At 42.4% G+C, this 1,153,433-nt stretch overlaps 9 protein-coding genes, 1 long non-coding RNA gene and 2 other non-coding genes across 26 annotated transcripts; 7 read left to right on the top strand and 5 right to left on the bottom strand.

The window, feature by feature from the left end:
* Window positions 1–1,823: 1,823 nt before the first annotated feature.
* Window positions 1,824–66,486, top strand: FOXK2 (forkhead box K2). The gene is made up of 9 exons (XM_074971140.1): window positions 1,824–2,189; window positions 44,823–45,017; window positions 47,855–48,002; window positions 48,515–48,661; window positions 51,101–51,294; window positions 52,166–52,341; window positions 53,307–53,603; window positions 55,448–55,657; window positions 65,084–66,486. Exons 1-9 carry the CDS (start codon window positions 1,858–1,860, stop codon window positions 65,278–65,280), a joined length of 1,896 nt encoding a protein of 631 aa, XP_074827241.1. The 5' UTR covers window positions 1,824–1,857; the 3' UTR covers window positions 65,281–66,486.
* Window positions 66,487–73,860: 7,374 nt separating this feature from the next.
* On the bottom strand, window positions 73,861–103,858 carry WDR45B (WD repeat domain 45B). 3 transcript variants are annotated; one of them, XM_074971141.1, is made up of 11 exons: window positions 103,584–103,858; window positions 92,395–92,469; window positions 90,531–90,758; window positions 89,272–89,373; window positions 87,398–87,485; window positions 86,776–86,870; window positions 82,921–83,111; window positions 77,276–77,361; window positions 76,857–76,958; window positions 76,288–76,409; window positions 73,861–75,116 (listed from the first exon to the last, which is right to left on the bottom strand). In XM_074971141.1, exons 1-11 carry the CDS (start codon window positions 103,816–103,818, stop codon window positions 75,010–75,012), a joined length of 1,431 nt encoding a protein of 476 aa, XP_074827242.1. In that variant the 5' UTR covers window positions 103,819–103,858; the 3' UTR covers window positions 73,861–75,009. The 3 variants fall into 3 exon arrangements, with proteins under 3 accessions (XP_074827242.1, XP_074827244.1, XP_074827243.1); XM_074971143.1 differs by having other exon boundaries at window positions 90,531–90,753; window positions 103,584–103,722; XM_074971142.1 differs by lacking the exon at window positions 90,531–90,758 and having other exon boundaries at window positions 103,584–103,853.
* Window positions 103,859–110,350: 6,492 nt separating this feature from the next.
* RAB40B (RAB40B, member RAS oncogene family) lies at window positions 110,351–175,643 on the bottom strand. Of its 3 annotated transcripts, none has more exons than XM_074970634.1 (7): window positions 175,036–175,643; window positions 149,758–149,974; window positions 130,086–130,146; window positions 121,846–121,906; window positions 118,995–119,072; window positions 114,056–114,278; window positions 110,351–110,931 (listed from the first exon to the last, which is right to left on the bottom strand). In XM_074970634.1, the coding sequence occupies exons 1-7, from the start codon at window positions 175,069–175,071 to the stop codon at window positions 110,660–110,662; spliced, it is 948 nt and encodes a 315-aa protein (XP_074826735.1). In that variant the 5' UTR covers window positions 175,072–175,643; the 3' UTR covers window positions 110,351–110,659. The 3 variants fall into 3 exon arrangements, with proteins under 3 accessions (XP_074826735.1, XP_074826737.1, XP_074826736.1); XM_074970636.1 differs by lacking the exon at window positions 149,758–149,974 and adding an exon at window positions 165,639–165,678; XM_074970635.1 differs by lacking the exon at window positions 149,758–149,974.
* A 17,224-nt stretch (window positions 175,644–192,867) lies between these two features.
* On the top strand, window positions 192,868–212,563 carry FN3KRP (fructosamine 3 kinase related protein). Its single transcript, XM_074972152.1, has 6 exons — window positions 192,868–193,077; window positions 201,814–201,965; window positions 208,200–208,291; window positions 208,786–208,868; window positions 209,389–209,511; window positions 210,656–212,563. The coding sequence occupies exons 1-6, from the start codon at window positions 192,937–192,939 to the stop codon at window positions 210,992–210,994; spliced, it is 930 nt and encodes a 309-aa protein (XP_074828253.1). The 5' UTR covers window positions 192,868–192,936; the 3' UTR covers window positions 210,995–212,563.
* Window positions 212,564–225,234: 12,671 nt separating this feature from the next.
* LOC141998651 (tubulin-specific chaperone D-like) lies at window positions 225,235–488,775 on the top strand. Of its 7 annotated transcripts, none has more exons than XM_074971510.1 (44): window positions 225,235–225,472; window positions 228,574–228,725; window positions 229,263–229,354; window positions 230,891–230,973; window positions 232,257–232,383; window positions 242,087–242,305; window positions 253,175–253,225; window positions 253,448–253,545; window positions 254,886–254,987; window positions 258,617–258,763; window positions 259,553–259,608; window positions 262,461–262,593; window positions 276,147–276,192; window positions 279,143–279,275; window positions 283,012–283,157; window positions 290,001–290,061; window positions 290,563–290,637; window positions 298,136–298,230; window positions 341,954–342,110; window positions 358,903–358,960; window positions 371,910–371,939; window positions 379,383–379,468; window positions 384,514–384,594; window positions 387,535–387,608; window positions 388,451–388,568; window positions 390,558–390,618; window positions 392,967–392,989; window positions 401,011–401,042; window positions 403,292–403,354; window positions 404,560–404,636; window positions 408,289–408,370; window positions 413,275–413,393; window positions 420,963–421,054; window positions 423,845–423,985; window positions 434,835–434,918; window positions 440,715–440,873; window positions 442,975–443,113; window positions 458,473–458,594; window positions 459,791–459,868; window positions 465,481–465,570; window positions 466,677–466,764; window positions 479,865–479,974; window positions 483,084–483,168; window positions 488,166–488,775. In XM_074971510.1, exons 1-44 carry the CDS (start codon window positions 225,332–225,334, stop codon window positions 488,175–488,177), a joined length of 4,218 nt encoding a protein of 1,405 aa, XP_074827611.1. In that variant the 5' UTR covers window positions 225,235–225,331; the 3' UTR covers window positions 488,178–488,775. The 7 variants fall into 7 exon arrangements, with proteins under 7 accessions (XP_074827611.1, XP_074827618.1, XP_074827612.1 ...); XM_074971511.1 differs by lacking the exon at window positions 225,235–225,472 and adding an exon at window positions 225,486–226,791; XM_074971515.1 differs by lacking the exons at window positions 225,235–225,472; window positions 228,574–228,725; window positions 229,263–229,354; window positions 230,891–230,973 and having other exon boundaries at window positions 232,268–232,379.
* On the top strand, window positions 226,290–226,411 carry LOC141999111 (U6atac minor spliceosomal RNA). The gene has a single exon (XR_012641970.1). It is a non-coding gene; the product is annotated as a U6atac minor spliceosomal RNA (small nuclear RNA).
* ZNF750 (zinc finger protein 750) lies at window positions 305,626–308,974 on the bottom strand. Its single transcript, XM_074970999.1, has 2 exons — window positions 307,539–308,974; window positions 305,626–307,085 (listed from the first exon to the last, which is right to left on the bottom strand). The coding sequence occupies exons 1-2, from the start codon at window positions 308,972–308,974 to the stop codon at window positions 306,368–306,370; spliced, it is 2,154 nt and encodes a 717-aa protein (XP_074827100.1). The 3' UTR covers window positions 305,626–306,367.
* On the bottom strand, window positions 487,959–792,937 carry QTGAL (queuosine-tRNA galactosyltransferase). Of its 3 annotated transcripts, none has more exons than XM_074971518.1 (13): window positions 788,691–789,333; window positions 781,649–781,765; window positions 781,429–781,528; window positions 772,145–772,209; window positions 743,704–743,769; window positions 699,924–700,019; window positions 561,647–561,742; window positions 546,125–546,249; window positions 518,137–518,272; window positions 505,320–505,388; window positions 503,436–503,510; window positions 493,017–493,105; window positions 487,959–488,292 (listed from the first exon to the last, which is right to left on the bottom strand). In XM_074971518.1, exons 1-12 carry the CDS (start codon window positions 788,898–788,900, stop codon window positions 493,025–493,027), a joined length of 1,236 nt encoding a protein of 411 aa, XP_074827619.1. In that variant the 5' UTR covers window positions 788,901–789,333; the 3' UTR covers window positions 487,959–488,292; window positions 493,017–493,024. The 3 variants fall into 3 exon arrangements, with proteins under 3 accessions (XP_074827619.1, XP_074827622.1, XP_074827621.1); XM_074971521.1 differs by lacking the exon at window positions 788,691–789,333 and adding an exon at window positions 792,877–792,937 and having other exon boundaries at window positions 487,960–488,292; XM_074971520.1 differs by lacking the exon at window positions 788,691–789,333 and adding an exon at window positions 782,234–782,290 and having other exon boundaries at window positions 487,960–488,292.
* A 25,125-nt stretch (window positions 792,938–818,062) lies between these two features.
* On the top strand, window positions 818,063–853,070 carry METRNL (meteorin like, glial cell differentiation regulator). The gene is made up of 4 exons (XM_074971080.1): window positions 818,063–818,427; window positions 825,421–825,809; window positions 851,383–851,442; window positions 852,210–853,070. The coding sequence occupies exons 1-4, from the start codon at window positions 818,318–818,320 to the stop codon at window positions 852,524–852,526; spliced, it is 876 nt and encodes a 291-aa protein (XP_074827181.1). The 5' UTR covers window positions 818,063–818,317; the 3' UTR covers window positions 852,527–853,070.
* A 44,813-nt stretch (window positions 853,071–897,883) lies between these two features.
* On the top strand, window positions 897,884–899,874 carry LOC141998019 (uncharacterized). The gene is made up of 3 exons (XR_012641795.1): window positions 897,884–897,993; window positions 899,540–899,606; window positions 899,701–899,874. It is a non-coding gene; the product is annotated as an uncharacterized LOC141998019 (long non-coding RNA).
* A 43,240-nt stretch (window positions 899,875–943,114) lies between these two features.
* TRIM16 (tripartite motif containing 16) lies at window positions 943,115–1,048,246 on the top strand. 3 transcript variants are annotated; one of them, XM_074970649.1, is made up of 6 exons: window positions 943,115–943,289; window positions 1,034,321–1,034,416; window positions 1,037,903–1,038,136; window positions 1,039,522–1,039,693; window positions 1,046,163–1,046,258; window positions 1,046,618–1,048,246. In XM_074970649.1, exons 1-6 carry the CDS (start codon window positions 943,245–943,247, stop codon window positions 1,047,253–1,047,255), a joined length of 1,281 nt encoding a protein of 426 aa, XP_074826750.1. In that variant the 5' UTR covers window positions 943,115–943,244; the 3' UTR covers window positions 1,047,256–1,048,246. The 3 variants fall into 3 exon arrangements, with proteins under 3 accessions (XP_074826750.1, XP_074826748.1, XP_074826749.1); XM_074970647.1 differs by lacking the exon at window positions 943,115–943,289 and adding an exon at window positions 1,031,834–1,032,414; XM_074970648.1 differs by lacking the exons at window positions 943,115–943,289; window positions 1,046,163–1,046,258 and adding an exon at window positions 1,031,834–1,032,414.
* TRNAS-AGA (transfer RNA serine (anticodon AGA)) lies at window positions 983,033–983,114 on the bottom strand. The gene has a single exon. It is a non-coding gene; the product is annotated as a tRNA-Ser (tRNA).
* Window positions 1,048,247–1,153,433: the final 105,187 nt, after the last annotated feature.

Here is a 1,153,433-nt window from a genome sequence, read left to right on the forward strand (position 1 = left end):
CTGGCCCTTCCTCTAATATATTAAAACCATGAACAATCCTTAGCGAATGTCATGTTTCATCTGACATCTGCATTGTAAATATAGATGGGAAAGAGGTGATGGTAACATATGTAGGAGAAACTTGCATCCTTCTGACATACTTAAAGATACAGCAAAGCTCTCAGTACAATTTTTAAAAAATGGAAGTAACTCCTTTATGAAACAGACTACGGGCAAAACCATGGCCTGAGTGTGAGGATGCACGAGGGAAAGTTAGTCTCTTTCACACCCGACTTAGCTTCCTCTGGAACTAACAGCAAAATCTCTTGTGTGCTGAGGGAGGAGTCATATTGTTAGGCCTGCTCTGATCCATCCTGCCCTTCAACTGTTGGGAGATATTAGGAGGTGCAGCTGGCATCACCTCACATCTTATGGTAAAGACAGGCTTTCTGCTCATGGTGGTGTATGTATTGTACAATACAAGATAGTTTGTCTTCAGAAATTGAAAAGCTTGATTTAATGTAGGTAGTTCTTGGTAGCAGCCTGAATGTGTGTGGGGGCCGGGGTGGGGGGTAAGCAGGCTGAATGTGTGTGGGGGGGGGAAAGCAGGAGTCTTGTGCTTGAATCATTACCTTGGTGCACAGAAGCTTAAGTATTTCTAGTCTTGTTGTTTTATTTCCTTTTAGTGGTGCTCGGTGGTGAAAAAGAACATCCTGTTTGTGAAAGCATCCATGGAAGGGGGAACAGGGGCTCAAAACCTGTTGAAAGATGCTATTTCTTTTGGACTGGCTGCTGTTTTGTACTAAAAGACCAGTGATGGCTGCTTAATGATGGTGTAGCCCTCGTCAGTTGCCCAGGGTGGTGTGGGACTGTACAACTCCCCCCCACCTGCATCAGACTGGAGCTCAACCCAGGATGGTGGCTGGGAGAAATAAATCATCCCTTTGGAAGTGTCCTGGTGTGTGTAAAGCATGGCCGGTGACAGCAGTCCCCTTTTAAGGGACAGGTTTCAGAGTAACAGCCATGTTAGTCTGTATTCGCAAAAAGAAAAGGAATACTTGGGGCACCTTAGAGACTAACCAATTTATTTGAGCATAAGCTTAATAAATAAGCATAAGCATAAGATCTTCTATACTTTCCACAGTATGCATCCGATGAAGTGAGCTGTAGCTCACGAAAGCTTATGCTCAAATAAATTGGTTAGTCTCTGAGGTGCCAGAAGTCCTCCTTTTCTTTTTAAGGGGCAGGCTAGCGTATCCCTATGCCTCATGGGCATCGAGTGTGAGTTGTCACTGCGGGGCTGAAGCACTTGTCCCGTTGCCTTAAGGAGAAAGGTTTCGGGGGAGGAGGCCAGCGGGCACAGTGCCCTTTCCCTGCTGGGGAGAGGGCGCTGTGCGCCGGACTGTCTCGCCCCGCCCCTGGGCGGCTCGGGACTGGCCTACTTGTGCCTCCCTTGCCCCTGCAGCAGCCTCGGCTAAGGCTGGCCCTTGCCTTCTCTAGCGAGCGCTTCGCCGTTGCTTTCAGTGTGGCTGGAGCTGGCAGTGCAGGCGCCTCGCGGAGCCGCTCCCGCTCCTTCCACGCGCTGCGCTCCGCTCCGCATTTTCCCGACGTCCGGGTGTGTGCCTTATTCTTGGGGCTACCACACTAACTTGTTGAGCTGCGCTGGCTCTAGCGCCTCTCGCCATTGGCCGGCGCGGCATAGCCCCATGGGCGTGCGGGCCGTGCATTGGCCGGGTCGGGCCGTCCATCAGTGAGCGGCGGACTGCGTCAGGTTGGGTTGAGCGGCGTCCCCTTCCCTGCTCAGTGTCTGGCGGCGGCTGCGGCGCCGGTGCGGGCGGAGGGGCGCAGGGAGGGCGGCCCGTTCGCTCGCTCGCTAAGATGGCGGCGGCGGCGGCGGCCGTGGCCCGGCTGGAGGGCCGCGAGTTCGAGTACCTGATGAAGAAGCGCTCGGTGACCATCGGCCGCAACTCGTCGCAGGGCTCGGTGGACGTGAGCATGGGCCACTCCAGCTTCATCTCCCGGCGCCACCTAGAGATCTTCACCGCTGCCCCCCCGCCGCCACCGGCCGGGGCTGACGGGCCGCCGCCGCCTCAGGGGGACGCCGCCGCCGGTGGCGGGGACTTCTACCTGCGCTGCCTTGGCAAGAACGGGGTCTTCGTGGACGGCGTGTTCCAGAGGCGGGGGGCGCCCCCGCTGCAGCTGCCCCGAGTGTGAGTACGGGGGAGCGGGCTGGCTGCAGCCCAACATCCTCTGGGCCGGCCTGGCCGCCCCGGGGAGCGAGCCATCCCCATCGCTCGGGAGCGCTGCCCCTGTCTCCCCGGGGACCCCCTGCTGGAGGGCGGGTGGAGCTGCCTCCGCACGCCGGCTGCCCCGTTTCCATTTTGGTGGCACATGGTGCATGACAGGCAGGGAGTCCTTTCGGTGCAGGGGACACGCATCATGAACCCCATCGGTACGTCCTCCAGAGTACCCCATCGACACCCAGCCAGGGCTCGTTGCAGCCATCTCCGTGAACGGGCTTTGCAGTGGGTCCTTGCTTCCTTGTCCCCCATGCGGGGTGCCCCGGCTGGTGCCCCTGGTCTGTGTCCATTCCTCTTCTTTTGGGTTGGCCTGTTAGATACAGGTGGCAAGCATAAAATTACAGGAGCATTAGGGCTGTCTTTTGGTCACTGATAACCCTTTTCCCTCTGCTTCTCTCACACATAAGTGTGCAATAATAGTGCCTTGTGGGTATAAACTAGCCTGCACCACTGCTTGGAGCTATTACTGTTGGTAAACAGAATTGAATACACTCTTGCTTATTGTTTGTGTTTTGCAAAGGAGAACACAAGTTATGTGTTTATCCACGTATCTGGGATTTCAGATCAGCAGTAAGCAAATTTTGTGGTCCCATTTGTACTGTTTTAATAAGTATTTGTTGTATTTTCTGCATCTTCTGTGTAGTTTTAAGACTAGTTTTATATTTGTGGTTAGCTAAATTGAATTATGTCTAAAATATTCATACTCAGAATTTTAACATGTAGTTCTTTAGGTAATTTAACAATGAAGAGAGTTTGCAAACAACAATATATTCCTTCACTTTTAGCAAATCTTTTCTGCAGAATATTTTTCTGGTGAAGTGTGTGAGGCCTGGTATTTTTAAGGGTGCACTGAACTACAAAATATACATTCCATCTTTTGAAGAATTATGTGAGAAAAGTGAGGCGTTTATCACAGTCTGTGCATCCAAAATATTTCAAAAACATAGCGTATCTTAACTAAAATATATGAAAATGTTGTTTTTCATTATTTCCGGAAGAGTAGTTGTAAAATGTTTTAGGGGTGTGTTTCACAGAAAGCATGCTGTCACTGACAGAATCTTGTTACCGCACAGGTTTTTAACTTTATTTTGGAGAATGAGAGCGTGGCTTTGCTATTTAAATGTTTTTTATGCAGTTTAAGCTATTCACCTATAAAAATCATACTATCTTAAACCTGTGCTTTCTAGGAAATGCTATAATTCTGAAAAGGCTTGTTAAGGAGCTGTGTGTGTAGTGTTGTATAATCATAAATACAGTTGGATGACTTGTTTGACCTCTAACAACTGTAACTTCTATTTTTGCTTTTTTTTCCTATTGTAATAAGCATGTCTGTCATATGGCTAATTTGTTTTTTCTTTTCTTTATAACTGGCTTTTAAAATATTTTTATCTCAGGATATTTGTTAAATACAGGAGCAAGAATGCACTTTTTTTTTAAATCTATGTATTTAATTTTAAACAAGTCTTTAAATTGGTATATGATGTACTGCAAACAGATTTAAAATTAATTTGAGCAACTTAATCTGGTAGCAAATTTCCACTAAAAACCGAAGGTCATCAGAAGCAAAACACATTACATTTACTGTGTGCTTCTCCTGTTACGTTATTAGTGTGGGTCTTGAATTGTATTTTGCTTTAACCCTTTTAAGTCTGTAATTTGCCACATAATTCTTATGGGGGCAGAAAATGTTAACTTGTGTTCAGGGTAATTTTTACACACATCACAAAATTTTGCTTAGTAAACAAAGGGAAATTTTTATATAAGGTTAAATTATCTTGAGCATTGGCGGAGTTAAGTAAATTAGTATTTGAAAGTGATTGCAGCAAATGATTGCATGATTACTTGGACTGCACACTTTTAACATTAACTTTCAAGCTTTGCAAGTTAGTTAGTTAAAGTAATATTTCCTGGCTACAGAATGTACTTAAGTTGAGCCTGGTAAACAGGGTAGCACACTTGCAGTCATTATCAGAAATTGTAGAACAACATTGTACGCTAAGTAGATTGTGATTTCTCTGAGAGATGTGAGGATAACTTTTAAAACTGTAAGAGCAGGCAAAATTGATAATGTCACCAGTAGGCTGTTGAACGAGATCTGCTTTCTGCTAAATGCTGTTGGATGGCTTATGATCTGTATCATTTCTGAAATATTTAAAAGCCCACTTGTGTGGAAGTTAAGCCTTCAAAAAATGTATAGCATATTTGTAGCTTTCTAAGTTTAGCAAAGTTCTTTTGCAGCAGTGCTTAGGCAAATCTAAAGCAGACATCAATTACTTATACCAAGTAATTACTATGAAATGTTGATGACTAATGTTATTCATTGAAGCCATGTCCTTGAATTTCACTGTGGATTTAAACTGACACATTGAATGTTATCTGCAAAGATTTAAATAAAAATAAACCTACTTTGAGTCCAGGTGAGCTAAATATATTAAATAGCAAGTTATGTATTGTAATTCAAAAATATATTTTAATTTCAAAGTGAGTGATGCAAGTTTCATATCTTCCTACCTATGGCCCAGGTGATTACTCGGACTTAAAAAGAAGAAAAAAAAAATCTAGTAAATTGCCCGCAATATGCCTGGCTTGTGATAAAATTGTAGTTTTAAAAATTGTCCACTGGCAAATATGCTTAGGCAAATCTGAAACCTGCTTGTCCCCTTGTTCGTTTCAATTTTTTAATGTGTCTCAACCTGATTAAGAGGCTGGAGACTAATCCTACATTTCCATTGTTATGAAGAATATTTGTAGATGTATGATATGTATTTCATAAAGATAAAAAATACTGCTGTAAACTTTTACACCAAAGTGGTATTCCACTAGTTAAGGCCTCGAAATTTACATGTATTTAAACTGTTACACCTGAATATGAATGTCTTCTGGAATTAAGCTTTGGGATGCTATGGGATAATCTCCTGAATATACATGTGGGGTTTTTTTTGTTTATTGTTTTTGCTGTTAATGGCCACTGTTTTTGTAGGATCTGAACACGTTGTGTGTGTTCAACCAATTGCAGTAGATAACTCAGCAACCTTATTCCCAGAGCAGTTTTGATCTAAGTGCCAGTGCAGTAACAGGGAAGTAAACAAAAATCCAGGGTAGTTTCAAATTCTAGTAAAAGGCCAGGGAAATTGGTGTCCTGATGGTAAAGGGCACAATTAGTAAAGATGAAAGAAAACCGCTCCCAATTTCTCAGTGGTAATGCAAACAATGAAACTTAAAACAAAAACTAAATACCACAAACCCATCTACTCTTGAAAAAATAATTGAAATGTCTAATTTTTGTCACTGTCCCAGCTGAGCATCTAAAATTACAAGGTTCATGGCCTCTGACTTCAGTACAATTAATATTTGAACATGATATAATTAACATTTTAATGTTACAGTCCTATCTGTTCCTGGAAGTGGGGAACTGAAATAAAATTTGTCAGTCTCCTGCAGAATACATACCTTAAGAATCTGGGAAAAGGGAAGCTTTGACAGTTTGGTAAACAAGGTGGCATATTTGTTTCAATAATAAAGAGTGGTACAAAGATGAACACCATGTAATGTTTAATTACTGTTGATTAGTTGACTGTCTTAGTCACTGCAACTTTGTTTTGATTACACTTCTCTGAAACTTTCAATCACAATGTAAATGTCTTTTCAGTCAGCAGGCACTGTTAGTGGGAGCAGTGTGGTTTTTGTTCCTAGGCCTAACAGATTCGCATATACACTAACTGCATGTCACTTTGCTAGATGAACAAAATGGGGAAAAAATTAATAGCAATTTTACACTCGATAATAAATAGCGCTTCGCTCAGTATAAGCATTCTGAAGCATGACAAAAAGTGTTCAGAAACCTGTTAAACTACTTGAGTTTGCATAGCTTTAAGTAAAACCTGTTGTAATTACCTTTGAAAGATGCACAGTTTGACTTTTTTTATTAAATAGTTTCTAAATTGGCTCCAGTTGAAGTATGTGTCAGAACTTCCTCTGGGTTCATTGGAAATTCGATTGGGCCAATAAATAGTAATGAAATTGGAGAATTGAATTTTAAAGTACAGAATGTATTACATATATTTTTCTCCCATGTTGAGCAGAAATAGAAGGTAAACCTATAACCGTAAACCTCTTTCACCTGACAAGGGTGTAGATTTCACCATAGTGTGGTCCAAATTTTTTTTTTATCAGATGAGGACAACTACAGCACATCTAGGACATTGAAAATAAGTGTGATGTAATAGCTGCTGTGTGTCTTAAGGAAGTAAAATCAGTAGTTATACTTGTAAGAGTGTATGAATCACTGTTTTGAAGGAGCCACAAGTTCAGTCCTTCTGTCAGCTGGTCATTAGGAGCTCAAAGTACATTACAGCATTTTAGCAGTTTATTTGAAGAATGAAAAGTATCTTTTTTTCTGGGAGTAGAAGCAGTTGGTAACAATGCTGTTAAAGTTTTTATAGTATTTTTTTCATACTGCTGTCACTAATTAGGAATTATTTTTTAGACAGGCAGTAATGCACACTTGAGTGCTTGAAGGTACCTGAAACTTTGGCCTTAAGTGTCCTAATACAACACATCTGGTATTAGTGTATTTTGATTAAACCGCAGACTTGTATATCAATGATTACTGATGGGTTTTGGTATCCTAAAAATGAAATAATAAAAAATACTATTTAGTATGCAAAATAGTAGTATGAAAATAATGTAGCAAGGCATATAATACTTCCAACTCACTAGACAAGTACAGGTTTCAGAGTAGCAGCCGTGTTAGTCTGTATTCGGAAAAAGAAAAAGGAGTACTTGTGGCACCTTAGAGACTAACCAATTTATCTGAGCATAAGCTTTCATGAGCTACAGCTCACTTCATCGGATGCATTCAGTGGAAATGAATGCATCCGATGAAGTGAGCTGTAGCTCACGAAAGCTTATGCTCAGATAAATTGGTTAGTCTCTAAGGTGCCACAAGTACTCCTTTTCTTTTTGGACAAGTACAGATATTCGGCACACCACGTAACTCAGTCTCCTCTTCCAGCTGTGAAATAGAACCCACCCACCCACCCCCCACAAACTCGCACCACTCTGAAAATTACAAATGTTAAAATATTTATATACCAGAGTCTCACTTATTCTGTGGAGAGGACTAAGTTACACTTTTAGTTATGGTATGTTGTCCAGGTCTACAAAGGTAGGGCTCTATTAGTGCCATTAAATTACAGCATCTCTTCCATGTATTAAAACTAAGAGGTTCTGTACAAAGAACAAGGCTGTATACACTAACTGAACTTTTACTTGCTGAACATAACAGTAACTTCACTATCAGTTAATTAGGAAAAAAAATATGAGGCACTCCAAAGCCAACACTATTTCAGTGCCCTTTGTTTATTTGGACACTAGTGGATACAATTGCTTGATTTTTGTGCACAAGTCCAGTTATTGTATAAATTAGGTTCATAATTGCACACATGCGAGGTGAAAAGTGTCACCAGGATTCAGGTAACAGTTGAGATGAATGGGAGGGTAACCTCGCTCTCCTGGAGTTGATGGCCACTGTCTGCAGATTCAGAAAGACAATTCTTCTAGTTTTCTTGGCATATGTTCAGTTCATGTTTTAAAGGCTTTCTTGAGGAATATAAGAAGTGGATACTTTTATTTTTTATAAAAAGCTCATGTTCTAAAAAAATCTGAGTGTCACAGCAACTAGATAAATACCTCAAGCAAGCTGTATTTGACATACGGACAGGGTTTTTGACACCACTTCCCTAGATAAAATTGTCTGAAAGGTACTCAGAGTTGAAATATTGTTGAAGCCTGTGGTTGAGGTGCATTTGGGGGTTTGATGGGGTGGCTGAGAATTTCATACAGATAACCACTAAAGTAACTTATCTGTTTAATAATTTTAAGTATAATATTAAGAAAAGTGTGAGTTTTGGCTGTGGCCTATGAATCAGACTTCAGAATTTTTTAGTTTATTTTCTAGAATGGGTAACGTGTTGTCTATTGACAAAAATGACTAATGTTAATTGGGAATATATTTAATTGGAGTTTGTGGCTACTTTAAACTTGTGTGTAGAAGAAGTAGAATCTCGGACATCAAGCACAGTGAAGCCACACTGGACTGATCATTAACCGATTAAGGTGCAAAAGAATGTGTTGTAAGTAAAGGTAGAGCACATGCTATTTGAAATGAGACTACAATGAATGTGATATTTATATAAAGTCTTTTTTATGTAGCAGTTGTCTTTTGCAATATGCAAAATACAAAATTTCACAATTCAACACTGAGATTGTCAATTTGAGTATCTGTTCAAAGTTTTACAGTAATATAAATATTCAGACACTAATCTGTTGGTATGGAGTGCAGTATGCAGTCAGACTAATACAATGTTATACTTTCTGTGTACGTAAATCTGTTTATGGTGCCTTATATCCATGATGTGATAGCGCCCTCAGTATTTCTCTGTAAAATGATTTCACATAGGAGAGTTTTACTGCCTTTTGTAGTAAGCTTACTCATGACCATACACCTCAGTTAACTATAAGAGGAAATGTATTCTTTGTATTGTTACATGAATTAGTAGAAACCAGGAAATACATTCAAGAATTGGTAGTTTTTCTGTCCCACTATTACGATTCTAATCATGTGAGAGAAGAGGGATGTTCTTTTGCTTTAGAAGCCGTAAATGTTACAAGACAAATGGAAGACATCATATATCAGTTTTTAAAGCCTGAAAAATACCCATTGCCTTTCAGAATTGACCAAGATACTGTAGAAATACAAGAATGCTTTTGAAATCCCTACTTCACAATTGCATTTTCAGTGTAATACATGCATATAGTAAACATGATGATTTCCTACAATGTGTCTCTTTTGAAATTGAACCATAATGTGTTGCAGGTTTTTTTGTTTTTGGAAATAAGGGAGAAGAGTAACAAACTGTTCTGCATTATATTTCTGTTGCTACTAGATTAATATGGGGAATTTAAGATGAAAATAGGAAAATAATCACTGTGGTATCTTTCACCCTCCCTTCCAAAATGGAGTAATATTGTATTGTTGGGTTATGCCATGCCTCATCATGAGAATAGTTATGGCCAATTAGGAACAGTTGTACATAATATATCACAACCCAAAGATGTCAAAGTAATTAGGACATGCCATGTAGGTTTTAAGCCTGAATCAAGGTTGTATTTTGGAAAATTGTCCTCTCCTGTGAAATATCATCACACTGTACTTCTGAGAAGTGGTAATTGTGTTGTGCACAATACAAATATTTTTTTCCTCATATCTATACCAATACTAGACCAGTCAAAGTATGAAAGTCAGTTGTCTTGTGCCTCTGCTACGTATATTGAAAAATACAAGAATGTCTTCAAGAAATCCTAACCCTAACTTTCTTGTCTAAAAGTGTATAAATATTAGAAAATCAAAGGGCATACATTTTGAAAAAAGCTTCAACCTTTAGGTCATGCAGTAATCTGAGTCATCTCTTCTACTACATCTAATGAGTTTTTAGTGGACTAAGTGTAATAACTGACATCTCCCATGACATTTCATGCTAAGTTTTTGAGAAGGTGCCTTTTTATCAACTGCCTCACTTATTTTGACTGTGCAAAGTTGAAATGTAATGACAGTTGTTTACAGTGATCTTCTGCCGCTGAGGAGTTTTTTAACCTAGTTATAGCTTTGGGGGGTGGGGGGACTTCTGCAACTATTCCTTGTTGGATGGTATTGGAAATGAATGTCATATTCCTTAGTTGAGATTTCCTTACTGTTTTGGAATGATTGGGGTTTGATAGGTGGGTGTGGCACAGACCCATTGGTGGTTCACTATTCTGTCGGCAACTCTTGGAAGGCCTGACATACTCACTAACCCTAACATACTGTTGTCATAATCTGTGTCTTAACAGGTGTCATATAAGGTATATACAAATTGTAATATGCTGGTCTCAGAAATCCATTGCATGGTATATGTATGGGGTGCGTGCAAAAATTCATAAATGTGTGCTGAAATTAAATCCTTAAAATGTGTTTGGCAAGCAGTGCATAAGACCAGTCTGCCCTAGACAAACGAATGTGTATTTGTTTTTCAGACCAGCCTGGGTATCAGGCAGAGACGGTGAAGGTATATTTACATATAAGGTAAACAAAGATATCAAGCCTAAGAAGTGGGAGAGAAGGCAGTATGGTATCTACACCACAGCAAGAGAGAGAAACTTTTTTATTTCAAAGGTTTACTGGACTATAAGAAGAATGGGAAAGAACCCTATAGTATCCTTTAGCTGAGTCATCAAATAAACTAAACACTTTGAGCTCTGTGTGTTGGGGTTATGGCTAAAGAGGAGGCCGGCCATGCTGAAAGGATTGTGGTGAAAAAAACTTCACTGAACAAAAGATTCTAGTTTAAGTTGTGATTTAGTCTCAGGCTATGGCTACAGTAGATAGCTGCGACTGCGCCGTTGTAAGATCTCTAAGCTGACAGGAGAGAGCTTGCCCGTTGACTTAATTAATCCGTCCCCAATGAGTGGTGGTAGCTAAATCGGGGGGAGAAGCTCTCCCACTGACAGCGCTGTCCACATCATCTCTTTAATAGTTTGTAACTTACGTTGCTCAGGGAGTGGCTTATTCACACCCCTGAGTGACTTAAATTAGACCGACATAAGCGGTAGTGTAGACATAGCCTCAGAAGTGTATTTTTACTTTTGTTTGTAATCATTTCTATCCTTATTTCTTTTAGTTGATGTCACTTACACCTATGTCCTTTTGTTAACAAACGTGTTTTACTTTTACTATAAACTAACTCTGTGCTTTGATTTAAGTGGAGGGTTTGGCAGCTCCACTTAATAAGCTGGTATGTACTGTTTCTTTAAAGGAACAGCACACTTGTTAGGGTTTATTGGGTGCTACAGTAAGGAGGGGCTGAACACTGCAGAGAAAAGCATCTCTGAGGAGCTTGGTAATTGGAGTTCACTGATTGTTATCTTCTAGGCAAGGTTTGGTGTAGAAAGAATAGTAAATATGGCAGGCGACCAGCTTGGCTTAACAGTGAAATCCTTGCTAATCTTAAACACAAAAAAGAAGCTTACAAGAAGTGGAAGATTGGACAAATGACCAGGGAAGAGTATAAAAATATTGCTCGGGCATGCAGGAGTGAAATCAGGAAGGCCAAATCACACCTGGAGTTGCAGCTAGCAAGAGATGTTAAGAGTAACAAGAAGGGTTTCTTCAGGTATGTTAGCAACAAGAAGAAAGTCAAGGAAAGCGTGGGCCCCTTACTGAATGAGGGAGGCAACCTAGTGACAGAGGATGTGGAAAAAGCTAATGTACTCAATGCTTTTTTTGCCTCTGTCTTCACTAACAAGGTCAGCTCCCAGACTACTGCACTGGGCAGCACAGCATGGGGAGGAGGTGACCAGCCCTCTGTGGAGAAAGAAGTGATTCGGGACTATTTAGAAAAGCTGGACGAGCACAAGTCCATGGGGCCGGATGCGCTGCATCCGAGAGTGCTAAAGGAGTTGGCAGATGTGATTGCAGAACCATTGGCCATTATCTTTGAAAACTCATGGCGATCCGGGGAAGTCCCGGACGACTGGAAAAAGGCTAATGTAGTGCCCATCTTTAAAAAAGGGAAGAAGGAGGATCCTGGGAGCTACAGGCCAGTCAGCCTAACCTCAGTCCCTGGAAAAATCATGGCGCAGGTCCTCAAGGAATCAATTCTGAAGCACTTAGAGGAGAGGAAAGTGATCAGAAACAGTCAGCATGGATTCACCAAGGGCGAGTCATGCCTGACTAATCTAATTGCCTTCTATGATGAGATAACTGGCTCTGTGGATGAGGGGAAAGCGGTGGATGTGTTATTCCTTGACTTTAGCAAAGCTTTTGACGCGGTCTCCCACAGTATTCTTGTCAGCAAGTTAAAGAAGTATGGGCTGGATGAATGCACTATAAGGTGGATAGAAAGCTGGCTAGACTGTCAGGCTCAACGGGTAGTGATCAATGGCTCCATGTCTAGTTGGCAGCCGGTATCAAGTGGAGTGCCCCAAGGGTCGGTCCTGGGGCCGGTTTTGTTCAGTATCTTCATAAATGATCTGGAGGATGGTGTGGATTGCACCCTCAGCAAGTTTGCAGATGACGCTAAACTGGGAGGAGAGGCAGATACCCTGGAGGGTAGGGATAGGATACAGAGGGCCCTAGACAAATTAGAGGTTTGGGCCAAAAGAAATCTGATGAGGTTCAACAAGAACAAGTGCAGAGTCCAGCACTTAGGACGGAAGAACCCCATGCACCGCAACAGACTAGGGACCGAATGGCTCGGCAGCAGTTCTGCAGAAAAGGACCTAGGGGTGACAGTGGACGAGAAGCTGGATATGAGTCAACAGTGTGCCCTTGTTGCCAAGAAGGCCAGTGGCATTTTGGGATGTATATGTAGGGGCATTGCCATCAGATCGAGGGACGTGATCATTCCCCTCTATCTGACATTGGTGAGGCCTCATCTGGAGTACTGTGTCCAGTTTTGGGCCCCACACTACAAGAAGGATGTGGAAAAATTGGAAAGAGTCCAGCGGACTTGGGGACTGGAACACATGACTTATGAGGAGAGGCTGAGGGAACTGGGATTGTTTAGTCTGCGGAAGAGAAGAATGAGGGGGGATTTGATAGCTGCTTTCAACTACCTGAAAGGGGGTTCCAAACAGGATGGATCTAGACTGTTCTCAGTGGTAGCTGATGACAGAACAAGGAGTAATGGTCTCAAGTTGCAGTGAGGGAGGTTTAGGTTGGATATTAGGAAAAACTTTTTCGCTAGGAGGGTGGTGAAACACATCTCCTTCCTTAGATATTTTTAAGGTCAGGCTTGACAAAGCCCTGGCTGGTATGATTTAGTTGGGGATCAGTCCTGCTTTGAGCAGGGGGTTGGACTAGATGACCTCCTGACGTCCCTTCCAACCCTGATATTCTATGACTTGCAGAGTCCTGAAGAGTTTGTTGGCCGGGCAGGCAAGCTGGTGTGTTAGGAAGATGGCACATTACTTAGCAGCCCCAAAGCTCTCACTTACTGAGGTTGAGAGGGGTAACACTGCCTCACACTTCTGGGAACCCCAGCAGATCATCAAAGCAAGGTATACGAAATTATGATTTTTTTGTAGCACCTCACGTTCCAAGGTAGCAGAGACAGGTTCAAAAATTCTTTTCAGCTCAAACGGTTAAGCCCTTGTAAGTCTCTTCTAATTTGGTTGTGTTATTTGTATCACAGCTTTTAAATGTGCTTGTATTTTGTACTTTTTGCTACAATACTGGAAATGGTATATAAGCTTCTTAGAGAAGCACTGTCAAGTATGGTTTGTTCCACAGTTTAGGTTTCTGTGAGGGGTGGGAAATAAGATTAGATATGTCTTCATGAATAACTAAACTGAATTTAATTTTGTTTATTTTCTCTAGCACCGTTGGAAACAAACATATCACCATTTTACTAGTTCATGAGAACTAGAAAATAAAAATTACATATGCTCGAATGTGCAATCAGTTAAGCACATGCTAATTTTTAAACATAAAAGTATTCTTACTGACTTCAGTAGGACATCTCACCTATCTGTTTGCAGAGTCAGAGACATAGAATAAAAAAACATGATAACTTCTCATCATTTTTCCAATAAAGTTAACTAGAATTAAAATGTGTTCATTTTAATAAACTGAGATATTACTAAAACAGTGAGAAATTTTTAAAAAATATAATTTTGTCCCTCTAACTAGTATATTGCATTGTAAAAGTGATGTTTGACATTAGGAGTATGGGTAACTGGGTAACTATAGGCTTGTTAGCCTGAGATCTGTCCTAGGCAAAATGAAGAAAAAGCATTAGTAGGGGAGGGGATTCAATAGATTAATTATAGTCCCATCCTTTAATTTATGTTAGTCACCATGGTTTTATGGAAAAACAGACCTTATTAAACAGACATGATTTCACTCTTTGAGATTACAGATTTGGTTGATAAAGGTAGCTGTGTAGATGGAATGTATTTAAGACTTTTGTGAGGATTTGACGTAGTACCTCACAACTTTCTTATTTAAAAAGTTAGCCTTCTACAATATCAATAAAGTGCATATTAAATGGATTAAGAGCTGGCTAACTGACCGATATAACAAAGTAATCATCAGTGGGGAATCATCATCGAATGGGAGTGTTTCTAGTGAGGCTCTGCAGGATTCAGGATTAGTGCTCTTCAGTCTCTTCATCAATGATCTGGAACTAAATATAAAATTGGTGCTGGCAAAATTTGAGGATGATGCAAATATTGTTAGAGTGGTAAATAAGGTTGAGAATAGGGCAGTCATACACAGCAGTTGAGGTTGGGCATAGTTTACCAACCATTCAGACCACATTCAAAGTTATGACTCTAGAAATAAGGAATGGAATGCTAGCCATTCCAGCGTAATGAGGGACTGTATCTGGGAAAGTAGTGACTCTCTGAAAAGGACGTAGGGGTCATAGTGGTTAAGCTTCCAGTGCAATAGTGTTGCAAAGAGGACTGGTCTGTTCCTTGAATATATAAACAGGAGTAATAAATGGGAGGAGGGAGGTGAGACTTATACTGGAATATTGTGTCTAGTTCTGGTGTCCATATTTTTAAAAGGATGTTGAATAATCTGAGGATGCAGGAAAGAGCCACAAAAATGATTTGAGGACTGGAGAAAATACTCTCATGGTAAGGCTAAAAAGCTCCAAAAATTTAATTTATGAAAAAGATTTTTGAGAGGTCACTTGATTTCAGTGTATAAGTACCTTTACAGAGAGAAAATACCAGGTACTCAAAGGCTTTTGAATTTAGAAGAAAAAAACACAACAAAAGCCAGTATCTGGAAGCTGAAGTCAGACATTCAAATTAGGCACAAATATTTCGCAATGAGGGTGATTAACTATTGGAACAGACTACTAAGGGAAATGGTGGATTCTCCATCTCTTGATGTCTTCAAATGAAGACTAGATGTCTTTCTGGAAGATGCGCTTTAGCCAAATGCAAGTTATGCTTTAGTCAAACCCAAGTCATGGAGATCAATATGGGGTAATTGGGTGAAATGTGGCCTGTGATATGTCAGGCCAGGTCTACACTATAAATTAACAGTTATAACTGCGTTGCTCAGGGGCATGAAAAATCCACACCCTGAGCAATGCAGTTACATCAACCTAGCCCCTGGTGTAGACAGCACTATGTCATCAGCAGGACTTCTCCCGGTGACATAGCTACTGCCTCGTGTGGATTAACTATACCAGTGATCCCCAAACTTCTTACTTCGTGCGTCTCCTTACCCTTTTCTGTGCCGGGGCCCCAGGCGCAGAGCTGGGTGGCACTCCCTTCCTGCTCCTCGGGGGGGCTGGCCTGTGTCTCAGCCGTGCTCTTCTCTCCCCCCCCCCCCCCCGAACATTCTTTGGTGCTCCCTGAGGGGTCAAACCCCACAGTTTGGGGACCTCTGAACTACACCAATGGGAGAAGCTCTCCCGTTGTTACAGTTGCATCTTCACTGAAGCACTACAGTGGTGCAGCTACACCACCACAGCTACACTAATGTAGCTGCTCTGCTACAGTGTTTTAAGTGTAGATGTGCTCTCAGACTAGGTGCTTCGAATGGTACCGTCTGGCATTAAACTTTAGAAATCTATGAAAGAATGCAGTAGATCCTTGCCTAATTATCTCCTGTTGCGTTATAAAGAAGTATTTTTCTAAAACAGTGGTTTTCAACCTGTGGTTCTGCAGACTGTCTAAGATTTCCAAAGGGATCTGCACCTCCATTTGAAATTCTTTAGGGGTCTGCAAAAGAAAAAAGGTTGAAAACCACTGCTCTAAAGTGAAGTACATCTCTTACCTGTAATAGTAGGCACCGGAGGTAGTCTGGGCTTGCTTTTTCATATCATTCTTGAACTAAATAACATCTAGTTTGGCACTTCCGAGCCCGGCTGTGTGCCTCTATATTTGTCTGCTCTAGATTCAAATTTGGTAATTTATACATTTTTCTTAATCATGTAATTTGGCTTACACCAATAAATGTCAAAGATCAGTTGCTTATTAACCATATAAAAATACAGCAACTCTTGTGGCAAATTTTTGAACTGAAATACAACTGGTAAGGCCAAAACCTTTCTGTTAGTCCTGATACTGGTAGTAAGTCAGGTCACCAAGTAAACAGACTGGAGAAGATTGTTTCTTTTTACACATTTAATGGACATTAAATTTGGATTTTCTAAAAGTAAATAAGAAAATTAAAAAGAGAAGGCATTTATGATCTGGAGGTATGAACACAGGGTAGGGAATTCTAATCCTAGCTCTGCTTCGGAATTGTTTGCGACAGTGGGCAATTTGTTTAACCTTTTGTCTTTTTTTCTCATCTGTAAAATATGGATAATGACTTAACACAAAAGGGTGTTGGGGCAGGAGGGCGAACGTACAGTGCTTTGAGCATGTAAACTGCTATGTACATGCTAAGCATTTTTATTTACAATACCAATATTTTCAGAATTGTAAATCACTCCCTGTGCTTGTTCAGGTCAGAAGCAAAGTATATTTGTGTGTCTGAGAGCTGGACTCGAGTATTTGATTTAAAATGTTTGTTAGAACATGTAATTGGATTAAGAATCCAAAACTTCTACAGCACAAAAAATAAGTGAAATTGTCATTTAAGCACAAATATTTCTGCAAATACTTGGACCTGGAATTTTGATATTTTAAGGCTATGGATCTCAGTGTTATAAAATGTTACTGTACCAAGCTGAAGCTAAAAATCCTGTATGGCTGTGGAGCTACAAGCACTTAGTCAGCTATTTTTTTTTTTTTTTTTTTTAAAGAACTAAAAATGGAGTTAAGGACAGTAAAGACTTAAATCCAGACTGGGTGTGCTAAATAAAGCCTGTGAGTGAGAAACATAATTTGTCATTTTATATGGTAATAGGGAGGTGCTTTATGGACAAAACTCTTGCCCCAATAAATTTTCAGTATAAATCAGACAAAAGAGGCACATGGCACACAAATCAGATAATTTGGATTTAAACAAATATGTTGGTTCCAGGTGTCACATTTCTTTTAGTTTTGTAAATAAAAGTTAATGTGTTTGGTTGTAAGAATGGTGAAGGATGAAGCAATAGGTTTCAGAGTAGCAGCCATGTTAGTCTGTATTCGCAAAAAGAAAGAGTACGAGTGGCACCTTAGAGACTAACCAATTTATTTGAGCATAAGCTTTCGTGAGCTACAGCTTACTTCATCGAATGCATCCAATGAAGTGAGCTGTAGCTCACGAAAGCTTGTGCTCAAATAAATTGGTTAGTCTCTAAGGTGCCGCTAGTACTCCTTTTCTTTTTGATGAAGCAATAGTGATTTTGTAGGAAGTGCTTGGAGGAGAAGATCTAGGAAGCCTGGAACACAAGAGCAGGGGCGTTAGCATGTAGAGGCCTGTATGGAAAAAGGTCACACGTGAGAGGGAGGAGGCAGAAGGAGTTAATAGAGCACAGAACATGAATGGGGAAGTAGTGAAGGATAACTCAGAATGAACATCCTCATGCAGAGCCTGAATGTAAGGATGAGGAGTTTAAACTTGATTTGGAATGAGCTGGTAAACAGCAGGGGGATATGATCCATTGGGAATATAACAAAAGCATCAGACAAGGAAGTTGATTTTTAGCCTCATGGTTAGTGTGTGTGGATTAGAGGGGAGAGAGGAGGTTGCAGTAGTCATATGATAAAGATAAAAACATAGGCCAATATTTTTACATTGGGGATGGAGTGGAAGTGGTAGATTTTTTTCTAAATGTTCAAGAGGCAGATGCAGCAAGATTTGATAAGAGGTAAAGGTGGAGGGAGAAGTTGAAGATGATGAGAGCTTGAGTGACTGATGTGTGGTTGTCAACTTAGAAGAGAGTAAAGAGGCTTCTGGTTTTTGGCATTTAATTTGAAGAAATATCATTATTGAGGAGGATCTGGAGTCTCATCAGTCATAAAGGTGGTAACTGCAGCCATAAGAGCAGGTAAGCTCACCCATGAGGCAAGTGTAGTAAGACAAAGGAGATGCTGTAAATAGGCTGTGGAGGCATGAAAGGGAAAATCAGAATAGCCACTGAAGGCATGTTGGCCATGCAAGAGAAAACAGAGTGCAAAGTTATGAGAGCACTTGAAGGAGAGCTTCTCAAAGTGATGGAAGTTATAAATATTTGTTTAAACTATTAAAATAGTTCAAGAAGGAACTGCAAGGAGCATAGATCTTGGGTGTGTTCCTCCTTATCTCTGGCATTCAGTCAGAAGAAAATTTTATGACTGTTCCTCCTTTGTCCCAAAAGTCAGCTCCTCAGCTGCTTCCTGTCTTTGGCTGAGATGCACCTTCTCGCCTATTTTTCTTGCATCTTGGCCTAAATCTAAATACCTGGAGAAGATCACTGGAAGAAAAGGCACATGTACCCTGATTGCAACTCACCACCACCGACTGCCCTTTTTTTGTAGGGCCTGTTTGTACCTTGTGCTCTAAGTCATTGCAGATCTAGTTCAAATGCAGGCTCTGCTTCAAGGTGATGGTAACATGTTGGTATGCTCCAGGGCCTGTACCTATTCCGTATTCCCTGTGCAGACAGTGCTTGAGCATACTGCAGACAGGAGGAAAATGACAACTTACAGGAGTTGTTGGGGAAGTAGGATGCAAAGGAGGTGGGTGGTCCTGGTTTCTATTTCAGAACACTCACTTATCACAGAAGGGAGATTTTCTGCCTACGGGGCAGGTGACTGAATAAGGTTTATGCCACCTGCCTACTTTCCTCCTGAAAGGATCCATGTCCTTCACCTGTAAGAAGCTTCTAAAAGTCCTTTAGGATTCTCCCCTCACCCTCTTCAGCTTGGTTGGTGTCCTCCACTCAGGAGCCACACACATCCTTTGACTTAAAGCAGGAAATAACTGAAGATGCTGAAGTGGTTTGGATCCAGATGACATGTGCTTGCCTACCATTTTGTCATCTGAATTCCTGTTTGGTGTCTTGAATAAGCTGGGTCTTCAGGACCACTTGAAGGACAAAAAAAAATTGCAGGAAGAATTGACACTGCTTACCTTCTGTATGGTTGAGGAAGGGAAGAAAAATAAGAGAAAGTTCCTCTTCCACACCCCTCTGTGCAAATGGTAGAAACAGACTGCCACTTCTGATGCACACTTGGCTATGCCCTAGAAATTGTAGAAGCTTTACAGTGGGATTTGTCCTTTAAGGACACCTGGTTAGCAGACCCTAAGGACAACTGCTTCATTTCACTGCATTGTGAGTGAGAGTAGTGTCACTCTCAAGGATCTTTCAGACAGGAAAATGGATGGAGCAGTTAGGAAAAATCTTTGGTTTAGAAGGAGCTCAAATTGCATCAGCAAGCATCTTTCATTTCTGTAGCCACTATGACAGGATTTTGGACTTTCAAGCTGGCAAATAAAGTCAGCAGGAGTTTAATATAAATCAGTTGGGAAAAATCTGTCTAAATGCAGTTTGCTGCCTCCACAGACATGTCAGCATAAGTACACACAGCGCTGGTAGTCAGCATGACATACCCCAAATGCATCAAGAGTAATGCCCTATTGAAGGAAGCAATCTATCTCTTATGATGTGTGAATGTTCTGGTCTGACTGATTGGGTCCATCGGGGAAGTAGACACTGCCCCGTGACACTGTCCCATGGATGAGCTCCAAACTTCCACAGCCATCAATTCACCTTTTTTTGTCTTGGTGCCCAGTCACCAACTGCAGCAGATTCTGGTCACAAAAAGCAGGGACCCGGGATGCTTTTTTGTTCAACTAGAAAGGATTGATGGTGCAAGCATTTCCATCTCCCTTTTCTGCTTCTTTTTTTTAATATATAAAATTAATATAATTTTATGGAAGCACTCAGAGGCCCTAGGCAAAGTGTTGACCCCGTTGTGTTCTATGCTGTACAAATACATATTAAACAGTATTGGTCTTGAAGAGTTTGCAATATAATCTTAGCTAACTTTTATTAAAATGACCTGAATTATGGAACCCACAGTCATACAGTCTGACTTACAATGATGTCTTTGAGTGCTAGCTTACTGCCTTTTCCTTACAGCAAGTTTGCAACCACATCACCTAGATCAAGGGTAAATACTATGGTTTAAAATAGTTACCTTTTCAATATGAGTATGTGTTTTGAAATGAAGGCAGAAATGAGTTTTGAGTTTAGGGTAGGCTTTTCAGTTGTAGTTATTCATTCAGGTTTCTAGATATTGATAATCCCAACAAACAGATTTTGGACCTGAAAACCACAGTGCATTTGTCAGTTGAAATGATCAAATAACAAGCACATTGGCAACATACAGGAAAGAGATGCAGTAGGTAAAAACCACAGAAGAGCTTCAGTTGTTTGTTCTCTTAAAAATTGAAGTGTAGGCCTGTCTGCTTTTTAAAAGTGTTGCTGGTACTGGCCTGTTCATAAGATTGAGAAATGCAACCAAATCATATTCCCAGCATGTCCCAGAATTGTTCAAACACAATGTCAAAGTGAGCAGTGAATAGAACTGGTGAAGAAACAGTTTAGTCAGAAAGTGCTGATTTGTCAAACCCAAAATGTTTAAAGAAAACTGTTTGGGTTTGACAGATTTTCTCTGTTTCCATATTGAAATCTGTGAATGTCCAATTTTTCAGTAATAACGTAGCTATCTTCCAGGAAACAGCATATTTAAATGTTGTTGAAATTATATTTTGATCAAGCATGCTTGCTGGATGAGCCTTTTTCTTCTCAACAGGAATTTTTACAATGTGGAATGGCAGTTAGGTAGTGGCATGATTCAGCCAGCCATGCCCTACAGAGAGGGTACTGGCACTGTATCTCTGGTGGCAGCACAGGACTCTGTTCAGACACTCCATGAAGAGTTTCAGCAACAGTGGCGCTATATGTTTCCTGTGTCTTATTACTTATTAGCCTTGGCTTGGAATATGAAATAGGGCCTTTATTAAAGGATTTACCAGTTACCTGTTCTTAGAGAAACTGAAATAAAAATGCCCCCTTAAATGCAATCCCTTACCCTCAGAAACGGGGACCAAGTTCCCAATACACAGTCTCTGCTTTTATCAGGGCCCAGGCAGACACTCACCATAGTTTCCAGAGGCAGGGGAAATTACTTCCAAATAGTCTCTGACTGGCTTCATTCTTCAGTAATGTCCACTTTCTCTGAGTCATCATGATGTTGGGCTGTGTAGCTCCTCCCAGAAGTTTGAGGTTGTCCCTGTTGGTTCCAGGCTTTCCTTTATCAAATCCTTCCTTGGACATGATGATGGGAGGTTACATTTCTCACGCTAGTACTATTTCCTCTTTATATCCTGCACCGTAATAAGCTCCTGCTAAAGCTTTCTGCCTTTATGATTGGCAACTGGCAGTTTCTTTAGATCAAGGCAGGTTGGTCTTCCACTTCGAGGAAGTCCTTCCTTGCTTGCTTGGGTATGGGGTCTGTACAGAAAGAGCATCAGTTGGTGGAGATAGGCATGCGTATTCTAGATATCTGATGACAGAATCACAGGAGATGAATAATCCTTTCCAGTGTCTTTAACACACAACTCTCCACTAACTTTTATTTTCCCAGTAAACCCTTTGGAATACTCTAAAGTTAGTAACCCCAATCTCAGACAATTTGGAATGGCTTTGCTCTTTGCTGCTGCTAGATAGAGTCAAACCCAGCCCTCATGTATACCGCCTTATCCATGAGTATGTTTCGTTTCTGTCTCAGTAGGACAGTCCTGCTTATAACAGTGTTGTTTTTCTGAGGTTAGAAGACTGGTGAGGCTGGAAGTGATCACTAGCCCCAGCTTACTACTTGACTATAAATAAAGCTGATCTTGTGAGGACTGAGTGGCAGTAATAAGTAACCAGGAATCTTGTTTGAGGGAATTAAATGTTATCTTGAGTTACTGCCAAAATGGATGTTCTTTAAGCCCTCTAAAGAAAGAACCAGTAGAAATTGTTCCTTATATACACTGCTGATGCTAGCTGTCATTGCTTTTAGCGTTTGCTTCACTTTCCATGGAGCAAGACATCAGCCTTTATAAAACATAATGGTTGTTGCAGAAGTCTGTTTCTCACAAAAGCACACATGCTGATGCAGCTGACTCAGCTCCCAAAGGGAAGTATAAAAGTATAATCAAAGAAAATGTGGTTTTGTTTCTGAGTATGGGAGTATTATCTCTAGCAATCCCTCTGGCCTTCATAGGAGTAGCTTTGACAGGGACCGAGAGGAATAGTGTTCTACGATATCTACACCAAGAGGATGGTCTGTTGGTGTACACAATATGCTGTGTTGTAGGTTAGGTTTGTGAAACAAAACCAGTCCCTGCCCTGAGGTGCTTACAATCTAAAAATGAAGTGTGTATAATAGAGAAGAAAAGTCATGAGATGAGAGAGAACGTGGTTTGATTATTTAAGGTATCAAGCTGAGGGACAGATTGTTCGGTTGAGGAGAGTAAATGAAGGAAGAAAGTATTTCATCATGATCATCTTTGACAGTTTAACCAAAATTGACAGTTGCACGAAGTAGTATACTTTGGAGTTTCTAAAGTTACTATTAAAGTTTAGCAAAAAACTGCAGTTATGGAAGTGAAGGAATAACTGTCGAAATAGTTTGCTTTAGTCTCTGCTCTTGAGGAATTAATGTAATAAAAAAAATTCTAACCATAAACTATTCTACAAGTAATATTTACTGTAACTGATTCCAGATGTGTAACTAATGTAGAAGACTCTTCTAGTATTAGTTTTAAGTCTACCCTATTTCAGAGGTGTTCTGCTGGATTTAAAACTTCTTTTTAATAGTTGTTGTTAGTCTGGTTCTGATACTGGATTTAGCTTCTTGTTCCAGTTGGATTTCATACCCTGGAAGATTGAGTAGTGCAGGGCTAATTATTTCCAGATAAATATAGGTAAATACCCTGGGGGTTGGGCTGCTGCTGTTACAGTGACATTGCACTTCAACTTAGAGGTCCCTGGGTTCCAATTAAGGAACCATTGGCTGTTGGATGTGTTAATAGTAATGCACTTTTGTCCTACTTATTATTAGTCTTGGTAGGAGCTGCCTGCTCAAAGTTTCTGTGGCAGTGTTATGAAGGAGAATGTATGTAAGCCTGTAGGGAGATTTAGACCCTGATCCTGACCATGCAGGAACAATTGTAGGATTGGGACCTTACTGAAGACAGCTAATGGGGAGCAATTAGCTAGCAATTAGACTGGGGGCTAATAAATCTGTTCCCTGTGAGTGGCTTTCATTTTTAAATACCTGGGAGGTTCTCAAATATTATGATGGCGTGAGTAGTAATAGTACCTAAATAGAAGTTGTTAGACTAGCCAGCTTGAAGACATGCTAAATGGACCTCTCTATGAAGCTTGAAAGCTTGTCTCCTCCACCAGCAGAAGTTGGTCCAATAAAAGATATTACTTCACCCTTGTCTCTCTCATATCCTGGGACCAGAGCATAGATTCAGGGGTAGGCAACCTATGGCACACGTGCCAAAGGCGGCATGCGAGTTGATTTTCAGTGGCACAATGCCTGGGTCCTGGGCAGTGGTCCCGGGGGGTTTTGCATTTTAATTCAGTTTTTAAATGAAGCTTTTAAAACATTTTAAAAACCTTATTTACTTTACATACAACAATAGTTTAGTTATATATTATAGACTTATAGAAAGAGACCTTCTAAAAATGTTAAAATGCATTACTGGCATGCGAAACATTAAATTAGAGTGAATAAATGAAGACTCGGCACATCACTTCTGAAAGGTTGCCGGCCCCTGGGCATAGATAGTTCTCTGAGATCATTTGCTCAGTGTGGAGCAACAGTCAAAAAAGCTAACAATGTTAGGAACCATTAGGAAAGGGATAGATATTACAGAAAATATCATAATGCCACTGTATAAATCCAGGGTACATCCACACTTTGAATACTAAAAGAAAAGGAGTACTTGTGGCACCTTAGAGACTAACCAATTTATTTGAGCATAAGCTTTCGTGAGCTACAGCTCACTTCATCGGAAGTGAGCTGTAGCTCACGAAAGCTTATGCTCAAATAAATTGGTTAGTCTCTAAGGTGCCACAAGGACTCCTTTTCTTTTTGCGAATACAGAGTAACACGGCTGTTACTCTGAAACTTTGAATACTGTGTGCAGTTCTAATCAGCCCATCTTGAGATATTAGGATTGGAAAAACTACAGAGAAGGGTGACAAAAATGATTAGGGGTATGGAACAGCTTCCATATGAGGATAAGTTGAGAAGACTGGGACTGTTCAGTTTAGAAAAGAGATGACTAAGGGGGAGATAAGAGATCTATAAAATCATGAATGGTGTGGAGAAAGTGAATAGGGAAGTGTTGTTTACCCCTTCACACATCACACGAACTGGGGTCAGCTAACGAAATTAGTAGGCAGCAGGTTTAAAACAAACAAAGGAGGTACTTCTTCACACAACGCACAGTCAGCCTATGAAACTCTTTGCCAGGGGATGCTGTGACAGCCAAAATAATAATGGTTCAAAAGAGCATTAGCTAAGTTCATGGAGGATAGGTCTATCATTGGGTATTAGCCAGGACGGTCAGGGTTGCAACCCAGTGCACTGGGTGTCCCTAAATCTCTGACTGTCAGAAGCTGGGACTGGATGACAGGGGATGGATCGCTCTGTAATTGCCCTATTCTGTTCATTCCTCTGATGCCATTGTCAGTGGACCTGATACTGGGCCAGATAGACCATTAGTCTGACCCGGTATGGCCATTCTTGTGATCTTATGGGACTATACAGCTACAATAACATCACAAACATCTATATAGGAAAGGTAGACCCCCCCCCCCCCCCCCCCAGAAAGGTATAAAATTGGAGAGACGTGAAACTCGAATACTATCATGTGGGGGAATTGTTAATAGATCCTTTCATCAGTCTGAATCCAGAACGGGCCCAAATGATCAAAAGTTACTATCTGGTGGCTAGTTGGTGGTCTGTATCTATTTGTAGTGGACATAGGTTCATATCACTGTTGACACCAACTTGCTGGCAGCCTCAGATTGTTCTTCAATATACATAACCAATTCAAAGTTGATTGCAGAAATCAGTTGCACCCATATTGCACACACACTTTCTATATTTTGGAGTTTTACTGTGTTAGAAGAGTGATCTGATTGATGGTTGGTCTGTGCCACTTTTTATATTGTCATGTTTGGAGGCACGAGGACAAAGGCAGGTCGTGTGCCCAGTCAGAGGTCACCACTGTTCAAAAGTTCATAGCTCATGCACCATTCCTGGATCTATCCAGGCAATCGCCTCAGAGATCCACAGATACTATAATAGCCATTTTATATAATTGAATCTAGCAGTTGTAGAAATTAGTTTAACTGCCGCCACATGTAATATTTGACAGAACTCCTTCAAATGAATCCATGCCAAGCAAAGCTATTGTTTGGGGTACGGTGGAATAACAGGCAAGCCAAACAAAATTAGTATATATTAATCTGCTGAGTGACATGTATGTCTCATTTGGGCTGCCACATACTTCCTATGTGACCTCTAGCAAATTATTTAATATCTCTTCCTCAGTTCCTTGTCTGTTAAATGGGAATATTTTCTATCTCCCATCCTTTGTATTTCCTGTTTAGGTTGTAAGCTTCTTCAGGGTAAAGACTCTCTCTCACTGTCTCCATACAGTGCCTAGCACATGGAGGCTTCCAGGTACTGCTGTAATACATACAATTCTGTTAAATTTTGCAGTCAGCTCAGGTAGTGCGTGTTACTCCTTGAATTGTATATGGTAAACCCTGAAGGGGATACAGTTTTGCTCCTAGTATTCTGTGTTGCTGAAGTAGTTGATTCCTTTAAGTTTTTAATAGTTCTGTTCATAAACTCTCATCCTCTTTGTTTTAACAGGGAATTATGAGTTTCTCTTCTTATGAAAGTTAGCTGCTTACATAGGACAAGAAATATTAAAATGACAAGAGTAGTCCTTGATATCTGTGTAACATTATGAAAGGAGAAAATTGATGGAAGGTTCAAGCGGTGGCGATATTTATAACTGAGGGGGATCCACTACTTTTAACTACTGAAGGAGAATGGAATTTTGTCATAATTAAAACCAGTCTCCTTGACGTACATTACTATATTACTTTTATAAAATGTTTTTAATTGTTTTTTTTCATTTACAACGTAAGTGATTCAGAAACTGGTAGCATATTTTAAAAATATTTAGGGGGTACAGTTATCCTGTTGAACTTCAGGTTCACCAATCATTTCCAGTGCGAAGAGTCACCCTTATTGTCTTTTCTAAGCTTTGCTGTTTGACTCTGTTTAGTAGAGCCCTGCGCAGGTACAAAAATGTGGATCTGCATCTGATCCGCATCTGCCCACATTCTGCTAGTTGTCTTTTACCTGTATCTGCGTCTGTACCCGCAGCAGCAAGCCGTCTTACAAGGGCTAGCGACGGAGAAGGGAGGGGGGAAGGGAGCAAGTGGGGGGCAGGGTCTTGCAGGGAAGAGGCAGCGCGCAAGGGTGGGGACTGGGGGTAAGGGGCAGCGCAATCGCTGGGTCTCAAGGAGAAGGGGCATCGCGGAGGAAGGAGTTGTGGAGAGGGGCCTCGCATCACATGCTGCTCCCAGAGCTTGTGAGCGATGGTACGCGGCAGCAGCAGTGCGTATTGCATCACAGTGGGGTGAGGTGGCGGGGCCCTGCCCGCTCTAAACCCATGGCCGGGGCAGGCCCTGCTGCTCAGGTGCCAGCGGGCTGGGTCTGGGAGCGCAACCAGTGCGGCCGGGCCGGGCCATGGTGAGGATGCTCACGCTGCCCGAGGGGCCTGAGCTGCTGGACAGGAAGCAGCGCAGCGAGCGAGTGCTGGACAGCCTTGACTCAAACCTGCTGCCCAGCCCCAGCTTCTGGCCCCTAGTGTCGTGTCGTCCCCCCCGCCCCCTGGCTGCCAGAGCCTGACGCCAGAGCCAGGCGCAGCCAGTGAGTAGAGCCCTGCATGGTTGTATCTGCATGCGACCCACTATCTGCGAAAATGGTCCACGGATATGAAGCGGATATCCACAGATTTTCAGGGCTCTACTGGTTAGCTTTTTGCAATGAACTCTGTAATGAAAGTGGCGTACACACTAGGGAATCACTGCTGAGGACAACCAGCCGCAGCACATTTCAAAAGCAAGACTTCCACCTGCTTCCTACTACTACCACAGTCCCTGCCTGTCTTCAGTAGTGCTTCATGGCAACCTTTGGTACCTTGAACTTTGAGGGCCTGATAGTATTTACATTAAGGCTATTTTCCCCCATTCTGGCAAAATAAGGGGGGTGTAAAATTGATGTAAATGACTTTTAACCATTGTACACTGCCAGAGTGCTGTAAAGTTGTCTTAAAATAAATGAGAATCAGACTCTTAATTCCTTTCATGGTCTTGTATGAAAGACACACAAGCTGCTATATAGTGATGACAGCTTGTGGAAGCATTGTGGAGAGAGAGAGATGCTTGATAAACCTAGATCAATCACTGAGATGTAGAGATGGCATGAAAGGTGTTCATGAGAGAAGACTGTATGAGGAAGCTCTAATCTTTGATGTTTCAGATAATACTTTAGCATGGCAGTGCATTTAAATATTGCAGTTCTGTGGCTTACCAGTTTGGAAGTGATTAACAAGCCCACTGCACTTGTTTAGGGCGAGGCATCTTGTTCGTAGTCCCGGTCATCAAACTCCTGTTTTGTGGCCTGGAGGAGGGGGCAGTGCATTGATGATACTGCTTCTGTGAGGAGTTGTCAGAGTCCACAGTCCTGCAACTATCTGAAGATGATGCCCTGAAATCTTACAGGAAAAAAATCTATTCAGTCTTGGGAGAAGTAGCTCCCCTTCAGGGTCTGTATCCCATTCCATGAGAAGATGGTGAGTGAGACAAGGAGCAAATATGATGTACATCCTGCCCTTTCCAAGGCAGTGTAGCATTTCCCTTAGCTTCCAAAATGCTGCCAGCCTGGGGTCCCTCTCACACTTAGATATGGCAGTAACCTTGTTATTCAGAAAGTCTGTGCTCTTTGCTGAAACTTTCTATGAAGTTATTTGATAGCTTTCTAATGGGGATTCTGATCCACTAAGAATTGGATTGACACAACTGATTTCTAAGAGGCCAACAAAAATGCTGGTAGATAAGGATTTCTTGTCACTACTAAACTGTGGTGGATTTGAATAGGTGATTTAAAGCTGAAGGGCTTCATATCCCATTGCCAGTCTTCTGCATCATCTCGGTGGTTTCTTCCTTTACTGTTTTCCTAACCCATAAATTAAGGTGAAAGTCAATGACTTTAGAAAAAAGTTGTTGGAATTGTCTCATGAGAGTGCAAATTAGCTTTAAGATACAATTTTGTAACTGAGCTAATTAGTGTTCTAAGCTCTTAGTGATTGTGATTCCTGGTGATAATGAAGGGAAAATTACTTTTAAAATATCAATTAAAACTTTTTGACTCGTATAGAAAATAATGAAAAATAAGTTCATGTTTTATGGCAAGTTTGTGATATATGGGAAAAGTTTGAAGTTTTTTACATATTGTTACAGATGTTAAAACAATTGTCTTTACAGGCTAATGCTTTAAGTACTCCATGTGTCTGTGGTCTTCCTTTTCAGCTCCCATTTGATTTCAAAACCTTTACCACTTTCTGTAAATGCTGGAAAGGATATATATGGTCATAGAGACGAGCTTAATACTGGATAAAGCCACACAAGTGCCCCCAACAAATGTACATACCATTATTATTATTTATTTTTTGTATTTCCCCCTCTCCCAACTTTCTATTGGTACTAGTTCTTGTAAAGTCTACAAATAGAAATAGTATATAGTCTTTCACTGTTCCAGGTACCAATATTAACTAAGATCATCCTAATGTACAAATAAATTGTGAAGTATGAGTTAAAAATGAGGAAAGCTGGGTAAAATGGATACTTGCTGGTTGGTAGTATTTACCTTTGCCTCTGTATTGTGATATGCTTAAACAGGAACTGCCATAAATAATGTGGTAAATAGCCAGTTTTCAAAGGCACCTACTTTAGCAATTATAAGGGTTTTGTTTGTTTTTGTTTTCCTGGAACGTCTTCAGGATAGAAAGTTTTTGCCATCAGTGGCAGGTGCTTGGAAATTAGGAAGCTTTAAGTAACTGCAGTTTTTATTGCTAAGGTGTAAGTTTTCTCATTACCGTGGCATCTGGCTGAAACCTAAATCAAGCTTTCTAAATATTCAGACATTGACCATCTTCATGTCTGAGCGTAAACGTGAGACGGTATTAATATGGTGGTTATGGGGCATATTATAAAGAATGACTGGAATTCTGGTTTAAGTGATAGTGAAATATATGCACAAACCTTTTTAAAAGTATAATTAAAATGCTTCCATGTTCCTCTATTTTGACATAAGGGTAAATTCTGCTGTGGAATTTTGAAAAGAACATATGAATGGTGACTTCTTAAAAAATAGGCAAATATATTTTTGATTTCATTGTTTGTACTACAAAGTAATATGAACTGTTACTTTTAGATTATCCAATATTTGTGCATGGAAAAATTAAGTATTTTTCAGTTCTTTCATAAAAGGTTTCAGCTGTGAAAGGGTAGGAAAAGGATATTTCACAATATATGAACACATTTGTCTGAGAGTTTTCAAGATAACAAGTGGTTTACATATCAGTTTGAGAGTCCCATTCAGTGAAAAATGAAGTCCAGTTGATATGCTGGGGAAGCTGGGCTGAGCAAACTTTGCTGCTTTTTTATAGCAAGCTCTAATGCATTTAGAGCAGCTTTTCAAATTTTTGCTCACCTGCGGCAACTTAATTGTTGGAGCAAGTGAGCAAAAATTTTCCCTTTGGTTTAGTGGTGCTATGGTGTCCTTGCTGCTGCAGATTTTGTATCTGGCATTTTTGTAGTGTTTCTTGTCTAAAAGGGTCCCCAAAGTATTTTACCAACTTAAATAGCTATACCAACTTGGTTTCCTCAGAAGGGAAGGGGGGATTCTGTGCTACAGGGTTAGTTGCTGTTGTGGAAGCTTTTAAATAGTACAGGGCTAGTTGTTATCTACCCCATAATTTTAAACTCTGGTTTAATGGAATTCCAGTCTTGGATTAGGTCTAGCGTCTGCTGAAGAGGGACAGGTTTCAGAGTAGCAGCCGTGTTAGTCTGTATTCGCAAAAAGAAAAGGGGTACTTGTGGCACCTTAGGGACTAACAAATTGATTGGAGCATAAGCTTTCGTGAGGTACAGCTCACTTCATCGGATGCATTCAGTGGAAAGAATTTAAAGGAAATGGATTAAAAATGGTGTAAATCCTCACACCTTCAGGTTAAAACTCAGAGATTCTTCTGATCCTCCAAAATGCCTCAGGGGAGACAGTAGAAATTCAGTGCTTCTAGTGTGGAAAGCTGTTCTCCATTGGCTTTTAAGGGAATGTAATGGATCAGCAAAGCTAAGTCACAGTGTGAATTTTTTTTTCTTCAGAGAATCCTGCAATAAAACCAAAAGAAACTGCTGCTAAAAGAGCACAAAATGTATGACTTAAAGCAAAAATGTCTGATGAGGATTCATTATGTCTGACTGGACTAAATGTTATCTTTGAATATGATTTCATATAGAACCTTTCATCCTGGAGGATCACTCTGAGCACTGTATACCTTGCTACCCACCTACTGAAGTGCATCTGCCTCTGAAGCAGAACACAGTTAATGGTGAATTGTGTTCAGTCATTTAGGACAGGAATTGAACCACAGTTTATTTAAAGATACTATCATGAAATGAATCCCAGTGTTAAATCTCCACCTTCCAGCATAAGACAAGCTAGGAGCTCTGTTTTTGGCTATCTGAAGCTGATATGGTTTAATACCACTCACTTCTTCCCACACCAAGTATCACTTGCTTAGCTAGCTGAAAAGATATGGGGGAATCTAGGTAGGCAGAATGTAAATACTTTAATTACAATTTAGCCATGACACAAGGGTCTAACATGACTAGACTTGTGAAAAGTGTTCTGGTATTTTTAATAATTCCACGTGTTTAGGATCTCAGTTATATGTCCAATAACCTGTGTGTTAAGAGTCATATTACCTCCCAAAATATTAGATACTTACTTTTAAGGATATAACTGCATTTTTAAATAAATATCGGTTAGTTTTAGAGAGATTAACTTTCATTTTGTTGACTTGGAGAAGGTTCCATTTTTAGAGATACTGTCAGCTTGAAGTTTTTTAGGTGGACTAATTTAACCCAAAAATGTATTTAAATGCTGATGAGCCTTTCCTTTATTGCTAGCTGCCCCGGACAGAAGCAAGTTCTGTTTCTTTAGTCATTTGAATTTAATATCAAAGCTGTTTTAAGCAGTATGTTGTTTGATGGCTGTGTCTTAATCTGATGCCCTGAATTTTTACTTTTATTTTCTGAGAATGCATTCCTGATGTTAGCTTTCTCTCATGGTCTAGACATATTTTTCCTATTACTAGTTCATCATTTTTACAGCAGTGAAGTTCTTTCAGAGAGGCAGAAACAGTGGCAAATTCAGCATGTAGTCATCTCCCCAATTTCCCAGAAATGTGTTGTGTAAGCTCCAATAGATGCGTAAGAAGTGAGATGTCTATGACTGCTGTACGTGAACACCTACAGCCCCACAACACAAGCAGAGTATGTTCAGCTCCTAAAGAGAATGCATGCACCTGGTATGTAGCTTTGCCATCATGCTCACTTTGCCTGAGGGTGAAGTGCAGGAGACTACACATTCTCTCAGCTGTGGTTTTGGGTAGGACATGTGGGAGAGGTAGTCTACTAACACAGAAACAAATCTAAGAAAATAAATACATTGATCTGAAAGTGGAGGTCTTACAAACTTCTGACTTCAAGATTTTTTTTTCACCTTGCTGTCTACCGTCTAGCCTTAACTGCTTTGAGACACTGTACTGTTCCTGTGCAGTCAGCTCGTACATTTGAAATTGTTTAACCTGATTCAAAGGAATTTTTCAGCTTGCAGGACTGTAGATAAATTTTTCTCCTCAAGGTGGGATCAGGGAGAGGTTGGGAAGGAGGGGGATGATCCTAGGGTTAAAGCAAAGACCAGGAGTTGGAAAATCTAGTTCCTAGTTCTGCTGCATACTTCTTGTAACACTTCAGGCAAGTCACTAACCTCTCTGTGCCTGTTCCCCCTATCTGAAATGTGGGGTTAATACCCACCTTACATGTGTGTTGTGTGGCTTAATTCATTATGTTGATTCTTGTAGTGCTTTGAGATCCTCTGGTGGGAGGTGGTATAGAAATGTAAATGGATGTTTGTTTTTATTACATCACAGATGTGACCGAACGTAGCATGTGTGTATGTGAAAATGGTTGTATATCAAAAATATATTTCATTTTTTCCTCTTTAATTTAGTTTGATTATAAATTTTATTCTTAATCTGATTTCTGCTACTGGAGGGTGCTTAGACTGGTCCAGGTATTTTTGGGTGGGTTGTTTCATCTTAAGTGATGTGACTGCACGTCATTAACATCTTGACATTGGCTTTGACCAAGAAAGTGGGATTCTCAAAATGTCTTAAAGTAACTAGACTCTTTGTTGTTCAGCACTGAGCATAGAACCTGTAAACAAGGGTGAAGACTTCCTTTCACAATTGGTGACTTCTAGGAGCTTGGACTTCCTGAAATCAAGGCATAAGTTTCTCATAACTTTTCCAAGCATATGGTTAGAACAGTCACGTAAAGTAGGGCATTCTTACAATGTGGCTTTTAAATTCACCTGACATGATGTCTGGTCATGGATTCTAACAACTTTACTCTGTCATCTTCGAGAGAAGGTGGGTATATGCAGATGAAAAGCTTAGAACAAATGGTTACAGGCCACAAAGGGCCTCTCTGTTTCATGAACTCATAGGTATAATTAGAATCAAAGCATTAAACTAAGAGCTCTAAGAATTGGTTTCTATATGATAAGTTTTAAGTTGGCATCAGAGTATTGGGTTCTGTTTTTGACTCTCCCATTGACCCTTGGCAAGTTACTTAACCTCTCCGTGTCTGTTTCCTCATTTGTAAAATGGGGATAATGAAACCTTTTCAGAAAACTTGATGCAAGGATCTATGTCCGAAGTATTTATTCTTTCTAACATGAATGTCTTGTTAGATTTAGTATTATGATTACTGTATATTTCCTCTTCATTAATCTTTCCCATATTGTACTTTTCTGTTGCCTGTTATGCATACTGTAATTGTGAACTGTGACTACGCATACTTAAGGTTGTGTCCTCTCAGGAGCCCTCTTGAGGCATGGAGAATCCATACATTGTGCATGGATCTATACCAGTGGTTCTCAACCTGTTTACCCATTGTCGGCCACATGTGCAGCTCTCTGTGTTACGTCAGCTGCACCCACAGAATATATATACTGCTTGTTATGGCCCTGAGGCTGTCACATGGGCTACAGCTGTTGCTAATTGGGCTGCAAGTGGCCCGTGTGTTGAGAACCACTTTTCTAAACAAATCCATTAGCAGTACAGTTATGTTAAAAACATAGAGCTCAGAGTACAGCTCAAACCATGGGTGTCCTTTAGCACTTCACGCTGTACTGCAGGGCCAGTTGTGGAGTAGACCTAACAGGGATACAGCTGGGAGAGGAGTCTGACAAAATTCTGTTTTCTGATCATCCAGTGCTGATCTAGGGAGGAAAAAATAACAATTATTTCTGTTTGAAGTTGGGATAAATATGAAGTACTACTTGTGGCCTCTGGCTCACTTTTTCAGTGGGCTGCAGTAATCACGGATTAACAGATGAGGTAATGGACAGTATTACCAAGGACAGAGAGACTGGGCTTCTCAGAAGCTTAGACCTGACCTATACATAAAACTTAGGTTGACTTAACTGTGTCACTGAGGAGTATAAAAAATTAGACATCATTAGGCTGACCAGCTGTCGACCTAGCTACTGCTTCTCTTGGGGGTGGATTAAATACAGTGATTGAAAAACCACTTCTGTTGCTGTTGTGGCTGTTTACACACTATGGTGCTACAACAACACGGATGCAGTGCCAGAGGTGTGCCACTGTAACGGGTATAGTGTAGACAAACCCCTAGTGTTAAGTAGACCTCATTCTCTTGATTCAGATGTAAAGTCGCATATATGCAGACTTGCCTCTACAGGTAGCTATTTTAATGATAAGCGAGTTTTGGCATAACTTGTGATAGAATATAGGTATCTGATAAGGTAATACATATACCAGTTTGTTCTAACCTGAGAGTCATAGGTGCCTTTTATAGTTATGCACGCATCTCAACATTTCATGACAGCACTTTCTCTACTTCTCCCTTTTGTTTTCATTGTAAGGGATACTACAACACTAAAGTACTCGGTTTTAAAGGATTTGTTGGTTTTAATAGGGTTTTGCAGGCAAATCTGTTGCTGACAGTTTACTTAGAAGTGAATGATGATATTGTTAGAGTGCGGTGTTTCCACATGTTTCTTTGCAGCCAAGCAGTACCCCCAAGATGTGCTGAAGGGGGGAAATGCTGACGTGGATATCTGTGACTGGCCTGCACAATAGTAAAGGAATATAGTACTGTTATTTTATATAGTGTCTACTTCCTTTTACTAAAAATAACACATTTTATAAAAAGCTAAAGTGTTTCAGAACAGTTGAAAATGTAGGCTTAAATATTTGGTGGTAATAGGAGAATCATTCTAAAGTGCAATTGTATGAAAGGAAGAAATAGGAATTGATTTTACTTTTTTTGTTTTTAATTAGAAGCTATAGGATAGTGCAGTGATGTATGGTTTGTCAGGTGCTGAAATAGCCATTTATAAATCTGGTACAGGTATGGGCATCTTTTTTAAAAAATGAAGTAAACTTTATCAGTTTAGGATGAAATTTACTGATGGAGACCACACAACCAGACTGCACACTGCTTTTGTATACAGAGATGCTAAATACTTGAAAATGCACTATTTCCATAGGCGGAGTTTCTTTTGTATTCACAGACTGGGGAGCCTCAAATTCCAGAGGCATTACATGAGCAGTTTTAATGAATTAGTGTCTGGTTTTGCTGCAGCAGATGTGACAAGCAGCTTTATAAGCTGCTTCCCATCGATCGCTGTTTTCCAGCTCTTTTGTCTCTTTCTTTTGCTTAGAGAAAAGCAGTGAAGAGCTTGGTTTCTACAGTAACTGCTGCCTACATTCCTGCCTGCAGGCCAGTTTCTTTCACTACTCCTTGTAGCCTATGCAGGGCTACTGTATTAGGTTTCTTTAGGATTGTTTCTTTCCCCACCCCCTTGGTGACTTTAACATTTTACCATGTAAGAATCAGAAGATCTTGTGGTGGGAATTTGTAGTTTCAGTATATGTATTTCTAATTAAGCAAAGCACACTTCCAAGAATGTAGACTAGCATCAGTATTACTTGCAACTGATGAATGCCAATTTTTGTATGGCTGATACTTGAAGAGCATTAAATGTCTGACTGAAAAAGAAGAACTATGGTGTTGGCTGAAAATTTGGGATGTCACTATATGTTGTTTGTGGTTTAATTACCTTTTGAGAGGGAAAGAAGTATTAAATACCTGTATTCATGTTTGAAATTCATTCATTCCCAAATATGCATTAGCTGATAAAGGTAAACATGTTTGTGAATATTTATTTTTTTTCCCTCTTCCTCAGCCAACGTCAATATCTTTGTGTCATAGTGACATCCTGTTTCTCTGGCAGAGGAGAGCTAGTTCCAGATCCTTCTGGAAGTAGTCAGTAGCCATTTTAGAAGTGGTACTGAGAGCTCTACAGATTTTCAGGTACTCGCTTCCCCACTCAAGCTGCAAGATTGTACCTTGAATCTCCAGTGTGGTAGCGCGTGGTTTTACTGTCACGTTTCTGTGCCTGCTTCTTGAGATTCTGCAAAATTATGTTGACCAGATTGGGCAAATGTGTAACTGGAATATTATCTTGACATAGTGGGACACTTCTTTTGTGCTGAGTCTTAATTTATATGCAAGTTTTTGCATCACAAATTGGACACTGTGGTAGTTTTTTTTCATGGTTGTTAAAGCACGTGAACAATAACAGCATATGCTAAAATACTGAAATGTTTAAGTGGAAAAATGTGCCTCATGCAAAAAAGAGCTACTTGTCAATTTAATGGTCCTGACATCTTGCTCCCCAGACTATCTTGAAGCTGATTGTTGCAGAGGCACTGATGCTCTGATATTGGTGGGAGAATATGCTTTGCAACTTTCAGCCCTTTGCCAGTTAATATGTAGAGGTAATGGAAACTTGGAAGGAAGTTTCACTAAGGCAGTGGTTTTCAAACTGTGGGTCACGACCCAGTATTGGGTCGCAGAATGTAAGATGCCAAGTCATGGCGGCCTGGTTGGTGGTCCTGACCAGAGCCATTAAAAGTCCTGCTGCCAGTGCTGCCCGGCTAGGGCAGGCTAGTCCCTACCTGTTCAGACACCATGCTGACCCCAGAAGCGGCCATCAGCAGGTCCAGCTCCTAGGCGGGGGGGGGGCCCCCACAGGGCTCTGTGTGCTGCTCCGAGCACTGGCTCTGCAATCCCATTGGCTGGGAACTGGCCAATGGGAGCTGGGGGGGGGGGGCGGTGCCTGCAGGTGAGAGCTGTGGAGCTCCATCTAGGAACCGGACCTGCTACTGGCCGCTTCCAGGGCACAGCGCGGTCCGTGGAGCCAGGACAGGCGGGAAACCTGCCTCTGCGCTCCCGCTGCGCTGCTGACCAGGAGCCGCTGGAGGTAAGCCCGTACCCCAATCCCCTGCCCCAGCCCAGAGAACCCTGCCCCACCCTGAACCCCTCTTTCCCGGCTCCACCTCGTAGCCTTCACCCCCGCACACTGACCCTCTGCCCCAGTTCTAAGCCCCTCCCACACTCCAAACCCCTCATCCCCAGCTCCGTTGGGTCACAGACATCAACAGTTTTCTTCAGTGGGTTGCCAGAAAAAAAGTTTGAAAACCACTGCACTAAGGCATATCAGCCTGTGGAGGTAGTTGAGAGAATCATCCAGGAGGACATGCTTTCCCCCCCTGCCCCTAAGAACTAGTTGCCCCTACTTAAAATGCAGCTGCTCTTGATGATTTCATTTAGAAAAATGAGTCATAATCAGTAAATGGCCAAACGTAATTGAAGTGGAAACTGGTGGCAAATTACCCAAATCAGGGTTTATTTAAAAAAAACACACACACTAAAAACTCCACCCCATACCCTGATCCAAAATTTGTCTTCCTGTTTATAGGAAGCAACGCTGCTCTCCTGCTTGGGTAGTTTTTTACATTGCCAGCAAAGGGTGTTGCCTAGAGCAAATAGAAGAGGCATGAAAACTTCCTTTTTTAAAAGCTGTTAGTGTTTGAAATCTTCATGTTTCAGTACTCTTGCGTTTGACTTGTAATATTTAGTAAACAAATTTTGTGAAATCAGAGTGAATTTTTTCATAAATCTCTTCACACCGTGCGTGAATTTTTACAACTTAGTCACAAAATCCCTAAAGCTGGAATTTCTAGTGGAAACACATGGGTATAAATGGTACTGATTAAAAAGCAGCTTAAAAAAATACACCAAAACCTCATCATTTAGGGAGAATATTCAATGTCATTTCCTTTTTTATTGCAAGAAAATGAGTCCTCTTTCCCCCTGTAAGTCTCCATTATAGCATTTCTTACATTGTTAGCAGTTGTCTTATTTGGGTATTCCTAGAAGGAATTTTTACAAGAATATCTGAACAATTATTTGTTTTCTTTAAATATATTTAAATATTTTGAATAGCTTGCATTTCAGTTATTAATATAATAAAAACATTTAATGCTGAGGAATTTGAGATAAAAATCTAAAACAGTAATGGGGATTGTTTGAATTAATTTTATGGAACTGTCTAGATGGATTTACATATCTACATATAGTTTAAATTGGGAGCTGCTTTGGAGCTAGTGTTAAAGTTTACCTTAACAGTTTTATAGAAGTTATTACATTATTAAATTAAATTAAAACTTTTTAAAATGACCTTTGCTTTTTACGACTAATTTTCAGTGTCCAGAGAAGATCACATTCTGAAGACTGACTGTATTTGTAACTTAGTTAATTGTTTCTACATGTTCATATGAACCATCTTAAGCAGAAATAGTTTAAGCAATGCTGAATTTGTAAACTAAGCAACAATACTAGAATGTAAAATCTTGCTAAGAATATCTTGTAAATTTAACTCTAAAACAAAGCATAATATCCCAGTTCCTGTTTTTCATAAATTTCATTTCTGTTGGTTCCATTGAGGGCTGAAGTAAAAAAAAAACAGCTCCTCTGCTCTTAAAGTCTGTTGTTTGAGTTGATTGGTGTGTGACTTGCAAAATATGTCAATTTGGAATTCTCTTAAACATAATCCCAACTTGTTTAAGCTGATGTTACAAAATGTTCTGGGAATGAATCTTTCAGTTTGCATACGCCAAGCAAAGTGCCCATGAACCTGAAGTTCCATGGTACAAAATTTAGCTGATGTAGTTATAAAACATAACATACCTTCTGTTGGAGGTGTGGGATGGCACTGGTGGTAAGGATAAGTGAAAGAGCAGAATCCCTTTCTCCCTCGGGGGTAAACTTGTTACTCCTCAAGTTGACAAACTTTTATCACTTTTAAGTATCTAAAAATGCAGTGCTTTACCCCATCTCCGGGATTTCTTAGTGGTTTCTATGCTTCGCTTTGGAGTTTGAAGCAAACTGAGCACAACTCTTTGACTCCAAACAGCCTCTCTACTCCTACAGTCTAATTTAGGTGATAACTGAACAGTATGTTCACATTACCAAACTGCAAATTTAAATGGGGGGGGGGGTTGTATTTTGTTTATAATGTAATATGTTTTCTGTCAGCCGTTTCCTATCAAACTAATAATCAATGAAGCAGCAAAAAGAGAAAAGACTCTATTGTGACTCTTTCTATAAACTATTTTCATGATGAATTAAATACTTAAACAGTTTACAAATGTTTTAAAATCCTAACTTCCTAAATTTGTAATGTTAAGTAAGCCGGGATGGCAGACAATTCTACACCTTGATCATAAATTTGGTAGCAAAGCTTTTCACTTAACAGTTTAAATATTGCTGTAGTACTGTAATATGGAAGAAATAAAATGCTGTGTAACATTACAAACTTGCCAGAACTATTTTGGATAAAACAGTTGAGTTGCTTTATGTAAAATATAAATGGAAAAACAGTTCAGGACTCGAAGTGGGCAAGCATGCACTGGAACATCTTAAGAGCAACTACCCCATCTCCAGGCACACCTTCCCCCCCAGCTATGTGTATCACACAACATTGTCAGCCTGTGATGGAAGTGCTGTTTATATACAATGTACCTTTGAAGGGTCATGCTTCCTTGTAGGCTGAACAATCTTCAGTGAAGATCATGGTGGTTTTCTGGTATATTGAAGGGTAGACGAGGTAAAAGAAAATTGTGTAAAAGAGGAGAGGAATCAAAACTGGGGATGAAAGTCTAAATTATTGAGAAGCCATCCTGAAGCCAAAAGAAAGGGGGATCCTTGTTATGATGTAAATGACACTCCAGGGGAAGGATGGTTTTATCTTGGGAAATACTGTGATCTGTCTCTCTCTCCCTTGGTCAATTCAACAATCATAGAAGGGGAGGAACAGAGACTGTGGATCACATTATTGGTGATTACATTGCTATCAAAAAAATCCTAAGTAAAAACCTACAGAGTGACCCAAGATTCTTGTTGAGTACTTTCATTTCTATTTGAAATAAAGTACAATGGGGAAGATAGAGGATCCTTGTCATTCCCACTCCTTATCCCTTTATTGTTCCTAGCTATTTTCCAGATTTTTTTTAGTAAAAGTTTTACAACGTCTTCTAAAAGGAATCTCCCCTGAAGATTTTGATACCAGGATGATTCGTAGGGTTATCAGTGCTAAGTCCTCATAATATACTTCCATTTGAAAAATGGAGGTGTTGATCGAAGGAATTGACTCGTTCTGTAGGGGCAAATGGTGTTGCCAAACCATGTCTTGATCACTACAAGACACAGCTTCAAACTGAATGGTCTAGGGCAGTGGTTCTCAACCTTTCCAGACTACTGTACCCCTTTCAGGAGTCTGATTTGTATTGCGTACCTCAAGTTTCACCTCACTTAAAACTGACTTGCTTACAGAATTGGACATAAAATACAAAAGTGTCATGGCAAACTATTACTGAAAAATTGCTTACGTTCTCATTTTGTCTGTATGAAATTTTAGTTTATAATGACATCACTAGTGCTTTACGTGTAGCCTGTTGTAAAACTAGGCAAATACCTAGATGAGTTGAGGTACCCCCTGGAAGTCCTCTTTGTACCCCCAGGGGTGTGCATACCCCCGGTTGAGAATCACTGTTCTAGGGAATATTGAAGCACTGGGTCTGACAATAGGACTTGAAATACTGGTGCCACAAAGGACACATCAGTGAGAGCTAGGAGTTCTAGCCTGTTTCATGGCTGGGTGCTGAGACAGGAGTAGGAATCCAGTCAGGTGATAAATTTTACAAGAGTGTAATTCTGCTTCCTCCCCCCCCCCCCCCCCCCAACAGCATGGACAGAGCTGGTGAAGCAAAGAGGGAATGCTGGAAATGTGGATGTGACAATACAACCATACTGTACACATTTGCTCCTCTTATGAAACCATTATCTAGCAGCCTATGAAATTATTTTTATTTATTTAACACTTACATTGCAGGAATGCCTGCCCGGTCCCATTTTGCTAGGTTCTATACAGACACATAGTAAATGGCAGTCCCTGCTCCCAAGGAGTGATTGGAAAAGTCAATCTGTGGATTTGCTTTTTTTCTCTACCCCTCTGTCCTCCCCAGTTTCATTACTCAATCCATTCTGGATTTATTTGTGTAGAATAAAAATATTGTGTGCTATATCTTACTCCCACCCTCTAATCTGTGCTCGGTATGTTTTCTGTTTAGATGATAAGGTCTTTAGGGCAGGGACCTGTCCTCCATTTGGAGCTATGTAAATAATAAATACAACACAAGTATTGTTGTCCTGATTCATTCTTTTTTTTAAATGACCTAAAAGTGGATGCTATCAGTTATGAATTTTGGAGCTGGTAAAAAGCATGTTGTTATGTAGCTTTTGGAAATATTTATTTTCACCACTTAGAAATATGACACACACTTTTCACCCTGTAACTGGTGGTTTGAAAATATTTGAAAATATTTTAACTGTTTTTGATCAATCCCAAATGTGTACCCATTTGATTTCTCACTGTGAACTGCAATACCTTCCCATGTGTAATAGAGCAGGAAGGTTTCAGTGGTACAGTAAGATGAAATGCAAATATTAGGTGTTCACATGTTTAACTAGAAGTTTAGCTGGAATCATATTATATTCTCCTTATAACACCATCCTCTCAGAGCCCAGCATTTGAAATGTTGAAAAGTGTTGTGGTAATGCTCACACAGTATAAATATAGTACCTAGCTTGTTACAAGTGATGTTAAGCTTGGCACAGAGTTTAATATCCAGTACAGAGCTTTGATTACCCAAAGCTCCTATCTTCTCTCACTTGACCAACACTTGAGAGCCACAGTGGTCTCAGACATAGTTTTTGGAGTCAGGGCCTTGGACTTGGCAGGGGGGAAGCTGTTCGGTATCTTTGTGTATGATGGCCAGGGGCTAAGAAGCGATCAGGAGACAGAATGGCAACACAAGAGGGAAGAATTTTTAGTGGAGTGTAGATAGATATGTAGGAAGAGGGGGTTTGTGCTGCAGCTGACCTGGAATTCAAATTTTGTGTCTTTGGATTTGCCTGTACTTCAGTTTAGGTTATGAAGCCTCTCTCCCGCTCCCCAGTAAAAGCCCAGCAGCATTTTGGAGCATTGCCTGCTTACTAGTAGATGGTATCCTTGTACTATGCAATAACCAGTCTGAACACTGAATCAGCACTTGAAGTTATGTACAGCTGCTTCTGTATTGCTCTTCAGTTGAAGTGAGTCTTCTCTACAAAGTATTCAGTCATTGAGACTGAGGAGTAAATAGACTTGAACCTGCAAAATAGTTACATAAAATATGTAGAAAAGTTTGTTCCACAAAAGTCTAAATATTTAGGTTTCAAACATACAATATTGCTACTCAATTTCTGTTGTTAATGTTTACTTAAAGTAAACATTCTGGCTTATTCTTCTGTGCTGACAAAATGGATGCCTTTGCTTGCTTTCTATTTGTGTGCTCTTGAAGAGTGATGATGTCGTTGTTAAGAGAAATGTTGGTTGGGATAACGTTGGCTTTCAACAAAACAAACTTTATTCCTTCCATCAGATATTTAAGGAAAAGACAAATGATGGAGGAAAGATTTTTATTTTCTGTAGAAAGAGCAAGGAATTCTAGCTTTATGGTGTAGCAGTAATGTCGTCTTTACTGTTTACTCAAGTTTTTCTACATTTCTCAGCTACAGTCCTTCATTGTGGCTGTTAGTTTAAAAACAATTAGCTAGGATTGCATAGTGAAGCAGGGAGAGTCTAGTCCATTTCACTTTCCTGCTGCAGCCCATGTGCAGTGTTTTGGCATAGATTCTGTTCCCAATTTAGTACATCAAACATGCTTCGGAATCAAGTTGTCTGTTAAACTCAGACATGGTCCTTATGAAATGAGATTGAAAGGAAGGTCACAGTCACATTTTCCCCCCCTCTTACTCTTTAAGCATGTAACATAGGAAAACATGATCCATTCTCGCTAGCAGTGAATGTCCATGTTTGCATTAGATGCATCTATCCTTAAAAGTTGTGCCAAAGTTATAGTGACACTTGGAACAAATGCTGCTTGCACCTGTTCCAAAGCAGCTTTGTTTCCTTTCCTAATAAAACTACAATAGAACCTCAGAGTTATGAACTGAGCAATCAACCACACACCTCATTTGGAACTGGAAGTACACAATCATGCAGCAGCAGAGATGTTAAAAAACGCAAACATAGTACTGTACTATGTTAAAAGTAAACTACTAAAAAAATAAAGGGAAAGCAGCATTTTTCTTTTGCCTAGTAAAATTTCAAAGCTATATTAAGTGAGTGTTCAGTTTTAAACTTTTTAAAGAACAATCATAACATTTTGTTCAAAGTTCTGAACATTTAGAGTTACAAACAACCTCCATTTCCGAGATGTTCGTAACTCTGAGGTTCTACTATAGATCCGTGTAAAAGGATCGCTTCGCAGTATGGTTTCTAAAGTTTGTTTGTAGATTGTCATTGGCAAAGCCTCTCGTTGAGGGGCATGTAAATATGGCCATGCATTGGGTCCTTTGCATATCTAACATGGGTTCAGTCCTGTGCATATCTGACAGATTTCCAGGGAGGAGAGGGCAGCAGTACATCTAACATTATTAGCTTATTGCTGATCGTGAGCAAAAGGTAAAATTACCTGAAATGGTTTTTGTTGGTGCTATGGTTAATAACAGAATTAAATGTAGGTATGCTCAATCTGTTTGTGTACAGTTAAACTATAAATAGCCTATTCTCCTGTTTAATTGGGTTAATTTCTAAAAGCTGTAGTGCTTGCCTAATGAGCGTGCGGGGGGGGAGAGGGGATGTTTTAAAAGTTCATTAAAGATGGGTTTTTAATTAATATATACAAAAATTAAACATTTTTGCATATTGTTTATATAACTGGATTTTATCAAATTTAAAACAGTTAACAGTTAAAGCAAACATACAGACTTATGGTTTAACTTTTTGTTTATAAGTGACAATTTTTGCATTAAATCTGTCTTAAACAGTCTGTTTTTCTGAGTCTAAATTAAGGCTACATTTGCCATGACTGTTCATTTCTGGTAGTACCTATTGCTTTTACAGTTAGGCACCATTAGCATTGCTGTATGCATAGTAAATAAAGTGGTTTAGGAGAAAAAGAACAAAAATTGCTTTTAACTAATACGAGTGAAATTACATAGGCCCTGATCCTACAAACACTTATGCATCTGCTTAACTTCACTTCTCTGAATAGTTTCACAATAGGACTACTCGGAGAGTAAAGTTAAGTAATTTCATAAGGGTTTGCAGGATCAGGGCCATAGTGAACAAAGTACTACTGATGAATGGATGTTGGAGGACTTGTTAGCTCTCTTAAGTAGTTACTGACAGTTCAGTATACTTAAACGAACTGAGGTTTGAGATTTTTTGTGGCAATACTGATTGTTTGGGATACTGTAAATTGTTAATGCACAAAATCCATTCCTTCTGATGTCACTCACTGTTCAGATGTTTTTGAAATAATACCCCATTTGGAGTATGTTTCCAGTTCAATCTCAAAATGGACTACAGAAATCTAGAGAGAGTTACAGCGTTAAGATAATGTATAGACTTAATACAATTATATTTGTATTCTAAAGTCTAAAATTTTGACTTTCTAGTGTTTACTAGATCTCTGTGCCTGTGTGTAAAATGAAGATAATTGCAAATCATTACCCAAGATAGGCTTTTACTACTTTAATCAGGGTTAAATATTGCTTGTGAGTTACGCAAAAAAGTCTGTTATGTATTACCTGTAAACAAGTTGCATAAATATTTGTTTTTATTTTTCAGATGTACTTTCAGGTTTCCCAGCACAAACATCAAGATAACATTCACAGCTCTGTCCAATGAAAAAAGAGAAAAACAGGAGTCCCCAGAGTCTCCAGTGAAACCTGTGCAACCCCAGATCTCTCCCTTAACAATAAACATTCCAGACAACATGGCTCACCTGATCAGCCCTCTCCCTTCTCCCACAGGAACTATCAGGTATTTAAAATTTGCAAAATTGCATGTAGGGTAATATATGGTTCCAGAATCAATACAGAGATACAGTTCATTTGATGTTGCTTTCCTTATGTAATAATGCTTAAGTTGGAGCTCAGATGAGCCTTGGAGTAAAACTATAAGTGTTGTGGGTTTTTTTCAGTGGCTACCTATTCACATAAATATACAAATCTGTTACTGTCATTAAAGTCTGACTTTAAATTCACAAAAGCAATAAAATTGTGTTAGGGCTGTACTCTGAATGCGTCCTTTTGTTCCTAGTATTCTAGGATGGTTAGAGCAGTGAATGAGCCCACATTTCCCAGTGGCTGAAATATTTGGACACACTAGAGTGAGTTTAAGCATCAATCTTAACTTACAATTTTCTTGCCATTGTTGGTCTTCGTTATACCTGTGACAACACTTTAATTTAGTTTCTATTTTTATTTCCATTGTTAGTACTATTCTTAAGCAGTTGACTAAAATCTAGTGTCCTTAGTAAGTTTGTCAGCAGAAAAATATGTTTTAGCTGTTTGGCAATGCTTGCTTTGAAAACTAATGATTAAAAAAAGAGTCTCTTATTGACAAATGACTGCAGTCAGTAAACTAAGTTTCTTATTTATAGTATCTCAGTATAGCATCAGGAGAAGTATAGTGTTGAGAAATGTTTTGGTAGGTGTGGTTAATTTGGTTGGGTCTGTCAGTTTAGCTGTATTGATTAGAGACTCAGAGCCATCATTTGGCTTGTTGTTGGGTTGAAGTTCAATTAAACAAAAAGCTTAATTGCTCTTCTTGCAAACTTATAAAAGCATTTTGAATAGAATTTTCAGAAGCACCACAGTCACTTAAATATTTTTGAAAATTCCACCTTTTCCTCACAGATTCTGGTAGATATGCTTGATTCAAGGAATGTAAAGCTAGTGTGTCTAATTCTGTTGATCTTCAAATTTGGATCCTGTTATGAAGTTTAAATTCAGAGGTAAATCTGTTGATACTTAACAAGAGCAGAGATCTTGATTCCAGTTTTGTGATAGTGTTTGCAAATGGTGCATTTGGAAAAAGTGATTTGATAGTATAGCAGTCTTGGGTTTTTTTTATTTAAACCAGGAAAAATTTATCTTCCCCAAGAAATGACTGCATTCATAAATATTTCACCATTGCTTTTTGCATTATCTCAGTTGTTGCAATTATCTCCCAAGGCTATTAAACAACTGTTAAACTATACCGTTAAAAATCAAAGCAGTTCTGAGTCTATTTTACTAGCTTGACATTTTCTTCTTTAATTCACCAAGTTGTGTGGAGGATTTCTAAACTTGCTTTGATTATACCATATATATTGTTGTGTGAATACATGGTACAGGTAGCAAAGTGTAAAGGGATACTGTCAGTTGATATGTGCAAAACTTACATAGCACAGCAATGACCAACACTTTTTAAAAAGTGCTGACCTTCTGACTCTTAACCCTCAAAACAAGGCCTGTTTCACACAACATTATTAAAATTCCATCTTCCCTGCTGGACAGTCCACTAACAGCTAACCTCAAATGTTGGAATTGTGAAGATAAGTTTCTCTTCAAGAACAGTGGTTTTGTATGTTACTCTGTCTACATGTAAGAACATAGCAGGCACTGCAAAGGGTGTAGACAGCAAGATGTTCCTGTCTGCTTGCAAAGCAAATCTTGGCAGATACAACTTTTTGTCCCACCAGTCCAGATGGTATCCCTTAACTCTAGTTTTCCTTAAAGTCTTAAATTTTATATATTTTGATTAATTTAAAATAGTATCTTTGATTTAGAAAAAGGCTAGTGGATGGGGACCTGGCAGACTTCTCAGATTCCTGCTTTTATTTTCGTATATGCGTTTTTTGATGCTTCTGAGGGCAGAATTGAATCCTGTCATTATGTAAATGTTTTGGGGGCTTATTGCATTACATGAAAATATGTAAGCAGTGAAAAGATTGTTCAATGACTGTCTCTCAACTGTAAAGGGACAAAGGAAATTCTGGAAGAATAGCTCTTTATACAGCTATGATTCGGGTGCACTATAAAAGGTGGAAAAAATCATAAACTTTCAAAAGATATGGTAGAAATTTATTTTAATTTTCGAGTTAATATTTTATACATTCCCAACACTAATGAGCCTTAGCAAAATGCCAATTATCAAATTTTACCTTTGGCTACTGTTTTGTTGGTGTCCTATCCACTTATGTCGTCATCTCCCCAACCTTTGGCCTATTGGATTATTACGTTACATGAGGATTTATAGTGTTAATACAGCTCAGTGTCTGTATATAATTCTAAGTCAGTTTACCTGAAATATATATTTGATTAAATAAGAATCACCCAGAACTCTTCCTTTATTATATTTTCGCAAGCATGCTGTTTCATCCAGACACATTATTGAGTGATTCTGACTAAGCTAAAAACAAGCACGTGGTGGAAATCTCACGTAGACCTACTTTCTGAAAACTTTCAGATCAGCGGTTCAGACGAGAATCCAGAATTTTTGGTTGTATAAGTAGACCGAACCTCCAACTAAAATGGACGTATTGTCAGCAAAGCTTACATAAATACAATATAGCCTACAAAACAGTTAATCTTCTTTCTTTGAAGAGAGAGGCTGAAACCTCATCTGACAGGTTTCTTCCTGGAGTGATTTTGCTTCTTACAGCGAGTTATAAATCCCATTTTCCAAGCATTTATAATGGAAATACTGACAGACCCTTAACGACAGTCTGGGAACACTAGTGAGTTTTCCTACAATTAGAGCTATTTGATTAGACATAATGTGGTGATATACTGTATAACAAAATAGTAGGATCCTCTTTTTATATTCTACAGTGCTGCAAATTCCTGCCCATCTAGCCCGCGTGGTGCAGGCTCTTCAGGGTACAAAATGAGTCGTGTAATGCCATCTGACCTACATTTAATGGCTGACAATTCACAGTCAGAAAACGACAAGGAAGCATCGGGTGGTGATAGCCCAAAGGTAAAAGTTGCACAGAATAAAACCATAAATAAAAATAAAGCCTTGAGCCCAATGTACCAATGTTGGAAATTTGTTGTCCAAAGTATATGAACTTAGACATGATTTGGCATTTAGAAATTGAAAACAGATTGGAGCCAGAGATCTTTTGTGTTTCGATGTGCCTTGTATCTTGATTTTTTTTTTTTTTTTTTTTTAAATGTAGATCTCCATTGAAGAGGTTCATGTCTGTATTGGTTTTTAGTTACTTGCATGACCATCATTTTTTAGACATTTTAGATTCATAGTCCTTGGTTAAATGTTGTATTAGTTTCTTTTGATTTTTACTGTCATCTTAAATCCTCCTAACTGGAAGATGTAAGTTTGGTTTTAGCTTTTCTTTTGAAATCCTCAAGTCATCCAGAGGTGTTGAAAAATGAAGTTGATTACTGCATTTTGTAATTTTAGAAAAGAGGTATACTACTGTAAAGTTTATGGAGGCAAATATTTTAAGGGTTCTTTTATTTTTTTTATAGGATGACTCAAAACCACCTTATTCCTATGCACAACTAATAGTACAAGCAATTACAATGGCACCTGATAAGCAGCTTACACTAAATGGAATTTATACGCACATAACTAAAAACTATCCGTACTACAGAACAGCAGACAAGGGCTGGCAGGTAAATCTAGTATTTCTTTTAAAAGTCATGAATAAAAACAACTATTAGTATGATAAGTGAATGATAGTAAATAAGCCAAGTCAACTTGTTTTATTTATACTGGTTATATTAAGTGATCATGACAGCCCTTCAGTAGATTTTTGGTGGACTGAATGGGTCATAAATTCATATGTAATGGATTTCTAATCTTAAAGTCTCTAGGTTGGCAGGAGCTTAGGTGTACTATGGCAGCATCATTCTCTAGCCTTAGTATTCCCTAGAGTTCCAATAGTGGAATTTATAGGACTTCTGTTGGAGAAAAATATAAACATAGGTAGAAATGGATTTAAATGTTTGCCATAAAAGAATGAATATTTTATTAGAATTTCTTCTTGCGTTAACATGCTTGTGTTACCTCAACAAGCCAAAATAAGATCCCAAAATCTTGGAATACGCGCTTGTTGAAAGCTGTGGTCTTGACCTTACAGCTCCTTAACTACAGGTATACATATCTTGCTTTATCTTGCACTGTTGACTACCTCACTTTTGATTGTGCTCACACAGGTGACTAGAAAGTTCCATTTGCCCATGGTCAGTTCTATTCTAACAATAGTAATTGTTTTTTAAAATATTTTTGCATGCCTTGTATAAGATATATTTCAGGATTTTGTCTAAAGTACATCTATATTTGTGTCTATTGTACTGTTTTCCATAGAGACTAGTTGGCTGATACAGATCTGCATTATGGCCTCTAGTTTTAAAATTAGGTGTTAGATCACTGCATGTTTAGATGCATAATACTTTGCAAAAACAAAATGGCAAGCACAGCACACCCCTTCTGTTTCAGAGAATTGAGTAAGAATTACACTAATGCATAAAAATAGGAAAATATAATAAAATGGAGTGGCTGTTTTGGTTAGTAGTCATATAAAATATTGCCATAATGGTAGGTAACTTACCTCATTTGCGAACAATATTCTTAGCCTCTGGCTTCAGGCAGTAGATGACAATTTTGTTAACTTACCTATATGCTTCAGGCTATGTTTTAGATAATTGTTTCAATACCTAATGAGGCTATGGATATATTCATGTATATCCTAGAACTTTTTTTTGAAGGCCCATCATGTTGGACTCATTCTGTCGTGTATTTTTCCTCCAATCTAGAAAAGTTGGATTTAATATTCTCTTCTAGCAGATGGAGACACAAATACAACTGATAAACTTATATTCTTCACACCACCTGCTAGTTCTGTTTGTCATTGGCAGGGGAAACAGCTTCTGTTAGCATCAGATTGCATTGAAGAAACTGTACATGGGTAACTTTGCCCTAAATTCTCTAAGCCTGCTGTCAAGGTCATGAATCGCATCTGAGGCTGACCTGTGACTAGGATTGGATTTAATTTTGAGGATTTTAAAGAGCCTTGATTTGGAATGTTTTATGAAAATTTTCCCCAGATGTTTCAGTGCTAACATTCAGTGGATCAGAACTGGACAGTTAAAGTTAGTACAAACTTAAATGGTTGTATTTGTTTCCCTCCACTTGAGTTATCAAATTCTGAAAGGTCTCAGTGTGATATGTGTGTGTATATATGAAGCATATAAAGTCAACGATAGATTTTTCCCGCTTGCATCAGAACATCAGTACCTTCATACATTTCCATCCAAGTCCTCTATGAAGTTGCAACAGATTTTAGTCTTCATGACACTGCATATTGGGCATATGGTAATATGCAGACCACAGCATAGTATGATGATCATTCTAGAGAGCTACATTTGGACCTACTGCCATTCAGAGTTTTCCTAGGCCCACTAAATCCTTGGCCTCTATGTTGAGATTGTCAGGTAATCGATATCTTTCCCTGTTTTGGGGAAGAATAACTGGGAACTGAAGTTGCCGAAAGAATCCTCCTTTTGTGTGGCTTCTGGTAAGGAAAGGTGAACTCCCAAGTATCGAGCTGTATCTGAAATTTCTTTAATAAAACCTTTCCTTTCCTTACTATGAAATAATGATAGAGTATTATTGTATAAGATCAGTATCAGAATCAGTGAATATAGTATGTTTTAGCAGCCCCATGGGAACAGTTTTGACTTTCATTTGAGCAGTGGAGGGGAAGGTGTTTCAGGTACTACTGATTCTTTTTATCCACTGCTTTATGTCCACACAACTTTTGAAACCATGCATTGTGACTACTATCCTTCTCGTGAGAGGATTGAAATGAGATTCCCTTAGGAGCTTGTTAGCATTGTTCTTTAATTGCTGGGAGAGGTTTGAGCAATGCCAAGGCTCCCTTCCCCAGGCTTTAGTATGCTGCCTTTATAGCGCTAGCAGGCACCTGCTGCTCTAAGGAACTAGAGACCTGAACCCCGAGTCTCCCGTACTACAGACCACTGCACTAGGCCACATTCTGACTTTTTAGTAAAAATATATGTGAATTCTACATATTTTTTTATGTTCCATAGAATTCAATACGCCACAATCTCTCTCTGAATCGTTATTTCATCAAAGTACCACGTTCCCAGGAAGAACCAGGCAAAGGCTCATTCTGGAGGATAGACCCTGCCTCTGAAAGCAAATTAATAGAGCAGGCTTTTAGGAAAAGGCGGCCTAGGGGAGTACCTTGCTTTAGAACCCCTCTGGGACCACTCTCTTCTAGGTAAGGAAAAACAGATGAACAAAAAGACATTTAATTTTCAGAAGTTTACCTTAAATGTTAAATTTCCTGCTGGAAGTAAGAGAGAACAGTACTTTAAATAGTAATATGTTGGTACGGTAAGACTGAATTATAATTCTATAATAGAACCAAAAACGATCGCTGTTTTTAACCTTCAGGCTCGTACAAACTAGATAGTTTTGTATACAGTACTAAAATCACAAGTTTAGTTATTTAATTTAAAACACCAGTAAAGATTGCCCTCATGCACGAGCTTTGTTTTCTATTGCTTTTCTTAGTGCTAATGTACTGGCTCAGTTTACGTAAGTAATTGTTAGCTTGTTAACGTAAGAAGGGCTTTCTGTACTTCACTGTTACACGGTTACGATTTTAATTGCTAACTTTATCCCTCTCATGCCTTTAAAAATTGTGTTTAGTTTGATAATGTTTTACCAGTATTCTTAATGGTGAAATATATAGACTTAATTACTAGCTATGTAAAGACTGTGTCCCCTTTCTGCTGCTGCTGGCTTCCTTTGACTTACCCTTAGATAGAGCCGCTCATCATTCTGTCCCCCTAGAAAAAACATTTGTACTGTTGCATGGATTGCTTGGAAACACTCCATCAGAAAAAGTGCAAATGTTTCTATTCCATTAACCTTAGCCAAAGTCTGCCTTTGATTTCTCCTCTTGGTTAACAGAGGCTTTATGCAGAATCAAATCATGGATTTGGTGGGTACTTGTTTGGTAGAAGGCAAAGGGTTCCCTCTTGTGGAAAGTAGATATATTACAATGTTTTTAGAGGCAAGGTCGCTCATCTTTCACAATTAACTTAAAACATACCAGCTGCTGCTTTCATTTTCTTAAAATACAGAAGTGCCCCAGCTTCTCCTAATCATTCTGGAGTGTTGTCTGCCCACTCCAGTGGCGTACAGACCCCAGAGAGTTTGTCAAGGGAAGGATCTCCAGTCCCAATGGAACCTGAGTCTAGTGCTATCCAGCCAAAATTAGCAGTAATACAAGAAGCACGATTTGCACAGAGTGCCCCAGGTGAGAATTTTTAAAATACTCTTTTGGTTTGGGGTGATGAGGGAAAATTTGTAAAATATGTTGCCTGAAACAGTCTTCGTGGAATTCACACCTAAATTAAGAAATCCGTAAATGTTTTCAGATAGATAATAAACTTTTAAGGCAAAGCATGGAGAAGTGCAGAAAATCAGTGTGCGAAATATTTCCTGAAAATGGCTAATACGGTCGATACATCTTCTTCCTGGTATTTATGTATGTTCATTCCGCACAGATAGATGCTTACTTTGCTGGTAAGCAGAGGCTGTACTTCTGTCTCAGTTAGGAAAATAGTGGTATATCAGTGTCATCTCTTCTTCTGGAAAACTGTTCTGTCTTTTTGTGCAGCACAGATTCTCCATGCGCAGAACATGAATTTGGATAAAAAGCTCCATTAAGAATGGTTGGTGAAAACCAAAGTGATTTCCTGGATCAAGGGTTGCTATACTAAATTAAATGTCCGTCTTATTTACAGTACACATTTGTAGCCATTTTGCTCTTACCCAAAGCAGAGGACAAGAGAACTAGAATTGGGAAGGGCTGAGGAGTTGAGTGGTGGGATGTTTCTTTTGTATTGATTCATCCCCCCTAATCCCCCATATTTATCTGTGTTGTATTGGTAGTTTTATTTGTGTTCTAGCTATCAGGTTTTCCTAGTGATATCACCTTATGATACAGTGAAGGCCTGTATAGGTCTTGTGACAAGATAAATGGAGTCAGCAACAGCAGTCTGATCATTCCAACGCTACATGCTAAAATTGTAAGGTGTAATTGTAAGGTGCGATAAGAGTCTTTATTTTCCACGTTTTAGCTTTTGTAGCAGCCAGTGAAAGGGAGTAGCGAGGGTTGTTGCTTTTACAAGGCTTCAGTGTTCAGTGTGTTGGGATGATTAACTAAAAACATACTTGATTCAAACTTCCAGTCTAATTTATCTTTGTCTTTTTTGTTAGGATCACCTCTATCTAGCCAACCTGTTTTAATTACTGTACAACGGCAGCTACCACAAACTATTAAACCCGTCACCTACACTGTTGCAACTCCTGTGACAACATCAACATCCCAGCAGCCTGTAGTTCAGACAGTTCATGTTGTTCACCAGATACCAGCTGTGTCTGTCACAAATGTGACTGGATTAGCACCAGCAAACACTTACACTGTAGCTGGACAGGCAGTGGTTACACAAGCTGCAATGCTAACCCAGCCCAAGGCAGAACCTCAAGAGAATGGAGACCACAAGGAAGTAAAAGGTGAGAATTGACTGAGTTCAGTAAGTCTCATATAAATATGTGTGGTTGTCTAACACCTTATTTACCTTTAGAAAATCGCTTCATAGATGCAAGTGAAAAAAACATTTGTTAAAATTAGGGCTGTTAAGTGATTAAAAAAATGAATCACACGATTAATTGCACTTGTAAACAATAATAGAATGCCGTTTATTTAAATAGTTTTGGATATTTTCTACATATTCAAATATTTTGATTTCAGTTACAACACAGAATACAAAGTGTACAGTGCTCACTTTATATTATTTTTTATTACAAATATTTGCACTGTAAAGAAACAAGACAGTAATTTTCATTTCACCTAATATAAGTACTTTAGTGCAGTCTCTTTAACATGAAAGTTGAACTTACAAATGTAGAATTATGTACAAATAAATAACTGCACTCAAAAATAAAACAATGTAAAACTTTAGAGCCTACAAGTCCACTCAGTCCTACTTCTTGTTCAGCCAGTCGCTCAAACAGGTTTGTTTACATTTGCAGGAGATAGCGTTGACCGCTTTTTGTTTACAGTGTCACCTGAAGGTAAGAAATGGCACTGTTGTAGCTGGTGTCACAAGATATTTATGTGCCAGATGCACTAAAGATTCATATGTCCCTTCATGCTTCAACCACCATTGCAGAGGACATGCATCCATGCTGATGACGGGTTCTGCTCGATAACAATCCAAAGCGGTGCGGACCGATGCACGTTCATTTTCATTATCTAACTCAGATGCCCCTAGCAGACGGTTGATTTTCTTTTTGGTGGTTTGGGTTCTGTAGTTTCTGCGTCGGAGTGTTGCTCTTTTAACTCTTCTCAAAGCATGTTCCACACCTCATTCCTTTCAGATTTTGGAAGGCACTTCAGATTCTTGGTCACGTGCTGTAGCTATCTTTAGAAATTTCACATTGGTACCTTCTTTGTGTTTGTCAAATCTGTAGTGAAAGTGTTTTTAAATGAACAACGTGCTGGGTCATCATCTGAGACTGCTATAACATGAAATATATGGCAGAATGTGGGTAAAACAGAACAGGAGAAATGCAATTCTCCCCCAAGGAGTTCAGCATCATCAGTATGGAAGCATGTCCTCTGGAATGGTGGCCAGAGCATGGAGGGACATACGAATATTTAGCATATCTGACACGTGAATACCTTGCAATGCTGGCTACAAAAGTGCCATGCGAACGCCTATTCTCACTTTCAGGTGACATTGTAAATAATAAGCGGGCCGCATTATCTCCCGTAAATGTAAACAAACTTGTTTGTCTGAGCTATTGGCTGAACATGAAGTAGGATTGAATGGACTTGCAGGTTCTAAAGTTTTACATGGTTTTGTTTTGAGTGCATTTATGTAACAAACAAAAAAATCTACATTTGTAAGTTGCATTTTCATGATAGAGAGATTGTACTACAGTACTTGTATAAGGTGAATTGAAAAATACTATTTCTTTTTCTTTATCATTCTTACAGTGAAAATATTTGTAATAAAAAATAATATAAAGTGAGCAGTGTACACTTTGTATTTAATAAATTTCAATTGGTATTCTATTGTTTAACAGTGTGGTTAAAACTGCGATTAATTGTGATTAATGTTTTTAATCACAATTAAGTTTTTCAAGTTAATCGTGGGAGTTAACTGTGATTGATCGACAGCCCTAATTAAAATAGAATGTTTGTTCCATGCTTTTTCAGATGCTTTGAGGTTATTAGTAAGATTAATTATATTCATTGGAGGGATAAAGTAACTAAATCACTTTTTGTCATGTTTTGTTTTAAGCCGTCTTGTCTTAACGTAACATATTAAATAACTTTTGTTGTTTTCCAGTTAAAGTGGAACCTATACCTGCTATTAGCCATGCTACAATAGGAGCTGCTAGTCGTATCATTCAGACATCTCAGACCACGCCCTTACAGACAGTTACTATAGTGCAACAGGCACCTCTAGGTCAACACCAGCTACCAATAAAAACTGTAACCCAGAATGGAACGCACATAGTACCTATCACCACAGCGATACAAGGACAGGGCAACACTGGTAAGCTTTTGACTAATATTTCGTATAGCCACAAACATTTCCAGTGTAGGAACTGCCTTCAGAATGAGCAAATTTGTACAGTTTCTCAGAATGTCCATTGTAAAATCTCATTATTTAGATTCCTTCCTCAGTCCTTTGTACTGTCACTGAAAGCAACTAGAGTTGCACATACAGTTTGTTTGCCATCTGCAGCCTTTTTACATTTTCTATATATATCTATATATATAGAGAGAGAGAATATATAGATATACGTGTGTGTGAGAGAGACAGACAAACAGATAGACAATTGGTGTCTCCTTTCACTGATTGTTACCAGAATAGGAATTTAATCTCTGGAATTTTTAAAGGGGCACTGTCAGGGATGACAACTCCCAAATTAAACCCAACCTAAAAATAACTTTTAAAATGTTTTTTTAGTTCTTGAAAACTCCGTTCCTGCAAAGCAAGGGCTGCAGTACTACTAAAATGGACAACCAGTCCTCTGGGTGGTCAAGAACAAACTGGGTGCAAGGCTTCTTTGTGGGTCGGCTTTTTAGGTCATTCTTCTGCTGTACCTTTCTCCAAAGCTTGTGGGAAAAAAAAATATATTAAAATTTACAGGAATTCTAAAGGATTCTTTTGAAGCTGCTTGCCTGTCTTAATACCCTCTGACGTCTCAGTTTTTGAGTAGGCAGTCTGATTGGATGGCAGGACAAAGGTACATTCATATCAAATACAGCTTTTGGTTTGGTTTGCTGATAAATCTAATTTCGTGCCTATTTGTTTTGACAGTTTCCCTTTGAAATAAATATGCCCAAGGTGAATTAAAAAATTATGATTTAAAAAAATCTTCTGTTGATTATTTAAAGAAGATTAATCTACATGTTGCTAATTCTTTGCTTTCTTCTCAGTTTATACGTACTTGTTTCTTTAATTAAGTTTCCTAATTGTTCCTGGAATTTCAGATTGTACAAAGGAACTTCTTTCTAAGAGATTTTCCTACTTAACTTGTTCAAGTATGCTTGGAAAAGTCAAGTCCAGGCCTTTGTTAATATCATTACTATGAGAACAACACAAATGCAAACATAAAATGCAAAGATAGCACAGACTATTGGGGTTGTCAGCCAATACCTCCTTCCAACATAATGAGCTTCCACAGTCAAGATATCTGGAATGCTTCAACAAAGCTATATTCCTCCATCAAGGTTTTCAGTCTGAAGTCAGTTAAGAGTTCTTGAAAATGCCATTCTAGGGTGTCTGGCTTTGTATTTAGGAACCTAATTTTAGGCTTCTATTCTTAAAAATATTGGCCTTTGTATAGAAAAAAAAGTTTGCAATAACTTTGTTGAAAATCTGAGTAACTTTTCATTATTATCACTGAAACAGTTTTGTTTTGAAATGACAAAGATTTTGTCACTAGGAGTTTTAAATAAAAGTACAGTTTTAATCACTGATGCTATAACCATTTAGATGCATGCTTAAAGTTAAGTACATGAGTCGTTCCATTGAAGTCAGTGGGACAATTCAGGTGAGTAAAATTAGATGTGTATGTACAGTATTTGCAGAATCAGAGCCTTAATTTTCAATATTTCATTTTTTTTTGCCCACAGCAATTTTGTAAAATTCAAATAGACCCCTTTCAGTAAAGGCATTTAAAAACAAAAACCACTTTATTTATAATTTATTATAAACCTAAATCTAAAATTGTCATAGCACACATTTTCAATTAGTTTTACAAAGCTTCAACCTGATTTAATCTTTGATTTAAATAATTTAAAATTGCCTTAACTTTCATCACTCCACCCTGAATTTGCCATTCAGGAACAGACGGGCGATCCATTTTTTGTCAGCATCTTATTTTTGACAGTGGCCTGTACCAGGTGCTTCAGATAAAGCTGATAAGAACCTTAATGGACGGTTCTGGAGTAACTGCTCATACGGGAAGTTGTTGTGTTAACTGACGTATTTGCTTATGCCCAGAAGCATGGGGGCTTATATCTCATAGATTTTCTCTTATTAAATGTAACTTGATGGTCATGTCCATATGACTGTCATTTTTTGAATGCTGCCTTGTCTTATGGCTAGTAGTTTGCACGGGTTAATACCTTATTTTCTAAACAAAACAAAACATTTCCTGTTATCACTTTAAATTTTTGTTTGCCATTTAGTTTAATTGGATGTAGCCTTTTGAATTACGGTAATGATTTGTTTCAGAGTAGCAGCCATGTTAGTCTGTATTCGCAAAAAGTAAAGGAGTACTAGTGGCACTGTAGAGACTAACAAATTTATTTGAGCATAAACTTTTGTGAGCTACAGCTCACTTCATCAGATGCATTCAGTGGAAAATACAGTGGGGAGATTTATATACATAGAGAACATGAAACAGTGGGTGTTACCATACACACTGTAATGAGAGTGATCGTTTAAGGTGAGTTATTACCAGCAGGTAATGATTTCGACCATCTGTTTTATTTTCTCTGAACAATTTACTATGTGCCCCCTCTTATTTGTCTCTTCAGTTAAGAGTCCTAATCTTTTCAGTGTCTTGTATGGAAACCTTTCCATTTCTCTGTCATAGTAGATCATCTTTGTGTCCCTTCTGTATCTGCTACATTTTTCTGAGATGGAATGACCAGAACTAAAAGCTGTATTCAAGATGAGGGTATAACATCATTTTATATAACGGCATGATAGTATTCTTGATATGAGTAGGTATTTTATTGAAATACCTAGGTCCTTTTTGTGAGTGGTTTCAGTTAAAATAGAATGCTGTAATGTATATTAGTTTAAATTATTCTGTCCAGCGTGCACTACTTCGCATATTTCCAAATTGCAATTGAACTACTATCATCACGTCCATTTGCCTTGCTTTGATAGGTCTGTCTGAAGTTGTCTCTTTTTGAGTGTCCTAAATTTTGTCATTGTGACACTTCAATTTTCCCTTCATTTTCACTTTTGAAAATGGGATTTAAGTTCCTAAATCATAGGAGCTTTTGAAAATTTTACCCCAAATCCCAAGTCGCCCTTTCCTCTTGTGTGCGCACTAAAACTAGTTGTTCCAAGAAGCAAATATTTATGGAATCAAGGGATTACTTCTCTAAACAGGTTTATATGCAGGTGACTGAAGTCCCCTACTGTTGCTTGTGTTTAGAATACATTACTCTCTCCATAGGAGATTTTTCATGTCGAAACTGTCATCTTTAAAGTAAGGCTCAGACTTTTTAAACATCTGGGTTTTAAAACAGCTTTTTATATAATTACAGTGGTCTGTTTTCTTTTTCTTTTTTCCCATTTGAAGTAACTATCTTCCTTGCTGGCTATTCAGAGATCAGATTAGGAGTTAATCACAGTGCTGATTAGAGAGCAAATGATTTATGCAAAACCAAGCAAAAAAGGATATAGCAGGAATGCACTCTCTTCACTGGGAGAAGAGACACTGTGAAGTATCTGCTATATCAGAAAAGTATCTTGACAGTATTGATGGTATCAAGCTGTTTGCTGGCCACAAAAATAACTGTGAACAGGCATTGTCTACTATAGTTTAGTAAGAACAGACTAATCTGACAGGTTTCAGAGTAACAGCCGTGTTAGTCTGTATTCGCAAAATGAAAAGGAGTACTTGTGGCACCTTAGAGATTAACCAATTTATTTGAGCATAAGCTTTCGTGAGCTACAGCTCACTTCATCGGATGCATACTGTGGAAAATACAGAAGATGTTTTTATACACACAAACCATGAAAAAATGGGTGTTTATCACTATAAAAGGTTTTCTCTCCCCCCACCCTACTCTCCTGCTGGTAATAGCTTATCTTAAGTGATCACTCTCCTTACAATGTGTATGATAATCAAGGTGGGCCATTTCCAGCACAAATCCAGGGTTTAACAAGAACGTCTGAGGAACATTGGTGGGGGGGCGGGGGGAGGAATAAACAAGGGGAAATAGGTTACTTTTTATAATGACTCAACCATTCCCAGTCTCTGTTGTATCCAATTTGCAAATTAATTCCAATTCAGCAGTCTCTCGTTGGAGTCTGTTTTCGAAGTTTTTTTGTTGAAGGATAGTCACTTTGAGATCAGAAATCGAGTGACCAGAGAGATTGAAGTGTTCTCCGACTGGTTTTTGAATGTTATAATTCTTGACATCTGATTTGTGTCCATTTATTCTTTTATGTAGAGACTGTCCAGTTTGCCCAATGTACATGGCAGGGGGGCATTGCTGGCACATGATGGCATATATCACATCGGTGGATGTGCAGGTGAACGAGCTTCTGATAGTCTGGCTGATGTTATTAGGCCCTGTGATGGTGTCCCCTGAATAGATATGTGGGCACAGTTGGCAACGGGCTTTGTTGCAAGGATAGGTTCCTGGGTTAGTGATTCTGGTGTGTGGTTGCTGGTGAGTATTTGCTTCAGGTTGGGGGGCTGTCTGTAGGCAAGGACCGGCCTGTCTCCTAAGATCTGTGAGAGTGATGGGTCGTCCTTCAGGATAGGTTGTAGATCCTTGATAATGCGTTGGAGGGGTTTTAGTTGGGGGCTGAAGGTGACGGCTAGTGGCGTTCTGTTATTTTCTTTGTTAGGCCTGTCCTGTAGTAGGTGACTTCTGGGAACTCTTCTGGCTCTATCAATCTGTTTCTTCACTTCCGCAGGTGGGTATTGTAGTTGTAAGAATGCTTGATAGAGATCTTGTAGGTGTTTGTCTCTGTCTGAGGGGTTGGAGCAAATGCGGTTGTATCGCAGAGCTTGGCTGTAGACAATGGATCGTGTGGTGTGGTCAGGGTGAAAGCTGGAGGCATGTAGGTAGGAATAGCGGTCAGTAGGTTTCTGGTATAGGGTGGTGTTTATGTGACCATCGTTTATTAGCACTGTAGTGTCCAGGAAGTGGATCTCTTGCGTGGACTGGACCAGGCTGAGGCTGATGGTGGGATGGAAATTGTTGAAATCATGGTGGAATTCCTCAAGGGCTTCTTTTCCATGGGTCCAGATGATGAAGATGTCATCAATATAGTGCAAGTAGAGTAGGGGCGTTAGGGGACGAGAGCTGAGGAAGCGTTGTTCTAAGTCAGCCATAAAAATGTTGGCATACTGTGGGGCCATGCGGGTACCCATAGCAGTGCCGCTGATTTGAAGGTATACATTGTCCCCAAATGTAAAACAGTTATGGGTAAGGACAAAGTCACAAAGTTCAGCCACCAGGTTAGCCGTGACATTATCGGTGATAGTGTTCTTGGTGGCTTGTAGTCCATCTTTGTGTGGAATGTTGGTGTAGAGGGCTTCTACATCCATAGTGGCCAGGATGGTGTCATCAGGAAGATCACCGATGGATTGTAGTTTCCTCAGGAAGTCAGTGGTGTCTCGAAGGTAGCTGGGAGTGCTGGTAGCGTAGGGCCTGAGGAGGGAGTCTACATAGCCAGACAATCCTGCTGTCAGGGTGCCAATGCCTGAGATGATGGGGCGCCCAGGATTTCCAGGTTTATGGATCTTGGGTAGTAGATAGAATATCCCAGGTCGGGGTTCCAGGGATGTGTCTGTGCGGATTTGATCTTGTGCTTTCTCAGGGAGTTTCTTGAGCAAATGCTGTAGTTTCTTTTAGTAACTCTCAGTGGGATCAGAGGGTAATGGCTCGTAGAAAGTGGTGTTGGAGAGCTGCCGAGCAGCCTCTTATTCATATTCTGACCTATTCATGATGACAACAGCACCTCCTTTGTCAGCCTTTTTGATTATGATGTCAGAGTTGTTTCTGAGGCTGTGGATGGCGTTGTGTTCTCCACGGCTGAGGTTGTGGGGCAAGTGATGCTGCTTTTCCACAATTTCAGCCCATGTACGTCGGCGGAAGCACTCTATGTAGAAGTCCAGTTTGCTGTCTCGACCTTCAGGAGGAGTCCACCTAGAATCCTTCTTTTTGTAGTGTTGGTTGGGAGGTCTCTGTGGATTAGTATGTTGTTCAGAGGTGTGTTGGAAATATTCCTTGAGTCGGAGACGTCGAAAATAGGATTCTAGGTCACCACAGAACTGTATCATGTTCGTGGGGGTGGAGGGGCAGAAGGAGAGGCCCCGAGATAGGACAGCTGCTTCTGCTGGGCTGAGAGTATAGTTGGATAGGTTAACAATGTTGCTGGGTGGGTTGAGGGAACCATTGCTATGGCCCCTTGTGGCATGTAGTAGTTTAGAAAGTTTAGTGTCCTTTTTCTTTTGTAGAGAAGCAAAGTGTGTGTTGTAAATGGCTTGTCTAGTTTTAGTAAAGTCCAGCCACGAGGAAGTTTGTGTGGAAGGTTGGTTTTTTATGAGAGTATCCATTTTTGAGAGCTCATTCTTTATCTTTCCCTGTTTGCTGTAGAGGATGTTGATCAGGTGGTTCCGCAGTTTCTTTGAGAGCGTGTGGCACAAGCTGTCAGCATAGTCTGTGTGGTATGTAGATTGTAATGGATTTTTTACCTTCAGTCCTTTTGGTACGATGTCCATCTGTTTGCATTTGGAAAGGAAGATGATGTCTGTCTGTATCTGTACAAGTTTTTTCATGCAGTTGATAGATTTCCACTCCATATGGCTAAATGCAGTGCCTTGCATAATGACAGGTTTCAGAGTAACAGCCGTGTTAGTCTGTATTCGCAAAAAGAAGAGGAGTACTTGTCTGAGATCCATAAAGGAAGTTTAAAATCAGAGTATCTATCTGAAATGCATGTTTCTGTTATTGGAATGAACAAGTAGCTTTTAACTCTTTTTAATAAAGTGTTAATGAAATCTTGTCTAGACTGCAAACCAAATTTCCTGTAGACACTCATCTCTATTTAATTTTCATTTTCCATTACAACCATTAATGTCTTTCCTGAATGGGTAAAAGCAAAATCAGTCTTTGCACAATCTTCTGTTCATTTAAAATAGTGTTGCAGGATGTTAAACTGATCTTGACTAAAATACTGATGCTGATACTCCAGATGCTGGTGATTCAGTCACTATATACAGAAATTGATTTTACAAACCATGGTGCTGCATATATTGTCTAGCTTCCTTTTCAAGGTGATGCTGAAATTTATTTTCCTTTGCCCATTAATTTATTCTGATTGGGAGCTGGATTTTTCTGCTACAGGAAACATTGCCCTTAAATTCTTTATCCTATTTTTGGCCAAATAATTATTTTTGTTGTACATTGCCCCCATTCCTGGCCATTGGGTTCATTGATTATTGTGGTGTAAACACCAAAGAAGAATATGAGCTGCTTTCTAAAAATCTACATTTTATCATCTTTATAATGTCATCCTTTTTATGTGAGACATATTTACAAGGATCAGAGGTGTATTGTGTCTATAAAATTAGAGAGGTTTGTGCACTTTTCAGTCACATATTTACTCCCCCCAACTGAAATTGTATTTTCACCAGAGCTGTGAGAGTGCAGAAAGGAAGCTCTTGTATGTAGCCTGATGGTGTCCTTGTTAAATTCAAAGTTATCACCTGTCATTTCCAAGTCTTTGGATATTTCATTGTCTCACATAATAATTAGTATTTTAGTAGTATTTGCAGTGGACGTTATACAGTACTACTAGGACCTGTGATTTTTTTCCTAAATGCTGAGAAGTAGAGGGGGACAACTGCTTTGGGAGAGAGCTTCTTAGGACCTTGGCTCCTCTCTGGCCACATGACTTCAGATGCAGTTTATATACTGCTCCTAGGACAGCTAGGTCTCTCTTCTGTCCCTTTTATTCATATATTCCAACAGGAAATACAATATAATGTGTAACAATTGGGGGTTACTCAAGTACAGCTACCACCAACCTAAACACTAAAACTTAAGAAACACTGGATTAGTCAAACACACTACACAGCAACAGTTCAGCCACTTACAGAATCCTCAGTCTTCAGCAGGCCCCACTCAGTACTCATACATCATGCAACAGAGCAAAATCTCCACCAAAATAACTTTGGGGCACGAACAATCAGATATCAGCTACGTAGCTTTCAGACCACAGTAACTTACGCTGGGAACCAAAGGTGGCCTCAGGATTTGGGAGAAGCAAAGGTGACTTAAAGCTATCTTCCCTTGATACTTCGCTGAGCTCAGCTCGGCCAGGTCAACAAATCTGGTCCTTTAAATCTAAAAATTGAACGAAAAAACTTTGAGAGGAAAACCGCTTCTGTAAATTTTCCGTCTGTGCCTTGCTCTCTTAAACATGCCTAATTAGAAATGTATGAAAGCTTGAAAAGCGACTGTGGTGGATGTGGTGCATCAGATTCATACTATTTAATCTCTGCAAATAATGAGTAATAAAAATACAACCAAACCTGGCAAGAGTCCAGCAACATAACATTCCTATCTTCACTGTGCCAAATTGAGTGTGTATGTGCACACATTTCTATAAACATTAGTTTTTTTTAAAAAGCACTATACACACATTTCATTTTTTCAGATGGTGCAGAATACCTTGCTAAATTTCGTTTACGTAGCATTAACTGTTCACTGTGCTAAACTGTAGCAATGCACTTAAATGTATACGAATCAGCTACCCCCTAATTTAGCTATACAGGACTGTGGAACTTTGCTATGTAGAAGATCCTGCTTTCAAAAGAGAAGTAAGCAATATGATGAAAGGTTTTGTACTACAGTGCATCAGTGTTTTATTTGCTGTATACATTACACTGTTGCATACAAAAACTATGCTTAAAAAATTAAGGTGGCAAAGGCAAGCGCACAAGTTAGGTAATGCTGAAATTAAGGTTGCCCACGCAACCTCAATTTAGCCTCCATATGCATTATGATACAGTCTTTAATTACATGATCACATACTACTTTTTCTACAGGACCCCTGCCTCATTCAGTGCTCACTGAATGAACAGCCACTCAATAGTTCGTTTTATCCTTCTTGTTCAGTGTGTGGCCAGCATTGCATTATTTGTTCACCATTCAAACCCTGCTCTCAGAACAGTGAGTTTTGTTGTTTGGTTTTGGCTTTGTAAATGTTTTTCTAGAAATTCCAGATTCTGTTCATCTTGTTTACATCAGTATATTGGGGAAATCTGCAAATGCAGTGCAGAGTGAAGTTTTAAAATACATTTAAAAACATAACTTCAGCATAATATGCTAGTCCCTTGTTGCCAAAGGAAGTAATGGGGAATAACTAGAGAGCGCTTCCCAGCTGTGCCAGAGACTCCATGTGTGATGCTGGGTTAAGTCACTTAATCTCTCTGTGCCTTAGTTCCCTGGCCACAGAATGAAGATGCTTCCTTTCTGCCACCCTTTTTCTTGACTATTTAAATGGTAAGTTCTTCAAGGGCAGGGATTCTTACGTTTGTACAGTGACTAGAAGAATGTGCCTTGAATCCAGATTGGGGCCTCTAATGCGCTGCTGTAAAACAAATAATAGAGGAATTCATAATGTTTAATTAGAGTTTGACTCTTGTATTGTCTGTTTCAAAATTAATTTGGAATCTGAAGTTTTTCATTATCTTTCTTACAGCTGCTGCAAGTCCTTTGCATATGTTAGCAACCCATGCATCCGCATCAGCATCTCTTCCAACAAAACGCCAGAATGGAGACCAGTCAGAACAACAGGAACTTAAACGTATCAAAACAGAGGATGGAGAAAGCATAGTCATAGCTGTTAATATGGACACCCCGTCTGTTGCAGTGAGTGATCAAGGCAGCCAGAACTAGAAGCTTAGTGGAGTTTTCTTTTTTCTTTTTCTTGGGGGGGAAAAAAAAAAATCAACTCCATGGTGCCAAAAGGAGACACTTAAATATAACACCTAAAACATTGGAACATGTTCTCATGCAGTGGGGAAAGGGGCCCTGTGATCAGACTTCAACTTTCAGCACTGAAAAAACAACACAGGTGGCCTTAAAACTCAATAATTTAAAAAAAATCAAACTGCAAAACATCTTGTTCCAGAGGCTGTGACCCTGCTCCTCCCCACCCCCTACTGAACTAACTCTGTGTACACTGAGGAGAAATCCAGTGTTGGGGAGGTCCGCAGCTTTATAAAATCTTTATTGGATTATTTTAAGGACTGAGTATCTCAGTGTAATGGCAGCATGATAAGCGCTTAGTGTGAACTGGTTTCAAACGATTGTATATTCCTTAAAGGGAACAGAGGCAAGGAGCCATTTCCTACATCTTGGCAGCTAGCCTTTCATAATGACCTACCCAATGCAGTTGTTGGTAGATATGCAGTATTTTGTTGTTCACATGTGGAATTAGAAATTTTTGAGGTGTATTTTCATTTCTTTGCAAAATAATGGGGTCTTTGACATTTCAAATCACTCCATTTCTACTCCGGAAACTTTGGAATCACACAATACTTTTCATGTGAAATTTTGTTTCGTAAAAAACTGAATGTAGGGTTTTTTAAACCAATGGAATGATTTACTTTTGTCTGTCCTGTTAAAGTTCAGATAAAGCTACTTTATTACATCTGCAAATTTTCATATTTTAGCAGTTGCCTGATAAATTTAATCAAATTTTATTACCATGTGTAGTGATCAAATGCTTCTTCGGGCTTGCATGTAACTGATTAGAAATTACAATGTAAATGAGCCGTTAACTGACGTAAAGAACTGCTATGAATTTGACCAGAGCTGCACTTACCTGTTTCTCTTTCTTGCTACCTTTTGCTGTTTGTTACTTTGTGTTGACTTTGACTGTCCCTGGCATATTTTTCCAGTCGAAAGTAAAACAAGAGTCTCGCTTAATATTGTGTATGTTTAAGATAACAGACTGTTCTTCATTTAGAAAAGATAAAATTCTTTATCACAAGTCCTTTTAAAAAGAGAGTAAAAAAATTATCTTGTCAGAGGTATATTCAGTATTTTTAAGCTTAAGCACCCATCTGTAGAAATTAATCTGACCAGTTTATCCATAAAACTTTTGATGTCATACACTGACCCTCTGGGGTCTCCATTAAGAGTAGCTGTTGTGGTTTTCTAACAGTGGCTACCATATTATTATAATAAAAGTTTGTTTTTTTTTAAAGTGTGTGTTCTGCGGTTGAACAGTTTAAAATGTATTGGTAATTATTCACTTTAATTGTGGTAATAGATTCCACCTTACATTTCCAAATTAAACTAAAAGTTTAGGTTGCTGTTCAGTCTTTAATTCACATAATGTCTTGTTCCTTCATACAACAAGGTGAGTGAAGGCTGGAGAGTGGGTTTAAACTTTGAATTCCAGTTTGTTACTTTCTGTTATTATGCCATTATTTATATAAATATTTGTTTTCCATTTCAAAAAGAAAAATCTGTATTTTCATGATGGACTGAAATGGCTTATATTTAGGCAGCTTTAGGAAACTCTTATTTACCTGAAGACCAAATTGAGAAATCTGTACTATCATGTTAATCCACAAAATGGAGCTGTTACAATGTCAATGCAGATAATACATATTAAAAATTATGAAAAATACTGTACACTAGCTGAGTTTATAAGAGGCATTTTTAAAAAATCCATGATGTAAAACTCCAGAATGTTACTCAAAGTGTTAATGGGAGTTTTAAAAAAAAATGTAGAACAATAAGCGTCCCTCGATAGTAATCTGGTTTTTGTTAACGGACACTTCATAATTTATACACAGCCATGTAGATTTAATTTAAAATCAAGGCAGGAGTTGGATATAAACCTACTGATTAGAACTTGGTTTATATTCAGAAGTGAGTCTGTTCACAACTAGAAATGAGTGAATAAGTGAAATCTTTTTAATAAATGTTAAATTATTCAAAAAAGTCACTAAATTAGTCTAATAGTTACTCAACAAGTGTGTTTATGAAGTGTTCACTTAGGTGTGCTGCTTGTCAGAGTTTATACTGGCAGTGCCAATATAGCTGCTAATAGCAGAGCAAGTGGTGACTTGGTCCTGAATGTTTAAGCAGAAAAAGGCTGTGCTGGCAAACTCTTCCTGATCCCGCGAGTATGGAACAGATTTGGCACTAACTCTCTTATACCCTGAAGGTTCTGCAAATGGAAATTTGGTAGCAGATCTTGACTAAAACCATTTGAGCCACTTGGAGTTTGTCACAGTAATTTGCCTTCATTAAAGGAGATAAATCCTGTGCATGAACACTGTGGGATATATTTTTCTTTTAATGTGTGGGTTTCCAAGCAGTCTTTAAAAATACTCAAGTACAAAAATGCATAACCTCTTCCATGGATGCAGTACAGGATTTAACTACTTAAAATTCAAACCTAAATGAATTGACAATGTCAGGTTATTTTTAAATCAAACTGTTCCTTTGGTAGTTCAATATATTATGCTCTGCTGAATGTCAAACACATTTGGTGGTGGAACTGAGTCAGAGTAGAATCTTACAGCCACCTTGCTTTGGCTTTGACTGACCAAAAACTTGCCCAAATGTGCCATAAATATGGGGGTTTGGCCTCCCTCTAATATTGATTGGTCTTTGATCCAGTTGCCTCTTATGACTGTGATGTACTGTATTATGCTAACTACCTTCCCTTGGATTCCTTCCAGTGTCCATCTCTCCTTTTTAACCCTGCTTTTATGAAAAAGGCTGTGAAAGTGTCTAATATAAGCAACCCAGCTTGTAGTACTCTAAATGGGATTTGACCAAAGCATTTTATAACGTCACGCCTTATTTAGAGCTTGTTTACAATTGGCTCTAACTTTGCTGATTCAAATATGGAAGATTAAAGTGTTCACTAGCACCCAGTGCTAGTCTGTGTCTTGCTCTTATGCTGACTTCCCTGTGTGATGTGACTCTTTATGGCAATGTCTCCAAAACCCCACCTCTCCAAGGAGAAGACTCTTTTATGAAATCGGGGTGGAGTGGGTGGTGGCACTCACTCCAGACAGCAAGACTTTAACCAAAGCCCTTGGGAGATAGGATCCTCTTTTAGTCCTTGAACAAGAATATTCTCAGGCCTCTCCTCGTGCGGGCCATATTCAGAGCCCAATACAACCAGAAAGGACTGCTGCTACAGTGGGACAAAACACTCATTTTTTCTAGTAAGTGAAGTTATCTGAATGTTGAGCCCTCACACAGATTTTTGTCTGTTTGTCACTTTGCATAAATGCACAACAGTTTACTATTACACTACTCTTGATTTCACTGATTTAGGTACAGCAGCCTGTACTTAACCACAAGGATATCTGTGAAAGTGCTTGGGTGAGTAAATCACTTTCCAGTTTAGATTACTAGACAGAAGAGAAAATAGGGATGAGAGATTTTTTTCAATTTTCATTGTTTTTGTTTGTTCCAGAGTGAAATGATTTAAATCACCAATTTTAATCCTGATTAAAATCAGAAAGTAGGAAGTCTTGATTTAAGTATCAGTTTTGTACTTTAGTCATTTTTCTAGAGATGTTGATTCTCATTGGATGTTAACCATTAAACATGTAGATTTGCAACTAAACACATTCTTCACACTAAATTTGGTACTACTTTTTGCTCACCAAGAAGATAAAGTATATTTATACAAACAGTTATATAGCTTAACATACATTTATTCAGATTTTTTATTGTTCCAAAATGGTGAATGATGCATTTATTTAGTAGATTAATTTTTTACTTGTGATTTGTGTCAGTCTGCAAATGGATGGAAGTTGGAATTCAATCAAAAATGCACATAAACAGCAACTTCAAATTGTTTTTATTAAGTAAACCTACCTTAAATGTGCTGGACATAAAAGGGGAAACAGGGTTATCAAACGCCTTTTGAATTTGTGTAGTGAGTGAATTGAACTGATGTGTTTCTGGTAGTCGTGTCTTGGATATTTATCTCATTTTTATTCATAAATTGGAAGAAAAAAACAAGCTTTCCTTCTGCTTTAACTTACAGCTGCTTGCTTAGTTTTGAATGAACTAGTCATTGAACTGAAATGAAAACATTCTGAACCTGCAGAAGACGATACTGCTATCGAAAACCAGATTAGTGCTTCAGCAACTTGATTCTGGGTGTTAGCCAGTGTCATCCAGCAGTTTGGCTTTCTTTAATTTAGAGTTCAATAGATTACAGTAAATCTAGGCCTTAATATAAGTTGCTATAATTTTAAATTTATTTCTAAAATGTAAATCAGATTAGTATGATCTCCCCTGGTTGGTTCATTGATGGGAGGTGCAGGGACAATATTTATTTCCTTTCATTCTTGTGCTGAAACTGTAAGAAAAACAGCAGTATTCGAAGCATTGCAGTTGAAGAAGAGTGTGGGAAACCTTGTTACCTTCTCATTTTGAAAGGAGACCTATTGGAACTGTGAGTACCCACTTGGAAGAAAATTAATTCTTACTGATCCTTTTATGGTGTGACTCTTGCTGTTAGCAAATGTGTAGAAATTTCACTGAAGAAATTGAATTGGGAACTCCCTGTTACTGCATTTATTGTACTGGCTAACAATTTTTCTCTTCAGGATTTTGGACTGTCTTGTAGATGTTAGGATTGCAGACAAAAGTCAAGATGGTGTCAGCATTTCCTGTTCTCTGAAGTTGTAATGGGTCTGCAGTGTCTTCTGGATTAAGAGTATATATGTGCTTTTGATCAGCAATAGATTAACATCTGTGGGTCTTGCCAACACTATGGCAACCAATACATAAGCTCCTCATCAAGTCAAGAAGGCCCCCTTATCTATTATCAGCTTTATGAGCTAGCTATAGTTCTGGGAGAATTCTGCACTTCTCTGCGTGCACATAATTAATGAGCCCCATAGATTGATTTTTTTTTGTGCAGAAAAAAGCTGAACTGTTGCTGCAGTTTTGCCTTTTTCCCACCAGAGGGTGCTGTGGTGCAAGAGCAGCAGCAGCAGCTCCTAGCAGACAATAAGTTTTGCAGTTCCACTTCTGCCCACCAGAGGGTGCTGTGGGGATAGAACAAAGCTGCAGCTCCTGGCCACTTCTTCAGGGGCTGTGAGGAGACAGTGTGGAGCTGTTGGGGGGTTTAGATGGGCTCATAGGGGAGGACAGACTTGGGCAGGGGCTAAATGGGAGTGGAGGCACAGGGCCCCGGGGGGAGATGCAGGTCCACATGGTGATGAGGGAGGTGTAGAGTTACATAGGGATGGGGGTGGTTGAGTAGGGACACAGACACATGGGGCTGGGGTGGGGTACAGGGGATATGGAGAGGTGAGTGGCTGGATGGGGGCATAGACACATGGGGAGGGGGTACTAGGCCACAGGAGGCAGAGAGACATATGGGGTGCAGGAATACATTGGGATGGGCAGATGTGCCTGACTGAATGGGAGGCAAGGGGTCAGCCAGGGTCTGCATGGGGGAAGCTCCCTAAAACAAACTGTTCCATATCCCTGATACCCAACAACCTTCCAAGTTTACACCCAGTCTCCATCCCAGCAATTTACTTCCCTCTCCCTCAGCTCCTCTGTTACCCCCAAGCCTTTGCACTGCTTCTGAGGGGTGTGGGGAATATGGTTCTGTAGTGTAGCTTAAATTAGTCAGAGTTCTGTATTAATATGCTTAGTAAGGAATCTATTTGTCAAAAAACATTTCCTGAATCTTGTCTGTATTGTTACAGATATGCTTGTTGACAGGTATTTTGAAATAAATAACCAAAATAATTGAAACTGGTGTGATTATAGTGTTTTGACAAATAAAATATGCAGAATTTTAAATTCTTTAGCACAGAATTCCACCAGGAGTATAGCTGCTTTTTAATTAAGACAACTGGCTCTACTATCTTTTAAAGATTAAATGCTATTTAGATCTATTAGTTATTGTAAAGTAACAACCTCAAACCTTTCAAAATCTTAAATTTAAACCTTGGATTTTTAACCTGTAGTGAGTAGACCTATTAACTGGTAATGGAAAGGTGCGAGTGTGTTGGACACTCGATTACTTCATATCCTGGGCCCTATTACTAAAGTCAAGATATACTGCTTCCCCCCATCCACAAGGCTTGTTTCCCTATCAAAGAAAGCTATTAGGGTGGTTTGACATGATTTCTTCTTGACAAATCCATGCTGACTGTTACTTATCACCTTCTAAGTATTTGCAAATTGATTGCTTAAATTGTTTGCTCCATTATTTCTCCAGGTACTGAAGTTAAGCTGCCTGGCCTGTAATTCCCTGAGGTTGTCATTCCCTTTTTGATAAATGGGCACTATATTTGCCCTTTTCCCTTCTTCCATGACTTTTCAAAGAATCTCCTCAGTCAGTATTCTAGGATGTATTTCAGCAAGCCCTGATGGCTTGAAGACATCTAACTTGTCTGAGTAATTTTTAACTCCTATTTTAACCTGACTCTACCTCATTTTCACTGACATTCACTAAATTAGATGTTCACTTGCTACTGATCTTTTTGGTGAGAATTGAAACAAAAAAGTCTTGACTTTTGCCACTTCCATAGTTTGATACTCTTTCTCCCCGCTGGCTGTAACAAGTCTACCCTTCCCCTTTTGCTTCTAATGTATTTGTAGAAATTTTTTTTCGTCACACTTTGTCTCTAGCTAGTTTAGTCTCATTTAGTGCCTTGGCCATCCTAATTTTATCCCTTTAGAGTTTATAGTCCTCCTTTGTAATTTGATCTAGTTTCCACTTTTTGTAGGGCTTTGAGAGTTTCAGCTCATTAAAAGTCTCCTGGCTAAGCCAAGGTGGTCTGCCATACTTTCTATCTTTCCTATGCAGTGGGATGGTATGCCCTTATGTCTCTGAAAACTGTCAACTCTCTTGCACTGTTTTTCCCCTTAGATTTATTTCTAATGGGATCTTGCCTACCAACTCCCTGTATTTGCTAAGCCTTCTTGAAATTGTTTTTATTGGGCAGTTTTCCCTCTTATCATTCCTTAGAATCATGAATTCTATCATTTCATGATCACTTGCAAATTCTTTGATTGTCCAAATCAAATCTAGAACAGCCTCTCTACCTTCTGAAATAAATTCTCCAATACATTCCAAGAATGTGTTTGATAATCTGTGCTCTGTGTTTTCCCAACAGATGTCTGGGTAACTGAAATCTCCCATCATGACCATGGCTTTGGCTGATTTAGTTATTTTAAAAAAGCCTCATCCACCTCCTCCTCTTGGTTAGATGGTCTGTAATAGACCCCTACCATAATATCCCTGTTACCTTACCAGAGACTTTGTACAAGTCCAAGTGTATACAGCTTTTGATCTGTAAGAGAACACCTTTTTTCCCTGCAGAGCAAGCTGTACCCTTCTATCACACCAAGTCTGGGATGCCAGCTATGCCTAGTTGTTTAACTAGCATTTCAAGTTCTTGTTTCTTCCTCATACTTAGATACTGATTTGATTCCACCCACCTTCTCTTATCCCTGCTATGATTCTGACCTTTCTCCCAGTTCTGCATATTTTTCCACTTACCTGTGGTCTTTTATCTCTTGCCCTCAAACCTAATTTAAAGCCCCCCTTGCTTGGTTAGCAAGTCTGTATTCAATATGCTCTTCCCAGTCTTTGATAGCTGGACCTCATCTCTGCTTAGCAGTCCTCCTTCCTGGAACAGCATCCCCTGGTCAAGGAAGCCAAAGCCATGCTCACACCGCCAGCTTGACATTCACCTCCATGATGCATCTGTTTCTGCATGGGCTCCTACCTTTGCCTGGAAGGATTGAAGAGACCACCACCTGTGTCCCCAGCTCCTTTACCCTTACTCCCAGAGCCCTGTAGTCATGTCTGATCTGTTCAGGGTCATACTTTGCAGTATCATTAGTGCCCACATGGATGAGTAGCATAGGGGAGTAGTCAGAGGGCCAGATAATCCTCAACAATCCTATGGGGAGTGGATGTTAGAGCCTGTTCCTCAGTTTTGTTTTAATATGAAGTACTTTTGGCTAAGTTTCAGATCTTACACTCAGACTCAAAGTTTACCATTTTTATCCCTAGGCCCTTTATTAAAAAGGGGACATCAGCTATTCTTGAGAATTGAGACTTTAGTATGGACAGTATATTATAGGAAAACTGCTATTAATTTGCAAAAGTTAAAGGGGTGTGTATAAAAAAAGTTAATCCAGTGCTTACCTTAAATGAATACAGCAAAATTAGTCATTTATTTAAAAGAAACATTACAAATAAGTGTGCAAAACAATTATGATTAAATACATGTAAAAGCAACATGCAAACTTGACCACACAATCTGCATAAAAGTTAGTCCTTGGTCCATTTTATCAGATGCTAAAGAAACTTGCCAAAAATTTAGATAATTTGCAGCTAAATAACCTTGAGTGAACTAGAACTTCAACTTTGAAGCATCTGTGAAATTAAAGCTGAGGCATTGTATGAATATGCCTCATGTAATTAGTGCTAGGAATTGAGAACTTGTGTGTTCACTTTTTTTTTTTAGAAAATGGTAGTGCCTTCTTTCCAAAATCAAGGCTACAGAGTTGTCCAAATAGTTGGGGGGGGAGAAGCTGGATGCAAGTCAGTTGATAGCTGTTTGATTTGACCTAACTGCACCTAAGCAAACACCATTCAATATGCAACACTTCAAAAAATGCTTTGCAGATTTAGAGTCATCACAAGGTAGTGTACTTCACATCACCAACTTCAAACTGTGTATTAAGTGGCCTGTAAAGTCTTTTAGTTGAAGCCCAGAGAGTTGGTATTTTAGAAGCAACCCAATGCAACTGTTATACCAACTTAAATTTTTAGCTGGAATGGATGTGTTTCATCATAGAAGCAGCAGCATCCCCTTCAAACATGAACTTCATTTGTCATAGTATCCTATGTAATTTACTTCATATGCTGAGTAATGGTTAACCACATCAGCAGTACCTAACTGTGCCTGTGTGTCTTATATATATATATATAAGTTTGGCACCACTGAAAATTACCATAGTGCTGATAGTTAATTCAACTTAACCAAGAACATCAGTGTGTACATGACTGACTATCAATCTGTGGCCACAAGACAACTGCACCACACTGCAGCCCAGAGGGCAAGTGCAGTTCAGATGGGGTTTATTATAGCCACCTGTGTCCTCTTCCCTTCTGCATGTTAAGGTGTATGAAAAGGGAAATAAATCCCTCCTGTTCTAAGGCAAGCTGCTGGTATAACTAGTCTAGTTACCTAGTATTTACAGTTATTTCCTGCCCCCACAGAGAGGTTCAGTGGAAGTGATGTAATATGGTGCCTGAAATTAATTCACATCCTTGCCTGAAGTTTTGTACAAAACACCTCAGACATGTGGCAGGCACTCATCTGCACTCAATTTCACAGTTTACCACCACTTCTTGAAGAGCTGACAGAACCCCCATTATTTCTCCCTTCTAATATTGAAAAAAACAGCATATGAGTTTAACATAGGTAGAAGTCCTCTACATCAGAGCTTGTTCTGCTCATGTTGGGCCAGGCTTCTCAATGAGGTCTGTTACACATCTTGATCAGTATTGGACATACATACCCAGTCCTTCTAAAGAAGCAGAATAACCAAGGCAGTACTTTGACCAAAACACTTTCTTCCTCAGTTTAGTCAAAGCTTGTCATCTGTCATTTCTAGAAACTGAGCATAGACATCCCTTGAGCATTCCCCTTTTTGGTTGAATAAGAATTTGTAGTAGCTACCATCTGCACATATTGCTGAAACAAAAAAACCAAAGACATTTTGTTTTACAGCCTAAAAAAGCAATATCTCCAGCACATTTCTTCAGTGTGCACCTTTTTGGAAACTCACTGTTCTCAACCCAATAGGACACCTTGCTGAGCATTAGTTTGGCTGGTAGCCTGGAGAAAGTTACTGTCTACAAGACAGTAAGGCAACTCCCATCTTTTCATGTACTTTGTATTTTACACTCCATGCATCTGATGAAGTGGGTCTTAGCCCACAAAAGCTTATGCCCAAATAAATTTGTTAGTCTCTAAGATGCTACAAGGACTCCGTTGTTTTTGTCTACAAGATGTTTGTCCTAAACAGCAATCAGTGCAAGGAGTTTTTTGCTGTTTGCTCAAAGCCCACATTATTGGTCACACACCGTAGTTCAGAAGTGTGCAAATTACAGCCCACCAGCCATTCTAATCCAGCCCTCTAGCTCCCTCTGGGCAGCAGGGTCTGGAGCTTGCCCCACGCTGGTGCTCCAGCAGGAGTGTAGGGTCAGGGCCAAACTCTGTGGCTCCTGGAAGCTGCAGCATGTCGTCCCCCCTCCAGCTCCTACATGTAGGGGCAGCCATCGGCCAGAAACCACGGTCAATGGGAGTTGAGGGGGCAGCGTCTGCCGACAGGGCAGTGCACAGTGGAGGCCCCTGGCCACAGCTCCACGTAGGAGCCAGAGAGGGGACATGCTGCTGCTTTCATGAGCTGCTGGAGATAAGTCCTGCCCAGAGCATGCACCCCTAAGCCACCCCTCCTTGCCCCAAGCCCCAGCCTGATCCCCTTCCTACATCCCCAACCCCACCCCCAATTTTGTGAGCATTCAGTGCCTGCCATACAATTTCTATACCCAGATGTGGCCTCAGATCAAAAAGTTTGCCTACCCCTGCCCTAGTTCTCATTAGCACAGATCCTATGCAAGCCTGAAGGCCTGACCCACCATCAAGGTTTGCTTGCTCACTTTTCCAGACAGCACTGTCAAAGCTGTCACCATGATCTCTCCCTCAAACTGAGGGGCTCTAATGTCTTAGCCAGTCATCCTTTACAGTATTTAAATAAAATAATAATAAATCAGAGCAAAAAAAAATAACCTTGTCACTTGTGGAAGAGCTTACCAGGGCTTGCTTTTCAAACAGAACCCTTGGGGAAGTTCAGACAACTTACCTATGACAGCATTTGGCTCTGTTCCAAAGGCACAAATGCAGGGAGAGCCTGAGGGAACCTGAAATTTAGAAAAGCTCCATTTGGAACTGAAGTATTTGGGGAGGAAGCTGGCTGAGGCCAAACTGAAAAGAAAAAAAAAAAAAAAAAAGTACATAAAAGATCCACCACAATGATTCTGATGCCATTTCCTTGATTGTTATGGTAAGATCCAAAACAGGAATACCAGAAACACCATGAGGTCCACTAGGGACTCCACTAGTGCTATATAGATTCTATAGAAAGCACTCACATATTTGTATTTGTTAGGTGGCAGTATAAAACCATACACTACAGAGATATCTTGGGTTTCTTATCTTCCTCTTTTATTCATGCAACATAGTTCACTGACATTGAAGAGTAATCATTGCTAAGTTTTTGCCTCATTAAATGCTACTATGGAAAAAAATAGCTTCATTTTGAAATAACTTGGGGGAGGGGGAGAAACACAGTCTTGCTAGCATGTGTTTAATACCAAAATTAAAACCCAAACAATCTCAAACCAATAGGCTAGAGAATGGATGAAAGCCTACCTAGACTGCTTGTTCCTTTTGGGGTCTTCTGCCGCAAAAATATGCACTGTACCATGGTCACTTGATACACAAATTAGGGAAGCATCCTGATTGAAGTTAATGCTGTAGACACAAATAATTGCAACAGATTTTTATTTAGCCTTCATACAGCATAGTGGCTTGATTTGTAAGGTGTATATGTATTGCATTTAACCTAGAGTTAGTCAGATAGAAAAAGGAGACAAACACTAATTAGACCTGCACACACAACCTGAATTTAAAAAGGCACAAAATGTAGTTAGGCTAGGCACCTTGTGCCTTTGCACAAAGCAGCACAGGGAAGTTTTTTTTCCCAATCTCAGCACAAAAAGATACCAGACGCATCAAAAGATGGAGGAAGTACATTACTTCAAAAAAGGGGGAAACAATTTTAAGCTTACCAGTAGATATTAGCTGCTTGCGAACCTCTTCGTAACTCCTGGATTAAATGCCCCGATGAAGTATCAAATATTCTTATGAGAGTCCCCTGGAAAAGTAATGAAACATTTTACTAGTAAAGAAGGAAGAAGTCTAACTATCCTATATTCATAAAAGTATTACAAGCACATCCCATGCAATCCAACATTCGGAAACACTAGTACCTTGCTAAAAGAAAAGGGGTACTAGTGGCACCTTAGAGACTAACCAATTTGAGCATAAGCTTTCGTGAGTTAGTCTTTATGGTGCCACTAGTACTCCTTTTCTTTTTGTGAATACAGACTAACACAGCTGCTACTCTGAAACCTAGTATCTTGCTAAGAGGATCAAATCCTAATTGATCTGTGTGTGGATTACTTTTATCCCATTATGAACCAGGAGGATCCCTCAATAAGGTTATGCTTAAGATTTGAAAGTACTGGAGTCTTCTGTTCACACCACTGGCGTCTTTTCTTTGACCAATGTCAGAAAAACTATTTAGTAATGTACAGATGACCAGCTGTAACGTTCTGAAATGTTACTAGAGTCCTGATATTGGTTTACTGGAACATGTTTCTAAGAAGCTGGGCAAACATTCCAATCATCCATTTCTCACATTCAGAACTCAACATCCTCAGTCACTACTCTGCATATTTCTCAGTTAAACCAAGACCAAACAGCATAAAGCAGGAAAATCCAAAGTTTAGTTTATTGTGTTCGAATCTTCTGGAAGGATTCCCTAAGTACTGTTGTCCAAGCTAATATTTCTCACACCACCTAGCATCAGGCAATCCCCATTGCAAAGCATTATCCGATTTCAGTAAACCAAGCCATTCAAGAGACCCAATAAGAAAGTCAAACTGCACTCCCTCAGAATACCACATTCATGTCAAACCAACCTGATAGCTTTTTTTGACAGGGTAACAAGCCTTGTGGTCAGGGGGAAGCAGCAGATGTGCTATATTTTGAATTTAGTAAAAAGTTTTTGATACTGTCTCACATGACCTCATAAACCAGGAAAATACAACCTAGATGGAGCTACTATAAGGTGGGTGCATATCCGGTTGGAAAACTGTTCCCAGAGAATAGTTATCAATGGTTCACAGTCAAGCTGGAAGACCATATCAAGTGGGGTCCCACAGGGATCTATTATGGATCCGGTGCTGTTCAATATCATCATCAGTGATTTAGATAATGGTATAGAGAGTACACTTAAAGTTTGTGGACAATACCAAGCTGAAAGGGGTTGCAAGTGCTTTGGAGGAGAAGATTAAAATTCAAAATGATCTGGACAAACTGGAGGAATGGTCTGAAGGAAACAGAATGAAATTCAATAAGGACAAGCACAAAGCACTCCACTTAGGAAGGAACAATCAGTTGCATGCATACAAAATGGGAAATGACTGCCTAGGAAGGAGAACTACAGAAAGGGGTGTGGGGGGCATGTGGATCACAAGCTAAATATGAGTCAGTGTAACACTGTTTAAAATAAAACCCCACCATCATTCTGGGATGTATCAGCAGGAACGTTGTAAGCAAGACATGAGAAAAAAATTCTTCCACTCTGTGCTGATTAGGCCTCAACTGGAATATGTGGCCAGTTCTGGGCAGCACATATCAGGTAAGATATGCTCAAATTGGAGAAAGTCCAGAGAAGAGCAACAAAAATGATTAAAGGTCTAGGAAACATGACCTATGAGGGAAGATTGAAAATACTGGGTTTGTCTAGTCTGGAGAAGAGAAGACAGAGAGGAGATAACAGTTTTCAATTACATAAAAAGTTGTTACGAGGAAGAAAAATTGTTCTCTTTATCCACTGAGGATAGGACAAGAAGCAATGGGCTTAAATTGCAGCAAGGGTGATTCAGGACAGACATTAGGAAAATCTTACTGTCGGGGTGGTTAAGCACTGGACTAGATTGCCAAGGGAAGTGGTGGAATCTCCATCATTGGAGATTTTTAGGAGCTGGTTAGACAAACACCTGTCAGGGATGGTCTAGAATACTTAGTCCTGCCATGAGTGCAGGGGACTCGACTAGATCTCTCAGGATCCCTTCCAGTCCTCCGATTCTATGCAAACGTCATGTTTGAATTGGTCTGCTATTTAAGCCCAAATACATGTACAATAAGACAATGCTTTTAAAAGAACAAACAGTGCCAATTACTTTGTTTCTAAGTACTGTACCACTTCCATCTGACGGAAGTCTAGTACACAACACGGTCCCTTGAAAATGGCGTTACAGCCAAAATTACTGCATGCATTATTTCTCATAGCCCACATCAGTAAAGGGTAACAACCTTTTATCAAGTTAATCTAACTTTGTAAGTAATACTAACTTTTGGACAATGCTTATAGAACATTCAATAAGTAGTGTAGTCTGAAATGGTTGCCTACCTCATCGATCATTAATGATGGTCCCTTACGTATGCTCTTACCTCAGTTTACACATATGGGTTAGCCATTTAAAAGTTATTAGGAGCTAAGCTCTCGGCCTGGAGGAGAACAGTAGTCCACCCTGGTCTACATTCAATCACTACCTTTCATCTCTGTCATTCTCCTTCCCTTTAGGAACAGGACTGGATTTTTAATCATTTTTAAAAGTTTAATCTTAATTTAGGAAAGACTGCCAGGTTTTTTTTAAAGCATTTGGTGCTACTGGAATGTACATTAATACAGCCAAGATTCTAAATAGACTGGTTTGAGAGCTTATTTCAGCTGAATGATAAGAGGAAAGATAGCAAAGAGTAAGCTAGGATTTGGTTTTTCATTCCCCCAGTTTCTCTAAAGTGGAGTTCAGACTAGTCAGTCTTCCTGCCATCTCCATACACATGGGGCCTCTTGTGAAGTGCTCCGCCTTGCATTCTTTCCACTCTGCTCTTCAAAATGGCAGAGGAGATATAGGTAAAGAGCAGCACAATCCACAAATGGGAGCAAAGGTGGAGATATGACAGGAAATGTGCAGCCAAAGTATTCAAGAACAGAAGCTTAAGTTTAGGATCCTAGGTCTGTATTTAGGAGCCTACAGGTGAGATGTGCGTGTTTAAGTCAGGGGTTTAAGTCACAAACTTTTTGGCCCGAGGGCCATATCAGCATTGAGAAACTGTATGGAGGGTAGGGTAGGGAAGGCTGTGCCTCCCCAAAGAGCCTGGCCCCATCCACCCCCTCCCACTTCCCGCCCCCCCTCAGAACACCCAACCCATCCAATGCGTCTTGTCCCCTGACCCCCCCCCCAGACCTCACCCCCATCAAACCCCTGCTTCTCCCTGTCCCCTATCCACACCCTCACCCACTGAGAGGCCCCCTGGGACCCCATCCCCTATCCAACCCCCCCCCGACCCCTATCCACACCCCCAGAGAGGCCCCCCCAGGACTCCCACGCCTATCCAACCCCTGTCCCCTGACTGCCCCCCCCCCCCCCAAGAACCTCTGTCCCATCCAACTGCCCCCCAGGACCCCTTATCCACCCCCCCTCCCCCACCACGCCGCTCAGAGCAGCAAAGCCCCACCGCCCAGCCTGAGCCAGCCACGCTGCTACTACACTGCCCGGCAGGAGCAGCAGGCCAGAGCGCTGGCGTCGTGTCACGCTGAGGCTGCAGGGGAAGAGGGACAGCGGGAGAAGGGTCGGGGGTTAGCCTCCCTGGCCAGGAGCTCAGGGGCCGGGCAGGACAGTCTTCCGGGCCAGATGTGGCCCGCAGGCTGTAATTTGCCCCACCTCTGGTTTAAGTGAATCTGGAGCACTGAAATCAACATTTTTTTGAAAAAGCTCATCCCTGAGATGCCTCACTGTGGCTCTAGGGTCCTAACTTTGAGCTCCTGTTTTGAAAGTGTTGTCCCTGCAAAGTTAGGGCTATACACTACCATTTTCTGAAAAAGACATCCCTTGACATAGCAGCATGAAAAGTGTCCAGTGGAAATCTGCTTCCATCCTCCTCATGTAATGGCTGACTTTAGAGAGCTTTTGAAACTTAACTGATTCAGGAGTACAAATCCTACTGATTTTCAGTGAAACCTGTTCTGAGTCACTTGGGTGCTTTTGGAAGCCTACACCCAAAAATTATGTAAAAGGAAGTGATTAGCTGTTATCTAGTAACATTACTCTGATTGTGATACCAATATTAAAAAACAGCATGGCCAAATAGGTTTATAGTCCTCCAGTCCTAGAAGTTAAAAAGGTTTTTACAATGAAATGACGACAGTCCTTAAGAGCAAAGCTCCTGGCATCATGCCAGTGAAAATCCATATGGTAGTAACTTCTAAATTATGCAGTTCCAAAGGGTCTGGTAGAGCTGTAAAATATTTTCTAGCAGTGTATAAAGCTTGGAACACATTTTCCAACATTTCAACACAGTGATCAAATACGTTCCTGGATCTGAAGCTAAAAATCAAGTTCAAGCTGAGCGAAAGCCAGCAAAGACTAGATAGTACAGCACCTGACAGACTTGTAGAATGCCCTTCCTTTCAGAAGTCAACTTTTTAAGTTAATAGTTTGATCTGTTACAGGTTTGTATGTCCATGTACAAGACAGTCAGGGTTAGTGGAAGAGGACATTTTTCTGAAGCTTTAGGCTCAAGGGAGGTTGTCTTTCAGTAAATCCATGGATTCCTTAGAAGCAAATTAAGAGTCCAGTCATGGGCAGCAGGTATCAAAGGCAGGGGAAGGCTAAACTTACCCAAACTGCCAGCATGGCCCCGCCCAACCTCCACCCCCAGGTCTCCTCCTGCTTCCCACTGTGCTCTGCTGTGGCTCTTCCTTCCCATAGTGGAGCCCAGGCAGCTGTGGGGAACTGCAGCAGACCCTCTATCTACCTGAGGTGCAGGGGGACTGAGAGCAGCCCCCGGCCTGTGTCCCCACCCAGGGCACAAGGGTCTGCAACTCCACGCTGGCTCCCCACAGCTGCCTGGACGGCTCTCTCCGACCCAGCTCTGGACAGGGTGTGCAGGGGCCTCACAGCCACACCCACAGCCTGGCCACAGTAAGAGCCTTGCAGGCAGCTGTGAGGAGCCACAGACCCTCCACCTGCCCTGGGCTGGGGGCCTGGGACATGGGCAGGGGGCTGCTTTTGCCTTGACCTCGGGCAGGGGCCCCCAGCCTCCCCTACTTTGGGGAGGGCTCTGGTGCCTTTGCCCTGGGCTGGGGCTACTGGGGGCTGGCCTGCAGCCAGGGACTCCGGGCGCCTGGAGGGGGGAGTCCTCTGGGCTCCAGCAGGGGAAGGGAGGGGCAGGGCCCGGGGCAGAAGGGGTAGGTCGGCCAGGGGATAGCCTCCTGAAGCCCATGGTTCACCTGCCGCCCATGAGTCCAGTATAGTAAACAAAGCTTGTTCTTGGTTCAAGATAGCTGGACTCAATTTGAATAAGTCCATTAGGTTACAGAATGAAGTAATGTCTCAGCTCAAGGCTGCTGGAGTCATGCCAGATCTTTAAGGAAGTATCCAGTTTTTGCTGAAGGAGCAGTAGAGATCAATGGGAAAAATTCTGTGTGCACATATCTAAGTCTCAGTAACTAGGTTCCTTAAGACTTAGTTTTCCAGTAGTTACAGTGTAACAAAGCATTTGTGCCATTAACAATAGGACCATATCATATATTCATAAATATAGCCACTGATAATAGAACATTTGATTATTTGCTTACTTTTTCTGATGCTGTTGCAATTCTTGTTCCCTGCAGGTTTAAAGCTATACAGCTCAGGACTCCTTCATGAGCTGGTATGTCTACAGGAGGCTTTTCTGTATTAGCCAGATCCACTATCTGCACATGCCCAGTATGTGTCCCAGGGAATGCAAGAAGGGAATTATTACTATTTGGACAAAGGACACAGAGACCTAAAAACAAAATTGACAAAAAAAGAAGCAATTTATTTTCAAAGCCTTAAAAAAAAAAAAAAAAAATACACGAGTTCTTACAATACATGATAATTTTAATATAAGGAAATCCTAAAATTTCACATCTTAAATTTAGAAATACATTTTTGAATTGTACTGCAAAAAGTGAAGACATAAGGTTAAACAAGCTTCTAATGTCTCCAAATATAATCCAGCAATACATGCACTGCACTTACAAGCAAATATTTGGGGGGTGGAGGGGGTGTTAAAAAGGAGCATAACAAATTAACAGAGTGATCTCTGGGACTACAGTTCATCCTACAATACAACCAGGATAGCCCATGTTCTGTTTAAGAATCTGGACATTTTCAGCAAGTAGCTTTACAGGTCTTATGTACTAGACACCATAAGATGGTCCAAAGCCTATAGAAGTCTGAAGAAAATATCACCTTGCCAAAATTTAAAAAGCAGGGTAACAAAATATATTTTTAGAATAAAACTTAAAGTTGGAGGGGCAAAATTAATTTCAACTACATTTTAACTAGAGAGCCAAAAAAAGAAAAAATCAGAAGCCAGATTAAGATGCCTCATCTTCTGGCCCCCCAGATTTCAAGCTAGTACCTATTAACTGAAATGGAACTTATGTCTCTTCTGAATTTGGCTCATTAAGTCTAAGGGGTAAGTTGGTGCAAGTCACACCAATGGGGCAGAAGTGCATTCTGACAGGGAAAAAAAAAAAAACACACACCACAAACACACCAGGAAGATGTAACCAAGGATCAAGTTAAAATAGGAGATTCTCTAATTTAGACCTTCTGGCTCCTTGGCTTTTAAGTTGGTGCAATTTATATGCAAATTACACCACCATGCACACATCAACTCCAAGTTTGACCCAGAAATGCCAGTGACACTATCAGCCATGGCAGCCTTTTGAAAGTCCATATCTCAGCCTATCAATGGTAGCATAGATTTTAAGTACTTTTGGACAGGGCTATGCCTCCGTGTACACACACACACACGGCGCCTAGCTCAGGGGTTGGCGATCTTTCAGAAGCGGTGTGCCGAGTCTTCATTTATTCACTCTAATTTAAGGTTACATTAACGTTTTCAGAAGGTCTCTTTCTATAAGTCTATAATATATAACTTAACTATTGTTGTATGTAAAATAAATAAGGTTTTTAAAATGTTTAAGAAGCTTCATTTAAAATTAAATTAAAATGCAGAGCCCCCCTGGACCGGTGGCCAGGCCCTGGGCAGTGTGAGCGCCACTGAAAAATCAGCTCAAGTGCTGCCTTTGGCATGCATGCCATAGGTTGCCTACCCTAGCTCAAGGAGGCCCTGATCCAAGTAGTATTTCTATAGCATGCACCACACTTGGATATTTAATCTGAAAAGCTCAGTGATTTAAGAGCACTTACTCCTCGCTGTCTTGCAGAACTATGTGCAGAGAGACTGTATTACGGACAATACCAGTGTTATAAATACTGAAAGGACTGGTAATTAAGGGCAGTCTTCTTTGTAGAGACAAGGAGGGGGAGGTAATATTTTATTGAACCAACTTCTTTTGGTGAGAGACAAGTGTTTTAGCTTACACAGAGCTCTTCTTCAGGTCTGGGAAATGTACTCCGAGTATCACAGCTACATACACGGTGGAGGAGATTGTTTAGTGCAGCATTTCTCAAATGCAGCCACTGTGGTTGCATGTGACCACCAGGGGCTTTTCTTGTGGTCACAGCCTTCTGGACTGTTATTGGGGAGAGGAGGAGTGGGGGGGGGGGGGGGGGGAAGAGAAAAACAGTGGCTCCTCCCTGGTGCTCTTGGATATACCAGTTTGGTGTTGGTTGCTGGGGCCACCAGCAGGGGTTGGACCCTGCCCCCCTCTGGAGACAGGTGGGGCACAACACTGGAGGAGCAGCTAGTGAGTTCCCTACCTTCCCAGGGGCAGTGGGACTCAGGCTTTCAGCTTCAGTCCTGGGGCAGCAGGTTCTTGCCGTGGGGCTTCAGGCTCCAGCCCTGGGCTCTGGAGGCATGGCTTTGGGCTCTGTCCTCCAGCCACAGAGCTGCAGGCTCTGGCTCACCGCTGCCTCCCTGGCCCCCACTGCCTCCTCCAACCCCCCAATCCAGGGCTTAATTTGTCCTCAAACTTGCCAGGGCTGAGTAAGTCTGCTGTGAAAAGTGATATTAACAAACATACAAGTATCACTTTGCCATTTTACTAGCTAGCAACAAACAAATACACGTCCTAATCATTGTAAAATGTGTGTATTTGTTTGTATTTTTCCTAAAGCTAATTAAGTATGGGGGGGGGGGGGGGAAAGAGTGTTAAAGCAGCCACCAGGAAGAGTTGTTGGCCGCACTCTGAGGCCACCAAATAATTTGTCCTGAGAACCCCTGCTTTATTGTAATTAGTTCACCTTGAATGGTCTCAGATTAAATGTATGTTAAGTGGCCCATTAACACCTTCCCAGCCATGGGGCAGTAAGGAGGGCAAAAAAAAAAAAAAAAAAAAAAAAAAAAAGCTGGCAGGTGGTAGTGGGTTATAGATTGTTGTAATAAGCCATAAATTCAGTAGCTCTAGGGAGTCCAGGATTTTTAATGTCTAGCATATGACTTTAGAACCCAGGATCATCTTTTGAAGGTGTTGTGCAGGTTTCCTTTGAGGACAGGGATTGAGAGGTCAGATATAGAGGAATCTCTTGGGGGGGGGGGGGGGGAGTATTTGCCCACAAGTGATAGGGTGTCTTATTTTTCTGTGCAAGTTCATTCGAGCACAGTGATTGTCTCATTTCATCCACATAGTTGTTCTTGGGCCATTTAGCGCACTGGATGAGGTACACCACACATTGAGATAGGCATGTGTAGGACTCATGAATCTTGAAAGGTGCGTTGGGGTGAGGGGGTATTGATCATCGTAACAGTGGAGATATGTCTGCAGGTTTTGCGTCTGTTGTTCTGGCAAGGTCTGGTGCGGCTTTGAGTTGATGTGTCCTGGTCGGTGGGGAGCTTGCTTCTGAGGAGCTTGAAGGGCTGTTTGAATGCCAGAAGAGGGGGTTCAGGAAAGATTTTTCAGGATGTGGTCCCCATCGAGTATGGTTTGTAAGTGCTTAATGATACCTATATGGGTTCCAGTGTGGGGTGGTAGGTGACAACTGGGACTGTGCAGTTGGGAGGGGGTTATTTCCATATTGGAGCAGACTCGCTTCTTATTTGGGTGGCCTGTTTCATGATGTGATCTACTGCTGTCTCTTTAGTAGGAACTATCCTTAATCATTAGTATTCTGTGCTAGAAAACTCACCCATTTTCAGAGCACACAGATTTGCAACTTTACAAGTACTGTGCCGAAAAGGGCAGCACCATCTTACTTTGACAAACCAAACCCAGGTATGATGAAATGTAGATTACGTGAGAGCTTTCCTGCAATAAAGTATTATGAAGCATTGTGAAATAAACTTTATGCTAACAGTTTGCACAAAAGTATCATCCCACAAGGGTATGATTAGAATGTTTCAAAACAAGTCATTGTTAATGAAATTAAACAAAGTGAATAAAGCAAGGAATTTGAACTAGATTAATATAATGATAAAAATGGGACAGACTCAAGAGAAGAGTAACAAGGGCCAAAAAAGAACACCTACCTTCCCCCACTTTAAGTACACTACTAACCTTTAGGGTTGTAGCAGGTTTCAAAGACATGCAACTGGTGGGGATTGTGTGTGAATGTGAAAACTTTAATCATGGAGTCCAAAACTACCACAATTCTGAAACAGATAAAAAGGGAAGCACTTATGACTTATCAATCAAGAGCAGGGAAAGGGGACAGACAGATACACACACCCCTACTAATGCATAATTATTTCAGTTGTACAATGCCTTCAACATACTTTAATTTGATCCTTACACTCTCCTACCCTCCCAACGAACAGTAACTGCAGTTCCTGCAAAACCACTTAGTCATGACTGTGGGTTAACTAACAAGACAGATAAACCAGCTGTTCACAAATTCAAGCACAGGTTCCTGCTACAGACCAACAGGAACTCCCGTAACATTCTTCTGCACATGTCAAAGCAGAACATGTCAGTGGTAAGCCATACACCAATCTACATGAACTCTGATCCATTCTCCCTTTAAAAAGCTTGTCCAAAAGCACCATTTTAAGTAGATTTCTAGTTGCAGACATGCTTTAAAGAATTTCCTTCCATAAACAACTGAGAATCTCTCAAAAATACCTCTACACATAGCAGACAAAACGTCTTGCACATGGAATAAATTTTTACTCATACCTACCTATCTCTTCGCAATTTAACGGCTTTGACTTCTGTTGAAAATTCTATTTCAATAACTGTCTTCTTTTTCAGATCATCCCAGATCATCACTAAAATGGTGGAAAAGATCCCATCAGAAAACCAGTAATATTTCATTTCAGTTTTCTAAGATGTTTGACACAATCTCTTCCTAACTGGAAAGCACTTATATCAGTTTGATAAAGTGACAAGAAAAGCCATTTGTTGGACATTGATCCTGGGTTTGTATTCAGCCTGGGCTTACAGCAGTGGATGGTTGCTTTTCCCCCCTAAATTAAGTAGTAAAGAACTAAGACAAAAGCACAATTGTCAAGGTATTACTAGAACATTAATATCTCAAGTGTTTCCAGAGTGCTTTACAAACTATGTACAAAACAAAAACCAATCACTTTACTGATCTTTGAAATGTAACCAACTCTGTAGAGGAACATTGCATCTGTTTAAGAGTATACACCAGTACAAAATACTTTAGGATAGGAAGTGAATACAAGTAATTGAAACCACAGAGAGGATTTAGGTAGCTAGATTATGGATATGCAATACAACCAAGACACAAGGGCAAAAATGACAAGTGGTCAAGACCCCCATTGTAAATGCTATCTAAAAAGATAGCACCTCCAGTACAACAGTAAATTCTAACACCAGTGAGCTGATTCAATATGAACTGAAAGAACTCCATGCACTTCAAACCACTTACTGAATCACCATGTGTTTTCTTTTGCTCTCTCTCATCAAATTGAGCTTTCTAGTTAAGTCTTAGGTGGTACAGTTGCCTAATACAATACAAAGGCTGACACTTTAAAAGAAAACTGAGATGTGCGGACTGGATGCCTTAACTGTAGAGGCAGTCTCACTTTCAGGTCAACTGCTCTGAGTAGGTACATCAGTGTTTATGGTTTTGATCAGATTTAAAGATACATGAATGCAAATAGCTGAAGCAAATGATGATGAAATACAGGCCACTTCACTACTACCACATTATGAGCATTCATTGTAACCTGACAGTGTCAAAAATTAAACACTAAAATGGCCAGCACCTCATAATTTAGCACCGAGAGCAGGCCAGCTTCACTGACTTGATAACAAGGGCTTAGCAAACAATAGAAAAACCTCCAAAACTAAGTGCCAATATTTCAGTCTCTGTGCATCTCAGAACACCAAGTCCTCCAGTTCAGAAAGACTTGGTCACAGTGGAGGGGCTTAATTAATATTTTGTTAGTGATTGTCAAGTTCTCTAAATAGGTCAGGCACAATAATGAGTATAACTATGACTTCCGGGAAAGTTTTCAATCTTGTCAAGATTGAAAGTGAATTGTAAAACCATTACTGCAAGAAATCTGTGAAGACTTCCCCCAGCTCAGCCCTCTCAGACAAAGGTTTTTAAATTGTTAAAATGTATGAGAAATTTGTAAATTTGCTAAAACTCATTGGCCAGGCTTGCAGCTCAGTCAGGTTTTCTTTCTATTTTTGCATGACTGATTTTTATTGGCATGCAGGTCTGAGTAGGTTTCTTTAGAGTTTATTTTCAATATCTTAGAAAATGGTGAGCAAGCCATTCACCAAGTAAAATGACATAAAAAGAACCACAGATATTCCAAAAAAAGCATGACAGAAGTAGAGATAGACAGTCTGGGGTCAAATTCACGAGCAGGCACAATGCCCATTGGCTTAAGAGGAAGATACACATCTTCCTTGAACTTAAAATACTAAAAAAATTTTAGGCAGGTTGCAACACAAAGACTACACACAGACTTTCTGGATTCTATAAAAAAAGGTAGTTTGAGGTCTGCTGTTGGACACAGCAGAGATGCCAGAAACACATTTATGAAATCTGTCCCTTAGTGCTCAACACTGTACCTTTGTTAGGTGGATATTTTGGCTTTTTTCCTCCACCAACTAATGCTAAATAGTTGCACCGAAATAACATTTCAACATGGCCAACGCCTCCTTCTAGAAATTCTGTAAAACAAAAAATGAAATTTGTAAATATACTCAGCACTTAATTTCACAGCAAAATGGGTCTTAGATAGCATTGGAACATTTTCTTCTTTACAGAAAGCGTGACATTTTAGGATTTACTATAGAAGTGCAAAATACCACCGAGGTCAAGCCCATGTTAAGAGGCCTTTTACTGCATTGCCACAAGAAAATGCTTCAGTATATGACTAAGGCTACTCTCAGTTATCTACACTATGGAAAGACACTGTGTGGAGATCTCCTCCTGTCCCCATCTGGATACTAAGAGAATCCAAAGAAGAGTGATTACTCTTAGCTACAATTCACAGCTTTTTCAGCAGAGACCACAAGTTACATTTAAAAAAACTACACAACACAGGATACTTAGATATTCAAAGTTGTTTATGATTGCAAAAAAGTACAAGTCCCCCCACACACACACCCATGAACAAATACTGAAGTATACTTTTTAAAAATGGAAAACAAGAAGTTACTCATTTATGGTATGTACATATCAATGATCCTATTAAAATTAATTTCTCTTTTATGGTATGTTAACACTTCTTGCAGGCAACAAGAAGGAAGAGGGTTTTTAGGAAGGATTTTGAGAGAAAAAAGTGGCTTAGTGAATACAGATTAGGTAGGCATGCCATGTTTATGGGCAGTATTGAAAAAAGCAGAGGAGATGAAGAGGTATCAAAGCTAACATCAGATGTGATGGGAGAGTTGCAAGAGCAAAGGAGAGAGGCACTTGTCACTATTTTATGCCATTTACTTTTTTGATTTTCCTCTCCGTTTATGCAATTCAATTAAACAAAAAGTAAAAGTATATTCTAGTCAGTTTCACTTTTTGGTTCTCAAATTCTACCATCCTTCCATACAGTCTTCAGGGGCAAAAGAGAGCTGTTCTTAAATCTCACTCTCTACAGTGAGCTCTATGGTCACCAGTATCTGGTGGAAGAAAGTTCCATAGCTGTAGGGCAGCCACTCAAAGTTCAGTTCCCTCCCACCCCGATAATCATTTTCAAAACTACTAATTTTATTGGCTCCAGTCTCTGCAATTAAGTACAAAGCTCTGGTTAGTATTAACAGTGCTATAAGCACCTCAATTCGAGTAAATTGCGAAACATAACTTGGCATATGGTAGGGTATGTACGTACTTCTTTTAGAGTGTGTAAGAAAGTTCTCTTGGGCAGGGCACAGTAGATCAGGATCTTGACCTGGATCTGGTATTGGACAGGTAGCCAGTACAGCATGCAGAAAAATGGGGTTGAGGGGGAATGTGCTCAATCTGTTTTGCTCTGAAGATGAACCAAACGCATGCACATCCATCTGGAGCTCCTTCATGGCGTTCACTTCCATCCCCACGTAGCAGTGAACCATCTGGACTAGGAAATAATGAATGCTTTGGTCCAATGGGAAGGAACTTTTAGCTAAAAGCGCCATTTGGGTATCCAAGAGTAGAAGTCCAGAAGGACACTTTAGTCCAGCATTACACTGATGGTCAGTGGACAAGTGCCCTAACATTATGGTTTTAGACAGTTACCCCCCCAATACAGATGTCTGATTACGAGCATCACTTCTGTCTTGCACAGATTAAGCTTCAGTCAGCTGCTTTTTAACCAAGTCTCTCTCTGACTCAGATACCAGGAAACCAGAGTGATGGTGCTGTCTATGTTTAATGTAAAGTTATGAGAGCCACTATGCTTGAGGGCAGTGTGAAAACAGTGTTGGATTATATACAACTCAAATTTACAGATACATGTGGAGGAGCATGTGCCACCAACAAGGCCTTCATGACAGGAGGTTTAGGAAAGAGTCCTCTCCTTTGGAAGTGAGTCTCAGACAAAACACAAATGAGAAGCAGACACCCAGGTTTCAGAGGAAGAGAGGAAATGGAGTTTAAGTAGTTAGAAAGTCATGAATGACAATGAGCTTTCTGAAGGCAGAGCTGGAATTCCAGAGGGAGCGGAAAGAGGAGTGGGATCAGAAAGGCTAGGGACAAGACAGATTAAAGAACACAGAGCCTGAGGGATGGGAAGCAAAATAGGAATGGTAGGAGTATACTCAGCAGGGATGAGATTAAAGATAGACATCACTAGCAGTTAGGAGGAGCTACATCCCTCTTAGGGCAACTAAAGGATGCATGGACTGGAACCAGAGACCTCCACACACTTTAAGTTAGAAGAGAACGCTTAAGAAAGGAGGACTGGAAAAGCAGTGAGGCGGTTAGGAAACCCCAGAGGCCTCACTGGTAGTCAAAGGGTTATATCTGAGGTACAGAAAACACTGCCATTCCTCTCAGAACAGATGCAGTCTGGATCCCTCCACTGGTTAGAAGAATGGTTTTCGCTAAATTTCTGTCAAGTCTTATTCTTGAGCAAAAACTGTATATATGCTTTAACAGAACCACCAAAGCAGTTTTTACATGACCGGATCAGGTAGAAAAAGCCCAATACAGATTACAGCCTAATCCCCTAGCCACTTGATGTGGCGCTCTCCCTTATAAAACACACCACAACTTGTTATTTAACCTGTGACTTTAGAGAGCTACCCCAGTTTTCACACTTACAATGTGTTGCTCACCCCCACTAGTGACCAGTCCACAGAGGTTTCAGTCTGATACTAGCTTCAAGATCACACACCTGAGTGTGTTAGCTCAGGCGGTAGAGGATTACCAGAAGTTAAATTGCCGATCTAGAAGACACATGATTGAGACTCCCTGTGGAGCTAGTGGAGCCCTCCTTGGCTGGAAGGAAAGTCATTGGACAAGGGCTCAATGCAGGAAGAAAGTAACCCAGGCAAGAGCCCTGTGGAGAAGACATGTAGGCTGGACTTTCAAAACAGAGCTAGCATAGAAAAATGACAGGTTTCAGAGTAGCAGCCATGTTAGTCTGTATTTGCAAAAAGAAAAAGGAGTACTTGTGGCACTTTAGAGACTAACCAATTTATTTGAGCATAAGCTTTCGTGAGCTACAGTTGCACCCGATGAAGTGCGCTGAAAAATGAGAAAGCATCTCACACCTTGTTTCTCTTTTTCTTTGAGAGGATCTGCATTATAAACTCTGAATCCATTTTCCATTCCACATGCAAAGCATCCTAAAACACAAAATGGAAAAATATGCATTAATTATGTAATAATACAGGCAAAACAGAGCAAGTCAGAGGGCTGGGGGGTCACTATTCAAGAGCTTTAATGTCAATGAAATTTATTTCAAGAAGAATGTTGCGTCTTTAGTTTAAAATAGAAAAAGTGGAAACGGTGCAAAGTTGGTTTTTCCACTTTGTTTCATGTTGGAAGTCCTTGGTGTTCTGTTTAAACAGGTGGTGAAGAAACAATGGAAGGAAAGGAGATACTGTATCACATAGGAGGCAGTTTGATCATGAGTCAATACCAGGGAGAAGGAAATCAGTTTTGGTGTATTCTTACTGAAAAACTTACACTCCCCAGTAATAGCTAGCACAGAAAACCCCTATATTCACTTCATGTACTAAAAAAGGAGTCCTATTTCAAATATTCAGATTACTAATTAAAACTTTACTATGTTATCTAACAGGTTCGTTCCTGAAATAGGTGAGAATAGTTCTTTATCTATCACACTCTGACAGCGGCATGCACGATAGCACAGTGCAACTTGGAAGTCCATCAGGTCCACTTAACTGTGGGGAACTAGAGCAACTCAAGCAACTGAACTTATAAACTAAAGAGTTTAGAATATACAGAGATTTTACACCTCTGACTTTTTTTTGTTTTTAAGCTGAAGCCCAGAATTGGGTTATGCAGATCTCTTAGATTTGGGGGGGGGGAGAGAAGAGGGGAAGAGAATGCCTTTTTAATGGATTCCTTCATACTCCCAGGGTGAGTTCTTCTGCTGTTTTATTTGATTTATGTTACTAAATACTAATGGTTCTACTTATCACAAGTAGTGAGTCATACTATCTGCCAGTATTGGACAAATGACAGAACACATAGAAGCCATTAACAAGCATCCAGAGATTCTAATTATTGTGCATGCAGAGAGATTGTTACAGAAAAAAATTAGCTTGATAAAACAAATACACAATTTAAAAGTGAGACAAGGTGGGTGAGAAGAGCTCTGGGTAGCTCAAAAGCTGGTCTTTCACCAAGAGAAGCTGGTTCAATAAAATATATTACTTTACCCACCTTGTCTCTTGTATCATGGGCCCAACCCAACTACAACACCACAAACAATAATTTACAAGTGGCATACCAAAATTCATAAAAAAACTTTGAGGTTCAAGGGCACAAAATAATTGGAACAAGTTTGATTTTCCTATGCAATGATCTGAAATTTTTTAAACAACCTTTGATACAAAAGTTGAGAATGTGTGTGTTAGTGTGTATCCATAAGGAACATTGTGACACTCCCTATCTCTATGTCCACCCCTTTTTCAAGACGATACATATTTACAAAATATGCCAGTACTGCATCATCTGAAAACTCATGATTTGCTGATCTTTATTGTCCTGGTAATGTGTGTGGCAACACTGTATGTAAAGTTATAAGATTCTACTGTACGATGTTAATGAGGGCTAGTCTACACTAGAAGTGCTACAGTGCAGCTGTGTGTCTGGCGATGACACTCTGTGCCAACATGTGAAAGCTCTCCTATTGGCATAATAAAACCACCTCCACAAGAGATGGTAGCTACATTGGCAGGAGAAGCTCCCACCAACGAGCACGGTCCTCACCAGCGCTTACGTCAGTGTAACTTAGGTCACTCGTGGGGTGGCTTATTCACACCCCCGAGTGACATAAATTATGCTGACATAACCTGTAGCGTAGACAAGCCCTAAGACATATTCCAAATCTGGGGACACAGCCACAAACCAGTTCTTCAGAGACAAAAGTCAAACTGATGCGTCAGCCACGTGTCAATTAATCAAATGGACCATCACCTGGTTAAGTGACCATTCTTTGGCAGGAAAAAGGGTATGAGTGAGAAATTTACATCTTGGCAAAGAAACAGTTGGAGTTCCTATCCCCACAGACTAGGTCTCCTGAACCCCAGCTGGAGAGAGTTCTCAAAGAAGAGGAAAAGGCGTAAGAAGGAGAACAGATGTCCCAAAATATTCTTCCCTTTCTCTCTATCCACAGCAGCCAAAACATCTGAGAAACAAAGAAAAAGCCTAGGACTGAGGAGGGATCATGTATGAAAGGAATTCAGCCAGTAAGACTGCTGAATTATGTGGTGAGAGAGACTGTTTTAAATACACTTAGCTTGTTGCATTTTACCTTTTATTTCCTTGTAACCAATTATGAGTCTTAAGCCTCATTACTTGTAATCACTTAAAATCTTTCTGTAGTTCAGAAATTTGTTTTATCTAAACCAGTGTGCTTGGATTGAAGTGTTTGGGAAACTCCATTTGAGATATGCACAAATCCTGTATTTTCTATTAATAAATTGACGGATTTATATGAGCTTCTGGTGTCCAGCCCTGTCCTGGGCAACACAAGACATGCATTTCTGAGGGAAAATCTGGGACTGGGAATTTGCTGGTGTTACTCTGCAGCATAATTCAAGAGTATCTGGCCACAGCACTCACACAGTATAGCTGGGAGTAATTTACATGCTGGAGGTGGTGTGAGCGTAGACCAGGTAGTTGCTCTCACAGCGAAACAGCGTAAAAGGCACCCCAGGTTGGAGAATTGACAGGAAACTGCTGTTCAACAGATTGCACCCTGGGTAATGTCAAACATCTACTCTAAAATAATAAAAACCAGGGTCTTGTTGGGCTCTGAGTTATAAACCCCAAATTAATATCTACAAAACTATTAATAAAAACCTCACTTCGCACTTTCCTTCTTCATCTTGCCAAACTATTTGCTCAGATCCCTATGTCCAATTGTTCCTGCATGTCAAAATAACTTGGTTGTTCTGCAGCTAAATGGCAGACAGAGCCTGAAATGAAGGTTCAGACTGCATATTTTTCTCTCTGTAAACCCTTAATAGCAAGCAGACATCTTATGATTTTATTATAAATAAAGTACAGATGTTTATTATGGAAACCTACAATTAATGAAGCGACATACCCCCAAAATGATTATATTCGGTACTCTCGATCGGTGTTTCCTAATGACTGGTCCATGAACTGTCACTAGACCATGAGATCTCCCTGACATAGTTTAGGAAGGCAGCAAGCCAGTCCCTAGTACCAAAAAGGTTGAGAAACACTGCTTTAAATTATGCCACATAAATATATATGGTGAAGCATCTGCATGGCACCAAGGATATTCAGAATCTTTTGACCATGGATTATCAACTATATACTGGAGTTATTTTACAGATAATTTTAAGATAAGAGTGGCTGATATGGCACAATCACTGAAAAACAAATGGATTCAACATTTTTGTTATTCCTGAAATTTTAACTAGCTTGCATCAGCAAATCATCAATTTCAGGAAAATAATTTGTTGAGGATTGGCAGCATCCTGCATTTGTATGCATGAACCTTCTAGGTCAACAGTCAAGATAGTACTTGATATATGGAGAAATCCCTCCCCTCTCAAAAGGGGCTGAAATACTGCCAGAATTTTAAAGTAACCCAATAGCCTATTAAGCTGTTTAAGTGTAGGTCAACAAAAATGGTTGAGGGAAAGGAGGTGGAGGAAAGTGACATTAGAAGTTTGTGCTGAGAAATGTGAATGGTTAAATCACTGGATTTTTAGGGTATTCCTTCTCTTTTCCTAGGTTTTACTGCCATCTTACTGTAAGAGACAGTTTCTTCTCAAATATGACCATACACCAGCTTGATTAGTTGGAGGGGAGCCATTATACCATGCACAGGATGCAAGTTTTGGAGCATCCATTGGACTCCTGCTGACTGAGCTCACGGAAAGCAACAATTACAACAGGTGCACTGCTCCTCCCATTGTTGTCAACAGGTGCTTTGCCACTGATTTTCAGTAGGTGCAGTGTCACTCCTATTTGGCAGGCACTCATTGCCAGCAGACTCCCGGGGCAACACAAGCAGCTACCTTTACATCTGCTTTCAGTACTACAAAAAAAGTCATCTCCCAAGAACAGAAGAGAAAGACCAATGATTTTCCTCACAGGCACTGATGTACTAGTTTGTAGAGCACAACTTCAAGCTGGGCTTTGAGATTTCTGCTTGACCCAGTTTCTAAAAAAGTTCCATACGTCTGAGAGTGTATACACATGGAAAAGGGCAAATGGTGAATATTATCAATCAAGAAAGTCTTTTTACTAACTATAATATTAAAGGTTTCAGAGTAGCAGCCATGTTAGTCTGTATTCACAAAAAGAAAAGGAGTACTTGTGGCACCTTAGAGACTAACCAATTTATTTGAGCATAAGCTTTTGTGAGCTACAGCTCACTTCATTGGATGCATTCAGTGGAACATACAGTGGGGAGATTTATATACATAGAGAACATGAAACAATGGGTGTTACCATACACACTGTAACGAGAGTGATCACTTAAGGTGAGCTAGTACCAGCAGGAGAGTGGGGGGGACGACCTTTTGTAGCGATAATCAAGGTGGGCCATTTCTAGCAGTTGACAAGAACATCTGAGGAAGATACTTAATGTGTTGAACTGAGAGGCTTATAGTCAAGCTAGAGCCACAGCTTCATTTTGCCATGTGTCATTGATTTGCAGCATACATTGAGCTGATAAAGCAAATGGCTATAGTATTCCATGAGCTGCAACTATGGAGTTAATAAATTGATAAGTTATCTGACAAACCTTATAACTGGCTCTAAGGCTCTGTAGTTTTTTCCCCCATAAGGGAGAAATTATCTTTCCAAGGTAATGGCAAGCATGGTATGGTGACGATATAGTTCTGGATGAGAGCTGATATTTCTTGGAGACTATTTTTTCAAATTACATTTCCTTTCTATGAGAGGCTCTCTACAGAATGATTCATATATTTCCAGTATACTGTGGTGGTAAAGTAATGCTTTAAAAAAACCTGTTAGATACTAAAAAAATTTTAAATTTTGCTTTAATATTAGTGAAGGACCAACATGTTATGACAAACCCGAATAGACTGTACGTTAGCGGACATTAAAATTTGCTATAATGCCACTGCATGTTTTCTACAAAGGCAGACTCCCCAAGGTAAGGGAACTAGAAGGAAAGCTCAGAGATTCCCAGGAAACTTAACTGAACATAATATACTTAGGGTATGTTTACTTGCAGCTGGGAGCGTGCTTCCCAGCCCCGGCAGACAGACTCCCACTAGTTTTGCTTGGCCTAGCACACTAAAAATAGCAGTGTGGACATTGCAGCATGGGCAGCAGCTCAGGCTAGCCACCACAGCTCAGACGGGCTTGGCTTTGGGTGGCTAGTCTGAGCCGATGCCCATGTCACAATGTCCACACTGCTATTTACAGTGCACTAGCTCAAGCAACGCTAGCGTAAGTCTGCCTGCCTGGGCTAGGAGGCATGCTCCAAGCTGCAGTGTAGGAATATTTTCAGAGACCAATACAACAGGTTGCTGGAGTGGGAGAGGGAAGGAAACAAGAATGAGCTTCCATATTTAAGGGTTTTGGGGTTTTTTTCTTGACAGTGAAATCTATGCAAGGACAAGAGGACTCTAAGTTTATAGTCCAGAGGTTTGAGCAGGAGAGAAGTTTAACAAGCAAGCAGTTTATTCCATCACTGCTACAAGCCTGATCCAAGAAGTTTGCAATTATTGTATGTATCCGATTCCTTTAACCAATTTTAACTCTCACCTTTCTTTCTTTTTATAAATAAACCTTTAGATATTAGATACTAAAGGATTGGCAACAGTGTGATTATTGGCAACAGCGTGATTATTGGGTATATATTGACCTGGGTATGTGTCTGGTCCTTTAGAATCAGAAGAAGGCTTTTGTTTGAGGAAATTGGTTTTAAAGAACCACCCATCATTAAGTCTAGTATCTGGGTGTTGAATCCAGGACCAGAATACCTAAGGAGGCTGCATTTCTGACTTCTTGATAGCCAGTATGGTAAGACAGAAGTTTACTTTTGTTGCTGGATTGGTATCTCTCATGGAAGAATAACCACCAGTTTTGGGGTGTGTCTGCCCTTTTCTCCAGCAACTTGTCCTGAATTTGATATTCTCAGTTGTGACCCACAGAGGCAAGGTGACAATCTCTCCTTCACATGACAACCTGCTCTGAACCTTTCAGATGAAAGAATGGACCAAACAAAAGATACAGACATTGACTCGGACATGAGGTACCACTACTACACTTTCAACTCTGTAACTTGTGTTTCCATAACCTACAGTAGCTCTTATTCCTGTGACAATGCCAAGTGACTTAGGAGCCTAAGTCCCATTTTCAACAGTGGCTTAGGCATTCAGAAGGTTAAGTCTCATTGAAGAAAATCAATGGGACTTAGATGCTGTGTAAAATTTTCAAAGGCACCTATAAGTGTAAAGTATTATTTTCTTTACTTTTATCCTTTTTCTTATTTAAAGAAAAAAGCAGTACATTGTTTAATCTGCAACTATAACTTGAATTTGACTATTATTGGTGGAATGAGTACTATCTGCCCATATTGACCCAGTGGTGCCAAAGTAAAAAGGGAGGGCTTGGAAGGGGCTGAAATGCCTGTCTTGGAAGTGCCATGCTGCATAGAGGAAATCTTTTTACTTTAGGATCGAGGACACATAGATGTGTTGTTATATTGATGTCTAATAGCATCCTCTGCTCTGCGCACATTACCTAAGACTGCACACTCTGTCTAAAACTGGTCAGCTGCAAAGTCATTTCTGCATCATGGGGTCTAGCCATTTTGTTTTGCTGTTAGGCTGTTCTCCCTTTCTTGAGCCTGCCTAATAGCTTGAACGCAGGACTGACAGATAATCTCTGGATTCTATTACCAACTCTGTCATATGCAGCATGACACCTACGGGGCAGGGGGAGTGAAAGGGGAGGAATCCCTCTCAGTATGTGAAACTACTCCTTCCTTAGGAGACAAGGTCATTATGAGGTTTCTTTCATTCGTTCATTAATTTTTGTGAAGTGCTTTGAGATCCTTGGACAGAAAACACTATAGAAGTGACTAGAATTAAGATTATATCAAATTTTAAATTAATAAAAACTTTGACAGAAAAGTTTGTTGTACTTGACAGCACTTACAGAAAAGGTTAAGATAACGAAAAGCTATCCTATATAAAAAAACCAATAGTAATATTGCTGAAAGCTTAAAAGGTAAATATGGGTTTCTGATACTTCAGAAGAAACATACCAGTCATAGAAGTAAGGTCTTTTCCAGCCCTATTAGATCATCCCTCCCATCTTCCTGTGAGTACTTGATTGGCTATTCTTGAGTTACTGAGAAATGAGGTGATTGCAAAATTATATGCAGGCACTCATACTAAGTTTCAGCACTCCAGTGATTCAGATTTCTATTTTTGGTTAGTAGCAAAATGGAAGTAGTGAGGTTTTCCTCCTAGCTACTGTTTTTAGAATTACATTCGCAATAACCAGGAAAAATAACTAATAAGGGCTAGTCTACACTGGCAACGCTTTAACATGGCTAGTCTACACAGGCAACGCTAGTCTATGCGGCAGCGCTTTAATGTGGCTGGTGTGGTCACAGCAGAGCGCTGGGAGACAGCTCTCTCAGCGCTCTTTTAAAAAAAAAAAAAACAAACAAACACACAACATACACCTCCATGAGGGGCGTAGCTCCTAGCGCTGGTGCACTGTCTACACTGACACTTTACTATGCTGAAACTTGCTGCGCTCAGGGGGGATGTTTTTGCACACCCCTGAGTGAGAAAGTTGCAGCACTGTAAGTGGTCAGTGTAGACAAGCCCTAAGATAGCATTTAGGATACAAAAGTGCTTATCAGGTATCATACTGGTTAGGCTATTTTTTAAATGTACATATATACCATTTATAATGAGAAAGCGTTACAGTAGCTTGCAAACAGAACCTCCCTCACTTTCTTTGCCTATATAACTAGGGACTGTTTAAGTTGCCAGTTTATTTAGAATAAGTACCTAACAATGCAGTTAAGGTAAGCTCCTCAGCTCAAGGACTATCTTCCTAAGAGTCTGTACAACTCCTTCGTACATTTTGGGATGCTACCATAATTAAATAATGCTCAGCATCAGGGGTGTCATTTCAGACAAATTCAAGAGGTGGGGGAAAAAGCTGCATCAGCATATACAATATTCTTTGTCCCAATTGGCATCATCAAGAATAACTACAGTACTAGGCAATTATTTCTTTCCTAATGACAGCATTCAAAGTTGGGGGAGGCTAAACCGCCCCCTCTTGTCCCATAGCAAATGACACCCCTGTTTGGCATACACTTTATTCTGAAAACAATGGGAGTCACAGCACCAACAAATTTATTCTAAACTGAGGACCTGATGCTGCAATGGGCAAAACCTTGTAGCACTCACTATAGGGTGCAAGCTTAAGATGGGTTTCAGAGTAGCAGCCGTGTTAGTCTGTATCCGGGAAAAGACAAGGAGTACTTGTGGCACCTTAGAGACTAACAAATTTATTTGAGCATAAGCTTTCGTGAGCTATTGCTCACTGCATCCGATGAAGTGAGCTGTAGCTCACGAAAGCTTATGCTCAAATACATTTGTTAGTCTCTAAGGTTAGGATGGTATATCTAGTCAATATTCCTCATTAGTAGTCACACATGCAGAACAAGTACCAGAGCTAATCTCCGATGTTTGAATACACAGATTGAAACTGTGGACCCAAAATCCAAGTTGCCCACACTTACCACTATTTCAAATGTGAGATAAGACGACAGGGGAGGTATTAAGATCAATTTAGGTTTTTTTTCCAGCCAATGTGATAGCTCAAACACCTCAAAGGTGCAGCTTCATTAAAAAACAAAAAACCACACACACCACACTGCTTACAAAGACAATGAAACACTATGTGTGTCACGGAACAATTCACATTCATTCTCACTTATTAAAAAAATTAAATCAGCTTTATTTGCTATGGCTACAAATGGAAAAAAAGGAAATATTTAACAACTTTATTTTAAGCTATAAGACTTATTTCCTTGCACTCTGGAAGAAAATTCTGGTACTCATCCACAAATCTTTCCCCCCCCCACAACACAAGAAAAAGACACTTATTCAAAAGACTGATACTTTGTACATTGAGACAGCAAGATTAGGCACAAGTGCACTGTTTCTTGGAACAGATTATGAAGGAGATTTTCAAAGGCATTAGGAGCAGCAATGCACCTAGCTGCTATTAAAAGTCAATGAGCGTTAGGCACTTTACTTTCACTTGTACCTTAGAAAGTCTCCCCCAGTTTCCCTGAGAAAGGAGAGCCAAGCATAGGACCTGAAGCTTTAGTTTTTTTTCCCCACCCAACGGGCTCTACATATCATTAGACAGAATAAAACATTATTGATCTACTTTTATTGTCAGTGTCTTTTTAAGCATGACGTACAAAATCAGACAGCACAACCAAATCTCCACCACTAATTTGTACAACATAAAAATGTGTTAAAGTGACACATGCTATCTGGCAAATTACTCCCCCAGTAAATCTCAGGAGAAGCTCCCTTATTTTAAAACAGAACATTAAGGCCACATAAGAAGCTGTGTTACAACTTAAATATCTTTCACTTCAGTGACTAGTGTTTTTAGGTGCCTAAATGTAAAAAGGAATCTGATTTTCAGAAAGTGCCAAAGGACCCGCTAACTGAAAAGCAGGGGCACCCAAAAAAAAAAAAAAAAAAAAATCAATCACTAACCACTTTTGAAAATTCTGGTCACGGACTTTGGCTCCAACACATTCTTCTCAGACTTGATGGCTGAGAGAAACACAAATGAGGGCATGGTACTGCCAACACCATATAGAAATATCCCTCTGCTTTAAGAGACACAACAGCTGCATCTACACTGGTAAACTCCAGATAAATAATGTTCCAACAGGAGTAGCGAGAGTGGAAACTGTAGCGTAAACAAGATGGTAGCAAAAACGCTAGCACTTTGTCAGTGTGATAGCTTTCACTGACCTTACCATGTATAGAACTATGCACCAGATTTTTCCTAGTATATAAAAAGCCAGAAAACATCTCTAAACATGATTATTGCAGAAGCCAGACTATGAATTGGTCCCAATTCTGACATTTCATTTCCCTAACAGCACTTAAGCTAAGAGTTAACCACAATCACACTCCAAAACACAAACCACTTCCCAGACCTGCTTTAGGATTTGAAGATTTACAGCTGTGGTGCCCCAGAGTAAAGCCACACAGGCCCTGAATTTAGTCAGACGTCAAGGCAGTGCCTGGGGCCGCAGGTAAACAGCGCAGTGTGGTGTCGCCAAGGCGGCGAGGAGGACATGCTGCCACACACAGGCTGCCCTGGAGAGGCATTTCAGCCCCTCTCCAACCCGCAACAGGTCACACTCCCCTTTGCCTCATGGTGAGCCCCACTCCCTCACCAGCCGGGGGGCTAGTTTGTGTTGTCCCAAAACTTTTGTTTGGTTGGAAAAAAAACTGGAGGAGGGAATAAAGGGAAGGTTGGAGGACAAAATGATAGAATATCTCCCCATTACAACACCCTCCCCCCACTGCCCACCCACTCCCAGCCAACTTCTCCCCCGCCCCCACACAATCACCCAACACCCCCCCCCCGCCACCGCGGCCCCCGCCACTCCCAGCCACCCCCACTCCCAGCCAGGCCCCGCCACCGCGGCCCCCACCACCCCCCCACTCTCAGCCAGGCCCCGCCACCGCGGCCGCGCCACCCCCCCACTCCCAGCCAGGCCCCACTCCCCGCCAGGCCCCGCCACGCCCCCCCCCCCACTCCCAGCCACCGCGGTCCCCGCCACCCCCCCACTCCCAGCCAGGCCCCGCCACCCCGGCCGCACCACCCCCCCACTCCCAGCCTCCCCCCGCCACCGCGGCCCCCGCCACCACCCCCCCACTCCCAGACAGGCCCCGCCACCCCGGCCGCGCCACCCCCCCACTCCCAGCCACCCCCCGCCATCGCGGTCCCCGCCACCCCCACACTCCCAGCCAGGCCCCGCCACCCCGGCCGCGCCGCCGCGCCACCCCCCCACACCCCGCCACCCCCACACTCCCCGCCACCCCCGCCGCGCCACCACCCCCCCCACTCCCCGCCACCCCCACACTCCCAGACAAACCCCACTGGGACCCCATCTACTCCCAAGCTGCCCCCACACCCGGCTCCCCTGATTCGGCCGCAGCTCCCCGCTCCCCCTCACCGTGGTCCTGGTTGAAGCCGGCGTACAGCAGCCCGTTGCCGTGCGGGTTGGCCGGCAGCAGGTTCATGGCTGCTGCCGGATGCAGAGCTGGCCCGGGGCCTTTAAACCATCGCGACCGCGGACGGACTGAGCCCGGACGCCGACACTCCCCGCGGCCAGCGGGCGGGCGCAGGGACAGAGGCAGGCCAGCGGCTGCTTCCGACCCTGTCAGGCCGCGCGCCGAGCCAGATACCATCCACCCGCCAGGCCGGGGAGCGCCGAGCAATCGAACCGCCGCCCGCGGAGGCTCCCCCCCCCCCCCCCCGACGGGCATGTGGGATCCACTGCCCCCTCCCGGGGTAGGGTGACCCGGGCCTGGCATGGGGGATCCAATGCCTACCCCCGGGGCTGGAACGGGGGAGCCACTGCTGCCGTCCCGGGGCTGTCATGGGAGATCTACTCCCCTTCCCTCCGGGACTGGCCTGGGAGTCTTCTACCCCCTGAGGAATCTCCCCTCACAAGCGAGAGGGAAGCTCTGATTTAGTTGGGGTTGGTCTTGCTTTGAGAAGGGGGTTGGGCTAGATGACCTCCTGAGGTCTCCTCTTCCAACCCTAATCTTCTATGATTCCCTCTGGGGCTGCTTTGAGGGAGGCCCACATATGGGGCTGGCTAAGGAGGAGCCTGGCTCTGGGTGTGCATTGAGGACCTAGAAGTCCACTGTGTAGCACCCATGCAAGCTGGGCTAAGGCAGGAATTTTCTGTTTCTGTTGTGTTATTCTCAGTGCTTGCCAGCTCAACACATTTCAGTGGAGTACAAAGGGGTGCCCAGCCTTTTCTCCCCTCATGTCCCTGATTACACCATTCAAATGGTGGCAGGTATGGAACATCCCCATCTCTCCCTGGGCGTTGCTACAGCTCTCCAACATGCTGTGCCCCATCTCAATCAAAACTCTGCCCCAGATACTGATATATCATCACCCATCTTGATCTGAACAATGGCTGTATCTTAATACAGGTTTGTGTGTGCAATACCCCATTGTGATCAGAGTGCCACCACCTGGCAGGTCATAACTAAATGCACAGTGGTCACTTGAACTTTCTGCCAAATAAATCGCGCCCTTCATAGCCTTCTATATAGCCACAGGGAAACCAAAACTTTTCATATGAGAGCCATGTTAGCAGTTTGGATGGAAGCCTCAAGGGTTACCCTTAATTTATACAAAATGGAGAAGATTGCTGCAGCTAAACTCATCTTTAATAAAGAGATGCAGCCCACAGAGGCTGCAGGTTGTGACACTGCCTCCCTTCGCTCAAGAAAAAATGTCACATTCAGGGACCTATAATCTCTGTGGACCTCATTACCACTGATTTTTCTATTTAGGTTACAGCCTATAGACCCCATTCAGGATAGGGATCCCACAGTGCTGGACAATGTACAAACATAAAAAGACACAATCCTTGCCTCAGAGAGTTTGTAATCTAGTTTAAGACAAGGTGCAACAAGGAAGTATAACAGACAATAGGAGGGAAAGGGGATGAGGATGGGAAAACAAAAAGACAAAACACTAACAGTCTAACACTGTTCTAACCACTTTCAGCCAATCACTGCCTATTTCAATTTTATTATTATTCTTTTGTAACCACTGCCTGGTTTTTTGTTATTGTTATTAGCTATTACTATTGAGTTTTTGTGTGTGTATTACAGAGGATGCAAGCTACCTGTCCGCTGCTGAAATAGCTACAGCTGAGGATATTCAGGGCAATACATTTAAAAAGAGGAAGAAGGGAAAACATTGTTTTGCTTGGCTGATCTCAGTATATTTATTATTCCGTACCCAAAAAAAAAAAAAGAAAGAAAGAAAATACTATTACTAAGTAAGGCCCTGATCCTTCAATGACTTTTGCACATGCTTAATGTTATACACTGAATATTCCCAAAACAAAGCCACTCTGTGTAAAATGGGACTGCTCACAGTCCATAACATTAAGCATGCACCTGAGTCTTTGAAGAGTCAAGGCCTGAGACTATAAAGTCAAGCTCTCAAAAGTTAGACAATGCCAGAATCAAAGTGGCATGGGCATGTGGTCTCCTTGTGTAGTCTTACACTTACATGCTCATGTACTAATTTTTCCACAGGGACTCAGCCTCATTCAGCAGTCAGGATGAACAGTACTTACTGAATGAGTGGCCACGCAAGATTTATTTTTATCTTTGTGCTGCACTGTGAGGGCCCAGGCCTTATTGATTACACTCTAAAGTCTGCCAGTTGGCTGCAGCCACAAAGGACCATTATACCAGTTGGGGATCACCTGAGCACAGGGACATTCTGTCCACATACTCTTTTTCTCAACAATGTCCCATACACAGGAGTTCTTAGCTGGCCAAATCCACTGGCTTTATGATTCCTTTGTACTGACAGAGAGGCAGAGTAGAAATCTGACCCTGAGGACCCATATTTAATTTTATACACTCCTATTTGTATCTTTTCTTGCTATGCCATATCAGCCCCCTTGCTGTGTAATGTATGCACTCTGCAGTACCAGGGAAGCCTTTACCAGGAACATGAGAAGTGAGATGAATTTTCATCCCTCTTATCGAGAGGCTTTGGCTACCATTTGCCCAAGAGGTCCACATTTAGGGAGTGCCTTTTGGACCCCCAGCTTCCCATGATATCCCAGAAAGAACTTTTTATCATCTGTGACCCTTCCTTTACAATGTGCTCTATGGTAGGCCTCTCCTTAGAGACCATTCTAGAGCTACTAATGCAGAATCGGACTGCTTACAGGTTTGGTGGTGGTAGATACAGAAAATCTATTACACCATTTCTCTAAAAACTGCACTGACTACCTGTTCATTTTCAAGTGCAATTCAGGATGTCTGCTTTGATCTTCAACATCCTGTGTGGTTTGAGCCCTGTCTCTTTGGGAGGCTCTCTCTCCCCCCGTGTATTGCCATTGTTGAGATCTCCTAAGGAAAAGATGTTCTCGGTGGATGGCCCCCAACCACCGTATCCTCTTCCCTCCACCCAGCAACTACTCAAACTGTCTGTTAGTGTTTATGGCCTGGTGTAAGGTCTATCAGCCTCATGTTTGTCTCTGGGGTAGGATGAAGTTGGATAAGTTGGTGTGTAATGTAATTTGAGAGATTAGGTAAAAGTCTCTTGTTTTTAAGAGTTATCTATGTTAAATATCATACAGGAACCCGGCAAAGTTGCACTGGTTGCATTTTATACATTTTTGAATAAGCATGCACTGTGAAGCAAAGAACCTCTCTCTGCCTACTAGCCAGCACACCGTCTCCTTGAAATTACAGTTGGGAGGTGGAACAATAGCGAAATCCTCTCCTAAGCGCTCCAGCTTTGCAGAGGGAAAGAGACACACACAAGAAGACACACCTCATACAGCTAAGGATATTGAATGTCCTGGAAACACCCTTTGTTTGGAATAATTAAGACAAGTATAAAGTTTGCCGCAGAACAAAAACTGAACTTTGCTCTTTTGTGGCTGATTTTCTCTTTGGCATCCAACTGCAGACACACCCTTGAGCAAGTCAATGTTTTTCCTCTCACCAAACAGGATCTTATCTTTCCTTTTTCTTTTTTTTCTTAAAGTAAATGAAGAGTGAGCAAAAGAGTTCTCGTCACCCATGTTTTGGGAAACAATTTCTTTATAGTTGAAGGGAAAGAATTTGTATAGGACCAAAGTAAGGAATTTTGTGAGATCTGAGTTTCTCTGTCCCAGACTTGGTGCCATCTAGAGCAGGCATGTTACTTAACCTTCTTGGGACTCAGTTCCACAGTTTGTAAGATGGAGATTATAATACCACCTACCTGATAGGGTTGCAAGGCTTACTCAGGGTTTGTAAAGTGCTGAGAAATCTTTAGTGGCAGACATTAAAATATGTTATAAATAACCTGTTCCCCCCCACCCCAGCCTCTGTGGTCTGTCATCATTTCTCATTATGTTCTCCAACAAATTCAGACTGTAAGCTTCTGGGGACAAGGAACTTTTTTAAAGGTTGTCTTTAAAGTGACATGCACACTACATAATAAAAATGCCACTACATAAAATAATTATTATCTTTGATAGTTTGTGGAGGAAGGATTCTGCCATCACTAGTACTTAGCTCCCCCCCCCATCTAATGTAATCAAAAAAGAGAATTTCTCTCTTTTTTTTTTTTTTTTTGCCTGCCCATAGCATTTAATTGAAAATTGTATCTCTGCTATAGAGTTTTATTGAAGGGTTCAAAAAAAAAAAAAATCAATCTCAGGAAAAAGTTATTTTCTATTAAATTGTGTAGATGAAATAATTTCTACAGTACTTATCAGTTCCATCCTTATTAAATTATGTAGAACTTTTCCATAACACCATGCTCAAAGAGTATAGTTTTGAACATGTAGCGAGCAGTTTGAGCCTGGTAGCAGTGAACCTATTGGAAGCAGGAATAGGTCCTAGAATGTGGATGATTGTTATTGATTTGAGGCAAGACAGCCTGTTGTATTAGGTATGGAAGCTGAGAAAATTGGTTCTAGGCCCAGCACTGCCATATTTCCTTTGTGACATTGGTCACATCAATTTGGCCAGGGATTTTCTTTTTAAATGTATCCACTACATTTGAATGATCAGTCTGAGCTACCTAGGTCATGATTTTCAGAGGTGTTGAGCACCTGTGTCTTCCACTAACTTTTACTTCAGTTGCAGGTGCTCAGCATCTCTCAAAAATCAGGCATCTCAAGTTGTGGATATTTAGATTTAATGGACCCTTTGGAAAATGTGGACCTTAACCTGACTCTTTTTCTCTATCTGTAACATGAGTAAAAAATAGCGAGCTACCTCACAAGGGTATTGTGGCAGTAAAGTCAGCAGAACACTTTGAACATGTACAGCACTATTATTAAAAGCCATTCCCTTCCCTCCAACACAGAAAGGGTCATGCTTTTCACATTGTTTCTATATCGATAAGGTCAGTGCTTTTTTGCACTCTCTTGAAACAAATTTAATTGAGCCAGTAGAGCAATATTAAAAACATCTACTATATAAATATTTAAAGTATCTTTTTGATCACAAGTTCATATATTCAGTTTAAGAATGCAACAGCACAAATTGTTTATGTACAGTAATTAAAAACTACAATGAGAGATAAGTGACCTATTACCAATTCAGATAATGCTTTAAACTGATCCCCTGAAATAAACACACTATTAAAGATACAAGTATAAGTCAGTTGTACTGCTTACCATTTAGGGTTTGCTTTGGGCATTTGGCTTTACATATCAAATCTTATTCTGGAAAATGATCTCACAGTCCAAACTTTCCACTTCCCTCTTGTGCTTGTTTGTTTACCCCTTATTTATTCTGAGGAGTGAGGGCAGAGATGGAAGTGGGCGCAGTGTTTCAGTATCCAACTATAAATTAATTTGGTGTTTTTAAGAGAATGAAGATTTTACACTTTTACTATTGGACCACAAGTAAAGAATGCCAACTTGAGGGAGAGTCAGAGCTAATAATAACCCAACTGATCTGCTTTGGTGCTAAGAGTTCTAGCAGAACTTGCTCTGCCTTTGCAAAATGGAGACTTTGCTTCTATCCACATGCCTGCTTTGGGATGCTCTGCTTCCGGCTTCACCTGCAAGGATCATTCAGAAGTAATGATTCCCAAAAAGAAAACAAAAAAAAGAGAGAGGGTGGGTGATCACCCCCCAATTTAATCTTTATAACAGAGCCCCACTGTACTTGAGTGTTACCATCTGATCTTCTAACACATTTGCATCTTATCATTTATTAATCTTTTTGTTGTGCATAACCTACTGAGCTAGAATCCCAGTATAGCCTTGGCATTTTGTACCTGATAGACTTGCACCACTAGAAGTCTGTTGCTATGGAGATGTAGGGACATCTATGATGATTCAGAACTATTGCTACTGCAAGATGTTACCAAATTACATTTCAACAGAGGCACTTGTAAACACTGCAGGGAAGCTACATACCACTCTCACCAAAGGTGCTGGAAATTGGTGTTATCACTCCTCTGCGTGTCAATGAGCCCAGGAACACGGTGCCACACCATTTCCATCACTTAGACACCTTTCCCCACAAACTGAGGATTTAACTCATACTGCTTTTCAAAATTTCTTATGCCACTTTTGAAGATCTATGCTGTAAGAAGGGCATCCCCATGATCTATGAAACAGCCTCGCCATAAAAGGAGGGCAAGCCACCTACTGAAGAATAAAGAACAGGCTTTGTTTTTCCAGGAACATTTATTTTTAAATAATATTGTTCTTTCCCTATGAAGCAGCTCTTCAGTCACATTCCTCTTACTGCTGTTGCAACTATTGTCTTTGGCATTTTCTTCCTAGAACTACACCTTGTAGAACATCTGGTACAAAAAATGTAGATTTACAGAAAAATAAGAATATAAACCACAGATTAATCCCTAGAAGTATTAAATAACATAGCAAAAACTTTATCAAATCTGTTTCATACACTTAATGGACAAAAACATGTTGTGCATAATATTCTATATACACATTTGCAGCTTAGTTAAATTAGTGCTTCGAGGTTACCAAGGAAGTTGTACAAAAAATAATCATATCCACTACTTCAATAGTACTAGAATGTCTCACCATTTGTAAAGTTTCAATGTATACAATACATTGCATTTAAAAAAATCTCTGCTTGAATCTATAAACTGACACACTAATTTTTGCCTATTTGCAAATAAAGTTTGTGATAAAACAGATTTTGATCTAGTGAATTACACAAGTCACTTCCAAGATCTATTGTAATTAACAACTTAATAAAATGATAATTATTCCCTTTATAAAAAACACACATCTCAAAACACGGGCATTGTGCACAACAAAAATTCCAATCTAAAAGTCCAAAAGCAAAGTGTCACATCCACTTCTGTTGCACAGAACACATCATTCATTCCAAAGCAGCATTGTTATAGTGAGCACACTGTAAAATAAGTCTTTCCTTATTTCTGTCAATGTCATGTGATACACGGAGCATGCTCAGCTATTCAACAGGACTCCCTGTGTTCAAGGCTCCACGTGAGGAAAGTCAACCTTGTTTTTCAGCCACATCAGGTTTAGGAAATTTTACAACTGTTTCTTGTACAATTTTTTGGTGGGCTCTGTGGGGGACGGATGATTTTAGCTTTCTTTAGGCTGTTCCTTTTGTTGTTGTTGCTGGCAGTGAGTGAGTAGGAGCGTCCATGCATCATCCTGGCATTAAGGCCATTGGCCATAGAGAAAGATTTTAGATGGCTTCGTAAGGCAACAGGGAGCGGGAGCTTGTCGACAAGATGCACAGGGGTGCAGGAAACTACGGCACGGCAGCAGAGATCTTGCAGACTCAGTACTTTAAAAAACAAACAAACATATTATAATACATAGTATGCTTTTGTCAGCCATATGGTGGCAGCACACACAGTATCATGCGTGTCCATTGTACTTTTAAAACCAATCCTCTCATTTTTCCTCTCTTTACAGTTCATTATACCCTTCCTCCAGTACTAGATACTTGCCCATAACACTAACCTGCCTTACAGAATAAAGGCCCCATCTCACAAGCCCTACACACATGGAACTTTCATTGGCTTCAATGAGAGATCTTGCAAAATTGTTCCCCTCTCCCCCAAGTTGGATAGACCAAGAGTACCATTTTCAAAAATACCTCAGTAACTTTCAGAGTAGCAGTCGTGTTAGTCTGTATTCCTTTTCTCAGTAACTTAGAAGCTTAAATGCCATTTTCAAAAATTACTTTCTTTTCAGTCTCATTGAATGTCAAAGATTTTGAAAACTTTTACCCCAACTCTGCCTAACACTCATACTGAACTCTCATTGCACTGCTTTCCACTCAGCTGGAATCCCATCTGAATAACAAGACTATTCTTTGAAGCTTTGAATCTCTCACTCTGGTACCCTTATTTCATCTAGAACTGGAGGGAATCATTCAAGCTCATAAGTAAATGTTACTGGTTAAATTATACTACAAACTCCAGCAAAAGACAACTTCAATCTATGTTTTTCAAAAAATTAAATTATCTGCATATTAATTGCTCAGAGCCAGGAAATACATTTTATTTGGATAAATCACTTGTTGGCATTTGGCAAGGAAAGAATTAATGTTGGAAGTGATTAATATTTTTACTCCCCCACCCCTACCCCCCCTCAAATGCTTCCTGAGACCAGAGGTGAAAGTAAGCTGGTACGATCTGGTACGGTGTACTGGAAAGAGCCAGTAAGCCATACCGGACCGGCTTCCCCAGGTGGCGATTTAAAGGGCTTGGGGCTCCCCACAGCATCTGGTGCTCCAGGCCCTTTAAATTGCTCCCAGAGCTGCACTGCCGGAGCCTCCAGGTAGCGGAGGCAGCCGGGAGCCCCAGGGCTCCATCGGCGATTTAAAGGACCCGGGGCTCCGCTGCAGTAGCAGCAGCCAGGAGCCCCGGGGCCTTTAAATCACCACTGGAGACCTTGGCCACCACCACTATGCCGGGGACACTGGCAGCGGGGCGGTAGTAGTGGCCAGAGCCCCAGGCCCTTTAAATGGCCCCCGAGCCCCGGGGCTCCCAGCCACGTCTGCAGCTGGTAGCTCCGGTGGGGATGTAAAGGGCCCGGGCTCCCAGCTGCCCGCAGCCGGAGACTGGGGCCCTTTAAATCTCAATTTAAAGAGCCCGGAACTCTAAAGGCTCCGCCTCTTCTGGTTGAGGCCATGCCCCTTCTGGTCAAGGCCCCGCCCCCTGCTAAGGACTTCGGCGTACCGATAAGTCCTTTAAATTAGTTTCACCCCTGCCTAAGACTTAAAGCTTAGGAAAGACAGCATCTAGTACAAACTCCTAAAAACTCCACTCCCTGCTCCACAATTTTCTACAGAATACAAAAAAGTGCCATTATATGAGGCTGCCGCTATAACCCATTCATACCTCTCCAGGCTTTTCTTCAGAGATTGGGATAATTTGGGATTCAGGCTCTGGTGCTCTTGTATGATTTTTGGCATGTCCGATGCCTTTTTTTAAGGCTGCGAGGAATATTCTTGTCTTACTGCTTAAGTGAATAAGGAGTGTAATACTGCACAAATCAAAATAAACCTACACCAGTTTGTTAATCTAGTTTTTGGTAGGGTACCTACTTAAGTTAGGGAAATATAAACCTTCTTCAAAGCCAGTAAGTCCTTTTAAAAAACACTTACATTTTGCTACAATTTGTACCAAAAAAACCCATCCAATTTTTATTCCAATAAAAAAACCCTATTTAGATATCCAACAATTAGGTCAACTGAGCCCATTTTCATTTAGAAAAACAGTTATTTGTACTCTATGATCCAGTTTTTCCATTAACCATTTCCATGCTTTTTATCTTGGAATCAGCTGAGGTGAGTCATCTATTAATGTACCTGTTCCAAAAATTACTTTGTTAAAGCATAAACTGTAGTAATCCTCAGACAGAGTCTGATCCTGCAAGATGCTGAGCATCCTCAATTCCCATTGACTTCAAATGGAAATAGAGGGTGCTCAGCACCTTGCAGGATCAGACCTATACAGTCTGATTGCTATTAAAAATGAATCATATAAGCCAGTGACTCAATTAAATACTTAATAGATCCAAATTAATCAGTAGATGGCTGTCACTGCACAATTATTTTCAGATGCTTTTAAAAAAAGCTTGTAACAAGAAGTTCATCATAATGAAGTAATGGGAATACAGAATTACCATACTTGATTAAACTAATGGGTCTCTCAAGTCCAGTAACCTCTCAGCAACAGCTGCCACTACCAAATGTTTCTGAGTAAAATGCAAGAAACCCTCCATTAAGTAACTATGGGATTAGCGGTCTCCAAGGAACGTTTCCTCCTTACCTCCAATAAACGGAGGCTGTCTTAAGCCCTGAAGCATGAGGGTTTATATCCCTTCCAAAACATTTTTTTAAAGTATTACTGTAACAACTATGCATATTCATATTGTTCCTAAATAATCTCTTTTTGAATCTTGCTCAGCCCTTGGTCTCAGTAATATCCTGTGGCAATGGGTTTCACAGGCTAATTATGCATTCTCTGGGGAAAATATTTCCTTTTATCAGAACTGAATCTGTCACGTTTCAGTTTATTGAATGTTCCCTTGAATTATGAAAGGGTGAACAGAAGCTCTCAATTTAATCTTCCCTAAATTATTCATTATTTTGTACACTTATCACATCCTTACCTCTTATTTAGGGTAAAAACAAAAACACAATTTTTTTTCAGGTTCTATTCACCTTGTTTCACTGTCAGCATGTGTCATTTAAGGAAAGATCAGCTAATAACATTGTTAGCAAACCTGGTCTCTTTACATTTTTATTTAACAAAAATAAATTAATAAAGCATTTAAGGTACATGTCTCAAGGTTTTCAGCTTTTCACTATTACTTTTAAGACTTTCAGAGGTTCAGTCTGACAGTTCTAAGAGTAAAGAAGAAGAATGAACAAACACATATTGTGTTTTGCCTACCCTTGTTTGGCCTCCAGAGCCGGTCCATCCCATGTCTCATTAACACTATCCTTGCCAGCTCAGTAAAAGACTCTGTGATGTTAAAGTTACAAAGTGGGCTAACTTCAAAAAAAGTCATGCCTAGTCTCTCGGCATAGGCTTGTGCTTGTTCAGTGGAGACTTGACGCTTGAAGGCTAAATGAAGGCGATTTCCAACCAGGATTTTAGGTACACCAGGAGCATGCTGAGTGAAGAGAAGCAATAACAGATTAGTGTTATAACCCTTCACCTCATCCTCCAATAAAATACTGTAAGCTTTTCACAAAGATTCAGAAACAATGCTGTACTCATGAAGCATGTCAAGTCGCAAGAGGATGTATGACATGATGGAAAAGGAAGCATACTTACTGTGACGTTGCACTCCATATGCTTTATGAAAATATGCTTATGAATGTGAATATGATGCAACTGGAATATGCTTTATGCAAATGGTCTGTTGTAAAGTATCATTACAAAGCTTATAATCTATTGAGTGTGTTCATCCTATCTATTTGCATGTATTATTTCTATGTCTGGAGTTAGGAGAATAAGATAGAAACTTGTATTACTGATGTAAACATATTAAGTGGAAGCCATTAAGGGTGCTTCAGAATCAATGACCTGTAAATGGCTCTGTTTACTTGCAAACCTTCCTGTGTATGTGTGGGCCAGCCCAGGAAGAATGGAGGCTGGGGTCTCACAGTGACATGTGATTATGTCACATGATGCTGGAATCCATCTTAATCCTTGTACTTTTCCGTTGATGAGGAGGGGGTGGGGACAAGCACCCACAAGATTCCCGCCTGTGCCAAAGCTATAAGAGGAGGTGGAGCAGGACAAAAGAGGCTGCCAGTCATGAGAAAACCCCTGCTTACCACCTGAGATGTCTGCTGGAACTAATAAGGACTGTACCAGGGGAAAGGACTGGGCCCAGACTAGGAAAGAGTCTTGTCTGTGAAAGAAGCTTATTAGAACATCTTTGAGGGTGAGATATTACCTGTAATCAGTTTCTAAATATATAAGGCTTAGACTTGTGTGTTTTATTTTATTTTACCTTGTGACTTAGGGTATGTCTACACTTGCAGAGTTTTTGAGCTGTAAGTTTCACCGGTGATAGGGAACTGGTGAAAGAAAAGCACTGGTTTGTGTACTCACTTAATTCCTCAGGCATCAGCAGGGACGAAAGTAATTCCAGACACTTACTGATACAGGGCTGGGGCCGGTGCCTCAGGTGGAAGGGGCGGGGCTGGGGGTCAGCATCCCCCAGCCAGCCCTTCCAGGCTGCCTGGCCCGCACCGCCCAGGGCTCCAGTGGCGATTTAAAGGGCCCTACTGCAGCAGCAGCATCCAGAGCCCCGGGCCCTTTTAAATCGCCGGCCCCGGGGCAGCTGCACCCTTTGCCCCGCCCCCGCCCGTCGGCGGCCGAGGGGAGGCAAAAGGGGCAGGGACATTAAAGCACTGCAGTGTCCTTTGCCGCAGCAGCACTTTAATGTTGCTGCATTCCCCCGCCACGCCCCCATCAGTGGCCCTCCTGGTAGGGGGGCCGCAGAAATGCTAACGCCGATGGGGGGGCCGCAGCAATGCTAACGTGCTGCCACGGCAAAGGATCATCCTTAAAGCGCTGCTGCAGCAGCACTTTAACGTCCCTGCCCCTTTGCCTCCCCTGTCAGTGGCCCTGCCAGTACGGACCCTACCAGCAGGGCCGCCGACGGGGGAGGCAAAAGGGGCAGGAAGATTAAAGCGCTGCCGCGACAGGGCTTTAATGTGGGCTGCATATGGGCTGGTGCGGGTTCTTACCAGTATGCCGTACCGGCCCGGACCAGCTCACTTTCACCCCTGGGCGTCAGAGTTTTTACACTAGCAGCACTTCCGTCACCAATGATAGCAGCGCTGTAGGGCAGCTATCCCACAGTGCAGCTCTCCACAGGTCTTGTGGGAAGGGGGGGCTGAGCGGAAGGCATTCTGGGTCCCTGCTCAGTGCCCTGTGCTGCCCTGCTTCATGTCCCAGCAGCCCCATTACTTCCTTTTTTATTTCATGGCATTTTTTTAAAAAACTCCTGCTGTCTGTCTGCTTTCCCCACCATAAGCTACAAGCAAAAGGACAGGACTTTCAAATATCCCGGGGCTTACAGCAGGAGGGGCAGATGTCCGTTTACCTAGCGTCATAGCAGCGGAGATGCTGGCTAGAATGGTCACTTTTGGAACTGTGGGATATCCTTCGGAGGCCAAAAGGTGTTTACGCTGGTAGAACGTGTCTTCACTTTCACAACAGCACAAAAAGAACAGCAGGAAGAGCTGTATGTCTCCTGTCAAGGTGGTTTTCTTTTTGCGGTGAAACTCAGAAGTTTCACCGCAAAAAGTCATTAACAAGTGTAGATGCTCCCATGGTTTTAGTGCAAAAAAGGAACATTTTGCACTTTAAACGGCAAGTGTAGACACAGCCTAACTTTGTTCTGGCTGTTATTACTTGAAACCACTTAAATCCTACTTTTTATACTTAATAAAATCACTTTTGTTTATTAATAATTACTTACTCTGGGTTTAATACCTGGGGGAGCAAACAGCTGTGCATATCTCTCTAGCAGAGATATAGAGGGCGAACAATTTACAAATTTACGCTGTATAAGTTAATCCGTTTTACTCTGTATGCATTTGGGGTTTGGATCCCATTGGGAGCTGGGTGTCTGGGTGCTGGAAACAGGTAACCTGATGAGCTATTTTTAGTTAACGTCTGCAGCTCTGGGGGCGTGGCCCAGACCTTGGGTCTGTGTTGCAGCCAGCTAGCGTGTCTGGTTCAACAAGGCATGGTTCTGGAGTTGCAAGCTGGCATGGAAAACGGGCTCAGAGGTAATTTCAGCACATCAGGTGACAGTCCCAAGGGGATCTCTGAGACCGAACCCGTCACACTCATATCTACAAGAGACTGGGTTGGGAGGAGAAATGAAGGGACTATGCTTAGTTCTTGGGAAATGGGGCGGTAGTTATTTTGTCCCATCCTTGAAACCCGTCTTTTCCCAAAGCTTCCTCATTCAGTTTATTACAGAGAACAAACATTATAAATGTTCATTGTTCAGCTGCTTCTTTAAAAACATAAGTACTGTATCTTCATGGCTAAATTCAGGACAGAATGATCTCTTTTGGGGGTATGTCGACATTGCAGAGAGGGTGTATGATTGCAGCACATGTAGGTATACCCAAGCTAGTTTTAATCTAGCTAGCTCATGTTCCAGTAGCCATGAAGCTTCTTCAAGCCCACCTGGGACTCTGGGGTGGCTGGCCTTCACTGAAACCTGTGCTGCCACACTTTCACTACTCTCAGTATTCAAGCTAGCTATCTTAAAGATAGCTCAGATTAGTGGAATGCTGTGACATTTTTAGTCAGGCATGCAATTCTACACTTGCATGGAAAATGGCATTTCCTCTATTCGGCACTGGTGAGGCCACAACTGAAGTATTGCGTCCAGTTTTGGGCCCCCACTACAGAAAGGGTGTGGACAAACTGGAGAGAGTCCAGCGGAGGGCAACAAAAATGATTAGAGGGCTGGGGCACATGATTTATGAGGAGAGGCTGAGGGAACTGGGCGTATTTAGTCTGCAGAAAAGAAGTGTGAGGGGGGATTTGATAGCAGCCTTCAACTACCTGAAGGGGGGGCATTTCCGAAGAGAAGCTAGGCTGTTCTCAGTGGTGGCAGGTGACAGAACAAGATGCAATGGTCTCAAGTTGCAGTGGGAGAGGTCTAGGTTAGATATTAGGAAAAACTATTTCACTGTGAGAGTGGTGAAGCACTGGAATGGGTTACCTAGGGAAGTGGTGGAATCTCCATCCTTAGCAGTTTTCAAGGTCAGTCTTGACAAAGCTCTGGCTGGGATGATTTAGTTGGGGTTGGTCCTGCTTTGAGCAGGGGGTTGGACTAGATGACCTCCTGAGGTCTCTTCCAAACCTTATCTTCTGTGATTCTACGATCCTCCATGTGGCGTGACCTCGCACAAAAGGTGCGCACAAGGTTATGATGTGCGGAGGATACAATCTTGTTCAACATGGTGTCCTCCATGCACACTTGGGTGCCCGATAGAATCATCCCTTGGGCACACCATGTCCTGGGACATGCAATGCATGCCTTGCATACACAGACAGCATGTCATGGCTCAGATATGTCAGATTAGATATTTTTCTAAAAAAAATGCTCTAGTTCAAACAGGAATTAATTCAGAGAAGTTCTATGACCTGTGTTATGCAGGAGGTCAAATGAGATGATCAAAGGGATCCCTTCTGGATTTAGAATATGTAACTCTATGAACTAGGAGTGTTGACAAATAGTATTATTATTACAGTATCAAAATCCCACATCACATGTGCGGGACCTTTTAGGTCCATTTTCCTCTTTTACAGAATATATATTTTCACATTATACAAGTAAACTGCTTTTAATTTAAGACAGTTTGCATGTATCAGAGAAGTAGTCACTTGCATTCAAAAATCCAAGATAGTCTTTTGAGATCTTTGGATTAAATGCACTATAACAGTGCTTAAGGCTTTATAAATAGTGACTTAAACCTCATAATCCCCATATGAGATGGGAAAGCATTTTTTTTCATAAGAGGAAACTGAGACAGAGGTAAAGTGATTTGCTTAGGTAACACAGCAAGTCTGTGGCAAAAGTGGTTACTGAACCTAGGAATCTTGATCTCCATCTCCATTTTCTTCATCTAGAATTGACACCTTTTTAAATAAGTGGGCAGTTCACTTGTTTGTTACAGTCTAAAAGTATAACAAAAATACAAGTCTGTCATCTTGGATTCCTGTAATGAATTCTGACTGCAGTTACATAGTATAAACCAGTAACTGGAAAACACCACGAGCAAAACACATGCTTAATCACTAATCTTGTTATACATAAGTGATGTTCTAGGATACACCTTACCTCATCTATCTCCTTTATCCATCGATCAATACCATCAAATGACCAGCGATTTGTAATGTCATATACCAGTATCACCCCCTATGTGAAAGAATATTAACATGAATATCACTTAACATATACAAAATGCATAATAGATAGTACTACCTCACTCTATCACCATTCTATTATCTGTATCAGGATTATGGGGTTTACAATCCTGCCAGATGCTGCGTGCTCCCTGAGTGGAGTGGAATCTCACAGCATCTTCCAGAATCAGCACCTTTGTCCCGATCTAGAACTGGGAATGGAAGGGAGCATGGAGGGTGGGAAGCATTCAGCAACTTGCAGGATCAAACCCAGATTTATCAGTTTGTGGTCAATGTTAATTCAATTATAAAACCAAATTATGAACATGTTTGGGTGATGTATACATCACAAGTAACACAGACATATTGCTTCCAGTTACACTGTATAGTGTCCAAAAGCTAAGGGCCTCAAATTCTATGGAGATCCAAATACCTCACTAGCAGAAGTAATCAATGCACATTATCACTGTTTACAGCAATACTTTTAGGAGCCTACCCCATGTTTTCAACCTGCAGCTAATGAATTGATGTGTCAGAATGCAAAAACACTAAATATAATGTAGCTGCACAAACATCTGAGTCTGTGGTAATAAGTTTCAAAGTGGTAGCCATGTTAGTCTGTATCAGCAAAAACAACAAGGAGTCCTTGCTAATAAACTGGATTTATAATTTCCCCCAATTCTTGACTAAATTCCATTAACTATTTATCCTTCTAGTTACACACAATTTGAGAAAGTTTAGCATATAAAGTCCACTTGGACATTTGCTTCATAACTAAAACTCCCATTACTTCTAGCTTTTACTGCAGCCTCTATTCAGAGGTGTAATGATAAGTAGGACTGCATATGTCTGTAGAGCACATACATTCTGCTCCCTCTTTTGGTTGAGATGTAGTGGTTGCTAGAGGGCAGTATTAGGCATGTAATAATTCCTTAAGGGCTCCTCCCTTTCTTACTGTAGCTTCAGATTGTGGCATCTTGTTAGGCCTGATACTCTCCTTCTCAATGAAGACAGCAAAATTATGAGAACCAGGACACCAATATGAGCGTGAAAATTACAAAAGTACTTTATTTATACAGCACATTTATATATATATTTTCTAGCAGCCACAGGTGGATCTGGCATTTTAGAAGAAACTCCCCTTCTTCTGAAATATACAGCTCCAACCTCAAAGAACTTACAATCAAAGCCTTAATCCTGCCAGGGGAACCATGCAGGCAGAACCCTGCATCCAGATGGAGTCCCACTGATGTCAATGGGGGCTCATCTGCATGGGTCTTGCAGGATCAGGCCCAAGTTTAGATTTCATTATCCTGGCTTGTTGCATCAACACTATGGAGTGGGGAGGAAGGCCAGTGTTTACAGCAATATGATCAGGCAGTGACTCAGGTCAGGCATATAAAAATCATGATGGTTCAATAACTGTATTTTTTTAATTTATAATTATTATTTATTTGCCTTGTGGCTATTGTGGAAGGAGTGAGCCTTGGGGGATTTAAATGAGGAAAAGGTGGCAGATTAGAAGACCAGAAATGGAAGGGCATTCTATGGATGGGGCAGCACAGAGAGTGTTGTGGGGGAAGCAGATGAATGGTGCATCAAAACGGGCATTGAAGTTGGGGTAGGAGGGGCAATGTAGTGCAATAAAATATTTTGGATGGCCAGACAGACAGCTCAGAGCTATAGAGCTTTCGTGAGCTACAGCTACAGCTCACTTCATCCGCTTATGCTCAAATAAATTTGTTAGTCTCTAAAGGTGCCACAAGTACTCCTTTTCTTTTTGCAAATACAGACTAACACGGCTGCTACTCTGAAAACTAAACAGAGAGAGTCTGAGGAAAAAAACAAAGATAAGTTAAAGCAGACTAAGGACCTGATTATCTCCTATAGCATAAAATCCTACGCAATATAATGACATTCTGCTACAGCAAGTCATACCTTCCCTTTTGGGATCAGTTTCCCCTCTTTTGGCATTAGCTAATCTTCTTGTTTTGCATGCTATGCAAATTTACAGTCTTCTTATAATTTCCCCTCTTTTAAGCACATGCTTAAATCCATTCCTATTCAACAAAGCACTTAAGCATGTGGTTAACTTTAAGCACATGCTTTACTGAATAGGGATGGACTGCTGAAATACGGTCTAGAAGTACAAGTCCCTAGTGCAGTGATTCTCAAACTTTTGTACTGGTGACCCCTTTCACAGAGTAAGCCTCTAAGTGCGACCCCCCCAAATAATTAAAAACACTTTTTAATATATTTAACACCATTACAAATGCTGGTGGCAAAGCCAGGTTTGGGGTGGATGCTGACAGCTCACGACCCTCCATGTAATAACCTCGCAACCCCCTGAAGGGTACTGACCCCCAGTTTGAGAACCCCTGCCCTAATGCTTGAGCTAAAGGGAAAGTTACTTTAGCTTTGGGCAGTAACGGACTGTTGTAGTCACTGGGGCTTCCTGGGAGGAGTAAGACATAAGATTATGCATCAAGTCAGTGTATTACACTATCCTTTCCTAAGTTTAGTCTTGTTCTTCATTTATTTAATAAGAAAGTAAAAGATACTGTCCCTTTCCTGAGGTTGCTCTCATTTCTTTCCCCCCAAAAAACCACTGTGTTGTATTCAGAAATATTACAGTATCTGTGTGCTAATTTATTTATACAGTGAACTCTAAGAGCCAGTGTAATAAGGTTCACTACTCTTGTGATATATCTTTACCAGCTCTACATTTATTCATCCATCCATCCACCAGCAATTACACATTACAATGAAGACAGCTTTGAGCTTACCTGAGCACCTCTTGAATAGGAACGAAATATGGTGCAGAATCTCCCTTGTCCTGATGTATCCCTAAACAAAATAAGTTTTTATTAAGAGAAGCAGGGCAACTTCTTACGTTAAGAGTTAAATATTAGCAACTTATACACACACACACCAGCTCATACTAACTGGACAGCATCAATCTCTTCCCATCTGTTAAGCAGTAGCAGTCACCAATACACATAAGAGCTTTTCAGCGCTCTGCAGTTATTTACACACTAACTTGCTTTCTGTGTTAGTGTTCTACCCCTTGCTCTAAAACAGGGGTTCTCAATCTTCATGGCACCATGACCCTCTTCTGATATCAAAAATTACTACACAACCCTAGGACGGGGGGACTGAAGCCTGAGCCTGCCTGATCTCCACTGCCCTGGGTGGGTGGGCCAAAGCCCAACTCCATTACATCCATTCTGTGTTAGGCCATGTCTACACTATGAAAGTACTCCGATTTTACAGAAGTCGATTTTTGGGAACACATCGTATAAAGTCAAATGCATGCGTCCACACTAAGCACATTAATTCGGTGGTGTGCATCCACAGTACCGTGGCAAGCGTTGACGTTCTGAGCAGTGAACTGTGGGTGGCTATCCCACAGTTGCCGCAGTCCCCACTGCCACTGGAATTCTGGGCTGAGCTCCCAATGCCTGATGGGGCCAAAAATCTGTCGCGGGTGGTTATGAGTAAATGTCGTCAGTCAACCCTCCCTCCCTCCATGAAAGCAACAGCAGACAATCATTTCGCACCCTTTTCCCTGGATTGCCCGAGCAGACGCCATAGCACAGCAAGCATGGAGCCCGTTCAGCTCACTGCAGCAGTTATAACCATTGTAAACACCTGGCGCATTATAGTACAGTTTATGCAGAACCAGCACCTGAAAAACCACGTGAGGAGGCGACGGCAGCGTGGTGATGAGGACATGAACACAGATTTATCTAAAACCACGGTCCCCAGAAATTGGGATCATGGTGTTACTGGGGCAGGCTCATGCCGTGGAACGCCGATTCTGGGCCCGGGAAACAAGCACAGACTGGTGGGACCGCATAGTGTTGCAGTTCTGGGATGATTCCCAGGGGCTCCGAAACTTTCACATGCATAAGGGCACTTTCATGGAACTTTGTGACTTGCTTTCCCCTGCCCTGAAGCACAAGAATACCAAGATGAGAGCAGCCTTCACAGTTCACAAATGAGTGGCAATAGCTCTCTGGAAGCTTGCAAAGCCAATCAGTCAGTAATCAATTTGGAGAGGGCAAATCTACTGTGGGAGTTGCTGTGATGCAAATAGTCAACACAATCATTGAGCTGCTGCTATCAAAGGTAGTGACTCTGTGAAATGTGCAGGTCATACTAGATGGCTTTGCTGCAATGGGATTCCCTAACTGTGGTGGGGCCATAGACAGAACCCATATCCCTATCTTGGGACCGGACCACCAGGGCAGCCAGTACATAAACCACAAGGGATACTTTTCAATGCTGCTGCAAGCACTGGTGGATCACAAGGGACATTTCACCAACATCAACGTGGGATGGCCGGGAAAGGTGCATGATGCTCGCGTGTTCAGGAACTCTGGTCTGTTTAAACGGCTGCAGGAAGGGATTTACTTCCCAGACCAGAAAATAACTGTTGGGGATGTTGAAATGCCTATAATTATCCTTGGGGACCCAGCCTACCCCTTAATGCCCTGGTTCATGAAGCCGTACACAGTCACCCTGGACAGTAGCAAGGAGCTGTTCAACTATAAGCTAAGCAAGTGCAGAATGGTGGTAGAATGTGCCTTTGGACATTTAAAGGGTCGCTGGTGCAGTTTACTGACTCGCTCAGACCTCAGCAAAACCAATATTCCCATTGTTATTGCTGCTTGCTGTGTGCTCCACAATCTCTGTGAGAGTAAGGGGGAGACGTTTATGGCGGGGTGGGAGGTTGATGCAAATCGCCTGGCCACTGAATACGCACAGCCAGACAGCAGGGCATGCTGCGCATCAGAGAATCTTTGCAAACCAGTTTCATGACTGGCCAGGGTACTGTGTGACACTTCTGTTTGTTTCTCCTTGATGAAAACCCGCCCCCTTGGTTGCCTCTAAATTCCATGTAAGCCAACCACCCTCCCGCCTTCAATCATAGCTTGCTTGCAAAGGGAATAAAGTCACTGTAGTTTAAAAAACATGTATTCTTTATTAATTGATTATAAAAATAGGGAGATAACTCACAAGGTAGCCTGGGTGGGGTGTGGGAGGAGGGTAGGAGGGAAGGAAAAGGCCATTTTAAAACTTCTTGAATGACAGCCTTCTGTTTCTTGGGCTGTCCATTGGGGTGGAGTGGTTGGGTGCCCGGAACCTCTCCCCCCCGCCCCACGTTCTTGGGCGTCTGCGTGAGGAGGCTATGGAACTTGGGGAAGAGAGAGGGCGGTTAAACAGGGGTTGCAGCGGCAGTCTGTGATCCTGCTGCCATTCATGAACCTTCACCAGACGCTGGAGCATGTCCGTTTGATCCTGCAGTAGCCCCAGCATTTCCTCATGCCTCCTCTGATCTTCCTGCCGCCACCTCTCCTCATGTTCATCGGCCACTTTCCTGTACTCTGCTATTGTGTCCCTCCACACACTCTGCTGAGCTCTGTCAGTGCAGGACGACTGCATGAGCTCAGAGAACATTTCATCGCGCGTGCGTTTTTTTCGCCGCCTTATCTGAGATAGCCTTTGGGACGGAGGAGGGAGGCTTGAAACATTTGCAGCTGCTGGAGGAAAAAAAGGGAGTGAAGTATTTTAAAAAAGATACATTTTACAGAACAATGGCTATAGTCTTTCAGGGTGAACAACACTATTCACATTACATAGCACATGTGATTTTGGTACAAGGTCGCATTTTGCATCTTATATTGAGTGCCTGCAGCTTTGGTGTTAGAGATCACACACGTGGGGCCGGGCAACAGAATTCGGCTTGCAGGCAGCCATGGTAAGCCATAGTCTTTCGGCTTCTGCAACCTTCATAACAGCAGCGCCCTCCTCTCCTATACCAAGCAAAGCACGTTGAGTTGGCCATTTAGTGCTGTGGTTTTCCTGTTAACATGCGGCAGCAGAAACCAAACTAACCCCCCCCATACAATTCTCTGGGATGATCGCTTTACCCCTCCCCCCACCACGTGGTTGGTATCAGGAAAGATCCCTGCTAGTCAAATGCGAACAGCTCAGTGCCAATGCCCCCCCTCTCCCGCCCCACTGTGTGGCTAACTACGGGGAGGATTTCTTTTCAGCCCCAGGCAAACAGCCCAGTAGGAGCGGCCACCTCTGAATGTCCCCTTAATTAAATTCCCCTATTTCAACCAGGTTACCATGAACGATATCACTCTCCTGAGGATAACACAGAGAGATAAAGAACGGATGTTGCTTGAATGCCAGCAAACACTGGGACCACACGCTGTCAGGCTTTGTCATGCAATACCACGAGATTACTTGCTACTAGCATAGTGTGGTAAAGTGTCCTACCTTGGAGGACGGAATAAGGCTGCTCTACCCAGAAACCTTCTGCAAAGGCTTTTAGAGTACCTCCAGGAGAGCTTCATGGAGATGTCCCTGGAGGATTTCCGCTCCATCCCCAGACATGTTAACAGACTTTTCCAGTAGCTGTAGTGGCCATGAATGCATCCCAAGTCCTCAGGGCAACTTAATCATTCAAAAACGCTTCCTTTTATAACATGTATTATATTTTAAAAAGGTACACTCACCAGAGGTCCCTTCTCCGGCTTCGTTGGGTTGGGAGGGTATTTCAGTCAGGGTGATAAAAAGATCCTGGCTGTTGGGGAGAACGGTGTGCTGTGTGCTCTCCTCAAGCTCGTCCTCCTCCTCATCATCTTCCCCGTCCGCAAAATCCTCAGGCATAGCGGAGAGTACCCCATCATCGGAGTCCACGGACAGGGGTGGGATAGTGGTGGCGCCCCCCCCCAGAATTGCATGCAGCTCAGGGTAGAAGCAGCATGTCTGGGGCTCTGTCCTGGAGCGTCCGTTTGATTCTTTGGTTTTCTGGTACGCTTGTCTGAGCTCCTTAAGTTTCACGTGGCACTGTGTTGCGTCCCTGCTGTAGCCTCTGTCCCTCATGGTCTCGGAGATTTTTTGAAATGTTTTGACATTTCGTCTTTTGGAATGTAGTTCTGATAGCACGGATTCCTCTCCCCATACAGCAATCAGATCCAGTACCTCCCATTCGGTGCCTGCTGGAGCTCTTTTTCGATTCTGGGACTGCATGGTCACATGTGCTGATGAGCTCTGAATGGTCACCTGTGCTGATGAGCTCACCTGGCCAAACAGGAAATGAGATTCAAAAGTTCCCGGGGCTTTTCCTGTACACCTGGCGTGGCCAGTGCATCCAAGTTCGGAGTGCTGTCCAGAGCGGTCACAATGGTACACTTGGGATAGCTCCCAGAGGCCAACACCTTCGAATTGCGTCCACACCAACCCTAATTTGAAACGGCTATGTCGATTTCAGCGCTAATCCCCTCGTTGGGGAGGAGTACAGAAATCGGTTTTAAGAGCCCTTTATGTCGAAAAAAATGGCTTCGTTTTGTGGATGGGTGCAGGGTTAATTCAATGTAACCTGCTAAATCTGACAAACTCATAGTGTAGACCAGGGTACTTATATTACCTCCCTCTCCGCATTACTGTAGTGTTTGAGCACCTTAGAATCTTTTGTTTATTTATCCTCCCAACACCTCATGAGGTAGGAAAGCATTATTATCCCCACTTCACAGATGGGGAAGTGCGGCAGAGAGCAACTAAGGGTACGTCTACAGTATGAAATTATTTCAAAATTATTCTATTCGAATTTTCAGAAGCTATTTTATACATTCGGTCTTCTGTGTCCCCACTAAAGCGCGTGAATTCGGCGGATTGCGTCCACGATACCAAGGCTAGCATTGAATGTCGGAGAGGTGCACTGTGGGTAGCTATCCCACAGTTCCCGCAGTCCCTGCCACCCATTGGAATTCTGGGTTAAGCTCCCAGTGCATGATGGGGCAAAAACATTCTCATGGGTGTCGTCAGAAAGCTATGGCAGACAATCGTTTCGCGCCTTTTTGGCATGCAGATGCCATACTGCTTTCAGCAGATGGTGCACCGCTGCTCTCCTGCTACTATGAATCCACCTCTCCAACTCAACTCTGCTTGGCCACCGTGAACCGCGCAGCACAGCTTCTGCCACCAACTCTGCTCTCCTGCTATTGCCATGCTTCCGAGCTTCTCCATGTTGTCTCTCCTGGGTTCCCACCTCCCTGAAAGCCACAGAAGACAACCATTTTCAGCCTTTGTTCAGCTACCGTGAACCAAACAGCATAGCTTCCGCTGCCACTCTAATCTCCTACGTTTTGCACCCTTTTTCCAGGATTACCCGTGCAGGAACCATAGCCATGGAGCCCGATCAGATCTCCACTGCAGTTTTGACCATTGTAAATACCTCACACATTATCCCTATCTTGGCCCCGGTACACCGGGGCGGCCAGTACATGAACTGAAAGGGGTACTTTTCCACGGTGCTGCAAGCACTGGTGGATCACAAGGGACATTTCACCAACATCAACGTGGGACGGCCGGGAAAGGTACATGATGCTTGCATCTTCAGGAACTCTGGTCTGTTTGAACAGCTGCAGGAAGGAACTTACTTCCCAGACCAGAAAATAACTAACTGTTGGGGATGTTGAAATGCCTATAGTTATCCTTGGGGACCCAGCCTACCCCTTAATGCCATGGCTCATGAAGCCATACACAGGCACCCTGGACAGTAGTAAGGAGCAGTTCAACTATAGGCTGAGCAAGTGCAGAATGGTGGTAGAATGTGCATTTGGACATTTGAAAGCACGCTGGCGCAGTTTACTGACTCGGTTACAACTCAGCACAACCAATATTCCAATTGTAATTGCTGCTTGTTGTGTGCTCCACAATATCTGTGAGAGTAAGGGGGAGATGTTTATGGCAGGGTGGGAGGTTGATCCAAATCGCCTGGCCGCTGAATACGCGCAGCCAGACACCAGGGCAGTTAGAAGAGCCCAGCAGGAAGTGGTGCGCATCAGAGAAGCTTTGAAAACTAGTTTCATGACTGGGTAGGGTACGGTGTGAGAGTTGTGTTTGTTTCTCTTAAAGTTACGCACCCCCTATATATATACGAAAGGAAATAAAGTCACAATTGTTTAAAAACCATTCTTTATTATTTGTTGCACAAAACATTGAGAGAAATCAGAAGCTAGACGGGGTGGAGGAGAAGGGAAGGACAGGTCCAGAAAACCAAATCAAAATTTAGGATATGCCAGCTTTCTGCTCCTTGTGTAATCCTCTGGGGTTGACTGTGTTGGTCCCCGTAGCTTCCCCCCCCTCCATGTTCTTGGGCATCTGGGTGAGAAGGGTATGGAACTTGGAGAGGAGGGAGGGCGGTTATTCAGGGGCTGCAGCAGCAGTCTGTGGTCTTGCTGCCTTTCCCACATTAGATCCACGATACAGCGGAGCATGTCAGTTTGCTCCCCCATAAGCTTGACCATAGCATCCTGCCTGCTCTCATCGAGCACGTCCCTCCTCTCTTCGTATTCATGTAACGCTTCACGCAACTCCGCAATTGTTTGCCTCCATGCATTCAACTGGGCCCTATCAGTGCGGGAGGACTACATGAGCTCGGCAAACATGTTGTTCCGAGTTCGCTCTGGGGACGGAGTAGATAGGGGCCACATTGAAACATTTGCGCCTGCTACAGGAGGAGAAAAAGGGAGGGTAGTATTTTAAAAGATACATTTTAGAGAACAAAGGGGACACTGTTTCTCAGTGAAACAGGCAATTCATAGTACACAGCACATGTTCTTTCTGTACAAGGTCTCATTTTGCCTCTTATACTGAAGTGCCTGCCACTTTGGTGTGAGTAAGCCATCACATGCAGCCAAGCAACAGAATTCAGCTTGCAGGCAGTGGCCAGGCAACAGAATTCAGCCTGCGGGTTCTCTGGGATGATCGCTTCACACAACACCCTCCTCCCCCTGCACCACGGGGCTCCGATGAGGCTCTGAGCAGGGATGAGCCCTTTAAACTAAACGCGAACAGCCCAGGGCAGCTGGGTTTCCCCCCACCCCGCACCGCGTGGCTCCGATCAAGCTCTCACTCACCAGAAGTGTCTTCTCCAGGGTCGTGGTCCAGGAGCATGCTTTGGGAGTAGGGGGAGGCTATTGGCTCCAACGTTAAGAACAGTTCCTGGCTAGGGGGGAAAACAGATTCCCCACTTGCCGCCTTGTACTGTCCTCCTCCTCGTCCTCCTCGCTCCGTGCTACTCCCCCCTTGTAGGTGTCCACAGACAGTCGTGGGATAGTGGTGTCGTCACCTCCCATAATTGCATGCAGCTCACGGTAGAAGTGGCATGTATGGGGTTGTGACCCATAGCGCCCGTTCGCCTCCCTGGCTTTTTGGTACACTTGCCTGAGCTCCTTGATTTTTGTACGACACTTTTCTGTGTCCCTGGAGTAGCCTCTTTCCGTCACGGCCCTAGAGACTTTAGCATATGTATTTGCATTTCTTTTTTTGGAAAGTAGTTCTGCCATAACAGATTTGTCTCCCCAACATGCAATGAGATCCAGTACCTCCCGTTCAGACCATGCTGGAGCTCGTCTGCAAATCCGGTACTACGTGATCGTCTGTGCTGATGGTCACCTGTGCTGATGGTGACCAAACAGGAAATTCAAAAGTTCCTGGTGCTTTTACTGCCTACCTGGCTAGTGCATCAGAGTTCAGAGTGCTGTCCAGAGTGGTCACAAGGGAGCATTCTGGGATAGCTCCCAGAGGCCAATATTGTCGAATTGTGTCCACAGTACCTGTAACCTGGAACTGCGATCTTGATTTTAGCGCTACTCCACTTGCCGAGGTGGAGTACAGAAATCGGAGCAAAGACCTTTTAATTCGAAAAAACTGGTTTGGTCATGTGGACAGAACCAGGTTTTATTTCGAGGTAACTCGGCTAATTCCGAAATAACCACGTACTGTAGACCAGGCCAGGTTACAAAGGAAGCCTATGATGGAGCAGGGAATTGAATCCAGATTTCCCAAGTCCTAGGCTAGCGTCCTAACCACTAGACCATTCTTCATCGCTTTGCTAGGTACTTTCAGAGTGCAGAAGACATTACCTGCCTTGAAGAGTTACAGTCCACTGACTAATATTGTTTAAAAGGCACTGAGGAAGAACAATGGAACAAACGCTTACCACAGCTGTAGCTTTATTCGACGGCCATCCAGAAGTATTGTCGTCGTCTTGTAATCAATACCTGGAAAATAAATTTTGTTTAGAGTTAGAATCTTAGACCTACTGAATTAAATAGTGTCTGGATATTTATATCTTTAAAAGAAGTTAACAGGAAGGAAAAAATACTTCCATTAGTCCAATATGTATGGGTCAAACACATTCTGTGGATTTGAAGTTATGGAGACCTCTCAAAGCTTAGAAAAAAGTAGTCAGAAGTGGCTGGCACCTCAAAAACCCACCATAATGCGAGCTAGCATCAGTGCTCTGAAACACTGGGCTTGGGTACTACATCTACAAAGCATACAGTTAAGCACCTTAAAAAAAAAGTCCCTAAAATACAACAGATCTTTCAAATTCAATTTTTAAACATTCTTTACAAATATGTAACAGTCTGACCACTGAGCCAAACCATGCAGTAGCACTGGTAAATGCTCTTCTCAAGTGTCCTCTAAACGTTTGGCTTTGTTGTAGGTCAGTCATTTCCTATTTAATTCAACATGCTTATTCAAGAATTCCCCTAAATCAGTGACAAAGGTGGACACTAGCTCTGAGAACTTCATAAATATGAGTCAAGTCACATTCAGGTAAGACTAAAGATGATATATTTTATTACCTGAAGGCAAAGTACTAGGTAAGCAAAACAAAAGACTGAAAAGAAGGAAAAATGTGTTGCTGTGGAAAAAACAAACATTCAGGGAATAGGGTTTTATCACAGCTGAAATCTTCAGTTCAACTGAGATGTAGTGCATTCTCTATGAAGTTATATTACATATTTCTGATTTATAAAAGCCTACCTAGATACCATTTTGACCTGCTCTAACAGGTCAGAACCCTGGCTGTGCAAGACTATGTAGGAAAAATAAACTAAGGTATGAATTTAGCTTGTGTATACGAACAGCTGATAACAGAATCTGAACGTCTTTACAGTTAGCATTAGTCACTGTGATGTGACTTTTAGAATGAAAGGCAAAGGTTTTTGCCATGAATCAGAAACAGCATGAAACCATAACAATGAGACCAAGAGATGTCAATTGTGTGGTTGTAGAAGTCTAATGTTCTTCTGAATGAATAATGTTCTTCTACGGAATAGCTTTATCTGGCTTCAGCTTTAAGAATATACAACCTGAAATCTATTTCTATGGAGTAGAAGGAAATGAATGAGGCTGTTAGAGCAAAGGGTACAGTTCGTGTCAAGAGCCTACTATTAGTGCAAGCAACAATAAGGTAATTTGTTTCTTCAGCTTCCTATTACACAATAAGGATTACAGAAGAGCTCTACATAATTTCTACTGAACCAATCTGCATTTATTAGAAGACAAGAAAATAAATCCTTTAACTCTGCTGGGAGCAATATCTAAGTTTTGGTTTTGCTTTTTTAAAGAACAACATTTTAATTTGTTATAAGTTCTAAACTGTTATGGCTCTGGCCCAATTTGTGAAAGAATGTACTTGAACTCCAAGTCACACTTTGGAGTAATTATGCCTTATTAGTATTTACATCCACAAAACAGTAAGAGTCTGGAACAGTAATTATAATATATCTACGATGGAAAATTCAAGTGAAGCATATCATTCACAAATGTGAGCATCAGACAGGGTCATTGACAGAGAGACAAATTAAGTACTCAATTTGGGAAGGTGTTTAATGTTAAGCATGTGCTTATATACCTTACTGGGACATACAGCTGAACAATTTCTTTGAGGTAATTATTTGTGGGAAACATATCCCTTTCTTTTTGTAAATCATACTTTAACTGCTCCCAATTTCAATTAACATTTATTTGTAACTATTCACCGGGTAGCTTGGAACAACATTTTTCAACCAAAGGGTTGTTTGTGCTCAACTGTTCAACTTGAATACTGTATTTACTATTTGTGGTATGTGAGATCACCTAAGATACACTATACTGTTTCTGCTCCTTGGCTGGATGGCAAACTTTTAAATAAAAGGGAGAGGGGAAAAAAAAAAAATTAGATAACTAGTGAACACTCCTGTTTGCACACAAATGCCCTTGCTCACATGCAAACACAGGTATCCACATATAGAGTAGCCATTCCTCTCCAAACAAGAGTCACGTGAATGATTTCAAAAGCAAACAAGGCAGAACAAACATAGTCAAAACAGCATTTCAGGACTGAAAATAAAATTTGACCTGCTCTAAAATCAATTATGGTTTAATAAATATGGCACAAAAGAGATGCACTAGTCCCTTCATATAAAGCTTCATTAAAGGTGCAGTTGTCTGAGAGTATATTACTTTAGAAGAATATTTTTTATTTTTATAAAACCAAGGAAAAGCAAAGTTAAGGCTTCACTCAAACAAGTATCTTAACTCCACTCCTGTAAGAAGAAAAGGAGTACTTGTGGCACCTTAGAGACTAACAAATTTATTTATTTAGTCTCTAAGGTGCCACAAGTACTCCTTTTCTTTTTGCGAATACAGACTAACATGGCTGATACTCTGACTCCTGTAAGAGATACCTTTAGAAAAATCAGGTCATATTATTGTCTTCAACCATAACCTCATTTTATCCGTGATCATGAAGAACAGAATGCTTTATGCTTGTGCCACTTTACAGCCTTAGGAACCTTCTGAAGGAAAAATTCTCTCCCGTCCTCCACTGACAATCACCCTAGTGATTGGGTTACATTTTCAAGTCTCCCTCTATGGAATAGGGTTAAACTTTTTCCCTCTACAAAAACTGAATGTCAATGTCCAGCAGTCATTGAATGTGCTAGACCAGAGGTCCCCAAACTTTTTTTGCTGAGTCCCCCTTTGGAGATTCATGTCCCAGGCACAGCCCCCTTGGCACAGGGCAAAAGGGGGGAACCTCGATAGTGTCCAGTTCGGACCAACACACACTGGTTACCCTGAAGAAACAAGAAAAAATTCATAACCAGTCAAGTCCTTCAGCTTGTTGTGCCCCACCAGAGGGAGGACCCCACAGTTTGAAATGTTTGCTAGCTGACATTCCCTAGAGATGTTACAAATGCAAGAGTTAAACTTCTGAAGTTAGACCTTAAGCATCGAAATTTAATTGACTATCTTCTAGATCACTGCTAGGGAAATCCAATAAAGCAAGTTTTATTTCTTGCCTGATTTCTGCTACAAAATGGCAAAAAAATAGTGGGTTTTTTTTTAAATCCAGGGAACACCTGTAAATTTAGGAACTTTTAATTCAGGGACCCTTGTCAATTTCACTTCAAATTTGGTAAAAAAGCTTTACCCTGGCCCCAGATCCAATCGACCAATGGTGAGGTCACTGAGATTTTTGTGCTTTTAAAGGAGTGTAAACCCACCCCCCCCCAAACAGGCTTACAAATGGACAACCTCAGTTGCTATTTTAACTATAGTGTGACTAACATTGCTTCATAATCTAAACTAGCATTACTGCAGTCATTAACAGTGCCATAAGAAACATTTCCATGTATAGAGCTATACAAATATTTGTGGCTATTTCTGATGATATTCAATACTGGCCGCGTATACGTTTACCAGTGCAGCTACTAATATTCATGTGTAGGATGTTGCTACAAGCAAGCTTTTTTTTTTTTTTAAATAAAAGCATTATATATCTTTTGGGTCTCAGTAACAAAGTAGTTTCCTAAAAATAATAAAAGGCATATTTACAAAAAACAATGAAGTAAAGAGAAATTGATCAATAAATGAAACATAAAAATATAGAATGACACTCTGAGACACATACAGCAATGTCTGTTAAATGATATCCTCATGTAAATCTGCCAAAGTCTATTCGTCAGCAGAACTGCTTAGGTACATTAGATTACTTGACTTTCTTCAATGAACATTTTCCACACGGAGTGGATTTTTAAAAATACTCACATTTCATTCACATAACACTACTAAGAAAGTTTAATTTATCATTTTCAAAAAATACTTTTAAGTCTTGTATTTCAAACAACAGCTCCACTCCATTACTGCTGGACAACCCTACATAAACAAGTTCAGGAAACTGGTTATCATATTGATGTTCACAAACAACAGAGAAAGACTGTGTGACTGTTTTCTTTTAAAGCTCATCTGTTTTGTTCTTATAGGCAAGACAGATTTATAATTTAAAATGTACAAGAAGCCTGCTAAGTATATTGACAGGTTTCAGAGTAACAGCCGTGTTAGTCTGTATTCGCAAAAAGAAAAGGAGTACTTGTGGCACCTTAGAGACTAACCAATTTATTTGAGTATAAGCTTTCGTGAGCTACAGCTCACTTCATCGGATGCATACTGTGGAAAGTGTAGAAGATCTTTTATACACACAAAGCATGAAAAAATACCTCCCCCCACCCCACTCTCCTGCTGGCAATAGCTTATCTAAAGTGATCACTCTCCTTACAATGTGTATGATAATCAAGGTGGGCCATTTCCAGCACAAATCCAGGGTTTAACAAGAACGTCTGGGGGAGGGGGGTTAGGAAAAAACAAGGGGAAATAGGTTACCTTGCATAATGACTTAGCCACTCCCAGTCTCTATTCAAGCCTAAGTTAATTGTATCCAATTTGCAAATGAATTCCAATTCAACAGTTTCTCGCTGGAGTCTGGATTTGAAGTTTTTCTGTTGTAATATCGCAACTTTCATGTCTGTAATCGCGTGACCAGAGAGATTGAAGTGTTCTCCGACTGGTTTATGAATGTTATAGTTCTTGACATCTGATTTGTGCCCATTTATTCTTTTATGTAGAGACTGTCCAGTTTGACCAATGTACATGGCAGAGGGGCATTGCTGGCACATGATGGCATATATCACATTGGTGGATGTGCAGGTGAACGAGCCTCTGATAGCGTGGCTGATGTTATTAGGCCCTGTGATGGTGTCCCCTGAATAGATATGTGGGCACAGTTGGCAACGGGCTTTGTTGCAAGGATAGGTTCCTGGGTTAGTGGTTCTGTTGTGTGGTATGTGGTTGCTGATGAGTATTTGCTTCAGGTTGGGGGGCTGTCTGTAGGCAAGGACTGGCCTGTCTCCCAGGATTTGTGAGAGTGTTGGGTCATCTTTCAGGATAGGTTGTAGATCCTTAATAATGCGTTGGAGCGGTTTTAGTTGGGGGCTAAAGATGACGGCTAGTGGTGTTATTTTCTTTGTTAGGCCTGTCCTGTAGTAGGCTTCATCCTGGCCACTATGGATGTAGAAGCCCTTTACACCAACATTCCACACAAAGATGGACTACAAGCCATCAGGAACACTATCCCCGATAATGTCATGGCTAACCTAGTGGCTGAACTTTGTGACTTTGTCCTTACCCATAACTATTTTACATTTGGGGACAATGTATACCTTCAGATCAGCGGCACTGCTATGGGTACCCGCATGGCCCCACATTATGCCAACATTTTTATGGCTGACTTAGAACAACGCTTCCTCAGCTCTCGTCCCCTAACGCCCCTACTCTACTTGCACTATATTGATGACATCTTCATCATCTGGACCCATGGAAAAGAAGCCCTTGAGGAATTCCACCATGATTTCAACAATTTCCATCCCACCATCAACCTCAGCCTGGTCCAGTTCACACAAGAGACCCACTTCCTGGACACTACAGTGTTAATAAACGATGGTCACATAAACATCACCCTATACTGGAAACCTACTGACCACTATTCCTACCTACATGCCTCCAGCTTTCACCCTGACCACACCACATGATCCATCGTCTACAGCCAAGCTCTGAGATACAACCGCATTTGCTCCAACCCCTCAGACAGAGACAAACACCTACAAGATCTCTATCAAGCATTCTTACAACTACAATACCCACCTGTGGAAGTGAAGAAACAGATTGATAGAGCCAGAAGAGTTCCCAGAAGTCACCTACTACAGGACAGGCCTAACAAAGAAAATAACAGAACGCCACTAGCCGTCACCTTCAGCCCCCAACTAAAACCCCTCCAACGCATTATTAAGGATCTACAACCTATCCTGAAGGATGACCCAACACTCTCACAAATCCTGGGAGACAGGCCAGTCCTTGCCTACAGACAGCCCCCCAACCTGAAGCAAATACTCACCAGCAACCACACACCACACAACAGAACCACTAACCCAGGAACCTATCCTTGCAACAAAGCCCGTTGCCAACTGTGCCCACATATCTATTCAGGGGACACCATCACAGGGCCTAATAACATCAGCCACGCTATCAGAGGCTCGTTTACCTGCACATCCACCAATGTGATATATGCCATCATGTGCCAGCAATGCCCCTCTGCCATGTACATTGGTCAAACTGGACAGTCTCTACGTAAAAGAATAAATGGGCACAAATCAGATGTCAAGAACTATAACATTCATAAACCAGTCGGAGAACACTTCAATCTCTCTAGTCACGCGATTACAGACATGAAAGTTGCGATATTACAACAGAAAAACTTCAAATCCAGACTCCAGTGAGAAACTGTTGAATTGGAATTCATTTGCAAATTGGATACAATTAACTTAGGCTTGAATAGAGACTGGGAGTGGCTAAGTCATTATGCAAGGTAACCTATTTCCCCTTGTTTTTTCCTAACCCCCCCCCCCCCCCGACGTTCTTGTTAAACCCTGGATTTGTGCTGGAAATGGCCCACCTTGATCATCATACACATTGTAAGGAGAGTGATCACTTTAGATAAGCTATTGCCAGCAGGAGAGTGGGGTGGGGGGAGGTATTTTTTCATGCTTTGTGTGTATAAAAGATCTTCTACACTTTCCACAGTATGCATCTGATGAAGTGAGCTGTAGCTCACGAAAGCTTATGCTCAAATAAATTGGTTAGTCTCTAAGGTGCCACAAGTACTCCTTTTCTTTTTGCTAAGTATATATCCTCCACATAGGAAGAAAACGCAGAGTACAAGGCAAATAAATACCTATACCCTTATTGTACTGTACACATAACCAGTACCTTGTAGGATGCAGGTTTGCAAGCTTCTTCTTTTTTTTTTTTTTTTTTTAAACTGACGAAATGTTATGTAGGTGTATTAAAGTAAGTCACACAACAACCCCAGTGAAGCAGTGTGAATGGAGAGGTTATTTGCATTAAAAAAAAAAAAAGATTGCTTCTTCCTTGAGCTTAAATCTTTGCATTTCAGTTTTTATGGCACAGCCACTAACTGATCTCAAATCAGTTTCCGAGTTTTGAAGATGAACTTTGACACCTCCTGAACAAAGCTGATGTTGACAAGCCTGGACAGATACTTAATTATCCTCAGAGCTGTATTTTGATGAGAATGGCACAGAAAGTGTCTCAATTATGTCAAGACAGGAGACTTACAGCAATATCAAATGGATAAAAAGCTATATATTAGGGGTAAGTCTTGTGTCACCCTTGCTTGGATTTAGGTAGGTTATTAGGGAAAAAAAGTTAGCTACAAGAAGAATATGCACACATTCAATAAAAAAAAAAAGTTTCAAAACACAAAATACTTTCACTTGCAGGATCACACACGCACCCCTCAATATTCTGTTCTTCCACTTCACTAGGACCACTTCTTCCACTAGGAATGGTCTAGATCAGTAGTTCCCAAACTTGTTCCACCGCTTACGCAGGGAAAGCCCCTGGCGGGCCAGGCCTGTTTGTTTACTTGCCGCGTCCGCAGGTTTGGCCGATTGCAGCTCCCAGTGGCTACGGTTCGCTGCTCCAGGCCAATGGGAGCTGCTGGAAGCGGCGGCTGAGGGACGTACCGGCCGAACCTGCGGACGCGGCAGGTAAACAAACAGGCCCAGCCCACCAGGGGCTTTCCCTGCACAAGCGGCAGAACAAGTTTGGGAACCACTGGTCTAGATAATACTTGAGTGCCATGAGTGCAGGGGACTGGATTAGATGACTTCTCAAGGTCCCTTCCAGTCCTATGATTCAGTAGTGAAAGATTTTATTCAATGATTCAGGAGTGAAAGATTTTATTCAATGCCATATTTGGGCTTGACAAATCCAAAGAAACCAATTTTCTGTACTTTTTGAGATAAAAATTAATCCTTTCATCTTTGTACTTAACACAATAATATTTAAATTTTACTTTTAAAAAGAACTCCATTTTCATTAACTTACTTATTTCCCTCTTCCTTTAACTGTATGCCTATTATGTCAGCTAAATTCACACACTGGTGTTTGTCAGACCCCAATCACCCATCAAAGTACTGATCAGCAACTTTCATACTTACTGTAGTAGATACAAGAGACCATCACCTAGTCAGTGAATTCAACATTGAGACATTTAATAAGATGTTAAAAACCGAGTCCTATACTTATGAATATCATTCCACAGAAAGTTTATAGCAAAAAAAAAAAAAATCTATCAAATTAAAATAAAATAAAATTGGGCTGCATCTCTTAATGTTAATGTAAAACAAAGGTCAGGTTTAGTGTCAGATCCATTTCTGCCTTCTGCTTACTTGCCATTCAGAATGATCATTCTTTAACTTCCAATCCCTTCTGTCAAACTTAATTACTGTACTAAAATCTGTTTAAAGTGTACAGACTGTACACATACCAAGAAAAATAGAGTCTTGGCTCCCAAGTTATTGGATATGTAAAATGAAGCCAGGAATTATAATACACTCTCTCACACTTTAAGGGAAGCTGTTGTTTCAGTCATCCCCAGATATGCTAAAGATCCAAGGGTGCATGGTAAATAAAGGTGAAGCTCCTTCATCACCTGTGACACCCAAATATTAGCTACTGCCCTTTCAAAAGGCTTGATAAAATCCTATCCCAAATTATTCGTGTAAATCTGGTGAGGTTCATCCATCACAGACATGGATCTGACAGTTTGAGTCAAATGATTAGCATCACTGCAGTTTCGAGGGAGTCAAAGGATCTTCTTGCTGCCATGTCCCTGGATGCAGAGAAGGCCTTTGACTGTGTATCCTGTCATTACCTTTTTTACATACTTGCTACATTCGGATTTGGTACTCAATTTATCTTCCGGATTAAACTTCTTTATATGAATCCATTTTCCAGGGTGGTTACTAATAGCACTATCTCAGAACCATTCCCAATTCACAGGGGTACACGAACAGGGTTGCAGTTTGACCTCTGTAGTTTGACCTACCCCTAGTACCGTTAGCTATTGCTGTCCGTAGAAAACAACATATACATGGAATCAAGATAAGTCAAACAGAGCACAAGATCATGCTTTATGCTGACAATGCTCTTGGCCGACTATCCAAACCTGAAGATTCTATTAAAACTAATAAATGCATTTAGACACCTCTCGGGATATAAAATCAATAGGGAAAAAGCAAATTCTGGGCATAAGCAAAATGCTAATAGGGAATCTTTGACAACTGGAATTTTAGGTGGCATCCCAAACATATGAAATATTTAGGGATGCTCATCCTCAATGAGATTGAGAATCTGGTCAACAATGATCTAGAGCCCATTTTAGCCCAGGCAGCAAGAGATCTGGGCAGATGGTAAACCCTAAGCCTTTGAGGCAAAATTAGTATTATTAAAATGAATGTGTTTCCCAGAATATTGCATATCCTGAGAGGTTTCCCAGGTACTATTTATCGGCTTTATTTTAGGAAAATTAATGACATTTTAAAAACATTTCTCTCGTGAGTGGGAAGCCAAGAATGGCTTTGTGTAAACTGCAACTCCCAATAACATCCAGAAGCTTCCATTTCCCCAACTTGCAGCATTATTATACAGCCTGTATTCTTAGTCAGGCAGGCAGTCCTGTGGCTCCAGAACATAGCAGGATGATCAATATGATAATAGGTATCTCTTTAAAACTCATTTCCCAAAACAGTGTTTTGGGATACAGCCCATCATCTTAGAAACTATCCAACTCATGGAAAGCTTGGTTCTCTAGAGCAGTGCTTATAGTCAAACAATTCATATTCCTCAGCTGGAAGAGCAGGCTGTCTCCAGGCACAGAAGCTTGGCTCAGCAACTTGGCTGACATGAAAAGCAGGTAACGTTCTTGAGAAGAGGGATCTTAGATAAATATGACTTTCTTTTAGAAACGTTTGATTAATCTCGAGCAGATGGAAACTGCAATGTCGCTCTCTTTTTCTCTCCCAGCTTCCCTTCCTTCATCTTACTTTGTTGTTCTGTTGTCTCCCCTCCCCCCATTTTCCCCTTATTTTTGAAAAAAAAAAAAATCATAGAATCATAGATTATCAGGGTTGGAAGGGACCTCAGGAGGTCATCTAGTCCAACCCCCTGCTCAAGGCAGGACCAATCCCCAATTAAATCATCCCAGCCAGGGCTTTGTCAAGCCTGACCTTAAAAACTTCTAAGGAAGGAGATTCTACCACCTCCCTAGGTAACGCATTCCAGTGTTTCACCACCCTCCTAGTGAAAAAGTTTTTCCTAATATCCAATCTAAACCTCCCCCACTCCAACTTGAGACCATTACTCCTTGTCCTGTCCTCTTCTACCACTGAGAATAGTCTAGAACCATCCTCTTTGGAACTACCTCTCAGGTAGTTGAAAGCAGCTATCAAATCCCCCCTCATTCTTCTCTTCTGCAGACTAAACAATCCCAGTTCCCTCAGCCTCTCCTCATAAGTCATGTGTTCCAGACCCCTAATCATTTTTGTTGCCCTTCGCTGGACTCTCTCCAATTTATCCACATCCTTCTTGTAGTGTGGGGCCCAAAACTGGACACAGTACTCCAGATGAGGCCTCACCAATGTCGAATAGAGGGGAACGATCACGTCCCTCGATCTGCTCGCTATGCCCCTATTTATACATCCCAAAATGCCATTGGCCTTCTTGGCAACAAGGGCACACTGCTGACTCATATCCAGCTTCTCGTCCACTGTCACCCCTAGGTCCTTTTCCGCAGAACTGCTGCCTAGCCATTCGGTCCCTAGGCTGTAGTGGTGCATTGGGTTCTTCCGTCCTAAGTGCAGGACCCTGCACTTATCCTTATTGAACCTCATCAGATTTCTTTTGGCCCAATCCTCCAATTTGTCTAGGTCCCTCCGTATCCTATCCCTGCCCTCCAGCGTATCTACCACTCCTCCTAGTTTAGTATCATCCGCAAATTTGCTGAGAGTGCAATCCACACCATCCTCCAGATCATTTATGAAGATATTGAACAAAACCGGCCCCAGGACCGACCCCTGGGGCACTCCACTTGACACCGGCTGCCAACTAGACATGGAGCCATTGATCACTACCCGTTGAGCCCGACAATCTAGCCAACTTTCTACCCACCTTATAGTGCATTCATCCAGCCCATACTTCTTTAACTTGCTGACAAGAATACTGTGGGAGACCGTGTCAAAAGCTTTGCTAAAGTCAAGAAACAATATATCCACTGCTTTCCCTTCATCCACAGAACCAGTAATCTCATCATAGAAGGCGATTAGATTAGTCAGGCATGACCTTCCCTTGGTGAATCCATGCTGACTGTTCCTGATCACTTTCCTCTCATGTAAGTGCTTCAGGATTGATTCTTTGAGGACCTGCTCCATGATTTTTCCGGGGACTGAGGTGAGGCTGACTGGCCTGTAGTTCCCAGGATCCTCCTTCTTCCCTTTTTTAAAGATTGGCACTACATTAGCCTTTTTCCAGTCATCTGGGACTTCCCCCGCTCGCCACGAGTTTTCAAAGATAATGGCCAATGGCTCTGCAATCACAGCCGCCAATTCCTTTAGCACTCTCAGATGCAACTCATCTGGCCCCATGGACTTGTGCACGTCCAGCTTTTCTAAATAGTCCCTAACCATCTCTTTCTCCACAGAGGGCTGGCCATCTACTCCCCATGATGTGATGCCCAGCGCAGCAGTCTGGGAGCTGACCTTGTTAGTGAAGACAGAGGCAAAAAAAGCATTGAGTACATTAGCTTTTTCCACATCCTCTGTCACTAGGTTGCCTCCCTCATTCAGTAAGGGGCCCACACTTTCCTTGGCTTTCTTCTTGTTGCCAACATACCTGAAGAAACCCTTCTTGTTACTCTTGACATCTCTTGCTAGCTGCAGCTCCAGGTGCGATTTGGCCCTCCTTATATCTTTCCTACATGCCCGAGCAATATTTTTATACTCTTCCCTAGTCATATGTCCAAACTTCCACTTCTTGTAAGCTTCTTTTTTATGTTTAAGATCCGCTAGGATTTCACCGTTAAGCCAAGCTGGTCGCCTGCCATATTTACTATTCTTTCGACTCATCGGGATGGTTTGTCCCTGTAACCTCAATAGGGATTCCTTGAAATACAGCCAGCTCTCCTGGACTCCTTTCCCCTTCATGTTAGTCCCCCAGGGGATCCTACCCATCCGTTCCCTGAGGGAGTCGAAGTCTGCTTTCCTGAAGTCCAGGGTCCGTATCCTGCTGCTTACCTTTCTTCCCTGTGTCAGGATCCTGAACTCAACCAACTCATGGTCACTGCCTCCCAGATTCCCATCCACTTTTGCTTCCCCCACTAATTCTTCCCAGTTTGTGAGCAGCAGGTCAAGAAAAGCTCCCCCCCTAGTTGGCTCCTCTAGCACTTGCACCAGGAAATTGTCCCCTACGCTTTCCAAAAACTTCCTGGATTCTCTATGCACCGCTGTATTGCTCTCCCAGCAGATATCAGGATAATTAAAGTCACCCATGAGAACCAGGGCGTGCGATCTAGTAGCTTCTGCGAGTTGCCGGAAGAAAGCCTCATCCACCTCATCCCCCTGGTCCGGTGGTCTATAGCAGACTCCCACCACTACATCACTCTTGTTGCTCACACTTCTAAACTTAATCCAGAGACACTCAGGTTTTTCTGCAGTTTCGTACCAGAGCTCTGAGCAGTTATACTGCTCCCTTACATACAGTGCTACTCCCCCACCTTTTCTGCCCTGCCTGTCCTTCCTGAACAGTTTATAACCATCCATGACAGTACTCCAGTCATGTGAGTTATCCCACCAAGTCTCTGTTATTCCAATCACGTCATAATTCCTTGACATCACCAGGACCTCCAGTTCTCCCTGCTTGTTTCCAAGGCTTTGTGCATTCGTATATAAGCACTTGAGATATCCTGCTGATCGCCCCTCATTCTCAGTATGACGCAGGAGCCCTCCCCTCACAGATGTTCCTGCCTGTGCTTCCTCCCGGTATCCTGCTTTCCCACTTACCTCAGGGCTTTGGTCTCCTTCCCCCGGTGAACCTAGTTTAAAGCCCTCCTCACTAGGTTAGCCAGCCTATAAAATATAAATTAAAAAAAGAAAAATAGGGCCAATTGAAATTACAAACTAATCTACAATATTTTAAATCCTAAATGTATTCTTTGATTCATTAACTCAGTCATAAAGCACAATTAAGAAAGTAATCATATACAATTTGCTGATTCCTGAATATGACAATTTTCTCATTTTGAAACCCACCTGTCAACAGATGCTATTTGAAAAAGACAATGTTCTGGCTGGCAGGCACATGGATAGAACTCTTTCCACCCTTTCACTCTCACTGCCTACTTCCCTCTAAGTGGCCGGCATATTGAAATTTACAAGAATTCTACACTCAAAGGGGGTGTTCTTCAGTCATTAGATAAAAGCTCCTTCATAGCTAGAGCACTTTCTTACATAAATTTAAAGAATGTTGTTATAGCCATGTTGGTCCCAGAAAATGAGAGAGACAAGGTAGACAAGATAATATCTTTTATTAAAGACCAACTTCTGGTGGTACAAGCTACAAGCTTTCGAGCTTCACAGAGCTCTTCTTCAGATCAAGTGAAGATCTGAAGAAGGGCTCAGTGAAGCTTGAAAGCTGGTACCTTCCACCAAGAGACGTTTGTCCAGTAAAAGATATTACCTCACCTACACTGCCTCTCTCATAAACTTTAAGAGTCAGGTTACTTAGACTTTGGCAACTCTTCCAGAAGACTTCCCATCAGTTTTAACCCATATTATTGACTCCAATTCTAGATCAAACCAGTATTGTAAATAAAGTTTGTTGTGTATTTTCCATCAGTTGCCTTTTTTATTAAAAACACAAAACAGAAAGCAACAAGTACTAAACCAAAAAAGCCCCATTTGAAACCACAACAGACCTTTGATTAAAAGAATAAGGGGCTAAAACCTGTGTACTTAGAACTATTTTTGTTTTCCTCTCACTATTCGTGCCACTAGATGAAAAATTGAATTGTTGATAGTCATGTTGTACACCAAATCCAGACATTTTTGATGGATTTGGTATACATGCTTTTTAAAATCCAGATTCAGTTTAGACTAATGTAATCTAAGATGGCTAAATACACTAAACACATAGGAAAAATATTTGTTCAGAAAAGGAAACTCCATTTAGCATCAGCTAGTGAATTGTCTTTTAACTGAAGTAACAGCCAGTGAACCATGCCTATCACTATAAATAGAAAGGAAGTAGAGAGCATAACTGAAATCACATTTAATTCTATCCTGTCTTAATATTTACTCGTAAGTGATGAAACAGTCTGTTTTTATCTGCATATCACTACAGACTTATCTTGCCATGGGAATTAGAACTAAAAACTTTCCACTTCAAAAGGAAGCATCAATTACAAACTTCAGTTCAGCATTTCCTCTCCTCCGTTCATCTAAAGGAAAAGATATCAGGCAGTAGCTCCTTAACTGAATGTTTACTACAGATTTCAGTTAGCATCCTCAGATGAAAGGTGCTATATATAACATGTTATTGTGTAGAAGTATTATTAGCATTACCGGGGGGGAAAAACATGTTTTCCTTATTTTGGTGCATTTTAGTCACGGCTTTCAGAAAAGCTGGAAGGGAATATCACCCTCCAAGTTTCAGAAATCTCAGAAAACTCATCAAGATTTGTTTTTTAGAAAGATACAGGATACTATACAGAAATGGTATTTTTGTTCATTCTCTCCCCTCAAAGGGAATGTATGAAAGAGGTGGTCCTCCTTCAGTTTATTCTATATGAGGTTTGCACTCATTGCTTATGGTCATGACCACAGGATTTTATACTATCCCTCTTCCAAGCTAATCCCTCCAACATGACCAAAAAAAAAAAAAAAGCACTTCTTCCAAAACAAAAGAAAGCCTGACTCCCAACCGGCATTTTTATAAATCTTGGTATGTGTAAGAAACAAGGCCACTCAGATAAAATATGTTGTGTGTATTCCCACATATTGTATATACCATGATACCATCTCTTCTGCTCTCTCTCGCTCTCTGTGTAGTTTTGCCAATCAACACCAACAGAGAATCTAACTTACTATTCACTAATTATCTCCACACAAATGTGTTTTGCTAATCCCAAAGCAGTTTACTTTCACCAAAATGACAGACATACTGGGGTTACCCCTCTGGTAGGCAATGCTCAGAATTAAGTTTATTTCAGAACATGTTACAAATTAGAGAAAATAATGTGATTTTTTTTATAAATCTAAGAGTTTTTAAAAAATCCTATTATCTGGGGGTTTTTTTTCAAAATCTTTTTCAAACAGCAATTCTTCCCCTATCCAAAACTGATACAAGATCTAATATAAGAAAGTGTCAGTGTTGCCTAGGAATGGTTTTCTAACTAAGACTGTCAAGTATTTGTAGGTCTCAATTCTTTTCACATTAGCATATCAGTGGCTGGTTTGCGCTCATTTTTGTTTTTTTACATTTACACTCCAGTATTTGTTGCTATAGGCTGGGGGAGGGGAGCTTGGGAGAGGGTGAAGGGAGAAGAGAAAACTGTTTTACACCATAAAAGATATGGAACTATATGGGCAAGAGAATTTGACACTGTGAACAAGTGCATGTATGCTTTTATGGTGTTTTGTTTTTTAAATCCTCCAGCAAAGTGAATGTGACAATTATTTGTAATGGCTTTGAATGCACAAAATGCTAAGGGGCTTAGTCTCAGAGAGTCATTATTATACAAAAGCAAACAATCAAGAAGTGCACAATTTGTCAGCTCTAGACAGACTACTAAATTTATTCCTGATCTGCAAGCAACTGCGCACAATGATAAGAGTGCCAAATACTGTACTGAATTGGCAGTAGTTTGAAGACCAATAGGTAGATTTTGTCATTTCATCAGGAGGGCCATAGGATTTTTAGTGATGGCATTTATATAATAACTTTTCAAAACACCACAGTTCCTTGTTTTGCTTTATGTTGGTAGAAAAACTAGCACAATGGGATCTGTGTGTGGTAGTGCAAAGTAACAAAACATTCTGAAGAGTAATAAAACAGAGGTGAAGTTATGGATCTTACCTACCTCCTGTGTTGCACTTTTCATCTGAATGCTCCTCTGCTACCTGTTTATTTCCAAATGATGTTAGTCAAATGGTATTATGGTGCTTTCACCTCATTTATGGAGTTGGCTAGTTCACCTACGGTAGGGAATACACTTCGCCAAAGCACAAGGACATATGCACACTTACACAGGATTTGGTGGGGGAGAGAGAAAGAAAATCTTTAAGCCAACATAGTAACTCAGCCTACTAATATAATTATACCCAGCGGGTCCCAGTTAAAGTCACTGTAACTCTAAAATGCGGTTACTATCTTATAAGTAATACATCGAGTTAGTTCACATTGCCATTTATTAAAAAAAAAATAAAAAATAATGCCAGCAGTTTGCTGGTATGCCCAAACCACTGCCTTTAATGCTGACCAATACTATCTCATTGTTTCCCTGTACTCCCCTGCTGGCCTTTCTGTATCTGTTGTCTCTTATCTTATATTTCGATTGCAACCTATTTGGGACAGAGATGGTCTTTTTGTTCGGTGTTTGAACAGCGTCTAGCACAACAAGGTACTGGTCCATGACTAGGACTCTTAGGGTATGTCTACACTACAAAATTAGGTCGAATTTAAAGAAGTCATTTTTTCAGAAATCGTTTTTATATAGTCGATTGTGTGTCCCCCCACACAAAATTCTCTAAGTGCATTAAGTGCCTTAACTTCGGCAAAGTGCTTCCACAGTACCGATGCTAGCATCAACTTCCGGAGCGTTGCACTGTGGGTAGCTATCCCACAGTTCCCGCAGTCTCCACCGCCCACTGGCATTCTGGGTTGAGATCCCAACGCCTAATGAGGCAAAAACATTGTCGCGGGTGGTTCTGGGTACATGTCATCAGGCCCTCCCTCCCTCCCTCCATGAAAGCAACGGCAGACAATCGTTTCGCGCCTTTTTTCCTGAGTTACCTGTGCAGACGCCATACCACGGCAAGCATGGAGCCCGCTCAGCTCACTGTCACCATACGTCTCCTGGGTGCTGGCAGACATGGTACTGCATTGCTACACAGCAGCAGCCCATTGCCTTGTGGCAGCAGATGGTGCAATAGGCCATATAACCATCGTCATCATGTCCAAAGTGCTCCTGGCCACCTTGGTAAGGTCGATCAGGAGAGCCCGGGCAGACATGAGTGCAGGGACTAAAATAGGAGTGACTCAACCAGGTCATTCTCTTTAGTCCTGCTGGCACTCCTATTGCACTGTCTTCTGGCGAGCAGCCAGGAGATGAGAATGGCTAGCAGTCCTACTGCACCGTCTGCTGCCAGTCAAAGATGTAAAAAGATAGATGGAGTGGATCAAAACAAGAAATACACCAGATTTGTTTTGTATTCATTTGCTCCCCCCTCCCTCCCTCCCTCCGTGAAATCAACGGCCGACAATCGTTTCAGTGTGGTCTGTCAGAGGCACCTTGAAAAGTTTAATGGCAATTCAGTCCTGCCTGAAATACCGGGGGGAGGGATAGCTCAGTGGGTTGAGCATTGGGTTGAGCATTGGCCTGCTAAATCCAGGATTTTGAGTTCAATCCTTGAGGGGGCCATTCTGTGTGACATTAGTTTTTGTTTCTCCTTGATGTAAAGCCACCCCCTTTGTTGATTTTAATTCCCTGTAAGCCAACCCTGTAAGCCATGTCATCAGTCGCCCCCCCTCCCTCAGAGCAACAGCAGACAATCGTTCCGTGCCTTTCTTCTGTGCAAATGCCATACCACAGCAAGCATGGAGCCCGCTCAGATCACTTTGGCAATTAGGAGCACATTAAACACCACACGCATTATCCAGCAGTATATGCAGCACTAGAACCTCGCAAAGCGAAACCGGGCGAGTAGGCGACATCAGCGCGGTGAGGAGAGTGATGAGGACATGGACACCAACTTCTCTCAAAGCACGGGCCCTGGCAATGTGGGCACCATGGTGCTAATGGGGCAGGTTCATGCGGTGGAATGCTGATTCTGGGCCTAGGAAACAAGCGCAGACTGGTGGGATCGCACAGCGTTGCAAGTCTGGGACGATTCCCAGTGGCTGCGAAACTTTTGCATGTGTAAGGGCACTTTCATGGAACTTTATGACTTGCTTTCCCCTGCCCTGAGGCACAAAAATACCAAGATGAGAGCAGCCCTCACAGTTGAGAAGTGAGTGGCAATAGCCCTGTGGAAGCTTGCAACGCCAGACAGCTACCGGTCAGTCGGGAATCAATTTGGAGTGGGCAAATCTACTGTGGGGGCTGCTGTGATAAAAGTAGCCAACGCAATCAAAGATCTGCTGATATCAAGGGTAGTGACCCTGGGAAATGTGCAGGTCATACTAGATGGCTTTGCTGCAATGGGATTCCCTAACTTTGGGGGGGCCAAAGACGGAACCCATATCCCTATCTTGCCACCAGAGCACCAAGCCGGCGAGTACATAAACCGCAAGGGGTACTTTTCAATAGTGCTGCGAGCACTGGTGGATCACAAGGGACGATTCACCAGCATCAACATGGGATGGCCGGGAAAGGTACATGACGCTCGCATCTTCAGGAACTCTGGTCTGTTTCAAAAGCTGCAGGAAGAGACTTTATTCCCAGACCAGAAAATAACTGTTGGGGATATTGAAATGCCTATAGTTATCCTTGGGGACCCAGCCTACCCCTTAATGCCATGGCTCATGAAGCCATACACACGCAGCCTGGACAGTAGTCAGAAGCTGTTCAACTACAGGCTGAGCAAGTGCAGAATGGTGGTAGAATGTGCATTTGGACATTTAAAAGCGCGCTGGTGCAGTTTACTGACTCAGTTAGACCTCAGCGAAAACAATATTCCCACTGTTATTACTGCTTGCTATGCGCTCCACAATATCTGAGAGAGTAAGGGGGAGATGTTTATGGCGGGGTGAGAGGTTGTGGCAAATTGCCTGGCCGCTGGTTACGCGCAGCCAGACACCAGGGTGGTTAGAAGAGCACAGGAGGGCGCGGTGCGCATCAGAGAAGCTTTGAAAACTAGTTTCATGACTGGCCAGGCTACAGTGTGAAAGTTCTGTTTGTTTCTCCTTGATGAAAACCCCAACCCCCTTGGTTCACTCTACTTCCCTGTAAGCTAACCACCCTCCCCCCACAAAAAAGCACCCTATTTCAACCAGGTGACCATGAATGATATCACTCTCCTGAGGATAACACAGAGATAAAGAACGGATGTTGTTTGAACGCCAGCAAACATGCAGAACAAAGCATTGCAGTGTAATGATTCCCGAGTACGTGCTACTGGCCTGGCGTGGTAAAGTGTCCTACCATGGTGGACAGAATAACGCTGTCCTCCCCAGAAACCTTTGGCAAAGGCTTTGGGAGTACATCTAGGAGAGCTTTATGGAAATGTCCCTGGAGGATTTCCACTCCATCCCCAGACACGTTAACAGACTTTTCCAGTAGCTGTACTGGCCACAAATGCCAGGGCAAATTAATCATTAAACATGCTTGCTTTTAAACCATGTATAGTATTTTAAAAAGGTACACTTACCAGAGGTCCCTTCTCCGCCTGGCGGGTCCGGGAGGCAGCCTTGGGTGGTTTCGGGGGGTACTAGCTCCAGGTCCAGGATGAGAAACAGTTCCTGGCTGTCGGGAAAACCGGTTTCTCCGCTTGCTTGCTGTGAGCCATCTACAACCTCATCATCAATCATCATCATCATCATCATCTTTTTCGTCCCCAAAACCTGCTTCCATGTTGCCTCCATTTCCTTTGAAGGAGTTAAACGACATGGTTGGGATAGTGGTAGCTGAACCCCCTAAAATGGCATGCAGCTCATCATAGAAGCAGCATGTTTGGGGCTCTGACCCGGAGCGGCTGTTTGCCTCTCTGGTTTTCTAGTAGGCTTGCCTCAGCTCCTTAAGTTTCACGTCGCACTGCTTCGGGTCCCTGTTATGGCCTCTGTCTTTCATGCCCTGGGAGATTTTGACAAATGTTTTGGCATTTCAAAAGCTGGAACGGAGTTCTGATAGCACGGATTCCTCTCCCCATACAGCGATCAGATCCTGTACCTCCCGTTCGGTCCATGCTGGAGCTCTTTTGCGATTCTGGGACTCCATCATGGTCACCTCTGCTGATGAGCTCTGCACTCACCTGCAGCTTGCCACGCTGGCCAAACAGGAAATGAAATTCAAAAGTTCGCGGGCCTTTTCCTGTCTACCTGGCCAGTGCATCTGAGTTGAGAGTGCTGTCCAGAGTGGTCACAATGGAGCACTCTGGGATAGCTCCCGGAGGCCAATACTGTCTAATTGCGTTCACAGTACCCCAAATTCGACCCAGCAAGGCCAATTTCAGCACTAATCCCCTTGTCGGGGGTTGGGTAAAGAAATCGATTTTAAGAGTCCTTTAAGTCGAAAAAAAGGGCTTCGTCATGTGGATGGGTGCAGGGTTAAATCAATTTAACGCTGCTAAATTCGACCTCAACTCCTGGTGCAGACCAGGGCTTAGGAGCTACAATAACGTACACAAATAGTACATTTAATGGCAAAAGTAAAGACAACTCCACTCTAGGATTGCCAACTGTCTAATCACAGAAACCCAAACACCCTTGCCCTGGCCAGCCCCGTCTCCAAGGCCCCACCCTGCTCACTCCATCCCCCCTCCCTCCATCGCAGGGGGTTGGGGTGCAGGAGGGGGTGTGGGCTCTGGGCTGGGGCCAAGCGATTCAGAGTGTGGGAGGGGACTCTGGGATGAGCCTGGGGCAGGGGGTGCAGGGTGCAAGCTCTGGGAGGAGTTTGGGTACAGGAGGGGGCTAAGGGCTGGCGCAGGAGATTGGGGTGCAGGAGGGGGTGAGGGGTGTGGACTCTGGGAGGGAGCTTGGGTGCAAGAGAGGGCTCTGGGCTGGGGTAGGGGTGCAGGAAGGGGTGTGGGGTGCAGGCTCTGGGAGGGAGTTTGGGTGCAGGAGGGGGCTCAGGACTGGAGCAGGGGTGCAGGAGGGGGTGAGAGCTCCAGCCAGAAGGCGCTTACCTCGGGTGGCTCCCAGTCGGCGGCGCAGGGGGGCTTAGGTAGGCTTCCTGATTGTCCCAGTCCTGCGCCGCCCCCAGAAGCAGCCAGCACAATCCTGCGGCCCCTGGGGCGGGACAGGGGGCTGTGCACGCTGCCTGTGCCTGCAAGTGCCACCCCTGCAGCTCCCATTAGCTGCAGTTCCCGGCCAATGGGAGCTGTGGAGTCAGTGCTCGGGGCGGGGCAGCATGAAGAGATCCGCTCCCCCGTCCCCCGCCCAGAGGGCGCAGGGTCGTGCCGGCCACTTCCAGGAGTGGCGTGGGGCCAGAGCAGTCAGGGAGCCTGCCTTAGCCCTGCTGCGCCGCTGGATTTTTAGTGCCTAAAATTTCCCAGTTTGGCTTCAGTAGCCTCCGGGAGATAGGGTCTGATTCACTGTTCCCTCTAAACTGTAAGCGTGTGCACACAGATCCTAAACCCCGTGCACACGGCGAAACACCGCATGCACAAAAATTTGCACAGAAGCACAACAATTTGCACAGAAGAAATTTTTTGTGCCCACGGCCTGTCAAAAATTAGAGGGAACATTGGTCTGATTCCAGAAGATTCCTGGCAAAACTGGGAGGGTTGTGAACCCTACTCCACTCTGAAGGAAAACATTTTGGTTTAGAAATTAAAGTGTACTATCAATTGAAAAGCCATTCCATCAGGATTACTCTGCTTTCTGCCTTCGCTACACCTTCTTCCGTCTATTGCTACCTTATGATCAGCCCTTCATAGTGGATGGTGGGATTATGACACCAGCGGAGAGTCAGTCCTCCCCTTTAGTTCATCTGCATACTTCAAGTCTGTTGGTAAAAGTGCCTTACAATTCTAAAACCTCAATTTAAAAATAATATTAACTCTCCGGGGCAGAGTCTGTCTTCTTTGTGCTTCTATAGTGCCTAGCATGTTGTGGGTCATATTGAAAACACACACAACTTCAACCCTCTTATCTTGTGCCCCCTTTTTGTGGTATACACAATCTCTATGAACACAATACAAGCAAACATCATAAGATCAGGCATTCTGCCCATCCAGGAAAGAACAGCAAATGGACGCTTGGCACACGTGAAGTACTCTGACACCACAATAAGTACCATTACTTTATGAAAAGTTGTCTTATCTAAGCTTCCCTAAGTATTTGCTTTTGAATTAATGTGCACACCCAGTTGCTTAGGCATAACAACTGCTCATTTGGCTACTAACTGTAACCTAAGTTCCCTGTAAACTGTGCAGCTGCATGGCCACACAGCAGCCTATTTAGTGCTGCACAGGCGCTCAGGGAACCTGCCCAGCCTGGACCTGCTGTAGATGGGCCGGGGTGCCCCTCCTCCAGCCCCAACTCAGCCCCAGACCTGATGCTGCCAAGGATGGGGTGGCCTGAACCCAGCACCAGCTCGGACCTGCAGCGGTGTCCCTCCCCTGGCCCCAACTCAGCCCCAGACCTGCCATGGCTAGGGGAGGGACACCCCTCTCCCAACCCCGCCCTAGCCCAGCCCTGCCGTGGCCAGTGGAGGGGCACCTATCCTGTGGCCCCAGCCCTGAAGCTGCCACGGCAGGGAAAGGCGCCTCTCCTCCCCAGCCCAGGTGCTGCTGCGGGGGGGGGGGGGGGGGCTGGGGGGACGGGGAGTCCTCTCTCCCTGCCGTAGCCCCAGAGCACCCTCCTGCACCCAAAATCACTCATTCCCGGCCCCACCGCAGAGCCCACACCCCCAGCCAGAACCCTCACTCCCACACACACATCCCAACCCTCTGCTCCAGCCCTGAGCCCCTTATCCCCAGCCCCACCCCAGAACCTGCACCCACAGCCGGAACCCTCACACCCCTGCAACCCAACCCTCTGCCCTAGCCCTGAGCCCCCTCCCACACTCTGAACCCCTCGGCCCCACCCCCGCCACATGAATTTTGTGATGTGCATCGTCACATCACCTCCATATTGATGCACATCACAAAATTCATTCCACACATGTGTGAGAAAAATTAGAGGGAACTCTGACTGTAACTGTTCAGCTTCTTGTACATTTACACTAAGGCAAGGTTGGACGGTATGTACAGAGAGCTGTTACAATAACTATAAAAGACTGCTTTCCAGTTCTTATGAAACTTTAGTTTACTTACTTCTGAAAACACAAAGTTTAAAACACACCCAGAGTTTGTGCTAGAGAATAGCTTCGAAACGCAAATAATATTGAAAACAGATGAAATACTTCACATTGTGCAACATATTCCAGAAGAAATATACAATGGCCTCTCATATCTTGGCACTTAATAGTAAACAAGTTTAAGATATTTGGCTCAAGAGAATCATGTACTCTGAGTTACTGAAGTCAGCAAGAGCCTTCCCAATTATTTCTTCAGGCTTTGGATCAGGCCTCATATGAAGAAACTGATTCTAAAGGAAAAGACAAACCCATTTCAGTGAAAAAGATCAAGCTATGTTTATGAAATGGGACAAGATGCAGCCAAGTTTCGTAACTTGTATTTTGTAAATCTATACCGTGCTACCACAAGCACTCTCAGAGGTTGTGATGACCTTTGCTACAATGCAGCAAGCTTTGACAGAGCAAGGGGAGATCCAAAGTACATCTGTAGTGTCATAATGACAGCATTCTCCTGAACCTATATATTGTACCTTCAAATGACAAAAAGAAGAGAATATTTGAAAAATGTTTCTTTAACCTGAAAGAGCTGCACATGAAATTCATCCTCTATAGTAAAAGAAGGCTAAAGTTGGTATTCCCAGCCAGTGCATATATATGCACAATGGTCATTTAACTCTTTTAAAAAAGTGCTAGCAAACAAATTCTTATTGATAAATTTATAATTCACTCATGTCCCATTCAGTAAGCCTTGTCATTGATTCAGTCTCCATTGAGGAGGTTTCTTTATACCCTGAAGGTTTCATGACCCCTAGACCAGTGCTTCTCAAAGTAGTGGTCCGTGGACCGATGCCGGTCCGCGAGCCATTGGCTGCCGGTCTGCAGTGAGTTTCCAGGAAAGAAAGAAAGAATAGTATAATTTAAAAATTGCACCGGAATTCCACCAAGAATAATTATCAGTCGATGAAAGCTGACAATATTAAATATTATGTTTTCAGAAGCACATATATAATATTGATAATTATGCCATAGTGCTACAGCATGTTTTGCATGAGACGTGCGAGCACGCACTTACCCCACTCCTTCGCATGTAAAGATCTCGCCCTACCGGCAGTTACCATCGAGAAGTTGAATAAAGAGCGTCATACGGATCTCTGCGTGTTTGTCATTTGGGACCCCGTCCAAACCCACTGATCTGAGAATCTAAGTACTAATAATATTATAAATTTTAATAATTATTATTTTCTGTCCTATTCTGCCGTATCCCTTACGAAGTAGATAGAGACAATTGAGGACCACACACCTATAGCCAAATAGACAGTCCTTGTAGGAGCAGGATTTTATAATTGTACTAATTGTACTATAAGAACTGATGTAAACTTTGATTTCATTCTGCCAGCCACCCTTTTTGAATAACAGAAAAGAATGACTGTCTGAGACTGGGATCCTGTTTCCAATATGCATTACAATTAGGACCTGTTATAAAGTTTAGTTAGTAAGAGACAGGATTTTGTATTGTGTCTATGATAAATAGATTAGAGAAATGTTGAGGGCCTGAAGCCCCGATGTGAATTGTTTTAGTTATAAGATTTAGCAAGGCTTGATTTACAATGTATTCTGCTGAATATAAAATACTGCTGTCTGTATATCTTTGAAGGTTTCTGTGAGAGACTCTTTGTGTGAATGAGGAATGAATGCATCAGGAAAAGATATGGTGTGAAAGCCATCACATCTTGTCCAGATGGTCAAGAAAAAGTGAAAAAGAAAAAAGGAGTACTTGTGGCACCTTAGAGACTAACAAATGTATTTGAGCATACTGGACACCATTAAATTAGGCTTGAATAAAGACTGGGAGTGAATGTGTCATTACACAAAGTAAAGCTATTTCCCCATGTTTATTTTTCCCCCCTACTGTTCCTCACACATTTTTTTCAACTGCTGGAAATGGCCCACCTAGATTATCACTACAAAAGGTTTTTTTTTCTCTCCTGCTGGTAATAGCTCACCTTACCTGATCACTCTCGTCACAGTGTGTATGGTAACACCCATTGTTTCATGTTCTCTATGTATATAAATCTCCCCACTGTATTTTCCACTGAATGCATCCGATGAAGTGAGCTGTAGCTCACAAAAGCTTATGCTCAAATTGTTTAGTCTCTAAGGTGCCACAAGTACTCCTTTTCTTTTTGCGGATACAGACTAACACGGCTGCTACTCTGAAAGAAAAAGTGAGAGACTTGGAAAGAGCAGAAAACATCCACTGTATTGGATGCTAAACATGTTAGCAGCATTGACAACCTCAGAGGTGAGACAGGCACCCCTGAAGGCGAGACAACAGATAGGAGATAAGGATGGGAAGCCCGACAATAACCATCAAATGATAACAGCAGAAAACCCCAAGATTAACACCACTTAAGGACTAACAATTACAGGATGACATTGCAAAATGCATGGACTCAAATGGAAATTTACTACTATAAAGCTGGGGTGTATTGCCATGGAACTCTGGGTTCAGTCCTGCAAAGCCTTGGAGCATCGGATTGCGACCAACAGAGCCCAGCTTCTCACTCGTGCTCAATCTAACTGGCCATTACATTCACTCGAGCTACAACAGACTGGTAACTATAAACAACAAAAAGAAAAGGAGTACTTGTGGCACCTTAGAGACTAACCAATTTATTTGAGCATAAGCTTTCGTGAGCTACAGCTCACTTCATCGGATGCATACTGTATGCATCCGATGAAGTGAGCTGTAGCTCACGAAAGCTATGCATCCAATGAAGTGAGCTGTAGCTCACGAAAGCTTATGCTCAAATAAATTGGTTAGTCTCTAAGGTGCCACAAGTACTCCTTTTCTTTTTGCGAATACACAGACTAACACGGCTGTTACTCTGAAACCTATAACCAACTGGCAGGATGTGTGTGTGTGTGTGTGTGTGTGTGTGTGTGTGTGTGTGTGTGTGTGTGTGTGTGTGTGTGTGTGTGTGTGTGTGTGTGTGTGTGTGTGTGTGTGTGTGTGTGTGTGTGTGTGTGAAAAGCATATGCTAACTGTTGCATTTTCAATAAATGCGACATATTTGCCTTTTCCCCCTGAAAAGATCACGTGTGTTTTGTATGAGCATAACGTCCTCGCTTCCTCCATATCATAAATCGTTTCATACATGCTCTCATTGTTCTTACTTATAGCCTTCCCCTCTTCTGGAATCAAACCTACATGTTTCTGCCAGGAAGTTCTCAAAATTCCTCGCTTTCTCACTCCATATCTTTCAGACAGGTAAATCTTATTTTTGATGTTCATTATTCATTCTTTCCATATGTTCAAACCCTCTTAACTTTCCAATTATTATCCTGTTTTCAATTTAATTTTAAAATGTATATATTTTCTTATCCTAACATTACTTACCCTATTAATCAATGTTCTTCCGCACATATTTCTCAATTAAAAGCATTCCCACTGCATTTATTCGGCTTTTATCCTAATATCATAAAATAAGTATATACCCAGGGTGATCGAATTTATATTAATTATTTTTATGCCTAAGTTACACAGGGCGAAGCGAGGCCCAATCAACAAACATATTTAGCAAGACATCCGGTTGCTGAATATGCAAGTTATTCTGAATCAGATGACAGCAATATAAATGAAACCGAAGTATTGTCAACAAAAAGAATTTGTACTAGCTTTACTTGGAAATATGACTCCACATTCATGGCTACAAAACTGAACTGAATGTATGATGGTGGAGTGCCAAAACCACAGTGCGTTATTTGTGGCGACGTGTTGGCTAACGATGCAATGAAGCCGTCAAAGCTCAAGAGGCATTTAAATACAGAACATAATGAAATTAGTTCAAAGCCAAAAGAGTTCTTCGAAAGGAAGCATGTTGATTTAAAAGGCTGTCAGAAACAGATCTTTGAAGTGTCACACATAAATACTGGTGCTTTGCGAGCTTCTTATAAAGTAGCGTTTTGCGTTGCTAAGGCTAAAAAGCCATACACAATCAGTGAGACACTAGTGATAGGCTGTATTAAAAAGATGTCTGTATGGAAATGCTGGACGAGCCAGTGGCAAAGAAAGTGGCTCAGGTGCGACTTTCAAATGACACTATAGCTCGATGAATTCACAATCAGCTCATAGGACAGATTAAATTAGCAAAGTACTTTTCTTTGCAGCTTGATGAATGTACAGACGTTGCTAATACAGCAATTCTGATGGTGTATGTGCGCTTTGATCATGAGGGTGATTTGAAGGAGGAGTTTTTGTTTTCTGCTTCACTACCAACAAAAACAACTAGTTCTGAAGTGTTCAAGACTGTGAGCAACTACATCATTAACAAATGGGGGTTGGACTTCAAGTTTTGTGTAGACGTATGTTCTGATGGCACTGCCGCAATGACAGGACGGCATTCTGGAGTGGTTACCCAGATTAAGGCGCTTGCACCTGAATGCAAGTTAACGCACTGCTTCCTTCACCAAGCAAGTCTTGCAACAAAAAAAAAAATGTCAACAGAACTAAACAGTGTGCTCAGCGAGGTCGTAAAAATTGTGAACCATGTAAAGGCAAATGCTATAAATTCGAGACTATTCACTGCATTATGTGATGATATGGGAGCTGATCATAAACAGCTCCTATTGCATGCCGACGTACGTTGGTTATAGAGGGGAAAAGTCCTGCCAAGAGTATTTGAGCTCCGAAACGAGCTCTCCGAGTTTCTTCAGGACAAAAAACCAAATTGGTCACAATTGTTCCGAGATGTGGATTGGATAGCCAAGCTGGCTTATTTGGCTGATATCTTTGCCATCTTTAATGATCTCAACACCTCCATGCAGGGAAGGATGGCTTTGTGTCTTACAATGGCAGACAAGATTGACGGACATAAACGAAAGCTAAAAGCATGGAAGAGTCGAGTGTCAAGAGATTGTTATGACATGTTTCACAACTAAGCAACAATCATCGCCGATGCAGGTGAAGACCTTGATGTTACACCTCTACGAAATGTCATCAGTGAACACTTGACAAATTTGGCAGAACGTTTTGACTTTTACTTTCCAGCAGAAGAAGATCCATGGAAAGGGACTGGATGGATCCGACATCCGTTTATTCCATTGAAAGATGACTTAATTGTCACTATGGAGGATAAATTGTTAGAGCTGGCTGCTGACGAAAGACTGAAGATGAGTTTTGAAACTACAACATCACTTGCTTCCTTATGGATAAAAGTGAAAGCAGAATATCCTGAGTTTACTGAAATTGCTCTGAAAACTCTTCTTCCATTTCCTTCAACATACCTCTGCAAGACTGGCTTCTCAACCATGAGTGTCATTAAACACAAAGTACAGGAATAGTATGGATAGTCATTCTCCATTGCATGTGGCACGGTCCTCAATTGAACCACGACTGGATAAACTGACAAAGAAGAAGCAGGCTCACCTTTCACATTAGTAAAGGTTAAGGTTTTAAAAGCCTATTATTGCGTTAATAATTTTTTTTATAATATCTTTGTTAGGAGACTTTGCCGGTTTGATTTTTTAATATTTTTATTGTATTGTAATATTGTATTATTTGTTTACAAAATAAACATGAAATAAAAAATGTTTGCCAACTTCTATTTTATTCATTATATTGTTTCCGATATAAATTAATATTACTACGAATGTTCAAATAATATTTTCTTGGATCGGAAACGAATAATAGTCATTTTATACTATCCGCACTAAGCCTTTCAGTCAGTCTTCAATGTATTTAATCTCCTCATGTATGCCACACTCCCATTCCAATTAATACAGTGAAGTATATTAGTTTTTCTGATCTGATGTGCTACGTGCCCATGTGAAAACGATAATGATATGGCACAAATATGGTACCGGTCCCTGGTACATTGGGGAAAAAAAATTCCCGGTCCGCCACATCAGATCGTTTGAGAAGCACTGCCCTAGACAACACCTTTGCATCCAACCTTGGCACCATGACTCCCCGGGCTAAAAGCTACTGTCCTGAAAAGTCAGAGACACCACCCATGCAGCACTGGTACTTACAAAGACAGATTTCACCAGAAACTGTATGTTTCCAAGCGCAGTAGAAAAACTACTTTGGCACTTCTAAAATGTGAGATTCTAAGTCACTTTACAAATATTAATGAATTTAAACACCCCATGAGGAATGTTATGGGGATAAAACTTGGCTGCCCCACTTTACAGATGACAATCCTGCAAATCTCAGAGTTCAAAAGTCATGAGACCCCCTCAAAAACACACACATACATACAATTAATCCCACGCATTTGGGTTCTGGTTCTGATTTAACCTTCAGTAGAAAGCCTCTCTACACCTCTTTGTGCACTCACCTTTCAGGACAAGCACGCAACACAAAATGCATGCAAAAAATGGAGTTCTCCTTTTAACAAGAACTTCTCTATCATAACCTATGGTGTGACAGCCTCTCTTTCATGGTCCCCTGTTCACACTCCAGTCCTTGGGTCTCCCAGTTTCTCTTATCCCCTCTCCAGCAAGCTCCAGCTTGCCAGGGAAACTGTTCTGTTTCTGACAGAGTAAGCAAGGTAGGTATCTTTTCCAGCACTTCCTGAGGTTCTACACGGATTACCTCCCAAACTTCCTTAGTACAATGGAGAAAGATCCAGCTCCCTTGTGCTCTCCCATCTTGCTGTTTCTGCAAGATTCCCCTTATTTGTAGCTACTCTGAGCAGAGGAATCAGTGAGCTGTCTGCTCAGGAAATGGAACTGAAGTCAGCAGCAGAAACTGCAGGCAAATGATCCAGAAAATCCAAGTTATTCACAGCCCTTCAGGTGATCCTGGACTGTGTGGAAAAAAAAGGTGCCCCAAAATTATGTTACAAATAATAGTCATGCAATGCTGGCAAGTCTGAAGACACTGACGCACACAGGTTAGTTTACTTGTTCACGATACTGAAGAATCCATGGCAGAACCAGGAACACAATATGTACATCTCGTAACCCCTTCCCAATACAACAAAATCATCCTTCCTATCAAGAACGGAACTCTCAGATCAACTGGGATCTACAGGGACATATTAACAAATAGGTGCATGAAATCAGGCCTAATGCACAGCAATTTTGGAGACTTTGGAGAGGATGCCAAGCGAGCAGAGAGAAGCAGCAGTAAAAAGCTGAATCTTCAGGTTCAGAGTTGCTAGCATTACATAACTATTATTTGTACCCTAATTCTGAGGCAGCTTTTTTGCAGCTGAATGGTGGTTATGCACAGTGAAGGAGCCACGTGTCTTCTCTTGGAGTTAATGGGGGTCGTGAGGGCAGGTATAATCGGGGAGAAGCCTCTCAGGGAAGATCTGTGGTGCTAGCCCAGGACATTTGGCTTTGTGGAAAGATCATCAGGATGTTGAAATGTCACTTTAGAAGCGTATCAAAACTAAAAGGTTTAAAGACAGCAATGGAAAGTGAAAGAAAGCAGATAACTGAAAACTTTTAAACGCACTCAATGGGTTAATCTGTCCTGGCAGACTGAATGTATAACCTGTCATGACCCACCTAGTCAGAATAAGTTATAAACAGATTTATATATTTACCAAAGCAACTTTTATCATGTATCCACTACAAACTCTACAGTTGTTATTTCCATTTAATGTGTAGTGCCACAACTGTCATTGCTATAAGAAAAGGAGTACTTGTGGCACCTTAGAGACTAACCAATTTATTTGAGCATAAGCTTTCGTGAGCTATAAGTGAGCTGTAGCTCACGAAAGCTTATGCTCAAATAAATTGGTTAGTCTCTAAGGTGCCATAAGTACTCCTTTTCCTTTTTGTGAATACAGACTAACAAGGCTGCTACTCTGAAACCTGTCATTGCTATGTTTAACTTTGAAGGAACCATTGATGTCAGCACCCTAGCATTCACAAGTAATCCGCAACAAAAGCATTGCTGCACAGAACTAGTGCTGTACTCCTCTTACACCAGCTGAGATTTATTAGGAAGCAAAGAGCCCAAAAGATTTAAGAGAATGTGCCTTTTCCAGGATGGGGAAAAAGGGTGAGATACAAGAGACATCTCAAAAAAAGAGTACAGCAAACAATTACAAGTATTGGGAACTATATAGAGTGTGGTCTTTAAAGCAAGATAATAATTTCAGTGTAATTAGTTATGTGTACAAGCCTTAATGCCAATTTCTATTAAAAATGCTTTACAAGCTAAGAAAAAAGTAACCCTAAAATCATGTATGGCTATCATTGCTACATGAGCACATACACTTGTAGATCATCTTCATTAACTTGCTCCAGAACACCAATACACAATCTTAAAATTAATCACAACACAAACTCTGAGTATCCATTCAAGCAATGAAGTCTGATGAGAGACAGTTACTGCATGAAAAAACAGATACTACCTTTAGCTACAAGTACTTGTTTAAATATCGTTATTTACTGGCAGAAAGTCTAAAGTTTCCCATTATACAGAGACATGTATAAACAATTTCTCACTACCAGTAAGAATCCTACTTCAGTGGGTGATGTAAAAGTAGACATTTTTCATATTCAAAATGGAGGTCTGTATTTTTATATTCAAAACATTTAAAAGAAAATGGTTATGTATGTGTCAAGATGAATGAAAACACAGAAAACTGAAAATGTCATAAAAGTAAACTTGCTCTTCCGCCATTCTCCCACCATCAAATAAAGCACTGCTTTTGAATAGAGCCGAGAGATCTCTGTAGTGAAGAAAACATTATGCAATATGCGCACATTTGTTTTTCCTACGGTGATCTGTGTTGTCCTCTAGATGGATAAGCAAAACCTCTTATCATCAATCTGAAGGAATAAAAGAGAAAGAGCCTGTACTTCTAGTGTAAATGTTTATAAAAACATTTGTAAAAAGAAAAGGAGTACTTGTGGCACCTTAGAGACTAACCAATTTATTTGAGCATAAGCTTTCGTGAGCTATAAGTGAGCTGTAGCTCACGAAAGCTTATGCTCAAATAAATTGGTTAGTCTCTAAGGTGCCACAAGTACTCCTTTTCTTTTTGCGAATACAGACTAACACGGCTGTTACCCAAAAACATTTGTGTTATTCCCCAAGGAGTCTGCACCAAAGGATTTTTAATCAAATTAAATACACTGGTTTCCAGTTGAATAGAAAGATGACAAAAACCTGTGTTCCGCTGGACTGCAGTATAACTTATTAGAATTGCAGCTTTTTAGTCAATCAAAGACCATATAATTATTTCCCATGTAATCTTCTACACTCAACTGTCTGGCTTGCAGATGTCAGAGAAAAATCCTATGTAGGCAGAAATGAGATAGTAGCTGTCAACTAAATTACACTTCTCTCAAATACTTTAAGCAAGAACACGCCCTGCTTGGAGTTAAAGACTAATATTTAAAAGAAAAATATTGCATTTTAGAGTTTCACTAGCAATGCTATGGTTAAAGAGGTGTTTGCATTCTCAGCCTCTACTTAGAGTATATAGGCTTTAAGTAGTTTTTTTAAAGACATTCTTCAAGCTTCAGAGTAACAGCCGTGTTAGTCTGTATTCGCAAAAAGAAAAGAAAAACCTATTTCCCCTAGTTTTCCTCCCCCCCCCCCCCCCCCCCCCGATGTTCTTGTTAAACCCTGGATTTGTGCTGGAAATGGCCTACCTTGATTATCATACACATTGTAAGGAGAGTGGTCACTTTACATAAGCTATTACCAGCAGGAGAGTGGGGTGGGGGGAGAGAAAACCTTTTGTAGTGATAAACACCCATTTTTTCATGATTTGTGTGTATAAAAACAAACATCTTCTGTATTTTCCACAGTATGCATCTGATGAAGTGAGCTGTAGCTCACGAAAGCTTATGCTCAAATAAATTGGTTAGTCTCTAAGGTGCCACAAGTACTCCTATTCTTCAAGCTGAAATCTTTCATACTTTGTCTCAGTCCAGAGATGCACTTTTCCAAAAAGTGAAGAAAATCCATTTAAGTTATTTGAGTCTTAAAGCATGAAAAATTGATTTTTTATTTAAATAAAAGTTATCCACATGCATTTTTTGCACACCAGTAACTCAAAAGTGGTTTGAAGAGACACGGCTGGCCTGTATGCAGTGCTCAGAAAGTATGTGTTAGTAAGTGTGAGGAAAGATTGGATAAGAATTAAGTCAAGAATGACTGAGATAATTATTGTGTACACAGAACATTCTTCCTTGCTGATGCACAGAGTGTGGCTATCCAGATACCAACACACTGGGTCTTCATCCACAGGTCTCTCTCCAGCCTGAGTCAATCATTTCCTTCACTGCACAGCCCCTTGTATCTCCCTTCCCAGATCTACCCTTAAAAGGCTGCCAGACTTATTGGGTCCCTTCCGGGGTTTTGTGGCTGCAGCTTCAAATTTCATGTACTATGCATGGGAAATTTTAGATTAGTTTGTGAACACATGTGGACACCTCTTCTTTCCCCTTTTTCTTTAGAGACAAGCAAGTTGTGTTCATACAGTGTTGTCACAGATTTTAAAGGGATATGGTCAACTTTAACTTTACATTTACCAATTAAAAGATTCATTTTTCTGATAAATCTACCTTTGACAAGCAAGTACAGAATTTCTGTTGTGGATTAAGTTTTGTAACACTTTTCTATTCTCATGCAGTTATTAAAGTTTTTTTCCAGCAAGGATTTCTGGGCAGACCTAACCATGCTCATACTACCACTAAACATACTTTCTATATTTTCCTTCTGTGCACATATGTACCTGCTGCCTTTTCAGTTCTACTGCTGCAGTTATTGGGAAACACCTATTCACAGAGCCCAGGGAATATCCTTCATGCAACCTCACTCCAGAGCAGTGGATGAGGGTGATGCAACTGACCATCAACAAAACAGTGAAACTGACTATACACGAAGTGCTGATGACTGCAAAGTAAAGCTGAAAAAATAGGAAGTGTTTCTCTGTTAATCTCAGATGCTATTTGCAGCAACAGATGGAAATGTGATTTTCAAGTTTATAGTGCCCTTTTAGAACTCCAGAAAAGTAGTTTGGCTTTCCCCACAGCACCCATAACTGAGCCACATTGTATATATTTAATCACACCTAGCCAGAAACCAATGTTGCTTAAGTGAAGGTTGACACAATAAAAATAACAATGTTAGGAAAAATACTGGGAAACTTACTTAGAAGAAATAAGTTAAGACAGTATACGTAAAGATGTAAAAACCCTTTGTTCAGGCATTTGCCAACTAAGATCTAGACATGCAAAAGTTAAGTACAGGAACTCTGAAAACCAAAACCACTTTTTCAAGTATGCAAGGGGTTAGTTAATTTAACTACTAACTTCAAAACCATCTAATTACTACCTTTTTTACATTATACTCCATCCTAATGGTAATCATCCACATTTTTAGGTTTCAGAGTAGCAGCCGTGTTAGTCTGTATCCGCAAAAAGAAAAGGAGCACTTGTGGCACCTTAGAGACTAACAAATTTGAGCATAAGCTTTTGTGAGCTACAGCATCCGATGAAGTGAGCTGTAGCTCACGAAAACTTATGCTCAAATAAATTGGTTAGTCTCTAAGGTGCCACAAGTACTCCTTTTTCTTTTTCCACATTTTTAGCAGTCTTTTCCGTCTCCTACAATAAACAAGGTAAAAGACTGGATTTTAATAGAGGCTTGGTCCCACCCTTATGACAGACAGACAAGGTTATCTCTCCACAAATTTAAAATTTTTATTAAAGCTAATGTTAAAATTATATAATACACAGGTTGAGAAAAGAGTGTCTGTACATCTCGGTATAGTGCTTAGATTATCCACAGATACAAAGTTTGTTTAAAAACTCATAAGATACATATAGAACATAATCTGCAATAACCCAAATTTAGATAAATTTAATGATATAGTTTGAATATTAGAATCCAAATACTCGGGTACATCACTCATGAAAAGTTATACAGAGAGTTAGTTGTAGAAAGCAAATATAGGAATGAGTGTAGATTGTCCCTCAGTAATTGAGCATTTAGGATGGGTTGTCCTTTAGTAGATATAATCCATCAAAAAAGTATTTTAGTTACTTACGCTTCAAGAATGCATGGCATTTTTACAGAAGATACTGTAGTTAACAGGCAGATTTAAGGCACTGAAGTTCACACTATATGAAGAAGAATATATTGCATATGTGAAGAGAGACCCTAGTTACTGGTACTGTGGGAAACATAACTTTGAATCTTCTGACTTTGGGGTATTCAGCATCTCAGTATTGAAGCTGCATTAATGTAGTTTGCATTTATGAATTAGGATCACAGTAACGGCTACACAAACTGACCAGTCATCCACTTACTCTGGTCAACGCTGAATGCTCCAGAAGAAGTCATCAAATTCTGTTTAATACAAGAAAAAAGAAACCAAAGTGGCTTTTGTATTTCATTATAATTTTATACTGCTCTTCCCTAAGAGAACAGACCTACGTAAAACCTTCCAAAAGCACTTAAATTAATTAGGAGCCTAAGTCCACTTTCAAAAATGAACTAGCCACATAGGCACCCAAGTCCCATTGAAAGTCAATGAGGCTTAGGATCTCTAAGTCATTTTTTACCCTGAGTCTTGTTACCCTTGTGTTGGATAGCAGCCCTCCCAATTCAGGCACTCCATCCAACCCTAGTTGCTTATTTCAAGAGCTTTTATATAAAATTTCTGCAACAAGAATCACTCTGAGCTTACTCATTTCATCTCATGGAGTAGGTTACCAGCAGCCTTGAAACCCAGGACTTCTTCATGCTCAGGCACGATTTTAATGTTCACTTATGATTTTGAAGCAATATCATTGGTCCATCTAAACTGTGTATATTTTCTACCCTTGGCTCACCAATTATTGCTTAGTTACCATCCCCTTTTGAAATTGATTACAAACTTCTGTCACATTTGTTAATTACTGTATATGTGGGATGAGAGAATTTGCATCTACCATGTATTTCAACATCAAAAGCTGTGAACAACACAAGTTGCAGCGAAGTGTTAAAGTCATACTATAACCAGAAAGCCAATTTCTCATGAGAAATAAATAGCTCTCCCATTTCCCGGCCTGCCCCACCAAAAAGACTCAATGCCTTTTATCACAGCTGTGTCTCTGCCTACACAGCAATCACAAATTATTGAGCTTGCAGAAGGTGCTTTTATATGGAAATTAGGGTATTTACATTTCTAAATCTTGCCCCTCCCTGTCACAGTTGCCAAAGACTCACCTTCTTCATCCTGCAGAGAATCCCCTACCGACCTCATCAATCTCCACATTACATGTACCTGAGAACTCACCAGTTCTCTAAGGATTTCCCTTTTTGGTTTAAAACCCCTGTTTTAATGAAAGCAGCACCAATGTGTTACTACTGGCTGAAGATAGCTGGAAAATATAAGCCCATGACCAGTGTACAGACAGATTAACAGCCTAATTAACATGTTAGATAGGAATGTAATTATACCAAGAGTGGGTAGTACACGTTATAGCCCAGGGCCTTTGTACTTCAGCACATTGGATCCAGCTTACATAGCCCCTCCAAATTCTGCTACCAACACAATTTTCTCTCTCCTCCCTATCCCAGCCCAGATGAGACACCATCTTCTTGTCCCCTGCCACAAGCTGTTGTGAAGATTTAAGTAATTAAGACAGTTTAACTATGCATGAGATCTTAACTCTCCTCTCTTTTCTGAGATGTGGAAGAAAGGGAAAATTGTAGCAGTGGGTGGGTGGAACATTTTGTGAGTTAGCGTGTGTGGATTCTAGGTAGGAGTTTAAAGTAGCCCATATTTAAAGCCACAAGCTTCCAAATTAAAGGTGAGGCAGAGACTGTGCCAATAAAACTTTTTTGTTGGTCGGGGTGTAAAAAAACCACACCCCTGATTGACATAAAAGTTTCACTGACAGAAGCACCAGTGTGGACAGCGCTATGTTGGCAGGAGATGCTCTCCCGCCAATATAGCTACTGCCACATGTTAGGGGTGGTTTAATTATGCAAGTGGGAGAGCTCTCTCCCATCAGCATAGAGTGGCTACATGGGAGACCTTGCATCTGCAGCAGTACAGCTGTGCCACTCTAAGGTGTAAACATAGCCAGAGACTGTCTTTTTGTTCTCTGTCCATACACCACCTAGCACAATACAGTCCTGGTCCATGACTCAGGCTCCTAGGTACGATTACAATAAAATAGTAAACAAAGGTTTAAAGGCTATCAATTCATATTCAAAACTATGCAAAGCCAATTTTGTGGATCTCATTTAAACAAGTCAAACATTAAAATAGTATGTACTAGGCTATAATTTATGGCACTGAATGTAAGACTAGGCATTAAATTTGATGGGTTGTATAATTACATTATACTACTTAAAATTTTTCTTTCAATACTAATAAATAAGCTATAATTTAACATGTAAGAATACAGGGCTAGTTAGTATTAAACTTGCAGTCTTAACTCTGGAATTGAGTGTTTTCTTCTCAACCATAGTTCTGCATTAACACTAGTTGTCTAGACTATCATACCTATGTATTACAACACATGAAAACAGAAAAAAGAGAAAAAACTGTTATTTACCTGTGTATAACCCACTTAATCACTAAACAGTTTTGGGTTCCCCATTGAAAAATTCAGCCACCTAGGTGGTTTTCTCAAAAGCCAACTACAAAGAAACATGTTGGGACTATTACACAAGTAGATTCTCCACACCAGGTAAAAGTACAAATGTTCTTTTAAAAAAACAAAACAAAAAAAAACCCAACCATAAGGCAAACACACCCAGCTCACATTGGGTAAATATTTAACCCAATATTATTTCTTCCTCACAATTCTCAACCTGAGTTCCAGAAAACAAACAAACAATCTAGAGAATCCGAGTAAGAGCCTGACGCAAATAAAACATTTTAAGGCCTTGTCTACACTGCCACTTTACAGCGCTGCAACTTTCTCATTCAAGGGTGTGAAAAAACACACCCCGAGCGCTGCAAGTTTCAGTGCTGGCAGTGTAGACAGTGCACCAGTGCTGGGAGCCGCGCTCCAAGCGTTGATAGCTACTCCCCGCGTGGAGCTCTCCCAGTGCTGGTGCCGCAACTGCACAGCCACTTTAAAGCGCAGCCACGTTGCTAGTGAAGACATAACATTAGTAAGTTGATTTCTACTTTTCAAGCAAATGATCTCAGATATTTTCCATTCAGAGTTCAAATCTGAAAACAAACAGGTTCCAGTAACACATTAAAAATTAGCCAATACACTGGCCCACATTCAGCCTGAGTCAGAGTTCAGTCCTAGTGGTTTAATGGGACACAGTCAGACTGAAGTCTGATTAATTTTAAAAAAGGTCAAGATACTTTCAAATAGTGTACCTGTCCTGAAGCCCTTGACGATTCTGTGTTTTTACAACCGCTTCCCCCCCCCCCCCCCATGTTTTTCCTCTCTCTTGCAGCTGTGAAAAACCTATACAAGCAACAGGAAGACTGATTGCACATGACAAAAGCTGAAATTGGCTACACTCAGACAGATGTTGAATGCACAAAGTAAACTGGGGAAAAAAGAAAACTACTGTATTTTTCTTTAGTGTCTTTCAGTTATAGTAACCTTAGGTGCTACGTGTAATAATAGCAAATTAAAGTCACTTGTCTGAATTTTGTAACAGAATCTGAAATAAAAAACACAATACCAGTGTCAGATTTTAGCACCTCATTATTCTTCTAAAACACTACATCATGTAGAATATATTTGATCAAAGACACATTTAATTTTAAAAACGATAAGTTAGGGGAAAAGTCAGTTAAACCATAAAAACGATATTCGTGAAAATCAGGCATTTTAAAGGTTAACCATTTAAATGATCCAGTTAAACAAACCACCTTGTTTTTGAGGGGGACGCAGACAATGTAAGCCTATTGATCACTTTGGTTGAGAAGCATCTGTCTAGAGATCCTGTCCTGTGCTGAAATATGCTGCTGTGGCATACATCTAATGTATGGAGGAACAGATACTATCACACCGACGTACCTGAGCTACACCATGTCAGGACAGATAGATGATCAACAGAAGAGTCAAAGTGGGAAGAATGTGGTGTGCAGTAAAGCAACAACAACAAAAAAAATTAGCCCCTTTCCCCAAGACCCCCCCTGCTAGCGCTTCTTTACCCCTTCCCTTGAGGGTGACCCCCTGTCACTCACGCCTCTTCGCACCCTCCCCCGAAACCTCCATGCACACACTTGCTGGGGACAGAGACATGCAAGTGGCAGGTGGAGGAGGCCTTGGGGGAAGAGGCAGAATAGGTGTGGGAAGAGGAGCAGCGCAGGCAGGGCCACAGGGCAGAGCGTGGGGAAGGCCACAGCCCAAGTGCCCTTTAAGCAATGATGCTCTAAATCCGGCAGGCTGCCGCACCTCCCAAGAGAGGTGCGCCACGTCCTGTTTGGGAATGCTTAGCCTCCCTTGGCCTATTATACCCACCGCCCATGAGGGAATATGCTGTGATTTTTGGTGTAAGTGACCATTTATCACTAGTGCAGTTTGTCTGGGTGCCAAGACAGACTAGAGAGTCTAAGGGAACTGACTGTGACTCCATGGTATAACTGTTATAATGACCCAGGATTTGACATTTGTTACTGGGTTGGTGAAATCTAATTATAGAACACACCACTAGTTTGGGGTGTCTGCCCTGGTTTTGACAGTCTGTCCTGAGGTAGGCACTCACAGGCATAAGCCACTCCAGAGAGCGTGACAGATATGTCTGCACATTTTGCATCTGTTGCTCTGGCAGGATCTGGTGCTGCTTTGAGTGGATGTGTCCTGGTCTGTGTGAAGCTTGCTTCTGATGATGAGTCTGGCAGTGTGTTTGGGGTTGATAAATGAAAAAAACCCACCCCATCACCTGTGGGTAAACACTTTGCGCAAAGGGATCACTCTCTATCAGTCCTCATCCTCAAAGGAAACCTGCGCAGCACTTTCAAAAGATGATTGTGAAAGCTTAAATTCATAACTTTGCTAGACACTAAAAATCATGATCTTAATAAAGACACAAATTATGGCTTATTACAACAATCTGTAACCCACTAATACCACTTTTTTTGTCCTGTAACTACACGGGTCTTAATGGGCCAATTCACCTTGAATCGTCCTTTAGAATATGCGCTAACTACTTATGTGAAGCTATCTGTTTGACCTGGTGTTTAGCCATGACACTGGTACCTTTCCCAGACCTGAGGAAAAATTCGATGTAGCTCAAAAGCTTGTCTCTCCCACCAACAGAAGCTGGTCCAACAAAAGATATTAGCTCACCCAGTTTGTCTCTCTAATATGTTAATTTCACTCCGCCACTATTAGCAGCAGCAGAGACACTTGAGTCATGCAAACTCAAAGACATCACTGCATTCATTTACATTTGGAAAGGGATCCATGCAACTGTAGTGGCTAAGAACTTCTTTTTAATAATGAAGATTCATGTTCCGTAGAAATTAAGGCTTAGGTCCACATTCATTGTTGAGTAGATTCTCTCTTTGTGCCCTCCCTCATAAACCCTTATTTCAGATGCAAGAGCATTAGAGTCATACCTAAAATACCCATAATGCAACCTTTCCTTTGCTTGTGAGTCGCTGAAAATGTCAGTCATGAAAATTGTCAAATTACAACATCAGCAACGTATAATTTACACTAGTTCATGAGCAAGCCTCCCTCTGTGTAAGAGCACTGATGTTTAGGCAACAACAGAGGAGCTTTCCTTTACATAAAAAGGGTCATTAAAAAAAAACAACATGTGGACTAAGATTGCTTTACAATGGTTTTAGTAGTTTCTTGCTCAGAGACACACTCCTAGGAAAAACTTTTAAACTCAACCCAGCAGGCCGCACCCACAACCCCACTAAGCAAAGCTCATAGGAATTCAGGAGCATAAACTGAAAGCTAGTTACATAAGTGGAAAACACTGCAGTTTTATTTACCAAAGACAGTTCTCATACAGCACAGGCAGAATCAGTAATATATTGCCATTCAAACCATGTGCATTTACTCCCCCAGTTTTAGCAGCAAGAAGATCAGTTCTAATACAGCCCTGCTTTCTTTCAGAGTACTGAGAAAGGAACAGCTACCATGACTTTTAGAAGTGTTTTGAAGTTTGAATTTCCCCACCAATGAAGAGAGAAACATTTAAGATTGCACTGATGTAAACAAATGGAATGCTTCTTTAAACATAGTGCTAAGGGAACTCAGAGCCTGACAGTGCATCTGTCCTTCAGGACAAAGTGCGAAGACAGACCTCAGGGAAACTAAACTTACTATGACTACTTAACTACAGGTGCTCTAACTGATCTGTGAACCATGGGTGGTCTGCAGAGAGCTGGCTGCTCACATAATGCCCATATTCTCAATCCTTAAAGAAGCCACCCTTCAGCCCACCTCTCTTGCTAACTATTGCCCCTTCTCCCTTCACCTTTAAACTGATCAAATGTGCCACTACAACCAATACCTCAACTTCCTTTCCTCCTGCTCACTCATTAATCCCTTTTACTTTGACTTCTGTCCTCAGAATTTCTATCTGTCTATTTTGCCCAATCTCAGGGCCTCTACTCCATCCTCATCCTTTCAGACCTCATATCTGCTTTTGACACTGCTAATCACATTTTTAAAACCTTGCTCTTCCCTTGTCCATCATGACTTGTCCTCACTTGGTTCTTCTTCTACCTCTTTAATCATACCTTCAGTGTCCCATTTGGAGTCCCCCACCTCCTCTATCCATATGAGTCGCATAGGACTTGATATATGGCCCCTTCCTATTCTCATTTTACAAGCTCTCTGGACAATCTCATCTGCCCATCTGGTTTTGACAATCGTATGTCAATGACTTACAGCTCTCCCCTGTATCTAGTGTTGGACTGCGGCCTGTCTCTCTGACATCTCCTCTCGAAGATTACACAGTCAACTTAAAACTAACATGGCCAAGACAGAATTCCCGACCTTGCTTCCCATACCCTTCCCTTGCTTTTTGTTCTGTTACTTCTGACATCAATGCCAGCCTCTTCCACCCACGTCAGCTTCATGCAAACCTCTCCATGCCTACCTCTACATGCCTTCTAGCACACCACCTTTACCCAAGGATCACCCTCTTTGAGCTGATCCATCAACTACCCTCTCTTCCCTCAAATCCAACCTCAGGACCCACCTCTATTACTTATCAGCCTATTATATTCTAGGTGCTTACAAATTGATTGTTTAATAATTTTTCCAATATCTTTCCAGGTATCAAAGTTGCCTGACTGCTCTATAATTCCTTGGGTCCTCTTTGTTCTCCTTTTTTGAAGACAGGTACTAAGTTTGCCCTTCTCCAGTTCTCTGGGACCTCACTCGTCATCTATTAGTTGTCTAAGATAACCATTAAAATAGTTCCACGGTTGCTTCAGTGAGTTCCTTAAGTACCCTTAGATGAATTGCACCAGGCCCTGTTGACTTAAATACATCTAATTTATCTAAATATTCTTTAATATTTTCTTTCCCTATTCTGGTTTAGGTTCCATCCCCCTTGTTCTTGCTAATAATCACCAACCACACTCCTTCTTCAGGCCCACCTCTTCAAGCATTCTCTCCTTCTTATATCCAATAATTCCTTCACTCTCCTCCTTCTGATTTATTACCCTTGGGTGGGCACAAACCACTGTGTTTGTTTAATTTTTATAATTTAGAGTGTAATTTCTTTGTCAAGTGTCTTATCTGTTTGTGAAGTGATATGTAAACTTACTGCCTTGTGCACATTTGTATATGATTATTACACTGATGGGAGAGCTTCTCTCATTGACATAGCTACTGCCTCTTGCACCGGTGGATTAACGATGCTGACGGGAGAAGCTCTGCCGTCAATGTAGTTACACCTTCACTAAAGAGCTACAGCGGCACACTGCACTGGTGCAGCTGCACTGCCGCAGTGCTGTATAAGAAGACAAACCCTTAGTATGGGCCTGATACAGCGAGCATTGAAGTCTGTATGGATCTTTCCATTGGCTTCCATGGATTTTGTATCAGGCCCATATTATTTGAGATATTAAATACTCAGTTCTCCTGTTGACTACACCGGGGGTTAGGCAGATGTGGATTTTTCACACCCCTGAGTGACGTAGTTATACAGATGTAAATTTGTAGTGCAGACCTGAGGTAAGATAATGATAGTCATTTAAGGCAGTCAGCAAATTTGCAAGGTGATCACTACAGTTCTAACATACCTTTATAGAAGAGCTAAATGGTGAAGCTGACTTGGGTTCTATCAAAACATCAAAACAAAAAATCCACAAAGGACATCTCTTTTGCCTGCACACAACCCATCAGAATTCAGTTTTGAGCCAGTTTATGTAGCTCACACTTCTCTCCTTTGCAAATATATCTGGTATTGATGGGGGCTCTCCAGTCTCATTCCTTAAAAGGTTAAATGAAGGAACAAACTACAAATAGAAATCCCATCTTAGAGGACCACTGCTCTGATGTCACAAATTTTTTATATTCCAAAAATATAAAACTTTCCAAAGAACTGACATATGGTAACATTTCATTGCAACTTATCAGTCTTATGCCCTTTTCTTCCCTCCTCTCTTACTTTTAAAATCACTCAAATTGGTAATCCACCTTTTTGGCTTTTTGCAATCAGTGCATCATTTGCTGACTAACAATTCATTTTAGAATAAGTATTTTTGTATAAGAATTTTAAAAAACCACATTTCGGTGATGCACAAAAGTTATAATAAGCACATCCTTGAATCTCTGTGTAGCACACCATCCTAAAACATTGACTCTGTTTAACACACCATCCTAAAATAAAATGTGTGTTTATTTCAACAGTTGCTGGGTTTGCAGCTACAAGAAATAATGTATACCTTGTTTAGTTATACTTTGTTTAAAAAAATACCTAAGTGCAACCATGTTAAATATGTCATGAATTTGTAAAAGGGAGGTTGGCTAGGAGTGTTATAGCCCATCCCTTAAAAATGATTTGCTTTAAAAGGCAACACTTCCACAGAGGAACAAACACCCAAAAACATTCTGCTGCAAATGACTCTAATTTATAAATAAAGACGACTCTACCAATGCTCAACACCCCTCTTTACTTATTGGTCACAGGGAACACGGAACAGAATGTTATTGGGACAGCTTTGGGTAACACGATCCCTACTTCTTTGATCAGTGATCTCTACTTGTCATTGATGAAGCATGTCTCTCAAGTCTTAGCTCCCAAAGTAGTTTTGAAGTGGAGACTTGCTGGCATGGGATTTGAAACCAAAACAGACAGTGATTCTACTCCCCTCTTCAAGAACATAGGCACAGGAAAACATCACACCTCCTCTACTTTCCATGCACTCTTCCCATTCCAACTATGCCTGGGAACACCACAGTCATATCAGGAGAGATCTGTGGAGGCAGCCGTCTCAAACGTGTCAAGCAACTGTCAGTCTAAGGATTTAGGTGTAGGACATAGTACCTCTGCCTCCCATTCAATTGTGAGTTCTCTAATTTACAATGGAACTTGATTGCTGGAATCTGGAATAGCCTAATGGTGCCTTTGAGCACACATAGTTAAAGGGGAGGCAGGCAGCAGCAGACTGAAGCGCCAGACGAGAAGTTCATCATTGTTATAGGGAGGGGAAGCCTAGCAACACTGAACAATGGAGACTGGGAATGGAACTAGTGGGAAACGAGTTACCATCTCAAAAAACACTTACAGGAGTGGTATGGCCTCTGTCCTACTTACCCATGTTGTACCCATAGGGCGACTCAGTGGCTCCATCTTGCAGGCTAGCCAAGATCTCTCCTTTGCCCACGTCGCTGTCCCCCACCAGCAGAAATTTCAGCAAGAAGTCATAGGCTTTCACTGGGCTGCCCACGTGGCTCATCCTCTTTTTCCCTTACCCCCCGAAAAAAATCTCTCCAGCTAATCAGCTCCCAGAGCCCATCACGGGAACCCAGGAGGAAAAAAAGTCACCGTGGGAGCAGCAGCAGCAAACAGCAACAGGAGACAAACAGAGGCATGTTCAACAGCGCCGCCGCTCAGGGCAGGCTGCAATGGGGCAGGGGGCGCCAGCCACGCACGGGGAAGGAGGTAACAGGTGGTGCAGGGCTAGATACTGCGACATGAAAACGCATCTGGTGCCAGGGACCGGTCTCAGCCTGCGTGGCCTGGGGGCACTCGCTACAGCCCAACTCCGCACAGGCACGGCGGGCTGGCTGCTGTATCACAACGCCGGCAGCAGCCAGGGAGATGCGGACGCGCACCCTATGGCGCTGGGGGTCCAGCCACCCCCTGCAGCGGGCTGCGGGTCGTTACCGAGCAATGGGGACACCCGTCATGTCGTGACAGAGGAGAGACAAGCGTCTATCGCCTCAGGGGCGGCGACCTATCAGGGAGACGGGCCGCTATTACAGGGGGCAGCCGCGGGGGGGGGGTGGCCTTTGGCAGGGAAGGGTCACGGGACAAGCCCGGGCCAGAGCGGGATCCAGTCGCGGGGCTCCAAAGTGTAGGTGCGCGACGCCCCGTCCCGGCGCCACCGCCCTGGCTCCCCAGGGGATCGGGGGAGTCGGTGCCCAGCCCGAGCCGGAGCTCGGTCCCTCCGGCCGCGAGCGAAGCGCGGGTCTGCGTTTCGCGCCGTTCCTGGCCGCGATCCTGGGTCCGCGCTGCCTCCCCTCAGCGCAGCGAGTTCGGCACTGCAGTGGCACTGACTCTCTACCCCCGCTTTGCCCCAGCACGCAGCACCGTGACAGCAGCCCCAGCCCCACCCAACTCGGCTCCCATTGGTGCCTGGGGATCCTGGTCCCCGCCCTCCTCTTCTTCTATTGCAGCACTACGCTAATGGCCACGCCCACCTCCTTTTCCATTGGGCAACGGGTCTCCCAGCCTGGCCCGCCTCTTCTTCTATTGGGATATCGAAACCCTCAGCCCCGCCTTGCTCTTTTTCCATTGGGGGCAGGGTCTTCGGAATCCCGCCTCCTCCTGTTCCCATGGGGGCACAGCGGCTTAGTTGCTAGGCTAGTTCTCCCGCGCTATTGATGCTGTCGCCCGTCGATCACGGATTTCCACGCCCCCTGCAGGGGCGGGGCGGCCTGTTTCATTGAGAGTAGAAAGAGAAGGAGTACTTGTGGCACCTTAGAGACTAACCAGTTTATTTGAGCATAAGCTGTCCTGAGCTACAGCTCACTTCATCGGATGCTCAGGAAAGCTTATGCTCAAATAAATTGGTTAGTCTCTAAGGTGCCACAAGGACTCCTTTTCTTTTTGCGAATACAGACTAACACGGCTGTTACTCTGAAACCTGTCCCTGAGAGTAGAGTTTTGGGAGTATTTAAACTGGAGTAGGGGCCGTGGGTTCGAATCCAGCCCTCCCCCCTAGGATCCCAGCCTACTCCCGTGCCCGCGATTTGAGGCTGCAGGGGGGGCTGATCCCACTCACAGAAAAAGCTGGGCCCCATGGAACTGCGGGGTTTGTGCCTGCGACCATAGAGCCCTACCCCCAGAGCTGGGCAGTGCAGTGACCACGTGGGCAGCAGCTGGCCCTGGCCATTGGGAGTCTCTAAACAGAAACTGTGGCATGAGGCCTGGGCAGCCATTGGTCCTGTCAGTCCTGATCCTGTGGGTACGACTCCCGAAGGGCTGGGTACTGGCTGCTTTTCTGAGCGCCTCCCACCACAAGTGTGACATATTACCCCTGTGCCCACCTGCCCATCAGGTAGGGTGACCAGATGTCTCTATAGGGACAGTCCCAGTATTTGGGGCTTTTTCTTATATAGGCACCTATTACCCCGCACCCCCATCCCAATTTTTCACACTTGCTATCTCGTTACCCTGTCCTCAGGTCATTTCAATGAACACGCCCTAAGAATAACATAACAAGGAGCCCACTGGTTTTAGGAGGCAGGAGACCTTGGCTCTGTAACCCAGGCTGCTGGCCTGCTCACATCAGGACTGAATGAGACCCAATGGCTCTCCTTGTTCACACCTCAGAAAGCGCATGTGAGAATTAAGTGTGTTGGGATGTCAGCATAAGAGGCATTTCTACCTTTCTAGGGACATTGGAAGGGATAATGAGCAGCAATGTACCCAAGTCAGGGAGGAAGTCAAAGGAGTGGTAGCTTCAGGTCCATCTACAAATTCAAAGTAGACATTAAGAAAATTCAGTTTTTTCACTGACAGAGTTTGTCTAGAGATGGTTCCCCTAGAGGCTAGAATTGTTAATTATTTATATAGTGCTATAGGTGATCCTGGCACAAATAAGCAAGGTCTCTCCCTACAACAAATGTCTATCTTTGGCTATAACTGATTGCTTGGCAGGATCTTATACCATCAAATATGTACGCACCAGAAATGCGTCACTAACTTAAATAGAATGGCTGGGATTCTATGTAAATTATTTACAAGTAATATTAGTTCTTAGACATAATGCTGTTTGTTAGTATACTAAGGTAATCAATCGTTAGAAATTAATGGTTTCATGGAAGAAACAAATCTAAAAGGGTGTTTAGCTCATTGCTATGGTCTGGCACTGAAGAGTCAGCACTAAACATAGATAACAATGGGCACAAATGGAAACTGGAATGAGGATTTTAAAAAATAGAAGTTGTTTAAAGCTGCCTGTATTCAATTGAAGTGTGATTTTATCAGATCTCACAGGCTTAGGCTGGGCTGGGCCAATAACAGACCGCCAAACAAAATCTTCATGTGGCTGAAAAGAGTGGTTGTAGTATTCATTTTGATTCAGTACTGAAACAGTATCTCACCAAGGTACTACAGGACAGTATGGTACTGGAAGTGTCATGCTGTGGAATGAGTGCTCACCCTCATCCTGCCCCCATCAGTAATATAAACTCTGCACATCTACCATTAGAGGTTAGCATTAGTGCAGCTAGATTAGTGTCACTAGACCAATGCAAACAAACAAACAAACAAAAACAGAAGTAGATAAAGCCTTACTGTTAAAATTGTAGTTTTATATTGTTTGTTTGCAGCATTTCATAGCAAATACGTACAGTTTTGACATGTTCATAAATCCAGTAGCATTCAATATAAACATGTTTCTCTAACATGCAGGACAAATATAGAACTGCGTAGATGGCATAAAATATATATTTTTAAAAGCAGTAAGACATACAGTTGCATTAGAGGTGATATTAAGATAATAACAGGTTTCAGAGTAGCAGCCGTGTTAGTCTGTATTCGCAAAAAGAAAAGGAGTACTTGTGGCACTTTAGAGACTAACAAATTTATTTGAGCATAAGCTTTTGTGAGCTACAGCTCACTTCATCGGATGCCCACAAGGACTCCTTTTCTTATTAAGATAATAAGGGCTTTGGTAAACACAACAGCATAATGCTGTGCAACTACAAAATATAACAGCATACAAAGCCCTTTGAACTAGAAAAACAAGGAAATCTTGTTTTGCTCTGTTTTGTTTTGTTGGAAACCTAAGCATCATTACCAAAAGCATATTGCTGTTGGGAGGAGCAGCACATACAGCCAGTCAGGGTTTACTCTGGGTCATCTCCCTTATCATACTTTTTATTGATAACAAAATAACTTTCTTCACTGCTAAATCCTGTGCACATAGGTATAGCAGAAAGCCAGTCTATAGGAGCTGTATTTCAAAGCTTCACCGCAGTCTTGAACCAAACTATTTAATTGCTTGTTTAACCCCTTTGGATTAGATGCACCCAACCTTTGCAATGCATACACCTAAAACAGCAACTTCTCAAGAGCACAGGGTTTACATTTAGGCCCGTTCCTGGGTAGTTCTGAGTGCCTTCACCTCCCATTGATTAAAGTGGAAATTGAAACTATCCAGCATCTTACAGTGTAGGATTCATAAAGGTTTATGCGCTTGGCAACATTCAGGGCACACCCGGAGTGTTGCGTAGGAGTAGTGCACACACTGCTCCGTCCAAGGGCATCAACCTTGGAATCTCGCCAAGATGACATGAATCGTGGGAAGCCTCTCAGGACTGGGCTCAAGGCCCGAGAGCAAGGAATGCGGTAGATAGAAATTGGTAAATAAGAATGTTAAACAAAGCCAGTGTATTCCTTTTATCTGTTGGAGAATGTAATGCGCCGGGGGGAGAGAGAGAGAATAAAGGGGAAGGTGGAAAGCTGACAGGCAGAAGCCCGTTAGCAGAGACCAGCCTGCTTGCTTGCTAAAAGCTGTGTTCTGTCTTGTCATTGAACCGCCACATTACAGGACTGGGCCCTTCATTTGTAAATACATAATAGGATTATACCATTATACTGGTCCTGTAAATAATTGGTTTAAATGGATTTTACTTCTAATTTACACCTGTGTAAATGAAAGAAAAATCTAGGCTACTTTGACAGGAGATAGGTGTGTGACACACTAAAACTGTCAGATATAAGTAACAGCAGAGCTCTGTAAGGTATGGAAGACAAGGATGAGAAGTTTAAACTTGATGTGGTGAAAAAGATGGAGCCAATGGAAGGATTCAAAGGAGTGACATAGACCAATAGTATTTTCACTGTATTTTCCACTGCATGCATCCGATGAAGTGAGCTGAAACTTATGCTCAAATAAATTGGTTAGTCTCTAAGGTGCCACAAGTAGTACTCCTTTTCTATAGACCAATAGGTAAGTGATAATGTTTTAGCAGCCCCGTTTGGAATAGAGGAGAGCATTTAGGTGTTGGGGAACGGGGTGATTTACATTTGTACAGTACGCACAGACTAGCGAATGGTAAGGGTTAGCAGGCTCAAAATTAAACATGCAACTTTTTTTGGTAATATTTACAAAGGACATGAAATTCACTGTGTATAGACACATACCTCGCCATGTGTATCCATGTCAGTCTCTAGGGGCATACAAATGTGCAGATGTGTTGTTGCACGATTTGCAGAAATAGGAATATTCAGAGATATTTTACCAGCTTTCCAGTTAGTAACATTCAGTTAGAATTATTTAAAAGAGACGAGTTACTCTATAGCACTCTTTGCTCAAGTTTTGGCTATCCGCCCCAATCAGAGGAACACAACTGGAAGCTGAGGTCTGAAAACTGGCCAACTTAAATTCACAGTAACTTTTGTTTTCAAACTTATTTTTTTTAAATATACGTATATCAGATTTCCATAGAAACTTCTAACACTGTGAATGACTCTAGACCATTCCATGACAATGTGAACATAGTACAACCGCAAACATTTGTGTTTGTAATATATGTGCTTTTATTTCTCTGACCTGGCACAGAATACTGCACTCCTGTCTTTCATTTTAAATCAGGAATTTTCATTTAGCATAATCACTCAGATGATAGTTATAGCTCTGTGTGCTCCATTCATTACTTTATAGACTCAAAGTTCTTCTGAGAGTATTGCAAATTAGTTTTCTGCAATAAATTCTAGTTTCAATGGTCTGATAATGTGATCTTTGGCTTAATGCATGAGCTGACTGGGGAACTTCCTCATATAGTAGCATGTTGCTAGAACTACTGCTTCTATATGTATATGTGAGAAGTGTACTGTTTTTTCCAGCTGTTCTATGTGTCAGATCATGTATTTCTAATGTTTAAAATTGAGCTAACAGACATTCTGCTGTCTTGGTAGTTTTCAATCTTTTTGCTATGCAGGCAACTTTCTGTGCTGGCTATAACACAACACTGGAAGCAGGAGACTAGTGTTCTAACACTAACTTGTTTTGTGATCTCAGGCAAGTTATTTCTGTTTTCTGTGCCTCAGCGTTCCTATCTTTAACATAAAGGAAAGAAATTACTTACCTAAAGTAAAGAGGTGTTCTGAGGTCTAAACCACAAATGGCTGTAGAATGTTTTGAGATCCTCATATGGAGAGTGTTTTACAAATGCTATTAGTTATGATAAATTATATACATTACATGTAACAATTGTGTGTGTAGTTTCTGTTTGTTTTTTATATAGTGCTAAAACCTTCATGCTGGTGGTAATCTGTTCATTCCTTACATTTCTTCAGGTTTTGTTATGGCAGACAGCTAAAGGAAGGACAGCAGCTAAATTCTTGAAGTGGTAGAACTGATGGTTAAATTGTACTTCACTGGATTTTTACTGTGTGTTGAGGTTGTTTAGCTCATTATGAAACATTGTAAAAAATATGAAAATAAAATACTAAAAATAATCATTTTTATAACAGGCAATGGGAAACCTAGTGGGTGGGTTCTGTTTATCTATTCTAGTCCTTACATTTGCAGTGTTTGTTTTTCAATTGTTTCTAAGCTATAGCAATAAAACTTACACTTTTCAAATGTTTATTTTGATGTCAAACTATGAAGCACTGGAGTGTTTCCCTTTTCCTGAATATTTCCACTTACCTTTGACATTTACTTGTAATCATGTTTGGAACAAATGCTTGGGATGAACCCAGGTTTGTTTTGCACAGCAGTTCATAGTTACACGTTACACAGGAACTAGTGGACTAGGAATACGCCCACGGTTCCTTAACCCATTAGTCGTTGTAAAAAAACGTAAATGTAAAAAAAGATGTTTTAAAAAAAACTTCTTTTTTTTTTTTAAACATCTTATCTGCTAATCCACCTTAAAGTATCCTCATTGCCTGGTTAGCAACAGTTGAAAATAATGGCTTTAAAAACAGGAGAGGACATAAAAAAAATTCCCCAGATTATATATTATTTTATATGTAGATCAAGTCAGAACAAGTCTGAGTTGCAAAAAAATTAATTACCTACAGTTCAAGATAAAAGAATAACTCACAAACATCCGATGAAGTGAGCTGTAGCTCACGAAAGCTTATGCTCAAATAAATTTGTTAGCTTCTAAAGTGCCACAAGTACTCCTTTTCTTTTTGTGAATACAGATCAACACGGCTGCTACTCTAAAACCTGTCACAAACATTGATTTCCAAAAGTGGCAGCTTTGCAATAAATCCTTTTGGTTTATTTTTTTCCTTTTGTTATGAAAAACTCAAACAACTGTCCTGTTAATTACCATGTGCAGTTTCAGAACAGCAGTCTCCCTATTAGAAGTGAGTCAGAACATGAAGATTTTATCTAAACTTCTCACCAAAATGTGATTTGGAAAGAATGGAACCTAATGAGGCAGGGTTTGTCACACATGAAATGGACCATGAGACCAATGCCCAAACCAAACTACTCTAATTTAGACAGGGGGCCAGGGACTGGACACAAAGGGGTGGCAAGGTGATATCTCCTCTCACCAGTTCCTGCACTGACTGCACCTCAGACAGATAGGTCTTCTGACTTCGGTCCCACTTTCATTAACATTCTGCCTAAACGATACCTTTAGAAGGCTGCAGAGAGTTAGAGTGTTACTAAGGCCTAGATCCTGCAAACACTTATGCATGTGCTTAACTTTACTACCATGAGTAGTATGTTCGCAGAATCAGGGTGTAAGTGCTGAGTCATTTGATTTTCTGCTTGTTTGTTTGCTCATAGAGCTAGTCAGAAGCTATGGCTACACTAGAGAGTTTACAGCAGTGCAGCCGCACTGCTAGTGCAGATGTTCTAAGCCAATGGGCGAGAGTCTCCTGTCGACTTAATTAATCCACCCACAATGAGGGGCAGTATCTATGGCTATGTCTACACTACGAAATTAGGTTGAATTTATAGAAGTCGATTTTTTAGGAAGCAATTTTATACAGTGGATTATGTGTGTCCCCACACTATGCACTAAGTGCATTAAGTCGGCGGAGTGCGTCCACAGTATCGAGGCTAGTGTTGACTTTCGGAGTGTTGCACTGGAGGTAGTTATCCTGCAGTCTCCACTGCCCATTGGAATACTGGGTTAAGCTCCCAATGCCTACTGGGGCCAAAACATTGTTGTGGGTGGTTTTGGGTACATGTCGTCAGTTGCCCCTCCCTCCGTGAAAGCAATGGCAGACAATCATTTCTCGCCTTTTGTCCATGCGGGTGCCATACCACTTTCAGCAGATAGAGCAGTAGGACTGCAAACCATCGTCCTCATCCACAGCTTCTGCTGCCACTCTGCTCTCCTGGTGGTCTCACAGGGCCACTTCCGCTGCAACTCTGCTTGGCTGCTCTTGTCTCATCATACCACGGCAAGCGTGCAGCCCACTCAGCTGTTGTGTCCTGGCAGCAGACAGTGCAATAGGTCTGCAAAACTGGTCATGCAACCAACGCTTCCCCTGCAACTCTGCTCTCCTGTAGACGCCATACCACGGCAAGCATGGTGCCCGCTCAGATCACCCCGGCAGTTATGAGCATTGTCAACACCTTGCGCATTATCATGCAGTATATGCAGAACAAGAACATGCAAGAGGAGGCGATGGCAGCGTGGTGACAAGAGTGATGAGGATACGGACACAGACTTCTCTCAAAGCACGGGCCCCAGCAATTTGGCCGTCCTGGTGGCAATAGGGCAGGCTCATGCCATGGAACGCTGATTCTGGGCCTGTGAAACAAGCACAGACTGGTGGGACCTCATAGTGTTGCAGGTCTGGGATGCTTCCCAGTGGCTGTGAAACTTTCACATGCATAAGGGCTCTTTCATGGAACTTTGTGACTTGCTTTCCCCTGTCCTGAAGCGCAAGAATACCAAGATGAGAGCAGCCCTCACAGTTCGCAAGCGAGTGGCAATAGCCCTCTGGAAGCTTGCAACGCCAGACAGCTACTGGTCAGTCGGGAATCAATTTGGAGTGGGCAAATCTGCTGTGGGGGCTGCTGAGATCCAAGTAGCCAATGCAATCACTGAGCTGCTGCTATCGAGGGTAGTGACTCTGGGAAATGTGCAGGTCATAGTGGATGGCTTTGCTGCAATGGGATTCCCTAACTGTGGGGAAGCGATAGACGGAATGCATATCCCTATCTTGGGACTGGACCATCAAGGCAGCCAGTACATAAACTGAAAGGGGTACTTTTCAATGGTGCTGCAAGCACTGGTGGATCACAAGGGACCTTTCACCAAAATCAACGTGGAATGGCTGGGAAAGATACATGATGCTTTCATCTTCAGGAACTCTGGTCTGTATGAACAGCTACAGCAAGGGACTTACTTTCCAGACCAGAAAATAACCATTGGGGATGATGAAATGCCTATAGTTATCCTTAGGGACCCAGCCTATCCCCTAATGCCATGGCTCAGGAAGTCATACACAAGTACCCTAGACAGTAGTCAGGAGCTGTTCAACTACAGGCTGAGCAAGTGCAGAATGGTGGCAGAATGTGCATTTGGACGTTTAAAAGCACACTTGCACAGTTTACTGACTTGGTTAGACCTCAGGGAAACCAGTATTCCCATTGTTATTACTGCTTGCTGTGCACTCCACAATATCTGTGAGAGTAAGGGGGAGATGTTTATGGCAGAGTGGGAAGTTGAGGCAAATCGCCTGGCTGCTGATTATGCCCAGCCAGACACCAGGGCGGTTAGAAGAGCACAGCAGGGCGTGCTGTGCATCAGAGAAGCTTTGAAAACCAGTTTCATGGCTGACCAGGCTACGGTGTGACAGTTCTGTTTTCATCCTTGATGAAAACCTGCCCCCTTAGTTCACTCTACTTCCCTGTAAGCCAACCGCCCTCCCCTCCCCACTTTGATCGCCGCTTGCAGAGACAATAAACTCGTTGTTTCAAATTCATGCATTCTTTATTAATTCATCACACAATTAGGGGAATAACTGCCAGGGTATCCTGGGATGGGTGGGGGAGGAGGGAAGCACCATGTGGGGTGGGGGAGGAGGGAAGGACAAGGCCACACTGCACTTCAAAACTTATTGAATGCCAGCCTTCTGTTGCTTGGGTAGTCCTCTGGAGTGGAGTGGTTGGGTGCCCAGAGCGCCCCCCCGCCCGCATTCTTGGGCATCTGGGTGAGAGGGCTATGGAACTTGGGGAGGAGGCCGGTTGGTTACACAGGGGCTGCAGTGGCGGTCTGTGCCTTTCCTGCGCCTCAACCATACGCTGGAGCATATCTGCTTGGTTCTCCAGTAGTCTCAGCATTGCATCCTTCCTCCTCTCATCATGCTGCCACCACCTTTCCTCTTGATCCTGCCACCTGTCCTCTCGCACATCCCTCCTGTCCTCGCGTTCATTTTGTGCTTTCCTGGACTTTGCCATTGTCTGCCTCCATGCATTCTGCTGGGCTCTTTCAGTTTGGGTGGACTGCATGAGCTCGGAGAACATTTCATCGCGAGTTTGGTTTTTTGTTTTTTTTTCACCTTCTTATCTGCGCTAGCCTCTGGGATGGAGATGCTAGTGGCAGTGTTGAAACATTTGTAGCTGTGGGAGGAAAAAATGGGAGAGTAAAATTCAGAAAGACACATTGGCCATTTAAAAGGACGGGCTGATGTTTTCAGGTTAACATGCAGCAAACCCCCCCCCCACACACCCCCAATTCTTTGGGATGATCGCTTCACCCCTCTTCCTGACCGTGTGGCTAACAATGGGGATGATTTCTTTTCGGCTACAGGCAAACAGCCCAGCAGGAACGGCCACCTCTGAATGTCCCCTTAATAAAATTCCCCTATTTCAACCAGGTGACCACGAATGATATCACTCTCCTGAGGATAACACAGGGAGATAAAGAACGGATGTTGCTTGAATGCCAGCAAACACCGGGACCACACGCTACCGTGCTTTCTTATGTAATGATTCCAAACTCCATACTACGGGCCTGGTGTGGTAAAGTGTCTTACCATGGAGGACGCAATAAAGCTGCCCTCCCCAGAAACCTTGTGCAAAGGCTTTGGGAGTACCTACAGGACAGCTTCATTGAGATGTCCCTGGAGGATTTCCGCTCCATCCCCAGACATGTTAACAGACTTTTCCAGTAGCTGTACTGGCCACGAATGCATCCCAAGTCTTCAGGTCAAACTAATCATTAAACCCGCTTGCTTTTCAACTGTGTAGTATATTTACAAAGGTACACTCACCAGAGGTGCCTTCTCTGCCTTCAAGGTCTGGGAGCCCAGGTTGGGAGGGTACTGTCTCCAGGGTGATCAACAGTTCCTGGCTGTTGGGGAGAACAGTTTCTCCGCTTGCCTGGTGTGTGCTATCTTCAACCTCCCTCTCCTCATCATCTTCCTCGTCCCCAAAATCCTCATCCTTGTTGTGTGAGACTCCCTTGCAGGAGTCCATGTACAGGTGTGGGGTGGTTGTAGGGGCACCCCCTAGAATTGCATGCAGCTCATCATAGAAGCGGCATGTCTGGGGCTTTGATCCCGAGTGGGCGTTTGCCTCTTGGATTTTTTGGTAGGCTTGCCTGAGCTCCTTAAGTTTCACACGGCACTGCTGCAGGTCCCTGTGATAGCCTCTGTCCTTCGTGCTCTTGGAGATTTATTTTTTTTTCAAATATATTGGCATTTCGTCTTTTGGAACGGAGTTCTGATAGCACGGATTTGTCCCCCTATACGGAAATCAGATCCAGTACCTCCTGTTCAGTCCATGCTGGAGCGCTTTTCCGATTCTGGGACTCCATGGTCACCTCTGCTGATGAGATCTGCACGGTCACCTGTGCTGATCAGCTTGCCACGCTGGCCAAACAGGAAATTAAATTCAAAAGTTTGCGGGGCTTTTCCTGTCTACCTGGCCAGTGCATCTGAGTTAAGAGCGCTGCCCAGTGGAGCACTGCGGGATAGCTCCCGGAGGCCAATACCGTCGAATTGCGTCCACACTAACCCAAATTTGACCCGGTGATGTCGATTTCAGCGCTAATCCCCTCCTCCGGGAAGAGTAAAGAAATCGATTAAGAGCCCATTAAGTCGACAAAAATGGCTTCGTTGTGTGGATGGGTGCAAGGTTAAATCGATCTAACGCTACTAAATTTGACCTCAACTCATAGTGTAGACCAGGGCTAAGTTGGCGGGCGAAGCTCTGCCACTGACTGATGCTGTCCACACCGGTGCTTAGGTCAGTGTAACTTATGTCACTCACCCCCCTGAGTGACATAAGTGGTAGTGTAGCTGTAGCCGTAGCCTTTTTTAAAACCAGGTTTTTCCTTTTTTTGGTGTGAGCTACACTTAAAGAATGATGAAAACAAGCATTAACAGCAAATCTGTGACAGTGTTAAATCATTTATTTCTGAAATGGAAATTCCTACATCCTTCCTGAACCACCATCTATGGATGTGGGGGAGTGGAGCACAAAGCATATTTGCCTTACATTCACACAAATAGAGACTTGGAGTCTGAAAAAACATTAAAAAAATTCTGTGCGTGTTTGTGTGTACACAACCCAACCAATAAAAAGCTCCAAATGTCAATTACCTTTTCTTTTTTTGTACATACTGTCAAGCAGTAAACAGAAATTAGCAGCTGCTGCAGTGTTTTATTCAGGATGTATTAACTGATGACTCATCAGATAATTCACAGCCCAGGGTACCAGTTGTCTCCTCCCCTACAGAGGGAAACACTATTTTAAACAGAAAGTTAACCACCAAGGACATCACAGGAATGCCAACATGTATCAAAAAAAGAGAGAAGCTTTGATGAAGAACTCCCTCAGGGTTTAGAGAAGGGCAGTGCTTAATTTGTAATGAAAGGTGCCGGAGCTGAATAATTTTTTTTACATTCATAACTGATCCAGCAAGCCCAGAGGTGCCGGGGCTATCAACTGCCAAGCCTAGAGGTGCTAGGGCTCAGCCCTGGCACAAATTAAGCACTGGGGAAGGGTGTGGTCTCAGGAGTCTATGGCAAACTTTTTTTAAATGTTCAAAATCAGGAGCAAGCAATCTACAGAAGAGGAAAAAAATGATTATATACAACGTCAACCCACTCTTTTCCCTTCACAGCACGGCCTTGTATATCATTAACGTCCTCTTTCTCAGCAAGAGGAATCTGCATTGTATTACTTTAACGTCAGTATTTGGTTAAGATTTATTTTTATCCATCTTTACGCGAAGATTGGGGATATGGTCCGATGGTTTCTTTAGATTCTTTTCAACATGTAATTAATGAGGCTACCACTACAGCTTTGGCCAATAGGCAAGCACTTATTATACCCACAGCAACCCAGTTCATTCCCCCAAATGTTGAGCTAACTGCACTCCAATCCCTTACGATTAAATATTAAACTATTCTCCAGTACATCTTGCAATACAATTATTTACTGATGGCATTATGGAGGAGTGTATTGCAACTCCATAATTAAGACCGGCAGCAAAGTGACTCAACACCAGCTAGAGCACAGCCTCCTGGCTAGGAGCAGCATTGAAGGGTTTTGTTCTCTGTAGTCCTCCTGCTCGGGTCCACTAGTGGTCCTCTTTTGCATTGTGACTCAGCCTTCCAGCTGGGTTACCTTTGGTCTCACCCCGTTTGGGGTAAATCAGGGTTTTCATCTAGTACTCCCAGGCCCTCACACAGTAGACCTCATCCAGGCCCAATAATCCTTCTAGCCCAGGGGTGGCCAACCTGTGGCTGCGGAGCCACATGCAGCTCTTCAGAAGTTAACATGTGGCTCCTTGTATAGGCACCAACTCCAGGACTGGAGCTACAGGCGCCAACTTTCCAGTGTGCTGGGGGGAGCTCACTGCTTAACCTCTGGCTCTGCCCCAGGCCCTGCCCCCACTCCACTCCACCCCTTCCCGCCCCCTCCCCTGAGCCTGCCATGCCCTTGCTCCTCCCCCTCAGAGCCTCCCAGCTGATTGGGAGGTGGCGGAGGGAGCAGGAGGCACTGATAGGGGGGCTGCTGACTAATTACTGTGGCTCTTTGGCAATATACAGTGGTAAATTCTGGCTCCTTCTCTGGCTCAAGTTACCCTCCCCTGTTCTAGCCTCTTGTGTCTGGGATCTTCTGGCTAGTTTTTCCTATGAGGAGGTAAGGGAACCCAGCCCTCCCTCTACCCAAGGTTCAAGCCCAAGAATCCTTGTGGCAAGTGATTAAGGTCTGTTCGGTCAGAACTCTTGCTTCTTCCTGGGGCTACTTCCTACAGTGCATCTACCCTCTCCTCAGAGAGCTCATATTCTCAGCAGCAGCCCAGTTCCTAGTCTCAGTCCTCAAGGTAACAAATGAAAAGAAACCAAATTAACCCAAATAAAAAGCAGCTCCACCTTCTCTGTCCTACCTTGAGCCTCCAGCCATCTGTCCTAGTGTTTGGTTTTTGCATTTAACCTAAGCTATCTGGGTGCTCTACTATACTCCTTCCTAAAAGCTGAGGATGAACACTCTGTTCCCCTCCCCGCATTAGAGCTTTCTGAACTGAGCTTCTCGCTTTTGAAGGCTCCTCTTCCAAGACTGGCATGCCTCGCAGGTGTGGGGTTGTCTGAGCCCAAAGCTGCTCTTTAACCTCTTCATGCCTGGTGCAGGGTTGGTACATCTGTCACAAAACCGAATGGAATTTCCATTCTAAGCTGCATTTTTCTAGCTCCCTTTAAATTTTGGTTGGCATAACCAATTTGTTTTCAAATTGCTTGGCTTAAAAGTCAAGCATGAGAGGAATTTTCCCTGAGAATTTAGGAAGTGCTACTTAAATAAAAATTACTCAAGGTTTAAGTTTTTCCCTAGTCCTGTAATTTTGCAGCCCATGTGTTCTCCAAGCTCCCAGTGTCAAACACAGAGACAGCATCTCACATACTTGACACTGGGCATTTCTCAGGTCAGTTTTCTTGAGCGGTCATATGTCCTTATAACTTGGAGCCATAGAGAATAGGAAGAGATCAAACTGGACAAATTAGTTTAATTATCCTGGAAAGTGCTCTGCCTCTTTGGTACTATTCTTATAATTCTGCAGAGGGGAAGCCAGGAAGGAGGGGAAGATGTGTGGATTGCAGAGGAGACACTCCCCCATGTCTCCTACTGCTCCCTGACCTCTGTAGAGAAATTCCAGGGGAGTGAAGACTGATTCCATCCTCCATTCTTCCTGCTGTTTCCCAGGCTCCATGCAGGGGGTCCAGACTCCCTCCGCATTATCTCCTCTCCTCCCCATAAGCCACAGTAGGCTCTTCAACTGTGGAGGCGATGATGCAAGTTGTTGGGCTTGATAACGTCACTTATAAAACAGGGAAGCATAATTCTCTCCACTGCAGGAATCACTGAGTGAAATTCTCTGGCCTGTGGTACACAGCAGGTCAGACTAGATGATCCAAGTGGTGCCACCAAATCTAGGAAAGCCATTCAACATTCCACAATAGGCTCATCAAGGCTTATGATCCTAATTAGGCTCATGGGGTGGCTGACAAGTTGGGGGTAAGGTAAGAAGCAGATTCCTGGGGAGTGAAGTATCTCTACCCTTCAGGGGCAGCAGGTGTGTACAATTTTTGGTGGTGCCCAGAACGGGTCCAAGTCCCGTCCCCCCCACACCTGCCTTGTAAGCTGATATATATTTTTGTAAATAATGTAAAAATGGACCGGAAACAGTAAGCATTTAACAGTTTCCCTATATTGCACAATGTCGGGGATGAGGGGGAATGAGGGCTCTGGCTGGGGATGAGGGCTCTGGGGTGGGGCTGGGGATGAGGGGTGTGGGAGGGAACCCAGGGCTAGGGCAGAGGGCTCTGGCTGGGGGTGAAGGCAATGATGGAGCTGGAGCTAGAAAGGAGGACTCCACAGTCCCCCCAGCCCTCTCCCCTGCGGCAGCATACTCACCCAGCACCGTCACTGCATGTGCTCCTAGGGGCCGGACCCCTCTCAGGTCCAGGAAGCCCCCTTGCCGCCCCTGTGGTGGGTGCCGGGGGGTGGGGTGGGGGTGGAGGGAAGGCTGCTATCATGTGTGTGCGCCTCCTCTCCCTGCCGGTGGCAGTTGCCGCCTCAGCCTGCTGCTGAGCGCAGCACGGAGCGGCAGGGCAGCCACCTGCTCATAGAATATCAGGGTTGGAAGGGACCTCAGCAGGTCATCTAGTCCAACCCCTTGCTCAAAGCAGGACCGATCCCCAATTTTTGCCCCAGATCCCTAAATGGCCCCCTCAAGGATTGAACTCACAACCTTGGGTTTAGCAGGCCAATGCTCAAACCACTGAGCTATCCCTCCCCCCAGGGCGCAGGCAGGGATACTCCAGGAAGGTGTGCGGAGAGAGACCCCGGCCCCAAACACTGGTGGAGCTGGGCCCCTGTGACCTGAATTTGCTGGAGCACAGGCACCACAGGCCCATATAACTCGCCACCCCTGCTACCTTTCCAGGGGTGAAAGTAAGCCGGTACGGCGTGCCCGTAAAAAGTGGCCACTGGTACTGGCCCATACTCCGCTGATGTTAAAGTGCTGCCATGGCAAAGGACCCTGCTTAAAATGCTGCTGCGGCAGCGCTTTAATGTTGTTGCCCCTTCCCCGCCCCCCCCGGGGCCATTGCCGGGGGCGGCAAAAGGAGCAGCTGCCCTGGGGCCGTGATTTATAACCTGCTGGTAATAGCTCACCTTAACTTATCACTCTTGTTATAGTGTGTATGGTAACACCCATTGTTTCATGTTCTCTGTGTAGATAAAATCTTCCCACTATATTTTCCACTGCATGTATTCAGTGAAGTGGGCTGTAGCCCATGAAAGCTTATGCTCTAATAAATTTGTTAGTCTCTAAGGTTCCACAAGTACTCCTGTTCTTTTTTGTGGATACAGACTAACACGGCTGCTACTCTGAAACCTGTCCTTATCTAAAGGATCTTTTCCATTTCTAAATTTGTCAATTAGTTGCCATAGAAAATTCTTTGTGAAATTAATGAAAACAATTTCAGTAGGAAAGGAACACTATCATTCTGCATCATTTCAGACAACATATTGCTATAGCTGCTCTGGTTAATTCCTACTATTAGCAAAATATTCTTGTTGGAGAACAAATCTAATATATTATTCTGTAATAACCGGAAAGCACTGACTCCAAATATTTTTAAAAGCACAGTATTTTGCTATTATCTTGTTTCAGTGACAGTAGCAATATATATATTTCCCTACAAACTGTTTTTCCTGTCCATGTGCTTCCTTTGCGCTTCTATTAGGAAAGAATCTAAACGCACCCTAGGGAAACAAGTTGAAAGAGAACCCTTTTCACAGTCTGTTTGTGAAATAAAACACTCCAGAAGAGGGGCAACTATTGGTAATATTAACTGGACTAGCTTGGGTACCTGCCCAGTGTGGACCAAACAACCAGGGAAAACACCAGAATTGTTTGGCCTAGTCACTGCATTGAGACGGGGGGGGGGGGGGGGAGGGAAGGTGACTAGAAAAGCAGTGGGTCCCCTTTGGTCCTCATCTCTTGCTGGGCCATGATTCCCTCTTCTCGGCCGTGACCCGACACCCCCCCCCCCCCCCCAAAAAAAAAAAAAAAGCACAGGCAAAGCAGTGACTACTTTAGTTCACATTTTGTTCTGGGGTTCAGCTTTCTCCCCCATACAGTCTGCAAAGCAGCAACACCGTCCCCCACAGCCCCTCTCTGCCCTCCACGGCACTGACTCCAGCATGTGTCACTATCTACCTGCCCCAATGCAAAGCAGTTTCCCCTCCCCCTCAGCTCTCCTCTGCCCCAGTGCAATGCTCCCCTCCCCCTCGGTCCCTCTCCGCCGCCCTACATCCTCCCCGAATACAAAGCCGTGGTCCCCCGGCCCTGGCCGCCCCCAGCACAGGCAGCCTCGCGCCCTCCCGGGTACTCAGATCCAGCAGGCGCCTGCCCAGGCGGTTGTCACTGCGCATGCCTAGTGACAGCAAGGGAGGAGGCTCCAGGCTCCCTAGCGGCCGGGCTGCTCGGCGCGCGCGCCCCGCCCGCCCTGGCTCGTGCGGGCTGCCGGGGGAGCAGCATGGAGGCCGCGCTGAAGCGGGAGCTGGGCACCTCGGTGCTGCGGCCCACGGGCCACTCGGGCGGCGGCTGCATCAGCCAGGGCCAGAGCTACGACACCGACGGGGGCCGGGTCTATGTGAAGAGCAACTCCAAGGCGGGGGTTAGCGGCGGGCCCGGGGCTCCCCTGGGGGGGCGGGGGCCTGGGTTAGCGGCGGGCCCGGGACTCCCCTGGGGGCTGGGTTAGCGGCGAGCAATTGGGCAGAGTGGCAGGGGGTTTCACTCGGGGGCTTGCCTCCTCACTGGGAGCTAGGATGCTGGTAGCTCTTTAAGGGTAATGGGACTAATTGGAGGGCTGTTCGTGCTAAAAATGAGCTGGCTTCACCTCTCAGGATTGGATGGGGAGAGCATTGCATAGGCTCGGGTGTAAGAGTGAGTAGTTGTAGAGCTGTCTGTACCATCTAGGGCTGAGTGTAGGGGGTTGCTTAGGGTCAGCAAAATGCCTAGTAACTCCTGCTTGTGGAAATATTTCATCTGGAAGCCAATTACTGTAGATCTGAGACATTCCTCTTGATGGCAACGCTTTGCTTATACTGCATTTGGCTAGAGTTTGTCTGGGTACTTCTATAATAACTTGTATGTATGTGTCTTATAAGAAAGGCAAATAAATTCACTTATAAATGTAAAAAAACCTTCCTGTTTGAAGGACCGTGCTGGGTGGATGTTTGCTAGCCTAACTAAGAGCTGGTTTGGGGCATAGTTAGTCTTATGCCACATGCTTGGAGATACAGACTCTGTCTTCTGGGTGGGATGGAATTAAGTATTTATCTTCATTGATCGCTAGGGTGGGTGGCAAGGTCTGGTGGTCCTTGGGGTGAGCAGCTATATTTGTATCAGTCACCTCGCAATATCAGCTAGCCACAGACTGCAGCACAGTGGTATATTTAATGTCCTACAGGATAACATGGCAATGCTCGCTACAGATATTATTGTGCCCCATCACCTTACTACAAAGATTTGAAATAGACTGTTTTATCCTTTCTAATGTATTGGGGATGTAATAATAGAATTATAGAATGGGAAGGGACCTCGAGAGGTCATCTAGTCCAGTCCCCTGCACTCAAGGCAGGACTAAGTATTATCTAGACCATCCCTGACAGGTGTTTGTCCAACCTGCTCTTAAAAATCCCCAATGATGGAGATTCCACAACCTCCCTATGCAATTTATTCCACTGCTGAACCAGGAAGTTTTTCCTAATGTTCCTAATGTCCAACCTAAACCGCCCTTGCTGCAATTTAAGCCCATCGCTTCTTGTCCTATCCTCAGAGGTTAAGAAGAACATTTTTTCTCCCTCTTCCTTGTAACAACCTTTTATGTACTTGAAAATATGTCCCCTCTCAGCCTTCTCTTTTCCAGACTAAACAATCCCAATTTTTTCAGTCTTCCCTCATAGGTCATGTTTTCTAGACCTTTAATCATTTTTGTTGCTCTTCTCTGGACTTTCTCCAATTTGTCCACAACTTTCCTGAAATGTGGCGCCCAGAACTGGACACAATACTCCAGTTGAGGCCTAATCAGCACGGGGTAGAGTGGAAGAATTACTTCTCGTGACTTGCTTACAATAATCCTGGGTCCTGTACTATTCAGTATTTTTGGATAATGGAGCAAGAGTATGCTTATAACATTTGCAGATGACACCGAGCTGGGAGGGGTTGCAGGCTCTTTTGAGGACAGGATTAGAATTCAGAACAACCATGACAAATTAGAGAACTGTTCTGAAATCAACAAGATGAAATTCAGTACTTCACTTAGGAAGTAAAAATCAAATGCACAACGACAAAATGGGGAATAATTGGCTAGTACTGATGAAAAGGATCTGGGGGTTATAGTGGATCTCAAATTGAATAAGAGTCAACAATGATGCATTTGCAAAAAAGTCTAATATTCTTCTGGGCTGTATTAACAGGAGTGTCCTATGTAAGACAGCTGCACTTGGCATTGGTGAGACCTAAGCTGGAGTATCGTTTCCAGTTCTGGGTGCCACACTTTAGGGAAGATGTGGACAATTTGGACAGAGTCCAGGGGAGAACAAAAAAATTATAAAAGCTTTAGAAAACCTGATGTATGAGGAAAGGTTTAACAAAAAACAACCCACTTAGTCTTGAGAAAAGACCGAGGGGAACCTGATAACAATCTTCAAATATGTTAATGGCTGTTATTAAGCAGATAGATGGTGATTGATTGTTCTCCATGTCTGTTGAAGGTTGGACAAGGAGTAATCAGCTTAATCTGCAGCAAGGGAGATTTAGGTTCAATATGAGGAAAAACTTTCTAACTTCAAGGATAGTTAACTCTGGAATAGGCTTCCAAGGGAGGTTGTGGAATCCCAGTCTTTGGAAGCTTTTAAGAACAGGCTAAACACCTGTCATGGATGGTTTGGTCCTGCCTCAGCGCAAGGGGCTAGACTTGATGACTTTTCTAGGTCCCTTCCAGTCCTACATTTCTATGTTTCTGTGATTCTTTAGGATGTAAGTCAGTCTGCAACTGCCTGGACTTAGGAAGAAACTTCCCTTATGGAGCAGAGTTTTCCATAATTGTGTTTGATGGGGTTTCTTGCGTACTCCTTTTCAGTATCTGGTACAAGCCATTGTGTGAGACAGGATAGTGCATTAGATGGAACATTGGTCTTATACAGAATGGTAGTTCTGTGTTTCTGCTGGAAGTGAGGAAAATTATAACAGGAAGATATTCTAAGGGTACATTTCATTTAGGACCTAGGTGGAAGGAGAACAGTGGACACATGCAAGAAAGCAAGAAAGAACTATCTACCTGTAGTACAACAGCTTTGGGGGGAAAATCTGAAAGAAAGTGTCCACTATGTCTGTTCCCAGTCTTCCTACCTTTCCTGCTTGGTGGTATGAGCAGCAAGGTAACAATGTCACTCATAAAAAGAAAAGGAGCACTTGTGGCACCTTAGAGACTAACCAATTTATTTGAGCATGCTTATGCTCAAATAAATTGGTTAGTCTCTAAAGTGCCACAAGTACTCCTTTTCTTTTTGCGAATACAGACTAACACAGCTGCTACTCTGAAATGTCACTCATGTTGAGGTCCGAGCTGGAAAGGTGATGAAAGGGCTTGTTGTCTAGTAGTAGACTTAGAGCACCTAGTTGTGATGGCAACCTAGTACTTCCACTTGGGCCTCAGTTAATACATACAACACTCTGGCAATAATTTTTTCAGCACATTTGGGAGTGCTTGAAAGAACTAGGAGCAGGATGGTGCTGAGTAATAAAGGAGAGATGTTGCTTTAAACAAAAAAGTCAGAAGACCTGGATTAATTTGCTATTCAGTCGGCCACTGTTTTCTATGCTTTTGCATGTCTATAAATGCTGAGTGCTGATGAAAGCAAACGTCACCTGACTGTATTATAATGCTGTGCTGTGTACGCAGCAATGCACTATATCAGCAGTTCTATTATCAAGGTTTGTTTTTAGTTATTTACGCTATCAAAATTTGCAACTGGCTTAAGCCTGGCATAGTGTTTCAGGCAGAGATGCAATTTTATTTAACCAATTTAGGCATTTGTAAGTCATAAAGTATCAAACTCCTTAATAGATAATTCAAGAATTCTTGCTTGCCTCCAGTCTGGGGAGTTTGTACTCTATGCCCACTGCAGTTTGTCCTGTGACTTTAATTCCTGTATCTGGCCCCAAACTGTTCTGTTGCTATTTTATTCACTAGGCAGTTATATTTTATTAGTTTCATTAATGCTTATAGCATAGACTGCAGCTTCGCTGATGTCTACACTACGAAATTAGGTCGATTTTATAGAAGTCAATTTTTAGAAATCGATTTTATACAGTTCATTGCATATGTCCACACTAAGCGCATTAAGTCAGCGGCGTGCGTCCTCACTACTGTGGCTAGCATCGACTTATGGAGCGGTGCACTGTGGGTAGCTATCCCGCAGTCTCTGCTGCCCATTGGAATTCTGGGTGAAGCTCCCAGTGCCTGATGGGGCCAAAATATTGTCGAGAGTGATTTTGGGTACATGTCGTCAGTCGCCCCTCCCTCCGTGAAAGCAACGGCAGACAATCGTTTCACGCCTTTTTTCCGTGCAGACGCCATCCCACAGCAAGCATTGAGTCCGCTCAGCTCACCGTCACTGCGGCTGTTGTGTCCTGGGTGCTGCTGTCAGCAGATGTTGCAGTAGGTCTGGTAACTGTCGTCATCCACTGCTTCCACTGCAACTCTGCTCTCCTGCAGCTCGGGGGATCTGTTCTGGTCCACCTGGGTGCTGCTAACCGTCGTCATCCACCGCTTCCGCTGTAACTCTGCTCTCCTGCAGACGCCATACCACGGCAAGCATGGAGCCTGCTCAGTTTACAGTCACAGCTGCTGTTGTGAGCATTGTAAACACCTTGTGCATTATCCTGGAGTATATGCAGAACCCAGCTAAGAGACACCAGCACAAGGAGGATTTTGATGAGGACATGGACACAGATGTTCCTGAAAGCACGGGCTGTGGAAATTGGGACATCATGGCGGCAGTGGGACTGGTTGATACAGTGGAATGCCGATTCTGGGCCAGGCAAACAAGCACAGACTGGTGGGACCGCATAGTGTTGCAGGTCTGGGATGATTCACAGTGGCTGCGAAACTTTTGCATGCGTAAGGCCACTTTCCTGGAACTCTGTGAGTTGCTTTCCCCCACCCTGAAGCGCAGGAATACCAAGATGAGAGCTGCCCTGACAGGTGAGAAGCGAGTGGTGATAGCCCTGTGGAAGCTTGCAATGCCTGAATGCTACTGGTCAGTTGGGAATCAATTTGGAGTGGGCAAGTCTACTGTGGGAGCTGCTGTGATCCAAGTAGCCAATGCAATCACTGAGCTGCTGCTATCAAGGGTAGTGACTCTGGGAAATGTGCAGGTCATAGTGGATGGCTTCGCTGCAATGGGGTTCCCTAACTGTGGTGGGGCGACAGACGGAACGCATATCCCCATCTTGGCACCAGACCACCTTGCCAACCAGTACATAAACCGCAAGGGGTACTTTTCAATGTTGCTGCAAGCACTGGTGGATCACAAGGGACGTTTCACCAACATCAACGTGGGATGGCCGGGAAAGGTACATGACGCTCGCATATTTAGGAACTCCGGGCTGTTCGAGCAGCTGCAAGAAGGGACTTACTTCCCAGACGACAAAATTACTGTTGGGGATGTTGAAATGCCAATAGTTATCCTTGGGGACCCAGCCTACTCCTTGCTTCCATGGCTCATGAAGCCTTACACAGACAGCCTGGACAGTAGTAAGGAGCAGTTCAACTATAGGCTGAGCAAGTGCAGAATGGTGGAAGAATGTGCTGTTTGACATTTAAAAGCTCGCTGGCGCTGTTTGCTGTCTAGGTCAGACCTCAGCACAACCAACATTCCCATTGTTATTGCTGCTTGCTGTGTGCTCCATAATATCTGTGAGAGTAAGGGGGAGACATTTATGGCGGGGTGGGAGGTTGAGACAAATTGCCTGGCATCCGATTTTGAGCAGCCAGACACTCTTCTGTGATTAGAAGAGCACAGCTACGTGCGCTGCGCATCAGAGAGGCTTTGAAAACCAGTTTCCTGACTGGCCAGGCTACGGTGTGACCATTGTGTGTGTTTCTCTTTGCTTCGAACCCGCCCCCCTTGGTTGATTTTAATTTCCTGTAACCAAACACCCTTCCTCCCCTCTTGGAAATAAAGTAACTATTGTTTTGAAACCATGCATTCATTCTTTATTAATTTTTTTAAAAAGTGAGTTAACTGACAAGGTAGCCCGGGTGGGGTTGGGGAGGAGGGAAGGACAAGGCCACATTGCTTTTTGTAGCCACACTACAAATCAGAATGTTTGAATGACAGCCTTCTGTTGCTTGGGCCATCCTCTGGAGTGCAGTGGCTGGGTGCCTGGAGCCTTCCCCCCAGCATTCTTGGGCGTCTGGGTGAGGAGGATATGGAACTTGGGGAGGAGGTCAGGTGGTTATACAATGGATGCAGCGGGGATCTGTGCTTCTGTGGGCTTTCCTGCAGCTCCACCAGAAACTTCATCATGTTCGTTTTCTCCCCCATTAGCTTCCGCTCTTCGCGCTCCTGCCTCCGCTCTTCACGCTAACTTAATGCTTTCCTGGCCTCTAACACTGAATGCCTCCATGCATTAAGCTGTGCCCTATCACTGCGGGAGGACTGCATGAGCTCGGAAAACATGTCATCGCGAGTGTGGTTTTTTTCACCTTCTAATCTGCGATAACCTCAGGGATGGAGATGATCAGGGGAGCGTAGAAACATTTGCACCTGGGGGGGAGATAAAAAGGGAGAGTAAAATTTAAGATGATACATGTCTGAGAACAAAAGTGATACTCTTTCACAGTGAATCAAGCAGTTCACAGCGGACAGAACATGTGTTTTTTAGGCACAAGGTTGCATTTTGCCTTTTATATTGAGTGCCTGCTGGTATGGTGACACATCGCACGCTACTGGGCAACAGAATTCGGTTTCCAGGCAGCCATGGTAAGGCACAGGGTACGTGGGGTTGGCTTCTTACGCATAACATGTGAGAATGGTTTCAAACTGCAGCACCATCCTTTCCCATAGCAAGCAATGGGTTGGGTTTCACATTTAAAAGGAGGGGCTGCGGTTTCTGGGTAGATATGCAGCACACACCTCCCCCCACCCCACCGCGTGGCTATTCTCTGGGTTGATCCCTTCACCCCTCTCCCCACCAGGTGGCTATTCTCCAGGATGATCCCTTTTAGCCAAGCGAAAACAGCCCAGTATGAACGGGCTGTTCCCTTACAAAAATTTACTGTTTTACTGTTCCCTTACAAAAATTCCCCTATTTCAACCAGGTGACCATTAATGATATCGCTCTTCTGAGGCTAACACAGAAAGATATAGACCGAATGTTGCTTGAATGCAACCAAAACCCAGGACCATTCGCTGCCATGCTTTGTGCTGCATTGATTCCAGAATACGTGCTACTGGCTTGTCGTGGTAAAGTGTCCTACTGTGGAGGACAAAATAAGGCAGCCCTCCCCAGAAATCTTCTGCAAAGGCTTTCAGAGTACCTCCAGGAGAGCTTCATGGAGATGTCCCTGGAGGATTCCCACTCCATCCTCAGACATGTGAACAGACTTTTCCAGTAGCTGTACTGGCTGCAAATGCATCCCAGTTCTTCAGGGCAAATCAAACATTAAACGCTATTGCTTTTAAACCCTGTACTGTAGTTACAAATATTCACTCACCAGAGCTGCCTTCTCTGGCTTCAGGGTCGGGGATCCCGCCTTTGGAGGGTATTGGGTCCAGGGTGATGAAAAGGTCCTGGCTGCCGGGGAGAATGGATTCACTGCTTGTCTGCTGCGCATTCTCCTCCTCCTCCTCATCCGCAAAATCCTTCTCCCTGTTGCGTGAGACTCCCCCTTTGCAGGTGTCCACAGACAGTGGTGGGGTAGTGGTAGGGTCCCCCCCAGAATGCCATGCAGCTGATCATAGAAGCGGCATGTATGGGGGTCTGACCCGGAGTGCCCGTTTGCCTCCTTTGTCTTTTGGTAGGCTTGCCTGAGCTCCTTAACTTTCACGCGGCACTGCTGTGTGTCCCTGTTGTAGCCTCTCTCCATCATGCCCTGTGAGATTTTGGCAAATATATTCGCATTTCTTCTTTTTGCTCAGAGTTCTGCCTGCACAGATGCTTCTCCCCATACAGCAATCAGATCCAGTGTCTCCCTTTCAGTCCATGCTGGAGCTCGTTTGCGATCCTGGGGGGACTGCATGTCACTTGTGCTGCTGAGCTCGCCACGCTGATCAAACAGGAAATGAAATTCAAAAGTTCCCAGAGTTTTTCCTGTGTACCTGGCTAGTGCATCGGAGTTCAAAGTGCTGTCCAGAACGGTCACATTGGAGCACTCTGGGATAGCTCCCGGAGGCCAATACCATCGATTTGCGTCCGCACTACCCCAAATTCGACCCCACAAGGTCGATTTTAGCACTACTCCCCTTGCCAGGGAGGAGTACAGAAGTTGATTTTAAGAGCCCTTTAAGTCGACGGAACAGGATTGGTTGTGTGGACGCATCCATTTTAAAATCGACCTAATACGGCTAAATTCGACGTAACCCGTAGTGTAGAACAGGGCTAAGAGACCTTTTGTCCAATCCTTTCTCTCCTTGATAGTATTTACTTATGTGATTAGTCCCATTGAAGTCAATGGAGAGTAAGTACTACTCAACATGTATGGCATTGGAAGAATCAGGCCCTAAAGTTGTAACTTGAATAGATTCTCATTTGAAAGAACATCACAGCTGCAGGTTAGCCACAAAGTCATTCATTATATTTCTGCTGAGAACATAAACTTAAGGGATGGCAGCAGTTATTTTGATATTTGTAGCTAGACTTTTAGGTAGACTATTGATTTTATGCAAAACTACACAGAATACCAACATGTAACACTGTCCTTTTAATGTATCTATTGATGATGTTTGTATCCATTTTTCTACTCAGATGCTGCACATCACGTTAATACAGTATTTTTGTCAGCAGTATGCATGTGAACTCTGTTCCATGAATGGAGATGGAGCCTGTTACCCAGGCCTTGATTGTTGAGTTACCTGCCTGACCCTACAAAATGCTAGAAGCTACGCTGCTTCTATAGGGGCAGGTTTATGGATAGGAACTTCTGCAATTCTGAAATTTATTGTCAGGTCTATAGGTCAGACTTAGCAGTGTAGGTATCACAACTCTGGACCACTGGTATCTTGTACCCGCTCTAGCAAAAAACACACTACTGTCTGTTTAAAATGTTTACTTGGGGAAAGACCTTCATTTAGCCATAAGAGCATTCAAGGGGAGTGACTTTTTCCTTTGTATTTGACAGGCCAGAAGAATGTTTGAGGGAGAAATGGAAAGTTTATCAGCCATCCTGGAAACACAGACAGTAAAGGTGCCCAAACCCATCAAAGTTATAGACGTGCCAGGAGGCAGCACTCTATTTGTGATGGAGCATTTGGAAATGAGGAGTCTTAACAGGTAAATTTTAATTGTGTCATTGCTTCTTGCTGTGACCAGAAATTTAGATTTAAGGGAAACCATTTAAATTACTTGTTTTGGGGATGAAAATTCATTTTGATATGTTGGGTTTTTTTTGCTAGATCTGGAAAGGAGGGGAAGCTGCACGCTGTATACGATGCCCTTTAGTATCTCCCAATACTTTTAAACCATGAATCAATCATAAACTGAAGAGAAGCTCCAGTTATTGGGAAGAGACAGATGATAGTTACGAGAGATTCAACTATTAGAAACATGGGTAGCTGGGTTTGCGAGAGAAACATATGGTGACTTGCCTGCCTTGTGCAAAGGTTACGGATCTCTCAAGACATCTAGATAGACTTATGTGTAGTGCTGGGAAGAAGCCGGTGGTCATGGTACATGTAGGTACCAGTGATATAGGGAAAGATAGGAGAGAGGTCCTGGAGGCCAAATTTAGGCTGCTAGGTAAGAGATTGAAGTCCAGGACCTCCAAGGTAGCATTCTCTGAAATGCTTCCAGTTCCACGTGCAGGGCCAGTTAGACAGGCAGAACTGCAGGGTCTCAATGTGTGGATGAGACGATGGTGTAGGGAGGAGGGGTTTAGATTTATTAGGACCTGGGGAAACTTTTGGGAAAGGGGGAGCCTATACAGAAAGAAAGGGTTCCACCTTAACCAAAATGGAACCAGATTGCTGGCACTTATAATTAAAAAGGTCATAGAGCATTTTTAAAACTAAGGGGTGGGGGAAAGCTGACAGATGCGGAAGAGCACATGGTTCGGACAGATACATCCCTTAGGGGAGGATCCATTAATGGAAATTCTCTACCTCCTAGTAAGGAGGAGAGGATGGAAGATGATAAAATTCGGGTAGGATCTGATGAGAAACAGTCTAACGAAAAAGAGTCCCATTCAATTACATCATGTAATGGCAGACAGCTAAAAAGTGGCAAGTTTTTTAAATGCATATATGCAAATGCTAGAAGTCTAAATAATAAGATGGGTGAACTAGAGTGCCTCATATTAAATGAGAATATTGATATAATAGGCATCACAGAAACTTGGTGGAATGAGGATAATCAATGGGATACAGTAATACCAGGGTACAAAATATATCGGAAGGACAGAACAAGTTGTGCTGGTGGGGGAGTGGCACTATATGTGAAAGAAAGCGTAGAATCAAATGAAGTAAAAATCTTAAGTGAACTAAACTGTACCATAGAATCTCTATGGATAGTAATTCCATGTTCTAATAATAAGAATTTAGCAGTAGGGATATATTACTGACCACCTGACCAGGATGGTGATAGTGACTGTGAAATGCTCAGGGAGATTAGAGAGGCTATAAAAATAAAAAAAAATAATAATGGGGGATTTCAACTATCCCCGTATTGACTGGGTACATGTCACCTCAGGATGGGATGCAGAGATAAAGTTTCTTGACACCTTAATTGACTGCTTCTTGGAGCAGCTAGTCCTGGAACCCACAAGAGGAGAGGGAATTCTTGATTTAGTCCTAAGTGCAGCAGAGGATCTTGTCCAAGAGTTTAAAATAGCTGGACCGCTTGGTAATAGTAACCATAATATAATTAAATTTAATATCTCTGTGGCAAGGAAAACACTATAATGGCCCAACACTGTAGCATTTAATTTCAGAAAGGTGACTACACAAGGAAGTTATGAAACAGAAATTAAAAGGTACTGTGCCAAAAGTGAAATCCCTGCAAGCTGCATGGAAACTTTTTAAAGACTCCATAATAGAGGCTCAACTTAAATGTATACCCCAAATTAAAAAAACATAGTAAGAGAACCAAAAAAGTGCCACCCCATGGCTAAACAACAAAGTAAAAGAAGCAGTGAGAGACAAAAAGGCAACCTTTAAAAAGTGGAAGTTAAATTCCTAGTGAGGAAAAGAGAAAGGAGCATAAACTCTGGCAAATGAAGTGTAAAAATATAATTAGGAAGGCCAAAAAAGAATTTGAAGAACAACTAGCCAAAGACTCAAAAAGTAATAGCAAAATTTTTTTTAAGTACATCAGAAGCAGGAAGTCTGCTTAACAACCAGTGGGGCCACTGGACGATTGAGTGGCTAAAGGAGAACTCAAGGAAGATAAGGCCATTGTGGAGAAAGTAATTGAATTCTTTGCATCACTCTTCGTGGCTGAGGATACGAGGGAGATTCCCAAACCTGAGCCATTCTTTTTAGGGGACAAATCTGAGGAAATGTCCCAGATTGAGGTGTCATTAGAGGAGGCTTTGGAACAAATTGATAAACTAAACAATAAATCACCAGGATTAGATTGTATTCACCCAAGAGTTCTGAAGGAACTCAAATGTGAAATTGCAGAACTACTAACAGTAGTTTGTAACCTATCATTTAAATCAGCTTCAATACCAAATGACTGGAGGATAGGTAATGTGACTCCAATTTTTTAAAAGGGCTCCAGAGGTGATCCTGGCTATTACAGACCAGTAAGCCTGACTTCAGTACTGGGCAAACTGGTTGAAACTATAGTAAAGAACAAAATTGTCAGACATATAGATGAACATAATTTGTTGTGGGAAAGTCAACATGCTTTTTGTAGAGGAAAATCATGGCTCAGCAATCTACTAGAATTTGAGGGGGTCAAGAAGCATGTGGACACGGGGGATCCAGTGGATATAGTGTACTTAGATTTTCAGAAAGCCTTTGACAAGGTCCCTCACCAAAGCCTCTTAAGCAAAGAAAGCGATCATGGGATAAGAGGAAAGGTCCTCATGGATTGGTAGCTGGTTAAAAGATAGGAAACAAAGGGTAGGAATAAATGGTCAGTTTTCAGAATGGACAGAGGTAAATAGTGGTGTCTTCCAGGGGTCTGTACTGGGACCAGGCCTATTCAACGTATTCATAAATGATGTGGAAAAAGGGGTGAACAGTGAGGTGGCAAAATTTGAAGATGATACAAAACTACTCAATATAGTTAGGTCCCAAGCAGACTGCAAAGAGCTACAAAAGGATCTCACAAAACTGGGTGACCGGGCAATTAAAATGGCAGATGAATGCAAAGTAATGCACATTGGAAAACATAATCCCCACTATACATATAAAATGATGGGGTCTAAACTAGCTGTTACCACTTATGAAAGAGATCTTGGCGTCATTGTGGATAGTTCTCTGAAAACATCCACTCAATGTGCAGCAGCAGTAAAAAAAACGAACAGAATGTTGGGAATCATTAGGAAAGGGATTGATAATAAGACAGAAAATACCATATTGCCTCTATATAAATCCATGGTATGCCCACATCTTGAATATTGCGTGCAGATGTGGTCGCCCGATCTCAAAAAAATATATATTGGAATTGGGAAAGGTTCAGAAAAGGGCAACAAAAATTATTAGGTGTATGGAACGGTTGCCATAGGAGGAGAGATTAATAAGACTGGGTCTTTTCAGCTTGGAAAAGAGAAGACTAAGGGGGGATATGATTGAGGTCTATAAAATCATGACTGGTTTGGAGAAAGTAAATAAGGAAGTGTTATTTACTCCTTCTCATAACAGAAGAACTAGGGGTCACCCAGTGAAATTAATAGGCAGCAGGTTTAAAACTAACAACAGGAAGCATTTCTTCACACAATGCACAGTCAACCTGTGGAACTCTTTGCCAGAGGATGTTGTGAAGGCAAGGACTATAACAGGGTTAAAAAAAGAACTAGATAAGTTCATGGAGGATAGGTCCATCAGGGGCTATTAGCCAGGATGGGCAGGGATGGTGTCCCTAGCCTATGTTTGGCAGAAGCTGGGAATGGGCGATAGAGAGTAGATCACTTGATGATTACCTGTTCTGTTCATTCCCTCTGGGGCACCTGGCATTGGTCACTGTCGGAAGACGGGATACTGAGCTAGATGGACCTTTGGTCTGACCCAGTATGGCTGTTCTTATGAAGACTTCGCAGTAAGAATTGTGGGAGTTAGGGAAAAAAACTCTGAGATCATCTTACCATGTGATTCTTACCTTTGTGGGAAATGAAGCTCTATTTATTGTTTCTTATATAGCACAGGAGTGGTGTACGTTGCACTTCCAAATAGATAAAGATGAAGTTTGTGTCCTGAATATTGATAGCTTAAAATCTGAGGGCCTGATTGTCCCCTTCCCTGGAGGAAAACCCACTATGGAGGTTGTTCCTCAGTTGTTCCATCAGGGAGCTGAGTTGCCCCCTCCTCACCTCTCTGGGCTTCTGCAGCTGGCTTAGAGAGCCTATCAAGTAGCAGGGCTGCAGAAATGTAATAGTGTTTGATTGCGCTACGGGTCCTCCTTGATCTGTGCTGGGCTCAGGAGATAGACATGCATGTCTGCTCAGTTTGCCCACTCCTCCTCTTGCCCCCTCCTATCTTGCGGATGCTCAGATTGATGAGGAGCCCACCGTGAGGTCCAGGGAATAAAAGGGATCCTGCTGCAAAGGTGGCTGAACTCCCTTTCTGTGACAGTTGGGCAGAGATGAGCATGAATATGACCTTGATGTACTCATTTCAGAGGTGTGATCAGGCCCCATGTTAGAATAGGAACAACAGGAAGAGATGACAATGCACTGAATTCAGGGAGATATTGTGGCAGGTGAAGACTGAGTGAGCATAAGGTAATGTGGGAGGCTAGTATCTTGAGTATTACATGGTAGGCTTCTATCTTGTGGGAGGAGTTGCAAAATTTTCAAGAGAATAAGAGCTTGTACTTGGAAAAAGTCTAAGCATGGAGGGTTAGAATGAGAGGGCAGGGGAGACGGATATGAGCTCAGAAGTCAAGAGGAGCAAATTCACATGGAGTTTTAAGTGGAGGGATAACTTTTAATTCTGATTGGAGATGGATAGGAAGCCAGTGATGGTGCTACAGGAGTCTTGGTCTTGTTTCCTTGAGGGTGAGAGCAGTCTAGCTTTTGCGTTCTGGTCTCTGACTTTGAGAGAGTAGAGGTCTTGGAGAGCCATAAAATTGCAATAGATGAGGTATGAAATGATTAAAAGAATAGACACTTTAGCAGAGGTAGAGCCCAGGAAAGGGTGAATCCAACTTATCCTCTGCCTCTAGAATGTAGCTGGAGGTGCAAAAACTAATAGGCTGTATGATGCATGATGTTCTCAGGCTGATTATTAAATGTACAGGCCTCATGTAGAGCTAATACATAGCAGAAATGTTGTATTGCAGTAATTACTTTGTATTAGGGTTTCTCTCACTTTCATTTCAATGTCACATTGTGAGAAATAGCCATTGTGTCCTAATAAATGCAATTTTCAGAACATTTTGGTCTTAAGCTTTTTTTCCCTCCTCAAAAAGATGTCTTTGTAGAACAGGGGTCTCAAAACACACGGCCCGCCAGGTTATTTTCTGCAGCCCGTGAGCTCCCCATGGCACCCCCACCCCTCCCAGCATTTACCTAGAGCAGCTCCAGCCTGGGGCGCACTGGGGGCAGGGCGGGCTCCCTGCCTGCCCTGCCCCTGCGCGGCTCCGGGAAGCAGCTGGGGCCTGGGGGAGGGGGGGAACAGGGGTCTGTGTGTTGCCCTGGCCGCTCCTCCAGGTACCTCCCCTGAAGCTCCCATTGGCTGCGGTTCCCCATTCCCGGCCAATGGGAGCTTCGGGGGAGGTACCTGGAGGAGCGGCCAGGGCAACACACAGACCCCTGTTCCCCCCCTCCCCCAGGTCCAGCCACTTCCCAGAGTGGCACGGGGCAGGGCAGGCAGGCTGGGAGCCCGCCCTGCCTTCAGTGCGCGCCGGGCTGGACCCGCGCCCCGAATCCTTCCTGCAGCCGAACCCTCTGCCCTGAGCCCCCTGCTGCACCCCACACCCCTCCTGCACCCCGACCCCCTGCCCTGAGCCGCCTGCCCCATCCTGCACCCCGACCCCCTGCACCTGAGCCCCCTGATGCACCCTGCACCCCTCCTACATCCCCTGGGGGCAAGAAGGGGGCGGAGTTGGTGTGGGGATTTCAGGGAAGGGGTTGGAATGGGGGAAGGGGCAGGGTGGGAAGAGGCGGGGGAGGGGTGGGGCCTCACAGAAGGGGTGGAGTGGGGGTGGAAGTGGGGCAGCCCTTGGACTAAGGTACTAGTCCTCATGTGGCCCTTGTGGTCATTTGAGTTTGAGACCCCTGTTGTAAAGCATGTGTAAAAGTTCTCAGCAAAGTACATGAGTAATTCCCTGCATATCAGGATGAGAATTCACTGCTTACTATATGCTTCAGTGATGCTAAAAGAACTTATTTTGGTTTCTTAGGCATTCAGCAAAGCTTGGGACACAGTTGGCTGATCTCCACCTTCACAACCAGAAACTTGGAGAGAAGTTGAAGAAAGAGGGGAATACTGTTGGTACAGTACATAGTTGTCTGTAAATTTAATGACCTTAAGCTAGTTAACAGATAACCTGTAAAACAGGCAGTTGCTAAAATGATTTTGTTATTTCAGGAACATCTATTTGGCTCCAATAACACTGTCATGCAAATAAACTTGGAACAAATTTTTTTTAGTATTTGAAACAAGATTCAAAAATAGCAAAAAGCTCTTTATCTCTTTCGTGGGCAAAATATTTCTTAGACTTGCTGTCCCCACTATTTATTCCAGATTGTTACCTACAAAAGCTTTGTTTCAAAGGAGAGATATCATCAGATGATGTGATTAAGATTAAAATTTAAACATTTTCAATCATGTCCTAAAGTTAACTGAAGGCAGTTTAATAAAGATACCGCAGTGTAAGCTGTCTGCTACCAGCAAACTACTGTATCTCCATCTGATCTAAAGCCTACGTACACTGAACATGCTTACAATCTTTGTAATCAATCTTTTTATTTTTTTTGGTTTGCAAGGTAAAAGTGAGGGGCAAACAGACATCCAGTTTGTGGATCGATTTGGCTTCCATACAGTCACCTGTTGTGGCTATCTCCCACAAGTAGGTTCTGCTTAAGTCTTGGAACTTATTTAACCTATTGACACTTCTGTTGTTTTACGTTCTTAGGAATTTAAATGTAACACTTTAAGACTTTGCTGCACATTTTTCTAATTGTGGAAGAGCAAATGCTTCGATTGTAGGAGATGAGTTTTTGCTTTGGTTTGGAAAACATAAAGGGCCAAGATTATTTTGGATGTAGCTCCATTGATTTCAGTGGAGTTACACGAGGAATTAATATGTTCTAGATAGCTTGGAAAGCAACAGCCCAAGACAGGGTTTGGAGCTACATTGGGTAACTGTGATCTCTCTGCTGTTGCTTTTATTCAGTGAAATGAGATTTTAAAGAAGACTTGAACCTTTCCTGAACACTGGCTAAAATAGACAACTGAAATAGTAACACCTTGCACTAGACAGACATCAAGACACAAATTGTTTTATTTCCTAAAAGACTATATTTAAAAAATGCTGCCCTGTGTTATGCTATGTGTCCAGTGCCTAACCTCTGATCCTGCTTTTCCAGGTGAATGACTGGCAGAATGACTGGGTGAGTTTCTATGCCAGGCAGCGAATCCAGCCCCAGATGGATATGATTGAAAAGAATTCAGGAGACAGGGAGGCAAGAGAACTTTGGGCACAGCTTCAGGTAGAAGAGCTCCCTGTGACTCTTAATTTATTGATAGCTAGGTGGGGTTAGTTGGTTTTTCTTTTAATAAAGAAATTAGGTCCAACCTTCTGTTGGCATGTTCTAGGATTTTGTGAGAAAGGAACATACATACCCAAAGACTCTACAACACCCTTTATGTGGAGGTAGAATGGCTTCATGCAGTGCTCCCCAATGCTATACTCTAAAGCAAATCCTTATAGGCTAGTCCTTTGGGTAGTGCTTTGCATTGCCAGTCCAGAGATCTTAGTTCAAGTTCATATCTCTTGTTCTCTGGAATGGGAGTGGTACATGCTCACTACCTGAAACACATGTAGGGGAATGCCATGGGTTACTCAACAGCATCACCATTTCACATATGGGTTGCATTCATCTTTTTGAGTGGATGCTCTTTTAGTTATTTTCTCACTATTTTGTGGAACATGTCATAAGAACAGCCATACTGGGTCAGTTCAAAGGTCCATCTAATCCAGTATCCCGTCTTCCGACAGTAGGCAATGCCAGGTGCCCCAGAGGGAATGAACAGAACAGGGAATCATCAAGTGATCCATCCCCTGTCACCCATTCCCAGCTTCTGGCAAACAGAGGGTAGGGACACCGTCCTCTACTCATGGATAATAGGTTTCTTACCCCTTCTTCCAGTGGAACAGTATCTTTGAATTTGTTTGCAAATGGCTAAATTTGGAGTACTAAGTGAATGTTGAACTTTGGACTTTTTATAACACTGAAAAGTGATTACGACACATACTGAAGTTAGGAAGAAGTGACAAAAATGCAAGATGAAATCTCTAACAGAGACATTCCCCTGTATTGCAGGCTTGGGGATGGGATATACGATTGGATGACTATGGTCTTCAACCACTAATATCTATGATTCAGTAAAAGTAGAATCCATGTTGATCCCCCTCTGAAGTTTTTTATTTTAAATGTCAAAAGGTGCCAGTCTGTTTTGACTGGCAGTTAACCAGCTAATTTTTAAGAATGTTGAATTCATATTTCATAACCTTTATGTGTGTGCATGCTACTCTGATGATTTCAACATCTGCTGTCTGAAGTAACACTCACCCTAGCATTCCTCATCTTGAGGCATCTCACTGGTAACTCTTGCTTTCTTTTCCCTCCCCAGCTGAAGATACCCAGTTTGTTCTGTGACATGGAGATCGTTCCTGCTCTCCTTCATGGGGATCTGTGGGGAGGAAATGTAGCTGAGGATGACTCTGGCCCCATTATTTTTGACCCTGCTTCCTTCTATGGTCATTCAGAATATGAACTTGCGATAGCTGGGATGTTTGGTGGCTTCAGCAACTCTTTTTACTCTGCTTACCACAGTAAAATCCCCAAAGCTCCAGGGTTTGAGAAACGACTCAAACTCTACCAGCTTTTCCACTATATGAACCACTGGAACCATTTTGGATCAGGGTACAGAGGGTCTTCTCTAAACATCATGAGAAACCTGGTAAAATGACTTCACCCTCAAGCAGAGTATCTCCCCCCCCACACTTAGGAAAACTTCTTGGTGAGGCAACTACAATAATATTAAAACAGATACTTTGACCCTCTCCCTCTTTGCACGCTAAAGATATAGAATCGGAGAGTCCTGCTGAATCCCAACTGTGGCATTTTCCATCCCTTTAAGATATAATCACTTGTTGCAGGAATAATTTGTTAGTTTGCTATCCAAGGAGGTGCTAATTCCAGGGTTACATGAAAGAACTTGCAGGGTCAGGGTAGTGTTGAACAATTCTGTTTTGGTAGATTGAATCAGAGAAGAAAACTTGAGTGTAAATGACTTGGAAGAGGTCCTCTGATAGAGACCAATTGTGCCACATATTGCTAAATGTTTGCACTTGAACATTGACTCAAAAATCAACACAAAAAGCTTGGTGAAATGGAAGGATGGCCTTTCCTTACATACCAGTGCAAATGGCTGAAGGAGTTGCTCATTGGGACTTTTCCTTCTGGTTGCTTGTTCGGCCAAATTCTTTTCAGCCATGCATTTCTAGGTACAGGTACCAAAGCAATAGCATGTTAACATGAAATCCTGAAAGGAATAAAAAATGATCAGAACAATTTTAATATGGTTCAAATGGGTGGAGTCCTCTGCCCATCCTGTTACATAGCACTGTGTCCAGACTTCTCAAATGTTTCATGTTTTGTGTGACACCATGTGTTTGGGCTTTGTTGGCACATTCCCAGGCAGTCCCGTATCTGCTAGTCAACCAGCTTCTGGCTAGAGCCTATTCAGAGCTGATACCATCCTGCTTTTTGAATGGAGCTGTTGTCTGATAGGGTTTCCTTTCCTGCTGGATGTCTTCAGGCAGGGCTGGCTGCATGTACGCTTCCTTGGGGGAGATACTGCTGACTGGCACACACAACTGACGATCATTTTTGTGGTTGCCACATAATTTGGCCATTAGTTCAGTACCATCAGATCAGTGGGTGGTTTCCACATAAGTTGTCCAGAATTCACACTGCAGGAGCCAGGATGTGTCTTTTTGTATTTCCGAGAGCCCCATAAACTGCACTACTTAGCTGTTGGCACTAGGCATTCAAGACCAAGGGAAGTCAAAATTGGACTGTGGATGCATGTAAGAGCACCTCACCACTTAATACCTGTGTCACTAAAATTTCTTCAAAGAATTAATGCAGGAAAACATTAGGTTGCAGGATAGTAAAACTGTTCCCTGTGTGCTTGCAGGACAGTAAAACTAAAACAATAGCTCTGCTGTCTAGCTGTGGGCTTCTAGTGATGTTTCGACAAAAGGACACCAGGTAGGTGAGAGAGATGCATGATTCCGTACATGCATGTTAAGCATATGGGAGTGATTTTTATTTAACTAAAATGTTTTTCACTGGATTTAAGTTGGTACTCTGATCTGCTGAATTTCTCTGACCGCTGGTTTTGCAGTGAGTACTGATATGAATTTTGGTGACTACTATTAGAATATTTCGCCTCCCCCTAATCCTAGTAGTAGTTTCACTGGCTATTAATTGTTGGCTGAAAAAAAACGCCAAACCTTGCTTGGCAGCAAAGGTTTTTCCTCATCTCCTGCTGTTTAAATAAAATATTAGTTTCCTAATTGATTATTGTTGTCTGTCTCTTGTCTGTATGAATAGCTTTCGGCTTACTTTCACAACTGGGAAGCTGCTCTAAACTGCTGGAGAATAGGAAGGTCCTATATCCTTCCCAATAAAAACCTGGTGTGATGGTTCTTGGGGCACCCAGGACAGTGACTTATCGTGTTACCTCCTTCCACCAGCATTGAGGTAGTCTTGCATTTGCCAAGGTGGGTGTCAGCTTCCTAACACCACCAGCTCTATCATTCAGGCCCTTTCCTGTGGGCCTTGCGTTACAGGCTGGCACACCCCAGTCTCTGAGTTTCTTTGAAGTGTTCCCCTGTGCTATGCAGTCCCTGACACTGGTTACTCACAAAAATCACAGATCCTCTGCCCCCAAAGGTGCAGTGTACCCCAGCTTTACCTTATACACTGTTCCTGTATAGCGCACCACACTTGTAATGACACAGAAAGAGGTTTATTTACGATAGAGATTCTGCTAGAAACAAGAGGGAATGATGGAAACACATTGTTACAATACAAAACAAAAGAATAAAACATGAACCTGGGTCTATACTTACTAACTGTTAAACCCCCTTTCCTATCGAATAAAGTAGATTCTGTCCCCCTACTCCCAGTTCAGTCTGTTACAGAACTGGCTGGCTTCATGGCAGCCAGGATCCAATTTTCAAGATGTCTCTCCTCAATAAAAGGATCAAGAGTGCCCCCCCCTGCTTCTCAAGATGTGTCTCCTCAATAAAAGGATCAAGAGTGCCCCCCCCCATGTACTGAAAGAGGCTTTTGTCTTTATTCATAGGCAGGGTGATCGTTGGTTATAATTTTTCTTTTTTTACCCCCAAGTAGTTTTGATTGTTTGCGGTTGCCTCTGAGGGTTTTCCATTTAAAATCTTGGGATGGAGCAAAGCTAGAAAGTTGGTTCTGGCTACCCAGGGTAGGGTGACAACTCCTTCCTGCTTGAATGGGCCATCACAGAGACATTATTCCCTGGTGACTAACTTTTATTTCAAGTCCATAAAGCATACTTTCAGTATATTATTACTCCATTATTACCTGTACATAGATTTCACAACGATTATGAATCTTGACACGCTGTGAGCTTTCTGTGGATATCTTACACATTACTCTTTGTGGATAAATATCCTGCAAGATGTGGTTGGTGTAGTGAGTTTGTCAGGTCTGAGGTGGTATTTTCACAGAATGGGACCCTTTGCCAAGGATTCTGTGTCACACCCAGATCCTGCTTTCTTACTCAAGGACAAAACTCCCATTGACTTCAGTTGGAGCTGAAGTAAGCTCAAAGACGGCATATTTGTGGAGTCTGTCACTGAATAAATTAACCTAGATACAGTGTAGCTGCGGGAGTGCCTGTCCATGTTGCCAGACGGTGCAAGTGGCATTGCCCTGTTTGTTTCTAAGGGGGTAATGTTGTCAATCTGTTACTCCAGCTGGCTTACAACATCCACGCAAACTTAATGGTTGCTTCCTGGGTAGTGGTGGGGGCAGTAATGATGATTGTTAGGCAGTGGCCAATGTGGCTGGAGCCCTCACTGTTCACTTCCAGACTCTCATGTTAAGGGTCATATTATTTCTGGGTGTTGTCTGGACTCCACTGCAATGCATTTCTAACCTGAGCACTCTTTAACTGTTCATTTTGTTTACAAATCTCTTCAGTAAATTGGGACTTTAAAAAAAAAAAAAAAAGTGTCTCAAACTGATAGCCTGCAACCAGAAGGTCAACTCTGATCTGAAAACAATGACAGATTTTGGATCGGTCACTTTCCAGAGCAATAAATCTCTCCAGAGATGGTAGCCCTCCCACACGCAACAGAATTTTAGAAAAAATGATTATACTGTGTGTGGGCACTGAACAAAGATTGCAAGTATAAATGGAGATTGAGCAAATAGAAATAACCATGTTGAAAGCAATAACAATTTCCTAGCATTTGGTTAATTTTTTTAATCTACATTCTGCTATAGTTAAGGACCACAGTCTGTTATACAAGAATATACATGACATGCAAAGTGGCATCAGACTCTGCTGTACCACCAATCTTTGGGTGCAGTGCTTCCTTCACCCAATAAGTGACCGCAGAGTCTCAAAGGGTGGCTAGGGTCTCTTCTGGAGAGAGGCAGCCAGTGAATTTTCTTAGGAATTGCTATATCCTATAAGGTGAAAAAATGTTAAGCATTATCAGATATTTTCTTCCCCAATGTGTAATTCTACATTACTGTTTTATGACTGTCCTCTCTCTTGTCCTCTCTTACTACCCCACCCCCCATGTGCCTAAGTTCTCCTATCTCCCTCCTACATGCCTGATCAATGTCCTGCTCCCTGTATGCTCCACCCATGTTTCCCTCAGCCTTTCTGTAGTCTGACACTCGGGAGCCTGGCTCATTTTGCCTGTACCCTCACTCTGGTAAAGGCAAAATGGTTCTACACCCCGACTTCTGGGGCTCCTGTTTCTAATCAGTTCCCTTGCCTACTTTGCTGAGCAGCTGGAGGCAGAAAATCAGTTGAGATGTATGAGTGTTGCTCTTTATACTGGTACACTTTAAAATAACTCTCTTATCTTTTTGCATCCACTCTCCATCATTTTTATTTATTTATTTATTTTTAAAGTAGAAGTCGCTTCTTAGCAAGGTCACCACCCCCACAGAATCAGCATTTCTAGGACAAGTCATCTTGGAAATTCAATAAGAAAAGTTTTTATTTTTTTAAAAAGAACTCCAAGTAAATTTTCAAAAAAACAAAATTTAAAATGAACTTTTTGAATTAAACTTCCTAGAACAATTCCACCCTGGGGTGAGATGCAATCTGCACAATTGCAGAAAGATTAGCTTCTCTAGGAGGAAGTTATGGTGGAGGAATGAAGGCTGGGCTTATAAAGGGGAGCTGGTTTCAACCATTAATGTGAACCAGTTATTGAACCTTCATAGTAAGACCAAGAGCCTGAATATCAAGTAAAACATTTCCTGTCTGGAAACAAATTTCAAAGGAGGGTGTGTTAGGCAGGAACAGACTGAAAAAATGAATAATGAGGGGTGTTATTATTTATTTATAATGGGGTAACATGTAAGATCCCCAGTCAAGAACAGGACCCCAGTTTGCTCGATGCTATACAAAGACACAAAACAAATCCCCCAAAGAGTTTATAATGTAAGTACATGATGAGACACCAGGTGGATACAGATAAACTGATGGTGGAGTGCAAGAAATAAATGAGATGCTAATTTAAAAAGTTATGAATCTGTGGTTAATGCATTCTCTGACTGCTTTTAATGCTGTTTAATACCCAATTCCCATGTGCATAATGATTAGTGTAGCAAAAAGTATACAGCTGCTGTAAATGAGCATGCACCCTATCTTCAGTTTAACATAGTTACTAAAAAAAGAGAAAACACTTCCAGGACCTGCCAAGTCTGCCTAACAAACAATCATCTGGGCCTCCAGGATTACATGCTCCTCAGGTTACAGACTGCTATCCCTTCGTGTTAATAAGTGCAAAAAGGGTGAAATGTGTTCTGCGGACTACAGCTGTGATGGTGGAGTATATATATATCTATACATAAGGTGTCTTAAAAATAGGCCTATGGTTTTGAATGTCAGGCTGAGATGCCCCATTACTGACGTGTCCACATTGTGGAGTCATGCAGGGACCCTGGCAAACAGATGCATGAAAAGCTTGTGGGCAGTGGGATGGCTTTTAACTGTATATATTAGTGACAGAATCATAGAAATATAAGGCTAGAAGAGACTTCAAGAGGTGATCAAGTCCAGCCTCTGTGCTGAGGTAGGATCAAGTAAACCTAGACCATCCCTGACAGGTGTTTTTTTCCAACCTACTCTTAAAAACTTCCAATGATGGGGATTTCACAGCCTCCTTGGGAAGTCTATTCCAGAATATAACTACCGTTAGAGTTAGAATGTTTTTTATAGTTTCTGTTTTAGGGTGGGATTTTCAAGAACAGCATTGGCCTCATCTATTCCAATCAAAGTCAAAAGTAGAGAAAAGTCAGTGTTGAGTGTGTTTGAAAGTCCTGCCTATCATATCATGACTCCCTAAGCCCAGGACTACACCTCTCTTGGTCACTGACCTGTGGACTCATCTTTATCCCTGGTTTTCAGTTTGATCTTTTCACTCATACAGACCTCACCCACCATCACAGTTGCAAAATCTGCCTGGGGAGGTAGATTTTTGCAGTTCCATGCTACTTTTCTTCATATCCTTCATCTCTACTATTCTGGTTTCAGAATGGATCTCACTCAGTGATCTTGTTGGACACTGGTTGTTCTCACAGAAATAAGCAAGACTGGTTAAATCCAATCTTCATGAGCTGGTCTGCCAGATGCTTTTCATGAGAGGAGGTAAAAAAACCCTTTTCTTCATGACACCAGTCTGCCTGTATCCTGCCAGCAGAATAACTTCTCTTTATTCTTTTACAAAGCAAAAATATAGTCTCTTACACTCAAGAGAGTTACCATGTTCTTGGTTTAAATCTTCCATCTCTGAGCAGGTCCCAAATTATATGCTGAGCTATAGCCTGCACATCATCAGTGAAGTCCAGGGGGTTTACAGGATTAAAGGAGTGCTGATTTATTTGGCCCCTGAAAACTTAGATGAATAATTGTAAAGGCTTTCCAGGACGAGCCTGGATTTTATAATGAGAAATTGTTGTCCCATGGCTCACACTGTTCTTAGTAGTGTGTTGATGGCTAGTCCGCTTTCTTGTGGCTCTAGAGATCTTTGTTATTCCCAGGAAGAAAAATGCATCCCTCTCAAATAGAAAGTAGAGGGGCCTCTGCATTCTTTCGGAGTGGCCTTGAGACTTCTGTGAAGATAAAATCTTTTTGCAAACATTTCTAGAGCTGTCATTGCAATTAGAGCTGGCTAGTGGACAACAGTTCTGTTTTGTGACTACTTTCAAGGCTTTGAAATTTGTTGTTGTTTTGCATTGCAATGCAAATAAAACCTTTCAACAGTTTTTGCAAAACAATTGTTGAAAGATCAAAAAGTTCAGGTTTTTTATTTGGGTCTCTCTGTGGAGTCAGAGCGCCCTAGACATCAAAAACTGTCCCATCAAAATTTATATTTCTCCATGAAAATTTCAGCTTTGATGAAATGACATATTTTGATGAAAACCTGTTTAGTTGGAAATTTTCTGTCCAGCCCTAATTGTAACTAAGTAGAGGTTGCTAGAGGTCGAAACCAGATTTCTAAATATGCTCTCACACACCTGTTTTACTAAGATTACAGTACATACCTAATCTTCTGCTCCTTGATAGGGCAAAATTGTCTTCAAATCAAACTGGCAGGTTTTTTATTTACTTCAACTAGGCAAATGTTGCAATGAAAATGGCTCTGCTGGATGCAGATGAAAATAACGAACATCAAAGACAGCTGGAAGAGTTTATTTTGGGCCTGTCATTTGAGCTTTGTTTTGGGAATAGAGCAAATTAGACAAACCCTGGATACCACAGTGAAAAAGGATCTGTGCAAACTCCAGCTGGTGGGGAGAGTATCAGTTCTTGAAACATATCAACTTGTAGCAGTACTTTGTACATAGAAGTGGCTGAAAATAGAGAACAAAATATGCTTTCCTCCATGCCACACATTCTTGCATAAAATCTATTCTCCATTCCCAGAGACACCAAATCATCAGAGGAAAGTATCTGTTGCTCATCCTGCTGAAATACATTACTTGGTAGTGTGACATTTAATTTCTTGCAATTCAAACAGTAGCCATTCCTCTCCAATCAAGTGATTAATTTTCTTTTATTGTCCTAGTTTATGCAGGTGACTGGAAGATACTGTAGACTTGAAGACTGGGTTGTTTTCCTGGCTTCTCTGACCTACAAAACCAAATGGAAATCAGAAACCCTTTCTTGGCACGGGCTCCTTTTTAAATATAAACGCAGACTATACATCCAGAGCAGTAGAGGTTTCAAGTTTTGATGGCCTAGAATTTTTTTTTTTTTTTTAATGACAAGCATGGAGGATTTGGGGCAAATCTATTTATACTACAACTACCCCTGATCAGAGACCTGGCTACAATACAAGTTCATAATGATAGGGCATATCAGACCTGAAATGTGCTTTGTAAGTGGTTTAATGACTTGGATGTGTCCTGAGTTTCCTCTTACTCTTGCATCTACAGACTTGAATGGAATTACACCTGACTTTCACTGGTGTGAGATCAGAATCAGGCCCTATATCACTACCCATCACAACCATGATAATATTCTTTATTTGTTTCTTACAGTGGATTGTGTTCTGCCACCCTTACCCTGAGTAGTTCCTTACTCCCCAGTGGGATTCCCTGACAATTAAAGTATTACTCAACCTGAGTAAGGGCAGCAGAATTTGGCCCTGAATTTGCTGCTTATTAGTGATAAATTAGTGTAGTAATTTTCCTTACCAGAGAGGAGAAATAACATAGTGAAAATCTACAGTATATATATCTAAATGCAAAGCAACACTTATGAGTTTCAAAAGCAGCCTTTAAGGAAAATATACTTTCTATATAAACAAGTTATATTTTATGTTTTAAAGGGTCATTCAGCAAACTTCAAATCATTATTAATATTCAGTGCAGCCATTTGCTTGCTAACATTAAGTGATAGCCACTAGAGGGTGTTACTACAGTTGCTGTTTGCTGTTTTGTCGAGAGATGGCCTATTCTGCTCTCATTTATTCCGGTGCAACTCCATTTGCAGCAGCTTCAGCTGGGCCCAGAGTTTGCAGTTTGATCTTGAGAAGTGCTGTGCCTCTGTTTTATCTCATAATTGTAATTATATTTTAATTAATTAATCATACATCTTAATAAAAGAAAAAAGTCACCCATGCATTTAGAGGTATAAGTGAACAATATGGTATTCATCTATAATGTACCGTGCAGAAAATACTTCCCACATCCACTCAGCAACCTTAAGAATATATCTCATGTATATCTTAGCTATACGTAAAATAAAATCGCCTTGTTCTGTGACCTTGTAAGCCATATCAAAATCACCCTAACCCGCAAGGTTACTTTGTGTTTGTTTTTCCAGCAACACTGAGGAGACACTATATATCACAGTATATGAGATTATGACATATGAAAAATTAATTACATTGCCCTGGTTTAGCTCTTTGGAAAATGTATTTTCATATTTCTACTGAGCTTTTATTCCATTGCAACATCGCTGCTGTTACAGGCACTTACTCCTTGTTGTCAGAATTAATCCATTGGCAGAAATGGTCACCAGCACAAACCAATATTTCTCTCAATATGATAAGAAACGTAGTTCAGTGAAATCATCCCCAAGAGTGCTGATTCAGCTTCAGCTTGAATGGTTGTAGCCAATACCATTGAAAATAAGTGTACTTTTGGACAGCAGCCCATGTCCCGGGGCTTTGCAGTCACTGAAACTGCTCCCTTTTATGAGGGGTCTTTGCCCCTTTGCCATAGCATGCCAATTTTGGCTTTATGCATCTAGCCATATGCCTCGTTCCTCTAACCTGATTACCATATGCTTATGAGGCATAATACTTACTTGTAAGCTTCAAAATGTTTGTTTGAGGGTGGGGGAGGAACTAAACTACTTAAGTTGAAGGCATTACATCTGAGCTGAGCCAAATACAAGAGACAAAGCATTTTAAGTTCTATTCAAGTTCTTATATTGCCCTCACTACCACACTCAGCACATATATATACCACATGCCTATATAGCAAATTAAAACCTACAGCACTGTGGCCTCTCCAGATCTCAAACAAGCTAGTGTGTTTTAGTCTGTCATTGTATGTGTATACTATACAATAATAACCCCTCTTACCTGGCCTTTGTTTATAAATGCCAAACAAAATGAAAATGTAAATACATGTTGGGAGGGAGGGGTGGTTTGCTTGCTTGCTTGCTTGGGTTTTTTGAAGTAAAAGGGGTCTGTATCACTGTAATGAATGTCATTCTTACGGTAGAAAGGCCTTTTTAAAGAGGAAGGTTCTGGAGTGTTTTCCTAAAGCTGGTCTGACTCTGGATTCACATAATCTCTTCAGGGAGTTTGTTCCATAGCCAGATCCTCTGAGTGAGACTGCCTTTCCCCAGGTCTCATGCACTTAGTCCTGGACTTTGTGAACTGCTGATGCTTTGCTATTTCAGTGTCTCTAACTTCCAGGTACATGGACAAGGTGCATCCTGGTGCAGCCACTGGAATGTCCCTTCTACATCCCTGTTGAACTCCCAATATGTAGAAGAATATTGCCATGTTCTACTGTACTACAAACAACAATAAAGGGGTTAAAGGAATGTGCTGTAATATACCTTGAGACTTTTCCCCTTCTCCACATTGTCTGTCTCAGTTCTTTGTCCTGGAATAATGAACAGCTGGTATACATAGCTCCTGGCTGCTCTGACTGATGGATGCATGGCCCTTCTGGATCACTTCTCAGGGAATTGCTGGCAAGCCTTTTTCCTCCGCTTGCTCAATACAAGCAGGTTGCTTGGTGATTGATCATGAAGCATCATACTTAGCAGAGCAATCTTTAGATTTCTGTCTCTCAGGTAAACTGAATGATATGATGTAACATCACATGTGTGTATCATAAACTGACCTTCAAGCTACTGAATAGAGCCAAGGCTCACCACCCTCCTTACTGCTCAGTTTTCTGTTCACTGCCAGTTAGAACATCATAGGCAACAGCAATAGGAGACAAACAGAACTTGCAGGGGGAAAAAACAGCTTGTACCTACCTGCAGCTAACTCCACTCCAATCTATGGTAGCATAATCCAGAGGATAGACTCTGAGCTTGGGAGTCTAGAAATGCTCCAATAAATAACCCCTTCTCCCAGCTCCTCACTGCTCTCCTTTAATTCCCCCCTCATATTTCATTGTTTATATTTTAGCCTTTGTGATCTGACCATGGTGCTGAACTGCTGATGGGACAGGGCTGGGTTTACTCCAAGGTGGTTATTTTCAGGCACTTTTGTTATTAAAAACCCATCTGGGACATTTCTGAGTTGGTTTGTTTCCAGTGTATTAAATCAGGATGATTTAAACATGTTGATTTAAAAAAACAACACAACTTGATAATAGGTTGTGAAGCCTTTCACCTCTAGGTCATCCATTCAATTCCAGCCCAGGTCAATAGTAAATAACATCTCAGGGATGTTCTATAACCTATGTGAAATAATTGGATTATCTCAGTCAAGTTCTGAGTGGATAGAGGTCCACAGCACAAAAAGACACCACAATTGGCAGCAATTGGCAACCTTGTTAGAAATCTCACCAAAGAAGCCAAGGACTATTTGGACTGTGGAAATGGAAAGTGAAGTCCAGGGCAGGATTCAGGAACGGTCATTGGAGTGTGGGTGAAATGTGCCCTGCTGCATCCTTTGCTATGTCTATTCAGTGGGTAGAGAGAGGATTTAAGTCTCCAGGCTTGACAACTTTTCACTGGCACCATTTGACCAGTGTCCTCAACTGGTTCCCTTATTTTCCCCTATAACCACTCCTATTCCTGCCATTTTTTTAGTGGTCCCAAAATACTCACTTGGTTTCCATATCATTGTGGTCCCTCTCCTCTTGTAAGGGAAAGGCCATAGTTGTTCCAGTGGTGGAGCCTTCTTCAGGGTCTCCACATACTCCTGGTAGTCAAATAGACTGGCCCTCCACTAGCCACACATCACAGCCATGTGATTTTTTAAATGCCCAAAAGGAACAGTCCAGGATCCAGGGGAATGGAAAACAAACTGTTAAATTTTATTGGTCTGAAAGTACCAACATCTTTTAGAATAAAACTACTGATGTGATCTCAGTACTAGCATCCGGCACTGAACAATTTCATTCTAGTAAACAGGAATTGTTGACCCTGTTGGATGTTGGTCAGCATCATAAAACCACTCCATAATTTGGAACAATTAATTTCTACTGTCCGTTTCTGCTCAGGTGAGGCCCAGTACTGAAATATCAGGGATTGCTGTCCCTCAAGATGGAAATGTGTTGTCAGAGCTTTGTGGGGACCCAGGATCTGGAATAGCTACAGAGGTTGCAACTTTTAACATTGAGATTTATTAGCAGAGCTATGTTGAGGTCCAGCACTGGCATAGCAGAGGATAACATCTCTCACTCAGTATTGAAAGTTCAATTCTCACCTTGATGCCAACCTCCATCACCCCCTTGTTACATTTTCAAAAGAACCTTTGCGTTTTCTCCCATGGTGCCCCTCGTGATTGGGAGGAGCTCCCTGTAAATGTCCATAAAGTTACCTCATTATCCTCCTTCAAATCACTCCTTAACATTCTCCTTTGCTGTAATGCCTAAAAAAACCAACTAGCAATGGTTAGGCTCCTGGTATGCTGAGACCACTGCTTATCATACTATCCAATATTGTCTTATTGTTCACATGTACTGTCCTGTCAACCTGTCTGGATCCATCTGTTGTCTCTTGTCTTATACTTAGATTGTAAGCTCTTTGGGGGTAGGGACTTTTTGTTCTTTCTTTGTACAACACATACCACAATGGGCCATGGGCCATGACTTGGGGCTCCTAGGTGCTATGATAATACTAATTAAATACATAAAATAATAATACCAATAATAAAAAATAATAAATGATGCAGGTCAGAATTTAGGTGATCTAGGGACACAGAGGGGAGCAACAGCCCTTGCCTAGTACCTCCCTGAACCATTCTGGCTTAACTCAGTATTTTCAGATCCTCACTTTAATGGGTACCAGCTTTATCTCATTTAAACAATGATAGAAAAAGAAAAGAACTTGTGGCAGGTGTGTGTAAGAGAGAGAGAGATACAGTAAGTGCCATTGCGCTTTTCTGTGCTCTTCGTAGATGAAGATTCTGTACATAGTCCATGACATGGAAAGCATTCCAGCTCATCTTCCTGGCAGTTTACAGGGAGGAACCATTGAAAGGGACAAATCTTGCTCTATTCTGTTGACTAAGCTGCTTTCTATGGCTATACAGAAAAGAGCTCACAAAAGGTGGAAAGCTTGGGCTTATCACAGTTCTTTATTCTCGACCTACCACAGGAAACTGCTCAAGATCTCAGAGCTTGAGCAATAATAATAAATTAATAATAAATTGTTAATATCCAGCTCTTATATGGTGCTTTTCATTATTTGAACTATGTCCACTTTTCCATTCCTTGGAGAACTAGAACCATTTTGGGACAGAGGTCAAAGGGGTTAACTCTGAACATAAAAAGTAGTCTACATTGATGAAATCAGTGTTTCTCTAGTAGAGCTAATCATTCCTTAACCTTTAGTGATTCACACAAGCTGCTTATTATTATCCATGTAAACAAAAAAAGTTGTAAAGAAAGATAAACTCATGATAACAGAACCAGGTGCTGAGGATGAGGGGAGTGGCATCAGAATCCAGAGAATCATTAGCAGGATGGATGGCAGCACACATCTACTCCACGTGGAGACAATAGTTAGGGCCTTTTGTATAGATTGTAACATTACAGAATCCAGTCCTAACTCATATGACTGGTCCTGTTGACCCCAGTGGGGCTTACCATTTGGATCAAGGCTGTGGGATCAGGGCTATGATAATACTTCACACCTTCTATCTGAGGATGCCAATGAACTTTACAAGTGAAAATTAATTAAAACTCACAACACCCCTATGAAGTAAGTAATTTGTGACACCCCCCTCCCATGTTATAGATGGAGGAGTGAGATACAGATAGGTAAAGTGACTTACTCAGAGTCATATGCTAAATCGGTGAGGGAACCAGAAATAGGATCCAGATCTCCTGAATTTATGTGCTCGTGATTACAACACAATCCTTCTGTAATCAAGCCTGATCCTGAGCATTTCCTGAAAAATGCTCAGTTCCATCAACCTCCATTGTCTATAAAAGGCTTTGGTGGCACTTGGCTCCTACTGAGGGCAATGGGAATCTTTCCATTGACTTTAATGGGAGCAGGGCCAGGCCCTGAAGAAGGCATGTGGTCTAATGTGTCAATGGAGACACAATGGTTCCTAGTCTATACAAAGCAGGTGTGAACAGGAAAGATCATTGCTTTTCCCATATCCCAATTTGCTGATTTGTGGTTATATTGAGGCCTTTGAGTCGCCTGATCTTAAACATTTACAATAGGATGACCAGACAGCAAGTGTGAAAAATTGGGATGGGGGGGAATAGGTGGCTGTATAAGACAAAGCCCCAAATATCAGGACTGTCCCTATAAAATTGGGACATCTGGTCACCCTAATCTACAACACCCCACCACCACAAAACTCTGCCTCTTGCACAGTCTTCCATAAAATACAACCAGTTTATGTTATTGTGTATAGTTTTCATTGCTGAGCTCCCTCTGGTGGTTGATGATTTAAACTTTATCTCTTTGGTACTCATCTGAGCAGTGCTGTAGAGGGGTGGGGGAAGGTGAAGAAGAGGACAGTCCATACTGATTACCCAGTGAGAGGAACTACAAATACCAGAAGCTCTCAGGACAGCCATCGAAGGACCCCAGGATATTCCAACAAATTCAATATTTCCTAAATATCTATTTTTTTAAAAAAAGTAAAGCTCTAATTTCCAGAAATAAATATTTCTGGGAATTATTGACTGATTTGATTTTTCTCTCAGCTGCTATTTTTCTCTTTGGTGTGTGTCGATTTCTACCTCATAGCAAAGACACAGCAAAAAAGAAAGGACCCAGACCTTTAATCCTGTTTTGCAGTGGATTTACGAAGAAACAATTGCAACAGGGGAACCAATGGAAAAACTCCTGAAAACTGAATTGAAGACCTCCATTCTGAAGGCGTTTGGGAGCTCAGGAGGAGGGTATATTAGCCGAGGGCAGAGCTATGAAACTGACAGCGGGCAAGTGTTTGTGAAAATCAATCACAAGCCTCAGGTTAATGCTGATAATATTGCTGCATGTTCACTGTAATGTGCTTAATTGTCTGGAGATGTTTGTTGATGATTGTAAATTGTGTGTTTTCAAGCTTAATGTATTTTTCTCCTTTTAAGAACTGAAATCTTTTTAAAGCACATTTTAGACAGTAGGCTCAGTTAATGTTTATTTGTAATGCTGTTGTAAAGCAACTTGACGTTCCTTTGCAATACTAGGTGCAAAATAATTTACATTGCTACATAAAAAAGCGTAGAGCAGAGCAATTGCCCTCATGCTTAGAATTTGTTATTGGGCCAAATACTATCCCTGAAATGGCTATTCCCACACAGGTATATGGAACAGCATGACCTTCCAAAGCAGAGTACATTCTTTTATTGGGGAAAGGGTTTTGGTCCACAAAACCCAGGATCTCTTGAGATCAGCAGAAGCATTGCGCATCTGCAGTGCTTCCTGGCACCATGGCAACATAACTCCTATAGGAGATATGCTCCCATCAGCTTCTGTATTCATCCTTGCTCCTCAATCCTCCTTAAGAAAGTGGTTTCACTTGATGCAGTGGAAACTGAAATATGTTAATACTGACAGTATCAGGAATCCTTGAATGGTTGTGGGAGAAGGAGGGATTACTTCCGAAACCCCACTTCCACCTATCCTGATCGTACCCATAGAGTCTGTTCCCCATGGCATAGGGAGGAGGAAGGGAGTGTGCTGTGGTGCTGGTGAGCCACCATCCTGGATCTTCTCATTTTTCCTATCCTCTGTTCACAGAAGCAAGGGAGCCTGTGGGCCACTGTTATGTTGTATTATTATTTAAATTGTGTGATACGAAAGGAGAGAAGGTTAGCACTCACCTTGATAAGGGTGGGAGAGCTGTAGTGGCCTTTTCAACACACATATGGTTAAGGCATTGCCACTTACTCATGGCACCTAATCACTTGTGGGAAGGATGCCTAGAGCCCTGCGTATGTACCCCTTCTTATGTTTTGTACAATTATAAAATAATAAATAATTGGTTAGTATTAAGGCAAAACTAGAAAAAATACTTGAACTAAACCATCGGCTCCAAGCACCCTATTACTTTGGGAATATTGGCATTCAAATGTGATGTTTGTGGATTGGGACATTCTCTAGTCAGAACAAGGCTATCAGTCAATTTACAGTTGAGAAATAGGAGTTTAGGAGGAAACGTGTGGCCTGGTGGAATCCAGATGCACAGAGGAACTGAGGGAGATCCAGCCTAGGGGCAACTGCTTGACCACTGTCTGCTGGCTGATTTTTAACACAGAGTTGCCATCGACTCCCCTGGGACCCGCTTTCAGGTAAGTGGTATTGGTGCCACATTTGTGGAATCTGCCTTAGAAAAATAGAAAGACTGACTCGGCCGGGAGAAGAGAAAGAAATCAGTTTAAATGTGCATGTTGAGATTTTTGTTTCTATCGCATTTAGGAGCTTTTTAAGTGGTTGGTAACATTTTGCTGAGTTAGAATGTTTTAGCCAGCAGTCTGAGAGGGCTAAGTCATCAGATCCCCATTGTTTACGTTTACCGGATGGTTCTGTGTGTGCATGCAATAATTAAATTAGCTATCAGTTGATTGCTGTAAAAACCTTGATTAACACAGTACAACCAAGTAAGAGTTTAAAAATTATTTAAAAGATCATTGAAATATAATTGGAAAAAAGTCTCCAGGCTATCTATAAACTTGTTTTATTCTTCCTCTTCCTTTTTAGGTAAAGATTAATCTTTCTGCAACCCAAGGAATTTATGCAGAGATTGCATGTGCAATATAATTTTGGATTTCTTGTTTTTCTTATTAATACCTGTACCTGCAGCTTGTTGCATGTAAATGGGTTCCTCCTTCTGTGTGGAGCCCCACTGACCTCAATAAGGCAATCACAATAAGTAGTAGGATTGGGGGCTAAAGGCCTGATCCTGTCGATAATCCTTACTGAAGCAAAGTGTCCATTGACCTTAATGGGGTTTATCTGTGCGAGGAGTGTAAGGTTGGGCACATAGTCAGTCTCTTCCTTACTGCAAAAAGCCTTTCTCTGCTGTTATTAAGGATAGTCCAGTGCCTCAGGAACTAGTTTAGGGTTTATGGGACTTGGGTTCAAGTTTCTATTTTGCTACAGACTTCTTGTATAACCATAGGCAAGTCACTTAATCTTTCAGTTTCTATCTGTAAAATGGGGATAACAGCACATCCTTACCTCCCAGGAGTGTTGTGTGGATAAAGATTGGGAAGTGTTTAGCTACTATGGTAATAAGAGACATGTGAGCACCTAAGATAGACAAACCCTTTCCTTATCCTCCTAAGAGAGAATAAAATAACATAAAAGTACTCAAATTTCTATTGCTGAACCCAGAAATCAGGTATGCAAGAAGCATCTAGCAGAAAGGTAACATTTCCTTACAGAAGAAAATGTGGGAGCTGCAGTCTTCGCTCAGTGGGAAGTTGGAAAGAAAAGGCTTTAATTTTCCAGGAAATACTCTTAGCTATTCTGTTACTAAATAAAGGCAGAACAAAAAATTCAGCCATAAATTTGTAGTTCAGTACATGGGAAACTGATAAGTCTGGGTTATTTCATTCTAAAACATACAATTAAAAATGGGCAGAAAGAGTAATACTGTCACTTAGAAGGTCAAACTGTTCAGCAGTACACTGGCTTAATTAATGTGATCAGTCTCCCACTTGGGACCTGCTGCTTAGTCACAGTCTAAGGATTTACTCCTTTATTTCAAGTGGCAGGTTTTTATGCTTTTCTTGTTGAAAGTTTTGGGTTCTAGCCCCACTGGTAACCCTGCTGTACCTAGGTTTGAGGCCAGAGATTAACTACACATAGATGTTTTGAGTATTTACACTGGTAAGTTGTGTAATGTGTTGTACTGTGCTGAACTTGCAAGAAAAGCAATAACAATACAATCAAACCAATCTATCCTGGCTGGGACAGAAGCCTTGCTAATTTGCTGCTACATTTTATTATGAAGGATTAATAGATTCACAGATTTATAAACAACAAATATTTTCCAATACACCTAGTGCAGAAATCACATCATTTAGCCCAAGGATATTTGCCCCAGTGAAATTCTTGTTTCTGAATAGGCTAGAAAAATGTTTGAAGGTGAAATGGCAAGTTTAGAGGCTATCCAGAAAACCAACACCCTGAGAGTGCCCCAGCCCATTAAAGTGATTGACCTTCCAGGAGAGGGTGCAATGTTTGTCATGGAGTACCTGAAGATGAAAAATCTCAGCAAGTATGTCTGAACTTCATACTTTCTTTGTTACTATGATTTTGAGAGTCTCTGCTTATAATTCTGTTGTGTTGGTGGGAATCTCTGAAAGAGTCTATTCACTATCTTCGGCAAATGATATCACTCGTGTGTCTGATAACTGTAAAAATAAAAAGTAAAAGTGAAATTCAAATCAACAATCAAGCTTCTAGGCCAAATTCTCTCCTGAATTTGGCCCTTTATCTCTTTCAGGAATATGTGGTCTATACCTGACTGTTCACATTTGTCAGAGCAGCTTTACTCACAGGTAGCAGCCATGTGATATATCTGTACATTTCTCAGACAATTAACTTGTCTTTGAGAGGTTCTGTTTAGCTTCTGTTCAGTTAAAATATTCCATTGCTTTCTCTTTCTCCTGATTTTTAAATTGCCTCCTGCTTTACAGAGTTGCTCCCTACTTTCTCTGGTCTTTAATTCTCTCTTGTTTAATAAATGGTGTTTAAAGGCATATTTTAAATGAACAGATAAAGAATGTATGATTTTGTTTCTCTGATCTTACAGACACTCTGCAAAGCTTGGAGAGCAGATAGCAGATCTTCACCTTCACAACCAGAAACTTGGAGAGAAATTAAAGAAGGAGGGAAACACTGTTGGTAGAGTATAGATTTAAAGTACTAGTGCAATACTGCGATAATCACTTCTGGATATGACACAGTATTTAATACATGTAGCATTATAATCCTTATGAATGGAGAAAACCAATTTAAAGGGCCCCTGTCTGCTAAAATACCAAATATATATACAAAGTATCTTTTGATCCATAGAACACTAAACTTAAATAATTTGTAACTTTTTACTTTGCCTTTACTAAGTAAAAAGAAACTGCTAACAATAAAAAGATTTCTATTGGTTTTAGTTTTTCTGATTTTTTAAAAACAAAAAATTTGGGTCAGATTTACCTTTCAGTATCCCTGTAAGCCTTTCATCATCATGTACTATCAAGATAATCCCCTGAAGGTTTTTGAACCAACCAAGTAAAAAACAACAACTATTAAACATGTCTATAGGTCAGGTACAGTTAACTTGTTATTATAACATGTAATACCATTTAATACAAAATATACAGAAATTCACATTTACTTACACTAGAGATATTTTACAACTCACACTTGCAGTAAAATACATAGCACTTTTTATTAAAATAATAAAGGAATGTATCTTTAGGTTAATAAAAAGACAAGTTAGTTCTACTGAGTATAACTGTTCATCTTGAAGGCAAAGTTAATTCAGTAGGGTTCTGATCCAGTTTCCACTTAAGTCAATGGGAGTCTTTTCAGTGACTTTTTCTACAGCTTGATCCAACTCCCACTGAACAACACATGAAGCACAGCAAGATCATTTGCTATGTCAGGGTTAGTAGTGTTCAAATCTAATGCCCAGATTTTGCACCTAGTTGTGTATGCATGGTTCCCACTGATTTCTGGGGAGGACAGAATGTGCTCTATAGTGGTATGCCTATTACCAAGTAATTACATTATTTGTGAGTGAGGTGGAAGATTGCTGATCTGTCTGAAATAATGTACAGTATGAGACACACAGTTAAAAGTTTTGGTTAGGAGGCAGCAGGGTAAAGTGCTTAGAAAAGGGTGAGTGTAAATCAGGAGACCTGAGTTCTGTTCCTGATTCTGCCACTGACTTGCTCTGTGCCCTTCAGCAATGAACCTAACTGTACCTCAGTTTTCCTTGCTGAAAAACAGCCCAGGTTTTTTACTTCCATCTTTAATAGGTCTGTGATTCTCCAAAGAAAAAAAGCTACATATACATGCACAGAATTATTACTGGCACCTTAGAGACTAACCAATTTATTTGAGCATAAGCTTTCATGAGCTACAGCTCACTTCATGCTTATGCTCAAATAAATTGGTTAGTCTCTAAGGTGCCACAAGTACTCCTTTTCTTTTTGCGAATACAGACTAACACGGCTGTTACTCTGAAACCTAGAATTATTACTCTTTGTGTTTTAAAGTATTTAGTTGACCTATTATTTAATTACCTATTTTCCCCAATTTTTTTTCTGCCTAGTCATATCGGAACTGGATTCATAAACCTATTGCTCTTGCAAAGTTCAGGATTGGAGAAAAAAAAAGCTGGTTTGCCCTTTGGACATGATCAGTCTTTTTGTTTGCTAGGTAAAGGTGCAGGACATTCTGAACCTCAGTATGTGGATAAATATGGATTCCATACAGTCACATGCTGTGGCTTTATACAGCAGGTAAGTCCCAGCTCTGTGAAAGTTATTATTACATGTTAAAATCAAACACTAATTCTATATTCAATGGCTTGTTTTAACGACCAGTTTTGTTCTCGCTGTTTCATTTTCATCTTAAAAGTTTTTAAAGTATAAACAAAATGTAAATTTTACCTCCAACTTGGGAAAAGATGGGGTTTGTTTTCCTGCACAGGACTGCTACTTTCTTGGACTGATAAGGTTTTGTTCCTAATTCAAAACTGTAAGAGTTCTGATAGACAAAAACCTTATTAACTACATAACCCTGTCTCATTCACTGAGCAGTGCCTATTTTGTGCAATGAAAAAATAGGTATATAATTTTTTACATGATCCTAATGTACACGCATGAGGAAGAAGAATTAAAGTTTTGTATGAGCTTCCTAATATTTTTCAGTGCTTAATTTTGCAACTGTAATAATACTCTTTTAATGTAGTTTATTTGTGTCTGTATAAAAAAACTGGAATAATTTAACCACTCCTGAGATACAGCCACTTCTGAGGTGGAACCTGGCAGCACACAGCAAGCTTACACAGCAGTTTTGGACAGGAAATGAAGACTACTCAGTGATTCTCCAATGTTCAGACCTCTTGCTAAGAAAAGGATCCCTTCACAAATTACTTCCATCCTCTCCCAAAACTCACTTACATAGTTCTCAAAAGGTGAAATTCCCCCCCATCCGAAGGACCAGTGGCAAAGTCTATGCAACACTTAAATTCAACTTAAAACCCTCAGAGCAGGCTTCATATGGTGCATGGGCCTTCTGCTGGCTCTCTGCACAGGGGTGAATTTCAACCAAAATATTTAACTGTGCAGACTATTGAGAAGGACTTTGCAGACTACTAGTTGTCCCTGAACCACAAATTGAGAACCATTATCTAATTGAAATGTCAGGGGGAATTTTGGCTATCCAGAGCTAATAAAAGGTTAAGCAATGTTTAATATCTGCAAGTGGCCAGAGCCTTAGGTTTATTTCTCATATGAAAGATAGCCCCTCCTTAACATGGACTCAAAAGGAAGAATAGCCTTAAATAAATGATCAACAAAACATTTAACAGCATCCTAAATTTTTCTTGGTGGTCACCCATCCCAGAACTGAGTAGGCCTTGACTGTGTTTAGTTTACAAGCACCCTGGTAGCAAGGCAACAGGCCACAGTATCAGTAATATACAGTTTAATTTTACAGATATATCAGCAGAAAATCTTTACAGTGCTGTTTCCTCTTCAACTGATCATGATTACTTGAATCTTGATATCTTATTTTCCAGGTGAATGAATGGCAACGTGATTGGCCTACTTTCTTTATATGTCACCGACTCCAAGCTCAAATGGATTTGATTGAGAAAGATTATGGAGACAGAGAAGCAAGAGAACTGTGGTCACAGCTTAAGGTTGGTAAATAAATACATGAATGTGTCTCATAGAGATAAAAGGTCCATTGTACTTATAAAAAATATACAAGATGAATACTTCAGTGGAATTTTACACAATTTTTATGGCAAACTTTATATGGCTTTTAGTAAACAGGTCTAATTTTACTTAAGGTCCAGATGCCAGAGTTAAGAAAAAAGGGTGCATGTTACTGTAGTAGCCTTTTAAAATGGGTGCAGAAGTTAGCATTGCATCCTGGCATTGAAATGTACATCTTAGAGCCCCCACCTACTATTGACCAGACTCTACATTATTGCTAAAAAGCCAGAGCATCTGTGAATAAATATAAGTTACTTTTAATAGACTGAGCATTTATAGATCAGCTACACTTTTATTCCCGGAACTTATTGTAGGATTAGATTGCTGTCTAATGATTGTAAGCAAGACACAAGAAGTAATTCTTCTGCTCTACTCTGTGCTGATTAGGCCTCAACTGGAGTATTGTGTCCAGTTCTGGGTGCCACATTTCAGGAAAGTTGTGGACAAATTGGAGAAAGTCCAGAGAAGAGCAACAAAAATGATTAAAGGTCTAGAAAACATGACCTATGAGGGAAGACTGAAAAAATTGGGATTGTTTAGTCTGGAAAAGAGAAGGCTGAGAGGGGACATGATAACAGTTTTCAAGTACATAAAAGGTTGTTACAAGGAGGAGGGAGAAAAATTGTTCTTAACTGCTGAGGATAGGACAAGAAGCAATGGACTTAAATTGTAGCAAGGGCGTTTAGATTGGACATTAGGAAAAACTTCCTAACTGTCAGGGTGGTTAAGCAGTGGAATAAATTGCCTAGGGAGGTTGTGGAATCTCCATCATTGAGGATTTTTAAGAGCAGATTAGTCAAACATCTGCCTAGGGTTGCCAATTTTCTACTTGCACAAAACTGAACAACCTTGCCCTGCCCCGCCCCTCCTCTGAGGCCCCGCCACCACTAACTCCATCACCCTGCTATCTCATTCTGTTGCTTGCTCTCCCCACCCTCACTCGCTCACTCTGGTTGTGGGTGCGGGCTCCAAGGTGGGGCCAGAAATGAGGAGTTCAGGTGCAGAAGGGGGCTCTGGGCTGAGGCAGTGGGTTGGGATGCAGGAGTGGTTGAGGGCTCCGGCTGGGGGTGCAGGCTCTGGGGTGGGGCCAGAAATAAGGAGTTCAGGGTGCGGGAGGGGGCTCTGGACTGGGGTGTGTGTGGAACCAAGGGGTTTGGAATATGGGAGGGGGCTCTGGGCTGAGGTAGGGGGTTGGGGTGTGGGAGAGGAGTCTAGGCTCTGGTCTGGAGGTGCAGGCTCTGGGGTGGGGCCAGGGATGAGGGATTTGGGGTGTAGGAGGGGCTCTGGGCTGAGGCTGAGAGGTTCGGAGTGTGCAGTGGGACTCTGGGCTGGAGCATGGGGTTGGGGTTGGGCTCTGGCGATAGGTGCCAACTCCCTGGGTGGTCTGGGGCTGGAGCACTCACAGGGAAAAATTAGTGGGTGCTCCTCACCCACCAGCAGCCAAGCTCCCCCCTCACCTTCTTCTCCCCCCCCCCTGCAGTGCGCCCCGTCCCTCTCCCTCCCAGCACTTCCCGCCACCTAACAGCTCTTTGGCGGCACTTAGGACTTTCCAGGAAGGACGGGGAGGAGCAGGACACAGCGTGCTCAGAGGAGGAAGCGGAGAAGAGACGGGGCAGCGGCGGGGACTTGGAGGAAGGGGGTGGAATGGGGGTGGGGTTGGGGTGGGAAAAGACGGGGTAGGGCAGGGACTTTGGGGAAGGGGTGGAATGGAGATGGGGCGAGAGCAGTGCAGAGGTGGGACCAGGGGTGTCGAGCACCCACTGGGCAGAGGGGAAGTCGGTGCCTATGGCTCCAGCTGGGGGTGCGGGTTCCAGGGTGGGACCAGAAATGAGGGGTTCATGGTGTGAGAGGGGGCTCCAGCCTGGGGCAGGGGGTTGGGGTGTGGGGAGGTGAGGGCTCTGGCTGGGGGTGCAGGCTCTGGTGTGGGGCCATGGATGAGGGATTTGGGGGGCAGAAGGGGCTGAGGGGTTTGAAGTGTGGGAGGGGGATCAGGGCTGGGACAGAGTGTTGGGGCATGGGGGCTGAGGGCTCTGGCTGGTGGTGCAGGCTCTGGGGTGGGGCTGGGGATGAGGGGTTTGGGGTGTAGGAGGGGGCTCCGGGCTGAAGTAGGGGGTGGGGAGAAGGTACAGGCTCTGGGCTGTGGGTGTGGGTTCTGGAGTGGGACCAGAAATAAGGGGTTCAGGGTGCAGGAGGGGCTCCAGGTTGGGGCTGAGGGGTTCGGAAGGTGGGAGGGGGATCAGGGCTGGGGCAGAGGGTTGGGGCCCAGGGTGGGTTCCAGCTGGGGTGGGGCTGCGGATGAGGGGTTTGGGGTGCTGGAGGATGCTCTGGGCTGGGACTGAGGGGTTCGGAGGGTTGGAGGAAGATCAGGGCTGGGGCAGGAGGTTGGGACATGGGAGGGAGTCAGGGATGCAGACTCTGGGTGGCACTTACCTCAAGCAGCTCCCGGAAGCAGCTCCTATATGGAGGCCCTCATCCCCAGCACCATCCCAGAGCCCGGACCCCCAGCTCAGAGCCCACACTCCCTCCTTCACCCCAACCCTCTGCCCCAGCCCTGAGCCCCCTCCTGCACTCCAAACCACTCATCCCTGGCCTCACCCCAGAACCTGCACCCCCAGCTCAGAGCCCGTACTCCCTCCTTCACCCCAACCTTCTGCCCCAGCCCTAAGCCCCCTCCTGCACCCCAAACCCCTCATCTCTGGCCTCACCCCAGAGCCTGCACCCCCAGCCCAGAGCCCTCACCCCCCTACACCCCAACCCCTGCCCCAGCCCAGAGCCCCCTCCCACACCCTGAACAACTCATGCCCAGCCCCACCCCAGAGCCCTCACCCCCTCCTGCACCCCAACCCCCTGCCTCAACCCACAGTCCCCTCCCACACTCCAAGCCCTCTGCCCCACCCCCTAGCCTGAAGCCCCCTCGTGCACCCCAAGCCCCTCATCCCCAGAGCCCACACCCTCAGCTGGAGCCCACAACCCAGCCCAGTGAGGGTGAGGGAGAGTGAGCCACTGATGGAGAGGGAATGTAGTGTGCAGGGGTGGGACCTCAGGAAAGGGGTGGAACAGGGAATGGAGCCTAGGGGAAGGGGCAGGGCTAGAGTGTTCAGTTTGGTGCAATTAGAAAGTTGCCAACCCTAGCTTCCGGGAGCTGCGTGGAGCCATGGCAGGCAGGGAGCCTGCCTTAGCCCCACTGCGCCGCTGATCGGACACCTGGCAACCCTACACCTGTCAGGGATGGTCTAGATAATACTTAGTCCTGCCATGAGTGCAGGGGACTGGACTCGATGACCTCTTGAGGTCCCTTCCCGTTCTATGATGGTTAGAATAGGGTCAAGAGAAGGTCAGGATTCCTGTGTTCTAGTCCCATCTTTGCCACTGTCACTCCATGACCTTTGCCAAGATACTTAACCCCTCTCTTATTTTCCCCATCTATGCAATTGGTATTATGAAGTTTAATTAATGAGTATTTGTAAAGAGCTTTGGGATCTAGGGATGAAAGGTGTAACAGAAGAGCTTCTCATTATAATAAAAGAAGCATTCCATAATATGTCCTGTGAATCCTGTGTTTCCATGGTTTTACAGTGCTATAGGTAGGGATATAATTCCCCAGGTTCAGAGGAGTTGAACATTTTGTGGCTTTAGCACAATGGATAATTCCAAGTGTGAATTGTTAAATGAGTCTAAAATGCTCTGAAACTGTCTGCGGAATCCTGCACTCAATGAAAACAACTGAACAGCATAAACAGGCTCAAAATAATATTGTACAGAGAATCAGTTGTATGGAGGACTTACTTTGATGGCGCACAATAAGAGGAAATGTTGCCTCTTCCTATGCTTTGCTCCTTGATAGGATTCAGTAGCTCAGGAAGGGAAAGCAAGAGAGAAAGTGAGTGTAATCAAGTGGCTGCTTGCTTGGTTTTCAGAATCACTGTTCTGTTCTGACACTAAAGCACCAAGTTTATAGCTCTTTGTTCCATAATGGCACTTCAGTGAGCACAGGAGACTCAGGATTTTGGTGCTAAAAGTTGTTTACTTCTTAGAACTGTTCCAATGAAAGGAAGCTGTTCTTTATTTATTGTGATAACCTGTATTGTCCATGCCTGTAAGCATTATGACAATAGTGAATGTGAGTACTAGTGAATGATACATTAAACTCTGCCTGAAATGAATCAGAATTATTCTTGTTGATTAACACTTTTGACCTGTTTCTGCATCCATTGACTGTAGTTTGAATAGGGCTTCATAATGACTGAAAAGAGACAGTGACTTTTATTTATTCTGTTATTTGTATTGTATTGCCTTTTATTTTTTTCCTTGGTCAAATTATAGTTTTTGCTTGATTGTTCATGCTTTTTCCAGCTGAAGATTCCTGACATGTTCTGCGACATGGAGATTGTTCCCGCTCTTCTTCATGGGGATTTGTGGGCAGGAAATGTGGCAGAGGACAATTTTGGCCCAATTGTCTTTGATCCTGCTTCCTTCTATGGCCATTCTGAATTTGACTTAGCGATTGCTGGGATGTTTGGTGGTTTTAGCAGCTCTTTCTTCTCTGTCTACCACAGTAAAATCCCCAAAGCTCCAGGTTTTGAAAAACGAAACAAGTTGTACCAGCTCTTTAATTATATAAACCACTGGAACCATTTTGGGACAGAGTACAGAGGATCTACTCTAAATATAATGAGAGAGCTCTTAAAATAACCATTTAGAGGGTGTTCCTCAAAGAGAATCTATCTATCACAGCCTCTTACTAATTCACATTGCCTACTTGTTGATAGCAACACAAGCTAGAAAGAGTGACACATTGATGAGAAACCCACACGGCAGATGTAAAAGATGAGGGATCCTTTGTACACATTTAAACCCAATAAATGCTTGCGGTGGTTGTATAATTTCTGCATCATGTTCTCGTTTACTAGCACATATCCACACTGGTGAGTTAGGAGATTGTGTACAGTCTGTTATCCAGTTGGTGAAACTACATGTTTGAAAAGCAGTCTGATTGACAGCCTCATCTCATTCTCCATAGGATAACCCAGTTTTCCCCACTCTGTCATCACTCTTTGCCCTTCCTGCCCTATAAGGATCTTATTGTGGGATTGGAAATAATCACTACATTTATCACTTCCTCCTCCTCCTCCTCCTCCACTTTTCCATTTGACTTTTCTCCTCTGTTCCCCTCTACCTACCTCCTAAAGGATCAACTCCAACATCTGTTGAAGTCAGTGGGAGACTTTTTTGGCTTTGAGGGTAGTTGAACTGTGTCCTAATTCAGTTGCATAGTGCAGTCTATGAGTTAGTATTTCTTACATTTATTTTAAATTAAAAATTTTGTTCTAAACATTTTTATGACTCTCCTTTCTAAAGGAAAAATGCAGTTCAACGGATCCCCCCTAAGAGTAGGTCTCCGTGCCTACTGGAGAATGAAATATATAGGCAGAAAATGGATTGTCTACATAAGATGTAGATAAAAATATATTTTATTTAAAACAGCCTTTTGAAAAACATACTAAAAAACTCCCTGCAATGTAACAGACTTAGCTGTTTGAGAAGAAGAAATCAGCAATTCCAGATACTATATTGATTGGTACTCACTCAATACATATAAGTTATACAGAATTAATCTTAATAGAGAATTGGGGAAACTAACCTATTCCATCATTGCTGATTTACTAAAGTAAAGGCATGCTGTCAGAATGGTGAGGTCCAAAATTTAATTGTTTTATACTTGTTTGCAGAGTCCCTGTAATTGTTTATGACAGGGCTGCATTCTCCACCACAAACAGGCTGGCTGCTTTTCAGATTTATAAGCCCCAGAGTGTTATTTATTAAGTCCCCTCCAACAGTTCATCAGTATATGCTTGTGCAGTCAATGTACATGTGAACATAAACTTCCCCCTTAGCCTGCTTTCCAGGGAGGAAGGGGGAAAGACCTCTTAATTCTGTATCCTGTCCCTACCTGTCTCCTCCCCTTGTACTTCCTTCCTCTTCTTCCGCTATTCCCTGATGATGGGTTGATTGTTCTCAGTAGCTCAGCAGCCTCCTGCCTAATTAACAACTGTCTCCCAATTAAATCCACTCCAGGGGGAATAGCTAGCACCATAGTGACGGGCTAGCGCTAGGTTCCTAGCACTCTTTCAAGTTGTTGAGCAGCTTTTCTTTTGAAACATATTCTGCTTGCTCTCTTTATCTTTAAAAAAACAAAATAGATGTGTAATATTAGCAGCACAGAATTGTGAGCAACCGTACAATAACAAACCTAATTACCCTTTAATGGAAGAAAAGAAGTGGTAAGTAAACAAAATAGTTATAATTAAAATCCCACAAACACATACATGAATAGGAATATGTATATGGGAGAGATAATGCCTGTAATTGTAGGGCTTCCAAAGATTTATAATGACCAATGAGTAAACCAGAGTTAAAATGATTAAATATGCTTTGCCACTTTTCTTTTAGTGTTAGCACTGCTATTATGAATCACAACTTGAAAAACACCATCCTTCCAATGAAGTAAATCACAGCAGCTATTGAAACAATGTAGATTATTTTATCTATTTTTGTTTGTTTTTCATTTTGTTTAATGTATATAGTCTCATTTTAAACTCTCAGAAACTTTGGACAGTAATCAAGTGGATTTTCTTTCATTGTTCAAATATATAATGGCAGAATCAGAGGGTTAGATTGAAAACCATACTGCTTCTGAATTCAGTTAAAATTAGTCCAATTTATCACAAGTAATTAAAGTGATTATGCTTCTGTGATTGAAATGGAAAGGTGGAATAATCTTGTTTATAACTAAATTGATAGTGTAGTTATTAGGTGGAGAATCCAGGTCTGAGCTAACAAAGTCCATGAGAGCTAATATGTATTACCTAAAATGTGAACTAAAATACATGTACTGCTTTGTAAAATGTGAAATTAAGATATGTGCACGTCAAATAAAATCTAGATACTTGCACTGCAGTAACAAGATCCTGATGTTTCTATGTCTTGTGATTACAGCTTTTCTGTGTTAGTGAAATTGAAACTAAAGATGGGACTGTTATTTGGGAGGGGGTGGAATTGTTGGGTAATGGGACTCTCAACACCAGGAAGCATGATAGGAAGGAGCAAGTGGAAGATTGGATGCTGGGGTCTAGGAGAGAACACAGCAGTGGATGGGAATAAAGTCCTGGAATAGAGCTGAAATGTGGCTGGAGGGTGAGCTATTGAGCTGGAATTAACTGAGGTGGAGAGTTTCTGGGGATAGGTAATAGCCAGTAGGAAGGAAATGTTCCTAATGTAAGTGATCACTGTCATGTGGTAGCAGCAGTTTTTAGTATCAGCACAATGACATTTCTTCCCCCCAAGCATGACTGTATGAAAACAGTTCATTTTATTTCCAGAACTGAATATGATTTGGCTCAGGATTGGGCATTGTCTTATTCTGTGCTAAAATATATAATGCATGTTTCTGTATGGACTAAACATCTATGTAGATAACACACAACTGCTCATGAAATAGGATCATAAATGGAGTGATCTGATTGTCTGCTAGCCATTCTGCTTACAACCTATGCAGAGTGACTTCTGAGACAAACTCTGTGCAGCTCTTACTGGCATGAGCAGGGTTCTGCATTTGCTGAGCTGGACAAAGCTGCTATCTTGGGACCACAGACATCCTAGTGTGAATTTTGGATAGTCTAATAATGCATAGCAAACAGGTCACATGCATCCAGAGCAAATCCAAGGCTTGATAGGGAAGTTCTACAAGTAGGTTGTCTACCAGCTGACTACTAGGCTGGCAGACACCACACTCTTTTTATTGGAGTGTAACAGTATTAGTTATAACTGATTAGCTCAATCACCTCATATAGCATGTGTACCCATTTCCAAAGGCTGTCAAAGAAGGGTTCTGACTGATGGGTCTGCTTTCTAACACCTGGCATAACTGCTAAACTAGAGGTGGATGTCCCCCAGAGCTAGGGGCCAGGAACACCTGAATTTTAATGCCTGCTTTGACAATTTCAGAGTTGCAGCTGTATTAGTCTGTATCCGCAAAAAGAAAAGTAGTACTGGTGGCACCTTAGAGATGAACAAATTTATTTGAGCATAAGCTTTGGTGAGCTACAGCTCACTTCATCAGATGCATCCAATGAAGTGAGCTGAGCTTATGCTCAAATAAATTTGTTCGTCTCTAAGGTGCTACAAGTACTCCTTTTCTTTTTGCTTTGACAAAGTGATATGGCAAGTGATATGGGCCAACATTTTCATAAGGGTCAGTGAATGTTGGTGCCTCAGTTGTGGAGCACCCAGCTTTGAAATACGTAGGTCCTGATTTTCTGAGGTGCTCAGCGCTGGCCGCTCCCACTGACTTCAAATGGAGTTGGGGATGCGTGGCGTTTCTGAGAACAGGGCCCAAGGCATTTCAAACCGGGCATCTAGAACTATCAAATGCTGGATGAAGGGGCCTGACCTTGCATGTGCAGAGGGGGGAGAAACTCGCCTGGCACACAGAGCCGGTGTGAGGATTACATAGCTAAGGGGGGACAGTGGAGTGGCTGCTAGCTCCCCCAAAGTCACCAACGTTTCAGGCCCTGGAACTGTGATACAAAGGAAAGTTCACAGCGTGAGGAGACATTTAATGCCTCCCCACACTGCTTTTGTCTGGCAAGCCCCTGTTGGTCTCAGACAGGCTGTTCCCACAACCCCACCCCCTCCATGCTTGTGGGTGGAGCTCATAGAGCTGGGTCTCTGCAAGGCCCGCCTACTCCCCGCCCTCTCAGCTGCCGCAGCAGGGAGAGGAGTGGCCGCGTTCAGGAACTGAGCCGTGGCTGCGTTCTTCTGTTCCGCGCGGCGCCCCGTAGCCCGGAGGCAGGTCGGCCAGGGCTGAGCACGGGACAGGAGGGCTCTGTCCGCTGAGAGGCCCCCGGTAGCGGAGCAGCGGTTGCCAGGGTAACGCGGCAGCTCCTGGGCCCCTGGCTCTGGACTGCCCCAGCCAGCGGGGACGGGAAGCCCCGCCCGTGGCTCCGGGTGCAGCAGCTCCGCGTATGGAGGGCGTGAGGGGTCCCCGGGGAATGGGGTAGCGGGAGATGGAGCTCCCGCTCCGGTAGTGATTCCCAGCCCTGGGGGGCGAGCCGTGGGAGTTCGGGACACGGCGGGATGGGGTAGGGCAGCGGAGCAGCCGCATCCCGCGTGTTGGGGCTGCGGAGGAGGAGCCCACGAGAGAGTGACCTGCAGCGTGGGCATGGCTCCTGGTGTAAGATGGAGCGGGAGTCAGCTAGGAGAAGAACGGCCCCTTGGGAGGACGGCGGCTCTTTCAAACCTCCTTCCCCAGCTGTGGGATGCTGGTCTCGGGGTGCTGCTACACCCCTGGCTTGAAATACATTCCGTTATATCCAGTGTTTACAATTTGGTTCAGTGGTTCTCTGCACCAGATTGTTCCAGCATCCCTGAGTGGTGGCTCCTCTTTCAGTCCCACCCACCCCTTGGCATGGGATGTTGGGTCTCAGGGGATGCTGACCCCTCTTTCAGTCCTGCCCACTCCCCCCTGTGGGATGTTGGGTCTGGGGTGGTGGCAGCCCCTCTTTTATCTCACCCTGCCTGATGTGAGTTTAATTAAATTGTAAATGATTGTTTGCTCTTATGTTACCAGGGAAGAATTGGCTGCTCTCTTTGGAAATGGCTTTGAGTGAGATGAACGGGGATGGCTCTGAACAAGAGGAAGGTGGATGCCAGGAGCCAGATGTCATTGCTAGGGGAAATATATTGGAGAGTTTCGCAGAGAGTCAGGAAATCAGAGGGTTAATTAACAGCCTGAAAGGAATATATGGGGACCTGGGAACACGAGAGGTGACAATTGAAAAATTCATAGGTAAGTTTTCTTGGTTTGAAGATGTACAACCTATAGGGAGTATATTTTCATGTTGGTTGAAATAACCTCATAGGACAGTGTAAACAAATGTTTTTACACCAATTCTTGCTCTTACAATTATTCAGAGGAAGATTAGTTTTATTATTTATTCACTTTACTTTCCAGATAGATGTACCAAGCTTATTAGTCATGATAATGGGAGTCAGTGCTCTCTTGGCTGTCTGAACAGTCATATAGCACAAGATCCTCTCAGTGTATCAAGGAAAGCATTCCAGAATGAACAAGCAGATATATATTTTTAGATATATATTTTTAATAATTGACTTTAAGGGTGAATTATCTATCCTTGGATTTGGTCCTAGTCCCACTGAAGTCAACGCAAGCAGGAAGGGGACCTTTTTAGTTAGTTCCTCTCCTTGTAATACTGCTGTTTGATTATTGGTTTCATGAAATGAAACGTTGCCATCTAGCTGTTAAAGCACAGGTCTTGGAGTTGGAAGATATGAGTTCTGATCCCAGTTTAGCCACTTGTCTGACTGGGTTGTATCATGATTGGATTATTCTTGTTTCCAAGTACTGACAGCATGCTTGTGACTGTACAAGACAATTGACAACCTGTGCTATGAAAAGCTTAGTCTAGGAGGGGCATAGAAAGTAGATAGTGTGAGGCCCTGAGGAAGGAGTTGGTTAGGTAACTTTCCTCAAACTTTAAATTCTGTTCATTTGTTTTGGGGTCTGATTCCTAACAAAAGTAGGTCTCTTGGAGGGATTTGAGGAAAGGGTTGCCCTGGTATCAGGGGTGTGGGAGGGAATTCAGTGCATAGAGGATATAAAGATGGATAAAATGATGAGCAAGGAATAGGACATCAGGGTGGAAAGAACATGGAAGTAAGAGTTCATCGTTGTGTTAAGCAGAAGGAAAAATATGCTTTAGAAAAGAGCCTTTAGAAATATCATATTGCCTCTATATAAATCCATGGTACTCCCAAATCTTGAGTACTGTGTGCAGATGTGATCACGCCATCTCAAAAAAGATATATTGGAGTTGGAAAAGGTTCAGAAAAGGGGAACAAAAATGATTAGGGGTATGGAATGGCTTCCATATGAGGAGAGATTAATAAGACTGGAACTTTTCAGCTTGGAAAAGAGATGACTAAGGGAGGATATGATTGAGGTCTATAAAGTCATGAAAGATGTGGAGAAAGTAAATAAGAGTTGCTGATCATTTGCAACTTCCATTGAAGTTAACAGGAATTGTAGGTGCTCAGCAATTCTGAAAATAAGAACTGTGTCTCAAATTAGACACCCCAGAATTAGTGGATGCTTTCTGAAAACTTGGGCCTTGGGTCTTCTGTGTGTATTTCCCTATGTGTAAAATATGACTAATATTTAAGTATGTCACAAGGTATTGTGAAAATTAAATCACTGTTATATGTGAGATGGTTTGAGATCCTTGTATAGAAGGTCATGTAGGTGTATAGAGTATATTAGGCAGCTACTGTGATGAAATTAAGAGAAGTATCACAGAGAAGTGACAGTTACCAAAGGTGATACCTGCAGTAAAGATACGTGAGGGAGATATCAATTGGTTGGGCCAGATTGTCATGACACACATTCAGCTCTGTACAAATATGGAAATAGTGAAGAAGTGACTTATTTTCTCCAGCAATTATTTAGATAATGTCAAGAAAACATTATATTTTTGGCTTTTTAAAATATTATTCCAGAGGTTGTATGTTGTCAGGGCCGTCCTTAGGATTTATGGGGTCCTATGCAGTATTATTTAACTGGTGCCCCCATGCCCGATGGCAGCCCAGGCTCACAGCGTGAGGGGGGGCGGGGAGGGATGAGGCAGCAAAGGATAGCAAGATGCCCGTCCCGCCTCACGGTGGCGGTGAGTCACAGTTCCGCACAGAGACCCCCGTACCCTCTCCGTCACGCAGAATGGACATGCAGAAGATACCTAATTAAAAGCACTAAACTTGGGAATAAAAAATCAGTCACAGGTTTTTTGATATGCCCTGAAGTTTCAGTTTTATCTGCAAAAACTTTGTAGTAAGGGTGAGTCAGCTGTCTTGCTGAATACAACATTAAATATTATGGAATACATGATGCAGCTCTTCTCTGTTTTACATTTTCTGAATCAGTATTTCTAAGCTGATTTTATATTTTAAATGTACTCTTAAGCCTTCATAAAGTAATCATTCCAGATTTCTACATATTTAACTCGCTGAAACAAAGACGTTATTTTAAATCAGTCACAGAAGTTTAGTGTGTTCATAACAATGTTCATTGCTTTTAGAAAAAGGGAACACTAAATTAGTTTGTGTGATCTCCATAACAATAGACATGTTTATGAAATTTCACCAACTTTAAAAAATGTTTCCAAAGGATTTTATATCTTACTAAGGTACTGATTTTGCTGGAGGGTTCTCTTAAAACTAGTTCATCAGATAGTCAGAAGTAAAGAAAGGGAAACTCTTTGTTCAGCTATCTGGAAGGAAAGGGGTGTTTTCCCTTTAAGAAGAAAAGGAGTACTTGTGGCACCTTAGAGACTAACCAATTTATTTGAGCATAAGCTTTCGTGAGCTACAGCTCACTTCATCGGATGCATACTGTGGAAACTGCAGAAGACATTATATACACAGAGACCATGAAGGGCTCTCTTCAGTGGGGGGTGGAGGGAGAGGGGGTGAAGGGAGAAAGGGATGGACAGGAAGACTTTAGAAGCAAGTTTTTTTTTTTTCTTTTTTTTACTATAGTAATTAAAATGTGTATTTTAGATAAGGGTGGTCTTTTGAAGGATTTATTTAAAAAACGATATGTCTGAAGATTCAAGCATTTAAGGCTGAAGATGATTGTGCATCTAAAAATCTATGCAAGGATTTTGTAGAGATGTAATTTTATAATCTTCACCAACTCACTAATGAAATATTTTTAAAGCAAATTTTAAACTAAGGTCCTGTAGACTAACATGTTCTGAGTAAATGTTACAGTAATGCGCAACTGTTTTTGTCAGAAACTGACAGTGTATATACCTGGGGTTTGGCAAGTGCCTGGTAAATGGCTTCATTACCCTTTGAGTGGCTCTTTAACAGTTTCAATGTTGTGCTAATAGGTCTGGCAGGCTGGAAGGCTTTTTCACTTTTAACTACTAGATCCTCTCCGGAGGAAGACTCACCAGGCTGCAGCAGCCAGCTGTGGGAGCCTGCAGGAAGGGTCAGAACAGGGATAGGAAAGCCGAGAGGGTGGACACTAAGACCCAGTGGTACCCCAAATTTTCAGGTGCCCTATGCAGCTGCGTATGTTGCATATGCCTAAGGAGGGCCCTGTATGTTGTTTTGACATAATTACTATTGAACATACATTCCATGGAAGGTTTCAGAGTAGCAGCCGTGTTAGTCTGTATTCGCAAAAAGAAAAGGAGTACTTGTGGCACCTTAGAGACTAACCAATTTATTTGAGCATAAGCTTTCGTGAACTACAGTTCACTTCATCGGATGCATTCAGTGGAAAATACAGTGGGGAGATTTATATACACAGAGAACATGAAACAATGGGTGTTATCATACACACTGTAAGGAGAGTGATCACTTAAGATGAGCTAATACCAGCAGGAGGCGGGGGGGGGAGAACCTTTTGTAGTGATAATCAAGGTGGGACATTTCCAGCAGGTGACAAGAACATCTGAGGAACAGTGGTGGGGGGGAATAAACATGGGGAAATAGTTTTACTTTGTGTAATGACCCATCCACTCCCAGTCTCTATTCAAGCCTAAGTTAATAGTATCCAGTTTGCAAATTAATTCCAATTCAGCAGTCTCTCATTGGAGTCTGTTTTTGAAGTCTTTTTGTTGTAATATTGCGACTTTTAGGTCTGTAATCGAGTGACCAGAGAGATTGAAGTGTTCTCCGACTGGTTTATGAATGTTATAATTCTTGACATCTGATTTGTGTCCATTTATTCTATTACGTAGAGACTGTCCAGTTTGACCAATGTACATGGCAGAGGGGCATTGCTGGCACATAATGGCATATATCACATTGGTGGATGTGCAGGTGAACGAGCCTCTGATAGTGTGGCTGATGTTATTAGGCCCTATGATGGTGTCCCCTGAATAGATATGTGGACACAGTTGGCAACGGGCTTTGTTGCAAGGATAGGTTCCTGGGTTAGTGGTTCTGTTGTGTGGTGTGTGGTTGCTGGTGAGTATTTGCTTCAGGTTGGGGGGCTGTCTGTAAGCAAGGACTGGCCTGTCTCCCAAGGTCTGTGGGAGTGATGGGTCGTCCTTCAGGATAGGTTGTAGATCCTTGATGATGCGTTGGAGAGGTTTTAGTTGGGGGCTGAAGGTGATGGCTAGTGGCGTTCTGTTATTTTCTTTGTTGGGCCTGTCCAGTAGTAGGTGACTTCTGGGTACTCTTCTGGCTCTGTCAATCTGTTTCTTCACTTCAGCAGGTGGGTATTGTAGTTGTTAAGAATGCTTGATAGAGATCTTGTAGGTGTTTGTTTCTGTCTGAGGGGTTGGAGCAAATGCGGTTGTATCGTAGAGCTTGGCTGTAGACACTGGATCGTGTGGTGTGGTCAGGGTGAAAGCTGGAGGCATGCAGGTAGGAATAGCAGTCAGTAGGTTTCTGGTATAGGGTGGTGTTTATATGGCGGTCGCTTATTAGCACCGTAGTGTCTGGTTTGAAGGTATACGTTGTCCCCAAATGTGAAATAGTTATGGGTGAGGACAAAGTCACAAAGTTCAGCCACCAGGTTTGCTGTGACATTATTGGGGATACTGTTCCTGACGGCTTGTAGTCCATCTTTGTGTGGAATGTTGGTGTAGATGGCTTCTACATCCATAGTGGCCAGGATGGTGTTTTCAGGAAGATCACTGATGGATTGTAGTTTCCTCAGGAAGTCAGTGGTGTCTCGAAGATAGCTGGGAGTGCTGGTAACATAGGGCCTGAGGAGGGAGTCTACATAGCCAGACAATCCTGCTGTCAGGGTGCCAATGCCTGAGACGATGGGGCATCCAGGATTTCCAGGTTTATGGATCTTGGGTAGCAGATAGAATACCCCAGGTCGGGGTTCCAGGGGTGTGTCTGTGCGGATTTGTTCTTATGCTTTTTCAGGGAGATTCTTGAGCAAATGGTGTAGTTTCTTTTGGTAACCCTCCGTGGGATCAGAGGGTAATGGCTTATAGAAAGTGGTGTTGGAGAGCTGCCTAGCAGCCTCTTGTTCATATTCCGACCTATTCATGATGATGACAGCACCTCCTTTGTCAGCCTTTTTGATTATGATGTCAGAGTTGTTTCTGAGGCAGTGGATGGCATTGTCTTCTGCGCGGCTGAGGTTATGGGGCAAGTGATGCTGCTTTTCCACAATTTCAGGCCGTGCACGTCGGTGGAAGCATTCTATGTAGAAGTCCAGTCTGTTGTCGTTGAGTCCAGTCTGTTTCGACCTTCAGGAGTAGTCCACCCAGAATCCTTCTTTTTGTAGCGTTGGTAGGAAGGTCTCTGTGGATTAGTATGTTGTTCAGAGGTGTGTTGGAAATATTCCTTGAGTCAGAGACGTCGAAAATAGGATTCTAGGTCACTGGAGTCTGGATTTGAAGTCAATCTCTCTGGTCACGCGATTACAGACATGAAAGTTGCAATATTACAACAGAAAAACTTCAAATCCAGACTCCAGCGAGAGACTGCTGAATTGGAATTCATTTGTAAATTGGATACAATTAACTTAGGCTTGAATAGAGACTGGGAGTGGCTAAGTCATTATGCAAGGTAACCTATTTCCCCTTGTTTTCCTAACCCCCCCCCTCCCCCCAGACGTTCTTGTTAAACCCTGGATTTGTGCTGGAAGTGGCCCACCTTGATTATCATACACATTGTATGGAGAGTGATCACTTTAGATAAGCTATTACCAACAGGAGAGTGGGGTTTTTTTGGGAGGGTGTGTGGGGGGAGAAAACCTGGGTTTGTGCTGGAAATGGCCCACCTTGATTATCATACACATTGTAAGGAGAGTGATCACTTTACATAAGGTATTACCAGCAGGAGAGTGGGGTGGGGGGAGAGAGAACCTTTTGTAGTGATAAACACCCATTTTTTTCATGATTTGTGTGTATAAAAACAAACATCTTCTGTATTTTCCACAGTATGCATCCGATGAAGTGAGCTGTAGCTCACGAAAGCTTATGCTCAAATAAATTGGTTAGTCTCTAAAGTGCCACAAGTACTACTCCTTTTCTTTTAGTGAAATATTACTTAGCTGTGTATTTCAAGAGTTTACAAAAAGTCTACCATGCCTGTTTAATTTGTGATATTCAAAGACTGATAACTATATCAAACTAAAGCCAGTTTTTCATCCATTAAAAGGGATAAAGTAACACTAAACTTTAGAAAGGGAGACTTCAGTAAAATGCAGACTAGTCAAAAAGGCCCTGAAGTTAAAAGTAAAAGAAGTAAAATCTTTGAGATGACATGGATGCTACTTAAAAAACAAAACCAAGAAGAGCCTCAGAAGGTATGCATACTGCTGAACAAAACAGGAACCAGGCAGGCAAGTAGTAAATCAGTGTGGCTAAATGGCAAGGTCTGAGAAGCTATTCAAGCCAAACAAATCCTTTAAAACTTGGAAATCTGATCCAGGTGAAGCCCACAAGTAAGAACATACAGTACAGCATGCGGTATATGAGGGAAATTAAAGGACCAAAATGGATTTTGAAGAGCCAATAGCTAAAGCTGTAAAAAAACCCAGAAGATTCCCGAAGTATTTCAGAAGCAGGAAGCCTGCAAAAGAATCGGTGGGTCTACTTGATAAAATTCAGCACTGACAAATAAAAGGTAATGCACTTTGGAAGGAATTACTAGAACAACTCATGGATGCTTGCTAGGTTCTAAATTAACTGTAGCTGCTCAAGAAAAAGACTTGGTCATCGTGTACAGCACAATGAAAATCTCTCTTCAGTGTCCTTTGGCAGTCAGAAAACATACCACAAGAACAAGTGGTTGTCCTGTGAATCTGAAAGGTAACACATGTAAGACTGATAAAAGGAAATATCTTTTTTACACAATACATAACCTGTAGAACTTACTGTCAAAAGGTATCGCTGAATCCAAGAATTCAGCAGGTTTAAAAAACTGATTAGACACCTTGTGTGTAAAATGAGAATTTTCTACAGTTACATTAGGTAGGAAAAACCATTATGCGGGATCTAAACCTTTGTGCTTCGGGGCATAAATCAACCAATAACTGCCTAATGATAGGAAGAAACTTAATCTGTGGGCAGAATATTCAATAATTGTCCATTATAGGGCTTTTTGACACTGTCCTCTAGAGCGGGGGCTCTCGACCTTTCCAGACTACTGTACCCCTTTCAGGAATCTGGTTTGTCTTGCATACCTGCAAGTTTCACCTCACTTAAAAACTACTTGCTTACAAAATCAGGCATAAAAATACCAAAGTGTCATATTTCAGAGTAACAGCCGTGTTAGTCTGTATTCGTAAAAAGAAAAAAGAAAAGGAGTACTTGTGGCACCTTAGAGACTAACCAGTTTATTTGAGCATGAGCATCCGATGAAGTGAGCTGTAGCTCACGAAAGCTCATGCTCAAATAAAGTGTCATAGCATACTATTGCTGAAAAATTGCTTATTTCCTCATTTTTACCATATAACTATAAAATAAATTAATTGAAATATTAATTTTGTACTTAAATTTCAGTGTATAGTATATTGAGCAGTATAAACCAGTCATTGTCTGTATGATGTTTTAGTTTGTACTGACTTCACTAGTGGTTTTTATGTAGCCTGTAGTCAGACTAGGCAAATATCTAGATTAGTTGATGTAGCCCCTGGAAGACCTCTTTGTACCCCCAGAAGTACGTGTGCCCCTGGTTGAGAACCACTGCTCTAAAGTATCTGGTATTGGGCATTGTCAGAAGCGGGGTACTGGACTGCATGGGCTACTAGTCTAATCTGGTGTGGGAATTCCTATGAAGATCTATCCAGTGGTACCAGTTTAATTTGTTGAACACTAAAGAGTGAAATTATAGCATGGAAAAAAACTATTTTTCCAGTTCACTCTTTCTAACATTATGATTTTAGGGCTTATTTCAAGTTGCTGGATAGCATCATGGGCATGCAATTTGTCAGGGTACTGAGACTATGTACACGCTACCACTGTCTATAGTATAACTTATGTTGCTCATGAGTGTGAATAAGTTGTGTCTCCCCCCACCCCTCCAAGCAATGCAAGTTACACTGACCTAAGTGCTGGTGTGGACTGTGCTATGTTGGCAGGAGAGCTTCTCCCATTGACATAGCTACTGCTGCTCATGGAGACTGGAGTAATTAAGTTGACAGGAGATCTCAAGCTACCATTGACTTCAATAGGATATTGGCCTTTGTAAGAACTGCAGAACTGTGATTGTTGCTAATAGATAAGCATTGTGTTACCATATCAGTGGAGTTATAGGTGTGAAAATAACAATATTAGTGGATTGGTTTAAGTTGGTTCCACAGTGCCATCTAGTGGTATTTTTAGTACAATGTTGTTAAACTTGCATTGCATCTAGGTCCTAACAATTGGTATGGTGAAGAGAGGAGAAAACACAAGGGGAGGAGCAAATGAATAAAGAGCAGAATGGTTTGCAGAAAAAAGGAAGGGTTAGAAGGATGTTATTTTGGTTTTAAAGGACAAAAGAGTACATTTTTCCTAAGAGAGATAGAAGAATAACCCGATGGGGTGAGAAGGAAACAGCCAAAAGAAGAAACGATATGTTAGAGTGTAGTGAAGGGGGAAAAACAACATCGTTTAGGCCAGTGCTACTCAAAGTGGTGGTCTGCGGACCGGTGCCGGTCTGAGTCATCGGCTGCCGGTCTGCGCTCACATTGGGGGAAAAAGGAAATTGCTGGTCCCACATATCAGATAGCTTGAGCAGCACTGATTTAGGCTATAACTTGATTTCCCTGGCAGCTATGTCCTATAGTAATATGTATATGTTACACATCTCCGTCTCAGCATGGTTCATTATTGCTGAGATGATCCAGTGTTGCTTGGACTTGCTTTTCTGGGACTTTCTGTTGTTTAATTGATTTTCTTGTCATTTTGGGCCAAGACCATTACTACTACTTCTTGATTTTTTTGGTCCTTTGTTGATAGGACATTTTCCTACTTGAGCAAATTTCTAAAATGACGCAGGTTATTGTTGATGCAACACTTTTTTGCTGCATGATCTTTTCTGAAATCTAATTCTTATTGCTCTAAATTCTTTAGATTGGCTTTGACTTTAAATTAAAGGTGCTTTATTTGTAGAGGTTGTGACGGGTTGCATTCCTGGCATTACAAATACTAAAACGCATAGTACAGGTTGTTTGGAGTCAGAATTTCCCTGGATAAAAAATACATTGCTGTGACCATGATATAGCAGGTGACGTGGAAATCTCTTGCAGGTGTACAGTATTTTACTGTAGAAAGGGGTTCTTTAGAGGTTTTTTACACTGGCTTCAGTTTGTAGCTGTTCAGGCAGGGCATGAGAAATCCACTTGCCAACAGTGAGTAGGAAACTTCCCTGGCAAGTCAGGGTAGGGGCTTTACCTATCAGTTTCTGAAAAAAGTTACACTTTTGTTTTATTAAAAAAAAAAAAAATGCTAGCCCTTATACTGGTGAAGAATACCTTCCAAATGTGAAACAATGCAGTATTGTCTTCTGAAGTCTGCCATCAGGCAGGCAGCTTGAAATAGTAGAGATGTGAACTGCACAAAGCCCACATCCTGGCTTGAACGCATAGCCAGAGTAGCTGAGCTGTATGCTGAAGAGTTTCTCCAGCCTGCAGAGAAGAAATGATGGAGCTGCTCCATGGCTGCTTTCCTGTGTCCACTTCCCCAGCACTGGAGTAGCCTCTCGTATGTGATCCATTGGTTGCTGTTGGATCTGCATGATAGTGGCTCCAGCAGCCTTTTTCCTACCCTGCTTGGACTCTAGAAGTCTGTGTATGAGGATTTTCAGCTGGAATCAGCAGCTGTTGATGGTGAAGGACCGAGTAGAATGCAGTAGCCTTGAAGATAAGTGGGAAAAGGAGTATGTCAAGGGGACAAGCAATGGGAGGGGTGCAAGGGGAATAAGTCTGAGCTATTGGGGTGCAGGATAGGGCTGGTCTACTTGCAGCAGCTACAGTCCACACTCAGTATAATGGTGTCCTTCATTTGCAGTGGTCTATTAGAAATATATGGCTGACTGCTTGATCTTGGGAATGGAGAACTATAGTGAGATCAGCAAGTTGAGGACAGCAGCACACGGGGTGGGGAGGTATAATAGTGACCTCACTCACATCTCTTCATCTCTATGCTTATAGGTTTTTCCTTTAGCAATGTGGAAGAGGCCTAGAGGGAACTGCATGGGTCTGTGGGTGTCTTTACTACGAATCTCATACTACATTAATGGACAGGATGCATGATACTGGTAACCTCTCTGAGAATTTTGTACTCTTTGGTACTCTGATATGCAGTAGAGGCCAGTGTCAGCATTTAGCCATTAAGGTGGAAACACTTTAGTATACAGTTTTGTAGCAGGGAGTATATTTAAATAAAATTAACACTTTCTGCACTCTAAAGATATGTCTACACTACAAGCTAAGGATATGATTCCCAGCTCACATACACATAGTAGCACAGGCAGGCGCTGAGTACGTATCCCAGGGGTTCAGGCAGGTTTGTGCTCAGCACAACTAAGCTGTGCCTCCACTATCCATGCTACTGCGGCTACACTGGTATTTATATAGGTGTTTTCGTGAGGCGGACGTCACACCCCTACCTCATAGTGTAGATTTAGCCTAATTAAGGACATCTCAACTTGAATAATTTAAATCTCTTTTTTTCAGTTATAATGGACAAGTACCAGGAACAACCTCACTTGTTGGATTCACACCTAGGTAGGAACATCATCTCTATGTTTTTTTGTGAATATTTTTTGACACAAGCTGCTAAACTGAAATGATTCATGTTTGCCTTGTAAGCCTGCTGTGGCTGGTGTTAAACAGTGTGCAAAGTACTGTTATACACCCACTACCTAACTTTTCGTGATTAGAAACATGCAAGCTAATTCGAATGCTTCCTGTGTTTTGTTTTCTCCCCCACCCTTCCTTCTTCTCTAGAGTGGATGATGCATTTATTGCTGGATGTGGTGCGGGATAACAAGTCTCCTTCTCCACTAGTACATCTGGCTTTTAAATTTCTTTACATCATTACAAAGGTATAAATGAGTTCTTTTTAATAATGTAGAAATTTTCATCAACTTATTTGTTGGTTAAGAATTACTTACTTTCTGAGAATATTTGGAGTGACTTTATATTTCAAAATATTGCAGTTGAGTTTTGAATGAAAAATAACACAATGTAGTTTTGACTTACACTATTGTATTTTAGAACATGTTAAAATAGATTTTAAAAGATCGTAAAAAGTATTCACCTATATCTATCTATCTATCTATCTATCTATCTATCTATCTATCTATCTATCTATCTATCTATCTATCTATCTATCTATCATGCTTTTTGCTGCATTCCCCTCCTCTTCTTTCTCTGCATATGTTTCTCTGCTTCTTGGGCCCTTCTCTCACAGACATTCTGGTCACATTGGTGGCTCTGATCCCAGCATGTGAACTTTGTTTCCTCTCTTCCTCCTCTTACATAGCTGCGGTCTCTAGTGCAGGGAACTAAGTAGACTCTTCCTTCCCATTTCCTGCTGCTTTGCCTGTTTTTACAGGCCCTTCTTTGCACTGATGACGCTGGACAACTGTAGAAGCAGTTGGAAACAACAAGTTGGTACCATGTGACCTATCACCTCTCAGTGTTGAACCATTGCAGTACAAGATCTTAAAATCAGAGAAGACAAAATATAAAACCTTTGTTCAGCAAAAGTGTTAGTTGCTCATGAGGCTCAAAGTAGTAATTCATATGATTTTCCCACTAGTAGGGTTGTATACTAAGTTAATGCTGAAGTAGTCGGGGCCAAATCCTGGTCATTTGGAGTTCACCTTTGACTTCAGTGGGGCTAGAATTTGGAGACTCTAGAATGGTGTCCATTTTGTATGGCAGTGGCATGTCTCTCCATTACTTGAATTTAAGAGCGACCTTGAGACACCCACTCAGTGGATGGTGTCATGTAGGTAGTGTTCTGACTGCTCATCTCTTTGGTTTGCCTGCTGTCTTATTAGCAGAGGGGCGGTAATGGTATGGTCATAGTTCTGGTTGGGAGGGGTGGGGTGGAGAAGAAATTTTGCCATAAAAGTCGAGCAAAAGAAGGGATGATGGAAAAATGTCGTGGATCTCACAATTACATGGTTTTGTTAAATTCTGCCACTGACTCTAAGTTACTTGGTGAGAAATCAAAAGACAAGATATCCCAACTTGTCACCCAGTAACAGCTTTAGTTAGTAGAGTTTGTGATATGTAGTATTTTAAGATATTACCAGTTTATCTGAAAGTTAATTCATATCACTACTGTACCTACTGAACATCATATGTAAGATGCTTCCAAAAGTTGTCTTTGTGTTTTCCTTGGACATGTTTTATTAAGTTGTTTCTTTGGTAGGTACGAGGGTATAAAATTTTCCTCCGACTGTTTCCTCATGAAGTAGCTGATCTACAGCCTGTCTTGGATATGTTTGCAGATCAGAATCCTAAGGACTATGAGGTGAGATTCCCCCCTCCTCCCCTTTTGTTTGTTTTTAAAAAAAAAAAAGCCAAAGAAGGTATTGTGCAGAAATGAAAATGGAGCAACATAGCTTGATGCAATTATTCTTTCTCAAACTGGATATAAAAGTATATATTTATATGTCACTATGTATCATGAAACACTTAGAAATGTCAAACTGGATAGCTAGATTTAACATTCTGAAGTATCCTTTTCAGAGGAAAAATGTGGTCTTACTAAAAGATGCTCTGTTGGATTTTTCCATTTTTATTTTTGGGAGTAGGGAGGTGTGTAGGGAGTTTTGAGTGTTAGTAAAATTGGTGTAAACACCAACAAAAGAAGATGCAAGGGCTAAAATAAACTGTAATGGACAGGGGTTAAACTAAATTTAAAGGGAAAATAGGAAAGGGTTAAATACTGAAAAAAAAATTAAGTAGGGGGCAAAGAGAAAATAGGCAAGGGATTAAGGAACAATTAAAAAAAAAATTTCTATCCCAGATAAAGGGGGTTTATAATTATAGTTTGTTATATCAAAATGATGGAAAATTGTGAAAATAAAATCACAGAAGACAGGATAGTTCAGTCCTGTCAGATTGTAAGCTCTTAATTTCTGTCCAGACAACTCAGCATCAACTGAGTATGTTTTAAGCCCTGTGCGGATACAAAATGTATATCCGCGGATATAAAGCGGATATCCACGGAGCTGCAGGGCTCTACCTGGAACTGCAGTGGCGAAAGCAGCAGCATGTTGGAGGCCGCTGCTGCTTGTAGGAGCCAGTGTCTCGGGCGGGCAGCTCTTCCGGTGTGGCTGTACCGCCCCCAACCCCACCCCTGGAGCGGGCACCAGGCTCACCGGCAGCTGTCCCTGTTTGCATATGTGTGCAAGTGGCTTGCATGCTCTCGGACAGGAGATGCAGACTTCTCTGTGGAAAGGACTCTTGTCTGGGAGTGTGTGAGCCCCCCTGGCAGAAAACAAATGATATTTTGGGGACATTGAGGAAAATCATAATGTATCTGGGTGAAACAGATCAGTTACATTTTTTGACTATTGAGTGCCCAGTCCTGGAAAAAACCCAAAACGTTAAACTATTTATTTGCTGGCATCTTTTGTCTTTTCACTGAGGAGTAAATCCAGGAGACTGAGTTCTGAAACTGTGTTACGAAAAGGCAAAAAATGATTTTGCCGTGTAGCCAGCTGATGCTATGTTTGAGATTGCTGAGAATGTTCTAGGCAGGAGAGTCTGTTCGCTTATTTTTTTTTTCTTTCTGTCCAACAAAATGACATGGTATGAACTGTAGTTCTTGAATTCCTGCCAAAGGTGGTGACTGAGTTCAAATTTGTGCTGTTTGACCTATAAATGAGGAAAACTATACAAATGTCTTATTGAGACTGAATTTTTTAAAAAAAATACTTCCTTTATACTGCTCAAGCAACAAGGCTCATCAGTATGAAACAGTGAATTGGATTGCATTGGTGCTCAAAATTTATATGAGCGAGTTGCTAATTATTAATACCATTTATTGTTCCTGCCTGTGCTATGATACAGTATACCATTGTTGTTACTGACCAACACACAAATGGTAAAACGGTCAAACATAGATGTGGGATTTTCATTATATCAATGTTTTGTTTAAAATACAAGAAAATATTTTCTCTCAAAATTGGCAATTTCTACTAAATTATTCAAAGATACTTCTTAACACTTTAATCTGTGAATAAGTATCTTTCCAGATCATAGAAATACGTATATAAAGGATGAATTTGGTTGCACAGTAAAACCTTGATTTCTCAAGTAATTATATTGGGGAAGCATAGACATGAGAAGTTATGAAAAGGTTGCAGATGTTTTCTCTTCTTGTTACTCATTTTCAGTTATGTAGGAATTGCCCTTCAGTGTTTAAAGAGACATATCAATTTAAACCACACTCTTGTCTGAAAATGTTTTGTCTACTGTTCTTACAAGTAACATCTAAAAATACTGTGAGATTAAAGTAGAACACATTTCTCTTCAGTTTTGTGGCACGTGACAATGTCTACATTAAATTTCATTTTTACTCCTGTTTAATCAGTTCCCCTACTGTTTGTGTTGATCTTTCACACAACAAGAATAGAGAGAGAGGATTTTTTAAAAAGACCCAAACAAACAGGAAAATGGCGATAGCTAATTCATGTGATTTTTACAGGGACGCTCAAGACAGGTGTGGTACCTGACACTACTTTTAAACTAATTTTTATAAATTTGCTAGATTTCAACTTGATAACAGCTGTGACAGGGATCCCAGAGGGGCCACCCTGAGATTGCTTAATCTGGGCAAACTGCAAAGAATGGGGCAGATGATCCCGAAAACTGGTGGTTATTCTAATACTTAGATTCACCAAACCAGCAACAAAACAGCTTCTACAATACCTTACTAGTTACTGAGAAGCTAGAAATACGGTTCCGTTAAAGCAACCCAGTCTTGGGCTCCCACCCAGACAGCCAAGTCAAATACGAGGATTACTGACAATCTTATTCATCATATGAAAAGTTCTATCAGTCCCAAAGGATCAGATACTTTACCCACCACGTTAATGAATATTTCAGATCTTACCCAAATACACGCTTACAGCCAATTCCTATTAATGAAACTACAATTAAAAAAGAAAAGAGAGCGTATAGGTTAAAAGATCATTATACATACAGACATGAATAAAATTCTTAGGTCAGTTTCATTCTGAGGTCAAAGCTTAGGTGAGCTTTAGAGTTGCGAAGAGCTCTTTCAGAATTAGTCCCATAGGTTGTAGTCCAGTATCAGGGTGATCCAGACTGGAGCCGGAGACCTCAGTCTTGTGACTGAAACTTCCCTTGATAATGCTTAAGCAGATTTGAGATAACAGGATCAGGGCCCTAGAGTTTGTTTTATAGTTCTCTGGCAGCCTCTTGGTAGCTGGTATCCCTTGGGTGAAGCATTGTGACTTTGAAGTAAGACTTCCTATTTCCTCTTCACTGGTAATTAGCTGCATTGATTAGCATACGACAACTGCCCATCTCCAGCCATTTACAGGTAGTTTACTACAGACTTCAAAGAGAAATAAAGACAATGATAATGTTACACCCAAACTTCATCAAAATGTTAATATTCCCTTTTGATCTTTTAATCAATAGAACATAGTGACAGACAGGAACTGTCTGGTTATGTTGTCAACATCTAACAATATGTATGTAAACACACAAAAAATTACAATCATTATCTACTAATATGACAGGTTTCAGAGTAGCAGCCGTGTTAGTCTGTATTCGCAAAAAGAAAAGGAGTACTTGTGGCACCTTAGAGACTAAATAAATTGGTTATTCTCTAAGGTGCCACAAGTACTCCTTTTCTATCTACTAATATGTCTCTAAAGGTTGAATTTGGGTCATTTTATCCTGTTAGTTGCTTAACCCCTTCTGGCTCAGTGTCACAGTAGCTCTTAGAATTGGGGTGCTGCCACACTCTTCTCTCCTTCGGTATTCTAGGGCATCTCACGTCTGAATTGCTTTCCCTGTATACTTAGGTTGCACGCTCCTGAGAGCATGGGTTGTGTCTTTGCTCCAACAGCGTACTTGGAGCAAACAAATAAAGTTTGTTTTATTATATTTTTTTCCTAGACGTGGGAGACTCGCTACATGCTCTTGTTGTGGCTCTCCATGACATGTCTGATACCTTTTGATTTGGCTCGTCTTGATGGAAATATCCTTTCTGAAGAAGGACACACTCGAATGCCAATAATGGATCGCATACTCAAAGTAGCAAAAGTAAGTGCTGCTTGGTTTTGTACACAAAGATGTCACTGTATTTTATTATATATGATACATTTTGACCTCTTAATTTTGAGGCCTTATTTTGCTTTTGTAATACGAAAGGGTTTAGTCCACAGTTGCAAATCCTGCATACAGTTTTTTCCATTCTTTAATGTAAGAAGGAAATTAAGTTTTTCATTCTTCTAAATTGGTAGACAATTTAATTTTAAGACTATGTAGTATAAATGCATATTTTGTTAGACTAGTTGATTTCAGAGGTAAATGGCTAGTGTTTTCATGCTATAAACCCAGGTTAGTCAATTTACAGTCCCAAGGGAAATGAGTTTATGACTAGAGCAAACAATGATATGTGAAATAGACGTGAAAAAGTGCTCAACAGGCTACAGCCAGCTTGATTGAAAAGTAGCATCTGTGTAGATAAACTTTCACACAAAGTTTAACCTGATGTAAATTGAAATGGTTAAGTTACAAATCCCTTCAGGATGGTTTTATAATAGCATCAAAAAATGAATAGCTGATGTTATTGACATTAGTCTGTATTGCTTTAATGCAAAAGTACAGAAAAGATGATCCCACTTTCAAAGACATTGACATGGAAACTTTGATTTCTGGCATGTGGCTTGCTAAATGGAAAGTTGTTTAAACTTCTTTCTTTCATTGGCTCAGTCTAATGTTCATAAGAGTAAACATTAAGAAGTACGTATTTTCAAACCTGTTGTGTAGTTTTATTACTAACTCTGTCTCTGCAAACTCTTTGACAATTAATTTTCTTTTTACCTTCAGTCTTACCTGGTTGTCAGTGATAAGGCTCGAGATGCAGCTGCTGTACTGGTTTCCAGGTAAGTCTTGTGCTGATCTTGGCAAAATGGAAAGTGTTTTAATTTCTTAGCTTGAAAAGATTTCTATTGGCAGTACTGGGTGGACTTACAGCATTGGTAGTAGTACATGGAATGCTTGTATGAATGTAGCCACAATATATGGTGATGAAAAGTCATTGCCATAAGGCAGCTGTTTGGCCTATCTGAAATAAGCATATTCCTTTCTGTTTGAGAGGAGAGGTGTCTATCACAGTTGATGCTTTTAGCAGTCTTCATCAGTACTGCCAACAAAATGAAATTTGACTTACATTCTCTTGCCTGTAAGGAGTGGTCTTTAGTATAGTATTCAGAAAGGGAGGAAAATCATTCCCTACGGCTGCTGGTTACGTAGTATATTATGTGGATTATGAGATGATTTCTGTCTTCTGTTCTTTTAATCTGGCACCTTCTTGGAACACTAAATTCATGCAGATGGACTAGTAACATTAAATTTTGTTCTGTGTAACAGTACTTTTCTCATCTTTCTTCTCCCCTCCCCCTAAAAGTAGTGCTGCTGTTTTCTTTGGTTTTTTTTTTTTACTGTCAAAGAAGCCTTAAAGTGAATTAGACATAGGATGTTGGAACATCCTAACCACTTATCCTATATAACACGTGTTCAAGCACCAAATAAGCCGGCCTGTAAGGAAGGTACAATAATTCTCTGTCACAGAGCTATAAGATCAAAAGTTTGTCTCTCTCATCAACAGAAGTTGGTCCAATAAAAGATATTACCTCACCTACCTTGTCTTTCTAATAGGCCAGTGGATGTATATTGGCTACTGACAGTAGCCTGTCATGTTTTCTTGTTCTAGTCCAGGGGTTGGCAACCTTTCAGTGAAGAAGAGCCATTTTTTTGGTTTTTGTCTTTGACCAAAATATTTCGAGAGCCGTATCACACGCAAAGCTACTTGTAGAGTTAGAATTTATCAACTAATTATAATTAAACAAATTAAAGTTATTACTACTCACCAATACTTGTAATGCGACTTCTGCCATTTGAATTTGAATATAAACAGGAGGGGGCTGGAGTGCAGGAGGGGATGGGGGCTCTGGGAGGGAGTTTGGGTGCAGGAAGGGGTTCTCACCTGGGACAGGGGGTTGGGGTGTGGGTGAGGGTGCGGGGTGCAGGCTCTGGCCGGGAGGCATTTGCCACAGGCGCTCCCTGTCGGCAGCACAGCAAGGCTCTGGCCTCACGCTGCTCCTGGAAGCGGCTGGCTGCTGGCACGTCTCTGCATGCTGTGTGGGGGAGGTGGCGCCGCATGTTGCCCTCAACACCATCCTCACAGTTCCCATTGGCCAGGAATTGGCCAATAGGAGCTGTGTGGGCAGTGCTTGCGGGTGCGGGCAGCGCACGGAGACCTGTTGCCCCCCTCCCCCCGAAGGGGCGCGCAGCGATGTGCCAGCAGTCAGCCGCTTCTGGGAGCAGCATGGGGGCCAGAGCCTTGCTGTGTCGCCGACTGGGAGCTGCCTGTGGTAAGCGCCTTCCGGCCAGAGCCTGCACCTTGTACCTCCTCAGAAAACGGCTGCCCACCAGGGGGCAGCCAAAGATCTGCATCTGGCTCCGGAGCCGCAGGTTGCCGACTCCTGTTCTAGTCAATTTTGAATGTGCACTCCCACCCTGCCACTTCCCAAAAAAACAAACCTAGCTCTTCAAAAGAGCTAATCTGCATCTTTTTTAATCCTCCCCCCCACCCCATTTTTTTTTTTTTTTAAATTCCATCCACCCCTTTGGACTATAAGGCATTCATAAAGATGAGTTATTCATGAAAAGAGAGTAGTTTAATAGTTGGACTGAATCTAATGTCCAATATGACTTGCCAGTAATACAGTACATTAATGTAAGTTTCAAGCACCTGCTAACAGGATGACACCACAAAGAAGCCCTGTGTTTCTGTGCAGGGTTCTATTCTGCCCCCTTGTTGTCAGTCCCGCACCACCTTTTCAGTTAAAACCTAATTTGCATATGGATATGCACTCATAACAAATACCAGATAATTGAACTGGAGAACATTCTGAATATATTTTGATACACAGTTGGATCTATTGATTCTTAATGTAAGGTTGTATCATTAGCAAAATTATCCTTTGGAGATAAATTCCAGTGACTCTTTGCTTTACATTTTACTTGGGAGGGAATTTGATCACATGGTTAGTGTACAGATCAGGGAACCAGGACCCCTGGAATCCATCTGTCTGTGGGACAGTGGATACTTTGCTTTGTGGCCTTAGGGAAGTTGTTGTGACTTTTCTGAGTCTGTCTGTTTCTCTGTAAAATGGGTATATTACTATATCTCTCAGGATGTGGTGAGGATTAAATCATAAAAGGTTTTTTAGATGCTCAAATAAAGGTGCTACAGATATATTACTTGCAATATCTAAGACTAACATGACTAAACTGCTGGTGATTAACACTGAGCAGTAGTGACACATCTTAGAATTTTTGATCAAATTCTTCAAATTTGCAGAGGTTGATCATTTTGTTGTGTTTGAGTGCAGTGGCTTCCCATAAAATTGAAACGAAAAATAATGGAAAGCATCTTTTTGGGGATTCCTGAAAAATCTAACAATTTGTAGTTCCCGACAGTTAAATTGATACATTTCTTAATTCCAGTTACAGGATGGTGCATTGAAATGAAATACTATAGGTTAGGACTTCATTTGGAAATGGTAGGGTTAAACATCTGACATTTGGAATGTTCATACCAAAAATGTCTTGGAAAATGTCCATTTGACTGTTGCCTTTAGGAACTGAAATCAGTTTGGGTAGCAAGGAAAAATAGTTACTAATTGGATTGCTCTGAATGGGTAACTTGCAATGTGTTTTTCTGTGACAGGTTTATTACCCGCCCTGATGTCAAACAAAAAAGAATGGCAGACTTCCTGGACTGGGCCCTTTCAACATTATCTAAGTCCTCCTTCCAGACCATGGAGGGGACTATTGTAATGGATGGCATGCTTCAGGCCCTGGTAAACACTGTTGATGCTATAAAAGATCGTCCGAGTAAATTAATGCATTTATAGTGTTTTGTTCCACAATGTGCTATTGCTGGTACTAAAATACATTCCTGTTAAATTTTTAAGACTTCCAGAATTTTGTTTGTATATGTCATTTGGGTTTCTATTAGAACACTTCTAAATACATGACTTCCTTAGTGCAGGTTCTATCATTGGGGAATTACTTTTTTTTTTTTTTTTTTTTGCCATTGGCAGATAAAATAGAATATAAAAGTTGGTACCCATCCTAATTTTTAAAATATGCATTTGAATACAAAGTGGTCATTTCCTAATTCACCATTTATTTCTGGTTTGGTACAAAAAGCTAAAAAAGTGGCGTAATAGTGATATTAACTGACAATGTCCAAAACGGAAAGGCCAGGATTTTCAAAAGTCTGTGTCCCCTGTAAGATCATTCAGATTGGATATCTAAAATTGCTAGTGATTTGTGACAGTCTTTGCCCAGTGTTCTGTTGAACTGGAATAATGATCTAACTATTTTTAACAGGCTATTTTATTTAGACTGTCTTTGAATAATCCAAAAAAGAAAACACATGTTATGTAGTATTTTTGCATTAGCCTGTTTTTCAGCTGTTGCTTCCTCCAGTGACATTACTTGCATTAAATAGTACTAACAGAGCCCATAAATTGAAGGGGTTTATTCCAAGATTGACATTAAAGACTAAAATATTTTTTTCTCCTATGAATCGTATATTAATTTCATATCATGTCTAACTGTAACCATGCTCTTTGTCAATGATCTTTTGGGTGATTGCACACTCCTTTCATATGTACAAATGTCCAAGATGTCCTATGTAAATAAGATCGTGTTTGTGGTTTATCCTTATTACATATAGATAACTTTAAGGGTGACATACATGCTTGATGCAACATTTTACAATATACAATGTATTGTGTCTGGTGTTTTTGGTGCCCAAATATTTTGGAGTGTGTTTTTTGTTTTGGTTGGCTGTTTTTCATCAAAGCTGAAGTAACATAAGTGCCATTAAATAAAGTGTGGTGTTGCATAGTCTTATTGGATTCAGGATTTGCTAACATGCAGTGAGACTTTACATAACTTGCATAAATTTGCCACTCCCAAATAACAGCGCTGTATGTTTGTTGTGGTGCATTACTAAATATTGAAGCAAGTTTGTGGGGCTGTAGTTGACTTTTTTTGGTCTTCACTTGCATCCCCAATTCAGAAAAAATGACCCTGAGCTACATTTAGAATAACTTGTGTTAAGCCTTGTTGTTCAAGAAAGGGGAAGTATTGCTCCGTATGCATTGCAGTGCTTTTTCAAAAGAGTTAGAGAACAGTGTTTCATCATCTCCTTGTCAGACCTGGAAAAGCAGACTGTAGACTGTTCTGAGGTGCATGATGAAACTTGCAGGGTGTATATTACATTAGTGTTTTGTCATTCCTTTGAGTTTGGGTTTGGCTTTGGCTTTATCCACCTGTTCATTAATGCGTGTTAAGCGAAACAGGTGAACACTTAACAAGTAGAATCGAAACCAGAGTATGATTTAATCCCTGGAAGCAACAGGTTTGATATGATTTATTTTCTTCCCCTTCTGGGAAGGGAGCAAGTGTTTGGCAAATTTATGTCGTGTGTGTTCTACTGTTGGTAATTTACATTCAAATCATTATTGGCATTAATTGTTTAAAATGCCCTTAAACCCTTCAGGATTGAAGGCAAGAAAAGGTTTAATATCAATTATAGAAATGAGAAACAAACGGACTCAAAAGGAAGAGAGGTTTTGTGAAAAAATATTAATATCTTAAAAGTAGAGTAGAATATGAGTAAATGAGTATTTCTTTCAGGAAATTCATCTTAGGAAGCTGTACTTTGTTTATACTGCACACCTGTTAAAGTAAAATCATGAGTCAAAATATAGGTTTTCCTTCTCCCTTGGAGAGGCTATATAGATTTCTTCGTACTATTCACCCTAGTTAGAATTTTGTATAAATGATATTCAATAAATCATTACTGGGTGGCGTGGAACAAAATGCAGCCTTGGCATGTGAGCACTGAGATTGCTTAATAATCTCCAGAAATCTTTATGCTATCCTTTTTGACTCTTATTTTGTGATGATAGCCCCACCTGCACAGTTTCTCTTGACCGTGAGTCTGTCCCATCCCAAATAAATGAGCAAAGACCACTCCCCAGTCATGCTGAATTAGCATGATAGTAATTGATTCTGGTAAGGGATGGTCAGAAATTTATTACCCTTCTGGAGCAAGGGTGAGAGAAGGACAATTCCTTCCCTGGGCTGCTTCTGTGGTAGGGCAGCTGTGTGGTGTCCCAAACATAGAGCTTGTGTGTGTGTGTGTGTGTGTGTGTATATATATATGTGTGTATATATATATAAAGAGAGAGAAAGAGAGACACACAAACTAGTCTTAAATATTTCTTCTACATAGAAGTCATAGGTTTTTGCATATTCTCTGGAGAAGAGTAATCTAGCATTACATCTAGGCTCTTGTTTGTCAAGTGAGGCAAACTACTCTCCTGGTTTATGATATCACTGGGAAGATGATGAAAATGCTTTTGGAGATTGGTATTCAAAGAATGTACTTTGGAACTTGCTTTTAGTTGGCTTGGATATGGCAAGACTGTTTTGAATTAGAATGAAACTCACAAATTGTTTCAGTGCATTGCAGTGTGCAAGTTTCAATTCTAGTTATAGTGAATCCTCCACCTACTGCAAAAACTTTCTCTTTGTGTGTGGGAAAACTTTGGCTATAAGAATATTCCACTGATCACACACAAATGGGGGAGTTTTACATTGCTTCTGTTTAGTCTGCCTCTTCATGGGTTTAAATTTCAGTGACTGGTTATGTTACTGTTTAATCTAACTCAGCATTTTAAATGGAGCAGGTACTATTGTGTCATGATTCTTGTTGAAACATGCACTCTGCATTACACATCTAAATTCCACTGAGGGGCTTGGTTTTTTTTACACCTGCTGACAGTAATACATCATTTCACAACAGGTGTGCCCTAGCAGGAAGCACTGCTTGCAGTATGTCACACTTAGTTTTTAAAAACGTTTTTTAAATTTTCCTGTAGATTAAAATGTACTGTGTATGTATATATGATTTTCTATTTATATAGAATAGGCAAGGTCACAAAAGCTGAATTATGAGGAAATGATTTTTAAAATCTTAATTTATGGAAACATCTAACGTATTTCAAGGATCTGCATTCTAAATTATCTTGGTCTGAAAGTTTGCTTTTAAACCTACCATTATATCAAGTAGCCTTTTAGTTATTGCTGCAGGGTGTAGCACTCCCAGTTCTTGCGTGACAAAGATTGACATAATGTTAAGTAGCTTAGGGCATTGAAACTTATTAAACCTTATTTAATTTGATTTATCAGTGACTCAAGATGCAAACGTGAATAATAATTAAAAATAAAACACCCTACACAGTGATTTGATGAAACTTGGGAACCTTAAGAACTACATTTATTTGTATCTAAGAACAGGGCATTTCCCTGAGCTGCCTCTAGTGTAAGGATTGCTTGGTAATAGTTTCACACTTATATGAATTATGCCTCAGGGAAGAGACAGCTCTGCTACACTGTCCTTTCTGACCCAGAGGCACAAAAATAAATATTTGGTGTAAACATTGCCCAAGTCTTTTTATATTTTTGTTTCAGAGTTTTGGTGTTAAAAGATAATTAGTGATTTTGGGACTGTCTATTGCTCTTAGGGATTTTATCTTTTAAAATAAAATTGCTTAGTTCAGGGCTATAAAAAAAAAAAAAAGCTGCACAAGTATAAGGAGAATGAAGTGGGGGGAAAGAGAGAGGGGCATATCTTTCCAAACCCTGTAGATAGGGAGGCCACTGGCCTCTTCACTGCAGTAATATCCCTGTCCCCTTCTTGATGGGGTTAAGTGTTCCAATTTCCCATTGTGTCACCTTTGCAACTTTTCCCCTTTCTCTTTCTCAAATAAACAACTTGTTTAATTAAACTTTTTATGGCAGTTTTCAGAGTGATTAGTTTGAAGTTCAAAATTTTAAGTATCGGACGCCTGCTTCGTTTCTTGCCAAGCCTTTATGCTGTCTTGGGCTGCTGATACTAAAGTTGTAGTCGTTAAAATCTGTATGTGCTCATTTACTCTCATCCCTTGACCTCTGTCGTTAACATGGACATGAGTTAGGCAGATAAATTCCCTCTGCCCCCAATGGTTTTAAAACGTTGCTTGTACCTTCAAACTTCTTGTAGGGGACAGCACGCTATAACTTCTGCTTTTCCCTGGATCTGTTTCCTGTGTTCCTATTAATGTATGTTACCCTTTGAATTAGTTGTTGTGCAGAGTTTCACACAAGAATAATTTGAATGCCATGTCGAGTGTGGTGTAGAGCCAGACTGTAGCAATTCCTGGTGGTAAAGTTTTGCTATTAAAATATTCTTATACTTCAAACCAAGAACTTTTAATATAATATATTGCATGAGGACATGATTTTAAGGATTGTCTATTGCAAAAGGTTCAGTTATTCTCTTGCTTTACTGTCTGATTATAGTTATGCTATTCGGAGGTAATGAGACCGCTCTAGTTCTTTCTTATGTACTTACGGAGTCTTTGTACAGGGCCACTCAACTCAAAGATTTTAAAAATCACCAAGTCTGAAGTTTGAAAGTAGATGAATACAAACTTAGCTTTCAGTTGATCAAAATTTAGAGAACTTGTAAAATCTGTACTGTTTCCATCACTCTGCATAAAATTGCTACATATTGAAGTTTGCATGACAATGTACTAAACAGCAAGTTCAAATGTGCTACATATAGCTATATAGAGGTAAATGTGAATGCTCTACTGAAGGAACACATTTCTGAAATATGCTAGTTTCCCATCTGATGGAAACAGAAATTATATGAGGAATAAAATAAGGGTCATAATTGAGTTACTTTACCATAAATTACATGTATAGTACATTAAATAATCTTTTCGTTTTGGTGAGGACCATTATTCTGACTGTTTTTCATCTTAATGTTTTGTCTACGTTACTGTACCTAGCCCAGAGGCTGACATAGCTGATAGTTTTCTGGATATTATTCGTTTCACCTCTAGGGGTTGCTCCAGAGTGATAGAATATGCTGTTTTCTTGCCTCCCTCTGAACGTTGGGATTATCCTTGTTCATCTTGGTTTATTAGAGCTGGAGGATAGCTTCAAACTTGTGTCTCCTGTTTGACAGCAGGACGTGCTTGTTGCCAAGCAGTCAGGCCACCCTTAATAGTGATGATTTGTATAGCTTGGGGTGTATGTCCCAGAGGTAGTACTGATTCATAATCTCATAAAGGCCAGGCCTAAATGGGATATGTAGACAATTGGAAGGTGAGGTGCGTTTGTGTATGGTGGTTTTTTTTTTCCCCCCTTCATGATTACTAAAACTAGTTTTTGTTTGTACCATACACCATGTTGTTTCTAAAATAACAAAACCAGACTTGACAGTCAGATCATTAGTTATATGGCAGTGCTTTTCTCTAATTTGTAGGTGGCATAATTACTTAAGGGAGAGGGAGCTACATACCTTTCAACAAGTTGGTTAAGTTGGCATATATTTTATGTTCTTATTAAAGTGGAAGGAACATGGCGTAACTTTATGATTACCTGGTGCATCCAATAGGCAGCTTCCTTACGTTCAATATTATTTGTTGCTGACCTTAAAATTTTCTAAATAGAAGGAAAACGAAGCATATTAATTGTTTCCTTTGTATCATATTTTTCTAAGAATGACGTGCCGTGATGTTTTTCCTGCTTAAAGGCAAGAAAACTGAATCTAAATAATCTTATTTGCTCTCTGTTTACTCTCTGACTTCTCCTTCTCTTTTCTTTTCCATTCTCCTTTCATTGGAGCGAAATTTAATTTTTCACTTTTAATCTTTTTTTTAATTTTTAAAACCATCCAATGTGTGCTCTAGGATTTCAGAGTTGTTCTGAGTCCATCACTTTACCTTATACATATAAACAACCGATGCTATATGCCAGGAGAAAATATGCATGCTACTTTTTTGAGACCACCATGCAATTAAAATGCCTTTTATTTTCCCGGGAAAATAAATCTTGTACATTTTAAGTTATTTAATGGTGATACAAAAAGGATTTCTTTTAAAAATTGGGCCTGTGCTTGGTTTTTGTTTTTGTTTATGATGTATAAAGAAAGCTGGAAAGTTTTTCTTTTGTTTTTTATGTCAGAAATATCTGGAATATCAAGTCAGGTTTTCCGTAGCTCTGCTGGAAGATCTCTTGGGCATCTAAGAACACGTTTATTTGGAGTTCTCACAACTTGGTGGTTGTTCTACCTGGCATCTTAAAGCATAATTTGCTGGGAGAAAGTGATATGGGTGTTTGTTTATTTTGAGGAGAAAAATATGTCTAGAACATCTTTTACGGGAGCATAATAATTTAGTGGAAGGTTTTATTGGTCCCTGTATTGTATTTTTTGTTTGTGCAAAAGAAATCTTTTGATCTTTCTGACTTACTGCATCTCTACAACCATGACCATTTTATCTCCTGGTGAAAACATGCTAGCTGTTAAGTTGCGGTTTCTTTAGGTGGACAGAGATTTTAAAAATGAATTGTCTGGTTGAACATTAGCATTTATATAACACCTGCTCTAGTGTTAACTAGTTGTCTTGTAGTTATATTAAAAACAACAAATGTTTGTCAGCCTTGTGTCACTGCTGCCTACTTGTGTTGGTGCAGTTAAGGGATGGGAAGGAAGCCTTTCCTTGTGTCCAGAGCTTGCTAAACTCAGAGCTGCTGTGGACCTCAAGGAAAGCTGATTCTCTAGGTACAGCACCCAACTTGAGTGCCCTACCACTGGTCCTAAAGACTTCAGGAACTGATAGCAGTAGTGATCTAGCCAGTATCAATAAATGAAACAAGATATGGGGAGATAATCTCATCTATAGCTGGTCCCAGACCATTAGGTCTTCAAAGACAATACCTAGTTCCTTTTAGACTGTTCCATGAAGTGAGTGGGTCACCAATGCAAAGCATGGAGCTTGGTGTTATGTGCTCAGAGCCTCCAACCCTATTAAGCAGGTGAGTCACTGCATTATGTACCAGCAGGAACTTTTGGATGCTTTTCAAAAGGAGCTCTAAGTACAGCACATAATTATGTGCAGTGTATATTGGAATATACATATATATATTAGAACATAGAAAGATCCATTCATAGGAATAGACAAGAAAAATATGTTCTTTATGTAGCGCATCGTGCTGTAGACCCACTACAATGACTATTTCATTCTATTAATTGCTGGTAATTATAGTGAATTAACCTCCTATTACTGAATAATCCAATAACTCAAGACTTAGAGTAGATGCAGGGTTATTCTTTTGAACATTCACAGTAATATTTGTGTAAGGGTATGTCTACACTGCAAATAAAAACCAGCAGCTGGCCCGTGCCAGCTGACTCAGGCTTGTGGGGCTTGGGCTAAGGGGTTGTTTAATTATGGTGTAGCTTGAGCCTTGGGACCCTGCAAGGTGGGAAGGTCCCAGAGCTCAGGCTCCAGCCTGAGCCTGAACGCCTGCACCGCAGCTAAACAGCCCCTTAGCCCAAGCCCCATGAGCCCAAGTCAGCTGGCATGGGCCAGCTACAGGTGTCTAATTGCAGTGTAGACCTACCTTTAGTGTAATTTGCCTTTTGAAAAGAGACAGCAGCCATCAGGTTTTCTAGTATAACCTACAGCAGAGCTGTCTCAATGATTTTATTAACACTTGCATATATACTGTAAGTGGTAGCCTTCCTTCACTGCTGCAACTAGTGCTGGAGTGATTCTCTACTGGAAAGTAGGGAATAAAGTAGTTCAGCACTTATTTATTTAGCAAAATCTTTGTAGGAAAAGTGGTGCATGTTTTATTCCACTGTTCACCTTTCAGAGAATGTGACATGAAGGAAAGCATTACAGAGAAACTGTCAACTTGAATTTTTTAAATTGGCTATAGGAAAATAAAAGTTTCCTTTAAATGGTATGTGCTGAACAGTTTTAAAAAATCCTCTAAAATATTTTGAGTTTCCCTGCTCTCCTTTCTATGTCTAGAAGGGTCTTCCTTTCTTCCTTCCCTGAGAGCAATATCCCCCAATATTATATAACTTAAAATTGCTCACCTATTAATTACTTGCTGCTGCTTGTGTATATATAAGGGGAGGTACCTTTTAGTTGCATTTCCTGAGGGGACAGGATAAAACTTTCACAGTGGCCATTGAGGATGTGAAACTTAAAGGCTGGTTCACTTTCTCTCATGGAGAAGCCTGTGGTGTGAGGCCAGAATGGAGGGACTACAAAATCCAAGTTTCATCTCAAGGACTTTTCAGAAAATTGTTCTAAATTGGAGGATTTAGGGGTGCTGTGGAGAAGATGAGGGTGAAAGTAGACCTCCAAAATCCAGACATCAAGGAGATCCATGGAAAAGGGCAACCGCAGAGTTTCATGAACAGCTACCCATCTGTACTCCTGCAGGAATTGTACTGCCCTTGGCTTGAGTCCCCTTTGTTCATTATAACTCTGCAGGAGTTTGTTGCTTGAAACAGCATTTGCTCTTGCCTGTATTTCTGCACAGAAATAATGTATTTCTCTTATGGTAGTGTCCAGAAGCTGTAATCAGAATATAATTACATTGTGCTAAGATCATACAAAGATGGAAGAGTTGAGTATTTTGATGAGTAGAAGATGGTGCTGTGGCTAATGGTTGGTCTAGTAATCTGCCCCAAATTCTGCAGAATGGCTTCCTCATGGTCTTGGGGACTTGGTGGTAGATGGCAGATGATGTAGCAGAAGTGTCCACACAGCTGGGGTTGTGATGAAATGGGCCTAAGTAGCTTGCTGCAATGATCTTTCTTTAGTAAACATAGAGACAATCTAGACTAGTTTGTCGTGATAGCTGTTTGAGCAGAACTGGGTATATTTGAAAATTAATGATTTTTTATACAGATTTAGTACCTGTATAAAGTGATGTTTATGATGGTAACTATATTGCTACTGACTACCTTTTTGAGGTCCAGAGTTCACTCTGTAGTGTTTGCACTTCATAAGTTATTTAGGGCTCAATCATGTGCTTGAAAATTTCCCTACTACTAATGTAAGCTGTCTGGGACAGGATACTGGGCAAGATGGACCACAGTCTGACTCAGTATGGCAGCTCTTATGTTCAAATATGAAATAAACTGATATAAATCTTCAAAGCCCACTGTGTAGCTTGTAATACAGTGATCAGAAATACTAATTTAGGATCCTGAAATGCAATTTAATAACAAACTAAAAACAGGTGCATAGCCTCAGGGTATTTTTGTTGCTTTTAAACTATACTTGAAATGACATAGGCATGTAAATAGTTGGTGCGTGTGGGGAAATATTTCTAGGGTAGGGCTGTGTTCCTATTACTTTAACTCCTGGCCATATTTACCTTGGAGATTTCTTTCCTTGTGAATGACAAAGCAAAAAGGAAAAATAAGGTTCTCGATACAGTAGCTTTGTTGCGTATTTAGAGAATGTTTACAGATTGTGCAGAGAAAGTCTTTGGGTACCTTTGGTCATTTTTGTTTGGCTTAAGTAGCTTTCTCTTGATTGTAATGCTAAGTGAAGCCTAATCCTGTTGAGATTTTTAACAGTAGCTCTAAATATGCCTCAGCAAATTTTGTTTCCAGAATAGATTTCATTTTTATGTGGGTCAGTATTGTGTTCTGATTTTCAAAAAGGTTTATTTACATTATTGACTGGGTGGGCAAAAGGATAAGATAGGAAAGTAAATTATATATATTTGTGAAGTGACACAAGTTTTTGGTTACTCCATCATTTTCTGTTTTCTAGAATTGACATCTATATAAGAGTTATAGATTATTAAAACCTTAACTAAATCCTTAATTTATGGGAAATGCCATTTTCCTTCATTTTGGGTCCTTGATTATTGTTATGTAGTGTTGCTGAAAGCTGCTAATAGCTGCTTCATATCACTGTAGATCAGAGGTGGGCAAACTACGGCCTGCAGGCCACATTTGGCCTGCAGGACCATCCTGCCCAGCCCCTGAGCTCCTGGCCTGGGAGGCTAGCCCCCAGCCGCTCCCCGGCTGTTCCCCCTCCCCTGCAGCCATGCCGCAGTGTGGCTGCCAGTCCTGCCACTCTGAGTGGCATGGTAAGGGAGTGGGGGGGTTGGATAAGGGGCAAGGGGTTCTGGGGGGCAGTCAGGGGACATGGAGCAGGGGGGTTGGATGGGGCAGTCGGGGATGGGGAACGGGGTGCGTTGGATGGGGCAGAGGTTCTGGGGATGGGGAACGGGGGAGTTGGATAGACGTGGGAGTCCCGGGGGCCTGTCAGCGGGTGGGGGGCGGTGGATAGGGGTCGGGGACATGGAGCTGGGGGTTGGATGGGGGTGGTGTCCTGGGGGGGCGGTTGGGGCGGGGACAGGTAGCAGGGAGTGTTGGCTGGGTTGGGGGTTCTGAGCGGTGCAGTCGGGGTGGGAAGTGGGAGGGGACGGATAGGGGGCAGGGGCCAGACTGTTTGGGGAGGCACAGCCCTCCCTACCCAGCCCTCCATACAATTTCAGAACCATGATGTGGCCCTCTGGCCAAAAAGTTTGCCCACCACTGCTCGAGATGTACAGTAGCTGCATTTCAGTAGTGGGTAGAATGTTTCCTATAACTTGTTACATTATAGAGGCTCGCAAAATAAAGCAATGAAGCTGAATAAATACAAGGTTGTTATATTCTTTTTTTTTTCTGTGCTACTATCCTAAAGGCCCTGGGACACAGCCGCAGTTCTTGTAGCTGAAGCTGTGTGTGTGTGTGTGTGTGTGTGTGTGTAATATATATTTTCTTGTAGCTGTATATTGCACAACACCATGGGTGTAGCTACACATTTGAAATTTGTGTGTGTACTGGCCAGCTTTTCAGTTGTAATTTTCTCAAGCAGGTCTGCTGTTCATCCAAAATGATCTGTAACACAGTGGAGGTTGTTGCATAGAGATGCCTGTTACATGTAATAAATGGCTTAAACAGCCCCCTTCCCCCCCAACCACCCACAACTCTTGCCATTCACTAGAAAATAATCTTCCCCATAGAAATTGAAACTGAAACAAAACATGTAGGCATTTATTGTGTGAGAGACTCATGAATTTCAGTTGCTGAGCTTTAATATAGCAACAGTTTAAAACAGTAAGTGAAGGAAACTGTAGCCAATTGAAACTAGTGGGGTGCTGTTCTCCTGCGTTAATTTTTTTGTCAGAAATCAAAACTATCTCCTGATTTAAAAAAAAAAAAAAGGTTGGAGAGGTTCAGTATTCTGACAAAAAAAAATACTGTAGTTTGAATATACATGTGGCTTTTGTTGTCTGTATAAATTTGTAATGAATTTAGATACTAAAGCTGGACATACTGAAATCATATAGAATTGATTAATATTGGTTTTAGTGAAAGTGTAAACGGAACACATTGTAATAACTTACTTTTTTACTAGGAAAAGAAGATGAAGAGCAAGAATGTTTTTTAAAAAAATGAGTGATGTAGGAGTTTGTGCCGGTATCTCTTCGTAAGCTATTAAATGTACAACGTTGAGAAATGTAATTAGGCAATGACCTTATGCTCCCCAGACACGTAGACTTTGCTCATTATTTGACATAGCACCTTGTTTTGAGAGGACTTTATTCTACTTGCCAGACCATAAGTGAGCATCCCGTGCCAAATTCTGCCTTCTGATACCCATAACTTTAATGGGAGCCCCACATGCATATCAGATGGCATAATGTGGATTGCAATATATTTTTATGGTGTCTTGGCTTATAACAGATTTTGTTTTCCTTTGTAGATTGTCCTCTGCCCCCAGCTCACATTTCACCATTTCAGCTCATAGTATATGTCCAGGGAAAGAAGGTTCTATGTTTGTCAAATTAAGTCTTGAAAAAATGCATTTTGAGTGTGTGGGGATATATAGGCTGTGTTGCCTTTTATGCAGAAAGATAAAGTATTTTTATAAATTACTTCAATAATGTATAATGTGCTTTGAATATACAGATGATGTGCTGCCAGAACTAGATGGCAGTCTACATGGAACTTTTAATCTCCTAGGCATTCAGTATTACTGATATCTTTCTTTTTGTTGATGCTAGGAAAGGGATCGTGATTGAAATCCTTGCCCTGGCTCTGGCCCATTTATGCTGGGGAAAAGGGCCAGAGCGGTGTAAAGGGGCTCTAAAAACCTTGGTTATGGTTGGAGAAAAATTCCTCTGATGCAGGCAGTGTGAAAGCTAGTTGTAAGATTGCTTGTGAGAAAGTGCCTTCAAGTCCTGACATAGGGGCTGGTAAGGGAAGGCTTGGAGTGGGGCTGTAATACACAGACAGACATAGATTCACTCCAGCACTGTGTCACATTGAGTGACCTGGGGTGACTGGTGTCATTTAGACAGGCCCCCAGGGCTGTCTAGGGGTATGTCTGCACTGCAATAAAATACCTGCAGTTGGCCTGTGTCAACTCAGTTGGATGTGCAGGGCTCTAAAATTGCAGTGTAGATGCAGCCCATGCCTGAATATTCAAATATATTCATTTGATTACAAGATTGTCTAGTTTAAATGTTCAGTTAGATATCCTGCATCTATGTTACTTAATACAGTAGGTTTTTTGTTTGTTGCACTCTGAATAACTTCTTGTCAGTGCCTGGAGTTAATGTGTTCCATATTTAACTTAGCAATTATATAGCAAATTTCAGTGTAAATTAAAGTCCTGTGACATGCCCTTTTTTTTGTTACATATGGTATAAGCATAAACATATTCCTATACAGTGGAGAACTTTTCTAACATGTTCCAAAGATGGAAATGTAGTGACCTCATCACTAAGGTTGACTTAGTTCAGTGTACTATAAAAGTTATGCCCAATACTGCAATTTTATAGCCCCTCAGCCTGAGCCCCATGAGTCTGAGTCCACTCCGAGGGGCCAGCCACAGGTGTTTTACTGCAGTGTAGACATACCCTAAGTTAGGTCATGGGCCTCTCCAGCCCTCATACTAGCCCAGTGTCAGAAGTGCACAGATGTGGCTTAAAGCTACATTGGGACTCCCCCGTGTCTGCAAGATGTGTGCTTTGCCTCTTAGGGTACATCTACACTGCAATCTGGGTGTGTGATTACAGCACACATAGCAGTGAAGCCATGGCATCACTGGCTTCAGTATGGGCTATACAAAGCCCATCTGGGACTTTGGTTATATACTTAGGAAGCTAGCCCACTCTGAAGTCCGTGCTGCTGCAGCTTCACTACTATTTGTATCCAAGATGGTTAAATTAAAGCTAAGTCAGGTATGTCTATATGTGCTGCAGTCACACCTCCGATTGCAGTATAGAGATACCCTTTGAGGTGCATCACAGTATCTCATATTGTATGTTTATATATTATGGTGAGAATTATGTATTACTGCAGGAACACTGAAGAATGCTTTAGATCTTTGGGTTTGGTAAATTGTGCTTTATAAGTTGTAATTACCATGTTTCACAAACATTTTTCTTTTTTTCCCCTTAGGCGCAGTTATTTAAACATGGCAAGAGAGACGACTGTTTACCATATGGTAAGAATCATAGAATATCAGGGTTGGAAGGGACCTCAGGAGGTCATCTGGTCCAACTGCCTGCTCAAAGCAGGACCAATCCCCAACTAAATCATCCCAGCCAGGGCATTGTGAAGGCTTACCTTAAAAACCTCTAAGGATGGAGATGCCACCACCTCCCTAGGTAATGCATTCCAGTGCTTCACCACCCTCCTAGTGAAAAAGTTTTTCCTAATATCCAACCTAAACCTCCCCCACTGCAACTTGAGACCATTACTCCTTGTTCTGTCATCTGCTACCACTGAGAACAGTCTAGAGCCATCCTCTTTGGAACCCCCTTTCAGGTAGTTGAAAGCAGCTATCAAATCCCCCCTCATTCTTCTCTTCCGCAGACTAAACAATCCCAGTTCCCTCAGCCTCTCCTCATAAGTCATGTGTTCCAGTCCCCTAATCATTTTTGTTTCCCTCTGCTGGACTCTCTCCAATTTTTCCACATCCTTCTTGTAATGTGGGGCCCAAAACTGGACACAGTACTCCAGATGAGGCTTCACCAATGTCAAGGCTCATATGCTCTGTGATATTTATTCTTAAGGGGAACTATTATCAGTTCATATAGTTAAGAGAAATTGTTTTAAAAAAAGAAATATGTTATATAGTCCACTTTCAGTGCTTTTTAGTGTGACACCTTGAATCTGCTTTTGGGCTCCTGTATTATGCAGGCTTACAGCAGCCTGGCTAAGAGACGTTCCTCTTAATTCAATATTAAACACTCTTCTTTTTGATCACTAATCCTGGACCAGTGGTTGGGAAAATTTTCCTGGTCTTGAAAACATTTGTGTTGGGCTACTAAAGACTTGGCAGCTTCATCCTTAAAATTGTCATTATGAATTTCCCAACTTGAATTTTGACATGACTTCAGTATTCTCTCTCTAGAACTGTTAGAGATGAATTGTTAATGCAGTAGTAAAGCTGGAATGGTCCCAGGCTTTCAGAAGGCATAAAGCATTAATTTGTATAACTTGAAATAGTAACCACTAAAACCATAACAGAATTAAAGAGAGTGATCGGAAAGATGTGTTTTTTAAGACAGACTATTTTGAAGTTTGCCAGGGCTAGAAAGAGATGCTTTATATCATTTGAAAGTTAGGAACTTGTAGATGGCTTGCAAATTGGATTTTGAAACTGTTACTGTTAGGTCAAGGGATTATTTTTTTTAAAGATACTAATTAATCACTTTTATACAGGACTAGTATAACAAGTTGCAGAACACTTAGGCCAGTGTAATGTTTAAATCTTTACACTTCTAGCACATTCTGTAAGAATTAGGGCTGTCAATTAATCACAGTTAATGCAAGCGATTAACTCTAAACTAATTAACATGTTGTTGTTTTTTTTAGCAAGCGTTAATTGCACACCAGGGCGTCATGCTCGGGGGGGGGGGGGGACATCTGTGTGCCTCTGGTTCAGGAGTGCCCCTCTTCCTGCTGCCTTGCTCCACTGCTGCACCACCCCCCTCCCCCCCCCACACACATGGAGCTGCCCTGGTCAAGCTGTTCTGGAGTGGGAGCCTGTCTGCTGCGCAGAGTGGGGTGGGGGGCAGGATGTCAAGGTGTCCTCCTCCCCCTGTCCATGGTCGCTGCTCTGCTGGGGTCCGGGAGCAGGGAAAGCCTGTCTGTTGTTGCTGTTGGCTCAGGAGTGAGTGCTGCCCAGCTCAAAAATGTTCAGACTCCTGAGTGTTCTGCTTAAAGAGACAGCTCACCCCCAACACCCAAAATATTTCAGTAAATGGCATTCTATTATTAACTGTATGATTAATCACGACCATTTTTTTTAATCTCGTGATTTTTTTAATCGTTTGACAGCCCTGCTAAGAGTGATAGCTACATGACAGAGAGTTACTTGTCCATATTAATTGCTTCTTAGGGTCATACATCAAAGCATTCAGGAATCATTTTAGGTTGCAAATATAAAAGGCTTTGTTTTTATTTGTAATCAAAAACGAAGTATCCATCTTGAGTACCTTTAACACTACAACTTTATACTGAGAGAGTTTTGAGTTACTCATTTATGGCAAGAGCCTCCCTCAGCTCTCACTTTCCACCAGATTTTGAAACTTGTGATGCATGAATGTACTGTATGTCAGTGATTAAAGATAAACCTTGTAACAATACTTTAGGTCAGTTATATATATATAATAGCACTTTTCATGTTCAAAGTGCTTTACAAACGTTAATCCCCACAAAACTCTCTTGGAGGAGAGGTAGGGAGGTATTATCTCTAATTTATATATGGGGAAAACAGATGACTTGCTCAAGGACACAGAGGAAGGCTGTGTTGGAGCCAGGATTAGAATTCCTGCCTCTGTCCTGTTCTCAGAACACTCATAATAATATTTAGCGCTTTTCATGTTCAAGGCTCTTAACATACATTTTTATAATGAATCCTTCATGACATCCCTGTGAGGTATGTAAGTAACGTTACCCCCATTTTATCAATGGGGACACTGTTGCAGTGTGGTTAAATAGTAATAATAAGTTATTTGCACTTAAATAACACTGTAAGATGAGGACCTCAAAGCACAAATATTAATGAATTTTGCTGCCTAACTCTCCTGGGAGATGAGCGTTATCCTTTTCTTTTGCAAATGAGGAACCTGAGCCACAGAGAGGTTAAGTGACCTGCTTAAAGTCAAATAGGAAATCGGTGGTGCAGCCAGGCATATAACCTAGATCTTGTAAGTGCAGTCCTGGCCCTTAACCAAAATTTTTTTTCCTCCTCTAAAACCAAAGTGAGTTAGTGATGGAACTAGGTTTTAGAACTTGGAGTTCCTGGTTCACAGTCTGTTGCTCAAACCATTAGACCACCTTCTCTTAATTATAATTATGCTTATGTATTAAACATTTGTTGTTTCATGCTATTGATGGGCAGCAAGAAGCATTTTTGTTCAGCACATTTCCTTTCTCTTTTACAGCTTCTACTGTACTTGAATGCCTTGATAATTGCAAGCTGTCAGAAAGTAACCAGACACTTCTTCGTAAACTAGGGGTGAAACTTGTTCAACGACTTGGATTGACATTTCTAAAACCAAAGGTGGCAAAGTGGAGGTTAGTTTAAAAGAAATAGAGCAAACTTACATGCATTAGTCCTTTAAACAACAGTATTGGATTTTGAAATTCAGATTTACTTATACAGTGGATGAGTAATAAAACTGGTACATATTCATTTGATTACAAGATTGTCTAGTTTAAATGTTCAGATAGATATCCTTCATCTATGTTACTTGAATACAGGAGGTTTTTTTCTTTGTTGCACTCTGAATAACTTCTTGTCAGTGCCTGGAGTTAGTGTTCCATATTTAACTTAGCAATTATGTAGCAGATTTCAGTGTAAATTAAAGTCCTGTGACGTGCCCTTTTTTTGTTACATGTAGTCAGGGGTGAAAGTAAGTCGAGTGACTTACCGGTATGCTAGGGCCAGCTCTGGCACCCGGAAGGGGCGGGGCCTAGGGCGGAAGAGGTGGGGCTGAGGGGGGTCAGAGTCATCCCCAGCCCACCCTGTAAGGTAAATGCCCCCCCACTCCTTCTCCTCCCCTCCCCCACCAGGGTAGTAGCAGCAGCCTGGGGCTATGGGGGCTATTTAAAGGTCCCAGGGCTCCCCTGCTTCTACCGCCCCGGTCCTTTAAATAGCCCCCGGAGCCCTGGAGTAGCGGCGGCGGGGCTCCAGCGGCTATTTAAAGGGCCGGGGCGGTAGAAGTAGGGGAGCCCTGGGCCCTTTAAATAGCTGACAGAGCCCTGCAGCTGCTACCCCAGGGCTCCAGCATCAGGGCTCTAGAGGCAATTTAAAGGGCTTGGGGCTCCAGCCACTGCTGGGAGCCCCAGATGCTTTAAATTGCACCCTGGGGAAGCTGGGCTGCCCTGGTACGGTGCACTGGCTTACTTTCACCTCTGCATATAGGAAGTACAAGCATAAACATATTCATATACAGTGGAAAACTTTTCTAACATGTTGCAAAGTTGGAAATGTAGTGACCTCATCACCAAGGTATTTAGTTCAGTGTACTATAAAAGTTACACCCAATACTGTATTACAGAATTCTTACTCCCTGATCAAATGTAATGCCCATTTGGGGGAAAAAAACCTATTCATAAACCTAGATTATTTAGTTTAGTCAAATTCTATTGTCACCTTTCCTCTGCTGCCTGGTTTTATTTATTGCTACAGGGCAGACCCTTTTTCAGATTTCTCGCACTGATATTTTAAAATTGCAGGCTCCCTTGTCAGCTATTTTTATCATTTGGATTGTATCTTTCACCTTTGAGAAAGTCCCTAGGCTTAGGAAATTCTTTCTAGTTGTAGAATGTTCCCCTCCTGACTGCCAGAAACATCTACTTGTTTAGCAAGCTGAATACTTTCACTTTATTGCATATTGTGTTTTCTCTAAGTTGCACAAATGGTGATAGTAGTGGCTTTGAGTAAATTGTCTTTTTATTAAAGTATTTTTAGAATTGAACCTTTTCAGTTTCAGGAGTAGTGGAAAACTGTTTATATTTTCAGCTTTATTTTAATCTCTAATCTATTTTTTTAATCTTTCAGTTAATCAAATTCCCTTTCTTATGTCTTTCCCTTTTACCATCTTAAGAGTTTGCTTTCAATGGTAAGGGTCAAAAATTGTCTGCTCACCACACCCTTTGAGGTTGATGGGAGCAGGGAATTTTCATATAAGTGCAGAATTTATCCCTAATTTTTTTCATTTTAAACATGGACGTGTCAGATGTTGTAGCATTATTTGCTTCATTTTGTGTACATAAATGACAAACTTAGCTCTCATGTGAAGAATGATGATATCTGTAATTGTTGTGTATGTCTGAGTGTACAAAAAGTTAAATTATCAGTCATGTAGTGTATGTAATCATATTGGCCTTTGATAACTTCATTATTTAATATTACAGTTTAGCTCTTACCATGGCTAATTTCTATCTAATTAACCTCTAATGGTAATAAAATGTAGTGACTGAAATGGAAAAGTTCTAATATACATTTCCACAGTTCTGTACCTTTTTCTCACATTTGGCATGATTTTCAAGCACCATGGAATACAAAACAAGCCAAGTTTTGAAGCTTCAGTTATCTGAGATATTGGAGTATAAAATTTCTGATTTAAAAAACAAAATAAGAAAAGGGTGTGTAAATGCTTGAATAAGTGAAGTTGCATTACAGCGAAGACCAAGCATGGAAAATTACTGCTCAAAAGAAACCTGTTTCAGAGCGTTGTGAGCAACTGACAGAAGATTAGAATTGAATTTGGAATTCAACTTTATACTGAGTCTCTCTAGGTCTTTTATAATAATGATTTGCGTTTGTTGAGCGGCTTTCTTACCAAAGAAACTTGGATCACTTAATAAATGTAAACTGATGGACAAAACTCATATAGGAATCAATTCACTTGCTGCTGAGTTAGACCTATCTCTGAGGTAGAATCTGGCAGTTTTTTTACAGTGCGCAGCAATTTAGTGTGGGAAGTGCTGATAAACACTATGTCCACGTGAATTGAGATGGGGAATTTGAGGCAGAAAGTAGTCATTCAGCTTATAATTTTTCCAGGACGCTGGAGTTAACTAACTGTCCTGCTCTTGCTATAGGTGACTTGGGATCTTAATCTTAATTATTGTTTGTTCTCTCTGTGTCTCAATTATCCTACACTATGGGTGTACAAAGTAGTTTACAGGCAACAAAAAATATATGGTCCCCTTTCTCCAAGAGACTCATCGTCTAGTTGAGATAAATATCTGAGTTAAAAGGTAAATGGAGGGGAAAAGGAGAGAAATTATAAGCTCTCAAATTCTCTAGTCTTTGCATGTTCAATTTAAAAAAAAAAAAATCCAAGTTGGCATGGAAGTGGAAAGAGGTGAAGGAGGTTGTATAGCATATAGTTTCATTTCGGGGATTTGGAGAAGTATAGAGAGGTTGGCTGATGACAGTTGTGAAGGAAAGGAGGCCTGGAGGAGTACAGCGTCCAAATGGGCAATAGTATATGCTGAGAGAGAAGCAGGGACTTGAGGAGTAGTTAAAATTTGAAGATGGAAAATAATTACCACATTTAACCTGATACTTACATCGTGTCCAAAAGATGATGCCTTCAGTTGCACAGTGCTTCCTGGTACTGTGCTGGAATATTGACTTCTTGTTGTCTTAGGTTATGTCTACGCTTTGAGCTAGGGGTGTGATTCCCAAGTAGCATACATGTACTTAAGCTATTGTTGGTATAAATAGTAGTATAGCTGTGGTAGCATGGGCAGCAGCGACATGGACTAGCTGTGCTGAATACAAACCCTTCCCAACCTGTGGATATGTACTCAGCAATCGGCATTGCTAAGCTTTTTTGCTACCACCTATGGTACTGTGGCTACGCTGCTATTTATACTGGTGCTAGCTCTCACTGGGCTATCGCAAGTACATGTAAGCAAATTGGGAATCATACTCCAAGCTCATAGTGTATACATAGCCATAGAAGGAAGGATGCTACCTACTGAATCTCCAGCATATTTTCTGAGGCAATTAGGTGTTTAAGGAGGTGTTTCAAAGTGCATCTCTTTTGCTTGTGAAATTTGATAGCTCACAGCATAAGGTGCTGTGAGAACACAAGTGCTATTGTATGAACATATATATGGTGTTCTTTGAGTACTAGAAAAGTGTTTTTCTACAGTAGATTAAAAAATACTACTGTGAAAATGTACTACACTGAGAGAAGGTTTTGAGGATGGCATATGGTGTGTTCCAGGATCAACTTGGTAGGCACAAACTTAAACAAAAAATTGCAAATAAACTTTGTTTTCTGTACAGGTATCAACGTGGTTGCAGATCGTTGGCTGCCAATCTGCAGTTTTCTGCCCAGGTTCCAGTTGCACAGAACGTAGTAATTGCTGCTGTTGATGCTGCTGCTGATGAAGAGGAATATGACATTCCAGGAGAGGTTGAGAATGTTATAGGTGTGTTGGATCCAAATAGAAATATTTTGTTTAGCCAGCAGGCATTACGACTGGCAACAACCTGGGATGGGCTTAAGAAAGAATTATGGTTACACAAACTGCTGGTAAAGTAATGGAGAAAATTATAATATGATGTATCTGTATATAATTGGACAGGGTTTACCATATTTTGTAAAACTATGCCATGGTTTTCAACATGTCACTTTTCCCACAAACAAAAATGAATAACTCCCATGGTGGGGGAACTATTTTACTTTGAAACACACTTGCCCAATCTTATCCAGTAACATGATTCAGATCTTTCTGCTTTTGGAGTGGGGCAGGATGAATTATATTATGATTTTAAAAAAGGTCCAGATTGTGTTCAAATAAAGTTTAAAGGCCTGCGGTAGGTCTGATTGAAATTTTAAGCTGTGGTAGAATCAATGGGACAGCTTATTGTACCTAGGAATCCTAACATATAGTGTATGGTCATAAACGTAGTGCTCAGCTAGTTCATTGATTCGTATGTTATAAATATGTAGGCATTAACCGCAATAGAGGGCTCACGGCACTGGGCAATGTAACAAGCCACTCAAAATACCAAATTTTGTTTAAAAATGTATTTTGTTTAAAAAATACCAGTACTGCTGCTTTGAGTATGTGTCAGGGTAGATCTCATTTGAGGTGCTTATAAGCCTCACAAACACACAATTGGAGTCTTTCGAATAGCCATGTCTGAGCTTGTGCATGCTCTTGTATCACCTTGTGCTCCTGTACAAGGGCGTAAAAGGTGGGACAAGGCAGCTCAACCACTCCTGGTGGACTCAAAGCCTTTAGGCTTCAAACCTTGCGCTTCCTCTGATGGGCTAATCCTGCAAACATGAGCATAGCACATGCCTGTTCTGCTTGGGTGAGACTTGTATACCAGAAAGATGCCTAGGATGCTGATTGTTTTCTTCTAGGACTTGAAAGTCACAGAATGCCCAACTGAAGCCCCACTTATTGGAGCAGTCAGTGAAGGTTTCTTTGGACTGAAGGAGTCTGGTACTGGAGAAAACAATGTCTGGAAACCTTCCCCCCTCCCCCCTAGCAGATGAATGACACCCAAGGCCAGCACAGAGAAAATCCTGGAAATGAAAAAAGACCTGGTGCCAGTACTGAAGTCCAACATGGAGAGAAATCTCTCTGAGCATAAGGACGGAAACTCTAGGTGGAACTCAGTGCCTTCCAATAGAGACAGGTTTCAGAGTAACAGCCGTGTTAGTCTGTATTTGCAAAAAGAAAAGGAGTACTTGTGGCACCTTAGAGACTAACCAATTTATTTGAGCATAAGCTTTCGTGAGCTACAGCTCACTTCATCGGATGCATACTGTGACATCATCATCATCTGGACCCATGGAAAAGAAGCCCTTGAGGAATTCCACCATGATTTCAACAATTTCCATCCCACCATCAACCTCAGCCTGGTCCAGTCCACACAAGAGATCCACTTCCTGGACACTACAGTGCTAATAAACGATGGTCACATAAACACCACCCTATACCGGAAACCTACTAACCGCTATTCCTACCTACATGTCTCCAGCTTTCACCCTGACCACACCACACAATCCATTGTCAACAGCCAAGCTCTGCGATACAACTGCATTTGCTCCAACCCCTCAGACAGAGACAAACACCTACAAGATCTCTATCAAGCATTCTTACAACTACAATACCCACCTGCGGAAGTGAAGAAACAGATTGATAGAGCCAGAAGAGTTCCCAGAAGTCACCTACTACTGGACAGGCCTAACAAAGAAAATAACAGAACGCCACTAGCCATCACCTTCAGCCCCCAACTAAAACCCCTCCAACGCATTATTAAGGATCTACAACCTATCCTGAAGGATGACCCAACACTCTCACAAATCTTGGGAGACAGGCCAGTCCTTGCCTACAGACAGCCCCTGAACCTGAAGCAAATACTCACCAACAACCACATACCACACAACAGAACCACTAACCCAGGAACCTATCCTTGCAACAAAGCCCGTTGCCAGCTGTGCCCACATATCTATTCAGGGGACACCATCACAGGGCCTAATAACATCAGCCAGACTATCAGAGGCTCGTTCACCTGCACATCCACCAATGTGATATATGCCATTATGTGCCAGCAATGCCCCTCTGCCATGTACATTGGTCAAACTGGACAGTCTCTACGTAAAAGAATAAATGGGCACAAATCAGATGTCAAGAATTATAACATTCATAAACCAGTCAGAGAACACTTCAATCTCTCTGGTCACGCGATTACAGACATGAAAGTTGCGATATTACAACAAAAAAACTTCAAATCCAGACTCCAGCGAGAGACTGCTGAATTGGAATTCATTTGCAAAGTGGATACAATTAACTTAGGCTTGAGTAGAGACTGGGAGTGGCTCAGTCATTATGCAAGGTAACCTATTTCCCCTTGTTTTTTCCTACCCCTCCCACCCCCCCCCCCCCGACGTTCTTGTTAAACCCTGGATTTGTGCTGGAAATGGCCCACTTTGATTATCATACACATTGTAAGGAGAGTGATCACTTTAGATAAGCTATTACCAGCAGGAGAGTGGGGTGGGGGGAGGTATTTTTTCATGCTTTGTGTGTATAAAAGATCTTCTGCACTTTCCACAGTATGCATCCGATGAAGTGAGCTGTAGCTCACGAAAGCTTATGCTCAAATAAATTGGTTAGTCTCTAAGGTGCCACAAGTACTCCTTTTTCCAATAGAGAGAGATCGCATAAAGCCTCTGGGGGAAAACTCACTAAGCCCCTCAGTGAATCCAGGATTATTGAGAAGGTGCCATCTACTATCATGGCACCCATAAAGTTTACCATGATTCCATCTCCTCTGATCCAGATGACTGCGCAATCATCTGTGTCGTCTTAATTGGCAGAGTCGCTAATGGTACCACTGTGCATGTCATTGCAGACTCTCGCATGTGATTCTGAGACTGTCGGAAATTACCCTGGCACCAAGACAACTACTGGTACCACTGACACCAGGAGTGCCATATGTATCAGTGCTGCTCTTAGAGGAAATCTATTCTTCATCCTTGTCACTAGGACATTCTTTCTTGCCTTCCTTGAGTAGGGAACCCTCTCCCCTGAGGTCAGCAGGTGAGACCATGGACAGACAAGGCAGTTCTCCCTATAAGGCCCTACTGCAATCCCTCTGGAACCGGCACTGGATTGGCAACCATCACACAAGCCAGCTGGACCCTTCTGGAATACCACGATAGTCCTAATGGACTCAGTGGGATCCTTCTTCACATACTTCCAGGAGCGGATCCCCATTCCATTCCTAGAAGAGGAGGTTGTACTGCTTGGTGACATCTCTGGCCAGACCAGTGTCGCTGAGCCAGGAAAAATGCCAGGTAATGCCTGACATGGGACCAGAGGAGCAACACAGTCCTACTTCACCTTCCAAAGATTTGTTGTCCTTGTTACCAAATGAGACAGTAGCCTCAGCACTGATACTGGTGCTGGACTATTTTAAGATGTTCCAAGATCTGCTTATGAGAATAACATACAATCTAGAAATAAAGATGTCAGATAGCTAAAAAGATTCTCAGGTTGTTCAATTACACTGATGATATCCATGACAAGGGCACTGATGATGTGAAGGGCCTTGTGGCTTCACATTTCAGGCATTCCCAAGGAGGTGCAAGCCATGGTAGAAGATCTGCCTTTTGAAGGGAAGGAGTTGTTTAGCAAACACACAAAGCTCTGCATTTCTCTGTAGCATGGGACATGGGTCACTTGCTGGAGGATTCTCTGCTCCTTGAAGTCTTTAAACCATGATTTGAGGACTTCAATAGCTCAGACATAGGTGAGAGGTTTTTTGCAGGAGTGGGTGGGTGAGATTCTGTGGCCTGCATTGTGCAGGAGGTCGGACTCGATGATCATAATGGTCCCTTCTGACTTTAGTATCTATGAATCTATGAACTCCAAAGCTACACTGTGCTCCTTGGGAAACTATACCCAGCCCCCTTACTGAAAATTGTGTCACTAGTAACCATGGATGTTAGAGAGGAACTAGGCACGTCACACATGCTTGATTATCCTTCCAAGAAAAAGCCCAGAAATAGCAGGGGATGCCAGTCTCCTCTTCTGGCACATGGTGTTAGCATCACATCAACAAATTTAATGGGACTGTCAGGAACTGCATCAGGAGCAGTTCCAAGCATGGAACCTTTGGAAGCCACCTTATCCTAATCTGCTGGGTATGGTGTGCTATAACTTCAGACATACATCATTGTTCATGGCTATTCTATCCAATTTAATTCCTTACTACCCTCCATTCTTCCCTTTCCCTCTTCAGAGGCCCTTCTTATGAGAGCCTACCATAAGTAGAAGTGGCCTTGTTGCTTTGGCTAGGAGCCATAAAAAAGCTGTCACCTGAATATAGGGGAAGAGGCTTCTGCTATTTTCTTACCCTTTCTTCTTCAGAATATTTTTGTCCTCGGGAGACTCAAGAAATACATAAGCCATCTCAGGTTCAGGATGGTAATGCTTGCCTCCATCACTCCATCTCTTCAAGTTCACGACTGGTTTGTGGCTCTTGACATGTGTGGCGTGTACTTCCACGTAGCCATCCTACCCAATCCAGAGGAAGTACCTAAGATTCACAGTGAGGCTCAACTATTACCAGTACAAGGTACTGCCATTTAGACTCTCAACGACACTCAGATTCTTCATTAAATGGTTAGAGGTGGTAGCAGTATGCTTAAGGAAACAGGGCATTCACGTCTACCTGTATGTGGATGATTGGCTGGTCAGAGGCAGGTCTCTGCAGGAGACTGAGATAGCCCTAGAGTATGTCGTCCTCTTGTTTGTCCAGCAGTCCCTTACTGTGAACTACATGAAATCATCTCTGTCCCCATCACACTCAAATGAGTTAATAGGGACTGTGCTAGACTCTCAAATGGCAAAAGCCTACTATGTATTATGTATATAAGCCGGAAGCAATCAAGCTGTGGACGTGGTGTCATTGCCCTGGGATAACCCCATTGGCTCTGAACCTTCCATGAGTCAGCAACAGCCTGGCAGACTTTTTGAGCAGACATGCAGCAATCAACCATGAATGGTTACTTTGGAAGTCCATCATAGAGCTGATATTGGCTCATTGGGGGACTCCCAGAATAGACCTTTTCACCATGAAAGACAATACCAAATGCCTGATGTTTTGCTCCAGAGAAGGCATGAGCCTGGGCTCATTGTCAAACTCCTTTCTGCTACAGTGGATAAAGAAGTCATATATCCCTTTCCACAGATCCCCTAGAACTCCAGGGTGATATCCAAATGACAGATGGGACAAGGCCACGCCTTATTGACCAAGGCAGTTTTGGCTGTCAGACTTATTGTGGATATCAATCTGCTGTGATCTGCTTCCGTTCCCTCCTTCCAATCTCCCAGCCTGTCTGAATATAATATCCCAGAATCACGGTCAGATACTGCACCTGGACCTACAGTGACTAAGTCTGAGGGCTTGGATGTTGGCTGGTTCAGCACTACTCACAGAGACTGACAAGTTCAGGAAATTCTTGGACAGAGCAGAAAGCAATTTATAAGAAAGTCCTTTTAACCAAAATGGAAAAGGTTCTCTATATGGGCAGTCCAACATGCTCTAGATGCAACAGAGCCTGAATACTGAAAATAATTGACTGCTTGCTGCTATTGAAGCTTTTAGGAGTCCTCAGCAACTACGGTCTTTGAATTGCAAGGCAACTGAGAGGGTTGCAGCCACCCCGCCCTTTTTGCTTTCACTGGGAGCACAGGAATATTGCGTGTGTGATCCAGAGGTCCCAGCAATTAAAATGTTTCTGAACTTGCATGATTGAGGTGCATGTGTGCCTATAGTGGGATCCATGTTGACTACATCATCATCTCAGAGAACCACAGTTACTGTAGGATAAGTAACAGTTCTGTAAACATTGCCCCAACCTTGTCCCCTGCATCCCAGGGACAATTAATTGCGTAAGAAAACAGGTGGCAGTACCGCTGATTTCCCCGCTTTGGGAGTTTGCACAGTGGGAGCTGCTTTAATAGTCCAGACAGTATAGGCAAGAGAGATGTGCGGATTCATTGTATTCCCTGACTCATTTGGCCATATTCTTCTCTGGCTAGTGCTGGAGACTGTCTGTCTGTGTCTCCCTCCCTCCCTCCCTCCCTCTGTCCTGTGCTGGCTGTTTTGTAGGCTCTCTAGCAGGACAGTGTAGCCTTCTATCTGAGTGCCTGTTACCCCTCTCTTTCACCTTTGCCTCAGGGTCTCAGCTAAGATATGCAAAAGCAGACATAGGATTATGTGTGCACTGCAAGCAGAGGTCTGGCTGAAGCACCTGTAGACATTTCCCAAGCTATCTTTGAACTATCTAGCTTGGGTAGCAATACCAGTGAAACTGTGGTATCATGGGCTAGCTGTTTGGGCTATACCAGCCTGCCTGGGACCCCTTCCTGGATATGTACTCAAGAGGCTAGCCTTTGCTGCTCTGGTTTCACTGGTATTGTTAGCTTTGATCTAGATAGCTTGGATATCTCGGGATGGCTACGCATGCTGCAGTCACAACTTTGAGTGCAGTGTAGATGTATCCTTAATCTCTGTTCTAAATTACAGAGCTACCATCTATTCAGAAAGCACTAATACCCCTTGTTTGCTTTTGTGGCTTCAAATTTCATTTTTGTTACAATCACAACAAGTATGGGTACAAATGTTTTTGTTTAAATTAAGAGCTGGTTGTGATAATAAGGAAATGAGTTTTGAACATTTGTGGAGAATTGCTCTAAAGAACTTGGAGTAATCTGCTTTGCTTAAAATAATATTCTCTACAGAACAATTGCTGATTGGATTGAAAGACAAAGACACCATTGTGAGATGGTCTGCTGCAAAAGGGTAGGTTTCTTTTATTTAATTTAAAACTAATAGATTAGCATAACAGCTGAATGTTTCCCAGGGCTAAATAACTGCATGTTGTTTTCTCAGTGTTATTGGTTATTTATGATGGTTGCAACACAAGTGATGACATGGAGCCCGTGTCTGCTAGTGTTCTTGGATGGAGGTAGAAGTGGTGGGGCATCGAACTAGGAAATTTTAACTAAGGTTGAGATTGGAATGATGTGTGAGGATTTTACTTGGGGCTTTTTTGCAATAGTGTTTCTTCCCCAGTTGGCTGGTCCACGTTTTTGTCTTTTCCATTTGAAAATCTTATTTCTTTGTTAGGCACGTTATTTTGTAGCTTTTTAGCTTGTAGTCTGACATTTGTGTCCTAGTGTGACACTGTTGAAATAATGCATTGTGTCGTCTGTAGTTTGAATCCTGTTATCTTAGTGTAAACTTTTATCTTAAATTACTGTAATTATACAGCAAATCACTTTTTTCTTCTCTTTTTTGCAGGATTGGTAGAATAACTGGAAGGCTTCCAAAAGAGTTAGCTGATGATGTGGTTGGATCTCTGTTGGACTGCTTTAGGTAATACTATTTTGTATTTATGCAATAGCTTGCATCCTTGGATCTCAAAATGCTCCTATGCTGTGTACATAATTTCACAGCTGCCATGTGGCCATTTCTGGAGTGGGAGGGCAACATTCAGGCAGGCAACTGGCCCATAGCACATATAAAACAATAAGGAGAATTGGAATTTTGGCAAAGGGCATGGGGCAAACACCTACATGTGTGAAAAGTACTACTGGAACTTTAATGTCCATGCAAGTTTGGACCTCATTGTTAGGGTCTCATTGAAAGAATAAAACAGATTTTTGTGGTGGTAGGAGGTGGTTTGGATTAGTGCACTAACTTTTTCATGACAGATCTGTGTTCAAGTTCTGATATGCTGTATGTGAAATTGAACTTGATGGTTTTTCCTATCCTAGTATCCAGTGAATATTTCTTCACACAGCAAATTACGTAGGCATAATTTGCTATGACTTGCAATGTGGCATTTTTCAGGTCAGGGGTGAGGTGCATTGGCAGAGCAGTGTGGGAAAGTTTGAACAGTGTCCTCCTACACTGTTTGTGACTCTGGCTAGTACTGATGTATTATGTTCATGAACACCGCAAAATTGATTCAGAAGTATAAAAAGAAAGAGGGAATGTTTTCTTGTACATGTAAGAGCAGAATTGTTGCATATGTGAAAACTAAATTGCTATGAAACCCTTTTCTTCCCATCCAAAGTTGCCTATTGTGTTTAGAATCAGCAGAAAAGCTGAGGAGTACGTGTACGTTTGGTTTACAGGTTACTTGTCCTAGCGTTAAACATTCATAAATAATGCTTGGCTTCCTGAGGTGGAAGTGTATGGTCATGGTTGTCTTGCTAAAAACTATATCAGCTTATTGCATTCAGGATCCATACGTACCTTTTGTTACTCAGCGTAGGCAACTTTGCAAGCATCCAGTCTGTATTAAATGTTCCTCCTTAGATGTGTTTTTTTTCTTTTCTGTAGCCTCTAGCATGCCCAGGGACAATTTAAGGAGTGTAGTAACTGTGTCTGATATCGGGGGGTAGCCGTGTTAGTCTGTATCCACAAAAACAACAAGGAGTCCAGTGGCACCTTAAAGACTAACAGATTTATTTGAGCATAAGCTTTCGTGGGCAAAAACCCCACTTCTTCAGATGCATGGAGTCATGCTTATGCCCAAATAAATCTGGTAGTCTTTAAGATGCCACTGGACTCCTTGTTGTTTTTGTGTGTCAGATGTTGGCTTGCAGATTACCATTTGCAAACTAAATAAAACATGGTAAGAATTTCCTATAATGGGAATATTCAAATAAAGAAGTGTCTAACAATGAAACAGCAGTAGGACAAAGGACACTATGGAACTTTTAGCACATGATCGGAGGGTATACCCAGCCAGTTATTCTGCAACAGGCTAGAGCATTGTAGAGTTACACCCCAGTTTGCTGCATACTAACTCACCAAATAGACATGCCCTCTGTGTAGCAGGAAACTGAGTCTTACCTGGTTTGTTTTTTGAATATTGGAGTAGATTTGGAAATACTTTATACTCAGATAATCTCACTCTGGGGACAAAGTACTAGATATACCTTTTAAAATCTCTGAGGATACTCAGAAACTGTTAGCAATAATGGTCTCCATAGAATGTCAATCAAAATATGTAGAAAATGTATTTTTGTCTGGGTCAAGAAGAGGGAAACCATATTATATATTACACTTCAGACCAGAGAGTAAGTGAGTAAGAAGAATAATAAAAAACAGGAGGAACTAATTAATACATATGATGTTGCTTTTTGCTATGGGAGTCACAAATTCTGTGATTCTTCCCCCCCCCCTCCCCCCCATACAATTTTTTTTTTAAACCACCATGATAGTTGATATTCTGTGGGGCTTATTTTTATTTTTATTTTTTTTTGGCCTGTGGATTAATGATATACTATGCATGTGAATGAGTTTCGCTTAGAATCTTGAGCTGCCCAATAAAAAATTGTCCAGTTTAGGTGGCTAAGCAACCACACTGTGTCAACAAAAAGAACCAGACCAGTGAGATGTTTCATTGCTCCAGGGTTAGAAAGCTTCACTTTCTCTCAAGGTGTTTTTTTTTTTTTTTTTTTTTAAAAGATACAAAACCCAACCTCAAAACATTTCAGAAATCAAATTCAGAGAGAGATGGGCTTGGGTAGTATAGCTATATAGCTGCCCGCTATTAACACAATATGAGCATGGCTAGTTAATTTTACTTAAGTGTTCACAACACTTGACTTTTTTTTAGTTACTGATTTGCACTTTACTTAGACTTTTTTCACAATTATTCTCCCATGGCTTCTCCCAAAATACTAGAATAAAAATGCCTTATTTAGGGTGGTTGACACAATGCTGGAATATCGACTTCAGTCAGCAATGGCAATAATTCTAGCATTCCTTGGCATATCTCATCTGAGATTGGTGTAGAACGGACACATGGCAAACATTTCCTCTGTTTTGTATTGTAGCAAGGAAATTGCAATGGAGAAGCATCCGGTAGGTACATAGAATCATAGAATATCAGGGTTGGAAGGGACCCCAGAAGGTCATCTAGTCCAACCCCCTGCTCGAAGCAGGACCAATTCCCTGTTAAATCATCCCAGCCAGGGCTTTGTCAAGCCTGACCTTAAAAACCTCTAAGGAAGGAGATTCTACCACCTCCCTAGGTAACGCATTCCAGTGTTTCACCACCCTCTTAGTGAAAAAGTTTTTCCTAATATCCAATCTAAACCTCCCCCATTGCAACTTGAGACCATTACTCCTCGTTCTGTCATCTGCTACCATTGAGAACAGTCTAGAGCCATCCTCTTTGGAACCCCCTTTCAGGTAGTTGAAAGCAGCTATCAAATCCCCCCTCATTCTTCTCTTCTGCAGACTAAACAATCCCAGCTCCCTCAGCCTCTCCTCATAAGTCATGTGCTCTAGACCCCTAATCATTTTTGTTGCCCTTCGCTGGACTCTCTCCAATTTATCCACATCCTTCTTGTAGTGTGGGGCCCAAAACTGGACACAGTACTCCAGATGAGGCCTCACCAGTGTCGAATAGAGGGGAACGATCACGTCCCTCGATCTGCTCGCTATGCCCCTACTTATACATCCCAAAATGCCATTGGCCTTCTTGGCAACAAGGGCACACTGCTGACTCATATCCAGCTTCTCGTCCACTGTCACCCCTAGGTCCTTTTCCGCAGAACTGCTGCCTAGCCATTCGGTCCCTAGTCTGTAGCGGTGCATTGGATTCTTCCATCCTAAGTGCAGGACCCTGCACTTATCCTTATTGAACCTCATCAGATTTCTTTCATATCCATTTTGTGCTGGAAGATATAACTAGACCTTATGCAGAGAGGCCAGGACTTGTAAATCAGCACTAAGTGTGGCAAACTGGTTAGCAAGTAGACCCAATAGAAAATTCTTCAATGTGTCCAACTTCAGGCTTGGTATGTATAAGTTACTATTTCAGCACAGCCTGTTTGTATGTTTTAGATGTCTGGATGAATTCTAATTAACAACTAGATTTCATAAAACTATCCAAGGTAATAAGTAGCTTCAGTTGCTTCCTTGGATTCTCCTTCACAGGATTGCCATCTTGGATTTTGTGATGAGCTGGCAATGGTGAATAAATTAAATTGGAGAAACATTTACTTGAATTGAAGAGTAAAGATGAGATACTCCAGTTCCATTCTCACTTCTCTTTATGTACATAAACTAATCTACTTGAACAAGAGTCACTTGAGTCAATATGAAGAATTTCCATGACAAATGTGCAAATGTACAGATTCAAATGTGTATATTCGAGAGTCTCGCTATTTAACAGTTTAATAAACAACAAAATCCAAGTCAAAAACTGATTTCAAGATGTATGCTTAGCTGGAAAACAGATCAGAGAGATTATACTAGTGGTGCTGGTCTGGACTGAACTGGACTGCAGTCTGCCTTGGCATGGGCTAATGAGGAAGCATCATATCAACTGCAGTTCCAGACCTGGTACGGAGTACAGAGAAATTTTTGAATTGCCACTGGTGTGCTGTTCCATCTCGTGTTTCCAGTTGTCTTTGCTGGGATGCCACGTGGTCCTGGACAAAGAGAAGCTTGCAGTGCTGTTGTGGGAATGAAGATGATGAACCTGGTGGCCAGGATTACTGTGAGATAGGACTGTGTAGAAAGGTGCTGTGTGGAGACTGGACAGGCAGAGGGGACAGGTTTTGTAAGAGCTGCTCTTGAAAAGGACTGAAGCAAGACAGCCTTTTTAAAGACTTCTGCTGAAATCCTGGCCACTTTGTTCTCTAGTCTTTCATCAGCCTGAATGGAATTTCTGTGGAATCACTGAGTAGAAGCAAAAGCTCATACCAAGAGGATGGAGGGGGGAAGATTTAGTGACCAATTGCAGTGATCTGTCCGTGGCGCAGGGTGGTATTGGAAGCAGTACCAGGTGCTAATATGGTATTCCTCCCCCTCCCCAGGTTGTTCTGCAGGGAATGTCAAGTTACATACACTGGTTGTATTCTTGGCACTTGATCACCCTTCTGCTATATCTTATTAGTAAGGTTATGATTTTGGTGTGGAAACTTTCACATCAGAGGGACAGGAAAAAAATAAGTCACAGGTCACTAAATAATGTAGTTTTTGCTTCATCAACATACACAGAAGTATAGTGTGCCTGCTGAAAGGTGCAGCCTGGTGGAGGGGTTGGAGAGTGAGCTCACTGTGCAGCGGTGGCTCCTGTGCCGCGGGGCTGGGGCTGCTCTTGTCCAGGTGTTGCAAACTGGATCATGTGGTCACAGCACCGCTCAGGTTTGGCCCATCCACCTCTCTGTAGGAGATGAAGCCCCTCAAACACCAGGTCCCAATGCCACTCTATAAATTATACTCGGCGCTTCACAAACCAGTAGTTAGTTGCTGTATTTTCATTTTTTTTTTTTTTTAAAGATCTGTTTTTCAAATCTGGGTGATTAATAATCTAATTAGTAAATAGGTGACTTCCTTTTTCTCAGACACTAATAGGATGTACTGTAGGCAAGGAAAATAGAAATCTGCTGTGAATTTTGCACAAAATTTCTCCTAAAAAAAACTGAATACCAGTGTGGATTTTCATTTTGTATTTTGGTTGGCCCTACTCTTGTTTATAATTTAATGCCAGTTATTGCTGGATATAAGATGGGTCATTCTGAAATATGTTAATTTAATTATGTGAATAATAAGGAAAAAATAAACAAAACTAGGTCAAAATAAATGGTTAGATAATCTGTAGATATTTTCTGAAACTACACAGATATATGATAAAATATATTTCAGCACATGACTTTTGAAAGGGGCCTACCTTATAGTTTTTCAGACATGTTTGTGATGAGTGATGGTGGGATTTTTGATAGGGATCCATAATCCACATTATTTATGCCTAATTTAAATATTTAAGTTGTTACTGATTAAAGATACTTTTAATGACTACTTTTATATCTATGTGAAAGCACTGAGTAATGCAGATTATTATTGTTGTTAATTAATATTATCTAATAGGAACTAACATTTAACTTGCTTAGATTGGCATCTAATTTTAGTTCAGCAACTTTGGTAATGATTTTCAATAATAAATTGAATATTTTGGCTTCACGTGTGGAAGCTAGTAAACCATTATAAGATGGGGAGGATTGCTTCTTTAGGGCTATTGTTTCTTTCTGTGTGGTTGCAGAGCAAAAAAAAAAAAGTTTGAGTATGAAGACTGCCTTCACAATAATGAGGGAGAAAAATCTCTCTCTCTTTAATATGAGATCTGAAGTCCAGCAGAACTTGATGGAATTAACCTAAGTTAATGATTTTTTTTGCACTTAGATATCTGTTGTACTTTTGTCTCAGGAAGCTCAATTAATTCACCAAAGTATTTATTTTTCACCAGTTTAAAGCTCTTAGAAAATATTTTTATAAGGAAATGCTAGAAGAAAATTATTTCCTTCATACTCACCGCATAATGTACCTAGCGGCATAGACAGAAAACTATTCTCATTGAAAACTCTGATTAGACTTTAGTATGTGGTATTTACTTTGAATGACTTAGAAAGTGTGTGATACCTTAGCAATTGAAGCAGCACAAACATATTTTTTTTAATATGCAAGCTTTTGGACTACAAAGGTTTGCAAACTTTTTTGCACATGTTAGTTGGTGTCCAAGATAAGAAAATATTCTGTTACTTTTTTCAGTTACTAATTTGTCTATTGTGGTTTTAATGTGCGGGATTTTCTATGTCTATATGTGCTTATATCACCACAGTATATGGGTTCCTCCAAAGTATTTACAAATTAAAATAATCATTTCTCCTCTTCTTGCCCAGCCTTTTAGAGAAATATCTTGACTAGTTTATAGGAGTTATTTTATTTTGTTAGAATTTTTTTATTTTATTTTTGGTGTGGGTTTTGCTATTGAAAGGTAAAAATCTCATGTGTTGTGTTTTGTATTTTAGAATGAACTAGATTTACCTGTACTGAGGTGCTGGGATTTGCAAAGGAGACCAAGGTGCCCAACTCCCTGGGTCACCTTTGACAATCCCAGCAAGAATGCATATTCTAATCGTGACTGTAACTATGCATTTTTCTGTTTTAAAAAATTAGATTTATGCTCCGATTAGTGTAGTTCAAAGAAACTACACTTTGTAAATATCGTGCTATTACTAAATATTAAAAGTGAATGTATTGAGGATCCTTGAGGATCTTAAATTTGTAGGATTTCCAGTGAAAATTTTAGAATTCTTACTGGTATCGTATTGTTTTTAGGTTTTCTTTCTTATTATTAACTTAATACAAAATAAAATGTCCATGTGAATATGATGTTGCATTCTGCAAGTTCCCCCCCCTCGTTTGTTTCTGCCATCTCTGCAAAAGTGTCTAAATCTTGAATCACTTTTGGTATTCTTGCTCTAGATCTTAATTATCAGCCACTGCAGGTCACGCCAGTTTGTTTGATGGTTTTTGTATTGTGGATAAAAATCCACTATGGCTTAGTGTGAAGTCTACTCTCTCTCTCTCATATTTTACTTCTGATGTAGACAAGCGCGTGTTTGTTCCGGAGATAGAATGCCATTATATTAATACACTGTACCACCTACCCATTTTATACTCCTGGTTTTTGTCATGCACCAGGTTACTGAAAATATTTTTTCTTTTTGATAATGAGATTTGATGATAATTGGCACACGAGTATCTGAAGTTGAACTTTTTATTTGTATTTGAGGGTGAGTATGTTTATATCAATAAATGGTTTAAGCACAGTGTTATTTATTCAGTCGAACAATTGCACCATTAACATGGTAGTTAAAGTAGGAAAGAACAAACATTTTAAAAAAATATTTATGCAGTGGTTCCTGTATTTAAAAAAAAAAAAAAAGTCTACTCTAATACTGTGAATACAAACTGCAGTAGGCAAATAGTGATTTGGATTACACATGATAAAACCCAGAAAGCTCAAGTTAAACTTAACAGTGTTTCTGTGTTCTAAAATTAGTTTCCAGGAAACAGACAATTCTTGGCATGGAGGATGTCTGGCTCTGGCTGAATTAGGCAGGAGAGGATTGTTACTCCCTTCCCGAATCGCAGATGGTAAGTTTCTTGAACCCCAATAATATATACAGTAATATGATATAACCTGTGGACACTGTGATTGGCTTCCCCCCCGGATGCAGCCTGGGACTGTGCCCCCTGAACTCTCCCCAGCCTGGGCTGTCTCTCACAAAGACTTGCAGCAACCCCTCCAGGAGCTGTGATCATTCAGCACAACTGCATGTGGATTCCCACACCCAGCTAGATTGCATGAATGCTCCCAGAGCCACGCATGAATCACACAGAGAAAGGCACCAGCCAAATCCCCCCGGTTCCCAGCAGTGTACCCCAGGAATATACCGTCTTGCACTGCTCAAGATGGGCAGTGCAAATTTATTAATTAGTTCACCACTTCAGCAATGGAAAGTGGACATACACCAGCCTTTGCGAAGCTGAGCAGATTTGCCCCACATTTCATACAAGCTCACTGGTAAAGATAACCAATTAAACAAATTTATTGACTATAAATGGTAGATTTTAAGTGATATTAAGTGATAGGCAAAAAGTCAGAGTGGTTACCAAAAGAAAAGAAAATATAAGCACGCAGTCTAAACTCTCAATTCTATTAGACTGGGCAACATCTAGATTAAGCAGTTTTTCTCACCGCACTGGATATTGCAGTCCTTAATATATAGGTTTGTTCCTTAAACCTGGGCCAATCTCCTCTGTTGGAGTCTTGTCTTCTTCTCCGTGTCTTAATTGCTTGCAGTGAAGGTGAGGGCAGGAGAAGGGCCTGGTATGTGTCCACTCTGTTTTATATCCTCAGTCCATGTGCTTGGGGAGCACAAGTCCAGGGATGTCTGGGGGGCATTGCTGAGTCTCTCCAAGCAAGGTTGAGCAATTCCCCTGGTGTGGCCTCATGCAGGTGAGTCATTGCATTGTAGCTTCCTTGCTGGACAATGGTTGTTTGACACCCCGCCCGGGCGTTGGTTATTTTCCTTGCTGTTGCCTCTGGGGAGCTAATATCTGGCTGATTCTCCAACTTATAACATATTTTAGTGACCACCATACAACACAATTCTTGTAATTTCATGTGCATTAATGATACACATACATGGATAGAGAAGTGACTTTCAGCAGTTCATAACCTTTCCTCTGATACCTTACAAGGCATGCTTTATATGTAAGATCATGATTATATGAAAATGAGGAATATGGGGGTTACAGTATGCTCCCCCAAGGTGTAGAATGTATCACACTGTCTTTTTGTTATGTGTATTTTAACTACTAAAAAGTGCCACATTTTTCTAATCTACCAAGTGGTGTTGTAAAGAACTTTGGCAGAGTTTATATATTGTAAAATACAAATTGAAACAAACTGCCGCCCCCACCCAACAACTGAACAAACGAAAATGATCACATAAGTCCCTTAATTTAAGATTATCAGATGTTGTTGAAGTGCTTGTACTGGAAGAAGATAAGGCTGGATAGAAAAGCTTGCCTAATTTTCTACGTTAACCAATTTTTGTGCAGCAGACTTTGGTTTTAGGTGCCTAGAGAAGGGCACTGGCTTGAAATAATTGTCTTGCCTCACTACTAAAGTAATTTGCCATATTGTTGAAATGATTGAGACAGAGTGGACAAAGTGTTAATTTTCAAAGCCGTACATAGTATATGTATAGAAAAGCTCCAGGATCACATCAGTGAAAGCTTCATGGCCTCAAGCTTTTGTCCTGTTTTTGAAAATCTATTGATTCTTTATATTCTCTTTATTTCAGTACTGCTCCTCTTCATTCTCTGTCTCCATAAAATGACAAAGGCCAAAACTGTATAGGTCAGGAATACAGGATGTCTTTTATCATTGCTTAAAATGGTTCACTTATAATTTGGCAGAGCCTCCTTTTTTTTATTTCTGTATAATTTTAGAGATTTTCCTCCTACACAGAAAATCTTGGTACCATGCAAATATCTTTCTGCTTATACCACTATCTAATTACTTCGGCCCCAGTCCTGCAAATTTATATATAATGGTTAACATTAAGTTGAATAGTGCCATTGAACTCAAAAAGTTAAGCATGTGTGTAAGTCCTTATAGAATTGGAGGCTTAGACCTTTATACCTGGAATCTGATAGCCTGATAATGCAACATTTTTCAGTAATAATATGGAGAATGTCAACTGTAAATTAAGGGGTGTCAGGAAGTTTGGAATCAAATGTGGCTGGTTGGAATCCTGGCTCTGCCAGTAATTTGCTGTATGCCACTGAGCCACATCACTTTACCTCTTAGCCTCAGCTTTCAACATGTATGAAGTGAGGATGACAGTGATACCTCCCCTTCCTCCATCACGTAGATGTTAACAGTACAAACATCGGTAAATCTTATCTGAATATGCATGGGCTATATATGTAGTAATCTGTGGGTTTTTGACCATCAGATCGTTTCATGGACGTTCTGAGGGGTAAAGAAAGATGGAAATAAAAAAATTATGCTTTGCAGCAGCCTGTTTACTTTGATTGCACATCTACATTTTGTGATCTGAGGATGTAATGACTCTCCTGCAGGATTCCTGCTTATGATATAGTTTTCTTTATATCTTTGGCTACGATACTTTCATTTAAACAATTGAACACCTATATCCTCAAAATGAACCTTGATAAAATAATATAGGGGTAATCTTTAACAGGGCCCTGTAACAGGTTCACAACAACACCAACCCCCCTTTTTCCTCTCCTCCTTTTCATTTAGGGCTTTGTAGATCAAAACCCACATTTTCAAACTCCACCCTGAGGGCAGCCAGTGCTGGATATGAGCACAGAAGTCATGGTTTCTCACAAAAAAATCCTGCTTTATAAGTGGGCTGCTCTGTCTTGCCACTTTGATGTAAGGTGTATCCCCATATAAGAGTGCATTACAGTAATCCAGTCTTGAGGTGACAGAAGCATGGTTTATGGTAGCAAGGTCTACATCTGAAAGAAATGGTCACAATCTCTAGGTATCAGAGTAACAGCCGTGTTAGTCTGTATTCGTAAAAAGAAAAAGGAAAAGGAGTACTTGTGGCACCTTAGAGACTAACCAGTTTATTTGAGCACGAGCTTTCGTGAGCTACAGCTCACTTCATCCGATGAAGTGAGCTGTAGCTCACGAAAGCTCATGCTCAAATAAACTGGTTAGTCTCTAAGGTGCCACAAGTACTCCTTTTCCTTTTTCTTTTTAATCTCTAGGTAGACACAGATTAGAGAAGAAAATATTCCTGCTCTGCTGCTATTTGATCATCTAACAGCAACTAGGACCCCAGTCCTACCCTCTGCAAACATAAGTCACAAATGGAGGGTATGTATTCTCAATTAAAGGAGATGTTATCATTTCCATATCTTCCAGTTGCTTCTCCCAACTAATCAGTGTCACAATCTCAGTTTTTTCTGGATTATGCTTCAGGCAGCTAGCTCTCCTTGATGCCCCACTTTCCCTCAGACATTGGGCCAGGAACTCAATAGCACTGGATGTTTATCAGCATACTGAAAATATCAGATTCCGTATCTCTTCAGTAACCCTTTAAGCAGCTCCCTGTGTGCACACTGCATGGGCAAGGGAGACAAGGTGAACTGCATACAGTTCCCTTAGGAGGAAGAAGCATCTGTCCTTTCCCACCTTCTGTGAATACTCATTGAGTAAAGAATGGAATTCCCCAAGAGTATCATCATCCACTCCTACTGTGATCTGCTTGTGCAACCATACTTCGGAACCAACTCCTGAGTGACTCAGACTAAGTGCATGTGTACACGAGCACTTATTACATGGGATATAAATCTACATTGCTTCAGTGTGCTATGCAGTAACTCTCCATATGGACTGTTCTGCTGCCATATAAAAAGTTCTCTAGTGTGCATTGACCTGCTGCAGTTTCAAACAGCAGGGTGCAAAGCACATTTCAGAGGTGGTTGAAATTTTTCCCATGAAAAATCACCAAGTGCGTTGTTTATATAAGGCCGAAACACTTCATTTAGACTTTTTGTTTCGATATACTGTAAATGAAACACTTTGATCTTGTCAAAACAGCTTTGTGGGAAATGTCACAATTTTGACTTTTTATTCTGATTTAGGATGAAAGAAAACTTCAAAATTGTCAGAATTTCCCCTGGACTGGAAATCTTGAATTTCAACCAGCTCTAGTCAAGAGTAACCTCTCTTCTTTTAGGGCCCAGAACAAACTGTTCCAAGAAGCAATTGCTGTTAGAATGGAGACATAACTTCTCTAAACCATGTCCTGATGTGACATTCAACAAGTTTGTACCAGTAATTGAATTGCCTGTTGTTATTGTTTAGTAGGTTGTTGTCTCTTTCTCAACATCCTGCAGTCACCATCACTTATCTGATACAGAGGTTAGTAGCATGCATAAAATGTTCCTGTTTCTCACCCCCTGTGTTTTATGCTACACCAGGCTGCCTTTAAAGAGGACTCCTTACAGGGACTGAAGATGAGGCACTATCTAGCGGGGTGGATATTAAAGATGTGGAATAACTTGAGAAAATAAATTACACCACTGTGAGCTGGAGGGCATTTCATACAAGAGCTTTAATGTTCTACAGAGCGCAGTATCTGTTCTACTTACAAAAAACATGTACCTTATCATTAGAAAAGAACGAATCTTCAGGAAGGCAGGTCAACATTGTACCTATCTATTGTTAACAAAAGTGCTCAGGGTGATTTGGGAAATTGTAGGTTGCTAAATCTTGCTTTAAATAACGGAAAAAATTAGAAAAGTCTAGCTAGCTAGTTATAAAGCATCAGTCTGAATATAGTGGGCAAACTAGCATTTAACCTCTAAGTATGAACTATGCCTCTTTTAACTGTGTTAGAACACTATTGAAAATTGAAACAGGTAAAGGAGAACTGGTGGGTGTAGTTTAATATAGAATTTAAAATGGCCTTTGATGAAGTTCCTCATAGAAGGCCATTGAGCAAAATGAGTAATAGGTGGGTGGAAGATGAAGTCCTGCAAAGGATTTTTTTTAAAAAAAGGCTTGGGATAAGGTATACAGAGTAAGAATAGACTGTTTTCAGTGTGGAAGGAGATCCTGAGGAGGGCAAAAGGAATTTTGGAGGCATGGTGGTAGGAGAACATACGGTAAAGAGGCATGAGAACATGGTTTTTATAAACTAAGATGATGAAGTTTGCCTATGAAAATATAAGAGAGTCAGTAATGAATGGGATGGAGGAGATCAGCCAGTTGCTCAGGTCTATGCTTTTCAATAGGTGAACATGTGAAGAAAGCTGCAAGCAAGCTTGCACAAGCATGAAAATGGATACAAGGAATCTTAAAAAGTATCTATGGGTATGTCCACACAGCAGTGTAAGCTGAAGGTTAGTGGGACTTGAGTCAGCTGGCCTATGTCAGGGAACAATGGGCTTGATTGTCTACATTGCATTTTAACCCTAAGTCTAGGGCTCTGGTGTCCACAGTGCAGTACACAGACCTGAGTCAAAGTAGTCCTATCCCAGAGTGCCTAGCAGCCACGCCCACACCCCCCATGGTGTCGACATTCTAGTCCTACGAATGTGTTGCACTGCGGGAAAACACTACTGCTGTTGATGGGACTCAGGTGCCCATAAGGAGCACATGAGTACATAAACTGCATAATTATCTTCTTTGGTGGCTGTCGCAGTAGAATGACTGCAGTTTGAGAACTCTTTAAACTGACCTCCCACGTAATCTGAGAATTGGCTCTCCACCTTTAGGTTGAGTAACGTTGGCAGTGCTGCTCCTCTTCTGCTGGGAACTCTGGGATACATCTGGAGAACTTCCAGGACCTGAGTCTAGCCGGGGCCACATGCACACAGGAAAGCAATAGGGCTCAGGACCCTAGGTCCCAGCTTAACATGGGTTTGGATCCTCCAGCCATGCATGGCCCCAGGACTCTAGGTCCAATCTCTAGATTAGCACAATTGGTGTGTGGATGGAAGGGTGGTTAGGCTTTAGTCTGGGCTCAAACCCGGGCTTGCATTGCTGTGTAGACATACCCAATGTGTAGCTAATCTATGGAACTCACTGCCTTGGTATATTATTGATGCAGTTGGCTTAGTCCTGCTCAAAAAAAAAAATAAATAAATAAAAAAATTGGACTCTAGTAACAACTATATGTACAGTACTAAGGATAAAGTAACCCTTGTCATATATCTTCATACTTCAAGGCATTGAACTGAATACCAGCTAGGGTCAGGGAGAAATTCTTCCTACTCTCTCTGTCGCTTGGTATTATACAGTTGGTTGCTAATTTATATAATGTACCTAAGTTATTAGCGTTGGTTGTTAGAATTATCAAACATCTAATTCGTATAGTCTGCAGTTAATATTATATCTAGCAGAATCTTGCCTAGCCAAATCCATCTTATCCCAAGATACCATATTATTTGGAAATTAGATTATGCCCCCAAAGTGCATCAGTTGCATTGAAAAGCATCCGTTCTTTTTAAAATTCATTTTATGGCCATTGTTGTCTTTTGTATAAATGGGGCTCTCCTGTATCTGAGTAATTAGTTGATGTGAAAGGTGTATATATGGTTTAAATTGGTTTATGATCTTCCTTTGTTTTACTCAAACTGATTGGGCAGTTTCAATTTTTTAATACCAGTTACATTAGCAGCTGCTGTACAAGTCTAAACATGATTACTTATGAATCATAAGTAGTACAGTTTTTTGTTAAACCTTTGGCAAAGCTTGTCTGGATAACATCTTTGTGGGATTTTTGGGAATGCCTGTAGTTTCCCAAATGGCTGGGATGTACAGTATGCAGATTCATTCACCTGTAGCTTTCCAGTGAAGGAAACTCATCTTAATATCATAAGATAGGTGGCTGATATGCTAGGCCATGATTTACTTCAGTTGCTAGCTCTAAAGCAAATATTGGTGTAACCTGCTATTTATTATTTTTTGTGCAAAACACACTTTACCAACAATAACAACATAGACAGTTTATTTGTTCCTTAATCATTAAAATATATGGCATTAATAAAGTACAGTTCTTAGCTTTATTTGAAAAATGAGAAGTTCTTATACACAATTATAGAATTAGAAAATAGTTTGTCTGCAAAAGCACATTAAGTTCCAGAATTAGTGATACATATTTACTGAAATTGCAACCTTCACCAGCAGTGCTTTCCTCAAGTGAAATAAATTATTGGCATAGCTATCCTTTTAGGCTGGGATTTCCAAAGGAGCCTAGGAGTGGTGGGTGCCCAAATCCTGTTGAACTTCAATGGAATTTGGACACCTAACTCTTTGGAAAATCCCAGCCTTAGGACTTGTCTGCACACAGAGTTGTACTGGTTTAATTCAAGCTATAAATTTAAACTGGTGCAAACCCTGTGTGAGCATGAGCACTATTATTTCAACTTGAGAAGCTTATTTTGGTTTAAATTTAAACCTGTTCTTAGCTGACTAAGTTGGTTTGTGGGCCTTTGCTATGTCCGTGTTCTTCTGCAGGACTAATTTTATGAAGAACAGATTTAATTTAAACCAAAGTAAGCCTCTCAAGCTGGAATAAAAGTGCTTATGCAGGGATTTGCACTATTTTAACTGAATTGGTTTAATTAAACTGGTGCAAGCTTGTGTGTACCCAAGATCTTAAATTTAGCAGTGTTTCTTCAGTATAACCATTGCAGTGTATTCACATTCAAAACACAGTTTTTAAACTAAGGTCTAAATAACAAATTTAAATTTAAGCTGAATTTAAACTACTGCAGAATTAAAGAAAAATTATTTGCTAGGGAAAAAAATTAGATTCATTAAACAAAATTAAGTTAAATATGATATGAGAGCGCATGATGAACAGTATATTGTTTCTAAAGTTTATAAATCTTGTAATAAAAGCAGATGTAAAAGGTATTTTACCATACTGCAATTCCCAAAAACATTAAACATCCATCTCATGTACTTCGATTGGCTTAAGTTATGAATGCAAAAGGTTACTCATGAAAATCTGAGTTTACACATAGGAAATTTCAATTACTTAAAAATATTAGTACAAAATTATAAACACATTCTATTTACATGGTAGTTTGTACATAGCTTCTTGTGGCCCAAACAAAAAAGTCAGCCGAAAAAATAAGTCAGTACAGAGAAACTGTGTAATCTAGCAGATAAGTTTAACAGTTGCTCCATGATGTAAAAGGATATACATTAGCAAGTGAAATAATATTATGCTACTCGTGTTCTCTTTCTTAGAGTAAACACTCTGCTGCAGTCATTGGGTCTTACTCTTTTAGACCCTTGCTGTGATTTTGCTGAATCTTTTTGATTTGTCCTTTTTTGTCCTTTTGCTTTGTGATTGCGGTGATTATCCTGAGTATCTGAAGAACTGAGGATGGGCTCTGTACATGGAATACTACAGTCTTGAGAACTTTGCTCTTCCTTGTCCATTCTTACTTTACTAGGACTATATGCAGCTAGCTGACAAAGAGCAACCGCTGCTGTTTGTTTTTGTTCATCAGAATTGTCAATTACTCTTAAATCTTGGACTTCAGTACTCTGTGCTGTGAAAGAAGGCTTGTCACAGGCACTGTCAGGATTCATTGTGTTGTATGCATCTTCAGAATTTTCATTTTCATTGTTTGGAGTGGTGGCAGTCCCAGCATCATATGATGAACGCTGAAATGAAGTTTTCAGGCTGATGATGTTATAGGAATCTTTCACTGAGAGATTCAGAGGCATGTCTTGCAATTCAGTTAAAGTCTGAATTTCCATTTTGGAAGCATTTTTGTACAGGTGTTCATGAACAACTCCTGTGTGTGTGTCAGGCTTCTTTGAAAGATTAAGTGGAGTTATCCCTGTGTCGTCCTCTGTGTTGGATAGAGAGGCCTCATTCTTTGCTTGACTTTCAGTCTGAATATGTGTATCTTCCCCAGTGATGTGAACACTGAAAGAAATGGAAACAAAAAATATAATTCATTAAGTTTTTTTATTTTCTAATGGGGAGGGGGAAGGAGAATTGTTTGACCAGAACTCTAACTACATTGGGCACCCTTTAAACGTGAAAATCACTGTAGCTAATATCAGATTTTGTAGTGTTCGGGATATTTCTTTAGAGTAGGTAGAGGGAAATGTGGATACTAATGGAACAATTGAGTTAAGTTATATATTTATGGAAAGCTGGCAAGCTCTATTAAGTGACCACTGTACTTACAGGTTTTATGGGAACTGGTATTATACTTTGCATAGATATACATATACTTTTTAAAATTTTTTTTAAACATCTCAACGTTGTTGATAGTATTTCATATACTAGACATTTAAAATATGAATAGAGTTGTCTTTGTTTCCCCTAATAAATCTTGAAAAACAATTTGTCGAGGGTTTGTTTTTTTATTACCTGGTAGATGAATCTCTGTATTGTTGGTTCTGCACATTCTGAAGTAGAGTTGATTGATCTGTGCTTTTCCTTGCAAGTCTGAAGGCTGAGAAATTTTCTTCCTGTTGGTCATACTTCCCAGTTACAGTGGAAGGTGATTTGCTAGAGAGGTCAAACAGGCCTTCACAGACATGGCTTGTCTGAGTGAAGTTAGTTGGGCTGGGTCTACCAGGTGAGCCTGTTGCTGCACTCCCTGCACGGGGGCTCATTTTGGCATTCTCTCTTTCATTTGGGTCTTCTTTTGAATGGTTTTTGGCATGCAGCAGTGGAATTTCTTTTTCATAATCAGTCTGCTTTTTATGGGAGCTTAATGAGTATTGTTGAGATGGACTTGAAGAAGTTGGATACAATAAGGTAGTTTCCTCCATTAGATGAGAACTTGGATCTCTGCTAATACCAGCTACATGTGGAAATCTATAAAATGGAGGATCTGTTGGTCTGCAAAATCCATATGGCACTGGGGGACTGGAATGATATTGTGGAAGTAATCGGTAGTGCTCATATGATGATGGATTTATTGGCTTTGGGAGTGGCCCAGGGTGGGGAAGAAAATGTCTTTGATCTTGGGTCCCATAGACAGACAGCACAGAGTTTTCACACTCTGGTGAGTTACTTGGAAGCAAGTAAGGTGCATAGATTGCCAGTCCATGCTCATAAAAAGGGGGTGAATACTCTGGAATCATTGGATGCATGTAAGGTGAAATGGGACCAAAACCTTTTGTGGGAGGAATTTTATGTGGAAACTCTGGTGGGATAAAAGTAGAACCTGTTTTCCATGGATGGTTTGGAGCATGAAATGCAGACTTTGCATGAAAAGGCAAGCTTTTGTTCGAATTAGACAGGGATATCATTTCAGCAACCTCATTAGTTTCTGGGCCTTTACTATGTCTGTGCTCTCCTACAGGAACAAAAGCTGAGGGCCTTACAATGCCATCCAAACCAGGCTGCATGTTGATTACACTTTCTGCTGTAGTACTGGCAGGAGTTAATTCCTTCTGTATTACAGACTTTTGTCCTTGAGCTGATTTATTTGTTGTCTGATTTTGTAATTCTACATTTTCCTTGGCATCATCTTTTGCAAAAGCATATTGAGACTTAGAATCAAGATTTGATAGACCGTTTGTGATAGATTTAGAAGAAGTTGGTTTAGCTGTAGGTTCTATCTGATTGAGCTGTTTGGGCTCCAAGGAACTGGACTTTGGGCACTTGATAACTCGATCCTGCTCTGATACTAAAGTAATTGAGTTTTTGCAGAGACCATACTTCATATGGTTAAAAAGGTGGGATTTCTCATTGCAGGTAAAGGGGCACTGAAAACACTTATATTTAAATGGTTTTCCTGGAGGCCTCGGGATATAATGAGGTTTCTTTGGTTTACGCTCTTTGAGGAGACTCATTTTTCTGCTTTAAAGCTTATGTTTAATGTTCCTTTATAAAATAATTTTTTTGCAGATCTCTTCAGTTTCAAACTGTTGATGTTTTCAGTTTTTCAGGTTTCAAGAATCTCTTCTCCACATTAGAAAGGAAAATTTGATTTGAAGCCAGCTCTTCTGTTGCAAGATGTTAGGGAAAAAGCAACTCTCCAGTAATTTATAGTACAGGAACTGTAACAGAAAAATTTAAATCAAATATGCTGGCACACAATAATTAAATAAAAAATGAATGCATTCTTTTGACCACATCTGTCTGAAGTTTTTTTCCTTGTTGAAATGTGTCAAGCACATGTATTACCCATATGTAATATCAGGTGGGCGCATAGAAAGCTGAAGTGACGTTTTCAGACTTGGATGCCCAAAGTTAGGCATCCATGTGCATATTTAGGCACCTAAAGAAGTGACTTTTTTTGAGAGAGAGAGACACTCCGAAAAAAGCTCTTCTGAAAGCTGAGGGAACATTCATTCAGAAGGTAAATGGGACAAAAAAAAAAAAAGAGTATAGGTAGGTGGAGCTGTAGGGAGGGATGAAAGAAGAGGGGGAAGAAGGCAAGGGGTAGGTTCTGGCAGCAGCAGGTGATATGGCGCAAGCCTGCCAGGCCAGCTGGAATCCCTCCTCCTCTTTCCCCTGGCTGAGATGTTAGGGTGGAGAGTGGGATTGGCTCCACTCTTGAGAGCTGACCCAGTCTTTCCAGAGACCAACCAGCACTCCCTCCTGCCTGGCATAGTATCTCTTGGCAGTCTAAGAAATGTCTGAAAGCTGGTCAGTCTGAATGGGTATGTTAGGACTGGCTAGTGTAGGGGTGGGCAAACTTTTTGGCCCGAGGGCCACATATGGGTATGGAAATTGTATGGTGGGCCATGAATGCTCATGAAATTGGGGGTTGGCGTGCTGGATGGGGTGAGGGCTCCGGCTGGGGGTGCAGGCTCTGGGGTGGGGGTGGGGCTGGGGATGAGGAGTTGGGGGTGCAGGAGGGTGCTCCAGGCTGGAACCAAGGGGTCTGGAGGGCAGGAGGGGGACCAGGGCTGGGGCATGGAAGGGGGGCAGGGGTGCAGGCTCCAGGCAGTGCTTACCTCAAGCAGCTCCTGGAAGCAGCTGCATGTCCGCCCTCCGGCTCCTATGCGGAGGCGTGGCCAGGCGGCTCTGTGCCCTGTCCCATCTGCTGGCATTGTCCTTGCAGCTCCCATTGGCCTTGGTTCCCAGCCAATGGGAGCTGCAGGGGCAGTATGCGGAGCCCCTTAGCTGCCCCTGTGTGTAGGAGCCAGCGTGGGGGTCATGCTGCTGCTTCCAGGAGCCATGCAGAGCCATAGCACACGTGGAGTGGGGCAAGCCCCGGACCCCACTCCCCGGTGAGAGCTTGAGGGCTGGATTAAAATGTCTGAAGGGCCAGATGCAGCCCCTGGGCCGTAGTTTGCCCACCCCTGGGCTAGTGTCTCGGGGATAAAAGCAACTCTCATTTTGGGTCTGTCTTAAAAGCAACTCCCATTTTGGGTCTGACTTAATTCAATTAAAAGACATGGGCATTAGAATAGGCTTAGAATCTCAAGCTAATAGATTCTAATGCCTTTTCTAATGCCCATGTCTTTTAATTGAATTAAGTAAGACCCAAAATGGAAGTTGGTTTTATCCCCAAGACACTAGCCCAGGGGTGGGCAAACTACGCCCCAGGGGCTGCATCTGGCCCTTAAGACATTTTAATCCAGCCCTCAAGCTCTCGCTGGGGAGTGGGGTCTGGGGCTTGCCCCGCTCCAGTCAGGGAGCGGGGTTGGGGGCTTGCCCCGCTGCACGTGTGCTATGCACGGCTCCTGGAAGCAGCAGCATGTCCCCCACGCTGGCTCCTACCTCCAAGATTCCCTACACAGATGAAGAATGTTCAATGTTAGTCATCTGTGTAGTGGACCTTGGAGGTAAGGGGGTGGATTGTGAGAGAGAGAGAGAGAGAGTGTGTGTGTGTGTGTACAATATGTAATATTCAGGTAGAAACGTGTCAGACAGCCACTGATTTATAGGGGTATGATCCACTTGCCTTTTTTCAGAAAACTAAAGAAGTGGATACTTTATATAGCCTGATGATTTTCGGGTAGATAAGTCAGGAGGGCTTGTATCAGCTTGTTCCAGTATGTTCACTGATTCTGAAGGCGTGAGAACCTCTCAGAGTCAAGTTCTCATGATTTTATAGGATGTGTTATGGCAGAGATCTAAAAACTGATGATTTCATCATGAACTATAAGCATCATTATCAAAATGATGACTGTTGCAAAACCACGTACTGTATCTATTGTGTTACCCGAAACTTCAGGAATACTAATTGTGAGTGACTAGTGTAGTTTGATATTTTTCTAAAAGCTTTACTTACATAAAAGTTTGAATTAGAAGTATTAAAATATTAAATTTAGGAAAATAACTACTGGTAACTACATGCTGTTGAGATTTTATTTAACGTATCAAGATGTCTTGCATTTCTCAAATCAGTCACTTTATTAATAGAAAATTATGTGCAAGACATTAATATTGAAACCTGAAGGCAAAGCTAGAAAATTGCTGCTTATTTGAACAGGTATAGTAATTTGAGAAAAATGTTCTTGTATTCAATATATTTTGTGTTTCTGCTATCATAGACATTTAAGTATTTACTGTTTTTAGTAGAATTGTAAACTTAAAGGCAGCTGGAATAAATTCAGCAGCACTTTATGGGGGAAAAAAAAAGCTACATTTAGATTTGCCTATAAGAATGGTTTTGGTTCTTACAAACATTTAGTTAAGTATGTGATTTAAATATATAGATTTACAACAATTTAAATAACTAGAAACAAATAACTGCATGGTAATATTTAATGTATTTCTCTACATCAGGAAAAAAATTTAAAGCTTTGTTTTTTTGTCAGACCTAGATCCTAGTTATCTCAGCATGATGTTAGTAAAATACATGCCAGCATGTTAAAATTTTGTCAGTATCAGTCACTTGTTAGAATTATGATTCAGTACACAGAAAATAAATTGCCAGACAAATGAAATTTAGCTAGAATCTCTCTGAAATATGTAAGCATTGCTCTTGCTAAAATAAGAAATGGAAAAAAAAGTTGGGTGATTTGCCATTGTTTTGACTGAAATAAAGTTTGCTGCATTTTTGACTAATGTATAACTAAAGGGGAGAGCTTATAATAACTTGGTCAACTCAGTTTGGACATGTTAGTCTTTGTGCTTTCTTGAAAGTACCAGAAATAATTATGCTTGAAGATAGTGTTGTCAAAACAAACTACTCTGGGCATGCATACTTGAGCAGTTTACATCAACAGTTTGAGTTTGTATTTGAATTTCAGATGACAATATTTATTATAAAGAGAATGTTAATTAGTTTTTCGTGTTTAATAATTAGTTTCTCCTTGATTAATAATGTAAATTCTCATACTTTCCTCCTTGTGTATGGTTTTTTTTCCTGTTGAACAGGAATAATTTGAATAATAATTTAACTATCCTTTCTTAACCATGTAAATGGATTACTGTACCTTGCCAACTCCTACAATATGAATTTTTAGTTTTTGAAATGTCTTTGCAATGTGTGTATAAAAGGGCGAGAACTATAAAAGCTTTACGTGTGTGTGTGTATATATATATATATTTTTTTTTTAAAGTTTATTTTACCCTAGTGTGATTCTCACCTACCCAGCGTGATGCCAGCAGTGCTTATAGAGGAAGTTGCCCTGACACCTCAGACAACGAATAAGTACATTGAGGGTTATTTTGAGGTTTTCACCTCTCTTAATTTTAGGCCAGTGTCTGCCTGTTGTATCTATCCTCTCCTCCTTATTTGCAGTGCTTCCCTGAGGAGCACTAGCTAAAACTCTTCTGGTTGAAAATGCCAAGAATAAAATACTTCTTGTTCCAACAAAGACTGAGAAATCCAGTTCCATTCTCTAAGTAAAACCCAACAATATTTGCAGGGGAATATATTTCATAATTTAAAATAATTATTCACGAAATAATACAGCTAGGAAAAATATTAGATGGTCCAAAATAGCTGTACATGTTTAAAGTTGCTGTATGCACGGTACATAAAAAAAAAAAAGACCTCATAGATGTACTATATGTAATTTGTGTGCTGAGGAAATTAGAAGTTAAACTGCTAATATTAGAATAGCATTGTCAATGTTTTCATGAGGAAAAAAATTAGTTCTTTCTTAGAATCTGAATAACACAAATATAATATCTAAAATTTATCATGATCTTCAGTAACAGTCATAATTTTAAAGTAACACTTTATTTCATTATTATTGTGGCTATCTGATTTTTAAAATTCACATTGGATAATTATGTAATTATTATAACAAAGCTCCTATCCCTAGTTTCCAACCTCGCTGGTATTTTTAATGGAAAATACATTCGGTTACTGTTTGGTGAAACTATAACAGAAGGGTTCATTGGCCTTTTATGAATTGCTTGTCTATGGTAGGTCTTTTAATGTAGACTGGGATAATCAATTATTTTTTGTCATGGTCCAAATTTCTTGGTCAGGGTCCAGACTCCAGAGAAACATTTTTCATAGCACAATAACTAAGTAAATAAAAAGGTTTCGAGGTCTGTTCAAAAGTGTCTGGCGGTTCTGATTTGGCCCATGGTCTGCCTGTTGAATATCCCTGTACTAGACTGTCCTTTTGCATAACAGCCCCTCACTCCCACTCCTCAGCCTAGATGTGTGTCATTTTGGTTGGCCACAAGTTTTTTTCCTGGTTTTTAAAGAGACAAAACTGTTACCAGCCTCTTATTTTCATACTATGCTAGCAAATCCTACAAGAAAGAATATTGTGATTTTTGTCACTATACATATAAATAGTTGGTATGGAGGTTCTAAGTGGTAAAAGTTTTATTTAAAAAGTCTAATCTACCAAAGGGGTAGTTCCAGAATTGCTTTTATTGCAAACAGTGGTGGTAATTATAATCTTTCTTTGTAGGACATTGCTATGACAGGTTGCGTTACAGTTTGTCATACACATTAATATATGTGCTCAATCGTTGTTGCAGTATTCCTTTTGCTCATGTTACTGACCAGGAGTACTCATTGGGGTGGAACATTTTGAAGGGCATGCTATAATTAAAATATTGTGATGTGGCATTATTGCATAACTCAAGGACATGCCATTGTCACCTAACTTGTGTGTTGCAAGAACAAGATTTGTGAGTTTTATTCCAGTTGAGATTTTCCAGTGATTAACTGCCACTCCCTCCTACACTTTCAGTTCTTTTTCAACTGGAAAATAAATGTTAGCACAACTATTAGTTGATGGGGAGGAAACATAGGGAAGAGGGGTCGTTTCGTGGGTAAATAGGATGGTTGGGGAGAGAAGAGTTTAAGGCTGCATGAATAGCTCAGCTAGGAAGCACAAGATAGTACCCCAAATCTGTGGTGTAAATACAAGGTTAATAGCGTCAAACCTCAGTTAATCAAAGACAAAGTAAATTGAGTGCAGTCATTTTTTTAAATCAGTGATGCACATTTAAATAATTTAAAACTGAAGTTGTTACATTGTATGTGCTTAATCATGATACATTTTAATTAACCAAAGAGACAGATGATTGTGACAAATAAAACAGCTGTATTTTCTCATACTGTGTAGAATATACCTCCTAGAAGCTTAAAAAAAGTTGAAACAAGTGCTCAAGATCTTATTTTGCACAAATTTATAGATTGGTCAAAATATTAATATTTTATAGTTAGAGAATAATCAAAAGAATATCTGGTAACTAAAATATTTTTGTTATAATTATACCACAGTTTAAATTGTTGTTAATGTGGTTGGTAAACAGGTGCTTAAAATATTTTTTTTGGAAAAATGTTGTAATTAATGTAAAAAGTCAATGGGAGCTAAAGTGAAAAAAAAATCCTTTCTCACAAAATAAAAGAACTATTTCACTTAAGTCATGTTAAAGTTTTATCAGAAGCTTCTATGCAATAAGTGCACCTGCTAGACGAGGAGTTATTTTGCTTACAGAGGCAGTGAAATATAAATGCTAAAAGAATAAGGGAATACATTTTGATCCTTTCGTATTGGGTGTCAGTCTGATTACCATTACTCTTTAATTGATTTTACGTTTAAAAAAGTACTCACCAGATACGTAGATGGCTGAAGTGTTCAAGGTGATCACTGTTGCTAAGCTGTAGCTGTCAGTGCGGAGAGAGAAGTACCTGTTCTGTGCTTGATGGCTAAGTGAAACTGAAGGAGGCTGTTTCAGTGGGAGGGATTTAAAAAGTGTAGGAGTTGAGCCCTCAGGGTGTAGAGATGCACCTGATATTACTCCAGCCTGAAGCTACGATTCATGTATTTGTATCCACTGCTTTCGTTCAGCATTAGCTCAGCGTCTGAGCTATCAAACAAAACTTTTGTCACTTTTGTGCCCTCCAACAAGCACATTTCTCTGTTCCCACAGTCATGTTTGTGCCACTGCATAATGATCTACTGTAAGTGAGGTGAAACATGGTGTAGATATGTGCTTAGCTTATGATCTTTTAAATCCGTTTAGGTGGGACACAGATCATAATGATTAAGTGTTGGTAAACTGTAGAAAAAATTGCATGTAAAACACAGCAAGCTGCAACAAACAATATTTGGTTTTAGTTCTATAGAAACCATAGTTTTGTATGAATGCCTTTGTATGTTTGGCTTTTTAACACATTTGCTTATTATCTTTTTTTCTTTCCTTTTATTGAAATTGCTTTGTCCTTCATGAGTCTCTTCTCTGGTGAAGGCGGGACTCAGCTAACCCCAAGCTTGCTTGCCACAGGAACCTGCCAAAGCTTGCTTATAATTGACAGCCAAATGCACAGATACTGTAAATGGAAAGGAGACTCCTCAGTAGGAAATTGATTATCACATCCACGCATTCACTCCTTTTGCAGTTTAACTTTATGGCTGTTGAGCAAACCAAATTATAACCCTTGGTTAGCATTGACACTTGCTTTTAGTTAGATTTATAACTATGACAAATTTATTACTGCGTTCACCAGAACTAAATTAGATATCTAAAAGTTACCTTTGCAAAGCTATTAAAAGAGAGAACATAGCTCATGTATTCTATCCCTTTAAAAATCTTTATGATGCTTCATACTTTCTCTGAAATAAATTCCTTAGTTTTTGAAAGTCAAAACTGGATGTAGGCAGAGTCAAAGTTCATGTAAAAGAAGGCTATGAAACTGCTCTCCACATTTAGTTTAACAAATTGCTTCATTTATTTCCCCTGTGAATTCATAGTGAATTCAGGCAGTCAGCTTCAGACTGGGCACAAATTATTTTGTCTGATTTTTTTTTTTTTTTTTTTTTTCCCAGCGTGAGAATCAGTTGTGGAATTTCGAAAGAGTTTCTGCTGATGTGAAAGGGAAGGGTGGGTTTTTCTCGCTGGGTGTGTTACTTCAAGAAAGGAAAAACCAGAGGGAATGTTTCTGAATGAACATGAGTTTGGTAATTTGCTATTCAGAGAGCTTTTTTGACAAGAGTGTTGTGTCAGACCTCTACAACAGGAATATGGAGACCAATAGAGAATTAGTTATGTAAATGTTGTTTCCCAGTGTGTAGACCATGTTCACTGCTGGTATAAACAGGCATGATTCTGGGAGTTCTCTGTGTACACCAACAGTGATTTTTTAAACAACTTCCATAGTTGTTTAAAATCTGTGTGCTGAATCCTGTTATCCGTCTGCACTAATGTCTCCTGTGGACTAAAATTGGAATTGTGCATGTGCAACTTAATTTCATATTAGGCAGTAAGGTGTTTTGGTTCAGGTATGGTCTGTCTTTCTGTTTGCACAGCATTTCACGTGATAGGGTGCTGAGTCTCACTGAGGCACTCGGGTGCTACTGCAAAATAGATAAATAATAAATTTTAAGGCCCAGCAGACAATGTTACGTTTGTATTACAAACATCATACAAAGCTATACTTGTCTAAAAAGGTATGATTCCCTTGTGCAATTATTGCTAAGAAAATAAATCTTTTGGCTCGACATGGGATGTAGGACCTTGTCCACAAAGTAAAGGTAATTTAAAAAAAAAAAAATTTTAAAGCAGAAGCTTTCCAACTTTTTTTTTATAGTGGAACCCAAAGTTTAATAGATGGATTGACTTGTGGACATCCCTGGTTCTATTCACAGTTGCACAGATCACGTCCCTTCCTTTTTTCAATTGCACAGCATCTCTGTGGCAGTTACAGTGGAGGAGTAACATTAGGAAGTGTATTTTTAGGTTCTTTTAATGCAATTTAGCAGTTTGAAAAGGAGTACCAGCATTGTGTTACCATCAAGCTCTGCCTGCACCATTTGTCTGTAAGGACTGTTACATCCCTTCTCTTCCCCCTTAGTTAGGAAGGAGAGGTCTTAGAAGATAGTCTATTTGTACTCTTAAGAAAAATTTTTCCCCAGGGGAGTTTGCCATGTTTGCTTATGTTTAGTACTTCTCTGAAAACACTGTTCCTGAAAGGAGAGGTCCTTTGTTTCCTCAAATATCTGGGAGGTTTTCCTTTAATATTCCTTTTCCCACTGTAGGAAGCATTTCTCTTGTGCTTGTGAGACTGAAATGGAACATGAACGATATACTTAACTGTCTCCTTGTGTCTTCTCTAAAACTTGCAGCATGTATTTGTTTTTCCATTCCTTTTCCATGGAGTGAGAGGATACATTTTTTGTCTTTCTTTCATTCTCTTAAGAGTGATGGATTTGTTTGACTCTTGGGAAACTGTGGTATGTTTTCCTGGATAGATTCTGAGAAAATATTTTTAAGTACCTGAGAGAACTTTTCGGCTTCCGAAAGTTAAAGGACAGAGAGGCAGTTACGTTTTAGAAACTGTTGATTTTGTTTTGTTTTTCTGGTCCTGCTCTGGCAAGTGTGAGGGAGGCAGTGAAGTGCTGTCCTGCTCCTGCCTTGATCCAGATATATCATGGAGCTATTAAACACTTAGCCACTCCCTAGAAATGGCTGTTGTTTGGCAGGCCAGCCCAACTCAGCTGTGGCTGAAGTACAGCTGCAGCAGGGAACAGCTAAAGAAATTGGAGGTACTATGTGTACGTTAAAAGGGTATAAAAGACATGAAATCCAAAGCCTTAGGAAAATTCCAAGTGGTAGAACCTAAGTGATAGGATAGCTCCTGTATAACCTCTGCTAGGAATAATAAATTCTGGTAACACAAAGACCTAGTAAAAACTGATAACCAATATTTATTTTATTGTTTTTTGTTAATTCATTGCACTTGCAGCTTCTATCATTATTAGATAAACCTAACCATTCACCTGATGGGTGACACTGTTTAAATGAGGATGAGCACAACAGTCATATTAGATGGTATAAACTCCAGGACTGATGTAACACACTGGTGTTTATTACTGAGCTGTCCTTTTGTCATTGTTTTAAATGGCCTTTTATTTCTGCAGAGGTCTGTATCTATAGTTTAAGTCCTGCCCCCTCTGTAGGCTAGGAAATGATTCTTATGAATCTTAAATGGAATTTAAACCAGCCTTCCTGACAATCAAATAAGTGTTACCCAGTGGCCATAGTTGGTTTCTGCTAACAATTGTACTGTAGCAAATAGCCTTTCTTTAAGATGCTTAAATACTAAAGTACTGGTGCTCTCCATATAGTCAGGAAGGTAGCTGAAGATCTATGTTGTTTAATTTATCCCTTTATTTCGGAGACTCAAAAGTATAGTTGACTTGGTCAGAGGAAAGCTGTAGGGAATTTTTGTAACAGCTTATGATTCCCCCCCCCCCCCCCTTAGGTGAGGAATCTTTGGTCTGTCTTTTCTGTAAAGAGCTATTTTTAATGCAGCAAATTGTTCACCTACATTTAATTTCCCTCACAAATTTTCTTATTTTATAATGCCACCATCAAGTTATTTTATAACTCCACAGACCTTCGAGGTCTGTGTAACAATAGCCACTACCCCACTGATAGTTATTTTTTTCCACAGTCATTCTACCTTTGCCATTGTTGGGGCTCCTCTGAAAGCAGGAATCTGAGTTCCCACCTTAGATGAAGCAGAGTCAAAAAGGGTGTAAATAGCTTAGGCATCTTGTCCAGGGTAAAGGAGTTGTAAATTCCCTCGCCAAGCAGAGCTGCAAAAGAGATGGCAATCTCCAGTATTACATTTCTACATCCTACTAAAATTGTCTTAGAAGTATAAATATATTGAGCAGCTACTACAGATAATGCAGAGAATCATAAAAGATAACCTTAAGGTATCTCATCTGGTTGGATACTACAATGCTTTCATTTAAGAATGGAAATATTACCTAAAAACATAATCACATGTCCAGGAAGTCCCCTAGCTTTCTACTGCAGAACCTGTAGATGTAGTGAAGTGTTGACAGATCCAGTAAGAATTAGCATGTCTTGGATTACATTACCCTAGCCAATTCCAAAATAGCACAATCTTCTTTGAATCTGTTTGGTATGACTCCAGTGTTATGGCTTCTGCTGTGCCTCAAAACATGCATGGATTTTACACAATATCCTCTTTAAGTATCCTCTTCCAGTTCTATATGGATAGTTATTAGTTTTAATGATTCTCCAGTAACACCTTTTGAAACATATCTTTATTCTTCCTAAAGACTTTGAGTTCCTGATTTTGGAGATATGTCTGGGCATGTTAGCTTGGCAATCTTTTGTAAGCCATTTGTCCAAGCTCACCAGTTCAACTTATTCGTACAGAAAATACATAAAAATTCAGAAGTTTAATACCAGATTACAAATGATATTTTCAGGTGTTTGTTGTGGCCTGTATTGTAACTGCTTTTTTGGCATTGGAAACTAAGATGATTCTTGTGCTGGCTCCTAACATCTCCCTGGGGTAGTGAACCAACACAGGGGAAGCAGGTTACTTTGGAAGTAGATGCTCGGGGCAGTGTTATAGACTGTTTATAATAAGGGGTTTTAGTAATCATTGTTGTCTTTGCGTACCACTCCAGCAGAGAACCAAAATATGCCTTGCTTCTATTTGTGGTTGGCACTTGTGTTTTTTATTTTGCTCCAATCTCCATGTTTGCTTAGGATTTCTGGCACAAATCCATTTGCTGATATATTATCTAGTGTTTCATTTAGAATTAATTTGTACGTACCTTAATTGTTTCATGTTCAGTCTAAACTTGAGGGGCTAGTTTTATTAGTTATATGTGATATATTGCAAGTACGATTCGGGGTATAACTTATTTTGGTTTTTTTTTCCCTCCTAGAAATTTGACTCCTGCTTCCTTGAAAGATGTCAATAGGTTAAAAATTTAGATAGAATTTTTAAAGACTTTCCACTGGACAGAGGAAATATCCCTTCATGGTGTGTTTTCTTGTCTGCCTCAGAAATCTGTAATAATAAAGCGCATAAATCAGCAGCTTAAACATATTTAGTTGAATAAGATATTTGTCCTACTTCTGAAAAAGATTTTAAGAGTGAAATTCTATTTAAGAGTACTGTTTCTTACAAATTGATTACATCATGTTATCTATTCTAAATATTTAGGTATAGGTAAATGTTGCATGTTAGCAATTAGCCACATGACTTCCATTAACTTACTGTAGTTGTGAGGTTAAATTCTTGTACACTGAAAATGTACTCCTTCAAGCAAAATTACTAGAAGTCATTTAGACAGATGAGGTGGTTGAGGCAATGTCTTTTATTGGACCAACTTCTGTTGGTGAAAGAGACAAGCTTTTGAGCTCACACAGAGCTATTCAGGTCTGGGAAAGGTAATCAGAGTGGCACAGCTAAATAGAAGGTGGAACAGATTAAGAAGTTAACTTGTTATAAGAAACCATTTGAGGAGAAGTGGGCAGTTAAGACCTCTGCAGCCATAGGATGAAGGAGGGTTAGTGGTTTACAGATTGTTGTAATGAGTCATAAATCCAGTGTCTTTACTGAGTCTATGGTTTTTAATATTTAGCAAAATTATGAATTTAAGCTCCCTGGCTTGTCTTTTGAAGGTGTTATGCAGGTTTTCTTTGAGGATGAGGTCCGATAGGTCATATATGGTGTGATCATTTTGTGAAAAGTGTTGACCCAGAGATACTATGGTGTTTTTTGTCTTTTATCATTATCCTCTGAGAGTTCACTTGAGAGAACAGTGATTGTCTGGTTTCACTCACATAGTTGTTATTGGGGCAGTTAGTGCACTGGATGAGGTACACCCCATGTTGTGATAGGCACATGTAGAACCCATGGATCTGGAAAGGTGTGTTGTGGGAGGTATTGATCATCATAACAGTTGGATGTATGTCTTCAGGTTTTGCGTCTGTTCTGACAGGATTTGGTGTATCTGGTCTGTGGGGAGCTTGCTTCTGATGAGTGTAGTGAGATTGGGGGTTGTTTGAAGGCTAAAAGAGGGGGTTTAGGAATGGTTTCTTTCAGGATGTCATTTAAAATGTTAATACCAGGAAACACTATAGGAGAACTAGAGTGGACTACTACACTGAGGATTGTAGCTCTCTTAAATGAAAGGCTCCTTACCTTACAGCATTTGTAGGTGATGAAATCTTAATATGTGCACTTGGTTGCTGTATGATTTCACATCTCTTTGGTCTTGCTGCTGTATTTGTGGTTTTGTAGCCTTCAGCCTTTGTTTTGTTTTGTTAATTGGGTGGGGATAAATACTAAACCAACAAGAGAATCCTTGTTTACTTGAATTTCTGGTTTGCTTGTGAAAGGACCTTATTAAAATTTCTCTTGATGACGTTACAGTATAAACTTTCTAATTAATAAGATGGAATATATAGGAACTTTAAAATGCCAAGGGTTTCCTAATATGCCAGCGGTGAGATTAAGTGTGCTTATACTGAAGTCTCCACAGCTTCTTGACCACTGCAAATAGTCACAGCTATATTTAATTAGCAGCTGTAAAATTAGGGGGCTGATCTTGCTCCTATTAAAGTCAATGTTAGTTTTGTCAGTGATTTCAGTGGGAGCCTGATCAAGCCATGGATATTTCAGGTAACTTAATTTTTGCATAGTGCACTGTATGGTCCAGCACAGTCCTACTGTTTTTTTATTTAAACATACTAATTGTTAAAGTAAGATTGGAAGCAATTGCTTCGTGGAGGTTAGAGGAAGGGAAGCAGAGGGGAGGTGAGAGGCGCAGCAGAATGATTTTGCATGGTTGAACATGAAACTGGATTGGTGTTAATTTGGCAGGATTCCAGTAAGGAAAACACTTTTGTTGTCAACTAGCCTACACATTCATACTCACTTATTCATTCGCAGAGGATGAATTTCATCTCTCTTCCTGTACTGTGTCTAACAATGAAAGCTACTTTTTATACAGCATTTCATATGGAAAGCAGTCACTTTGATTATATACATAAAGAGTTGACTATGTGGTTGGCTCAGAGGCTACTGACTCAGTGTAGGTGATCCAAGTTCTAAACTTGGTTTCTCACTCCCACACTAATGGGATCTGGGAACATTATGGATGCACTAGAATCAGTTTCTGATATAGAAGGTGGAAGAAAATGCTTTGCATACTACTTTAGCACTCAGTGCATGGTAGGAGGAGGGAAATAACTTACAAACTGAAGTAACTATTTTCTAGGGAGGGAGGGAGGGAGGGAAGAGGAGGTGGGGAGAAGGGATAGAGGCTAGAAGGAAGGAGGAGTGGAACATGGAGGTCTGAGAGGAGAGTCACTATGAGAGGTGGGGGTGGGAAGCAATCAGAATAAACAGATAGCATGTAAAAGATAAGTCCAGGGACTGAGAAGGACATTCAGCTGCTTCTGGGGAATGGCTTTACCTCCGATGGCTTGCTCTGCCCCTGGGAGTGCCTGCCTTTACCTTTTTGTAATTCCATGTAGCTAGGATCAGGGCTTGATGTCTCTCTTGATCTCATATAGGGGGACCTTGGCTGGCCTCATTTCTTGCCCTTGCTGTGGCTCAGGTTGCTGTTTGGAAGGATTCTCTATAGCTTCTAGGGCTTGCTCTATCCCTGGGGCTCCTTGCTTTACTGCCTCCAAACAAGAGCGTGGAATCTAATGCTGTCAGTACAGAAAAGACCAGTGTGCTGATTTAGTGGAATAAACTGACTGTGTACTGTTCCAGTGAATGACAGTCATGGTGTATTGTTTCTGTAAGAGGCATAAAGGTATATACTATCTAGAAGTACACTAATAAATATTTCTTTAAGATATTGAAAAGAATGGTCCAGGTCCTCCGCCAGTATCAGTTGGCATAGCACCATTAACTACACCAATTTACACCAACTGAAGATCTAGGGTAGAATTATCAAAAGCACCCAAGAGACTTAGCCTGAGTCCCATTTTCAAAACATTTGGACGCCTCAGTCTCACTGAAAGGCAATGGGACTTGTGCTTCTAAATTTCTTAGGTACTCTTGAAAATTTTACCCTGGACCAATATTTCAGCAAAGATTTATATAATTAAGCAGCTTTTCAGTCCTTGCAGCCACGTTTCAGTTGTCATTTCTATTCTATTCCCGAAATGTATGCATCCATCACCAATTAAATAGATATATGAAATGAGAGCTTTTATATGCTGCCATCATTGCTCTGCTGAGGTTTCACTAATCTCAATGGCAGACATTCTGGCTTTAAAGAAACACCCACCTATGTGTAACATGCTGTGTTTATATTATACAAAAGTTCCCAGCTACTGTGAAAGGTGTTATTAATTTGATTAAAGTGGAAATGTCCTTTGTGACCTGTGATAACAGCAGAATCTTTGTTAGCATTCTTTGAGGCACAGAGAGAGATACCAGCATACTTGTTGATGTTTGTAACGTAACAAACCTCCATGTGTTTTGATCTGGTAGTATGCAGAATGGTGACCCTTGATGTTAGAAGCAAGCTTGATTCAGCAGTTGGTGTCAAGGTGTGCGTGTATATTTATGCAAGGTCACTATCAGACTTTGTAGCCTAGGAGAACAGGAGCCAAGAGTGAAATAATCCGAGAATTATAGTTTCTGTTGATAATGATATACTTGTCTTTATAGGTAATTGAGTTGAATTGATTTTCATGTCAGCCATGTTCTTTCTAAAGTAGGTAACAGGAAAATCTAGCTTCCATGTGGGTGCTCAAATCTTTGACGGTATTTTAAAGGATTGGTGACACCTTTATATTTGAAAGTTGTTAGCCACTTCTTGCTTATGAGGAAGAAGAATGTAAACTCAAAAGATCTTACTTTAAATCTTCAATTTAATATAGCTGCTTACTACAATAGACTTCAGATTTCAAAACAGTCCGTTTTGGGAACTAAAAATATTGTTTAGCTATCAGAATTACACAAAATAAATCCAAGATGTAATCAATTGCAAAAGAGTGTATCTGAAGTGAAGCTAAAAAAGTAGAAATCTCTGTCAGAAGGAAATTTCCTTTAAAGGTGACTTGCAAAGGATTTTATAGAACTTGGGCTTTTTATTTTTTTCTTTTTTCTGATGTATAAAAAAGAGCCTGACAACCTCACTATGTGTGAACATTGAAAAGAGAGGCTCCTTTTCCTGCCTCCTCTTTATAGGTCACTTTAAAGAATTTTGAAGCGCTGGCTTGTGGTTGTTTTGTATGAAAGATGCAATCTGTTGAATGATGTCTGCCTTTGTGAGAGAGCTCCATTTTCTTACATTATAGCTTCCCAAACTTCTGTTGTCAGGAGTATTTTGGAAAGAGCTTCAAGGACCTTTAGCGGTTTTCGTACTTAAAGTCAATACTTCAAAAAAATTTGTGGCTAATTTACAGTTGCTAGAAATGTGTGTAGGATTGAACATATATTGTCAGCAGAGCTGGTAATGCCCACTATAGTCAAGGTTGCCTAACACAGATGCTATTTTCAGTTGTTTAAAATTTTGCTAAATGTTGTTTGTTTAGGCTAAAGTTTTTCATGCTGGGTGGATGCCCCACGCTGAACTTTTTGGCAAGTTTCAGTGAAATTGGTCGAGGTGTTTCAGAAAATGGGATAAGGGAAAAATATGTTGTTTTGCCCACGTTAAAAAAAAAAAAATTCTTAAAACTGTTTAATTGAGAAGGTGTGGCACCTCCATGCTTTGGAGCAAGGTCTTGAAAACTTGGCAGGGGGATTTCCTTTGTGTCAAGAATGTGCCTTTTGTTGGTCCTATGTAAAAACTGCCAGAATTTGGCCAAGTTAGAAGTCTTAGAAAAATCAGTTTGCACATTCTCAGTAGAGGCTTGTTAGAGTTTGGCAGCTAAATTCCTCAAAGATTCCATCTGTACTGAGCATGTTCCATCCTGAGTCTGCAGGGCTTGAGGAAGACTTTGCCTACCCGTGTTCCTCTAGGCAGCCAGGGGCCAATGTGGTTCAGGATGCCAGAATTAAGAACAGTAGTGTCTCTGGTGCTCTCCATACTGCCCCCCGCTGGTGTCCATGCAGTGTGGAGGAAGAAACTAGCTTGGGGAGTTCACTGGGACAAGGAACCTGGAGAGGTGGGTAGACTGGGACACAGTTAGCGGAAGTGGGTAAGTGCAGGAAGATCGATTCGACAAAGAGGTAGTGTGGAAATTGAGACTGGCAGGGCAGAGAGATTGGAACAAGGAGGCTGGGGAAAGGGAGGAAGACGACAGGGACTCAAGTGAGGATTGTGGAGCGGGAGATTGCTAGTGGTTTGGCAAGAAAACTAGAACTGGGAATGGGAAGCCAGGAGTGCTGGTGGTGTTATGGACTGGTATTCTGTTCTTATGGAAATTGATGATAGTTTCTATGTATGTCATTTTTACTCCATATATATCCTGATTCCTTTCTCTTTTCAGCCTCTAGAGCAGGTTGCTTATTAAAAGGGCCTTGGGTTTTTTGGAAAGAGAACCCATCAGGAAGTCAGGCTACTGAAGTGTATTATTCTGCTTTGTGGTGTTAGTTCATTGTGAGGCTTTTGGCAGGTATCCAGGTACTTTTAATCTTTTTCATCATTAGCAGGGTGGTGAAGCACTGGAATGGGTTACCTAGGGAGGTGGTGGAATCTCCATCCTTAGAGGTTTTTAAAGCCGGCTTGGCAAAGCCCTGGCTGGGATAATTTAGTTGGGATTGGTCCTGCTTTGAGCAGTGGGTTGGACTAGATGACCTCCTGAGGTCTCCTCTTCCAACCCTAATCTTCTATGATTCTATGATAAAAGAAGAAATGGAAGATAATTATTTTAATTATGTCCTTTAACTCTTGGAAGTATTTTAAAAATGATATAAGGTTTTAAAAATCATATATTGAGGAAAAGTTGTTGGGCATTGTGATGGGATGTACAAATCTCGCCCTGGAGAACAAGGGGTTAAGGAACAGCTCTGGGTTTAGGTGGCCCTGCCCAGCCACACCTGCAAAGCCTGCATATGCTGGAGGCAGTGCTTTAAAAGGGAGCAGAGGAGCTCGCAGGCAGTGGAACAGAGCAGATGGCTGCTCTGAGCTCTTAGAAGAAAGTACTACCCAGGAGCTCATTGTGTGAGACCTGACAACACAGACCTGTACAAACCTGCAAAGGAAAGGCAGGTGACTGAGGGCTTGTCTACACTACCACATGGGGTTGATCTAAGATACTCAATGTGAATAGCATAGCTGAAGTCGACGTACTTAGATCTACTTACCGTGGTGTCTTCACTGTGTTAAGTCGACAGCTGGTGCTCTCCCGTCGATTCCACTTGCGCTTCTCATTCTGGTGGAGTACCGGAGTCAATGGAAGAGCTCTCAGCGGTCGATTTACTGCATCTATGATAAATGGACCCCCGCTGGATTGATTGCTGCCCGCCGATCCGGGGGGTAGTGTAGACAAGCCCTGAGTGTACAGGTCAGAGACTTCATTCAGTTTCTGTGATTTACTCTCTGATGGTAAAGGAGACTGGGGTAGGAAGTGGTCTGGGAGGGCTGCTGCTTTCATATCTGTAGTATTTTTAACCCTCTACCCCCAAGCCGTGTTTCAGGGCAGCACTTAAGCACATACTTAAATGCTGTCCTGAGTAAGATGCTTTCCTAAATCTGGGCCTAAAACCCAAATATTCAAAAGTAACCACAGCACATAAATATTAAATGCATTCTTTTGCTGGAGACTAAAGTGAAAACTTCAAACCTCAGTCACTGAAATGAATATAAGTGGCCTGATTTTTACAGATGCGGACCATCCATAAATTCCGTCAAAGTCACTGAGAGCTGCATGCTCAGCACCTTTGAAAATCAAGCCTCTTACATTTAAATGTGTAAATATGTATTTAGGAGCCTAATTTTAGGTACCTAGGTTTCAAAATTTTGGTCTTAATCCTGAAACTGCTTGTGATTGCAAAATTAAAATGCTTATGATCTAAAATGAGAGACTTTCTTTGATATTTGAGTAATGATGATGGATATGCTATGTAAAATGTGGCATGTTGACTTGCTGCACAGAGTGCATGATCTTTTCACTCCTCATTATTGTCTTAGGCTCTTTAACAAGTTAAACCCACCTAAGGATAAATCCACAATATGTTTGTTTTAGGGAGTAGTATTTTTGTGCTTCAAATGTATGAATTTAGTATGTTTCTTGAACAAAATTAATTCTACCTACCTATGTTTACAGCTTTGTTTTTATACTTTGTGATTCATTAATAATCCTGACAGTGGGTGGGTGAGATTCTGTGGTCTGCGTTGTGCAGGAGGTCAGACTAGATGATCATAATGGTCCCTTCTGACCTTGGTATCTATGAATCTATCTATGCTTTAGTCTTTTAAAAAGTATGTTTTACAAAGTACTTTACTCGTAGTAGCCACCTACTTTTTGTTGGAAATAATTATATATCCGTTTAGTATTTCCGTCGTCTTTATGATCCTAAAATAGTAGGAACTTTGCTTATTATTCTTACACTAATTTAGGTTATCTGAATTACATAATCCCAAGTAAAGTAAGAGAAAAAGACCTGCCTAAGAAAGTTGCGCCAGCTGAATTCAAATTTTGTTTTTTAAAGAGTGGTTTATTTTAGGTTAGCTGAAACCAGTTCCTAACTGATTTAAGATAAACTGAAATAAACATGGTTTAAACCAAAATAGTGTCTGTCAACACAGGAGTTTGCAAGAGTTTATAATCAGTTAAACCTGTGCAAGTTTATCATGTAGACAAGCCCTAAGGCTAAGGGAGATTTTTTTTTTAAAAAAAATTGCCCTATTGATGTGTCTTATATAATAAACATTGGAATGAATAGAAAGCACAGCAATGTGTGATAGTGAGGTCTAAGTGCATTTGTGATTCTTGATGACACTTGCTATATTCCAGCTGCATGCAGAACACTTTTAGAAAAATCAGACTGAAGCTAGAGAGATTTTTGTTTATTTAGATTGAAATGTCTGACTTGACTAATATTGCTTGTTAGCTTCATTAATAGTAAAATGCTTTAAGATTTTTTGTGCAAGTTGTTATAAGGTGGTATTTGTCTAAAACCTGTGTTAAAAAGCAAAATATTTTTTATATTCTTGTTTCCCTCCAGTCTTTGAGAGAATCTTCTAATCTCTGTAAAGATGGGAGGACAGAAGTTGTTACTTTGTTTTTTCACAGGACCTGAACAAAATGCGGTGTTGCAACCTGCAGTTATGTTGTTAGGTTAGGTAGGGTGGAGTGTAACAGGTGCTTATTAATACCTCTAGGCTATAGCTAAAGGTGACTGTATTTTCTTGAATGTTCAGAGCTCAGCAGGTGGATACTATTTTAATAACTGGATCGAGAATGGATTCTGTTTCCTATCTGAATAAGAAGATGTACATCCAGTACATAGCAATTTTACAAATTCAAAACTTGTTCGTTTCAACCACGTTTGTTCAGTTACTCAAAATAAATTATCCTGTTCCCAGTTTTCTCAAAGTATGATGAAACACACTAGCTCCTGCATTTCTAGTCCCTTTTTGTTTTTTTTTCTCTTGGAAGTTGATTTTAGCCACAGGTTAACGAAATTCTTTTGAATTTGTGAAAATTGGAAGTAATGTAGACATACATACACACAGCGATGTGAAAATAGAGAATATTTGACAGTTGGCTGCATAACGAATTAAAATGACATCACTGATCAAATACAAAAGCTGATTGTAAAGCACTAGAGTCTTTTACTGCTCAACATGCCAAACAAAGCTGTAGGAGAGAATGAACCTAATCTGTTTACTCTTAGAAAAAGCTTTGGCAAGATTTAATTAATTTAAAAAAGTGTGTGCATGTGAGGAAGTGTGAATAATCTCTACATAATCACATGATAAGCTGCACAATATCAAGAATTTTGGGGAACAGTATTATGAACAAAGGGCCAGATGCTGCAAATATTCTGCCCACACTACTCTCTGTTAACTTCATATGGAATCTCATGTATGTAGCATCTACGGCACCAGTCTTTGGTTTCTGTATTGCTAGAACCCTGGGTTAAAAGTACATCAGTATACTAGGAGTAGTTTTGGTGTGTTTTTGTATTTGTGGTACTTGAATACCAAGATAAAACACTCTTAATGCAAGCTTTAAAATTTATTCTAAAGTTTGATTGTGAACATGCAAATGCTTAAGGACCTGAATAATCCTGTTGAACTAAATCAGGTGGCATAGAACGTTACACACACAAATAGAAGAATTTGTAGCATTGGGTCCTAAGCACTTAAACTATCTAGTAATGTAATCCTGTGGGTATTTTTATGTTACGTTTCATTGTCAAAATTATACAATGTCAAAACTAGTACAACAAAAACATATTAAGCAGATGTAAAAGTATGAGGGTTTAAGAATATTTTAAAATGTTTACATTGCGTTTCCTACATGGTGAAAATATGCATTCTGTTCAAAAGCTGTTCTTTTTTCCATTATAATAAAGAATTAGCCTGATATCTTTTGCTCTTAATGTAAAATATGTTATCAGTACTTGGAAAAATACTGGAACAAATTATTAAACAATCAGTTTGCAAGAACCTATAGTATAATAGGGTGCTAATTAATAGCCAGCATAGATTTGTCAAGAACAAATCATGCCAAACCAACCTAATTTCCTCCTTTAACAGGGTTACTGGCCTAGTGGATAGGGGGAAGCACTAGATATGATATATCTTGATTTTCAGTGGGGCTTTTGACATCATTCTGCAAGAGATTCTCATAAGCACACTAGGGAAACTTGGTGTAGATGAAATTACCATACTATAAGGTAGGTGCACAACTGGTGAAAAACTGTACTCAAAGCATAGTTATCAGTGGTTTGCTGTCTTACTGGGAGAATGTATGTAGTGGAGTCCTGCGAGGGGTCATCCTGGGTCTGGAACTAGTCAATATTTTCATTAATTACTTGGATAATGGAGTGGAGAGTATACTTATAAAATTTGTGGATGACCTCAAGCTTGGAGGGGTTACTAGCACTTCAGAGGACAAGGTTAGAATTCAAAATGACCTTGATAAATTGGAGTATTGGTCTGAAATCAACAAAATGAAATTCAATCAAGAAAAGTGCAAAGTACTTCACAGCTACAAAATGGGGAATAACTGATAGTACTGATGCAAAGGATCTGGGGGTTATGGTGGATCACAAACTGAATACAAGTCAACAGTGTGATGCAGTTGCAAATAGATTAATATTCTGGGGTGTATTACTAGGGATGTTGTACATAAGACATGGGAGGTAATTTTTCTTTTCTACTTGGCACTGGTGATGCCTCAGCTGGAGTATTATGTTAGGGTTTGGGTGCCATGCTTTAGGAAAGATGTCACTAAATTAGAGAGGGTCCAGAGGGAGCAACAAAAATGCAGGGCTGGATTAACTCTTTGTGGGCCTGGCGCCAAACATATTTGTGGACCCCCATGGGGAATGATTGTAAGAGATTATAAAATGAAAGGGTTGGGTGGGCAGAAGGCTCAGGGCTGTGGTGGGAGTGAGGGGCACTGGCTGAGTGTGTGGGGAAGTCCAGGGCTTGGCCTGGCTGCAGGAGGCTGCCCGGGTCAGTCCCCGAAGCGAGGCAGAGGCCGGGGGTAAGAGCACAGCGGGGCATGGTGGGGAGGATTGGTCCCCGGCCAGAGCGAGGCAGGAGCTGGAGGCAAGCATAGGTGCTGGAACTAAGGGTGCTGCAGCACCTCCTGGCTTGAAATGGTTGAGACTAAATGTGGTTTCTCCTATAACCGGACTTTTATTTTCTGGTCAGCACTGCTAACCGGATACTGCCAGGTCCCCTTTTCTACCGGAGCGGAGTTTCCAGTCAAAAACTGGATACCTGGCAACGGGCGCCAGAACAGCCTTTTAAAAGTGGGAAGGCTAAGCTTAAGGGCAAGCAGAAAGGGGGTGGAGCAAGCAGTGGGAGAGGGGGAGGAGCTGAGGGCGGAGAGAAGCCCTAGGTAGGCTGCCCAGAAGGAGCAAGTCATGGGATGGAGCCGGGGGTGGGTGGGTGGGGGGGAGCTAGCGGGCAGGGCCATGTCTGTGCTGCCCAGGTAGGTTGGAGACTGTGGGGATCAGCTGACAGACAGTGTGTCCCAGCCCACGTGGCAGCACAGAGCAGGGATCCCTGTTCCCAGCACATTGTTGCGCTTGGGGACCCCTGAAATCGGTACCCCTGACCACTTCACACCTGACCCACAAGTGCGAGTGGGTTGGGAAAGTTTGGGTGCACAGAATGGCCCTGGCCCCGCTGCCCCATTACTTCCCACCACGGCCACTGCCCGTGGCGGAGAAGGTGCTTCAAGGAAGAGCCCGGGGGTAAGAGGCCCTGCCTGCCCACCACTGTTCCGCTGCAGAGCTGAGTGGCAGGCAGGGGCTCCGCTCCGGGACGCCAGTGACGGTCCGTGGCTTTCGGGCTCCGCGGGGGAACCTGAAGCGGCAGACAATCTGTCACTGGCGGCCCAGAGGAGTGTCAGCTCCCTCCACACAGTCCCTCCACGCAGCTCCCTCCACACAGTCACTGGCAGGCAGCCTGCGGCTGCTGTCTGCCAGTAACAAAGGGTAGAGAGAGGAGCCGTCAGCTGGCTGGCTGAGAGGAGCGAGTGGGTGGAGGGGGGGAGAAGCGCGGGGCTGGAGAGGAGAGGACTAGGAGAGGAGCCAGTGCTGTGGCCGCTGGGCTGCAGTGCAAGTGAAGTGGAGCGCCGGGCTGGGCTGGCAGGGCCCCTGCTGAGTGTGGGCTCGGTGCCAAGGCACGGTACTGCAAAAATTATAAAAAGTTTAGAAAACTGCCCTATGAGAAAAAGTTAAAAAAAAAAAAAAAAGGGGGGGGGGGAGACTGGGTGGGGAGAAACTGATAGTTTTCAAATATGTAAAAGATTGTTATAAAGAGGATAATGATCAGTTACTTTCCATGTCCACTGAAGGTAGGACAGGAAATAATCAGCTTAATCTGCAGCAAGGGAAATTTATGTTAGATATTAGGAAAAACTTTCTAACTATAAGGATAGTAATGCACTGGAATAGGTTACCGAGGGAAGTTGTGGAATCCATGTATTTGGGGATGTTTACGAATGGGTTAGACAAACACCTGTCAGGGATGGACGAGGTTTACTTGGTCATGTCTAGGCGCAGGGAGCTGGAGTTGATGACCTCTCGAGGGCTTTTTCAGTCCTACTTTTTTATTATTCTATAATCCTAATAACTAGGTACCACAGTGAATAGGTGTCTTAGAGACAGAATGTTGTGTATGGTGCATAAAAAGTCACATTGAATTTTGAAGTTATCAGAATTTGCAGACATCGACATCTTGAATGATTAAGTACAAACTGTTGTGAACTAAATACTGTTTACAGAATAAAATAGATAAAATTTACTGTATTTTATACTTTCAACAAGTATAGGCCTGGGAATAATTAATTTTGTTAAAAATTATAGGGTTTTATCTAATAATGGAATTATGTTATGACTTTATTCCAGAATAATTACTTTCAAAAAGCCATGGTATATCTAGACGCTTTGAACAGAGGACAGAACCACTGTAGGCCCTCATACACGAGAATGTAGTACTTCTTTCATCTGCTTTGGAAAGATAACTGGCTGAATTCACCCTGCCAGGAATAGAAATAGTAACTGGTTTGTTTGATTTTAGAATAGCGACAAATGTGTCCTTAGCTGGCTTTAGGGAGTTTACATGATAATATCAGAAGATGACTCTCATTTTCTTTTAATATACTTGAGATGTATCTTTTATGTCTTTGTCTGCCAGGTTAAAGAGCTCCCTACTATTAGAAATGTTTTCTTCATGGAGATGCTTCTAGACTTGATCAGATCACCTTGTAACATTCCTTTTGACAAGTTTAAATAACGTTCCCTTTGATAAGTCACAATTCTTTTATTGTAAGGTGGGTTCTCCAGACCTCTGATCATTCATGTACCTCTTTTCTAAACACTTTCATGTTTTTCAGCATTCTTTTTGAATTGTAAACGCCAGAACTGAACACACTATTCCAGTGAAGGTTTCACCAGTGCATTATACAAAGATAATACCACCTCCTTATTCCTACTCAGTGTTTTCCTGCTTACTCATCCTAGGAATGCATTAGCCCTTTTAATCACAGCATGGCACTGGGAGCTCATGTTCAGATGGTTATCCGCCATGACTCCTAAATCCTTTTTTGAATCACTGCTTTCTAGGATATAGTCCCCCTGTAATTGGGACATGCGTTCTTGGTTCCTAGATATTTGACCTTGCCTTTGGCTGTATTAAAACACGTTTGACTGAGATCCAGATAGCTTGTATAAATGAATTGTCATTATTTATCACTCCACCAATCTTTGTTTCATTTGCAGACTTACTCGGGATCTGGAAAAAATTATAACATCATTGCTGGTAAATTTGAATGGCATTGAGCCAAGAACGGATCTTTGTAGGACCTCACTAGAAACATCCCCATTTGATGATGACTTATTTGATGAGACTTTCATCAGTCTAACTTACTGATATCTATCAGTTAGCAAGCTTGTAATATGTACTACATTGATTTTGTATGAGCTAATTTTTAACTGGAATGTCAAAGTATCAGCATAAGTCATCAGCCCCCTTCCTCATGTCCTGTCAGTCAGCCTTTCTGTGGCTTTCAGTCCATTAGTACTGATAACTTTTACTCACCCCTTTACTCCCTGCCATCGCTTCCCTTTCTTTCATTGATATGGCTGTTGAGTCTCTTCATGCTTCTCTCTATTCCACACTTGATCTCTTTGCTCCTCTCTCTCATCACAAGGTTTGCTCTGCCAACCCGCAGCCATGGTGCACCCTCAACACCTGCTTCCTCCATTCCTGCACTCTCACTGTGGAGCATCTCTGGCAGAAATCTCTTGAGCAGGATGACTTCCTCCACTATAAATTCATTCTCTCCTCCTTCAATTCTTCCATCTTCCTTGCTAAACAACTCTGTTTCTTCAAAACAGTTGAATCCCACATATGAAATACCGGTGTCCTTTTTGCTACCTTTAACTCACTCTCCACACCCTTCCTCCACCTGCCTCCACTTCTCTTTGCACAAGAACTCACCAATTTCTTCCAAGAGAAAATTGACAAAATACTATGGGACCTTCTCCCTCACCTTGGCTTGCCTTCCCTTCTCCACCTGCAACTTTTTCTTTTCCTTCTCCACTGTCATAAGTGCAAAATTTCTTGCCCCTTCATTTGCCACATGGACCCATGCAATCTTCTAATCTCCTTCATGCTCACTCTCATCCCCTCCCTTACTCATATCCTTAACCTCTTCTCCTCTGGCTCTTTCCCTTCACAATATAAGCATGTTTTAGTCTCTCCCATCTTACTCACCCTTGACTCCAGTTGTCTTTTCAACTACCACTCCATCTCTTTTCTCCCTTTAATCCATAAGATCATTGAACATGCTTTTACAATCACTGTTTGGAATTCTTCTCTTCCAAGTCTATTCTAGCTCCTCATTAGTCTATTTTCTGTCCCTCGCACTCCAGGGAAACCACTCTCACCAGTGTCTCTAATGACCTCTTCCTAGCCAAATCTTAGAACCATACTCAATCCTCATCTTCCTTGATCTGTCAGCTGCCTTCGACACTGCTGGCCATGTTGTTGTTCTTGAAATCTTAGCTTCCCTTGGCCTCTGTGGCTCCATCGTCTTCTGATTCTCCTCCTACCTCTCTAATCGCTTCTTCAACATATCCTTTGGGGGGATCATCCCCCCTCCAACTTTTGGTGCGGATTCTTCAAGGCTCTGTCCTTGGCCCTCTTCTTTTCTCTCTACACCTCATCTCTGGGTAGTGTCATCCGTGAACACAAGTTCAGCTACCATCTCTGTACTTATGACTTAGACCTACCACAACATCAGGCCTGTCTCCTGTCCAAACTAAAATCTCAGCCTGTCTCTCTGTCTCCTTGTGGATGTTGAACCATCAGTTCAAGCTCAACATGGCTGAAACACTAACACAGCTCTTAATCTTTTCTCCCCAAAGCCTTCTACGATACCTTCATTCTTGATCAGTATGGACAGTGGCACCATCCTGTCTGTCACTCAGATGCTTAAGCTGGTCACCATCTTTTCATTCGGACCTTTCTCTAGGTCCTCATATCCATTTTGTCCAGGGATGATGTCAGGCTAACAGGCCTAGTTATCCTGGTTATTTTGTTTAGTCTTTTAAAATATTGGCACAATGTTAGCTTTTTTTCTAGTTCCATAGGACTTCTCCAGTATTCAGAGCCATTAAAAATCAATATCAGTGGTTCAGAGAGCTTCTCTAAAACTCTGCATGGAGACACTCCACCCCACCGCAGCTGCAATGGCTCTAACGCATGCAGCGCTTGGCTCACTGCAGAGGAGCTCACAGTTGCACTTCCTTCTGGGAGTTGTAGTTTTGTGTCCTACATCTGAGCAAGCTGGGGACTACAACACCCAGAATGCCCAGCGGGCTATTGCCACAAATTGCAGCCTGCTGCTGTGTGATTCAGAGAACTGAGCTGGAGTTTGAGTGCTGAGTGACAGCTGGTCCATTTGGGTTAGTGCAGTGGTCCACAAACTGTGGGATGTTCCCCTCTAGGAGGCCGTGGAGGAATGTTCGGGGGGAGGCTGCGGCAGGACCCAACGGCCAGACTCCATTGGGGGCAGGGAGGGAGTGCTGTCCTGCCCCACCCCCAGCTCTGCTGTTGGCTCCAGCTCCATCCCCAGCCTCAGCCCCCAGCCAGATCTCCGCTCCCGGCCCCATCCCTACCCCCAATCTTGGCCCGTGGCTGCAGCTTCGTTATTGGCCCCATCCCCACTTCTGGCCCGGCCAGGCAATATTCTTAGACTCCCAATTATCTTTCTCCTTTTTCTATTAAAATTATTCCTTCCAGTCAGAGTTGCTCATGATTGTTTTCAGCTGTGGGAAATTGGCCCCACGTATGTGTATTACTAGTTGCAATTGTATTGTTTTTGCACATAATTAATGTAAACAAGTCATAACTTGTACCTAGGCAAACACTGATTTTTAGGTTTCAGAGTAGCAGCCGTGTTAGTCTGTATTCACAAAAAGAAAAGGAGTAAGTCTCTAAGATGCCACAAGTACTCCTTTTCTTTTTACTGATTTTTAGTTCAATGTCAATTCATATTTATCCATCAGAATGAGGTCTGATTATAGAATTTCCCCAAACTGGGGACACTTTTGTGTTAGGAAGCAGTTTTGTATTAGAAAATTCTCATCTCTAATCTGTAGAAGCACTAGAAATGCTACTGGCATCATAAGATCTCCAGTATGTGTTCCCGATTTTGAAATTGCCCAGTTCTTCTTTCTACATATTCTAGATAGATGATTAAGGAGCCACTTGTTCCTTTCTCTAGTCTTGTTCAGGTAAAGGGGGAGGACAGGACAGCCATAAATGTTCAAAGTAGGGGGCATAATCAGTCTTTGTTGAAGGAAATTTATAGTAATTTTGTAAAAGTGCCTTTGGGAGCTGTTTCAGCGTTCTTGTAGAACCAGCTAATTCCATTTTTCCATCAGTTAATACAGCATTTTTCAAATCGAGTTGGACTGCATTTTTGAAGATGGTGGTATTGCTGTTTATTTCAGAAATGGAAAAGAAAATACCAAAATATCAACTTTGCTGTTCCATTTTCCTTTGAAGAGGGGTTGTATGCCCTGTATTTCTTTTATGTAATATTTGTCATCCTATTGGACCTTGAATACTTTTCAGATTATTATTCTATTTTATTTATCAGGCTAAAATCCATTTTAAAAGTTGTTTTGAATACATCCCTTCCCATTTGTTCTGGCATTAGTGTTTTCCAGCAGTTAGTGACTGAAGTAAAGGTCATAAACTGACCTTATGTATATTGACATTAAATTAATTACTATTCTATTTTTTTCTTCTTGTGATCAAGGGTAATTCACTAAGGGCAAGTCTACAGTACGAAATTAAGTCGACCTAGGTTACATTGACGTACAGTCACCACAGTAATCGGTTTTACATGTCCACACTATGCTCCTTGTGTTGGCAACAACAGTCAATGTAAACAATGCAGTGTCTACACTGACGCTGCATTGACCTAACTACATCAACTTCAGTGCTACGCGTCTCGCGAAGGTGGAGTTAAGTCGGAGTAGTGGGCGAGTTACATTCGTGGGAGTTACATTTTAGTATAGACACTTAGAGTTAGGTCCATAAGGACCTTTGGACCCATGTATTATGAGAAACAATGTAGTCTGCAAATCTGATATCAAAAAGAGAGGATTAGGAATTAAATTACTTCTGTTTCCCCACAGGTTGTTGTTTCTGCAGGCGTTATTAGTTTATTAAATTACATGCTATCTAGAGAGAAGTGTATTTAAACTATATTACTGGACTCATTGACAAAAGGAAGCCCTCCAGGAAACTTAGTAGATGTGACAAACTTTGACAGTATATTACAGGAACGATGAAAAACACTTAATTCAAAGGTATTCTGAAGCTTCCTCATTCTTGAAGGAGTGAAATTAGGACCTGAGAGCTGTAAATTTATTTTTAAAAACAGTTTTTTCCCCATTCATAATATAGAGGCAGTAAGGTTTAGGAAACAGGATGCATAATTTCTTCCAGTTTTGTTTGTGACGGGGACCCCTACAGACATCGGAGCTGAGGTTTTCACTTGCCCATTGTCTCGACCATATTCTCACCACTTGACTGCTGGTGACTGTAGGATCATTTGACCAGTCTAGTTAGGTTCTGGGGTTTTCATTTGACTTTCCCTTTGGTGATTTCTGTTTTACTCTGACTCAGTTGTTACCACTTTTCCCATGTGACTAAGAAAGCAAAGCACTTTTCCGTGGCTGTTATGCATGAAGTATATGATTTGTTTTATTCAGACTGGGAATCAAGAATAGAAGCCAAAACACTTCAGCTACTTTATAGTAAGCTGACACTTCACTGTTCATAGTTTGTTTTATTTATTTTATATTTATAAAACAGACAAAAAAAGCACATATTATAAAATCTGGGTGAATATAACAATTATCTAAAGTCACAAATAACCATGAAGATAAGACCAGCAGCAGTTTTTACTATATCCAGGAATAGCTGATACAACCTAACAACAATGTGCATCTTCCTCAAAATTATGCCTTACGCAACATCCCCATTCACAAAGTCCTGCAAGAAGATGAACTTTTTAGTGTACCCTGAAGGTCAACAAATTCAGGCTGTCTTGGACCAAATGCTGTGGCTGTTGGGTGTGGGGTAGGGTGGTGATCTGCAAAGCTTAGTTTGAGGGGGCTTATGGAGAATACTCTGGCTGTAGTGTCCCCATTTTTATATTGAGTGAGCTCTAGCTTGTGTGCCTTTGCAATATGGCAGAGTGGGAGAGGTGGTATAATAAATAGTCAGGTCCTAGGCCTTTTAAGGCTTTGTAGGTCAAAACAAATACTTTCTGTTCAACCTGAAAACTCAGACAGCAGTAAAGCAGGAAGCCTTGGTTTAAATTCACAGTGAGCTGCTCCAGTTAACAAGCCCCTACAGGCAACCCCATCCCAATCTGCCCCCAGAGGTAAGCAAATAATGTCCTGCAGAATACTTTTGGACCATAAATAGCTTTCTGAACCCAGGTTACCTCCCTCCACCTCCAGAACACAACTCATGCTGTCAGGAATCCTGTTATTTCACAGAAACCATTGCCTGAAACAAGCATGGCCTTATAAATGAGACGAACAAGCTGAGAGCAGGAACAGAAACACAACAGGATCCTTTCAAGAATTTTGCCCAAAAACCAGTTGCAGAAACATTGATGGCAATAGGAGCCACTTACCTGTAACCCCGCCCTTCCTGGGTAGTAAAAGAAAGAAGAAAACACTTGGTACGCCTCCTTTGATGAGGGGACTGTACCATTCACTCTCTAAAGTGTGCGGTAATATGACCATACTAAGAAAACAAAAACCCCATTGCTGAAACTCAGAGACTTTGCTAAATAATGCCTTGTGTCTAAATTCCATTTTCTAAGAAAGCCAACTGAGAAGTAGCAAAAGAATCTCCAAAAATGACAGTTAGCTGCTGGTGTCCTAAATTTCTCTGCCAGGCTTTATGCCTGAGGTCCTCCCTATGTGTTAGGATATAGAGGTAGTTGTGGATAACTACACTCCACCTCCACAAGACTTAATCTTCAATATTGAAGATTTCCGTGAAGCCATTCTTGGAGCTGGGGGGACAGGGACCAAAGTACTAACAATGACAGGCAACACCTGGCTCCACATTTTTATTATGTCAAACATAAACAGGATTGTCTTTCATCTTTCTCAGTATCTGGCTGAAATGAATATTTGGATGAAAAATAGGTATTTAAAGACTAAATGAGGCAAGATTGCTGTCAGGAAGAGAAAAATGCATTGAAGAATTTATCTCCTTTGTAACCTCTCTCTCTCTATCAAGGGCCCCTGTCCTCACATTGTTGTAGTGCAGCTTTGGGCGTTTTGTTAGACTCCGTAGTGCTCTTGGAAGCCCAAATAGCTATGGCAGCAAAAAACCCCACCTGCTTCCATCTGCATTCTGTCCTGTCAGACATATTCTGGTCATGGTTTAGTCCAGGTGATCTGTGCTTTCATGACAATGCTGTTCGTTGCATCTTCTTATATCTTGGAATGAAGTCACACAATGAAAAAGCTCCAAATGGTACAAAATGCAACTACTCACCAGGCTTCTGTTTATGCAGAGGCTATCCACTCAATACAGTGAGGGAGGATGAGAAGAGAGGGAAGGAGAAAATGCTAACTATGCTTCTTATCTAAAGTGCGATGAGAGAACTTGTGTGGGTAGATAGAGAATTTTATTTCTGTTTGGCAAATTAAATCCCAGAGTTAGTCGTAAAATTGTGTTTTGAACAACATATCTGTCTGTGTCTTTGCTAATATTGTGTATTTTGTTTGAATGTTCATGGTACTGGCAGCTGAAGAAACAACTTAGGTGGATCACAGTATGCGCCTGCTCAGTAGTCTCTCTCTCTCATATCTGGCAGCTGAATAAATGACTTGGATGAAGATCTGTCAATTTCACGTCTGCTGTTGCCACAGAGAAATGTTATACAGGAATTACTTGCAGTGTTAATGTGTTCACTTGTGGAATGTTTAATACATAATTCCCATAACAAATGGTATCATGGTAATTATTGGTTAAAAAGATCTCATTAACCCACCCTGAAATTGTACGATGTAGTCCTCCAACAAAGGGTACGTGAGACACACTTGACCTTGGCTAAAAGGCCAAAAAGCAGAGAGAAATTGATCCTTAGTTGCTGAATGGAACTCTCCATTACCCAGAGTTGTCATGCAAACTGTTCAGAATGTATTCTGTGGTTCTCCGTGGTATTGCACAATTTGTGGAGTTTGTGGGCAAACTAATTTTTCAGTGAATCTCCTTCCTCATTGTTGTAAGCTAGTCAGGGTTATTTAGAGAGATTTGGATCATCTTCAATAATTCTAAAAGTTTAGGGGAATTTGGGACAATTTTATACATATGGGTCTAACTTCATTTGGAAGGCAACTTGGAAATTGAGTGTTAATAGGCAGATGTATTTTTAAAACATCAACTCTTAAGTGTCACTCATCTCATAAAGATTACTTTGCACTTTACTAAACTCAGTGATAAATTAGAGACACAAGGTGGGTGAAGTAATAGCTTTTGAGCTTACCCTGTGTTCTTCAGTGTTAAAAGTCAAGTCAATATTTTATGTACAATTTAGAGCACGCTGTCAAATATGATATGGCCAAAAAATATACCTACAAAACTATGAAAATAGTTCCATTTTAGGCACCTGAAGGCAAAATTTCAGACATGCCATTTTCACCACAGGCAGTGCCAGCTGTAGTTCACAGGTGGTGGTGGAATAGGTACAGTTACATGACGTATAGTGCAACTCTGTCAAAGTGGAGCATGCATATTATTTTGTATTCCATAAGTAAATCTTTTACCTTTCGCCACACCTGTCTTTACACTATGTTGTGTGTAGGTTGGGGGAAAAATGTACACATTGTACTTTGAATCTTCAAAGGAAAGTCTAGGAACTAAAGGTTATTGCCAAAGCCATGCAATGTATCAATTTTAGGCCTGAGTGTCCATTTTAATTAATAAAACAAATCTGTAAAAAGTTTTATCAACTTTGTCTTTCAGCAGTGTAAAAAGACTAGAGAGTCAAGCTTTTTATCATTTGAAGCAGCTTTCTGCTGTACTTCCTTATTTTGTTATCCCCTTTCTAACAAGATACTTAGAACAGTGCAAGATATTCCTTATGTGGACTCACTAGTATTTTACCCATGTACCATCTCGTAAATCTTTGCTAATCTAGGGTGTTGCCTTCTATGTACTTTTGAGTATGAGAACAATGAAATACACTTGAAGGGGATGAGAAAAGAAACAGAGGTTATTAGTCAAGAAACAAGATGCCATGTAAAGTCAAAATCCTGCTTTTTTAAATTTAGTCCTAAAACCACAGCCTCTATCCCTTGAGAACAGCATTCAGTTTGTTCTAATGAACGCAGGCAAATATGTACCTTTCCTTATGTCTTTTCATTTAAAACTTATTTTATATTGAATGGCCTTGTGTTTTTGTTATTTTACTGTATGTTCATATTCCTAACTGTTGTGAATTTTTTCACTCCACAGTTGTTCCTGTTATTTTAAAAGCATTGACATATGACGAGAAGCGGGGAGCCTGCAGTGTGGGTTCCAACGTAAGAGATGCAGCATGCTATGTTTGCTGGGCCTTTGCTCGTGCCTATGATCCCTTAGAAGTGAAGCCATTTGTTAATCAAATTTCAAGGTGGGTTGCTACAGTGAGAAACTGAGAGAATTCATTTTTTTTTCTTTAGGCTATTTACAGTACAGAGAATGGAAGACCGCTAAAAGAGATTTCAGAGACTTAAAACATAGGTTAATGTTACAATTACTGCGCATCTAAAACTTTAAGACAATCATTTAAAAATGAAGTAAGGATAAATAATTTGTTAATGTTGTTCAAGAGGAAAACATCTGGTCAGGGGAAGTATTCTCTCCATTAAAAAATTGCTTTGTTGTCACAGGTGATGTCAATGAGATTAGATGAGCTGTGAAAATTCTCACTTTTTTATCTTTGTATTCGGTGGAACAGATTTGTGGCTGTCCAGAATTTTTTTAAAAAAAGGCATAAAAATTATCTGCTCTTGGTGGTAATAACAATTATACCAGACATCTTAATCAAGGTACAACAGCAGTGTAATGTTTGGTCCTTAGTTCTGGGAGGCCCTTCCTCCCTTTTTCCTTCAGATTTTCAGAGTTTAAGGATCATCATTGAAATCTAAATTTTATTTGATTTTTTTTCAAAGAACACTGTTAAATCAATTTTTAAGAGGCCGAAATATTTTCTTATTGTGTGTGGTGACTCATTTTCTTGTATTTCCCTGTCGCTACAAAACAAAGGTCAAGAAATCCACAAGCAAAAATTACTGAGGGACTGATGCTGCTTGGTGTGGAGGCTCCTTCCATCTCTCCTGCTTTTCTGCCCAGTCTTCAGCTCTAGGGCAGCGCCACTCCAAGGGACTGTGAAAGCAGTACTGCTTCCTCTGCCTCAGATTAAAGTGAAGGAGAGGTGGAACTGATATTCTGTTCTAGAGTTGGGCTGCAGGTTTGCAGAGTGGTATGGGGTGGAAGCAGTAGCAAGGGGAAAGGCTAAGGCGCAGGGCTGCTTTTTCCCCTTAGTTTCTCAGACACTCACTAAGTTCTAGTGATGCAAGAATTTTTTGCTGCTTAGATGATGAGGTGCAACCCACTAAGCACTCCATCACAATCAACTTCTAGCTTGCCGTCTGCAGGTGGAGCAGCACTGGTCTAGTAGAACTGGACTCCCGCTCTTAGTCTAGTGAGCCATTTTTAGATCCTTTTGGCTTTTATATACCCATATTTCTTTTGATTCTCCTTTGACCGATCCAGTTAAAAAATTCCTGTGAAGAATAGCTGATGCAGGCTTCTTAAGTAGCCTTTGTGGGACAATTTTTTGCTTTAGATACTAGATGTGGCTTACTTTGGAAAGATCTTGTACTGGAAGATATTGTCAAAGTATCTGATTGAATTACATAATACGCTCCAGCAATATTTCACTCTTGCTTAATTGAAACTGGAGAAATGACAGTCTAGCCATAGTAAATCTTACTTAATAGCACTTCATTTATCCATCCACTTCTTAGATACTACATGTTTCAGCCTTAGTCTCTCCCCTTTTCTCAGAAATGTTTAAGAACTGAGCTGTACAGTGTTGTCTTGTGTCAGTAAAAATATTTCTTTTGCAGAATATCCTGTAGAGTTTTCCTGCTTGTAACAGGAAGCTTTATCATAAATAATTGAAACTAAATCAAAATTAACAAATAATGGGTCAAAGTATGTTGTGCCTTCCAGTTCTTTTGTTTTCATGGAATAGTCCTCTGCCAGTCCAGAGTCACTATAGGAGTGAACTCTGCTCTCTGAGGTTTGGATGGAGAAATGTGCCATCTCCTGTTCCTTAGGGTATATCTGTGCTGCAGCTGAGAGTGAGCCTCCCAAAGTGTGATGGATAGACATGCCAGTGGGGCTTGAGCTGGCATGCTAAAAATAGCTTCATGGAGATTGCAGCTCTGGCAGAGACTAGAACTAGTCAGCTGAGCTCAAGCCCACCCAGTCTCCTATGCTTGAGCTCAGGAGACTAGCCTGAGTCTCTGCTGGAGCTGCAATAGCCACACAGATATTTTTAGCATCCTAGCTCCAAACCCTGCTAGTGTGAGTCTGTCTTTCTGGGCTGAGAGGCTCGCTCCCAGATGTAGTGTAGATGTATCCATAAAGACCCAGCCCCTGGTGCATAAAATAGACTAGAAACTTCCAGCAGTACACTAGACACTAATGCAGTTTTCTTCTTCCACTGCTGGGATTGCTTTTCTGCTACAACTCTTACCCTTCCTTCTTTTGCTTTTATCTTCTTTCTGCCTGACTTGTGAGATTCTCTCCTCCGAGATACAGGTTTTTTCTCGCTGCTGCCCCCGACTGGCGGTTTAGGAGTTCTTTAATGGCTACTCTGAATCATAAGCTTGTAGCAGTAGCTCCTCTTGGCTTGTTGGCAAGTTTCCAGTGCTCCTCATCTATAGCAACAGCTCAAGTAGCTTTTTTTCTTGTCTCCACTGAAGTAACTTTTGACCAGCTGGCACTGGTCTCCAAAAGTACTGTCTGCTTCTTTAATTCTAGGCTTCCCTTCTTGGCCCTGGCCTGCTACTACTTGCCAGTCACATTAGTCCTTAGGGCTCTGCAGCAGTGGTGCCCAGTTGGGTTTCAGCTTGCCTTCCAGGATCCCGGTGGTTGCTATACTAATGTCCAACTGAAATGAACTTTAGTTGTCATCTCCTCAAATTTATTTCCTTTGCCGAAACACAAGGCAAAGAAAAAAAGTACGTGAAAATTCAGAGATCATAGGGGTCACTGCCTTGTGGATAAGGAAGTTTCACCTTGTTCTGATCTTCTGCTCCTTTAATTTGTAGGATGCTTTTGATGAGGGAAGAGTCTTTGATGAGAGGAGTGCCTATGGGGAAGCCTGATAGTCCAGTTCTCATAGATGTTTTTCAGGAGGTGGTGAATAAAACAGTCATCTCCAGAAGGCACTCTTTCAAGCTAAGGAAATCTACAGAGGAGCTGGTCTTTCCCATACCAGGCTCCCAGAGGGAAACCTTGAGTCCAAGGGGGTCATATGCAGACCTATGAGGTCCAACTGGACCTGTCATAAATGGTATGTGGTCTGGAAAGACCAGTATGCCAAATTTGCCTCTTAATCTCAAGGCTAACTAAAAAGATGAGGATCCTGGTCAAAGGTGCTGCCTTCCTCAAAAATCTGGTCGTAAATCTTTTTTTTAATTTTTATTGTTTTTTATTCTGAGGCCTCTGTTTCCACCCCATGGCCTGGGTGATCACATCTAGGATCTCTCTTGAGTCCAACAAACTCATCCCTTGTCAAATCTAAAATCAGTTACAGCAAAATGTCTGAGCACTCCTCAGTCTTCCTTTTTATCATACTTTTCTTTTGTCTGGGATGTGACATGTACTTATGCCATTTTCTCCTTTGCTTTATCATGGAACAACAATATCTGGGTCTATATATGGGATGCAGATTCTCCATTAAGATTTTATCTAATTAATGCACTGTTTGATGGCATGAAACTGTTTGGCATGACCTTGGGCTGAGTAAGCTCTAGTTGACTAGACTGGGAAAAAAAAATAATCTTTTTGGCTTTCAGGTCTCTGGGAACAGTTTCAGAAGGGATTAAAGGTATCCCTTTTAATAAAAGGCCAGACCCAAATAAGCCATCTTTTATGCTTACAATACTAACACCAAGTCACAATGCAATTATGCTAGCCCAGGCTAACCTCAGCTGAGTGGGAGGAAGCTGAGGAAATTCCAGAGGGTCTGGACTGGTTTGAATAGTGATAGATTGCACACAAATAGCTATAGACAGAGTTTGCTAGCATAGCTGACAAGTATACTTTAGCTAGTGCTAGTTTCATCATAATGTTGTGATGAAAGGTTCTTGTAGTTAGATTTGTTAGTGTCTTTTCTGAATATAATAACTTAGTTTGAGTTCTCTTAGAAGTAAAGTTACCACTCTGAGTAGAAACAGGTAATAAAAAATATTCAAGTACAGCATGACACACAGTTTCACCGTGACACACAGTCAGCACACTTTGGTTAGGGGCCAATGCAATGATCACACACATTTTTTTCTTTTGTTGTTTTAAATCTAGCCTTAGGTGTGTCGCTGTTTCACTTTAAGAAGAGTCATACTTTTAGCCAGAAGCAAATTGTTGGCTAACTTGAAAATGTGAAACTCAGCATCTCAGAACAAAGAACTTGATGTTCATTATGGGTTCAGTTACACAGCAAAAACACATTCTTTCTCTGTCTCTAAAAATAAGTAGGTAAATTGTTACAGAAAAAGAACACTGACTTTTTTTTTTTAAAAGCACACACTTTAAAATGCTGCACTTGAGTCTTTTCAAACATATGAGCCCTGCATCACAAATACTATCGTTCTGGGTAACAAAGGTTGAAAGGTTTCAGAGTAGCAGCAGTGTTAGGCTGTATCCGCAAAAAGAAAAGGAGTACTTGTGGCACCTTAGAGACTAACAAATGTATTTGAGCATAAGCTTTCGTGAGCTACAGCTTACTTCATCGGATGCATGCAGTGGAAAATGCAGTGGGGAGATTTATATACACAGAGAACATGAAACAATGGGTGTTACCATACACACTGTAATGAGAGTGATCAGGTAAGGTGAGCTATTACCAGCAGGAGAGGAAAAGAAACCTTTTGTAGTGATAATCAAGGTGGGCCATTTCCAGCAGTTGACAAGAACGTGGGAGGAACAGTGGGGGGGCGAGGTGGGGGAATAAACACTGGGCAATAGTTTTACTTTGTGTAATGACACATCCACTTCCAGTCTTTATTCAAGCCTAAGTTAATGGTGTCCAGTTTGCAAATTAATTCCAATTCAGCAGTCTCTCATTGGAGTCTGTTTTTGAAGTTTTGTTGTTGAAGAATTGCCACTTTTAGGTCTGTAATCGGAGTGATTGAAGTGTTCTCCGACTGGTTTTTAAATGTTAGAATTCTTGATGTCTGATTTGTGTCCATTTATTCTTTTACGTAGAGACTGCCCGGTTTGGCCAATGTACATGGTAGAGGAGCATTGCTGGCACATGATGGCATATATCTCATTGGTAGATGTGCAGGTGAACAAGCCTCTGATAGTGTGGCTGATGTGATTATGCCCTATGACGTTGTCCCCTGAATAGATATGTGGACACAGTTGGCAACGGGCTTTGTTGCAAGGATAGGTTCCTGGGTTAGTGGTTCTGTTGTGTGGTATGTGGTTGCTGGTGAGTATTTGCTTCAGGTTGGGGGGCTGTCTGTAAGCAAGGACTGGCCTGTCTCCCAAGATCTGTGAGAGTGATGATCAGGATAGGTTGTAGATCCTTGATGATGCGCTGGAGAGGTTTTAGTTGGGGCTGAAGGTGATGGCTAGTGGTGTTCTGTTATTTTCTTTGTTGGGCCTGTCCTCTAGTAGGTAACTTCTGGGTACTCTTCTGGCTCTGTCAGTCTGTTTCTTCACTTCAGCAGGTGGGTATTGTAATTGTAAGAATGCTTGATAGAGATCTTGTAGGTGTTTGTCTCTGTCTGAGGGGTTGGCGCAAATGCGGTTGTATTGTAGAGCTTGGCTGTAGACAACGGATCATGAGATGTGGTCTGGATGAAAGCTGGAGGCATGTAGGTAAGTTTAGTGGTCAGTAGGTTTGTGGTATAGGGTGGTGTTTATGTGACCATCGCTTATTAGCACTGTAGTGTCCAGGAAGTGGATCGGTCCAGGCTGAGGTTGATGGTGGGATGGAAATTGTTGAAATCATGGTGGAATTCCTCAAGGGCTTCTTTTCCATGGGTCCAGATGATGATGATGATGATGTCATCAATGTAGTGCAAGTAGAGTAGGGGGATTAGGGGATGAGAGCTGAGGAAGTGTTGTTCTAAGTCAGCCATAAAAATGTTGGCATACTGTAGGGCCCTGCGGGTACCCATAGCAGTGCTGCTGATTTGAAGGTATACATTGTCCCCAAATGTGAAATAGTTATGGTGAGGACAAAGTCACAAAGTTCAGCCACCCCAGGTTTGCCTTGACATTATCAGGGATACTGTTCCTGACGGCTTATAGTCCATCTTTGTGTGGAATGTTCGTGTAGAGGGCTTCTACATCCATAGTGGCTAGGATGGTGTTTTCAGGAAGATCACCGATGGATTGTAGTTTCCTCAGGAAGTCAGTGGTGTCTCAAAGATAGCTGGGAGTGCTGGTAGTGTAGGGCCTGAGGAGGGAGTCTACTTAGCCAGACAATCCTGCTGTCAGGGTGCCAATGCCTGAGATGTTGGGGTGTCCAGGATTTCCAGGTTTGTGGATCTTGGGTAGCAGATAGAATAACCCTGCTCGTGGTTCTAGGGGTGTGTCTGTGCGGATCTGTTCTTGTGCGTTTTCAGGGAGTTTCTTGAGCAGATGGTGTGGTTTCTTTTGGTAACTCTCAGTGGGATCAGAGGGTAATGGCTTGTAGAACGTGGTGTTGGAGAGCTACCTCGCAGCCTCTTGTTCGTATTCCGACCTATTCATGATGACGACAGCACCTTCTTTGTCATCCTTTTTGATTATGATATCAGAGTTGTTTCTGAGGCAGTGGATGGCATTGTGTTCTGCACGGCTGAGGTTATAGGGCAAGTGATGCTGCTTTTCCACAATTTCAGCCCGTGCTTGTCAGTGGAAGCACTCTATGTAGAAGTCCAGTCTGTTGTTTTGACCTTCAGGAGGAGTCCACCCAGAATCCTTCTTTTTGTAGTGTTGGTAGGAAGGTCTCTGTGGGTTAGTATGCCGTTCAGAGGTGTGTTGGAAATATTCCTTGAGTCGGAGACGTCGAAAATAGGATTCTAGGTCACCACAGAGTTGTCCTTCATAGTCCTTTAAAACTACTTAATTGGATGGAGGTGCTCACATACTACTGTACTGGGAGGAGTGTAGCAACATAGGTAGGTATCAGCCTTGAAGGACAAGGGGGTAATCATAGAGTAAGTGCATTGAAAGTTTGGTAATAACCAAAAGTTGGTACTGCTTGATGGATGTTGATTGGATATGTAAATTAAGTGATGATCCATTTCATGTCTACTTCAATTTTGATGTAAATTGATGTTCTTGTTGGGAGTCTCAGGAGAGAAGTAGCATGTGAACTGAACTACATTTTTGCCCCGTTACCAGTTCAGCTTGTGGTATTGAGATTACAGACCAAAAGTGTGGGGTTTTTGACCCTTCACTGAAACCTAAAGCGTTACTAGTGTGAACAAGCATTCCCTTTACTGCTAATGAAGAGCATTGATAGAACTGATAACATCTTACCAATTGACAAAAAGGGAAAACTTTTCAATTGAGCCACTCTACATTTGTGGGGGAAGCTTGCTCTGTCACTTCCAGTGCTGAACCTGGTCTGTAGTTAAATAGGGGACTTAGGTTTATCACCTTCCACAAGTGTTAATGTTTTAAACAAAAATATATAATAATCTTCTTTTATAACGAAGTATTCTGCTATACAGGAAAAATCCTTTGATTCACAAAATGGTGACTCGCCTCTGCCTTTTTGTGGGCATAAGTGCTGTGTTATTAACAAGCGTTGTTCAGCATACTGATGTGACAAACTTGTTAAGGTGCCAGTAGGACCTAGACTATTTACTCCTACTCTGAGCTCAGTACTACTCCTCCTAACTAATCAAATTGTAGATGAACAAAGTATTTGCCTCAGAATTATAGTACTTTTATCTGGATACTTATCTTGACTATTTTTATTTCTGTCCTTATTTTGGTATCTGAACCAACACAAATGCCCTTTGGAGTGTTTATTTTTTTTAAGTCCGGTTCAACTGGTTTCTAAAGGAACAGTAGTTCTAACCCTTCCCTGCACTATCCAAACTACAAGCCCACATGCAATACAAAAAGAAAATTGTTGGGAGCATGGATAATTAAAAATTAAGTAACCTGCTGAATTAATTGCAGGAGTGCCTTACCTTCTTCTGGAGTATTTGCATGTACCAAAAGTATCCTATTGGGAGTATTTTTTAGGGAATTTACCATTTGTTTATAATGCTTGATTCCCCCTCCCCCCACTGTTTTACTTAAAATGAGTGAATGTTTCTTCTGTACTAGGAGAGTGCAAATAATGTGTAGTTTAAGAACTGTGAGGCATTTGAAAATAATTCTATTCTCATTCTCCCCCAGAAAAAATCCAAAGAAATGCATTCTATACTAAGCAGCAGCTTTGCACTACGAAGTAGAGTTGTTCTGCCAGTTTGTCTAAAGCCATTTGTATAGAATTTTTTGAGTAACTTCTAAATTGTGCTTCAGTTGTAACCTTCTCGATTTATTTAATTACATTGAGCTGTTGGAATGCATTTTCATGTCCCTAAATAAAATGACACAATTGATCAATAAATTAATTGTTCTTAGCATTTGTACCTCTTTTATTAAGTTATAATTACTGACTACTCTCTCCCCCTCCTCCAATTCAGCATAGCACTGTACTATACAAATAGTGCATGCAGTGTAGGAGTGTAAGAAGTTTAGTCTTCCCTGCGGTAGAGCGTTGTTTGTGGTAAGAAGAAAAAGAGGGTGTGGCTATCGGATAAACTGAGGTAGCTTGCTCCAGGGCAAGATTGTCCTGTAGAATCAGGAAGTTTGAAGCATTGCTCTGAGCTACATCTTGTGCCCGGATGAAACAATGAGAATAATTTCCATGTAGAAAAATCTATTTGTTGATTGAATACTGTCTTCAGAAGAGGGCTGTTGGATAGAATTTGCAACGTTGATGGTTGGTCTTGCTTTTCTGTAGTGTAGAGCTGTTTGCTAAAAGTTAATCTTGAATTTAAATGCTGTTGTCTTTTTTATTCATTTAGTGTGTTGTGTTTAAGTCCTAGTGTTACAATCTCTACTAATAGTATTCTTTCAAAAGATTTATTTACTGAAATACACACAGTTTTCACACAATATAGCTGGCATTGCTATGGCCTCTTGAAATTTTTATTTAAGAAGTGATACATATCTCTTAATATTGAGGTATCTTTTAAAAGTTAGACACTACTAAATTCTGATTTCTAGTATGCTGCCACAACTGCTTGGGACTAAAGTATCATTAAAGATTCCAACACAGTTCTTTCTAATAGTCAAATTAAGTTAAGTTAAAGATAGTATTGTAACAAAAAGTTAAATATACTTGGAACTACAAAAGGTGTCTCCTGGAGACTCAAATGAGTGAGCCATTCTTTGCTCTACCTGTTAAAAATCAGGTGCGGTAAGTTCCAAACAAGTCAAGACAAGTTTCTTTACCTGCCTTAAAAAAAAAAAATCCCATTTTATTTGACATGAACTGTTTCTTTACATTGTTTACTTGTGGCACCTTAGAGACTAACCAATTTATTTGAGCATAAGCTTTCGTGAGCTACAGCTCACTTCATCGGATGAAACTTTACATTGTTTGTATCGCATAAACTCCCACAATGAAAGCAAACAGGAGAAGACGCCTTAAACATGTTTAATCTTAGAAAGACTGTTCTCATTGCTAGTTGTATTGCATATCACAGCAGTGTGTGTGCATACACTTATTTGAAATATGAAATGAACTTGAACAATTCATTAACACAGTTTGATGGGTTTTAAATGTTCTTAGTAAAAGGATTAACACACAACTATGATAATAGAGAAAAGGCTTGATTTGTGAATGCAACAATGAAGAAGGGGAAGTAAGCTCTGTTGTATTGTTGCTCACTGTTCACTTCTATGCATGTAAAATAGTGTACAGTCTGCTTCATGGTTTCTCTTGTGTGAAAGGGTCAATTTCCCCTTTTGTTTATAGTGGGTCTTTCATACACTAACAGAGGAGAGGAAAAACGTGTAAAAAATGTGATTGGCAAAACTAAAAAAATTGGCTACAGGGCTTCTGTTAGGTTTAGTAACGTGAAATTATTTTGAATTCAATTTTTGGAATTGATTAGATTTCAAGTTTACATTTTCCCTTTTAATTACAAAGCAAAAAGAAAAGGACTTGCACTTCAGCTGATAGCTGAAAACTTGTAATGTTTGATTCTAACCTTTAAGATCAGCATGTTAATTATGAAGTTATTGGGAGAGAATAAAATGACATCATATTTTTAATAGAAGCTGCTTTTTGCACCTTAATCTCACTAAAGGTACCATTGTTACAAGAGAAACTGAGGATAGTGTAGATAACTAAAAGCTAAAACTGATACTCAGTCTGTAACTGTTGTTTTAGCAAAACTATCTCACAGTTGAGTTCAGGACAGCATACATAATGCTGAACTGCCTGGCTTGGATGGTTCATGTCACAAAAAGACACTGTCAAAATGTTTCATAAATTTACAATTCATGTTTTAACCTTATGATGGGTCACATTTAACCCTTTGGAAACTTGAAACAGAAATCTGCTTTTTTCTTTACCAGCATAATTTTTTCCTAATATTGTGCATACCCACTTTTGTGTTTTAAAGGGTTGCTGCACCAAAAAACACACATCCCTCAAATTCCCTTCCTTGTCCCCCAAATGGGGAAATGTTTATCTATTCCAGGAATTTTCACACTGTTTTGTAGTGACTTATAGATTTGTAGACTACATTTTAATAGAGAGTATATTGTAGTCAGCTAGTCTTCCACTCATTATTATACACATAATCACCCCTCCTAGTTTATAATCACACAAATCCTTGTGGGGATAGCAGTTGTGCACATGGAAAAGTAATATTAGGAAAGTATTTAATATATTTCTTTAGCTGTTTTCAGTGCAATAAGAGTTATATCCTCTTTGAAGAAAAGATTAACTATGTATATTTTTGCAGATGAGTACTCTAAATACAGGGTGATTTGATGGCATCGTGTAATTAATACCTTTATGCTGAAGCAAAGCCATTGTGAATTTACCTTTCAGCTAATATTTATTTCCTGTATTGCCTAGAGTCAATAAATAACGTAATGAAGAATTTCAGAGTCAGAAAGGAATAATTTTCTGCTTAAATGATTCTGCTGAAATGGCTATTACTTGCCAAAGCAGTTGAATGCTGGAGGTAGGTTTATAGAGATGTAGACCTGATCTTCTGGGATATACTTTACACCTCTCTTGTTATATGGCACATTTAAACACCAGCTTCTGTTAACATGAATGGGTACTGAACTGTGCAAAATCATGATGCGTTTTGCATAAAGATTCCTCTTTTGTTTTGTCAGTTAGTGCCATTGTAAATACTCTTCTTCGAGTGCTTGCTCATGTCCATTCCATATTAGGTGTGTGTGCTTGCCACGTGCACCGGTGCCGGAAGTCTTTCCCTCAGTAGTATCTGTAGGGGACCAGCTCTGGCGCCCCCAGGAAGGGCGTGCACATACTGCAGTACAAGGGGCGCCGCTGGTTCCCCTACCCTCAGTTCCTTCTTGCCACCAGTGATGGTGCTGAAATGTCTGCTGCTTTGGTTAGCATTGTGTTTGGTTCAGTGTTTCTTCCAAACGTTTACTGTAAAATAGTTGACAGCTAATAGTTCCCTTAGTGTTCGTTCTAATATAGTCAGTCCTGGACGAGACTCAGCCTAGGGACGGAGCATACCCCAGGACCCAGGCTTTATGCCCTGTGATCGTTTTAAGTGGCCTATGCCCATCAGCAACCTGCACGCTAGAAGTTTTTGAGGTGTCTAGGCGAAGGACACATAAGTGACAAGTGTCGCAACTGTAAATCCTTCAAACCCCAAACGAAAAAGGAGAGAGAGAGATCCATATCAGGGCACTCCTGATGGAGTCGGAGCAGAGGTCTGACATGGCCCCGAGCACTGCGACATTGGTGTAGAGCACCCCGCTGGCGCCATCTTCGAGTCGGCACCGATTCCACCTCCCTGGCTCTGCCCGAGAAGCCAAAGAGAACTATGAGGGGATGATCCCCCACTTCCCGTAAGGGAAAAGAACAGGGCTGGAGGAGAGCCAAGACCTGTGCCGGGCGGCTCAACGCCTCCATCAGGGAGTCAGATCCCAGCTCAAGTTGAGCAGTTCAGCCCATCTTGTAGAATGCCTGCCACCGTGGACAGTGATGTCCTGTTGACACAGGAGGCCTTGCAGGCAGTGCAGGAGATCCTGATGCTACTGGTGCCGCCCACACTGGCTCCAGTGGTACCCTGGTCTAAGGGTAAACCTGCGTTGGGACCTTACCGTGTGTCCCCACCTCAGCGGCACCACTCCCCTTCGCAGGGGACGGCCCGCCAGGGCTCACCCGCTCGGAGTCGTCACGCCTCAGAAGCAGGGAGGCAGGCTCAACGAAGCCCTCTTCGGTCTCCGGACCCTGGGCACTGAGAGCAGGATTCGCTGTGTGGCTTGCCGGCAACCTGGCGCAGACCTACTGAGGCCTACCTGGCAAAAACATTGAGACTGGCCTTTTGTGTCTCCAAGGCCTCGGCACCGGTCACGTGAACCATTGTTTGAATGCGGCTACCAGTTACTGACCCACCGACACCCGTCACAGAGACGTGAATCCCCGCGGTTGGGAAGATCCTCCTGACGACCGGCCCGCTTCAGCTCCCGGTCCTGTTCCAGGTACTGGTCAAGCAGCATAAGGCATAGATCGCCGGTTTACTGACACCGATCCGCCAAGCGCTGATAGTTCCCCAGGTTCCTGCGTGAGGGACTCGTCTAGGTCTGTGAGGTCGATGTCGAGGTATTGCAGTTGGCACTGCATGGAGAAGGAACACCGGTCCGCTCGATCATGGTCGCCTGGCAGTGACCACTCCGGCTCCGGAACTGAGTAGGAGTCCTTGATGGCAGGACAAGCCCTGGCACCCGCAGTACCATCCACATCATCGACACCACAACCCACCCTGTTGCCCAAAGCCAGTGGCTGCTGGCGGCCTGGTACCCCTGGAATGTGTGGGGTTTCCCCAGCCCTCGCAGACAGTCCACTCGTTGGTGGGGGCCTCAGGCCATCAGGCTCAGCATCCCGCCCTCCACCAGAGGCAGAGGCCCCTGAAGGCAGGACCCCCCAGGTCCATGAGCAGTCAAGGGAACAGTCTGCTGGACCACCAGGGGACATGGTGGCTCTCCCACAGCAACGGCTTCGTCCTCATCGTCGCTGGACGAAGCCATCACGGGTCCCCCTCAACCAGTTCCACAAGATGGTGCTAAGACTCATCAGGAACTATTTGAAGAGGGTTGCCTCCAACCTGGGGCTCCAGGCGGAGAAGCTAGAGGAGCCATTGGACTTCTTATTTGAAGTCCTCTGCTCCACGGCACCTGCTAGGGTGGCCTTGCCCCTACACAAAGGGGTATAGAAAATTATTAATGCACTGTGGCAAACCCCTCTTCCCTGTCCCCCATTTCAAAAAGGGCTGAACGTAAATACTTTGTGTCAGCTAAAGGCCACGAGCATTTCTACACCCACCCAGCCCCAAACTCTATTGTAGTTGAGGCTGTTAATCAAAGGGAGAGGTGGGGGAACCCGGGCCCATACCCAAAAATAAAGACTCAAAGAGACTGGATCTATTTGGGCGAAAAATTTATTCGTCTTCTAGCCTTCAATTGAGAGGCCAACCACCAAGCCTTCCTCGGCCGCTACGATTACAACATGTGGCAGGCCATGGCCAGGTTCAAGGCTTCGCTTCCTGAAGGGCCCCAGAAGGAATTCCAGGTGATCCTTGAGGAGGGCACTGCTGTGGCCAGGGTGGCCCTCCAGACAGCTTCAGACGCGGCGAATTCCATGGCTTGCACCATGGCCTCGGCCATCTCCATGCAGCGGGTATCCTGGCTGCTCCTCTCTGGCCTGTCGACAGAGGCTCAGCAGTCAATGCAGGACCTTCCCTTTGATGGCCAGGCCCTGTTTGCAGAACAGATGGACAGCAAGATGCATGGACTCAAGGACTCCTGCATTACCCTGAAAACTCTAGGCTGTATGTCCTTGGTCCAGCCTGTAAGTGGTTCAAACCGCAGCCAGCTCAAGGCCAAGGGAGGCAACCCCGGCAGGAGCTGCCCCACAAAAAGAGCAGGGGCTATAAACGCTGCCCAAACCACCTACCTTCTCCTTCCATCCAACTGGGCTTGACCTGCAATAAGCAGTGGAGCAAGCAGGAATTTGAGGGTGTGCCTGAGGGCAACCTACCGGACTATACCCCAGACATTTCTTTCTTGCCTTTCTCCAAGCACCTTTCTTTTTTCCTGCCAGCATGGACCATCATAACTTTGGACCGCTGGGTCCTCCATACAATGGTGCAGGGCTATACCCTCCAGCTTATGTCTACCCCCACCCCCCTCAGTCCCTGTCCCTCTTCAGGGACCCCTCTTATGAGAGTCTCCTCGCGCAGGAGGTAGAAGGTTGCTGCAGCTGGGTGCGGTGAAAGAGGTTCCTCAGGAGTACAGGAACGAGGGGTTCTATTTCCGGTATTTCTTAATCCCAAAGGCCAAGGGCAGTCTACGACCCATCCTGGGCCTACGAGACCTCAGCAAATACATAAAGAAGTTCCGCATGGTCTCCCTGGCCTCCGTCATCCCCTCCCTGGATCCGGGAGACTGGTATGCCACCCATGACTTGAAGGATGCGTACTTTCATCTTCCAAGGACACAGGTGCTTCCTATGCTTCATGGTGGGATCTGACCACCACCAGTTTGCGGTCCTCCCTTTCGGCCTAGCAACAGCACCGAGGGTATTTACCAAGGGCGTATCAGTAGTAGCGGCTTAACTCAGGCATCAGGGTATCTAGATCTGCATGTATCTCTACGACTGGCTGGTCAAAGGTCGATCCAGGTCCCAAGTCAAAAGGGGTCACATGCTGATCCCTGGGCCTGCTGGTAAACGACAAAAAGTCTGTTAGTTCCTGTGCAGAGGATAGAGTTCATTGGAGTGCTGCTTGACTCCACCTACTATGGAATGGACATGAGTAACACCTCTTGAAGAACACCAGTTACGGAAAAGGTGACTGTCTTTTCAGATATTAAAAATTTGGTTTGCAGTTAATCCTTAGGAAGCATGGTTTACTCATGCTTTTTGTAGCAAAGTGTTTACATTGTATTGTGGTTCTATAACTCCTTCTAAGCTTCAAGGTGTAGTGTATGTTATTGGAATGTCTTGTATGGTTCTCATTACTTTGGTTTGTTTTAGATATATCTTACATAATACATTTGACATGCGGTGTTGACGTGTGGGGTAGTTTGTAACCTATTACTTTTTAATATTAGTTTAAAAAGCTGCTAGGTTGATTCCAAACCCAGAAAAGTTTGGCAATTGTGTGCAAGCCTAATGTCCTGCTAAGTTAAAAAACCAAAAACTTGTCAGAGAATCAGGGCATAATTGTAAGTGTTTGCCATTGACAGCTTAATACATAGATTTACTTTTGTTTTAAATACAACACTTTATAAAAAGGTATATATTCATAGACTATTAATCAAATATTGTGATACAGTGTGACTTTATTCATTTGCATTGAGTGGGAGATCTATTGCGTAATAGGGGAGTCAGTGAACATGCACCCGGATAATGTAACAAAAGTTGTATTTTTGTCAACTGTAGTTCAGTTTTCAGTACTTGATACTACTAAATGGTATACTAGTAAGTGTATTGGCTCATACAGTACTTCGTTTAAAAAAGTCAGCTTTAGTGACTTGAGACGTCAGAGAGTTGTCTTCTATGATATCACTACTGAAAGATGGGGAATAATCACCAATTGCTGAGCTCTATAATCTAAAAGATAGCATAGTAGAGCAGAGAGTAATTATTTTATGTTCCAGACTTGTAATCTTGCCTATCACCATGTCTCAGTAGAGATACTATACAGAGAATGGTATCTGATTCTTTGTTCTAGAGTTGATTGAGACGCTATTGAACTGACACCAATGACAAGTAGAGCTTTGATTTTAATTGAATTTAAAAGTTAGTCTTCTTAAAATGTCTTGAAAATAAAACTAAATTAGGATTTCATGTATGTCTAAAACATTTTTGGCATACATATATTTAAAGACATATGTTTATATAAAGTGAAGGCTATACATTAAAATACTGAAAAGTTTTGTATTGAAAAAGCAATGGGAAAATATTTACAATGTTACAGTGCTGCTTGGTTGCTAGTCCATCATCCTTAAGCTACCCGATGGACGATGTCTAGTGTGGATGAGCATTAATCAGAATTGCCAGTGCAGGCCAGTTGCTGGGTTTTTCAGTTTGTGTTCCCCTTAACTTCCTGCTGTCAGTTGGCCAAGGTGGGAAGAGAACTTGATTATTTTTGAACTGTGAAATATTATATCCTATGCTGCATAGAGTTAAACTATGCCTAATCATGTCTCTGGATTGTTTTCCCCCCAATGAGCTGTTTTAAAAAAAATCACTTGTGCATTTGTTCATATTCAGTGTATCAAAAGGGGCAAGGAAGTTTGCTCTTTAAAATATAGTCATGTCCATGTGTAACTTCCATTCATCTGAGAATCTCAAGACTCTGTTTGTTAATGAAGTCTCATGAAACTCCATAGATTACACGCTGCCATCTGTCTAAAGTGTGTCTTTAATGCTCTAATCTTCTGGCTGTTGGTATGCAAATAGAAACAACTCCGTACTGTGAATTGACTAGCTGTGCTATTGCCTTTAAGGTTTTCTGTTTATCAGATATTCTTTTATGAATGTTTCCATTCTAGAAATAATAACAAAAGTTTGCAAGAGCGGTTTAATAATGTGTCCATATTGTGGATTGTCCCAGTACTCTCTTTTGCCAACTCACTACAAAGTAATGTGAACCGGGCTTGCTGCTTGCACATTTCCTTAATTTCCGAAGAGGTGGGAAACAATTCTATGAATACAGGGAAATATTTGGTTAGCAAGCCAGATCTGATTAAACTATAACTCTGATTTGCATTAAGAAATTGTAACTTTTTTCCAGGGAATACTGAGTATTCAAATAGAAGGTTAAACGTTGGTATGCTGTTTGTAAATTGTTAATTTTAATATTTTATTACTTATACACTGTATTTTTCTTTTTCAGTGCATTGGTAATAGCTGCGGTGTTTGACCGTGATATTAACTGCAGAAGAGCTGCCTCAGTAAGTTATCGGTTTTGTTTATGCCTTTCTTTTTTTTAAAAATTCCTTTATAGTTTGCTTGCAATACAAGCTAATTATGTAGAGCTAGAGTATTTGAACAAAATATTGTATGTCATGAACAGTAAGTATTTTGTTAAACCTCTATAGTGCATATTAAAAATACAAAAAACATGGCTTTACACTTCATATAATGGATCCATAGTTAAAATCTGAGCTATTGTTACCACAGTTCCATAGTGCAATATATTTCTCAGAAAGAGCTATTTAGTAATATACTGTGACTATGTAATAATACATAATGGTCACTGCTAACATATAAAACTCTACTGAATCTTAACTATACTATGTGGCATCTAGTGTGAAGTTGTTCTGTTCTCATTGTGTGTCCATTGTCATTTTCTAACTGCAGTAAACAAATTTAAAAAAAATTCATTTCTGTAGAAGGAAAGAGGTTGACTTGTAAAGATGAAGCTCCTTCTGTAGAGCTAGGACATTTAAGTTAGTCACCTATGTAAGTATCTAGGATAGGATAAGAAAGAAGGGCCAGGAACACCAAAGTGTGTCCTATAGAAACTCTATGCAGGACACTGTGATGGTGGCAAAAAGGTGGGAAGAAAGCTTGACTGTCGAGGAGGAGGAAGTGTATGGAGGGGAAGTTATGTTCAAGTGGGGTGGGAGGAAGGGTAGGAGAGGAGAAGCTTGTTATTTCTGGGGATGTAATTCCATATGATGTAATGTATATGTAACTTGATTAGATTGGATTTTTTTACTTCCTCATAAAGATCCTAGCCCTGAGGAAGGAGTCTCAACCTTACAACAACTAGAACAAACAATATCTCATCGAAAAATGAAAAACCTATAACATACTTAATGAATAGTCCATATAAATAATACAAAAGACATAAAAATATCCATCAACAAACCCACGTGTCCCTGTCAAATTAACCATCTTTCCAAATGCCCAGAAAGAATGGTGGGCTCTGTAGTGTACCCAGAAAGTTAAGAAATCTAGTCTCTTAATGGGTCTAATGTATTCCAAAGCCAAGAAAGATTCCTCACAGAAAATGCCCTAGTAACATCTCTGTCTCTTACAGTCCACCTCTATTTAAAAGCTCAAACTGCTGACTGAAGCTGCCACATTACTACTTGGAGAGGGAGTCAGTTGTCTGTGTGACCAGATCCCAAACCCTTTGTGGCTTTATAGGTTAAAACCAAAACCTGTGTGTGGTAACTTCACCTAGAAGTTAATAGGAACAAGAGCAGAACATAGAGTACTGGTATAATATCCCTGCGTAATGTCTCTCAACAAATGGGTGGCAGCTACGCTCACTGCCCTAGTTTCAGCTTCTGTATAATCAGAACATGTTGCCCCACGTAGAGTGCATTGTACTAGACTAATTTCAAAATCACAAATTATTACAGTAAGGTCTGTATATGAAACTAAAGATTTACACCCTCTTTATTCCAGGCATAGATGAAGAAAAAGCACTGAGAATGAAATTGTCTAGAAACTAATTAGTTAATTTTCATTTTTCAAACTGAGAAATATAGGAAAAAAAACCTAGTAGTATAAATGGTGAAAAATCAATTAAATTTTAAAAATGTTGTTTTAATAATCCAAAGAATTAGTTGTTACATATGTAAAAAAAAAAATAATTTTCAACCTGACTGCCTCTTTGAGTGCACTGCTAAAAAGAATTTTGTATGAATGCTCCGTACTCATACTTTATTCATTGATGCCACTAATTAATTAATTTCACGAACAAAGTGATTCTCGGCATTCTTTTCTGAAAGAACATTTTGTGCTGACTGATTGTAGATTGATTCCCAGAGCCATTTCTTCATCTGAACTGGTCCACGTAAGCCTTGGGTAAAGTGAAGCTGTTTAAATAATTTTTTTCCAGAGTATGTACCCTGTCCTTGCAGATTATTTGCTTGGTACACTAATGGGATTTTTTTTTTTGTCTCTTAAGTTTTATGATTCTGTTTCTAAATAGTAAAACTGATACTTCGACTGTGAATTAAGGTGCCAAAATTAATACTGACTAGAACAATACTTACTAATTAGGCTCAGTGTGGATTACCTTTCTGTATTTCAAATGGATACAAATTAAAATACAATGATTTGGTTGTTTCTGCTATTACTGTCCTTGTATACCTAGCAGACAGCTTGAAAACGTGATTTTTAATGTGGTTCATCACTAAAAAGTTAGTGTATTATATAAGGCTTTGGCACATTTTTATTGTGTGCTGTTTATCTCCTTCCTTGGGTTAGGTGTGGTTTTTGTAGGTGGGTATGGAAAGCAGTGCTACTGTCTACTCATGGTAAAGTGTACCTTCTGTGAGCTGTGCTTTGGCTAGTTTCTGGATGGAAGATTACACTATTTGAAGGAATCAAAGGCTTTGGTAATTTAATCATACTGATCCTTCCCAGTTCAGATTGTGCTGTAATCATAGCTGCAGGGTAACGTTGCATACAGTATGTCTGTTAAGTCCCACCCTAACTGCACTCCTCATTGCACCAAAGAATTGCTTCTCATAGAGAACTGAAACTATTTTAAGAGGAAGTCTGTAGAAAATTTACCAGTGTGGTAAATGTCCTTATGAATATGCTCTAGTTGATATCAAGTAGATTCTTGAAGCTCTTGCATTTTTAAGCTTTTACAAAAAACAAACCAACAACAAAACAAATACATAAATAGAATTTGAATTTCTTTAATAAACTGAGGGCAGAACCACAGTTGCAACGGATTTGTTTAATATCTAAATCAGTGGGTTTAAGAAAGTATCCACATGTATCATTTTGAATGTGTATATAAGGTGGATTGTTTTGATTTGTATGTTACTAGTGTCAATTCAAATTGGAAACCCTATAAAGAATGTGGAAATATGGTGAAGCATATATCTCTCTCAAAACAAATTAAATTGTGTTTTGTAAATGTATTTCAATTTAAAAAATGGTATCTACTGAAAGTCATTAAGAATATTGTGTTGCGTTTATCATATGTGCTGAATTAATTTTTTTTTTAAAGTATGACCAATTCATAGCTTGTATATTTCCACTTCTGTTATTTTCTTGCCAATTTTAACTTGGTGTAATTAAAAGGCCATTTCTTTTGCTTAACTTGGTGGCTTGATAATACCACCTGGCATCATGTTTTTTAAATTAGTGTCTCCTCCTCCTCTTGTATCAGTGGTTGGTTTAAGGGAGGACTGGTACCACTGATTTCACTGTTTGGATTGCTCTATTGCTTGAACTGGAAATGTATCGTTGTTATAGCTTTTTAGTATACTGTAGTTAGACGTTTGTTAGCATTTTCTGCTTTAAATTTGGAAGCAGGGCTGAGAAATATTTTCTTGAGACACAAGGTGGATGAGGGTAATACCTTTTTATTAGATTAACTTCTGTTTGTGAGAAAGGTGTTTGGTGTATGTTAAAAAGTGAGGTCAACCAAGCTACGTTACTCAGGGGTGTGAAAAATCCACATCTCTGAGCGATGTAGTTAAGCTGACCTAACCCCCAACGTAGACCAGGCTAGATTGAAGGAAGAATTCTTCAGTTAGTGTAGCTTGCCTTTCTACCCCCCACCCCACACAATGATTCTGGTGTCTCTGGATCCCTTGCCATGAGCTGGGCTGTGGCGGGGGTGCCCCCCTGTCCCCAGCTCAGTGACCTATTCTTCCAGTTTTTTTTCTAATAACTTCATGTCCATCCTTTAGAAGCACTTCAAAATTTTAGATGTTTGAAGATACCTCTGTTTTTTATTTGAAGGGTACCAAAGCCCTTAATTCATCCCCTTTTGTCTCCCTTGACATCAACACATTAAATCAAACTGTGTTCAAGAAGATTACATGTGGAATGGTTGGCTGACTGTGTTGCCCACTGTTATTTCTTAGTGGAACCATTTCAAGGCCATGTTAAGGCTCATCATGCAGTTAGATTCATGACAACAATCCTTGCTAGCCTAAGGTCAGTACCTATGGAGAGTGGTCACTTGGAGCATTTAACTGTTGCTTAGAATCACTGTTGCATAAGGAATCCAATTTTTGTCTTAAATTGCTCTTCCCTCCCCCTCACCTTAGGAGGAGGATGCAACAGGAGCTGTTTTGAACTTAGAGGAGGTGGCCATATGGAGTCTGCTGCCTTCTAGGTTGACCTAAAGATTTCCCCACTGGATATTAGACATTTAGAGCTTTAAAGCATCTGTGTGGTTGATGGCAACTGGATTTCTTTTTCCCATTGTAGGGGGATAAGAAAGTTGGAGGGGAAGAGATGGTAAAGGTACCCAAGTTAGTTATTGGGAATAGCTCAGCCGGAAATGGAAGAGTAGGTGAAAAAGCAAATGATAGATGATTTATATTTAAAAGGAAACAAACAATAATTAGGTATGGAGACTGGGATAGTTTTAAAAAAATGAGGAACTGGATAACGTGTGTCCATTACCTTGATTATTTTACTTATATGTATCTCTGTGTACCCATACTATGTGTGTTTATCTCTTTTTAAGCCCTAGTCCTGCATGCTGATAAACATGTGTGGATCCTTGCTATAAGAATTCCATTGAGCAGTGGGAAGGTGTGATTGAGTTAGAACATAAAAAAGCATCTAAGAGAATCTGATTTTTTGGACCCCTTAATTTTAATATTGAGTAAAAACAAATGAAAAAATAATTCCCAAGGGAGATGATTTATACCAAGTTTTAATTTTTAAGCCCAAATTTTGTAGAACTCCAGAAATAGGGCTATCTAGTGGAAGTGCTGACACAATTTGACCTGAATGATGTGAAAAATAAAGCTCATTTTATGAGGTACATGCATTAATGTGTGTAGTAGCCAGGTGGTTTCTGAATATAAAGTTGAAATAAACTTCTGGAGACTATCGTTGTTTAACATGCCTTTCTTTCTTTTTGCTTTTTGTTTGAATTCTGTTGATAGTATTTTTCTCATTAAAATGAGTCACATTTCCCCAAGACTTAACAAAAGACAGTAGGCATGAACGTATCCATTGGCTTTTTTGGATACTTAACAACAGTTCAAGCTAAGACAGGTTCAACTTGACACAAATACAAAAATAATAAAAATAAAAATTAATCCTAAATAACCACTCCCTGCAAATGAAATTGGCTGTCATAGTTTTAACCAAATTTAGCTTAGAGTTATGGAAAGTTTCAAAGAGCTGTTGAATTGTGTGTGGCAAATAAAGCAAACATTTAGATATTTTACAAATTGTAATCTTTATAGAGTCTAGTGCTTGTACAATATACTGAAACATACATTTTTCAAAGGCTGTTGGACTGAAATGTTAGATTGTTTCATTGTCCAATGAAGCAAATACTTAATGCCAACATCTAGACTAAGAAACATGAAAAGAAAACTTTTTGAAGTCAGTGGGAATTGTGCATGTTTACCTGAAGGCAGAACTCGTCCTTAGTAAGTCATTTATGAAGTTTACTAGTCTCTTGCTAAATTATCTTTTGTTGGGTGCTTTTCTTTTCAGTTTACCTAATTAATATATTTAATGAAACCAATTTATTCATTAGAGAAGGCATGTTTTACTTTGTTAGAGGAATGATGTTTCCACCATGTTTAATTTAGCGAATTCTGTTTAGATTTTCATCTGCATGATGTTTTTTAAATTGACATAGAAAATGCAAAAGGAAAACAATAGCAGAATGTAAAAACGTACAGTACATTAAGAATGGTTATTCTGCAAAGTCTTCACTTATAATAACTATCTGGCTAACATGTTACATTCAGTGTAAAATTCCTCTTTCCATTAATGACTAGTTTATGGTTATACTACAATATATTACACTGAATGGAGACTTATTCAGTCAGGCGCAAGTGGTGTTCTCTGTGGTGAAGAGTGGTGTCCATCCTCCCTGTGGAAGGAAAGGGCCCAGGTAGAGACCGTCGAATCGTGGAAGTAAACGAATGGCTATGCAGGTGGTGTCGGACAGAAGGCTTTGGATTCTTTGACCATGGGATGGTGTTCCAAGAAGAAGGATGGCTAGGCAGAGACGGGCTCCACCTAACGAAGAGAGGGAAGAGCATCTTTGCAAGCAGGCTGGCTAACCTAGTGAGGAGGGCTTTAAATTAGGTTCACCAGGGGAAGGAGACCAAAGCCCTGAGGTAAGTGGGGAAGTGGGATAACAGGAGGAAGCATGATCAGCAGAGCGCAAGATGGGAGGACTCCTGCCTCATACTGAGAAAGCAGGACAATCAGCGATTTATCGTAAGTGCCTTTACACAAATGCAAGAAGCCTGGGAAAGAAGCAGGGAGAACTGGAAGTCCTGGCACAGTCAAGGAATTATGATGTGATTGGAATAACAGAGACTTGGTGGGATAACTCACATGACTGGAGTACTGTCATGGATGGATATAAACTGTTCAGGAAGGACAGGCAGGGCAGAAAAGGTGGGGGAGTTGCATTGTATGTAAGAGAGCAGTATGATTGCTCAGAGCTCTGGTATGAAACTGCAGAAAAACCAGAGAGTCTCTGGATTAAGTTTAGAAGTGTGAACAACAAGGGTGATATCGTGGTGGGAGTCTGCTCTAGACCACCAGCCCAGGGGGATGAGGTGGATGAGGCTTTCTTCCGGCAACTAACAAAAGTTACTAGATCGCAGGCCCTGGTTCTCATGGGGGACTTCAATCAACCCGATATCTGCTGGGAGAGCAATACAGCGGTGCACAGACAATCCAGGAAGTTTTTGGAAAGGGTTGGGGACAATTTCCTGGTGGAAGTGCTGGAGGAACCAACTAGGGGCAGAGCTCTTCTTGACCTGCTGCTCACAAACAGGGAAGAATTAGTAGGGGAAGCAAAAGTGGATGGGAACCTGGGAGGCAGTGACCATGAGATGGTTGAGTTCAGGATCCTGACACAAGGAAGAAAGGAGAGCAGCAGAATACGGACCCTGGACTTCGAAAAGCAGACTTTGCCAACCTCCGGGAACTGATGGGTGGATCCCCGGGGAGAATAACATGAAGGGAAAAGGAGTCCAGGAGAGCTGGCTGTATTTTAAAGAATCCTTATTGAGGTTGCAGGAACAAACCATCCCGATGTGTAGAAAGAATAGTAAATATGGCAGGCGACCAGCTTGGCTTAACAGTGAAATCCTTGCTGATCTTAAACACAAAAAAGAAGCTTACAAGAAATGGAAGATTGGACAAATGACCAGGGAAGAGTATAAAAATATTGCTCAGGCATGCGGGGTGAAATCAGGAAGGCCAAATCACACTTGGAGTTGCAGCTAGCGTGGGATGTTAAGAGTAACAAGAAGGGTTTCTTCAGGTATGTTAGTAACAAGAAGGTGGTCAAGGAAATTGTGGGCCCCTTACTGAAAGAGAGAGGCAACCTAGTGACAGAGGATGTGGAAAAAGCTAATGTACTCAATGCTTTTTTTTTTTTGCCTGTGTCTTCACGAACAAGGTCAGCTCCCAGACTACTGCACTGGGCAACACAGCATGGGGAGGAGGTGACCAGCCCTCTGTGGAGAAAGAAGTGGTTCAGGACTACTTAGAAAAGCTGGACGAGCACAAGTCCATGGGGCCAGATGCGCTGCATCTGAGGGTGCTAAAAAGGAGTTGGCTGATGTGATTGCAGAGCCATTGGCCATTATCTTTGAAAACTCATGGCGATCGAGGGAGGTCCCGGATGCCTGGAAAAAGGCTAATGTAGTGCCCATCTTTAAAAAAGGAAAGAAGGAGGATCCTGGGAACTACAGGCCAGTCAGCCTCACCTCAGTCCCCGGAAAAATCATGGAGCAGGTCCTCAAAGAATCAATCCTGAAGCACTTGGAGGAGAGGAAAGTGATCAGGAACAGTCAGCGTGGATTCACCAAGGGCAAGTCATGCCTGACTAACCTAATTGCCTTCTATGACGAGATAATTGGCTCTGTGGATGAGGGGAAAGCAGTGGATGTGTGGTTCCTTGACTTTAGCAAAGCTTTTGATATGGTCTCCCACAGTATTCTTGCCAGCAAATTAAACAAGTATTGGCTGGATGAATGGATTGTAAGGTGGATAGAAAGCTGGGTAGATCGTCGGGCTCAACAGGTAGTGATCAATGGCTCCATGTCTAGTTGGCAGCCGGTATCAAGTGGAGTGCCCCAAGGGTCAGTGCAGGGGCCGGTTTTGTTCAATATCTTCATTAATGATCTGCAGGATGGTGTGGGTTGCACCCTCAGCAAGTTTGCAGATGACACATAACTGGGAGGAGTGGTAGATATGCTGGAAGGTAGGGATAGGATACAGAGGAACTGAGACAAATTAGAGGATTGGGCCAAAAGAAATCTGATGAGGTTCAATAAGGACAAGTGTAGAGTCCAGCACATAGGACAGAAGAATCCCATGCACTGTTACAGACTAGGGACCAAGTGGCTAGGCAGCAGTTCTGCAGAAAAGGACCTAGGGATTACAGTGGCCGAGAAGCTGGATGAGAGTCATTAGTGTGCCCTTGTTGCCAAGAAGGCTCACGGCATTTTGGGCTGTATAAGTAGGAACATTGCCAGCAGATCGAGGGACGTGATCGTTCCCCTCTATTCGGCATTGGTGAGGCCTCATCTGGAGTACTGTGTCCCGTTTTGGGCCCCACACTACAAGGATGTGAAAAAATTGGAAAGAGTCCAGCGAAGGGCAACAAAAATGATTAGGGGTCTGGAGCACATGACTTACGAGGAGAGGCTGAGGGAACTCGGATTATTTAGTTTGCAGAAGAAAAGACTGGGGGGGGGGATTTGATAGCTGCTTTCAACTACCTGAAAGGGGGTTCCAAAGAGGATGGATCTAGACTGTTCGCAGCGGTACCAGATGACAGAACAAGGAGTAATGGTCTCAAGTTGCAGTGGGGGAGGTTTAAGTTGGATACTAGGAAAAACTTTTTCACTGGGAGGGTGGTGAAACACTGGAATGGGTTACCTTGGGAGGTGGTGGAATCTCCTTTCTTAGAGGTTTTTAAGGTCAGGCTTGACAAAGCCTTGGCTGGGATGATTTAGTTGGGGATTGGCCCTGGTTTGAGCAGGGGGTTGGACTAGATGACCTCCTGATGTCCCTTCCAACCCTGATATTCTATGATTCTATGAATTGCAGATATTTTATAAATAAAACAAAAAAATTTCAGGTAGTCTGAAGTCAATACTGTCGAGCTTAAAAATACAGGTGTTCCACTCAGCTGTTATTGAATTTGGGCCTGTATTTTTATGGATAATCCGGCCACTTACTCAATTGAAACATTTCCTAAGGTAATCATAATGCAGTTGGTCAGTGATTGAATTGCTTAGTCACTTAGGGGTGTAGGCATTAAGGGTGAGAGCCATATCTCTGTTGCAGCCCTTTTATGCCAGGGAAAAGGGCCTGAGCAGTGTGTAAAGGAGCCCTATAAAAGCCCTTTATCTGACCAGGAAGAATTACCCTGATTTAGGCACTGAGAAAGGCCTCTGATTGTTGTCTTCTGAGGACCTCCTTGCAGGTCATGGCAAAAGGGTATGCTAGAGGATAGGAATGTAAAATGGTAAACGGTTTACAGGTTAACTGGTAAGAATTAGTCTTGCCAGTTAACCGCCCTAACTGTTAACTCCAGCTGCGCCAGCTGGCGGCCAGCTGGTCAGAGGGATCCCAGCCCCGGGCTGACTGGAGCAGCCCCAGCCCCAGTGGTTAAATGCTTAAATGATAAATTTTAATAATTTAAACGGTTAACTTTTTAAAACAATATTTATTCCCTACTGGAGGAGAGGCTGAAGGTGGAAGAAGCTTGTCAGTATTAGGGCTACAACATGCAGTTGTGCAAAGATGTCAGGCAGCACTACAGCCCATGTTCCTGCCCTGGAAAGTCGCTGTAACCTAGACATGCTCTCAGGGCTTTATAAGAAGCTACACCGGGGGCCTTTCCAGTACACTTAGATTGCTACCGCATCCCTGTGCTATGAGTTCTCACCTGTTGTGTGGCTTACATTGATTCCTTGGAACCATAGGTTATTCCAGAGGGAATTCTGCACCACTGCACAGTGCAGAATTTGCACAGAATTAATGTTCTGTGCAGAATTTCATTTTTTTCCTGAAGAATTGGTGCTGAGGAGCTGCTGGTTGCTAGTAGGGGCCACTGGACTGGGCAGAGCCTGGCTTCCCAGTGCACAAATAAAGGACACTGGTGGGGGGGAGAGAGGGGTAGCTGGAGGGTTCCTGGCAGGTGTGGTTCCCTGCATGCCGTGAATGAAGGAGCTGATGTGTGGGCTGTGGCCCCACAGTGAGCGGAGCGCCTGGCCCAGCGGGAATGGAGTCCCTGCCCAGCATCAGCCCTGCACAGTCCAATACTGAAATCACCACAGGAAACTCCATACAAGCGTGGTTTGACCAGCATCAGGATATTTCTGCCTCTGGATCTCTGCGGGGAGGGGATGCAGGTATCTGGCCTTATGGCTGGGCTCTGCAGGGGTGTGCAGGGGTCTGGGCTGGGGGGGGCTTGCAGCTGGGTTTGGGGGGAGGTATGGGTGTCTGGGCTGAGGGGCTCTGTGCAGCCGCCTCCAGCACCCCCTTCAACACTCCCAATACCTCCTGAATACCCTATGCCAATACACACAGACCCCTTCAGGACCCCCCAACTGTACCCACCTCCAGCTCCCGCTCCCCCCCGGCAGTGTCCTGTATTTGGGAACCTCTTGGTAACCTTATGGGGGCAGGGTAAAAAAATGAGAATGAACTAAAAGACCAGAGAGGCAGAATTTTCCCCCAAGATGCGCCCAGCTGGCATGTGTGACACACGCAGACGGAGGCACCCAACAAAAGCATAACAGAGAAACAGAAATTGCATTGTCGTGTGGGGTTCCTTTAACTTTCTGCTCCTGGGGGAATCTTTTTTGTTCCAGAAATACTTGCTGCAAGATATTTTGAAATAGATTACCAAAATAATTAAAACTGGCATGATTCTATTGCATTATTTTCACAAATTATATATGGAGATTTTTGCAGAATTTTAAAACATTGTGTGCATTTTTAAATTTTTTGACGCAGAATTCCCCCAGGAGTAACAGGTTCAAATCCAAGCAAGCGAACTCAAACTTTCATTTTTCCAGAGTTCAGTATTTACTCTGTTTTTTTTTTTTGGAAGGAATCTTACAAATAAGTGATATCTGTCTATGTGGCAATCCAAAGATCCCATGGTATTTTTGATAAGAATAGGATTTTTGCCCCAGCGTTCTTGGCCAAAATTTCCCACTGTGCTGGACATCAGTTGTCAGCTGGCTGGTGCTGTCTTTTCCCAGAAATTGTTTGTAAACATAGTGTCATTACATAAATGAGTGAATAGTTATTAGTATCCAGATAATAGTGATACTTATTTTTTTGAACAATTTAGAAAACCTCTGCCAGTATTTGTACTACTTGCTTTTAAAAAAAATTGCCCCTTTAAAAAAAGAAATTTTAAAATTTGTATGTAGTATATATCAGGGACAGTTCTACTCCAGACTAGCTGGTGGGGAGTGGGGGAAGATACTGGAAAAAGTAAATACTGTGTGGGGAACTACATTGATGCAGATTGATCAATGCATTGATGCAGATATATATGTAATGCTCTAATTACATATATTCTATTTTCTTTATGATCTGTTTATTGCCAGACATAAGAAGTGTACATCAATTAAGATGCCTTCAAGTTTTGCAAGCTCAGAGACTGATATTTTAACATGCTTTCACACCTGAATGTTTCAAATATCAGTGTTCAGTACTCAAGAATAAACAGCTAAAGCAGTACAATCCCAATCACGCTGCTCTCAACAGCCTCTAAGTATTGTATTTAACTAGGCTTGGCAGAATTAAATTTTTATTTTTTATAATTTTGATGGATAATATTGATGTTTATGTTTAAGCATTTTTTTGTGTGTGTATCTAGTTAAATGTTCACAGTTGTGAAAAATTATGGGGTGTGTGTCAAGCAATGAGTGGGTAAGACAATTATTTAATGACAGTTGATGTTGCAGTTAAAAGAATTAAACCCTTATAACTGTTAAAACACAAATTGTCAAGATCACATGTCAAAATATGCAAAGTAAATATCCTTAAATAAAATTCTAAGTTTTCAAGCATCATTTTTCTTTTACTTTGTCGATCTGTAAAATTCAGTTATTATGGATGGAAATTTTTCTTGGTTTGTGTGTGTTTGGTGAAACTGATGTTTACCAATATATACTGATAAAAATGAATCCTTCCAAGCCTATACATCACATAAACAAGGCATTATAACCATGATATTATCTAAGGCTATGTCTACACGAGCGCTTTGTTGGTAAAACTGTTGTCAGTCAAGAATGTGGGAAAAACAAAAATACCCCACCTCCCTGACCAACATAAGTTTTACAGACAAAAAAGTTGGTGCGGACAGCGCTGTGTTGGCAGGAGATGCTCTACCGCCGACATAGCTACGGCTGCTCGTTGGGGGTGGTATAATTATGCCAACGAGAGAGCTCTCTACCATTGGCATAAAGGTGTGCCGCTGCAAGGTCTGTAGTGTAGACATAGCCTAAGAGTCTTTATGGAAGATATCTGAAACTTTCCCAAAGCAGATAAACAAGACAGAGCTGTCCTGATTCCTTTTGTCGCAGGCTACTGACTTTTGATTGTACTGTGAAGCCTTGTCTTAGGAATCAAAGACTACTCTTATGGGTGTGATTATTTTAGTCAACTTGCATTCTTAAACTGTTGTCATGCAACAGACAGATTTGAAAGCGCATTAGAACATAAAGCATCAGTGACCTTCCCTCCTCCCCCCCCAAAAAAACAAACCAAAACCAAAAAACAACCCTTGAGGGCCTATTCAACTAACAAAGCTGACTTTATTTTAAAAAGTAAAGCCATGGGTCATTTATATTGCTGCGTGTTTGATTTGAATTCATCCTCTGGTGTTTATCAAAAAGAAAACTGACTCATTTTTGTATGTTTGTTCTCTCTGTTCTGTAGGCTGCCTTCCAGGAGAATGTTGGAAGACAGGTAGAGTAACTTTTCTGATTCTTCATTAGACTTCTTGTAGATACATTGTAACATGTAACTCCTAAAACCAAATGAGTAAAAGAACAACCAAATTTGGGGAACACTGTTTTGAAACAATCATGTAACATATTTTCATCATTTGAACCACAGGTTCTTGTGTACTTTTTTCCCCTTTAAACTTAATTGAGAGTTTTTAGGACATTAGTTCCAGAAGCCTTTTAGCAAGTTGCTTCTAAAAAGCAAAACCTTGATGTAAAGTCGCACAATATGCCTTAACTTGCATTAAGGGAAGTTAAGTGAACTACACAAGGCCTCACAGCAATTTGATCGCATAGCTAGCACTAGAACTCAGGAGTCCTCACTTCTGGTCCTGTGCTTTGTCCAGTAGGTCATGCAGTTTCTCAAACCATAATCTGAATTTTCCAAGAAATTTGTTAGTTTTGAAGTATGAGTTGTTCAAGTAGAAAAGTCCGCTTTATTTCCATGTCACTTGGCAGGCAGATATTTCATGGCATAAAAGACTTAGAACAGTGGTTTTCAACCTTTTCTCATTTGCGGACCACTAAAAAAGTTTGAATGGACAGACCCCGTTGGAAATCTTCGACCTAGTCTGTGGACCCCCCAGGGCTAAGTTCCCTCTAAACTGCGTGGCTGGGTGGCCGCTTAGCAGGCTGTCAAGTGCTGTGCACTTCAGGTGTCCCTCCCCCAACTGCCATGCTGCTTCTGCCCTCTGCCTTGGAGCTGCTCCTGGGAGCCTCCTGCTTGCTGTGCAGAGTGGGGATGTGGAAGGGGGCACTGATGTCAGGGTGTCCCTCTTCCCCCCTGTCCCTGTACCCCATCTCCACAGAGCGGGGTGGGGGACACGACAGGGCTCAGGACAGAGGGAGCTTGCTGGCAGTTGCTGCTGTGTCTGAACATGCTGATCTACTTAATAGGGCAGCGTGCTTAAAGTGGGGGCAGCATGCTTAAAGGGGCTATGCGTGTGTCTGTCTTTTTCACACACTCTCACTCTGTCTTTCACAGTCACCTCCCAACATATACTTGTATTATTATTGTTGTTACTTCTTGATACTTCTTGCAAAGTGTGGTTTTTTTTAGTTGTTTGACTGGTCTGTGCATTTCATTATGCTTAAATTTAATTCTTTGAGTAGTGAGTTCTAAAATGCCCAACTTGTCCTGGCTGGAGTAATTATCTCTATAGTAACTTCTTAAAAGTATATATTATATCTAGGTTTTTGGTTTCTACTGGTGGCGCACATCCACACATTATCTCGATATGGTGCACATAACAAAATTCATTCCACACATGGATGAAAAAAATTAGAGGGAACACTGCTCGAGGAGTCCATGGACCCCAGGTTGAAAACCACTAACTAAAAACCTCTTCATCTGTGTGCTGAATACACTAACTGCTAAGGTTTCTGCCTGAAGTCTAGAAGAAAGAGGAAAAAATTAGCCATGCAATTATTTCCCATTTATAATGCTAAAATAGTGTAAATACATTAACAAAATCTTTGAGATTGCAAATCGTGTCTCACGTATAAAAAAAAACAAACAAGCACATTTAAGGTGATCTGAGAAGCTTCTTATCTGCAGGAATCTGTGTTCAGGCCCTCATGATGTTTTTTTCCTCCTCTAAGAGCTGACATCACTGACATATACAGCAGAGCAGGGAGCTGTGTTCCATACACTAATATAGGTGTTAGTGATGTCATGTAGGTAAAGAAGCGCAGAAGCTTAAAAACCTGAATTTAAACTATTTTGTAGTGTCAATATACTCCTGGCACTATGCATTCTCACCATAGCACATTTCCAGTATCTTGTTGAAAGGTTATCTGGGGGTGTTCATTGGTATGGTATTTCCTCATTGCATGGTGTTATCTTGATTCTCATTTTTACTAAGATTCTTTTATGCCACTTCGGCAGTGTAAAAAGGCCTTATAGTGTGTGTAAATGTGATACTGTACTGGGTATGTGTTAGCTGCTGTATTAAGGTCAAAGCAACATGGAGCTAATGATGGTCTCATCTTGCCTTCATTGGGTTTTATCAGAAGCAGGGATGAGGGGCAGGGGGCCATGGGCCCAGGACTTTTAAAAGTGGGAGGGGGCAAACAGTAATGTGATAAAGTTTGCAGGCGGTACAGAATTATTCAAAATAGTTAAGTCCAAAGCTGACTGCAAAGGGTTGCAAAAGGATCTTAAAATTCTGGGTGACTGGGCAATGAAATGGTAGATGCAATTCAGTGTTGATAAATACTAAGTAATGCACATTGGAAAACATAATCCCAACTCTACATAAAAAATGATAGATTCTAAAATTACTGCTACCACTCAAGAAAGAGATCTTGGAGTCATTTTAGATAGTTCCCTGAAAAGACTGGTCATTGTGCAGCAGTAATAAAAAAAAAAAAAAAAAACGGTGATGTTAGGAACCATTAGGAAAGGGATAGATGATAAGACAGAAAATGCCATAATGCCACTGCATAAAACCATATTACACCTATTCTACTGTGTGCAGTTCTGGTCACCCTATTTCAAAAAAGTTATATTAGAATTGAAAAAAGTAGAGAGAGGAGCAACAAAATAATTAGGGGTATGGAGCAGCTTCCATATGAGGAAAGATTTAAAAAGGCTGGGACTGTTCAGCTTAGAAAAGAGATAATTAAAGGGGGATATGATAGAAGTCTGTAAAATCAAGAATGGTGTGGAGAAAGTGAATAAGGAAGTCTTATTTCTCCTTCACATAACACAAGAACCAGGAGTCACCCAATTAAATTAATAGGCAGCAGCAGGTTTAAAACAAACATAAGGAAGTACTTCTTCACACAACTCATAGTCAACCTGTGGAACTCGTTGCCAAGGGATGTTGTGATATAAATATGTGTGTGTATAACTAGGTTCAATAAAGAAATAAATAATTTCATAAGTGATCTCTCTCCTGCCATCCATCTCCACCCTCTGACAAACAGTAGCTAGGGACACCATTCCTTACCCATCCTGGCTAATAGCCATTAATGGACTTAACCTCCATGCATTTATCTAGTTCTCTTTTAAACCCTGTTATAGTCCTGGCCTTCACACCCTCCTCAGGCAAGGAGTTCCACAGGTTGACTGTGTGCTGTGTGAAGAAGAACTTCACATGGAGGATAGGTTCATCAGTGACTATTAGCCAAGATGGTCAGGGCTGCAAACCCATCTGACACGGGCTACTGTTGGAGGACAGGATACTGGACTAGATCAATTGCTGATCTAACCTAGTATGGCCATTCTTATGTTCTTATTCAAAAGGCCCCTATTCTAAGGTCAGTTTTCAGTGTTAGGCTTTCTGTACTCCAGCTGCCCCAAATTCTCTGTCACAGAAGCTGAGTGTTCACTCCGCTAGTGATGGGAGGTGGGCAATAAGGAATGTGTCCAGAACTGATGTGTGTTTCAAGATGAAGTTAGGATAATAGTGGAGGAAAGCTTCAAGGGAGGGCTTCTTCTGTGATGGTGGCCCAACTAGGGCATGAGGTAAAGAGGACATCATGATTTCCTTGATTCTCCAGAGTGTCTAGTCATTGCAGAGCAGTTCACACTGCCTCCACGTCATGTGGTACTGGATAAAGCAATAAAACACCTCCCCATGATTTCAGCTTATATCAGGTGGGATGCTGCCCAACGATGCTGTAGTTTTTAAGCCAGCCCTGCTGAAAAGTACTGGATATACATTAATAGGTCAGATTTGTTTAAATGACTTCTCAAAAGTGTCGAGGCAATTCCAATGAACTTTGGATGACTATGCGGCTTTAAAAAAAAAAAAAAAAAGTGTATGAACTGTCAACACCTGAAGCTAAGAAAATACTTGTCTTGGTGAGATGATAGTTTTGATTATGCATACTTATTTGATAATGGAAGTGATTGTATAAATGACTAAAATTATTTTTGTCTTATCCATAATATCAAGATTTCAGGATATTCTCCATCAGATCTAGATGTTTTCAATACATTATAACAGACTTAGGCTGAACAGATAGAACCAGACATCCACGCAATTTGTTGTAGAATGGCCTGTGGGTTAAGTATTCATTTATGCTCCTTTTTGAAAATTTTGACTTTATTCCACCCTTTTACTAGGGAAGTCAAGACAACTACACACAAGCTTACGCTATCTGACACTTTCATGTCCCCAGTACTAAATTTACTAAACCAGTTTCAATTTTCACTGTGAGAGTTTATGCATCTTACATGTATGCCACATCCAGAAAATTAAGTTCCCGTTGCATCTTAGCATTGTTTCTTTGGTTTTTAAAGATGCGAGCAAATTGAATGAATATTTGGCTACACCTTTTCATTCAGTGATCGATTTGTAGGGTTGTTTATAGATCGGTCAAAAAGGTTCAATCCCAAATTAATCTACTGCCAAAAAATTTCATTGCCAGGCATATGTTGATACATATGGTCTGCATTTGAACTCATTACAGATTTAGCTAATGCACAGATAGACAACAGATACTGGATATGTTCTGGCATTTTCTGGAGGGATCTACTATGAAATAGTAAATTAGCAGGGCACAGAACCTGACAGTGGAATGGAACAATATCCATGACTCACCTTGTTCCTGTGGGAGGAGTAGTGAACCATTTCTTGCTGCCTAGGAGAATGGCTACTTCAAACCATTAGATACACCCATTATATCTCTTTATAATATGATGCAACAGACATCCTTTTTCTGAGTAGGTGGGAAGTAAAGTACTTTTTCTCCATCCAAAGCACTAATACTTTTAGTAATTAGATGAGGAGAAAAAAAAGTGCAGTTTTGTTGCTTTCTTGTTCCTGACTTCTTCAGCTCTGTAATGTGTCCTATCCTGGAGGTAAGAGAAGTGTATGTGTGTGTGCCACAGCAAATATGTTGCTGTTCACTGTTAGGGTGGATTTAAAGATTCCATGTAGGTGAAAGGTTTTTTCTTTAAAAAGTCCCAGAATATATCTAAGAATAAATCAAAGTAGAGGCACTTTTTTAACAAAATTAATTTTAATATTGAAGTGCACTTTTAAAAAATCCTTTGACACAATGGACACTTTCTAGATTATTTTGCATTCCTGTAGCCCCAATGGAGAAGGGATGTAAAGCAAAGAAATTGTCCAGATTTCCCAGAACCTCTACTACTGCACAGCACTCATTGTTTACATATCATGTGACCTATCCCTTTTGTAACTGGGTGTAGTGTGTTTGGTTATTGGCTAGTTTACGTTTGCCCTTAATTATAGGTTGAGTAGGCCATGCTGTCTCCTCCATCAGGAAATATAACTTTGTATCATACCATTATACTAAATGAAATCCCAGTCAGCCAATGAAAATTCTGAAAATCTGAGCTATGTATGAGCTATTAGACATGACTGGCAGTGAATTTACAGCTGATGACTGCATGCATAATCATATGTTATGAGTGTCTTCTGAAAAAAGCAATAATACATTTGCATAGCACAATCAGAAGTGTGATTGCTGCTATGGAATTAAATTTGTTGAAAAATTGCTGGGTTTTATGAAAACTTTCTTTAGTTAATGGATAAACACATCATGAAATATATATATATAAATGGAGACTAGTAAATAACTTACTTTTTTTTTTATATGTGGTGATTTTCTTTCTACCTGTCCTCTCCTACGCAGTCTCTACTGGGTGGTGTTCCTTTCATATGACCTGAAAACCTGATTCTGCTTATATGTCTGTATATACAAGATTTATACAACATTATTTTCTGTAATAGTAACAATATTGCTAGTGTGGAACAAGTAATTGAAGGAAAAGCTCTTGTTTATAATGAAATTTGTCTTAAATGTAAATATCTACTCCCTCTAATAATGCTCACTGCCTCTGTGACCACTTCATTACAATGGAAAGTATAGTTAATTAGCTTTGTGGATTTAGGCATGACTCTGATAAGCAGTTCCCTCAATTCCAATTGATGACACAGGAATTGAGGGTGTTTAGTTTGTTGTCAGGGCAATCAGTGCCTCTTAGCATTGAGCTCATTGTTCCTAATTTCTAATACCACCTTTGATTTTTTAAAAGTAAATCCTTTTACAGAGATGAAGGTGTTTAAGAGACTTCCTGTGTTATTGGATATTCCAATCCTACTGTTTTTCTAAAAATAATTTCAGCACAAACACATTCTGATATGAATGTATTTACTGTGCACCCTGATTGATATAGATTATATTTAGTAAAACTATGGCATTTTCGGTTTGATAGAAATCCTAAGAAGTTATGCATTCATCTGTGTGATATCACTGCTCTGTGTCACTGTATGATATTTTCTCCACTGTGTTATCTTAGCCATGAGACCTAGATCACATCTCAAGTTAATAAATTTGCTGTAATAGAATCATTTTGGGTGGTATCTTAAGAATGATGTGTTGTCTTGTAAAAAGTTTATCACATTCTTGACACATGAAGTTTATACAATATGAAGATAGAGGGACTTTATTTCTTATAGCAGTGTTAATAGGTAGGTCCACAATAAGTAATGCTGTTAGCTTTTCCACTATAATTTACTATTTAAGACGTTTACTGTATCCTGAAAACAGAAAAGGTCTCTGATGGACAGAAATAATCTGAAGAGGCTACCATGAGAGCAAATCATAATGAATGCAGGTGGCAAAGGGAGTGACTTTTGGGGCAAGGAAACTCCTCCAAGGCCAAATGGAAGTGGTGTCTGAAATACTTGGTTGGTCAGTGATGGATAAATTGGATGCATTACAGGCCAAGATTAAGATGATAAACCTATTTCAGGGAAAGTAGATAAATGTGAGATATACAGTGTTGTTTAGGGGAGAAATTTTAAATTATAAAGTGGTGGGCATCTTGGTACAGTGTCTATGTCGTTCTGAGTGTATCTAGAGGTATAGGTCTAGATAGATACACATGGTGTGAAAAAGATTGTCAAAAGAGTAACAAAACAAAGAAAACAAACATTATGAATCCAAATACTCATGCTGCCCCTTCACCTTCAAAGTGAATCTACAAACAATTAAGGCTCTATTCTGACTTCGGATACACACATGGCTTCCATTGAAATTGGCCATGTATCCTTAGTTGTATTATGGCACTTTTAAGGAACATGGCAATGAACTAGAAAAATGCAATTATGAAGCATCCAAACTTGAGGACCCACACCAAAATATATTTTAAAAACATTTTAAATTAATCATTTCAAATGATACTTTAATATTACTAAACTTACTGCCTGCTATTGTTTACTCTGTCTCTTGGCCATCCTCTTTTAAGTGGAGTCAACTGTTCAGCACATCAGATATCTCTCTTGTGTAGATATACTTTCCACAAAATCAGGAGTTAGTGTGTATAGATGGTGCCTGTCAGTATAGGTGATATTTTCAACTGTTGACCATTAATACAAAATTTGATCAGTCGTCATTTTTTCTCTTCTCTTAATATTGATAGGGGACTTTTCCACATGGCATTGACATTTTGACTGCAGCTGATTATTTTGCTGTTGGTAACAGAGTTAATTGTTTCCTTAATATAAGGTAAGTTCCCATGCATTAGTTTCCCTACACTTAACAGAGCTTTATTACCTTATATTATGTTATATTACCTTATAATATTATCTTTTTTAATAAACAGGAAACTTATTATTATTGAAAATCTTAACTCAATGTGCAGCAGTAGTTGAAAAAGCAAACAAAATATTGTAGAGTAGGCTGTTTAAAGAATTGGACGGCGAATAATATTTAAATAATTAGGAGCCCGGTGGCACCTTAAAGACTAACAAATTTATTTGGGCATCAACTTTTGTGGGTAAAAAACCCAGTTCTTCAGATGCGTGGAGAGATATTTTTTACCCACGAAAGCCTATGTCCAAATAAATTTGTTCATCTTTAAGGTGACACCGGACTCCTCATTGTTTTTGTGGATACAGGCTAACACGGCTATCCCGCTGATATTTAAATAGTTAAAATGCTGTTGTAAATCAATGGTGTGGCTTTAGCTGAAATACTACGTTCAATTCTTTTAACCCATGTAAAAAACTGCTAGCATGGAAATAGAGAGGTTTCAAAGTCAGGTGATAAAAATGACTGGTACAACAGAGACTTCCTTGTGAAGTGAGATTGAAAGACCAGGACTGTTTAGTTTAGAGAGGAGATGGATTAGAGAGGGTCTCCTATTACTGTTCTAATACAAGAGTAAGGGAACATTCAGTGAAACAGAAAACACATTTAAAACTGATACAAGGAAATATTAATTTCCCAATACAAAGTTAATTTGTGGAACTCAATGCCAGAAGGTATCAAGACCAAGAGCTTAGCAAGATTCAGGGTATGTCTACACTGCAGTGTAAGCCCAGGGTTAGTGGACTTGAATCAGCTGACTCATGTTAGGGAGCCCTGGGCTTGTGCGTCTACATTGTATTTTAACCCTACATTAAGACTTTTCTAACCTGTACTTGAACCTAGAGCTCTGGTGTCCATGCTGCAATACACAGACCTGAGTTATAGTAACCATATGCCAGATTCGCTAGCGCCTCATCCCCTTTTCCCCCAGTCCCCAAATCTGGCAGCTCTAGTTCTAGGACCGTGGTGCACTGTGGGAAAACTTTGCTGCCCATCCTGATGTTACAGGAAATTTGAAGCAACTTGCTTAGCAAAAGATTTGGTCAGTTTGCTCTCCATTTCAAACCCAGGAGGCTCTATGATAGTGTGCTTGTGGATTGGTGATCAGAAGAGAATGGGTTAATGCTGACCGGAGCTGCTGCCATTCGCAAAGTGAGCGTGTCTTTCATTTTCAGAAGAGTGGACGGCAGATTGTTGGGATAGAGAGGACTAAGGAACTTGTCCCATGGAATTGTGGGATTTTTCTGGCTGACTTCCGGGACTCGAGTCAAGTGGGGCTGCATCTACACTGCAAAGCAGTATGGCTTGGACCCTACATCCTGGCTTAACTCAAGTTTGGACCTTCTAGCCCTGCAAGGTCCTGGGACCCTGGGTCCAAGCCCTGGGTTAGTGCAGTTGCAGTGTAGACGATTAACTTCTTTATATTTAGCTTTTTTTTTTTTTTTTGAGTTTGCTTCAGGATGTGGTGTTCTGCTATGTGCTCTATATCTTGACTTGAATCTACTTAGCTAGCAGTATAATGATTTAAATATTCCCTTATCTCTGTGACTACACTTCTCTTTACTGTTGCACTATGTGGAGTGCCATCTTAAAATCAGAAGCATGTTGCAGTTTTGGCCATCCTGTATTTCCCCCCTCTCTGTTTCAGTCTCCTGTTCCATCTCAGTAAGGAGAGGTGAAAAAGAATGGCTGTTGCACACATCATACAAGGAATTATGCATTTTAAAATATAACAGATATAACAATGTGGGGCGTCGTGCCCACTCAGTATAGAGGTACAGACCAAATGCCAGGACAACAAATGGGGAAATGGCGCACACTGTACACATAGCTGCTTTTTAATTCCCACAAAGCAGAACAACAGGTTTAATGTTTTCTAGTTATCTTATTATGATCCTATTCCCTTTGCTTGAGCTATATAGTGTTTTGTTTTGTTTTCATTTAACTGATCCTTCTTTGTATTTGTCCATAATTCCCACCTTATCCCTTCTCTTTCCTTTCCCTACTCCACATCCTTTTTTTACACATAGGCTAGTTGGGGGATATAAGCAATCTTCAACCAAACCAAACTAGGGAAATGCAATTGGTCATATTCTCTGAAGTCTGTTTAACTGCGCCAATTTGCACCCGCGGAGCATATGGCCTACTACTTTAAAAATGTACACAGCCTTAAAAAAAGTAGTAGATTTTTCTGGCTTAGGGGTAGTGAGAAGTTTGTTTCTCTTCACTTTTTGCATTATTTTGTTGATGCCTATGCTGTTGTCTTTTCTTCCATGCTCTCTGGTTCAGCTCTCTTTTTCATTGTAACTTTCAGTGTGGTGTTAAGCATACATGATAAAAATGTTTCTTTTGCTTAAGGGCAAAAATATTCTAAATTAAAAAGTCCTGCTTTATTTTGCCTGGTTACAAAGCTGATGATAAAGTATTTCCCAACTCACTCTAGATCCTGTGGCTGCTCTTTTCTTTCCTTAATTTCTGCTTCACTGATCACTTTAAGAGGAATTTCACCTAGTTACTAAAGTGTGATTCCTTGAAACCATATTCACTATTCTTAATCGAGATTTTGTTTCTGAAGTGTGTGTGTCATCCTGAAGTGTGTGTGCCATCTGAGCTGTAATTAATTGGGTCAATACTTCATTACTTCCTTAATTCTTTGTGTGAATGGCATCAAAGCACAAGGGGATAGGTATATATTTAATTGTCTATACAGAAAATATGCACCATTACATTATGGATGGAAGAATGGACCTCTCTGACAGGGCCTCTCTCCTTGATTGCTTAGGTATAATTTCTTAGGTAGTTTTAAAAAGCAGTAACTTGGTGTACAGACTCCATAGTTCTGATTTAGAATCTCAGCCCTTCAGAGGTCTGTCACATGACTCTTATGCCTGCATAAATTCCCATTAACTATAAAGGGACTGTGTGTAGATGTAAAAGTCTGTACATTGCTTCCTTTGAGCAATCATAGCATTAATAAAGTTCTGACTCTGGATGTTTATTGTTCTATACCTTTGAACTGATAGAAATAATTTTCTGTATTTGACTATTTTCATTAATTAAGGCATATTTCAGAGGTACAATATTATATATAAAAAGTTGTATGGCTATTGCCACATTATTATTAGATGGACTGGTAGCCCTGCATATTATTAAAGTTGCCCAACACTTCCAATAAAGACCCAGTTTTCAGTTTCTTATAACTTTGCTAAACTTAACTATTTGGGCTAAAATTTTCTTTGCTGAATGTCTACCTCAGGCTGACTTTTTTCTTTCTTTCTTTTTTTTTTTTTTAATTTCAGTAGTAATGCTTCAGCCATTTCTGAGAACAATGAAAAACAGTGTTTTGTCCATATAAAAAAAATCTGGTGACCTTGTCTTTAAGAAGCTCTGATGTACCTATGTTTTAGAGCAGGCACTTAAAATTTGGCTGGGGGTAGGGCAGGGCGGGGCTTTGTATCAGAGATGTACCTTTTGCCATTCCAGTGAAAATCTGCCCAAATATGGCCAAGTTAATAAGCCTTTACAAAATCACAGCTCATGTGTACTCAGTAGATTTTAGCAGCTAATTCCCCAAACATTCTGTCAGCATTGGGTGTGTTCCAGCCCAGGAGTGAGCAATTGCAGCTGTGAAATGCAGGTCATGGCGGATCTGGGTATCTGTACTGGGAGTTGGGATAGATGGGAGTCTGAGACTGGCTAGGCAAGGAGACTGAGATTGCCTAAACAAGGAGATGGGGCCTGGCTGGTCAGGGAGAGTGGGACTGGGCAATAGGAGGTTGGGAATGGCTGGGCCAGGAGACTGGTAGCCAGGTAGGGGAATAGGGATTGGAGAATAGGAGTCCGTAGGTAGGGTGGGGGGACTGAGATCAATCAGACGAGGAGCTTGGGGAACTGGAATTGACTGGGCAAAGGACTGGAACTGAAACCAGTGGAATGGGAATGTGGAGGTGGACAGACCTGAAGAGGTGTGGAGGTATGTGGGTGTCAACATGATGCCACATGATGGAGTTCGTGTTTTCAGTTTGCTTTTTTAACACCTATGTGGATCAGCAGTAGAGTTAGGACCTTTAGATCCACTGCACAGATCTGTCACTTGAGCTAATGGAGTAACTCATAGTAATAATAGTAATAGACTGTCCTCCATGTACACCAGCACTAGAGGGGGATGATGCACACACTATGCCAATATAGTATAATAATTCTGTACTTCAAAAAAAAAAAAAAAAAAAAGCACTTTTTCCCCAATCTAATCTTGAAAATAATTATAAATGTAGAACGCATTAATCATTGGATTTAAACAGTAAAATGTATAAGCAGTTTATTTTTACTAGTATTTATTGATCATATAATTCTTTATATGTGTATACAATGGTTTTCACTGATCTCAAAATAGTTAACAAAAATATTGTAAATATTAACATAATGAATGTTACATAATATGGAATATCATGTTTTTATGTACCCCTTTTAATAGACAAACGGGTAGTACATTTTTGAAGGCTTTTTTGTTATTGCATTAAAAGCAATGGGGGCAAAATCTTCAAAGCAGTACAGTAGAACCTCAGAGTTACGAACACCAGAGTTACCAACTGACTAGTCAACCACTCATCTCATTTGGAACTGGAAATACGTCATGAGGTAGCACCAGTACCATACAGCACTGTGCTAAAAAAAATTAAAAGAATGTTTGTTTGTTTTTTTAATTGGCAAGGTGAGGAAACTGTTTCTGTGCTTGTTTAATTTAAATGAAGATGGTTAAAAGCAGCATTTAAGTCAATGTTCAAATTGTAAACTTCTGAAAGAACAACCATAGCATTTTGTTCAGTTATGAATATTTGAGTTACGAACAACCTCCATTCCTGAGGTGTTCATAACTCTGAGGTTCTACTGTATGTGCCAAAATTCAAACTGATATACATTCTGTACTCTTTTATATATGGATGTACTTATTTCTTTTTCAGTGTGTACATTGCTAGTTTTCCTGAATATACACAATCAATGATTGACCACCTGGTTAACATGAAGATCAACCATTGGGATGGGTATGTTTCAAACATGTAACTTATATTATTTGGAAGTCAAATATTCTGTAAATTTTACTTTTCGGAACTCTTCACTTGTCTTTCTTTAAAGGGAGAGGGTGGTAGTTGTCTATTTGTTCTTATCTGTACGATGGTAGGAACTAGAAGCCTCGATCAGGATCAGATTCCATTGTGCTGGGGCTTACAAATGCTAGTTATATTTTCCTGAATCAGGGACCAAGGGACTGAATCATATTCCTTAGAACGTCTAAAAATCATATTATGGTAATTATTTTTTTAATAAAACAGGCCCCTTTGAAAACCGTTTTTAAAAGTATTAACAGATTTGTGCTCCTTTTTAATCTTGGAAATTTGTAATAACTTTTTTCCATGAATGATAACATTTAAAAAAAGAAATGTTAACATTTTAGAATTGCTAATGTATTTGATTGGGCAGGCAATGGCTTACATCAGTGGTTCTCAATGTGGGGAGGGGCCTCAAAACTTTCTAGCGTGGCATGAAGAGCACTCGCACTTACTCATGGAGTCACAACAGCACTGAAATTTGGCCCCTCTGTAATGACATCATGGATTGCATGGACATAATGAAATTATTCCAACACTTTTGATTTTTTTTCAATAGCAGAGAGGTGGATGTGGGTACCTCCCCACTGTTGGAAAGCTTCACTTAAAACATGTTTTTAGTTTTCGTGACATTTAAACCTAGTTTTAGGAGGTGAATAAAACATATCATTATTTAATACATTACGTAGTATATCTGAGTGTAAACATCATCGCCATATAATTATTGTTAATTAAGTAGACTTAATACGTGAAGATAAATGTAGTTATATTCGCTGTTGCATGAAGATTGAAATGTGTATGTATAACACAGATGTGATGAAACACTACTATAAACTATTTTTATTGCTCATGATGATGTTCCTGGCAGATATGGGATGAGCCCTGAGGTGCTAGCATCCATATTTGTTTTGCTTTTCCTCTCCCTTTGTCTCTTTCAGCAGTAAGTTTTTATTCATGTAGCCAAGAGCTAACTGCAGGCTGCCTGGTTTGGGCCACTAGTGTTTGGGAAATGCCATATTCCATAACATTGAGTGGTGTCTTTATTTGTGGTGTGGAAATACAGTCATACACTGTAGCCGTGCTTTTTTACATGACAACTCTCAACTGGATTGGATATTTGAATTAACTATCAGAAACATTTTTTAATGGTAATTTACCTTCAGGAATTCTAAACAGGGTTCTCCTTAAAATCTCTCATTTTGGCATGGAGAAATGAAGGGGAAAAACAAAGCACCCATTCATCTCTTTGTGAGACTTATTGTCTTAGTCACGGTTTTGTTTAAGTTCACATTGTTTAAATGTTTGTTCATACATGTGTCTGTGTAGGACTCTCAGAATTCAGAAGTTTGTCCTTTCTGTTGTAATTTCACTATGTTGTAAGTGTTGCAGAATCAAGAAATGTTAGAAGTAGACTAATAAGAAACTTCTGTTAGATAATTGTGAGGATGTATTTTAAGGCTTGAACTTTCAGAAAAACCTAAGGATTTTCAATTGGAGTTGGGCACGTTACTCTTCTTGGCTCCTTTTGAAATCCCAGTGTAAATCAATTCTGAGGAGTAAACTAATTGATTAATTTGCATGTAAAGTAATATTTTTAAAAGTAGGTTGCACAAAATATGTTGACTGTTATGGAACCTTTGATCTTGGAACCAATGGATGATTTTTTTAGTTAAGATTTCTGATATTTGACCTATTATGTTTAAAAAAAACAAATGTAGGTATTCATTCTTCTAGAATGATTGCACAAAATAGTCTGCTAAATGTTATTTTGCAAATAGAATGACACGCATAAGTGAAGCCATAATAGTTTGTACATGTCTGGTGTATGTTGGATTTCCTTTGACTTAAAGAAACTTCCCCCTTAGCATTCATCAACTTGTAATAATTATTGGTATTGCTCAATGTGGTGAAAATGTATATTTGATAATATACATGTTACACAGAGCTTTTGTGATTAATCTTATTGAGTTTGTGAGCTGTTAGATATACGTATTTTAAAATGAGTCTAAGCTTATTTACTAGGTTTTTCAGTATTCTTTCTTTTTTAAAAAAGAAATAAAAACCAACACCATTTGAAGTAAGAATGAGGTACCTGTAAACTTAAATTTAAAAAGCTGTAACTAAGGTCTAGCTGCTCTGGGACCACAATTATCCGTTTCTTTTGCTAGACCATGACAAAAAGCATCTGCAGCAACAAATTTTTTTCCTTTTTTCTTTCTGATTTCCTTACACTTAAGAAAAAAGTAATTTAGCCAGTATTCTTTATAAAAGGTAGTTTGACTCTCCCTGAATTAAGAGTAGTAATCAGCAAGGGAGAATAACAACGTTAAAAATGAAGGTAAAACATTTCTCATTATCTGTGGAAGGCACCTGTGGATTTCCTTAACATGGTTTCTCAGAGCATGTTTGTGTCTTACATAATTGTGTAGCTTATAGTTTAGTCAACATTTCTATCCTTTTGTGCCCTCTGAGGGTCTTTTAGTGTGTGTGGGCTAGCATGGGATACAGTATTTACTGAAGAGAGTCCTAATATATATAATTCAAACAATATATATGAAGCTGATTAATTTTTCATTCCTCCATTTAATAACAGAAATACATTTCTTCACTGGAAAAATGTTAAATGCTCTCACACACAAAAAGATAGAGGAAGCTTGAGGTACTGAAATAGCCCTGAAACAAGGGTGTACTACTAGGCCTGTATGGAGCCTGTTGAATTCAGCAGGATTCTGTGCTGTGCAGGGGTCGGTCTGTGCAGATCTGATTGCAGGACGGGGTCATAATATGTAACTGCTTTTGTTATGGAGAGCAGCAGTCAATAACTGATACTACAGTGATTTATGGAAGCTGAACAAAAACTTCCTTTAATCTCCACAGTGTTATTCGAGAACTGTCAACCAAGGCTCTACATAACCTCACTCCACAGGTCCCTGAGTATATGACAAATGTGGGTGAGTAGCAATATATCTGTGTTTTAGGTAGCACCCCATATCAGGTGTTTCTGGGCACCTAGCAAAAACATACCAACACACAAGACTTAAACAAAATACAAGTTAATATGGCTTAATAAGAGATTAAGCAAGATTTTTCCCACAATGGTGCTGTAATTTTGATGGCGTTAAAACTTTCTTTTTATGAATTGCAGTGAGATTTATGAATTTGGGGAGGGGAAAAGGCAGCAGAATTTTCAAGTTGAGCTTTAAGCCACTCCAAAATGTAAAGTGACTAATGTTTTTAAAACAACATTCTAAAGCAACTGAAGAACCACTTTATGCATAAACTAAAAAAATCAAGAAATGTCTGAGAGCATCTTGAAACCCAAAGATATCTCGACTAGCACATGTAAGAGCTAGCAAGCTACAGATTTGTATAAATCTTTCCAACATGTGTGGTTAGGGTAGATAAAATGAAATACAATGCATTTAATATGTGGCTAATAGAGAACTAAAGGAAGTATTTGCTCATAGTGTGTCTTTGGGTGGGGAACCATTTTTGTTACACCAAACTGAAAAATCTAACTGTGGAAATGGAAATTCTTGGTATATTTTGATAACACAGGCAAATCTTATTCCCATTTTTAAAAATGATTTTCAGATTTAGGGATCTAAAAATGATTTTCAGATTTAGGGATTTGAAAATGTTTTTGCTCTGTATCTCTCTAAGATACAGTTCTTGCTCTATATTTCTCTAAGATGACTTCTAGAAATGATTTTTCCACATTAATTTCTAGACAGAAGTGTTTACATGTAGTAATATAATATGTAATTATTATTTTTTATTTCATTTCTTCCAGTTTTGCCAAGACTGCTACCATTAGCAGTGGGCACAGATTTACACACTCGGCATGGGGCCATTCTTGCCTGTGCTGAGATCACCCACGCACTGTACAAACTAGCAGCAGAGAATAATAGGTATAAAGACAACATTATCTAAACTATCATGTTTCTTTCTCATGTATAATCTTTCAGAAACCTCTCCAGTATAATTATGAAAATCTCCATCTTCGAGAACTTCTCTTCTGTTGTGATTTTTGTTTGTTTTCATCAGTGCTGCCAAACCTTCATGCTTTACTTGGTGAGGTTATATACCTCCGATCTAAATCCACGAGTAATCATAAAAGTGAGACCACCTGTTGTCATTCTCAAGCAAGAATAGAGAAAAAAGAAAAGGAGTACTTGTGGCACCTTAGAGACTAACCAATTTATTTGAGCATAAGCTTTCGTGAGCTGTAGCTCACTTCATCGGATGCATACTGTGGAAAGTGTAGAAGATCTTTTTATACACACAAAGCATGAAAAAATACCTCCTCCCACCCCACTCTTCTGCTGGTAATAGCTTATCTAAAGTGATCACTCTCCTTACAATGTGTATGATAATCAAGTTGGGCCATTTCCAGCACAAATCCAGGTTTTCTCCCCCTTACAATCTCCTTTAGATAAGCTATTACCAGCAGGAGAGTGGGTTTGTGTGTGTGTGTGGGGGGGGGGGGAGAGAACCTGGATTTGTGCTGGAAATGGCCCAACTTGATTATCATACACATTGTAAGGAGAGTGATCACTTTAGATAAGCTATTACCAGCAGAAGAGTGGGGTGGGAGGAGGTATTTTTTCATGCTTTGTGTGTATAAAAAGATTTTCTACACTTTCCACAGTATGCATCCAATGAAGTGAGCTGTAGCTCACGAAAGCTTATGCTCAAATAAATTGGTTAGTCTCTAAGGTGCCACTAGTACTCCTTTTCTTTTTGTGAATACAGACTAACACTGCTGTTACTCTGAAAAGAATAGAGAAGACATAGTCACAAGTGTGGGTTAACCACAACAGTTTGCTAGACTACTACTGAGTGAAGCATCTTTCCTTCTTTGCTGTGAGACAATCCCTCACATTGCTATTTGGGTTGGATTGATGTAATTTTTCACTTACTTAATTTTGGCCCAGAAATGCAGTTTATAGATATTAAATTTAGCATATGTATCCAGCATGATTGCCATAAATTAGTTGGTGGAGTTACTGACTCTCTCTTCAACCTTCATTGGAATGGGTGTTGTGTACACCTGTGCAAAATGATTGTAAAACACTACCAAATTGTAATTTGCCACTCACTCACACTAGTAGTAGCATTTTAAATTTACTCTGTTCTGATAGGTATAAATAATTATACAGGATTCAAGGTAGTGGATAGTGCAGCCTTTGAATGTAAATCTGAATAGAAGTAAAGAAACAAAATTCTGTAAAATTCTTCAGATGTTTATTAATCAAATGCATTTACAGAATTTTGTTTTAGTTTTAGTCTCATTTCTTCCAAAGCTCTGACATCCAACCTAACTCTTGTATCCCAGGGGAGCTGAACTTAGTCAGGGGAACAAGAGGTAAGTAGGTAGTAAATAGGTCTGCTTTTTTGACTCCTGAAGTTGTTCAGATGCACTGTTACGAAAAGTACTTGTGCATGTCAGCAGTATAACAATGACACTTAATGTAATTATTTTATTAAAGTAATGATTGTACATAGAAGCTAAGTATGTTTTGTAAAAAAAAAAAATATTGGAAAAGTAGAAAATTGGAAACTTTTTGAGTTTTGGAAATTTGGAATTTTGGAAAAGTGTTAGAATTATGTCATTACGTATAGCCATATTCTGTTACAAAAATGTTATTGTATAATTCTGCAGAAATAATATATCTGAGTGCTTGTCAGAAAATAGGCTGTTTGTATGTTTCCTAAACCCGTTTAATGAACATTAATGAATGTTACACATTTGTTCCGAGAATCACTTAGTCATAAACTTTTAAGTTTTTTCTGTCACTTTAAAAGTGCAACATATATCTGTTGATGCAGGGCTGTTTCTGAATGTAAATTCAAGAAATTGCCATGTTTGGACTTAAAATCTTTTTGTAACATTGCAGATCAGTTACGAATTATTTCAATGAAAAATCGTTGGAGGGACTTAAGCAGATCCATTGGGAGGTTTGTGCCAAGTATAAATAGCTGTTGGAATCTTAAATGTGTTGTTTCATTTTTATACAAAGGATGTTGAAAGGTGTTTTTTTCCTTTTTAAAAAATTCCCCCAAATCCTGCAAATGTTTGGCGTCCTCCCGACATCCTTTTCTTCCTCCTTTGCTCTCTCACTGCTGAGTGTGTCTGGTGGGAATCCTGTGATCATGCTGACTGACTTCACTACAGATTTGTTCTCTCCACTTTGACATCTGCTGTCTTCCTAGTTAAGCAACTCTACTTCTTTATCCTAATTGAATCCCTTGAAATCTCAGTGGCCATTTCACCACATTTGATTCCCTCCTTGCACCCTGGTGCCCTCCTGCCTCCACTTCTCTCTCTGCACAGATTCTCACTTCTTCAAGAAAAATATCTGCAAAATACCACATGAACTTCTCCCTTCCCTCTCACCTCTTGCCCTTCCTCTCCAACTCTTCTTCTTCTCTCTTGTTTCTCATTTGCTCTCCTCCTCAACCTCCTCCATTTACTCCAGTGATCCTATCCAATCTCCTCACCTCCCTTGCAAACCACTCTCATCCCCTTTCTTGCCCTTCTCTTTAATCTCTCACTCTCTAGTCATTCTTTCCCCTCACAACACAAGCATGCTTTAGTCTCTCCCATCTTATGGACAACCCACCTGTGACCCCATTTGACTCTGCAACTATTGCCCCATCTTCCTTCTTCCTTAAGTTCACTGAATGAGTTCTTTTCCTCCACTTCCTTCCTAGACCCTCTCCAAATCTGGTTTCTGTCCCTTGCATTTAATTAAAATGGCTATTACCAAAGTCTCTAATGACTTATTCTTCTTTAACCTGTCAGCTGCTTTGACATAATCAACCATGCTCTTCTTCTTGAAATCTTGTCCTTCCTTGCTTCTGGGACTCACTTTTTTCCTGGTTCTTCTCTTACCTCTCTAATTACTCCTCCAGCATCTTCTTCAGAGGATCCTCCTCATCTTCTCTCCAACTTTCTGTGAGAGTTCCACAGGGCACTGCCCTGTGGTCTACTTCTCTTGCTACACCTTGTCTTTGGGTTATCTCCTTTGCAAATACATTATACAAATACAGCTATCATCCACAGGACAACTCACAGTTCTACATCTATTCTGGACCTGTCTTTCTATTTCAGACTAAAATCTTGGCCTGACTTTTTGACATCTCATGGATGTCCAGCCACTAGCTCAAGCTAAGCGTGGCTAAAACAGATCTCCTAATCTTCCCTGCAAGCCCTCCCCCGCCCTCCTTTTTTGATCTTCATCATAGGCCTCTCTCTAGATCCTCACATCCAAGCTGTGTCTAAATCTTGTAGATTCTTTCTGCGTAACATCTCTAGGATATGGCCTTTCCTGTCCATCCGCACAGCTTTAATGTAATCCAGGCTCTCATCATTTTACAACATTCTCTTCCCTGGCCTTGACAAATGTAATTTGTCGCACTCATATCCATTCGAAATGCTCCTGCAAATATCACTTTCCTAGCTCATCGCTTTCACCCTCTCTTTTCATCACTCCTCTTGCTACCCTTTCTCCATTGCATCAAATGTAAGATGCTTGTTTTTACTTTAAGGACATTTCACAGCCTAATTACATGCTATTTATCATCTCTCATATGCTTTGAGGTGTCAACTCCTACCTCCGATCAGCTAATGCGACCAGCCTTCATTGACTGCATATTAAATTTTCAAACAAACACCTTTGTACTTCCTTGCATGCTGCCCCTCATGCATAGGAATTACTGCCCATAAACATCCATGAAGCCACCTCATTGTCCTCCTGATCCCTCCTTAAAACTCTCCTTTGCTGTGATGCCTACAAAAAACTTGGCAGTGGTTATGAGTGTGATGAGACCACAGCCTGTCATGCTGTTTAGTATTGTTTTCTTGTGCACGCCTGTCTGTTTCCACTTGTCCCTTGTAAGCTCTTTGGAGCAGGGTTTTTTTTTCTGTGTTCTTTCAAACTCTGCACTGTGAAGTCTTTATTTAAAAGGACCAAATTTTTGAAAGTAAATGTTTAAAAAAAGTGCACCTAGCTGCCAGTATAAATGCAGAAGCAAACAGATTGTGGAATGATGGTAATAATGAACTATATTTGTTTGCCTTGAGTATGAATTCTGACGGGATTTCTAAAGTTTATATTTTTTTGAAAATTAGTTCTGTGAAAGAAGAATATTGTTTTTTTTTTTTTTTTTCAAATGATGCCTTTGAATTCCCAAGTCCTAAAGAAACACTTTTGTTACATAATACGTATTACGCAAGAATCACATTAGGCTGGGGGGAAAAGGCTTAATTTATAAATCAAATGTTTTCATCTGTTTTATTACAGCTTTGCAGTCGTCAGTTGTACAGGTAAGAAATTTGAAACCGAAACCAAAACCATTGTTTTCCATTGTGGCAATTAATATTGTTTAGACCCAATAAATATTTGAAATTCAGGTTTTTAAAGTTGATTACATCTAATATACCTTAAAACCTCAATTCACTGGAGGGAAAACTCAAATTCTTTTTGACTCTGCCTGTACCTAGGACTTTGTTCTAAAACAGTGTTGTTGAACTGGAATTGGGATTGTTGATGCATGTTATGTGGTCAATCCTAATTAAAAGGTGGTGAGAACTGCATTTGATGCTATATTGTAGATAGGATTGGGACAGACAGAGCCAAAGAGAAAGGGGAAAACACTCCAAATAAAGCAGCATATTTGCTAGTCCACAACTTCAGTAATTTGTAGTTTTCTTCCTCATTACTATGCCTGAGCTCTGCATTCCTGAACTTAGTCGAGAGAAGTGATTTGTAATCTCTCCTTATCCTACAAAGTGCTAAAATGGCCAAAAGTTTGCCTTGTAGTCAAAGGTATATTTTTACTTTCTGCATCCTTTTGTAATTGATTGTCAGCAGTGCTACAAGCAGTTTAATTCTGTTTTTCAATTCTTGGGCCAGATGGAGGCTTTTTTGAATTTTCTTCCTTTTCATTCACTTCTTATTCAGTAAAGCCTCTAGTAAGTAAAGGGTAATTTGCGTGAGAATTTGGGTAAAAAGTGAGTTAACACTGAAATCAGACTTCAAGTTTTGGCCCTTTGATCTAAGGGAATCAAGATCCAAATAAACAACCTGTGTTTCGTAAAACTGCAGTGTATATTCTTGATATTTATCTAGTTGAGCTCTTTGGACATGGAGCATCTGACTTTGAGGTCTGGTCTACACTGTGCGGGGGGGGGGCAGGAATCAATCTCAGTTACGCAACTTCAGCTACATGAATAACGTAGCTGAAGTCTACGTACTTAGATGTCTGACGCTATCCCGTCGACTCCGCCTGCGCCTCTCGCCCTGGTGGAGTACCAGAGTCCACAGGAGAGCGCTCGGCGGTCGTGATAAATCAACACCCACTGGATCAGTAGCTGCCCGTCGATCCAGCGGGTAATGTAGACAAGCTCTGAGATGCTGTATTGTCTTTGTTGGTGCATTTGTAGCATAAAATTGAATATCTATGACAGTAACATTGCTTAAAATGTTTCCCATTCCATGAAAACGCATTAGGATTTGTCAAAGTTTCAAGATTCTAAAATTTGCTTTTTAGAGGTTGTATTTGTTGATTTGAGCTAGCTTCTACTAGTTCATGGCTTAATGTGCCTTAGTTTATAACACTGATGCTACGTGTTAGCAGTGACTTTGTGGGTGGCTGTTTTGGCTGTTATAAATTCTTTAATGCCAGGGTGGAGCTGGGGTATAATTTTGTTTTTGTCACAAAGTGCACATCTTGCACTTACTGGTGTTATAAGATGCCTGCTAGTGTTTTCATCACAGATAGGCTTCTAAAATTGATTCTCTGTCAAGTAGCATACTTGATTAACCATAATTTGCCCTAAGCAATAGTTGTATAAAAGACAAAAATGCATAATTTAAAGCACATTTTAAAAATATTATTGTTACGGGTAACAAAATTCTTTAAAATTGCCTAAGAAAAATAAACCTTTGGTTCAGGTTCCAGAAGCAAACCTGCAATTTGACTTAGGTATTACTAGGCAAGCACTTGGTGGAACAAGTTGAACTTGTTTGATGATGAGTAATTACTGCACATAATGCTTTCCATTTGAGAAATAACTCCCTGGAATCTTCAGGGTATAACAAGACCCAGTAAGAATATTGAAAATTAAATTGCTTCACCTGAGTGAATTTTATTTCCATCTTTCTGGTTCTTAAATTAAACTACCTCAAAAGATTTTTTTTTAATGTATTCATGAATGTCATAAATGTATATTTAATACTGGCCAAAAGTGAAACTATAATGAAGTGTTTAGTTTTTCTGATGCTGATGAATTTTAACATGTCGAATAAGCTAGTTTCACAATAAAACTGCAAAGGCCTGCCAGAAAATGAAGTTGAGGTAAAGTGTAAAGAGTTGCATGTTTAAAAAGTGGTAATTAACAAGTTTTAATAGCTGTAAAGTATATTATAAGAGGCTATGAGCTTGCTAGTCAGCTATATCTCACGGTCTTTTCATACACCTAATATCTCCTATCTAGGATTTAGTAAAAGTCCCAATGCTGTAAATGGGGCATTGGTTTACCTAGTATTACATGTAAATTAGCCTTTTATTAATTTATTTGAGCATAAGCTTTCGTGAGCTACAGCTCACTTCATCGGATGCATACTGTGGAAAGTATAGAAGATCTTTTTATACACACAAAGCATGAAAAAATTGGTGTTTACCACTACAAAAGGTTTTCTCTCCCCCCACCCCACTCTCCTGCTGGTAATAGCTTATCTAAAGTGATCACTCTCCTTACAATGTGTATGATAATCAAGTTGGGTCATTTCCAGCACAAATCCAGGTCCCGACCTCCCCCCCCCCCCCACAAACCCACTCTCCTGTTGGTAAGTCTCTAAGGTGCCACAAGTACTCCTTTTCTTTTTGCGAATACAGACTAACACAGCTGTTACTCTGAAACCTTTTATTAATGATTACCATTAGTAAGACTGACCTAATTATGAACTGTGGACTTAGGTTATGCCTGAAAAAATTATAGGGCAGATCATGGTTTTTTTAATATGCAAACAAGATTTTGCATTGTCTCAGAAATTGAGATATTATGTAATACATTTGCTGTAATCAGATCTTTGTTTTTATATGCTGTTAAGCCAGATCTCCCTGCCCTCAGTTTCATTAATCATTTTTTTCATACGTTAGTTCCTCCCTTACCTCCTACTTAAATGCTTTTGTAGGTTTACATGAAAAAGTTAAAGTAAGTCTACACAAATTCAGTGTTTGCCTACGTTCTCCTTTCCTTTAGACATGGTATTCATTGGTTCTGTCCAAAAGCTTTCTTAAGAATGCTGGTTGGCTGAAGAATTTTCATGTATGTTTTTAGTTAAGCATATGATACGGTGAGCTTGGTTTTGATTTCAATCTAATGTAAATCAGGAGTAATTCGAGGGAAAGCTAATGAAGTTTCATCAGTGTGAGCTGATCATCAGGTCCAGTATACCTTTTTTGTGTGTGTATGATATTTTGTAGTTTTGGAAAAATTGACATATCCATACCTACTTTAAGCATTACCTAGTGCAAACAAAAGCTTCCAACTTGACACATGTGGAGAGTTATGTCTTAAGATATCTCATGTGGGAAAAGAGGCCAATATCCCAGCCTAATTATATTTGAAGCATTTTAAATCCAATATGTATGGTGTTCACCATGAAACAAGTATGGGTGATATCTTTTCTTGTTAGCTGGGACTTTATCGTAATGCACTTGAGGCATTGTAGTAGCATTCATTATCAAAGAAGCTTTGAATAAAGTTACATTTTCAAAAGTGATCCTTTTCTTTAAATGGCGGCGTCTTACATATGATTGTTGAGACTCTTGAGGAGATATCAGGTTGAAGAGCGATTCTGAACATTAACTTGTATCTCATTTCTTGACTCCAGTTCTGAAGTTGATATAGGTCTTGCCATAAAGACTGGGGTAACATGGTCATTTAGAGATGAGTAGAGCATTGATACAAGCTGAAATGCTGTGCCTCTTCTAGATACTTGTCTCTGGCTTTTATACTACTAACTGTGGATTTATTAGGCCTTCAAGGTTTCAGTCAGTGCTGAATATGCCATGATGCATAGTGTTAATCATAGAATTATAGAAATGTAGGGCTGGAAGGGACCTTGAGAGGTTACCATGTCCAGCCCCCTGCACTTAGGCAGGACCAAGTAAACCTAGACCATCTCTGACAGGTGTTTGTCCAACCTGTTCTTAAAAACCTCCAATGGTGGGGATTCCACAAGCTCCCTTGGAAGGGAGAATTTAACTACCTTTAGAGTTAGAAAGATTTTCCTAATAGCTAACCTAAATTTCCCTTGCTGAAAATTAAGCCCATTACTATTTGTCCTACCTTCGGTGGACATATTTGAAGACTGTTACCAGGTTCTTCCTCAGTCTTCTTTTTTCAAGACTAGACATGCCCAGTTTTTTAATCTTTTCTCCTAGGTCAGGTTTTCTAAACCTTTCATAATTTTTGTTGTTCTCCTCTGGACTCTCTCCAGTTTGTCCACATCTTTCCTAAAGTGTGGCACCCAGAATTGTATAAGGTACTCCAATGGAGACTTCATCAGTGCCGAATAGAACAGAAAAATTACTTCCCAGGCCTTACATATGACATTCTTGTTAATGCAGTCCAGAATACTAGCTTTTTTGCAACTGCATCATATTGTTGACACACATTCAATATTTCATCCACAATAACCTCCAGATCCTTTTCAACAGTACTACCACCTAGCCAGTTATTCCCCATGTTGTATTTGTGCATTTGATTTTCCCTTCCTAAATTAAGTACTTTGCACTTATCGTTATTTAATTTCGTCTTGTTGATTTCAGACCAATTGTTTGATAGTCAAGGCCGTTTTGAATTCTAATCCTGTCCTCCAGAGTACTTGCAACTGCTCTCAGCTTGGTGTCCATATGTATATTTTACCAGCATATTCACCACTACATTTATTCAAGTAATTGGGACCCCACTAGATATGCTCTCCCAGTTTGACAGCAAACCACTGATAATTACTCTTCAAGTACAGTCTTTCAACCACTTGTGCACCCACCTTATAGTAATTTCATCTAACACACATTTCCTTAGTTTTCTTATGAGAATGTCACATGGGTTGTGTCAAAAGTCTTACAGAAATCAAGATATATCATGTCTACTGCTTCCCCGTTTCTGCTAGGCCAGTATCTCTGTCAAAGAAGGAAATTAGGTTCGTTTGGCATGATTTGTTCTTGAGAAATCCATGTTGGTTATTCCTTACAACCCTATTATCCTTTAGGGGCTTACAGATTCATTGTTGAATAATTTGTTCCAGTATCTTTCCGGGTATTGAAGTTAGGCCCACTGGTCTATAATTCTCTGGGTCCTCTTTGTTCCCTTTTTTAAAAGATAGGTACTATGTTTGACTTTTCTCCAGTCCTTTGGAGCCTTACCTGTCCTCCATAAGTTCTTGAAGATCATTGATAATGGTTCTGAGATTGCCTCAACTAGTTCCTTAAGTACCCTAGGATGAATTTCATCAGGCCTGTCTACTTGAATACATCTAACTTATCTATATATAATTTAACCTGTTCTTTCCCTATTTTGGCTTTCATTTCTTCCCCCTTGTTTATATTAATTGTGTTGAGTATCTGGACACCCTTAACCTTTTTAGTGAAGAGCAACTCCCAGATCCATGAGTCATTTGTTGCCACATACTGCATATTGTTTTGCTTTGATCTCATTGCTTTGAATTCAGAGACTGTCTGTCTGTGTGTTGTAGATGGCTATACACATAAGAAGGTATTTCACGTTTGTAATATGGTAATCGTGGAACTTTGAGTTTAGACTGTCGTGTTCTGTGTTGGGATTGTTCCTTATGTGTTAACTAATGTGTTCAGCTGCTGTTGCAGCATCCTTATGCAACAAAATGTGATGACTTGCCTAACTTTTAAGAACTGGCTGATCAAGCACAGCTGTTTTGCAATGAGTTGAAATATAAGTATGTATCATGGCCCTGATTACTGGTGTGACAAAATTTCAAAATAAAGTATTCCAAATCCCACCCTTTTTTCCCCTAACAAACCTCCTAGACATGGCTCAAGTGTTGCAAAAGCTTTGTGCTTGCAATGAAAAGTCTAGGATATTTCAACCTTTTTGAGAGGGTAAGACAGCCTGCAGGTATCAGCAAGTACCAGGCTAAGGATAATAGGCTTGCCTTATTGTTAACAGCCTCAAAGGTCTTTGAAATCTCAGTAGTTTCAGGGCAAGCATGTCTCTTGGCATGCATCCCAGTGAAAGACTCTGAGGCATATAAACTTAGTGGGAGACAAATTCCAGTCTTGTGAAAAGATTGCTCTTTCAATTCCCACAAATCCAAATAATTTTCAAATAATTTTACACCCAGCAACACTGGTTCTTCCAGGAATTCATGTTAACAACAGTATCTTGGGGAGGACATTCATAATACTGTGGCAACCTTATTGCCCCACGCGCGTGACCCACCTTGATTATCATGCGCATTATAAAGAGAGGTTTCAAAGAGGGATGGGCTATTACCAGCAGGAGAGTGAGTTTGTATGTGTGTCTGTGGGGGGGGCGGGGGGAAGGGTGAGAAAACCTGGATTTGTGCTGGAAATGGCCCTCCCTTGATGATCACTTTAGATAAGCTGTTACGAGCAGGACAGTGGGGTGGGAGGAAGTTTTGTTTCATGGTCTCTGTGTGTATATAATGTCTTCTGCAGTTTCCACAATATGCTATGCATCCGATGAAGTGAGCTGTAGCTCACGAAAGCTCATGCTCAAATAAACTGGTTAGTCTCTAAGGTGCCACAAGTACTCCTTTTCTTTTTTCTTAATATGGAATAATGTATGTCAGCAGAGGTTCTTAGCTTTTTGGATAACTTCCAGATTTAATGTATTCAGACACCTGAATAACACTTACTGCTTATGATGCCATAGAAGCTGTTCAGTTCTAAAATACTCTATGTAACATTATCCTTGTAATTTGAAAAGGAGATTCCTAACTTCTTCCAAAATTGACTTTAAAAACAATTCTCTGAAAGTAATTTGAATTTGCATGTAAATTAAAAACAAAGTACTGTTGCTTGGTTCTAATCGGGGTCTAAATAAAGTGGAAGTAAACATTCATGTTCAAATAAGATATTAGATCTGCGATCTGGGAGCTTTACCATTCCATCTCTGCTGCAAGGAATTTCCTACCCCAATGTGTGAATTTCACTGAATTACACTGAGCTCCTATTAAAAAGTCACTTTCTGTAGAACTGCGTTAGCATTTTAAGGCTCCAGAATTGTATGGAAAACAGTTGGTTAATGGAAACTGGTACTGCAGTAGTCAGTTTAAGGACTGAATTTGATCTATAAACCTTGAAGGAAGCACATTCAGGTAGGTCATGACATTTGGAGATAGTGTGTAGGTTTTTTTGGGGGGGAAATAGGAAGTGCCAACACTACAGTAACACTTAGAATAAAAGTGGACTGATATCTTGTGTCAGTTTAGTGAAATGCTGAATAAGAATTGATTGCCCTTCCTTAGGAGGCAGGGTTTAGGAACAGCAGATGAGGAACAGCATTTAGGAACAGCAGATGAGGAACAGCAGCCAAACACAGCAGATTTCCCTATAGAACGGTCTGCAAATCCATAACTTATGAGGAAAACCTGTAAGGTTGGCAGGTCTGCATTGCCTGGACCACCAGTGTAATTTTGCTGAGTGGTATATTGTAGGAGAGCTCTTCCAAAAATCCATGCTGTATAGAAGGCATGCATCTGTATTCTCAAGCTTTAAACTTTGTTTTTCTGTTACCAAATAATACTAAGCAAAGAGGATTTGAAGCTTTATGCTCTGATATAAAAGAATAAACTAGAGAATAAAGTTCTAATATCTTTTGAAAAGATTTTCAAACAATTGCTTCTCAAGTGGAAAGACTCTAGGATGGTGACAGATTTTGTGACTGAAAAATCCTGTGGTAAATTCCACAGGGCCATTCTAAAGTGAGGCTATCAGAAAAAAGCATGAACCTGAGTGCCTTTTATTTTTCAAATAGGATTAGAGAAATTAGGTCTTTGTTCTTTGGAAAAGAAAAGATGGAGTGTACAATAAGGTTTTGTATGGAGCATTTTGTAGTGAATTAAGGCAGTAGATGGTACAGTGCTGTTTGAGAGTTGGTCAAACGTAAGATTGGAGGGTTTACAAGCTTAATCTTGGGAAGACTTGAGTGTTACTTGTTGTATTTCTGTGGCTACTTTTCATTTGAAAACTTATTGTGCTTTAGTAAGCAGCTTACCTAATTGTATGCAGTAATCGATCATCTGAAAATATTGCATTTTTGTTTCTATTTTCCAGGGGTTTAGGTGGAGAACTAATGAGACCAGCTGGTAGGTGTCCCTCTGCATGTTAGCTGGCTGGTGCTATTTTTGTTGAATTAAAATAGCAAATATATGTTAGTTAATTTACTCTATTTACGTCAACTTTTGCATCTCTTGGCATTTCACTGTTTTCTTGCAATATCAACACTGTATATATAAGATCTCTCTTTCTTTCTCTGTCTCTCTTGCTTGCACATCCCACCCACCCACCTACACAACCTACATTAAAAGAACAGTAAAGTTGCAAAGTCAAGTATTCAGAAGTTAGGAAATGCCAGTATTCAGGTTGTCGATGCAATCTTAAATTTGGCCCCGGTATCATATGCATTATGACAATGTCTAATTACATGATCACATACTATTTTTTTGCACAGGAACCCTTCTTCCTCATTCAGTGCACAGGATAGAACCACTCTGGAGATGAATCAGGGTAGTGTAGTGAAGGAGACATCATTGGTATTGGGGTGGCGTCTGGCACCAGAGCTGGATCTGAGGCATTATCCTATGGCACTGCTATTCAAAGAGCTCCCAAACCACCTGGAACTGAGCTTATGCACTATGGCCAGATGCTTCATCCAGACTTGCAGTCACTGCATCTGAAGATGTGGCTGTTGGGTGTTTAGTACCATGGACCAGGACTGCTCCCTACAGATCCAGGAAATCTTGATACAGAGCTGGAAAACTTATTCTTTTAAATGAAAGAGGTTCTTGATATGGGAAGTCCAACATGGTCTGGACTCTCTGTAGTCTGTTCTTTGACTACTGATTGCACTTATAGCAGGCTGGCCTTTTGTTCAACATGGATTAAAATCCATGTCACAGCAATTTCAGCTTAGCATGCACCTGTGCAATTATGTTTGGTCTTCTCTCACCCACTGTTACCAAATTTTTAGCCACCAGTCTGAGAACCCACCCCTGTCTGGGACCTCAATAGTCCTCTAGAATTTAATGGAGCCTCAATTTGAACTTCTGTCAGAATGCCCCTTGCATCACCTCACTCTGAAAGATGATCTTCCTTGTGGCTATTACTTCAGTCAGAAGAGTGAGTGAGTGCCTTCAGGCACTTATGGCTGAACCTTGCTATATGACATTACATAGGGACAAGGTGTTGCTGAGACCTCACCTGAAGCTCATTCCTAAGGCCTGGGCTACACTGGGGGGGATTTGAACTAGACAAGAGGTGATAAATTGATCCCCGATAGATCGATCACTACCCGGATCGGCGGGTAGTGAAGATGTACCCTAAGGTTATCTCAGAAGTTTACCTAAACTAGTTAATCAACCTACCTGTCTTCTTCTTGAACCTATGTTTGGCAATGCGGGGAAAAGAAATTACACACATTAGATTACACTGACAGGATAAAACCATTCAGATTGTTTCCCTATCTACTTTTAGCCCTAGTCAGGTGTTCTAGAGATCTAGCCATCTCATCACAAAAGCTATGGAAATGGATAACACAGTACGTCTTGCCATGATATTAGCTGGCATGTGCTATCAGAAATCTACAAGATGGCTATGTAGAGTAATTCCCCTGGCCTTTGTCAAACATTGCTCCTTGGTTTTAGTGGCTAGGTTGGATGCCAGTTTTGGGAGAGCAGTACTACAATCACTATTTGACTGGTACAAGTGAAACTCCTCATTCATTCCCACTGTCCCATAGGGATACTACTTGCCAGTCACCTACAATGAAGTCCACACTGACACATACTCAAAGAAGAAAGAATGGTTACTTACCCTACAATAACTGTACTTCTCTGAGATATTGTAGCCAGCATAGATCCCATTACCCATCCTCCAGTCCCCACATTTTGGAGTCTTCAACCAAGGTGGGCTTTGAGTTGTGAGTTGGGAGGTTCCTGGCCACTCCACCCTTTATATCCTTGCATGGGAACATGACGAGGCACAGGGTGCATTTACAGCCTCAACAGACACAGCTATTAAAAATAAAATCTGATTTCACATGACTTACAGTGGGACTACCACATCTGGAAAGACCCCAGTTACTGTAGTGTAAGTTCTTTTTTGATGTTGGAACCACAAGCATAATTCCATTTCAGTTTCCTTGTTGCATGTTTATTTTTGAGCTATAATGTTAGAATATTTCTATTTGCAACATTTTCTGCTCTTCTGTTTTAAGTACACTTTTATAACTGTATATATTACATCAGTACTGGTATGACTGCATTTTGTCAACATTATTGCAAGTTACTATTTTCAGAAATGACATAATTGCCTTTTTTTCTCTCCCCCTCCCCAGTCTGCACTTTAATTGAAAAGTTGTCACTTTCAAAAATGCCATTTAGAGAGGATCCCATAATCGGTATGTAATACTACTTTCAATGGTCTTATATTATGGCATCATTCTAATTATATTCTCTAAGTTACATAGTACTAGTCAGTGATGTTATTCAAGGAAACTAAGTTTTGATAACCTACCCTAACTCACTAACATCTTGTTAACAAATCTCAAAAAGGTACACAAATCTGTGGTTGAAGATATTGCATATAGCAGTGTATGAAGAAAATTTTTGTTTGTGTCACCTCCAAGCAAGCCTCTTTCTCTTAAAGTTGTCAAAAAGTCTCTGAAAATCATATTTAGCAGTGGGAAGATAAGACTCTCCTTTTGAGCATTTCTGCTTGATTAAGGGTTGGTTAGTAACATTTATTATTTTTTCAACAAATAGAGGGTTCCTGTTGGAATGCCCTTTTTTGTACTCCCCACCTATGAAATCCTGCATCATGGTGACTATTTTTGACTGAGGGCTAGTCTACACTAGAAGTGCTTCATTGGCACAGCTGCTTTGATGTAGCATGTCTGATGAAGACACTCTATGCAAATGGGAGAGCGCGCTCTTGTCAGCATAATAAATCTACCTCTGCGAGAGGTGGTAGCTATTTTGGTGGGAGAAGCTCTCCTATCGACATAGTACTGTCCAGACCAGTGCTTAGGTGGTATAACTTATGCTGCTTGGGGGAAGGGGGGGCACTTATTCATACCCCTGAATGACCTAAGTTATACAAAAGTAAATTGTAGTGTAGACCTGGCCTGGACCTTTAGCAGCATCTGTCCTGAATAAGTTGTTACAAATTGTTTCTTCCTATCTGTTCATCACATTACAGGCTCAGGAGAAGAGCACTGAGCCCTATGGCTTGTGTATTTCATAGATGACACTTCATAGACTATCAGGGTTGGAAGGGACCTCAGGAGGTCATCTAGTCCAACCCCCTGCTCAAAGCAGGACCAATCCCCAATTTTTGCCCCAGATTCCAAATGGCCTGTTCAAGGACTAAACTCACAAACCCTGGGATTAGCAGGCCAATGCTCAAACCACTGAGCTATCCCTCCCCCCTTCAGTGAATGGAAACAAGATAACTACACTCATTGTAATTCACACCTTCAGTTATTTTAGAAAGAGCAAGAAAAAATAAGTAGTTTTAATTAATTGCTGATCACTGTAAATAGATGTCAATATACCTAAGACTATGTCATTAAAATGATACTGAATATCTTTTCTGCCACTCCAGATGGCTGGCAATGGTTGATAAATGACAGTTTAAGAAGTCTGCCTCTTGTTTCAAGCACTGCAAGACAGCAAATAAAGGTACAGTAATTCTATCCTCTTTGGCTTTATTAAACAAATACCATGAAGGCAAACATTCCTGATGATATATTTTCCTTGTTGCTCTCAGCAGCATTATAGCCTTTGTTATACTAGAAGTTCTCGCTTCCTGGTGTGGGATAAGAAAACTAATGGTTTTAAAAAAACAGAAATTAACAGCGGAGCTGAAAGGACTAGTAAGACGAATGGTTTTGTCCTTTTTAGAATTCTGTCTCCTGCTGTTGTGGAATGGTGTAACCTGAGTGTGGAGTTTATCAGAAATGCTTTCTCAAGTTTAAAACCAAGCGGTATCATCTTTGCTTTCGAAAAATTACCCCCTTCATGATGATTTATTCTGTGGTTCTCCAGTCTCCTTTTCTCTTAATACCCTGTGTTTTGTATTTGTTTGCATGCTCACTTAAACAGACAACTCTTTTGTAGGCTCTTGAGTGGTCTGTGTGTTTTGCCTTGTGAAAGTTTCATTTTCTTTTCCCGAGGGATGCGAGAGATTCCTGAATGTTCATCTCTTAAGTTGGCTAAAGGAGTTCCTTGCTTGTAACAATCCAGTCTCCAAAATTCCAAAAATCATCTTTTGAGTGTTACTTTCCACCTTCGACAGTTGATATTGTAAAGGCAGTTACTGACAGTAATGTTTCAAGCTGACGTCTTCTACCTGTCTGCCATTTGATGATAACTTCAAAGGCAATCTTGCTTTGCTGATTTTATTTTGTTTAAGGGGCTTCACTTTGGCTTTCCTGTTTTATTTTGTAGGTCTCAATTTTCATGATGGTAGTGACAGTATAATGCAATGTTGTTATGCATACAGATATAAATAGTATGTGTTGAACTTTCTGCCCTGCTTTCCCAATGATTGGAGAAAGGATGACATTTCACTAGACTTGTCTTTCCCTCTTAGTACCAGGAGACTCTGGTTTGAGATTGCTTTATCTGTGCTATGTATAGAATAAAGTATGCTGACTGGGGAATTATGGGGATGGAAGGAGGGTACTCAGAGAATTCCTGTAAATGCTGCCACAATTATCCTCTCCTGATGACTTTTGCAAATCAGATTTAATGTGACTGTCCAATTTACCAGACTACAGACTCAGAGGTGTAAAAATCCAGCTGTAGTCCTTCTACCTCTAACATCATTCTGACAATGTTACTGATGTGTGAAGCAGAATAGTATCCAGCTTGCTGGAACATAGTTTTGTTGACTCCATAGTGCTAACCTGAATTAAAAAAAAGTTTTTGTTGGTAAAGCAAGCAAATATAACTCAAAATACATAAGTATTTTGAGTAGAAGGTAGCATTTTCACACGACTACTTTTCTCACAATAGACAAGCTTAAGAAAATTCCCTTCTATAGCCCCTTTTAATTACAAAAATGCATGAGTACTGGTGGCCCAGTTTTTTAAATACATACAAAGTCAGGAGAGGAGGAGAAGGCAAGAAGGTATCCAAATCATTGGAGAAGAATCTAAAATCAGAAATTTTGGAGTTCTTGATTTACCCATGAAAACTGTAGAGATGTAGCCAAGAAGTTTGACAGGTGATTTATTGTAGGAAATTGACACTGAGCTCATAGACAATTGATCATAGACTTAAGTCAAGAGAATTTGGACCAAAACTCTTGATTTTCAAGCTAACCTTAGTTGGATGTTGCCTACTGGGTGAGAATCCTTCCCCTGATTTAAAAGAAAAATGTTTCAAGGACAGAGAGTTAATCTTTTTTCCTGGCATGGGAACATCTACTTTACTTACATAAAGCAGTTTCATGCAAATAAACAGTGAATAGTGAAGGTTTTTACATCCAGGTATTTTATGTGAAGCTAAGATATGGCTCCACGTTAGTGAGAAGATAATATTTCATGTTTCCAGGTACCTGCCTAATACAGAGTTTTAGAGTAATCAGCAATATTAAAATAAATAAGATTCTTTCTTCAAAATCTCTGGCTCAGCATGGAGATAAAATCTGATTATTTTTGAGGTGTTTGTAGTGTTACAGCTGTTTTGGGTCTAGGATACTTGAAAAAGTAGAGGTGAGGTCATATCTTTTATTGGGCAAACTTCTATTGGTGGAAGGTACACACTTTCAGGATACATAGAGCTCTTCTTGACCTGAAGGTACAAGCTTTCAAGCTCAAAAGCTTGTACCTTCCACCAACAGAAGTTAGTCCAATTAAAAGATATTACCTGATCTGCTTCATCTCTTAAATATTTTTTGGGGTAGAATTGCGAGATGACAGAGAAAACTCTTGTTTTACCAGTCCTTCAGAGTAACAGCCGTGTTAGTCTGTATTCACAAAAAGAAAAGGAGTACTTGTGGCACCTTAGAGACTAACCAATTTATTTGAGCATAAGCTTTTGTGAGCTACAGCTCACTTCATCGGATGCATTCAGTGGAAAATACATCTTTTATACCCCTCAGCATTTCTTAGATGTTGTTTCTGAGTTCATTTTACATTTTTTGAGGAAATACAATTGTTACATATGAATTTGGAAATAATGTAGATTGTAGAATAGAGAAAAAGATTTCTGTATCGTACACTTCTAGGTATAGCAGGAAAACTCTACGAAAGCTTATGCTCAAATAAATTGGTTAGTCTCTAAGGTGCCACAAGTACTCCTTTTCTTTTTACCAGTCCTTATTATTCACAGTTGAGAACACCTATGTTATTATGAAAGTATCATTATTATTAATACGGAATGAAGAGTACATGTTTCTTTTCTTTTTATATGCTCTCAACTTTATTACTACATTGGTCATCACTGTTTTATTGGCTGAAAAATGTAGCTCTACTGTGAATTTCTCAAGCAGTGTCTGTGATAGAATTGTTTGCTGCACCTGTCACAGAGATCAGTCATCTAAAGATATGGAAGTCCATGTGTACGGTGCTGCTCCCCATCCCCATTCTAAATTGAAATTATGTAACCATGTTGAGGGACTGTCAGACAAAAGCTGTGCTGTATATTCGGTTTCTATGATTTTAAGTTTGAGTAGCAGCCCTGTTAGTGTGTATTTGCAAAAAGAAAAGGAGTACTTGTGGCACCTTAGAGACTAACCAATTTATTTGAGCATAAGCTTTTGTGAGCTACAGCTCACTTCATCGGATGCATTCAGTGGAAAATACATCTTTTATACCCCTCAGCATTTCTTAGATGTTGTTTCTGAGTTCATTTTACATTTTTTGAGGAAATACAATTGTTACATATGAATTTGGAAATAATGTAGATTGTAGAATAGAGAAAAAGATTTCTGTATCGTACACTTCTAGGTACAGCAGGAAAACTCTAAAATGAACTGAGAATATGGTACACAGAAGTCAGTAATAATTTCTTAGATTTTAATCAGTATAATCGATTAGTACAGAATATATATAATCAGCATAATTCATAATGTCGTCTTAAGAAAACATGACAATTGTAAGGATACACTGGTTTAAAGATACTCCTAGAGGATAATGTACCAGAGGTTTAATCAAAATAAAAAAGTTGATTTCAATAATTTTGGGGAATAGTATAAAGAATAATTATAAGTAGGATTAATATAAAGAATTCAGTTCTATTTTCTTATCCATTATCCTATCTCTGGACACAGTTATATTAGAGTAGACATTTTATTATTTTATTAAAGCTCGCAATTTTATTTCAGGAAGCTGCAGTCTCTGCACTTGCTGCATTGTGTAATGAATATTACATCAATGAACAGAGAGAAGCCAATCCAGCTCTTCAGGGTAATGATGCATATGTATTGTGTATGTTTTCATTAACGAATGTCTTTTAATTATTCATGTTGGTTATGCAGGTAGAAGAGATTCAAAGGAGGCTAAATAGGTTGTTTAAAAAGCATCACAGTGGATTAGCAAATTCTGAAGGCCCAGCCCAGTTCTGTACCATTTTAAAGTACATTTAATTGAGTGTACACATTTATATAATTAATATACACCATCCTTATGTTCCATATGGAAAAATGCCTTGGAGGGATGAAAGAAAAAGATTGCATGTGTATAGGACAATGTTATTTATAATGTCTTGGGTATTTACTTTTTGAATTGCTGCTCTCAGTATACAAGCTCATTATTTGTGTGCACTCCTGAAAATACCCTTTCTTCTTTTTAATTCCATGTAATTTGAACATTTTACCTTTAATAACCAAACCAAGGTGCTTAGAAATACCAATAATTTACAGATCAGGGAGAGATACATAGATACCCAAGAACTAGTTTACATCTCTTTTTTTTTTTTTTTTGGTCATAATCTTTCTAAAAAGAAATGATGGAATGTGACTGTTTTTGATTCAAGGGACTTTAAAGGGGTTCAGAGAAGAGCAATGAAAGTGATTAAGGGCTTTGAAAAACTCCCTCATGAAGAGAGATTGAAAAGAGCAGAAATGTTTATTTTAGAAAGGAGGTGAATACAGGGGAACATAAATGTACAAAATAATGACTGGAACAGAGAAGGCAAATAGCTTTTGTTCTCTCTGTTGTAGACCTCAAGAATAAGGGGACATTCTGTGAAACTGAAAGGTGGCAAATTCAAAACTAATAAAAAGAAATATTTTTTCACATAATATTTAATTAGTCTTTTTGGAACTCATATTTCCACAAGATGTTGAGGCCAAAAATGTAGCAAGATTCAAAGACGGAATGGCGATTTGCAAGTTTAACAAGGTTAACCAGAGTTGTTATAGTTAATGCTTAATTTGTTTAATATAAAACCTCATGCTTTTAGGGTTTAAACCAATCACTTATTATCAGGGGTTTGGGTGAGACATTCATTGGGGGACAAAGTATCCCGTACTTGCCTAATGTGAGGTTTCTTGCACCATCCTCTGAAGCATCTGGTGTTGACCATCATCAAAGACCGGCTGTTGGACTAGATCAGAGGTGGGCAAACTACAGCCCGCGGGCCACATCCAGCCTGCGAGATCCTCCTGCCCAGCCCCTGAGCTCCTGGCCCGGGAGGCTAGCCCCTGACCTCTCCCCTGCTGTTCCCCCTCCTCCGCAGCCTCAGCTCACTGTGCCGTTGGCGCAATGCTCTGGGCGGCGGGGCTGCGAGCTCTTGCCGGGCAGCGCAGGTGCAGAGCTGCAGCCTGACCTTGTGCTCTCTGCTCTGTGTGATGGCGTGGCTGGCTCCAGCCGGGTGGCACGACTGCCTGACCTGGTGCTCTATAGTGCCACCAGCCACTGGTGCTCCAGGCAGCACGGTAAGGGGGCAGTGAACAGGGGGGGTTGGATAGAGGGCAGGGGAGTTTGGGGTGGGGAACAAGGGGGTTGGATGGTGCAGGGGGGCAGTCAGGAATGAGAGGAGGGGTTGGATGGGGCGGTGTGGGGGCAGTCAGGGGTGGGAGGTCCAGTGGCGGACAGGGAGGGGTGGATGGGGCAGGAGTCCCAGGGGGGCTGTCAGGGGGCGAGAAGCAGGGATGGTTGGATAGGGGGCAGGGGCCAGGCCACACTTGGCTGTTTGGGGAGGCACAGCCTCCCCTAACCGTCCCTCCATACAAGGAGAACTAATAGGTCAGACTGGACATAAACGTTGTTGTTGAAGTCTTGGTAGATGAGGGTAGGGGACTGTGTGCAGAAGAAGATAGGAAGTTGTCAAAATCAGAAAGGAGAGTGGACATGGTAAAGTAAGGGCAGCAGATGACTTAAGCCTGGTCTACCCTGAAAAGTTATATTGACTTAGTTGCATTGGTCAGGGATGTGAAAAAAACACACCCCAACCAACATAGTCAGGCCGACATAGCTGCATCTACACTGGGGTTTAGTCAGCAGAAGACTGCTTCCATAGATGTAGGTAACGTCATTCAGGGAAGAGGTGTTCCTACACTGGCTATGTCTACACTAACACTTTTATCAGTATAACTCTCCTGCTGACATAGCTACTGCTGTTCGTTATGGTCTAATTATGCTGACAGGAGAGCTCTCTCCCGTTGGCATAGAGTGGCTACATGGGAGATCTTACATCGGCGCAGCTGCATCGGAATACCTGTAGTCTACCAAGGTTTTCTGGACATCCATACACATGGTGATAAAAATTGCACCAAGAATGTAAACAATTTTAAAAAAATAAATGTCAGTATGCCTAGTTTTGTATATTTCTGTGGAAATTATCATTTTCTCTGTACTACCCATAACATGTACATACTATATATCTATAATCTATTTCTAGGAACTTCCCTAGAATTCCTGAAAAAGTTATGTGGGCAGAGACTATATCATACTCCACTGAACAGCATAGGTACCATGATAATAGATATTCCTATTAGGGCAGGTCCAAGCAGCAGTGGAGGGGTTAAGCAAATGGGATTTTGGTAATATTGCACCAGTGTTACATGACTGCATGGTAGCTAAATAATACCATAAACTTTAGTGGATCAGAATCTGAATTTTTTCACAGCAAGCAAGTCCCAACTAGCCTGCAATGTTACTATCACATCACTTCTTTCATTTCTCTTTATTTTCTACTTTCTTTCCTTTGCACTTTCACTTCTCATCTGCTGTATCTATTTTCTTTCGTCTGCATTTTTATTTTCACTGTTTCTCTTGTATGCCTGCAGCTCACTTTTGAAAATTTTCCCTTCTGATCTCCTCTCAGTAGCTGCAAGTCATGTTTAATGAAAATTGTAGAAACTTCACGGGCTGTGCTTTTTACCAAGCACACATCAGTAGGGGGCATGTAATGTCACATTGCTGGAGGTAGAATAATTACTACTGCTTAGCAGTTATCAGTTGCAGTTATCAGTAAATAGCTGCTGGTTTGCTTTCTGTCACTTCTGAATTTTCTGTCATTCGACTAAGACTGTCAGTTTGAAATTAACATCAATCATAGCAATGCTACTGCAACTCCATCGTCTGAGATGTTGTCACTGAGTGCCTGTGCAAGCATGGTATCTGCATATGGCCTCAGGGCTCTCTATTATGGGCCTGTGGTTAGGAAGGTTTTAAAATAATAAATATGTCTATATGAAAATGTGTTAGCTCTTGAATAGGTAGCTAGTTTCCTGTTTCCTGATGAGATACAGTAATTAAGACCTGCTGACTGTATGGGGATTTAAAAAAAACCAAACCAGAATGGAGTCATGAGTTGTGATTAAATGCATTGCCTTATGGCAAACTATCTGTCTTCCCCTGGCAAATATTGCCTAATCATTTAACCCTTAGATGACAGGTAGCAACTTCACTGTTTTGATCTTCATAGCCATTCTGATTTCTATGTCCCTTGCAAACACTAAAAAGAAAGTACCTATCTAGTAAAGCTACTTATTTTTGAGACTTAACTCTTTTTTAAAGAGATTATGTAAATTGCAGCTCTCAGTCAGAAGTATTTTAGTTCTGCATAGTTACAAATTACACAGGTTTTACTCGATCATATATTTTGCTCTTCGTTTAAGAAAAAGTTTGGTACAGTAGCTGAAATCTGGTCAGTCAAGAACATCTCATTTGGTCCATGATGTCTACAGTAAGAAATACATTTCCTACACATACAGTTTATTGTGGCAGTAGCCTGTGTGCAGTACATTGTATTCTTTATGCATGGACAACATGCAATAAAAATACAGAGATGGAAGGTTCCACATACTTCTCTTCCCTATCTCTATTTTCTTCTCTCTCTCTCTCTCTCTTTTTTTTTTTATTTTTTTTTATTTTATATCCTCATTTTCAACTACATGTCACTTCCCACTCTGGTTGGATCCTGTTTTTCTCCAAATCAGTTTTTTCTCTCCCTTTCCTAGAATCTAACCAGTTCCTTTTCTCAGTTTGCGGGTGCATCTTCTCATTCCTCTACCCTCATTAGGGCCACTTTCCCTGCCACTACAGACTGCAGTATAGAGATCCTGAGTTCTGGAGGATGAGGATTTCCATCTTGAATGTACTCTGTGCCTCAAGGAAGCCCTATGGATTTTTAAAGATTTGTGGATAGACAGTTACCATGATCAGAGCAGCAGTGGCAGAATCATGGAGAGGATTCAAAGAAGAGCCATGAAAATGAATAAAGGGTTAGAAAACTTGCCTTATAATGATAGGCTCAAGGAGCTTGATCTGTTTAGCTTAACAAAGAAAAGATTAAGGGGAGACCTGATTACAGTCTGTAAATACCTACATGGGAAACAAATATTTGATAATGTGCTCTTCAGTCTACCAGAGAAAGGTATAATATAATCCAGCAATTGGAAGTTGAAGCTGGATAAATTCAAACTGGAAATTAGGTGTACATTTTTAAAAGTAAGAGTCATTAAGCATTGGAACAACTTACCAAGGGTTGTGGTGGATTCTCCATCACTGGCAATTTGTAAATCAAGATTAGATGTTTTTCTAAAAGATATGTTCTAGGAATTATTTTAGGGAAGTCCTTTGGCCTATACTGTATAGCAGGGGGTCTCAAACTCAAATGACCAAGAGGTTAAAAATCAGTCTAAACTGACTTTGTTACATGAATAGTATTCAGAGAACTATAACTGACGATTCTTAAAATTTGTGTTACTTTTTCTGAGAAAACAGAATATTAATTTATCTTCCATTTTAGGGTTATTGAATTGAAGAGAATCTTTCATCTAGCCTCCCTGTTCTTCTGCTGGTAGGCTAGCTAATGTAGTGATGCAGTAGCTGGGTTCCACTTTGCAATTGTATTTTTCTAGGTGAACTGTTGCAGCAATATATTTCAGAACTTCAGAACACAGAGGAAATGATTCGTTGTGGGTTTTCGCTAGCCCTGGGGGCCCTTCCAAGATTTCTGTTAAAAGGCAAGTTCCAGCAGGTGAGATAAAGTGTGGCCCTTACCACAAAAAAGAAAAGAAAAAACGTGGGGGGGTACAGGTTTTAACTGATTCAGGAAATAGTTTGAATGAAGTCTGAGTGCTTAATCAAATACATGATAGAAGATCATTGCCAGGGGTGTTGATGTGGAGGGGTTAGTTTATAATACAGTAACCCAGTCAATCGTAATGACTTCGGCTTAACATATATTCAGATAATTAAAATCGAGACCTTTCTTCACATTCTTAGTGTAGAAGCGAAAGACTGACTGGACATGGAGAATGAGCTATGTCTTTGCTAAAGCCCTTTGTTTTCATTTTTTTAAACAATTGTCCATGCAAAATTCCTGGCTTAAAGAAAAAAAAAAGCCATTGTTCTTCAAGTGCTTATTCATGTCTATTCCATATTAGGGGTGTGTGCTCACCACATGCACTGGTGCCGGAAGTTTTTCCCTCAGCAATATCTGTAGGGGACTGGCTCTGGCATGGCACCCACATGGTGCGGTATAAGGGGTGCTGCCGGCTCCACCCACCCTCAGTTGTTTCTTACTTCTTACTACCAGGGATGGTGCAGGAACATCTGCTGCTTCAGCTAGCATTGATCCCTTCTCTGTTCTTGCAACCTTTGAAATCCTGTAAAATAGTTACACATAGTTAGTAGTTTTCTTAGTTACCCTTAGTACTAATTCTCAAACTCTCTGTTAGTCCCGAACGGGACCCAGCTGGGGGTCAGGGCATGCCCCAGTCCCCAGGCTTTAAGCCCTGTGATGGCTGCAAACAGCCTATGCCCGTCAGCAATCCCCATACCAGCTGCCTAAGGTGCTTAGACAAAAGGCACATAAGTAACAAATGCCATATCTGCAAGTCCTTCAAACCTAGGACAAAGGAGGAGCGTGAGATCCATCTAAGAGCACTCCTAATGGAGTCGGCACTCACTCTGGCACTGGAGCAGCGGTCCAACTCTGCCTCGAGCACTGTCGCCTCTGTGTGCAGTGCTCCCTCGGCGCTGCCATGAGCCGGCACTGATCTCCCTCCACGGCTCTGGGGAAGAAGCCGAAAAAGACTGTGAGGGCCCGGTACCGATCCCAAGACCGATCGGGCACCAGAGACCACCGATCTCTGGGCTGTCATTGTCCATCTCCAAAAGGAAGGTCACCCTACTCAGGATGATCCTCCTGGCAATCGGCTCTTGGTAGCCCCCGGTCCCGTTCAACATCCTGGTACCGGTCGAGTAGCGCGAGGCACGGATCACTGGGTATCTGACGCAGATCTTCTGAACGCCGTCAGTCCCTGCGAGCCTGACCAAGACAGTCTCGCTTGGACAGGTCAGTTTCGGGACACAGCAACTGGCACCGGTCAGACAAGAGCCACTGCTTAGCCCGATCCTGGTTGCCCTGGACCGACCGCTCCCCTGGTAGCTCCAGCTTGGAACAAGGTTCCCTGACTGCGGGACAAGCCCCGGTACTGATGGTGCCGATTACATCATCAGCACTGAAATCTGTCCCATGGCCTCAAGTGCAGTGGCTGGTGCCATGGTACCTGTGGAACACTTGGGGGTTCATGCAGCTTTCCTAGGTTGGCCAATTGGTGTTGGGAGCCTCGGAGAGGCTAGCGGCCTCGGTATCCTGTCCCCCTCTGGTGCTGGAAACTTCGTGGGGTAAGACCCCGCAGGTCAAGGAGGACCCAGGGGAGTAAGCTGCTGGACCACAAATGGATCTGGAGGTTCCCACAGCACTGCTTTAGCCTCGTCTGGCGACGACAAGGACATCACGGGTCCCCCTCACCCAGTTCCTCAGGATGACACCAAGGCACGCCAGGAACTTTTGAAGAGGGTCGCTTCTAACCTGGGGCTTCAGGCAGAGGAATTGGAAGTGCCCTCGGACTCTGTTTGATGTCCTCTGCTACTCGGCTCTTGCCAGGGTAGCTCTACCCCTTCATGAAGGGGGTTCTAAGATCACTAATGCCCTGTGGCAGACTTCCTCTTCCCTGGCCCCTATGTCTAAAAGGGCCGAATGCAAGTGGCCCCAACCAAAGGGCACAATTACTTATACTCCCACGCAGCCCCCAATTCCCTTGTGGTCAAGGCAGTTAACCACAAGGAGAGGCAGGGACAACCTGGGGCCACCCCCAAAAATAAAGACTCGAGGAGGCTGGATCTTTGCGGACGTAAGGGTTATTTGTCTTCCAGTCTTCAGCTGAGAGTGGCCAACCACCCAAGCCCTCCTTAGCTGATATGACATCAATATGTGACAAGCCATGACCAAGTTCGAAAGGTCATTCCTCGAGGCTTCCAAGAAGGAGTTCTGAGCGATCCTCGATGAGGGCACATCCACGGCCAAGGCGGCCCTCCAGGTGGCGTCAGATGCTGCTGCCCGCACCATGGCTTCTGCTATCTCCATGTGGTGAGCCTCCTGGCTGCTCCTCCCTGGGTTGTCCACCGAGGCTCAGCAGTCAATGCAGGACCTGCCTTTCGACGGCCAGGCCCTATTTGCTGAACAAACAGACAACAAATTGCATGGCCTCAAGGACTCCCACAGCACCCTAAAAACCCTGGGTGTCTACGTCCCAGTCCCTGTGCGTAAGCAGTTCAAACCTCACCAGCTGCAGGGCCAGGGGAGTCAGCCTTGGCAGGACCAGCCCCATAAATGAGCCAGGGGCTACAAGTGCCGCCAAGCCACCCACCTCCACTCTCTGCCCCTTTGGGGTCAACCCGTAATAAGCAGGGGGCCAAGCAGGGGGCCAAACAGTCATTTTGAGGGTGCGACCGAGGGCGACCTACCGGACTATTCCCTGGATCCATCCTTCCCTGTGTTCTCTAACCACCTTCCCCTCTTCCTCCCTGCCTGGATGGCTATAACCTCGGACTGCTGGGTCCTCAGCACAGTGGAATGGGGTTATACCGTTCAATTCCTTTCTACCCCCCTTTCCCACTCGCCTTCCCCATCCCTGTTTCAGGGATCGCTCTCATGAGAGTCTCCTCGTGCAGGAGACAAAGGGGTTACTACAGTTACTACAGCTGGGTGCGGTGGAAGAAGTTCCTCTCGGGTACAGGAACAAGGGGTTCTATTCCCAATACTTTTTAATCCAAAAGGCTAAGGGCAGCCTACGGCCCGTCGTGGACCATAGACCTCAACAAGTACCTAAAGAAGTTAAATCTCTGCATGGTTTCCCTGGCTTCTATTATCCCTTCCCTGGATCCCGGAGACTGGTATGCCTCCCTCGACTTGAAAGACGCATACTTCCACATAGCGATCTTTCAAGGACGCAGACACTTTACGATGGGGCCCCACCACTACCAATTTGCAGTCCTTCCGTTCGGCCTGGCGACAGCACTGAGAATGTTTACCAAGTGCATGTCGGTGGTGGCGGGGGCTTACCTCAGGTGCTGGGGTATTCAGATCTACCCATACCTCAGTGACTGGCTTGTCAAGGGCAGCTCCAGGTCTCAAGTCCGAAGCGATGTCGCGGTGTTTCAGGCCATGTGCTGCTCTCTGGGCCTATTGGTAAACAACAAAAAGTTGACGTTCGTGCTGGTGCAGAGGATAGAGTTCATCAGAGCGGTCATCGACTCGACCTGCGCCAGGGTGTCCCACACATTGATGAACCTAATCGCGGAAGTCTCAGTGTTTCTTCTGATTACAGCCAGGGTCTGTCTGCGCCTCCAGGGTTACATGGCAGCGTGCATGGTCCGCCAGGCCAGGCTCTGAATGTGGCCCCTGCGACAATGGCTGGGGACAGTCTATTCCCGGTTCAGAGACCTCTTGGAAAAGATCGTTACCATTCCCCAGGCGATACTTATCTCACTGCAATGCTGACAGGACAATTGACTGCAGGACAATTCTGGGGGAGGTTTGGTTTGACAATCCCCCTCACTCAATCGAGTTGGTGTCGGCACCTCGAACCTCAGCTGGGGTGTGCATCTCAACGACCTCCCGACACAGGTGATGTGGTCCCCGGAGAAGACGAAGTTGCACATAAACATCAAAGAGCTCCGAGTAGTCTAGCAGTCCATCTGGCGTGCAGTGTCTTCCTGCCCCACCTGTTGGGCAAGGTGGTACGAGTCCTGACACAGCCTCGATGTTCTACATCAACAGGCAAGGGGGAGCGCGCTCGTCGACTCTCTGTCAAGAGATGCTCCATCTGTAGGACTTCTGCATCAGCCATGAAATTTACCTGGAAGCTTGTCACCTTCTCGGTGTCAAGAGTACGCTGGTGAAGCAGCTCAGGAGGAATTTCTCCTCTCACCACGAGTAGTTGCTCCATTCAGAGGTAGCCTGCATGATCTTCCGAAGGTGGGGAACTCCCCAAGTGGACCTGTTCGCTACCAGACAGAACAGGAAATGCCGCTGGTTTTGCTCTCGGCAAGGTCTGAGCAGGGGCTCCCTCTCCGATGATTTCCTCCTGTTGTGGTCAGGGAGCCTGATGTACGTGTTCCCTCCGATTCCACTCATCAGCAGGGTCCTGACAAACATCAAGAGAGACAAATCTCAGGTTGTCGTGATCGTCCTGGCATGGCCTGGTCAACATTGCTTCGCCACGCTCATGAGCTTGTCAGCGGCCCGCGCCTGGCCCCTGCACAACTTCCCGGACCTGCTATCACAGGACCACAGCTGGCTTCCACACCTGAACATCGAGTCCCTCCACCTCTCGGCGTGGATGCCGCGTGGCTGAACCCAGAAGAATGGACCTGTTCGGAGGGAGTCCAACAGGTCCTCCTGGGAAGTAGGAAGCCCGCAACTAGACTGACTTATCATAGAATATCAGGGTTGGAAGGGACCTCAGGAGGTCATCTAGTCCAACCCTCTGCTCAAAGCAGGACCAATCCCCAATTTTTGCCCCACATCCCTAAATGGCCCCCTCAAGGATTGAGCTCACAACCTTGGGTTTAGCAAGCCTATGCTCAAACCATTGAGCTATCCCTCCCCACCGGCCAAGTGGATGAGGTTTTCCCGCTGGGTGTCCGAGCATGGCATCTCTCCCTCACGTTCTTCCATAGAGGCTGTCCTGGACTACCTGCTCCCTTTGAGGAGCCAGGGCCTGGTACAGTCTTCCATTAGAGTGCATCTATTGGCCATCTCCGCTTTTCACCCACCGATCCATGGACACACAGTGTTTTCCTATGACATGATGGTCAGATTCTTGAGAGGGCTCGAGAGACTCTTTCCACAGGTATGGACCTCTGTCCTGCAGTAGGATCTTAACTTGGTTCTCTCTAGGCTCCCTGGCCCACCCTTTGAGCTGCTAGGTTCCTCTTCCTTTCCCACCTGTCACGGAAGGTTGCGTTTTTGGTGGAGGTGACGTTGGCAAGACGGGTCTCTGAAATTAAAGCCTTGACCTCAGAACCTCTGTACGCAGTCTTCTACAAAGATAAGGTTCAGTTGCAGCCCCACCCGGCCTTCCTGCCAAAGGCTGTCTCCACCTTCCATATGAACCAGGACATCTTCCTCCCGGTGTTCTGTCCCAAATTGCACAAGACCAGTGAGGAGAGGCATCTGCACATCCTGGACGTCTGGAGGGCCTTGGCTTTGTACTTAGAATGTACCAAGCCTTTCCGAAAATCGACTCAACTCTTCATCGCTACAGCTGATAGGATGAAAGGTCACCTGGTGTCCTCTCAAAGGATTTCTAATTGGATTACCTCGTGCATAAGGACCTGTTACTACCTGGCAGGGGTTCCGCTGCCGCTGATTGTCAGAGCCCTCTCGACGAGAGCACAGGCGTCTTCGGTGGCCTTTCTGGTGAACATCCCTATGCGGAACATCTGTAGAGCCGCAACGTGGTCCTCTGTTCGCACATTTACCGCACATTATGCCATCACTCAGCAGGCCAGAGATGATGCTGGGTTCAGCAGAGCTGTGTTGTAATCTATATGTCCGTGAACTGCTACCCAACTCCAGGGGTAGTGATTTGGAGTCAGCTAATATTGCATGGACATGAGCAAGCAGTCAAAGAGGAGAAGACAGTTACTTTTTCCGTAACTGGTGTTCTTCAAGATGTGTTGCTCATGTCCATTCCATAACCCGCCCTCCTTCCCCACTGTTGGAGTTTCCAGCAAGAAGGAATTGAGGGTGGGGGGAGCCGGCAGCACCCCTTATACCGCGTCATGCAGGCGCCACTCCACAGGGCGCCAGAGCTGGTCCCCTATGGATACTGCTGAGGGAAAAACTTCCAGTACCAGTGCGCACACACCTGATATGGAATGGACATAAGCAACACATCTTTAAGAACACCAGTTACGGAAAAGGAACTGTCTTTTTGGTTTTATCGATTTCTTCCCCCTCACCGTCCTCCCCCCCATCCCCCGAATTTTGGATGTGTTGGAACTCCCTGGACTCCGTTCCTCCGGAAGGAGAGATGGTGGCTTGATCCCCCCTTGCAGAGTTCCCACTGAATGGCATAGTCCACCTGTGCAGAGTAGGATAGCTACTGGTTGATGGCTGCTGTTCTGCAGTGTGGGGAGAGAGATGGGCAGGGAGCTGGGTCCTGGCAGCCAAGACTATCTGAGTGCTGCAGTGACAGGCCTTCAGGAAGTGGAAGGCTTCTTCAACTACTACATCATGGTGAATACTGGGCATCCCTTACCCCCAACCATAGGTCCCAGTGAATACTGGGTACACCCCATCCTCAGCCTGCTGCACCCTTCCCCTCCCTATCTGCTGCACTCCATCAGTACTGGCCTCTGTGAATAGCCCTTGTGAGTAGCTTCACCTTCAGCTCAGTCCTGGGGACGTGTCACCACCCAGAGAGGAACACCAGGGAACAGAGCCTTGTCAACTCCCCCTTCCGGAGAGTGCTCCCTCCTATCCCTGGCTCTTCTGCCCCAGGGCTGGGAACTGGGCACTAATCCCCCTGCAACTCAGGGGAATGGAGCTGAGGAGCAATGATGTCCCCCCTGTTGCTGGTGGGTCTGTGTGTCAGCGTGACTGGGATCTGCGGGAGCAATGCTGGGTGTCAGTGGCAGGATTATTTCCTGTTCATTTGTCCCCCTCCCAGTCACGGCTCCCAACCTCCTGCTCTTCCTCTCCCCTCTGCCCCATTTTCCCCTGCTCTTTCCTGGCTCCCACTCCTGCATCCCAGCTCTGTGACAGGCTAGCTGGTGACTTGGGGATAGGGGTTCTGTTCAAGTAATATTTCTTGTCACCAACAGTAAATGGTTTTAAAAAGATACACTTTATTTTGTAATGTGGATTAGAGATAACGGGTTCACAAACCCTTACTTTTCTGTACTTGTTGCTTTATTCCCCCCCCATCCTACCATCCCACAATATTAACTCCAATATTTACCTGGAAAACTGAAGCTAATCTTTTGCACTGATTTGCATGCAAATTTTAATTTTTGTAATAAACACTTATAAATTCCTGGAAATGTTTTTTAAAAAAATGGAAATGAAGGGCTTTGGGCAAAGGGTAAAGAAGTTGTCTGTCCATGTGGGAGTAAAGTGCATTGAGGGGGTAACATGTAGAAGCTTGTGCTGCCTGCTGCTTGTGCAGCACTTGTCATATGGTTAACTTCATTCTCCAGCTTTTTTAAATCTAGTGTCCATCGTGAGCATATATTTGTCTTTTTTCAGGTTTTGGAAGGTTTGAAAAAAGTTATCTGCATTTCCCACAAAGATGTGAGCTTTGCAGAATCAAGAAGAGATGGCCTGAAAGCAACTGCAAAGTATGTTTTGTCAGCTTTATTTTTATCTGACTTTAAATCACTCTATGTAAGATTTTCAGTGTTCATGTCATTCTCTATTCTAACCTGGTGATGGGTTAAATTCACTCCCAGAAGGGTGGTTATACATTCTTGATGCGATCATATGGATCCCCACTATTTGTCTCACTTAAATCCATCCTTGATGCCACATGTCATCCTATTCTTCAGACTGAGAAGCAGTGTGTGGAACTATTTTTGGAGGTTGTCAGCATAGTTTCTTAATCAGCCAAATGCATGCTGGTTGCATGTTGGGAAGCTCTCTCTTTTCATGAACTGGAAGTTAGTAAGCTCAGTGGTACGAACCTGGGCTACTAGAAACCGGAATGAATTTGAGTTTCTTCATTTTACTTTCAATAACATACAAAGCCCCAAATAATACAAATATCCTGGCATTTTCTTTCTTTCAAGGGATATTTTCAAGATTGATGAGTCCAAAATGTTACCAGTTTTAAAAGTATCATTCACATATACAATTCAGATAACTCTATTACATCTTTCATCAGTATAAATGAGGTGTGCAGTGCATATAAAAACCAAGTGAGCTATTAATATCTATTACGTGGCCAGGGATTTCTTTGTGATCATGTGTACAGACATCACATTGGTCCTCTGCTCTACCTTTTTGGTCCATTATAGTGAGTAGGATGATGAGATGTAAAATAATCCTGCTTCTTTTTGCATTTATCCTACAAATAAAAAACAATGTGTTAGTCGAGGTCTACACTAGAAATTTACATCAGTATAACTGTGTCACTCAGGGGTGTTAAAAATCCACGCCCCTGAGAGCTGCAGTTATACCGACCTAACCCCCAGCGTAGACAACACTATGTCGATGGGAGAAGCTCTCCCGCTGACATAGCTACAGCCTCTTACGGTGGTGGATTAAGTATACCAACTGGAGAACCTTTCCCATTGGTGTAGTAGCATCTTCACTAAAGCACTACATCAGCACAGTTGCACCACTGCAGCACCGTATGTGTGGACAAGCCCTTAGTTTTAGACCTGGAAGCCTTGATAACATGTCACTTTAAGTCTTCCAAATATATTGTTTATGTAACTATTTCAGTGTTGAATCAGAAATTATAAAATCAGAATGCAACAGCCACACACAGAGGATCATGCTTGATGCTGTCTTTGTCCTTCTGTGATAGGTATTTTAGACATTTTCTGAACGTATATGGCAAGGAAGTTTGTATGCCCAAAATACTAGAACATAAGAATGGCTCTACTGGGTCACACCAAAGGTCCATCTAGCTCAGTATCCTGTCTTCCGACAGTGGCCAGTGCCAAGTGCCCCAGAGGGAATGCACAGAACAGGGAATCATCAAGTGATCCATCCCCTGTCGCTCATCCTCAGCTTCTGGCAAACAGAGGCTAGTGACACCATTCCTGCCCATCCTGGCTCATAGCCATTGATGGATCTATCCTCCATGAATTTATCTAGTTCTTTTTTGAACCCTGTTATGATCTTGGCCTTCACAACATCCTCTGGCAAGGAGTTCCACAGGTTGACAGCGCATTGTGTGAAGAAATACTTCCTTTTATTTTTTTAAACCTGCAGCCTATTAATTTCATTTGGTGACCCCTAGTTTTTGTGTTATGAGAAGTAGTAAACAACACTTCCTTATCTACTTTCTCTACACCAGTCATTATTTTATAGATCTCAATCATATCTCCCCTTAGCCATATCTTTTCCAAGCTGAAAAGTCCTAGTCTTATTAATCTCTCCTCAGACGGAAGCCATTCCATACCCCTAATAATTTTTGTTGCCTTTTCTGAACCTTTTCCAATTCCAATATATATTTTTTGAGATGGGGCAACCACATCTGCACACAGTATTCAAGAAGTGGGCATACCATGGATTTATACAGAGGCAACATGATATTTTCTGTCCTATTATCTATCCCTTTCTGAATTATTCCCAGCATTCTGTTCACTTTTTTGACTGCCGCTGCACATTGAGCAGTGAACAATCCACAATGACTCCAAGATCTTTCGTGAGTGGTAACAGCTAATTTAGACCCCCATCATTTTATATGTATAGTTAGGATTATGTTTTCCAACGTGTATTACTTTGCATTTATCAACATTAAATTTCATCTGCCATTTTGTTGCCCAGTCACCCAGTTTTGAGAGATCCTTTTGTAGCTCTTCGCAGTCTGCCTGGGTCTTAACTATCTTTAGTAATTTTGTATCATCTGCAAATTTTGCCACCGCACTGTTTACCCCTTTTTCTAGATCATTTATGAATATGTTGAATAGGACTGGTCCCAGAACAGACCCCTGGGGGACACCGCTATTTGCCTCTTTCTGTTCTGAAAACTGGCCATTTTTTCCTGTCTTTTAACCAGTTACCAATACATGACAGCACCTTCACTTTGCGTAAGAGCCTTTGGTGAGGGACCTTGTCAAAGGCTTTCTGAAAATCTAAATACACTATATCCACTGGATATCCTTGGTCCACATGCTTGTTGACCCCCTCAAAGAATTCTAGTGGATTGGTGAGGCATGATTTCCCTTTACTAAAACCATGTTGACTCTTCCTCAACAAATTATGTTTATCTATATGTCTGACAATATTGTTCTTTATTATAGTTTCAACCAGTTTGCCTGGTACTGAAGTCAGGCTTACAGGCCTGTAATTGCTGGGATCACCTCTGGAACCTTTTTGAAAAAGAGTGTGAAGAAAACAAAGCCTGGCATGATTGTGTCCTTTTTCTTTAGAATTTCTTCTGTATTTCTCTGTTACAGAGTTTGTCAGACAGTTGGTGTGAAGAAAGAAGGACCACAGGATGAATTTGTCTGCAAAGATAATATTGTTCAGATCTATATGATGTTACTTAATGGTATGAGTGACTATACCACAGACAGCCGAGGAGATGTTGGAGCATGGTAAGGCATCTCACATTTTGAGACAAGGAAATGAAGTTTCTTTCTATTGGTACTTGTTACCACTGATGTGGTCTACTCTAAGTCTGTAATTAGAAGTCATTCAGACTCAGTGGTTTTCCAAAAGCTACGAAGGGAAAAATTGGATGTAGCTAGACACATGGAGATTCTAGTAAGGCTAGAAATAAATATTGTGTAGCAAATGAGGGCAGTAATTATTTCTCCTTTGCCTCAGAAAAAAACTAACCCACACTGGGTCCTTCTCTAGCTTATACCATCCTCTGTTTCCAGGTGATGAAATAAAGCATCAAGGTAAATGAGAATCACTTGTGAGGGTGTTTTACTCGGATGCAAGAACAAATAAAGTCATGACATCTATCCAGTGTTCATATTATGCTTATAGTTACTTTAAAATATCATATATGCTCTTAATCATGCTTCTGACTAAAAGAGTAGCCGAACAGGAACTCTTCTTATCACAGCTTCATATGTGGCCCACTGGCCAGAAGAGGGAGCCATTGTATAATTTGTTAGGTGCTCCTATTTCATTATTGAGTTTAAAACACCCGTTTTAAAAAAAATTAAATAGTATATTTCTTAAAGGCATAGTCTTTTCTGGCTATACTGACTTTAGGTTTCAGTGGCTTCAGCTTTTGCATCTAAAAATAATAACTTTAAATGTATGTTTTGTGTTGATTGGGTGCTTTAGTCGTCAAATCATATGTACAGAGTAACAACATGGTGAGAAATCATATGTACAGAGTAACAACATGGTGAGAAATTGTTCAGTACATATATTTACATTAGTGAAAAGAGAAGATTTGGTGCTATTCCCTCAGTGAGATGGGACAGAAAGTGTGTTTTTTAAATTGACAAAAGCCAAAGACATTGTAAGAAGCTTTCTCCTTAATTGAACTTGAACTTAGACACTAAAGTGTACATAGAATTTGGGATATGAGATCAGTCACTGGTTGGAGATCCCTGCATTCCGTGAGTGCAATGGGCAATAAAAAGGGGTAGGGACTGCATGTTGTTTTCCATCATATTGTGAAATCCAGAAGGAAGTATTGGGGGGAAAAGCATGTAAAATGTGAGCCTTAAGGGATAGATACCCAATAAAGAAACAAGCAAGTCATCATGTATACGTAAGTCTGCAGGACCCAAAATAATTCTAATTTTTCAGGAATTAAACAGCTGTCCTCTGAATTGGGGGAAAAAATAGTATCTGCCAGTGCAAATTTACATGACCGCTTCTGCTTGCAGGGGGACCTGTCCCTTTAGTTTAGTTTCTTTGAGTATGTGTCAAGATGGATCCCACTGTAAGTGTGCATGGTTCTCATGAGTAAGGCTGCGAGTCTGTCATGGAGGTCGTGGAAGTCACAGATTCTGTGACTTTCTGTGACCACCATAACATCCACAGCTGCAGCGGCTAGTGCAGCTGACCCCAGGGCCAGCCACACCATCTGCTGCTGGGGCAGTCCCTGGGGTCAGTCGCTTGAGTGGGCCCTAGGGCCATCCGCATTGGCCACTGCTGTGGTGGCCCTGGAGCCAGTCACTCGGGCGCAGGGCCCAGCCGCACTGGCCGCTGCTGGGGCGGGCCCAAGGTGCGGCTGCGGGGACCGTCAGAGCAGTGGCCCCAGGGGTGGCCAGACGCACTTAGCTCACGCCGCCAGAGCAGGGGCCAGATGTTGGCCCCAGGGCCCCCTAGAACAAGGGCGTAACAGGGGCCCTGCAGCGGCACCCCAGGAGCAGCTAAGCTTAGTCAGGAGTATTTATAGTACAAGTCATGGACAGGTCAGGGGTTGTGAAATTTTGTTTGTCTGTGACCTGTCCCTGACTTTTACTAAAAATACGTGTGACTAAATCTTAGCCTTTCTTATGGGAAGGGGTAAATGACACTTTCCTATTCACTTTTTACACATCATTCATGATTTTGTTGACCTCTGTCATATCGTCCCTTAGTCACCTCTTTTTCAAGCTGAGTAGTCCCAGTCTTTTTCATCTCTCTATATGGAAGCTGTTCCATACCCCAGTCATTTTTGTTGCTCTTCTCTGTACGTTTTCCCACTCATATATCTTTTTTTGATGGGGTGACCAGAATTGCATGCAGTATTCAAAGTGTGGGCATACCATGGATTTATATAGTGGCAATATATTTTCTGTCTTACTATCTATCCCTTTCCTAATCATTCCTAACATTAGGTTCAGCTATACTCCTCTCTTGGACCAGCTCCTGTGCACTACATAGGACTAAATCAAGAATTGTCTCTCCTCTTGTGGGTTCCAGGACTAGGTGCTCCAAGAAGCAGTCATTTATGGTGTCTAGACATTTTATCACTGCATCCCTTCCTGAGGTTACATTTTCCCAGTCACCCCCATTATTATTGTTTTTTCTGTTTTTGTAGCCTCTCTAATCTCCCTGAGCATTTCACAATCATGTCACCGTCTTGGTCAGATGATTGATAGTATATTCCTGCTGCTACACTCTTATTATTCACACATGGAATTTCTGTCCATAGAGATTCTGTGGTAGAATTTGATTCATTTAAGATTTTTACTATGCTTTCTTTCACATACAGAGCCATTTCCCCACCAACAACTTGAGCTAAAATAACACAAAATGCTTCAATTCAACCTATTCCTTTTTTTTTTTAACGTGAGCCAGCTATAAAACAGGATGTTATAATTCTGAAATGCTTTTTCTTTTGCATTTTTGCATTTTATATACCTTCTGAAAAACAAAAAAGTACTTCAAAGGTTGTTTGAAAGCCCTACTTCTGACTGAGTGGGTGAGTGGCTCCCCCAAGACTGATCCTTGGATTTCTGCAACAACACTGATGATTGAGTTCTTGAAGACTAAGACGTCTGTGATGTAGTTGGTTTCTGCTGACCTTTAGCCCAGCAATGCCAGCCAATTTCTGAACTCAGTATTCATGTTGTTCAGTATTTGTGTAAACCTTTGCTAGCTGCAATTTTAAAAGAGGGGAGAAGAAAACTTCTGTTGCTTTTCTGCTATAAAAGCTTATTTCCTTTCTGTTTAAGTAACAACGTTTTTATTAATAGGTTTCTTTGTGGTATAGTAAAGTTTTATGCATGTCTGAAATAGTATGATACATTTATGGAAGAGTCTCCTGGCTTATTTTGAGTTGGAGGTATTTTTTAACACAGTTAATGCTGTATGCAGCGAGTTGTATTTTCACTGTGGGTCTTTCTAATACATTTTGGCTTATATGGATTCTTTATTATACACTCAAATTATGCATACCTAAATCAGGATTGTTAATGTAATTGTCTGCTGGAGTTCAGTTATACATGTCACTTCTTAAGCCATCTCTCCAGCTATTGCATCAAGGCACCACTACTGTCTACCTAAATGTAACTAAAATAACCGAATTCTGTTGACAGGTAAGTGCTAAGCACTATCCTCAGAGGTCTGACAAGCTGTCTACAGAGTTCTGTTTCTTTGTTGTTATTCATATTTGAAATTTAGTGTCATTCTGGTCCTGAGCTTTTTCAGGGATCACCTTCCATTATCCCCACCTTTAAAAGGTCTTGGGTAAGGCTAATCTGCACTTCTAGCCAGGGAGCTGGGTGAGCTAGAGTAGGTTGTTATGAAATATTATAAGTTGCTCACTCCTATTATGGATTGTTCATGATGCCTCCACAGTATTCAGTTCCAGGTAGGGTATTTCTCTCTATGTTGGCAATTTTCAGTTTATTCAGTTATGGATACATTCCATATACACAGAGTTAACTCACCCTAAATCTCCCTGTTAATTTAGTGAGTGTGGGTGGCAAGACTCTGTATAGTCTGTGTCGAGATGCACCCAAATAAAGCGTCAGGAGATGATTATAGGGCCTGAATGGCTCCAGGGAGAATGTTGTGACCCTTAAACCTGAACCCCACCCAGGTAACAAGAGTTCCAATCCATCCCTGTGCAGAAATCTGAAATAAAAAAGGAGGCATGTTGCTCCAATCTGCTGTTTCATTGAGTGGGTATATTTCTAGTGGTGTTCTGCAGGGATATATTCCTGGCCCTATGCTAGTTAACAATTTTATCAATGACCTGGAAGAGAACACAAAATAATCACTGACAGAGTTTACAGATGACACAAAGCTTTGGGGAGTGTAAGTAATTAAGAGGCCATGTCACTGATACTGACCTGAATCACGTGGTAAGCTAGATGCAAGCAAACAAATATGTATTTTAATGCAGCTTTATGTAAATGTGTACATCTAGGAACACAGAATGTAGGCCATATTTACAAAATAGGGGACTCTGACCCTGGAAGCAGTGACTCTGAAAAAGATTTAGCGGTCATGGTGGATAATCCGCTAACATGAGTTCCCAGAGCAATGCCATGGCCAAAAGGGCTAATGTGATCCTGGGATGCATAAACAAGGGCATCTCAAATAGGTGTAGAAATACTTTTGTATTTGGCACTGGTGTGATTGCTGTTGGAATAGTATGTCCAGGTGTGGTGTCCACAGTTCAAGGAGGACATTGATTATATTGGAGAGGGCTCAGAGAAGAGCTACAAGAATGATTAATTGATTAGTGCCTTATAGTGCTAGGCAATATTGATAATTAGATGTAAAAGTTAAGTGTTAATACTTCATTGAGATGATTGGGGCACTTCACATTTTCCTTTAAGTTACTGTTTTAGGCAGTTTACATTCTCACATAAATATCACTACATTAGTTACAATTAGTTCCCTTTGGAAAAGTTTTCTTATCAACCATGGGGGCTAGACACTTACATTTTTCAAGTAGAAGCCTAGATTCTGGAGAACATTGCTTCAGTCAAGGTAGATTCTACAGCAAATTCTACAGCTGCAAAAACACGGAGTATACAGAATGCTGGTAAAAATGCATTGTTAAGAATGCATGTTCAGCATGCTTTCAAAAAATATGCCAAAATTATGTAAATGTATATTGGCAATGATTAGGAATGAGGTGAAAGTAGTTTGAACATTTCAAACTGTCTTTTTTTCTCATCCATACTTCGCAACCTACAGTACTACATTATCTAAATAAACATTAGTCTGTCTCCCTTACTTTGTCAAGCAGCCAAGAATCTGTTGTGATTTAATAAAAATCAAATTCATCCTTAAGAGCCTTAAACGTATTAGCTTGAACACAAAGGCAGATGCCTTAAGCTAAATATGTAATTGCCATCATGAATGGTAAAACAGCCTATAACCAACCACATAATCTAGATATGGAGAATTACAATCACATTTTATTTGTAAAATTATATATTATTATGATAGTGCTTTTCATCCCAGCAGATCACTATACAGTTTAAAACAAGAACAAACCCACTCTCTTTTCCTCCTTCCCCTGCCATATACAAGTAGTGTACAGGGATCATCCAATTTACCACTGAGATCTAGCCATCTCTGGGATGAACCTGTAGCAATTATTTAATAGTGTCCAATAACACTACACCTCTGTTTAGGACAAGAAGTGAAGAATAAGTCATCTAGCCTAAACTACAAGTGGAATTTTAGACAGAATATTTCCTTGAGAGCCATGATAATATGGAATCAGTACGCTTCATTGTTAATTGACAGATCTGATTCTACAAGATGCTCTGTCACAATGCTTAGTAATGCCTTGGAAAAGCATACAGGGATAAAACAATCTGCAACAATCCCCCTTGTTGAAGTTCAGTTTTGTTTCCTTGTGTTTGTCAATACATGCTCTGAGGTGAGAGTGCCTAGCTCTCCTATATTCACTTTCAAAACCGTTGTAAAAGCTTACCATTGCAGGCACAGCATGTGCTCCTTATGATGATGGAAAGGAAAAGGAAAATAACTTGTGACCATCAAAAAAAAAAAAAAAAAAAAAAGTTAAAGGGCAAGTAGACAGTTGTAAGGCTGTCCTATATATGGTAAGGTTTGTAAATATTTTAGTTGTGATATTTCTGTGTCACAGTTAGAGACCTATGCTGGCCTACCGATAACCTGCATTTGATAGTTTTTCCTTGTGGCTGGTGGTCACTTTACTGTAGTGACCATCCCTAGAGCTTTTCAGTAATAACAGGTCTACACACTCCCATCCGCCTTCCTGGCAAAGGTGGTGATGCATATTTGAACCTTTGGAGCAGAAAAGGAACTAACATACAGTAGAACCTCAGAATTATGAACACCTCGAGCATGGAGGTTGTTCGTAACTCTGAACAAAATGTTCTGGTTCTTTCAAAAGTTTACAACTGAACATTGAGTTAATACAGCTTTGAAACGTCACTATGCAGAAGAAAAATGCTGCTTTCCCATTATTTTTTTTTAGTAGTTTATGCTTAGCACAGTACTCCACTGTATTTGCCTTTTTTTTTTTTTTTTTTTTTTTTTTGGGTCTCTGCTGCTGCCTGATTGCGTACTTCTGGTTCCAAATGAGGTGTGTGGTTGACTGGTCAGTTCTGCTGCATGCTGGTGATTATTACACTTTCTCACAGAGGTGAAATGTAGCACCTCCTGAGGGTATGGCATGATGCCTTTAGAACTCTCTCCGCTTCCTGCTACTTATGTGATGGGAGCGTGATCCCAGAAACATGCATTTGCTAATGCTTCTTTTCTGAAGGTTTAAGAGTAAATACTTTTCTCATACACAATCCTCCCTTTTTCAGCATCTACCATTCAGCTGTTGATATGCTAGCCTTATGGCAAAAGTATTTGACATGCCTCCTAATGTGCTGAAATTTTCAGAAGCCATTTTAAGTACATTCAATAGTAAATGCAGCTGCACAGACATTTTAATAGGAGTTTGACCAAACATTTAATTCAATGCCATAAGTTTAGGACATGGGTTCTCTCACCCAGAATGGAACACCTCTTCATAGTGATTGTCTTGTGAACCAGTTTATTTCTCATTCATAATCACACAACATCTGTGTGGCAACTACATTAATTGCTTATGTGGAAAAATTAATATTAGGGAATTATTTGATGATGATTTGTGCTGCATTAAGTAGGATACAGCAACTGGAAACAAACAAGAATCCTCCTTCCTACACCTCCTGAAGACTCACCATTGCTGTGATGTTACAAATCCCTGACTGGTAATCATACTTAGGTTGGTGGTAATCTGGGCCTGTCCCTTTTCCCTCCTACTTCCTCACTGTTAGGGCTTGTCTACATGGGGCAATTACTGGAATGGCTATTGCAGAATAAACTATTCCAGAATAGCTCTTTGTGTGTGCAGCCTCTTATTCCGGGATAAGAGTGGCCGTGTGGAGTAGTGTATTCTGCAGTAGCTGTTCTGGTCAATTAACCCATGTAGACTCGCCCTGATTAACTTTCCCATTCCTCTCATTCCTCCCTCTACTTTTGTCATTAATTAAAAATAAAATCTTCAATAGAGCCTGGGATTTTCAAAGGATCCTAAGGGATGTAGCTGTCATTGAAATTCAAGTGAGATTTGGGTGCTAACCTCCCATAAAGCTCCTTTGACAATGCCAGCCAAAATCAACAATAACATGTAACTAAAGAAAGCAGTTCTAACTGGGGACTGTTAAAAGCTGTATACTTTTGAAAAACTGGCCCCTAAAGTGTGAATATTTCCAGTTTAGTTTCTTCAAACAAATAGATTTAGGTGGAAGAACTGTAGAAAAAAAATCTCAATTTCTGCGTGAAGGAGACCTTTTCTTTAGTGCGTGTTTTTTTTCTTTGAAGGATTTGTGGGAAAGTTAATCAACTTTACTTTTCATATGAGAACTTAACATTCCTTATGACAGATTGTTTGCTGGGACTTGTCCAATCTGTCTACAGATGTTAAAAAAGAATATCTAATAGTAAGTTACTGTATGAACAATAGAAAATACTCCGTGATGAAAGATTGCCAAGCTGTTATATTGAGTTTCATCATTTGTTTTCTAAGTAGTATAACTTTCTTACTAACACTTTATAAGTGGATCACCCATTTTTAGACTTCATACACAATCACCTTGTATTGCCCTTGGAAATTCTACAGAAGCACAAGGGTATGTTTTCTTCACAATATATAGGTGCAGTTCTCATAAAGTTTGAGGAATTATGATGAGTTTGTATTGAAAAGGGAAGATGCTGCCAGGAGGGTTGATGTGGCAAATTTGATGGGGCAGGTGGTCCTTGAGTGCTTTTAAAATTTATACCAGCTGAGGATCTACCCCTGTATTTCCCATATGCTGGAAAGAAGTTAACTTTCATTACCTGTGAGTTTATAAGATGGTATGACTTTTAGAGGTGGGGACATTTTGTTCTTTAAAATGGTTACTTTATTCACCTTGTAGCCTTTATATTGAAATGATCATATTTAATCATTATGAAGGCAGAAAACTTTTGCACCATATTCAATATACTTAAGATATAGAAAAGATAAATATTACAAGCACCTCATAGTGTTATGTACATAATAATCTGTACAATTATTTTCTGGTATTTGTAATTAAGCCACAAAACTACAGAACTGTGCTTATATGCAGTTAACATGTTTTGAATTATAGAACTTTTTCTGGTTGAGAAGATTAAACTTAGAACTTTACACAAATATGACACTTCTTAGAATCCTTTAAATACAAATGATAGTCCTATGTTTTGAAATGAGAATGTGCATGTTAGTCTGCAGGAAGACGATGAATCGAAACATCCAAAATATTTAGGTTTAAAACAATTTACTAGGCATATATACTCACTAATTTCCATGAAGGTTACACTGAGTATTAGGGATGTATAATACACAGTAAATGATAGTGCAGACAATATACTATATTTTAGTACTGATACACAAACTCGAGCTAAATCTTTAAATTCTTGCATGATAAATAGAATCACAGAGGCTCACTTCCCTTTGCCTATTAGCCAGGACTTCAATAAAACATACACGGTTAAGACCACCACCACAGAAAGATGATAAAAGGAAATGATGTTTCAAAAATCACTTTACATTTCCTTGAACTTTTTTTAAAAGAAAGATTCTAAACAATTAATAGTCAAGTTTAAAGCACTTTCCCCCCTTCCTTCTGAAGATGGGAAAGGTTTTATCTATAAATATTCCACAATACCTAGGCACTGTGTGTATGTCAAATACTTACCAAATAGTTTAAGACAATTAAGTGCCACTCATAGAAGTGACATAAACATATATGAAGCTTACTGATATCAAACTAAACATTATAAATGGCCACAGTCTTTGACATTGGGTGCCTAAAGGTAGGTATTTAAATCCATATTTTGGCAGAAGTCAATGGGAGAGCTTATCCTTTTGAATTGAGGGGTACTCAGCCATTTTGAATATCATACCATTTTTTTAGGTGCCTACTTTCAGCAACCAAGCTTGAACTTTTTGCCAACATATCTGTTTGATTAGATCAGGGCTTGGCAACCTTTCAGAAGTGGTGTGCCGAGTCTTCATTTATTCACTCTAATTTAAGGTTTCGCGTGCCAGTAATACATTTTAATGCTTTTTAGAAGGTCTCTCTCTATAAGTCTATATATTATATAACTAAACTATTGCCATATGTAAAGTAAACAAGGTTTTCAAAATGTTTAAGAAGCTTCATTTAAAATTAAATTAAAATGCTGATCTTATGCTGCCATCCCGCTCAGCCTGCTGCTAGCCCGGGGTTCCATTCACCTGGGCCGGCAGCAGGCTGAGCGGGGCCGGCAGCCGAGACCGGCAGGGGGCTGGCAACCACAACCACAGACCAGCAGTGGGCTGAGCGGGGCCGGCGGCCAGGACCCCAGACCGGCAGTGGGCTGAGCGGCTCAGCCTGCTGCCAGTCTGGGGTTCTGTCCGTCGGCCCCTCTCAGTCCGCTCCTGGTCTGAGATCCCGGCCCTGCCCACATAGAGTGGGTATCTACCTTCTCCCTGGTTCTAGCCCATTCTCGTCCTCTCTCTGCACTGAGCTGAGGGTGGGAGTGCACTGAGCACAGGGCTGGGAGTGAAGGTGCAGGCTGGGGGATGGGGTGTACGGTCTGGCCAGGAGCTAGAATGAGGGAGGGGGCTCAGGGTTGGGGCAGGAGGTTTGGGTGTGGAGTGCTTACCTGGGCAGCTCCCATTTGGTGTGAGGGGTACAGATGGGAATGTGGTGGTGGGGGTGCAGGAGCTCTTGTTTGGTGCTCAGGGTGGGGTGGGAATGTGGGGGGTGCAAGAGTCAGGGCATGGGGTGTGGGGGGGCCTGGGGGTGTGCAAGGAGGGTGCAGGAGTCAGGGCAGAGGGCTAGGGGCATGTGAGGGGAGTGCAGGAGTCAGGGCTGGGGTCGGGGGGGTGCAGGGGTCAGGGCAGAGGGCTGGGGGTGTGGGCTAGGGTCATGGGGGGTGCTCCCAGCCCCCTGCCCAGAGTGGCTCACGGCAGGGGGCTGGAGGGGATATGCCCTGATTCCACCTTCCTTCCCCACGGCCCCGTCCCCACCTGTTCTCCGCCTCCTCCCCGGAGCAGTGAGCGCGCTGCAACTCCGCTTTTCCCCCTCCTCTCAAGGGCCGTCAGCTGATCGGTGGCAGGGAGGGAGAGGAGGAGGGGCAGGCACCCAGCATGCTGGGGGAAGAGGCTGGGGAGGGGGACCTTGCCTGCCCTACAGCAGCTGCCAGGACCAAGCTTCTTCACCCTGCCCCTGTGGGGGCGGGGGGCGGAGAAGAGCGGGCCGGGGCGGGCAGGATTTTTAATGGCACGCTGCTGCCTGCCGGGGTCCCAGCCTGGGTTCGGCAGCGGGCTGAGCGGGGCCGGCAGCCGGGACCCGGCAGGCAGCAGTGTGCCATTAAAAATCAGCTTGCGTGCCGTCTTTGGCATGCGTGCCATAGGTTGCCGACCCCTGGATTAGATGAATTATATCTGTGGATTTATTTTAAAATTGTTGTACTTCATTTCCACAGGGTACGAGAAGCTGCTATGACAAGTTTAATGGAGGTGACACTTTTTTTGGTACAGAATGAACCAGAGTTGCTGGATGCTAACATGTAAGTAGCTTGTACTTTTTGTATACTGTTCTGTGATTTCATGTTTAGTAATTTCCAGTCCCTGTAAGAGAGTATGTGACCATACGTATAATATTGCCTGCATACTGTATGTAATACCTCTTACCAAGTATTACAAAGCTTTTCACAAAAATCACAGCTAGGGTGACCAGGTATCCAGTTTTTGACCGAAACACCCGGTCCAAAAGGGACCCTGGTGGCTCCGGTCAGCACTGCTGACCAGGCTGTAAAAAGTCGATCGGCGGTGCTGCAGAGCTACGGCAGGCTAGTCCCTTCCTGTCCTGGCTCTGTGTTGCACCCCGAAAGTGGCCAGCAGCTCCAGCTCCTAGGCGGGGGGGCCACGGAGTTCCGTGCGCTGCTCAAGCACCAGCTCTGCACTCCCATTGGCCAGGAACCGCAGCTAATGGGAGCTGTGGGGGCAGTGCCTGCAGGCAAGAACAGTGCATGGAGCCTCCTGGCCCCCCTGCTTAGGAGCCGGACCAACTGCTGGCCGCTTCCGGGGCGCACTGCAGTCCGCGGTGCCAGGACAGACAGGAAGTCTGCCTTAGCCCCCCCTACTGTGCCACTGACTGGGAGCTGCTGGAGGTAAGCCTGCACCCCGAGCCCCAACTCCCTGCCCCAGCCCTGAGCCACCCCCAAACCCGGAACCCTATTCTGCATCCCAAACCTCTCATTGTCAGCCCACATTCCCAGATGGAGTCCTCACCTCCCCTGCACCCCAACTCCCTGCCTCAACCTGCAGCCTCTCCCACACCCTAAACCCCTCATCCCCAGCCCCACCCCAGAGCCCGCATCCCCAGCTGGAGCCCTCACCCCCTCTCGCACTCCAACCACCTGCCCCAGCCCGGAGTCCCCTCCCGCACCCGAATCCCTCATTTCTGGCCTCACCCAGGAGCCCTCACCCCCTCCTGCACCTAACTCCCTGCCCCAGCCCAGTGAAAGTGAGTGAGGGTGCTGGAGAGCAAGCCATCGAGGGAGGGAAAATGTAGTGAGCAGGGTACATGGCCTCGGGAATACTGGTCCCCCAATATTTCTTTGCAGAACCTTTCTGTTCCTGTCCCTAGCTCTCTTTTCCTCAGAGAGACTCTTACCCTTTTATATTTCTGGTTTGATGGCAATAAAACTCACCTGGTCTGACACTGGGATGAGTCAGAAGAACAGATTTGCATATCTGTGTAGGGTCTTGGAACTAACTTGGTAGAAAGTTGTTATTAGAGTATTGCATCTCTAATCAGGGTCCTAGAACTTGACAGAGAGCATAGCTGACTTCGTATTGGCCTAATTCTTTTTTAATATAATGAAAAAGGAAACACAAGCCAGAAACACAATTTCTCCATATTTTGATTTATTTTGTGTTGTATTCTTAATAACCCACAGAATCCAGACATTAGAGCTGATATAGGTTCACCTGCAGCAGAACCTACATAAGAACTTTAGAAATCAATATGGGTCTACAGAATAGAGTGGATAAACCAGTCAGCTAACTATGTGCATGTCATAAATATAAAGGGAAGGGTAACCATCTTTCTGCATACAGTGCTATAAAATCCCTCCTGGCCAGAGGCAAAGTCCTTTTACCTGTAAAGGGTTAAGAAGTTAAGATAACCTCGCTGGCACCTGACCAAAATGACCAATGAGGAGACAAGATACTTTAAAATCTGGAGTGGGGGGAAACAAAGGGTCTGTCTGTCTGTGTGATGCTTTTGCTGGGAACAGAAAAGGAATGGAGTCTTAGAACTTCGTAAGTAATCTAGCTAGATATGCGTTAGATTTCTGTTTTGTTTAAATGGCTGGTAAATAAGTTGTGCTGAATGGGAAGTGTATTCCTGTTTGTGTCTTTTTGTAACTTAAGGTTTTGCCTAGAGGGATTCTCTATATTTTGAATCTAATTACCCTGTAAGGTATTCACCATCCTGATTACAGAGGTGATTCTTTTATCTTTTCTTTAATTAAAATTCTTCTGTTAAGAACCTGGTTGCTTTTTCATTGTTCTTAAGATTCATGGGTTTGGGTCTGTGTTCACCTATACAAATTGGTGAGGATTTTTTATGAAGCCTTCCCCAGGAAAGGGGGTGTAGGGCTTGGGGGGATATTATGGGGGGAAGACGTTTCCAAGTGGGCTCTTTCCCTGTTCTTTGTGTAACACTTTGGTGGTGGCAGCATAAGGTCCAAGGACAAATGGTAAAAGTTTGTACCTTGGGGAAGTTTTAACCTAAGCTGGTAAAAATAAGCTTAGGGGGTCTTTCATGCAGGTCCCCACATCTGTACCCTAGAGTTCAGAGTGGGGAAGGAACCTTGACAGTGCACCTTTTCCTTTTATTATGATTATTAGTTATTTATTGAGAGACCTGTACAGAAAATTCTTGGTGCTGTAGTAAGTGAACTCTTTGAAACGGTACTTATCCTATCCCTCAACTGGTTCTATGCAATAGTTCGTTGTCCCAGAAGTTAAATTTTAGATGATACTTAAAATAGTAAGCCTGATGGCTTGACAGAAGATGAAAAATCTTGTCATATTTGCTAAAATAGGTGCGTTAGCCCGGGTGTCCTGATTAAACTATAATGCGAGTAATTCTAGTTATATTTACTACTACTATTTGCAGTGGTGTTATACCCATATTGATCCTAGGATATGGGAAAGACAAGGTGGGTGAGGGTAATATCTTCAATTGGACCAACTTCTTTTGGTGGAAGAGACAAGGTTTGAAGCTTCACAGAGCTCTTCTTCAGGTCTGGAAAAGGTAACCAGAGTGTCACAGCTATATACAGGGTGGGACAGATTGTTAAACGTAAGGGGCTAACACGTGGCAGGAGACCACTTAAAATGAAGTGAGCAATTAATACCTCTGCAGTCAGTGTCTTTTTTTGAGGTCATGATTTGCAGTGTTTAACGGAGTGATTCATTTATGTTCCGAGGCTCGTCTTTTGAAGGGGTTGTCCAGATTTGCTTTGAGCATGAAAACTGAGAGGGCAGATATGTAGTGATTGCTTTATGAAAAGTGTTCACTAATGGGTGATGAGGTGTTTTTGTCTTTTATCATTTTTCTGTGTGAGTTCGTTTGAGAGTGGAATGATTGTCTGATTTCACCCACATAGTAGTTGTTGGGGCATTTGATGCCCTGGATGAGTTGTGCCACATGTTGTGATAGGCATTAGTAGGACCCATGGATCTTGAAAGGTCTTGTGGGGGATATTGATTAGGGTAGCAGTGGAGAAATGTCCACACATTTTGCATCTGTTGTTCTGGTAGGGTCTGGTGCTGCTTTGAGTGGTGTGTCCTGGTCTGTGGGAAGCTTGCTTCTGATGATGAGCATAGTGAGGTTGGGGGGTTGTTTGAAAGCTAACAGAGGTGGTTCATGAAAGATTTATTTCAGGACGTGGTCCATATCAAGTATGGGCTTTAATTTTTTGTTGATACCCCATATGGGTTCCAGTGTGGGATGGTAGGGGACAACTAGGGTTGTGCAGTTGGTTGGGTTTTTTCCCAAGTTGTATTGAAGCAGGTTCTCTCGGGGCATTTGGCTGGTCTATTCGATGATGAAATCTACTTCTCTGGTGGAGTGTCCTTTTATGATGAAAGTGGTTTTAAGAGTGTTAAGCTGTTTATCCCAGGCTTTTTCCTGGGAGCATATTCTGTGACATCCGAGTGCCTGGCTGTAGATAACAGATTTCTTGGTGTGTCAGGGGTTGTTACTGGATCTGTGGAGGTAAGTGTAGTGATCCATGGGTTTCTTGTATGTAGTTGTCTGTAGGGTTCCACTGTTGAAGCTCATAGTGGCAGCCAGGAAGTCAGTGGTGGTGTGTGACTGTTCTAGAGAGAATTTGATGGATGGGTCAGTGGTGGTTGAAGTTGTGGTGGAAATCTGAGGGAGTTTAGGTCACCTGTCCAGAAAATGGAAATATCTTCAATGTATCTCAGACATATAGTTGGTTTTGTGTGTATTTTTCAAGAAATTCTTCCTCGAGGTGGCCCATGAAGAGGTTGGCATATTGGAGAGCCACCCGAGTGTACCCATGGCTGTTCCCATAGTTTGGACAAAGTTTGTTATTTAAATGTAAAATTTTTGTAGGTGGGGATGAAATGGAAGTATGTGGTGATGTGTTTGGGATGGATATATAAGTGTTGTCTATTGCCTTGTAAATATTTGAGGCAATGCTGTCATGGTGAGGGATGCTGGTATATAGGGAGGTGACATCCATGGTGGCAAGGATGGTGTTCTGCAGGAGATGGTTAATGTTGTGGAGTTTCTGGAGATAGTAAGTTGTGTCGTGGAGGAAACTGGTCTTTGTGTGCTGAGTGGTTTGAGGATGGTTTCTGAGAGTCCTAATATTACTTCAGAAAGAGTGCCATGGACAGACATGAGGGGTTTGCCTGGGTTCTCTTGTTTGTGTATCTTGGGAAGCATGTAGAAGGTCCCTGGGTTGGGTTTTTGGGGGATGAGGTTGTAGAGTTTCTCTTGAAGTTTTGGGAAGGATTTGATATCCTTAAATTCCTGGGTGAATTGTGGTATGAGGTGGAGTTCTTTATAGTACGTGGTATCTTACAGTTGTCAGTTGACCTCACTGATGTCATAATTGAAGACTACGATGGGTTCCCCCCTTTTGTGTGCTGTTTAATCATTATCTGATGTCTGGATTTCAGGGACTGTATTGCTGTCCCGTCCGCAGTGGAGAGATTGTGGTGGATGTGATGTTCTGTTAAGGATTTCACAGTCGATTTTCTCCCCCCTAAGCAATTGATATAATGATCAGCTGTGTAGTTTTGTCCAGTAGGGGTGTCCAATGAGATTATTCATTCTTTCTTATGATTGTTGGTGGGCATTAGTTGTAGTAGTTGGTGGTGGTGGTATCTTTGTTGTGGAAGAATTCTTCTAATTCTCCACATTCGTTATGGTATCGGGTTCTGTGGCTCATTAGAGCAATTTGTAACCCACTAACCCTCCTTTGTCCTATGACTGCAGTGGTGTCAATTGCCCACTTTATTTGAAGTGGTCTCCTGCAACATGTTTTAACCCCTTGTGCTTAACAATCTGACCCATCTTGTATTTAGCTGTAACACACTGGTTACTATTTCCAGATCTGAAGAAGAGCTCTGTAAAGCTTGAAAGCTTGTCTCTTCCACCAAACGAAGCCGACCCAATAAAGGATATTACCCTCACCTGTCTTGTTTCTCTCATTTACTACTATTGTAATTTGTGCCATGCCCAAAGGTATGGTGGAGCCTCATAGAAGGGAGAGTTCTCTTTCCTGAAGGACTTACAATCTAGATACATGAGTTAGGGGAAGAAAAAGAGGTTGGGTTGGACAGACACATTAAAAAGGTGAAGTAATGACTCAATTAAACAGTTACATCAGAGTTTTTGCTACATTCCTAACTTAATGGTGGCTGAATTTCACTGGTGATCCATATACAACATCCAGTCCATAAAAAGCATCTTGGTATCTTTCTGGATGGAAGGTGCTACGTGAGTGCAAGGTATAGTTAATATTACTATCATCTAGTTGTTTGGATCTGGAGGTGTTTTACAAATTAACTTGTGGCTGTTCTTAAAGATTCTTTACCACAGTAGGTAATGTCATGCATTATCTAAATGTTCACTATAAAAAGTCAAATAGAATAAAACAGCAATCCCATTCCAAGTTCAATATTTTAGATAGTGCAATGGGTGCAAGAAATGATTTTTAACCATTTCAAGCAATTTCTGTTTAAAGTATGTACATTTATTTATTTATTGTGATGTGATGGATTGAATTAGTTTTTTGTCTCTTAATTTGTAGCTGTAAACAGCTTATGTGCTGTGTGGCCCAGCAATCGGCTGAAAAAATAGATAGATTTCGTGCTCATGCAGGATCTGTGTTCCTCACTCTTCTGTACTTTGACAACCCTCCGATTTCATACATACCCCACCGGGAAGAATTGGAGAGGATATTTCCAAGGTAATCTAGATCTTTATCACCTTCTAATTTATTAAGGAGGGCTTGTGGGTTGGAACCTGTCTGTGAAAATCCTTCCTGGTCTACGTCAATGTAATGAATAAATTAGTATGTAAAAACGCCCAAGCAAACTAGGATTTCTTTCTACGGACAATTCCATTGGAGGAGGTGCTCTATGCCAATGGAAATTTAAAATGTATATAGCAAAACTTACTTAATTTAGCTACTGTATGCAAATGCACAATGAGATTTTATAGAGTATTTAAGGAGGAGTTGGAAATTGCGGCATGTGGCTGAATATATGGTAAGGATTGAAAGAATGTATAAAAATTATGAAATATAGACAAAATAAAATGGGCATTTAACTCAAAAAGTGTTAGTTTTGTCATATGATTTAATTTGTTGCACCCTTAATGATATTGCAGTGATTGAAGTTCTTCTTTTAGTGCTGGTCCCAATGGGCATTCACTGTGGATGTGCATGAAGCCAGAAAATGTTTTTCTGTAGTAATGTCCATTGGTCTGTGTCTGCACCCTCTGCCTTCCTTATGCTGTGAAGCGAGGGCATCAGGGGAGACAAAGACTCTCCAGTTCCTTTTTACTGCTCATGGTTTGACACCGAACCCTCCAGTGTCCCAGGCTTCTGCTAGCTTTTCTACCTGAATTTCATGTATGTAATTTTTTTTTCTTAGTTAGCTGTTGGTGTTAGGTAGTTTTCTTTATTGGTGGAGGGAGGGGGATTCCACCCTTCTGTTACCCTCAGTACCAAATGAGACTTCACACCCAGGTACAGAGGCAGAGGCAGAATTACTCCACCACCATCCTCCTTTCACTCCCAGCCTCCCACCAAGAAGTCAACCTTTCTCCACTCAACCACTCAGTCCACCCTTCGGTGGCCATCTGGGCTGTTTCCTTCTGATGTGGCAGCATAACACATTGGCAAATAGGATCTGGAGACCATCTTGGCAGAGTACACTGTAGAATTCCTTTCTGCCTGTTCTACAAAACCCCTCTTCAGGCACCCTTTTCACAAGACATTTCTCAAACAAGAGGGGGACTCCCTAATTCACCTGAGGAGATACAGACTATATCACCCTTAACACTGGGACAAGAGCTTTTACTCCAGATATTTCCTGGTTCCCAAAAAGGACTGGAAACCTATCCTGGACCTCAGATGGCTGAATGTCTTCATATGTCATTCAAGATTCAGGATAACCATCTTGGCCTCAGTCATCTCCCTAAATGAAGGCAACTGCTTTTCAGCCCTTGATTTGAAGGATGCCTACTTCCATATAGACATTAATTTAGCACACTGGTGATTCCTGTGCTTTATGGTAGGCCTGGAACACTTTCAGTACAGGGGTCTTCCTTTTGGCCTCCTGACAGCGTTTACAAAGGTACTTTCTCCTGTAGCATCCAGTGTTCATCAGCAAGGCAGTCTGATATTCCCCTACCTCAACTATTGGCTGCTCTGATTGAGAAATGATTGAAAAATTGGTTCAAGCTTCATCCTTGGATGTGTCCTTTGGTTTAGTGATCCTGTGATTGGTGGTGCAGCATATATCCTCACACCCTCCTTGATGAGTATTGCTTGGGGTTCACCCACAGTGAATGTCTGTATAGGAACCAGCACTTGAAGAAATGAAGGTTACTTACCTTACAGTAATGAGTTCTTGAGATGTGTAGTCCTTATGGGTATTCCACGACCCACACTCCTTCCTCTCTGCTCAGATCATGCTTGATTTGTGGTAGGGCGGGAACTGGAGAGTCCCTTGGGCTGGTGGTGTAGGGCGCAGGCTTGGACCAGTGAACACTGCTCCTGAAAAATCTTCTGGTCTCAGGCACATGGAGCGGATGTGCACCCACAGTGAATACCCATAGGGATCACACATCTCAAAGAACATCAATTACTATAAGGTAAGTACTCTTCATTTTTCATTGCACTTTTCCCATATCCTGAAATAACAATGATTAAGGTGATTTATACACTTCTGAGTGTATTTCTTCCATTACATATGCTTTCTCACAGTGGGGATGCATTCCAGGATTCTATGCAGAGAGATATTAAGATACAAACACATGGTAATTTTCTTTTCTCTGGACAGGTCAGAGGCTGTAACTTTAAACTGGAATGCCCCCTCACAAGCCTTCCCTCGAATCACACAGCTTTTGGGTTTGCCAACATATCAGTATTATGTACTGCTGGGTCTCACGGTGTCTGTTGGTGGATTAACAGAGACAACGGTAAGATATCAGGGCACAGGCTGTTTATTGGCTAGAGGTTGTTTATATCCCCTATAACTACATGCTGATTAAAATCCATACTTTGTTTCAGTGAACACTGTAGAACTTTTATTGGTGAATTCCAATCACAAGCTTTTAAAAGTTGTCTGGGAAGCATATTCACTTTATTCATAAATATGTTCTTGGTCCATTGAGCATGCAGGAGACAAGGAGTGAGGACACCTGTGACTCACTCCTTCGGCTCGCAGAAACTAGGAATGTCACACAGGTAGGTAGTGCAGTCAGACCTAAAGGAGATTACTCAGTATTGTCCATCTCTATCTGACCAATGGCACTGAAGAGCACTGAAGGAAGTCCTCTTCTGCTCTTTGTGGCTGGGATGATATACTCCATTGAAATCAATGCTAAAACTGCCATTGACTTCAAAGGGGCTGAGATTCACCCTTAATGACACTGAGATGACAGTTTGGTTGGTGTCTTTGATGGATGTCTCTCAAAAGCAGAAACAATCTCTGGGATTTCTTTAAAAAAGCATATTCTAGATACAATGACCAGGAAAAAAACATTCTATCTAGTCTGACCCTCTTTTTTGCATTCCCTACATTATTCACATAGACAGTAAATTTATCTTTGCTTTTGGTAGTCTATTCCTCTGCCACTATCGTTCTGTTAACAATATTATTCTATCCTAAATTTACTCTTCAGGCCATTACTACTTGCCTTATCTTCCAAATTCTTAATTAAAAGGCATAAGTGTGGTTGAAATGCGTATTTTTTTAGGGCATGTGTAATTATGGTTTTATTATTTTCCAATTTTATTTTAGCACAGCTTGTGCTTTCGAGGGGTTCTCCATGTCATGTTATGGGGTGCAACCCAGACCAGTGAGAGGATGTCACTGCTTGTCCTGTAACCCTGAGTGCCTTAAAATGCTCTGCTTCTGTAGCTCTCTGTCTGGACACTCCCAGCCATCATACAAGCATGCACTGAGACTGTATGTGTTAGGCAGCCCTGGTTCAGCTGGTCTGACTCCAGCAGCCTGCTTCTTACACCAGAGCCACATACTCTGGTCACCACCAGCCTTGGTTACTCCTGGCCATGGTGACTCCAATGCTTTCCCCAGTATCCTGAAATGTCTGCCCTGAAATGTCCAGCCCTTTCCTGGAACATCCAGAGAAGTAATAAAGCCTATTGCGCCTTTAAAGAGATAAAAGCACAGCTGCTTGTTGCTTAGCTGGAGTTAACCATCACTCCAGTTCAAACACAGCACTGGGTTGGTTTAGATTAATAGTAAAACAAATGTATTGACAAACAGAGGTTTTAACTGAGTTCAAGTATAAGGGATACAATCAAAAATGGTTACAAACAAATAAAAGTGAAAACATACACAAAATTAATCTAGCAAGATGTTCAAGATGTTTTTTCTCTCACCCACCAGCTTTTTGCTGGCTGGCTTGACTAGGACCTGTTCACAGAGGTCAAATCGCTTGGTTTCTTTGTCTCCTTATGGTGAAGGATAATTTAGGTGTTTGTTCCCCCTCTCTTTATAGTTCAATGAACCTTTGAGATGTATTCTCTGAAGGGTACCTCTATATAAAGTGAATTACTTTCTGCTTAGTAAAGGAGCATGAGGTCTGGAAGATAAGGCTCCATGCTGGTTTGTCCTCTGATGGTGGTTGCTACTATGAAAATTCTTTTCCTACTTCAACCTCCGATATGAATGAATAGCCAATTGAATTTGGGGGACACCTTGTTTGAGGTGTCAGCATCTTTCCATTGTCTGAAGAAAACCTATTTATCAAATCCCCCTGACATATCTGGTTGAAACACTTTTTTGTCACAGACTTTAAAGCATAATTTTATCCATAATTTTACACACAGCATTGTTATGTATATTTTATAATGATGTTATTGACCAGTGTGGTGTTTGTCAAATGATACCTCACAAGGCATATTTTATACAAAAATCATTGCAATATTGTATAGGGTATGACAGGAGGGGTGCCTAGGGTCATGCTCCATGCTTCCTTTTCACCTGCTCAGAGCCTAGGCTCCAGTTGATCTCTTTATCTGAAGCCTTTCCTATGAGATTATGTCCAAGAGCCCAGGCTTCAAACTCTGTCGGACCTGTCACAAGACCTTCCCTCTCAGCAATGGGCATTGTAGCTGCTCTGGAGAGACTCACACCCTCTTCAAGTGCCAGGTTTGCCCCAGATTCAAAAGCACACCCAGAAAACTGAGAGGACACACTGAAACTACTGCATTATTGAGTGCTTTCTGAGATTTCCCTACCCCCGCCCCATTATATCAGCCTCAGGCATGTAGTCTGCTCCAGTGCTCTGGTAAGCAAAGACCCTGGGACTCTACAAAAATCTTCAAGACTAAAAAGAAAAGAGACTTCATTCTCCTGAAAGAGAGACCAAAAGAAGGGGAAAGTCACCTTCTTGACTTTGGAACAAGGACACCTTGCACCCCGATATGCGTACCACTGAGGCTTGGTACCTCTTGTACCACCTAAAAAGACCTCTAGCATATCGCATATGAGAAACCTCAGAGCAAGCAATCTCAAGCAGCATCAGTGGTGGTAATGGAATTGGTACCTTCTAAGCACAAGGATTTCTCGAAGATCAAAGTAATGATCCTCATACCGTCCCCCTCAGGCTATGGTAAAGAGAGCATGGACTGCCCTTCTGTCTTTCCCTGGTACCTCCCAAAATGTAGACTCCTGAGGAACACTATCCAGATTCCCCAGTACTGTCCAGGTTCCTCTCTCAGGGATCTCCAAATCCTGAAAGAGCCCGAATCCCCTTCACTAAGTGGTACCGAGAGAAGTTTCCCACTGGTACTGACTTAACTTCAGAGCAAGCTTACCCTCTGGTTCTTCTGCATTCTTGCACAAATGCTTGACCACCAATTACTGATACCTCACTAACCTCTGGGTATTGACACTTCTTGCTCCTCCTCTGGATGTAGGTGAAGACGCTTCTTCTGACTCAGACGTGTTGGTACAGGATTCCACCACCTTTCCCTTCCAGCTTCTCTCTCTTGAGGTGCATCCCAAAGAAAATCCCCCCCCCCCCAACTGATGCCTGTCAGCCCGGCAAGAGCAGCCTTGGGGTCTTGCCCCCTTTCTTATGTTTCACCACAGTGGGTGTTTTGGAACCTTTGGGTCCCTTATGGTGAACAGTTCTACAGGATGTCCTCACATAAGAGGTCCCACCAAGAACACCAGCACTGGCTCCCTTTCTGTAGAAGAATCCCCAAAGAGTAGGAGCAAGTTGCAGAAGAGGAGACACCACCTCACAAAACCGCCTTCTCTCCAGATGAGGCTCTTATGCCGCCCCAGCCCTACATGAATGATTTCAAGGCCTTTCAAGACCTCATGAAAACGATCAGAGAGGCCTTACAGGTCCCCGATGGAGGAGATACAGGAATCTCAACATTCTTTGCTGGACATTCTACACACTTTCCCCAGGGCAAAATTGTTTTGCCTATCAATGATGCTTTGTTGTTGCCAGGCCATACGGTGTGGCAAACACCACCTGTAAGTCGGCTGATTAAAAACAACTATATCCTGGCCAGGGCTTTGGACTTTCTTTTCTCCCATCCTACTCCTAATTCGGTCATTCATACTGTCAGTGAAAGAAATAGACAGTATTGGTCTAGATCAGCACCTTCCAATGAGGAGCTTAAACACCTGGTCCTTCTCAGCCACAAAAGCTACTCCCTAGTTAGTCACTTTACAATTCTGAATGGCCAAGTATCAGGTATTGATGGCAAAATATGACTAAACAAATTATGCAGGTTTTCTCATTTTATTGAACATGTGCCACAAGATCAGAGGGAACAGTTTCAGGTTCTCATTGGAAAATGCCAGACGATTGCCAAGCCTTCCCATAAGGCCTCACTTGATGTGACTGACATAGCTTCATCCTCTACGGCTATGTCGGTGGTCTGTTCAAAGGGATGTCATGGTCACAACTCATTGGGAGACACCCTCCTTACCACTTGGCCTCATGCCCTACTGTATGCTTATCTCTCAATGCTGCTGCTTCTCAAGATCATGGACAAATTGAAACAGGCGAGATTGGTGGCCATCCTCATGGCTCCATCTTGGCCAAGATAGGTACAGTTCCCAGGTGTGGTCTGCCTCTCTTTGTGATCGTCTCTTCACCTCCCTCTAACAATAGACCGCCTGCTCCAAGATCCACCCGAACCTCTTGTTGCAACACCTCAAGGCCAGGCTCCTCGATGGCATGCTGGCATACAATGGGATTGCTCTGCAGAGGTACTTTAAAATTCTGTTGAATCACAAGGACAATTTACCTGCAGAAGTGGAAATGTTTCAAATCATAGTGTTCCCAACAATTCATATCTTCTCTTGAGTCTCCTCATGCACTTTCTCGATTACCTGCTACATTTAAAAAACATGGGTTTATCTCTGAACTTAGTTAAGGTTCACCTGGCTGCCATTACAACCTTTCAAAGGTTTTCAGTCTTCACTCACTCCACCACTGAGAGATTAATTAAGGATATGTTTAATCTTTTTCCTCCCATCAAAGAACTATTCCACCATGGGACCTCCACTTAGTCCTCAATGCCCTTGAAAACACCTCATTTGAACAATGGGAAATTGTTCCTTCTTCATTTGTCCTTTAAGACCTTGTTGCTCATAGTCATCACTTTAGCCAAAAGAGTAGTAGAACTAGGAGCTCTTATGGTTGACCCACGGTATATGGTGTTCTGTTGCAATAAGATGACATTGTGTCCCCATCCTTGCTTTCTACCTGAAGTTTTATCAACATTTCATATTAATCAAGACGTTCACCTACTGGTGTTTTACTCCACGCCTCACTCCTTGAGAAAGGCAGCTAATCTCCATACTGAATGTAAGAAGAGATCTTGCCTTTTACTTTGATATGACTGAGTCCGGCAGAGCTTCTCCCAGAATCTTTATATCCATTGTGGAAAGAATGAAAGGTCAACTCATTTCCACCAAAAGACTGTCAGAATGGGTTTCAGGATGCATCTTAACCTGATATGATGTCTTGGGATATGCATCCTCCACCTAGGGTGATTGCCTATTCCACCAGGTCTCAATCTACCTCTTTGCCTTACTGAGGAACGTTATTCATCTCAGACATTTGTAAGGCTGCCACCTGGTCTTAGGTGCACGTTTTCCCAAGACTGTGTTGTTGTGTGTGCTTGTCGAACAGACATGGCCTTTGGTGAGACTGTTCTGTGATCGATTCTGAATCTGCCTCCTCAGCATCCTCCTCCATATTGAGGTACTGCTCAGGAATCTCCTGACATGGAACAGTCACAGGGACAATAACTTGGAGGAGGAGAAGAGGTTATTTACCTGTACAATAACTGGAGTAAGATGTTTTGTCCCTATGAGTGCTGCAATATCTGCCATCGTTCTCTCTGGACTTGGTGACTAAGAAGGAACTGAGGCAGTGGTGGGTCTGTCCCTCCCTATGTACTCTCATACTGTATCACAAAGTGCTGGGTGTGCAGGTGCAGACTCATGGACACTGCTGACAAAGTCCTGACTCAAGAGGGCATGGGCACACACGTTGGATGTGGAGCACCGACACGGACACAACATCTAGAAAAACTCCAGTTACTGTACAAAGTAGGTAATCTTTCTTTCATCTGTATAGGTTTCTGGTAGTACAGTAAAGGAGGATCATAGAACCATAGGGTTAGAAGGGACTGCAAGGGTCATCTGGTCTAACCCCCTGCTAAATGGAGGATTTTTTGTGTCTAAACCATCCAAGACAGGTGGCTATCCAGCCTCTTTTGAAAACCTCCAGTGAAGGTGCTTCCACAACCTCCCTAGGCTGTACTAAAGGAGGAATGCCTACCAAGCAGAGACAGAGATGATGAGTGTAATAGTAACATAACTGAGCAAATAATGAGTTCATGAATGATTGCTAGAAAATATTGGGAATAGGTGATTGGTTACATGAATGAAGCCGCTGCAGTAAGGTAACTGACTATAACCCAAATCTATGCTTTTCATAAGGATGATTGGATGTTCAATGAAGTATGTACAAGGTTTTAGACAACCAGCAGCTACTTTTATATGAGTGAGCCAGTTATCTCAATGCTTAGTATACCTTTCTGGGTGGCTTCCATACTTGTGAAGGTGGACAGCACTGTTTTATGTAGTTTTTGTGTGTGTTCACTCCATCTTTAAATGTAGTGGCAAGTACATGTGCTTGCATTAGCTTTAGAGATTGAGGGGAGAGGAGCTGAGCCTGAGTCTCCCTAGCACTGTTGTTATAAAGACCAGGCAGCCACATTAAGAGATGTTGCTCAGCAGTGGATAGGTTTGACAGGGAGCAGGTAATAAGACAGAGAGGGCTTTCTAGGTAGAATGGCATAGTACCAAGAAGGCTGAAGTTCTGGGATGACAAGGGGAAGAGGAAAAGAAATAACTTGGGTTTCTTCTTGAGTTTGGGTGTAAGGCAAACTAGGGAAAACTGAGAGGTAGGAGAAAGTTTGTCAGGCTGGAGGACCTTGATAGCAAATTTTGATCCTATGGGAAGTTTTTTTCTAAAAATTGAACCCTGGTGTAATATGGTATCCACGGGTCCTTTTGGTTAGTCAGATGAAAATGCTTAGGGAAGGTAACACTTCAGAAAAACAGAATTCAGAGTAGCAGCCGTGTTAGTCTGTATCCGCAAAAAGAAGAGGAGGACTTGTGGCACCTTAGAGACTAACCAATTTATTTGAGCATAAGCTTTCGTGAGCTACAGCTCACTTCATCGGATGCATTCAGTGGAAAATACAGTGGGGAGATTTATGTACATAGGGAACATGAAACAATGGGTGTTACCATACACACTGTTACAAGAGTGATCAGGTAAGGTGAGCTATTACCAGCAGGAGAGTGGGGGGGCGGGGAGGGGGGAGCCTTTTGTAGTGATAATCCAGGTGGGCCATTTCCAGCAGCTGACAAGAACATCTGAGGAACAGCAGGGGGAATAAACATGGGGAAATAGTTTTACTTTGTGTAATGACCCATCCACTCCCAGTCTTTATTCAAGCCTAAGTTAATTGTATCCAGTTTGCAAATTAATTCCAATTCAGCAGTCTCTCGTTGGAGTCTGTTTTTGAAGTTTTTTGTTGAAGAATTGCCACTTTTAGGTCTGTAATCGAGTGACCAAAGAGACTGAAGTGTTCTCCGACTGGTTTTTGAATGTTATAATTCCTGACGTCTGATTTGTGTCCATTTATTCTTTTACGTAGAGACTGTCCGGTTTGGCCAATGTACATGGCAGAGGGGCATTGCTGGCACATGATGGCATATATCACATTGGTAGATGTGCAGGTGAACGAGCCTCTGATAGTGTGGCTGATGTGATTAGGCCCTATGGTGGTGTGCCCTGAATAGATATGTGGACACAGTTGGCAACAGGCTTTGTTGCAAGGATAGGTTCCTGGGTTAGTGGTTCTGTTGTGTGGTGTGTGGTTGCTGGTGAGTATTTGCTTCAGGTTGGGGGGCTTTCTGTAAGCAAGGACTGGCCTGTCTCCCAAGATCTGTGAGAGTGATGGGTCGTCCTTCAGGATAGGTTGTAGATCCTTGATGATGCGTTGGAGAGGTTTTAGTTGGAGGCTGAAGGTGATGGCTAGTGGCGTTCTGTTATTTTCTTTGTGGGGTCTGTCCTGTAGTAGGTAACTTCTGGCTCTGTCAATCTGTCAAACTTCAGGAAAAAAAACATGATTTACAACCATATGTAATTTGCCTTAAATGATTCTAAGAACGTCAAAATAATCAGCCTGGTTTAAAGCAGAATGATGCCGTGCATGTGTTAACATGGTGTAATGTTTACTTTCATTGCAGTTGAACAGCAGCAATTGCAGCAGCAGCAAATGCTTTAATTTGTCCTACTTATCAGGTCACTATCCAGGATTGAAATGGAACAGTTTTTTTCAACTCAGGATGTATTTCAAAGAATAAGATACAGGCATGGTCTTGTTTATAGGTACAAAGATGCTATAAACGTAGTTCAAAACACTTTGCATCTTGAATACGTAAAGGTCCAGTCAATGTTTAAAAACAGGCAAAAATAATCTATTTAGCCTTCATGTATGCTTTATGGAAATGATAAAAAACTCTAGGGAAATGTACTCGGAAGGCTTTCCCCTTCCCTCCTATTACTGAATTAATCTTTTCCACTGTGTCATAGTGTTTCTTTTAAATGCAAAAGAAGGTCAATATTTAGCTTTGGATCCTGCATAAGATTATTACCCTTGACCCAGTCTAAGATTATATAGGGTCAATACCTTATTATTCCAGTTATGTGAAACAGTTTTAAATATTTTTCAATTTCAGGAATCCTTCATTGCAATTATGGGGCTACTTTTTTCTATGAATAACTGTGTGTTCAGTCTTGGTGTGTTTCTTTTGCAGTTATGTGTGGTTCTCAAACTGCTTTGTGACTGCAAGTTGTGCCTAAATAACTTGTATGAGCTTGAAGTTTTAGTCCATGAGATTTTTTGAGATGAGAGATCAGTCAGTGAAAATTTAGTTAATTCAGCGTATACACTGTATAGAGGAGAGTTCAGTCTTCCCAGAAATTGTTGCTATAAATACAGTTCCTGGTAGAATCATGAAACACCTGGAAACTCCCGCTGTAAAATGTTCAAACAAGTGCACAGCTCATCATCAGAGCTATTAAATATTCAGCCGGTGTAATGTTGCATGTTCCACTTTTCCCTATGTTTCAAGGGTCCAAGTGTAATAACTTCAGTATGCTGTGAGTGAAAGTCACATTTCTAATGAGGGGGTTCTGGCTTCATAATGCCATATTTGAAAGGGTAAGAACATGCTTAATTTATCAGTAAGCTATATTTGACAATGAAAAATATCCACAGGTAGGCCCAGCTCATCCATGAGTTCTTTACACAAAGTTTTTAAGATTTCTTATTAAGGTAGTGATTTCCAACCTGTGGGGTAGGTCTCTGGGGTGAGACCACTCGAGGAGGGCATATTAGTTCCATGTAACTACTTATGCTACTCTGCCTGTAGCTCCAGAGATGAAAAAACTAAGCAAAGGAGAGTTCCAAGAAGCTCCTACCTCCTGTGTCTAAATAACCTCTCTGTGATGTGGAGGAGATGGGGCTATGAGCAAAGCAGCTGGGAGATGAGAAGAGAGGTAGGGTGAAGTTGAGGAAACTACTGTAATCCTGTCTTCTCGGTAAAAGCGTGGTTGGTAACTATGGGAGTGTGCTACTTTTTAGCTTCTGCCCTAGTTAGGAAAGAAGGTGGCAGCTCTTTAGAAGCCACCTGTTTGGCTCTTCTTGGTGCTTTTGTATTCCAGTACAGCAAAGTCATTGGCAGGGGTGCTTCTGAAGCAGCCATTCAACTGGACTGGTGCTTCTCTGTTCTCAAGAGTAAACAGGTAGACAACGAATTTCTCCCACTAACTCAAATGGCTCCTCCCAAGACACACACAGACACACACTGTGTGTGTGCACATGCGCCCGTGTGCGTGCTGTGTTCATATGTAGGTAGGGGTAGCAAAACTTCACTTTAACTTCCATCAGTTATTTGTGAGCACAAGTTGAGGAGACTCTTGATGGGAAAGGAAATCAGGACTGTGTTTCTTATGTGTAATAGCTTTATAGAGAGTGAAGATGGGGATGTTTTGAGACTTTTGATATTTTTGCTTGATTTCCAAAAGGGAGTTTCTCTAAGACTGAAAAAAGTTTGTTCTCTCTCTGTCAGTAGCAGAAATGAGCACAACAAAATATGGCATTAGCATGTAACATTCGTCATATAGAGCAGACAGGGTACAGTTTCATTTTTTGAAAAGTAAAGAAGTCGGCTTAGAGGAACTGTGTGGAATATGTCTCACTCAGAAGCATTTTGATAGCAGATGTTTTCTTTTGAAATAATTTTAGTCCAAGTATTTCAAGTAATCTGAAAAAGTAGTTGTCATTTGGGGTTTGAGTTTTGGCATTCTGCAGCATTCTTTTGTTTCAAAGGATATTTTTTAGAAAAGAATCTTCTAATAGTATAACTGGCTTATGATAATGCATAGTTCTTATGGCTACGTAACAGAAAACTTCCTGATGTTCTCAAGACCCCATACCTCAGGAAGTTTTCTGTTACGTAGCCATAAGAACTATGCATTATCATAAGCCAGTTATACTATTAGAAGATTCAAACTGTAATTTCAAGCATGTTGCATGATCAGTGCTTCTGAGACATATTGCATGATGATGTTACATGATTATTATATTGTATTATATCAGTCTACACTAAATCACAGAATGTCCTCCTGGGATTTGTTCAGTACAAGTAAAAAAATACAGTGTGAAATGTTATAGATGTTTAATAAGTAAAGACATGATATCTTCCAGAAGATACTATTTTGTAAGACAGTCTCATTGGAGGACTGCAGGTTTTTGCCTGGCTACAAATATAAAACAATTCTAGAGAGCTGTGCTGAAGTAGAGCAATAAGATTTATACCAGCCATTGCCGGATCTGTCTAGCTATTAAGTGAGTTAATGAGTCAAATGACAAAACATAAAAATTGTAACCACACCAGATTTATGTAAGTGTTCTGTATGCACAGAATCTATCGTGTGTGTGAGCATTAATCTTTCTCAAAAGTAAAGTTCTGAAATAGACTCAGAGCTTGCCAAACACCGTAGTGACTTCTTGTGCTGCTTTGGAAAAACTGCTGCTTCTTTGAACAGTTTTGTCTTAGTTGCCTTACTAAATTAAAATGCAAGGACATATTTAGATGGTTTGAAATTTGAGAAAATAAATGTGGTTCTACAATATCCAATTTTGCTGCCTTACACTGCAACCCATAATCAGAAGAGAATCCTTTACACTGGCAAGTAGTCCACAGGTTTAGAAAAGTTTGCAGGAGTGGGTCCATGGGTCTATATTCTGAATTTGCAAGTTGGTTATCAAGCAGAATACATTTGAGACTGATTTCAGACACCTTTTAAAAGAAAGTATTGTGAATTGTTTATTAGTTTACATTAAATGTCACTGACATAGAACTTCAGAAGGGTTATTTGCCTTTGAAGATTGGGAGTATTAAAAGAAGTATTGTGAGCAGGACCATGCAGACATGGGCTCACTTGTGCTAACTACTAGACTTTATTATTTTTTAGTTCTAAGGAAAACACCCTGCTGCCACTTAAGTATAGTAAATATGTCAGGATTTGAAATGAGCCAGGAACAGTGCTATTTATTGAGCATAACATACCCTAATGTACATTTCGTCTCCTTCCTGCACATGTGCAGGAATGTTCTGATTCTGTGAATAGGTCTTTATCTGTACAATGAAATGTGTATATATATCAGTGATATGAAAATTGTAACTTGGAGCAACTCTGATAAAACTGTAAAATGCTCATTTATTTTTAGATTCTTTTGGTATGTATGTGTACCTTTACCACTTTTACCACTTTTGATGAAGACATTCTTTTTTAGTAGCCATTACATCAGCTCGAAGGATAGGGGAGACTCAGGCTCTCGTGGTGAGTCCCTCTTACGCAGTTTCATAAGGGACAGAGTCACTCTCAGGCCTTATCCCAAATTTCTGCCCAGCGTTGTCTCTGGTCTGAGTTCCATGTGAACCATCACTTCCCAGTTTTCTTTTCATTGTTTAAAGGGGACTCCTCCTACCCACCTCCAAGCAAACACTTTACTGCTTGTTAGTTACCAAGAATGGAATCTATGAGGACAATTACTCAAAGAAGAAAGAACAGGAGGACTTGTGGCACCTTAGAGACTAACAAATTTATTAGCGCATAAGCTTTTGTGGGCTACAGCCCACTTCATCCGATGCACAGAATGAAACATATTTTAAGAAGATATATATTTACATACAGAGAAGGTGGAAGTTGTGGAAGTTCTCTGTATTTGTGTATGTATATATATATATCTATCTTCTTACTATATGTTCCATTCTATGCATCCGATGAAGTGGGCTGTAGCCCACGAAAGCTTATGCTCAAATAAATTTGTTAGTCTCTAAGGTGCCACAAATACTCCTGTTCTTTTTGCGGATACAGACTAACACGGCTGCTACTCTGAAACCTGTCAGAGAAGAATGAATGGTACTTATCCTATAGCAGTGGTTCTCAAACTTCTGTATTGGTGACCCCTTTCACGTAGCAAGCCTCTGAGTGCGACCCCCCCCTTATAAATTAAAAACACTTTTTAATATAGTTAACACCATTATAAATGCTGAAGGCAAAGTGGGGTTTGGGGTGGAGGTTGACAGCTTGCGACCCCCTCCCCCTCCCATGTAGTAATCTTGTGACCCCCTGAGGGGTCCCGACCACCAGTTTGAGAACCCCTGTCCTATAGTAACTGTAAATCTTTGAGATGTGGTGTTCATGTGGATTTCATAATCTGCCCTCCCCCATTTCTATGGAGTCCTATTCCATGCATTTCTCTGTTTTGTTAGCTTATTCTACATGCTTATATTGACTCTGCTCACTGTTGTCTTTTAATGACATTTCTGTGGAACTGCATTGTTAATTTTTTGAGACTTTCAGGGAAAAACATCTGGGGACTTGGCTCTCTTCAAAATTATGGTGGTAATCTGAGACAGCTGGAAATTAGTCAGTATGAAATATAAATTAGGAATGTGGCAAAAAAATGTATGGTTAGACACATGCTTTCTGAAATATTTCCATGAGACTTTACAGATTTCTTCATGTCAACCCTCTGCAATATTTGGATAGGGAAAGTGCTTGATTTATTAAAGAAAGGAGAACTGTTTGCAATTGTGTATCATTTCTTTCCTTTGCAAAAAGTCAGTGGAAATATTTCTTTTATAATGTAGTATAAAATAATTCATTAGGCATTGAATTTTTCAGTAAATGTCTTGTACCTTAAATCTTTTTATATACTCTGAAGACCTTAAACATAAATATGCAGCATAATTTCAGCATGTGAAGATACTCCTTTAAATTACTTTTGATGTATGAAAGTACAATATTTACTCAATTTAGTTCAAATTTTCTTTGAGGACAATTGGCTTTTACAAACATCTACACCTAGGTGCCATCAAAGCTTGATTATGGGTTTTGAAATTCAGCATACCTCAGTAATGATGTACTTATTTGAATGACATCTATATGTAGGTAGTCCAACTACTGCTAGTTTGGGGGAACTGTGGTATGCTATTTATATAGTGTGTTGTATACTACTGTTAAAACTTATTAAAATACATTATAGAAAAGTTTCAGAGTAACAGCCGTGTTAGTCTGTATTCGTAAAAAGAAAAAAGAAAAGGAGTACTTGTGGCACCTTAGAGACTAACCAGTTTATTTGAGCATGAGCTTTCGTGAGCTACAGCTCACTTCATCGGATGCATAGCATATCGTGGAAACTGCAGAAGACATTATATACACACAGAGACCATGAAACAAAACTTCCTTCCACCCCACTGTCCTGCTGGTAACAGCTTATCTAAAGTGATCATCAGGGAGGGCCATTTCCAGCACAAATCCAGGTTTTCTCACCCTTCTCCCCCCCCCCCCCCCCCCCCCCCACAGACACACATACAAACTCACTCTCCTGCTGGTAATAGCCCATCCCTCTTTGAAACCTCTCTTTATAATGCGCATGATAATCAAGGTGGGTCATTTCCAGCACTAATCCAGGTTTTCTCACCACCACCACCCCCCCTCCCCACACACACCCCCCTCCAAAAACCACACACACAAACTCACTCTCCTGCTGGCAATAGCTCATCTTACAATGTGCACAGCAATAATCCAAGTTTAACCAGAACGTCTTGGGGGGGGGTTTGTAGGAAAAAAACAAGGGGAGATAGGCTACCTTGCATAATGACTTAGCCACTCCCAGTCTCTATTCAAGCCCAAATTAATAGTATCCAATTTGCAAATGAATTCCAATTCAGCAGTTTCTCGCTGGAGTCTGGATTTGAAGTTTTTTTGCTTTAAGATAGCGACCCTCATGTCTGTGATTGCGTGACCAGAGAGATTGAAGTGTTCTCCGACTGGTTTATGAATGTTATAATTCTTAACATCTGATTTGTGTCCATTTATTCTTTTACGTAGAGACTGTCCAGTTTGACCAATGTACATGGCAGAGGGGCATTGCTGGCACATGATGGCATATATCACATTGGTGGATGTGCAGGTGAACGAGCCTCTGATAGTGTGGCTGATGTTGTTAGGCCCTGTGATGGTGTTCCCTGAATAGATATGTGGGCACAGCTGGCAACGGGCTTTGTTGCAAGGATAGGTTCCTGGGTTAGTGGTTCTGTTGTGTGGTATGTGGTTGTTGGTGAGTATTCGCTTCAGGTTGGGGGGCTGTCTGTAGGCAAGGACTGGCCTTTCTCCCAAGATTTGTGAGAGTGTTGGGTCATCCTTCAGGATAGGTTGTAGATCCTTAATAATGCGTTGGAGGGGTTTTAGTTGGGGGCTGAAGGTGACGGCTAGTGGCGTTCTGTTATTTTCTTTGTTAGGCCTGTCCTGTAGTAGGTGACTTCTGGGAACTCTTCTGGCTCTATCAATCTGTTTCTTCACTTCCGCAGGTGGGTATTGTAGTTGTAAGAATGCTTGATAGAGATCTTGTAGGTGTTTGTCTCTGTCTGAGGGGTTGGAGCAAATGCGGTTGTATCGCAGAGCTTGGCTGTAGACGATGGATCGTGTGGTGTGGTCAGGGTGAAAGCTGGAGGCATGTAGGTAGGAATAGCGGTCAGTAGGTTTCCGGTATAGGGTGGTGTTGATGTGACCATCGTTTATTAGCACTGTAGTGTCCAGGAAGTGGATCTCATGTGTGGACTGGACCAGGCTGAGGTTGAGGTTGATTATAGAAAAGTGTTATTTACATATTGGTTGAAGTATCTGAAAACTAATTCCGTCTGATAAATGTTTAAAACACTATAGTCCTGATGCTCCAATGCACATGCATATCTGCCATTGATTTCTGTGCAGGTTAGCAGTGCACAAGGGCTGTGCACAAGTTTGAAGTATAGAAGCACAATGGGTTTTCTAGGTTATTTTGGTCTACATGTGAACCCTTTACTGAATCTTTTTTTTCCCTTTTAGTTCAAGCTCCTACAGTGGCAAAACTTTAACTTGAAAAAACAATATTGTTTAAAGGGAAAGTGAAATAGCTGTCTTCCTGTCAAATCCTGGCAGTGAATTTGTACACTCAATCACTCTTGGATATGATGTAAAGGAGTATCTAATCATGGTAAACACGTGCAGCTCACATGATCAGGGATGAACATATTCATGTCCAGTTCATGGATGTTTAAATCTTTTTAATTTATTTCAGCCACAGCCAGGTGTGTTTTGCACACTGCTTCACTTGAAATATTTCTCTTTTATAGGTCAGGTACTCTGCACAGAGCTTGTTTGACTATATGAAGAAAATCCAAAACGATCTAGGCGCCATGAATAACTTTTGTGAGACATTGCTACAGGTCTTTGAGGATAACCTGCTGAATGACAGGTAATCTTTCTCTCATAAAGGAGTTAGTTGAAACAATGTGCACTGAGCAGATCTGTCAAAGTGTGAACAGTTGTCTAAAGTTGTACCATGTAAATGTTTTAAGATATTGGGGAAGAAAGAAAATACCTTCAACAAAACCCCCAGAAAAGACAGAGTTATGGTATGGTGTAGTATATAAAGAAGGAAACATTTACCTTATTGCAATGCTGAACGTATTGTGATAAGCTGTAATATTTTAATGTAATGCAGTATTTGGGAGAGTTGATATTCACCTTGATCGATTGGTCCATCAGCCCACAGAGAGAGCGCTGATCACAACACATCAGTCGTTTTGTTTTAGCCAGTCCTTCAGCCACCTGCTGGCCAGGCTGTCAGTGTCACTGGACATCCGATCAGCATAGGGCACCGCAGCCCAGAACCCCTGAGTGATCCACCAGCCTCAGCCTCCCAAGTAGCTGGGATTATAGGCGCACGCCACCATGCCCGATGGAGCTGATATTGATGTGATAAAATATATGTGCAATTTGTAGTGCAATCCGCCATGTATTTATTTAGGAAGGGTTTCTTTAGGAATATGCAGATTGTAACTGTAACATAAAACAGGCCAGTTGAAAGACCAGATTTTTTACATAGCAAGATTTATTCACCTAAACCCCACTACTAAACATGTTTGCAAGTTAGTTTATTTTCCTGGGGAATTTTTTCTGTTCATGAAATTTTGCAGAATTTTCAGTCTCCGTTTTGGAGTTAACTCAGCAGTGGTAGCTGGGAATACACGTGTAGCTGTTTTGGCTGCCATGACACGTGCTCTAATCCATTCAATAACTAGGCTAAATGAAAAGTTTTTGCAACTTTTAATAAACTCAGTGAAGTACATTGTTCAGATTCATAAAAATTATTGTACAGGTTTTAGTTGGGTTTCCAGGCCCCTACAGACTTACACCCACACTAGCTGTTGACCTGCCTCTTCCCTTTGGCTGCAACAGAATGCAGCCATCTCAGCCAACTAGAATGATTTAGCCAACTCACAGAAGTTACCTAGCAACCTTCCCCTAGGGTGGAGTGGAATTCTAATTTAAATAGATGTATGTAGATGAGAGGTATTTTTATAGGAAGCAAGAGTGGGGGGGAAAAGAGTATAAATGAAATCTGTGCCAAGAAATGTCTTTACAGTGTGTACTTTTTTTTTACATTAGGGTGTCTGTACCCTTGCTAAAGATGCTAGATCAAATGCTGGCCAATGGTTGCTTTGATATCTTCACCACTGAAGAGAAGTAAGTGCTAATTATTCTGCTTTGAAATTGCTGTTTTATATCGGAGGACACTGAAGGGGATAGCTGCTGCTGTGGCTAATTTACATGTTTGTGTTGTGTTACTAGTGAGAATGTTGTTACCAGTTGAATGTCAATGTTCTTAAAACCAAAATCTGATCATCTGTACCTTGACAGTGGTCCTTTCTCAGATCTTTTCTTCTGTTGAAAAATGCATCAAAAACCCTGATAATTGTAATTGCTGGGGTACTTTTGGTTTCACAGTATGCTATGTGCTTTTTTAAATCTTGCAACACTCATGTACATATAGTGGTAGTGCCAATGAACAGCTGCCTTAGACTGAGGTGCATGCTACACTGTATATTAGGCAACTTAATCATTTTGTTTAAATTTCCCTGAAGTTGCAGTAATCCATTGAGCGACTATCAAGAAAGGTCAAATCCAAAGGTCAAATACTGGGGCTAAGAGCCTTGGCAATATCCCTTTAACCCATTTTAGCTCTCTCTTTATCACTGTTTTATGACCAGCAAATGAACTAGATTCAATCTGCATATTTTCATCTGGAGAAGGTGTGGCAGTGACAGATTCATACAATTGCTGAGAATTGCTGTACAGCCATAATTAGCTGTACATATTATTGGGAATAAATATATTGTTCACCATGCCATGTACATTTCACTGGCAGTGTTTCTTAGTGTGACATGCTGAGGCAAAATGCCTCTGCTGGCCTATCATTTTTAAAAATTCATTGTTCTGTGAGTTGCAGGGTGCAAGGCCCAAAGTTTCCAGTCCAAGTTAAATATTCTGGAAGGTAATATCTTGGGACTGAATAAATGTGAATAAGCATTCCAGTTTGAAGTCTGACAAGTAGAAAGTCTGCATATCTGCAGATACCTGGCAGAGCTGTACAGCATTCAAGGCGTTATATGCAATTTTATACTGGATTTGGCATCTATTTTAAAAAGTTTCTCTTTATTTTAATGTTAAAATCACTCACAGTGGATGCACTTTAAAAGTTTCTACTGGTCTGAAAGTTTTAACTAATTATACGAATATTTCCAATTATATGTATAGGGTATATTTCTTAAACTAGTAACATATTTCTAAATGGTAGAAATTGGAATATTAAGAATTAATAAACCATCACCACCCTCAGGCAAAATAAAACCATAAATTAATCTGATGAATTTCTCTCCCTTCCTTATTTAGAGGATAAAGACTCCAAGAAGTTCACTTAGCAATCTTGCAATACAGATCTAATTTATCTGGGAAGAGCTTAGAGGGTGCTGTAGAAAACGCTAAGCTAACTGGAAAGCGTTCCAGAGTGCCGCCCTATGTTTGCAGTAATTATAGTTTGTTCTGGGAAAATCCTTCTGGGATGGTTAAAAGATAGTTAAATACCGGGCCTGGCTCACCGATGCCTGCTGCACTGCAGTGTAGGAAGTCACTGCTTTTTGTGTGAAAGAATATGGGAGTGTGTGACTGCTGGAGAGGATTCCTTGAGCAGAACCACTTGTATGCCCCCTCAGCCAAAGAAATGTGCCAAAAAGGATGCAAAAATACAATGCAGAATGAGTCGGACTGAATTGCAGACACACTGCCCTATAACATACAGCATACAATTTTAGAGCTAGAATGTATATGAAAAGTGCTGGCGGTTAGGAGGTGAATGCTCTCTCTCATTTTTAATGTCAATATGTGTATGCCACAAAACATCAGCTAAGAATTATAGTGCTGGTTGATTTTTTTTTTTTTTTTAACATGAAAAATGTCCTGTTATACAGTACATTACATTTGATCTATAGAGTATGCAACTCTTGCTCAAAAGCCTGGAACATGGAACAAAATTATTTGTTGGGGTTTTTTCTTAATCTGGGCAACTAAGTCTTGGCAAGTTCGTCTTGGATTTAGATGCTCCAACACCTATGATTATGATGCCAATGACTGCTTAGCCTTCAGCTGACTATATTGTTAAATTTCGTTATAAAAAATGAGTATTTGCAAATGCAAATTTCTATTCTGTTACAGTAAAAAGGAGGTTTGTATACACTGTATCAGACCTCCTTTTTTCCAACAGCAGTTGCAAAAAATATTAGCTGTCCAGAGCAGGTAAATAATATCCAAATTGTTGCTGAATTCTATATTTAAGTTATAGCTCTTGGATTAATGGTTTGATACCCCTTGGGACATAAATACTTTGCATTAGCCTGAATTGCCACTGGATGTCATTCTTGCTTCACAGGAACACAGCTTGGAGTGCATGTTCTTGCCGATTCAGAAGATGCCCCCCTAAAGCTGGGTTTGGAAAAGACAGCGGAAAGCATTCTCATTGCTCTGTCTAACTGACTTTTAGTGCTCATGAAATGTGCTGGGCTGACAATGCTAGGTTTCTTTAGTATATACTGGACAAATACATCACTTGACAGTTTCCCCAGAACTGTCCTGTCAGTGTGCTTCAACCCTGACTAGATTGATAACCTATAAGGTTGAGAGCGGAGCTGAATCTTCCATTCAGTCCTTTGCACCTCTGCTGAGGCTGCCAACAAGGAGGCCAGTTACAGAATGGACACCTGCTTAATAGGAAATGGCATAAACCAACTATTTTCCTAGGTGACCAAATGGCTGCCAGTAACAACTTTCATTCGCTCTTGCCCTTGGCCAGGTTTGAATCTGTGCTATTGAGGTGAAAAGTCTGTTTGCCATTTCTCATTCACCGTCTAGTCTCCTTTTTTCCTCACTAATAGCTGCAGTACTTTTCCACTGAAGTGTAATGGTTCCTCTCTGCAGACACACACTGTTGCATAAAACTCTGAATTTTAACCTAATACAATTGTGAATTTTTATGGAATTCATATTCACCCATATGGCCTCTTCACCATTCCTCTTCATTTTAAAGAGTAATGTAATTCTGGCTGACTGTTAGTTGGTCAGGAATGGTGGCAAAGGCCTAGGCTAGCACATTTGAACAGTGGTTTTAAAGTCCATTATAGTCTAGGCCCTGTGTGGCAGGGTTTCTAGAATGCTTGCTGAAGGCTGATCCTGCAAGATGCTTAGTGATTGATGTGAGTGGGAGATGGGGGCATTTGGCATCTTGCAGGACTGGGCTGTAATACAACAGGCCCAGATTGTGAATCTCTTATCCTCAGGAGTAGTTCCACTGAAGAAATATCTAATTCCTGGAGCTAAAAATACTTAGACATATTCTAGCATACAGTACCTACAAAGTTTGAACAGAATAGTCTCTAAATCATCATTCTATTGGTATAGTGTGCACTTGGCAACTTCACATAAGTACTGTCTGTATATGTTCAGCTATTAGGGCCTCTCATTTCTAAAACTGTCAATATAACAATTTGCAGAAGGTTTTATAAAGTGCCATAAGATGGCATGTGTCATTACTGATGTGGCTCTTAGATTTTAATACTACTGGCGATTCCTTTAAGTAGTGGTAATTCCATTCCTTAATAGAGCCTAAGCTGAAAGGGGCACAGCATGGCTCTCTGCTGATTTCAAGACCACCCCAAGTAATGTCATGACTGATCTAATTGAAATGCAGCTCACCTTAAAACAAAAATTCTTTTTGCAGGAACACGTGTGCCCAATTTACATAATGTAAAGACTTCAGACTGATCTCTTTTCCCCAGATACTGATTCTGTTTCTGCTGGAACCATGCCCACACAGAAGAAGGAATTTTCTCAATTTCCTTTAAAGAGGCCAAGCTATTTGAGTCATCTGAGATCACACATAGGTTAGGTTTAGTTATTACAAATGTGAAATTGGCAGATGACAGAAAGGAAAGTGGGTCTGTTTTAAACACCAAATGCTGCACATAAGGTTACATGAACTAAATTTTTTCCAGATGCTCTGTTCCAATTGGCCTCTTTGTTGCTGTGCTTTTCAGCAATGTCTATATTGTTGAAACAGTTTAAAATCTCACCTAATTCACCATATTGCTGTTATCCTGTGCTGAAAGGCAGGCACACACTGCAGATACTGTAGTTAAACTTCTGTAACCTTCAGCCAGTCTGGAAAATAGCCTTGTGTAATTTGCCGGCCCAGGAAAAGATACCCAGCCTTTATTATTCAACGACACACACAGTTCACCCCATGCATACTCCCATACACATGTAGCTGGGGATTAATACACAAACCTACTTACTTTCCTATCTACCTACCTAAACATACACCCTTGGACATGGATACACATGAACTCTCAAATTCATGCATGCATGTACACCATCCCCCTCAAATGTCTCTCACGTGCACACTTCTCACCAATCTCAATCTCTTTGCAGGGTTGGAGCAGAGCTGATGCAAAATGTGGCTGTGGTGGTAGCACAGAACTTACCACTGCATGCCTCTGAGTTAGAGATCTTCGCCAATTCAACATAACTACACCAGTACTTTTGCTGAAATTACCTTTTAAAATAATGTAAAGCACACTGTATGAAAATTGTATTGTATTGTATGAAAATTATAACTTATCATTGCTATCACTTTTGTATTGTTGCAAAATAGATACGTTAAATTATATTGTACACTTTAATCTTATTTTTAGATCCACAGTTTAACTCAACATAACCGAGATAAATGTCTGGATTTTGCTTTATGCTTTTCATACATAGTACAGTGGAGGTTTCCTAAATGCACAATCTAGGAATAAAACAAAAGTATTTCTTTGCCAGTGTTGTTTTTTACTAAACAAATATGAAATGGTGTCATGCCACATTTATGACACAGCAAATTATTCTGCTGTTTTTTTATCGGATGCCTAAGAGTATTGAGCAGAAGATTAAACAAGTTATGCTGCAACTATAAGGATATATTCTAAGAGCCCATGAAATATGAACAAACAGAATATTAAACAACACTGTTTGTGTAAGCATCTGGGAAAGAACTGTGAGAACCACGTTTCCTATATGGTGTGTGGAAAAAACACACTTGCTAAATATATTTCAAGATGGTGTCAAACTGTACTGCATTTAGCAGTAAAGCTTTGGAGAACTGCAATCCCAGGAATCACTAAGAGATCATGACAGTACAATAGTTTAAAGTGCATTGATCCTCATTTGATACAAAAAAAAGTTTGAGGAATTTTAAAACAGCAGGGAATGATTAAGGGCTAGTTAACATAGCAATGCATAACATAAATAGATTTTTATGTGGATATAGAATGTTTTCTCTCTTCCTTTGCCATTTCTGATCCAACACAGGTTGGTAGTAATAACAAGACATGGCATCTAATTGTTTGGTGGCATATGTGGAATGAATTTGGTTATAGTTCACTCCCCCAGTGGACAGGTAATCGCAGCACAAAACAATTCGTATTTATTTCTCCCTTGTCAATATAGAGGTCAGTGACTGAGTAAGCATTGAGGCTGAAGTAAATCCTCACCATTAAAAAGGAGGTCCTTCAAGAAAGGGGTGAATCAGATTGGTAGAGCATTGTTGGGGAAGCTTCCTATACTGCTGTTTTGTTCTGTGTTTGTTCTACAAATGATACTATTTATCTGGCACCCTCCATGACAACTATATTCATTTAAAAATAGAAACCTAAAAGAGTTCTGTTTGCCTTTTAAAATGAATAACTAAAATGAACTTTTAAAAATTTCAGCCATCCGTTTTCTCTGAAGTTACTTACTCTTTGCAAAGAAGAGATCAAGAAATCCAAAGACATTCAAAAACTTCGCTCCAGCATTGCAGTGTGAGTTGGTATAAAAATCTTCCCATTTTAACTCAAGGAATGGAGAAAGATTCAACTTCTGAACATAGAGCAGTGAGGTGGGATGGGGTGATTGGAGAATTGTTCTCCTTTGTCTATTTGGCATGAAATTTATCTGAAAAAACACATGTGAATTAATGTAACTGAAAGTTTCCATGATCTTTATAAGTGTGTTTTAAGAAAAACACACACAAAGAATCAGTAAAGATTTGATTCCAGGTGTCCCCAACCCAAATGATTAAACTGCTGGTGCCCTATGGGGTGTGTTAAATTATTAGCTTTTTACTTCTGGAGAGCTTGATTCAAATGCTGGCTAGATAACAAACATAAGTAAATCACCCTGAATCCTATTTGTGAGCTAGAACACAAAACCAGTTTGGATGTTTCTGCTCCAGAGAAAACCACGTCTGGAGTAGCAGGGAGAAGTTGCAAGTCAGGACTGAGGTGCATCAGCAGCGTTGTAGGTGGGTGGGTGAGATCATGGCCCTGGAAACAGTGATGTTAGTCTGAATTGATGTTCCTTGGCAGAAGTTGGTATGACCCTGTCAGTTGTAACTCTGCTGAAAGCACGGGATACAGTTAGGATATTCTTGACTGAATGTGTCAATGCTCTTAGTCTACCACTAGTTCACTTTTTCTACTCCAGTATTTGAAAGCATTCTAGAAAGATTAAAATGAGCAATAAGCCACATATCCGAACTATCCTTTACTCCTAACCAAATCATGCATTAGCTTACACTGTGTCTTTGTTTCCCTGTGTGAGAGCTTATTTCTCTTTGTGGTGATTTTCACACACATTCTTTGGTGCTGCCTGTCAGTAGTTTTAAAACCATATTTGTATTTGGCATACCTGTGTGGCACCCCAGACATTGTTTACTAACCCTTAATGATTTTTTACTATATTTTCCTTTAGTTTGCTTTCCCACGGTGGCTGGAAAATAAAGTGAGACTTTTTGAGGGAAGCAAAACTTTTATTTTATTTATACATGTTTATACATCTTAATTATTAACCTCAACAATAAAATGTACCTTTGTGACTAACTAGTGAAAGGAAACCACTCAAGTTCTATACATTCTTATTTTTCTAGGTTTTGTGGCATGATTCAGTTTCAAGGTGACATGAGAAAGAAAGTTTTATTTCAGCTGTTTCTTCTTCTTTGCCATCCATTTCCTGTGGTAAGTATTGGAGGTGTTGCCATCCATTTCCTGTGGTGAGTATTGGAGGTGTTGCCATAAGGCTTTTGGAGAAAAGAATATAATCTTTTTTACCAAGAAATAATGTTGTTAAATACTACTTCAAGTGAAAAGGGATTGAAAGTACATTTGACATACAGTGTTCACATTTTTTCACAGATATTTAAAAAAAACATATATTTTTGGGTAGGTTTTTCTCTGGATGTTACTCATCTGAAATCTTAGTGCCTGCCAATTCTTTACCTTATTAATTTGCTTGTATGTTGTGTCCATATTCTTTCCCCTTTGTCTGAGTCTTTACCACAAAGCATTTACGATCCAGAAATTGCTGCTATTCTGTTTGTACAGCCCAATGAGGCTCCAGTCTCCATTTTGGTGCCACCCATAATAAATTCTTCCTTGAGTTACTGGCCCTACTGGTGCTCTGTGTGAGGGTGTGTGTGTGTGTGTGTCTCTGTGCTTTTGATTGGAGATTTTTGTTAGCAGTGCCTTTTGATCTGCGCTGGCACCCTATGCCTTCTTGTGCTGTGGTATTAGGGAATATAGGGAAGGGCGGACCCACCGCTGCTCCGGTTACTTCACCACCTGTGGTTTAAGATGGAGTATAATAGTTTCCACTTGCTAGTTGATACAGATTTTTTTATCCTTTTATTTTATCTATTTTATTTTGTATTTCTTTATTTTTTTTATTATATAGCACAGGCTTCAGGGGGAGACGGGGTTACCCCTTTCCCTTTTATTTCATGGTCCTCCAGCCTTGCAGCCTCTCCTAGTGGGTTATACCAAAAAACCACACAGAATTCAAGCCCTGCCGAACCTCTCATCGTTTTTTTCCCCTCAGTGATGGGCATTCCAGCTGTCTCTGCTGCCTCGGAGAGTCCCATGTCCTGTCCATGTGTAAGGTCTGCTCCAACTTCAAGGACAGATCAACAATACTGAGGAAAGATAGACTGAAACTGTTCCTTATGGAGCATCCTTGAGAGATCTGCGGGGTCCAACATCCTCCTCTCTCTTGATAAATATGCCTCACCAGCTCAGAGCACTCCAGTAATTTCCTTGGCTCCAGCTTCATTAAGCAGAGACCATGAGCAACTTCAGGCTCTTAAAGCCTTCTAAATGGAAAAGACCCACCTCCCCCGAGAGAGAGCTCAAGAGGGAAAAGTCATCCTCAGACAAAGGAGTCAGGAGACTTTACATCCTTGTGTGGGTCCTGTTGAGGCTCCTACCTCTCCCAGTACTGAGATACTAGGATGACTTCAGAGCTTTTCAAAACCTAATGAAACGCATAGTGCAGAAGCTTTACAGGTCCCTTGGGAGGAAGTACATGAACCTCGGCATTCTTTGGTGGACATATTGCATACCTCCTCTCAAGGTAACATAGGTTTACATATCAATGAGGCCTTACTATCACCAGCCTATATGGTATGGCAGACACCAGCAACCATCCCTCCCATATGCAAAAAGGTTGATAAGTACTGTGTGCAGGCCAAGAGTTTGGAGTATGTATTCTCCCACCCTTCCCCTAACTCTTTGGTGGTTGTTGCTGTCAGTAAAAGAAATAGACTATTAATTCAGATCAACACACTCTGATAAAGAACTTAAGAGCCTGAATCTTCTTGGCTGCTCCTCAGGGTTGCCAACTATCAGGCCTTGATGGCAAAATATTACACTACAAATGGTAGCAACTTTTCACGTTTTATTAATCATTCACATCAAGGGAAGAAGGAGCAACTTCAAGCTCTCATTATGGAAGGACAAATGATCACAAAGGCTTCCCTACAGGCTTTTTTTAACATGTTCTGTGACAACTGCTGTCGTCATGCATCAAGTCTCCTGGCTGCAATCCTTTGACCTTCCCAACAAGGTACACAGTACTGTGGAGAACCTCCCTTTTGATGGGCCTAAGCTCTTCAGTGATGTCATAGATCTCTCCACTTGCTCAAAGACCAATTTCTTGGCATCTATATGCCTTCGAAAAGGAGAACATACAGCAAGGCACAGACAGTACAGCACTCTCGACTAGTCCGCTACCCAAACGTCCTAGGATGAGCTAAACTCCCAGAATATGGTGCAGGTTCCACAAGAATGGGCAGTCGTCTACAATGACCTCTCAGTCGGCGACCTCTTCCAAATAACCATTTTGACTGATTGGTCGAGGGTCATGAACCACTCCTTATACTGGATCTTCTGCTGCAGCAACCCATCCTCCATCCACCCTATGGAGATCACCTCCCATTTTCACCTCAGACAGATGGAGTGAAAAGGTGGTATCAGTGGGCTATTCCATCCAGTTCAGCTCTATCCCTCCTTCCCATTACTATTCAGGGACTCTTCTCATAAGGGTCTCTCAAAGCAAGAGATGCATCTCTCATGCTTTTAGGGGCGATTGAATCCCTTCCTCTGGTCTTCATCATGAAGGGTTTCTGCTTTAGGTATTTCCTAATTCCCAAGAAAAAAGGAAGATGGAGACAAATCCTGGATCTTAGGACTCTGAACACTTTTATCCTTAAACAGTGATTCTGGATGGTCAAGCAGTGAGAATTCTATCTTTACATCCTGGGGACTGGTTCATCATCCTCAACTTCCAGGATGCCTATTTTCATATAGCCATGCAGCCATTACATGAGCACTTCCTAAGATTCATTGTTTGCAAGAACTACCAGTACTGTGCTCTACCATTTGGCTTATCAACAAATGCCTTCTCAGTCTTTGTGGCCCACCTTTGTTGGATGGGAAATCTTCCATATCTGGCTGACTGGCTCCTCAAGGTACTGTCAGCTACCAAAAAGGCCCTGGGCCTCTTGCACTCTCTGGCCCTTTGGTCTGGTCTCAACATGGAAAAGTCTACTTTGATACCTATGCAGCCACTCTAGATTCCACAACAGCCAGAACGTACCTACCCACAGATAGGTTTGTCACAATGTCCAGCCTCATTTCCACTCTACAACACAGCCCACAAAACACTGCAAGTTCAATTTTTGGGCCACTTGGTGGACTGTACGTTTGTAACATTCCATGCAAGACTACACTCCTGACGTCTTTGAGCCTGACTCAGGTATATCAAAAGGGAGGTTCTCCACAGTACTGCCAGAGAGAGTATGGCATCACCAACAAAAACAAACTTTCCAAGTAGGTGTCTGCACCATAGAGAGTCCTCGATCCGTCAACTGGTGGAAGGATCTCCCGAAAGGTCTGTGTAGAAGTTCAGTTCTTGCGTCTACCCCCTGCAAAGATCATCACCACAGATGCGTCCCTGCTAGGTTAGGGTGCCCATCTCCAGGACTCTACAGATGAAGGCAAATGGACTTCCCAGGAGGCTTCTCTCCATATTAACATTCTTACTCCGGGCAGTCATGGCACTTACCATCATTTCCTGCCCAATATCAGGGTCCACTCAGAGTAATGATGGAAAACCAAGCAGCCATGTATTATATAAATTGCCAAGGAGGAGCAAAATCCCAGTCCTTATGTTCAGAGTCAGTAAACGTATGGAATTGTTGCATATCCCATCAAATGTACAGCTAAGTAGTTTACCTGCTAGACTCGCTGAGCAGACATTCCATCAGGACCACAAGTGAAAGCTGAATGACTCCGTTTTTCAGGAGATTTGACTCACCTTGTGTTCTGTGGCCATAGATCTTTGTGATGCTGTCCAGCATGAAGTGCTGTTGCTTCAACTCAGTGGGAGAGAACACTCAGAGCTTGTTGGGAGACGTCTTCTTTCCCCTGGCTTCTCTTTCTGCTGTTTCCTTATCCTCAAATGCTGCCGCTACTCAAAGTTCTGAACAAGCTGATTCAAGAGAGAGCAGTGATCATTTTCATAGTGCTGTCATGGCCCATGTAGGTATGGTTCCCAGTCCTGATTTGCCTACCTGTGTCCACGTCTTTTCCTTCCTCTGACAGCGGACCTTCTGACTGAGGAATTGAGCTCCATAATCCACCCCAACCTCTCATCACTGCATTTCCAGGTGTGATTCGTCTCAATGGCTCTTGGGTATAAAACAAGGTTGTTCTCTTGATATCCAGAGAGTACTGACAAGTAGTAGAAAGCCCACCACAAGGAATACTTACTGACAGAAGTGTAAGAGTTTCCAACCCTGGTGTGTCCAATAGTCTGTATCTCCTTCCGAGTATCTTATCCTGAACATACTCAATTACCAGCTGAATCTGTGGACTCTGGGTTTGTCACTGAGTTCTGTTAAGGTTCACCCAGCCACTAAGACAGCTTTTCACTCACAAGTTGAAGGCTTCTCGTGTTTTCACACATCCTACAACCACAAGATTCCTTAATGGTCTGTCTAACCTAATTCCTCCTGTAAAAGAGCCTACATCCACCATGTTAGAACCTTAATTCAATTCTTAATGCCTTGTCTTAGGAAAAACTCCACATAAGCCCATGGGGACCTGTTTGTTTCTCCATCTGTCCTTCAAAACATCATTCCTCATAGCTGTCACCTTAGCCAGGAGAATAGGAGACCTTAGAAGTGCTTATGGCTGATCCAGCACAGACGGTGTACTACCACAATAAGGTGACATTATGCCCCCATTCTTGTTTCCTACTTAAAGTCTCGTGTTTCTATATCAATCAAGGTATTCAGTTACCAGTGATTTACCCCAATCCTCACTCTTTGAAAAAGGAAGCCAGTCTTCATACTCTGGATGTGATAAATGCTCTTGCCTTCTACCTAGATAGGACCAAACCCTTCAGAGTTTCTCCCAGACTCTTGGTTACTGTCACTAAGAGAATGAGGGGGACAGCCAGCCTCCTCCACCCAAAAATTGTCAAAATGGGTTTTAGGTTGCTCAATCCACTTCTATAGCCCTACCGAAAAACATACCCTGCATCAACATTTGTATAAGGCCTCGAGCTTGGTGTTTGTACACACATTTCCACAACGCTATTCTACAATGTATGCTTCCAGAGAGGATGCATCCTTTAGCAAAGCTGTTCTTCAATCTGTACCATACCTGCTCCTCAGCTCCCTCTTCTGTAACTGAGGCAGTGCTCGGGAATCTCCTTATTAGCACCCATAGGGACAATAACTCCAAGAAGGAGAGGTTATTCAGTTGGTACAATAACTGTGCTGCTTTGAGATTTTTTTGTTTCTGTGGCGCTCCACTACCCTCCCTCCTCCTCTGCTTTGGAATCTTGCTAGGCTTTGAGGTTGAGAAGGAACTGTAGTGGTGGTGTCTCTGCCTGTCACCTATATGCCCTCGTACTGGAACACAAGAGGCACAGGGCGCAGACACAGACCCATGGGCACTGTGGATAAAAAATTCTGATCAGAAGTGCATGGGCGTGCACACGTCCTCATGTGGAGGACCCATAGGGACAAAACATCTCTAAGAACTCCAGTTAATATACAGTGTGACAGGGTCAGGCCAGATGGCTACAGGAGAGTAATAGAAGGCAGATCTATTAGTCCCAGGTTAATCACATTCCTTTTCCCTGGGTAAGGTAACAAGGCAGTTCCAGAACAATCAGGAAGATGCTGGAACCAATTAAGGCAGACAGGCTAATTAGGACACCTGGAGCAAATTAAGAAGCTGCTAGAATCAATTAAGGCAGGCTAATCAGGGCACCTGGTTTAAAAAGGACCTCACTTCAGTCAGTGAGGGGTGCGCAAGGAGCTGAGAGTGAGAGGGTGTGCTGCTGGAGGACTGAGGAGTACAAACGCTATCTGGCATCAGGAGGAAGGTCCTGTGGTGAGGATACAGAAGGTGTTGGCAGGAGGCCATGGGGAAGTAGCCCAGGGAGTAGTAGCTGTCACACAGGTGTTACACGAAACACTATAGACAGCTGTGATCCACAGGGCCCTGGGCTGGAACCCGGAGTAGAGGGGGGGCCCAGGTTCCCCCCAACTCTCTATTGGATACAGGAGGAGTTGACCTGGACTGTGGGTCCCACCAGAGGGGAAGGTCCCTGGCATGTTCCCCGACCCACTAGGTGGACCAGCAGAGATTGTGGGGATTGTTCTCCTTCCTTTTCCCCATGCTGGCCAGTAATGAGGTTAGCTGAGTGAACGGCAGGTTTGAGCCACTAGCAAAAGTGGCCAAACTGAGGGCTGCCATGAAGTTAATAGGTGGCTCCTTGCATAGGTGCTGACTCTGGGGCTGGAGCTACAGGTGCCAACTTTCCACTGCTCAACCCCAGGCCCTGTCACCACTCCACACCTTACCCCAAGGCCCCCTCCCTTGAGTGGGCTGCACCTTTGCTCCTCCCCCCTCCCTCCCAGAGCCTCCTGTATGCTGCGAAACAGCTGATCGCAAGGGGCAGTAGGCACTGGGAGGGAGGGGGAGGTGCTGATCAGCAGGGCTGCCAGCAGGCAGGAGGTGCTGGGGGTGGAGGGTGGGGCTGCTGATGTATTACTGTGGCTCTTTGGCAATGTGCATTGGTAAATTTTGGCTCCTTCTCTGGCTCAGGTTGGCCATCCCTGCACTGCGGAGTCAGTGAAGGAATACTAAGGGGCTAGAAAGTGAATATTCTAAAAATGCACTTTTGAATTCCAGAGCTACAAATTAATTACTATTCAGTCATTTCCAGTGCTTTTTTCATTACATAGTAGAAACTCCTAACAGACATCCTTTTAGATTCTATATAATTATTTAATTCTGTAAAGATAATTTTCAAAATGTGTTGGAGAATCCAAGGTCTTCACCTCAATCTAGCATTTAGATATGGATCTGGACCCCACCCTCTGTCTGGGATATGTGTGTTGCACCTCCCTTCCCATATATCTTCATGAAGGCTTCAGATCTTTGGCATGCTGTAGGTAGTCCCTCTCCAAATTCTTTGTCTTTGATCATCTTCACAGAGTGGGGCCCAGCTCTCCTTCCTATCCTTTTTATTTCCCAGTTGCTAAAGCCAATTTGGTGCAAGAATGAGCTGTCTTCCTCCCTCCCCCGCCCTTCTCTGGAGGCAAAACCGGGATCTTTCCCAGACCAGAACTGCCCACCATGCTGCTTTCCTCTATGTGGTCCCTCCTCACCCAGCAAGGAAGAGCATACAGAAGATGAGCAGTCCTTCCAGGAGCCTCAGAAAGAGAACTTGGCCACAATTGCTCCCAGCCTGTGGGACAGTTGCTCAGCTAGGGAAAAGGGACTCAGCGTCTGCTGGGTTGTTGGGGCCTTTGCATCCCCCACACCACCTGAGGCTCCCCTGGAACCTCTCTGCAAGAGCAGACAGGGCTATCTTCCTGGGTGGATTTGATTTAAATCAAATGGATTTAAATCACTAGTCAGGAAGACTCAATTTAATCATGGTTTTCTGCATAGAAGTGCATTCTTGTTGGTTGTTATAACCTTAATACATATTCTTCACAACTCAGAGATAGATGTAGGTTTCATTTTTATGGTAAACACTATACATTTTTAAAGTTATTTATTTTGAAAACTTTTCAGATTAGTTTTACAGCTATATCAAAAAATGAATGATTGTTTGGTTATTTCATTTACCAAAGATGATTGAAGCAGATATTTATGAAGTAATTGGGAGGTGAACTATCTCCAATTCAACAGGTTAATCATTAATATTTGGAGGATTTTCTTGCCATGCTGTTTTAGGAGAACATCACCAAACAGACATTTAAATTGTTTTATTTAACTAAAACAACAACGTTATGTATTCTGGATTTTTTCTTCAAAAGCGAACATATATTTTAACAAAACAAGCATATGAATTTTTGAATTTAATTAAATATTCAAGTTTTTTAAAATCATTTGTTTTTGTTAAAATTGTTTAACTAAAATAGTTAAATGAAATATTAAAAAAAAAACTTAAATAGACTGTCAGCCAAGTCAACATGAGAAACTTAAAATTTTGGCTTCTGCAGCTAACTCAGTCATCTTCACCTTCATGTTCCTGTTTGTTCATAATCTGGAAAAGAAAAACAAGCTTTCCTACTTTTTCAGGTCCCAAACGATTTCTCAATTTGGAATGAATTAGTCCAAAGGAAGAAAATATTCTTTCTACACCGTCAGCAGAAGCTACTGCTGTTAAAAGTGAGATTATCACTTCAACAGTCTCTGAATCCAAGTGCTTAAGTGACTTCTACCAGTTCGCTGGTATGACTTTCTTTAAAACATCATCAGCAAACATATATTTCTTGAATGGTTCTTATTCCCAAACTGGGTCTCTTTTTACAGCCTGTTGCCATTATAGGTTTTCCCTTCTAGTGAGAGAATGGTATGGTAGGTCTCAAATCAATGAAGACGACACGCGGAAGGACCTCAAGACTTCCGGAATATGCTGCTCAAACAGTTCCACTTTTGTTTCTACTGCCAGTCTCCCCCTTCTCACATTTATCTCCAGACTACTACTACTTGTCCAGATCTATTCCGCCCGCAACAATCTTGTATTCATTGAACATTTTGAAACTTTGCACTTTTAGAGAGAGGTAAGGGATTGACTCTGTGTACACAAATTTGCAGAGGGACAATAGGGTTGAGGTCTATTATTTCTCATCTCCATATATATTTATTTAATTAAAAACACTTTTGCTGTTAACAAGCATGTTATCTTTGGAGAGACAAATCCACAGTTTGAGAAATGCAAAACTAAGCATCTCTGATGGTATATGCTAGACTGAGCATTGAGTCCCATTGGGTAGATCGAAAGATTAATCTAAATAATCTATACAGAAGCCCCTGGAACCCCATAAAATTGGGTACCTAATCCATGAACTATTGGAGCTCACTTACAAAACTTTTCTTAAACATTACATGAATACATTGTCTCATATTATAGAATTAAAATTTATAATTCCTATTCCATGATGAGATATCTTTGAGCTATAATGTATCTTAATTAAAACTATCTTTAAATAGGTGTTTTCCTCAAAAAGCATTTTACCAAAAAAATCCAATTTAAATTAAAAAAATTGGATTTTTTTAATTTACTTTTTTTAAAATCAGGGTTGGAAGGGACGTCAGGAGGTCATCTAGTCCAAATCCTTCTCAAAGCAGGACCAATCCCCAACTAAATCATCCTAGCCAGGGCTTTGTCAAGCCTGACCTTGAAAACCGCTAAAGAAGGAGATTCCACCACCTCCCTAGGTAACCCATTCCAGTGCTTCACCACCCTCCTAGTGAAAAAGTTTTTCCTAACATCGAACCTAAACCTCCCCCAGTGCAACTTGAGACCATTACTCCTTGTTCTGTCAATAGGTCCTGTTAGCCGATGGCCAGGGATGTTTGGTGAGGTGCCAGCTATGCCCGTTTATACCATCCGTGACTTTAACCGCTAGGACGCACTGTCCCTTCGCGGCAGGCAGCCCGGGCTAGGCTGACGGATGCCCCAAGGTCCTAACCACCCGTGACTTTAACTGCTAGAGCTCAGAGCTCCTTCGCAGCGGGCAGTCAACACTGACTGACAGGTGCCCCAATGGCAGCACTAAGAGCCTCTCCACACCCGTGACTTTAACTGCTAGAGCTCAGAGCTCCTTCGCAGCGGGCAGTCAGGATTGACTGACAGGTGCCCCAAGAGTTTGCCCCGTGGAGGCGGCACAACTCAACGCTAGGCTCTTAGTACTCTCACCTAATGGCCAGGCTTTATAGCCAAAACGGCTGAGGTTCTTTAATTGTGTTGGCTGCTTCACAGTAAACCAGAGAAACAAGTCAGGCTTATGCACAAATGGTTACCAAAATTTATTAAACTAGATTCTAATCATGTGGTTACAAAATTGCTAGTGCCTACTTATTTAAATGTAGAGATGTTACACACACAAACAAGTTACAAAACTGAAGCTACAATCCCAAAGAAAGAAAACAAAGTATAGAGCTCTATTTCAAAATATGTGTACACTAAAGATAGGAGATCAGGTGTGGGTGCTTCTTACCCTCCTTGCATCTCTCGATTCCAGCGGTGCCAAGCCAGGATCGGTCACTCAATTCCGCGGAAAGACGAATAAGGGACAAGGCTTAGGGACCCTCTTAGCTGCAGAAGCCTTGGGAGGCTGTCACTTATCTGACCAGCAGATAGATAGTGAAAAGCACTCCAAAAATCATGGTGCTGTAGGTCCCCTACTTATACCTCTGTACTCCTTTATTCTCTTTCTCCTTTCTATGCTAAATTGGGGCTGGTCTGTCGGGGTGACGCCAGCTCTCGCAAGAGTAGTTCACACTTGCAAGGGAGAAACAATAAGTTTCGACTACTGGACACTTCTTTTATCAGGGTAAATATTTTCCCACCTAGGATGTTGGTGTGTGTGCATCATGCTGTTTTAGTAGGGGCTAAGAGCCATGTCTGTCACAGCGCCTCTGCCTGCTGTGAGCCCAATTGTTGTATACGTTCCCAGAGGCACATTGTCGCAGCACACCTGTGCTTCTCTCAGCTTCAAAGGCTGTGCTGGAGTGCCCTGGTGTTTTGGCTCCCGTGTGTTTCCAGCAATGCTGGTCTGAGGGGGGGGGGCTGGCTGTCTGGCTACAGGTCCCCCTATATTTCCTCCACTTTGGACAGTTTGTGCTCAGAAACCCTCTGTGGGTTAAGACTCAAAGGGCAGCACTGTCCTCAGAAAAAGGGACCAACATCCTGATTTAAAAAAAACTGAGAGAGAGGTGCAACCCCAATATCTCCAAGAGGGGAGAGGTCACTCCTAGAAAGGAAATGATCGGGCTGCCAACCTTCTACTCAGGTTAATCGTCACATCTGTCATGACCTTCGTAATAAAAATAAGTAGACATAATTTTAATTTACCTCCTGAAAGTAAATTCATATGGCAACATTTCAAAATTTTAATTGCAGATCTGCAACTATACAATAAAGACACTCATCTAAGGACCTTTGGTCTAACTTTAAAATCCAAACAGTCCATACTAAATCTAAGAATCCAAACCAACTCCAGTTAATTATGTATGTTAAATACAGTATAGGATGGGGATTTCAAAAGAACACACCTTTGGCCTAAGTCTGCTGCCATTGAAGATGATGGTCAAATTCTCATTGATTTCAATGGGAGCAGAATTAGACCAACAATGAGAACTTCTGAAACTTGCTCACACAGCTTGTATGTCAGTATGTTCATTATAATCCCATATTTTTAAATACCATATTAACGTATTATCAGTATCATCAGTAACTACCAGGGTTTCACCCATCTTACCTATTATCAGTTACTTATTTATCTCTCTGCAGATTTAGGTCCCCATTCAATATGGTACATGCCAAATTTTAAGCATATGAATAGTCCCATTGGCATTGAGTAGAACAACTCATGTGCTTGAAGTTAAGTACCCGCTTAGGTACTTTTCAGGTGCTATCTATGTATCTTCCTATAAAAACAAACTCCTTCTGAAACATAATGTTTAAAAACAACAACCCCAAAACAATACTTAGCAGTAAAAGTTGAATATAGGCTGAAATTTGGCTTACAAAATCTTAAGCCCAGGGTGATCTAAAAAAAAAAAAAAATCCGTTTAGACTGTTTTAAACTGATGAGGTTAATAATATTCAAGTGTAATCTTGTGTCTCATAACTCCAAAGTGACTTAAATTTTGAAAAACAAATTTTACTACTTTTGCTATTTTCAAAAATACAGTCATCCGAATCATTTAACATAAGAAGTTTCATACTGTGTTCGCCCAGGAAGTAGGTTTCATAAGTAATATTACTACATATGGTTAATGTACCTTACAAAATCTATATTTATAGTACATGGTATATGGTGATATAACAGTTGTAAAGTGGCCATTATAATCTGTTGTGTAAATAATATATGATTTTAAAATGTTTTAAACAGGTATTTTACATGGTAACCCAAACTACCATATTGCAATAACACTGTCATATTCCCATGAGAGAGTATTTTGTGGCCTCTAGTTAATCAATATTTAAATAAGCGCAGAAATCCCTCTGCTTAAACACTGAGGTTGTTACAGAAGTCAAAAGTGAAGAAATCCAAATTTCTTTCAAATTGTATCCTTCCGTTTTTGTTCTCTGCCCTGAGAGGTGCCAGAGTAGATGGATGAGGAACCAGGCTGGCATAAAGGGAGTCATTTGGACCTTACGCATACCAGGAGATAGGGACTGGCTGTTGCAGGGATCTCCAGGTGCCTTGATCAATGCTTGGATTTCATTGATGAAGCAAGGCAGTGTGTGTTGAATAGATACTGGATGGAGCAGATTGGGAAGCATCACCTATTGCAATAATTACTTCCAAACAAGCTGGGAGGCTCCCTGTCTTCTGTAGTAGAAAATAAGGGATTTATGGTTCTGAACAGTTAGATTATCTAAAAATGTATTGTCTTTTTAGACTGTTTGCTGTGTATTTGGCTAATTTTTCCACAACTAAGTATATACCAGCACAGAATAGAAGGCAAATAATATGAACCTTTCTTTGGGTGCCCTAAAAGTAAGTGTATCTGTCTGTACAGTAGTGCCCTACAACGCTGCATGAAAATTGCATGCTAGCGAAGAACATGATATATTCTACAATGAATAAGTGAATATGCATCTATAGAATATAACGCTCAGAATTTTAAGCCACATTTTGGGGAACCACAGGGAACATTAAGGAGACATTTTCTTAAAATCCAAAGTATATTGTTTGTTCTGCCAAAAAATGCCTGTATGACTCATCTCTCTCTACCTTAGCATTCCTGTTTGTAAAATCAGGGATGTACTTTTCTGCCTCATATATTTGTTGTGAGGGTACTATTTGTAAAGCACATTGCAATTCTTTAGCATCTTCCATCTGAGGAGCTCAAAGTATTAAAGTAGAACATAAATGATCAAATAGCCATCTCTGAATAAGTGATTTCATCTTAGGCGCGCCGCACATTTAATAAACATTACACTCACAACACTTCTTTGAGATACAGAAGAAATGCTATAATATCCATTTTACAGATGTTCAAACTGCAGCATGGAGGTGAAGTCACTTTCCCCAGGTTCCACAGCATATCACTGGCAGACTCAGGAATATCACTCCCAGTTCTGCATTCTGAACATTATACCACTTCTTCCACTAAAATATTCTGAAAGTACTGTGCATAACAACTGTAAATAACATGTAGCTCTTATGTAGCAGTCTGGATAATTTCACTGTTTTCCGCAACTGTAAATTCTCTCTCTGCCTCCTCTCTAGATAAGGAAAACAACAGCCAGTCAAGCGTATGAAATGTTGATAACCTACAGTGATATTGTTGATCCTGATATTCTGGATGAGGTCATGACAGTACTTAGTGATACCAACTGGTAAGTGAATTCATTGTCCGAGAAATGTTTAAAAATAAGGCCAGTTTTAATAATTCTCATATCTATGAAATTTTTGTTCATGAGGAAAAGTGGAAAAGGAACTATAAATGACGTGACATCTTTAGCAAGATCCACTTATCGCTTTATACAAGTTTTTAGGCCAAAAAGGGTATTGCTGAAAGGGATCTTCCTTCGCTGCAAGCTTATATATTGTATATCATATATTGGTGGTAAATAAAGGTGCTATGGTTTTATTTTTACTTGTCCAATGGTGTTTACTAAAATACCCATAATTTCTAATAAAGAAAAAGGGGAGGAAGTCCTGGAAGTTCTTTGATTCCACAATGCATTTCTTTTGTGTAACAGACAAACCTCAATTGCAGACACATTTTCTTGGCATTCTTGAGCACTTCCAGTATTCTGAGAAAGGGTGGTGTGTGGGCAAAGAGTTGAAAAGTGTCATAATGAGAAGAATTACTCCTATTTTCCTATGAAATATAGGTTTCAGAAATATTGAAACCTCCTTCAAACAAATATTTTGAAATAGAGTAGTCTGACATTCCCCAGTGGAACTTTCATATTGTAGTATTAATTAAATAATACAATTTAAACTACCTTCTGTTGTCTTTGTCATTAAACCTCTTCTGGAAAGAAGGCCTGGCATGCAATTGTGAATTAATATAGCTGAATGTACCACAACTACTTGCCAGAATTTTGAGTAATTTCTATTACCCTTTTCGAAGAACTTTTTTATCAAATGCTCTGCTGTAATGGCAACATTGTCTTGTCCATGGCAGGTGCAGTGGGTTATCACTGACCCAAAGGTAGTAAAATGTCAGTCAGAGGGAGTGTGGGCTCAGTTTCTGGTTGTAGTCTTTCACTTGAAATTCACCTAGTGGTGAAAAAAAGGACTTCTAGCAGTCTTCTTACACACAATAAAATAACAGAACAGAAACACGACTATAGGAAAACTGAATGCTATAAGAACTGCTGATTATATTTATGCCTAAATGTTCATTTTTTCACAGCTTTACTTAGTGTTGCATTATAATGAGCCTGAAATATGAATCATTAGGCGAGAGAGACTCTGATTATATAGTTCTAGATCCACAGGGTGCAGCATAGGTGTTTTAAAGGTCTTACTGCTTAAAAGATAAATTAGTTCATTTGTTTTGACTACCCTTTTTGATGCCCTTTTCCTTACCAGTATTTTCTTAGTTCTGTGAATGCAACAAGTTATGTTCTAATCACTGTATTACAATAGATGTGTTCATGACTTAAACATTTCCACACTTTCCCATTTTAGTGAATTTTGTTGTCTTCAAGGAACAAGCAGACTTAGGACATGCTTTCACAGTTTCTCTGAAGCCATGTAAAAACACATTGGCGTTAGTCACTGATTTTGGATAATTGTTCTGCATAAACTTAAGTGGAATTTCCATTTGCACAGCTTGTTTTTGGCAAGCTAAACAGTGCTGGATCTGAAACTCTGGGGAATTATTTTATGCCACAGTTTAATCTCATTCTGCTCTGAAATTCCTGACTGGTGATAGATTTTAAAGTAAAGGATGTGTCAGTGTTTGTTTAAAGGCTGTCAGTATAATGACTGGCTGCTACTACTTTTCTTAATCTTTCAGTACAGAATTAGAACAGCTATATGAGCTTTTCTCAGATTTGCAGAATCTATTTCTTTTCAGTCTTATGTCTTACATTACCACATGAACTCTACAGTTAAAATAATTTGTTTCCACAAACTTTTGAAATTGCTCCTCTTGTGTTAATATCTTTCACTGCTCACTCAGAAAGTTAAAGGTTGTTTAGCTATTTTGGCATTAAATCCCTCTTTCATCTCCATAAATTGTGAAGAAGGGAGGGAGCAGTGGCTGTTGCTATGTCATATACAGAACAAGTTCAGAAATAATGCTGAGACAAGCAACTGGTTTGAGAACAGTGTTGTTTGTATTGTAGATTCCCCTTTATTAATTTGTCACTGAAGTAATCAAATGAAAAGAGGAATATTTAAATCAAAATCACTACGGAAAATATGGTGGTTACAGGCCTGGTCTTAAATTAGTCAGCCATCAGAACCCTGCCCTGTACTCACTAAAATTATGCGGCTGCCTGCCTGTTCTATTCTCTGTTGGTCCAGTGCTTAGTATACACCCCAAATTCAAATATAAGTCTAATACTTTGAGATTTAAGATAGAGTTCTAGATCACTTGAAATGTGATTGTTTCACCTGGGGAGACTTGGTAGATAAAGCAGTTGATGAATGTAACGTTTATTAAAGAAGACTTATGACACCTTGCATGGGATCATCAAGAGTATGTTAAAATTCTCAGACGCTCTGGGCACTACAGGAAGGGCTTTATACTTCTGAATTAAAATAAATCTGTGTTGACATCAGGAAGCTGAACCAGCCTCAAATATTTTGGTAAAAAAGACCATAACCAGGATATGCATATTTGAAATATTCTCCCTGTTAGAACTACCGTGGGTTTAGGGTAAAATTGTTGAATTTATAATATAACAAAATGTGCCTTTTGTTTTGGCTCAAAGCAAGTTTGCAACTTGCCAAAGTTGTCAAGTATCTTTCAAAAAGGCCAGAGGTATTCAACATTTAGATTGTATGTACCCTTCTCTGTAGTACTGGAATCAGTGTGGTCCTCCCCAGAGAATTAATTGGGTATGGGACTCTATATTCCATGGGTACCTTTACAAAATCAAAATTATGTACATGGTTGTGTCAGAGGTACCAAAGGTTTCCCTTTATTTTAGACTCAGAAATACCTGCAGTATCGAATAATCAGTTGGGGCCATGACACTTCTAACAGACATACTGTAAAGAGTCCTCTGGTTTAGTGTAGTGCAGTAAAAATGTTATACTTTTTTTGTATCAATCAAATAAGAATTTATTAAGAGTAAATATGTTTCACTATACTTTAATACTATTTAATGTTTAACTGTATTCTTAATACAGTATCCTTTCAAACTGTTCATTAAGCTGTTCTTTTCATTGCATGTTACAAATTTAGTCATGAAAATTATTTTCTTTCTGGATGGACTGAAAGCATGAACATTAAAAGGAATTCTCTTGTCTTGGTTATAGGGATGCTGAATTACCACTAGTGAGAGAGAAGCGCAACTATCTCTGTGACCTAATGAAAGTGCCGAAACCGCAACTAGTGTCCAAGGTAGAGTGTGGGGTTTTTGCTATAGAATTTTCCTGAAGAAACAAAAAAAAGCATCAGTTATTTTACTAAATATCCTGTACTTGTTAATGACATCTAGAAATCCAAGACCCATGGGATTGTGCTAGAGATAAGTACAGAATGTATGGAGTTGTCTAAAACAGTTTTTATAAAACCCTCCAATCCCATTCCTTGAAAACATTCCAGACTTCTGGTGCAAAGCTCAACTTACTGAGACAATGCAAGCATGAAATAATGTAGCACAGATGCCTGTGTGTACAGTGTGTGTGTCTGTGTTTTGTGGAAAAGAATGGTAAGAATTTCCCCTTCAAATTTAATAGCAAAACTAAAATTCCATGACTTATGTGACTTCCTATACATTGATTCTGCATTTAGGATAAAACTGGTATTGAAAGATTCAGGAAAGTTACATTCTAAACCCTAATAATAAATAAAGTACTCCTGAGAAGTGACAACATGTAACCTTAGGAAAGAATTTCCTTACTCAGTTTAATATCCACATGGTGGGCCAGATTTGCAGAAGTATGCAGCATGAAGCCAGCGCAGTTTTGAGTACAGCTCATCCTCCACAGGAGGAGAACTCTGTTTTGATCACTGTGCCTCTAAGCCAGAGAAGCATGAGAGAGGTTCTTTTCCTCCAGATATGCGAGACAATGAGGAGGAAGATGTTGGCCACCAGGATAAGCAGGCTAAATAATACCCAAGGACAAATGTTAAATACACTTGTCCTCCCCCTTCATTCTTTCTTTATGCAAATTGTTAGGAAGGCATGGAAAATGGTTCAGGTGGCAGGTCCTGAAATTCTACACAGTCACCCAAAGCCAAACTCTTCACTGTCCAAACTTGATGCAACAGGTAATTCCTGCAGAGGGAGTTTTCTTACTAAAGGACTCTGCAGGCACAAAGAGAGATGCCATTCTTAGAACAGATTTCACAGCCTCTTCAGCAGCCCTACTGTCACTAGCAAGCACATGCTTGCTAATGCTACAGTGTCCTGCTGTGATGAACTAAAAACCTCTACCTCCAGAACAAAGAACTCAGACTGATACCTAAAGAAATACCAGTAGCTGCTGCATTCATAAAAAGATGATGCATGGACTCTCAGTTGTCCTGGCCCTAACTCTGACTTAATCCCTGACAAGTGTAAAATTTATCTGTATCTCAAAAGTCTTAGTTGGAATCCCATCCATGGAGAAGCTTGATAAGATGGTAACCGATTATATGAACAAAGTATTAACTTTCTACTCCTGTGGGATCAGACACAGACAGGGGGCAGAATCTCATTTCAGCCCTACTCACAGCAAAAGTACCAGAGTAGAGATTCTTCCTGTTCCAGGAGAAACACCTGGGCTCAGAGTTCCATAAAATCCAAACCTTTCTTCCAGTTTGAACAGAGTGACTGAGATAGGGCCTGCTTCCCTTCAAAAATAGGACCCAGGTTAGGATATCCTGTGTTGCAGGCATCAGATTTCAGTCCGGTTCACAGAGGTGATAAAGGAGATAGTGTAAGATGAATATTATCTGGAGCTCCAGGCTCTGCAGCTTCCAGAGATGAGAAACAAACCACACCAAAAGCACTAGAGTTTGTCCCTTAAGGCACCTCCAGAGCTCTCTTCCATCATCACCGAAGAAAGGTATCGGCAAGAGTATGAACAGCCTGATGAAGAAAACAAATTTCAGGACTATTGTAGTCTTTCTGGAAGGTCTAGCAGAAATTTACCTGCATATTCCAGTGAGATTCTCAAATAGGGTGGAATACCCATTGGGACATATACTTGGAGAAGTATAGGTAATGGTTCTGAACAAAAGTAATCCAGCCAAAATGTAAAGGTGAGGTTCTTCATCAGAAGGGAGGGATAGCTCAGTGGTTTGAGCATTGGCCTGCTAAACCCAGGATTGTGAGTTCAATCCTTGAGGGGGCCATTTAGGGATCTGGGACAAAAACTGGGGATTGGTCCTGCCTTGAGCAGGGGGTTGGACTAGATGACCTCCTGAGGTCCCTTCCAACCCTGATATTGTATGATTCTGTGATCAGGGAAGCGGACCAAAATTGTTGGGACTAGACTCTAGCTCACAGATGGTCAAATCTCTCCTCTCCCACCTTCAGCTATTGAGAAGATCAGGGGACACCAAGAATGCTGGGATACCCAGACCTAGTTGAGCTTCCAGAGAGGTCTCCACTTCATTTTCCCAACTGGCAGGATTTCCTACACCAGAGCTGTCTGCTGCATCTCATTGCAGACAGCTAGGTTTTTAAGACTTGCAGGTTCTCCACCTCTTTTGCCTGTGTGAGACTTGAGACAAAATTCTGTCACTTCAGTATTGCAAGGTCAGAGCAGTGAGCAGGCTCTCAATCTTTCCAGACTACCATACCCCTTTCAGGAATCTGATTTGTCTTGCGTACTTAAACTATTTGTTTACAAAATCACCACAGTATACCATTACTGAAAAATTGCTTACTTTTTCATTTTTACCATATAATTATAAAATAAATCAATTGGAATACAAATATCATACTTACATTTCAGTGCATAGTATATAGAGCAGTGTAAACAAGTTATTGTCTCTGAAATTTTAGTTTGCACTGACTTCACTAGTGCTTTTTATGTAGCCTGTTGTAAAACTAGACAAGTTGATGTACCTATCCCCTGGAGCAGTGCTTCTCAAGCTATCTGATGTGGGGGACCGGCAATTTTTTTTTCCAATGTGAGCGCAGACCGGCACCGGTCCACGGACCACCACTTTGAGTAGCACTGCCCTAGATGACCTCTGCCTACCCCTAGGGATATGCGCACCCCTGATTGAGAACCATTCTCTTAGAGGATGGCCTAGACTTGGCCTGCAACCTCTTTCTATTGCATTTCTGCAATCACTTTGCATTCAACACACTAACTCATCTATATTTCTAGGTATATCACCAAATTAACCAGCAGTCAAACCTCTTCCCTAGCGAGAATCTGTCTACAATGCAAAGACTCTCACAATCAAGCTTATGGCATTTTATTCCTTTTCCATAAAGATATGCTTCTTAATTGCAACCACGTGAGCTAGAAGAGTTTTCAAAATCTTCACTCTCAGATACTACCCATAATGCATCTTCTGTGAGGACAAGGCTGGTCTTAATCTTGAGTACAGATGGCTCTAGGGTAATTCTTCTTTTGTTTTTCCCAAAGTCTAACACCAAAAGAAAAAGCACTGCATGTGGCAGATGTGAGAAGAGCAGTTCAAGTATTCCTTAGTAGAATCAATTAGCTTAGTAAAACATCATTTTTATTCTTCTCCCTATAAGTTCCATGCATGTGCTTGAAAGTATCTAAAATCATCCATTCTTAGGTAGATTCAATAGCGATGCTGAAACACATTCATCAGCAGAAGAGGCTGGCGCCTACTCAACGCTTCCATGATCAGCAGCCAGAACAAAAATCTATAAAATGGCTACCTGGTCATCCATCATCACCTCACATACTTGACTGTTCTTCAGAAGAAAAATGTCAGCAGGAGGATGCTCTCAGCTATGGATTTAAAATAGATTAACACTACTTGGGAAAGGGTAACATTCTTTTGTCCCATTTGTCATTCCATCCCTACGTCCCAGACTGGGGGAAAGATTGTGATACAGAAATGTGCTAAAATGGGGCAAGCTGTGGAAAGTAAGGATTTGCTGTTAATTTATACTTAATCTTTTACTTAAAATGCAGCATTTCCCCCACAGTTTTGGAGGTATTCATACTGGTAGAAGAGTTGTGGCCAACCCCTGGAACATTAGATAAGATTTAACTGCCTCTGGTGTTTGTAAGTAGAGATACAACCCAAGTGTGTTGTGCTGTAAGAAGCCAGGTTCCGAAAGGAAATTATCATGTAACACATTAAGTCACAAAACCAGTTATTTGTTTTGTTCTGAAAACATTGATAGTAAAAGGGCCAAGAAAACCAGCTGCTGAAGTGATTCTTACTCCCCTGATATACATTTAGTTAATTTGTACAGCAACCAGAACAGATAAAGAAAAATTCTTAACGTTCTCATCTGGTAAATCACTCTTGTTTAAAGTGAAAGCTAAACTTGTGAGTGCTGATGTTTTAATGAATTGGGAGATTAAGACTCTTGTTTTACTATCAGTGTTGACTGCTCTTTGCTTCATCAATGTTATGATTAAGCATTTCAAAATGTAGAGGGTATAAGATAATTGGTAAGAAAATTGTCTTGAGAGCCAGGTGAGTTTTAGACTCATATGAAAGATTGGAAAGAAAAGTGAACCCTCCCCTTTGATAATATGAGGCACCTAATGTGTACATGTGTTTGGGGAAAAAATATTGCAAATACTGTAATGTGAATCTTTCCTTTAGTATCCCATCAAAGTCAGTAAAGTTACAGGGCAGAATTTGGTGCTTTACTACTTCCTCCTCCTCCTTATGGTTTTCTAGCAATGCTAATTAAACACTTGCAGAAATAAAAATAGCCTTGCAGTTTACTTGAAAACTTCTATTTGTTCTAGCTAGTATTAAAGAATGACAATCCCACTTGCAAACCTACTGTGTATTACTAGTGGAGGAGTTTCTCAGCAGTTAAATCCAGTGACACAAACATTTTTCCGTAGGGATGCGGGGTGTATGAGAGAAAATACACAGCACACTCTACCTTTCTCTGAGAGCTTGCCTCATAAAAGTAGAGGAAAAATACAAACGTGATTAGATAAAACCAGGCATAACATTTGAATACAAGCCACTTGAACTTTATTTATCTTTTTGAAAAACATGTGTCAGTTGAATCAACATTTAAAATATTATTCATCTATGTTTTTCTTTTAAATCTAGCAGTTGTGATATTTACCATCTGTTAAAATGCAATTTACTTTTAAAACAAAGTCCTATTTTCCTTTAATTGATAACATGCATTCAGTTATTAGTTGGATTAAAAGTAGCTGAGTACCCTACCTAAAAGGAATTTCATAAGTTCTTCTTTTTTTGTTTCCTGTATGTAGAGTGCAGCATAGTAAAGCAGTCAGTGTTCTCTGTTGCTTTGAAAACTGAAGCTCTCTGGCACTTGCGTCATGAAGGAGGAAGCGATCTGTGCTGTGGCATCTTGATAAAGTGGAGTCTCAGACTGAGCTACAAAATATGATTAACAAAATTAATGTAAAGAGTGAAAAAGCAGCCTGTTTATCTGTCACTATCTCTGACCACAATATAAAGGCAACAAAGGTCCATTATGTTTTCAGTTCTTAAATTTGTTATCTGTAGCCACAAGATGGCAGTTTGTCCTCATGATCTTTGAGGTGCTTTTGAATGCCAGTGTCTTGCATTCCTCTTATAAAACCTGAATTACTGCATCTCCTCTAAAATCATAGAGCTTGTCCTTGTGTATTAACCATTTACAGGTGTGGCTAATGCTTGTGGTCAAGATAATGTAACAATTCAGAGTGGCAATACTTAATGGTAATTAAATCTTTCATTGTTACCTTCAGGTAATACCTCTCTCAATAAACTGTTCTTTTATTGCCTTCAGCCCTGACTTATGGTCTGCAAGCAAAAGCAGACAATCTTCGTTCTGGGTAAGGTCAAAGCCTAAAATAAACAGAGACTGTTGAATAGTGTAAATGAGTGGTGACTTTGTGTTATAAGCTAGAGTTCCAGAGACATCAAGCAGAACCTCACTTTTCTAACTGAGGAGTACAGAGGTGATAGTCAGTGCTTCAGCCAATGCCCTTACTGTTAGCAATTTTTAAAAATCAATCATCTGTTATCAGCTAGTCACATTTCCCCTCAGCAGCCCCCTGGGCCTCTAAAATAGATCAGTGATTGCAGGCTACATTGAGTGTTGACAGGATAGTACAGGTAAACCTTTTTATTTGTTGTTTCATGTAAACTCTACCCCCTTCATGTATGTATTACAACAATTTATAGTAGATTATGCCAATTTATGAGCATGAAGAGCCAAATTCAGAGATGCCATGGTTATCAGGTAGACTAACCACATTTATTGTTCACTTTGTGAATATCAGAAATGGTTCTTTTTGAACATTTGTTCAATTTTAAAAAACTCTTGTTTGTTGTGACAAGCTGCAGTTCTCCAATTAACTTAACATCCACATAAGTGCTCACACATCCAAGAACCTGGCCAGCTCTTGTGAATTATGAAAAACTAACACCTGCTTGCTTTTAACTTAATGTTCAAAAATTAATTCCACAAAACAAGCATTACAACGTACTAAAATAAACTCTCAGTATTGGTGCAAACCAACTGTTTATCTCCGGTATACGTGCAGCACAATCAGTGTTTTAAAAAATTAACTGTATAGCTGTGTCTGCACAGGTAATTAAAATAAGAACTGAGGTCTCACCAAGCCATGATTCTACTGTTGGTAACATAGTGACCTGAAAGTGGATGAGAAAGGACCACTGTTAAATGATGATACCACTAGCAATTTGCAACGGGTGTGACAGCGCTTGAAAATAGACAGCCCCATTGTTCTTCTGAGTGCAAGGATAGGACACTGAAAGTGATGAACTACATTAGTTTCTGTACAGAGTGAATCAATTCATTCCGCATTTTCAAAACCAAAATTGCAACCAGTCATTCTCCATAAAGAGGCACCTAATAAGAAATGATACGACAGCTGATTTTTTTTCCTACAGAAAGGCCAACTATAAAAACCTATAACTTAACTGCATTTGACATTGAGGAAACCTACCTCTACTGTATAGTGAAGTAAGAGTGAGTGACAGGATAAGCACTTGTAGGATGCTTTGCTCCAACAGAGGGGGTGTGGAAACTGATTTTTAAGCTTATCTGACATACAACAGGATAGCACAGGCTCTTTTAGTATGCTACATAAACCCATTCAATCCTTTCTCTAGAGTCACAAGGGAAGTTCATTATATGAATGATTTTCAACAAGCGTATTAAATAGTTTTCTTCCTGAAGCAGAAATATCCAAAAGCTAAGGTGGCAAGATTTTCAATTTTGCACAAGTGAACAAGCCCAGAAAATAGCTTTTGTTAATATTCATACCAAAATGATTTAGGGCTAGATCTCAAGTACATACACGCTGCAAAGAAATGGCCCACTACCCTTGAGGACCTATCTTCACAGGTGTAGGAATGGCTCACACCTCAAATACCACTCCTTATAGAACAGAGATTTTCAAACAGTGGGGTGAATCCCCAGAGGACCGTTCCAGGGGGCAAGCAGCCATGATACGTAGCTTGGGCTTCAGCGAAGCATAGCAGGGCTTGAGGAGGGACTGGAACCTCCATCTCCTGACTCACCTCTTTTTGTCTGGATCGGGGGGTCATAACACAAAATTTTAATTCCAGGGGGGCAACTCAAAAAGTTTGGAAACTGCTGTTATGTTGTATAATCACTGTTTGAATTGTACCAGCTAAAGATGATGATTGACTGTAAGAATAACTTTGTGGCCCAGTTTGGCAGGTGGCTGTATAAACCTGACATGGTTCTCACAATTGTTAGCTTTGCTGAGATTACCAAGTCTGGTCCCAATGGAAATTCAATGAATAGACACCAATCTGCTGCAGCATAATAGTTAGGGATGCTGCTAACTGGAGTGATATCAAAACAAAGCCACTACTAAAGCAGGCTGGATTTAAAATGGCCACTTAGAGCCAGATTTTGAAAAGAGCTCAGTAGCCAATGTGCTTTTAAATAATATGCAGGTACGGAGATCTTTTGCGCAGTCACCTATATATCAGTGGGATGAGTATAAAAATTGAGCCATTTCACCTCTCTATGAGAAACTGACAATGCAAAATTCTAGTGACGGGATCACCATCTCTTTAAAATCTAGGCCCGAGGGGTTTGGTTACCAATCCCCTGGTCTGAGAGGCCAACACCAGCGGTTTATGCGCTATTCTAGAAAGAAAGCTGCAGCCACTTTTTTCATATAAATACTACATTCTGAGCAGCAAAGGATAAACACTGTGAATTTATAACAGCCTTTTCCTCCGCTTCTAGCTGGTTGGCAAAAGCTGCAATTTCAGGCTCTTTTACATGTAACTGGGAAATCAGAAATATTTACCAGAGGCACAGAACATGATCAGCAACTGGGGAGGGCAATGAAATGGTCTCAGTATTGATAATCTATACATGGAATGGGGTCCTGGGAACAAGAGTGAAGTGATGCACGTGATTAATCAATTCAAAACAGGGTATGCATGCAAGTAGCAGGGAAATGGAGACGCAGGCTCAAAGTTACAGGCCTCTTCTCTGAAAGGAGCCATTATTAACCAGAGGTTTTTGAGGTGGGGAGGCACTCTTCTCCACACAGATTTTATAATTTAATTCTGCACAGCTGGTCAAGGAAGCAAAGGCAGCAGTACCCTTTTACTAAACAGAGTGACAGCACTTGCTGGAATTCTTTAGAATTTGAACTTAGTATATTTTTGTAATAAATTTGAGTATATTGATGGTATAACATACAGCTTGATAGGGAATGGCTCTGGATGCTGTGAGCCATTTCACCAGCTCAGACCAACTACCATTCAAGTAGGCAACACTTGTTGTCCAGCCTAGTATCATGCAGACAGAGAAAAAACGTCAAAAGATAGCATATACTGTATGGCCCCTCAATGCTATGCCATTCTCAGGCTGTCAAAATCACCCAACAAACAAGAAAGATGAACACCAAAGATAAAGATACTGATAAAGGAACAACAGTAACTAAGACAACTCTTTATTCTGCGGTTAAATAAGTAGTGTAACTAGCAACCAAAATATCTGTTACTTAACCAGAGGAGAGATTTTCCAAAATAATTAGTGATTTTAGGTGGCCTACTTTATAAAGCTTAGACCCCTTTAAGGTTTTTTAAGTGCTACGCAATTAGAATCAGACCTGTCTACTGTGTCAAGCTGGGCCCCCAGAATTACTAGGTAAGGTAAATTACCTCTTCATTATGTTAATTCACATCTAATAAACCACTAAGTGGCATCTTTCACTTGAGGGATAGTCTAAAGCAGAAGCTGATCTGAGGTTTAGTTCATTCTTGAGCAAAGTTATAACTTGAGGTCCTCAGTGCAAGAAAAACATTACTTCTATGTTAGCAAAAATCTACCTATTTTTAAGCATACACAATAGGAGGCTGAGTGAAAGCTCTGAGCATCTATATACATTACTCTCTGGCTTCCATATCAGTTCCCATATACACTATACTCCTAGCACGTCTGAATCACAGGGATGCCATAATTTAGGGCCTCTTTAATCCCTCAGCACTAGCCGTTCACATAGATACAAAGCAGTAATGCAAAGATTTTACCTCAGGAAACAACAGCTGCTGTTGTCAGTAGCAGGAGATTAACCAACTCCAGGGAATGGCTTGGGGCCCCTGACCACTCTGGACAGAACCTGAGTCACCAAGGTCTCTAAACACTTTCATTGTTGTGAACATTTAAACTGATGTGTACATTTTGTTTGATATGGCTGTAATGTTTCCTTATGGTAGCAGCTTGCTCTGTAATCGAATGGATAGTACTGGATGGGCTACTTACACCAAGAGTATAAGCAGCAGTAACAAATTTTGTATACTTAAAATAAGCAACAAACATAGCACATTTCACTATTGTTTTTGTGATAATAAGCAGGAAGAATCACAATTATAAACTGACTACTAAGCCAGTAATGTGCCATATTAACAACTGGTAAATATAGATATCAAAAGTATAATTTTATCCTGCCTTTAGAAAAGAATACATGATCAGAAGAGATACACTGGGTGAAGTTCAAATTACTAACTATAAAACCTAACCCTCTCTGGACACAGTTTTGTTTTTAACATACACATCGCTCATGATATATAAAGCACCAATTTCACTGCTGTACCTCAGTGTTCAGTTGAAATGATGATAATCCAGTCCCTCTTTCAAATCTAGTGTGTTCAAGTTTTCTTCAAATGCTCCACCTGTCAGATCCTGTGGGATGAGAGACAGCATTAGTTCATTCAGGTGAAATGAAGAAAAGCCCAGTTGTTGATCTAAAAATTAATAAAAGAAGAGTTGAGAAATCTCTCTATCTGTGCATACATCCCCCCACCCTTCTAAAATTATTGCATTAGTTTAGAAACTCATGAGCCTAGACAGCTTATTTCCAGAGAATAGAGAAAGCTTTAAAAAAAAAAAAGTTTTACTTGTATCTCTGAGTTCAGAGTCTGGTTTGTTCTTTCCTTCCCGAACTGGTCATGTTCTGGATCAACCCCCAAGGCACCCCCCCACTAACCCCTGGAAACAAAAACCTTGTAGCTCCAGAGAGAAATACTGGCAGCTTTCAGACTCTCTTTTCATCCTCAGCTCATGGGGTGAAAGCCGGCATGTTCAAGAACTTTTCCAAGCTAGCCCAGGGGGGATGGTCACCAGTTCAGACTGGTGGCAAACAGCTCATTCTAACTGCTAAGCACAGAATAGGTTTGCACTGAAATCAGCTCTGCAGAGGACTATGTGTGAGTGCTTTTTTTAAGTACATGCATTTTAAGAGACTGGAACGAGGATGCTATTTAACAAAATAGTAATAATTGTGGATTTTGCATAATGATGTGCTTGTCTCATGAAATGCACCTTTCATCAAGCAACTGGCATATTAACCATAGTTACAGGTGTTTCCTTCAAATCCTTTTTACTGTCTGGACAGAAACTTTATATTTTTGTTCCACGCACAAAATTGCAAGGCAGTGATACAGACTCAAGTGAAATAGTGATGTCATTAGGTAAACATGCCAACCTCAGCATTTCTGATGTGATACTTCACCCTCCTATAGTCTTTAATTTCACAAATCTTTAAGCTCTTCATAAATAATTTATTAATCATGACAATACCCTATGATGTAGGTAAGGGATAAACCAGGATTGCTGCAGCCTCCCTTTGAGTGAAACACAGCAGCTGTGTTAAGGGCTTTAACAACACACACCACCACTACGAAATCGTACAGGAAAGAAGTAAAGCATAATACGTACAATGAAACAGCCGGAAGAATTCCGGGAGGCAGAATGTTCAACTGTCCTGGTCAAAATCTGATGAAAAAAATTGCTGCGGGATCTTTAATGACCACAAACTATCAGAACCTCAGCTTTACTTCTCACCCAGCTGAGGGCATCTCCTGCTTCCCATATCACTGAGGGGCAGTCAAGGAAGAGTGACATTAACAGAATCTCTTACAAACATGACTTCTCATAGCATATAAGTGTTCCCTGGAGCTCTCCCATTCAAGCAGTGAACTGCCCTATTCCTGCTTTAGCACATGAGATGTGAGAATGCTAACAAAAGTATCCAAGTAGTGCTAATGTCATGTCTACAACCTGGATCATTGCTGCCTTTAGGGAAATAAATGTTGGATTCTGTGAGTATCAATAAAGCGGTGTTACTCCTCCTTCCATGCTCCTCCACTTCTCAGAGGGTCAGGTTTGTGGTTCTGACTTTTTAAAGAACAACTCTTCATTCCTTCTCCTGCTTGAACTGACAGATGAAAGGAAACATCTGCAGGCACATTGCTTCAGACCTCAAACCCACTCCAGCGAACTGTGCCTCAAAATCATATGGCTCTAATTACCTTTTTTCATTCTTCCACTTTAGCCTGCACGGCAAAAAGTATCGAGAAAGCTGCTGCAGCGCCATTTCAGCAATATGGTAACCACAAGCCCTAGTGCTAGTGTTTATTGAACTCTGATGCTTTCTGTGCCTGAGAGTGATATAGTGGTAACTAATACATAATTTACATAGCACCTTTCATCCCAAAAGAGTCTAAAGCAATTTACAAAGTGCTCAACAAAATACCTAAGTAGGGTATAGGCCACTCACCACCCAAACACTGCTAGCTCTGGGGCAGAATGTGGCAGCTGGACACAGCAACACTAAACCATTTAGGACAGGAAGTACAGACTATCACACCCAGCTGGAAATGTGAAATAAAATGAAATGTGGCTATTTACACATGGACACTAAACACAGAATCTGCAGACTTCAGAAGTGAGAAGCTTTTTTTCAAGGAAGTCCTTGCTTTACAAAAACAACGCCCAATTGCTCAAAACTGTTTGACAAGTTCATTATGTTTCTTTAGAGACTGCTGAGCTGGGGTGTTGTGAAAGGCCCTTTTTGTGTGTGCGCTAACCATCTCCCATTCCCTTGGCGAGACACCCCTCCCCCCAACTACAGGGACTGCTGGTGTGCCTGTCCCTGGCACAAGGAGCCCAAGATGTGGGGGAAGCTGTGCCCTCTTCTCCCTGGCACACCTAGGTAAGGGCCAGGCACAGGATACAGTTAACTCCTGTGCCACCTCCCCCTGGTATCCAGTCATTGCCACAGCATCTCTCCTCCCACTCAGGAGACAAGGTAGACCCCATATCAACAGTGTGCGCTTTATAAACAGAGCAGACTCTTCCCCTTCTCCACAAAATCCCACTCTTTTTTAGAAGACCAGTAGCTTCAGGGCCCTGACTCTCTCATTTGCTCAGCACCTGCTTCACCTACTGCAATCAGTGGTAGTTGAGGGCACTTAGCAGTTTGATGGACTGGGCCCTAGTTTTGCGATTCACTTGAGACCACATATGTCAGTGGTCTATGTGCAAGACTCCCTGCTCAAGTTAATGGGGAATTCTACATAAGAATGTATGGCTAAGTTATGACCCATGGTCTTCACCTCTCCCAAGCCAGGACAGAGGGAGCTGGATGAGCCTCCCACTGCGTTGTCAGAGTTCTGGATATAGGTTTATTTTCAAGTTCTGTTTTGTTTTTTAAAACTCAGATGTTAAATTAAGCAGGGTGGTTAAAAGGAATCCCATCATTCCCTGAGCAGCAGGTTGGGGAGCTGAAACGCGGCATGGCTTTACACAGCTGAACTAAAGCAGGAAGCTGCCAGGAAAACCTACTGTATTTCACACACTGTAGCTTTTGGCTTCTTAATAGAGATTTGAAAGTAGAAAAGCCCTTTTCACTTCAAGCACTTGGAATCCAACCTGAGCCACAACACTCGGTGGAATAGAACTGGAGCAAGAAAGGGCATGCTCCTCTCTCCTACTTTGGGCAAAGTAAGAAAAAAAAGAACGCAAAGCTGTAGGTGAAGCAGGTTTTCAGGTTTTGGAATAGAATTTGGACCATCAAGAGCAAAGATTTTATTCTCACAATGAGCAAAACACGCCAGTTCACACACACCCATTTTCTACCTCCACAGAATTGCAGCTGTAGCTCTTTGGCCTAAATGTGCTGAAAGCTTTTTACAAATGGAGCAGGGACTGCATAGTGTAGCTTTTCCTTTCAAGAACTAATCTTAAACGTTAATGACAAATAATACCAGCATAAGCCAGAAAGGTGCTGCCTGCAAAATCCAGTGAGCAAGCAAGCACTATACTGAGTAAATGGCAGTCATGGAATTTCTACATAAACAATCCATTTATTAAAATTATTTAATCTTCTCAAGTGAGCAGGCACAAACTAGGCATGTTTTGCAACAGCTAAAATCTACACTGGAACGGAAAACAAGCTCTTCTTGTTCTGGGTCGCAAAAGAAAGGAAAACAAGCCTATGGAATGTATTCTTGTACAATATTTTAAACAACAGGACAAGTCTTCAGGAGAAATGCCACCTCATTCCAGAGCACAGGATATTGGAGCCCAGCATGCAGAGACCTTGCCATGATCAACTCTCTCTCCAGAAAAATCTATCAAACCTCTATGGTACTTGATGCACCTGGAGAAAAAGGCACCTCAAAAATGTTATCCTCCATTTTTAAATCAATGAGGCCTTAACATGGCTGAAATTATGGAGAGAAGAAGGGGCCTGCATACTAAAATTATGTGAGACAGAGTATTCTTCTCCAGATGTTAGGACAGGCTCTAGGAAAAGGGTGAATGCCAGCTCTTGAGTAAAGGTGAACCTGGCCCTGTTCCAGGATACTGACTTGTGCATTGTGGCAGCAACAGTTAAAGGATAGAAAGAAAGCTGAGAGTGAGAGATAGCCCAACATAGAAAGGATTAATCTTGCAAATAAAATAAACAGAGGAATATAGAGGCTCTCCATACAAAAAGTAGAAATCTGTGCAGATTAAAGGATATATAGTACTGAGGGCCAACGACAGCAGGAGAAAGAGGCAAAGGAAAGCAGCATCAATGTAGAGATGCTTTGGAAGGGCTGCTACATGCTACTAAGGCCTCACTTCAGGATTTAAAGGGAAATCGGAGTCAGGCCTCAGACTATATTACATTGTACTGTACAGTCCTACCTTATTGTGCACATTTCATTTATTTAGTTTCATAGTATGTATACATGAAATTTTCCTTTATATTATTATTGACTAGTCCATCTTATGTTAGTAAACATAACTTACTCCATATCCCTGAAAAGATGCCAAGAACTTACTACTTCTCTGAAAATGGTACTGTGGGCTTCCATTGCTTACTGGATCTCTCTGACTATAATTCATGAGCACTGTTTACAAGTACAGTAAAAGGAGACTCCTGACAGCTCTGCAAATTCAGACTGGAATGTGACAGCCAAGCTGGGGTTTTTCCTGCTCATTTATCAGGAGATTCTGAAACCCAATTATACAATTGCGCAATCACACTGTTTTCATTAGCCTTCAAGGTTTGCATGTAACAGATACCACTTTTTCACAGTCATTCGTCAGAACAAAACTGCTCTTTAATTAGTGTGAGACCTTTCTTCTAGGAGCTACTGAAGGAATCATAGATAGGTAACATGCTTAGCTTCACAATGCTAAACAAGTAAGATGAATGGGTGATTAGTCCTGCCAAGTTTTTGATGTAGGGATAATTGTTTCATATTTGGTTATGTAATTTATATTATGCCCACCCTGTACAGCAATATAGGGGGGAGAAACCTGTCTGTCAATGGGGATGTATGGGTGCAACAGCCCAGGATGTTGAGAAGCCTGTTAATGACTTCTATTTAAGAAAAACTTGTCTAAGAACTGAGAGGATGTGCTGCTAATTCTGCCTTCCAGAAATCTCTGACAATTGCAGGTAACAAGTTCAGCAGGGAATACCTGGCTAGGTCATACTTGTTGCAAGAGCACATATTCAGATTTGAGAACTGTTACTCTTAAGCATTTCAGAATAGGGTATGTAAGGTTGTTTTATTTGTCTGCGTGACCTGAAACACACACCTGGGCAAAATGATTTGCCCAAATGGTTTGAAAATTTCTCTAAAACACGCATTTTGTTTCCATATGGCACACGCAAGAAAGATGTTCTTTTAGAGGGGAATTTCATGTCTCAAATATAGTAAAATTAAAGAATCTCCTGCTTACATCATAGTGTGACTCATTAAATCAGTACTTTTTTTGCATTGTTCCCACTGATTAATTTGTGTCAAAAGCACTACAATGCCAAAGATATCCATGACTATGGAAAAGGCTTCTCATATAATCAGCCTTAATATTAGTTTGTGTTAATTCCCTTCCCATTCCATCACTGATTATATCACTGTTTTTCTGGCTATTGCACCTAGTTTACTCTTTGTTTTTGATGAGCTGCATAACTGTGTCTACAGGCTGCTCTGCTACCTCCAACTCCTTTGTGATCGTCAGCAGAGATGGGATTGTGAAAGCTCAGATCTGACAGCACATTCTGGGGGGAGGTGAATTAAATAAATAGCAGTGAGGTAGGTCTGTTCAGCTTATTTTTCAGACGTGGGCTGCACAGAAAACAAAGCAAGTTCAAACAGTCTAAAAATATAATAAAGACCGAATCCTCAGCTTTATACTTAAGCCTGCACAATATCATCACAGATCAATGAAAGTTCAACATCTCTGCAGATTTCAATCAGTTTAGAAACCATTTCCTGTAGTGGTCAGGTCTAAAGTATGAGGACTTCTCCACACAGGAGACCTAAATCTTTTAAACCACAGTGTGTTACAGGCTTGTTTTGTTTTTGGTGTAGGGCTGCTTTCCAGAGCAGATTAAAAATGACTACCGAAAGGTGTGGTCATTCCAGTCCAGCCACAATAGCACAGCCAGTAAGAATCAGATTTCAATTTAAATCAAGCTCATGCAGCCTCTGCGAGAAGGTGTCATACTAACATAAGTTACACTATGTGTATTGTTGGCAGAAAGAGGGACTGATGGAAGAACACTACATAAAGGTGACCTGCAAAGGCAAAAGGGGAGAGAGAAAAAAAGAGAGGCAGACTGGTCCAGTGGACAAGGCTCTGGAGTGGGACTCAGGAAACCACTGAACTTGCTGGGTGACTTTGGGCAAGCCATTTCACCTCTCTGGCTCTGTTTCTCCCCTCCCATCCCATCTTTTGTCTTGTCTGAGAAGATTGCAAGCTCTTTGGGGACCAACCTGTGCTATACATTTGAACAGTGCCTAGCACCAACGAGCCCTGATCTCAGTCAAGGCCCCTGGGCACTATTATACAACAAATAAATAATAATAATAAATAATAATAAACAGGGCTTAAGATCAGGTTTCAATTCCTGGATCTGCCACAGACCTCCTCTGTATCCTTGGACAGTCATTTAAGCTCTCAGTGCCCCATCGTTAATGTGTACAAATCGAGTTGAGATCCTTAGAAGAAAGAAATCTCAAAAGAAGCCCTTTCTCTTTTCAATTTAGTCCTTGTCCACTTGGCCGCTATTGTATTCTCTTATGGTTTTAATATTGCTCAAGGCCTGTGCAGTGGCCTCTTTCTCTGCTACCTCACTAGCAGAATTTATGATCTCAGCTCCAGTAACATCAGTTTTCAGAGTAGCAGCCGTGTTAGTCTGTATTCACAAAAAGAAAAGGAGTACTTGTGGCACCTTAGAGACTAACAGATTTATTTGAGCATAAGCTTTCGTGAGCTACAGCTCACTTCATCGGACGCATTCAGTGGAAAATACAGTGGGGAGATTTATATACATAGGGAACATGAAACAATGGGTGTTACCATACACACTGTAACAAGAGTGATCACTTAAGGTGAGCTATTACCAGCAGGAGAGCGGGGGGGGGGGGGGGGGACCTTTTGTAGTGATAATCCAGGTGGGCCATTTCCAGCAGTTGACAAGAACGTTTGAGGAATAGTGGGGGGTGGGGTGGGGGGAATAAACAAGGGGAAATAGTTTTACTTTGTGTAATGACCCATCCACTCCCAGTCTCTATTCAAGCCTAAGTTAATTGTATCCAGTTTGCAAATTAATTCCAATTCAGCAGTCTCTCGTTGGAGTCTGTTTTTGAATCCTTGTGTTGTAATATTGCCACTTTTAGGTCTGTAATAGAGTGACCAAAGAGACTGAAGTGTTCTCCGACTGAATGTTATAATTCTTGGCGTCTGATTTGTGTCCATTTATTCTTTTATGTAGAGACGGTCCAGTTTGACCAATGTACATGGCAGAGGGGCATTGCTGGCACATGATGGCATATATCACATTGGTAGATGTGCAGGTGAACGAGCCTCTGATAGTGTGGCTGATGTGATTGGGCCCTATGATGGTGTCCCCTGAATAGATATGTGGACACAGCTGGCAACGGGCTTTGTTGCAAGGATAGGTTCCTGGGTTAGTGGTTCTGTTGTGTGGTGTGTGGTTGCTGGTGAGTATTTGCTTCAGGGTGGGGGGCTGTCTGTAAGCAAGGACTGGCCTGTCTCCCAAGATCTGTGAGAGTGATGGGTCGTTCTTCAGGATAGGTTGTAGATCCTTGATGATGCACTGGAGAGGTTTTAGTTGGGGGCTAAAGGTGATGGTTAGTGGCATTCTGTTATTTAATTTGTTGGGCCTGTCCTCTAGTAGGTGACTTCTGGGTATTCTTCTGGCTCTGTCAATCTGTTTCTTCACTTCAGCAGGTGGGTATTGTAGTTGTTAAGAATGCTTGATAGAGGTCTTGTAGGTGTTTGTTTCTGTCTGAGGGGTTGGAGCAAATGCGGTTGCATCGTAGAGCTTGGCTGTGGACAATGGATCGTGTGGTGTAGTCTGGATGAAAGCTGGAGGCATGTAGGTAGGAATAGCGGTCAGTAGGTTTCCGGTATAGGGTGGTGTTTATGTGACCATCACTTATTAGCAACATAGTGTCCAGGAAGTGAATCTCTTGTGTGGACTGGTTCAGGCTGAGGTTGATGGTGGGATGGAAATTGTTGAAATCATGGTGGCATTCCTCAAGGGCTTCTTTTCCATGGGTCCAGATGATGAAGATGTCATCAATGTAGCGCAAGTAGAGTAGAGGTATTAGGGGACGAGAGCTGAGGAAGCGTTGTTCTAAGTCAGCCATAAAAATGTTGGCATACTGTGGGGCCATGCGGGTACCCATAGCAGTGCTGCTGATTTGAAGGTATACATTGTCTCCAAATGTGAAATAGTTATGGGTGAGGACAAAGTCACAAAGATCAGCCACCAGGTTTGCCGTGACATTATCAGGGATACTGTTCCTGACGGCTTGTAGTCCATCTTTGTGTGGAATGCTGGTGTAGAGGGCTTCTACATCCATAGTGGCCAGGATGGTGTTTTCAGGAAGATCACCGATGGATTGTAGTTTCTTCAGGAAGTAACATCAGTGTTACCATTAGCCAACAAGACAGCTCAGACAGTAGGGTGCAAAAGTGTAAATGAGGATGTTACCTGGCCACGGTCTCTGGGTATTTGACACCAAAATTGTGACTATTTTCATTCTTAATTTCACATCAACAGAAAGGTGATTAAAAGATATTGAGATTCCAGAGGCCATTTCACAAAGATTCCATCTAAGTAGACCAAATTGTGGCTCCAAAAACAGTGTCTTTAAAGGTGCTATGCAGTATAGTGTAGTCTGCACACAGAATACAGTCACTGATAGAGAAAAGTACTGTAAAATTACAGTTGAAATCATGGACCAGAGTTTTCAGAGCAGACAAGATATTGTATAGCAGCTTCCTTGTCAGGGCTTCAGAAATTAGATGCACTGCATAATAGGTTACACAGCTGTTTTGTCCTCAAGTCTTCCACCCACCATTATGTTTCATATGAAAAATTAAATTAGTTGCAATATTACTAGCCAATGTCAGGCTTAGTATCAACCTGTCTACAGGATAATGCCCTGAGGTACTTGCAGTCTGGTTTTACAACTGTGAAGTACTTTGATCTCTGTACTGACCCTAACCTTGGGGGCGCTAAGGTCAAAAGGGATTGCAGAGGATGAGTTTCAGCTAAATAATCATACAAACTGAATAGGTTTTAAATGTCTTTGTTTATATGAAGGAAACCTGCCAATATAGTATTTAAATATGTAGCATTAGTTGCAAGTTTCAGTAACTTTTAGTATTCACAGTGAGAGTGTATTTGCTATCATGCCTTTCAGCATCTGATCTGATGCTTTTGTGTTGTTCCTTATTTGGGTTGTGCTATGTTGTTATTTTAATGCAATAGCAGAATATCTGCTGCTCATCTTTTAGTAATTCAGGAGTCAATCGAATGAGTGAAAGAGAAAGCAGTTGCAGTCTTTGACTCTCAGCAGTACTCAGACGCAAAAGAGGCTTAAGGATGGGCATGTTGCACACGATGACTTAAGGGCCTGATTTATAAAACAAAGTCTCTGTTTCCGCACCCACAGTTTGTGTGCCTGAACACAGTTATGGTTGCAACATTTTCGGTATAAACAAGGGCAAGTGACCAACCATGTCTGCAACATGCAACCACATTTGTGCCCACAAAACTGTACGTCAAAAAGGGAGACCAGATTAAGGACCCTTTAAAGATATCCTTGCTTTTATTACTCTTAATATTACTCCAACATTTCCATTCCCTCCCTGTAATAATCTCTAAAAACAATTTCACAAAATTGGCCTCTACATCTTCGGATGAGTTTTGACTAAAAACTAGGGCTGTCGATTAATCGCAATTAACTCACGCAATGAACTAAAAAAAAATTAATCGCCATTAATCACACAGTTAAATAATAGAATACCAATTGAAATTTATTAAATATTATTGGATGCTTTTCTACATTTTCAAATATATTGATTTCAATTACAACACAGAATACAAAGTGTACGGTGCTCACTTTATGTTATTTTTTATTACAAATATTTGCACTATAAAAATGATAAACAAAGAAATAGTATTTTTCAATTCACCTCATACAAGTACCATAATGCAATCTCTTTATCACGAAAGTGCAACTTACAAATGTAGATTTTTTTTTTAAACGCTTGACAGCCCAACTAAACACACTTCTATAAACCACTGGAAAATGTGTTTTATAATAAAAACAAAAGCACACCCTTAATTAGGGTAATGCTTGCAGATACAGATGTGGTTCATTTAGCTTATGTCAAAAACTGTACTCACCAACTTTACACAGATAACGAAAGGTGGGGTCGCGTCTCTGAAATGTTGTATGGGAATTTTGGGTTTTGGTCTCTCCTGCAAACAATGAAATTTGGTTAGAAGACATAAAGGGTTATTTTTAGCTCAATAATGGGGGTTGCTTGGCATTAAAGAGTGAAATTGTATTCAAAGATCATGTATTAGAATGGCTCAAGTGGTTATATACTCATGCTCATTATTTTGCCTTTCACTTCAAATACAATGTAGTTTCTGGGTCACCATAAACTACTACTTTCTGTAACACCCAATAACTAATTTCATCTGACCACTACTCTTTCATACAATCAGCTTTCTTAACTCCAACCTACAGAATGTTGTTTCTGGTGCACTTTTTTATATGACCACTGATTTGAGATGTATACATGCCTTAGACAGATACACACATGATTTCAGGCCAGAGCTTATTACACAAATATTTCAACTGGATCGTCAAGAATGAAGGCCCTGGATATTACAAAGTTACTAAACACCTCAATTCCCATTGCCTTCAGCACGAGCTGACGGCATACGTAAGCTTCTCAGAGTACTGAGCTCCAAGGGTCTGACTGCCCAGTGAAATCAAGAGCACTGAATCTGGCCTTATGCTTACAGTAGATTCTTGTGAGTGGAGCTAAATTGTTTTATTACCATAAAAATCGATATTGCACCAGGACTGTGACACTTTCATTTTAGATGGTTCATTTACTGCCATTTAAATATCTTCTTCCTTTATCTTGAGTGGCACAAAAACCTGCTGCCTGCATTTTGTCCAGGTGATTCCCAGCTGGGCTAGTGAGAGAGATGTCACCTAGGGAGCATGTTACAATCTATCCTTTGGATTCTTCTTCAAAGAGAAATACTGTGCTAGGTTGAATATGGGTCTATAAATAACCATAAACTTTTCTTTCTTTCTCTCTTTCACCATAGATTTTAGCTTTTATGCATCATGAACCAAATCCTGCTCCCACTAAAGTCAGTAGCAAAACTCACTTCAACAGGAGTTTGGCCCCATACACAGAATACATTAAAAAGATATTTGTTTTTCTTCCCCTCTAAACTGACCACATTTTCAGTGACTGCAGTGTGCTCCTGGCTACCTCTCAACTACAGTACAAAGAACTTCCCTTACCTTAGACCTAGAAACTGACCTCTCTCCCACACAGACTTGCTGTGATCATGCTTTTTATTGGTATAATTTATTGACACAGGAGATGCTAAGTCATGAAATCCCACATCATTCCATTTCCCCTCTCCTACTAAAGAGCAGTTGAATCTTCGTGGAAAACAGTCTTCAGGGAAATAATTCTGCTTCTATAAATCTTCCCTCCCCATCCAAACCACGTAATTCCCTTTCTTATTCTGCATTTCTAGAGATATCTACATGAAAACAGGATCCTTGTTCCTGAAGAGTCTCTGTTCCTGCCTGCTTATTCCCCACCTGTAGCGATAGCTATTGGTGAGGAGACGGGAGGGTGCAGGATTGCTAACATAAGAGGGGCCAATGGTTTCATTCTAGCATGGGTTGGAACTGACCAAAACTTGTTACCATCTGTTCTATACACTATGTGAAATGAGTTGCTGCTCTCATTCAGTTCTCATATTACAAAAAAACACCATCACAATTGGTGCTAAATGTCACTCTGGCTCCCTACTGTACAGAAAGAAAAATTCCACACATTCCATTACCCATCCCCAGCACCTAGACCCCTAATTAAATAAATATAGTATGGACTGCATACTATAATTCTTCACTATATTTAAAATTAGTGACACTCTTTTTGTTGTTTGTCCAATGAGCTTAGAATGTCACTTCTCACAAGACAATTCCAGATGACAGTAATGGAAATGACAGTAGTTGTTACTAACCTTGGATTCTTGGTAAGTGTAGAAACCTTTTGCTATTTTATTTTCATCAACATCACAAAATGCAGCTACCTGGTGAAAACAGAAAAAGGAGACAAAGGATTTAATAAAGCTCAGTACTACCAGCAAACGTCTCACTTGCTATCATTTTCCCCACTAAACTTGCCCCTCTATTCCCTTTCTCAACTTCACAAAGCCCTCAAAAGGAATCTGATCTTCAGCTTCTCACGAGCCATTCTGAAAAGAGTGCAGGATGGTGGTTTTCAAACTGTCTATGAATCACCATGGTCCACACAGTGACTGCTGGTACTTGGAGGAGTGTGGGCTGGTTACATGGGCCTTTATCCTGCAAATGCTTATTCTTATGAGTAAAGCTGAGCATATGTGTGAGTGAGTGCAAGATTGGGGCGATGGTTCTGGCTCTCCTCCTTGCTTGGAGCTGCTGAATCACATTAAAGACAGCTTTCCCTATTCTATTCTTGAGGCAGAAAATTACTGTAGTTTGCCATAGAGGTGTTATGCACCTGGGAATGGGAAAGCAGGTGCTCTGTGTGATTGCCAGTAGGAGGGAAGGTGTTCATGAGACATGCACTCTACTTACATTATGAGTAGGGCTGATCAAAATATTTCTGTCTGAAACTTTTCTCCAGTGGAAAGCAGGATTTTCTACTGAATGAAAAACCATCCCATTATGAAAAAGTTTGAGAACCCCTGATATAAGCATTGTCAAGTTATAACAGGTTATCCTTTCTAAAGTTCTAGAATAACCCCCTATGTAGGCACGTGGTGAAAAAAAACTTCAATGTCCCCTGAAAGATGTCAGTTAACAAGAAGCATGACCTCGCTGACAACAAATCCATCATTTTATCCCATTCCTTGAAAAAATGTTTAAAGATTAAAGATTAATTAAAGACTATTAAAGATAACTTTAAGGTGATTTAGTAGTTCACTGTACACACACATTTTCTGGGACAGATTTCAAACATTTTGCTCATACACACAAAAAAGCTACAGAAAATTTTTGACATACATTTGAATTAAAAAAAAAATCCAGGCCTAAGAGACTTCCTGCTGCCAAACACACGCATTCAGAGCCACAAGACAACTAACAATATTAACAGCAGCATCAAGTAAGCACATCACAACCTTATGGCTTAGAATAGGAAAGCTTGTTTCTAAAATGTGGCTCAACAATAGACCAGAAATACAGAACACAGAACAGACCATAGTTTGGATTGGACAATTTCAATTCTAGGTGGCAAGTGGCATGCTTTATAGTCACTTGTAACGTACAAGGAACAAAAGCAAAACAAGAGGACCTTGAGCTCAAATTACACTATAACACCGCTAGACAAATGTACCTCTCATTTACTTTCTGGATAACCAATACCTGCACATTTGCCTGAGTATAACAATTCTAAACTAAATATCCATTAACCTACATATGTTAAGACACTACAGAAACTACCTGTGGAGCTAATAGATTTCACCAGATACCTGTGTACAACATGACTGCAATAATACCTGAGAACATTTCTGTAACAGTACAATAAATTCTTAATCACAGTGTACCAAAATTTGGGGAGCCTGTATTCTGACCTCTATTTTATATTACACCTAAATTCTACATGTGTGTTTTGTACATACACACCTATGTACTTGTAAACCGCCTTAGAAAATGCAAACAGATTTTTTAAAAACTGCCAAGTTAAACAGATTTAAGGAGCATTGTAAATTACCACAGAAATACTTCGGTTTCTCTTATTGTACGCTGTAATGAAGCATTATTTCTGGATGCAAACTTGCCAAATATTTCAAATGTTTCCTTATTTGCATTCCTCACAAATATGCCTGTGATCCCAGTTATATGGTGGCTCCAAAATAAAGCATGGGTTGCCAATAACATTTTCCAGAGAATTTTACAAATGCAGCCTGTGTTCCTTTGGTTTCCATTGCCCCGTTCATGTTACCCTCTCAGGCCTGTCAGAATGAAGCAGAGCATTTGTTTGTAGATATTTAGTTAAGGTCTCATAGAAATCAATTATTCTGTGGAGGGATGGGCGGCATTTTTCTACCCTTTTTATTTTTGCATTAAAAATTGATTAACAAGACTTAAAACTAGAAAGCTTGAAAATTCAGACAGCTGGGTTTTTATTTCTTAAAGTCACATAATGTTGCAGAAGGCTGGATTCTTTTCATAGCAGCAGCCACCTCATTTTCTTCCTACGATTAAGATAATCATTTCCCTTAACCTATTGATCCCCACTCCCTCTGAAGACAATGCAAGTCTTTTCATTAATTTCAGTGGGAGTTACATCAGTCCCATCGGCTATGGCTACACTAGAGAGCTTACAGAGGCGCAGCTGCACTGATACAGCTGCGCCACTGTAATCACTCTAGTGTAGCCACTCTAAGCTGAAAGGAGAGAACTCTCTCGTTGGCTTAATTACTCCAGCTCCTGCAAGTGTCAGCAGCTATGTCAGGGGGAGAAACTCTCCCACTGACATAGCACTGTCCATACCAGCGCTTAAATCAGCGTAAGTTATGTCACTCAGCAGGGTGGCTAATTCACACCTGAATGACATAATTTACATGGAGTAAATCAGTCAATCTCCCATTGTTACTCTACTCTTGGTCTGAAGGTGAAAAGCGATAGGGAATTGCCAGCCCTCTGCCTTCCAAGCCAGGGCAAAATTCCTTGGCAACAGAATTAGGCCCTCAGTGCCTTCAGGCAATTCTCAGACTGAACTTTTTTTCAGTTACAAAATAAAGACTGTCCCGTGCAGAAAGTCTTTGGGGTGGAGGCCAAGTACTATCAGTTGGGGCTCTTTTCAAGCCCTAGGTATAATCACCGTTGTATCAGCCCTTCTATTATAAGCCAATCCGTGAACAACAGAGAAAAAGGATAAATAATAAAGGAACACAGAGTGACTAGAAACATGAGCAGAACATAACAAAATGAGACTCAATGGGGAAAAATACAGCTATTAAAATCTGGAGGAAACTAATCAAACACTCCATGGGAGGCAGATGTTTCTGCTTGGAAAGCAGGACTGCTGGAAGAGCGTGAGGGTGACAATGGACTGCTAATTAGATGAGAATGGAAAAACAAACTAATGGAGTTTCCGTCTGCAAGTACAGAGGCATCACATCACAGACCAACAAGAGGAGAGTCCCCCACCAATGTCGGTTGTAAGATCACACTGAGAATATTGCACCCAGTGCTGGGCACCTCAGTACAAGAGAAAGATCAACCAACTGGATGGAACCCAAGAGTAAAGCAGAAGTGATTAAGGAGCTAGTGGGATTGATGTCTGCAAAAAGAATTTACACAGTGATTGATGGGGGTGGGTAGGACATTGGCATGTGATAACCATGATCAATTACTTGAAGCCAAAACACTTAAGGTCCAGATTCTAGCTCTTTGAGTTATTCTCTCAAATGCACAAATTAACATAATTTTCATTCCTGTGAGCTCTGCCCCAAACACTCCTCCATATTTCAACATGTAAAGAGCCTGTGGAGTGTCAATTACACATGTTATAGGAGAGCCAGGATTGGGCATGGTAGTGGCATTCTAAACTTTCCCTCTGTACTTCTCTTCTGTGCGGACAAGCCATGGGATGGGAGCCATCTGATTGTGCAATAATCTTCTAAGGTTCCCCATTACATGAGTAATTTAAAATGGAAGTGTACAAACCAATGGAGAATACTTGTAGGGAACAATTATGTGTTTCCCATCTCAGTTTGTGTGGCAACAGGCTAATGTTTCCTTGCCAAATTTAGGATGCACATTTTTTGTATTGGTACTTTGCATGCTGCATTTACCTGCTTTCAAACTCTTCGCTTCCCTGCAAGAGTTAAGTTCCCCCCACCGAACTTTTTTGCACTACCAATGGCAATAATGAATGGTATAATAGTAAAACAACATTTAACAAATATAAAAGACGTCCCATTACTAGCAGCGGATCATATTTGTTAAACTTTGCTTTACTATTATCTCATTATTGTTCCCACTCCTAGTGCAAAAAAGTTATTGGTGAAGGAACTTAATTCTTGCAGGAAATATAAAACAATACCCTGGATTTCTGTTCCAAGGACCTGAGCTATCTTTTTTGCAATATCAATGCTGTTATGGATAATTTATTTAATTATTTTTCCAACTTTGTGATCAAAGAATAAACTGTTCACCTTTCAGCTAAGATAAAAGGGAAAGCATTATCCAGGATTAATTCCCAAGGAATGAAGTTGAAAATTCAACTCCAGGCCCTGAGATGAAGAGCATTATTGTGCTAAGCATCAGCAGGATTTTGTTCTTAAATAACTACAAAAAAGTCTTGATCTGTCCATGGACTGTATTTATAGCCACTCAGTGTTGTGTACCCAACAACCTTTCCTGTATGACTAGGGTCCTTGACCAGCATATTACCTCCCCCATGTACCAACTATGGCCACTACCTGCTGCAAAGTATAAACACCATGTGTTGGCCACACTACACATCCAATCCTGAGGTCATCTGACATATGAAACTCCCAGTAAAGGCAATAAAAGAAAGCATGAAAGAATCAAGCTAATATAATATATGATTTTACATAGCAGGTAAGTATATGAGACAAATTTCCCTTGGAAGATGGGTTGATTCAACCCGAATTAAAGTTTTCTTTCAGAAAGATGAATGCCTAATACAGAGGTATCTTTATATGTAACTTCCAATGGTTTTAGGCAGTTTAAACCTGATAACTATAGTACTGTAAAACACATTAGCCTTGAATAGGTAATTCTTCCACTGGGTTATACACCATGTGGGTGGTCCAAGAGACAGTTGATTATTTTTCTGCCACTACTATTTATTTTTTAATTTAAAAAAAATGTGTGTCCGGAAACTGGATACAGAACTTGCACCCAACTGTTTATGCAATAAGCAGAACTCAAGAGCATCAGGCTTACATGACCTGTTTACTTTAGACTAATAGACTTAACACAGTCTCTCATTTATTTTCCTCCACCAATTAATTCCAATCTTGTGTCTTTTCTGAAGACCATCCCTGTCTGCAGTACTGTATCCTGGGGAGAAACCTATGAATTATAAAATAATGTAATGACTGAAAAATACTCTCAAGCTGGATCATAAGTAAATGAGTTAGTTACTCTAAGGCTTATTTACTGCTTTCAGTTGGCTCAAAAGCCAAAACAACCATTATTAGGAAACAACAGAATGCAATATTGCAATGGCTTCTGAGTATCTGTGATCGATTTATCAGATCACTCTTTGGTTGTAAGAAAATGAGAAAGTGGCAAAATATTTTTTGTTTTGATAGTCTGTGTTTTACTCAAATCTTCACAATTCCAAAAGAAAAAAAAAAGATTGTTACTTTTCCAAGCTAAAATATAGCAAGGGAAAAGCACAATTCCAGCAGCTACACATAAGTCATCAGTTATACAGTTATTATGAGAAACAGTGCTTTATTGGCATGGTTCACATCATATGTAAACAAATGTAGCATTAAAACCAAACCAAAACACAACACTCTTTCACAACAAAAAATCTATCTGGACCAAATTCCAAAATCCTAACTCTGACAAATCTCCCACTGGGGGAGATATTCCACATTTGGGGAAGAAGGAAACATTTTTCTGGCAGGTTGTTTTTAACAAAAATGGCAGTTGTTTGAAGGCGGTTAGAGACTAGAAATGTTAGATAGTGCTGCGCACCCACCTTCTGAAAATCAAGCCTCTTTAAAGTCTCTTGAATTGGGGACCCCAAAATTGAGGAACCCCAAATCACTAGCTGCTTTTGAAAATCCATCTAGGGTGGGAGTTTCTAGTGAAGACAATGCTTAACTCTGCTGCCAATGAAGTCAGTGGGAGTTTTACCATTGATTTCAATGGGAGCAGAGTTGGGCCAACACTGAGCACTTCCCGGAACCCCCAATACTAATATACACTACAGGAAATCAAGAGGATTCGCCTTGGAATATATTCATTATTATTATTTTTGCAAAACTAGTTTTTTGGAAGTGTCTAATAGTTGTAACAAGATGAACAGTAGCTCATTTCATACTTGATGTGCCCACTGATTTCTTGTTCACTACAGGAAATGGCTTTTTACACTTTCTCCTCTGCTCATCATTGTATTCAAATTTCCAGTGGTAAGGCCTATGCAGAGTTTAGCAACCTAAGAACACTACTTTTGTTAGCAGGGTCTTCTTCACAGTATTTTCTTTCCTCAAAATTGTATTTCACCTTGATAATGAGCTTGATGTCAGTTGCAATGTGCTTTACATGTAGGCTGATGATTTCCAGCATGCTGTGGAACCTGATCATAGCAAACTGGGACGGTGAACTCTACAATGAAGTACAATGACTTTGCTACTTGATTTTCTCTACCACCTCCCTAAACACTGTGATGCACAAAAAATACAATGCTAGCTATAATGAACCTCTATGGCTTTACTGTAAGCTAGTCCCATGTGAATAAGCCTTAGAAAACTGTACAAAACACTTACAAGTCCTCTCTAGCACATTTTCCCTAGATCATATATTGCAGAATTATGATAGGGGATTTTATTGCCTGGGCTCATGCATCTTTCATATATTTTAAATCTCTAATGAGCTTCACGATCTTTCTCTTTGTTCCAACTTCTTACACTGATAGTTGCTTGAAGGCCTAGGGATTATTTTAATATACGTTTCTGGAAAAGTAAAATCTATTCTTTTCACGCACCTCAGAAAAAAATAACTCAGAGTGTAAGCACCATAGTATAATAAAAGAAAGTGAAGTTAATCTCAAACAAAAAGAGACACCATGCCAGATGTACAGGCCTTCCAGTCTGTCTCAACTGGAACCACAAAGCTAATAAGCATGACCATTCTTACACAAGATCCAAAGATCATAATCAGCATTGAAGTGCCAATCTCATTCCACCTGTTCATCGTTACTGCTGAACCACAGGAAGGGGGTGTGCCTTTTAATTCCAAGCATGTGCTTCATTTATCAGATCTGAGACACTGCTCAGTTAGAGACAGCATTACTTTCCCTCAATACATATAAATATAACAATATCTCTCATCAGAAGGCTTCAAAACCACTTGACTGCCAGAATCCAATGCCTATGTTGCAGCCAACATACAATGTAAACACCTCTAAGCATAAACACAATCCCTTATTACATGCAACAAATAGCTCCATTCACAGAAAACAGCTTGGGACCCACTGGTAAGTTTCTATTCTCCAGAAATGGAGGACGGCCTTTGGTCATTTCTTTAGCAGCCAATTCCTATTAAAAATATTGAGACTGCTTCTTGTGCCTCTGTCTGTCATCTCCTCTAGTTTGTTTTAACTGATTCAATAGCTTGAAAACCCAAGCCTGACATGCGATGGCCAAAATCATTAAAATGCTTTGAAACAGATGTAATACCTTCTCTAAAATTACACTCTTTTGGTCTGGTCTTAATCACTGGGCTACACAGGCATGTTACCCTATACAGGAAGGGTCTGTCCAACATAAAAGTTGTACCAGTATAGTACAGTTAAAGTGGTAAAACTCCCCTAGTGTGAGCGCAGTTATATAGGCATAAAAGTGCTTATTCCCCTAAGGGACAGAAAATAAGCTACACGATTTTCTACAATTATAGATAACAAGGGGCTTGTACAAGTATAACTAGTTCAGTAAAAGAATCAGATCCCAAAAGAAGAGTTATGACAGTAACATTTTCAATTGCAGACTAGGCGTAAACTGCAGTCACTGTGCTGCAGAATCCGTACTGTAAGTGCTTCAGATACTGAGCATCATAATAGTTTTCAAAGAGATTTCCTTGCTATCTTTAATTCACAAGTCATATTTCTGTTAAGTTAATAACGTGGATGTTGGAGGCAGGGAGTCTCCATTTCCAGGCTCTCCACACCTGGGTTTTACTGAAACTTGTACTTCTTCTCCATTCTTATTTCCTTGTTGCCATCTCTCTTTAAGCTCTCCTGTAAAACAGGTTCGTAACAGTGCGATTTGTTGCTTCACTAAAAGCAGGGGTGTAAGTTTGGTTTCCTCTACTTATCTCTCTAGAGTTTCAGTTCTCCCATCTTCACGCTCTGAGGCCCTTCATATATTTTAAATATTTTGAAACCACTGCAAAAGTTAGAAGTTTTCTGAACGTGTAGTACAGGTACAGGACTGTAGTCGCAGCACAGACAGATGACCCTGTTACTGATAAACCACAGCACCTTGCAGATAAAAAAGGTCAGTATCAGACTCAAACATTTGATTTAAAACATTAAGTGGATAGATAACATGCTACAAAGAGGGGGTTCACAAGATACTTTCCTGATATGCTATTGATGGAAAAGGTTGTCATAAGAGGCTTTATGGGGTTGGGTTAGCCATGGTATTATGGGCGCACTTCTAAAGATGCTCTCCCCTAGTAGCTTAATTAGCGTAACTAGAGCAAGAGCTTACTCATTGCTTCTCTCACTGTTTTTCAGTTAGCTGCTTATGTGGTGTTCTCTCTGGAGCACTATTTCCAGCTGTGGCTTTAGGGGAATAGTACAGAAACAGTGCAAAAGTATTCCTTTTAGCTGAGGTTTGACAAACAACAATAGAATAGACAAGACAGCACCAAAAAATCCCTCTAGGCATACATAGCATCCCAGAAACATTTGGTTTCCATCTTCAACTGCACATTACAGACAAAACGGATGTGTTTTAAACAAAAAAAGGTCTGTTCAGTTTCACTCATGCAGAAATGCTAACACTACCCCACTGTCAACTGTTTGAATCAAGAAGGGTAAAGTCAGGAAGCAGCATTTCCTTAAGGATACTGAGATACTGGCAATCAATTCATTAAAAAAATACTAGTTAAACAAGTGTTGTTCCTGCTAGGTTACTATCAGGCTAGCATAAACACTGAGCTCTGAATTCATGCCTGGACTCTTTGGAGACAAAATATTATTTCTTTTAATCACCATCACATTCTTAGGGAGGAGAGGAGGATATTAGCTAGGTGTCCTTTTTCTTTAGGACATTACCACAATGCCATTTTAGACTATTTTCAAAACACACTTGGATAACATTTTGCAAGTATCTCTGAACAAAGGAAGACTGATGCTTCCAGAAAATGCCAAGTTCTGTTTCTGCTCTTAAGTACACAATTAGTATACTTTTCAAATACTTCATATACATCTAATAAATATAGGATATCCCACTCCTAAGTCTACCAGACACATCCACTGCTTCGAAAGCTCAGGAGTGGCCACATTATGCTTTCCACTGGACAGCTCAAACTGATTAATCCCCATAATGAAAAGTCAGACATATTTAGATTTTTGCATTGCTCCAACCAGAATCTAATCTATAAATAAAATATTCACAAGTGCCTACATGACTAAGAAGTCTAAGTCCCATTTTCAAAATTGAATTATGCACTACAGAGTCTAATTTTTAATGAGGCGATAATACTTTAATAGTAATAGGATACAGCAGTAATAAAGTTGAATATGGGTACAATTTTCAAAAGCATCTAAGTGACTTAGGCCCTAAGCATATATGTCTAAAAGTCATTAGCATACAGGTGATGTACCAGATTCTACACCTATTTATGCGAACACAACTTCATTGAAGAAAATGGTGTTGCACTGGTCTAGTACAACAGATTTTGTTGTTAATGTTCTATACTAAAGTAGGCTATTTTAAATAGGTGACACATTTTCATTTGGGTCCTTGGACCTTCACTTAGTATTACGATTCAGTACCTGACTATTTGGAGATTCAAGAACATGGAATACCACTTTCATGTCTATAATCTAAACCATACTAAATCTTTCGGATTACCCTGTAAAGATAATTTCCCTATATCACCCTGAAAAGATCATTTTATGATTTTAGGCTGTAAAAGGTGAAGTAAGAATTATTTACAACCTGTGAGCTTGTGGAATTTTGTTGTTTAAAGTCTTTGACAGATTTTTGAGGAAAAGTAAAGATCAGATACTTTGTGTATTTTTCTCTGTTGATTTAGACACAATTTGAGCTGCTTTGAGTCAGATATAGCAAACTATAGTAACTTGTTTTTTTAAAGGCAGGCAGCATGAACTCATGAGTATTGCTTGGTATTGGGAGCCAGGAGACTTTGGCTTTGTTCCAAAGCTTTGTCGTTGACTTGCTGTGTGATCCTGAGCAAGTCACTTCGACCCAAAGTTTGAAAAGCATCCACTGATTTTGGGTACCCAGTCTGAGACACCTAAGCATGTTTAAAAATCAAGCCCGAGAATCTACAACAGCAACTGAAACCAACTGAGATAGCTACAGATACTTTGTTTTAATTGCTAGTTGACACTCCCTCTTAAAAACTGCCATGACATGCCTATATTTTACCAGAATTTTTCTGCAGAACACCACTGAAATGAATCAGACAGTAGTGTGCATTTGGCATGTACACCTGCAACAGGCAAGTGTGTTTCCTAGATGTAGCAGGTATAGCATTTAGTAACAAATGGGTTAATGGCTAAAGCCATGTTTCAGTACCCAGGGACAGCATACTGAAATATGCTTAATTACAACCTTGACAGAAGCAAAATAATATCATGGTCTGAAGCACTGCCAAAGCAAACATGATACAAAGGTCAGATGGAAAGAACGTCAGGATCCCGGTTAATTAGAAGCACATCAACAGTGCTAGAGTATTGCTGAAGCAGGGCTGCTCCATACTGCGCAAGGGATAAGTCTTAGCTTCTCAGCAGCAAAACAACTCAAACAATACCATGACAATTTTCTTGCCCTTTTCATCTACTTTGTGATGGCATCCTCAAGTTATCACTGTTTCCTACAGCACAGGATATTAACTTCTATAGAAGTAGGTGTCACTTGCATCACAGAATTAGAGAATCATTCTATCTTAAATCCAGCTGCATATTAAATTGGTTATATATACATATTTAACAAAGCTAAGGAGGAGATGGGTTGCAACACAGACACCACAGACTGTTTTCTGGTTTTCATTTCAGAAGTTCTTGCTTTTGTGTAGTGTCACCAAACACCCTCCCATCTCTTACCTATGAAATTATTTCCTAATTCATACAAGGCCATCAGCTGGAAAGTGTGGTGAACTTGAGAGAGTTAGGGGAATTCACACAGCACTTTGCAAAACACTGATGATATACAGAGTGCCTTTTTATAGAAACCTCACAGACTCATGCACACTGCATCGAGGAGCCAAGATGACTCAACACTTTGAAGCAAATTGTTCTGTCCTTTTTACTGAAGTAATTTTTCTTATGTGCCCAGCATTAAACTTCTCATTACTTGCAAGTTACTTTACCCACTGCCTCATTCACAGATAAAGAAGGATGGCACTGGAAGCACATTCAAGAGATCAGGGTTCAATACCTGCTACCACAGACTCCTTATGTGACTGTCTCCCATTTCCACCCAATGAATTCAACTGTGGGTGTACTCATTTGTTTTACTTTCTTACTGGATGTGTGTGGTCTGAGGACCACTGGATTAATCAGGTTCTCATGTTTTCATTCTCTTGTCTTCCTCCCATATTTTTCATTAAAATTGATGTATCAAGACCACTTATAGGAAACAGACATATGACATTAACCCTGGAGCCTTTATCTCACAAAGTTATAAGACAAGAAGAAAATGATATGAGAGCAAGGTATTTTAATTCCCATACAAATCTCTCCTGAGCAAAATTCTTTCATTGCCAATTCTAAGTAACTACCATGTTCGGAAAGAAATGCATTATAAATTAAATCCTATATTCATATACAACATTTTCTCCTCTATGTTTAACAGTCATGATTTCTACTGGGGGATATAAGGTGTCTATTCCACATAACACAAACCAGATTATTTAGCACGTCATGAGGCCCTTGTCCAGTATTCACTTCAGGACAGAGATGGATGTTATGCACATATGAAACATTTCAAGCCAAGATATTTTAGTACTGTCCCATCCAGAAAGGCTTTTTTCCTTTAGTTCACCTGGAACTGCTAGGTGGTGTGAAGCTTATACAGCAGCAAGGCCATGAGCTGTGACATACGGTCTGATCATTTATTACATGCAGTCGCCAACAGGCAAACACAATATAACAGTACATCAGTTGGAAGAGAGATGAATACCATGATTTAAAAAAAGATAGCAGCACAGCTGACACACAGACTGGGAAACTAAGTACATTTTTTAAAAATGCTAGGGGGACACATTATGCTACAACAGTGGTTCCCAAACTTTAACAGCCCGCGAACCCCTTTCATTAAATTGTGAAATCTCGTGAACCCCCTCCTAAAAATGAATATTTCAAGGGATTTAAGTTTAAATTTCCTCCCACTCTGTGAGGCTCCTGCTGCTGGACCCTGTTGACCGCCCCAGTCAACTGAGCTCAATTGAGCTCGGGCTGCAGGTCCCGCTGACCGCTGGGGCTTGGGCTGCCAGCCCCAACTGCCTGGCGCCGCTCTCCCTGGGGCTCGGGTTGCCAGCCCCGTGCAGAGCACTGGGGTTCAGGTGGCCAGCTCCCCCGCTGATGGGGGCAGGGCTCGGGCTGCCAGCCCCAACTGCCCTGCTCCGCTCTCCCTGGGGCTCGGGCTGTCTGCCCTGCAACTGCGTCCCACCTGCTGCCTCCAGTGCCCGGGGTCCTCTGGCTGCCATGAGTTAAATTTGTCTGGAGAACCTCCTGTAACGTTCGGCGAACCCGCAGGTGTTCGTGAACCCGTTTGTGAACCACTGTGCTACAACACCCTTAACTATCAAGGAGCTAGTAGGAAGGAGAGAAGAAACTGCGCGTTTTACAGCTTTTACCCACACTTGATTTTCTTGACATCTCACCTTTTTCTGATTAGCTGGTGATAAGCTTCTATAGAGCTTCCTGCCCTGTTTGCCAGCATTCCAAATGGTGAAAGATGTCCAGTGCTTGAGGGCTCTGTCTTCCAGAAACCTGACTCGGTGATTCCAGATGGTTCCCCTGGGGAATTGGAAAAGATGTGAGTCTGGCCCCTAAATGGATTAACAATGTAAGAAATAGCACTGTCAACACAGACTCATTTTTGATGCAAAAAGCACACTGAAAGATCACACTAGCAACAATTCCAGTGGACATTAATTCTGTGGCTGGAAAAAAAAATCTCTTGTTTAAACATTAAACTTCTTGTCTCTGCCTCTGGGGGTGGGAGACTATGTTCTATTTACAGTATTCAGTTCATATGACATGCTCTTTCAATTCACACTGAAAGATTTTGAACACACTAGAGTCACAACCTACATTTCTTCTAAAGCCTAAAATATATTCATGGGATACACAGTAACTTCTCACTTAATGTTTTAGTTATGTTCTTGAAAAATGCGACTTTAACAGAAACGATGTTAAGCGAATCAAATTTCCCATAACGATTAATGTAAATGGGGTGGAGGGGGAAATTTTTTTCATCAGACAGAAGACATTATATGCATATACAGTATAAATTTTAAACAATTTAAAACAAACAATGTAATGCAGGTATAAGTTTCAAACAATTTTAAACAAATAATTTAATATTGTACTCAGCAGTGATGATTGTGAAGCTTGGCTGAGGTGGTGGAGTCAGAGGTTGAAAGAGGGTGGATCATCCGGCTGCTCCTTTTGCTGTTCTTTCCAAAGTGCCAAGGGGTGCTCAACCCAAGCTCTGCTCCCACTCCACTCCTTCCCCCAAGGCCCCACCTCCACCCCCGCCCCACCTCTTCCCACCCCTGCTCCACCCCCTCTCCCTGAGCATGCCGCATCCTCAAAGGATGTGTATTTATGTTACTAGAGAGAGTGTGCATGTGCACACACATGTATATACACCCACCCACACATTTTTATCTGGATGGTACACACATATAAAGTTGTTATTGACAGGTTTTGACTACCATGATCTCAAACTTCTACAATAATGTCATTCTTACCCCCTTGTTCTTAGGCCTGTACAGCCTCCCTATTTGCTCCACACCCCAACCCTTTTTTGGCAATTTCCTTCAATAACTGAGGGTGGAACATGCAGTCTCTGCCCTGAAAGATATTGTTAATTGGTCTTCCAAAAATGGCTCCCACTTCTCCCAAGAAACTAACTAAGGGCCCAAACCTGTGAGGTTCTGAGCACCTTCAACTACACTTGAGAGAGCTCAGCGCCTCATGGCAATGGACAGTAAAATGAGACAGGTCTACAATGGTCCAAAGCTTTTTGAACTGGGTCTCAAAATATCCAGTAGTGGAGCCTACTGCCATTATATGCTCATTCTATACAGCATGAATGTTACTATTTTAGGATTCAGAGTAGCAGCCGTGTTAGTCTGTATCCGCAAAAAGAAAAGGAGTACTTGTGGCACCTTAGAAACTAATAAATTTATTTGAACATAAGCTTTCGTGAGCTACAGCTCACTTCATCGGATGCATGCAGTGGACTTTAGGATTTTAGGAGTAATAACAAGAGACTTTGACTTGAGGTAATTCTTTTATAAGATGATTTTTTTAAGATAGCTCACAAAGATGTTAGTATTTTTAAAAAAACATACTATTACAATTAGGAATACTTAAGTTTGAAAACCATACTGCTGAGCTGAATCCAGAGGTGAAAGTGGGCCGGTGTGGCATACTGGTAAGAAATGGCCACCGGTACGGGCCTGTACATAGCTGACGTTAAAGCCCCTTTGCCCCCCAAGGGCCGGTGGGCTGGGGTGGGGGAAAAAGGGGCAGCTGCCACGGGGCCTGGCAATTTATAAGGGCCTGGGGCTCCCTGCTGCTGCCGCCATGGCAGGTGCCCTAGGCCCTTTAAATTGCTGCCGGAGCCCCAGGCAGCGCAGGCCGGGCAGTGCTGAAGGGCTGGCTGGGGGAGGCTGACCCCCCCCAGCCCCGCCCCTTATAGGGGCCCAGACCCTGGCTCCTGTACCGGTAAGACTTTTAAGTTACTTTCACCCCTGGCTGAATCAAAATAATTGAAAAGACATCTGGATAGTGAAAAGCTATATTTAGAAAACTGAAATGTTGATAGTTCTCCTGAATATTATGGTATATAAAATTCCTTCTAAATAATAAACTCCTACATTTCCCTTGACTAGTTTCTAAAACCCTAAAGTGTTCTAATTGAAAACATGACTCAGATATCAAATGTTCTGCTTATATTTAGGTTTTCCACCTAACTATAATTTCTTTCCATGTTATTTAAATATGAAACCACTCCTTAGCCTTTACCATAACCATGGTTGTTTTTTTGTTTTTTTTTTACATATAAGAACCTCAACTTTGCCTTTCAAGATGTTGTGCCTCTTAGCAATGCTAAAATATAGCAGAACTAGTTGCACCATATAAATACACCATTTTTCCATGTACTAATTTCCCACAAGTTAACACCGTGGACATTTTCTAGGGCTTTTAATGGATTGATATTTTAGAGTTTTAGATATTTTAGCCTTAAGAAGTCCAAAAATATCTCAAAGTGCAGAACTGAGGGATAAAGGAGCTTTTAGTGCTTCTGCTCTGCTCTTTATTTGAAAAGGTGGACTTAGCCCTGCCATTCCCAACAGTTACAATGTTATTCTTTAAATGCAAGTGAGTGAGGCTACAGGAAGGGAGGGAGAGGGGTGGGGGTGGGGGGGGGGTGAGAGAGTGAGAGAGAGAGATCAGGGCAGAGTTATTTTCTTCTTGAGCAGGATTTCTCTTTCTAAATGATACTCCCAACAGAACATGTTCGGTGTCATAAAATACAGCTCCCTGTTACTAGACTGTTTCAATGAGTGAGTTACAGTGGTATAGTATTAAATATCTTGAGAGTCACAGTAACTTCTTGCATTAAAATGGTTTCTTTAAAATTATCTACAATGAAGAGTTGAGCTATACCATAATCCTTCCTGAGTTTGACTCACTTTCTCTTTTAAGTGCAATTTTGAACCACACCCAACTTTGCCAAAACCAAATTGACTGACCAAATTTCTCAGACCTAAGGAGAGTGGGTTGTTGTTTGTTGAGGGAAGATGAATTTTGATGTTTACTGGACAAGGAATTTGTGACTTGTTCTTTTTGGCAGGGGAGACAATGAGGGACGGGACCAACATAGCTTAAAATGGTCTGGTCTAGAAACTGCAGATGTGATTTGTTCATTTATTCTCAGTGAGATTCGTGCCCTGGAGGTTTTTTTTTGTTTTTTTTTTTTGGTAGGCTGGGTGATTAATTCTCAAATTGTTCATTTTAGGATTTTGTGCACATCTGGGAACTCTGAATTCTCTACAGACTCTGCCAGGCATATGCTTAACTTGAAGTGCTCTGATAAACCTGCAGGATCAGCCTGACAATGATTTGTTGAAATCTAAAGCCAAACCTGCCAGGTTGCAGGATGTGAAGTTCAGCTTGAAGCAAGCTTTGAGGAAAAAATGGTTACTTACCTTCTCATAACTGTTGTTTCTTGAGCTGTGTTGCATATGTCCATTACATTGTAGTTGTGTGCGCCTCTTGTGCACTGGTACCAGAGAGTTTTCCTTTGCAATACTGGTAAGGGGGGGTCCTCCACACACCACCAAGCTCCTTGTGTCTCAAAGTGAGGGAAATAAAAGGTGGTGTTGCCCTGCTCTTCCTTCAATTTCTTCACACTGGGAACCAATGATAGCCTCTGTGATGTTCAGGAAGGAGAATGGGTGTGTAATGGACATATGCAACACATTTTGAAGAACAGCAATAGCAAGAAGGTAAGTAACCATTTTTTTCTTTGAGTGCTAGCATGTATCTATTACTCTTTAGGTGACTCCAGGCAGTGGGTCTCAGAGTCACATCAGAAGAGGGACTGTAGGACTACCCTGCCAACACTGGCATCTTCCCTAGTTGCAGCAGACAATGTGTAATGTCTGGTGAATGCATGAATCGAAGGCCATGACACTGCTCTACAAATGTTCATAATTGGGATGTTTGCCACAAATGCTTCCAAGGTCGAATGTGCTCTGGCTGAGTGTGCCATAAACTTGCCAAAAGGCATTATTCCTTTGGCAGCATAACACACTGTAATGCAGCTGGTGATCCATTTTGAGAGTCCCCAAGTTGTGACTGGATGACCTCTCATGTTCTGCGTAAGAAACAAAGAGCTGGAAAGAAACCCCAAAAGGCTTTGTCCTATCTAGGTATCAAGCCCATGCTCAACGAATATGTGGAGTCTTCACTCGCCCTTGTACATATGTGGCTTCAAGAAGAAAACTGGGAGGCAGATGGACTGATTCAGGTAGAAATCAGAGACCAAGAGAAATTTAGGATATGGTCTAAGATGAAACTTGTCCTTGAACAAAACTGTATCTAGTGGATGCATAGTCAATCTAAACCTTTCAGGAACCTGGCCATGATTGGGTGAGTGAAAACATTTCTCCCCTCTATGCAAGGGTGCCGCCAGATGCAAAACGATAGTCCAGAATTCTCAATTAGACTGAGTCGGGAAGACACTGAGAGAGCCCATCCAGATGGCAAAATGTCTCCACTAGGGTAAGTAGCCTTTGTTGAAGGTTTTCTGCTATTAAGGAGAAAATTCTGGACTGCCACCAAGCAGTGTGCCTCTTTTGCATTCAGTCACTAATGAATCATACCATGAGGTCCAGCACTTGTATTTGGGTGCAGCACCCAACTCTGGTTCTGTATTTGGAGGTCTCTGGTTATTGGTAACAGCATTCTTCAGCAGACAGTTTGTGGACATCTGAATACCACATTTGTCTCAGTCAGGTGGGAGCTATAAGGATCATTCTGCCATGATCTTGCTTGAGCTTGATAACAACCCTGGGAATCAGGGGAACTGGTGGGTATGCACAGAGGAGGTTCTTGTTTCATGGAAACAGGAAAGTGTTTGATAAAGATCAGGGGCTGTGACGCTCTGGTACAGGACCGGGAACGCTTCCTGTTCTGCCAAGTGGCAGACACATGTATTTATGGATAATCTCCTATGCAGAATATCCAAACTAAGATATCCCTGTTGAGGGACCAGTCATAGGCAGCGCGTGACTTTTACATTTGGGGAAGCTGGGTGCGAGCGCCGGAAGCTCCCTAGAAGTGGGAAGAGCTGCTGGTGCCTGGACTGGGGCTAAGCCCCTGCTTGGCTTCCTCAAGGAGAGGCCCAGCCCATGCTCCACTCTGGGGCCCCGCTCCACCTCTTCCCCTGAGGCCTTCCTGCCTGCTGCTTACTCCTCTCCACCCCCTCCGCCTCCACTGTGCTTAGTACCCATTTGTGCAGGGTGATGGATTGCCCTGCATGTGGGAAATGGGATAACCCATCCCAGAAAGGTGGGGAATGGGCAGTGAGATCCAAGTTGGGTAGCGAGCTATTCTTTCCATAAGAAGAAATCTGCTGCTTTGAGGCCTGGGGATGCCTTGAGACCGAGGAGGTACTGGCCTTCTCCTCTGTGACCTTTGCTTCCTCTTCAAATGGTAAGCCTTATGGAAGAGTTAGTATTGTTCTCTAGGCTGGTTCGGAGGATAATATTTTGTCCTCTTCATCACTGTGGTGTAGAGGCTCAAAGACTTCAGAACCTCCTTAAAGCTAGGGGAAGATTCATCTGTTCTGGCTGAAAGCAAGGCACATCCTTCAAAAGGGAGGTCCTTGGTAGCCTGTTATACCTCCACAGGAATCCCAGAGGCCTACAACCAGGAGGAACAGCTTTCACCATGGCCCTGGCCACAGAATCTGCTGGGTCCAGAGAAGCCTGCAGAGCTGAATGAGACACAACGTGTGCCTCAGCAACAAGGGACAGCTTGCTCGGAAACTGGGATACTGTTTCCCAATGAGCAAAGTCGTATCTTGATAGCAGGTCATGGTGATTGGCAATATGGAGTTGTATCTTGCCATTGAAATAAAGTTTCCTACAAAAACGTCAATTTTTTTGACATCTTTGTCCATGGCTTTTTTCTTTCACACAGACCACACCCAATGAGCCAAGGTGGGATGCTCAAACCCCTGGAATAGAACCTGGTATTTCCATTTCATTTGTTGGGCCATAGGTGGGATAGAGGCAGGGGTTTGCCAGATTGTTTTGGCTGGTTGTATAACTGCCTCAATTATAGGCAGGGCTATCTTTCCTGCCACTATGGGATGAAGATGTCTGTGAGCTTGTGGGTATTCTCCTCCGCTAGCTCTACTTGAATGCCCCCAGCCTGGCATTCTCCTGAGGTGCTCCTGATGCATTTTAAAGACGTCCAGTAAGGGGGAGGATGTCTCTGGTATCAGAGTCTCATCAAGTGAGGAAGAGGAGGTATCGGGGTCTCATCAAGGGCTGAAGCGGAGGTAAAGCAGATAGCTCTCAAGGCTGGTCTTGCTGGACTGGGAGTGGTTGCTGCTGTAGAGTTGGCTGAGGTAAGTCAAATACCTAAAGGCTGATCAATATTGACTCTCACTGGACTGATAAGAGAGGGTTCCCTCTTGGGGGATCTGTTTGCATGAGGCATTGGTGAAGTAACCTGGATGCTGGTGGTATCCTCAAAGGCATCCAACAGATAGGGCCACCAAGGGGGCTGCTACGGTACTGGACCCCAAGAACGTCTGGCCCAAACTTCCCAATCTCTGGCCAAATCTTTTTTGAAGCCATGGAGAACGGTCCTGGGAGGGCACTGGAATCAATGGCTCAGGTCTCTCACACTGAGCCGTTACTGATGAGTGGGAAGCCAACAGGCGCACTGTACCGTCAGTACTGCAACACCCCTCTGTAGAAGTGTCTTGGACCTGAGATTTTGAAGAACTGGATGCCAACTTCTGCTTATGCTTCAGAGACCAAGATTATTCTGATATCTTGGGCCTTGGAGAAGATGGTGCTGGTGCCGGGGATCTCCTACGGCCTCTTTCTGCCGAAATGGCTGAGGAAGCATGCCAAGAGGGAGTCTTCAAAGAGCTTCCCTTAGATGATCAAGGGGCTCTGATGACAGTTTAAGGACAGTCTCCATCAAAATACATCAGAAGCTCCTCCCTCAGTTTTTTCGTCCTGTTCATGAAGTCATGACAAATGGAGCACCTGTAACCTTTCCCAATCACTTGAGACAGTGGCAGTGAGGGTCACTAACAGGCACATGTTTTCTACAGCCCACGCAAAGTTTAAAATCTCGGGACTTTGGCATAGGCTCTCTGCTTAACAGGTGCAGTCTGGAGACCTGCTGGACTGGAAAGATCAAGTGGAGAGTAACGTTTTTCAAATCAAAACAAGAAAATAAAGAAATAAAAAGGGAACAAAGAAATGACTAACGATTTGAGTACCACTGGGAAGCACTAACCAGTTTTGTTCCCAACGTTCAGACCACAGACAGTAAGAAGGAACTGAAGGAGGAGCAGGCACAAGGAGCTCAGTTGTACGGGGGACACCCGTAAGGGCACTGCTAGGGAAAACTCTCTGGCACTAGTGCACAAGATGTTCACGCACTTACAGTGTAATGGATATATGCATGCACTCAAAGACAAAACTCTGCTACAGTTCCAGCATGCAGAAGAACAAGTTTAACTAATTAGCACAGTTAACCTATCTGATGTATATTATTGCAAATAAGTAGATTTAAATAGCAGGGATGCTGCTACTTTCTTTTGACACATGAATTAAAAACACTAATGATATTCCCAGAAAAAGTTAATTAAGTCAGAATTAAGGTTATATTTAAAAATAATTTATTTAAGAAAAGCCTGATTAGAAAATTGCAGTTATAAAAACAAAGAAAAGATTCAAAAACATGAAATTTTGAATCAATGCCAGCACTCTACATAGCCATCAACAACTCATTCACACCCAGTCACACAATAACATAATACTGGACCACAGACTCACAGCTCAAATACTGTAAATACATAATTGCAAACTGCCTCCCACCCATTACATATGGGCCACCAACTCTAAGACAAATCCTCCCTCCTTCCAACTTCATCTGCTCATACATCCAAATACTGACAACCAAACATGCTTTTAACTCTTTATAGCCTTCCCTCAGCCCTTTCCTCCTCAACCTACACAATTATTTCCATGTCCATTTTCCCATTAAATTACAAAACCATATCCATTTACAACGCAACAAACCAGTGACACAAGAACGGTCAGTTTGCATCTCGGTGCTCATGCACTTGCCTACAACAACAAACCAAGTATGCAAAGCTTAGAACCTATGAGCAGCCCTGCAACAAAAAATAGTCTGCCATGACAAACAGTCACAAGTAACCCTATAACCACAAATCGGTATGTGTAACCCAACATTCATGATCAATCATACAATAACAAACCAGTGTGTGTGTGCACTCACACCAGAAAAAAGGAAATTGATCCAGAAAGTGACAATTTTGAAACTTCCTATGGATTATTTAAGAGTAACACCAAGAATTCAACTGTTTTCTCTCTCTTTTTTGTTTTTTTTTGTTGGTTTTTGGTTGGGGGGTTTTTTGAGTGTTTGTTTTTTCTGAAGGAAACATTTATAATAAATAACATTTCTAAAAGAAAAAGAGCAGTGGAAGAAATCATTGGGAAAAACAATTCTTTCAAATAAAGTTGTAAGGCTGACAAAATGACTAAAAAATGTGCTCTAAAATAAAGTCAGCAAGCTAGCAGAAGTCTGTGTGCATTTCTGTGTCTGCACATTTGAAATAAATTCCACAATGTAATTTATACAAATCAGACAATGTAAACAAATATTAGACTGATACTAAATGTTGAGTCCACATGGCTGTGGGACCGTAACAAGGAAACATCTGTAAATGCTGAGGATTGGGTTGGATTATCAATTTCAGCAAGTTCAAAGGGTATTCTCAACAAGAGAAGCCAATCCAAGGCAGGCGTTTTGTTCTTGATCCCTTCATCCCGATTTGGCTGAATCACTTCTGCTTCATGCTTGCAACAATTTCTTTTATTTTTTTCATTTGTGCTCATTTCCTACTGTTTTCAATCATTTTACTTAGATTTTTCAAATAACTATTCCCACTGTATAGTGTAATATTAAAAATTGTATCATTTACAGTGGTTTAAAGAAAATGTATTGTAGCTGAAAACATTGGTTTAGGTTCAGGATTCTTTTAGTATTTAAACTAGGATTCCACTTCACATTTAAAAATAACTAGTCTACTAGGTACAATAAATTGATTTCTAGTGAATTTATGTCTCAAGTATAAAGGCAGTTGAAAACTGGCACATTAAAGCTTGCACTACTTTAATGCTACTCGCACTATTGAAAAAAAACACCCCATGTTTCCTAAGAGGCCTTATCCAAAGACCACTGAACACAACGGAAAGACTCCCACTGATTTCAGTGGGCTTTGGATCAGGTCTTAGGCTAACATTTTCTGGAGCACCGTAAGCATACAATGTCTGTACATGGTGTTGTGTTCATACACAGCAGCCCTGCCAGGAATTTTACAAGCATTAGTGATTCAGATTGGTTGCAACACCTGAACATGGTCTTTAGCTGAGGACTGACTGACCTGATATGGGATACAATGACTTTCTCCCCAGTGTGGATGGGGAGTTACAAGCACTGTAGTCTCAGCAGTTCAGCTGGTTCTCTTAACTCCATTCTACAGTGCAGCACACAGCATTTGGGAATTTACAATAGTTCTCTGCTCCCAGTAGCAGTGCTTGGTACTCGGGGGTAGGTGCTTTAAGAGTCCCAGAATACAGTGTTACAAACATGCTTGTAAGGTGCACAGCATGTGGGTGTGCCAGAATAGTTCTGTCAGAAACACTGTTGCTGTGTGCAAGTGGTAAAGCACTGCATTTAACAAGCAAAACCACCATCCACTTTGTGCAATTTGCAATGGCCCCCCTCTCAATTTTGAGATACACTTAGGCGTAAATTGGGCAAATTCTGTTAGGGCTCAAACCTGCATTTCTAACACTTAAAAAATCCCATTTATCTGAGAGTTTTGCCTGAGTTAGGACTGTATTTCTGCCAGGGAGAGACTAAGAGTGCTGTCTAGAACCAGGAATAGCATGGAACAAGGATGAGCGAGCTACCCACACACAGTACTGGCAAAGTGCTTTGATCAGGAGTAGTAGACACATCCTAGCGATCACATCCTAGCTAAACTTGGGCCTCTTGTGACCAGAGACTGTTGATTATGCCAAATTATTTGGTGTTTTAATTATGTGGGCAAATAGGAAACGAGGTGAGAACAACCAATTGCTTTTTCTTTTCTTTCCTTTTTCTCACCTAAATCAAGATTTGTCGTGAGGTCTCCAGAGATGAAAGACCAGTCACTAACTTCCTATGCACAGAGCTCTCTCATCTACACCTTATGAAAAAACATATTTGGAGCTGAAAATCCAAAATCATTGGCAATTAAGTGCTGTGTGGTACTTATTTTAATGTCACATCTGAAAGAAACCCCCACGCCCTTTAGATTTCATATTAGCTTCAGCAGAACAGACAGTCATACAGTTAATAACAACTTATCTTTAATCTCCCAAATTCTTAAAATGCTAAATTTATATAAAAGTGAGAGTAAATGATTTTACCAGCACACACTGCAGATTTAACACTGAAAAAAGCCAAAATAACTATTTTTTCACATCACAATTAGCCAGACTGAACACCAGCAGAAATGCACACCTCTATCAAGTTACACAGACCTGACAAATCAACATGTTACACGGGCAATGCTTCTATCTGCCAGAGTTTTGGATTAATGTTTATACTGATTCACACACACAAGGCAAATTATATGTAGGGAATACATGCTGGGGCTTGTATCCCAGAGATCGGAAGTGTTTTAAACAAATGTGTGGGAAAACATTCGTGCATAAATACACAGTTAACTGTAAAAAAAACAAAACAAAAACAAAAAACAAAAAAAAAACCCTAAAAAGGAATATTACCACAATTTTTACTATATATTTAAGAGAAATCCAGATTGTTCTAATTTACAGTATTTGTAATACACTCATCATCAGATTATACATGTATGAAATGTCAGATCTTTCTCTGGAAATGTAGTTAAGATTTAGTTATGGTACAACTAGTAATTTGCTCACCATATCCCCAAGCTGCCTGTTGTTTTCCATGCATTCCCAATGGAATCTTGGGAAGATCTTGCTTTTCCTCGCAAGAAATCGTCCTTACCTCTCATCTGTGAAACCTCATATTTTCAACCATCTTTCTGACCCTGTTCACTTGGTGTGTAATTTATATGCCAAAGATCTGGAAGATGATATACATTTCTCATCCTACTTTAACTTAGATTTTTTTTTATTCCTTATTCTGCTTCTTGGTGTGTGTTATAGCAATTCAGACTTACTTATAAATCTGTAAATGGTGTCAGTAGGTCTACATGAATAAGTGTGGGGATACAACTTTAACCTCATTCCTGAATTCGGCATAATGCTGTGAGCTGTGGGTTGTTCCAAATTATTTTCATAAAGTGGGTAATGTTAAACTATGTGCAAAAAAAATCATCAAAAATTGAACGTACAGAACCTACACTGAACCTACTATTTCCCTTAATCTGGTCCTGGCATTTTTTTTTTATAAACTTTTCTGAACTTTAATACTAGGGAAATCTGTATTTTTATTAGAGTCTTGTTCATGTACCAGCCCTGTGATCTGAGAAACTTAAAACAGGAAGTAATACATGTAGCACTGAGGAGTGAGGATTTCTGCTGGGGATTATTAGTTGGCTTCAGAGAGCTCAGTTAACATTAGCATCTATGAGTTTTTGAGCACAGCCAATCCCATATATGGCTACTTAGCACTTCATCACTGGTGGTGGTGTCATAACTTGGAAACATTTCATACCCATAAATAAATGAACCCACTAGGAATAGCCATTCCATATGAAATTTCAGCAATGTCTTGAAGGCAAAGGGGTATACTCCCGAGAGCCACGCCAGCTAATGAAAAGAACCTTGGATTTGGCACAAAGTATCTTTTAATGCAATCATAAAGGCACATTCCTGACACAGGGCTTTAGCTACTGCTGTCATCCTTTGACATTTGCCTTTTTCGTATTCTTCATAGCATGCTATATTCCCAGAAGGAAAGCTAATGGAGAGAAATATGAAGGTTAAGTATTTTTCCAGAATTAGATGTTAGTGGAAATTCTAGACTTTTGCTAGTTTCTCAAAAAGAGAAGTTAAGTGAAAATTTTTTTTTTTAAAAAAAAGATTCTACACTGAAAAGTGACTGTGTAAAAATGGCCCCTTCTTAACACATCAGATCTGTTCTCTGTAAGTATTCAGAATCAGATCTCACTTTAGTGACATAGACACATTTTTACTCCTGTCAAAACTGAAGAATCAACACAGCTAAAGAGAACACAAGCCAGAGTCAATGCTGTTTTACACAGCGCCAACAGAATTGTTAATTATCTTCCAACTGTAGGGTCAAATTCTGCCCCCTTTTGCATCACTGCAACTCCAGTGAAGATGCAGCAGTTATACGGCTGCTGTGATGGCAGAATATGCTGCAGAATCATTACTACAAGAGCCAGGTCCAGAAAGAATCCAGCATGACTCTCAGAACTGAGGTAGTATGCCTGGCTGGCAGTTTGGGAAAAAACCCTCAAAAACATCAATTTGATTCAACTGCCAGTTTCTGCTAAAAAGAGCCCTAAGCACTGCAATATCAGTAGGTGATACAGGTCAAGACTGAAAGGCAGTCACTTGCACTGTGGAGAAGTCACTGTAGTGATACCCAATACTCTAATTTGTTAGAATTTGCTCTGTAGAAGACACCCTGAAACATAAAAATGCTAAGAGCTAAAATGATAGTAATGGTTTCTTTAGTAACAAGAATTAAAACTAACCATATCCTAGTATATTTTCTGTCCATGTACCACATTGCCAGGCTATTCTGAATGCACAAAAACCCCGTTACTGTGATTCAATGTTATTAACTATGCACAGTAACATGTAATTTGTGGGATAAAACATCGCAGGACTGTCAAAGTAGAATACCAATTTTGTTTTTGTGTTTTAAATTCTTCATAGTAAAATAAAAAGAGTGACGTTATGATCTGGCAAGCAGATACATGGCTTATTTCTCCACATTTGATATAAAACAGAATTTATACACTATATAAAAAGCAAAAAGTCAGCAATGATCATAAAGGAACAGTGCATATATCTATATTCAAACACTGCTTTCCGAAGTTTTGTAGCTGTGTTGGTCCCAGAATATTGGAAAGACAAGGTGGGTGAGGTACTATCTTTTACTGGATGAACTTCTCGAAACTTTGTCTCTTTCACCAACAGAAGTTGGTCACATAAAATATATTACCTCACTTTGTTTCTCTACCTAGAAACACGGTATATACATATTATACATACAAACAATACATTAAAAGAATGCTATTTAGGTGATGGCAGGCAGGGGGAATATAGGAGTTTTGGATGGGGACAGGATTTGTAGCGGCAACAGATAGCATGGAGAGGAATGGATGAGAGAGGAGCTGGGACTGGAAATATGGGATGACAATGGGTTGTGGAATGAGGGAAACAGGAGAGGCAAGGAAGGGGAGCAGGAAATTTTGGTGGTATGTGGGAAAGTAGTAGAATTAGGCAGGGAATATAGGGTTGGTGGGGAATATAAGGAGTCAGGATGGGAAAGAAGAGGAGCAGAGACAGGAGCATGAGGAAACAAGTAAATCAGTAGCTCAAGGAAGCACCACTCTCTATTGGGCATCCATATTTGGTGGGGATTTCCCTGCACAGAGAAACCACTCCCAACAGTATGCTCAGTCTGCACTGGTTGTCCCAATGCCCCACCAGTGAGGGAAAAGCAAATGACCCTGTTCCCAAAGACTCTGATGACTGTCATGGTATATTGCTTTGGCTCATTTAATGACCATTCCGAAAAACAGAAGATTGGAGTGGTCTCAGTGGACAGCCTCAGAAGACTTGGGAGGGGACGGGGAACACCCACCAGGTTGCATCTCTCAAAAGACAACTCCAGGGATGTCCCTTTTTTTAAATTTCATGCTTGCTATGAACTGCCCTACATCAGTGTTGCGTTCAGGATTGACAAGTGTAGAAAGTTCAAAGTATGTGACCAGCACCATTACTAAATCAAGTAGATGCCAAAATGCATTAGATTCCCAACTAATTGGATCATTGTCCTGGACACAAGAAAATTGATAACCAGCTTCAGTGATATCTCGATAAGATGTTTTCTCTAATGCATATTTTAGGCTATATAAATAAGGTGAATAAATGTAAAAACTATAATCCCCTTTGTCTGCATCATAGTTTATGGGAGATCACTTTTATGGCATCTTTTGAAGATTCATTACCAAAGAACAACTATTATGGGCAGATCCACTGATCCTCAGAAGACAAGGCAAACAGGTAAATGTTTGCATGGCATCACCATATCCTACATGCCCATTTGTAGAAAATTTAAGATAAGCCAGAGAGTTTGCATTGTGTGGTGTAATCTTGAGATTCCTTTAACAGTTTCAGGCTGCATCATATGAACGAACACTAAGTGAATGTGGGACTGAAGGGGAGAAAACTGACTTCTAATCAATATGATAATTAAAGACTTAGTCTGTGTGAACCAGTAATGAACACCATAATGTAGCTCACCTATTTCAGCAAAACGTAGTTTAAGGAGAGTCAAAAGAGATAATTTCAGTTATCACCCTTAGGTTTCTGGTTCACCTAGGTTGCCCCTTATGTTGGGATGTTCCCAGAACAAGTAGCTGGGATTCCTGCCTTGGGGGATAAGGGAATGCCATTTTCCCAGACTTCAAGAGCCAGTGCAGGTGCAGTAGAAGGGAACTGTAGCAACTTGCAAACAGCAATTAAAGGAAGTGCCTGAAACGAATGACACTAAAAGCAATTATTTTAGCTATACAAACCACCTCCCAGAAAAGATTCTCACACAGTTATTTTCAGTCTTTGCATTACTACATGTTCATAGCCATCAGCAACAACTACAAGGTATGATTATGCTCAGTTACTGCCAAATTGTGGTTCCCGTGATGGAAAGGATTAAGCTGCACTAGCAAAATAGCTACTGCTTTCCCAGTGGCATTGAGTTGCATTTCCTTTTGTTCAATTTGTGAAAGATGGGCTTGAACAGAAAGGCTGGATCCAAATATCCCTGAATGTGAAGAAGTTCAGATCTGGATTCTAACTTGCCATCTTGGGCCAAATTCTTGAACTAGATTTTATTTCTGTTTCTTTCATTTTCTGGTGACTTTCCTGTACTGAAAATCTGTTGATAGTATATATTTTTCCATTTGGAAAATTATTCCTAAGTCTTTCATAATTTTCCCAAGATCTTTCTTGCTATGCCTCCCATGGAGCCATCAGTCATTAGGGATGGACAGAAGTACAGGAGCCAAAATTTTGCAGAAGTGAAGTGGGGGCATTCAAGCATAGTGGTAATGTAGCTATGTAATATGTTCCTCTGCTTCTGAACAGCTATAACTATCCCATCCACACCAATAATGCAACAATGGAGCTCTGTGTTAAAATGCGCAGTGACCGGCTGGGTGAATGCAGGAATCAGGAACATCTGCTCTATGCAGCATATTTCTAGTCTGAAATGGCAGATAGAGTGACAATAAAAGCCATATGATTTAAGTTTTCTATGAGCAGTATTAACTTCTCCTCCATGTTCTTTGACCCCGCCCACCCCTTGGATGGGGTTACATAAGTGAATCAACAGAGCAATACCACCAGATGCACAGACATAAGTCCCACATTTGGCCTGAGATTCTACCCATGGATGCCTGGCTTTTTATGCAGAAGAGAATCATAGAGGCTTATAACAGAGATGAATCCAAAAGTGTAAAGAATTCAATGAGGGTTGGAGAGAGACCTTTTCAAATGTAAGGTTTTGAAAGAAAAAAATAACACCTTTCAATCTAAACTACAGATGGACTATCTCAGACTCAGGATCCAAGCACCCCAGAATTTGCAGTAAGTTCAGAACCTGATCTGAACCTTGCAGATAAGGCCCATTTCTCAGTTGACCCCTATGTCTGTACTGGTGGATGAACTGATTTGTTTTTGTTTATTTGTTCTGTTGAACTTCACGTGAACTTCATTTAATTGCTGGATTCTAATGTCCCACTGAGTTACTACATTTATACTGTTAAAAGGTTCTATTACTGTCTGAGTTCATCATCAGGTCATGGGTCATTGATTGAGACAGAGTTTGTACTGCAGCCTCTTTTTCATGAAAGACTTATTAAGCAAAGACATAGACCATGAAATGTTAGTATCATCTACTTTTCAAGCCACTAATGAGGTCATTAGTTCCTATGGTATTTCAAATGCCAAATGCAGAAGTGGAAGCGAAAGTTAAAAACGTAACTGACCTCAACTTTGTTTCAGTTCTAGAAAAATATGTTACGCTATTCTTTTTGTATGTTTATTTTAGGATGAATATAGCATTGTAGGAAATGAGGTAACTACTCCTGTGATCATCACTTAAATGAGGTCACTTCCTCAGAAAACCATTAAAACTACCCAACCATGTCTGTTTGGTATTGAATATTCTCTTTTCCTTTGCTTGGATAGCACTGCAAGTCTTTGGGATCTGAATCCACGTGGCTTCTGTGAGCTGTTATTTGTTTACACCTATTTCTTTTCAAGGGTTCAGAATCAGGATCTATAAAACTAATTTCATTTTCAACATACAATGTATCATGAAAATTCTTGGATATTACTGTAAACCATTTGCTTTGGTCTGTCTCATTGTTTCTGGATAAAAATCCTGACTTGTCATTTTTCGGTGCAAAAAAGGCGTGCACTGGTAGTGAAATTTCTCTTGATCAAAATTTGCGGACTGGTAAAAAACAAGAACACCTTACATATAAATATCAGTCTTCATGTGTAATCCTGCAGAAAAGGAAAATTGTAAAGCTTTATTACTGCTCTCTTTTACTAATTAATTCCACAATTAATTCAATAGTTTAAGGTATAGCTCACTTTTCTCTCCTTTGGCATGCTAAAAATCTATGCTTTTTACAAACTGCCTTAACTGCCCTACTAGAATACATCCCATTAATAAACTACCTCTGATAGTCCATCAGATTGGAGAATCCAGGCTCTGTAGCACAAAGCATACATAACCAAATAATATATGTCAATAAGAGGTAAAACTGTTTGGATCCCAGAGATGCAGTTTGTGGGATTTTAATAAATTTTATGTATTAAACTTCGCAGAAACAATTTTGTGAAACTTGTGCTGCTTGTTCCTACAAATAGCATGTGTCTGCCGTATCTTTTATTTGATAGTATGATGAGAACATTTATAACAATATTACTATTTTTGTATGAAATGGAATAACAGATTTTAAGTGCACTTCACTCAGACTCTATCCTCACACAAAGAAACAGTTACTTACTGTAACTGTGGTTCTTTGAGATATGATGCAGATGTGTATTCCACTTAGCTGTATGCATGCCCAGCGCACCAGAGCTGAAGACATTTGCCTAACAGTACCCATAGAGCAGCATTCATATCTCATGGTCATAGCCCCTCCCCTGACTATATGAGGCAGCACTGCCCTGACCCCTCTCAGTTCCTTCACATTGAATGCCCAGAAACTAGGCTCTGACGCAGAGGGGATGGAGGGTGGGTTGTGGTATACACATCTGCATCACATCTCGAAGAACCACAGTTACAATAAGTAACTGTGTATTCCACTTAAACTCCAAGTCCTGCCTTCTGGGGTGGGTACTGTATGTGAGTGACCTATTTAAACTAGGATTGCATGACCACCCTACCAAAACCTGTATCTGCTCTGGAAGATGTGGTAATGGTATAATAGTTCATAAATATATGTACGGACAACCATGTAGTCGCCCTGCAAATGTCCAATATTGAGATGTGACCAAACACCGCAATTGATGTTGCTTGCATTCATAGGCGCTGACTTTATGAGTGCTCTGGGGCTGGAGCACCCATCGGCAGCCCACCTATCAGCTCCCCCTTACGCCTTCCACCCACCGGCGGGCTCTGTGGATCAGCACCTCCCTCTCCCTCGCTGCTGTTTTGTGGCGCGCGGGAGGCTGGGAGGGCGGGGGAGGAGCGAGGATGAGGCATGCTCGGAGGAGCGGAACTGGGCAGGAAGAGGTGGGGTGGGGGTGGAGCGGAAAGAGGCAGGGAAGTGGTGGAGTGGGGACAGGAAGAGGAGGGAGGGGGTCGGGCCTTGGGGGAAGGGCTGGTGAGGCGGCGGGGCCTGGATCAGAGCTGGGGGTTGAGCACCCCCTGGCCGTTTGGAAAGTCGGTGCCTCTGCTTGCATTCACATAGAATGAGCTCACACCAACTGAGGAGGCGTAGCCAAAGCTATTTCATATGCAGTCTCGATATAGGATGGTATCCATTTAGAGATAGTCTGTGAAAAGACCGCTTGACCCTTCATACGATTAGCATATGACACAAACAGGTGAGGCAAAGCACAACATGGTTCAGTCCTGTCCAGGTAGAAGGCTAGACATCCCTTGACATCTAATGTATGCAGACGCTGCTCCTCCAGAGATGAATGCAGCTTAGGAAAGAACACAGGTAAATATATCACCTGGTTCAAATGAAACTGAGAAACCACTTTAGATAGATATTTTGGGTGTGACTGTAAAGTAACTTTGTCCTTGGAGAATTGTTTATAAGGAAGCTCTGCCATCAGCGCCTGAAACTCACACACTCTTCTCATGGATGTTATTGCCACCAGGAACACAGCCTTCTGACACAAAAGTGGAAAGGGACAAGAGGCCAAGGGCTCAAACAGAGGTCCCATTAAAGCCACTAGAACTGTGTTAAGGTCCTACAGAGGAACTGCAAGGAAGAGGACATGTAAATCTTCCTGCTCATCAGCTCCATTAGTTTAGAGTCCTTATCCTTGGGAGTGGACTTAAACCTGCCCTGCCAGGCTCTATCATTCACTGCAGTTATGACCAGGGAATTTGGGGCTGGATTGGAGTAAAAACCCGCAGATCCCTGCACCGGAATGAAGTAGCACGTCTCCACATGTTTCACCCCTAGTGGTACTGAAGTCAGCATGCTCCAGAGGATCTTAGCAGGCTCCATAAGTGCATCATTAATGGGGCAGATGGCTGCAGGATAGCCACTAACTCGTGGGTGTTGTTCTGCAGGAACTCTGCTTAAATACCTAGAGAAGCAGCCACATGCCACAAAAGGTCCTGGTATGCCTTATAACCATCCAATACTGAAAGGGAGAAAGAGCCAGGGACCGTGGAATCATCCAGGGATGAAAATGAAGCAGTCAACTGTGCTAGACCTGGATGTTGGTGCTGATAGGGCACTGGTGGTCAGTAGGCATTGGGCTAGGAGCCCCTGTCCTGACCATGAGATGGTTGCCAATCCTGGTGCCCATAGCGCTCCATGAACAATCCCCAATGTGGGTCAGGTGATGGAGAATGAGAGGAGGAAGATGGGCTTCAGGGGATAAAAGTTGAGCCAGCCGGTCTGACTTGTCTACAACCCAGAATGACAAGGGAGCTGGCACCAACACTGCAAATAATACTGGTGGTGCTGAGTATGCCTCCCTCATTTCTTGATGCTGGAAGCTGTGTCAACCTCAAAGTTGGCAGCGGTACCGAGGTAACTGATGCTGCCGAAGTGGAGTGTAACATCAGTGGCACCAGTCACAGGGGTGCTGAAGACACTCCTGATGCTAGGGAGGTCTCTTGCGCTGAGCCTGGCACCAGCCCCACTTCCACAGACTGCAAAAAAGAAACACTGGGGTCTGCTGATGACAGAGTCACAGGTTCAGCAGCTCACCCAGCCAATGGGGCTATAAAAGACACAGCCCTGGCAAAGTCCTGGACCAAGGGCAAAGTTGGGACAGAAAGACAAAGGAGGTCTGTTGCTGCCTAATATACTGCTGGCGCAGAAACACCTGGTGCCGACATGACCCTCAATGGACACCGCAGGGCCGGAATCAGAGTGTGATGAGTTGGACCCCCATTCTGGGATGCCACCTGATGTACTGGGATTTCATTGAGTCTGCCTGCTCCACTAGCCTGGAGCCTCCACTCCCTCTCGCTGTTTTGCTGAATTAGGCTCTCCGGCCTCTGGCAGCATGCTCACACAGGTAGGGACGCACCAGCTGTAGAATAACACAGAGTCTGCAAACAGCTCTCTATGAGAAGACTCAGCCAGGAAATCTCCCAGCACGCAAGTGCAGCTCCCCTCTGGAAAGTACACCCAAAATAATATTGTCTTGCCCTATAGAGAAATCTATACAAGGTAAGCTCATAAATTCGTCCTCTCCCTCAATGTGGAGGAAGATATGCACAACTTCTTGCCGCCCCCCCACCCCCAGTTAGAAATTGCACAAACTGGGTTTAATAATAAACAAAACATATTTATTAACAATAGAAGGCAAATTTTAAGCGATTATAAGGGATAGCAAACAGAACAAAGCAGACTACCAAGCAAATAAAACAAAACATGCATACTTAAAGAGACTGGTTTCAAGAAGTAATTGCTCATCTTGTTTTAGGCAAGTTGCGGAGTTTCTTGTAGCTCAGAGTTCCAGTTATTTCTCTTTACAGACTAGACTCCTATCTTAGTCTGGATCCAGCCCTTGCCTTTCCCACCACTCAGTTCCTTTGTCTCTTCGGGTACTTTCAGCAGTCTTTCTTCTTGGGCAGGAAGGCAACAGAGAAGAGACCTGTTTGCCTTACTTCCCAGCCTTAAATAAGATTTACATAAGGCAGGAATCTTTTGTTTTCCAGTCTTGACCTCCCTGTCCTTTTAGTGGAAAATTACTGGAAGTCCAAGATGGTGTTTAGTACCAGGTGACAGGACCTCTGACCTAGTAATGTCACAGCTATATTCCAGGACGCCTCTCAGTAAGGAGAGAGATTAGTATCTTCGAAATCTTATTGTTTCTTCCTAATGGCCCACCCTGGCTGATGGCCTGTTGTCTGGTGAGTGTCTCCCAACTACACACAGAGTTGTAATAGTTACATAGTCAATATTCCTACCTTTAGATACAGAAATGATACATGCACACAAATTGGATAATCACATTCCGTAAATTATAACCTTTCCAATGATACCTTACATGACCCATCTTGCATAAAATATATCTCAGTTATGCCATATCCATATCATAAGCATATTTCCATAAAGAATATGGGGTATAACATCACACAGAGTCAATGGTACAGGATTTCTGACCTCCTTGTGTGGTATGGGGGAGTGGTTAAAGGGACCTGCTCCATCACGTGCACCAGCAGTCCTCACACAACCTGGAATGGCCTCGGTCAGTCTTATGCAACCTTTTCCTCTGTGCACTTGATGGGGAATGACTCCTCTGTCTCTTCAGAGAGGCACCAGCTCCAGCAGGTGAACTGGCAACTCCCTCAGAACCCCAGGGCAACCTCGTATCTGACGAGGGACTTGGTGCCTAAGCAGGCTGCATGGCCTGTTCGAACAAGTGCTGTATCAGATGAAGTTCCCTTGCTTCCCGGGTCCATTAGATGTACGATCTGCAAATCAAACACTGCTCCTTGATGTGGGCTTTGCCTACACACAGCAAGTACCACGTGTAGGCATTGTTGTTAGGGATTGCTCCCCCACATGACAGACAATGTTTAAACCCTGGTGAGGGCACGTGACGGGTTGGATCACAGAAACCCCCTGGGATTGCCACCTGATGTGCCAAGACTATTTCTGCTCCTGCTTTCCTGCCTTGTCGGCCTAGGACTTCAATGGCCTGCCTGGTTTGAGCCAGGCCCGCTAGCCTGCTGCAAACCCAGACCCAGGTCTGAACCACATCCTCTAACAGCTGTAGGCTTAACTAAAAGCAGCTTACAGAAGTGTGCCTGTCTTTAACACTCAGATGCCCAGCTCCCAATGGGGTCCAAACCCTAAATAAATCTGTTTTACCCTGTATAAAGCTTATACAGCGTAAACTCATAAATTGTTCACCCTCTATAACACTGATAGAGAGATATGCACAGCTGTCCCCCCCCCCAAGTATTAATACATACTCTGGGTTAATTAATGAGTAAAAAGTGATTTTTATTAAGTACAGAAAGTAGGATTTAAGTGGTTCCAAGTAGTAACAGACAGAACAAAGTGAATTACCAAGAAAATAAAATAAAACACGCCAGTCTAAGTCTAGCACAGTAATAAAAACTGAATACAGATAAAATCTCACCCTTAGAGATGTTTCAATAAGTTTCTTTCACAGACTGGAGCTGGACACCTTCCTAGTCTGGGCACAATCCTTTCCCCTGGTATAGCCCTTGTTCCAGCTCAGGTGGTAGCTAGGGGATTCCTCATGATGGCTGCCCTCCTTAATCATAGCTCATAGAATATCAGGGTTGAAAGGGACCTCAGGAGGTCATCTAGTCCCAAAGCAGGACCAATCCCCAATTTTTGCCCCAGATCCCTAAATGGCCCCCTCAAGGATTGAGCTCACAACCCTGGGTTTAGCAGGCTAATGCTCAAACCACTGAGCTATCCCTCCTCCTTGTTCTGTTCCACCCACTTATATATCTTTTGCATAAGGCGGGAATCCTTTGTCCCTCTGGATTCCCACCCCTCCTTCTCAGTGGAAAAGCACCAGGTTAAAGATGGATTCCAGTTCAGGTGACATGATCACATGTTCTGTGGGACCCCGAGCCTTCATTCCTCTCAGCCTGACTCACAGGAAGGCCTGCCTGCAAACAGAGCCATCCGCAGTCAATTGTCCTGGTTGATGGGAGCCATCAAGATTCTAAACCGCCATTAATGGCCCACACTTTGCATAACTACAATAGGACCTCAGAGTTATATTTCATATTTCTAGTTTCAGATACAAGAGTGATACATTTATACAGATAGGATGACCACACTCAGTAGATTATAAGCTTTGTAATGATATCTTACAAGAGACCTTTTGCATGAAGCATATTTTAGTTATATTATATTCACACTCATACTTTTATAAAATACTTTTATAAAATCATATAGAGTGGTCACAGGGCATCACCAGGGAAACACTTAAACTACAGCTAACTAACTCTATACAACTAAAAAAGTCACTAAAAGAGAGGGATTGTGAGGTGAAACCCACACAGAGCTCCAACTCGAGCCACAGGTGGTAAAAAGAAACTGAGGTGGGTCGGGGCGGCACCACCTCATATCGCCACGGAAGAGGTTGTGGCCAGAAGGTGCAAGTGCCATCCCCTATGGGTACTGCCAGGCAAAATTCTCCAGCTCTGATGTGCTGGGCACATGCACACCGAAGTGGAATACATGGCTGCCTCTACTCAGAGAAGAACCAAAACATCTAATAATGTAGTCTGATGCCCCAGTATAGAAGAGGTAAGAGTTTTTTTCCAACTTTGCAGCTATTTCCACCCTTTAGTCATCTGGACTATAAAGTATATTAATAATTGAAAGTGACAAAAGATCATTAATGCCTACAGTTAAACATAATCAAATGTTTGGCTGACTGCCATTGGCCAGTTGCTTTTTTTTTCTGTGTAACCAGTTGGGAGCTGCAAAAGTCGGCAAATCTTGTTGGTTTTTTTTTCCCCCTAAAGGGTAAAAAGGGGCCTCACGCACGCTGTGATCAGCCCCACGGATGATTCAGAATGCCTGCTACCTTTGTTGAAAGATTGGATGACACGCATTTACATAAACAAACCATATTCTTCATCTTACTGAAGATTCATTTCTTCTTCTTGAAGTCTGGGACTAAGTTACAAGCACTAACAAAAAAATCAACTCTTATAAACAACTTTTTGCTCTCAGACAAAAAAATATTCTTGTTTTGTGGCTTACTGCTTCAAAATTCATGCCAACCCAGATAATCTATAGACAATTTCTGCAAGCCAATTTTAAAATTTGAATCAACTGGTTACTTTGCTCATAATTTAATTGTACACATTTATTTCTTTGGAATTTGAAAACCACTAAAAGAATGGAAGGATGGATAGTATTATGGAGAACCTGGGAAATCTCTGTATTAATGTTATGTATAATTCAATTTCCACACTCACTTATGTCTTGCTATCCACTGTGTATAAAGTGGTTAATTTCTTTCCAGAAACAGAGGAACAAGTGATGAATTGACTGCATGTCGGTCACACAGACATGTCAGGTTTGGTGTGAATGGACTATCCAGAACTGTGTGACATGTGAATGGAGATACCTTGGAGACACAATGGAGACCAATGACCAGAATATTAACTTTAAGTGACTCCAGCCAAGGGGACTTTTTGGATGTGGATGGGCAAATAACCTGTTTGACCACAAACCCTCCCCTACCTGAATGCATGGGGAGGGCAGTACATGTGAAAACAGCATGGCTGGAACTTGGGACAAAGGACTGAGGTGTTAGGAGAGGGGGATAAGAATCCTGCTCTCCCAGGGGATGACACAATTCAATCCAGGATGATTGGGCAAGGCCAGGGAAGTTGGATGCAAGGCAAGTCCTGCCTACTTAAACAAGGAAAAGCTGGAGAGTTAGGCAAGACACATTTGTTCAGGCTTTGCTTTATTATTTTAACCCTAAATAGTGTGTGTGACAGATATTGCAACCCCTTAATATATTTAAGTTTACAAATGGTTTCTATATCACAGTGGGCCTGGGATTGTATGCAACTCTGGGCGGGTGTGCGGGATGGTTGCCACAACTCCTCTAAGAACCAAAAACTGTGGGTGGGTGGGGTGATAAAGGTGAATCACTTAAGTTGTAAACACCTCCAGAGAGGTAGCTACACCCCAGAGAGGCTTAAATATGCTGGTTCAAACTAGGTTATTCAGAGACCAACAGACAAAGAAAGGGCTTTTGATATAAAAAGGGTAGGTTTAAACTTTAAATTGACTCAGGGCCTTATTTCTGATCCAGAGGACCTTCTGGCCAAAGGGGGCCCCAACCCTTGCGGAAGGGTTGGAATGGCTACAGCCTGCTAAGGCCTGAGTTGACTGATGGGTGTCTCCAGGTATGTTTAGTGTGTGTTTAAATCTGTTTCTTGTTTTTATGATGTTTTGTCTGTAATGCTTTTACCTTAAGAATAAATGAGCTTGTCTAGAAGGAGCTGTGTAGTTACTTGTAACTGCTGGCATTACACTGTTCATAACCCTAGAAGAGAAAGCAATGCACAGATACTGGCTGTATCTCCAGCAAGCCAGTATCCCAGTCACAGTGTAAGGCAGGGAGCTGTGCAGCCTTAAAACCCTGGGTCAGAAAGGAATGGGACAAGGGTCGCTGCCCAGAGACAGGTGATGGCTGGAGACTTCAGACCTGACTGGGGCACTCCTGGAGTGGACCGTGGGGGATACAAGTGCAGTCAACCTGAAACTGTGTCACTGTGTTCCAGCTGACTAACAAATAAAGTCTTGTTTTGAAAAGGCTGTCCTCTGTCTCTGAAAACATCTGCTGGTTGCAGAGCTTCTAAGAGGGTCAATCTCAACAGGAGTCTAAGCTCATCTGGACCTGCTGAAGGAGCCACAGTGAGAAAGAGCCAAAGACCCAGTCTGGGTGTAACATAACCAAGAGGATCCCCTTTAGCAAAGTGGAGGCCCAGGGCTGTCATTAAGAAGGGTACACTCCCAGAAAGACAGTACATAGGATGGAGGCATAGCACACCCTATGGATCTAGAAAACTACTGAGACAGAACATGGAGGGATGAGCTTCTAGAAGAGGTGGAGGATACTGTAAGGCAACTTATGAAGACCTGATGTTACTAATAAGGTTAGGCTCTTGCACAGGTGACAATGAACTTCTGTTTTTCACTGTTTCTGCAACAACACACCTTGAGGTCATCCACATCAAGTGGTTCCCAAAGTTATTTACAACTTTGGCACAGCACAGTGTAGGCATCCAAGAAAAAAGATATTACACAACTTCATGTTATGAAAAAATCACATAAAATAATACTAACAGCAACAATAATGGGGTGGGGAAGCCAACAGGAAAAATAGCAAGACAGAAAAATGAGACAGAGAAGGTGCCAATTTGGATGCCTAAAAATGCACATCTGAAACAGTTTATAGAAGTTCCACATTCTCAGTAAATGTTGTAATCCAGGATGCTTATGCCACACAACCTTGCACATTTGAATAAGCAATAGCTTGCAATAAACTCAGAACATGCTCATTTCCAAAAATAAGATGCTTTCCCACAGAAACAAGCAACAATCTTCCAAGAAGATTTAGCATCCTGTGGCGCATGGCTGAGACGTCTGTAACTAGCTGCCAAATTGGACATACATATAAACAGAAAGAAAAACCCTTATATTTAAATAATAGTAAAAGGGAAGTCATTCACCTTATATTTATTTGAAAAATTAACATTTTTTTCTATCTGATTTAAACAAATACTTCAGAGTTTATTATCTATATTAAAAAAATAGCATATAGTTGCACCCTACTACTTACCATCAGCAACTCTTTAAGAACTAACCAATGTACGGAGACAAAACCAGGTTTTTAGTTTTACTAATTAACTCTGTAGAGCCCATACAGCTAAGACTGAGGTTATGTTTAGACTGCCACAAACAAAGAAACAAAAACCCCTTGGGTTAGCTACCTGAATTAGCTAATTCAGGTTAAAATCATAGTGAAGACATGCAACTCAGCTTTTAACTTTGGTTCGTAGCTTGAGTTAAAGCTTATAGGAGACCCTGCGGGCTGAATTCAAGTTGCTAACCCTAGTTAAAAGCTGAATTGCTATGTCTTCACTCCTATTTTAACCCAAGTTAGCTAAGGTGGGTTAGCTAACCCAAGTTAGGAACATACTTTTCCCCCCAGTATAGACATATCCAAAGTGAGTGAAAATCCTATTCTATTTCATGCATCTATAACAAAATGATTTAGTGTACTGCTGCAACTGCAATGAAGGAACAGGTCTCTCTGAAGAAATAACTTGGTTCACAGAGCACTTTATTAGTAGGTATGTATATGATGTACAAGAAGGAAACAGCCCAGTTTGCTTCTCAGATCCCAGGCTGAGCTTACACGACTGCCAGTTAGGAAGATCATCTTTTGATGGGTAAAATGATATAGGGAATCACCAATACCATTTTACAGAATTTCTTTTCAGGGTACAATAGCACTGTAAATGCAGTGACTTATGAGAAAGGTCTTGAAATAATTACTCTGCAACATCATGTGTTTTTCAAACTTCAGAAACTGAATCAGTTTTTTAAGTTGTTTAAGGGAGGGAAAGAAAATAGACCAGTAACAATAAAATTATCAGATGAGAAGTTCACTGCCAGCTCAATTTTTTACTTTTTTAAATCAACTATTTTGTTAACATGTGACTAAACTCAATACTAAGTATGGTAGTCCTTTTTTAAATTAAAATTTCAATTACTTCTTATTCGCTTCCTATTTCAGGAATCACGTACCAACTTTTTATCTGAAGCAAATTAAAGAAGATTAGTCATAAAGGCCTAATACTACCTGGCAATTACAGAGCATCTTTTGTTAGAGGATCTCAAAACCACGTTACAATGATTAAGTAATTAAGTATAATTTCCTATGGTTAGGTATAATTATCCCCCTTTTACAAATTGGTAAACTGAGGCACAGAGCGATTAAATGACTTGGCCAAAGTTACGCTGTGAATGAGTGACAGCATTAGAACCCAAGAAGTCCTAAGAGTTCGAACACCAAGATCCCACTACTTCTCTCAAACTGGGATTATAGTGAGAAAAGAAAAGGTAAGCAGCCTGCCACTGTCAGAAGATGCCATTACTGGTATACTACATTATGCTCTCCATATCATTGCAAGATTGAGGCATAGTTAAAGCTAATTATCTTGTCACTAAGCCCCCCTATAAAAGTGCGAAATGGAACAAGTATCTTGACCATCTACACCTGGGAAAGTGATTAACCACCTCACTTCCACTGCCAACAACCCATGAAACAAGCAAGTTTTATCTATTACAAAAATAGAACTTACTCTAGAACAGAATGAGTTGCTGCCTGTGGATGGTAGCGATACTGGAGGAGGCACTGGTCAACTCGAAAGACTCCACCACCCTTTCGGATATGTTCATAAAAGAACAGCAAGTCTTCCGGAACACCCTGTAGAGAAACAGCTCATTCAATACAAAAGCCGCTGGCATTCCTCATTAAAATATTACAGGTGACAGAGTGCATATTTAATTGTTTTGCCAAATAAATATGTGACGGGTTGGATCACAGAAACCCCCTGGGAGTTGCCACCTGACGTGCCAAGACTACTTCTGCTCCTGCTTTCCTGCCTTGTCAGCTTAGGACTTCAGTGCCCTGCCTGGTTTGAGCCAGACCCGCTAGCCTGCTGCAAACCCAGACCCAGGTCTGAACCACGTCCCCTAACAGCAGTAGGCTCAATTGAAAGCAGCTTACAGAAGCGTGCCTGTCTTTAACACTCAGATGTCCAACTCCCAATGGAGTCCAAACTCCAAATAAATCTGTTTTATTCTGTATAAAGCTTATACAGGGTAAACTCGTAAATTGTTTGCCCTCTATAACACTGATAGAGAGAGATGCACAGCTGTTCCCCCCCCCCCAAAGTATTAATACATACTCTGGGTTAATTAATAAGTAAAAAGTGATTTTAAGTACAGAAAGTAGGATTTAAGTGGTTCCAAGTAGTAACAGACAGAACAAAGTGAATTACCAAGCAAAATAAAATAAAACATGCCAGTCTAAGTCTAGCACAGTAATAAAAACTGAATACAGATAAAATCTCACCCTTAGAGATGTTTCAATAAGTTTCTTTCATAGACTGGAGCTGGACACCTTCCTAGTCTGGGCACAATCCTTTCCCCTGGTATAGCCCTTGTTCCAGCTCAGGTGGTAGCTAGGGGATTCCTCATGATGGCTGCCATCCTTGTTCTGATCCACCCACTTATATATCTTTTGCATGAGGTGGGAATCCTTTGTCCCTCTGGGTTCCCAACCCTCCTTCTCAGTGGAAAAAAACAGGTTAAAGATGGATTCCAGTTCAGGTGACATGATCACATGTCCTGTGAGACCCCAAGCCTTCATTCCTCTCAGCCTGACTCACAGGAAGGCCTGCCTGCAAACAGAGCTATCCACAGTCAATTGTCCTGGTTGATGGGAGCCATCAAGATTCCAAACCGCCATTAATGGCCCACACTTTGCATAACTACAATAGGCCCTTGGAGTTATATTTCATATTTCTAGTTTCAGATACAAGAGTGATACATTTATACAAATAGGATGACCACACTCAGTAGATTATAAGCTTTGTAATGATACCTTACAAGAGGCCTTTTGCATGAAGCATATTTTAGTTACATTATATTCACACTGTATATATAGAGTGCGTCACAACATAGTTTTAAAATTTGTCTCCTGAATCTCTTTTTGTGTAGACCCAAAAGTTGTCTAATGGGTCTTTAAAGAAATTTACCCAAATATAAGATAATGCTCGTTGAAAACCAGTCAACACTGCTTGAAACTGAAGCCCTGTGAGCCAATGCTGACCATGGAGACAAGAATAGCAAAAGAAAGGTCTTTTCATTTTGACCAGGCTTGTAAAGCTTTATGCATGATAGCCCCAAAAGAGGCAAACTGAACTGCTTAAAAGTTCATGAAACCTAAAATGTTAAGTAAGCAAATAATTTATTTAATGGAATCTGTGACTTTATAATAGTGTTATTTACAGAGTTACAGTTCTTTCGTTGGCTCCATTCAAAGTTTCATATTGGTCCCCACTAGGGACAGGTTAACCAGGTCCAATAAAATGAGAGCCAAACCTTTACTCAAACCTTAGACTGATTTAAGGTTTGAAAAAGTTCAGTGTTGTTTTCTTTCCCTTTAGTTTTCATGAACTGGTCTCTGCTTCTGACTAGGACTGGAAGCAGCAGTGCTGAAGCAATGCAAGAAAAGTTGTTCTCCCAGAATTCCTGAACCAATACTTCTAAGAAGTATTAGAAGTCTTATGAATAAGGCTATGATTATGTCACGGAAGTCATGGAATCCGTGACTTCTATTGACCTCCATGATATTTTCTGCCCCCAGGCTGGAGCTCCCAGCCAGCTCCCCCTCCCCCCAGCTCCCAGCCCCCTCACTGGTGGAGACACCTTGCAGTTGTCCAGCCAGGGGCAACGGGGACTCCCTGCAGCTGCCCAGATGCAGCGGGCAGTCCCCACAACTGCCCAGCCATGGTGGGCGGGAAGGGGACCCCCCGGAGCTGACCAGCCGTGGCGGGCAGCTGGGGGACTCTGCAGCTCCCAGCCGTGGTCGCTGGCGGGGGACCCCCATCATGACTACCCAGCCGCCCTGGGGGCAAGGGAACCCTGCAGCAGCCCAGCCCCACAGGCAGGACGACCCCGCAGCTTCCACTCCCCACGGTGGTGGGGGACCCAAGAACTCCCACTCACCGCAGTGGTGCGGGACCCGGGAGCCCCAGCAGCAGTGGGTGCTGAACCCACCTCCGCATTTTGTTAGGGACATTTTTAGTGAAAGTCAGGGACAAGTCACGGGCTGCTGTGAATTTTTGTTTATTGCCCATGACCTGTCCATGAGTTTTACTAAAATATCTGTGACAAAAACTTAGCTTTACTTATGAATAGCTGCAATATTTCTAACCTGCTTTGTAGAGCAATGAATTTGGGATAAGCAGTCCAGCCATACTCCAGTGATTGAGTTAGGATCTCAAACATGATCAATGAGACAACCTTGCATCAGACTTCAAAAAAAAAAAAAAAAAAAAAAAAAAAAGGTCATGCCTTAGACAAAGCATAAAAGGGGCAGTGATATGGCCAGTGGTACTCTATTACATGTCAGCCATACCTCAGATTATAAAAGCACCTTGAAAAGCATGGCCCTATTCTGTATGTCATTATAAAGGATGGAAAGTATGTGTTTGTACTTAGCAATGGTGCAACCATTTGAAAAAATTAAAGTAAAACATGGTTTAAAACGTATAATTATCACACACATTTTCACACACTGTTTTTCTCTCCTCCCACTCATTGTTTCTGAGAGATCACATGACTACCATGCAAATAAACATACAATACAAGGAGTATTCATTCAGTATTTGAGTGTGGCACCTAGTAAAAGCTGAAGAGGCAATATAACAAAGAAACACAAAGAAGAGAAAGAGAGAAAAATTTACATTCACTATCTCAGGACATCAGGTAGGCAGAAACAGACTAAAGCTTATGTATTTATTGTATTTAAAGCTTAGGTATTTTATTTCTACAGAAAAAATAATAAATACACTAATTAATTAAAATGATTAAAATATTCTGGCTATTGCCATAGCTTGTGTGCTCCTCACAGCATTAAGAAAATACAATTAAAATAAATAATTTCTACGAACTTGGACCCTGCCCCTCATTCAAGTTCACATTATTGGTAGTATGTGGGGAAAGAGAGGTGTAAATTTATGATTAGAGATGGAACTGTAGTGTCTGTTTTAGCAGAGAAGAGACAATTTGTTGCAATGAGTAAAAAAGGGGTTCCTGGTGGAGGCTGCTGGACACAGACTCACTCTGTGGTTCTCAGCCATGGGCAGAACACCTTACTGCAGTAGAGGCTTTCTAACTTTTCAAAGTGACTAACACAGTTTAATGTGTTGTTAATGTCATCACATTTAGAGTATACCTAAGAACTGGCCTGGACTAAACAGCCATGGAGGAACAGTTTAGTACACTAAAGGATGACTCCAGGACACACAATGCAACCCTCTCTGCATTCTGGGAGAGCTCAGAACTAGAACTAGCTCTAAATTTTGCAACTCAGGTCTCTCTCTATAATTGGTTGAGCTGGAACACTGAATCTGATCCCACTCCCAAACTCTGGGGAAGTGTGGATTCAAATCCAATTGCTGGGTGACAATGGCCCATCTCTAATTGGTATGTTTATATTATGAGACACTTGCCCAGTTTTCTCATCCTAGTGCTCAGATGCTGGAGCAAGCTTTCACAGAGCTTTGTGCAGTTTGCAATTTACATGGATATCTAATGCTTCAGAGGTCACTAAAGGAATCTGGGTGAGGGTGCAGGAAGAGAAAGCAGCTGTTCCCATCAGAAAGAAAATAAAATACCATTTAGACTGAAATTCTTTGTTCCCTAAATCACACACTAAGTTGAGTCAGGCTGAGTGCATGGTTTTATTAAATATCAGTCTACTGCACTTGTCAAATTCTGGTTTGGAAATATCATTACATCACTTGCAAATATTGGTAAATCATTTTCATGCGGAGTCTCATTTTCATGCTTAAAACTGCTATGGCCGAAACATTTAGCAACATATTTCAGCATAAACTGATTAAAAACAGTTATTGTCAAAATAAAATGATCCCTCTAAAACTGGGATTTGATTCTTGGACCCTATTTTCTATTTCTTCTGCTGAAAGGGGCATTTCAGAGCAATGTGCCCAGTTCCCAGGGATGAGCAGATGCCTTGCATTGCTCAGCAGTGACCTCTCAGCTAATGAAGGAGCAGCATTGCCAAAGGAAATGCATATATTTTGCAAGGGATGGAAAGATGTTGACTATGCCATGGGTCCTGCAGGGATAGGACTACTTAGGGTTCTGGGATACGTACGGTGCTTGCACTACAGCAGTTTCTTCCATTTTGAGATATTATCAGTTCCAGCTGTATTTCCTGTTTTAATCACTAGAAATCCATCTCACACTGGTACCACCTTTCAAAGTAGAAGGATCTGCAACCACCCTAGGGATATTTTTTAATGCTTTTTGAAAACTGATGGCTTTAGATAAAAGTACAGAATAACAAGATATACAGTAATGCAGCTAAAATGTATCCTGCAAATAATTTTCACACTCCACGAAGACAGTTGAATAGCACAGTATCACAAGTCAGTGAAATATGTAACAGCAACCCAGAAAATAAGCAAAAAATAACTCCAGATGCTCTCTAGAACAGTTTGTTACTACTAACATTCCACCTGGACTTATACACACCATGGCCCTTTCCACTTCTACTAGGGTTTTGTTTTGTTATAATTCTACTACTGCTACTCAAAATTGTTCAAGACTCCAGATCACCACAGAAAAGCCATAAATTCTATAAAAAACTAGTGCAGAATTCTCTCCTTTGCCTCAGAAACTGCAGCTGGAGGGCCCTGGCTAAGATAGATATAATGTATTATCCTAGGATTTTCGTTTCAATAGCATGCTTCACAAAGTTCACTCATAATGGATCATCAGCAAGGAAACTTCACATGCTTCATAAAAGGTCTTCAGTGTATATTTTTTAGTTACACAAAAGACAAAATAAAAACACCTTCTTCATGTATTGAATAAGCCAACAACTAGTTCAAAAGGGGTTTCCAAGTGACAGAATCATGTAGCAAAGACGACTTAGCAGCATCTCACATCTCTTTTGAAAGGTTGGTTTATCTCTTTCCTGAAGAAGAGCTTTGTGCAGCTCAAAAGCTTGTCTCTTTCACCAACAGAAGTTGGGCTAGTAAAAGATGTTACCTCGCCCAGTTTACCGCTATCCTGGTATTTAACAGCAGGAAGAGCATTTGGGGGCAATTTTCCAACAGCAAATAGAAAACAAACCCTCTGTAGATAACAATCTAGACCCTTGCAGAATTTTAACTACTCAAAATAAACCTAAACAAAAAACAAACAGAATTTTGGCTGCAGAACTCATGGTACCTATATCCTGTCTGAATACCAGTTACTGTACTGAATGTTCCTTTGTTTTTCTGTGCAGTTGCTCAGAACAGATTATCCAAATGTACTATTATTCCATACAAAACCAAAACTACATTAAAAAACCATTAAGGTTGCAAAGTGAGGCTCTCAAAAGTTAGGTAATGTCAGAATTATAGTAGAAACTTTAATTCTGCCTCTATGTGTACGCATTATGATACAATCTTTACTTACATAATCACAAGAGAGTTTTTTCTCAAAGGACCTCAGATTCATTAAATGAGGCATCTGTTCAATATTTCTTATTATTCTCATCGTTTGCTGTATGACCCTATCTGTTAAGTTACTAGAACACAGGGATTGCCAGACTGAATCAGACCCATGGTCCATCTAAGTCTAGTATCCTATCTCCAACAATGGCCAGCAGCAGAGGCTTCAGATAGGTTTCAGAGTAGCAGCTGTGTTAGTCTGTATCCGTAAAAAGAAAAGGAGTACCTGTGGCACCTTAGAGACTAACAAATGTATTTATTTATGCTCTAATACATTTGTTAGTCTCTAAGGTGCCACAAAGTACTCCTTTTCTTTTTCGGCTTCAGATAGTACATCAAATCCAAAAGTAGGTAAATGTATTGCCATAATGCACACCATCTTAAACATGAACTGAATAAATAATATTTTTATTTCTTCAGAGGTTTCTCGATTGCATTCATCACAATGGTATCTCAAGTGTCTCAGAAACATTAATGAATTTATCTTTACCAACACCTGTGAGACGTATTCATATCTGCATTTTACAGATGGGGAACTGAGGCAGAGAGAGTAAGAACAATATTTTCAATAGTGTCAACCAATTTTGAAAGTCCCAATTTCCAGATCCCCAACTTGAGATACCTGGGGCCTGATTTTTCACATATAAAGTACCTATTCCTAGACCTATGTCACAAGACATACCAATGGTTCAGGATGGAACATCTCATACCACTGAGCAATATACTTTGGGGGGTAAGCTATTTATTTGAAGGGGAGCAGAAGCGGGTATTCTTCTGGCAGGTTGTTTTTGTTTAAAATGGTTGGCGTTCAGATGCTTGAGTGTTCCAGGCTCTACTGTGGACAATGGATCAGTGGATATAGGGGTGGTGAGGCAGACAAAGTTGCATGAAGAAGGCAATAAATCACTTAATTCTATAATTTATCACATATCTCTACATATGTACCATAGGCACACCACACATACACTGGTTAATATTTTCAAAGTCAACTAGGGGAGTTAGCCACACAACTCCCATTAAAATTAATGGAAGTTATGTAACTAAATTTCCTAGTTGGCTCTGAAAATCTCAACCACACTTCGCATTTTCTGCTCTTCCATTTGCATAAAATGGAGAAATAAAAATTGAGACCTTTCCCTAAGAATGATGGTGCTTGCCATTAAAAAGAAGCTTGTATTACCACAGTATTCAGTATTCCCTTTATTTGAGAGCAAATGAAACAAAAAGTAGAGGGTAATACTGAGTATAGGTCTGACACTCTCCTAAATGCTTTTAAGAGAACTACCTATCTTGCATTATGGGCTCAATTCTCCATTGTTCCTGAGCTAAACATAGGTATAATGAACGGCAAGGAGGGGTGCTACTGACAATTACTCCCTAATTCTTAGCTGTTTGGCTCCAGTATAAGCTAAAGCTGGCAAGAAGGCTGCTTTAAGTTAGGTGCTGGTGGAAGATCTTCTGCCAGATGAGAATCATGCCCACATGTTCCCTCCTCCTCTGATGCATCCACACCCCACTTTGACATATCCCACTGCTTCCTCTGACTATGTCCTCTTCCTTTCCTCTTTACACCTAGCAGTACAGTTCCAGTGTAGGAGGTGGTGGTGGGAAAGCTGGTGTGGGAGGCAGTGGAGCTGCGTCTGTTAGCCTTGTGCGGATGGAAATTTGCCCTATATTGAGAAATCTCCAGCTGGCAAAACTGGGGAATCCAGTCCTATAGATTTTATAATTAGGTTTCACATGCCTTGTTTAAAAAAACAGGACAAGAAAAGCAAATCTACCATTGCAACTACGCTATTAATATATTAGGAAAATCTGAATTGTGTGGAAGGAGAGCTAGCCAAGTCTCTTGATCAGAACCCTCAAGAGAAATCAGGCTGTAATTGGGAACACTTTTTTTTCTTACCGATAAGCGTATGACGGAAAAGGCTGGAACCAGAGGGAGCCAAATTTATCTCAGTCCTCAGAGGAATCTCAAAGTGCTGAGAGAAAGAGTGAGTAGAAGAGGAAATAACTTTTGTCTCCATACTTACCTGATTAATGAAGTATTTTAGCAGGATTCTGCTGCCAAAGTTTTAAAGCCTATTCATTCCATACCTTGTACCGTAGGCCATGCATTTAAAAAAAACAACCCCAAAACACTGCAGTAGTAATATTACATTGGAGTTGCACTAAAAGCCATTCAACTGATTAAATGGAAATAACATAGTACAAAACAGTTATAGAATGAACTTCCAAATTCTTATTGATCAAAATACTTATTCCTAGAAAGACCCAAGAGCTAAATTTTAAAATTACAGCAGCAGCATGTGCTGTGGTGTTAGCAGCATGTTGCTGGATATACATCTGGCACAAGAGACATCCTGTCTCAAAGAAAGTTCACTCACTTCAGGCCAACACACTGTACTGAAGGGGACTTTTTAAGGCTCATCTCAGGAACAGGAACATGCTTGCTAAAACTGCTGCCTTCTAGAGCAGTGCCTCGCAACCTTTCCAGACTACTGTACCTCTGTCAGGAGTCTGATTGGTCTTGTGTACCCTCTACACCTCACTTAAAAACTACTTGCTTACAAAATCAGACATAAAAATACAAAAATGTCACAGCACAGTATTACTGGAAAATTGCTTATTTTCTCATTTTACTATATAACTATAAGGTAAATCAACTGGAATATAAATATCGTACTTACATTTCAGTGTACAGTATATAAAGCAGTATAAACAAGTTGTCTGTATGAAATTTTAGTTTGTACTGACTTCGTTAGTGCTTTTTATGTAGCCTGTTTTAAAACTGTGCAAATATCTAGATGAGTTGCTGTACCCCCTGGAAGACCTCTGCGTATTCCCAGGAGTACGCATACCCCTGGTTGAGAACCACTGCCCTAGAGTTTACTGCTGATGAGAGCACATGTGCTTGTGAACTGCTGTCCAATCGCTGGAAGTTGAAGCTAGATAAAAAATTGCACCTTGCCTAAATGTAGATGTTAGGGTAATTAATAATTGGAACAATTTACCAAGGGATGTGATGGATTCCCCATCACTTGAAGTCTTCAAATCAAGATTGCCTGTCTTTCTAAAATATAAGATCTAGCTCAACCACTAAATATGGCCTTGAGGCAGAAATTATTCAGTGACAGTCTATGATCTGGGGTATACAGCAGGTCAGTCTAGATAATCACACGGATCCTTTCTGGCTTTAGAATCTATGGAATTATGTCCCATTTGTAGCTAATCATGGATCTACAGTGACACTGAATACCACAATATGACTGGTGGGCCTAGCAGCTGGCACCACGTGCACTGTGGCAGACTGCCATCTGTTATTCCCAGGCCATCTGGGGTAATTCCATCTTGCACACCTTGGTGTAGCTTCTTATGGTATGTCTACACTGCAAAGTGAAGGTGTGATTGTAACATGGGTAGGCAGATCCATTTTAGCTTAATCTAGCTAGCACAGGTAACACAATAGACACAATAGCATTGTAGATGTGGTATCATGGGATTCAGTATGGGCTACACCAGTCTGGTTGCTAGCCTGTGCTGAAGCCCATGCCACCATGTCTACACTAAAGCTAACACAAGTACGCCTACCCATGATGTAATCGCATCTTAACTTTGCAGGGTAGACATAGCCTTAGATGTTTCAAGCAAGCTAGATTTGTGGGTATGCACTGAATTTTTTTTCCAATGCTGAGCATTGACTGACAGAACATAATCCAAAATCTCCAGGATCTTATAGGCTTGGTACTCTATCTTTGCATATGTTACATGAAATTTTTCTGTTTTAAGAAAATCTTGTTAACTTTATTTCATGAAACTGTTATTAGTTTGACTTCCATTAGGACAGTCATCAGAAATAGGATGGAGGACCCATTAGAAGTCACCTCTTAAATTATGACAGGTTTCAGAGTAACAGCCGTGTTAGTCTGTATTCGCAAAAAGAAAAGGAGTACTTGTGGCACCTTAGAGACTAACCAATTTATTTGAGCATAAGCTTTCGTGAGCTACAGCTCACTTCATCGGATGCATACTGTGGAAAGTATGGAAAGTACACAAGATCTTTTTATACACACAAAGCATGAAAAAATGGGTGTTTACCACTACAAAAGGTTTTCTCTCCCCCCACCCCACTCTCCTGCTGGTAATAGCTTATCTAAAGTGATCACTCTCCTTACAATGTGTATGATAATCAAGTTGGGCCATTTCCAGCACAAATCCAGGTCCCCCCCCCCCCACACACACACACACAAACCCACTCTCCTGTTGGTAATGGCTTATCTAAAGTGATCACTCTCCTTACAATGTGTATGATAATCAAGGTGGGCCATTTCCAGCACAAATCCAGGGTTTAACAAGAACGTCTGAGGGGGACCCCCCCCCCCCGGCGTTCTTGTTAAACCCTGGATTTGTGCTGGATATGGCCCGCCTTGATTATCATACACATTGTAAGGAGAGTGATCACTTTAGATAAGCTATTACCAACAGGAGAGTGGGTTTGTGTGTGTGTGTGTGTGGGGGGACCTGGATTTGTGCTGGAAATGGCCCAACTTGATTATCATACACATTGTAAGGAGAGTGATCACTTTAGATAAGCTATTACCAGCAGGAGAGTGGGGTGGGGGAGAGAAAACCTTTTGTAGTGGTAAACACCCATTTTTTCATGCTTTGTGTGTATAAAAAGATCTTGTGTACTTTCCACAGTATGCATCCGATGAAGTGAGCTGTAGCTCACGAAAGCTTATGCTCAAATAAATTGGTTAGTCTCTAAGGTGCCACAAGTACTCCTTTTCTCTTAAATTATTGCACTGAGTAATATTTGAATTGGCTTCTCTTCAGAATTATCCAAAACACCCTTAAGCCTCTTAATCTTTCTTTAGATCTGTGACTCTGTCCCTTTGCTCATACCCTGATAAGGCCTTTAAATCATTTTGCCCTGATTATAAAACAGGAAATCTGTGACAATGTTATATTTGCTTCAGTGTTTGCGAAATAAAGTTAAAGGGTTACTAGAGATTCTGCACATTTTCTTTCTTCTAAAAGAGAAACATTTCTGCTCTACTGGCAAATAGCAATTAAATTAAACAAGGAAAAGGTGAAAGCCAAAGGGTCAGGGTGGGGTGAATTCTAAAGTGAGCTTAATAATACACTAGCAAGAAATGTCTTCAGAAGTGGGGGGAGGAGGTGGGTTTTCAAATACTCTGTAAGTATAATTTATCATTGGCTCCAGCACTTTCTTTTCTTCCTGGATACTACTCAAATACTGATCTCTGTTCAGCTTTAACTGTACCATGCCAAGAATATCAGAGCCTGTGTTTTGTCCTCATTTTTCCCCCAGAGCACCTTGACAGGTCATTTGACAGTCTGACAATATTCTAATTCATGTTCCAAAACCCCACAAATTTCTCCTTAACCTTTCAGCTTCCAGGGCTTATTATAAATGCTTGGTTTCTTGAGGGAATTCTGACAGCTCTCTTCTGGCCCAGAGAAATGGAGAAAGGTACTAGCGAGCCCCTCAAAGGCTATACAGCTCCTTTAGACATTTGGAGTATTCACTGCATTCTCCTGTGCACCAAGATGTATTTCAACCCCACCTCAGTTCCTCCTTTCCATGACCCTTTATCACAGGAACAGATCAGAGCTGAGAGCGAGCCATTGCATTCTGAACTGCAGTTTGTATTCAGAAATGCTAGCTGCTCACGCTACATGATTACACCTGGGGCTCATTAAAAATAATTTCCCTCTGTTTGCACTTTTAGATAAGTTTTAAAAAGGGGCAAGATTTACGTAAAATTCTAGTCTGGATACACTTAAAAAGGAATGTTAAAGTTGGGGGTGGGGTTAGGGGGGCAGGATAGAGAATTTAGTTAGAGAAGAAAATATTTTACACTGATCTGCCCTGGGTATCAGGGATAAAATAATTGTGGTATTTCTCACTCTAATCTCATGGTGAAGTTTGTCCATATAAAAGCACAATTATGCAAACTGCCATTTTTGATTCTCCTTTGTTCAGCAGAAGTTTGAAGAAGAGGAGTTTGCTAGTTAGGCAGGCCAGAAAAGATTTTGGGGTTACCTATGTCTTATGTGCTTTAAGTTTCTCAAAAGTATTTACCAAGCAGTAAGTTAGGGTATCGTAGTGTAGTAATTGTGTAGCAATTACACACTTACAAATAGTTCACACAAGACATGAGAATTAAGAAAATGTTGGCCAGGATGCAGGTTATTTGTCTTTTCCAAAAGCACCATGGGATCTTTAACTTTTACTTGGATGTCCACAAGAGACAGGGCAAAGCTCTGTAGTCTAATGACTGAAGGAGGGAGGATATGTTTAGGCAGAGCTATGTGCAGACCCATAACTAGAATAGCAAAAGATGTTGTTGGCCAAAGGTTGAGGTGCTCTGATAAAGATATATAGTGGAAACTTCACAGAGCACCAGCCTCCACTATATCTGTTCCTGGCCAAGGTTATCAGTCCCCGACTCTCATGGGCAATCAAGTTTTGAAATGTACCAGTCATTTAATGATACAAGGAAACTGTACATAAGGCTGGAACCCTTCATTCTCTTTGTGACACATATGTGAAGGCAGTGATGGCTTTTTAATAACATTTCTATGTGTTGGAATAAATTTACAAGCAACGTGCCACACACTTGATCAAATAAATTAGATGGCGTCACACACAGAAGTTTCCCAAAGAGAAAACTTTCACATACTAAGCTCAAAAATTGTAAATAAAATCTTGCCACTCGTTCCAATAACAGAGGTCACTAAATTTAATTTGTGTGGGATGGATGCACTCCAGGAAGTCTCTCTCTTCAGTTTTCTGATAAAGTTCCTCAAAAATACATTCATTATATCACCATCCTCCTACCTCTGGATGTACTGTAGAGGGGACACTATCCTAAATAAAGTGGTTGTCATTAAAATCTTTATATTCTTGCCTAGATTTCAGTGGTATTCCATATTACTCAGCATACCATGAACACATATTAAAATCAGTTACTTGCAAGGCAATTATATGAAAGTTAGTATAGTCAGTCAGTCAGCTTTACTGGATAACTTGCTTTCTCTACTTCAAAATATTTCAACCCTGGCTCTTATGATTAAATAACTAAATATTCTCCTCACTTACATATAATGGAACTGAACAAACATAATTAAATACATATAACAGTGATAGCCATTCCACTCTCCTTATTTACATTGTGTAATAGGATTTTTATCATTGTACTTGGATAGCGCACAAAGTATATTTGTAATTCTGCCCTTTGATGTACAGTCAAGATTTTTAGTCACAAGTAGACAAGCACCATTTCAGAAGAAGTCATTTATACTTCTGTTTGGATATTGCAATAATGCTAATGCAGAGAAAATATGTCTTTGTAGTGAATGAACGTCTTGAAGGAGAGAAAGTTTGTTAATAAAATGGAGTCTTTGTAAGCAAATGCTTTAAATCTCCCATGAAGCATTGGGAAAATTAGATATACTTTACTAATAAGAAGGATTTAGACATTGGTTAACATTTGATTATTCCACGTGCTTTGTTTACTTAGTTCTTCAAATCACAACCTCTCCAACATTTGACATATGAAGAACAGGTGTTCAGATTTAATTCCAAGTGAGAAATGCAGCTTTTTGGTATGGAAACAGTTTTGCAAATGGAAAGACTAGAATCTAGCGATTTCTTGATCTATTTCTCTGTTTACTGGCAGCAACCTGACACCTGTAGATTGCATAATTAATACTAACTCAAGAAGGTGGAGAGATGTGATTAACAAGTCAGATGATGAGTCAAGTCAGCATATACACAAACAAAGACAACCCAGTGTTGACCAGTAACTCTGTTCCCATTGTTGTGTATGGCAAATCTCCCATTTATTCCAAAGGGAAGAGCTAGGCCAACGCTGTGCACTTCTGAAAATCCCACCTCAATGGTTAAGGATGAGATGACTTGGGAAATTGCTGCTTTCCTCCCTTGTCACAATCCTGCAGTTGTGGGCAGTGGAAGCATTTGAACAAGAGACTCCTGGGTTTAGAGATGAGGGGGCTATTAGCAGGGCATTTTCTTTGAAGGTCCCTGGTCTCCAGAACTCAATCCCGTCTGTCTGCCAGAGCCTGGATTTGTTGACCTCCTGGACACCCCAACAAAGCTACTCTTGTCCCACCAGGTGTTCGGGGAGGGAGTAGACTGTGGGAAATGAGGCTAAATTTAAGGATTTTTTTTTTATTATTATTGACTGGCAGGTAACTATTATGTGTGCATTACCTATATCATAAATCCAAAAACCCTTAGACTTGGCATTGCGGCCATTTAAGCTGATCACTTTTACTCACAGGAGGCACATATGCTGTAAAATAAAATTAAAAAAGTAGGAAGGCAAAAAATCCAAACCATATCAGCATGGTTACAGGGCAAGGCTCAAGAGGTGATTTAAGTCAAATGGGTATTCTTCAGATAATGGAAAGTCAACCCCAGGGTAAAGCAAGAGAGAGAGAGAGAGAGAAAAAAGTCATATGGTCTGTCTACTGGATAGGGCATTGGATTGACTCAGGAGACCTGGGTCCTATTCCAAGCTCTGCCACTGACCTGCTGTGTGATCTTAGGCAAAACATTTCACCACTTGGACTTTGTTTCCCCTCCCACCCTTCTCCATCTTTTCTATTTGGACTGTAAACTCTTTGGGATAGCGATTCTCTCTCACCATATATTTTTACAGTGCCTAGCACAACGGGGCCTCACTGTCAGCTGGGGTCAGTAGGTGGTACTGTAAATCTAATAACAGCAATGATAATAATCTAGTATTGTAATAAGTAGTACATAAATTAGAGTAGGAATTACCTTCAGCAGTACTGCAATGCTATGTCTGGCAGTATTACATACAAGTATTCAGAAACAAAGTAGAATATAAGTGTGCTTGCTAATTATCAGAATGTCCTTCCATCACACAGGATATGTATACATAGCAGCTAGGAGGTGAGACTCCCAGCTCAGTTATACGTACATTGCAAGCTCTGTTTGAGCTAACACATAAAACTACCAGTGAGTTCGCAGTGGCACAGGCAGCAGCTCAGGTTAACTGCCCAAGTTGTACCAAGGAGGTTGGGCAGGATTATACTCAGGTGGCTAGCCTGAGCTGCTCCCTGTGCCACTGTGGCCACACTATTTTTAGGCCCTACTTCAAGCACAGTTAGTGCATGTATGTCTATCCGAGCTGGGAATCACACCCCATAGCTGATGCATAGACGTAACCAATGTTGTTTCAGCGCTGTGCGCCAAAGCCTTAACTCTAGAAACATACCAAAAAGCTGGAGGAGTGTTTGTTGATGAACTGAAGTCTTTTCTGAAATTTGCAAGCCAGAAGAGGAAATGCTTTTCCTCAGTTTTAAACCCTGTAGTATTTGAGTTTAGTTATCCACACATGAACTAACATTCTGTGGCCCATTTAATAGCAATAGGAAAAGACCTCTTGAGAGAATAACACTACCAATTGTCCTGCTAACACACAATTCTTAACAAAATGGAATCAAGAATGGAGTATCAATTTTGTTTCTATCAGTAGCACTTACCTTCCCACCCTCATTAAATTTGCCCACGTGACAAAACCATTCTCGGGAGCAGAACCAGGTAGGCATGATCACAGTGGGTCCATGGGAGGTAAACACCTAGGGAAAAAAGTGAAACCTTAGTGAAAAGGAAGAATAGTCCTAACAGATATACTCTTTGATAATAAAGTTTATTTTCATTTATTAACTTATGCCCTTGTCCTGCAAAGACTTAGGCTTATCTTGGACTTAAAACACATCAGAAGCCCCATTAAATTCACTGAGACTACTCATGTACTTAAAGTTCAGCACCTGCACAAGTCTTTGCAGAATCATGGCCTAAGAAATTAAATCTAGTATTTCCTACTTCATATACTGTAGCACTGTGACTGTTCCTATTGGTAATAGCAAGTTTTACAACAAATCCAAAAATCTTGAAACTATAATTCAAGTTTTGAGAGAACTACCACAACTGAAATTCTACTAGTTTTACTAAAAATACTAATCTTAATAATGAAAGTACATATATAATGGTAAGTCTGTGTCCAGTGTGCTTTCAGAAAGCACAAAATTACAAACTTTGATCTATCTTCTATGATTTTCTGTGGAAAATTGGGGAAAGTGAAGTACAGCTTGATTTTAAACCAGAACAATATGTATACAGTACTTAATGCTACCTGGTTAAACTAAAAGTCTTGGAAAGAAACATATGATTTGATAGACAACATGAATATAGTTATTAATTTTAAATTTTTGAATGCTCACAGCTTCAATGAGTAGCACCAACTAGGAACTAGCAAGGAACTGTACATAGTCAACCTTTGCTGCCTTAAACAAACATGCCATAAACCCAACTATGAAATAAACCAGAATATCCGGATTATGTCAGATAAACAAATTATCACTTTTATTACAAGGAAAAATATCTAGCAAACCAGGAGACTGAACTTGTCAAACAGAAATCTGATGTTAAAAAGGCATATTGTGTCCAGCTCCAAAGAAAGTTATTTGTACAAGCAGGTTTATGGAAACAGAAAAATAAACAAATTTAATGCCAGTTTCAATCACTAATGAAAATATATTCGTTTCCAGAAGATCATTTCAAAGTATACTATAGATGCAATAATTAATATTACTCTACAGCTAAAATTCTCCAACTTGGTTGCATAAATTTAGCCTTCTGAATCCACAGTTAGATATCTGTTGCTCTCATTAATTACCATATGAGCTGGGGTTGCTCAGTTCCTCAGGCCACTTTTCTTTTTAGATGGATAAATAGGGATTTAGGATCTTAACTTTAGGCCCACAGATTCAAATCTTTTAAATTTAATTCCATATTGAGGCACCTAGGGATGGCATTTTCAAAAACATCTAAGTGACTCTGTAACACAAGTCCCACTATAAGGGCTTGTCTTCACTACTGGGGTAACTTGACCTAAGTTACACTACTCCAGCTATGTGAATAACGTAGCTGGAGTCAACCTAGCTTAGCTTGACTTACCCAGGTGTCTTCACTGCGCTGCGTCGACGGGAGACACTCTCCGGTCAACTTCCCTTTCTTCTCAGAGAGGTGAAATCCTGGGTCGACCGGAGAGTGCTCTGCCATCGATTTAGTGGGTTTTCACTAGACCTGCTAAATCGACCCCTGCTGCATCAACTGCAGCAGCATCCATCTCCCTGTAGTGAAGACCAGTCCTAAGTCAATAGTCCTGTGCTGAGACTTGTGCTGCTAAGTCACTGAAGCATATTTGAATATCCCATCACTAAACAGAAATGGCCTGCCTTTCAGAGGGGCAAAATACCAGACACTCCCAGTGAAGACATCGGGAGCTGAAGGGCACTCAGCACCTCTGAAAAATCAGACCACTTTTATTTAGGTGCTTAAATATGGATTTAGGCACCTAAGTTGGAAAATCATGGCTTATATGTATAAAAGTGTAATATGCTGCCAGTATTTTCCAGTGAAACAACCTGCTGGCAGATGTTGATTTTGATGGGAGATGCTGAGCCTGGCAACGAATTAGCAGGTGTTGATCAGCTGACTCACTATTGCAAGTACTTATTAGCTCCACCATAGATACCAAGGAAGTGGGAGTGCCCAAGGTGGAACCGTAGGATGAAAAAAGCTTAGGAAGAAACGTTGGACTGCAACTGAGTGGAAACTTCTTTATCATTAAAGCAAAATTCCAGAAGGGGGACAAGTCCTAAGCCTGTTTGGGGTATGCTAAATGTATTTGAAGGTGAAGGAGACTGGAAAAGCCACTTGCTCACTAAGGCCCTGATTCAACAGAGCACTTAAGCATGTGCTTAACTTTAAGCAATGCAAATAGTCTAATTAACTCCAATGAGACTAATCAGATACTTAAATGCTCTGTAAAGAGAACATTCTCCTAAGGGTCAATGCTGATATTCTGGACAACCTTTATTTCATCACAACATATAGAACACCTAATGAGACTGGTTATAAGTAAGGCTATGTTTTAGTCATGGGTATTTTTACTAAAGGTAATGGACAGGTCACGGGCAGTAAACAAAAATTCACAGCCCATGACTTATCCTATATACCCCAATTAAATCTTGGGTGCTCTGGGGCAGGGGCAGCCCAGAGGCACCGCGGGTGCTCTGGAGGGGGGTGGCCTGGGGGTGCTCTGTGGGGGGACCCCTGCTTCTGCGGGGGGGGGGAGTTGCTGCTGACAGGTTTCCTACCTGCTTCCACGGGGCTCCCCAGAAACAGCAATATTTCCCTTGGATCCTAGGTGGAGGTGCGGCCAGGGGGCACTGCGCACTCTCCACGCCCCAAGCGCTGGCTCCGCAGCACCCATTGGCCAGGAACCATGGCCAATGGGAGCTATGGGAGTGGCGCCTGCAGGCGGAGGCACTGCGCAGAGCTGCCTGACCGCACCTTCATTTGGGGGCCGAGGCACATGTTGCTGCTTCCGGGGAGCCCCCTGAGGTTAGCGCCACCCGGAGCCCTCACCCCCTCCTGTGCCCCAACTCCCTGCCCCAGCTCTGAGCTCCCTTCCACGTCGAAACTCCTGCTGCTGCTGGGGGAGGGAGGCATGGAGGCTTGAGACTGCCCCAGGAGCAGCCAGTGTGGCTGGCCCCGGGCCGCGCCAGCTCCTCAGGTGGCTGCTGCAGAAGTCCTGGAAGGTCATGGAATTTGTGATTTCTGTGACCTCCGTGACAGACTCTCAGCCTTATTTATCAGCCAAAACAAATCATTTATGTGTATGGACAGAGCATGAAAATGTTCTTTGCATCTCTTATAAGGATTTGTTCTCACATATGCACAGTAATGCAGATGTTTTTATGCAATTTATATACACTGACCTGTAAAAGTACAGTACTGTCAGTTTACATGGGTATTCAAGCAACATTTTAAGGATAAACCAATGTTCTGTATATTTCTTTGGAGATGCAAATAATTTTTACATGGTTAGGTTGAGAACAGGGCTAAAATTAATCTAATGATAGATGTATTAACTTGAGCAACACCTGGTCATGCCAGTAAAGTTATTCATGGTGAAAACAATGGGGAGTGAGTTGGATGATGACTATGGAAAAGGAGACAAAGAACTTTATTATTTATTATCCTGAAGGAAATTGTCCCAGACAATCACTGCAAGGAAGCTGTACAGTTACTGATGAATAACTATTTTTTGTTCTTAGTTTTTTAATTCTCTGCATCGTTGCTCCATAAGAACGGCCATAGTGGGTCAGACCAAAGGTCCAGCTAGCCCAGTATCCTGTCTTCCGAGAGTGGCCAATGCCAGGTGCCCCAGAGGGAATGAGCAGAACAGGTGATCTATCCCTTTTCACCCATTCCCAGCTTCTGTCAAACAGAGGCTAGTGATACCATCCCTGCCCATCCTGGCTAATAGCCATTGATGGACCTATTTTCCATGAACTTATTTAGTTCTTTTTTGAACGATGTTATAGTCTTGGCCTTCACAACGTCCTCTGGCAAAGAGTTCTACAGGTTGACTGTGTGTTGTGCGAAGAAATACTTCCTTTTGTTTGTTTTAAACCTGCTGCCTATTAATTTCATTAGGTGACCCCTAGTTCTTCTGTTATGAGGAGCAAATAACACTTCCTTATTTACTTTCTCCACACCAGTCATGATTTTATAGACCTCTATCATATCCCTCTTTAGTCATTTATTTTCTAAGCTGAAAATTCCCAGTCTTATTAATCTCTCCTCGTATGGCAACTATTCCATATTCCTAATTATTTTTGTTGCCCTTTTCTGTAACTTATCCAACTCCAGTGTATCTTTTTTGAGATGGAGCGATCACATCTGCATGCAGTATTCAAGATGTGGGAGTACCATGAATTTATACAGAGGCAATATTATATTTTCTATCTTATTATCTATCCCTTTCTTAATGATGCCCATTATTCCCTTAGCTTTTTGGACTGCTGCTACTCATTGGGTGGATGTTTTCAGAGAACTATCGACAATGACGCCAAGATCTCTTTCTTGAGTGGTAACAGCTAATTTAGGCTCCATCATTTTATATGTATAGTTGGGATTATGTTTTTGCAATGTGCATTACTTTGCATTTATCAATGTTGAATTTCATCTGCCATTTGACTGCCCGCTCACCCAGTTTTGTGAGGTCCCTTTGTAACTCTTCGCATTCTGCTTTGCACTTAACTATCTTGAGTAGTTTTGTATCATCTGCAAATTTTGCCACCTCACCGTTTACCCCTTTTCCCAGATCATTTATGAATACGTTGAACAGTACTGGTCCAAGTACAGAACTCTGAGGGACACCACTATTTACCTCTCACCATTCTGAAAACTGACCATTTGTTCCTACCCTTTGTTTTCTATCTTTTAACCAGTTACTGATCCACAAGAGAACCTTCCCTCTTATCTCAAGACACCTATTTTGCTTAAGAGCCTTTGGTGAGGAACCCTGTCAAAGGCTTTTTGAAAATCTAAGTACACTATATCCATTGGATCACCCTTGTGCACATGCTTGTTGACCTTCTCAAAGAATTCTAGTGGATTGGTGAGGCATGATTTCCCTTTACAAAACCCATGTTGTCTCTTCCCCAACAAATGATGTTCATCTATGTGTCTGATAATTCTGTTCTTTACTATAGTTTCAACCAATTTGCCCTGTATGGAAGTTAGGCCTACCGTCCTGTAGTTGCCAGGATCACCTCTGGAGCCTTTTTTTTTAAGTGGCATCACATCCAGTCATCTTGTACAGAAGCTGATTAAAATGATAGGTTACAGACCACAGTTAGTAGCTCCATGTAGTAGAATAGATTTTGACAGATATATAATCAGCTTGATGAAATTAGAGTTAGTTTAACTGCTAAAAGTTATAGATACAAATGATATAAACAAACAAACAAAAACATTACCACAATATGAAGCAATAAAAGTCTCCCACAACCCAAAACATTCTGTTCCAGTGCTTTTAAAAGCTAGAAGCTGAATACCTGTCATCAAACCAAACAGACTGAAATATTTTGTTTCTCAAACTCCTAAAATTATAGTGTAGCAATTTCAAACAAAAGACATGATATGCAACAGAATGGATGTATTGTAATTTACAACATGTTATTACCAGGATCACATCACTTCTGATTGACGCTTTTAAAAAGAAATCCAAAACTAACAAACAAAATCAAATCACTCACTGAAATCAGACAAGGCCACTTTTGGTTCCATATGGTGCCATTTAGGAAAGTCTAGCTCTATGATGGAACAAATGTCTAGCAAGTTGAAGGGCACACATTTCAATGCAATGTTTTTAGAACATACTATTGCCATATATAAGAAAAATATGAAAACTATTCAGATGCTTGCCTGTCCCCCACAGGAACTTTATCAGGATGATATATAACAAATGGAAAGAACAGTGACAAAAAATGACCTTGGTAGTTCTAGATCAAAATTTTACATAGGTAAGGTAAACCCCTCCACTCATGGATGTGTACTTGTTAATTAAAAAATACTCAGTACCTTGCAAAATCAGAATCTATGATTCTCTGTGTGAGCCAGCTGCATTAGCTAGGGATAGTATGCACAACCCTCATAGGTAAGGAAAGTACCATTGTCTAGTGAATAGGGCACTGGAGTGAGACTCAAGAGATATGGGTTCAATTCCCAACTCTGCCACTGGGTGACTTTGGCCAAAGTCACTTCCCTCCCTGTGCCTCAGTTTATCGATCTGTAAAATGGAGATAACACAACTCCTTTGTAAAGTACTTTCAGATCTTTGGGTGTATAGTACTATGTAAGAGCTAAATATTATTAGGTCCAGATGATATATTACAGCACACAAAGGTTAGATTGGCTGCAAAGCATCCTACTTTGAATCAGAGACATGTAGCTATGGAATCAATTATAAAACCAGGGCTTGCAGATGCACATTTTTAATGATACACCGATAAAGAAGGGACGATATAGGAAGCTACTGTCTCCTTGGAGGGCAACTGAAAGTAGGTTGGGTACTTTATCTTGGAATTTCCATATTTTCAAATGTTGGGCGTTTTAAGTTTAATCCTGATTTTTTAAGATGTTTTTTGAAAACAATATTTTTGCTTTCCCTGCCATGACCCCATAAACCAATTCCACACGCTAAAGTCCTTCCCAAACTAAGCAATGCTCTAGAATTAGAGTTGGTCAGGAATTTTGCCAGTTACTCAGACTCAGAGCAAGTAATAAGACTGTGACATCTGACTTCAGGCTAAGGATTTCCTTCAAGAAGAGGACCATGGGAGAGAAAGGGACATTGGCTGGAAATCATAGAAGATTAGGGTTGGAAGAAACCTCAGGAGGTCATCTAGTCCAACCCCTTTATCACAGCAGGACCAACCTCAACTAAATCATCCCAGCCAGGGCTTTGTCAAGCCGGGCCTTTAAAATCTCTAAGGATGAAGATTCCACCACCTCCCTAGGTAACCCATTTCAGTGCTTCACCACATCAAGGAAGAGGAGAAGGGATGAGAGAGCTCTTTAAGTAGCAGTGACAGAACATTCAGACTACAAGTACTGGCAATCATGGGAAGGAGAGTTGAGTGGGAAAAAAGCCTTTTAAAGCACAGTAGCACTTATTATTATTACAGTAGCCCCTGCAAGCCCTAGTTATGGACCAGGCCCCCACTGACCATTGCAATGGTTCTGGCAGTGTTTCCCAAAGTTTTGAAAGCTGAGCTTGCTTCAGGAAATAAAATCTATCACGAAATCCCACCATGTGCAGTTAAAGACCTACCCATTCACATATACATCTTCTGCAGCATTGGAACACTGGGTTATGATTTTGTTCAGACAGATGTGAGAGCCTTTGTTTGGCCTGCTCTGGATTTTTTCCAAACTATTTTTCATATCCCCCATCATTGTACATATTTGCTGAAACACTGCAAATTTGGTAGAATGGGTTAATAGGGTCTGCAATAAAAAATTCTGTAAGTTACCTGGTCCAGGTTTTATTGCTGAATTGTTGTTGGGGTTTTTTTTTAGACTGCAGTGGTTGCAACCAGAGAAACAAACAAGACAGTCTCACCATACCCAGAATGTTAACCAATAAGAAATCTCCACAGTCTGCAGTACAGCCATACTAACCAACACATTATACAATTAATGTCAGAGAGATTTGTGACCTCCCCTTGATCCCGACCCAAGGCTGCCGCATTGCACCCTCTCCAGGAGCAGTCTCCTACTTGGCTCTGTTCCCCCACTCCTTACACACCCGCCACCCAACAGGTCTCATGCCACTTGCTACTGTGCCTCCTTCCGGGGTGTCTCTCCTGACTGTTTCCCCTGGGCATTACATGCTGAGCAGCTGCCACAGCCTGGCATCCCTCCCCGCTGCTTCTTGCAGTGGAGAAAACACAGGTAGAGTCTCCTGTGGGACTGATTGCTCGCAAAGACCCTGATGGCAGGGAGAATTTGCTCAGCACTGACTGTCCAGGGTTACTGTGCTTCTGCCACTCCTGTGGTATCAGGAATGCAGGTACTAGCATCAGAGGCCCAGAAGCGCCGCGCACACCAAGTGCCAGTGCTGCCGTCAAACACAATGATAATACAGGAGCACCTGTGTGTAGGGAAGAAAGGGACAGGGCTCAAGGGAAAAGGGACTGGATGGGTTGACAGGGGGTTGGGACTCGTGAGAGACAGGGGATTTGGTGCTACCTCTGCCAGTATATAACAATTACAAACACAGGAGGTGAGCGTTTTTTGGTTGTAAACAGGAGTCTCCCTGGTATACTGGGAGACTTGGTCAGTCTGGTTACAGCACAGCTATATTATAACTAGGTTTGGTTTTCTCAGAGACCTGCCTACTTCTGCTTACCAAACAGCTGTTTTATAATTTCCTGTATTCTCTCAGTTCCCAGTCCTGCCTCCCTAATGGACCCTGCACATCTGGGTGAGGTCTACATAAGGAGTTAATTCCCTGCTTACAGGAAAGCAAGCAGGGCCTTTGTGTTCCATCACAAACATTGTCAAAAGTCTTGTCATGTTTATACTCTATGTCAGCTAAAGTTGCTGTTATTTAGAATGTATTATGAGCTCTGAGAATTAGCTAATTATAAACAGGCCAAAAGAAAACAATAATTTGTTAAAAACAATAGTACAGGTTAACTATCAATAACTAAACTATCAATAACTATAACTAAACAATATCATCTAACTATCAATAACTAAACTATCAATAACTATAACTAAACAATATCATCAAGATTCTGCATGCACCATTGTCATAATCAAATTGTAATCCAGTTACATAAAGTTCCAAACAGAAAATGACATAACTGTACAGCAATCTTCACAATTTAATGAAGTAATCTGTTAAACCATCTACACCTAACAATCTTGTATCGTCAACAGGTTTTGTTCTTGGCGGTAAGTCTCTGGGTTTAGTTTAATCAGATCTGTGCTCACTGATTATTCTTAGTGGAATCACTCTAAATTCCAAAAGAAAATGTTAGGAACAAGGGCTGAAAATATCATAAATTGTTTTACTCCTCAAAACCAGATTGAGGATGTAGGTCATATAATATTTTTAATTACATTAACATTGCGAATAAAATCACATGTGATTTTAGGCCCACAGAGGCACGTGCTTCAGGTGATGTCAGCGTCTGACGAGAAACAAATTCATGTACTCTGAGTGATGTTCATCTGTTTACAGTGGTCTTCAAGGAAAGGATTATCTGCTTACCCAGTGGATCAGAATCCAACACATAGGTGGCAAATGGATAAATGCAGCTGGTGGGATACTTTATCATATTCTCTCATGCAAGAGCAAAACAGGAAACAGGAGGATAGTTCACAAGTTCACATGAGTAAGATATTGAGTCAGCAACTCTACCTGCCATCCAGCATTTGTGAAAAATAAATAGGTTTAGACAAAATAAAGTGATCTTCTCTGATACTTTAAGAGGTTAAGGCACTACTCCAGCTTGTGAGCGTACTAGCCTTTCACTTCTGGTGTTCGTGTTAGGAATCAGACCCACATGTGTGTATATTTGGCATCATCATCCTGCCCTGAAGTAAGGAGGAGAACAAAGATTTATTAAACAAAACCACAACACAGTTCACTGAAGCTTTAAAAACCTAAAAATTGATTCCAGTTTGATTTGGCTTGTGCAGAATAAGGCCTGAGTTGGTTCTTATGGTATCTGAACTGATTTTGCCCATTCCTATTCCCTCACAGACATTTGTCAGTATCACCAAACCAATGCTTGCTTCACCTTGACTGTTAAGCCCTGTTCCAGAAAAGCCCCAGACTGGAACAGCAGGGGGTGAAGCTCAGAAACAAGGCCTGCTGAAATGTATATGGAAAGCTGTTGCTTGTACTGCATATAACAACTACCTGATACAGGTTTGATTCAAGTCAGCACTACTAATCCTTCAGTCTCAAGACTATGTGCACCTGAAAACAATTTTGAGGGGAAAATTCTTTCTTTTAGACACTAGAAAATTAAGTGATTTACCATGAGATAGTGAAAGATAAATAAGATAGATCTATTACAGGCAAAGTCAGCAAAATTAATACAAAAATTCAAGAGAAGACAGCAAAAAGATGGTTCCTGTCCTGAGAGACACAGAAGCCAGTGAAAGTTAAGAGCACTCCACACCTTCCAGAAACCAATTTGGGCCAGATCCTGAAGACTGACCACTCACACTGACTTCTTCACCAACTGTGGACTGACTTAATCAGGAGTTGATGGTTCTCAGTACCCCAACAAAGGCATTTAGTATCTTGCCAGCAGTGCCCAACTTTAGCAGTAGATTTATTGTGCACTGTGTTGTCAAGGTGATAACTTGAAAAGTTTTTTGTGTGGTTTCATACAAGATATAACTTGCTTTTAGTTTTGTTTATTAAAACAAGCTTTTGAAAATCACTTGCCAGTCATCAGTTTTACCTTCAGTAAAACCAGTGTTTTAATTTATCATTGTATAAAGCTTATTATCTTGAACACTCCAGTATAGTCACCATGCCAAGACCTGTAGTATTTCTTACTCAACAGCAAATGCACAGATCCAGTTTTCACTCAGCATACAGGTGTGCCAGTCCTTTTCTCCAATATAAGCAAATAAGCATCTTATCATAGACTTTAATAGCTAGTTCCTGTTGAACATTTCCCGTTCACATGCTGTGTGTGAATACTCCCAAGTTCCAGGTATTTCAATTAAATCAAAGCAAACGATTATCAATTCGTAAGCAACTCCCCCTACCCTCCTGCAACTCAGAGACAGAGGCCAGCCATAATAGCAGTCCCCATCCTCTCCCAAGGCAGGCACTACTCCCTGATGCACTAGCCACTCCAGAGAGGCCAGAAGAGGAGAGTGGGATCATAGCTGCCCAAGTACAAGCCTGCCTGAACTCCTGGGGCCATACAGCCCTTGCTGCCATCCTTGCCACAATGTCGACACTGCTATTTTTAGTGCACTAGCACAAGCGGAGTTAACATGTGCCTATCTACCCAGGCTGAGAGGCATGCTCCCAACTGCAGTATAGGCACACCCTTTGTGAATCAAGCCCCCTCTCCATGGAGAGCACTGAAACCAGTTTGAAGAGGGTGAGTCAGACTGAGAGACCCTCAGATACAGGAAGATCTGGGCTTGCTAGAAGAATTTAAGTTGGTTTCTTTTCTGTTCCTGCAACTTAAGAAGAAAGCACATCTAACTTAGCTTGTAGTGAAGCACAAGATAAGATAAGATTAAATGTGCAAGTAGGATGTTTGTTTTAAAATCTCCTTTTTTCTAATGCTTACTTCCAACTCCTAAATAAAAATCCTTTGTTTTAAGGAGGCTAATGGCCAATATCACTGGTCACAGCTTCCTGAACCCCAGTCAGAATTGCAGTTTGATAAGCACTGACTACAGAATAGCATACCTGGGTCCTAGTCTAAGAGTGGAAGAATTGAGATTCCAGCCTGAAACAGGTAAGAACAAGAGGCCAAACACCTGAGATGGGAAACCAGACAGGGGACAAAGATGCAGTTAGCCCCATAACCAAGACACTTATCAGTCCTAAGTAAGCTGCTTTCTTTTTCCTTGCTGAAGTAGTGTTTTTCTACTTTAAGTGAAGATGAATGACTTCACATGACAACAACCACCCAGCCAATAATATATTTCTATTTCTACAGCCAAACTCTGGATCGGTGGGAACTCTCTTTGTTTGGTGATCATGGGATGAGAAGAGGATCATATATACATATTAATGCCAAGATTTGCAGTTTACTGGACAAACTGGTAAAACCTCATCATGAAATGGTTCAAAAATTAAGCTGTAAGTGCAGATCTGGCTTCTCAAATGAGATAATGAATTTATTCTTCATTTTCTGGCTTGCCTTAGGGAAGCTTAAGTCATACTTTTAGCAATCTGTGGCTTTTTAGTCAGTCACATCAGCTTGATTTCCAAAAGCTGTGGAGACAAAATGCCAACTGACAGGGTGTTTCAGAGCATTCTTAACTAAATGGATAAATTGCCTCGTGTCTCTAAAAGACTTGCGTGGGTGTCTTTATTCAGTGACACTGTGCAGTATGCATCAGTCTATTGAGTAAGTTCACATTGCTATGCAAAAATGTTTATGGAACAAAGCTCCTTCTGTCACTACTCACTGATGCCTCTTCAGTTCATTTGATTCGGTTGCTTCAAGTTACTGATGTTGAGAACGAGATAGCACCATGTTTTTTATGCTGAATTTCTCAGAAACTGAGCACTCCTCCTTTATGGGCAGCTTTCTTTGGTAGCATCTAGAATAGGGTTCCCAACTCTGACTGAAGCTATTCCGGGAGATATTTTTTTTCCCCAACGTGACATAATGTCATTTTCTTAAAATATCCTATTAAAATCTCCAGGATTTCTTTCAGTAGTCACCAGCAGATTGATGCTGATTCCGGGAGACTCCAGGCCAATCCTGGAGGGTTGGCAATCCTACTTCTGAACAGAAAACCAGTAAGGTTGTGAAGGCTTCTGCTATATTAGGAACAACACTGTGACACAGTAGCCTCAGCCTGATGCTGAGACTGCAGTCTTCCCCCTAGTTAGTGTAACACTATTCTAATGTTTTCCCAGATGAGTCTCTACATAAGCTTTGGCATATGCAGAAAGGTGCAGCCAAATTCTTTATCCTTACTAAGATCATATGTGAATCCCATGCTTCAGGTAATAGTTTGGATGCTGTTTAACCTGAGTTGCACAAAATTTACCACGACCCAGGATATTTTTCATAAGCCCATTTTGATTTTCTAGTGACACAAATTTCTCTTCTCCACCATGTCATGTCATGCAGTTTAAAGATGCAGCATGCTCATGTGCTCCTCCTGTTTTTGTCTTTATTACTTTTGCTACTAAATGGAAAAGTGAGTCAAGGCAACCTATACCTGTACCATCCTGTGACCCTAGTAATAGGGCTTATTGCCAGTGCTTGGCATAGATAGAGGGGTGTCCTCCTGCTGGCCGTTGTTGGTGTTTGTCCAGATTAAAGTTAAAAGATCCCATAGCACTGTGTCAGTGATAAGTGATGTTCTAGACCAGGAGTTCTCAAACTTCATTGCACCACGACCCCTTTCTAACAACAAAAATTACTACATGACCCCAAGAGGTGGGAATGAAGTCTGAGCCTGCCCGAGCCCCACTGCCCTGGCAGGGGGGCCAAAGCCAAAACCTAAGGGCTTCAGCCCCAGGTGGGGGGGCTGTTACCTGAGCCCCACCAGCCCTGGTGACTCAATTAAAATGGGGTCATAACTCACAGTTTGAGAACCGTTGTTCTAGACAATTTTCCCCTTGTCAGTAAAATAGGTTTGAATGTCCAAAGCTGTATGTGAGCTATAGCTGAGAATTTTACAGCTGATGTTTTTGCCTACAAAGTCACTGTATTTTGGCATTTCTTTGTAAAGTACTTGGGGATAGGTATAAAAGGTATTCTATAAAACAAAACTTTAATGATTCACAGGTTCAGCCATATGATATCACTGCATTGGACAAAATATCATCGTCATCACTGATTATTTACAGAGTGCCATAGATGTCCATGAATAAACAAAAGACAGGGTCGCTGCCTCAAGTTGGTTACAATCCCAGTTAGATACTATTTACAACAGCACATAGGAATTTGCAAGCAGTGGTGAATTTATTACATTTCATGCACGGACTTCTTCTGCAAGCATATACAGTAACTTTGGTTAATCTTAGCAGTAAATATAGTGACATAAAAAGCTGATCGTTGGTTTTTATTTTATCTTGATGTGCAGATTAAACTATAAGTTTAAAAAGAAAAATTATCACTAATTTTTTAAAGTACATTTTTAACACTCTTAAGTATATCTAACCCAACTGCCTTGAGGGACATGTTGCATGAATCGTTCACATAAATCCCTGCCTCTCTCCACCCCCACCGTCCCCACACTTCCCATTGTAAGTGACTAGAGGAATTGGTAGGAGGGTAAAGGAGAGAGAGATTTGCTTGTATCAGTTGGTGTAACAAACTCTCTTGTCCCTCACTGTTTATTACCTGCCAACCAAGGACACCAATTTTAAGGACAGCAAACACTGCGGTCCTTTGTATGATGATTCTTAAATATGAAATATTACATAAATAGAAGTTTCCATCCAGTATAAAAGTTGGATATCAAACCCCAAAATTTAGGTCACAGTGTGTGGAATGGTATGACTAATTTAGGGAAATAAATTATTGTGGACTATCCAAATAATTAGTTGCATGTTCATAGTATGACCTAACAGCAGATGCCTTTCCTTCCCCCTCCTCTTTCCCTAATAAAGCCAGCTTCTAATGATGATAACATATTAACCTTCTGCTTAGTGCTGAAATTAAGAGAATCTCAGCTAGCAAAAGGAATTGTGTATATAGTTTCAGGAAGTTATCACAGGTCTGGCACCCTGTTATTTTCCTGAATAAACTGTTAAAAAGTCATCTTTTAGCATTCGTGCCTCAACAAGCTTCTCCAATGCTTGGAAAGGTTCCAGTGCTTAACAAGTCAAGTGTTTATAAAACAGGAATTATTCCATCCAGTAAAATGAAATACTCAGTACCTAAAGGTTATCTACACAACTTCTAGAAGTTTTGCGGTTTATGCTGGTCTTGTGCCTCAGAAGGGAAAGGAAAGAACCTGTTTAAAGTCATATTAACAAACTGTAAAGGAGAACAAAACCTTTGTGTCAAGACATCACAAAGACCAATGTTTATGTAATAAATCTTTAAGAATGGGCTTAATATTTGACTTGCTTTCATTTTATGCAACAGAGCCACATAGTTATTTACAACCTTAGCATGATGAAAGATAGACAGACAGAATCCTTTTCATAACTGAAATAGCAAGTAATCTCAAGCTATTGTAGATCACATAGAGTTAGATTTACACAAGGATGCACCTCTGATGAAAGGTTGTGTAAAAATGGCAATTGGACAGGCAACTGACTTTCACATACTTAGTTTCTCAACAGGTGGTGCTAAGGAGTGCCACAGTGCAGGGCAACCGCACCTGTATTTCCCCTCAAAGGTCCAGCAAGGCCACTCACTCTCAGGCTTCCAGCTCTCCTGCCATTGCCTTTCTGAGCGAGACCCACATCTCTCTCCCTTCTGAATGGGATTTTTCCAGGCGGCACAGTTCCCTGCCTTCATTGTGTCATTCCCAGCAGAGGCAGGCTGCCCAAGCACACCTGCTTGCTTTCTCTTCAGAGACTGATAACAGAGTGATTGTCAACAGTTATAAATTACCGCACAGCTCTTTTTATGGAAGCCTATTTTATTCTTAAGGTAAAAGCACTACAGAGAAAATATATTAAAATCAATACAAGAACCTAGACGCATGCTAATAAGCTTACCAGAATTAACCCCAAATTAACATGTGCTCTGGCAGGAGCAGTCCTTCAAACCCCCCACCCAAGAGGGATTCTTTGTGGTTACAAGTTCATCACAGCTTCAGCTCAGAACAAGCACTTAATCTTATGGGACATCAGTAAACATGGACTGGCTCCTGTCCATTTGCTGGAGAAGGAAAAAGGCAACAAGCCAATTTAAAACCAGGCTATTTATCCAAAAATCTTTTCTTTGTCTGCTGGTCCATGGAGAATCCAGTTTGGACTAGTACAGCGGTTCTCAAACTGTGAGTCGGGACCCCAAAGTGGGGTGTTAGACTTGCTGGGTCCCCGGGCCAAAGCCGAAGCCCGAGCCACACCATGCGGAGCCAAACCCCAAGGGCTTCAGCTCTGGGGAGTGGGGCTCAGACTACAGGCCTCCTGTGACAGGGCTGTAGTCCTTAGGCTTGGCTTGGCTTTGCCACCTCACACCCAGGGCGGTGGGGCTTGGGCTTTGTCCCCCTCCCCCGCTGTCTACGGTGGCAGGGTTCCTGTGGGCTCAGGCTTTGGTCCCCGCTCCTGGGGTCATATAGTAATTTTATTGTCAGAAGGTGGTCGCAGTGCAATGAAGTTTGGGAACCCTTGGACTAGTATTTGTGCACCTCTCCAGGCGATGGCTTCACACGATTGAGAACCAGAGGAATTAAAGTAGCATTTACCCCCTCCTCCTAACTAGAGAAACCCCCTTAATCTTAAAAGTTCACATTGTTTCAAAAGGTCCTTTGAAGATCCTTGCAATCCCACAACAGTATATAACCAGTTGCATTTTTAATACAATGAACTCCAAAGATGTTAAACTTAATTCAATAAGGTTTAATTGAATTCACTGAAATTTGTCCAGGATATTGTCCATCTTGTGGGCTTAAATAAGCCATGGGGGGAAGGATAGCATCCAGTAGTTAAAAGGGAAGTTTGTTTTGCACTGCAACGGAGTAAGATGCCAGCCTACATGTGCTAATGTAGTTGATACATTTCTACATATAACTAGGATTTATTTAAAGGAACGGTATAAGTCTTTGAATGCTGCTGCCTTGAAACCACATTATTGAGCAATGTATTTTATTTTTAAGTAACTTTTAAAACGCTTTTTCAATTTATTTTGCATCAAATTTTTAGTGTTAAAATTCTAGCTCCCCCATATCCGTACACAGGCCAACAGGGACAAACAAAAAGTAACACAAAGTATAAAAACAACCAGTAAAAGAAAATAAATACGCATAGGTCAAACCTAGCAGTTATATTTAATACATCATATTCCTGTCTGATCAAGTAATAAACAGTTAGCATATTCCTGTCATTTATATTCTGATTTTTAGAGAAATAATCAAATTGCAACTAAACTTTGGAGTCCGAGAACATATGAACCCCGCCTATCTCTTATTTGTTTATGGTATATATTGAATGACAGGAAAGAAGGAATTTCTAAACAAAGGGTTGTTTTGTTAAGCCCTTCAGAGCCAATGACATATTAACTGTTCTCTGTTTTACATGTGATTTCTTCAAACGCCAGGCCTCTCAAGAACACAATTTTGCAAAGAGCTCAACCTTTCATGTATAGATAGCATAGTTGCAGTGACAACGTTAGATAACTTCCAAGAGCTGAGGCCATTCAAATGGCTTGGAAGAGACAATACATTTCTTTCACCTGCACCAGCTTATACAGAAAAAATATCGTGATTTATTTGCAGTACATCAAAGAGGAAAGAAAGAAAAGTCACTCAAATTTTTAAAAATAAGCTATTTAAAAGTAAATTATAGCAAATTCTGAAGGAGTTCAGTCACAGCTTTGCTATCACTTCCACATATATTTGCTTGCACTCCTAAATCATTGTAATCCCTTCCTATATGTCTCAATAAAAGAAGCAAAACTATATACTGATGTATCAGAAATTTGAATATCCACCACTAAGTGTAATACACAAGGCTGATGGGAATTTTATGTAATGAAGGGATTTTCAAAGACCTTGCAGATCCAGTATGTGGCCAGGTTCATATTTTCATCTGAACTGAACAATACATAACTAGTTAACAGACTACTTCAGTGTCCCAAGATATAACCCAGAGACCAAGGAACTTCAGGAAACAAAGGGATTCATCTCCCACTCTGAGATTCAAGTTAAAATAACTCATTTTACAGTGGAAAGTTAGTATTTTTAAAAACTGTTTCATGAAAAGGAAAATGCTTAAATTTCTCCAGCCCACCTCAAATCAACACACTTTTCACTGGAATAAGTGTCAATGTAGATTATTTGGTAGCACTTTCATCTCTGGGCCAAATTGTCTCAGGATCTTCTATTATAATAATTCATTGAAGTGTTGTCTTTCAAAGATATCTGAAACCAAGATTCCTCCTTTTCCATCTTTGGTGACTGTTTACATTAAAGTTAAAGATCCTTTGATATCTTGTCTAGAAAGAATAAGAGAGAACTCAGGATTCCTGGTACACAATCCTTCTGTCTGTAAAAGAGATTCTAATGTTCAAGGCTATGCACAATGATAAATATCTATATTAGTTATCCTGCAATAACCTAAAAAAAGACAACTTTTTAGTGTAGCAAAACTGCGATATAATTCAAAATAAACTGCCATCACTGATGCAGGGCTAAGCATAACAACTGGCAATTTCAGATTGGCAAATGATGATTTTTCGGTGGCAACCTAAGCATAACCTAATAAATTGGGTAACCTGCATTTATACTGATCAAAAGTATTTTTATTGGCTGGTTATGCCAGGAAAAGGTTTCATAACATTCAAATATACAGAAAACAGATAGTGAAGAAAAATCACTGATTTTTAAGTCACCATTTCTCTCCATATTTTAATTTTCTGAGAGTTCTGAGTAACCACCCAACATATAAGGGTACATTTGAAAGATTAGAATTAAGATGCTCATTGAACACTGCTAAACAAGTAGAAACTGAGAGGAGGTGATATCTAGAAAAAAGCAATTATCACACATGATCTGAGAGACTGTATCTGAGGAAAAAACAGTATTTTATATTTTGGTCTTAATCAGTGTTTCCAGTTACTGATGTTAATCTGTAAAAGCACGAGGAACCCTTTACATATGAAACTCATAATATATTTCTTGAGCATTTATTTGCAAGGCAAGCAAAGCAATATTTGCCAACTTTGGTCATTCTGCTTTAATTTATATAATTTGTATTCAGAAGTTTTTTATAGTCTTAGTGTGACTGCAGTACTATTTGCATTTAATGCGTCATAAATACTAAAAAAAAATCACATATATTTTGCTGAATTTTTACACTTAAGAATTATGTAACCGTAATACCTTTAAAAAACAAAATGATAGTGACCAACCAAAACTGAGACTGGAGGTCACTGTAGGTAGCTTTTTACTGACTCTCTAATCCTGGTCAATCCAAGATAAAGTTAGAGACAGTACTGCAAAAACAGAGACAGAAATAAAAAGTATGAAAAACAAATACAAAACCTCTATACTTCCACCAGGAGCAAGTCTCTGGCAGGTTCAACCTTGATAGCATGGTTGGCTGGGGACTAGAATTGGTTGTCTATCTTTCTCCTCTCTCTTTTTGCCAAATTACATCGGCCTTTCAGCTAGACTCTACACACCCTGAGGAGAGTTGCACCAACGGGACTCAAAATATCCTCAGATGGAATAACATTGCTGATAAGGATGGATAACAATAGATTTCAGATCAATTATTGTATAGCTTCATTTTTATTCTCTATGTTCATGGATAAATCTTATTCCAGTCTTTTCACAAAAAGTAACTGACCTCTTGTGAAAGGAAGCTATGACTCCTTGAATAGTTCAAATGCCAGCAAAATAAAAAATAAGCAAAACAGCCAACTGGTACAAAATAAATTTCCTGTCCGCACATGATTAGAAAGCTCAGTCTGTTTTTTATTTACCCTAAAATAAATCCTATTCTTTGCAAGAACACCCACTTTTATGACATCACATGCAACACATTAAGTAGCTTTCAGACCGCAAAGCTGTATAACGACATATAGTAACTTTCCCTTTATGGAGCCCACAACAAAACAAATCTCTGTTAGAATTTACAGAATCTGTAGATTTTATTAGCATAGTTCAAAGCTTATGATTCCCCTGCTGACAGAACCTTCATGGGAATAACAATAGCAAGATCTTGCTAGGTCTGAGTTTCATATATTGAATCTGCAATATTTTTGAAATCTGCCACAATAGGTTCATAATAACTCATGAGCTGCTTCGGTTGTCTGTCCTATCTGAAGTGGTCAATTTGGCTAGCAGCATACAACAATAAAATAGACACTGTCAGTGCTTCAGTTCTTGCTCAAACAATGACCCCCTGTTTACTGACCTCTATAAACTTAGGCTGACTAAAGAGCAACTGTAACAACCTCTTCTTGTAGAAAAATGGTAGCTACAACACAGGACAGAAGGGAGGTCTCTAAAGTTAGTGAAACTCAAGGGAGAGTGGAAAATGCTTTAGGGTGTGATAAAAATGCTGAGAAACCCAGAAGGTAGAAAAGGAAAGGTAAAGATGATCTTCTAAAAATGATGTCCCAGGTGTATAGGTGTATACACATAAATGGCAGGCAACAATGTTTCTAATGTGAGACTTCTTGAGGACAAGTCATGCACAGTTTAAGATAATCCTTCTGACACTGATCAGGAGAAAGTAAGTGAAGCTGAAAGGAGAGCTTGTTGCTATATCGTATTTTACATTTACATAGTATCGTTCATTCTGAAGAGCTTTACAAAAAACCCAAAACCAACAAAGAACAAAACCCCAGCCCCTCAACAACACAGAAGCACTAGAACAAAACTCAACTCCTATCAAAAGACTGATGGGGTCTTTAATGTTCATACCAGGCAGGTAAGGATTAATTTTTAAGGAGGTGTCAATGATTAAGCTGTTTCATTTTGTGACCTAAAAGCTTTTGAATTATTTTCCCCCCAGGTAGTATATCTCTGAAGAGGACACTTGTTTTGAAACATCAGCTATATTTGTTACTTGGTAGGTATTCATTTTATTTATTAAATATTTAATAAAGTTTTACATATTTTGAATTTAAATACTTATGAGTATTTCCTCATTTCGGATTTGTGAGCCAGAGCCTGGCTTTTGGTAATTTATTCAATATAAAAGATTCTCATAAAACCCCATCCTCCTGTATTCCACATGGAACTTAATTTATTTACTGTATAGGATTGAAAGGCTTGGATTTGAACCTTTGGCCCAGTTTGTCACGTTCTGTATTTGCATAACACCCAGCACAATGAAGTTGGTCCATTAATGGAGCTTCGAGGCATTACCTCAATACAAATAATGATGATAATATGAAGGTTTGAAAAATCCATAATACATGTTTCTCCTAACTGAAACGTAGCAGGGGTTCAAAAACTGTGCAAACAAAAAAGCCATCTATTACCAATAGGTTTTTAACAGATCAACATGATGTGATTTGAATAGTAAAAAAGGAACAACATATAATCTTTCTCAAATCAGTCAGAATTTAATGAATATATGTTAAGCTTAATCTCCAATCTGGAAAAAGGCTAATGTAGTGCCAATCTTTAAAAAAAGGGAAGGAGGAGGATCCTGGGAACTACAGGCCAGTCAGCCTCACCTCAGTCCCTGGAAAAATCATGGAGCAGGTCCTCAAGGAATCAATCCTGAAGCACTTACGCGAGAGGAAAGTGATCAGGAACAGTCAGCATGGATTCACCAAGGGTAGGTCATGCCTGACTAATCTAATCGCCTTCTATGATGAGATTACTGATTCTGTGGATAAAGGGAAAGCAGTGGATGTATTGTTTCTTGACTTTAGCAAAGCTTTTGACACAGTCTCCCACAGTATTCTTGTCAGCAAGTTAAAGAAGTATGGGCTGGATGAATGCACTATAAGGTGGATAAAAGGTGGCTAGATTGTCGGGCTCAACGGGTAGTGATCAATGGCTCCATGTCTAGCTGGCAGCCGGTGTCAAGTTGAGTGCCCCAGGGGTTGGTCCTGGGGCCGGTTTTGTTCAATATCTTCATAAATGATCTGGAGGATGGTGTGGATTGCACTCTCAGCAAATTTGCGGATGATACTAAACTGGGAGGAGTGGTAGATATGCTGGAGGGCAGGGATAGGATACAGAGGGACCTAGACAAATTGGAGGATTGGGCCAAAAGAAACCTGATGAGGTTCAATAAGGATAAGTGCAGGGTCCTACACTTAGGACGGAAGAACCCAATGCACAGCTACAGACTAGGGACCGAATGGCTAGGCAGCAGTTCTGCGGAAAAGGACCTAGGGGTTACAGTGGACGAGAAGCTGGATATGAGTCAGCAGTGTTTCCTTGTTGCCAAGAAGGCCAATGGCATTTTGGGATGTATAAGTAGGGGCATAGCGAGCAGATCGAGGGACATGATTGTTCCCCTCTATTCGACATTGGTGAGGCCTCATCTGGAGTACTGTGTCCAGTTTTGGGCCCCACACTACAAGAAGGATGTGGATAAATTGGAGAGAGTCCAGTGAAGGGCAACAAAAATGATTAGGGGTCTGGAACACATGACTTATGAGGAGAGGCTGAGGGAACTGGGATTGTTTAGTCTGCAGAAGAGAAGAATGAGGGGGGATTTGATAGCTGCTTTCAACTACCTGAGAGGTGGTTCCAGAGAGGATGGTTCTAGACTATTCTCAGTGGTAGAAGAGGACAGGACAAGGAGTAATGGTCTCAAGTTGCAGTGGGGGAGGTTTAGGTTGGATATTAGGAAAAACTTTTTCACTAGGAGGGTGGTGAAACACTGGAATGCGTTACCTAGGGAGGTGGCAGAATCTCCTTCCTTGGAAGTTTTTAAGGTCAGGCTTGACAAAGCCCTGGCTGGGATGATTTGATTGGGGATTGGTCCTGCTTTGAGTGGGGGGTTGGACTAGATGACCTCCTGAGGTCCCTTCCAACCCTGATATTCTATGATTCTATGATTCCATGCTCAGAACACTACAGGCTTTCTCCCCAGTGACTGAGTCACAATACACATATTTTCTCTACCATCTGGAACTACCAACAGCATTTACAAGAGGTATTTCACCCTTTGAGAGTCACTTAGTCTGACACTCATCTGTTATTCCTCCTTTGGAATGTATAACTAACAGTCATCACTGAAGACTCTGGTCCTCCCATCAATACCATATGTACTACTGAGTCTGATTCATTGACTGAAGTCTACCAAATTTGACAGAAGCGTCTCATTTCCCTATACAGCAATCTGCCAAATACATGTGAAGTTGTGGAGGGGCTGATAATGAGAAATTCTAATACAGAGGAGGGCTCTTTTCCTGGCTGACTCACAGGTTCACTTCTGCCATTCATCTAGCTTTGGAGATGTGCTTCTACTAATGCTAGGACTAGTGTGAACTTTTATTTAAAAGCTAGGCTTGGGGAAGAAAAAAATAAACAGTTCAGCCAGAAGGGGGAAAACCACCTTCTGTGGTGTACTGTTAAAATTACAAGTTATCACTTTAAGAATAAGGGGTTTACTGGCCTAATTTGCAGGGAGGAGGATCTGTAGGAAGTATGAAATCATCTGAGTCACTCTGCAAATCAGCAAGGTGGGCTGAGTTGTGTATCGCTGCCTTAGGGAGCAGACTGCTTTCTCTCTCTCTGTATTTGGTTCTTGCCTATTAGGGTTCTGGATTCTAAGAAACAATGTAGTGAACCTTCCAAAAAGCGTATTTTATGTGTTTGTCTAAATTTTCTGTGTGGATGCTGTGAACACAACACTATCCACCTCTGGCAAGGTAAAAAGATATTTTATCAACACTGGTTTTATGAGCTGGGAGCATTTTAAAAATGAGAAGCCTCTCAGACACCCAAAAAATTAAAGTGTGCAGTTACAGAAGGACAAAAACTTTTAATCAATCACATGCTGTGGGCTACAGAAATCAGATGATTCATGCACAAGTTGACCACCTTGGGGACCGTTCTATGATTGCCACTTCAAGAAATTGCTTTGTTTTTAAACAGAGCTCTAAAACATATTCAAAAATGAAATTTCAATATGAACATTCCCATTTCACCTATCTTAACCTATTTACCATGGGCCTGAAATACCGGGAAGCATGTTCTCCAATTGTGAGATTTAGTCATCGCCTCTTGAAGTTACAAAAGAGAAGTCAAAATCAAAGGCAAATATTTACACATTTACAATTTAATTTCACTTAAATGCTGTGCCTGTGCTAGAAGTATGTAATTAACTTCGTTTAAATTTGTTTTGTGCTTCTTCATAGAGAACTCCACAGTCAAATGCAAGTTTCATGAGGAACTGTAAAGACAAATACATCCAAGTTCTGAAATCACACACTTGACTTCAAACAGCTCCAAGTTAAGCCAAGATGCATTAAGTTAAATCTGTGCTGGCCCATTCCATTTCTTTTGAGTGTTTCTACATGTTCTAGATTTACAGCTGAAGATTCATTGTAGCAATCCATGAATTTATATGCTTCAGCACAATGTGATTCAGAAGGCCCATTCCTTCCACAAAGGCACCTATACTGCACCTTGACAATTCTGTATTTTATTGGCATCAACACATTCCTGATTGAAATTTAAATGTATCTAACTGGAAAACAAAATGTTTTCCATCTCTTATGGTTGACATTTTTGGGGTTCTTCAGTAAATTATCCATCCCTACTTCCTGTATGCCAGACCTTTAACATGTGTCAAAGATATAGCTCAAACACAATCACAGGAATTTCACAATCATTTTTTAAAATCTTCAAATGAAGGTGAAGACAAGAAAAATCTCACACTGTCACCTAAAATATAATGCACTGATATAAAACATATAGTTTCACTAACGGAAGTTAAAGGTAGTTCTCAGAACAAAATTCTCCTATATAATTTATGTGATGGAACACATTGTCTGATGGGACAACGGGGAAAAAATACATCCTTTGGATTGCTGAACAAAATCAATAGTATGTGGTAGCACTGAGGTCTGGATATGAACCTTGGCAATGGCCTTATGTTTTATTATGTATGGAACATAAAAAATCTGATAGGACTTAAAAATATCCATCCCTTGATGGAGAAGTCAGCATGGTAAGCAGTGAACTCTGGATAGGTGCCATACCAGCTATGTTATTGCAACATATTATTGCAATATATTGCAGCCAGAAGAAGCTAGTATTTTCATATTCAGTTGAACTACATTGTAGCACCTACAGGCTAACAAAATGCGGTATTGCTTTTGTCCTTTTCCTGCAGTGGCCTCCAAAGTGGGGTGCGTGCACCCCAGGGGGTGCGCCAAAGGATCACACGGGATGCGCGGTAGGAGGGGCGCCGCCGGACGGCACTCCGAGGTTTTTTTTCTTCCGCGGCAGCTCTGCACGCTTGCGGCAGGTCTTCCTGTCTTCTTTCTTCGGCGGCCCACCTGCGGCAAGTCTTCCACTCTCCTTTCTTTGGCAGTACTGTGGGGGGTGCGCGATCAAAAAACTCTGGAGACCACTGGATTAGAGCATTGGCTTTAACTCCTCAGAAATGCTCCAAAATTCTTGATTCTCTGAGACCACAAAAGCACCCCCCCCACACAAACACCAACAATTCTTCCTTAATGCACTGCTTTTTAAAGATTTTTTTAAGCATTGTGCTTCTTTCCTAGAAAGAGGGAAATGCACAGTTAACATAACTCATTATACTGAAGGACATATTATTGTTTATTATTTATATTGCAGTAAGACCTAGAACCCCAAGCAGAAATCAGTGCCCCATTGTCCCAGTTACTGCACACACATATAATGAAAAGACATTCCATGTCTCAAAGTGCTTATACTTTATCTTCCCTGCATCACATTATGAAGTAGTCTACAAGAAAGATAAGTGGGGGTAAGATAACATATTTTATTGGACCACTTATGTTAGTGAGAGACAAACTTTCGAACTACACAGACAGAGCTCTTCTTCAGGTCTGTGAAACTTACTCAGAGTCTCACAGTTGTATTTAGCTGTGACGTTGTAAGTTTCCCAGACCTGAAGAAGAGCTCCGTGAAGGGTTGAAAGCTTCTCTCTCACCAACAGAAGTTGATCCAATAAAAGATGTTACCTCACCCACCTTGTCTAACATCCTGGGACCGACATGGCTGCACCACCACTACATACTACAAGATATCAGATGAAAGTCCCATCTCAAGCCACGAACACCAATCTTAGTGTAGATGAAAGAAAGACATGATCCAAAGAATTGTCAGTGCCGCAGGGATTTAAAAACAACATTATTAACCTTGACTCTTTGCATATAACTAGATAAGATTTTTCTATAGATAGTCTTTTCTCCACAATCCATATCTTTCCACATACACAGCAGCTGACCTAGCTTGGCCTAGACGAGTGACATTTGTATCCATACTGGAACAAAATCTGCCTATAAGAACAAGATAAACTAAATTTTCTTTGTTAATGGATAGATTTATATGTTGTTTTTTCAGTCACGTTTTATATGCTATTGGACCTAACTGCTGTAGGATGTAGCACTTCGGTTGACCTTTACAATTTACAGATGCCTTAACTTAGTCACTCTTATTTTGAGGTTACAGCCATATGTTTTTCTTTAAACTACTGTTATGCTTGAAGCTGTGCTAATTTATAAAAAACCCCAACCCCACAGCTTCATACTTATCCTGTTACATACAGACTAGTACATGCATGCTATCCCCTTTCATAGCATACAAGCTCGGATGTTCCTAGAGTGAATCGTACTGTCAGATATTTATTATTTATGTAATAGTGTACTATTGTAAGGCCAGTCCTGTACAAAACACTGGGGGGGAAAAGCACAGTCCCTCTCAAGGAGCATACAATTCGTATCAGACACATGGTATGTCTACATTGCAATCAGAGATTGCCGCTTGATCCACCTACCTCGCGTAACAATAGTAGTGAAGCTGTAGCAGCACGAGCTGTCCAACCCTGCCTAGGATTCTGGGTACGTACTTGACCAGCTATCCTGTGTTGCCATGGCCTCACTGCTATTGTTACTCAAGCTAGCTAAATCAAAGCAAACTTGGGTATCTCTACACATGCTGCAATCACACCACAGATGCCAGAGTCCAAATAAAACTCTGTATAGACATTTTAAAAGGGACTATATCAATCTTAAAGTCAGTCATTTAAAGGTACCATACCTCTCCTTCAGTTCATCCTGTTAATTTCTGGGTTGTATAATCACAGTATCCAATTTCTTAAAAATCTCTCTCTCTCTCCTGCTGCTGTGTGAAAGACCCACACAATCAGCAGTGGAAACTGAATGACTGTGGGGAGAAACAATGAAACTGACAAGTTAAAGTGCTGTCACATTAACTGAGTAAAATGGAAGAACAGGGAAAAATACTCTTTCATTTATCTTTGGTGTCGACTGTAACTATAATAAGTAAAACATTTCCAAACAGAAGTGTGATTTTTTAACTTAATAGCTTGCTCCCCTTTCAACAGTCTTACATAAAGCACACATGATGCAGAAGATAAAATGTGGAACGCCATGATTCAGAACTAGGTGGGAAACCACTGAAAGGCCTCATGGAAGAAGGTGTTTTAAGGAAAGATTTGAATGTGGACAGGGAGACTGTCTGGTGAGCAAAAAAGTACATTCCAAGAGGAGGGTGATGTTATAGAAGATGGCAAGAGGCAGTAGGAAACAAAAGGAATGGTAGTACGGTTTTGTATGACACAGTCCCTGCTCTAGAATAACTGATAGTTACTGCTAACTGCACAAAGTGTCATCAGTGTACTTATACTAGTGTATGTGTTTGTATACTGCAAAGCCAATGGGTTCCTGATCTCAGCTGAGTCCTGTTGGCAGTAAGCATGGACATAATACCAATAAGAACAACAGCACATCTATCAAGAGGGGAGCAGGAGGAATTAAAAGCAGATATATAGGCAGAAGCAGTTACATACTGCCTTGAAGTTGAGGACAAGAAGCTTGAATTTGATGTGATGGAGAGTGGAAGCAAGTGATGGGCTTTAAAGAGGGAAGGGGACACAGTCAGAGTGCCAGGAGTGGAATATAAGTTTAGCTGCAGTTTTTACCAAGACTGGAGAAGAGCAAATCAAAAAGCAGGAAGACAAAGGAGGAAGTCACAGTACTAAAGGCATGAGATGATCAGTGCAGAAATATATAGATAAGAAAGGACTGATTTTCGTGCTATTTTAGAGGGATAATTGACAGGATTAGGTGACACTCTGAAGGGGTAGTGAGGGAAAAAGTTGAAAACAATTGCTTTAAATGACTGCTTATTGGAACAGCTAGTTCTACAGTACACAAGAAAAGAGAATATACTCAACTTAGTCCTAGCTAACGCACAAGAGTTGGTTCAAGAAGTAACTTCAGTTGCACCACTTGTAAGTGATCACAATATAATTAAACTCAACATCCTTGGGGAAGGAAAAGTACCAGAAACTAGCATGATAACACTAAGCTATAGAAAAGGAGATTTTTTTTTTGAGTGAGATGGTGGTGGGGAAGTTGAGAGACAGAGAGAGAGAGAAAGGAAGCTAGTCAAAAAGGCCCTAATATATAAAGCAAAGAAATAAAAATCCTTAGCTGTGGCATGGATACTGCTTAAGAAAACAGTAACCATCTCAGAAGTAATGCATACTTCTCAACACAAAGAGAAGCAGGTAGGCAAGAAGTAAACTAACTTGCAAGGTTCAAAAATTTACTCAAGCCACAAAAGAGACCCTTCAGAAAATGGAAATCCAACCCTAAAATAAGCACAAGCTACAGAAGGCAACATATATGAAGGAATTTAGGAGGGCTAAGATGAAATTTGGAGAACAAATAGCTAAGGGTATAAAAATAAATAAGAAAGCCTTTAACTATATGAAAAACAAAGACTGAGATAAATGGTAGGTTTGCTGAATCACCAGGGGGCACAGGGAGCAATTAAGGAAGAGAAAGACATGACTGAGAAGCTAAACAATTACTCTGCATCTGTCATCACCACAGAGGATGGTGAAGAGATATCTACCTTAGGGCTTTTATTTTCTAGTGATATAAATGAGGAACTAAAAGTAATTGATGTGACAAAAGTGTCAAGGAAAGAGGGGCTGGAACTAATTAAAAATAACGGTGAATTGGTAACACAATGGCAGATGAAATTCATTGCTGACAAGTGCAAACTAATGTACATTGGAGAGAATAACCTGAATTACACATACACTGGGTTCTAAACTAAGGCCACCTCTACACTACAAAATTATGTTGACTTAAGTTATGTTGGCATACAGCCACCACAGTTATTATATCACCTGTGCATGTGAACACTTGGCTCCTTGTGTTGGCGATGCACATCTTCACTAGAAGCACTCGTATTGATGCAGAGTGCAGTGCATTGTGGATTAGTATCCCACTGTGAAACTCATCACCATCCAGTGCAGGGTGTTTTGGGAAGTTTTTGCAATGCCTAATGCGGCCAAAACAAGTTGCGCAGGAGCAACTGGGAGCATAGGGTCAACTTCCCATAATGCAGTGTTCCTCATCCATAATTTCATATACATCCAATAATATTTTGCGCCTTCTTTCAAAATCCCCATAAATCTACACATCCCTCCTCACTGTCTGCCATCTTTGACAGAAGCATGGAGCTTGCACAGCTCTTCACTATTGTCGTGAGTGTTGAAAGCACAAGGCACGTGATCCTTAAGTATATGTAGAGCCACAAGAGGAGCCACAGGGAACATGACGATTCTTTGGGGGCTAGATTGCTGTGGTACAGAGAAAGAAACAATTTAAGGTTGTTGTTGGCATTCATGGAGCAGCTGGAGATGGTGGAATGCGAGTACTTGGCCCCAGAAACAAGCACTGGCTGGTAGGATTGCACTGTCGTGAAGGTTTGGGATGATGAGCAGTGACTGCAGAACTTTCAGGTGAGGAATGTGTAATGGACCAGGGCATAGGTGCTCTTGCCAGCGGTCACAGCTGGGCTGAAGTTTACCCACCAGGGATGGGAGCTGCTTGGTTGGAGTTACAGAAACCGCAAGAGTCAGGCCAGGGTCGGAGACTGGAGATCAGAGGCAGTACCAGGTGAAAATTGAGAGGCAGAAATCGGGGACAAAGTCAGGCTGGAGTCAGAGACCAGAGATCAGGAATTGAGGTGAAGTCTGGCATCGCAGCAGGCCAAGGTCTATGTAGTAGCCCAGATAACTTCCTGGGGCTAGCCCTGGGGTTTACTAGGGGCACTTAGCCAATCAGAGGGCCACAAGATACTGTCACTCAGGGTCTGGTGGGTGGTACTTCCTGCGGTGCCTACTCTACACAGTGCTCCCTGGGTGTGCCACTGTATAGCCTCCTGGTGGCAGTGTAGAAATATCAGCTGCCCCAGGTTCTGCAGACCTGGGTTCTAGTCTCTGGGCCTTTACACAAGGCCACGTTTCTGGATTCTGTGTGCCAAACTCACCCTAGGCCTCCAGTGCAGGGACACCAAAATGAGATCTGTACTGACAGTTAAGAAGCAAATGGCAATTACACTGTAGAAACTTGCAGTGCCAGACTGATTCCTGACTGACCAGCAGTGATTTGGAGTAAGGAAATCCTCAGCACGGACTGTTGTTATGAAAGTCTGCAAGGCCATTAATCGCATCCTGCATAGCAGGATGCAACTCTGGCCAATGTGCAGGACATAGTGGATGATTCTGCAGCAATATGGTTCTCAAACTTCAGTGGCACGACAGATGGCATGAATATTGCTATTTTAGCACCAGACCATGTTGCCACAGAGTACATCAACAGAAGGGGCTACTTTTCTATGGTAATGCAAGAGTTGGTGGATCGCCAGGGACGCTTTACTGACATCAGTGTGGGCTGATCAGGAAATATGCATGATACCTGACCGGTCAGAAAGCTGCAAGCAGGGACTTACTTTCACAATCTGCACACTACCACTGGGAATATTGAAATGCCAAGAGTAATGCTCGGAGACCCAGCCTATCCCCTACCCCCACAGATCACGAAGCCATACACTGGCCAGCTCGACAGCACAAATGAGCACTTCAACTACAGGCTCAGCAGATGCAGAATGACAGTTGAATGTGCATTTGGTCATTTGAAGGGTTGCTGGCATGGTTTACTTACCAAATTGGATCTGAGAAAATTTTCCCAGTGGTTATAGCTGTCTGCTGTGTCCTGCAGAATATCTGTGAAGCAAAGAGGGAAAAGTTTCTGCTGGGGTGAGGGTGGAGTTGGAATGGCTGTCCACTGAATTTAAACAGCCAGATACAAAGGCTATTAGAAGAGTTCAACGTGGAGCTATCCGGCTCAGGAAGGCTTTGAAAAACCATTTTAATGGTGAGCCAGAGTAGTGTGTATTCCGATACTGTGATCTACTTGGCCTTGCTCTTTTGCATGAATCTTTTGAATGAATCTTGTAGTGATTGCTGTGTAGGTAGCAAATATAACATTCTCAATGCACCTGTTAATATTGTCTGTGAATGATATTATGGATTCTGTGATGAAGTGAAGTGACAGAACAGTAACAGGGCGTCAGACCTGGTCAGCATTAGACAGCATATGTTCTGAACTAATAAATTTTGTTCCAAAAAATAGAATTTTATTCTGTAACATGAACCAGGCAATTTAAAAAAAACATTTAAAACTTTTATAAATTAAGGGAACTGCTCTTATGGAGGAGAAAGAACAGTCATTTCCATTTCAGGTATACAGACACCAACTGTGGCTTTCACAGGTCAGTCATGTGAAGCTGTGATTGTCTTTAATGTCTCCCCACCCCCCACTCCCACTGGAGCGGTAAGGATAGTGCACCGACCCCTGATGCCACTTAGAATGTTGAGGGGGCGGTATAAGGAGGTCCCGATATTGAGTTCTTTATGAGCTGCAGAGGTAGGTAAGCATGGGATCGCTGAATCTGCAGGCTCTATCAGAGTCTGCAGTATGTCTGTTTGCTGTCTGAGAAGTGCAAGCATTTCCTGCTACATGTTCCTCTCCTTGTCCTGCGTCTGTCTCCTCTTCGCTCTACCCTTCTCCATGTTCTCTATAAGGGTGGTCCTCCAAGCCCTGTGCTCGTTCTCTGATGCAGCACTGGCTTGCAGGATCTCCTGGAACGTGTCCTCCCGAGTCCTTTTCTTTCTCCTCCTTATCTGGCTCAGGCATTCCACTTGTGTGGAGGGGGAGACCCTGAAGGCCACAATAGCAGCAGCTTCAGATACAACACACAGAAGTACCACTGTCAGTGTATTCATGATGGAAATTGAAACTTAAGATATTGAACTCACTCCCCTTACTCCCCAAAAGTTGTAAGCATTACATTCTCACTTCTTCTTGGGATTGATAGAGCACGGTGCCAGTCACAGCACCAGCCGTGGTGAGTATGGCCCTCTCGGGGGTTGGGGAAATGAGAGGGGGGAATAGCTCGCTGGCATGATTATAGGCGTATATGGCAATGGAACTGAATACAGGCAGAGTTTTCCACAGGCAATGGTGACTGTAGCTGATATCTCACTCCGGAGGGTAACAGAGGCAGAGAGCACAACTGCTGCTGGTGTCCAGGTGCTGCCTGTGCCCATATGCTGCTAGCCTGTGTACTGCAATGGTGCCAGCCAAAGTAACTGCTGGGGTGTGGGAAAATGTCCTACTTCAGAGTAAGAAATAAGGCAGCTCTCCTCAGAAATCTTCAGCAGAGTATTGCAGAGTACCTCCATGAAAGTTTCATCAACATCTCTACAGATGGGACATCCTGGTGCATATGAACAAGCGGCTCTGCGTGGCCCCCTTTGCCTAACTCTAGATGGGAATGAAAAGCAGATAGCAACTCTACCTCTCTTGTTGTTCCACTACCTCTGCTAGCACAGGTAAAAAAGAGTAACTAAAATACATGCGTCCTGCTACTTGGGGGTTCCATCCCTGTAATTTCAAAGCAAACTACATATTTACCAGAGGTTCCTTCCCCTGCATCAGGCTGCCTGTGCTTGACTGTTGGGACTGGCTGGACTGCGGTGGAATCAGAAACATGTCCTGGCTCACTATGCAGCTGGATTCCCTGGTCGCCTGTCCCCCTTACTACTCCTCCTTGCTGTTCACGGCAGGGGCCTGTGACTCAAGCTCCACAGAAATATCTATGGTACTCTTGGGGGTGGTGGTGAGGTCTCCGCCGAAGATGGCTTGCAGCTCTTTATAAAAGTGGCAGGTCTGTGGCTTGGCAGCAGATCGATTGTTGGCCTCCCTGGCCTTTTGCCCGTTGCAGTTCCTTGTCTTTCATGCAGCACTGCTAGTGGTCCCTGTTGTGGCTCTTCTCCTACATCCCCTGAACAATCCGCTGGTAGATGTCTACATTTCTACAGCTGGATCGGAACTGTGCCTGCACAATCTCTTCTTCCCACAGGCAAAGGAGATCCAATACGTCCTGTGTACTCCAGGCAGGAGCACGTCGGCCACGTGTAGCTGGCACAGTCAGCTGGGCCGTTATATTCAACAATGGAGAGCTGCTAGGTGTGCTCGCCAAGCTGTGCAACTAGGAAAAGGAATTTCAAAAATTTGAGGGGTTTTAAAGGGGAGGGATGGCTTCCTGTCTACCTGACCCCTGGGCAATGGAGTTCACAATATTGATCAGAGCAGTCAGTGTGGGGCAGTGTGGAGCAGACAGCTCCTGGAGGCCAGTAACAGTCGATGTAAGTTATGCAGTGTCTACATTATTACTGTGTCAACCTAAACACATTGACCATGACTCTACACCGCTTGGGGAGGTGGTGTTATTAATTTGGCATAGTGGGGCACTTACATCTGTGGGAGCCAAATTTAAGTAAAGACACATCCACAGCTAGCTTGAAGTAAGCTGCCTTGCATCTGTATAACCATTTAGCGTAGATCAGGCCTAATTGTATCAACAGAAAAAAGTTCTGGGCATCCATTGAGACAGCTCAATGAAGACCTCTGCTAAGTGTGCATAAGTGGTTAAAAAGGAAAGGAAATGTAAAGATGTATAGGAAAGAATGGCAAATAATATGGAAAATGTTGTATTACCCTTATTAGAGAGTCTCTCTAATATCCTGGGACCAACACGACTACAACAGCACTGCAAACAACATATTACCCCTATATACATCAAAAGCATAACATCAAAATATTGCATTCAGTTCTGGTAACTCCACTTCAAAAAGGATTTAGCAGAAACAGAGGATTCAGAGACAGGCAACCAGAATTACAGGCATGAAAAAACTTTTATATGAAGATAGTCTGAAAGACTGGGACTTTTTACCCTAGAGAGGAGATGAATAAAATTTACCAAATTAGAAATTAATCAAAGTTAGAAATAAGGCGCAAGTTTTTAACAGTGTGGGTGACTAACCATTGGAACAAAATATCAAGGAAAGTGGTGGATTCTCCATCTCTTGATGTCTTCAAATCAAGACCTGAAGTCCTTCTGGAAGATATGCTTTAGTCAAACACAAGTTATCAGGCTCAGTACAGGGGTAACTGGATGAAATTTAATGCCCTCTGATATACATGAGTTCAGATTAGATGATCTAATGGTCCCTTCAGGCTTAAATGCTATGGATCTATAACATGATGAAAGTTTCAAAATAGTGAATGATATAAAGATGGCAAGTAGGGTGAGTAGAAGTTCTCAGTCTCATAATACACGAACTGTGGGACATTCAATGACACCGGAAGGTGACAAAATTCAGCACTGATAAAAAGAAATACTTTTTCACATAATCCACAATTGGTCTGTGGAACTCACTGCTATGAGATATGATTGAGGTCAAGAGCTTAGTAAGATTCAGAAAAGGCTTAAATATCTACATCAATAATAAAAATATCCAGAGTTGTTACAGTATTCTTTCTACAGTAAGTGTTTTGGAAAGGATATAACCACCGTCATGCGTAAAGGCATATGCCAACCTTTAACTAGAGGGGTACATTAAAAATGTCCTTGGGGACTGGTTCTCCCCTAACTGCTTATTGCAGGTTTTTCTTGTATTGTCCTCTAAAGCAGCCAGTACCACCCACTATTGCGACAAGATCCTGGATTAATTGGACCATTGGCCTGATCCAGCAAAGTAATTCCTATGTTACTATGTGAGGTTTAGAGCTTCTCTGATGAGAAGGAGTGGGGAATCTTCAATGAAGATGGATAAAGAAGGGAAAGGAGTAGAATTTAGCAAACAAGAAACCTACTTGGTCATGTGGGACATCTTTGGCTAGTGCAGGGTCATTCCCAACTGTTTCAGAGTAGCAGCCATGTTAGTCTGTATCTGTAAAAAGAAAAGGAGTACTTGTGGCACCTTAGAGACTAACAAATTTATTTAAGCATAAGCTTTCGTGAGCTACAGCTCACTTCATAAGCTTTCGTGAGCTACAGCTCACTTCATCGGTATCTGATGAAGTGAGCTATAGCTCACGAAAGCTTATGCTCAAATACATTTGTTAGTCTCTAAGGTGCCACAAGTACTCCTTTTCTATTCCCAACTGTGTATTTCCTATTATTGTTAACTATTCGTATTATCACAGCACATAAGAGCCCTAGTCATGGACCACATCCCCATTGTGCTAGGTGATGTATAACAGAGCATAAAAAGACTGTCCCTGCCCCCAAAGAAAGCACTACTTAGATTGTAAGTTATCTTACTGCTGAAAGGAGTAGATAGAAAAAGATTAAGATAATTAAAACAAGAGTAAACGAGGACAACTATTTGGTACTTTAGATTAATGTTAAGGGCTAATAAGCTTGACAATTAAGAAAGGAGCTCAGTGGTTTTAATGGTAAGGGGAAGCTTTCATAGGAGTTTGCTTACCTTCTTTCTTGGATTTCCCTTTATTATTCCTTTCATATCTGTCACTCTTTTTTATAATGTGTGTATATATTTATATAAAGTCCTTCCCACAGTGCAGCTTCCATAATCAGGCCTAGATCAAACACTTATGAAAATCTTTCCTCATTTATTCTGGTCTCCCCTCAACTCCCTTCTGAAGCCTGTTTATGCCACATGAAAATTAAGCGCATGTTGCCAACTTCTGCATGTGTTCATTTTTGTGGTCAGGCTGTCCTGTTATTTTAAAGGTGTAGTCATGCAACAAAAACAAAGAAAATCTCCTCCTTAGTCTCCTATTCCTTTCTAGCATTTGCCATCTGGCCACAGAAAAAAAAAAGAAAGTAATTTAAAGTATTTAATAATAAATATTACATTGTTTTCCCCCTCAGCGATATTTAGCTTGCAGCCCAGAGTAAAGACTCTAGAGAACAATTTGCTGCCATTAGCTAAGGACTTTATTAATCAGAGTACTACGTGCTATCAAGGGTGATTGTTTTCCCACCCTTCTGCATCCTTCAGCTCACACAATTTCATCGCTCTAGGAGTAATAAAGCCATGAACTGGGATCACTATGATGTTAAAAGTGGATGCCACCATTTATGTATTTCATGGAGTACTCAACTGTACCATGTTCCAAAACCTGCCTGTTACAATGAAAACCCACGAGACAGAATACAAGTTGCTTTCCATGTGAAATAAAATAAACAACACCCCAACACAAAAATAGACCTGGGGCATATTCTGGTCTTTATTACATTACTGTAGGTCTGAGATTCGTTCTATTTAGACCAAAGTATGAGAGATCAGAATCTGGCCAAATTATTATTTTCCAGAGTACACAGCTAATTTTGACCATTTTGAAATAACTATCATTTTATGAGACCATTAATTGTGCTGCTCAGTAAAGCCATTTAATCACACATAATAAAGATAGTAATAAGATGTTGACCAAACACAAATGGTTATTTTAAAGCTAACAAATACAGGTTTTGAATAAGTTTTGTTAAAACTAGTATGGGAAGTTCATGAATTTTAATACTGATAAAATAGTTATAAAGGTCAACAAAAAATATCATAATAATATTAACCCTAACTGTCCCTCATTTGGCAAATACATAACCTCTTGAATATATCTGGCAGTACACTGTGGAAATTAACACAAAAGAACTTAAGAATGCCCATACTGAGTCAGACCAATATCCTGTCTTCTGACAGTGGCCAATTCCAGGTTCTTCAGAGAGAATGACCAAAACAGGGCAATTAGCGAGTGATCCATCCCCTGTCATCCAGTTCCAGCATCTGGCAATCAAAGGTTTACGGACATCCAGAGAGTGGGGTTATGTCCCTGACCACCTTGGCGAAAAGACATTGATGGACCTATCTTCCATGAACTTTTCTAATTCGTTTTTTAATCCATCTGTACTTCTGGCCTTCTCAACATCCCATGGCAATGAGTTCCAGGGGTTGATTGTGTGTTGCGTGAACATGTACATCATCATGTTTGTTTTAAACATGCTGCCTATTAATTTCATTGGGCGACCCCTTGTTCTTGTGTTATGTGAAAGGGTAAATAACACTTCCTTACTCACTTTCTCCACACCATGCATGATTTTACAGACCACTATCATATCCCCCTATAGCTCTCTCTTTTCTGAGCTGAACAGTTCCAGTCTTTTTAATCTCTCCTCATATGGAAGTTGTTCCATACCCCTAATCCCTCCTCTGTACCTTTTCCATTTCCAGGATTTTTTTTTAAATGGGGCAATCACAACTGCAGGCAGTATTCAAAGTGTGAGTGTATCATGGCTATGTATAGTAGTACTATGATATTTACTGTTTTATTATGTATCCCATTTCTAATAGGCCCTAACATTGTTAGCTTTTTTGATTGCTACTACACATTAAACAGATGTTTTCAGAGAACTCTCCACAATGACTCCAAGATCTTTTTCTTGATTGGGAACAGCCAATTTAGACTTCATCATTTTGTATATATAGTTGGGATGTTTTCCAATGCGCATTACTTTTCTATTATAAACACTGAATTTCACTCTGTTGCCCAGTCACCCAGTTTTGTAACATCCCTTTGTAACTCTTTGTAGTCTGTTTTAAACTTAACTATCTTGAATAATTTTATATTATCCGCAAACTTTGCCACCTCACTCTTTACCTCTTTTCCAGATCATTTATGAATACACTGAACAGCACTGGTCCCAGTAGAGATCTTGGGGGACCCTGCTATTTATCTCTCTCCAATATTAAAACTGAACATTTATTCCTACCCTTTGTTTCCTGTCTTTTAACCAGGTCCTGATCCATGAGAGGTCCTTCCGCTTAGCCCATGACTGCATATTTTGCTTAAGAGCCTTTGGTGATAGACCTTGTCAAAGGCTTTCTTACATTCCAAATACACTATATCAACTGAATCACCTTTGTCCAAATGCTTGTTGACCATTCCAGAGAATTCTAATAGATTGGTGATGCATGATTTTCCTTCACAAAAGCTATGTTGACTCTTCCCCAACACATTGTGTCTGATAATTCTGTTCTCTACTATAGTTTCAACCAATTTGCCTGATACTGCTGTTTGGCTTACTGGCCTGAAATTGTCAGGATAACCTCTGGAGCTTTTTAAAAAAATAGGTGTTACATTTGCTACCTTCCAGTCATGATTTAAGCAATAGCTTATATACCACAGCTAGTAGTTCTGCCATTTCATATTTGAGTTCCTTCAGAACTTTTGGGCGAATAACGTTTGCACCTTGGCTGGGATGATTTAGTTGGTGTTGGTCCTGCTTTGAGCAGGGGATTGGACTAGATGACCCCCTGAGGTCTCTTTCAACCCTAATATTCTATGATTCTATGGTCCTGGTGACTTATTACTGTTTAATTTATCGATTTATTCCAAAACCTCCTCTACCGACAACTGAATCTGGGACAGTCCCACATAGACTGTTCCTGACACAGATATTCATACAAATAGGATGAGATATTAAAAGCAACATAGGGGACTTAGACATACATATTCCTCTAAAATGAATGATCAACTGACGTATACCTAAATCCCCTGCACTGCTTGGGAAAATGTCAGACTTTGTTAACTTCTGTAGATTATAAAGTCAACAGACTGTATTTTAACTAGGCTGTGGAGTCAGGTTAACACTTTACATCATAAGTAATGTGTTTAATTGGTTCTGAATTTTAAATTATTTTTGGTGTTGTTACATCAGTTGCAATATAGAAACAGGGGAGAGAGAGGAAGTACTAGAGTGATTCATGGAGGGTAACGGGAAATGTTAAAGGGAAGTGATTTAATTTTTTTTTTAAGTTGATGCTAATAGAAACAAACTATAATGCAAGGTAACACAAACTGAACAGCTGCTAGCCACACTCAAGGTACATACAGGCTTTATATGTCCCAGAATTCCCGCTTCCTTGAATTTAGCTCTAAAGGATCCTTTTATTAATTCTAGCTCATTGTAAGGGAACTTTCAAAGTCTTCAGATAGAGCTATAGATGCATATTACCTATCCTGAACAAGAACAAAACTAACAGAACAGTGAACTGTTCTTTAGGGGATGAAGACAAGAAAAGTAAATACCACTAAACAATGTTTTCATTTTCTAGTGTTAAGGGAAAAGGTTTGGTTTTCTGCAAATAAATATTTGCACGTCTCAGACCTAATTCAGTTTAAAGAAAAAGATCACAATGTGGCATCTGTAAATGCTTTGGGGGCTATGGAAAATTGGCTTTTTGCACCACTGAAGCCCATGCCAGGCTATAAGAGCCAAGTTAAACCATATAATTTTAAAAAACTGACCTGGGCTTGAATGCTTATATTTCAGACAAATATACAACTAGAACTCTGGACATATTCACTTGTGAAACTGAATTGGCCAACTAAACAGTACTTGCAAATTTCATGCAAAAGATCCACAGCAGAATCATTAAACATTCATGTAACCTGGCTGAATTTATTTTAATATATATGGCATTACATTTCATTTTCTCTCAAAGGCCTTTAGGATTTACAGAAGATAAATAAATTAGGATCAGATCTGAGACTCTAGATTCTGAGTATTTGACTAGTAACCTCACCAGTAGAATGTTTTCTTTAGGAAATCAAAGTAACCTTTAACTCTAATCTTTCCCTGATGTCTTCCTATTACATCACAAGTCTTTGGGGGATGCCAGAGTACTGTGTGCATTACAGTGTCCTGAAGGAGTTCAATTTACATTCTATGATCACTTCAAAATCATAACTGCAAGAACAAAGAAAAGATGGAAAATAAAAACAAATGTCACTTAAATTTTTTTAAATGACATAGTTGGCTCACAATAATAAAAAGCAGCAGGTTTCATGTAAAAGACAAATACTCCCCCCCCCCACCCCCAACAACAGACACTATAATTTTATGTAACTGGGAAAAGCTCAATACTTCTGCAGTTTATGTTTAAAATTGTTTTCCCTGAAATATACATAAAATTATTATTAAAAAGTTGGGAAAGGAGACATCAGCGCCTTAAGAAAGGTAGGGATGTGTGTCTGCGTGATATATAACATGCCAAGAACGCTCTGATGTCTTACAGTAATTTGTTCTGCAACCGAGCAGAAGTTTTTTTCCAAGTCCTCAACCAATGCTGTGAATGTACAGGAAATAAAAATAGTGTCCATTAAATTGTAAAGTTCTGCAAAAACACAGGGCTGAGAGGAATAAAAAGGTTTTTCTCTCCTATTAACACTTGCCTGCATTAGCTTCCCAAGTAACAGGTTGATAGGTTTACACATAAGATTAAACTTTGCAGCTTCATTCACTAATATTTGCCCAGCACCCTGGTTAAGAATCCTGCTATTTACATTTGTTTACTCCACCACAAAAATCCTCATAGCATCAGGACAGAAGTTGGAAGACACCACCTCCTCCAATAAAATCAGCTCTTGAGTCTACATACTATGACCAGGCTTTGTTCCTGCTTTAATCCTGTTTGCACTTGGTGCTCCCTATCACTGCTTGAATGATTTGCCATCCACCCATCAATTGAGTGTGTTAAAAAACATTTCAGAAGTCTTAAGATCCTGAGATAGGAAGGAAGATATCCATACTTTGAGATCATCAAAAGGATGCTCATAACCATTAGTTTTAGGGTCCTCCTACTCCAATTTGATCAAACAGGCCATTAAAATTCAATCATTAGAATTTAACAACATGAAGAAAGGGTTAAATGTCATTTGTCTAAACTTTATGGATATCTGTGGACTACAATGTCTGCAAGTGTGTATTTATCAAATGAGATTCTTTACAGTGTGCTTGCACTCTAGGGGCTGATAAAACTACTCGCCCAGTGGTGAGTAGGGAGCTTTGCTTAGTGAGCCCATCAGTCCCTGCAGAATGTAAGATTTAATTTTAAAAAAATGTGCCCCTCCAAATGTGAACTACTGTTGCAATGCATTCCTGAGTCTGCTTGTAGTTTTCGGGAGCAGCTGCAGACTCTAAATCAGTATCCTGTGCAAAACAATGAAACAAGAAGAAGAAGATAGATGTGGTTGCTTGGGAAAGCCTTGAACAGCAGAGGCAGGTGGCATTGGAGTTTTTCTCGAGGAGGATACACAAGCATATAGTTTTGGCAGGTTCTTTGTATGAAGCGACATGGCTAAGACTTGGGCTGTCATATTAAAGGCTTAGATTCTATTCCCAGTTTAAACATAAATAACCTTGTACAACATCTGCAGTTACTCCTTCTGTAAAATAGAGAGACTGGATGCTTGCCTCCACTGTAGGATACTGATTATTGAGCTGTGCCTCATATCATTAAGTGAAATACGCAGAATTATTAACTCCAGTCAACAAAGAAGTGAGACTTGAATTGGTCCTCTGGTTTTCAGTCTACTGCATCTTCCCACAGGCCAAGCATATTTTAACGGGGAAAAGAAGCAAATGTTATTTTGCCTGTGTCCTGCCCAGAAGTTCTGGTCCATGTGGCTGCTTCAGTAGGCTCTATGGAGCATGACAGCAAGTGCAGTCAGATGGAACATCCAGAGAATTGGAGAACAAGTTTCTAAGACATTATACTGTGCATGTGCAAATCATACGTGTTTTCCTATCGGACCATTACCTCACTCTGTCATAGATGATATATATGGTCAACATGATGCAGATAACTACCACTACACTGACACCATGCTAATATCATCAGTGATGATGTTGCACAAACATGGAAGTAAGCAAAAAGAGCTGTAATAATAATTCCAAATCCTTCAGAAACGCAAATGAAAAAGCTTCAGTGGATGTCAAATGGAAGATAATTGATTTAAAAGGGAAAATGTTATTATTTCAATTTCCCTTAAAAAGCTGAAGGAGGAGAATAGGGAAAATATACGGTAGACCTGTATTTAATTTTAATACTAGAAAAAAACAGCAGTTTGGGTTGCATTCAAACTCAACTAGACTCAGAGCAACAGCTGGCAAGGATCTGCTAAGCAGTCCTTCTGATTTACAGCTTCAGAACTTTCATGGGTCATTCAACACAAACACCTTTGTTTGTCACACATAACCTACTTAAAAAAAAATGATTACCATTTAAATGAGGCTTTAAATCTCTAAATGACATGTTCTGAAAGCTATGACATTGTTGGTACTGCTCCCTCTCCTAAAAGTAAAAACACAAACTTTTATGCAAACTTTATTATCAATATTTTTGGAAAGAAATAACAATTTAAGCTATTCCATTACAATCTGGGGCAATTATGACTTACCTTGTTACATTTAGCTAGAAACTAACTTACTTTCAACCCACTGAATCTCATTTGGTGAAATGAGGAAAATAACGTGAATTTTGATAGGATCTTCCCATAGATTATCTGGAAAAATAAAACTAGAAACTCATATATAAGATAATTATGTATATATATAAAGTAATTATTATTTGTTTCTAGAAGCACCTGCAATATTCTTGGGGCTGTTCAAATACAAAAAGGCATGTAAATGACTATTTAAACTATAATCTCTTTAAACAGTTATTATATTGAATGCATATCTCCCACCCTGAGCTGACTCCACTGAGATACCAAACTAGTTCATTATTTTTATTTAAGAACATAAGAATGGCCATATTGTGTCAGACCAATAGTCTATCTAGCCCATCTTCCAACAGTGGCCAATGCCAGATGCTTCAGAGAGAATGAACAGAACAGGGCAATTAGCAAGTGATCCATCCCTCGTCATCCAGTCCCAGCTTTTGGCAGTCAGAGGTTTAGGGACACCCAGAACATAAGGCTGTATCCCTGATCATCTTAGCTAATAGCCATTGATGGATCTATCCTACATGAATTTATCAAATTCTTTCTTGAGTCCAGTTATAATTTTGGCCTTCACAAGATTTCATGGCAATGAGTACCACAGGTTGATTGTCCGTTACGAGAAGCAGTAGATCTTTATATTTCTTTTAAACTTGCTGCCGATTGATTTCATTTGGCGACCCTTGTTTCTTGTGTTATGAGAAGGGGTGAATAACACTTCCTTATTTACTTTGTCCACACCATGCATGATTTTAGAGACCTCTATCATATCCCCCTTTAGCCCTCTCTTTTCTGAGCTGAACAGTCCCAGTCTTTTTAATCTCTCTTCATATGGAAGCTGTTCAATGCCCCTAGTCATTTTTGTTGCCCTTCTCCGTACTTTTTCCAATTCTACAATATCTTTTTTCAGATGGGGTGACCAGAACTGCATGCAGTGTCCAAGGTGTCGGCATACCATGGATTTATACAATGTCATTATGATATTTTCTGACTTATTTTCTATGGCTATATAATTTCTCAATGGTTTCTAACATTGTTAGCTTTTTTGATTGCAGCTGCACACTGAACAATTGTTTTCAGAGAACTGTCCACGATGACGCCAAGATCTCTTTCTTGAGTGGTAACAGCTAATTTAGACCCCATCATTTTGTATATACAGTTGGGATTATGTTCTCCATTGTGCATTACTTTGCATTACATTGAATATCATCTGTCATTTTGTTGCCCAGTCACCCAGTTTTGTAACATCTCTTAGTAACTTTTCCAGTCAGCTTTCAACTATCTTCAACTTTTTAACTATCTTGAGTAATTTTATATTGTCTGCAAACTTCGCTACCTCACTGTTTACCTCTTTTCCAGATCATTTATGAATATGTTGAACAGCACTGGTCCCAGTACAGATGCTTGGGGGACCCTGCTATTTACCTCTCTCCATTATGAAAGCTGACCATATACAGTAACTCCTCACTTAACGTTGTAGTTATGTTCCTGAAAAATGCGACTTTAAGTGAAACAGTGTTAAGCAAATCCAATTTCCCCATAAGAATTAATGTAAATGGGGGGTTAGGATCCAGGGAAAAAATTTTCACCAGAAAGACTATATTTTATATATATACACAGAGAGAGAGATACATATATACACACACTGTATAAGTTTTAAACAAACAATTTAATACTGTACACAGCAGTGATTATTGTGAAGCTTAGTTGAGGTGGTGAAGTCAGAGAGTGGAAGACGGTGGGATATTTACCAGGGAATGCCTTACTGCTAAATGATGAACTAGCACTTGACTGAGCCCTCAAGGGTTAACATATTGTTGTTAATGTAGCCTCACACTCTACAAGGCAGCAGGAACGGAGGGAGGGCAGACAGCATGGCAGAGAGAGACAGACACACACACCCTGTGTGTGGGAGAGAGAGAGAGAGAATGTGCATTGTCCCTTTAAGTACGCTGACCCCACTCTAAGTACATTGCTTTTTTAAGTAGATCAGCAAATTGAGACAGCAACTGCTGCCAGCAAGCTCCCTCCATCCTGAGCCCTGTCATGTGTCCCGCCCCCCAACCCCCGAGCTCTATAGAGATGGGGTAAGCGGGGGAAAGGGAGACACCCTGACATTAGCACCCCTCTTCCCCCGCTCCCTGCAAAGCAAGCAGGAGGCTCCCGGGAGCAGCTCCAAGGCAGAGGCAGGAGCAGCACGTGGCAGTGGGGGAGGGACAGCTGAACAGCAATTGATAGCCTGCTGGATGGCAGCTGCACAGGGAACTTAGGGGAGCGGGGAGCTGATGGGGGGCTGCCAGTCCACCCTGGTTCCAAGCCCCCCCAGTTCGTTCCAATGGGCTGCTCTTCCTGCAAGCAGTGGACAAAGCAGGTGGTGGCCAAACAACATTATAAGGGAGCATTGCGCAACTTTAAACCAACATGTTCTCTAATTGATCAGCAACGTAACAATGAAACAACGTTAACCAGGATGACTTTAAGTGAGGAGTTACTGTATTCCTACCCTTTGTTTCCTGTCTTTTAACCAGGTACTGATCCATGAGAGGTCCTTCTCTCTCATCCCATGACTGCTTATTTTGCTTAAGAGCCTTTGTTGAGGGACCTTATCAAAGGCTTTCTTACATTCCAAGTACACTATATCAGCTGAATCACCCTAGTCCACATGCTTGTTGACCAGCTCAAAGAATTTTAATACATTGGTGAGACATGATTTCCCTTTACAAAAGTCATGTTGACTCTACCCCATATACTGTGTTTATCTGCGTGTCTGATAATTTTGTTCTTTACTATAGTTTCAATCAATTTGCCTGGTAGTGAAGTTTGGCTTTCTGGCCTGTAATTGCCAGGATCACCTCTGGAGTCTTTTTTAAAAAATAGGCATTACATTTCCTAACCTCCAGTTATGTGGCACGGAGGCTGATTTATGCGATAGGTTATATACCACAGTTAGTAGTTCTGCCATTTCATATTTGAGTCCCTTCAGAAGTCTTGGGTGAATACCATCTGATCCTTGTGATTTAGTACTGTTTAATTTATCGATTTGATCTAATACCTCCTCTACTGACACCTCAGTCTGGGTGTTGGAAAAACGTTAGTAGATTTTACTTTCATGGTAGTTGTACCATACTGTACAATGAATATTAATTTAGATTTAACATACAATAAAGTCCATGAGTCAGGTAAATGCTACTTTTCTTTTAACATGTGATTGGCTTGAGTTTAGGCAGACAGCTAATGTGAATCTGAAGTAACAAGTGTTAGGTGATTTGTATGTTCTTGAAATCATTACAGTTAAGAATGCATTAAAAACACATCTAGGCATGAGTGAAGGCATACATTGCTGATAGAAGGCTTGTTTTATGGATCACAATTCTAACCTGACACTTTTCTACTAGTTTGACGTTATAAAAACAAATGAGAGTTTCCCCTTGCATCGCTCATCAGTAATGTCACTATAGTCTCAAATGCAAAGTCCTGGAAACTGTAATACTCACAGCGACTCAGGGCAACTGTAATAATAAATTCAGTGCTAGTGAAGGTCAGACTGTCAACAACAAAGAGAAAATCTTTCTCTATACATACTTTTAAGCTTCCTGTTTCCGGGAGTAAAAAAACAACAACCAGTACTGTTCTGTGTGCAATATGTTCTGTATAGAGACACACAATCCCCCACAGAGGCATAACATCCAATACATCGCTTTCTTTCTGTTATCTACATCTATATATTCTAATACATATTTCCTCCAAAATTCCTATTTTATTACAAAAAAATTGGAAGACAATATTTTTCCAATGGGGAGACAATATTTACTTTAAACATCTTGCTATATTTAAAACAGAATCTCATTAGAATTAAATATTGTCATCAAAAATGGCCTTCTTGTTGCTAGATAAATGCTGAAGCAAAGTCAAAAAAGAGGAAGGATTGTTTTGTGGCTGGGGTGCTAACCTGAGACTCAATAGACCCAGATCCAATTTTCTGCTCTGCCACAGACTACATGTGGAACCTTGGGGAAATCATTTAGTGTCTCTCTGTGCCTTACTTCTCCATCTGTAAAACAGGAATAATAGTACTTCTCTATCTTACAAGGGTATGCTGAAGATAAATACACTAAAGACTGTGAAGTGCTCCAATACCACAGTAACAGGGGCCATACCATAGATAAATGAGATACAATAGATTAATATAACAGAAGGCCAATGGATAATCTCTTTGGCACTGATTCAGGAAGCCATCCTTATATAGCAGAACACTTAAGCACTTGAATAGGGATAGACTTAAGCATATGTTGCGTATTTAGGTGAATTGGAACATCTATGAACAGTTGTAACCTGCCACAGGAAGTCCTGTCCTGCACCAACAAAATCCTCCTGAGATTTCAAATTCAAGAGGTTGGAAGGATACAGGACAGAATTAGAAAGGCAGTGGGATCAACAAAAGCAGCTTTTTAAAAATAAGGTGATTGATCTATAAAAGCTACATTTGTGTTATGATGTTTACTTGGGTCTTCTCTGTTGACTACAGGTCGCCGTTGTTAATCTGAATGTGGAGGAACAGCAATTTGTAACCTTTCAAAAGCAGCTGAAAAATTTTAGTCATGCACAGAGTTCCATTATAACAAACATGTTCTTCCCCCTCAAAAACTTCAAATACTGCCCAAAAGGCTGTAAAACTAATGAGGTATAATGCCTTTAGGACTTGTTATTCTGGCACACTTCACCCAACACCCTATGAAAAAATGACAGCCATGCTGGACCAGTGAAATATAACCTACTCTGGCTCAAAACTGCTGCTGAAATATCAGTCAAGGAAGAAAGGAATGTCATGCAGCAATTTTCTGGATTCAAAATTTCAAACTAAGCAACGTTTTTCTATTTGCAAATATACAAAATTACAGGGTGGCAAAGCTTTCCAGCCTGCCAGTAACAATGGTTAGAAGGAATTTGTTCTTTAAAGGTCACACTGGAACAGGGAAATGATCCTGTTTAATCTTTTGAACTAGGTTCCACTTTTCTCTACTTTATGTCAGAAATTTTAATTTTGGTGAGAGGTGAAGAATGTGGTAATGTACCTCCTTACTGCTATTTGTACTGTACATTTGCCTTTTAGGACAAAGTAGGAAAACACCCACTTGGCTGAGGAAAAGCTCCATTTAATGTAAGTACTGGAGGCATTCAGTGAAATGTACTTATTTTAAATCCACATACATGCTCCAGCTGCTTCCCTGCCCCTGGTGTGTCAGCTTTATAATGTTGAAGCAAGTGCGGCCTTTCAGGCACTTTAATTTCAATTTTGTTGCTTCTAATACCCTTTATTTCCAAGGAGAACTTCTTACATATTTCATTCCATGTGATTATTCCGTGATTATTCCATCTGCCCCTTCAAAGAGTCATAAGCCAGATTTACGTACAGTATCTGCAAAATGTAAAGTTAAAAAATTTCATCAAGATGTTGTACAAGTATGCCTCTCTTTTTAAAGTTAAAAGGAGAATGTGTCTGTTTTTATTTAGACCAATGAAAATGCAGACTAACTCCATAGACTTCAGTAGAGTTATTCTGGTGCTTGTAAGAGCTGTTCAGTATTTGTATTTCCTGATCTAAGTGCATTTAGTTAAAAAAATACTGTAGAAGGACTCATAAAATGATCTACCCTACTGACATTGGCATCAAAAAGGTCTTGCATGAAAGACTTCAAGCTTCTATATTATTCTGAATCTTTGTTGCAACAGGAAATTTAAATATACACACACAGCACGCGAATTTTCATGCCATGCGCTGTAACAAACCAAGACAGATGAGTTACAGTATGACAAGAAACTGAACGCATCCCAGGTTTGTGTTTTGAGTAATAAAAAGTTAATTACAGGGCTTTTCTGCTACAACAAAAGATTAGGTAAGAGACTTCCTGCCTTCCATGACACTCAGACAACATTCACACAAGGCAAAGATGACAAATTTTAGACCTAACAATGTTAATTTAATCACCACCAAAAAATGATGTAGGTAATTTTCTTCCTAATTATCATTGTGATCTTTGTATGTCAGACTGAAGATCTGGCCTCAATTCCCAATCACAGTAAAATTAAGCCATCAAGCCACTCAATTACTGTTACAATCCAGGGCAACTGTACCAGTATTTACCCTCAGTGGGCCAGCAAGGGCACCCACTCTCAGACTTCCAGCTCCCCTGGCCGTCACCTCTCATGGGTGAAGACACATGCCTCTCTCCCTTCTGACTGGGGTATCTCCAAGCTGAACAATTCCCTGCCTTCACTATATTATTCCCAGCAGAGACAGGCCACCCAAGCAGACCTGCTTGCTTTCTCTTCAGACCGTTAATAGTGCAACTGCCCATGGGCACAGACACAATGAAGCTCTTTTTATGCAAGCCTATTTTATTCTTAAGGTAAAAGCACTCCAGAGAAAAGAACTTATTTAACACTAAGAGAACCTACATGCATTCTAATAAGCTTACCAGAGATCACTCCAACCCTAACATGGGGTCTGACAGGAGCAGTCCTTCAGCACACCACCTAAGGGGTTTCCTTGTGGTTTCAAAGTTCAATACAGCTTCAGTTCAGAACAAGCAGTATTGGGACTCAGGCCTAGTCCTTCCAAACGTTCCCTAAAGATTGGGGCCCTCTGTGGACCAGGGATCCTGTCCATTTGCTGAATCAGGAAGAAGGCCCTGAACCTGTTTAAAACCAGTCTACTTATCAAAAAATCTTTTCCTTCTCTGTTGGCCTTTGGAGAATCCAGTTTGAACTAGTATAGGCAACCTTTTGAGGGGGTGGCTTCAAAGGGCTGATAACCAGAGGAATTACATTAGCATCTCCCTCCTCACACATACAATTCCACAATCATGCATACACAATTGCATATTTAATTCAATGGACCCCAAAGGAGTTAAACCTAATTCAATAAAGTTTAATTTAATTCCATAAATTTTCATCTCAGTTCCATAAGGTTTGTCCATGATATTGCCACTCTTGCCACAATTACTATTTACCTTTCAAAACAATAGACAGACTTGCACTGATACCATGCTTTTCTGGATTTCCTTGGGAAAGTGTTTTTACACATGATTTTCTATCTACAATACCACTGTACATTTGCATTCTCACTTCTATCAGATGGGATACACTGGACTAAGCTGAAAGCAAAATCTGACTTTCTTCTAACTACCTTCAACTTTATATTGAAATGGTGTGATGGGTGCCTTTCATTTTCTTCCACCTACAAGAAGTCATTACTTAGGTTGGAAAGGCCTACCCTTCTAGACGGAACGTTTAGTTAGAATCACAAAAATACAAAAGTAGAAAATGTTGTATCCCCCTCTTAAAAATGTGCTAGCAGTTATCCTAGACATTACAAATCAATAAGACTTGCGTTAGTATCCCAAACTGGTTGAAATGTTAATATAAAGCAATTTAAAAACACATATTCATCAGAAATGCGCACGATATCCTTCATCTGTAGTGGAATGCAAAGATGGTCAGGTCCGGGTGCTCCCCAAGTGCATGAACACTTAATCTGACTCAGACCTGTTCCTTTTTCCCATGTGACCCTCTGACCACTGAAAATTATGAAGGAGAAAGGTATATGTGGAGAGGTTGTAAGATTCAGCCTTTATCAGTATCCTGCTCCTATATATCCATTGGCTCTCTTCAGAGCAACACGTACCCTCAGGTCCATTCACACACGATTGCTCTTACAATTACCCAGCACCAGGATTACTGCTTCAGTGCCAGCAGATAATATTTTGCCTTTCATGCCTGCAACTCAGAATAAAAAAAAAGGAAAAATATGGCTCTCGGCTTTGTTTTTTGGGGACACAAAATAAACAAGTAAAAGAAAAGAATAAGAATTTACAGATAAAAAGAGAAAACATGAAACTTCTCAAACTGCCCAGCTGTCATCACAGCTCTAGTTCTGGTGCTTGCATTCTGTTTGAATATTTTTATTCACTTGTTTACATACAGTCAAACAGTTCCAAACAACATAATGCATATGCTCTAAAACAACTATAGTCATTGCTCCACGGCAGCAAAGTAAACCTGCCGAAACCTGTCATTCAAACAAAGTGAATTAAATAATAAATAATAATAATAATTTACAGTTAAAAGGAATACTGTCTTTCTGACCAGTTCCTTGACACATGATTCAGATCTCACCCCTCTTCTTGCCAAATTTCAGAAAGCTAATTGTTTCTTTTGATTGCAAAATGTTTGTTGTAGCTCAAGGAAAATATTGTACTTATGATCTAACATATTTGGCAGAAGGATGCTTGTACACATTGCAAGAGTATGATGCCAGTACACATTACAATAAGTGTGTATGTTTTAAATAAAACAACACTATTATTCTGGGGGATTATTTGTATTTTTATATTTATTCAGCTAGAAACAAAACATCATGTAGATAGCTACCAGGGACTTAGACTGTAGTGCATTTATATGAAAGACCACAAGTTTCAAAATACCATCCCCTCCTCTCTTTCCACAAACCCACACCCATATTTACTAAAAATGACACTCTAAATAAAAACTGGAATTAGTTTATCATTACCATTAGTGGTTCACTAAAGAGAAGGTAAGCCAAAGTTTGTCATGATGTACTGACAAACTCTATCATAAATCAAAAACGTTATGAAACGAGAATGGACACCAAAAACATCACACAGCTGATATTTTCATGAGTTCTTAACATTCTGAATGTTGAGTTATGCTTATTAGTGAATTCAATTCACACAAAGTAAATTTTAAGTAAATTCTTTATGTTCCTAATAAAATGGTTCGCTGTTCCCTGTTTTTAAATCAAACTGTACAGAGCATTAAGACGACCTTACAGTTTAACTAACTTTTCCAAGCATACCATCTGTTGTCACTAGACACATTTGTAAATGTTTCTAGACACAATTTGGGTTTTTTTAGCTTAGCAAGAATCATCCATACTTGTTTTAAGATAAACAGCTAGCCCCCTACACTTAAACATCATTTCTCCCCTGCCAGCTGTAGTGAGAAAACACTCTCAGTGCTGCAGCTGCTTACCAAAACTAACAAAGATTTTAGCTGGAAATATTTAAAGGGACAATTGAAGTTTACATCCAAAATTTGACCTACATTAAAATCATCATCCGCTGAGCAACATCCTCTGGGCTCTGTGTATATATATATACATATATATTTTTATATATATATATATATTTGTTTAAAAGAAATTAATCTGTCAGCAAAAATGTAAAAAATAACCATTGCTTTTGTAAGACCTATGAAATTTTGTGTCTTGCATTTGCAAAACACAGAGGGAGCATAAATCAACTAACAAATGCTAACAGAAATTTACTGCTAGGCCACCCAAGAAAGTAAACAGAAATGCCATGTTGATTTCAAGTTCCAGCAGAAACAAAGGAGATAAGTGTGTAAGATGAGAAAATAAAAAGTGTCATAGGCCTGATTTTCTGCTGCCTGGCACCCTCTCATCATTTATATCTTTGCAAAAATGGTGTAGAACTCTGCTAGCAACAAAGGAAGTTTACGATTTGGTAATGTTTAATACTCGTTTTATACTAATTCTGCACAATTATAAATGAAGACAAAATGTTTAAGACATGGTAGAATCAGGACCTTAATTTTCAAACTTCCTTGAGGAGACAATGGATACATTAAAAAAATATTTTAATAGTGATAGACAGTATCCCATTAAACACTGCATAGAATGTATGGTATAATGTTAGGTATTGCTACTATTAGGGCCCCATGTATCATATGCACAGTGATTGATGTGGCTGCTTAATTTGACACACTTGTTCTTCAAAATCCAAGCTTTCATTTAAAAAAAATTAAGCTGTAGGCTTTTGTTTGCGAACATAACCATCAAAATAAAAATGATGAGATGATAGCTGAGTATGCCAAATGCTCAGGGAAGAGTGAATTGACCTGTTCTCAATGTGATCTTAGCAATGAATTATAATAAAAATACTTTAAATGTTAAGTATTCCACTGCTTATGACTTTATATGTAAATTACTTATCCATCATTGTTGGACAAAGTGGCATTTATTAGAATTCAGTGCAGTGGGGCGGCTAGCTGAGATTGAGATTATGCTGGAGTGGAGAAATAAGTAATTCAACCATCTCCCAAAATTTAAAGTCATCTGCAGGCCTGCCCAAAAGAGAAAGGGAAAGGAAAGGTGCATTCCTTTTCCCAGAGCCAAAAGTATCGATGTATTGTATTTTCAATAAAAAACCTTGCAGCACAATGAAAATTGAGAATTTGGAGGCAGTGTCAAATAAATTGAATTTAATATCAAAATAAACAAGGGACAAAGTGCTGACTGTGAGACTGAATTTGAGGTATAAAGTGACATGGAGAAGGGCTAGGGAGGGTAATGATTCATAATTCTGGGGCTCCTGCTACATAGCTCAGGGGTCCCTAGACTCATAATATGCAGCAATATGTAACACTGGGCAGAAAACCTTGGCAATTTTCAGTTCTCTCTTTTGCATACAACATAGATTGGGTCCTTTACAATGCCTCAGTAACTAGAATTTGGGGAAAGTTTTACTTTCCCGTGCAATGTCACACATGTAGAATATTTCCATTTTATTCTCCTACCTTTAATAAATACATGGCACCTTGATACTATGGCCACCCAAGAAATATCCAATATAGATAAATTTGTTTTATCTTTCAAATTTTCATCTTTACAGACATTTAAAGAAGTGAAATCTATTGTCACGTTGCTTAAACCAAATCCTGCAGTCCTCATTTTCTGCAAAATTTCCATTGAAGTTTATGTACCTAAGGAATCAGAATTCGGTCTTTAATTTGTAAGAGTTAAGAGTTAAAGTATCAGAAATCCCTTCTAAGTTCAGTGGAAGTGTGGAAAAGATTTGATGTCAGTTGGAAACAGAGTTATGAATAGCAAACAATAGCATTTTTCAGGGGGGAAAAAACCCTATGTTTTTCTCGGCCACTTGACTATCTTAGGATGGAAAACATCCCTGTAAAGGGGCATCCATATGTAAGTATGTTATACATACTGTCATTCTAATGCTGTTCATTTGGAACTGACATCATAACCCTGGAAAGACATGCATCTAGAGGTACACAGAGCTTTGGTGTGCGAGGCGTACACTGCTCTACATTTCTATTCCTGTTATGCAACTATACTTAATTGGGATGTTTTCTGAATTTTAGCTACAAAATTATTTTAGCCTACTGCATCTTCATTAGTCAGTGTTTCAAGAACTACATCTCTATAAGCAACCACTTAATATTTAAAAAAAATTGAAAAGCAACTACCTAAGGACACAAAAATTAACAGAAAAAAAAAAAGTATATCAGAACCAGAAAGCCTGCCAAAGAGTCAGTGGAGTCACTGGATGACCAACGTGCTAAAGTAGCATTCAAGAAAGACAAGAACATAGTGGAGAAGCTAAATTAACTCTTTGCATCGGTCTTCACTGCAGAGGATATGGGGGAGATCCCCACATCAGAGCCAATTTTTTTGGTGACAGATCTGAGGAACTGTTCCAGAATGAGGTGTCAATAAGGGAGGTTTAGGACAAATTGGTAAATTAAAACAGTAATAAAGTCACCAAATGGTATTCACCAAAGACTTCTGAAGGAACTCACACATGAAATTGCAGAACCTATTACTTGAATCAACCTCTGTACCACATGAATGGAGGATGGCAAATGTAACATCTATTTTTAAAAAGGCTCTGGAAGTGTTCCTGGCAATTACAGGCCAGTAAGCCTACCTTCATTACCAGGTAAACTGATTGAAACTATAGTATAGAACAAAATGATCACATGTAAATTAACAAGATATACTGAGGAAGAGTCAATATGGCTTTTGTAGAGGGAAATCATGCCTCACTGATCTACTAGAACTCTTTGGGGAAGTCAACAAGCCTGTGGACAAGGGTGATCTAGCTGATATAGTGTACTTCCACTTTCAGAAAACCTTTGACAAGGTCCCTCAACAAAGGACTCTTAAGCAAAGTCTTCACTAGACCTGCTAAATTGATCCCTGTTGAATCGACTGCAGCAGTGTCGATCTCCCCATAGTGAAGACAAGCCCACCATCTGGAATACTGTGTGCAATTCTGGTCTTCCATGTTTAAGAAAGATTAACTGAAACTGGAATAGGTGCAGAGAAAGGCTACTAGGATGATCAGAGGAATGAAGAACGTGCCTTATGCGAGGAGACTTAAGGAGCTTGGCTTGTTTAGCCTGACTAAATGAAGGCTATGGGGAGATATGATTGCTCTTTATAATTACATTAGAGAGATAAACACCAGAAAGAGAGAGGCATGATTTAAGTTAAGAGCCAATGATAGCACAAGAACAAATGGATATAAACTGGCCATCAAGGAGTTTAGGCTTGAATTACATGAAAGTTCCTAGGCAACAGAGGAGTGAAGTTCTGGAACAGCCTTTCTAGGGGAATAGTCAGGGCAAAACCACCTAACTTGTTTTAGGACTGAGCCTGATAAGTTTATGGCAGTGATGGTATGATGAGATTGCCTATAATGGCATATGGCCCATTCCTGTTTGCTGTTAGCAAATATCTCCAATGGTTGGAGAAGAGAGGTGCCTGGCTGGTGGGTCTCACCTACATGTTAAGAGCCTGACTGCCATATTTGGAGTTGGAAAGGAATTTTCCCCCAGGTCAGATTGGCAGAGACTCTAGGGTTTTTTTGCCTTCTTCTGCAGTGTGGGGCATGGATCACTTGTTGGTTTGGACTAGAGTAAATGTTGGATTCTCTGTAACTTTTAGACTTTAAATCAAGATTTGAGGACTTCAGTAACTCAGCCAAAGGTTATGGCACTATTGCAGGAGTAGGAGGGTGAGGTTCTGTGATCTGCAATATGCAGGAAGTCAGACTAGATGACCATGATGGTCTCTTCTAGCCTTAAATCTATGAAACAAAGGGTAGGAATAAATGGTCAGCTTTCACAATGGAGAGAGGTAAGTAGTGTGGTCCCCCAAGAATCTGTACTGAGACCAGTGCTGTTCAACATATCCAGAAATGATCTGGAAAAAGGGATAAACAATGAGGTGGCAACATTTGCAGATGATACAAAATTATTCAAGATAGTTTTGTACTTAACTAACTATGAAGAATTACGAAGGGACCTCACTAAACTAGGTGACTCGGCAACAAAATGGCAGATGAAATTCAAGGTTGATAAATGCCAAGTCATGCACATTGGACAACATAATCTCAACTATACATATAAAACGATGGTATCTAAATTAGCTGTTAGCACCCAAGGAAGAGATCTTGGAGTCATCGTGGATAGTTCTCTGAAAACATCTGCTCAATATGCAGCAGCAGTCCAACAAGCTAACAGAATTTTAGGAACCATTAGGTAAGGGGCAAATAATAGAACAGGAAATATCATAATGCCATTATATAAATCCATGGTATGCCCATACCTTGAATACTGCATGCAGTTCTGGTCACCTCATCTTCAAAAAGATATATATTAGAATTGGAAACAGCAAAGAGAAGGGCAATAAAAATAGTTAGGGGTCTGGAACAGCTTCCATATGAGGAGCGATTAAAAAGACTGAGGACTGTTCATCTTATAAAAGAGACAATTAAGGGTGGGGGTTATGACAAAGGTCTATAAAATAATGATTGGTGTGGAGAATGTGAATACGAAAGAGTTAATACTCCTTCACATAACATAAGAACTAGCGGTCACCTGATGAAATTATTAGGCAGGTTTAAAACAAACAAAAGAAAGTATTTCTTCACACAATGCACTGTCAACCTGTGGAACTTGTTGCCATGTGATTCTCTGAAGGCCAAAGGTATAACAGTTTAAAAAAAGATTTAGATAAGTTCATGGAGGATTGATTTTGCTTCCTTCTTCTTCATCATGTTATGGAGTTTCCATTTCAGACCAATAAAAGATATTACCTCACGCACCTTGTCTAATACTCTGGGACCGACACAGCTACAACGACACTGTATAGGTGGAGGATAGGTCCATCAATGGCTATTTGTCAAGATGGTCAGGGATGCAACCCTAAACTTCGGGTGTCGCTAAGTCTCCAACTGCCAGAAGCTGGGACTAGATGACAGGGGATAGGTCACTCAATAAATTGCCCTGTTCTGTTCATTCCCTCTGAAGCATCTGGCTCTGGTTACTGTCATAGACATGATACTGGGCTAGATGGACCGTTGGTCTGACCCAGTATGGCTGTTTTTATGTTATGTTCTTATGAGAAGGATCCTTCATGCTTCTGCCAAGACTTATAAAATTGATGATTAAGGCTAAGAGTTGGTCATGGATTCCATGATTTTTCGTAACCTCTGCAACTTCAGCTGCGGGTGGCAAGGCTTGGGCAGTCAGTTCAGAAATACAGAATTCCTTTCGGTTAAAATCACTGCTTTTTGACTGCATATATGAACAAAACCTAGGAACGAAGCCTCAAAGCACTTTTTCTGAATGCAGTGCATGCAACATGCACGGCACATCTTCTCAACTTAGTGGGTGATAATTGGAGAAAAACATTTGAAAAAGTAAATTAACTTGTCAATGCCATAAAACACGCATTCACTGTCTGCCCTGCCCGCAAAGCATGGTTCCGTCAATCGGTGCAGGAAAATGGGAAAGTGCCTGCAATTCCATCTTCCCTGGTAATCACGTGGTGGAACAGCTGGCTTGAAGGTGTCCATTTTCATACCAGCCACTTGCAGGATTATGTGGATTTGTTTGACGAGGAGTGGGAGTGAAGCTGGAGTTCATCTGTTGAAGGTGCGGTCACGTTGCAGCAATTGAAGTGTTTGTATCAAGAATAATGGCAATTTTCACTGCTTACAAAAAACCAGAAATCAGATCGCATAAGGTGGCAAATGATTTGGCCGTTCATGCCAGATGGGCAAAGTCATTCAGTGGCATGACTGACAACCTGTTAGCTAACAAAGTCCTTCCCAAAAAGAGCGATAAAATCAAAGTCTACACAACAGGTTCTGAATGGTTTTGTCAACCAGTTTTTTTAAAAGCCTGCCATGTGTTTGATCCCAATCAGGCCAAACTTCATGACCTTGCATCATTAAATGTATTTGAGTCTATTCCCATGTTTGAAGACAATGAATTGGAAAAAGCCGAGTTTTGTATCTACAGCAGTGCAATTTCTAAAATGAAGTGCCTTGACACTGTGGAATTTTGATGCAACTTAAAAGATCACTTTCCAAGACTAGTGTGACAGCTCTGAGGTGTTTATTGGTGCTGGTTAACAGTGCAGACTGTGAGCTCATTTTTGTCTTACAAATATATCTTGCAAGATGACAGATGCTCTATCAAAGATGACAACCTGGCGATGTACAACATGGTGTTTCAGAATCATGGAAAGGTCTAACTGTTAGTAAATGACTATTTTATGCTCTAACCATTAACCTTGTTAGTAGTCAAAATCATATAAGGTTTAATAGGCAATTTAAAAGCTTCTGTACTGATGTAGTGAAAATTGCATTACTGTATCACATTTCCATGATTTTACTGTTTATTGCCCATGTCCTGTCCGTGACTTTTAATAAAAAAATACCCATGACAAAATCTGAGCCTTAATGATGACGTATATTTAAAGACATAATTTGTCCTTTCTGGCAAAGGACCACTGGGTCAGTTGCTTCAAGGCTAAAAGATGACAAGAATAATGTGACTGGGTGCAGGGACACTGAAAAGTTCTAGACGAAGAACGGATTGACTTCAGTTTGTTGCACCACATCCTGTGTACAGGTATTCAGGGGTAGATTAACAAGGAGTGGCTGTTTGAGGAGACCAAACGATAAAACACCACGTTTTAGGAAAGTTTGGCTCCACACCAGATGTTATAGGACTGGCTCTGAACTCCACACTGGAGAGTTTTTCTACTTACATTCTAGTAACGTTAACTTATTTTACTTTATCATAAACATTAACTCTTGAGCAAAGACCTTGCTAATTACAATTGATTTTTTTTTCTTGTTGAGTTATTCCACTATCTCACACAACGCCACACAGGTAGGTCATCAAAAACAGGGCCTAATGGCACCTGCAGAGTTTTCGGAAGTGTTGCTTTCATTATTGATGATATTGTTAAGTGTAATTGGAATCCAGTTATCTATTGAGAGTTTTAATTTATAGATTAAAAACTCATCATTTACCAAACATTACCAGTGATATCTGAAATATTACTTCTTCAGTAGCCACTGCACAGTAACAATTAATGAATACTGACTTTTTAGTAGAGTCTGTATACTTTTGCCACATTAATCAAGAGATTATGTCTCATCCTGCCAGAACATTATGCTGCAATTAAGGCAGTTATACTTCTATGTTCAGCTTGCATACTACTCCGCTATTTACTACTACGGCTCAAGAAGGTAGGAAGAATGGATTCATGAAAAATCAGTACTGTTAAAACTCTAGGCTAGAAAAGATCATGACTTGAGCCTTTGTAGACAAATTGGTGTGGCTAATAGCATGATCACACCAACTCTGAAATGAGTTCAATCCTCTCCATTGCACCTCCCAAAGTGCAGTATATTACTGTAGACACAGACACACACAAAACTGGGCCAACTCTTAGTTACCATTTGAAGTTACTCATTAGAAGGACAGCACATCAAGTTACAGATAAATCCTAAAGAAATCTGGAAAAACCCTGTTAATGGCAGTGAAAGAGAAATTTAATTCTGTAAAACACTAGTTAGAACTGAGAAAAATATGCAAGTATTCACTGCTTGAAAACATGCCCCAAAATGAATGAAATAGCAAAGAGATTCATGAAACTTCACACAGAGTTTTAACTCCAAAATCTTAGAGGATTGATCATCCAAGCCCTTGAACTTGCTGTCGTGTGCCAGAAAAGATATCCATAATTAAAAATATTGGTCTTCCCTTGCTAATAGGATAAATATATTTTACTTAAGCTTATTATAGATACACCCTCCATGTATCTCTATACAATATATATGCATTTGTACAAACATGCACATATAAAATCCTCCGAAACAACTTTGTAAACTTGGTGTTTAGACTGTGCATGTTTTTTTCCCCTCCTTTTAATATGAACACTAAAAATCTAGGAAACCACCAGTTAAGGCATCACAAGCAACCAGACAAACCTTAATTCCTGGGCCTTGCCACCCAAGTGCTCTTACCCACTCCTCTCTCCACAACAAATTCCCTTACTTCTCCATCAACCACTCAAAATGGAGCAGAGTGGGTACTATGTACAAGGGCAATGGTAGTGTTGAGCATGGCGGCACAGAGCTAGTAGGGGGTGTGACGGGTTCACCCCAGGGTGCCACCTGGAACTGGGGTACCACTGAGCACCCTGACCCACCAGCCTGGGCTTCCTCTCACACTGTACTGCTGTGACAAGCTACAAAGCCCTCTAGCCTGCACTTTCACCAGCATACATACAGGTAGGGACACACCCAGCTGCAGTTACAAGCAGGCTCTCTGACCAGCCCCTGCATGGGAAGGCAACTCCCAGCTCCTCAGGCACGCACCTCCTCTGGAGTATAAACCCAAAATTATACCGTCTTGTGCTGCACAGGGAACTACACAGTATAAGCCTATAAAATTTTCCCCCTCCTTCAATGTGGAGAAGAATATGCAACAGCCTTTTGTCCCTGAGTTATGATTTCCACACAGTTCACTCCAGCTCACTGGTTTAGATAAAGCAAAAACAAGTTTATTAACCACAAAAGATAGATTTTAAGTGATTATAAGTGATAGCAAACGGATCAAAACAGATTACCTAGCAAATAAAACAAAAAATGCAAACTAAGCTTAATATACTAAACAGATTGGATATGAATAGCAGATTCTCACCATAAGAAATGATACAAGCAGGCTGCAGATTCTTAAGGGGCAAGATGCACTTGCTTTGCAGCTTGGAATCCCCAGGTGTTTCATTCACAGGCTAAAATCCCTTTAGCCTGGGTCCAGCACTTCCCCAGTTCAGTCTTTGCTCCTCAGGTGTTTCCAGGAGTCTTCTTGTGTGGGAAGCAAAGAACGCCAGATGATGTCACTCCCTGCCTTATATAGCTTTTGCATATGTCAGGAACACTTTGTTCCCAAAGCTTGGTTCCCAGACTGGTCTGTGGAAAAATACTGACTTCCCAAGATGGAGTCTAGAGACATGTGGCCTCATCACATGTCCTTGTAGAGTCATAACAGCATTCACTCACAGGCTGTTTGGAGCGTTCACAGGAAGGCTCACCCGGTGGGAGATAAGCTTCTCCTAAGGCCTATTGTTTTTTTCCTAATGGCCCATTGCTCTGAATAGGCCCTTCCCCACCCACTATCTAGACTGAAAGCATCTCATCTACTGGGTGTTACTCAGGTGTAACTACATTTGAAACACAGTTACACAGTCAACATTCATAACTTCAGACACAAAAATGATACATGCATACAAATAGGATAATCATATGCAGCAAATCACAACTTTTCCAATGACATCTCACATGACCCATCTTACATAAAATACATTATAATTATGTCATAATCATATAATAATAATATCACTGTGAAGAATATGGGGTGCAGAGTCACAGGGGGCACAAGAGGTTGTTGGGGAGACAACAGGGCATATGAAAACAGGGATAAGGGAAGACAGCAATCATGGATATTTGGCAGGGATACTGGAAGCCTCATCCCTCTGTGGGTAGGGTTTCCCTGTGCCGAGGGAACAGACTCCTTCTTGAAGGAGGTGAAAAAATAGGAACATCACATCAAAACAGAACAGTAACCAGTACTTCCATTTTGAGATCTGAGAAGCCATATGAAGAAAAACATCAATAGCATAATAAACAAAATGTACAGCAACTGTAGACAAAGCTGCCATTGGGGAATTCCGGGCTCCTAGTAAGAATCCTTAAGATGGGCTCAAAGACAGAAAAGTTTTAGCAGGGATTTTCACAGACAAGCTTTAGGATCTCATCTCACTTTTGTGTATAGTCAGATAGTTTATGATTTTTTAAATAATGATTACTACTATAACTGTCGATGCACCTTTTCCAGGCCACAAGTGCATGAGCAAACTACAGAATTGCAGAGTATTATTCCTGTAAATTAAGATCTGTTCCCAATGGATTTAAATCAGTCACATTCAGCGGTGGTGCAAGAGGGCCCAACACTGTGATTCTAGGATTGAACTTGTGTCTTACGAGAAAATTCCATGTACTTAATGTAATATCTGGCATTCTCTTCTAAGCGTGTTCATATGACAGAAAGTAATGGGCTTAATCCATAGCAAGGGAGATTTTTGTTAGATATTAGGAAAAACTTTCTAACTATAAGAGTAGTTCAACTCTGGAATAAGCTTCCAGGGGAGGCTGTGGAATCCCCGTCATTGGAGGTTTTAAAGAACAATTTAGACAAACACCCGTTAGCAATAGACTAGACTTAGTTGGTCCTGCCTCAGTGCAGTGGGCTGGACTTGATGACTTCTTAAGGTCCCTTCCATCCTTATACGTCTATGATTCTATGACATTACTAATGTGCAAGCACTGTAAGACAGGAAGCAAAAGACTCTGCCTCCATCTGGTTTAAAATATACAAAAGAGACAGATCCAAATTTAACCCTCAGGGAGAAAACAGATCCCATTGAGTACATTTAGGAGCAGAATTTGGTGCTTAAATCTCTAATAAGTAACACGCCGTCATCTACTGCTTATCGATTTCCCACAAGTGTCAATCCCCAAAAGAGAAAATCACAACTAACATTGTTTGCAATAAAGAGTAGCCTTTTACATCATTATATAGGTAATTTTCTTAATGAAAGAAGAGAACTGTTAGCACAATCACCTAATGAAAGGTATTAAGACTATATCTATACTACAAGCTCTATAGTGACACAGCTGCAGCACTGCAGCTACGCTACTGTGTTGCCATACTATAGACACTCACTACAGCAATGGAAGGAGTTTTTCTCATCACTGTAGTAAAGAGGTGGTAGCTAGACTGGCAGAATTCTTCACACCCCTGAGCGATATAGCTAGGTCAACCTAAATTTTCGGTGCAGACCAGGCCTAAATCATCTTCAAGCAGAATCCAAATTTTACCTCTTCCATTGAAAAGAAAGATAAAACATCAGTATCTTTTGAACGTATCAGACTATCTGAATTATAAATTAAAAGACTGGTGGATGAAGGAGGATTAAAATGTAACATAATTGATAGACACCCTCTGACAGCTCCCTATGCACATACTATACATTATACAGTACACATGCACAGATATAAATATGTTTATGCATGTGTAGAGCTAATACCCTTCAACATGTTCCAACACATCTCATTATTCTACCGTTGAGTCTAATTCACATGAAGTCATCTTAAAGAACAACAAAAGTAACAGGATATGCTGATGTCATTTATAGTTGTCTGTTTTTACTGACTAAAACATATGGATTTAATTTTAATCTACACATTTTTATTGTTGGTTTTACTTTTTCCACCCAAAATCACCCTCCATCACATAGATAAACATAACCAGATTTTCCTAAGGTTTCTCACTCTTTTGCTTATCTGCAATAAATATTGAAGATGATCATAAAATCCCTTTTATAGATTTTCTATTATACATGCCGCATGGATGGGATCATTTTAACCTTATCCTTCTCCAAAAATTAATCCCTTGTCATTAGTAAAGGTTTTACTCTTTTTTTCCTGACAGTTTACGAGTTTGAAAAAATTTTCAAGAGCTAATGAGCAAGGTACAGAACCACACTGAATAAAAGGAATGACTAGAGAAAGCTTCAAGAGAGAAACTTTTCAAAAAAGACGACTCATTGCTTGCTTTGCACAAAAAATCTTTGTCTCCCAATTCAACACCCCTTTGTGATTTTAGTTGCATAAAACATTTACTCTTTTGAGATATTTGAAAATATAATCCCCAACCTTTCTGAAATCTACACTAAAGTCTGCATTGTGAAAAACACAAATGCTAAGTAAACCACCCTCAAACTGTTACTTTTCCATGTTCGCTATCAACAAGAGAACTAAGAAAAACAAGTTTCAGAGTAACAGCCGTGTTAGTCTGTATTCGCAAAAAGAAAAGGAGTACTTGTGGCACCTTAGAGACTAACCAATTTATTTGAGCATGAGCTTTCGTGAGCTACAGCTCACTTCATCGGATGCATCTTGCATCCGATGAAGTGAGCTGTAGCTCACGAAAGCTCATGCTCAAATAAATTGGTTAGTCTCTAAGGTGCCACAAGTACTCCTTTTCTTTTTAAGAAAAACAAGATGGTTTTAAAAGTTTTCTTCCTCAAAATAAGGATAGGCATTATTTTAATCACACCATACTTATTATGCACAATGCATTGTTTCCATATTATATTTGCTGTTCTACAGCACTGAAGACAAAGGACTGTTCTATAGTGCTTCTGTGGCAAGTATTCACAACAAAATGTCACAGGCATGTTACTCTATCACTCAATTGTCCCAACACCGAAGGTCCAAGTTTATCTCCCTTCTATGCAAATATAATTTAATCTCCCATTTTTATTATAAATTATTTAAATCATTAAAACAAGATTACAGAAAAAGACACTTTAAATTATTTAAATCATTAAAACAAGATTACAGAAAAAGACACTTTAAAAATATTCCAGCATAGTTCCTCGCATCTTCTGACACTATTATTGTTGAGTTTCCTGTTTCACACTGATCCCATAAGTTTGGGCCTTGACAGGCTGAAGGCCATATATATGAAAATGTATGATTTGTGCCAGAAAGGCTTGCTTTAGGAACAGTTTACATTCTGGCCCTTTAAAATTCTTCCTCCTCCTTGGGCTTAATTACCCCTCCTTTTCGCTGCTCAGCTACTGTTTTCTGTTCCTTTTTCCCGTTATGATCCTCCACCTGAGCCAAATCTTTTCTCTCAGTTCCTAATCCTTCCCATATAATCCACCCATCCCTCCCACAGTTGTCCTGTTGACCTACTTATTGTTGCTTTCCTTTACAATCTCACTTTTTTCATTTATTCACTATTTCTACCTTTAGGCTCTCTAGTCCCCAAAATTTACCCTTTCCCTCTAACCTAACCTTACCCATCCATCAACCTCACTTCCTTCAACCATCTCACTGACCTCAACAACTTTACATCTACCCCTTTCCTGCTACCTGTGTCCTCTGCCTCATCCAATTCTCACTCCCATGACTATCTCATAATACCCCTATCATCATCCACCTTTCACTTGGTGCCTTTCACTCTATATACTTATTTCTCTCACATCCTTCCTCTTTATTTCCATGCTGCCCCTCAAAGTTTCTTCTTTCCTTCTATTAGAAAAATCATTTCAGCCTGTGATATGTGAGCCCAAATACACAGGCAGCAACACACAATGGACAGTCAGTCACATGGTATCACTGCAATAGCAAGAACAGTGGCAGAGTTAATCTATTTCAGATAGTGTGAAAAAGGAATACAATCCAAAACCATGTCTACAGTGAAAGGTGCATTCAAAGGATCAGAAATAAAATTTAAACTTTACAGAATATTTGTTGTTTCTCAGAGTCTCTTCTCTACAACTCCTATCTCCTCTTAAAGCTGCCAGGAGTTTCCCTGTTACTCACTTCTTAGGTAGCACATGATCACCATTGTGTAATGACAGGACACATCACAATGATGCAATATTACCAAAGAGATATCTCAGTAATTACATCAGCAGTGGATTCACTCCTATGTGTAGTATTAGTAAGACTATATTTCACTTAACAGAGGAAGCAATAGTGAAGCGGTTTCATTAACTGGTTCTTCTACAAGTGCAACATAATAACAGGACCACAGTACTACACATCACATGAAATCCTGATATGGCAGCAGTTCTCCCTTAAGGAAACCCCTAAGCATCTCCTACCTTTCTCCATCTTTATACCACCCATCCACCAACTTTGCAAGCTTAGGCTGAACATGACTCCCTTCAAAATCCATCAAATCTGCTTACTAACTGAGCAGAAGTGATGGTGTTGCTACTGAGACACGGAAGTATCTCCTCCTGCCCACACTTGTGAGTATGCTGCCTCCATTCCACTCCTAATTCCTGATTAAGGGTTGCTGCTGGTCCTGTTTTATCCAGAAATATCCTGATTATGAGATGGAGATGCTTTATACTGCAAGCCCAACTTTGCATTATGTTGGAACTTGATACAACTTAATCACACAAAACCATATTGCCAATAGTGCATGAATTAGTCCCATTCAACACAATCATGCAACACACAACACATTATAACCTGGTCCTGCTGGCCTGAGAAACACGATTGAAAAATTGATCACAGGTTTCCTCCATAGCAATGAAAAACAAACTTCACTGTCCTGTTATTTTAGATATCTACAGCACAGTACTACTAGTATTATAGAGAGGATCTAGGATCATTAGAATTAGAGATGGGAAAACCTGTTAAGTCTACCAACTTGATACAAACGGATGTATCAAATATTAAACTTCTACTACATTTATTCGTCATACACAAGAGTAGATACATAGGGAGCAGGAAACTGAGTTAAAGGTGTAATTAAAAAATCATACAGAACTGGTTGTCTCTTCATGAATGCAACCAATGGATAGAATTATTCTGAAGTTCAAGGCTCAGACCCTTTATGGCATACCCCTGCTAAGGAGGAGGGATACTACACTAAACAACAGGCCATTGGTCTGACTCAGAAGCCTGCATTAGCAACCTACCAAGAGGGCTACACATATGCATATATTACCAAAATAAATGCACACAACCATACTGTCTGCTCACAATTGTACCTTGTTTCATAGATTAATATAAGTGGAATCTCCTTCCTTAGATATTTTTAAGGTCAGGCTTCACAAAGCCCTGGCTGGGATGATTTAGTTGGGGATTGGCCCTGCTTTGAGCAGGGGGTTGGACTAGATGACCTCCTGAGGTCCCTTCCAACCCTGATATTCTATGATTCTATGATAAGTAGATGTTTGAGTTCACCAACTTTGTCCTAACTCTGCATCTGCAATGACAAGATAATGTAACAATCAGACTTGAAAACTATCAACTATTTCACATAGCATGGATTGCACATGAGAACTCATGGTTTTCAGTTGAGAAAGAGTCCAGTAACTTCTGCTCTCAAACTCAGAGCTAAAGAAGAATCTCTTCTGGCCTGTACCCTCTGTCAGAAAGCCGCAAGCTGCTGACATGATCACACTTGCTCAAGTCAACCTTCCATTCAATGGGAGGAAGTGGTGCACATACGGTTACAGACTACAGAGGCCACAAGCTTCATATCATAACTCTGTAGGCCACAGCTGAATGTCAAGCATCCCTGTTTTAAATTAGCATTTCTTTACCAGAGAATTTTCATTCAACATATTTTACCATGGAAATGAACTTACAAAAACATCCCATTTGCATGTTGGCCTCCTAGTATGTGATTTTATTGTTGCCAACCAAGTTATACTTCACCAGACAGACCTGTGTGGAGGAAACAGCCTGCCAAATCTAGAATTACGGTTTAAAAAACAGACAACACCAAAACGAACAGGACAGGATTCATAAATCTCAGGTACCATCAAACTAAAGAAGGTTTATTATTCCTTTTGATCTCAGTCTTCAGAGCAGCCAGACCTTTCCATCTATCGGTACCTGACACACTGAGAGAAGACATACAGAAAAGTGGTCACTTTCGTAATTTATTTCCAGTACTTACACTTCTTTATTGGTCTTTCTAGGAACTGATACTTAGAAGCAACTGCAGAGGCATTCAGAGGAGTTGAAAAGTTAATCCACAAGGACCCCAAAGAAACTGATTGTTCTTTACCCTTACATTAATGCAAGAAAATAATATTTACAAATGCAAACTGATTTACAATAGTGGCAGTAAAAAGCTGTATTTATTAAGAAATATTTTAATCCACTCTTCTAACCCGAGAAAAGCAAGAAACAAGTCAATTGTGTCCTAGTGTTTTGGCAACAATCTTTGTGTAGGATAATGTTTAGCTCTGAAGCAAGTACCATAACATCATTTGCACTGGTTTCCATTTCACCTTAAGAAATAAAATAATAAATAAAGCAAGAATAGTTGTAAAACGAGCTTTAAAAATAACTCAAGGAAAACTTTTACATCTAAACTTCTTCTGAGGACTCATTTACATGCTTGGTGGTCTTGCCCTCAGGTCAAAGTTTTTGGAAACAGTTTGAATAAATTTCCTATCTATCTCAAACTCCAGTGGAACTTCATCACAAGTTGTTCCTATTAAGATAGCAAGCTAGTTAGGATCGTAGCAGTCCAGTTTGATCAACAACTGGCAGGCACCATTGGGGTCAGTAGCGTTGATATGTACCATTAGGGACAGTTATACATGAATTACTGAAATTCTGTTTGAAGCAGATGAGGGTCTGATTCTCCAGGGGTGAATCTAAAATGCTACCATTCTGATTTGGGAGTACTTTACATATACTTGGTGTAAACAGCAATACAAGGTGTTAGGCATTTTCATTCTTGCCAATTTCTCAGCTGAGAAAGTCACCAACAACCAACCCAAGAAAATGAGTTTTAACAGATTTCTGTCAGTGTCAATACCCCACATGCTGAAAAGAACTGTGAAAGAAAATGAAAAAAACAGCATGACAACATATCCTAATGTTTATGAGTAGGTCACTGGAATGAGGAACTGGAATTTTAACAATGTTGCAGTGCTCCCTTTGGTTAACATACTGAAAAATAGTTTATGAGGATGCATTTCAAAATGAATTTTTTGGAAGTTAAATTTTGAGTTTATTTATTTTGATTTAATAAAAAATCCATCCATCCAGTGCCTTAGGCATACATTCAGTATTTATTAACAAAAAAAAGAAAAGAAACACCACATCCATATCAGAAAGGCCCAATGACCAAAAACTAGGTTTGATGCCTGAGATTGCATGCCTATAAGCTGTTTAAATATATTTTTACAATTTCTCTTTTTAATACCATGTAAAAGTAGTGATTGGGATGGAGGAACAATAGTCACTATCACTACATTTGCAAACATACAGTATGTGAAAATACTCAGATGGACCTTACTATATAAAAATACAGCATCTATGGCAAAGACTCCTATTTCGTGTAAATTTCATTTATTTCATGGTTCAGAGTAGCAGCCGTGTTAGTCTGTATTCGCAAAAAGAAAAGGAGTACTTGTGGCACCTTAGAGACTAACAACTTTATTTGAGCATAAGCTTTCGTGAGCTACAGTTAGTCTCTAAGGTGCCACAAGTATTCATTTATTTCATGGAGAGCCCTGGGAAATGTGCATTTTTATGATAAGGAATGAAATCCCATAGAATTCCTGCTAGAGAGAGAAAATAATATGACCAAACAGTTCTAAAATGTTTGTGTCGTTTTACTGGTTTTGCAGAGTTAATTTCAACATAATAATTGAAATTTTGTCAATTAAATAAAAGATCCTACCCATGGATATACAGAAAACAAGAAACCTAAACATTATACAGTAATTTAAATCTGTATTAGAAACTAGAGACAGTGTTTTAAAAAGCAGTATAGTGTTTCTGTTGTTCTAAGTATTCTTTGTGTAAAGTAGAAAAATCACATCCAGACGTTCCATTTTGGCCATAATCTAGCTGCCTTTGCCTATTTGCTAATTACCTAGAGGAAAAGTGCCATTTTTGAATTTTCGGAAACAATTAATATGAGCCAATTTACAAAACTGTTTATCCTTTGGGGTTTTGTTTTGCTTTCAAAAAAACTGTGAGTCAATGTCATGCTTATGAAAATGAGAGGCATGGGGCCAGCTCCAGCTCCTACTGAGGTCAATGGGAGCTTTGCCATTGACTCCAACAGGAGTAAGAGCAGGCCCATAATGGGGATAGATTCTATGCGAATTTCATAGGTCATAGCTTGAGCCATCAAAAATGCTGATTGTGGAGAGTGCAACAGCACCAGTTTGACAAGAGTGATTAACATGCCATTTGGTAATCTGCCCTCCCTTAACTTTCTCTCTCACTTTATCTGTTCCTATCTCCTGTTTCCCCTGGCCCCTTTATGTCTCCCTGACAATTACACTTCTAGTTTTTCTGTGGAGACATTGCCTAGATAAAGTTACTCAAAAATCACTATTTTTAAGAGCAATTAAATAACATAAATTTTTCATTTTAAAATGCATATTATTTCTCACTGTTTAAGATGTTTCTAGACTAGGAAGCCCCCTTGTGAGATTGCATTACAGCAACTGGACACACATCCTTCAGTTTGGTTAAAACACAGTACAAATCCAAATAGTCATCTATGCTGAATTGCCCTGGCAATTATTCTAACACGAAAAAGTAACGGTTCCAGAATCTAGCTCAAAATTAATGATAATGCTTATAAATGAGGATAACTAGTTGTCTAGTGCAGGCTCCCCACATTTAAATCCTGTGGATATCAGCTCATAATTGAATTGTAATTGTTTTATGTCGTCTCAGTGGATCAGTAGTGGAAAACAGGTAAGGTGATCAAATGTTCATGATAAAATGTAGCGCTCACATGGATATCTATTCCATACATGTGGGGTGCGTATAAACACACCTGCACACTTTCCCCAGGATTATCAATCAACATTTTTCAAGTAAGAACAAGGCCAAGAGAGTCTTACTATCATTTTTATGAAAAGGAGACAGCATATTTTAAAACAGCTAATTGTTCTTTGGTTTAAATTCAGCTTGAAATACATGCTTTACCTTGAAAAGGCAATTTCACTTCAAAAAATTAGATACATGATTTATTGTTTACCACAAAGCACACAAGTTGAATAGTTCATACACAACTGTGCCCAGGTCAACTCAAAAGTATGGCTTCCCTTCATAACCAATCCAATGTTGTGATTACAGACTGTAGACTTTGGCAGCTTCTCTATGTCACACTGTTGCAAGCACGATTTGAAAGCACTGCATATAGCTCAGTACTGAGACAGGAAAAGAGATTAGAAATGAAAATCTTGTTCAAAGTTGTTACTTATGCCAGACCTACCAAGTTGCCTAGAGAAAGCATTATGCAGAGAGTTAAAGCCCCTTTGTTATGCAGCTTTGGCCATATTTTGTTGAGCTGTGGGAACTCTCCCCCACTCCATGAGTACTTTTATGAACGAGAAGCCAATTCCAAATGCCTGAAAGCTTACAAGAATGTTGAGTTGTCTGCAATACAATATTTAATTTATATGACTTCATTTTGTAAAGTAAATTTCCCCATGCTACAGCAATCTGGACCTCCTACACAATGAAAATGATTAGTTTTGGTGTAATTAATTGATCCCAGACAAAAAGTTCACTCACTGAAAGCAAACATTGCCACAGTAAGTAATCTAACACTTATACAAAAGTGCTACAGAACCTAATGTATTATACGTGCACACACACCCAACTGGTGATGTAGAACGTCATAATTTTGCCTTATAGGTCAGAATGAAGTTCATTATTTGAATGTGAAAGTTAAAATTTCATATCTGTGAATTTATAAACTGTAAGGATAACAGACTATTAATATAAATGATTTTGACTGGTCACATTCTTATTTTTAATATTTAGGAAAAACAATGAAACCTATGTAAGTTTGATTATTTACTCCCGCAGCTAACTTTCAGTGAATTAAGTTTTAGTCTGGGATCTTCTTATTTTGATGAGAAATATTATACAGCATTGTTGCCCCTTCTTCTGACACCAGTGTCCTGATTTGACACCAGAGAAACAGAAGATTCAAGGCCTTGTAGTTAATTTCTGAGGAGAGGAGCAATCAGTAACAGAGTGTGGGTACATTCTAAGAGTAATTTGTTTTATTTACACATGTCCACCAGTCCTGGAACAGAGGTGGTCAAACAGGATGCAGGCAATCCATTCTCTCAGGAATATCTGCCCAAAACCGGTGACCAGTTCCCAAAGAATAACTCTGCCTCAAGAATGAACTATAGTCAGAAGAACGAAAATCCTCCTGCTCCTTGCCCAATTCCCCCTCCACGGACCACTAATTCCTGCACAGAACCTTGTATAATGAAAATTAACCCCACCATAGCATGTCTTCCTAAGACTATATATTATCACTCTACAAAAAATAACTGGAAGGACTACGAATAACAATGCTACCTGGTGACACTGCCATAACTGTAGATTGAATATAATTATGCTACATTAGAAATATTTTGGGATATAAGAGTTTATGCCTTGGAAACCAACTTCAGAGCATTGAGTGTTATGCGCACAATTCTTTACATTCTGGCAGAAAAGTTCAGACAGAAGCATTATGTGTTGAATGCATAACCTTTTCAAGTGTGTCACCTAGGAGTTTGTACAGAGGAGCATCCTTCATATACACTTTAGGAAGCAAACAGGACAGCTCCCATCCTGTGGAGGCCCTAGAACCTACTATAATTAAATTGTCAATATATGAAGGTGTTTTTCATTGTTTTAAAAATCATGGTCTTACTAACTATAAAAATGTATAACATGTTCTTAAAATCCTGCAACTGCACAGGCAGACCCCTGCACCCACATGGAGACTGTAGTTCCACCAGCTAAGCCTCTGAGGTACCACATGACCAAACAGAGGAAGAGGTCGAGAAACAGTTCGGCCCCATTCATGGTGTCATACCTCGTATGTCACAGCTTTCCAACCCCAGCAGAATTCCTACACTTGCAGGACCGGGATCAGCTTCAACCTCCACTCCCAGATCTAGGAAGATGGACTTAATTGCATCAGAACTAGTGTCACTGGTGCTGATTGTCACAGCACCAAAAAGAGGCATAAGGACAAAACAGCCACTGTTAGCAATGCTGGTTCCTAGGCAACAGAACTGCCTGATCCTTTTGATTCAGACAAGGGTCCTGTGGCCCCAAAACTAAGACTAGTTCTGCACTTAGCATCAATAGTGAGGGAGATGGACTTGAGTGTGGCATAAGATATGACAATGTCTCAGTCTTTGGATCCACTGCCATTTCTTGTTCTGGCTTCCATGTTGGTTCTGACTCCTTCCTCAGTTCCAGAGATTTCTATCACCATGGCAGTTCTATCACCTCTCAGTGCCACCGTGTTTATCAGAGCTGAGTGTGAAGTCATCCTCTCTGAATGATTCATAATGGTTTTGTTTCTGGGGCTGTTTTCCACATTGTTTCTTAACACTTAAGCTTTTACAAAAACTCAGTAACTTCAGTGTTTAAAATGAATTTATGTAAAAAGCCCCAAATCAATATTGGTTCAAACCAATCTCCTCACACAAAAAATGTACTTGTTTGTCAGTTTTACCACATTATTTTTCCTTTGTTGGTAAATTGCTCTCAACTTTCAACTTCCCTTCCCTTTCTTCTATAAAGGCAGATGGGAATGCAGAACCCTCTAAATCAATCTTTATCCTTCCTTTCTTTCATCTTCTTTAGCTAAAAGTTATGCATGTTCCAAGTTCACTTTTCACCACAAACCCAAGTTTAGTGTATTTTTAGGGCTTGCCTTAATACCTATTATGCAAAAAGAAGAGCTGATAAAACACAGGTATATAACATACTCTTTTCAGACTGCAGTCTCTCACACTGCTAATTTCTTGAAATTACTTAGATATAATTCTAAGTTTTCTTTTCCCCAGATACTTACACACAGCTCTCAATGGAAGATTTCATGGCAGAAACCCACGAGAGTACAACAATTAGAATGAAACACAACCACCACCAACCATAAGACAGTTACAATCTAAAAATGATCACATGGGAATTATGGCAGAGGATAGGTATTTTCAAACATTTAGAAATGCTGTCAGATTTCATTTATTGCAATAATGAATGTACAGCAAAAGCTGAAACTACAGTATAATTAAACTTTTTTCCAACACAAAATATTTCTTGGCAAAAGAGCTAAAATAATTCTCCAGTGTAATCATAGTGAAAGCATCTGGATTTTTGGGCCGGTCATTTGTGCTTTCAATTATCTTTATTGCAGATGTTTAACTGTAATGGTTTTATACATGTATTTATTTCTTTTTTATACAAACGATTAATTATATTTCATTTGTTATAGATTTGCCCTTCCTTTCCCTCCACAGCAAAACTATTTTTTAATCAGACATATTTTATTTTATTCAGGCAAGGTCAAGTATTAAACTAGACATAACAAACTTTTAACTCAGTACTATACAAGCTTTATTGTATCTCATATTTAGTTCAAAATACAGAATATCCTAGTAAGGGTAATTAGAGTAATTTCTTACTTGTTTTATTCTGTGCATTAGATGCAGCAATCCCTATGGATGAAAGTAAACTTTGAGCAAAAGTAAATTATTACATATATGTAATTTGTATTCTGGTGGTGATAGAAACCTTAAAACCAGCTTGTGCCACAAATGGCTTCCAATCTAAAGAGACAAGACACACTGTGTGAGGAAGGACATCAACTGTCATCCAAACTGAGTAATCAGAATGATGGATAGCAAGCACCATATGAGTTCTACTTCCACTAAAGAAGAAAGGGCAGAAAGTTTAGGTCTCCTAGCTGGCACACAGACACAAGCTATATTCTGAAAGGGAAGAATCTTCTATCCTCTTTTTCTGATTTTCCCTCCACTGCTTCCTACTTCTACAAGAAGGACTTAAGAGCCAGAAAATGAGCCACTTTGTACAGTCCCATTTATACAGTTCAGTAGAGCTAACTTTGCCACTGCCAGAGCCAAGGTCCTGTGCCACCTCCTGATGTGAGCCAGGGCTTCTCAGATCAGATGCACAATCGTCAGGTGCTGCCAACACAGGTTTTTAAATTTTTTGTGTGGTCTGTGGCAGTGCTGTGTCAAGCACACTGGGAAAAGGCTCATCAAAACGGCAGCCACTGAGGATGTCTTCCTCCTTGGTTAGAAGCAGGACGCAAACTGGGGAAGAGAAGAGGGTCTCCCTGCTTAGCATGAAAAACCTTTAAATTCAATCAATCATCATCCATCTTGCAACACAAGAAGGATTCTTTTGCACAGGTTGTTACAGAACAATCCACAGAAACAACATTTTCACATAAACAATTACCCCTCCTGTACATTAAAATCACTAATGCTGAATTCAAATCAGTAAGCAACACTAGGCGTAACATTTGAGTGGAAAACAACACAAGGCTTGATCACAAACACCAGCACCGCCAGGGACCAAAAGTCACACTTGACACGGTCCCAAGCAAAATAAAATAAAGCTTGGTCCCCTTCAAACACAACCAACGATTTCAGATTAATACAGCTAGGATAATAAAAGATGGAACTTGGCTATTTGCTGAGACAAGGATTCAGAAGATGGGCATTCCATTTTCTTTTGAACGATAATTTCTGACCTGTTACAGACTTTACAGCTTGTATTTCACAGATACAAACAATAGAGCTTCAGTACACCACCACAACTTGCAAATAGCTTGAAAAACAAAGGATTACTGATAGATTTCATTCAATGAGGATGACATTAACTGTCAACAAATTGAAGACTAAGAATGAAATGGGATTCCTTTACTAGATTAAAAGCCCCTAATTACACAATTACTGCTTGTTAGGACAAGTCCTCTGTACAGTCCTTCTGTCAACAACAGATAATCTGCTTCACCCACCTGAAAATTATGATGCCTTATCTGAAAAAAGGAGGGCGACTCACGAGTCTGCTCTTTGTCTTCAACCAACACAACACTGCTAAGATATGTGAAAAGTATGGATCAGTTTGGCTAGTTCTGAGTGGGAGTACTCCCTCACAGATTGCTCAATTATGGCTCCACGAGTCTGAGATGTTTTGGGTGGGCCCCCAGGGCACCGGCCCAGCAACACTGGAGCTGTAGGAACACTAGTAGCATAATTACTTCTGTAGAACAAGTGTAGCATGTACTTCCTCAGAGAAGCCTTAAAGCAAATAGCCACAGTGGGATGGGGCCATGGCCAGTGCTGAATTAAGCCTAACTGGAGTCCAGTTCCAATACAACAAAGGGATCCCAACAAATCAAAGTGTCCATGGTACTGCTGGACCCTTATCTTGCCAAGGCCATTTACTTCTCCCCAGCCTTCAGGTAATTTCCAACAATTTCTGGTGGCAGATCCTGCTGGCCCTGCATTCTTGGATAGTCTGTATAGTCTTACTCATTGGATACAATGGTGGGTGCAGTTCAGATGGTGGAACCTTATCATAACAGCACTCGTTAGATAAAAGACAGTTACCTTTTCCGTAACTGATGTTCTTCGAGGTGTGTTGCTCATGTCCATTCCATATTAGGTGTGTGTGCTCACCATGGACTATGGACCCAATCTTATGGGGTTCTAGGGGCTTTTGTATAAACTATTTAGGTTAATCTTTCTATCTACCAAATAGGACTCAGTGCTCAGTCTAGAAGATAGCATCAGATGCTTAGTTTTGCCATTCTCAAACTGTGGATTTGTGTCTCCAGAGATAACATGCTTGTTAACAGCAAAAATGTTTTTAAATAAATAAATAAATTCTAATATATAGAGGTGAGAAATAACAGACCTCAACCCTATTGTCCCTCTGCAAATTTGTGTACACAGAGTCAATCCCTTACCTCTCTCTAAAAGTGCAAAGTTTCAAAAATTTCAATGAACAGAAGATTGGTAGGGGCAGAATAGATCTGGACAAGGAGAAGAAGTCTGGAGATAAATGTGAGAAGGGAGAGACAGGTAGTAGAAACAAAAGTGAAACTGTTTGAGCAGCATTTATGTAGAAATCCATGATTAAATCGAGTCTTCCTGACTAGTGATTTAAATCAAATCCACCCTGTGCTCAACATCATACAGAACCAAAATATAAAGACTGTTCCTGCCCCAAATGACTATAAAAGACTCAGAAAACAAGATTTACACTCAAATCCCAAAAATAGGATGACAACAGTGGTTCTCAAAATATTTACCATTGTGGGCTGCACATGCAGCTCTCTGTGTGTTATGTGGGCCACATTCACACAATATATATACTACCTGAATGACCCTCAGGATGTCACATGGGCCGCAGCCGTGTACTGATTGAGCCACAAGTGGTCCACCAGTTGAGAATTACTGGATTACAGTTATCATGGAATTGTTTTATGAAGGTCTCCAATCCAACCTGTTGTCAAGGTTATTTAAACAAATGTGACTCAAATGATCCTGCCATCTTTTATACAATAGCATTAACAACATTTAGTATTCATTGTATATAGCACTTCATGTCTTCCAAATGCTTAACAAACATTGATTAATTCACACCACCTTGGAACTATTTTTGCACTTTTAACACATGGAGAAACAGACAGAGAATAAGTGAGTTGCCCGAGGTCACAGAGTGAGTTTGTCACAGTGTTAGGCATTAGAACTTTGGAGGTTGTCCCAGTTCCTTGATCAGTCCACTAGACCCTCCTCCAATACCCATCGTTTTATGGGAGGGATAGAAAAAAGAGCAAATAAATTTTTAAAAAATCCATTAAGAAATGAGTGGATTTTTTTTCAGTTAACTAGCCAGCCTTGTCTCATGCAATGTCAATGTCTACAGTGCTCATTGCAGGCCAATGGCATTTTGGGATGTATAAGTAGGGGCATTGCCAGTACATCGAGGGACATGATCGTTCCCCTCTATTTGACATTGGTGAGGCCTCATCTGGAGTACTGTGTCCAGTTTTGGGCCCCATACTACAAGAAGGATGTGGAAAAATTGGAAAGCGTCCAGCGGAGGGCAACAAAAATGATTAGGGGACTGGAACAAATGACTTATGAGGAGAGGCTGAGGGAACTGGGATTGTTTAGTCTGCAGAAGAGAAGAATGAGGGGGGATTTGATAGCTGCTTTCAACTACCTGAAAGGGGGTTCCAAAGAGGATGGATCTAGACTGTTCTCAGTGGCAGCAGATGACAGAACGAGGAGTAATGGTCTCAAGTTGCAGTGGGGGAGGTTTAGGTTGGATATTAGGAAAAACTTTTTCACTAGAAGGATGGTGAAGCACTGGAATGTGTTACCTAGGTAGGTGGTGGAATCTCCTTCCTTGGAAGTTTTTAAGGTCAGGCTTGACAAAGCCCTAGCTGGGATAATTTAGTTGGGGATCGGTCCTGCTTTGAGCAGGGGGTTGGACTAGATGACCTCCTGACGTCCCTTCCAACCCTGATATTCTATGATTCTATGAAAAAGGCATTAATTGAAATTTGTTTATCTTACCAAAATGTGAAGTCAGGTCTTTGCACAACTACATCACTGTCTGTGCTGCGAGCAACAACATTTTATCAAACTTTCTGTTGTGTTTTTTCTCTAAGCTATTCAGTGTCTTATCCAAATCAGATTTTTATGAATATTAATTTTCCTAGGACTATTTATAAAAGATATATGCATTCTGGGACTCCAGAGCAAGAAATATAATGCAAGATTTCAGCCACACAACAAATATTCTGAAAAAAAAACCAAGTCTGCAGGTGTAAAATTATACCTGCTGTGGATTATTTTTATTATTAAACATCAGCAATGCTGAGCTGTATAGACCACTATTTTATGATTATTGATTATTTTTATTATGATAGTGGCTAGGAGCCCCAGTCATGGACCAGGGCCCCATGGTGCCAGGCCCTTTACAAACACAGAGCAAAAAGACAGTCCCTCCCCAAAGAGCACACACTCTAATAATAAAACAAGAGATAATAGATGGATACAGACAGATGGGGGAGTACAAGGAAAACAGTAAGACAATATCAGTCAGCATGATACGCACTGGTTTCAGCACAGCAGAAATCTAACCTATCATGCAGAGAGATAATCCATGCCTTGAGGAATTTAGGCTGTGATTCCAAAGGCGCCTGAGGGTTAGGCACCCAAATCTCATAGAATTTCAATGGGATTTGAGTACCTAACTCCTTTAGGCACCTTTCAGAGGTAATTTGTATTTGTTTTATTTTCTTGATTTCATTCTCCTCTTACCTAAAGTAACACTGGGGTGAAGAAAGGTCAGTGTTTGCAAGTGTCACAGGAAAAGTATGCCATTGAGATTGGTGTAACTGGTGGAGTGTAAGGATAAAGGGGACATGATAAGAGATCAGGGATAACATTTTTAAAACTGCCTAAGTGAATTAGAAGTAGAGCTGGGTGAAATTTTTTTTGGCCAAAACATGCAGATTTGGGTTGACTGAAACATTTTGTGAATTCAAGTCATTTCAGCAAATTCTTTTGGTTGAACTTTTTCTTTTTTTTAAAATGATTGTTTTGCTGGTATAAGATGTGGGGCTTGCTGGTATAGTTCTACCAGAGCATATATACTGACAAACTCTTTTAAGAGTACACAAGGCCAGAAGCTCTTAGGAGCCAAAGTCTCACTGAAAATAATGGGGCCTCCTGCTGCAAAGACATTTTAAAAACATATTTACTTCCCTTACATTTTTATATATTCTCCGTATAAATCTGCATAATACAAGCACTTGTAATAAAATAATTAAGAACACTTCATATGAATGCAAACAGTAGTGTTTCTGCTACTTTCTGCCCTCTCTCAAAGTGTAACTTTTCCTCCTTTATTTTCTAAATACAGCCTTTTCTACGGTAAGTTGTTTTCCTGCCCTTGACTTTAAACAGAATTTTATGATATCTACTGCACAAAATAAATTAACTAAAAATAATTCATAGCACATGGGGACCTTGGGGTAAGCTTCTGCAATACTTTTAAAGTTATTTAAATTAACTTTTGCTTTTTATCTAATGGCTTGGCTATTTGAAATGACAAAAGTATTTTATTCACAGATATGTATCACAGAGTACTGTAACATACTTGCTAATTCTATAAACTCTTTGTTTCAATCACTTCACATTTTGGCAAGCAACAACAACAATGGTTTAGTTTAAATATTGAATCATGATTGTACAAAGTGAAGTCTTGAAGCTTGCTAAAACCGACAACATTTCATTTCTGATTGACACACTGTAATGTAGGCAAGCCAATCCAGTAGCTTAGCCACAGGATTAAAAGTGGCAGTCAGCTATTTAATAAAGGCTGGTTATAGCCAGTAGCCTCTTGGAAGTGACCCAGTGTGCAGCATGAATAAGGGCCTGAGCCCTTCAAAATCCCACCTTCTGTATGTACTTCATAAATTCTTCACAAATCATACCTGATGTCTAGAGGCCCCTCAAATTCCTGTTGTTCCGTTGTGGCCTAGGAGAACTTTTAATGTTTAAGGCTGCATCTTAAGGTGGGAGTCCAGGGTTGGGGCTGCTGCGAGACCGGCCTTTATTCCCCTTTTTATAGATTAGATTTCTGACAAAGGAAACTGCCTGCTGTTTCTTTATACTGTGTTCAGGGACATTGGACTTTGTGACATTTTTGGTAAATAAACAATATTACACCGAGAACATACCTGACCCATATTATCAATTTCCCTTCCTAACATAAACAACCCTGCAAGGTCCCGAATACGGAATAACTGTTCAAGCCAGAGGGACAACATTATTTTCAACAGCCTGGACCTGTGAGGCAGAACTACAGACTGCTAGGAAATACTGGGGACTCAAGTAACTTCTGGACACCAGGGAGGCCTTATGATTTGCAAGGCCCACCACCAGGTTGGAAAGACATTCTAAGAGGCCTATCACTCACTGCCATTTCATAATACATTCCATCAGGATTTGATTCATATACAAATTTCTGGGAGATGGCTGGAATCCCCAGGCTTCTTCCTTTTTGGTCCAAACATCAATCTAATCTCTAATGTGCAAGAAATCATATTCTGGAGGAGGGTTGGTTTTTTGTGGGGAGAGAGGGATTACTTACTTGTAAGATACTCAATTTTACTAACAGAAAGAATTCTTCTCATGGCAAGCATAGCATATTTCATTACAGCTCAAGTCACAAAAATGACCTTTCCAGGTATTTTCAATGGAAATGAGCTATAGAGAAAATAAAATAAATAAAAACCAAACAGGCCAAGAATAAGGATAAACTGTATTATAAAGTAATCATAGATTCATAGATACTAAGGTCGGAAGGGACCATTATGATCACCTAGTCCGACCTCCTGCACAACGCAGGCCACAGAATCTCACCCACCCACTCCTGCGAAAAACCTCTCACCTATGTCTGAGCTATTGAAGTCCTCAAATCGTGGTTTAAAGACTTCAACGAGCAGAGTATCCTCCAGCAAGTGACCCGTGCCCCGTGCTACAGAGGAAGGCGAAAAACCTCCAGGCCCTCTTCCAATCTGCCCTGGAGGAAAATTCCTTCCCGACCCCAAATATGGTGATCAGCTAAACCCTGAGCATATGGGCAAGATTCACCAGCCAGATACCCAGGAAAGAATTTTCTGTAGTAACCCAGATCCCACCCCATCTAACATCCCATCACAGGCCATTAGGCCTATTTACCATGAATATTTAAAGATCAGTTAATTACCAAAATCATGTTATCCCATCATACCATCTCCTCCATAAACTTATCGAGTTTAATCTTAAAGCCAGATAGATCTTTTGCCCCCACTGCTTCCCTTCATGGGCTTTAAAATACTGCAGCACTAATTCCAACATTTAGAGAGCTAAATGAAGTAAGAATGACAGCAAATAAAACATTACACAATGCAAAGAAAGACGGATTAAGAAGATTCAACTCCCTTTTACATCTAAATAGTGCTTAAAATGAAGTTATAAAAATGAAACAAGCAGCATTTTGCTTTCTGTTCTGCTGACACTCCAGGCTCATGAGAATACTCTGTAAACCGGGGCCAACATCACAAATAATGGCTCTTTTTACACAGTCATGTGGAATTGGATTTAGCCTCTGAGAATACATTTTCCAAAGGACTGACTCACAGTTACTAAGGAATTTCCCTCTTAATTTTTCTAAATGTATATTTCAAACTAAATTATACAAGTTCCCTAAGAGAAGTTTCTTAAAAGAGTGGGCTTTTGTTATTATCAAGGGATACCATATTGAATGGAGGCCAAATCTAATGTATATTGTTCTATCTTCCAGAACTTTAGCTCCCATTCATAATGTATTGCCCTTCTAGGAAAAAATCAAAGCAATTGTCTGTATTGTCCAGATTTTACTATTTTGTTCCCCAGTAACTGGCAGTCAGAGTCCTTCTGTGTCAGATTAGTATGAGGGTTGTTTAAATGCTGCAAAACAATAAAAGACCCGCAGCATGGCCGCGTCTGGCCCACAGAAGCTGACTGGGGCTCATGGGGCTAAAAACTGCAAGGTAGACGTTCGGGCTTGGGCTGCAGCCCAGGCTCTGAGGCTCTGTAAGGGGGTGGGGAGTGAGAAGAGTAGTACATAGCTTGACAATTTTGATAAAAAATGCAGCAGAATAATATCTGAGCAAACTAGTCTGATGGCTTGGTTCACGGTGACCTTAAGATTCTTGCTCTTCATGCTAACAGGAACTTGGTGCAACGTGAAAGTGATATGTTTATGTTCTACAGGGGTGCTCATATCCTCCATATCAGCAACAACCTCTGCTGCCAATTAGTGGAGCAGAATGTCTCTGATTTCACAAGACAGCAGCAGCCTTGCATTTCCTAATCAAGGATGAACAGAATCAGCAACTACACTTGGAAGAAACTGTCTGAGTTTCCTAAAAGATAGGAACTGAGCTCAAAATAAAAATAATGTAAAAACAAACAATCAAAAAAAGGAAGCCATTTGGATTAGTTTGGATTTTTCCCTTGAATTCTTGCATCAGGTAGATGGAAATCTACATTGTAAACAAGGTCTATGAATACCCAAGAGAAAAATAGTTCATCTTAAAAAGATCTCAGCACTGGCTGCTGCTCTTAATGCAGACGTAAAGCCCAACTATCAGCAGGACAGCTAAATTTATATTTAGTCAGCATTAATCATACATGCATGTATTATTCCCATGTGTTTTCCTGGGATATAAAGACAGTTCCCAGTAGATTTTTTTCCTTTCCGATTCCTTTAATTTATCATGTAAACTGCCATTAGTAGCACCATTCCCACTAGCAATATTACTTCTTTCAACGAAACTTCTTTTCGCATTGTCATGCTGTCTTTCTGAACAGGAAAACTCCTGTACCTTATATTGCAAGATCTCAAGTCTGCTAATTTCTACATGTACCTATACAGAATTTAGAGCACATCTGATTAGAACACCCGGACAATGTATAGAACATAGTATTTTACATGCTTTCTCTGAGTATCCAAAACAGACCCAAGTATCAGGCATTCTCCAAATTTTCAGATCATATAGAAAATTTATGTTTGATTAACATTAGTTTTTAATATAATAAGACAGGGATTCCCAAGAAACACCACCGTTAGTTGCTGCGATATTAATCTGAAATACTATGTATTTTTAAAATAGTTTTTACTTAACACTTTGTCGAACTTTAAAGCATCCAATATTGCAGACCCCAAGGACTGAATTTTTCAGAGAGGTTCACAGTATTCTGAAGAGACCTCCTAAACCTTTGAGTAGGTCTGCAAGCAAAGGCAGAATGACTGAGTGATATTAAAATTTGAATGTAGCATGCATAGCTGTCTACAGAATCTGCTAAATGGAGCTCTCTCCATTTTCCCATATTGGCTTTAGAAGAGGGCGTTTTAGCTTTCATGGCATGTATTCTATCAGTAATGAGCACCTCCGACAAAATTCTTACCCAAACTTTTACATAATGTCGTTCTTTAAATCTTACTCTGGTGAGCACAACCTAAGGCATGTAGTCCCATGGGACCTCTTGCACGAGTAAAGTTGTACATCCAAGTTTTAACAGAGTTTTACTTTATCGATTACAGCAATCTAAGTAAAAATCCATTCCACTGAGAAAAGTGCAATCCCCTAGTAGCCTGTTAAGTCTGGATTTCTGTTTCACCAGTTTCAATATTTTTGCATTGTTTTGACTTACTGTGTGTGCTATCTGCAATAAGCAGATTGTCTCATCTTCATTAATATAACCTCTTTCACGCTGACCTCCCAGACTGTATTGTACTCAAACTCTACAGCCTCACCTGCAAGACTCTACCATAAATCCTACCCTCACTTATACATTCTTCTCTTACTTCCTCTATACTCCTAGTGATTACGCCCCTTGCCATGCTTCCTCACATTCTTGGCTTTGCATCTTTTCTCATGCTAACCTATATGCCTGCTCAGTATTCAAGCACTCTCTTCTATCTTCTTTGTCCTCATAAATAATCCTACATGCTCCCTCTCATGAACTCCTTGTGCTTTGTCCTACTTAGATTGCAAACTCTTTGGGGCAGAGAACATACAAAGCTTTGTAAAGCACTGGGTAAATTTATGGGATTATGTTGTTATGTTCAAAGATAATATAGTATTACTTACCATATCAAACAATGCTGAACAATTTTTGCCCATATTAAAAATATGTGGAACTTTTATGGAGAAGGGGTCTGTCAACTGTAAAAAGCATTTGCTGAAAAGCAATTAGACTATTTGTGCATTGATCCATAATTCCAGACTGAAGCCCCTTCACCATAAATCATTTTCACCAGTGTGACCTCACTGATTTTTATCTGGAGACTCTGACATGTTGTCAACAAAGCTCTCTGTGGAGTCTCCTATCATCTCTTTCTACTTGACAAAAGTAAAGTCTTCGTGTTTAAACAATATAATTTAGTATCTTGAATACGTGCATTATATAATTATTGTATAATAATTAATTTCTTATTTCTATCTTTAAAAAGCATTTGCCATGCTAATTTGATACATACCAACTCTACGGAACCACAGTTCAATCAACTTTACCCATGCCCTCCCTCTCTCAACCCCTGCAATCGTTGTTTACACTAGCTTGTTGTCTCTATGTTAAACTAGTTATAACCTCTTTGGTGCAGGAACTGTCTCCTATGAGTTTGTAAAGTGCTTAATACAATAGGGGACCCATTCTGTAATAATAATAGTAACTGTTATAATAATTAGGTGTTTTCTACAAAATAAATCCTATAGTGATAAGGGCTTTGTAAATTATCTAGCTAGCTACAGAGCTACTCGAAAATATGGTATAATAAAAACCAACTGATACAGAACAATATTTTCAACAAAATAGGTCTGTTTTGCACATGTGAAAAAAAATTACAACTCTAAATAGGAATTCAATTATACTTGTTTTACAGTTTTCAGTAGATGGCACTTAATAGGGCATATTAAAGAGAAAAGAAACAATAGAACAGGCCTGACAGTATAGTAACTGTCTAATCGTACAATTGCTTTTTCAAAGCAGTCACCTAAATGTTGATGTGCAATTAGTCAATGCATTTGCAGACACTTTATATTTGCTTTGTTCTCCATTCCTTCCAAAGCAATGAAAGAAGTATTTCATTTTGAAGTTTGTTTAAATATTCTTTGGATTAATCTTTACCGAGAAGAAAGACAATCATTGGAAAATACTGTCAACAAGGTAAAAGAAAAGAAAATACAAATTAAGGGGAAAATGACAAATAGATTACTAAAGAACACTTTTCAGAGTAGCAGCCGTGTTAGTCTGTATTCACAAAAAGAAAAGGAGTACTTGTGGCACCTTAGAGACTAACCAATTTATTTGAGAATAAGCTTTCGTGAGCTACAGCTCACTTCATCGGATGCATTATGAACCAATATAAACACATTTTCAAATAGTGAGACACTAACCACAAATATTTATTAATTTTTCCACCTACAGATGAATTACCATTCTTGTGATGCCTTTGGTGTATCTGTGAGGAATCAGATGTACAGACAAGTGCCATCACTGTATCGTTGGCTTTGGAACCTGTAATGTCTCTCCACTGCTCCAAATGGTTTCATGCAAAAATTGAGTGGGACCCAATGGCATGGCTGGAGCCATTGTAACGCTGTGCCATCGATTCCTGCTATGTCATTTAAGTGGGTCAGTATCACCTTCAGGATGACTGTTAAAAGCCACATAGTAGTTAGTAGTATGAGCATTGCGATGTATTGGAACTGGTCAACATATTTTCAGCTAAACTTTTTCCTTCAAAAATGCTCTTATTCATTGAAACCATGAGGAAAGAGAGCACAGTTGATCTGGAGTCATCGAGAGACAACAGACATGGAGCACAACCATGTCGTTTTTATAAAGTTAATTTTTGGAGTGGAACTGTACTTTAAAAGGACATGGGTAGGTCCAAAATTAGATAGCTCTTGAACAGTCTGCTCTTCACTCTCTGCCAGCTCCATTCATGTGATTTGCTACATATTCCTACTTTGGGAGTTTTGTGCTAGAGCAAAGGATTCTTGTAGCTTTTGTTGTGATGCCACCTTACAAGAATGGAAGTAACAGACAGAAGCTTGGTGTAATGTGAACAGTATTTATGATTTGTATAATACCCACAAACCAAAACAAATCTGGTTTTCATATACACTTCTAACTGCCATTATCCTTTAATTAAGTGTTTTTTAAAGTATATTCACAGGCTGGCATTATCAAAATTGTTCAGGTAATTTTATTTGCAAAAATGAACCGAACAAAGTTAGCCTTCAGTATCGTAACTCAGCCAAGTCCTTGCATGGCAAGATATATATTCTAAGGTTATCTCCTTTGAAACTGGTGGCAGAGCAGGATTTGGAGACTGTGGAAAAAATAAAAATAAGCCGTGAGGATGTGGGTCAGTCTTTTCAGGTACTATAGAGCTCGGCATGATCTCCTATAATTGAAGTTGATGCTTTACTTGTTAAACATTGAAGTTTTATTTTAAAAGTTAAAAATCTTGAAATTGGCTAGGTTTGGACTTGCTGTAAATATAGCATTTTGTTCTGTAACTGAAACTACCTCAGACATGCAGAGATTACTCTTCACCCTAGCTACCCGCCCACACATATCAATATACCAAAGATAAGGCAAGAAGAAAAGCAGAACTTTCCATACAATCGTAAGACAATGAGTCAAAATCTATATTTAAATGTATTACTCATTTTTGGCACAAGGGTCATATAGACAATATCAAATACAAAACAGGAAAGTCAAAATGCAATCATCAGGCCAACCCCAGTTTATCGATCCTATCTTGATGTCCATTTAGGAAAGACAGATTCTTTCTAAACTGGGGTGGGAAGGAGAGGGAGAAGTTGGAGAAACCATCAAAAAGGAAAGCAACCTGTTGAGGCAGATGGAATGGCACTCCGACAGTTCAGCCCATCATCTGGGAAAACAGGGGTTTGCACAAACTTGGATAACTAAAATGGGGTGTGTCAGATTGTCTGGACACCTCTGATCTGTCTTCAGTGCAGGCTTAAAAGCAACAATTAACTATTTAAAGCAACAGACTCTAGATTTCGCTGAAGTCAGCTGGAAATGTATATTCCCTGCAAGACACTAACATGCTGAATGATGCTTCTTAAAAATAAAAACTTGTTCCTGGTTTGAGTAATAGAAGGTAAATACCAAAAAGACAACAGTCCCACCCACAATATTCACACTTACTCAACTGTGAAGATTGGAATATTTTCTGCATGTGTTTCAATATTACCATTTACTGGAAATCTTCTGAGCATCCTCCCCCGTTTCTTTCACTTTGTTGTTAAAACAGGTAAAGAAGCAGCACACATCTATAGGGATCTAAAACACAGGCAAGGTATACTGGAGCAATAATGCTAATTATCTTCTGCGTAGCAGATGCACAGATGACAGCCATTAGCTTTTCTGAAGACATTAAATGTCATAGTTTTTGTACACCATGACTTGTCAGTTGACAACAGCTAGAGATAGTTTCCATAGTTACAGGTTTCAGAGTGGTAGCGGTGTTAGTCTGTAACTTGTACTCCTCGTTGTTTTTCCATAGTTAGTGAAAGTTCCCAATAGTCCACTACACCACAATGATACTACCCAATAACATGCAGAAATATCATATTTCACTGCTGTATTTTGGCCAAGTTGTAAAGAACAAAGGACTCAGTGATCATGATTTCAATTTCCAATGTACAGATGTTACTTAAGAACAGTGGTGACTGTGCTCAAACTATGAGGCAGGGTGAGGCTGGCAAATAGATAATACACAAAATCATTTCTGACCTTCTACTCAAGGCTTGTCTTCTTGCAGCCAGACTTTGGTCAGTCTCCCTGAGCCCAGCCACTGGGAGGTTGGTCCTGGAGCAAGCTGTCTCTAACTCTTGGCTGAAACCAGGCTTCCCAGACTGAGCTGGGCCTTCTCCTCTTAACTTCCCCCTCCATACCAGATATCTGTTGCAGGTGTAACAGGGTGGGGCTAACTGGGTCCAGAAGCCCTCATTAGACCCCTCCTTGCCAGCCTGGGACTTGTATGCCCCATTTCAGGGATAGTTGTAAGAATATTATTTTAATCACAGGCAAAACAATGTATTTTTTTTCCTAGCTTTGTTCTCAGAAATGCCTGAACAATTTTTCCTGAAACTTACCTGGCATGGAAAATTTAACCTAAATGGTTAAAGTTTGGTAAAGTTATAAGCAACTGAAAACAGGGTATTATAATGGGACATGTCAGACAACCTTAAGTAGGCATTGCTACCTCCGCCACTTATAATACATTAAACTCTCTCTCTCTCTCTTTTTTTATGTTGGATAACAACGTAAAGGGAACACAATAGTGCATCTGAGCAATCCTTCATTATTCAGCCTTTGGCGTACACTACAAAACAATGGCTAACTTGTATGATCTACATTTGGCTCTATAGTGATGTCACTGGCACTCATCCCATACTATGTAAGTACAGTAGTTGGTTACAGTAGCAAAGAAAATAAAAAAACAAATTTAGTGATACTATGGACAAAATATAATGGATAAATGGTACTTTAAAGAACAAGTTTGCATTCATAGCCAAAGCCACTTTCTCTTAACGGAACCAGAATGAACTGCATCAAATTCATTCTGAAGGCAAGGTTTTTGCTCTAGTGTTACACTTAGTTGAACATATTTCAGAAACTGCAGGTACTTTTCATGCTTTTCTGATATTCACTTTATGTGTCTCAAAAAAACCCTCCGTTCTGAAGTCAAATTCGGAGCCATTTCCTGAAGACAAAACTTTATCCTTAATTTTAAGCAAATATCAGCCAACAGACTACAAGTAACTCCACTGTGCCTTCAGCAACGCTCAATGTACACCAAGAACAGTTGCTTGCGAAGGGCAATGTTTACAGCTACAAAACAATTTCATTGTGAGAATTCACATTAATTCCAATATTAATTGCATACCATCCCAGTACTTCTGCACACTTTCAAACAAGGTAACCTGCTTTCTGTAGTGTATAATATCAATACAGTGATTGGTGCTATACAAATAGCAAAGGTAAATACTTAGGCAGTTAGAGCACAGAGACAATCAATTTGCTTTTCAATAGAATAAATGATGGATACTTGTCTCTCCTGGAATTTCATGAGTAAAGAGTTGCCTTTCCTGTATCTTTTGTTTCTTTTCCACTGTAGAAGTGGTTCCATCAACACAACTTTGCCAGAGAATTACTTTTAAAGTGAAATAAACTTATTCTACCCTAGTTCTTTATTCTACTTTTCAACATCAAATGCCTCATTTTTACTTACTTTTTATTCTTTTTGGGAAATTTAAACTATAGTTTGAAGAGTGTAAGTATCTTGAACATTTAGGACAAAATGGCTAAAAGAAAAACCTTCATGGTTTAACACATTGAGTAAGGATTGTAGTATTGGGGCCAAACAAAATTATTCTTGACTGTAAGTAATGGGATGAAATTCTGGCTTCCCTAAAGTCAATGTGAGTTTTACCACTAACTTCAATCCTATGCTATCAAAGAGCAGAGCAAAACAAAAAAAGCAAAAACTAATGCATTTCCAGGTTAGACACAATCTCTTTTGAATGACCAGATCTACCAATGCTGATTGAAGAGAGCCTTCCAGCAGTGAGGCACCTAATAAGGATCTGCAGCAACAACAGATGGGGAAGTAAGCTTAGAGGCTACTTCTGGCACCTAAAAGCCAGATTTGTGGAGAAGAAATGATTCAAGACTTCAGATAGTGACCCAACAAATCACTTATATGTTGCTGACTCTCTTTCAACTTGGGAGGTCAAAAAAGTCTATGTTGTAAGTGATCTTAAGAGGACAAGATTATTACCAAACTAGACTGTGAAATCTTTCCTTAAGGGAGAAACAGACAGAAGTCACAGAGTTACAATTACTGAGTTCTGTGTAAGTAGGTAAAATGCCTTATCCATTCTCACCTTCACACGTATATGTATTAGCAACTGAATCACAAGGCCTAATGGTTATATTTGTTCCTATTCAGTATACCTGAATTCAGGTTAAAAACATTTTATGATTTAGTGCAGTCTCACTCAGTGGATAGTTGCCTTTGTTTCACTCTTTAGACATCACTGAAATCTGTCTCGTTATCACAATAGTCTCTTTTTTAAATAAGATTATTAAAAATCATTGCATCAAGTTTGAGAATATTATTCTATAAAGATGGTCAAGTCTTCTAAACAGTCTGCTCCAATTTCTTGTGAGAGATATATATAAATTAAGTGGCCCATTAGTAAACAGAAATATGCATCTGCCTTGAAGTAACTTTTCACTACATTTTAGAGAACATTAAACATGTATAACATGATGGGATTAATAACTATACCTGAATATGGGAATTGCTGCTTTGTAATAAGCTTCTGAGCATATTTTCCATATTTCTATGGGCAAAATTCAGTTCTATCTCAAGCAAGCTCTCCAATGAAGTCTATGTTGACAATGACAGTTTCTTTGTAGAAACGGAGTAAAAATTTAACAAAGACCTCTAGATTTATTCTTATATGAACAAACTGTACTTCTTGCATTTAACTGGCTTCCAAGGTTTGACTAACAAGATGACCATTGGCTCCTTCAAAGATATGGATTGTGAGTTGTTAAAATGAACAAAATAATGCAATGATTCTGTATACGATGTTGAAAGTGGATAACTAAAGAGAATGATCACCTAATGTCAGCACCTGTTGGGTTGTATAATTAAACTTGATTCAGAAGAAGTTGATTTTGCTAGATAACACAAGGTGAAGTCTGTCTCCTTGGATATGTGGTGGGCTTTAGTAGAATAAGATTAAAAAAATGGTTACCCACCTTTTTGTAACTTGTTCTTCGAGATGTGCTGCTCATGTCCATTCCATTTTAGGTATGTGCATGCCCATGTGCGCGATCGGAGACTTTTGTCTTAAAGGTATCCATAAGGCCAGCTGTGGCGCCTCTGGAGTGCCACGCTCATGCCATGATATATCAGGCACTGCCGGCCCTGTGCCCCCTCGGTTCCTTCTTTCCAACAACTCCGACAGCAGGGCAAGAGGGCAGGTAATGGAATGGACATGAGCAACACATCTTGAAGAACAGTTATGAAAAGGTGGGTAACTGTTCTTTCTTCTTCGAGTGCTTGCTCATGTCGATTCCATTTTAGGTGACTCATAAGAAGTACCCTCAGAGGCGAGCTCAGAGTTCATGGTCTTGCAGCTTGCACTACTGCTCTGCCAAAGGCAGCGTGATCCCGCGTTTGCTGGCTAACCGCATAGTAATGAGATGCAAAAGTGTGGACTGAGGACCAGGTAGCAGTCAGACAGATCTCTTGGATCAGCACCTGCTCCAGGAAGGCTGCCGATGACGCCTGTGCCCTCGTCGAGAGGGCTGTCACAATCGCTGGCGGGGGGGAACCTTCAACAGTTTGTAACATTAACGGATGCAGGCCGTGATCCAAAACAAAATTCTCTGGGCAGACACAAGGCAACCCTTCATCCTGTCTGCAACATCAACAAACAATTATGTTGACTTATGGAATGGCCTCGTCCTATCTATGTAGAAGGCCAGTGCCAGTCTGACATCCAGGGTATACCCCCCTGCATTCTTCATCTGTCGCATGAGGTTTGAGACAGAAGACTGATAAGTATATGTCTTGACCCATATAAAACTGGGAGACGACTTTGGGCAGAAAGGTTGGGTGCGGATGTAACTGGACGTTGTCCTTGCAGAAGACCATACAGGGCGGCTCCGAGGTGAGTGCCCTGATCTCCAACACCCTGCAGGCCGAACTTATAGCGACCAAGGAAGCAACCTTCCAAGAGAAAAGCAGGAGGGAGTATGACGCTAAGGGCTCAGAGGGTGGACCCATGAGCCGTACCAGCACAAGATTCAGGTCCCAAGGGGGAACTGGGTCCCGGACATGCAGGTAATGGTGCTTCAGACCTTTTAAGAACCGCGCAGTCATAGGATGATGAAGATCGACCTGCCTTGAAATGGAGGGTGAAATGCCGAAAATGGCCACCAGGTAAAGTTTTACCAAAGAGAGCGACAGGCCCTGGAGCTTGAGGTGCAGCAAATAGACCAGGACGTTTGGTTTGAAGCGTGTCAGAGACTCCCCTTGGGATAACAAGCCTGGTACATATCAATTTCTTTGTTAAATTGACGAACTCATAAGCTTGCAGCGTCCAGCGGGCATAACTGGACACTGCAAGGTGGAGGTTCCTAGTGTTGTGTCTGGGACCGGAGATATTGGCTAGTGTCGTTCAGTTGCACAATCCAAGAAGCAGCTTATATGCTTACATAGATTCATAGATATAAAGGTCAGAAGAGACCATTATGATCATCTAGTCTGACCTCCTGCACAACGCAGGCCACAGAATCTCACCCACCCACTCCTGCGAAAAACCTCTCATCTATATCTGAGCTATTGAAGTCCTCAAATCGTGGTTTAAAGACTGCAACGAGCAGAGAATCCTCCAGCAAGTGACCCGTGCCCCATGCTACAGAGGAAGGCGAAAAACCTCCAGGGCCTCTTCCAATCTGCCCTGGAGGAAAATTCCTTCCCGACCTCAAATATGGTGATCAGCTAAACCCTGAGCATATGGGCAAGATTCACCAGCCAGATACCCAGGAAAGAATTTTCTGTAGTAACTTAGATCCCACCCCATCTAACATCCTATCACAGGCCATTGGGCCTATTTACCATGAATATTTAAAGATCAGTTAATTACCAAAATCATGTTATCCCATCATACCATCTCCTCCATAAACTTATCGAGTTTAATCTTAAAGCCAGATAGGTCTTTTGCCCCCACTGCTTCCCTTGGAAGGCTATTCCGAAACTTCACTCCTCTGCTGGTTAGAAACCTTCATCTAATTTCAAGTCTAAACTTCCCAATGACCAGTTTATATCCATTTGTTCTTGTGTCCACATTGGTACTGATCTTAAATAATTCCTCTCCCTCTCCGGTATTTATCCCTCTGATATATTTATTTACATGCCAGAGGCTGTGCATGAACAGCCCAGGAGTGGGGGTTCTCATAGCAGAGCAGGGTAAGGCTGGCTCCCAGAGTCAAGGATTGACGTGACCTAGCAGATCACCGGTCCGGATAACACCAGAGGGGAACATCAAATGGGATTTTGCCACCAATTCAGGGACGAAAGGACATGGCCCGGCACCCTGACCACCCGGTCCAGGGTGTGCCTGCTGGGGACATAGACTGCAGCCAGCCACGCCCGAAGGGGTCGCAGGTGGATCCAAACGTGGCTGACCACATAGGTGCATGTGGCCATGTGACCCACCAGGTGCAGGCAGGTGTGGGCTGTAGTGAGCAGATGGTTCCATAAATGTGTGATCAAGTCCGACATGGCCCGAAAACGCGCTTCTGGAAGGAAGGCTCTGGCTCGTGTGGAGTCTAGAACGGCTCTGATTAACTCTATGCACTGGACTGGCGATAATGTGTACTTTTCCATGTTTATTAACAGGCCCACATCTTAGCATGCGAAATGCACTTGGTCGAGACTGCTGCGCACCTGGTCGGGAGACCTGCCCTTGATGAGCCAGTCATCAAGGTATGGAAACAGGTGGACCCTGTAATGCCTCAGGTAAGCCACCACTGGTGTCATGCACTTGGTGAACCCTTGGGGCCGAAGAGAGGCCAAAAGGTGGCACTGGAAGTAGCGCCTGGCCACTGTGAAACGCAGGAAACGCCTGTGACCCAGGAATATGGAGACATGAAAATAAGTGTCCTTCAAGTTGAGAGTGGTGTACCAGTCTCCCAGATCCAGGGAAGGGATTATGGAGGCCAGGGAGACCATGTGGAACTTCAACTTCTTGAGAGACTTGTTGAGGTAACACAGATCCAGGATGGGCCTTAGGCCCCCCTTGGCCTTTGGGATTAGGAAATAACGGGAGTAGAATCCTCTTCCTTGCATGTCCTGAGGAACCTCCTCCACCACCCCCAGCTGCAGGAACTTTTCGATCTCCTGAACGAGGAGTTGCTCTTGAGAAGGGTCCCTGAAGAGGGACAGGAAAGAGAGGGTGTGGAAGGGAGGGGTGGCCGCAAGTTGCAGCATATAGCCCTGGGATATTATATGCAGGACCTGGCAGTCCGAGATTACCATTAAACAAGCCAAATGGAAGGAGAGGAGACAGTCCAGGAACAGGCGGGAAGGATCCAGGGAACTAACTGGGACGTCGCTTCCGAGTGCACCCTCAAAATGAGCGCTTCTGGACTTCTAAGTGTTTGGCTGGCCCAGGTTGCGCAGGCAAGTGGGATGATGATGGGCAGCGTTGGCTGAAGCTAGTGTCCCTTCTTCTTGCAGAGCCCTGGCAAGGCTGCCAAGACCTTGGCCATAGGGCAGCTGGAAGGGCTTCCCAACAGACTGCGGTGTATGTATACCCAATGAGTGAAGGGTGGCCTTGGTATCCTTCACTCCATGCAGTCTGGCATCCGTCTACTCAGAGAGAAGACCCACCCCGTCAAAAGGGAGGTCTTGGATTGAAGTTTGCATCTCCTTCGAGAGGCCCGCGGTCTGGAGCCATGACCACCAAAGATTCGACTACCCAAGCCACAGCGTCCGCCGCATTCCAGGCCATTTGCAGGGAGCACCTGGCTACCGAGGTGCCCTCCTCCACCAGGGTGCCAAAATCCTGAGCCAATCCCTGTGGGAGGGACTCCTAGATCTTGTTGTGGGTATCCCACAAGTTTAAATAGTACCTGCCCAGGAGGGCCTGGTGGTTTGCCAACTGGAATTGCAGTCTGTCGGTCGAATAAATCTTTCTCCCGAAGAGATCCAGTCTCTTAGCCTCTTTATTCTTGGGAGCTGAGGAGGAGTGAATTTGCTTGTCTTTTTCATTGACTGCACAGATGACCAATGAGCCCGGAGGTGGGTGGAGTGACCGGAGCCGGATGAGCGGTGTCAGTACTGGGGCAAATGGTAGCAGGGCCTGGGAGACCAGAGCCTGGACGGGGAACGTTCCCATGTGCCACGTAATGGGGAACATCGATAAGAGGCAGACCAGCAGGAGGGTGAGCGGTGCCAGGAATACGGAGACCGATGTTGATGTTTAGGCGAATCGTGCCTGGGTGGCAGTGACCATGATTGCGGTGCCAGCGACTGGGGGTGAGTGAGCCCCAGAGGACCTGGGCTGCAGCCATGGGGATTTGTGGTGCTGGGGTGGGGAGCGCTGTCTCGTCTCAGAGGATTCTGGGCTCTCCGCTAATCCTTGAGAAGTCATGGTGGCTGGCTTGCCATCTTGGGGATCCTTTCCCACATCCGGCTGCCCCTGCTGCGTCGACGGTGCTGATGAAGGCCTTTGCTCTCTCTGCGCTGGAGAGGCCTGGGCGGGTGCCAGTTGGGGTTTGGGTCCTATACCACTCCCCTGAGTCGGTGATGGACCTTGCGAGGGGCTCAGAGCCCTAACTGGAGAGGCGCGCACTCGTGGCTCCAGAGTGGCTGGGTGGGCCGAACTAGGTCCCTTGCCAGAAGACCCTTGGGCCTTTCTGCCTGCTGCCAGGGAGCCGTGCTTCCACCTCTTCTTCTTAGGCACCAGAGATGTTGAGTAGTGCCGGGCAGAGCCCAGTGCTGGGAGTACACTACATACTGATGCCAAGGTGCTTGCCGATTCTTGGCGGGAGGGTTCAGTCACTGGACGAAGGGCCAATTCCATTAGGAGAGCTCAGAGATGGATATCCCGCTCCTTCTGAGTTCGTGGCCGAAACTTCTTACAAATGCAGCACTTCTCCTTGACATGCGAGTCGCCCAAGCATTTGAGACAGCTGCTACATGTAGGGACTGCTAACAGGCATAGGCCTGTTACAATATGTGCAGAACTTTAACCCCGGGGGCCAGGGCATGCCCTGCCTGGGGCAAAGTCCCACTGGGACTCTAACTATCTACAACTATAACTAACTATTAAGAACAATTAAAACTATTTACAAAGCCCTAAGGCTGAATGGCTCTTAATGAGGCAAGAAAAACCACTAACCACTTGGGAAGCAAGGGAGAGAGGTGCTGAGACTAACCACCATGGGCGGTAAGAAGGAACTGAGAGGGCACAGGGCCAGCGGCGCTTGATATACTTCAGCATGAGCGTGGCACTCCCGAGGACGCCACAGCTGGCCCCACAGACACCACTAAGGCAAAAGTCTGTGACGACTGCACATGTGGGCGCGCACACACCTAGAATGGAATCCACATGAGCAAGCACTCAAAGAACTATACATCCTCCATAACAACAGAGAAAATCCCTCTTTACTGCTTTAAAGAAATGAGGGATGGTCTTGTAGAACAGAGAAGCAGAAGAATCCACCCTGGTCAAACCAGTGCCCTGATGACCTAGCCAAGGTGTGATGGACTCCATCCCTTGCTCCCTCTCTCTAATCCTTGTATAGAGGTGGTGCTGAGAGTCACTGAACCAAACTGTAAACCCTGTCTATGATGGAAACCTCTTCAAGTCAGGGGGTGCGGCAGCACTCCCAGTGGCCCTGGTTCCAGTACCTATGCTCCCTTACCTGTCTTCCCAGGGTTTTCTGCTGTTAGGTGTTGATTGTTTAGTCATTGGGCATCACTTTGCCTTGCTGGATGCTCCCTTGATTTGGGTCGGTTCTGCCAGTTGTTTAACGGCTCTATTCACTCCACCCAAACAGCCAGGTGACACCTATACCCCATGCTCCAGCTCTGGTTTAGCAGGAGACAAACATTTTTTAAAAAAAGAAAAGGAGTACTTGTGGCACCTTAGAGACTAACAAATTACAAGTACTCCTTTTCTTTTTGCAGATACAGACTAACACGGCTGCTACTCTGAACCCTTTTTTTTTTTTTTTTTTTTTTTTTTAACAATTCAAAGTGTAGAGGGACACTAAGGCACACTTTGGATTCATAACTATATTACAGAAAATTCCTACTTCACCACAAGATACTATAATATCAAAGTGTAATATCAGGTGCCTCAAAATTTCTGATGTGTTTTGCATCACGACACCCCTGTGAGGTTGGGAAGTACTTTTATCTCCATTTTACAGATGGGGAACTGAGGTACAGAGAAACTAAGAGACTTCTCCAAGGTCACACAGGAGGTCTGTGGCAGAGCAGGCAATTGAACCCAGGTCTCCTGAGTGTCAGGCTACCACTCTCTCCCTCCAGGCTAGCATACTTCCTCTCTTTAAAAAAAACATACCTAAAACACGGCCTTATTTTATCCCCTGATTGTACGTGAAGGTACAGACTGAATTGATCTTGATTCACTATTCACTAATTGACCACATAAGTTGCTTAGCCAGTAAAATGTCCAGTAGATGGTCTTGATAATGCCCTGACAAGTAGCACCTGAATGACCTTAATATAAAAATCATTAGTACATGATCCCTGAGTGAGTACATTGCAGGAAATCACAATAAAAAAAATTACAAAAGTTTTAACAAAATATGTACCAAACAAGAGACCCCAACGCTGAGCTAAAAGCTTCTTTTTTCTCTTCCTAATTATAGATACAAGTATTTTACTCACAAACCAATGCCCACTGTTGTCTGTTTCCTCTGGAGGCAACAGAAGTGTAACAGCAGCTCCCTAGGTGTGAAAAGCCAAAACATTTAGAAGGTCGTTATATTTGTCATTCCACCTGAAATCTCCTTATAGTTATTGTCTGTGCTATAAAAGTATGATCTCAATCATTTTTCAACTGCAGTCACTGGAAAAAATATACCACAAATCACATTTTCTTTCTGTCAGATAAAGCAAAGGATGGAAGAACTCCAAATGAAATTCTTGCATACTTTTCAGTTTTCATTACATAGTGTACAGTAACTGGCTTGGTGCCACTGCCAGAAACAAATCTTAGTCAACCTACTTCATAATTAGTATTGTGCCTGAATGTGGCTAAAGCTTACTTTTGAACTCCATGTTAATACAAGCTACACTATTTTACCCCTTTTCTGAACTAACTACTGGTAGGAGAGGAATGAAGCAGGATACCCAACATTTATCAGAAAACCTGATCCCAAGATAGAACAAACCCACTGTAGTTTTAAAATTCACTGTATCTTTAATTTGGCTTTGAATTCTATGCAGCTGGCAGAATTAAGAACAAACATGACTACTTGTAGAACACTGACACCGAAACACTAAACATTGAGCAGCTGATCTTATGTGCATGCATAATAGTGCATTCCCTGATGCAGTTTTCAACTTGGAAAACCCTGAGAGTCTTTTATTTTAGATTCCCTTTAACAGTTAACTACTGAAGGCCTTATTCATGAGGGAAATTTATCTTGGGAAATGCCCTGAAAGCACAGACTGTACTCTTCCTATGTACAATAGTTACTATTTTCCGCAGATTTACCACACATTTCCCCAAACAGATTACCTCTTGATTGATACATGATAGGTATCTCCGGAACAGAGAATAAACTCAGGTAAGGGAGGGCACAAATGGAAGAATAAAACACAAAATGGACAATAAATATAATTGTATATCCTTTTTTTCTACTTCAATATTATTTGCAAAATTTAAGGTAAGAATATTTTATCCACTGCTTTAGTTAAAGATACTCACTTTTTCAATTAACCTTTTTCTTTGGACAGATTTACCTGGCTACATTTACCATTTCATTAAAGGAGTTATGGTAAATTATTTTATATTTCTCTTTGTTGTCTTGCTTTTTATTTATTGCCACAGCAGTAGCTGAAAAGAAACTTTTGGAAAGATCCCATAAGGTACAAAATTCTTGTTGACTTTGGGACTATACATGTCCAGCCAACCTCTCCATAATCACACAATGACTATGGTGAGCCATTTTTAACTTATTACAAGATTTTTTTTCTTGGCAACATTAGATCTCTACTCAGAGAATCATGTCCAAAGGCTAGATGGCACTGGATTCTGGTTTAAAGTTCATTCTTTACTTTCGTTAAGATGAAAAACAAACAAACAAACAAAGTGGCCATACAATGGAGTACAGTTGTTGTCTACAAAGATTTCTCCGATACTGAGAAGGCAAGGATCTAATGGAAGAAAGTCAAACCGGAAAAATGAAAGGATACATACTGAATATTTGTAAGAGAATTACATTTTATGTACTATTCTTCCCTTTTGCTGCGAAGGAGGCAAGCTACAGCTAGACATCTCCTGAGAAGACCATCCTGTTTATGAATGGATCCAAAAGTAACAAATTACAATTACCTCTGTGGCAAACCAGGTGACAGCTCATCCCAAGGCCTATAGGCCTCGCTGAAAACTGAAAAATGCATAGCTGGAAACCAATCTAACTCACCTGTGTGTTAGTTTTGTAAAAATAGATATTAGAGTTATAAGAATGTGTTTAGACTTTATTAAATGCTTTTAAGTTACTGTATGCATTAATATCATTTACGGCTTGTCTACACTGGCACTTTACAACGCTGCAACTTACTCGCTCAAGGGTCAAAAAACACCCCCGAGCGCTGCAAGTTTCAGGGCTGTAACGTGCCAGTATAGACAGTGCACCAGCCAGTGGTAGTAGCTACGCCCCTCGCAGAGGTGGGTTTTTTAGAGCGCTGGAAGAGCTCTCTCCCAGCGCTGTGCCATGACTACACAAGCCATGTAGCCAGTGAAGACATGCCCTTATAATATCTGTATCCTACCTTATAGGTAATATTTAAGTATTTGCTCTGTAACTAGAAAAGTGTTGGCTATGAAACTGAAAACCCCCAGTCAGGAGAGAAGCATTACTGAGGGCTTGTCTACACTGACAATTAACAGCGCTCCAACTTTCTTGCTCAGGGGGTGTGAAAAAACACTCTCCTGAGCACAGCAAGTTGCAGCGCCGTAAAGGGCCAGTGTAAACAGTGCCCCAGAGCTGGGAGCCGCGTTGAGGTGGTTTTTTAGAGCACGCCATGACTACACAAGGCAGTGTAGACTAGCCCTAAGTGTGAAATACTAGTTTACCACAAGAAGTGTCATCTCCTCACAACAAAAGAAGGTCTACAAACATCAGATAAGCCGTTGTGTAACACCAGAGAACAAAAGACGTTGTTGATTGCTCCCCCCACGCTTATGAAGAGGATACGTGTACAAATGCTGGGCCCATCAGTTTGAACTGTGAGGGAAGGGAATAAAAATGTCTCACCGGAAAGAACTTTATCTTTATACTGTTTGGGCTCTAGGTTTAGGAATCTTTGCCCCTTAATCAAAGAACCCAGTTGCTTAGCTTGGGTTAGCCCTGAAGGACATAAAAGCGTGCTTATATTATAGAAGCTTTTATTACCTTCTGAAATTAAGATTGTATCTTATTGGAGTGTGTATGTTTACCTGCTTTAATCTTGTAAATGACTCATTTATTTTTCCTAGTTAATAAACCTTTAGTTAGTTTATTATAGGATTGGCTACAAGCATTGTCTTAGGTTTGAGATCTGAGGTGCAATTAAACTGGGGTAAGTGATTGGTACTTTGGGACTCTGAGCAACCTGAATATTGTTGTGATTTGTGGTGTAAGGGACCATCTATCACAAAGGCAGGCTTGCCTGGGTGACAAGATAGACCTGAGTGCCCGAGGGGACTGTCTGTGGCTCCGTGTTAAGGCTGTTATAGTGCTTGAGGAGTTCACACTTGTTACTTGGTTGGTGAAATCTAAGTATAGAACACACAACCAATTTGGGGTTTGTAACAATCTGCTCTGATGTTGGCACCCATGTCTGTGAGCACTCCACACAGCTTGACAGTTGTATGGAACAACGAAGGTAAGAAAGTTGGGAACTTCTCAACATCACTTACTGGTTTTAAGAAAAGGAGTACTTGTGGCACCTTAGAGACTAACAAATACCACAAGTACTCCTTTTCTTTTTGCGGATACAGACTAACACGGCTGCTACTCTGAAACCTGTCATTATTACTGGGTTTAGTGCATGAGTTAAAATACTTGTAGATAAGAACATTATTTGCTTTAGGATTTGACACATTTTCTAATAGATGTGTAAGGAAACATATTAAGTACACCAACCTTTACAAAGTACCTTTTGTTAGCTAGATCCTTCAGAATTAATTAACCCCACATGCAAATCACAGCACCATCAATCCTGTGTGGCTTCCTGCCCAGCAGTGACAATAGACAGTTTAAAACTGAGGGCTTGTCTACACTGGCAATTAACAGTGCTGCAAATTTCTTGCTCAGGAGTGTGAAAAAACACCCCCCTGAGTGAAGCAAGTTGCAGCGCTGTAAAGTGCCAGTGTAAACAGTGCCCCAGCCCTGGGAGCTGCGCTGCCAGAGCAGCGCTTTAGTGTTGCCAGTGTAGACTAGCCCTAATTCTCTCTCACTCTCTGCCTCCCCACCCCACTCTCCCATCCTGTGAAAAAAACTTGCAAAGGAATTTAACAGGTTGCCAACAACCTTTACCAACAGCTAGCCAGAGAGGCATTCATTCACTATTGTATGAGATTAAATTTAGACGCAGCCTTTTCTTCTTAAAGTTCTCCAAGGTCCAACCCCACCACATATCAGCAGCTCCCACTTGAATTGCACTATGCTGGCAATGTCACATCAACCATGTAACCCACTGAACCAGTGTTGGCTTGCTGTTATTTTATGTTGTATTTGGCCAGATCTGAGAAGTTGCTTTTCTGTTTCCATTTAATTTAGCCCTAAAATAATGACACCTTTCCAAAGCCAAATACACCCAAAGTAACTTTTAGCAGATTTAGATATCCCAGACCTGACCTCGTTTTGTGATCACTTCAATCTATACTTCACACAAATGTCCAATTTTGAGGCAAAGATTAATCTTTAAAATGTTCTTCCTACTTATGTGTTTATATTTCATTCTATCTTTATGCACTTTTAACAGGTGCCCTGATTAAACCTTATGCTGAGGCCCCCTTTTACACCACTCCAGCCACTTAAGAGGACCATAATGGGGGTGTAGATTGACCTACTATATGGGGTTTTCTATCTAGTGTAGTGGCTGTATACCAATAACTCCAAAGTAGGGGACATACTGGGGACAGGCTGGAACGCGCTGTACTGAAGCTATTTTGTGCTAGTGTAATAGTCCACAGTAAGCCATTGCAAACTGGTGCTACTTGGCGCAGCCTTGGAGCTGCTCCAAGTTGTGCAGGGTCCAGGCGAGTGCCTGGTCTGGACCACAATGAAGAAGGTTGCAAGATGGCTTAAAGCAGGGGTGGGTAAACTTTTTGGCCCAAGGGCCACATCTGGGTATGGAAATTGTATGGCAGGCCATGAATGCTCACGAAATTGGGGGTTGGGTGTGGGAGGGGGTGAGGGCTCTAGCTTGGCGTGCGGGCTCTGGGGTGGGCCAGAAATGAGGATTTCAGGGTGTGGGAGGGGCTCTGGGCTGAAGCAGGGGGTTGGAGTGTGGGGGGGAGGGCTCCAGATGGGGGTGTGGGCTCTGGGCTGGGGCTGGGGGTGCAGGAGGTTGCTCAGGGCTAGGGTGGAGGGGTTCGGAGGGAGATCAGGGCTGGGAAAGGGGTTTGAGGTGAGGGAGGGGGTCAGGGGTGCAGGCTCCAGGCAACACTTACCTCAAGCAGCTCCCAGAAGCAGCGGCATGTCCCCTCCTCCGGCTCCTACGCGGAGGTGCAGCCAGGAGACTCCACACAATGCCCTGTCACAGGCGCCGCCCCTGCAGCTCCCATTGGCTGCAGTTTCCGGCCAATGGGAGCTGCAGGGGCAGCACTTGGAGCAGGGGAAGCGTGTGGAGCCCCCTGACTTCCCCATGTATAGGAGCTGGAGTGGGGACATGCCGCTGCTTCCAAGAGCTGCGCAGAGTGGGGCAAGCCCCCAATCCCACTCCCCAGCTCGAGTGCCAGAGTGGGGCAAGCCCTGGATCCTGCTGCCCGGCAGGAGCTCGAGGGCCGGATTAAAACATCTGGAGGGCCGGATGCAGCCCCCGGGCCGTAGTTTGCCCACCCCTGGCTTAAAGTCACCTGTGCCTGCAAGAAAGGAGTAATGGAGAATCTAGCTCTTAGTGAGAATTTTAATTATTGATTTAAGATATTCTTATTAACCATATTTTTTGCTAACTGTAACACGTTTCTAATCTTTGATACGCATGTGCATTGCAAAGTGCACATGTTCAGGCCTTTGACTGTTTGATACCAAGAATGCTGGGATGGTGGAGCATATGATCAGAGAAGATCATGTGGCTAGGAGATCATGTGACTGTATAGAACTAAGGAATGTCCTAACTTTAGTCTCTAGGAGCCCAAAGTCAAAGCAAGACCACGTATGGGTGCTCCTTAGCGTACGTCTACACTGCAGTTAGACACCTGTGGCTGGCCCGTGCCAGATGGCTCAGACTAAGGGGCTGTTTAACTGCAGTGTAGACATTTGGATCAGGCTTCATCTGGAGCTCTGGGACCTTCCAACCTCCCAGGGTCCTAGAGCTCAGACTCTAGCCTGAGCCCAAATGTTCACACTGCAATTAAACAGCCCGATAGCCCAAGTCAGCTGGCATGGGCCAGCTGCAGATTTTTAATTGCAGTAGACATACCCTTAGTGACCAGGAAGGAGGTGAATGAAATGGGCAGAAAATAGCCCAAGGAAAGAAGATAACTGCCAGGGTGTCAGGCAGATAGCCACTGCATGTTAAGGGTCTTTAGGCTGGAACCTACAATAGACAAAGGGCCTGGGTCTGCCCCCCCTCAGTGTCACTCAAAGGTTCCTCAGTGATCCCTGAAACAGGGACTAGAGTGATAGAATCCAGAGAAGGGTGGAAGAGTGTGCTAGAACCCAGAGAGGAGCCTAAAAGACTGGGGGGCTCGATCCAGAAGCAGGCTGGGAGAAAGACTGGTTCTGTTGAATTTTTATTACATCAGAAAGGGACAGATTCTGTTAAGACTAACTGCTAAGGCCTACTTGATGGAGATTTCTTTTATCACATCCAGATCTGCTAACTTGGGCACATTCATTTTGCAGAGATTTACAATAAAGTACCTGCAGAGGATTCCTCTGTTCACCAGTACAACCAGCTGTTAACCACACTGTAGCATTCTGTGGGTGAAGTCCTGTTTTCTTTTTAAACAAACATTTGAAAGGAAAAGGTTTCCTTTGGAAATAATTTGATATAACCTTTGACACACAGTTTGTTTCAAGCATCGAGATTATTCTATCTAGCCTTCATCAACTCCAAATGGGAAAACATGCCCTTTGCCAATTATAGATATTTCCAACTAAGCATTTTTTTTTGGGGGGGGGGGGGGGAGTAGGAGAGGGAGGAGGATTAAAAGAAAACTGATTCATACTGAGAAAGTAGGGCAATTGGCTAGTTATCTTAGGTGCCTGTACACGAACGCAAGCCTGGGAAACAAGCAGAAAGAATTGGAAGTCCTGGCACAGTCAAGGAACTATGATACAATTGGAACAACAGAGACTTAGCGGAGAACTCACATGACTGGAGCACAGTCATGGATGGGTATAAACTGTTCAGGAAGGACAGGCGGGGGAGAAAAGGTGGAGGAGTTGCACTGTATGTAAGAGAGCAGTATGACTGCTCAGAGCTCCAGTATGAAACTGGAGAAAAGCCTGCTGAGAGTCTTTGGGTTAAGTTTAGAGGTGAGGGCAACAAGGGTGATGTCATGGTGGGCATCTGCTATAGACCACCAGACCAGGAGGATGAGGTAGACGAGGCTTTCTTTGGAATACGAACAGAAGTTTCCAGATCACAGACCTTGGTTCTCATTGCGGGACTTCCATCACCTTGACATCTGCTGGGAGAGCAATACAGCAGTGCATAGACAATCCAGGAAGTTTTTGGAGAGTGTTGGGGACAACTTCCTGGTGCAAGTGCTGAAGGAACCAACTGGGGGCCGTGCTCCTCTTGACCTGCTGCTCACAAACAGGGAAGAATTGGTAGGGGAAGTAGAAGTGGGTGGCAACCTGGACAGCAGCAACCATGAGATGGTCGAGTTCAGGATCCTGACAAAAGAAAGAAAGGAGAGCAGTAGAATACGGACCCTGGACTTCGGAAAAGCAGACTTTGACTCCCTCAGGGAACTAATGGGCAGGATCCCCGGAAGGCTAATATGAGGGGGAAAGGAGTCCAGGAGAGCTGGCTGTATTTTAAAGAAGCCTGTTTGAGGGCACAGGAACAAACCATCCCGATGTGCAGAAAGGATAGCAAATATGGCAGGTGACCAGCTTGGCTTAACAGAGAAATCTTCAGTGAGCTTAAACACAAAAAGGAAGCTTACAAGAAGTGCAAATTTGGACAGATAACTAGGGAGGGGTATAAAAATATTGCTCAAGCATGCAAGGGTATAATCAGGAAGGCCAAAGCACAACTGGAGTTGTAACTAGCAAGGGATGTGAAGGGTAACAAGTAGGGTTTCTACAGGTATATTAGCAACAAGAAGGTGGCCAGGGAAAGGGTGGGACTCTTACTGAATGGGGGAGGCAACCGAGTGACAGATGATATGGGAAAAGCTGAAGTACTCAATGCTTTTTTTGCCTCAGTCTTCACAGACAATGCCAGCTCCCAGACTGCTGCACTGGGAAGCACAGTATGGGGAGGAGGCAGCGAGGAGCCCTCAGTGGTGAAAGAACAGGATATGGACTACTTAGAAAAGCTGGACATGCACAAGTCCATGGGCCTGGATCTAATGCATCCGAGGGTGCTGAGGGAGTTGGTTGATGTGATTGCAGAGCCACTAGCCATTATCTTTGAAAACTTGTGGCAACTGGGGAAGGTCTCGGACGATTGGAAAAAGGCAAATATAGTGCCTACCTTTAAAAAAGAGAAGAAGGAGAATCTGAGGAACTACAGACCAGTCAGCCTCACCTCAGTCCCTGGAAAAATCATGGAGCAGGTCCTCAAGGAATCCATTTTGAAGCACTTGGAAGAGAGGAAGGTGATCAGGAACAGTCAACATGGATTCACCAAGGGCAAGTCATGCCTGACCAACCTGATTGCCTTCTAGGATGAGATAACTGGCTCTGTGGATATGGGGAAAGCAGTGGATGTGATATATCTTGACTTTAGCAAAGCTTTTGATATGATCTCCCACAGTATTCTGGCCAGCAAGTTAAAAAAGTATGGACTGGATGAATGGACTATAAGGTGGATAGAAAGCTGGCTAGATAGTTGGGCTCAACAGGTAGTGATCAACAGCTTGATCTCTAGTTGGCAGCTGGTATCAAGCGGAGTTCTCCAGGGGTCGGTCCTGGGGCCAGTTTTGTTCAACATCTTCATTAATGATCTGGTTGAAGGGATGGATTGCGCCCTCAGCAAGTTCGCATATAACACTAAGCTGGGGGGAAAGATAGATACGCTGGAGGGTAGGGATAGGGTCCAGAGTGACCTAGACAAATTGGAGGATTGGGCCAAAATAAATCTGATGAGGTTCAACAAGGACAAGTGAAGAGTCCTGCACTTAGGACGGAAGAATCCCATGCACTGCTACAGGTTGGGGACCGACTGGCTAAGCGGCAGTTCTGCAGAAAAGGACTTGGGGAATACAGTGTATGAGAAGCTGAATATGAGTCAACAGTGTATCCTTGTTGCCAAGAAGGCTAATGGCATATTGGGCTGCATTAGTAGGACCATTGCCAGCAGATCGAGGGAAGTGATTATTCCCCTCTACTCGGCACTGATGAGGCCACATCAGGAGTACTGCATCCAGTTTTGGACCCCCCCATTACAGAAAGGATGTGGACAAATTGGAAAAAATCCAGCAGAGGGCAATGAAAATGATTAGGGGCCTGGGGCACATGACTTATGAGGAGAGGCTGAGGGAACTGGGCTTATTTAGTCTGAAGAAGAGAAGAGTGAGGGGGGATTTGATAGCAGCCTTCAACTACCTGAAGGGGGGATGGAGCTAGGCTGTTTTCAATGGAGGCTGATGACAGAACAAGAAGCAATGGTCTCACATTGCAGTGGGGGAGGTCTAGGTTGGATATTACAAAAACTATTTCAGTAGGAGAGTGGTGAAGCACTGGAATGGGTTACCTCAGGAGGTGGTGGAATCTCCATCCTTAGAGGTTTTTAAGGCCCGGCTTGACAAAGCTCTGGCTGGCATGATTTAGTTGGGGTTGGTCCTGCTTTGAGCATGGAGTTGGACTGATGACCTCTGGAGGTTTCTTCCAATCCTAATCTTCTATGATTCCATGAAAACCAGTTGTAGGAATCTGTGGTTTCAGCTATAATTCTATAACTTGTCTACAAAGTTACAACAGAGCATTCTAACACCATACAGTGAAAATAGAAGCTTATGAAAGGCCGAATGGAACTAATTCATTAAGTTCACTGAAATCTCACATTGCTCATGTTTTCCTGTTCTCATACTATCAGATCAAATTGCAAGCGGCATAGTCTAATAATAAAAGTAAGCGCATCAGTAGCATTAGTGAAGCAGGAGTACTGGACATGTCTATAGCCCAGAAGAGGTATTTTTAAAAAATGTGTCCTAGGGCAAGGCTTTTTGAAAGAAAATATATAAGGTATAGAGAGCAGAGTACTTAAAACAGCCCTATGAGTATTAACTCATTTCAGAAATGGGTAAATGGAGCCACAAAGTGTCTTGCTCAAGGTCACATAGTCAACAATAGCAGACCCAGCAGTCCTGACTACCGTGATAATCCCATATTCCAGCCACTAGACCATATTACTGTACTATTCTAGTCTAGCATGTAGACTAGAATATTGTATCATTTGCCTTATTTTTACCATTGCCTTACTCATACCATTAAGAACAAAAAACGTAAGAATGGTTATAATACTAGGTCAGACCAATGGCCCATCTCACCCAGTATCCTATCTTCCGACAGTGGCCGGTACCAGATGCTTCTGAGGGAGTGAACAGAACAGGGCAATTTATCCAGTGATCTATTCCCTGTCATCTAGTCCCAGCTGCTAGCAGTTAGAGATTTAGGGACACCAGAGCATGGACCACTGAGGTTTGGCTTTGCAGTACGGCTACTCACAGCAAAGCTAGCTAACCCAGGATTCTGATCTCCCAGGTTAACTCTGCAGTGAAGACATGCCTTCAAAAAAGAAAGAGACTCCATACAACATACTGTACCAGCAGCCCCTGACTAGGAGATTCAGTTACATGAGTTAATTTAGCCTGTCAAAAGCATCTTTGTATAAATACAGAAACTCATTAAACTATAGAAGGTATCCATAAATTCAATCTCACTACACTGAAATCATAGAATCATAGAATATCAGGGTTGGAAGGGACCTCAGGAGGTCATCTAGTCCAACCCCCTGCTCAAAGCAGGACCAATCCCCAATTAAATCATCCCAGCCAGGGCTTTGTCAAGCCTGACCTTAAAAACTTCTAAGGAAGGAGATTCTACCACCTCCCTAGGTAACACATTCCAGTGTTTCACCACCCTCCCAGTGAAAAAGTTTTTCCTAATATCCAACCTAAACCTCCCCCACTGCAACTTGAGACCATTACTCCTTGTCCTGTCCTCTTCTACCACTGAGAATAGTCTAGAACCATCCTCTCTGGAACCACCTCTCAGGTAGTTGAAAGCAGCTATCAAATCCCCCCTCATTCTTCTCTTCTGCAGACTAAACAATCCCAGTTCCCTCAGCCTCTCCTCATAAGTCATGTGTTCCAGACCCCTAATCATTCCTGTTGCCCTTCGCTGGACTCTCTCCAATTTATCCACATCCTTCTCGTAGTGTGGGGCCCAAAACTGGACACAGTACTCCAGATGAGGCCTCACCAATGTCGAACAGAGGGGAACGATCACGTCCCTCGATCTGAAATGGGTAAGTGTAGATCTTGTTTTCTGTTCAAACAAATACAGTTGGATTGTTTAAAACCCCAAAGGTTTGGCCTCTCTTCTTTTTCCTGTTTAACGGTCCCTGGCTAATATCACTGACTGTTTAACAAAGATATATAACAAAGCAAAAATACTATATTTATATACATATACAGAGAGAGAGAGAGCGATCACGCGCACACACATATCATACATTGAAGGTAAACAAAAATACAGAAGGAACTTATTATCATGTTTTATATAAAGGAAATAACATTTTTAGGTAAACTTTATTCAAACCAGGTTGATGTATGTTAATTCTAATGTTCATCCTTAATGAGAAAGATACAGATAAGCATGAATTTAAAACAATACGACTTTTATCCTGTTCCGTTGTTTCTCCTTCCTGTCCCCAAATCCTTCATCAGCATATATTTAGTTCCCCTTTATAAAGGGATAGTGTCATATAAAATAAGCCCAAAATTTGGCACACTGCACCTTCAAAAGTCACCACAGTTTTTTTCCAAATACACAGATGCTGAAAATTCCTATTTAAATAAAATACAATATAAAATAAAATAAAATCAATAAATAAATAACACCCCAGTTGTGAGAGAATGAGAGTTTCAAAGCCAACTATATAGTAAAAATAAATAGACTTGGAACTGTAGGGATTCAGCCCTACAATAACAAAACAATGTACAAAAACAACAAAGAGTCCGGTGGCACCTTAAAGACTAACAGATTTATTTGGGCATAAGCTTTCAATGTACAGTGAATGCAGACAGATACTGTATACATGACATCAACTAGGATATGTCCATGTCCTGCCATGATAATATTTTTGTGCAGTCTGTAATATGAAATATATCTAAGATCATGATTCTTTCGAGCATTTCAGAAAACAAAAGCATTCTAATTTTCTCTTTGCTGCCTATAGATAAGAATGTGGCAGAGAAGCACAATAGAGAAAACAAGTGATCAACCACACTATACATTTGGCAAACCAGCATCAATAATGTTCCTCTAAAGTACAGTAGTTTTCCCTGGGAGAACAGAATAAACACGGTTCAAAGTCTCTGCCAGAATTACGTTACCATATCTTCCACGCACTGCCTCATTTGTATTCTTCTGTAAATATACATAATGGTTTTGTTTTTTTTTAATAAACATCACTTTCACATCCATTTTGAGGAGCTGTCTCCTGGGTTAAGATGTTTACTTAGAAGAAACTGTAGTTCTCTATGTTGCCTCTGTATAAAAGCTCTTGCCTCCCTTCCAACTGTCAGCTTCTCATTCCCTCCTAAACAATGTTCAAAGACTCAGAAGAAGGGAGCCAAAGGGAAGGTCAATGTAAAAGCAACAGAGAAGTCCAGCTAGTGACAGTGGAAGAATGGTCCTGCGGTTAAGCAGAATGGACAAAAATCATGATTTAAAAACTTTTAAATTGATTTATATGTAAATTATTTTAAATATATATATTTTTTCATTTACTTGCTGCTAGTACTTTATTTTCTTCCCTAAATTGATGATGTAGATATTTTGAACTTGTTTCTTTAATTGGTTTCTTAATTGTAACTAGCATTTCAGATTTTACCCAGAGATTCTTTTAGATTAACAAGTTTCATATTTAAAATGCCCATCCTATGCTGAAAAAGACATATTCAGGGCTTCATTAACACCACAAACTCCTACAAAAAACAGACCACACTATCATTGCAACCAAAACCACCTTCCAATATACTGAACCTCCACAAGTCAAAAAAAATTTAAATGTTTCAGCCAAGCTATACTTCATCATCAGGGTTTGTAGGATGGAGTCAATGGGACATGTGCTCCCCAGTCCCTTAGGTGCTTACAAAAATCCCACTCTAAGGTGCCTAAATATGGGTTTGGGAAGCTAACTTTAGGCTCCTGTTTTTGAAAATTGTATCTCGTGCATATAAAACATTCACAGTACCTTTGTTAAGGCTTTTCACTGTTAACATGGAAACAATTTTGTTTTGAAGTGTCAAAAATTTTATGTCACTAAGAGAAAAGTTTTTATTAAAAATATTTTAGCCCATGATGCTGCCCCATTTGCCGTGCCTTCCCTAGGAATAAAGGTGCATTCTTAATTTGAGTTAGCTAACTTCTGTGAAAACTACAAACTGTCTTGGCTTACACTAGGATTTTACCTTGAGTTAGTTAATTCAAGTTAAGAACACACCTTTTTTTCCTAGTGAAGACAAGGCCATTGAAGAGATGTTCAGTTCAAGGCCATTCAATTCCTAGCTCTGTCACTTCCTATATGACATTGGTTCAGCAAGTCACTTAATCTATGCCGCAACTGTCCATCTTCCATATGGATTAATAATACTTCCTTTCTCCAACTCTTTGTCTGTCTTGTCTATTCAGAATGTAAGCTCTTTGGGGTGGAAGGGTTTCTTATTATGTGTTCGTACAATGCTAGCAGAATGGAGCCCTGATCTTATTTGGGGCCTCTAGGCATGACTGTGATAAAAATTAACAACAACATTACTTTCTCCTTCATTAAATTACTTTTCGACATCCCCAATGTGGGAGACTAGCAAATGGCAGCAATCCCTGGTAGGTGGGTCAGGAGCCACGTGAAGAGAAACTGAAGCACTAGATCAAACATCCAATCTGGTGCTGGAGATCACAGAGTATTAGTGTGAATTAAGCTCCCAGTGGTAGCTGTACAAATTTCAAGGATCTAAATGTTTCGGGGACAAACAGCAGAGACTGCTGCAACCAAGTAGAGTGAACTCCAAGCCTTTCTGGGAGTGCACATTTAGCTAGATCATAACAGGTTTGAACGTACATTTTAATCCATGCAGATGGACTCTGAACTGAAATAACCTGGGTTTTGTGTTATTCTCCATAAACCACAAATTATCAGAAGAATGTATGGAATATCTTGGTTCTAACCAGGTAACAAGAAAGATCCTTTTTACAAACAATCTGGCCTCTCCTGACAGGTCATGAAGTCTATGATTAAAAAGACTGGGGATGACATCTGGGCCTCACTGAAATCAATGGGAGTTTTGCCACTGACTTCAACAGAGACAGGATTTCATTCAAGGACTGTTAAAGATTGGTTCAAATGAAATTCTTAAAATTCATCAAAATCTGGAAAAAAATCTGAAAAAACTTTCCAAAGACACTGGAAAGGTGAGTGGACCATCCACCAAAGATTCCAAAAGGGTGTAGCAGAACACTAGTCCTTCTCCACAAAACACGACCAGCAGGCACAGGTGTGGAGAAGAATTCTGTGGAGTCAGTGGGCCACATGGCCAGGTTGGCATCCCCATATTATGTAATATATTTAACTCTCATGGTTCTCCAATCACATTTTGGCTATACTGAGGCTAGTTTACAGCATATTTTTATGTGCAGTGTAGCTTAACTGAGGCTGGTTTAAAGTGTGTTTTTACACATAGTTTGACAATAATTCTGGGGTTTCCAATCTGAGGTTTTTTATTTTAGTCTTCTTGTCCTCACATTATACAAGTCACAAAATCAGTGAAGAGTGGGCTCCCAGTAGAAAGCAGGCAGTTTTAGCTGCTACCATACCACCAAGTTTTCCCCCAGTTGTGGAATTTCTTCTTTAAAATTACTTAATCTAGTGCAAATAAAACCTTTATACCATATGCTAAAGGATCTACTCTACTTGCAGTATGAGAATGGATTTAAAAGCATGCACTCTTATATTTTTTAATGGTTTGTTTTTAAAAACATTTCAGCATCTTTAAATAAAAATAAATAGCAAGCAAATAATTACACTTTCCCTATAGTACGTCTTTAACATGCAACATACATACATTAATCTTACGTAGCATAAAAAGATAAAATAGACTTAACTAAACTTGGCATGTGCAATATAATACCATGCTAGACTCCTGGAACGCATTATAATTACTACTAAATGTTATTTTATGAAATGACAATTTTTGAAATTTATTAGAATTTTTCTAGAATTAGAACATTCTTAGTACTCACATAACAAGGACAATGTATAAAATCAAAATTAAAAACTACTGGCTTCAACAAACTAAGCAAGAAAATATAAATATTTCTCTTTAAATACCTCATAAGAAATGAAGTAAATGCAGTGCCTAATAAAAAATCCACGTTTCTACAGTCAAAAGTAGCTATTCAGTTTTTTCCCTGCTGATCTAAATCATAAAGGCTGGTCTATAAAGAGCAGTTTTGCCAAAGGAGTGGACACTAGTTTGCAAATTATAGGATTAAAAAACTCAGGAGTAGATAAAACAGGCAACAGCTGTGCATATTTGTTTTTATAAGGGCTCAAATTCATGGAAAAAACCTAAAACTCAACCAGCTTTACTAAAAAAATTATTCAGCTTAGATTTTTGGCCTGAACAAATGAAAAAAATCAAAATATTGTATATGCAGAATTCTGAAATGAAGGCCACTACTTATGGTCTCCATCCACAAACCAGTGTATTTCACCATAAGTCAATGACCGCAATAATCTCTCTTTCATGCACAAGTCCTCTGATCCAAATCCTCAAGAAATTCATGAGGGACAAAATCACAGAGACTGGAAATTTAAATGCATCCTCACCAAGTGAGACCAAAGAGATAATCCAGGCTTCTGATACAGTCTCCCACAGTATTCTTGCCAGCAAGTTAAAGAAGTATGGATTGGATTAATGGACTATAAGGTGGATAGAAAGCTGGCTAGATTGTCGGGCTCAATGGGTAGTGACGAATGGCTCGATGTCTAGTTGGCAGCCGGGTTCAAGCGGAGTGCCCCTCGGGTCGATCCTGCGGCTGGTTTTGTTCAACATCTTCTTTAATAATCTGGCTGATGGGATGAATTGCACCCTCAGCAAGTTCGCATATAACACTAAGCTGGGGGGAGAGGTAGATACCCTGGAGGGTAGGGATAGGGTCCAGAGTGACCTAGACAAATTGGAGGATTGGGCCAAAAGAAATCTGATGAGGTTCAACAAGGACAAGTGAAGAGTCCTGCACTTAGGACAGAAGAATCCCATGCACTGCTACAGGTTGGGGACTGACTGACTAAGCGGCAGTTCTGCAGAAAAGGACTTGGGGATTACAGTGGATGAGAAGCTGGATATGAGTCAACAGTGTATCCCTGTTGCCAAGAAGACTAATGGCATATTGGGCTGCATTAGTAGGAGCACTGCCAGCAGATCGAGGGAAGTGATTATTCCCCTCTATTCGGCACTGATGAGGCCACATCAGGAGCATTGAGTCCAGTTTTGGAACCCCCATTACAGAAAGGATGTGGACAAATTGGAGAGAGTCCAGCAGAGGGCAATAAAAATGATTAGGGGCCTGGGGCACACGATTTATGAGGAGAGGATGAGGGAACTGGGCTTATTTAGTCTGCAGAAGAAAAGAGTGAGGGGGGATTTGATAGCAGCCTTCAACTACCTGAAAGGGGGTTCCAAAGAGAATGGAGCTAGGCTGTTCTCAGTGGTTCCAGATGACAGAACAAGGAGCAATGGTCTCAAGTTGCAGTGGGGGAGGTCAAGTTTGGATGTTAGGAAAATCTATTTCACTAGGAGGGTGGTGAAGCACTGGAATGGGTTACCTCGGGAGGTGGTGGAATCTCCATCCTTAGAGGTTTTTAAATCCCGGCTTGACAAAGCCCTGGCTGGAATGATTTAGTTGGTGTTGGTACTGCTGTGAGCAGGGGGTTGGACTAGATGACCTCCTGAGGTCTCTTCAAACCCTAATCTTCTATGATTCTATGAAACACAGTCCTATAGTTTTTTTCTTGATTGGAGGCAACCGACATTCTTTAGCTACAGTCCAATGCACTTTCCCATTTATTACACATATTCTTTGAGTAGTAACATGGCTGTAAGGCCATTTTAACAAGTCCTTGTAAGTCACAGTAGACAAACCTTAATAGGGGTGGAAAAGCTCTGACGATTTCAAAGATTAAACTAAACTATTTAGTACACTGGGAGATCTTTCCCCTTCATCCTGGTGCATTCATATTCCCTTTTTTGATCCTTCTTTCTTTCCTCCCTCCCAAAATGATTCTTACCTTCCAGAACTCCCAACAGGACATGCAAACCTGTGCAAATTCCTCAACAGGCTCCCCCAACCCTTTCCCTTTGTCGGACCCTCCCAATATACACACTTTTTTTATCCTAGTCTTGCACCTGGCAGTTTCTCTGCTGTCTGATGGACGTAGAAAACTGTTCCATTCAAATCTGACATGCTTTGAGGATTCCACTATAAGTATCTGCGCATGTCTGTGTGCCTATGGTGGGTCTAATGCAGGGGATTTGAAAAAGCATGCTGGGCCCAGCAGAGAGACTGCTAGACCTTGCAATTGCATCAACTAAGCTAGGGGGTGAGGGAAGGAAGCCTGTTAATGCTTGCAGAGAAAGATGAAAATATTTAGCCTTAAAAATGTTATGTTTTAATTCCAACACTGAAAGACTGAGGTTCGGCCACTCCATTGCCTAACTGTAACCCAAATTCTATAGAAAAGAATCTACTGATCATAAAGTATTCTAAAGTTATCAGTCCTGTGCCTTACTACATCTTGTTGAAATGCTTAACTTGTCACCCCTGTGGAAAAGACTGCTGAAACGCTGACATGTAAACTCTTCTGCCATTACTTACGGAGGACAAGAATCAGCCAGCAAAGGGGGAAATTGGATGAACAACAAGGAGAGAGAGAGAGGTCAGTAGTAAGGACAGGAAAGGTGACAGGCAGGAAGGACTGTGAATCATATGGAAAAGAAGCAACAGGAATGGCCTGGGTATTGGGATGAAAATAGGAGTCAGAACTGGGAAGCACTAGGCATCAAGAAAGAGAAGCATCAGGGCAGAGGGAACAAACCTATCTGCTATTACCACTAATTCAAGAGAAGAACAAAGGAAAGGAAAGAGAAGGTGCAAAGGAACTCCTGCAGGAGCACAGCTTTTTGGAGGTTAAAGAGTTACTGATACCAATGATACTACATATGCAAGGCTGGAGTATGTCACCTAAGCTGCTCTTTCTGGTAGGTGTAAAGGTCAGCTGCTTGTGTGAACTCAGTGCCAGGTCTCTATTTAAGTCACAAGTTACACTTTGTTTTCAATGATTTGCAACAAAGCATCATCTGCAGGATTCTCTGAGGCACTATAAGGTTAAACAGGTAGTTATTAATCCAGTGCTGACTGGCTAAACAACTGGAATTAGAAATGCAGGAAAAGGCTGAATAAGAAATCCATTTTTCTTTAAGAAAAAAACATCTTTCTTCACTTGAGACCTAGAGGTTCTCAGTCCTTCCACTACAGCTTCCAGATGATCCACAGCTGTTTGGCATCTGTTGCAATATTCACCAGTATACTCATTCTCTTATTGGCATTATACAGCTACTCCAACATGCTCATTGGAGTCCCATCATTGTCAATGTTATCCATAGTGTTCTTTTTATAGCCAGAGCATTGCAGCTCACGGTTCTGTATGGGTACAACAGAGCAGAAAGCTGGAACCAGAGATCTACAGGTGTGATAAATGAACTATTTTGCTTCCTGAAAGAAAAGTGTGTGTTGGATTATAGAGCAAAATATCTGTTTAACAGAGCCCTAGAACAGACATTTTCACATTTTCATTTTGTACCATATCTAGCATTGAGAGAATATAAATATATTATCTTTTAAAATAAACCGAACATGCTTGTAGTACTTGCCTTTTTTCCATAATCAATGAACCTGCATGCAATTAAAAAGGCAGCAGCGTAGCAGTTTTTCAATTTATGATTAGATAAGCATCTTGTTTACACTGTGATTCAGAGAATACATTTGTGACTCAGCTCGGTTATTTTGCACGCACAGGATAAGCCAAACATTTGGTTGCTTTGTTTTTAAATGAAAAAGTCTTTCAGCATCTGAAACTGATTATATGTTCTCAATTAATTTTAACGGGCTAGAGAAATAAAAAACGTTTTAAAGATTACTTCTGGCATCAGTTTGTTACATAGGACTGTATGGGCAACAGATCTCACTTGAAACAGCTGTGTAAAGTTACTCAAGTTAGCTTGCTTTTTCTCTCTTTGATAAGTGTCTAGCCTGCATGGGAATTCCAATTTATTCCAAATCTCATTCTGGTAGAGTTTATTTGCCAACCCTTTCCCCTTCACAGGCAGAAACTCTCTCATTTTCAAGCAGCTGCTGACATGTGAACTTCTATAAATTCCACCCACACAGACATATAAGCCACCTCAACATTCTGATACTCTTAGAAAACTAGACCCGAAAACTTTTAATTCATGAAAACAGAAAGGGGGGTGGGGTGAGTAGTACAGGTTGCATTTAATTAAATGAATTGCAAAAAGACAGCAAAACAGCTACATTTATTTCAGTGATCATAGACCTCGCTGAGGGAAAAGGAGCTGTGACAAAGTTTTGGAGATAGAACATCTATCAAGATTTCCTCTGATATCTGTACACTTAATGTGTGTCAGTTCTGTAATGGAGCCTAATAGCATCATAAAGATGTATTTATGTTAACCATGTCATAAAATAAACAATATGAACACTAACCTCATGGTGAAAAAAGGAACATAAAAATAGGACAGACATGATAATATAGCTGTAAGAACAATATGTAAGATTGTGTGGGTGGACCCAGTACTATGTGCATCTGTAAATAAAATAACCTTGAGCTCTCATCACTCGTAAATCCCTGCCATAGACAATCTCTAAAGTAGGGAATAGCAAATGCTGAATTCCATACAGTAGACCTATGCAATCTGTCCAGTGGGTACGGATTAAGGGAATTCTGAGCTCTACACACTCTGCAACTGGAGCACATATGGCCCCTCCCTCAAATAGCAGTAGAGGTGCTGCCTTTCATCTTGGGTGGGTGGTGTTGGCAGGGCACACCACACTAGTAAGCTCCCCATTAAAATTAATGGGGTAGTACACACCTTTCAGAGCTACAGTTTCACGTTTTCTGCAAACTAAGGCAAACATCACAGCAGTACTTACACCTGGGTAACATTTTCAAGTTTTTCTTCACAACCTTTTAAAATGGAAGCTTCGATTCTGATAGAATCATATGATTCTAGGACTGAAAGCCCTAAGCACTCACCTATAACTACTATGCCTTTTTCAATTAATATCCTTTTGTTATCAATATCCTGACCTTTCGTAGGCACTGACAATTATGGTTTCTACTAGCAGACCCAATGGTACAACTCACGGATAACAGTATTTACAAGTTAAGGCAGGCGGAAAGAAAACACATTTTAAGAGACAGTCCTGGAAAGCATGTTTCATTGGCAGTGACTCAACATGCGTGATACTCAAACTTTTGTGGAAAGCCTGTCTGTGAGTAGTTCTCAAAAGGGCAAACAGCACAGCAAGTTGACATGGTACAGTGTTCATGTCCCATTCCCCGTCAGTACCTAGCCTAAGCCAGGGAAGCTAATGATCCAACCAGTGGACCAAATTTGGTGATGAATCCTGGTCACATGCCCCCTGAAGCATGTTGCGCCTATGCTAAGAAGATGATGGTACAGAAGGTAGTAAATTACATAGTGTCACTAAAAATAAAATAGTATTATTCCATAAGCATTCTTTCATCATTTCTAGAGGTACCCTTCATTTTAAATTCACATGCTACAGACTTATCAAAAAAAGCAGCTAAAATTACCACCTATTTTAAAGAAAACTGCCCTGTAGTTCATTATGCAATTTCATTATAAAGAAATGAAAAAGTGCAACAGGGAGTCAGAAACATGATTTTTAATTAATTTAACAAATGTCAAAAATGTAATATACAGAGTTTGATCAATATAGCCCTGAAGGACAAATACATGACATCTGGCCTACTGTTCTCAGACGCCAAAAATTTAAATGTGTAATTCACAGCAGGTTGATGCTGGAGCAGAATCTAAATTGAGATACACAGGTCTGCATTGCCACTGCTTACTGTATTGGTGCAGCTTTCTGCTGATCCCTACATGTCAGAAGGAAGAACAGAGGACTGGGAATCAAGTAACTTGAGCTCTGTTCTAGCTCTGCCACTGATTGGCTTTATGACCTTGGGGTAAGCCTCTGTTAGCTTTTACAGATGAGGGAAATAAGGTATCACACCATCCAGACACAACCTTCCCACTATTATTGACTGTCCATACTGGACACATAACATGTTTTTAAATTTAACTGTACTTAACATCTGGGGTTGAGGGGGATCTGGCTTTTATATTTGTTTGGGGCATACAATCGGGAAGTTGTGGATTGCTTTATCATTTATGATTACTGAGAAATTACTGTACTGCCTTTATACAAATGAGAATGCTGGTACAAGGAACTGCATAACTAAGAAAAAGAATGTACAGCTATGATCAGAAACCCTATCGTATACTGTTGACTGGTGGAGATAATTTCATTTCAGTTTAGTATACTAAATGGGATAATTTAGAAATTAAAGATAGGCTACGCAGACAAAAAGTATTTCAGCCTCACTGTGTATAACACTGAAGTATCAGCTACCACTTTAAAATGGTCAACTAGAATGCAGGTAAAGAAACTACATTTTCCAGAAAAATATTTTGGCTAAGTGCTGTCTTCACTGTTACACTCATCAGAATATTTATCCACAAGTTTCTATCTTTTGTTTTAGTCAGATATAACATACAACAATATGGTCTAACATTTAGCTCTGCATATACCTACACATTTGGAATGACGACACTTTTCAGCAGGCTTATAAGTAAGCATTTCAGTGTTAGCTGTTCCAACTTTGCACTCCAGCACATGCATCTGCGTATTTACACCGAAGTTACATTAACATTTCCTGTCCTTTGTTCCTGACAAATTAGTACAAACGTTGTAACAACAATGGCAATTTGCCATAATGGCTGTAGCCATTCAATCATTTCGACTTAAAAGAAAGTTCATTTGTGCCCCTATCTAATGCCCTAAACCTAATACAAAATGAGTCTTTCTTCTACACTGCATCTTTCACAGGTTAAACCATTTGAATGTAGAACCTGAAGCTCAGGAGTTGAGGGAAGTGAGACAAATATATTATACCCAGGATGGGTAAGGAATGGTGTCCCTAGCCTCTGTTTGTCAGAGGGTGGAAATGTATGGCAGGAGAGAGATCACTTGATCATTACCTGTTAGGTTCACTTCCTCTGGGGCACCTGGTATTGGCCACTGTCAGTAGACAGGATATTGGGCTGCATGGGCCTTTGGTCTGACCCAGTATGGCCGTTCTTATGTTCTTATACCTGCCACTGAATATGTAATTTTTTTGCCCCCTGTTCTATTACATAGCTCCCAAAATGATTCACACTTATTAACCAAAGCATAAAATCCCAAACACAGTAGGATTTAAGAGATATATCTAGCACCTGGTGGATGCCACCAGAATACTGGGAGGCTGTCCATACTATTGCAACACCATCATACACGGGCACTATATATCCTACCAGTTATTTAAAATAACAAGAAATCTTTTTACATTTCACTAGATTTTATCAGTGCTGTTTCCTGCCTTATATGATACCTTATTCTGCACAACTGTAAAGACGCAGAGCCTAATATAATTATTAGACAGAAGTTAATTGTCTCAGATACCATGGTTATAGGTTTGGTGCAAAAACCTAGGTAGATTGGTGAAACTGTTCCATTTCAGAACAAAATATCAACATTTCTTGCAGAGCTCAAATTCCAATTTTTTTGTTTTGAACAAGTCATTTAGCTCTTTTCTAAAATGTTTCCAAGGCTCCCTGAGTTGCCCAGAGCCCCAGTAGACCCACCAGTCTCTGGGAGCCCTGCCTCTGGGGGCAAACCACCTGGCAGGATGCCAAGGAGCCCAGAGGCTGGAACCACTGGGAGCCATGACTCTGATGTGGTCTGCCTTGCCTTCTGCCCTGGAGCAGGGGAGCCTGGAGTCAGGGCTGGTGAAGAGTAGTGGAGCCAGAGAACTGGAAATGGTTTTTCCAATGGAAAAAAAATCACAATTTTCCAGCAAAACTGAAATTTTGTAGAAATTCAATTTTCCATCTGAATGGTTTTCCAGTGGGAAATTCCCAATCAGTTCTAGAGAACATACTTTCTGAACCTGAATATCTCCCGACCCAGGAACTCTTTTCTTTTAGGGGTACGACCTTTTAAAAGAAACAAAAAACTTTTGGGACAGAGAGGGGAAACTGCCAAAGTTAACCAAGCATATCACTAAAAATCAGTACCCTGGCTGGTGGTCACAGCACAAAGAACAGGCCAAGAAGACTTAATTATCCTCTCCTTCCCCTCCACTGAACTAACCTTTTCCCGCTCTACTCTTCTGCATGTGAAGGCCATGGAAGGGGTGTGGTGTGTGAGGGAAGCTTCCTCCACCACTACTTGTACTTGTTGTTAAAGGACTTCAAACTCTACAGCTCTGTCTACACTAGTAATTATCATAACATCTCCCACCATTATACCACCAGCAATGCAGCACTACCAAGGGCAGAAACCAAAGTAGGAATTCAAGTGTAGACAATGCACTGACATTTCTAAACACCATGCCATCTAACTCAGCTTTCAACACTACATGGCGGTGAAAGTGCCTGCAGCAATTGAGGGTAGTGGTGGGGAGGTGCTGCCTACACTAGCACCCCACCTTTCCTGCTAGCTGTGGAGCTGTACTAGTTATGTGCAATAGTGGGAATTTTTAAGAAAACTGATAATATAGACAAGGCCAAAAGGCCATGTCAATCACCTTCAATCAGCACTAAGTTCACAAAAAATAATCATTGTTTGAGCTATTGCTTAAAAACATGTTTTTTCCCCATTTTACATTGTGCTCTGAATATGGATTAAATCAAACCAATTTAAGAGGAGTATCGTGCTGCTAAAAGTCACGTAGCGTAGCCGTCTGCTCTCCTGCTGACAAAAAACTTCTACCCTCAATGAGCAGCATTTGCATTGTCACCGACAACGTGCTGTTCACACTGGCACTTGTCACAGCAAAACTTTTGTTTTTGGGGGAGGAATGGGGGGTTAACACCTCTGAAAGACAAAAGTTTTATCGTTCAATTGCCAGTGTAGACATAGCCTAAGAAAGAAGGGAATTTCCCTCACCATGAATCACCACAGTCTGAAAGAAAGGACAAAACCCCTCCAAACTCTATTAAAAGGAAAGGCTATCCAGAAGTGAAGGCTAACCAGAAACTGAAGGGCAGTATCTAGGCGAGATGCTATCTGTGAAACACTGGATCCACTCTATGACAGAGGGCACACTGGGAAACTGAGCAAAGGCAATAGGTACCATATATTAGATAAAAATCCCTTTTCTAATATAAGTGTAAAATCTGAGGTTGCATTTTTGTTTATTTTCTGCACAGTTTGTGTGTGTTTGCTTCCCCTTAGCCATTTCATTTTGAATCTGTGGATTTTCTGTTAAATAAACCTTTTTCTGTTAAATAAACTCCAAACAGGTCTCTGTTATACAAACTGTGTGGTGCATGTGTCCCAAAGTGAACTGATAACTGGGGAACAGATTTCACTCCTTTGGGGGTGATGATCGGTGTGGGAGGGTGAAGGGGAATGTCCGAGCATCTGGTAGTTCAGAACTTGGGCTAGACCAATTTGTGGAGACATGGGACCAGAAGGGCTATTGGTTTCACTCTGCAAAGAGTAACTACACTGGTGAAAGCCAGGGGTGAGATTGTTTGTAGACTGGTTTATGTTTGTAGACTGGCTACTGGTGTCAAGACTCTGAGCCATAGCAGCGTGCCATTAAGGCCCCCAAAGTTATAAGGCTAACCATGAGAGAACCCCTTACTGGTCTGGGTAATCCCCAAAAGTAACTTATTCTTGAAAATGGAACTTAAGTTCATAAGCAACTTAAGCACGTTTGAAAAATTTACCCTTTGTAATTAACCTTCTTTGACAACAGCTCCATTCCCTAATTTTTGCTGTTGTGCTAAGTGTGGGACAATAGACCTGCACTGACTTCACTTTGCCCTCCATATCAAATTTAAATTTCTCACCCTTAACCTTAAGGGCCTAACATAAATGTGCTTTGACATACTCCTTGAATCTTGTCCCTCATTTTTCCCACTCTAGTATCATTTGCTCAGCCAATGACAGCAGTCTCAGTGCGTATTTCATTTCCTCCTTTCATAAAGCTCTCTTAAGCATGGAATGAATTTGTGATTTCAGTGCAACAGAATCCCCATACTTCCATCCACATCTCTGCTAATGACTCACTTCTTCTGGGAGGACCACAAATGCAAATAATGAAATTGATCAGATTTGATGATTTAAATTTTATAATCTTAGAGTGTCTCAACCATACTTGAAATCAGAGAAACAGTATAGTTCCCAAGTGATAACTCTGGCAATGAGTTTTCCAGTTTATTATTTCTTGTAACCTAAAGTAGAGTCACCATCCCGATGCTAGATGCCAGCCAGCTGCAGTTCTACATGCTCGCCCTTCAAGAGTAAGATGTTTATGAGTTCAGCACTGCTTCAGCTGAGCATGGATCAACTGCAGTAATCCGTGGAACTGCAGCCAGTGGCTTCTGCTACCATGGAGCCCCACTACAAATGGGTTGCCCCCGGCACTTACAGTGTTTGAAAATGGTGATTACAGCCACTGCCAACATTTATCTGATTACAGCCACTGCCAACATTTATCCAGCCACCTGATTTTAAAAGCTAGCAGCCAACAAAGCGGCTTGTCCCACCATGAATTCCATTTTTATGGTGTTTTTAAAAGAATGTAAATCCTAACCTGTGAACATACCGGGATCTCTTTTAAAGTCTGCCTCATATTACACGTGTGTAAAAAAGCTTTGGAGTCAGTAGGAGAGAATTTTTTTTGTCATAAAATTATTCGTAGATCTGCACAGCAGATGTTCACAATGTAAAGGGAACAGAGGCCGGTCTGTGGTCAGCCAGCAAGCTCTGTTTCAAGTGGGTAGATCAAGGCTCAAGGCAGCAACTATTTCCTGTCAGCACACTGGGTGACGGCAATAGCAGCTTTCGTGGGTTATACACCAGTTAACTTGTACAAAGTCACTTTTGTGAGGGTCTGGTTCTGTTTCATAGCTGACAGGATAATAATGCTTAAAGGTTCAGTATCCCCTTTTAAAAGGTGTATGCCAACTGGTGCATAAAGTATTATTGCTTTCCTCTTACTGTGTATATTTTTGTGTTTCTTTGTGAGATGACTGCGGTATGCCTTCAGAAAGAGGGAGCATACCTATACTTTCATTACTATGCTAATTTAAATTTAGAGGCAAAGCCCGTTGTAGTGCAGTCCAGCCAGAGCATCCCTTTTTGGTTGAACGTGGTGTGGCTGGTGAAGCCTGCCCCAAGTTCCCTCCACCAGAGTATAAACAAGTCAAGACCAGCTTCAGGTAATAAATACCACCCTCCCTAGATGGTCTGCTTTATTGAACAGGAAATGTTTAACAGAAAACATCACACAGGCATACAGGACAGCTTTCTATCTTGACTTCCTGGCCGAGGGACTCAGTCACTCAGTCTATCGGTCATCTGTATTGAGTTCAGTATTCGTCTCCATTGAGGCTCTCTGTCTGGTTGCTCTCACCTCAGGTCTCCTAATGCCATCTGGGTAGAGGCTTCCTCTGATGTTGGGGTCCACTGTGGTCTCTCAAGGGCTTCTCCAAATACTAGGCAAGCCCTGTGGGCTGTCTGTTGACAGTGACTCCCCTTCTCTGAAGCATTTCTTCCAGGTTCTGTGGTATGGTAGGCTCCCCAGAGAGCTCTCTCTTTCCAGGATCCTCCTTTAGGCTCTCTGACCTAGGAGATTGTGTTCTGCTTAACCCAGGAGTCCTGCCCTAAGAGCTCAGCTTCTGCTGGACTCAGGCTCCCTGCGTCAGGAGCACAGATTCTGCCTAGCTCATTCTCCCTCCCTTGGGAGTACAGCTTCATCAAATTCAGGCTCTACATCCTAGGAGCATGGCTTTTGCCTGTTTCAGGCTCCCTGGGAGCTCCCCTCCTCTGGAGCTTCCTTTCTTTTAACGGGTCTCCCTCTAACTAAGGTCCTTAGCCTTTTATCATGCCCAAGTGACTCCGTGCCTAACTTTTAGGTACTGCTATGATAGTTGCTGACTATCATCTAAACTCACTTCCTGTGATAACACAGGCCATAGCACTTTCTTGAATTAATTCCTGCTTCAATTGGAGCATATCTTTTAGAAAAAACATCCAATCTTGATTTTAAAATTTCCAGTGATGGAGAATCCACCACAACTCTTGGTGAGTGGGTCCAATGATTAATTACCTTCACTGTTAAAATATTTGCAACCTTATTCCTAATGAAATTTGTCTACCTTCAATTTCCAGCCATTGGATCTCATTATACCTTTATAGATTGAAGTGCAATCAAATTTCTGTTCCTTATTTAGGTAATTATAGACTGTGATCAAGTCATACTTTAACCCTCTCTTTATTAAGTTAAGGAGTTCCTGGAGTTTCTTACCGTAAGGCATGTTTCCCAATCTTCCACCAACTTGTAGCTCTTCTCTGAACCCTCTCCATTTTTTCAGCATCCTTCTTGAATTGTATATACCACACTTGGACACTGTATTCCAGCAGGTGACATAGTGCCAATTACAGAGGTAAACGAGTTAGAGGATGCTATCTAATACTATAATAAGAGAAAGAGAGAGACAAGCAGAAAGAGAGAGAAGGGAAAATATAGGACAGCTGAGATGCACAGTGGCACTGACTGGCTACCTAGATGTGGGGTTTGTGTTAGCAGCTCTGCACAGCAATAGCACTAGAAAACAGAGAGAAAATGAATGAAAGAACAGATCAAGACTGGGAGTGGTAATGTCAGAGAAAATTTTGTTTGGAATTTTTCCAAGACTGGAACATAAAGCGGTATGAAACTTGGCTGAGGGGGTTTTCCTCACCCAGCCCTAACCACAGCACAGGTGGAATATTATCTTTTGTATTTGCTGCATAGTAGACAGTTATCAACCTCTGTTTAACCATAAAGCCTAGGAAATTAACTAGCCTCACTGTTATTTCTCTCTTCACCATCTTTTCTGATTAAAAATTTAGTTGTTTAAATTTAAGAATTTCCCAGGATATTCCAGCAGCTAATTCTCTTGCAGTTAGCCGTTGCTCCTCCCTGGCTTCGGACCAGAATTCAGAGCACAGTTGCCAGGAAAATATTTGCCCTAATAAGCCCATTATCAATGGAAGACTGAAATAGCACAGATATTAATCTTTTACCCTGAGTGCATTCTATATAAAGGGAATCAAAACCCACCTTTAGTACACCAGAATGACTTTTGCTCCTAGCACATTTTAGAAAGACATTTGTCCTCAGCAGGAAAGCCCTCTGCAATCTGGTTACCTGCCACCTGATGACCAATTTACCACTGGTGATTTTGGTGTCTCCCAAAATATTAAGGAGACATCTCAAGAATCCCAACCATCATGATATAGAGGCAGAGAGCTGCATGGATACAAAATATTCAGGAGAAAAGAATTAAATCTGAAAGAATTAAATCCCAGCGCTGGTAGCTATGCCCCTTGTGGAGATGGGTTTTTTAGAGCTCTGGGAAAGCTGTCTCCCAGCGCTCTACCGCGACCACGCAAGCCATGCTAAAGAGCTACCACAGCAGCGCTTTAGCGTTGCCAGGGTAGACTAGCCCTCAGAGAAGGCACCTATGCCATGGGAGTGGACCAACCCACGTCACTGCAAGGATCTTTCTAGCAGCTAGAAGAAGGTATAAAAAGAGTGAATGACCTCATCACTTAGCTTCTTTCCCCCACCCACATCTCAACACCTAGAAGAATGAATGGAAGACAAAGACTTTGAACTGGGGAAGATTGGTCACAGGCTGGAAAGGGGTCCAGTCTGTGTATTGAGGAACTGTAAGCTGACTGTACTATCCTGTTAGGGTGAGAAACTGTTTGATTCAAATCTTGCTTAGTCAAAATTAGAATTTAGACTACAAATTTATTTTTGTTTTTTAGGTAACCAACTTTGATATCTATGCCTGCTACTTATAATCACCTAAAATCTCTGTCTGTGGTTAATAAATCTCTTTTATATTTTACCTAAAACAGAGTGGTTTTGGTTGAACTGCTTGGGACATCTCAGCTCAGATTACAAAGGCTAGTGTATGTCCATTCCACTCTGAAGGAATGGCAAACTAATTAATGAACTTACACTGTCCAAGGAAGCATTGAGCAGCGTAAGATGGCACAGTTCTGAGGTGTAGGGCTGGAACTGGGGGGAACTGGCTGGAGCCCCTCTATTGCATGGTTCATGAGTGGCTAGGAGATCATTCATGTAACTCAGTTGTGTGTATCCTTGCCTGTGAATGGCTGAGTAAGTACAGTGCCTGTCAGAGGTTTGTAACTTGACAGTAGCATCACAGTGTGAAAGACAACTCAGGCTGATGGGTTTGGAAGGCTCAGAAGTCCCATAGTCCAAGTTGCATGCCGGGGACCCCATCACAGACACACAATCCTGTGAGGGAACAGAGGTGAAACCTAAAAGGAAAGGGGGGAGTGAAATCTGATAACTGTTGTATTAATCCTAACAAATGGCATAAAAGACCACTGTGGAATACACTGACAATGATCCAACACCACAAAGGAGAACACACAGTACAAAACCTGAGGCCAAACTGTTGAAAAATAAATAAATAAAATGAAAAAAAGAAAAAAAAAAAGCATAATAATCATACAGATGGTTAGGCAGAAGCGTCTCCTGCAGATGAAAGAGTTCAGTTTTGTGGTTTGGCATGTTTTACTTTTTAAAGTAAATTTCAATTAAGCTGTGAGCAAGTAGGTTTAACCAAGATGTTTCTCACTGTTCATCTGGTGAGTGAAGGTGTGAAAAAGTAGCAGTGGATGTGATGCAAATTTTCCAGTCATTGGCTCAGAGTTGCACCTAACTGGTGTTTAAAAAAAACAAAGCAATTCCTTTGGGAAATAACATAAATATCCTATTCTGAGCCAGAGTACAGGTTGGGAACTGAGATAGGGAACTAGGACCTAGATTTCAGTGCATCACCTTTCAATATTTCTAATTCTGACATAAACCTGAATCCTCTAATCATTTCACCAAGCATGCAACACCTCTGCTCAGTAAACATTTATCACATCTTCTGAATCTCCCTTGCAACTGGACTGTTGTTGCTTAGTATCCAAGCTGATGAACAAAGCCAGGCCACATTTCTGCAAAGAAAATTAGTCCCTGCTTGAAGAGAGTCATAGATTGAGTTCTGCAAAACACCAAGTAGAGTATATCTTCTGAACCGTGGTTGAGATTTCCAAAGGGACCTAAGGGAATTAAGTGCCCAACTCTCACTGGCTTTCAATGGCAGCTAGGCACTTAACTCCCTTAGGCCCCTTTGAAAATTCCAGCCCCTCTGCCTTCCTCCTGCTGAAGGTTCAGAAAGGTTTCTATTTTGTCATCCTTGAGTCTCTGGGATTCAGGGTGTTGGAAACTCTTTCATGGAAAAGGAATCAGCATTGAATCTGCAGATCTAGCAACCTCAGTAGCTAGATTCCTGAGTTAGATTTGTGGTGCATAGTTCTGGCTGACCAACAACTGATTTTCTAGTCCCATGGGCCATTCCTGATGCCCCTTCATTTTTGACCAAATACTACAGGTCAACTGTCACTGTAGACAGAGTATCCCATGAAAACAGTCCCTTAGTTAATTACTCAAGTAAAAGATAAAAGGATTGATGCCACATTTCCTCATTGCATGGAGACACCTTGAAATGTTAAATGTCCACTAGTAGTGGTACTCACCAATGCCAACAACAGGTGGAGCAAAACAAAAGGCAGCTTGGACCCACCTCATTAATTTTAAGTGTCAATAATCTATTTGGTGTTGCACAGTACACAAAAAAAGACAAGAAACTGTCCCAAAGAGTTTATAATTAACAAATATCTCCAGGCTTTCAGAAATGGAGACAAAACATGACAAAAGGGAATGGGGTGGAAGTTCTATATGGAATGCCATTATATGGGTGCTCAAATCTCAGCATCATAGCCCTTCTTTGTAAAGTTGTAGAAAAATTGTGTTCCACAATATTAGCATTCATTGTTTTAAAACTGATGGGCCATTGGCTATAGCTACAGTTTGAGCTGGGAGTGCAATTCCCAGCTCGAGATGACATACTAACACTAGCTCTCATTGAGCTAGCACACTATAAATAGAACATAGCCATGGCAGCGAGAGTGGAAGGAGAGACTAGCTGCCTCGAGTGCATGCCCATCCAAGACCAGAAGCTCGCACTGGGAATGGCTAGCTCCTCCCTCCATAGTGCTGCCACGGCTAGAATCTATTTTAGCATGCTAGCTCAATGAGAGCTAACACAAGTATGTCTCATCAAGCTGTGAATCACAATCCCAGCTCCAAGTGTAGATGTACCCTGTGTCTCAGTTATACCACTCTGGCAATGTAAAGAGGCCAGCTGGGTATAACTGGCTGAGTCATGCAAAGGGGCCTTGTTATAACTGACAGGTTTCAGAGTAGCAGCCGTGTTAGTCTGTATTTGCAAAAAGAAAAGGAGTACTAGTGGCACCTTAGAGACTAACCAATTTATTTGAGCATAAGCTTTCGTGAGCTACAGCATCCGATGCATCCGATGAAGTGAGCTGTAGCTCACGAAAGCTTATGCTCAAATAAATCAGCTAATCTCTAAGGTGCCACAAGTACTCCTTTTCTTGTTATAACTGAGAAACCCATTCCCATAGCTTCTTGTGTCCCAAAAGCGCCAGCTGTCCCCCTGCCCAGCTGCTATAACCTCCAACTTCCTCATCTCTCCAACATCTTCTACAATGCATTTATGCATTTTCAATGCAAAACATTGTGACACACTAAAAATTGATATTTTGGAACCAATAAAATATGAATGGAATTTAATATCAAAATAAATAACACAATGGAGACTGCACTGATTGCATTTGTTATTTGTTTTCAAATTTCACTTCCTAAAAACACTTTTTCTACTCATACATGTTATAAAAAAATCACACCCCTAACTCAAATAGTTATACTAGGAAAGCTTTTAAGAATAGATCAGGCCCAAGTCACAGAGAACAAACTTGAAGTAAAAATTTTAATATTAATCAGTACTCAAACACTAGGATTCCTGTTTTGTTTTGTTTATTTGTTTTACTGGTCTAAGAAACCTAACAACCATTCCATCCTGAAAATGACCACTACTATAAATTTTAATATTGTAACATCACATTTTAAGGCCTTTAGGTGGTTAATGAATAATGAAGAGTAAAGAAAATCCTGTGAGCAAACAGGGGTGTACACACCACTAGAAGAAATAATACTTTGCACTTGTACAAAGCCTTCCATAGGCTCTTGCAAATATTCATTCTTTATGTTAACAGGTGCACTTTATGGCCAGTCCAGTAAGCTGAACAGGTCCTAGAGCCATAAAGCATGGGAAATTATTTTAAACACTTAAAATCTGTCAATTAAAAAGCAAATCCTCAGCATTTTGCAGAGTTTCTATTTCACTAGATCTTTAACAAAATAAAACAAAAAACAACTGCAGCTAGCAGCAGCGACTAACGTGATACTTCATTTAGCATAGTCAAAAAATTAGCCATTTTGGTAACATATCATTTTTTAAAATAAGTTCATGAAACATGCCGGTTGTACACTTCTCTCCCCACTTCCTTTTTTTAACTTTGTAGGCGGCAGGCATTGAAAGTGATGTAAAGGTTAAATCCACCCACATCATAGCCAGCGAGGTGGCAAAGGACCAAGAATTAGACTAGCAGCCAGATGCAAGACCATTTCCTTCCTCGTTATACACCCCATGCACTGCAACTGCTCAGATTTCCGTTTGGGCTATGGCTTGGCTATCCTCCTGCTAACCACATGCCTGCCCCACCTTCTCTGACATCCTTGTTCTCAAAATGTGATCTGCATATACAGTCTGTACTTTAGATGAACTAAATGTATGCTAATCATCTTTAAGATCATGCTATCTACATATTTTAACACACAAATATCTACTACCTTGGAAAAAGGACACAGCATTCACAGCTGCATTTAACCAGTGCAAACCCCTTAGAAATTTAACTATTAATCTTGATCCAAGCCCTGCATGGTACTAATCACATTCACATTGAAAGAAATTAGGATTGCTGAAAAAACACCCCACAGGACCAGGCTCTTGTGCCCAAAAATTTTAAGACTGGGTTAGAACTTGTTTTCTTTACCACATGCAAAAAAAACTACATTTTTTAAAAACTGCATTAATATTGTACATACTTTTAGTACTGATGAAAGGAACAGGCTGATGTAACTGTGCCTTAAAAGAAAGCAATCCTGACTACCCAAGCAATTAAAACAGTGAGAACGACAAAGACAGGTATTAAACATGCTAAATTGACGCTTCTTTAAAGATTTGAGTATGAAACTAAAATACTGTTTGCTACAAATCAACTCAACAACTTCAGGTGTCCCTGCTTTTTTGACCTACTGTCCAATTTGGCAAGTGATGCTCCCTGCTCTCAGATATTATAGTGATCGGCACCACAGTTTAAGCTAGATAGCTATGAAGATACAAGCTGAGACACAGGTCTCCATATACCAAAGTTGTTTTCACCAGGAAGTAGTTTGGTGATTCTAATTTAATTTAGAACAGTGAGCTTTGCTGAAAGCACTGTGCAGCAACATAGCAGGAGCTGATAAAATCACCAGAACAGTTTTTCAACTGTACTCAGTGGCTCCAATGAAAAATACAGGAAGTACCAGGTACTGAGCTCTTTTGAAAATCTGGTCAAAATGAGGAGTAATGGTCTCAAGTTGCAATGGGGGAGGTTTAGATTGGATATTAGGAAAAACTTTTTCACTAAGAGGGTGGTGAAACACTGGAATGCGTTACCTAGGGAGGTGGTAGAATCTCCTTCCTTAGAGGTTTTTAAGGTCAGGCTTGACAAAGCCCTGGCTGGGATGATTTAACTGGGAATTGGTCCTGCTTCGAGCAGGGGGTTGGACTAGATGACCTTCTGGGGTCCCTTCCAACCCTGATATTCTATGTTTCTATGATTCTATGATTCCACTGATTTTTACCCAACAGAAGCTGAAATGTAGACTAAACAAACATGGCAAATGAGTTATCTTCCACTAAGGAGTAAACCATCACTAAACAATTCTTAAGTGTCTGGGCTCCTGAAATGCAGAAGCCTTGGGGGGGGGAAAAAAAAAAAACAGCTCTGAAACTAGACCAATTTTTTGGCTGAAATTTTTCTTAAAAGCAAATTATTTTAAGTATTCATGCATATTATTCAATGTGAGAATATGCACTATACTGTGCTTGGTTGCAACAGGTAGAATGAAGTATTTTTCCTCTTAGTCAAATTAAAATAGAGAGCTTCAATAAAATTAAAAATAGTGAACTCATGGCTGAAGCTAGCATTTTTCATTAAAATTAACTGCAAGGATGTTTCTGTTATCTGTGGAATCAGCATTTTGACTTTCAAACTCATGAAGAAAGAAAATTACAGGAAGTTTAGGGTGTATCTGTACTGGGCTCTCATAAAAGAACTGACTGAAAACCAAACAGCATCTGATTATTTGGCAACTTTTGGATTTACAGTAGTTTATCTTTTGAAGATAAAAATGTTAAGATCACTTTATTATTCCAGCTACCATTTGAAGACAAAAACTTATTTTTAAGTCATTCCTTATCTGTTAGGCAAAATCAGTCTCCTCAAGGTACAGAGGCAATGGGATAAGAGCCCAAAAATAAGATTAAAGTCTGTTCATTTGTATGTAGGCCTGTCAGTTAATTGCAGTTAACTCATGCGATTAACTCAAAAAAATTCATCGCGATTAATCTCAGTTTTAATCGCATTGTTAAACAATAGAATACCAATTGAAATTTATTAAATATTTTGAATGTTTTTCTACATTTTCATATATATTGTAGTCTGTGTTGTAATTGAAATCAAGTGTATATTATTTTATTACAAATATTTGCACTAAAATGATAAAAGAAACAGTATTTTTCAATTCACTTTATTCAAGTACTGTAATGCAATCTTGTCATGAAAGCACAATTTACAAATGTATTTTTTTTGTTATATAACTGCACTGAAAAAACAAAACAATATAAAACTTCAGAGCCTATAAGTCCTCTGGAATGGTAGCTGAAGCATGAACGGGCATACAAATGTTTCGTATATCTGGCATGTAAATACCTTGCAATGCCAGCTACAAAAGTGTCATGCAAATACCTGTTCTCACTTTCTGGTGACATTGTAAATAAGAAGAGGGCAGCATTATCTCTTGTAAATGTAAACAAACTTGTTTGTCTTTGTGATTGGCTGAACAAGAAGTAGGCCTGAGTGGACTTGCAGGCTCTACTATTTTATATTATTTTATTTTTTAATGCGTTTTTTTTTGTTACATAATTCTACATTTGTAAGTTCAACTTTCAAGGTAACGAGATTGCATTACAGTACTTGTATTAGGTGAATTGTAAAATACTATTTATTTTGTTTTTTTACAGTGCAAATACTTGTAATCAAAAATAAATGTAAAGTGAGCACTGTACACTTTGTATTCTGTGTTGTAATTGAAATCAATATATTTGAAAATGTAGAAAACATCCAAAAATATTTAAATAAATGTTATTCTATTATTGTTTAACAGTGCGATTAATCGCGATTAATTTTTTTTAATTGCTTGACAGCCCTATTTGTAAGGTAACATATCAACAAGCTAACTATAAAAGATCAAACAACCATAAATGAACACTCAGTAACATTTAACGTTTCAAAAGCTGTAAGTTTTTTAGTTCAGTTCACAAAATGTCCGAGGTGTAATGCATTCCTAGATCTAAGTCAATTAGAAGGTGGTGTTCAGAGTAGTTTAGCTTGTTGAGGTTTTTGAAACATTTATAGTTACATTTTCAAACGCACGTAAGTGAATTAGGAGCTTAAATTCCATTTCCTAAAAGAACTTAGGCACTTAGGCTCCCAAGTCCCACTGTCTTTCAATGAGACTGAGGCTAAGCACCCACATCATTTAGGCAAATGGGATGTAGATACTTTTGAAAAGTTTACAATTGGTCTGTTTCTCCTTACTTTTAGCATCTACTGCCCCAGAACACAGCTCTCAAAGATTCACCAAGACATTTTGGAAAAAAAAAACGAACACCTACAAAATGTAAACCAATTTGGTTCTATACTGTGTAAGATTAACATCTGAAGATACCAGAGCAGAGACTCAGCTGGTATAAACTGATCCATAGACTCCAAGCATTTCAGTGTCGATCAGGTTCATTTCATAATTCTTTGAAACTTCACATCATGCATCACGCCAATATGTCACAGCTACCAAGAACCTTTTGGAACAAGGAGCCAATCCAAAGGGAGTATTTTGAGTTGTTTTCATAGTATATTGCAATGTTTCTATTATAAACATTTAAGTATTAAATTATGAATCAAATTCAAAGCTGGTATAAGAACTGATAGCTAATTGAAGTTAATGGATCTGCAAATGCTTGTACTAGGTCTGAAACTGACTTGATTTCTTTTCAACAATAAACGAAGAAACCATACAAAGTCAAAAGATTTTGCAATATCCATTTTTTTTCCTGTAGAACATCTTTAGGTCCAAACAAAAATGTTGAAATAATAAGTGAAAATTTAAATAATTTTGAGCTATTGCAGATCTCTTTCTAAAAGTTCAAGAATATTTAACCCAGAGATGCCTTTATACAGTGCCTCATTAAGAAGCTCCAATTATGCTTTCAGTCCACAGATGTGGGTAAGTACTTCTCATTAGGTGCTCTGCACTCCCTAGGACTCCTAAGAGCCCCTTGGACGTATAGTTTCTGAAGTAAATATAAAACCACTGACAATCCTGTGTGTTTTTTTTCATGATGCTCTGCAGGCGAGAAGAAAAATGAAGCTGCTAAATAATTTTCTTTTATTGTACATGTTTAGTTAGGCCCAGACAGTTTAATGCAATGCATTCTAACCATACAGTTTGTAACTTCAGCTACATTTGCCCAGGCCAAAACTCATAGGACTTCACTATAAACTTAGTTTTTGGACACATCAGAGAATGGAGAGGGCAGAGGGGAACAAAATAAAAACAAACAAAACCTTAGCTGACCAAACATAATAGTTGTCTTAAAGCAAATGTTGAATGTTCCAAAAAAAAAAAAATCTGGCTTTTCTGCTTCACGTATACCTTCTCCTGAGAAAGTCCATAGGGGTCTAATTTTCAACAACAGTACCATTGTTAATCTACAATCAGAAAGTCTCTTTCTCAGCCCCACTTCAGTCTTTACTAGCAATGATGAGCAACACCATTGTGAATGGCTATATCTTTTCTTTCAAGCTTTTAGCTCATTTGCTTCAATTCTTGCTCTAAAGACATACTTGAAATCATTCCTCAGCATTAATAAAGCCACTACTTGGACTCCAGAACATATTTAAGACAGATGCAATGGCTTAAATAAATAAAGGCACCATGTTTTAATTCAACCCAATACCAAAGTCAATTACAAATATGTCACACTATGACTTTTATTCAAGAGTAATTCAGAACCCCCTAAGATCTGTAGCAGGATGCACAAAAAGCTTCTTGAGTCAGATTGGCAGCTTTAGCAATCTGTTGGGTGAATCCAGCAGTTGGCTCTAATGGAATAGAAAGTTGCACGTTAATGAATCCCAATGTGCTATATCCTGCCCCTCTGTCAGATGATCCAGAGAAATCAGAAAACTACTAAATTGTACCCACAGGTGTGGTATGAATATACAGTTAAAAGTTACAATCCAACAGTCATCTCTGAAAAGATTCTAAATCCAGTCAACTCAGAAAGAATTTTCTAAGATAAGCAGCCATATGCATTATGTTTCAGGGAGCAATATTGAGCTGTTAGGGTCCATGTAGAGATAGAGCCATTATAGCTTGTTCTGTCAAAGATCTAACTGGGCAATTGTTGAACAGGCTTGGATCTGAGTTAAACTATATTGCTCAGAGTCAAAAACAACATTTTAGAAAGTACTTACTAAAAATACTATTTGCATAATTTAAACTAACATTAAAAACCACTCAGATAAGTGTTTTGACTTATAAGGTTCAGTAAAGTTTTCAGTTTATATATCTCCAGATCAGACTGCAACAAAATTTCATAAATGGATCTGATTTAGAGGTCCTGTAGGATTCTTTTTAATCTGCAATTTTTTCCAGTTTCCAAAGCAGCATATTAAAACAACTAAGTCCTTTAATATTAATTTATGTGTTTCGTCCTGTGGCTGTTAGTGTGATTCAATTACATATATGGCCATAAGAGTCTAAAAACTTGGCATCTATTGGGTCAGAAGGAAACATTAAAAAAACCCTCTATAAATGTTTATAATCCATGTAATAATGTATCTGAAAATGCATATCTACAGTATACAGAGTATACTATTTAATCCCTTAATTACCATCTCCACCCTTAAATTACAATAAAAATAGTGTACAAATATCTTTTAAACAGAAGTAAATGCTGATCTACAAAAAAAGAAATGAAAACTAAATTAATCCCAGATTTCTGTGATGATTACCCCCACTAAAGAGGTGGTGGGGGCAATTAGCAAAGAAATAAATATTAACTAACCTTTCAAAAGGTGTTTTTCACCATCGATTGTGCTCTCTTGGTACTCTCCAGTTCCCTGAAAATAGCCCAGAACATATATTCTGTGACATTATAAATACCATGAAGTATATTGGGATTCAATTACATTTATGGTATTTGGAATGTCACAAAATGATGCACTGTGGGATATATTTAGTGAACCAGGAGTACATCACAAAGGGGAAAATAAAAATTAAAATGAAAAAGCATTTTTGTACTGAATGCCTCCACCAGACTGAGAAGAGAGGGCACTCAACCCAGAAATCTGGGATTAACTCACATGGCACAAAATGGAAACCGCTGACACTCATGCACAAGAGAGAGGTGAAGTTTGAATTTCAGCTTGCATCCTGAATTCCTTGGCTTTTGTCAGTTTAAAAATCAGACTTTTAACATAAACATATGAATTTAGAATGCTATTTCATTCATTTCTTTAATGGGCAAAGTTTGCATGGCTCAGAAACGTATTTCAGAATTCCCATCACAAAACGAATCTATTAAAATTGCAACTCTCTCATCATGAGCATTGCTGGAGAAACCATTTATCTGAACCACCCAGGTCAGATTCTCCTAAAAAAAAACATCTACAAACTATTTGCAACTGGACTCAGATCATTGTGGAGCACTGGAGTAGATAAAGCAATTGCTTTAAAAGAGGAAGGGGTTTTTTTTCTTCAAAATCATGAATGCTATACAGACAACTACATGGTAGTGACAGCATGTTAGAGGGCCTCCACTTTGCAGTTCAGTGGTTTAATTTCCCAATATATGGCACAATTAGTTCATCTCTATAAAATACAGTAGTGTAGCAGAAACAGCTGAAAAGTGCTGAGCACTGAGCGCAGACACAGATGAAAAGAGCCCCTCAGTACAGGAAATGGCTGGAAACGATATACTGTAAATTAAAGCCAATTTTCCTGCATTTCCTGAAGGATTGCTCATCTCAGAGATTCAACAAATCTCTTATTAAAGGCCCAGAAGTGAAACTATAATTTTCTTGAAGTTTATTTACTTTTTCAAAGAAAATAAAAACAAAAGACAGACAAGGCATTCATAACAAACTAAATCCCATAATAAATAACAGAATCATCCTGTGAATATTAGAAAAGAGCTGGCTTGGTTTTCCCATTTCTTTTTCCAACTTTCAACTCATGCAAAAACCAATATGAAGAGAGAAAATGTTAAGGCCCTAATTCTACTCTAATTGAAATCAATGGCAAAAATTTCAGTCATGTCAATGGTGTGATATCAGGGCCTGAGATAAAAGGAAATTTGACACAATTTTCAATCATCATCATTTAGTTATAGAATCTATCAGCACCATCAGACCTTGAAAAAAATGATGGTACTGTATACAGCCCTTAGGGTTGCAGTGGGCTTAACTTTTTTACCAGTTCATTAACGACTCAATCCAAAATTCATTTGAAGTCAATGGAAATATTTCAATGGGTGTGGGATCAGTCCTTAAGCCATGGGCCTTTTTCCCCATCACTTCCAACTGTGTGTTGTGATCATGCATCCCACGGCTGAACTGTCAGAGGCATACGGTATTTCTCAACTCATAAGCCTCTTCTACTGCCAAACCTAAAGTCAACACCAAATATTCCATTGGTAACTGTTTTTCTTTTACCATTTTTACTTGATTAACAATCTGAGACTAATGTTTTATTATTGCAGGGCAGGACCACCAAACATGTATGAATGACCCCTATAACCACATCCTTTCCAAAACAGAGTTGAGCAATCCCCCATGCAACTTTTTTTCAGACACACTGATGTACGACACCATTGGCACTTTACTTTGTAGTTCTATATAATAAAATTATTGTCCTTTAGAACAAAATACTCTGTTTCATATTTCAAACCTATGATTATCTGTTATTGTGCATTTCAACGGTTTCCACTGCAGATCTTAAAGGAGCTCTATGGATTCCTCTCTGTGTTATGCTTACCACTCCAGAGGCTGTATGTCTGTCTTTAGGGTTATGGCAGTGGGGAATGCAATTGAGTTTACAATATGAAATCTAACAAACAAGGGTGTATTCATCTCTTGAGCCACTTAAACCTAGTAAAATTAAAAACAAATGTCTTCCTGCTATAACACCACAAAAACCAAGCCCAAAATATGCGCTTTTTAATGCACGCTAGGGCAGTCTTTCGCTAACCACCCATTAGACGTCTTATAATACTTAGCACACACATTCTTCTACAAACTGGACTGATTTCTTCCACAGTTTAACTTGTTTTTGCCAAAGACACTTTTAGTTCAGAGTTGGCCATCCGCCTAATGAAACAATCTCTTTTAAAGCCTAGTCTGCTGTCTTTAGTTGCACAAGATGCGTCGTACTTAAAAACAAGGATAATGCAACCTGTGTTTAAGCCTTCAAAAAATACTATTTTAAAAATATCACCAGCAAAAGTTAACTAAATATATACATACATATATATATACACACACATTATTTATATTATCAGGATGTAATGTTACAACTAAAATCTCCTTAGGATAGAGCATTTTTTTCTCTTATTTAAATATGTATGCTAAAAGAAAAAGTGAAATAGCTTCAACCTTCTCAAGAGTAAGGTCATCACTATGCAATAACCATACACTCCAAAGGCATTTTTTCCAATTACAGGCACTATTATTATACTTTTAATGGGTATATTAAAACAAAAGATTTAATAATATATTTCTATAATTTCCATTCAGTCAAATATCTGTTGGAGTTTTTAAAAGTATTTTTGCCTTTAGTTTCTCAAAGGACAACTCTGATCAGCACCAAGTATCATTAGTGAATGGAAAAACACAACTAAACAAGCCTTTCTGTCTACTGCGTTAGCATCACAGATTGAATCACAACTGAAACAAGAATACCTGTGTAAGAAGTTGTCCAGGTGTCAGATTATTGATCCAACGAGTATATCGTTCAGTAGAATCCAATGGCTCTCTCCTGACTTGGCAACCTATAATCTAAAACATAATAAAAATCACAAACTGTCAAACCTTAGACATTCAAGCATCAGTAAAAGCATCTGAAGTTAAATAATTACACACAAAAATCCCTCCATTACACATTTTTAAGGTTGCAAGGTCAGGCACTCAGAAGTTAGGAAATGCCAAAATTACAGTTACCTTGCAACCTAAATTCATCCCCCATGTGTGTATGCATTATGATACAGTCTTTAATTTACATTAACACATACTATTTTTCTCAGTTTCAGTTCCAGCTTCCACCCCCTCTCCTTCCCAGGCTACTTGTCCCAATCTATTCTTCACCCGCCCATGTCCGGCTCTTGTCCCCTCTGCATTCGACTCATGCAGCTTCTTCCTCCAGGCTGCCTGAGCTTGGCGGGCAACGGGAAGGGAGGTCATCATGGAGAGCACAGGACAGGCAGTCTCCATGTTCCCAGTCCAGGTGCCCAGACCAAGCATGGCCTGCAGCAGCCCAAAACTGCAATTGCAAGGAAAGCCCTGCACCATATGGACAGAACCTTTGGGGAATACAACTGTTAAAATCTAAGATGTCTTTATTGAGCATGTGCACACTGTGATTTTTCAAAGACTGATAAGTAGGGCCTACCAAATTCACAGCCATGAAAAAAGGTGTCACGGACCATGAAATCTGGTCTCTCCCTGTGAAATCTGGACTTTTGTGTGCTTTTACCCTATACTATACAGATTTCACAGGGGAGACCAGCATTTCTCAAATTGGGGGTCCTGACCAAAAGAGAGCTGTGGGGCGGGGGTCACAAGGTTATTTTGGGGGGATGGGGGGGGGTCGCAGTATTGTCACCATTACTTTTGTGCTGTCTTCAGATCTGGGCAGCTGGAGAGTGGCGGCTATTAGCTGGGCATCCAGCTCTGAAGGCAGTGCTTCGCCAGTAGCAGTGCAGAAGTAAGGGTGGCAATACCATACCATGCCATCCTTGCGTCTGTGCTGCTGCTTGCGGTGGCTCTGACTTCAGAACTGGGCTCCTGGCCAGCAGCCACCGCTCTCCAGCTGCCCAGCTCTGAAGGCGGCAGCACCACCAGCACCAGCAGCGCAGATAAGGATAGCAGTACTGTAACCACCCCTACAATAACCTTGCAACCCCCACCCCAACTCCTTTATGGGTCAGGACCCCTAAAATTACAACACCATGAAATTGCAGATTTAAATAGATGAAATCATGAAATTTACTATTTTTAAAATCCTATGAATGTGAAATTGACCAAAATCCTATGACCTGTCAATTTGGCAGGGCCCTACTTATATCTTGACCAAATAGAGGTGGATTTTCACAGGGATGGCAAAAGACATAGCTCTTCCACAAAGGTCAGCCCCCTGCTACATTTCAGCTTCCTGCTCCAATGCATGGGGGTACCTGAGCTTTTCAAAGAAAAAGTCACCAGAATTTTTTTTAACTTGTGCAAAACAATGTAGTATTCCCTAGCCTCATTCTTGTAAGTGTCTTAATAATTTTGGCTGAAATTTTTCAAAGAAAACTCTGCCAGATGCAAGCATCTGGCATGTAAAATTTCAGCCCAAACAGTTACAGTCTTACAAAGTTATAAGCAACTGAAAAGAGAGTCTTATAATGGAGAGTATTGGGCAACCTTAATAAAAGGTTGTGCTATTAGCCCTGCCTATATACTGTAATATAGAGTGGTTTATATCAAATGAAGAACTATTCTCTCTGAATTTAACAAGATAAATCAAAACATCAATATAGTAAAAAATCTAAATACTGTATTTTAATAAATTATAACTGTTCATTCAAGCAAGTATAATATTCCCATATCATTAGAACAAGATTCTCTTCTCTGATTCCCCCTATGTAGCTCTACTGCATACGAAGAGTTTGTTAAGTATGCAGAACTCTTTGAGATCAAGAAAATTTTTGATTTGAGTGCACAGGTAGAGGGCAGAATTTTACAGGCACTTTTTAGTTTTTATTATCTGCACATGCATTAATGTGTATCCCATGGAATTTTATGTGATCATTTAATTGTTTGCTTTAGAAATCCTTGTTCAAATAAAAACAGTGGGAGAACCTGACAAAATCAAGTGGGTTGGAGAAGTAGAGAGACAGACAGCCCTCTCGGTTTACTAATCTGTGTAGGTCTCTGAGCCACCAAAAATGTTCTCATTACTCCACTAATTAATTATGTATCCAACAATATTGCTGACATTCCACACCTGCTGCACCATTCCTTTTCCAGATTTTGACATACTTGTCACTGTGGATGTGATCATTATTTGCACCAGAAATTAATACCAACATTGCAATATTAGGAATTCTGAGCATTGAGTTGGGATGATAGGATTTTGTTTGTTCGAGGCTGGGAATACTTTTAAACCACTTCTCTTTTTATATGTCCAGAAGGAAATATAACTGCACATATTGAGGACTGCTGCCCTATTAAGTACTTTGAACTCTTCTATTCATATAAATGTCTTTAAATTCACTCATGCAAGTGGCTGGGTTGGAATTGCTTGTGTGCACAGCCAGAACAGAAATAGTACCATGTGATTTATCTGGCCAATCTTAACTAATCAACACTGTTTGATCACAGAAAACTTTCAGAGGGCTGTTAGCGATCAACCAACAGTTAATAAAATTCACAGAAGAATGTGATGAATAATTTTTTTTAAAAATAACAAAATCATGATTTATGTACCCCACAGAAAGAGGAGCCAGAAGCTAAGATAAACTATTTGAATTATTTGTTCAACTCTACTTTTGACTTAGCACAATAAAGCTTAAAACCTCCTGTCAGCTCTCCCCGAATCAGAATCAAATAAAGGGTCCTAAGGGCCAAAGTTACAATTTCTAGATATTTTAATAATGCTAATCCCAATTTTTTTTAAAATTAATATTGAATGGAAGTTTTCTAACTTCCAATTTTTTTGGAATTTAACATTCCGTATTTTTAAATGTTTCACAAAAGTTTTGATTAGAAGTACATTCACACTATCTTTCTATAGAGGGGGTTATTTTTAAGCAAACTATTTTAAAGCTAATGATTTACAGAGGCTTTTGCTAGTATATATAAAGGCAAGATAGACTATCTTTCTTGCATTGTAAGAACTGTGTGTGGAAGTTCAGAAGAAAGCTGACAAAATGCAAAGTGCTGTGCTAACACAATCCTGCCTTTCTGAAAGGTATTCCATAACAGAAAGATAAGGAAGCTTAGCTTATATACACAAATACCCTGACCCTAAGCTCTACAAATACGAGTTAATGAACAGCTGTCATGAGGTGAGAGATTAGTATGGGAGCCCAAACTTGTTTTCTAAAAGATTGGTTTCCAATTAGAGAAAAATTGGTCATCTCCCCCATCCAGCCTGAAACCTCAGAGAGGAGCAGGCCAGGTTTTTTGTTTTTATTATTTCCACTTTGGACTGCTTCCAGCTCACCCGGACCATTACCAGCAGCACTCAAATGTGCCGTCTGTTTAAGACTGCTTCTTAAATCTGGAGCACTGTTAGGTACAAGCTCTCAGATAAAGGTGAGAGGTTAACATGTAAACCCCTAAGCTAAACAGAACTACTGGCTCAACTCTCAGCAGGACTGTGTCCGCCCTTTATTCTTCCAAGACAGATAAAATGAGTTCCATGAACTTTACTCTGTGTGTGTGTGTGAGATGGAGGAGTGGGGGAGGTATCATAGAATGAAACCTTTAAAAATGAGGTTCCACTTGCTCTTCTCTTGAATGTAAGTATGTCATTTTTCATAAAAGTGAAGTTTGGCTCTGTGTCCCTGGCCAAAATTTCCCCTTCTTTCCATGCTGCTATACAGGGTGCTGTACAATTGTTGGTTGCTGCTGTCCCTCCCACCCGAATGCTGGTTGCATTTCAGTGGTACATACTGTATACAGTCTGTAAAATGTTTTGGATCCTTTTGGATGAAAAGGATCATATTAGCATAGAATATTTTTTATCCCCAACAAACAGAATGAGATTTCAAGAATTGCTCACTATTTCTTATTGTAACAAAGCAAAGATAGTTGCCAAAGCAAATTACTTCATTCCTGGTGGGCAAGAGAGGTGTACTTAACAGAACATTTTGAACTTTCATTTGAAAATAGTTTGGTTCAGGTATGGTTCTAGGGATTGGCAAAGTCTGGCTGAGGAATCTAGGCCAAGGCAGGCTTCTGAACCCTGTTAAACTATCCCACCTACATACCAGGATGGGTGGTACCAGGACCCTCCCCAGAATATGAAATTCATCCTCTACCACATGTTCTGCTAACTCCTTGCTTAACATTGTAGTTATGTTCCTGAAAAATGCGACTTTAAGCAAAATGATGTTAAGTGAATCCAATTTCCCCATAAGAATTAATGTAACGGGGGAGGGGGAGGTTAAGTTCCAGGGAAAAAAATTTCACCAGACAATTTAATATTGTACATAGCAATGATGATTGTGAAGCTTGGTTGAGGTGGTGAAGTCAGAGGGTGGAAGAGGGTAGGATATTTCCCAAGAAATGTCTTACTCCTAAATGATGAACTAGCACTCGGCTGAGTCCTCAAGGGTTAACACATTGTTTTTAATGTAGCCTCACACTCTACAAGGCAGCATGAATGGAGGGAGGGGAGACAGCATGGCAGACAGAGACAGACACACACCGTGTGTGTGTGTGTGAGTGTGAGTGTGTGTGTGAGAGAGAGAGGCATTGCCCCTTTAAGTACGCTGACCCCGCTCTAAGTTCACTGCCTTTTTAAGTAGATCAGCAAGTTGAGACAGCAGCTGCTGCCAGCAAGCTCCCTCTGTCCAGAGCCCTGTTGTGTCTCCCCCTGCTCTACAGAGATGGGGTAAAGGAGCGGGGGGCAGGAGCATGGGGGAGGGGGACACCCTGACATTAGCACCCCTCTTTCCCCCCCCCCATTGTCCCCCGCACAGCAAGCAGGAGGCTCCCAGGAGCAACTCCAAGTGAGAGGACAGGAGCACCACACGGCAGTGGGGGTGGGACAGCTGAACTGCCCAGCAATTGACAGCCTGCTGGGCGGCTGCCGCACAGGGAACTTAGGGGAGCGCGGAGCTGATGGGGGGCTGCCAGCCCACCCTGGTTCCAAGCCCCCACCAGCTCACTCCAACGGGCTGCTCTTCCTGCAAGCAGTGGACAAAGCAGGCTGCTGCCAAACAATGTTATAAGGGAGCATTGCACAACTTTAAACGAGCATATTCTCTAATTGATCAGCAACGTAACAAAAATGTTAACCAGGATGACTTTAAGTGAGGAGTTACTGTAATTGCAAGAGATGGAGGAATGGGAATAGTTTAGAGTCTTACATACAAAAAACAAAGAGAAGAGAAAACTATTGCTCCAGGTAGTCATTAAACCTTATCCATGGCAAAGCACTACACCTAACAAAATGACTGTAAAAACAGGGCATGCATTATGCTGTCTCAATATGTTTATGTTAATCCAAAAGAAAATGTAAACTAACAAATATAAACCAGATAGTGTAGCGGGTCCTGTGTGTACATTTAAGATTCAGATGTGGTGATAACTCAGTATTCCAACAACCAATTCTCATCGTTAACCCAACCCCAATTAAAAAAACAAAACAAAACGCCAAAAAACCCCAAAAAACAAGAAAATAGCCTCTCTCCAGCCTGACATAGACCCCTGAAACCTTAATAGTTCTCTTACTGATAGAGATTCATGGTACTGGAATCTGTGTGTTTTTTCAGGAAGTTGGGAAGAAGGGTTAGAACAAAAAAACTATGCATATCCGAAGCAGAAGGAAGGTTTTGCCACCCCACTTCCATAAATACAGAGGAAAAGGTTAATGACGCTTCAGCTCCCTGAACTTTCAAACCAAGTGCTTGAAAAACATTAATATTTTGTGTTCATTAATGGATGTAATTTGCTTATCTCTGCCCAATCTTTCACCTTCTGGCTCAGTTTGAGTTACCACCCCTTCCCATCCACCATGTACCAGGAATATATCCCATACGCAATGCAATATCTATATCAGAAATTAGCAACTTGGCATATATTTGATGGAATACTATCATTCCAAGATTTTTCATCCAGAATTATGTAAAAACAGAAACTTAATACTGAACTTTACTTCCCTCAGAGTAAGGCATTTAGTTATTTCATCTTAATAATAATATTTTTAAATACTTATAAACTACCATATGCTTAAAGATATCTAACACATCACAAATGTTATAAAATCAAAAGAACAGTCAACAGTTTCTTTGACATTTTACAGAAACATGGACATCAATTTTCAAAAATGACTAGTAGATTAGAGTGCTTCAACTTTTGGTGACAATCTTCTCAAAGGCCTTGATTTCAGAAAGCGCTGATCACTCATCCTCTGAAAAATCACTGTCACTTGAAAGTTTTGGCCCATATTTTTAGCAGGAACCTGCCCATGCCACAGTTTGGGAACTAAATATTTGTACTTTGCAATGCTGAAGTGGAACAAGAGACAGGAACCAGTTTTTGCAGCTTTAGCCAAGTAAAGGAGAGGTGACAGTTTGCAGCTATCAGTCTTTTCCAGTATAAATCACTTAATTTCTCCATTTCACACATTTGTTTCAACTTAAAAAGAAAAGGAATACTTGTGGCACCTTCGAGACTAACCAATTTATTTGAGCATAAGCTTTCGTGAGCTACAGCTCACTTCATCGGATGCATACTGTGGAAAGTGTAGATGATCTTTTTATATACACACAAAGCATGAAAAAATACCTCCTCCCACCCCACTCTCCTGCTGGTAATAGCTTATCTAAAGTGATCACTCTCCTTACAATGTGTATGATAATGAAGTTGGGCCATTTCCAGCACAAATCCAGGTTTTCTCACCCCCCCCCCACACACATACAAACCCACTCTCATGCTTTGTGTATATATAAAAAGATCTTCTACACTTTCCACAGTATGCATCCGATGAAGTGAGCTGTAGCTCACAAAAGCTTATGCTCAAATAAATTGGTTAGTCTCTAAGGTGCCACAAGTACTCCTTTTCTTTTTGCGAATACAGACTAACACGGCTGTTACTCTGAAACCTGTCATTTGTTTCAACTTGTGTTTCTTCTTTGCATCCATTGTGCCCATGGAGAAAAATCTGAAACTATTAAACCACAAGGAGAATACATCGCCTCAGAGTTCAGATAAATTCAGTTTTTAAAAATGTTTGTTTCAAAATCAAATACACATACAAAATAGTATCAGAATTTTTAAAAGTCCAACATACTAAAGAGAGTTTACTACTCTGATCATTTAGACAAAACAGACCCTCAGATACTGTATCTGTGACGGACTCGCTTGTCTTACAGCCTTTTCACTGTCATATATGCCCACAACTTATACCTTCCAAGTCAGAAGCCTTGTCTCCACAAACAAATAGACCACTGCAAATCTACCCTGTATTAGCCTGCTGTGGTTTAACTGTTCGTATGGACCCTGCTGTTGCCCGTTAACACTTCATTAAGTCACTTTGATCTAGTCCTCTTTGAAAGGGAACTAGCTCAAAGTGCTCTAACAAACTATTAATATGTATCAGCTGGACGCACATGGACAGTTAGACCCAGGCAGGGGAAGACTCACACCCCCACTTGCCCCAGCAGACTAGCCCAGAGTCTCTCTAGAATCTCCTAGGAGATGGCTCCCTTGGTACACACCCTACCATAAAATCAATAACCTTCCACTTAGCAGGCTCAATCTGGCACCACGTAAGTGAACAGCAGTGAGAAGTTGTAGTATCTCTTGGAGATGAGCAGATAATCAAAATAAACTCTATCTAGCAGTCTCTCTTAATCTTACAAAAATCAATATAAATTTAATTTACAGCAGTTAAGTTCATATAGGAAAAGCATAGAGAAACAAAAGAAAACTAGGTGACTAAGCAACAAAATGGCAGATGAAAGTCAATGTTGATAAATGCAAAGTAATGCACATTGGAAAACATAATCCCAACTATACATATAAAATTATGAGGTCTAAATTAGCTGTTACCTCTCAGGAAAGACATCTTGGAGTCACTGTAGATAGTTCACTGAAAATATCCACTCAATGTTCAGTGGCAATCAAAAAAGTGAACAGAATGTTGGGCATCATTAAGAAAGGGATAGATAATAAGACAGAAAATATCATATTGCCACTATATAAATCCATGGTACATCCATACATTGAATGCTGTGTGTAGTTCTAGTCAGACCATCTCAAAAAAGTTGTATTAGAATTGGAAAAGGTACAGAAAAGGGCAACAAAAATGATTAGGGGTATGGAACAGCTTCCATGTGAGGAGAAATTAATAAGACTGGGACTTTTCAGCTTGGAAAAGAGACGACAAAGGGGGGGATATGATAGAGGTCTATAAAATCATGACAGGTGTGGAGAAAGTAAATAAGGAAGTGTTATTTACTCCTCATAACACAATAACTAGGGGTCACCAAATGAGATTAATCGGCAGCAGGTTTTAAACAAGCAAAAGGAAGTATTTCTTCACACAACCCACAGTCAACTTGTGGAACTCTTTGCCAGAAGATGTTGTGAAGGCCAAGACTATAACAGGGTTCAAAAAAGAACTAGATAAACTCATGGAGGATAGGTCCATTAATGACTTCTAGAGAGGATGGGCAGGGATGCAACACCATGCTCTGAGTGTCCCTAGCCTCTGCCTGCCAGAAGCTGGGAATGGGCGACAGGGGATGGATCACTTGATGATTCCTGTTCTGTTCATTCTCTCTGAAACACCTAGCATTGGCCACTGTTGGAAGACAGGATACTGGGCTAGATGGACCACTGGTCTGATCCAGTATGGTTGTTCTTATATTCTAAAACTAGAATTTAAACACAATGCATAAGCAAGCGAGCAAAAATCTTGATTTCAGAGATGAATGAAATTATACTAGAAATCATCTCACATGGTATTTGCTGGGGAGAAAAATCTCTACTCCCTTCTCTAGCATGGGCTGGAGTGAGATCATCACTAAATACAGATTTATATTATTAATATGAGATGGATCAATGTCATGCCAACATTATTAATGACGGCAGAGAGCGGTCAGGGACTAGTGAAATTAACCTCCAAGCAAATTCAGACTAGTTCACCCTTTTTGATGAATCAGTAGAGAAACCAAAGATTACATAGATGTGGGCCAGTAGGACTCTGCTACCAGAACTATGAAGGGTTTCAGAGTAACAGCCATGTTAGTCTGTATTCGCAAAAAGAAAAGGAGTACTTGTGGCACCTTAGAGACTAACCAATTTATTTGAGCATAAGGACCCACTATCAAAAGTGCTAGAACTAGGGGTGCTGCCATACCCCTAGCTTGAAGTGGTTTCCATCATATACAGGATTTATAGTTTGGTTCAATGGCCCTCGGCACCCCCACTGTACAAATTGTTCGAGCACCCCTACCCTCAATTGTCTAGTTGAACCTCCTCTGATGAAATATACTGGGGCTCGCCGTTGCCTGGAGACTGCACTAGCTGCAGAGATGGTCTCCCTAGATCATGAATAAAGCACACTGACAGAGCACCGTGGGAAAGTTTGTAGAGCCCCGAGCAGGGGTATTCTATCTGCTACCCAAGATCCATAAACCTGGGAATCCTAGACGCCCCATCATCTCAGGCATTGGCACCCTGACAGAAGGATTGTCTGGCTATGTGGACTCTCTCCTCAGGCTCTACACTACCAGCACTCCCAGCTATCTGCAAGACACCACAGACTTCCTGAGGAAACTACAATCCATTCATGATCTTCCAGAAAACACCATCCTAGCCACTATGGATGTAGAAGCCCTCTACACCAACATTCCACACAAAGATGGACTACAAGCCGTCAGGAACGGTATCCCCGATAATGTCATGGCAAACCTGGTGGCTGAACTTTGTGACTTTATCCTCACCCATAACTATTTCAGATTTGGGGACAATTTATACCTTCAAGTCAGCGGCACTGCTATGGGAACCCGCATGGCCCCACAGTATGCCAACATTTTTATGGCTGACTTAGAACAACGCTTCCTCAGCTCTCGTCCCCTAATGCCCCTACTCTATTTGCGCTACATTGATGACATCTTCATCATATGGACCCATGGGAAGGAGGCCCTTGAAGAATTCCACCTGGATTTCAACAACTTCCACCCCACCATCAACCTCAGCCTGGACCAGTCCACACAAGAGATCCACTTCCTGGACACTACAGTACAAATAAGCGATGGTCACATAAACTGCCCCCTATACTGGAAACCTACTGACCACTATACTTACCTACATGCCTCCCGCTTTCATCCAGGACACATCACGTGATCTATTGTCTACAGCCAAGCTCTAAGATACAATCGCATTTGCCCCAGTCCCTCAGACAGAGACAAATACCTGCAGGATCTCTCTCAAGCATTCTTAAAACTAAAATACCCACCTGCTGAAGTGAAGAAACAGACTGACAGAGCCAGAAAGGTACCCAGAAGTCACCTACTACAGGACAGGCCCAACAAAGAAAGTAACAGAACGCCACTAGCCATCATATACAGCCCCCAACTAAAACCTCTCCAGCGCATCATCAAGGATCTATCCTGAAGGACGATCCTTCACTCTCACAGACCTTGGGAAACAGGCCAGTCCTCGCTTACAGGCTTCCCTACCTGAAGTACATACTCACCAGCAACTACACACCACACAACAAAAACACTAACCCAGGAACCAATCCCTGCAACAAACCCCGTTGCCAACTCTGTCCACATATCTATTCAAGGGACACCATCACAGGACCTAACCACATCAGCCATACCATGAGGGGCTTGTTGACCTGCACATCTACCAATGTGATATATGCCATCATGTGCTAGCAATGCCCCTCTGTCATGTACATTGGCCAAACTGGACAGTCTCTACGCAAAAGAATAAATGGACAAAAATCAAGACATCAGGAATTGTAACATTCAAAAACCAGTAGGAGAGCACTTCAATCTCCCTGGACACTCAATAACAGACTTAAACGTGGCAATTCTTCAGCAAAAAAAAACTTGAAAAACAGACTTCAATGAGAAACTGCAGAACTGGAATTAATTTGCAAACTGGACACCATCAAATTAGGCCTGAATAAAGACTGGGAGTGGATCGGTCACTACAAAAAGTAATTTTCCCTCTGCTGATACTCATATCTTCTTGTCAACTGTTGGAAATGGACGACGTCCACCTTGATTGCATTGGCCTCGTTAGTACTACAAAAGTAATTTTCCCTCTTTTGATATTCACCCCTTCTTGTCAACTGTTGAGAATAGGCCACTTCCACCTTAATTGAATTGGCCTCCTTAGCACTGACCCCTCACTTGGTAAGGCAACTCCCATCTTTTATGTGCTGTGATATATATACTGCTTACTGTATTTTTCACTCCATGCATCTGATGAAATGGGTTTTAGCCCACGAAAGCTTACGTCCAAATACATTTGTTAGTCTCTAAGGTGTCACAAGGACTCCTCGTTGTTTTTGCTGATATAGACTAACATGGCTACCACCCTGAAACCTGGCCACACTCTGTACATTCTGCAGATAAAGGATTTGTTTGCATGATTGCTCATATGACAACTTTTCCAAAAGCTAAATTTACTTTAATGACTAAAAAGAACTACTTTAATAACTAAAATAGTTAAAATGTTATTTGTGGATCTATTACAAAGACTTAGAACAAAATGCTTTCTTATCATCATTCCAATGCAAAGGAAATTATATGGGGGAATTCCTATTAACACTTCACTTAATCAGCAGAGTAGGTGTGTCCAGTTTTGTGTGTGCTTGTGCGTTTTGTTTTTTAACAGGGGACAGGCAACCAACAACTCTGATTAAACAGCTTTTCAAAGCTGGATTCTGCTGGTCATTGTTATCTAAAGTCTTAATAAGTGTTTGTATGTGTCTATATTTTCTTCCTGCTCTCTTTGTGATTATGAGTGCTACTTAGTCAATCCCTATTTCTAGTAATATAATATGGGTCAACATAGCAGAATGTTTCCTTGGAGACCAGAATGTAGGGATACAAAAGCTATGACAGAAATGAAGTTAAATTTAGTATCCTTTCCCAGATTTCCTAAAAACACCAACATACACACACACAGAAAAGACACATTGGAGATCATTCCAATGCACACATTAATTTTGTGGCTGAAATGTGGTTCAAACCACCATGGCATTTTGACAAAAAAGGGCTCAGAAAAAAGGTGAGACACTGGTCCCGACCCTGTAAAACAGAAAATTATGATGCAGCCTTAACAGTGGTATCACTAGTGCAAGACCATAATAAACTAACATAATAAATACTTACCAACCCTTTATTTATATTGACTTATCTGATTTTTTTTAACATGTAAGTAGAATGCACTACCCTATAAAGTGGTGCCTTTTAGACTGTTACTTAAATTGTTTAAATTTTGAAAGTTAATTTAAAAAATTTAATTTTACCACATATCTGAGAATTCCTGTGATAGTTGGGGAGGTAACAACAGATGTACCCAGGGTGTTTTTCCTTCCTGGTGGATACTCTAATTGCCTCTAAGACCCGCCCTCCCATGGAATTTCTTTAATTGCAGCCTCTGTCCTTCTGGAAGAAGATGACATGACTCCTTTCTGAGCCAATGAGTGCCACTCCTTCACTGAACAAAGGAGTCTCAGCTATCATTTCATTACCTTTACAGTTACCTACCAGACCAGCAGAAGACTGTGTATTAAATGTGAAGTGTTACAGGTTTAGTGATGGTCTTCAAATTATCAATGAAACTATCATGATGAGTTTATGTATTTTACCAACAAATGTACACTCATGTTGTTGAGTATGGCCTCTTTGTTCACAGATGTCTTGCAATCACTGTTCCCTCTAAGCTGTGCGCGTGTGCGCACGCACACAGATCCGAAACCCCGAGCACACAGCGAAACACCGTGCGCAGAAAAATTTGCACAGAAGCACAACAATTTGCACAGAAGAAATTTTTTGTGCACACAGCCTGTCAAAAATAAGAGGGAACATTGCTTGCAATACACAATAGAATGGAAAAGGAGTACTAGTGGCACCTTAGAGACTAACCAATTTATTTGAGCATAAGTTTTCATGAGCTACAGAAGTGAGCTGTAGCTCACGAAAACTTATGCTCAAATAAACTGGTTAGTCTCTAAGGTGACACTAGTACTCCTTTTCTTTTTGCGAATACAGACTAACACGGCTGCTACTCTGAAACCTGACAATAGAATGGAAATGTTCAGAAGAATTATGATTACAACCAATTCATAACAATGTTAATATTTTGTAAGAAGTGAAATGTTCACGCTTCCCTCTGCACTGACATGACAGCAATGCTTTGCACACACAACTTCCTGCTTTCTTCTCATTTTCAGAACCAGCTCCACTCAAGATATATTTTAGCAACATCTTATAAAAAGCATTTCCCATACATGTGTTTTGGAGTGTTAATTTGACTGTTCAGCTCTAAAATGTATGTCTGGGCCTTGAGTCTGCTACCTGAATCCCCCTCATTTGTCATTTCCCTATCATACCTGTCAGGATCCTCAAAGGGCCTGGGGCTGTCATTTACACTAAGGCTTCTTTATATCACACTCTGGCTGTGTAAAGGGACCTTAATGCGGGTGTAATGTAATTTACATTGCCAGAAAGAGAATCAGGTAGAAAAATCTCTCTTACCTAAAACACAAATTGTTCAACATCACATGTCAAAATACATGAAGTAAATATCCTGAAAGCAACAAATCACACCTGCTTTTATTATTCCTTCACTAGTCAATTTGTAACAAGCCTAATTCACAAGTCTGAAACACTGGATTTTGACTCTAAATAAAGTTCTAAAGCAGCATTTTTCTTACTTTATCTATCTGTAAATTTTGATCATTACAGATTAATATATGTTTTCATCGGTTTGTGTGTGTATGGTTAAATGGACATTTACTGATAAAAAAACTAATTCTTTCAAGCTTAATTATGTTCTGCACATCAGACTGTAAGAACTCTATTATCTGAAGATTAAGATGAACACCTCAAATTGTGAGAGTCATTCAGCATATTTATTTGTTTTTAAAGTTATCTTGTACTTTCAGGTTCCTTGAAGTTTAGTATCTCTGATGCCAGCTGAAAATGACCCCCTGGAATATTCTGTCATCACCACCTACTACAATACCAGGCTCATGACCAAAACCAACCTATAGGGAGGAGGAATTGTTAGATATTTGCCATTCATCCCTCACCCATCTCAACTTTGTAATATGCACTGAATTTATCTCAACTCCATCCCAGCTCCATGTTCCACCAAGTTTCCTTCGTGGGGGTGAAGTCATCAGCATAGTATGGTACAGCCCTTAGCACTTTAGAGCCTTCTACACTGATTTTGGTAAAGGTAAAATGAATCCACATGACCTCACTGCTTGTTCATGCTTTTTTTCATTAAAAGCGAGAGGCAATCAATTTTGTCTGATGAATAACAGTAACTTTTTGATCGAAGGTAATAAACGTGGATCAAAATGAAATTGTCTCACTTTTACAGTTAATACTCGCAGCTACATATCAAACTAAGCCACAGAATACGATGAAATGTGTGGGGGGAAAACAACAACCACCATAAATCTAAAACAAATGGCTGTCAGACAAGGAACCATGTCTAGTTTATTGTGGAGTTAGGAAATTTATACCAGCTTCCATTCAGTTTTCCCTCTGCTAGAGTGTAAATAAACCTTCACAAACAAAAATCTTTACATAAAATTAACACACACAACTCAGATTTGCTTCCCACAGAATGCAACCATGGTACTGCAAGCCACAACGACTTTTTATTGGTGTTGCTCAGTGATCACAGCAGTTAGTTTTGCAGACATAAAGTTGACGGCCTGATTTGAAAATGGGACTTAGGTAGTTTTGAAAATCTGATCCCTGAGCTGCAACACTGTTATTGTGAATTCAAAAAGCAAAGGAAAAAGAGGGGAAACAACTATTAAATTTGTTTTATCACCTCTCCCCTTTTGCTCTGAGAGAGAATTGATAAAAAAAATTCTTTCAAAATAAGACATGATAAACTTCTGTGGAATATGAATGATACTGTAAGTTTAACAATGAATTTTCATGTTGCATTTTTTCTGCTTATGAACTTAAAGTCAACCAAAATGTGAGTCACATTTTTAAATATGACATAGGGTCACTTAATTTCTAACTTAATGAAATATTGCTGCCAGCATAAATCTCCTACATAAATTCAATCTCTGCAAGCACTCAAAAATCAATATTTTGTTTCCTGCTTAAAAAATGAAACAAGCACTGTAAGGAAGTTTAAGAAAATACACAAAGTAGCCTCCTCAGAAGTAATTCAGGAAAAGCCTACACATAACAGCAAATTTCAATATATTTTGCCTTTCCATCGCCAGAAAATTTGCAAACCCAATATCTGAAGTTACTATGATAAATTTATCTCTGATTTTACAGATTGCTTTTTTTCCCTACTTAATGTTTTCTTGGTGTAATAAGAAAAACTTAACTGAAGTACTGCCGATTCATAAGGAGATGGAAATGGCAAGTGAATCATTAAAAGCTAGGCTATGAAACATCCTACCTGACCATTTGGGACAATGAGAATTCCAGTAAGGGCAGACTAGATGTACTTACTTAACCCACAGACAGTCTGCTGTCCTCCATTTAAAAATCCTGGATAGGCTGACTGACCAAGAAGTCCAGTCTGAGGCTAAAAATTAAATGAAAATTTGCCTCCCAACTCATTCTCTTTGTAAGTACTACAAAGTTGATTTGCTTTGTATCTGATACTTCACTGGTTAAGCAGAGGCAGTCGAAGAAATTAGGGGAGTCCCTTATTGTACATTGGGAAGAGTGCATATTCATAATTGTTTACAGCTTAAAATAATAGGACAACCATTTCTAGACAAACAGAACTTAAATTCTCGCAAAAATCACCTTTCAATAATTTTTCCAAGCTTGCAGGTTACAGCTCAGTAATCCACAGGGCCACCAAAAAAACACCATTATTTTGAGTTTGTCTGGATATTTATTTAATAAAGGGATTTTCAAGTAAAGAATACTTCTCTAGATTTCTTTTAATAATTCATGATTTCCAGTTGGTAGATTTGTGGATTTTAAAGCCTTATAAAGGGAAGTCACAGCTTAGTTTTATAACATTCTGGCCTAGCAATGTGTTTTCATCTGGACACATCAATACAACTACTGACCAGAAGACTAAATACAGAGACCTGGAAGCTGAGAGAGTTTAAAAATAAAACTTCACTTGAAACTTGGTCACCTCAGTAGCACAACACACATGCACTGAAGGATTGCAGGTTTGTGGCAGGACTTCTCTCCCAGAGTCAGCATGTCATATTATTTATATAGTCCCACCAGTGTACACATGCTCTACAATAAATGATTTATGCCAGACAAATAACTGGTTCCGCATAAGCATTTCGGGGCAGGACACTTCTTATTATCTGGCATAGCCCTCCTTTTGTACAGCCAAGGTGAGCAGTGTGTACTGCCTGTCAGTAACATGCACAGAGTATTATTATACAAAAGAATCCATTCAAGTAGAGAACCTTAGAATGTTTTCATGGTTAGTAATTTTTTCTCTCTGACAAAGCATCTATTATTTTACTTTTAATTCATAAAGATTCTATTTTCTATTGCCATTATTGGCAGTAGGACATCGCAATGACAGTGTGCCACTGCACTATCTACCCCAGCCATTAGTTCTAGGCAGACAAAATATGATGTGACCTTCACCCCTCCTCCAATTCTATCCTCCTCTTCCCATTTCTTGTTTGTTCTCCTCCTCTAATCCCTCCACTTGCCCAATCCCATTTCATTTCCTGATCTCTCTCTCTCTCTCTCACACATCCCCTCCTTTACTCTTCTTAATCTTTCACTCTCCTCTGGCTCCTTCCCCACACAATACAAACATGACTTAGTCTCTCCCATCTTTAAAAAAACAAAACCAAAAAACACTTGACCTCTATTTGCCTCTCCAACCACTGCCACATTTCCCTTTTCCTTTTAATCTCTAAGCTTATTGAATATGCTGTTTACAATGTCTGTCTGGAGCTCCTCTGCTCCAATCCAATCTTAAATCCTCTCCAATCTGTGTTCTGTCCCTTGCACTCCACTGAAACCATGCTTCCAAAGTCTCTTATGATCTCTTCCTAGCCAAAGCTCAGAACGAGTACTCCATCCTCCTCATCCTTGAACTATCAGCCGCCTTTGACACCATCAGCCAAGCTCTTCTTCTTGAAATCTTGTCCTCCCTTGGCTTCTATGACTCTGTCCTCTTCTCATTCTCCTCTTACCTCTCCAATCACTCCTCTGGTGTATCTTTTGGAAGATCCTCCTCATCTGCCGTCCAACTTTCTGTGGGGTTCGACAGGGCTCTGCCCTTGATTCCCTTCTCTTTCTACATTCTCACATCCAGGCTATACCTAAATCATGCTGATTCTTTCCGCATAATATCTATAATATAAGACCTTTCCTATTCATCCACACAGCTAAAACTCTCATCCAGCTCACATTTCAATTACTGCAACATCCTTTTCTTTGGCCTTGACAAATACAGTCTTGCCCTGCTCCTATCCATTCAGAAAGCTCCCCAAAGATCATTTTCCTATCCCATCGCTTTAACCATGTCACCCTTCTTTTTGCATCTCTCCACAAGCTCCCCCTTCTCTATCACATCAAACGTAAGCTACTTGTCTTCACTTTCAAGGCCCTTCGTTGCCTATCTCCACCCTGCCTACAATCTATCATTCAGTGTCAAAAAATTGACTCCTGTCTCCGATCAGCCTGTGAAACCAGCCTCCATTGCCAAGTGTTAAATATTCAAACATGCACTTTCTCCCATGCTGCCGCTCATGCTTCAGAGGAGCACTCCGTGAACATCTACAAAGCTATATCATTATCTTCCTTCAAAGCCCTCCTTAAAACTCTCCTTTTCCATGCCAAGAAAAAATTTCACAATGATAAGGCCAGGGGTATGCTGAGACAGCCTACCATACTGACCAATACTGTTTCATTATGCTCCTTCATTTGTCTGAATCCATCTGTTGTTTCTTGTTTTATAATTAGACTAAGTTCTTTGGAGGAGGGACTGTCTTTTTGTTCTGTGTTTGTACAGCATCTAGCACAATGGGGTCCCTTGTCCACAGTTTGGGCTTCTAGGTGCTATGACAAACACAAATAATAAATAAAATAATATAAACCGTGAATTAAACAATACTGATAAGGAAAAACCAACCCTGCCATTCTATCTTGCCTGCTAAAAAGTGTGGCCCATTTAATCATTTTCTCTCACTCAATCAAAATGAGCTAATTTAAAGAAAAATATAAGTTATTCCTTTTACATCCTCATTGTATTGCACAGCATCAAATACAAGTATTTTGTGGTTGATATTCTCCACCTCCACCCCCGGCATTCCCCAGGGTTCTTCTACTTTCACTTCCCTGAATATTTACTCAGAGTTTGTTAAATTCAAGTCAAATGCTGCCTCATTACAGCTTCTTTCACTACTTAGTGTTAAAAAGGCACCTTCCATTAAAACCTTACTATCCCCTTGTTTGCCTCCAGCTAGATTCCCAGCAAGTACGAGACATAACTCATTATTTCAAACAGTCTCAGTACTTAAAGTCCCAATTCCAGTAAGTATTGTCAGAGCACATACAGTACTTCATTCCCTTCCTGCTTGAAATGGTTTGATTCATATGAGAGTTTCAACAACCTAAACTTTTAAATACAAACTTTAATCCAACTGACTAAGCATTTTATTTGTTTAGTTATTTACCATTTCAATGGTAACTTTACGTTCCAGTGGCTTGCCAGTGAAGTGGAGAATGAATTAGACATAGCAGATGCAATGTACTACAGATCCTGGGTGGAAACTTACTAGACTGCACAAATTATTTGACTTCCCAAAGAGGTAGTAATGTTGGCTGCAAAAGGAACAAATCATTTATCTGGCTGGCTGACATTAAAAGGCTATGGAAATTCATGGGGAAAAGGGATTGAAGAGAGAAGATACTTTGGGCAGGGTAGGAAAACACAGGAATATTTTCTGTTGCTGTACAGTCCAGGTCCATCATTTTATGGCAGAAACAGTTGCAACTATGTTTTACTTTAACTCCTAAACATCAAAGTGGCAGATTCCAGCTCAGAAAGACACCAAAGATAATTTATAATTTAAAGCAACAGGAGAAACTGATGGGTGAGAAATGTTAAATACACAAAATATTTATTCAGTTCTATCTGACACTTTGCAGATGACACTAAACTGGGAGGAGTGGTAGATACGCTGGAGGGTAGACATAGGATACAGAGGGACCTAGACAAATTAGAGGATTGGGCCAAAAGAAATCTGATGAGGTTCGACAAGGACAAGTGCAGGACGGAAGAATCCCACGCACTGCTACAGACTAGGGACCGAGTGGCTAGGCAGCAGTTCTGCAGAAAAGGGCCTAGGAGTTACAATGGACGAGAAGCTGGATATGAGTCAACAGTGAGCCCTTGTTGCCAAGAAGGCTAACGGCATTTTGGGCTGTATAAGTAGGAGCATTGTCAGCAGATCGAGGGACATGATCATTCCCCTCTATTCAGCACTGGTGAGGCCTCATCTGGAGTACTGCGTCCCGTTTTGGGCCCCACACTACAAGTAGGATGGGGAAAAACTGGAAAGAGTCCAGCGGAGGGCAACAAATGATTAGGGGGCTGGAGCACATGACTTATTAGGAGAGGCTGAGGGAACTGGGATTATTTAGTCTGCAGAAGAGAAGAATGAGGGGGGATTTGATAGCTACTTTCAACTACCTGAAAGGAGGTTCCAAAGAGGATGGATCTAGACTGTTCTCAGAATGAGGAGTAATGGTCTCAAGTTGCAGTGGGGAAGTTTAGGTTGGATAGTAGGAAAAAAATTTTCACTAGGAGGATGGAGAAGCATTGGAATGGGTTTCCTAGGGAGGTGGTGGGATCTCCTTCCTTAGAGGTTTTTAAGGTCAAGCTTGACAAAGCCCTGGCTGGGATGATTTAGTTGGGGATTGGTCCTGCTTTAAGCAGGGGGTTGGACTAGATGACCTCCTGAGGTCCCTTCCAACCCAGATATTCTATGATCTTAAATTCCAATTCATGCTACAAAAACACAACAGCAACATATTTTGTGGAAAAGACACTAGCATACTGATTACATGCTCTGTCATAATCCTGCATTTCAGGGTAACAGAGTGGAGTCTGGCCAAGTGTTTTAATTGAGACAATAAGAATTTAAGTCACAGATCTGATTCTCCATTGCATTGCTCCTAGTTTTATGGCACTGCAACTCCATTGACTTCAGTGGTGTTAAAACAGACATAATGGAGTAGAGAATCAGGTGTATCATGTATTAACGTTCTAAAATGGTCACAGTACATTGTTCTAAAGACACAGCAGTGAATTATGTATCTAACTATGGCTTAGTAAACACAATCCATGTATTATAAATTCATAACTTGCTGCTAACACACATCAGTTCAAGATAGCACCCACACTAACTCAAAACCAGTGGTGAAAGTGACCTGCCTCCACTAACTCAGTGACCTCCACTTTAAATAAAAATGAGTTAAAACGGGGAAGGAAGAGCTGTTGCCTATGTAAGGTTGCTTAAAAACAAAATGCACAGCACACAGTATAAGCTGAAAATGTATTCTACTGAAACACAGAGGTATATCTACATCACTTCCTCACATATTTGGTTTGCATAAAGATGAACATGCCATTTCAGCAGGACAGCTGAAGCCTGATGTGCCATAACCTTTTTCAATTGTTCACTAAGAATTTTTTTAAATATGATACATAGTAGGAGTCACTTCTGATTTTCATCGTATCAGCTCTTATCATTTTCCCTTGCACATTCAAGTGGAAAAAACCGAGGGTGGAAGGAAACAAAGATTAAATCATTTGATAACTTTTGAGCAATTAAAAACGACACAGAAATCATGTCAATGTGGCATTTCTTACTTCTCTACTTCTCTTTAGCACAAACATGTTTCTCTCTCTCTCTTTTTCATGAATCAACTTATGGGCCAAATCCTCCCCTCATACAAAAAACCCCACAGACCAAAAAAATCAGCCTGTCTTAGGTACTTAGTCATTACTGTAGCATCTGGGCACCTCACAATCTTTAATGTATTTATTCTCAAAACACAACTGTGAGGCAGGGCAACTCTATCATCCACATTTTATAGAGAGGGAACTGAGGTTCAGAAATACTAAGTGATCTACTGAAGGTAACACAGCAAGTCTGTGGTGGAGCAGGGACTTGAACCCAGGTCTACCAAGTCCTAGGTTGATTACTCCTGAGGGTATTCTGCACCAAAAAATTAAAAATTCTGTGCCAAAAATTAAAAATTCTGCAAGTTTTATTTGTCAATAAATAAATGCAGAGACTCCAGCACGGCAGTGGGGAGTACAGGACACTGGCTGCACGAAGGTGGGAGATCATCCTCCAGCTTCCCCACATCCCTCCCCAAGGACACGGACTCAGTGCTGAGGCTGCACCCGACCCTGACACAGCACAAGGCCTGGGCTGCCCCAGAAACACCCTGGGGCCCTGCCACTCTGTGCCAGGCACACCAGGTATGGGGCAGGCAGGCTCAACCAGGAAGGATCCAAGTGTGGAGAGGTTCAGTGTGGGGTGAGAGGAATCTGTGTGGGACAATCTGGCTGAAGGTAGCTCAGTGGGGGGGGGGCCTAGTGTGGGGGATCTGGATGCACAGAGGATCGTTTGGGGGGTTCCAGGTGCAGGAGCAATGGGACTCTGCAGGGGCTCCCAAGTGAAAGTAGTTGGGGCTCAGCAGGGGGGTCTGGGTACTAGGGGAGTGGGGCAGCGGTCTGGGTGAAGCTAATTGAGGGTCAGTGGCATAGCAGTCTGGATGTGAGGGCTCAGCATGGTGCAGGGGGGTGGGGTTCATCAGGGCTGGGGTTTGAGTGCAGGGAGCTCAGTGGGGGGTGATCTGGGTGCAGGGGTGGGGGTCCAAAGGCAGGGCGTCTGGGTGCATGGGGCTCCAGATGCACGGGTTGAGGCCCAATGAGGTGGGATTCGGGTATGGAGAGTTATGGGGGTTCTGGGTGTACGGGGTGAGGTTTGGTGGGATGTCTGGGTATGGGAGGTATGGATGCATGGGGCTTGGGTGGATGGGGGAGCAGCTCCCTGTGCAGTGACCCCTCCCCCCGCAGCTGAGGAGCTATGGGGGAAGAAAGCAGGGGAGAATGCTGAGCTTCCTGCAGCTGGGAGAGGTTTCTGAGGGTGGGTCTGACACAGACCCAGCCACTCCTTGCAGGGGAAGAGGAAGTCCCATCCTCTCCTGCCTCCAGCCCATCCAGGACCAGCATCTGATCCTGGCTTAGGGCAGAAGCCACTGGCTGGGGTGTCCCCAGCCCTGCAGTGATTTGCCTCTCCACCAGCTGCCTGAAATGATGTACCTGCGCAGCTAGGGAGTGGTGTGTGACTGTTCTTGCAGTTTTCCTTTGCTTCCCTGTCAGAAAGTCATTTTCCTGCAGGTAAGCAAATAAACCTGTGGGGGACATGAATTCTGCGCATGTGCAGTGGCGCTGAATTTTCCCTGAAGTAGCTAATGCACAAACTATGAGGCCATCCTTCCTCACTCAGGAACCATGGCCTTCAAATCCCAGAACCCAAAATTCCTAGGAAATCAGTTTCTAAATCCTACTCCCCAGGATCCCCCCACGATGCACCCAAATCCCTCCACTGCCTCTGGAAGCCAGGCTCTCTTAGGAGCCATTCTGCCATTGTATAACTCTCCTGAAGATTTGCACTAAGATAGCTATGCTTTATATTTCAAAAAGCATTTACATGCCCTTGTAGAAGTCTATCAGGTTGACATGGGAGCATGCTGTGTACTGCAAGGGTCCTTCAAGCTCTCCCCTTACCTCATCATACTTCATAACCCAAAGCCTGTGATGCCCCAGATGAATGATGGTCACTGGAAGGGGCTTTTTGCGGATTCACAGCAAAGGTGAGGAGAGTTGCGATTGGCTGTCATTTCCCCTTCATGAGCTCTGGGATCTTTGGGCTTGTGTTCCAGTTCTGAAGCAGACAGGAGCACCTGGCTCTATTCAACAGGCACTTAGAAATAACTGTAGCCACACTACTCTGCCACAGACTTCCTGTGTGACCACTTAGCGTTTCTGGGCCTCAGTTCTCCATCTGTAAAATGGGGATAACAGTACTTCACAGGGGTATTGTGAGAATAAATACTTTAAAGATTGTGAGGCGCTCAGATACTAGAGTGATAGGGGTCAGATAAGTACCATAGAGATAGACACACAGACTATGTCAGCTCTGTCAAACTATTTGTACTTTATTGCTTATGGTCATGTCATATGCCAGCATTCTCTACCCAACCACCTGTCAGCTGCAGTGGGATTTCTATGCATGGAACAGCAGCAGCATCAGGGTCATGGGACCAGATTGTCAAGAGATAAGGTCAGACTTTCAAGTGTTGAGCACTCACAACTGGGGTCAGATTGCAAAAAGGCTCAGTTCCCAACTTGCTGAACTTTTTTGAAAATCTGGCCACTTATTTTGGTGCTTAAGTGGGAGCTGAGCCCTTTGAAAAATCTGAACCTGATTTAGGGTGCTGAGCTCTTTTGCAAATCTGGCCCTTAGCGTCCAACTAATTCATAAAACAGCTGCAAAGATGAAAAGCGGGGCAGCTCTATAGTGTTCTTGTTTGCGACAGAAATAAATAAACTTGCATCTTTCCATTTGTTCCCAGAGCTTGAAAAGGCTGTGAGAAATAGATATGAATTTTGGATAATATGCAGACTACTATACAAAAATTCCTATTTTGTTTATAGCATTTCTATATCCAGTGTTGCCACAACACCTAGCTTTTAAGGTGACATGAAAAAAAGCAAAGAATCCAAAAAAATCTAAAGTTTGCATCTTTTACCATTTATGAAAAAACATGAAGATTTTTTAAAAAGAAAAAAAATTAAAAACCTACTCTTTCCCTTACTAGAAAACTAAATCTTTGGTTTACCTAAATAGTGAGGTCACATGAGGCAACAGCCTGAGCTGCAGTTCTCCCTCCTTCCTACATAGGGAAGAAGGAATTCCATTTTGTGGACTGTAAGAAGCAGGAAGGAAAAGGAGCTGCTCATGTAACTAAGTATTTAGGTCTGCCAGTAAGAGAAAATAAGCAAGACAGTAAGCATCAAAAGTGAAACAGTAAAGGGACAAACCAAAACTGAGTCATATCAGCTTTAAATCAGAATTGTGTGCTTTGTAAGCATTAATAGTGGAAGTGTCTCTCCTTTAAGAACATAAGAACGGCCATTACTGGGTCAGACCAAAGGTCCATCTAGCCCAGTATCCTGTCTTCCAACAGTGGCCAATGCCAGGTGCCCCAGAGGGAATGAACAGAACAGGGGGGGAGGGATAGCTCAGTGGTTTGAGCATTGGCCTGCTAAACCCAGAGTTGTAAATTCAATCCTTGAGGGGGCCATTTAGGAATCTGGGGCAAAAACTGGGGACTAGGTGACCTGCTGAGGTCCATTCCAACCCTGATATTCTATGATGATTCTAATCATCAAGAGATTTATCCTGTCGCCCATTCCCAGCTTCTGGCAAACAGAGGCTAGGGACACCATCGCTGCCCATCTTGGCTAATAGGAAATGATGGACCTATCCTCCAAAATTTAACTAGTTCTTTTTTGAACCTTGTTGTAGTCTTGGCCTTTATAACATCCTCTGGCAAGGAGGATTTGTAAGTAAAGCATTGGCTCCATACCTAAATAATAACTATTCCAACCCACATTTGTGTGTTATGTAGATGAACTCCAACAGGGTGAAAAATGCAGACAGCTCACGAAAACCCTCCTCTAGTTTCAAGAGCCATGGGTCATGACCCTATTGGACACTGAAATTCCAGAAGCAAAGTAGAATACATGTTGCACATCCAAGTAGCAGAATACCTTTACTGTTCACATCTATTTCACTGGGGCACTGGAATCAGAGCTCTGGGAAGAAACCTGAAAAACTAGATGTAATGTGCACTGAGCTCTTCTGCAGTGTCTGATTCTCCCTCCCAAGCCACCATGGTCTCTTCATTCAACATCCTTCTAAAAACTCACTTCTTCCACAAGGCCCACAGGAAATGAATGTATAGCTTCACTTAATTTAAAAACCAAGATGCAGATGCACAGTTATCCCTCCACCTCTGCATTCCCTGCTGTCGTGTCTCTTGTGTTTCTACCCTTTAGACTGTTAGTGCTGTGAGATGGGCACTGTATTTTGGGGTAGTACACAGTGCCAAGCAGAGTGCTGGCGCTACCCAAATAACATTTTAAAGTATTTATATTTAAAAATGTAAGTTGGAAATGCATACCTTTATCTGATAAGAGGTTCTTTTACTTATGAGACACTACAGTCAATAAAGAGAAATGGACATGATGTTCTTCTTGAACTTGAGGTCTGAATCCTACAAGAACACCGTAATACATTTACACTACATGTGTGGCTTTAAAAGACGTTCTCTAAGCACTCCTTTCACTAGAGGACAGCATGCAGTTGAGTTGCTGGCCACATTCGGTGCTTTGGCGAGTAAAAACTTTCTGAGCAGCTCCTCTGCCAGAGTTTACCTGTGATTAAGGGCTAGTCTACACTGGCAATGTTAAATCGCTGCTGCAGCAGCGCTGCTGCACTGTCTACAGTAGCGCTTTACAGCGTTGAAACGTACTGCGCTCAAGGGGGTGTTTTTTCACACCCCGGAGCGAGAAAGTTGCAGCGCTGTAAAGTGCCAGTGTAGACAAGCCCTAAGAGAAGTAAAAGCATGTACGTAGTTGGGCTGCCAACTTTAATTTGGACCAAAGGTTACCTATTGGAGCCCCACCCCGTTCCATTTGGACACAACCTTTTTCCACTTCAGTAGCATAGGAACTGTCAAATTACAAGGTCCCAGTGAGTTAAAATATAGCTGGGAGGAGTGGGGGGAGGGACGGGACTACTAGAAGTAAATTATTAAATTATTGTCACATATAATAAAACAAGCTAAATTAAGAGATACTGAAAACCTACACCACTGCTAGGCTTTCAGGAAATAGATTTATTTATTCCATTCATTAAACTTGGCATTGTCCATTCATGATGAAAGAGAAACAAACAAAACAAAAAATAAATAAAACACCTATTACACAAAACAGCAACTTATACTTATATAGTCACTCCAAAGTCCACCGAAACTGGGAATGGATTCACAGACTAAGATACCTTTTGTGTTGTTCATACACATATGCGCACCTAATACTTGTGTGCTACTGAGTGAAACACAATATGTTTTTCTGGCATGATCACACTAGTCTGGCAACTTGTGTTTTTTGGCTGACTTTATTTTTTAAATAAGCAGATCATGAGAGATAAAAGAGTGAAATCAATTATTCTCTCAAATAGCTCTTGATGTCCCCCTTTTCTGTATTTTTTTTTAATTGATACTAAGAGCGGGGGGAGGGGGGAGAAAATTTACTCCTAATTTAAAAAAAAAAAGCTTACAACTCCTGTACAAAACAGAATGCTTACACTAATCTACACTGTTAAGTGATCTGCAAAATTAGAAACTAGGGCTTTTATATAAGAGCAAAGCTTCCCACAGTGTACGTGCCAAGCTTGTAGCGTAATTAACTGAAAAATGTGTACTGGTGTGTTGAGCCTGAAAATAGGCAAAAGAATGGAAATTTGTGCACATTTACGACAAGGGTATATGATTAACTCTCTTAATCATATGCCAGGTAGGTGCATGTAGCATTTAATGAACACAATCATGAGACCTGATCCCAGGTTATTGAGTGTCTTATAGTGGGTAAGACTAGGCAAATGTAAACACACATTAAGTAGATAATGTAGAGGAATACTTCTGTGTTACTCTGCAGATCGTTTCTGATGCATGTTTGTTCATACAAGATATCTTCTCATTTCATGTTCTAATACAAACAGGCAGCAGGGAATTTTCAAGGTTAGAAAGGCCACAGGCCACATTGGTTACCTTTTATGCTACATGTTCAAATTCAAGATTGACTAGTTCTGGCTAAAACTTGGTGTATGAGGGAGAAAAATAAAACCTGGCAGGCTGATGGGTCATCTCTGTGCTGTCTTCAAACCCTATTTCTATTATTTTCGGTGTAGTTTAAGTGTTCTGAACTTCTTTTATTGATGTGCAGTTGCCAGTTATGGTACAGGATTTTGGAATTTAGTGACGCAAAAAGCAAAAATAATATGAACAAAAATAAAAAATTATTTTCTCTCTCCCCACAATTTATACCCATAGCATATTTTAAGTACTACAGATGTTTTGTTCCAAGGATTTCCTATAGTTATTTTCTTTTATAATGTTAGTGGGTGGGGAACCCCTGTCATATCTTTTTCTTTTTCCTTCCTTATTTTCTTATCTTATTCATTCTGAATTACTACTATTGAGTCTTTGTTTACTTACACAAATATCATCTGCATTTTCCCACCCCCACCTCAAACAATGTTTTTAAATCAAAAGAATCAAGAAAAAAATTAATTGATCACTAATAAATGTGTTGCGGATAGTTTTTGTTTTTTTTTTTTTTACTGTATATGATGCAATGGTTTTCAGCATTCATTTGGAAAAACATAAGATGGAAGTGAAGAAGCTGGAGAGGATACTTGAATAGTAGAATAACTCTTCCTGGGCATTTTTAGTAGCAATCTCAATCTATACATGATAATCTTGTCCACTAAGAAAGAGGTGAAGATCAGGTGTATACTGAACTAAAGCAGCTGGACAGGTGGAGATGCATGAGGATAATGTTCAGGCTTCAAGTAAGCAATGAGAATCTGCATGATGGTGCAACAATTCCACTGAGCAGACTGGAAGCTCAAGACAGAAGACTACGATTCAGGACCAGCAGCGTCCCAATGTGTTTTATTGTGATTATAAAGTATATCCATGTCATTATAAAAGGAAATACAGACAGCCAAATGGAATTTTTGATGGATGATAAACTCTTTTCAGATAAGTTTATGATATAAAACTTGTTCAATTACCTTACTATAATGGCACAGCTGTGACTCAGCATAAACTAGTCAGATCACTCAATTTTCATATGAAACATTATAATTACCTCAGTCTTCTGCAGGCCTTTACATGTCCATTTATAATTTAACCAGAAAATGGTTAAAACTTAATTATGTTAATTAGCATGATTACAGAACTATGATGCTGTCATTTATGATATCTTTGTATTGGGCCATATTCCTTGATGACGTAAATCAGCACTTCTTCATTGGTCCATTTCTGTGTTTTATTAAAGCTGCACAATGATCAGAACCAACTTTACTACACATAAGATTTGGCTTCAGTTGATTAAGAAAAAAAACACGAAAGGATAAGAGGGAGTTATTTGTTCAAATATGTTGCAGAATTAAAACAGCCTGATGCATTGAGTACAAGTCTGAGAGGAAGGAACTCGTGAGTCGTGTTTCCAGCTCTGTTACTGATTCTGCATGTTTTTGGGCAAGCCTTGGCGGCTAAGTTCCCACTTTCATAAAACAGAGATATTACTTAATGGCCTTCTTCACAGATGTGCTATGGGATGTAAGGGAATTAATTGTTTGCAAAACACTAACTATTAAATAAATAAAATTGAGTGAATAATCATCTTTTGTTTATGCATAATCTAATTCTGTATCATTTAAGTAATTTACATTATGTATAACGTGAGATACCTTAAAGGAAACATTAACAACCATTTACATTATTTTTTTAAATTCAGAAACATTAATTCTAAAATGAAAAATTTGTGAAATACAGATGTTGCCAGCAGGAAACAAAAACTACAGATACTCAGAACTCAATGAAGAGAGAGAGACCTACGTAAGGCAGCATATGTGGAGCACTGGGACTTTTGCACTGACACACTATGAGCATTCACTAGGCACGAACTCAGATTGTAAGTTACAAACATATTTAAAATCTATTTATACAATCAATGGAGGTCACAGATCACCTCCATATTGGTGCACATAACAAAATTCACTCCACACATGTGTGGGGAAAATTAGAGGGAACACTGCTACTGAACATCACTTAATGCAATTTAAATAAAAAAAGATGAATGGAAGGAATAAATTCAAAAAAACAAGTTCGCAATCTTCCCCAACAGATTGCTTTGGTGATAAGGGAGGACTGCCTGCAGTTCCTCTTCTTTCCACTTCAATAGGAGAACAAGTAGTCACTGGAAAACACCACATGAACTCAAGCATTTCACACTTAACAAAAGCATGTAGTCTCCAGTTCAACGCTTCACTATTTAGCAATAATAAGTGTATCATATTTTACACGCACACACACGCACGCAAAAGTGGACATTTTCTGATAATATATTTGTTGTGAATATTTGAAGATAGTTTCAAATTCATAAGAAAATGTTGCAGCAGAGACCTCTAAGAAGTTTTTCAAGACCAATCAGTGCCCAGCTCTGCAGATTTTTTTCAACTTGGGGTAATCCTTGCTTTAATTAAAAGAAGTCTCTGTTAAAAATTCAGTTGACAGTAGAAATAATAATGAGCCATTAGAGGATTTTGTATCTTCAGTAAATAAAAAGGAAACAAAAAATGAAAAACTAAGAAACACTGAATTGCGTGCTCTAATTTGATGAAACCTTGTAAAAACATGTAAAACCATAAAATTGTAACTCAAAAGTGCACAGTGGGGCATTTGGCCATCAAGTGTGTCTAAAAAACAGAATGTTGCACTCCAAAAAAAAAAATGAATCAGGAACACCACATACTTAGTGGAACCATGAGGCAATACAATGAGTCTCAATGGGGAAGTATGAAATTGCAAGCTGCGTTAGATTATCATGGAAATCAAATTAAATGAGTTTCAGAAGTACTGCTTGAAGATAAAACAAAAGAAAAACTAAAGGAAGCTCTAAAATTTCCACATACTAGCTGCCCTTCCGAGATCAGTTTGAATAACGCTTTGTGTTCATGATTGTAGAGCTGGGACTGAACCAAAACCACATATTATGAATATCCCAAACTTTGGGGAGGTTTGGATGTAGATCCACACTTTATAGCTGTCACTGAAAGCACCTCTGTATTCACACCTACACACTACTGTAATAATCTTTGTGCAAAATATGCTTTGTGAGGTATCACTGAAAAAACTAGTAACACACTGATCAATATGCTCGTGTATGTACAAAGTGCATATTAAGAGTTATGAGCATAAGCCTAAATTATGACTACAATGCGCTTATCAGACAAGTCTGGGGATGGAGTAAACTGGTTTCTCAAGCACAAAGTACAAGCTAATGCCTCTAGCCAGGTGCCATCAAAGTTGATTGGCAATCACCTGTCAAGTGGCCATTCTTTGGCAATGAAGGTGAGGCAGGAACAGATCAATCTGCATTTTAGCAAAAAACAAACAAACAATCATGAGACTCCATGTCTCCTTCCTCACAGCTGGAATGAACTTTATCTAGGAGCAACGCTCAGGAAAATGCATTTCAAAAGGTGACTGGACTATAAAAGTGAGGGGCAAAAACACCACAGATTCTCTCTCTCTTTCTCACTCTCTCTCTTTCACCTAAGACGACAAAGGAACCAGCTCTTTGACTCCGGGGGGAGATCCTGACCTGAGAATTTGGTCAGTCCTGTTGCTGGGAATAGGTGGTAAGGATTTTACCTTGAACCAAGTCTAACTTGTTAAGTTTTAGCTACTAGAAAGTGTTTATCTATTTCTCTTGTAACCATTTATGACTTTAATATCTTGTACTTGTACTCACTTAAAACCTCTCTCTTTGTAGTTGAACAAATTTGTTTTATTTTTAATCTAAACTAATCCAGTTTTAGGGTTTGAACTGAACTGTTTGGTAACTCCAATTAAAGTAGTAAACTTTTGAACATTGACCCTTTACAGGGGCAACAGACCTCTAATATCTGAACTGTTCAGGAAAGGGCTGGACAGGGCAGAACACATATTTTGGGGAAAATTCAGGACTGGGAGTGTGCTGGAGTCACCTTGCAAGTTGTAACCAAGGCTAGTGGAAGCCAAAGCGTGACTGGAATGTTGCTGACAGGCTGCTGGGGTCAGAGTAGCTGGACCAGGGCTATAGCTATACACAGACACTCAGGGTGGACTTGCACATTGGCTGTTTGTGAGTAGCCCAAGTTCGGACCTCGAACAGAAAAACATTGTGAGGCACCCCAGGTTGTGGGGCAGGTGGTGAGACAACCTCTCGCTGGTCTGGATTGCCCAGAATGTGACAATAGCTCAATCCCTACTTGTGAATATGGTTATTTCAGCATCTCTGTTTGTTGCAGTTAAGAATTTGATCTAACAACTGCTTTAAATAAATGTGGATAAATCCTCTTCTCTTTGTATATGATTACTCAAACATATTTGTATAGCTCATGATATAGGGCTTGCTTCACATCTTTCTGAGTGGCAAGAGCATAATTACTCCCAATGGTTTTCACTATACACCTGAACTGACTTAAATGTTATTGTATTCAGCCCTTTTTACATTAGAAGTTAAGTAGATATGAACTGGAGGAAGGCAGGGCATGAGAACCAGCCTTGGAAAGCCCATGGCTCCACAGGAATTTACAGAACTCCTCAGATGCTTTCAGTTAACCCTAAGAAATTTTTAACATACCCAGTTTTGCGCACACACTTGCAATTATGCATCACCACAGGTGCTTTCAATATGATTCTTCCCTATAAAAGTACTAGAGAAGCATGCTAAAGCCTGAATTCTGTAGAAAAAAAGATGAACCAAGAATAAAAGCTAAGCTGCCAGTTCTTCATAGCAGGCACTAACCTCATTCTCCCTTGCTGTAATCACTGGCAGATCAACACAGAACTGAAGAGACAATGTATCCCAAATTTCCAAGTGGGCAGCTCAATTACCTTAACTCCTTTCTGCTCTGGAAATACATTACTGCGGGGTTAGGTTTCCATTTTTCAGTAAATGTGAACTTTCAATAACCTTTTTGATGGGGGGGGGGAATTAATGAGAAACTCTGAAGACAAAAAATGGTTCAATTTCAGATCGTGCTAAATGAAATTAAAGTTGAAATTTCTCAGGGGACTAGTTTTTCATTTTCAGTCATCTCTAGTCTTAAATATTCTGCAGTCAGTAACAGATACATTTCTAAATAAGTTTTTCTTTTGGGGGGGCTACTATTTATCACAGTTTCTGCTCTAAATCCTTGGCTAAAAACAATAGGCATATGGATTTAACTATACCAGTATAGAAAGGGGAATCAGCTAGACTGGCACTGCATCCACAATAGGCGGGTTGTACTGGTAGAACTACTTCAATAACAAAAATCATACCCCTAACCAAAAAAAAGTATATCAGTACAAGATCTGTGTGTAGACCAGGCCTAATACATAGAGTAAGAGTTGCCAGTATGGAATAGAAGCTTCAGCCGCCAATCTCTCTCTCTCCATTAGATTTCCTTACTCAGTAACATTTCAAAATTTTCAAAATTCTTGCAGCTACATCCTCTGCTACTCAGCTATTCATTGTTTTCCAGCAGTGGAGGATTGAAAGAGGTTTATTTTGCAACCTTACACACAGCCAAAGAAAATGCACTCAGAAGAGCCTTAAATCAGAAACCATAAGAATCTCACACACCGTAATAATCTAACCAGGATCTTTAAACAGATTTGATCCCTCATACATTAAGGGTAATTGAACAAACCACTGCTCAAGATGAAACTTGTCCCAAATACTTCCTTTACTTATCCCCTCTCCATTTCAATTTAATGTAGGGCCTTTAGCCTTTAATCCTTTTGGGGAAAGTTGCCTGCCCCCAAAGTGCATGTATGATTGACTCAAATTCAATGTTAAATACACATGCAGAAATTAAGGCCTCCCTGTTGCCTCCTCATACAGAACCACCCTCACTATGGGGCTGAGGATCTGCCATTCTCTCCAACCCTTCCTTACCATTAACCTGGTTAATTACCTTTCCCATCTCCCTCCCTACCCAACTCAGTCTCCCCCCCCCACACTTTTATTCTCCCTTGATACTCTCCCACAGCCTCCTGTTCCCACCCCACTGCTTACAACCACCTGCTCACACTTTTCTCCTCATTCACAGTTGTCTACAGCTCACAAATATCCTCTGCCACTTTCTGTTCCACTGAAACCACTCACTACCTTCCCGAGCCTTTTCAATCTTCCACTTTCTCCCAACCACTGCACTCCCTGTCTCCGGATGTACCTCTTCAGCCTCAACATTCCCTATCCAGTTTCTAACTATGGACAGGCAGCCTGGATTCTGCCCAATTAAAGAACAGTGGGTGATGGCAGCCATCTTAACTAGGGACAGCCTCAAGCTTCATTCAAATACTGTATGGAAATCGTGGCCATCTCAACTGAGGGCAGGTTTGCTTCAGCTCAGCTGAAGATTATTCCTGAATAAAGGAAAAATTGTGATTTTGAAGCCAGGAATCATGAGACCATGTGAAACTTTAAAAGTAACAAACTAAATATTAATATTGCAAGATTTGTAGTAAAATCTCAAAAGCTGGCATCATGTATGACATCTTACACATTTCAGCAAATGGATGAATCTTTCACACATAAAGGCTGCAGAGACTTTAGATCCCAAAATGTGATTCTCTAACTTAACCAGAGAAGCCTTCACTCAGAACAAGATAGACTGTGGCATGCTGGGACCAGCGGTATCTAAAGGCTATACTTATATGTTAAAAATAAGGACAAATGCCATCTCAATTTTATGCAAATTGTATGTGGTTTTGGAGTTCCTGGCAAAATACCAATATACCCCTCAGTTGCACAAAGTATGGGGCAAGACAATTAATTATTAAAAATATGTATTACTGTTTCTCCTCTCTTGCGCGCGCGCGTGTGTGTGTGTGTGTGTGTGTGTATACTAAACACACACATTGTTTCAGCAAAAGATATCACATTACCTACACTGTTCATGTCTAATTGTCTGGCATATGAGAAAGAGAAACTGATTTTCAAATATTTAACACTAACTGCTGTTATTATGCATAAACTATAAAATACGATTAAAGTCTATATAACAGTCATACCGTGGATCCATAAATATCACGTTAGATGTGGTTATTGACATGTGGCGGCCATACTGAATATACATTTACTTACAAAGCTGAATAAGTAGGGATGTTTTTCATTTGTGATGTTTAATTAAATGTAGAACAGACTTAAGCTAACACCATAGCTTCAAAAATCTACCCTTTTACACCAGTATAACTATATCAGTTAGGGGTGTGAATTTTTTAGGCAGTAATTACGCCAATGCAAATGCTGCAGTTATACCAGTATTGCTTATTTCACTTACTGAACCAGAATAAGATATATTCTATAATGATATAACTACAGCCTGGGCTATACTTAAGTTTTTCTGGCATAGTTGTGTGGGTTAGGAGTGTGCAGAAAAACCACACCCCTACCCAACATAGCTGTGCCAGCAAAAGCCCCAGTTTACATGCAGTTATAGTGGCAAAAAGTTATTTTGCTGGAATAGCTTATTTCATTTGGAGAATTGTATAAACTGGCAAAGAAACTCTCTTCCTGGTAAACTGGGTCTCCACTAGGAAGGTTTTCCTGGCTATCTATACAGTACTGGCAAACTCTTCCTAGTGTAGAGAAGGCCTGCATCCAGACTAGGTTTTAGAGGTGGTACTAGCCCACTGGGGCCCTAAGCAGGAATATTTGGAGGGCCCTCCTTACCCCTGACCCACTCCAATAGGGGTCGAGGCAGTCAGGGAGCAGGTAGGGTTGGATAGGGGATGGGGTTCCGGGGGGCGGGGAGGGGCAGTTAGGGGCAGGGTGTCCCAGGAGGGGGCAGTCAGGGGACAAGGAGTGGGGGGGGGGGGTTGTATGGGTTGGAGGTTCTGAGGGGGGCAGTCAGGGGCGGGAAGTGGGAAGGGGTGAACAGGGTTAGGGTTTGGGGATGCACAGCCTTCCCTACCTGGCCCTCCATACAGTTTTGGAACCCCGATGTGGCCCTCAAGCCAAAAAGTTTGCCCACCCCTGCTTTAGCCAATCTGCTTCTCCCTCTCTCTCCCCTGCCTCTTGAACTGGTAGCTGCGTCACTGCTCCACCCCTCCTGCAAAAGCACACTGACTCCTGCCATTCTGCTACTTTCTTCTCATCAGAGAAGAAGCCAGTGGCTCCTCAGGTCCACTTTGTCCATTCACTTGGACAAAGTTTCTGCTCACCCTGGTTAAGCAGACAAGTGGGTTTTTTCAAGCCCTTTTACTATCTAGCTCATTTCTATTCAACATCTATTATATTAATAAGTCTTAATTTTTAGTATGTTACTTTACATCAGTGCCTGCCAGGACACGTCCAAACAACAAGTTCAGGTCTGTCTCAAACATGCTGAGGAGGGGAAACAAAAGGGCACCTGACAGAGTAATTCAAATGGAAACAAAGATTACCTCATGGTTTAGCCCTTGAAAATTTATAATTGTGTTTGTTTCTAAACAGAGTTTGCAAAAAGAAAATCTGCTGATGTGTATGCACTGACTAGAGGATGACATAATATTAAGTGCCAGGGGAGACCTGGGACATTTGGACTTCAATTAAAAAAAACAGGAGTTACAAATGAGGGAAGTTTACTCAGAGCCAAACATTTTGTGGCACAGAAAAGAGAGACAAGTTTAGGAGGTAGGAGATTAAGGATTTTTCTACCATGCTCAAAATGCAGATCATATTTCAGTACTCCATAACTATGCTTAATGGAACTCTAGCAATGCTTTCCATAGTATTTGCATCGACTTAATTATTTCTATCTATCTTCCATTTTTAATTTCTGTGAAGTTATTCATAAGATACTTCACTCTTTCATTTAGGCCAAACAAAAGAGATATCTGGCTTATCTAGGGCACAGAAAAGTCAGTAACTGCTTGGGAATAAGGAAATCATGCTTGGAGGAAACTGATGTCTCATTACTTATATAATGAGGAGTCTTTAAGGTGCCACCGGACTCCTTGTTGTTTTTGTGGACACAGACTAGCATGGTTACCCCTCTGATACATTACTTACATAATGACAAGTGAGGAATGGCAAAGGCCATTTGAGAGATGGCAAGAATCAGATGGTATACAGGATACCGTTTGTTACAGGTGTATTGTCAGTTACAAAATATTGAGAAGTTCATCTATTATTTTCCAAAATAAAAGGCTGAAACAAACCTTTGATCCTGCAGTATTTGAAAATTTTTCTTTTACATGATTCTAAAAAGTCAACCACATTACAATATAGTCATGGTAGGTATCCGATAAACACATTACTGTAGAACCTCAAATATACGAAAACCAGAGTTACGGACTGACCAGTCACCCGGACACCATGTGAAAACAGAAATAACCCGTCTGGCGGCAGCAGAGAGCCGCCCCCCCAAACGAATACTGTACTATGCATCTTAAAGGTAGGCACATCTGGGCTGCCTGTCCCTACCCCCATGCATGAGGCAACCACTTACAGAAAGACGCTGAGGCTGCCAGCCCAAGGCAGCTGGAGTGAGCCAGCACAGCAGGAGCAGCGCTGGGGTCTGCACCGCTTTCACCCCTCCTCCCCCCTTCCCCCCCGTGCTGAGAGGGGGACGCTGTTTTTACCCCCCACCTGCAGGACAGGGGACACGCTGTTTTCACACACACCCCTGCCAGGAGGGGGACAAACTTGCAAACTCATGCCAGGGCTGAGTAGGAAGCTCAGGGGCTGCTGAGGCCTGACATGGAATGTCAGCTGCTAGATCTGGAGCCCAAACTGCACTTTGTTCAGAATTACGAACATTTCAGAGTTACGGACAACCTCCATTACCAAGATGTCCATAACTATGAGGTTCTACTGTAATTTGTCCAGAGTAAGCATCAACTATATCTTGTATATCAATTTGCATGCAGCCTGTGGTGTTTCTCCTTTTCAAGGTATGGCAATTATGTCTTGGCAACCAAAATTAGATAACTACCCTGAAATTCAATGGAAGTTGCATATGCAGTTGGGTATTAGCATAACTCTTGTTTTAGCACCTATGCGGCACATCTCATCCATAGATCTCAAAACAGTCTTCAAATGGGGATAATTATATTTATCCTCATTTTACAGATAAGCCGACTGAGTCACAAAATGATGAAATGATTCACCTAAGGTAACTGCAGTGTTGTTGTAGCCTGACAAAGAGCACTGTGTAGCCTGAAAACGTCTCTCTTTCACCAATCAAAGTTGGTCCAATAAAAGATATTACCTCATCCACCTTGCCACCTAAGGGTACACAGAAGATCTGTCACAGAGCTGGGAACAGAACTTACATCTACTGATTCCTAGTCTAGGTTCCTATCCACTGGACCATGCTACCTCCAATAAATCAGAACTGGTCTAAGCTTTTAAGCCATTTCATACAATATAGAGACACAAGTGGTGCTCCTATTTTAGGCCATACTGTAATCCAAGCATGTTGAACAGAAGTTCATCAAAATGTTTAGATTTCAAACTATTCACATATTTTAGTAAGTTTTACTTAAGTCTTGTAACTCCAATAAAACACTGGAACATCTAATAAACTGCCATTTTATATGCTTTCCAGTAAGAAGAAGTGTGACTTCAATTTTCAAGTGAGTCTCCAGCTGTGTGGAACGTCATATGGTCACATGTTCTAAAGCTGTTCTTTCTTCCAACTCAGTATTAAGAACAAACAGGAGAAGGATATTTTTAAAAACAGAACATATCTATGGTAGACAAATTCTCAATTTTGGCAGCTCTAACCACACTGCAACAAAGCTACCTTGTTCAGAAAACTGTTAGAGCATATCCATGTCTAAGAGTGATGTAATTACCAGACTACGTAATAACTGCCTCAGCTCCCAAGACAAAGTATATGGATGAGGTGTAATGTGTGGTTTGAAGGGCAGACAGAAGAGTCTTAAATGGCAATCTGTATTTACTGCCCTACTCTAGCGCTAGACTAGTAATAATATGATACAGCAAACAAAAGCCTTTCAGACATACACTGGGGTGACCAAACTGTTGGCATGTGGAATGCAATCATTAAAAATTGAAGTTCTTGGCTGCAAATGCCCCAAGATTATTACTATTTGCTGTCAGCACAGCAGGTGTCCTGACTTTCTGCTTGTCTACCCATTTTTCATCTCACACTCCATTTCACCATGAAGCTGTCTGCCTGGCCCAAGGCAGATAAAATAATCTCCTGACTCCATTCCAATTAATTTGCAATAACAACAGAAGCAAATGGAAGCAGGTTACGCCACATTCATCTGATACAATGTGGCACAGCTGCTGAGCAGAAGGCTTCACTGAGAAAGTTTCTGTGGTACTGCTCAGTATTCTACTGTGTGATTGTAGCATTAGGAAAATATCAAGACAGTTTCCAAATACTTGGAATTTTGTCCATCTCAGATTAAATGGATGTAGCAGTAAGACAAATGCAGCTCTCCTGCTGCTTATTTCACGTCTCTCTAGCAGTGCAAAAGAAGTGCAGTCTTCTTGCCCATTCAATCTTTAGTCCATGAGATCAGTCTGTCAACAAGGCTGCTAATTTTTTTAATACAGATCTTCAGCTGGATGAAGAGCAACTGGCTGAAGATGAATCTGAATGAGAATGAACTGCTAGTGGGAAGAGGAAAATGGTTTGATGAACTCTTCTCCTCCATAACAATCACTTTTATCAAAGATTTTCTCTGTAATATTGGTCACAGCCTGGGCTTCCCCCTAGACTCAGCATGGTACTAGGATAGCCAGGTAGTTACAGCAGCAAGACACTAACAACCCATCTGTGACTGGCCAGAAAATGGTGCCTAATGAATGCAGACCTCGCCACAGTGATTCACACATTTGTAACATCTGGACTGAACTAATGCAATTCTTGATATCATGGATCTCAGCCTGGGAATTGCAACGTCCCTCCTTTTCTTTATGTGGCTAATGGGAACAGGGTCTTGAAACACTGTCAGGGAGGTAGTGGAACTTTTTTCTAATGTACCATGCAGTCATACTAAAGAAAAGGCCTCATTCCCTTTCTTTACATGCCTATTGGGAACAGGGTCTTGAAACTATGGCAGGGAGATACTGAAATTTTTTTCTATTGTAACACACAGTCACAGTAAAGCAAAGGTTGAGAACCACTGCTCTATATCTGGAAAGCGAACTACATGCCCTGGGGTAGTTCCAGCTTGTTCAGAATGCAGCAGCTTGACTATTCAGCAGGAACACATGACCCCAACAAACCATTCTCTGGATTGGCTCCCCACTGTACACAGTTCAAAGTCACTGTTCTGATTTTCAAAACCTTGCACAGAACTGATCCTGGCTATCTGAGAGCACATCCCTCCACCCATGACCATGATCCCCTACAACAGCTGAGTTTCACTAGAATGATGATATTGCCAACCAAACGGAATAGGTTTGTGTTTGCAGAAGACAGAATCTGCACAAGAGCTGCATCAGAAATATGGAACTCACTGCCAGATGAAATAAGAATGACCCTTAATATTGCTGCATTCAGGACAAAATGTAAATCCCACCTGTTCGCCCAGTATTTCGCACAATAGTATCCTCATTCTCATAAATTCATTCATTACAAAATAAAATATAAAAACCCTAATCCTGCTTCTAGAGGCATGGAAAGGAGGAAGAAAACTCCATCATATTTTAAGCAATTAGATAAGATCAGATCCTACAGTGATGAGCGCCATATAAATACAGTGGAACCCCCATTATCTGATCTAATTGGGATCAGGGTCAGATCGGATAACCAAAAATCTGGATAAAGCGAAAAATGGGTGGTTGGTTTCCCCTTGTCAGCCCCGAGCAGCGGGAGCCCCCACTGCTGTCAGCCCCAGGAGGCTGGTGGTTGAGTAAATATGGAGAGCTGGATAATGGAGGCTCAATTAAACAAAGTTCTACTGTATCCAGATTGAAAGTTGGGCTTTTAAATTCTATCTTACGTTAATATCTACTTGGCACATCACTAAGTTGGCTCTAATATTACTGATCTCCAAAGAAGCAGCATTCAGTTAGCTTCTTATACTCTTTCCTTCCTGCCTCCATTCACTCACCCTCAGTTCTCACTTGAAATCTCAGGTGTGAGGTCAAATTAATGATATGGATACTTGTGAGGGGTGAGTACCCCACACAGGCCCTGAATGGGTTAATGTGGGCCTGAGAGGCCAATTATGTTACCGGCTGCACTTGGAGTCAGAGCCAGGCTTAACTGACGATGAAGCTCAGCTGGGCAGGAGCAGGCTGGTTAGTATAAAGAGACAAAGTTTGTAGCAGAAGAGGGGCTGCAGGGGAGTGTCTGCAGTGACTCGCTGGGAACAGAGAGGTTGTAAGGAGGAAACCCAAGGGGAAGAATAAGTCCTGGAACCCTACCCTGACTGGAGAAGGCTGGCAAACAGCCACAGAAACATAAAGCAGCTACTGGGGTGCAGCAGGCCTCGTGGTGAGCCCTGAAAGAAGGGAATAATTTGGACTGCCAGAGACAGAGAGACCTGGAAGATGTTCTGTGGAGGAACAGAGTAAAGGGAACTTAAGAAGTTTGAAAGGGCAAGCCTGAGAAAGATTGGGTAAGAAGGAGCCAAGGGAAATAGCAGCAAGGAGAAGGACTGCACGGACCTTGGCTGCTCGTTATAGGTTCCCTGGGCTGAAATCTGGTGTAGTGTATGGGCCCAGGTTCCCCTACCAAACACTGGGAAGGTAGCCTGAGTCCAGAGAATGGGACTAGAACATTGGAACGCCCTAAGGCAAGGGTGTGAAGACCAGGGGCCTGGAGATGGGGAGGCTCAAGAAATCGGACTGTTTTATGTTGGGTTTCTGTTATCTTGAAAGGGGCAACTAAATCATGACCTGGTCAGAAGGCCAAATTACAAGGAGAAACATCACTGCAGCAACGGAGCAAGCATCAGCATATGGTGCCATGCAGGGGAGAGAGATGCTATGCCACAACTAGCCAGATGGAGGTTCTTCTGCTGCGTGAACTTCCTTTGCAATGCTCAACCGATCAGTATCAGCAGCAATGGAATCCAGTAATTCTACCCACAGGTAAGGAATGAAAAAAATTGCTGCAGTAGGCGAGAGAGAAGTTTTAAGTCAGCCATGGATTATTCAAACTACATGCACACTTCTGACTAAGGAGTAGGTGAGGACACGTCCAAGGTCATGAAAAAAATCTTTCCTTTGTGCCAATCCCATCCTTACTGACATATATCACTATTACACAACAGGTCCAGACAAGCAAAATTAGACAGAGCAAAACATGAACACACATTTATCTACTGCACAATATATTTTCTATTAGGAAGAAATGTATGCATTGAAATTTGCCCACACTGAATAAAAAATAATTCACTTTTGAGCTCAGTTGTTCGTTGGCCTCTTTTGAACAAAGATGCTTTGCCAAATTGTGCATGGTAATGTTGCAGGGTGGAGTTATGCCTGAAGGAATTAAACTCAGACAACTCTGTTCAGTTCATCTGATGCTTAAACAATATTTGTTTACAGTTTTTCCAGCGGTAAATGAACAGGACTATGAACTAATGCATTATTCTAATTCACCCAATCCACTAGCTACTTGAAGGTTTCATCAAAGATCCATATAACCAACCACGCCGGAGTTCACTCACATTCATATAGTGAGATAATATTGTGTAAAAATAGCTTTAGGCATTACAACTTTTGATCTAAATCCAAACTACAGCATTAGGCAAATTTTTGCTTTTAAAGCTAGAAAATACTTTCCAAATCTTGCTGTGGAAGTAAAAATGATAACAATATATTCAGTTTTGCCACCTGATAAGTAATGTCAAGTATACTATACGCACATTTGAGAAAAGGCAAGTAACTGTGCTACAAAGACAGGTTATGACTGACATTGGCATATATTAACAGCCCTTGCTCGGCCATGGAAACACTGGGGAGCAAAGCCCTTTTACTCCCCTGTCCAGATTGTACTCCAGCCTTGGGGGAGGGAAAGCAGAGTCTACTTGCTAGATACTAATCCCCGAGAGCAAGTGGGTGGGGAGTGGAAAGGACCAGAAATGAGAAAAGCCCTGTCTCTTCTGTCCCAACTCATTTTTGAGAACTGTTGCACCTCCCTACTGTAGAGACTTTGATGCTTTCAGACACTGATTTTTCTTGATGTGAATAGTTTTCCTAATTTGAGTTGTGATTATAAAAACAGTTAGGTTACAAACCACTATTTAGCAGTAATCATGCTAATAAAGATCAACATCTAAGCACGCATAAGTCTATTCAGTATAGCATCAGGACAGTTTTCATAAGTCTTTGCCCAAACAAATTTACAGGTGCCACATATCTTTCAATTTCTGGTATCTTAATATCCAATTATATTCATTTATACATATCAGAACACAAATCCCCCCACACAACTTTCCACTTATCTCTATTCAAGTATGCTTGTAGTACAAACTACTATTCAATAGCAGTCCCACCAATCCCATAAATTATATAGAAAGGAATATCATATTTCACAAGAAAGCTAACAGCATGAAGCTTTGGAACACACAGGTGTGGAGAAGAGCAGGTGCACATCCCAGCACTGAACAACAGGTTGTTTAGCAGACATTCCTTAGCTGTAAGAACCACAATGCTCTCTATTCTGGACTAAGTGTGTTTGGGAGGGAAAGTTCAAAGGTGATTAACTCTCAGAGTGGTAATTTTAAGAATGTCTATTTTGTTCCCAGACCTCCTATAGTAAATACCTTTTTGACAGATAAAGTCAATTGACCTTTGCTTTACAGAAATCCCTTGAACACTGCCTTCAAAGCTTTAACATTTTCTCTTGGGAGTTTTATTGCACTGTGAAATCTGTTTTTACCAAATATATTTGACAGAGATACAACTAGTTTTTAGAGGCAGAATTCTTCATGTCAACCACATATGGACAAATAAAATTGATATTACACATCAACATGTTCATCAAGTTTACCATCTCCGGGAAGGTAAGTGGAACATATATAAGAACTTCAAATGGCCTGCTACTGCTGGTTCTAGCCATTGAAATACACTTAAAACTGTGCTTCTAACAACCACACTGTTCATAAAACCTTAATTTCACTGAATAAACACATTTATATCACAGGAATAAAGAACAATTGTTCTACAGATGACTACTTTATTTTAGAGCCAGTATTGGGGAAAAAACAAATGTCAATTTAACTATAGGTTTGTGCAACCATTTATATAATAAACCATACATTCCAATTGTTTGAGGACGTGTAAACATTAACCACAGTTGTTTAAATCATTGTTGTAAATTCTCCTTTGTAGTTTTTCATATTACATAGCGTGCTACATTAAAAAGTGTTCTAGTTTAAATGACATTCTATTCTAATACTGGTTTGGAGAAACCTTTCTAACCTATCTGAAACTAGTATATTACTGTCAAAAGGTTTGGTTTGCCTAACAGCAAACAAGCATAAGAAAAAAATTCAAAGTAACTATTACATACAAGGCTCTAGCTAAAGGAAAACTGTATGTTGAGAATGCTTAGCCACCACCAGCCCAGTGAAATTTTCCCATCCTTTTAAAGAAATGTATCCGGCCACACAGTTTTATGGTTTGGGGTGGTTTTTTTGTTTTTTTTAATGAAAGTAGTACTCACACTATTTGGGTGCTGAATGGCAGCTTCATGCTGCAGTCTCACCCTCTGTGGCATCATCACATCATCCTGTAATAAATAGCACACTGTTACTGAACAGAAAAAGGGTCACAGTACAGTACTCAACACACACTAGAATATGTTGTTAGGTTAATAATCATTTCACCGGCCTGCAAACAAAGCCTTTTTAAAAATACAAAGGCACCAAATATTAAAACCACTTTGACCATTGTTTGGTTTCCTTTAAAATGGACTATAACATAGAGATAAAAGGTATTTTAAAAGGAACCTAATTAAATTTTGCAGAATTAAAAATTAGATGTTAGGCATTATCCCTCTCTTGGGGGTCTCTAGGAACACGCTTGAGTGAAGATCCTCCATCTACCACCCCCTCCTGAGCATTTAGACCATTTCAGCCCACTAACCAGCCCCTCCAAACAGTGCTGAGCTCTCACACTCCAGCCACAGCTTAAACACACCATTACCCAGAACACTACCTGAAGGTGTCTGTCTTCTGGTTTACCTCTTCAAGGGGCACATGGTAGGTATAATGCATTAAATGCACAGACACTTTGCATAGGATTCTAGCACACTATTGCTCTTTACTTAAGCATGAGAAATACAAAGAGTACAGATGGTATAGGGAAAAAAAAACCAAATATCCTAAATGCAATGCCCCTCACTCAAGTCTAGCTCATCCATCCATTGGGAATCCTTGGTGGAAGTAATCTGTGTTCAGGTACGCAGATATTCTCTCCTGCCTCATCAGGCTCTGGCAGCAGCTTCCCTTAGAACAGCGGTTCTCAAACTGTGGGTCAGGAGCCCAAAGGGGGTTGCGACAGGTCACCAGAGCTGGCTTAGACTTGCTGGAGCCCAAAGCCAAAGCCCAAACCCCACCGCCTGGGGCCAAAGCCTGAGCCCCACCGCGCTGAGGGCTTCAGTCCTGGTTGGTGGGGCTCAGGTTACAGGCCCCCTGCTTGGGTCTGAAGCCTTTTGGGCTTCGGCTTTGGCCCCCCAGCTCAGGGCGGTGTAGCTTAGGCTTTTCCCCCCTCTTCCCCTAGCTCAGGGTGGTGTAGCTCAGGCTTTGCCCCCCTCTCCCTCCGGGGCAGCGGTGCTCGGGCAGGCACAGGCTTCGGTCCCTCCTCCTGGGGTTGTGTAGTAATTTCTGTTGTCAGAAGGGGGTCACAGTGCAATGATGTTTGAGAACCCGTCTTAGAGAGAGCCAGTGAAAGCGGCTGAAGACCTAGTTCTTCAGAGGGTGGGGAGCTCACCCGGTCTAGGACATTTGTAGTTGAATAGAGGACCATCCCTAGTTAATGAGTCTCTTTGGAATTTTAGTCCAATATGGAGGCAAAGAGACCTCAGAGAGGCAGTTAGCTCCCTCATTAAAAATGGAGTTTGCGTCTTGGTAAAGATACATACAGAGTTCATAGTCTCAGACAGAATTCGTAAGTTGTATACACAAATCTCCCAAATTCCCACAAGATCTCTAAAGGTACAGAACAAGGAGTTATAATGTTCACTGTTTTGTGAAGTCAGAGAAATAACCTGAATAAAATTTGTCTATGGTACCTGTAGTCTAAAGTTCCCTGGTCATTCGTTTGGAACAAGGAGTCTGGTGGCACCTTAAAGACTAACAGATTTATTTGCACATAAGCTTTCATGGCTAGAACCCACTTCAAAGGATGCCTGGAGTGAAAATTACAAATGTAGGCATTATTATACTGACACATGAAGAGAAGGGAATTACCTCACAAGTGGAGAACCAGTGTTGACAGGGCCAATTCGATCAGGGTGGATGTAGTCCACTCCCAATAATAGATGTGGAGGTGTCAATTCCAGGAGAGGCAGAGATGCTTTTGTAATGAGCCAGCCACTCCCAGTCCCTATTCAGGCCCAAATTAATGGTGTTAAATTTGCAAATGAATTTTAGTTCTGCTGCTTGTCTTTGAAGTCTGTTTCTGAAGTTTTTTTGTTCAAGTATAGCTACTTTTCAATCTGTTATAGAATGTCCAGGAAGATTGAAGTGTTCTCCTACTGGCTTTTGTATGTTACCATTCCTAATGTCAGATTTGTGTCCATTTATTCTTTTACATAGAGACTGTCCGGTTTGGCCAATGTACAGGGCAGAGGGGCATTGCTGGCACATGATAGCATATATAACATTAGTAGATTTGCAAGTGAATGAGCCTCTGATGGTATGGCTGATGTGGTTGGGTCCTCTGATGGTGTCGCTAGAGTAGATACGGGGACAGAGTAGGCAACGAGGTTTGCTACAGGGATTGATTCCTGGGTTAGTGTTTCTGTGGTGTGGTGTGTAGTTGCTGGTGAGTATTTGCTTCAGGTTGGGGGGCTGTCTGTAAGCGAGGACTGGCCTGCCTCCCTGCAAGGATTGGCCTGCCTCCCAAGGTCTGTGAGAGTGAGGGATCATTTTCTAGGATCGGTTGTAGGTGGTTGATAATGTGGTCGAGAGGTTTTAGCTGGGGGCTGTACGTGATGGCCAGTGGTGTTCTGTTATTTTACTTGTTGGGCCTGTCCTGTAGTAGGTGATTTCTGGGTACCCGTCTCGCTCTGTCAATCTGTTTCTTCACTTCAACAGGTGGGTATTGTAGTTTTAAGAATGTTTGATAAAGATCTTGTAGGTGTTTGTCTGAAGGATTGGAGAAAATTCGGTTGTATCTTAGGGCTTGGCTGTAGACAATGGATCGTGTGATGTGTCCTGGATGGAAGCTGGAGGCATGTAGGTAAGTACAGCGGTCAGAAGGTTTCCAGTATAGGGTGGTGTTTATGTGACCATCACTTATTTGCACTGTAGTGTCCAGGAAGTAGATCTCTTGTGTGGACTGGTCCAGGCTGAGGTTGATGGTGGGGTGGAAGTTGTTGAAATCCAGGTGGAATTCTTCAAGGGCCTCCTTCCCATGGGTCCATATGATGAAGATGTCATCAATGTAGCGCAAGTAGAGGAGGGGCACTAGGGGACGAGAGCTAAGGAAGCGTTGTTCTAAGTCAGCCATAAAAATGTTGGCATACTGTGGGGCCATGCTGGTACCCATAGCAGTGCCGCTGACTTGAAGGTATAAATTGTCCCCAAATCTGAAATGGTTGTCGGTGAGGACAGTCACAAAGTTCAGCCACCAGGTGTGCCATGGCCTCATCAGCGATACAGTTCCTGACAGCTTGTAGTCCATCCTCATGTGGAATATTGGTGTAAAGACCTTCTGCATCCATGGTGGCCAGGATGGTGTTTTCAGGAAGATCATCAATGCATTGTAGTTTCCTCAGGAAGTCTGTGGTGTCTTGAAGATAGCTAGGAGTGCTGGTAGCATAGGGTCTGAGGAGAGAGTCCAAATAGCCAGATAATCCTGCTGTAAGAGTGTCGATGCCTGAGATGATGGGGCGTCCAGGGTTTCCAGGTTTATGGAACGTGGGTAGCAGATAGAATACCCCTGGTCGGGGCTCTGGGGATGTGTCCATGTAGATTTGTTCCCGTGCTGTAGCAGGGAGTTTCTTGAGTAGCTGGTTTAGTTTCTTTTGGTACTCTTCAGTGGGATCAGAGGATAGTGGCCTGTAGGATGTGATGTTGGAGAGTTGCCTGGCAGCCTCCTGTTCATAATCCGACCTGTTCATTATGACTACAGCACCTCCTTTGTTAGCCCCTTTGATTATAATGTCAGAGTTGTTTCTGAGGCTGTGGATAGCATTGCGTTCTGTACGGCTGAGGTTATGGGGCAAGTGATGCTGTTTGTTCAAAATTTCAGGCTGTGCATGTCTGCAGAAGCACTCTATGTAGAAGTCCAGTCTGTCATTTCAACCATCAGGAGGAGTCCACGCAAAATTCTTCCTCTTGTAGTGTTGGCAGGAGGGTTCCTGTGGGTCAGTGCACTGTTCAGTGGTGTGTTGAAAATATTCCTTGAGTCGGAGACAACGAAAGTAGGCTTCATTCATTTGCACATTTACTCTGCTATTTTTAAGTAGATTTTTGAGGGGTAACAAGCCTTGTAATTGAAGATTGTACACTAGGTGCACAGTATGACAGGGATCATGACACATATGTATAAAATAAAGCCATGTATAGAAGAGTTCCTCAACTCCACAGGCTAACAACAAAGTAGATATTGAGACGGGAAGGGGTGGGGCTGGGGCGGAGCAAGGGCGGGGGCTTTGTGGAAGGGGTGGAGTGGGGGCATGGCCAGAGCAGGGGGTGGGAAGAGGCCAGGCGGGGGCGAAGCTGGGGCAGGAAGAGGTGGGGTGGGGGCGGAGCAGGGGGAAGAGGCGGAGCAGGGGCTGGAGCAGCACACAGCTGCATACAGCACCACGAAATTTGGTGCCCCAAATTTCCTGGTGCCCTACACAGCTGCGTATTTCGTGTATGGGTAGGGACATCCCTGAATAAATGCCTAGGACAAATTCTGGCTCTAAAGCTCTGACCAGGAGGGAATTCCAGAATGCAGCAGTGGTGTCCATCCTGGCTCCCAAAAAACAAACAGAACTGACACTCCACAGGCCTCAGGCGGGGGCATCAGCTTAGTAAGCAGGTATACTAGGAATATTTGTACAATAGATAGCTACAGTAGACACCCAGATATATGGAGAGTAGCATCAAACAGTCTAGAGCCCATGCAGAAAACAGCAATATCAAATGCCCATGGTTTACAAGAATCCATGAATAAAAGTAAAATGCTGCCTTCCTGCTTAACCAGTGAGGTGACCGAGCTACTGATGTCACTCCATGGCAGAGGCAATGAGGAGGGGAAAGGCTAAATTATCACTGTGTGTTACTAAAAAATAGCAATCACCAGACCTGGAGGGGGTCTGGTGACTACACAAGCCTCTTGACCTTTGGTTTCATGATTTGAAGTCAAAGAACCCCTTGTTAAAACTGTAGTCCGATGACGCATAGGAGCTTGGTTTTTTTAAAATTTTTTATATATAATGCATGCACCTGTCAGTCTTTGTATAAAAAAAATACAAAACCCATTACCAAAAATATCTAATTCTACAGTATTTTCGGCATGCAACTTAGTAACCCAGTGAGCTAAGAATTGTGACCAAATAAATACAAAGAACAAGGCTTTTGTTTTCTTAGTATTAGAAGTATGAGAGTCTATTCTCCCATCAACTTATGGGGGAGTATCACAGGAAACTTGTGTGTATGAATAATAATTACAGGTACAATGCATCCCACACATCAGTGTGGAAATACAAACTGCTTACAGTGTAATCAAACAAAGGATATTCCACTGGAACACTAGAGCAATCTAATTCTGAAGGAGAAATCCAAAAACCTGTGAAGAGGTTTCACGGAGTCTGTAAGCTCCCAGTACTCAGACACAAAACCCAACAAAAAACAAAAATTCAGGAATGTTGTAATGTGATATGAAGATATTTACTTATAGGTCAGTAGTTTGAATCCTACCCAGGTCAGTAGTGACCAAAAGTTACTTTCTGAAAATTGTCTTTTCATTTCAGAACAATTCCTGTAGATACCCCTGCAAATCTTATATCCCTAAAAATACCCACCATGACTACAACTGGAAACCTCATTAGGAATATCAGCAGAGAGGCAGAGGTCTGAATATGAGGCCTTGTCTACACTACGAAATGGGGTCGAGTGTATAGAAGTTGGTTTTATAGAAAGCGTTTTTATACAATCGATTGTGTGTGTTCCCACACAAATGCTCTAAGTGCATGTAGTCGGCAGAGTGTACTGAGGCAACCGTCGACTTCCGGAGCGTTGCACTGTGGGTAGCCATCCCACAGTTCCTGAAGTCTCCGCCACCCATTTGAATTCTGGGTAGAAATCCCAGTGCCTGATGGGGCTAAAACATTGTCACAGGTGGTTCTGGGTACATATCGTCAGGCCCCCCTTCCTTCCCTCCCTCCCTGTGTGAAAGCAAGGGCAGACAATCATTTTGCACCTTTTTTCTTGAGTTACCTGTGCAGACGCCATATCACGGCAAGCATGGAGCCCGCTCAGCTAACCGTCACCGTATGTCTCCTGGTTGTTGGCAGACGCGGTACTGCATTGCTACACAGCAGCAGTTTATTGCCTTTTGGCAGCAGACAGTGCAGTATGACTGGTAGCCATCATCGACGTAGTCCAGGGTGCTCTTAACTGACCTCGATGAGGTCAGGGCGCCTGGGCAAACATGGGAGTGACTCAGCCAGGTCATTTCCCTTTTAAGTTTCATCTCATGGCGATTCAGTCCTACCAGCAGTGCACTGTCTTTTAATCAGCAGCCAGCAGAAGATGATGGCCAGCAGTCATACTGCACCATCTTCCACCGAGCACCCAGGAGATGATGATGGCTAGCGGTTATACTGCACAGTCTGCTGCCAGCAAGATGTATAAAGATAGATGAAGTTGATCAAAACAAGAAATAGACCAGATTTGTTTTGTATTCATTTTCTCCTCCCTCCCTCCGTGAAATCAACGGCCTGCTAAACCCAGTTTTGAGTTTTATCCTTGAGGTTTTGAGTTCTATCCTTGAGGGGGCATTCTGTTTCTCGCAAAGCCACCCCCTTTGTTGATTTTAATTCCCTGTAAGCCATGTTGTCAGTCACCCCTCCCGCCGCCAGAGCAACGGCAAACAATCATTTCGAGCCCTTTTCCCTGGATTGCCCGAGCAGGAGCAGACGCCATAGCACAGCAAGCATGGAGCCCGTTCAGCTCACTGCAGCAGTTATGACCACTGTAAACACCTCACGCATTATTGTGCAATGTATGCAGAACCAGCACCTGAAAAACCAGGCGAGGCGGTGACGGCAGGCGGTGATGAGGACATGAACACACTTTTCTCTAAAACCACGTTCTCCTGCAGTTTGGAGATCATGGTGTTAATGGGGCAGGCTCATGCCTTGGAACGCCGATTCTGGGCCCAGGAAACAAGCACAGACTGGTGGGACTGCATAGTGTTGCAGGTCTGGGATGATTCCCAGGGGCTCCGAAACTTTCACATGCATAAGGGCACTTTCATGGAACTTTGACTTGCTTTCCCCTGCCCTGAAGCGCAAGAATACCAAGATGAGAGCAGCCCTCACAGTTCACAAGTGAATGGCAAAAAATAGAAGCTTGCAATGCCAGACGGCTACCGGTCAGTCAGTAATCAATTTGGAGTGGGCAAATCTACTGTGGGGGTTGCTGTGATGCAAGTAGCCAACGCAATCATTGAGCTGCTGCTATCAAAGGTAGTGACTCTGGGAAATGTGCAGGTCATACTAGATGGCTTTGCTGCAATGGGATTCCCTAACTGTGGTGGGGCTATAGACGGAACGCATATCCCTATCTTGGGACCGGACCACCAGGGCAGCCAGTACATAAACTGCAAGGGGTACTTTTCAATGGTGCTGCAAGCACTGGTGGATCACAAGGGATGTTTCACCAACATCAACGTCGGATGGCCGGGAAAGGTTCATGACGCTCGCGTCTTCAGGAACTCTGGTCTGTTTAAACGGCTGTAGGAAGGGATTTACTTCCCAGACCAGAAAATAACTGTTGGGGATGTTGAAATGCCTATAGTTATCCTTGGGGACCCAGCCTACCCCTTAATGCTCTGGCTCATGAAGCCATACACAGGCACCCTGGACAGTAGTCAGGAGCTGTTCAACTATAGGCTGAGCAAGTGCAGAATGGTGGTAGAATGTGCATTTGGACGTTTAAAAGCGCGCTGGCGCAGTTTACTGACTCGCTCAGACCTCAGCGAAACCAATATTCCCATTGTTATTGCTGCTTGTTGTGTGCGCCACAATCTCTGTGAGAGAAAGGGGGAGGCACTTATGGCGGGGTAGGAGGTTGATGCAAATCACCTGGCCGTTGAATACGCGCAGCCAGACACCAGGACAGTTAGAAGAGCACAGCAGGAAGTGGTGCGCATCAGAGAAGCTTTGAAAACCGGTTTCATGACTGGCCAGGGCACTGTGTGACACTTCTGTTTGTTTCTCCTTGATGAAAACCCGCCCCCTTGGTTGACTCTAATTCCCTGTAAGCCACCTGCCCTCCCACCTTTGATCACAGCTTGCTTGCAAAGGAAATAAAGTCACTATCATTTAAAAAACATGTATTCTTTATTAATTGATTATAAAAATAGGGAGATAACTCACAAGGTAGCCCGGGTGGGGTGTGGGAGGAGGGTAGAAGGGAAGGAAAAGGCCACTTTAAAACCTGTTGAATGCCAGCCTTCTGTTGCTTGGGCTGTCCACTGGGGTAGAGTGGTTGGGTGCCCGGAGCCTCCCACCCCACGTTCTTGGGCGTCTGGGTGAGGAGGCGATGGAACTTGGGGAGGAGGGAGGGCAGTTAAACAGGGGCTGCTGCAGCAGTCTGTGATCCTGCTGCCGTTCATGAACCTCCACCAGATGCCGGAGCATGTCCATTTGATCCCGCAGTAGCCCCAGCATTTCCTCATGCCTCCTCTGATCTTCCTGCCGCCACCTCTCCTCACGTTCATCGGCCACCGTCCTGTGCTCTGCTATTGTGTCCCTCCACACAGTTCTCTCAGTGCCAGATGACTGCATGAGCTCAGAGAACATTTCATAGCGCGTGCGTTTTTTTCGCCGCCTTATCTGAGATAGCCTTTGGGATGCAGGAGGGGGGCTTGAAACATTTGCAGCTGCTGGAGGAAAAAAGGAGTGAAGTTTTTAAAAAGATACATTTTACAGAACAATGGCTATACTCTTTCACGGTGAACAACACTATTCACATTACATAGCACATGTGATTTTGGTACAAGGTCGCATTTTGCATCTTATGTTGAGTGCCTGCGGCTTTGGTGTTAGAGATCACACACGCAGGACCGGGCAACAGAATTCAGCTTGCAGGCAGCCATAGTAAGCCACAGTCTTTCGGATTCTGCAACCTTCATAACAGCAGCCCCATCCTTTCCCATACCAAGCAAAGCCCGTTGAGTTAGCCATTTAGTGCTGCAGTTTTCCTGTTAATGTGCAGCAGCAGAAACCAAACTAACCCCCTCCCTGCATCCAGTTCTCTGGGATGATCGCTTTTCCCTTCCCCCCACCGCCTGGCTGGTATCAGGGAAGAGCCCTGCTAGCCAAACGCAAACAGCTCAGTGCCAATGGTCCCCCCTCTCACTGCGTGGCTAACTGCGGGGAGGATTTCTTTTCAGCCCCAGGCAAACAGCCCAGTAGGAATGGGCACCTCTGAATGTCCCCTTAATCAAATTCCCCTATTTCAACCAGGTTACCATGAACGATATCACTCTCCTGAGGATAACACAGAGAGATAAAGAATGGATGTGGCTTGAATGTCAGCAAACACCGGGACCATACACTGCCAGGCCTTGTCATGCAATGATACCAGATTACTTGCTACTAGCATGGTGCGGTAAAGTGTCCTACCATGGAGGACGGAATAAGGCTGCTCTACCCAGAAACCTTCTGCAAAGGCTTTTAGAGTACCTCCAGGAGAGCTTCATGGAGATGTCCCTGGAGGATTTCCGCTCCATCCCCAGACGCGTTAATAGACTTTTCTAGTAGCAGTACTGGCCACAAATGCATCCCAAGTCCTCAGGGCTACTTAATAATTAAAAAACGCTTGCTTTTATAACATGTATTATATTTTAAAAGGTACACTCACCAGAGGTCCCTTCTCCGGCTTTGTTGGGTTGGGAGGGTATTTCAGTCAGGGTGATAAAAAGATCCTGGCTGTTGGGGAGAACGGTGTGCTGTGTGCTCTCCTCAAGCTCGTCGTCCTCATCATCATCTTCCCCATCTGCAAAATCCTCAGCCATGGCGGAGAGTACCCCATCATCGGAGTCCACAGACACGGGTAGGGTAGTGGTGGCAGCCCCCCCTAGAATTGCATGCAGCTCAGCATAGAAGCGGCATGTCTGGGGCTCTGTCCCGGAGCATCCGTTTGATTCTTTGGTTTTCTGGTACGCTTGTCTGACCTCCTTAAGTTTCACACGGCACTGTGTTGCGTCCCTGACGTAGCCTCTGTCCCTCATGGCCTCAGATTTTTTGAAATGTTTTGGCATTTCATCTTTTGGAACGTAGTTCTGATAGCACGGATTCCTCTCCCCATACAGCAATCAGATCCAGTACCTCCCGTTCAGTCCATGCTGGAGCTCTTTTTCGATTCTGGGACTGCATGGTCACCTGTGCTGATGAGCTCGTCTGGCCAAACAGGAAATTAGATTCAAAAGTTCTTGGGGCTTTTCCTGTACACCTGGCCAGTGCATCCAAGTTCAGAGTGCTATCCAGAGTGGTCACAATGGTGCACTGTGGGATAGCTCCTGGAGGCCAATACCTTCGAATTGCGTCCACACTAACCCTAATTCAAAATGGCGATGTAGATTTCAGTGCTAATCCCCTCGTTGGGGAGGAGTACAGAAATCGGTTTTAAGAGCCCTTTATGTCAAAAAAAATGGCTTCATTCTGTGGACGGGTGCAGGGTTAATTCGGATTTAATGCTGCTAAATCCGACAAACTCGTAATGTAGACCAGGCCTGAGAATGAGCTAACCTCTCAACCTAAAAGGCTCTCACTCCAAGTCAGAATTAAGAAATGCTGACAGCACGAGGAAGTGTTCTTTACTTGTTTTGTTGGTAAGTAAAAGACTTCAGTCTTCAGGCTTGTCATGCAGTATCTTTCATGACCACAAAAAACTCATGTTTGTAAAAAGAAAGATTGAAGAAAACTAAAAAGAAACCCAAACAGAGTCTGTAAAACATCAAACATTCCATATACTCTAACATTATTTTACAAAAAATATTACTCCTGGCAGGACTTTTAAAACAGAATGCATCAGCAATTAGACGGTACTTAAAACATACTCCATACATTTAGATTTTGAATTCATTCTTCTTTCCACTCTAGCATAAAAAAAACAGTGTTTTCTTAAACAAGATAGGCAGTCTTGTAAAACTGGGGTAATTCCCTTCCTGCTCTGAACAGAGTACAAACACCTCTTACATAGTCCAAACTTACCCCTCTGCCTGGGGTATGGTATTAATGTTTTTAAAATATTAATAAAATCAAACTTTAGCCCAAGCTTTCCCTCCAAGATAAGCTGTCTGATAGGTTTCCACTGTTCCAGCCCCTTGTTCCCTTCACTTCATAGAAACATTCCAACTTTTCTCATATCTTGGTTGGAGCTAAGAGATCACTCACTTATCATCCTGATGAGCAGTATCTACTTCACTTGTCTATGTGAAGTTCTAGCAACTGAGCTAAGTGAATCCACAGAGGAGCCCTGAATCCCTATTCTGTGTCCTAGAAGTTGCCATTAGAGCTGGTTGGAAATTTTCTGATTGAGTTTTGTCAGAAATACTGGTTTGTCAAACCAGAAGTGTCTCCTGAAAGCAAGCCTCCTCAAATTGCAGGCAGGCTTCAGCAGTGAAACTGACAAAAATGTCAGTTTCAGTCAGCAGCTGCCTGTCTCAGGTGGCATATTTTGTTTCCCAAACACCATGTGTCAGTCAGTCTGTTTCCTAAGCTCAGTTTGGGCGGGGGGTTTCCAGTTTGTGAGAAATTATTAAAAGTTTGATCTGGGGCTGTTTCAGACCTACACAACTGAAATATTGAAATGTCATACAAACATAAATTTGTAATCTCAAGTTTTGGCCAGCTCTAATTGCCATCCTCTTGCATTTCTATACAGCAATGTCATTTTTCAAAGCTCTCTACTAAGAACAAGTAACAAATATTCAACCAATCTTTCTTCCTTTCTCATTAAAAGTTTAAGTCAGAACAATGCCAGTAGGAGTGATCTAAGTAACACCCAAGCAGTTGAAGAACCTTGATATAAGGGTGACGCCATACTTCATCAAAAACCAAAACAAGAATTGAAAAATTCCTGGAAGTGGATCCAACTAATTAATGCACTTCAAGGTTAAAGATAAACTAATGAAATAATCACAGAAGCTGTTTCTTATCACATGAACACAAGTTTCCAAAAAATATAAGATATATAGTCACAAGTATTTCTTGTATCTAGTCATTAGGCAACATTTTACAATAACGTAAGAAACATGACTGATTTGCAAAGACATTGGGGGAAAAGGTCTTACTCATCAAGTGCAGTCCAAGTGGTACAAAATATACTCCTGAGGGCATTCTGCACCAAAAAAAAATAAAAATTCTGCACGCAATATTTTAAAATTCTGCCAAATTCTGCAAATTTTATTTGTCAAATAAATGTGGAGGCTGCAGTGTGGCACTGGGTAGCACAGGTCACTGGCTGCACGGAGGCGGGAGATCACTGTGCAGATTCCCCCGGGACACGGACTCAGTGGTGAGGCTGCACCCAACCGTGACACAGCACAAGGACCAGGCCTGCCCCAAAACACCCCAGGGCCCTGGCCCTCTATGCCAGATGCACCAGGTGTGCGCAGGCAGGCTCATCAAGGCAGGATCCAAGTGTGGATGTGTCATAAATATAAAGGAAAGGGTAACAACCTTTCTGTATACAGTGCTATAAAAATCCCTCCTGGCCAGAGGCAAAATCCTTTCCCCTGTAAAGGGTTAAGAAGCTAAGGTAACCCCGCTGGCACCTGACCCAAAATGGCCAATGAGGGGACAAGATTCTTTCAAATCTGGAGGGGGGGAACAAAGGGTTTGGGCTGTCTGTGCGATGCTTTTGCCAGTAACAGATCAGGAATGCAAGCCTTACAACTCCTGTAAAGTTAGTAAGTAATCTAGCTAAAAAATGTGTTAGATTTTCCTTTGTTTAATGGCTTGTAAAATAAGCTGTGCTGGAGGAAATGTATATTCCGGTTTTTGTGTCTTTTTGTAACTTAAGGTTTTGCCTAGAAGGATTCTGTAGGTTTTGAATCTGATTACCCTGTAAGGTATTTACCATCCTGATTTTACAGAGGTGATTCTTTTACCTTTTCTTTAATTAAAATTCTTCTTCTAAGAACCTGATTGATTTTTCATTGTTCTTAAGATCCAAGTGCTTGGGTCTGTGTTCACCTGTACCAATTGGTCAGGAGATTATCGTCAAGCCTTCCCCAGGAAAGGGGGTGTAGGGCTTGGGGGGACATTTTGGGGGAAGACGTCTCGAAGTGGTCTCTTTCCCTGTTCTTTGTTTAAAACGCTTGGTGGTGGCAGCATACTGTTCAAGGACAAGGCAAAGTTTGTACCTTGGGGAAGTTTTTAACCTAAGCTGGTAAGAATAAGCTTAGGGGGTCTTTCATGCAGGTCCCCATATCTGTACCCTAGAGTTCAGAGTGGGGAAGGAACCTTGACAGGAGGGGCTTAGTGTGGGGGGATCCAGCTGTGGGTTGAGAGGGTTCTGTGTTGGGCAATCTGGGTACAGGTGGCTCAGTAGGGGATCTGGGTGCAGGGATACAGAGGGGCTTGTTGAGGGGTTCTAGGTGCAACAGTAATGGGACTCTGCAGGGGGGGTCCAAGTGATGGTGGTTGGGGCTCAGCAGGGAGGGGTCTGCGGGTGGGGGGATAGAGCTCAGCAGGGGAGTCTGGGGAGTTCAGTGGGGGGTCCAGATGCTGGGGGTGTGGGACTCAGTGGGTGGGGATCCAGGTACAGCTGGTTGGGGCTCGGTAGGGTGGGGATCCGGATGCATATGGCTCATTGGGATGGTGCAGGGGGAGTAGGGGCTCACCAGGTGTGATTCTGGAAGCAGGAGCGGTGAGGCTCAGCGGGAGGGTCTGGGTGTGAAGGGGGTCTGGATGCATGGGGGTTGGGTGGATGGGGGAGCAGCTTCCCATACAGTGATCTGTCCCGCTGCAGCTGAGGAGCAATGGGTGCAGGAAGCACAGGGAGGGAGGGGAAGGGCAGTTTCCAGAGCTTCCTACAGCCAGGGGAGAAATCTGAGGGTGGGTCTGACACGGCCCCGGATGCCGTCCAGGGGAAGAGGAAGTCCTGTCCTCCCCAGCCCAGCTGGGACTAGCAACTGATCCCGGTGCAGGGTAGTAGCCACCAACCAGGTCTTCCCCAGTCCTACCCCATGCCCCACAGTGATTTACCTCTTTGCCCTTGACACCCAAAACTGCTGGGGAGGGTCGCATGACCACTCTTGTGGCTCTCCTTTGCTTCCCCATCAGAAAGTCATTTTTCTGTGGGGAAGCAAAGAAATCTGCAGGGGACATAAATTCTGCGCAAGCGCATTGGCATAGAATTCCTCCAGGAGTAAAAAAAGGGAAGACTAGAAACTCCATAGATCATAAATACTTCAAAAGTATGACAGCTCTTTTTACCACCTAGTCCACAGTTATTAATATAGCATGGTCCCAGTGAATCCGGGTACACTATTGCACAAGTGTTCCAGTAAAATTTTATTCTACTGTCCTGACGAAAAAGATATAAATTGGGGAGGAGAGGAAGGGAAACAGGCACATTAACAAATGTAGGCTCAAGCCTGAAACAAAGCTTGGCAAATCACAAGGCAAACTATCTGGATGACAGAACGGGATTCACTCTTCAGTTAGACTGTTCATTTCATCTGCTAAAGAACCATCACCTTAATTCTTTATGCCAAGAAGAGAGATGGGTCTTAATATAAAATGTTACTTTATAGAGGCTTCAGAAGACATTTTTAAAATAGTAATCTTTAAATCTACCACTTATTGGAATTATATAGGGCTTATTAACTGAGTACTTGTTAAACACAAAAGAAAACAAGAGTGGTAAGAGACAAACCCACTAAAAAGCAAGGAATGTTATTGCTGTCTTTCTCTCTCACAGCCCTTCCACATATACTCTTGTTCTAAACAATTTCAGTGTTTGTGACTCCTTATATATGGATCCTGCACAATTAATATTCTGGGAGCATAATTAACAGAAATTGATTGATTTACGTTCAAATTACAAAGAAAAAATGGGCTTCCTGAATAAAATAAACACAATCAAACCAAAGGACAAAACCATTCAGATAAACCTGGCATGGCCTTGCGCACATATATCAACTATGACTAGATTTAACTTTTTATAACCAGACTGATAACTTGACAGCTAAGGTCTACATAGTGAGATTTGGTTTCAATACCAAAAACATTTTGGATTCTAAATGCAGGTATGAAATTAGTTCAACTGCCAAGTGCCTTTACATGAATAATCTGGTTATATTCAGCAGGGAGGGACCAATAAATAATTCAGCTATTATTACTTTTGAAACTAACACTATTACTGCAGGGACACATCAGTCTAAACTGCTAACTGCACTGAATTAATGTCAATTTCATGGCAGAAATGCAGTAAGTGGAAAGGTAATAAGCTGCAACTTTATTAGCACTGTTGACATGACAATACTCTCTCTCTCACTCACACACACACACACACACACAGAGTTTATATAAAGAGCCAGCTTAGTTTTTGTTGGGCTAATGCCTCACTTGATTCCCTCATGTCCTCTATTTTCCGCTAAAGCAACCACCATCAATTATGCCATTAAACAGTCTCCAGTCAAGCCACAGATGCCATTCTGTCAGTGAAATATTCTCACTGTGTTCCCACCATGCTCATTTCCATGCTAGAATTGGACCACTCAACCCACACACAGAAGTGTCTGCAGGGGAATTCTATCTCATCAGTTGTATGAAGTGGGTGTACATCATGTCTGTATCCTAACTGTATTCTCCACTACTCCTCGTGGTAGCAATAATTATTCATTAACATTACAACAATGCACAATTACAGATACAGAGCTGGATTTTCAAAATAACTCAACAGTGGCCTACCTCTGCTCCGCTTGAAGTCAATAATAAAATTCCTATTGACTTCAAAAGGAGCAGAGTTAGGCCAACACTAAGTGCTTTTGAAAACCCCATTCAAAGTACCCAAATGTTACATGCTATGAGCTAAATTTCAACCATATGAATGTAGTAACAGTCTGAGCATTTGTATCTGTACCAACGAGAGTATTACCCAAGAGACAAATAAAATGAAAATCCATACCTCTACCTGACCTGATATATTCCTTCCAGTTTCGATATTTGAAAAATAAATACATGGTTTGCATAAGAAGAATGGGTCCATCCCAACTAATCACTTCAAACCCAACAGAAATATATGGTATTAGCATGGTTTAACAAGTGGCAGAACAAGAAATTACTGGTTCCACACCCAATAGGCTGTGTCATTCAGGTGCCTCTCCCCGCACTGGCAGAGGAACCAGGTTGCAGATTTTGTCTTATGCCTCCACAGAGGTCAGCAACATTCTTAATTAAAGTGCCTATGTTAGCTTGTTTTAAAAGGGGCAGTACTACCCAGGGAGACAAATTCAAACTGTAACCCAATTTTAAAATTCTCCTCCCACTTTTTTTCTAACTTCCCTCCTGATGCTGAAAATGAGGGTTAAAATACAAACTTTTCTGCTAAGTGACCCTGGCAATAACTCCAATGGAAGAGGGTTTTTTGTTTTGTTTTGTTTTTTTGCTATCACAGACATGGGGATGTATGATGCACTTTAATTCAGTTCTCCCCCACCTGCTCTGTTCTTGTGAAAAGGAGATAGGTACAGAAAAGTAGTATTACACCACAAAACAATGAGACCAAGAGGCTTTTATGTGTCATTACCTTGCCTGTTCAAAAGAATGGAGCAGGTAAAGCAAAAGAACAACATGACATACATCTATTTGTAACCACAAACCAAACCCCAAACCAGAACCATCAGTATCTCTGTATATTCACCTCTTCTGGCTGTATTTGGCCAGACAGAGAAGGAAACTAACCCAGCTGCTCATCTTCAGCACTTAGGCATTTACTGCATACAATCTTTTGTTTGTAAAACATGCAGTGAGAAGTACAAAATAAAACCGTATAAGAACACCTTTGGATAATTTTGGTAGCCTTGTGCTTTGTTTGGTCGGTGCCAATCTTTTTATTTTTTTTTAAACAAGTTAGTGTCCAAATAATACCTAAAGTACTACAAACATGAGATTTCTCTTACTATTCCACAGTTCATGTACATTCAAGTTTTCTCCACTATCCAGTCAAAGAACAGAAATCATTCACTGTGTACCACACACTATAATAGTGAAACTAAACTAAGGTTCTGAGAATTTTCAGCAACTTTGGAAATTCTAGTTATCTAATACTAATGATTATCTCTATGCAAAAATAGTTATTGTACATTTACAGAATTGTTATGGGGCAATCCTATAAAAATATAGTAATTAAGATAATGAATATAACAGATGTACTGTTTAAGATTGGTTTCTATAACTACAGACATGAGATTTTATTTGATTTTTGGTTTAAAATTTGGAACAAAAAGGCAGTGACTGGACAAACATATTTTAAAGAAAATATTCCTCTTATGTTAGGCACATTTTGTTTAAAAATCATGAATTTAAATCACGTCACAAAATAGGGAGGCCTTAATTTTTTCATATTTCAGGGGGCATTTTATAAATGACATTGAGAAACATAATTTTAAATGTAATTTGGAAATAATGTTTTATTTTAAGAACTAAATCACATTATTCAATCCATATTACTAAACAGATTTCAATTAAAAACAAAAAGCGTGCATCCAGACTAATTTTTCAGAAAAAAGTAAATCATTTTTTTCTGATTTAATCCATAGACCAAGTTCAACTGAAAATTTAATGTAGCTTAGTTTCACTAGACTACGATATCTATGTGATTCTCAGAAGTGCAACTAAAGTAGCCAAGAGCTTGTGATCATGTCCAAATTTGCTTTCAAAGGCTCAAAAAGTAGAGATGGGAAAGACCCGTCAGTGCATCTTGTAAACCCATCAACCACTGCAAAATTGTTTTCTACAGTACATTTCAGTTTGTCCAGTTTAGATTTAAATGACTTAAGTGATGGGGCTTCAACCACTCCCTTAAGAGATTACTCCACAGTCTGAGACCTCATTTTCAGAAATATTTTCTTTACAGCCAATTTAACATTTCCTTTGCTCAGTTTTATCCCATTACTCCTAGTTATATCCCTAGATCACTCCAAACAATTCCTCTTCCTCCTTACTGTTTTCAAACTTCAAATACTGGTTTTCATGTCCTTCCAATCACATTACTGTGTCCATTATTTATCATTTTTTCTTTTCTAACTCAATCCTGTAGCCCAGGGATGAGCAAACTATGGCCCATGGGCTGGATCTGGCCCATCAGGGCTTTGGATCCGGCCCCCGGGATTGGCACCCCCGTGGTGCTGTGGGGTTAAGGCTGGCTCCCTGCCTGCTCTGGCCCTGTGCCGCTCCCAGAAGTGGCCAGCACCACGTCCCTGTGGCCCCTGGGGGGGATGGGGGGGGACAAAGGGCTCCGCGCGCTACCCTCGCCTGCAGGCACTGCCGTCCACAGATTCCATAGGCCGGGAATGGGGAACCACGGCCAATGGAAGCTTCAGGGGAGGTAACCACATGCGAGGGCAGTGCACAGAGCCATCTGCCTCCCTTCTCCCCCCTCCCCCCCCAGGGCCACAAGGACATGATGCCAGGCACTTCCAGGAGCGGAGCAGTGCTGGGCCAGGGCAGGCAGGAAGCCTGCCTTAACCCTGCTGCACACCGCTGCCACCCCAGAGCCGCTCAAGGTAAGTGGCGCCGGGCTGTAGCCCACACCCCGAACTCCTCCTGCACCCCAACCCCCTGCCCTGAGCCCCTCCCACTCTGCACCCCTCCCTGCACTCCAACCCCTTGCTCTGAGCCCCTTCCTGAACACCACACTCCCTCCCACACCCCGCACTCCCTCCTGCACCCCAACCCCCTGCCCCAGCCCTGCATGGAATTTCCCCACCCAGATGGGGCCCTCAGGCCAAAAAGTTTGCCCACCCGTGCTGTAGCCCCTTCAATTGCATATTTCTCTGAATTCCCTCCAATTTGTTGACATTTTTCAGTTCTGAGGTACCCTGAATTATATGCAATATTCTAAGTGATTCAGTTCTAATCGTTGACAGGATAACTAGTTTCAAGGCTACCCCTCTGGAGCTGCCACTGAATACTGTTTTTCAACAACAGTTTTAACCTAGGTTATATGATTATGCCAGAAGATTTTAAATTGACGTGTGCACATCAAACTAATTCAACAGTGGACAAGAAGCACCTTCATCCTTTCCAGGACAATAGTTTGCTACAAGTTTCACTGCACTTTCCAAATATGTGTTTATATTCTATACTCACGTCACTGCATTCCTCTCACCTGCTCTCCACTGATACTGGCCCAGATTGTGGCCCTTCCCATGCAGGAGTGCAAGGGAGTTGAGAGGCTATAAAAGCACCCCTTTACTTCCTTGCACCAGCGCATTGTACCACCACCTCCTGAGTGCAGCATGAAGCAGACTATGCAGTTGCACATGCCTCCCTTGTGCAGATGGGCAGAAGGAGGCAAGGAATGCGTGGTGTGGGGCCTTACCCCTACCTCCCCACTGCGCCTGGCAGTGTAGTAAAGCCAGCATGTCAAAGAGTCGTGGGGAGTCTTGGAGAGAGATTGTGACTCTCCATACAGCTCTAGGAGCACTGCAAAATTCTCCTCATTGCTATGGACTGGATCATAGACTGATACACAGATCACAGTAAACAATTAAATTAGTTCTTGGAACATGTTACGGATTCAAAACAGTAAGGGCTCACAAGAAGTAGATTAACTATGAGAAAAATCTCACAGCAAATATCACAGTCATATTTTACTTCAGCAAAGCGAAATGTGATGCTCATTGTGATCAATCAAATCCATCAATTTCACCGGTGGCTATTAAGCATCTCAAGCCATTTTTTTCCAAAATGGAACTAGTGTCATAGTCAAAGTTAGTATTAAGATTCTACCCATTTAAATTTTCCCTGCACTTTCAACCAGATTGGAATTCTTGACTTCCTGTCCTAAAAGCTTTTATGTGCTGTTAACCAACTGCCCCATTTTACTCGAATGTGTCTGCATTTCAGTTAAATGACTCCAATTTGCATGCACCATGGAATCTTTTGGGATGAAATGTATATTACTAATGTAAGCTATTAGTCATAACATTCTAATAGTGCTTTTCATACCCTTTAGAAAAAAGTTCACAAATTAATTTTCCCTGCTAAAAGGAAAGTATTTATACAATGCTTCTTAAGAAATAAAATGGAAACAATAGAAAAAGGATAGTTTCCAGCCCTGAGGGACATTGCAGTTTCAATTATTATGTCAATAGTGTACACCTCGATTTATTACATATTCACAAAATGGTTGCTACAAGTTAATAAAAATCTCACATAAATATCTGAAATTATTATTAAAAATAATCACATATAACAAACTTACCGACAAATTCAATGAAAAGATGTCAGATAATATGTGGTTTATTGTAAATGTAAATATATATAGGTATATAAAATGTAAATGCTGTCAAATAACTATTTAAGTAGCAATAAGCAAGGCACCAAACCAAAAATAGAATCCTTTGATAGGTCCTCAAAATAACCCAGAATTTATACAAATGTTGTTGATTACAAACATGCTTTCTGTTCTCCATAATCCATTTTAAGCAGAGAAGCAATTTGCTGAAAGATGGGGGAATGAAAAGGTCTTTATTCCACATGAAGAGCCAACAGGGATTTCTAAACAAGCCCAGATGTGTTTCTGCCTTTGGGGGGCCGTGAGCTCCATCACCTTTCAGACAGACAGGCACTCTGCCTGCTCATGCTCATATCAGCTATATCCCTTCCACAGAGGGTTGGCTTGCTTCAGTCAAGTTCCACAAGTTCTTACACTTGGAAGAATTGCAGATGCTGCTAAATATCCAAAGCCAGTTTTAGCAGATAACTGTTTTCCTTACAGCAAGACACTGCACTTAAAAACAAAACAAACATTGCTAACTGAGCGAATTATTTGTTTTGATTTCACTGGTTGGTGGGAAAAAAAAAACTTCAGAACAAAAAATCTGAACTTCAGGACATTATTTAAAGTTGTCTCTGTTTAACTATTTGTTTCTTAAATCAGTCTGGACAAATTCAAAATGACAAGCATTTCTTAGCCACATCTATACATAATCTGCCTGGACTACACTAAACTACAGAGTGCTAACCTGCTGAAGAATTTGCCTGAAAATTTAATTTTTCTCCATGTTTTGACTGAACATAGCAATTCAACATGTAAAATACATTCTTCATTAAGATTGACCTTGTATTACAAAACAGAAGGAACAATTCCATTTTAAGTGCTAAATTAAGAATGAAACCAAAGGTTAATGCTAAAATCGTCACCTACAAATTCCACTACTTTCACTTGTTTAATTAACGTATTTTATGTTTTGCCTCCTACATTTATTTTAGTATTTAGGGATAAGGTTCGAATTTGCCTAATTAGCATATAGGAAAATCAATTAAACCCTCCTCATAGTATGTACTTAAAAATAAACAACTTCATATAGGCACTGAAAAACATCTATAAACCTACGAGTTATTAGAAAGTATTTTAAATACTTGAACTAAATGTTTGCTTTTTTTATTGTTTTAAATTATATGCTAAACCTCTTACATACTAAATGAAAGCATTCAAATTTTAAAAACATTTGAAAAGTTTTAGTAAAAATTTTATTCTTTTATAGATCATTGAATGCATAATGTGCCCTCAACTGACCTTTCTTTCTTTCTTTTTTAATGCTTATGAGTAGTGGCAACAGTGTACAGCTCATTCTATATCGCTGCACAGGTAACGGAGATTAAAATTGCTTCCACCTTGTCTTCTGTCTATTTTGAAATGTAGCTTGCCTTAGCACATGTCAAAGATTTTTTTTTTTTGGGTGGATAGAGAGTAAATAGATTACAAAACCCCACAAAATAAATGAATCTACAATAGAAAGTCTGATCATTGCTTCTTTACCTAAGCTTTAGAGTACTGATTTGACAGAGCAAAAATACTTACTACTGGGGGAATTCTGCACCAAAAATGTAAAAATTCTGCACACAATATTTTAAAATTCTGCAAAATTCTGCATATTTTATTTGTCAAAACAACACAATATAATCACACTGGTTTTAAAAAATTACCAAAATAATTGAAATTACAATACAGTGGATGGAGAATGGGAATGGAGAGCTTTGGAGGAAATCCCCAAACACACTCTGTCTAATAGTACTGTAGCTAGTATTGACCCTTTATTTCTAGTCAGTCAACAAACATATGCAGCCATATGCTCAGTTTTGCATCATAGGCAATTGAAGAGGAAAAGATCAGCAGCCACCAATTCAAATAAAGGAACATTAATTCCTGAGCTTTCTCCTCACGTACAGTAAATAAACTTAACCTCCTTTCCTGATAATATCACTTTGAATTGTTAGCGAGCAGCAGCATTCTGGCAGTAAACGCAATATTGTCTTTGAATTGGTCAAGAAACAAGCATACATAAAACAAAAATCGTGTACCACAACGTAGCTGGCACAAAGCTTTTCAATGGTGTTTAAAATAAGTCTGATAGTACAGTATATGTTACAGAGTATGAAGGGTTGAGTAATCAGTAACTGTAGTTCATAACTGAACACACTCATATTCCTTCTGGAGTCCCGTCATCATGGCGCTGCACAGAGGGCCCTGCTGAACCACCAACTCTTCAGTTCCTTCTTGCCAGCTGGCTCTGACAGAGGGGTAGGTGGGTGGGTCTTGGAATGGACATGAGCAACACATCTCAAAGAACAACAGTTACAAAAAGGTAGGTAACCATTTTTTCTTTTTCAAGTGCTTGCTCATGTCAATTCCAAGTAGGTGACTCCCTAGCATTTCCTAGGACGAGGGGTCGGAGTTCATTGATTCGCAGATTATAATACTGCTCTGCCAAATGCAGCATCCCTGGCCTGTTGTATGATGGCGTAGTGTGAGGTGAAGGTGTGGACTGACGACCACGTTGCGGCCTGCAGAACTCCTGTGTTGGGACCTGGGCCAGGAATGCCACTGAGGACGCTTGCGCCCTTGCGTAGTGTGCTGTCAGTACAGGAGCTGACAGCTTTGCTAGGTCATAGCATGTTCGAACGCAGGAAGCAATCCACCAGGAGATTCTTTGAGAAGACACTAGGAGGCCCTTCATCCTATCTGCTACTGCAACAAAAAACTGGCTCAATTTTCGAAAAGCCTTCATCTGTTCGATACCAAAAGCCAATGACTGCCAAACGTCCAGAGCACGGAGCTTTTGTTCCCAGCTGTTAGCGTGTGGCTTAGGGTAAAAAACTGGGAGAAAAAGGTCATGATTGGCATGAGACTGAGAGGTAACCTTTGGAAAGAAAGACTGGGTGAGGTCAAAGCTGAACCTTGTCCATAGAGAAGATAGTGTATAGAGGTTTGGATGTTAGGGCCTTAAGCTTGGACCCTGTCCTAGATGAGGTTATCGCCACCAAGAATGCTACTTTCCACAACAGGCAGAGTAGCGAATATGTTGCTAGGTTCTCGAAAGGGAGGCCCCCATCAGTCTTGAAAACACCAAGTTAAGGTCCCATGCAGGGATTGGTTGTTGAATTTGAGGATATACTCTGTCCAGTCCTTTAAAAAGCGGCCAATCATTGGGTTAAGGAAGGCTGATCAGCCTGCAACCCCTGGCTGAAAAGCAGAACTGGCAGCCAGTTGAACCTTTATTGATGACACTGACAGACGCTGTTGCTTCAGGTTCAACAGATAGTCCAAGATAAAGGGTACTGATGAGTGCATGGGAGAAGTACTCCACTTAGCCAAGTAGGCAGTCCTAGTGCATTGGCAGGGAACAGCGAACTGCGTGGCAGGGGCTAGGGCTTAAAATGCCTTCGTTGCAATGCCAGGGTATGCATGCCAAGGAACTTGAGGGTGGCCCTTGAGTCCTTAAGGTGATGTAGTCGTGAGTCTGTCTTTTCAGAAAAAAGAGGGAGGAGCCTTCGAATGGGAGATCCTGAGTGGACTGCTGGACCTCATTTGGGAGTCCTGAGGCCTGCAGACAAGAGCTCCTTCTCATGGCCACGGCTGAAGACATGGTCTAAACAGCTGAAAGGGCAACGTCCAGGGCTGCCTGCAGTGTGGCCCGTGCCACTAGCTTCCCCTCCTCCACCAAGGTGGAGAATTCTGCCCTAGATTCTGATGGCAGTAGCTCAATAAACTTTGATATAGCTCCCCACGAATTGAAGCTATATCTGCTGAGGATCGCCTGGTGGTTTGAAATCCATTGTTTTATTTTTGAATGCAGGGTTTTTTTGTACATAATTCTACATTTATAAGTTCAACTTTCATGATAAAGAGATTGCACTACTGTACTTGTATTAGGTGAATTGAAAAATATATTTCTTTTGTTTTTTACAGTGCTAATATTTGTAATAAAAAATATAAAGCGAGCACTGTACACTTTGTATTTTGTGTTGTAAATGAAATCAATATATTTGAAAATATAGAAAACATCCAAAAATATTTAAATAAATGGTATTCTATTATTATTTAACAGTGCGATTAATCACATGATTCGCGATTAATTTTTTTAATTGCTTGACAGCTCTAATTCAAACCCTTTAGAGGGGACAAAATATTTCCTCTCAGTCCCCTTTGCCGTCAGGGGCAGCAAGGCAGGGGTCTGCCTGTGAGACTTTGTGGTGTCCTGAATCATTGAGTTAGTGGCAGAGCAATACAGGACAAGCCCAGTGAAGTCAGAATGTCCACCATGGGGTCCGAGGACTCGGTGACTTCTTCGACCTGGAGTACCAGGTTCTGGGCCACTCTCCTCAAAAGCAATTAGTGAACACTACTCTCCTCGAATGCGGGGGCTGGAGAGATCCTGCTACAGCTTCATCTGGTGACGAGGATGATGAGGCCGGTACGGGAACAGGTTCTTGCTCCTGACCTTTCGCACCAAGTGGGTCTCGCGGTGCTGGCTCCTCTGGTACGGTGGCTAGTTCAGTGCCGTGCGGTTGGTTCTACACCAAGGGAAGCGGAGGAGGTGCACGGCTCTCAGAGATCACTGACTTGAGACCTCCTGGAATGAGACCCTGGGGCTTGATGGAATGTCCATGGAGTCCAAAAAGGCCACTGCACCAGTAACTGCCACTGCGCAGGCCAGGGCACATTATGGAATTGCTGACCCAGGTCCATTCTTGTGTGCCTCTACTCCGATCTGTGTCCGCTCCTTCTGGACACGTAAGTGCAGTGCCTGAGTGGCCCTGCACGAGTCACAGGGCCTTTCGCCCCGACGTTGGCGTGGACAAGTGCTCCCTCTCCAACTTCTTCTGTTTCTTATGGGGTACTGGAGACTGGGAGCGGTGCCTGACTGAGCCGTGGGTGGGGCACCTCTGTATCAGAGAATCCTGTTGGTACCGAGAGTCTCTGGAGCTAGAGTCCCTTCTCAGCGCCGAGGTCTCCCTCATAGATGCTGGTGCACACCACACTGATGTTGATACGCTGGGTGCACTAAGACTAAATAAGAAAAACTATTTTAACTATTTACAGGTAACTACAAGAAAACCACTAGGGAAACCCTTGCAGAAGCAAGAGAGAAATGAAGTTCTGGCTAACTGTCACAGGCAGTAAGAAGAAACTGAAGAGGCAGGGGGTTGGCAAGACTATATACGTGGCACCATGACGGCATGACTCCAGGGTGCACCTGGACCAACTGGACAGATACCGCTAGGGGAAAAACCTTCCGGAAACTGCCCGCAGTGCGCACACACCTACTTGGAATCGACATGAGCAAGCACTCGAAGAAGAACAATGGTTATAGCAGAAAACAAAAACATATTAGCTTTTAGTCAAACCACCAGCACTTAACACAAGAATGGGCTGATCAAATTCTGAAAATTTTGAGCCTTGTATCCTCTTTTGTCTGCTTTCTTCCCAATTCGCTGTCATCACAAAGCTACTCGTGCTTTGAGATATAAGCAGCTTGACTCCAGCTGAGATAGCAAGTAAACAGTTCTCTTTGGAGTCAATACTTCCTCAAAGATACACAAGCAAGAAATCCTAAAAAGCAACACATTCTCTCCTCACATATACCAAATGCATAATGAATTATGTAACCTGCTCTGTAGTAACCCAGAACTTGCAACTATGAATGCAAATCTGAAAATCAATTTCTTGGCAATAATGCAGCACATTCCACATGCCTGATATCAACATTCTTTTCTAAATAACTTGATACTGGGCTGGTGAACTGAACCTAAGAAGTGAGGGGGCATATGGAAGCAGACACAGACAGCTCAGTCACATAGCTGGAAACATCTGTGTTTGGGTTATTACCACATAGTATCTAGTAGCTACTGTCAGACAGAATACTGATGAATTTCTAGTTTTGTAGCAGTTTCTGCAATTATTTTATCCCCTCTATATTAATGTTTTTTAGCCAACAACAGCAGCCACAAAGAAAAATAGCAGAACATTATCTTTAATAACATATTTGATATATAACTTCTAGTATACAGGGACTTGAGTTTTGCTAGCTCAGAATGATTTCACCTTTGAAACATCTAGTTGTTAGTGTGAATATGTAGAAATTAAACAGAGAACCAATATTCTCTACCTATTTTCAATTATTTTTCAAGCTTGGACAATAAAAGTTTTGTTTGGAACCACTTCCAATGGTCCTGAATGTACACAGCACACGTTCATTTCAAAATTAATCTTCCACCAAATCCGAACCATCCATTAGAACATCTGGGAGAAAAAAATATTATTCAGCCTTAATATTTGTGAATGATTGCTACAGATTACTTTACCCTCTAGAGCTAACTAGTGAAGGGAAATTATGCAGCAGTGTAAAGGTACATGACATATACATGTAAATAAGAATTCAAACATTTAAAAGAGATTTACACACACAGTTTCTCTCCTCTTCAATGTCAAATAAAAAATATAAGTAATGCTCTGATTTATAATCGCCTGATTTAAAACTAAATTTGTCTGTACTGAAATTACTGTCTGTAATCCCCTCTGATATTTACCACAATGAATCACATATATATATGTATTTTGCAGAGATGTGACATTGCGCTACATGGTGCAACAGACTTTTTACTTCTGGAGACATGGGATTTTGCTGGCTAAGCTCACAAGAAAAATTGGTGCGGTGGTTTCATCCTAAATCCCCAGCATTTAACCACGCTACACAATGTGGAGCAATTGTCTAAGGCTGGGATACCTAGGGGTTTGCAAACAACAACTGACTTTGGGTCACATCTTGCTTGCTTTACTCATGCAAGTAGTGCCATTGAACCCCAAAAATCAGTAGGACTCAAATTCATGGAACTACTCACAGGAGTTACGATGGGTAAGATTTGGTTATGCCTGGGGCAGTTTGCATTGAACCTGCCCACATTCATACAAATGGAGCCTGATCATAAGCCCACTAAAATCAATTGGAAAACGCCCATTGACTGCAATCATGCAGGATGAAGGCCTTAGTCACTCACTTCATAGGCACAATTTACATGAAACATCTATAACCTGCTTAAAACACGATGTTGTTTAGTAAGCGAACAAAATCTAGAACACTGAACTTATCTCCTCAGACTTACTTTTTTAACATTTGCTTCCGAATGAAACGGTTAGGAAACTAACACTGAGACCTGGTAAACACACTTTTGCACTGTACTTGGGTACAAGCTACTGAAATGAATAACTTTGTGCTATGTGAATGAAGTGAGATTTCCAAACACCCAAGGATTCATATAAGATCTATAACTCCGAATGCTCAAACTGTCACCTCTGGACTGTATGTGTGGTATTTGACATGCACATTCTGAAAAGTCACTTTCCACAACCTTCCTCAAGTACCACACTCCTTTAAAAAAAAAAATCTATTTAGGTAGGAAATTAGAAAAACCTTAATATAATGAAATTAAATTAAAAAGGCAACATGTAACTATGTCACCAAATACAGCACTAAATGGCATTAGCAATATTTCAACTAGTCAAGCAGGAAACTGCCAGCAAAACATATTCCACACTTAGTTCTTGAATGGGAAGGCAGAGACAAGAAATCACTGGCAGACTCCTTGGACCATGAACAAATGTAAAACATATCAGCTGTTTAATAATGTTTAGCATCAAGAGATCAATATAGGACATTTTTAAAAAATACTGCATCCAATTGATATTGCAAGAGGAATTTATAGAATCAGAATGTGATTACTTGAGTTAAAAATCTAGCCAGGACTCTAGCATTAACATCTCCATTCTTAAAAGATCTCATGACACTTTTTATAAAGACCACAAGCAATCAGGACTTTGATTTTACACTGTATCCAAAAAACTGGACTTCCAGCAGCAGCATAGTGCCCCATCACTACACAAAGGCCTGGTTCAGTTCCAACTCAAATTCAGTCTTACTGAATCATCAATAGCATCTCTCCTGCAGAATGCCTAAATATTGAGCTGACTCAGCCTTGTTTACAGCAGCTTGTGAGATCAAATGGGATCAGAGCAGAAGGTAAAAAAGTCTGCAGCTATATACAAGGTTGAAAGATTAATACAAAGTTGGAATTAGTACTTAACATGTGTGAAACACATTTAAACAACTTGACTTAAGAAAAATCAACCACCATATTAAAAACAATCTAAGTGTTTTGTTGACAAAACTAAATAAAATGTAAAGAGTTAACTTACAGAATCCAGAAAGCAGAGGTAGGTCCCTGAACTCTGTATTACTGCTTGGTTTTTAGCAAAGCCAACTAAAGAGAAAGTAAAGAGATAATGTTTCACATAACTTTAGAATTATTTTCATCGCAACATTTTTTAACTTATACTGTAGTCAAGATTAAATGAGACACACAAGTGGTGATCTATGTTATCATGAAAAATGTTTTGTTTTACATGCCTTAAACAGGAATCTTTGAAGTATTGTGGCTACCTGGTCCAGTCCTGCTCTCAACAACACCAGTCTGTTGTGATGTGATCCAAACACTGCATCTCACATGCTGCTAAGATCTCTGGGTCTGGGAAGTGATTGATCACTGTTCCTGGCTCTGGGTCCTTCAGGTGCACTCCTCAGGCACACTCCTCAGGCACAGGCCCCATGTCTGAAATCATTCTTGAGCAGTGGGATCCTGCAGTCTGGTCACCTAGACGCTGGAAGCCTGGGCTCAGCTCTCAGCCCACCCAAGCCCCCAATTGCTTGAATGCATTCCCCTGAGACCACCTGGCAGTGAGTGCTCAGGTTTCTAGTTAATCCCTCTAAGGGCATAAAGGGAGGAGACAAAAAGCAAAGCAAAGGAATTTCTTAAACACACACAACTTTACTCTTTAAAAGCACAAAACATCTATGAAAAACAAACTCCTGAATGCAATCCCCCTCATTCTGATCTCTCCACCTTTAATGAGCCCATGGTTTCGTCCAAGTCCTTCATGCCTACACTCCTCCTTCTGGGCCTTCTATTTCTGGAATGGCTTCCTTTACTTTGAGAAGCATTCCATTTTAAAGTAGATTTCGTCCCTCTTTAGTCTGATGGAAAAGACTGCAGCTCTACTAGTGCTAACAATACAGCTCCATAATTACAAGCCACGGGCACTCAGGTAGTAACAGTGGGGCAATCTTTTTTTCCCACCTGTAAATTACATATTTTATAGTGTTTAGATGACCAAATGGTCGACCGTCAACCAATGTGTGTAAAAATATATTTCTTCAGGATAGGGAAACTAAAGGAAGAAAAATATGTGACACTCCACTCTTTGCCTTTATGGGTGTAAGTGACTTCCTCAAGATTTGGTGAGGATATTCTGTACAGTAATTTGCAGTTCTGAATAGCAAATGGACAACCAGGAATCTGACTCTTTGAGGGGTTTGAATTTTCTGGGGGGTGTGGGGTTGTTATTCAAGTTGAAAACCAAGAGGACTGCAGAGAAACATTTGTTTTTAATGAAAAGCTTCGGATGCAAACTTGACTACATATTTTACATGGGTGCTTCCTTTTTGTCTATGTACACTCTGCTCTAGAGAAGGGGTTCTCAACCTTTTTCCTTCTGAGGTCCCCCCACCCCTAACATGCTATAAAAATTCCATGGCCCACTAGTGCCACAACTGTTTTTCAGTAGATTAACAGCCAGGGCCAGTGTTAGGGGTAGCAAGCAGAGCAATTGTCCAGGGCCTCACATCACAGGGAGCCTCGCAAAGCTAAGTTGCTCGGGTTTGGGCTTTGTGCCCTGGGCCCCAGTGAGTCTAACGCTGGACCTGCTCTCTGGTTTATTTTGGTGGAACCCCTGAAACCTGCTCACTGTCCCCCCACACCCCCAGGGGGTCCCAGATCCCTGGTTGAGAACCTCTGCTCTAGCGGTCTTTACCCTAAAATAATAAAAATTGACACACTGGAAAAGATTACTAATCTGTCTAGGCCAGTAATCTTCCTCCAACAACAGCCAATGGCAGATGCTTAAGAAGAAGGCATATACAGTAGCATATCATGAGGAACATTTCTTACTGACTCCAACTGGTGATCATCTTATGCTCTGAAGAAAAAGATAACACTTATTTTTTCCTAACTAGTGTAAATGTTGGTGCTCTTCTCTTTAGATTCTTCAGTAAAGGGTTAAAAAAATGCTCAGGGATTTTTTTAATTTAAACTACAGTTGTATTCATTAGAAATTAAAAAATTCAATAGCCACAGTTTTCATAATCTTCCTTGTCTTAAGTAGGATTGAGCATGGATAGTGTACTCTCTACCTATGGGGACTGTAATGGACTTTCACCATACTAGTTTAAAACGCTGGTCAATCTACAATACTGGTTCAAACCCAGAAGCAAATTAATAATGAGTACAAATCACCACCACTTTATGGCTCATATAACCACCATTTTATGCTGGCCTACATGAAATAGGTTGGTAGGCTCAGTCCAGGCCTTAGTGAACAGATGTACACATCACCCTTATTTAGCAATTTCACCAGTTGATCACAACTAGGCAAATGCTGAGCTACATCAAGTGTACACTGTATTCACATCTAGTCTATGCTAAAACACTCTGGTATTACTGTTACATTGTCCTCCCTCCCCCATTCCCACCTATTGTTTCATCTGCCTTTTGTCATTAACCAATACTGCAAGTTCTTTAGACCATGGACTGACTTTTACTGTGTTTGTACAAACCTTCACACAACAGGGCCTCAATCCTCATCTGGGCCCTCTAGATGCTATTCTAATGTAAATCATAGACAAAAAAATCAAAAGGGCAAGAATTTGCAGACCAGCCAATCTTTTTGGCCTGTGGCGTGGGCCCTTTAGAGGACTGCAGCAAGGCATAAGAGAAAAAAGCCTGCAGAGTACTACTCTGCCTGTTCTGTAATAAACAGAAAATTTTCCAGTGCTGCAGAGACTATTTTAGACAGACTGCCCCTCTCTCTCAACAGGAAATAATATAATATTGGTTATTCTCTTTATCTAGAGCTACATGGAGTGCTGAGGGGAGCAAATCAAAAGGCATACAGTTACAATGAGTATAAATATGGAATGCTTACATGGAAACCTCTCCATGGGAACACAGACACACACAAAAGTGTCGTCAAATTATAATGCTGATATCATGGATCCATTGTGCCCACCTTAACAGTGCAGCTCTAAGAGAGGAGACCCAGGCTGTTTCTAAAAGCGTACAATGATTTTTACTAAGGCCTTGTCAACACAAAAACTTTCAGCAGTTTAGTTAATCCACTGAAAACCTGTGTGGATACTCCTATTTCTGTTTATGAGTGTCTTATTTCAGTTTAGCTTAAATCTATTCCTAATGGAATGAAATTAAAGCAAATTTTAAGCCTGTTTAAAACTGAATTAAAAGTGTTCACCCAGCCTATTGCACCGGATTAACTAAATCTATTTAAAAGTCACTTGTACATGAAGAGAAGTCCTACTAATAAGCAAAACTATTTAAAAAAAGAGGCGAAGCCAAGAAGCAAGCCATGCCAAACAGCTGGTGTAGTCATCCTTAACCCCCCTCCACCAATTCTACCATCCCCTAGAAAAGAAAAGGCAGAAGAAAAAAGGACAGCATGGCTTTTCAGTGCATTCTCTCTTAAGTGGAAGACAAAGGACGAGGAACAGCACAGGAGTGCTTAACATGCATGCCCTGAAAGATACAAGAATAGCACTGGATCTTCCATACCTCATTAGAGTCCATAGGGTTTCAAAGTTGCATGCCCTTCTCTGAGCATTTACAAACCCTTTCCCCAAAGGGCTAAATGTGGTGACAACTCCAGGAGTTAATATCTAAGATGTTGTCTACATGAGAAAGCTGCACTGGTTAACTTAAAGAGTGATTTTAACCAATTCAGTTAAACTGGTGTGACTTTCCAGTGTAGACAAGGCCTAAGTTAACAGCCTGGTACCTATACTTTTCCTCCTTCTACAGATTGTTCTGCAGGAGGCAAGCACAAGGGCACCTAATTTAATCTGAAAAACCTTACGAGTCCTATTTAATACTATACCTGTAATTTAGGCCCCGACTATGCCACAAGTGCAGCTAAGTCAGGAACCTTGTTACAAGATGGTTGTCACCTGACCAGGTTACTAGATTATTCCACTGTATAGTCTAGAAGATATGTGTAGTATATCTTTAAATCTACAGCAGGCAGACAGTAATGGCAAGGGTGGGGAAGCTTTAAAGTGAAGCACAGATACAGAGTATCTTTAAGGATAATACCTCATCTAATTCTAATAAAGATCCTTGATCCGTATTTACAGAAATTACTTTCTATGGGACCTTAAGCATGTTCCCTAACCAGGCTAGAGCTCTGAACTAGTAATACAGACAGATTCATACTGAAAGTAAATCAAGGAACAACTGTTGTACTCTGACTGTACTGTACTATAACATCTGTACTGTACTGTAACTGACTTCCATAAGTCAGTTATAGTACAGTACAGATAAGTCCTTCATCATTCTTCCTGAGAATTCAAAGCAAAGAGATTATTTCCTGTCTGCATTTTCCACTACCTCCTGGGAGCACTTTGGCCCAACCACCAACAGCACAGTAGCACTCAAGGTTAGACCTAAATGAGTTGTTTTTAATACCTTTTATATGTAAGAGTAATTCATACGACTAAACCAGTTGGTAAATTCAACAGCTCTCACAAGACTAGAGTTGAATTTCTGGCATCCACAGCTTCAGTAAGAAACAGCTAAAGCAAATTAGCAAGTTTGGACATGCCAAACAGGAGAATCCATAGTTTTGAACAGTTGCCTCCTAAGGGAAAGGGAAAAAGAGTAGGATGGAGTTGACCTTGCACTCATAATCCCTGCACTGGATCAATACCTATTCTACCAGGATCAGCTGTAACTAAGCCTATATACATATTTCACTCACTATTAACATGATATTTCAACAGTCATCACTGTAAAATGAGTGAAGTCCAAGGAAGCAGTGATCAAGAAAAAAAAAGGCAAGGTGACTCAACTTCAAGATGAAAGTTAAAAGATTCACAGATAAGGAACTTTCCAAAATCTTTAAGATACTGCTTTTAAATCGAATGTTTTAGGGGGGAAAATTTGAAGTATAAAATGTTATGTCAAAAAAGGTATAAAATATTTTTTCTAGATTAAAACACATGTCTGGAATTTTATTAAACAGTTACTTATAACAACAGTGTCTTAAGAATAAAAAAGGTATGTTAATTTTGTGATTTAAGAAGAGATTTAACTCCCTGGGGAAACTAGATATTGAAAATTGGTTTCTCACAATGAATCCTGTGTTTGGCATAAGCAAAGAATTTGCTTCAATATTACTGTACTGAAGAAAATCAAATGTTTGTGCCAGAAGTCTCTTTTGTAAGGCCTGCTTACTTGGTGAAAAGAGCCTGTTACTATGGTCACAACAGTAAAAACTTAAGCCTCAGTGAGATATTAACATTCCTTGCTCTTGGAAAGAAAAAGGATTTTTTTTAAAGCCAGTGACCCTTTCTTTTTTAGTTCCCCCCCCCCTTTCTTTTACATGATCGAAAAGAATCAGAAATGAATTTTAATCCCATATAAATAGTCCAAGACTTGAATACCGACTGCCACATTGTTTCTGTGTTGGGGCTTCTTTCACAGGAAATATTCCTTCCAATTGTAATTACTCATAAACATACCAAAATAAATCACTGAAGACAAAAGCATAATAAAGATTTCAACCTACCCTGGCTCCCCAAATGTAACAACGTCTAAAACAAGAGAGGTCCTTATATGAAGAGTGATCTCACATTGACTCCTACATAATAATCTGTTTTTTAAAACCAAGTGTATTTTGTTTTATTATTATTTAATGGGATGTACATGAACACACCTTTTGATTACGTTTTGTTTGCTAAAACTAGAGGAGCTTTTGTCATTCACAGATTAATTCAGTGTACAAACAAAATTTTATTTATTTCCATATACTGACACCAAAATTGTTTGGAAATGTTTGTGAAGAGGAAATTAAAAATTACCTGAAATAAAATTAGGCCTTTCTTGAATGGGACTGTATCACCTAGAATGAGTACAGGTTTCTTTTGGGCTGCAAACAGGTTGCTTCATCAAAGAAAGTAGAAACTGACCCAGAGTATTGTTTCAAGATTTTCCAAAATTATGCCTCTCAAATTACTGGTATATTGCAGGACATTTGTTTAAGGTCAATTTTCTGTCCCCTATCCCTATCCACGGGTGTTGCCTATACAGCTCCTACAGAGACTATCAGCACACCATCCTCCTCTCTGCTCTTCTGACCAGTCTTCCACTTTGTTCTCTGCTCAGACTGAAGAAGAGATCAGAAAGAGAAGTGAACTGCCAGTGTGAGAACAGCATGAGCACAGTTATACATGGAGCTGGGTGGAGCAAAGTTATACATAGCTGGGTGGAGCACAGAAGAGGGAATAGACAGAGAAAGGTGAGAGGGGAAGACAAGAAGAGTAACAATGATGTGAGCTGCATTGCAGGGATCAATGTCTCATTCTACAATGATGGAAGGGCTGAGCGATACATCTGCAGGTGATGTGATTAAGGTTTACATTTAAATACAGCATAATTAGATGGGATTACTTTGCTTCTTTCTTAAGCAGTATCTGGATCTCTTCAAACAGAACACACAAATTGCAAAGCTAATAGAGTATACAGATGCAATGAAATAGGGATGTTTTTAAAACTCTAGTTTGTTTTGTCACCAAGTATCTTTGGAGAGTAGTGTGGCTAACTCATCGCACATGAGAATGGAAAGGGAAGAAAACCCAGTTAAGAATTATATTAATGGGGGAGGAAGGCATTACTGTTTACCATGCAAATAACCAATGGCAATTTTTACCAACTCAACAAAGTTGGATGTTGACTGCTGACCTAGAAGGCTGCCCACATACAAAAGGAATGAATTATATATCTACTGAATACTTCACTACTGGGGTAAATGCTCTATTAAAAACACTGTACAACATCAGTCTGTGGTAAATAAAGCTACAGTCTTTTAATTTCCAACTGTGATGTATCCTGGGAGCATATGGGTAACAGGGAAGGGGGTGGATGCCGATGTTAGGATTTTAACACCACAAACTAAGCAGTGCAGAACCTCTTCAGCAAATGTGAAAATTAGAGATGTATCTTGAAAATATTATCAATGAACTGGAATCCTGAGGAGGATTTTATTCTTAACTTTATTTAAAATTATTAGTCAGAAATTTTAAAAACTGTATTTGATAAGCTAAGCAAACTTTGATTCTACTGTACACCAAAAGCCTCACACAGCAACATACTTTTTGTTGTAGTCTTATATTTTGAGCAAGACTGTCTGCAAAAAATGAACTGTGAAAAAACAGTATGAGTAAAAGAAAAACAAACTACTAGGAGACTGCTTCCCCACCTATTCAATATGTACATTTAATTCATGTTAAGAATGATGACAGATAAACAAGAAGATCAATCGGAGAACACACGGTACCCTTATAAAGGTTTACACTACAGGCTATAGACCAGAGGTGGGCAAACTACGGCCCACGGGACCGTCCTACCCAGCCCCTGAGCTCCCGGCCAGGGAGGCTAGCCCCTGGCTCCTCCCCTGCTGTCCCTCTTCCCTTGCAGCCGTGCAGGCAGCACGGCTTCCACCAGCCCACCTCCCAGGCTTTCCAATAAGTCTGTCCTGACGCTCTGAGCAGCATGGTAAGGGGGCAGGGGGAGGGGGGGTTGGATAAGGGGCAAGGGGTCCCGGGGGATAGTCAGGGGGCGGTTGGATGGGGTGGAAGTTCAGGTGGCTTGGTCAGGAGACAAGAAGCGGCAGGAGGAGGGGACTGGATACGGGGTGGGATCCCAGGGGCTCCCGGGAGGAGGGGACAGGAACTGGGGGGGTGGGAGGGAGGGTCCTGGGGGGGCAGTTAGGGATGGGGGTCTTGGGGGTCCTGGTCAGGGGACAAGGAGTGGGGTGTTGGATGGGTCGGGGCGCCTGTCAAGGGGCGGGGGTGTGGACAGGGGTCGGGGCAGTCAGGGGACAGGGAGCAAGGGGGGTTGGATGGGGGTGAGGTCCCAGGGGATGGTTGGGGTGGGGGGTTCCGGGAGGGGGCAGTCAGGGGACAAGGAACGGGGGGGTTGGGATGGGTCAGGGGCTCTGAGGGGGGCAGTCAAGGGGCAGGAAGTGGGAGGGGGCAGATATGGGGCAGGGGCCAGGCTGTTTGCAGAGGTACAGCCTTCCCTACCCTGCCCTCCATTCCGTTTCGCAACCCCGACGTGGCCCTCGGGCCAAAAAGTTTGCTCACCCCTGCTATAGTCGTACGGTTAGTGAAATTAGATGGAATTCCTAACTAACAAGTTAAAACTTTCTTAATAAACAAATCAACAGATAAATTTTAGAAGACATTTATTAAAAGGTATTTTGTTCTGTTCCTCCTCAGGCCTCTGCCCCTTCTCATGAAAGCAACTACTCTGTCTTTTCTTCCACATCATAGAAAAAGAAAGCTAGGTTGAAAACTCATCTCACAAGCTTTACAGTTCATACCCTACTAAGCCTATCTTCATTCTGTAGTAGTTGTCCTTGGTAATACAACTTGAATCTGTCGTTTACCAGCCAATTATGACTATTTCAGAGCAACTTTTTTATTTCTGACTTGGATCTAAATGTAACCATATTTAGAGTCATTCAAGTACTGGAACTAACACACAAAACAGGCCTAGCATCTTCATTCTCTGCAACTAAGGCTGTGGAAAAGGAAAAATCCCACCCATTACAAAGCCTTTAAATTAAATTAAATTACATTATACATGAAAATAGACTTTGTTCCCAAGAACACATACTGAAAAAATAAATTAGTTCAACTGATTAACTAGAAGAACTATATTACTGCCCAGCATTAAAAGATCCAATGCATCTGACTAAATGTATACAGTACTGCAAACCCCAAGTGTTTAAAAATCATGAGTCTGGCTGCAAAACAACATGAGATAGGTTTAAATTCATGATATTTTAAAAACTAATAAATTTGCAGTTCTTTTTACCTTTGCCTTCTGGTTTCTAAACCTTTTGGGTACACTCAGTTCAGATATTCAGGGTTTTCTCTGCAATTCTGCAACCTAGAAACTTACTTTTTTTTTATGAAAGCTGAGATACTCATGTAATCATTTGTATCCAGGACCAAGGGTGTTAAGAACACCACCAAGTATCACCAGATTTATAATAAAATTGCAAGAGTTGGCAACATTGTTAATACATTATAAACAAAAAACTTTTGCTGAGTAAAGCATAAATATTAAGCCATATTCCGCCTTCCTGCATGTATAGACAACTTCCACTAAAATCAAAAAGTAGGGCCAAATTCTGTCTTTATTTGGGCTGTGCCTCTGAATGTGGATCTCCAGAAAATGATTTTCTATAGCAATTCCATCTTACTGCAGAGACCATTCTTAAACTAACAATAAACTGTGCCTGCCAAACCAAATTATTTAGCCATTCTTTAAAATCACTATTAAACAACATACCTCCCTGGGGTTGAGGTGAATCATGACCATCAATGACAACCCGAATACCCACATCTTCTAACTTGAGCTTCCATTTTTCAATTATATTAACTGAATTGTCCTGAGAAAGTGATGACAGAGAGGCAACAATTTTAACTTATAGGGTAAGCTAAAGTAAATAAAAATTCTTACAAGAATTAGGTTAGATAATATTTTAAAACTAAATATAAAATATACATACCTTACTAGCATCATTAAACACAGATAGCTCCATGGTACCTTCAAAATCTTGCTCCACAATTGACTTCAAGCATTCATCCAACCAACATTCAGTATTGCAAACAGGCAGAATAACAGACTACAATGAACAAACAGAGAACACACAAACATTATAAAACATGAAAGCATCCATTCTCCTTGTTTATTTGCTGTTTATCCAAAGAATACTCATTTAAAAAAGGAAAGTGCCTGATCCTTTCATACCCTTTCATCAAATATGTACATTGGCCATAAAAAAGAAAACTGCTCTTTCCTTCACAAGTAAATGGTATTTCTTCTCCACCAAGCTTTATTTTTTTACTCTGCAAAACCCACTATGTGTTAGTTTCTGAGTTTTTATTTCTTTGAAAATTCTTTGAACAAAAAGCAAACAAAATGTATACACCACCAGTTATTTACTTGCAGCACTATTAATTGTCTCCAGTCTCTTAACTTATCCTCAGCTTCACAATTTTACCTCCATCTTCTCTCAGTTCAGTGGGGACCTCTATTCTTTTCTATCCCAGCTACCCAGTTTGAACTTTTATCTGTAAAGTAGGCAACTTACATATCTCATCTCAGAAATCCTTTGTAATACTTGGCCAATGTACTGTTGAGAGAGGCTGCTTCTAAGTAAATATCAAAGAGACTTCTTTGCTCCACCCAATAAAAAATTGCCTCTCTAATTGCACCAACTATTCTATGTGTGGGACACATATGTATAAAATGTAGAACTTATTTAATTTTTTTTAAATTATCTGTGAATTACAAATGATAAGGCACTAAACAGCAAAACCCATTAATGTTTTCAATGATGTTTCGCAAACAAAATATCTGTATTTCAAACAAAGATCTCATTCAGTTCACAGTGTGACAGCATTAATACAGCTTACTCCGTTGTTATCATGGTAACACATTTAGAACGGAATTACATTATTATAGGCATAACTGAAAGCACCACCTATTATTAATGTTGCCTAATACTTCTCATGAAAAAAACCCTCTTTCCAGTTGCTTATAACTTTCCATACTTTAACTAATTTTCTATATAGGATATCTGTCTCTGATTGAATTCTTTTTTGGAAAATTTCTGCAACAACAAATCAGAGAACCAAGGCTAGTGAAAAACAATGTTGTTTTGTCAATGTTGAAAAATTATGGAGACCGTTTCTCTGAAATGCTTTAGTTCCTCCACACTTTGAAGCAAGGACTTAAAATTTGCCAGTGGGGTGGCCTTTGTATCAAAGATGTGCCTTTTGCTATCCATACAAAAATCTACCCAACTTTGAACAAGTTATAAACCATCAAAAAAATCTGTTTGCACATGATCAGTAGAGGCTTATTAGAGCTTGGCAGCTAAAAACTCCAAAAGACTGTGTTTGCACTAAGCATCCTCCAACCCTGGGCTGAGCAGAAACTTCACTGCAATTTCAGCTCTTGCCTCTTCCAGGCTGTAGCCAAATACTGGAAATGAAAGCAGGAAGACTATCTTGCCAATGCTCTCAATGTCTCCTGAAGGGGCTCAGGCAGCATGGAGAGGGAAGATGGTTTCTTCAAATGCTGAGGGAACAAGAACTAGATGAGAGTGAAGGGAACAGGAAACAGATTGGGACAAAGACCTGGAGTGGACAACACAAAACTGGGACTAGTGACTTATAGTGGGGGAGAAGAGAGGGAAACGGGGACTGTCATGGTAAGAAAACTGGGATTGGGAGAGTGGGACTGGGTGGGCAAGGAGACTGTGAGCTGGGTGAGATGGCAGATTCCTAGATCTTAATGCCAGGAGAGACCATTAGATTATCTAGTCTGACTGGAAAGAAGACTGGGACTGGAAGCTATGAACAGGAGGAGGATGGAGGGGGACCGAAGTCAGTGCATGGGTTGAGGGAGAATGGGACTAGCTAAGCAATTATACTGATTCTGGAAATTAATGGGGGAGGCTGGTGTTGGGGGAATAAGTTGGAGGAGACAGGGCAGAAGGGGTCGAACTTATATGCATTCTGTACATAAGAAACTGTTTTCTGTTGGATCCTTCCCTCATTTGTTGCCAAAGTGGGAAGTGTATAATGGTGAGACAGAGGATTGCAGAAAGAGAAAGGAGATAAAGGTAGCTGAATGCTGCCCTGGAGAACAGGATTCTATTCCTGCCTTTATCACAGAGTTCCTGCGTGATGCTAGGCAAGCCACTTAGACCAATCCTTTCACATGTGGTCCCTAATTCTGTGTTCCTCGTTTTCTAGGTGCCTGACATGAGACCCTGGCATCTGGTGTGCAGAAGTGCTGAACACCCACAACTGCAACTGAAGTCAATGGGAGCTGTGCTTTTAACATATAAAGTCCTATATGTAGGACCCTACCAAATTCTTGGCCATGAAAAATGCATCTGTGAAATCTGGTCTCCCCTGTGAGATATGGTCTTTTGTGTGCTTTTACCCAATACAACACAGATTTCAGGGGGGGGGGCAGCATTTCTCAAACTGGGGGTCCTGCCCAAAAGGGAGTTTCAGGGGGGGTCAGAAGGTTATTTTAGGGAGGTTGCGGTATTGCCACCCTTACTTCTGCACTGCCTTCAGAGCTCAGCGACCGGAGAGCGGCAACTGCTGGCCGGGCACCCAGCTCTGAAGGCAGTGCCCAGCCAGGAGCAGCGCAGAAGTAAGGGTGGCAATATAATACCATGCCACCCTTACGCCTGCGCTGCTGCCTTCAGAGTTCAGCGGCCGGAGAGTAGCAACTGTTGGCCAGGCGCCCAGCTCTGAAGGCAGCAGCGTTGAAGTAATGGTGGCAATACCATACCATGCCATCCTTACTTCGATGCTGCTGCTGGTGGCAGCTCTGCCTTCAGAGCTTGGCTCCCAGCCAGCAGCTGCCACTCTCCAGCTACCCAGCTCTGAAGGCAGTGCTGCCGCCAGCAGCGCAGAAGTAAGGATAGCAGTACCACAACCCTCCCTAAAATAATGTTGTGAGCCCCCCCACAACTTCTTTTTGGGTCAGCACCCCTACAATTACAACACCGTGAAATTTCAGATGTAAATAGCTGAAATAATGAAATTTACCATTTTTAAAATCCTATGACCATGAAATTGACCACAATGGATCATGAATTTGGTAGGACCCTCGCTATATGCTAAGCACTCTGAAAAATTAGGTCCTAGGTGTCTCAAAGTGGGCACTTTTGGTCTTATTTTCTCTGTGCCTCAGTTCCCCACCTGTAAAATGGGATAATACCACCCCCTTATCTCACAGGGGCTTTGTGAATATTAAGGTTTCTGAAGCATTCAGGTACTATAGTGATATCATAGAAAATTCTGTGAGGAAATTAATAATTCTGTCTTCAAAGTATGGTTTGAATAGTGTGCAGTAAATAAAAGATCTGGGACCATACTTCCAACATTTGAACAAATTACTGAATAGCTACTCATTAAGTGACTACCATTCACTCTGTGCACTGAATGAGACAGGGGTCCTATGGAAAAAAATGGTATGTGATCATGTAATTAAAGACTGTATTGTAATGCAATACACACAAGAGGACTGAACAAACTCTGGCATTTCCTAACTTCTGAGTAGTTTTTGTGTAATGTAATATATGCTTAGAAAACAATCATGTGAATTATAACTTCGCACTTCGCTCGCACATTCCCTCCACAGACCTAACAAAAATTACTGAACTTTACCACACGTGAATTAATCCTCTCATCACTCCTGGGAAATAAGTATCGTCACAATTTTATCATTCTATAGATGGGGAAACTGAGACAAAGAGGTTGAATGACTTGTCCAAGGTCCCACATGAAGTCTGTGGAAGAGTCCAGGAACAGAATCCAGATCTCCAGAATCCCATGATTTAACTACAAGACCATGTTTCTTTCAAAGATTAATTCATGTCATCACTATATTAGAATTAAGAAGAAAGCAAAAACATTAGAAAAATGTTAAAATGAAATTAGCAATGGTCTGCGTTGTGTGTGTGTGTGTGTGTGTGTGTGTAGGTGTTTATCTATACACACATCTCTATACGCACAAAATGCATCTACTTTAGGCTTGATGAAGCATATGGCCTGATATTATGATTGGCAAATATCAAGTTGTCCAGTATTTCACAGCAAAATACAAAGTGATATTCATTTCAGACTTTATATTCTAAACCTAATTCTATATTCCAAGGTGCCAGGGAATCAAGCTCTATGAATGAGCTCACCTCCTAGTTTTCAACAGGGTGTTCTACTATGGAATAGTGGTATTTCAAACAAGTGGGAGGGCCGTGTTTGCACAATAATGCCTTCTCTGCTTTTCTTAAATTTTCAGAAAAATAAGTTCGGTCCTCTGCTTTGATAAAATTATTAATATCACATAGAAGACAAAGAATTATATGGCATGCAAATTAAGAAATGAAGTTTTGAGATTAAAGAGCTTTGCTTCACATTAGTACTTTGAGACTGCCAAGCACATAAGCAGAAACCTGAGATTGTTTCAAAAGCAACTGCTAATGCTACACTACACAGTCTGACTCAGTCAATACATTCAATTCACTAAGGATTTTAGTACTCCCAAGATGGCAATTAGAATAAGACTTCATATTTTGAACCACATTAACCCAATGTTATTATATTTTTAAAAAAGGAAAAGTACTCTCCCCATGTCTTCTGATAGGCTTAGTGGTAGCATTAACTAGCCACAACACATCCATGCAAATCAGTGGTTCTCAAACCTTTTCTAACCAACTAACCTCAATGCAAAATTTGTTTGGCTGACTACTCTATCACCACCAATTTGAGTATTTAAAAAAATACACATAAAATGCATTAGCTGAATCTGTCTATATTTTTCTTGGATTTTATCTTTAAACAAAAGTAGAAAGGCAAGGTGTTATATTACCCAAACACACTTACATCCAATATGAATAGTCAAAAATTGCAAAAGCAGCACTTTCATGGTGCAGCCTGTATTACAAAATTTGTAAACAACCACCAGCACCATCAAGGTGCTTGGAGCTCTGCACGATAGTTTATAATGTTTTTAAAATATTATTTTAAAAAAACCACTGTGATCAAGTTTCCTCTCCTCAGAGCCACCACAGCAAAAGTGAGATAGATGCCTGTCACACTAAGTGCAGTTGTGGAATCCCTGAGGATGCCTCTGAGCAAAAGTTTCAAGAAAGAAGTATTAAATGTATATAACAGTACATACATGATTATGAACCAGTTCAGAGTGACTGATGACTTTGGGGTTTTGTGCCATTGCTTCAGGTCCTATCATCCCTACTCAGTTTGCTGGTTTTCTGTGGTTGCCAGGACCCACTCAAGTCCAGAGACAGAAGTTACAAATATCAAAATCCAAACCTTTAATTTTTCCTGCAGTTCATTTCTCTCCATTTTTAACTTGGTTTACAAGTTACATTTGGCAATGACCCCATACTACAAATGCTAAAGCAGGTGTTCCAGTTAAAGTGCTGCAGTTAAAGTGAGAAAATAACCATGCAAAGTAGCAAATTTCATTCAGAGGCTCTAACATGCCTCACTATAGGAATACATTACATGCACTTTTAAAATAATTATGTGGTAACATCTCTCCAGGGGCACAGACAAGAGTCTTGCAAATAGCTTATACATTTATTGTCATCTCACAAATTCAGTTCACAAGTGTTTAAGTTGTAATTAGCCATATCATCAGTAGCTGGCATTAATTTGTAGTAGAATCCAACAAAAGAGTATTTTAAGGACCCGTAAGCTTGCAGAAACTTCACACCAAGTCCCAAGGATATGACACAAGACTGGGAGTTCAAGAGACATGAGTTTCACACCCAACTCTGCCACTTATACAACGTGGAACTTATCCAGAGCCTTTTAAGACAATAGGAGTTTTTCCATTGATTTAATAAGCTTTGGAAAAGAACCTATATGGTTTTGGGTTCTAACTGTTATAAACCTCAGTTTCCCATCCTTGAAATGAGAATAATGAAATTTAACCCCTTGTAAAATGCATTTTGATCTATGGATGAAAAACACTAAACTACTACTAAATGATTATTATATGATAAGTCTCCACTACTTCTACAAATGTCACTAAACCAAACAAGTCATTTTTTCATGAATTAGAGTACTGAAAATAACACACACTTTTAAAATGGCACTCTGTTCAAGTGATTCTGCACTAAAAAGCCTTCTTTTCCAGTCCCCATCCTCTTTAAAAGTTGAGATTTAAAAACAGAGAGTAATAGTTCAAAAGTGCCTACTGACTTAGGAGCCTAAGTCCCATTGACTTTCAATGACACTTAGGCACCTTAGTCACTTTTAAACATGGCACTTAGGCACTTTTGACAATTTTACCCATCAGAAACAAATGTCAATTTTTGAAACCAGCATGGGTTTTCTTTAACATATCATTCTTTATTCCAAGCCATTTCAGTCCTTTACTTCTGGCAAGACTGCATTAGTTGTGGCAACTGTCTTCCACAGGATGGCCATTTATTTCAAATTAAGTTAATAAGGTTTTTAGGCCCCAACATTTGATCTGACTTTATATTGTTAGAAACAGTGGAGAGAAGAGCTTTTAGATGTCTAAAGATCTTTGTTTTTATTTTTTTCCTAATGCGCTGTTTTGTTTCAGTAGAGCAAAACACAAACTACTGTTATTTTTGAACTGAAACAGCTATGTCAACAGAAGAAAATACTTCCCCCCCCCCCTTCAAAACAAACAAAAGAAACACCTTACAAAGAGTACAGAATACAAAATAAACAATTGCTATAAGAAACTTTGGGCAATGTCCTTTCATATTCAGTGATGAGACAGGGGTATGTCCAGCCATAACAGCAATTCCTTTTCTCTGTAAGTACAAATGTTGTAAAAAGAGAGGGCCACAATCCTGCTTGCTTTCCCTAAGTGAGTAATCTCCCCTTCAAAGGGACAACTGGTGTAAGCATGCAAAGAAGGATTTGGCCAGAAAGGGAATAATTATTTCCAAATTCTGAGACTGACCACCAAGTATAGAAGACTCAAGAGTGTAAGTGTAACAATGAGAAACATACCACTTGAATTCTACATCCTTGCCCAATTATGGAGTCCAATGATGCTCTGGACTGCAGCTGGGGATTGTCTGGAACAGGAGGTGATAGAGTTGCTGGACATTTACACTTGGCAGGTACAGAATCACAAGCACACAGTCCTTTCTGCAGAAAGGGGACTTGACCTCCAGCTGCTGAGGAGGGGCTCCTAGGAGCCCCAACTTCTTCTGACATTTCTATCTTTCTCACCCTTTGGACACACACAAGGCAAGCTCTGGGGAGAGGAGTGAAGTATACCACCAAGGGGGTACAGCAGGTTCACTATAAAAGAGGTCCTCACATGGCAACAGAGCATGAGGACAACACTTTCATTCCTGCTTCCTTGGAGTGGCTCCTGAGAAGAGAGAGCAGAGGGAACTCAAGTCCAGTTCTAGCCTATGTTCCAGAGGGGGTGGAAGGCCCCATTCCAGGCAGCTGCCAACGTGAGAGAACCACAGAGTTTACTGCTAAATGCCTCTGAACCAGTCAAAATGTCCAGGTCTCAGACTGAAAGTACCAGGGGTTCGGTGGGTCCAGGCCATGCATAGTGTTAATCCACGCAACACTCCCATAAAATGCATAATCACTGCCACTTAGGGGGTTGCTCGCCCTCTTCCCCCCTCAGGGTGCTGTTTTCCCCTCCCCGCCCTGGGGTGTCCTGCTTCCCTCCACACACACTCTCCCTCAAGCTGCTGCTGCTCCTCTCCCCCTCTGCGAAGTGCTGCTCTCCTGCCCCTCCGGGTGCTTCAGCTGCCTGCTCTCTTCGCCCCCGTTCGGCTCACCCCCCACGTGCTGTTTGGACCCGCGCGCGGCCCCCCAGCCGTTGGCGGCTCAGCGCTCACTAGAGCCGGGCCCCGGCCCCAGAGCCGACACGCCCCCAACGCTCTCCGCCGCGCGAGAGGAATCCCCAATTCCCTGCCCCGGCGAGCCAGCCAGGGAGAGGAGTGGAGACAGCGGCTAGAGGGGCCGGAAGTGAAGCTGAAGAGGCGGGAAGGTGACAGTCTAGGGAGTGGGGGGGAACCATAGAGCAGGAGGATTTGGTGGTTTTTTTGAGGGTGATGGGGAGGAAAGTGTGATTCTGCGGTGGTGGGAGGTTCGGGAGCTATGGCAGACTGGAGGGAAGGCTGGAATGATGGAGGTGTGGGGGCCTGGGGTGGTTGAGGATGGGGGCATAGGTGCTGGAACTGGGGGACCTGCTGCACCCTGGCTTGGGTTCCATCACATACAGGCTTCAGAGTAGCAGCCGTGTTAGTCTGTATTCGCAAAAAGAAAAGGAGTCCTTGTGGCACCTTAGAGACTAACCAATTTATTTGAGCATAAGCTTTCCTGAGCTACAGCATCCGATGAAGTGTCTGCAGGGTTTGCAGTTTGGTTCAATGGCTCTCAGCAAACACATACACACGCACACCGCTCCCATTCAAATTGTTCCAGTGCCCCTGGATGTTTGTAGACCTAGGATGAGGGAGGGGGTGGAGGAACTGTGGTTCACTGGTTATTGGCAGCAGAGGTGGGTCTTGGATATAGGGGCGGAGGGGGGGATGGGTGGTGTTTGGGGTTCTGCCAGAGGGGATGTAAAGGGTGATCATCTCAAGCCTGATTTTCAAGTTGCCTTGGTATCTGGCAGGGGACTTGTTTGTTTGTGTAAGGAAAACTGTTTCCACTGTAAACTGCTTTAATTTCATGGAAACTTTCTCTTGTTTTCATTAGCCCCAGGCTTTGTTAAACACTGTTTTTACAATATCTAAATTTTTGACCCTATTTCACCAGATGATGCACCTTTAAATATACCAGTCATGTTATTTTCCATGATGTAATGAAGTTTAGATGGCTGTGCACGTAAATGTTGTTTGTTTTAATAGTAACATATGTTCCTGTAGTTACTTATCCGACAGCTTATCTAGTTGTCACACTTTTAAACTTCCGATTTTTTTTATTTTTCAATTAAAAAATACTCTCTGTGTCTCTTTCATCTATTATTGTGTCTCATTAAGGACTGGTATTGCAAATGCAACCAGTATCACATTTTTAAATAACAATTAAATTGGCTTTAAAAACAACCCAACAACTGTATTTTCTTAATGATATCATCAGTAAAGATAACATTGATTAAAGCAATGATCCTGGAAACATTTATGCAGTAGGATTGCTCACAGTTATAAGTGATTGCAAGGTTGGGACCTATATGGCAAGTGTTTAGAATATAAAATATTTATACAAAGTAGGGATGTAAGTAACGTTTTAAAAACAATAATGTGTAACTGATTAAAATTGTATTGGTTACACAGTTAAACATTTAACCGGGGAACTAAGGGGATCCCCCCTTTAAGGCAGAATCCCCACTGCCGGCCCTGCACCTGGGGAGCCCTGCTGCCAGCCCTGCACTTGGCATCTCGATGCTCCCAGGGTCCCAGCTGCCAGCCCTGTGCCCAGGAATCCCCGCTGCCAGCCCCGTGCCTGGCATGCCCAGGGTCCCTGCTGTCAGCCCCCGGGCTCCCGGCTGCTGGCCCCAAGCCTGGGACTCTGCTGCCCACACCAGGGTCCCAGCTGATGGCCCCGTCCCACAGGTCCTGGATGCTGGCCCGCCCCCAGGGCTCTGCGTGGGGCGGCAGCTGGGACCCTGGGCGTCCCAGGATGCCGGGCGCAGGCAGCAGCAGAGCCGTAGGCATGGCAGCAGCCGGGACCCCAGGCATGGGGCTGGCAGCCAGGTCTCCGAGCATGCAGGCCGGCAGCCGGGACCCTGGGCAGAGTTTAATCGTTAATAGAAACCACTAAGCATCAAGCTTATCGGTTAGCTGGTTAAACTTTTACATCCCTAATTCAAAATCATCTTTGGCAACCTAAATCTTCCAATTGTCCCTGGATTATTTAAAGACTCTATTAAACAGTCAGTTCAACAAGCATAGAGATCAAAGTTATCTTAAAATGTTTGTTGGCATGCAAATATGGAGGGGTGAAGGATGTGGGGAAGACAGCCAAACAATCATAATTCATCATTGGAATTCATTTAAAATTATCTGTCCAACTTCCCTCCCGCCCCCCACTCTGTGGGCAATGTTGGGAAATGTAATATTTTTTCCCTCTGATAACATAGACTAACTTTGTACTTCCTTGTTGCCTTCATGACTTTTTTTTTATCCAAAATAGATGTAGAAGTTTATTTATTTATCTGTATTGCAGTAGTACCTAGGAGTCCCGATCATGGACCAGGACACCATTGTGCTAGGTGCTGTACAAACATGGACCAGATTGTTTCTCTTTGGAGGAGAAACAATCTAATGGCTTATCCTCACTATAGAGGCACAGCTATGGCCCTGCAGTAGTGCCACTGTAGCACTGTGGTGTAGACATTTGCTACAACTACGAAGGGTTTTTTTCCCATCACTGTAGTTAATCCACCCCTCCAAGAGGCAGCAGCTAGGCTGGTGGAAGAATTCTTCCATTGCCCTAGTGGTGTCTACACTGGGGCTTAGTTTGGATTTACTACCCATCTCAGGTGTCTGAATTTTTTCACACCACCGAGTGAGGTAGCTAGATCAATGTAAATTTTAGGTATACACCAGACCTAAGTAATTGAAGACCCAAACAAGGCAACTGGAGATGCATTTTGAGTTATATTCCACAGGTAGCTACAGAGGGCAGCTAAACTAACTTCCTTTCTAAATATATAATAAAAGCTTTTATTTTTGTAACCCTTCTGCCAGGCCAAGTTGATAGCAGCAAGGGCCGGGTTCAGTACACAGGGGTTCCCTCTCATCAAAGCAAATACAAAACTGGCTCGAGCCCCCACCCAGTGACCTGGGAAAATCTTACACACCCCCTGGGCGCCTCGAAGAGGCAATACTTCCCCTCTCGCAAGCACGGAGTCTCGGTGTAGTAGAGAATCTTTAATAACATGAGGTAAACGACATCAGCATTAAATTGGGAAAACACCACAACTAGTGTTCATTAACCAAACCATGAGCAAAGACCCACCCCAGAAAATTGGGCCACATCCTTTCCCTCGGGTTCTTGAGTCCCAGAACCCAAATGTCTCTTGAGTCCAGCAATCCTCAAATCACCCAAAATCCAAAAAGTCCAGCCCCAGAGTTCAAAAGTTCATCTGCAGAGTGTTACTCCCCAGTCTGGCTAAAATGTGCCTGTGTGTGGGGGAAAGAGGTAAGGGGTACCTTACGTGTCCTGAAGCTGACTGCCCCACAGGGCTCTGCTCTGCTACGCTGTCTCACGAACGGCTCCGCTCCACCACGACCGGCTCCACTCTGCACAGCTCGCCGTCTCACGAACAGCTCTGCTCAGCTAGCCGTCTCGCGAACGGCTCCGCTCTGCACAGCTCGCCGTCTCACGAACAGCACCACTGCACTCTAGATCTTCCGGCTCCCCACTACTTGACACAGTGCTCAGTGATTTCAGCTCTTAGTGATTTCAGCTCATAGTAGTGGGGGCCTTAGTGCTGGTGCACCATAAGGCCAAAGTGAATGCAGCACAGTACCTGTAGCAAGACTCTTAATAGACCCAAAATTAGCTCTGACATTCCACAGTGGAGAGAGACAGAGGTGCAATTGGTGCTTCAGGCCCTCACAAAGGGGCCCACACCACCAGGTACTAATACCTGTCTCAAGTCTCTCTCCCTTCACAGAGTTTTGGAACCCATGTCCCTTGCCTAGCGAGTGCTACTCAGTTGATGGTGAGTCCCTCCATCATAACAAAAGGCCAAGTACAGTTCCAAGCACAGTTCCCATAATCAGGGTAATAACAATTTACTCTTCCCGCCCCAATAACAAAGACACTGGGGATCCCACAACAGCCAAAGTGACCATTTGGGCAGTTATGGCCTCATTCTAGGCGGGGTGGGTGTGCCTATGCAAATTGAGATCAGCCCCTGAAGTTCTTTTCCACTACTTGCCACACCTCACCACCAGATGTCAGGGTGGAGCCCATCCTGACTCTGCTTACATCTTATTAAATTATTATAAGTACTATTGGAAGATTGGGCCAGATTTGTAAAGGTATTTAGGTACCTAAAGACGCAGGGAGAGGCTGAATCTTTAGACACCTAACTACCTTTACAAATCTAGCCCTTTGTTACATAGTTTTAAACTCTATCCTTGATTTATTTTTTTATTTTAATGTATCACAGTGGAGAGAGGTATAATAATGAACTGTATCAAGTTCTTCTTTCAAGAACATAGTGTGCCCAGCTTTAAAGCAATTGATAGAGAAGGAACTGTCTTACTTTAAACACTGTTTCAGAAAACCGTGGGAGCAGTAACATTGTACTGAAGCAGTGTTGCACATAACAACAATTACAGCTTCTTAGAGGAGTCATGTCATGTTGGTATAACACTTACTTTGTATTATATTAATAGTTATATCTTTTGAATATCTGTATGATGTACTCTCATTTTGTAATTTGCTCATTCTAAATGTTTTAGCTGTCAAACCCTCTTGACCTAAACAATCAGGAAATGCAGGTTATGCCACTTCTAATTAGAAAGACATTTTGCTGTAGGATTACACTAAAATCTTACAGTTCACAAATTACATCAATTACCATATGGACAGTTTTAGGCCTCAATCCTGTAATCTGATCTGTGAGGGCTTGTGAGGAACCCAATTGACTTGATAGGGAGATCCTTATGAAGCACCCCATGACATTCAGGTTCTGTATGGATGTAGTGTTTTAGCCACATGGGTGAGAGTACAATATTGACCCCTTGCTGTGGGAGCTTCTGAAAGGTTACTCCTACAAATGGAAATACTTGTTTATATTGTACAGTATATTAATATTCTGGTTTATTTCTATATTTGCTGGAAAGAGTTACAGTATTTCAGACAAGTGTTGTCTAATCCTCCGTACATATTATGTGGACATAGAATAAGTGAGCATAAAAATATCCTGGATAACACATTTAACTTTGAATTTCCACATTTTTGTATCACTGTTTTTAAATAAATACTAAATGATCCAGCTAACAATGCAGGAGAGGCATTCAGTATGTAACTAGTTTTAAATCAATTTTATACAATAAGTATTAATTTTTAAATACATTTTCATGACCGCACCGTGATTTTTAAAAAGCAAAATATTCAAGTAGCAAGAAGTGGTAGTTGTGGCATCCATGACTTTGGTGAATATAATAATGTTCTACTGCTTTTTATTCCTTCAAGCCAAGCAGGGCCAAAATGGCCAAGAGTGTGTGAGCTGTGTTGTCTTCTTTGTGCATCAACAACAAAATTGTGTACTAATTTACGATTGGTTATGCCTGTGTACATCTGTTAAGGCAAGGGTGTCACTGATGACATACTTTGGCCTGTAGAGCCAAATTACTGTTGATGGTACTCAGTATGGAAAAACCCAGTCAATTTCCCCATGTAGACAAGCCCCCAGATCCCAGGCTGAATTTGCAAGGCTGGCAGGTAAAAATAAATAATATTTTTACTTGTAATGTGAGCACATTTAATTTGGATGAAATCACTCAAAGACAGTGTCACCTTTTAGAGTAGAACCACACTTTAATTGTTTATAATTTTATTTAATATGTTACACTGTCATAATAGAGTACATCACATTACATGTTTTTGTTTTTTTTAAATGACTCAATCCTGAAAAGATTGTGGTTGCTTTTATGAGCTAATAAAAGTTCCGAATGTGCTGCTATCAGCAGTGCTGACCTTAGGCCCCTGTGTGGGTGGAGAGGACCCCACTCATTCCAGTACCTGTATGCAGGCTCTTCTTGACACACGAACTACCATCCCACTAATAGTACTCTTTCATTTCTTGTTGTCCTTCTCTGAATAGATGTCGCACCACTATCATTTTAGGTGGTTCTCCTTTGTTGCACTTCAGCTGTTGTCTTATCTGGTTGTTGTTTAAGATGTTGAATATATTTCCTTGCTGTTGTCTTTTCCCTTTATAATGTTTTAGATGTATCCACGTAGGAGTTGGTTCAAAGCCTCACAAGCAGATGAAGGGAGTTATCTCCTCACCAAGGCCATGGCATCAGAGGCAGGCAAAGAACTGGGATTTAAAAATTTTATTAAGATATATTGAGGGAGTTACACTGGGGCACCACAGGTCTTTCTTTGTATAGGGTCCTCCATAGCTGAGGGAGTGTTATGCATAGTCAAATGATCAGACTGTACTAATACTTAATTGATCTCTTCCAGATGGAAGGTACATGCCTTCACAATAATTTAGTTAATTTTTTTTTAAAAGAAAAACAGTGACATTAAGGAGACATTTTTTTATTGGAGAATTTTGTGCAGTTTATTGATAGCACTTTATAGGATATCCATCTGGGGTTGTGCAGTATGGTTTTGTTCTTAAGTAATTAGTCGTGAGTCCACTAAAGTAAAAATAGTGTTTCCCCAATTTACCAAAAATGCTTTACTGGTTGAATTATGTGGAAAGATGTTATTTACAAAAGGCTGCAATATTCAGCTGGTGGAGACAGCTGAAAGTTAGCCTTTAAATCCCATTTCCCTATTCTCAACAAGTATCCCGTGTGCCACAAGTGGTAAACCTTGAGAATCAAAGCTGCTCCTTGAGTAAGAATAAATCTTTAGAAAATTCAGTTTGTGTTCTTTGTTTTTCAAAGTCATGCATCCTTTTGATCTTCTTAATGACCTTAGTGCAAAGCACTCATAAAATAGAGTTATGCTGGAGAGCTGAGGAGAGTGGGTGAAGTTGAATACCTTCCAAAAAGTCACTGGTAAATGTGTAGTGTATACAGTTAGAATTTTGCTGAACTTCAGTACCTTTGGGAAGTTAAACATTTTTGCGTATAAGTGCAGGAAACATCTGACATTTTAAGATGGGAGAGTGCTTAAAGAAATAAATCATACCCTTACAAAGGAATGCAGATGTAACAAGAACTGGAACATCTATAATATACAATGATCCACAAAACAATGTATTTGATGCCATATCTTTTTATGACACGTGAACAGGAAGGAAAATGAATAACATTTTGAGTTATAGGTTAGTCATAGGCCTCTACATAAGAGACTTCAAAAACTCTCTGACCCCAGAGACCAATACAACCTTCTCTTGATCCATCTTCCTTGGAAAGGAACACAGTAAGATGTTTAAATATTTCCCCTTCAGTATTTATAGCTTATCTATTATATTATTAAAGTGTGGTTCTGCCCTAAAAAGGGACTTTAAACAGTGGCATAATTGGTGCTTGTGTCTGAATCCATATCAGATCTGCCCAGTCTTAAAGATTTTGTTCCTCAAACTCATCCTGGGATCTGACAGTCAAATCCTCTTCTTTCAGGTTCATGGATAATCAGTAATAAAGATTTTGCAGCTAAACCTAAGTTTAACAATTCTGTTGATAATACATGAGCCAGAATAAAATTTAGCTCATTCTCTTGTAGCTGTATTGGCTCTGCATTGTTAACAGGAGTAAAGAGTAGTAAGTTATTTTTTGCCACAAAAGTAAGCAGATATGAGCACAACAGAGACAGGAAACTGTTCTGTTTCAGAGTAACAGCCGTGTTAGTCTGTATTCGTAAAAAGAAAAAAGAAAAGGAGTACTTGTGGCACCTTAGAGACTAACCAGTTTATTTGAGCATGAGCTTTCGTGAGCTACAGCTCACTTCATCGGATGCATAGCATATTGTGGAAACCGCAGAAGACATTATATACACACAGAGACCATGAAACAAAACTTCCTCCCACCCCACTGTCCTGCTCGTAACAGCTTATCTAAATTGATCATCAAGGAGGGCCATTTCCAGCACAAATACAGGTTTTCTCACCCTTCCCCCCCCCCCACAGACACACATACAAACTCACTCTCCTGCTGGTAATAGCCCATCCCTCTTTGAAACCTCTCTTTATAATGCGCATGATAATCAAGGTGGGTCATTTCCAGCACTAATCCAGGTTTTCTCACCACCACCACCCCCCCCACACACCCCCCTCCAAAAACCCCACACACAAACTCACTCTCCTGCTGGCAATAGCTCATCTTACAATGTGCACAGCAATAATTCAAGTTTAACCAGAACGTCTTGGGGGGGGGGGGTTTAGGGAAAAAACAAGGGAAGATAGGCTACCTTGCATAATGACTTAGCCACTCCCAGTCTCTATTCAAGCCCAAATTAATAGTATCCAATTTGCAAATGAATTCCAATTCAGCAGTTTCTCGCTGGAGTCTGGATTTGAAGTTTTTTTGCTTTAAGATAGCGACCCTCATGTCTGTGATTGCGTGACCAGAGAGATTGAAGTGTTCTCCGACTGGTTTATGAATGTTATAATTCTTAACATCTGATTTGTGTCCATTTATTCTTTTACGTAGAGACTGTCCAGTTTGACCAATGTACATGGCAGAGGGGCATTGCTGGCACATGATGGCATATATCACATTGGTGGATGTGCAGGTGAACGAGCCTCTGATAGTGTGGCTGATGTTGTTAGGCCCTGTGATGGTGTTCCCTGAATAGATATGTGGGCACAGTTGGCAACGGGCTTTGTTGCAAGGATAGGTTCCTGGGTTAGTGGTTCTGTTGTGTGGTATGTGGTTGTTGGTGAGTATTCGCTTCAGGTTGGGGGGCTGTCTGTAGGCAAGGACTGGCCTTTCTCCCAAGATTTGTGAGAGTGTTGGGTCATCCTTAAGGATAGGTTGTAGATCCTTAATAATGCGTTGGAGGGGTTTTAGTTGGGGGCTGAAGGTGACGGCTAGTGGCGTTCTGTTATTTTCTTTGTTAGGCCTGTCCTGTAGTAGGTGACTTCTGGGAACTCTTCTGGCTCTATCAATCTGTTTCTTCACTTCCGCAGGTGGGTATTGTAGTTGTAAGAATGCTTGATAGAGATCTTGTAGGTGTTTGTCTCTGTCTGAGGGGTTGGAGCAAATGTGGTTGTATCGCAGAGCTTGGCTGTAGACGATGGATCGTGTGGTGTGGTCAGGGTGAAAGCTGGAGGCATGTAGGTAGGAATAGCGGTCAGTAGGTTTCCGGTATAGGGTGGTGTTGATGTGACCATCGTTTATTAGCACTGTAGTGTCCAGGAAGTGGATCTCTTGTGTGGACTGGACCAGGCTGAGGTTGATGTGGGATGGAAATTGTTGAAATCATGGTGGAATTCCTCAAGGGCTTCTTTTCCATGGGTCCAGATGATGAAGATGTCATCAATATAGCGCAAGTAAAGTAGGGGCGTTAGGGGACGAGAGCTGAGGAAGCGTTGTTCTAAATCAGCCATAAAAATGTTGGCATACTGTGGGGCCATGCGGGTACCCATAGCAGTGCCGCTGATCTGAAGGTATACATTGTCCCCAAATGTAAAATAGTTATGGGTAAGGACAAAGTCACAAAGTTCAGCCACTAGGTTAGCCGTGACATTATCGGGGATAGTGTTCTTGATGGCTTGTAGTCCATCTTTGTGTGGAATGTTGGTGTAGAGGGCTTCTACATCCATAGTGGCCAGGATGGTGTTATCAGGAAGATCACCAATGGATTGTAGTTTCCTCAGGAAGTAAAAAGATGCCATTCCCATTTTTACATATTTTCCTTTCTAGCCATAACTGATCTTAAAGAGAAAAGGAGTACTTGTGGCACCTTAGAGACTAACCAATTTATTTGAGCATGAGCTTTCGTGAGCTACAGCTCACTTCATCGGATGCATACTGTGGAAACTGCAGAAGACATTATATACACAGAGACCATGAAACAATACCTCCTCCCACCCCACTCTCCTGCCACTCTCCTGCCACAAGTACTCCTTTTCTTTTTGTGACAGCAGGAGAGTGGGGTGGGAGGAGGTATTGTTTCATGGTCTCTGTGTATATAATGTCTTCTGCAGTTTCCACAGTATACATCCGATGAAGTGAGCTGTAGCTCACGAAAGCTCATGCTCAAATAAATTGGTTAGTCTCTAAGGTGCCACAAGTACTCCTTTTCTTTTTGCGAATACAGACTAACACGGCTGTTACTCTGAAACCTGATCTTAAAGAAGCTCTTTGAGTACTCTGACAATTGCAGTGGCATCTAATGTATGGCCATCTAAAGTGCTGTTCTAATCCCTGAGTCTCCAGATCCATAAGAAAATAAGCAAACAAGCTGAGTAAATGGGTATTTGGTCATAACTGGGTAAATGATATGTACTATTACTTCACACAACACACAGTCAACCTGTGGAACTCATTGCTGGTGGATGTTGTGAAGGTCTAAACTATAAGCAGTTTCAAAAAAGAATTAGATAAGTTCATGGAGAGTAGTTTCATCAATGGTTTTAGCCAAGATGGTCAGGGATGCAACCCCATGCTCTGTTTGTGGCTAAGCCCCTGACTGCCTGATGCTAGACCTGGATGATAGGGAGATGGATCACTTCATAACTGCCCTGTTCTATACATTCCCTTTGAAGCTTCTTGCATTAGCCACTGTCGGAAGACAGGATACTGGACTAAATGGATCATTGGTGTGACCCAGTATGGCTGGTCTTATATTCTTAATATATCTTAACTATTTCGAAGAACAGTTGAACGTTGGTACACATCAGTTTGCAATAGCTGTATTATTTTTTTAATATATATTTCACAATAAGACATGAAGAAACAATGGCAAAATTGCTTTAATGCAAGCTTTATATGACACTATTAAGGGCCCCTTTTAGGCTAGTACTAAGTGAAATTTAGTTAGCAAAACTATTTCAATGCAGGTCCATGGAGAATACAGTAAAATGATTTAATTATGTAGATACTCTATGGTTATATAGTCCTGAAACCTTTAGGATCTGAGACAATTATGGTAAAACAAGATATGCATGAGGATTTTCTGCTCCCTCACAGCTCCTACTTAGATGAGCCCCTGCCTGAGACAAACTATATACTCATCTACTCCCACTGTGATTGTCTAATCCTTCCATAATCAATCCAGCTACTCTACTTCCACTGAGACACTTTTCTCTCAAGCAATCTCTCCAATAAGGTTTTTCTTATTTTCTGCTACAAGAGATATATTTAATTTCACCATCTAAGGGGCTGGAAGCCTCATTTTGACTTCAAGTGAAATAAACTATAAATAATATATAGCTTAGATCAGGGGTTCTCAACCACAGGTACGTGTACCCCGGGTGTATGCAGAGGTCTTCCAGGGGGTACATCACCTCATCTAGATGTTTGCCTAGTTTTAAAACAGGCTATATGAAAAGTACTAGAGAGATCAGTGCAAACAAAAATTTCATACACACAATGATTTGTTTATACTGCTCTATATACTATACACTGAAATCTAAGTACAATATTTATATTCCAATTGATTTATTTTATAATTATGTGCTAAAAATGAGAAAGTAAGCAATCTTTCAGTAAGAGTGTGCTGTGATACTTTTGTATTTTTATGTCTGATTTTGTAAGGACGTAGTTTTTAAGTGAGGTGAAACTTGAAGTACACAAGACAAATCAGACCCCTGAGTAAAGTGTGAAAGGATAGCTCAGTGGTTTGAGCTTTGGCCTGCTAAACCCAGGGTTCTGAGTTCAATCCTTGAGGGGGCCATTTAGGGATCTGGGGCAAAAATTGGGGATTTGTCTTGCTTTGAGCAGGGGGTTGGACTAGATGACCTCCTGAGGTCCCTTCCAACCCTGATATTCTATGATCTAAATAGTAACAGGTACAGTAGTCTGGAAAGGTTGAGAGCCACTGGCTTAGACTGCAAGTCCCTTGACTTCCTGTGTTTTGTCCAATGACCAGCTCTTTGAGACAGATTTTCAGCTGGTGTAAGGGGACATGACTCCACTGACTTCAGTGGAGCTGTACCTCATTACAGCAGCTGAGGATTTGGCCCATAGGGGTCAATAATTATGATTAATGGAGATTTATTCTGTTTTAGCATTCACTTTGTTGGATAATAGACACTCAACTAGGCTTTGATCCTGCAAACATTTGCACCCATGAGTAACTGTATATGCATGTGAATAATCCCATTGAATTAAATATGACTCCATATGCGTAAAGTTACATTTGTAGGTGTTTGCAGCGCTGGGGCCTAGCTGAGTTATAGGTATAATCAATAATCCATGTGCCAGTTGTGGTTATTCTGCATATTAAATTGAACTTGGACAATTCAGACTGTTTGAGAGCATTGATGTGTGCATTCTTGTACCTTTCCACCTTCTCAGCCATGATTTATGTGTTGTTCTTATTGCTTAGTAATTGTGAGACGATTGAATTACATCTGGTTTGGCCAAAGAAAGGAATGGAGTGAGGAATTTAACTGAAAACTCCAACTCACTAAACACTACCTGCCACTGTCTAGGCTTTGCTTAGGAAACCTGAACTCAGGTGAAATGTGCAAAGTAAACAAACTGTCTTTCCCCAGTTGACCAACTTGAAAAACTAAAAGTAGTACTGACTGACCTCTTCAGAGCATGAGTATTAAGTTGGTGGATGGCACGTGCAGGTTGGTTCACTAGAAAAAGCATTTCATTGTGCAGCCAGATAAATCAGTGTTGTAATAGGGATTATTATTACGTTTGGACTTCATGTATATATATGTCATTTATTTAGGACTGTATCTTTCTAGATATGATGGAAGAGGAATACCAACAGAGGAAGCCGTCCTTGTGCTGCTTCAGTATTGTGACTTGCAGCCTGTCTGAAGGCATAACAAAGGCCTAATTGTGTGACTGCCCAGCTGAGCCAACAAGCAATGAATAAGCGAGTGATGGTCAACAGTGCAAGTACTGGATATCACAGAGGGCAATTCAAAGGGTGTATAACTGTGAAATGAGTGAGGAAGGTGTAAAGCAAAACAGAACTAGAGAAGCACTTGTAGCAAGATATAAAGGTAGTGTCTCTTTTATTGAAATGGCTAGTTTTTCATGGGGAACAGAAAGAAATTACAAAGAGATTGATAACTTGGTGGAGAGGTAGGGATAACCCTGACATAGCACTTCTTCAAACATGTGGAGCTACAGGAAAACAGTTCTCCTCTGCAGTCTGAGAGGAGGGAGATGTAAAACTAGTGTCTGATCTAAGTGAGGAGTGAGAGGTGCTCTCTGTGCTAATCAGGTCATCTAGTCCAGTGTCCTGCACTGAGGCAGGACTCTATGTTATCTAGACCAGTGGTTCTCAACAAGGGGTACTCATACCCCTGGGGGTATGCAGAGGTGTTCTGGGGTACATCAACTCATCTAGATATTTGCCTAGTTTTACAACGGGCTACATAAAAAGCACTAGTGAAGTCAGTACAAACTAAAATTTCATACAGATGACTTGTTTATACTGCTCTATATGCTATACACTTAAATGTAAGCACAATATGTATATTCCAGTTGATTTATTTTATAAATATATGGTAAAAATGAGAAAGTAAGAGATTTTTCAGTAGTAGTGTGCTGTGACACTTTTGCATTTCTATGTCTGATTTTGTAAAGCAAGTAGTTTTGAAGTGAGGTGAAACTTGGGGGTAGGCAAGACAAATCAAACTCCTGAAAGGGGTACTGTAGTCTGGACAGACAAGTGTTTGTCTAACCTGTTTTTAAAAACCTTCTGCAACAGAGATTCCACAACCTCCTTAGCAAAAACAATAAGGAGCCCTTGTGGCACCTTAGAGACTAACAAATTTATTTGGGCATAAGCTTTCATGGGCTATAACCCACTTCATCAGATGCATGGAGTGAAAAATACAGTAGGCAGGTATAAATATACAGCACATGAAAAGATGGGAGTTGCCTTACCAAGTGGGGGGTCAGTGCTAATGAGGCCAATTCAATCAGGATGGATGTGGCCCATTCCCAACAGTTGACAAGAAGGTGTGAGTAATATATCAACAGAGGGAAAATTACTTTTTGTAGTGACCCAGCCACTCCCAGTCTTTATTCAGGCCTAATTTGATGGTGTCAAGTTTGCAAATTAATTCCAGCTCTGCAATTTCTCATTGAAATCTGTTTCTGAAGTTTTTTTGTTGAAGAATGGCCACTTTTAAGTCTGTTATTGAGTGTCCAGGGAGATTGAAGTGCTCTCCTACTGGTTTTGAATGTTACAAGGGTCTTGATGTAATTTGTTCCAGTGCTTAAGTACTTTTACAGTAAGGAAGCTTTTCCTAATGTCTAGTCTAAATCACCTTTGCTGCAATTTAAGCCCATTACTTCTTGTCCTTGTCCTCAGTGATTAAGGAAAACACTTTATCACCCCCATTTCTATAAAAACCTTTTACGTTCTTGAAGACTGTTATCATGTCCCTCCTTAGTCTTCTCTTCTAAACATACCCATTTTTTTCAATATTTTCTCACAGGTCATGTTTTCTAGATCTTTAATAATTTGTGTTGCTCTCCTCTGGACTTTCTCCAATTTGTGCATGTCTTTCCCGAAGTGTGGTGCCCAGAACTGGAAACAGTATTCCACCTGTGTCCTTATCAGTCCTGAGTAGAGTGGAAGAATTACTTCTTGTGTCTTGCTTACAACACTCCTGCTAATACATGCCAGAATGATGTTTACTTTTTTTGCAACAGTATTACATGGTTGACTCATATTTAGTTTGTGATCCATTATAACGTCCAGAGCCTTTTCTACAGTACTCCTTCTTAGGCAGTCATTTCCCATTTTGTATTTGTGCAGCTGATTATTCATTTCTAAGTGTAGTATTTTGCATTTGTCCTTATTGAATTTCATCCTATTTATTTCAGACTACTTCTCTAGTTTGTCAAGATCATTTTGAATTCTAATCCTGTTCTCCAAAGCACTTGTAACCCATCCTAGCTTGGTGTCATCTGCAAACTTTATAAGTGTCCTCTCTATGTCATTATCCAAATCATTTATGAAGACATTGAATAGACTCAGAAGTGGGACAAATCCCTGTGGGATCCCACTTGATATGCTCTTCCAGCTTAACTGTGAACCACTGATAACTACTCTCTGAGTATGTTTTTTCAACCAGTTGTGCATCCTTATTGTAGGTTAGTTTAGATTATACTTGTCATAAACTAACTAGGGAAACTCATGTGAGAGAGTGTCAAAAGTCTTACTAACATAAAACTTTTCATCCATATACAGCACTCTTAACAATGGTGGCAATCATCTCATTTTAAAGTTAGGAAGCAGAGATACCATTGTAATTCAGTATAAAAGAAGGAACTTGAAGATATTTTTCTTTTTTTAAAAAAATCCCTCAATAATAAGCAATTATATATAATTTTTCTTGTTGTTGGATCGTAGTATTCTAAAGGGATCTGAGTCCATCTCTGTAAGCACCTGAGGAAAGCTGAAGACAGAAAAACTTTGAGACAGATTAAAAAAAGTCTTATGTATTTTATAGGGCTGTCAATTAATTGCAGTTAACTCACATATTTAACTCAAAAAACTTAATTGCGATTAAAAAAATTAATCGTGATTAATTGCACTTATAACAATAAAATGCCCATTTAAATTTATTAAATATTTTGGATGTTTTTCTACATTTTCAATATTGATTTGAATTAGAACACAGAATGCAAAGTGCACAGTGCTCACTATATATTATTATTTTTGATCACAAATATGTGCACTGTAAAAATGATAAACAAAAAAATAGTATTTTTCAATTCACCTCATACAAGTACTGAAGTGCAATCTCTTTATCGTGAAATTGTAACTTACAAATGCAGAGTTTTTTTGGTTACATAACTGCTCTCAAAGACAAAACTAAAACTTTAGAGCCTACAAGTCCACTCAGTCCTACCTCTTATTCTGATAATCGCTAAGACAAACAAGTTTGTTTACACTGACAGGAGACACTGCTGCCTGCTTATTTACAATGTCACCTGAAAGTGAGAACAGGCATTCTCATGGCACTTTGGTAGCTGGCGTTGCAAAGTATTTACATGCCAGATTTGCTAAACATTCGTATGCCCCTTCCATGCTTCGGCTACCATTCCAGAGGACATGTTTCCATGCTGAGGATGCTCGTTAAAAAAAGAATGCATCAATTAAATTTGTGACTGTACTTCTTGGGAGAGAATTGTATGTCTCCTGCTCTGTTTTACACACATTCTGCATATATTTCATGTTATAGCAGTCTTGGATGATGACCCAGCACATGTTCGTTTTAAGAACACTTTCACAGCAGATTTGACAAAACGCAAAGAAGGCAAAATTGTGAGATTTCTAAAAATAATTACAGCACTCAACCCAAAATCTGAGAGGGACGAAGTGTGGAGCATGCTTTTAGAAGTCTTAAAAGAGCAACACTCTGATGAGGAAACTACAGAACCCAAACCACCAAAAAAAAAAATAAATAAAAATCAGCCTTCTGCTGGTGGCATCTGACTCAGATGATAAAAATGAACATGTGTCAGTCCGCACTGCTTTGGATTGTTATCAAGCAGAACCCATCATCATCATGGACGCATGTCCTCTAGAATGGTGGTTGAAGCATGAAGGGACATATGAATATTTAGCGCATCTGGCATGTAAATATCTTGCAACACCAGTTACAACAGTACTATGCGAACGCCTGTTCTCACTTTCAGGTGACATTGTAAACTAGAAGCAGGCAGCGTTACCTCCTGCAAATTGAAACCAACCTTGTTTGTCTGAGTGATTGGCTGACCAAGAACAAGGACTGAGTGGACTTGTAGGTTCTAAAATTTTACATTGTTTTATTTTTGAATGCAGGGTTTTTTTGTATATAATTCTATATTTGTAGTTCAACATTCATGATAAAGAGATTGCACTACAGTATGATGTGAATTGAAAAATACAATTTTTTTGTTTTTTTGCAGTGCAAATATTTGTAATCAAAAATAAATATATAGTGAGCAATGTACACTTCGTATTCTGTGTTGTAATTTAAATTAATATATTGGAAAATGTAGTAAACATCCAAAATATTTAAAATAAATGATATTCTATTGTTGTTTAACAACGTGATTAATTGCAATTAATTTTTTTAATTGCTTGACAGCCCTAGTATTTTAATCAGCCTTCTAAATTTCTTTTTCTCTTCTCTTTATTCAGAGTCTCTTTTTTAATGAACCTTTTGCTTAAGTGTTTTAGTAACATGTCTCTTTTTGATCAGAGTCCTTGTTAACCTACTCGTAATCAGAGGGCTCTCTACGCAAGTATTAAAGGAATGCACATAGAAGTGTGCAGAGGGAGTGAGAAATGGGAAATGAGGATGACTTCTTGGTTTTGAAAACAGAAGTCTAAGGATATTGGGATCTGAGGCTCACCAATGCTTTTTCCTGTCTAAGTCAGCATCAGGAATGTCTTGATTGTTCATGTCACTGTGGGTTTCTAACTGGAACCCCAGCATTGTTTTTCCCTCTCCCTACCCTTTTTCACATGCCAGCTTCAGTGTGGACACATCTATTTTGGCTGCCAGTTCTTTAGTCATTTGGAGCATTAAGAACCTCAAGGTGAGGCTTGGAATCCAGTGGGAGTTGAACTGAAAAAAAAAATAGGATATTGTGTGTTTGATGCATGCCAGGAAAGGTTCTCCATTTTTTTGCCGGAACCCAGAATGTACTATTGCCATCAACAAGGTGCAATAGTATGAAGTAACATGATTTGTCCTTTTCTCCGTGAGCTAGCCTGGTCAGACTTTCATCCAGAATCCAAGCTAGCTCACGGAGGAAGAATGGTAAGAATGCCTTTCCTCTCTCTTTAGGTACTTCCAGAATGCCTGTTGACCTGGTATCTAAGCAGTGCCCCAGAGACTATTTATTGATTTAGTTATAGTTCTCGGGGACCTCATTATCATTTCAACTAACACTCTTTTAGCCTCAGCAAGGCCTGATATAATATATCCGGGCTTCCATGTTGCTTTGTCTTTACCACTGTTCTCACAATATACTGGCAAGTCACCATAATGTTGCACCACTCTTTTCTAGACAAGAATTTTGAAATTTCTTGTATCAGCCAGATTCAACATCATAATACGAACAATAAGTTACTTGCCCAAGTTTACATAATGAGTTGGCGGAAGAGATGGGCATAGTGCCCTGGTCAGCTGATTCTCAGTCCCATGCTTAATCATTGGACCACTATCTGCAGTGGGAGTTGCAGCTATGTAACTAAGAGCTTAATTTGGCCATAAAGATATTGTAGGTGAGACAAGGTTTAAAACAAATAAAAATGATTGAAAGTCACATTCATTTCCCGGAAGATGTACTGCTTATAGCCTGGCAGGAGGAAAATATGTATCCTCTAGTTTTGGCCCCCACCCTCTTTCTCACCAGACATGAGGTTCCAGACAGGGTCCCTCTGCAAGGTCTGAGGGAAGGGGGTAGATTGCCACAAACATGACCCACGTATTCTTACTTACATGGACAGGTGTGGAGGGGCCTCTTCATGCACAGATCTCAGGCACATTGTTACGTGATCTGGACCATTGCTTTTCTACAAGTTTTTCCATAAATATACAACAGCCTTAGGACACGTGGAAAAATCCATAAAAGAACTGGCTGGTCATATACAGTTCCTAAACCTGCCTTAACCGTAATTAATTGCATTCATCCCAAAACTTCCCTTGAGATGAATGTTATCACATCCCCTAGAGATTGGATTGTAGATGTAAAATGTATTTATGAATCTTTAATCTCTCACTCTGTGTTAATGGTATGTTGTTTGTTAATAGGTCACCAGTAAAAGCACCACTACCATCCACCCACAAGCCTACATTTAGTAAATGGATTTTAAATGAGTCTCTGAGATTAATAAGAAATGAAAATCCAAGTACAATTGATAACATTCTAGAAAGAGCTGGCCAAACCCTGCTGTTCTTACTCAAGCATAACTTCCACAGAACTCAATGGGAGTTTTGCCAAACAAAGACTGTGTAAAGATTTCGGGACCAGGTTCACTGTGTTTACACACTGCAGCAGAATCCTTGGAGGACAAAGACAGAGGAGAGAGGCCATTTGTATATTAGTTGTATGGAGGTGCTGGCCCTGACTCCATAATTAAGGTTGAGTTCTATTTTGCACTGAAGACAGGGAGCCAACGTTATATATAAAAGAGTACAGCATGTCCAGTACATCCTCCACATGTAGTGACACTATACATGGGGGGAATGTGAAAAACAATCTGACTATTAAAATCAATTTAATCTATTCTGGGACCACAGGCACTAATATGCCTTAATTCTGATCCTAAGATTTTTGTATGGTGTCACTACAGGACAACGTTAAGGTTATTTGGGTGCCTTAACAGTGCATTTCTGTACTTTAACATGTTTGGAATTCTTTTAAGTGTAACCTTAACTGAATGTCCCAGGTTTGCAATTCTTGGTTTTAGAACAATTACAATATTCTGTTAATACATTTACCCATAAATTACTGAGGTACTCTCAACTTTAAGTCGATCTTAACATAAGAATCGCCAATAGACTTGATATTTTTGAACATGAAAAATAAGAATCTGATTAAGACTCCTTGGAACTGAATCTATAGTAAAGTACTGAGATGAAATGGCACCTTGTAAAGAAAGAGGATGTTGAGAGTAAGATTTTATATTGAAGTCCCAGTGAGAGAATAAGGGCTAGTCTACACCTACAGTTGCACCAGTTTAATTAAGGCATAATAGTAAACCAGTTTAGTTAAGCGGGTGCAGCTTTTTAATTAGTTTGAGTGTCTGTGCTGGGGGGGGGGGGAGCTCCAATTTAACCAAATCCGTTTATAAATTGTGTATAGATAAGCCCTTATAAAGAAGCTCAGAGAAAAGTTGCACAGTAAAATGACAGCACTGAACTCCCCTTATACTAGTGCTCAATGGAATGAAAATAAACAAGAGTTGACAATATTTGAAAAGCAGAAACCAAAAAAGTTTCCTGTTACTATAAACACATTTTAACACTTGGGTCACTTTGTACACAAACACACCTTGTACTATAAAGGTCATGTTTTCCTCATCTTGGTGATCATCATACTACACTATTTTAAAATATCTTAAAAATACGGATACTTCCTGAAAGCTACATATCTGTGAGCTCTCCAGTTGCCTATAAAGAATGAGATTCTCATCTGAGTAACGCTGCTGTCCATCCGAGTTCTCCGTTGACTTCAGTTGAATTACTCTTGAAATACCCCAGTATTACTGAGATCAGAATCTCACCCTAGCTCTCAAAAAGACTTGCTGTTGAAAATTACATGTGAAATTTGCAAACTATTGAGCTAATTTATTTACCTTGTTAGCTCATCATGTCTGCAAAAAATACCTTCTTCCCTCCCAGTAACCTAGCAACGAATACACAGTACAAGATTATTTTTTCACAATTTATAGTAAAGATGCATTAAAATGCATTGCCTGGCCTTAATTCCATGACAAGCATGTAGCAAACAACACTGCAGTTGTTTGTTTATACTGGCCAGGGTTGCATTTGTGCAGTGTAGTGTGGTATTTATTTTGTCTAAATATTGAAGCAGAAAAGAAAATAATAGATTCTTATTTTCAGAGAACTGTTATAAATATTGTGCTTAGCTTTGGTTTTATGTGAAGTGACTATGGATGGCTTTGGACCTGTCTTTTGCTGTCACATGCTCATGCTGTGTATTAGAAACCTTTGAATAATATTTGAAGTATTGCTGTTTCCACATGCTGAGTCCCCACAGGTTGCAATATGCATGTAGGCTGGAAGAACAGGAGAAAATGAAAAAGTAAGCCAGCCAAGAGGATATACATGCAGATAAATATCAGCTTTACCAGTGGCATAAATTAAGTTTTCTAAAACAGGAAATTAATGTTTTAGATGGTAGAAATAAACAAGTGTTCCTCTTCAGAAGTTTCAGATTAAATAGAATTTTTCCTGAAAGCTGTGTTTCTGAGAACTTTTTGGCAAATGTATTAAAGACCTAGGTTATTGTGAAATGAAAGGAAACACTAAAAGTCATGGATGAAATGCATAGAACTACCCCCCAAATAACAATATACTGAGATCTGTTCTCAAAAATTCCTTTTCTGCTTTAATGCTACAAAGTCGCAGACATCTGAGCATGGTTTCATTCGTGCAACCCCTGGAGGCTTAGGCACCAAGTCTTCTGCCTGGGTCTGCATTTCCCTGTGGCAGTGTCATTGTGTGGGAGGGGAGGTGCTCTAGGTTTTTCACCCATCCTTTGAACTTTGGGTCACTTTTTTGATCCATTCAGTAGAAGCTGCAATCAACTGTGAGCATATAGGTCCAACCACCACTATCTTTCCTGTTCCTTAATGCTGTGTGTGATTGGGGAATGCAAGTTCTTTGCTCGCCTGTACCTCTGATGTTGCAGAGAAGCTCAGCAGCCTAATGTGTGAGGGGAACAGGGGAGCAGAACAGTAGGGTTTCATGACCCCAAGCCTGGCTTCTCAGATTTGGCTGGAGATAGGGTTTCTCCCATGTTGCCATTTTAATCACTTTTTAACTATCACTCCCCCTTCACTCCAATACCATAGTGATGGAGGCCATTCTCTGAGGTCTGGAAGGATGGATGGTCCAGTGGTTAGGGCCCTGAAATGGGACTAGGGAGATCTGGTTTCAATTCCCTTCTCCTCCACAGACTTCTGTTGTCACCTAGGCCAAGTAACAAAACCTCTCTGTGCCACAGCTCTCCATTTTAAAATGGGGATAATATCATAAGAATGGCCATACAAACCAATGGTCCATCTAGCCCAGTATGTGTCTTCTGACAGTGGCTGGTGCCAGATGCTTCAGAGGCAAGTAACCAAACAGGGCAATTATAGAGTGATCCATCCTCTCATCCAGTCCCAGCTTTTGGCAGTCAGAGGTTTAGGGACAACCAGAATACAGGGTTGCATCCCTGACCATCTTGGCTAATAGTCAATATCCTTCATGAATTTAGCCATTTTTTTTATCCAGTTATGTTTTTGGCCATTACAAAATCCCATGGCAACAGGTTCTACCGGTTGCGTCTCTCTTCTAAGATGAACAGTCCCAGTCTAATTAATCTCTCCTCTAATGGAAGTTGTTCCATATCCCTATTCCATATTCATTTTTCTTATCCTTCTCTGTACCTTTTCCAGTTCTAATATAACTTTTTTGAGCTGGTATGAATATAGCATTCAATGTATGGATGTACCATGGATTTATATAGTATCATTATGATATTTTCTGTTTTATTTTCTATCCCTTTCCTAATGGTTCCTAACATTCTGTTTGCTTTCGTGACTGTCGCTGCACATTGAGCAGATGTGTTCAGAGAACTATTCACAATGATGGCAAGATTTTTTTCTTGAGTGGTAACAGCTAATTTAGACCCAATCATTTTGTATGTATAGTTGATATTATTTTTTCCAGGGTGCATTATTTTGCACTTATCAACATTGAATTTCATCTGTCATTTTGTTGCCCAGTCACCCAGTTTTGTGAGATCCTTTTGTAACTCTTTGAAGTCAGCTTTGGACTTACTATGTTGAATAACTTTGTATTGTCTGCAAATGTTGCCACCCACCCTTTACCCTCTTTTCCAGATCACTTATGAATATGCTAAACAGCACAGGTGCCAATACAGATCCTTGGGGGAGCCTGCTATTTACCACTTTCCATTGTGAAAACTGACTCTTTATTCCTCCCTTTTGTTACCTTTCTTTTAACCAGTTACTGATCCATTGAGATGACTACGATTGTGAGCTGCTCAAATACTATGGAAATGGTGGTAATAGGTCGTATAAATGCCAGTATCTAAATAGGCAGATGATAAAGGATATTTGTCTCTATAAAGAACAAATGGTTTGTCTTATCTGCCTTTATAAATTCAGAGTAAACTGATTTTATTTCATTCAGATGTAGTGCAACTCTTCACATTTGGCTTGTATGCTTGGTAGCTGATGTATGTTTTAAGATACATCTGGTTTTATTACATCCCAAGTCTGGGTGTCTCCATTGTTTTTGGCGTGTTACCTGTCATAACTTGCTTGGCCAAACATTGAAATTTCAGGGGGTTCCTGTTTGTTGGAGAACTGGATTTTATAAATCAAGCCTCACTCTTGTGTCCTCAGCAAAATCCGTTGATTCTAGAGATAGCTGATTGTGATCCTAATTCAAACATCCAGAGACGGAAGTTCAATTGTGTTTGTAGCATGAGCTGCTAGTTCAGTGGGTACTTGTTTGTTTATCTAAGAATGCTGCCTGTGTGTTCTGGGGGACAAGGCAGCAGAGCTCAAAGCAGTTTCTCCTTTGGCCTCAACACTTAGTGAATACCATCTTACTCTTGTTAAACAGCAGAGTCCGAACTGACTGCCTTGCACCAAAAATCGTGATGCCTGTAACTGGAGTTCAGTATAAACTCAGACACTCAGTCGAGATATCCTCCCCTGGGAAAGTTTGGGGTTTTTTTGTTTGGTTATTTTTTGTTTTGATTTTTTTAAATACAAGGCCTGTCATCTGCTGCAGGCTGGTACATTCCAAAGGCAAAAAGTTTGCTCTAAAAAACACCTTTGAGCCAAGGTAAAAGTCAGCCATGAGCAGTGATGGCTTAGGAGTGACCAGATCTTTACTCAGATCCCCGGTGATGGGATCTTCTAATAGACATGGACAGATAAAAGTAATCCAAGAGATGTGATTCTGGCTGAGTTCATTCCCACCACTCAGATTAACTCTTTCAGAGGCAAGGACATTCTCTGCCCCAAATCCCTCAGTTCAAACACTGAACCTCCCACCTACTCCATTATTCTCAGACCCTCTCCTGTCTTCAGACATGTCAAGTCTCATTCACTGGGTGTGAGAGTTACTCATTAGCATGCTATCTCACTCTCTCACATACATTCCTAAGCTTATCTCCCTAGTTTTGAGTAAATATATATAGATATAAAATATTTTTACTCAGGCACTACAAGAGACAACAATAGATCTGAGGCCTGAGGTATGGGACTTAGAGCCTGGAAAGCTGCTTTCCAAGCTTATGTGCTGTCTGGCTCTGTGGTAACCATGGAGCTACAGACCAGCATTCTATATGCTTGCGAGAGGACGCTGTGCAGGGGTTGAGATGAATATTTGAAGGTCAAAAAAATATGAGTTTGCCCAAAAAACAAGCAGGACCTGATTGAAAGTTTTCAGGTTCTGCAAATACAGTTCAAAATTTAAGCCACACTGGACAAATTCACGTTCTCAGGGATCTCCAATCATCCAGGTTTTTGTTCCAACCAGCAAATAATTGTTTTTATTAAAATCCACTGGTTTGCATTGCATATATAATTCTCACATGCCCTAGGCTTTAGTATGAATTAGGACATTTAAGTGTTTCATTTCAAAACAAGCTGTTAAATTCTGATTGGATTAAAACTGTGGACTACTGGATGTTGCCAAGGACCAAAGATGAGAGTCCCTGTCTTAAGCAACGACCTAACACACCACCTGGAAAGTCTTTGGCCTTGAATTTCACTCTTTGGGGCTATAAATCTCACTCTTAAGGACAGACAACCCTTGGCATCTCAGAGTCTGCGCATCAGTGCACTGTATGTATCGTCTCCAAGTCCTGCTTGTTTAATATTTATCTCCTTTTGTTTCTATCCTCTGTCCTCCTTCTAGCTTTTATCTCATTTCTTCTTCTTATGTTATCTGCACCTTCCTCTCTTGCTTTCTCTCCATGCCATTATGTGCTAGCCTTGACCCTCCATAAAATGTTCTTTCCTCTTTCCTTGAAAAATATGCCCCCTTTATGTCACCCCTTCAGGTCTCCTCCTCTGTCATACCAATGTAGGACTGAAGATCATCCACCAGTGGCGAGAGAGCATCTTGCAGGTTAGCGCAAGGGTCCCCCTGAAAGGGGGAGGCCGAATTTACCTCCTCCAATGAGAATAGCATGCCTTGTCTGAGATTAAAACAAATCAGCAGAGCAAGATCTGGTTGTGGGGGTTGCGAAACACATGGTCACATGCCCCGAGGAGCCCATTGGTTACGTAATCAGTAGCATGGCTCTCAAGGATTTTCCTACATAGGTATTTCCTTCAGAATAACAGTGTTGAATGAGGCCTTTCAATGCATTAACTCTATCACGCTCTTTATACCAGTTTTGTATGTTCAGCTGAGACGCACTTAAACCAAAATCCTGGATCTGAATGTGCCCTTATTATGGTTTCTATCTGCTAGTACACAGACATCCTTTGGAGAAAGTTTAAAGCCAGATCTGAGTGTGAGCCCATCACCAATAATCAGTAGATTTTTTTAGTATTTTTTTTAGTATTGAAACAAATTGCTTATCTTCCTCCCAGAGAATCCCCCTATCTACAGCTTCATATTCCCTGAATCTTTGAAAAATATAATCCTTTTTTGGCATGGACACATAACTGTGAACATTCAAGCAAGTTCATGTAAATGAATATGTAGTAGCATCCAGTCAGTAACTAGGCCTCAATCCTTCTACTTGCTCTGCATACATGGACCTCCAGTGGAAGGCAATAGAGTTTATATTGGCTCAAGTGTCTGACTCCATGGAGTAATATGCCGTACTGGAGACTATGGTTCTGTATTACAGAAATGTCACTTATTAACTTCTGTTTTCAGGGTTTTATGAATCAGTCCCAAAAATAAAATGGCTCCTGCTGAAAACTTGGTATGCTGTGCATAGGAATTATTTTATATCTATAGCTCACTATTATATTGTATAATGTATCTTATTTATACAAAAATATCCCCTGGGAATTTTTTTTTTTTTTTTGCTGTTTCTGAATAATAAGTGCAAAAATTAGTGTTCAGAATGTTTTCTCTTGAAACAATATTTGCTTTTCACAGCTCAAACAAAAAAGCTCAGAGCATCCAAAAACTGCCTCACCCATTGAGTGTGTTCCCAGATCTCAGCCAACAGCACTACTATGGACTAGCTGTGAGTAGCCGGAAGAGCATTCTGGGTATTGATATGCAAATGAACACACCAAGCATCCCACTTTGTTACAGAATTTCTATATCTAGTACTGACAGTCACTTTTGAACTGAGAAAATCTTAACTTAGGCATGGCTTGTAATAAGGGATCCTTGGTTTGCCCATTTTTATGCCCATCAGCATGCAGTAGTGCTTTGGTCTGGTGGAGGTGAAGTTGATAATAGGGTACGACACAAACACCATAGAGACATGGAGGTTAGAAGTGGCTTTCGGCCTCCATGTCTTTATTGTGTGATTGGGTCTGTAGAACTAATTGCCACTGGAATTTTTGAAGTAAGCAAAGACAGAAAGGCAGAGCTAATGGTCATTTTCAAAATAGCACTCATTACTCCAGGTTCTCATGTGACAGGCTACATGATCTTATTTATTTTTTCCTCAACTCACTGGGTTGAAATGAATGTATTCCAAAGGCATTCATGCATTATAGTGATGCGACTATGTAAGGAGGTACACAGAGGGACAAATTTAAGACTAAAAGAATACAATGCTGTTTTTGTATGCTTTCCAGCACTATTTGCAATCAAAATGTCCTTACAAACAAAAACTTCTTATGAAGAAAGAATTGAGGTTCTGAACTTTAAAGTTTGTGCTACTGCACATGCTCAGTAGAATAAAGAATTTTGCATTATGGCATGTTTTATTACATTGCTCGATGTTGTCCCTGCATGTAAATTACATATTTACATGCATTGCATCATTTGATGTAATTACAATAATTATGTTAATACTTTATACTCAACAATAAATATCCCTAATTTACAAAACAAAAACTACATGGAATGGAAATGGAAGGGAATGCACTGTTAAAGATTCTACCTTTCATACATAGGCAGAATGGAAGCACCACCTCAAAAGTATAATATATTGGTTTGTGTATGATGTCCCCTTACACAGCACCCTGACACTTGTGAAGGGTGCCCTATAAAGCAATAGCAATAAGGGTATACTACATTGCAAATAAGATTTGAATGTTTAATGCTTATCTGTGAACTGCTGCCTAGAAAAAGTGGTGTAGTCCCATTAACAAAATCTGTGTGACTGATAATTTAAAGGACACAGTACACCAAGAAGCTCAATGATCTGGAAATATTTTAACCCCTTTCCTATCTATAGAAGTACCTTGTAATTCTGCCACTCCACTGCTATTTCATTCAAGAGAAATGCAGTGCCTCAAGAATGAAAGAGTGGTTTGTGTGGCTGTGCACCCCACTGCTGCTAGACCCAGGTTTCTCCCCTCAACCATTGGCATTCATTTCTCCTCTTGTCTCAGTTGTTTTTTTCTCAGGCCTGGTTCTTCTCTTGCCACCCTGTTCAAAGTCTTGAATGTATTTCCCTGCTGCTGGCTTCTTTCTCAGTCACTTGCCAAATATCAACTGGGTATCTATCAGAAAGGGTTTGCAATCTGAAATCACTACAGGTAGGGACATTACAAACAAGACAAGAAGGTATCCAGAGTGTGGTCTGCTCATTAGAGTTTGAAAGTTTTACAAATGAGGTGGGATTTGAGTACTTCCTTGAAAGTGGAGACAAAGGGAACCCTTCTGCAGAAAGATAGGGCCTATTTCTATTAAGGAAACTTGCCCTGGCCCAAATAAATCCCTAATGTAAACCATGTGAGTTACTCTAATAAGTTACCACAGTAAGTTGCACTGGGACAAACCTTTTTTGCCCCCATAGAAGTCTTGTGTAACCCACACACCTCCTGGGTGTGGCGTTCTGTCCCATCTAGTGGCACCGAGACCACTTAGAGAGAGAAAATGAGTCTGCTCGACAGCCTTAGCTAATAGCCAGTTGGCTTTTAGCTCATGCAATAGAGGCTCACACCCTAAGCTCCAGAGTATAGGCACCGACTTCCACTGTTCCCAGTGGGTGCTCAACACCAATGCTTTTGTTTAAATCAAGCTGGTTAACTGAGAGATGCATGCTCAGTGCTGTTTTACCACTGCTGCTGCTCCCAGATTATGAATGAGACCCCCACTTTTTTCAGACCACTTCAAGCATTGAATACCAGTTGATATGTGTGGCATAAGGATTTAAGTAGAGTAAAGGCTCCTATTAATGGGGTGGTGATGCCAGGTGTGGGGGAATGGGTAATATGAAAGCAAGGACAGAGATGGGAATGGGCCAAACATAAAAAGGGGTAATGAGGCTGATGCTGGTGGGTGCCAGTGGAGATGAGGGAAGAGATCAGCAGGGGCAGAAGTAGGGAGTGCTCTGAAGGCGTTGCTTTACATTTTTTGTATTACTTTTCGGTACCTTTGAAGTGGCTGCTCTTTGTCCTGTGGTTTTTCAACAGGAGGACAAGTGTGATACTGAAGGAGGGCATGTGTCCTACTAGGGGAAGGGAACAAACCTGTAGCACTGTAGGGGGCCACACCACACAATGAGGACGAGACCAGTTCATGTGCGGCAAGGCCTCGAATTGTGCCAGGAGTGCGAAAGGGAAGCAATCCGGTGCCGGGTTTTGCTCACTCTTGACTGCAGGCCCCGTTCGGGAGGAGCCGAGTTTTGTGGGTGGCTCCGGGAGGCAAGGCAGCTCCCCGCCCCTCAGCTGGGAGTCTGGAGAGCTGGGGGAAGGAAACTTCAGAGTGGAGCCGAGTGGCTGAGCGAGGAGCAGCGCGCCGGGATGGGCACAGGGTAGCAACTCTGCCGGCATCTGCGCTTCCTTTCCCAGGGGCAGGCTGTCCGTGCAATCCCCCCCTCTGGCCCCACCATGTAGGGAAGCCTCCTTGCACGCCGCGGATTCCTCCCCTCCACCCCTCCCACTGCATCGCGCCGTGTCTCGCTGGGGTTCGCACCAGAGCAGAGGGGCTGCTGCGAGGGACCATGCTGAGCGCTCCAGCGCCCGGGCTGCTGCCGCTGCTCCTGGCGCTGTCGCTGCTGTGCCGGGGGGCCGCCGGGCAGTACTCCAGCGACCTGTGCAACTGGAAGGGGAGGTAAGGACTGAGCCATCCCTCCCCCCCCGGCCCGCCAGCCGTTTGGGGGGAGGAGGAGGAGCCCCAGCGGGGCATGTTCCGAGCCCCAGCGGGGCATGTCCCGAGCTCCGAGGGAAGGAGACAGTCAGCGCTGCGTGTTTCCCCCGGATTTGGATTAAATTCTTAAAGCGCTTTCGTTAAGTTTCTCCGTTCCGGGGGCAGCTCAGTGTCCAGCCGAGCCATGCAATGTGCGGCTCTTCTTTAACATTCCGCAATCCGGGGGAGGGAGCGGAGGCTCTTTGCGGGATGTCTGCCCCGCTTTTTAAATCTGGTTGGAATCGTCACAAGTTGGCAGACCCCAGACCATAGCCGATTTAAGCCCCCGGATGGGATCTGTTCCATCTGTGGCAGGATTTCACCCTTTCGTCCTTTCCGCCCCCTGTGGCTGAAGGAGAAATGGGACAACTTGATTTTGAACAGCGTCTTTCCTTTTAAAGATATCCCCCTCGGCTCCCCCTCCAAATAATTTTTCAGTCCTACTGCGTCGATAGAATGCCTTTGCAGTTGTTTGAGAGCTACGGGGCCACGGGCTACGTTTTCGGGCTTGAGTCTCCTCTCCTCAGTTTTGCCCCCGTGTCACTTTCTGATTTCAGTGGACCGATTCCTGATTTACACTATTTCTTTGGTGGTTCTCCTCTCGGACCCTCCCCTCCCCGTCTCTCTACCATTCAAAATCGGTGTTTTTTTGTCAGCAGTTTAATATTGAAACTGAAAGGCACGAAGGTCTTGATCAGATATGGTAAGGTGGATCAATAATGGGGTTTACATGTCCCCAGCGCCTCTCTACATAGTCTTGTGTGAAATTTTAACGAATAGAGGCCCCGATCCTTCTTCCATTGACGTCAATGAGAGTTTTGTCCCTGATAGAGGGCGAAGGAAGAAGTTGGCCCAGATATGTGTGTGTATGTGGAATTTGGATTTGGTTGTAGCAAAAATCTTTCCCTTTTGGTCTGATTTTTGAGGCGGGATATAGAGAAGGGGGTTGATTAACATTCCAGGAGTAACTATCAGCATTACCAAAGACATGTGCCATGGGGAGATGAGGGGGAGGTAGCCTTAGCAGGCATAGGAAGGGTATTTTTACTGATCCACAACAGCTTCCACATCTGTGCAACCTAACACCCAAATAACCTGTTTTGTAACTCATGTCTGGTAACCTCCTACACTTGGCATTAACTTTGTTGTAATGCAATACACCTGCAAGTCCTTTTTGTGGTGAAAGTTGACTCTGTGTGTGTGTGTGTATATATATATATGCACCATACACACACAAACACAGAGGTAATTAAGGAATTGTCTGGCTCAGATATTTTATTTTAATTGTTGGTTACCTTGTTTATTTTTCATGTTTATTTCAAAGCACCTTGATAGTTTGTAATAGGGTAAAGATTTTAGGCCCAATTCTCCACTTACTTTGGTGGAAATGAGGAATAACTCTGCTAAAGTCAATGGAGTTACACTGGTGTAAGTAAGAGGAGAATCAGGCTCTTTGTGTGTTCCCATTAACAGTTGACCTAGCTTCATTCCGATTTCACCCTTATTGAACTCACTGCTTTACCACACTGATATATAAAGCTATTGGGCCGGATTCTGCTCTTAATTATACTGGTGGAGTAACTTCAATGCAGTAGCTCTGGATTACACCAGAGTCATTTAGGGCAAATTCTAGGCCATTGTTCTTTGGCTGCCATTACTATTCTAATCACCCTAGTTGTGAAACTTCTTTGAATGCTCAAAGTGTTTGGCTCCTAAACTTTAATCTTTTGTAATAACTTTAGTGTGTCTTCATGGTTTTGCAACCTCTTCTACTGTTTATAATCTAAAAACTCTTATTTATATTCACAGTCAAAATTGTTGCTAAATGAAGTACTCATGTAGCATATATTTGGTTTTCTGATTGGCTAAACCTGTTTTTAATGGGGTACCAATGTAATACAGTTAATGTAATAAATTCATGCGTTTAATCTCAATTGATTAAAATAAGAGTTTAGTTTAACTTGGAATGGAAGGATGTTTTGGAGAGAGTTCAAATCAATACAATCTGAAAGATGCATACAGTTGGCAACTATTTATGAACTTCTAATGACTCTTGGCAATTGGTAAAATGTTGAACTATAAATCCAGTGGGGGGGGGGGGGTTTGCAATGTACAACTGATATGGGACAAAGCCTACAGTTCCTTGTCAATTTCAGTAGCAAATTCCTAACAATCTGGCTTTTCATACATAGCTCTGTGGTCCTATAGTTTGGGGGCAGAGGATTTCAACTTTGCATAAACAAGGCCTAGAGCATGGATGGCACTGTCATGTACACACACAGAAAAATCCAATTTTTCTTTTCTTTTCTTTTCTTTTTTTTAAGGGCTTTTGCCCTCCTCCTCCTATCTGAGCTGGTGACCCTCCCACTGACCAGGCAGGGCTGGACATGGCTCTGTCCTGAGCCACTCAGTTTTTTGACTGCCAGCCAAAGGGGATAGTTGAGAGAAATGTGAGTCATTCTTTGCTACAGAGAATTTGGAGCTGAATTGGTGACCCAGGCTTGGAATTTCCCATTGTCACCGGTCAGCCCCATTTTTGCTTATTAAGGAAATGACACATCCTTGGTGATCCTTTCAGTTGCACAAGAGCATAAGGGCTGACTTCTTAAAAATAGGTGGAACTGCCCATATTGAGCAGCATATGTGTCACTACTATATCCAGAATGCAAATGAATTTGGAGCTCAGGGTGAGACAAAGGCAATTGCATGTAGATTCAAGCTGACCTCTAGACCTTCTGAAAAGAGGTAGTGACCCTAGGACTGATACCCTTCAATTATCATCTAATTGTCACTTTATGGGTACTATTTGTGTGTCATCCACTCTATCCATAAATATGTTTTTGCTTCTTGAGAATAAATAGATACTGTAACTAACTTTTTTTAGACAGGGCAATCAAATCTTATGCTTAAAGGCACAAGCTGTTTGCTCCCTGGGGTCAGGAAGGAATTCTTTGTTTAAAGTATAGCATTTTGCAATCAATTAGTTGTCTTTATAGCTGTCTGTCTACCTTAGCTATTTATAAGGTGCCTATCATCTTGGTGTCTAAATGCCATTGGAGCTTCAGTCTTCTTCTTACAGACTAGTTCCAGGATATTGCCAGATGTAGGTAAGCAGACCTGATAAGTCAGGGCATTTTTGCAGTTGGTGAGATTATACACTTAATGTTTTGGACATCCATTTTCCATTAATGAAAATTGCCTGGTCCATATATCTTAGGCATCTTTGAAAATATCAGCTATGATTTCTTTCAGTGTCTCAGATTTCCCAGGGAACGTTTGCCTTAATGTACAATCTGATTACTTTAGCAAGATCTTGCACTTTCTTAAAAGGCCTAATGGAGACCCCCAAGCCCCTGAGGAAATTAGAAACCACACCATAGTGTGGCCCAATCAGAATTCATAATTATTTTGTTTATTCTAAAGATGTCCCATTTTCTTTGAGTGAAAAGTGCTGCTTTGACCCCACTGAAACCTAACCAGTGTAGCCTTTAACTCAGACTGTGGGCTTGTCTACATGAACATTTCGTTTGTGACAAGCTGGGTGTAAATCTACCCCACACTAACCTGCTGTGCTCTAAGTGTCTGCATGAAGCCTGCAGCCGCACACTAACAGTTCCCTAGCGTGCTTTGATCTACTCCCATTTCAAAGCAGGGTATTTCAAAGTGCACTAGGGAACAATTAGTGTGCTGCAGCATGCTTTGCAGAGACAACGTATGGCAGGCTTGTGTGAGGTCGATTTTTACACCTTGGCTTGCCACTAAATAAATGTTTGTTTAGACACACCCTAGGAGTAAAGACATCTCAGGCCTCTTCCCAGTTCTTCCATGGACTGGCTTTGTGACCTTGGGCAATTCACATTGCCTCTCTGGGCATCTGTTTACCCATCTGTAAAATGGGGATATTGCTTTCTCCCATTTTTAAAAGTGCTTTGAGAGCTACAGATGAAGATCGCTGCGTAAGAGCTAAGTGCTCCTATTACGGCCATCTTTCTCATTGCTATGGTGGACACATTCTCATCTTACAAACATCGCCTGTTGCATTATCATATATAATAATTGGTTTCACAAATGGCAGTAATGGATCTTCCAAGACATACAGTTATATGGCCCTTTGAGACTTCAGGAAGGCTAAACATCAGGCAGACAAGTGCAGTGGCTCAACATATGTCTCTTGGGATCTGTAGGAGGAAATATTGTTTGTTAGAACCTATTCCTAGAACAAACAGTACAACTTGTGGGAGGGGCGGGGAGGTGCTTCATTCATCAACACAGCCATAAAACAACTGACCTCTTGCTATGTCATATATTTAAAAAATAAAAACCTCAAGTTAATTTAAAAATAGCTTTTATGACCTCTGCATTATGTGCATGTAGGACAGTTTATTACTGGGTACTGAGAAGTAAAAATGAAATTGAACAAACTTCCAATATGGTGATAGATGGCAGTATTATAAAAGTTCCATTTCATTTGGACTAGGTCTTTAATATTCTGCAGGTTTACCTCAAGTTTTGAAATCTGCTCAATTTGAGTCCTCCATTATAATAGAGCTTGATGTATACAGCAGATACCTGTACATAAGAACGGCCATACTGGGTCAGACCAATGGTCCATCTAGCCCAGCATCCTGTCTTCCAACAGTGGCCAGTGCCAGGTGCTTTAGGGCAGACAGCCCTATTCCCTGTACTCACTGTATCTGTCTAACAGCATCATTTTGTTGCCTGTAGGATATAATTGGCTTCATGTAAGAATTTTGGAATCCATCTTCTTTCATTTGAACAACAGCATGAATGTGTATATATTTTTTGCCATGCAAAAATTCACAGTCTCAATATTGGGATTACCAGCAGCAGCATTTTTATTGTGTTTGAGCTCCCTATTCTGCCCCTCACCTTTCCCCATATGTTTTAACAGTATCCTTCTTGGGTGAAATTTACCCCTGTACAGAGGACCAGCACAAGTCCTATGCATCACCTTAGTCTTAGTTTGAGGGTTTATTTGAGATCTCTGTGATGCATAAGTCTTCTGCCCAGGGGTGAATTTCACTCCTACCCCCCAAGCATTACTTTGGGACACTTTATTCACTGACTGCAAAGAAATAAAAGACCAACTTCTTCATTTCTGGTTTTGGCTGAGTGTCACGCACAAAACCAGTATTGAAAAATTGATTTTTGTGGACAAGATGTAAACAGGCAGTCAATATGAGATATCCCATTGAAACTTCTCTTTCTTGAATATGTCAAGTACTACCGTGTGTCTGAGGGCAAGAGAATAAAGGTCAGGGACTGGTCGCTCTCCCCCATCCTTTGTGCTCTTGATGTGGCTTTCAAGATTGTTCAAAAGCACATGTTTGCAGACAGTATTATTAAAACTGAGTTTTTCTGAGCTTCCTCATGTAACCTCTATCAAGTGGGTTACACTGACACTAACAATAATGAGTCACATCAACAGTAAATGCAAACCATATGTTGGTTTGTTTTTTTTCTTTTTTACACATGGCTTCTCGTAACTTGTCTAAATGCTGACTGAGTTTAAATCCAGCACCATTTGTTCTGTACCTAAATATGCTGAAGAAGTGGGGAAGAGGGAGATGTGTATTGGAGATATGTGTTGAGAGATCAGAATATCATGTTCATGATTTATGCCATGTTAAAATGGGTTCTGTGTCTGACTCTTCTACAGACTTCCAGTGTGATCTTGGACAAGTCTTTGTGCCTCAGTTTACGCATCTATAAAATGAAGATGTTGTGAGACTTAATTACTTAATATTTGTAAAGTACTCTTGAGATTCTCTCATGGAATGTGCTGCAGAAATTGACTGTTTTTAAGGCTTCCAAGGAGGGGAAACTACAGGGAAGCTGAAGCTCTTAAACTTTATTTTTCAATACCAGATTTCCACTATAACGTTTCATGATCTTCCATCTTCAGAATCATTCACTGTATTTTTCTGCCCACACAGTACTGCCTTAGAATAAACATTATTAAACACGGGTGTGGATTTTTGTTCTTAAACTTCATTGCCAAACTTTTAATTATTTCTGTTAGGGGAGAGCCTCAGCTGAGATCAGGGGCCCACTGTGCTTATAGGCTACTTAGCACAGAGGGAGAAGCAGTTTCTGAGCATGGGAGGGGAAACACCGACATAGAGTCGAAGTGACTTGTCTATATCTGCATGGCAAGTTAGTGGCAGGGCTGGGCCTAGAACCCACATTTTCTGATTACAAGTCCAGTGCTTTACCCACTAGACCACACTTCCTTCGTAACCATTTTGAATGCTGAAAAATTTGGAGATGTACTGCATATTGTGGGCCATATCTTGCAGACCCTTTAGTTAGTCACATGTGTACAGGTTTTCAGGATTGTTCACTAAATCCAGTAATACAAAGTGACTATACATTAGTAACATAGGGTAGATATCTTTTAGGGCTGTCCCTAGTTTAGGCCTCATTCAGGCAGTGGAGGCTCCTCAGATCAGACAGTTTAGGCTTTGCCTAGTCACAAGCAAGTGAGATACAAGTCTGTTATTTACCTTTCACTGGAAATTAACTGTAGGTTCTCCTTTTAGTGTCACTTTTGCCTACCCTCTTTCCGATGTCACTAGATTCTGCTGCAGTTCTTCTTGTGGGATGTTTTGCATAGGCAATGGAAAAAGTTAAGGTTTAATTCTGAATTCATTTTGAATTGTGGTTTAACTTCTTATGGATTTGTCTGGAGCTGTTTTAAAGCCCATCCCAAAATATCAACACATTTCACGGTCTTAATCTTGCAAGACGATCTCTGTCAACCACCACAATGGATCTGGCCCCTAGTGCTTAGTAGTGCTGTAAAGAGTTTTGCTGACTTGCCTGTTTTCTGAGATTATGAACAATGTTTAAATAGTTCTGCTACTCATCTAATTTCCCTATTCTCTCTATCCCTAGTGGCTTAACTCATGAGTCTCATAAGAAGGATGTTGAACAGGTCTACCTCCGCTGTTCTGAAGGATCAATAAAATGGATGTATCCCACAGGAGCACTCATAGTCAATCTGCGACCCAATACATTATCTGCCTCTTACAAACACTTGACTGTTTGCATAAAGCCTTTCAAGGACTCCGCAGGAGCAAATATTTATTTGGAAAAAACTGGAGAACTGAAACTGTTGGTCCGAGATGGAGATCACAGCCCCAATAAAGTGTATTGCTTTGGCTATGGTCAGGGGGGCTTGTTTATTGAGGCCACCCCTCAACAGGACATTAGCCGGAAAATTACAGGATTCCAATATGAATTGATAAACAAGGGGACGGCATCTGATTTGCACACAGTTTCTGGTGAGTTTTGAGCAGTTGGCTGCGTTTTCATATACTATATTGGATATCTAACAGATGGTAAAGTTAATAAATGGGAACACATCAAGGTCTGAATTTCATCCACTTTTAGGTCGTGCTAATAAATTCTTCTTTATGTAGAAGAATAGTTTTGTGTGAAAACTAGTAACGTGGACTGAATTCCAAAGAACTGACCCAGAACAGCACAGAGTCACTGATTCTCCCCTCACATACCGTCTACACTATGGGTGCTGCAGTGGGATAGCTGTGGTGCTGCCACTGTAGCTGTAGTGTAGATGCTTCCTACAATGACGGAAGGGGTTTTTCCATCCCTGTAGTTAGCCCATCTATCTGACTGGCAGTGGTAGCTGGGTTGATAGAAGAATTCTGACCTAGCCACCTCTAAACCAGGGAGGGGGGTTAGGTCAGTTTAACTATGGTGCTTGGGGTATGTGAATTTTTCACACCCTGAGTGACATAACAAGGTTGCTCTAAATTTTAAATGTAGCCCAGGCCATAGTGGTAAACAAACTCGGTGAAGTTACACCCATTTAAAGCCAGTGTGAGTCAGAATCAGGCTCCAGAATTCCTGCTTAACACTATTTCCCATTTTTATTGTTTTAAAAGACCCCAGAGCTGTGTGTTTTCAATAGTAAACATTTTAACAAGGAGCAATGCCTCCTTTTTGTGTTTTCTCTCTGCAGATACTCCTGCTCTGCTGACCTAATTACTCTTTACAGAGACAGAAAGTGGATGAGGTAATATCTTTTATTGGACCGACTTCTGTTGGTGAAAGAGACAAATTTTCAAGCTTACACAGAGCACTTGAAGCTTGTCTCGTTCACCGACAGAAGTTGGTCTACTCAATAAAAGATATTACCTCACCCATCTTGTCTCTTTAATATCGTAGGATCAACTGGGCTACAACAACAGTACAAACAACTAATTACTCTTTGTTTTAACAAGGGGAGTGGTACTCCTTCCTCAGCTGGAGCTGTACCTATTGTCTTTGTATTTGCAGGGAGTCAATCAGAGTGAGATGGTGGGGCACTTTAACACCTTTATAATGCTGTTACAGCCTAGAACTAGGAATCAGTCCTGTAATTCTTGTCCACTGAGAGTACCCATTGCAGCTCCCTGTCCTTCTAAAACCTATGAGATGAGATTTTCAGTGTACCCTGGTGGACAGCAGATATAGGTTATTTTGTACCAAATGAGGGAGTAAGTTCCAAAGTTAAGACCCCTGCCGGTAGTCCCCTCTCTTTTAAACTGATCTCTACTGTGGCAGTATCACAGGAACAAAGTGGTGTCTCCTAAGTAGTCAGGTTTCAAGTCATTTAGGGCTTTACAAGTTAAAACTCGCATCTTAAACTTACTCAACCCTGAGAGCAATAGGCAGTCTGTACAGATTCTGAGGCACTGGTGACATGTGCTCCCAGTGAAGGACACCACTTAACAAGTGGTGGCATAGCTGATGATCTTCCATTTTTTTATTCTCCATATTTCTTAGATTGCATATATAATTTATTTCTGCAGTCATTTCATGCCAAATAAATTTAAAAAAACCAAAACCCCTCCAAGAAAAGACTTCTACTTTCCTTTTGTGTGTAAATACTTTCTATACTGTCAAGTAATTCTAGTATTTGTATGTCAATTCACATACTGCATTTCTGAATACAGCTGTTAGTTTATGACTGTATTCATGATGTAGTGAATTGTTAGCTTAGTGATATAGTAAGCTTATAACTCATGCAACACCAATAATAACTGATAGGTGGCGCATTTGCCATTAAAACCAAAAAGTTAATGCAATTTTATTAATGATGCTTTTATTTCATTATGCTACTTGTGCAATTTTATAGCTGGATGTCTAGGATTCATTGTGTCTACAGAGAATTATCTAGTGAGCCTTGATTGCTAAAAGTGATACAAATGGAGTCACTTAAATATACACAGAGGAGCTGTTTCCATTAAGATCACTTCTGCAAAGACTGATATACTGAAAACAGCATATGTTAACTGCACAGTAAAATCCCCCTGTGGAAAACATTAACTCTAAATACTCTTTAAATCTGGTGTTTGAAAACTACTGAATCTGAGAATTTTTCTGTCTTTCTTGGGGGTGTGGGAAATATAATCAAAATTGTAACAAACCATTCCATACATTTTATGCTTTTAAGAGCTTTTTTTTTTTTTTAAAGCTAATTTGTCATGTAGGCAAAGTTAGAACATGAAAAATAATTGCCCTGTTCCTGCCGTTTACAGTTCACTAGCAGACTGCTGAATCTGTGTGAAGTTGGGCTTCCTGTGAGCGTAGCAGTTAACCCAAATATCGTAAATTGCAGAATCAGGACCAAATATACTAAATGCATAAACTTATACATTTTTGGAGAATTAGCTATGCTAGTGCTATTAGTTGCTAATAAAAATATATTGTTTGTTAAAATCTTGGAGATATTTTGGAATTCGGAGTTGATCTTATCTTGAGCTTTCTAGAAGCCAAACTGGTGACTGTATGTGATCATATTCTTTTCCTTTGATAAGGATATTAACAGTCACTTTTTCTAAGACTACTGCATCTTTAATTGTTATAGCCACTGTTCTGGAAAACAGCACTGGAATTCAACCAATCTGATACATATGTGTTTTAGGCCATGTCTACACTTACAAGCTTACAGTGGAACAGCTGTACGATCGCCCGTGTAGTTGTGTTATTCTGATGGAAGAGAGCTCTTCCATCGACTTAATAAAACCAGCTCAGCAAATGGCAGTAGCTATGTCGGCGGGAGAGCTTCTCCTGCCGACATAGCGCTGTGCACACGAGCACTTATGCTGGTAAAAGTAATGTCGCTTGGGGAGGGGGAATGTTTTTCACACTCCTGAGTGACAAAAGTTTTACTGACATAAGTGCTAGTGTAGACATGGCCTATGTGCGTACATGCATCAGATGGGCCATCAAGTGTCTGTGTGATTTGGAAGAACTTTTTTCCCTTGGTGATAATCCCACGACAAAGTCTTCAGATCAAACTCAAGGGATCTTCAAGGTGTATTTTAAATTATTGTTGTCTGGTTTTGGAACCCCCTAGCCCCTGGAGGCATCCTACTCATATGTGTTCACCCTGTTTGGTTCCTGCCAACAGTCAAATGAACCTGATTTAAATTTTGTGAATACCTATATGTCTGGTGGAGCTGCCAAATAAGTAGCTGCCTACACCTCTAATAGATCAATATATCTTGGGCATCTTGACAGATCCTGGACCAGCCATTCTTCTGTAGCTGATTTCTATAAAATCATTGATTGAATGCTTGCTCACTTGATTGCTTATTAGGTTTCTGTTTGTCTGGAAGATAAATTTGCAATCAGTTGATTTCTCAACCACTGTTTCTTCAACAGAGAAAAAAGGCCCAACCAGAGCAAACCTTTACCTTCCTTGAATTGAAAGCCTGATCTGAGGGGCCTGTTTCTAGCTGAAGGGACTGTTTGTTACTTTGGCACATGCTTGGATTCTGATTGTGTGACTGTTGCAAATGGAAAAGTGAATCTGATCTTCTGCTAGTCACAGTCTGGTAGAGTTCAACATAGTTGGAAAGCATCTACTTGAAAAGATGCCTGTGACTAGAGGTGCTGTTGCAGATCAAGGCTGAGATGCACTGGCAAAACTGCACAGGGAAGCTTTCCCTTTTCCTGGATCCAGCCAGTGCACTTTCAGGTGCTCTAAACTAAGCAATGTATTTTGAAAGATTAAGAACAATAACAAAATAAAACAAAAAAAGACTTAAATGACAAATACCCAGGTGCAGTTATCCTGCTCCTTCCATTCCTCAAGCTAGAATATTTAATGAAATCAGGTAGTCTAAAATTTCTGTGCACTGTTTCCCTACATAGTGTTGTTGTTTACTGATGACGTTATTGTATTCTGCCCTTGAATTTATTCTCTCTTCCTAACCTGGCATCCCAGCACTGATTAAAGAGCACAAGTCATCTGTTTAATATTTTAGTGACCTATTGTGCCCCCAGAATCCTGACATTGCAGGGTGCATCAATAAATCAGCAGTGATTGGCAGGGTGCCAGTGATTTAATTAGAAGATCCAGAGTTTTATTAGTTTACTGTCATTCTTTCTCATTTAATTGGAATTTAGCAAATAATACAGTGAAAAATGTAGATTCTGAACAGGCTTCTTAATGTGCTTAGAGCAGTCAAAAAACACTGTGCTTGAAGATTTCCTAAGTCTCTGAGTTCAGCCCTTTCCTTGGCTGTAAATCTGCGATAGCTTCATTCATCATATTTTCTAAGGCTGCTCTGGAGAGCTGTAGAGAGTCCATGTTGTACAGAGACATGTTGTAATCCAGATTACAGTAATTCAATACTGGATGATTTATAGCATGGTGTTTATTGTTTTAGTGATTTTTATCATGTGACCACTTGTAAAAATACCGTAGTGCTTTTAACTAATGGGGAAAAAAGTAGCAGACAAGAGGCCAGATGCATCCATGGTGTAAATCCACCTGACTTGAGTGCATTTATGACGGGGTTGAATTTGGGCCCACATTTCTAGTGAGGAAAACAGGTTTCCAAGATTGGCCACCCCAAGTTTCTAATTTAGCATTGAATAAAAGTGTGGCCTATATTATGAAACAATGCATCCCACAAGCATCTGTCATATGTGGACGCAGTCTACATAAACTACAGGTCGCACAGTGCTATGTTCCAGTTTGCGTTGAGAGGCCATAGTTAGATCAGGCTAGACGGATCATTACACACTGGGACCTGTAGGCTCTGCAGGTTGTACCTAATATTAAAGAGGAGGCTAGCTACAACAGGTGGGTCCGTCTGATGCAAATTAGCTATGCCCAAGAAGGGTTACATTGGCCTTTATGACAGGTTTCAGAGTAGCAGCCGTGTTAGTCTGTATCTGCAAAAAGAAAAGGAGTACTTGTGGCACCTTAGAGACCATAAGCTTTCGTGAGCTACAGCTCACTCCATCGGAGCTGTAGCTCACGAAAGCTTATGCTCAAATAAATTTGTTCGTCTCTAAGGTGCCACAAGTACTCCTTTTCTTTTTATTGGCCTTCATGTAATTTGTTAAAGTTTGGCAACCTTCATTTCATACATTCTCCTCTAGATACATAAAGTAGTAGCTGAGTGTATTGCTGATTCTCCTAGTCTAAAGGGGCAGATGTATTATGCATTTTTGCTCACTGGCAGTTGGCAATGAAGCAGCATTGCTGCCTTGAGCCCTTAGATACACAATTTGGACTCTGAATTTTCATCCATTTTAGACTGGGATCATTGAGTCTGATCCAAAGCTCAGTTAAGTCAATAGGAGTCCTTCCATTAACTTTAATGGACTTTGGATCAGGTCCTGTGTTCTTAGAAGGTTGTTTGCTCACCTGCAGAATTGATGCACTGTGAAATTCTGACCAATGGCCTTAGAGAAGCAGGAGAAATCTTATTTGCTTGGGTTGTTAAATGAGATTCTTTTAATATTTACACTTATCCCGATAAATACTAGAATTACTTGATGGTATAGAAAGTATTTACACACAAAAGTAGAAGTCTTTTCTTGGAGGGTTTTTTTTTTTTTTTAATTTAGATAGCCACAGGTGCTGACTTGCTCCACCCCGAGGCCCCGCTCCCATTCCTCCCCTTCCCCCAAAGCTACACCCCTGCTCTTTCCCCTCCCTGCAGCGCCTCCCACCCGCTGCCGAAAAGCTGATCAGTTGGGCTCACTGAGCAGCTAATTGGTGGGTGGCTGGTGAGCGCTGAGCATCCACTTTCTTTCTTTTTTTTTCTCCCCGTGGGTGCTCCAGCACCCACAGAGTTGGCACCTGTGTCGATAGCCCTACAATAGATACCTTGACTACATTAGAAAGGATTTTCCAGTATAGCTATACTGACAAAGCTTCCTAATGGAGACGCAGCCTATACCAGCAAAAGGATTTCTGTGAGTCTTATAACTACCTCTACATTAGGGCTTTTGCTGGCACAATGGTGTCAGTTAGGCATAGGACGTTCCCCCCCCCCCCCCCCACGCACTTCTAACTGACATTGCTATGCTTGCCAACGTTTTTAGACCAAAACAAAATTTTCTACCATAACAACATAATACATTCAGTTTGTAAAAGCATGGAGGTGTATTTAGGACATTTTACTCCTCAGGACTCTGATTTTTAGTAAATAAGCCAAAGTAAGAAATTACAGTGATAAAATGTGTAGAACTTTCTTATCCTGAATCTTTTTTTGGGGGTGGGGTGGGATGGGGTGGGGGAGAATTGAGGTAATTTCAGCTGGAAAAAGGTTGCTATTACAGCTGTCGAGTAAGGACCAGGTTTGGATTCACTTATTCATGTTGAGAAGCACCTCACTTAAGCTATTGGTATCTAGCCCAATGTCAGCTGTGTAGTCAAACTTGAATAAGGAAGTGTTTACCACTTCACATAACACAAGAACCAGGAGGGGTTACCCAATAAAATTAGTGGGCAGCAGGTTTAAACCAAACAAAAGGAAGTACTTCTTCACCCAACACACAGTCAGCCTGTGAAACACATTGCCATAGGATGTTGTGATGGCCAGAAATATAACCGGGTTGAAAAAAGAATGAGTTAAGTTCATGGAGGATCGCTCCGTCAGTGGCTATTAGCCAAAATAGACAGGGACGCAACCCCATGCTCTGTGTTTCCTAAGCCTCTGGCTGCCAGATGCCGGGACTGGAAAACAGGGGATGGGTCACTTGATAATTGCCATGTTCTGTGCATTCTTTCTGAAGCATCTGGCATTGGCCACTGTTGGAAGACAGGATACTTGGCTAAATGGATGATTGGTTTGATCCAGTATGATCACTGCTTGTTTGTATGTTATGTTCTTGTAACTTGATTGCTGGAGTTCACTGAAAATATTCATGTGACTGTGAGTTGTTCTGTGCTAGCAAAGTCAAACTTTAACAGAAATGTTCTTTATCTTGATGACATCTATCCATTATAATGCAGGTTCTGCTACCCATTTTACGAGTTTCCTTTATTAATGCCCAGTAACTAGCTGAGACTGTTTATAGCTAACTGAGGTGCAACACTCAAATGTTTAAAAAAAAAAAAAAATTGGATAAACCCAGTTTTCTAATTGAGAACAATATCCAGCTACTTCCTGTAAGCTGTTAATTCACTGGCTCGGGCTGGTAGAAAGTGTTGGTACCAATGCAAATATTTAGAAGCTTTCTTAACTCCCAGTCAGCTATTTCCTGTGCCTCTCTTGAGCACTGTAAGGGGTACAACAAGCACTAGAAGTGGGTCACCCTTCCACCCCAGCATTATGAAAATGCTAATAGCCTTCAGTTACTGCAGTGCCCTAGGGCACGTCTTCATTGGCCAACTCCATGGGGGGCATAGCTCCCAGCACTGGTGCACTGTCTATACTGGCAGGTTACAGCGCTGTAACTTGCAGTGCTCAAGGGGGTGTTTTTTCACACCCCTGACCAAGAAAGTTGCAGCACTGTAAAGTGCCAGTGTAGACAAGTCCCTACTCTGGTCTAAATTTGGGAGTAATTGCGCTTTCTGCCTCTTGGACTAGTGGTGTTGCTGACTCTCATTGTCTAAAAGGGCAGGTGCATTTTGCATTGTTCACTGCCTAGCAGTTGGCGGTGAAGCAACATTGCTCTGCTGGGCATTAATCCTGCAAACACTTTAGTGAGTAACTTTAGGCTGGATTTCTCATGTGCATAAGAATTTGTGGGATCAGAGTATTGGTGTTGGATTACTTTCCCATCCACCGTGTGTGTGCTTATTGGCTATATTGGCAAAGAGGTGGTGGAAATGAGCACGGCCTCCTAGAGCATTTTAACTAAAAGCTCAGTGATCTGTGCGTTTTACAGGACCTGCCTTCTGAATCAGTGTCATGGGTGAGAACCATTGGTGAGGAGGATTACGAGAACTGCTCCTTAATTTCCAGTAGGGCTGTCGATCAGTCGCAGTTAACTCACGATTAACTCAAAAAAATTAATTGTGATTAATTGCACTGTTAAACAATAGAATACCAATTGAAATTTATTAAATATTTTTGATGTTTTTCTATATTTTCAAATATATTGATTTCTATTATAACACAGAATACAAAGTGTACAGTGCTCACTTTATATTATTATTTTTTATTACAAATATTTTCACCGTAAAAATGATGAAAAAAATAGCATTTTTCAATTCACCTCATACAAGTACTATAATGCAATCACTTTATTGTGAAAGTGTAATTTACAAATGTAGATTTTTTTTGTTGTTATATAATTGCACTCAAAAACAAAACAATGTAAAACTTTAGCGTCTACAGGTCCACTCAGTCCTACTTCTTGTTCAACCAATCGCTAAGACAAACAAGTTTGTTTACGTTTATGGGACATAACGCTGCCTGCTTCTTATTTACAACGTCACCTGAAAGTGAGAACAGGTGTTCGCATGGCACTTTTGTAGCTGGCGTTGCAAGGTATTTACCTGCCAGATATGCTAAACATGCGTATGACCCCTTCATGCTTCGGCCACCATTCCAGAAGACATGCTTTCATGTTGATGATGCTCGTTAAAAAAATAGTGCGTTAATTAAATTTTTGACTGAACTCCTTGGGGGAGAATTGTATATCTTCTGTTCTGTTTTACCCGCATTCTGCCATATATTTCATGTTATAGCAGTCTCGGATGATGACCCAGCACATGTTGTTCATTTTAAGAACACTTTCACAGCAGATTTGACCAAATGCAAAGAAGGTATCAATGTGAGATTTCTAAAAATAGCTACAGCACTCAACTCCAGATTTAAGAATCTGAAGTGCCTTCCAAAATCTGATCGGGATGGGGTTTGGTGCATGCTTTCAGAAGTCTTAAAAGAGGAACACTCCGATGCGGAAACTACAGAACCTGAACCACCAAAAAAAAGAAAAAAGAAAATCAACCTTCTGATGGCATTTGACTCGGATGACAAAAATGAACGTACGTCAGTCCACTCTGCTTTGGAAGGTTGTTGAGCAAAACCCGTCATCAGCATGGATGCATGTCGTCTGGAATGGTGGTTAAAGCATGAAGGGACATATGAATCTTTAGCGCATCTGGCACATAAATATCTTGTGATGCCAGCTACAACAGTGCCTTGCAAATGCCTGTTCTCACTTTCAGGTGACACTGTAAACAAGAAGTGGGCAACATTATCTCCTGCAAATTATAACCAAACTTCTTTGTCTGAGCGATTGGCTGAAGTAGGACTGAGTGGACTTGTAGGCTCTAAAGTTTTACATTGTTTTATTTTTGAATGCAGGTTTTTTTTGTACATAATTCTACATTTGTAAGTTCAACTTTCATGATAAAGAGATTGCACTACAGTACTTGTATTAGGTGAATTGAAAAATACTATTTCTTTTGTTTTTTACAGCTAATATTTGTAATAAAAAATAATAATATAAAGTGAGCACTGTTCTCTTTGTATTCTGTGTTGTAATTGAAATCAATATATTTGAAAATGTAGAAAACATCCACAAATATTTAAATAAATGGTATTCTATTATTGCTTAAGAGCGCGATTAATCGCAATTCATTTTTTTAATCGCTTGACAGCCCTAATTTCCAGTGAACATCAGATGCTTATGAAGCTACCATAATAGGTTCAATAGAAATATGTTCTGGAATTCAGTATGTTAGCAAATCCTTTGGTGGTATTTCCCAGCTCTCTGTGCAGGATTAATTCCAGTGAGGAATCATTCAAATTTCAACGCATTCACCACTGTAAATCAATCATTTCTTTTCTTTTTATTATTTCTTCTTTCCTAGAATCATCTGTTTGTCAGATTTGTTAATTTTTACTAAATAACCCTCAGAATAGAAGCATTAAAAACAATTCTCTGACTCTTTGGGATTAAGGCCATGTCTACGCTAGCAAGTTTGTAGCAGCACAGCTGCACCGATGCAGTGGCGCCATAAGATCGCTCGTGTAGCCACTCTATGCCGACATAGCGCTGTGCATGCTACCCGAGTGAAACTTATGTCGTTCAGGGTGGTTCCACCCCCCACAATCTCTGAGCAACATAAGTAGTAGTGTAGACATGGCCTCAGTTTTGCCAAGAAAAAAGAACCACTTGCTGTGGTCCATTTGTGTCCACACAAAGCAGTGGAATATGTTTCATAGCACTTCATCAGCCAGTATTCATTTGTTGATTGCATAATTGGCTTCAAACAAATAAAGCTGCATTTCAAGCCAAACCAAGGCTACACCCAGAAACAATTGCTTGTGAGTGAGCTGCCTCCAGCTGTGAGGCTTTTGAGGCAGATTTTCAGATAAGGGTAATAGGTTATTAGGAAAACAAAATTGTGCTTTCTTCCCTTTGCTCATCCTCTTCGGGACATGCTCTTAAAGCTGTTTTTTGTTACCTGTGCCCAAAAGATGATGAGATCTACCAGCCAGATGCAAATGAATGGCTAAAGAACGAAGCAAAATCCAATGCCACATACTTTTTTTTAAAAAAGTGAAACAAAAGTTGAAAGGTGGAGGATTTAGTGTGAGCTGCAGTGAAGCTGTTGTTATTGGCAAGCATCTAGTTTGGTTGGTCATTTGTAAAGTACATGCTCATCTAAGCAGGGAAGCTACAATAGGATTAGATTTGAGAACCCAGAAACTTGTTTGAACCATTTATGTGACTCTGGAAATTTGGGACAAATTTGCAGTAGTTGGCAGAGATGGTGAGATTGAATGCACAAGAACCCTTTGCTGAGAACTGAGCTCCCCCAAAGTAGTGGTAACATATACAATCTTAAACTATTTAAACTGGGAGGTGGGGAAGAAGGCTTGCATTGCAGGGCCTGAGTGAAAGGTAGAAAATGGAATGTTGCTTGCATCAACACCTTTAAAACTTTGGAGGGAGAGACCCAGGGTTTCAAAAAGGACTTGTGTGTAACATTTTTTATTAATAAAGTCCCATAGAATACGTCACTCCATTACCTGTTTTCATGTTTCCTGAGTAATATAGAGGGAATTTGGTACTGGATCCCCTTTCTTCTTTACTCCCTGTACTCCAAGTGTAGTATGCAGCTGTGGCTGTCCTTTGATGTTGCCAGCACAATACAGTCTGCTTCTTCAGTGAGCGGAGGAGGTGACAATAGAGTTGTAATGATAAATACAGAGGGAGAGGGTAGAAGAAAGTAGCTTATTTTTGCTGGACTCCCCATGAATGCACTTAGCTTATTTCTCAACTCAGTGGGCAGTCAAAACCAATAAGCAATCAGGTATGTTATCCAGGCAGCTGGGGTTCTGTTTGCTTTGACCCTTATGTATAGCAGAAGATAGCCCCACCAGCAGAGTTGCTTGGCAGTCTCTAATAATGCTCCTTGCTTGCTCTGCAAAACTGTTCAGTTTGCTAATTCCTGAGGCTGTAGTAAAAGAAAGGACTGGTGATGGGTGGAGAGGAGGGGGATTGCATCCCCTTCCCTCCCTACCTCCTCCCCCCCCCCCCCCCCCCGCTCTGGAAGGAACTCTGTTACTACTGAGATGTGGGCCAGGTTTTCACATGTGGGGACCTGGTTTTAATAAATTGCAGTGTAAAAAACCTCTTGATCTTTAATCTGCTACATTATTTACAGTAGACACAAAATATATAATGTAATACAACACAAATACTTGGAGTTTGTTTAGGGTCTGACTTTCACTGCCTTAAACCTTTCAAAGTTTCTTGTGCAGTTAATGGTAGCAGTTTATACCCATTTTGCCCAGGTGTAAATGCCTATAAGAGGTGCAGGGTAGTGTGGAAAGTCTAGCCCATCTGGCACAGAAGCACGATCTTATTACACAGAAGAATCCTGTGTTGTGTTCCAGTATATGAATCTGTCGAGCCCTGCAATCAGAAATGAGCATGTAACTTTGAAGGGGAAAATAAATGTGTCCCTCAAGAGCAGTGATGTTTCAGAAAATGTCTTAAAAATTAGTGGATTTTTATTTTTTATTTTTATTCAATACACAGACCCCAGAGTTCTCCCTCCCATAGAGGAATTCCACTGGTAAAACAGGACTTAAAAAGGACTCTTATGTCTTTAAAGGCTCACTTAACCTTTGATCTTTCACTACGTCACTTTCAGGTTTAACTTTAACCAGCTTCTTGTCAATTAATTTCATTCCACTCAGATCCATACTACATATGGAGGGTAGGAGGGTGGTTGAAAAATTCCTGGCAAGCATCCAAATTGTGTTAATCGGCATCAGCTCTCTATTTTTTATTATACTGATACCAGAGAGCAATGGGGAAATTCTGAAACTAGAGCAGAGCATCTGATTTACCATATAGTTTCATTAACACAGGAGCATAAATGGGTGACCTATTGGAGAATGTCTACCCTACAGACCCTATACTAGCTTAGCTATGATGGCATAGGTCCTAGTGTAGATACAGCCTATCCTGACAAATGGAGTTTTTCGGTTGATGTAGGAATACCCCCTCCTGGAACGGTGTTAGCTGTGTTGACAAAAGCCCTCTTCCATAGACATACCTGCATTTACACTGAGGGTATTGTTGTCATAGGTGTTTCAGTCAGAGCTGTGGTTTTTTCACAGCCCTGACCAATGTAGCTATGCCAATATACCTTGGAAGTGTAGACCAACCTTTAGTAATATCCTGTCAACTTTAGATTGACATCCTATATGAGGATTTCTTTCTTTCTAACTGAAACAGCTTTTTAAAAAAAATACTTTATGCATAATTTCATGTTCCCCATAGCCTGTAGCTAGCACATCATTCAGGGAAACTGAAACTTATTGCTACTACCAAGATGTTCCAACACCTCATCAGGGGAGGGAAGTGGCTGAGTCATCAATTTCTGCTGAATTTAATCTTGTTTTAAAATAAGTTTTCCAGTCCTCCTGATGATAAAGATAACTTTGTGAGCTGTCTTCCTGAGTCTGCAGACACACTGCTCCAATGCCACTGATACTGCTCATGGCTATTTTATGCAGCAAGGAAGAGCAAAGTTAATACTCTGGTCAGTTTCACTATTACTGTTCAGAAATCTGTAGAACAGACAAGATTCGTGTCCATATCACACTGCTGCTGCTTAGGGAAGGCAAGAGTAGTAGTGGTGGAGCTTGTTATAGGAAAGCAGGAAGGAAAACTGGGTGCTATGCTCTGGGCAGAATATTCCTTTTCCCTTCCAGCAGCTAAAAGATGGGGGAGCGTCAAACATCTGAGAGTTTTACTAGCCAGAGGCTGATATAAAAGATGGAATTGCTCATTTGGGTCCAGGAGTAACACTCTGTAGCAGTCCCAGCACCCTTCTGTTTTCCAGCAGGTGGGAGATTAGCTGGGCTACTCAGCAGGGCACACTGCCCGTGGACCTCAGTGGTAGTGGGAGCACCCCCTCTTCAGTTTTTATAGACCTCAGGCTAGTACTGCCTTTTGACTGGTAAAAGCTACACGCTCTGTCCATTCAACTGGTAGATGTCTGGGCTGTTCTAGGTCACTTGTGTGGAGATGATTGTGCAAGGGGGCAGCTGCTATGCACAGTGAAGCAGAGAGGCATGAACTGTGGGATAAATAAACACATGGTTTGTTGTTGTTTTTTTTTTTATGGCTTCATATCAGTGTGTTGTGTACATACAGACACAACAATTCCCACCAGCTCAGTTCACTTTTTAATTGAGTTGTGGGGAAGAGAAGCAGAGAAATAGCTGTTGAAGATTCGCCTCTACAGCAAAATGAAACAAAATAGTATCAGTTCTGTGGAAAAAAACTTCTGCCAAGTCCTGCCCTCTGGGGTAGGAACAATGCAAGGGGTTTAGCTAAAAATTCAGTCTGCACAAGTAATTTTAAGCACAGAAGAATATTTATTATGTTCAGCCAACTCTGCTCCAAAGGGCTAATTGCAGGCAGGTTTAATAGGAGTTACAGGAATGGGGGTGGTGCAACGGCTGAGGTGCAAGAGTGTTGATCCGAATTCGTGCCCCTCTTGTAATCAGCCTGGCTGAGGCAGGAAAGTCCCGCCCCTGCTTGGCTGAGTCAGGCCTGCCTGGGTCTGAGGCTGGCGCAGAGCCTCTTCGAAGGCTTCCCCTGGGAATAGGTGGGCAGAGAGGAACAGGGAATGAGTCAAGTTTCGTCTCTGCCCTCCTTCCCGTGTGTGTGCGTGCGCGTGTGTGCAACCCCTTGGTGTGGGTGTGTACAAGCCCTTGCTCAGGGCTGAGCCCAAAGGTGCAATTTAGCACTGTGTGTAAAGCTGCTTGAATAAAAGAGCTGTTCTGCATTTTCTAAATAAATGCATGTTTGTGCATCTAGCTGGCCTTTGATCTGTTTTAAGTTGTTGGATCTGCTGGAGTGTGTGCTGTGGCTGTGAACAGCAGAATGAGGTTAGCTTGCCAATTTTAAAAATAAATAGGACTGAAGATCCATCGTTGCTTCTGCCAAGTGAAGTTTCATTTTGAAAATGACGTTTAAAAACCGGGCTCATCTAAATCCCTTCATCAGGAACTGCTGATGTAAACCTGCTTCTTCGGTACTTAGAACTTTAATGCTGTCTTGGAAGAAGTTTCTATTAAAAGTTAAATTCTGATTTAGGCGCTCGCATGGATTTTATATTTCTCAGAGTGCAGAGGTCATTGTGTCTCCAACAATAAGGTTTAGATTGTGCTTCCCCAGCCCCTTCTCTCCGGGAAGGAAGTGAAATGAACTCAGGCCTCTGGGCACAATCCATGACACAGCATCTTAAAGTCTGAATTTCATTAAACTTATTTGCAGGTTAAATTACTCTTGGAAAATTAAATACCATAGTTCCAGTCCCTGCCTAAGGCTTGTAGATTTGTGTATGTTGAACTGAACGCTGAAAGCAAGTTAAGCCAGAGAATCAGAGCTGATTTTTTTTAACCTTGCTGCACTTTTATTGTTGTAGCAGATAAGTGCCCTCACTTTCATTCTGTTAATGCAAGGCTAGATATTGTCTTATTTTGCTTTTTTGGCAGTGATCCCTTTGTGTAGACACCGTTCTGGAACCATAACACCCAAGTTTCAGCAAAAGGCTCATTTGTAAACTCTTTATGCATGCTTTAGTGCAGGGGTGGGCAAACTACAGCCCAGGGGCCACATCCGGCCCTTCAGACATTTTAATCTGGCCCTCGAGCTCCTGCTGGGAGTGGGGTCCGGGGCTTGCCCCGCTCCATGTGTGCCGGGGCGCTGCACAACTCCCAGAAGCAGCAGCATGTCCCCCTTCCAGCTCCTACGTGTAGGGGCAGCGAGGAGGCTCCGCACACTGCCCCCGCCCCAGGTGCCGCCCCCGCAGCTCCCATTGGCTGGCAACCACAGCCAGTGGGAGCTGTAGGGGATGCATTTGCAGATTGGGCACTGCGCAGAGCTGCCTGGCCACACCTCCGCGTAGGAGCCGGAGAGGGGACATGCTGCTCCTTCCGGGAGCTGCTTGAGGCAAGTGCCTCCTGGAGCCTGTACCCCGACCCCCTCCAGCACCCCAACCCCCTGCCCCAGCCCTGATCCCCCTCCCGCCCTTCGAACCCCTCGGTCCCACCCTCCTGCACCCCAAAGCCTGCACCCCCAGCAGGAACCCTCACCCCCCACCCACACCCCAACCCCCTGCCCTAGTCCGGAGCCCCCTCCTGCACCCTGAACTCCTCATTTCTGGCCCCATCCCAGAGCCCGCACCCCCAGCCAGACCCCTCACCCCCTCGTGCACCCCAACCCCCAATTTCGTGAGCGTTCATGGCCCGCCATACAATTTCCATATCCAGATGTGGCCCTCGGGCCAAGAAGTTTGCCCACCCCTGCTTTAGTGTCATGATTGACAAGATTCAGGCCCCAACCATTGGTTCATTGGCCTACTATGTGTGCCAACTGTTAGATTATCATGGGCCAGCTGTAGAAGGGAGGCATAGTGTTTAGTATCATGACCTTTGTTCTGGGCTGCCATTTATATCTCACTCTGAGGTTAGCTGCTCTGTTCAGCTTAGCCCTGCTTAATGACATAATAACTCCCAACAAAGACTGTGAGCTGAATTTATCCCACATGTGACTCCATCAACTGCAGTAGAATTCTGTACACGGGAGTTTTTCCCAGTATGTCAAGTGAGTGACTCTCCTCTTCTGCTGGTGAAAGAAGCAAAGTCATTCTCAAACCTGCATCCTGATGTTATTTAGCTGAGCACATGTTCCAGTGCAGTATGTTTGTTATACAGTTTGGAACTTTCATAGTAAATCATTAGTATAGGAAAGCTGCAGTGTTTGCAGAGTTTCATGTAATACTATCCAAATAAGAGACAGGAAAATGCCATAAAGCAAGGGAGTGAGGAGATGGCTCCTTTGTGTCATGTGGTCAGGAGTCATTAACTTCTGCCACAGCTGTGGAGAAGCTCTCTACGTTAGACCTCCACATTTTCTCCATCATGTGATTGAAATGTGATTTTTGTGGCTGGAGGTATTGTCCACAGTACAGGTGGCTTGGATTTAGTTCTGTTGACATGAGATCTGTTTGCGTCAGATTTAAGATGACTGCCCTTTCACAATTCAGGTCCAGGTGCATTGACGCCATTTCAGACCGCATTTTGGGGTGGGGTCAGGCAGGTCTTAGAATCCAGATCCAGAACACTGATGGGAGGAGAAGAGTTGAAGGCTTATCTAGAGCAGCACTTCAGACTTCTGTGATAAGTGATGCAGATTCCCCCTCCTTGTGTGTTCCTTCTCCACCACCCCTCAAGCTACATGGTGGGTTAGAGCTCCCCAAACCAAATGAGAGGTAGATGGTGTACTGGCTGATCCAGGCACAGTCATAGTCTGGTAAATGGAACACTTGTCCAGAAACCTCAGCTACCACTGGTGCAGAATAGTGGCTTTTTGGACTGAAGTTCATTTCCTGGGAAGATGTTGAACTCTTCCAAAAGGAGCCTAAGAAGGCCTTGGGAAAATTAATTTAAGAGCCTGCTCTGACTCGAGCCAACAGGAGTGGGATTGGGCCATGGAATAAGAATATTTTGTTTCTCAAATACTCCACCACCAGCAGAATCATTGGGACAAAACTCATTTTGCTGAGTCTTGAGTAGAAATGACTCCGTGAGGAATGCATATTAATCAGTGGCCACATCTGTGCATTTTAAAATTAAGCTTAGATCACAGGAATCACTGATGTATTTTGAAGCAGTTTGTTCCATGTGGATTTGGTGCTGACATTCCCTGGAGACTGAAGTCCTCTGGTGGGGCCCCAAAATAAGCACAGTGCATATTGCTGCTGTGCAGAATTGCCTGCACTCCACTAACCCTACCTGGAAGGAACACCTCTAGGAGTATAAGGGACAGTTCAGTCTCCCAGGGCCCCCTTCAGTCCTTGCTCTGTCTGCTGAAACTGCCAACAAGGGGGGCAGTTGTGACAGTGATTTTCCTGGGCTGAGCTTGACTAGTAGGCATTATTATTAGGAATCATGTTTATGTGATAGCGCCTAAGAACCAACAAAGAATGGGACCCCATTGTGCTAGGCACTTCACAAACAAAGAGCAGAGAAGTCCCTACCCTGAAGAGTTTGTGATCTAAATAGACCAGACAGACACAAGATGGGGAAACAGGCTGTTAACGCACAAGCAGAATGATGATCAAAGTGATGGCAGCAAATGTTAGGTTAGTTCCATAGTTTTGGGGGGTCTGTGTTTAGTTAGGAGGGATAAGAGCTTCAACAAGGCTCGGGTTCTCCCAATGGGTTTTAAAGTTAAAGCTAGTGTTCATCTGATTTATAAATAATCCTTTGAAGGGTTGTTATGTGAGAGAATGCCATCTTCTGTGGGAATGGGAAGTACAAACAAACCACTGTTGCCCTCCCACTGCACCGCAGGCACGCACTCCTACTTCTTGAAACCAAAGGATATGCCTCCGTAGAGTGGTTTTCTGCAAACACTTTGCATTAAGCCTTTCCATTTCTGCCTAAAGGGGAACCCTGTCTGCTTGCTGTCTACCAGCAAGGTTCTTGTAAATTTCAACATGCAGGCTGCTGATGTAATAGGGCAGGGGGTGGCAGGAGGTGGGCTCAGTAACCAGACATCTTGGGTTTGTTGAAGTGATGTCTCATGAGAAACTGGAATTTTTCACTACTGGACACTTGGCCTAGGCAAGATGTTTAACGATGAATGGTTGGACAAAAATACAAGTGTGGCTGAAGATTCTGCTTAGTCATGGTGGTTTGGAAATTCCTGTCATTGGACTGATTGTCCTCTGCTTTGCCTCTTGTGCAGTTATTTGCCTCTATATTGAAGGGGTATGAAACAGACATTCTGATCTGGTAGCATTTGACACCTACTTTGCCCAGGTGTAAACACTGAGTTATGGAACAAGGCATGGGAGAGTTGAGATGGCTGAGGATAGTTATTTATAAAACTTATGGTACATTATTGTAGGTAACATGGGTGGTATGTGTTCCGAAGGGCCAGTGTGAGGATTCTGGAGGGAAGCAGATTATTAGGGATTTCATCTCAAAATGTAATCTCTTCTGAACCATCACCTCCCTCAATTTCAGGTAGTAGCAGCAGCTCACAGATGGCCATATGCATTTTGGAACTGCTACACATCAGGGGAAGAGGGGAGGCTGCAGCTGTAGATTTGGCAGATCCCAAAAGCTGGCTTTGGGACTCAACTAGGTTGTTCCCCAGCACCTGCCCTTGACTCTTTGGCTCCCTAAATGGTGGGAACACCAGTTCTTTATCACAAGATGCTGTATTAAAATCACACTTGAATCTAGTCTCTGTGTCGAATGATATCTCTTCCAAACCCATTCATCTTTACTTCCTTTCCAGCACATGCTGTTGGGAAGCCCTTTGAGCTTAGAAACACCAAGCAGTGATCACCTGCATTTGCAGTTTATCAGCAGTCTCTCTCTCTCTCCCCATGGGAAGGACAGAGAGACAGGTTCAACAAGTCTGCTGGCCAACAAGTGCAGTCTATTGTTAGTATCACCATGTCCTCCTCAGTAACATCAGGTTCAGAGGGCAAATCGCTCAAAGCAGCTGGGACATGACTGTTAGCTTGTGAGGAATGATGTAATTACATCCCCCTCTGCAGTGAATTGAATAGAGAGGCCTTCAGAGGCACAGGCTTGGGGGGGCTACCTCAGGTTACTTCAGGTCAGGATACTGTCAAAATCCATCAGAGGAATTCCCAATAGATTTGGCAGCCGACATGCACAATGCAGGCATTATGCCACGAGCGCTATAGTTGAGTTACAGGCATCTGGGCTTTGGAGGGAACTAATAAAACGTTGCTTTTTTCTTCTGCTGCTGCATGAATTAAGGCTTGTTGAATTAATGAATTTTAAAAAATCAAATTGGTTGAAGTTTGGGGTTTCTTTTGTCTCTAGTTCCGATAGCTCAGTGTTGAAAATGAAAGAACCTAGTAAGCCACAAAACTTAGTCAGTAAGCAGGGGATGCAATGTGGAGTGTGGGTAGAATATCGTCCTGCTATGATTTTGATGCTCTTCTCTAACAACTGTGCAGGTTTCTTCATAAAAGAACTTCAATCAGATCCTAATTCTCCTGGGACAAAATAAGCGTTTTGCATTTTTGATGTAAATAAATACGCTGTCCACATTGTAGGATGGGGCCAGGGTGTGCATGGCATTCTGGCCTTGGATGGAGAAAACGTGGCCAGCCAACAGCCTGTATCAGATGTTAAGTATGGTAATATGTGTAAGTCAGCACTAATTTAACGCATCGTACGTGTTATACCAGGGCCACATCCCGAGGGCCACATCTGGGTATAGAAATTGTATGGCAGGCCATGAATGCTCATGAAATTGGGGTTGCGGTACAGGAGGGGGTGAGGGTTCTGGCTGGGGTAGTGGGCTCCGGAGTGTGGCCAGAAATGATGAGTTCAGGATGCGGGAGGGGGCTCTGGGCTGGGGCAGGGGGATCCGTCTAGGGGTGCGGGCTCTGGGGTGGGGATGGGAATGAGGGGTTTGGGGTGCAGGAAGGTGCTGTGGGCTGGGATCGAGGGGTTTGTAGGGCGGGAGGGGGATCAGGGCTAGGGCAGGGTGTTGGGCACCGGGGGGTGGCTCGGGGGTGCAGGCTTCTGCGGGTGCTTACCTCAAGCAGCTCCCGGAAGCAGCGGTATGTCCATCCTCTGGCTCCTATGTGGAGGTGCTGCCAGGCGGCTCTGCTGTGCGCTGCCCCGTCCGCAGGTGTCGCCCCTGCAGCTTCTATTGGCTGCAGTTCCCAGCCAATGGGAGCTGCGGGGGCAGTGCGCGGAGCTTCCTGGCTGCCCCTATGCATAGGAGCCAGAGGGGGGACATGCTACTACTTCTGGGGGCCGCACAGAGTGGCCCCCAACCCTGCTCCCCAGCTGGAGTGCCAGAACGGGGCAAGCCCTAGACCCCGCTCCCCAGCAGGAGCTTGAGGGCCAGATTAAAATGGCTGGTGGATTTGGCCTGCCAGCCATAATTTGCCCACCCCTGTGTTATACCCTATAAAGCACATGGTTTTAAAAAATCCACAGACATTGACACCTCCCTGTGATTTCTTGCTCTTCATGAGACTATATGAAATTGAACTTTCCATTTTAATGACTTTGAATGTATTCTGCCTTTTATGGTCAGTTGGCCTCAGCAAGGATCGGTGTCTGTCTCTCCCCTGGACCCGCACACTCATTGCTCAGTATACCTGGTGGTCTGAATGCAAGTGACAAAAAGGTGATAGGGATGCCGTGAAGGGAGGTGTTCTAGAATATGCTTTGTGTTGTCACCATGGGTGGTGCTACAAGTAGTTCTGAATGTGCTTCCTCACCACTAAACTACTGTGCGTCAGCTTGGAACGGGAAAGGAGTTCTGAGTAATGGTTTAGTGGAAGGTGTACAAAGCACCCCATTTTGACCTAGAATCAGAGGCGGATTAGGGGTTTATGGGGCCCCTGGGCCAGAGCAAGTGGGGTCCCCTCCCCATCCCTTCCATATGCAGTCCCCCTGTGTCCCCCCTCCCCCCCCCCGGTGTTCCTGCCAGGAAATGGGGTCGGGGCACGGGGGCTTGCTTGGTGCTCCTGCTGGGGAGTGGGGTCGGGGTGCCCATTTTGCCAGGGGCCCCCCAGTTGGCCTAGTGGCTAATCTGCCGCTGCCTAGAATTTGAAAGGAAAAAGTTAATATGGTGCTCTCTCACTCTAGTGTCCATTCTTCTGAGAACCCACTGTTATCAGGACCTGGTTCCGTATTTCAAATATACCAACAAATGTCCTTATCTGTACTACTACCATTAGACTATTAAAATGAAAAGAACCTTTAATGTATCATTTTCTTTTCAGATCTAATGCTCTTATTTGGATTGCACTCTGTTTTGAGAACTAAAATAGGCTGGTTGTTCTCATGTGCAGATATTTTGTTTGGGTTTGTAAGAGCTACAGAGAGATAACTGGATCTAAACACACAATTGTTTTCACCGACATTTTACAGCTTTTCCATTATCAGGTTTTGTAAAACCTAATACAATAAAATATTTTTTTGGTCTGGACTCCCTAACTTTGTCACATGCACTGAATTGGGGCCATAGCAGACTGTGTAATACTTAAGCGTGTGCTTAAGTTCCATTAAAATTAATGGCATTAAAGTACGCGCATAAGTGCTTTGCTAAAGAGGAAGACCAAGGACAGAGTAGGCCTGTTACTCAATGAGAGAGGGAAAGACAATAACAGAAAATGTGGAAATGGCAGAGGTGCTTAATGACTTCTTTGTTTCGGTTTTCACCAAGAAGGTGGTGGCGAGTGGACGTCTAACATAGTGAATGCCAGTGAAAATGAGGCAGGATCAGAGTCTAAAATAGGGAAAGAACAAGTCAAAAATTACTTAGACAAGTTAGATATCTTCAAATCACCGGGGTCTGATTAACTGCATCCTAGAATACTCAAGGAGCTGACTGAGGAGATATCTGAGCCATTAGCAATTATCTTTGAAAAGTCATGGAAGATGGGAGACATTTCAGAAGACTGGAAAATGGCACTGTATTTGCCCATCTATAAAAAGGGAAATAAGGACAACCCGGGGATTTACAGACCTATCAGCTTAACTTCTGTACCCAGAAAGATAATGGAGCAAATAATTAAACAATCAATTTGCAAACACCTAGAAGATAATAAGGTGATAAATAACAGTCAGCACAGATTTTTCAAGAACAAGTCATGTCAAACCAACCTGATAGCTTTCTTTGTCAGGGTAACAAGCCTGGTGGATGGGGGAAGCAGTAGATGTGGTATATCTTGATTTTAGTAAGGCTGTTGATACTGTCTCACATGACCGTCTCATAAACAAAGTAGGGAAATACAACCTAGATGGAGCTACTATAAGGTGGGTGCATAACAGGCTGGAAAATTTTTCCCAGAGAGTAGTTATCAGTGGTTCACAGTGATGCTGGAAGGGCATAACTAGTGGGGTCCCGCAGGGATTGGTTCTGGGTCCAGTTCTGTTCAATATCTTCATCAATGATTTAGATAATGGCCTAGAGAGTACACTTATAAAGTTTCAGAGTAGCAGCCGTGTTAGTCTGTATTCGCAAAAAGAAAAGGAGTACTTGTGGCACCTTAGAGACTAACAAATTTATTTGAGCATAGCTCACTAAAGCTTATGCTCAAATAAATTTGTTCGTCTCTAAGGTGCCACGAGTACTCCTGTTCTTTTTACTTATAAAGTTTGTGGACGATACCAAGTTGGGAGGGGTTGCAAGTGCTTTAGAGGATAGGATTAAAATTCAAAATTATCTGGACAAACTGGAGAAATAATCTGAAGTAAATAGGATGAAATTCAATAAGGACAAATGCAAAGTACGCCACTAAGGAAGGAACAATCAGTTGCACATGACTGCCCAGGAAGGAGTACTGTGGAAAGGGATCTGGGGGTCATAGTGGATCACAAGCTAAATATGAATCAACAGTGTCATGTTGTTGCAAAAAAAGCAAACATCATTCTGGGACGTATTAGCAGGAGTACTGTAAGCAAGACACGAGAAGTAATTCTTCAGCTCTGCTCCACGCTGATTAGGCCTCAACTGGAGAATTGTGTCCAGTTCTGGGCACCACATTTCAGGAAAGATGTGGACAAATTAGAGAAAGTTCAGAGAAGAGCAACAAAAATGATTAAATGTCTAGAAAACATGACCTATGGGGGAAGATTGAAAAAATTGGGTTTGTTTAGTCTGGAGAAGAGAAGACTGAGAGGGGACATGAGAACAGTTTTCAAGTACATAAAAGGTTGTTACAAGAAGGAGGGAGAAAAATTGTTGTTCTTAACCTCTGAGGATAGGACAAGAAGCAATGGACTTAATTGCAGCAAGAGCAGTTTAGGTTGGACATTAGGAAAATCTTCCTAACTGTCAGAGTGGTTAAACACTGGAATAAATTGCCTAGGGAGGTTGTGGAATCTCTGTCATTGGGGATTTTTAAGAGCAGGTTGGACAAACACCTGTCAGAGATGGTCTAGATAATACTTAGGGCTAGTCTACACTGACAACGCTAAAGTGCTGCCATGGCAGCACTTTCATGTGGCTTGTGTGATCACAGCAGAGTGCTGGGCCACGTCAGTGAGAGGCGTGGCTCCCAGCGCTGGTGCACTGTTTACACTGGCGCTTTACAGAGTTGAAACTTGCTGCGCTCAAGGGGGTGTTTTTTCACTCCCCGAGTGAGAAAGTTGCAGCTCTGTAAATTGCCAGTGTAGACAAACCCTTACTCCTGCCTTGAGTGCAGGGGACTGGACTAGATGACCTCTTGAGGTCCCTTCCAGTTCTGTGATTCTATAAATCAGCCTATGTTAGTTTTGCTAGCTATCAGAAGGTTTGGAGGTTTGGTCTGGATACCAATCAAAAGCAATTGTGCTAGAAATCCCATTCAAGCTTTCTTGTAAGACTTCAACTATTTCTTGCCTTTGGCTGGGTTGGGTACAGTGCTTCCAAACTTGACTGAAAAGTGGAATGCTATAAAATAGCACAAAAATGCTGAGTATGGGAAAGTGTGTTTTGGTTTGGTTGTTTTAATTGTAATCCTCAGAAGTTCTGTTTAGTTCATGTCTTTGGATAAAGGTTCAGGTCAGGACCATTTTATCAAAACCACTTTGCCTGTTTTCTTAGTCTGTAGCTCTCAAGAATTTCACAGCCTGCTTTGAGTTATTCTCTCAAATCTCTCCTGCCCAGAAATGTGCATTTTGTGTTCCAGTTAATCCTATTAAGCAGTGTATTACATGATGTATTAATCATTCGACTGGTAGTAGTAATTATTCTCTTTGGATCACTGCTTTGATGGGACCTTGGAAAACAAGACAGATTTGCTGTGTTTTACATTGAAGAACGGTTCTGCTGTCTAAAATAAGAAGTATAAAAGTTAAGCATTGCGGAAATAGCTAAGCCAGGGAGCCTTGTTCATATTTGTCTAAATGTACCTCTGAGTGCAATGGATGAATTTGCTATCAGGGTTGAAAGTTGGCAAATCTGCTTATTAAATGTTTCAGATGATGATTTTGGGTGACTTTTAATTTGCCGTAATCTCGGATTGTCTGACCAAGTAAACTTTGCTTTTTAATACTTAGACTTGTCACCATTGTGTGATCTCCATTTAGCTGTCTTAGCAGTTGTAATAATCCAGAGAGAATAGTACAGTTGATATTTTTTCATTTTTCTTCCTGATATTCAAGTGCAACCTTAAGATCACATCAAGCAACAAGAACATGCTCTGATTCACAAGCATTCAACAAACAGACTTAATTAGTATTGCTAGATAGTATAGACCCTGATAGTAAGCAAATTCCTTCACTCAATAGGGTATTATAGAAACATCTGTACTGCACTACAGTACCTTCTCTTCAGAAGTAGCTGGCTGAGTACAAAGAGGAGCCACATTCTTGCATTGATTAGATTAGTGTAGATACTCAGATATTTCTAGCAGTACAGGAAATGGTCTTTGTACTACTTGAGTTTTAACAGATATGGGCTTGAGTTTCCATTCTGTCTTGATGTCTTCAAACACATGCTCTCCCCCCCCTCCCTCCCGGGGCAACGTACTGGATCTTTGATCTGTTGTTAGGCTAAATGGCTTGAGAAGTAACTCAACTACACTCATATAAATTATAGAAAGGAAGTTTTGCCCTAATACTTTAAATCCAATGTGATCTTCAAAGCTTTTACAAGGGCTTTGAATTCTACAATGGATCATACTATAAACATACCCATAATACATTGCATCTGCACATATATATGTATTGTATAAACCCTCTTAAAGTGTATAGATATATAGATATCTATCTATATATATTTATAATATGTGTGTGTGTCTATACACTTTAAAAGGATTTATACAGTACATGTAATACATACACAGTATAATCACTATATAGTGAATCTCTTAAAAATTCCTCCTGGAATATACATTGATCTTAAAGGTCTGATCCTGCAAGGTGCTGAGCAGTGAGCACATTCAGTTCCCACCGGCTTCAGTTGGGTTGTTGAGCATTCTCAGCCACTTGGGTGACTGGACCCTGCATGTTTACTCATTTGAATGTAAGCCACTTGTTTACTAACACAAACAGTCCCGCAACTTGTCTTCCAGTCTCTCATTATCTCTGCCCCCTTTCTTTCTAGCTCCCTGCCGTCCCTGCAGTGATACAGAAGTCCTCTTGGCTGTCTGCACTAGTGATTTCGGTGAGTTGTTTTTTTCTTCTCTGCTGCTGCTCCCCCATTCACTCCCCCTTACTATGGTGGTTGCTGGATTTGGCTACAGAAACTGCTGCAAACAATGATTAAATTTAAACACCAAATTGCAACAAACAGGGAACTTTCACCGGTTTCTGTAAACAAACTGTGGGCAAAGGGACACACAAAGAACCAAGAGAGAACATTTTTATGGGAGGAGACATGAAGGGCCTCAATTAAAGCCATTGTACTTGGCTAGCTCTTTCTATAGAGGACAAAGAGAGACCTAGCAACAATAATAGAGGTAGAAGTTCAAAGGTTTCTTGGGGGCATGCAATAGGATTTTCCCCTTGATGTCCTAAAGTGGGCCACTAACAAAAGACCAAAGCTGTGTTCTTTTCAGATTTCTGAAGGGGAAAGTTAATGTTCAGCTAATAGTTGTAACGGCAGCAACAACAAGCAAAATGTATTGACCGAGAGAAACATGAATATTCTGAACATGCTTTTTACTGTGGTGTAACTTTTTTCTTATAATTATTATGTTACTATTTTTAACGCAACTTTCTCATGCTTGAATTTAAAGTAATAGAAGCAAGTGGGCCTGTGTAGTCCAGGAGATGGGCTGCAAGGATTATATATATCCCTCTTAGTCATTTGAACTTACTAGGTCACATTCAGAGGTGATGTAAGTGGATGCTTATATTGGCGCTGAACTTGGATCCAAGCCTCCCAAAGCAGTTTCATGTAACCCTCCCTTTATTTTGTTTGTGTCCTAGTTGTCAGGGGTTCCATCCGAGATGTAACAAATGAGGCAGAGCAGCAAGAATCTGTAATAGATATCAGTGCAAACAAACTCTACAGGCAGAAGAGCAAAGTCTTTCAGCCCACAGAGGAAAATGGGAGCTGGCGGGGACAAATAAAGACCCCACTGGAATGTGGGGTGAGACCAGGAGATGGAGACTTCCTCTTCACGGGACGCATGCAATTTGGGGAGGCCAGGTTAGGCTGTGCCCCTCGTTTTAAAGACTTCCAAAGGATGTACAAAGAGGCAAAGGACAAAGGGCTAAACCCATGTGAAATTGGCCCAGACTGACGCCCCCTATTTGGCTGAAGATTGCTCTTAGCGCTTGGCCGGAACTAATTCCTGGCCCTGGTAAACGCTCTGAACAAAACGGTAATTAACTGAAAGCATGGAGAAATCTGGTGTGCAGAGTGAGAGCCACGCGGAATGTGTCCATGGAAGCAACAGAGGTACGAGCTCAGAAGGCTGCCAAGCAACCAAGGCTGGATTTTTAACCCATCTGGTCCCTATGAACTAAGTTATTATATTTTTTTAGCAACTTCCTTAGGAAAACAAGCAAACAGAAAACTCCAATGTCTTTAAAAAACCCAATGAAAACCAACCTGCCTTTGTATCTTTTTAATACTAATGTTTAAAATGTCTTAAGCTGATGTAGCATTTGGTATGGTGTATTCTGTATAAATGGTCGAGAATGTGATAGAACATGGTAAAATCATCTTAACATTGATGCTTTGTAAAAAGCTTGGTGTACAATTCGAAGATGTTTCTTATGACAGAAATTTATGGAGCCAAATTCCTCTTTTTTATTTGAAAGAATGTACAATCACCGCCTGCAATTTTTCGTTCAGGCTGGCGAATAGTTTCCATTCCAGAGAAATAAAGGTCCCTGGATTTGACCTACATTGTTTCGACTTTTATTCTCCTTCTCCATAATTGTAGCCTCCACAAGTCCAGATGTGCATGTGGATCAAGCGTCCATATGCTATAGATTACTGCTTGCATATTTGTGTGGCTGCTGAAGCCCAAGTGCCTATGTGGGGTTGGGAACTGCAGTGGTTTTCAAAGGGGGAGTGGGATCTATTTTTGGAGATTTCTTAAAGAAACATATCCCAGGCAAGAAGCTTTGAATGACTCTTGCTTTCACCCATGGTAGGTTACTTGGGAAACCAGTCCAAAACAAGTATTTCCTCCACCTGGGGCATGTTCTAGCTATAGGCAAACTGGGCAGCTGCCTAGATCAGCGGATTCTGCCTAGAGTGGTAGAGGCAGTGAGGCCAAACCTGAGTGGTGCTTGACCCACTCATGATAGAGGAGGAAGCCATGAGGCCAAACCTGAGTGGTGCTTGACCCACTGATGATAGAGGGGGCAGCTGGGCCAAATCTGAGGGAGTGGCGCTACAACCTGGCGTTTCCCCCATCCCGCCACCCCTTCTACCATAACCTCTGAACCATCAGAAGGCTCAACGCATTCCTCCCGAAACCCCTCCATTCTAGGGGATAGCAGGGGGGCAGCATACTGAAGTTTTGACTAGGGCAGCAGATTGTCTTGAGTGGCCTATGCCCCCTCCCCACTCTTCCCATTCTCTAGGAGCCTCAACTGGTCTGTGGTAGCTCTCTCTGACGTGGGCACTTTCACCTGAAGATGTGTCACCAAGGTAGGTTCATCCCCTCCTATTCAATTTCACCTGGAAAATAAAGCCCTTTCAAAATGAACAAGAGGTTGGTTCCTTTGCAGTGTGGTGGTGTCCGAATGACAATACAGTAGCTCTCTCTGAAGCAGCCATGAAATTCCACGTAACCTGTTGCTACATATTTGCGTCAACTCTTTTCTAATGCTACCACTTTGGGGGTGCATAGCTATTGTTTTTGTTCCAACCCCAATATTTCCCATCAACACCATCTCTCTTCCACTAATGCTTCCATGAGTAAACCTTCCATTAAGGGATAATCCTTCCTCTCACCCTGTCTTGCTAATCTCCTTTACCTCCATTTTAACTAAGGGAACTATTCCCTAAGGTTTAGCTCTGCCCCTTTGCATGTAAATTGGGTTAGCTGCCAAGATTGGACATGTCTACAGTGGGCAACAGTGATCTCCCCGCTTGAGGTTCTAAAATGGGCCATTATTGTTATGGAAAAGTCCTGTAGGGTTTAATAGGAATGAAGTCATTGGGGTTCTGTTGAAATTATTGGCCAGGGTATGGAGGGGGTTCTGGGAAAGGAAATCCCCACTAGGATCCTCTTGCAGAGATCTCTCCATGTCACAGGCTTTGTCTCCTTTTACTTGTTGAAAAAGCCATGGGGCCCAACCCACACTTGGAAGACCCTGGCAAGAGATCCTCTGGAGGCTGTGGCTAGTCACATTAAGGCCCTGTACCTCTTCACAGGCTCTGGCTCTAGACAGTCTTACCTGCTTGGCTGTATGAGACTTGCACTGATCCTTGCGTGGGGGGTCCCAGGCAGTGAAGAAGAAAAAAATAGCCCTCCCTGTACTGTTACCTTTTTCTGACATATCTGTGAGCTTGGCAGGGCAGGGGATGATGTGCTGATCAGCCTAACCTGTCTCTTCCCCCTCCTCCAGTACAGATGCTGGACTACGTGGATGAGTTTCTACGCAGTGCCTGAAGGTGGAACAGTGTTGAAAAGGGCAACTGAGGCTCACCGCGTTCCACATATGGGTGGGGGTTCCTCTCCAGGTACAGACTGATGGAGATCTGATCTAATCCACAGAATATATGGAATTATATCCTTTCTATAGTTCTTAACCTATAACATTCGACTGTGGGATAATCATTCTCTACTAAATCCTGCAGGATGTTTCACAAACTGTGTAGAAAGGTGATCCCTTTCTATTCATTTCTGTGGGGTTTTTCCGGAAAGGTAACAAAAAGTCAATGGATCAAATGAATGTTTTTTTATGGCAGCTTGTTAGAGAAAATTGGATTGAATGTTCAGCCAGCATTTGTAATAACAGCAACAATAAATAAACTCTATACCAAGGCAAGGCAACTTTATTATTCAAAACATGGCTTTGGCTGTGGTTTAATTTCAGTGACCAATCCCCTGCACTTCCCTCTTCCTCCCACTATCAATGCTTGGATTTAAGCCCAGGTTGTTCCTTTTCTCTACCCTTGCACTGCATTCCTCAAGCTGGGAGCATAGGGGGCAGAGTGTGTCACCTCCTTATATTGCAGCTCTGCAATAGGCTGAGTTAAAACATCTTAGTGCATTCTCCTGAAAGCTCCTTGCACCTTCTGCTATTGACAGGTGTCAGGGAGATCACAGTGCTCCCTGCCCCTGCTGCTGTGCTGTGCCTTACCTCTCCTGCAAACTGCTGACACACTTTGTTAGAAAAAGCCTTTTGAGTTGCCACATGCCTATCACACTACTGGGAGTTGCTTAACTAAAATTACAAGGGAGTGCAGGGAGTGGTTGAATGAGCAATAACTCAGTACAAAGCCCAGCTCTTTGGGAGTAACACCTTTCTATGCAATGTTTCTGTCTTCAACCCAGGTTAGATGGCCAGTCATGCTGCAGCATACCATGTGTAATTGCAGCCTGCTCCACCTGCAGGTTGGCCTGCTGCCACTTACATAGGTATATAGGTGTGTGTAATATGCACGGATTCTCTTCAGTGAAAGCTGAGTAAAGGTTTTTTCGGGAGGAGTCCACTCAAACTGAAATTACAGTTCTAATGTTCTTACCATTTAGGTTCTGAATCTGCTGTGAGTTAACCCCAAATAGGCCAAGTTGTAAGGTAGAGAGGTACATTTGTTGCCACCTAATGGGGATGATTTGGACGAAGACGATCCAGGTTACTAGATCAACACGGACAAATTAGGTAGTTGCAAAGTATTTTTTTCCAACCAGTATATTTTGGTGGAGAAGACACAGGGCCCCGTATTACCTAGACCTAGTACAGTACAAATCAATTGTGCATGGTGGTGCAGTAAAGTGGTCATCATGGGGTTAAATGGGTTACCCAGAGTGCTTGGGGATGGAGCCAGACTCCACCTCTCCTCTACTTCCTGTTTTATCAGGGGGAGTTTTCCCACCAGCTCAGTTTGTTGTGGGGCAGTTGAATAGAACAGTGAGTTCCCCAGCCTCAGTCCTGTGAGGAAAGGGTTATTTTTGTTGCACTGAGTGGGTCTCTTACAAAAGTCCATTGCTGCTGTAAGAAGTGAAGCATGGGGGGGAGGGAGGAGCAGGCCGGGTCACTGTGCCCCCAAGATTTGCTGCTTGGCTTGTACTGAGTATGCTCAGAGACACTGCTGAAGCTGGTTGCCCTCACTATGCCCCCTTCCCTTCCCCCGCACTATTGGCCGGCCCAGGTCATTGCAGGCTGCTTTCCCAGTAAAAAATGAATGGTGAATGCGAGTTTCTTTGCTAAGAGCCTTCTAGCTTAATGGCACCCAATATATAAGACTAGTGATGTGTGGGTTTGTGCATTTGCCTCTCAACTCTGGGACCTAAATGTAAATCATGGTTCACGTTGCAAGTGAAAATTAAGTCAATGGCTTCCCTCACAGTCCCTGATTTTTACCCTCAAAGGGGTGTGGTGAGGAGGTGTGATTCTCCCCTAGGCAATCAGGGTTGTGAGGCACCTCATTACCACCTGCTCCTAGTGGGGAGCAGCTTTGTCTATGCCCGCTGCAGATCAGCTCCCTGAAATCACAAGCACTGGTTTCCAGGCCTCGCTCTCTCTTTGCAAAACCCCTGAATCCTCAGAGCATGCCCTGTTGTGTCCAGCCCATTATCCACCGAACACTCACAGAACTACTAGGCCTGCTGTTCCCAAAGGAACAATACACACCAGCTTGTAAGATCCAGCTCAGGACCAACCCTTTGCTTAACACCACAGCACTGAGATATATGTCTAGTGAAAACAAGAATATGTTTATTGTCAAAGATTCAAGATGCAAGCAATAGTGAGTAAGAATATTGGAACCAAATGGTTACATATAAAACAAAATTGTAACATGCTCTCTAGAGACTAAACTAACAGGTTAACCTCCTATCTAAAGAAGTTTTATTTTACCCAAAGTTCTCCTCAGTGTTTTCAACCAAGCCTGGCTGAGACCACTTTTTCATGAGGTAAAAGCCCTCTCCTTTTATTCCCTCAGTTGTGGGGGGGCTGGATGCCTTCTCTCCCCTAGATATAGTCCAGCAAACCTTTGAAGTGTTCCCTACAGAGAAGGTTATTCCCTCCACTTGTTTCTTCCTGTTACATTTTTTTTTCTCTGTAGTCCTCTGCAATCCTTCATCTTCATTCAGCTCAGATTGATGATAAGCAACCCATTGTGAATGAGACAATGCTCCATTTACATGTGAACAAACAGCTGAAGAAACATCTCATATGACAGAAAACCTGTTTTTCATTTTGGCAAGGGACTAGTACCTACAGACTCTGAGAACATGTTTTCTGTATATACACATAGCTCCTTACATAGTATTTGTACATAAATTGTACAATGATTATGGTGACCAGAGTGACACCGGCTTTTATTTAAGATGTCACATGACATTGGTGAACAAGAATGTACGCACCAGACGCATAAGAGACTGTAACCCCTCTGCACCCCTTTGCCAGGTGTCACTAAGGTTCTGGGGGTCACAGGAGCCCATTACCCAATATATTAAAACACTAGACAGGAGACATGAGGAGTTTATTGCAGTAGGTAGGCTGGCAGATTTGTGTGGGTGCCCTTAACTGGAGTATTATCTACGTAGCAGAACATATGGGCTTGCAGGAAAGTTTGCACTGCACCAGCCTGCTATAGACCAGGCAATTGTTCTCTACTTTAAGTAGTAAACACTTTGGAAAGTGAAGGAATGCTATTGTGACTGGTGTGCCTGCAAACAGTGTGATTGAAATGCCTGTTGAGCCTAGCTAGATACTGACAAGAAAACTCAACAGCTTTCATCTAAGTAACATTTACATTTTGTCTCTCAGTTCTTGGCTATGCTAGACTAAGGCTTGGTGTACACTGGAAAGTTGTACAGATACAACTATTTCAGTGAGGGGATAGGGTTTCTTACCAATATACCAGTACAAGCGCCACTGTGGAGGCAATTATACTGATATAAAGGTGCCTTCTTCCCTGTCCTATATGGAAATGAGTATAGTGCTATAAAGCACCTTTATACCAATATAACTACATCCACACTAGAAGGGTTGTACTGATATAACTATACCAGTATAGTCAAAGTGATACAACTTGTGTAGACAAGGCCTTGTTTCCTAGAACGACACCCTGTTGCTACTTCCCATGCAGCTCCCCTTGTAGAAGTGACAGCAGCAGTACTAGTGTAGACAGGCTGCTGGTGTTTTCAGCAGTGTCCTCAATTTCCCATTGGAAGCATAAACTTGCTCAAACCCACTCTCATGGGCGGAGGCGAAAGGATTAAAAAGTAAGACTCATTGATCAGAGCCAACATGTGATGCTTTCTTCCATGCAGCTCCTGTGACTGGTTATGGAAGTTACCCCTGCAATGTGAAAGGTTCCCCAGGAATTGCTACATTCTGGTGTGTGGCCTTCTCTTGCTGCTAGTAGCCTTTTAAATTTACCATTCAGTTGCTGAGAATTGTAAAAATCAAAACACTGACCAACCGTGTTGCCGTGACACCCTCTAAAATAATGTGGGAGTTCCTCTCCCTGCCCATGATGTACTTCATGAGAACAAACGTGTTCCTAGAGCTGGGAACTTTTCTTGAGGACTTTTGTCAGTGATGCAGGTTGAACAAAGTAGTAAACAAAAGGCAGCGGCTGGCTCCAGCTGCTGAGGTAGAAATCAAACTAAAGCCACAGTGTTTGTCAAATAAAGAATGACAAAATCAGCAGGAAAGGCACTTTTGAGCTTCTAAGAGGGGAGATGGTAACAACAGAGAGCCAAAATAAACATAGAAAAAGCTGACAGCTGTGACTGGCAAGCTGGGGGTGGGGGTGGGTGAGGTAGTAAGAGGTGGTGGAAATTTTCATCTCTAGCTCACTGGTCAGAAGCCAGCACAGGTTGGCAGCAACTGGAAGTTATCTCCATTGTCAGTCCACCAGCTGAGCATCTGGCCCATTGTGTTTTTCCAGGTAAGATACAATGTGCTGAGTAGCGGCTGAGGTCTGTACTATGATAGACGGGGTGCTGGAGCAAAGGTGGCTCTGTAAACCCTCCTTTACCCTTCCTACAAGGAAAAAGTCTTTAAATCCCAGCTTCACTGGAAGATCTCAAGGTGGAGTGCCTGTGGGGGACAACAACGCCCCAATCCCAAGAGTTGGCTGGATATGGAATGGTGATGAAAACGAAACAGCCTTGTGAAAAATGTTTTGCTTTTTCGCATCCACCTGTCTGCCAGGGACCCATCTGCCTTGATCGAACACCGAGCAGCATTCAGGAACCTTTGCCAAAGGGGCTGCAGAATGGTGGAAAATTAAATGAGGCTGCTCATAAATAGCTCCTCAGGCTCCTACATAGCTTTTTTTCCCTGTGCTGCCCAACATGGTAGTGTTTTGTGTGGGTGAGGCTGAGGCCGAAACGCCCAGCACCTCCTGATCTGTGTGTCAGGCAGCAAAACATGGAGGTAGGTACAGGTTGGGCAGAGTGTTCTCCTGCATTTTACTGGCAGGGCTGTGGAATTTGTCCCCAGGCTTGCTTGTTTTGTAATGTTGACAATGCCTCAGTAATTCTATTGAGACCAATCAGTGATTTTTAAAGAGAAGGCTCTTCTCAGCCACATTGGGTGTGGAACATGGCCCCCCACCCATGCTCATGGGATGCTGATCATGGGGTAATTTTAAGAACCACACCTATTCCTCAATTGGTTAAAAGAAATCTCTCCTGTTTTTGTTTTTTTTCCAGTGGGAGAGATACATGGCCTTTATCTATGTAATAATCTGGCAAACAGCCTTGGTATATGTGGGGATTTGCAAACCTCTAGAGGAGAGCACAACTATCATGATAAGAAAATGAGTACTTGTGGCACCTTAGAGACTAACAAATTTATTTGAGCATAAGCTTTCGTGAGCTACAGCTCACTTCATCGGATGCATCCGATGAAGTCAGCTGTAGCTCACAAAAGCTTATGCTCAAATAAATTTGTTAGTCTCTAAGGTGACACAAGTACTCCTTTTCTTTTTGCGAATACAGACTAACACGGCTGCTACTCTGAAAACTATCATGATGTTATAGAGAGGCAGCTCCTATGCAGGCAGGCCCCTGCCCATTGATGTGCTTGAACTTGAAGATCAGAGATATGCACTCATTGTGGATGAGGTACTGGATGGCAAGCCAGTGTAGCATACTGAGTGATATGTTCTCTTTGAATAATATAACCAAGCAGCAGGTTTGCTGTGGGTTGAATTAGTGGGAGGCTCTTTGTGGTATTCCCTTCCTTCCCCCATTAAAATGTGTTGCAGCAGATATGAAAGGGGATATATCTGCTGTGTATAAGTAAGGTCACACTCAGTTAAGAACATAAGAATGGCCATACTGGGTCAGACATTATCTAGCCCACTCCCAGTATCCTGTCTTCCAATAGTGGCCAATGCCAGGTGCCCCAGAGGGAATGAACAGAACAGGTAATCAAGTGACCCATCCCCTGTCGCCCATTCCCAGCTTTTGGCAAACAGAGGCTAGGAACACCATCCCTGTCCATCCTGGCTAATAGCCATTGATGGATCTATCCTCCATGAATTTATCTAGTTCTTTTTTGAACCCTGTTATAGTCTTGGCCTTCACAACATCCTCTGGCAAGGAGTTCCACAAGTTGACTGTGTGTGAAGAAATCCTTTTGTTTGTTTTAAACCTGCTGCCTATTAATTTCATTTGGTGACCCCTAGTTCTTGTGTTATGAGGAGTAAATAACACTTCCTTAGTTACTTTCTCCACACCAGACATGTGGAGTCAGGGAGGAGGCTGCCTGCAAGTGCTCAAAGGGGAGAAAGCGAGGAAGAGGAACAGCAGCCTGCACTCCCGTGGCAGCTGACTAAACGTTTTTTCCTGCTGTTGCCAAGCACTGACTCAGGCGTTCTGCTGGTTACTAGCTCCTTCTAAAGAAACAAGAAAAACCTGCAATCAGCATCAGATTCAGAGGCCACGGAGCTGCAGTAGGGATGAGCGAACGATCCTTCCCTGGCTGGCTGGCTGGCTGCCTCCTGCATGGCTCAAGGGAGCGGGTAAGAAATAAAATGAAGGTCTCAGGGCTGCTTTTTTATGCAGATGTTACAATCTGGTTGTGGAACACACGCCGTCCGCCCGGGTGTAATTACTGGGGCAGGCCAGGTGTTACAGCAAGACATCCTATGTAATAACGTCCCCCAGCAAATGGGTGAATCAGTGCGTTAGGTTCTCCCTCTGATTTACAATACATCTCTGACCCGACGAGAGAGTTTCCAGTATAACTAGTCATGCACGTGTTATAGCAAAACTACAGGGTCGGAGGAATACCTGAGTCTGAGTCACTGAGCATGTTGTGAGATGACTGGCCTAGGAATAAACACACTCCTGGGCCTTGTCTCTTACTGGGGATGGATCCAAGCCACAACATTGAGATCCGGTTCTACATTATAAAGCTCAGGGGTGCTGATCATTGCAAAGATCTCAGATTTTGGTTCTTCCTGTTATAAAAATAGGGGCCATTTGAGATTAGGAGCTTGGTTTGGATTTAGAAACACTCCTTGCACAAAGTTTCAGGGTGTTCAGATCAAGGGGTCAGTCAATTGGTCTACCTGGCCAATCTATCTGGCCACTCTCCCTGTGGTATCTGAGCATGGGGTTTTGGTTGAGGCTTTCTGCCAGGGTTCCTCTCAGACAACATCAAACTTCCCAGGTCTCCTCACAATGCAATACTAATGGGCTGCTCAGTTTTCCGTTGCAAATACCAATCTATCTTTTATACCAATGAATCGCAGGCTTGGTGCAATTTGTAACATGAGTCTGGAAAGTGTTGGATGCCTGAGCGATGGAAGGGGTGGGGAGAGGAGGGCGAGCAGCCTCTCAGAAACCTCTCATAGCTGCTGTATCTCAAGTAAGAGAAAGTGGCTCCCAAAATGATCTGCTTCAGGAAGGAAGGGATTTCTTAGCCTGGAGCCCAGGACAATGTCAGAACCAAGCGAAAGTCCTTAGATAAATCAGTGGGGCATCCCAGGCAATATTCCCAGTTGACTGGAGAGTGTCAGACAGATGATCTTCCCTTGGAGGAGGAGGTGGGAGAAGAGGAGTGGACACAGCTTGTGACAGTGAACACAAGAACGGCCATGCTGGGTCAGACCAATGGTCCATCTAGCCCAGTATCCTGTCTTCTGACAATTGCCAGTGACAGGTGCTTCAAAGGGAGTGAACAGAACAGGGCAATTTCAAGTGATCCATCCCCTGTTCTTCAGTCCCAGCTTCTGGCAGTTGGAGGTTTAGGGAACAGTAAGTGAAGATTTGGCAAAATGTTCAGAATCCTGCACAAACAATAATCGCAAACATCCAGCATGTAGAGCTTATTGCCTCAAATATAATTGGAATCAAGCTGGCCTAGCATGTGCTGCTTTTTTGGATTCAATGGGAAACAGGCGCAGGTTTCATATTTCCACATGTGTAGCACAGTACATTTTATTTTGCTGTAGCATCCTCAATATGCGGTGGTACAAAATCGGTGGAGGCAGGGGATAGCTGACAGGCAAAATGGAAGCGTGTTCCTGAGCCATCTTACAGCACCAGAGGCAGCCCATCCTCCGTGTAATGATGAACACGGCAGGCAGTGACCAGCCTGTCTCCTGTGAGCCTCCTTTGCACAAAAGGCCAAATCCCAGTCCTTCTGATGGCAATGGCAGCTTTGCAATGAAGGGAGAGGAAGAAGAGGCTTTCTCTTACCCTTTGCCTTGTCTATTTAGATTGTAAGCTGTTTGTGGGAGGGAATGTCTATGGCTTTCTGTACAATGCCTGGCACAAAGGGTCCCTGATCTCGACTGGTCCCTAGGCACTACCACAATAAACATGATGCATAATAATAAGTTAAGAGAAAGGGAAGGTTTTAGTACAAGACCGAAAGAGGGAGAGGGACTGTGCAGCTCGGAGGAAAGGGGTGACTTGGCCACTTTGCCTCAGATGAAACCTTCCTTTTCTCTTTCGCTTATTGAACAGCAGGCGGAAGATCTCCAGCCAGATATGGCAATGACCCCACCCAAGGGGAGGGACAGGAGAGCAGGCCAGGATTGTGGAGGGGTTGGAACAAGTGTGTGAGGGTGGAGGCAGATATGAGGTCAGAGAGGAAGGGTGGCAAGAGTCCCTGCTGACATTGGGGATTGCTAAAGAGTTCAGAATAGCCACCGTCCCTGTCACAATAGGACTCACGCCTCCACACTAAACAGAGCCAAGGAGCAAGGCTGGGAATAAGGGGAGTGTTGTTGGGCAGGTCATGTGCCCATCATTTTCCCTGTGTGGTCATGTCTGTTGAGAATGGTCTATAATCAATGTCTGTCTGTGTGTGGAGGGGGAGGAGAGGGGCATAGTGAATGGTCACAGACTCACCAACCACTTTCTCTGGTTAATTAGGGAAGCATTGAATGAAATCAAAGTCCAGCTGGTTTGTACCCAGGCTCTATTTGCATGGAAAGGAAAAGAAAAAGTAAGATCAAGTTCCTCGCCCTGGAGTAGTGATTGAGAAGTGTTTTCCATTTGGGAATGGATTTAGAGCTCACTCGAGTCAGAGTCCGGCACCTCTGGCACTCTGCACATGGGCACTGTGTAAATCGCTCCTCTGCCAGTGCCCCTCAGTCCATTCCTGCCCTTCCTTTGCTCAAAAGGCCAAATCCTGGTCCCACTGATGTCATTGGGATCTTTGCCACGAACTTGCATCCCTATAGCAGCCCCCACTGATAGCCCACATTATTCTTGTGCCTTTCCTTTAGCAGATATTAATTACTGGTATATTGTGGTTTGAAGCAGAGGACAAATACTCAGATTAGATGCAAACAAACTTATTTTTTAATTATGGTCTAAGCTAACGATTTTCCTAGAAACTTGTCAGAGCTTTGCACGGAGGCTATCGGACAGACAACAGAAAGCCAGTGCTGCATTCTGTGTGTGCATTGTCTGTTCTGCAGCCCACACAGGGAGACATAATTCTGGCACAAACAAGCCATAGAACCAGCATTAGGCACCTGTGCACTTGCCCTAGCACAGGGATGAATATAGGTGTGATTTCCAAGATCACATGGAAAGTGCAAAGTCCCCTGTAGCAAGGATCTTGGGGCAGCTCTGCCTAGATGAGGGAATGTTTTTCTTTTTGACTATGAAGTGTTATTGGTTTTCCATGGCATTTTTTCCCTCAGGACTCATCCTGAATCAGTCAATATGCAGTTCAATTCTAATGTTGCTGAGTCTTAAATTCAAAAATCCCAGCAAAAGAACAAGCCATCAGCCTATCTAATGAAAATTGTCCTGTCGAAGTCCAGTCCATGCGCACCTTTCCTGAAACTGTTTTTCCCCACCTAACAGGTGGATGCTTCACTCTGTGACTCCCTTTCACCATGAAGGGCATCTTGAACCATTGTTGGTACTGTGCCATGTTTTGACTCTGCAAATAGGTGTGTCTTGTAGACTCTCCTCCTGTACATGTTGGGTGATAGATGACAGATATTGGAGTATTGGGTGGGAGAGCTGGAAAGGCAGGAAAGAATAACAGTAAGGAGAACAGTGAAGGAACCTGACACCACTGAGCTATTCAAACACAGAGAGAGCCAAACTCAACCCCAATGTAAGTGGATGTGTATGCGGCTGCTGCGTTTGCCTGAAATACATACTCTGTGAGAAGGTGTTGATCCTACTCGGAAACAGTTAAGTGGGTTCTGCTGATGCACCAAGGCAGATGTCTTATTTCCCCACCTGGATATAAGAGAGGTGGGCGTTTTTCTCCCGGGAGAGGATCTAGGGTGTGGGCTGAGCAGGCCTGACAGAGGAACCCTGGGAGTACCTAAACTTCTGGAGAAAGCTTGATCTTTATTTTATTTTGTTGTTTTGTTTATTAAATCCAAAACCTAGCAAAAGGGAGAGTTTGGACACTACAGAGCAGATTAGAAAAGGTACCTACTTAGAGAGTGCATTTCTACAGAGGTCAGCTGAGCTTTCCCCCTCCTCTCGTCGGGGCTGAAGTTGGCTCTAGCTGCTGAATCTTAACATGAAGACATATTATGAGCAGGGAAGGGAAGCTGATGTTAAGCAATGCTTGTGTAACTAGCCCATTTTGGGGAAGTTACTGCAGAAGTAGTAGAAGTAAACTAAGGAGAAAAGCTGCTCTTTATATTGCACTTCAAAGAACAAAACAGTCATGAGATGAGTTTTCAAAATTAAGCCTTCACTTGCCTCACCTTCCACGCAGCTATAGTCTATTGAGAGGTGAGGGCGTTGCATTTAGCAAAGCAGGACAAGCTGAGGTATCCATCTCTTAAAATATTGCAAAATCTGCAGAATGTGTGATGATTATGAAGATTTGTGATTGAGGCTGACAGGGCCGACAAAGAATTCAAACTGACACAACATTATTCGCTGAGTAGAGAGATATATCCATGGAAGCCTGGGAACAAGGAGAGTAAAACCCTTGTCAGTTTGGGCCTCATGACCGCCCTATATGGGGTTGATATATATGTACACAATATGTATGTGTTGTACATGTCTATACATGTCTAGCTTTGCACATAGAAACTGATAGCAACTGGTGGGCAATACTGCCCCAGACTAGCAGCACTCACGCACACGGCAGAAAGATCTCACCCACTCTGTACTCTCTGCTCTCTACTCTCAGTGGTGCTTCTTTGTACATACTTCTTTTCCTTACATAAGAGACAGTTTCCCTTGAAATGTCATGGCTCAGCCATGCCTCCTGGAAACACTAGAGAAAGCTCCTGGAATCCAGAGGGAATGTTAAAAAACAACCCCCCTGACCCATTCCCTTGTGTAACTAAGGATGTAAACGCAGCATCAAGATAAATGGACACCATTGGTGTCAGCTCACTGCATCCCTGCAGGGAGAACTCAGGTTGATCAGCTGTAAAGGGGGAGGCTGCCCCTAGGTGTGAGCTGAAGGAGCAGCAGCTCCAGCAGAAATAAATGATATGTATTTACAAGCAGGACTACCATATATTACCCCATAGAGAGGTAGCAACCTTTAGATTTTCAGGCCAATCTGTAACAAAGTCATCTGCTTATTCACAAAACAGGATCTGTACAGCCCTCAGGAGCGGCCCAGCACTGCCCCTGAGCCAGAGAGATCTGTCCCTCCTGTACCCGTGGAAAATCTCTCTTGGAGTAAATTGTGCGTATTGCAAACACTTGCTGTTATTTAGATGGATGTGAGATAGCTCAACCTGGACCTGAGTTCAGCTACTTAACTCTGTAAACTCAGTGTACACAAATGCTGCAGAAGAGTTGATGGAAAACAGAGAGGGGGAGGAAAATAAAGAAAGACCCTTCAAGGTCTGAGCTGCACGGAGTAATATTTGGGTTTGGTGACTCCCTGTATTGTAGTGATGGGAATGCAGAAAAGCTTTTAGAGTCCAGAATATACATGGAAGCTGACAAGACCATGGGCTAATATCAACAAACCTGTTGGAAGAGCAGATCCTGTCCACTCCCACAAAGCCACAGTGTTATTTTTCTTTCAACAAACGTATTGAGACAATAATAATGCTGTGCAGCTTGGCCGTCCAGGACAACCTGATTTATTAGGAATCAGAAACAATTGCAGCTGCTGAAAAATATAAGCCTTGGACACAGAAGGTTTTTTTTTTATTTTTTGAAATCCTCAATCTTCCTGCATGAACTAAAAAAAAAAAAAAGAAAAGAAAAGACCCCTTTGCCTGGTCCCTGAGGAGGTTCTCCCTCACCCAGCTCACGATTCATGGGGGGCTACCAGGCACAGCTGGGCTTTCTGTTTGCTTTTGAAATACTTTAATAATTGTTGGAGGAAGAAAAGAAGCAGGGAGGGAATGGAAAGAGGGGGCTACACAAACAGCTGGTTAACATTCATAACTGGAGAGGCAGAGGGTGGGGGAGAATTCCTCTGCCACAGGTACTGAGTACGGCTCCTGTCAGTGGCCACTCTAGGCCCCCACGACAGCCCAGAACTGGAAGGTGCAAGGTGGCTCAGAACCTTTCCACCTGGTATGTCTTCTGTACTGTGTCTTCGGGGGTTCCCAGGCTCGATAACAGGATGTGCTGTTTCACTGGGAAGTTTAACTGGGAAGCATACTGTTTATATCAAGACATTATCGCTGTTCCACTCACTCTGTGAAAACTGGAGGTTTCTTCTACAGGTAAAGGGGCAGAAGGCCTCCTTGACGCCACCGGGTTTTGCTGTTATTAAATCAGAACTTTATGGGAATCTTTTATGTAGGGCTGTCGATTATTCGCAGTTAACTCACGCGATTAACTCAAAAAAAGTAATCATGATTAAAAAAATTAATCGTGATTAATCACAGTTTTAATCGCACTGTTAAACAATAGAATAGCAATTGAAATTTGTTAAATATTTTTTGATTTTTTTTTACATTTCAAATATAATGATTTTTATTGCAACATAGAATACAAAGTGCACAGTGCTCACTTTATATTATTATTTTTGATTACAAATATTTGCACTGTAAAAATGATAAACAAAAGAAATAGTATTTTTCAATTCACCACATACAAGTACTGTTGTGTGATCTCTTTATCATGAAAGTGCAACTTACAAACGTAGATTTTTTTGTTACATAATTGCACTCAAAAACAAAACAATGTAAAACTTTAGAGCCAACAACATGCTATAACATGAAAATATATGGCAGAATGCGGGTAAAACAGAGCAGGAGACATACAATTCTCCCCCAAGGAGTTCAGTCACAAATTATTTAACACATTTTTTTTTTAACGCGTGTCATCAGCGTGGAAGCATATCCTCTGAAATGTTGGCCAAAGCATGAAGGAGCATATGAATGTTTAGCATATCTGGCATGTAAATACCTTGCAATGCTGGGTACAAAAGTGCCATGCAAGTGCCTGTTCTGACTTTCAGGTGACATTGTAAATAAGAAGCAGGCAGCATATCTCCCGTAAATGTCAATGAACTCGTTTTTCCGATTGGCTGAACAAGAAGTAGGACTGAGTGGACTTATAGGCTCTAAAGTTTTACATTGTTTTGTTTATGAATGCAGTTATTTTTTGTACATAACTCTACATTTGTAAGTTTAACTTTCATGATGAAGAGATTGCACTACAGTACTTGTATTAGGTGAATTGAAAAATACTATTTCTTTTGTTTTTTACAGTGTAAATATTTGTAATCAAAAATACATATAAAGTGAGCACTGTACACTTTGTATTCTGTGTTGTAATTGAAATCAATATATTTGAAAATGTAGAAAACATCAAAAACATTTAAATAAATGGTATTATATTATTATTTAACAGTGTGATTAATCAAGTTTAATTTTTTAATCACGTGATTAATTGCAACTAATCTTTTTAATAGTTTGACAGCCCTATTTTTATGATTCATTCTCCAGATGAAACATGAGTGTGTTGTATTTGCCTGTAATGATGGAGCTGTTCTAATTCCTGCTCTTTTGGCTGGATTCTTCCTCAAATGGTGCTGGGTTTTTTCTCTGCCCGAAGAACGTGATCATGTGGGGTGATGTTTTTCCCCTTGCTTTCATTACATTTCTATTCTGTTAGAATGAAAAGGCTGCAATGAATCAGGCCAAATTAGCTACATTCAATTACTGCAACAGGGGCTATGCAAGGTCTATGGAATTGCTGTATTCAGTTCCTTTCCTCCTGGGTTTCACTGACATTTCAGATAGTAAATGAACAGTTCCTTCTCTCCACAGATGTTTTCTGTTGGTCATAGTTGGGAAGAGTCCTTAGAATCGAAATCCATGTGCTTTATTTGTGATTTCCTTGGCTTGTCAGAATCTGACTAATGTACAGAATAGGTTCAGTATTGGCTGCTTTTGCAAAATAGGCAGTTGAACAGTGGGACTCAAAAAAGAAAGGGAACAGATCCTCTCCAGTCCAGGAGCCTCTGGTGTTTAAGGCTATCTGGTGCACTGTCTTCATATTATCTTCCTGTCCTTGAAAAGGAACAATGAGAGAAAAAGTGACTTACAATGGCCACACCTCTACGGGGTTTTAAAAATGTCTCCTGCCTGGAAGATACCAGGTTTTTTCCTTCCTAAGCCTGTGCCAAAGCTGCTAAAATACAGACCAGTTGGAACAACACAGTAGGTTCAAGCCACAGCGAGGTCACAGGAGGAATGAGTTGGATCCTGTTGTAACTGCTCCACTTGCTTTCATCATAAACCACTTTCTGTCAGCATTGGAAAACTGCAGGCGTTGGGCCATGTAATTAAGATGAAAACGAAAACGTTCACAGGTGCAAACGGCCCTCCTCTAGCCTGCAGAGGAGACAGAGGCACCCCTGGGCTTTATTTGGAGTTAAGAACTTGAACCTGAAATGGAACAGGCTGTTTTGCCAGAGCACTGTGGGTATTTTTACTTTGATTGCAAGTGTGGAATTTGCATGTCTTCCACTGCGGCTTTGTGCGTCACGTTCCCTTCTGAAATGGTAGACTGGAATATTAGATTAGTGATTGTCCCAAGCCTTGAAAGGGTTGAGAATCTGGATCTGATTATTCTGGCTCTGGCTCATCTCTATGTGTACACACACACACACACACGCATACACATACAGACGCATGCGAGCACATTCATACAATCAACAATCAACGTCAGTTTTAAGTAAGGTACTTTTCTTTTCCAATTTGCATTCTTTTAGGGGTAGGCATGCGTGACTTACTGTGATGGTTCTCTGAGCTCCCAGAACTGTGAGTCACCTTGTTACCCTCTGCCTCCAGCATGAGGGAATCTTGCTTGTGGTATCTGAGGGTTAGCTCCCAAACACCAGCAGTCTTTCAGCCATTCTCCTCCAGGCGGTGCCAGCCCTGTGTGCCTTGCAGGTTAACAATAGGTTCTCCACAGTACCTGATCCACTCGAATCATTCCCCTATGATATCCAGCCCCTGGCCCTGGTAATTACAGAAATCCCAGATCCTCTGCCCCCACTGGTGCAGTGTATCCTGGTTTAGCAGGTTTACCTTAAACCACTGCTCCTGTATAACACACCACACTGAGGTCCCTTCCAACTCTGATAGTCTATGAGCCTATGAGTCTAATGACACAAAAGAAGGCTTATTTAAGAAAGAACAGAGGTTTCACTAAAAACAAGAGAGAGTGATGGAAACAGATTATTACAGTGCAAGACAAAATCATAAAACGTGAACTAGGGCCTACATTTACTGATAGTCACCTTTCCTATCCACTAAAGTAGGTTCTCCTCCCCACCCCCCAAGTTCAACGTGTTGCAGATCTGGCTGGCTTCCCAGGAAACAGGATGGATCCAATCTTTCTTGCAAAACACCCGGCTCACAAGACGTCTTCTCAGTGAATGGATGCAGAGGATCTTTCTCTGCCTTCTCATACACTGAATCAGTCTTTTGTCTATTCCCAGGCAGGGCAATCCCCGGTCTGTTACACTGTTCCTTTTTACCTCCAAGGTGTTTTGGTTGTTCCCAGTTGTCTTTGATGGTTTTCTATGAATTGTTCTGTGATGGGGCAATGATAGACAATTGAGCCTCGTATTACCTTGGTACTGATTGGGGTGTTGGGTGGGGAAGCATGGCAAAGCCCTCCTGAATGAATAGACCGTCATCAAGTAGTATTACTCCCTGGTGACTCCAGGGTCATAATCTTCAATATAGTTACATTATTCCTTAAGTATCACTCGTATACATGTCATGCCAGGATTATGAACAGCGACAAGTTGCAAGCTTTAGGTAGAGACCTTACACGTTGCTCTTTATGGACAAATGTCTTGTAAGCAATGTATTTGATATAGTGAGTTTGTCAGGTCTGAGATGAGAGATGTTTGCAAAGAACAGGGGACTTTTTGCCAAGGGGCCTTTGTGTCATACTTGCTCTTCTGAGCTCATTCTGTTGCACTCTATGTGATTCTAAGGCCTTTAAAGTTAAATTACAAGGTGTCTTTCGAGGGCCCCATATGCTGGATACCAGTCAGGGGAGAGAGTGCTCAGTCTCTTTGGTGGATGGATCAGGAATCAGGCATCTTAGGGTTCAATTCTAAATACCTCCAGAGCTGGTTGGAGACTGGAATTCCCATTCCACAGGAAATTGTGAAATTAAAAAAACATCATTCTGAAATAGAAAAAACCCTCCAACATTCCTGTGACATGGGAATTCGCAATTTTCACACAGAAAAATTTCTGAGGCTCCCTGAGCTTCCCAGGGCCTCAGTAGCCTGCCAGGTGGGGAGCCGGGCAGCTCATGGCACTTGAGAGCTGGGCTGTCAAGGAGCCAGGGAGGCAAGCTGGCAGAAAACCTGCCTTGTTTCCACTAGAATTTTGTCAAAATTGACACAGTCCTGCGAAACATTCTGATTTTGATGAACTGGCAGTTTCTGACAGAAAAAAATTCTGCCTGAAAATTTCTGATCAGCTCTACCTATTACAGTTTAATAAAAAAGAATGTGATCTAAGTTCAGAGTCTAGTGTTAAAGAATCGTAGTCTAACCATGAATTGGGAGGTTTTGCTTTAGGGATGGGTGGGAGAAGGAAGTTATTAGACTGGGGATGATGAAAGTAAAAAGAAAACTGACGTATCTTCATGCCTGCAGAAGCCACGCAATTGCAGTATATTACAAGTGTAGTTTTTTGTCTTATAGTAACAGAGTCCCAGCTTCCCAGTATGACTCAACTTAACAGTGCTGTGATTGGGTGAACTATCTCTATCATCTGACACATGAAAAATCCTGGCCTGTGATTGGCTGATGCGTGTGTGTGTGTGTGCATGATGTGCAATTTTTAGGCCTAGAACAAAGTTAACCAGAAGCAGAAGTGAACCAAGGCAGACTCTCTGATTAAGAGCCATTTGGCTTTTTGTTTACAGGCGTGACATAGCTCATGGAATTTTAACCCCTCCTCTGAGGTGTGGCTCAACCCTACGCCCTGGGGCTTCTACTTGCAGTGGGTTCTGCCCTTTCTGCAGGGTTGGGGTCTGCGTTCTTTTGGGGGATGCCTGGTGCCTCCACCCAAGGTGACTCCTCACTGTGCCCAAGACATACGGGGGTGCTGTCCCTTGGGAAAATGAATAATGCTACCACTGCTGGCAAGGAGTATATAGCCCCGTACACAAGAAACAATAAAGTACATCAGCACAAACCCCAGCCAAGAAATGACACGCTCAGAAATGACAAGGGCAGTACTTATTGGGAGTAGAATGGGATCTGGGGAAGGAAAGGGTTAGCATTAACTAAGAGGTACTAGCACCATCGACAAATCAACCAATTCTCCGCTTCCCACCACTCACAACTCTTTCCAACCCCCAGCTCCCTCCCTGGCACCTTTCCAGGCAGATGGTACCCCAAGGATGAGTCCAGAGATAAGTAGTGCAGAGCTGTGAACGCTGACTTTCTTGCACAAACAAACAAACAAACAAACAAAAAGGGTCATCTTACAGTGTCACTTCTCTGGGTGGGGCAGGGTCCTCTCCTGGCTCCCGGGCCTGGAGTCTTGTGCAGGTCTTGGCTGGCTCTCAGTAGCCAATGCTGGGTCAGAGCTCTAGTCTCTGCAGGGCTGGAACTGCCTGACCCATGCACTAGATCCCACAGCTGTGCAAAGACTCCCTTTGTGGAAAGGGGGAGTTAATTAGCGTCTCCTTGAGCTGTGCTCAGATCCCAAGCCAAACTCAAAGCTCAAAACTGAAACTAAAATGAGTCTCTTTGCCTCCGAGTCAGGCTGTCCCCTCCCACTGAGGGGCTGAGCAGCACCAGCTCATCATTGGCCTAACAAACCGGCAGTCCACTTTACACCACGCAGAATCCTCCCTACTGGCTTCAGCAGGAGTTTCTAATCCATTCTGTCCCCACGTCTGACTCCAAACCTGCTGGGAAATGTTTTCAGGGGGCTCTGGTAGCCATTATTGTTAGAGGCTCAGTTCAGAGGTTTCATGAGTTGGCAAACTCCAAGTGGCGGTTATAGGAGCATAATTCAGTTCTGTGCCATCTCAATTTCTGACAGTGGAAGCTCCTCTCCAAAAACTCAAGCTTGTTGTAAAGCATCATGAAATGTTTGTGCCTTCAGGCTTCCATGTTGATTCTTGAACTGCCATGCTCCATCTTTAGAAGACTGAGACTGGGGAATGCTCCATACAGATCGGCTCTGTAGAGATCTTTGGATCGCAAGAAAAGCCCCTAGCACCCTATGGGCACTGCCAGGAATAAATAATAAATAATTATATCAGGTGCAGAGGGGTTAGCACAGTCCTAAGCACCACTTACATCCTACTTATGTCCTCAAAATAGGGTTTAACTGGAACTTAAGTTGGAATAGGCCTTGCCATTCATCTGATTTTAAACCAGACAGTCCTCTTCTTGGGTGTTTTGTCCCCCATCCAGTACTGAGACAAAACCAGATATAGGGGCACTCTTTTGAAGAGTGCACCACTCCATCCTTGCTGGGGTGTGAAGTCACACTGGCAGGGGGCAGAGTTGCTCTTCAAAATGGCATCCTCTGTATGGTGTGACATCACATGCATGATGCGTGCAAGGTCATGCTGGTGGGGGTTGGGTCACTCTGGTAGGGTGGGCCCATGCCCTTCCTGGAAGTACCAGAATGTCTGGTATTCTGGGAATGTGTCAATGGCCACCCTATGCAGGGCCATCCTTACCCATACGCAAAGTACGCAGCTGCATAGGGCACCAGTAAATGTTTTTTCCTGGTGCCCTGCGCAGCTGCGTGCTGCTCCAGCCCCTGCCCCTCCTCTTCCCGTAGGGCCCCAGAATAGCTAGGGATGGCCCTGACCCTAGGCCTTGCCTTGGCTCTCTACACTGTGGTGAATTTCACCCATTGTGAGCCTCATATGGGGGTGAGGACTGCAAAGGTATCAAGGGAGCCACAGGTCAGAAGCTGCATGGTCTGAATGGCTTCAATGTACCCAAAGCAGTTTAACAGAGGAAAGAAGGACTAGGATAGCATAGAAATCCAGAGGATCTAGAAGTGTGGTAACAACAACAATAATAATAAAGTTGTTATTTGTATTGTACTACAGTAGCTCATGGCCCAGGGCCCCATTGTGGTAGGTGCTGTACAAACACAGAACAAAAAGATGGTCCCTACCCCAAAGAACTTACAATCTAAGTAAAAATACATAAATAAGTGTGACATTACCTAGGGTACAATCTGGACTGCTGAGCAGCTGTGCCCCTTCAGTTCTTCTGTCTGGGATGCCTTTTACACTGCTTTGCTTTGAGAGCAACCACTCCTGGTCCTGCTCACACAGCCTCTAGCATGGAAAATCACTCCCAGCTGAATTATAGGAATACTTCTAGCAAGCCACTCCTGAATTACACTGCAGAGTGACACCAGCCAACTCCCAGTCCCAGATTTATCCCCAGAAATGTGCGCTTTATACTGCCCAGCTCTCTCCTTCTGAACAATACAAGTTCATAGAAAGTCTGTCATTTCATCAAAGAAAAATGATATGCACAAACACTGTCATCTCAAGTGGTTGTTCCAAAACATTTCAATCCAAACACCTACTGGTTTAGATAAAATAATAAAACAAGTTTATTAACTAGAAAATATAGATTTTAAGGGACTGCAATTAATGAGGCATAAAAGTCAGAATTGGTTACAAAGAAAATAGAAAGATAAAACACAAGATAATACCTAACTTAACAAGTTAAGTGAATTTAAAAGCAAAAAGGGTTTTCTCACCATAAGCTTACATCAGTCTGTCAGGATTGCTTCAGCCAGGACCTCCAGTTAAATGATGTTTCCTTTTTCTTTCAAGCGTTGTAGCTGCTGTGAGTAGAGATTAGAGGAGAGAGGTGATTTGGGAGCCTCTTTTTCTCACTCTTATACCCTTCTCCTCTCTTTGAGGATTATCTCCAGCTGGGGTTCAGGCAAGAGCCAGTCTGTTTATACGGAAACCCCCAGTTGTTCAATTGTCCATATGTAAAATTCTCTCTCACAACTTTTCCCCAAAGAATGGCTGCTTAACTAGGTGATAGTCCCTAATAGTCCATTTGATTATGCTGGTACCTGGGGTGGGTGTCAGTATGTCTTTTGTCTCTGAAGAACTGGTTTGGACCTGCTTTTCTAACTCTGGAACATGTTACAGCAATGTTATACAGTAGAGCCTTATAACTTTACATACAATGTTGCCACACATATTTTACCAGGACAATAATGTTCAGCAGATTATGAGTTTTTAAATGATCTCTCACAAGGCATACACAATTTATCATAGTCTTGTAAAAAGGGTGAACATAATGGTGCAGACTGTCACAATAAGTAAATAAATAAAACATGGAATTCATTAACCCAGTTTTATGGACCAAGTTCACCTTTGCTAAAGACCAGTACAAAGTGAATGCAAAGTGGCGGTAAAATGCTACCATTCTGATTGGGTGAATCAGCCCCCAAGTTTCTGAATGTTCTCAACCTGGTCAGTAAGTTCAAACATATTATTATTAATATTTTTATTTGGATTCCAGTAGCACACAGAGGTCCCAGCTGGGATCAGGGACCCAGTGTGCTGGTTACTACATGTCTTTAAGACCCCCTCAGCTAGATCTCTGAGAGCTTAAACACAAAACCAGACCATGTAGAGATGACAAGACTTTCCAGCTACTTCAGTCCATCCAGAGGACAAGTAAGACATGGATTAGGGTTATGAACTTGTCATTCTCTGCGGGAATGTTGCTTTTACAATTAAAACCCACACAACCCCCTGGCTCTGGCTGTAGCTTGTTTCAGAGTAGCAGCCGTGTTAGTCTGTATTCGCAAAAAGAAAAGGAGTACTTGTGGCACCTTAGAGACTAACCAATTTATTTGAGCATAAGCTTTTGTGAGCTACAGCTCACTTCATGCATCTGATGAAGCTCACGAAAGCTTATGCTCAAATAAATTGGTTAGTCTCTAAGGTGCCACAAGTCCTCCTTTTCTTCTTGCTGTAGCTTGTGTTACCCCAACAAGAAATCTGACATTTGACACAGAATGGGAAGTCAAAGAATGCAAGGAATTTGGTGACTCAACATAGGATTTATTATACCAGTCCTGCCGCTTAAGCCCATGTAATGTAAGATTGTTTTACTGCATGTGGTGCAGTTCTGTGGAGCTAATTTATAAGAAAACAATAATTATTCAAATGGGAATTTTTTCTGAGCCTACATAAACTTGTTATCTGCTTGGCAGCGGGAGATGCTGTGGAGAAACGCACATTTACATTTTTTTGCATTGATGAGATTTACATTTTCAGGAGCAAGCCAAAGTGCATACGTACTATGATGCTTGCCATTGAATTTGACTGGGCACCAAATGTTAAGAGAAAATGAGGCTTTTGTGAAATGATGCCAGTATATTAGGTCACACTATTGGTCTAACACTAGTTAAGAATTCACTCAAATAGATGGGGTCGTCTGCTGAAATGTAATGATGTTTATTAAAACCTGGGGTTGCAAATTGGCACATGGGCTGAAAATTATTTGTCAAGAGACCATGGGGACAGGACTGTGCAAGGGAAGGATGTCAGGCAAAGTGGATTTTCTGTACAGCAACGGCCTCATTAGGATGGCCTGTGAGTTGTTTGCAAAACTCTCCAGCAAATATGACAGGACAGAGAGATCCTTGCACTGAGGCAAAGTCACATACACTGCAGAAACAATCACCAGCACTTGAGCGCATGTCTGTCTTGATCCTCAGTCCAAGAAATCCAACCAACAGAACAGAGCAGATAGCAGCAACACCAGTTTTGCCGGAAGGTGCAGCTCAGGATTCATCAACATTCCTGTAGCTCAGTTTAAGCCATTAGCCAGGGTTTATGTGTTTCTGAGAATGTCCATCTGCTCTCCACAGGGACGGAGATGCCTGGTGTTGTCAAGATGGTGGTCATGAACAGGTGTCAGAGGGTTGTGACCACATTGTGCTCCCCATATTATTAAACAGAGGAATGTCCCAGCTAGATCCTGTCTAGGAGGGAAGGGGTCCTGAGGTGGTCCTTTTATGAAAAGGGTGGGTGGGGGGGCCATTGTTATGCTGGCAGACCAGGTGCCAGCTGTTACCAAGGCTTTAGGTCTCTGCCAGGCACTGACAAATTCACTGCTGGAAAACAGTTTGTTTCACCTGTGTGTCAGAATGGTTAAGCTGGGTATTGATCTTATAATAATGTGTTTGACTTTATGAAATGCTTGTAAATTGCTGCGTGTATTAATCCCACTTATAATATCTTTGTCATATGCTGTCACTAAGTCCAGCTTGCCTGGGTGGCAAGATAGACAGGAATGCACAAGGGGAGTGTCTGTGACTGCATGGCGAGACTATTGTAATGCTTTAGGAGTTCACATTTGTTACTGGGTTTGTGAAATCTAATTATAGAACATATAGGCAGTTTGGGGTCTCTGCCCTGCTTCAGGACAGTGTGCCCTGAGGTTGGCACTCACAGTTGTGAGCCACTCCAGACAGCATGACAGTCATAATATGGAAATGGTTAAGAATCCCTGCTCTTGCTCTGCTTGTTCATAGATAACCTTCACTTTCTGGCTTCTTGAATTCTTTGTTGCCTGGCCTCTGCCTGGACACATTTTATATCTCATCAACTGAGTGGGGAATTCTGAAACTGACATGCAGATCTTCAATTAAAAGAGAATTTTCTTATGCTCTGCATTCTGAAGACCTTGGAGAACAAGATTTTTTTGTGGTCTTGAAATTCTTCCAGGTGCCTTACATATATTTATGTAGGAATTCCATATGACAAACATTTCTGCTGGACTGCTGAAGTCAGATTCACCTCTCCGTTGACTTTGGGGGTATTACAGCAGGATGAATTTGGCTCATTTTGTTCAGCAACCCTCAGAGAGAATGGCTTGGTAGCATTCTTAAATTTAGGCCAGAAGGCTGAGGGATTCAAATCAAACACCAGAATTTACACTCAAGCCCAATGCTGACAGATCAGTGAAGTTCCAGTAGTGGTGATGGTGGTGAGGTAGTTCAGAATGGGATGTTAAACTGATGATGGATATCCAATAGACGTTAAAGATCCCATGTGGTACTTTTCAAAAAATAAAGGCATAAACCCAGTGGCCTGGTCAACATTTCTTTTTTAACTATTTTTATTGAGAGCTTTTATGCAAAGCTGGGCATGTGCCATTACTGAGTGATCAAAGTCAGACTGAGGGTCCTAGAGAATTTAATCTTTTATTTATCTACAGAACAGTTAGCATCATCTGCCCTGATACTTTGATACTCAGGGCATCCCCAAGCACTGTATGAAAGCTAGATTTAAACCCACATTCTATTATATTATTCCAGGGCTTTTTTTTACATCTAATGTCAAATTGACTCTTTTATATTTTAAAAAGCTTGTTTTCCTTTAAATGAATTGTAATCCATACTGAAGACCTCTAGGTCTGATTGCAGGGGAGCAGTGTGACCTAATGGTTAGGGCACTTGACTGGCACTCAGGAAATACGTGTTTTAATCCCATTTCTATCACTGACTAGTTGTATGAAATTGGGCAAGTCACTTAAGCTTTCTTTTCCGCAGTTTTCCCATCTGTAAAATGTGGGTAAAGAGACTTTGTGATCTGCCCGTGAACAGTGTTAAACATTGTTATTTGTGTTAGTTTACACCTTTGAAATCCTGTGTCTCTGGTTGGAAGAAGTATCTGAGCTAATCCCTTGCCTATTCTGATCCCCTCCTGCCATCTGTACCAAGAACTTCCTTGCACATGTCATTGTAAAGACAAAAAAAAAAACCTTTTCTCTTCCTTTTCTCCAAAACCAGTGAGGCTGCCTGCCTTCATGTCTTTTCAGACCTGTCCCCCCTCCCCCGCAAACATAACTGGTGTAACAACTGGTTCGGTTAAACCAATTTTAAAAGCAGTTGGAGACTTAGTGCAGACCAGGCTTGAGCAGGCTTGAACTATTTGTACTGCAACAGTTTCGGTTACAGCTCAGCAAAAATAGTTTGGGACACCCAAGCGTGTTCTATGTGACGACTCCAATCAGTTTTCAGACCATTTTAGCCGAACCAGTTTTAAAACCAGTTAGAACTTTGGGGGCGGGGGAAGGAATTCCTCACGTAAAGACAGACCTCGTGCGTCTGAGTTTGGCCTCTTTTGACAGTGTCTCCACTGGTTCCACCACCACCTGGGAGGGAAGTCCGGTCCCCATGTCCATTCATTTGCTGGTCTATCAAGCTGAGCCTTCCACTCAGGTGGAACTTGCCCTTCCGAAGACAGTTTTAGGTTTATACCAAATGAAGTCTAGGCAGAATACCTCCAGGCAGACAAACCAAAAGGACCCAAAGTAATCAGGATATTTCTGTAAAAACATAAGAGTTCCAACTGTTTTTTGATCAGTGTCCCTATACCAGATACAGGAAGTCACAGAAAACTTTACTGAGCTGCAGTCAAGCTTCTGGCCAGTTCAGTGGCCATTGAGACCACTGACCTGTCTCATTTAAGGCCCATCCTACTAGCTTAACTGGGGAATATGTTAGATACTCCATGCTGCAGCCACTGGCTTTTTGATTTGGAGCTTGGATCAAGTGATGGAGAAGGCAGTTCTGAGTCCCGCCCTGTATCTGAAGGATTTAATATATTTCACTGCCAAAAGAAACAACATAAATCATCCTTATGAGCCCAAAACTGTCTAGCTGCCTTGGAGGAAAAGTGCAGAGTCAGGGTGGGGCATGAGGACACAAGGGTGAATACTGTTTTTAATTGGTGGTGTATAAAAATCCCTCTCAAGCTGTCTTAAATGCAGAACAAACTTGGGAGGTGGACGGCTCTCTCTGGTCGTATCTGTCACAGATGTGCCAACCCATTTCTCAGAAATGCAGAAGTCCAGGGACCAGTGCTGGGGTGTGGGCTGCATGTCCTTTCAGGGAGACCTGTGTGTGTCTTTATAAAATCCATTGCACTGGGTGACGTCATGGCATGATGAGACACCAGGTCATAAATTTCAGGAGGAAAAAAGACACCACTGTGAGTCAGATGATGGCAGTAAATTCAGATAACAGCTCATTAGTGAATCTTCCCAAGGAGTTTTTGATTTTTAAATGGGAGAATAGCTGGTGAAATGCAGCTGTTTTTCATCTGTTTTCCATTTGCATGAGCCGACATATCTGATCAGATAGCACTGCCTCACCTCTCCTAGACATGGCTGAGGATTCTCCCAACCCCTTGGCTCTTTCTCTCTGTCTCGGGTGTCAATACATTCAGGGTTTGTCTGTGCTTTGTTTCGTGAGCTGACATTATTGTCTTCAGATGCTCTGAATGGATGGCACCCAGAACTCCTTCATTATTGTCTACGTAGCGCAAAGGGTCCCATCTGGCTCCCTCCTCTGAGTTCATGTGGAGGGCCCCAGACAGTGCAAAACTGATGTGGCTTCACTCTGGAGTCTGGGGGTTGGCAGGATCCGGGTTGCTGTGCACACTCTTGTACTGCTGGAGGCCGCCTCTGCAGGGTTGGGGGCAATGAGAGTTGGGGCAGAGATCCTTCAGGCCTATTCCCTGCAGAACAAGGGAGCAGGAGCCCCATGAGTTGTCATGGCCTAGGACCCTGGGGCTCTGCAGCCAGGGAGGAGGATTCCTTCTGCGTTCGATTCCCGGCTCTACCAAACACTGCCTGTGCAATCTTCTTGGGGAAGTCACTGACTTGTTTTTTGCCTCAGTTCCCCCTCTGTAAAATGGGGCTAATAACACGGTGTCATGAGGATACACACATTACAGATTTTGAGGTGCTACAGTAATGGAGGGAGTCATATAAGTACCTAAGATATGTAGTCTGCCAGATGCTTAGCAAATATGTCATTGAGAAAACTCCCACTGACATCAATGGGCTTTGGATCAAGACCTTACAGTGCAAACCTACAGTGTTCTGACTGGCTCCTTTACATAGTGATATTAATGGAGGGATTCTCACGTTCAGGGCATTCAGAAGGCAGATGTCTTCTTTCAGGAAACAGGGACAAACACTGTGTTCAGGGCAAGCAGACCCCTCTGGTCCAGTCTCTCTCATTCCTTCCCATTGATATACGCATGGGCCACAAGATTCATGTGTCTCATCCTTCTTTTTCCCTCCTGCTACCGCAGCCAATTGGTCACCAGATGCTTAGAGCAGACTTAACCCATTTGCAGTGTTGGCTGGCCAGTGAATGGACAAGGCTCATGCTGAAACTAGGCTCTCATAGTCAGCAGCTCTATCAAGTGAACTGTACAAGCCTGTCTGATCAAGCCGATAGGAACTGTACAGCTAAGCTTGTCTCAGCCAGAGAACATTTTTGGGCATATCCTCCACATCCAGGAAAAGGGGGGAGAGGGGGAGGGGAGTTTCCATTACAAAACAGTTTCCTCAGGGTAGGCTCATTGTAGAGGACTAGATGACTCCAGGACTTGCTAACAGATTACATCACCTTTCACCATTAGCCTTCTGGCTTGAATCCAACCCTGACTGGTAGCCACCAGAAATCACCATCTGAGCAGCTGTTCAGTGGCCTGTGTGAAATGATTTGTAGTGGACGGATATCCCTGTTGCAGTTGGCATCCTTTATTGCCGTCTCAGTGAAGAAAATTAGTTCCCTTCTCACTCCTACAGTTGGTCCCTCCAAGTCAGGAGTGAGACATATGGACGTGGTTGGATGGAGGAGGTTTGCACGGCTGTTGCCCATAGTGTGCTATTTTGGGTTAACCCTAAAGACTTCACTTCTCTATCTGGTACATTTTGCAAGCACGAAATGAATGATCAACATTAAAAAACAAAAAACAAAAGCTTCCAACATTTTGGCTACTTTGGTGTCTGATTGCAGATGGTGAACAATAAATGTGTTCCCTCGTTTGATGAATGTCTTCCGAGTAGGAGGTGTGGGGCTTTTTAGGCAGTGGATTGCTATGCACTTGCCTTGTCTAGCCATGACTAGACTGTCCCCCACAATCATGCTGTACAAGGCTAGTTGCAGATCATGTGACTTTTAGTAGACTAGTGTGGATGTCATGTGACTTTCACTTATTTTCTCAGGTTAGTTTCTGGGCACCAGGGGGGATTGTTTGCTATGGGGCAAGGGGAGCAGTTGCCCCTGACTTTTCATAGGTCTATATGCTCCATTATGTCTCCAACTCCCTCCTCAATCCTCCTACCCCACAACTCTGCAGGATGTAATATAATCACATATAATATTCTACATACTGACACCACTTTGCTCTCCCCAGAATTTTTCTGAAATGATGCCCAGATCCATTAAAGAACTTGTTGTCAGGAGTCAGGGCCTGCAGCAGAGCCAGTCTCCAGGCAACCTAAGGAGCGTGGCTGGCCTGTAGCAGGCTGCCAGATTGGCTGCACATCTGATTGGTTGGAAGAGTCATCAGATCAGCTCTTAAACCCAGCAGCAGTTCAGGAATCAGCCCAAAGCATTTACCTTCAAGCGTGACAGCTCCTGCACCTGCTTAGTCCCTGCCTTTCCCACTTTGTCCCAGCCCCTCTCCTGCCTTGCCTTACCCATAGAATCATAGAAGATTAGGGTTGGAAGAGACCTCAGGAGGTCATCTAGTCCACCCCCCTGCTCAAAGCAGGACCAACCCCAACTAAATCATCCCAGCCAGGGCTTTGTCAAGTCGAGCCTTCAAAACCTCTAAGGATGGAGATTCCACCACCTCCCGTTCCAGTGCTTCACCACCCTCCTAGTGAAATAGGTTTTCCTAATATCTAACCTAGACCTCCCCCACTGCAACTTGAGACCACTGCTCCTTGTTCTGTCACCTGCCACCACTGAGAACAGCTGAGCCCCATCCTCTTTGGAACCCCCCCTGCAGGTAGTTGAAGGCTGCTATCAAATCCCCCCTCACTCTTCTCTTCTGCAGACTAAATAAACCCAGTTCCCTCAGCCTCTCCTCGTAAGTCATGTGCCCCAGGTCCCCAATCATTTTTGGTGCCCTCCGCTGGACTCTCTCCAATTTGTCCACATCCTTTCTGTAGTGGGGACCCCAAAACTGGATGCAGTACTCCAGATGTGGCCTTACCAGTGCCGAATAGAGGGGAATAATCACTTCCTTCGATCTGCTGGCAATGCTTCTACTAAGACAGCCCAATATGCTGTTAGCTTTCTTAGCAGCAAGGGCACACTGTTGACTCATATCCAGCTTCTCGTCCACTGTAATCCCCAGGTCCTTTTCTGCAGAACTGCCGCTTAGCCAGTCGGTCCCCAGCCTGTAGCGGTGCATGGGATTCTTTTGTCCTAAGTGCAGGACTCTGCACTTGTCCTTGTTGAGCCTCAGATTTCTTTTGGCCCAATCCTCCAATTTGTCTAGGTCACGCTGGACCCTATCCCTACCCTCCAGTGTATCTACCTCTCCCCGCCAGCTTAGCTGGTTCTGACCCTGGGCTCTGATTCCTGACTTCTGACTTCAGATCTGAGCCTTGGTTCTGGCATCTGGTGTCTGATTCCGGTCTGACCCTCGATGCTGCCTCCTGGCTTCTGACTCCAGCTCTGACCTTTTGTTCTGACCCTGGCCTCTGACTCCTGACTAGGGTTGCCAGGCGTCTGGTTTTCCGGTCGAAAAAGGACCCTGGAGGCTCTGGTAGGCACAGCTGACCGGGTCGTTAAAAGTCCAGTTGGCGCCGCAGCAGGGCTAAGGCAGGTGCCTAGAAGTGGGACATGCCGGCCACTTCCAGGAGCCATCTAAGGTGAGCGTCGCCCAGAGCCCACACCCCGAACCCCCTTCTGCACCTCAACCCCCTGCCCAAGATTGGAACCCCCTCTCATACCCTTGCTCCCTCCCAGAGCCCACACCTCTCACCCCCTCCTGCACTCACCCAGCTGCCCCAGCCCTGAGTCCCCTCCTGCACCCAAACGCCCTCCCAGAGCCTGCACCCCATGCCCCCTCCCGCCCCCAACCCCCTGTCCCAGGCCTGAGCCCCCTCCCACACCCAAACTCTCTCTCAGAGCTTGCACCCCCTCCCGCACTCTGAACCCCTCAGCCCCAGCCCCACAGCAGAGCTCGCACCCCAAGCCAGAGCCCTCACCCCCTCCCCCACATTCCTGCCCCAGCCCAGAGTCCCCCGCACACCCTGAATCCCTCATTTCTGGCCCCAGCCCAGAGCCCGCACCCCCAAACCAGAGCCCGTATCCCCTCCCACTCCCTATCCCCCTGCCCCAGCCAAGAGCCCCCTCCCACACTCCGACCCCCTAATTTCTGGCCACACCCTGGAGCTCTCACCCCCTCCTGCACCCCAACCCCCTGCCCAGCCCGGTGAAAATGAGCGAGGGTGGGGGAGAGCGATCGACAGAGGGAGGGGGGATAGAGTGAGTGGGGGCGAAGCCTCAGAGAAGGGCCATGGCAGGGGCAGGGCCTTGGGAAGGGGTGGGGCAGGAGGCGGGGCAGGGGTGTTCAGTTTTCTGCAATCGGAAAGTTGGCAACCCTACTTTTGACTCTGGCTGTGACCATTGGTTCTGGCACTTGGCCACTGACTCCCCCTTTGACCATGGACCTAGCCTCTGACCCCAGCTCTGACTCTGGCTCTGGCTGTGACTCTTGGCTCTGACCCTGATTCCTTGCTCCAACCACTAGGCATTTATCACCCATGTCCTGGTCTTGTGACACTTGTCACCTACGTGAATCAGAGATCACAGTACAGGACACTACTCCTTGGAGAAGAGAGAGAGCAGGATGCAACCCTCCTATACCTCAAAGGCAAACATGGAAAATAACATAGGGAAAATATGTGCACTTTTCTCAAAAACAATCTTTCTTTGGGTCAGTTCAAGTTTTTGTCAAAAGTTCAGCTTAGATTTTATCCCACCTGGTTTATCCATCCTGATTGAACGCTAAACAAAATGGGTGAAATTAACCCTTGTGCAGAAGGATTTAATAATTTTATTAAGATGATGTTAAAATAAAAGAAACGGTACAGTGTTTAAGCGTAGAAGTTTCTGGTTATCAGGGAATAAGGTACAGATTATCAAGGGGTGCAAAGTTCAGTTTAGGATCGGATGGCATAAGGAATACATAATCTGCAATATCCCCAATTGGGGGTAAAAGGTTAACGGGTCAAAGTACAGAAATTGAGATATGAGGATACGTTGTCCATATAATGGCTATGTTCAGGTGTGGAGTATAATGAATGGATACAATGATGAGGATGGATTTACCCTCATTTGGTGAGATTTAATGTTCAGTGAGTTTATGGTTCCAGTTCATATGGTCCTATGGAAAAAGTCTCTCAGTCCCTTTCTCACAGTTGATGCACAGTGTCGTTCCGGCTCACACCTCCTGGTACTGTCGGTGGCCGGTGATGTGTTCGCTGTAGATGTCCCTGGACCGTCGGATGGCGTCCGAGACCATGAGGCGCTGCATGAGCCACGCGTAGTGTCGACTGATCCCACAGGTCCGCAGCACACGCTCATTGCAGGGGTCCCAGGCACCCAGGGCTCCGACGATCAGGGCGTCCATCTGCACCTCGTAGCCCTTCGCTTTCAGGGTGTCGGCCAGGGGGGCGTATTTTTCCAGCTTACGAGCTCGGGCTTTGCGGAAGGCTGGGGTCCTGTTCTCAAAGGAGACCGTGACGTCAACGAGGATGATCTTTTTCTGGGCCTCATCGGTGACTACCACGTCAGGTCGCAACTTGCTGTCAGAACCTTTGTGCAGAAGGACAGTACAATGTATATCTGCCACTTAAATCCAATTTAAGCTCTGTGGATTTCAGTGGGTCTTGTGTGATGCAGAGGCCTTGAGCCGGACGTTTGTACCGGGGTGGATTTCAGCCTGCATCAATGGATAAGAATGAGGAGTGAATCACTGGCGCCTTGTGCAGCTTGTATAGACTGCAGTGTGCTGTGTCAATGCAAAATCCATTTGAATCTACAGCAACAAGTTTGGATTTGAGAACGAGGATAATTTGTCTTGTTTTACCAAAGCTTTGTAAAAAGAGAGACGTTACCAGATGGGATCTGCAGCTCTCAGGTTCATGTATCAGTTGCATAATTTCCTGTGTTATTCCACCACTGTAATCTTTTTTTTTTTCAAGTCATCTTCTTTGCATACTAGGTAAGGCTTATATAAGCATATGTTGGGGATATACATAAAAAAAAGTATGTATTTTCCTTGGCACCTGATTCCTGGCACATGAATCAGCACTCAGAGCCATCAACTGTAGCTGTGATACAGATGTGCAGTGCCTATATAATCTTTCATTCCCGTATCAAATAATTACATCAAGCCAATTTCTTTATCTCAAGCACCTTGTTGTGGGAACAGAGATTGGAATGCATGAACTGCTGAGTTCCCTTACAGTTTTTACAACAGATGTTTAAAAAAAAAAATCAACAGGGTTCCTAAATGAAAAACAAACATGCAGAATGCTTTAGATAAGTAAGGAGAACCACTTGCACATAGTCAAAAATCGAAAGAGATACATTGGAGGAAAGCCAATAGCATATAGTCATACTGGGACTAAACAAAACCAGGTGAGCCTCCTGCTATTGTAGAATGTAAAATGTGATTTCCTTTGAGATGCATGTGGTATTTGCTTCATGATCATCCAGAGATTTTCAGTCTTGCTTTATGTATTTTTGTTGGCTTGGCAAAAGGTGACAGAACAATGTTGTCTCTGAGTGACTAAAGGGGACACTGCAGCAACAATGACATTCACAATCTGAGAGCAATAACTCTATCAGATCTGTGGGGATGATCTCTCTCTCCGAGGAGGACTTTGCCCTATGGAAAGTGAAGGTTACAGTATTGTATCAAATTAAAAACAAACATAAAATGGGAGTGTCTCACTTGAGAAAATAATTTGATGGGGCCTAATGCTACAAATAATTATTCCATACAAAAATAATCTGTATTATTCCCCAAATACCATTCAGGCATGGGGCCCTGTCCTCAACATGCCCCTGAAGCACTAAGGATGGGACCCAGCTCTGGCTGCTTTATATTTCTGAAGCTGTGAAAAGTAGTGGTAAAGCTACTTTAAAAGGGCAGGCAAGGATTCTCCCTATCTCAAGGGAATCGTTGGGTGGCACAAAGCTGGTATAGATGGCTATAATGTCACCCACCCCTTCCTTGCACCAAGTGGCATGCCAGAGGCAGGAGGGAGCATTGCAGAGCATAGGATGCTCTTGCAGACATTCAGCTGCTCCAGTTGCTGGTTTCAAATGGTATAATTTAGAGCAGTCCTGGAGCTGCTCTAAGCTGTGCCAGTGTCCATTTCATCTCCTGGCTGGGCCAAGACTGGGGCATCAGAAACTTTGTGTATCTGAGGATGGAGCCTAGACTGTCTTTGCTCCCAGTAAATTATGCTCCCAGAGAAATCAGTGAGAAGATTTCCACTGATTTCAACTGGTCTGTTTGTCGGGTAAGGGCTAAGTGAGTAAATAACTAGAGTACAGGCAATGTGGGATGAGGCCCTCTATGGAGGTTTTAAGTACACTGAGAGCCATTTTAAGCAACTACTCAAGGGACTACTCTTAGCAAGATTCAAAAAGAGGTTGGACATTTATATGGATAAAAAGAATATCAAGAGGGATGGTAGTTAATGCTAGCAAATATTTGGAAGGGATATTAAATCTCCTGCTTTAGGGCTTCGGCCGGTCTCTAACTATTAGAGAATAGGATGAGACCCAATGTAGAATGCAGACTGCTACTGCGGCATTCTTACATCTTCCTTTGGAATGTCTGCTATTGGCCAGTGTGGAAAACAAGATAGTGGACTCGATGGAGCTCAGGTCTGATCCAGTCTGGCATTTCTTGTGTTTCGATGGATGGACTCAAACTGGCTGAACAGAGATGCTCTACTAGTAAAGGTGGAACATAATTGCAACTCGTATGTTGAGGATACTTCGGGGAGGTCTCTTAAGCCAGGAGGTTGGTAGTAAGCATGGTCTCTAGTCCCATGTCCATTGTAATTGAGAAGCTACTTTGGAACAGGCATATGTTGATAGCTCCCTTTCCTGATGCATGAAGCATTGCTTATGTTAGAAAGAGGTAAGCCACTGAAGTCTCTTTTCAACATCCATTGACTTAAAAAAGGGGGCGCTCCTGAGAAGAGTGTAAAATCCTATGGAATCCTCCCAAATTACCATCATTTGTTTTCTTGCCATGGAGCAAGCAACAGCCACTAATAAATAATCTGATAGGGGAGTGCACCTGTCGCCTATAACAGTAGTAAAATGGGTTGGTGGAAAGGAGGACTCTGCCTGGCCTATAAAGGCGCTAGCACATGCAGGTGTCTATTAGAGCCACATAGCTCTGTAGCCATCTCATTCCCCAGCCGTGTTTGTAATCACACCAATAAAAATGCATCCCAGGAGGCAAGGTGACTGGGGAACACTTGCCATTCTTGGGTAGATGGGTCATTCTTGGCTATTCTTGGGTCTTTTGTCCTTTGAGCTCGTGCCTCACTACACACTAAAGGCATGTGAGCTAAAACTGGCCACATTCCCCTCTGTTATTACTTACACGTAAGCTTTTATGACTCGGTCAATTTGTGCCGTAAGGCACAGCCCCACGGCATGCGAGGTGCGGAGGCGCACAACTTTGTGCTGCCTCTGACACGCTTTTATAGGGTACAGCAAGTGCTCCTGGTGCGTGGGGACAATACTCACAGTGGTGCAGAAGGGGACAAGTCCATGGCTCTGCCCTTAGCATGCCCCTGAAGCACTAAGGATGAGCAGGGATGAATGTTGTCATGCCATTCTCTCTACTGGATACACAGATTCTCTGTCTGTTATGACCAACGTCAATGCACGTAATGATAACCCTGACGCTGCTGCATGCTGGACAGTTTCTTTTGCTTTGGGCTTACTATGAAAGAAATTGCCTTCTGTGCTAAGGACCAAATTCTTCCCTGGCTGCAGAACAATGGAGTCCTTGATCCAGAGGTGCCAGTGTGGGCCCATTGAAGAATGGCAGGATTGGTGAATCCTGCTAAGGGTTCCTCGCCTCCTGGTGGGAGATGCAGCTCTGCTCTGCTGGGGCTCCCAGTGCCACAGCATGTTGCTGAGGGTGAGGATAGGATAGGGGCATCAGCCAGTGAGGAGCAGGGCCAATGAAGCTGCATTATGTGTGTCAAACAAGCATCCCCCCATGGAGGGAAGATCACCAGCTACTGGGGCTAGTGCAGCACTGTAGCCCATTCTTTAGCTACCTTGTCTCTATCCATTGGCATTTGGAGTCACAGCATCAGCCATTCTGGCTGCCTGCTGGTCCCAGGATTAAGAGATTTGTAAAGATCCAACGTGTAGCTGTCAGGGCCTGCCTTCCCCCCGTCTCTTTTGAAGTGATTTAATTGTTTCTGGAACGTCGAGTCTGAACTCAGGCATCTGAGAGATTCTGCTGGAGCATCTGTAACAGAGAGAAGTTATTCACTCCACAGAAATTCTCCCAGACTGATTGTCGAGGGCAGGTTCACCATATGCAATTGTTGGTTGTGTTTGATAAGCAACTGCCTCTTTTTCCTCTCGTTTGGTAGACCACTTTATTCAGTTTCATGGATTTTATTTACATGATTCTTCTGGCAGCCTGCTTCTTGCTGGATAGAAAAGCCAAAAAACAGTCTGCTTCTTCTACTGGTTTCACCATTGCTTCATAGACGTGACCTCATTTATTGCTCAATCGCTTTGTACATTTGTTAAGCTTTTCCCCAGTTTCTCATATGGCTTTGTTGTTGTTAAGACATGTTAAGACTGACCTGTTTGTATATTTTGTCCAAAAGGATCATTTATAGTGTTCTGTGCCTTCTGAAATGTGGTTCTGATTTTTTGTTTTGTTTTTAAGAAAAGGAATAAAGGCAGCTGCCCCTCCATGTCTGGAATAGTTTGGTGGCTCCTCTGCCATCTTTATTCTTTAAATTTGGGGGGCAAAATTCATCTCAGATGAGAAGTAGAGCTACACCATTGGTGAATATAAGCCTTTGTGCAATAGTAGTGCAAAGACTCCCCCAGAACAAAACAACACCTAAACTAAACAAACCCAACAAAAGCTGAACCAAGAGACACTGCTGGCAAAAGACCACTGTGTCCTACCTTTATTATATCCCTCCCGAACCCCACCACCTCCACTATTTGTGCCCTATTGGCAGAGAAGTGATTGATTACATGGACAGGAAGAATAGACGCCTTTCCCAGTCCTAAACATGGTCCCTCCAGGACACGGTCAAGGCTCAGTGGTGGGGCCATATAGGATCTGTCTTGCTACTGCTGATGTGTCTGTTCCAGGGCTAAATAGAAGACTTCAGTCTCTGGAGCTGGTAACTGGCTCTTTTATGAGCACTGATTCACACACATTTTAGTTCTGGAAAAAAGCCCTTTCAGCTGGTTATTCGATGGGAGACTGAGTTATGGGATGCTTGAATCCTGATTGGCTGAACTTGCATAGCTGTGAAACTTAACCAGGTGTAGCTTGGTATGAACATCTGGTTCACCTCAAGTTGTGGACACAAGAGCATTGGCACACTTGGTCTTTGCCATTGCAATCTCCTTTAATGCATCTTTCACAGGACATTTTGGATAAAATGTAAGGGGTTTCATTAATTACATGCAATTCAAAATGAGAATATTTGAAAACAAACTTCCTGGAGCTCTCTATTTCCCTGTGCAAGTGCCTTGTCAATGGCAATCAGGGTTACTCAAGTCATTTGGCAACATGACGCCAAGCCGCTGAAGCCCAGTGTTTTCTTTGATCTTTCATATCAGGTGTAGACATAAATTGGTGAGGGCAACTGAACAAAGGCAAACTTTGTTCCACATCCACATGCAGAACAAACAAGAGGGCACAAATCATTTTAGAAAAGTGAGCAATTTGCAAGGGTGAAAGGGAGGGGCAAAAGGCGGAAGGGGAGACTTTAATGATCTGACGGTGGAATGAGGAAGGGCCATATTTTTAAAGATATGTAACAATGCAGAGAGGCACCTACTGGGATTTTCAAAAGCATGTAGATGAGCAAGACACCTAAATCTCACTGACTTCCAATGGGAGCTAAACACCTTACTCGCTTAGATGCTTTTGAAAATTCCACCCCAGCTGCCTAATTCACTTTTCAAAATGGGATTTTACATTAAGGTTCCATTGATAAACGGTTTACAAAGGGCTAATAAATTATCAACAGATGTGATAAGCATGCCATTGACATCAGTAGAATGCATTGTTGATGGTTAAAGACACTTGGATAGAAGGTGTTAGAGATGGTTATAAGCCATGGTTATACGCAAATCACTGACCTGACGGACTCTATAACAATCGATTAACCATTTATTTAAACATATAGTAATCATTTATTAATCCTTAACCATTTAGAAGTGGGATCTTAACATAAAGTGTGATTGAAGAGTCACTATGCAAAAATGACACCTTAATCAATATCCACAATCAAACTTGTGGATATTCAGCATCAGTCCTGCTGACTTCACTGGCTAAAATAAGTTTTAGTAAGTAGCTCAGAGCCAATATATCCCTAGGAGAGGGGGCTAGATTCCACTCCAGCTTGAGCATCATCAGTAGAATATTTAAATAAGCAGCAACCAAATCTTTATTGCTGGTGATGTGTGAGCCAGAAGGAATGCTGCTTGGTTTTCAGATTCCAGGAGGAGTTTGCAGGGCAGGAGATTAGAATCACTCTCTTTTTACTTTTAAGATGAACAGCTTTGCTCTGGAGTAAGGGAGGGACCATAAATATGGATCCTTAAGGTGCCATTTCTACAAAGTCACTTTTCAGAGCAGAACAGTATGAAGTGTGAAATGCATCTCAGTGCCAAGGTCCAGCAGAAAGGCTTATCACGGGCAAACCTCTTCACCCCTCTCTGCCTCTGTTCCTCCCACTTTGTCTTGCCTATGTAGATAGTCCTTGCTGTAAACATCTTACAGTCTCTCACTATGTGTTTGTACAGCACCCAGCACAATGAGGCCACATTCTCATTTAGGGCTTCTAGAAACTCCTGTAATGCTAATAATAAATTGTCGATAATTACACTGTTCCCTTTTAGAAGCCAATCAGACCACAGCTTAGTAGACTGAGTGTGATGAGAAAGATCCTGTTGTGGTAGAGGTGTGTGGGAAATGGTTTTCTTGTCCCACAAGAGTTTTGGAATTTGTTCCCAGCCCAAACTGAGTTGAAAAGTCAAAATCTTGAAAAAGTTTCACAAACCAATCATCATAATGAAAGAAAACAAACAAACAAACAAAAATAAATCGATTGGGTCAATCAAAACATTTTGTCTCAATAATTTTGAAATGTTTTGTTTTGATTTTGACATCTGTTTTTTTAATCTTTCGTATGAATTAACTAACAATTTTAAACAAAAAGTCATTGTGAACAAACCCCCCAAACTTTTCTTTCTGAAAATGTCAAAACATCCCATTTCTGCAATTTCAAAACCTAAGAAAAATAATTTTTAGAATCAGGAGGTTTGTTGAAACCAAACCATCCCAGAAACAGTATCTATTTAGATTAACCCGCATTTTCTGATTTAAAACAAACAAACAAACAAACAAACAAACAAACAACTGTTGGAATAGTCCCACCTAACTCTATTTTTCAGTTCTGCTGAGATTGGTCCTGCTGGTAGTTCATTTGTCATGAACGGCTAAATTTCAAAGAAATAATTTATTCTGCTATATCAGGAAAGCCACTGGATATGCAGTTCTCACATAAGGTGAATTGGAGCCTATTATATAACCCACAGTATACCATCTAGGCGTAGGATTTTCTGGTTGTGCACGTATGCATTCTTTGTTAATAAAAGCAATTGTCTACGAAGGATGTGGCACTTTAAACATAACTGTTATAACCTGCAAAGAGTTGAGAGTGGAAATAATCTGTTGATGTTCAAGATGTTTTATACCCCCAAGTCTGGGGTAAATAGCCAACTCATCCACTGAGACTATTCCAAAAAAGTCCCTTCTGAGTCACAAGAAAAGATCAACTTTTAATTCACAGAGACCAAAGCAAGACACAGCACTCACAACACATGTTGTTCAAATACCCAGATTCTTAAAGGCTTCCTCAGTTCACCTTACAGTCTTGCTGTCTCCATACCTTGACTCTTCCAGCTCTCCAATTCCTCCACTTCTTGGATCATGCAGGCCTCAAGTCCCTGTATTTAGAGCTTCTCAGTCCAAACCTTGGATGCTTTACAGGCTCTAGGCATGACTGCTTGTCATGCTATAACCTGGCACAAAGGGCCCCATGGAACCGGTGGATCCAGCTGCAGTGGAAGTCCCCTGATGAAGTGGGAGCCTTTGCTTGATATAGAACTTGTGTAACATCTCTGTAGAATGTCCCCTGAATTGCAGCGTGGCCTAGAAAATGGGGCATGGAGCTCTGCGGTGCTGCGGCTCTCCCAGCTGCCACCACGTCCCCATTGGGGCCATAGGCAGTTGTGCCTAAGTCATGAGGCACAACAGGAGAGCTGCAGAGGTGGCATAAAGTGACTTTTGCTCTCTCCTGCTGCCATCTTGTGCTGGCCATGTGTGAGACTTAGGCCCTCTGTATGAAACAGAAGGGGAAGGATACCCAGTCAGGGCTTCAGACAGTACACTGAACTGCTTTTTTTGTAATCCTCTTCTCTGTTCATGCCATGCTTCTTTTACCCTCCAAAGACACAGAAAATTCCAATTTAATGAAACGAGGTATACAACTGTAAACCAAGTGTGCCGGGGTGTCTACCCCACCCAGGCGGTGGAAGGGTTAATGTAGGCACAAGAGGCCAGTTAACCCACCTGGTTGCACCTGGATGGTGGGCCAGGCCTAATTAGAGATGAAGCCCAGCTAGGGAGGAGCTGTGTGATGCTGTAAAGAGAGGAAGTTGGTAGCAGAAGCTGGCTGCAGGGGGAGAGGTAAGAACTTTGTAGTTACTCTCTTGGTACTAAAGAATGGAGAGAATTGTGGGGAATAGAATGGCTCCTGCCAGGCAAGGAGGAAGCTAGGGCTGCGGGGGAAGAATACCTGGAACACACAAGAGTGGAGCAAGCTCTTGTGGCTGACCCTGACACAAGGGTAGGAACTGAACCTCTGGGGAGAAGCCCTGTGTGGTGTTGCTTGTTATAAAGCACCAGGAAGGGGCTGGGGAAAAGGCCTGAAGAAAGACTAATGGTAGGAAGGAGTCCAGGTAAGCAGGGGCAAGGTTACTGATGGAGCAGATGGTGGCTGTTCATCATAGGGTACTGGACTGGAAGGGGCTTTTGTGGATCTCAGTGGAACGTATAAAAACTGAGCTTAGTACCTTTGTGGATCCATGCCTCAGATGCCATGAAGATGAGGACCATATAAGTGCCCTGATTGATAACTGGATAAATAGAATATACTTTCTCTCTGATTAGATGCCCAGTACCCCCTCTATCTTTATGATCGTCTCCTTGTGCTGTCCTGCATGCTGTATATGAACTGAGATTACTGGGGCAGATTCTTAAGCTGGTCTAAATCGCCATAGTTCTTTTGACTTTAATAGAGTGTTTGCTGATTTATACAGTTGAGGATCTGGCCTGTTATTTATAGAGGAAAAACATGAATAAAATTGTAAGTGGAGAAAAGTGAGAAAACTAAGCATTTCTTAGGACTTTTGTCATTAAAAGAAATCATGTTGTTCTGATGTGATTAGTAGAATGGAAAAGTGAAAAGATGATAGACATCACCAGGTTTGAACCAACAAAAAAGCGGTTATGTTTTAGGGGAATCAAAATAAGCTCATTTCTTGCAATAATAAGATAAATTACGATAAAACACTCAGTCTCTGAGCCTGTGTATCACAGGCTGGCCTGGTAAGCACTTATCGGCAGGGAAGCAGCCAACATACGCCAAATGGCTGGGCTGAATGTTATTTTGGTTTGGCTAAAGCAAATTGCAGTTTCCCTTCTCCATGCAATTTTTAAAACACAGGTTATCATCTTAAGGAAATAGTATATGAAGTTGATGAATGGTTGTTAAAATAACTTATTTGCCAGAAATATTTATGGACTCTGCAATTTAGTTGCAAATTACAGGAAACCAAATTTGGATCCTGGATTTGGGATCAAAACTAACTAACCTTCCTTTGCTATTCTTGATACTATAATGGGAGTTAGTGTCTGTCTGTCTGTCAATTTTGGGTCCCAACTTGAGTCATCTCAAAGGGAGATTTTCAGAAAATGCTGAGCACTCATTCTCTGAAAATTAGGGGCCATATCCTCAACTTGTGTAAACTGTTGTACACCAGTAAGTCAGTGAAGCTATGACAATTTACATCAGCTGAGGATTTGGCACCAGGCCCTCTTCAAGGTGTTTCAAGATGGGCAAGAATGGAGTCACTCAAAATCGCTAGTCACTTTTGCAAACCTTGGCTATAGTGCTGGATGATGCTGAAGTAGGCATAGCGACAGGAAAAGAATGTTCCTTGTAAAAAAGATAATCATGCTTTTTTGAGAACATGGAACAGTGAAATTTGTTAAAGCAATCAGTAAGTGTCATAATGTTTATTTAACCGAGAGCAAGGACGATGGAAAAGCATTGCAGCTGGGGAGAAGCCCAAGAGTGCTAAGAAGTGGAAGGGAGTTTAGATTTAGTAGCTGTCTCCCCTTGAAAAGAAAAACAAGACATTATAGAGTTGGGGAGGACACAAAGTAGCAGTTGACTGCTGGCTCTTATAAAGGAGCAAGGTTAGGGTTGTATTATCTGAAGTTCAGCTCCAGGTTAACAGCTTGGAAGATGTGGCTGCAACCATAAAGGGAACAAAATTTAACTCTTTTCTAAACATACACTAATTTCGTTTGAAGGCAGATAATCTTTTTTGGCTGTGTTTTTACCAGCGGTGGATGCCTTATTGCAGCAGATGAGCAAGGTCTGAATTCTTTCAACAAATGAAAGGAGAGAATTTAACACCACACAGATAGTATGGGGCCAAATTCTGTTCTATCTGGCATCTTGGGGAGTCCCACTGAAGTGATGTTATGGGGACAACTTGACTTCTTTGTGGGAGGCCAAGACAAGGAAGGAACAGAGCATATTGTAATGATATGAAATCAGATATACAGACCTGACTCTGACAGTGCAATCTGATTGGCTCCCAAGGGAAGTGATTAGAATTGGTCAGAAAATGTTCTTTTTCTGCAGAAAATTTTGCTGAAAATGATTTTTATTTGTTTTTGTTAAAATTTTCAGTGGAAAATTTCAACTGTGCTGAAAGACAGAAAACCCCCAAACCTCAAATATATGGCTAAATACAGGTCATTTTTGACCAGAACCAGAAAAACTTTTGGCTGAAAACAAATGTTTTTGGTTTCCGGATGAAAAAATGGAAATTTTTGAGGCAAGCAGACACTTTCTATGAAAATATTCATTTGATTGAAAATCCAATTTTCCATCGACAAAACTTCAGACAGAATATTTCCAACTGGCCCTAGTTGGGATATTTAAAACTAGCTAGGCACTAGAAAAATGTGGAATAAAAAACAGGTCTGCATTGGCTGCAATCAGCTGTATGAGGTAATTGGTCTTTCCCTATTTCTGATTTCTGTATTTCTGCTTTATGAATGAATCTGAGCAAACCACTTAATGTTACAGAATCAGGAAAGCAGTTACTGCCTTGTCCATTCACTCCTTCTCTGAAAATGTAGAGACCCTCTTAAATCTTACCTGCAAAGCTATAGAAATCCTACTTCAATGGCCTAAAAGGAGGCAGCAGGTTTTCTATAGGAGACCTGCCACCAGTTTCAGAGCTGCTCTACTGTCTGTTTCGCTGCCTTCTCGACTGGTATCTTTGCAACAGACTCCAGGCATCCCAGTCCCTCTGCAAATATTTCAAACCCCATAAAGCCTATTTCAGAGACCTAATTGCCCATAATTTACATGCCTCTCCTCACTTTGAAACACAAGAAGATTGATGATAACATCTCGAGTGACAGATGTGGTATCTGTTGCTAATTACAAGCTGACATTATGGTCAAGCAAAGCCATGGGGACCATAAAAAGCTTATTCAAGGTCTTCTACCATTTCAAACACAGGCTGGACACAATGCCATACATTTTCTGTCTTTCCAAGGCGTGCGCCTTCTGAATTATGCCAGCAGTTCATTCTTTAAGAGGAGATGATTAAAGAAACTGAAGAAGCTGCAACAGTGTGTTTTTGTTTGTGGGATACTGTGAAAGTGTAGTAAAGAAGTTTCTGTACCTTTCACTGAATAATAATTTGCCCTTCTATAACAGCTTTCACCCAAGAATCTCTGAACACTTTCCAAACACTTATTGACTCAGAACACTCCTGTGAGACAGGTAAGAATGATTATAACAATTGTACTGACTGGTAAACCAAGGCACAGAGAGTTTCAAGTGGCTTGCCCAAGGTCGCACAAGATCAGGGAATGGAACCCAGGAGTCAGTTTCCTTACTCTGACCACAAGGTAGGAATAGGGCTCAAAACCTGGAGGCTCTTGTTTCTTGTTCTAGCCAGGAGACACAACTCCTACTACCATGCTCAGGTTGGGGAAAACAACAGCCTTTCCTCTTGTGTTTTTCAGGTGTTACTATCTCCTGTGCAATTGCTGCTCTCCATGCGGTACCTGGCCTGTTGCTACATACAGACCTTCTGTTTCCAATGCTGTCAACTTCTATGAGCACAGACCTTTTTGTAAAAATGCATTCCCCACAAGAAGTCATTGGGAGTTAGAAATAGAAACCTCCAGGAAACGACCCCAGAAGAACACCAAATAGGGTAACTTTCCTTCTACAAAACTCCAGTGAAGAAGGTCCCAAATGCATCGATCCTTCTTTAGAGTGAAATTCACCCCTTTGCAGAGGGCCTGCATGAGGCCTATGTACTTCCTACGGCCTGGTCTATGCACAGAACTGCACCAGTTTAACTAAAGAGATGACTTTAAACTGATTTAGTTTAACTGGTGCAACTTTGTGAGTGGATTGTAATGACAGTTTAAACCCATCTTATATTGGTTTAGGGCAGGGGTGGCCAACCTGTGGCTCTGGAGCCACACGTGGCTCTTCAGAAGTTAACATGTGGCTCCTTGTATAGGCACCGACTCCAGGGCTGGAGCTACAGGCGCCAACGTTCCAAGGTGCCGGGGGGTGCTCGCTGCTCAACCCCTGGCTCTGCCACAGGCCCTGCCCCCACTCCACCCCTTCCCACCCCCTCCCCTGAGCCTGCCGTGTCCTTATTTCTCCCCCTCACAGCCTCCTGCACACCACAAAACAGCTGATTGGCAGGTGCGGGGAGGGAGGGGGAGGCGCTGATCGGCAGGGCTGCCAGTGGGTGGGAGGTCCTGGGAGCCGTGGTGGGCGAGCGGATGGGGGCTGCTTATGTAGTACTGTGGCTCTTTGGCAATGTACATTTGTAAATTCTGGCTCTTTCTCAGGCTCAGGTTGGCCACCCCTGGTTTAGGCTACGTCTACACTTCAGCCTATGTCAGCAAAACGTGTGTCGCTCAGGGATGTGAATATTCCACTCCTCTGAGCAACATAAGTTACATCAACATAAGCCTTTGTGTGCACAGCGCTGTCAGCGGCTGAGTTCTCCTGCCAACATAGCTTATGCTGCTCCTGTCAGCCTAGAGCATCTTCGCCAGATATGCTGCAGTGGCACAATTTCACCAGTGCTGCACCACGCCTGCTGAAACACCCAGAGAGTGATCTAGGGTGGGAGCAGACCAGGGGTGGGAAGAGGTGTGACTAGTGAGGTCCTGTTGTCCGGCAACTCCCTGCTGCTGCAAACCTGATACAAACTGTGTCAGTAAGGGCACAAGTTAGGACAGCTCTCAGAATTACCCTAGCCTGTGCCAAGGGCTGATCCAGCCACTGGGAGACTCTGAATAGAGCATGTTCCAGCAGCTTGCCTGCTGCCCTGTGTTGATGCTAGTATCAACACAGGAGCAAGCTCTGCTGGTAGATGGGTGGTAAATGGGTCATCGGCCCCATGCTGGCCCTCTGCACCCGGCTGAACCCAGCCTTGGGGTTGCCAGGTCTGCCCACTTGTTTGTCTATGGCCTCCATCTATCCCCGTCAGTCCCTACTGCCGTGTTCCCTTAGATGGAAGGGGGCCATGGTCTGCTCTCGGTTACACAGATGCTACTGTGCTGAGGTCCGTTGTCAGACAAACAGACTGGCCAATGTGTGGATGACGAATTACGATTGGTGGGGTCACCTGCATAACATCAAGAGCAGAACTGGGCACGTGGCCTTTTCTAAAGCCACAGTGATGCAAACTGAATGAGAGAAGGATGTAGATCAACTTTCTTTTCCCTCCACAGTTCCCCATGCCCAAGGAATGGACAGTCGCCACCCAGGTCTCCCAGTTACCACCCATCACTCACACTGGTGAGCCTCCCAATACATCCCAATTTAAGACTCCCATTGACTACAGTGGGCTTTGGATCTGGCCATAAGTGAGCTTCTTCTTTTGTCCTTTCAGGCAACAGAAATACTGTGGTCCCAAATTGCTCAGTGGATCTTACACCTCCAGTGTAAACGTCTATTTCATTCCACAATCTTTGGGCTCCTTGGAATTCTGCAACCTCGGCAGGAAATTTGATCCCAAGCACATTTACATGGATGAAGGTGGCGTTATGTGGAGCTTCAAAGAGGCAGGCAGGTGGGCTTAGGAGACATGATAGCTGATGAGGAAGCCATAGGCTAAGTCTGGTTTATGTAACAAATAAAATAAAATGTTTTCAACAAAAACTCATGAATTTTACACATACAAAATGGTGGGAAATCTCTGTATCTTATGCAAAGAGCTTTAATTCCATTTCTGCACCCCGCTATGTGCAAGGTTAATCAGACTGTTATACAAGGCTGCTGGCCCAAATTTTAATGCATTCATTGTGTTTCAGAGACTTGGAATGGCTAATTATGGATAACAAGCTCCTGGATTATAATAGTCATCCCAGCCCACAAGCATGCATTTGAGTTAGCATTGGGAAGAGGATAATTCTACAGAAATAGCTCATTTTCTTTCAGTGGTTTGAGCAGTTTTGGCTGCAATTAAGACTACAGTAACCTATAAAGGGCATTCAGATCTTTTGCATCTCCTCTTCAGATGCATGCAATACAAATAGTCTTGGCAGAATTCAATTTTTTTAAAATAATTGACAGCTAATATCAATGTTTATTTTTAGCAGTTTTTTCAAATTTTATAGATTTTAAATTTTCATAGTTGCAGGAAATTATGGGAGGAGGAATCAGACAATTATTTAATTACAGTAGACATGAGATTCAAAAAGTTAGAGCTTTGCAAAGCATTAAACCACAAATTGCCAACATCACATGTCAAAATATCCAGAGCAAATATCCTTAAATCAATACATCATACCAGTCTTTACTATTTGTTCGCTAGCCCATTTGTTACAAGCCTAATTTAAAAGTAAAAATCCCTGGATTTTTATTCTTAAATTCTCAAACAGCATTTTCCTCATTTTGCCTAACTATAAATTTTGATCATTATCAATGGAAAGATTTTTTTGGTGGTTGATGTGTGTATGATGAAATCAATGTTTACTGACATTTACCAATAATCAAATCATTCCAAGCCTAAATACAGGCTTGGGAGAAAGATATTGTGCTGGGAAAGTTGAAAGAAGCCATTGCAAAGCCCAGCAAATGTCCTGCTAGGCCTTGCCACTAATTTTCAAATGTAAAGGTTTGGAAAATTTGGGGGACCTTGGTAATTGTGGAGAAGAGGCTTGCACAAGGATTAACAGGACTTGAACACAGGTCAGGAGAGCCATCAGGTAATAGACACCACCATACCATGAGCTGTAACCCAGCTGCTTCCTATGATCTGCACACCACAGCAGATGTACACTGAAGTCCCATCTGAGAGACCTGATTGTTTGCTGCCCTGAAGGTTCCCAGTTGACCACTTGATCCCATATAAGCCAACTGGACGTAGCAGGAACTGTTCAGGCAACAATGTGGATCCCCAGCGAACTGCCATGACTGATTCCTCTCCTGAGCTCACAGCATTGACTTTGGCTTTGACTTGGATTCTTCTGACTTTTGCTCCATACCCAGAACCCTGACACAAATTCAGACCTTGAGCTGTTTCAGCTTTGCCCTAGCACACTGACTGCTTGTCAGGGAGCTGCATGGGGAGGGGCTAACTCCACAGGTTCAAATCAGCATCCAAACCAGACAATGAAACTGTGATTGCCTTTCATGATAGGGAAGAGCATAATGCAAGTGGCTCTATCTCAAAATGGCAGAACCACTCAGGAGGCCTTCTCCAGTTCTAACACAGGCAACCTTAGAAGCATTTAGGAGGAATGCTCTACAGCTCTGAACTTTGTTTGTTTGTTTGTTTTACATAATTTAATTGTCAATAACTGTTTGAATTACCAGGAAAGGACTGACAGGTACCAAATAGGAATAAGTAGCCTGAGCCTGCTGCTTTGGATTTGGCTGCCATGATAATAATAGTTCAAAATGATCTTCTAGCACTCACATATGAGAAGGTGATGACGTGGGCCAGGGTCTACACTTAGAGACTTTTGACAGTATAGTAATGTTGGTTAGGAGCGTGACTTGTGGGGGTGGGGGTTGACATTTCTAGATCAGCAAAAGTCTAGATGCAATAAAAGTGCTTTTGCCAGGATAGCTTATTTTGCTCCGTGAACCACGATAAACTGCATCTAAACTTGGAGGTACACCTGGTTTAAGTCTATCAAAGTCACTATATAATGATAGCATCACTAGAGCTGAACAAATAATTGATTGGCCTCCTCCCTGCTCCCTTCCTCCCCGCAGGTTTGCTGGCTGAACTGAAAAAAAATTGTTGCTTTTTTTTCTTCCTGAAATGAAAACCAGAAAAAAATTCTTTCAGGTTGATCTGAAATGTCGATTTGAATCAATGTTCTCTAAATGGGTCATTTAGATTTTTCCCCCCTCAAAACAAACTGTTTTGACATTTCCAAATTTTTTATGTTCTTTTTTTCCCCCAGCCAAATCCACTAATAATTTTGGTGCCTCCCAAAATGCATTTTTTTGGGGCAAAATTACTATTTGTTGAAAAAATATCACCCATCTCCCAGTGTCACTACATAGGGTAATAGATCCCACAAATGGAGGGGATAGAGAGTCAGTGAATTCCAACTGGAGAGTGTGGAAGACGGGAAGAGTGCTGTCCCCATGGCACAGACCTTCTCTATCTTCCTTTGACACCCCCAGAGTCTTTTCTGTGAGGTTTGAAACCTGCTCAGATGAAGGGAGAAGGCTGGGATGGTGTCTTGGGGTGCGGGGTGGGATGGCTGCTGTCTGCAGCCTTATATCCCCGGGAAACCTTCTGGACTCGAGTAGGTAAATTAAACCTGAACCTGTCTGCAATAACTTCCCTGCTTTCTGCGTACTCCCCTCCTGAGGGGAAAGGGATATTTCAAGTGAGTATAGGAGAGCCCCTGGCAGCAGTGACTAGAGGCACTGGGATAGCAGAGAAGACCAAGAGGCAGGGTGGAAGCCCAAAGTCTTTGGGGATCCATTGGTTTTTGGGTGCAATGTCTAATACTCAGCTACTTCCAGGAGAGGAAGAAGGGGATCAAATCCTGAGAAGAGAATTTGTAGAGAATTCTGCAAGTGGAAATTCTCAATGTTTCCCCTCCTTTGTGGGACAGCAGCCCTTGCAGAGGTTGCTAGGACCTGTGGGTATTAAATGTTCTTTGCAAAATAAAGTGAGGAGACTGATGGTAGTGTGAAAGGACTCATCACAATTACTTAGCTTGAGAGCATGCCGAGGCCTGGGGTGGGGGGGGGAGTCTTGGGGCTGCTTCCTTGGCGCATATTTTATTTCCAAAGAGAGTGGTTAATATGTGTTAGATCTGGCTGAAAAGATGCCAACTCAGGCCTTGCCTCTCTGTGCCACGGGCCAAGGAATTGGAGAAGAGCCAGAGGTGGAGTCACAGTGTTGTTTGCCTTTGTGTCCAGAGTTATATCTTTATCCCAGTCTGTTTTGGATAAAAATGAAATCCAGACGGTCTAATTGGCAGTGATGGTTTCCCTCTGAATTTTTGTTTATTGCTTTAATTTGTGGTGCGTCAAATGCTGCAAAACCCTAGGAGGTTTATGAGTAGAATGGTTTCATAAAGCGAGGCGGACACGAGCAGCCCACATCAGTACAGCTCACATCAGTACCTCTGTGCTAATGGGATAACTCAAGGGCAGCAGGGTTAAGGCCCTTGGTTTGTGCTCTATTAATGACTCACATGATACCAACATTGGACTCCTATCAAGCAATATGGCTTTTGTCAGAAAATGCCCTTGCTTTCCCTGTGCAACTCCCAGCCAATGAATGGGAGTCTGAGAGACACAAGGTACAGACAAGAGAAAGGCTGAGGGAGCAAATCCTCCTCTGTCAGGGCTGCTAAAAGCCCCAAGTGTGGGGGTATCTGTACTCCTGGGGGATCACAGAGGTCTTCTAGGGAGACTCAACTCATCTAGATCAGTGTTTCTCAACCTGGAGGTTGTGACTTCCAGGGAGGTCATGGAATGAGTTTAGGGGGGGTCACAAGTGAAGGGCCAGCATTAGGGGGTGGCAAGCAGGGCAATTACCTGGGTTCTCATGCCACAGGGAGCCCCACGAAGGTAAATTACATGCTTCAGCCCCATGCGATAGGACTCAGGCTTCAACTCTACCCTCCAGGGCTCTGGCTTCAGTCTTGGCTCACAAGTGAAAATCAGGCTCAAGTATCACACTGAAATGTAAGCACAATATTAATATTCCAATTGATTTGTTTTATGATTATATGGTCAAAATGAGAAAGTAAGCAACTTTTCCAGGAATAGTGTGGCTGTGACACTTTTGTATCTTTGTGTCTGATTTTGTAAGCAAGTAGTTTTTAAGGGAGGTGAAACTTGGGGTATGCAAGACAAATCAGACTCCTGAAAGGGGTACAGTAGTCTGGAAAGATTGAGAACCACTGCCCAAGTGCAGCAGAAATGGCCCACACAGGGCACACTCCTGTGCAAATAGGGTATAGGCAGGGGAGGTGCAGGCCAGCGGTTGAGTGTGGATCCAGTGCTCCGTAGATCTGCTGGCCATTGCCCTCTAAGGGCATTGCCCTCTACATTGGCAGAGTTACAGCGCTGCTCAGAGAGCACTGAAGGGAAACCGCTGTTGTGTGTTCATACTGTCAGCTGCCCGCACAATAGCGTGTTCACCCTTGCGGTGCTTGCAGCGGTATTCGGAGCAGTACACTCTAAGAAGCTATCTCACAGAACATTTTAATTTGTGGTGGCAAAAGACCTATCTGGCTTTAAGACTGAACTCGATAAGTTTATGGAGGAGATGGTATGATGGGATAACATGATTTTGGCAATTAATTGATCTTTAAATATTCATGGTAAATAGGCCCAATGGCCTGTGATGGGATGTTAGATGGGGTGGGATCTGAGTTACTACAGAGAATTCCTTCCTGGATATCTGGCTGGTGAATCTTGTCCATATGCTCAGGGTTTAGCTGATTGCCATATTTGGGGTCGGGAAGGAATTTTCCTCCAGGGCAGATTGGAAGAGGGCCTGGAGGTTTTTCGTCTTCCTCTGTAGCATGGGGCACGGGTCACTTGCTGGAGGATTCTCTGCTCCTTGAAGTCTTTAAACCACGATTTGAGGACTTCAATAGCTCAGACATAGGTGAGAGGTTTATCACAGAAGTGGGTGGGTGAGATTCTGTGGCCTGCATTGTGCAGGAGGTCGGACTAGATGATCATAATGGTCCCTTCTGACCTTAGTATCTATGAATCTGTGGAACATCTCTTCCTCTTCTGCCACTACGAGTTGTGGGAAGGTGGAGGGGGTCGCTGGTCATCCTGGGTCCTGTCCCAATGCCCCGTGATGCAGTGCTTCGCATCTCAGTAATCCCTGTGCTTCTGTCTGCATTTGGTGCCATCTTTCAATGGTTAGTGTACTGTGCGGTCTGCCTCTTCGGGCTGCAGGAATGGATCCCGCACTGCTGACCAGTATGCTGCTCGCTCTGACTAACACGTCACAAGTGGCAGTGGAGTTATTCCTTAAACTACAAAGGCAAGAGGAGTGCGACATTGATCTTGCCACACATAGTAGCTACGACACGAGATTGCTTGCGGCATTCACGGAGGTGCTGATCACAGTGGAACACCGCTTTTGGGCTCGGAAAACAAGCACTGAGTGCTGGGATCAAATTGTCATGCACGTTTGGGATGATGAGCCGTGGCTGCAGAACTTTCGGATGAGGAAAGCCACATTCATGGGACTGTGTGACGAGCTCGCCCCAGCCCTGCGGCGCAAGGACACGAGAATGAGAGCTGTCCTGCCATTGGAGAAGCACGTGGCGATTGCTCTGTGGAAGCTGGTTACTCCAGACTGCTACTGGTTGGTTGCTAAACAGTTCAGAGTGGAAAAATCAACCTTTGGACTCTTGTTGATGGAAGTGTGCAGGGCCATTAATCATCGAATCCTGCTCCGAAAGACTGTGACTCTGGGCAACGTGCATGAGATTGTGGATTGCTTTGCACAAATGGGCTTTCCTTACTGTGGAGGGGCGATAAATGGCACCCACATTCCAATTCTGGCACCAGACAACTTAGCCACCGAGTACATTAATTGGAAGGGATATTTCTCAGTGGTTCTCCAGGTGCTTGTGGATCACCGTGGATGTTTCACAGACTTTAACGCAGGCTGGTCCGGAAAGGTGCATGACGCACTCATCTTTCGGGACACTGGCCTATTCAGGAAGCTGCAAGCAGGGACTTTCTTCCTGGACCAGAAGATCACCGTAGGGGAAATGCCCATTGTGATCCTGGGAGACCCTGCCTAACCCTTAATGCTGTGGCTTATGAAGCCATACACGGGGCACCTTGACAGCAGCAAGGACCAGTTCAACAACAGGCTGAACAAGTGCAGAGTGACTGTTGAGTGTGCTTTTGGCTGTTTAAAGGTCAGCTGGCACTGCCTCTATGGGAAGCCAGACCTGGCTGATGACAATATTCCTATGCTTATAGCTGCGTGCTGTACACTTCATAATATTTGTGAAGGGAAGGGTGAAAGCTTCACTCAGGGCTAGACTGCTGAGGCTCAGTGCCTGGAGGCTGAATTTGAACAGCCAGAGACCAGGGCAATTAGAGAGGCGCAGTGCGGGGCCATAAGGATCAGGGATGCCTTGAGGCAGCAATTTGAAGGTGAAAGCCACTGATATTTGTTGCTATGCTCGGGAGTGCAGTGCTTGTAATGCTAGGAGGTGATTGCGATTGGTGCAGACGATGCACTATGAAGGTGTAAGAAAATTGTCTGTTGCTTTGCAGGGCTCTCTGTTTGCTTTCAGTTAATGGAATAAAGATTGTTTTCAAACCAAAACAATTCTTTCATTAGAAAAAAACAACCAGAGGAGAGAGACTAACAAAAAAACACATCAGCACTGAGCGGGATGGGGGAAGGGAGGGTCCCAGGAGGAGGTGGGGTCCCGGGATGGTTAAAGATTTGCTTATGTCCAGGTATAATATCCAACCTTCTCCTTTGGAGTACAGTGCAGCGGGTAATGTACTTCTGCAGAGCTGAACTGCAGAGGTTGAGTGCAGTGGGTACTGGGAATCCGCAGGGCTGGACTGATGGGGGCAGAAGTGGAATGCAGCGGGTACAGACTGGAGCCAGGAGGTTGATAAGAGTGTGTTGGCGGTGACTGAGGGGCGCATGGGAAAGAGTTTTGCGACAGTGGCTGCAGGGGAGGGCGGGTGCAGAGCCTCTCAGTTTGTAGTGCTAGTATTGCCTGGAGCGTGTCCGCTTGGCGCTCCATAACGTTTAAGAGCCGCGCCACATTCTCCTTTCGGTCCCTCTTCTCGCTGTCCCACCACTCCTTCAATTCTTGGTTTTCGGTCGTGGAGTGCATCATGACATCACGCAGAAAGTCCTCTTTAGTTCTTCATGGCTGCTTTCTAATTCTACACAGCTGTTCAGCCAGCGATAACAAAGAGGGAGGCTGGGTTCCCAAGGTCAGATCTGTGAAGCCAAAATGCAACATTTTACAGAAGCAGTACTGTTTGCAACTGTCAAGGTTCCTTCCCCACTCTGAACTCTAGGGTACAGATGTGGGGACCTTCATGAAATACCCCCTAAGCTTATTTTTACCAGTTTAGGTTAAAACTTCCCCAAGGTACAAACTATTTTACCTTTTGTCCCTGGACTTTATTGCTGCCACCACCAAGCGTCTAACAAATATAACCAGGAAAGAGCCAACTTGAAAACATCTTTACCCCCAAAATCCCCCCAAGCCCTACACCCCCTTTCCTGGGGAAGGCTTGATAAAAATCCTCACCAATTTGCATAGGTGAACACAGACCCAAACCCTTGGATCTTAAGAACAAGGAAAAAGCAATCAGGTTCTTAAAAGAAGAATTTTAATTGAAGAAAAAGTAAAAGAATCACCTCTGTAAAATCAGGATGGTAAATACCTTACAGGGTAATCAGATTCAAAACATAGAGAATCCCTCTAGGCAAAACCTTAAGTTACAAAAAGACACAAAAACAGGAATATGCATTCCATTCAGCACAGCTTATTTTATCAGCCATTTAAACAAAACAGAATCTAACGCATATCTAACTAGATTGCTTATTAACCCTTTACAGGAGTTCTGACCCTGCATTCCTGCTCTGGTCCTGGCAAAAGCCACACACAGACAGAGAGAACCCTTTGTTTCCCCCCCTCCAGCTTTGAAAGTATCTTGTCTCTCATTGGTCATTTTGGTCAGGTGCCAGTGAGATTATCTTAGCTTCTTAACTCTTTACAGGTGAAAGGGTTTTTTCTCTGGCCAGGAGGGATTTAAAGATGGTTAGCCTTCCCTTTATATTTATGACAGCAACACACAGACCACTGATTCAGTGATTTAAAACACTGCCACTATTCATATACCTGTCACTAACTGGCTGACCCCAGGCAAGCACACATGAGCCACAAGACCCCCAAAATGGTGAGTAGCCGCAGGGGCAGGGGAAATCAGTGTTCCAGGACTGTACTGTACACCTGGCATGTGGCTCTTGGGGAGAGCCAGCACTGTAGGGGGCATTGCATTATAATCATTACTGTCCCCACATTTTCCCCAGGCTGTGTTTATTATGGAAGATATCTCGCTGCTGAGGGTGAGCAGGGATTCAATGGAGGGTCTTCTCCAAGATTGCGGTTTCCGCCCTGGCCCTTATGTGGCTCGCCTGTGTGCAGCAATGGTCCTACCCAGTGATGGCAGATGGCGCGGGAAAGTTACCTTTAATGGGGCAAGAAACAAAGCAGCTCTGCCAAAGAACCTGCAGCAGTGGATTGCCTAGTATCTCCCTGAAAATTTCCTGGAGATCCCTGAGGCAGATTCCCGTGAAGCGAGGAAGTCAATCAACACCCTGTTCCGCCGCTCAGACTAGACACGTGGAGGTATGTGCATTATACAGACACAAGCCTGCTTTCTGCAACCCTTCTTCCTCCAACAACTCACTTCAGCAATTCCCAAAATCAAAGCCACTTACCAGAGGCCTCCTCTCCTGTTTGCGCTTCGCCAAGCTCTGACAGCTGTGACTGGGTAGCCTTCTCTGGGTAGAGAAGCGCTTCTGGCTGCATGCACCTCTGACCTCCGAGTTGTCCTCTGCCTCTGGGTCCCTCACCCCCTCCACATTCTCATCCAAGATTTCCTCCTCCTGGCTTGGTCCACTGTTGACTGGCATGCGAGCCACCGAAGTATCCACAATGGCCTTTGCAGTGGAGGTGGGGTTTCCACCGAGTATCGTGTCCAGCTCTTTGTAGAACCGGCAGCTCATGGGTGCAGCACCAGAGTGGCGGTTTGCCTCCCACGCCTTGCGGTAGGCATTCTGCAGCTCCTTCAATTTGACCCTGCACTGCAGTGTGTCCCAGTCATTGCCCCTTTCTGTCATGCATCGTGAAATCTGTCTGTAGGTATCATAATTCCTACGGCTGGAGCGCAGCTGGGACTGGACAGCCTCCTCTCCCCAAATGCTGATGAGGTCAAGCAGCTCGGCATTGCTCCAAACGGGGGATCGCCTGGTGCATGGAGCAAGCATGGCCACCTGGAAAGATGCGCTGACACCACTGCATGTATCACCGAGCAAACAGGAAGGGGACTTTCAAAATTCCCAAGGAATTTATGGGGTAGGGATGACTGTTGGTCACCTGAGGGCAGGGCAGTAGAGTTCAAACCAATGACCAGAGAGGCGAGAACAGGCATTGTGGGACCTCCTGGAGGCCAATCGCAGCGCTGTAATCAACCAGGGTGTCTACACTGGCACCACGACGCTGCACTCCCGGCGCAGAAAGCTCTACGCCTCTCATCAGGGTGGTGTTTTTACAGTGCTGTAATGGCGCAGTTTCTGCACACTAAGTGGCGTGGCAGGGTGTGCACCTTGGGAGTTACAGCCCAGAAAGCTGCTTTACTGCGCAGAAACTTGCCAGTGTAGACAAGGCCTGAGACGGAGAGTGCAGGAGCCCCAGGGGTTCCCTAAGGCTGCAGTAGCAATTGCTCAGTAGCCTGGAGGAAGGGCAGTGAATTCCTTCCCTTCAGCCCCTGAGTTTCTCAGGCATGTCCCAGGGGACAAGGTGTAGTTCTTACCCTCTAATTTATCAGGCTCCCTTGAATTAGCTGCATAGAAACATCCAGGTGCATATTCAGAGGCTGAGAAGCCTAGCAAGGCCTCAGGCTGCTACTCCCCATTCACAACCAGCACAGAATAGCATCTGTTAATGGAGCTGCTCCCCCAGTCATATCAAATGATACTATATATGCATGACTGAGCTCTTCACATTACGTCTCTGCAGGCTAGGGCTGTGAAGCCATGGTCTTTGGAATAATGGGACTACATTGTATGGTTCAGGGAGAGACAGGCACCTTCCTGGATCAGATACCGTAGGTCAAACCAGTGCCAGGTACAGAGAACACCAACACTCAGCTGTGTGCTGATGTTCAGTTCCAACGACCCACGTTCAGCATGTTGCATAGAGTCAGTGCTGCCACAGTGCAAGGAGATTTAACATCCTTTTCAAGAAGGCAACAAGAGAGGTGTTGAACTGTGGATGCTTTACTGAGGGCTTGCAGGAAGAGCTGGTTACCAGTTTGCATACATCTGCATTTGGTCCTCTGTTCCCCGAGGCAGCCACTTCAGTCTGGTAGGGAACTGGGAGTCAGAAGACTTATTACCAGCTCTGATACTGACTTACTGGGTGACCTTGAGTAGGACTCTTAACTTACCTAGACCTCAGTTTTCCCCATTAGTAAAACAGGGAAAATTACACCAACCCATTGGTTAAAGCACTTTGAGATCTTTGGATCAAAGGCGCCATGGGAGTGTGAAGGGTATTGTTCTAATCAAACTCTGGAGTGTATTATGTAGTTCATTGGGCTAGTGCAGAGGTGGGCAAACTGCGGCCCGTGGGTCACATCTGGCCCGTGGGACTGTCCTGCCCAGCCCTTGAGCTCCTGGCTGGGGAGGCTACTGCCGGCCCCTCCCCTGCTGTTCCCCGTCCCCTGCAGCCTCAGCTCACCATGCTGCCAGCCCTGGTGTGCTAGACTGCATGGCAGTGTGGCTGGCTCCGGCCAGGTGGCATGACTGCCAGTCCTGCTGCTCTGAGCGGTATGGTAAGGGGGCGGGAGGGTTGCATGAGGGGCAGAGGGTCTTGGGGGGCAGTCAGGAGACAGGGAGCAGGGGGGTTTGGATGGGTTGGAGGTTCTGAGGGAGGCAGTCAGGGGGTGGGAAGTGGGAGGGGGCAGATAGGGGGCGGGGGCCAGGCTGTTTGAGGAGGCACAGCCTTCCCTACCTGGCCCTCCATACAGTTTTGGAACCCCGATGTGGCCCTCAGGCCAAAAAGTTTGCCCACCCCTGGGCTAGTGTTGCTGTTATAGAAGGTGGTCCAGGAGAGCTGCCTTCCAGCTCAGATGATTCTACAATTAGGGTGGCTTTGGGGTTTTTTTCGTGGGTGGTGATGGTGGTTTAAAACATTTCCTTAACCTTGGTTTCAGCTTTCTCTGCTTTAACCCCACACAGCTCATTAGGGTGGGGATTTAACTCCTGGTATGCTGTGACCCCGAGTACTGTGAAAGTGTATTAAGTGCTGAGATATCAGACTGACCTTTGGTGCCTCTTCTTTCTTCTCCAGGAAGGCCGCGGTGTGTCTCATGGTAAAGGCAACGGAACGCAAATTCCTGCTGCAGTTAAAAAAAGACTATTGGACCTAATAACAAATGTATAGCAGCCTGTGCACGCTTTTGTGCAGTGTTCAGCTGTAAATATGACCCAAGTTTATAACAACATTCTGCTCAAAAGCATGAAAGACCATCTACCTCCATTTACTTTTTTTTTTAGCTGCTTAAGAAATATATACACACGTCTAATATGTTTACATTAGCAGGAAGCAGGCAAATAGTTTTCGAGATAATGTTTCAGCCCATTGTGAGTTACATGCTCTGCAAAGATTGTTTCTTTTTACAACGCGGGAGGGCAGGAGAAGCTGAAAAAAAATCTCTCCAACCCCCTAGGAATGACCCACAGGAATTTCCATTATCCTCCCCTCCCCCAAAGAAACTTGAGATTGTTTGTAAAGGGAAAAGGAGATGAAACACTCCTGATCCTTTCCATATATTATGGGGATTAATTCTTTTAATCTTCTTGCAGTCATCACTCAATTATGGTAGGCTGAACCTATGTAGCTTATTTCCACCACTTGTGGGGAGAACTCTGGGGTGATGAGAGGCTGAAAGTCCAAGGAAGGAAGGGCTCAGTTTAGAGGAGAAAACTTTTTAAGTTAACAAAAAATACTATTCCTGGTTTAGGGCCCAAATGAAAAGCTGGATCTGTACTAGCCTTTTCCCCCCCTAAAATTTCCCATCATCCATGGAACCAGTGCAGTTCCTTCATTGTCATCAGTGGGAGCAGGACTAGACTAGAGCAGTCACTGTTGTTTTGATCACTGTGTCAGAGCAGGTCTAGATGACCTGGTATTTGAAATGTCAGCAGCCACCACTGCCTTGTCTACACTAGCCTCCTGCTTTTGCTACTCATTGGGGCTGCACAGTGAGAGCTACTAAAAAGGCTAGTATACACCAATTATTTCATACAGGCCAACAAACAGGAACCCAATGGTAATGACTTCCAGTTGCTGTCAACCTGGTCTGGAATTGAACTGGTGAGCAAATGGGATGCCATATTCCTCTTATTTTAATTTAATACAAACCTTTATTTGTTATCATAACGCTTTGGTATTGAGCTCTGCAGGCTCTTATCCCTGTTCATCCGAGGCTGTGACCGATCACTCTAGAGAGTAAAGTCTCCAGGGCTATGGTGAGCTTCTTAGCAGGAATGAATATAGCTTCCTTTGCCAGTAAGGTAGCTATATTTAAACTATGTATCCATAATGCTTACGCACTGGGAGTGGCCATCTCATGCTTTAATGTGTACCCCTTTCCACTATTTCAAGTACATAAAAAGTTACAAGGAGGAGGGAAAGAAATTGTTCTTCTTAACCTCTGAGGATAGGACAAGGAGCAGTGGACTTAAATTGCAGCAAGGGAGGTTTAGGTTGGACATTAGGAAAAACTTCCTAACTGTTAGGGTGGTTAAGCACTGGAATAAATTACCCTGGGAGGTTGTGGAATCTCCATCCTTTGGAAATTTTTAAGAGCAGGTTGGACAAACACCTGTCAGGGATGGTCTAGATAACATTTAGTCCGCCATGAGTGCAGGGGACTGGACTAGATGACCTCTCGAGGTCCCTTCCAGTCCTATGATTCAAAACAACACAAAAACAGCAATTATCTTGGACCTCCAAAACCCACCTCTAACCAGCCATACATGAACAACTCACTCCCACCCCCTGATCCTGCCTTCATCCATTCCCACCTCAAATACTTGTATACAAAGGAAAGTCTGGAAGGTGAACAAATCTGAGCAACGAGGAACCCTGGGAAAGTATATTCCAGACGATGGCCTGCCAGACGCTCCCTCCTCTCTATCTTGAGACAATTCCTCAGATTGCTGCTGTGGTAGTATGGAGCGAGGAGAGAGGCTGTCTTGCAGGTGACGGGGGTACAAACCATTTAGAACTTTAAAGGTCAGAACCAACACCTGGAATTCCACCCATAAGCCCATTTGCCACTATTACACCTCACAGAGCCCCATGAAAAGTTCAGCTTCTTAAACAGGCTGCTGCATTCTGGACACACTTCAGCTTCTGAATGGTCCCAAGGTGCAGCCCATTACATTACTCTAATGCATGGTAACTTCACAGACTACAGGAGCCAGGCTTGCACTGCCAGGAGACAGGGTTGTTAAATTCATGGTCTAGTTGGCAGGGCTGAAGGGAGCCCCTTTAGGCCAAATTCTTCCCTTGGCCACACCTGAGCAACTCTAGTGAATTCATTAAGTCTTCAGCAGGGTTGGTCAGGACAGAATTATTCAGCTCTTTGTCCATAGCCAAGTGTTGGCACAGCAAAGCACTGGGAAGAAAGAATCCTTCAGTCCCACTGGTTCTGCTAGCTCATCTGTGTCCATTAGACTCTGAAAATACAGGGAATAAAGGCAAACTGTTTAACTTCTAAGATGATTAGATGGGATACAAATAGCCTGGCGGGTGTGTATTCTTCACACTAGTGCATATCTTAACCACTGCCATGGGAACCAGTAATGACCACTGTCTGTCTCCGTGGAAACTGCTTCTCATGATGTCATCCCCCCCCCCACCTCCCCCGTTAGTGCAAGCAAAGCCATGGAGGGCTGTTGCAGTGGTCAGAGTCCACAGTGAGGGTAAAATGAGAAGCTTAAGACTCCTGGTGTCAGAAGTAAATTAAACTGGATAAAGAATGAGGATATGATTGTGGTCTTCCCAGCCTGGGATCCTTCCCTGAATCAATGGGGACTCTCAAAGCCTCAGGAACAGGTTTGAGGGGAATCTGAAATCTGACAGTCAGCTCCTTGATGGGCAAATAAAAGGCAAGGATGCATAAGGAAATAACAGATAAGCCCAGTCAAACTAGAACAGGGGATTGTTGGCCAAAAAGTGAAAAGAGCTCTGTCTAAGAAAAGGCATAGAAAAGCAAACAGAATGAACTCTGACCCTGCTGCAGCAAGAATGAGAGAGAGATCCAGTTCTGCTGCCTTACTTGGGTCTGTTAGGCTGGGAAAGCCAAAGAGTATGGTGGGTTTAAGAGCCAGGTTAATGCTGCAATATGAGACTAAGATAGAACTGAATGATTCCTCAACTTGCACTTTCCTAGCTCTGCTCTACTTTGAGACCCCAATTCAGCAAAGCAATAAAGCATCAGCTAAAATCCATCTCTATTCAGCAAAACTTTTAAGCATGTTCTCATGTCAATGGGACTTTAGCATGGCAATTAGATATGCTTAAGAGCCTTGCTGTATGGAGGGACTGCTGAACTGGGCCCTGAGAGCTTATCTCTCTCTCTCTCTCTTTCTTATTATCCTTAACTTTCTGAATGTTTCCTGTGGGTAATAACAGGTGAGGACTCCAAATTACTAAAACTAAACTGGCTCTTTATTAAGAGAACTATTGACAGAGATGCTGCAGCTAGCATTCTAGCCATGTGCACACAAGCTGACGTCCTGACGCTTTCTCCAAACTCTTCCCTCCTGCAACCTGTGCTCATCCTTCCAAGTTCCATGCAGATCACTACAGTTAAGGCTTCTAAAACCGAGACATGCATCTGAGGCCCTTTGGGACAGATCCTGTTTTTGCACGCATGACTCCTGTAGACTTCTCTGAAAGCAGCACATTTCTGTCTGGGAGCAGGATTTTTGCTTTCTGATTGTGAATGGAATAAAGGTCACTTGAGAGCCTGATTTGCTATCGAGTTCCTCCAATTTTACATCAGTCTATGTAAACTCTTTGAGATCAATCAAATTACACTGGTGTAAAACTGGAGGTACGCAGTGGCGAAGCTGGTCCTTTCTTAAATGAACAGCAGGGAAAGAAGCTGAAAAGGAACTGTTCAGCTTCTTTCCCTGCTGTTCATTTTGTTTTTTGGTTCCACTTCTGATGATGCTACACTGCCTCTCTACCACTAATAATGTCTATGTATCCCAGAACTGACTTAGTCACGGGGTGTCATTTCATGAAGTTTCAATGGATGGTGCCTGTTTCCTCTCTGGGACCCCTGTGAGGTAGGGCAGTGCTTTATCTCCATTTTGCAGGTGGGGCACAGAGAGGCTAAATGACTTGCCCAAGATCACACAGGCAAGTCTATGGTGGAATAAGGAATTGAACGTGGGTTGCCTACAGCCTTGCCCAACGCCGTAACCTCCAGGCCAACCTTCCTTGCACTAATAGTCATAATAAAGACAAAAAGGGACTGTGCACCCTCAATAGTCTTAACACTTAAAATGAGAACATAACAAAGGCTTGTCCAGTTATGATAAGAAGTCATTGCTGGGTCCTAGTGGAAAGGGGGCCACAGCACAAAAGCCATGATCAGAACTGGCCTCCTTGTTGGCAGATGCAGCAGTGAGGCCAAGGAATGAATGGGATCTGGAGGCTGTACTCCCCTCTCACCCATGGGATGGTTGCAAAGCTATTTGGATTAGTCTGGCCATTGAAGCCATTTGTGTCAGGGATGGTTCAGAGAAAACAAGAACCCCTCCCCACTCTCCTCACCCAACATTGATCCAAAACTCAAATGTAACCCAAATAGAATATGTGGTGGGGTTCGAGAACGTTTGGTTAACTATTTTTTCATTTGGTTTTTGGTTTAGCTGCTGAGCTCTCTCACTCTTGGGTTCCAATGTGCCAAAAAGGCTTCTCTCCTGCTGTTTCTGGCACTGCTAGACACCAGGCACACTGCATGTGACTGTTCCCATGGGATTTCCAGCCTGTTTCTGCACATTTGGAGAGTCCAGCTAAACCTTGGTGGATTGACATACAACCTTTGAGTGATGATAAGAACCAAGCTCAAACACTGAATGTTTCCTGGGTCATCTCTCACCAGTTTGTCTTACTGAAAGTCAGGGCTGCAGGGCATAATGGAGACACAGCAGAGCACTCTATACTGATCTCAGATCTTAACGTTCTTACATCCTGAGCTTTGTCACTTCCAAACATCAACCAGGTTTGGAAAACAGGGTTTTATCTGGACCAGATCTGTGCTGTTGTTTCAGGTGTAAAGACATCAGGCCTGATTCTGATCTCATTTTCTCTGATGCAAATGTAGAAGTCATTGGAGTTACACCAGTGTAAAACTGATTTAAGTGACATCAGAGTGAGTCCCTTACTGTATAAAAGTAATTGCAGGGTTTGTGCAGAAATTATGGGCTCAATATCTCAATTTGCTACTGATGTGGGAGTGAACCATGAGCAACAAAGGAAGCGTCCTGATTCAAGTTTTCCTTTAAACACTGACCTTCCAGAGAGGGGTTTGGAAGCCAAGTAACTAACACTGGGTACAACAACTGTGAAAGTGTTCTCATTAGGGCTGGTTGTTTCTTGCAGTGAACTGTGTGTCACATTGAAAACTGATATGGTGAAAGAAAATAGTCCCCTTCCTCCCTGTGCCCTCCTCCTCCGGAAATCCATGAGGTAGTGTGTATTTACTTCGAAAGATATATGATCAAACACATGAAATACCAAAGGAGCAATTAAAAAAACAAATGAATAATAAAATAAAAAATCCCATGATTCTCTTTTTCTGTTTTAGCTGAAAGCTCAGATGTAAACCAAATGGTTAAGGACAGCAACTCTCCCTGTGCCATATAATATGCAGTTCTAGGTTCCTGGAGGTACTCATAGCTGAGTTATAAGGTGCCACGTAACATTCTGGCTGGCATATATGAAACCACAATGTGAAGCCAAGCCATAGCTCTTAGTGGCTGGAAGGCGAACAAGTCACCTAATCATTCAGTTGTTAGTCATTGACAATGTTATAATCCCACTGAAATCTGCAATGAGTGAACCTAAATATGTGGAGGTGCAGTTTGCATAAGCACCCAGAATCTCTGGTCCTTATGGAATTGGAGTCTGCAAAATCTGAAGCCTTGCAAGAAACAGGGCCTCAAAAGATTTCTGGAACTCTCTGCTTCTGCTCAGATCACAGTTAGAAAAGTGCAGAGGTCACCAAAATGAAAACTGCTGGGGGGAGAAAATGTGACCCAAACATCCTCCAGTCTCAGAAATAATTTGGTTTGAGTTTTGGGCAAAGGATTTTATGTACCGAGACCAATTTCTCCATCTGTGTATTTAAAATATATTCCAATGGTCCCAGGACAAGTCCTGTCCCTTATCAAAAAATAATTGCTACAATAATAGCTTATTGCAAACTGTAGTGTTTGGTGCTATTGAGCTAGGATTTTTCAAAGGTGTCAAAGGGAATTAGTTGTCCAACTCCTAGTGAAATTCACCCAATGCAGTATTATTTGTGTATATAAACAGTAATAATTATTATTTGTACTCCCATTGATTGTATGGAGCTCTGATTATCGTTGGGTTTCCTTGTGGTAGGCACTGTACAAATATAGAGTAAGACAGTCTCTGCTCCAAAGAGCTTGTGCTTTAAACTGACAAAACAGAAGAAGGGTTGGGGAGATGTGTGTGTGTATTCATACAGGTTTCTAGTTCTACTTCACAGCCAAATTTTCCTTTCACGCCTGTGGAACCTTGTTGAAATCAATGGAGTTGCACAGCTGTAAGTGAGAACACAATTTGGCCTTCAGTCATTATTCAGGCAAAACTGCTATTGGGTCAGTACTCAGTTACACTGAAGTCAATTAAGTTACTCTGGTTGACACCAGCATGACTGAGCAGAATCTGGCCCAGGGACTGCAATGGGAGTTCAGAGTGAGTAATGATTTGTCCTGCACTGCGTTTGCTTTTAAGACTTGTTTTTTTTAATACAGACCCTCATTCTTGTTCAATTCTTGTTCAATTCTTCCCCTTCCCCAGCCCCAGCCTTTTCTCCTTTCTCTGACGGTTGAGTCTGTCAGTCTTTGCCTGAGGCGTCTCATATTCTGTTTTAGAAGAGGTGGACTTAGCTGGTCTAGGGCTGTGATGAATTAGCTTGTGTTTGTTCAGCACAAAGCACTATATAATTGCTTAGCATTATTATTATTGGCCCAATGTTTCTTGCTGCTTTCTAATGCTAACCTAACCCAGTGGTTACAAGACTAATCCAATGGTCTCTTTGTGGAAAGGTCTGCACACAGGACAGAAATACTGGTTTAAGGCCTTGGCTCCCCTCTGGTTTTGCAAAGTGCCATTTTTCACTTTTAAAGGATAGATTCCTTACCATGGAGAGGACATTGATTACTTGCATTACAAGATGTGGGTGCTCACAGAGCAAGAATAGCTTTGTGGTTAAGCACTGGAGTGGGCGTCAAAAGAGATCCCAGATTGTATTCCTGGCTCTGCCAATGCCTGACATCCTGTGTGACCTTGGGAAAGTCTCTTCCGTCTCTTGTGTCTACATTTTGACTCTGGAAAATGGGGATGAAAATTCCTACCTATTGCAGAGGGATATTTCGAGACTAAGAGAATTACATGTTTAGCAATTGTGCTGAGATCCTCTGACGGGGGTTGCCGTATAAGAGCAACGCATGGACTGTTAATATGAGATCCCTGCTGAAATAGGGAAAGTGTGCTCCAGTTTGTTCCTGACCTCAGTTTTGCAAAGATATCAGTGGTGGGGGGGTAGGCATCTGCTTTTCACCTGCACTGGGAAGGAGGAGAGAAGAGGGCAGATGGTTGAGTTTAAGTGTTCTCTTGATGCAGAGCAGTTGCCATCGATGGCCTAAGGGGACTTGGTGCCTGATCTTGCATTTCTTGAGCCCCCAAAACTTCCTGCAATTTCAAAGGGAGTCCGGACCCTTGAGGAGGAGGAAGCAATGATGTAGGATTATGCCAATAGACAGCAGAAGAAAAGCTCAAATACTTTATTGACCCATGGGCCAAATCCTGGTACCTGGGCAGAGCCCAAGTGAATGGACTATGACGTAATCCATGGTGAATGAGGGGTAGGAGTTTCCCTCCGTGATCACAGAGCCTTACGCTAATCATGGCTAAAATGGAGCCTCTCCCCTTTCCTCACTTTGTTTTGCACCAATCCTGTGCACTGGGGTTAAGCCCTCCAAGCAGAAGTTTGGGAACCCCCATGCACTGGGAACACAAGAGCCACTGCAGTTGAATCTTCCTGCTGCAGCACTTTGGTCTGAGGATTCTGCCCTCACCATTGGTCTAGAGTGGAGATTAAAGTTTCCTTATATGAATTCTTTCATAGGCGTCGTGTAGTACGTATTGTGTTTTCTCCCTGCCTTAAAACCAGAAGGAAAAGATGACTTTTTGGCTTTACAGCAATCTTCAAAGCTCTTATATATTACATTTAAAAAGCACATTAAACTTGGCTTCTGCAGCTCTCAAAACACAAACTATAAATCCACGCCTCAACGTGGAATCAATAATCTAGTCATGTCAGCTGGATTTTAAACATAGTTCTAAGCCTAATAAAGGAACAAGATTATAGTAAAAATGTGCTGCCCTCAGCAGGAAGCACCTGCCAGGCTGTGGGCTGCTTACGCCAGTATTTAGCAGCAGTAAATCTTTGCATATGGAGAGGCTCAAGCAATGAAAACTATTTGATTTCTTGCACTCACCATCTGAAATGGCACTTGATACAGTTTTCCTACTGGCCTCTAACAGCTGCAGGAGTGAGTGCCTAAGTGTGAAGAACATCAGGAGTGAAAGATTTCTACTTGGGATAGGCCAAGGAAAATAAACCTCTAAGAATCAGAAAGGGAAGGCAAGCAAGAAAGTGGTGATTGTACTCTCCTTGTGGCTGCCCAAGGGGAACTGCCAGTTCTGTGTTAAGAAGTGACTCAGGAGTCTGGTTGTTAAAACTGTGGCTTTTCCATGGAAACCCTGTTGCCATAGAGGGTCCACGCACAGTTCATTTATTTAAATCATTTTGACAGCATTTTGAGTAATAAAGGAAAAAAAAAGCCTAAGTTTTCTTTAACAGTTGCACAGATGAGGTTGGATAAATGCTCCTCCAGGTGATGTAGTGTGACATAATGAGTTTTGCCCAAATCAAAGAAATCAGGATTTAGATCTGTATGGGCCAGTTTTGCAAAATAGCTCTGCTCCATTTAGACACCAAAATAAGGATGGCCAGCTTTTCAAAGTAGCTCAAATGTTGGATGCTAAACAATTTTGTGGATGAAAATCATATTTTGCTTCCACTGAGAAATGGGACAGGAGGTTTTTGGGTTTTTTTATTTTGACCTTTTTACTGCAGAGAACTCTCATATTCCATTTTTGAAATTTGACTGTCCCCTATAGCATTGTATGAAGCTCTTGTCTTTAACCAGTAATTGCTGATACCTTCTTACCTCATGGCATTTGCAAGTCTAAAACAAACAGCACCCCCTCTCTAGGAGGTTCCTTAAGGGGTGGGTTTACATGTAGGATTTTATGTGTAAATTGCAATCCGGAGTCACGGTTTGTCAGAGTGAAAGAGAAATGATTCAGGAAATGCAAAAGTGTGATAGTGTCCAATACAAATGTGATTTATCTGGTGAGGAATAGCATCTAGATGTGAAGGGTCAAATTCTGCCCTATCGGGCTAAATTCATTGTGGGGGTAACTCTTGGTGACAATGGAGTTAACTCTGGATTTACACCAGGAAGATGAATTTGATCCTTTGATTTCATTTGGGGTATAAATCAGAGCAGACTTTAAAGCTAAACACATATGACCAGATTCTTGCTGGGTGTGAATCAGCAGAGCTCCACCCACTCAGTGAAGCTATACCAGTTTGCATTAGCTCAGGATCCAGCCCATATAAGCTGGTTTTAAACACCATTTATCCAGCACTAAGCAGTTTTGGAAAAGACGCAATCATTTAAAAAAAATGTTTATGTAGAACCTACATGAACCAGAGATGTTTCTTTCTTAGGGTTCTGCAGGAGTAATTAATTGCCTGACCCTATTTCCACAGCTGTGTTGTCATCATTGCTGACGCAAATATAAGGACATAAACAAGAAGCCATGTTCATTTCAAACTCCATTAACAAACCAGAAAAAGACCAATGCTTGGCAAGTGGAACAGGGTGAAATCAGTACAGAAATATTTTACGTTCTAGCTTCTAAGAGCATGTCCCAAGCAAAGGTGAGCAAAATGAAAATATGAAAACTATTTTCTAATTCAAATCTGTACTAGTCGTGATTGTTTGTGGGGTTCACCCAGTTCTGTTGTTCATGATCAAATCCACAGATAAATAAGCCCTTCAAAAAAACAAACCCAACCCCCCCCCCACCCCAAAACCCCAAACAAACAGGTGAATCACTGTGAATGCTGAATTTTTGGATTTACTCCATCTGTCCATGGACTTTCTGTGAGCAAGAAAGAAAAAAGAACTAAATTGGGGTATACTGCTTACTACAAATTATTCACTCATTTCTAATATGGGAGGTTTCATAGAGATTTTTTTTAATGGCCAGAAGGGATTATTAAATCATCTAGCCTGACCATTTGTATAACACAGGCTGGAGAATTTCATTCAGAGGATGTCCTGTATTGAACCCAAAAACTTGTGTTTGACAAAAGCACCCCTTCCAGAAAGGCATCCAGTCTTGATTTAAAGAATCCACCTCTTTCCTTGTGAGTTTGTTCCAATGGTTGATTGTCCCCATTGTTCACATTTTGTGCCTAACTCTAATCTGAATTGGTCTGATTTTAACTTCCAGTCACTGGTTCTTGTTCTCACTTTCTCCACTAGATTAAAGAGCCTTTTAGTAGCTGGTATTTTTTCCCCCATTTAAGATACTTATCCACTGTGAGCAACTCACCTCTTGATCTCCTTTTTGATAAGATAAACAGGTGTGCTTTAGTGCAGGTTTCTGTATATTCTCACCACCGTCTGGCAAGGAGCATCACTTTGTGACTAAGGATGCTGATAAACTCACAACCCTCTGCAGTGAGAATGAAATATGCAAGAATGCTAGTGGGAGGGTGGCCAAGTTGATGGAGTGCAAGCTCCACCTTTTACCAGCACGTAATGGACGTGCTCCATGCATCGCTTCAGTCCACATAATCGTAGTGGCAATTTTAATTGCTGTACCTATTTATCGTCATAACTGATTGATTAGTTGACAAACATAGCCAGCAGGAAGTGCAGAAGCAGGTCTATACACAACATACGGGGGAGGGATAGTTCAGTGGTTTGAGCATTGGCCTGCTAAACCCAGGGTTGTGAGCTCAATCCTTGAGGGGGCCATTTAGGGATCTGGGGCAAAAATTGGGGATTGGTCCTGCTTTGAGCAGGGGGTTGGACTAGATGACCTCCTGAGGTCCCTTCCAACCCTGATAGTCTATGATTCTATGAACTCTGCTAGGCCACGCCTAACTCTTTTAAATTTGTTTGAAAATTCTAGTGGAATGTGGTTCTGAGGTGTTTCTTCATCTTTCTCATGCAGGCTTGTCTACCTTGGAAGTTTAGGGGAAGAGCCTCATCTGGTGCAGATTGTCATAGGTCCACTGGCACTGTCCAGCTCAGGATCTGCAAAAAATGTCTTTACTGTCCCTTGGGCAGCTCCACTGCTGGCAGCAGCGGCACTGGGACCACTAGAAAAGACAAGGCTCTGGCAGTTGCTAGGGTTTTTAAATGCGGTCATTAAGACTTGGTCTATACTAGAAAGCCAAGGTCTCTCTTTCAAAGAGCTTGGTGTCTATAGCTCATGACATCATGCTACTAGAGCCATAACCAAAAGGTTTATCATTATAAATCCTGGGTTTGGGTGTTTGTTTTTCAGGCATTTAAAAATTCTGGGGCCTGAAGGTTAAGAAGTAGTGTAGTCAGGCTAGGTGGAATGTCTGAAGAGTGAATTGAGAAAGGTGTCACATTGATAGGCCTTAAGGCCACTGCTCACAGCAGATGCAGTTCAAGCATCTCCAGACTGCTGGGGACCAGAACACTTCAATCCTGGCCTGCAGGAACCATATCCTGCAGGGTGGTCCAGGCTCCGTGCTCTTAAGAAGTAGTTCAAATTCTCCGCCAGGCTGCCAGTTATGATGTATGACTCCTATATACTAGGATCTGTGCTAAAACCACTAATTCATTTCAGGAAGGTCCCCAAGCATCTGTCAGATGGTGATAACTTTCAGTCACTCCCAATCCAGGTTTTGATTTGAACCAGTGACAATAGGGTCATAGCTCCATATTGTATTGCAAGTTCTCTGAGCCAGCCTAACTCTGGATGGATTTTTTTTCATGTTTAAATAGAGAAGTCAAATTTTCTATTTTTTGGTGACACATTTTTTTCTTGATTCATATGCACATTAAAAAAACATGTAAAGTAAATGGACTGGGATGCCATACTGAATATAAAGCTGAATTCCCGTGAAGGCCTGGGTTCTATGCAGTTAGGAGGCTGGTCTGCTGATCCCCTCTCTCTCATGGCACAATGTCAGTGATTATCTGTGGCTCTAAAAGCCACAGATATGGGGAAGGGGGAAGCATAAGGCAACATATTTTTGTACAGAAGGAGTTCTTTAGATTCTTCTTGCATATAAACAAAGCTACACACAGGATCACTTGTTTGTTTCTGTGTTGACACCGAAGCTGGCAACGCCTAGGAAGAAGGAGAACAATACTGCAACAATAGGCCTGTGATTAATGATGCCATATTCTTTTTGTCCCAATTTCAAATATAAGGACAGTCTTGCCCAACAATCTGTAAGAAGCCCATGAGTCAAGGCATGGTAATCTCAAATGATTCCACAGGAAACAGACAGAGGGTTTGTTCCTATGCATCAGAGGTGTGGAGCATTGTGCATAAAGGCAAAAGTGCCAACGAGGACAGGGAGTGCGGAGGAACTTGATCCTGAGTCAAGAGGGATGCTGAACAGCTGGAAAGTTATTCCTGCCTGCTAGTAGGATTAAAACGGGAGTGCCTAGCTAAGCACCTAATTGCCATGCTAAACTCATTTCTCCTGGGACCTGCCAATTCTCCATGCACACCCCACAGCTCTTTAACTCTGCACTTCTGAGAATAAGCTTGCAATGTACTAGCATTCAGTGCAGAGTATACCTGGTACTTTATTGTGTGCTTTGCCATTGCTGACAAAAGAGCTACGATACTGGATTTTAAATGCAGGTCCTGAAAACTCATAGCTGTCAATTTTTGCAACACTTTCTAACCTGATAAAGACTCACCCTAATGAACCTTGTCTCTGGCAGTTGTACCAAAATCCAGTTGTCTCAACCAGACACAGTGCAGGGATGCTGTACTGTTATTGACCTAGAACTGGGCATTCAGGGTCTGATTCACTGCCCATTGAAGTCAACGCAAAGATTCCCATTGACTTCAAAGGAGATTGCATAAATGAGAATGGAAGACCCCATCCAATCTGCTACGCCCTGATTGACTGATGGGATAGATGATTGTTGCCCTTTGTCACTGTTCCTCTGTTAATGGCTTATCCTGTCATCCAACAGCTGAAGTATTTAATTATTCCTTTCATGACTGAGATATCAGTAAGTATCAGCCGTACAGATTCAATCCATTTAGGTAGCCTGTCCTGATCTTTGTGGTATTTGGATCTTCTGTATCATATGTTTGTACAATCCAATCATTTTGTCACCCTTCCAACATTTGTCTATTTCTCTTATTCCCTCTCTGGTATCACTAACTATTAAATACCCAGTTCCCACGGTGTTCAGATACCATGGTGATGGGTGCCTAGTACAGAACTGAATACACTTGCTGAGTATTGCTACCTATTGACCTGGACCTTTAAGAAGAGGTGAAACTAAAAAGTGGGATTTTCTTCTCCCGCAAAGTACAAGGATTTGAGGCTATTGAGCAGGAAAACGTCCAAGCCTGTGTCAGGTTAATACACTTCTGCTTTGTTGCTTAATTAGCCACATGCAACATTCCGGTGTGTTTGGTTTTTCTTTTCTACATCTCCCTGCGCCATCCTTACATCATGTTCTATTCTGGCAAACTTGTCTTTAGGGGATAGACAGGCATAGTCATGCTTAGCCTCATGACCTCACCGAAACCAGACACCACCTGATTACTAAGCAGTGTTATGGTGCTCAGAGTCAAAAGCCACAAACCAGTTCTACAGTCTTTGCCATGAGGAGTTAATATCCTTCCCTCTCAACAAGGGAACTGACATTCAACTTTCCATCTAGTTTAAACCTATTAGGCCCCATTCTGCTCTCAGTATAACTTCATTGTAGTTACTCCAGGTTTATGCTGGTATATAGTAGGAGAATTTGGATCACTATTTCTGGAAAGATACTTGATTGGCCTATTGCCCTTGTCAGTACTAGCGATGAATAAAGGTTCAGGCTGATATTTTCAAAGGATCATAGGTGTGATGTCCCCAACTCCCACTGAAGTTCATGGGCACCTAACTCCTTTTGGCTCCTTTGAAAGTCCCAGGATCCACCTTTTGCTTCCAGTTTACTGAGGCACTTGAAGGTTCGAAGGGTTATCCAGAGTTTATCCAAACTCATCAGAAGCTCTTACTATGAAAAGAGATCTGGAAATGTCACAGAATTAGATTCCTCTCGTGTCAGATTTCCCCTACTCCTTTGGTTTGGCCACAGTGGAACTATGATGAGAACCGCTTCTCTTCTGGTTTTACTACTTCAGGTACTGGCCAAAACCAAAGAAATTCAGAGACATGCAAAAATGTTGAAATAAAACAAGGCCAGAAATGTTCACTTGATGTTTTCAAACCTCAGAAAAGTGTTGGGTTGAGCCTGGTTCAACTTTGGACAGGTTATTTCATCTGATCTAGCCAAAACCAGATGCTTTTGTCCATACCAGGAACCGAACATTGATTGCAAAGCGTGAGTGGCATTACCAATAGCATTGGTTTGCTGAGCTGCTGTCAGAATCGTCTGTTCCTCTCCACATGGGTGTAATGGGAAATTGCTTGAATTCTATCCAAATCATAAAACAAAGCCAAACATGGGGATTCATTTGGTATTTGTGCTTCCAATCTTCTATCAAAATGATGGTGTTTGGAACCTGAGCTCTGGATTATTTCACAGAGCACAAAAAGTATTTGCATTGGCTCATCAATGTGAGTTATACGCACACACCACACTACCTATTTCATATATTTTAATCCACTGGTTTGGATCTGCAAAAGCGGTGCGCCGGGGCACCAGGCAACATTCGTTGTGCCCAAATAGGATGGATATTTGAGTTACCTCAGAGTTTCCCTCTTCATTTCCAAACGCCTCAGCTGTTTCTGTAACTGTGCGAGGAATGTGCACGCTGATAATTTGATCTAATTATCACCCTTTAGCCTATGGCTGTCACGTCAAGAGCTCTGCTTACTTGCCCAATTCCCCACATGCTTGGAGTGACTGCAAGACAAGTTGCAGTGGAAAGGTGAACACAAGAGAACTTTCTCTGGGACAATTAAGCTCTGGAATCTATGGCAGGCTGAAGACTAATTTGGGTTCTTTATCCCAATCTAACAATGTCAGAGGAAGCTTTGTTAACCCATCAGCTGTTAGCTTACATTGATAACTCTAAAATAATCATCCCTTCCTCCTCCCCAAGATATGATAAAGTCATTTGGAGTTAACCCTTTACAACTGAGAGGACACCATTTGCTGGAGATGGGGACAGAAGAGTCATTCTCTTTGTTGACTTGATGTTATTTTTAACAGTGCAATGCAATTTGAGTCTCTTACCTATGGGAGGGCAGTGTTGGGGGTTATGTAATTATAACTGATTTCATTCAGTTTCTTCTCTGGCTACTGTAAATCTATTTGATTCCAGTTTGGAACGGTCGGGGTTTGACCCAGGGCAAATACCGCAGGACTGGGTGATCCAGGGAAAGGAGTATCAGAATGGACCAGCCATCTGCTGGCATTGATGGGGACACAGAGGAAATGTAGCCATTAATACAGGATATCACATTTCCCTGCCTCCTACCATCCAAGGCTCTCACAGGATTTTACCAAACATTAATCAGCCCTGTGAGTTAGGTAAATATTGTTGTGTCTGTTTCAGAGATGGGGAAACTGAGGCAAAGATGGGTGAAGCATAAGGCTTGCTCAAGGCTACACAGTGAATGAATAGCAGGGCTGAGAATAGAACCCAGGAGTCCTCTGAGATGAAGGGCAAAAGACTATGGTACAGGAATCACCAGGAAGTGGGGGGAAAAAACCGAGGAGTACTTGTGACACCTTAGAGACTAACAAATTTATTTGGGCGTAAGCATCCGATGAAGTGGGTTTTAGCCCACGAAAGCATGGAGTGAAAAATACAGTAGGAAGATATATATACACAGAGAACATGAAAAAATGGGTGTTGCCTTACCAGCTGTAATGAGACCAATCAATTAAGGTGGGCTATTATCAGCAGGAGAAAAAAAACAGGAAGTGGGAGAAAGCATCAGGGAATGGAAACCTAATTTTAAAAAGCATAACAGCATAATAATGGGTGTGCAATCTTTAGGAAGGCCAAGTACCTAGTAAAGTCAATAGGAGTTTTGCTTGAGTAAAGGACTGCCAAATCTGTCCCAGTAAATGTTGATATTGTAGGTTTTGTGGTTTTTTAACCATGAGCCCTTTTAAAATAAAATCTCTTTTAAACCTCCCTCTAAAACCAAACCAAACCAAAACCAAAACACACCCAAACCCACAATCCCCAGCCCCCTTTCGCTGCCTCATCTTTTCAGTTTCAGTGAATAGTTTCCAGGCTTCATTTCCCTTTCTTCCGAACTGCTGTATAGCATGAATCCTCCATCAGCAGCACATTGTTCTCACTGACGTTTATTACTTTGTGGGCTAAATGACTGTGTACTTTGATCTCATGTTGAATCCCTTCTTCAGAAAGGGGAGAAATCAACTTCTTTTGTTTGTTCCTCATTTTGGCAGAAAAGTCACAGTATGAGGGGGCGGAAATGGTAAGGAAAGGCTGAGAAAAGGAGGTGTGTGAGCACCCTGGTGGAGAGAGAGGCCAGCCAGCCCAGGTCTGCAAAGGACAGTACAACCAAAGTAAGGTGAAGTCTCAGGGAAAGAGCCGACTTATTTTTTTCCTGCCAAAAACTTAGATAAACATAGATTTTCTTCAAAATCTTCCAGTTTTTCAATCAAAACTCAATAGTTTGGGGTGAAATTTGCCATTTAGCAAATAGGTCAGTTTTTGTTGAAAAAAATTCTGGACTAAAAATTTTCAGCCAGCTCTACTCAGGGCTTGATACGGATCAACAGAGCCCCCAAGCAAATCTCACTGACTTCTTGCCTGTGCTAAAAGGGGCTTGCAGAACTTACAGCTCTACAGATGTCACAGTTCATCCTCTTGTTGCTTTTCAAGGAGGGGTTTCACTTTTAAAATTCCTCTCCCTGAAGGATTCCATTGAACTGAAGCACAGCAGTGGCTCTTCTGTTGTCTGCCTACAAATCATCAGCTACTCTACCAATTGAGAGAATGGGAAGAGACCAAATCTTTTACTTCTTTCATCTGCTTTCTAAAGTCACACAATTTTCTCTCTCTCTTTTCAGTCTTCAGTGCAAGTCTAAAAACACCCAAACAAACCCAAAGACCATGCCAGCAGCCAAACCTCTTGAACAACCCTACAATAACAAACCACCGTGAACAGCACAGAAGCAACCCTACAATAACAAACCAGTGTGAAAATCCCACCGTTCAGGATCAGGTTGCCAGGACTTTTTTTTTTTTTTTTTTAAGTGCTCTAGGTGTTGCAGATATAGGTTCTGTTTGCAGATCGGATGATTTCTGGAAGAACTGAAGCTCGTTAAAAATCTAAAGCTTCTAGCCCGTCTGGTTGGGAAGAGAACTATAACTGTGCATAGCACAAATTGATTGTTGTCCTGTTTGCCCTACATCCAGGCAAATGGAACCAGCGACTTTATTCACAGCGGGCCTGGCTTCTCAGAGTGAAGCTTCAACAAATGGAGAGAGGGAACCCAGAAGCAGGACCTTGGATTTAATGCCAAGATTCCAACACTCAGTAAAGTCAGCTACAGAGCTGACCATGGTTTGACTGTTTTCCCCATTCATCTCAGTTGGAAAAAAATATATCACCCTACTGCTGGAGATGGAAGAGGGACTTTCACACTTACCAAACCCACAAGTCATGGCCAGGTGCCTGTTCCCTGAATGCAAAATCTCTTACCTTTAACCTTGTGGCTTAACCTTGTTGTCTTGTCAATAGTTGAGATGCCACAAAGTTACAGCACTTTGAATTTTTATACCATGGTGTACTTAGAAATCATTCTTTCTGCCTCTCTTAACTTACCTCTGGGTGGATAATCCCTTACTTTCCTCCAAGAGCCTGAATAACTGTCCTGATGAAGGAAGAAATCCATAAGCTGTTTTGATCTTGTCTTGCAATAGCATCAGGATCACAGCCCCATAAGGCTAGGCACTGTACACATATCAGAAGATACAGTCCCTGCCATGAACACCTAGGGTCCTGATTCAGCAAAGCACTTGCATTCGTAAATCCCATTGAAGTGGGATTTACAAATAAACCTAACTTTAAGTAAGTGCTCTGCTGAACAGCAAGGTAAGCAACTAACAGCTCTTGTAAAAGAATAGAAATGTATACCCACTTTCCTGTGGTTTAAGTTGCTCTGTTACTCCAGTGAAATCCCATTGCAGTCAATGGGATTGCATTGATGAAAGTGAAAATATTTTAGCTCTCTATATATAGGGTCCATGATCCCTTTATATATCTCTGAGCAGTTTTCTGGTTGCTGTTTCTATCTGGTGAGGGAATCAAAGTATAATGTAATCCCAAATCCTGCATTTAAGTTCATGAAACTCTAGTGGAAACCTTTTTTTGCATTTCATGGGTATCTCCTCAATTTATTTTCCTGTTTTGACTTTGATCTTATTCTTTTCCTGGATGAACTCTGCTCAATGGACTCTCAGTGCTGTGTGGTTGGAGCAGATGGCGAAGGAAGTAACACTGATGTTATTCTTAACCTCTAATAATATAAAAATAGCCATGGTGAAATGCTGCCCATGTCAGTAACACTTGTCCCAGCTTAGTTCACCCTAATTGCTGGGATAAGAAATTTACTAACAATAACAAAAATAAATAAAAATGTTTTTCTAGACTTTGAGAACTTTTTGCTTAAGAAAAGAATGTTCCATTTGTAACAGCAGGGTTGTATATTTTTAAAAGCCCAAAGATACACAAGTGTGGCAAGGAATCAGAGATGCTCTGCAATTCAATCCAAGTTCTTTTTTTGACCTCCATTGGATTTGTGGAGATATAATTTACAACATGACCCCCGGCCTCAAATGTTGCTTATATTTTTACAGATTTCAGAAATGACCTCGTTAGAGAGTTTAAGGTGATGGATATATGGAAAAAGAAATCCATCAACCTCAGCTTTTTTTTTTTTTTTGCAACACAGAATTTATGCACAGAACCATAGAGAATGTAGAATTGTTTGGCTCACGGCTAGTTCAGAAAGCTACAAAAGGAATGAGGAGTATGCTATGGACCTTGGAATATAAGTATTGACATTGGACCAATGTACAGCTAAGTTAGAACTATGCATAAAGGCCCCATTTCAGCAAAGCATTCAGCACATGCGTAGCGTAAGCACATGGTTATGTGTTTTCATAAATAAGGCTGAAAATTACCATTATAATAATCTAATTCTATCTCCTGCATAACACAGGCCCTAGAACCTCGCTTAATAATTTATGCATTTTCTGCTTGAGCTATAGCATATATTTTACAATCATATCTAAATCCAGGAAGTTTTTGGAGAGTGTTGGGGACAACTTCCTGGTGCAAGTGCTGGAGGAACCAACTAAGGGCTGTGCTCCTCTTGATCTGCTGCTCACAAACAGGGAAGAATTGGTAGGGGAAGTAGGAATGGGTGGCAACCTGGGCAGCAGTGATCATGAGATGGTCAAGTTCAGGACCCTAACAAAAGGAAGAAAGGAGAGCAGCAGAATACGGACCCTGGACTTCAGAAAAGCAGACTTTGACTCCCTCAGGGAACTAATGGGCAGGATCCCCTGGAAGGCTAATATGAGGGGGAAAGGAGTCCAGGAGAGTTGGCTGTATTTTAAAGAAGCCTTTTTGAGGGCGCAGGAACAAACCATCCCGATGTGCAGAAAGAATAGCAAATATGGCAGGCGATCAGCTGGGTTTAACAGAAATCTTCGGTGAGCTTAAACACAAAAAGGAAGCTTACAAGAAGTGAAAACTTGGACAGATGAGTAGGGAGGAGTATAAAGATATTGCTCAAGCATGCAGGGATGTAATCAGGAAGGCCAAAGCACAACTGGAGTTGCAGCTAGCAAGGGACGTGAAGGGTAACAAGAAGGGTTTCTACAGGTATGTTCACAACAAGAAGGAGGTCAGGAAAAGTGTGGGTCCCTTACTGAACGGGGGATGCAACCTAGTGACAGATGATGTGGAAAAAGCTGAAGTACTCAATGCTTTTTTGTCTTGGTCTTCACAGACAAGGTCAGCTCCCAGACTGCTGCACAGCATGGGGAGGAGGTGAGCAGCCCTCAGTGGTGAAAGAACAGGTTAAGGACTATTTAGAAAATCTGTGTGATGGGTTTGGGCCCTTTGGGGTGACCACTGGTGTGCTGGGATGCCACTGAGTCAGCCTATTCTACCAGCCTGGGTCCCCTTTACCTGGCCTTGCTGGGTTAGGCTCACAAGCCTCTTCCAGCCAAGCACACAGGCAGGGCCACACCCAGGGCCACACCACAGAGACAGAGATCCACTCTGGAAAGATTCAGCCTTAGGGGCTTGCCCCAACGCTCTGGTGCCCACTCCCTTTAAGGGGTACAAACCCAAATGTTTTATGAAATTTGCACCCTCCCTCAATGTGGAGGGAGATATGCACAACTTCTTGCCTCGCCCCCCACCCCCCAGTAAGAAATTACATAAACTGGGTTATATTATAAACAAGAAATAACTTTATTAACTACAAAAGGTGAATTTTAAGTGAATATAAGAGAAAACAGACAGAACAAAGCAGATTACTGACCCCCCCCCCCCAAAAAAAGCTGCAAGCTAAGCTCAATATACTTATGAAACAGGTTACAAAATCGAGCATCAGAGGGGTAGCTGTGTTAGTCTGGATCTGTAAAAGCAGCAAAGAGTCCTGTGGCACCTTATAGACTAACAGACATATTGGAGCATAAGCTTTTGTGGGTGAATACCCCACTTTGTTGGATGCAAAATGTAATTTCTTACCTTAAATGTTGTTTTAGGCAGGTTGCAAAATTTCTGTGGTTCAGAGTTCCAGTAATATTTCTTTTCAGACTGGACCCCTGGCTCAGTCTGGACTCCCCCCTTGCCTTCCCTTCAGGTGGCTTTAGCAGTCTTTCTTCTTGGGCAGACAAGGCAATGGAGAGGAGGAGTCCCATTTGCCTTCCTCCTCACCCTTAAATAGGATTTACATAAGGCGGGAATCCCTTTGTTTCCCAAATTTGACCCTCCCACCCCTTCCCTTCCAGTGGAAAGTTACAAGAAGTTCCAGGTAATGTTTAGTATCAGTGACAAGACCACCCGAATCTGTAGTATCAGTGTCCATGAGTCAGTGGCAGTATGGAGAGTCTGCAGGAAGGCCAAGCCTTTTCACAGTGCATTGTCCTTGCTGATGGGCCATAAGCCCCGTTTGGCTTTTCCATTGTTGTACCTGAAGTGTTAGCAGTGGGCGTCACCCAAAGTAGCATAGTTGAAATACAGATACATAGTCAATATTCCTAACTTCTGATCTAGAAATGATACAGGCATACAAATTGGATAATCACATTCAGTAAATTATAATCTTTCCAATGATATCTTACAAGACCCATCTTGCATAAAGTACATCTGTTATGTCAGATTCATATCACGAATATATTTTCATAAAGAATATGGACTGAAACGTCAGAAGCTGGACATGCACAAGTCCATGGGCTGGATGCAATGCATCCAAGGGTGCTGAGGGAGTTGGCTGATGTGATTGCCGAACCATTGGCCATTATCTTTGAAAACTTGTGGCAATCGGGGGAGGTGCTTGATGATTGGAAAAAGGCAAATATCGTGCCCATCTTTAAAAAAGGGAAGAAGGAGAATCCGGGGAACTATAGACCAGTCAGCCTCACCCCAATCCCCGGAAAAATCATGGAGCAGGTCCTCAAGGAATCCATATTGAAGAACTTGGAGGAGAGGAAGGTGATCAGGAACAGTCAACATGGATTCACCAAGGGCAAGTCATGCCTGACCAACCTGATTGCCTTCTAGGATGAGATAACTGGCTCTGTAGATATGGGGAAAGTGGTGGATGTGATATACCTTGACTTTAGCAAAGCTTTTGATATGGTCTCCCACAGTATTCTTGCCAGCTAGTTAAAAAGGTATGGATTGGATGAATGGACTATAAGGTGGATAGAAAGCTGACTAGATCATCAGGCTCAACGGGTAGAGATCAACAGCTCGATGATCCAGTTGGCAGCTGGTATCAAGCGGAGTGCCCCAAGGGTCGGTCCTGGGGCTGGTTTTGTTCAACATCTTCATTAATTATCTGGATGATGGGATCAATTGCACCCTCAGTAAGTCTGCGGATGACTCTAAGCTGCAGGGAGAGGTAGATATGCTGAAGGGTAGGGATAGGTGTGTCCAGAGTGACCTAGACAAATTGGAGGATTGGGCCAAAAGAAATCTGATGAGGTTCAACAAGGACAAATGCAGAGTCCTGCACTTAGGACGGAAGAATCACATGCACTGCTACAGGCTGTGAACCGACTGGCTAAGCGGCAGTTCTGCAGAAAAGGACCTGGGGATTACAGTGGATGAGATGCTGGATATGAGTCAACAGTGTGCCTTTGTTGCCAAAAAGGCTAATGGCATATTGGGCTCCATTAGTAGAAGCATTGCCAGCAGATTGAGGGACGTGATTATTCCCCTCTATTCAGCATTGGTGAGGCCACATCAGGAGCATTGCGTCCAGTTTTGGGCCCCCCACTACAGAAAGGATGTGGACAAATTGGAGAGAGTCCAGCGGAGGGCAATGAAAATGATTAGGGGGCTGGGGCACATGACTTATGAGGAGAGGCTGAGGGAACTGGGTTTATTTAGTCTGCAGAAGAGAAGAGTGAGGGGGGATTTGATAGCAGCCTTCAACTGCCTGAAGGGGGGTTCCAAAGAGGATGGAGCTAGGCTGTTCTCAGTGGTGGCAGATGACAGAACAAGGAGCAACGATCTCAAGTTGCAGTGAGGGAGGTCTAGTTTGGATATTAGGAAACACTATTTCACTAGGAAGCACTGGAATGGGTTACTTCGGGAGGTGGTAGAATCTCCATCCTTAGAGGTTTTTAAGTCCCAGCTTGACAGAGCCCTGGCTGGGATGGTTTAGTTGGGGTTGGTCCTGCTTTGAGCAGGGGGTTGGGACTAGATGACCTCCTGAGGTCTCTTCCAACTCTAAGATTCTATGATATCCAGTTTTGCTGAATAAGGATGGGATTATTAACAGGAGTAGTGTTTTGCCACATCAGGACAATGTCCCCTTAAAAAAATGATTACCCTTTTCTGTGAGGGGGGGAAAAGATCCTGCCCAGCTTTTGTTCCATAATTTGAATTATTCTGTGGTGCAGGGAAAATGCTGATTATCTCCTGACTTCTCCTTTCAGCTGCTTTCTGCTCTTCTGTTCACTGGTAGTCTGCTCTAGGTAGCCAGGTTGAGAACAAACTCTCAGGAGTGCTGGTGAAGAGCACTGCTTGATTTCTCTGGGGGCTGTGTTATTCTAGTTTTTCACTAACACAATGAGACGATATTGACCAGTCAGTATATTACACTACTGTATGTAGCAAAAACACCAGGATGTGTCCTAGCAGAAGAACTGTATCAAATATGTGTGTGGGGGCGGGAGGGGGGGAAGGATTTGCATCAGACATTCATGGTAATAAAAATCGTGAATTCACTTGGATGGTATTACAGCAAACATTTGTAGGAGACAAGTTGTGTTCCTTCACATCTTCTCAGGAAATAAATGTTGGGTCTACAGGTGACAGTTGTGATCTAAATTAATAAATAATATATCTCTGTGGACATTCCAGTCTGTAATTTTTCCTACCACCGCCTGCAAGAATATATACATTTTGAATCCTCCTGTTGAAAGGGTGAATTTTTCCCACCTCCAGAAAGCCACTGCGAAGCATATGCACCACTTAAAACCTTATAATGCCTCAAATTAGGATTTGGCTGGGAATTAAATGGTTCACAGGCCTTGTACTGATGCTCTATACAGTCAGGAGTTTAATCCAAAATGAGTAGAAGAATAAAATTGAGTTAATCTGTATCATGTTTTTATCCTGAGATTGTACACGTGCCTTTTAGAGTAAGACAGCCAAAGCATCATGGGAAAGCATGCATTCCAAACAGGAGAACCTAAACTTTATAAACGGAAGCCACAGTACAAAACAATTTCCAAGTATGTTATCTCTACTGATTATCTCACTAATCTATGCCACCTGACTCACTACCAGCATTTACTTCCCTCTCTTACTAAACAACCCCCTTTCCCCACACATTGGGAATAAAATGTGTTGATATAACTTGCAAACTGGGCCTTTAGGACAGCTCCTGAAACCTAGGCAGTAAATCGCCCTTGATCAATGCAGATGGCCTTTGACTGCTGTGGAATTAGTTTAAAATTTTTAAAAAGGCCACTTCATAAAGCAAGAAATTAACGGTTTTATGTCTGCCACGCAGTGCAGAGACAAAAGGTAGCTGTTTCTTATTCCTTTCCCGTACGCACTAGCCCTAATCTGTCTCAGAAACTAACATTAACCCATAATACAAATATCAGTTTGTGTAATTTGACCACACATTGAGGGATAAGATGGCCTTGTGGTTAAAGCATTGGACTACGATTCTGGAGATCTGGGTTTAATTTCCAGCTTTGCCACAGACTCCCTTGTGACCATAGGCAAGTCACTTTTTGTTTCTCTGTGCCTCAGTTCCCCATCTATAAGATGAAGCTAATGATCTGTGACAGACTGTCTCTCATTACCTGTATGTACATTAGGGTATGTATCTAGCACATTAGAGTCCCAGTCTTGGTTGGCACCTCTAGGTGCCACTGTAATGCAAATAAGTCAAATTTTGAAACATTTGGGAAATTTTGAAACTTTTTTTTGTTTTTAAAAACGCTGTATAAAAAGCATGATTTTTTTGGTGAACCCCCTATGTCTCTCCTACATAGGTGGTGGAAGAGCTAATGAAGCCCAGCTGGGAAGGAGCTGGGTGGTGTTACAAAGAGAGGAAGTGGGGAGCAGAAAGGAGTTGCAGTGAGAGAGAGGGAAGAACTCTGCAGCCATTCTCTAGGTTATAGAGATACCTATGTGGAGAAGGAAAGCCCCTGCAGGGCAATGAAGAAGTCCAGAGGGTGGTTAGGGAAGAGACCTGGAAGACGCAGGCTTGGAACAAGCTCCTGTGACTGACCCTGACACAAAGGGAAGAACCAGATATTTGGGGAGGAGCTAGAGGAGATGCTGATCCTTATAAAGAGCCCAGGAAGAGGCTGGGGGACAGGCCTGTGGTACTGGAAGGAGAGTAGGGAGGCAGCAGCAAGGGATCTAATGAAGAGGACCTTGGCTGCTCTTCATAGGGTCTCTGGCTTTGAACTGAGTGGAGAAGGACAGGCTGGGTTCCCCCACAGGATACCGGGAAAAGTGGTATGGAAATACTATTGCACAAGGGAGAGAAAAGGACTATTGAGTGTGGAGCCAGGCCTCCATGGAGAAAGCCCTGGGAGGCATTGCCCTGCACAAGAGCAGAAGGAAAACCCCACAGCGCTCAGGAAAGAGTGAAGAATGAGCAGAGGAGTGAGCCCATGTGGGAGCAAGGAGCTATGCTCATTTGAGTTTAGGTCACTGGACCCTTTCTTTACCCCACAATGGGAAAGACTTTAAAGTGACCTGGCTGGAGGGCTGAGTCACAAGACGAGGCATACCACTTGCAGGACTGGAACAACTGTCAGCAGGGGACACTAGAGACCAAAGCACTGTTAAGTCATACGTGACCACGAGGAAGCACCATGGTGGTGAGTCCAACCTCTATGCCCACTCCCCAAAATGTTGGAAAATGGAATACTTGTGAAAGTTTTGAAGGGGGAAAAAAGTTTTAAACAAAAAACTTCAGCCAGCTCTAGAAACTGTTAGGAGCAGAGAGACAGTCATTGGGCTAGTGGACAGACAGTGTTAGGTGAAGGCATGTGACTGGATGAGATCACTCCGAGACCGGCTGTAAGAGGAGGGGGTCCAAACACAGGAGCTTAGCAGTGCATGTTTTGCAGCACACAACCATCAGGCACTTCCCGACTGATGGTTAGAACAGCATTTGGTTCACAATTGCATATTCAAGTTTTCCCATTGTGCTTTACAAAGCTATTTTATTCCAAATAAGTTTTCATACTAGCCTCATCACTGTAGTAACTGTGTGCCTTTGCAGTAGTGCATGAAGTGACTAAAGGTATTATTCTTTCTTTCCTCCACTCTCGCGGAGATGTGTGTGTGTGCGCGTGCGCGCAGTGGAGTATTTTGCCTTGTGGGATTATTCTTATTTTGTTTTGGTTTTGAAAAGCACAAATTTATATCTATGAGTTAGATCCTGGCTTTGCAGTGACTGTAGGCAAACAGAATAGCCATAGTGCGCTCAGAAATAGCTCCCACACAGCTTGGCTCCTGAGACTAGCTTTATTGACAGAAGGAATGTTGGCCAGGATGCCCCATTCTTAAAACCAAAATGTAATGTTATGGCTTTTTGACTTGCCACCTGGACAGCAAAGAGATGGGCAGATAGAATCTAAATTTAACAACTCCTATGACTGTAGAACACACAGCTCCTCTCTAGCAGTGCATTGGCTATTAGCCCAAATGCTGGTGAAGCACACTAGCATTCATGACCTCTACCCCAAGAAGGGAGGTGCCTGAAACCAACAGAGTTCTACTAATGCATCAGGAATTCTGTGCAGCATCATGCCTTTGTTAGTCTGTGTGTGCTAGTCAGGTCTCAGGGGGAGGGTAAATGGGGAATGTGTAGAAAGAAAGGCATGTTGCTAAAATGAATAAGGGCCATGATCATACTGAATAGAACTAAAGTCTACAGCTAAAAACCAAACCTATATCATGATTACATGTATAAAGCCAAAAGCTTGTCTTCCCCAGGCCCTTTTCTAGTTACAAGACCCACGGGTCTCTATACCCCAAGCCCAGTTATACAAAATCCTGCCTTTTCGTACATTCTCCTAGCAGCATTTAGCACCCCTGCTGAATGCCATGGAGGAGTAAATGACTAACCCCAGAAAGGGAAAGCCTGGCAATTGTCCTTCCCCCATAATGACCGTCTGCATCACTCTGCTTCCCCAGAGGTATCAGCCTTTTGCAGAGAGTAGGTGCCTTCAAATTTAAAGGTGCACTACACAGAGAGCAATTTCAGAACATTTGCAGCAAAAAGACATGATCCATCTCCAGTCCAAGTTATGGGCTCAATGCAGGAATCACAGGGTGAATTCTCTGGCCTGTGTTATGCAGGAAGTCAGACTAGATCATAATGGTCCCTTCTGGCCAATTTCTCACTATGAACCACAGCCACATATGCTACAGGAAGCAGCTCTAAGTGCTAATGTTGCTGTATGAAAATTTTCGTAAATCAAACCTGAGATCTGACGGTTTTAATCACACATCCAAAACTCGTGCCAGGTCTCTGAACCTTTCAGCAAAACTGAGGTGGTGGCAGAGTGAGGCGGAGGCTGATGGATAGTGTCAGGAGGAAAACAGGCAGAACTTGCCAGTTTTTGACTTCAAATCAAGGAAAATATGGTGGCTTTGGCTAAAGTGGGCTTTGTGGTTTTTGTGAATCAGAAGCTGTGTGTGTGTGTGTGTGTGTGCGTGCGCACATGTGTGAACCAATATGCAATCAAACAAACATTTTTCTGCCACATTTCTCATTGCTCTGACTGAAAGATTGTAAGGTAGAGAAGAGGTCGTTTATCTCAGTGTTATGTCCCTTTGCTACTGAAGAGCTTGGAAAGAGACACACGCATGTAGAGGAACTGGCTCATTCTTTCTGGTCATTCTTTTACTGGCTTTCCTCGCCCAAACTCCCACACTACCAATGCTCTTTGCTAAAAGAAAGTGACTCATTTAGCTGTTGGTATCAAGGGTGGATAAGTCAGGATCTGTGTGACCCCTGCTAGCATTGGAGTGTGTGAATGATGTTGCAATGAAATGGAAAAGCAGGGAATATGGGCAGTGTTGTGTGCAGGCACCAACTGTTGGCTCTCAGGCCTCGTGTGGAACCCCGGAGAAGGCTTGTGACCATGTTCTGAGAGAAGTCATCCGGTGGCATATGCGAATGAAACAGATACCTGAAGATTTATATCAGACTCATCTAGGCACAGGCACTGACTTTCTCATTTCCCCGGGGGTGCTTGACCTCTTGCTCTGCCCCAGGCCCCACCTCTGCCCCGCCTCTTTCCTCCCTGTTCTGCCTCCTCCCCTGAGCCTGCCCCGCTCTCACTCCACCTCTTCCTGCCCCCGCTCCTTTCCTTCCCCTCCCAGCACCTCCTGCCCACCACTGAACAGCTGATCAACGGTGGGTGGGAGGTGCTGAGGGGGAGGGGGCAGAGCTGATCAGCGGGACCCTCTGGTAGGTGCTGAGCACCCACTATTTTTTTTCCCTGGGTGTTCCAGCCCTGGAGCACCCCTGGAGTCGGTGTTTGTGCATCCAGGACATGTTCAGGAGTTCTGTTACCACAGTTAGAAGGCTATGTGGGAAAAATGAACAGTATCTAGAAATAGCTGGAGTATATCCAGGCTCTGGACTTAACCCTTCTTGTTCATGCTGGTGCTCAATGAACTCCTAGGAAAACATGCAGAGGGCAGCACCCCTCAGGTCAATGTTCCCTCTAATTTTTGACAGGCCACGTGCGCAAAAAATTTCTTCTGTGCAAATTGTTGTGCTTCTGTGCGAATTTTTGTGCGTGCGGTGTTTCGCCATGGGCGTGGGGTTTAGGATCTGTGAGCGCGCGCACACGTGCACAGCTTAAAGGGAACAGTGCTCAGGTGAATGCTTTTTGCAGATCGAGAGCTTGTGGTAGAAAGCAAAGAGGAAGTGGAACAAGGTTTAGAGCAATAGAGGCACGTACTTGAAAGAAATGGCATGAAAATCAGTAGATCTAGAACAGTATATTGTCTTTAGATTCAGTGGTACCTTGAAGGAAGACAATGAGATTTGTAAGTCTGGGAGGCCAGCCATTATCAAGATATGGAAGTTCAAGTATCCAGGTTTGATAGTACAGGATAATGGTGAACTCAATGATGAACTTATAAGCAGAAGAGGAAAGGCATGAACTAAATGGAGATAAGTGAGTGGAGCACTCCCATCAAACTGAAAAGTAAGATCTACAAGATGGCAATTAGGCCTGCCCTTTTGAATGACTCCGAATGCTGGGCACTGAGGAAGAGACGAGAGAAGATCTTCACTACAGTGGAAATTAAAATGTTAAGATGCTTGAAGTTACAAAGATGGACCCTGTTCAGAATGAATGAGTGAGGGTAAGTGTGAAGGTGGCACCAATTATAGAAAAGCGGAGGGGAATTCAGGCTTAGATGGTTTGGGCATGTGAAACGGAGATCGGAAAAATATGTAGGAAATAGGGTATTAACCTCCACTTCAAAGTTTGAGAAGGGCTGGAAGAAGATGAATGGATGACGTACAAAAGGAGTTGATTTGCTATGGAGCTTCCGAAGAACTGCTTCAAGTCAGGCCAGAAGAATACAATTATTATAAAAATAAAGACATGAGCAAATGTGCACAAAAATATAAGTCAACTGGGATACAAGTTGGGGCTCAGGTCTGAGGAGGAACTCCTCTTTTGAGGACAGTGGCATGACTGAGTCATCCAAATTGCTGTTTTTTGGTTTTGTTTTTTTTTGTGTTTTTAATCCTGTTTAATTGTTTCCTGATTAGATACAGAAGTCGGATAAGGAGGCATCCTGCTCTCTGAACTTGTGTAGGGAGCCAGCTATGATCAGATTCTGTCCTCAGTCACACCAGTACCAATCTGTTGTAACCCCACTGATTCCAATGGAATTACACCAGATTAGCACCAGGGTGATTAAAGGCAGAATTAGGCCTGCTGACTCCAAGAAGGCTGACATCCTGGCATGATGAATCTTTCCAAGTCAAACATTCCTTGCGGGCCAGCAAACAAGTCTTTGATCAGTGCTGAGGAAGAGATCAGGCAGAAGGGAGGAGATTTCAACACTTCGGGTTAGACTCTTTGGATATGTCTACACTGCAATTAAAAAACTGTGGCTGGCCTGTGCCATGTGACTCGAGTTTGCAGGCCTCAGGCTAAGGGGCTGTTTAATTTACAGTGTAGACACCTGGGCTTGGGTGGGAACCTGGATTTTAGGACCCTGTGCATAAGGGTTGTCAGAGAAAATGAGACAGATCTCAGATAATTATCCAACACCTCAAGTGAAATTATTAGAGACATAGGCAAGGGCTAATGGATTTATATTTCCAGGAAGAGATGTGTGTGTCTGAGAGCCTTCCCCAGCATGAACATCCTTTTTCAATAATGAGCTGACACTGAACACAGAACAACCCCTACATGGCAACACCCATGTAGGCTCCTGGAAACTCTGCGAGGTTCCCCTTTGGATTCACCTCTTTGGGATGTAGCCTCCATGGGCAAACCCTGTGACCCAGAGTGGTGCAAAGCAGTCAGAGCGGACCCAAGACTTGGAATATTAGCATCAAAAATAAGATCAAGCTCCAGAATTTGAATGCAGGCCCAAATTGTGAATGCCCCCGAAAGTGCTGGGTGTTTGTTTGGCTGGGCCCCTTTTCATGGTTAGTATAAGGGTGGAAAATATGTATACTAACAGATTGTGAGCAGCTGTTTTAATGAAGCATTCATGGTTTACGCAAACTTTAAATCACACCAAATGGGATACATATGTTTTATAACTAACCAATATGAAGAATCAGAAAGTACAGTATTCTGGATCCAGAAAGCTAATCTTCTTGCATGATTCAATTTAATAATGAGTTTATATGCTGGAAAGCAACAATGATGCAAACAACAGAGTCGGGCTTTCCAGAAAGTAATCACATTTTAAAACTGAAAAATTGGGAGAATTACCCTCCTGGATCTAAAATATCTTCCTTCCCAGTTCTGCTTATCACAATATAGCCTCCTTTTTGTGTGTGTGTGTGTGTGTGTGATTAAAATGTGGAATGCTTAGCCTATAAAGGTCGCTTTGGAGACAATTTTGCTGTGGATCAGAATCCATTCACAATAGCTTCAGAACCTGAGGGTTTTAACACTCATTATATTCATTTCATTACTTTCATCCTAGGTGATTATAAATTATGGGCCTGACTCCCCATAATGGAATGTCAAACCAGGCCTTATATGCCAAACCCACAATGCTTCTCCCAGGCAGAACTCCCCACTGAGCGATTTCAGTGACAGTTTGCCCGAGTGAGAGCTGAGTAAGGGATCTGGCCTCCTGTCTCAGTGTAACTTGGTGCTTACATGTTGGTCCTACCTCTGGATTGAACTCCAAATGCCATTTTTAAAACATTCTCCCCTTCTCCACACCTGAAGAAAATTTTTTTTTTCATTCATAAAAATAGTGACAGGAGTGGAGGTAAAATGTCTGGGAACACAGACAGAGCCATTTCTGCCAATTAAAGCCTGAGGCCCTGCCCAAAACTTGTTGAGAATTAAACTTTGCTTACTTATTCAAACAACATGTTGTGGGCCTGCTGATCTCGGACGGTTGTCATGGTGATTCTGCACTAGCTGATGTCATCCCTCTTTTGTAGAAGCAAGGGCTTTTCAGCTGACCAGCTCTGGGAAGAGCTGCTTAAAATGCTAAGGCATCCCGGGAAACTCACTAGGGCCTCTGCATCAGAGAATACATAAAAGACGTGAATGAGATGGCACCACTAAAGTTGCACAGGAATTGATGGGAACCGAGCATGGACATGCCTGTATGGGGCAGACACCAAAGGTATTGTGGGTAAACAATGGTGGCACTGATAGGAGCAACAGAGATTGGAATCAGTGAAGAAACTAATTGAGGCTGTTGAATAGATGGAAAGAGAGAGGCAGTCAAAAATGTACAAAAGCATGGAAAAATGAACCAATAAGTTGTTTGTATTGGGCTTTAGGAATTTAAAACCATGATAAGGGTGCTGAGTGATAAATGTCTTCAGGATGTTGGGTGTCAGATCTAAGGGTCTATGGCTGGCATCTTTATGGCCAGTGTTTAAGCCATGCATGAATAATGGCATTTTGCTAATAAGGTGCAATTCTATATTCAGGCCAGATTCTGACACAGTTATTCACATTAGGTAGAACCTTATTCCTTGAATAGTCCCATTGAATCAACTGAATTGCTCAACGAGTCAGATAGTACTCACCATGAGTCAGGGTATCTGAATCTGGCACCTCCTAATTCTTTCTTTGAAAAGTTAATATGAGGTGTGGTGTTTGGGTTTTTTTAGGGAGTGGGGGGTGGGGGAGCTTACCCTGTAGCGGTGAGTTCCATGAGTTGTGTATCACTGATGCCAACAGTTTATAGCAGGGTTCAAAAACTGATACAGACTTTTATATGGATAATAAGAAAAACAAAGCTCTATGAGAGGATAAAAAGTACAGGAGATACAACTCCTATGCTTCAGGTTGTTGCCCCATAATTGGTGAATGAATACCTCATAATGTATGTTCTCTGAAGCAGCTGTTACTGGCTACGCTTTGGACAGGATAAAGGTCTAGATGGACCAAGGCGGTGACCTGGTCAGGCAATTCCTGTGTTTCTATGTAGATTGATTTATTTTACTTGCTCTGTGTGTGTGTGTGGCCGCTCCCCCTTCGCCCCCCACTTCGTTTCCAATTTATACTTTGGTTATCTTTTTCCCCAAAGAATAAGCAATTTTATTAAGGTTCCATTTATGAAGGGTTTATAAAAGATTAATATGTTATAGACATGAGCGGGGGTGTTATAGGTGGTTATAAACACTTCAATAGGAAGTATTATAAGGTTATAAGCAACTTATCGGACTCCATAACAATAAGTAAGTTGATTAAACCACTTATTAAAAAAATCTATTAATTGTTTATTAACCCTTTAAAAACTATTTATAAATGGACCCTGAACATAAAGTGAGATTTATCCTGCTGAGGACGCAAAGGATTAGATTTATGTTCTCATTTACCCCACTGTAAATCTAGACCTCAAAGGAATTGCTCCAGGAATTGACAGGAAAATCTGCAATGTTTTTCCTTTCCATCAGAAATGGAGACCTATGTGTAAACTTGCTCCTTCAGGCTGGGAGGTAGGAGATTTTCTCTGGCTGGTACAGAAACTAACCCTGACCCCTAGAGGAAACCCAATCACTCAAACAGTCTGACCTGCTCATGTGCGCATGCATCCACACATGCACGCTCTCCACTCTTAAGTTATAGAAACAATGTCTGCCAGCAGGGGCCCAGTTCACTATTATTAAAACCTATGGCAGAGATGATTTTTCTCTTTTCCCTCCCTGGAGTCCCAAAATCCCAGACTTCAGACAATACCTTCAGGAATTGCTCCTTGGGTGTGTTCTTAAATGATGTTAGGATTCTTATGATCATGATGGGGTTGCACAAATGTAACTGCAAGCAGAAAATGGCCACAAAGGTCTGATGTTCAGGCCCAGATCACATACTCTTTACAATGAAAGTCTAATCTGCAGCCTGTTACATTATCTCTGCTGCCTCTTGAAAGGAAGGAGAAGCATCTTTTCAGCCGTTGGGTCAATCGTCACTGAGGAAAATTTATCACATTGGGTCAACCATTTAGGAAGGAACAATCAGTTGCACACATACAAAATGGGAAATGACTGCCTAGGAAGGAGTACTGCAGAAAGGGATCTAGGGGTCATAGTGGATCACAAGCTAAATATGAGTCAACAGTGTAACGCTATTGCAAAAAAAGCAAACATCATTCTGGGATGTATTGGCAGGAGTACTGTAACTAAGACACGAGAAGTAATTCTTCCGCTCTACTCTGTGCTGATTAGGCCTCAACTGGAGTATTGTGTCCAGTTCTGGGCACCACATTTCAGGAAAGATGTGGACAAACTGGAAAAAGTCCAGAGAAGAGCAACAAAAATGATTAAAGGTCTAGGAAACAGGACATATGAGGGAAGATTGAAAAAATTGGGTTTTTTTAGTCTGAAGAAGAGAAGATTGAGAGGGGACATGAGAACAGTTTTCAAGTACATAAAAGGTTGTTACAAGGAGGAGGGAGAAAAATTGTTGTTCTTAACCTCTGAGGATAGGACAAGAAGCAATGGACTTAAATTGCAGCAAGGGCGGTTTAGGTTGGACATTAGGAAAATCTTCCTAACTGTCAGAGTGGTTAAACACTGGAATAAATTGCCTAGGCAGGTTGTGGAATCTCCATCATTGGGGATTTTTAAGAGCAGGTTGGACAAACACCTGTCAGGTACGGTCTAGATCGGGGTGGGCAAACTTTTTGGGCCAAGGGCCACATCTGGGTGGGGAAATTGTATGCAGGGCTGGTGCAGGGGATTGGGGTGTGGGAGGGGGTGCGGTGTGCAGGAACAGGCTCAGAGCAAGGGATTGGGGCAGAGGAGGGGTGCGGGGTGTATGAGGGGGCTCAGGGAGGGGGTTGGGGTGCAGGGGGTGTGTGGAGTACAGGACAGGGCTCAGGGCAGGGGTGCAGGAGGGATGCGGACTGCGACAGGGCTCAGGGCAGGGAGTTGGGGTGCACGAGGGGTGTGAGGTGCAGGCAGGGGGCTTAGGGCAGGGAGTTGGGGGGCAGGTGGCAGGATGCAGCAGGGGGCTCAGGGCAGGGAGTTGAGGTGCAGCGTGCAGCAGGGGGCTTAGGGCAAGGAGTTGGGGGACGGGGGTGCAGGAGGGGTTCAGGCTCTGGCCTGGCACCGCTTACCTAAAGCGGCTCTGAGGTGGCAGCGGCGCGCACCAGGGCCAGGGCAGGCTCCCTGCCTGCCTGTCCTGGCCCCACGCCGCACCGCTCCGCTCTGGGAAGCAGCCGGAACCACGTCCCTGCGCGGCCCCTGGGTGGGGGAGGGAGCGCACAGGGCTCTGCGCACTGCTCTTGCCACGCCTCCAGGTACCTCCCCTAAAGCTCCCATTGGCTGTGCCTCCAGGTACCTCCCCCAAAGCTCCCATTCCCAGCCAATGGGAGCTCCGGGGGGGCGGTGTCGGGAGGCAAGGGCAAGGCATGGAGCCCTCTGCCCCCCCGGGGCTTCAGGGACGTGGTGCCAGCTGCTTCTAAGAGCGATGTGTGGCCTGCGGCACTACGGGGGGCAATCCCGTGGGCCAGATCCAAAGCCCTGAGGGGCCGGATCCAGCCCACGGGCCGTAGTTTGCCCACCACTGGTCTAGATAATACTTAGTCCTGCCTTGAGTGCCGGGGACTGGACTAGATGACCTCTCGGGGTCCCTTCCAGTTCTATGATTCTATAAAGCCTGAGCAGAGCTGAGCCCCCACAACTCATTGATTTCAGCGGGGTTTAGGATTTCTCAGGATCTCTCAAGGTTTTGCCTTTTCTCAGTAAAGTTCTGTTCCTCTCCCAAAGGGAGGCTTGCAATTCACTTCAATTCCACACCACACCTCAAAGTTCTTAGAATTCTTACAGGGGACACATGGACTTTATGCTGTAGATTGAAAATTTGCCCCCAAACATTTTAAAACCAGCCTCCATGTGCTGGTATGCAGTTGGATCCATCCAGTGTTGCTAAAGCCACACAGCTTCATAAGCAATCATATGGGCTGGGTAACTGTGTGTCTAATGACCTGATTTGCATGTGCCTGCCCAAAGAGGATTCTTGCATACACAAATAGGTGCATTAGTGGAGGCCAGTTGACCCTCGCTAAAATACCTATCACTTATCATCTATGGATCTGAAATTGTTCTACAAAAGAGGTCAGTGTCCGTGACTGAGTCATGGCTGGTCTGGCCTAATGGTTGGAGCAATAGTCCAGCCTACCAGTTAGAGATGAATCCAGTCAGGGCAGGTCCTGGAGTGAAGGCAAAGGTCAGAGCCAGGAGTCTGAAGCCAAAGGGTTAACCTGGGTCACAGTCAGGAGATGTAGCTGAGGATCTGAGCCTGGAGTCAGAATGGAGCTGGATGCTGGGGCAGGAGCAGATACAGGCTGGGACTAGAGCAGGATTAGAGATAGCAGAGGCAGGGACAAGACCATGAACAGTTGCAGGCAAGAAGCATATTGAACTGTTGCAGAACTGCTGCTTAAATATCAGCTTGCTGTTTCCTGCAGCCAGTTAGGTGGTGTAGTCAGACAGCTTCTATCATAGAATATTAGGGTTGGAAGAGACCTCAGGAGGTCATCTAGTCGAATCCCCTGCTCAAAGCAGGACCAACACCAACTAAATAATCCAGGGTCAGCTGCACTCATTAGGTTGCCAGGAGAATGGTTCTGCTACAAGCTGGCCCCTGATGGTCAATATTATTATTATTTCCATTTTCAGGTGGGGAAACTGAGATACAGAGAGGGGAAGTGACTTGCCCAAGGTCACCCATCAGGACAGAGATGGGACTAGGTCTCATGAGTCCCAGTTCAGTGCTCTATCTACTAAGCAACTCAGTGGTTTTCCTCTTTGATTTTCCTCTTCTATGGCAAAAATAAAAATGAAATCAGAACAAAGGATCTGCATATGAAGGGAGTGGATTTCATTTTGCTAGATATCTTTCAGCCATGTCTTCACTGAGATTCGCTCAAAGAGTACTGAAACTCCCATCAAGAAACATCAACAAGGACTTGGTCCTGTAGGTTAATCTCAGGCAAAATTGCCAATGACTTAAACAGCTCAAGCTTTCTCTTGACCACAGGAAAGATTCCTAGGTGGTAGGGTGGAATGTAGCAGCCTTACATGGCTCTCAGCTATATTAATCCACATGTTAATTTTCCTCATGGTAAAAAGCAATAACACATGTATTGCCTTTATTCTGCCAAGATGCCACCCTGGGGCAAGATGGGCCAAAAAAAAAAAAAAGTTAAATGATTGAGACAATGCTGCCCAGTGTGGACACTAGCATTAAAGGACTTCAGCTACCACTTGGGGCAGTAAGGGATGAGAATAAACAGATTAGAGCAGGGGTGGTCAACCTGTGGCTCTTCAGAAATTAACATGCGGCTCTTTGTGTAGCCACCGACTCCGGGGCTGGAGCTACAGGCGCCAACTTTCCAATGTGCCAGGGGGTGTTCACTGCTCAATCCCTGGCTCTGCCACAAGCCCTCCCCACACTCCACCCCTTCCTGCCCCCTCCCCAGAGCCTGCAGAGCCCTCGTTCCTTGCTCCTCCCCCTTCACCCCCAGAGCCTGCTACATGCCACGAAACAGCTGATCGGGAGGTGCTGGGCGGGAGGGGGAGGCGCTGATCGGCAGGGCTGCCAGTGGGTGGGAGGTGCTGGGAGTGGGGGGGAGCTGGAAGGGGGGCTGCTGACGTAGTACTGTGGCTCTTTGGCAATGTACACTGGTAAATTCTGGCTCTTTCTCAGACTCAGGTTGGCCACCCCTGGATTAGAGAGACAATTTGGATTTAGAGGACCAGATCCTCAGCTGGTGTAAACCTGCACAGTTCCATTGCAATCATAGAGTCATAGAAGTGTACAGCTGGAAGGGACCTCAAAGACATCCAGTCCAGCCTCCGGTCCTGAGGCAGCACCAAGAGAACCTAGTCCATTCCTGATAGGTGTTTGTGTAACCTGTTCTTTAAAACCTCCAATGATGGGGATTCCACAACCTCACTTGGGAGCTATACAATCAATATGGAGCTACCCTGGCTCTCACAGCTGAGGGTCTGATGTGGGTTTTGTAAGTTAAGAACCCCACTCTGGAACTGAAATGTGTATGTGAGTTGAGTTACAGTTCCATCTAATCTGAACTGAGTCCCTGCCGATTATGCTGGTAAGACTCTCGGTGACAGTAGAAACAGCAGCACCCCATACTCTGGGAGTATAAAAACAATCAGGTGTGTTTGTCCTGAATTTCTACTTTACATTGGGTTGTGTCCAAGAGGCTGACAGAATTATCTCTGCCACTATGACTCTCTCGCTTGTACCTCAAAATAGAACATTTGTGGTTGGTTGTTTTTGTTTGCATGCAGGATGCTCCTTGCACCTTTACTTTGTTTGTGTTGATTTGTATTAATATCTTGCTCTTAATCCTAGAATAGCCTTAGTATTTGTATATCTTTGCAGAGCTAGAGGGTCTTATTTCAGGAATGCAATCGTGAATCCTAAAATGCTATATATCATAACATAGAGCTGGAGCCCAGATGGCCTTTGCAGAAGTTCAGCATAACTATTGAGTGGCATAACATTGTTTGTTTTCTTTTAATTTCCCACCTTACCAAGATGCCTTAGAAAAATGCCCATGAGTCATTCCTGGGTTCTGCTTTGTGCTCATGGACCATGTGTGGTTGCAAAAGTAACACTCCTGGAGTTCTGTTTGCTTTGGAAAACTCAACAGACAATACAGCAAGTCATTAGAGTCAAGCTATTCTTGATCCTGCTTTCATCCTTGTTCTCAAGTCACTCTCCCACTTATTTTCCTGCATGACACATCAAGAGGGACTCAACAAAAGGAATCCCCACAGCACATCATTACACAATGGCTTTTGGGCTGTGGCTTAGCCAGGGGTATGCTTAAATAAATTTGGTGCTCTGTCTCCAGAACAGGTATAGGATGGAAGCTATGCCCACACCATCTGTGCAAACCTTCTGAGGAAATCTAGGCCCAGTTTGGAGTGAACCTCTGGGACTCACTTTTGTGTAGAAACCAGGTTCAATGCTGAGCTGTTGATGGAATTTTCCAGTGAGTTTTGAGTTCCAGCCTAAACCAGCCAGAACTGAAGAAAAGATTAATCCAAGCCGTTGTGAGTTCAACACCTTGATCCCAGCCACGTCTATCCTGTTGTGGCTTCTGTCAACAAAACTTCCCTTGCAATACTTGTTTGTATGGTGTAGGCACCTATCCACTAGGAACTGGGCTGGGATCACCAAGTTTCAGTCCCTATTAACTTGGGCCTGGTGACCTAGAAGCACAAGGCTCTGTGTTATGTGCAGTCCCCTGAACAGTCTAGTTCCCAAGGTCTGTGTTGGCTTTTGTAGCTCAAACCCCAGGCCTAATTTGTATTACATCTGGCCTTTGGTTTGAAAAGCTCCTGCTTTTGGCTGCCTTTCATTTGCTACCTCTTCAGACAAAATATGGGAATTTTTTTGTCTGATAACTTTACACTCTGAAACTCCCAATAGGATTTGTCTTTCATTTGCCTAAAATATTCCAATTAGATACAATCAGTTCCTTGGCACAACACCACTTTCTTGAAACTGTAATCCCTCCATTTAGGCTAAATCCTCTCACTGGGTTACCTAATTGGTGCAACACCCCCTCCCCCCCTTGCCCTGCAGCTTGTGTCAAAGTGCCTTTTCTATACATTGTTCTGTAGTGTCCCTGGAACTTTGTTAAATTACTGAGCTATGTGGACTGTGTTCAAGGCCCCTGGGTCTCCCTTGAACTTGCCAAAGCATCTCCTGTTTCTGGGAGATCAAATATATGTTCTCCTGATCTACTGCCTTGTTAATTCGAGGCGCCTTCAACCTTGTGATAAATGTTTCTGATGTATGTTTCTCAATTCTTGTTCTGCCCTCTGAATAAATTCAGTCTATGATGTAGGGCAATCTTCCCCATTCCTCCTTTGTGCACGCATGTACAGTACCACTGGGTATTTCTGTCATTCTCTGGATATGCAGTTTGCCACTGAGTGTTCATGCTCTCTTAATGACTGTAGAGTTTTTTCTCCCCTTTAAACTCCTCCTTGATGGCCTAGAATGCAATGGTGTACCTACTTTGAGTTAAATTGCTTTGGTTTTTATTATTTTTGTAATCGTAGTGTAAATTTAGTGCTTGTGAAAGCAAAGGACTAGTAGCACTGCAGATAAAGGAGCAGGGCTGGAGGATACAGCCCCTGGTTTCTATTTCTGGCTCTGCCACTGACCAGTTGTGTAACTTTCAACAAGTCATGTCAACCCTCTGTTTCCCCTCACGTTTCTTTACAGAGCTATTTAGATTGTAAGATCTTTGGGGCAGGGATTGTCTCTTACCATGCGTTTCTACAGTGTCTAGCACAATTGGGCCCTGATTTTGATTGTATGCTTTCCACATACAGCTCTGGCAATGCTCCTCATTCTAGCCTTGCAGCACATCCCTGCTATTCAGTGCTTGTGCTCCAGAGCTCTAGCAAATTACCGCACTCTTTATCTATAGCAACCACTACTGTTTCAGTTCTGGCTCTTCTCTGGACAGAGACTTTCCCTGTCTGGAGACTTTGTTTTGCAACATTATGAGGCATATGAGGAAACTACCAGGACCCTCCATTTTAATTGCGATTTGTCATTAATTTAGTTTCCATATAGGAATATCCTCTCAGTTTGACTTATGTTATGATGTTCTCTAGGATTTTGAGCTGATGGGCTCCTTCCTTCTGAGTTCCACAGGACTACTCACACAATTACTCACTGGCATATTTGTTTGCAGGATTTTGTCTCAGATCAGTAATGACCCAAACTCGTCACCATCTGGGATCTGTTTGATAGCCTTTATAAAACAAATCTGGTGAGATTCAGTGCAGTTGCCAGTACAGAAGTGTCCATATTCCCACAATTAGCATTAAGTGCCTTCTTGGCAGGCTATGCAGAAGACCCAAGGATTGAATTATCCATGGAAACTGGCGTTCAACCTCTCTCCTAAAAGTACTCTGGCTGGATCAAAGCAGTAGTACATGGGAAGAGCAGGACAGCAGTCTCATCCATGGGTAAACTGCCTCATTCCCCTGAGTCAGGCCCCCTTATAAATTCAGTGTTAAAAAAAAAAGGGGGGGGGGCAGATTTAAAGTGACATAGCTGGTGTAAAGTGACGTAGCTCTTTTGAAGTATAAAATAAGACTCCATTGACTTCAATGGAGCTATGCTGTTTTACACCAGCTGAGAATCTGGCCCTATGTATTTTTAAAGTATATAGACTCTGATCCTGGAGGATATTTTCCACCAGATGAGCATTTAAAATATAGGCAGTTGTCAGTCTCTGACTACGCTCTATGACCGTGTCATTTTCTGTAGACTTTACATCCCCTAATTTATTCATATATATTTCTGTTATGAAGTTTCAATCTATTCCCTGGTACTAGAAGCAGCATTTCCTAGCTGGATAAAATGTCAATATGCCTTGCTTGCATGCTGGGTATTGTACATAGCTCTATCCCCAGACACCCTTAAATGTCTAAGCAAAATTTCAGACATTGATGGCTAGGGCCTCTAGACACTACTGTAATACCAGTAAACACATATTTATTGTGAATATCACTATTGTTATCCCCATAGCACCTAGGAGCCCTCATTATGTGGTCCATAAATAATAACTGGTAAGCATATTGTACTGTTGTAGAGCAATACTTGCCATTTATTTGCACCTGTTGTCAAGGGGAGCAAAAATAAGAGTTCATGATTTTAACTTGTCTTACCCTAGGTACACAGTGGATCAGAATAAGGGCCCATCTAGTCCATCTATTTCTCACAGTGGCCAGATGCCTCAGAGGAAGGTGGAAGAAACCCCATCTGGCAACTGTGGAATATTCTTCCATTTGGGGAAGGTTCTTCCTAATCCCAGATACTTAGAGGCTGGTTTATGCCTTGAAGCCAGGAGGGTTTACAACCCTCATAAATTTGGATCCTATCGAATGTTACCCTAGATGTTCTTATTATCCATATAAATTCCTTTCTGAATCCTGATAAGCATTAGTCTCAACAAAATCATGTAGCAGTGAGTACCATTATATGTGGTGTAAAAATGCTCTGCCTGCTAATTAAATGGAGTATGGGTTTCAGCAAGCAAGATTCTGCATAGATGTTAGTTGGCATTTAGAACTTTGTTTGTTGATGGAGATTAGGATCACAAGATAGGCTGCTATTACAGTAGCACATGGCACAGGGATTGTTTATACAAATATATCAGAGGCCCACTGACACAACATATGGATTTACAGATTGCAGGGCTTGTAGGCTACTTGGGAGGTCAGCTGTGACTCTGGTCACAATCCTCCATTGTAGCAAGTAGCCCAGTGATACTGCAACATTATTGTTCCTGTGAGCTCTTTGGGGCAGGGACTGGCTTAATATGTTCGTACAGCACCTAGCACAGTGGAGGCCTGGTCTTGGTTGGGGGTTAGGGTTAGTTAAGTGCCAACAGCCTTGGAGCAGAGGCCAGAGTGACAGGCTAAACTCGACTCACTGGTGACTAAGTAATTTGAAGATAAAAGACCTAAGTCATAAGCACAATTACTATTAATGTTTTTCCAGCTATGCCAAATTCTCAAAGCAGTCCATGCATCTCCTTCTGCATAGGATGTGGCTTTAGCAGACCCCAATCCCTGCAGCACACTTGGCACCATACCCTGCCCTCTGTCTGGCTGCAGAGCATCCACTGTTGCCAGTGGAAGTTGCAAGCATGGTTCAAGAGCAGCATGTGGTGACACAGCCCTCAGGGGGCGCAGCTCAAAAAAACCTCATTGAGAAATTGACTTAGGGAAAAACCTGGAAGTCAAGAGCTCCTACTTCTAACACTGACTCTGCCACTGCCTCCCTCTGTGACCAAGGGCTGGCAGCTCATGTCTTTAAATCACCACTTTGCTGGAGGAAAGAAGGGGTTGGGCTGCAGTGGGAATCCCAGAAGGTATCTGGGAGGGAACTCCTCCTTGAGGCTCCAGAGGAGAACAAGCAGCAGAGTCAGCTCTGGCACCCTAGCAGAGAGCTCAGCCTATGCTCCCCTCCCTTCTGCCTTGGGGTGAGGGGTGTGTGGCCCTGGCCCTGCCTTTGGAGACCTTAGCACTCCTGGAGAGTGTTTACCAAGAGCAGTGCCATATTATGCCTGGCCTCTGGGCAGGTGTGGCAGTGGGTAGGAAATCAATGCCTTTGACCCTCTCACCATGCAACAGGGTAAAACATATCTCATTTGCTGTTCGGGGTACTGATTCTCTTGGGGTGTCTACACTGCAATTAAACACCCATGGCTGGCCTGGGTCAGTGGACTCAGGCTCGCGGGACTTGGGCTGCAGGCCTATAAAATTGCGGTGTAGATTCTCAGGCTGAAGCCTAAGCTCTGGGACCCTGCAAGAGGGGAGGGTCCCAGAGCCTGGGCTCCCGCCCGAATGTCTATACCACAGTTTTACAGCCCTGCTGTCTGTCCAAGCCCCATGAGCCTGAGTCAGCTGACCCAGGCCAGCCGCAGGTGTTTCATTGCAGAGTAGACGTACCCTCACAGACGGTTGTGGAAAGACAAACAGGGAAGCACAGAGATTATCATTAGCTTCATCTCCAGCTGCATCTAACTCCACAATGTTTTCCCACTGTTGCTGGCGGCAAGAGGCTAACAGGACAAAGGCAGTACACTAGAGAATGGGGCATCAAAAGACAGGCACAATAATAGAGGGGGAGTGGGAGTGATGAATGGAGATTTCCTACACATGTTTACAAGGGCAGACACTGATACCCGCCCTCCTGGGTGACTCCAGGGTCACTGACACCGAGGTATTAGATAAAAGAGGGACTGTGATGCTAACCAAGCTCTGGGACAGAAGGAATTTCCACTAGGGGGACCTCAGAACAAGGGACTTGCAAATGCTTACAAAAGATATCAGCGCTTGCTAACTAGCAAAGTCCCATAGACCCCAACAGCATCCCACTGCCCATGGCAGTGGGGGAGTCTCTGGGAGTCTGATGGAGCTGGAGACAAAGCTAAAGTGCCTGCCTTCTCACTGCCGTCTGTAAGACGGACAGTGCTGGAAGCAATGAATGAAAGAAACTGGAGGTTGTTACAGTGGGACAATCCCTAAAAATGGCAGTGAGTGTAAAACAAGAAACAGGTGCTGTGATTCTGTATTTGCTTTTTGACTCCAAAATCAGCACCTATCCCATGAAACCCTTGAGTACCCAGGAGATGAGACTTCAATGGAACTCTTCATGGGACAGAGCACTCTGCTGGGTATTAAGCATTTTCAGGCTCTGGCTGTAAGACAGTGATTCTCAAACTTTTGTACTGGTGACCCCTTTCACATAGCAAGCCTCTGGGTGCGACCCTCCTTATAAATTAAAAACATTTTTTTTATATATCTACCACCACTATATATGCTGGAGGCAAAGTGGGGTTTGTGGTAGAGGCTGACAGCTCACGACCCCCCATGTAATAACCTTGTGACCCCCTGAGGGGTCCTGACCCCCAGTTTGAGAACATAAGACAATGCCAAGTAGAGTGCTCAATAAAAACAAGGGACCAATTATGGCCCCTCATAGGCACTTATATGCTGTCCAGTGACATAGGTGGGCTGTAAATGAGCTGCAAACAAGGCAGGATTTACAGGCAGGTGAGCCAGGCAACCACCTGAGGTGCTGGGCACCAGGCTGGGGGTGCTGTTTTCATTGTTAGGGACAAAAGGGAAAATAGAATGTTTGAAGTAACGTGTTTCAAGTATTTCATACGTAGATTCATTTTTCACTAACCTCCTAGAATGTTCTGGACCTTTGTAGAATCTCGTGAAACCTTCCAGGCTTTCTGAGATCTACATTTTTCTCAAACCTCAGCCATGTTGTCAGCCATGCCCTCACGGGTATATAAGGGGGGGGGGTGTCACCCGTCATTCAGTGAGATATAAGAACAAAGTGAAGTGAGAGCCCAGCTGCGATATTGTGAACCTTGTTTTATTGTGTAAATTGTGAAAGTGTACTTGTGTTTTAATACTTGCAGAGTCTAAGGCAACTAATAAAGGACATATTTAAGGAGACACCAGAAATATCTATCGAACACCTATCCATGCAACAATTTAAAAGAAATACTGTTACTTCTTTTGTCATGCTTGACACATAATGTTTGATGACTTTCTAAGACTGTGGAACATAGCTTTTGTTCTCCCTAATACTGTCTGTTTTCCCGCATAGAAAATAAGATGCCCCTGAAGAAGCCTTCAGGAGTTCAGTATAGGAAGTGAAAAGCTCAATTGCAATCTAGTCTGCAGCAAGGGGCAATTTGGTGGGAAACAAATGGACGGGGGGGTGCCATTTAGTCTAGGGCCAGCCCTGGCTGCCCTGAGGGAGAACGGCCCTTGTTTAGGAGCAATAGAGGGCCAACATAAGTGGCTCCATGCTGCCCTCTTGCAAGCCTGGGTATAGAGGACCAGGTGGAGGTGGAGCTACAGAAGGGAAGTAGCCATAGTGCTTGGAGCGATGGAGACTCTAGGCCTCAGCCCCTAGGCAACCTAGGATAGACTGCTGTAAGTTGGAGAAGTCCTTCTGCCTTCCCTGCACTATGTCATTTAGGAGATGCAGTGCAGAATCTGGCCCATGGTCCCTTAAGCCTAGTGTCAATGTTGCGAATGATGCATACAACTAACAGCATTTAGGGCTTATCCTCTTTGTAAACCTTGATTGATTTTTTTCGCCACCACCCAGCCAGGTAGGTATTATTACTCCCATTCCACAAAGGAGAAACTGAGGCAGCAAATCCTGTCCACTGGGCTAAGCCTGTTTGTGCTGTGGCACTGCCATTGGTGCCCACATGCAGACCGAATGGAGCAAACAAATGGACCTGCAAGCACTTGGCTTCAGCTCTATGAGAAACCCAGCAAGAAAATGGTCAGGCTCCCTGCTAACTGTAAAGGGCCAAAAAGAGGAGGCAGAAAACTTTCAAGCTTTTTTAATGTCTATGACAGCAGCATCCAGCGTTGTGCTAAGCAATGTAGGCCCGCATCCTCCAATGTATTTAGGCACCAAAGTCCTATTGATTTCAATAGAAATTAGGTGCCTAAATACCTTGGGGGACATGGTCCTGTACAAACACACAGTAAGAGGCAGTCCCTGTCCCAAACAGCTTACAGTCTAAAGAGACAAGACAGACCAAGGAAGTGGCCTTATCCTCATTTTATGGGGAGCTGAGGTCCAGAGAGATTAAGTGACTCATCCAAGGTCACATGGGGAGTCTGTGGCAGAGAGAGGAATTGAAACCAGGTCTCTAGAGGTACACCTACACAGCAGTTAAATACCTGTGGCTGGCCTGTGCCAGCTGACTTGGGCTTGCAGGCCTCTGGCTGTGGGGTTGTAACATTGCTGTGTAGACATTTGGGCTTGAGTTAGAGCCTGAGTTCTGGGACTCTGCAAGGGGGGAGGGTCCCAGAGCTCTGGCTGTAGCCTGAGCCCAAACATTTACACTGCAGGTTTTAAGCCCGACAAGCCCAATTCAGCTCACCCGGGCCAGCCATAGTTGTGCTGCAGGTCTTTTATTCCAGTATAGTTGTACCTCCAGTGCGCAGTTCATTCCCCAGAAGCAGAAGTGATTTAGCATGGGCATTTGAAACAACCTTTCGCTGATTACCTTATCCCCGACCCTGAGGGATTAATCCGTAGAAATAAGAGAGTAGATTGGGCTTCTCTATTATGGCTGCACAAAACTTTAGTTTACAAAATCCAAAGCCCAGATAGCTTAGCCTGATTTCAGCTCATGGTATGAACTTTAAACTCAGCCAAGGTGCTATGAAAGCATCGCTGGGCTTTGTCAACCCTTTTGGAGAACCTGGGTCCAGTTTATGGCTGAACCTTCTCTACTAACTGATGGCTTTGCGCAGAAACTAGAGGGGAGATCCTCACCTAGTATAAATTGTCATAGCTCCATTGAAATCAATGGAGCAGCAGCACATCTGCCCTTAGTTTCTTGTGAGCAAAACTGGGCCCAAATCCAATCAGTGAAAGGCAAACAATAAACATTGATGGGGGTGAAAACAAATAGCCATGCGAATTGGTTACATTTTTGGTAATATTTTTAAAATATTTCCCTTCCCTTTCTGTTATAGTGTAACTCCTTAGATAGTGCTTAGCTTGATCAGGGTCATGTTAGGTCTTTGGCTCCAGGATGCAGAAGGAAGATAATTTTTGGCTTAAAGCAATTGGTTACATGGCTGATTAACAGCTTTCTATAACTTGCAGTGCAAATGTATTTGCTTTGGCTGCTGTGCAATCTAAACACTTCTCTGTGAGCCTCAGCTCTGCAGCTCATTGTGGCTTTATCTCCATTTGTTTCAAAGGTATTTCAGAGTAAGGGCCAGCAGCTCCTGGGGCATAGTCTCATCTCTGACTGTACTAATGGGGAGTGATATTCATCTGAGAACAGAGGGCTGGTTAAGCCCGTGGGTCCTGAGCCTGCGAAGACTTACACTCACACTTCACTAGCTATGTATAGGGACATTGGCTTCATTGGGAGTAGCAGCAAGTCCTAAGGCCAAATTTGGATCTGGTCTAAATAGGCCAGCTTCATTGAAGCCACCTCGCTAAATGCACTCCTGAGGAGTTCAGGGCTCCCAGCAGTGGTATAACTGCTGGGGAGGGGTAGGGGCCAGAATTGAAGCTCCATGAGGGAGGGGAAAGGAACTATAACAGGTGGCCAGAACTCCTGAGTATGCTTCTACTTCCCTCTTCTCCTGCAACCCTCCTTAAGAGTGGTGCTAGAAATGCCACTTGTCCTGCTCTTGGGACAAGCATATGGAGTCATATTACTTTTCCATATACCCATATTATATCTATCCCTGTAGGATCTGCGGCCTAGATTCTCAAAAGTATTTAGGCACCCAACTCCCATTGAATCTGTCCCGAAATATCTAAGTGTCTGATACAAAGTACACATCCCTGCAGCAGTGGCAGGTGACTCCAGGCCCATGGAGTCCCACCTACTTACACCAGGTCTGAATTTGCCCCCAAGCATGTAAACGTCCCCTGAAGAAATCCCAGCTGTCCCAAACTGTGCTGGAAGAGCTAAGCAGGCTTCTGACTATTTTTATTCCTTGAATTTCATGTATTTCTTCCTTTTAAAAATCACATCTTTAGTGAATCCTTAATTTTTTATTCCTAGACCTGGATAAATATGGAGTCTGTTCCAGCGGCATGAAACTTTCAAAGCCACAGCCAGCCAGTCTGTGCCTTTTAGCCTGCCTTCGAGGGTAAGAAAGACCATATCTGTCGCGCAGTGGTTGCTTCTGGGCCCAAGATCAGTCAGTTCCTTTCCGATTGCTGTTTAGGGTAAGAAAGTCCATCTCTGTAGAGCGGAGATGGCTGCTGGGCCCATTAGCAGTGTTCCAAGACAAACACAGGCACACCTCCCTCGCTTGCCCTTCTCCCCCCAGAATTCACAGCGCATGACTCAGAGCAAGGAAGCAGACAGTACAAAATGCCAAACTCCTTATTTCACTTTGTCAGCCTGGTAAAAACACTGTTATTTTGGGAGGAGGCCATAGTTTCTTAAAGAAAAGCTTTGAGAAAACAAACAGAAAAATCCCCCTCCCGAGCACCCTGACCTTGCTCCACTTCAGGACTGTTGCATCATCAAATACACAGGTGCAGTTAGAACCCTCCCACCTACAGCCCACAGAGTTTGGCTGAAGTTAGGTTTTTCTCCTTCATCTTCGACTGGGTTAGAATTAGGAGCACTCCCCTGTTCAATGCCTGGCTTTTCACCACAAATAGGACTTCAGGCCAGATCCTCTACTTGTGTAAATTGATGCAGCTCCATTGACTTCACCAGAACTGACTCTTTTTGTTGTCTGTTCTTTCTCTGTACCAAAGGAAGTGACATTTTAGAAGTTCCCTATCTGTTAGCTAGTCCACTAGATCTTGTCAGCATTTGTACATTTCCTGCCTTCCTTTATAAACATCAGGGGAAAGCAAAATACTTCAGTGCTGGATTGTTTCTAGGTTTTGTTCCCTATCTGTGTTGATATCCATTGTCTGCCTTGCTTCTCTCACACACAAAGCTAACACAGTGAGGTCAACTCTCAAGATTATATCACGAACCTTGCAATAGTTGGTGGTTTTCTTCAAGCCTAGCTTCTAAAGCCATGTGATTAGTTGACAGGTTTCAGAGTAGCAGCGGTGTTACTCTGTATTTGCAAAAAGAAAAGGAGTACTTGTGACACTTTAGAGACTAACAAATTTATTTGAGCATAAGCTTTCGTGCGTTTCTTTTTGTGATTAGTTGAGAATCTGAACTTAAAAAAAAGAAAAGAAAAGTGTTTCTTGCCCTCATGTCTGTGGAGGAAAGTTTGAAAATGTGACTCAAGGGCACCCTAAATACTCAAATACCAGAAGACAAATAAAAAGGACTGCAAATGTATTTTTTTTTTTTAAATCTCATAATGTTGTGACAAATAATGCTTCAAATGCAAACAACTCCCACTCAAGTCAATGAGACAGATTCTGATCTCATTTGCACCAAAATAAGCCTGGAGTAACTCTGCTGGAGTTAACAAGGGTAAGTGAGATCACAATATGGCTTGAATTCTGCCTGTTACATGATTATAAATATGGCATAGTACCACTCACTGGAGCATATAGCAGCAGGGCAGAGTTTGGCTTGATGTGTAATTTACAACACTGTTTAAGCCACATCTGAAGTTGGCCAAGAGAATTTAATGGAAGCTTCACTACATCCACCAGGAGTTGTACCTATGTATCTGAGGATACATCTTCACAGGAGCTGGAGATGTAGTTGATTGAGTGAGTGTGCTAAAAATAGAAGTGTAGCCACTGACGTGGCATAGCCTAGCCACTAAGACTACTCACCTGGAGTTTCAGATGGGATTGTACTCATGGAGGCTGTTACACTGTTGTTTTTAGTGTGCTAGCTGGATTGCAGCTAGTGTGGGAAATTACACCTCCCACTCCAGTGTAGATAGTATATTTCAGTCTTAAATTAGCACTACATCCATTTGTGTGAGCTGCCACTAGGAGCAGAATAGTTCCAGTGAGAAGCATCAGCTTTTCTTCGTAATTACCAAGGAATTTCAGGGATTGAAAGATTTACAATCCCATTCTGGAATTCAGGGTGGGCCTACCTTATTGGGGCAAGTGGTTCAATGGAGGGTTTACTCACATAGTAAGATGCTACTCTGTGTGAGTAAGGGCAGCAGAACTGAGCCATGTAGTGACAGCTTCTGTCCAGGAGCTCAGTTAACTGGCTTCTGTTTGATGCTTGCCTTAACCCCTTAACAAAATGATCTCCCACAATGGGAGAGAACTGTCCAAAACTCCAAGTGGTGATCAGCTGCTGTGTGGAGAAAGAACTAGGTCAATCAATTCACTGCCTTGTTCTGCAAGAAACAAGGATGGGGTACCAAGCTAGAGACTGGTTTCTGTATTCTGTGAAGTGTCAGAAAGCTATGAAGCCAGCTTCTGACCTGACTTGCAGCATTGTAAATCAGAAGTAACACCACTGAGTCAATGGAGCTAAACTACAGTAAAACTGGTTTACATGAACAGAGAATAAGGGGTCTGGCTTTATTTTAAATATGTTCCGGACCCACGCCCATCCTTATTAAATCATAGTGCTACAACCAGGTGTCTTATAAAAGAAAAATGAGTTGTGAGGGGGAGGGGAATAAGCAATTTCAGGCTGACTTTCTTGATGTAAAATGGCAAATGAACTGCCAACAACATCACCAATAAAGCAGGTCATTAAATCAAGTTTAATGGGGATCTGGATACAATTTTGGAGGAAGAAAAAATCTGGAGGTCCAGCTGTGAGCTAGATTTTTTTTCTTAGTTTAGAGATGAGGTAATATGGTCAAAAATGTAGTTATACAAAATGATCTTCATTATTTATTCTCTTCAAGAGCTTTTGTCTCACATTTCCTCACGTTAAAGATTTTTTTTTATAGCAACAAAGCCAACCTTGCATAAGCCAACCAGCCGTTTTCCTTCTGCTGAGGACCTCATCGTTACCAAGAGTAATGAAACTGATAGACCAGCAATACAACTGCAGGGCCCTTTGATCAATGACATTCCCACCGCTCCAGAGGAAGTTGTGATTGCAAATTGTCTCATACATTGGTATGTGCCCTTTATCAGGCAGTTTAGCTGAGAATACATGAAACAGCCTAAAATGCAGCAGGGTTGATTCTGCAGTGCTTGGTTTTATCAGTAAACTAAGCTGCCAAGGATGGGAAAACACACAGGGCTACATTGTGCTTATTAGCTGCAGTCCCACATTGGGGGATGGAAACAGGGGGTGTTAGGGATGGACTGTACCTGAGAGATGCACAGACCCTACCTGACCATCCTGGCAAGCAGTCTGCACTATCTTTTAGGATTCTTCTTCCCCAGTGCAGCCAGCTTTCTCTGCAGGCCAGTGGAGAGAAGGGTTCGGACACAGTCCCTATTTTCTCCTCACCCTCTTTTAAGGTGGCGTGAGTCCCTGCAGTGCATGGAAGGAGCTGTCTGAGCCCTCTCCCAAGTGCAATGGCTGCAATAATTCCTGGCTAGCCATAGGATGTGGAGTGGGGGTGGAGAAAGGCTCTTTGCATCCCAGCCCCCCATGCAAGGAGGTAACGGACAGTCTGACCCATAGTGAGCAAATGTGTGTGGCAACTCTCGGCTATTTTCAGTCACTTTTCTGACCCCACCTGTGTTGGAAGATGGTGATATGAACAGCAGGTAGCTTTGTAGTTGTCTAGGCAGGTAACAGCCAGGTCTTGCTGGGTGGACAGTACTGATCCGGACGAATTCTTCACCCACCATCACAGGCTGTGTGATTGTGTACCTTCTAAATGTTGAATTTTGGGAGACTGGAATGTTTTCCACATGGAAGCATGTGAAAAATAACTTTGGATTGAAAGTAAGAGAGAGTTGGGAACCCAGGCTCACTTCAAGCTTTGGGCAAGTCCATTTGGGCCCAAGCCTTCAAAAGTGTCCACTAATTTTAAGCACCTATGTTTTTGGATGACATATAAGTCAAGTACACCTGTGCAAAACAGGTTAAAATGTTACCACATCACAGTGGCTGCATTTTATACCTACCTTGCACTCACTTTGTAGAGGAGTAAATGATGACCCAAGGGGCATGACAATGGAGAATTACCCCACTTGGGTCCGATCTTAAGTTTGCATGTTAGAAAATCAGGGACAGAAAACCAAAATGCATTCCTAGTCGTCTTTTTTTTCTGCAAAAGAATTTGCTTTGTGATATCAGGGAACAAGCTAAAAAATTGCCAAATTAGCCCTTAAAATCTCTTATAGCAAATTTCAAACTTGAATAGCATGAAAGGAGAAATCTAAGTATAGACCTAAAAAAAAAAGAGAGAGAGCGAGAGAAAGAGAAATACTTGCCTGGAATTCTATTTTGTGAAAGACTCAGGGATATTTGGATTTGAGTAATGTGAATTAGAAGAGAAGTCAAATAAACAGAAGAGGTCTTTGAAACATTTTAGTGCAAGGGCTATTTCTTGACACACACAAATCACGCTGATTTCCTCTGAAATTTACCCCACACCGAGCCTCAAGTCCAGAGTTAGAAAAACCAGCACAGTGCTCAAGTTTCTTAGCTGTTGGCTTGTCTGGCCTGGAATCACTGCTGGTTCTGGAGTCACATCAAAGTCATAAGAACGGCCATACTGGGTCAGACCAATGGTCCATCTAGCCCAGTATCCTGTCTTCTCACAGTGGCCAGTGCCAAGTGCCCCAGAGGGAATGAACAGAACAGGAAATCATCAAGTGATCCATCCCCTGTCGCCCATTCACAGCTTCTGGCAAACAAGCTAGGGACACCATCCCTGCCCATTCTGGCTAATCGCCATTGATGGACCTATGAATTTATCTAGTTCTTTTTTGAACTGTTATAGTCTTGGCCTTCACAACATCCTCTGGCAAGGAGTTCCACAGGTTGACTGTGCGTTGTGTGAAGAAATACTTCCTTCTGTTTGTTTTAAACCTGCTGCCTATTAACTCAGCTCCCTCTTCCCAATACTTCTGATGTCCTTGCTGTCAGGAACAGCCTCCTCCCACCTGCTCCCTGCTTAAACTGACTGATATGTGCATTGGCTGACCTGATGGACCCCACAGTTGGGCCCATAAACCCAACCCCATCTCCCATCTTTGCTGGACCCTTGGTGGTGAAGTCTTCTCCATAAAAGGTCCCCAGCAGAGGAGGCTTCACCCTGCCCAGCAGCTTCCTGCTCCATTCACGGATCCTTTCCACTGGTACATTCACCAGCCAGTCTCCCTTCCCACTGCCTGCCTGCTGGGACATGGAATCCCCCACCATCTTCCTGGATTTTTAGGGTTGCATGAGTGGGTGATTTTCTTCACTATAATAAATGCCCTGCATGGCAGCTTGGAAAATGAAACAGAAATTATTTAGGAAACATTTGAATTTTTTTCTTTCTCTTTTAAACTGCCCCTAACAAGAACCTAGATGGATACAAGTTGACAGACAGACCAATGTAGTGACTAAGAAGGAAATTTTTTTTTAAAGGATTTACTGTAAAACCCACCACCTGTTCAGACAAGGCCTTGATTGTGGTGGACAGAGGGGGAGGAATAAGTATCTGTGTTCTCCTCCATAAGCCACAATTCCCTAGCTCCTGGGATTATTTTTAGCAGTTTTGCACTCCCCTGTTTATTTTCTTTACACCAGTGCACATACTTCATTCCCTGTAACTTCCTTATTAACACAACGGCAGATGGAGAGCTCAGAGAAGGAAATTTCAGTGACCGAATGGCGCTTGCAGAAAGGAAAGTTTAGCCCTCAGTTCTAATAAAGTGCAATATATACAGCATATAAATCCCAGTTCCTATTGCGAATTGTCCTCTCTCCCAGATTCCACATCATGCTGCCTTTCACATGCCTTTCTGAATGTATTTGATGCTCTGGCAGGCTGTAGCTTCATCTGCTTTTCATTTCCTCGGATGCTCTCGGCATCAGATTCTTTTTTTTTTTTTATGGTGAGCCTGTTGCAACACTCAGTCTCTGTGACTAGGGAGGTGTTTAGTCTGTTGCAGGTTTTTCCCCCCTGTGGCTAAAAGAGAAGGAGGGTGATAAAAATTGAGGTCATGGGAGTGTAAGTGGAAGGGACTTTACTGATGCAGAGAATCTGTCCAAACTGAAGGCATCTGATTAGATATGGGGAATCCTTCAAAGTAATCAAATCAACAGTGTAACACAAAATATCCATGAATTTTCACATCCTTCTCATATCTTAGGTACTTATGTGGTCCGCATTACTGCAGTAGCTGAGCGCCTCACAGTCTTTAATATATTTATCCTCACAACACCTCTGTGAGATAGAGAAGTGCTATTATCCCCATTTTTCAGATGGAAAACTTGGGCCCAGAGAGGCTAAAGGGGAGATTCACATAGCTCTTTAGGTGCTAACTCCCATTGATTTCAATGGGAGTTAAGTGCCTAAATGACTTGTCTAAGGTCACAAAGGAAGTCTGTGCCAAGGCAGTGAACCCAGGTTTACTGAAGTCCTAGGGTAGTGCTTTAACCACCAGACAATCTTTCTTTCTTAGTTCCTACCTTCTGATGCTCTCTGTGGAGCTACTGTTGATTTGTTCATTGGTTCTTTTCTTCATCTCTGTGTTTTCCAACATCAATTACTCATTTGCTCAGAAAGACGGGCTGTTTGATAGTTTATAATTTTGTTTCCCTCCATTGTGCGTTCTCCTTCTATACTGGCATTAAGTCTTGAACTAATGCATTTTCAGTCTGAGTCCCCGTATTCCTTACTGTTAGTGTCTGGTTCTCTGATCATTACAGGAAGGTCACTTGGGAAGCTTTAATGGCCTGAGCACCAGCTTTGAAATATTAGATTCCCTAGCACCACAACAAACTGGACCAGCCCTTTCAGTCTTTAATGGAGCCTGATTCTGCTCTGATTTATCCTGGCACTTTATAAGGGCTTAATCCTGAACGCTGTAGCTCACGAAAGCTTATGCTCAAATAAATTTGTTAGTCTCTAAGGTGCCACAAGTCCTCCTTTTCTTTTTGCGAATACAGACTAACACGGCTGCTACTCTGAATACTGAAACTAATGTGAGTTTTGTCATTGGCATCAGTGGTTAGGATTGTGCTGTAAATCCATATTAACTCCACCGGAATCAGTGGGGTCACCCCAGATTTACACTGTAAGAATCTGGTCCATTGGTCTTTTTGGAGGAGATCTTAGAAACTGAGGCTCTGTCTTCTCTGAATGACATTAAAGACTCTGGTGCTTTTCATATGCTTTTGCCCCAGTGTCTTGGGCTGAAATGTCCTCTCTCCTTCACTGTTGTGCCATGGTATCAACCGGTATGTCTACTGGATGGGACCTACAACTTCAGTGGTTATATGGTTCAAGTGCTTTGGGATGAAAGGTACTATATAAAGATCTATATGTTAAAAATAATAATCATGATGCTGCAAATGTCTGTGGCTTGCATCACTTTGTCCTGCTTCCAGAAGGGAACTATGCCACCTAGAACTTGCAGTGTCCTGGAAACGTAGTAGGAAGTTATATTAATAAATTCCACATACTGCTTTAATATTGTTGGGCCATGAAACAATTTTCAGTCTAACCAGTTTGCATTATGTTAAACAAACACGGAGGCTCCTAGTCCTAAGCGAGAGCAGCGTGTATTAATCACATTGTTTATAATGTGCTTATTTGCTGTTTTGGAGGTGAAGCGTGTTTGACATTCCCAGTGCTCACTTAGCAGTGAACTTTGCTTTACGCTGGACACGTCTCTCTTTTTCTGCAAACCGCAGTTACGTTTTCCAGAGAAATGTTTACTGCTTGGGGGTCGCTGACATAATTTTAAACATCTGCCTGAGCTCAGGAAAGGGAACGATTTTAATTGTTTTCCTCGTGGCCTTTTAAAGCTCTGGTTACTCTTTTTACATTCTGAGCCATGTCACACTTTTACTTACTGCAAGCATCTTGAAATGCACAAAAAAGCAGTTATTTCAGACTCAGTGAACGTAAACAGTGCAGCCCTCACATGCTGTCACTTTGCTTTTACAACAGACATTGGAAATTGATTTGAGTGCTCATGAAAAGCTGACAGCCTGCGAAATGGAAATCTTGTAGAAGTACAGTCAAGGCAGTGACAGAACAAACTTCGCACACAGCATCTCAACCACCCACCAAAATGCCTCATACCTGGGAGGTGAGTGGGGCTTTCTCTTTTGGAGGAGATTTCCCACTGTTTCACCAGCAACGGAACTACTGGTCAGTGGCTGGAGACCGAGTATAGTCGGAGCACTGGCAAACACTTGTCATCTATGCATGCTCTGAGCATATGCACGTGGAACTTGAGGATCCAGGTTTCACGCTTGGCTCTGCTGGAGTGTGGTTCATTTGGTAGCTGTTGAAGGCTGATTTTGTTTTCTTTTGTGACCCCAGGAATTGCCAGCTACAACAGTGTTCTGAAAATTTTGATTAGCTTGAATAAACTAAAGGGCTTGTCTTTGAAATGCTTGCAAGGGGTCTAACTTGGCTTCATGTCCCTCTGTTTGCTAAAAGGAACTAGCTTACACCACGAAACCTGAAAGTGAGAGAGATTTTGATGTTGTCTCATGAAAGAGGCTGTGGGATGGGGTAGATGCACCCTACACTAGGCAGGAAGGGGTTAATGAGAGCCTGTGGCTCAATTAGCCCTGCCCTTCTCCAAATTACAAGCTTGAAGGGAGGGGTTAAAAAGGGAAAAACCCAGCTCACTGGGGGGGAGGAGGGGGGGAGGGGCTGGCTGGGAGGAGAGGAGGTCTTCTTATGCCAGGTATATCCCAGGACTGCCTGAAGGAATGCCTCACTGGAGCTGGAGGATGTCTAGATCCTGGAGCCTCCCTAGGGACAGGCAAGCCTGGCATGAGGCTCCTAAATATACTTTGTTCCCTGGGACTATGTGGGCTTTCCTTTTGGAATCTGTGGAGGAGTGTGCCCAGGAAGGGGCTGGTAAAAGGCCTAGAGATAGGCTGTGGTAGGAAGCAGTGGGGCAGCACTTAGCTGCTTATTACAGGGTTGCTGGGCTGGAACCCAGAGCAGAGGGAGGACCTGGGTTTCCCTACAGGCCCCCTGACAAAGGTTTAGGCTGTGGAAATAAAGTCTGGAAAGGACTTAAGTCTGTAGTTTAGCTGAAGACCCCACGTGAAGCTGCTGGGTAATAGACATACAAGACATACATATGGCCACCCTGGAATGGGGCGGTCATAGATGCCTGGCCAGAGGGCTCAGTTATGAGGAGAAGTAGATCACCACTGAACTGGAGCGGCTGTTCGTGGGTGGTGCCAAAGGAGAAGCACCAGGCTATGCCACACCCAACCACGAGAGCGTGCACCAGTGGTGAGTCTGCTCTTCAACAGGCTGATTTCAATGGCAGGGATAGTGATTTGTTTAAAAAAATTGCAGCTATTTGAAAACTAGACCTGATTCTGTATCTGTAACGCCATCAAGCAGATGAGGCAAGAGACGGGAATATTTTCATTGTCAACCTTTTGAAACAACCTGGGCAGCTTTTCAAAAGTGAAAAGGAACTCCTGCTCTTGCATTCCTTACCGAAATGCCCCTTTAGCCCCCTTGGGGAATGTATACAGGTTCTGAGCTCTAGGTCCACCTCTTCTAGAGAAGAGCCTGAATAAATCTCTCTGTGGGTAGGTCTACACTGCAATAAAAAACCCACAGCAATGAGTCTCAGAGCCCAGGTCAGCTGACTCATGTGTGGGCTACAGGGCTAAAAATCACAGTGTCAGTGCTCGGGCTGGAGCCCAGCCTCTGAAACACCATCATGGGGTAGGGTCTCCAATCCAGGGCTCTAGCTTGAGCCTGAACCTGAACCGCTACACTACAATTTTGTAGCCCTGTGACCCAAGTCTGCTGACCCAGGCTAGCCATGGCCTTGCCATGGATCTTTTATCGCAGATTAGATGTACCCTGTTTCACAATCCTTATTTAATGAGAGCCTCTACCACGCACAAAGGGAAGGAGCAAAATCGCTACGCTCATTTTTCAAATGGTCTGATTGAGTAACATAGGGTCAATTTTTCAAAAGAGCTCAGGAGGGCCGAGCTTTCAAGTACTGAGAAACCACAATTCAAGCCAGACTTTCAAAAGAGCCTAGCTCCCATTTAGGCCCCTAAATAGGGGCTAGATTTGCAAAAGGGCTCAGAAGTGCATGTTGGGTGCTGGCCCGAGTTGTGGGTGCTGCTGACCTCTGTTTAAATTCTGGCCATAAAATCTAGAAAGTCACATAGGAAGGTCACATACCTGGCTTAAGATCACATAGGAAGCTGGCAGCAGAGCTGTGAATATACCCCCATCTTGTCCATAAGGCTTATAGTTTGTCATCATAAAAAAAAAAAAAAAAGGAAAAGATGCATTTTAATCATAGCAAACATTCACGGGTTCAAAAATTTAATGTCTTTTAAAGAATGAGAAGCCATTGGACATAATGTATCATTACTGTAATCTTGTTTGTCCTCGGAAATCATGAGAAGTCAAATGAATACTCTTTTACAGCAAAAATTGTTTACAACCATTTCAAGTCTATACTCTACTTTGCCGGGTATATAGAGAGCCCAGTTAACAAAAAAAAAACCCATGGAGGCATGTTGATTAGGGTGCTGGGTTGGGCGAGGAAGGCTGTGGCTTTGTATGACTACAAGATTCTAAAAAAGATTGCCTGTTTCTATGGAGATCAGGAGCTGTCATAATTAACTACAACAAATTCTGGAAGGGATATTAAACCTTGTGCTTCAGAGCTTTAGCCGATCTCTGACGATTAGAAGCCAGGTTGACACCTAAGTAGGGGCCAGATCCCTGCATAGGACTATTATGGTGCTCTGACACTTTAGAAAAAAGTGTCTAGTGCTGGCCACTGTCAGAGACAAGACACAAGGCTGGACAGACCTCGGGTCTGATGCAGTCTGGCAAGTCCTGTGTTCCTATGAAAAAAGCAGTAGAAGCCATGATTTCTGTCCCAGTGCTGACAAACTCAGAGTTACAGTGGCTATGCTGTGATGACTTTTCAGAAGTGCTCAGTGTTGGGCCAATTCTGCTCCCAGTGAAATCAGCTGGAATTTTACCTGACTCCAATGGGAGCCAGAGATAGGCCAAGCACTCGGTCCTTTCGAAAATCCTACCCCGTGAGAATCATCTGCTTCTGTTGATTATGTGGGCAGTGTAAGATTTTTTGGCATACTCAGTTATTTATTTCCTTGTTTTTTATGTGCTGGTGTTTTGTAAATGATGGGATTACTAAATGCATTGTTGTCCTAGGTAACCTTAGCTGGTTCTTGAGATTTTGGTTTTTGGAGTTACGATCTAAGTACAGTTTTCTCCTGACATATTAGCAGAACACAGGAGCAACCTCTAATTTTCCTGTTTATCATGTCCACATTTATAACTATTTGTACTTTTACGGGTGCTCTGAATGTCTCTAACATATTTTCGCTGTTTCTATTTTTTCAGACTGTTAAATGCAGTTTATGAAACCTGGAAAAAATATCCAGCTATGCTGGCTGATTGCAACTAATAATTCCCTTTCTTGGTTGGAGCTGGGGAGGTGATGGAAAGATTGACAGTTCACACCTGTTTTTGTCATAAAAGATGCCTTTAACTTCAGACAGGCTCAGTAATACTTCTGCTGAAATCTTCAGTTGTTACAAATTCCCTTTCGCTTTGCTACGTGCAATCATTTATTTTATGGTGTAGACTACTTTGTATAGTCAGGACATCATCAAATCCAATATTTTACTTGGCAATGGCTCTCGGTCACAAGCGCAGCCGCTCAGAATTTCTCATCGCTAGCAATCGGCAAAACCCAGGCAGGCTCTTACCATCTGCTAATGGACTTATGTGGAGAAGACGAGGATTAACAAAGAGGTGATCTCAGCCACTCATGCTTTGCATGATGCGTGCATGGTAATGTAACAATCATAATTTCAAGAGCTGCATGCTGATGATCAGAAATCCTAATCAGTGGTTACAGCTATAGATTGCTAGCTCACGGTTCTATAGAAGCTTGATCCTGAAGGCCATTAGCGACTTGAAATGAAAACCTATTCCTTATCTAAATTATTTTCCATCCAATGGGTGTGAATGAACACACACACACGTTTGTTATTTCAGGGGTTTAGGGGGAGGGAATGCTTGTGGGTGTTGGGCTGTGCACATTAGTTTGATACTATGAGGTTCCTCATTCCTTTATTAGGAAGTACTATAGTGTTGGTCTAGACACTACGGCCTAGATTCTCCAGCTAGCCAGAGGAGTGCTCATCAGGTCTGGAGAGGTGGATCCAGGAGGACCCTGACCAATGGGGCAGTTGCCCTGTGTAAAATAGAGCAAACTGAAGGCTACACTGATCTACGCTGGGTGCCAGTGATACCCAGGAACCATTCTGGCCGCTGAGCACTAGCTGGATGCAGGGATATCTTGCCCAGGCCTTCGTTTCATTGGCCATGCCCTCTGGTCACATGATGATGTAGGAGTTGCCATCATGACTCAGTGCATCCTGGGAATTCCCCTATCCTGGGAGCATCCTGTGGTGGCTGGCCTCACTCACTTTAGGGAAGCTTTTCCTCCAGGAGCTGTGCAAAGCAGCCACAGAGCACTGGCAAATAGAGTGGGTCTTACAGAAGCTATACGGCAGTGTCTAGTCAATTACTGTAGCAAACCTTTTCTCAGGGATCTGAAGGCTGGGCTGTTGACATTGAAGGGCTTAATATAAAGAAGGCCCACAGAGAGTTGGATGGACTTTGCAAAGAGTAGGGTGACCAGATGTCCCAATTTTATAGGGACTGTCCCGATTTGTGGGTCTTTTTCTTATATAGGCTCCTATTACCCCCCACCCTCTGTCCCGATTTTTCACATTTGCTGTCTGGTCACCCTAGCAAAGAGCAATGTGGAATCTGTCACATTTTTGCCTTCCCAACTGTTTTGGTACCTGGTGACCCACTGTTCCATCCAAGAACTACTCCTCAAAGCCCTGCATTATGGTGACCCAGCTTCAGCTAGAAGTAGCCTAACTGTGGCTCCCCTCCTCCCCGAGAATTTCTCCAAGTTGATGTCACTCTATCACATTCACACTTGGTCTCTATTTTTTTTTTTTTTTTGAAAGGGCAATAAGAATTGATGGAGAGATTGAACATAGGGGGATGATATATACGGAATGGGATGACTCATGAATTTATTAATGGGCTATGGAACCTTTGGCTACTAGGTCATTGGTTCCAATAAAGCCAAGATCAGTGTTTACTGAACATCATCTTTTGATGGACAGTCAACGGCCTAGGTGGAATGGGTTCGTTGTTTTAATAAGACTCCTAGTCAGCAGGTATCTACAGAAGGGAGAACCTCACTAATTTGGCCCCATTGCTGGGAGTCTGGGCAAAAAAGCCAGTGACCGAAGGTGGTCCCTTGAATCTAAATTCCCCTATTGCCTCAACTGGTTGTCCCATCAGAGATCAAGCACAATGGGCCTGATTCTCTACTGCTTTGTACCTTGTGTCGTCATTTAGACCTGTCCAACATGCTACCAAATCAGAATGGAGGCCTTGCACTCATTTGGCACAGGTGTGAATGACAACACAAATACCAGGTAGTAGGGAATCCAGCTGATTGGTGAGGCAGCATGAGGAGGCTTGCATTGCCATGGTTCTTCTGTGAAGCTACACTGTGAACGTTGCAGGGGCATCAGTGTGGCACCTTTCAGAAGCACTTGGTTCCCTTAAACCCATGAAAACCCACATCCTTTCAGTAAAATGCTGCATTGTCGTGTTCTCCCACAGCTCTCCTATTTATCAGGAACTCAGCCAATCAACCCGTCTCTGGACTATCAACTTCCTTTCACCGTCTCTGCCTTTTTCAGCCGTTTTTAAAGGGCACCATCCACTGCTGCTTTTGCTGCACCGGGTTGATAATTGTGCTAACAGAACGAACACCAACATCAGGGTGATTATGCTGGAAGAAGCTGTGTCCAGCATTTTTCCATGGTGCCTTTAGTACCCTGGCCAGTAGGGAGTCTTGCAAATTAAAAACACTGCACAGATGGGCTACCTCTGGGAAGTTGAGTGGGGTTAGCCTGCAGACCTAAGTTTTAAGAGGCTTGTGGCTTAGAGACTAAACCAACCAGATCAGCCCTAATTACCTTGGAATGATTCATTGCTGATCACCGTTTTTTCTGGGGAAAAGCAAAGACCTATAACGGAGCTGCTGTAGCAGGAAGACTGGACTGTGTCTTATCTCTAGAGAGTACTATGGGGTATTTTGGCAGAATGCAATGGAAAAAACATGGACTATGACTGTCTTTGCAGCTCTTGGCCATGTAGATAACTTAGTTTGTTTCCAGCCCTGCCAGACCCCTTTGCCTTAATTAGCACAAACAGCCCAGAGAAAAGAAAAGAAATGTCTCCCTCTGGCTTCTCCCTGTTCCATAGTCCACACAGATCTGAGCATCCAGCAGATTCTGGCATTCGTGAACTAGAAGGAGATGGTGCAAATTACAACTCCTGTCATCTCTGGCTTGGCGTTTCAGAGCTCTGGAGTCAGCTTTGAATTATCCCTGCAGGATTGACTTTTTGCTTTATATGTTAAGTGGCTTGGCTCACAACTGTCTGATTTTTCCAAATGGCATAAATCTATAGACGTTTGCCTTTGGCTCAGAAAGTTCCCCAATTGGAAGTCAAGACAAATGAGTTTCCCAGAGCCAAGGTCAGCATCTGGAGTCAAATAATGAGATAAAGGCCCGCCCCCGCCCTCCCTGAACCCCCCCCCAATCAAACAAAAAACCACTTTAGTTATTTTTCACATGCCTTGAAATTGCTGTTATCCATCCCGTGCCCCCAACCACATTCCAGCCCAGTCCTGTGAACCTAGGCACAGGAAGAGCTGGCACCATTCTCCACTAAGTCTGCCATTGCCACTGAAGATGAAAACCTCCTGTAGAGCTATACATGTAAGACCCTGGAAGGATTCCCCTACCTTCCCTTCCAGCTTCCTGAGCTAGGCTTTGGACCAATCTAAGCTGTTAGCCCTTGGATAAACCAGTGTCCTGAGAGCAGGCTGGGAGTCCTCCATCAGTGCTGTCCAGACCTCCAGTCAGGATGGATGTAGTTGTAAAGAACTAGCAAGCATTATCTTCTATTCCCAGCAACCAGGGGTGCACCTAGTGATGGGGCATGCTGGGTGAGGGGTTAGGGTGAAAGGGGGCTTGACCAGAACACTTTGGGCTCTGCCTATTATTCTGGGCCATGGCCAGCAACCTGGGCTGTTCCAAGGGATAAAATAAAAAGGGTAGGGAGGTGGGATGGGGTGAACACAGCTTTTCCACATCTGCTGTAGTCCGAGTTAGAACTGCCCCTCCCAGCTGGTGCAGTGAGAGCTCCTTCTCCTGTTCAATCTGTTTAACCATCAGGTTGATCTCATTTACATTGGGTGCCATGTTGATCCCTCAGAGCAGCTCAGAGCTGCAACCCTTCCTCTTGTGAGGTGAAGCATGGAGTTGAGCCCCCTGTACCTCATTCTGTGTGTGGAGGTTCCTTGGGTTGGGTGTGGGGAGAGGGAAAGTTCCCCTGTTTCTGGCTGGGTAGCTGGCTAGTTGCCGATTAGCATGGAAAACAAACCTGCCTCCCTCCCAGAATAGGATCCTCCTGGGGCCTGCCAGCTTATCACACCAATAGAACTCAAAACCCAGTAGGAAACACTTGACTGACATTCTGCTGCCAAAAATATTAAAGGTTAAAATAATTCCTGGCAGGACAGCTCTCCCCTGCTGCTCCCAGGTGGAGGATACAGTGACTCCAGCTCTGCCTTTGTTTCCTGTGCCTCTTTTAAATTAGTGAGTGAATTTAGCGCACAAGAAAGAGAGGGCCAAATAGCCCTGGCTAGAGCCAGACATGATGTGGCGGGTGGTGTGCAAACTTCCTTCTCAATGCACCTCTGTCAGCACACTCTAGTCTGATTAGAATTCATTATAACAATTTATCTGTATTATCATAGCACCTAGAAGCCCCAGTCATGGCCCAGGACCCCATTGTGTTAGGCGCTGTACAAACACAGAACCATAAGATGGTCCCTGCCCTGAAGAGTTTCCAATCTAAATAATAGTTTTGACCTGAAACATTTCCTAGTAGTCCTAGTCTTGGGCCTTTCTTGAATTGAAATTGCCAGGTGTTTGGGGCTATAGTGGGATAGAGCTGAGCTCAAATTTGGGTGAAACAGATGGTTCGTCTGTGACATTCTAGGTGGGGGAGTAATTCACACAAAGGCCAGGGAGTTGCAGATTGAGGTAAACAGGGTGAGGTAAAATATCCAGCAAATAATATACTGCAAACCACAGAAAAGTAGAGAAGGGAGCAGGGAGAATTGCCTTTCGATTGTAGCCACATTTTTGAGTTTTGGGCTGACGCACCTTTTCTTTTTCACTTTGTGTAAGTCAATATTGAAGCTGTCTTTTGTAATCTTTAATTTGATTAATGTATTTCTCCCTCCAACTGCCTGGGTGCTGAGTTACATTTCATGGATAAACAAGGGGCCCCATTCTGCTCTCATCTAGTCTGTCTAAAAATCAGTCAGAGAAGTTACCACCATGTAAAATCAGCATGTGTGTGAGCGAGAGAAAGTGATTAGCATGCTAGTTTGGGAGACCCCTGCTCTACCACAGACTCTGTGACTTTGGGCAAGTTACGTAGTTTCACTCAGCCTCAGTAAAATACGGATAATAGTTTCCACCTCACAGGGTTCTGGGGAGTGCTCAGATAACGGTAACTGGGGGCCATATAAGTACCTTAGCAAGACTGAGTAACAGGCCCAATTTTTTGGACACTGCCATGTCTTCAGCTGGTGTACATAGGTGTAGTAGTTCCATTGAAATCCATGGATTGATACTGCTCTTTTACACCAGCTGGAGACCTGGCCCCACAGTGTTTATTTTGCATTTTGATGTTTATATGCTCAGTTATGTAGCATATTAATATAGTGCTAGATACGTAGCTTAAACCTCTTGGGTCTTCTCACCAAGAAGTCTTGCGCATCATGTTTCAATTTAACACATAATAAAAGTTTTCCTCTTCAAAGCACTGTGTAAGCACTGGCTGATAAATCCTCAAAGTAACTCCCTGAGAAGCAGGCAAGACTGATTATCCACATTCTACTTAACCTCTTTCATTGGGTTCCCGGTAAGGCCAAACTTCTCAAGAGTGGTCTCTAATTCTGTGTGCCTCTGTTTTTGAGTCTCATTTTTCTGGCGGGCTGAGCACCTGCCACTTGAGTTGAAGTCAGTAAGATCTGGCACCTTTGAATATCAGGCCCCAAATATGTTGAGCTGGGCGCCCAAAACCCAAGACCACCAGAATCACAGGCCACAGCTGAATATTTTGGCCTGACTATTCGTATCTGCTGAGGAGAGGCCCAAGAATGGGAGAACAAGGTCTGGATTAAGACAGATGGATTGGCAGAACAGTAAGGGGCAAGCTGGTAGATCAGTGGTCAGGTGGGTCAACCACGATCCAGCTTAGTTTCAGTCAGCAATGTCAGTTACCCATGCCCAAGAGTACCCAGCTCTCCTCAGGTCAATTTTAAGACACACTAACTGAGGAATGTTAACTAAAAATTGCACCAGACAACCTGAGCAGCCTCCTTTGGATCCAATGTCAAACTTCCAAACATCAGATTGTTTTCCTTAATGCCATAGTGCCCTACTGAAAACTAGCCTGAGAGGCAGGGAGCCTGGTATCCTTGGCACCTTGTACGGTCACTTATGCCAATGCCACTGAGTGCAAGATGCTTCCCTTCTGATCAGGAGGCGTTTCACTCTCTCTTCGTGCTGGTATAAATGTTGACAGAAGGTACAGGGCAATGGAGGATCAGGCCCAGGAAGTTTACAGCACCTTGAATAGCTTGAATCATCAACTAGGGTTGCCAATTTTGGTTGGACATACTCCTGGAGGTTTCATCACATGACATAATCTTTAATTAAAGATTAATCTTTAATTCCTGGAGACTCCAGGACAATTCTGGAGGGTTGGCAACCCTGTCATCAACACATACTTTGAACCCATGGATCATCCCCTACCTGCATATCCCTGGAGAATTTAGTTGTTTTATGCAGCTAATGTAATAGAGTCATGCACTAATGACGCTGGTAAATACTTCGCCAAAGAGAAGCTCTATCGTTCTTTTTCTTAAAGGCTTATGACAAACAGATTTGCTTAAGAGGGTGGGATATATACATCTTTTCTAAATATTAAGTTAGGAGCTCACAAGGTTTGCTTACTTCAGTCTGCCTAAGGTGTGCTTATTTACAGACAACGTGACTCCACAAGGAGCAGGTTATTGGAGTCAATGTGTTTCAGATCTCAACCACGGAGAGTATTTTGCAAACTGTGGAGAGCACTACCTTACTTTTACCCTCTCAAGAAATCCTACAAAACTCAGATTTAATCTCTTGGCAAAATTTGGCTACCTTTAGATTTCTTTCTAGGGTTTACACACATTTTGTACTATAAATAGTAAAAAGGGAGAGAGCTATAAATTCACAATCGTCCATAGCTCCAATAAATCTGAAATTCACCCCATCCAGAGGTCTATCCAACACTTAGTTCCCACTTAAACTGTCCTTTGGAGACCTAAGTGGTGCATAACGCTTATGTTGGCTTTCAGCGCAGGGATACATTTTACTCGAGGTGCATTGAGTTGTGCACGGGACTCATAACTGGAATAGCATGCAGCACAGCATGTGAACCAACAAAGTAGTGTTGGAGCCTGGGGCTATTGTAACAGAAGTCACTTCAGGTCAGGATTCATTGACAAAGTAGGAGCCTAGTTCTCGGCAGAGGGTATTATGGATTAGGAATGAGACACATTGGCAGAGGTCTGCTGGGCCCAAGAATAGACTCGCAGGTGACAAGTGATGTGAATTGGCAAAGCTATAGGTCAGGAGTGTAAAGTTGGAATAGCAGGGATGCTTTGGGTCATGGTTGAGGAGCACTGGCACCACCAGGATCTCAAGTTTGCACTCTGCCTTGTTCTAGTCGGTGCTATCTGCCCAATACATTCACAGAGGCACCAAGTTCATGCAAGTCAAATTAGCATGAAAGAATAATTCTCTACAAATTGTCTAGCATGCACTCAGTATTGGATCTGAAATAACTGTTGCTCTTTTAACTGAGTTCAGGTATTCTCCATCATGTAAAGGACTGTGACTGTGTGCATTCATCTCTCGTGAGCACCTCCTGTCAGGTGTGTGTGAACCTGCACTCTCTATTTCTCTGCTCGCAGTGTCCACTGTTGGCAGTTACCCTCGTCAGGTGCTTCTTCAGTGGCTCAGCCCTCTGGCCAAATCACACAGAGTCTCATCACATGAAGGAACCGCCTCTGGGGTAACAAAAGTCCAACAGGACCTATCACTGTGCCCTTGTTGGCATCTTTAGCCCTGTCTTTGGCCTCAGTTCTCACGCCCTTCTGGGCTAGCTTGAAGTCTATGTCTGTCCAGGTATAGAGGACTGCCCTCAGTGCTTTCTCCCTGGAGACTAAGTCCCGCCCTCAATTTGGGCTTCTAAACAAGCCTTATTCCCTTCTCAGAGCTTAGGCCACCCTGCTACTCCTCTGGGTCCCAACTCAGGGACCCTACAAAAAGCAGTAAATACTGCTGCAGCTTCTCCTGCTATTCCCTGTGCCACTTCCCACATAGCCCCTTCCTCTTCACCCCGACCTCAGGGCTGAATTTCTTCCTCATGGAATGCCAATGTCACCAGAACCCATCTTTTGGTTCTCCCTTGGGCTCCAGCAAGGAGCATCTTCCTTGTTCCTCTGGTTCCTGCCAGCAACTGACTAACTCAGGCCCTGCAGCTCTTCTTATCTGAGCCTGCTGAACTCTGATTGGCTGCTTCCCTGCAGCCTTTATAGGCAGGCCTGGAGGACCTACCTTAACTGCTTTTCTGGGGCAGAGTGTGGTAGAACCATGAGGCCTCTAGCAGGGTGCCTCAAAGGGCCTGGTACACCCCACCACAAGGACATAGCAAAGTTGGAGGGCCTTCTGAATCATACTACATGCCTCTTATCTGTCCATTAAAGGATGGATCCTAAGCTTAGATGCATAGTGCCCAGCACTGCTTATCTCAAAACACCTGAGGTCCACTAACAGGACTCTAGGACTCGGCCCCTGCTAACGTGCCATGTCAGATTCTTTCAGGGCACCTGTGGTTAGATTCTACCTCTAAAAGCCGTTACACTCACTTCCTGTTGTTTTTGTCTGTAGTGTCCTCTCTCGGTTTTTTGTCCAACATAAGATCCTGAATATTACCTAGTCTCTAGAGTCACAATGCAACCTGAGAACCATAATCAGAAATACTAGCAAGAAGGTAGAAAGAATTATACTTTTTTTCAGGAAATCTGTCTTCTCTGCCATGGTAAATACTCAAAGACACTTGTTTCATGCAAAAGAGGCCAAAGCAGCACATATGTGGTCCATAGGCTGAAAGGGTATGAGAAGTCAGTCCTTCCTAGAAATTGAGCTGGCAGAGGGGTTCACTTTTTGGGTGAAATCCTGGCCCCCCTGAAGTCAATGGCAAAATTTCCATTGACTTCAATAGGGCCAAGATGGTCCCTAAATCAATATCTCTACCATGGATCATCACCCTCTACTTTCCACAGGGCACAAATACTCTTTTCCAGGCTTTAGGGCCAGTCCAATGGTGGGGTTGTTTATGGTAGTCCAACTGAAGTCAATTGCAAAAGTCCCATTGACTTCAGAGGGTTCAAAATTTGGCCCTAACACGTTCTATCTTTTGGGCAAGATCAAGCCTAGAATAAATCTAACGTCTGATTAATCATTTTCTTTGGGCAGTATTTTCTACCCTTGCAGGAGGATGTATTTGACAATCTAATAGGCTCTTCTGCCTCTGACTACTATGATACTATCCATTGTTGTATGTAGTGTTATTGTAGCCATTTTGGCCTCAGGATATTAGGAAGACAAGGAGGGTGAGGTAATATCTTTTATTGGACCAACTTGTGTTGGTGAGAGAAACAAGCTTTCAAAGTACACAGAGGTACATATCCCAGACCTGAGGAAGAGCTCTGTATAAACTTGAAATCTTGTCTATGTCACCAACAGAAGAGATTACTTAACTCACCTTGTCTCTCTACTATGATATCCATCTAAGCCTGGCAGCAAAGCTCAGAAAGGTGCTCTAAACTGTCATGCCAGGAGTGGCACTGCTATGTAAAAATAGCTGTATGTAGAAATGTTATTTTATTGCAGCGGTTGCTATAGTTTCTCTTCTGGCAGGGATTCCCTTCCAATAAGCTCTGGTTTTTGAGGGGGTGTTAGAAGTCAGCTGTTTCAATTCACATCAGGCTGAACCTTGGCATGAAGACATGCATATGTAAAACTCATCCCCCTTAGTGTTCTCAGATCATTCTTGATGCACACGCTGCTGTTGCACAAGAGTTATGGGCTCAGATACAAAGTTCGTCTTAAATCGCAATTTGAGTTTCCAGTACAATGGGACATTATTACAATGCAGAGGCAGCCAAAGGAAAAGCCAAGCACAGTAACGATTCAGCCACCCAGGTACAATAAAATGAGCTCCAGTACGAACGCAAAGCTTGTATCTCATATTGTTCCTTATTTTTTTCATACTGTGCTTTATTCTTTCCAAGGACTGGACAGAAAATGAGAAACATCTTGTGGGCTCATCTACCACAGTGCAACTTACATTTGCTCTGAGCAGCAAGTGCTGAATGAACTGGAATGCAAAGTTAGCAATTTAACAGGCTCTTACCCTGTGACACTCCTCCTTGACGTACAGTTTGGATGGCTGGTGTTATAACATTGCATAGAGGTTGCACAACAAATTGAAAAGGAGCTTGACATGGGAAATTCACCCTTGTACAGCGAGCCAGCCCCAAGTGTTATGCCTCACTTTCATCCCACTTAAGCCATCAGGGTTGCAGTGGTGCATAGGCCTTGTGTCTGCACAGGGGTGAGTATCCCCTGTGGGGCTTACACATCAGTAGAGCTGGCTGAGAAACTGAAAAAGAAAATTCCCCAAAATGTCAGCACTTCTTGAAGTTATTTTCATGCTCCAGATTTTGAAAATGAATATTTTGTTATTTGTTTGAATGTTTTCACAAAAACTCCTATAGGCATTTAATTTTTTTTTGGCTTTTTGGGGTTTTCCTTCCCCCTTTTGTTTTTTCCTTTTTCCATTCTACCACTGAAAAGGGGTGTGTGTGAAAACGAGAGGACAAACCCATTAGTTGTAGAGTTTTTTTTTTTTTTTTTTTTTAAGGAAACCCCCCGGGTTTGACGGTCTTAGATTGGTATAAAAGATAATTGTCCTTTGTGGGGAAAAGAGAAGTAAGTTGAAATGGGTGGGAGCTATCATCGTTGTTAAAGTCTAATCCTGTTTCATCCCAAGTGGTGGTTGGGATTTGGCTGGAGCTGGTGAAGGTGGCAATGCCCTGTCTGATCAGGACATATCTCAGGATCCTGGTGACAAAGGCTCTGGGCCCTAGGAGATGAGTGAAGTTTGCTCCAGTAGCCAATTTTTCTCCCAAAGTTTCTTTCTTTAAGGACCCCAAAAGGCAGAATAGCCCATCCCATTATTAGTTTGTCCACCAATTTTGACACACCAATTTTGATTAATTGATTCTGGTCCTCTGCTCCTTTTGTTTATTGGGCATGATTTTAACACAGTCCTTGAGTTACATCAATAGGCCTTTTTGTTTGGACTAATTTAGTCCTTTTGTCTCACTTGTGCACCTTTTCCTATTAACGTATTATAGGTTAATGTGACATCTTATGAACTTACATTTACTCTTTACAGTTGAGCTCACAATTAGGGTAAACTTGGAGGCCTAATTATTACAACTCCTTTCCTACATGCAGCCTGCAGTGTTCCTGAAGCTCCTTCTGTCCTCAGTATAAAAACAGCCTGTGCAGGCTTTCTGGCATCCCTGTGGAAAGTTGTCAGTGACGTATGAGATGAAAAATCCCCTCTCAGGGGACATGGAATCTGTAGACAGTTCTTTGAAATCCCCAGCTAAGATAGTCTCAGAGCAGCTCATCATGCCAAAGCCTCAGATAAGGGAAAGGACAGGGATCTATTTAAAAAATAAGTGTTTTTCCCTCCCTCAGTCCTGCCTTTCTTGTACCCTCTCTGTTCCTCCCCCATAGGAGCCTTTGTTGGGGTGCACCCAGCCAGGAACTTTTCAACTTTCCCTGTACATGCAGTCCCATTCAGACCGTCACAGTGCCAAGTACTGGCCCTTTTAAATAACACTGTTTTAGGCTGGACAAGAGGGGAGCTGAGATGTCTTCTTTCATGCTGTTTTATTATCTCAGCCTCACGCCCGTTTGCCTCTCGTCCATTTGCTTCCTCCTGTCTGATACCTAGATTGTGAACTCTCTGAAGTGGGGGCCCTCTTTGTTACTTGACCATACCAAGCTCAGTAGGGTTCTGATCTTTGACTGGAGCTCCTAGGGGCGACTGTTACAGACGTAGCATAGAATACCAGGGTTGGAAGGGACCTCAGGAGGTCATCTAGTCCAACCCCCTGCTCAAAGCAGGACCAATCCCCAATTTTTGCCCCAGATCCCAAATGGCCCCCTCAAGGATTGAGCTCACAACCCTGGGTTTAGCAGGCCAATGCTCAAACCACTGTGCTATCCCTCCCCCCAAGGTGAGTGGCAGAGGCTTCGGGAGCTGAGAGTTTGCCTCGGACCTCAGGGACACAGCGTGAGGCACCATCCCAGGCATCTCTATGCAAGGAGCAGAACAGGGTTTACTTGGGGTGGGGAGTGTATTGAGAGCATCTCAGGGGTCTGTAGAGATGTATTGCCCTGGTTAGCAAGTATGGCCTTGCTGTGAGTAGGATTTGAACCTGTGCAGGGAAACCCTATTGGATTTCTAGTCCAACACCTTAACCACTCGGCCATCACAGCTGTGAGCCCCATCGAAATTTGTGCTATATTTTTCAAGTAATTTTGCTGCCTTAAACAAGGCCAGAGTGAAATGGTGTTCTGTCCTTATATTAAAAAAAGAGTTACCAATCAGAATCCAAACAGCAGTCAAGCACCATGTTCCAGAACAGCAAAGCAGTTAGTTCTTTACGTTACATTGTAAATACACTTCTACTGGAGACTCAGTTTTACAGCAGTCATGCCTGACGCAGGTAAAGCATGGCTTAATTTTGTCATGTAGACAGGACCTTAACCATGTCCCTGAACCACAATAGAGCCTTTGATTCTCCAAGGCTTTAGGATGGGTCAGGGACATAGTCAAGATCCCATGTACGCTGCAAAGATGGTGCCACATTTGGCCCGTGTCTGGGGACAACCATGTTGTAAAGGGGTCACAAACATGCTTTTATTTGTAGTTTTAAGCGGGGCTTGAGTGTATTAATGCTTGGCTCCCTGCGACAACTACACACCGGCTGTCTCGTACCCAGCTGCATTTCTACCCAAACCATGTATTCCTGCTAGAGCTTGTCAGCTGATACCAGTCACTGGCCAACTCGTGCCATGATTCAGTTGTACAGAAGGAGACAACTCAAGAACCCTGAGGCTCTGTTCCTGCCCACTTGCTGTTCCCGTAGAAGGTTTGATGCCCCTAATGAAGCACCAAAGCCAAGCTGGGTCCACACTTGTACTGCTGCCATTTCAGGACATCATCCGGGGGGAGCCATCACAGTCTGAGCCTGAGAATAACCGTGCGGCTTATGCCTCCAGTGTTTGAGTCGTTCGGAAAGGATGAGTGGACAAGATAGTTATTGTGAGAAATCTGGAATTGCTTGGGGCGATGATAACCTGCTGCTTGCTCCTTCAGGATCCAAGGTAGTGAGTGGGGAGAATAGGTGGCTCTCTTCCTCCTAGGCCATTGTTTGTTTATGAAAAATGAATTACCAGCTCCGATTCCTGCCACTGACTCCACTCCTTCTGGGTTTCTCTGCTTTGTGGTCGCATTTTGCAGACATCTGGATTCAATAACCCAGTTGATACAGCCCATAAAATTAGAAGAAACTGAACACTCCAGAAGGCAGAGGTCAGTGAGTGATTCATCCCCATGTAATGTGTTGGGGCTGAAGTGCTCTGTGATTAGCTAACAGACTGCGTGGGGTTCTGGAGGGTGTTGTGGTGCTGAGGAGGCGCTAGCCTGGCCCATGTCTCTGAGCTCACTGAGGAGAAATGGGAAAGGAGGGGGAGGCCGTCATCTCTTTAAGAGTTTCCCTGACCTCGGAGAGTAGCAATGGGGACCAGCATAGTTATAATTATACCTCTCGGCACTTCTATAGTATTCTTTATCCAAAGATCTCTATATAAGCTTGCTGGAGGAATGAAGGTCCAGTGGTTAAACTGCTAGCCTGGGACACAGGAAACCTGGGTTTGCTTCCTCTGCCATAGTCTACTTGTGTGACCTTGGGCAAATCACTTAAGGTGGGATCCACAAAGGTAGCTGTTGCAACATTGAGTGTCCTAGCGCCTAGAAAATCACAGGGACAACCGCACAATCCACAAAGCTGAGTTAGGCCCCTAAGTGCCCTATACAATGGGCAGGGGGGAGAGAGGCGCTTAAGAATGTGATCCACCCAAGCCAGCATGCGAGGCGGGGAGCCACCTCAGCTAGCCAATGGGATATGCTAATGACAGGTGTGTGTGCTAACCCCGGCCCCTATCTCAGAGACAGGCACCAAAGTCCAGGCTGCAGAGAGGCAGCCATCTGTACTTAGCGACCCATGAATGGGAACCTGGAGCAAGGCAGCTTAGGCACCTAAGCCACTTCTGGAGGGAATGAGTTTGGCACCAACCACATTCCACACATAAGAGCAGCAGCAGGAGGAGGTGGTGGTGCTGCTGCCACCTACCTTGTAACTTTTAGCCTAGTGGTTAGAGCCTTTGCCTGGGATGTGGGAGACTCAGGTTCAGTTCCCCCGCCCGTTTCTGCCAGAGTGGGAGAAGTGAGAGAACCCTGTTCAAATCCTCTCTCAGGAGAGAGCTCTCACCACAGACTATGGGATAGTCTGATGTGGGGGTCCCTCAGCCTCTCCTATGAAGCTGTCCCACTGTGGATAAATAATGGAAGAGTGATTGGAACAGGGGGACTGGACCCTGGATCTCCCATGTTGGTGCCCTAACCTCTGGACTGCGGAGTCATTCTCACTTGCTCTCTGGCATGGCAAGTGAGTTTAGGTGCCTATAGGGTTTGTTGGCAGTTTTGTGGATCATAGTGCCTAAGACTCCTTGTGGATTTGGGCCTTAGTTTCTCTGTGCCTCAGTTGCCCACCTCCAAAATGGAGATAATAGCACTGCTCAGATAATGTTAATGGTGGCCTGCCACAGGGTAGCTGGTCTCTGTGGATTGACTGAACCCAGTGCCCCTGGACTGGAGCAGGTGAGCCCAGTTCAGCTAATTCAAGAGGGCTGGGCAACATCTGGGCCTATAAAGGGCTGCTGGAAGGAGGAGAGACTGAGACAGGCTGAGCCCTGGGGAGAAAGCCACAGTGGAGTGGAGCTAACTCCTGTGGTGGGTCCCTGGAACAAGGGGCTCTGTGGCTGCTGCTCCAGGAGGGGAACAGAGCTGATGGAGGCTGCCAGGGGCTGTAGGGTTGCCAACTTTCTAATCGCACAGAACCAAATACCCTAGTCCCACCTCTTCCCTGAGGCCCCGCCCCCCCATTCACTACATTCCTCCTCCCTCAGTGGCTCACTCTCCCCCACCGTCACTCACCATGACTGGGCTGGGGCAGGGGGTTGGGGTGCGGGAGGGGCTGAGGGCTCCAGATAGGGGTGCGGGCTCTGGGGTGGGGCTGGGGATGAGGGGTTTGGGGTACAGGAGGTGGCTCCAGGCTGGGGGGTGGGGCTGAGGGATTCGGAGTGCAAGAATGATTTGGAGTAATTTAGTTGGGGTTGGTTTTCCTTTGAGCAGGAGGTTGGACTAGATGACCTCCTGAGGTCTCTTCCAACCCTAATCTTCTATGATTCTATAAGGGGGCTGTGGGTTGAGGCAGGGCATTGGGGTCTGGGAGGGCGTATGGGTTCTGGGCTGGGGGTGTCGGGTCTGGGCTGGGGCTAGGGATGAGGGGTTTGGAGTGCAGGAGGGGGCTTCAGGCTGGGGGTGTGGCGCCAAGGGATTTGAACTGTGGGAGGGGGCTGCGGGTTGAGGCAGGGAGTTGGGGTGCAGGAGGCAGTACAGGCTCTGGGCTGGGGGTGTGGGCTCTGGGCTGGGGCCAGGGATGAGGGGTTCAAGGTGTGGGAGGAGGCTCTAGGCTGGGGCAAAGGGTTGGGGTGCAGGACTGGGTATGGGCTCTGGGCTGGGGGTGCAGGCTCTGGGCTGGGGCGGGGGATGAGGGGTTGGGAATGCAGGAGGGGGCTTTGAGTTTGGGGGGGGCTCGGGGTTGCGGCACGGGCTTACCTTGGGTGGCTCCTGGTCTGTGAAACTCGGGGAGGGGGGTGTAAACCTGAACAAGCATAAATTAAACAAAATTCACCCAAGCCTTTGTTCTTGGAAGCTACCAAGCTTCGCATGGCTTTAACTGATGAAGTCAAACCCAGCCACAATACTGCTAATGACAAGTGTTCAAAAAGCATCAGTCACCCTTCCCCTCCCCCCAATCCTGGATATTTGGCTTAAAAAATCATGAGATTTAAAACATGGTTCTTTTTAATTACCTTCTGTTTATTGAGCCTTTAGGGTACTCTCTTGGGTCCCATTTTCAAGCTTTTTCTCTGCAACCAAGAGGGCTGATGGGAGTTGTAGTCTCCCGTGTTGCAGATCTGTCACAATTTTGCAACTGTCTGCAGTATGTTTGGGGGAACATATTGTATGAAGTTTACATATCACTGTGGGCTTGTATGTATTATTGTGTTTTACCGATGTGGGAGGGTAACCACAGCTCTGTCAGGAGTTAAAACAGTGGGGAGTGATTATGTCAATCACTCGCATTGTAAACACCTCCGGAGAAGTACCATTCTCTGGGGAAGTTTGCATATTCTGGTTCAAACTGGATTTCCAGTGACTACGGAGACCAAGAAAGGGCTTTTGGCATTAGAAGGCTGCATTTAAACTGACTCAGGACCTTTTTTCGGATCCAGCAAATGGACAGGAGCCGCTGTCCAAGGGCCCCAACCCTTGCAGAAGTGCTGGAAAGTCTTTCACCTGGTAGGGCCCCATCAAACTGATGGGTGATTTCTAGAAAGTTTTAGCATGCTGAGGAATGTCTATTGATTTTTTTTAACATGTTTTCTCTATAAAGCTTTCACCTTAGGAATAAATGTGCTTGCTTAAAAAAAGCTGGCTGATAGCTTGTAGCTGCTGGCCTATGCTGTTGGTAGCCCTCTGAGAGAAAGCAAAGAGCAGGTGCTGGGAATATCACAGTGTAAGGCAGTGTACAGCCTCTGTGGATGAGGGGAAAGCAGTGGACGTGTTGTTCCTTGACTTTAGCAAAGCTTTTGACACAGTGTCCCACAGTATTCTTGCCAGCAAGTTAAAGAAGTATGGGCTGGATGAATGGACTATAAGGTGGATAGAAAGCTGGCTAGATTGTCGGGCTCAACGGGTAGTGATCAATGGCTCCATGTCTAGTTGGCAGCCGGTATCAAGTGGAGTGCCCCAAGGGTCGGTCCTGGGTCTGGTTTTGTTCAGTATCTTCATAAATGATCTGGAGGATGGTGTGGATTGCACCCTCAGCAAATTTGCAGATGACACTAAACTGGGAGGAGAGGCAGATACACTGGAGGGTAGGGATAGGATACAGAGGGACCTAGACAAATTAGAGGATTGGGCCAAAAGAAATCTGATGAGGTTCAACAAGGACAAGTGCAGAGTCCTTGCACCCATGCACCGTTACAGACTAGGGACCAAATGGCTAGGCAGCAGTTCTGCAGAAAAGGACCTAGGGGTTACAGTGGACGAGAAGCTGGATATGAGTGTGCCGTTGTTGCCAAGAAGGCCAGTGGCATTTTGGGATGTATAAGTAGGGGCATTGCCAGCAGATCGAGGGACGTGATCGTTCCCCTCTATTCAACATTGGTGAGGCCTCATCTGGAGTACTGTGTCCAGTTTTGGGCCCCACACTACAAGAAGGATGTGGAAAAATTGGAAAGAGTCCAGCGGAGGGCAACAAAAATGATTAGGGGACTGGAACACATGACTTATGAGGAGAGGCTGAGGGAACTGGGATTGTTTAGTCTGCGGAAGAGAAGAATGAGGGGGGATTTGATAGCGGCTTTCAACTACCTGAAAGGGGGTTCCAAAGAGGATGGATCTAGACTGTTCTCAGTGGTAGCAGATGACAGAACGAGGAGTAATGGTCTCAAGTTGCAGTGGGGGAGGTTTAGGTTGGCTATTAGGAAAAACTTTTTCACTAGGAGGGTGGTGAAACACTGGAATGCGTTACCTAGGGAGGTGGTGGAATCTCCTTCCTTAGAAGTTTTTAAGGTCAGGCTTGACAAAGCCCTGGCTGGGATGATTTAGTTGGGGATTGGTCCTGCTTTGAGCAGGGGGTTGGACTAGATGACCTCCTGAAGTCCCTTCCAACCCTGATATTCTATGATTCTATGAAAGCCCCCAGTTAAGAGTGAGAGAGATGTGCATCTCCACCGCAGCCTTAAGTAGGTGTCCTCAAGGGCCCATGGAGGGGGAGTACGGTGCAGTTACTCTGAAACTGTGACAACAAAAGGAGGGCAAACTAAATTGATGCACATGGCCCACTGTGAAGGACCAGGACAGGACCCCCCGTTCCAGCATAGCCAAAGGTGAACTCAAACACAGCACTGTGATCATGGCAAATCCCAAAGGGACACAGCCTCCTTGCCGATCGAGTGCCACCCAGATAAATCTCTAGGTCTGGAAGATGTTATAAGTGCAAACAAATATAAAAGGAGAGCTGGCTGAGAGCTGTGAGCAATGGGAATATGATTGTTTGTACATGTATAACTCTTTGAGGCCCCAGTTGAGATCGGGTTTCACCCTGAGAGATGTTATCCGTTCACATTGGAGGAGACTGCTTCTGTCCCAAAGAGTGTATAGCCTAAATGGACAGTGGGGAGGAGGAAGGAAGTATTATTCCCATTCTGTAGATGGGAACTGACGCACGCAGAGAGACAGGGCACGTCTACACAGCACTCAGGAGGTGCGATTGCAGCGTGGGTAGACGTACTAACTAACTCGCTAACAATAGCTGCCTACAGCAGCGCAGGCTAGCCACTCAGTGACCGTCCTGCTTAGGGCCCTCAGTGACTTGTCTTGGCTACACTGCTATTTTAAAGTGAGCGAACTTGAGCAGGCCTACCTGTGCTGTACCGAGTGCAGTGTCGTCAGACCCTCAGTGGCTTGCCCCAGGTCACACAGAAAGTCTGTGTCTGAGCCAGGAATTGAACCCAGCCCTCCTGAGTCCCAGTGCAGTCAGTGCCTTAACCCCAGAGCAAAGGCTACTCCACCCACTTGTTTGTTGGGCATGTCTGGAGGGCAGTACCAGTTATGATGCCCTGGAATGCCTTAGTTTTCTGCACCAAATGCCTGCCCTGGTCACTGATGCTAATTAAATCAGCTATGTACAGGACAGTCCAGCCCACCTACCCAGCTGTATGGGCTTTACCGCAACACAGTCACCTGACCAGAAATTCATTACGAAGCCCCTGGGAGCTGAGCTGATGCAGGAGCATAGGCATCTAATGCAACAGACTAGAAATAATGATCCTTTGAACTGGGTCTTTCTGCCTGAATGAATTTGGCCTCTCGGTGGACGAGTCCTTGCCCCATCCTTTCATCTTTCATCGCATTATCAAATGGAAATAATTGACCTGGGCCAGAGGTCGCTGGGGTGAGTGAAAGGGGACTGACCAAGGTGCTTTAAGTCAGTGGCTCTCAACCTTTGCAGACTACTGTATCCCTTTCAGGAATCTGATTTGTCTTGCGTATCCCCAAGTTTCACCTCACTTAAAAATTACTTGCTTACAAAATCAGACATAAAAATACAAAAAGTGTCCCAGCACACTATTTCTGACAAATTGCTTAAGTTCTCATTTTTACCATATAATTATAAAATAAATCAACTAAAATATAAATTTTGTACTTACATTTCAGTGTATAGTATATTGAGCAGTATAAACAAGTCATTGTCTGTATGAAATTTTAGTTTGTACTGACTTCACTAGTGCTTTTTATGTAGCCTGTTGTAAAACTAGGCAACTATCTAGATGATTTGATGTACCCCCTGGAAGACCGCTGTGTACCCCCAGGGATACATGTACCCCTGGTTGAGAACCACTGCTCCAAGTTGCTTCCTGCTCATTGTGTTCAACATGGCTCTCTACTCTGTGCCTGGCAAACCCCTCCCACTTCCCAGTGCCTCCAGCACAGTGAATCTACAGCCACTGATGCCGCCAGCTGACTAGTGCAATGAAAAGGGGTGTTTAGCTTCTGTGTGGCTGGCCTGCAATGAAGGCACTCATGTTGCAAACATGCAGCTGCCTTGCCTTCACTTTCAGTGCCCTGCCTGGCTTCCTGTTACATTTAGAATAGCAGGTATTGGGTAGGAAAGGGAGGCCATCAAAGCTGGATCTGATGAAATGTACGGCTGCTGGTAAAGCCGTTAGCAAGGGAAAACAGGCTTAAAAGCATGACACTGCAGCTTAGGCATGGGTTTCCCCTTGCAGTTTGTCACTGAGTCATTCCTCTGGGTCATTGTCATGAGAAGGTTACTGGAAAGGAGTGAGATTTGAAAGGTGTTCTGGTCCACTTGATTCCTGGAAGGAGTCCTGGATCCTTCTGCCAAGAATGTCAGCGCCCCACCCCACACCTGCAAGTTTCTCCATGGTCACTGGCAGAACCATACAGCCCCTGATGAATGCAGCTTTTGGGGTGGGTGATGGGGAGAGAGAGAGCCTGGACTCTGAGCTAGCAAGGCCCCAGCCCTCTGAGGTGTCTGAAGGCAAACACCAGACAATTGGGGTGCATACGTTTAAAAGCAAAGGGTTGGCTGGGCAGCCTCGAAGCTCTGTGCCCTGACCAAATAGGAGAGCCATGCTTGGAATCTCAGACCTTGCTTTGACTTCTCTGAGCTGCTACGGGTTGGGAATTCTGCAGCGGTGGCAATTTCTGTTCCTCTTGCTCAGTGATGATGCCTCTTACCTGCTGGGAAAGGGGAATCAATGCAACCCTTCCAGCAGAGGGACAGTCCTGGTGACAGTGATTGTTAGAGGTGGGCAAAAAATATCCGGTGAATAGTAAGCTTGCCAGAAATGCATTTCTCAGGACACCAAAACTGTTTGTGAATTCGGGTTGAAGTCAGTGAATAGTTTCAGCCAAAAAATTTTTTTGTTTTGGAAATGTCAAAATGTTTCATTTGACCCAAATGAAATGTTTTCACTTTTTCGTTTTGATGAGAAAATATGAAAAGTAAAATCAATTTTTTTGGTTCAGCCACCAAACTGAAAAATCAACAATTCGTTCAGCTCTAATGATGATATTTTAAATCTTTACTTCATAAAGCCTCTTCCATGTTTATTTCCCCACCAAGCATGCTACATGCAATATCAAACAACTGAATTCTTTGCTGATGCAGTAATGTTTTTCTGTTGCCCCGTGTCTGAGATAAGGATCCCTACAGCCAGGCCAAGACTTCCTGGGTGAGTTGTTTTATGGATAATAGTATGTGGTTCCCTAGTGAATGTAGCTATTTATAGCTCTTACAACAAGGAGTGAGGGAACGCTGCTGTTAGAAACAGGCATCTAGTCGTGCTCACCAAGCCCTAATAAATCAGAAACCTTTCCTCCCCTCAAATCTCTAGCCTAGGTGAAGTTGTTAATCTCATGGCCTGTGACACTCTCTTTCACACCCACCTGGCCAAATCCCTTGCTTTGCTGCCAGGCAGTTTGCTGACAGCTTGCAGTGTTTACACTGGAACACCTGAGAGCTGTAAACAGCACTGGCTCCAGTTCTCCCACAGGAATCTAGCCTCATTGGCTGTGTCCACACTGAGCTCGTTGTGAAAATCTTCCCCCACCAGTGCAGCTAGGCCGGGGCTGCATGTGTCATCTAGATAGCAGGCTGGTGGGTGTACTATGCTAGCACTCCCTGTGTTGCTGGAATTAGTGAGATGGCCCTTGTGCTACAACAATGGTGGGAGACTTTCACGAGACACGAAGTGTAGACAGGGCCCTAGAGAGTTGGAACCAATGGAAAGAGAGTCTTTTGCAGCGAGTGTTGCAAAGAGGACCCTCCCAATTGTAATTTGATGGAAGGTGTTGGGGGGATGGTTCTATAATCTGAAAATCTGATCATGATTTTTAGCGCTGGTGCATGCTGTTGGGCTGAGCACTCTTGAACCAGTAATCTTCTACATGCAGAACACTGCTAGTGCAGACAGGTGCTGCCTTGGCAAGGAACCCCTCAGTCTGGGCCTGGAGGTGCCCCATTGTGCTGGGGGCTGTACAAATAAGAGTGAGAGGCAAGCCTTGCCCCATTGTTTTTATGATCTAAATACACAAGATGGACAAAGAGTGAGAGCGGAAACAGAAGATCACACAGTAGGTGAGTGGGGATGGAATGGAACCCAGCTCTGAGTCCCAGTGCTCTGCGAAATCCACTGACTTGTGCTGCCTCTGAGCAGCTTGGTTTCCTAATTCAGCCCTCGGCCGGCTAAGAAGGGTTGTCTACTCCTGGTGATGGTTTTTGTGATGTGGGACCCTCCTCCCCTGGGAACAGAGCTCAGGCCTGGTTATCTAGCTGCCAGCAGACGGGAACAGCTTTTGGTTATTACTGACCAGGGCTGGATTGAAACTGGTGCCTGCCATTTGTTTGTGAGGATGAAATGTTGGCTTTCCATAAAGCTGATAAAAACAACGTGCCTGGAATGTTTCCCGTGCTGCATCACCACCCTGTAACACCATTCAAATCCTGAGGACATACCAGTGGGTCCTGTTCAGTGCATATACAGAGGGATGTTAGTCTCTCTGTAGTTTGCTTCTCTTTGTAAAATGGATTTTGATCCCCTCCAACGTTGCCAAAAGCAAACTGACAAGTGTGATCAAAGCCAAGGCTAGATATTTTCTGGAAGGTTTGTTGTGAACTGGACTGGGCATTTAGGAGGCCTGTGAGGCCCAGTCATTGAGCTGGGTTTCATTTCTGCGATACCTTTTGTTTGGCTCATCAAGTCTCCAAAGTAACTTCACTTTGCAACTCCAAACTCTTAATATGTTAGATTTGATGAGTTCTTGTGCTTGTAACTAGTTTAGAGAGGCTTGTTTTGTTATTAATACCATTATACATATTCAAAGTCTGCATCGGGGCCATGAATGACCTGTGAAGCATGCATGTGGGCAATGAGTGCATGCATCTGCCATGCAAACTTAAATATGGCTGCATACAGAGGCGTTTTAGGAGCTCCACAGGGAGAAGAAACAGCCTGGGGAGCTCCTAAGAAGTACATGGTTCTGATATAGTGGTTGGGGGGTCTCTACTAAAATACTTCCTACTCTTATTCTCCTCTCCTGGCCTATAGCAATGAGCACTAGAAACCAGGAAGGTCTGGAGTTCTGTTTGCTCCTTTTTCACTGCCCTGCAAATGGTATTTAGTTAGGCCTCTTAATACCTCTTGAGGTGATCAGATATCCTGATCCTCATTTCACTGGTGAGAAAAATGATGCACAGGAATGTTAAGTGACTTGCCCAGGGCTCCATATTGAGTTAGGCCCAGATCCTCAAAGATATTTTGGTGCCTAACTCCCATTCATTTCAATGGAAGTTAGGAGCCTAAATACCTATGAGGATCTGGGCCTAAATGTCTAAATCAGCACTGCAATCCAGGTCTCCTGCCTGCTAGCCATGTGCTTCATGCACTAAACCAAAGTGCTCCCCAAGCAAGTCACTCAGACCCAAATTGTAAAATGCGGCTGCTGATTTTGGGTACCTACCCTGAGATAACTTGGGCCTGCCTGCCTTTTTGGAGCCGCTGCATACCTGCAGCTCCCACTGACTACTGCTGGCGTCAGGGGTGTTTAGAGCTGATGAAGAACCAGGCCCAAAGGGTCTCATGCTGGGCACCCCAAATCAATGGCTGACAATGAAAATGTTGGCCTTCTGTTCTTTTGACTCAGTTTCCCCATCTGTAGAGTCTGGCAAGTTGCAAATACTTTAGAGGATGAACAATAGCAGCAGGAGTAAAAGCAACCATGCTGAGTAAGGCACAGAAAGGAGACACACCCACTAACGTAGGGGGAGGGAAAGTAAATCAGATGGAAAACAAAACCCTTTCAGTTTCCATAATTAATAGTGTTAAAAGTAAAACACAACAACAGACAAACACCCACAAAGCTCACAGAGGGGCAAGAGTTCAATTTGGCCGTTCTCTCAGTTCCCCATATGCTGGGTTTTATCCACCCTGATCTCAATGGAGGGGCAAAGATCTGTGTTTTTAATACCCATTTGTCCTGTAGGGAACTGGGGCAGATAAGCTGACCCACCTTTCTGCAAAGGGACACAGTGCCGCTCTTGCACAAGAGAAGATGGCCACTCAAACAGACCGTTCTGTGGCAAACTTAGTAAATCAGAGGAGCCTTTTGTGTCTTGGGTCGTGGAGGAAGTCAGCCCTGGGGGGAAGGAGAAATTAATTAGACTGAATAAATCACATAGCAGGGCTTGCTGGTAACTAGCGCAAACAGAGAGCAGCAGCTGTGTGATGCTATACTCCACAGAACTCCAACAAGATGCCTTCCTCTGGTTCCCAGTGGAAAGGTTAGAGGTGATGTTGCCCTGAAACGCTATTTGGAAGATAGTGCTGGTGCGCTCTGACTTAGCACTGATGACCCTTTAAACAGAGTGCAGGGGTGGGATGGCCTTTGCATTCGGGGGTTTGAATTATTTCTTTACCCAGTCAGGGCCAGGGGACTCTCAGCAGGTGCCAGTCTACCGAGGGGAGACTAACCAGACTGGTACGGAACGGACCAAGGGAGGACAAAAGGGAAACTGAGGCTGCAAAGATTAGCAATATCTTAAAGGAAAATGAACAGTGTAGTTTTAAGGATGAGAGCTACAGCATCATGTGCCAGGCAAATGTCACTTAACCTTGGTCTCAGTCCTGAGCTTTCAGGAAGTGCTCAGCGTCTAGAAGGATCGGGCCCTTGGTTCTCAAATATTTTGTTTGCATCTGTATTCATCCCCATGCGACCCCCATTCACTACCAGTGTGATTAGTGCCATGGGGGAGGCTGGCCTCTGACACCTGAGCGGGAGCCATGCGTGGCCCTTTAATAGCTGCAAGGGGGGAGAGACGCATTAATGTGCTTTTGAGAGTCCTGCCCATTGTGTGCGAAGGCCAGTGCTTTCTGCACAGGCTGAGTCACTAGGACATCATGCCTGTGGGCCAGCTCCCCGACAGAGACACATGGGAGATGTGGTTTTGTGCCCTGGGTCTGATCCAAGGGCTCTGGCCCAATTTTAGCTTCTGAGCTCCTAGGGTGTGGTGCAGAGAAAGAGGCTGTCAGCTCCTGAATCACACTTTGGCTTTGTGCAGCTGAACCACAATGCACCCCAGAGCTGTGCAGCTGGCATTTGCAGCAGAATTAAAAATATATATATTCACTATCTCTCCTCCCCCACCCCACCCCGAGCTCTGAAAGCAAAGGGGAGATCAAGAGTTTCACACAGGATCCGGTTTCAAGCAAATGTTTTCTGCAAAGCTAACTTAAAATACTGCCTCTTACTGTGTCCACTCAAATGAGTGTTCTAGAAGTCAGGGCTATTGTGACACACCAGAAAATCACTGACATTAGAACGCAAGAGGCATCCATCTGTCTATCAAGTAATCAGAGTCTACAGCATAAGTGATGGACCTCATCGTGCGGGGGGTACTACCGCACTCCCTGGCTTGAAGTGGTTTCCATCATAGACAGGGTTTACAGTTTGGTTCAATGGCTCTCAGTATCCCCACTATAAACATTGTTCCAGCACCCTGGGTCTACAGAGAGAGTCCATGGAAGCCCAGTGGTTACAGCAAGAGCCTGGGGATCTTGTCAGGACTCTTGAAGAGCTGAGTGAACTTTTTTTCAACCAAAACTTTTTTTGGTGAAAAATGCAGATTCAGCAACACCAAAATGACTTTTCCTTTCGAAAATTCCTTCACATTTTTTTAAATTTTGTTAATAATGCTCAAAATCTAAATAAAACCTTTTGTTTGACCCAAAACAAATTCTTTCTGACTTTTCAGTTCACCAAAATTTTTGAAAAATGTTTGATTCAACCTAAAGCAATTTTTTTTTAATTTAATTTTTTGGAACTGCTGGCAAACTGAAACATCTGTTGTTTGTACAGCTCTGCTCTTGGATTCTTTTCCCAACTCTTCTACAAACTCCCTGTGACGTTGTGCAAATTGCTTAAACCTGTCAGAATGTTGGTCCCTGGCCCAAAGAACTTACAATCTAAAAGTTGTTTTTCTGCTTTTCAGAGGCCCGTGTGCTTTGAGGGGTCCCAGTGCAGCATCCACAAACAACCACTTGAACTGCTTGGGAACTTTTTTCCCTCTGGGAAAAAATTGAGTTTTTTTAAAAAATTGTTCGTCAACATTTTTCTTTGAAATTTTTTTCAAACACAAAACCACCAAATCTCAAATGTTTGATCTGAAAACCAAAACTATTCTGGTTGAAATTTGGGTAGAGACCGACTTACTATGTTTGTAAGTGCCTGGCACAGTGGGTTCCAATCTGGTCGTGGCCTTTAGAAGCAACTGCAATACAAATATTAATAACCATTTTTGCTAATGAAGGAGCTAGTCTGGACTTGAACTGATGGGATGGAGGAGGGAGATTCTACAGGCCCACTGGCAAGCCTCCCAGCCAGCCAGCAGCCAGCCCTCCCATGCTGTTATAAGATTAGAACCTTTTGGCTGCGGCCTTCACTAGTTTTGTTGCTCTCAAGTTGCGAATATGTTGAGAATGTGGTGAGCAGTGAAAGTTCCAGGGAACATTCCTTCTCTGAACTGTTCCATTTGTGTCTAGGGACATGGAGGTTTCATCTTGCATATTAAATCCCAAAGCAGAGCGTATGAGAGGGCGATGCACCACAGCCGTTTTCAGAGCTCTGCATATTTCAGGCCTTGTTGGAGCTTTTAAAACGTTCAATGTCTGAATGGACGCAAACCCGTAAATCACGGGGTATTGTTTCTGTTTCCTGTTTGGATGAGTGTTCGCTCTAGTTCGAGGCCATGTCTACATCAGAGTTTTCTGCACTGGTGTAACTACAGCGGTGTAGCTGAACCAGTGCAAGGCAAACTACGCTGTTGTGAAAAGTGGCGTGCACATGGTGCACTTGTTGAGTTCAGCTTGATTTCAAACTGGGGTGAGTTGCACCCAGGGCAAGTCACTTTTTACCCACGTGCAGTGTGTCTAACACCAAGGTTTGAACTTTGCACAAGTGCAGCTATGTCACTGTAGTCCTGCTAGTGCAGACAAGGCCTAGGAGTCAGGCTTCTGGTGTGAATGCTCATGCTAGTGCTGTGTGTATTTGTTTTGTTTTCATGAGAGCTTTACGGTCCAGTATAATGAGGGTTCCTGACATTGCAAAGCTCGGGGACAGAGTAAAGTCCCTTGGTCAGTTGGAAAGTCTCATAGCCTAGCCATTTTTATCCTCTGATTCACGGTAATTATCCAAGTAAGAACATCAGGTGAGAATTTGTCACAGCAAATCATCCATGGCAGAGAAGCCCTCAGTTCAGGAGAGATGTTTGACGCTGCAGAAGTTGTCACTGTAGCCTCAGATGTGCCAGGTCTGAATCTCTTTCCTTCTGGGCTAAATGATGTCTGCGCCATTTTGGGCCTTCTCCCAATGAGACTGGTGCGGATAGACGTGGTAGAGACCACCTTTGGGAAGTCTGCATTACTACAAAGCCCTGTTCCACTGGCAATCCATGCACCCCAGTGGTACAAGGGAGATTGGGGGGCAGGCAGGGGTGAGCTGGGGGATCTGTGACTAGCTGGATCCATTGGCCATTCTCCCCAGCAGGGGAGAACACACTGGCCATGGGAGACGCAGCAGCAGCAGCTCTCAACTGGTCTGCAGCGAGAGGACTGCTCCCCCAGTGATCCCCAACACACAGGCCACTCAAGCTGCAGACTGGTTCCAGGATTTAACCTTTTGAGTCTCATCAGTCCTGGATTGGCAGGAGGATTGAGAAATGGACCACAGGATAACCTGATAAAACTAGTTCAGAGTCTACCACCTATGATTCAGTGCCCTAAGGACGGAGACCTGAGGCCCAGGGGCACAATCCCTGTTGTCTCTAAGCCATGCCCAGGCTCTTGGATTGTCAGATGATACGTAGGCAGCCAGAGAAACAGGATTATATCGTATTAATTCCTGAAAGGTCTGATCCATTGTGTGGGAGACCAGAGGAGAGCCAGATTGTACCGAGACAATCTCTGCTTGATCAAGTACTTGGGCTGTTCTTTCATCCCCACCTACTGGCTGGTCTGGGGAAATATCCTACAGCTAGCTTTGCAAACAGGCATCTTGGGAACAGCTCAGTAACATGAGCTCAAATACAGTCCTTCCTGCATTTAGGAGATGGAATCCAGTCTGTGTCTTGCAGTGGTGGTGGAAAATGCTGATAGACTAGCTAGGGGGAGGTTTCCAGACTCTTACAAATCCCCCTGCACAGGGGCGCTGGAACAATTTGTGTAGCAGGGGTGCTGAGAGCCATTGAACCAAACTGTAAACGCTGCATATGATGGAAACCACTTCAAGCCAACACCCCTAGTTCCAGCACCTATGCCCTTGCTGTCTGTATGTTAAAGGAAGGGGGGAAAAATCACTGTGCTCAATGAGCATTGAGCTGATTTGGCAATCTCACTTTGACGTCAGGTCTTTATCAACGTGTTGAATCCAGTCCAGTGCTGCTTACTGGTACATCACAGAAGGGAGAACAGGCAGCCTAATGCTGCTGCTGTAGTTAGGACTGCTGGGTTTTCTTCCTGGCTCTCTCTGTGGGGCCTGGGGCAGATCACAAGCTATCTGTGCTCTCAATGTATTCCTGTGTAGAACAGGTGCTATGGAGCTGTGCCTGCCCCAGAGGTGTTGTGAGGCTTAATTGCTGGTAAAGCAGGTTGTACTGGATTCTCCTGCATGTGTCATCACTGGCACCTGTTCAGAGTGGGTGTAAAATGCTAGCCAATCAGAATGGTTGTATTTTACACCTAGCGTTTCCACTGACGTAAATGACACCACAAGTTGCCGGGGCTGTGGAGAATCAGGCACTATGGGCTGGTCTAATGCACAGGTTTTGTATTACTGCAGCGAAACTGGCTTAGCAGCTGACTCAGGGCATGTCTTCACTAGCCATGTTAAAGCACTGGCAGTGCTGTAGTCGCGGCACCAGCGCTGGGAGAGAGCTCTCCCAGCTCTATAAAAAAACCACCTCCACGAGGGGAGTAGCTCCCAGCGCTGGTGCACTGCCTACGCTGTCACTTTACAGTGCTGAAATTTGCTGCGCTCGGGGGTGGTTTTTCACACCCCTGAGTGAGAAAGTTGCAGTGCTGTAAAGTGTCTGTGTAGATAAGCCCTCAATTAAAGCAATACATCCCCCTTAATGTGGATGCAGTGCAGTTATTACTGGAATAAAGGTGCTTATAGCTTATTCCCAGAACTAGGAAGTAAGTAGAGATAATGGTACAAAAATTGCATGTAGACTAGACCGTGGAGCTCTGTGGCTAAAGGTTCTCTCCCATACCTACAGGGTAAGGGTTGTTCCTGCCGGGTGCCTGAACTGGCTCAGACTGTTCCAGGAAGTGGGTTGTACACAAGGGAAGGGTGTCTATCCTAGGGCTGACAGCCATGCCAGAGCTTAATGAACAGGAGGCTGCTGAGGAATGTGACTTGTAAATTCTTAGGTGAGTCACAAACTTCAGGTATTTACGTTCCTGACTGAAAGGGGACCTGACTGACTGAAAAACCTACATACCCTGTCCTCTGGAGGGTCTCAGGTCCCTAGCTGTGGCTCTGGGTGCAGCTCAGACCAACCCGTCTCCATTTTTAAAGCATCCACTTTTGCAATTCGTTTTTTCATTCTTTTCTTTTTTTTTTCTCTCTCTTCTCACCATTTGAACGTAGAAAGCCAAAACCAACAAATGCCCTGCACCAGAGAGGAGAATTTTTGGAAGTAAAATAAGCCCCACAAATAATGAACCCAAAAGGAAGCTTGAATCTGTTTTGTAGGCAGCATTAGAGCCCCATTGCCTGATTACCTTGCAGTGTTTGTTGTAGTAAACAAATTGTCCCGTGATTCAAATGGGTAATTGCCTCTGTCATAGCTGGGTGACGCCTACCCACTCATCTCCTGCTGAAGAGGCAGGTGTTTTGTTTTCAGTGCTGCAGTTTCCAAGTTGTTCCTCTTAATACTCTCAAGCAGCTAGTTCCAGGGTCCCAGTTTTCACCCCGTGTGCTGTGCTCTTTAAAAATCTGGCCCTCACTGTCACAGTCAGAGCTGCAGGACTGAAATCACCTGAAAATCTGGCCCATAATTAGATCCTAAATGGAGGCTGAACTCTTTGAAAATTTGGCCTTGATGGTTCAGCCATTTGGCCAGATTCTCTACCGCCCCATTGCGCTGCTCAGTTGATGTAAGGAGGCTTTAATCTGGCTGAAAATGCTCAATAGAATTCCCATGGCCCAGGGGAACTCACTTCTGGGGAACACTGTGCCACTGGTGGGTCTCTGTGTCTGCCCCCATCTTGACATCCTGGCATAGGGGGCATGTTGAGGACAGGAGGAGGCAATGTCTAGAGCCAGAGGGTGTCTGCTCCGCTAAAGCAGTTGTCCTCTGGTCCAGGTTCAAGGACCCTGCAACAGCAGCACAGTTTAGAGCAGCCAGACAACAGCTTTTCAGCCGCTGGGACCAGGACGGGCTCTCAGAATTGGCCCCTTGATGCCTTGCCGCTCTTCTGCACCGAGCAGGAGAGAATTTAACGCATTGTGCAGCTATATTAGCTTCCCTGTGAAGGAAAGTACTGGAGAAAAAACAACATGAGGGAAGAACCATGGGGGAATGAGAGTCAACGTTCCTTGGCTTTCTTCTTTCTTGATTAGCTGTGTGAAACTGGGCAAGTCTGGTAGGCCTAAATTTTCAAGTGTCCACTGACTCCGAACATCCAATTTGAGACATTGTGGGTCTGATTTTCAGAACATCTGCATCATCCATTGAGTTCAACTGGAGGTGGGGGAGCTCAGTCCATGCTCAAGTCCGGCCCAACTTTGGCTGGCCAAAAGTGTTCCACCAAAAATCTTTTTAGCTGGAAAATTTGGTTTTTGACTAAACAAACTTTTTCATGAAAAGTGTTTGCTTTCTGCAGCAAGCTTGGACTTTTCGATGACAAGCTGAACATCTGAAAAATGAAAAGTGTCAATTTGGAAATGCCATCCCAATGCCCCTGGGAGCTGAAGGAGGCTTGAGGCATGCAAACATTCTGCTCTGTGGGCAAGGTTCCTCATCTGGACTGCATCTCCCCTGGCACACTGTGGACAAGGGCTCGCGTGATGCACCACAGCAGTTCAGCGAGAGGAGAACAGAGTTACCCTGGTTTACTCCAGCTGAGGCTCTGGCCCAGAGACAAGCACTGAAGAACGAGGTCAGGTTCTCCTCTTGCTTCAACCACTGTAATTTACTGATTTCAATGGGATTCTGCCTGACTTACACCAGGGTCACTGAGAGGAGAGTATGTCCCATGAAGGAAGAGATTTCAACCCCTCACAAACTGAACTATGTGATCATTGTCATTGTGATTTGTTTTAATACTAAGAAATTGTATATTTATCTACCCAAAAATATGCTACTGTTTCTGGCACAAAACTCCTGTACATTAAAAATAATCCCAGCTGCTTCAGTCATTTCTACTTCAGACCAAATACTAATATTGCCCTTGACTGTTGCCGAGGAAAATCACTAATGTGATTGGAACTAGGGCTAACACGCTCTTTGGTGAGTTAGTCGCTTGCTGCATTAGCATCATATGGCTGAGCAGCTGGAGCCAGAGATGTCCCTGGGGTCCCTACTATATAGCCTTAATCTTATGGTTCCTTTAGTCCAGCCCGGCATTCACATCCTCTCACAGACACAGCTCTGAAAAGAGACAAGAGATCTCTGCGGTTTTATAGAATCGAACCCTGTATAGTTCTTCCCCCCCATGACTCTCCTGATGTGCAAGGCCGAGTGCCACGGTGTCCAAGAGTTAGCATACATGTGTGTCCACACACTGCATATCCACACACACTCTCACTAGCTTAGTTACTGGAATCATCACAACAAGCTGAGAGCAACCATGATTAATTGCACAGTATTATTTTATCACCCTTCTACTATTTCCCCTCCCATTGGTTTCATCCCATCTGTGTGTCTGCCATTGCGCAAGGTGTCTTGTCTAAAGCCTGGCCTGTAAATTCTGTGTCTGTGTGGTTTTGTGCTTGAGTAACTAGCAACAACGAAAACAATAGCCTTATAAAACCCCTATACTAATTCTTAAGTTACCTTGCACCTGACTTTTCAGCCACCCGTCAGCTCCTCCAGGCCTGGGCTGTCCAGGGGCCAGGCTGGTCCCAAAGTTAACAAGAATAGCCAATGAGCTGATCCAGCAGCTGCAGGTGCTGGGGGTCCCTGGCCGTGCCTGCTTGTGTCTAGTTATGCCCCCTCTGCTAATGATCAAGAGAGGATCATATAGAAGCTGCTGTTGTGGCCCAATGGCACTGGAGGATTCCTCTTCACGGGGGAAATCCCCCCCAGAGGAGTGAAGCTGGGTTCACAGCAGCTTTATGCTTTTTTGGATTGCTTAGTAACCTAAGTCTCAGGTTTGAAATGTTTGGACACTTGGGAACCATAGGTTCAAATTACAGTGGGGTTGACAGATAAACTGAGTTTCATGCAGCTCTATGCAGGACATGTAGATGAATGCTTAGAAACCAAGATTTCCTCCGCTACGTGTGTGTGGACATTCAATATCCTACAACATTTTTTGTAAGAGCACATTTTTGCCCCACTGCACTTGGTGAAAATTTCCCCTTTCCTTTTTCCCATGGCCTTGCAGTGTGCTGTGTGCCAGGTGTCTGCCTGGCTGCCACTTTCCACCTGAGAAATGGCTGCATTTCTGTGGTGCTGAATGTAGATATAAAACACAGGGATCTTGCAGGATGGTAGGTGGTAGATGTCTGTCTGTTTTGTCACAGTGAAATAATCATCTGAACAGAGATGTTTCAGAGTAGCAGCCGGGTTAGTCTCTATCCGCAAAAAGAAAAGGAGTACTTGTGGCACCTTAGAGACTAACCAATTTATTTGAGCGTAAGCTTTCGTGAAGTGAGCTGTAGCTCACGAAAGCTTATGCTCAAATAAATTAGTTTAGTCTCTAAGGTGCCACAAGTACTCCTTTTCTTTGAACAGAGATGGAATCAGGGACTGGGTGGGAGGAGGACTCTGCAGTTGGGAGGGATTTAAAATAAATATAAGGTGGAGAGAAGAAGGATTTTTGCATGGCTGGCTTCTGCTCCTTATTCCCACTAAGATGTGCCATTGTAATGGGCAAGATGAAGCATTAACAGCTTGCATAGGTCAAATATGACCCTGAGAAGCAATCTAGTTACTTTCTAGCCTGGACGGTAACTCGGATTCCCAATTGCTGCTTTACTTAGCAGTCTTGTCATTCCTTTCTTGAGGGGGAGTGAAGATGTCCTGGTACTCGTGACAGTCACTCCCTCGAGGCCTGATCCTGCTTCTGCTCAATAACAGCAAAACTCCCATTGACCTCAGTTGGAGCAGCGTTGGCTCCTTGGAGCACTTCACATATGCATGATGCACATGATATGTAACTGACCAGAATCACTAATAGGGATAGACAAATCATTTCACAACATATCTCTCCCCCCCTCTCCCGCTTCCCTGATACCAATTTCTCTTCCTGCTGAAACTTCTTTCATTCCTAGAGCCAAACTCAAGCCTAAACGTGAAGGCTCTGATTTGTATAGGTATGGATCTTGGTCTCCAATATTGGGTGTATTTGTACTTGTGGGTAGGACCACAGAACTGGTGATGATGTGAGAGAGGCTATTCCCAAGTGAAAGTGAACCTGTGCCTGTGAGGTTTCCAGAAGTTTGCAGCCCCAAGAGGTCAGATAATCAGGTTTAACATTTATATAGCATTTCTCATCAGACAGGAAATGAGTCACAGAGTGATTAAATGACATGGCCAAGGTCACACACAGTGCCAGTGACAGGGCCAGAATCTGGGTCTGATTCCTAGGCTCATACCCAGTCATTGCACCACACCTTCTCTTGGACAGGTGGAATAAGAACCTCAGCAGATAGTGAGGAAAAACGTCTCCATAACTGGTTATTTCTTTGAGAAAGCAGTCCGTGATATGCTACTTTTCAGATTCAGGAGTCCTTTATTGAAGGATCCTGGGTAGCAGTGTGCCAGACGAAGAAGGTGGTTCAGTAACAGAAAGGAACTTTAATTAAACACTGCTTAGACCATTCATTCTGCTCTCCAAACTCGCTAAGTGGCAGACTTTCCTGAACTAGAACTTTAATTCTCTCTCTCCCCCAGCCCCCCACCCTGTCTTCATATATGGAGAGCTCATCTGCTGAGGTGAATGGCATCACATCACCAAAATGCCATTGTTACCTTATTTCATTCAACTGAAATATGACCTCAGTAAACCGTTTGATTGCACAGCTTTAAAACACTGCCCCCTCTAACTGCTAATCCCATTTCGGTTTCTAAATTTTTGATCTTTAAGAAAAAAAGGAAAACCCTTCGAAAACCATAGCCAGACCAGGGATGATATAGTCCTTGGGCATTTTGGCAGTGAGAGTATTGACTGGGAAATCTTTGCAGATTCACTAATTATCCTTAAAGGATTACATGCAGTTGCAGATGGGTTACTAATTGGTTGCTTCAGTGCCAGGTATTTACTATCACTGGGAAAGTTAATCAGAAAGTAAGTTGTGTGGGTACCCATACAGCATTCTTCAAACCTCAGGTGGGCAGCTGAGCTTAGATTTTGTTCCAACAGATTGTTGTTGTTTGCTAAAGAATACTGTACTCTAAAGTGCAAACTCCAGCAAAATAGATGTACAGGAAGAAACACAGCAGGCACTGGGACGCCGACTGAGCAAAGCATGTAAGCACATACTCAAGCCCATCTCTGTTCAGCAGAGCATTTTAAGAAGGTGTTTGAAGTTAAGTGCTTTGCTAAATATGGGTGGATTGCTGAATTGCACCTGGATTCTGATCCCTTTACAGTTTGCATCACCATTAATCTCAAAGACACTTGCTATGGTGCTTGTGGTGGAATAGTGGAGTTATGGGGCAGATCATCAGCTGGGGTAAATTAGTGGAGCACCATTCACGTCAGTGCCTCAGTTTACACCATTTGAGAATCTGTCCTGGGAGAATAAAACCATTGCTGCCAGTGACTCCTATGCAAGGTTGATCAGCTAATCTGGCCAAATGGCTTTAGTCTAAATGTCTAAACATGTCTTGACTCTTCTTGTAGCATCACTGTGAGATGTTCTATCCTAGAAACCCACCTCAGTTAATAAATAATAACCCCCACTACCATACCATCACATCTCTAGACTGTCGACCCTTGGGTCAACTTTGTGGAATTCTGCAGCATTTATTTTTGTAAGAGTAGGGTCCACATGTAGGCAAAAATGTCTTTGACTTCAATGAGTTCAAAGCAATGTTTCCTCATTTTCAAGGCAACTTCTGGAAAGCATAACCCACTAAGAAGTTTACCATGGTACCAAATACCAGTGAGCTCAGCTTAACTGAGCATTGCAGAGAGCATGAAGATAAATATATTGATTATTCTAGATAACCTGGAAACTTCAATATGGAGATCTTACCTTCACACCAGCTTCAAGAAAAGCGAGAAAGGGGAATGAAGGAAAACAAGGAGCAGTGCAACACTTTGCTGTGAAGTGTGTCTGAGCAGAGAGCGAGTGGACAGTCCAGATCTTAGCTCTTTATGACTAAGTAACAGCACTCATGAAGAAGGAAGCATCCATAATCCACTCTACTAGGGTGGAAACATGATCATCCTTCAAAGACAAGATCTAAACTCTATATGTAATTGTAACAGGGGGTCAGGTTTGCATGAAGACTAGCTTCTTGTCCAGCACCCATCATGTCTTAGTGCCTCACAAAATGATGTGTACTGTCCACATAATGATAGAGTTCACTCTTTCTCTCCCCTCTACTCTCCAGGGACTGGAATTTTTGTTGTCATTATTGTGGAAAGGGCAAGTCAAGAAAGTGGGTTTGCATTTTGCTCTGCTGGTGCTGAGGTCCATGCTCAGCCTAGGAACACCGGCAATGCCAGACTAGATCTGATAAGTCCATCTAGTCCAGTATCTTCTCTCCCACAGTGGTCAGTATCTGCTGCTTCAGAGGAAGTTGCCAGAAATCCTTCAGTAAAGAGTAAGTAAGTCCTTCAGCCCCATTTACTGAAGGATCCTTCAGTAAATCCTTCACCCCCATTGCTTTGAGGAATCTGATTTCTTCTGGCAGCAAGTTCTGTATTCATGAGCCAGTTGCTGAGAAAATTCTGTCCTCCATGCATGAGTCCAGCTTTTCTGGCTGACCGTTCCAGTGGAATATAGCTGCTGTGGAAGGTCAACTTCAAAGACCTTCATGGGACTGGCTCGAACTGACCTCCTCACCTTGCATGAGCATGAAGACTGAAATCTTCAGTGTCCTGATACCATGCCAGGTCTCAGGTTGCAGGTTCTTGATCCTCCCTGTGTTTTTTGTCCTTGTCCCATGTTATCAGACAGCACATTGCATTACCACTGCCTTGGCATTTTGGTTCCTGGTGACCTTCCAGAGTTTAGCTCACCTCACTCAACTGAAGGATCTTTTTACTGACAGATCTTAATATTCTGTTCCTCCAGAGGTGGTTTGTTGTATTTTTGGCAGAGTGGGGTCATCCCCCATTACTCAGCTGCTGGATAATTCCAGGGCTCTTATCCTTCAGGGGCCTATTTCTTTGAGTTCCAAGATTATGTAGTGTGTGGCAAGCTACTAAACTGGCATGGATTTCCCACTGTCTATCTGCAGAGCATCTCCTTGTGTAGCATCTACTTGGAAACCTCTTCTTAAGGATGGCAAATGTTATTTCAGTAACAGAGTGTGGAGATTTATGGGCTTTGTCAGATTATATTTCAAGCAGGTGTTGAGAGGTTAATAAAAGGTGTCATTTAATATGGCCTTAAAGGATATTTACTATCATTCATGTGCCAACAGAAATAAATATAATCAGAGCCATCTGCAGATCTGCCGTGCTGGAATTATGCATGCAACAGAATCTAGTGACTGACTCACTAGCTAAGCAACCTTGTATAGGAGTCAATGACTGTAATAGCCTTAAATTCTGCCATAGGTAGGATCAATTTAGTGTGTGAATTTGGGTCCTGTGCGTGTGTTCATATGGTTAACATGCCAGTACCCTGCATTCTGTAATGAGGTTGACACACACCGCTGAGGTACCTACCTATCTTGCATGTGAGACAGCCATCAAAATGAAGCTGAGTTATACGAGATACATGGGTCCAGTGAGAAGACACATCACGACAGGCATTCTGAAGGGATCTATTGGTTACCGTTAATTTGGTTACTATTATTCATTTTTTGTACATCAAGAGGGATTTTCACATGCGCTCAGGATTGGCCTACTCTACCCCCACTCCACTATGACCATTCACTTCATTGGGGGCAGAGTTACGCCAATGCTGAGCACTTTTAAAAGTCCCACTCATGCTCTTTATTTGTCAGAGTAGACACTCTGCTGGGAGGTACTGTCCTAGTGGATCGTTATGTCTGGCATCTCCTTGGCCAATCAGGGACCCCGTCAGGTGGAAAGCTGCAGGAGGAGAGCTCTGAAAGCAGGACAAGGGTGTGTCTGAGTGCTGGTAGTGGTGGTGTTACCCCTCCGACCTGAGTGATCACCCCACGTGAAATCCAGGGTGTTACGGGTTGTTCCAGTTAGGAGGAAAACTTGATGATAGTCAGGTATGTTCTGTAGTGCAATCTTGTGTGTTTACAAAGAATGTACGTGCAGTCCTGTTTCCCTGCATACAGGAGGAACCAAAGAACAGGAGAAAGTTTCTTGGCTTACATCCCCATGCCTCTTTAGCCAGCTCCAGACGCAGAAGGAACGTCTCTGGCTTCTCCCAGGGTCACGCACCATGCTTGTCTAGGTTGTCTGTTTCAGGGTATGTCTACATGGCAATAAAAAACCCCACGGCACTGAGTCTCAGAACCAGGGTCAGCTGATTCAGGCTCAGGCTGTGGAGCTAAAAATAGCAATGTGAATGCTTGGGCTGGAGCCTGGGCTCTAGGATCCTCCCTGCTTGCAGGGTCCCAGAGATCAGGCTCCAGCCGAGCCTGAATGTCTACACTACAATTTTATAGCCCCACAGCCTGCGCCCCACAAGTCCGAGTCAGCTGAGCAGGGCCAGCCATGGCCATGCCCCAGGACTTGTATCACAGTGTAAACATGCCATCTGTGTTCTGGCTTCTGCTTCTCTTACACAGTCCCTCCTGCCAGTAATTCACTACCCAGCAAACTCTCCCCCTAGACAGCACGCATTTCTGGGCAGCCTTGGGTTTGTCTTTGTTTTGGGCAGGGACTGTTTTGTTTTGTGCCTGTGTTTTGGGTGTGGAGGCTATTATTTCAGTCACTTCTTTACATTCGTCCTGACTGAAAGGTGGAATTTACATCCAACTTTAAAGAACAAGCTTTAACCCAAGCCCCAACTTAATTTTGTTATTTGCACTGGGACCGTGCCCCCAAAGAATGGGAGAATTCTGGATGTCAGCTGCCCAGTGAGGAGATCGTGGCTCATAATAAACTGTTTCTGTCTCTGCCTAGACCTCTTCTTAGCCCACACAGAGGATTATCTGCCAGTTTTACAAAGTGGCCTATCTGTTCAGTTATCCATGATCCCTGGCGATAGAAGAAGTTTAATCGGTGTTTCCTGACTTCTTTTTGCATTAATTATCATCAGGGATGTATTTTCTATGATTCTCTTAGGACTATAGTCATGGGAAAGGAAAACAATAGCTCGGTATTTCTACATTTCCTGGGTCTGAGGCTAGCACCCTGACCGCTGGCTCATGCTTCCTACTGAGACCTAGGGCCCCCGCATGGTTACACTTCCATGCTGGATATCCTGCCTCTTGCTATTGGAGGACTGGATGAAAAGGCAACCCTCTGTAATCCCTGCACTCCTCCTTCATTGTCCAGGTGTGCAGCAGGGTGCCGAGGGCTGGGTGCTCCATTTCTACGGCACTCCCAGCCCATCACTTTGTCCTCAGTAATCATAGGCTGCAACTGATGTTTGAACCCAAGTATCCTGTCTGGAGCGGAATTCATTTTTGGAAGCAATTGGTCCAAAGTACAAGTTTTAATTTTCAGTGTAACACTAAGGAATGTCTGCAAGGACTGAGCAGGGGATGAGCTAATCTGCCCCTGTATGATGGATTTAAATTCCATCTAAAAGGAGCACATGCAGGAACCCCCCTGGCTCTGCTGCAGCTCCAGCTCGTCAGGCTGCCAGCAAAACAGCACATTAACAGGAAACACAGAAGGTCCATACCGCTTCCGACACGAGGTTAAGGGACAATGAAAATCATTAAGACTCTTGCCCTCGATGCAACAACTTTAATTCCATTATCCTCACACCACTCCTGTGAGGCAGGGCAGGGCTATTATTCCCATTGTGCAACAGGGAAACTGAGGCACAGAGTGTCTAAGCGACTTTGCCCAAGGTCCCACAGGTAGACTGTGACAGAGCAAGGAACTGACCCTACATTTCCTGGGTTTGAGGCTAACACCCTGACCGCTGGCTCATGCTTCCTACTGAGACCTAGGGTCCCCACATGGTTACACTTCCATTACACTTTAATTCCATTCCATTGGCTTGCAGACAAGGGGGATGGCACATGTCGTAGGTGTGTGGCATCACTTTGCCTCAGGGCTATGTGACTTTAAGGACTGTGCAAAGGACTGTTGCATGGATACACAGCAGATCGGTCATGCAGTTCTAACATGGTTCTGTTTTTAGCAAATAACATCAGTGGGGGCATTGCTCATTCACATGCTTATATTCTGCTCCTCAGGATGACTCCTCCCCTTTAGCATGGCCAGTGGAATCAGGAAAACCAGCTGTTCACACCTCGTGATTACTTTCCATGCTTCTTTTATCCACAAGGTGATGGGGCTAATGTATTCCTTAGAGTTACACTGAAAATTAAAACTTGTACTTTGGACCAATTGCTTCCAAAAATGAATTCCGCTCCAGACAGGATACTTGGGTTCAAACGTCAGTTGCAGCCTATGATTACTGAGGACAAAGTGATGGGCTGGGAGTGCCATAGAAATGGAGCGCCCAGCCCTCGGCACCCTGCTGCACACCTGGACAATGAAGGAGGAGTGCAGGGATTACAGAGGGTTGCCTTTTCATCCAGTCCTCCAATAGCAAGAGGCAGGATATCCAGCATGGAAGTGTAACCATGTGGGGGCCCTAGGTCTCAGTAGGAAGCATGAGCCAGCGGTCAGGGTGCTAGCCTCAGATCCAGGAAATGTAGGGTCAGTTCCTTGCTCTGTCACAGTCTACCTTTGGGACCTTGGGCAAAGTCGCTTAGACACTCTGTGCCTCAGTTTCCCTGTTGCACAATGGGAATAATAGCCCTGCCCTGCCTCACAGGAGTGGTGTGAGGATAAATACACTAAAGGCTGTGAGATGCTATGGTAATGTGGGCATATGTGGGGGAAATGGGGTTGAGGCATGGGCAGAGTGGGAGAGGGGGAAGGCCTTAGGCCTGGTCTACACTAGAGTTAGGTCGATTGTAAGCTGCCTTGCATCGACCTAACTATGGGAGTATCCACGCTTACATTTCTCTCCCGCCAATGTAACTGCCCTACTACACAGATTTAGCTCCTCCATCCCATAATGGAATTAAAGTTGTTGCATCGAGGGCAAGAGTCTTAATGATTTTCATTGTCCCTTAACCTCGTGTCGGAAGCGGTATGGACCTTCTGTGTTTCCTGTTAATGTGCTGTTTTGCTGGCAGCCTGACGAGCTGGAGCTGCAACAGAGCCAGGGGGGTTCCTGCATGTGCTCCTTTTAGATGGAATTTAAATCCATCATACAGGGGCAGATTAGCTCATCCCCTGCTCAGTCCCTGCAGACATGATGAAATCCAGCAGCAGATATCCCAGAGCAGGTGATACTCGGGTTAAAGGTATTTCTGACCAGAAATAAAGGAGTAAGTCCAGACCCTTCCTCTGAGGGTGAGGAGACTTCCCAGGATGTAGCACTGCCATGCTTCTGCATAATGGGAATGCTGCACAGGGCGGGGGCGGGGGTGTGTGTGAGGATGCATGTTTGTGGTGTGAAACTCTCTTGGGGGCAGAGCACAGCTTGGTGTGGAGGGAGAAGGAATGGGCTGTGGGGGGGGGGGGGAGTGGGGTTGAGGCATGGGCAGAGTGGGAGAGGGGGAAGGCTCAGAGAATCAGCTGCGCCATGTATCTTCCTGCTGTACCTGCAGGAGGGCTGGCTGCATAAGGCTCATGGAGGTTATCCCAGTCATTGGGCTGAAGTAGCCTCCCTAACTCTCTGTGCTCAGGATGGATTCCTTATCTCCTGGGCATCTGCCCAGTCCTGCTGCTCAGGCTTGTGTCCTGCTCTGGATCTGAGACAAGGATCAGCAAGTTTAAAAATCAGCCCGAGAGATGATGGTGGTGGATATCCCAAATGTGGATGACTGCTTCCCAGTTTTCTTCTCTGCAAATTAAATGTGACATTCAGCAACATGCTACCGGTACCAAATTTAAACTGTACAGGCAATGCAGCATGAGTGCTACTCAGCACCGGGTGCCTAGCACTAGCAGGGATTCTGCATGTGCAAACACCGTGGGCAAAATGGGAAAACGAGACACTGTGGAGAGCAGCAAAGCAAGATGAGGAGGAATCTTCAGAGCAGCAGCAGAACAATCCTCCAGGGGACCTTGTTCCCTCAGCTGCCGCCAGTTTGGAACCTGATGCTGCTACCTGCCCAAACATCGGCAGAGAGTCACTTCCATGGCTCTCATCAGCCTAATATTTACATGATAACCATGTTTGTTTGATCAGTGGACCTTTCTCAGAGGAGTGTTTTTATTACCTCCGTGTGACATGCTGCCGTATCGCTTGATTTCACTCTCACAACCTCTACGTGCCCTGCAGCGAGAAGGACAAACAATTCTGCACTTTTCTTCCATGGAACATCAGGGAAATGTTGACATGGAAATTAACTCTTAGCATGGAGATTAGTGTGGAAATATGTTTCTGTGATTGTTAGTTACAGCACCGATCTGCCAGCGTGGGGAGAATAAACTGAGGCTCCCTAAAGACTTGGACAAGTGGAGGTTATGCCCTAATTATTCTTACTAGAGATGGGCAAGCTCCAAGAGACTTGGAATTTATCAGAATTAATCCAAACCATAAGAGGCAGCATGGTCCAAGGAAGAGGATAAGTCCTTAGACTGTAGACTCCTTGGAGAGGGCATTACTTTGACTGCTACTGCTAATATACAAGGCTGGCTTCCCCATAACTCTTCCAGCAATATGTTTTTCAGTCCTCAGTATTGTGGAGTGATAGGAGATGTTTGCTGGTTTTGCAGAAGGAATCAATGATCTACAAGGGTCCCTACATGTTCCAGTACAATTGTGTTGCCATGGATTTAAATAGACCTTTGAAAGCATGGCTGGTGAAGGGTTTACTGGCTCTTCAGGTTCTGCTGTGTCAGCAGTATTTTGCCTTTTGAACACTTTCCTTCCCTCAGGGGAGTCACTAGCCATTCCACGCCTGTCCTCTCCCTTCATTTCACCTGCTGGGAAGGATGTTTAAGGGGCATAGAACTGGCTGGAAAAGAGTTTTCTCTCCTCTGCTCTCCACCTGTGAAAAATTGACAAAAACAAAAAAATTGTGATTCTTTTAAAGATTTGGGATTTAAATGAAAAACTAGCTGAACATTTTGACTTTTGGTTGCTAGCCCTCCCCTTCCCCTTTTTATTTTAGCTTTTTTTTCCAGTGTAAAGCAGAAAACAAATAAACAAAATTGGAAACTTTTCTTGAATATTACCATTTGATCAAAAAGCTTTTTCTGGCCAAAATAAAGAGAACTCCCTGCTACTGTCCTGGCCCAGTTACCTGGCTGGCTTCACCTTGTGCCTCCCTCCCCGCCCGCCTGGTAATGTTATTGTCCCTATCCTCCGGGGGTACGTCCCAGAGCTTGAACACCAGTGCTCTAGCATGTGGGTTACACCATCTTGACTCTTAGCCCACTTGAGACTCACAGTCCAACCGTTTCTGCAGTTCAGTCAAGCAAGTTACCTACAATGTGCCATGCAAGAGCCAACGTGCTATGAGATAAACGGGCATTTATTCTTGCTATTGAAATACAAGTACGTCCACCAAGCAGAAATACTACCATTTTCTAATGAAAACCAAGGCATTGTCCTTAGAGCTGGTCAGTGACTGGAAAATCAACACACGAATAGTGGCCTGAGCCTTTCAAAGGAGTTCTGCTACCTTTCCCCCTCCCCCTCCCTTCCCCTAAATACATAAAACATGCTCCCAGAACTCTCGCTCTCACCAGGCTGGTAGCAGGTGAGCAGCGCTGAGGGGCTGGCGAATACAAACACCTTGGGAGCAACTGTGGGTTACAAATGTGTAGCACAGGGCATGTTTACAGTATTTGCCATTCTGGGCTCTTCAGTAGCTGTAATAAAGCGACTCTGTTAATCTTTAACCCCCGGCACAGTGGGGTGGTGAGAATAGATCATGTAAAGGGTATTTTTACAAAGCCTTCCAACTGAACACCAGGCCCATTTAGTAGGGTTTCAATAAACGGCCTTTAAAAACCCTTAAAAACCTCTCTCCGTCTCTGCAATAATAATCCACAGCTGCCCTCCTCATACAGCAGCTGGGAGTGACAGGTTACCCTGTAAACCAGCTGAGGTTTGGCTCAGATAAGAGCCCAGAGGCTCAGATTAGGCATGGGTCTGTGTGAACACCAGATTCAGTATCTCTTTCCCCCCCCCCATCCCCCATCTGACATGGGGGGCTTTGAATCCAGCAAAACCAGGTCCCCTCCCTGTAAAACCAGGTCTCGAATGTGTATGTCCTGGGACTGGCTAGCCCCTCCTGCTGCTCACCCTGCTGCAGCTATGCTCTATTTTTAGTGCGCTGACTTGATCATTGCCAGTGTGGGAATGTTTGCTCGAGCTGGAATTGACACCTCCAGTGCAAAGTGCAGATAGCCTTAGTCTGGCAGGCTAATACCATGAAAACAGCCTTTCCTGGCTCCTTTAGCAGATCTAGATTAAGTACTTATGGGGCTCCCGTTCCTGTAGTAGCTGAGCACCTCACACTTTAATGTATTTATCCTCACAACACCCTTTGTGAGGTAGGGCAGTGCTGTTATCTGCATTGTACAGGTGGGGAACTGAGGCACAGAGAACAAGTGTCTTGCCTGGGGTCACACAGGAAGTCTGTGGCAGAACAAGGAAATCAGCTAGGGCCCTTCCAGGTCTCAAGGTAATGCCTCCCCCTAGCCACAGTGAAATGGATGAATGGATTTTGTCTAAAGACTTCAGCACTACGTTTTGGTTTCAGTTCTTGTTTAGGGTGGAGACTGAGTTTAATCCCACTGAGATGACCAGTTCGGTACCTGAGTTGCTTGACTGCAGACCATGATGAGAACCAGGAGATAGGTGTGTTTACTTTACTGTTAATGCCCCAACTTTTTTTTTTTAAATTTAATTTCATTTTATTGCATTCAAGATAAACAAAATGAGGACACGTTCCCATGGGAATCAGAAACTAGCCATTGCTAATGTCACTTTATGACCGACAGAACAGCACAGCCAGCTAGTGAATCCCTTCTTGGCACTCTTCTGCTAGAAGGAGGCCGCATAGTGGTAAAGGCCATGGTGTTGTCTTGCTGTGCCCTGCAGAGGAAGGCTGAGTTTGCACCAGTGGGGCTGGCCTCATGTTGGGGTGTGTTGAGGAGGAAGCAGAGGGGGTCCCCACTTTTTTGAGCATGTGGGGTGACAGCTGTAGACAAGCTCTGCACCTTTGTGGGTTCACTCCTAAGTGGATGACATGAGGAGGTGTGGGCATGACCAGAAAGCTGGACTCGAGCATAGGAGCACAAGGTGTGGGGAGAAAACACTAGGGTGGTATGCCAGAGTGCCAAGGCTGAGCATTGAAGCACTTAAGGTGCATGCCAGTGCACCAAAGAAAAAGTGCACTCCTGCACTGAGGCAAGGGCTTCACACTCTGAGCACCCACAGAGCCATTTAACAGAGTGAGGACACAGAAAGGAGAAGTGGGGAAGAGATGCTAGGGCTAAAGTAATGGGAGATCTGGACTTTTGCCCCCCGCAGCCAAGAAGGAGCCGACTAGAACATTGAGAGGGTGGAATTTGTACCTGGTAGACAGGTAGGGTGCGGCATGCACAAGCCTCCGCAGTAAGGAGCCTAACATGCACCCTACTCCACACTACATCTGCCCTCAGGAGTTAAAATCTTAGCACTCAGGGAGTTTCCCTGTTGTGGGCTTGGAAGCTAAGAACCAAGAGTGAGAATCCTGCCAGACGAGGTCGTTAGAGAAAATCTTTTCTGTGGTTTAGTGTGTGGGGAGCCAAAAATTAGTACTTGGATTGAGGCTCTTCAAAGGCACTTCTTGAACCATTCTGCTCAGCAGCTGTGCTGGGTCATGTGCCCTGCAGAGCGCCCATCTCTAATTAGCATGAGCTGGGTCCTTGTGGCTAAGACTGAAGATGCCTGGTGTAAATGATGTGCTGCCCAGCAGGGTGGGATCTCGGGCTGAGTGTATTAGGGAGGGACCTGAGCTGGTCTTTAGATGTCAGGCAGAGCAGTAGAGTTAAGTGAATTCAAGGAGACTGGTTGGGATTCAGAGGTGGTGGTGGTGGGGTAACTACTGTGTTTTCCTTTTCAAAAGGTGAGTGGGTGGGGCAGGTACTAGGAGACAGTTCATCCCCTCTAGGTCTCAGTCCACGGGTTGGCTGCGGCTGGCAGCAAGTGGGGGTTGTTACCATGTTCCGTGACACAGTTAGAGGAGCCGGTGGTCTCAGTCCCCCTTTAATTAATAGGGCGATGTGAGGGCAGGAAGGACACCTGCCCTTACTGTCCCAGTTCTGAGGGATAAACAGGGGCTCCAGATCCATCACGCTGGCACCTTTCACCAGCACAAAAATCACGGTGAAGGGCCTGGCTACACTTGCAGATGTAGAGCGCTTTGGGTTAAACCAGCCTTCGTGGAGCGCAGTAGGGAAAGCGCTGCAGTCTGTCCACACTGACAGCTTCAAGCACACTGGCGTGGCCACATTTGCGGCACTTGCAGCGGCATTGGGAGCGGTGCATTATGGGCAGCTATCCCAGCATGCAAGTGGCTGCAACGTGCTTTTCAAATGGGGTGGGATGGGGTGGAGTGTGACAGGGAGAGTGCTGTGTGTATGTGAAGGGAGAGAGAGTGTGTTTTTGGGGGGCTGAGAGCATGTCAGCATGCTGTCTTGTAAATTCAGACAGCAGCAGACCCCCCCTCGCCCACTCCGCCTCTCTCTCTCACACACAGCATTCCACACTAAGGGTTGCTTTGTCTCGGAGCAGATAAGCAGTCGCTGTCAGAAACGGAACTTTCAAAGGGCATTTCTGCATTCCTACAGCCGATTCCAAACAATGACAAGAGTGGCCACTTGACTTAAGGGGATTATGGGACGTTTCCGGAGGCTGATCAGAGCACAGTAAAGCAACATCTCATTCGCACTGGCGCCACGGCGCTCCAGCGAGGGCGCAGCAAACATTATTCCACTCACCGAGGTGGAGTACCAGCAGCGCTGTAGCTGCGGAGTCAGAGTGCTCTACGTTTCTTGCCAGTGTGGACGGGTAGTGAGCTAGTGCGCCCTTTATTGCGCTGTAACTCGCAAGTGTAGCCAAGCCCTGAGCCGTAAAGCTGGGAGCTGAGCTATTTGGGACACCCTCAATGAGTCCCTAGGAATGGCTTGGTATAGTCAATGCCACTCCCCTCACAGCTTCCCTCACACCCAGTTGCAGCAGTTCAACCACTTGTCACGTAGTTATTGCAAAATCCAAATGAGTGTAAACACCAGCTCCCCTCCCCCTGTGTTCCTTCTACAGGTGTTTGGGGAAGACACTGCCCCACACATTCTAGCAAGTCAATGCCTCAGGGACATACACAGGGCAGCCCCAACCTGTTCAGTGTGAAATACAATCTCCTTTCATCTGGGGATAACTTGCTCTCCCACCTCTTGGCCTGAGGCCTGGGTGGGGCTGCAGGAGGTTAATAGACTGTTACTGCTGACAGTAATGAAGAGATGACAGAGATGTCTGGAATCATCGTTCTCCTGGGTGGTGACAGACCTGGTTTGGGGGTGGGCGGGGTGGCAGGTGGGGGAATAGAAACAGGTTTCCAAATCAAAGCACAGACACAATCTGTTGGGAGAAGAAACATGGGGCTGTTCTCACTGTCCTACTCCAGTTTATCTCCATATGCCCTGTACTAGTGAATTACATCTTACCTGCTTTGCTGCCATTGAGGCTGTCTGATACAGCTCCTTCTGCTGCCATTGGTGGGGTAGTTTGGAACAGCATGTCCACAGTGCAACTGGTGGGTGCAGCTCAGTGTCCCTTCTAGGTAATATTATTAGTAATGAACAGTATTGGAGACATATATGGAGCTTTCCAGTACTACAGGGACCCATGTCACAGGTCACCTGGCACCCCAGCTAGGTGCTGCGGTGCTCAGCCTTGGCATTCAGGACTCTCTGGCACACAGTCCTGGCATTTCCTCCAGCCCTTTCTCAGTGCTCCTCTGCTTGCATCCAGCTTTCTGGGGTTTTGGCACCCAGGTTTGGCTCTTGGCTGCGGCTCAGAATCCAGTTCTTCAGCACACCTAGCCTCATCACCTGCTTGAACCAGCGGCTCTCTCCTCTACCCACAGGAGAGAGCTGGCAGCAGGGCATTCCTCCCCCCCCAAGTCTGCCATAGCGTGGCTGTTTGAATGTGCTGGACTGCTTTTCCTGGGGCATGCTGGGTGGTGGCTGAGAGGAAAGCTGAGGTGACTGCTCGAGTGTGGGGTGCTCAGGGAGGCAGGCTACCAGATGGGAAAGATGGTGAAATTGGGTAGGGATTTGAGGAGCGATACCAAGGACAGGCATGCTGCCCAAAGCAGAAGAGGGGGCATAGAATAGGCCTGGGTTCAGCAGTGGGGGAGGGGCATAATAGGATCCATGTGGAGAAGGACTTGGGCAGAGCTCAGGAAGTACCAGCTAAGTTCCAATCTTCCATTCTTGCCCCCATAGGATTTCAGTAGCACACAGCAGCCCAAACAGAAGGTTAGAGACCATCTAAGGGAGTGTCCTCTTGCAGGTCCTTTTCACGCAGTGAGCTCCATTGCCCATCCTCCTCTGAAGGATCCCAGCATCCTCGATAGATATTCTACACTCCTTCCTTAAACCTCACATTGGTCTAGCTGCAGACGGTCTGCTCTCAAGTCTGCTGGAGGGGGCCTCAGGCCCATCACCTACAAGATGAGGCCTCTACTGCCACAGCACTCTGAAGGAACAACGAACTAGGGATCCTGAATCCAGAGTCGTCCCCCCGCCCCCACCCGCAAGCCGAGTAGGGTTGCCAACTTTGGTTGGCTTAATGCCTGGAGATTTCATCACATGACATAATCTTTAATTAAAGATTAATCTTTAATTCCTGCAGGGTTGGCAACCATACCCCAGAGACCATCAGGTTAGATCCCCTCGTGACAGGCCATTTAAAATGGGGATGCTCTCATAGTTCCAGTGCTCACTCAGCACTTGGACTGGGAGTGTGCCAATGTAGCAATGCAGGCCTCTAGCTTGTATATCTTGCCTTACAGAGCGGGCTTGGTCCAAGGAACAATGCTGGGGGCCTTTGTAGGTGAAGCTGAGCGTGACAGGGCTGCTTGCTTTCCTAAGCATTGATGTACCGGCTGGTCTGAGTCATTATATCCTGGCCCTAAATCCCAAGAGGTATTTCTGTTTCACACCCTGAATCCCCTGCTGTTTGCTTGCTGTTACCTTGGCCGTCAGCAATGCTGCTCATGATTCCCTGTGTCTCCCTGGCTCACAGCCGGTCTGTGTAGCCGGCCTAAGACATGCTGTGTTGTTCCCATTGAGCCTAAAGGGGAACATAAATGTTTTTGCCTCAGTATGTCTCAATTAAAATATATAGAGATAGGGTGAGTGAAGTAATCTGTTTTAGTGGACCAGCTTCTGGTGGTGAGAGAGACAAGCTTTTGAGCTACACAGAGCTCTTCTTCAGGTCTCAAAAGCTAGTCTCCTTCACCAACAGAAGTGGGTCCAGCAAAAGATATTACCTCACCCACCTTGTCTCTCTTATAGCATGGGACCAACACAGCTGCAACAATACTGAAATCAATTGAAACATGGAATTTACCTTTCGATAGCTCCTTTCTTCCAGGGAGAGGGATGGTGCCCTCTAACCTAGCCTGGCAGTGATTTACCATTGGATGCAGGGATGTAAGCTGGTCTCAGTCTCCAGAATAACAGAAAAGCGTTGTTTGCTATGGAGGCCACACCTGAACATCTCAGAGGCTTTCCTTCCTCTCTTCCCCTCCCAGGGCCCCTCAGCAGCTGCAGCAGCCAGCACACAGGGCCTGTAAATTGCTGGTGAGGTGAATACCTTCTTTGACACCAAGAACTAGACCGAAACTATGTCAACGGAGGGAGAGCTGGGGCAGCTTTTCCTGCTTATCCTGTTTTGAGGCTTTGAACTGCATCCTGGAGGGTCAGTGTGTGGAAGAGACACCTTGGATTGGATAGAAAGGGAGCCTGAAATCCAAGAGCCTGGGAAAGAAGAAACCCCTTGCCTGGGAGAAGTATCGGTTATGATGCACTTCAGAAACCATCACTCTCAAGGGGATTAGTCAGGAGGGAAGAGGAGTTTTTGGTCACTCGTTCCAGAGTGGGGGTGATTTGGAGTGCGAGGGGAGAGGCTGGGGGGCAGAGATGGAGGAGATGTTCTGGTGACCCATCTCTGAAATGGTGGCTGGTACCTCGTAGTGTGCACAAGTGTTTGTTAGGCCTCTGACTGAAAGGAACATCTGCCACAGTGACAGATCTTTACTTTCTCCAGCGCCAGAGATCTCAAAGCATTCATCAGACTGTGCAAACTGACACACAGGGCCCAGAGCAGCCACCTTTGGATTTCGAAACACAGTTGCTGTTTAACAGTGATACTATGCCCAATGGGCCAGATCCTCCACTGGTGCAAATTGGTGTAACTTTATTGATTTCAATGGAGCTATGTCAGTTACACCAGCAGAGGATCTCGCCCTACAGAGATCCGATTGAAACTGCAGGGTAGGAGCAGTTTTAGGGAGGCAGAATTGGAATTTTCCCAGGACATCATGATGCCCACTCCTGCTCTGGTAGAAAGGGGCCTTCAGAGAGCAGGAGGGCCTTGGCTGTACATCTGAAAGGTGGAGGTGCGGGCCAGGTAACACCTTGACACAGGAGCACACCCCTTTGAAGTCTTAGGCCTGCTCTGTGCTCAGTGTCTGTATCACTATAACTATGTGGGTTAGGAGTGTAATTTTTTTACCAATATTAGTTATACTGGAACAGCCCCTAATGTGGGCACAATTATACCGGTATAAAAATGCTTTATGCTGGAAGAGTTTATGCCTTTTCCTGTACATGAATAAGCTATCCTGCTATCAGCACCTTTCTGTGGTATCGCTGTGCCCCCAGGAGGGGGGTTGTACTGCTTTAGCTCTATTGGTATAGTTAAAACAGCACAACTTTTGTGTACACACAAGGCATCTGCAATGCTACAGAGAGAAACTTTGCTTTGTGTTTCCTCCATGCGGTTTCCTGCTGCCCTCTGCTGTCTAATGTGCTTGGTGCAACTGCAAATTGATCAGCATCAGAAACTGCCAGGTCAAACTTGCCCCAAAGTTTTTCCTTTCTGCCCCTTTCTTTTCCTTTTAGTGGCATCTAGTGATCGCTGGCACTCAACACATCACTCCGAGCTGTTAAAGAAGACACTAAGGGTGTGTCTACACTACAGCTGGGGGCGAGCCTCCCAGCCTGGGTAGACAGACTTGCAGTAGCAGGGCTCAAGCTAGCACTCTGGTAGCTGGGTGGATGCTGTGGCTCTGGCAGAGGTTCGGGCTAGTCACCTGAACTCAGACCCAGGGGGTTGGGTGGGCTTGAGAGCCCAAGCTGCCACAGCCACACTGCTATTTTTATTAGTGCACGAGCTGGAGCCTTGCTAATGTGAGGCTGTCTACCTGGCCTGGAGGATTGCTCCCAGCTGCTGTGCAGACATACCCCAGGGCTTATCTACACGGGGATCCTCAGGAAAGTTAATGCAAGTTAACTCTTAAAGTAGATTAGTTAAATAGCATTAATCCTCTGTGTGAATGCTCTCAGTCAGAATTCAAGTGGCCTTAATTTGATTTCACTTAATTCACTCTGGCTGGCCCTAGTAGGCTCTTATCCTTTCATGTGATGTAGTCACTAGAAGGGACAATGACTCATGGCCTCCTAATGCAGGTCTCATAGGCAGGGGGTTAGCTGTATTTTCACACGTGGAAAAGCACGTTTTGAAGCATTTGTTCAGAAACCTGAAAATGCTATAGACATTGCATCTCCCCGCTCTGATGGCTGCATCTGAGCCCTTTTCACTTCCAGCAGCATGGCAGGTGACACTAGATGCTTCAATTTTGTTAGCTCCCCATGTAGGTGACACTTGTAAGATCAGGTCAGCACGAGGATGGCGGCACTGCCAAGGCAGTGGGAGAACAGGGCCAGATTTGGGGTCTCGTGAGACCTTCAGCAGAGACAGGACAAGCTCCACCCAAGGAGAAGTGCCTCTTCGAGCAATGAAACCAGCGTAGCTAGTACAGGGCATTGTAATGGGAGGGGCTCCATCATCAGTTCCCAGTCTGATGAAGATTAATGAAGATTAAAAGCTCACTCCACCCATTGCCTTGTTTCAAATACAGTGCAGCCTCCTCAGACCCCTATGGGAGCTGAGAAAGGAACAGACTGGTTTATATTGGCAGTGGGATGTGATTTTTGGGCAGGGTGGGGTGGCCACTTTGAAGACAAACATGTCCTAAGAGCATGGTGGAGAAGTGTGTGTGTGTTAATGTGAGAGGTTAATGCCAGGGCTGTGGAAACATTGCAGGGCTTGGTTGGCAGTGGGTATTGTGAATTAATTGCAGTGCAGTTGGCTTCCAATGGATCAGAAGTGACCTAATTTTTGCAAACCAGTTTCACAAATGTCTCTCCCCTCTCCACTGTAGCAAGCTCTGGCCTCCTTCCTGAAGGGATGTGAGATATAGGAGAGCACATGAGGCCTAGGAGAGCGGCTGGCTGGAGGGAGCGCTGTTTGAAGATGTGGCTGTGTAACCTGGTCTGGACACATACTAAATCTCAAACCTTGGCTTAATCTGATGCAAATATTGTGCCCAGTGCTGGCTGCAACCCCCTAGCTCCGCCAGTGGTGAGTTAAAACATGAGCCTTTCAAAGGAATGCCTTGCAAAGGAGTTGACCTGGGAAAAGGTCATGCGATCTTGGCTCCATGAGGATCTCAAAACTCAAGTTACAGAACATTCCGACACAGACTGGGCCAGAGCCTCAGCTGGTGCTAATGGGCATAGTGCCATTGCTTTCACGGGAGCTGTGCTGATTTACAGCAGCTGAGGATCTGGCTGATGAGAAGCAGTGGGGCCTATTGGCTAAAGCAGAGAGGGGTTCCCTTCCTGACAGCTACCGATTGCTACGTGTCACTTTTCCTGTTTCCCCATCCGTAAAACCATCTCCCCTCATGTAAAGCACATGGAGATCACTGGATAAACAGAGCCCTAGGAGTGGGTCTACCATCATCCAGCACGGGGCTAAGTGCTTGAGTTTAGTTCAGTTTTCCATACACCCTCCAAAGATCTCCACTCCTCTGGGTCTGTGCCGTCACAGAGGTGACACCTGGAGGCTATCAGGCATGGACGTACAACACATGCATGCATGGCACTATGTTAGTGTACAGTGGGAGGAGGGGAAACTACAATGGCATCCTCCCTGTGACTGTCACTTACCACAGGTAGGAGACAGGAAACTTCCACCTCCAAACTTTGTATGGCAGGCAATACAGTACTACATAATGCCAAATGTGTTGCTATGCTGACACCTAGTGGTGTGAAGGAAGAAGAGGAATAAATGTATCCTCACAAGGCTGCAAGAATGAAGGATTTTCATAATTATAAAAAGAAAAGGAGTAATTGTGGCACCTTAGAGACTAACAAATTTATTTGAGCATAAGCTTTCGTGAGCTACAGCTCACTTCATCGGATGCATTCAGTGGAAAATACAGTGGGGAGATCTATATACACAGAGAACATGAAACAATGGGTGTTGTCATACACACTGTAAGGAGAGTGATCACTTAAGGTGAGCTAATACCAGCAGGAGAGCGGGGGGGGGGAGGGGGGAGAAAACCTTTTGTAGTGATAATCAAGGTGGGCCATTTCCAGCAATTGACAAGAATGTCTGAGGAACGGGGCGGGGGAATAAACATGGGGAAATAGTTTTACTTTGTGTAATGACCCATCCACTCCCAGTCTCTATTCAAGCCTAAGTTAATTGTATTCAGTTTGCAAATTAATTCCAATTCAGCAGTCTCTCATTGGATATGTGCCATTATGTGCCAGCAATGCCCCTCTGCCATGTACATTGGTCAAACTGGACAGTCTCTACGTAAAAGAATAAATGCGAATACAGACTAACACGGCTGCTACTCTGAAACCTTTCATAATTATGTTGACCAACTACTCCTGAACCTGTTCTTTTGCTCTGGCACCTGAACCAAAAGATATAAAAACTACATAGGGGAAAAAGTAAACCAATATGGTGTTTTAAAAAGAGAGTTGCATGTGAGTGCTGGGCTGTATTCACTGGTTGAAGGGAAGAAGCATGATCTAATAGTTAGAGCTGGCAACTGGGATTCCAAGCTTCTATTCCTGGATCTGCCACTGACTTGTATACTCTCAAGCAAATCACTTGCCTTCTGTACCTCAACTTACCCATCAGTAACAACGGGGTAGCTATACTCATCTACCTCGCAGGGGAGTTACAAGGGTTAATTAGAACAGGAGTACTTGTGGCACCTTAGAGACTAACAAATTTATTAAAGCATAAGCTTTCGTGGGCTACAGCCCACTTCATCGGATACATAGAATAGAACATATAGTAAGAAGATATATATATATACAGATAAGTTGGAAGTTGCCATACAAACTGTGAGATGTTAATTAGTTAAGATAAGCTATTATCAGCAGGAGAAAAAAACTTTTGTAGTGATAATCAAGATGGCCCATTTAGACAGGGTTAATTAATCCAGGTTTGTAAAGTACTCTCTGTGGGCTATTTGAGAGCCCGAGTTTCCAGTGGAAATAATAGGAAGTTGCGGACAGTTGCAAGGCTTAGGGATGAGTGTGAAGCATGCTGCAATGCTCATTCCAGTTTTCACACCGCACCTGCTGTTAGGTAAGAACTGTAAATGAAATCCCAAGTAGCAGCTAAATCAGAATTAAAATCCCCTTGAAAGCTATCTATAAAGAGGGGTAGGACACTTAGGAGGGCCTGGGTGCTGGGCATGTCCTCCCCTTTCCCAAATGAATGCGTGGACTGGGCAACATGGTGTGGAGGAGCTGACAAAGGATATGGCTTTCTCATTTGCAAACAAGGGGTAACATATTCTGAAATGAAGCACAAGCAGGAGGTCTGTGTACAGATTTCCCACTTGTGTTCTACAGATCCCATCCCTCTCCCATCGCCTTCCCCTCCTGGACACTGTACCTGCCTAACGGAGAGTTGTGAAACTGAATGGGCAGGTGCCCTGGAATCTTCTGTTGATTGTCTGGAGAAACTCAGGCTGCATATTCTAGAAGCACTCTTTAGCTCTTTACCATACTCCCAATAAAGTTAATAGCAAAACTCCCATGGGGTCCCTACAGTTAAGGTCACTGACCTAGTTCAGATTGTTGGATAGACGAGAATCAGGGGGACTAGATGTTAAGAGAGTACATATGTAATGAGAATTTTAGAAAGAGTCATTTCACAGAGAGGAGAGTAGACAGAATGAACTCCCAGATGAGATGGTGGAGTCAAGTACAGGGTGAGCCAAACCTGGATGACCTTCTGCTATGTACTAAATGAATGGGGTATTAGTCCATTTTGTGCTTGGGGAATATCAGACCATGTGTAAAGGAAGTTTTCATTGATCGTACCCTTTGCACCATTTGGTCTGCTTTGCATGGGAACGTTTTCCTTTTCCCTAACACAAGATATCTGTAGATGTAGAGCATGGAGTTGGCAGAGTTTCCATCCAAACATTTCAGGTATGAAGGTTGTGTAGCCTGCCTGTGGACCTTCAGCACTATCCATCTTAGTGACAAATGCCATCTGCATATGGCTAGCGTTCATGTATCTTTTTATGGTGTTCTTATCACACTTCTGGCTGGGTCATCAAGAGACTGAACTCATGATCTCTGGAGCTAAAACATGAACCTCCCCTACCTGAGCCGAAGAACAGAGCTGGTCAGAAACAGTTTCTTTAGGAAAATGCTGATTGGATGAAATTGAAACATTTCACAGGAACATACTAATTTCATCAATATTTTCAATGAAAAATTATTGAAACATTTCATTTTGATACAGTCGAAGCACTTTGGTTTGACATTGTATATTATATTTATTATATTATAAGCATGTCATATAAAAGTCAAAGTGCTAAAATCAAAACAAAGTGCTTTGGCCTCACTGAAACTAAACATTTTGCTAAAGACATTCAGCTATTTCTGAAATTCGCTTGGTTTGGAAATCGCATTCAGCAGGAAATGTTGATTTTTTTTTTTGTTCCAGTTTGGTGCAAATAGAAATTTCAAAATGTCAAGATTTCCTGTGGAAGTGAAATTCTGCATGTCGCCCAGCTCTACTAAAGAATCAGATCCCTTAGCTTAAGGCAGGAACAGACACGTTAACTATCCCCATGGCCCAGGCACTGGAGCTGGACAAGGACACACTTGTCCAGTGTGTTATACTGATATTATTGATTCCTTCTTGCATTCCACCTGTAGATATTGGCTGATAGCAATTGCCGGGCCTAGTGAGCCAGAACAAATAATAATTGTGAGAGCAGCCAGCAGCCCTTTATGGGGCAGCAGGGATAGTGCAAAGGAGAAAGAGCGTGCTGGTTTCTTTAGCAGGGATTCAGAACTTCTGTCATTGTGCTTGATCCAGGAACAAATAATCACAGAAATGTTTCTTCTTGTTTTTATCAAATGACTCATGGGCATCTGTAGCACATGGGCCAGAGACTCTCCATTGGTGAAGCCAATGCAGCTCCAGCAATTTATACTGGTAGAAAGGATCTGTCTCTATGTATCTACAACAGGTGAGGAGAGTGAGATCATACCTGAGCTTTCGCAAACATTCCCACTCTGTTTGTACTTAGCTTCTGCTCTATCCTGGGTAAAGGTCATGGAGTATACAGGCAAACCCTCCAGCTGGAGCCTCTAGGGAACAACACTAAGACAGAACTGCCTGTGTTATTCAGGGCTACTTTTTTTTCCTAATTAAGCAACCATGTATCTGGCAGGCACTAAAGCTAACACAGCTGGCAAGAAATTGAAATTCCTTCCAGCACAAGCCTTAGCCAAATATCTCTATCATCTGCCTTGATGGATGAGAGTGGGTGGGGACTGCGCAATCCCCTGGGAATGGTTCAGATCTGAAGATAGAAATCCTGGCTGCCCCCTCTTCAACTCCCAGTGCTGAACTGAATGCACGAGCTGGAATAGCAGTGGAATAGGCTAGTCACTGGAGGTTTGGGGTGATGCTCTGGAGGTCTCTGGAGGTGAAAAATGAGTCATTCACCTATTGGCAACTGACCTCAGCTTTTTCCAGAATTATATTTTCCCTTTGGTTGCTCGTACTTGCTCTTCTGATTGCGGTTCTCATGGACTGTAATAATCATAATCATGGTTTTGAAACACTCAGACCCAGAGGATTCTGAGTGCCATACAATAAGTAATCTGAAACGTAGGCAGTTAGGAAAAAATGATGCCTCTTTGTCTCCTGTGTACTGCATCCTTCAAATTACTGTGTGCAGAGTTCAGCAGCCATCTTGTTCTCAGTGCTCATGGTGCTTTGGTTCAGAGGAGACACACACCCCACGTGCTTTCATGGAGACTTTGCTTTTGTGCTTTCACATTGTTTCCCTCAATCTAGAAGAGACTTCATGGCAGATGTGGGTACGTGCCTTCCTCTTTTTGTAGGGAGTGAGGACATAGACCATGCATCGCATTTTCTTGCTGTGGCACTGGTCCCTGAAACCAAATCCTCGCTCTTGTGTATGTTGCTTGTAGAATCTTTGAGGGCTCTTCCTTCCATTGCTCTGCAGTCAGCTGCAGAATTGCAACGAATTGGTGAGGTAATTTACAGGACCTTTGGCTACACGGAAGAGGGAGTGAGCTGCCTTCCTGTCTCTGATTCTAGCCTCAGGATGGTGGCTCTGAGACTTCTGAAAGGGGCCAGCAGGGCCAAGGAGTCCAGTGCCACTGTTGCCACACAGGTCCATGGGCATGAGTTGCTCATATAGCCATTCAGCTCAATGCAGCAGGGACCCAATAATGGTCCCATTTCTGCTCAATGACTTAGGGTGCGTCTACACAGCAGACAAAGACCCGTGGCAGCTAATCTCAGAGCCCGGGTCAACTGACGTGGGCTCGTGCTGCAGGGCTAAAAATAGCAGTGTAGTCATTTGGGTCTGGCTGGAGCCTGGGCTCTGAAACTGGGCGAGGGGAAGGATCTTGGAGCCCAAGTGCCTATACTGCTATTTCTAACCCTGCAAGGTGAGTCCTGTGAGCCATCAGTTGACCCGGGCTCTGAGACTCGCTGCCGTGGGTTTTTTTTGCTGTGTGGACATACCCAGAGCTTTTTCAAGAGAGCTGAGCCTATTCCTGGGCCCAAGCTACCTCTAGCAATGGCCTGTCTCTCGGTGGAATCCCACAGCTTCTCCCAGCATTTCACCGGGTCCCTCCCCTGAGGCAGGAGCCTGCGCTTTGAGTCTGAGCAACACTCAGCAGAAGAGAGTCCATGTTAGAGCCGGCAGCTCCTAGGGTGAAAAGGAGGCAGGGTCACTCTCCCCAGAGCCTGGAGCTTCTGCTTGTGCAAAGGGGGTTTGTGTCTCACTCCCTCCTGGGCCAAATGGAAGAAGAAGGGGAGCTCTTGCTCTCCCTCAGCTGGGAGCCCCCCCGTAGTGCCTCTTTAGTGAACATCTGTAAAGAAAAGAGTCACTGATGCCAAGAAAAGTCACAGCCTTGCCCCAGCATCACAGTGTATGATGAGCTGCACAACTTATCCTGAACCCACAATTTTCAGAGTAGCAGCCGTGTTAGTCTGTATTCGCAAAAAGAAAAGGAGGACTTGTGGCACCTTAGAGACTAATGGCTTTCCTCACCTCTCTCCCATCCATAACCACCCCCCACCTAATTAGGTGCAGCGGACAGAAGGGCCGGGGGAAATCCACAGCTGTGCCCATATAAGGGTAGGTGGGAGGTCCCCATTAAGGGCACAGCTATGCCTGGTTTTCATACTCTCCTAAGGCCCCTCTGTTTCTAATCTAACCTATCCCTTGAGGAATTTAGCCATCAGTAGGTGTTGCATATTTGGACACACTTTGGCAGGACCGGGCCCCAGCCCCATGGCACATTTCTCAGGAGTAGAAATGTTGTTAACCCCAGTATCTCAGCCAGATTCCAGCTTGGGTAGCTACATTCTTCCTTCCTGGAATGCCCAGGGAAGTTTCGATAGGATTCAATATTCTTCATCCCTTCCTGTCTTAGCCTGCAGCTGTTCAACAGCTGCTGTGCTTCACCCAAGAGCATAGGCGCAGACTCCCTGGGTGCTCCGGGGTTGGAGCACCCACGGGGAAAATTTAGTGGGTGCTCTGCACCCACCGGCAGCCAAGCTCCCTGCCCCCCTGCCCCACCTCATCTCCGCCTCCTCCCCTGAGTGCGCCGAGTCCCCGCTCCTCCGCCTACCTCCCAGCGCTTGCCGCCGCCAAACAGCTGTAGCAAGCGGGGGGGGGGGGGAGGAGCAGGAACATGGCGCGCTCATGGGAGGAGGCAGGGAAGAGGTGGGGCCGGGGCGGGGATATGGGGAAAGGGTTGGAATGGGGGCAGGAGGGGAGGGAGTTGGGGCAGGGACTTTGGGGAAGGAGTTGGAATGTCGGCGCCTATGCCCAAGAGGTGGCTGCATGTTGGTGATGGATGAATGATCCCTGTGTATAAGTTTAATATAAAATATTTACAAGCCACTACGAGAGGCATCATATAATATCTTAGCACTATTTACAAATTGGCAGTTGCCAGATGCACAATGGCCCTCCTGGCCCTGTGCTGCCAGCATGCCCCTTCCCCTTGGGAGTGGGCCCATGCTGTGCCACACAGTCCCCTGCCCAACACTGGAACACCCCCCCCCCCCCGATTCCCTATGGCCAAAGCCCCTCTGGACCCGCTATGCTCAGCACCCCCCCCCAGACCCTGCCACAAATGCACAGTACCCTGCACACCACAACTGCCCAGCACCCCACACAGAACACCCACTACTTAGTGCCCCAACACACAGAGATCTTCCCCGCCCTCTCACAGCCCAGCACCCACCCCCCAAGGCCCTCCAGAGACCCCCTCCCCCATGCCCTGCCTCCCAGACGCACTCACCAGCCCTGCTGGGAGGCTACTGTGTTTGCCAGGCTGAGCTGACAATGCAGCCAGGGCTCCGTCAGGACCTACTTGTCTGGAGGGGCCCAGCCAAGCCCCCCCCCCCGCCCTCCCCCCAACTGGGCAAGACTGGCCAGGCTTCTGCATCAGTCCCAGGAGGCTCAGCTCCGGGGAGACAGGTGGGGCCCCACAGGTGGTGGGAAGCAGAGACTGCCTGGAGCTGGAGGTGCACTGGGGTCCGGCCAGGAGGCAGAGAGGAGCTGGCGGGTGGGGCAAGGGGGTGGAGAGGAGCCCTTGGCCGGCCGGCGGGCAGACCAAGAGGAGCAAATGGTGGGTGGGGGGGGGGGGGAGCCAGCAGGCTGGCAGGGTCTTGGGGCACAGTGCAAGCAGAGCAGGCCGGGGCCCCTTCTGAGCATGGGCCTGGCTCCATGGTGCCACTGGCACCATTGTAAACCCTGTACTGGTGAGGTGCTGTGGCCTGCAATATGCAGGTCAAACGAGATGATCATGATGGTCTCTTCTGACCTTAAAGTCTACAAGTCTTTTACAATAGCAAAGGGTAGCCTCCCCAACCCCCTAAATAATTTTGCCTCAGATATAGAGGCATGATGCAAACCATCCTGTAGTCACCAAAGATGCCTATCACCATCTTCTTCCTCGATGCCAAAAAAGGGATGGCACCTGAGTGGAAGTTCTCTTATTTCACAACTCCACCATCCACTGGAAGAACCAGTTTCACTTTTTTCAGCCTTGCCTTTCTGAACAGAGGAACGGGAACGCAGGAAAAAAGCTGCATTTAGTGCAGCAAATTCCTTCAGTGCTCACATGATAAAACTGGGAACTTAAACTGTATCGGCTGTGTTTCCCATGAGCAAAGGAGGGGCTAAAAGCCAAAATGAAGGACATGAGCTAATATTTTGTTCAGAAAGTTTCCAAAGGGCATGGGGATTTAAATAATCTCTGACCCATAACTCAGCCTCTCAGAGAGAACTCGCTCAGTGGTTGTTGCAAGATGAAAAGCGTGCCTACCTACAAGTATTAAATATAATTAATGGGCCAAGTCCTGGCAGTCTCACTCAGATTGTAGTCAGTCCTGGCTCAGTCACAATTCCATTTGAATAAAAAACTCATCAGGGCATCAAGATTTAGACCGTTCAACAGGTGTGCCGTGGAAGAACATGAGGGTTTGGCTCACTATTAATAGTACATTTCGTCAGGCTACAGGGAGGGCTGGTTGAAAATTTTTCATCAAAACTTTTTTTCATTGGGAATCTGGGTACGTGACAGAAATGAAAAATTCTGCAGAAAGGGTCTCCTTTCCTTGACAATTTTTGATTTTTTGTTGGAAACCCCAAAACCAATTTTTTGTTTATTTTCAATAGTTTTCAGCTGAATTTTTCTTGGTTCCTGAAGAAAATTTGAAATTTTCCGTTTGGGAGGAAAAAACCAACTTTCCAGCCAACTGTAGCTGGAAGTACAGAGGACAGCAAGTCCGGGTGGAAGGTTGTAGATTTGAGACAGAGGGACAGTGACAAGATTGACAGCTTTTAAGGAGCAGCATTTATCTACAGCTCACACAACCTGTCATTCACAGAACAAACTCACTCGCGGTTTGCTTCTTGGCTCTGGTTGCACTCCTACTTCCTGAAAGGGGCTGGAAAGAGTTAACAGCTGCAGGCAGTTGGGTGAGTTCAGGTGTGTCACTTTCTTTCATTCCCCCTTTGCTGTGCAGTTACAGTGTGCATACCTTGGAAGGCAGAGGAACTCAGAAATGGCTGACTGTGGCCCTGCTGCTCCAGACGGGCTGCCCCAGGAATTGGTACTAGGTGACCCTGTCCCTAAGGCAAAAGGGCACCAGGTCTGTGAGGGCAATGGTTTCCCAGGTGAGAAAACTGAGGGTGAAGAGTTGAATGGCCATGAAAGCCCAGAAGCCACTAGCCCAGGACCTGACCTGCAGGGCAGTTTGATTGTACATGGCTCTGAGATGGCAACGGGCCAGCCTGGCCTTCTGGAGCAGGGGAACGGTCTGGAGGATGGGCAAGAGATCCTGTGTGACTTCTGCATGGCCCAGAAGGTCCTGGCAGTGAAGTCCTGCTTGACCTGCATGGTGAATTACTGCGAGGACCACCTCCGGCCTCACCTGGAGAACAGCAAGCTGCGGAGCCACAAGCTGATGGACCCCGCGAAGGACATTGACCTGCAGACCTGTGAGACTCACAAAGGCCACTTGGGGTGGTTCTGCCAGACCGACCTGGTGTGTGTCTGTGAGGAGTGCCTGGCCGAAGAGCACAAGGGGCACAACTTGCTCACCTGTGAGGCAGCCAGGAAGGACAATGAGGTGTGTCATTGCCTGGTATTTATTGGTGTTCATTGGGGTAAGAGTGATCCAGGATGCAGAGGGGCATAGAGGCAGAGTGGGGCCCAGGGCCTTCTCACTCACAACCTTTATACACTCGTCTTACTCTTACACTAGGATTTGGCATGAGTGGGTTTGCTCCTGACTGAAGCTGTGATAAGGGAGAGGAGCCCTGGGTCTTGTCTGATTTGTAGTCTATGTAGGGCTCTTGGTTTCATTAATGAGTTACTTGTACTCTATATCAAAGAGGGATTTGTTGTCCCTGGCTGTGGGCCAAATCCTCAAGTCTTTACTCAGGTTCTACCCTGTCAAAACCACCACTCACATTGGTGTAAAGCAGGAGTAACCTCATTAATACCAATGGGGCTGATTCCCCAGGGCCTGAGACCGTGTGTCACTACTTCCCCCTGTGCCAAGAGCATATGAATCACTACTGTTCTGATTCTGAGCTCAGAATTGGGCTCAACAGAATCACAAAGGTGTAAAACCCAGTGAGGGGGTGAGTCGAGCCCACTGTCTTTGTAAGGACTGAGTAAAGGCTCCAGGATTTGACCCTAGAGTGCACCACTGTGTAGTGTGTAGCAGTGAAAGACTGGTTTGGGGAGTATATAGGTGCATTTCTTCTTCCTATACAAATCTGTGCCCTTTGCAGCTTGTGTTTACCTTCCCTTCCGCTCCCAGCTGGGGGCGGAAACGGGCTCCATTCCAGGAGCAGGTAGCTGTTGCCAGTACCTGCTCGAGAAGGTTTGTTTAAAAATGCTGTTGATTTATCTGTGAATGGACTAAAGATTTCCTGGTTTAAAATGAGCCAACAGTGTCTCTCAATGCTGTATGCTTTATAATGGGAATTCCAGTTGTGCCTATAACCTGTCTCCTCCCCGCCCCCAACAACCCGGCTTTGGCATGGTATGTGAGAATCAAATGGGCCATTTCATGTTAATACTCTGGTCTTTTTGTCATGGGTAAAATTTTCTAAAGCAGCTATGAGATTCAGGAGCCCAAGTCCAATTTGCAAAAGTGACTTAGGGCCCAATTTTAAAAGGGATCTAGGGGCCTAAAGATGCAGATAGCTGTTTGGGGGGATTTCAGTGGGAGTTTGGTGCCTGGGTGCTTTTGAAAATTCCACTAAACCTACCTGCCCCTTTAGGTTTCTGAATATCTTTCAAAACCTGACCATGAGTCACTTTTGAAACTGGGACCTCGGGCTCCAAGTCACGTAGGCGCCCTATGGAGTTAATGGAGTTAAACAAGTGTGAAAACCAGTATAAATGAGAGCAGACTCAGACCCTAGAAGTGAGAGGGAAACTTTTTTCAGAACCTTGAAAATTTTTGCTTCAAATTTGGGTCTAGAAATGTTCCAAGATTTGGGTGGGCTGGAGGGATTGGTTTTACGTTTGTTAACCATTCCATCTGTTCCTAGTCTTTGTATGAAAGATCAAGGCAAAACCCAGACCCTGTCCTCTTGTATTTTCCCCACTCATTGATCTGGATTCTGACATTTCCCTTCCACTGCTCTGGATGACTGACCTTCTTAGGGCTTATTTACTGCAGCCATGTGTGACCAAGGATGTTTTATTTGCTGTTTCTGTTGCTGTCATAGACTTTCCCAGGTGCTAAAGGTAGCAGGAGCTGCAGAGACAGAATTTTCTAATTTATTGTGTTGCTGGAAAAAATGACACACTCCCCAGATCAGACAGAAGCTAATAAAAATGTCCAGAGTGTTGTGAGTCTGTGGACTGCTCTTGTCTGTGGGAAGTGGAGCGGGTTCCAGCTGGCTGCTTTGGGTAACCAAAAATCAGTTATAGAGTTTCATAAAACCCCCTCTCTCTGCTATCCTGTTTGGTCACTGGGAGAGTGGATTGTTAACATCTGCTTCATCCATTCACAGAGAGAACTTCTGCAGACCCAAGCAGAGTACGACTGGAAACTGAAGTCCACTGAAAACGCAATTGTCAAGCTGCAGAATAATACACAGTCTATAGTGGTAAGGACAGAACTTGGGTTATTTCTCCTCCTCAGATTAAACTGAACCCATAATAATGGAATGAAAATGGTTGTATGATATTTAACGGGAGCCTGGATAATGGTCTTACACTCCTTTATGTGTGAAGTGTATGCAGCCTCCATGTTTCTGTCATCCGCAGACATCTCCATGCCTGTTCCATGCCGCTGGCATGCTCTCCCCTCTCTGGTCATAAGCTGCTACTCACATTCCATTAAAAACCCTGAGAAGCAAGACAATAACATGCCAATGGGGCAGGTTGGATGGAAGGGTGGGTAGGACACTAACCCGAGACTCAATTCCCTGCTCTGCCACAGTCTTCCTGTGTGACCTTGGGCAAATCACTTAGTCTCCCTCTGGCTCCGTTTCCCACCTTTACAATAGGGAGAATAGCACTGCCCTGCCTCTTGGGTGTTGTGAGGAGCAATATGTTAAAAATTGTGAGGTGCTCAGACATGATGGTAATGGGGACCAGATAAATACCTCAGAAAGAGAGATTTACACCACTGAGAATCGAGCCCACTAACTATTACATAAAAAACAGCTTGACACCAAAGATTGAACTGGGAGCTCAGAGAGCTGCAACAGCTCAACTAAAGCTTCCTACATGGGGCTGTAACTAACTCATTTCCTCTGCGGATTGCGCACAGAATGGAACCTGTAGTAAACATTCACTTAGGGGTTACACTGAGATACTGAATCCCAAATTCTTTGGACAATCTCAGATAACATCTCAACTTCACAGCTCAAACTCCCCTCCAGCCTTGAAGTGCAGTACTACCCTGAAAAGTGACAATAAAAAGACAGTGGGGTCCTAGCCTGGGTAGAATCACAACGTCCAGAGGCCACGTGACAATTAAAATGCACAACAGTCAAAAGCTGAAAAACTCCACCAAATTTCAGGCTTGTTTTGAATTGCGGGGGAGATTTTTGGGCTGCTTTGCCTTTAATCCAAGTGGGTTTGTTCATCTCGTAAGGGAACACTTGCAAATGCCAAAAGATTTAGTATTCCAGGGCAGGGTCAGCTTTGTGCCGGCTTCTGTTGTGGAGAATCCACCCAGAAATGTTGTTTGATGATATCATCCAGCTGCCTGTGTGAAGCATCTTTGGTGAGTCACATCTCCACAGGGCTTCCAAAGAGCAGTGTCACGTTTCAACAGTTAGAAAAGCGGACTAATCATATTAATTGTTACCCTCTTGAAATTGTCCTGTGTTGGGGCCATAATACTCACGTAAACCCGCAGACTTCACTCCATGGTACAGCCTCTGCAGCTGCTTCCTCGGGTAGCACTGTTTTGATGTTACTTTTCTGCATGGCAATTCATGGTAATTCCAGAACCAACCCTCAGGACATGGCTAATGAGAGATGAAGCCCTTCATTTCTAGGTGGCTGCTTCAAATCTAGGGGAAAGTCGTTACCTCCTGATAGCCTCTGTGAGATAATTTGCTGGTCTGAGTCCAGTTTCTATTTCTGGATGAATTCTCAGATCAACAGCCACTGGCTCTGACTCACCTCTTTGTAGGCAGTCTGAGCAGAAATGGGAGTTAGGGGCTTAAATGCCTTTGAGGAGCTGGTCCTCAACTCTGATAATCTGGGAGAATGAGGGTTTTTGTTTGATTTACAAGGAGGTATGGAGACGATCCAAGTCAGCCTGGTTGTAGCCATCCTGCTGGAGAGATCCTGTAACCTCTCCATGAGGCCACATGGTACTTTCCCCCCAGGGACTGTTGAGTAGAAATCAGGGTGGAATTTTACCCTGTGATTCATTGAAGTTATGCCTTATTTCCATTTCCAGCAGCAGGGCTCCAGCCCCAGTGCAGGCGGGGCTGCATCCTCTGTGCCATACAATACCTGTCCTACTTCAATAATGAGAAGGGATCCTGTTTGTTTTCTCATTGTGTTCATAGGCCCCAACTTCTACTCGACCCCCCTCTGCCCCCAGCCCCGCCCCCATTCCAACCCCTACCCCAAAGTCCGCACCCCAACTCCACCCCCTCCCTGCCCCTATTCCAACCCCTTCCCCAAATCCCAGCCCCGCCTCTTCCCCGCCTCCTCCCCTGAGCGCGCCAGGTTCCCGCTCCTCCCCCGTCCCTCCCACCACCAAACAGCACCCACGGAGCACCCACAGAGTCGGTGCCTATGACTGTGTTACCTTCTCAATTATCCACTGGAAGTGCCTCCATGTCCGTTTCTGTGTGTGCTGTGCTTTGTCGCATGGGAAGCTCATTGTGGGAACAGAGGTGTTCCTCCTGTGGATTTTCTCCCCTCTCTGTTGGTACTTTGAGAGCCCCCCCCCCCAACTGCCCAATTCTCCACAGTAAGTCTCAGTGCTTTGCAACTTGGCCACCAGCCTTATAAATAGGCTTGGCAGAATTTTACTTTCATTTTATAATTTCAGCTGACTGTGTTCATATTTATTTTTAAGCATTTTTATTTTTTATTCATTTAAATGTTCACAGTTGTGGGAAGTTATGGGGGTGTCCATCAGTGGGGAGGGTCAAACAATAATTGTTTCATGACAGTGGATGTTGAGATTCAAAAAATGAAAGCTTGATAACCATTACAACACAAATTGTCAGCATCACATCTCAAAATAGCCAAAGTCAATATCCTCAAATCAAACTCTGCCACGTGCTCAGGCAGAATGTTTCTTCCTGTGCCTGTCTGTGAATTTTGATTACTGTTGATGGAAATATTTTTTTGCCGGTTTGCGTGCGTACGGCGAAATCAATCTTTACTGACACCTACCAATAAAAATCGAATCCTTCCATGCCGACTTATAAATAAATGATGGGGATTAACTGGGGTATCAGTACTGTGCATTGAGAAGGCTTGCTGTTGGGTTGTTGGTGTCAAGTCCCTCCATAGCCAGGAGCTGAGATAGCTGGTCTTCTTATGTATGGGCAATGCATAACTGGTTCAGGCCTATGGTTCACTGTGATCTAACCCCATAACACAATGAAAGGGAAGACACAGTGCTACATGGGCATGCTTTCCTTCATCCTTCCAATTCTCTGTTCTGAAAAGAAATGCCATCCCCTTCCTGGGTCAACTCGCCACCTCCTACAACTTTGGTTGGGATTACAGGTTGCCCTTTTAACAGCATCCAGCAGTTCCACAGGTCCAATTAACTTAACTTTTCTGTCACAGAAGGGTATTTCCCTGGCTATGATCCTTAGTCAGTCAAAACCTAAGAGCCCTAAACTGCTCTCAGATTGTGTGTATGTACGTGTGTTGGGGCATAGGGGAAGAGACCAGGATCTGCTGGAAACAGGGCCATGGGTTCCAGTTCCTTGGTTTGGATTTACTGATTAGCTGTTGCTGTCACTGCCTTTGTACTGTGGAGGCATCTCCACAGTGATTAGAAAATGCTGTTTGTACATCCTGATGCATTTGCCAGGAAGGTGCAATGGCGACACGGCGAGGCTGGTTGGAAAAGGTAACAGCGGTGGCTTTTGTCCCTGTAGAGTTCTATTTCCGAAGTGAAGAACCTGGTGTCCGGGCAGTTTGGGGAGCTCTTGGAAGCTGTCAAGATGGCCCACTCAGATGTACTGGCATTTCTAGACGAGAAGGAGCACGTGGCAGTGAATCAAGCCAACGGGATAAAGATCCATCTGGAGCACAAGCATGCTGCCATGGAAGAGAATAAACTCAGGCTGGAGAAGATGGCCCTCCACACCAGTGACATCCTGTTCCTTAAGGTAGCATGATGGACAAGGTCTTTCCACAGGGGTGAAAGTAACTTAAAGGACTTACTGGTACTCTGGAGTCCTGAGCAGGGGGGCGTGGCCTCAACCGGAAGAGGTGGGGCCTTTAAATACCCAGGCCCTTTAAATCAAGATTTAAAAGCCCGGGGGCTCCCAGCTGCAGTTGGAGCCCTGGGGCCTTTAAAATCACCCCGGGACCTACCAGCTGCACAGGCAGCTGGGTGCCCCAGCGCTCAGGGGCGATTTAAAGGGCTCCAGCCACCGCTACCGCAGCGGAGCTCCCGGCCCTTTAAATCACCGCCGGAGCCCTGCTGCTGCTACCCTGGGGCTCCGGCAGCAGGGCTCGGGCGGCTCTTTAAAGGGCTTGGGTCTCCTGCCACTGCGGGGAGCCCGGGGCCCTTTAAAGCACCAGCCTGGGGAAGTCAGTCCAGTCCGGCACGGCATACTGGCTCTTGCCAGTACGCCGTACCGGACCGTACCGGCTTACTTTCACCTCTGCCTTTCCATTATAAAGACCTGGGGGATGGTGTGTCTGTAGATAAGTGTCTGGTTTGTGGCGTTCAGGTCAAGTGTGCAGTACGATCAGACTGCATTGCGCTATTTTATAATTGAAAAATGGTGCCAGGCCTTCTAAGAACATTAGAACCGGCCTGCATCTCCTGTAACCTGAAATGAAGATTCTGACTCCAAATTCAGAACTGATTGACCCTCCCTGAGTTGTGGAGTGTAAGACTGGGATTGTCAAAGTGCCTCTCAGCCCTAAAGTGCTCTGAAATCTAGGAGGAGAGAGAGGGTGAGATTTTTTCACCTTTGTTTTTAAAGAAGGAAAATGTTTCAGATCTCTAAAGGCCACATTGTTTGAGCCTAAACTGTGCAAAGCTCTGGATGAAGATGATAGAACTTTGCCCTACGCCTTTATCTCTAGAAGTTGCTAAGACTTCTCTTCATTCTCCCTGGAACTGACTGAGATGTATTATTAGCCTACAGCCAACAACACTGTAATTTCATTATAAATGCTGGGTGTGTTGTTTCCTTCATTATTTTATGACCCTGGTCTTCTTTTTCTAATGCCCTCAGAGTACAGGGAAGCTTGTAGTGAGGTCCAGAGATTGCTGTTCCTTGGCTTTAGCTTTACAATCATAAAGTTTATCTGGTGAACTTCATTTTCAGCCTGATCTTAAGGATCTCCCATAATATAGGTTCCTGAATCAGATGAGTTTAAGTTCTTCAGGGCTTCAATGGAATGGAAAGGGTCAGAGTCTGCTCCCACTAAAGTCAATTTGGATTTTGCTAGTAACTTCATGGTGAGATGGATCTGGTACAAAATCAGCCAAATATATGAGGAAATGAGCAAAAATAGAACTGTTTTTTTTTGGCAGGAATATTGTGAGCTCAAGAAGAACACAGGGGATGACGTGCTTCCCAGTGTTTATATTGGACTCAAAGATAAACTGTCAGGGATCAGAAGGGTCATCTCAGAGTCAACAGAACTCTTGCTACAGCTTGTACAAACCACCTATAAGGAAAAGCTCCAGGAGTTTGCAAAGGAAGGTGAGTCTCATCCTCTGCCTTGCAGCTGTTTAAATGTATGTTTACAGAGCTCTTTCTCTCTCTCTTTCTCTCTCTCTCTCTCTGTGAACACTTTAGTGCTGTCACCAGATGGCAAAAGTGAGGTCCTGATAAAATGCCTGCTGCCCAAAACCCAGTACCTGAAGCACATACGGGGAGGTGTCTAGTCTAAGGAGGTGGGTGGTGGTGGTCGGGGACTCTCTCCTTAGGGGGACTGAGTCATCTATCTGCCGCCCCGACCGGGAAAACCGAGAAGTCTGCTGCTTGTCAGGAGCTAGGATTCACGATGTGACGGAGAGACTGCCGAGACTCATCAAGCCCTCGGATCGCTACCCCTTCCTGCTTCTCCACGTGGGCACCAATGATACTGCCAAGAATGACCTTGAGCGGATCACTGCGGACTACGTGGCTCTGGGAAGAAGGATAAAGGAGTTTGAGGCGCAAGTGGTCTTCTCATCCATCTTCCCCGTGGAAGGAAAAGGCCTGGGTAGAGACCGTCGAATCGTGGAAGTCAACGAATGGCTACGCAGGTAGTGTCGGAGAGAAGGCTTTGGATTCTTTGACCATGGGATGGTGTTCCAAGAAGGAGGAGTGCTAGGCAGAGACGGGCTCCACCTAACGAAGAGAGGGAAGAGCATCTTCGCAAGCAGGCTGGCTAACCTAGTGAGGAGGGCTTTAAACTAGGTTCACAGGGGGAAGGAGACCAAAGCCCTCAGGTAAGTGGGGAAGTGGGATACCGGGAGGAAGCACAAGCAGGAACGCGCGAGAGGGCAGGGCTCCTGCCTCATACTGAGAAAGAGGGACGATCAGCGAGTTATCTCAAGTGCCTATACACAAATGCAAGAAGCCTAGGAAACAAGTAGGGAGAACTGGAAGTCCTGGCACAGTCAAGGAATTATGATGTGATTTGAACAACAGAGACTTGGTGGGATAACTCACAGGACTGGAGTACTGTCATGGATGGATATAAACTGTTCAGGAAGGACAGGCAGGGCAGAAAAGGTGGGGGAGTTGCACTATATGTAAGGGAGCAGTATGACTGCTCAGAGCTCAAGTATGAAACTGCAGAAAAACCTGAGTGTCTCTGGATTAAGTTTAGAAGTGTGAGCAACAAGGATGATGTCGTGGTGGGAGTCTGCTAAATAGACCACCGGACCAGGGGGATGAAGTGGACGGAAGTTACTAGATCACAGGCCCTGGTTCTCATGGGAGACTTCAATCACCTGATATCTGCTGGGAGAGCAATACAGCGGTGCACAGACAATCCAAGAAGTTTTTGGAAAGGGTTGGACAATTTCCTGGTGGAAGTGCTGGAGGAACCAACTAGGGGAAGAGCTCTTCTTGACCTGCTGCTCACAAACCGGGAAGAATTAGTAGGGGAAGCTAAAGTGGATGGAAACCTGGGAGGCAGTAACCATGAGATGGTTGAGTTCAGGATCCTGACACAGGGAAGAAAGGAGAGCAGCAGAATACGGACCCTGGACTTCAGAAAAGCAGACTTTGACTCCCTCAGGGAACTGATGGGCAGGATCCCCTGGGAGAATAACATGAGGGGGAAAGGAGTCCAGGAGAGCTGGCTGTATTTTAAAGAATCTTTATTGAGGTTACAGGGACAAACCATCCCGATGTGTAGAAAGAACAGTAAATATGGCAGGCGACCAGCTTGGCTTAACAGTGAAATCCTTGCTGATCTTGAACACACACAAAAAAGCTTACAAGAAGTGGAAGATTGGACAAATTACCAGGGAAGAGTATAAAAATATTGCTCGGGGATGCAGGAGTGAAATCAGGAAGGCCAAATCACACCTGGAGTTGCAGCTAGCAAGAGATGTTAAGAGTAACAAGAAGGGTTTCTTTAGGTATGTTAGCAATAAGAAGAAATTCAAGGAAAGTGTGGGCCCCTTACTGAATGATGGAGGCAACCTCGTGACAGAGGATGTGGAAAAAGCTAATGTACTCAATGCTTTTTTGCCTCTGTCTTCACGAACAAGGTCAGCTCCCAGACTACTGCACTGGGCAGCACAGCATGTGGAGGAGGTGACAAGCCCTCTGTGAAGGAAGAAGTGGTTCGGGACTATTTAGAAAAGCTGGATGAGCACCAGTCCATGGGGCCGGATGCACTGCATCCAAGAGTGCTAAAGGAGTTGGTGGATGTGATTGCAGAGCCATTGGCCATTATCTTTGAAAACTCATGGCGATCCGGGGAAGTCCTGGACGACTGGAAAAAGGCTAATGTAGTGTCCATCTTTAAAAAAGGGAAGAAGGAGGATCCTGGGAACTACAGACCAGTCAGCCTCACCTCAGTCCCTGGAAAAATCATGGAGCAGGTCCTCAAGGAATCAATTCTGAAGCACTTAGAGGAGAGGAAAGTGATCAGGAACAGTCAGCATGGATTCACCAAGGGCAAGTCATGCCTGACTAATTGCCTTCTATGACGAGATAATTGGCTCTGTGGATGAGGGGAAAGCGGTGGACGTGTTCTTCCTTGACTTTAGCAAAGCTTTTGACACATCTCCCACAGTATTCTTGCCAGCAAGTTAAAGAAGTATGGGCTGGATGAATGGACTATAAGGTGGATAGAAAGTTGGCTAGATTGTCGGGCTCAACGGGTAGTGATCAATGGCTCCATGTCTAGTTGGCAGCCGGTATCAAGTGGAGTGCCCCAAGGGTCAGTTCTCGGGCTGGTTTTGTTCAACATCTTCATAAATGATCTGGAGGATGGTGTGGATTGCACCCTCAGCAAGTTTGCAGATGACACTAAACTGGGAGGAGAGGTAGATACGCTGGAGGGTAGGGATAGGATACAGAGGGACCTAGACAAATTAGAGGATTGGGCCAAAAGAAATCTGATGAGGTTCAACAAGGACAAGTACAGAGCCCTGCACTTAGGACGGAAGAACCCCATGCACCACTACAGACTAGGGACTGAATGGCTCGGCAGCAGTTCTGCAGAAAAGGACCTAGGGGTTACAGTGGACGAGAAGCTGGATATGAGTCAACAGTGTGCCCTTGTTGCCAAGACGGCCAATGGCATTTTGGGATGTATAAGTGGGGCATTGCCAGCAGATCGAGGGACGTGATCGTTCCCCTCTATTCAACATTGGTGAGGCCTCATCTGGAGTACTGTGTCCAGTTTTGGGCCGCACACTACAAGAAGGATGTGGAAAAATTGGAAAACGTCCAGCGGAGGGCAACAAAAATGATTAGGGGACTGGAACACATGATTTATGAGGAGAGGCTGAGGGAACTGGGATTGTTTAGTCTGCGGAAGAGAAGAACGAGGGGGGATTTGATAGCTGCTTTCAACTACCTGAAAGGGGGTTCCAAAGAGGATGGGTCTAGACTGTTCTCAGTGGTAGCTGATGACAGAACAAGGAGTAATGGTCTCAAGTCGCAGTGGGGGAGGTTTATGTTGGCTATTAGAAAAAACTTTTTCACTAGGAGGGTGGTGAAACACTAGAATGCGTTACCTAGGGAGGTGGTGGAATCTCCTTCCTTAGAAGTTTTTAAGGTCAAGCTTGACAAAGCCCTGGCTGGGATGATTTAGTTGGGGATTGGTCCTGCTTTGAGCAGGGGGTTGGACTAGATGACCTCCTGAGGTCCCTTCCAACCCTGATATTCTATGATTCTATGATGCTTCTCTGTGCCATGCGTGGACTGTCCTCCTAAGCCGGTCCTGGGCTCTGAAGGGCCAAATGTCTTTGGACCATCTTTGGCAGACTCTTCTATTTTGTATACACCATACAGTGCATTTGAGTAGCTCTCGGTGTTGTACTTCAGTCCTATTTTATACTAATCCCTCATCCCCTGTTACTGTCTGATGCGCTGTACAGATTCTCTGCAATATTTCATCTCTACCTTCATCCTGTTCCATTAGACTCTCTGCAAAATAAGGAAGCTCTGTTCTAATCCTTGCTTGTGGGTGTATGTTCCTGTCCTGGCATCCTGGTTGTGTTTTCTTGAACTTTTGCTTTGTCTCCAAGCCATGATGTTCAGCGACTCCTGCTCCAGGGGGTTTTGGATTCTCCCTCTGGTTAAGGTGTACAGCACACCCATCAGCATTTTGTACACAGACTCACCAAGGCAGTTTCTGTTCTGTCTGCACTCAGAGCCTTGCCCTGTTTCACCAGTGCTTTGCAAGGAACTGTGCTCTGCTACTGTCAGAAATGCCCTCTGCTGTGCTTCCACCTTGGACCTGCCCTGTGGTAGTGTCTTCTTATCCTCTTTCAATAAAGTAAGGCCTTGTAAAATAAAAAAAAATGCAGGCTTCCCGGGCCCCCAGGAACTGACAATCCCAAGGTCACAGTGGCAGAGTCAGGAATAGAAACCCACCAGACAATCCTTCCTGTGTGCAATGAGATCATCATGCTGGATTTGCAACATCACACACTGATTCCTATGGTAACAGATTGGGATGTAGAGATTGCGATTTTACTGGATGTCCAAGCATGCGGGAAAAGTGGGCTGATTAAGGGGTGTGTGTGTTGGGGGTGATGTTTCTATTTAAGCACAATACTGTGATTAGAAAAGAGAGCAAGCAGAATGTAGAAACATTCCAGGTATTGCCCCCTCCCCTCACTATTTAACTTTGTCCCACTCTTTCTTTCAAATGATCAATCCACCTCAATCAGCAGTTAATGATTTACTGTGTGAAAAGGCCTGGATATTACCTAGGTTGCTATCCAAATGCCTTTTTAGTCCACAATAGAAATCTGATAAGCAATATGAGTCTGACACAATCCAGCTGAATTCCTCACCCTCCCATGCATTAACATTATCAGCTGAGTCAATTCCACTTGTTTATATGTAGTCACTCCTGGTTTCCCCAGTAAAGCAAAGGCTATTTGCTGTTAGGCGCTAGTGCGATCTCTGCCTGCTTAGAGCATGTGTGAAGGCCACAGCATCAATCCTGCCTTGCTGGCAGTCTTGACACAAAGTCAGTTATGAGCTGGAGGTGACAACAAGGAAACCAGGCTCTTTCCTGATGTGAATCAACTCAGCCACCTCAGGACTGAAGTTATTTCCTTGAGAAACATATGGACAGAGGAGGGAGCTGTGGAATCCATGGTGATTTAGCTGGTTTTAACTCCATACAAGTTGTAGCATTTACAGCAAATCTGGTTTTTTTCTGGAATAAATGAGTACTGCAATTTAATAATAATACTTTGGCCTTCTCTACTGCTCTCCATCCAGGGATCTCCAAATGCTCTATAAACATTGCCCACAATTATCCTCCATGATCTATCTATCTCTGGCAGTGCAAAGCAGCCAGAAAGACAGCTTAACTAGTCACATGGAGATTCCTTTCATACTAGTAATAGCGTAGAGCTGGTGACACACCCATCCTAGCCCATGCATAGAAATTTACCTCTGTCATCTCAAGCTATTGCTTCTCCCATTCCCCCGTGATTTCAGTCCTGCCCTTTAGTAGGTACAATGTGATAGCTGTTGCTGATTTCTTATAGTCTCGCCTCTCCTGTTTTCTATCTTGCTGTTTATTGACTCTCCCTGAATGAAGGATTTTTCTTTTATTGGCACTGACCTGCAGGCCTGACTGCTCTCATCTCCACCGGTTGCTTTGCAGTTTGATTCTGTTCTTCTCTGGGTTTGTTCTCCCTCCCATTTCTGCACGCTTGAGTAAGATTGGGTTTATGCCAGCGAAACACCTGGCAAGGAAGGACAGGAAACAGCTCCCTAGGGTACAGAGTGGGTCTTGTGTTTTGAGTTTAGCTGATCAGAGAAGCATCACAAAGCCCTAAAAATGACCTGGACTGTGCCACGCCAGCCAAGAGTGCCCTTCCTAGGGTGGTGTGCAGCAGGAACTGCGAAGCTGTTGCACTCTGCTGTGCATGCGTCTGCACAAATACAATCAAGCACCAGGCATTGACCATTGCACTGAATAAGTCTCAGCTTCACCTCACCCCTACTCCCTGACACTTGAGTGCAAGAGGCAAGGCAGGCACCAAGACTAGGCATGTCTGAGGAGATGTGGGGTTAAGCGCAGCCCTTTTCGTGGGTTTGAGGCACTAAGATACCCAATCCGCTCTTCAGCCCTTCTACTGCTTTTAGGCTGGAGTAACTTACCAGATGTATTCCCTAGCCATAGTTGAGACAGATGTAGCTCTGCAAGCCACCTAGAAGGGCTCCACAGGTGACATTTTGTGCTTGACTTCTCTACACCATGTTTCCCCTCACTGCTTACACAAAGTCCCAGGAGGCCAGGATTCAGTGGGCCTCATCCTGATTCTCATCCACGCCAGCTTCACAGTGACATTATTATTGATTGTCACTTGTGTTACAGCAGTGCAGTGGGTTTCAACCCATGGCCTGCGGACCCCTGGGTGGGTTGCAGAGTGTGTCTAAGGGATCCGTGAAAGTCTGTTGTTACCATAGAACAGCAGTTTTCAGCCTGTGGTCCGTGGGAATACTAACTGTCTTTTTGTTGTTGAAGAGGACTGTGGGATCAAAACGATGGTGTCTGCACTTGTACCATCCAGGCACCGCATATCAGCTCCAAATCCAGAGACTAGGAGTGACTTTCTCAAGTGTAAGTATTGGAATTAATGACTCTAAAGCAGATGAGGCTCGTGGGGGAGAGGGGAATGGGAGTTTGGAAGAGGTTTCTAGAGAGCGACCTGGTTATGTAGTTTATCTTGGATTATCTGTCTCTCAGTTGTCTTAATTGTTATCGGCTGAAACATGAGCATGGCCACAGCTTCTTTCAATCCCGGTGACAATCGCTTGGGCTATACAAAGGTATTCAGTTGCCCAGTGATGCTCAGCTAATGGAGTATGTATAGTAGTGGAGTAGGATCCATAGCTCATATCTTGGGCTAAACAACATGGAGAGTGTTCACTGGAGAGGCCACGTTAGCCATTTCAGTAACAATTTTCTTTTCTATTTAGACACTTGCCCGTTAATGTTTGACCCAGTCACAGCCCACAGATATCTCAGGCTCTTGGAGGACAACCACAAAGTGACTAACACCACGCCTTGGGAACACTCCTACCCAGATCACCCTGAAAGATTTGAGCACTGGCGCCAGGTGCTGTCAGACAACAGCTTGTACATGGGTCGCTACTACTTTGAGGCTGAAATAAGCGGAGCCGGTGTTTACATTGGTATGACATACAAAAGCATTGACCGGAAGGGGTCAGAAAGCAACAGCTGCATCTCGGGGAATAACTTCTCCTGGAGCATCCAGTGGCATGGCAAGGGGTTCTCCGCGTGGCACAGTGATGTGGAGACGCCACTGAAAACAGACACGTTCAACAGGATAGGGGTCTATCTGGACTACCCCAAGGGCACTTTGTCCTTCTATGGTGTCACCTTGGACACCATGACTCTGATACACAAGTTTGAGTGTGAATTTGCTGAGCCGCTCTACCCTGCTTTCTGGCTTTCGAAGAAAGAAAACTCCATCAGAATAATCAAAGCAGGGGATGCTGATGAGAAGACTCCTGCCTCTTCTGCTTCCTCAGAGGAAACTGCTCCTTCCAACACACATTCAGTGTCTGAGGTGGAAGCATTGGCCAGTACTTAGGTTGTGGATCAATATTAGTATTGTGGCAGCAGGGGCAGCAAGGAGATACATGCTACTGGGGTTTTAATAAGAGGGTCCATTGTTGGATCATATTAAAGAAGTTCTTTATTAAAATCACAAATGAGTTTGATTCCCCATAGTTTAAATTCCAGGGTATTACTAATTAAGAGGTCTCTTGGTTTTTGGTACTGTTTCTCTCCCTCTATGTGTGAAACTTGCAAGCTGCTAATTGCGTTAGTACATTCTAAGACAGAATCTGTTCTCAAAGCAATTCACACAGAGAGAGACTCAAAGCAATACTCTGTAACAACAGAAACAGCACCCAGAGGCTCCCCGCCCTTTTGTTGTATTAACAACTGTGATTAAAATAGAGATAGAGGATGTATGTGGATGGATGCTTGGTGTGGATAATAACTGAATGATCAGGGAGGTGCCAGCCTAAGAATCCAGTGTCTATCGGCTGAAGAAGGTGTCAAGTGGAAATAACCAGAGGACCCCCGGAGGGCAGACTGGAATCCACCCAACAGCCTCAAGAATGGGAGAACCAAAGAACAAGATAACATCTAGCAGCACGGAGCCGTCAGGAATGTGCCATCTGCTGACTGATTCAGCAACAGCATGATGAAGCAATTCCCATAGACCTGGCATAGGAAGAAATTCCTATATAAATGGACTCTAGAAAGTGAGAACTTTGGGGTCTGATTCTGCAAACCAACTTCCAGGAGCATCAGATGAGCATCTGACAAGGCCCTGCTCCCTCATGTCCAGGCCACCTGGCCAGTGGCTTGGCATAAGCAACTTCAAGGCTGGTAACTATGATAACAACCTTGCAGAACCTGTGTGTGTGTATGAATGAATGTGTGAATAAATATGAAATTGAATGGAATGTTATAGCTATAATTAACTGCTTACTAGGATCCTTTCTGTATTCACAATAAATGTGAAAAGAAAAGGAGTACTTGTGGCACCTTAGCGACTAATCAATTTATTTGAGCATAAGCTTTTGTGAGCTACAGCTCACTTCATCGGATGCATACTGTGGAAACTGCAGAAGACATTATATACACAGAGACCATGAAACAATACCTCCTCCCACCCCACTCTCCTGCTGGTAATAGCTTATCTAAAGTGATCACTCTCCTTACAATGTGTATGATAATCAAGTTGGGCCATTTCCAGCACAAATCCAGGTTTTCTCACCCTCTGCCCCCCCACATTGTTTCATGGTCTCTGTGTATATAATGTCTTCTGCAGTTTCCACAGTATGCATCCGATGAAGTGAGCTGTAGCTCACGAAAGCTCATGCTCAAATAAATTGGTTAGTCTCTAAGGTGCCACAAGTACTCCTTTTCTTTTTGCGAATACAGACTAACACGGCTGTTACTCTGAAACCTGTCATTATACAATAAATGTGGCATTTTGCCTTTTTCCCTTTAATAAGATCCTGCTGGTTTTTATTTTATTGGTATAACACCATAAACGAAGCTGGTTCTCAGCTTCCTATGGCTTGAAGATGGAAAAGTCCTTTTAGGTCATGTAGTCCAACTCTCAGGGGTCAGTGCAGATTGTTCCCTACTATATATTCTTGAATGCTTTGTTCAGTAGGATTTTACCTTATTTCAGCATGATGGGTATTCTACCATTTCCCTTGGGAAACTTTTCCAGCTTCAAGGGACCTGATTCTGTGCTCATTTACAGTGGCATAAATCAGGTGTAACTCTATGGAAGTTAACCTTGGGCCAAATCTGCAGTTAGTGTAGCTCTGCCTAGCTCTGTTGAACTCAATGGAGCTATGGTGATTTATACCAGCTGGAGATCTGGAGTGGAGTTACACTGGTGTACAACCTGTGTGAGAGGAAGATCAGGCACTAATAGGTCAAGATCTCACTATATGGAAAATATTCCTAATGTTTAGTCTACATTTCTTCTGCTCAGTTTCATTCTGTTACACCTGGTCTCATTGGAGGCAGAATAGGTCAGTGGACAGGCAGGCTGGTCCGGCGGCTAGGGTGCTATCATTGGTGTGGGGGGACCAGTGTTCGCTTGCCTACACCAGCACAGTCGCCTTGCGTGATGCTGGGCAAGTTGCTCAGTCTCTCTGTGTCTCAGTTCCCCGCCTATACAATGTGGATGATAGCCTTGCCCTACCTCTCAGGGGTCTTGTGAGGATAAATGTTGGATCATATTAAAGAAGTTCTGTATTAAAATCACAAATGAGTTTGATTCCCCATAGTTTAAATTCCAGGGTATTACTAATTAAGAGGTGTCTTGGTTTTTGGTACTGTTTCTCTCCCTCTATGTGTGAAACTTGCAAGCTGCTAATTGTGTTAGTACATTCTAAGACAGAGTCTGTTCTCAAAGCAATTCTTTGTAACAACAGCTACTCACACAGAGAGAGACTCAAAGCAATACTCTGTAACAACAGAAACAGCACCCAGAGACTCCCTGCCCTTTTGTTGTATTCATCTTGCTTTGTTAACAATTGTGATTAAAATAGAGATCGAGGGTGTGCGTGGATAATAACTGAATGATCAGGGAGGTGCCAGCCTAAGAATCCAGTGTCCATCGGCTGAAGAAGGCGTTAAGTGGAAATAACCAGAGGACCCCCGGAGGGCAGACTGGAATCCACCCAACAGCCTCAAGAATGGGAGAACCAAAGAACAAGATAACATCTGCAGCAGGGAGCCATGATGAATGTGTCATCTGCTGATTGATTCAGCAACAGCATGGTGAAGCAATTCCCATAGACTGGCATAGGAAGAAATTCCTATATAAATGGACTCTAGAAAGTGAGAACTTTGGGGTCTGATTCTGCAAACCAACTTCCAGGAGCATCAGATGAGCATCTGACAAGGCCCTGCTCCCTCATGTCCAGGCCACCTGGCCAGTGGCTTGGCATGAGCAACTCTAAGGCTGGTAACTATGATAACAACCTTGCAGAACCTGTGTGTGTATGAATAAATATGTGAATAAATATGAGATTGAATGGAATGTTATAGCTATAACTAATTGCTTACTATGATTCTTTCTGTATTCACAATAAATGTGGCATTTTGCCTTTTCCCCTTTAATAAGATCCTGCTGGTTTTTATTTTATTGGTATAACATAAACACACAAAAGATGGTGAGATGCTCAGAGACTACAGCAATGAGTGCTTAAGTACCCTAGGTAGAACACTGGACTGGCAGGGAGTTCTGTTCCTGAGTTGATGGGTGACCTTGGGCACCTTCATCTTTGTGCCTCAGTTAATTGATCTGTAAAATGGGGATAAAGATGCTTGCCCACCATTGTAAAAGGGGGGCAGTGCTACATTGCTATATAACTACATATTATTATTCTTTTCCTCTCTGTCCCTCAAGTCTTCCCTACTTAATCTAGCCTTCTATTGAAACCACCATTCCCTTTTTACGCTTCAGCCCATCACCTCAGGCCTGCCCCAGAACATGTGTGCTGCCTTCCTATTTCATACTGCATCTAATCCAAGCTCTGTCTTTGCCTTCATGCCTTTAAATAATCCTATTCCTGTCTAAAACTCTGAATTTCGACTCCCCTTCCACCTCCTCTATTCCCCATCCTGTCTTCTCCTTGCTCCTTTTCTCTCTGTCCCATTGCCAGTTTTGTACCTTCAGTCATGCTCTCTTCTACATTTGGAACAAATCTCCACTTCCTGTCCCCCAAATACCTCCTTCCAACACTACTTAAAACCCTCCTTAAACCCTCTTCTTCCTGAAACATGCCTACCTTGTTGTCCTCATTAAAAATCTCTCCGCCTGAACTGTTGTCCTGTGACTTTGTTCTATTGGTGAGGGGAAGCACCCTGGGGAAGGCATTGTATCTTACCCCACATTTGCAGGGTGCCATGCAAATGTATGGTGCGTTATACACAATAATTCCAGAACTCCCTTAGAATGTCACTACTTCAATAAGGCTGTACCAGTATACAGGCCAACACCATGAGGTGTTTTGCTCCATGAACCTGGTACTTTATGAAGCACTGTGTGAGGAAAGGTGTACCCCACACAGGTAACAAAAGGATTAACAGGAGCCTGAGCCCAATTAGGTGGCATCAGAATGGGTGGTAGGCCTAGTTGGTGAGTAAGCCCAGCTGGCAGGGAGCTGGGTCTTCATCAAGGAAGGAGCTCAGGGTAGTGGGAAAGAAACTAGGGAGGGAGACTCAGCAGAGGGGTAGCTGGGTGTTTAGCCCAAGAGAGGAAAGGCAGAAAGAGGCTTGGGGCTAGAATTAAAGAGCTCTGAGTCAGGAGGAAGCCTGGGTATCTGGGGGCAGGTTGTTCTGAGCCAGAAGGAAGCTGGAGGCAGTGAAGGCTAAGGGGTGTCTGGGACTGGAGTGCAAAGGGCTTGCAGGGGATGAGGGCAGAATTCACCAGCCACTCTCTTGGCCCTAGAGAGGGGAGAGTGCTGTGGGGAACAGGGAGGCTTGCAGGGCAAGGAGGAAGCTCAAGGGGGGAAGATACCTAGAAGACAGAGGAGTGGGGCAAGCTCCTGTGGTTGACCCTGACACAAGGGCAAGAACCGGGCCTCTAGGAGGAAGCCCTGGGAGGTTGTTGCTTGTTACAGAGAGCCCAGGAAGGGACTGGTGAAAAAGGCCTAAAGAAAAGCTAATGGTAGGAAGGAGTCCTGAGAGACAGCAGCAAGTGTCTGATGGAGCAGACCTTGGCTGCTTGTCCTAGGTTCCCTGGACTGGAACCCAGCATGGGGCTGGATTCCCCGACCAGCTAGTGGGAGGGTGGGGTGATTCCCCTCTGATGTAGGGGGATAAGGACAGGTCAGACTCTGGAGAGAGGTGTGTCCAAACCACTGGGCCCAGAGTCAGGAGCCAGAGACGTGACAAGGAATTGTTTGTTGGACTCTGTTAGCTCAGAAGAGGTGAGACTAACCGTGACCACGCTGCAGTGCTGAGTTATGAGAAGAGGCAGACCATTGATGGGGACACTACAGAACTGCTCTCCCATGCCTGGCTGTGAGGGGCAGCCCCAGCGGTGAGTCCACTGTTGCACACACGCTGATATAGACAAAGCCATTTTACAAGACACACCCTCCCTCCACTAATGCTAGTGAACCCAAGGCACAGTGCCGCCCCCCCCCTCCCCCCCCATACACCGTGTTACCATCTGAGTTGGCCTTCCGGCAGCAAGCTGTAAAACTGCCTTTGATCCTCCTTCCTGTCCTGCCCCTATTCCAGACAGAGGGGTAGGGGCAGGGGTCAGGTTGATACAGGGACATTGGGGTGTAACTGTAAATTAGGGGAAATGTGGGGTTTCCTCATTCTGCCAACTACAAACCTTCAAAAATCATGAGTCTGGCTTAAAAAAATCATGTTTTTAAGATAATAAATGTTGGGTTCTTTTCTTTTACCTCCTGGTTCCTGAATGCTCAGGGCACACTTGCTTCACATTTTCAAGCTTTGCTCTACTAACTGCAGGGCTAGATGCTTCTTTATTTGTACATGAAAGCTGAGCCTTTCATGCAAATCATGCTTCCAGTGATGGGGGCTTTAAGAGAAACACTAAAAATCACAAGAGTCACAATGAAATCATGAGAGTTGGCAACACTGGCTTCTGCATGTGGAGCCTGTGACATGCCCCAGCCAGGACCATGGCAAAGAGGAAGCCACCTTGATTTCTCTAGGGGACCTTGCGCTCAGCACAAAGTAACTCGCCCACGTAGCATAGGGACATGAGTGGTAAATACCACTACCTGTCTCTGGTGGGGTGAGCACCCATAACCCTCAGTCCCCTGCCAATGAAGCACTGACTGCACGGTCTGAGGAACAAACGGCCTGCATATAAAAACCAAGGAAGGAGCTCTGGAAATACAGAGACAGATAGAGGTTGGTTCGTGGGATAAACACCACTGAACAGAGAAAGAGTTTCAAAGATGACTCACATCCTGGGTGTGAGATTTATTTCTTAATCCCCTCCTGTTGAGGGCCTGGAATCCATAACCTTCCTCTCCTAGGCTGCCAGCCTGAATCTAGTGACTACGTGGTGGAATATGGGGGGAGATGAGTGTCTGGGTCTCTGTACTATCCCTATGGGCAAGTGTCCATTTCACAAAGCCAACACTAAATCCTAGTTGACAGGCCAGGGCTGAATGAAACTGGAGTCCTGAACTAGCTGCTCTCACAGCTCAAGCAGTGGTCCTTGCAGCTGTAGCTGCAGGCAGAGAGAGAGGCAGTGTAGATGAGACGTGTACTAAATGTTCTCTGCTGCACCTGTTCTTTAGATAGAGGTCTCGGGACCCCCAGACCTAGGGGATCAATCCAGTGCTTGGATTCTTGGTGCAGAAAGGCTGCCCCCCACCTCTCAAACTCCTGTACCAGCTGCAGCTCAGCAGAAGCAAGGCTTGGGGCTGATGGGGATGACGGTGCAAAGGTGGGGAGAATCCTGAAGCGGCACAAAGAAGTGAATCTGATGTGCAGCGGGAATTGGAGAGGTTAAAAAGCAGAGGGGAGAGGGTTTGGGGTGAGCGGAGTGGGTGGGAGGAAACTGGGAGCAGAGGAAATAAAAGAGAAAATGAAATTGGAACAGAGTGAAAATGTGGGGAAGGAAATACAAGAGAATTTCAAAGGGAAAAGGATCCAAGTGATAAAATCACGACCCGGTGTATATATAGATCATGGAATGCAGTATAAATAAATGATAAAAGCAAGGTGATAGAAAAGCCTGGCGAGGGAAAAGGAAATCCTACCCCATGCCCCAGGGAAATGACTCGCAGGAGCATGGAATACAAAGGAGATCCTGACTAATAGGGAAAGAGGGGAGAGTGGAAAAGAGGAATTAGAAGGAAGGTGGTGCCACAAGAGGGCACTCTTCTCCCACAACAAAGCTACCATTGCTGCTGTGGGAGCAAGTAAGTTACTGTGTGGATTAAAAATAGATAAATAAATCCACCTGAAAGCCTGTCACTGTGGAAGGAATTTGTGTGGAGGTGCTCCCTGGTACTGGGTCAGTGTGTTTGCCTGTGGGGGACAAGGTTCCTATCTGGGTCACATTCCCACATGAAAAGCAGGCCTCCTGCGAGTTATGGGGTATCACAGCACAGCAGGGAAAAAAGGCAGTAAACTTTGATACCACTGGGGATTCCTGCTCATTACAGGAACAGGGCCTAGAGAGGAAGTGAAGTACTGTAGGAGCAGCCGCAGAGCTGTGTGGAAGCTCAGGGCTAGTGTGTCAGGAGGCAGGGCGTGTCCCGAGTGAGGCGCTTCAGCAGAGCTGTGCGGGGCCCCAGAATGGGACTAGCAGGGGTGCTGCAGGTCAGGACAGAGGAGCACTGGTGGAGCGGCAGAGGGAAGCCCAGAAAAGGAATAGTTTTAATTGTACGCTGTTCTCATTGAACAAAATACGTTAATGTCCCACCAGGAGGTTGCTGCACAATCAGACCAGTGATGGTAATGCTGTACATTTGCAATACTGAAGGGCTTGATGCTGCCATGCAGTCCTTGGAGTCCCTGCAAGACCCCCTGGGGCCAAATGCATCCCTGGAGTCAGTGGAGTCATGCCAAGGCTGAATGTGGCTGACATTGACTGCTGTGAGGGCTACCTCAGCAGGAAGCTTAGGTGCTGTCTCCAGTAATGGAATAAGACAATCAGCTCAAAGTGCCACATGAAAACCAAACTGTTTATCATTTGCTTTGTGCCTCCCTCTCTCTTCAAAGCATCTAGTTCTTGCTGGCATTTTCTCTGTTTCTGTCAGATTTTTCATTAGCAAAAGAGCTTCATTTTAGCAAAAATAGATTGGGGGTGGGGAGAAATCGCGGCACTTCTAATGAGGCCCCCCACCTCATCATGCAGCTCCACAGCAAAGCAACAGCTGGGTTGTTCTGCTGTGACTTTACTTCACTCCCTGCCCAGGGAATGCAGAGGCATTTGAGAACTAGGGGTGTGAAAGGTGGAGAGGAAAGAAGGAGGAAGGACGAACAAAGAGAATAAAAGGAGGAGGCAGGGGCAAGAAAAGCAGGAAGAAATGAAGGCTAGATTCTTCTCTTTTGTGTTGCACAGGGGCTGTCATTGCTGTCAGAGAGAACTGAGGGCATATTCATTAAATGAAACTGTCTCCAGGGCATATTCAGCACCACCTCAGTGACCAGGCAACGTTGCTGCCATGCAGAGGGTCAGAGGCTGGATACCAACTCTCTGGGGTAGCAGGTATGTGGAGTTAACATGCTTCCTCCTTCAGCAATTGAGCATTTTTTGTCACACCCCAGCAGTCCTCTCTGGCTGAACTAGCAGAGTTAGTGGGCACAGAAGGGATCAGCTCTACAGGATCTGGGAGAGTGGACTGGGAATTGCATGGAAACCTTCCTCCCACAGCAACAGAAAAAGGTCTTGAAATGCTCCTGGGAAGGGAAAACCCTTCACAGAAATATGGAGAGAAAACAGCCTACTAATGTGACTTGATAAAGGCAGCAAGGCTGGGAGCTAGAAGGGAGTGCTTCAAAGTCAGTGATGGAGATAAGCAGGTCTCAGATTTCTGGGGATAACCCAGTTGCCTCTCTTGATGTAGGGGAACATAGTCTATGTATTGCCCAATTTGTCGGGGGATATCATGAAGGCCACTCCTGGAGACCTGATACCAGACTAAATAGACCAATATAAATCTTCATGCTTCAGGTCATAAGCAAACCATTAACTCCCTGGGGTCAGGAAGAAAATTCCCCTGGGTTTGGGTTATTTCATCACTGCCTTAGGCAGGGTTCTTACATCTTCCTCTGAAGAAGCAGGTAGCGGGTACCGTTGGAGACAGAATACTGAACTAGATGAGCCATTGATCCAGTTGGGCAATTCCTATGCAGCTGTCTGACCCAGTGAGGGGAAATCCTACAGTATCTTCGCACATATGCCACAGCAGGGCTTCCCACAGGGCAACAGAGTCCCTCACTGCATATCTGACAATGGCTGAACACAAAGGCCAGCTGAGCATGAAGGCCATCAGCTGGGGGAGAACAGGCACACTGAGACACTGGGAATGTCCCCTGGCTGCCTTCTAATGCCCCCAGAGGCCTTCTGAGCAGCTGCCAGTTCTCTGAGCCCCAAGCCCTCAGTACCATGATACAATCACTTTAAAGTGTGCTACGACAGGATGCTCCTTTCCCAGCAGGTTTCTTCCTATCTTCTCCCTGCCCTCATATTCAGCCTCTTTAGAACCAAGGGGGGGTGCTACCAGAAACCTCCCAGGGGAAAAAGACATCAGCTCCTAATTGTACAGCAAGCCTGGCACCTCCCCTCCCTCTGTGGCTAATTGAACCTGTTCTCCTGACAGGCTGCCTGACTGAGGCACACTGGTCCTCCCACCTAGCAGGAGGCCCTATGCTAATTAGCAGCGGGGCTGACAGCTTTCTCCAGTTCAGTGATATCTTTCAACCTGCCACCTGTCACCCAGCCTCCCCCCACTTTCCTTTGCCTTAAGGAATCATTACTGAGCGCAGCTTTCAGAGCATAGATATAAGAAGCCATATGGGGCAGGTGTGTGTGGGGAGGACCCCTGCAAAGACGGCCTTTTCCAGGAGCAGCTGTGTGCTAATTTGACCTTGTCTTTTGTAAAGGGAGCCTGGCAAAGGCCCTCGTTTCTGTGGCCAACACCATTTGCTAATGGTTGGGAAGGGCAGCGAGAGTCCCTCCCCGCCTGCTTTTCAGAATGGATGGACCCGATCCATAGCTGGAGTAAATCTTTGGAGCCCCATTGACACCAGTGCTGACAGATTTACCACACCTGAGGATGTGGCCTGAGAAGCAGAGCAGGAATACCTAGCTGTTATCTAATGCTTTTCATCCCTTGATCTCAAAGGATGTCAGTATCATCTCCATTTTACAGATGGGGAAATCGAGGCACAGAAAGGGGAAGTGACTTGCCCAATGGCATCCAGCAGGCAAGGGGCAGAGCCAAAAATAGAACTCAGGGCTTCTGAGTCCCAGTCCAGTGCCTTATCCTCTAGGTCACACTACCTAAAAGAAGTAAGAGTTCTGCTCCTCTTTGGACTGAAAACATCCAGCCTGGGAGCTGACCTGCTAAGTCACCTCACTGAGTAAGATGAGTGTCAAAACCTAAGGTGGAAAGGCAAGGAAAAGAATGGAAAGCTAGCTGGCTGCGGGAGGGAGGTATTTGAACACAGACTCCAAGGAATTGCCATGGAGAAAAGACCCTGACTTCAGATCCTTTTTACAACAGGGCAGGTGAAAAAACCAGCATTTAATTTTTATGCAATTTTTTGAACCCTCCCCACCAAAACCCTTATTTTTTTATTTGTCAGAATGTTTCATGCTTTAAAAAAAAGAGAGAGAGAGAGAGAAATGGATGGAAACACAAAATGTTTTGTTTCATTTTGAAGTTAATTTTCTTTTCTTTTTTTAGAAAAAGGCATAATGAGATCCAGAGGCTGGAAGCGAGATAAATTCAGAGTAGAAATAAGATGCATGTTTTTAACACTGAGGTTAATTAACAATTGGAACAACTTATAAGTGACATGGTAGATTCTCCAACTCTTGAAATCTGTCTCTGTAAAAAAAAGATGCTCTAGCTCAGGTCAGGTCGCTTGGCCTGTGTGATGCAGGAAGTTGGCCTGGGTGATTGTTGTCAAGCTGTCCTGCAGTGGCTCAAAAGCATGAGTAGCAACCGCAGGGCAGACTGTTAAGAAGCAGGGCACAGACCGGAATTGGCCGCGTGTTCTATACTTAGATTTCACCCACCAAGTAACAAGGGTGAATTCAGCAAGCGTTATAACAGCTTTACCATGGAGTCACAGACAGTCCCCTTGGTTACTCCCATCTATCTTGGCACCCAGGCAAGCCGGCCTTTGTGATAGATGGTCCCTTACACCACAAATCACAATATTTGGCTTACTCCCAGTCCCAAAGGACCAGTCACTTATCCCAGTCAATTGCTCCTAAGATCTCACACCAAAGACAATGCTTGTAGCCAATCCTGTAATAAACTAACTAAATATGTTTCAACTTGGAAAAGGATATAAGAGAGTTAGTTACAACGTTAAATCAGATAAACATACCCACACCAATGAGTTACAGTCTTAAGTTTCAAAAGGTCATAGAAACTTCTATAGTAAGCAAGCTCTATATGTCCTTTAGGGCTAACCCAGGCTAAGCACTGGGGATCGCTGGTTTAGTAATTCTTTCCCCCTCAGAGTCCAAGCAGCATAAAACATACAGATTCTCCTTTTGCTTCAAGTTGCAAGTTCAGCTCTTGGGAGGAATTCAGTTGCACATCTCCTCTTCGGGGTGGGGGGCACAATCTACAAACCCGTTCATCTTCTGAAGTTCCACAGTGGTTCATCTGGTGTTGCTGTGATTTATAGTTACAGAAGCAAACACTTAAATATTACCTTATAACACGGGATACAGGTATTATAAGTGAGATTAATGGAGGCAGCAACTTACAAGCATTTCATGAAGTCTAAACACAAAACACATTTTTCTAACTCTAATGCCTGTTTTAAGAATACTAACACACAGGTGAGCCAGACTGGTTCCAGCTCTGTATTTGTCAGTGTCCAGTTGACACCTAGGGGTTTTGGCGAGAGCTGGCACCTGGTTTGTCAGCATCACAATCATAATTGTCCCTTCTGACCTTAAAATCTATGAATCCTCAGAATTTGATTGACTGACTGATATTTCTGTGGTGTTCATCACGATAGTATCTCAGAACTATTCACTCCTAGCATAGCTATTGCAAAGGGCCTGCAAATTCCATCCAGGGATTGACCCCAGCACAGGATTCCCAGTTCAGGGGGCAGTCCAGCATAGGAGAGGGCATGGTCAAAGCATTTCAATACCCCAGCTGTTCCTCAAGTGCCATAAAACCTACAGGAGCCACGGAAGGGCAGAACCAGCACTGGGGACTGAACTGGTCTCCCATAACTTTAGAATTAGGAAGTTGCAAACTGCCTCCTCTCTGGCCCTGGATGAACATCATTAGTTTTAACCCTGTTTGGGCTCAGCCTCTCCATCAGAGAAACGGAATTTCATTTAGTTGATGATGGAATGAAGGTTCCACTCAGATACTGAGAAGAAGGTGTGATAACTGAGGTGGAGCAAACCCTTCCCTACTACTTCAATGGAAAGTGCTATTGCAGCGAGAGGCCCAAGTGCAGTTAGGCCAGAACTTGGGTTCAAACCTAGACCTGAACCTAGGATTTATGGGCTCGGTCGTGTCCCCACTTTATCCCAGGGTGCAGTCCCACTGAGCTCAATGGAGCTGTGTTTCTATAATGGAATCTTGACTCTGAACATCTCTGACTTTGTGGAGTCAAATCACACCCTAGACTGGGTCTGAATGTCTTGGCTGGGGGCTCATCTCTAATTTCTGCTCAGCTGCCTGTGCATAGAAATCTCTTTATTCCCAGAATGCAAGGGCAGTGTATCCCTGCTATGTGTTCACAAAAAACATTCTGGGTATCGCCATGCAACTGAGCCTATCACTGTGGTAGACTGTAATTGTTTAAAGTTAAATTATAAAACAAACCACCTCAGTTTCACTGCACATCCCCTGCAAATACCACACTACTGAACTGAGAGGGGAAGCATTTTCAGCTAAACTCCTAAGGCCTGGAGAGAATACCAGGGAATTCAGCTTGTGCAGTGATTTCAGCCACCTAAACAAGTTTTGTAGGTAATATAAAACTATTTGGACCTTGCATTTTTAATTAAGTCTTTTAATTATCCCAGTGTATTTTATTAGCTTTTATGAAGACAGCTGCTTTTTAATGCTGTATAAGCCAAATCTCTGCTCTGAAGCACAACTTGGCCAAATCAGGATTTTGGTCCCCAACAGCCTTCATCAGTGGTTCACTCGATAATTTAATTTAAACTGTAATTTACCATCCCAGCTTGATTGAAACACCCTTGGCTGGAGTGTTTGTGCTATTATATGATGGACTGGGGCAATGTTCCAGTTACAGGATGATGAGCTTGTTGCTGAAGGTAGGGACAAACACCAGGCAGTACTTGACAGGCCAGCAACGGCCCCCCTCCCTGCTCCTCCTCTTCCCCCTTTTTTCTTTTATTGTTTTGCATTTGTTCACTAGCGTTGGGTCTAACCCACACTCCTGCGTGTAGAGTCCCTTGAACCTTGAGTGAATCTGAACCCACATACAAATCCAAATGTCACAGCTGCTGCATCTCTCTGTAGTGGGAATTATAGCCATCTCCAATGCCGGAATTACTGGGTGGAATGCTATGCGCTCTATTAGGCAGGAGGTCCAAGCAGATTCTGTGCTGTACAGGTTCTTGTACCATCCTCGTTACTGTAATATCTGAACAATGTGGTGACAATGGTCCCAGTCAGCTTTAAAATCTGGGTCTTGTGTTTCTATGCTCCGTTAACCACAGTACCTGATCACTTCACACGCTTTAGTGTATTTATCCACACCACACCCCAGTGAGGTAGGGCATGGGAAACCCAGGCTCCAAGACCCAGATCCACAAAGGTATTTAGGAAATCAATGGAAGTTAGGAACCTAAGTCCCTTTGTGGATCTGGGCCAGAGACTTTGGGCATGTCTACTCCGCAATTAAAAGCCTGTGGCTGGCCCGTGCCAGTTGACTTAGGCTTGCAGGGCTCAGGCTAAGGGGCTGTTCAATTGCCCGAGCTGCAGACTGAGCTCTGGGACCCTCCCACCTCACAGGGTCCTATGCACTACTAAATGCAAGGTGGAACAGATTGTTTAGCATCAGTAGGTTCTGAAGGTCTTGTGCAGATTTCTTTTGAGGATGAGGGCTGAGAGGTCAGATGTGGAATGATCGCTTTGTGAAAAGTGTTCACCCACAGGTGACAGGGTGTTTTGGCCTTTGATCATATTTCTGTGCAAGTTCATTTGAGAGTGTAGTGATTGTCCGGTTTCACCCCATAGTTGTTGTTGGGGCATTTAGTGACTGGACAAGGTACACCCCATGTAGTGATAGGTGTGTGTAGGACCTGTGGATCTTGAAAGGTGTGGTGTGGGGGGTGTTGATCATTGTAGTATTGGAGATATGTCTGCAGGTTTTGCACCTGTTGTTCTGGCAGGGTCTGGTGCCTCTTTGAGTTGGTGTGTCCTGGTTCGGGGGGCACTTGCTTCTGATGATGAGCTTGGTGAGGTTGGGGGGTTGTTTGAAGGCCGGAAGACAGGGGTCAGGAAAGATTTCTTTCAGGATGTGGTCCCCTTTGAGAATGGGTTGTAATTATTTGATACCCCATGTGGGTTCCAGTGTGGGGTGACAGGTGACAACTAGGGCTGTGTGGTTAGAGGGGTCCTCCCCCCCACCTTTATTGAAGCAGGCTCTCTTGTGGTTTTGAGGTCACACAGATAGGCTGTGGTGGAGTGTTAAGTTGAAATGAGATCTCCTAAGTCTCAGACTAGTTCACTAACTACCAGCCTGTCCTTTCAAACAGGCTAAGCTGAACCCCTGGATCTGCACACCGCCGAATGCCTTTGAGGGGGTCATAATTTCACTCTAGGGCTAGAATCAAACTTGGCTGCTTTAGGCCTGATGGGTTGTGCCCCACATCAGCCCTGAGAGGTTTAACAAGGACCTGGGAGGCCAGTTATGTCACCTGGCATCACCTGAGAGAAGGTGGGCCAAGGTTAATTGAGAATTAAGTCCAGCTGGGGGTGGGTTGGGACAGCTCTATAAAACCAGGAAGCTGCAAGCAGAAAGGAGCTGTAGGGGAAGAAGTCTGCTGTTATTTCCTGGGAAGATTATCAAAGGCATGGAATACAAGCTATATGAGCAAAGACTGAAGGAACCTGGTATGTTTAGTTAGGAAAAGAGGAGATTAAGGGAGGACATGATAGCAGTCTTCAAATACTTGAAAGGCTGACGTAAAAAAAATGGAGAAAAGTTGTTCTCTCTTGCCACAGAGGGCAGGACAAGAGGAAATGGGCTCAAATTAGAGCAAAGCTGATGTTCATTAAATCTCAGGAAAAACTTCCTAAGTGAAAGAACAGTAGGACAATGGAACAGACTGCCTCGGGAGGTTGTGGACGCTCCTTCTGTGACGTTCCCCTCTGTTATCTGGACCGGTGATCTAGGCCACTCCAATCCTTGACTCTAGGAGCCAACCTTACCCTGCTCGGCTGTGAGAACCCCACTCCTGGGCTGTTCACGCACAGCCTCTAGCATGTAAGCTGCTCTTTGGATTGTGCAACCAAATGACACTAGCCAATATCTCTGGTCCCAGACACAACCCTAGGAACCTCCGTCTTGCAGTGTTCAGTTATGCCTGCTAAACTGCAAGCTTATATGAGTTTGTCAATTTAACAAAGAAATGGATATGCACCAGGCTTGTTATCCCAAGGGGAGTCTCTGACATGCTTCAAACCAGACACATTGCATCAGGTAGAATAAACGCACAGAGTTATTAACTACAAAGATAGATTTGACATGATATTCAGTGATAGGCAAAAAGTCAGAGTGCTTATCAAAATAAAATAAAATATAAGCATGCGTCTAAACTCTCAACCCTATTAGACTGGGCAACATCTAGATTAAGCAGTTTTTCTCACACCACTAGATAGTGCAGTCTTTAATATACAGGTTTGTTCCTTAAACCTGGGCCAATCTCCTCTGTTGGAGTCTTGTCGTCTTCTCACTGTCTTAGTTGCTTGCAGCGAAGGTGAGGGCAGGAGAAGGGCCTGGTATGTGTCCACTCTGTCTGTTTTATACCCTAAGTCCATGTGCTTGGGGAGCACAAGTCCAGACATGTCTGAGGGGGCATTGCTGAGTCTCTCCAAGCAAGGTTGAGCAACTCCTCTGGTGTGACCTCATGCAGGTGAGTCATTGCATCGTAGCTCCCTCGCTGGACAATGGCTGTTGATGGGTTGTTTGACACCCCGCCTAGGTATTGGTTACTTTCCTTGCTATTGCCTCTGGGGAGCTAATATCTGGCTGATTCTCCAATTTACAGCATGTTTTAGTTACCACCATACAACACAATTCTCATAACTTCATATGCAGAACGCTCCCCCAAGATATAGAATGTCACACCTTCACTGGAGATTTACAAAAGGAGGCTGCATAGCCATCTATCTCAGATAGTTTAGATCCAACAAATCCTGCATCTTGGCAGGGGGTTAGACTAGATGATCCTTGTAGTCCCTTCTAACCCTACAATTCTATGAAAACTAAACACCACCCCTGGTGCCTCCAAGAGGCATTACTTCCCCTTTCGCAAGCACTGAGCCTGAGTATAACAACGTAAAACTTTTATTAAAAGGGAAAGGAAACTCGGCATTAATTTGGGAAAACACGGCAGCAATAATTCAAAAGTATGCAAACCACAAGTAAGTACCTGCCCCACAGCATCTTGGGCAGTAGTCCTTTGCCTCAGTCTCCCTCCTTTCGGTGTGAAAATCTGATGGACAAATGTCCCTTTAACACATCACTCCCTTTTTCCTGTGCTACAGCCCCCTCCCTGTTGGCTGTCCGAGGCCAGTAAAGTCCCATAATTCAGGGATGTGTTCATATAGGCTCACTTCCCACCCCTGTTAAGCGAAGCTTCTGAAGCTGCTGCTGCTGCTCATGGCTATCACAGTTGTCTCTGCCTATGCTAGCCACTCGCTGACACCTCTGCCTCTAGCTGCAATGCTGCGTTCTGAGGCTCCACAACTTAGCCCAGTTCTTAGTGGTTATAGCTCTTAGTGGTTTCACTGGGTAGCGTGGAACCTCACTGCTACTGCATCCTCTGGGTTTTCTTTCACCTCAACGCTGTCCTCACACCAGGTCTAAGGTTCAGCCCCCTGGACTTGCTCATCACTGATTTCAGCTCTAGTGATCGCTGAGTGGAAACAAGGACTCTCAACTGAGTCCGATCGGTTCTTTGAACACTGGAGGGGGAGGCTGAAATGGTACATAGGATGCTTTAAACAGATGTTCACAGGTGTGGATGCTACCTCCACCCCCTCTGACTTTCACTTGGATTTGGCATTACTACTCCTGCTTAGTGAGGTTATATTTAGGCCTCCCCCCCAGTTAGGGCATATCAAGTACAGTTCTGCTGTCCATTAGTCATTAACCTTGTGTTTCAGAGTGAATTTAAAGTGAATTTAGCCTCAAACAATCAAAATAGGGTTACTGGCCAAGTGGATACAGGGAAGCAGTAGATGTGACATCTTGATTTTTAGCAAGGCTTTTGGCAGTCCTGCATGACACTCTCATAAGCAAACTAGGGAAACGTGGTCTAGATGAAATTGCTATAAGGTGGGTTGGAAGATTGTACTCAAAGAGTTCTCAATGGTTTGTTGTCAAACTGGGATGATGAATGTAGTGCGATTCCACAGGGGTCAGTCCTGGCTCCAGTACTGTTCAATATTTTCATTAATGATTTGGAAAAGGGACACAATATGCTTATGAAATTTGTGGATGACACCAAGGTGTGAGGGGTTGCAAGCACATCGGAGGACGGGATTAGAATTCAAAACAACCTTGATTGGAGAATTGGTCTGAAATCAGCAAGATGAAATTCAATAAAGGCAAGTGCTAAGTACTTCACTTCGGAAGGAAAAATCAAACACACAGCTACAAATTGCGGAATAGCTGGCTAGGCGGTAGTACTGCTGAAAAGGATTTGGGGGTTATAGTGGATCGCAATTGGAATGTGTCAATAATGTGATGCAGTTGTGAAAAAGGCTATTATTAATCTTGCATGTAGTAACAGGAGTGTTGCATGTAACACATGGGAGATAATTGTCCTGGTCTAGTCAGCACTGGTGAGGCCTCAGCTGGAGTACTGCATCCCGTTCTGGGCACCATGCTGCACAAACTGGAGAGAGTCCAGAGGAGAGTAACGCAAATGATAAAAGGTTTAGAAAACCTGCCTTATGGGGAAGATAAAAACACCTGGGCTTGGTTAGTCTTGAGAAAAGAAGATTGAGCTGGGATCTGATAACGATCTTCAGATATGTTAAGGGCTGTTATAAAGAGGACAGTGATCAATCGTTCTCCATGTCTAATGAAGGTAAGACAAAAAGTAATGGGCTTAATCTGCAGCAAGGAAGATTTCAGTTTGATGTTAGGAAAAACTTTCTAACTCTAAGGGTAGTTAAGCTCTCAAATAGGCTTCCATGGTTTCTATGAGTCTACAAAGATTGATCCCTTTGGCAAAGCAGATCTATCTGCAGATTACTTAGGCAAAGTAGGGGTGTCTATGCAAATATAGTCTGCTCCTGAGGTCTTTTCCCCCAGTTCATCAGTGGATGGCAGGGGAGAGCTTATTCAGACCCTGGTTCACAGTGAAATGAATTGAATGCCTTCAGTGGGATTAAAGAGACAAGGTGGGTGAGGTACTATCTCTTATTGGACCAACTTGTGCTGGTGGGAGAGACAAGGGGCATTACTCCAGGTTTATACTGCGGTGGGTGGCCGCACCATTTTTCTCCAGGTGACATGCTGATTTCACAAACAGAAGGATTCAAGTGCTCTGCTGCTCACCCAGAGTGCACTGAAAACCAGTGAGCATGAAGCCTGTTTCTTGCACTTCCTAGAGGGAGGAGTTTTACCTAGCTCTGAAATAGCCATCTGCACTCACAAGTGCTGGGAAATGGAGTTTTCCTATGCATAGGCCCACCACAAGCAGGTTACAAGGTACTTCCTCCTACAACAAATGGCAAGGTATGTGGGGAGCACGGGACCATTCCTTTTCATGTGAAGACAGAGCAGAGGGGACTCCTTTGGCCAGTGAATATCGCATTAAGCTCTTTTGCTTTTATGCCTCCATCCTCGAGTCCAGTTTTCTCTCCCTTAACACAGACACAGTCCAATGGTCTCATTTCAGCCCCTAAGGCTGTCGGCCTCATCAGGAAAGCACAATACATGATTTGGCTTGATTTCATTCCACCTGCCTAGGACAGGCCTCATGCTAACCCAGAGACTCAATTGTCCCCGGGGATGCTGATCCTTCTGGGTCAGGACTGAGGGGCACTGGTGTACTGAGCGCTCAGCCAGGCCCGCTCTTGACCTGGCAGGTGATAAATGGGGGGCTGTGGGTTCTTGTCGCTGCTGGTCTGTCCACCTGACGCCGTGTGATTGCGAGAGGGAGGAAGTGATTGAAGGGAAAAATGAGAAAACGAATGAACCTGAAAACACATCTGAGGAGAAGATCGAAGCGGGGCTGGAAGGGAGCAGGACAGTCGTCACTTCATAAACAGCAGACAGCGCGAGCCTCTTGCATCACAAGTTGAAATTTTAGAGTAGAACAAGCAATGGAGACATGCGCCTACCAAAACCCCCTGAAGGGCCAAGGCAGCCAGACGAGACAGAGTGACTTTCACAAGAGGGTTTTCAGAAGGTTACAAAACCTAAAGGGCAGATTCTTACCTGGCACCGTGACACCCGCTGACTTCAGTGGAACTAGGCAGTGTTATGCTCGTGGAGGAGCTGGCTTAAAATCCATCTCCTCCCTTCCCCCATTGTTAAAGTAAAAGTCCCTTCAGAATTACCTGGTGGTCAGTGTACTATTCTCAAGATGCTTCACCTGAAGAAGATAGGTTTTCTTCTTCTCTTTACAGTCAAGGTGGCATTGAGGGATCCAGAGGTACTGGCTAACCAGTCCCTTTTAAAATCACAAGCCAAGTGTTCTTCTTACAATAGTGAAAATCTGTGTAACAGTGCTGGCTTTGTTGGAGTTGCTCCTGGCTTATGCCAGGGAGAATTAGAGGAGAATCAGGCCACATGGTATAATGAGGCTTAAACATTGCTTAAAAAGCTGTCTATGGCCCTGATCCTCTCCTGCACTGAGATCTGCTCAGCGCAGGAAAGGGGAGGGCACTGGGACATGGTTACAGCTCTTTCATTCTTTGCTCAGCCCCACTGCAATTTAGAGCAGCCCAGGGCTGCTTTAACTAGGGTGACCAGATATCCCGATTTTATAGGGACGTCCTGATATTTGGAGCTTTGTCTTTGTCGCCAATTACCCACCCACCCCCGTCCCGATTTTTCACACTTGCTGTTTGGTCACCCTATCTTTAACCTGTGCCAGCTGGAAATTACCCTGCCTCTGGGTCCTCCTCCTTGCACCCAGTGTGCCCCCTGCAATGCAGGGAAGGGAGTGTAGGAGCCAGCTATGCCTGCTCAGGACTGCCAGCTTTCAGTTTCCTTTGACTAGGTGCTAACACCATTTTTTGATGCCCCAATGGGGCACCAAACCATGTCTGTGCACTGTTTGACTAGGATGCCTTCCTACTTGCTCTCTGTAGATTAGGATGCCCCGAGTGCATTGCATGCCCCCTGTACGCACTCTACCCCGCTGAAGCACTATAGGAAAACTGTCCAAATTTTCCCAGAATGCACTGCTGCAATCATGGTTAGGCAATGCAATAGGTGCAGACAAACAGATACAGTTGACAAAGGATTGTGTTGTGCAGAAAAAAGAACGCTGTGTTTGCTGCAGCTGGCCAGGCTAGCATTTGCTGCAGTTTCACAAGGGAAATGCAAATGACAGGATCTATCCTAATGATTCAAGGCATAAGATGATCACCAGTAGCAGTCAGGAAGGAATCTCCTCCAGGCTAATATAGAATAATGTACCTAGGTGCCTTGGCAGGGGGGTTATATCTTAACTTTGCATCTTATAGAGATGGCCAAAGTTGCAATCCCAGACCAGATGGAACATTGATTCATTTTAAGGAGGGATTTGTGGCTTGTCAGTGTTGAGAAGAAGAATGGTCTTGTAGCCACAGCCCTTAGGAGAGGTGGGATCAATTCCTGGCTCTGTCACCGGTTTCTCATGTAACCTTGGGCAAATCACTTCAACCCTTTCTGGCTCAGTTCCCCATCTGTAAAATGGGGATGACCCTTCCTTTCTTTGTTCAGACTGTAAACTCTTTGGGACAAGCACTGTCTCTTACAATGTGTATGCGCACACACCAAACACGATGGGGCTTTGATCTCCCTTGGGGCCTGTAGATACAGCTAATTAATAATAATCTTATAGACAGAGAGCCAGAGGTTTGGAGCAGTGTGTGGCAGTGATTTTTTTTTTTTTTTTGGTCCATCTGGATTAGACGATGGGGTACAACTTTGTCTCTGTTTTACAGAACTAGGGAGGTATCACAGAAGCCACGCTGATTCTTCTAAGGAAATGATTGTGCTGTATTCTGCAAACACTGCTGTTAGTGTCTGATAGAAACAGAAGGGTGAAAACACATGCCACCCCATATGTGGGCATCTTAAAAGCAGCCAGTGTTGTGCTTGAGAGGGAAACATGCTTTGAATAGATAAATAGTAACCAGGATTTACCCTGCCATCCAGGTTTCTAGTGAGCAATGCAAGACAGGCAGACTGAGCACTTACTATATGCCAGGCTGAAAAATGGAGATGAGAAGGAACAACATTAGATATACGGCTTGGGTGGGGTGGAGGAGGTAGAAACTGGTGACTTAATTCCTGCACAGCATCAGCAGCTTAGGACAGACAGCTCTGCCTCCGCATCTCAGAGCCCCTTATGTCCACATGCCTGTTGGGTTTAAGGCCCCAAGGAACCATGATGATCTTGACCAAAGCTGTGACAATCCTTGAAGGAACAGGACTGTGTTAAGCACTGTACAGAATGGACAGAAGAATACTGTCAGTTCAGTCAGGGTGGCACTGGGGCTTAGTGGGCCTCAGGAGCTGGTTCTTAGTGCAGTGGGCTGGGACTCAGAAGATGGGGGTTCTATTCCCAGCTCTGCCACTAGCTTATTGAGTGACCTTGGGCAAGTCACTGCCCTACTCTGTGCCTCAGTTCCCCATCTGTAAAACAGGGGTTTTAATTATCCTGACCTCCTTTGTAAAGTGCTTTGAGATGTACCGATGAAAAATGGTATACATGAATGAGGTATTAATATTTACAGCAAAAAATGCCCAAATTCTTTTTCCAGCTCCCCTTGAAATCTTCAGGTTCCCACTGTAGTCAGCAGAGGTGCTCCTGCTTTATCCTGGTGTAATGAGGATGGAATTTGGGCCCATCAGCAATAGGTGTACTGAGGGGGAACAGCTAGCCCAAGAGGTATGTACATCTGGTCGAGCCATGAAGGTGAGCTGTGAAGTGAACTCTTAGTGGGGTAACCTCATAACCCTTGCAGCGAGTTCCCCACTAAACCAGGCAGTTACACATTTACTAATGAGGAGAGAGAGGCTGAAAACCATCTGATAGGTCTGATCCAGGGTCGCTGGGGTTCTCCCGTTGACTGCAATACAGGCTGTCAGTAGACAGAAGAAGCCCACGACTTTCCTGGGGTCCTATGGGTGTTATGGGCTACAGCAGAATTTTCCAGTGGCTGTGATGTCCCAGAACGATAGCCCAACAAACCCAGCACAGGGCAACAATCATTGGGGGGGGGGGGGAGGGGGAGGAGGTGGGGAAAAGAGGAATCTGGACCTCTTTATGTGCTCCACAGCCTGAGAGGAAGAAGTCAGTGCAGAGCGCCATGGCTCACTGCATTTCCAGGCTTGCTATCATGAACTGACCTTCACTGAATATGGACCCTATTGTTCCCCACAGGCTCATGTGCAGAGGAGACCCCCTGTACACTGATCTCCCTCTGCCTGGGTGTAAGTGGGGAACAGCTGCCTCCCCAAAACATGCCTCATCCTCCCAATGACCCTACAGAGAGTACTCATGAAAATTCAGACTGTGGGCAGCTGCAGAGGTCCCTCTGTGCAGGGAAACCACCCTTAAGGGGCGGTTCCTTCCCAGGCATGGCGGCAAGTCCCAGGCAGCACACCTGCTATGGTGCTGCACTGGGCTGGGAGCACAGCTGGTGCAGAGCATGGGCCCTTTAAGCAATCCTCCCCTGGGAGGGGAGTAAATTTTATTATTCAGATGGGGAAGTGGGGGTAGAGAGAGGTTACTGCCATAGACAGAGTCGGCACTCACACTAGGATTAGAACTCATCAGTTGCTGGTGCTGCAGCTTGTGCTTGGACCACTAGACCACACTGCTCTGCCAAGCTCGATAATACAGGGAGTAATGTATGGTACAAATTGCTGCCAGGGGATGTGGCATTGGGAGGCGGGGGAAGTCTGTGCCTTTAAGGGATGAGCTTCCCAGATCTCAGACAGAGTCTAGGTGGGGCTATGAAGGTCTTGCTATTATGCACAGTCATTTGGAATCAGACACAGAATAAAGCAGCTCTCTTGCAAGCACTGACTGATCCCTAAACACCATAGGAGACCTAACCAGGCTTCAGTTACAGAGTTTTAGGGAACTAGAGGTCAGGTAGGTGGGTACTGTACTACATGTGGCCACAGAAACAAATAGCCACTTAAGATTTTTCAGAGCCAAGTTCAGCTAAGCACACACAGCAGTACAAATATCAGACACAGAAACTATAGTTAGCTTTAGAGCTAATTTAAAAAACAAAAACCAAAAAAGTTGCCAAAAAAAGTCAACATTTTGAATGTTTTCACATGGCACTGATCCATTTCACAATTTCTCACCAGCTTTATTTTGGATTTTTTTTTCCAGTGGAAAATGTTATTGAAGTAGCAAATCAATATTTTTGGAGAAGTATGTCAATAACACTTTCCATAATATCTTCAATAAAAATGTAAACAACAAATTTTTAAAAGCACCAAAGTTTTCATGAAAAATGAAGCATTTTGACAAAGTCCACAATATTTTGGGGGAAAAATTCTTTTACCTTTTTTTGACACACACAAAACAACTCCCCCCAAAACCTTTATATTCAAGCAATTGTGACCTGTTCTCATTTGGACACTAAAGTTAGGTGAAGAAAAAGCACCAGAAGGATATGAACTCTTAAACTGCAGTAATCCTGTGTCCAGGCAGAAGAAGTCTTTGGCCAGGAAGAAAGTCACAGAACAAAATCCCTTCTGAAGAGAATGAATGTGTCTCCAAGATTTCTGCAGTGCATCAGCAGCTCTTTAAAGTGATACTAGATGTTCTTGTTGGGTTACATATGGAAGAGGCAGAGCTTTTAATCTGTAGGAAACTCACTCTAACCATGCCAAGATTTTGGTTTAAAACTTGAGCATCAATTTGCCACTCTGCTGTGAATAGCACAACATGGCTATTTGCTGTCAGCACAGCTGCAGCCAAACTGGTGTCACCAGACCAGAGTTCACTTAGTGATGATTAATTACTAGTTAAAGGACACATGTTGCAAACCCAGGGGCTACAGATCCCTCCTCCCCAATGCCCCCAGTCTCCAAAGGTTAAAGAAACTGTGTAACTTGAAATTGGGCTGGGCATTTAGTCATGTCAGCCATCCCCACTTGACTGCTACTGGTGCTCAGTCTCATTCCCCAGTTGGAAGTTACATGGAATGGCCAGTTTCTGGAAAAGTGAGGCGATCAGGCTCTGCCCTGTCTCATCGCAACAGTTAGCAGCCTCTAGAGGAAGTCACAGGACTTCAGCCCATGGCTGTTCTGGTTAGCAAACACATGGGACTTAGATTGATTGCTGCCCATGGAAGGGAAAGTCATGTCCCTTTGGCTCTTGCTCGTTTTTGTTTTGATTTACCTTGCAATCTATAGTGGGAGATTCCCAGAACAGGTGCTGTAGTCCATGTCCGTATCTGGGGCTCCTGGCTGGAGCTGATGGCTTTTAACACTGAGGACTTAGTGCAAATCAAATGGAATTTTCCTCTTAGCAGAAAAGTGTTCACATTATTTGCCTGTTAAATAGAAGGGAAAACCTGTAATTTCCCCCCCTCCCACCTCCTCTCCACTGCTACATAAAATGTGATTGCAGAAGACTTTTATTCAGACGTTTATCAGCCTTTGGGATGGAAAACTCACCATTTACATATAAAAATATATTGCTTTTAATTACACACAGCCAGCTTCAGTTTTACTCATCAGCTGGCTCCGCTGCCCTGCCAAGTCATACAGTCGTGAGCTGGCTGGAATATTTTTTTGTGGAATGACACACTGGATAAGGAAAAAAATCTGCACATAGCTTAAGAGGCTTTTGTTTTGCTATGTTGGAGGTAACAAGAGTGGATGAGGAAGAAGAGCTAAACAAGGAGAGAGAGAGAGAGAGAGTGGTGGTGGTAACAGACCTAGGGTGGATTCGTAACAACATTACAGATCACATGTCATCAACTGCAAACCAGGATCTTGAGGGGAGTCAGGAACTGTTGCGTAAGCCAAGATGACCCAGAATACAAATAGGCCTCAATCAACCAGTGCTGCTGTTCTTAGTTGCCCTGACCAGGTAGGCGAACAGACTTTATTATTCATGGAAGGTGGATTGTTTTAATACAAGGCTATGTAACACTAGAGCTGGTTGGGAATTTTTTGAAAAACATTTTTTCATTGGAAAATGCAGATTCATCTAAACCAACACTTTTTGGGATTTGAAAAAAGTTGGAAATAAAAGTGTCATAAACCATTTCATCTTGATTGACATTTTCAAAACAAAATTCTGGTTTTCTGCTTGGAAATGACTTTTCTTTTGAAGTGTAAGCTAACTGTAGTAAAATATTTTTTTTTAAATTAAAATGATTGTAATCAAAATGAAATATTTCAAAATTATTGAAATGAAACATTTCATTTGGCCCGAACTGGGTTTTTTCCCCCTGTATTTTGGTTCATGAAAAATCTTTGAGATTTTGACCCTTTTGTCCCTATTTGGGACAGGAACGTTTTCGAAATCTTGAAACTTTTCATGGTATGAGAAAACTGTTTCCGGCTCAGCTCTACATAACACAAACCTGTAGGTCAAGGGCTTCTGCTGCCTTGTGTGGTGCTATAATACACAACGAGATGGTACTTAGGGATAGTATCACAAATTGGAAGATATACCAGGCTGTTAGTAATAGAAATTTTGGGACAAAGCAAGAATATGTGACTGTGATGGAGTTACGCCATTAGTGAAGGTACACTGGACTGAAGTGGGCCCTGGGCAGGGGCTCTGGAACAATTTGTATAGTAGGGGTGCTGAAAGCCATTGAACCAAACTGTAAGCCATGTATATAATGGAATCCCCTTCAGCCACGGGGTGCGGCCGCACCCCTGCCTCCAGCACCTATGGTCCTGGGTTATTGCAGAAGATGCTCCAGAGCCTAGAACTCTATGTGCTTGATACAGGAAGTCTTGATTATGAATGAGATGCATTTTTAACACCATTTTTAAGCTAAAGTGAGCCTGGCCAGCGACAGCTGATCTTCCAGAGAGGTTTGGAGCTTCAGCTCCGATCAGCAGTTTTTATGGCCTGTCACTTTAGGAGCCAGCTCCCTGCTGTCATTGAAGTTAATGACAAAAGCCCTCTTGACCACAATGGAAGCTGGGCTGGGACCATCAGAGAGAGGGGTCCTGGAGTTTTGAAGTCGGGGGAGGGGGGGCAGGTAATGATGCAACCCCTCTCCCAGTGTTCTTCTGATCTGGCAAGTAGCTCTTGCACTTGAAAAAAGAAGAAAAATTAAAAAAAAAACTAACCAAGAGCATTAAAACTTGGATCTAGGCCAATGGCTGGATTCAAAACACCTCGAATTCTGAGTTGTTGGGCTCTGGACCTCTCTCTAGCTAATGCATGCACCCTCAGCACACTCTCCATTAACAGTGCAATGGTCGAACAGCACCCGATCAGTTGTCAGAGCACCCCTGTGGGTCAGGGAAGGGTTATTATCCATCTTTTAAGATGGGAGTGGTTTAGTGACCTACACAAACTCACCTACAGCCTCAGTAGCAGAGGCAGGATTAGAACTCAGGAGTGCCTTGCTCTGTGCTCAGCCCACTAGGTGACACTGCTGCTGTTCAGTACAGCAGGATATTAGAGGGCTGCCTGGTATGCAAATGATTGGTGACTGATTAAAAACTATATGAGTAGTTTCCTGACCCAAAAGGAGGCTGTAGAGGGCATTGCAAGACTATTGTAGGGGAGTCACAGTATTACCACCCTTAGTTCTTCACTGCTGCTGGCGGTGGCACTGCTTTCAGAGCAGGGCTCCCACCCAGCAGCTGCAGCTGGGGGAGGTTCCCGGAGATGGGTCTGACTCGGCCCTAGGAACAGCCCCTGCGGGGGAAGAGGAAGTCCTGTCCCTCCCCAGCCCAGCTGGGACGAGCATCTGGAGACCAGCTCACGGTAAGAGCCCCAGCCCTGCCCCTCCCCGCCACTAGCCAGATTTCACAGGGGAGATTGGATTTCATGGTCTGTGACATGATTTTGATTGCCATGAATTTGGTAGGCCCTATATATGAGATTTTTAAAAAAGGTTCAGCTAGCGGCCCTGCTGTAAGCTTTAAAGGGACAAGTGATCTATATGAGAGAGAACATGGAATCCTGCCCAAGGCCTGTTTTAGGTCATTTAATCTGACCCCCTTCCTCGGACATTTCCCTACATCCTTCCCACTAATGCTCATCTCCTCTTCAAATACCTGCCCCAATAAGGCCTTACCTGTTCCAGTGCCTAATCTCCCTTATTGCTAAAATACTTGTTCTTAATGTCTTGTCTGTAATTTTCTATTTATAGCTTCAGGCCACAGTGCTCCTTGTTTTACCACTTACAGATCATGTGAATCATCCCAATTCCTCCTTTGATGGGATTTCCTTTAAGGTCTTTATAGAGTTATCAGGCAGCCCACTTAATCTTCTCTTTTTCCAGGCAGTATAAATTAAGCCCTTCTCCTGTGCCTGCCATGCCCTACGAGCTTGGTGTCTTTTGAGTGGCTTGCTTTTTTGTGATTTTTGTTGTTTTTCTGATTTTTGTGATCCTTATAGGAGGGAAAATGAAATGCCATGCTCTGCTCCCAAGGCAATTAAATCAGGCCTATGCAAAGCAGAAGTGTTACGAGAACTGCTTGAAGATAACAGACCCACATGTGCATGGAGGTTTGGGGATTCATTTCATGCCCCCAGAGTCAGGACAGGTTCACTGCAAGGTCCATAGGCTGTTCAGTGATCTTGGGCTGGGTTTGGTGTTGTGGGAGATCACACATCCATCTGACTCCCCCAGTGTGGACTTGAACTAGGAGGGAATTTAGCTTTGAGCTTTTGGGTTTGTCTAAACCAGTGGTTCTCAACCTGCGGCCTGTGAGCCACTTGCGGCTCAATCAGCACACAGCTGCAGCCCATGTGACCTCCTCAGGGCCATACAGATAGTATATGTATATATATTGTGTGGATGCGGCGCACATAACACACAGAGAGCTGCATATGTGTCCCACAATGGTAAATAGGTTGAGAACCACTGAGCTAAACCCAAAAGCTAGCTGGTGTGAACCCACCTGAGCTGAAACCTATTAAATTCTTGCAAACAGAAACCTCAAAGTCTGGCACAGAACTAATGATGATAGCACCTAGAAGCCCCAAATGAGGTCAGAGTCCCATTGCTTTAGGGACTGTAAATTAAGAGAGTCCCTGTTCCAAAATTCTTGCACCCTAGACATTGTCACCCTTTTATTTGTACCCATTTACAGGTAACACCTAGCTCTTCAACAGAAGATCTCAACACACTTTACAACAGAGCTAAGTAATTAGTATAATCTCCATTTAATGGATGGGAAAACTGAGGCACAAGTATAGTGATTTGCTCAAGGTCACCCAGGAGGCTAAAGGACAGAGGAGGGAATAGAACTGAGGTTTCCTGAAGTCCCAGTGCAGGGGTATGTCCACCAGGCCACATTGCTTCTTGGCCTCAGGTGGGGAACTCTAACATAGTGAGAGGAAGTTGTGACAGGTTGGGTCACAGAAACCCCCCTGGGACTGCCACCTGATGTGCTGAGAATACCTCTGAGCCTGTTTTTCCTGCCAGCTTGGGATTTCAGTACCCTGTCTTGTTGAGCCAGACATGCTAGCCTGCTGCAAACACAGACCCACGTCTGAACCACGTCCCCCAAAAGCTGCAGACTTAACTGAAAACAGCTTAAGAAGTGTTCCTGTCTCTAGCACCCAGACACTCAGCTCCCAGTGGGATCTAAACCCCAAATAAATCCGTTTTACTCTGTATAAAGCTTATACAGGGTAAACTCATAAATTGTCCGCCCTCTATAACACTGATAGAGAGATATGCACAGCTGTTTGCTCCCCCAGATATTAGTCACTAACTCTGGGTTCAATGAGAAGCAAAAGTGTTTTTATTAAGTATAAAAAGTAGGATTTAAGTGGTTCCAAGTAATAACAGACAGAACAAAGTAAGTTATTAAGCAAAATGAAACAAAAACATGCAAGTCTAAGCTAATACATTAATGACAGGTTTCAGAGTAGCAGCCGTGTTAGTCTGTACTCGCAAAAAGAAAAGGAGTACTTGTGGCACCTTAGAGACTAACAAATTTATTTGAGCATAAGCTTTCGTGAGCTACAGCTCACTTCATCGGATGCATTAAGAAACCGATTACAGATAAATCTCACCCTCAGAGATGTTCCAATAAGCTTCTTTCACAGACTAGACTCCTTTCTAGTCTGGGCCCAATCCTTTCCCCTGGAACAGTCCTTGTTCCAGCTCAGGTGGTAGCTAGGAGATTTCTCATGACTGCAGCCACTTTGTTTTGTTCCACCCCCTTCTATAACTTTGGCACAAAGCGGGAATCTTTTGTCTCTCTGGGTCCCCATCCCTCCTTCTAAATGGAAAAGCACCAGGTTTAAGATGGATTCCAGTACCAGGTGACATGGTCACATGTCCTGTGAGACCTCAAACCTTCATTCTTCCTGGCCTGACTCACAGGAAGGCTTGCAAGGTAATAGAGCCATTTACAACCAATTGTCCTAGTTGATGGGAGCCATCAAGATTCCAAGCCACCATTAAAGGCCCGCACTTTGTATAATTACAGTAGGACCTCAGAGTTATATTTCATATTTCTAGTTTCAGATACAAGAATGATACATTTATATAAATTGGATGACTACACTCAGTAGATTATAAGCTTTGTAATGATACCTTACAAGAGACCTTTTGCATGAAGCATATTCCAGTTACTTTATATTCACACTTATTAGCATATTTTCATAGCATATTATATTCATATAGCATATTATATATATATATATACACATAGCATATTCTATTCTATTATCATATATTATATATTCTATTATATTCTATATATTATATTCATATAGCATATTATATATATGTAACCCTTCTGCTCGTCAGAGTTGGCAGCAACAAGGGCCGGGTTCAATATCTAGGGGATCCATTCCAATAACACAATGCAAACCGGCTCGAGCCCCCACCCAGTGACCTGGGACAAATATATACCACCCCCACTGGGCGCCTCCAAGAGGCAATACTTCCCCTCTCGCAAGCACATAGTCTGAGTGTAGCAAAAAGCCTTTTAATAACAGAGAGAAACAATGTGGCATTATGTTGGGGAAACACCACCACCAGGATTCATAACACAACCCATGAGCAAAAAAAAACCCACCCCAAGCAAATTTGGGGCATGCCCCTTTCCCTTTGGTTCTTGAGTCCAGCAACCCCAAATCACCCAAAGTCCCAAAAGTCCAATGACCCAAAAGTCTCTGTCCCTGGTCAGGGCAGCCCCAGAGTTTGAAAGTTTATCTGCGGAGCTTTACCTCCCACCCTGGGTGGAGATGGGACGGGGGGTAAGAGGCACCTTACATGATCTGAAGCTGACCGTCCCACAGCTCCATAGGCCTTCGCTCCGCTCCGCTCTGCCAGCCGCCCCACAAACTCCTTCGCTCAGCTCCGCTCCGCTCCGCGGTCCACAAGCAGCTCCCGCCGTCCCACGAACTGCTCCACCAGCCGGTCCACAAACTGCTCCGCGTCCCACCAACAGCTCCCGCCGTCCTACGAACTGCTCTGCCAGCCTGTCCACAAGGCACTCCAGCCATCCCGCAAACTGCTCCACGATATATCTTCAGGCTCCCCCACGACTTAACACAATGCTCAGTGATTTCAGCTCTTAGTCAGTTCAGCTCTTTGGTGAATCCAGCTTGTAGTAGGGGAGCCTCAGTGCTGGTGCACCATTAGCCCAAAGTGAGCTCAGCAGCCTGTAACTAGACTTCTAATGAAATCAAAATTAGCTCTGATATTCCACAGTGGAGAGAGGAGGAAGTGCAATTAGCATGTAAGGCCCTCACCAAGGGACCCATGCCACCAAGTATTAATACTTATCCCCAGTCTCTCTCAATTCACACAGTTTTGGAACCCATGACCCTTGCCCAGCGAGTGCTACTTAGTTGATGGTGAGTCCCTCCATCATAACAAAAGGCCAAGTACAGTTCCAAGCACAGTTCCCATAATCAGGGTAATAACAATTTATTCTTCCTGCCCCAATAACAGAGACACTCGGATCCCACAGCAGCCAAAGTGACCATTTGGGCAGCTGTGGCCTCAGTCTAGGTGGGGTGGGTGTGCCTATGCAAATGAGATCGGCCCCTGAAGTTTTTTTCCACAACTTGCCACACCTCACCACCAGATGTCAGGGTGGAGCTCATCCTGACACTGCTTACATCTATATATTCATAGCATATTATATTAATACTTATTAGCATATTTTCACAGAGACTACAATTCCCAGCATGCACTGCTCCAGTTTTAGGAGGGAGCATGGCCCCTTATAGCACATGAAACTACATTTCTTGGTAATATTGCATTTGCTTGTGTCATCAACAGAAAACGACTTTAACAAATCCCCTGACCTCCTACTCATTACCAGTAGACTGTACCTCATGACCTCTTTTGAAACTATAAGGTATAAGGCAAATGGGGATAGAAATCAGACCCTCCTGGCCCTAAAGCCACAGCCCCTTACTCTTGATCAAAAGGTAAATCATCATTAGCTAGTAGTCCTTCACGTAGAGCTGAGCAGTTTCTAGTCAATCCAGCAAAGAGCAGTGGTTGCATATACACCCGTCTACCCCAACATATTACAATAGGATCCATATTTGTACCCAAGGTGTGCATGTGGTTAGATGTTTACCAAGAGAGATTCCTGTGATGTGTAATTTACCAGGCTATTGTAATACTTAACACACTGAAAGCTTATGCTCTGATACATCTGTTAGTCTATAAGGTGCCACAGGACTCTTTACCGCTTTTGCATCTTCAAAGTGCTTTACAAATAATAATGAATATTTAGCGTCTGACTTTTAGGTTGACCTTATCTGAACCTCCCTTTATACATCTGAAAAGTTCTGGATGCAGTTTTTTGCCTGCAATTATTTTCACCCACAGTTCAGGCCATTTAGATGCCCACGTACTTAACTTGAGGATTCAATTGAGGGATTCTATATGGGGATATACGGATATAATTATACTGGTATCCCATGTGGACACTCTTATTCCAGAATAAAAATGTCAACACTGGGGAGTTATACTCGTATAACTTCAGAGGTATAACTACACCCACTTTTTAACCTAGCAGAGAAAGGCATAACAAGAACCAGTGGCGGGAGGCGGAAATCAAACACATTCAAAATAGAAATAAAACACACATTTGTAACTGGGAGGATGATTAACCATTGGAACAAACTACCAAGGGAAGTGGTGGAGTCTTCATCTTTTGAAATCAGAAATCAAGACTGGATGGAAGGTGTGGGCCTTTGTGGAAGGTATTCTTTAGTCAGATACAAGTTATTGGGCCCAATGCAGGGTAAGTGGGTAGAATTCTGCAGCCTGTGGTAGACAGGAGGTCACACCAGATGATCTAATCAGTCTTCATGTCTATCACCTAAACTCAATCTTTCCCTGGCCTACAAAAAGCAAGCCTCCCAGTCTGGGTCCTCAGATTTGTGTTAACAGGGCTTGCGCTAGCATGCTAAAAATAGCTGTGTGGGTGTTGCTTTGATGTTGTGGCTCAGGCTGGAGACTAGGCTCTCAAGCAGACAATCTTCAACCCTCATACCTGACTTTTCCCTGTTTATTTCTTGTTCATTGAGGCCTCGGTACTGCACCATTTCATTCAATGGTAGGTTTGGCCATTGACTTCAATGACAGCAGGATCAGGTCATTAAAGAGCTACCGAGAAGTCTCCAAAGGTGTTCATAAGAATGTTGGAATTAGGGCTAGTGGAAAATTTTCTGTCAAAACTCTTTTCCAATGGAAAATTGGGCTTCCAGTTCAATGAAAGGGTTAACAGGAAATGTCTGCTTCCCTCAGAAATTTTCTGTTTTTCTTCAGAAAACCAAATCCCCCTCGGATTTTGGGGTTTTTGACAAAAAAGTCAAAAATTTTCAGTGGAAATGAAAAATGGTGTGTTTTTGTAGGAAGTTACCATAAAGAACCACACCTGTTCTCACTTTCTGACCAGCTTTAGTTACAAACTCCCCATTCAAGCTGGGCTGCTGAAGACTGCCCCTATAGTCAGCTTCTGCACTGGATGACTGAGGCTTTACCTCCTGCAATGCCAACTGCAAAGATGTCGTATTCTTTTGGTCTGCTTGTGACTGACATAATATCTAAAGAAGCTGTCTGAAGCAAATGGGAAATAGCAGAGGGTAGGACTTCAAGCATACCTAATTGCTTAGCAGTTTTGTGAAGTTATTATTTTTTAAGATCTAGGCAGAAAGCAGGGCAGGGTTATTGGAGCTTTCTGTGGACGAGGCCTGCATCCAGATAGGATTGTAATCCACATGCCGCACAACATTATTGGGGGAGGGGAAGCCCCTCTATAACATTTGTGTTTAATCAGTAACTTTGAAAACATGGCATCATCATACTGCCTGATGGGAGGAAAACTGGACTGGGGGTTGCAGCTAAAAGAATGCAGTCTGCACATGGTCACGTCTTCAAGAAAGTGATGAAGCTGCAGGCTCAGTACCTGTGAATGAGTGACTTCTAGCCCAGAGAAGCTTAGCATGCCCCTTACTTGGCCTGGTTAGAACGACCACTTCAATACCGGGAGGGGTCTTATTTGACTTTTGGTTGTGGCTATGTGAGCAAGTCATAATCTGATGTCCATCTATGGGATCTATCAGTCTACCGTGGGTACTTAGGGATGGTGGATTCCCCTCACAGGGGCCTGATCCAAAGCCCACTGAAGTTAAGTGGAACTAGCTGCCTACCGTGCTTGCAGAGGCTGTTTAAGTGCATACATCCAGAAGTCCTCTGCTGCCCTCCGGACTGGACTAAAGGAGCAATTCACTGCTATCTCTGGAGCTGCAGTGTAAGAGTCATGATGAGTGTGGCAAGCTTGCTGTCTATGTGACCGCCCCACCTAATGCAGCCATTGATAGACTTAAACAACCCGACTCCAAACTCCACCATGGAGCCTCTTGTTTCTAAAGGGGCTTATGATTCTGATTCTCTACAGGACTCTTAGTTCAAATAACATGAGCCTATGGGGTGGGGTGAGGGCTATAATTTCCATAAGGGGCTTTTGTTTCCCCTTTCCCAGTTTTATAGGGTGTTTCTGTTTCTGCATTTCCAAATCTCTGGCTGCTTCCGATTCTAGTTTCCTGGTTCCACAACGAGGCTTGGAGCTTTGGTTTTCATTCTCCTGCGTCTATGGGGTACATCTTGTTTCTTTTGATGCAAATCTGTGCCAAATATGGCGTATTGTCACCAGAACAGTTACGTGTCCCCATAATGTAGAATGAATATTAGTTAGACTAAACTTCATCTCCTCCTCCCGGGCAACGTCCCCGTTCACAAAAATTGGGCTGTCTACAGTTCTGCATCCAAGTTGTAAGCTTTTTTCGGTTCCTGTTTAAGAGAGAAAGGAAGGCACAGGAATAAACCACTGAAGGAGGGGGGAGGTTTTCTCAGAATAATCCATGCTTGAAAATTATAGGGAAGGTAAGTGTGTGGGTTTGAATATCAGGAGCCCTTCAGAGATCAGATCATAGCCCACTTGTGGCTCCCGAAGCTGAGCCTCAGAGAGAAGTTGCCTGGTTCTGCCAGTAGATGTCTCTCTTACTCTCACCTAGATTTTCATCAGTAGGCAAAGCTGATGTCTGCCCCATCATTAATGATAATAGCAGAGAGTGGACAGCCCTGCCCTGTGATGGAGGTGTATGTGCGCAGAGCGGGAGCTCAGAAAGCACGGCCACTTCTTTCTGGTTCATAGCACCCAACACCTCATGTCACCCAGCAATCTGTAATTAATGAGCCGGGTTCATAGTAGCATCATTGTTTGGCATGTGTGGGATATTTAAAGAGCTGCCCTCCCTTCTGCAGTTACCTCATTGACAAGAAAGCAAGTGACACTCAGAGCGAAATGAGGCTTCAGTCAAAACTTGGGGCATTTGACTGAGCAGTAAATAATGATCCAGTGACCTAGACCTGCAAATATTTACATTCCCTTGGCTTTGCTGATAGCAGGGGCTTGTTTTACCACCTCTCACCTAATCAGCAGAAGGCTGCAAGTAATCCAGGGAAAGACTCTTTGGCTCTTTTTTCACTTCATTTGTAATGCGTGCCTCTCTGCTGACATGTCTTTGTGGCAGTGGTACAGGGCAGCAATAACACATGGCAAGGTGTGTGATTATACCAGGTGGACCAGTAGGATTCAAAAGCACCAGGAGCTAGGAGGCCAAAGTCCAGGTCCCTACAACCACCCAAGAAGAGGGTTATTTTATTCCTCTCGTATGTCCATTGTTGAACATACTAGAGTGCTGCTGGACATGTAAAATTCAGAGTGGATTGTGCACACTTCAAAGTTATTGTTTACATGACTAGTGCTTAAAGGTCCCAGTCAAAATCAGGGCCCCATTGTGCTAGAGACTGTGCAAACACATAGGAAAAGACAGTGCCGTGGCCAAAGAGTTTCCAACTTAAATAGGCAGGATAGGATGAAGGTGGAACAGGCTCAGAGAGGTGAAGTGACATGCCCAAGGTCACAGAGGAGGTTAGTGGCAGAGTCAGGACTAAAGCCCAGGTCTCTTGACTTAAGAGCTGATCAAATATTTTGTATAAATCATATTTTAAGACAGAAAAATGCCTTTTCCACCAAAATTAAATTTTCACAAAAAATTGTTTTGGTCAATTTTTTTTAATGAAAATTTTCAATTTGATTTTCAAAGTTTCCTTTTGGTGGAGGAAAAAATCTACTTTCTCTAACTTTTTTTTAAAAATTTTGTCCCCTTTGATCCTCTAACAAAAGACTGTATCATAATGTACACACACAGTGGGGCAGAATTGAGGTTGCAGAAGCAATCCTAATTCTGGCATTTCCTAACTTCTGAGTGCTTAACTTTGCAACCTTAACATTCTTATAACATAGTTTTTTGTGTGTAACTCTCTCTCTCTCTCTCTCAGGTCAACTGTTCTATACCATATCCCAACAGCAGAGTGAGTAGTAAAAGATGTTGTGAAGGCCAGAGGATGTTGTGAAGGCCAAGACTAGAACAGGGTTAAAAAAAAAAAACAAAAAACTAGATAAGTTCATGGAGGATAGGTCCAACAATGGCTGTTAGCAAGGATGGGCAGGGATGGTGTCCCCAGCCTCTGTTTGCCAGAAGCTGAAAATGGGAAACAGGGGATGGATCACTCGATGATTGCCTGTTCTGTTCATTCCCTCTGGGGCACCTGGCACTGGCCCCTGTGGGAAGACAGGACACTGGGCTAGATGGCCCTTTGGTCTGACCTGTTCTTATGGCCGTTCTTATGGTAAGCCCATTTGTATGGTTCATCAGAGACTGATCAGCTGTAGTGTAGGATCTGTTGAAACTCCACATGTAGGACGTTGTCTGTCTGTGGCCCCTTGTTGATAGACTAGAACTCTAGCTGCCTCTCCTCCCATATGTCTTTCAAAGAACAAAGATGTCTGCATGACTGGTGCTGGCTGTACATATCCCACAAACAGACTGATCTTTGTTCATCTCTAAAGCTCGCCAACCCTTGGATTCCACGCTTCAGAGGGTGTTGAACACTGGGGCTGCTTGCTGTCTGCAGTGGAATTCAGTTGTCTAGCTGCCATTTTTTGAACTGCTCAAGTTGTTAAAATCCCTTGGTCTCTGCTAGCAAAGCACAGTTTCTGTTCCCTGCCTGCCAGCATCTTAGCCAAATACATCCTGCTTGGAGGGCTGTAGGACATTTGGCCTTGTTGCAGGACAATTACCCGCTGCAAAATGCAAAGGGGTTCCCTGGAGCCCATCAGACTATGGTTTTAGGTGCTCTAAGAAGTAGCATGAGCAATTTTCTGGATGTTTAAATATCACCTTAATAAATTACTGCTTGGGGCAGTTTTTCCTGAGGGTCACATGGCTGGGGATCAGAAAGCATCACTGTCCTGGTGATGGGGAGCAGGTGACAACTCTGCTTTTTGTTACCCTTTCACATACTCCTTCCATCCTTGAACAGCTTGTGCCACCTAATGGACAGTTTGCCCATGTGCCGTCCTGTACCAGCCTTGTTACTAACACTGTGTGATGGCAGGGAGAGGACAACTAAGAGTGTGTCTACACTGCAATTAGACACCCACTGACTTGGCTTTGTGGGGCTCAGGCTCAGGGACTTTTTAACTGCAGTGTAGAAATTTGGGCTCAGGCTGAAGCCTGGTCTCTGGGACCTGCCCACCTTGCAGGGTCCTAGAGCTCGAGCTGGAGGGTCCTAGATCCTGGGCTCCAGCTGGAGCCTGAATGTCTGTATTGCAATTAAACAGCCCCTTAACCCGAGCTCAAGTCAGCTGGCACAGGCTCTCCAGGGGGTTTTAATTGCAATACTCAGTGCCATAAGATAATGGTCACCCATTCGCCTTCCCAGTATCTTTCCAATGTCCTTCCTCCCCTCCTCTACTGCACCCACATTCTTCCAGTCCCCATTAAACTGAGGTTTCACTCCTACGTGGGCATGGGTAGCTCCTTAATTGTATCTTTGGAGTGAATGCTTCCAACGTGCAGCTCCTCCTTCCCTGCACAGAGCCTTTGCCAAGCAGCTGGGCTCCATACAGGTGAGTGTGGACGGAGGGCCACTGGGGAGGTCTGGGACCCTGGGAACGCTTAGATATTTTACTAATGTCTTCCTTTAATTTAAAAGCCATCTATCAAGGGCTCTAAGCACTTTACAAACCCTAAGATGCTCAATTAAATATAAAAGCCACCTATGAAGGGCTCTAAGCACCTTACAAACCCTCAGATGCTCATTGTCATAACGCTCAGTATGAAGACAGCCCCAAATAACATCTCACAGCCTCTGTCTTTTAAATAAACACTAAGGGTTTGTCTGCACTGGCACTTGGTCAGTAAAACTTTTGTTGTTCAGGGGTGTTAAAAAAATACACACGCCCTGAAAGAAAAAAGCACCAGTGTGAACAGCGCTTTGTCGGCAGGAGCTCTCTCCTGCCTTCAAAGCCCCTGCTGCTCGTGGGGAAGGAATTTTTTTGTCAGCAGGAGAGCGCTCTCCTGCTGACAAACAGCCCCTATACTGTGCGCCTCTTAGTGGCACGGCTGTAGCGGCCCAGCTGTGTTGCTAAAAACCTCGTAGCGTAGCCATAGCTTAAATGTGCCCATTCCTCCTCCAACAACTATGAAGCTCCTGTCATTTTAATCCATCTGTGTGTCACTTCTCCTCCACCAACAGTGCCTGAGGAAAAACAAGGGGCACAGGCAGTGTCTATGCACAAATGCTCACACATACGCAGACATATATTAACATGCACACACCCACCCACACGTGTACACTCACACACTACTCTTTTTTCCCCCTTTTCTTAATTCCTGGACTCTATGTATTTTATTTTAGCCTCTTCTCTATATCCCCTCTCCCAAAGTCTCTCACATGAAACAAATGTTTTTCACAGCTAATTGGATCTGAGCTCAGGGACATAATACACAAGGAGGGAACTTGGAGACACACAGATGGGCAATTTTCACCTATTTGCAGCAAATCGTCTGTGGTGCTTTTCTTCTGATTTGTCTCCTGACATCTGTGTGACCTTCTGCTCCCTCCCATGGCGCCCCCTATTGGGATATGAAGTGCCCCTGAGGATCATGTGGACAACACTCAGTGTGAGACTATAGGGATGCAATGAGCTGTGTGTCAAATCTGACCTCCAGCTGCCCCTTCATTGATGATGTTCTTGTTACAACCCCAGTTGTCCTTATGCTCACGGAAAGGCAAAGAACCATTTTCTTTCCAATGGGTAAACTAATAAAAATAAAATTCATTTTAACTGTGACACGAACAGCACAATGACCTGGGCTGAACCAAGGATCATGTCCACCTGGCACTGGACATGGCTGATGTTATGGCAGGTGCTGAAGATTTCCCCCCAATCTTTAACTAGACTCTGAGCCCTGACCTTTCAGGGACCCTGTGATGGGGCATATACCCCACACTGGCACTAAAAGGGTTAACTGGAGCTCAGTTAAGGCACCTGGATGCACCTGAAGGGTAGGCCAGGCCCAACTGAAGATGAATCCCAGCTGGGGGAGGAGCTGGGTGGTGAGTATAAAGGGAGGAAGCCCAGAGGGGAAGGGGCTGCAGGTAGAAGAAGTCTGTAGACCCTCTCTGGTTGTTGGAGAGGAAAGGCCTAGAGAGAGGCAGGCATATTGTAAGCCCAGCCCGGGCCCAGGGGAAGGCCCTGAAGGAAGGCCAACATAGGGAGAAGTGCATGGAGACAGTGAGGCGCCTGAGGAGAAGATCTGAGATACTCACTATAGGATTGCTGGACTGGAGCTCACGGGAGTGGGAGGGCTCTGGGTTCCTCCACTGGAAAATGTGGAGAGGAAAGCCCCTGAAACAAGGGGAAGAAGGACTATTGAGTTTAGAGCCAGGTCTCCCGGGAGAAAGCCCTGAGAGCTGTTGCCCTGTATGACAGCAGGAGGATAACCCTGCAGAGCACAGGTAGGGGTGATGAGTTATGTTTGATTGAGTTTAGTTTATTAGACTCTCTGTTACTCTGGGAGGGGTGGGACTAAATGTGACCTGGCTGCAGGACTGAGCTATGAGACAAAGCAGACCGCTGCAGGGCCAGGTCAGCTGTCAGGGGCCCTAGACAAGGAGAGCCTGCTATGCCATGCGCAGCCACAAAGCACGCACCAGCTGGTGTCTTCTTTTACAAGTCCGCTGACATGATTGGGAAGGTTCCCATTGCTTTGGATCCGATTGTTGGGGAGCAGCTGTCCTGGACTGGGGAGGGAGTGCACTCTGAAGTGTCACCTGTGAAAGTTTGGTTTGCTTTTTTTAAACGGGAGTTTGGTCCCAGCAAAAGTGCCGGATGGAGAGCTCCAGAGAGCGTCCTCTGCTGAGCCAAGGGAAGCAACATTTGTGAACACATCACACTATGATTCACCTGGCCTAGAAGTACCACCTCCTGCAGCAAGAGGGTGAGTTTCCTTGCCCTCTGTCCTGATGATGATACCAGTTGGCGGCTATAGGAGAGGGCGTGAGGGTGGTGATGTCCCCTGGTAACTGGGCTGAAACCAACAACTCCTCTGAAGAGCCATCAGATGGTAACAATGGGCATGATCCTGCAAGGTGCTGAGCACCTTCATCTCCCCTTGCCTTTAGATGGTCCCTTCAGGGCAGGGTCAAGAATGCTACAATGCCCCTCCCACCCCAGTGTAAAGTCGTGACTCTGCAATGAACTCTGTACAGATGCCCCACATGGAGTCTCATTGACGTCAGTGAGGTTGTTGGAGTCCTCCCATTGTGGAACTGGGGTCCAAGGCCCAAGTAATTGACCTCAGTGGATGCTGGACTAGGTTTGCACAGTGTGTGCTCATATTTACCCCTTCACTGGCTAAGCAGGCTTTTATTCTGCAGGGGTGGAGGAAATGGGGGAGTTGATCTGGCACTTTTATGAGCACAAATTAATATTTAAATTAAAACAAAAGTCAGGAATGCAAGGCTGGCTCTGCAAAGTGCCCATGGCATTCAGAACAACTCTGCTGGAAAAGGGTGTCCTTACTGTACTTCCTGTAACTCCCAGCATGCAATACAGCAACTCCCCCTTTGAGTTACATTATTACACTGGTGGTGATAAGAACGTCATGTCCAATTTGCCAGCGTTCTGCTAAACTGTCATGTACATGATTTATCTGTAGGAAGGAATAAAGAAGGGGGCACAATTACAACCCTGACCCTCCATAAATTAAAAAAGAAAAGTTGTTTGTGCTGGCGGAGATTGAGTTACCAGAACAATGTGCTGTATTTAGAAGTGTTGACCAATGGGAAAGTGAGCAGCATGGATTTAAAGGGGCAGGTCAGATCTTAAAGATGCAGTCGCAGGAGCTGAAATAATGGATCGTGGAGAGAGAAATGCAGGGTAATGTACTGCACAGTTATAAAGCAGCCGCACCTCTACCTAACTAGAGCTGGTAGCAAATGTCCATTTGCATAACAAAAAAATCAAATCTTTTTCTTACTAAATTGCTAAGCAAAATTTGATTGGGGGTGGGGTGGGGAGTTTTTTGTAGCGAAAACTGTCATGTCCTGACCAGCTCTCTAAACACGCAGGCCCAGCTGAATTAGCAATGCCCTGATTTCTTTAGCTTGGGGAGGGAAAGGGCTTACTATAATGTGGAGAGAAGGAGAAATAATAACTCAGAGGGCCAGAATATGTGACTGACCTGGCTCATGCATGTGATGTAGTAGAGAATTGGGCCACCCCAGGGGGAGTTCTGGAGGGGATTATTATGGGAAGTGCTACCCACTCTCCCTGTGCACTGGGAGGTGCATGTTGCATTGTCCCTTAGGAAGCCAGACCATTGGAGTGAGAGCTAGAAACCCCTGAGTTCTAATCCTGGCTCTGACTCTCTCTCTGGAGCCAGTCACATGGAGCAAAGTTTGATGGCACTGAACGGCCTTCCACAGGAACTGGAGATGCTCTGCATTTCTGGAAAGAAACAGTCAACATATAGGTGCTGTTATATAGATGCAGGTGCCTCACACTAGGCATCCCAGTTTGGAAATGTTGGCCTTCCTCTTTCTGGGATAACGCTACTCACCTTCTTCATCCTCGCTGGCTCAGAGGCCAGTAGATTGGTATAGCTGAACTTAAGGCTCTACAACCCATTTATTTTCTGCATCTGGTCGATGCTGGGAGTGGCAGGAAGTGCCGCTCTCCACTCCACTCACTGCTCCCCAGCAGTGGTGGCTTTACCAATTTTGCCGCCCCAAGCAGTCGCCGCCGAATTGCCACCGCTGCAACAGCTGCCGCCCAAAAGCCGCCGTGGCGGGAAGAGCGGCGGAGGTGCTGCCGCGGGACACGGACTGCTGCCCCATTCTGAATGCCGCCCCAAGCACCTGCTTGGAAAGCTGGAGCCGGCCCTGCTCCCCAGCAATCTCTCCTACACCAAAATGACATGACCTGAAGGTTATCATGCTTAACAGGGGCTGCAGCAGCACCAGGGCAATTCCAGGGGCTTCCCGTTGTTCAAAAGTCCTCTCCTCGCTCAAATCTAGGCTTCAGTTTCACACTGCGTTCCTGCTGTACTTGAACCATTTGCCTCCCCATCCAGATTTTAGTCAAGGCTTCTGCCTCTCCAATAAAAATCTAAGTTCCATTTCCCAGTATTTTCATATGCAGTGCCCTAATGTGCACTGTATCCGATTAGCAATGAAAGCAGGTGTAACCATCCCAGTAAATTGCTTTATTAGGGTTTGTGCTCTTTAGGCCAACGAGGTTCCGTGCTTGGAACTTTTGCTCTTGCAGCAGCTACAAGTGATAGTGTGCAAAACCAGAGGAGAGAAGCTATTAACCAGGCACACTTATGCTCATCTTTATTTATGGTCTTTCCCCCACTTCCTGTGAGAGTGTGTAGTCACCCTTTCCCTACCATATTTGCCACTGGGGTGAAAGATGTGCTGCTTTACTAATAGCTCCCACTGTACACAACAGAGAGACACTAGGAGCGCTCTGCTAGATGCCTGCTTAGCCCATGGGGCTAACAGGGAGATGGAGGTCCTTGTGTTGCCCAGAAGAAACCCTTGCATCTGAGTAATTGCATTGGCAAATCCCTAAAGATGTCTTGGTCAGTCCTCATGTAGCACTGCCTATGTGCCTCGCTTCCTCATCCCTACCAAAAAAAAAAAAGGCAGGGTAGCTGTATTGCTGGGCCTTGGTTAGGAGCGGGGTGTGTAGTGGGAGGAATGGGGAATTCTTGTAGTGGTCTAATAAGGCCACGCAGGACCTCCTTGTGGGGAGGGGGGAAGGAATATTTCTGGAATAAATGGAATGCTGGTGTTATGGGTTCTCCCTCGGGGTGCCACCTGGAACTGGGGTACCACTGAGCCCCCCATGACCCACCAGCCTGGGCTCCCTCTCACACTGTACTGCTGTGAGAAGCTGCAAAGCCCTCTCTAGTCTGCACTTTCACCAGCATTCACACAGGTAGGGACACATGCAGCTTCAGTTATATGTAGGCAGGCTCTCTGACCAGCCCCTGCATGGGAAGGACTTCATCCAGCTCCTCAGACAAGCACCCCCTCTGGAGTGTAAACCACATTATACCATCTTGCGCTGCACAGGGAACTGTACAGCATAAGCTCATAAAATTCACCCTCTTCCTCAATGTGGAGAGGAATATGCAATAGCTTTCTGCCCCAGAGCTAAGATTCTCACACTGGTTTAGATAAAGCAAAAATAAATGTATTAACTACAAAAGATGGATTTTAAGTGACTGTAAGGGATAGCAAACAGATCAAAGCAGATTATCTAGCAAATAAAAAAAAACACAAACTAAGCTTACTAAATAGATTGGATATGAATAGCAGATTCTCTCCCTAAGTGATGATACAAACAGGCTGCAGATTCTTAAGGGGCAAGCTGCACTTGCTTACCTCTTGGAATACCCAGGTGTTCCATTCACAGGCTAAAAATCCCTTTAGCCTGGGTCCAGCACTTTCCCCAGTTCAGTCTTTGTTCGTCAGGTTTTTCCAGGAATCTTATTGTGTGGGGTGTCAGTGAAGAACCCAGATGATGTCACTCCCCTGCCTTATATAGCTTTTGCATATGGCGAGAATCCTTTGTTTCAAAGCTTGGTTCCCATACCAGTCTGTTGAAAAATACTGACATCCTTAAGCACCAGGTGACCTGGTCACGTGTCCCTGTAGAGTCACAGCAGCCATCCCCCCACGGGCTGTTTGGAGCATTCACAGGAAGGCTCACCAGATTGGAGCTATGCTTCTCATAAGGCCTATTGTTTCTTCCTAATGGCTCGCTATCCTGAATGGGCCCTTCCCAGCCAGCCATCTAGACTGAGAGCATTTTGCCTAGTGGGTGTTGCCCAGGAATAGCTACATGTGAAATAGATACACAGTCAATATTCATAACTTTGGAAACAAAAACTATACATGCATACAAATAGGATAATCATATTCAGCAAACTGTAACCTTTCCAATGACATCTCACATGCCTTATTTTGCATGAGATACATCATAACTATGATATAATTATATTATACTAATCTCACTATGAAGAATATGGGGTGCAGTGTCACAGCTGGATTTTGCCCATGTAGTGTCCTGTGATCCTCTATATGAAGACTTTGGCTAGATTTCTCTGCATTTAACACAGAAATTGAGTGCTAAATTAGTCATTGGTGTAAATGGAGGCAGTTCACCTGAAATCTGCCTAGTAACAGCTGCTTACTATGGCAATGAATTGGGCCTTGGTGCACTGGTTGGCACCGGACATAGCAATGTATATATTTACTTGACTGCAGATGTCGTTAGTCTCAAGAACTGGGAAGATCCCAGCCTGAGGTAGCTAACTTGGCAACAGGACTGGCATGAAATAAGCCAGTGGTTCACTCCTCCCTTGCCAACGGCCTATCTTTTAATTCCCTTATGCTCATTGCTGCAATGCCTGTTAGTATTGGTTGGTTTTGTGGGTCCCAGTAAGGGCTCCATGGCACACAGGTGGTCAATGGACCATGACTAAGAAACACTGTGTTGAACATTTTGTAAATTGCCATCAAAACTCACATTGTCCAGTCTTTGAAGAAAGCTGCAATTAATTTACCCTGTTGACCTACATGTTTCTTTCACCCCATTGATGCTTGGGCAGCTTAATTTAGAAGCTGACTGCTGACAAGGAAGTGCATGGCTTAGAAACTCAGGAAGGCTGTATGGGCAAGGGAGAACCCTGGAGGAGCTACAAGCCTAACTGTGGACAATCAAAGGGCCCTCTGGATGAATGCTAGCAGTCTCAGGAGACTAGTGGCAGGAAAGGAACACACAAGGATGCACAGAAAAATAGCAGGTACTGGGAGGATATGTGGAGCAGGGAGACTCAAAGCTGGAGATGATTTAGCTTTGCCTACATCGAGCTTGGGAATGTGACAAGACACTGCTGCTCTTTCCTTCATGAATTGGCCTGTTGGAGCTTGTCCCTCCAGTGTGATTGGTTTCTCCTCCACAAAACATAGTGTCTGATTTTCTGCTGATGAGGCAGGTAGATTTTATGCTCTTGGAGATGTTTGGTGACACTAACCCATGCATCTCCAGTAATGCTCCTCAAACGTGACCTGGAGGGCTCTTAGCTGTTGCAGGCTTGGACCTCACAAAGATGCACTAATGTTCCTCAGTCCTAACCTGCAGTGCTTCTCGCTTTTCCATGCTTGGGTCCTCACACCATTCTGACAATGCACCTCAGTTCTCATGGCTGGCTGTGAAGCAACTGTACAGGAGGCTCCTGTCCCCTAATATGGTATGTTCAGAGCATGCAGCTCATGTGTAGCCGGGAAGATGCAGACAAGCAATTCTAGCAGGACAGCAGCAATAGGTGACTGAGAGCAATCAGGTAAATAAAAGTACATAATGACCCTAATGATCCCCCCTTTACCATGTTGACTTGGGCACATGTTCTGATTGCGGGTGGCTGAGGTCACAGAGACTTTATGTTCAGATGCCTAGTGCTCCTCTGTCTTAACAACCCAAAATCAGAGTTGGTGGAACCGGAATTCTTCTGCTTCTAATCCAGATCTGTTTGGCTCCAACAGCTTTAGTCCAACCAAAAAGCAAGGCAGCATCAGGCCCATCAGAATCCTCATTGAAAATAAAATGCATCTTTTTTCCTCAATTTGCAAGTCTGGTTTTATGTCTTTTAATAGTGAGTAAATTAGGCTGGGAGGTAGGACTTGTTGGATCAGTGATAGATGATGTGCCCAGAGACCCTTTATAGGCCATTGTGGGGTACTTTATTTGATGCCATTTTGAAGCAGCCAAGTGATTTCTTATTTATGTTCAGTATTTATTTTTTATTGATTCCCTCCCACACTCCCCCAACAACATGAATTTACAAAAGAACAAACAAAGCCAGTGCCAGGTGAATGGGAGACGGGATAGCTCAAGGGAGCGTGATTTAGGACTAGCATTTCACCCCCAGGTCACTGGTTCACATCTAGTAGAGGCTGAAAGTCATTACTGGCAGGTGGCTGTTTGGTGACCTGTGTGAAATGAGTTGGTGTTCCAGGTCCAGTCCCTACCAGACAAGTATCCACATTGCATAAACCATCAACCCGCTGGGAGCCTCAGCAGAGAGGCCAAGAATTGGATGAACATCTCTGGAGAATGAGGAGTTCAAACACGGTCACAAGTGAAAATAAATGTGGCAGTTTCAAAGCTGGTCCCCATTAGTCCATGTCACCAAAGGGCCTGTAATTGCAGGAGCAAAGGGTGCTGGGAATCAGCAGAGCGGTATGGGAGAAGCTTGACTGACAAGTCTCTGCAGTATACGTGGTTTAAGACAATGCTCACGGCCTTGTGTTTTCATGGGCAATGGGAGGTGTTGCACATTTAAAGAAATGTTGAAATAGGTCTAAAAACCCTCTGATTTCTCAAAAGAAAAAGGTTCCCAAACTAGTCAGACCTGACCACCGGGGGCAGGAAATTGTTCTAAGCCTAAAATTGGCTTCTCATTCTGCCCCCATGAAAATCAATGACACTTGTGCTCCCGAATCCTGCAGGTGCTTTGAAAATCTCCCTAAAACAAAAAACACCCAATGACAGGGCTCCTTCCTACTGCCACTGGCTCCCAAACTGCAGGGAATGCATTTGTCAAAGACACACAGGGCTCTGAATCCGCAGGCAGGTTCCAGGGGAGATTTGCCATTGCCTGAAGCGGTGCTGGCGGCTGAGTGCCACTCACAGCTGTACTTCTTTGTGACCGTCTATGAAGGGAAGATCAGTTTGGGTCAAATGAGCACTGACCCAAACCCCACTCCTGCCAGTACCACCTGGGACAGATCCTCCCACCCATCCCTTTGGATGGATACTTGGCTGTTTGTTGCTCCTGCTCATCCTTGGCCTGTCTCCCCCATCCGACAAATCCAAGCCCATCCTATGAGGCTGCCTGCAGCTATCAGCTGTGTGGCATGCTGCAGCCTGTGTGCCCCTGTAACAGCTGCCACCTTTGGCTGGCACACCAGGAACTAAACCAGGGACCGCTGGAGCTTAAATAAATAAATAAATTTTAAAAAGCACAAACTGCTACAGCTGGAGCGACCAAGCCCGGCTCTCTCGCTGAAGCTGTAACAGACTCATACCCTCAGTACATCAGGCACAGGGCCACTGGTTGGTGTATGAGACCTCTGCATCATTCCGGTTGCAGGGCCCAAGAGAAAGGCCTGGGGACCAGTGCTTCTGCTCCAGTGTGATACTCTTTGGATTGGCTGCCACAGCCGATCTGCTTGTGACTAGTAAGCTCCTAAATCCCTTTGTGTGGGCATGGTTTTGTCTCCTGAGATTGTGTTTTTCAATGGAACAGCAAGCTTGAAATGAAAGCATGGCAGACACAAGAGGCAGTTTTCAGGGATTGTGTGGAAGTCAGTGTGTATCCGTGTGACACGCGCCAACGGGGCTCTTGCTGCTGACGCCTCGCCAGATGCCACCCCCAGTGCCACCTTTTTAGATAATTAATGGGAGGGCACACAAAGAATTGTGGCAATTAACCTCCATTTCATTGACTAATCAGCTGGCAGGGGCTCCAAACACAGCTCCTTTTGAGTCAGGCGAATGAAGTGGGAGAAGAAAGCGGGCACTTGAGAATGCTATAAGTGCCCCCTCTCTGCCCTCCCCCTACTAGGGATACACTTGTATTGGAGGGCTTGGGCTTTTTAATTTTTCTAAACCACTTTGAAGTTGAAAACCAAATGGTGTTCCTTCTCTTCTCCCCCCTCCTGCCCGGAGCCCACCTAGTTTTAATTGGTTCCATCTGATGTTCAGAGGTTTCTGAGGAACAAATGTATTTTTTTAAACAAGTTTTTTTTTTAAAAAAGCAGTCGCGAAGCACAAGGAGCTCTTTCATCAGCGTGCTGGGCTGATGATAAGGAGTGTAGAGGGAATGAAGTGGTCTGCTTGCAGACATCCGTGCCCAGTCTAAGTGAGGATTTCCCTTACCTGCTTTGCTGCCGAAAACATCCTCAGTACAAGATTATTCCAGCTGGAAACTCCTGTACGTTGAATTTAAGAATCACCCCCTTTCTCCGCCCTTTGTGTCATGTGACAATGGTCAAGAATCACAAAAAGTTTGCTTTCTTCTAATGCTGAGCAAGGAGATTTTTTACTACATTGAGAACAGCCAGTGTTTGCCCTACAAACTACTCTGTCTCTCCCTGCTTCACTGTGCAGCTTCTTCCCAGCTCCCTTCAGTCTAGCTTTTTGTTAGATTTAAAGAAACATTACACATATCCTCACACTAATCACACACATTTCACCCCCTGCATAAACGATGCATAGGAAGAGCCAATGCTTAACAACATCACCAACAAAAACTTGCAAAATGTGGGTTGCCTACATTCAGATAAGGACCTAATCCAAAGGAAATCACGGTCTACCCACAGACGTTGGACAGGAAAGAGGTTACATTCTGCTATCAAACGATTCACTGCAGCTTATCTGCCCATCTTCAATTATAAAACTCCTGGCATCCATGGCTTGGCAAACTTAAATTTTATGCCCTGCACCCTCAGATTTCCCTGCTGCCCTCCCCACCCCAATTAAATTGCAACTGGGCCCTTCAGAGAACGTAATTCTCCAAAACTGGTGCCTATTTTCATAGATTGCATGAGTCAATTAAAGACAGGGAATAGATGGCTTCAGGGCTTGGTCCAAAGCCCACTGGAGTTGATGGGACTGTTTCCATCTTTGGAGCAGGTTTTAATAACATAAAATAAACATTAGTGCTTTTGAAGAGGGAACAAGGCTGTCCCAGTGGTTAGGGCACTAGGATCCAAGAGACCTGGATTCAATTCCCTGCTCTGACACAGGCTTCTTGTGCGTTCTTGGACAAATCACTTCATCTCTCTGTGCCCTAGCTCCCTACGGGGATAACAGCATTAACCTACTAGGTAGGGGTATTGCGAGGATAAATGAATTAAAGATTGTGAGATGCTCAATTACGAGGGTAACAGGGACCAGATAAATACCTTAGATGAACATCCCATCAATGCCATGGGAAGCTGAGTTTCTTCATGAAAAGCAGGGTGTGCATGGTATGTTTTCTCTTAATCTGGCACAGAGATCTCATGTGACCTTCCTTCTTTCGCCTGTTAAAGCTTCATTTCTCCTTTGAATGCAGCCTTCAGAACTGGGAGCCACAGAAAAGTTGAATTCCTACAAAGGGTTACACTTCAGCTCTGCTTTCATTGTCTCTCCAGGCAAGCATTGCCAGTAATCTCAATGGCATTTGCTCTCTCAAATCAGGGAATGGTGAGTTACCGCACAGCCTTTCCTCGAAGCCATGTTCTCTCGTCTTCACCATGCATTTGCTCTCTTCTGCCGTAGCTGTCATGGTGTTGCATCCTGGCTTGGCTACAGCCATCACAATACGGATTAGGCAAATGTTCTAATTTCTACCTCACCTTCCTATCCCTTTTTTTCTTGAACAAATTGCTGTGCTGTGCTCTTGGTGGGAGAAGTGGAGTCTGTTTTCATGGAGGCCAACACTTCAAATCATCATAACACAATATTTAGGCAGATTCTTTTTTCTGATGTCCTTGGAATAGTTTAAAATAAGCATATAAGTAGAGGTGTATGCAGGTATATACATAATCCTGGACCCTAACGTAAGCCATAGAACCATATTTTGCAGATACCCACATTTTGATATGACAGTCTATATTCACAGATTCTTAGGCCTGAAAGAACCATTATGGTCATCTAGTCTGACCTCCTGTATAACAGAAACCAGAGAATGTCCCCAAAATAATTCCTAGAGCAGATCTTTTAGAAAAACATCCAGTCTTGATTTAAAATTGTCAGTGATGGAGAGTCCACCACAACCCTTGGTAAAATTGTTCCAGTGGTTAATTACTCTCCTTGTTAAAAATGTACGCCTTATTTCCAGTCTGAATTTGTTTAGCTTCAACTTCCAGCCATTGGATTGTATTAGACCTTTCTCTGCTAGATTGAGGAGCCCATTATTAAATGTATGTTCCCCATGTACGTATTTATATAACAACTTTACATAACGGTTGACACTGAGAAGGACATCTCCAAGTACTCCCCAAATCTCCGTAAATTCAGACATAGATCTAAACTTTGCAGCTGAGGTCACCTCTGTTAGGGAAGACAGCCCCTCGAAGAGAGGAATACCAAAACTGGGGTCTGAGATCCAAATGCAGAGTCCCTAAAATGCAGCCCACTGGTGCATGCTCTCCCTGTAAGTGAAGAATGAGGATATAATTGTCAAAATCACATTTTTATTATTGTTCGTAAACTCCAAGAACAAGCAATTTCTATTCAAGGAAGAAGCAAATACAAGTAAAGAGGATGGTTACATGCCTTTTCTTTGTTAGGGAATTATTTATGTAAATTATATGCAAGTTGTACATTTCCCTCAGGCTCCTGGGAAGTTGCCATTGCAGCCCTGATGCCGCAAAGTCTGGGCCTAGGCCTGCTCTGAGATCAGTGTTTCTATTTTAGCGGCTCTTGCACATGAGCTGGTCTCATTCTAACACATAAACAATGGACAAAATGGAGTCCCATGGAGCTTCACCCATTTACATAAGCTGCACATTTGTTCTTTTAATGTCTGGGCTTCCAGGACTCTCCAGTCTTTTAAAGGATCTTCCCATCATGTTCATTCATTTAGCAGGGTGAAAGAGTTTGCTTTCAGTTCTCAACAGTAGCTCACCAAATAAAAGCATACCGAGAGGAAGAAGCTCAGTGAATGCTAGAAATCGGGAAGCGCAGAGCCCCACTCAATTAGGACACATCTCCCAAAATGATTTCCTTCTCCAAAGAATACTTCTGATATCAACTATGATTATGCAGAGTCACATTAGCGAAGCTTTGCAGCTGTGTCTCCAGCTGTTCTTCCCTGGCCGGTGTCCTTGCTGCACATGATAAAAATTCAAGGGATTATAAAACACCAAGCAGATTTGATTATTTGGTCCAGGCTCCATCTGTAGACCACAGACCTGAGGTGAGACCTTTAAATGAGCAGGTGTTTGTGGGTATGTTTCAGAGGTGTGGAAGGAAGATGTATGAATGGGTTAACTGGGCTGCTGGGCTTAGCATACAGCTTGCCTGAGTTCCTGTCTCTGCTTATTTTCAGTTTAATAGTCCATGGAGTGGTAACTTTCCTGACTGAGATCTGACTGAGGTATCCATGGAAAAGCCTTTACAGTCCCCACAGGGAAGAGGGATGGTACAGCCACTTCTGTTTTAAAAAACCTCAAATAAAGACGTTTTACTGAAACTGGATCAGAGACACACCACAAACTTCTTTCAAACTGCCCTTTGTGACAGACTGGCAACATCCTGTAATATACTGAACAAATGTTAGGGAAGTAAGATAAACTTTACTGACTTAAGTTAAACCCTGTTGAATTAGGGTTAATACCTTTGGGGGTACATTGTATTAAAATGTGTATTGTGGAATTGTATGTTATCTTTTCTAGTGGACAGGGGATGTTAATGAACTTCCTCCATTATTAGCCTTTGAAGCTCCCTGGAATGATACACAAACATTAGTTCAAACTGGAGTCTCCAGATACCAGCAGACAAAGAAAATAGTTTTGCATAAAAGTCTGGGGTTGAACCTGCCTGAGGGCCTTCTTCCTGGTGCAGCGAATGGACAGGTCTCCTGTCCCATGGAGGGTCCCAGAACTTGGCCTACTGGGGCCTCATCAGACTTGGGGCTTGTTCTGAGCTGAAGTTTTGATGAACTTGTAACCATAAGGATGCCCCAAGGGTAGGGTATTAAAAGACTGCTCCTGTCAGAGCCCATGGGAGAATTGGGATGAACTCTGGTAAGTTTATTAGCATGCGTGTAGGTTCTTTTATTGTTTTTAATGTTTTCTCTGTGATGCTTAGGAATAAAGTTGGCTTGCTTACAAAGAGTTGTATGGTAACTTCTGTCTGTAGCAATTACACTGTAATCTGACTCTGAAGAGGCAGCAAGCAGGTGTCCTAGGGCAACCTGGATATGCTGGGCATGACACAATGAAGGAAAGACTGCTGTCCAGCCTGGGAATACCCTAGTCAGAAGGCAGAGAGACGTGTTTGAAAGGCAACATCTGGGCAGCTGGAAACTGAGTGTGGGTCTTTTGGCTGAGTGCGTGGGTCCTCCCTGGAGTGAGGGGAAATACAGATGCAGTTGCCCTGAACTATGACACCCTTACCCAGTGATGCATTAACCCATGGATAAAACAGGCCAAGGCCATGAAAAGAGTAAACCAGAGACTGCACCTGTCATTTACAAAGGAAGAGAAACATCCCTTTCAGACGGGGGGAAATTGATGCCCAATGCTGAAGTGATCTGTCAGGAGCCACACAATATATTGGGGACAGAGCTGGGAATAGACCCAAGGACTCCTGATGCTCTATCAAGTGCCCTCTCTCTTGGAAAACACTACTGCTGAGAGCCATGCTTTATGAACTCCAGACTATTGCAATACATTCTACATGGAGCTCCACTTGAAGACCTACACAGAAGCTCCAGCTGGGGCAGGTTTCAGCTGCCCTGCCTGTTAGGTGGTTTAGCCACTGGAGTTATGCTTGGACAGTGCCTAGAAAAGTTGGACAGGAATGTAATGTAAATAATATGATAAGTATGATGCATTAATCTCAGGGAACAAATTACACCAGTTCTTTAGTGAATGCACAAGTTTCCTTTTCACTTCCCGGTATGACTCAAGATGTTGACTTTGATCTATGAAGTCCTGGATGGTTTGGGACCAGGCTGTCCGAGAACTTGGAGTCAAGGTCAGCTGGGGTATAGAATCATAGAATATCAGGGTTGGAAGGGACCTCAGGAAGTCATCTAGTCCAACCCCTTGCTCAAAGCAGGACCAATCCCCAACTAAATCATCCCAGCCAGGGCTTTGTGTGAGATTTTTCTTACAAGTTTTTCCATTGGCTGGTGTGGGTTGTCATGGGAACATTTCAGTTGGCCCAGGGCAATCAAATGGTTAATCTATCGCTGCCTATGTCAGGGGTCAATAATACGATCTCCTAGCATGCCAGAGAAGTAGCTGCTTCTTTCCTTTGTTGTTGGGTTTTTTTTTTATCACCCCAGCACTTTGATGTCATGAAGAAGTTATTGTTTCTTGCCATTCTCACTCTGAGCTCTTCTCTTGGATCCAGGAGTGGGCAGCAGTGCCATGGTGAAACGAGGCACAACACGTCCTTGGATCTCTGTGTTCCCTCAGAATGCTGCTTCCCCCCTTCTTTGCTTTTTTCCTTTTTTTAAATTACTAGCTCAGTTAAGCGAGCAAGTCAAACTAATCCCTGGTGCAACTCCGATGGAATCACCGTGCCACAGGTAGGGCCCAACTGACTGGCTTAGGAACCTAAGTCCTATTGTCAAAAGAAACGTAGGCTTTCAGGACCCTGGGTTCCCTTGGAAGTCCATGGGACTTAAGCTCCTAACCCAAGCAGGTGCTTTTAAAAATGTTACCCTCTGCCTTCGGAGGAGTTAGACCAGGGGGGACTGGAGCCCAGTGCATTTTCTTCCTGCTTTTCCCATTCCCAAATTGTTGTTATTATTACCAATATGTATTGCAGTTAGCATCTAGAGGCCTCACTGAGGGTAAGGTCCTATTGTGTTAGGTGCTCTACAGACACATCATAAAAGACTATTCCTGCCCCTAAGAATCTATCGTCTAAACAGAGAAGGGGATGTAGAGGTGAAATTACCTACCCAGTGTCACACAACTGATCAGTGGCAGAGGGAAGAATAGAACCCAGGTCTTAAGTGTCTGCATAGTGCTGCTATTAAGTTGCAGCTACCAGCCTTTCCATATGTTAATCCCCTATAGCTGCCCATTTCCCCCCCTTGAGACATCTGGTTGGTTTCCAAGTCTCATCTTGTTCCATTTGCTTGTTTTCATTGCTACATACCATCTTTCTGCAACCAGAAGCTGCAGCTCCTTCTGCTTAGAATGGAGCAAGCTCTGTGATTTTCATTAGACATTCCCTTCATATATCAGAGCTTTGGTCACCTGTGCAGACTCTTGTCTTCATCTGAGAAAGTATTTCCTTGTAAACAAGGCCATTCAGTGCTTTGTAAAATCGTAGGTCTCGCTCAACCAAAGAGGGAGTGTGGAGACGTGGCTAGAGCACAGTAAGCAGTATCAGCTCTCCTTGGTTCTGTTCCCAGTTCTGCTAGTGACTTGCTGTCTCAGGTACGTCACTTACCTTTTTGTGCTTCAATCCCCCCCGTCTCTAGAATGAGGGTAATACTGCCCTATCTAACAGGTGTATTGCAAAGAGCTTTGCAGTCCTCATATGAAAAGCACAAACGGCCATTACTCCGCTGCCCTGGGGAACAAGGGACAAGAAGACCTTCCCTGCTTAGATTGTGTCTCTGGTTGTGTTGGCCAGAGCAGAGACTACCTCCTGCTATAAGCAAGTGTGTAGGGAGTGCATGGAGTGGGAGGAGCCCTGGCTTTAGTAGGGAGCACAGCGGGGCTTATGATACAGGCACATCTCAGTCTGCACCCTGGGCAGTGCAGCGCCATGCTGTCCTTGCTCAGGGCAGATTGCAAAGATACAAACTAGCTGTACAAGGGCCAAGTATTTTTATTTATGCAGCTTGTGCCTGGAGCAAGGCATCTTTGATTCTTGTCTCAGTGGCATGAACCTTATTGTGCCCCATGATGGGACAGAAGCTGATTGATTGATATCCATGGGTCTGGCCGTAATGCGGAAGCTGAGTCTAGTTGGGGATACTATTGCTCAGAAATACTTTGTTCCATTTGTGGCCACTGAGGAAGTCTCCAAGCTCCAGGTCAGTGCATGAGGAAAACGAAGCCACTGCCCAAAGCAATGTAAAGGCAAAGATGAAGAAGAGCCTAATTTTCTGCTGCTGTGGAAGACGGACTTCAACGGAGGTATGCCAGCAGAGAATTGAGCCTCAGGTCTGGCGGGATCATCATTTTGCAGAGTGCCCCCCAGTGAGAGAATCTCCTGGACGTAGAGAGCGGATAACACCACCACAGGGAAGAGCAGCATTTCCGAAGAGAACAGTGAAACATATTGTTGATGGGTTTTGAATGACTGAGCTCAACGGAGGCCTTTGTGTAGATTGGACAGGCCTGCCTGCTTTTGGATGCTAACAAAGTTTACCAGCAGCGTGATTTCTCTCTCGAATTCTCTTTATGTCTTTCTGGCTGGCTGAACTATCCACATGTTCCCAGCTCCTGCAACTATTTTAGCAGATTAGTCTTGAAGTACCGGTGAGGGCAAAATGCTAATCAGCTGAAAGGTGCCATGCTCCAAATGCAACCAAAAAAGGTCCAAGTTTGCTTTAACTGCTTCACTCCTGCCAGTGCATGCAACAAATGGAGACCTGCCCACTGTGACCTGTCATCCCACTGACGTCTGTGGCAATACTAACACAGATGTATAATGTGGGGGAAGGTGGACAAAAGGCCCAGGAGCAAAGGGGTAAATACTGTGGCCGGGGTGCAGAGAGGATATGGATAATTCTGTGCACTTCTATAGTGAGTTCTGTCCACGGAACTCCAAGGGCTTGCCTTCACCAGTGAATTACCATGTCTTATAGCCATTAACTTGAACCCATCCCCACACAAAACCCCCTTACTCATGTGTGGTGGTAGTAAGGCGAGTTGGCCAGCCTGAAGGGGGACAGCAGCTCACCTTGTCAGCAGCTAACAGGACCATTCTGTGGTGTGGATGCGGGCTAGTGCCAAGACACAACAATTGAGGGCTGGTAGTCTGCATCGCAAGGGAAGTGACTTGAGTGTGGATCACTTGAGTTGATTCTGCAGTGAAGATGTACCTGAACAGCTTCACAAACGATGAATAAACCCAGAGTCACAACTCCTCTAGGAGATAGGAGGTATTATATTCATTTTAAAAAGAAAAGGAGTACTTGTGGCACCTTCAAGACTAACCAATTTATTGGAGCATAAGCTTTCGTGAGCTTCAGCTCGCTTCATCGGAAAGCTTATGCTCCAATAAATTGGTTAGTTTCTAAGGTGCCACAAGTACTCCTTTTCTTTTTGCGAATACAGACTAACACGGCTGTTACTCTGAAACCTATATTCATTTTACCATACTGCAAAACTGAGGCGCAGAGAGAGAGAGAGAGATTGAGAGCTGAACCAAGGAGTCAAGGCTGCTACTCACTGCTCTAACCATTTGACCACGCTACTGATTGGGTGCACACTGGATTAGATTTCTGTGATGGGGTGTATATGCTATCCTGCCTGTGAAAGAACTAACTGGAGTGTGAGAGGTCAATTATCTCACCTGGTTGCACCTGGAGGATGAGCCATGCCCAGTTAAGGAGTAGACCCAGGTGGGTGGTTGCTATAAAGAGAAGTATTTGGGAGCAGAAGGGGGCTGCTGAGAGAGAGGGAAGAACTTTGCAGTCCCTGTCTTGGCAAAGGGGAACTGAGAGGCTTGAAACATCAAGGAAGAAGTCCAGAGGGAGAGTTGGCCCCGGGGTCCTCTCCTGAGGAGAGGAATCTGGCAGAAGGCCAGGAGAGACGAGGAGCAGCCAGTGAGGTGAAGTAAGCACAGATGCTAATCCCTGATAAAAGAGCAGCATCTAAACTTCCAGGGGGAGAGCCCTGAGAGGCATTCAGTGGAGGAACAAAGCTGGATGAAAGGTCAGGCCTGAGGAGGGCAGAAGTTGGATTCAATTTGTACTGTGAATCAGGGATTTTCACAGGGGATCCCAGGGACAGCCCTGTGAGTCCTGGCCCTGAGAGAAGGGTGAACTTTAAGAGGCTGTGGGAGAAGCCTGCTGACCAGTTATGGTTGGAAGTAGTTCGGGGAGGCAGCAGCAAGGAGTCTGGTAGAGCAGCCCTTGGCTGGTGGTTTTAGGATCCCTGGAGCACATTGTAGTGGGTAGGCTGGGTTCCCCTACCAGCCACTGGGGAGGGTGGTGTGAGGCCCTGAGAAGGGGATAAAGGTGACTGAAAATCCTGAGAGAAGGGTATGAAGACCATGGGACCCAGAGTTACAAAAGGACACTGGACTTTGGTTGTGTGGGACTTTGTTACTCTGCAGCTGCCCAACCTCTGCAGGTGGTGTGGGGACCCCTCAGCTGAGCTCCCCATTTTGTCAGAGATATTTTTAGTAAAAGTCAGGGACAGGTCCTGGCTTCCGTGAATTTTTCATTATTGCCTGTGACCTGTACGTGACTTTTATTAAAAATATCAGTGATAAATTGTTAGCCTTAACTATGAGCTTCTGGCCACCATGCTTTGCTGTTGGGGTAATTCTTTAAAAAATACTTAACTAAAATCTCTTATAGCAGTGCAAATCACGAGTCTCTTCACCGATGTCAATAGAGTTACACCAGCTTAAGTGTTAGGAGAACCAAGCTCGTTGTATCTTTGAAACCATATTCCCTGTGCAGACAATTGGTTTGGTCAGGGAAATCAGGCTCATGTTTCCCAATGTCTTGGGAACCATCTAGCCACTTTCTGTTCCACGTGGATGGCCTCGTGTACCCATTGGCTTTGGGGGTCAACTTCACACGCTGACTCAATCGGTGTGTTTGCTGTGTCATTCTATCTACACTACACATTTTCCTCTCTTTCCCAATGGACTCCAGTTAGCTCTCTCTCTGTCCCAGTCTCTGGTTGTGTCCTGGCATGTCGGGCCCCATAACTATAGACCTATTGCTACATTGCATTTGAGACAGTTTAGCTGTTTGGACTGTATTCATGGTGGGCCTAATCCTGCCAGGTGCTGAGTGCACCTATGAAGTGCCATGGAGCCTCAGTTCTCATGAACTTCAGTGGTGCTCAGCACCTCACAGGATCATGCCCTTTGTGATTTCTGTAACTATTAAAAGAATAAATTTGTGTGATACTAGGCAACCCACAGAGCTTCTACTCTTGCTCTGCCTGTGATCTGTCCCAGCCTGAGATACTGATTAAGTGAGCTGGATCGAGGCATGTGGCCTCAATGGGCTTTTCTTTGACCTTTTGTTCCTGCTGGTATTTGTCTTGGTCCCTTTTTCTTCTAAGCTCCCCAGCCTGTCCCTTCTTCCATCACCCCTTGCCCAGCAGTCTTCCTCTCTCACCTCTCCACTCAGTAAACACACTTGCTAAGATGTGTGATCGCAAACTGCTCAGTGGGATTTTGGGGGGTGTTTTCATTAGAGCTGATAGAAATTTTTCCAGTGGGACAGTGTTTTTGAAAATGCTGATTCTGCCAAATCAGAACGTTTCAGGGGAACATATCAATTGTTTAAATTTTCTATGAGAAATCATTGTAGTGTTTTAGTTTTGACTTTGTGGTTCTGAATGTGCTGAAAATAGTATGACATAACAAAAATTGAAATGATAAAGTCAAATTGAGACATTTCAATAGGGTCAAAATGAAATATTTTGGGATATTTGCAAAAAATTCTGAGATTTTGACTTTCCAAATTGGAATGAAACCAACATTTAAAATCTTGGATTCACCATGAGACAGACCTTCCATTTTTTGACCAGGCTTAGTTTTGATAGAGTTCAGGCCAAACAGCTCATTTCGCTGATGGTAGCAGGAATCTGGTGCCTTCGCACACAATTCATAGAATCACAGAAGATTAGAGATGGAAGAGAACTCAGTAGGTCATCTAGTCCAACCCCCCGCTCAAAGCAGGACCAACCCCAACTAAATCAGCCCAGCCAGGGCTTTGTCAAGCTGGGCCTTAAAAACCTCTAAGGATGGAGATTCCACCACCTCGTGACGTAACCCATTCCAGTGCTTTACCACCCTCCTAGTGAAATAGTGCTTCCTAATAGCCAACCTAGACCTCCCCCACTGCAACTTGAGACCATGGCTCCTTGTTCTGTCATCTGCCACCACTAAGAACAGCCTAGTTCCACCCTCTTTGGAACCCTCCTTCAGGTAGTTGAAGGCTGCTATCAAATCCCCCCTCTTCTCTTCTGAAGACTAAATAAGCCCAGTTCCCTCAGCCTCTCCTCATAAGTCATGTGGCTCAGCCCCCTAACCATTTTTGTTGCCCTCGGCTGGACTCTCTCCAATTTGTCCACATCCTTTCTGTAGTAGGGGGCCCAAAACTGGACGCAGTACTCCAGATGTGGCCTCACGAATGCCGAATAGAGGGGAATTATCACATCTACCTGAAGTTTGCAAAGACAGATTCAGAATCCTTTTTTAAAATAGGTAATTTAAAGACACACCATCATCTTGAAATCTAGTCAATTAAATGACAAAATGAGTTTAAAGTTATTTCAGGTCATATGTCTGCCCCTGAGTCCGCACTGCCAATTCTTATGCTTTTACAATCACATTTTCCTGTTTTAAAAAACATTTTTCTCTCCCTGTTTGTCCTGTGGCACATGCATACAAGCTGACTAGCTAGTCAGGGAAACCACAACTTGATTATTCCTAAAGCACTCTCAAACACCCAAAAGAAACACTAAAAATAAAGAAAAAAAATCTTTTTCAATCTAATTTCTTTAAGCGATAATACTCTTTAAGCGTTGCCTTTAACAATAGTGGGCAACCATTTTTAGACACGGATGAGATTTCTGAGGTGGATGATCCCCTTTAATGCTGAAGAAGGCTTTTCAGACTCTGATGCTTTGGCTTTCATGGCATGGAAGGTTTCTACCAAATTTTTGCATCTATGATTTAAAAACCAACCCACCCTTGTGAAATCTGTTATGTATCCTGGAACAAACTGATCAATACATCTATGATACAGCAACATATGTGAGACTGTAAACCACAGCAGCAGTGCAATGCTATGAAAAGAGCAGCCTGCACAGCATTCTCTCTTTGTGGCCCAATCCAGCAAAGCCCTGAAGAATGTGCTTAACTTTAAGCCTATGAGCCTGCTCATTGATTTCAGTGGGAGTATTGATTTGCTTAAAGTTAAGCAAGTGCTTACGTGCTTTGCTGGGTCGGGGCTTGTAATATTCCCCGAGATCTAAAGCTACTGCATTCCATGTAGAAGTATATGTACTTTGCTATATCATGCATATCGCTGGGCTTCCATCAACAGCCTTATGGAGAGCCTTGTAACTATACAGTTGAGCAGAGAGATGCTGAATAAGCGGCATGGTAAGGTTCAACTTAATCTTACATTTTGCTTTTCCAGGTCACATGTCTATATCAAACCTCCACACTGCCTGGAAATTAAGGCACTAAGGAAGGGGATGTGAGGGACTGAAATGGTCTTCTCAAAGGGCGATGCCTTGTGCTGCCTCAACACAACTCCATGTTTTCCTGTTTCTAGAAGTGATTATAAAAACTTTTCTCACATATTTTTGTAAGTTGGGTTGGGAGATCCGAAAGCCTTTTTTTCTTTTTTCTTTTCATGAAGAGAAATTGACCAGAGGGAGCAGAAGGTAACCAGTTAGCTTTGCAGCTCAGCTGGTAGACCATCTGGAAGTTAATCAAGGGGCCTGGGTTCAATCCTCTGATAAGTCATCAATTTCTTTCTCACCAAAAACATCTGGTTTTGGATGCTGAGTTATGAGCTAATATTAAATACAAAAGTTTATAGCATCACATATATAATATTGTTGATTAGAAGCATCAAGTAAAGTAATTGACCAGAGGGGACTTGGTGTGAGCAGCTGGTAGAACATCTGGAGGAGAGCCAAGGGGCCTGGGTTTAATTCCCAGGTCATCTATTTTTCTCACCAAAAACATCTGGATTTGGATGCTGCAAAGCTATGGACTATTGTCTTTTGCAAACATTTCTGGGATCACACATTTTCATATTGATCTACATGGAAATATGCGATCCCAGGAATGTTTCTGTCCAGTGTTTACACACAGAGAATCCCTGAAGAACAACCATAAAGAGAAACCCAGACAGAGAGGATGAAATCCTGGCCCCATGAAAGTCAGTGAAGAAACTCTCATTGACTTCTGTGGAGCCAGGATTTCATGCAGAGTATAGAGTAAAAGCTCTGCCCGAACACTTTGAGTATCTTGAAATGTGCATCTAACATCTTATGATGACCCAGGAATGTTTCTACGTTTGAGACACAAACCCATGACAGCAAAGACACTCCTTGCTAATGAATCCACACCCATCTCATTTGGAGAGTCTACTAGGCACGGGAGAAGGGCCTAGCATACTTGAAATCAGACTCAATTATCCTATGCGTTGTGACCATGAGGTGTCAGCAGAGATTCACATTTACATCAGAAAAAGCTATGTGGCCTGTGGCAGCTGCTCTGCTCCTCCACAGAGAGGGCAGCCATCATCCAAATGGATTGCAGATGACTACGCTCCTCCGTTTAATATGGGCACGGTGGGAGAGGGGTAGTTATCAGTGTGGGGCTTTATTCTCAATGGCTTTCACAGGAGATGCATTTTCCAGCCTTCCGGAAAATACCTTTGTAGATGCTATAATGCTTGATAAATGGGAAGGGAGCAAACTTTTAGTGCACAGCTCTGTGTACTCTGCGGATTGAGTTTCACCGATTCCCTCACCTCCATGGGCCTTTCCCCTTCCTGTTAAAGGCAGGGTGACCACCTGCATCTCAAAGAAAGAAAGGGCAAATCCATGAAAAATGAGGGAGCGAGCTGATTTCCAACAACACTTGACCTGTGCTACCAAATCCCGCCTTTGTTCTGCAGCACGCGATCCTGTGCAGTGTTACTGTAAAGCCCGGGGCCAGATCCTCAGCAGGGGTAAATTGATTTTGCTCTGTGGACTTGAATAGAATGATACCAATTTACATCAGCGTAGGATCTGGCCCTCCACTTTTTCCGATTCAGTGCATGTTAATAGTTCCTTACCGGGTATGAACCACAAGCTACCAAACACTGCACAAAGGACAAACCTTAAAAGGCAGGATAAGTCGTACCACACTCAGAACCCAGAAGACCCCCTGTTTGGACACTCAGCTCTCTGCCTTTGCAGTTGCTATCTTATGGACCTAGGAGATCTGTACATGGTTCCCTTTGGAACCTGTTAGTGCCTCTGATCATTGATCCAGCAGAAGGGTCAGTACTGACCAGCCCATTCTTTCCAGTGATTGAGGGTCTTTGTCCAGCTCATTCCCTTACTGTGGGCCAGATCATCAGCTGGTGTAAATCAGTTGAGCTATATGCCCTGTACATTTAGGGATGCTAAACTAAGGATACACCAAAGGCTCCCATTGAAGTGAGTTGAAGTTTTGCCTTTGATTACAATGGGAAGAGGATCAATTAACCCAGGTTGCCTTTTTTTCCCCCCCAATTTGTTCGCAAAAATCTAAGTTCTGGCTACAAAAATAAAATAAATAAGCAAAGTGAAAAATAAAATATTAGCCCCAACTCAGGTTGCCATCTGAGATGATTATCTCATTAGGAGGCCACATTTTTTTCCATGAAGCAAAATAGAAAATTTCAGAGTAATGTTACATTTCATAGGCATGTATTTTAATAGCCAGTATCATCAAAGCAATGCATTGCACAGTGCTAGAAACCAATCAGTACAACCTTGCAGAAAGAAACAGAATTCCCACTCACTTGTTCACTTCTTGGAATGCTAATCTGAAAAATTCCAAGACCCAAAGGATAATTTATTGGACTATAGGAATTCCCAGTCTGGATCAGACCAGATGTCCATATAGGCTTGCATCCTGTCTGTGACAATGACCTGAACCAGCTGGATTATTCTTTTCCCTTGACTTACCATTCTTCGTAATTATCTCACTTTGCCCACCCAGAGGCTGTGTATGATCTCTGTGTTATTATGTTTAGCGATTCCCCACCATGGTCAGGGACTCTGCTGCCCTGCATATGCCATGGCCAGCCATGAACTCTATGGGAGGACTTGAGTAAAGTTATGCATACGATTTTAAATGCTTACAGGACCTAAAGTTAAGATTTTCAGAAGCAATTAGTGATCTTGGGCACCTCTGTTTTGGGACGCCTCCTTTTACATATCTTAAAAGGGATTATTGATCAGAAAGTGCTCAGCACAACCCTCTGAAAATCAGGTCCCCTTAAGATGTCAGGTTAGGCATCCAAAAATTGAGAAACACAAAATTACTAGCCACTTGGAAAATCTTGGCATAGTATTTTGGGGAAGGGGCTTGTTACATTATGTCTATAAATTCCTTACTACATGCTATGTGCTATGTAAATTGTGATATACATACCCCTTCTCCCCCCGAAAATCCACTCAGACTGGGTTACTAGCAAGACAGTCCTCCAGAGGCCTAGAAGGGTCAGGAGAAAATATTGACCAATCAGGACCCCGCAGGCCTGTTAAGAAGGCTTGCGTGCTTCTTCTTAGGGCAGCGTGGGATGAGAGTGGGACGGAGGGGGAGTGCCTCAGTGATAGCCCAGAACCCCAGGGCCATGATTTGAGGACTTCAGTAACTCAGCTAGAAGTTAGGGGTCTATTTCAGGAGTGGGTGAGGTTCTGTGGCCTGCAATGCGCAGGAGGTCAGACTAGATAATCGCAATGGTCCCTTCTGATCTTAAAGTCTATGAGTCTGAGGCCCTCAAGCACTGCAGGTAGGCATTTGCCTTGGAGGTTTTGTTTATGTATTTAAAGGAACTGGCTGCCAAAGTTTGAGTTTGTTATAGTCACTGAGCTGAGTATAGACTGACGTCAAGCTTACCTACAACTGATGCACTGAGGCAGGGAGCACCTACAGTACTACGCTTGGCCCCACAGCGGGTGCTATGGAGCGGCCCCACCTGCCAGAGTCCATATATATGCATCACATACATTTCCACAGGAACCTGCCTCATTTAGTGCATAGGATGGTGTCTTTGCCTTTTATTTATAGCAGTATTTATTCAATTTTTTGCATCCTTGGACTGTAAAACTATATTTATATATGTTACATATTTATGTATTTTTAAAAGCCCTTGGATGCAAAAAATTGAATGAGTTAGAACAGATTCAATACCTGTCAACTTATGATGCAAAAGCACCACCTAATTCATCCTTGCAAAATGCTACTCACTCATTTGTCTGGAGTGTGTATATTGTTTTGACAGGTAAGTGAAAATATATTTCTTTTCACTGTCATCAAGGTAAAGGGCAGATGAATTAATGTGTATCTAGGCAGGTAAATTTTCATGATAATGTTGCAAGGCTCAGCTGAGTTTGTGGTATGGACTGGGAGTGAGAATGTGAATCTAAGATAGGGGCATTCTTGCCCTGACTGTACGGATTTAGCACTCAAGTCTGCCATCTTTAAAACAGGCAAGTCTTCTGTCGTCCTCAAAAATTGGGAGTCCCAATGAGAACTGCATGAGGTTGGATGAAGGCATTCTTTGTTTCAGTGGTCAATATAAAAATTAGAGATGGGACTGAACTGCAAAACTTGGTTCTAGAGCTCCGAGAACCCCAAGTTTGAGTGGGCTTGGTGCAGTGAGCACCATCATGGTTGTAAAGGGGAACTGAACTGGGAAGATGTAGAGTTGAAAGCATAAGTCACTACAGAGCTTGAGCTAAGGGAGAAAGTCTTGTGGCAGGCACTTGTAAGAGACTCATATCCTTTGGGGGGTGGGGGGAGAGACCAGTAATATGCAATGACCCGTGGGTTCCATTTGGATCCAAAGCTAGCTTGGGCTGATAATGCAACACCTGTTACGTTCCACCAATGGTGAAACTTGGCTTGACTCCCGTCTGCCCTTCTCCTTAAGGCAGCTTTAATTAAAAAGTAAATACTCTGAGCTATCTAACGTCTCTGGAAAATAGAAGGGCCTTTGGTTCAGAGTTGGCTTTCCCATTAATGCCCAACAGGCGTGTTATAAAGTATGTATAAGTGCTGTTATTTTGCACTTTCACACGTAGTTGACAGATTTATGTAGGAAATTAAACTGACATAGTCTGTTGGAGAGATTTTGAAGGCGGCTGCAAGATGAATGCTGAAAAAATAAAACAACAACAAGTGAGGGGTATATGTGACCTGCTGGGGAAGGGTACGGAGAGGACTGGAAGATGTGCTGGCTTGTAGATTGAATAGGCTGCCTATTAAGAGCATGGATCTTCTTTACAGAGGAGCGGAGCTTTGTAATGTTGGCGGTTATTGGGGATTGCAGGAATCACCAGAAACATGGAGTTGGAAGGAGGGAGGGTAGAAAGGCACAACAGGGATATTAAAGGAGGATCGGGGAAAGGGCTAGAGCAAAGGAGGTGGTAAGGATTGGAAAAGAATAGTGAAAAGAGTGGGAGGAGTAGAAAGGAGGGGGGGTGCATGGGTGTTTATGTGTAAAGGATGGGCATAAGAGTAAAGAGGATAGTGCATGAATATACATGGAGAAAGCAACGCTTCATGGTGAGGCTGTTCTCTCTCCTCTTTAGCAATTTAGCAAAGTACTTCAGCACATGCTTAAAACTAAGCATATGCTTAAATGCTTTGGTAAATAAAGGTCTCGGGTAGTGCTTGCTGTGCCAGATTTCTGTGGATTAGCTGGTGTGGCTCTGCAGCCACAGAAAATATGTGGAACCCCACCAATGTCATGTGGAGGTGGCCCCAAACCAGAAACTCGGACCCAAATCCTCCTGGGTTGAGCTGGTTGAAATTTTTCAAATGAAAAGGGTTTTTTATGTTGGAAAAAGGCCTTTAAAAATGTCACCAATTTTACGTTTTTACATGTAAAATGTACCTTTTGAAATAATGCTTCACAATTTAAAAAATAAAAATAAAATAAACAGTATCAAAATGGTTATTGAAATTTCACAGTTTTGGGAAAACAGGGTTCAGTCCTTTCAAAATTTGCAATAATTTTCTCTTTGATAACATTCTAAAAATATTTAAAATAAAACTGATTTTTTTTAAAATGGTCCATTTCAAAAACTTTAATGAAAACAATTTTGAACCCCCCCACCTCCTCCCCTGCGAAAAATGATTTTCATTTTTGACCAGCTCTACTCCCTGATTTAAAAAAGTTCTGAATTTGATCTAGGGCTCTTTGCAGGTTGTGCCCGTTACTATCACTTATTGCTATGTTGTCAGGCCTGGTCCTTGTCCCCCATTGTAACTGCCTTTAAAACTCCACTGGCTTCAATAGTTACTCCTGATTTATCCTGATGTAAGTGGTAGGAGAAGCAGGCTCATAGGCTTGGAAGGATTAGATTTTTATTGGTAAAAGTTGGCAAACATTGATTTCACCATATATGCACAAACCCACAAAAATATTTCCATCAATAATAATTGAAATTTATAAATAGACAACATAAGAAAAATGATGCTTGAGAACTTACTAGAATTGATTTAAGGATATTTACTTTGTGTAATTTGACAAGTGATGTTAACGACTTGTGGTGTTATGCTTATAAAGCTGTAATTTTTGAATCTCAGTGTCTACGGTCATTAAATAATTATTCTCTGACCCGACATTGATTGATTCCCCTCTCCCCCCCCATAATTTCCTGCACTGGGAAAATTTAAATTGATAATTTAAAAAAAGTTTAAAAAGAAACGTAGATATTATCTGGTGAAATTATATATATAAAAAAATAAGAATTTTTCCAAGCCTACCTATAGAATACATGGTATTTCCTGAAACACAGAACTGATCCATAGGATATACTGTACATTTTATTTTTAACAAGGATCATATGAAAACGTGTTTTCTTCCTTGCTGGGATACCCTGTTTGACCATCTGTTTTATGTTTGCTTTACTCCTGCTGACGAGGAGAGGAACATTTTGAAAGGGGGGGGGGGGGAAACAATTTTAGCTGGCAGTGTCTTGAGTCCAGACTCTCTTGTAAATTGAGCCCAATCAGTAACAAGCCAGGGGACCTGGAAGCACTTCCTGTTAACCCTGCTTGGCCTCTATTAGCAGAAGCAACATGGCATCCAAAGTGGGGAGGACTGCAGCAGCAACAGAGCTGCCGCGACAGAACATCTGTTGATAGCATGGTCTGTGTCATAACGACTAGCACTTTAATAACATAATGAAAGCCACATTCCTATAATTGTATAATATATGGGCTCAGCATTGTAACATCACTTGTCTAAATGTGATACAAATTGGTTGCAGAAGCTTAGCTGCTTTGGCAACAGCTTATTCAAGGATTATTATTTTCATATATATGTTTCAGTTGACTTCAGCCTCATTTGATGCCAGCAAGTATTATATTTACCGTGTCATGTACTCAGAATTAACCCTTTAAAGCGCTGTTAGTCCGCGCTGTAAGTGGCACTCTGGCGTTTGGTGTATAATTAATAAGGCTGAACGGTAATATGAACCACAACTTAACATGATCCACATCTGGATGGATAACAAGGATATCCACAGTTAAATTAGATAGGATAAAGCTCTATCACCTTCTTCTGAAGTGTCTAGTGTTAGCCAAGAAAGAACAAAAGCTAAGTCTCACTGAGAAAGCACAGTGTGTGTGTGTCTTCTCTCGTAACAGTCTGCGGCAACTCTGTGGCAAATTCCTAGCTGCTGTCGGTGGATCTGCCCCTGCTGTGCACTAGGAATTTAAAGGCGCAGTACATGAAAACCCAAAAGGCAGCAACCTCATCTTTCCCCAGAGCCCAGACAACATCAGCCATGATAAGAAAAGCCCCTTTAAAGTTAACATGTGACAGAAGGACTATTACTTCTGTCCCCTCCATACAATTCAGGTGAATATCTCGAGTCCTTATATGGCCCATGACCATGGTGTCTGTGTGGTTCACAATGACCCTGTGAACTAGCAAAGTGCTAGCCTCCCCATTTTACAGATGAGCCCCAGAGAAGCATGGCAGACCGGGGAATCGACCCCATGCCGCTCATGTCTCTGACCACTGAACAATCCTTCCTCTCAAAAAAACCCAATCAACCAACTAGCCTTGCAAGAAAACCAAACAAAAATTATGCCCGTTTCCTTTTCAAAGTGATTTATAAATGAGCTAATTCATCATAGAACAAAAACGGAACAGAAAATGGTTCAGTACAATGGCAAATACTTGGGGCTTGGGAGCTGTGAGGTAGAATCTGTTTGAAGCTGGTTCTTCCACTAGTAAATTTTTCCATTGGGTGGCAGGTTTGGCTTTTAAACTGATTTTGCCTCCTCTGAATGCCCTATAAGAAGCTTTTCTTGTTGTAGGGGCCCAACATAACTGGAGCTGGGCACATCCATTGGCACTGCGAGCGCTCCCAGTATAACATGAGTCAGTTTGGCAGTGGGACTTTCCTGCTGTGGCAAGCTTGTAAAGAAGGGGAACATTCTGTTCAAACAAGAATCAATTTCCTTTGCTTCTAATCCTGGGTATTGCTTTCCAGATCCGTGCTTATGGGATAATTGGGGATTTTCCCACCTGAAGCTAGAGCAGGCTGAAACTTTTTTTTTTTTTTGGTCTCATGTAGCGTTAGTTCAGTCTTTTCACGGCGTTGTTGCGAGTGGTTGCTCACCGGCTCTCCGAATCTCACTTTGCTCTGAGATGTGATGAAATGGCTGTTTTTACACTGGACTTCGAAGCCACCTCTTGGGTTGGGCCCATATTGGAACTGTGCTGGATTTGGGGTGGAACTGTTCCATTTTCCACTTTGCAATAAAATGAGAAAAAGCTTGATGCTGCAGATTGTGCTGCCAATCTTTTGCCCGTCGCTGCTGCTAATGATACTTAGGGAATGTTTTTCCTCCATAGGAAACACTTTACAAGGACTGGCGAGCCTCACTGTCTCCATCTTACAGACAGGGAACTGAGGCACAGAGTGTGTAAGTTATCTGTCTAAGATCACAAGGTCGAACAGTAAGTCTCGATGTGTCCTCATTCCCAGCCAGAGCCCTGTCCATTAGGTCACATGGCTCAGATCTTAGCTGTTCCTCCTGCTCGAGAGCCTACTGGTGAAGTGAGAGGGCATGATTCTGCTCTCACTTATGCCAGTGTAACTCAGAGGTAAATCCACTGAAGTCACTTGCGCTGTGCTGGTGTGAAGCAGGCCTAAGTGAGAGACGAATCAGGTCCTCAGAAGCCAAACTCAGTCATCACAGTCTGTTGTCCTGAGCATGCTTGGTGTGTTGCAAAGTCAGCCCTGAAGGCCTAATCATGTGCAGTGTTAGGCCTGGTCTACACTGGGGGGGGGTGAGCGAGCTAAGTCGGTCTAAGTTACGCAACTTCAGCTACAAAAATAGTGTCGCTAAAGTCGACATACTTAGAGCTACTAACTGCAGTGTCTTCCCTGCGGTAGGTCAACTGCTGACGCTCCCCCGTCGACTCCGCCTACGCTGCTCATTCTGGTGGAGTACCGGAGTCGACGTGAGAGTGCTCAGCGGTCGATTTATCGTGTCTTCGCTAGACGCGATAAATTGACCCCCACTGGATTGATCGCTCCGGAGGTAAGTGTAGACATGCCCTTAGAGGCCTACTGTGAGATGAGGAATTGTGGTTTCATTCAGATGACATGTAAACATCCCTAAATGATCTGGTCTAAATTATCTGACTCTTCAGGGAGGGGGAGACGGTGTGGTCTAGTGGATAGCGCGCTGGGTCTTGGGAGACCTGTGATCTATTTGTGGTTCAGCCACTGGCCTTGTGGGTGACCTTGGGCAAGCCATTTCCCCTCTCGGTGCCTCAACTTCCTCTTCTGTGCAATGGGGATAATGATACTGACTGCCTTTGTAAAACTGCAGTTGAAAAGTGCTATGTAAGAGCTAGGTATTACTGAGTCTCCATGTTGATTTCGGGGTCTTCTGCTTCTGGGCCTAGCCATCAGTATCATTGCTTGTCCTGACTGGTAAAATAAAGACGGTTATCCTGCCATTTCAGAGCCTTAAAACAAAGTCTGGGTTCCGACTGCCTTCTAGCAGTAGGTGAGGGAGCAAGCTTTGCCTTCCTTACTGTAGATAAAGGAGAAGCGGGAGGGAGCATGAGAGGGGGTAATGAGGGGAAATCCCTTGTTTCAACCCAAATATGACTGATGATCAGGGTAAATGTCAAAAAAACTTAAACCAAAATAAAAGGATGCCCAAACTACATGATTTTTGTTTGTTAAAATTCAGAGTTTTCCCTTGCAGGAACACCTCCATTTTGAAGGTTTTGTGCCCTTAAGTGTGTCATTTCCAGGGAAGACTGGGATGTCTGAATGGGAGTAGCAAAGAGCGATGCGTAAAGATGCTGCTCAGAACCAGCTTACAGCAGCGGGTAGAAAGCACCTTGTATCTGACTCACATAGGGGAGGCTACACAATGACTTTGTGTGTGCGCACATTTGTGTGTGTGTATGCGTGCAAGCATGCATGTGCCTGTACACACACGCACATGCACTCGATTGTGGGTTTGCTCAGTAGGTATGTGTGCATGGGTGTGTGGGATGTCTGTGCCTGTGAACGTGTATGTATGTGTATGCATATCTGTCTGCGTCTGTTCATAGATACATGTATGCATGCCTTTATGTATACAGACGTGTGTGCATGTGGTGGGGAGGGGGAGGATGTGTGTATTGTTGCTTCCCAAATTAGATGCAAGAGTTGAGATGCAATTCTCGCCCTTCGCAGTGAAAGCCTTGGGTGGACAGGAACCAGGAATATTCCAACTGCGGAGCTTTTGGAAGTCAGCTGCCTGGCTGGCTTGCAAACTTTTGGATCCGCTGCCTGTCTCATGTGGGATACTCCACTGAAGTCTGGAGAGAAGACACTGCAAGCCAGACTCCTTTCACACTGGAATCCCTCCAACACACCAAGTGGGTGGCATTTGTCGGGCGCCCGAGATGATGGCAGTATTTGCCAAGAGGCAGCGGCCTGTTTGCTGAGGGGGCTAAGTGACACTAGACACCCTTGAAATGCAGGCAAGTTGGTTGTGTCTGCCAGCTGGGCAGCAGATGCTTCTGTTGCACTGCAGGCATCTCCAATTAGCCAAGCCTCCCATCCGCTAAGCAGCCTGGCTGCATGCTCACCCCACACATCAGTGCAGCTGAGACCCAAGCTAGGAGCCCACAGCCTGTGGGAGACAGCTGTACTGCCTGAGCCAGGAGGAGCTGTGCTGAGTCACTGTCAGCTGGAAGTCCCACTTGGCATGTCTTGCAGCTAACGGACCCTTAGCTGCATCGGCCCGGCCAATTTCAAATATAAATAGATTCTCCTCTTTGTAATCGTGTCAGTTAACAGGGTAGCCCCGCCAGTGCTGCACAGCGTCTCCAGCAAGAGCGCCCGTCTGATCTCCCTGAGGTCCCAGTGTGGGATTTGCTGACATTCAAAGACACACAAGATACCTGCTGGGGCCTGTGCAGATTCACACCTGCTCCCCATCAAGGGCACAGCAGACCAGGGATAATATCCTTTTATCCTGAATGAATGTAAAGGAGCTTAGGCTGGATGGGGACTGCTTTTAGAGATTCCTCTGGGTGCACTACCTGCCGACAGCTGGGTCCATGTCTGCTGCAGGATCAGTGCCAGGTGGAGGGGTGTGTGTTAGACGAGACGGATTGTCCCCTTCCCTTCTGAACTGACAGCATGTTGCCAGGTCTGTCGGGGGTGGGTGGCAGATCCTCCCTCCCCCATTGTTTCTCTCTCTGAGGTTTTGGTACAGATGGCAATTACAGGTCAATCAAGCAACAGGCCCACCAACCAGTTGAACAGTCACTCAGCTGGTCCACAGCAAGAGGACTGTCATTGGCACAGTCTCATTATTACAGCTCAGCAGCCCATGTGCAATGAGGTTGGTGGTCTGTTCTTAGACTATGTTAATCACCCTAGTATCTGAGCCCCTTCAGTCGCACATTAAGTGACATGACTAACACCTGTCATGTGGTGTTTGTTCTCTCATCTTCTCCCTGGGGGAAAACTAGGCCCAGTGGTGTCTTTAGTTATGGTAGGGTTTACTTTATTTTATAAAATATACACGTTGCTATGTGTGTATGTTAAAGGAGGCAAGGGAAAAGAAAAGTCCCTGGCACTTGGAGTGGAAGGTGCTGGTAATTGGGATGGTCCTTAGCTCCTGGGGGAATTCACTCCACAGTGTCAGCAATCAGGCCTGCAGCAGAGCCACTCTCTGGGCAACCTAACAAGTGCAGCTGGTTCACAGAGGGCTGCCTGGTTGGCCACAGAGCCTGACTGGTTGGAAGAGTCAGCAGACTGGCTCTTAAGATGAGCAGCAGCAGCAGTTTGACAGCTGCTTGTATTGTTCACCCATGGTTGCTATAGCTTTTGCCTTGCCCCCCGCCCCCCCGGGCCTTATCCCTGCCTTGTCCCATGTCAAGTAATCTGGTCCTGAACCTCGGCTCCGATCCCTGACTTGGCTCTAACCCTTGGCTCTGGCACCTGGCCTCTGCCCCCGGGTTCCAATTCCTGGCTACCGACTCCTGTTCCAGCCACTACACCTGACTCCTGCTCCAGCCACTAGGTACGACCCCCCCCTCCCCCCACGCATCCCGGTCACTGGCACGCACACTCAGACAAATCCCTGAGAAAGTTCTGCCTGCTGCACAGATGAGCTCTGCCCTTACTGGCAGATGCCCACATCACTGGAAGTGCCCACGCAATGGACGCTAATTGGCAACTCAGCCGACTGGACTCTTCTCTGGCCTTTTACGGGTGGTCCCTCTGGGTTCCTTGTGAAGCATGGTGGTGGTGTTCCTGTGCTGCCATTTCCTATGCTGCCCTGTGGCTATGCAGAGGATTTGGGTCTCCAAATTCACAAACCTTTCGTTCACATGAACCCACTCTGCCCTCAAAATGCACCAGTGTGGATCTGCTCTGGCACCATCTAGCTAACACCCAGGATAACTCATGTCACTACAACTTTCTAGCATCAGTTCAGCGAGACAGAAATTCGTCCTCTCACTGGATCCTGCCAAGTGCTGAGAACTCTGCTGTGAGGTGTGGAACATCTCAGCTCCCATGGGCTTCAGGAGGAGTCAAGGGCTCTCAGCACAGTCCAAGGGGTGCTGAGCACTTTGTAGGATCAGGCCCATTATTTGTTCTGATCATTAGAAGAGAGACAGGGTGGCATCCTTCCCTAACCAAAACGAAGGTCATCTGCCTTGCCCAGGGTAATACATGTAGATTTCTGCTGGATTTCCCAGCATTCTCTGGGTAATTTTTCAACTGTCCTTCTTGAAACATAGGGGCATCATGCATGAATTTGTCAGAGCATGGGATATCCTACATAACTGGGGAGGCCAGTTCATCCTTCAGTATAAGACCGCATCATAGTAGGGGTGATGCAGTATAGGTCCTCTCACCTGCACCACCTACAAGGTGGGCCTTTTATAAGAAGTGCCCTGCATGGCATGTACCATTTTATAAGTGCTCAATGTCCACAGCATGGGGATGGCTGCTTGCATATGATCCTGTTACAGTGAATGCAAATTACTTGCTTTCCTCTATATACAGTAGTCTACTGTATGTGGCTGGGGGAAGGGGGGCGGACACCAAGGTGGAGATTTTTGAAGCTCCCTAGATCGTGTGTAAGAGGTACTGTGGTCTGGAGGATAAGGCACAGGACTCTGGCGGCATAGGCTTTATTCCCAGCTCTTCCGCTGACCTGCTATGTGTTCATTTCCTCTTGCTGAGCCTCTCCTTCTCGCCTGCCCTTTGTCTATTTTGAATGGAAGCCTTTTGGGGCAGGGAGGGCCTCTTTCTTTGTTTATGCAACATCGTGCACAACCATTTTCGTGTTACTGCAATGCACATCATCATTACTATTTGGCTGCCCAGTGTTCATCCAAATTTATGGGAGCTAGGCGCCCAAAAGTTTTGAGCTACTTTGAAAAAATTAGCCCCAAAATTTGGCAAGTTTCCCCCCCACCCAAGGCTGGTGAAAGTGTTTGTATTCCAGTCCATGGACAAAGGGAAGGGCGGGTTTCGCAAACGTTTGAGAAGAAAGAGACAACATGGGTTTAAATTCGAATGTGGGGATTTGGCTGCAGAGTGCCAGAGTGAATACAATCCAATGAGTTTCATTAAGGTTACACCTCATTCTGTTAATTAACTTCTTGTTCTTGTCCTTGACGAAGTAGTAATTATTTTTTAATCAGCCCAACACTGTGTATTGAGGAGCAAGCCAACCTTAGCCTCATCTCACAGAGAGGTGTCATAAGAATTAACTTAATTAGCTTGTCACTGTCTGTGTAAAATATGGCTCTCTTTGGCAAAAAGACCCTTCTTTGCTGTTCCAAGGTTAATTAAAAAACACAGTGCAGGAGAGGGTCAAGCTCTCCTGGAGTGAGGCAGATCCTGGGATCTGGCCAGTGCCACGATCAGCATTGTGTGTGGACTCGGAGGCAGAGAACATGTGTACTAATGGCATAATGCAACAGTTCTGAGGGGCTCCGTGTTTCAGGACTTGGGGCCTGACAAAACACTGCAGTTGGACTGCATGGATTGTGCATGTGAGCCACTTCGTGTAGGTCAGCCGTGCTGGCTGTTGGTGTGCAGAGTTCTTGTCACGTAATGTGGATGGATTAAATAGCTAACGCAAAGTTAGCATCAGGCTGAATAGGGAAGCAAAGTCCTCCCCTTCTTATAGCCATGCTGGAGGCGCTCACAGTGGAGAGCCAGGACATAAAGTTAAAGGGGCAGTGCAAGATCGGTAGGGCTGAAGTTTAACCAGCTTACTGCTGTTTTTGCCAACACTGTGGAACAGATAGACAGTGCCCCAGGAGCATAAGGGATGCGGACAACATGTGAGGCCCCTAGGACTGGAGTTAAAAGGAGCCTGATTTAACTTGGGGGCCAATAATAATATTTGCAGGTATGCCAAAGGGTAGTCGAATCTATGCTTTGGAGAGTGAGCTTTTTGGCAAGGGTTCTGGGAAGAATTTTCCTCTAAGCATAGCACCATATGACAGGCAAGAAGTGTCTAGCAGCCCCATCTTCAAAAAGATATACTGGAATTGGAAAAGGTACCGAGACGGGTAATGAAAGTGATTAGGGGGGATGGAACAGCTTCCATACGAGGACAGAATAAAACTGGGAGTGTCCAATTTAGACAAGAGATGACGAAGGGGGTCTATAAAGTTGTGAATGATGTGGAGAAAGTGAATAGGAAAGTGTTGTTTGCCCCTTCACATAACACACGAGTGCATTACCGTGTCCTGTAGACAAACCCTCTGTCTTCACTCCACATTAGGCTGGAGGGAGTAGAGTCAGAAATGGTACTGGCTAGGGCTGCGTCTGTCCCTCTTCATTCTGGTGAGTGTCAGGAACTGGGGTGCCCATCTGAGAGGCACAGCTGGTGGGTTTCCCCTGCAGCCATGCCAGCTCTTTTGCTGATTTTTCACCACAATGGAGGAGAGTTTTCCCCTCGGTGCCTGGCTTTGAGCTCACTGTGGGAATAACAAGCAGCAGATCCCACTGGGGAACCATGCACATGATGTGGCAAAAATCCTGTGGGATGGGTGAGATAAGTGCTGAGTAGAAGCATGTGCCAGCTGATCCTATAACTCACAAGGGGGGTCTATTGGGGCATGTCTTAGTCCTCTGCCTGCTTCCAAGGTTATGTCTACACGGCAGTAAAACACCTGCGGCTGGCCTGTGTCAACTGGCTAGGGCTGGGGCTGTGGGACTACACTGCGATTGTATAAACCTGCAGCCTGAGCCAGCTGACATGGTCCAGTCAGGGGTGATTTATTGCAGTGTAGACATGGAAGCAGGAGAGGACTAAGAAAGGGCCCAATCCTGGTCCCATTTAGATCAAAGTGGCAAAGCTTCCACTGACAGCAACAGGAACAGGATTGGTCCCTGTCTTAGCAAATCCCCAGCTCGATTTGATTTGCGGTTTTTGCTTGCCCATTAGACACAGGAACTGCTATAAAACATAAACATTCCAGTGCTACATAAGGCTCAACCTAACAGCAGCAGAGGCAGTGACAGCAAATAGAACCAGGAAAGGAAACAAATAGCTCCTGGTACCCTCTTGTTCTGGGGCTGAGTTATCTGACAGAATTCCTGGAACGTGGGACCCAGGGGGAAACCTTCTTTCCCAGAGTGCCTGATGCACACAAACGGCGTTGCCAACTCTTGCAATTTTATTATGACTCTTGAGATATTTGGCATTTTTCTTAAAGCCCCACCTCCTGGAGTCATGTGATTATGTGGGAATTCCAGCTCTCTTTTAAAAAATAATAATAAAGGTTTCTAGCCCTCCTGATTACGGAGAAAAGCTTGAACATAAGAACAGTAACGCTCAAAAGCCAGAAGGAACCAAAGAACCCAGCATTTATTATTTTGAAGCCAATCTCATAACTTTTGGGGGGGCCTGACTCAGGATTTTTGAAAGCTTGGGGGAGCGGCTTTACTGGAGAGCTTTGCAAAACATACACCCAGCTTCGAGAGAGCTTGAAATCATCCGAACCCAAAGGTAGGAGCTCAGCTGAGCCTGAGTGTTTCTGGGTTCCCACTGATGACAGCAGGAGTTGCGGGGTACTTAGTCCCCAGAGGGGATGGGCAGGGATGGATTAACTTTTTGTGGGCCCGGCGCCAAACATATTTGTGGGCCCCATGGGGCAAGGTGCAGGGGGGCGGGATGGTCAGTCTCCAGAGTGAAGGGCGGGCTGGGGGCAATGAGGCACAGTGCAGCGGGAGCAGCCCCGCTCTGCGCAGCCCAGCAGGAGGGCACTGTTTACGAACCTGCAGACGCACACTGGCCTGCCCAGCCCTGTGCTGCCAGCATGCCCCTTCCCCTTGAGGGCAGGCCCACACCACACCGCCCCCCTGAACAGTGCCCCATCCTTATGCCCAGCGCCCCCTCGCCCAGAGACCTCCACCACAGATCTCTATGCCCCAGCCCCACCCCTCCCAGAGACCTCTCCCGCTGGCCTCCCACCACAACTGCACAGCACCCTTCACACCACACTGCTCACCCAGCACCTCCCGCCCATAGACCTCCCCACTGCCCACCACCTTCCTCCCAGTCCCACCATTACAGCTGCACAGCACCCCATATTCCTGAGGGGATTCTGCACCAAAAAATTAAAAATTCTGTGCACAATATTTTAAAATTATGCAAATTTTATTTGTCAATAAATAAATGTGGAGGCTCTAACATGGCAGAGGGGAGCACAGGCCACTGGTTGCATGGAGGTGGGAGATTACCCTGCAGCCTCCCGCCAACCCACCCCGGGACAGGGACTCGGCAGTGAGGCTGCACCTGACACAGTGCAAGGGCCAGGCCTGCCCCAGAAACACCCTGGGGTGCTGCCCCCCCATGCCAGGCACACCAAGTGTGGGTGAGCAGGCTCAGCCCGGCAGCAGGACCCAAGTGCAGAGGGACTTAGTGTGGGGGGATCCAGGTGGGGATAAGAGAGTTCTCTGTGGGGCAATCTGGGTGTGGGTGGCTCAGTGGGAGATCTGGATGCACAGAAGCTCATTGGTGGGTTCCAGGTGCAGGGGCAATGGGACAGGATCCGGGTGAAGTGTTTGGGGTTCATTTGGGTGGGGGTCCAGGTGGATGGGGCTCAGTGAGGAGGGTGTCTGGGGGGCTCATCGGGGTGATACAGATGCAGGGGAGGTGGGGCTTGTCAGGATGAGGGTTTGATGGGCCTGCTTAACAGGGGAGTGGGGGCTGGAGCAGAGCAGGGGTGGGGGCAGCTTTCCTGGCCGGCTCAGCCAGCCAGGGGATCAGACTGGCCAGGGCCCCTTCTGACTCTGGGCCAGTGCCATGGCGCCGCTGGCACCATGGTAAACCTGGTACCGGTGCTGGGCTTGTGCGGGTACAGCAACACAAGTGGTGTATGTTTGTAGCAGAGGGTAGGCATACCCCCTCTAGCTTTATCTAGCTAGAAGGAGTAGTAATAGCAGTGTAGCGGTGGCGGTACAGGCTAGCAATCTGAATACATACCCAGGATTCCCAGCAAACTTGTATGGGGCATGTCAAGGTTCCTTCCGCACTCTGAACTCTAGGGTACAGATGTGGGGACCTGCATGAAAAACCCCCTAAGCTTATTTTTACCAGCTTAGGTTAAAACTTCCCCAAGGTACAAACTATTTTACCTTTTGTCCCTGGACTTGATTGTTGCCACCACCAAGCGTGTAACAAATATAACCGGGAAAGGGCCCACTTGGAAACGTCTTTCCCCCCAAAATCCCCACAAGTCCTAACCCCCTTTCCTGGGGAAGGCGTGACAAAAATCCTCACCAATTTGCATAGGTGAACACAGACCCAAACCCTTGGATCTTAAGAACAAGGAAAAAGCAATCAGGTTCTTAAAAGAAGAATTTTAATTGAAGAAAAAGTAAAAGAATCACCTCTGTAAAATCAGGATGGTAAATACCTTACAGGGTAATCAGATTCAAAACATAGAGAATCCCTCTAGGCAAAACCTTAAGTTACAAAAAGACACAAAAACAGGAATATACATTCCATACAGCACAACTTATTTTATCAGCCATTTAAACAAAACAGAATCTAACGCATATCTAACTAGATCACTTATTAACCCTTTACAGGAGTTCTGACCTGCATTCCTGCTCTGGTCCCAGCAAAAGCCACACACAGACAGAGAGAACGCTTTGTTTCCCCCCCCCTCCAGCTTTGAAAGTATCTTGTCTCCTCATTGGTCATTTTGGTGAGGTGCCAGCGAGGTTATCTTTAGCTTCTTAACCCTTTACAGGTGAAAGGGTTTTTCCTCTGGCCAGGAGGGATTTAAAGGTGGTTAGCCTTCCCTTTATATTTATGACAGGGCAGCTGGCCCCTTCTGGAGAGAATCTGGCCCACTGATGATGAGGGTTGCCAATTTTGATTGGACGTGTTCCTGGAGGATTCATTACCTGATGTAATCTTTAATTAGAGATTGATCTTTAATTTCCTTGAGACTCCAGGACAATCCCAAAGAGTTGGCAACTCTATGATGATCACAGCCCCTTGTGGAGAAGTCCCTCCCTATTATACACACAGGGAAACTGATTGTAAGACAGGCCTGAACCAGCCACTCGTTGTTGGGATTGTGGTATAAGTCAACTCAGCCAGTTGGCATAGAGACTACTTAACTGTCTGGGTAACTTTTTACCAACAGGGTAAAATAAATAAAATAGAGAAGATCTGCTCTAAGTAGCTCTGAGCTATTCTTGTACTCACTTAAGTAAATGCTGGAGGTGGAAGGAGGTGGAAGGAGTGGTTAAAGCATAGGCCTTGGCACCATAAGGTGTGGGTTCTATTCCAAGATCTGCAGTTGCCTCACTGGGCAAGTCATTTCACCTTGCTGTTGCCTCAGTTTCCCCATTTCACTGGCTGGCAGTGGGACTTTTGCTACCTCACAAAAAATATGGGGTTTCTGTGGTAGGATCTCTCATAGTGCGCTGCTGGCAGCTTCTAAAATGAATGGGCCATTTGCCAGTCTCGCTGACATCAGCGGAGTTACTTGTGGTTCACACCAGCGTAAATGAGACCAGAATTTGACCCAGTTTAGCATCCTGATTTAATCACTAGGCTCTTATGTATGATCAGAGGGAAGAGAAGCCAAAAGATCCCTCTAGGAATTCTCTGAGGGGGCACTGAAAGTTTCCGTGAGACTTTGAAAATAATGGTTCATTTCACTGATTTTTTTTTCAAACACCAAAAAAATGCTCATCTTTTATAACAGTGGAGACTGGAGTAAAATAATAATCCAATATCCTAAATGAGAGAGGATGCAAGGTAAATTTTGGGAAACGTATGGTCTGTTTGTGTAGGATTGTGAGAAAAAAAGAAATAGAGTGACCAGGGAGAGAGCTGAAAACACTAAAAGAGAAGTGGTGGGTTAGCTGTTTATGTGTGTCTGTAATGGCCCCCGAATGCTCACAAACTTGCCCTCATTATTCTGAAGTTCCTCTGAACTGGTTTTCATAGCAGGCAAGCAGTGTCAGAGACACAATCCATTCCTTTTCTGTTGGCAGAGCCCCTGCTTTGCAGTGTCTGCCAATCTCAGCCTTCTATCACTTTGCTAATGGCCATCCACAAACGCTTTTCCTTCCGTGCCTTCAAGAGCGCAGCGGAGCTCCAGCCAAACAGGTGCAAAGCTCCACATCCAACCTGTTTCCTCTAACACTTTCTCCTGACCCAGTGCAGACTTTGTACAAGAGCAGAGGGACTTTCTATTTGTCCTGCAGAAGCTCAGACATTTCTTAGCCCTCAGCCGGGGCAAATCGCCAGCGCTCTGGTCTGGCTTGGAAACGGCCCGTGCGTTTGTCTTTTTTGGGGGGTGGGGGAAGGAATCTAATGAGGAGAAGACTGCAGAAGGTTGTAGATGGAAGATGGGGCTTGGAGGGAGGAGGTCTGCACAGGTGGAAGTGTGTCCCTAGCAGCGTGTGTTTGTAGCACAGCCACAGTTCTGGCCTCTGGTCCACCTGGTCTATCCCTGGACCTGATCTATGCATTTTGCCATGCTCAGAACTGTATGTTCAGCAGCAGCTGTTGCCATTGCAGCTGGGCGAATTTTCAGGCCCTGTGGAAGAAGGAGAAGGACTATCAGAATTACCATTGCAGATCAGACCAGTGGACCATCTAGTCTGGTATCCAGTTTCCAACAGTCAGTTCTAGACGCTTCAGGGGAAGGTAGAAGAAACCTCACAATGGACACATATGGAATAATCTGCCCATGTCAAAAGGCTGGCATCCAGGAGGGTTTAATTTCAGTATGAGATGGGCACCTAGGCTGAGATCTTCAAAGATGTTCCACAGTGGAAGTTAGGAGCCTAAATATTTTTGAAGATCTGGGCTCTAACTCCCCTAGATGCCTTGGAAAATCCCAACCCAGATCCATTTGTTTAATTTGTTCGGCTCATCGGTTGGTTCTTGTTTACTGTGGCTCTGCTTAAAATGCAGCAATGGCTAGAAAAGTGGCTTTAAAAACAGCATTATTTTATCCAACATCTCCATGCCCTGTGTGTCTTCAAAACCTGCCTGTTATCTTGCTGACAAAGCTACCTTTCAACCCTGCCATCCCCGCAGAATCAATGCAGCTATGGGAGGCGTAGCTGGGTTCTCTCATGTCTCATGCCTCATCCGCCAAATTGCCAGCTAACTCCGTGACACATTATTGGTGAGGCATAAGAGACAGCAGGAGTGCAACTGGATTGGTACGTCCCTGGTGGATTTTGCTGCGCTGGCTGTTAATGATGTAGGGTAACATTCACAGTGTGCAGAGGGGTCAGCTCAATGCCTGTCCATCAAACTTTAGCTCTGTTTGGACCAATTTAAAACTGATAACAGAAAATACTTTTTACACAATTAATAATTTGCTTGTGGAACTCATTGACACAAAATATCACGGAGTCCGAGAACTTAACAGGATTCAAAATACTAGACCATTGTGTGGCTAGGAGCATCCACAGTTACCTTTGAAAGAATATTAAATATTTAAGTCCTCATTCTTCAGTCCAGGTGGGGTTTGGAAGAAACTTCCCCAATTGTCCATTTTGGGGAATCTTGCACGGTTCTCTGCAATAGAGCTGGGTGGAAAATGGAGGCTTTTTCTGTAGAAAATTTTGATGCATATTAAAAAAATTAGTTTTCATTGACATTTTCTGTGAGAAGTTTTGACTTTTCACACAAAAAAAAAAAGAAAACAAATTTATATTTGTATTAAAACTGAATGTTTTTGACTGAAAACTTTTCAGTTTGGGGACTTTTGTTTTTCCCAATGAAAAGTCAAAATTTCCTGTGGAAAGCAGACACCTTTTGCAAAAATTTTCTTTTAATCAAAAATCCAATTTTCTGTCACAAAAACAGTTTTGACAGAACATTTATGACAGGTCCTATTAGAAAGCACCTGGCTGCTGTCTGAGACAGGATACCAAATTAGATGGACTATGGCTCTGATATGGGATGGCAATTCTCATATTCCTATGTTAACTATTTGCGGCTCAACAACCTGTCAGAGATGGCCAGCTGTTTGTGATTGCTGTGTTCCTAATTGTGCAGATATGGTTCTTCAGAAGAAAGACAAGGGGAAAAAGGAAAACCAACAACCGCAGCAGCCTCCTTCAGCAAATAAAGATATTAACTTGGGCTTTAATAAAACCGTAGTGTTAACTAATCTACTGTGAAGAGCCTCAACTGCAAACCACAGCAATTTACCAGGGAAAAATTGGAGTGGGACTGAGCATTCGAAAGAACCTACAGTCATTATCTGAAGATTAAATATGAATTAAATTACATGTGATTGAGTTGATCCATCCATTGCAAGGATTGAGCCTTTTAAACATTACTGGGGGGAAAAGATTGCAGGCTGGTTTGATATTTTAGTGTGGTGAAGATAAGAATTAGGGATGTATGCAGATCACTCAACCAATGTAACAATCTACAGGTATCCCCAAAATACTCACCAGGTACATTTCAGCCAACGCTGCTGTTTTCTTTGGTATAGAATCATAGAAGATTAGGGTTGGAAGAGACCTCAGGAGATCATCTAGTCCAACCCCCTGCTCAAAGCAGGACCAACCCACAACTAAACCATCCCAGCCAGGGCTTTAGCAAGCTGGGCCTTAAAAACCTCTAAGGATGGAGATTTCACCACTGCCCGAGGTAACCCATTCAAGTGCTTCACCACTCTCCTACTGAAATAGTTTTTTGTGATATCCAACCTAGACCTCCCCCACTGCAATGTGAGACCATTGCTTCTTGTTCTGTCATCTGCCACCATTGAGAACAGCCTAGCTCCATCCTCTTCGGAATCCCCCTTCAGGTAGTTGAAGGCTGCTATCAAATCTCCCCTCACTGTTCTCTTCTGCAGACTAAACAAACCCACTTCCTTTAGCCTCTCCTCATAACTTATGTGCCCCAGCCTCCTAATCATTTTCGTTGCCCTCTGTTGGACTCTCTCTAATTTGTCCACATCCTTTCTTTAGTGGGGGGCCCAAAACTGGATGCAGTACTCCAGATGTTGCCTCACCAGTGCTGAATAGAGGGGAATAATCACTTCCCTCGATCTGCTGGCAACGTTCCTGCTAATGCAGCCCGATATGCCGTTAGCCTTATTGGCAACAAGGGAACACTGTTGACTCATATCCAGCTTCTTGTGCACTGTAATCCCCAGGTCCTTTTCTGAAGAACTGCCGCTTAGCCAGTTGGTCCCCAGCCTGTAGCAGTGCATGGGATTCTTCCATCCTAAGTGCAGGACTCTGCACTTGTCCTGTTGAACCTTGTATCACCCTTAGAAACACTGCCTGGAGGAATGACATCACTGTACCAGGCTACCAGTATATTCACCGCATCAGTGTGTCTCCTGGATGCGCTGCCATTGGGAGTGTGGGGAGTGTTTCCAGTGAAATGTAACAAAACTGGTCCCCAGTGCTATGCCAAGAATCTATTTCAGTAAAACAGCAGGAGTGAGACAATGATCAGTTAATGCTGGGATCATGCCTAGTTAAGAAGACTTTGGAGAATTTAATGTCTGATCCTTGCATGTCTGCATCTGGCATGCATGCGATCTTGCTCTTTTGCTGGTATGGGATAGTTTGAGTAACACACACATCCTTGTGACCTGTGAGCAGGCGGATTGCTTCATTTTTCTTGAGGCTCCTCTCAGGTAATAACCACCACAACAGCTCCCTGAACAGCTGCATTTATTTGGCATCTTATAAAAGTAAATGCATGTCTTTGCTGTAATTGGATATAATTAATCAGTTCGTAAGGGCTCTGCTGCAAGGCAGCTAAATGCCGTAGCAAAATCACAAGACTTCATTGGAGAGATAAGACCCTGGATTTAAATTCTTTTGAATGTTGATGACATGTACATTTGGACTTTGGTGTGTTTGTGTGTGGGGAAGGAGGGACTGTACCAGTATCTCTAATGGGCCCAATGAAATTCCTAAATTGGAAATTTTTTCCTCCTCTGAACTCTGGGGAAGTTTAGATCCAGATCCAGTCCTGCTTTCTCCTATGCACCCAGATCTAAGCCCAGATAGCCCATTCAGGGTTTAAATGTAGTCATTCTTTCCCCATGTGGATGTGCAGTTGCAGACACAATCTAGCCCTAAACAAAGAATGCAAAAAAATGTCAGTTACCAGTAAACATTCAAGGGACCATCTCAAATTATGCAAACAATAAGTGAAATGTAAAATCCTAATTGCATGGCATGTGGCTCATCCCTAAAGACCTGCACTTTCAAAGAAGTTGGGGGGGGGAGGGAAGTGTGCATAATAACTATTCAAACAAAGTGGAGAACATGTTGAGGCAATGCCTGCCTGTTATCAAACCTCATTGCAAGAATCACATAATCCCCTTTAATCTCATTCCTCACATTCCAAGTAGCTGTAAGGCAGGGGTGTCAGCAAAACTGATTTTCTAGTTGATGAGTCGAATTGTAAAGGAGCTCAGAAGATATTCACGAGGCATAACGAGGGCACAACATGATCACTGCAGTGCCTGCTTTGGAGTCACTGACGTGCAAAGAACTGTGCTGGGGTTGGGGAACAGAGCTGATTTTGCTTGAGCAGGATGCTGATGGCTAGTTTCAGGCTGTTTAAAGAATTGAATTTCAAGCTGCAAAGGGAACAGAAGTCTCACATCTCTGGCTGTACAGATAGCTTTATGGCATGTCACAATGTGAGACAGTGCTGAATGTGTTGCATTACTGTAAGACAGGTGACCCTCTCTCATCAGCTAAACAGAACACAGAATTTACCAAAGTCCTCAGGCACTCTTATCTTATTAAGAGAGTTGTCTCCTGCAGCCTTCACAGCACCTGGCAGTGTGACTGTCCGGTGAGGAGGCTAGATCTGTTATATAGACTGTTGTTATTATTAAGTTGTGGTGGAGTTTATACAACCCACACCACACAGGTTAACAGGAACCTGAGCTCAATTAGGTCATTGGGGGCATCTGGAGGGGTGTTAGGCATAATTAGTGACCAAACCGAGCTGGGGAGGAGCTGAGTCTAAGAAGCTCAGGGCAGTGGAAAGGGACAAGACCCAGGTGAGAGGTAGCTGGGTGTGTCCTCTTTTGGATTAAAGCTGAGAAAGGCTTGCGAAGCCTGAAGTTGGAGCAGTCCTGAGTCAGGAGGAAGCCTGGGTGCAATGATCCCGAGCGCTAAAGGCAGGTTGTCCTGAGCCAGGAGAAAGCTGAGGCAGTGAAGCCCAAGAAGCAATGAGGGTAAAGCCTAAGGGGTGTTTGGTACTGGAGTCTGAGGGGTGTAGGCGGAGAGGGAAGAGCTCTGCAGCCACTTTCTGGGCAGTAGAAAGGGGATGCTGGGAGACCCAGGACTGGAGCATGGTCCTGTGGCTGACCTTGACACACAAGCAGGAGCCCTGTTTCATTCACAAAGAGCGAAGATGAATATGCAGGTTAAGTGAAACTTTATTAAGCCCTGTGCACTGCTCCGTCTGTCCAGATGAGTTGCTTCAAGCCTAACTCGCCACGTTGCCTGTTCCACTCATGTCGGGGCAGTAACAGTCCCTCTAGGGAACAGGGGCCCTCTGACTCCATTTCCACTGAGCATGATGCAAACTGGGCATCTGGGGAACTCTGGGAAGTGCTGATCATCACAAAGAGCCCAGGAAGGGGGTGGGGGAAAAGGCCTGTGGTGGGAAGGAGTCCAGGGAGGCAGTGGCAAGGAGTCTGATGGAGCAGACCTTGGTTGCTCATCTTAGGGTCGCTGGACTGGAAACCAGTGTAGAGGGTGGACCTGGGTTCCCCTCCCAGTCACTGGGAGGGTGGCATGAAGCCCCCCAATGGCTGTGCCAGTCTGACTTCAAACACAAGGATTTCACTGTCTTCTTCAGCTTTCACATTCTCCTCTTCTATTGCTCAGCAAACAGTTTCTGATGCTATCCATGGGATTACATTGTAATACCACTTATTATGGTAATACAGGGGCAACTAGAGGCTCCGCTGTGCCAGGTGCTGTACATACACATAGGGAGAGATGGCTCCTACCTCCAGGAGTTTAGAGTTTAATTAATAATCCCTAACTATTGTATACCATGTTTCATCTCTAGATCTCAAAGCGCTTTACTAAGAAGGTCAGTATCTTTATCCCCACTTTACAGATAGGAAAACTGAGGCACAGAGAGGCTCAAGGTCACCCAGCAGGCTGCTGGCTAAACCAGAAATAGAACCCACATCTCCTAGGTCACAGTCCAGTGCTCTACCCATTATGAAACACTGCCTCCAACGAAGAATAGGATGGAAACAATGGTGACATGACTTGTCCAGGTCCATACAAGAGGTCAGAGACAAAACTAAACCACAGGTTTCTTGAACCCCACATGGGTGCTCTATCCATTAGACTATACTACCTCTTCAAGTTATACTATCCTTGACAACTGTCAATAACTGGCACACCCCAACTCCTGAATGAAAATCTGGAGAAGATGCGTGCCACTCTTTATTTCTCCATTCATAAAATCTTCAATGGGTGTATGGATAAGAGTCAGCCCTTTGTGCGCCAGTCCTTCTGGGATAATGGGATCCCTATGCATTACTTCAAGGGCAGAGTTAGGCTACCTGAGTCCAGTTCAGACACTAAACATAATGGAACATAATGTCCCATGTGATCCACCGAATAACAACTATACACTAGAGCTGTTTGAGAAAAATGGAATCCTCCTTTCATGGCAAATCTCAAAATTGTCTTCCATTCTGAATCAGAACAAAATGTCGACAAACAGATAATTTTTCCAAAATGGAAAATTCCAAAATGTTTTGAATTGAAAATGTCAAAATGGAAAATTGCAATGTTTTCAATAAAAAAACAACCAACCAAACTAGTTGAACTTGTCAAAGTGACATTCATTTCAATTTACCTGATCAGAATATTGAAAATTTTGGTTGAAACCACATTTTCCAAAGGGAAAAAATTGTCCTGTTACAAATTACCAGCCTCTCAACTCTGCACGTATACTAGTTGCATATAGCAGCACGGGTCCCACATCTCTAAGGTTACCTACTCTGGAGCCATATGACTAGTGAGGTGGCAGCTTATTTGTCAAGTTATGCTGAATTTACTTTAGTAGGACTTACTCATGAGTAATTGGAGCTGCTTACATAAGTAAAGTGATCTGGATTTGATCCTGTAGTTCTCCCCCACCCTTTTTAGGGGAAAATACTATGTGTTGTAGCATATGGTATAAAATAAGAGAGATCTAGGTGGGTACAGAGGAGAAATGTTTCAAATACTGAGATTTACTGCTATTAAACAAGGTCCCGGTGCAGTTTATCACATAAGAATGATACCCACAATGCAAAGCGAACCTGTAGTCACAGTGATCAAAACCAGCCACTAGAAGGCACTTTATTTAAAACATTCTAAGGGTATGTCTACACTACGAAATTAGGTCGAATTTATAGAAGTCATTTTTTTAGAAATCGGTTTTATATATTCGAGTGTGTGGGTCCCCACAGAAAATGCTCTAAGTGCATTAAGTGCATTAACTCGGCGGAGTGCTTCCACAGTACCGAGGCAAGCGTCGACTTCCGGAGTGTTACACTGTGGGTAGCTATCCCACAGTTCCCGCAGTCTCCGGAAATGAGATTCAAAAGTTCGCGGTTCTTTTCCTGTCTACCTGGCCAGTGCATCTGAGTTGAGAGTGCTGTCCAGAGCGGTCACAATAGAGCACTCTCGGATAGCTCCCAGAGGCCAATACTGTCTAATTGTGTCCACAGTACCCCAAATTCGACCCGGCAAGGCCGATTTAAGCGCTAATCCACTTGTCAGGGGTGGAGTAAGGAAATCGATTTTAAGAGCCCTTTAAATCGAAAAAAAGGGCTTCATCGTGTGGACGGGTGCAGGTTTACATCGATTTAACGCTGCTAAATTCGACCTAAAGTCCTAGTGTAGACCAGGGCTAACGTTGCAATAAAGTGACACACATTCTGATGCCTCTGTTGTCATGCCCTAGCATTGCAAAATGTGTGAGGGAACTGCGAAGGGTTTGTCTCTCTGCATTCTTCTAAGAGCTGATCGGAAGCAAGCAGGATTTTTATTACAGCTTTGATAGTTATCAGTTTGCTAGTCCGTGGGATTTGAAACTGCCTGTCTGGGTTGCTCCCAATGAGGCAGTATTGGGGCTGTATTCTCTTCTCAGTTAAACCTGTATATACCCAGAGTAACTGCATCAGCTTCAGTAGAGCCATTTCAAATTTACACCAGTGTAACTGCTATCTGAATCAGGCCCTAGCTTTTCAAGAAACCTTTTGAGGCCAAAGCAGTATCAAGCCCCAGACAGGCAATAATTCACCCACGCAGCATTGGGCCTCCTGCATACAGGCCCTTAGTTCAGCAAAGCATTTCAGAACATGCTTAACTTTAAGCACATACTGTAGAGCAGTGGTTCTCAAAGCCGGTCCGCTGCTTGTTCAGGGAAAGCCCCTGGTGTGCCGGACCGCTTTGTTTACCTGCCGCGTCCGCAGCTTTGGCCGATCACGGCTCCCGCTGGCCGCGGTTCGCCGCTCCAGGCCAATGGGGGCTGAGGGAAGGGCGACCATCACGTCCCTTGGCTTGCGCCACTTCCCACAGCCCCCGTTGACCTGGAGCGGCGAACCACGGCCAGTGGGAGTCACGATCAGCCGAACCTGCGGACGCGGCAGGTAAACAAACCGGTCTGGTGCGCCAGGGGCTTTCTCTGAACAAGCGGCAGACCGGCTTTGAGAACCACTGCTGTAGAATGCCCTGTTGAATAGGGACGAGTTTCTGAACTAGGGTCACATTTAATAAAGCACTTGGAGGTTTACCCCAAAGAAACACCTGGTATGAGTTAACTGAATGGGTTTTCTTGTGTGTTTTCTATCTGGTTAGCAGTATCAGAGATGGAGTAAAAGTACCCCCCGAAAGGGGGACCTGCTGGGCTTGGGAGAACTGGCTTTCTAATAGAAAGAACGGAGCTCTGATGCATGTTGGAATGTGCTGTCTCCTTTCTCTGCTCTCAAGACATGCAGTTTCCCCACTCAGCCTTTGTGTCTGCTGCAGGCTCCAAGTCCCTTTAAAAGACAGGGCCCTCTGTTTCCAGCTGTAGTGGAAAGATTTTTCCTTCCAACACCTGTGCAGCAAACTGCAAACAGAACCACAGGACAGTCACACTGAGCCAGGCAGTGACCGCAGTGCAGTGAGGTGAACATCACCTCCAGGACAACAGTCTCCTGCCTTACACAAGTGAGAACAGATCCGCAGCTGGCATAAACCGGCATAACTCCCTTGATTTCAACGGAGGATCTGGTCCATTGAGTTTTACTCCTTTTAGAGAGAGTCTGACCTGGGAGACATAAATCACAAACACATAACATTTTATTAGTAAATCCCCTGCTCTATTTTCATAGGAGGATGTGGGGAGGGCTTTTTTTTGTTTATAAAATATTCCAGCAGATGTCATTGACAAGCTTAGATGGCAAGAACAAAATGAAGATAATGACACTTCTCTCTCCTCCCCTCCCTCCCTTTCTTTCTTCTCTTCCCCCTTTGTCTCATGTTTCTGAGTTAAGAGGATTTTTAAAGAACAGTAACGAGCTCTTGCTTTGAACTCAGAATATGTATGCTGCAAAAAAGCCCCTGGACCATCCTTGCTTAATATGCCCAAATATGATTAGTGTCAGACTGTGAAATATCACTTCCTTATCTCTGGGAGCCAGCAGACAGGAACATTTCTAGGGATCAGGGTCTTTTTATTTGGTTGGCAAAATGCAGACTTTGAGAACAAGATGGTTTGTGTATGGTCCTTTCGCTAATGTTTCTTTCTTAAGCCTTCGGAGAATCTCTCTCTCTCTCTTTCTCGCTCATTCTTCACTCCATCATCTGGCCTGACATTAATTCATGATCAAGAGACATCATTTTCAAAAATGGCAGATGACTTAAAGTCAGGTTTCGTTCTCAGCCATGTCACTGTCTTTCCTCCCTCTCATAACCAACCATCCTCTCTTTTCCTGAGCTAAACATGAGCTAAACAAAGGATGCCCCAGCTGAGGAACCTAATTATTTGGGCCATTGCATAAACGACATTGTTGCTGTTTATCTGCCAAGAAATGCTGTTTTGGCATAAAAAAATACTCACCCTGATTTATTTACTTATTAAGGGTCTTGCATGTCAACAACTGCAAACTGTGGATAAAGGATTTGCATCTCCTGTGATTTCATGGATCTGTGCAATGGTTCTGTCAAAGCAGAAAGGAGGTGGGGGCGGGAAAACTATTATTAAAATGTGTTTCCATACCACTTCCTTAATTTGGTGTGCAAAAAAAGGGAGAAATGGAGAAACTCATTGCTAATTTATTATTTCAGCTCCTTGGAATGCTTTGTGTACAGTGTAGTTTGATCTGTAGATTGCCATTGATGTAAAATTCAGACCTGGATCCAGATCTCCAATCTAGATCAGGGATAGTCAGATGTGGAGTTCTGCCTTAGCCCATTACAGCTAAAGGTGATAATTGTGAAATTGAAATCTGGGTTTTGAGCCCATTAAAGTTCAGGGGTGACTGAATCTCCGGGTTTGGTTGAGAACCATTTGCACTTCGAAGCCTTGGAATGTTTAGAATGTTTAAAATACAGTGAATTGGATGTCTAGTATGTATGTGCTCCAGTGCCTCGTTCTACTGGAGGAGAACAGAACTGCTCACCGTAGATCCCATACTGCTAACAGTCTTCAGTTAGCTGAAACTGTAGAGGTCAGTGCTTTTGGAGGATGTGTCTTTGATCTCCACAGTCGCCACGAAGTTCTGAGTAGGCACCATGTGTGACATAGCGACAACTAAGGCGCCTTGTGAGGCTGTGGATATGTTACAATTATTACATGAACTAGAGATGGGTGTAATAGTTCAGTTGTAATAAGAACTGATCCGACATTTTACACGACATTCTTAATGGACCCATACTCTGGTGCTTTGAAAAAGTTCCATCAACTTGGCATCTCTTTGTTCCTTGGTTTTGACCAGGACTGGGAGAGGAAAGACTGAGGTACAGGGAGAATGGCTGTATATAAAGTTCAGCCAAAAAATCAAGCTGTGCTGTGGCTCTCGTAAGCGCCTGATATCAAGAGTCTGCGGACTAGCCTTCAGAAAAGCATCTACACGTTCAGATGCCTGTCCGAACAAGGATCAACATCCAGGGCTCCCAGTGGCTAATCAGAGGTGTTTTTTTTTTCTAATAGTGTCACACACCAACTGGCTAGAATAGCTCAGTGCATTCAGAACAAACCAGCGCAGTCTCAAAGGAGCAATTTTGCACATTGTTTGCCATTGCACTGCAACTTTTCCTGTTTTTCTTTAGGGATTATTTACCCTACTTCCTAGTTTTTGGCTGATCTCTTGTTTGCTGTGTGCATTGATAATGAAAATGCTATTATCCTTGATTTTAAAATGCCTCGTTTGAGGCTGGGATCTTCAGACATAGTCATCACTGGCCCTTCTCTTTTCCCATTGAAGTCAATGTCAGGACTCCCATGCAGCATGTTTGAAAATCCCACTCAGACTATCCTGTGGCACTGAGAACAGCAGAATCCGGTCCGTTAACCTGGCGACTAAGGGTGCTCCAAAATTTGTCATAAAAGCTAATGTATTAAACTGAGGCCTTACCAAGAAACCTGAGTGGCAAAGTTAGCTGCACTTTTGTTTCTCTGAGTGCACCCTTCAAATGTCAGGCCTTGAGCTTCTACCTAACCTAGAATGTATCAGTTCTCTCACACTCAGGCTGGGCATTGGCCTACAGTACACAGTGTATTAATCATTTGTACTCCATAGGTCTGTCTGAGTCTGGGCACCTGCTCTTATTCCCTTTGGGTGTCTGTGACCAGAGGTATTTGGTAACCAAGTCATTTTTTAAAAACTAAGGCGCTGTTTATTTTAGGAACAAAGCTTTTAGAGGAAAAGGATTAAAAACCAAAAGTCTGCCTACATATCTGTTCTACCAGTGATGGCGACATACGCAGGCCTAGACGTTTCCAGTGGGTCCCTGTGTCTCTGTCTGGTTCACTGCTTCTTTCATGAGGGAGTGTGTCTCTTTAAACCCTGCTATAGTTCTTTTTTCTTCAGCATTCTTGGACCTTTTCCTTTTCTGGTCCAAATCCCCTCTTGTAGGTTGGCTGGTGACATAGGTAAGACCAGCAAAGCTAATAGCTCTGGCATTGTACCTTTACAACTCATAAGTGTTTGCCAAGAGATGGCTATTTTGAGCTATTCTTTTCCCTCCTTGCTTCTTTTCCCAGACACTCTCCTATTGAGCTAAACTAACATTCAAACATTAAACATCCCCAAACCAGGCCAAAATATAGTTTTCATAAATTATCACAGGGCAGCTCCAATTCTATCACAGCAGACACCCCGAATCAGAAAGGGAGTCATGATTACATACCATGGCAGCTTATACTAGTTGAAGATGTACTTATACTAAGGCCATGTCTACGCTTTCTGGGGATTGAGGCTGTGGCGGTCGATGCAACGGGGCTTGATTTAATGGGTCTAGTGAAGACCTGCTAAATCGACGGCAGATCGCTCTCCCATCGATCTCTGGTACTCCACCAGAACGTGAGAAGCATAAGGTAAGTTGATGGGAGAGCAATGTGAATGGAGGGATTTACAGCAGTTAGACTAAATCCAAAGTAAAGGGTAACTTACACCTACAAAATTTGCACCTGGATTTTTGCACCTGCAGTAGAATTTCCAGTGGACATCGAAAATCCTGGCATCTCTGACTCTGATTTATATCCACAAAGAGCTAGCTAGAAGCTCAAGTACTCAGATTTGTGGTTGCAATTCATTTTCTCGTGCAAAAGTGTAGGTTCAAATTTTGAGTGTAAGTCACACCCATAATATATGTCCTGACTCAAAATATAGCCCTAAACACCAGGACATGCCAGACTGTATGCAGTTTCTGTAATTCCCCACTTGCATTTCAATTCAACAATGATGCCTAGATATTTCAACTTTGCCAGTGCCAGCTCACTCTAGCAAAATAATACTAGGTAATAGCTGTCTAATACCAGTTCTTGCAGCTCTAAGCTGTTGGGCAGATTCTGAATTCATTGGTTCTTAGCCACCTCCTATGGTGGAGTATATAAACCATGTCCCAGTCTGGAAAAGGTTAACTTGCTGCCACAGGCTCAATTAGCACCTACCTGGCTCCAGCTGCATTGGCTGTTAGGCCAGGGTGTAAGATTTAAAAAGGAGGATGCCCAGTAGTTGAAAGGAGGAAAGGGAGCAGGGCAGACATGATTATCCAGGCCTGAGCTGGGGAAGCCTGACTGTAGACAGGGGACCTGAGGAGTTGTAGCCAGCCTAAACCCCTGAGTGAAGGGAGGCGTGTGCCAGCTCCTGAGCCAGGGGATTGATTGAGGCATGGGAGCCTCTGGCTAGACAGGAGGACAGACTAGGATGCCTGCAGTGAGGTGGCAGCCAGCAGAACCCAGCCAGGCTGAAGGTTTGATTGTCTTAATGTTATTGTTGGATTTTGGTAAGAGTGCAGCCCCTTCCGGGACGTCAGAGTCTGTAAAGTGGTTGGAGCAGGATGAAGGACAGCAGGGGAAATTGAGGCAGAGGGGCAGCATCACTACATCCAGCCACAAGCTAGCATGCTGGAGCAGAAACTTTACTACAGCTCCCAAAATTAATTTTGTATGGTTTCGTTAAAGTTTTGCCCAGTTCTAGGTAGGAGCTCTGGATGCTATTCTGGGCTCCAGCCCAGACTTCCTGTGCAACTTTTGGCAAGTCACTTAACCCCTCTGGGTCTGCTTGTAAAATGGGGACAATAACACTTTACCTTCCTTACCTGGCTTGTGAGGCTTAATTGGTTGGGATGAGATTTTCAGCAGCAAACCCCATTGTTCTCAATGGGAGCTGCTGGATACTAAGTATTTTTGAAAATCTGTCCCTTATTTAGGTGCCTGAATTGGGGAGGGGCAGGGCTGAGCTCTTCTTAAAATCTGGCTGTTCTTGTTTGTCTTGATTCATTTAGATTTATACAAAAATATACAGAGGTGCCTATCCAAGGCCATAAGTGCCCCTGCCATGAATTACAAAAATAATTGTGCAGCATTTTGCAAATATAAAGTGCCATGTAGGTGCTTATGTGCTGATTAAAATTGCTTTAGAAGTGCAAGGTATTCCAGTGTAAACGAGAGAGCTGGTGACTGAGGAGTTTAGCAACCATTTTATTTAATGCAACTTTATGTGAGGAATGAATTCTTAATAGGAACAAAAGGAAAAAAAATGCCAAAGTTAAACAGTCCCATGCTGGCAGGTGGGAGAGGACATGAATTTATGGCCATTGATTTTGAAATCCAATATGGACACTGGAAACATTGCTGTTTGCCAATGGACAGTCCAGTGGATGATCCAACCACATAGCCGACCGTTAGGATTTTATGTGCGGGACATATTATGAGCTACTGGGCTTGGGTTGCTTTCTGATGACAGAAACAATTTAAAACTGCCACATACATTCCATCTCCAGCTGTCCCTTTGCACTAACTGCTCCCTCCTCATCCTTGTAAATGCGTCCCTTTGGCTTCGAGTGAATTTGCAAAATGTATCCAGAGGAACAAAAGGGGAAGAGAAATGGAGAGAATCGTGGATAGAAGCACAGGCCAAAATTATTTACACACAAGGCAAATGCCAGGAAAAAGGAGGCTTCTTCCAAGGGAGCTTTTAGCCCCTTGAAAACAAGGAAGAAAAGAATTGGGCCCAGAAGTTCACAAGTACAGAGCTCCTGTATATGTGAGTGTGGTTAAGAAATTGCTGTGTCTTATGGAAGGCACACACAGGACCAAATTTATTCTTGGTGCAATTGCAGAGGAGTTACGCCCTGGTTGAATTTGGCCTGTATTGTACCAAGCAAATCCCGTTTTCCGTCTAGCTCTGTGGTGACGCAAGGTATGTACGCAGTTATTGGGAAGTGTCCTCGTGGTGGTTAGATGAGTTATTGCCTAGTTTTACCCATTATTTCCAATAGAATTACCATGTTGTTAACACATGGTTTGTGTGAAATTCCATGTGGTATTCTACAGTAGCCGTGTAAATAACTCTTGTTGCTGGCATAAGAACACTTCTCTTGGGAAGTAACTATAAATATGTTGCTATGACACAGCGGTAGGGCTTAGTGCTGGAATCACGGTCCTTCTGAACACCCTCCTTCACTGTGCTGTGTGTGCTGATCAGTCGCTTCCATGGAACCAGGCAGCCACGTCCAAAGGAGCAAGGAATTTGATCCCCACAAGCTTTAAGTGTCTGTTTGGTTGGCTTTGGCATTTTTCTAAATGTCCTGGGTTTTTATAGAAAAACCATTAAAAACATAAAGAGGCTTTAAAAAAGTTCAGTGATAGACACAGGCTTAATCTTCTGTTGCCCCTCAGCCAGGCTCTGTTATATAGGCTCAACAGCATGGTGCAGCCATGATCTTCAGGTGGTGCAAATCAGTGCACTTCTATTGGCTTCAGTGGAGAAATGCCAATTTACATCGACTGAAGACTTGGCATCCATGTTTATCCTGGGCAGGTTGTCCAGGGTCTGACACAAGTAGCCAGCTCTTTCTCTCTCCCTGGTTAAAGTTGAATCTCTTGGAGACCTGCCAGCACCACTTACAGATTCGTCATCAGATTTGCCAGCTCGCTACAGCAGTGTTTAGATTCTGGGTCACGGTATGTTGGAAGCATGGTCAGTGTATGTTGGCATGGTCTTGTTGGCAGGGTAATAGGTTAACCCTTCATACATATAGCGGCACCCAACTCACCGTGTGGCTACAAGTGGACAACTACAGGACCACTTGGAAATGGTGATATTGCTGAAGGTATGCAACAGAGCTTGTTTGAAGGGTCACAGAAGATTTATCACTTGCTGTTTCTAATGTGTTCAGTTTTTCAGCCTGTTAGACTGACATTTTTGAATTAAGTCCCCTTTATAGCCTTAGGGCAGGTAGCTAGCTAAATCCAAATAGTTACTTTTAATGAATAGGACTCTTTCGCTTCTTTGGACAGGTGGTTAACATTGGAGCCTACAGCCTTACTTTGAGGCCAAGAATGCACTCTAGCCATATGTCAAATCAACAACCGCTTTATACCAAAGGAATCTGAATTCACCATTCAGGCATTTTGGTAGGTGTCCTCTCTCCTGGGGGAGATAAACAGAACAGTGAAAGGCTTGGTCGTGAAAAGTGGATGGCGTTTAATGAGGTGTGTTTGGGGTCTAGAATTTGTGTCTCAAACACTTGCATTTATTTGTATTTGTGGGTTCAGGTTTTTCCAAGGTTCTCATGGACTTTTAAAATTCCTCAGGGTGTAAATCAGTCATGTTGTATATTTAAAAAAAAATCACTAAAAGCCATTCAGGTCCCCAGGTGGCATCTTTGCTTTCAGAGGAACCTATAAAACTCAGAGATTCTAGGTTCCAGAATGCTGTGATTGTGGGGTGTTATCTGCATTCCAACACAATCCTGATGCTTAAGAAATGACTTAGTTAATCACTGCTATTTTGCCAGGCCTCTCTGTCTCAAAGATAAATTATTATCAGAACTGAGGACTTCATATTACAGCACTGGCCAGCGTGGGTTGTTCAGATTACAAATAATGAGGTCCCATTATATCTATATCCATTATATCTGTGTTAAGAATGAAGCCAGAGCATCTGCTGTGGCAGGCATGCCACTGGGCAGCTGGAGGGACACGTTAAAGGGGCCTCCTGAAAGAATCATTCTATCAAACTGTACTTAGACTTAACAACATTGAGGACATGTGAAGAATGGCCCAGGATAGACAGGGTGGTGGAGTCTTGTTTGTGCCCTAAGTGATGTTTGATAGCATGGGAAGAATTCAGATTCAGATTATATATTCTTTTTGAAGTTCTTCTATCTGCTTGTGTCTTTCAATCCCCAAATAATGACCCAAAATGAGGCAACAAGGAAGATAATAGGAAGGACACGGACATGAAACTCAGTGGAGGAAGTTTGAAGTATTGATGGATTCATTTCTCCAGTATGGATAGTCTAAAGCTTGACTCCAGTTCATGATTTTGCATGTCTCATATAAACTATGGCCAAATAAGCAGAGAGAGAGAGAGAGAGAGAGAGAGAGAGAGAATGCCAGCTTCACTGGGGACAGAGGGAAATTTGGGTCTAAAATGAACCTAGCACATTTGCGAGGCGCCATATGATATTTCCTTCACTTCCCTATGGGATAACTGAACTACTAGGATCTAACTCATTACTGTGAAGGTCTTTGAGCTACATCTGGTGATATATTACTGTTTGAAATGGTGGAGCTGATCCAAAGAAAGGACTTGATCTTTCTCTTATTGAAATCCACAGCCACGCTTGTGCTAGGCCCAGAGTAAGAACTCATATGAAAATACACTAAGCTCTTGAACTGAACCTGAACTCCACCTTGCATGAGGCTTGAAAAAGTTCAGTTAACTTTTCTCCTTCATTGCCTTTAGACTTCCTAGTTTTGGCCATACTGCAAGCTGCAGTGCCAAGTTACTATAATAAAAAATCTTGTGATATTTTCAGATCAGGAAGTCCCAGAATCTCATGAGAACAGGCTCTCTTTGCAGATTGCTCGCCCCATTTTGCAGAAGCAAGGAGCTTGGAGGAGGTTCAGAGAAGCAGCCAAACTCTTGGGCACATATTCAGACTGAACCTTTGGAGGATCCCCCACTCCTCATGACTGGTTTTGGGCACATATTCATGACTGTACCTCATCAGCTGCTCAGCGTGTTTTCCTCACAGTGAGCATGACTCAGCCTTCCCCCTCCATCCATTGCTGCCTTTTCCCATTTTCCCTTTTAAAAATTGCCTCTGTAGAAAAGTTACTTGCCGACACAGAATTTTCTCTCGGAATGATGTTACAGTTTCTTAAATCAAGGCTGGGGCAGCAGTATCACAGGGATAAGACACTCTTTCCCCCTCATGTGATACCGTTTTAGTAGAAGATTAAGCTTTTAACCTTGAAATAAAAGCAGCTTTCTCTCTCTCTCCTCCCTCCACTATCTTTTAGATACAACATCAATTCCTTTCTGCTTGTCTGGGGAGCAATCCATCCTGAGACTTGATCCTGTGACTTAATCATCTTCAATTAAGTGTGAAATTGAAGGAACATTCAGAACCAGAAATGAAGGGGAGGTTGGGAGGCAGATACTTTATAAGTTGCTAAGAAGTGCAGGTGGATATATTCTCCAAGATGCCAAGGAGTTATTGACTGTTATTGCTGGATGCGCTGAGGATGGGCGATAGATAGATAGGAAGGACCATATGGGGCTAGATATTTTGGTGGGAGTACCCTGGGTTCATTAAGTGGTTCCCAAATACTAAGCCTTTTGCCAGAGAGAACACTGCTTGCTTCCCACTAGGCCTGAACCTCTTGCTTCCTTCCACAACCCTTGAGGAGGCAGGAATTAACCCCAGAAACAAATGGTACAATCAGCTATAAACCAACCCTTTTATCTGGGGAGAGACAAACCCTTGATTAATGCAGGGGACTGATCCCTGTGGGGAGTCATCCATATCTCCCACCCTGGCAATAGTACAGCTCATTGGGTGCCCAGAGTCTGTGTATGCAGAGAATGCCCTCTTGCCCAATTAAGAGTATTATCTCCAATGGCTAGGGATGGGACACTAGATGGGGAGGGCTCTGAGCTACTACAGAGAATTCATTCCCAGGTATCTGACTGGTGGGTCTCAACCACATGTTCAGGTTCTAACTCGTTGCTGTATTTGGGGGTCAGGAAGGAACTTTCTCCCAAGTCAGATTGGCAGAGACCCTGGAGTTTTTTGCCTTCCTCTTCAGCATGGGGCACAGGTTTAAACTAGTGTAAACGGTGGTTTAAACTAGTGTAAATGGTAGATTCTCTGTAACTTGAAGTCTTTAAACCATGATTTGAGGACTTCAGTAACTCAGCCAGAGATTAGGGGTCTATTACAGGAGTGGGTGGGTGAGGTTCTGTGGCTTGCGATGTGCAGGAGGTCAGACTAGATGATCATGATGGTCCCTTCTGGCCTTAAAGACTGAGTCAAAACTACCCCCAGACCCAATCTCTTAGTCCCAGACAGGAACATCCTGCCCCTGTGGTGTGAGCTCAGCGTCGAAGTGGTGCGGCTTGGTCTCTGCTGACTTGCCTGGTGCCCAATCCAGTGGTCGCCATGCTGGTCAAGGCTCCTCTGCTGCATGTGGGCTGCTCTCCCAGCCTACTCCTTAGGCCAGTTCCCTAGGCCCAGGTCCAGGATGTGTTTGGGCCCATTCCTCCCAGTGGCAACACCTGTAACATATGCTCTCACCTAGGAGCCAGATGGCTTCTCTCCAGCCCTGCTCCTGTGCAGGCCAATTGGCCCAGGGCCAACCAGGTGGCCTCCATCTAATCCCCTGCCCCCACTTGGTCAGGGCAGAGCTCTGGAGAGGCATTCCTCTTCTCCAGGGAGAGGTAGGCTGGGAGCAGAGAGTCAGGGCTGGCATTTCCTGCCAGTCCTCTAGCCAGCTAGGGCTCTGGGGCCAGCTCTCTGCCAGCCCCACTAATCAATATAAGGCTATAAGGGTAGCACCGGCCATTTCACACAATGGCCGTGAAGCAGGGAAGGGGGGCTCAACAGGTAAGAATAGATCTCCCAACTGACCAACTATGAGCAGATGGCAGCTCCCAACCTGCCCCCACTTTCAGAGGGGAACCAAAGAACACAGGTTGCTGGGATGGAGCTCTGCTCACACTCAAAGATGCAGAAGAGGAGTTCACTCTATGGCAGCGCAGAATCCTGCAGTCCATAGACCTGGCCCAGCTTTCATCTTTATAACATCCCATCTCCAGCCTTGGCCCATTGGCACTTTGCTTATGCTCCTTTGTTGCTGAGTGGGCACAGTCATGGGTTTTGTTCTGCAGTCTGGAAGGAAGGCCAGGGGCCGCTCAGAAATGAGATGACCAATTTGGCCCTCCACTGCAGTAGTAAAAGAACTACTGCTGAATTAAATCCCTCCCCCCTACCATAGTTGATTTTGGATGGTAAGATGGGTCCACCCCCCCCCGATCTATTATCTTAGCAACAGACAGGGTAAGACAAAATAGGTTGCAATTACTTATATGCCCCTACCCTGTCACCTATTAAATTTGCAACTCTAATGCCATGTCTCTTGAGAGTTCACAAACTCATGATTCGGTTGCTGCTGGTGGCGAATTGCTGTTTTAAGCTCCCTGGATCATTAGATCTTCCTTCCCAGATAACAACACCTAGCTCTTATCTGGTACTTTTCCTTGGTAGCTCTCAAAGCACTTTACAGAGGAGGTCGGTATCATCATCTCCACTGGGGAAACTGAGGCACAGACTGGTTAAAGTGACTAGCCTAAGGGCACCCAGCAGGCCAGTAGCAGAGCCAGAAATGGAATCCAGCTCTCCTGAGTCCCATTCCACAGCTCTATCCAAAAGGACACACTTCCTCTCAAATAAAAACAGTTCCAACCCAGAAGGCTGCAAGTGCACCTAACAAGCAACAGCATCTACTCTCTGGTCATACTTTCTCTAGAGCTGTCCCACCTCCTGGAGTCTTCAGTATCCATTCCCACTTGTTCACTTTGTCCCACACTAAAGACGCTGTGATCCCACACCATTAACACACACTGAGTATTTATTCCTTCCCTCTGTTCCTCCTTCATCACTACCACTAAAGAGCTTATTTCTACCAAGTAAAGCTTCTCTTCTACCTGCCATGGTGGCAATTCCCCTCCTGCTTTCAGAGCTGATGGCTCATTTGGCAAGGGGCGGGTTAAGCACCAGGAGGGCGTCCAACGTTTCCGCCCGGCAGGGGTGCCACTCAGACACGCTTAGCTGAGAGCCTGCAACTTAATCACGTCAAGGCAGGCTCTCTCCTCCCTCCCTGTGACCTCTAGGGCACACAGGCAGGGCATTAGTGCTTCCAGCCCATTGGAATCAAGGAGGCCACCCAAAAGGTTACCTCCCTTCATCAAACTTACCCCGCACCACCCCTGAGAGTGGAGCCGCCATTATTGGCAGTTGCTCCAAAGGGGCTTGTGTAATATGCTGTAATCAAACACCCCTTAAGATAATACTGTGTTCAAAGGCAGCCATTTCCCATAGAGAGAGCATCCATCCCTGGTGACCTTTCTTTTCACTTGCTTTCCTCTCCCCACTAGCCCATTCTGGAAGCCACAGGGCAGGCTTGCAGACCTGGAAGGTGTCAAACTGCTGCATGGATCCCCAGGTGGCCAGCAAAGCAAAGGCTGGGGGAGACCAGCCTTTAGATTATGCGTGGTGACGGTGGTGGGACCTGGGTTTTGCCGAGGGCTGTTTGGAAGGTGCATTTTGCCTGAGAGAGCGGCACTGGGAAAGGTTCTCCTCCCAGCAGGGCATCTTCCTATTCTCCCCCCACCCCGTGTCCCGTTCCACCCACCCCCGCTGAACAACAGGCAGCCAAATGAAAAAGAGAAAGTGAAAATAAACAAATGAATAACTGAGCCTGCCTGGTGAAGCCAGCAGGGTCACGGAGCCAGGAGTTTAATCTTGAATGGAGGCCAAGGTTAATATTTGACTGAGATGCTCAGTCGAGTGTGGAAGGCAAAGTGATAATAGCAGTGAATCAGCGGGTCCCCACTGATCTTAGCGAAACGCAATCAGCCTCCGTCTGTTTCACCAAGTGCAGGCTCTGGAGGAGCCGAAAGCTCAGTAAAACCTGTCAAAGTTTTTTGAGGATGGAGAGTTACAGCCCGGCTAAGGCCTAGACAAAGCTCTGCGTTGGCCTTTAGAAAGCCATGGGCTGTCCAATGCTCTGCATTGAGTCTGGGCCATTCTCAAAAGTTGCCTCGCTTTCTGAAACCCTCTTAATTGTTTGTTAAGGAGAAACTCTCAGGGCACAGGCTGTCAGGTTGATGCAGATCAATTTCATGATAGCTTGGGGCACAATAGCAAGGCCATGGTGTATATGGCGTGTATGGACTTCAGTAAACTACAGAATGCTGAACTGTGAAATCATATTTATTTCTGTTGACTTGGGCAAAAGCACTTTCACATGAATTGAAAACTGGCCGAAGAGCAATAAAAATAGTGCAATCAAAGGAGCCATGGTGAGTTACACCAGCTGAGGATCTGGCCCAGGGTATCGATAGGTGTCAATGTGCAGAGCTGGGGGAAGGGGTCTGGTGGGGTGACACAGAGATCTGTATTAAGACTCAATTTTGTGCCCTATTTATGTACAGTAGAAGCTTGCAAAGCCTCATCTGCACTCCTTGTAATCGGTATAAAAATGTGGTGATCTTTCCACACTTCTCGGAAAAGATTTAGTAGCAGATGTTGTAGCTAGGTCTCACATTAGGAAGATTTCATTAGTTTTCCATTATATTCTCCCATCTATTTCTTAGTATACCATAAAGCATGTTTAGAAATAGTTAAAATGAAACTACAGTTGCAAGGGTGGCGACAGCCTCTTCCCGGTGTAGGGGAGAGGGGCTGAGGTGGGCTAGATAGAAAATTGGCGGGGAGGGGCTGTGCAATACATATAACCCCCCCACACATAGCCAGCCCAAGGGCCCTTTAACCCCCAAGTGCTGGGCCCCAACCCACTCCTTACCCAGGGCACCATTTTCCCTAAGACCAGCCCTGGACATCATCAACATTCAGAGCTGGGTGGCCGGAGAGTGGCAACTGCTGGCCTGGCACCCAGCTCTGAAGGCAGCGCCGCCAGCAGCAGCAGTGCAGAATTGCAGAAGTACGGGTGGTATGGTATGGCAATGCTATCCTTACTTCTGCGCTGCTGCTGGCGACAGCATTGCCTTCAGAGCCGGGTGCCCAGCTAGCAGCCACCGTTGTCTGCACTCTGCCTTCAGAGCTGGGTGTCTAGACAGCAGCAGCTGCTGGCCAGGCACCCAGTTCTGAAGACAGCTCTGCCGCCAGCAACAGCGCAGAAGTAAGGGTGGCGATGCCATACCAAACCACCCTTACTTTTGCTCAGTGTTTGACCTTTGCGCTGGGAGGGGTGGCTATGGGGTGGGGGCGGCTAAGGCAAATTTTGGGGTGGCTGTAGCCCCCGCAGTCTTCCCCTAGTACCGACCCTGTACACTTGCAAATAAAATAAACTCCACAGTGATAATGCATCACAACATGGATTTTACTCACTGTGATTGTTCACTCACTCGCTAATCTGCAATATTCAATGTTGTTTCCTGGTCCTTAGTGTGAATTAGTGAGTTCCTGCTTTATGTATTTACTTAGGGCTAAATTCCAGTAATCTTACTCACAGTAAGTAGTGCCTTACTCCCATTGGCACCACTTTTAGAGTAAGACACCCTTACACAGAATAGTATCATAAACCAGCCTTTATTGTTTTATATAGTGACTATGACAAAAGTATGTAGACTTTTCTATTCTATTCTATAGGTATTCTATTTTGAATCTTCCCTAATGTTTTGTAAGGGGGGTTAAACAGCATGTTAATTTCATTTGTAGATGATACTAAACTGGGAGATCTTGCAAATAATAGGATGGAGAGAGAAATGTATATACTATACATTTGATAATTATCCACTGTGGAGTTTCTTGCATCTTCCTCTGAAGCATCCGTCACTTGCCACTGCTAGAGACAGGATACTGGGCGAGATGGACCGCTGGTCTGATCCAGTCTGGAATTTCCTTTGCTCCTATGTAAAATGTACTAGTGGATCTGAAAGGGGGTTGGGAACATACACTGGAAATAACAAAATAAGATGGAAACTGGAAAAATGGAGCTAACACATCTGGGGAAAAATAATCCACAACACTGATGTGGGAGAAAGATGTAGGAGGTGATGGAAAAAATTTGCAGTGTAATATACAGCTTTGTTTTGTTTTTAAGACAATGCTTTTTTGGACTGCCTATGCAGACAGAATATCACAGACTGAGCAGGTGACAGCTTCTTTCTATGCAGCAAGCATGAGGCTGCACTTAGAATACTGCATTCTTGTCTTCTGGGTACCTTGACAGCAGAAATGTGAACAAATTGGAGGGAAACTGGAAAAGAGCAACCACAATAAAATGATTAAGGGCCTGAAGGGGCTGAGTCATGCAGATAGGGAAAAATAACTACTACTAACTTGTTCTAATAACTAAGCCCTTGATCCTGTAATCTGATCCCCCAGGCACACCCTGCGCCTGTGTGGAGTACCACTGAGTATTGTGAGTTAACTTGCATGCTACCCCATTCCCTCTACATGGACAGGGTTAGAGGGAATGGGGTAGCATTCACCCATCTAGATATAGCTGAAGTGTAATCTTGAAAAAGGGAGGAGTCTTTTCGGGGTGGTCAAGTGGGGTTAAAATTTGGGAGTAACAGAATGAAATTAAGAAGAGGAAAGTTTAGGATGAATACTAGGCCAAGTTCCCTACCAGTGGGTTCAGTTAGAGGAGCAATGTGCATGATGGAAGTGGAGCAATCATATATCATCTGAGGCATTTATACCTGTGCTAGGCGAAGGTGCAGGACATACTATCCTGTCCTGGCCACAGGGGTGGACTAGGTGACCTGTTCCAGCTCCTATTGAAGTCAATAGAGATTTTGCCATTAAGTTGAGTAGAGGCAGCACTGGGCTCCCAACATCTCTTTTCCATCTGTGATTTCTTCACCTCAGAACTTAAAATAAAACCCTCAAACTTTTCAAAGATTTGATGAAGTTCATTCAACCACTGGGCTTCGTAGAAAGCTTCTGAACTTCTTCCAATCACATAAGCAGAGGCACAGGAATTCTACCACAATGGAAACGGTTGTTCTAATAGCATTCGCCACTATGCCAAAATCAGTACATACGGGGGTTCTTGAGGGGAAAGTCGGCTTTCCGGCGATTTCCAGAGCCAGGAGTTTCATATACTTTCAAATACACATCTAGATTATTGGGGGTTATTCGAGCTGAAGCTTAGGGTCGTTTCAGTTGAACCTACTCCTAGCCTCTGGCCTGGTTTCCCCACCACCTGCCATCTTGTGTAGTCATTGGCCCCAGTCAGAACGCTTTGTGCTCGCTTTGCAGTGATGTCAATGACTGACTGCACAAGCTGCTGGGCAGTGTTGAATCAGGCCTTAAGGATCTAATCCTCCTCTCACTTATGCTGGGGTGAATGCTGAATAACTCTGTTGACATAAATGGCCTAAGTTTTTACACTGATGAAAATTCAGAGCAAGTCCATTGAAGTCAGCAGGATTAAGCTGGTGTAAAACTGGGCATGAAAAGAGAATCAGACCCTGTGGTGTTAGAATCTTTCCCCTCTCCCCCGATACAATAGCGATAGATCCTCTGCACTTCATCATTGTTTCTTTTTCAGTTCAGTGGGTTTTGATCAAACATATTTAACATGCACAAATATTTGCCAAGCTAAGAAAAAGGACCAGTCCTACCAAGGTGTGATAATGACAACACCAGCCAAGGCTGCAAAGGGTTCCCTGTTCAAATAGCCAAGTTAAACAAGACACAATTAGGGCTAGCGTGCCCCCTGCAGCTCCCAAATGTGGGATAATGGATCCTGAGAGTGTCAGCGTTGGACCTAGCCGTGTCTTGTTTAACTTGGCCACATACACAGCTAACCCTTTTCCCTCTCACTTGGTGTTCTCTGCACATCACACACCTGCAGGAGGCTCTAGGACTGAAGTTTTGTGTTTTTTTTCTCTCTCCATCTATGTTACTTAGTTTTGATAAACAGCAGTATATTCCTGATTTCATTATGCTGACATTTCAATGAAAGGAGGAATCGGAGGGACTGATGAAGACTCCGAGTTTCTGGTGTAACCTCACAAGTTGCAACACTGCCAATTATTGTGTAACGAGAACTTTCTGAAAGCAGTCTTTTTTGTGGGGTGTTCCCTACTGGGTTTTAGCTGGTTTCCGCTTTTAACTCAGTCTCTTAGCCCCAGCTTTAGAAACCCATAGAGACAAACAGATACATTCTTGCATAAGTGGCTTCTATGGGGGCTTTTCTAGCTTTCTTTGAAGCATCTCGTTGTGGCCACTACTGGAAACGGGACACTGGGCTACTCTCAAAGGATTAACAACGAATGCTGCAGGCTGGGATTGAGGTGCATTGGTAGAGTTGTGGTGGATATGATGGGGGATCAGGAATAGAAGGGATGCACTCAAAGGGTGATCCCGCAGTTAGGGTGCTAATTTAGGGCTGCGGAGTCCTAGATTCCGTTCTCTGCTCTGCTACTGATTCTTGTGTGACCTTAGTCTTACCCTCTCTGTTCTTCAGTTCCCCATCATTACAATGGGAGTAACGGAATTTTCCTACCTCACATGGGGTGTTGTGAGG

The sequence above is a fragment of the Natator depressus genome, chromosome 14 (genome assembly GCF_965152275.1).
Source record: "Natator depressus isolate rNatDep1 chromosome 14, rNatDep2.hap1, whole genome shotgun sequence".
Taxonomy (NCBI): domain Eukaryota; kingdom Metazoa; phylum Chordata; order Testudines; family Cheloniidae; genus Natator; species Natator depressus.

Bases quoted from the DNA above. Each gene is read 5' to 3' on its own strand.
- FOXK2 (XM_074971140.1), top strand. From the start codon at position 1,858: ATGGCGGCGGCGGCGGCGGCCGTGGCCCGGCTGGAGGGCCGCGAGTTC. The intron at 51,295-52,165 runs GTAAGGAAAAAC...CTTAAAATACAG, and splicing joins CTGGGACCACTCTCTTCTAG to AAGTGCCCCAGCTTCTCCTA. The intron at 53,604-55,447 runs GTGAGAATTGAC...GTTGTTTTCCAG, and splicing joins AGACCACAAGGAAGTAAAAG to TTAAAGTGGAACCTATACCT.
- WDR45B (XM_074971141.1), bottom strand. From the start codon at position 103,818: ATGGTATCTGGCTCGGCGCGCGGCCTGACAGGGTCGGAAGCAGCCGCT. The intron at 92,470-103,583 runs GTGAGGGGGAGC...TTTGTGTTTTAG, and splicing joins CGGCTTCAACCAGGACCACG to GATGCTTTGCATGTGGAATG. The intron at 76,959-77,275 runs GTAAGCTTAAAA...TTGTGTCTACAG, and splicing joins CAAGCAGCTAATATCTACTG to CATTAACTTCAATCAGGATG.
- RAB40B (XM_074970634.1), bottom strand. From the start codon at position 175,071: ATGGAGCCACTGAGTCGCCCTATGGGTACAACATGG. The intron at 130,147-149,757 runs GTAAGTGTACCT...TTTATTTTCCAG, and splicing joins AGGCGGAGAAGGGACCTCTG to GTATTGATTACAAGACGACG. The intron at 121,907-130,085 runs GTAAGCGTTTGT...TATTTTGTTTAG, and splicing joins CGAATAAAGCTACAGCTGTG to GGATACATCAGGACAAGGGA.
- FN3KRP (XM_074972152.1), top strand. From the start codon at position 192,937: ATGGAGGCCGCGCTGAAGCGGGAGCTGGGCACCTCGGTGCTGCGGCCC. The intron at 193,078-201,813 runs GTTAGCGGCGGG...TGTATTTGACAG, and splicing joins AGAGCAACTCCAAGGCGGGG to GCCAGAAGAATGTTTGAGGG. The intron at 201,966-208,199 runs GTAAATTTTAAT...TTGGTTTCTTAG, and splicing joins GAAATGAGGAGTCTTAACAG to GCATTCAGCAAAGCTTGGGA.
- LOC141998651 (XM_074971510.1), top strand. From the start codon at position 225,332: ATGGAAAAACTCCTGAAAACTGAATTGAAGACCTCCATTCTGAAGGCG. The intron at 403,355-404,559 runs GTATGTAATACT...CTGCCACTCCAG, and splicing joins TAGAGAGGATCCCATAATCG to ATGGCTGGCAATGGTTGATA. The intron at 459,869-465,480 runs GTAAGTGCTAAT...TAAAAATTTCAG, and splicing joins ATCTTCACCACTGAAGAGAA to CCATCCGTTTTCTCTGAAGT.
- ZNF750 (XM_074970999.1), bottom strand. From the start codon at position 308,974: ATGAGTCTCCTCAAAGAGCGTAAACCAAAGAAACCTCATTATATCCCG. The intron at 307,086-307,538 runs GTAATAAAAAAA...CATTTCTTTCAG, and splicing joins TACAGAGATTCATCTACCAG to TGTTCACATCACTGGGGAAG.
- QTGAL (XM_074971518.1), bottom strand. From the start codon at position 788,900: ATGTCAGAAGAAGTTGGGGCTCCTAGGAGCCCCTCCTCAGCAGCTGGA. The intron at 561,743-699,923 runs GTATTCTTGTTT...TTTTTTCCCTAG, and splicing joins CTGGACAACTTCTTACACAG to GTGTTTACCTCCCATGGACC. The intron at 505,389-518,136 runs GTGAGATGTCAA...TGTTTTCACCAG, and splicing joins CACCAGCTAATCAGAAAAAG to GTAGCTGCATTTTGTGATGT.
- METRNL (XM_074971080.1), top strand. From the start codon at position 818,318: ATGCTGAGCGCTCCAGCGCCCGGGCTGCTGCCGCTGCTCCTGGCGCTG. The intron at 818,428-825,420 runs GTAAGGACTGAG...CTCTATCCCTAG, and splicing joins CTGTGCAACTGGAAGGGGAG to TGGCTTAACTCATGAGTCTC. The intron at 825,810-851,382 runs GTGAGTTTTGAG...CTTTCTTTCTAG, and splicing joins TGATTTGCACACAGTTTCTG to CTCCCTGCCGTCCCTGCAGT.
- TRIM16 (XM_074970647.1), top strand. From the start codon at position 1,031,848: ATGGCTGACTGTGGCCCTGCTGCTCCAGACGGGCTGCCCCAGGAATTG. The intron at 1,032,415-1,034,320 runs GTGTGTCATTGC...ATCCATTCACAG, and splicing joins CAGCCAGGAAGGACAATGAG to AGAGAACTTCTGCAGACCCA. The intron at 1,046,259-1,046,617 runs GTAAGTATTGGA...TTTTCTATTTAG, and splicing joins TAGGAGTGACTTTCTCAAGT to ACACTTGCCCGTTAATGTTT.